Source organism: Euleptes europaea, chromosome 5, assembly GCF_029931775.1.
Source record: "Euleptes europaea isolate rEulEur1 chromosome 5, rEulEur1.hap1, whole genome shotgun sequence".
NCBI lineage: Eukaryota > Metazoa > Chordata > Lepidosauria > Squamata > Sphaerodactylidae > Euleptes > Euleptes europaea.
Window position 1 is genome coordinate 93,490,857 of NC_079316.1, and position 1,153,433 is coordinate 94,644,289.

The 1,153,433-nt window shown below is 43.2% G+C and overlaps 3 protein-coding genes across 4 annotated transcripts; 2 read left to right on the top strand and 1 right to left on the bottom strand.

Moving 5' to 3' along the window:
- Positions 1-11,123: 11,123 nt before the first annotated feature.
- Positions 11,124-966,417, top strand: CTNNA3 (catenin alpha 3). The gene is made up of 17 exons (XM_056849344.1): positions 11,124-11,225; positions 18,031-18,223; positions 56,567-56,733; positions 67,794-67,913; positions 204,162-204,425; positions 217,436-217,639; positions 530,124-530,204; positions 538,314-538,466; positions 620,231-620,323; positions 666,241-666,397; positions 731,993-732,193; positions 778,739-778,890; positions 885,424-885,516; positions 897,654-897,835; positions 939,619-939,724; positions 952,764-952,898; positions 966,101-966,417. The coding sequence occupies exons 1-17, from the start codon at positions 11,124-11,126 to the stop codon at positions 966,386-966,388; spliced, it is 2,691 nt and encodes an 896-aa protein (XP_056705322.1). The 3' UTR covers positions 966,389-966,417.
- Positions 256,703-446,236, bottom strand: LRRTM3 (leucine rich repeat transmembrane neuronal 3). Of its 2 annotated transcripts, XM_056849346.1 has the most exons (3): positions 445,716-446,236; positions 443,840-445,371; positions 256,703-257,702 (listed from the first exon to the last, which is right to left on the bottom strand). In XM_056849346.1, the coding sequence occupies exons 1-3, from the start codon at positions 445,717-445,719 to the stop codon at positions 257,514-257,516; spliced, it is 1,725 nt and encodes a 574-aa protein (XP_056705324.1). In that variant the 5' UTR covers positions 445,720-446,236; the 3' UTR covers positions 256,703-257,513. The 2 variants fall into 2 exon arrangements, with proteins under 2 accessions (XP_056705324.1, XP_056705323.1); XM_056849345.1 differs by lacking the exon at positions 445,716-446,236 and having other exon boundaries at positions 443,840-445,459.
- Positions 540,734-540,903, top strand: LOC130477407 (40S ribosomal protein S29-like). The gene has a single exon (XM_056849347.1). It carries the CDS (start codon positions 540,734-540,736, stop codon positions 540,893-540,895), a length of 162 nt encoding a protein of 53 aa, XP_056705325.1. The 3' UTR covers positions 540,896-540,903.
- Positions 966,418-1,153,433: the final 187,016 nt, after the last annotated feature.

Consider the following 1,153,433-nt stretch of genomic DNA (forward strand, 5'->3'; position numbering starts at 1 on the left):
GACAGTTGGAAATTTAGGAGATAAAGCTTTACTCTGCACTTCATCTTTATGCCAGAAAAGTGTCACTTGTTAAAAAAAGTTCCCTTATGGACAGGTCTAAATGGTTAGGAGGCCTGCCGGAAAATTTTGGCCGCCTACAAGGCGTGTGCTGCTGATATAGCGCCCCTCTATTGGTGGCTTTCAGAAATCAATCTCTGCAGCCAGCCTGCTGTCTGATTTGGTTACATACTAGGGTTCCCACGTCCCCCATGGCCACAAGCGGGGGATGGGGTTGCCAGAGCCAGGTTGGGAAACTCCTGGAGATTTGGGGATGGAGCCTGGGGAGGAAAGAGACTTCAGTAGGGTACACTACCATAGAGTCTACCCTCCAAAGCATCCATTGTCTCCAGGGGAACCGATCTCTATAGTCTGGAGATGAGCTGAAATTCCAGGCTGATATCCCTATTACATACGGAATTGGTGATGTAAGAACTAGTTACCTGTCCACATACAAAAGAGCTGGGAAGAAATTTCAGTTATAAAACAAGGCCTACCCTTTTAGGATATGGTTTTGGTTGGAAGCCCCAGATGTTGGGTTGCCAGCTTCCAGGTTGTGGATGGTGATCTCCTAGGATTACAAATAATCTCCAGGTGGCACAGAAATGTGGAGAAAATGACTGCTTTGGAAGGTGGACTCTGGGGCATTATATCTCATTGAAGCCCTTCCCCAAAACCCCACCCACAAAATCTCCAGGTATTTATTAACTTGGAGCTGGCAACCCTATCCAGATGAAGATCTAACAACAGGGAAAGCAAACCTGACTGCAGTGGAGAGTGGGAAGAAGGGTCCTGAAAAGATGTAGGTTGAATGATTTCTGGTTGCCTGCCCCCTGGGCCCCAGTCTGACAGTCCCAGCATTACTCTGGTCTAGGTCCCAGAATGGCTGTAAACTAGCTCTGGATCTTAGGCTCTTTCCTTTTCCCACATTGGCTGGTAACTGCTCAAAGTGGCAGTTACAGCGAGACGGGAGGTGGAACTGGAATGCTACCAACAGCCAATGAAAATATGGGGTGTGGTCATATTTTCTTTACGTCTGCCTGTATTGCCTGTTTGAAAGTACTGGAGACCTGCTGGGGCAAACATGCATACGTGCAAAGAACTTCCACACTCCTGGAATGAATTTCAAGTAGTTCTGCTTTTCAGGATCTGAGTGGGGTGGTGGTGGAAACGAAACCCTCATGTTTTCCACAGCAACAATATGCTAAGAACATAAGAGAAGCCCTGCTGGATCGGACCAGTGTGCATCTAGTCTAGCATACTGTTTCACACACCAGCCAACCAGTGAAATGCCTAGTAGTCTTATAGAGTCCAATGAAGACAACTAGGAGGAGGTTAAAGGAGCAGTTTTTTAATTAGCTAAGCAGAGACCCTGGGGTGAAATAACCCACAAATAAGATGCAGAGTTACTCACCAGACAAACAAAGGAAAGTCAGTATCATTTATGCATTCGCATGGGGCAAGCCCATGGCTGCTGACAAGCAGATTGATACACAAAAGCACCAATGCACATTAAGTGTCCACCCCACTCCAACCAGCACAACCTATAGACATTGGCTGAAGGCGTAACTTAGTGAGTGCCTGATTTTGTGAGCTTGGTAAGCAGAAACCACATTCCTGAAGATGAACGTAACCCAGAGCTCTCTGCTGGTGCAAGGCGGTACCAGACACAGAGACTATGATTTGTTGGTTCATGGCTCCCGGATGCCAACTTCCCAAAGCTTCCATGTGTGTGCGTATGATTACATAGTGTTCTAAACCAGCCCTTATATCTGGGCATTACACCAGTGGCTCCGGAGGGCTAGGCAAACAGGGCATAGAGGCCAAGGCCTTACCTTGATGCTGCCTCCTAGCAGTGGCATCCAGAGGATAGCTGCCTCTGTACATGGAGACTCCCTTCAGTTACCACGGCTACTAGCCAGTGATGGACCTCTTCTCCACGAATATTCAAACCCAATTTTGAAGCCAGCGAGGTGTCTGCTTTGCAAGGAGATGGTCCCAGATTCAAGCCCTGACATTTCTAGTTAAAGATCTTAGGCAGCATGTTCTGGAAGACACTTTTCTCAGCCTGAGACTCTGAAGAGCTGTTGCCAGTTAAGCTAGACAATATTATTAGAAAATGGTTCGACATGGTATAGGACATCTTCGTAGGTTCATGTCTGGAATTCTTCTGGGTGCATGACATTCCTGCCATGCAATCTCTGTTGATGCAGAGTCAATCTCTTCTATTGTTGCCCCAGCCCTTCCTATCTCTTGCTGTCTAGGAAAATCAAATATAGTAACTATGCAGAATTTGAACAAAATTGTCACCAACAGTCAAGAGAACTTACTATATTTACAAATTTGTATGATTTAGTGCAGGGATCTTTTTGAGCCTGTGGGCACCTTTGGAATTCTGGCACAAGGTAGTGGGTGCATAACAAAATGCCAAGGGAGGTGAAGCCCAAGTGCAAATGACAAGAGGAGATTTTATTCACCCACACCTACACACCGGGAAAGGGGAGTGAGAAAGAATAAAACTGACACTGTGGTGGTAGCTGCCACTGAACTAACATTTTAATTTGCACAGCCAATCAGAAACCCTGCTGGACAGGAGCCCCACTTGACCCTACCCACTTTGAAAAAATGGTAGGCATTGGGAATGGTTCTGACAGATACCATGTCGCCCATAGGCACCATGTTGGGGAGCCCTAATTTAGTGAGTAGTAAGGTTCTGACTCCCAGACCTGAATAGCCCAGGCTAGCCTGATCTCGTCACATCACAGAAGCTAAGTAGGGTTGGCCCTGGTTAGTACTTGGATGGGAGACCACCAAGGAATACCAGGGTTGTTGTGCAGAGGAAGGCAATGGCAAACCACCTCTGTTAGTCTCTTGCCTTGAAAACCCTACTGGGTTGCCATAAGCTGGCTGCAACTTGATGGCATTTTACACACATGCACAAGGTTCTGAATGCAGAAGCCTAGGTACAAGGTCTCTCTGATCATTTGGACTTGGTGTAACTGCTTTTGTTGGTTTCTCCTGTACAAAAAAGATACAAAGACATATCTTTCATCATCTTGTCAGCTGTTTGACAGGCAGAAGTTTAGCAGGTAAAAATGATCCTGATGTGGGTGAAGTGATGGATAAGCTGTACTTGCTGAAGTTCTGCCTATCATGCAATTGTTGAAGGTTTTGGAAGGTTGAGAAGCTTGAAATATCTGCCTCAAAACCTGAACCAGGGTAGAGCCATTTTGCCAATATAAAAACTAAATGCAGTGGAGCATGTGGAGAACAAGAAAGAAGGGGAAGAGATAAAGGGACAGAATTTTTTTTTGAGAGCAGAGTAGTTCTGTGACCTAAGACATCAGAGGGGAACTATAACATTTTCTGTCTTGTCAGCCAATCAGGACACCGTGTCATGCCTGCATAAGTAACTAATAGCATGCTTGATGTGATTTTGGAGATTAGTGCCACACTTGTAACAAGTTCAGCCTCTAATAAACCATTTGATTTGGGAATCTGAATTGTCATTGATTTTGCCTTAGCTGGTGTATTGTGGCTAGTTTTAGGCACCACTGCTTAGCTACATCGCAAAAAAATTGTTGAGGATTCATCTAGCAACAGAGACGGTAACAGTAAGAATATTATGAATAAAGGGAGAAAGAATTATGCATGTTTAGTTTAGAGTAAGGAAGACTGATGGGCAGCATGAAAGCAGTTTTCAAATGTTTGAAAAACTTCCATAAAGAAGATGGTGAACAGTTCTTAGTGAGTGCTACTGAGGGAAAGAACCAGTGAATTTGTTGCAGAAGGCTGAGCCTATGGAAAATGCAGCCCAGGGCAGAGGAATATAATTCCTGGTGCTGATGTTGCTCCAAAGGATTGCTGTTTTAAAACAAATCTGGGCCTCGGGCTCAAAGGAGTCATCAAACCAACCTAGTCAACGGGCTATAATTTTGTGAACAGCCCCAACGAAAGGCAGTGCTTTAGAACTCTGTGCCTCTGTGTATTAAATTGAGGGCACATTGTAGCAACATAACATGTTCTTTTTATGAAAAAGGAAAGTACCACCTACGGGACGCAAGTGTCAACTGAGCAGAACATTGCACTGACCAAGGCAGCCTTAACTGGAACAGATCTGCAGCTATTTTAAGTTCGCCTCTCTTCAATATGCTCAATAATATTTTTCACCAACTATTTTACAACAACCAGACTGCTGTTATGGAAGAGCACTCCATATTTTCTATTCCAAGAAAAACGGTAAAAAAAAAAAAATCAACAGAAAGTTAAGACCCTTGCATTTTAACCATCTCCTGCATATCTGAGAGAATTAAAGGGGAAGGGGGAAATAGCACGGTTTTTGTGGCTCTCATAAAACATGATTTGTGTTTATATTCTGTCTTGGTAGCAGGCAGGAGACTAACAAGTATAGTTCCCGGAGTTGTGCTGGCATCAGCTGATAGTGATGTTGTGTGAGAAATATAAAATTAAGAGCTAATTGTAACTATAAAGTATTTATAGGTGGTTTCATCTACAACTTTTGCTTTGTGCAAAGGGCATTAGCCCCCTTTTGCATAAATTTCAGCAGCTACCCTACAGAAAAATCTTGTGTTTTTATTTTACTTTTTTTATTTTATTAGATTTCAATCCACTCCCCCCCCCCCCCGCCCGGCTACAGGTTGGGCTAAAGGTAGTTTACAATATATTCAAGTATTAAAACATAAGTTACAAATAAAAATTCTAGTAGTATAAAATTCTATTGGCGCCCTTAAGGATTTCCACAATAGTGGGGGGCTCCCCGAACAGAATAGAAGGGATAAAGGAAAAGGGGAAAAACAACAATTATTATACCAATAGGAATTAGAATTAACAAAATATGAACAGTAATATAACCAAACAGAAAAGGGGGGTGGGATGGGAGGCCATCTAGATGGAAAAACCACCACTGCCCTTAACCATAGGCCTGAGATGTTCCACTACATGCCTGGTGGAACATCTCAGTCTTACAGGCCTTCCAAAATTGCATCAGTTCCGGTGCTCCACCTGGAGCCAGTGCACCAGCTGTATATGTGCTCTCTATGGGGGGTTCCCGTGAGGACCCATGCTGCCACATTCTGGCAGCCAGCTCTGATTCAACCATCCCACCACAGCCTCCAGACACCTGGCCAATATATCTGGGGCAGTATTTGGCCAGCCGTTCATCAACCAAAGATAGGCTTAGTAGCTATGATGCATACCTAAACCAAAGGTATATTGTTTACATATTGAGGATTCGCTGTGCACCTTTGGTTTGGTCTAGTTTTCACCTTTTCTGAGGCAGCCCATCTGTGCATACCTAAACCACCTTCTGGTGGCTGATTTACATCGGTTAAAATGTCCCCCCATTCCTGTGCTGAGGCTTACAAGGAAGGTTTTGGAAAGAATATACTGTGTTTTCTTTCCATTCAATCTAAAGAAAAACTGGTCTAAGCATCTGCACTCCCAGAGGCATTACTAAGATTTTACTTCAGTGAAACGGACAGGCTGACCAACACAGTTCTGTTGAAAAGTGGGTGGGAAACAAAATACATCTTATGAGCCAGATATGGCATCCCGTGGGATGCCATATGACACAGAAAGAAAGAAAAATCCCACATACAAACCACATTGCAATCCCAATGCTGTGGGTGAGAACCTCATGAATCCCTTTGCTGTCCGCTTTGAGATTTTGAGTCATTGCTTTGAGGCTGAGGCTGGCGTATGACCAAACTGTAGGAGTGAAGACCCCCCCCCCACAAAGGTGTCTGGAAACAAAGATGTGTTTTCTCCTGGCACAGCAAAGCATCTTTCTCCTATTGTGGTGTGTTGCAATAGGTTGTTCTGTGTAGATGAGAATAATATACCGTTTTTGTATGATTCCAACACGAGTTTATTATTGGTTTGTGTTTCTTTAAGACTTGCCCACCCTACTTCTGTCCAGCGGCCACTATGCCCTGTCACATATCCTGAAATACACTAGAGTGCTTGTCGGGCTTTCTGTTTACAGATGTATGATAAGCCAAGGGGGTGAGCCATAATAGCTGCTCCAAACTTCTGAGCTCTAGAAGGATCACCCAGCCGTTTGCCCAGCGCCTGAGTGTGGACTTTACATTCTGAAACAGGTGAGTGATAATGGGATGTTAGCATCTTTGAAACACCCTTTTCTCACAAATTGCAGTTAAACTGAGCTCCAGCAACGGATAGAAAGAAATGTTAGCTATTTTTAAAGCCACCAGTTAACACGCAGAGCACATATATTTAGGGAAGCGTCCGGGTGACTGTTATGTGTTCAAATGGCACCTATTCAAGATACAAAAAAGCATTCCCCCCTTCTGAAATATCAGATTTTTAAAAAGACATTCATAGTGGAAAACAACTTGCTTTACATGTTGCTTGGTGCTAAAATATTGTATGTGTGAAGGTTATTGAATCAATTACTGATAACAGCAAGATGTTATAACAATGGCAGCACCTAATAACAATAGACAATTTCAGGAGGATTAAAAAAATGTTCCCATAAATAGGATGATGTGTATTGCAGGCTACTCCTTATTCTGGTACCAAGAAAACTCATTCTGAAATCAGAATAATGCATTAAATTGCCAATAAATTTGATGTTGTGCAATTTATTCTGCCCTTGAGATTTAGTTTTTCATAGAAGTTAGAATTTTTTTGAAAAAGACTAATGGGATGCTACTGACAATACCCAAAATATAGACTAGCTGCTTAGTGCTGCACTCTTATGTACATTTACTTGGGAGGATATCCTGCTGGACCCAGTAAAGCTGCATAGGTGTAGTACACAGATTATTTGAAGATCTGAAAAGGTAGTTCTCAGCTGATTACTACAGATGTACCAGGAAAGGAGTTATTTCACATTAAGCAAAATTTTTGTTGCCCTGATATAAAGTAAGGTAAAGACAAGTTGTGTCTTTCCACTAGTTATTTTTCAATCTGACCTCTGTTAAATTTGAGATGGAAATTGCAACCTTTTAATTCTTCTGGTGAGACCCTATATAAGCCTCATCAATGCCTAAGGATTTAGATTGAATCTTTTAATTGATGTTTTGAACTAGGACACCTGCAGTCCAACCTGTTCTAAATATACTTATTCAAAATTAAGTTCCACAGTGTTTGATGAAATTTATTTCCTAGTACTTAGGGTTGCACCTCTACTATGGTAAAACCTTTCATGACAGGCTGACAAAGTCCCATTGTGTTTTGACTACCAAAAGAACAATATGATTTGCATGATTACCCAGTTATTGATTTATTGGCTGTAATTGGAAGTGCAGCCAGCTGTGTAAAGGCTGCATTTGAGAAAAAAGACTTCAAGGGCTTACTTAGCAAAGGGCAGGTCAAATAAAAAGTTGTGGAGGAAGAGAATGAAATAATGCCATATAGTTGTGATCTCTTAACACTGCTCAGTTCTTCTGAATGACAAAGCAGGATACCCCCCTCAGGACACACAATGAGTTAACTAATGCTGTAATAATTTAGCATGGCAACAAAAAAGTCTATTATCCAAAAAGAGAAGAGCTGGGGCATTAACTTTTTAACTTCAGAGGATCATTGGTAATGCCACACATTTGTGTTTAGATGGCAGAAATGAATATTGCCATCAAGTCACAGCTGACATATGGTGACCCCGTAGGGTTTTCAAGGCAAGAGTCATTTGGAGGTGGATTGCTATTGTCTGTGCTGCATCATGACCCTGGCATTCCTTAGAGGTCTCCTGTCCAAATACTAGCCAGGGTCAGGGCTGAGTGTGTGTGACTGGCCCACGGTCACACAGCAAGCTTCCATGGTGTGGGTGGGTATTTGAACCTGGGTTTCCCAGGTCCTAGTCCAGCACCTTAACCACTATACCACTACACTTTGGGCACCGCAATTTAAAATGGATGTAGACAAGCTGGAACGTGTCCAGAGGAGGGCAACAAAGATGGTGAGGAGTCTGGAGACCAAGTCCTATGAGGAAAGGTTGAAGGAGGTGCGTATGTTTAGCTTGAGGAGGAGAAGACTGAGAAGTGATATGATAAGCATCTTCAAGTACTTGAAGGGCTGTCATATAGAGGATGGTGCCAAGTTGTTTTCTGTTGCCCCAGAAGGTCGGACCAGAACCAACGGGTTGAAATTAAATCAAAAGAATTTCCGTCTAGACATTAGGAAGAATTTTCTAACAGGCTTCCTCGGGAGGTGGTAAGCTCTCTTTCCTGGAGGTTTTTAAGCAGAGGCTAGATGGCCATCTGTCAGCAATGCTGATTCTATAACTTTAGGCAGATCATGAGAGGGACGGCATCTTGGCCATCTTCTGGGCATGAAGTATGGGTCACTGTGTGTGTGTGTGGGGGAGGTAGTTGTGAATTTTCTGCATTGGGCAGAGGGTTGGACTAGATGACCCTGGTGGTTCCTTCCAACTCTATGATTTTATGATTCTATACACTATGCTGGCTCTCACCACTGATATTAGAGAGACAAAAATGGCCAGGACCACAGTCACACTTAGGGAAAGGTAAGTGATGAGATCCAGGGCTTGGCTTCCGTGATTCATTGGTGCAAGGACTTCGCCAAGGCCTTTCCTGTGCTCCCCGCCACCCAGTACCTTCTAACCCTGGGAAAGTTGGGTCTTGGGTCCTGTGTGCACTGCTAGCCATGTGGGTTTGGTGGACAGTACTGAGGAGGGCGCAAAATTTCCATCCCTTACCTCTTTTGGAAATGTCACTGCTGCTGATAGAAGATGTGTGTGTGGGGGACTCATGCCCGCTCCTCTCCTCAGTGCAGCCCCAACCCATGTGGGTGTTGGTCCACATGAGTCTTGCAACCTCAGGAATGAACTTTCCTGGGGTCAGAAGGGACTGCTGGATGGAGGCGGAATGCAGGAAAGATCCATGACCATCACACTTTCAGCTGATGAACGGCAGGATCCAGCTGCATGTGTATGAACATGCTGCGACTACCTTTTTGCCGATAAGTTCAAAACAGAATATCTTTATTTGAGGTTTAAGAGAACTGACAGTTTTGATTTCAAAATCATGGTTTAAATGTTATCTGTGACGTGCAAAACTGCTTTCCTGCAAAACTTGCTTACCTGATAATTATGCCCTTTCATGCTAGTGAGCAGGTTGGAAGGGATGGCCACCTGCAATTAAGCAGTAGACTTGTTACTTGTATGACCTTTTCTAACAATGGTGTAATCATAAGCTGTTGCTTATTTTAACAATTCTTGAGACTGTTATCATTGTTGCTGTGTCTTAAGATGATGTTTTCCTTGTCCCCAAGGAAACACCTGATCTCTCCATAGATGGTTTGGGCAAATGCCTCTTTTAGCAACAGCAAGGAGTGGAAACACTTATTTTATGTAACCAACACTTGTTATTTTGCTAGGTAACATCGTACCTTCATCTGCTTAGCTTGAGTAACTACATGTTACTTTAAAATAGACAGAGACAGTGGTTGTTGCCTATTTCCCCCTTTTATGGCTAGAACCATAATCACACTGTAGGGAAGGGTAACTTGTAGGCTCCTGAGATCCATTTGTTTTGTTGAGTAATTTATGATGGAGTTTTAAGGTGCCTGTTGTTTTCCAGATGCTAAATAATTGATTTTCTTGACAAAGCCCAGGTGGAATGTTATATGAACATGGAGCTGATATGAACACTGCAGCTTTGTTACCATCATGAAATAAGGATATTTGTATGAATGCTTTCATGAAATAAGGATATTTGAAATAAGGATATTTGTATGAAAGCTTTCAAAAATGTGCCAGGAACTAACATTCATGACTAAAAGTTTGGCTAAAGGGGAGGGGAACATGAGCTAGACTAATTGTGGACTGACTGGGCACAACATCATTTGGATGCTCTCTTTTACCACAAGGGCTTCCCGCTGCCTATATGGGGGAAATTCCCCATGTAGAAGCAGCCTGATACTGGGTTCTAAGAAACATTACAACCTCAAATAGAAATCTTGACTTGTCCATCATTATGAGTATGTGATTTCTCTCCTATGAGCCATTACCAAAGATGTCTGGTTAAAACAACCTCATTGGGTTGGATCCAACCAGCTTCTCCACTGGTGAAAAAGGGAGGAGGGAAATCCTCTTCCCACAAGGATATTTTAAGGATTGTGGGACCTGTAAGGATAAAAGCTGTGTGGGATGGGAGCTGTAATAAGGAGGAGAATTGGATGAGATTGGTGGGATCTAACAGATTTTTGAAGCTTGGATGTGTTTACTTTGTTCCTCCAACAGAAATTGGTCTAGTTAGACTCTTGTATTGGCACTAATACATCTTATCTTATGAGCCACAGTAGTTCATGTGACCCTGCTATCAAATACATATATTTGATGTCATTCTGAGTCCCAACAGACATCCCTTCCCTTTTGATCCCTGTCCTCAACCCTCTCCTTGCTCTCGTTTCTTCTCCATTTGCTGTTAGATTGTACCGTATTTTTTGCTCCATAGGACACACCTTTCCATAAGACGCACCTATTTTTTAGAGGAGGAAAACAAGAAAAAATCTTGTTTTCCTCCTCTAAAAACCTGTCCTATGGAGCGAAAGCCAGCTGGGCGCGTGCGTGTCGGGACGGCGCAAGCCGGCGTTCCCCGCCCCGACGGCCAGCTGGGAGGCGGGTGGGGCACTCAGAGCCGGCTGGGCGCATGCGCGTTGGGACGGCGCGAGACGGCGTTCCCTGCCCTGATGGCTAGCTGGGAGGCGGGCGGGGCCGCACAGAACCGGCTGGGCACGTTCGCCGGTTCGCTCTGTGTGGCCCCGCCCGCCTCCCAGCTGGCCATCGGGGCGGGGAACGCTGGCTCGCACCGTCCCAACGCGCACGCGCCCAGCCGGCATTTGCTCCATAAGACGCACGGACATTTCCCCTCACTTTTGAGGAGGAAAAAAGTGCATCTTATGGAGGGAAAAATACGGTAAATTCCTTGAAGTAAACACAGATCTTTAGCATTATAAACGCCTAGTATCGCTGATACTGCTGTGTGTTACTCACCTTGGGTCCTGAGCTGCTAGGAGATAGGCAGGTGTATCCATGTAAACAAACAAATAAATAAACGATTTCCCTTTTTCTTACAGGCAAAATGTCTGCAAGAGTTCCGCACATGAAAATGAAAATAGACCCACAGCATCTAGAGATTCAGACACACACATTGGAGAAATTGCTAGAACCCCTGATAATTCAGGTATGTTAGATTAGAAGAGGCATTTTATGGAAATATAAAATGGAATGCAGAAGACTTGACTTTAGGAGGGTTGATGTCATTTTTGTGTGTTCAGAAAATGTACCTGTGAAAAATATTGGGTGAAAAAGCTTATACACATTGGGAATTGTAATATATTTAATCTCCTGCCTGGTAGAAACTAGGAACAAATTCATGTAATGCTGCAGTTGGTATGCGCAGTTAAAACATGTAGCGGCATCTATGCTAAGTCACATGTAGCACTGTTTTTCCATGAAGAGCTATATGGGCTAGAACAGGGGTCTCCAAACTTTTTGAGTTTGTGGGCACACAGTGAAGATCCTTGTGTAGTGGCAACAGTTGCCAAAGCAATGTTTTTAAAAATCTGCGCAGCCAATCAAATCTCCAGTGACCAATCAGAACCCTTGCTGGGCAAAAGACCTACCTGGTCCCACCCACTTCTTAAAAACAATTTGTGGTGCCAGAAATTGCAGTGCTGAAAGTGGAATTTGGTTTGGTCTCCTTTGGGAAGTTTCCTTATGGAAGCAAGGATGCTCCTGCCACTTGTGGTAGCATAAATGGATACATGTTCACCATGCAATATACAGTTAGAAGGAACAGAGAGTCTTGATCAGGGAAAGGGCTGAAACCTCCCCATGCAGCCCCAGTCTGAATTGGAGTAGTATGCGACTATAATTAATCTAAAAAAGAGCTCTTTTATGTTTGCCACATCTAGTTCAATTCATAGTTCTCTCTAGATTAGACTGTGGTAGTAATATGCTCCACTACACTACAACACTACTCTTTTTTCCTTTTTTGTAGAGTTGCACTTCTTTGTTGTCTTTTCTTTTTTTTGGTGGCTGTGTATGAAGCTGATATGGTTTACAAGATCAAAAAGGGCAAGAGTCCAGTAGCACCTTAAAGACTAACAAAAATATTTTCTGGTAGGGTATGAGCTTTCGTGAGCCACAGCTCACTTCTTCAGATACAGATAGAATGTGACTCCATCGGTCTTTAAGTCTTTAAGGTCTTTAAGTAGAGGAACAGTATGTAAATGTGAATAGCAGGCTTGATGGGATTAGGTGTGATATGCAGAAGAGTCTGTGATGTCCAGGGGAGATGGGTGTGGAGAAATCAGCATTGGTAATGGGCCATGAATGCAAGGTCTTTACAAGATGTAATCTAGATAACAGTTTGTCCTTTTTTTGTTTGTAAGTAAACATTAATTTAGAAGCTGTGGCTTGTTTCCTTTCTCTTATTCACTAGAAATACTAGATTGTTTTAAAAGTCAATAATAATTAGAGAACTGACTACCACATGTTCCTTCTAACTGTATATCGCATGAGCTCATTTTGATTTGTTTTAAAGAGATTTACGACAGTTAAATTGTAAACTTCTAAAAAGGCCCAGGCACATGAATAAGCTGAGCTACACTTCAAGGTGCTGTTGTCTCCAGCAGGAAGGATGCTTGAACACATGAACACATGAAGCTGCCTTATACTAAATCAGACCCTTGGTCCATCAAAGTCAGTATTGTCTACTCTGACCAGCAGTGGCTCTCTAGGGTCTCAGGCAGAGGTCTTTCACATCACCTACTTGCCTAGTCCCTTTAACTGGAGATGCCGGGGATTGAATTTGGGACCTTCTGCATGCCAGGCAGATGGTCTACCACTGAGCTACAGTCCTCCCCCACTAATGCTTCTTTTGCTTCACCCTTTGTTAACCCAGGTGTACTGGGTTAGAGGTGTTCATTTTAGCAAGCAGGATAACAGTATTGGGGGAGAACCAGAATGAACTCCTTTCTGATATTTTATATCCATTTTCACTGCAGACTTATCCATCTTGTCTGGCTTAAAGATATGTGTGTTTTATTTATACACTACATTTTTATTCTGCCTTTCCTCCCATGTGGTCGGGGCAATGTAAATCGGCCCATTCTTCTCCATTTCATCCTCAGGACAACCCTGTGAGGTAGGCTAGGCTGAGAGAGTGCAACTGGCCCAGGTTTTGTGGCAGAGTGGGGATTTGAACTTGGGTCTCCTCATCCACAGGCTTGGCCAGCACTTCAGCCTCTGCACCAAGTGGGCTTAGTGGAAGTGTTGCTGTTGTTCCTCCACAGAGCTACTTGCATGGGATTCTAGGCAGTTTCCCATCCTTCCTTTTCCTCCAAGGAGCTCAGGGTGGGTCACATGGTCCTCCCATTTTATCCTCACAACAACCCTGTGAGGTAGGTCACTCATTAAACCCTGTGCCCAAGTGGGGGTTTGAACCTAAACCCATTCCAGTTCAGTGTTATAACCATAATTACATTGATGAGGCTAAGACCTGCTTAATTTTGACAGTGTAACAGCATAGAGCCAGTGTGGTACAGTAGCTTGAGCTCCAGACTAGGGGCGAAAACGCAGGGTCGCTTTAGCCTCCTTTATTCCCTGTTTCAGTCAGGATCGAACGCACATTCGGCGAAATGCATGTGTTCGATCTTGGCTGAATCCTGGCTGAAACGGAATAAAGGAGGCTAAAGCGACCCTGCGTTTTCGCCCTAGGATCTGGGAGACCCAGGTTCAAATCTCTGCTGGGTGACTTTGGGCTTGCTTCCCCCTCTTAGCCTCACCTACCTCACAAGGTTGTTTTGCAGATAAAATACAGGAGGGGAGAACAGCGTCATAAACTGCTTTGGGTCCCCATTGGGGAATAAAGCAAGATATAAGAAGAAAAAGAAGAAGAGTTGGTTTTTATATGCTGACTTTCTCTAACACTTAAGGAAGAATCCAACTGGGTTACAATCACCTTCCCTTCCCCTCCCCACAACAGACAGACACCCTGTGAGGTAGGTGAGACTGAGAGAGAGTGACTTGCCGAAGGTCACCGAGCTGGCTTCATGTGCAGGAGAGAGGAAACAAATCCAGTTCACCATATTAGCCTCTGCTGCTCATGCGGAGGAGTGGGGAATCAAACCCCCTTTTCCAGATCAGAGTCCACAGCTCCAAACCACCTTTGTTATCCACTACACCAAACTGGCTCCCAAATAAATAAATATGTATCCAATATTACATTTGTGGGGTTAATATTTGTATACAGATATAAAAATAAGTAGGGACTGGAGCCTTCTCTCTGTGATGACCACAATTAGCTAATTTTTTGTCCCCCTGCTATATTCGTTTTAAATTCTAAATCATGATGAAATACTTGCAAGCTTTATTCCCCTGAATTTATTGTGACTGATTTTAAAAGGGAGCAAATCAAGTGTACTTTTTCTCTCTCCATTCTCCCCCCCTTTTTTGGATTTGTTTTCTGTATATTGAATAGTAGGCTGGTTTGATGACATTCCCTTCTTTTCCTGTCCTGGGGATTCTCACATTGCATCAAGCTCTTTTTTGCTCGGAAAGTGCATCATTAACAATAAGGTAATAGCAGTGAACGAGAAATGCCTGATGTTCAACTGGTTTCAGAAAAGGAAGAGGCCCTAGAGATCATATTGCAAATATACGCTGGTTACTGGAGCATACGAGAGAAGTTCAGAAGAAAATCAGCTTGTGTTTCATAGATTACAGCAAAGGTTTTGACTGTGTGGATCATGAAAAGCTATGGCTGGTTTTAAAGGAAATGGGTGTGCCACTACATCTGATCGTTTTGATGCGCAACCTGTACTCTGGACAAGAGGCCACAGTTAGAACAGAATACGGAGAAACGGAATGGTTTCCAATTGGCAAAGGTGTCAGACAAGGATGTATTTTATCTCCCTATCTCTTCAATCTATATGCAGAACGTATAATTAGGAAAGCTGGATTAGATTTAGATGAAGGTGGAGTGAAAATTGGAGGGAGGAACATTAATAATTTGAGATATGCTGATGACACTACATTATTGCCAGAAAATAGTGAAGATTTGAAACGACTACTGCTGAAAGTTAAAAGAGAAAGTGCCAAAGCAGGACTACAGCTGAACATCAAGAAAACAAAAGTAATGACTACAGGAGAATTACACAACTTTAAGGTTGACAATGAGGAAATTGAAATTGTTCAAGACTTTCTATTCCTTGGCTCCACCATCAACCAAAAGGTAGACTGCAGCCAAGAAATCAGGAGGAGATTGAGACTGGGAAGGGCAGTCATGAAGGAGCTAGAAAAGAAGTGTAAGGATGTGTCACTGGCCATCAAGACTAGATTAATTCATGCCATCGTATTCCCTATTACTATGTATGGGTGTGAAAGCTGGACAGTGAAGAAAGCTGATAGGAAGAAAATAGATTCCTTTGAAATGTAGTGTTGGAGGAGAGGGTTACGGATTCCGTGGACTGCCAAAAAAACAAATCAGTGGGTTATAGATCAAATCAAGCCTGAACTGACCCTAGAAGCTAAAATGACTAAACTGAGGCTATCGTATTTTGGTCACGTCATGAGATGACAAGAGTCACTGGAAAAGACAGTCATGCTAGGAAAAGTTGAGGGCAGCAGGAAAAGAGGAAGACCCAACAAGAGATGGATTGACTCAATAAAGGAAGCCACAGCCTTCAATTTGCAAGATCTGAGCAAGGCTGTCAAAGATAGGACATTTTGGAGGACTTTCATTCATAGGGTCGCCATGAGTCGGAAGCGACTTGATGGCACTTAACACACACACAATAGCAGTGAAATTGTGCAGAAAACAGCTGCAGCCAGACAGCGACATGCATATTTGCTCTTCTGTAGGGTTGCCAGGTCCCCCTTGGCAACTGGCAGGGGATGGGGGGTAGGGTTGTAAGATCCAGGCTGGCAAACTCCTGGATAGAGCCTGGGGAGGACAGGGACCTCAGTGGGGTACAATGCTCCAGAGTCCATCCTCCAAAGCATCCATTTTCTCCAGATCACATATTTTGCGGGCTTTGTTAACCTCCAGGTAATAGCTGGAGATCTCCTGCTATTACAACTGATCTCCAGCCGACACCTGGAGAAAATGGCCGCTTTGGCCATTGGACTCTATGGCATTGAAGTCCCTTCCCCTTCCCCAACCCTTCTCAGGCTCCACCTCAAAAACCTCCCACTGGTGGCGAAGAAGGACCTGGCAGCCCTAAGTATTGCCCACTCTTGAGCCTACATGCCTGACACTATTGGAGGGCCGTGAATGCTTTGGTTGTTGGATTAAACAGGATAATTTTCAGTGGCCGAGTTTGGTAAATCCATATTATGCTAATTGTTGAAGCCTACAGGCATTCATTTTAATTAATCTTTTTAAAATGTCTTAAGAAAATGAAATCGATAGTTGTGGGGATGGAGCAAGGAACATGATATCCTTAAAATGTAAATGGGGAGACAACTATCAATCATCCCAAATTAACAAACTGAAAGGGAAGCTCTTGAAACTGTATTAAATGCAAAACAGGAAATACAGAAATTATGCATCCTTTGTCTTACTGCAAAAGTTTGCAAGAAGTAATACCAAGAGCACTTCTTAGCAAGCTATAAAGAATAGCAAAAGTGCTGATATTTTTTCTAGAAGTCATTTTAATGCCTGAATGCCTTTTTAGAGCTTCAGGGTTCATTTACCATATAGAGGGAAACATCATAAACATTGCTTTTATGGTGCAGACATTGTAAGGTCCTGAGTGGGTCAGCTTGATTGCAGTTTTACTTAAGTCTGTTTCTTTATTTTAAATGATGTTAATGATGCCATTAAAACTTGACCCAATACTGCAGAGTCCCTGTCAAACATGTGAGCAATTTTTCAGAGCATTTATAATATTCTGCCACCTTTTGCAATTATGGGCAAGAATAATCATACATTTTCCTTTTGATGGAACCCCCTTTGGCTATGTTCTGGTACAGATACCACACCCAACCTGGGATTGCCACCTGAAGAGCTCCGAACTGGGGTGGGTGGGATTTGTGAACTCATGTTGTCTTACATTACATTACTGGTACTTTATAATATTCTGCCGTTGTAACATATTAAATGAAAGTTGCCTTTTGCATCTGTCCTTTTCTATGAGTGTTTCTGCAGTGAATAAGGAACAGTGGGCAAGCCTACTCTCTCCTTTTGCATAGATGACCTATCACCTTGGACTATCAGGGCTACCCTCTGACGATGCGTTTTGATGGCATACATCTTTTCATTATGCCTTGACCTCTTGGGCAGTCTTAGGTTTTCTAGAGACACTGGTCTCTGTCTGAATTTCCCTTTTTGAGTGCCCAGTTCGTGTTCTCCTCATCTGGGTAGCTAAAAGGTAGATCAGTTTTTGTTGGTTCCTCAGGTAGTTCTGTGATGGCCACCACAGCAGGTGAAGGGAGAAGTATGTCTGAGGGTTGGTTTCCACAATACAGTTTTTACAAGGTGTGAGATTCTGGGTAACCCCCCCCCCCAACCTAGGTATGATCTTGGTGTCACAGTAGGGTTGCCAGGTCCCTCTTCACCACCGGTGGGAGGTTTTGGGGTGGAGCCTGAGGAGGGTGGGGTTTGGGGAGGGGAGGGACTTCAATGCCATAGAGTCCAATTGCCAAAGCGGCCATTTTCTCCAGGTGAACTGTTCTCTATCGGCTGGAGATCAGTTGTAATAGCAGGAGATCTCCAGCTAGTACCTGGAGGTTGGCAACCCTATGTCACAGTCTCACATTACTTACTTGTTCTCTCTCTTTCCCACATGCATTGTTTCTGCTCTGTTTCTGGGACCATGGCACAGCAGAGTTTCTTCAATCACAGCTATTTGGGCTTATTATTTTGTTGTTAATTTTAAACTGAAAAGAAATGTAACTTGTTTAATGGTGGTAAATAGCCGTAAATAATGTATTATTATATAATGGTGGTACTCAGTGTTCTGAAACTTCTTATGTTTTAGGTTACCACATTAGTGAATTGCCCTCAAAATCCTTCTAACAAGAAAAAAGGACGTTCCAAAAGAGCATGTGTTATCCTTGCCTCAGTAGAAGATGCAACGTGGAATTTATTGGACAAAGGAGAGAAAATAGCTAAAGACTCCCCCATCTTAACTGAGGAACTTAATGCTGCACTTCATGATGTTCGCAAAGAAAGTAAGCCTATAATATATAACGCTGTAGCTATTATCAGCTGTATTTTTATACAAAGGGCATATAAATCTGACCTTTGAATTGCCTTTCACAATCACTTTTCCTCATCATTATAATTGAAAAGAATTCTCATGGCCTTAGAGCAAAAGGCATATGCCTATCCTGGCACTTTTAATCATGCTTTCTGACTTCATGTTTTAATATTCACAACTAGATGTACTGGCAGATCAGACTTGCCTTGTGAAATGAAAGGATGCCCACCCACCCTGATTTGTGTGTGGGGTGTGTGCATGCTGCCCAGTAGGTAAGGAGATAGCAAACGACAGAACTGGAAAGGGAACAGGCATGAGAAACTGCAGTACCCTTGTTTCCTGCTGTTTTTATAAATTTGTACATATGTGTTACATATGATGTCAAAATCAGAATAGAATTTCCCCCCAAATAGTCTAAATTTACATTTATCCTTTCAGTATAATCTTGATTTTACTGTGTTCAAAAATTTCTCCCCTAAATGGTCCAGTCAAAATTAATGAATTTAATTCCTCTTCACTGTCAGGGGAAACTAGGCCTTTAATTTAAAGTTGAACTAGAAAATGATGGCATGCCGAACAAAATTATTTGACCCCTTTGAGAATATACATTGTCCTTGAGATTAATGGTGATGGTGGCAAGAAGACGCAAGAAGACTAGTACTATAGAGAAGATAAGGACTGGGGGGTACAAAATGGTGGCCTCTTGTCGTGGTACAGGCAAGGAGCGAGGGCTGTAAGCATAGTCTGGGGAACAGTCCAAGGTCATTCACAGCGAAGGCAGAGTCCGAGATATCAATACAGGCAAGGGAAGTCCATGGGGTTAGTCAGAGCTAGTCCAAGAAGTCAGGATACCAGGAATCCAAAGGATAGCAGGGAAACAAGGCAGGTACTCAAGGAGGTTGGTGACAAGTTGCTTGCACAACAGCCCAGCCTAACTGATGGCTTAAATCCCTTCCCCTGCTGCTGTAGCAGCCAGCTGATGCTGATGAGGCTGAGTTCACAGGTGGTGCTTCAGCCCTGCTCTTCCTCATCACTGCTACTGGGGAGGTTCCTCTGTAAAGCCTTCAGCCTAGCACTTTGCCGTCTCTGCTGCATTGCCAGACGGACCTGTTTTCTTCTCTGCTCCAGTGGCCCTGGCGAGGCCTCTGGAGACACTGCATGTTGCAAGGTGTCAGGTCCAACTGGAGTCCTTGAGCTGGCTGGCTGCAGACATGGTGAGTCATCTCCTGACCTTGGCTGATCCTCCACTCCGGCAGGCTGTAGGCCCTGTGGTTGTTCCTGTGGGACTTCTGCCTGAGGATGTCCCTCGTCGTCAGAGGAGGTCTCTGCAGGCTGACTCATGACACCTCTTAGGGTTGCCAGCTCCGGGTTAGGAAATTCCTGGAGATATTGGGGGTGGAGCCTGAGGAGGGCGGGGTTTGGAGAGGAAAGGAACTTCATAGAGTCCAGTTGCCAAAGCGGCCATTTTATCCAGGTGAACTGATCTCTATCGGCTGGAGATCAGTTGTAATTGCAGGAGATCTCCAGCCACCACCTGGAGGTTGGCAAACCTGTGCCCACTGGAGGCTACTTTTACTTCCTTTTAGTAAGCTGTTCATATGTGGTTATGGATTGTGTCTGTGCCATTGCCAAACAGTTTTGGTGGCAAGGGAGATGAACACTTGAGTTACATGTTTATATTCCAGTGGGAAGTGATGTTCATTATTAATCACTGTTGTGGATGGTTAAATTAAACTTTTTGTCCTCTACAGAAATTTTCAGAAATGCTTCCAAACTGATTGGGAGGAACAATCATTTTGGAAGCATTAAACTGCCGTTAACTAGCAGTCATAATCATCTGTGGCTATGAGAAATACCACTCGTTTTAGTCTGCCAATCTGTTCACCACACTGTAACAGGCTTGTAATTTGGTATTACTAGTCACTTCTAACAGATCTTTCAGACTTTCACATTGCTTATGGCTTTGGGCCAGAACCGTCAGAAATAAAACATTCATAAAGCCAATTAGGTACAGCTTATGCATTTTAATGGGTATTTTGTCAGGTTTACCTTCCATCATTATGCAAGGAGGTTATTGCAATAAAGATCAGCGTCATGCAAGGAGTTGCTGGAACAATTCCATCTACCGTAAGTGCGTGGAGAACTGCAGTGCCAGATAATGTAGTTTTGTAAATGTGATCGCTGTGGTTCGACTGTTCCAGGTCAACATTGATTTGCAGGTAATGGTATGCTACCTGAAGATTAGTTTCATTTCTTGATGTCTGTGTTACAGTTGGCCCAAGTGGAATGTCTCATGCTCCGTAGAATGTTTGGGATGATACACGTTGTAAATCTTGAGATATAATGGTAGTGAGGCACGTGCATTTGTGTTTGTACATATTCAATTTATTTAAGATATTTTTATCCCACTTCTCTAAGAGCAGCTGACAATCAAAATCCATTTTTAAAAACCCAGGAAATATGTGTAGAAAAACAGAAATGCTCAAAACAGCTATCAAGTATACATTTCAGAAAGACATAGTCCTATATGTGATAATAAGCATGAGTAAACAGGGTCACTTTCACCTGGTATAGCCTCCAGGTAGGGCTGCCAAGAGCCACCATGGACCTCCGGACAAAGATTCCATCTGCCCCCTCCATATGATCTTGATCCAAACCAAATAGTATAAAAAAACAAATCACTTGGCTTGCTGTTATCATAAATGTATAATTATAAAAGAATTGGCCTGTCAGCCCATTTGTCCATTTGTGGCAGGAATAACTCATTAGAGAATAAAGCTAAGGGACTCAAAAGTGGCTACCAGCTTCAGTATGATTGTAGGAGTTCCAGGGACAAAAATAAAAGGCATGGGAATATCCTGGCCCAGGTTATCTCGAGACAACTCCCCCCACCAAATTTGCAATGGAAGCTAAGGGTCTCTGTGGCAGGCATAACTCATCAGAAAATAGTGCTACATGTCTGAAAACTGACCACCAATTCTAGGATGATGATGGAAATTGCAGTGCCGAAAATGAAGGGAATCGGAGCACTGTAAACCAGGTTATCATCACTATAGGAAGCATACAATAAGAGAGCTTTTGACCAATTTGTCATGTGGCTCTAATATTCAGATCCCCAATCTGCAATCCACCATGGAAGGTTGCTGGGCAACACACTCTCAACCATACCTACTTCACAGGGTTATTGTGAGGATAAAATGGAGGACAGCAGAACAATGCAGGTTTGGGTCCTGGCTGGGGAGAAAGACTGGGCATGACATTTGTGATAGATAATTTTGCCTACAGTTCATCCCCCCCTCCCCAAAAAATGGATAGCCATCGCTGTTGCTTCATCAAGGATTTCTGCAACCCTTTTGGCAGGTAGAAGAACTGATAATTCACTATTCAAACTACTGTTAAATATTGTGAGCACAGCGACCGGAGCAAGCCCCTCGTATCTATAGAGGCCATCATAATTGTGTAAAAGAGCAGGAACAGTTTTCCTTCCTCTTTCCAGACAAACTCTGCTAGCCAAAAAATGTTCTTCCCGTCCACTCCATTTGCACAGCCTGTGCCTCTCAGTAGTACTCTCTATAGACATGTGTCTAATTTTGTAGTTTTGGATTTACACACACACATATATCTATCTGTCAATATAGGATACACTTCTTACATCTGATGAAGAGGGCTCTAGCTCACAAAAACTTCATGCCACGATAATTCTGTAGTAAGTAAATCAGTAAAAAATCTATTTCAGTTTACCCTTGTGACTTTACCTAGCACAAAGGCAGGGGCAAACTGGGTTATGTTCTGGTAGTGGATAAGATGTGTTGGGACCACTGGGATTGATTTTGCTGACATTAAAAAGATTGCGCCGTTTGTCATATAGCAAAGTGGCCTTTACAAAGGGCTATTAGATCTCCCACCAGCACAATAATGATCAAAACCCAGTGCCTGAACTGGGAGTTCTAACTTCTGTTCCACATGTATAACCACTAGGGTTGCGAGGTCCCTTTTCGCAACCGGCGGGAGGTTTTTGGGGTGGAGCATGAGGAGGGCGGGGTTTGAGGAGGGGAGGGACTTCAATGCCATAGAGTGCAATGGCCAAAGCAGCCATTTTCTCCAGGTGAACTGATCTCTATCGGCTGGAGATCAGTTATAATAGCAGGAGATCTCCAGCTACCGTGTTTCCCCGAAAATAAGACACTGTCTTATATTTATTTTTCCTCAACAAGACACACTATGCCTTATTTTCGGGGGATGTCTTATTTCTTATTACCATAAGTACGGTATGTGTCCCGAGTCCGCGACCTGGGGCAGACCCTCGGGACTGCGCCTCGCCCCCACTGCCACACCGGGGGACCCTCCGGGAGAACCCCAATGCCTGGGGAGGCAACCCCACTTACCGGATGCAGAGCCGGAGGGGGAAACGGGGGGAGGCTGAGCTCCGACCTTGCACCTTGGGGGGAAGTGGGCCGGCCCGAGGCAGACGGCACGGGTCCTGGGGGTGGGGGGACAACCCGGGGGACCCGACAGAGGCCAAAGCTCGGCCCCGCGTTCCAGCGGGGGAGCGGGAGTCCACCGCGAGTGGCGGCAGATCGTGGGGGGAGCCGTCTGTGGGAGAGGGGAGTGGGGAGAAGACGGGGAACGGGAGTGTTAGCCCCCTGGGAGGTTGGGGCCCGAGCGCGGGAACAGGGGAAGACTGAGCCCAACGGCCCACGGAGGGCGGGGCTCAGGGGAGTTTAGTCTCTAGCCACGCCTATCACTATGTCTTATTTTTGGGGTATGGCTTATATTGTGCAAATGCTTGGAAATCCTGCTATGGCTTATTTTATGGGTATGTCTTATTTTCGGGGAAACACGGTATTGCCTGATAGTTGGCAACCCTAATAACCACTAAAACAGATTAATGTTCCATTACCATGCATGTAGAGGGTGGAGGAGGGGGGAAGCATCCTTTACTGTTTGTTAGATCACAGGGAAATGTGATCCCTTCTGTTCATAATATTAACAAAGGCTTGCTACTATACTATGACTAAGTATATTCTAATGTACTTTCTAAATTGCCAAGCAGGATGGGGATGAGGAGTTGAGACCAAGACTTGAAAACAGAGATGTGTGTGTGGAAAAATTAGGTGAAGGGAGAGAGAAATGAATGAGAAAAGTGTGGAAAAGAGGGAGAGAAATTATCTTGCTTCAATGCAGGATCTGTTAGGTAAGTTGGCTTCAGTCTTTCAGAAAGGTGAGAACCCAAAGTGCCTTTTCCTATGCTCATACCTCCCTGAGCCCCCAATGCAGAACTGCATTACAAGGAAAATAAATGGAAAAGCATTTGGCTGGATCAGGATGAGGCTAGCTTCAGGGGTCCTCTAACTGACTTGGGCCCCCCAAATTTTATTCCCCAGTCCCTCCCTCTTGGTGGACCTGCTCTAGGCTTTGTCTTTTTATTTTTGGTAAGTTCTTGATGTATGGCTTTTCCGCCATCCCTTTTCACTGCTAATTTTCCGTTTAATACACTATTTACTATTAAATTTGACACGAGAAAGCAGAAAATTGTGCAAGAATAAAGGCTTGTGGATTCAATCTGCATAGGTTTCCCAGCCAGAGCTTGGCAACCGGTGGGAGTGTTATGCCAAGCACAGGGGTCTCCTTTATTGGGGGAAATTAGCTGAAGACTAGATAGAGCTTCACAAGAGGCTGGTGTGGGGATCTTTGAATCAATTTTATACGCCGGATGAGCAAATCAATGGAAAGAGTCCCAATAACGAAATGTTCTATGAATTTTAAGGATTTTATTAAGAGTCAAATTAGTTTCACATGCACACAAAATTCCCAACACATACAGAGCAACAAATGTAAAGGTTTGAGGAGTTGGACACAAGGATAGGAGGTTCCCAGGTGGGTTATAGTTACCTTCCGAAGAATGAGGTCCCAGACAGAGGCAGCTGCGAGAAAGCTAGTAGTAACCAGCACTACTGGCAAGGAAAACAATACACGCAAGTATCATGGCTCACACTTTGGATCCAGGAACATGGTAGCAATTTTACTGTGGCCAATGGGGCTATACTTATAACCCTAAATGTAGCTGGAGGCTATGCCTGGCAATGGCTGGGAATGGCTGGTCATTGCCAATGACAAAGGCTTGATTGCTCAAGATTGGATTAAGAGGGTGCAGTGAATAGAGCCAGGATATAAGGTCATCAGAAATGATGTCTGGATACTTGAGAATTAAGTCCCTAAGCATTTGAGTTATGGAATTGGAAATTAAAGTGGGGTCTGAGAGTAGGGCTGTCAATTCGGTTCGGCCCGAACTGAAAATCAGCCGAATTTCCCTTGATTCGGCGGTTTTTAGTTCGGACGGATCCGAACTCAAAACTGGCGGGCAACCGGGGGGGCCGAATTCAGCGAGTTCGGGAGTTCGGCGAATAAATTCGGCCAATTCGGCCGTCAGTAAGCAGCATAACCGTCAGTAAGCAGCATTCTCCTCCCCCGGCCAATCGGTGGCCAAGCTGGGTCTTCTTCTGGCCAATCAGTCAGGATTGAGTGCTGGAGGAATCAGCTGATGTGCGGCCGGCCGGGGAAAGAGAGAGAGAGAGGGAAATCCTCATGTGTGTGTGAGGGGGTGCTTGTGCACATTTGCTCCTTTCCGTGGCTGCAGGGGGCGCATTTTTTGGGGTACCAACCCCAAACTTTCAGGGGATATTCAGACAGGTTTTTTTAAGAGACCACCCAAGTTTTGTAAACATTGGGTCAGGGGGTCCCGAGATATGGGCTCCCCCCCTTTTTTCTTTCCATGGCTGCAGAGGGCGCATTTTTGGGTGTGCCGACCCCAAACTTTCAGCGGAGCATCAGACTAGGCTTCTTAAGATACCCCCCAAGTTTTGTAAACATTGGGTCAGGGCCCCCCGAGATATGGGCTCCACCCCTTTTTCCTCTCCCCCCTTTTCCATTTTCGTGGCTGCAGGGGGCGCTTTTTTGGGGGTTTAGCCCCCAAACTTTTGTCATAGCTTCAGAGAATCCCTCTTAAGAGACCACCCAAGTTTTGTAAAGATGGGTTCAGTGGGGGCTGAAATATTGGCTCCCCCCCTTTCTCTTTCCATGGCTGCAGGGGGCGCATTTTTGGGTGTGCCGATCCCAGACTTTCGGCGGAGCTTCAGTCAAGGCTTTTTAAGAGACCACCCAAGTTTTGTAAACATTGGGTCAGGGCCCCCCGAGATATGGGCTTTCCCCTTTCCCCTATTGGGATGAATGGATCACCCTCGAGAGATGCATACATATGGATCTTATATTGGATACAAATGGAATCATATTGGATTACCCAGCCTCCCAGCCCCTCCTGCTGGAACAGAAGACAGCCACAGTAAGACCCCTTTGGGGGCTTTAATCTATATTTTTTCTTTTCTCTGTGTGTGTGGGGGGGAAAGCAGAGTCTGTGTGTGTGTGTGGGGAGGGAGCAGTTTCTGTGGGTGGGGGGGGGAAGCCAAAGGGGGCTTTTGCCGGTTCTGCCTGGGGTGTGTGTTCCCCCTCCAGTCTCTCTCTCCCTGGTTTGAGGGGGGGCTTCATTTTTATTCTTCAGGTTTTTCCTCATTCATAAGATCAGTTAGGTTATTGATGCTTGCTCAAAACTGGTTTTCAAATGGTGACTTAAAGAATGCATCTGCCTGGTCCCAAGTCCAATGCAAAAGGAGACATTCCACCCCCTCCTGCTCATTATGCATAGCTAGCTGCCTCTGTCCCTTTCCATGGTATGCAAACTCCCAGGTGTCAGGTGTTGCTATGCACTGTTGCAAAGGTTTTGCATTGCGTGCTTGTGTTGCTTTGCAGTTGTATTGTTTTGCAAAATTCTTCACACCTGCCCCGCCCTTTGCATATTTGCAAAGGGGTTGCTCTGCAGTTGTGTTGCTTTGCAAAGTTCTTAGCACCTGCCCCGCCCTTGCTCTCATCAGCTGTTTGTCGGGCTGGGAGCTTTGTGCCTGGGCAGCAAGCTCTGCGGAGAGATCCACATTAAGGGTGGGGGGACCCCTTTCAGGGCCCATATCTCAGCCCCCCCTGACCCAATCTTTACAAAACTTGGGGAGTCTTTCAATATACGTCCTTTGAAGCTCTGCTGAAAGTTTGGGACCTCTAAGCCCAAAAATGCCCCCCCCCAGAGCCGCGGAAAGGCGCGGTTGTGTTTTTAATGGCTTTATTCGGCCGAATTTTTTTCCCGAACTTTGAATTCCCGCCGAATTGAACGGATCCGAAGTGGGGGAGTTCGGACTTCGGCACGTACCGAACCCACAAGGGCCAAATTCGGCCGAATCCGAACTGTACCGAATTTTTTTTTTTGACAGCCCTATCTGAGAGGGCTTGTCTGGCTACAGGATGAGATTAGGTCCATCTGAATGGAGTTGATGAGATCTGGCAGGATGCGTGCGATCTACTGCAGGAAAACTATAGAGATGCTAAATGCTTGTCTTTGTCTTCATGGAAAAGCAGCAACATTCCTTTCAGGGGAAAGTATGGAACAGCATTTCTGGATTCAGCCCAGTCAGCTTTCTGCAGCATTGGCACAAACAAGATGCATGCCAGGAGACCCCTTTAACTCTCCGGCTACACAACACTGTTCCATCCTTTGCACACTAGCTCCAGTCCTGAACACCTGCGGGGTGTACCAGGGCAGCCTAAGGCCTATTAGGATACCATAACAGGAGGGCTGTGAAGGGCACATAAGGCAGGGACAAAGGGTAGCTCTAGGTTTCTGGAGATTACTAGAACTATCCTTCGTTACTTCCTGTATGATCTTCCAGTGAGTACACAAGGCTACTTTTTTATTTTTCTATCGCAGCCGCTTGGAGCAGCAACAGGCAATTGGACCTGTGAGTGCAGGATCTTGCATCCCCATGGGGGGTCTGCCTTGGCAGCCCTAAATCTGCATAATGGAGGAGCTAAATTGAAACAGGGATTTTTTTTTTTACTCTAGCTTGCTAGAGAGTGAAAATCAGTGGCTTCCCTATATGAAACTGGTCCCTGGAGGAGTTTTGTCGTCATATGTTATCAGCTATATGAAAGTAGGACTGCAGCCAAAGAAAAACAACGATAATAGCTAGCTATTCAAACAGTGGATATAAGGCACTTATTTCAGCTATAGGGGACATATTCCTGTGCTACAAACATAGTTCTGAAGACCTGTTTTAATAATAATTTTATTTCAGATTGATTTAACTGAAACAATGTTCGTGTTAGCTATACAAATCTTAGTGGGGAAAAATCCGGGTTGTAGTCTAACCAGTGCTGGTAGATGAAACATAAAAAAGATTGAACAGGATTTGACAAGGAAATTGCAAAGATGGAGGGGTCGAGAAGATGGCTAGTTGGTAATAGAACAGTATGTATCTTGAATGGCTTTTTTCATTTTCTTGCTTTTTTTGTGTAAAGACTTGTATTTCAATAAAGGGTTACAGGTTTTGTAGAATTGTGTGTGTGTAAAGTGCTGTCAAGTCACAGCTGACTTATGGTGACCCCATAGGGTTTTCAAGGCAAGGGGGTATCAGAGGTGGTTTGCCATTGCCTGCCTCTGCATGGGCTGAGAGAGTTCTGAGAGAACTGCGACTGGCCCAAGGTCACCCAGCAGGCTTCGTGTGGAGGAGAGGGGAATCGAAGACTGTTCTCCAGATTAGAGTGCGCTGCTCTTAACCACTACATCACACTGGCTGTCATTTGTAGAATTAGCTTGGGCCAATGTTTTTCATTGTTATGCTTTTAAGCTCCCCCTTGTCTTTTACTATCTGAGCTTTTTTCTTTATACCTGTATGCGCATTACTCACCCAGAGGAACCAATGTGGTGTCTTGGTTAGATTGTCAGACTAGAATACTCTGCCAGGGAAGCTTATTGTGCACTCAGCTTAACCTACCACACAGGGTTGTTGTGAGGATAAAATAGCAGACAGGAGAATGATGTAAGCTGCTTTGGGTTTCCACTGGGGAGAAAGGCAGGGTACAAATGAAGTAAATAAATACACAGGTGCTGTTAATTTTTTCTTCTGGCAGAAACTAAAGTCCTGACTATTTCACAGTTCTAGAACCCAGGTACTTCATCATCCTGTTCCATGCTCCTCCCCTCCAGCACATAATAACAATATGCATTGGTTTAGGTTCAGCAATACATTAGCACAAATCTAGCATTTATTATGGGGTTAAATGACCTTGAGAAAGCACTGCCAGTTGGCAGGGCCCTTTATTCATATAGGGGTATTTATGCTATATGCATACATTATACAGATTTTAGGCATACATTCCGCTCTTGGGTATATTGGCCATTACTAGCTCCTTAATGTTAGGTTTGATATTAGTAGACAGTAGTCATTGCTTGAGGATAATTTCCTGTGGTTTCCTCAGTGAGCTGCATGGAATGCCTTTGGATCCTGGTAAACATCTTTGTTGCTGGATCATTTTAGAACTCGGCTCTTTTTGTTGCAGGTCTACTTTGACATCTTGTAATTCACATAAAATTTTACTGTCAGTTAGTGTGGAAACACCATGATTTGCAAATCTGTGAACCTGTCTTTTTAATTAGTTTGAAGAATCTTGATGTTCAGAGATTATCATCAAGGAACTGCTGAACATAGAACAACTTGTGGAGAAGGAGATAACGAAAATCCCATTTGTCCCACAAAGTTCTGAATGCCTCTCAAGATCTGTAAATTACACCCTGGAAGACCATCTCACCCCAGTTAAGAATTACTTCTCTAGTGCCTAATTCTTACTTGGAGATGCTAAATTAGACAGTGAAATATTTATGCTTCCATTAATGAACTATAGCAGCTTTTGAAAGGCTGCATTACTGGATTTCATGTGTTCTTTATTTCACAGAGCATGCATTGACTTATGAAATCCTGCATAGTATGATTCAAAGAAAAATAATAATTCCAAAACAAAGAAGGAAATACTTCTGGAATGAAAGCTTTAAACTATAAACAGCAAACCACAGTTCAGTATTCAGCTTGCTATTGTGGCTGATCCTTAATTACTGTAAAACCAGGGCAGCAATGTAACACATTACTAGGATAATCATTTTGGCATTCCCCTTTCCTCCTCCCCCAGAATGGAGTGGTTCAGGCATAGCTCATATGCTTGGTATCTATTTCCATTACTTACCGGCTATATATGGTCTTGAAGACAACAGCTGCCTCTTGCGTTATTTCCATCTATTGCCTGGCCAGGGTTGTGTGCAGTTAGTTACCACCATATCTCAAGTGTGCTCTTAGATAAACTTTCATTTACAAATACCGTAATCATTTAGGAACCAATATAGCATAGTTGAGATACTGTTTGTGCTTGATCTAAACTGAAATTGGACAATAGGTATTTGATGTATTTCGATTGGCCGATAGCAGCTTCGCCTATCAGGAGAATGCATATATGGAAATGAATGCATTGAGTGTGAGTGTGGTATGAGATTGCAACCATCTACGTGCTGCTTTATGTGATGTGCTGTTTCTTAAGAGGTTTCCTCTTGCTGTACCACAGCCTAGGGTAGTGTCTGCTGTTGGGTTGGAAATATGGGGTCATGGCTTTTTGGGTGGTTTATAAGGTCATAAGAGGTTGAAAAGATTAAAGGTAGCGTATGTTTTAGATCAGGAATAGGAAAAGTAGGTGGGGTCAGAAGGGGCACTAGCTGCGCCTGTATGCAGCAAGATGTTTTGACAGGTTTAATTCAAAGACCGCTCCTGTCCGCTCTGTGCTGTGTTCCAAATTGCTTTTGAGACTCTCTGGTTTTAAAAATGTTTTGTCATGTAATCTTGGAGACATCTTTGAGGGATAATGGTTTGGACTGTGGTAATCATTCTGTCTGTGGAACCTTTCAGAAAGTTTGGGAACTGACCTAAATGTCGTGGGGTGGATCCAACCATCCTCCAAAAAGCCTTCCTTCAGCCTAAGAAGCCTTCTTCCAACTGGAGTGGCTCTTCCTCCAATGGAGGAACTACTGCTTACACTGAAGAAAGACTTCAAAAGAAAAGGCAGAGTGTCAATATTTAATGAATAAAGTTTGTTCACTGGAGTGGTAGAATAGGGGTAGGATCCACTCCAGTGGCTCAGAAACCATGAGAGCCATGAGCAGAGGTCACAGAATGGAATTTTCCCTCTGCTCCTTCTGCAGCCCACTGAGCCCACCCTCCCAAAGTTCTGTTCCTGGGGGTCAGGAGACCTTTATGAATGACAAAGGGGCAAATTGGGGATCTGAGGTGGGAGAGACGATTCTATGGAAATTGCACTTCCCTTGTCTGGTGAGAGAAGTTCTCCTCCTGTTGTTGGAAATGGACTGCAGGATCCTAGGTAATGACATTCTTCCCCACAGAAAGCAAACTCTGTAGTGTCCTTTAGTCTACGAACAGTATTGTCTTACCGTGCAATGACTCTGATTGCATAAGAAGTGGCTGCATAGAGGCTGACATTTAATTTGTCATGTGCATGAATGGGCACTGTATTAATAGTATTGATAATAAATAGCTATTCACTGCTGTATTGACTGCATTGCATCCCATTTGTCCTTATTCACTGCAAGGAAATGTGGGTTAGACGCAACATCTTTTTTCTTTTTCTTTTGGTCTGTCTGCGGTTATACTGGGCAGAGTTGGCCTTACAATGCACCAAGGTGAAATAGGTACTTCAGGCAGCAGATTACAGAGAAGGTGTCATTTTCTTTCTTTCAACTTTCATTTGTGTGTCATTTTAAATAAATGAACAGGTTCCACTTTGACTTCTTAGGTGCAAAGAAATGTCTAAGGCAAGCACTGACACCAGGAGATAACAAGACTAGTTAAATCTCAATGGACTCGTGCTTCTGGCTGATTTCGTTGGGAACTGATGTTATCGTGGAAGGAGAATTGGGAGTGAAAAAATAGGAAATGTGAATACCACAGTGTTGGAAGACCAGATTGTACTGCCAAAGTTAGAGTTGAGCAGGCAATAAAGATAACTGAAGCCCAAGGTAACCCATTAGTACCTTTCATTTAATGGGGCAATTCTTCATTCAACAGGATCCCTGTTGCAGGAAAGCAATAACAAAGAGCTCGGCTGGAGAGATAAAAGGGACATCTGTGACTTTGGTTCAGTGGCAGCGAGACAATGTAGAGGATTAGTTTTTTCCTGCAATTAAATGCACCCTCTAGGCCAGCCAAATATATAGAGAGCAAATGAAAATTGGGGCGGGGCTCAGCTCCGAGCCTTCCAGTTTTCTTGTCTTCCTTTTGTTCAGAGCAGTTGTACAAAACACAAATACATGCTTGGTTTCAGTTTATTATGTTGCAGGTACAGTGGTCAATCTGTCTTCTGTTATGCAGAAAAATTATTTCAGATTTAAATTGTCAAAAGATGTATTGTCTTTTGTTATGAGGAGTTTTGGTAGCTTGATATATATTATAGCAGGCAATATAAATTTTAGGGCAAGTCCCTGTGTTCTCTTTTGGGATAAGTTGGGATTTGTCTGAGTTTAGTTCAACAAAAGAAGACATAATTCATCTGATTTGTGAGTTAATAGTTACAGTCAAGCCAAAACCTATTGTCATTTAATATTTACATAAATGATTGATCAACCAATCCTACCATTACTAAAAAAATACACACACACACACACACACACACACACCACAAGATCCATCTAGTCTAACATCATGTTTCTCTCAGTGGCCAACCAGATGCTTCCAGGAAACTCACAAGCACACGATGAAGGCAAAATCCTGGCATCTAGTTTCAAAGGTGCACCATCTTTGAACATGAAAGTATCATTTAGCCATCATGGCTAATGGTGTTGATAGACTTCTCTATGAATTTATCTGCTGTCTTCTTAAAGCCATCTACTGGCCATCATTATAGCTTGTGGTAATGAATTCATACACTGCATGAAGAGAATCTTTTTTTTTTCTATCTTGAAATGACTGCCCATCCACTTAATTACACGGCTCTCATTTCTAGTACTATGGGAAAGGGTGGAAAAACAATCTACCTTATCTGTACCATAATGCTATAAGCCTTTATACAGCAATTTTTTTGAAATGGAAAAGTCCCAAACTCTTCCTAGGAACAATGCTCCAACCCCTTGATTGTTCTACTTCCAATTTTCTGCACCTTTTCCAGCTCTAAGATCACCTTTTTGAAATGGGGCAATCATTTAGCTGCACCTCAGAATTCTACAAGGGCACTACAATGCCAGCTGATATATTTTCAGCCTCTGTCCTAATAATCCCTAGTATGGAAGGGGCCTTTTGCACCACTGCCATACTTCGATGACATTTTTGAGCTATACTCCATAACCCTAAGATCTCTTTTTGCATTAATGACCACCAGTATATACCCCATAATTATATATGTGGTTAGGATTCTCCCCCTCCAGTGTGTAGCAAATTATTCTTTTTATCATTTACAATGATGTTTCTCTTTCAGTTTGGAGACTGCCTCTTCAAGCTCTTTGTGTCTTGCTTTAGTTTTTACCGTCCTGACTAACTTTGTTATTCTATGTAAGTAGTGCTCATCCCTGGTTCTAGGTAATGTATGAACAAGTCAAATAGCAGGTATTTTGATCATTGGGGACCCTCACTGTTACTTCCCTCAGTTGTGAGAATTGGCCATTTACTCTTATATCTGCTTCATGTCATTTAACCATGTAGTAATCCATGAGTGGTCCTTACAGCTAAGCTGACTAAAAATGCTCAATATTAAAAGGAATACCTCATTTGCCCCCTTTCTATCACAATAAGACATATTGATGGGATTATACAAGTAGGGTTATCAGCTCCTGGAATACATACATTGGGTCCCTTGGTGAGGTCTCATGATCGGAACCCTGCCTTTCAAATGATGGAGTCTATCAGGAACAAGTGGAGGGGCGCTTTGCCCAGGGCAAGGTAAAGGGGCGGAGCCCAGTGTTTAAAGCTGCAGACTCAAAGGATAGGACTATTTCTATGTGCGTGCATAGAATATAGAATCATAGAATCATAGAGTTGGAAGGGACCACCAGGGACATCAAGTCCAACCCCCTGCACAATGCAGGAAATTCACAACTACCTCCCCCCCACACCTAGTGACCAGAAGATGGCCAAGATGCCCTCCCTCTCATCATCTGCCTAAGGTCACAGAATCAGCATTGCTGACAGAGAGTCCTCTGTCAGAAAGTCCTCTGCCAGTGCAAGTCCTCTGTCAGTGCATGTCCTCTGCCTCCAAGCAACACATCTATATACATGGCACTGGGCTGACACACATCCTTACACAATCCAGACTCCATCTGTGTCACAAAGAAAAAAACAAGAATTAAAATGCCAGAAAACAAGCTGGAGAATGAAATAAGCTACATGTAACACACAAATGTACAGCATTTTAAGTAGCTATCTGTTTAGAAGACATTGTTGAAAATGTTTACCAATTTTACAAATGGGAAACACTGAAGCCAAGAGTTTCTAGTCCAAAAGACAAGATTGCCCACAGCTGAAAGTTCAAAACTCTTATAAATGAGAGCAAAGAAGTGAATCACTATTGCAGAGAACTCAAAACCCATGCAAAAATGGACACTCAAGAAAGGCAGCTCAGACTATATAGCATCACAATATGCCATCATTTCAAGGAATTAGGCATCTAGAAAATACATTTCCTAATTGCATATGCATGTAACGCCCCCCCTTCCATACAGGACCATACCCCCTTGACATACACACAATAAACTTTGCACTCTCTTACAGACCACACAAGAAACTTAGAGACTTGTATGCTGTTCACAGACAAATGGCTTACCAGTTTGGCTTATTCATTTTCATAAATACAATTTAAATATTTTTGTGCATTATGTACCTATGTAGTATGTACTCAAGTGCAAAGCAAAAAGGTAAATATTTAATAGATGGGTAGAAACTGGGTGAAGGAAATGCCTCCAGTCGTCTTTGAAATGGATCCTTGCAGCATACCAATTCAAATTCAGGGTCTTGGTATAAAGATTCAAACCCCCCCACCCCCCGCAAATCTTTCTTAACAAAACATGCTGCTCCATGTTGCTCACTTTGCTCAGGAACTACCAACCTGAGTGCTCGAGTGGGTTACATTTTTTTCTGGAGAAGGAACAAAGCTTTGTAACTCTTTGTGGAGGGATATAAGAATGCCCTATACTTTCAGCTTAACTTTTTCAGAGTGGAAGCTAGAAAAAGATGTCTACAGTGAAGGCACAGACAGTAAAGGCACAGTTAATGTAAAGGAGGAAACAAGCATGTTATTTGGAGTGTGTTAGATACAGGGAAAGGGGGGGAGGGTTGAGGTTAGGGAAAAGTTCATTGTGGATTCAGATAGCATGCTTTGGCATAAACAATGATTCTTGTGGCAAAAATTTCCTCCAACATATTCTTTGGCATGATAATTATAAGTACCCTTTCACCTTTCAAGAGTTTATCTGTTGGTTTTTACCAGTCAGGAAGGGTCCTATGGCTCTGATCTGGATAATCTAAGCTAAACCAGTCTAATCAGATCTCAGGGTCAGCTAGGGATGCCAGGTCCCTCTTCATCACCGGTGGGAGGTTTTTGGGGTGGAGTCTGAGGAGGGCGGGGTTTGGAGAGGGGAGGGACTTCAGTGCCATAGAGTCCAATTGCCAGAGTGGCCATATTCTCCAGGTGAACATCTCTGTTGGCTGGAGATCAGTTGTAATAGCAGGAGATCTCCAGCTACTACCAGGAGGTTGGCAACCGTAGAGTCAGTCCTGGTTAGAACTTGGATGGGAGACCACGAAAGAAGTCTAGAGTTCCTATGCAGAGGCAGGCAGCGGCAAACTACCTCTGAATATCTCTTGCCTTGAGAATCCTACAAGGTCACCCTGTCAGCTGCAACTTGATGGCAAAAGAAAAGAAAAGTAAAGAAAAAGGATCCTATGAATGCATGAACGACTTTCCAGCTCCTAGTAAGCCTTCCAGTTATTACCATGTGAATTGGTGATGTGAGTTCACAACTGCATTCTTCATTGAATAGCCACTATTAGCTGGAAGAGCCCAAAGGTGCTTTTTGTAATAATCGGGCTAGGAAGTGTTATTGGTTGAAATAAACTGCCACCCATCCATTATGGTCTTTAAACAGTGTTTGGTCTCAATTCATTTCTGCCTGTTAATAACACTGGCTTGTTTACAGGTATGATGAACATTGTTGTGTCCTTGGATCAGACGATCCAGATTTTACTTCCATGCAGTGAGTGATGTTAGTAAATACCCCAGGGAAGGGCATTTGGTTTTATTTTGATCCCTGGCTATGCTGGTGCCCCGGACATGTTTAGAATTGTGCACATAGTATTGGCATTTAATTCTGAGGCAGCCATGCTTGTTTCAGCAATGGTAAGACCCACAGGGAAGTGTCTGCATTTGCAGTAGCAACTTTGCATCTCAACAAGCTGCCATTGTGAGCTTGTTATTGTGACCGTATGCATAGTAAGCTTGATTATTCTTGTTGCATTTCCTTTCTCTTAGTTCATCATTTTCTTGTCTCATTTGCTCCCCAAGACTTAAGTGTGCATATCCCCTCTTGGAAGTGCAGGCTTGAATGAGATATTTTCTAAAGTAAGAGCAAAATTGCACAGTTATACTCATGTACCTGAATTCATCTTAGTCAATTACATTCAGAGTACTGTCAGTGTGCCAAAACATGTGTACAAACCAAGGGATAATGATGGGGAGTTATGACTGTAAACTATTGGGGTTTGTGTGTGTGTAAAGTGCCTTCAAGTCGCAGCCGACTTATGGCAACCCCTTTTGGGGTTTTCATGGCAAGAGACTAACAGAGGTGGTTTGCCAATGCCTTCCTCTGCACAGCAACCCTGGACTTCCTTGGTGGTCTCCCATCCAAATACTAACCAGGGCTGACCCTGCTTAGCTTCTGAGATCTGATGAGATCAGGCTAGCCTGGGCCATCCATTGGGGTTTAGCATTGGGGTTTAGCACATGCTGAAAGAAATCAGCAAGAGAAAAAAAGTGTCTTCTGTGAATGGTTGCATGGATACAGTGCTTCAAATGTAGATTTAAAAATAAAAGGCTCTGCTAACATGAGAAGCAAGATAACTGTTGGACAGAGGGAAAGCCTTAGGCTTACGTCCAGTTACAGGTTTTTTAAAAAACCAAGTACAGTTTTTGGCACAAGACAATGTCAGAATGAGGCACCAAACAGAAATTGGGAGTGACAGATAATGGTTTTCAGTGTAGTCTTTTCCACTCACTACATGGTTATGATGCAACACCCCCCCCCCCCATGGTGGTGCAACTGCAGCAGAGGCATCTAGCGGTGCTGCCATTTCATTGCTCCCTGATCTCCTCCCAACCTGGCTTGCTTTGGTGAATGATGTGTGTTCCTTCTTCTGCATAGTCACGACAGTTACTGCCTGGGCACATGGACCCTGCACATCCCTCCGCTGTCAGGCAAATGTTGACGCACACAATGCCATTTCAATCTTAAACTTCCGTCAGCCTGCTTCTTATCATTCCGTCATGGATCATCACAGCAGTGCTATTTTACATGCAGAATTAATCAATCAATTCTTTCCCTGCTTTCCTTCACAATTCTTTCCAGTTCCCTTTTCCTGTCTGCCCTGCAGTAATAAATTCTCTTTGCAAAGTTAATCAGTTCTCCCTTGTCCCATTTTTCCTCTTTCCTGAATTCAGTGATGTTTTTTCTGTGTCCAACAAATCTATTAGCTCTTCTGCAGCAATTCTTCAAATCTGCAGCCAGCAGTTTCAGTACTTCTTCCTTGGCTGGGGAGATAAAACTTGAAAAGAGTCTAATGTATTGACTCTTCTTTCTTTTTATTCCTGTGATATACTTGAGCAGAGGAGAGAGAGAGAGAGAGAGATGAAGAAGAAGAAATACTGTGCTGTAGGAAATGGGAATAGTTTCATTTTTGCTCTTGGCTCTGGTAATACAAAGCAGTTATAAAACAAATTAACAACCTTGGAATTGTAATGCTGAAATGAACCAGAGGGTCATAAAAGTTTTATCCTGCCAGTAAGGCCCGACCTGGCATCTGTCAGCCTTCCTCTCCCAGATTAACAGCTGCTTTTATACACACATGAACACACATGAAGCTGCCTTATACCGAATCAGCCCCTTGGTCCATCAAAGTCAGTATTGTCTACTCAGACTGGCAGCGGCTCTCCAGGGTCTCAGGCAGAGGTCTGTTCACAGCACCTACTTGCCTAGTCCCTTTAACTGGAGATGCTGGGGATTGAACCTGGGGCCTTCTGCATAGGGCTGTCAAAAAAAAAAAATTCGGTACAGTTCGGATTCGGCCAAATTTGACCCTTGTGGGCTCGGTACGTGCTGAAGTCCGAACTCCCCCGCTTCGGATCCCCGGTAATTCGGGGGGATCCGGAGTTCGGGGGAAAATTCGGCCCCCGCGCACCTTCAGAGGGATTCCCTGAAGGCGCGCGGGGGCCCTTTAAACTCATCTGCGGCCGGGAGGCGCAGATGAGTTTAAAAGACAGCCCGCCTCCCTTCAGCGGGCTCCCCTGAAGGGGGTCGGGCTGTCATTTAAACTCATTTGTGCCTCCCGGCCGGGAGGCACAAATGAGTTTAAATGACAGCCCGCCTCCCTTCAGGGGAGCCCGCTGAAGGGAGGCGGGCTGCCCTGATCTGAGCCTCCCAGCTGGGAGGCGCAGATCAGTTTAAAGGGCAGCCCGCGCCTTTCAGCGGGCTCCCCTGAAGGGGGGGCCGAATTGGCCGAATTTATTCGCGAACTCCCGAACTCGCTGAATTCGCCCCCCCCGGTTGCCCGCCAGATTTGAGTTCGGATCCGTCCGAACTGAAAATCACCGAATTGGGAAATTCGGTTGATTTTCAGTTCGGACCGAACCGAATTGACAGCCCTACTTCTGCATGCCAAGCAGATGCTCTACCACTGAGCCACGGCCCCTTCCCAGAGTACGTTACTCTATAGTACATGCTTAAAATGTATCAGGAAGCATTTAAAATACGTATTTGAATTGGGCACATGGCCACCGTGAACTCTTGATTAGCAATTTCTCCCTGTGGTGTATTCCCATAATGGAAGATTTGTGGCTGTTGTTGGGATGTTGTAAATCTGCCCCGAAATGCATAATCCACAGTTTGCTAGAAGTGAACAAGTGCCACCAGACCAAGCATTCCCCTTAAAGCATACAGTTCTGGATGGCTCTTTTAGAAAGTGAGTCAGTCTCTGGAGGTAGACATTCACCTCAATCATGGCAAGATAGTCTGAGATTTGCTGGGTGAAAGAAGGGGATTAGTTCTTCTTGAGTTCAGGTATGGTGATCATTTATGTCCCAAATATGAAGCAAAAGTATCCTGTTCCCACCAATACTGGCGCTATGAAGCTCAACTTCCTCATCGGTTTCATGCAGCCCCACATTGGGACTGCGCCTGTGCGCAGGCCTGCCACCGGAAAAACCTTTAGCTTAAAGCCACTAGGGGGTACTGTCACCAAAAGGAACACGATCAGAGCTTACCCACCTAAACCGTCACAAGTTCCGTGGGGATGTGCCCCCTCTCCCTCAGTTCCTCCTCTGCCGCTGCTGAGGTTGGACATTTATTTGCTAGCTGCTTTTGTTCTACTTCGTTTTATAGGAGTCCCAGTGAGTGTGGAGGCAGCTTGACTCGTCTAACCTCACTTTGTTACTGGTTTTTTTGCTTCGGTAGTTGTTTTTCTTCAAGTATGGCTTCCAAGCTGCTGTTCAACAAGTGTTCCCTCTGCGGAATTAAAATGACTCACACAGATGAGCATGATGCTGATCTCTTGTGTTTGGGAGAGGCCCACAATGTTACAGCCTGTACAGTGTGCCAAAGATTTACCCTGAAGGCTAGATCTGACAGGGCTGCCAGGCTAAAGGCCTTATCTCTTTTTCAGACATCTTACAGGATTTGAGGGTTTTGGTACAGCCGGACAAAAGATCCATCCTTTATTATTTGACAAACAAAGGGATACAGGTTCCTGTGCCAGGAGGTTCTTTGGTTATGACAGGTGGGCATGGACCACAACATGTCTCTCCGGGCTATCCACATTGCAGGAGTGCAGGACACCCTAGCCGATCAACTCAGTCGCTCCTTTCAGACCAATCACGAACGGTCCATATAGGAAAAGTTCCTGTCCCGTTTTTGTGGAATGGGGTCCTCCACAAGTGGACCTGTTTGCCACATTCGACAACAGAAGGGCCCCCATGTTTTGTTCCCTAGCTGGAAGTGACCCATGCTCTCTGTGGGATGCATTCCAAATTCAATAGCAAGGTTACCTGTTTTATGCATTCCTTCCTATCCTCCTACTTCACAGGGTTTTGCGAAAGATCCTTACACACAACACCGACTGTATTCTGATCGCCCCTGTTTGGCCCAGACAGTTTTGGTTTTCAGAGCTCCTATGTCTAGCCAACCACAAGTTCATGACTCAACCCAACAAGCCAAACCTTCTGAGTTGGGATGGCCTTTTCCATTACAATGGTGCCCACTTACATTTAACGGTGTGGCGGCTTTGTCCTCAGTGTTAGGTTTTTCACAGCAAGTACATGAGGTGCTCCTCCAAGCCAGGAAGCCCTCTATCCACTATTCATATACATTTTAATGGGATCACTTTGAATGATGGGTGTCCTCTAGGGCACAGTCCCCTTTCTCCTGTCCCCTGGCCATAGCGCTCAACTGCTTGCTGGATTTAGCTCAAGGAGGTCTGTCAGTGTCCTCAATTAAGGTTCACTTAGCTGCTATATCCTCCTATCATGACCCTATCGAGGGGTCATCTTTGTTTTCTCACCCACTGGCCAAATGTTTCCTCAAGGGTTTAACAAACGTGTTCCCTCCTGTTCCCAGTTTGGTTCCTCAATGTACCCTATCTCTGGTTTTGTCTCAATTATTAAAGTTCCCCTTTGAGCCCTTGTACTCTGGCATCCTTATTCCATAAGGTATCATTCTTGGTGGCAGTTACCTCCACCAGGAGAACTGGCAGCCCTTAGGTCTGATCCTCTATTTTTGAAGTTTTTTGAGGATAGGGTAGTTTTACACACAAGTTTAACATTCCTTCCTAAGGTTGTCTCTAGTTTTTACCTTGCTCAGGACATAGTCCTCCCGGTATTTTCCCCCAATCCCTGTTCAGAGGCTGAAAGAACACTGCACAACCGCGATGTTCTAAGAGCTCTTCTTTATTATGTTAACAGAACTAAACTATTTAGAAGGGACAAGAACTTGTTAGTTTGTTACACTGGGCCTAATAAGGGTAGGGCTGCTTTCTCCAAAACCATCTCTAGATGGGTTGTTCTGTCTGTTCTTTCCGCTTATAAGTCTGCACGTTGAAGGTGTCCACTGAACATGAAGGCGCATTCCCTGCATGCTCAAGGATCCTCTGCAGCATTCCACCGGAGAGTCCAGTTAGACGATATCTGCAGGGTGGCCACCTGGTCCACTGGTGATACATTAATCTGGGACTGCACCCTTGATCTGCAAGCCAGAAAGGATGCTGAGGTTGGAAGGGCCATACTACATTTGTTGTTCCCGTAAGCTTGCTACCCACCTCCTTTAAGGTACTTGATTGTTATATTCCCAATGTGGGGCTGCACAAAACCGATGATGAAAACAAAGTTGCACTTACCAGTAACTGTTGTTCATTGAGGTCTTTGTGCAGACACACATTCTTTCCCCCCTGCCCTGCTGTGAGTTCTCTTATTGCAATGATGTTACCCCTTTTTTTGCTTTCAGTGGCAGTCAGGAACTGAGGGAGAGGGGGGCGCGTCCCCGCGGAACACATGATGTTTTAGGCGGGAAGCCTCTGACGTGTTCCTTTTGGTGACAGTGCCCCCTAGTGGCTTTAAGCTAAAAGATTTTCCAATGGCAGGCTTGCGTGCAAGTCCAAAACGTGTCTACAGTGCCTCGATGAACAATAGTTACAGGTAAGTGCAACTTTGGTGTTTTATGCATGCTCACTTTACCCTTCGTTATACCCCGTTTCAGCCAGGATCAAAGTGTTGAAAATAATAATGCTGAGACGGTAGTTACCGTATTTTTTGCTCCATAGGACGCACCTTTCCATAAGACACACCTAATTTTTAGAGGAGGAAAACAAGAAAAAATCTTGTTTTCCTCCTCTAAAAACTTGTCTTATGGAGCGAATGCCAGCTGGGCACGTGTGCGTCGTGATGGCTCGATCTGGTGTTACCCGCCCCGATGGCCAGCTGGGAGGCGGACGGGGCTGCACAGAGCGAGCCGGCGCACACGCCCAGCCGGCTCTGTGCGGCCCTGCCTGCCTGCCTGCCTCCCAGCTGGCCGTCGGGGCGGGGAACGCCGGCTTGCGCCTCCTGACGCGCACGCACCCAGCTGGCTCTGTGCGCCCCACCCGCGTCCCAGCTGGCAGGGCGCACAGAGCCAGCTAGGCGCGTGCGCGTCCGGATGGCGCGAGCCGGCGTTCCCCACCTTGACGGCCAGCTGGGAGGCGGGCAGGGTGCACAGAGCCGGCTGGGCGTGTGCGCGTCGGGACGGCACGAGCCGGCGTTCCCCGCCCTGACGGCCAGCTGGCAGGCGGGCGGGGCCGCACAGAGCCGGCTGGGCGTGTGTGCCGGCTCGCTCTGTGGCCCCACCCGCCTCCCAGCTGGCCGTCAGGGCGGGGAACGCTGGTTCGCGCCGTCTCGACGCGCACGTGCCCAGCCGGCATTCGCTCCATAAGATGCACGGACATTTCCCCTCCCTTTTGAGGAGGAAAAAAGTGCATCTTATGGAGCGAAAAATACGGTATTAATCAAAGTAACAAACTTTATCTAGTCTATAGGGAAAAGGTAAAACGGGAAATTCCTGATAAAATAATAGACTCCTAAGCTCTACATAGTTGGCTTACTAAAACATTAGGTTACATACCAACAAGCAATTAGGCACGGCCGGCAAGTGGCTATACGACTGAGTAACAAATTAGCCATTTTACTAAAATCTCTACAGCAAACCAATTGAGCTCGTTAACCAACTCAAACAATGATGTAATTCAAATTGGCAAATCAGTTTGTCAGATGCACCAAATAATACATAGGATTGGCTAAAAGCCAGATTATACTTCGAGGTCAGGTCTGTGATGTTGCTAAACAAATACATTAACCCCATAATGACTAAATTTAGATCTTGACTATTACAACACAAAGCAACCTGGGTTGGGGAAAACTCTGTGCATTGGCTTGAATGATCAGGGAACAAACTGTGTGCAAACCGTGGGCATGAATACAGAAAAGCAGTCTCCCAAGTTCAAATCAAGTCCCACCCCTTTAATTGCTGCTCTGTAATTGGCTCACCTCGTGAGAGAATGTTTCCTTCCCCCCCTGACCTGACTGCCGCATAAAAAAGCATTTTAGAACAAAAAACAAAAAATGGAGCCATTTGAAAGAATGGGGGGGGGGAATCCAAGCCTCATTTTAAAAAAGCCTTTCTTTTGTTCAGAAAGAGCTCTGAGGTAGCAGGAAGCACTTGAATCCCTGCCTCTTTCCACACTTCTTCGTGATTGGCTGTGAGAGAAGCCAATCTTCGGTGCTTCCCCTGTATGGCTATCAGCAAAGAGAAGAGAAGAGGGGTTTGGAAAGTGGGGGGGAGGAAGCTCAACGCGAGGAAGGTATATGCTCGCTCTTTGAATCTGGTATGAGCCAGGAAAGACGGTTTGACTCGGGCAAGAAGAGGAATGGGAAAAGCCAGGTTCATTTTGTGTTGAAGCAGCGTTGAGCTTCCAAGGAATGAGGTAACGTGCATTCCCCAAAAAATGACCCTGGCTGAAACAGGGAATAAAGGAGGGTTAAACGACCATGCATAAAATACCTTTGTTTTTTGTTTTTTTAAATAAAGTTTATTTTTTCCAAGTTAGTTCATATGCAGTTACAAATATCCGTTAACAAATTATATAATATATCAAATTCTTTCTTGTCATTTAACTATCATCTATATCTTTGACTTCCCCCCTCCCCTCCTCTATCCATTTGTTATCATTATTACTCTCTTTGTATTTATTGTCTAATTCTTTATAATAAATCACCCATATCTTTATCATATAAATATAATTAACTATTTGCATCTCTCAATTATCTCAACAAATTTGAATTAGATCAAATTTACCTTTGTTTTCCTCATTTGTCCTCGAGGCAGGGAAGTAGGGCAAGGGGGCTGAGGCCAGGATTGCTGCAGTGGTGGAGGATAGGGTTACCAACCTCCAGGCATTAGCTGGAGATCTCCTGCTATTGCAACTGATCTCCAGCCAATAGAGATCAATTCACCAGGATAAAATAAATGGCCGCGTTGGCAATTGGACTCTATGGCATTAAAGTCCCTCCCCTCCCCAAACCCCTCCCTCCTCAGACTCTGCCCCCAAAATCTCCAGGTGTTTCCCATCTCTGAGCTGCCAACCCTAGCAGAGGAGCTGTTGAGCTAGATAAATTAGTCCTTGAGGCAGAATGTAAAAGAGATTGTGCCAATGGGGTGTGTGTGTGCTGCACCAGTGGCTTCTGGTCAGTAACTAAGGGTTGTTTTTAAAAAAATCTAGCCTTGCATCGGAACCTTTCCGGGTGCCTCATGGGGACCCTGACTATGCAAATTGATCAGGGATTCCTCTTTCTGTGTAATGCTATTGAAAGAGAGGTCTAATGCAGATAAGAGCTTGGCCTCAAGCTTGCCTCCATCTCTGATTTTGGGATCCAAGAGGTGATTATGGGTAAGCTCAGGTAGGACAGGGAGAAGATTCTCAGCCCTCTTTTAAGAAAGAGCACTGGTTATCCTGAATCTGTTAGAGTTAACATTCTTCTTAAGGATGAATTTTCTCAAGTAACAAAGTTAGTGGCCAAGTTTTGTAAAATAGTAGTCAATCATAGGAAATTTAAATATAAACAGAAATGAAAAGTTGTAAAGTGGATTGTTTAATTTAATTTAATTTATATTGCTGACCAGCTATTTTAATGAGAGCAACACTTTGTATCGTGTTTAATCAAAATGTATTGGTTTATACGCCTGTTTTGGGTTGGGCAATGTATCTGTAAAAAGTTAAAATTACAAATATATAAATTTTAATAAGGTGCACATGTAGATTAAAAGCATAAAATTCCTAGTAAAGGCAAAAACTTACACATTCAGTATATACAAACATAAACAACTGTGATGTACAATCTTTCTTTGGCCAATATGAGATCCAAAAAGGACCAGATGCGTTTCGGCCTGGATAGGCCTTCCTCAGTGGTCAATATTAAATTATAACTTATCACACATCCTAATATTATAATCATAACATAATGGGCAGTAAGAAATATCTAAAAGCCCTTTGGGGGAAAAAAGGGGGGAAGCAAGGAAGAGGAATCATTAGTATATTCTCCATGGGCATAAGGTCAAAAATAATTTTTGAACATATTTATCTGTACCATAATTCTGCACCAGGCTGTATTTTGATGCTTTATAACTTCTTTTATAACTGATGAAGTATTTTTTCACACAACGCATAGTTAAATGGTGGAACTCCCTGCCCCAGGATGTGGTGATGGCTGCCACCTTGGAAGGCTTTAAGAGGGGAGTGGACATGTTCATGGAGGAGAGGGCTATTTATGGTTACTCGTTAACATGGATACTAGTCAGGATGCATACCTATTCTCTCCAGGATCAGAGGAGCATGACAAATATATTAGGTGCATTGGTACACAGGCACGAGAATGCTGCTGCAGTTGTCTTGCTTTTGGGCTGCTGTGTGAATAGACTGCTGGACTTGATGGACATGGCTTTTCTTATGTTCTTATGTTCTTTTGGGTTTTGCCCAAGCGTGTTTAAAAGCAGAACTGTTTGAAGGACATTTAGCAAATAACAGTGTAAAAGCACATTGTATCATGTGTAATATATTCAAAAGCAATAACTAGCAAAATGAATCTATAGCAGTTTATTGATATACGTATATTATGAAATGAAAATAAAGACATATTTGAAATTTCATGGTGTTCCACGTTAAGGAAAAAAACCCAGTTATTTCTTATCTCCCCAGATTCTGGACTTTCTTGTTTTCTGCTCTGGGCAAGTTTCTCTGCTACGATTTCTTTATTTCAGATGTGTACTTCTGTGCTTTCTGCTATACCTCAGGGGAGAGGCAATGACTCAGTGGGAGAGCATCTGCTTGGTATAGAGAAGGTCCTAGGTTCAATCCCCAGCACCTTCAGTTAAACTGATCAGGTACTAGGTGATGTGAAAGACCTCTGCCTGCGAGCCTGGAGAGTCACTACCAATCAGAATAGATTAGGGATCCCCAACCTTTTTGAGCCTGTGGGCACTTTTGGAATTGTGACACAGTGTGGTAGGCACAGCCACAAAATGGCTGCTACAAAATTAGGGTTGCTAACCTCTCGGTATTAGTTGGAGATCTCCTGCTATTATAACTGATCTCCAGCTGATGGAGATCAGTTCACCTGGAGAAAATGGCCGCTTTGGCCATTGGACTTTATGGCATTGAAGTCCCTCCCCTCCCCGAACCCCACCCTCCTCAGGCTTCACCCCAAAAACCTCCCGCCAGTGGCGAAGTGGGACCTGGCAACCCTATACAAAAAGGCTGATGCAGGAGGTATAGCTAGCCACAAAATGGCCACCACAGCTTACCTTCAGTCACACAGTGAAGAACCTTTGGCTGTGCAGATTTTTTAAAAAGCATTGCTTTTGGCAACAGCTGCCGCCACAACATATCAGAAGCCTGGCTGGGGCAAATGCCCCACCTGGCTCTGCCCACTTTCAAAAAACACTTGGTGGGCACCAGACAAGGTGCTGGCAGGCACCGTGGTACCACAGACACCACGTTGGGGACCTTGATAGACCAATGAGTCTGACTATCAGGCAGCTTCATGTGTTCACAAGAACTAACTAACTCCCTATCCACGTGATTTTCTGTTTCAGAAATTCCTAGTGTAGCATTGGAGCAAACCCCAAGGAAGCAAAAACCATGCCACAAATGTGAAGGCTTCCCCGAAAACCTTAGTGCATATTAAATAGCAGCAACAATAATTTTGCTTCTGCAATCATGAGCTGGATCATCCTTGACAAAATAGCCAGTACTGGAAGAGTTCATACAAGGCTGATGAGCTATTTATTTTCCATGCCAAGCCTAAGGTTGGCAGGAGAAAATCAGCTGTGCATATGTGCCACCCACTTTTATTTCCAATTTGAGTTTTTCATGATTTGAGCAGCTGTGACCAAGTACCACACAAAATGCTATAAATGGAGATACATTTTGTAGGAGAATAAATTTCTTTTTACAGATCACGAAGCATGTCAAGGAAACAGAAGGTAACCATCTGTTGCTGAGGTGTCCAGATGCGATGACACCCAGATGCAAAGCAGATCTGTGTCGTCATGCCGCCGCTGCTGTTCTGGCAATAGTCACTCTCTCCAGTTGCAATATAGTAGTGCAAAGTGGTGGAGAGCAGAAAGGGCTCGGAACAGAAGTGGATATGTTTATTTCTGTGCACAGTCCTAAAGGCTTCTCCAGGAATGGTGGTGGACTCAGCTACAGCAGCATAAACCGATGGGCCCCATCACAATACTTACTTGTGTTGCATAAGATGCTTGTTGCTTAGTGGCTGTGTATGTCCACGGATCAGACTACACAAGACCTGAACGTGGCCCCTGGTATCACTCACTTTTGACTGGTCCATACTACAACAGTTTTTACAGCATTGCAGTAAGCAAGTGTGTGCATATACGTTTAATGTGAGAAGTGTTTGGTTGACACTGGCGGGGTGGGACATACACTTTGGGAAGTACTAATATTGGGTTCATATTGAGGTTAAGGCATTGTGCCATTAGCATTTAGGTTAAAAATAGCACATGACACTGAAGATCAAATATTCCCCATTGTCTTTTGCGTTAATGCAGTATTTGTAAAGACACAATGCATAGCCTAATAGGGTGCTTTCTGCCTGTTAAATTAGTTTTTAAAGTGCTTTTGTGTATTATAGAGCAATATAATAAATATTTCAGTTGCCACATCCTTTTAGCATCTGCAAGAGTAGAACAATATTTCTGAAGGCACTTTGAAACAGTCATTTGTTGATATGTCAAGACTTCCTCCAAGTGTTTGTGGTTTCTTAATATCTACACTTGCTGACCCAGGGTTAATTAAAGGAACGCCGCTATTCAATAAGTTCAAACAATTTTTTTAAAAGTTAACATTTTATTAACACACAATTTTATTAAACAACAACATTATAAACATTTAATTGTAGGAATTAGATTGATTTTGGAATAAATTGGCCACAGCTTGGAATTGGCAAACAGCTGCGACCCTTGTGGCGCAGCATGCGAGATGTGTCAAGTGCCCAGGCCGTGTCCACCACGGCCATGAAGTAACCACTGCCCACAGGACTCCCGCTGTGGGCAACTGGGATGGCAGTACCAGGATGACACCAGGACGAACACCACTGGGTGTTATCCCCCACCACTTGGGAAGAGGCGGACACCTGCCCTGCCGCCAGGGCATGTCCCAGAAGCCTCTCCCAAAACCCTTGGGATAGGGTTCCCAAAACCAGGGAAGCGACCAATTCCTATGGAGCTTCCCCCCCCAAAATGACACATCCACATGCTAAACCGCCCCAAGCTGTGACTATAAGCAATAAACTTTAGGGAGGGTGGGTGGGTTCACAAAGAAAACGGAGTGAGCCTGTGGGCGGGCCCGTCCCCTGTTATATACAGAGGGGCGAGGCTAGCCACGCCCCCCAGCCAGCTCCCGCCTTCCGCCCTCATTGGCTGGAGCCTTTCCTTGCCCCAGCCAATGAGAAGGCTGTAACTGGGCAAATCGGGCCCGGCACGAGCCCCGTGCGCGCGCAAACGCACATGTCGGCCGGCCGGACCCGATTTCCCTCCCCCACCGCCGCGATCGCTCCTTCCTCCCCCCGGGGCAGCAAAGATGGCTCCCGGTAAGGCGGGAACCCTGCCTTGCTGACCCAGGGTTAATTAAAGGAACGCCGCTATTCAATAAGTTCAAACAATTTTTTTTAAAGTTAACATTTTATTAACACACAATTTTATTAAACAACAACATTATAAACATTTAATTGTAGGAATTAGATTGATTTTGGAATAAATTGGCCACAGCTTGGAATTGGCAAACAGCTGCGACCCTTGTGGCGCAGCATGCGAGATGTGTCAAGTGCCCAGGCCGTGTCCACCACGGCCATGAAGTAACCACTGCCCACAGGACTCCCGCTGTGGGCAACTGGGATGGCAGTACCAGGATGACACCAGGACGAACACCACTGGGTGTTATCCCCCACCACTTGGGAAGAGGCGGACACCTGCCCTGCCGCCAGGGCATGTCCCAGAAGCCTCTCCCAAAACCCTTGGGATAGGGTTCCCAAAACCAGGGAAGCGACCAATTCCTATGGAGCTTCCCCCCCCAAAATGACACATCCACATGCTAAACCGCAACAAGCTGCAAGGAGGCCGATTCACTCACGGGCCCCTGCAGCCGCAGGGAAACCGAACTCAACTCTCGGACCCGAACTCAACTCTCGGACCCTTGCAGCTTCCGCCACACTTCACAGCTGAAGCCAATTCCTTAAGCCACCCCGAACATTGTGCAGCCATAGGTCCATGCCCCAGCTGGTGAGGTGCACGCCATCCCGGCAATAAAGTGACGCTATGCGGAAAGAAATGTCCCATTGTCGTATGATCACTCCGCCTAGTCTGATCACTTCCCTCCCAACAATGTTGGTGACTTTCCTCCTAGTCACATCTACCCTGTGCACATTGTGGGCACCTCTCCAGCACCTCCTTTCTAGGAGATCCGACCAGCAAATCACCGTTGCTGGGCATAACGATGCAAATGTCGAGAGATCACGACAAATCTCAGTAGCAAGGTCTTTGCCTCGGGTATGTACTAAGTCGTTCTCACCCAGCTGGAGGACCAGTGCATGAGGAGCTCCAAACCTTTCAAGCAGGTGATGAAGGACTGGTAGTAGCGAACACCAACGCATGCCTCGCTGGCCGAACCATTGCACCCGTACTGCTTGCTCCAGACCCAAATGCTGTCCCCATCCGGATGCAGCCGCATAACGTCCATTCCAGAAAACGATGCTGTGGCCCACGACCCACACGGTCCGCCACGGTCCTAAAACTCGGAGCACAATTAAAAGAAAACGCGGTCAGGCCTGACATAAGACTTATACGATGCAGAACGCCATCGGCCGATGGCTTGTATCTGGTTGACAGCCATGCCCTCTCCAGCCGCCTGTGTGGCTGCTCCTATACGAAAGGAGTGGCCACTAAAATCAGACGTGGGAAAGCCCATGGAGCTGACCGATGCCTTAAAAACACTGATAAATTGATAGCGGGTCAGCGGTGTGCAATCAGCATGTATCAATAAGCATCCCTTTATGTGCGGCCGTATAGCTAGAAACCTTTTTAAAGCTCTAACAGGGCAGGGCCAGACAGTGGTGGCCTTGTGCAGCCTGACACTCATCCCTTTTCCAACCTGGTCAGTCTTGGACCGACGAACGACGATCGTCAGTACTGAGTTGTGAAGGCATATGTCCCCCAAAAGTAAAGCCCTGTTGGTCAAATCATGACGGGATTGAGCCACGAGTTCACTAAGACGGAACGCCCCAAAGAAGGCTAAAGAAAATGCTGCCTCAAATAAGGTGGCCTCATAGCGAGAAGCGCACAAGGATGGCAGTAGCCGTACAATCCTTTGTAGTATCTCCAAAGTGACTGGCCTCCTGACGTCCCTAATGGACGGTGCCTCGCGTTGCCAGCCTTTGACAGCCTTTCTGGCTCGAAAGGATGCACAAGGATCATTGAAACCGTGTGCTTTTGAAAAGAAAGAGATAGCAGCCATGTGAACTCCAATAGTCCTAGCAGCGTAACCAATGTCTTTTAAATGGGCTAAGTAACGTAAAGCCAAAGTTTCTGTGACAGGCCACAGACCATCCCGGCCCATAATGGACAAAAAACTCTCAAAGTGGTGCACGGCTCTATCATATGCCCGAATAGTGGCAGGGGCCAATGAGCTCCGAATGCCGGTCATAATGACGTTTCCCCAAGAGCCCATAGCTCTGCTGGAAAAGGTTGCGGGAGCCGGTCCGCTTCTGGTGCCAGGAGACGGAATCTGTCCATCTGAAAACGAGACAGAGCATCCGCTAAGCAATTGTCTAGGCCTGGGACATGTTGGGCTGTCATAGAAATGTTATTGGCCAAAGATGTTAACACGAGAAAGCGCACAAGGCGCATGACCCTGACTGATCTGGATGTTTGCCTGTTAACCACCCTGACCACAGCCTGGTTGTCGCACCAGAAGCGAACTCTTGCATTCTTAAAATGGTCAGCCCAGATATAAACGGCAACCACGATGGGGAATAATTCTAAGAACGTCAAATCCCGGCATATGCCTGACCCCTGCCAACCCACAGGCCAGCGCTGTGCACACCACTGTCCATTAAAATAAACCCCGAAACCGATGCTGCCCGCAGCATCAGATTGGACCTGCAAATCCCGACCTAAAACAAGGCTGTGTTGCCAGAGGGATACGCCATTGTATTGCTCAAGAAACTGAAGCCACGTTTGTATATCTTCTTTCATGCCCTTGGAAACCCTGATGCGATGGTGTGGGGCTCTTACGCCCCTCGTGGCTTGGTTAAAGCGAGCACAGAAAGCTCTGCCCGGGGAGATAACCCGGCAAGCAAAATTTAGATGGCCGATAAGAGACTGTAGCTCTTTCAAGGTGCACTTTGTTTTATTAGCAACTACAGATAGCAAAGCCCTTAAAGCTAGGAGTTTTTCTTCTGGCAAGCTGGAAGTCCCATTGATGGTATCGATCTGAATGCCTAGAAATGTAAGGACTGATGAGGGGCCCTCTGTCTTTTCTGCTGCTAGTGGCACTCCTAATTCCTCAGCCAAAGTGGCAAATGCTGTCAAAAGGTTGCCACATAAGGGGCTGTTATGAGGCCCGATAAATAAAAAATCATCTAAATAATGAGTTACTGTGGACGACCCTGTGCGCCACTGTATTGCCCATTCCAAAAAGGAACTGAAAGCTTCGAATGCAGCACATGCTACAGAGCAGCCCATTGGCATGGCCTTATCTATGTAGAAGGACCCCCCAAATTTAAAACCAAGCAAACAAAAGTCTTCCGGGTGTACTGGAAGCAACCTAAAGGCTGATTGAATGTCACATTTTGCTAGCAAAGCTGAATGCCCGCAAGATCTTACCAAACCCAGTGCATGATCGAATGAAGAATATTTTACTGTTGACAGCTCGGGTGGAATCCCATCGTTAACAGATAGCCCTTTTGGGTAAGACAGGTGATGTATCAGCCTAAACTCCCCAGGTGTCTTTTTGGGCACTACTCCCAGAGGAGATACTCTCAGGTTGGGAATAGGAGGGAACGCAAAGGGGCCTGCAATTCTGCCCAAGTCTAGCTCTTTGTTGACCTTTTGAGCGACTACATCAGGCATATCTATGACCGATTTTAAGTTGCCCGATAACATAGGAGGTCTAGCGTTAAAGAAAGGGATGCGGAAACCCACGGAGAAGCCCTTTAACAGATATAAAGCTCTTTCCTTATTTGGATAATGAGCCAACAAAGATCTTAACTTATCCAGTTTAATTGGTGTGCAGGCCAGACCCTGTAGACGCCCGCGTCTACTTGGTAGCAGAGGTGTTGATATTGGTGGAACTGCTATCTTTCTTGCTATTTGAAGGGGCTGACCTGCCACCACGAAAGGGCTGACGACCAGAGGTGCCGCCCCGTGGGCAGGTGGAACGGGGATGGGGGCCGTGGCAGACCTCACAGGAGTGGTCATATCTGCATACTTTTCGTTGACATTTCCCCATCCCAAAATCCCAGCAGATACGTCTATCGGGATCCCTACGATTTTTTGTAGGCCAAGCTGATCTGTTGACCTCGAACCTGGGCTTCGTAATACATGGGCCCACTTTGAGTAGCCATAAATTGCTATTAATGAGGTCCCAGCGAGTCCTCTGATTCTTAGACGCCCGTTTACGGAAGGCTTCGTCGTACTCTAAGGCAGCAGAATCACCTGCCAAAGACCTAGCCTTGAGCACGTTACTCTGGTAATTGAAGAGGTGCCATGCCCTTTCGGGGTAAGCAGAAGCAATGACACTAGCAAAAATGGTAAAACCGGCCATCCACCTATCAAATGACCTGTCCCCAAAACCTGCCTTGTCTTTTCGCTTATCTTTAGAGGACGGGCGAGACTTTCGGCCCTCTTCCTCCTCTGGCTTTATGAGGGAGAAGACATTAATATAATAGCCATTGAGAATATCTTCCCTTACTCTCCTGGGAAGGTGAATACCAGGAGGATCCTCGTCATCCTTAAATGCAGGAGGGAGGATGAGACCCCTGTTTAATGGCATAGGATCCCACGTCTCCCTGGCCTCCCCCTGACTAGGCAGTTTTGGTTGCTTTTTTATACGTCTTAATGCCCAAGAAGGTAAACCAGGCACATACGCTGCTGAAAGCCAATAGTCATCTGCCCCATCGAATGAGTCGGTAGAAGTAGAAGACTCACCGTCGGAAGAGGAAGAAGACGAGTCTAACGTTCGCCTCCGTTTCTCTGTCTTCCGCCTGCACCGTTTGCTAACAGCTTTTCTGCCTCCCTTGGGACGTCTCTGTTCAGGACTACTCGAGGATGAGCTGGAATGGTCAGAAGAAGGAGAGTCCCCGCCACCCCTAGTGCGCTTTTCTGGGCGACCCCTATAGGTGTTGAGGCCACTGGGGCCAGGCACGGCATCCTCCTCCATTTGACATGTATTCCACTCTTTTAACTTAGTGGAGAGCTGTTGAACTGCATAAGAAAGGTCCCTTAAGCCAGAGGGGTTTGATTGAGCTCGTGCTTTTGACTTAGCCGTTTGACTTGTGGCTTTGGCCCTTCGAGTAGTGCTCCCCGTACGAGAAGAATGAACTGTGCCAGCTCTGGTTGTGCCTGAACCAGAGGCCCCAGTGCTTATGCGTTCGGTTTGAGAGTGAGCCGGCATCCCATTTATCGCAGCAGGATCAGCACGGCGTCTAGTAGAAGCCAATGTGGCCCAAGAGCGTCTAGCTGCCCCAGACCTCCCCCTAGTCATAGGGATAGAGCTGCGTTGTGCGCCAGCAGCCTTGCGTTTTGGAGCCATGCTAATTGCAGCTGTGTACAATCCTTTCAATCCAGAAGTTATAGGGTAATGTATGAAAGAAACCACAAACTGCCAGCAGATTAATTACAGATTGCTAAGATAGCAAGTAGAATGTAATGAAGCCGTATGAGCTCAATTGCAAAGATTGCAATGCAGCAGGTAGTATAATTACAGAGCACTGAGATAGCAGACAGAATGTAAATGCACCTGTATATGCTTGAATGCCAAGGCTGTAAGGTAGCAGGTGTAATAATAACAGAACCCTGAGATAGCAAAAAATGTAATGCAGCTGAATATGCTTAAATGCCGAGGCTGTAATGCAGCAGTTATGCTAGTGTAGCCTGAATCCGCCTCCAATAGGAGGAGCGGTGACCCTCAACTGCCTCCAATAGGAGGAGCAGATAATCAAACTTTTACCCCTAAATAAGCAACAGGAAGGGGGTAAATAATTGTGTGAGTACAGATGTGTGGCTATTTGATAGATTGCCAGGCTATTTGATAGATTGCCAGGCAGCCAGGCAGCCACTACAACTACTCAAGAGGAGGGGGGGGTATTAGTGCTTACCATAAGTAAAGCACAATAAAAAGTGAAATTATCCCGCCTGTTAATGCTTCAGGCGCGCTGGGCCCGCGGCCCGGAAAGTTCCAGCCAGCCCCCCCTTTTCCCCCGCCTCCTTTCGCTGTCCTCTTTCAGTATCTATCTGGGCTTGTCCGCTCGGTTTTGATCTCTCTGTGCTTGTCCGCTCCCGTGTCAACTCGCCCCCACCTTGGCGAGAAGATCTCTCTCAGCTTGTCCGCTCAATAAAATTCACCACACTGTGCTCCAGCCAACCGTTCCGTTTCACAAAGAAAACGGAGTGAGCCTGTGGGCGGGCCCGTCCCCTGTTATATACAGAGGGGCGAGGCTAGCCACGCCCCCCAGCCAGCTCCCGCCTTCCGCCCTCATTGGCTGGAGCCTTTCCTTGCCCCAGCCAATGAGAAGGCTGTAACTGGGCAAATCGGGCCCGGCACGAGCCCCGTGCGCGCGCAAACGCACATGTCGGCCGGCCGGACCCGATTTCCCTCCCCCACCGCCGCGATCGCTCCTTCCTCCCCCCGGGGCAGCAAAGATGGCTCCCGGTAAGGCGGGAACCCTGCCTTATCTTTAACAGTATCACCTGATATGAGCCAGACAAAGCTATTAATTTTATGACTTCAGATCTAGGGGAGAGGTTTGCCTCCAAGTTGATAACAAAGCTGTTTAAGAAGCAGGAAGTATTTAACTCTTTCTTTGTGTCATAAGGATTTCATAATGGTGAACTTCCTATCTATGTACAGTAGAAATTAAATGATTTAGAGTTGTGCTGCCTTCCCTTGAAAGATTAATCTCTGCAGATATAAATAGACTGGAGTGTGTTTTTTAAAGTGTAGTATTTTTACCATCCTGACCTGGATGGCCCAGGCTAGCCTGATCTCGTCAGATCTCAGAAGCTAAGCAGGGTCAGCCCTGGTTAGTATTTGGATGGGAGACCACCAAGGAATGCCAGGGTTGCTGTGCAGAGGAAGGCACTGGCAAAACACCTCTGTTAGTCTCTTGCCATGAAAACCCCAAAAAGGGGTTGCCATAAGTCGGCTGCGACTTGAAGGCACTTTACACACACACAGTATTTTTACCAGCTCCGTCCTAAGCAGAGTGAACCCACTTCTAAGTCCATTGTCTTGAGCAGACATCGAAGGATGTAAGTCTGCTTATGATAGCACTACAGGAATAACATTAAATTTAGCAATGAACCAGACATGCATCTGAATATAGAAGAATAGCCAGAATGCACAATAGATCCTGCAATATAAAAATTAAAATCAGCTTAGTTATTCCTCCTCTTCTGACAATGATAGCCTGGAAAAAAGTCTTTCCCGTGTACATCTACAGAAACAATACACAGAAAAAACATATGTACAGATTCAAAAGGAATAAGACCCACATACCCAAAGAGGGGCTGAAAGGACAAATGGAGATGGCAGATAGTTGTGGGAGGAGGAGGAGGTTGTTATCAAGCAAAGCAATCTTAGACTGCTTGTCAGACAGCAGAAATCTCTTCCAAGGTGCCTTGCTTCTTGTATGTCATTCTTTTGTTAGCTTTTAAAACCCAACAATTCAAAAATCTAGGCACTAGAATGTTGATTGCCACAGTCCACACAATGAGATGCGTAGAGATCGATAAACAAGGCTGTTGTTGCTTAGTTCGGAAGGACAATTAGAAAGAACTAGAATGAGTGGTTAACTCAAGAAACCAATACAAGTAAAAAGAAATAAAGACTCCCCAAATATGAAAAAAAAAAACTTCACAATGTCTCTTTGAAAAATGTTTTAAAGCGGAGTGGATGGATTGTGTGTGAGAGAAGAATTCAGCATTCTTTACCATCCTGGGCTGGTACAATTACTGCAAAACTTATTTTTGAACCTCCTTTTGGTCTGTGATAGCAAAACTTCAGGTAGGTAACCCAGAAGGTTGATTAAAAACCTAATAAAAGACAAAATAATACTGGGTCACATACAAAAAGTCAACAAAGCTTTAAATCATTGTAAATCATAAAATTTTCCATTAAAACGAAGGTTGAAGTTCTTTCTTCCCCTTTCTATTTGGACTGTGCTGATAGCATCTCTCCAGACCATTGGCTGGAAGCCTTCATATCATTTCCATGGGGTTCTGCTCACAGAATAGGACTTTGTGGCCTCCCCCTTCCCACTGCTACTCCATTTGGGGGAGGCTTCATAGATCTTGGGGGTGTGTAATTGTAGGGAAATCATCCCACACTTGAAAAATTCCACATAAACGGCCATGCTAGTCCGTTGCAGCAAAAAGGAAAAGGAGTCTTGCAGCATGAAGCAGATTTCATGTGGCAAAGCTAATGACTCGTTTTTTGGTTTCTCACACACGTGTTCTGAAAGGGACGTTTTCCATGTTTGTCACATCCCTGTGTGAATGATTAATTAGGAATCAAACAGTGCATGAACAGTGCATGTTCTTGGGATTTCATTTGGAGTCTGTTCACACATTCGACTGGGGGTCGGGCATCGAGTGACACGCACGCACTTGTGAATGAGCAAGACCTATGAATCTCCTGAATAGCATCAACAGCTTAACTGACAATGTTGCAAATGAAATGATGAATTTCAGTGCAAACAGCTTTGCCTTCTGAATTTTGTTCTGGGATGCATTTGAGAACTACTTCTACCTTTTTTTTTGCAGGTGAAGCCTTAAAAGTAACAGCAAAAAAATTCACAGATGATCCTTGTTATTTGCCCAAAAGGGAGGCAGTTGTACAAGCAGCACGGGCTCTTCTGGCGGCTGTTACCAGACTTCTTATTTTGGCAGACATGATTGATGTGTCCTACCTGTTGCAACATTTAACCACCGTGAGTAGCTTCATAACCAGTAAAAGAGCTGTATATTTCATATTCTGTGTTATCGAGACTTCTTTCTTGCATGTTTTTGGGCTACATAGTGAGAAAACACTTTGTTAAAATATTCATGCCAATGTGCCATACAGCTACTGATGAGGAGGAAGAGAGAGGGATTTGGTACCAACACAGGTCAACTGTTAGGTGGTGGGAGTCATTCATAACTCACAATGAAAAAGTCGTCCAACCTATAGAATGCAATGTGAATATGGATGCTTATTTTAATTAACTTGGGATGTTCTCCTGGGCAAGCCAAACTGAAATGAACTGGTACTTGGTGGAATCATAAATACTTCTAAAAATTTCACTAGGCCTTCTATATCCTTAGCTTTCACCCTGTGCTGTTTTTAGTTTAACGTTTATAGCCCCCGATTCCCCCCCCCCGCTTAGCTCTAGCCTTTGAAGCTTTGGTTGTAGAGGATTTTAGCCGCTTCCACTCTAGAATGAATTTATACTGTTGTTTTTTGTTATAATTTGTGGTTATTATATTATATTGATTTCCATTGTTTGTATTCTTGTAAAGTGTCTTGTGAGATTTGCATTGGGAAGGCATTATAGTATTCCTAGTAGTAAATTAATAAATCTCGGGGAAGAGGACTTGAAAACAATGGCCCTGGTTCAATTGCAGTGAATCATGCTTAAGTCCCATTGAAATCAATGTGGTTTACTTAGCTCAGGTTCCAGAAGTAGCACCACTTTAAACTCTGGATTAGACTGGCTTTCAGGATCTACATGTACATTTTCCTTCATAGACATTCAAGCAGGTTTTGTAACAAGTAAACTGGTATTGTTTGTGGTATCAGTATCATTAATATTTGTTTGAGATGCTGAGTATGGGAGGTGATACACAAATGTCTTTCATAAATGGGCTGCTACTGAACAGAATGAATGCAGAAGCAATTCTGGAAGGAATTCTGCAACTATATAGAACTATACTCCAAAGTTATTTTACTCATATTTAAAATTTATAGACTAGTTTTCCAGCCAAATAGAAGCTCCAAATGTTAGAGAAAACTCAAAAGCTCTTGGAAGCTTGCATGCTGTTTTGTGACATTTTGGTGGGTGCTAAAAAAAGATACCACGGCTGTAATCCTAAAGACATGTTCCTGGGACTAAGCCTGATGGAAGGCCATGGGACTTGCTTCTGAGTATACCTGTTTAGAGTATTCCTTAAATTATTTATGTGTTTGGATTTTTGTGGATAGGCATGGATGCCTATAAAAAGTCAGTAAAAGTAACAATGTTCTAAAAACAAGAGAAAAGGATATAGGATGAATCAGAGCGTGCCATAAAGCTTATTTACAGGCCTATGAGGTGGTGGTGATGGCAGCGAAGACTTTCTTCTCTGCCTCCGTTGTGTCAGCCGAATCTCATCCACCTCAATAGTTCAAAGTGGTTTGTGACTTGAAAAAACCTAAGACTGAGTCTGTGGCCAATGAAAATTTGGCCCCCAGCTGTGATGTTTTTGCTGACAAAATCTCTTTCATCTGTTTTGACTTGGAGGCCAAGTTGAGTGCAAATCCAGTACCTGAGGTGTAGAAGCGCCTTTTTGTCCTTTTATTACAGATAGTTTCAGATTGATGCTGCCCATGGATGCTGACAGGGTGCTTGGGAATGTGAGGGCCATCACTTTTTCTCTGGGCCCATGCCCACCATGACTTTTAATATCTTGCCAGGAAAAGGTACTGGAGCTGTTAGTGAAAATCATCAACTCCTCTCTGATCGAGGGGGCTCTTCCCAGGCCTTCGAAGGAGGCAGTTATTAGACCTCTGCTCAAAAAAATATTCATTGACTAGGGATGAGGTGGCCAGTCTCCAATTCACCTTTTCTGTGGTTGAAGAGTAGCTCCAGGACTTCCTGAATGACACATCTGCCCTTAACCCATATCAATCTGATTTCAGGCCTGGGTTTGGTAATGAGACGGCTTTCATTACACTGGTGGATGATCTTTGTTTACAATTAGATGGGGGAATTTCTTCCCTCTCAGTGGCCTTTGATGCAGTTGACCACTCTATTCATATCTATCAGCTTGAATATGGAGTTGGTATTAAGGCAGGGGTGGGGAACCTTTAATCTGCCAAGGGCCATTTGGATATTTATAACTTCATTACAAAATTATCAACTTAAAAATTAGCCTGCTATATTTGGTCAAACATTTAGCCAAGAGGCACTATCAGAGATGGCTCCGAGTGTCCACCATGTAGAGTGACTCGCTTTTGAGCTCTGCCGTCCCCAGCTGGGCCCAACAGATTCAGGTAGGACAGCAAACACAAGATGGAGTGAGCGACAAGCCGCTCGGGGCTTGTAGGCGAAGGAGCCCGGTCCAGTAATGCAGGATAGTACAGGATGGTCTGTTGCACCAACTCCGCATGGTCGGGGCCATATTCTACAGCCGGCTTCCTGCTACCTCCAACTGCAGGGATGAAATGAGGACACATTGGCTAAGAACTCGCCCCTGCCCATTCTGGCCCTGTCCCCTTTAACCTCTCCATTGTTGCCACTTCTGCCCCCAGCCCTCTTGTAGTACAGAGGGAATATGTTTTTCCATGGCCCGGGTGGGAAAGGGTTAACACAGTTTTTTGGGCTGTCCTAGCAGCTCCATAACTAATGACTCTTCTTGAAGGGAGAAAGAAGGTTCCTTTTCTCTGCAAAACAAACTCACATCCGCCTTGAATAGAGGCTATTCCTGTCCACGGGAGGGGCCGATCGCCAGTCTTAGATCCTTCTGAGCTAGAGATCTGCCAGGACCCACGAAGGGCCAGACCAAATTATTTCGTGGGTCCCCGCCCCTTTATTAAGGGCATAGCCCTTTGGTGGGTTCTCTCTTTTCTGTCTGATTGAACATAACGAGTCTCCACTGGAGCTGCAGAATCAACTGGGTGAAATTTATCTTGTGGGGGTGCCACAGGGTTCTGTTCTCTCACTCATGTTCTTGAATGAGGCTGCTGAATGAGATTGTCTGGAGGTTTGGGGTTGGGTGTCACCAATATGCAGATGACACCCAGCTCTATTGTTCATTATCCAAGCCTCCAGATGTATCCGTCTTGGTTCTGAACTGGTGCTTTGAGGCTGTGCTCAGGTGGCTAAGGCAGAACAAACTGAAGCCAAATCCAGACAAGACGGAGGTGTGTCTGTTTGGGAATTCTACAGGGACTGACACTTGTCCTTGATGGCGTGACTGGCTTCTTCAGAGGAGGTTAAAAACTTGGGGGAGCTTGTGGACCCTGCCTTGCTGTTTGAAAAGCAGGTTGGCATGGTGGCCAGGAGTGCCTTCTATCAGCTGCATCTCATTAACCAACTTTTTTGTTACCTAGACTCAACTGATCTAGCTATGCTGATCCATGCTTCTGTAACCTCATGTTCGGATTAGAATAATAGATTACTGCAACATGCTCTACATGGGGCTGCTCTTGAAGACCACCCAGAAACTACAACTGGTTCAGAATGCGGCAGCCTGCCTGCTGTCAGGGAATATAGCCACTGGGAACATATGTTGCCCATTTTGAAATAGCTACATGGGTTGCCAGTCTGATTCTGAGGTTAATTCAAGGCGCTGGTTATGACCTTTAAACTCTTTCACAAACGGACCCACATATTTGAAGGACCGTCTCCTTCCATATGTCCCTATGCTCCAACTGTGCTATCCCACCACTTAGGGTGGCCTGTCTGGCATCGACCAGAGCCTGGGTCTTTTCCGTCATAGCTCCTGCTCTGTGGAATGGGCTCCCTGAAGAGGTGAGAGGGGCCCCCTCCTTGGAGACCTTCAGAAGGTGCTGCAAGGCCTGCCTGTTTGGGGTTCGAATAGCTGGCATCTTTTAAGGGGGAGAAGGAATTTGGAGCTTGTTATTTTATCTTTGGTTTTATCTGGGAATATTTTAACCATTATTGTAAGCCACCCTGAACTAAGAGGAAAGGCGGGATAGATGGTTGCCAACCTCCAGGTACTAGCTGGAGATCTCCCGCTATTACAACTGATCTCCAGCTGATAGAGATCAGTTCACCTGGAGAAAATGGCCGGTTTGGCAATTGGACTCTATGGCATTGAAGTCCCTCCCCTCCCCAAACCCTTCCCTCCTCAGGCTCCAACCCAAAACCGTCCCACCGGTGACAAAGAGGGACCTGGCAACCCTAGTGGGATATAAATGTTTTAATAAATAATAATACTTACACATTCCTGAAAATACAGCCTCATAATACCACTTGAAGTTAAACATCAAGGCAGCATTGATTCGTGTGTCTGTACACACATCTTTCACATTCTTTCAGGGTTGGGCTCTGGAGTCCTCCCAAGGGAGGAAATTGCAAAGTCAATGTAAGATAACTAAAAAAGTTCCTACTTCTTGACATCATTTTCAATTTCTTAGCAGATGGAACTAGAAACATGGTCTTATTTATACATCTTACTAGTTGCCAGGCTTCCTGATATGGCCTACCACCTGTTCTGAGTGGCGCAGGAGAAGAATATCTTTAAAAAGCCAGCATCGCACACAGCGTGACATTGCTGGAAACTCTGTGGTTTTAGCATATGGTTTCTGGCAACTCCTAGAGCGGCGTGATGTCATTTCTGGGTTTTCCCAGAAGTGAAATCATGGTTTGTGTCATTTTTGGGTTTTCCCAGAAGTGACATCATGGTGTATGTGATGCATTTGCCCCCCCATGACTCCACCTCCCAAGATCCCGCCAGTTGCCAAGCACAACAGACATGATCATATGGGCGAAGGTTCTAAGCTTTGATGGGCCCAGATCATCTTGAGCTTTAATTACCAGCACCTTGAATTGTGCCTAAAAGTTAGCAGGCTGTTGTCAATACAACTGTGAGATATCCTGTCTCTGATTGCTATTAAAAATCAGTTACCAACAATTTGCTTTGACTGCCCCTTCTGAACAGTCTCCGTGGTTAGGCATATTGCAGCATTTGATCTGTGAGATTTGAGATCTGAGAGCGAGGTGGTTAGCCCTAAAGTAGTTTAGTGACTCCAGCCCACAATCTAGTGCCACAAGTCTCTTGTTGTAGCACTTTACACTGCATTCCTGAGAGGAATGCCTGCACCCGGCTTAGGAGGCAACGCGGCTGCGCTGCCTCCAAAGGAGGTTTCGGCCCCGTCGAAACCTCTTCCCAGCACCTAAAAGGTGGCGTTCCCAGCCCAAAAGGGCTTTGGAGGCCGCCTAAAGGCGGTCCCGCCCCCACCCAGCGCTGTAACACCCCGGGTACACCTACCAGGACGCCTCCCGGGACGCTGGCGCGGACTTTGACAGCATTCGGACGCTGGCAGATGGCCCCGTCAGCATCCGGGGCTAGTTCTGCTGTGGCAGCACCCTGCGACCGGGCCTTCCCACGGGTGTTTGGGCCACTAACGCTGGTTCGGGCCACAAATGCCGGCGCAGCGCCTTCCTGGCCTCCTAAGGGTTTTCGCCCTTAGAGCTCAGGAATGCTCTGTAAGTAATGCAGGCACTGTGGGAATGCAATAGTTCAGATTAAAACAAAACAGACATTTCCCTTAGTATTTATATATTTTGATTTATTAGCCTACTATATCTCATGGAATTAGGGTTTAGAGCAGTGCTTTGTTATGTAAATAAAACAGTAAATGGTTTCTGCATTTCTTGTGTATTTTTTTAGAACTTTGTTATATCTTTTGTAACTCGTGTTGGATCAGTTTTCTAAAATAATACCATTCTTACACTTCATGTAGTAATAACCAATTTTAGGTAATCATCTCGTGTATAGCTTCAGTATTTCTGAAATCTTTTCATTGCATTATTATTTGCAGAGTACTAAAATGATTGAAATCTGTAGAAGTCTGGTGTTGAATATTTCAGAAACTTGGCGTCTGTACTAAGGAACATCATAATCTTTTTTCCATTTCTTTAAAAAATAGTATTCATGAAAAACAAAATACCCCTAAAGAATTCATTTCTCTCCTTTACAGAGCATGTTAGAGCTATATAATCTGCTGTGCATATTGCTGAGCTCTGTTGTAATGGAGTAATCATACTTTTCTTGGTTGCACAGCCTTTAGTCATTCTTATTGTGTCTGCTGAAAGGATTTCTTTTTTATGCAGTCCTATTAATTAGAAAATAGACTGCGAGTACCAGGTAACTCTAACCTATGCTACTGAACAACCATCAAGCATTAACAGCATTTTGGTCACTGCCATCCATGGCCAGATTCTAATACTCTTGAAATCTTTCAGGAGCTCTGACTTTGGTTCCCCCATCCCCTTTCCGAAGTCTTTAACTTTTGTGATTATATTTTAAAGCTCCCTCAGGGAATTGAAATGCTCTTAACTGTGGACCTGATCCAGCACAAGGTAACCCCCCCGCCACAGAAGGCTACAGAAGCCTTGCCTAGCTCAGAAAGCTACCCCGGTATGCGCAGCATTGTCTTTCGGAACGGTTTGCTGGTGCATGGCAATTAAAAAGGCCATACTTTTTATATATGCCTGTAAAGTTTCCCCCTTGAGCGTGTTCTTCTGCAGTGGTGTGCCAACATATTGTATTACTCCTTCATGAGGATCTTGGCTGCAAAACTTGCTATTAATCATTTGAGAGCAGATGAGGAGGTTCTTTGCTTCTCAGTTCCACGGCTCTGAGGTTTTGTAATTTTCATAGAATAAAACTGAGGAGTTTGATCACTGAACAAAAATTAATTTTAAAGGTTATGTCATTCACTTCAAAAATGAAACTGCTGACCAAGGAAGAGATTTGTTAAATGTATAAAAATGGGGGGAAGAAAAGGGGCAAACCCATAAATGGGTCTTGGCACAGTATTTTATTTCTTTAGTGTTAGAGGTGTTCCATCCAGACTAGAACGTGCAGTGCATGACATTTTACTATGCAGGATTACATATACCATATGGAGGATTATAAAAATGTGTATATCCTATAGCTGCTAAAGAGGTGCATGTTGCTAATCAAAACTGCACCTTACATGAGATAATGCAGACATGTTCAAAATCACTCTAAATAGTAGTCCGAAGTCTTCTCACATAATTCTGAATAAGCATTGGAACAAGCATTGCATGGCAGCTTACGTGTATCAAAAAAAGTGTCTCACTTGCAGCTAAACCATGTGTTTATTAGATACGTGTATAGAATGATAGAACTGACAATAAAGAGACATTCCCTTATTTATTTATTTTCTTCATATGTACCACACCATTCTTCCCAGTGGGGACTCAGTTCAGCTTACGTTATTCTCTTCTCCATGATATAAACAACCCTGTGATGTAGGTTAGGCTGAGAACATGTGACTGGCTCAGGGTCACCCAGCAAGCTTCTATGGCAGAATGGGGATTTGAACCTGGGTCTCCCAGATCCTAGTCTGATGCTCTAACCTTTATACCACACTAGCTTTCTACTATTTAACTGTGCCGTTTGGATAGAATTTCAAAGGATTTGGTCACCAATAAGCCGGGTTTAAGATTTCTTGAATAACTTTCATAGTTTAATCTTATGTTATTATATGGCACCAGTTATGACATGTCTGCTGGTACTTTTACTTTTATAACCTCTCATTGGGCCAGTACAATTGACTATATAGCTGTAGCTCTTGTGTTACTGAGTTATGTGGTTTTCTTTTGAGGTAGGGGACAGTCCTGTGAGTGACCACTGTCCATTGAGACTTCTGCTTAGATTCAATTCTAATAATGTTTTTTTCTGAAACCAACCCCAGAATTAGATGATGGTACATTGCCTGGAAATAGGAGGCTCAAATGGTCAGAACAGTTCCATCATAAACTAATGCAAGATATGAGGAATACTGAGATGGAGCACCAGCGATCAGCTCGATGCTGTTCCAACGAAAACCAACCTGGGTCCTCTCATTCCTCTGTTAATCTGACTTTTCCCTCTCCCCTGAGCTCAGCCCGGCTCAAATTTCCATGCAGAGGGCAAGCAGGGGAAACACAAAAGATTGGCTTCTCTCACAGCCAATCACAAAGCAGTGTGTAAAGAGGCGGGGATTCAAGTGCTTCCTGCTACCTCAGAGCTCTTTCTGCGCAAAAGAAAGGCTTTTTAAAAACAAGGCTTGGATTCCCCCCTCCCCTTCTTTCAGATTGCTCCGGTTTTTGTTCTTAAAATGCTTTTTTATGCTGTAGTTGGGTTTGGGGGGGAGAAGGAAGTCTTCTCTCATGGTGAGCACTGCGAAGTAAGCCAATTATAGAGCAGAATTTAAAGAGGCAGGACTGGATTTGAGCTTGGGAGATGGCCGGTACATAGATTCTCAACAGAAAAGTGTGAGTCTAGCCAGCAACGAACCTCAGGTAAAACTCCCATGCATAAATGACCTACAAGATGTTTTAATTCCTCTTCATATTAAAGTTGATTAGCCATTCCCCATTCTGATAGCCTTTATCTGTGGACCTAAAAAATATTAATGTGTCAATTGAACCAAGCCATGCATACTTCATTGTAATCCAGTGTGTGATAAGTCTGCGTGGTTATCAAGATCAATAATAAAAATTCACAGAAGCAATGGCCAAATAAACCACAACGTAGCAACTATAAAGGTGTGAGAAGCTGTACTGGCAATGCAATAGAACATTTTTTTTGGTTATCAGGATCAACAGGGAGATGAGTATCAGGCTGTCTTGCTCCATACTATTTGGATTTTAGAAGAAGGATAGGTATGCTGACTCTTGCTCCCATGCTGGAACTTAATCTCCCAAGAGCACAGATGTCTTCTTAAATAGCACAGTACGGTCCAGCACCAACGTTGCTCCTGATACAGGCAATGTTCAAGTCCTGTGGCTTGGCTGTGCATGGTTGATCAGCCAATATGAAAGTCCTTTCCTTGTGCTTAGTGGAAGTCATTGGAGCACATCCATTGTAAAATCAGCTCATGCATTTGAACCTTTGCAGACACAGATTGACTATTTGACAGTACAAGTGATGCTGGACTACAAACCATAATTGTGGTACAAGCACATGTTTTGGAGGAAAACTTTGTATATCTTTACTGAATTAGTATCACAACCTTCCTCCAAGGAGCCAGGAAGGAGAGCCCCGTGTAAAGCAGGCTTCCTTACGATATATCATTTGCTAGATCAGGAACTGGGCATAAGTCCAATGTGCATCCAAATGCCTATTTTGAGTGTGGATTTGATGTATTCCTAGAGCAATGCTTTCAATGGAATATGCATTCATATGTGCATATCCATGCCTAGCCCACTGAAACTAACGCAGTGTGGCTGAATAGCTTCTTGATTTGGGTGCTTACTTTGGGCGAAAATGCATGGTCACTTAGCCCAGTTCCATCCCCGTTCCACCCAGGATCAAATGCACCCGCGTTACCTGGAATGAGCAGGGACTAAACTGTGCAAATGGATCCATGTAAACAGAAAATGCGGGTTCCTGCTGAGTAAGGCCCCCCCCCCAGCTCCTGGTGATTGGTCCTTTCGAATTGACGGAGGCTTTCCCCACCCCCACTTGTAATTTTAAAAGCATTTTAAGAACTAAAAAACAAAAAACGGAGCTACCTGAAAGAAGGGGGGGGGGAGAATCCAAGCCTTGTTTTAAAAAAGACTTTCTTTTTCTCAGAAAAAGCTCCGAAGTAGCAGCAGGCAGGAAACAGTTGAATCCCTGCCGCTTCAAACACTGCTTCGCGATTGGCTGTGAGAAATGCCAATCATCTGTGTTTCCCCCTGTTTCTGTTTCTCCAAGAAGAGGAATGGGAAAGGGCGGGTTCATCTCGCTTCGATACTGGGCTGAAAGAAGAGTAAATAAGGTATCGTCCGTTTGCAAAGATTTGATCCTGGGTGAAACTGGGAGGGAACTGGGCTGGAACTGGGCTAAGTGACCATGCATTTTCGCCCTTTCTTTATTCATTATCTAGATATTTTATGCCCTACTGCTCTTCCCAATGGGGACCCAAAGCAACTTACAACATCATTCTCCATTCTTCCATTTTATCCTTAAAACTGCAACCCTGTAAAGTAGGTTAGGTTGAGTAAGTGTTCCTGAACAAATGTCGCCCAGCAAGCTTCCATGGCAGAGTGTTTGAACATGGATTTCCCAGATCCTAGTCCAACATTCTACTACTATACTACACTGACTCGATACTTGTTTATGTTGGTGGTTCCTGATCCAGTTAAGTGATATATTCACAGAAACTTTCTCTACTTATGGGTTTTCTTACTTGGATGCCAGTAAAGAGGTATAGGGGCAGGGGGAGAAAAAGGGTAAAAGGATGAAAACATTCCATCCTTTGACCTGTCTCTCTTCTTTCCCTTTATCAATCTCCCCTCCCACAGATCTCACACAAAAAGATAGGGCCAGTTTACACAAACTCACAATCCCCTTTCCCCAGGATCTATATTTGTCTACCTATTAGTATAAATGTTCTAACTTTCCCTCCAGGTTGTGTTTGTCACCATAGTAACTGTGTCCTCCACAGCCCTTAATTGTTTGATGCATTTAAAGCATTTGAGGTAAAGCCTCATGTCTTGCCAGCAGATACTGCAACACATGGAGATACTCTGGAATAACTTGATTGAACATGGCAGGTCCAACAGATGTTGCTGAAAATGAAAGGAAAGCTTTAGTAAAGGAACGATTAACCTCAAAACCATCCTTCATCCTTTTCTGAAAGGCAGTTCTGGTAGGATGTTTTGCATTAGCTGAATGGATCACAGGGTGATTCAAGTGGGGACGCACTGGTGAAAACATCGAGACAAATTGGCCTTCTGTGCAAGAATCTTTATTTGCGGTTTTGTGAGACAAGGAAGGATTCCGGGGATTATCTACTGAGTACTCCCAAAGCTGCATGCCAGAATTTACCTTGGTGTCAACAAAGCAATCTTGCATAATTTAACTTGATATCTGAATTACAAATATTAATTTTCAAACAGTGTGCTCCTAAGCGACATTACCCCATTCTAAGCCCATAGACTTCAGTGAATTTAGGAGGCTGTTAACTTGGTTTAGGACTGCACTGTAAGTAAAAGTACACATTTGTGGCTTGTATAAAATCAATATATATGAGAGATTAATATTTTTTTCTACATGGCCACAGGTGCAGAGAACATTTCTTTCTCTTCAAAACGTATCTAGTAAATCTGAACTGCAGAGAACATATAAAAATCTTCAGAAAGAACTGGAAAAGCTGGACCAGTTGGCATACAAGCGGCAGCAGGTAAGAATATTGAAAGAAACTGTAACAATCCAGTCCTATGCATTTCTAGTTAAAAGTCAAGCTCATGGAGTTCAGTTCAGTTCCTATGCAAGCGTGCCTGAGATAGCCACCTAAGAAGGAGCAAAGGAAAGCAACTGGGGCTGTCATTGTGCAAGCATCTTGTCTGTTTGTTTTCTTCATTTATACCCCACCTTTCTCCTCAATGGAGACCCCAAGCAGCTTACATTTTTTTCTTCTCCTCCATTTTATCCTCACAAAAACTCTGTGAGGTCAGTTTGTCTGACAGTGTATAATGGCTCAAGGTCATCTAGTAAGCTTCTACAGGAAAGTGGGGAATGCCTATTTAGATTTTCCACGGGGATTCCTGGCAATTTCAGTTTAGTATCAAGCTGGATATTTTATCCAGGCCTCTAGCAGTTTAGCCAGAGGACCATTAGGGGTTAACAGCAGGAGAGGTCTCATAGATATCAAATGGGAGCTGACTGTAAAAAGGTGATCTCCTGAGAAGCCTTTTCCTGCATTGTTCAAGGACTATCAGAACTTGGAGAAGGTGCCACCTCTTCTGATGAAGGGAGGTTAGCACGTCTGTTTGAGTAAAGAAACTGCAGTTTGAATTTTGGCAGGAAAACAGAAGTGTGAATTGATGGTCCAATCTATGTAACATGTTTGGGGACTCTACTCACCCAAGTAGGGTTGCCAACCTCCAAGTAGTAGCTGGAGATCTCCTGCTATTACAACTGATCTCCAGCCAATAGAGATCAGTTCAACTGGAGAAAATGGCCACTTTGGCAATTGGCATTGAAGTCTCTCCCCTCCCCAAACCCCGGCCTCCTCAGGCTCCGCCCCAAAATCCTCCTGCTGGTGGCAGAGGGACCTGGCAACCCTACACCCAATGAATCCTTTTTCTAGTTCTGATTTTTGATCTGTGAAACCAAGCTTCTTATCTTTTTGAAAGATATCATGTATTTGAAAATATTTAAGACAGTCTGTTATACCTAATTTTCCCATACTTTTTAATTCCCATTTGTCCTTTCCCTTTTGTATACAATCCCTGTAAATTCTACTATCATTGTCCATAATGGGTTTTCTCCTTATGATCTCTTCAAACAGGTTATGCCAGCCCAGTGTTTTAGTCTCAAACCCTCTTTTATACCTCTTCCAGACCTGCAGTAGGCTGGCTCTTACGGAGTGTCTGTTAAAATCTCTATTTAATTTATCATTCTCATGCCATAAATAGGCATGCCAACCATATCTTAGATTAAAACCTTCTAGGTCTAATCTCAGATTTTTTAAATTGATCCAATCCTTTAGCCAGTTAAAGCAAGCTGCTTCGTAGTAAAATCTTAAATCTAGAAGGGCCAGCCCTTCTCTATCTTTACTGTCTATTAGATTTTTGTATGCAATTCTGTGTCTGCCACTATCCCATATAAACTTTAGCATATTTTTCTTCCACTGTTGGAAAACTGCAATTATTTTCAAAATAGGTATGTTCTGAAACAGGAACAACATTTTTGGTAAAACCATCATTTTTATTATCGAAATTCTACCTACCCATGAGACTTGAAGTTTTTCCCAATTTTTGAAATGGTATTTGACCGCTTCCCATGTTTTGGAGTAATTATTTTGAAAAAGATTTATATTATTGTTAGATATCCATATAGCTAAATATTTAATTTTATTTTCTACTTTACATCCTGCCATTTCAGCTAGAGCTTGCTTTTCCTTTATTGTAATATTTTTTGCCAGGATTTTTGTTTTTTCTTTATTAAGTCTAAATCCCGAAAAAGTCCCATATATATGGAAGATTTCCATCAATCTTTTTATGTTATGTGATAAATCCGTTAGAATACAGACCATGTCATCTGCTTATGCTCTTACTCTATGTTCATTTTTACCTATTCTGACTCCTTTTATAATGGGGTCTGTTCTAATTTTTATATTGAGTACCTCTAAAACCAGAATAAACAAAAGTGGGGAAAGTGGACATCCTTGTCTTGTTCCCTTTTGTATTTCTATCCTGGATGTAGCTTCCGCATTTATCAAGATTGAAGCTGTTTGCCTTGTGTAAATACTATTTATTGCTCTAATGAACTTGTGACCAAAGTTCATATTATGTAACACCTGTTTCATAAACCCCCATTGTACATTGTCAAATGCTTTTTCTGCATCTACAAACATCAATGCCATTTGCAAATCTGGTTTTTGTTCAGCTAGTTCTATTAGATTTATCACTGTTCTAATGTTTTGATTTATTTGTCTACCCGGGAGGAAGCCTACCTGGTCTTCATGTATTAATTCTTTTAGTACTTTTTTAATCTTTCCGCTAATATATCAGCAAAGAGTTTGTAATCATTATTAAGGAGGGAAATTGCTCTATAATTTTTCACCTCTGTTTGGTCTGTTTCAGGTTTCGGAATCAAGGTAATATTAGCTTGATTCCAAGACCCTGGTACCTTCCCCTGTTCTAGACTAGTATTCATAACCTCCAAAAGTAATGGGCCTAATTCCTCTTTAAAGGTTTTATAATATAAAGCTGTAAACCCGTTTGAATTATGCATGACTTCCTTCCTTGACATTTTGTGGTTGGCTCTGCCTCTTGTGGCAACCAATTTGTAGTTGCGCCCACCTTATGTCAGAATTCCAAAGGTGCCCGCAGGCTCACAAAAGTTGGGGAGCCCTGAATTAGCTAAATCAGAAAGCCAGGTGTCAGAGTGACAAACATTAATACTAATGGTTGTAAGTTTTCCTGTTTATTTTTGTTATTGTAATGGAAACAGAAAATATAGTGTTTGGTTCATTTTGTTGGATTGCCATTCTAAGCAAAGTTATATCTTTCCTAATCACATAGACTTCGATGCACTTAGAAGAGGGTAACTCTGCTTAAGATGTTACTCTAATTGAATGAAGGCTGGTTGCACAAAGGAGTGGGAAAAACCGCCCCCACCATGTGAGAAACAGCAAGAAGGATAGCAACACATACGGATGGCATTCCCATGCCCCATCCCCACACCTCTCACGGTTGGTCCCTCCCCTCCCCATTCCTTTTTTTCTTGTTGCTGAAGCATCAACTGCAGCCCCAGCGACCCAGAAATCTCATCTCCCCCCAGCAGCTGAGCTGCAACTCACCACCGCAACGCACAGTTGCTAAAGAAAAAATATCCCTTTAAAGTGGCTAAAAGGGGTGAAAGGAAAGCCAGAGCCGAGCACTGCCATTTTGAAGGTGATGCTGAGAGCCCCCCGTCTGAATGGACTGTGGGCAGAGCTTTTTCACGCAGAGGCTCAGCCTGCAACTGGCATGCAATTTTCCCTCTAAAGTCAGAGCAAAGGGCCTCTCTGTTGGCTCTGGCTTAAAAGGGAAAGATCCAGAAGTGTGGCTCAGGAAAAGCATGGTGTCCTATGAAAGCTCTTGGATGAAGCAGTGGAATGTTGTATTCTACCCAGGCAGGGCTGGACAGGGAAAAAATAGCCCTGCAAAAGGGCCCCACCTAGGTCTGTCCTGCCGCCCCCCCCCCCCGCCACAAGGAGGGAGAAAAGTGCCACCCTTCCTGCCCAGGCAGGCTTGTGTAGCGTGGCGTTTGGCCAGGTGCCCCCTTCCTTGTGTTGCACACAGCTTCTCTGAGCCAGGTGCTGCCCTTTTTGCCACCGGTTTGGCCCAGTCTGGGGGGGGGGCATCGGCCCACCATGAAAAGTCCCAGTGGTCATAATGGCCAACCCACCCTGTAGCACTCCAGGAAAAATCTCCTTGTAGAAATAGCTAATCTTAGTGCTTCAAAAATGAGCTATTAGGATACTGTACTTGATTTAGGTGCACCAGAAAGACATGTATGTTCTACAAAGTGTTTTATCCAGATACTCAATGTGGGTCTGTAATTTATTTGTGTATTAATTAAGATATTTATATCCTGCCTTTTCTTGTGGCTCTGGGTGGTTTTACATATAGCGTGTAAATGATGAAGTGTGCGAAGTGACTCAGACACTTTGAAAACCTGGATTCAGAGGCTCCTCCTAGGTCAGAATGTTTGGTCTGCAGCTTGATAGACCATTGGAATGGGTCAGTATAAAGGCTGTTCCTTTGATAAACAAATAAGGATAACATGAATCTGTGGTTATTGAGTCTTGTCTAATGATCATATAAAACATGATGGCAGCAAAGCTGTTTGTGAGAAAGAGGAGGAGAGTGGCGTGTACTGGGAGCATTCAGTTCCCCTCATTTAGCACTTCCTTTATTCTAAAAATTAGAACTTCCACCCCTTGCTTTATACATTGCTGGGGCAGACCCAGATGTAAACTAATGGATCTACCAACTCAGGTCTAGTTTGGTCCTTATGTTCTCCTTCTGATTTAGCACTGTGAATTTAAAATGCCTGTACAAAAGTTTGCCACCTGTTACCATTTCATCAACTAGAATAATTTGGGTCACCACTTTCCTGTGTTGAATAGTTTAGAATAACTGGTGCCCACTATTGCATTTTGTTGGAAGCTGTATGAGCCAATACAGTGTGTGCAGTGTTCCTTGTAACCTATTTTTTTAAAAAACCTGCCAGTAGGTGACAGTGTTTTCAAACATATCTAAATTTAATTCCAAGCTTTATATTTTACAGTTTATGGTTGAGCATCAGGTGTTGTATTAGATTTAGCAAGTGTAAACAGGTTTATCTGGTGAGTTTTGCTTTAAATTGTTTAGGTTGAGGATTACAGGAAAGTTACTGTTTATTGTTTGAAAGTATTTTGGTTCTAGTTTGTTAGTGTAACAGGGAATGAAAAGGAATCTTTCTAAGAATGGTAGGGTTCCAAACCTCCAAGTGGGGCCTGAAAATCTCCCAGAATTACTACTGATCTCCAGACTACAAGAGATTAATTTCCCTGGAGAAAATGGCTGCTTGGAGAGTGGAGTCAATGGCATTATACCCTGCTGAGGTCCCTCCCCAAATCCTGTCTTTTTCAGGCTTTATGCCAAATCTCAAGGAATTTTCCAACCTAGAGTTGGCAACCCTAACAACGAGCAACAGATGTTGTGAATTAAGTTGTAAATTACAAATTTAAAAATTCCTTCAAAAATTCAAAAAAGCCACCTACTGTGCCATCCTAGGCAAATTTACACCCTTCTGAACCAATTGGCTTTGATGGATTTAGAAGGGTGTAATTGTGCTCAGGAGCATACCGCTATATTGATAACACACACACAATTAAACCAATGACAAATTATTTAACTGATTGATAGCCTTATTTAGCCTTATTTAGATATATGTTAGGAGTGGTGTAAACAGTTTCTAGAAACAGAATGGATTGTTTTTTGGAGGGGTGGGTGTTTTATGTGTGTGTCTGTTAGGTTAGAAATATATTTTATGTATTTTTCTTCACTATCCAAAAAAGAAAGGAGGGAAGGCAGCATGGTAAAGCCTGATGTCGTCAGATCTCGGAAGCTAAGCAGGGTCAGCCCTGGTTAGTATTTGGATGGGAGACCACCAAGGAATACCAGGGTTGCTGTGCATGTAGTGCCCTAATTAACTTAGTTTATAGAGAAAACATATATGCTGTCACATATATGCATATTCACATAGCATAACACACACACATATATATAGATTCTTATGTACAAGTCTAGAATCACTTTGCATTATGGGTAACATGTACTTTGGTCAAGCTATATTCATTGCTGAGAAGCCTGGGTCACAGTGACCCAGCAAGCAGTTGGCAGGCAGCTGACTAGGTGAGGTCATTCCCTCTTGGTACAGGCAGGTTCCTTAATTAAGCCTGGAGCTTTGATTTAAGACAAGACATGTCATCTTGGAATGTGAAGCTGTGCCTCCTCATTAACCATTAGGCAACTCCTTGAAGAGCATTTTCTATTGGATATGCAAATAATTGCTTATACGTCCAAAAGGTTTATTGGACAGTCCAGTCTGACGTGTGTATTTCGCTTCTGTAACCACCCATCATCAAAGTCTATATCCATGCTTGCAATCCTTTGATGTGGGTGGAAATTGCTCTGCGCTTTAGGCAATTTTCACCAGCACTTGTATATTGGCTAATAAAAACAACCTGCTTTGAATTTTCAGCTTCCAACTGTTTTATTGTGATTGAATATTAATACAATAAGGCAGGAAGACATTACATGCAGAGGAAGGCACTGGCAAACCACCTCTGTTAGTCTCTTGCCATGAAAACCCCAAAAGGGGTCGCCATAAGTCGGCTGCAACTTGAAGGCACTTTACACACACACACACACACACACACACACATCCAAAAATGAGTAGTTAGCAGCCATTGGATGACTTACCTCTTAGTAAGCACAAGTCACTGTTTGGGGTGTGTGTGTCACAGCAGCTTGATGTTTAATCAAGCAGTCAATATTTAGCAATTCTGTGCTACATGGAAGCACTCAAAGTCTTTTATTTCCAGTGATTCAGATAAAACATGTTCTTTAATTATTATTTGGAAAATGCCAGCACCAAATACACAGTCAGTTCTGTGTCTGGGCAGTGATGCTTCTTGCCGAAATTTGAAGAGGGATGTACGCAAGAAGGCTTCGTATCTACAGCAGGTGCAAGCCCCACCTCTCCCCTCCATGCTGCTCTCCCTTGAACATTTCAAGAAACATCACCAGCCAGGTGGCAAAGTGACTGTGCACTTGGGTGGCAGCAGTAAATCCTCTGAACCTGCTTCCAGTGTGTGAGAAGCCATATAGCTGCCCCTCCTACTGTTCTTTTAGGAATGGTTTCACATTATCCTGAAGTCAGATGAGGTATGGTCAGCAGATAGCTTTTTGGGTTCCATCACCGCTCAGCTCGGTTGGCTGACAAAAGGAGCATTTTGTTCCTGAAAACATGGCCAAAATCAAGTTAGACCAGAAAAACAGATTCACATTTCTGGACAGCTTAATTCAGAGGTGTGGATTATAACTGTTTGTAGTTATCAGCCATCTTATAGAAACCACTTTTAGCACTACTGCAATAACTTATTCTTCTGCATTGGTTTAGGACATGAGGGAGAAACACTGGGTACAACAAAAATATTTAACTCCGTGGTAGACCTAGTTCTTTTAAAGAAGTAAATTGACACTGGCATCTTGGTGGGGAAAACAGAATCCAGAGGAAATTTGCAATACATTTGTAATTTTTTTTATATTTGTGATGTCATTTCAGGTCAAATATTTTATAATAGGTGCCAGCTTAAGACACCAGTGAAATCTTCACATGAAGTCGTCCCCCCACACAGTTGAGAACCACAGCGGTCCTATAGAGCATTGGACTGAGACCCAGAAAATCTCTCTCTGCATGCCTCTCTAGTTCTTCAGTAGACAGACTTGGGGAGGCCATTTTTGGGCTCAGTTATTGGGAATGCAAACAGTTGAAAGACAGTTGAAATGAAAAAGATTTAGCCCCTGTTATTTGCTTCAGGGATTTCATAGGATCATAGAGTTGGAAGGGACCACCAGGCTCATCTAGTCCAACCCCCTACATAATGCAGGAAATTCACAACTACCTCCTCCCCACACCCCCAGTGACCCCTACTCCATGCCCAGAAGATGGAAAAAGAAAAGAAAAGAAAAAAAACCTCCAGCATCCCTGGCCAATCTGGCCTGGAGGAAAATTGCTTCCTGATCCCAAACTGGGGTCATCTCTGTAATTCTATCAGCATTTGATCTTCCTACCTGATATGCTTTCCATCAAGTCCTGCAATACATTGATCTCCCTTGGACAAGGAAATATATGAATGGTGTGTGTATAAGTTCTCATGTGCACTCAAAGCTATAACAACTGAAACCAGGATTTCGTGAAGGAGGTTGACTTGCAGTTAGATGCCATCAGGCCTTGGGCCCAAGGAATCAGTGGAAGCCTAGTGGAGGGCTTTTTGAGGTGACACTACAGAAACAAAGGGCATTCATTCTTCCCTTTGTGAAATCACAAGACTGTGGGATCTAACTGACCCTTGCCATAAAATGCAAGACAATATCATCCTAAAACTGTTTTGACTAATTAGAAAATTGGTGAGGTTTCTTCTTCTTCTTTTTTTTTGAAGAACAGTAATATATGGAATATTATTGTAAATCCTTTTTTGTTTTTCAGACAAGTGAAACAAAACAGACAAACATGCAAACATACACATCAAATTCTTACATTATAATGGAACTTACTTTATAACTTCTGTTATCCTTCTTTGAATATTATATTTGCATATTTCTTCCTTAAATATTCTTCCTTAAATATATTCTATTATTTTTATCAATTAACAGCTATGTACTCAAAATACTTTAAATGTTTTCGAGGTAAAAATCTATTATTCATCAAATACGTTAGCTTAGCCATAGCTTCATATTCTTCTACTTTATTAGTTCATTCAGTTGCAACTGGGTAGTTTTCTGCTTTCCACTTCCTTGCATATGCCATTCTTGCCGCTATCACCATATACTTAAACAATTCATTATATATTTTTGGCATGTTATCTGGCAAAATATTTAACAACATACTTTTTGGATGTAACACTAATTTAATTTTCAAAATTCTTTGCATTTCATCATGTATTAATTCTCAATATGGGAAAATGTTGCATCTTTGCTTTGGCATTTCCAACATTTTCCATCAAAAATCTTACTCTCCTTTGCAATATCTTTAGGCGTTATATACCATCTAAAGTACATTTTATACCAGTTTTCTCTAAGCATTTGACATTCTGTAAACTTAATTTCTTTTGACCATAAATTCTCCCACTGAATCATATCTGTAAGTGCTCATAAATTTTGCATCCATTTTATTTATCATACTGTCCTTTACTGTGCTGGTCTATGATTGTTTTTTTTTAATAAAGATTGGTTGATACAGTCCTTTACTTGTTCTGTTTCAGTTTCATACTGTAGCAACCGTTTATAAATTTTCCCTAACAAGTGTCCTGAATCTCTTGTTATTAGACTTTCAAAATGTGTCTTTTCTCTCTGAAGTCCACCTTTCTTTCATTATTGAGGGCTTGGGCAGTGTGCCTTAATAAAGGGGAGGCATGAACCAGACCATTTGATGATATAATAGCCACTGAATATGGAATAATATGGCAGTCAGCGTCAGAGTGCATTTCCTTGTCAGGGAAGGAATTTACTGCTGCAACTGGTGCTCTTAATGTTGGTGATGCCGGTGGCGTGCCTGTGGCGTTACTGGCTCAAATTCAAAGGAAGTTTTGTTTCTGCTTAAAGATCTCTGATAGTAAGGTAGCATAGTTCCTGACTACAGAACTTTAAAACACATAAAAAATATCAGTCCACTCTGATGTAGATGTTAAGTTGCTTGTTTGATTTGGATTGTATAACCCCAGGCTAATAATATGTGATAAAAGAGCTTTTTAATTTGTCTGTACTGAAAGATTTTAATTGATCATGAATTATTTAAAAAGTGCTATTTTAGATCTGTGTAAGAATATGTCACGATCACTTTTGTGTGCAGATTTTTTTTTTAAAAAATGGTAAACAACAACTGAAACATTTGTCACTCTGACTGAACTACTCAGAGCACATTTTGCTGTGCAAAATGAGGTATCCAGAAGATGGAGCAAGACTGTCAGTCTCGTTCATATTTGGGTTTTTTTTTTTTTGGTACAAAAAAGTTTTATCTATTGTACAAGATGGGCCCGATCCAGTTCAAGATGCAGTGGGATCTCTGTAGGGCATCAGCCAGCCCAGTTTTCTTGCCATCCCAACATGTTCCATGCAATGTAGGCAACTCAGTACAACAGGAATGGTAAGCTGTGCTCTATTTCTGTGACATAGGATGCTACTGGGGTGCAAAGCTCTGTTTGCACTGCAACGGGGGAACCAGGGCTGGTCATCTGATTGCTCTAAATCAGGGGTGGGGAACCTTTTTTCTGCCAAGGGCCATTTGGATATTTGTAACATCATTCGCGAGCCATACAAAATTATCAACTTAAAAATTACCCTGCTATATTTGGTCAAACGTTTAGCCAAGAGGCACGACTGGAGATGGCTCCGAGTGTCTGCCATGTAGAGCGACTCGCTTTTGAGCTCTGCCGTCCCCAGCTGGGCCCAAAAGATTCAGGCAGGGCAGCAAACACAAGACAAAGTGAGCGACAAGCCGCTTGGGGCTTGTAGGCAAAGGAGCTCGGTCCAGTAACGCCCCGCGGGAGGGGGCAGATCTCCAGTCTTAAATCCTTCTGAGCTAGAGATCTGCCAGGACCCACGAAGGGCCAGACCAAATGATTTCGCGGGCCTTATATGGCCCCCGGACCTGATGTTCCCTACCCCTGCTCTAAATGATGTTCAGTCTTTAAATCAAATATTTAAAACCTAAAGAACATTGCTGTTGTTTGGTATTTTGAATGGGCAACAAAGCACGTGTATTCTAGGATGCAAACCAATCATTTGGAAAATCCTTCCTTGCAAAAATCTTTCCACTACTGCAGAGAAATGTTCCCAGCAGTTTGGGCTGAGGGAGAAATATCCACATAACCAACAGTGAAGGTTTCAGGAGGACTCTGATCATGAAGATGCTCTTTTGAATGTTCAAACAACTGTATGCTGAAGGGGAAAAAATATCCATGTTTGCATCTTGTTCACTGGATAAAGGGACAGATATTGTAGCTGAAGACGAGAAAGACACAGCAGGCTGGGTAACAGCTTGGATATGGAAGGAAAAAAATGAGTTAAAGATAGCTCCAAAGGTTTATGCCTCAGGAGACACTTTGAGACGAAACATTTGAAGATCATCAGTGTAATACTCATGGAGTATTGTCCTTTGCACAGATTTAAGCATTAAGATGCAATTGAAGGCTGTTACACTCTGCTTCTAAGTAACTTCTGCTCAATTATACATGAATAGTCCTTTTTTATTAGCTACCTGTAACTGAGAGCAAAATGTGTTTGTCCTTACCATCTTTCATGAAGAACTCATTTATGGAAGAGAGAATGGTTCTGTTCGGATGTTACACAAAGGGAGAAAAATGAAATAAGTCGATTCAAAAGAAAACCCCATTTTATTCAAAGAGGCTCGTTCCCAGGAAAGTGTTCTTAGAATTGCAGCCATAACCATGGTTTATTCGATGGTTAGAGCTTGCAGATGATCACTCAGATCCTGGTTTGCCTTGACAAAGGGTGGTTGCGGTCCTAAGGTAGGGAAAGGTGGAGGGGAGGGAAAAGGGAGAACACAAACAGGCCATTTATGCAGGGTCGATTTTGATGCTCCCTCAAAACTCCTTTTTAAAATCCGACCTTTAAAATGCCTATTCATGGTCCTGATGCAAGAGGAGAAAGTCAAACAAATTCCACCCCCACTCACCTGCTCCTTCGTTCCTTCATTTGCATAGCAATTAGCAAGCGTCATTTGCATAGCTAACCTGAGGCTGTGATTCTTCATGCTTCCTTGAGTGGATGCTTCAAGGCAGGGACGGAGCAGAGAAAAAAGGTCGCATTAAAGGGGCTCTTAGGAAATGCGAAGTAGGTATGCACTGGCTTCGCAGTGACTTCTGAAATGAGTGTTCAGCGTGAAGAACTAAAAAAATATGTGGGGCACTTCAGCCTGGAACGCGCTGCTAATTATTAAGCATAAACGGTCTCAGAGAACTAGGTAGAGTGAAACAGGCCACAGCCCTGATGTCTACTGAACCTTGTGCTACTTGCGGCGGATACTCTTGTGAGCCTTGCGTCTTCTCACAGTGTCCTTGTCAGATGAGCTGGAGTTCTGGGAGGTTCTGGGAGAGCAATCCCACAGATGCCCCTTGGCAGGCCGTGCGGATGGTACAGAACTTGCCCCTGAACATAAGGTCTTAGGTGGGGCTGCCAGGTCCAAAGGGGACCCAGAAGGCGGCAGAATCGAGCCAAGCTGCTCCACTTGTTCCAAGAGCTGCAACAGCGCCTGCGAGATACCTTCAAGCATTGCGCTGTTGCGTGCCTTTGGGTTGCCCTGCCAAGGGCTCATGGTGTGTGGCCAAGGCTCACTGTTGTTTGGAAGCTTTTTTGCATCTGCCTCTTGGGGAATAGCACGGTCTGCACCACCTTGGGTTGCGTGCTAGCACCACGTGCCCATGACAGCGGCGTGTGGGCTGCTCTTTTTGGGTGGCATGGCTTTTGATTTGGGAGGCAAAGGCATGAACTCCCTTACAGAGAAAGGTGGAACCCTGCCAGCAACAACATGGCAGTACTCCACAATAAAATAAAATAAAAAGGCTGCCTGCTCTGCCCCTGTGACTTCAGAAGCTGGAACCACTTGGGGGGGGGGCGCTTCAAAAAGGAAACCGAAAAAATAACAAAATGGCCACTACTTGAAAATCTTCGGGACTCCTTCAGTGGGGGGGGGGGAGGGACTTTGAAAAGAAAAACAAAGGAAGCAAAATGGCCACTGCCTGAAAACAGCACTGCAGTTAACCCTGAGGCCCCAATTCAGCTCTTTTTAAAAAGAGCGGCACTTTAAGGGACTCAGCCCTACAGACCAGGCTTCCCCCCCCCCCAGGAAGACTGTGTTTGTGTGCAGTCAAGTGATTCAGTTGGGGAGGGGGTGGTGATTTCAGTGATGGGGGGGGCGGGTAGGAGAGTGAGCCAGAGAGTGAGCACACATGAACCTGCCTTATACTGAATCAGACCCTTGGTCCATCAAAGTCAGTCTTGTCTACTCAGATGAGCAGCGGCTCTCTAGGGTCTCAGGCTCAGGTCTTTCACGTCACCCACTTGCCTAGTCCCTTTAACTGGAGATGCCGGGGATTGAACCTGGGACCTTTTACATGCCGAGCAGATGCTCTACCACTGAGCCATGGCCCCTCCCCAGCTGTTACCTTGCTGCAGCTGTTACCTCGTTGGTCTTGCTGGAATCTGCACTGCCTCAGCCAGCTGGAAGCGAGCCTCTCTTCCTCCTCTTTGTGTCTGTGCTGCTTCTATTCTGTGTTTTCTTCTTCAGTCTTCTTCGGACTCTGGATGATCCTCCATGCTGTCCAAAGCTCAACAGAGCAAACGGTCTAAACCCATACCAGCTCCACCCCCAAAGCTGCCCCAGCCTGCCAGCAATTGTATGACATGACAAGAAGGCTGCCCCTCCCCAGAGGCTAGAGCTTGATGCTGTGGCCAAAGGCCAGCTGCTTTTTTGCCCTGCCCCCTTGCCCTGCTGCCCCAAAGCAGCCCTGGGTGAATCCAGGGCCATTGACCTTGTCACCTTCATTTTGCAGCTGGAGAGAACAGTGCCAGGGAACAAGCCAGGATGCTTCCCCCGCTAGCTGATAGATCCCCAGCTAACCATAGTTTGTTTAAACCAGGATGTCACATAATGTCTGAACTTGGCCACAGAGATGCCTACAGTAGTCTTTGATAAAACACTGGCATTATGATATTTTTGTTTAAAAGTCTACTAACATACATGTTGAAATTAATGTCTACATGTTTGTTGCCAGCATAGTAAATGGCTAATTCTTAAACCGTAACTGGTATTTTATAACAAGAGAATAATGTAGGCGCTTACTCTTTACCAGTGAGGTGGGACTTTCAGGGTCCTGGATAAGACCCCAAAAGGACTGACTAGAACCAAGCAGATTTCTAGTATGAGACAGGAGGCGGTATTTAAAAATAGCTTGTATCTAGTAGTGTGAGCAGATGGCAGGTGTTTGTGGAGTAAAATGCAAGGCAAAAGGTCAAAATTTTAGATCCAGAAGCAGGACTTACAGGACCATGGACAGATCGGCGGCAGACAAGGTGCTCTAACAAAATGGACAGCACAGCTAAGACCTATTTCCTTAGGGCTTATAACATGTTACAAAGTCCTTCGGTCTTGTTGACAAATCTGCTCTGGGAGTTTTGTTCTTGAAACTTAATTACCAGGTGTACATAGGCTCTATTTAGAATGGGATTGTGGTGCAGAAGACAAGGAGGCTTAAGCCTCCTGACCTGGAATGCCCCCTATTTGCCACTATTTTCCCCCTTAGGGGAACTTATGTTTAGCCTATCAATATATTTCAGTTTCCCCAATAGGGCAATTAGCGGTACCTGGGGTTGTTTCTGATTGTTTAAACAGTGTGGAATGGGGATGGGTTTAGCCCCTTTGCCACATGCACTCCAGTCCTGATCAGACCCATGGGTGGCTTGGAATTAAATTTGAAGCACAGAACTCCCCAACCATGTTTGTCGACTGGATACACGGGGGAATATGAGCACTGTGTAGCTTGTGGTTGGGCCTTCAGTAAATACCCAAGAGTGTGCAGGTCATGCTCTTGATCTGGCGTTTTGCTCTGGGTAGGAAGGAGGTGATCTGAAGGTGGTGGGATTGAAGACGGTTCACCAGTCACTACTTGCTGGGGAGCAGCTAGATGAGAGCCTACCAGCACCTTAGAGACCAACATGATTTTCATGGTATAAGCTTTCGAAAGTTAAAGCTCCCTTCATTGGATAAAGTTGGAATGGAGATCTGAGTCCTTATATCCCAGTCAGATGGTGGGAGGGTTGTTGCAAAGAAGGAACTGGGAATGCAGAGGTACAGTGCAAAATGTCATGAGCTTGATTAGAGCAGAGGAGAAATGCTTGGGGTCAGAAAATTAGCATCTGTTGTGAGGTAAGAATCCTGTGCCCCTATTCAGATCTGGGGGTTCATTGTTCTGAACTTTCTGAACAATCTTGCCTGGTAATCTGCTCCTTAAACCTCTCTTTTTGAGGAAAGGCACTCCTAGATCAGCAATGGAATGACCTGGAAGATTAAAATGTTCTCTCATTGGTTTTTCAGTATTGTGGTTTTAATGTCAGATTTATGCCTATTTATTATTTTGTATAGCAACTGACCTGTTCATCTGATGTAGACAGTGGAAGGGCCTTGCTGCCATTTGATGTTGTTAGGTTCAGTTATGTTGTTCCTAACAGGGACACAGACTCTCGGATCAGGGCCTGCAACAAACTAACAGCGCAATCCTGACTTCTGAGGACGAAAGTACTCAGGAGGCTAGGAAGGGGCTGTGCTGGCGTTGCCCCCCCCACGGGCATCTGGGCTAATTATGCCACCGTAAGTGGCCCCAACGCCAGTGGGGAGGCCTGGACGCTGGTCTCCTGGCACTGCTACAGCAGCGGCATCCCAGGATGCCGACAGGGCCTCTTCTGCCAGTGACTGGGAAAGGCTTCTATCCTGCGAGGTTCTCTTCTGTATTCTTCTCTCTTGTGTTCAAATATAGTCTGGTTGGTGGCAAAACACATATGTTCTAATAATTGTAATAGTTATCATCTTCATTTAATAAGTACATAAAATAGTACTAAACACTGCTCAGAAATAAAACAGAAGTTCCTGCCAAAATGGCTCATAATCAAAGGAAAAATGAACATAAAATAATGTGTAGCTTTATTTATTTAAAATCCTCCCCCTTGTTTCCATCAGTGCAGATCTCCAAGGTAGTTTACAACCCCCATTCGGCAATAACAATAACAACATCAATAATAATAAGCAGAAAAAGGAATAATTCTTCTCTGATAGAATCAGCTAAAAATCAGGCATTAGCTAAAAGCTTGCGTGAACAGAAATGTCATTAGCTGGCATTAATGTGTGGCTTTATTGCATAAAGCTAGAGGAAGAGTTCCAACATACAGAAGCTGCTGCCAACTAGACCCCATTAATGATTGTGGCCTTGCTCCACCACCCTTCCAAAGTAGAAGGGTCTCTGCAGAAGATCTTAATGTGTGGAAAATATCATATGGGAGTAACTGGTCCTTAAAACATCCTTGTTCCTGGCTGTCTAGAGCACTTTGATTTTTACCTAGAAACCAATTGTTAGCCAGAGCAGATCTTTACTAGTGAAATACAATCAGTGCTTTAGCAGCGAATATATATATTTTATGGACAATCTCTTGTTTATTTATTACCCTTGTATGCTCCACTTTTTTTCTAGTGGGCAAAAGAACCATCCCACCTGGTACTGACAATAATTCTATGAGGTAAGCTAGACTAAAATATCCCAAGATTATTCATGTTTCATAACTGAGCAGAGGTTTGAAAACCAGGTCTTCCTCTAACCAGATCCCAAACTCTGCACGTTGCGTTGGCTCTTCCAGTGTTGCTAAGGATACCTTTTTGAGTCTGATATATGTTGTTTGTGAATGTTAATGCAAAATAAAGAGCCAAATCGAGCTATTTTTAGAACAAATGTACATTTTATTCAGTGTTGCTTCTTAAAGACATGGCATATACAACAGAAGGCTTTCATGACAATATAATCCATTGCAAAAGACAAGTTCTAATCCTCATGAGACCTGAGTACCTTATCCCACCTATCCACTTTGTAAATGTTCTAGAAAGTTCAGTAGTAGGCATTGTTTCAGTGAATTGTTTCCTGCAGTTTACTCTTGTTATCGGTGCTGTACCACGTGTCCCATTTTTTATTCAGTTGAGTTCTGTATTCTTCTGTAAGATCTTCTTTGATTGCTTCATTGATTTCACACTTTCCTGTACGTTCTCACGATTACCACTTAATTTATTTGCTGTCTGGTAATGATAAGGCTGTTACTCTACCAGTAGTTTACTACTTAACAACCGCTTTGAAGATATGCCAAAAGTTATAATCAAGCTACGTTTAAATGCTCATTTGCATACAGGAGCTCTTTTTGCACTGGAACTGGAAATGTACCATGTGTGATGAATCTTTTGTCTAGTATGACTGGCTTTCTCTTCAAAGCTGACGGGTGCCTGGAGCTATGCTATAAGTGAAGCTGTCCAAAGTCCCATCATCGTCTTTTGATGCTTGGCTTTACAATATTTAGTGCTTAGATAAGAAAGAGAGAGGTAGAAATATATAGTCTAGAAATGCAGACTATCAAAAATGTTACGCAAAAGAGGATAAAACTCTTGAAAGAGGAAATGTTTAAAGGATAAATGCCAGCCCCCAGAGTTGGATTTCTAGTTAGACTTCTAAGTCTGTGCGTAAGAACACAAACAAATGGGACTGGGTGTTTTTTTTAATATAAATAATTTATTATTAGGTCTATGACCGCAGTCTTGGACCAAGGGAGGAAGAAAGGAAGGGAGGGAGGGGAAGACGAGGGAGGATGGGAAGCATAATACATAGTATAATACAATCTTAAGTTAACAATGCTAAAAGTTAGGCATCAGCCCAATAAATAAAATTCCTAACTAAAATAAACTGAGGGTGGAGCAAACTGACTACAAGTTGCCAGAGGTAGGTGTTGAGAGTTCTTTCTTCTTAAGAGCAGCCACTCTGGCCAAAAAGCGGGTAACATTTGATGTGGCTGCACTATTAGTTGAGTCGCCAACTAATGGGTGTTTTTTTAAGGCAAGGAGGAATCTTTCATTCCCACCCTTTTTGTGTCTCTAAGCTCAGTGTGAAAAGGAAACATGCTCCAGAAATGATATCTGAGTGGAGGCACCTCCCTTCCCCACCAGAGGAAAAGTGACAAGAAGTTCTGTCCTTTTTATACTGAAGAAGTTCAACTTTCTTCACGGTAGACCTTCTGGAAGAGGTGGTAGCTAGAAAGTGAGATACCAGTTATGGGGGTGGGGAGAGCTGTGGTTTCTTTTGGAAATATATATTCTGTTTACATTTTTATGGTGTGTACAGTGAAAATTTCAGATGATGGCAGGTGCGTTCTTTTTTAGGGAACTAAAAAAACCCCCATTGAGCTACATTATAAAAAAACCCTGTTAAGAATAATTGTCTCTGTAAATATATATTAGATCCTTTCATGTTCCTTTTTATATTTTATAGCTGTGATGTAGACGATAAGGAATTATTTGAATTATTTTTTAAAGAAAATGTATGATTTAATATATCCCCCTGCACATTGGGCCGCCCCGTGGCCTCCAGTTTGCCCCCACATGTCATGGATGGACTGCATGATGATGCCACACCCAGAAGTCCGCTCTGTTCTGTTAAGGCTGAGCACCTGTGTCTTCAGGAGCCAGGTGTGGCGAAGTAATCAAGGAGGCAGGGGGCGTGATCCCCATGCTACGCCCTGGTGGTCATGCTGCTGAAAGGGGGTAGTGGAGTCATGGCTAGTTTCAGGGTTAGGGGGGAGGGGTCAGAACACTCTTGCACCTTGACAACAGTGTGGCATGCGAGGTGACCTCCAGGAGCATGCAACCCATCAGAGGAATGGAGAGCTGGGTGCTCGCAGCCTCTTCCCGAGTCTTGCTGCAGGTCCCTGAACCCATGGAAGGAAGCTAGGGAGCGTCATGTTATGGTGGAAATTCCGCCTCCGGCAGGTGGAGAGGAGCATGGTGAAGCACCGCGACCACTGATTCGGGGGGGGGCAGCGGCTTGTTGCCCCCGCTGCACACGCTGACCCGAGGAGATGATAGCCCCTCCACGCTGACCCATGAGCAATGCCCCTTCGCCCCATGACTCCTTCCCTCAGCTGGGGATGTGGAGATGTGGCTAATGTTCCCTGGCAATCACCAGATGCCTGGGGCCCTCCTGGCTCTCGTAGGCCTGTTGACGTCCGCACGAGTGGCTCATTATTGGGCGGCTGCGCCCACTCTTAGCATCCCCCTCAAGCATTCTCACAGCCACAACGCCCTAACACAAAGGTTTCCCCCCTCCCAGATATGCCACCTGAGTGCAGAGGGAGGCCCCAGGGGCCTTATACAGGTGCCCTGAAGAGAACCCTCGGCCAGGCCACCTGTTTCCACCATTCATTCCCCTACCGTTCCCTTCCCCAAACCACCAAGCTGATGGGTGAAGTGTGAAAAAAGCCTTTATTGAAACAGCACTTGTCAAGGGGAGGAGTGAGGGCCGGGATCTGCAGCAAGGGGCGAGGGAAGACAAGGTGTCCAATGGGGTGTTTGTGAGGACAGGGACAGAGAGTAGTGGCCGTGGGTGGAGGCTGAGCCACTGGTCCCTCGCAGAACTACTTCTGTCCTTGTGACAGCGTGTGTTTGGTTGAGTTAAGGTGGCAGGGTGGCCACTGGAGAGACCTGCAACAAGAAAGAAGGGTCTGAGGGGAGACAGGCAGCCGACCCCTGGGCAGCATGGCGGCTGCCCAGGGGTCTAACTCCAATGGCATGGCAGTGGTCCCGGCCTTTGGCGCGTGTCGCCAGCATCGTCAGAAGGCTGTCTGTGGATACCGGAAAACAGCTGAAGGCAAGGGCGGCGTGAGTGGCGGCAGGCCGGAGTGTGGGCATCAGCGCTGAGGGAGAGTCAGAGCGGCATGGAGGTGGCAGTGAGCCCCCAGGCTGGCTAGAACTGCGGCAGCATCTGAAAAACAAAAACACAGAGAGGGATGAGAGGCCACCTCGCCCTGGCCTTCCATGAAGACTCTCTCTTGAGTGAGGCGGGTGTGAGCCTCGGCAATGCCAATGGTTAGAGTGGAGAGGGAAAGTATGGCGTCCTCCTTCAGAGGTGATCTCCCCCACCCAAAGCCCCCCCCCGAGAGGGCTGCTGGAGGAACCATAGCGCCAAGCCCCCCCTAAGAGGGCAGCTGGAGGAGCCATAGAGCCAAGCCCCCCACCAGGGGAGTTGGAGCGAGAGAAATGCAAAGTCCCACCCCCCCTGGCACCGACCGGCAGCATGCTGACCGATGCGAGGCTTACCTGTCAAGTGAGTGCCGGCTGTGAAGTGCTGCTTGTGAGAGAGATTTCTGCCTCCGAGGCCCCTTCTTTGGGGGGGGGGGCGCTGCCACTTCCTGGCCTGGCCCCATTGGCTGGCCTCCTAGGCAGCTTGCAGAGGTGCCAGGCTGAGATGGGCTGTGCTTGTGTGCGGCGGAGAGACGAGGGTCTGGAGCTGTTGCATGGTGATCAATGGGCTGCACCAGGTCGATACCTGGCGTAACGTTTTGGTGGCAAAAGTGGCCGTTCCTGGCCTGAAAAGGCCTTAGGAGGCCTTTTAGCCAGTGGAATGCCCCTGCGGCTGCCGCGGCCACTTCTGCACCGCTTGGGCACTAGCGCGGCCGTTGCACTGGCACAGCCGCGCCGTCCCCATCTGCTGCCTAGCGCCACCGGAATAACTCCCCTGACGAAGCGCCCAGGCCCTTTGCGCCGGTGTAAGTGCCTTTTACGTCGGCACAAGGCCCCTCGGGCCTCCTAAGCACTTTAGCCACCCAAGCTCAGGAATGGGCTGTAAGTCTCAGAGGGTAGCTGTTCTGTAGAGCCACAACCCAAAAGGCCAAGTTCCAAGTTCTAATCAGTCTTGTACATTGGTTGGGGCTTTTCAACAGAGACAAGAAACTGCCTTATTGGTTAATAGCTTAGTTGGAGGCCAGCTGAACATGGTGGGAAGGTATCCAGAAAAAGCTCCAGATTTTGAAACTGGAATGAATTCTCAGAAATTGAATCCTTGAAATTGTCATGCACTTGTCCAAATGATTTTTGTCCCCTTCACTTAATGTACTTATTTGTAGTTTTTGGAGACTGTAATGACGGAAATGTTAACCTTTTTGTAAGCAGAGCATCAAAAGTGCACCACAGTGCCCTTGTATCATCAAGTTTACAATGTACACCACCAGTCACAGATGATCCCACCAACCACATCAGGCCATCTTTATTAAGGGGAGGGGCTGCTGTAAGACATAGAGACAGACCCATTTGGCAGACAGATCAGGCAGAGATTGAAGGATTTCCCAAATCATGATGAAAGGTATAATGTATGCTAGGGAACAGTTATGCAAAACCAGTTTTTTAAAGACTTCTGGGCCCCTGTAGTTTTGTTCCCAGCTATAGCTGACAGGAGCCTTCTTTCCTTAGACTAGTGATGTTTCAATAATGTTCAGCAGTGTTTTAAGGACACTCTTGATTTGTGCCTGTTTGCTTGACCTCCACAAAACAGAAACCAAGAGGTATGTGTTATTTCTATTGTTATGCTCAGCCCCACACTCTGCATCCAAACCCTGTCCTGAAATCAAAGCTGCCTTTCATTAGCGGTAACCAATTCAGTAGGTAGAGGTTAGGGCTGTTGGGAAAAAAAAATTCAGGAAAATTCAGGTTCAGGTTTAATTTGCCTTTCCCCTCGGGAAATCCCGAATTGCTGAATTCTCCTATACCGGAAAAAGTGGGAATTCAGCTTTAAATTCAGGATTCCTGAAAAATTCGGCCATTTAAACCCATTAAACCCATTTTGCGGCTTTCCGTGGCTCCTGGGGGGGGGGCATTTTTGCAGGTAGAGGTCCCAAATTTTCAGGGTAGCTTGAAGGGACTCTCCTTGCAAGAACCCCCACGTTTGGTGAAGATTGGGCCAGGGGGTCCGATGTTATGAGGTTTGGAATGGGTCGCCCTGTTCCTCCATTAAAACCAATACAAATGGTTTTTAATGCATTCCTATGGAGAAAGGGGGGCAACCCCTTCCAGACCCCATAACATCGGCCCCCTGACCCAATCTTCACCAAACTTGGGGGTTCTTGCAAGGAGAGTCCCTTCAAGCTACCCTGAAAATTTGGGAACTCTACCCACAAAAATGCCCCCCCAGGAGCTTTGCAAAAAAAATTTCCCATTGCTTATCATTACTGAGAAAAAAGTTGACCACTTAATTGCAGTGACCCAAATCTCATGCCTAGGTGTGAAGAGAAGGAGGAAATGCTAATATGTTCTTTCTCACCAGTGATAAGCAATGGGAATTTTTTTTCAAAGCTCCTGGGGGTGGCATTTTTGCAAGCAGAGGTTCCAAACTTTCAGGGTAGCAGGAAGGGACTCTGTTTGCAACAACTCCCATGTTTGGTGAAGATTGGGTCAGGGGTCCGATGTTATGGGGTCTGGAAGGGGTCGCCTCCATCCTCCTCCTTTGAAATGCATTGGCAAAGTGGCTGTGTTCAGAATCTTTAGTGTGATCTTTGCAATGTATCTTTGCCAAGCTCGCCCCTTGCCTCCATAGAGATACAATGTAGATATGGCAAATCGGGAATGGCAAATTCGGCTTTGCCAACCTCCCAGATTTTGCTGATTTGGTAAACCCGAACCAGAAATTTACCGAAATGGCATTTATTTGGTATTTTTTCGGTTCGGGTTTTACCGAATCAACAGCCCTAGTAGAGGTACCAGCACCTCCACTTAAGGAACTACGCATCCTTTTTTTTGTTGTTCTTTTCTACAAAGGGAGGGATTGTGGCTCCATGGTAGAGCATCTGCTTTGCATGCAGATGTTCCCAGGCTCAGTCACTGGCACCACCGGTTAAATAGATCAAAGTAGTGACGTGAAAGACCTCTGCATGAGATCTGGGAGCGCTGTGGTCAGTCATAGTAGACAGCACAGACCTTGATAAACCAATGGTGTATGTCTCAATATAAGGCAGCTTCATGCATTCATGTGTTTAATGTGGCAGACAGCTGTCTGATGTTCCATCATCTGAAGCAGTCAGTGTACACCCAGGTATCTGTGGGATACAGAAAATCCAAGGTTTTTCCTATGGCTTTTCTTCCAGATACGCATATCATACTTGACCATCTGTTAAGTTACTTTCTTGCTTATGCAGCCCTTGATTCATGTTTGAGCATAAATGCAGCCAATCTCCAGAACAAGTAGCTTCAGGCCATATTAAGTATAAAACCGAACTGTTGTATGTATCTGGAGTGTGCATCCTTTGCTAGTCATTGCCCTTTGCTTATGAAGAGATATCGCTGATCTTCCCACAGGACCTGCATGGCAGGTAAGTTAATAAATGAGGACAGGGCTGTTGTAAGGTGTTAGTCTACAGTTCTTATAGAACAGTGCTTCAGAGGACACATTTAGTTGCAGCTATATAGAAGGAAAACGTGCATGTGCTCATTTAGTTTGGATTAGAGATCCCCTCCCCCAGTTGTAAGGAAAGGTGCTGAAAGTGAAGGCTGTTAAATGCAGTTGCTTACATTTTAATGCTGGTTTTGCTAACTACTAAGAGGCACTGATTTTGCCTTGACCTGGATAGCCGCAGGCTAGCCTGACCTCATCAGATCTCAGAAGCTAAACAGGGTTGGCCCTGGCTAGTATTTGGATGGGAGGCTAGCAGGGAAGTCTAAGGTTGCCATGCAGAGGCAGACAATGGCAAACCACCTCTGAATGTCTCTTGCCTTGAAAACCCTGTGGGGTCTCTTTTGGATGTGACTTGATGGCAATAAATAAATAAATAAATTAAATGAGGCACTTCCTATGAAATGCAGAAAAGTACTTTTTTTCATGTTTGAGCTGATGGGGAAATCTGGCACCGTCTTCTGTAGTGTGAGGTATCCTGTTCCATACAAAGTACTGCTCTGCCACAGAGCAATATCTTTTCTGATATTTTGTATGGAAAAAATGGCAAGGTTCCTTTGTGTTTGTTTTACGTGCAATTACATTTCACTTCACAAATGGCTTTCTTCTCTGGAAAAAAACGGAGAACAGTCTGTCTTTGGGGGAAAGTGGGAAAGAATTGGATGGCTAAAAGGGCTTCAAGCAATTCCCCTTCTTTTGGAACCCCCAGCACCAATAAAAATTCTTTAAAACATTCAACTGCCCTGGAAAGAATAGTAATAAAGATGAAATATCAAGCAGTCCTTTATATTTATGTTGTTTTCCTTTGACAGAAATAATCCATATCACCCCAAACCCTCAATAGTAATTTCCATTAATTGCACTCGGCCCTATTGCTGAGGAAGGATTTATCAGCTGCAGACTTCCCTTGGGCAAAACGTTAACCAATACAGTGACAGGGCTACCTCCCCTCCCTCCCTCTCGATTGCTTTGTGGATCAATAGGAAACTTTATGGAGTGTGGTCTGTGCTCCTGATGAAAGAGATTGCCACCTTGAGACCAGAATAAAACCGTTTGGTGGTTAGAGTGATCTTGGGAATAAAAGGGGCACAGAGGTTAGCCCCAAATGTTGTGTCTATGCTACTTACTATTTCTTATAGTTATTTTGTATTGGCAAATACCCTGTGCAATTGATTAGAAGGAACAGGGACTGTGCATGATCATGGATAGATGTATATATGCCAGCATGCACTAGGGCTCTGCTGGTTTGGTAGGCTGGAAGAAATGCACACAATAAATGAGATAGCTACCAATGTTATAAGTTAGCCCAATGCTTCTTTGAGATGGTTGGCAAACTCAAGTCATGGAGCTGGTGTATTTCACACCCTCTTGTTCTTTTTCTTTCCATTAATCAGCCTCAGTAGTGTTTTTCTTACTATTTCGTCCCATACTATCCAGTTCTGTGGTTAACTCTTCCTTGGGATCCCGCCCAGAAAGCATAGTCACAATTGACCAAACTGCTCTTTCAGCAAAGAAAGGCCAAGCATTACTTTGTTTACTACTTTCTCCAGGCCATAAATAACCAGTTGTGTCCAGGCTATGAGAAGCCTCATCCTAAAGAAAAGCCAGACATTTTGCAGCAAGGGCCACCCAAAGCTGCTCATTCATCCCAGTGGCTTGGCGCTCATTAGCCAGAACTCTGAAGGACCAGTTTATACTTCTTACCAAGGGTAGAGAGTACAACCTGCGTGCTTTCCCTTATAACTCCACTAAAAGGAATTAGATGTATGCTTTGAAAAAAAGAAAGAATGAGAACTGAAAAATCAGGAAAGGGGACCAGAATCTCCCCAATGGACACCCCCCTCTGTGGCTACAGCTTTACAGGGAAGCATCAGCAAAGTAAAATCAAAGTTATTAAAACACTGGACTTGCCTGCTTTAGATACTCATTTTGACTTGGCAGATCACAGCAGAATCTGCAGTTGCCAAGGGCATCATTTCAAGTTGCAGTTGGGGGTGGTGACAGCAGCAGTCAGGGTAGGCAAGAAAACACCAAGGTTGATAAGTCACTCTTGACTGGTTAAGAGTCAAGGTTATATTGTGAAAAAAGCAGTTTTAAGAATGTTTGTTTTGTTTGGTTCTGACAACACAATGCCTAGTAATAATTATAGTAATGTTGCCAACCCAGATCGAAGAGGCAAAGGGATGTGCATCTTTGCATACTGTTGATGCTATTTGTGAGAATGGCATGGCATTGTTTAGTCTGTGTTTAGTCAGGGTCAGCTGGGAGTGATTCCAATTAAACCAGCTTCCCTGGACCGGAAGCAAGCGGGATCATGGACAAACAGGAGGTCATATTGGGTAAGCCAGTAGTAGTCCAGAAATGGGCGGCATTATAGAAAGGCCCATTTTATCAGGTTGATACTAGCATGCACACTCTGTATGGGAGACTAATATAGCCCAGAGTAGAACAACTTGCAGGTATTCCACCTTAGTGGGCTTTCAAATATGAAAATCGATATAGACACCTGCACACATACCTGGGCTTTTATACTTTTATAATTCTATTTATATATTGTGATACATTTGTATATTGTTTGTATGTGCATTATACGGGATTGTATCTGACCACTGATGGAGGCCAGTTGGCCAAAATGCATATGGTGTGTGGGTTAAGTTGATCAACCTTAATAATTGCTATTGTGCTTTGTTTTATCAATTTTAATGTTTTTAACCCTGATATAAGCACCATAAAATAAATATATTTCTATATAACATTATTTTACTTTTCTCCACCCAACCTTTGGGTACCCAGCATTTGGTTTTTCAGGTTAGGTCTCCCCCCACCTTTTTTGTTTATTAACCCTACAGGGTCGCCATAAGTCAGCTGTGACTTGACAGCAAAAAAAAGGTGTTTTATATGTTGGTAGATTTTTATACAAAAGCAGAGCTAGGAAGGAGTATCTTCTTGACATGTCATTATGTTAAAGGGGTGCACACAAGACATTGTTGAGGGACCTCTTTTGGTCAGCAGTAAAGATCACAATAATGGTATTACAGTGTGTGTGTGTGTGTGTGTGTTAAGTGCCGTCAAGTCGCTTCCGACTCATGGCGACCCTATGAATTAATGTCCTCCAAAATGTCCTATCTTTGACAGTCTTGCTCAGGTCTTGCAAACTGAGGGCTGTGGCTTCTTTTATTGAGTCAATCCATCTCTTGTTGGGTCTTCCTCTTTTCCTGCTGCCCTCAACTTTTCTAGCATGACTGTCTTTTCTAGTGACTCTTGCCTTCTCGTAATGTGACCAAAATACGATAGCCTCAGTTTAGTCATTTTAGCTTCTAGGGTCAGTTCAGGCTTGATTTGATCTATAACACACTGATTTGTTTTTTTGGCAGTCCATGGTATCCGTAACACTCTCCTCTAACACCACATTTCAAAGGTGTCTACTTTCTTCCTGTCAGCTTTCTTCATTGTCCAGCTTTCACACCCATACATAGTAATAGGGAATACGATGGCATAAATTAACCTAATCTTGGTGGCCAGTGACACATCCTTACACTTCAGAATCTTTTCTAGCTCCTTCGTGGCTGCCCTTCCCAGTCTCAATCTCCTTCTGATTTCTTGGCTGCAGTCTCCCTTTTGGTTGATGATGGAGCCAAGGAATAGAAAGTCTTCAACAATTTCAATTTCCTCATTGTCAACCTTAAAGTTGTGTAATTCTCCTGTAGTCATTACTTTTGTATTACAGTACCACCTTTCAATGTGGTGATTGAATGGCAGCAGTTTAAGCCTATTAAGTTGAGCTTGGTATGGAAAGGGCATGAAATCTAAAAGAAAGGTGCCTTAAAAATACACCAAACTCAGTTTAGAGGAATAGTTTTAAAAAGAGCCTAGATTCCAGCTGAAAATTTCCTACCCACAGTGAAATTAATTCTCCTGGAATGTGACTACTAAAGATCTATTTAAAGCTATCCATGGTAGTAAGGAGACAGACTGTATAATGTGATGAAGTGTGACTGACATGTGGCGTTCATGCTTGATTGACTTTAGAACACACACAGCATATGACTTTTAAAGATAGTAAGCCTCAAATTCTCCATGTGTCACATACAGTATCTTTTGCATGGCCTTTTCAAAATGATTTTTTAAAGAGTCTGTAAACATCAACTGAAAATGTGTTTGCTTCGGTGACCAAAGAAGAAATGCAGAAATTTCCTTCTCCGGATGTGTATTCACTTAGAACCTGGTATCTCAAAGAACTTTGTCCAAAAATACAGGATTTCAAACCCTGAGACTCCGTTCAGCCAATCCATGAAACCATGGTTTATTTTATCTATGGTTTGTTTGTGAAACCGGAAATGGGCTCACAGCTGATCATTTAAACCCTGCTTTGCTTCGACAAATGATGGCTTCATTGGCTTCGCTCTTTCCTATGCCTTCTGTGCAGAGACCTAGCTTGTGTCTTTTCTTTTGTTGTGACATGGGATGTACCAGGAAACAGGCCAAGATGTCCATCCATGTTCATATGTCTGTTCATATAACCGTCTTCAAGCCATGGTTTCATACGTACCCTAACTAGCCACAGTTCTGGGGTGCTTTCACACACACAGAATAATGCACTTTCAATCCACTTTACAATCTTTTGCAAGTGAGTTTTGCCATTTCACACAGTAAAATCGAGTTGCAAAGTGCCTCAAAGTATGTTGTTCAGCATGTGTGAAAGCACCCAGTGGAGTTTTCTGTGTTTGGGTGGTCACACTAACTGTAGTTAGTTTAATCAAACCATGATTTTGTGTGGTGTCTGAACTGAGCCACTTTCACTGATATTTACTGAGATTATAATCACTTTAGTTATTAGAATACCATGGCCTGGCCTGGTGTTATTGGGTGGCCTTAGTTGTTTTGCAGGAATGGTCAGACTGAAACACCAAATTCAAATAACAGGACGAAGGCAGGAGACTCATGATCTGGAACTGTCTGGATATCGGAATGTTTTGGCTGAAGCTTAAATGTCACCTTCAATTTGTCTTGTAATTCAAATCGAAAGCATGAACTAAATATGCTTTAATGCAAACATCATGCAAAGTAAATAAGAATTTTGCTTTAAGATGGTTCTTTGAAGAACTGAAGAAAGAATATGAGTTGGAAGTGGTGTGGTCGAGGACGGAAGTATCTCTGGTGAAATAATGATTTATAGAACACTGTACAAAATCAGTTTCTTAAGTTTATAGTGATGGAGGCTGTGACATTGGGGTGTAAGAGTGGGGTAGAGGCACACAAAGCTGTTGAACACATGAACACATGAAGCTGCCTTATACTGAATCAGACACTTGGTCCATCAAAGTCAGTATTGTCTGCTCAGACCGGCAGCGGCTCTTCAGGGTCTCAGGCAGAGGTCTTTCCCATCACCTACTTGCCTGGTCCCTTTAACTGGAGATGCCAGGGATTGAACCTGGGACCTTCTGCATGCCAAGCAGAGGCTCTACCACTGAGCCATGGCCCCTCCCCTGTTCGTTTAATACACCCCTTAAAATGGGGGAGTCTTTATATTTTGCACTGGAGCTGAAGGTATAACTATTCTCACTCTGAGGGCGAAGGACATATTCAGCAGTGGGTGGTTTCCTTCTGGTGCTCGGGGAGAGGCAGGATTCTAACAACTTCCTCTTCCTGTCTCCTGAGCTGGGACCGCCCTCTCTGCTCCAGTTTTTCCTCCTGCCTCAAAGGGAGAAAGCAGCACAGAGCCATAGCTCTGTAAAAATTAGAGGGCCTAGATCCTTCCTTCCTTCCTTCCTTCCTTCCTTCCTTCCTTCCTTCCTTCCTTCCTTCCTTCCTTCCTTCCTTCCTTCCTTCCTATACTAACATGACCCTCCTTTTCCATCTGTAAGAGTCTCTCCTTATCCCCCCTGTAACCTTATCTTCTCCCTTACCTCACTGAACCAGTCAGTCTTTGTCTCCGCCCCCAACTACTAATGGTGGGCTGGGGATGATTTAGAGGGAGAAGAACTGATGTCGGGGAATTGACAGCAACTGGCCGGACTCCTCTCTCCCCAACGGGGGCAGCCAGCACCCTCTGGACTTTGCAGATGCCTGAGTCCAGAGGAGGAGAGTGAGTCTGAGGCGCTCGCCTCAAAACGAAAGCGGCCACCAACGGAAGAAAAGGAAAGTGCAAAAATCACACGCAGAGCAATCGGCTGCTGCTATGCTCCGTTCGGCCCCTAGGGGTAACTAGGGAGAGACAATAACCACTCATGCTGGATTGGCTCCTGCATCGGGCGGCAATGTAAGCTTTTCCCAGATCTTTACTTTGGGCGGGCAGCCAGAATGGAGCATGTTAGACCTAATGCGACTAGCTCTGAGGGAAGAGTTCACTCACTTCTGTGCCCCTCCAGCTAGAGATTTTACAGATTCCAGGGCTGCCTCTCCCTTGCCTTATACCAGTTCCACACACACGGGGGAAACGGGGGGAATCATGTCAGACACACCATTCTCCCCCACAGATCCAGGAATGCCCCCCAGGGAATTTCAGAGCCAGGGGAAATCAGTAGCTAGCAGACTTTGGCTAACTAAAGCCGCAAGGAAGGCAGCTCCACAGGCTCCTGATCCCAGTAATAGGGTTGGCTATGCTCACTCCCCCATCACTCAGAAGAGGAAGACAGGGAGGAGGGTGTTTTCATCTGAGGGAGAACAGGAGGGGGAAGAGCAACAATCTCATTTGTTTGCTGGGGAAGATTACCAGACCATGTTATCGAAGGTTCTGGCAGCTCTGGATCTTCATGTAGATGAGGAGACAGAGGCGATTAAAAATAAATCCAAATTTAGAGGAACCAAAGAGTTCTTCACCAGGCTAGAAACACAGCCCAAGGCCATTCTTCTTCCTGAGTATTTTGAGGACCTGCTAAAGGCAGAATGGGAGAAACCCACCTCAAACAGACAGTTTCCAAATAATACCAAGAAGCTGTACAATTTGGAGCTCAGGGCCATGGACCTCCTTCAGGTCCTGCTGGTAGATGCACCTGTGGCAGCCCTCCAGTCTGCAGGACTGATAGCTGAAGATGGAGCTGGCAACATCAGGGATCCCTTAGATAGAAAAGTGGACTACACAGCCAAAAAGGCACACGAGGTGTCAGCACTATCAATCCAAGCCTCTGCAACAGCCACTCTGTTTGCAAGAGCCTGCATTATGTGGACCAGGAAGATTATAGACTAGTTCCACAGGATAACTGAAGGGTGATGGAAGGTCTAAATCATGTTCTTAAAGCAGTTAACTTTATGGCACCTTAGACGCGATGACCTTTTCAGCAAGATCTGTAGCAGTCTCTTCGGTGTCTAGGAGGGCACTATGACTCAGGGCCTGGCCGGCAGACCATTCCTCCAAGGCCCTCCTCTTGGCATACCCCTTTGAAGGAGGCAGGCTCTTTGGTCAGAAGCTAGATAAAGTTCTAGTAGAAACAAAAGACAAGAAAAAGGCAATGCCAAAATACATTAAGAAAGAGCGGAGAGGTTCTTCCTTTCGCCCATTCAGAACCTTTCACACCTTGGCCAAGCCCAGATCCAATAACAGAAGGAGCTCCTGGTCAGGTGGAAAGGGATCCTTTCAGAGAGGCCACATATTCTCCAGAAACTCCCAGTTTCAACAGCAGGGAAATGACAAATCCGGCAAATTTCCAGAGAGACAGGGCAAACAATGACTACAGCCCTCCTTAGGTGGTGGTGGGGGGGAGACTTCTAGACTTTGCAGAAGTATGGTTTCTCTCTCAACCAGATGCACAGGTCAGCCAAATAATAAACATTGGCTACTCAGAAACTCCCCACCAGATCGCTTTGTTCCATCTCTGGTGTCCCCAAATCAGGACAAACGTCTTCGGAACCAATTGGCCATACAACACCTGCTGGAAATCAAAGCCATAGAGCCAGTCCCATTTATGCTGGTCTTGGACTGTATTAAACTCTTTCACAGTTCACAGCCAGTCCCATCTACAGAGTGGCACACAGTGGTGTACTCCATCTTCTTTACTGTTCCAAAAAGAAACGGGGATTGGAGAACCATTTTGGATCTGAAGTACGTAAACTGATTTGTGAAACAGAAACAATTCAGAATGGAGACCCTTCGATCTATTGTCAAAGCCCTGAGGCCTCTGTCATTCTTGACATCAATAGACTTAAGAGGCATACCTACATATTCCTATAAGTCCAATGCACAGGAGATTCCTGAGGTTTGCCCACGGCCAGCAACACTACCAATTCAGGGCACTCCCATTCGGGCTTTCCTCCGCTCCAAGGGTCTTCACCAAGGTCCTCATCACCTTGGTGGCACTTCTGAGGGAACAAGGGATACATGTATTCCCTTACCTGGATGACATTTTGGTGAGTGCCCTCTCGGAACAACAAGTAGTCCAACACACCTTGTGAAGCCAAGAGCAACTTGATACCATCTCAAACTCTTCAACACCTGGGGGTAATACTGGACACTGCTAAGAACATGCTGTTTTTACCCCAGGACAAGATCAACTCAATTTCCAAACTTGCGAGACTAGTCACCAAAGCCAAATCAACCAGCATCATGACATTGGCCCGTCTCCAAGGCCTGATGGTATCCTGTATCGGAATTGTACCTTGGGCAAGACTACACATGAGACAGCTACAATGGTTCTTCAAGCCACATCAGCTGTCCATCATCAAGAAAAAGAACACACGCGTTCCCCTGAACAATCAGGTCAGACACAGCCTCATCTGGTGGACCACATGGGGTCACACCAGCTCCTAATGAGTTTCGGGGGGCCCTTCAGGAATGGTCTGCCTGAGTCTTAAACATTTGAGACTGGAATTGCTTGTCCAATGTAAAATTACCTGCTTGCTTAGATCAACTGGGAAGGCTCAGCTTTGTGCCCTGCTGGATGTTTGGCAAGAAAAGTGTACATGACAGCATCTTCTCAGTGAGGGCTCCCTGGAAAATTCATATCTGGGATGTACATCTGCCCTGTTCCCTTCAAATTCTGAGAAAACTTATTGAAAACAATTCTTTCATTGAACATTTGGGTTGAGCTGCTCTGCTTGTTATTGTTATTTTACCCTGTCTGTTGATATTAAATCCAATCTGGTTACTGGATGACTCTGTTTTTATTGTGGTTTGCCTTGGTTGTTTGTATTTGATGTAATTTAAGATATTATTGTATTTGATTGCCATCCTGGTGATTGAAATATTATTTTAAGCCATCTTGTTTTTTTGTTTTGTTTTTTTGCTGTCTTGGTCCAGAATTTACAGAGTCAGTGGCCATTGTTTGTAGCTTCATTCAGATAACCCTCCACAGTGAAACCTACATGAGTTTGGTCTGGAGGCAAATGCAAAGTACGTTCTGCGAATTTGCACATCTTAGAAAGCTATGATTTGTGCTAAACAAACTTAAATTAAAGCCGCAAGGAAGCCTGGACTGAGGAGGGAAAGCACAAGCCTCTTACTCATTCATGATCCTACATACTGTGGTGTGGTTGATTGTCTGAACTGAACAAATGCCTTTTATTAAGATCAACCAGTGTTCACAAAACAGCATGCTAGCTTTTAAGTTAGATAGAAATCTTCCACAGGCAGAATGTACTTTTTTAAGAATAGTAACATTGACTTGGGTTCACTCTTTTCTAACCCAAAAGAGCAGGCTCCAGTATTACTTCAGATACCAGATTGCATTCAGTCCAGAAGACAGGTGTCTTCCTTTTCCTTCCACACATCTGCCTCTGCTTCATATCATGGCTAGTTCAAAGAGAAAGGCAAAGGAAGGAGGTTGGCTCCTCCAGCCACTACACTCTACACCTCCTGTGGCAGATTCAGCGACGCTACTTCAAAATGTCACTCCAGCCCACGCAGTTCTGTTGCTCTCTCAAGCCATGCACTGATGGGCACAATTTATTTACTTTTTTAGTTAAAGCAGTTATGCCCTGTTTCTCCAAAACTTGAAGCAGCTTCCAACAAAATAAAACAAAAAATGGAGGGGGGAGTAAAATTAGATGTTTCTGAGCAAGTGTAATGCACCTCTCAGTGTCAAGGAAGCAGCTGCATTGATATAATTTTAGCCATAAGATTCATTGTTTAATAACCAATTTATGTTATCTGTATTGTATTCTTTTGCTGCATGTGTCTTCTATAGCCTGCATATATGGTGAGAATTCTCCATTTTGCATTAATCACCACTGTTCATGCAGAGGTGTGCCCATTGGCATCAAAGCTCCATACAGGCGTTTTTGGCATACTTTCCTCTGTCAGCTGCTGTTTTCCCTGCTTTTTCCCCATGCTGTGTCACCAGAGGGCCTTTTGAGGGCTTTATAAAAATCAGTAAACATTATAGTGTTGTAGCACTATATTGTTATAGCACCATAGCAATGTTTTTTAAAAGCTTTCCAGTGGCTCCACAGGGGGCTGATAGAAGGATGACACTGATGTAGGTGGAGCCTTTAACAATACCTTTCTAGATTTATCTTGTTTTATTTACTTCATTTATACCCCATTTTCTCCCCAATTTGGCCCTACAATAGCTTACAACATTCTCCCCCTACTTTATCCTCACAACAACCTTGTGAGGTAGGTTAGACTGAGAGTATGTGACTGGTCCAAGGTCACCTAGTAAGCATCCAATACTGTAACCACTGCACAGCACTGTTGTGATAATGTGCTTGGACTGTGCTCATCCCCAAAAGATAATAGAAATCAGGTTTAAGAAGGAGTTACCAAGGATAGGGAAAAGATTACTGGAGTATGACATCATGTGGATGCTGGAAAAAAATCACTGCAGTTTGGATGCCTAGGTGGAGAAAAACCTCCATGTGAAAACAGCCTTATAAGCACCTGCTTTTTCCCTTGTGTGTGTATGTTCACAGTGGATAAATAAGACACACTGGTAGCTCTCTTTTGAAAGATCTAGATTAGAACTAGTTCTACTGTTTTGACTTGACTGGTGGGCGGTTCTGAAGAACAAATGTCCTTTGTCCCTGTAAGGTGTATACTAGTTCCATTTTGATATATCGCATGAGTGCTCCTCAGTGATTGCTCTGATATGTTATAGTATAGCCTCCTAGACTCTGCTTAGATAGGAGCGACACTGTGATATACCTTAGAAAAGAGCAAGGGTCCAGTAGCATCTTAAAGACTAACAAAATTTCTTGCAGGGTATGAGCTTTTGTGAGTCACAGCTCACTTCTTCAGATACAACTAGAATGTGAGTCCATCTATCCTTAAGCAGAGAAGAGTGAATTCCTAGTGGCAATAGCATGTAAATGTCAATACCAGGTAAATGACATTAACAGGCATGATTAACAGGCCTTGGCTGGAGAGGGTAGGGTAGAATATTAATAAAATAATAAATTATTGGATCAGGTGTGATATGCAGAGGGGCATTGGGTGGGGACAAATCAGCATTGGTAATGAGGCAGGAATCCCAGATCCCTATTCAGTCCAGCAGAATGCATTGTCTTGAGCTTCATTATTAGTTTTAATTCAGCAGTTTCTCTTTCTAATCTCCCTTTGAAATCCCTTTGTAAGAGAACTGCTACTCTTAAATTAGCAACTGAATGTCCTGGAAGGTTTAAATGTGAAGTGATGGTATCACTTTGCTCTGCTCTGGTTAGACCTCACCTAGAGTATTGTGTTCAGTTTTGGGCACCACAATTTAAGAAAGATGTAGATTACTGGAACATGTCCAGAGGAGGGCAACAAAGATGGTGAGGGGTCTGGAGACCAAGTCCTGTGAGGAAAGGTTGAAGGAGCTGGGTATGTTCAGCCTGAAAAGGAGAAGACTGAGAGGGGATATGATAACCCATCTTCAAGTACTTGAAGGGCTGTCATATAGAGGATGGTACTGAGTTGTTTTCTGTTGCCCCAGAAAGTCAGACTAGAACCAATGGGTTAAAATTAAATCAGAAGAGTTTCCATCTAGACATTAGGAAGAATTTTCTAACAGTTAGAGTGGTTCCTCAGTGGAACAAGCTTCCTCGGGAGGTGGTAGGCTCTTCTTCCCTGGAGGTTTTTAAGCAGAGGCTAGATGGCCATCTGCAGCAATGCTGATTCTATGAACTTTAGGCAGTTAATGAGAGGGAGGGAATCTTGGCCATCTTCTGGGCATGGTCACTGGATGTGTGTGGGGGAGGTACTTGTGAGTTTCCTTCATTGTGCAGGGGGTTGGACTAGATGACCCTGGTGGTCCCTTCCAACTCTATGGTTCTATGATTCTATGTTCACCCACTGGTTTCTGAATATTGTGATTTCTGATGTCAGACTTATGCCTATTTAATATTTGTCACAGGGACTGGCCTATTTGCCAATGTAGAAGGTGGAAGGGCTGCTGGCATGTGATGGCATAAATCTCATTAGAAGATGAGCAGGAGAATGTACTTGAGATAGTATGGCTGACGTTGCTGAGCCCAATGATGGGGTTGCTTGGATGTATATGAGAGCAGCTGAGGGCAGCAGGAAAAGAGGAAGCCCCAACAAGAGATGGATTGACTCAATGAAGGAAGCCACAGCCCTCAGAGCTGAAGAGCTGAACAAGGCTGACAAAGATAGGACATTTTGGAGGAAATTGATTCATAGGGTCGCCATGAGTCGGAAGCGACTTGACGGCACTTAACACACACACACATATGAGAGCAAAGTTGGCACCTTGGTTTGTTGCAGGCCTTGGTACCAGAGTCCATGCTACTGTTAAGTAGTTTATCATTGCAGGTGAGAAGTTGTTTTAGGTTAGCAGGCTGTCTGTAAGCAAGAAAGGGTCACCCCCCCCAGTTTCTTAGTGAGGCATTGTATGCCTTGTAATACTTCCACATTTTGGTGAGAGACCAAACTCTGCCAGTGCTCAAAGTGAAGTGGGAGATGCTTCCCAAGGAATTTATAATGTTTACTCACATTAGGTTGACCTCAGCACTGACAAATTTGTCACCCCATTTCTATGTTGCAACACATCATATTAATTACACACGAGGTAAGCTGTCATCAACTCTACCAAAGCCAACTTCATCAAGAAGCGTCAGAAGATTTGGGAAGATCTTCTGCTGCTTCTATTATGGTGGCTGTGATTTGTGAGCCAGGGAGTACCTGGTTCAAATCTTTGCCTTGAGTTTGCTGTGTGACCTTGGGGGAGCCATCTGTCCCCTTTCCCACCATGTGTGGTTAGGGAGATAAGGATTCTGACCAGCCTTACAGACTTGTGATAAAGTTTACTGATATGTGAAACACCTTGATCACTCTAGAAGTTCCATGGTAGCAGTAATAGCAGCAGCAGCGCCTGCAGCTCTCCAGGTGCTTTCTATTTGTAACTAATAGCTTAATTTTGATACTTACCTTCCCAGCTGTTGCAATTGCAAATCGGCTTGTGCCCTGGGACCAGCTGATTGAAAAGTAATCTGCATGCTAATAGATGGCATCCTGAACTCGGATCGCTTGGTGGGCGCTTGTGTGCATTCTGCAGATTGATTAATTGTGTCATTGTGATAGGGGATAGCAGGCGTTCAGGGCACGGAAGGTGAACTCCCAGGCGGCTCCAGACGCCAGCTTTTTCACAACGGTGCGATGAGCAACAAACCCTGTTAGTCTTGTAGGTACTGTAGAGATGCATTCAGACCCAGTGGGTGTTGAGAAGCAGTTGAGGTGGATGACAGGTGGCTCCTGTTACTCTATCAATTAACACAGCAGGATAGCTACAATCCACTGAGCATCCGATGGGATGGCTGGAGGCTCCGCGCTCAAGCCAGAGAGCTTGGTGGAGGAATCTTTGCCAACAAAATCAAGCTGTTCTGTTGTTTTCTTCAATTTTGTTTGTTGCAAAAGGAGCACCTGTTCATTGTGACCTTAGGTAAAAAAAAAACACATGGAGGTGGGCACATAAAGTCCTTTGCTGAAAGTCCACTGGAATGTTGGTTGCAGAAAAACAGCCTTTTGTAAAGTATATGATGAGGCAGGGCTCTGTCTACAGGTGAATTGTAGCCATTTGGAATCTGTTGTAGTTTTTTATACACCACAGTTCCCAATGCTTTATTAAATTAGGCTACCTTAATTTCCCCCTCTAATTCAGGAAATATGTTTAAGACAAGGGTAGCAGGATGCATGTGATTTTCCTCCATGTGAAGAGACTGATAATGCCATCCTAAGCAGAATTGACCCTTCTAAGCGCTATTGACTTTAATGGACTTAGAAGGGTGTAATGCTGATTAGGACTGCACTGTACTAACTTGGTGTCTGGTGTCTTCAACAGGGATTCACCAGTTTTGGGCAGGAATTGATAGTTGACTACTATTGTCTAGGATCCAGGGATAACATTCAAATCAACACTCATCACAATGTTACCTTGTGATTTTTAATTTTTTTAAAAAATAAATTTGTCTTTGCTTTTAGTGTGTTTGATACATCATGTCGATGTGTATTGAGCCACAGTGGGAAAAGCAGTCTGTACTTAAATAAAACAAGCTCCTTCACTGAGTGTGCAGCCATAGGCATGTCTGACACCAGAAGAGCCAGAGCCCCCGAGCTGCCCACAAGAGAAGGGCTCTCTTCCCACCCCCCTTCATTTCAGGGCTATAGCACCACAGCCAGACTCCTCTTCTCCTTTGAATACAAACTCCTCTGGGGATTTGAGTTCATTTGTTGCAGCAAATTAAGGGTCTTGTGGATCCAGCCTTTTACTCTTCTCCCCCCACCCTGAGTTATACTACAACAAATATGTTAGGTTATTTTCCATGTATTTTATTTCCCACAAATTCAGCACCATTTACAACAGGTCCGTCATATGTAGTGTAAAACATTCAGTGCATCATAATACAACATTCTTTTTTTTAAGCCCCTTCTCAGTTCCTGTGTGTATGTTAAGTGCCATCAAGTTGCTTCCAACTCATGGTGACCCTATGAATTAATGACCTCCAAAACATCCTATTGTTACCAGCCTTGCTCAGGCCTTGCAAAGTGAAGGCTGTGGCTTCCTCGGCTGAGTCAATCCATTTCATGTTGGGTCTTCCTCTTTTCCTGCTGCCTTCCGCTTTTCCTAGCACCATTGTCTTTTCCAGTGACTCTTGTCTTCTCGTAATGTGACCAAAGTATTATAGCCTCAGTTTAGTAATTTTAACTTCTCAGGAGAGTTCAGGCTTGATTTGATCTAGAACCCACTTATTTGTCTTTTTGGCGGTCCACATTATCCGTAAAACTCTCCTCCAGCAACACATTTCAAAGGAATCTTTCTTCCTGTCAGCTTTATTCATTGTCCAGCTTTCACACCCATACATAATAATGGGGCATCAATTAACTTGATCTTAGTTGCCAGTGAAACACCCTTAAACAAGAATCTTTTCTAGTTCCTCCATGACTGCCCTTCCCAGACTCAATCTCCTTCTGATTTCTTGGTTGTAGTCTCTCTTTTGGTTGATGATTGAGCCAAGGAACAGAAAGTGTTGAACAATTTCAATTTCCTCATTGTCAGCCTTAAAGTTGTGTAATTCTCCTGTAGTCATTACTTTTGTCTTCTTGATGTTTGGCTGTAGTCCTGCTTTGGCACTTTCTGCTTTAACCTTCAGCAGTAGTCATTTCAAGTCTTTGAGATTTTCTGCTACTAATGTGGTGTCATCTGCATATCTCAAATTGTTAATGTTCCTCCCACCAATTTTCACTCCACCTTCATCTAAATATAATGCAGCTTTCCTTATGATATGTTCTGCATATAGATTTAAGAGATAGGGAGATAAAATACATCATTGTCTGACACATTTGCCAACTGGAAATAATTATTTTTCTCAATATTTTCTATATTCTGTTTCTTAGTTCCTACATCATATACTAGTTACTGTTCCCTATTATTCTGGGCTTATTGGTGTTGGAAAGTGCCGTCAAGTTGCAGTTGACCCTGGTGACCTTGTGGAGTATTCAAGACAAGAGATGTTCAGAAGTGTTTTTCCATTGCTTGCCTCTGTGTAGCAACCCTGGACTTCCTTGGTGGTCTCACATCCAAGTACTAACCAATGCTAGCTGTGAGAGTCCCAATCCCCTGTGCTACTTCGCCAAATCACTTGCTCAGACTTGATGCAGAAACAAAGGATTTATTGAAGGCTTCAGAAGATATGAGCAGACACGGATTCAAAGTTACAAGTGAACTAGCTTATCGGGGTTACAGTATATATCTACTACAGGGCAAAAGGTTCACACTCCTGTTGTGAGAAACTGCAAGACAGATTGGTGCAATACAAAACATCAAACAGTCCCAAGGAGACAGTGAGGGCTATCAGCACTTCAAGGCCGGGCTCGGCCTGAGGGACTGGAGGCAGGAAGCGCAGCAGGGGAGGGAGAGCTGGCACCTGGGCAAGATAGATGGGACGTGAGACCCAGGAAGGCACGGGGAGGTGTGAACTGTTCTTTACGAGTTCAAAGGGGTGGGAATGAGGAATCTGGAGAATGAGGAACCTGGAGAAACACATGGCCCTCACATTCTGCCCCCCTTAAGGCCCCCTCCCGCGAGGTCGGGAGGCCGAGGCTTATCAGGATAAGCGCAATGAAACTCCTGAACGAGGCGAGGGGCCGCCATGTGGGGGGCTGCAACCCATTCATCGTGCGCGGGACCCAGATGTTTCCATCGGACAAAGTAGAACAGTTTTCCCTTTTTCCACTTGCTGTCTAAGACCTTGGACACTTCCAAGTGTGTATCCCCTCCCACAACTGTCGGCAGCTCAGGTTTGGGTGGGGGATGGAATTGAGGAGCGGCTACGTAGGGTTTGAGTAGACTAATATGGAAGACGGGGTGGACGCCCCGCAAAGTCTTCGGAAGGTCCAATTCCACCGTGACCTCGTTGATCACCCGGGATATAGGGAAGGGACCCACGTAACGATCATTGAGTTTTTTGCAAGGTCGGAGAGAGCGCAGGTTTTTGGTGGAGAGATAAACCTGTTCTCCCACCTTGAGTTCCCACCCCGGGGAGCGATGCTTGTCTGCTTGCTCTTTGTATTTACGCTTGGCCTGTTCAAGGTTCTTTTGTAACCAGGGCCAAGAGGATCGGACTACTTGCACCCACTCCTGAACTTCGGGTATCGCCTCGAGTTCAGGGGTGACGGGAGTGGAGCCGAAGGGGCCAAAGTCTGTCCCGTACACCACCTGGAAAGGGCTAAACCCCGTGGAGGAATGGGGAGCATTGTTATACGCATACTCAGCAAAAGGTAGCAGGTCAACCCAATTGTCTTGGTGATAATTGACATAACACCTGAGGTAACATTCAACCACTGCATTCACCCGTTCGGTCTGCCCATCGGTCTGCGGGTGGTAGGCCGAAGAGAGTCCTTGCTCTTCCACCCCCATCAATTTCAGGAAGGCTCGCCAGAATTTGGCAACAAACTGAACCCCCCTGTCGGAGAGAACCTTCCTGGGGACCGAGTGAAGCCTGAGGACATGGGTGATAAACAACCTGGCCAGTCCCTGGGCCGAGGGGAGCCCGGCACAGGGCACAAAGTGGACCTGTTTGGAGAACAGGTCCGTGATTACCCAGAGTACCGTCTTGCCCCGGCTGGGAGGCAGATCGGTGATAAAGTCCATGGCTATCACCTCCCAGGGTCGGGAGGGGACTTCCAAGGGTTTTAAAAGCCCGGGAGGCTTTCCCATTCTTTTCTTGGCCGTGGCGCAGGTGGGGCAGCTGCGCACGTACAGTTCCACATCGGCTCTCATGCTAGGCCACCAAAATTGCCATCTTACAAGGTGTAGGGTTTTTACGAAGCCAAAGTGACCCGCAAGTTTGGCGCCGTGGACTAATTCCAACACCTCCTTGCGGAGAGGCGCCGGGACATAAAGTTTTCCCCCTAGTGTCCACCAGGAACCCTGCTGCTCCATGCCGGAAGGAAGAGCCTGCTGCTCCGCCTCCTGTAAGGAGGCGTCCCGGAGGCGCTGCTGAAACGCCTCCGGGATTCCCTTGAGCAAGGGATCGCCGGGTGAGCGAGCTTGCGATCTGGTGGTGACGGCCAGTCCCTGGACTTCCCCTCGTTGTTCGGGGGTAAACAGGGAGTCCACGGGACGGTCAAAATTATTGCGGTACTGGGGCAGTCGGGACAGAGCATCGGCCAGGGCATTCTCTTTACCGGGAACATGTTTGAGTGTGAACCGGAATTTGGCGAAAAACTGAGCCCAACGAATTTGTTTCGCGTTGAGCTTTCGGGCTCCTTTGAGAGCCTCCAAATTCTTGTGATCGGTCCACACCTCGAATGGACTCTCTGCCCCCTCCAGAAAGTGCCTCCAAATGGTGAGGGCATGCTTGACTGCTGCCGCCTCCTTCTCCCAAATGGCCCAGTTAATCTCGGACTGGGAAAACTTCTTAGAGAAGTAGGCGCACGGCCGTAAGGCGCCGCCGCCTTCCCGTTGCAGCAGCGCCCCTCCCATAGCTACATCCGAGGCGTCCACCTGGACTACAAAAGGTTTGTTGCAGTCCGGGTGGGCCAGGACCGGTTCGGACGAAAAAAGCAGTTTTAAATTATCAAAGGCCTGTTGACAAGGAGGAGACCACTGCAAACGGGCGGAAGGCAGAGCGGCGTTTGCCCCTTTTCCCTTGGTGCGCAAGAGGGAAGTGAGGGGAAGGGCCACCTGGGCGAAGTTGGGGATAAAGTTGCGGTAGAAATTGGCAAACCCCAGAAATTGCTGTAACTGTCGGCGTGTGGAGGGGGGTTCCCAATCCTTAACCGCCCGAACCTTGTCGGGGTCCATCTCCAAACCGTGGTGAGAGATGACATATCCCAAGAACGTTATGGAAGGTTGGTGAAATTCACACTTGGACACTTTAGCATACAATTTATGGTCCCTAAGCCGCTGGAGAACCTCACGCACCAGACGGACATGTTCTTCCATAGTTTCCGAATAAATGAGAATGTCATCTAAAAACACTACCACCCCACGAAATAGCAAATCATGTAATACATCATTAATCAATTGCATGAATACGCTGGGAGCCCCAGAAAGTCCGAACGGCATGACTAAGTATTCAAACATGCCAAAACTGCTGGAGAAGGCTGTCTTGGGTTCATCCCCCTCCTTGATACGGATGCGGTGGTAGGCTTCCACCAAATCCAATTTGGTGAAAATTCGGCCCTCCTTCAATTGTGCTAGCAGGTCTGGAATGAGAGGGAGGGGGTAAGCGTTAGACTGGGTGAAAGTCAATGCACAGTCTCAAATCCCCTGTCTTCTTCTTGACGAAGAAAGCAGGGGCAGAATACGGGGCTTTAGACGGACGGATAAAACCCCGGGCTAAGTTGGTGTCCAGGTAGTCCCATAAGACCGCTTTCTCATTAGGGCTCATGGGATAAACCTTTCCCTTGGACAGCTTGCCTTCCCCCACAATCTCAATGGCGCAGTCGGTTTCTCGGTGTGGGGGCAGTTCATCACATTCCCTCACATCGAATACATCCGCGAACTGTGCATATTCGGAGGGTAGCTGGGGTGGAGCGGTAACAGGCGCCGGGGAGCCCACCAACGCGGCGGCTGGGGTGCAGAATACTTGGTCCTTATCATGCAGAAGGCAGGGGTCCTCAGGGAAAGTAAGCGTCCGTTTAACCCAGTCTATGGAGGGATTATGTCCCCGCAACCAATTCATCCCTAACACCACGGGGGCTACAATGGGGGCGATGGTAAAATAAAGTCTTTCCCAATGTTCCCCAACGGCCATGACCACTGCCGTGGTGCGGTGGGTAACCGGCCCTTTTTTAAAGTCACTACCGTCCATTTGTGAAAAACGGAGGGGAGCCGGGAGCCGTTTGCGCCTGACGCGTAACTTCTTGGCAACTTCCTCACTCATTAATGTCCGGGCGCACCCGGAGTCAACCAAGGCGGGAAACTCTAATCTCGGGCCTCCCTTGGCTAGGGAAAGGTGGACTCTGATATACACATTTTCCTCTTGGGCGCTTACCATTGGGGGAGCTCCTTGCACAACAATCGGAACGGTCTGCTGAGGAGCCCCTCTTACAGCAGACCGACGGCGTTTTTTGCCGGCATCTCCCACTCTTCCTCCTCGCTGGACGAAGGAGATGGGGTAATTGTATTCCGTGACTCGGCGGAGTCAAAGGTGGTATTTGTAATCCGGGATCCCGATGGACCGGAGGAAGTGGAAGCTTCTTCTTGGGTGCGCGCGTGCAGCGCCGAGGGTGCGCTCCGGCGTCCGGGAGCATTACTCCGGCGTCGAGGTTGGCCCTCCGCCGGGGCTTTCTCCGGTTCGGTCAGACGGGGCGGGGGAGGACGCCCGGTACGGGACGGGCATTGAGAGGCGAAGTGGCCCTTGCCTCCGCATACCAAGCACACTCCTGCTTCGAAGCGCTTGCGGCGTTCAGCGGCCGAGGGGCCGCTGCCGCCCGGTGCTCGGGGATCTCTGGGCCCGCCTGGTTTGTCCCCTCGCCGCTGAAGATCGCGACCGGTACGCTGCTTGGACAGATTCAGTAGTTGCTTACGATTTTCTATGTCTGCCGCATGGCGTACCCAACCCTCGACATCAGGGGGATTACCCTGCATGAAAGCCCAGTGTTGCAGGTCCGGATTCAATCCCTCTCTGAAGCACTGTACCCGGGTGGCTTCACTCCAATCCAAGATTCTACTCGATAGGGACTGGAACTCGCTTGCATACTGCGCCACCGACTTAGTCCCTTGGCGCAGCTGCATCAAGTTGGCCTTAGCCCGCTCCCCCAGGTTCGGGTCCTCGAACCGGTTCCGGAGAGCAACCATAAACTCATCTAGACTCCTTAGTACAGGGGAGCGGAGTTCGTACTGCAGCACCATCCAGGCTGCCGCCTCGCCTTGCAAGAGGGAGGCCACGTACTGGACCCGGGATTCCTCGGAGGTGAAGGTCCGGCCCTGCTCACGCATAAAAATGTCCACTTGGACTAAAAAGAAAGTCAACTGATCCCCCGACCCATCGTACGTGATCTTCAGGTCACGGCGGGTCGGGGCGCTAGGAGGGGCGGGAGGGGTTACCGGTGCCCCGTCTGGGGGGTTACCGGGGGGCGGCTGTACCTTCAGCGCGTCCAGAGCGGCTGCCATCTGGCCCATCACAGCTTGCATGGTATCCATGCGTGCCAGCATGGTCTGGCGCTCCTCTTGCCATTGCCTTCGTTCCTCCTCCATCAGGGCCTCCCTTCGTGCGAGGTCGCCTTCGAGTCCCGTGCTGGATAAAGCCAAGCGGCGGTGCTTCGCCTCGGTCCGTGAGAGCGACCAGTCCTTGGGGGAGTCCAGCCAGGAGTTGAAAGGGTTCTTGGGCTTCGTACCCAAGTCCGGTCCCGGCTTAGGGACCACGGGTATCTTCCGTTTGGCTTCCTCCTCCTTAGGGTCTGGAAGCACTGGTGCCTCGCGCTTGTCCGGCGAACCGGGGGGGGGGGTAGTGGGATCCTCCTCGCCTTGCATCGCTGTCCCGTGCGGTACAGGTGCAGAGCGAAAAAGGCAAGGACTTGTAACTTAATGTGAGAGTCCCAATCCCCTGTGCTACTTCGCCAAATCACTTGCTCAGACTTGATGCAGAAACAAAGGATTTATTGAAGGCTTCAGAAGATATGAGCAGACACGGATTCAAAGTTACAAGTGAACTAGCTTATCGGGGTTACAGTATATATCTACTACAGGGCAAAAGGTTCACACTCCTGTTGTGAGAAACTGCAAGACAGATTGGTACAATACAAAACATCAAACAGTCCCAAGGAGACAGTGAGGGCTATCAGCACTTCAAGGCCGGGCTCGGCCTGAGGGAGTGGAGGCAGGAAGCGCAGCAGGGGAGGGAGAGCTGGCACCTGGGCAAGATAGATGGGACGTGAGACCCAGGAAGGCACGGGGAGGTGTGAACTGTTCTTTACGAGTTCAAAGGGGTGGGAATGAGGAATCTGGAGAATGAGGAACCTGGAGAAACACATGGCCCTCACACTAGCCTTGTTTTGCTTATGAGATCTGATGAGATCAGGTTAGCCTTGGCCATCCATGTCTAGGTTCATTAGTGAAAATTAAAGCAGAGCTGAATGAAGGGGGGGGGTGGCTGTTCTCTTTCTGTCTCTGCAGGCAGGAGAGGAGATAGGTGAAATCTGCTTTCATTGCTTATACAACTTTGAACCTCAGCACTCATGGGTAGGGGTTGTATTCCACCTTTTTCTGCCCTCTTAGCTACTCTTTTCTCTTTAATCTAAAGAGATTTGGCCCTTTTCCAGGCTCAACCCCATTACCAGGCAACAAACCCATGGCCTTAGCCAGGGGCAATGGTTTCTGAGCATAGGTTGTCATCCAAACAAAGGGCTTAGTTATCCCCAACACTGTTTTCAGGGGTATAGCCTGACCCTCTCCCGAGAACTCTGGCTGCTTTATTTTAGCAGTTCTTGTGCCACTGGGATCAAGTGGTTTGCTCGGTGCCTTGGGCAGTTCCCAGACAAGCTTGCCAGAATGAAAATGCTACTCACCCTTGGCAAGTAGGTGAGAGATTTGTGGAAAACTGGTCTTGGATTTCTTATAATCTTCAAAAAGATAAAATGGATGAAAATGTGGCACGGTTTAATTCTATAATGTACACCAGGATATTAGGTTTGTTTTCCCTTCATAGATCAGAAAAAGAGAAGTGTATGTCATAGGACCTCTGTGTGTCTGTCATGTCACCTCCACCCAAAGCCTTCCTAATGGTTCCCAACTGATCTGAGATTTTCCTGCAGTGTTGCTCCTGGCTTCTCAAATCCTAAGCATTCTATCTTCTATTTCTCTCTCCAGAAAGTGGACAGTGAGAGAGAGAGCAGGAGCTGGAGGGAGAGGGTTATACCTTGCCCTCAGATGTTTATTCTCTGTCAGCATTTGTAGAACACTTTTTCTTTTCTGTTTGCCTTTGCATAGACTCTGCCTAAAGAAATTACCCCATTCCAGGATGACACGGCTTGTTAAGCACGAGGAAATGGAGTCTAAGAACTGCTGTCTGATATCCAAGCTTAGATACTAAAGCTCCTTAAGCCAGGAAATATTGCAATTATTTTTCTGGTCAGGGGCATTCTTGATTAATCAGTGGTTGGAACAGATCAAACGAAGGCATTGCTTTGTAGTTTATTAACATTCAAATGCAGGAATTCATCCAAGATAATTCTTCCAAGATAATGTCTAGTAGTACTTCAGTGGAATATCCAGTTCAAGGCTTAAAATAAAAATAAAATTAAAGTGTAGTTTTCTATCATGTGAGTTGTGGAATGTAACACGACTTCTTTATTGCAACTAAATTCAGACCGTGGGATTTGTAAGCTTCCTGTTCTTTATGTGATGGAAGTATTAAGTAAGTTGAGGAAATTTTCATCCATTTTGTTTCTTTCCCTTCTGATCCCCTTAACCCTAGAATGGAGCAGGAACGCCTACTTACCCTCTTCTTTCTAGAACCTCCTGGGATTTCCCCCCTTTCCCCAGTGAGTTCCTGAAGATTCTGTTACAGGATAAACCCAGTTTCATTGAGAGCTAGTTATAGGCATCCAATAATCTTTCTCCCTTAGAGAGGCAACTAATTGACAAAGGGATTGGTTCCTCTCTGTAGAGGTACAAGGATTTCCATATCAATAAAAGCCTTAAACCTGGCTGAGTGCATAGGCAAAATGTAAACCCTGAAATATACATCAGACATCAGGAAATTCCCAATGTCATATGTAGGATGGCAAGACATTTCAGCACTGGCAGAACTGCATTTCTTATTTATTCCTAATTTCCAAGTCAGTTTTTATTCTATATTTTCAATCTATATTTATGCACCCTTCAAATTAAACACTAACAACCATGGTATGGTGTATGTTAGAACCTGCTTGTATGCATTGTAGCTGTTCTCTTATTTAGAGGAAAGATTTCATGTTAAACCTATCAGAATTATAATTGTGGCAGTCCTCCTGGTCATTTCATAAATCTCCCTGTTGGAGGCACGTATACATTTGGTGCATCCCGCATGCAACTAATATACAAGCCCAAACTTGTTGTCAAGGCAGTAATTGAACTTGTGGAGCTAATAATGATTTCTGGGCAGAGAGAACACAATCTACGCATGTTACTCCAGTCTGACATCCCATGAATGAAGAGGGTAATAGAAAACTGGTATAAATTTTTCGTGCTATGCCAGAACTTTGTTTGAATGGCCTACTTTATAAAGCTGACATCTCACTGACATCCTGAAGACCTGCCACAATGATCTGTATACTGAAAAGTCAATTAAACTACTAGGCTTTTTTAGAAGAGATGTTAAATCAAGATCTCCTCAGCCTGTCTGGTGGCTGTCCTGGGGCCATGTTCAGATCCCCTGACTCTCTCTGGAATGGTCTCTTTCAATAAGGGGGGGGGCTATTAACAATCAGCACTCTCTGACAGCTATCATAACAGCTTTGGTTGCTCTCTCGGTCTAATGTTTGGGACTCTCAGATTTAAAAAGTGCTGTCTAAGTATTGAGCACTATCCCAGCCAATTATATTAGCGATTAATTGAATTACAAACAGTAATTTTATTGTTTAACCAAAGGTCATTGAAAGGATCAAGTGGCTTAGGCACAGTTTATTTGCACAGGAATTCACTACAGAGGTGAAACAATGGCTGCCCTGAATGTTTCTGGTATGGCGGGGGTGGGGGTGGGGAGGTCTAAAACATTGCCCCAAAGACCCCACTAAGCTTACCCTTCCCATGTCTGCTTACATGCTGCTTTGTTGCCCTTTTTAATCTTTGACTAGAGCTGGTTCTTCCTCACAGCATGATGTCAGCCAATCAGGGAACACGTTGTGAATGTGATGTTGCTACAATGCCAAACAGCCAGTTTGGCACTGTGACATCACTAAGGGCAAAATGTAATCAATTCAGCATGAGGGCAGCCCCTCCTGGACCACACTTCTTCGAGCAAGAAGGGAAATGTGGCTGCTGTTGAGTCTACTGCTGCCATTGCCTCTTCCTTGGTACAGAGGCAGCCAATAGACAACAGGGGTAGCTGCCCCTTGCTTGGCCCTGGCATCTGTGGGAGGTAGTGGTGAGGTGGCAATGATTCTGGGGCTCCATCCCAGACTCGGTCCAAGGTCCCAGAATAAATAAGATCAGCCCTACTGTCTAGAGTCAGGCAGCTGGCTATGGCAGGAGACATGGTCAGTGGATATAGTCCAAAGTCAAGCAGGGATAATTCCAAGTCCGAAGCGGCAAAGCAGGAGAGGGCAAATCCAAAAGGCGTGGCCAGGTCCAGTCCAGAAGAGTCAGGTTTGCAGAGTCCAACGTATAGCACAGCTACAAAGTCAGGCACACAAGTGACGTGTTGCTCCTACACAAGACGTTGCTGGGGAGGAGTGGGATATAAATCGAAAGAATGAATAAATATAAAGGTTCCCTTCACTGGCTTTTTAAATAGGGAATTATTTTGCTGGGACAGAGAGGCCAGCTGCAGTTAATTAGGTTGTTTCAGCATTCCCAGACAGGTGTAATTCATCTGCCTCAATGCAACTGTTAGGGATTGATCTCCGCTAAGCCAGCAATCTTGTGCTTCTTCGTCTCTCCTGAATTTCACATCTTAAATGCCTCATCCGTTGCTCTAGAGGCTCCAGCGACTCTAAAGGTGGGGCTGATGGTTGGTGGATTTCAGGCATGGCTTGAGTTTCTGAGCTGGGGGGTTAGGGCACGCTGCCACAGCTTCTGCCTGCGACTGCTCCTCTGTTATAACTTCTGCCTGTGAGTTCTCCTCTGTTATCAGGCCAGGGCTGGGACTGACTTCCTCTACCTCCTCCTCATCTGAGGAGGTGTCAGCAGGCTGACCTGTGACACCTGCATAGGTAAGAAGGGCAAAGCTGTGCAGCCTTCCCAAAATAACCAGTGGGCTGCTCCTCTTCATTGCTTAGGAACAGGTCTGTGAAGTCTGGGAAAGGGGGTCTGTTTTGATTCAGGCCTAGCTGGGGCACCTGGATAAAAGTACAATTCCTCATCCCAGATCAGTTTGTTAGGTTAGGCAAGATGTGTCTGCTGCACAATCTCATGTAAAAGTTTATACAGTATTGCAAACTTGAATAAAAATTTATGCCCCTAGTAATAGGTTTTGACAAAGTTCCCTATCATTGCTCAAATGTTATAAAAGTTAATTTTCACTTTGTCATGAATAGTAATTTCCTTCTCACTGTGTTCAAGGCCATTTATGTTGCTCTTTACCTTTGGCAGAGGGCTTCAAGAAAAGATGCAAAGGGAGGCAAAAGAACATCTCCGGTCCCCGGTTATTTTCTTTCGAGTCTCTGGTACTATGAAATGTTTCAATGCTTCTTTATTTTTGACAACCCAAAGGCATACACCTTCTTCTGGCCCCATTTTCCAAACCTGAAAGGGCTCTGAGGAGCCTTTATTTCTTCCCCCGAGGGGCCAACCAATACATGAAACATTGTGCATCATGATCACAATCCTAATTGGTCCCCTCTTCACCTGGGAATTAAATTCCATGCATGGAACTCTGTGAACATGTCTGGTTGATGGGACTGGGGTGGATATGGGGGGGGGGGAGGAATGAGGACTTTGTATGTGTGAATGAGCTCCAGATGCATGTCAGGTACTAGGGTTGGCTTCCTGAATTCTTTGACAGGGCTATGAAGGAGGAGTGATGAGATTTTCTATGTCTTAAGAAGCAGCAGGAACTTGTTAAACAAAAGGGGGGGACATTAAGCATGATTTGCAGGTTTTCCTTATAGATCCCCCAGTAGTTGCCTTGACTTTTAAGTAAGTCATTAGCATAGTTTGCTTTAATATATCCTCAGTCATTGAGAACATCATGGAGAAAATGAACAAAGAAGGAATAATAATCAAAGCTTATTGTGTTAATTTCTCTTTGATTTCTTTTTCAAAGTATACCTGATGTTTTAGATATTGGTTGAGGTCCTCTAACTGACCTAGAAAGTATATTGTATGGCAAATATCCAAAAAAGGGTTCCCAAAAGGAATAGAATAAATGCAATCATTCTTTTCACACAGTGGTGATATACGGAACAAATTGTGGCAGTAATGGTATCTGTTCATAGTGATTAACCATTCTTCATTGGAACTGCAACTTCAGATGAGTTCAATAACGTGCCAAGTTTTTCAGTGGCAAAATAATGTGCATCAATTTTGCAGGGAAAGCTTGGGTGAGCATTCACTACAGCAGATCAATTTTGTGCCTTCCAGAGGAGGCGGTTACATGTTCCTTATTCCCATTATTTTTTTGCAACACTTCTGTTGGCAAAGAAGCTCAAGGCTCCAGGTGGCTCATAGTTCAGGGAGATTTTTCTGTTATAGTCATATTATATTTTGGTCTGTGGTACACACTTCCATTTGCGATGCTGACAACATATATGAGACCAATCAAATATTCCATGGTGACTTTTCTGACATTTTTAGTTTGCTAATATCCAGTGTTTAGACTACCATTTGCAGGAGATGAGCTGGACAAAGGGGATGGAATATTCACAAGAGCATTCCATAACTATTGCTGCCTGTTGCACAAGAACACCATGGTAGCAAGGGAAGGGTGGGTTAAAGGCAATCCTCCAATTGCCTTAACAGCTGCTGCTACACATCAATGGTTTTCAAACATTCTTTCTACACAGAGCCATTTCTTCATACAGGATGTGCTGACATTCTTCGGCAAGGAGAGCTGATTGCCGAATCAGCCTAGTAGGTATTTGGTTTTTTTCGGCTTCGGCTTTCCCCAGGCTTTTCCCTATGGGAATTTTTAAATGAGCTCCGAGAGAGGCATTTTTTTAAAAAAATATTTTTTTATTTGTTTATAAAATTGGGGGATACAAAAGGAAAAAGTAGGGAAAGGGTAAGACATTAAGTAAAAAAAAAAAGAGAACACACATATAATATATAAAAACAATATAACAGATAACAATTTCCATTGTGAATTAACTCATCATGTTCAAAATATTGATCATTTGTAGAGCACTATGTCTAAACAGAAAGATACATATTAAAATGTTAAAGTCATTAAAATTGACAATCTATTACACATTAAAAATATAACATAGTATATAATGTATAATATAACATAGTAAAACCTTTGTTTTATTTAACAAGTGGTCATACTGATCTTAGTTAGCGTAACTTGAATTCATATAAGTGTAAAATGACTCCCACTTTTCGTCAAATTGTTCTGTAGATTCGTTAAACTTTGGGTTTAAAACAAACGTCATTTTGGCCATAGCAGCATAGTCCAACATTTTTTCTTTCCATTCCTCTATTTCTGGTGTGTGCATTTGTTTCCATGTTCTTGCTAGGACTATTCTGGCAGCCGTTGTAGCATACTTAAAAACATCATAAAATTTCGAAGGAATGTTTTGTGGCACCATGCTGAGAAGATAGTATTTGGGGTCAAATGTTATCTTCATTTTCATTATCGTCTGAAGTTCCCGGTGGATCTTTTTCCAGTACGCCTGCAATTTGGGGCAAGTCCACCAGACATGGAAGTAAGAACCATCTGTGTCTTGACATTTCCAGCAGACACCTTTTTTCCCGGTGGAGGACATCTGAGAAATCATATTTGGAGGGAGGCATTTTTGGAGGTAGAGTTCCCAAATTTTCAGGGTAGCTTCAAGGGACTCTCCTTGCATGAACAGCAAAGTTTTGTGAAGATTGGGACAGGGGGTCCAATTTTAAGGGGTCACATCCGTGATCCATATAAAAGCACGGTAATGTATACAATGCTTTTCTATGGAAGGGGGTTCAACCCTTTTGGGATCCCATAAAATTGGACCCTTTACCCAAATTTTACCAAACTTTGGGGTTCATTTAAGAAGAGTCCCTTGCAGCTATGTTGTGAATTTGGTGAGTCTACCTCAAAAAATGCCACAGTGGGAGAATTTTAAAAGTACTTTTCATAGTCTTGTGTGATTTGCATTGTACAATAGTGGTGTAAAGCAATTGGTAAATGTCAGAAGCGTTGAACTTGGTATTTACTGGGGAATGTGGCCCTTCGTATATTTTGTGGCCAACCAGGTGCCTCTAGGAAACCACAAACAAGGCGACTGCAGCAGCACCATCCTGCCTGTGTTCCACAGCACTTAAGATAAAAGCCATGCTCCTCTGATACTAGAGAGATCTTGATCTTGTCTTGATCACCAGCCTCTGGCCTATAGCTAGAGCCAGCATCTGGCTCCACATTGAGTTTTTGTCTGTCTACCACTGTCTTGTGAGTGCAAGGTCCAGTTTCTCTTCTTTGCTGTTCTTCCCTTTAGATTTATTTGCATAATTTGCTCCCTGAATGCCTGGACCCCTGTTTTAGGAACTGAACCTCTGCCTGGAACCAGCCTGGATGGGTAACCTGTTTCACCTTCTTGCTCCCCCTTTTTTGAGTTGTATATGTTGCATGGCCTGTGTGGGTTTCTTGAATATTTGTATCTTTACAGGGACATTACAGTGTTTGGTACTTTTGCTGTATGCTTAATGCTATCATGACGGTTTGAGTTTCCTAGTTATTCCCCTCAAACAATTTTCTCTGATTTCATTCTGCCTGGATTCTTGGTATTCCTTTCAGGGTCTCTAGCGGAGCAGTGTCACTTCGTGTGTGATGCTGGCTGGAAGGACCATTGCCCAGACTGGGGGTGTTCCCTTAGCTGGGTGTAGAGCAGGAGATCCCCACCTGGTGCCCTTGGGTGGCTTGGTACCCACCAACACTTTTCCTGGTGCCCACCAAGTGTTTTTAGAAGTTGGTGGGTCCAGGTGAGGCTTTTGCCACTTTTGCTTCAGCCATTGGAGATCTGATGGTGCAAATTTTTTGAAAATGTTGCTTCAGCAGCAGCTGCTCCCACAACACAGGGATCTTCACTATGTGACGGAAGGCAAGCTACAGCAGGCATTTGGTGACAGGCATTTTGCAGCCGCTTCCACGATGCTGCGTCAGAATTTCAGAAGTGCCACAGACTCAAAAAGGCTGGCGACCCCTAGTACGAAGCCTAAGCCAACAACTCTTTTAATAGTGAGAAAGTTGGCCGAAGGAGGGTTTTCTTCCTTACCTTCAGGCTGCTCTGGTGTGAATTTGGACTCAAATTGCAAAGTGACATGAGACACCTTCATGCAGACACGTATAAAAGGAACATGGGCCTCCTTGACTACAGACATAAACAAGAGCATGCACTGTTCTGCAGAATTGTTGTGCTGAGGTAAACATTGCTTTTCAAACCATGATATCGTCCCTCCTTTGTCACAGCTCCTCCTCCTCCTTGATACTTGACATTCTTTCCAACCCCTGGCAAACAGTCACCATTTTCATATGGTGCTTTAAAGTGTCTAAAGCAATTTAGGTACATTAATCCTCCCAGCAACCTTCATAAGTAGGCCAGTGTCATTATTTGAGGGAGAGGCGGCTTGTTTAAGGACACCCAGTGAACACATTGAGCTTTGAGCAGGGACTTCGAAATCACTGTTCATGCTCTGAACTACTGTGCCTCAGCCTGCCACGCTGTGGGCCTGGTCCAGATTGGGCCCTTGCAGCATTTTTAAATGACTTTAAAATGGCAGTGGCATCGGCTTGACCACCACAAGGATGCCGTGATATCAAGTGTGGCCCTGATGTTTTGGTGTAGGAAAGTCTTATGCCTAACTAAGTAAAAGGATTAAGATTTTTCCTACCCACAAATTCATACTCCGCTTATTCAGAATATGTATAGAAATTTGGTTCAAGTTGGAGAAATATCTCCTCCCCAGTAGCATTCTCTTGTTAAAATTCTAACCTGCTCTTTGGTGCCACTTCAGTAGATCTTTCAAAATATAGAGCTTCATGTTTAACATCATTGCTAGTCCAATTCTGAAACCGTAGGTGCTGACCTGAGGGCTACCAAGAAGGGGGACTAGGGGACAAGATACTGGGAACCCTGATTATCATGGGGGGTGTTCCCTTAGAACAAGGGAAGTAATGTGATTTGTGTTCACATGACTATTTCTGATAATTTCTTGGAAGGTTTTTCATTTCCAAAGCCATCTCAGAAACATTGAAAGAGGAAATATTTGCTTAGTGTGAAAGGCAGATTAATATTACTGAGTCGTGGAACTTTTCTCATATATTTGATATTAATGTTAAGTAACAGTTGAAGGACAGCGGCAGATTTACCATTCAATTGCTCATTGCTGTATCAGTTTTCTGAACTCATATGAACTTTGTATGCTTGTAGGCCCCGTAATTATTATTGAGAGGAGTGATATCATAGAGGTTAAGACACTGTCCTTCAGGTGTTGTTTGTGTTCACTTTGGTGGTAATTATTTATTTAACATCTTTCTGTAATAGCTATTGCCAGATGTATTAGACTGTAATACAGATTTTATCAATTCCCATCAATGCGTTTTGAGAATGTAAATAGCAAGTAGATTTTAGTTAACGTCAATGGTTTAGCTTTGGGTGGGGGGAGGAGAGAGAGAGAGAGAGAGAGAGAGAGAGAGAGAGAGAGAGAGAGAAACAAGGAATAATATCGGAAGAGCAATTTAAATAGTGGGATTTTTAAAAAATTCAGATGTACACAACCTGTCAACATTTCATCATATTTATATTTAATAGCTTCAGCACATTCAAAGCATTGATTCAGAATAACAAATCTTCTGAGGTTATAGTGTCCTAATTTTAGATTCGAATAATAAGTTCCATTTTTTGTTTTTAAAAATCCTGTTTTTCTCCCCATTCTGAATCAAAACAATTGAGCTAGTGTAACCAGATTTAAGGTATTTTATGTTTTTTAAGCCAGCAATTGAAATATTATTTACGTTTGATTTCTTTGGTACCTCAAACTTGGATGTACTTAGTTATTTTTTTAAAAAATTACAATATCAACAATGCTTGGATTTTTCTTAAACCAAAATTTAAATAGGAGAACATCTGGGAGGCTACCTTGACTATCTTCGTATGTTATTTTAATGTGTATTTCCATAGTAGTTGTTCTTATAGAATTAGCTCTCTTGCTTGCCTTTAGAACAGACCATTGCATAAATCAGGAATATCTACTGAAAGAAGAAGAAAAGGTTTAGCAGAAAATCCCTGTGTGTGAACAGGAGTTCTTTAATAGCGAAATCCCCTATTGTAATATTAATATTAAATATGTATTATTTAATAGAGCAGTACATGTATATTATTTCCCTCACTGTCTTTCTAATGAATCATCCATTTCTGGACAGGAATAATAAATGTGCCAGCATTGGGTTACATGCCATCTGCCACAGGAACTGGCAAACAATGTTCTTTCCCCCTAGTAACATTGGCTAATATTTTAAAATCTATTCTAGAATGGGCTGGAATCCAAGTAAAATCTCATAAAACCTTTAACTCCCAATACCTAGTGACTCAGACTCACTGGTACGGTATACGGGCTGGCTGGATTTTTCCCAAAGCAAATGGAGCATCCAGACAATGTTCGGCTCCCCTAATTTTCACCAGCTCAAATATTCCACGTGGATGCTCCACTCATAGGGTGTTAACGCATGGCTTGTTTGTGTTGCGTTTCTCCTGGCAATATAGCAAATCTCCATTTTGTAAGCACATGACAGTCTCCTAGCTGCATGTTCAACCCACCTCTCTCTGAAAGTAACCCAGGATTATCAATCCTTGCCTTATCGTGATTATTATTATTATTTTTTTGCTGCAACTCATCGTGTTATATGGTGCGTTTCAGCGTGCAGGTCGAGTACCCTTTCGACACCCCTTTCCCCTCCCACCCCTCCTTTGCAGCCCAACTCCTTTGCAGCAACCTCCGCCACGGGAGGAGGAGGGGCCAAGGCGAAGGGGCTGAGAGAGCTCAGGTTAGACCCACTGGGCCAGCGCCCTCCACACAAACTGCCAAGGCAGAAAGCATCCCCGCCAGCCAGGCGAATGGAGAAGGTCGGGATCACAGGCAGGTGCCTGCAGGCTCTGCTCAGGCAGCCGAACTTGGTCCTGTGCCCCCCCTGCTGCGTCCTCCCACCCACCCTGCAAAGCCCACCACTCCCCACCCCCTGGCCATCCCCGGCAGGTGGTTTCCAAGTCGAGAAAACTTCCTGGACTGAATTGCCCAACTTTGTGCCAGGTGGAAATGCCTGGGCAGCCCCCCCCCACCTCCGGGGGCAGAGGAGGAGGGTCCCAAAGGTGAAGGAGCTGAGAGAGGTGGCAGTAGCGGACACCTAGGGGCAATGGCCGGCAGCTGCCAGATGGCCTTCCCTGGCAGCCAGGCCCTCTACTGCCAATCTGGCGCCGAAGGTCTGCCCCTCTCATGCGCTCAGTTTTTTGATCCCGGTTTAGAAAAGTGTGGGACATGAGAGGGACAAACCAACAACTGTCTAGCCATGCGTTAACGGCCATAGTCACTACTGGGAGGGGGACAGAGCTCGCTTCACTTTCAAAATGGCACAGGGCATTCCCGTTCCCCCCCCTTTCCACCTTTCTTTCCTGAGTAGCACTGTAGCATTTACAGTGTATCCTAGTAAGTAAAGGGAAACAGAGGAGAAAGGGGGTGTCTCTGGGCTTTGGGGGGGGGACATCGAAAGCACACTGTTGCATCCATGTTTGGGTGCAGCAGGGGAAGGGAGGAGACCCGGTTCTTGCCCATTTCTGCTCCACTTACTGCTTCAGCTGTAGTATGGGGGGGGTTTCCTCTCCCCTATGTAGGTACAGCCATAGAATGCATTGTATCAGGCAGAACTATGTCTGTAATCATAGTTTTCATTTATAATACAATTCATGTGTTCCTTTGAGCCTCTCTTTACGGCTGTGAAGTATGGGGAACCAGTTTTGTTGAAAATATAGGGTGTTGGACTAGATATAATTCTCAGAACAATCCATGGGATCTGATTTAAATCATTTGTGAAAACTGAGGTTGATTTTTTTTGCAACTAATTGTTTCGGCAATAAATTGGAGATCAGAGAGTGCTTGGAGTCCAGAGGATAGAGAGCTAGGCTTGAATATGGGAGTTTTGTGTTCACATCCAACCTCAACACTATGAACATTGGAATTATTTTGTGTTGAAACATGCAGAGAATGTATAGTCTTAGTTTCTAACAAATTTGGTAACGTGAAATGTCAGAGGAAGGAGAAAGCTCTCTAGAGGACATTTGTAGATAAATAAAATTATACTGATCTGTGACAATGGGGATCAAGTGCATTGTGCACTCCTGTGAACAGCTGCATCAAATTATCTTTTTGTTTGATCCACTGTTGTTATTTTTAAAACTTTGGTAAGGGGTTCTCTGTGGTGTTCTTCTGTTTCAAAGCCTGGGACAAGTTGTTTGAAAGCAATCATGCCAGAACAGAGAATTCTTAAAGTGGACTTGGACAGATCAAAATAATCACAGTCAATTTTACTCATGCAGCTATTGAGGTCCTATACAGCCATGTTACCTAAATTGGTCCATGTGCCAAGCCTATCGCATGAAGAATATCCTCTACACATGAAGAATCTGAGTCCTGGGGCAAAAGGGATCTTTTTTAGTGTGTTGTAAATATGGGGCCTGGTTTGCCACAATAAATCTTTTAGAAGAGAGAGGAGCAAGCATTTAACAAGGAGAAGGAGAGAGGAGAGTTGGTTTTTACATGCCGACTTTCTCTACCAGTTAAGGGAGACTCAAACCGGCTTATAATCACCTTCCCTCCCCCTCCCCACAACAGACACCCTGTGAGGTAGATGGGTCTGAGAGAGCTCCAACAGAGCTGTAACTTGCCCAAGGTCACCCAGCTGGCTTTGTGTGGAGGAGTGGGGAAACAAATCCAGTTCACCAGATTAGCCTCTGCTGCTCATGTGGAGGAAAGGGGAATCAAACCCGGTTCTCCAGCTCAGACTCCACCGCTCCAAACCACCGCTGTTAACCATTACACCACGCTGGGTCTCAAGCGTGTGACTTTATTGCCCTGTCCAAAATACAGCAAAGACAGAGAACTATCACAACAATGCCATGGTAATTTATAGAAAGACCAAACCTAGTGTGTAACTGTATTACTTTCTAGTTAGTTAATTGCCCAGTTATAATTATGTTCCTCCCATGTGGGTAATCCAGAGCAATCCAACCCAGTGGGAAAGAGGGGGAAAGATGGCTTGTCTAAAATGTGATGGTGCAGAGGGATGGCTGGGGAAAGGAGTTCAGGATTAAAGGGGAAGGAGTCCCTAGCCAGGTAACAGTTGCAATGGAAAATGATTGGCTGGCAGTATGGCAGATCAGCTAAGGCTTGGAAATGGATGGAAAACTGCATAGGGTTAAATTTGGGAAGGAGAACCGAATAGAAGAGAAGAAATTATGCTCTTCCTGTACTGAAGAGGAAGGTTATTCTGTGCTCATGGTAGTGGAAGAAGGTTGTGGAACCAACTGTCAAGATGGAAAGCTTGGGATTTCCTTTTTCTTATGCACTAAAATTTTCATGGGTGCCAGTGGGGGAGCCTTGCCATTGGTGCAGAACTAGGATTGCATTGGGCCAGATCTTTGCAGCCTGGCTGCCCAATGGTGGACTTGTGGTTATGATTGGTGCAACTTTAGGATTAAAGGCTGTGATAGGCTAGTTCAATCCATCTGTGGTAGAAGGGAGCACTTAAAGGGTACACAGGAAATGTGCTCGTGGGGATATTTGAGATTGTTCTGATTGTGTTTAATTGTATTAGAATGCGGGGCAATCTTGACTTTGATCTGCTGACAGTAGCCTGGAATTGGGCAGGTGGCCCTTTGTGGCTTTATGGTTGAATCATCTGGGAATTCCATTGTCAGGCACATTTAGAGGGCACATTTTAGAGGGCTTTGCAGGACAACTTGGGTCAGTGTTCATGGCAAAAAGTTGTGATGTGCTCTGGAGGTTCAAACAAAGGAGTCTTGATTGATGTTCTCTTGGAATAGTCAGGCAGTTGGCTACTTCCTGTTAAAAGCACCCATGGACTCTCCCTGCCTTGATTGAGAGAACCTGCTTTTAATATCAAGCTAGATGTATTTCCCCACACCTTTAACATCTGAGAGTCAAAGGATCTTGGGGCACAAAGAACACTGGTCTAAGTGGTCGTGGTGAGCACTGTGCAACAGCCCTCTGACCCAATGTCAATCATGCGGCTAAATTTTCAGCATGATGCTTTAGGTGTCCTGTTTATATTTACAATAGCATGCTTTGGAGGTCTAACTGTTGATGAACTTAGCAATTTGTGTGAGTTAGTAACGTTTTCTAATTCTTTGGGATTCTTAGCCACCAAGGTTTTAATTTTTGAACCTTTTTTAAATTGCCGTCTCTATCAAGCGGTAAGCAAGAATGTTGTTTCTCTGTCATTGAATGTGCAAATAACCCTCAGTCATATTCTTGACTCTCTTTGTCTGTGACAATAGCTCATCACTAGCCAGAATTAAATCTGCCAGCTTCCATAATTGTCCTTGTTGTAAATTTGAAGTCACAGTAGCATAAACTAGAATGAATTCTTGAATTCCTCATGAGTTTATAATGCATAGATGTTCTTCATTAGTATTTTAGTCAAGGACATGAAACTTTGATCATATTTTGCCATTGAACTGACTCCTCCATAGCTCCAAATGCTTTGTCAGCACATGAAGAAATCTCTGCACTGTCCTCAGGCTCATCACAGATCTCCCCAAGTTTCCTTTTGTTTGAGGACTGATCTTTTAGTTTCTCCTACTTTTCAGAGGCCATGTAAACCAATTTATAGCATTTGGATGGTCACCTTGGATTTGGCCACCTAGTGGCAGAAGGTCTGCATTGTTGCAAGGGTTACCCTACCTTGCCAGCATCCCACACACTGTGGGAGGTTGCATTGTCATTGCAGTACGGCAATCGGCTGCAAGTGGATTGGTTTGTCTACACAGGATAATCTACTTGCTAATGATTGATATAGTGTCCAAATAGCTTGATATACACCAGTGCATGGATGAGGCGCATTTTCTTTGGCACAATTTTCTTATGTAGAAACCAAAGTCAAACTTTTGTCGAAGGCTTTCACAGTCAGAGTTCATCAGTTCTTGTAGGTTATCCGGGCTGTGTGACCGTGGTCTTGGTATTTTCTTTCCTGACGTTTCGCCAGCAGCTGTGGCAGGCATCTTCAGAGGAGTAACACTGAAGGACTCTGAAGATGCCTGCCACAGCTGCTGGCGAAACGTCAGGAAAGAAAATACCAAGACCACGGTCACACAGCCCGGATAAACTACAAGAACTGACAAAGTCAAACTTCTTTCCCCATGAATTGGTCTCATTTCGGTATAATTTTACCTTGCTATGAATACAGCTGAAAACCAGGCCGCTTTGCTTGCAGGATTCATGCTATCTGCTTACTTTGAGGCTCTAATTATTACAGATCTGATAGACAAACTTTATTTCCACATTAGTTTGCAAAGATGGGAGTCCCCCCCCCCCCATAGATGCAGTCATAGTAATCCTTGGAATTAATAAATGTATCATGTCTGTGGATTGTTCAATGAACTATTACTGTCATACAAGGAGAGAATCACTATGTAGGAAAATAAGTGTTACTATATGGTGTTAAGTGCAGCATAAGTGTGCTGTTGTAATCCATATGACCACAGTGCAGGGAATATGGCACTTGCATGTTATAAAAAACATGCAATGTTCTACATAAAGATTGTATTGGTATAGGAAAGCTACAGTACTGTGGAGTAACTTATGAATTTTTTAAAATTCTTGCTGGGTAGAAAAATTCTTATTATATGCTGTGATCTCTTACCCTGCAAGAGAGATACAGCATTCAAACAGGAGAGAAACCATTGATGAAGTACTTAAGCATCTTGGTTTACTTTGGCCAATAACCGTAGAATGAAACCTATTTGCTCATCAGTTCAAGAGAGGTAGCTGAGAAGAATAAAAATGCCTACGATGCTTTCCTTACATGTGGATAAATCTTTCCTGCATCCTGCACAATACTGCCATTCATTATAGTTTGCAAGAAGAGCAGGCCAAATTCAATAGTTTAGTAGAATCAGTGATCAGTCTGACATTGTTATCTGCTGTAGAGATGGCTTTAATCTTACTTAAAGTTGTTTTGCAGCAATGCTAGAAGAGTAATTCCAATAATCTAGTAAGTGGTTTTGCTGAGTATGGGAGAGTTCTCTGTATACCATGGTCCACAAAAACTGGGAGGTTATTCCTCTTTTTTACTCTGAGTTTTGAAGGTGGGGTTGTTTAGGCAGGAAGCAAATATGGAGTTTATTTATGTACCCATCCTTTATATCATGCTGTAAATTTGGTGAATGGGATTAAGATGATGATGAAGAAGAAGAGTTGGTTTTTATATGCCAACTTTCTCTACCACTTAAGGAAGACTCAAACCGGTTTACAATCACCTTCCCTCCCCCTCCCCACAACACACACCCTGTGACATAGGTGGGACTGAGAGAATGTGACTTGCCCAAAGTCACCCAGCTGACCATGTGTAGGAGTGTGTGTGTGTGGGGGGAATCCAATTCACCAGATTAGCCTCTGCCGCTCATATGGAGGAGTGGGGAATCAAACCGGGTTCTCCAGACCAGAGTCCACTGCTCCAAACCACCTTTCTTAACCACTACACCACACCACACTGGCCCATTACTGGGTCTTTGTTTCAAGTTCTCTAGGGCTTTGCATACTTGAGAAGTCCCTTAGCAGACACTAGTCTGTAAATTAGATAAGAAAAAATTGCTTTGTTAACAGTGCAGTCCTATGCAGAGTGAGTCTATTCTTTAAACCCATTGATTTCAATAAACTGGATTAACTCTGCAGAGGACCGCACTTTACGTTCCTTTTGAGAGCCACAAAACTAGTTAAATTTCATCTGCACACACAGCCTATTTTTAATGTCCAATTTTGGGCTTATAAACTAAGAATAGTCTTTTAGCCCTTTGCCTTTCTTCCTTTCAAAAGTAATTGTGAAGACACCAAGAATGAAAGGAAGCACTTTATCTGTAATCAAGTTTTTTGGAAGTCTCATGAAATTGCCATGCAAATAACGTTGTGAGCTTGCATCCTTGGGGTTGCTTTCAGGGGGAATTCCCAGCAGGGCTACATGAATAACTGCATTGTATGACAAGCATTCAAAATGTTTTCAAGGAAGCATGCTTTTCTCTTCTTCCAGGCCTTTCGATGAACACATAATGCCCCCAAATACTTTGCTGATCACTCGAAACAGTGGGTTCCCCCCTCCCCTGGTCTGAAGCAAGAGCACTTTAGCCTTTCTTCTAAAGCGAAATAAATGGCAATCTTCAGGCACTTTTGCGAGGCCACGCAAGCTGTGCTCCTGCTTTGTTGGTTTACAATGTGAGGATTGCTAAAAAATTCCTAGGGGGAATCAAAATGTGAATAAACGGTGCATTTGGAAGGTAAATAATAAACAGATGTGCCAACCGGCGGGAGGCTGGTGTCAAGCAACCAGCAGGTATTCAGAGCAGACCAGCACGGGAATGCAGCATGAAGTCATGGCAGGAGCATGCAGAAGGGTTGCAAAAGTCTACATTTTACTTCCATCAAGAAAAACTAAGTCATAAAACTGACAGACCCCCTTGTTAAGATCTTGATGACTGTGATCAACTTGATACTAAGCATAATGGTAAAGTCAGGGGTAAGAGTAAACCAGGGTTTGTCAAACTGCACGTAAATATAAATGCTTCTGGTAACATTTTCATGAACAAAAAAATCCTAACTTTAAATATATCCTGATGGGGTTTACACTGGCCAAGACTGAGAGTAAAAGAGATCTTGGTGTTACAGTGGATAGTTCAATGAAAATCTCGAATTAGTGTGCAGCAGCAGTAAAAAAAAAAAAAAAAAAAAAAAAAAAGCCAAACTCCATGCTGGTGATAATCAGTAAAGCAGGGGTGGGGCACCTTTTTTCTACCAAGGGCCATTTGGATATTTATAACGTCATTCGAGGGCCATACAAAATTATCAACTTAAAAATTAGCCGACCAAGCCCCAAGCAGGCAGCTGCCCCAGATGACCCCCCCTGTGCGCGGGCAAGCAGGCAGGCATCCAACCGGTGGCACACTCGCCCACCTGGTGGCACAGGATGGTCTGTTGCACTAGTCGGGCGTAGCCGTCCAGCCGCACGCCGGAGTTGCTCCTGCTTCACATGGTCGGGGACGGATTCTACAGCTGGCTCCTGCTACCTCCACCTTCAGGGATGAAATGAAGACACACTGGCAAAGAACTCCCCTCCCCCCACACACACATTCTGGCCCTGCCTCCTCTAACCCCTCCATTGTTGCCACTTCCCCCCCCCCCCAGTCCTCTTGTAGTACAGAGGGAATATGTTTCTCCATGACCCGGGTGGGAAAGGGTTAACACAGTTTCTTGGGCAGTCCTAGTAGCTTCATAGCTAACGACTCTTCTGCAAGGGGGGAAAAGGTTCCTTTTCTCGGCAAAACAAACTCACATCTGCCTTGAATAGCGGCTATTCCTGTCCATGGGAGGGGGTAGATCACCAGTTTTACATCCTTCTGAGCTAGAGATCTGCCAGGACCCACGAAGGGCCAGACCAAATGATTTCACGGGCCTTAAACGGCCCCCAGGCCTGACGTTCCCCTCCCCTTCAGTAAAGGAACTGAAAATAAAATGTCCAGTATCGTAATACCCCTGTATACACCTATGGTGTGGCCTTATTTAGAAGGCTACACATTGTTGAATCTCTATTCCTATAAGCAAAGCCTAATCAGTCTGGATCTTTTCAGTTTAGGGGGGGAAAAGGACTGAGGAGAGGGACATGGTAGAGGTTTATAAAAGTGTGCATGGGATGAAGAAAGCACACTCTTCCACTGAACTAGAACTTGGGGGCAGCCAATGAAGTTGATGGGCAACAGATTCAACACGGGCAAAAAGAAATACTTTTTTATTCAAGTGAGTGAAACAGCCATGCATAAAAAACCAATGCTGATCTCAGCTCAGCTCAGCACTTCTTCTTCTTTTGACATTACAACTGCTGTTAATGGCGTCACCTAATCTAGCACGATAATGGAGTTTCTGCCCTGATTTTTCCACTGAAGCAACTTTCTTGGGAAAAGCTGTCTTCATATTTGGAGGTGAGCCTTTTGCTTGAGGAAGAAAAATATTTTCCATTTGATTAAAAATGATTACTACAAATCCTTCCAAATATTTCTGACAGCGATTCCATCCAAGTACTTCTGATGATGATTTCATCTTTCAAAGAATAAAGGATGGCAATACAGACATAAAACTATGAAGTCAAGACAGTTCATTTTTATCCCTAATATCTTTGTTTCAATATGTATTTTTATTTAAAAGATTTTATTGGTAAACAGCTTACAAAGATTATAAAACATCCCCTGACAAAGATAGCCCCATTAATCAGATTTACATTCTGAACTCCATTTGTGATACTGTTCAAAATATGTTTGGATTGCTTCACAACTGTTTCTCTGTTTTAATGGGGTTATACCCCACTTTTTATACCCCACTTTTTCTCCAATAGGGACCCAAAGTGGCTCTCAATTGCCTTACCTTCTCCTTTTCAGCCTCACAACAACCCTGTGAATATGTGACTGGGCCAAGGTCACCCAGCAGACTGGATTTGACACCGGGTCTTCCAGGGCCTAGTCCAACACTCTACTACACTATGCTGGCTTTCCATGTCACTCCCTGCTGCTGGATAGGAAGGATTTCTGGGATGAATAGCAGCAGTGATGGGTCTCATGAATGAAACAGAAGTCTGGATGCATGAAAAGCACTAAGGAAAATGATTAGCGTCTGCGGCAACCATAAGCGACCGATCTCTGGCTATTGTGTGTGCCAATACAAAGCCTCACTGGTACCTAGGATTCCTTCCAGGGCTATTGGGTTACTAAGCACATGCAGGGCTTGGCTGGGGTACCTCAATCATGCTAATCCTGAGCTGTGCTAGAAAGCTATATCTTTCTTGTCTCTTCCTGCCAGTATATATGGTTGGTTTTGACACCAAGACCAGTGGAGGATTCCAAATGGTCCATGATGCGTGTCTAGTTGGGTGCAAAGGTTAATGGAATACTCTGCAGTGTATGAGGTACAAGTTTCAGTCCTTCCCCTTCCTTCTGGTTTGCTAGTGAGAGCTGTCTTCCCATATTTGGGATTGAACCCCACCTGTTTCTCACACAAGTGCTTTGCTCAGTGAGTTATTTAGGAAGATGGCAGGAATGCCTTCTGTAAACATGTAGTTGTGTGTTCTTTTGTGCTGAGGTCTGTGTCTCCCTTGCTATGCAAAAATCTCCTCAGGGTCTTATGGCCTTCCTCAAAATCTGATCCCTTATGTGTAGAGACATTGGCCGTTCCATTGGGTTTTTCCTCTGCTAAGGGACCTTTGGAGGTAGCTGGGTGATACAATTGGACTTCCCATATTTCCTTTCCTGTGTCTCCACCTGTCAAAAGGGTATATGTTTGCAGGAGAGGTTTGAACCCCATCTGTGGAGTTTCCAGGAGAAGGCTCTTACTGAGCACACACAGTCCTCCATACAGCAGAGGCACGGTGAAGGAACTGTGCTACGATCACTGTATGTTGATGTCCTGGCCAGCAACCACAGGGTCTCACAGCATGGATTCTCAGGTCACAGTCTAGTGTCAAAGTCCAGGGTCCAATAACACTATACAAATGCAAGATCAGAAGGCAGTCCGAGGTCTCAGTCCAGTGTCAAAGCACCTGTTCCAAAGAAAGGGTCCAAAAGCAACCCAAAGGTCAAGTAATAAGGTTCCACAAAGCAATCTCAACCAGGTCAGGCAACTGGTGGGGCCATCAGCAAGGCCACAGATGCATTGATCCCTCACTACTTCTACTAGCCTCACTGAAGCCTTATATAGGGCGTTTCCCTGCAGATGAGGCTGGTCCCATGTCAAGCTCTTTTCTGTAAGCTGAGTCAGATCCTTTACTCATGAGTATTAGTGGGGGCCAGATCCTGTGATGATGTATTGGTTTTCCCTGGTATTCCCCCAGCAGAAGGGAGGCTTTGGGCTGCCAAGGGAAATGGCTGCACCTGGCCCAAGCCTCAGCCCTTGCCCTTTCTGCTCCTAGGGTCCTTCAGAAGACCATTGTGGGTCTGCTGGAACCTCCTGGCTGAAGGCCCTACTGGCTCAGAGGGCAGCACTGGTGCTAACTCAGGGTCCCATTTGGGAAGCCCTGAGACGCCAGACTCACAAGGAGGGTCTGCCAAGGCAGGGCTTGGGGAAGGGTTGTCCTCCTCCGATGGGGACTCATCTTCTTATGCTAAACCAGGGTGGTCCATGACAGTTGGTTTGCTGCTTCCATATCTAGTTGACATTGGGGTGTCATCAGCATGCCACTCCATGATTTCTGGGTCTAGTGCTGTCACTGTGGATACTATACTTTTAGCTCCTTGGAGTTAGATTCTATTGCCAGTGTACAATATTGACTAGCTATGCTGGTGTTGCACCAGCATCTCTGATGCATCAGCACCTGGGGCTTAGTCCCTGGCTACTACATGTGCACCAAAGCTCTCCTTCTATGTATTACTGAAGTACCTTAACATTTTTTTTTATTTCCTGTGAGTCAGTCCCAGTAATTTGGCTCAGCGCATGCTTAAAACTGTGGCTGCACTGTGCCCACAGCCCTGACCTGGATGGCCCAGACTAGCCTGATCTCGTCAGATCTCAGAAGTAAGCAGGGTCAGCCCTGGTTAGTATTTGGATGGGATACCACCAAGGAATACCAGGGTTGCTGTGCAGAGGAAGGCACTGGCAAACCACCTCTGTTAGTCTCTTGCCATGAAAACCCCAAAAGGGGTCGCCATAAGTCGGCTGCGACTTTACACACACACACACACACACACACACACACACACACACACACACACACACACACACAGTGTTCATCTTGTAAGCTCTTCCTCTAGGTCTTACCACACTCTAGGTACCTTAACACTTTCAGGAATTTTCTGGGAGAAGTGAGATTCTTGTGATCCTTTTAAATTGGTAAATTGTCTTGATTTGGTACAGTTTGGCTTTTCTGTGCTCACTTTTAAATAGTTAACTGTGTTGCCATTCGTTTCTCAACATTCTGTCTTTTTAATCATTACTTCATTATGTATTGGTACAATACACATTCAATGGCACTATAAAACTCCAATTCTTAGCTACTATGACACTTCAGGAATTAAGAGTCAGTAGCCATTTTGAACAACGTTAAGTAGCATAAACACTGCAAAACCTAGCCACATTTTGTTGCTGGGCTACAGAAATAAGTTGGGGTTACAAAAAAAGCATGCCACAAATATTTTAAAAAGTACTGTATGTATCTGAAAGGATGTTGCATATTCACCAAAATACTAAAGCAGTGATAGTCATGGAATTACTTCTATCATGGCAGTAATATCTTCAAAGAATTTTAGCAGGTTAGTTATCCGTGACCTGCTCTGCCTGCAGCCATGCTCCCTGTCCTTAATCAAACTGCTTTGCCAGGTGTTCCCTGTAGATAGTTTCCTGGGTTTCCCCGGTGGCTGTTGTTAAAGTGGTTCCTCTATAGCTTTCTTCTTTGTTTCAGAATTCTATTCTTTATATAAATGGTTATGCTTGCTGCACTCCAGTTTTCAGTAAAGACTCCATTTACTGATGACAAATGGCTAATCCTACAGGGCAGGTTGAAGGAAACGTTCACTGCAATTCAAAATTTAATTATAAAGAAGCAATGAATTACCCATATAAAATTACCCAAGCTGCATTCTTACGTAGGCTGTGTTCTCATAAAATCTTCCTACATTGTATGCTTTTTCCATTGCACTTGATATGAGATATGAGGTCATGTACAAGATAGTGACGCTACTTAAATTTGTGGACTCCGAACCATATTTCTGGAGGTATAGGGACAAAGAGAAGACGGGCACTGGTTTTTATGTGGCACAGTATCTGCAGTAGAAGAAGCTCAATGAATGCAGGAACTTGTGGCCAATATGAATCCTTACAGCATGGTCTGTTTGTCTCTTAGTGAATCCAGATAAGACAGAGGTGATGCTGGCTGGAAGGACCACTGCTTTAAATGGTTCTTCCTACTATTGAGGGCATCTGCAGCTGCCTGATTTGGCCACGCTGATCCATGCTTCAGTAACTTCATGGCTAGATTACAGTAATGTGCTGTACATGGGCTACCCTTGAAGACCTTTTGGGGAAGCCTGGGCAAGGGGCATGGAATACCCTGCTGGTTGGGAGCATAAGTTGTTTTTACTTTTGTTTTAATGTGTTGTTCTCATGTTTGTTTTATGTAATAAAACAATCCCTGGAGGTTTTTAAGCAGAGGCTAGATGGCCATCTGTCAGCAATGCTGATTCTATGACCTTAGGCAAATCATGAGAGGGAGGGCATCTTGGCCATCTTCTGGGCATGGAGTAGGGATCACTGGGGGTGTGGGGGGAGGTAGTTGTGAATTTCCTGTATTGTGCAGGGGGTTGGACTAGATGACCCTGGTAGTCCCTTCCAACTCTATGAGTCTATGATTTCTATGTTGTTTTTGTATTGTTGTTACTCACCTTGAGTCCTGGGATGCCCAGGAGAAAGGTGGGGATATAAATGTTTTCAATAAATAATATTGTTTTGAAGGCGGTATCAAAGAGATTATAAGCAGGCAGACAAGATGATATTATCTCTTTTGGATCAACCCTGAGTTGGTATCAGGGTGTGCAACATTGAGAGACAAAGTTCTTTGTTGAATAGAAGGCTCTTGTACCTGAATCCCTGACCTCAACATTGAGAGTTAGTGCACATGGATTGCCATAGACAAAATGCTCTGGTGTGGTCTATCAATGCAAAGCCAGCCTATGTATATTTTTTCCTGGTCATCCACCTGTACTGTGCCAGGTACTGGAATAGCCACAAATAAAGCACTTTATAAAACAACTTCACAGCAATGACTGAGTAATGCGATTAATGAAATAGATGTGCATCCCTAACTAAATGTAAGCCCTTCGTTTATAATGAGTTCTTTGATCTGCAAAATATAAGAGATAGATGTAGTGTGCCCTCATGTTCTTTTATCTTTTGTGTATGTGTTAAGATGCTGTTGTGGCATTCCATCTCTATCAGTCCCTATGATAATCACTATTAATAGCAAAACTTTCATAAGTGCTTGTGTTGTTATTATTACCCTCTCCTTCATTCTGTGGCGAAGATTTTTGTATTGCTCACGCAACGTTCCTTTGCACAAAGCCTCTTTCCCTGCTGTGAATTCCCATCAAAGCACTTACAAGGCTAAATTGTGCTCCAGGCAGTCTTTAAAAGCTACTCCAGGGGTATTTTATAGAATGTCATATATCTGCTTCAGCATATAATCTTGATGGCTGGTCATTGCCAATCAACAGACTTACAGGATTGTTCCCCAAGGTGGTTCAGTTCCCTTGTTAGAGCTCTTTGCTAGGCCAAATTTGCAAGTAATAAAAGCAGGAATCATGACTGTAAATGGTACTAGTGACTAGACCTCGATCCTACCCAATACATGGTAGAATCAGGCTCATCCCCTGGTATGAAATCAGAGTGATGTGAATAAATGGTTGCCAAAGGGGGTGTAATAATGATGGATGTGACCTGACATTTTATGTGGTTAAACAAATTCTGTTGAAATGACTAATGCTGTTAAATAATTTCTCTGCATTCCAGGTCTTTAATGGAAAGATAACAAGAGCTCTTCTCTTCACTTAATGCTGTTATCTGTCGTTTGTCCATTTTATTTGAATTTGAATTTCCCCTCCTTATTCAAAACATTTCATGAATATGATCCTTCACAGTAATTTCAAATGTTGTTAATAACAAAGACCAGATTTTACTCATCCAGCCTCTAGTTTCAGCTAACATCTTTTAGGCAGTTGTCGAAATGTTGAAGTATTGTCATTCCTTCCCATTGTAATTTCTCTAACATTTCACCTTCTGTCTATTAGAATGCTTTCTGGTGCTTGAATTCACTTACATATCCCATGTGATACTTCAAAGACAACTTTATGAATGTATTTTTAAAATATATTTATTGATGAGTTTTTAGGGTACAGAAATAAAATGGGAGCTGGGGAAAGGAAAAAGGGAAAGGGAAATGATTATATTTCAATATCCAAAGTCAGTCAATACAAACTTTACACATCTCATAGACAAATTAATCTATTGTGCACCCAATCTAAAACTTTATGAATATTAATTGGTTAAATAGACTGCAGTTGAGGATTTGCTTTTTTCCAGTTTTCTAACACTGGCAGCAAATAAGGAATTTAGTGTTATTTTCTCCTTTGGTAAAACTCTGTTTATTGATCACAATAAATGTATGCAGGGAGCATTTCTGAATAATTCATCCTTTAACATGAATAGGTTTGTCCCAAGATTATGCACGGGGCTACCAGCCTCCAGTTGGGGCCTGGAGTTGTTCCAAAATTACAGCTCATCTCCAAATTGCAGAGTGTAGTTCCTCTGGAGGAAATGGCAGCTTTGGAAGGTGAGGGATATCATATGCCTGGTTAGTTCCTTTCACTCCCCACATACTTCCATCCTCGGCATGACGGGTCCTATACCCACTTTACTCCCCAAAGTCTGGCATCCCCAGGCATTGCCACCAAATCGCCAAGTATTTCGCAAGCTGGAATTGGCAACCTTGATTGCATTGTTTGAGAATAGTGATTCTTTGTTTTTAAATATGCTTCCTTGTGAGTAATATCTCTGGAACACTATTTATTTAGTACATTTATATGCCACCTTTCCTTTTTAGAAAATGCTCAAGGTGGGTTACAACAGTTTAAGATACAGAAAACAGTAAAAATTTCCAGATGTAAAAATCACTAAAATGGGTGAAATCAGGCTTGGGCCCCTGCCAGTTGCCAACCTCAGCTTGGCATCCCTAATTGGTTCAAGGTGATTTTATCTGCAAGGTGCTCAGCAAATTGGTCACAGCAAGATTCCAAGACACCTCCTATTTGCTCCCAGGTGCAACAGGCCTCTTACATCTCAGAATAACATTGCTGGATGGCAGACATTATACTGGTAGAGAAGTTAGCCTTCTTCAATGTCATCACCACTGTAATACTGAGAAGATTATTCTATGTTTTATGATAGTTCCAGAGTACCAAAAGCTGGAGTAGTTCCAGGCCAGGTTTTATTTATGGTTTTAGATAAGCTGGATCTAGGCAGGCTGCTATGGAGGACTCTGGTAAGCCTCATTCTCCTTTCTCTGTTTCAGTACTGTTTGTTCTGAATAATATTATACTCATACAGCCCATTCCTGAGCTGCGCTGGCGGCCCGACCCGAAGGCCTCCACCGGCGCAAGGGCCCACAATGCTGGCGCCCGGAAGGTGCACGCCGGTGTTAGTGGCCCCAGCGCCGGCGTGCAGGCTCAGACGCCAGTTCCTGGCTGCTGCTGCGGCAGCACTGGGCCCAGACGCCGCTGCAGCCTCCCGCTGGGATCCGGATGCCGGCACAGGCCGCAGCAGCACCCCGACTTTCTAACTAAACGAAGCTTTCCTGCCACATCCTACCCGGAAACAATCTTATCATCGCGAGAGAGCCAGAGAACTTGGAATCGGAAGTGTGGCATTAGTGTGTAACTGGCAAATATCTCCCAAGTTCCTGAACATAAGGAAGACGGAAGGTTTACAACCCTGATTCCTGCAGCACCTCTTTGTTATTTACTACACTGGTGTACTGGCCTGGATTTTACCAACTGAGTTTTAACAGAATTTTCAGAAGTAGCAACCATGGAATATCTGACTAAACAGCTGGAACAATTCTCTGCTTCAATGAACACTCAATATCAACTTATTAATCAAAAACTGGACATTATCTTAGACGATCTCAAAGACATAAAAACCCAAATTATCACAATGAGGTCAGAGGTGATACTAGAGGGCCCTCAAGTTGACAAGAGAGACGAAGAACAGAAGAATCTTGCAAAGGAAACGGAGAACTACAATAAACAAACTGCAATAGCCCAGCTGACAACAACGGATCTGAATGTGAGTGACTTTGACTTCTGTCTCTTCAATCTGCCTGATGAACTTTTTAACACCTGCTTGGAGGACTTAATGAGTAGAAAAACTGGAGCTGTCGGGATCTTTTTCTTTGAATGTGGGATGGAAGATTTACTATGGATTTACTATGAAGATCATCTATCTGCAGAAGAAACCCTACCAACAACTTCCAAGGATGCTCTTCGACGCTTACTGTTAATGAGAAAAAGAAGGAAATGCTGGAAATTCCGGACAAAGGGACTAATTTAAAAGAGTCTAGTTTCTCTTTTGGAAAAGATTAAAAAGGAACCGGTTAAAAGGATTGGCTTTAATGGAAATAGAATCATATATGATATTAATTTACTAGAAATATAATATGTATTAAATGAGTGTTTGGGAGAAATGGAGGACTTACAAAATAATTATTTTTTAATGGAAGTAATTAAATGTTTTCTACTATTCTAATCCATTTATTATTAGTGAGATTCACTACCTTCTTTTTTCTTTTTTCTTTTTCTCTTTCTTTTATATGATAGTATTAACTATAATTTTTTCTCTCTGAAAAATATAAATGTCAAAGAGATTAATAAATATTAGCAATAATATCAGGATTAGAATTTTATGCAAAAGAGATTACTAATTTATCACAAGATGGAGGGAGGTGTAGGGGAAGTCAATATTTCTTTGATTATATACAAATATTTTTAACAATGTTTCCTATCTGTTTTTACTTTTTACTTATGTCAATTGTTAACCTATGTGTTTAATATTTTTGGAAAAATATTTTTTTTTTTAAAAAAGGTTTTGAATTGTGCCTGGAAGTAAATAGGCAGTCAGTGCCATCCCTTTAAAACTGGTGAGGGATATTATCATTAACATATACCCATCCACAATCTTCTTGTAGTATTGTTTAACAATTTGCACTTCCAGACAGTCTTTGAAGGCAGCTCCATGTAGATTGCATTATAGTCCAAAGGGGATGTAATCAGAGGATGGATTTCTATGCCCAAATCCTGCTTAGCTAGAAACAGTAGCAGCTGGTATACCAATCAGAATTGGGCAAAGGCACTAAGTGCCACAGAGGCAAGCATCCATCCATAGGTAGGGATTTGATAGTGTTCTTTCTATGAACATACCCTTTCAGGGGGCAACCCCATCCAGCACAGACACACTTCTCAATTCCTTGTTGGTGGTATCACTATCCTCCTATTCAATGAAGGAAAGTTTTAGCAGATCTGTGTGCCATTCATATGCCCAGTGATATTTCAGTGATTATTCCTAAGGTTGCTAACTCCTGTTTGGGAAATTCCTGGAGATTTGGGAGTGGTACCTGGGAAGGGTGAAATTTGGGGAGGGTAGGTAGCTCAGCAGGGATGTGGTCCCTATGGTATACTATAGAATCCACGTTCTGAAGCTGCTGTTTCCTCAAGAGGAACTAATCTCTGTAATCTGGGGAGAACTCGTAGCCCCACCTTGTGGTTGGTAACTCGTCCCTTTCAAGAGCAAATTGCTGATGCCAGCAAGATTACAACACTGGAGAGGAAATAATAGACAAAATTGGCCACCCCTAAATTGCACCCAAATGTTCTATCTGAGATAATATTTTCAGCGCCACCCATTGACTGGGCCAGCCTTGCCTTTAGTGTAGCAGCAATGATTTCTTAACCAAACTAATGCAATACCAGATTTGTTTATGATCAGTAGAGTCCTCCTGACTAGTTTCACGTGTCATATGACCAGGAATACTGGCATGTGCAGCTGTCCTCGACAAGAGCCAGGGCTTTTCGGCCCTAGCTCCGGCCCGGTGGAATGCTCTGCCAAGGAACATCAGGGCCCTGCGGGATCTAGAGGAGTTCTGCAGGACCTGCAAGACAGAGCTTTTCCACCAGGCCTACGATTGAGGGCAGCCGCAAGTATCATCCACATGAACACATAAAGCTGCCTTATACTGAATCAGACCATTGGTCTATCAAAGTCAGTATTGTCTGCTCAGACTGCAGCAGCTCTCCAGGGTCTCAGGCAGAGGTCTTTCACATCACCTACTTGCCTAGTCCCTTTACCTGGAGATGCTGGGGACTGAACCTGGGACCTTCTTCATGCCAAGCAGAACAGAACCTATATAACCTATTTCACTATTTTAAGCAACATTACAAGTTTCATGGTGCATCCATACTGGCCTCCCCACCCCTCCCCCCTTCATGTATTTGAAATGGCTTGGTTGAGGGGCAGCTGCCTAGGGGAGCTCTTACAATAGAGTGGGATTCATGCACCATCTTTGATTACTGGTTTTTAGGTTTAATTTTATTGTTGACTTTTTAATCATTATTATATGATGGTTAGGTTTAAATGATGTTATCCACCCTGAGCCGGCTTGCTGGAGAGGGCAGACTACAATTTTGAAAAATAAATAAATAAATATCACTATGGCCAGGTTCTTGAAGGAACTCTACCAGCTAGGGCTGCCAACCTCCAGGTACTAGCTGGAGATCTACTGCTATTACAACTGATCTCCCGCCAGTAGAGATCAGTTCACCTGGAGAATATGGCTGCCTTGCCAAGTGGACTCGATGGCATTGAAGTCTCTCCCCTCCCCAAACCCCACCCTCCTCAGGCTCCGCCCCATAAATCTCCAGGTATTTCCCAACCTGGAGCTGGCAACCCCACTATCAGCAGAGTTACATTCTTCTAAATCAGTGGATTTAGAAGGATGTAACTCTGCTTTGTATTACACTGTACAGCAAGAAACACAGGTGAATTAATCAACAAAATGTTAAAAAAATGATTCAGCTGGGAAAAATCAGAAGCTGAAGTCCATATAGAATAAGAGTATACTAGAGTATCATTCTCAAACCTGAACAAAACAAGCATCTCCTTCTCAAATAACTCAGTTATCAGAGATTTAATTAAAATAACTATCGTTTGCAAGTTAGACAATAATTCATAGCGAACTCCAGGATCATGAGTGTATGGGTATGGCTACATCCAATGTTCTTTAAGGCTGCTTTGATAAAACTGATAAATATTTAAGGGAGATGTTATATGACAGTACTGTAATGCTGAAAGTCTTTTGATGATTAATCTCAAAGTCACAATTGGTACCTGAACTCACATGCTACAGTGAAGGCTTTTGGCTGAAATTTTCATTACAGGTTGTGGCCCATTTCTGTGTGCCTTATCTCACAATTCTTTGAAAGGCTTTATAAAGCATGTGGCTTGTTTAAATTTTCAATACGCTAAATAGTGCCTTTTGAAATCGGTCACACTTCCTTTTCTTGGGGTCTGATTTTCTGGCCTCATTAACTTACTATAGGTTTTGAGTTATAATGGGGGCAAAGAAAATCTATAAAATGTAAATTTGTGTCAAGCAGTTCAGCTCCAATGCAGTGGCATCTGTATGTAAGCTTCTCTGGGAAAACAACATAGTCATTAAAGTTGATGCAAACTATGTATGCATACCGTATGTATGATTCTTTCTATAAATAACCAGCTGGATTCATAGAAAAGTGGGGAGGAGAATTTGATTTAAATGCTTACTTGAATCATATTATTTTTTGCACATGTGTTACAAAATATTATCCAAGCCCTGAATAACAGTAGGAAGGGCAGCAGAGCAATGTATGAGGAGGAGACAATGCTTTATCTGCAACTAGGGTTGCCAACCTCCAGGTGGGGCCTGAATAACTCCTGCAATTACAAATGATCTGCAGTCTACAAAGACTACAAAAACCAGCTAGTTTGGAGGGAGGACTATATGGCATTAAACCTCACTAAAGTCCTTCTCCTCCCCCAACCACATCTCCCTAGGCTTCACCCACAAAGCTCTAGGAATTTTCCAACCCAGCCCTAATGTTTTGAACAGCCTCGCCACCCTTTCTGCTTTACTTTATTTGGAAATAAATTGTTACTCAAGGCAGAGAGAAAGGCTCTGCTTTGTGTTGCTAGCTGAACAATTTGGTACCCTTGGATGAGACTAGGGTTATCAGGTCCCTCTTTGCAACTGGTGGGAGGTTTTGGGGGCGGAGCCTGAGGAGGGTGGGGTTTGGGGAGGGACCAGTGCCATAGAGTCCAGTTACCAAAGCGACCATTTTCTCCTGGTGAACTGATCCCTATCGGCTGGAGATAAGTTGTAATAGCAGGAGATCTCCAGCTAATACCTGGAGGTTGGCAATCCTAGTTGAGATTCCAAGGGTTGCCAACTTCCTGGTGAGGTCTGGAGTTCTTCTGGAATTACAGTAGACCTTCAGAATACAGAGATCAGTTCTCCTGGAGGAAATGGCAGCTTTGGATGGTGCATTCCATGGCATTACATCCGAACTGATCTCCCTTCTCCAAACTCTGCCTTCCTCAACGCTCTATGCTCAAATCTCCAGGAATTTCCCAACCTGGAGTTGGCAACCCTAAGCCTTTGACACTTTTAGATGGCAAAGATGGTCTGTTTCAGAAATGGTGACTCCTGATTGAAGGAAATCACCATGAACATAATCTTTATAGATGTTGTTTGTGTTCCTGTCTGCTGAAATCTGGATAAAGGTCTAATGGCTCTAAATTGCATGTGCACTTACAGATTCCCTGGGTGTTACAGGTTATTCTTCTGTCCTAGTGTTAGACTGGCATCTGTTTTGAAAAGAATGGGCAGGTTTTTACAATGGCTATTTTTAAAATGAAATCACAGTTAATTCCAGCTAGCTGTTTTGTTGAGTCAGTGCTGAGGCTGAGGCAAAGCTTAACCCTGGTATGTGTTTTTAGTAATGGGGCTCAGAATGCTTGAGGTTAAGAGAGTTGCCATGAATATATGCCGAGTGTCTTCCCCTTATCCTTTCTTTTCTTTCTCATTTACAATATGCCCCTCTTCAGCATGAAGATGGCAATTTAAAGCACTTATTGGTGTTTCGAGCTGAAATGAAAGCCTTGCATTCATCTACCTGCTGTAAAATATTGGTTTCTCTCACATCAAAGAAGATTAAAATGTGTGAAGGAGGAAGTGATGGGAAGAATCCAGGCACAGTCCTTGAAATTAAAATGTTGACACCTGGTGGGGCCTGAGGCAGAGATTAGAATGGTCTGGGGGCAGACTAAAGATCTGGTGCAAGGGCCACAATTTCTTGTGGATCTGGAAGCAGTGCAAAATCTATTGTATGATTCAGCCCCCCAAAATAGCCAGGCTTCTTTCCCTGCCCGGTTGGTTGGCAACACTAAACTTTGATGATATTGCAACTTCATGTTCTGAGTTGTGCCTTCTGCAGCTGTTATCCATGGTGTGTATCGACTTATAAGGCATCAGTGTGCCAATCAAATGATCTTTAACATATTAAAGTATCCTCTGAGTCCTGTTGGTATTCTGTTGGTTTTCCCTGGCCCCCAACAGACTTCTACTATGATCAGACGTCACCTGGGGAAACTGACAGAAGAGGGGTGGAGTTAGTCTCTTTGACTAAATCTCTCCTGCTTCTGCAGTGAAGGACGAAGGGGATTGGATGCTTAGAAAACACTACTACTTGTTGCATGATGATTTATTGTCATTTGCTCCTAGAGCTTGAGCCTTGAGAACAGGTTGGGATACAAATTAAAAACAGTGAAACTGGGAAACATATGAACAAATTGCCAGTTCTCATGTAAGGTTCAGCATTCAATTCCTCACTTTAACCCCACAAAGGACACATGCCATTTAAGCATAACTGTTTACTTCAGTAGGACATGTGTGTGTGTGTAAAGTGCCGTCAAGTCGCAGCTGACTTATGGCGACCCTTTTTGGGGTTTTCATGGCAAGGGACTAACAGAGGTGGTTTGCCAGTGTTGCCACATGCGCTGCCCAACCTCCCGCCATGGTCTTGGCAACTATCTCAGAGACTCACTGTACTGTCTAAGCGTTAATAGCCGGCTGCTCTGGGCTAGCACTCTGCTGCATTACCAGGCTGTCCAGGACAAGAGACTGGGTCACCCCTGCAGAACCAGCCAAAGGGAAGCCATGATCCTGATTGTCTCCTAATCCAAAGGGAAGCCATAACACCGAGGCGAGAGCATCACGTCGCCCTCTCCTGCCGTCCCCCCCCCAGTATCCTGTGAGAAAAACATCCGCTGCAATCGGCATTAACAACTAGGAAGAACTCCTCTGCCGCATCCCTGGAGTGTAGAGATTCACACCTTCCTGAGGTATTGTCGAACATGAGAAGATTGAGTCAAGCCATCCCAGAGATATGCAAATCATTGGTGCCAGCTTAGTTTACAAATTGTCACTCTGCCCAATCGCTGTAGCCGAAGTCTTTGATCCCTATTGTTTTAGATAGGAGCCATCTGGGGAATCTCAACCCCCCACCCCAGAGAAGGGTATATTTTGCCCTCCCCCACAAAGCAGAGAGGTTCTGCCCTACCTCTCCCTCCTTTACCGTGTGTGTTGAGTTTTGCGGATCTCCACACCCCCTTTCTGGTGATTTGGCTGGCCCAAGGCTCCGATACATCCCTCTCCCATCCCCTGCTATATTTTATTTTGTACCTATATGCCACGGATTTTGGACATCTCCACTTCTAGATCGGTAACGTATTACCCAATCAACAACATCCTCTCCCTTGAGAAACATCTCTAATCCTACCTCCTTTTTATTCTTATTTTCTTGTATGTATGTATTTGCAACACTGAATGAATGAATATATAAACACTTTTAATCTGGAAATCCTCGGTCTGTCATTATTCTGAGATTCACTGAAAACAACCCTGGTATACATTGGGTGATTCCGCTATATAAATAAATCAGTGCCGCTGCTCATGCTAATTTCCCCAATCAAAGAGCAGTTTCGGTAACACCAGTGCCTTCCTCTTCACAGCAACCCTGGTATTCCTTGGTGGTCTCCCATCCAAATACTAACCAGGGCTGACCCTGCTTAGCTTCTGAGATCTGACGAGATTAGGCTAGCCTGGGCCATCCTAGGTACCTAATTTTTACTGGGCTGTGCCCAGAGCATAAAATGCTACAGTTATTGCTTCATGTAATGAAAGAACTGAAAGAACCTGCCAAGTTTTTAAAGCTGACAATAAAATGTCTAGTTTTTTAAAACCACTATGGCATAATGTAAAACAGATATTCTTTGAAAGGATGTATTTGTTTTAATGTTTTTTTGGCCATATTATATGCTCCTCAAATGCTGGCTTTTCTTTCACGCTAAATGCTTGAATATTTCCACAGGTACTAGATTTGTCTGAAGGCTTCTCACAATTATCTTCCATAATTCAAGGCTAGCTAGTAAAATCAGGAACAATGGTGGCTGACACATGTTTTGACAGAAAGCCATATTTATAATGCAGTAAAAGTATTTCAGCTAACCTTGTTTGCTACATAAATTGTTAGCATCAAAACTGTAGCAACTTGGCGGCTGAAAATGACAGGCTTATCCTTAAGCGCTTGTATGGTAAAATGAGTCCCTGTGCACTTTTATGTCAACCTACAGAAAAGTGAGTGACTGGTCTAAAGCAGTGGTACTCATGCCAGTGGTTTATGAAGAACCACATTCACAATTAGCACCAATCAAAAGAACCACATGACTACTGTAGGCTCTCGGCAACACCCCACCAATCACATAATGCATAAATAAGATATAACTATTAATATTAAACATATAACTAAAAAGGTAAAGGGTGATGTCGCATCATGACATTTACTAGGCAGACTATATTTATGGGGTGGTTTGTCACTGCCTTCCCCAGTCATCTACATTTTACCCCCAGAAAGCTGGGTACTCATTAGGGCTGTGCATATCGATATGTCAAATGAAAAAAAAAAGAAAAATACCTTTTTGGTATTTTTTGGGGGGGGGAGTTACCGGTAAAAATGGCGGCCATAAAAGAGGCCAAAAAAAGTAGACCCCAATAATGCTGAATTTATTATGGATTATTTGGGTGCTTCGACCCCACCACCATTTCCCCCCTTGCTCCCTCCTTCCCCTCCCCCTCCCCTGCCATTCCTCCTTTTTCCCCCTTCCCTTCTCCTTTACTTACCTGTTTGCTGACTCAGATCCATGCTATTGGCCTTTCCTGGTGTGGATAGGAATGCCACTGCCTCCATCTCCAAGCTGCATTCTGGATTGGGCCTCCCCTGTTGATCATGCAGCTTGCAGAGGGAGTGGGGAGTGTTCCTAAAAGTTCCATGGAGAGCACAGTGAGTGGGGCTAGGAACGCCCCCCCCCCCAAAGCTGCATGCTGGATTGGACCTCCCTGGGGAGAGGGGGAACGTTCCTAAAAGCCCTGCTTTCTGTGCGCTCGGACTCCACTGAGCGCACAGACAGCGGGGCTTGGAATGGCCTCCCTGATTCTCTGGAACCCAGAGAATCAGGGAGGTATGGAATTGAGTTAGTTTTATGCCGCGGACTTTTTCTGCCGCAGAGAAGGCCTGCAGCATGGATGTAACAGAATCCCACACTGTCATGATTCTTTGCTCTCCAGAGAATTGGGGCAGAGTGGAATTATTTTTGAATTTATTTTTTGGTATTTTTCTGGTTGGGCTTATTAACCCAATTCCCCCCCCCCAAAAAAAAATCTGTGTTTCCTGAACCTGAAAAATACAGAAATATTTTTTGCACAGCCCTAGTACTCATTTTACTGACCTCGGAAGGATGGAAGGCTGAGTCAGCTACCTGAAACCAACTTATGTTGGGATCAAACTCAGGTTGTGAGCAGAGCTTTTGACTGCAGTTCTGCAGTTTACCACTGTGTGCCACGGGGCTAAATATATAACTATAACCTTTTAAATTACAGATTACTTCTGTATCTGGAGTCAGGGGAAGGTCTTTCCGTTCTGCCGTCTTTGTCTCTCCTCAACATGAAGCACAGAGCAGGTCAAGGGGGAGACTGAGGTTGTCAAGGTGTGTACAGGAGGACAAGCTGGCTTGCTTGCAGTTTACCCATCCTCCAGTCTCCATTTCAAGGTGGGAACCACCTTCAAACATTGACTGTCAATGTTACCTTGGAGAGAAGATGCAGCCTGATTAGTGGTGCTTAAGAATTTCGTATTATAAAGGCTGAAGAAGCAATAATTGAGAAAAACGTTATACAGTAATTACGGAAGACGTTTTCCACCTTCCGTTCTTCTGTGGTACTGGGGTTCGTTCCCCCCCCCCTTTGCAGTCCATGAGAACCTCAAGACTCGTCAATGCTAAAGTCTGTTTAGACACCGTTTAAAGACCGTTGGATCTTCTGGTTCCTTGAAAAGTCCGTTGCGACACATCTTTGGGGACATTGTTATCTCCTCTTTGTGTTTATTGTTCATGCACAATTTTGCGTGTTTTTTTCTTTGCACTTAACGTAAGAACATAAGAAAGGCCCAGCTGGATCAGACCAAGGCCCATCGAGTCCAGCAGTCTGTTCACACAGTAGCCAACCAGGTGCCTCCAGGAAGCCACTAACAAGACGAGTGCAGCAGCACCATCCTGCCTGTGTTCCACCGCACCCAAAATAATAGGCATGCTCCTCTGATACTAGAGAGAATAGGTATGCAGCCTGACTAATATCCATTCTAACTAACAGCCATGAATACCCCTCTCCTCCATGAATATGCCCACTCCCCTCTTAAAGCACTTCAAGCTGGCAGCCATCACCACATCCTGGGGCAGGGAGTTCCACAATTTAACAAGTTGAAAAGCACCGGTCCCAACACAGATCCCTGAGGCACCTCACTGCTCACATCCCGCCATTGTGAGAACTGACCATTGATTCCTACTCTGCTTCCTATTTTTCAGCCAGCTCTCAATCCATAAGAGGACTTGCCTCTTATCCCGTGACTTTGAAGTTTGCTTAGCAGTCTTTGGTGGGGGACTTTGTCAAAAGCTTTTTGGAAATCCAAATACACAATATCCACAGGCTCATTCCTGTCCACTTGCTTATTGATGCTTTCAAAAAACTCTAATAGGTTAGTGAGACAGTACCTACCCTTACAGAAGCCATGTTGGGTTTTGCCCAGCAGACCTTGCCCTTCTATATGCTTGACAATTCTATCTTTAATAATGCTTTCCACTAATTTACCCGCAACAGACATTAAGCTAACTGGCCTGTAATTTCCTGGGTCCCCCCTGGAACCTTTTTTTATAAATGGGTGTTACATTGGCCATTTTCCAGTCCTCCAGTCCTCTGGTACAGAGGCTGATTGAAGGGACATATTACATATCTTTGTTAGAAGTTCAGCAATTTCCCATTTGAGTTCTTGAAGAACTCTAGGATGAATACCGTCTGGTCCCTGTGACTTGTTAGTTTGCAGTTTGTCTAGACATTCTAGGACTTCCTGCCTTGTTACCACTAATTGCCTCAGTTCCTCATTTTCCCCTCTCCAAAATCTCTGTTCAGGAGAAGGAATCTGCCCTGTATCTTCAACAGTGAAGACAGATGAGAAGAATTCATTTAGTTTTTCAGCAATCGCTTTATCCTCCCTTAGAGTTCCTTTACTCCCATTGTCATCCAATGGTCCAACCGCTTCCCTAGCTGGTTTCCTACTCCTAATATACTTAAAGAATTTCTTATTGTTTGTTTTGATGTGTTTAGCAATATGCCCCTCAAAATCTTTTTTTGCATCTCTAATTATCTGCTTGCATTTCCTTTGTGCAAGTTTGTGTTTGCTTCTGTTCGCCTCGTTTTGGCAAACCTTCCAGTCTCTGAAGGAAGACTTTTTCCCCTCTAATTGCTTCCTTCACCTTACCCGTTAGCCATGGTGATGACCTCTTGGAATTATTACTACCTTTCCTGACCTGCGGTATACAAGCTAGCTGAGCCTCTAGTAATGTGGACTTGAGTAACCCCCAAGCCTTTCCCAGAGATTTAACCCTCCTAACTGTTCCTTTCAACTTCCTCTTTACCAGTTCTCATTTTAGAGAATTTCCCTCTTTTAAAGTCAAAGGTAATTGTGTGAGATTTCCCAGTCACTTTCCCATTTGCATATACATTAAATTTGATGCCATTGTGATCACTATTGCCAACTGGCTCAACTACATCCACATCCTGCACTAAATCACTGGCAGCACCACAGAGTACTAAATCCAGGATCGCCTCCCCTCTGGTTGGGTCTATGACCAACTGTTCGAGGGCACAGTCATTTATATGTCTAAAATTTTTATCTCTTTGGCTTGACTGGAGCATACATTTATCCAATCAATATGAGGGAAGTTGACGTCTCCCATTATTACTACTTCATTACCTTTATATGCTTCCCTAATTTCATTCTCCATCTCAAGATCACCCTGAGCCATTTGGTCAGGGGGCCGATAGAACGTCCCCAGTACTAAATCTCCTTTGGGGCCCGGAATCGTCACCCATAAGGATTCTGTGGACGAGTCTGCCCTTTTTATGGTCTCTAGCTTATTAGACGCTATGCTTTCCTTGATATACATAGCAACACCCCCTCCAATACACCCTTCCCTGTCATTTCTATACAGTTTGTAACCAGGGATGACTGTATCCCACTGGTTCTCTCCCCTCCACCAGGTTTCTGTAATGCTCACTATATCTATGTTTTCCCTTAAAACCATGCACTCTAATTTCCCCATTTTTGCTTGGAGGCTTTTAGCATTAGCATAGAAACACCTCCACACTGTTTCTTTCGATTTGCCTGGCATGTGCTTTTGGGCATCTTTAAGTGGCTATCCATCATTTTTCCCCATTCCCTTTCATGTCCAAGTAATTCCCATGTGGGCAATCTGAAGCAATTTTCCCTTTGTCCATGTGCACTGAGTTTGCCCGAACCAGATGCTTCTCAGCTCCTGTCGGCTTTCCCCCCAGGTTCAGTTTAAAAGCTGCTCTGCCACCTTTTTTATATTACGCGCCAGCAGCCTGGTTCCATCCTGGTTCAAGTGGAGCCCATCCATTTTGTATAGGCCCGGCTTGTCCCAAAATGTTGCCCAGTTCCTTACAAATCTAAAGCCCTCTTCCCTGCACCACCATCTCATCCCCGCATTGAGACTCACCAACTGTGCCTGCCTAGCTGGTCCTGCACGTGGAACAGGTAGCATTTCTGAGAAAGCTACCTTGGAGGTCCTGGCTTTTAGTCTCCTGCCTAGCAACCTAAATTTGGATTCCAAGACCTCCGGACTACATTTCCCCACGTCGTTGGTGCCAACATGCACCACAATCACTGGCTCCTCCCCAGCACTACCTACCAGACTACCTATATGACGGGTAATGTCCACAACCTTCGCACCAGACAGGCAAGTCACCATGCGGTCCATGCACCCACCAGAAACCCAGCTATCTACATTCCTAAGGATTGAATCCCCCACTACAAGAAGCCCCCCTCCCCTCTGAGGCATATCCTCGGTACAAGAGGATATCTGTTCATCCACCAAGGAAGAGGTCCCTTCTAAGGTACCACATGCCCCTTCCTCAGTGAGATGGCCTCCTTCCCCAAGGGCTCCATCATCCATGACTGGCAGGTTGCCGTCACCTTGGGACTGGGATGTGACTATTTCATCCCCGGAGTCCTTAGTCACCTCTCTCTCTGCCTGCCTCAGCTCCTCCAGTTGAGCTACCTTGGCCTTGAGGAAGTGAACTCACTTCCTGAGAGCCAGGAGCTCCCCGCACCGAGTGCACACCCACGACTTCTGTCCAGCAGGCAGATAATCATACATGTGACACTCCATGCAGCACACTGGATAGCCCCCTGACCCCTGTCAGCTTTCTACCTTCATAACTGGTTTTTTATTAATTAATTAATTATTATATTATTATTTGGTGTTGTAACCCTGCCCTTTACTCTCTTGCACTCTTCCTATACCAAATAAGAACTGAGTGCCGAAGTTCCTTGCCCTGCAGCTATCTGCTGCTAATTCACATAGATATTCAAGTTGCTCGGTACTCGGTTACTCTGCTAAGATAAAAAGATTTTATACTCACCTACAGATCCCCAGTCACGATCCACAGGCTAAGAGCCACAGGGCAAGAGCTCACGCCTCTGGCGAGCAGGAGCCTTGGAATTTAAATGCACACAGCCCCCACCTCTCAGACACAAGCTCCATTCACAACAACCCCACTTAACAAGGGAACAATCAAGCTTTCAGGCAGCAATCAACCTTAAGCACAACAACCACAATCCTCTCCCAGCAAACCTCAATTAAATTCTCAGTTTAGTTAGGTTTCCCAGCGTTTTAAAAAAGGCAAAGTTTAAACTCACCCCTGCCTGTGGTCCCCAGCTCAGCTGAATCGGAATGCAGCCTCTGGTGAGCCGGAGCCTTGGAATTTAAATGCACACAGCCCCCACCTCTCAGACACAAGCTCCATTCACAACAACCCCACTTAACAAGGGAACAATCAAGCTTTCAGGCAGCAATCAACCTTAATCACCCCCCCTGGCACAACAATCACAACCCTCTCCCAGCAAACCTCAATTAAATTCTCAGTTTAGTTAGGCTTCCCAGCTTTTTTAAAAAGGCAAAGTTTAAACTCACCCCTGCCTGTAGTCCCCAGCTCAGCTGAATCACACTTCACCATTGTTGTCACTATATTGTATATTTAATACACTGTTTGATACTTTTTGCATAATTGAGCTGAGTGCTGGTTCTTTTTTATCAACCTTCAGGTAATAGCTGGTAATCTCCTGCTATTACAACTGATTTCCAGCCGACTGAGATCAGTTCACCTGGAGAAAATGGCTGCTTTGGCAATTGGACTCTATGGCACAGAAGTCCCTCCCCTCCCCAAACCCCTCCCTCCTGAGGCTCTGCCCCTAAAACCTCCCGCCAGTAGCAAAGAGGGACCTGGCAACCCCAGCTATTGTGGCTCAGAAAAGTGAAGTTTGCCTCTTTTACTGTGTCTCTTCTGAGGATATTTCTGTCCCAGTGTTCCCACCTTTTAGACTTACCTTTAGTCAAATGACTGGAAATCTCTCTCTAAGCCTGCTTTTATGGAATTCCTTTTGATGTTTCTAGTTTGTGGCTAGATACCGAAAACGTTTCACTTAAAGCCCCCTCCTTGTAACTGTAATCATGTGACATCTTGTCATAGGCAACCTGTACAACCATTCATTGCTTATAATATAAGCAATGAATGGTTGTATCATCCGTGCACTTACTGTGTCCCTGGTGACAAGTATGCTGAGGAAATCTCAAGAAAGATGGCTGTGCGTCTATGACAGAAATTTTGGGACCAGTTTCCATCAAAATTTTCAGAGGAAAGTCAATGTATTTATTTCATCCTGAGTATATCTTTGTCAATATTTTTTAAATTAAGATTTTTTTACTTACAGAAAGATCAGCTGCTCTGCCTGAGTCTCTAACAGTGCAATGCTACGCAGAGTTTTAAACCCTTTTTACTAGCTCAAATGTTCATGCAGCTATTTTTGTTGTTGTAATGAACTATTGTTGTTTTAATGATGTTTTAACTTTGTAATACTGGTCAAGGACCACAATAAATTATAATGTAAATGAAAAAATGCTATGTAGAGTTACTCCCATCTAAGCCCATTGAAGTCAGTGGTTTTAGGCTTGAGTAACTCTATAGGATTGCACTATAATTCTCTTAAAATAGGGTGAGATGGATTATTGGTCCAGTAGGGAAGGCACTGGCAAACCACCCCGCAAACAAAGTCTGCCTAGGAAACGTCAGGATGTGACGTCGCCCCATGGGTCAGGAATGACCCGGTGCTTGCACAGGGGACCTTTACCTTTACCTTTAGTGTAAGAACTAGCTACGCTGACATTACTATTCATTTATAATTGTAAAGTAGGCTGAAACATATATGGGAGGAAGCTTGATGAATTCCTTTAGAGATGGGCTGTGGCCCAGTGGTAGAAGGTACTGGCTTCAATTATTGGCATCTCCAGTTTAAAAAATCAGATGATAGAAGGTAATGTGAATAGAGCTCTACCTCAGACCCTGGAGACCTGCTGCCAGCCAGAGTAGACAATACAGATCTTGACAGACCAATGGTCTGAGTAAATATAAGGCAGCTTCATGATATACTAAATTTGCACAATACATTACACACACACACAGTTTTTACAGCTGTTCTTTTAGAGCAGTGCTTTGTGTTACACAGAAACAAGCAGAGGGAAGGAGGAGTTCAGTATATATGCATTTCTCTTCATCTGATGTTTCACAAGCCCAAGAAGCTGGCAGGTGAAGCAGGATAATCCATTTGTTCGTGTTTGCACATGCATTCTAGAAAACAAGATAAAAGGAAAATGCAGCAGACTGGTACAAGCTTAAATTGTAAATAGAAATGGGAGTAGACAGAAAGGAGAGAAAAATTGTCCTGTAAAGATCATATAGCACAGTGAAGCAAAGCTGCCTTTTCAACCTAAGTGAAAGATTTTTGGTAAACACATTACAAATCTTGACATATTTATATGACGAAGACCAGTAGTGGTGAGTCTAGGTGTGACAGGAAGTGGAACTCCAACCTGCGTAACAGATTGTTTGCCAACAAAATCACAAGAGCAGTTGACAATTTAAATAGAGCACTGAAAACTGTGGTCACGTTTATTCGTACTTAAAATCTACAATCAATATTACTATTCTTTTCCATAGCAAATCTTGTCATCTATTACTGATGACATATGCACCATTTCCCTCTTATGTGAGGGGCAGATGAATAATTTTCTTATGTGCCAGTTTTAATTATATGTGGAGATTTTGTGTCTCTCTATAACCCTTTAGATTCCTTCCTAAATATATAGGAGGTACTGACTGTACTATGCCTTATCAGTGCTGTTCCTCTGGCCAAGCCAAGCCATCCAGATATCTGAATGGAGCAGCAAAATGATAAAGTGCACAAATACAACACAGGGCCTTGACTCCCTCCTGGCCATCAGCCCTCTGGTGGAGGCCCCACCAGAGCCCCACCAGATACCCCACCCCCAGCTACTGTTTTCTACCAACACTCTTATCAGGAGAAAATTTTTATAATGGCCATCAGACAAATGATGTGACATCACTTTTGGGGAAAACCCAGAAGGGACACTGGTCCCCTCTAGGAATCACCAAAAACCTCTATAGTTTTATCATAGAGTTTCTGGTGATTCCTAGAAAGGCATGACATTCATGTATGTATGTATGTATGTATGTATGTATGTATGTATGTATGTATGTATTATGTATGTATGTATGTATTAGATTTATATCCTGTACCTTTCCTGGCAGAAGCCAGGCTCAGGGTGGCTTGTAGCCAACAATGTAACAATAAAAGAAAATAATGAATATAAAAGTTAAAACCATTCTATCAATCCAATAAAATTTATAAATACCTTAATAAAAATTTCTAATCAGCATTGCATAAAAGGCGCCCAACTTTCTCCCCCCTTATAAGTCTTGTTGTTACACAAGTAGTTTAAACAGGAGCTCTAACACTCCTGGGTAGCGTGGATTCAAGGAGGAGATGACAATAGGGAGGTTCAGAGTGGAAGGGGGTGGGGCAAAAATTGAATGAAGAAGAGAAAGAAAAAAGAGGGGGAGAAACGGGAAGGGGGAATGGTTTTCCCTGGAAGTGATGTTATGCCACCATGGGCTGTTGCCCATGGGCAAGGCCACCATGCCCTATTGTCATCTGCCCCCTCATGTCCACCCTGGTCTCCTGCTGTTTGCAAGTCTGGGCCTGGTCACCCTAATTGTGGGAGATGATGGGCTTTCCCCCAGACCTGCATGAGTGCCTACTGTGTCTGAGCCTGGTGGGAAGAGGCAAGAACAATATATCTGGGAGAGCAATGTAACTTAAACCAGCACTGCATCTTATATCATTGTGTTTACATACGTTTGTGTGTGTGTTTGTGTGTGTGGTAGCAGTTAAGTTACCAGGACCCCACATTAAATATGGGAGACACTACAGAAAAACTTACTGTAGGATGAGATCCTATATCTTAAGTGGCAGGATGGAGCATTTCCCAGTGCTTTATCCTGGTGACTGTATCTGTAATTGATCTTAAAGCAGAGCATCATTTCTTTGGTGACTGTGTACCAGCAGCACATCTATTTTCTACATCAACACTATCATGTACCGCAAATTAACTGTAAAATGACTTCTTTATAGTTTACTGGTTTTGAAGATAAGGGGTCACATGTATAATGCCAGTTATTATCTGATATGTGCAACAATTATGCTTCAAACAAACAACTGAACTTTCGGAAACATTTTTTTAAAAATGTCTCAAAACCGGAGCTGAAATTTAGAAGTGTGGTTACAGAAGGAGAGACTGTATCTAAGGCAAATGATTCAGAATAAGAGAGGAACCAAAATATCAGGTGAAAGCCTGTAACTGAATGGCAGGAAAGGATGAGACACAGGGAGGAGTGAGGTGATGGTTGGCAGAAAGAAAGGCTGCACTAACCCTACATGGGATGTGATGGTATAAATTCAGGAAAGAAGATAATACATTCTTAAATGATGCAAAGCTCCCAGGAGTTAGGGCCAGATATAAATAGATAGAGATGGAAAGAGAAACAACAATACACTCATTGGCTTTAATTAATTTGCCAAATGTACAATAATCTCCACCAGGAGATTATCTGCCTTGCCTCAGGGCCTGTTTTCATTGCTCCTTGCTTCCAAGTCTCTGTTATAATCTTGACATCACTTGTCCATTACTTGTTTATGCCCAATTTATGTTGTTTTGAATCCCTAGTTTTGAGATGCAAGGATTGAGCATTTATTGACTGATTTGGGCATTTATAATCTGATCTTTGCACCAAGGGCAGTATGATATCAGCAGTTTTATTCTCTATTCCTTGTCTAATTATGGCCAGCATGGAATTTGCCTTTTTTACAGCAGCTGCACACTGGGTTGGCATCTTCATTGAGCTATCCACTGCCACCCCAAGATCCCTTTCTAGGTCTGTCACTGCCAGCACAGATCCCATCAGTGTATATGTGAAGTTGGGATTTTTGTTGTTATTCTAGTATAGGCTATGTTTAGACTCTAGAGGAAAGACAGAGGACTGCGTGTATGCACCTTTGTTTTGTATCCTTCCTCGATCCATTGCTGTGCATGGACATTTTCTTTTTAATGAATTTCTTATTACTTTGAATGTTGGAAGTTTGTTCTGTGTAACCATGGTAAGTTCATGCAAACATGTTACTAATAAGGTGCCAGAGGAAGGGGAAGGGATTGCTTAATAGATCATTAGATCCTTGGAGTGCACAAGTGAGATAAACTAACCCTGCAGTAGCTAGTCAGAGCAAGATGTAGGCACTATGTGGAGCCTGTCAATAGTGGCATAGATTGAATGGCAAGTGTGCTGGTCCTCGTAATGGAAGATACTCTTAATGAGCAGCTGGTGGCAGCATAGATACTCAGAAAGAGGTGAAGAGCCCCTCTGGGAGTCAGGTGGGCTTGAGAGAGTGGTGTGCCACCTGGCAAAGACCCAGAGTGGCTGCTGAGTGTCTTGACCACTCAGAGGACCCAAAGTGAAATAATGCTGAAGGGTGTGTGTGCTCTCCAACAGCCTGTGCTTGATTAATTGAGCAGCAGGCGAAAAATGAGTGGGATGTTACTTTACAGCATCCATGATGTTCTAGGAATTTCCCCTAATCTCTATCATTTATACAATAGAGTTTGGGGGAAATCCTAGAGCATTGGAGGGCTGTGGCCTCTCAGCATCTGTGACACTCCCCCTCTCCAGGCTCCATCCCCCCCCCAAAGCTCCTGAGAATGGCAGCCACAGGGCTAGCAACTCTATTCACACCTAGGTTTGTCAGGTCCTCCCTGGCCACCAGTGGGGGATGGGGTGATAGAGTTGCCAGTTCTAGTTTGGGTAACTCTGTAGTCTGGAGATGAGCTGTAATTCCAGGGGATCCAAACTAAACACTTATGTGTGTTCCTGGGCATGCATAATTCTGATCCCTTCCTTGCATAGTTACATTGTGGAACTCCCTGCCCCAGGTTGTGGTGATGGCTGCCAACTTTAAGGATGGCTCTAAGAGAGGAGCGGGCAGGTTCATGAAGGATAGGGCTATCCATGGCTACTAGTCAAAATGAATACTAGTCATGATGCATACCTATTCTCTCTAGTATCAGAGGAGCATGCCTATTATATTAGGTGCTGTGGAACACAGGCAGGATGCTGCTGCAGTTGTTTTGTCTGTGGGCTTCCTAGAAGCACCTGGTTGGTCACTGTGTGAACACACTGGTGGACTTGATGGGCTTGGTCTGATCCAGCAAGGCTTTTCTTATGTTCTTACATTTCGTCTACATGCGCTTTTGTGGGAAAACTGGTGTGCGCATTAAGTAAGGCTCTTGTCTCTGCACTGCAGCAAACTGATTGCTCTGCCAGTGTGAAACTTTTTTATTTTGGAAATTGATGGGTCTTCCAAATCATGCCTCTAGGATTAGGATGAAACAAAGTCTACGGTGCAGATTTCATGTCCAGAATTTCAAGTGAGACAGATAAAAATGCCCCATTTTCAGATTTGTCTAGTAAACGGAGCATGTTAGATTATGTATATCAAATTTCAGCTTTCTTGTTGAAATATGTTGTTGAGTTTGATACTTCCATCAGTGAATGATTGTTTATAAGTTCTCAAATTCAGCTAGGATTCACACTGAATAGCATAAAAACTATGGATGGTCATTGGGAGGGGACCCCTTGGTTTTGTTTTCCACTGAAACAAAAATGCAGTCTGAGTAGGTAGTTAAAAAACAAACCCATCGGGAATTAGAAGCTCCTTGTGAAGGTTACATGGGTCAGGGAGGGAAATATTGATTATTTCACCTAACTCTTTGAAAGCTAAATGAATAGATTTTGGTTCTTGTAGGTTATCCGGGCTGTGTGACTGTGGTCTTGGTATTTTCTTTCCTGACGTTTCACAGCATCTGTGGCAGGCATCTTCAGAGGAGTAACACTGAAGGACAGTATGAATAGATTTTGCTTTATTTTTTGCTGCTTGCTCAGTATGAAAATGGACAGTCTGCATCAGGACACCTTTCCCCTGCTTCTACAGCTTCAATAAATCAAATGTTTTCTAAGTTTCCATATTTGTTGCAAATTTTGCTTGGCTGATCACAGAAACCTTTAGGGATCTAAGGTTATGAGAATGTTTTGGTCCCAAAAGCCAGGGAGTTCAGCATTACATTAGATAATACCTTCAGGGACAAGTTGAAAATAGAGAATAAGATGAGATGCAGTATTCTGCTGGTGCTCTTTGATCTGAATAAGAAGGAGGGAAAAAGTGAGGACAGTACTAGAAGGAAAAACATGTCCTTTAACCTTGTTTTAAATGTCCAGGTTTTTTGTTTGTTTGCTTGCTTGCTTAAAGCAAAATGTTTTGAAGGCTGTGTATTTCTGTCCCAATAATTTCAGTGGCACACACAGGCTTTGGAAACTTCAGTTAAAATCAATTTGTAACTATCTCTGTGTATTTCTTGCATTTGCAAAATGACAGATCATTTTCACACATTTTATGATATTGTAATATACCACAGCCTAAAGGAGTGCACACAAATGAATAAGGGTTTTATCCACTTTTTAATAGTTTAGACCCCCTAGCAATTTTATTTCTATACATCTTGACAGTTTAATGCTTTCCCCTTCCACTAAGACTAGAGATCAGGGTAATGATCCCTCTCCCTCCCAGATATTTGCAAAAGGCAAATATTTAATTTCTCCCTCTCTGGGAGGAAATCTCATTGCTGCGCTCAATAGGGCTTGCTAACTATTGCCTTCATTTACCCACCCCACCCCACTGAGCCAATGACTTGGTGTCCTGGACTTCTGCCCTGATGGCCCCACTGCCTGAGAATGATACTTTCCCCATCTGAGTCTGTGGCCTGTTGAGGCAAGGTGTGACCACAGTCTCCTGATTCTAACATTTGGCCTCACCAGCTGTCCTTTCTTCATCTCTATCTATCCACCAACTGTAAGATCACTGGATTTACACATTAGTCGCTTCTCCTCCTGCTTCAGGGATATTTTGCCTTTCCCCCAGGACTTTCTTGTTTCCCTTTATAACTTTCCAAGTTTCTTTCCCTGATGCTCGAAATCGAATAAGCTGATTGCTCTCATTTGCTGCTGATATCAAAAAGGGCTTCTTTAGCCAGCAACCAGGGAGTGCCTAAGTATAAGGTGAGCACCGCCGTCATCCCACTGCCACATCCCTTTGTTGTCCACTGTGGAACAACGTGCCTCCCTGTCCCTGCCTCCCCCACTGAAGGATTCCAGTGCCTGAGGGTGGGGGAGGCATTCCACTTAGATCCAGGCAACAGAGGAGCTCCTAGTGGCTGGCCAAGTCATGGCGATCTATTTAGACAAAAATCTACCTTCATTCAAAGTATGAACCAAACTTCCACCATCGGTATGGCTATGGCTATCAGAAACCACAGAGGTGGCAAAGGGAGTCCATGGGTCCATCCCTCTCTCCCTGTGTTTGGTATCTGGCTGGACCCTTCTGCCGCCGTGGGCTCAATTACATCCTTGCCATTAGGAGCGGGCAGCAGAAACCTCCTTTTTGCCTTTTCATTAAGGAGGGCAGTGGGAGGAATCGTGCTTTTCCTCCCGGCACACTCATTTTGGAGGAAGACAGCGTGTCATAACCCCCTATTACAATAGCCTGGGGACACTAAGGAGTTCCCTAGCAACTATATGGGAAATAAATTGCTCCTATGCCTGTTGAGTGGTTGCTAGTGAGCCTCTGATAGTTTCCAATTTGCTAGACATTGTTTGCTACCCTCTGTTTCCACAGTAAGAATGGCTACTTCAAAAAAATTTGAGCTCCCTTTTTCCCCCTCTATGGAAGATAGGAATAATCAATAGAAGTAATTTGAAATAGATGTATAGTTTCCACGTTTAAGCCTAGGTTCATGTCAAGGTTTTACTTTTTTTAAACTAACAGAATTTTAACAGGAAGATATTGTGGTTCTTTATATCAGCCACATGCCATGAGAATATCAAAGGAAAAAAACAGATATGAAACATAAAAATGCATATAACTTGTTGGCTGGGTCCATGTCCTATTTCCCCCTATGTATTATTGAACAGTGATACTGTGCTTCAAAAAGTACCCTTGCCTGAGGAATATTGAATATGAATATTCTTTCACTATTGCAGATGTATTCAGCTTGCTCTCTATCATAGCACTCAAAACTGCTAGCACAGGGGGCATAATAGATGGGGCGGTTTGGCATTGCACCCCACATAAGTATGGTGGGTGGTGGGACAGGGCACCCTTCCACGGTATGATGCATACGCTGTTACTCATAAACTTAAGAGAGTCAAAGTAATACTTGTTTCATAATTTTTCAGTAAGAATTAAAGTGACATTGTTATTCTTTAGATAATGGAAAATGTAAATTACTACTTGAGAAAACTGGAGCTTGTTTGGAGGTTCTAGCAGGGGAGCCCAGCTATCGTATACCCTCGACCGAATAACGGTACACTCCTGGGATGGTAGTCCTCTTCCACTGAGCACGCAGCTTCGGGAGGGACGCCCATAGAGCGGTGAGTGAAGTAGGGGACGCCTGCCTAGCCAGCCAGACCAGCCGAATCGACCCTGGCGATCAATGGGGGGGACAGATGTCCCAGCCAGATCGCCCTCACATCTTTACTTGAGATACAATGTTCTCCAAGCCATGAGATATTGCAATATATATCATCTGGGGCTGCTCCCCCCGACCTGCACACACAAATATACTCACTCACCAGCCTAGGAGGATGAGCTGATGGTCTCTTCGTGGGCCGTTTGCTGCAGCAGTCAATGATGGCAGGCTGGGGAGACAGCAAAGACCCAGCTGGAGGCAGCTGGGACAACGGAGATGAAGCCAGAGCCATGGCAGAGCGCGATAAGGCGGCTTGCAGCAGGGCAGAGGCTGCCACAACCTGAAGCACAGCTGTCCATCACAACAGCAGCAGAACGCTGTAGGGGGGGAGGGAGGTGAAGGCTGGCAGAGGGCAGCCCGCATCACGGCCACACCAGCCGGCAGCAGGCCGGCCTCTGAGACGGAGAGGCGGAGTATGCAGGAGGGGGAGAGCAGGTTGAGGAAGGGGGAGGGAAGGCCAAGTGAGAGACTTCTCCTCAGATGGCTTCCCTTGAGCTTGGGTCCCTGCCAATTGGGAGGCTCCTCTTTGCTTGGCAAGGCAATGGGGGAGCCTGGGGTTGCCCCTCCCCCAGGGAAGCCTTTTAAGAGCAGACTGAGGAAGCGCCGAGGAGGAAGAACCAGGCCCATCCTCGGTGTGAGTGGACGAGTCCTGAAGAGGGGGGGGGGAGAAATTGGTGTCCTAGTGACTGTATCCCTCTTCCCCTCTTGCTTGTCCGAGGTGTTCTGGGATACCCTGTCCAGAGGAAAGGAACCCTGGAGTGCGCAGCAGCCCTGGATTCAGCCCCAGAGCCCCCAGTCACAGACATATACATTTAAACAGAGTCAAGAACAGCTTCAATAAAAACAGAAGTAAGAAACCCAACTTCCTTATTCCTTCTTTTATCCTCTTTCCCAGTGGTTTTAAACCTTCCTAGACCTGGCACCCACTAAGTGCAAGCACATGACATCAGAGGCACATGACAGAAAGAGGGGAAGCCAGAGTTATGGGCTCGCCAGTTTCAAGACTAGGACCATGGGCAGGGCAGCAGGCCAAGAGAGCTGGGGAGAGGAAACCCAAGGTAAGCACCAGGAGGTGGACTGGAGTGAGGAACAAATCATGGGTCAGAGCCCTAGAGGTGTCCTCTCCACCCTTGTGTGACCTTGCCTCTCACCATGCCAGCAAAGGAAGACAGGAGGTACAGTGTGCTTGTTCTTTACTAATGCAATCTAGCAAAAGGCAGGCAAAAAAGGTATCTTGCATAGAGAAGAGGTCCCCAGTGTGGTGCTCGTAGGCACCATGGCATCAACTGACATCTTTCCCGGCACCCACCAAGTATTTTCAGAAGGTGGGTGGGGCCAGATAAGGCTTTTGCCTAGCAAGGCTTCTGATTGGCCAATGGAGAATTGATTGGCTGTGCGGATTTTTAAAAATGTTTCTGTGGCAGCAGCTGCCACTACAGCACAAGGATCCTCACTATGTGACTGAAAGTAACTTGTGGCAGCCATTTTGTGGCTCCACCCACCACCCTTTATCAGAATTCCAAAGTGCCTGCAGCCTCAAAAAAGGTTGGGGGGGGGGTCCCTGGCACAGAGGCTTGCAATTCAGCAAATGAAGTTATGCAAGTCACCTGAGGGACCCAGCCCATGTTTTGAAGACTACTGCTCTTTCTTGTGACTCTCTCACCAATGGGTATATCTGCTGCTTCATTGAATACTCCCTTGACAGTCTTTGGCCTTTTATGCACGGTCTGTTTCCACTGGATCTGCAGATCTCTAACTGCACAGTGTTTGCAATCGAATTCTCAAAACACTATGCACAGGGGCTTTTTGCCCCAAAGAAATGCCAGGAGTACCTTGTGATCAGTTATGCATCCCCAGCGAAAATGCAGAGCTTCTGAACCACGTGTGAGTCCTTCCCCCTTAAAAATGCTTTTTTGTAACTGGCTGTGGTGTTGGTTCTTGTAGGTTATCCGGGCTGTGTGACCGTGCTCTTGGAATTTTCTTTCCTGATGTTTCGCCAGCAGCTGTGGCAGGCATCTTCAGAGTAGTAACACTGAAGGACAGTGTCTCTCAGTGTCAAGTGTGTAGGAAGAGTCAGAGAGGGGTTGGGTTTGAGCTGAGTACTGTCCTGCAGACATAATGTGCTAATCATTGTCCTGTAAGTATCAAGATAATGTACTAATGAGAGTGTGGTATGTTAATATGGAAGCATTGTATCCTGAAATGATCTGGTAATGTGTGAAATCCAAAGCTAATCTGCATGGCTATTGTTGACTGTAGCCTTTGTTAGTCTGGAGGTTTTTCAGGGCAGGAAGCCAAGCCTTATTCATTCTTAAACTCTCTTCTTTTCTATTAAAGTTGTGCTGATGTTTATGAATTTCAATGGCTTCTCTGTGCAATCTGACAAAATAGTTGGTAGAATTGTCCAGTCTTTCAGTGTCTTGGAATAAGACCCTGTGTCCTGTTTGTGTCAGTCCATGTTCAGCCACTGCTGATTTCTCAGGTTGGCCAAGTCTGCAGTATCTTTCATGTTCTTTTATCCTTGTTTGTATGCTGCATTTTGTGGTCCCAATGTAAACTTCTCCACAGCTGCAAGGTATACGATATACTCCTGCAGAGGTGAGGGTCTCTTTTGTATTTTGCTGATCGTAGCATTTGTTGTATTTTCTTGGTGGGTTTAAACACTGTTTGTAGGTTATGTTTTGTCAAACGTTTCTCCATCCTATCAGTGACTCCTTTAATAAATGGCAAGAATACCTTTCCTATGGGAGACTGTTTTTCCTGAGTTTTCTGATTTTTGTTTGGTTTAATGGCCCTTCTGATTTTATTCCTGGAATAGCCGTTTGCTAGCAGTGCTTGATTTAAATGATTAGTTTCTTCCTTGAGAAACTGTGGTTCACAGATCCGTCTTGCACGGTCCATTAATGGCTGTGGTGTATTTTTTTAAAATATGGCACCGGCCCCTGCGAGACCCACAGCAGGATTCTTTCATTCGATCTGAACTGAGTGGCCATTTTACAGCCAAAGCAGAGAAGGGTCCGGACAACCCCCCCAACCAATTTGTTTCTACGTAACTCAATACAAGGGTCATAAGAACATAAAAACACTTGCATGGCCATTTGTGACATTCTTTTATTTATTTATTTATTTATTTATTTGATTAATCCTTCTATCGGTAGTCTTGCACTCACACACAAAAAGGCTTTCATGCCAATAAGAGGATGTGTTTAAGGGGAGGGCGGCAAATCAGCCCAGCTCTGTTCCATGTTGCCGAGAACTGAAACTGACCAAAGAAGCCGCCACATAGGTCATTTGTGGTTATTTCAGCATTCTCACAATTTATTGTCGAAGGCTTTCACGGTCAGAGTTCATCGGTTCTTGTAGGTTATCCGGGCTGTGTGACCGTGGTCTTTATATTTTCTTTCCTGATGTTTCGCCAGCAGCTGTGGCAGGCATCTTCAGAGGAGTAACACTGAGGGCAGTGTCTCTCAGTGTTCTCTCAATTGTTCTCTCAATTGTTCAATCTTTCAATTCTCTCAATTGTTCAATCACAATTGACCCACACTTGCTGTGAAACTGACCAAATAAGCAGCCTCATGGTATTCCAGCATTATTCTCTCACAGGTGCACTCACAAATGGCTTCAAGGGGAGGGGTTAGATGAGGGGACATGAGAGCGAGAGAGCAAGAATGGGCATGGGAAGGAAAACCCAAAGTGACAAGTATGCACAGGACTAGCTTTCGATTTGGGATCGAGTTAGACCTTAAACTCAGGGTAAAACAGTGTCCTGGAAACACGACGGGAGAGCGAGGTGACTTGTGAAGGTCAGAAAATACTCGCATAATTAAAACAAACCCCCAAAGTAGTCAGGGCGTGACCACGATGGAAGCAACCCATGCATAGAAGGTCTTTGTAGAACAGCTTTCCCATACGTCTGTGTGCTGTTCCTCCTTTGCCTCCACTTCTGTCTACTTTCACTTCTTGGTTCTCCCTCTGCCTCTCCTGACGGCCATCACTACCATCTAATAGGGCTGTTGATTCGGTTCGGCCCGAACCGAAAAACAGCCGAATTTCTCTCAATTCGGCGGTTTTTCAGTTTGGATGAACCGAACTCAAAAAGGGGGGGAACCGGGGAGCCTAATTGGCCGAGTTCGGGGTGTTCCCGAATAAATTCGGCTGATTCGGGCCCTTCCCCCCACCCCACGCGCCTTCAGGGAGCTTCCCTGGAGAGGCGCGGGGTGCCCTTTAAACAGATCTGCGCCTCCTGGCCGGGAGCAACAGATCTGTTTAAAGGGGACCCCGTGCCTCTCCAGGGATTCCCTGAAGGGGGGCGGGGTGCCCTTTAAACAGATCTGCACCTCCCGGCCGGGAGCCCCAAATCTGTTTAAAGGGCACCCCGCGCCTCTCCAGGGAATCCCCCTGAAGGGGGGTGGGGTGCCCTTTAAACAGATCTGCGCCTGGCTGGGAGCAGCAGATCTGTTTAAAGGGCACTCCGTGCCTCTCCAGGGATTCCCTGAAGGGGGGTGGGGTGCCCTTTAAACAGATCTGCGCCTCCTGGCCGGGAGCAGCAAATCTAAATCTGTTTAAAGGGCACCCCGCGCCTCTCCAGGGAATCCCCCTGAAGGGGGCGGGGTGCCCTTTAAACAGATTTGTGCCTCCCAGCCGGGAGGCACAAATCTGTTTAAAGGGCACCCCGCGCCTCTCCAGGGAAGCCCCCTGAATGCGCGCGGGGTGCCCTTTAAACAGATCTGCGCCTCCCAGCTGGGAGGCACAGATCTGTTTAAAGGGCACCCCGCGCCTCTCCAGGGATTCCCTGAAGGGGGGTGGGGTGCCCTTTAAACTGATCTGTGCCTCCCGACTGGGAGGCGCAGATCTGTTTAAAGGGCACCCCGCGCCTTTCCAGGGAAACCCCCTGAAGGGGGGGCGGGGTGCCCTTTAAACTGATCTGCGCCTCCCGGCTGGGAGGCGCAGATCTGTTTAAAGGGCACCCCGCGCCTCTCCAGGGAATCCCCCTGAAGGGGGGGGTGCCCTTTAAACTGATCTGTGCCTCCCGGACAGGAGGCACAGATCTCGCGCCTCTCCAGGGAAGCCCCCTGAAGGCGCACGGGGTGCCCTTTAAACAGATCTGCGCCTCCCAGCTGGGAGGCACAGATCTGTTTAAAGGGCACCCCGTGCCTCTCCAGGGAATCCCCCTGAAGGGGGGGTGGGGTGCCCTTTAAACTGATCTGCGCCTCCCGGACGGGAGGCACAGATCTGTTTAAAGGGCACCCCGCGCCTCTCCAGGGAAGCCCCCTGAAGGCGCCTGGCTGGGAACAGCAGATCTGTTTAAAGGGCACCCCGTGCCTCTCCAGGGAATCCCCCTGAAGGGGGGTGGGGTGCCCTTTAAACTGATCTGCGCCTCCCGGATGGGAGGCACAGATCTGTTTAAAGAGCCCCCACGTGCCTTCAGGGAATCCCCCTGAAGGCGCGCGGGGGGGCGAATTTTTCCCTGAACTCCAGATCCCCCCGAATTTCTGGGGATCCGAAGCGGGGGAGTTCAGACTTCGGCAAGGCCCGAATAAAAACGGGCCGAATTTTGCCAAAGCCGAACTATACCGAATTTTTTTTCAACAGCCCTACCATCTAATACAAGTGCTGTTTTTTCTGCAGATCTGTTTGTTTTTAATACTAACAATGTCTTGGTTCTTTGGGCACAATCCAGAATCCAACTCAATTTATGATTTATTAATTTACTCTGGCTGTCCTGCCATTGCTTCTGAAGCTGCTATGTTAGTAAATGAACCATAACAGTTACCATCTTTCAAAACTGAAGCATTTAGGCAACCCAGAGAGAATTAACAGCCATTGCCTGGCTTTGGTCACATCATTTAAAATCAAATAGAGCGTTATATTAGAAAAGTACAATCTATATATCTAATTCCCAACCTTGCCCCCTGCCTGCGGATGCTTAAATCCACAGATAGGGAGCACACTGACCCCAACAGGTTTTTCTGCAGACTTGGGGTGGGGAACCCTAGGTCTGCAGAAAAATCCAAAAAGTTTTTTTTAAATAAACAGGGAGCTTAATTCTGCTCAAAACTAAATAAAGCATTTTCTGCAATGCACCTACCTTTGGCAGCTGCCAACTTCCCCTGCCAGCTCTGCTGGGCCTGGAGCAGCTGCCAGTGTCCCTGCCAGTCCGGAGCAGCTGACAGCATGGTGGCAGACACCAGGAGAGGCTCCAGGCTTACCTGCTGGGATTGGGACTGTGGGGGGTGGAAGTGGCGGACTCGGTGGACACAGCAATGGGGGTGGAGATGGGATTCCCCCTTGCGAGTTTTGTGGGCCCCCACTTGTATATTATAATACTTAACAATTGAAAATGAACAGAGTCTGGTGCAGCATGGGAAATGAGAGATCATGCACCGTTATATCTTCATTTACATACATTTATGTGGATGCAAGATCCAGTGGCGGACCTACATTTTTGGGGCCCTGAAGCTTGAACTGTTATGGGGGCCCCTTCGCAACCAGCAGCAATACGGCAACATCCAACAAAGTCCAAAGGACCTTGCTGCCCTTGCAAGGACTTTGAGGCCCAAATGGTGAAGAACAGGGTGGTGGGGTGGAGTCCTTGAAAATGGGCCATACAGTGATGAAATAAAACTATAGACTATTACCCAGTGCTTGCACAGGGGACCTTTACCTTTTATATATTAAGTCGTGCACCAACGAAGGATTCGAGGATCCAGCTGCCAAAATGTAGGCTACAAATAGATTCTGGCGAGTTCAGAGAGTCCTTACACCTGGGGGGTTGGGGTCTGCAAGCCCCCGAGAAAATTTTGAAATTTGACCAATTACAGGGACATTTTGCGGCCATATGAAATGGGCATTAGCGCATATTCTAAAATCAATATTAAGTACTTCAACCCATTGGCTTATGATTCTATCACTAAAAAACTCCATTGATTTTGTTGAGAAATTCACTCATTAAAAAAAAAGTTGCTTCAGGGGCCCCCTCTGGAATTAGGGGCCCTGAAGCTTAAGCTTCATTAGTTTCACAGTAGATTCGCCTCTGGCGAGATCCAAGACATAGCTACCTCTCCATGCATACATTTAACTTCAAGAGACTTGTGGAGCAGACTCCTCAAGAACAATAATTCAACTATGTGTGTTTACACTCTAAAACATTTCTTCTTTTTTTCAAGGTGTATACATTATAATTGTTAAAAACACAGGGCCTGGAATACAGGCTACATATAAAAATAAGTTACAAAATTCTTATGCACAGTTTATTTTTAATAATTAGGGTACAGAAAGAAAATAGGGAAAAGAAGGGAAAGTAATAGTAAAGTCTTTGTATCTGTGACCAAATGACATTAAAACGTTACATACAAGCATCCTTCATCAGTCTATCTCATCCAGGTTATTAAACATATTTTGGTATCAAAAGATTAAGAATTTATTAAAAGATTAAGAATATTTATTTAATATTTTCTGGCCCACTATCATTCACTATCGATATAGTTGTACTTTGAATCCTCTATATTATAGCTACAAGCTGTGTTTAGTTCTGCATATTCTAAGTTTCAATTTATCATTGTGTCTGTTTCTTCTAAAAAAAAATCTTTTGTATAAAGGTTGCCATCTCACTTTATCCTTGATGTGAGTTTCTTGTAGGCAAATTACATCAGAAGATAATTTTGTGAGCTTATGAAATATTTTCTTTCTTTTTATTGGAGAGTTTAAACTGTTGATATTAATCGATGTTATCCTCAAACTTTCCATTTTAACAAATAGCTGCTGCTTCATCCAGTTTGGAATCTTCTTCTTGAGATTGGGAACTTTCTATAGCCAAAATTTGGGTTTGTTGAGTATCTTTTTCTTGTTCAATTTCTTGCAATAGTTCTGGTGGCAGGATAGTTTTGAATGCCCCAAGTAGTTCTTTAACTTGTTTCCATTCTTGCTTGGGTGTCTGAGGTTTGAACTATGATAATTGTTGTATAGCCTCCTTGATGCCTTGTCTCTGCCTGTATTTTTTCAATAAAAGTTCTTCTATAGATTGATGCTCCTCTTCTGCTGAGGTTTGATCCTCTCTTCTCCTTTTGGGAAATGGTGAAGATTGATAGAAGAGTTCTTCTATTAATTGATCAGCTTCCTCTTTAGTTTTAACAATTCTCCTTCCTGATGGTAGCGAAATGTTTAGAGCATAAGGCGCAATCCAGCAAAAACTAGTGTTCTTCCTGTGCAAAATAAATCTTAAGTCATCAAATTGTTTCCTTTGTTGTATGACATTAGCAGATAAATCCGTTAAAATGTGTATCTCATTTTCATTATGGGTAAGTGGGTTATCCCTCTGTGCTTTTAATATTTCATCTCTTGTTCTTTGGTATGTAAATTTGACCAAAATATCTCTGGGAGTCTTATTCTTCCTTGCATACGCTGAGTTGATTCTATAAATCTTCTCTATTTGAAGAAAGCTATCTCGAATATCAAAGTGTTCTTGTAGGAGTGATCTTAATTCCCCTTCGAGATCCGTCACACTGAATTTTTCATTAAAGCCTCAAAATTACAGATTATTCTCATGGTTAGTAATCTCTTATTTTTTACTATTATTTATTTTTTATTGAAGGGATACAGAAGGAAAGAGGAGGGATGGGAAGAAAACCGTCTAATAAGTAAAAGCACTATTTTAAATTTAAGAGCTTAGTCGATATTTATGCTATCATTTAACAAGCATTTACATTAGTCAAGTAAGTTTGCATTTATCTAAATGTATGGTTGTGTTACTTAGAGTATATATTTCAATCAAGTTGCCAATTTATGGATATAAGATGATTACCAATTCATCGTAGAAATCACCTTTAGAATGATTCTAACAAAACATTTCGTTAATCAGAGATATTTACATTTATCTAGATATACGTTCTAAATTTTAGCATGCATTGATCAGTCAACCTGCTGACATGTAGGTATAAAATGGTTCCCATTTCTCGTTAAATTGTTCTATTAATTTATTATGGTTGGGGTTCACCATGAAAGTCATTCTAGCCATCTTTGCATATTCGAGCATTTTGTCTTTCCAAGCTTCTATGTCAGGTATTTGCATTTGTTTCCAGGTTCTTGCCAATACTACTCTTGCGGCGGTTGTAGCATATTTAAAAACGTCACTGAATCTCATGGGCAAGTCAAATGGTACTATACTGAGCAGAAAATATTTAGGATCCAGTGTTATTTTAGTTGTGGTTATCATCTGTAGTTCTCGTTGAATCTTCTTCCAATACGTTTGTAGTTTAGAACAAGTCCACCAGACATGAAAATAAGAACCGTCCGTCCTGACATTTCCAGCACGCACCTTTTTTTCCAGAGGTAGTCATCTGAGAGATCATATTGGGCGTCATGTACCATCTATAAAATGTTTTGTACCAATTTTCTTTCACTTCTTGGCTCACGGTATATTTTAATTCAGATGTACAAAGTTTTTCCCATGTTAATAATCTCTTATTAATTTGGAAGTCTGGTTTCATTTTTGCTGCGTTTGTTATTTTTGATACTGAGAAAACTCACGGTATCCGTGATGGTAATCAAAAGTGATGTCAGTCCTTGCAGATCCGTGGGGTGAGATTTTTGGTTTGTTAGGATGGAATTAGTACGGAACAATCTGTAGTTTGTGAGGAGAGGGGAAAAAGAAAACTGGGGGGGGGAATGGCAGGCGAGGGCTGACTCGGGAATGCTCCAACCTCCCTGTCAGTTTTGCCTAGATCTTGTTATAGACAACAAGAGCCCGGTCCTCATGGACCTCAATCTAATGAGGGGGGGTCAGAAATTGACCCCCAAACCCCCAGGATCACCTGGAACTCCTCCAATTGATGGGTGCTGTGGGCAGCTAGCTATAAGGTGGCTTGCCCGGCAGCCATGTTCCACCAAAAAAAACCAGCTTCTGTTTTTGTTGAAGTGATTTAATGTCCTTAGAATTCTCATCAATTTTCTTCGCTATCCTTTGTAGAGTTTCCTGCAAATTCTCCTGCAGTTTTTTTATTATTGTCTTCCTGTCTCCTTATATTGTCTTCAAACAACTGTTTCATATAGTCTTTCAAGTGTTCCGTTTGCTGGTCTGAATCTGCATCAGCCGTAGTCTTTGAGTTCGCTTTCTTGGTAGTTTTGGATTTGGTGACTTGTGATAGAAGTGACTCTAATTCAGAGTCAGAAAGTTCGATGATTTTCTCCAGTGTTGTTGCTGGTGTTTCCAGAAGGGAACCTGTCACACTTTGAATCCTAGGAGAATGACGTCTCTTGGATATATTTAAATATTTTTTCATGTTAATAATAAAACCAGTAACCGCCTTCAGCTAATAACATAAGTTTCCCATCAATAATTTAAGCATTCATATATAAGACAATTAATTTCAGCAGTGTAATAATCAATATGAATTTAATTGGGTGGTTAATATGTTTAAAAGTAATTAATGGATTAGGTTTGTCAATTAGTTTGTTAGTTATAATTGTCAATTAGTTTATGTTAGTTTTAACTTCTATATAATTAGTTAATATAAGTAGCTATTAGTCAATTAATTAATTAAATACTACGCCTTGGGTTAATATTAAGAATCATATAGGGCTTAGCAGACCTTCTTAGAATTAATGCAAAAGGGGAGGAGATTTAGTTGCAATAGGCTAAATAAAAGATGTCTTTATTCACTTGTCCTCCTGGTGGCACTGTTGTATAGTTTGTAGTCATAAGTCTTTTACTTGACTATCCAGCAAAGCTGCTTCTGGGAAGAAGGAGGAAGGTGGGTGGGCAGTTCAGCAATAAAAAATGGAGACTTCCAAATTTAATTCTCAAAGAATAGGTATCCAAACTGATCAGGAGTCTAATAAATCAAATCGCCAACTCCAAGTCTAATAGCAACAGGGTCTGTCAAACTGAGGGGGCAGGAGTTCTCAGACAGCACAAAACACTAAGGGTGAGACGCCTCGAGAGCACTTGGGGGGACAAAATTCTTATCCCCCCCTCCTTATACAGTCCGGCTTCTCTCTGCCAATCAGCACCAGATCCCCCCCAGACACAACCAGGAGTCTCTCTACCGCTCGTGCCGCTTCTCTTTGCCCCCCTTCTTCTTCCGCTTAATTGCCAGTCTCCCCACTCCTTCGCACTTACCCGATCTTCACTTTTCCAGGGTTGTTGGGAGAATAAATCACAAAGGGCTTCATTTGCACTCCTTCTGTTGATGTAAGTTTGATCTCAATTCTTATTTAAATATGCGTTACCGCTCATCAGAATTGGAGTCCCCCCTTCGGATCTTTTTTGTTCAGTTCCACTTTTCCCGTGGCTTCTCTTCCTCAACCTCTGAGGGAAAAGCTTTTAAAGCAGTTACTCACAGCATCAGCATTGAGTTAGAGCCATTATCCGACCTCTTTAAAATGTCTTGAAGATTTTCCTCCACAAGGGATGTGTCCAGTGTGTTGGACTCGGACACAGATAGCAAAAGGAAAAAGAAAACAAAGAGGGAGAAGGTAAGGGGGGGATGGCAGAGTTCAGGCCAGCTTGGAAAGACTCATCCCGCTCTCAGCTTTGCCTGGAACCTGCTTAACCCTGCAGGTACCCAGAACACAGGACCCCCAATCTAATGGAGGTGGTGGTGGCTCAGAAGGGCTTTCCAAGTCACAGGATCTTTGGATATGACCAAAGATCCTCCAACTGGGAGAAGGCTGAGAGCAGCTAGCAAAGTTTGCCCCACTCGTTGGCCATCTTCTGCCAGGATCTACAATATTTCTTAAATGACATTCTCAAAATCTCCCCCCAAAATCCAGAAAACCCCCAACAACAACAAAAAACCAGTGAATTATCAGGGACCTATACCAGAACACAGGGATTGCTCCTGGAAAATAGGAGACATTGGAAACTGCAGTGGAGCCCACAGTAGTTGTGCCAATCTCACCAGAAATGGATTATCAACAACCTGGAAGTGATGTCATTGGGAAGACAACCCAAAGATATTACTAGGCCAAGCCAGGCCGCCGCCTCTTAGCTTTATCAGGACAATCAGCTGTCAGAAGTCATGCCAAGTGTAGCCCCTCACTTAACTTTGGAGAGAACCAAAGAGGCGCTAAAGGGAGACACTGTGCTGGGCTCCACAGCTGGCCTTCTTTTCTCCCAGTGGGGGAACCCAGAAAGAGGAAATGAGAAGGGCATTCCTATGGGAGGTAACACAGGCAGCAGGATTGACATTCTCATACCTGGGGGACTGCAGCCTAGCAGGTCCAGTGGGAAAATAGCTGGACTAATCCAACCATTCAGGAAGGGCCCATAGCAAGGTAAGCACCTTCCCACAGAGAGAGGCTTGGTCACCCAGCAGGCTCTGAGCCAAGAACTGAGCTCTGCTTTCTGAGGACAAGGAGGCAAAGGTCATAGTGTCACACAGGTAGGGTTGCCAACCTCCAGATGGTGGCTGGAGATCTCCTGCTATTACAACTGATCTCCAGCCGATAGAGATCAGTTCACCTGGAGAAAATGGCCGCTTTTTCAATTGGACTCTATGGCATTGTGGTCCTTCCCCTCTCCAAACCCCACCCTTGTTGAGATCTGCCCCCAAAATCTCCAGGTATTTCCCATCCCAAAGCTGGCAATCCTACACACAGGTCAGAATCATCAACATTTTGAAATGCTAACAAAACTATTATAAAAAGAGGAATGTTGTTGATTTTAAAGCAGTTGGTCTGTCTCATGCCAGGCTGTATCAAAATGGTCACTGCATGAATGACCATCCACACAAATGGCCCAGGATGGTCCAGAGAGAGCCTATAACTCAAACAGTTCAGACAAACCCCAATTCACGTTTGCTATATCATTATCTACTCATATGTCAAGGTCTGCCTTGACATGTTATTCCTCCCACGTCACGTCTTGTGTTGCAAAATCATCAGAATATGTCTGTTCCTTGAAATGGAGGGGTTGATGGCATGAATAGTTTGTAGTCAACTGACATATTCTTGTGGGCAATACTCATGGGACAAGAGAGAAGTTGCTGAGAGATGATGTTCTCAAGGCAAAGCAGTTTTGTTAGGAGAAATGAATTTGTGCAATTTGCACGTTAGCTCAGCTTTTAAGGTTTTCGAATAGCATTGGTTAAATTGGAAGCGAGAAATCCTTTATCTACACACACTGGCCTGAAAGGCTTGCCAACTGCTGGAATGGAAAAGAATAAATGATAAAATATAGGACAGTAGTTGCTCATCTGTATGAAGTACTCATCTGGCACTGACTTACACCAGCAATCTTTTGTGGTTGGAGTGCTGGCAATCGTATGGGGCAGAAAGGTCAAATAATCTCAGATCATCACAGAGACATCGGTCTTTTATGCATGGGTTGGATATCCCTGCTTGGACTTGGGTTCATCGCACATTAAAGTAACCCGGGTTGGGGGAAACTAGCATTGGCTTGAATGATCAGGGATGAAACTGTGCGCTAATCAAACCACGAATACAGAAAAACAGTCTCCCAAGCTCAAATCAAGTCCCACCCCTTTAAATGCTGCTCTGTAATTGGCTTACTTTGCATTGCTCCACGTGAGAGAATATGTCCTTTCCCCCAGACCCAACTTACGCATAAAAAAGCATTTTAAGAATAAAAAACAAAGAACGGAGCAATCTGAAAGAAGGGGGGGGGAGAAATCCAAGCCTCATTTTAAAAAAGCCTTTCTTTTGCTCAGAAAGAGCTCCGAGATAGCAGGAAGCACTTGAATCCCCGCCTTTTTACACACTGCTTTGTGATTGGCTGTGAGAGAAGCCAATCTTCTGTTTTCCCCTCTGCATGCTGCTTTGAAGAGGGGGTTGGAAAAGGGTGAGGTGTGATGGCGTGGGAAGCTCAACCCGAGACCAGAGTGTGCTTGCTCTGTGACTCCGGAATGAGCCAGGATGAACAGTTGAATTTGGGCCAGAAGAGGAATGGAAAAAGCTGGGTTCGTTTTGCATTGAAACAGCATTGAGCTTCCAAGGAATGAGGTATCATGCATACTGAACAATTTGATCCTGGCTGAAATGGGGAATAAAGGAGGTTAAAGCGACCATGCATACATGACCATCGTGGCAGTTGATTGGGTAACCTTTAGCTCCTATATGACATGTTGCTTCTTTTTTATTATTCGGCTTATTATCTCTGCAGATTGTTTAAACTTTGGCAAAACCAAATCTTCCTCACAGGATTATCCTAGCCTACCTCACAGGATTATGGTGAGGACAAAATAAGAGGGGAGAACCATGTATGCTGCTCTTTGTATGGGTAGATGAATGATGGGTAAATAAATGGAACTTCTCCAAATCCAGGACATTTCTGCAGAATGTAGTACACAAGGTTCTATTATTGTCTTTTACATTTGGTTGATAAATAATGAGCTCGGATTGTATTTAAAGAATATTTAACCTTATTCTTCTAAACATCCTTCTTATTAAGGGGATCACTTCTTTTCTCACCTGCACCTTTTTTTTTTTTAAAGTGGAATGTGCTGGTTGGTTGCTATGATTGAAGTGTTGTAGCATAAGCTTGCTTTGTGTGAATCACACAGCTGGCATGAATTATTGCTGTGTCTTATACTCCCCCCCCCATTTTGGCACACTTGTATGAAGTGATAAGATGGGGGACTGGATAGGGTAACCCTGACAACTGGCAGGGGGTGAGGGAGGGCTAATCCTAACCCTACACCAGGGTAGAAGCCATTTTTACCATAGAGTTTTCCCTCAAATACCAGAGCATCCATACATCCCTGGTGATATGATGATGTCACTTCCAGTGCCTGCCAGAAGTGATGTCACTAGGTTGCCAGCGATGATGCTGAGAGGATGGTGTAGGCCTTCCCTGCTGCTGGTAAGTCCCCCTCCCCCACTGCCAGCTGATCAGCAACAGGGTGATGAGGCCTGGGGGTGGGGCTTTCCCCACCCCCAGAGGGAGGATAGCAACCCTAGAGTTGGGGACTGACAGTGCAGTCTTATTTAGAGTTACTACAGTGTAAGCCCACTGATTTCAGTGGGCTTTTTTGCCATCAAGTTGTAGTCAATTTATGGTGACTTTGTATGGTTTTCAAGGTAAGAGATGTTCAGAGGTGGTTTGCCATTGCCTGCCTCCACGTCACGACCCTGGTATTCCTTGGAGGTCTCCCATCCAAATACTCGCCAGGGCCAACCCTGCTTAGCTTCCCAGATCTGATGAGATTGGGCTAGCCTGACCTATCCAGATCAGGGCTTAGACTGTAGTAACTCCGTAGTAACTTCCTAAACAGACATTATATCCTACTAAGTCTATTGAATTCAATGGATTTAGAAGGGTGCAACTTTGCTTAGGATTGTACTTATATTTAGTTCCTAGTTACTGTTAGCAGAATTGGGGAAATAAACCAGTCTCACATATGCGAGGTTGCATTTTATGTAGTTTACAGCAACAACCAGGATTGAACGAAACAAACTGTAGGCCTTCCAGTAGGTTATAGACCTTCAGGATAGTCTTCATGGCCTTGTTATTTCAGGACAGAGAAGAAGCACAAGGAGAGGCATGAATAAAAAACAAGTGATGCATTCAATAAGCTCTGAACAGTAGAAAGCATAAGTTACAGCTCTCCCCAGAGTTCAAATAGACCCTGTATCAGAATTTCCGTTGATCCAGTGGTTCACATGTTGTTACTTATCTAATAGTTACATGTTGGTAATGCTATGTTTCACACTAGCCTTGCATGTGCCATGCCAAGGAGGTCAGTTGTGCAGTACCTACAGTGCAATTCCAGCAATGAAGTGTTTCCACTGTACAGATTGTGTTAGATGCCAATTCTTTCTTTGGTGCATCTGGCCAGCAAAGCATAGTGGCAGTATGTCTTTATTGTATTCTTTGTGGACAACACTGTTAATGGATGAGGAGCAAATGATGCATAAGTTTTCTTGTTTATGCATATGTATGTAATTGAGGCTTAGTGTAGGAACATCTGAGAAATCTGCAAGACTTGTAGGGACGGTGATTAAATTTAAAGCCATTTGTCATTAATATTCCTTAAGTATTATGAATAAGAGGACATTTCTAGGCAATTATATTCCCTGCGCTATTAAAATGTACCACAGAGATACTAAACCAATAACAGCTGTAGGTAAACAGTGTTTGCCACAAGCTTACGGGAAGAAAATAACAAGGCCATGAAAACTTGCACAGCCCTTAGGACAAATTAATGCGAAGCTTAGCAATTTGCTTGCTGCTCTCAAAAGGAGAACCAAGCATGCAGATAAAGGATTCTGGGATCATAAAATTAAGGAGGCGGGGGCAGAGAAAATAGAGAGGTGGGGGCAGAGAAATGGTACGCTTTAATCAAACAAAACTACCACACTTGGTGGGATGCCTGTTGTGGTCTATAAAACATTTAGCAGGCTGTAATTTAAATCTCACATACATTTAAAACGTAGTGCTAGGAAGTTGTTTTCTGCTACTTTTGTGCAGACTAATATTAACTACAGTGATCGATAGGGTTGCCAACCTCCAAGTAGTGCAGGAATCTTAGGCAATGATTAATACAACACAAAACAGTGAAACATCAAGGTGTATTCAGTGCATATATATGTGGAAAAAGACAAATATACAATTATATACAAAATTACTTCAATAGTCCACAACGGTATGCAAAAATATGTTTCAATAGTCCACAAAGGTACATTGATCCAAGAAGACTCTAATAGCTGGTCACATGAACTCAGCAGATGTGTAGAAAACTGTTTACAAAAAGGAAGACGATAGTTTCATTCTTCATCATTTCCATTCCTATGTCAAAAATCATTACATTAAAATATTGCTAGTATGCATAATGGATCAAAATATCTATATACTTACAATTCACGTAATTCAAAATGCACACAATGAGTACAGGGAATTCATTTCTTCCCATTTGGGATAGATCCTTCAACTATATCCATTAGCAATTGCAGTAGTCTATATGACTTAAAATATACAAAGGATATAGTTAGAATGAACAGAAGTCATTGCAAAAGTAACCGTTCCACAAGGGATACAAAAACTAAATAATGAGCTGCTGGTTGCAAGAGTTTAAATGAGTTGCAGGTGGCGCATGTGATATCCAGTTTCTTAAAGAAACAGTGTCAAATAAAACAAGAAAGATCATTTTCAACATTTAATCCTTGGGGTTCTAGAGACTGAAATAAATTAATGAAATATGCCTCCTTCTGCCTTAGAAGTCGTTCATTGTTTCTTTTGTCAAAGAGTTTGCCCTTGAGTCGCCAAACTACAAAGAAACGAAGCTCATTTTCATTGTGCCGAGCTTTCCTTACAGTTGGTATTAGTGCAGAGGTGTTGATTTTGGCTTGCTTAACCTCCAGGTAGTAGCTGGAGATCTCCTGGGATTACAACTGATCTCCAGCTGATAAAGATCTGTTCACCTGGAGAAAATGGCTGCTTTGGCAATTGGACTTTATGGCATTGAAGTCCCTCCCCTCTCCAAACCCTGTCCTCCTCAGGCTCCGCCACAAAAACCTCCGGGTATTTCCCATCCTGGAGCTGGTAACCCAAGTGATCGGCCAGCTTGTAATGATTCTGAGGTTAGTGGACTGTAGGAATGTAGTTACTAATATGTGTTGTATTAATGCTCAGTGCATCAACTGAGCACTGCGCACTTAAAGTACCTCCCAGCTTCCTGTTTCACCCCTTCCACTTGTCCCTTGGCTCAGACTAACTGCGGCACACAGTGTAACCCTCCCAGGGAGCTGTCACCACCATTTTGGATTAACTAGACCTGGTGTAGAGCTAGGGTTGCCAGGTCCCTCTTCGCCACCGGTGGGAGGTTTTTGGGGTGGAACCTGAGGAGGGCAGGGTTTGGGGAGGGGAGGGACTTCAATGCCATAGAGTCCAATTGCCAAAGCGGCCATTTTCTCCAGGTGAACTGATCTCTATCAGCTGGAGATCAATTGTTGGCAACCCTAACTGTTGGAGATAACGCCCTTACTAAAAAGCTGCATCCTGTCAGCAACTGTATCTTGTCCTGGCTGGTCTTGCCTTGCCCCAGTGATAGCTTGGCTGATGGTTTAGCAGGATCTAATTAACAAGGGTTTCCCTCTGCCTCCTAGTAAACGAATGTAGCAGGAAGGCTGAGCCAGCAGAAATGGAACAACTTCTCTTTGCCGTGCTCGGCTTTTCTTGTGCCCCTAGTGGCTAAAGTGCAGAAGTGCATTAGTTTAAAAGAAAGCAAATGCATTCCGTGGCTGCAGCATAGGGTTGCCAACCTCCAGGTGGTGGCTGGAGATCTCCTGCTATTACAACTGATCTCTAGCCAATAGAGATCAGTTCCCCTGGAGAAAATGGCCATTTTGGCCATTGGACTCTATGGCATTGAAGGCACTCCCCTCCCCAAACCACACCCTCAAGCTCTGCCCCCGAAACATCCCGCCGGTGCCGAAGAGGGACCTGGCAACCCTACTGCAGCATGATGTTGGTTTCAGGGGCTCTCCAGCTGACTTGGGCCCCTGGAATTTTGTCTCCTCATTCCCCCCCCCCCTCTTGGTGGCCCTGTGCAGTCATTCGTTGTATATCTCTATTACACTATCCTCATCTTCATTTCCCAGCTAATTGTTTTGGAACATATGTAAACAGAATAAGCTGTCTTATACTCTGTCATACTATTGCAACATACCATCTAATGCAATATTTTCTACTATGACTGGCAGAGTCTCCCCTGGGTCTCAAGGACCTATACAGCATGGAATTCATGTGCTCTTCCACCAAGCTATGACTCATCTTCAGGTGATTACTAATGGGACTATCAGTGAATGAATAATGGCAAATACTTAAATCAGCCTCAAATATTAAGATTTATTACGCCCAGCCACTAAATGCTTGCTCGGATAAATGACATCTTTGTATTTATAGTTGATCTGTTGATCAACTGGTTTCATTTATGTTCTTTATAGACGATACTGCAATACATTTATATGCAAAGATTAATGGTAGAAGGTAATACTGGAACATCTCTATCCTAGCTGACCTCTACACTGAGAAACCGCTGAGAATTTATCAAGAAAGTTGAGGTAACTTGCTCAATAATCATAAATTGGATGCATTCTAATAACTAATTGCATCGAAAATTTCACTGGAGGGGAAATTGACGGACTGAAACTCCTACTTCATTCTCTAATGAATGCAACTAGTAATTTGTTTTAAGCTATTGATTGGCACAGATACCAAGGAGTTCAGCCTATTTTTGTAAAGAGAAGAAGCAAAGTTCGAAATAACTTATTGCTGCTGTGGGTTGGGACTGCCTGTGTGAAAGGCTCTGAAACGTCATCTGGTTCAGTACATGGCAGGCAAGTTATTTATTGAGATCTTAGTGCTGAAAGATCAGATGCCTTCCAATTAATTGCCAGGTGCAATTCAAAATCATTCAAGTTGCTTCTGCAGCTTGTAGTTCCATGCCATGTCCTTTATAATAGGAGGCCTGGAAATGCTTATTAGGGGAGCACCAGAAAGAGGTTTCAAAGGCGCTTGTCACAGTGAACAACCAAACTTCCCCATTAAGAGGTTTGTGGCCAGAGCTACTCTTATGAGATCCCTCAGTTAGGGTTCTTTCGCCTGTTAAAAAGAAGAGAAGCAACGTTTCCATTTTAGCTGCTTTGCCTCAGAAAGACTGTGACATGTTGGAACTGTATGTGAAATTGTAATTAAGCCTTTTCTAGCTTTGTGTAATACAAAGGTGGAAAGTATGTTTTGTAGTGGCTCTCTTTTAACTAGGGCTGTACGTATCGATAAACTCAAACTGAAAATAAACCCGAAAAAGGCTTTTTCGACTTCTTTTGGGTTTAATTGAAGCTGAATATTAAAACTGGGAATCAAGCCTAAGCCGGATAGCCGATCGTCGAAAAAGCGAATTTGGTGACGCTACCTTGAAAAATGCCCCCCCTCCAGAGAGAATGTTAAAAATACCTTTGTGTAGGCCCACTGCAAGCATTCTTGGGAAACTAAGGGGGTTACCGCACTTTGTATTCCCAGCGATGTATCAAGAGTTTGAAAATGTGATAAAAAACATCGCTTTAAAAGGGTTTTTGGATACCACGGCTTATAAATGGTTGGAAAACATCTTTACAGCTAAAGGGGCCAAACAAAGTGTGAACAGTATTTTTTATAACGTTTTCAAACTCTTAATACATTGGTGGGAATACATAGAAAGTGCGAACAGTATTTTTTTATAACGTTTTCAAACTCTTAATACATCACTGGGAATATAAGTGCGGTAGCCCCCTGAGTTTGCCACAATTATTGCATGTGGATGCGACCATTACAGACTATGAAAGGTAAGTATTTTAAAAGTTCTCCGGGGGGGCGGTCATTTTTCGAGGCAGAGTCACCAAATTCACTGTGTAGCTGCAAGGGTCTCTCCTTGCATGAACCCCACAATTTGGTAAAGTTTGGGATTAGGGGGATCCAATTTTATGGGGTCCCAAAGGGGTTGACCCTCTCCTCCATAGAAAAGCATTGTAAACTTTACCATGCTTTCCTATGGAGAATGGGGACAACCCCTTCGGGGGACCATAAAATTGGACCCTCTGTTCCAAACTTTACCAAACTTTGGGCTTCATGCAAGGAGTGTCCTTTGCAGCTACCCTGAAAATTTGGTGACTCTACCTTGAAAAACCCTCCAGAGCTCCTCAAAAAAAATCCACATATACTATAATGGACCTGTATTTTTTTTTGGGGGGGGGGGACCTGGAAATAAAGCCAAATACCCATTTACCAGTATGGGTATTCAGCTTATTTTGGGTTTACCCCCCCAAAAAAAAACCTGGGACCAATAAACCTGAACCTAAAATGTACTGATTTTTTTTTTTTGCACAGCCCTAATTTTAACCTACCCAATTTTACCTCATGTCCTGTACAGTGACGGGGGGGGGGGGGATGACACATGACTGCATTAAAATAACATGTTGTATAATTTTACCAACTAATATGACTTGACTGATTATTGTGTGATTAGTTCAATCATTTAAATCATGTTATTGAACAGCCACATTTGTTCATTAAAGGACTTGTAAAATTAATAATAATCAAAGGAACTGTATAATCTTATTATGGTGTTCCTAACTGTTTGGGAAAGGCATGAAATAAATACTCAGGGAAATCTGACAGTGCAAATCTAAAATTCAGTGGACTCTGCTTAGAATTGCCTTGAGATTCTACTTTGATTGGCACAACTCTGGCTTAGCAAATGCCAAGTTTATAAATAGTTAGACACTGTGTTTGTAGGGCATCTTGTGCTCAGCATAAACCTTGGGTTTTGAAAACTTAATCATATGAATCCATCTTTTGTTTGAAGGTTGAGAACTGAAGGTTCCAGCATTGTCTGAAAAGTTTTTGAAATTGTCTGTCTTATAGAAAAATGGGTTTCATCCAATATAGGAGGGGTATGTATCTAACCTAAATCTGAGCACAGAATTTGTAAAAATGTACATTGCCATAAATACAAATCAGTATTCTAAATATCAATAACATGGCAGAGTGGTAATCTTAGTTTCTTCCTAAAATTGCCATATTTGTGGGTGGATCGACTCGGTTGACAAATGAAACATACATAAATTGCTTCTGCTCATTCATTGTGCTATAAAATCCACAGTACCAAGAGAAGAAAGGAATATACCCACTAGTGTTTCCAAGCACGTCTGGCCATAGTTTTGAGAAGATAATTATTCACAACAGCAGATAGTTTCTTTGCCATATTTACAGCTGACTGAGAAGCAAGCTGGACATTAACAGCTCATTTCTGAGCCTTGTGGCGGCCGGGGATGGTGTGGCCGAGGTGCCACTGCGGCGCCTGTGAAGCCAATCCCTGGCCACCGATAGGCTTTAAAAAGCCTTTTAATTTTTTTTTAAATGGGGCCTTTTCTCCGTTGAAAACAGCAAGGCTGCACAAGGAAAAACCTGGTGCAGCAACGCTGTTGTTGGAGGGGCGTTCCTGGCCTCAAAGGGGTCAGGAAGCTGCCTACTGGCAGCTCCACCCCTGGGACACCCTCTGGGACGACAGTGTGGGATTTGCACCCTTGGGACGCCATTGGGAGGCTGAGCTGGAGTCAGCACCCCAACGCCGGCGTCCCTGCCTCTCTCGGCAGCACTAGTGGACCGGTCCCCGGCGCGGCCACTTTCATGCCTCCTGAGCTCTTTTGGCCCCAGAGCTCAGGAATGGGCTGTAAATGAAGTTCTCCAGGAGATTGCTAATTCCATTAATCTTCATGGGAAAACCTGAGTTTGGTTGCCAAGAAGATTATTTTAAAAGATTATTTCTTAAATATGGGTCAACATATTTTGGTTTTGGAAGCTTCATGGGTCAACATATTCTGGAAGCTTACAGTTTCCCATTTTGGTGTTAAAAAGTCCTTTATTCTAATGTACTTTGATAGTATTTAAAAAAAGTCTTCTAATGTATTTTGACAGTATTTTTATTTAGAATACTTGTTTGTATTTATGGCAATGTACTTTAGTTTTTACAAATGTTGTGCTCAGATTTAGGTCAGATACATCCATTTATTTATTTTTATACAGGAAATTTCTTTGCTGCCTCTCCAGGAACCTGCCCAAGGCACAAAATATAAATAATTTAAAAAAAGTAAAAACGTTAATTAAAATCCATCATTAAAATCCTAGCCCAGCATAAAAACATGAACCATAGGAACCGACCACTGATAGCTTAAAATAAAAGTTTCTGGACTAAAATAGTGTTAAAAGATCAACCCCTTAGTTAAAAGCCTGGGTGAACAGAAACGTTTTGGCCTAGCACCCAAAGGAAACACAGGCATTCAAGGGGAAGGGCATTCCATAAGTGAGGTGCCACTACCAAGAACACCATCTCTGGTTGCCGCCGGCCTCACCTCTGAAGGTGGGGGCACAGGGAGCAGGGCTTGTGAGGCAGGCTATAACTGGTGAGCTGGACAATATGGGATAGGGTTTCCAGTCTCCAAGTGGTAGCTGGAGATCTCCTGGGATTACAACTGATCTCTAGGTGCCAGAGATCAGTTCACCTAGAGAAAATTGTCACGTTGGAAGGTGGACTGTATGGCGTGATACCCCATTGAAGTCCCTCCTCTTCCCAAACCCCGATCTCCTCAGGCTCTACCTCCAATATCTCCAAGTACTTTCCCACGCGGAGCAGGCAACCCTAATATGGGAAGAGGCAGTCCTTCACGTGCTCTGCCCCCAAGCCATTAGGATTTAACGGTAAGAATCACCATTTTGAATTGTGCCTGGAAACAAATGGACAGCCAGTGCAGATCTTTCAGCACTGAAGTGATACAATCCCTGTACCTTGCCCCTGTACCTTTCAGCCTGGCTGGTGCATTTTGCACAAGCTAGAGTTTCCAGACCCTTTTCAAATCCAGCCCCAGGTAAGGCACATTACAGTAATCTGACTGTGACTAGGTCATGCGAGTCAAGGAACAGCCATAGCTGGCTTATCAGCCAAAGCCAGTAAAAGGCACTACTTGCCACAGAGGAAATCTGGGCTTCCAACTGCAGGCCAGGATCTGGCAGTACTCCCCAAGCTACAAACCTGTTCTTTCAGGGAGAGTGCAGCCCCCTCCAGGACAGGCTGACTAATCAGTCTGGAGAACCGGGTTTGATTCCCCACTCCTCCCCGTGAGCGGTGGATTCTAATCTGGTGAACTGGATTTATTTCCCCACTCCTCCACATGAAGCCAGCTGGGTAACCTTGGGCTAGTCACAGCTCTCTTAGGGCTCTCTCAGCCCCACCTACCTCACAGGGTGTCCGTTGTGGGGAGGGGAAGGGGATCGTAAGCCTGTTTGATTCTTCCTTAAGTGGTAGAGAAAGTCGGCATATAAAAACCAGCTCTTCTTCTCCTTCTTCTTCTTCCAGCCACACCTCAGTCTTGTATTGAGCTTCAGTTTATTGGCTCTCAGCCATCCCATTACCTTCTCCAGGCACCTGTTCAGGACTTCTGCAGCCCCACCTGACTCAGCTGTCAAGGGGAAGTAGAGCTCAATGTCATAAAGACTTTTTGTTTGTTTCATTTGGCATTCCCTCACTGATCCCTCCTTCCTAACCAATTTGTAATTGCTGTTTTTATATTTTGTATATATTTTAACTCTGATTTTAATAGTTTTAATAATGTGCGTTGGGGGGTTACTTTAATGGAGTTAAAATTGGATTTTATCATGTATGCTTTAAAGTGTTAAAGGAAACAAATTACTTTTTCTAGGGTCAAATTTCTAAGCATGACAGCATACTTCCAAAAAGAAACTAGTGTCAGCTTGAGTTTGTATAACTGAACACAGCATAGGACGTGACTTCAACTGTCCATGGAAAACAAAGTGGACAGCTTCTGCGGCTCGTGGGCCTGACGGTGGGGCTTTTCGTGACAGTGCTGCCACCTGCGGTGAAGTTTCCAGACTTCCTGCTCCCTCGGGGGTTGCTCCTGGGGTGAGTGGGGTCATTTTGGGGAGTCCACATCCCCCCCCCCATATAGCCAGGACCCCACCATCTGGGGACTCAAAGATTACAAACATGTAATTGGCCATCACATGTTGCTTCCCTAATCGGTGGTGTACCTTGAATCTAAAGGGAAGCAAAGACAGGTACCATCTTTGGATCCAGGCGTTATGTTCTTTCATTCGTGACATCCAGAGTAATGGCTCGTGGTCAGTCACCAAAGTAAAGGGGTTATTAGCCAGATAGTATTGGAGTGCCCCGACAGCCCACTTTACCCAGAGTGCTTCTTTTTCTACTGTAGCATAATGCTGTTCGGCCGGCTGTAACCTCCGACTGAGGAACAATACTGGATGTTCATGAACTTGGTATTCTTGGGCCAGGACAGCCCCCAACCCTATAGTGGGGGCATCAGTATAGATGGTAAATGGCCTGTTGAAATCTGGATTGCGCAAGACCGGATCCTGAGCCCAGTTGATCTATAAGTATGTTGGCCCGCGCCATCGGGTACACATCAAATTGTGTAATTTTGTTAACAGCCCGATAATCTATGCAGAATCTGATAGACCCATCTGCCTTGGGTACCAATACTACTAAGCTACGCCACACACTCCACGATGGCTCTATGACTCCTAATTCTAGCATTTTCTGGACTTCCTGTTGAATGGCCTCCCACCGTTTACGGGGCACTGGTCTCCATGGGGCTTGGGCTACTTGCCCCTGAGGGGTATAGATGGCATGTTTGACTCACGTGGTATGACCGGGTATTTTAGAGAACACTCCAGGGAGAGTGCCTAGCAAGGCCTTGCCCTTCCACTCTTAGCCCGGGGTCCAACACCGTCGCTCCCCCAGGTTCCTCTGTTGCTTCCCCGGCCTCAGAGTCAGAATCAAAGGGGAGAGCTATCCCCTCCACTCCCGGGGAAGTCTGAGCCTCCATCATTACAGCTCCAGACACCCCATCCTCTCCTCTTCAGTCCCCACAACTCTGAAGTTTAAATCCCCACCCTTGTTTCCCTGTCCCGCCCCTCGTCCCCAGTTCCACCCACTCCCGAGTCCACAAAAGGCCTTCTGCAGGTGTTGGTGCTCTTTCCCCCACCCCTGCTGCTCTTGCTGTGGCTCAGCTGTTCTTCAGGCAGCTCCGTCCTGCCCTGCCTGCATGCCGCAAGCTTTCCTCCTCCCCCGCGGCTATCCCAGCTGGGTGGCTCTGGCGGGGGCTGGCTGCCACTGCTCTCTTCCTCCCCGCCCCACTGTCCCTGGCTCCTGACTCTTCCAAGTTGGGCTGAGTTGGTGGCCTGGCTGGCGGCGCCTCCCTGGCCTCTTCCTTCCCTGCCGCCAGGGCATGGGCACGTCGCCAGGAAGGCTCCCGTGGGTCTGACGGCGGGGTTCTTTGCGATGGCTCCACTGCCCGTGGTGAAGTTTCTGGACTCCCTACTCCCTTGGGGGCTGCTCCTGGAATGAGTGGGGTCATTTCGGGGAGTCCTGAAGCTGGGGCGGGCCCCGGTTTGGGACATAAACTATACAAGTAAGGCTCTCTAGCTGTGCTATAATGAGCAGACTTGAATGTTGTGCATCAGGCACAGTTTGAATCTCATAAGCTCTGTACTGAGGGAATAATGCTTTGCAGTTGTATGTCTCAGATGACCAGCACAGCAAAAGAGAACATGTGGTATTTTTATTTTTTTATAAATTTTTATTAAGATTTTTTTTACAACAACAACAACAAAAATATCAAACAGAAAACAGTACATATAACAGCAACAAAAAAAGAAAAAAAATCAATAAGTAACAAAAATTACAAAATACATAATACAAACTCGGAGGAGTATCCATATATCTTACTTATTACAATCTCAAATATCAAAGTTCTTATATTCAAAAAAAGAAGATACCCCTTCCCCCTCCACCCACCAATAACAGTGACCCTTCACCCGACTTCCGTAGCAGGTGTCTAATCAGATTTTACTATTAAAAATACAAAGGTATAAAATTACTCTGATTTCTACAACTCGTTAATTATAACCATAAAATCCATTTTTGCCATCTTATCCCAATATGAGGCGGCCTTTGACCAAGTTTGTTTAAACTTTTCCATGTCTTTCCCATGTAGGAAATCTGTTAATTTGGCCATCCTCATATATATCCATAACTTCTCTCTCCAGATATTAATTGAAGGTTTACTCACTTGCTTCCAAACTTTAGCTATCACAATTGTTGCAGCAGCAAAGCTATACTGGCAGACAGTTCTATCTTCATCATTCATATTTTTTGGTGGTATTCCCAATAAGCAAAATAATGGTTTTCTTTTCACACTACAATTAATCAAATTATTCGTTTCCTTCAAAACTTTCTTCCAAATTTTTTTAATTTTTTTACAAAACCACCATACATGCATATATGTACCTCTTTCCTTACCATATATCCAGCACAGTCCCCTGTCTGTGTTTATTTTAGAGATCATCACTGGTGTTATATGCCATCTATAAAACATTTTATATAAATTTTCTCTAATTTCATTGGTTATTGTAAATTTAAATTCTTTTTTCCATAATTTTTCCCATAGTTCCAAATCTATGTTAAAACCTAGCTCCTTCATCCATCTAATCATAATTGGTTTAACCCTTTCTTGTTCCAAATTAATTTCCATTAACAATTTATACATTCTACCTATCAGTCCTTTATCTCCTTTTATTAGTATTTTCTCTAATTCTGATTTATTTCTATGAAATCCAATTTGATTGTCTTTATTAAATATATCTCTTATTTTATAGTATAGAAACCAATCCTTTATATCCAGTTCTTCCCTACTTTTTAGAATCCATGTCCCTTCTTTCCAATTAATATTTCTATATATATCCATTTCTAAATTCAGCTGAATTCCTCTTCTCATAAAAGCTTCCACTGGATTAAGCCATCCAGGAGTTTTATTTTCTAATATCTTTCTATACTTTTTCCACACTTTAAACAATGCAGCTCTAACAAAATGAATATTAAAATCTCTATTTACTTTTTCTTTCTCGTACCATAAGTAAGCATGCCATCCAAAACGTAAATTATAGCCTTCCAATTCTAATAATTCAATATCCTCTAACATTATCCAAGATTTCAACCATACAAAGCATGCTGCTTCATAATACGTTTTTAAATCTGGTAAGCCTAATCCACCTGTTTCTCTTAATTGAATCAAATTGTTGTAGGCTATTCTATGTTTTCCTTTATTCCACAAGAAATTTAAAATATCTTTTTTCCATATCTTAAATATTTTAACCCCCTTAATTATTGGTAAATTTTGAAATAAAAAAGCATTTTGGGTAAAACCATCATTTTAACAACTGAAATTCTACCCCATAAGGTAAAGGTATTCTTTGCCAATGTTTCAAGTCTGTATTAATTTGGTACCATGTTTTTATATAATTATTTTTAAATAAATTAAAATTATTTGAAGCTAACCAAATACCCAAATACTTTATTTTTTGTTCTACAGTAAAACCAGTATTTTTTGATAATTCTTGTTGCTGCAAGAGTGTCATATTTTTAACCAATATTTTCGTTTTGTTTTTATTAATTTTAAAACCTGCAAGTTTTCCATAAACCTCCACCGTTTTTTTCCATTCTGCAATCTGACTAATAGGGTTAGTTAAAAAACAAACTAAATCATCTGCATATGCTTTAAGCTTAAAATGATTTCTCCCAACCTTATATCCTATAATATTTACATTATTTCTAATCTTTTTCAATAAAACTTCTAACGTTATTATAAACAATAGTGGTGATATAGGGCAACCTTGTCTGGTGCCCTTTTGTATTTCAAATTGTGATGTTAAATTCCCATTTATCAACAATCTAGCAGATTGGTGAGTATAAATCTTTCCAATAGCTAATTGGAATTTCTTTCCAAAATCCATATATTCTAATACTTTTTTCATAAACTTCCAGTTTACATTATCAAACGCTTTTTCTGCGTCAAAAATATCATTGCCAAAGGTATAGTGCTAAATTCAGCACATTCTAAAAGATCTATTACTACTCTAACATTTTGGCTAATCAGCCTTCCGGGAAGGAAGCCTGCTTGATCATTATGAATAATCTGACTCAGTATTTTTTTCAATCTATTTGCCAGAATCGCTACAAAAAAATTATAATCATTATTCAATAATGAAATTGGTCTGTAATTTTTAACATCTAATAAGTCTGAGTTTGGTTTAGGAATTAACACTATATTTGCATGTTTCCAGGTATTTGGAATAGATCCATTCTGCAAACAATTATTCATCACTTTTAAAAGATGTGGAGAGATTTGTTCCATAAAAACTTTATAATAAAATGTTGTAAAACCATCTGCTCCTGGTGCTTTATTCAGCTTACTTTTACCTATTACTGCTTTTAATTCCTCCAAAGTTATATTAGCGTCTAATAATTCTTTATGTTCTTGTGAAATTCCTGTCCATTCTAATTGGTTCAGATATGTCTCTATTTCTTTTTCTGAAACCTCTCCTTGTCTATATAAATTTGAGTAATAGTCCACAAAAGTATCTACAATTTTATATTTATCCATTGTAACTTTACCATCTCTCTTTATTCTTATTATAGGTAAGTTCTTTTCTTTATTCTTAAGTTGCCAAGCTAATAGTTTACCTGGTTTATTTGCATGTTCAAAATATTTCTGCCTATTGTACATAATTTTTTTCTATTTCCGCATTTATTAAAAATTCATATTGATATTGCAAATTTTTAATCTTATCTCTATGTTCCTCTTTAAGCAATTTGGTTTGTACTTTTCTCAACAGATTCTCTTCTTGTTTAATCTGTTCTAACAATTTCTTCTTTTTACCTTCTCCCTCTCTATACCATCTCGAATTTTGTTGTATCAATAAACCCCTTAATACTGCTTTACCTGCGTCCCATACAATATCATCCGATATCCCTTTATCCATATTTTCTAAAAAATAGTTTTGTATATCTATTTTCAATTTGTCCACGATTTTCTTATTTTTGAGTAAATATTCATTTACCACCCAAGATTTATTTTTTTTGTACCTATATTAATCCTTAACATTAACGCATTATGATCAGAAAACACCTTAGGTAAAATTTCAGGAGCCTCAGATAAACTTGTAATATCTTTAGATAACCAAAACATATCTATCCTTGAGTGGGAACAATGTCTTGATGAATAAAAAGTATACCCTTTTTTATTACCATTCATTAATCTCCATATATCAAACATTTCCCATTGATCTGTTATATGATTAAAAATACTTGGAAGTTTACCCTCATATTTACTCTTTTTTTTCTTTGTAGATCTATCCAATCTTGGTACCATTACCCCATTAAAATCTCCCATCCAAATCATTTTCCCACCAGCCGGCACAGATCTATTTAAAGCCCCCCCAGCCCTGCCGGCGGGGGGCTGGCAAGACCCTCTGCGCTGTCTGCGCAGGCAGCGCAGAGTGTGTCCAGACACCCCTCAGCCCTGCCGGGAGTCCTGGCAGGGCTGGTGGGGGGCTGGCAAGACCCTTTGCGCTCTCTGGCAAGAGAGCGCAGAGGGTTTCCAGACCCCACCCCAGCCCTGCCAGGACTCCCGGCAGGGCTGGCAGGGGGCCCTTTCAACAGATCTGGGAGGCGCAGACCTGTTTAAAGGGCCCCCTCCCCGCGCCTTCATGGAAGCCCCGTGAAGGTGTGGGGCCCCCCCGAATCTGCCGAATTTATTCACCAAACCCCCAAATTCGGCAAATTCGGCTCCCCCGTTTCTTGCCTTTTTTGAGTTTGGTTCGTCCAAACCGAAAAACAGCTGAATCGGGGACAATTCGGCTGTTTTTCGGTTCGGCCCGAACCGAATCAACAGCCCTACTCTGGAAGTCTTCAGAAGACACTACAAGACCATTTGATTTGTTAGCACTTTTAATGAGAACCAGCGTGGTGTAGTGGTTAAGAACGGTGGTTTGGAGCAGTGGACTCTGATCTGGAGAACTAGGTTTGATTTCCCGCATGAGCAGCAGATGCTAATCCGGTGAACTGGGTTTGTTTTCCCACTACTCCACATGAAGCCTGTTGGGTGACAGGCTAGTCACAGTTCTCTCTGAACTATCTCAGCCCCACCTACCTCACAGGGTGTCTGTTGTGGAGAGGGGAAGTTGATTGTAAGCCGGTTTGATTCTTCCTTCATTGGTAGCGAAAGTCAGCATATAAAAACCATCTCTTCTTCTTCTTAATGGGATGTAAGCTGCAGACATTTGGGGTTTTATCATATTAGGGGTTTTATTGTACTCTCTTTGTTTGAAATTTGTATTTGTAAGTCTCCTTGAGCCACAAAGGAAATTCAGGGTATAAATATTTAAATAAATAAAATGCTTTGATCCAAGAGTTACCTAAAGTATTAAAGTAAGCACTTTACAAAAGGTGCCAGCAGCAGACCAGGTAGGAGTACAGATAGAATTGGGTTTCTCAGAATTAGCACAGGAATCTCTATGGAATCTTTTAATGCTAACACTTTTGATATGAAATTTTAAGCAGTTTCCTCCAGCATACATTGTCTGACTGCTAGCACCTTGTTGATAGAATCTGATATGAGAGTTCCTTTCAATGCATGTCTGTCTGGTAAACATCATCCACATGTTTCTGTCTGAATAAAAATCACAGCCTTTTTCATGCATTTTGGATTTCAAGAGATTCAATACATCTCTTTCAGTCTAATATGCACAAAAGGAGTTGGGCAAAATGGCTTAGGTTTTATTCATACAACCCCCTCAATAAGGCTATAGATACTTCCATAGAAACAGAAATGGCATACTATGTGTGCAAAAGATCATGCACATAAAGCAATGTAATGACTTCAGGGTGATTTCAGATTATGTTTAAATTACATATACACAAAGAATTAACACAAATCTTCTCGATCAAATGAATAAAAGAATAAATCACCCGGGAAGAATTGCTCACTTTCCAAATCTCTTTCCTCTTCAAAATAATTATTTGACCTCATGAAAGCTGATGCCTCCGAAGTCTTATTGAAGAAGCAAGTATTGTACTGGGATCGTTTATGAAGGCTGTTTAGTTATGAGCTTTAGGAGGCATTTTAGAAATGGTTCAGCTTTCCTTCTTGGTGCAAAAAGCTGTTTTTTGTGAGCTTTAATCTTCATTTTTAGCTCCAAATCCATTTACTGAAGATTGTACAGTTTAATTTATGGTCTTTCCAGGTCTGGGCTGCAGTTAATATTAATGAGACTTTACCAGTTCAATAGTAGAAGGAAGAGGCTCTTTAGAAGCACTTAAGCCAGTACATAATCTAGATTTACCAACAAACAACAGAAGATATCACATTTATTTTATATTGGCTAAAGTACTTTTGGTTGGGTTTTCCCTGAGAATGGCTTTTCCCCGGCAATAAAATATTACTAGTTGTGATTTGTTGTCAATTGCCTGGAATTACTAGATAACTGGGGAGTATTTGTCTCTTTATCATGTTGAGCCTTGTCAGAGTAAATAAGCAAATGCTGTGGGTGGTGGAAGAAGCAGCCTAACAAGATGTATTTGGAGTGAAAATTGCCTCCTAATGTCGCTTTGACTTCGTGTGCTTGACCTCTTAAGGTCAAACTGAAATGTAGGCTCTGGCTTATCTATTTAGTGATACAGTTAAGTGATTTTTGTAGATGAAGCTGTGTTTCATCAAGTTAGAGCTTTGGTCTACCAAGGCTGCTATGGTGACTAGTACTGCCAGTGGTTCTCCAGGGTCTCAGGTGAAGGTCTTTCACATCACCTACTACCTGATCCTTTTAACTGGAAATACTGGGGTTTGAACCTGGGACCTTCTCTATGCAAAGTAGATGCTCTGCCACCGATCCATGGTCCCACCTGAACAAATACTCCCCTGTTGCATCTTGACTGTGTTGGGAGAAAGGTGGGCTATATAAATGGTCCAATACACTAACAGGCTAACTACACTTTATGGTACCACCATCTAATGGAACGATAGCCCAAGTGCCTCTTCTTGTTTATATAGTTCCTGCATGTGAGTTTTGCAGAGAGAAAGAGGATATTGAAAGAGAATATTGAGGATATTTCTGCCACTCACTTTCTCCATGAAACTTCCTCCCCTGCTGCAGCTTTCCCCACCAAGGGAGTCAGACCCCTCTAATACCTCATAAACAAGAGAATTTATTCAAAATGATTGGACATTGTACTGCAAAGCATCCGCTGCTGAGGATGCTTTGCATTGGAGAATGGGCTGTTGTTCTAATGCTACACATAGTATCAGTGGAAGGTAAAGTTTCTCACTAAATCTGACCAAGGAATAGATTTTTTGGGGAGTGATTTTGCTTTTCAGCAGTACCTTGTAACTCCCTGGAAGACATGTTATTTCTGTAATTAGAATGAAATTTGCGGGGGGGGGGGAGTTTAAAATGGTTGTTGATGATAAAAAGCATGATAAACGATAATATTCTCCACATATTACCATGAGAGAGAAATATTCTCAATTTAGATGTTCTCTAATATGGCTTCTCGTATTCCCCTTTGCAGACATAAAGCATAAACCTTCTCTGCAATGTCATGTCCCCACCCATCTACCTATGAGGGACTGTCCAGCCCAGCCTCTGATACAACCCCCCATAGCCTGCTTGAGCAAGCAACCCTATGAACAGATTAGGGGGAAGGGGGGAAGCATAACCTCTGCACCTGAGCCCAGTGAGTGTCGCCCAGCCTTCCCACCCAGTTAGGGTTGCCAATTGCCCGGTGGTGGCGGGTAAACTATCGCTCATCCACTGGGCTGCCCGCCGGCCAACTGAGGTCAAGCAGGCACTGCGGGCATGCACGCGTGCACAGATGCAGCACATGTGTCACTTTTGGGAAAACCCGAAAGTGATGCGGATATTCTAGCACCCTCGGTTAAAACTCTGTGGGAACCATAGAGTTTTGGCTGGGATCGCTAGGTGCTTTGTAAGCGGGCGCGGACGCGCATCACATGCTAACGCCACGGCCCTGCGAAGCTCCTGCCGGTGGAGCTGCGGAGCCTGGCAAGCCTACACCCAGTATGCAGCCAAGCCCCCAGAAGACCTGTCCTCCCAACAGACTCCAAGGTCACTAAGTTCCACTCTCCAGAGATGCCAGAGGAGCTGCCAGGAGGTTGCAGAATATTGCAGAAATTCTAGACTTGAAAAATTAGGAAGGGCCTTTCAGAAGCCCTTTTTGCCCTATGAGGGTGAGGCCTGGCTGGAGTTATGTGAGTCTGCCCCAGCACTTAAGAGTCTGGCTCTACAGCAGCCATTGGAGCAAGCCGTAGAGCTATCCAAGGCTAGCTCCTGCCCCCCTTGTTGGCGGTGACACCACCCTTTAGGATCCTGTGTAAACTTGACTGTACCCTGTGGGTATCCAGCCAAGAATGGATAGGTTATTCCTGAAGTTTTAATGTAATTCTTCAAAACTGAATTTTGAAATCTTTGGGAAATTTCATTTATGGAACTTCTGGCATTTGATTTCAAATGCAGGATGTTTGCCTTTAAGTGAAGGCAGCAAGCAGCTTTCTTCTTTGCCTCAAGATATCAGTGGAGTCACCTAATGGAGTAGATGTCAAGCAGAATTGTCTGCAGTCTAAGAATATCCATAATATGCGTTAATGTGACTGCATGTGTAGGAAGCCTGAACGCAAAGGAAGTACACTGCATTCCGCAGAGTAAACAAGCAATATCTCAAGCGTCATAGTGTGAATGAGGTCATTGATGCTGTGATGTCAGTTTACAGTGCCGTTCAGCAGATCTGTTATTCAGAACCCTAATGGCATGATATGCACCATTACAGGCTGGGTAATTAAAATGGGCTTTACTTGCAGTACTAACATGACCACAGTTTGTTTTCTTTGCCCATTCATGAGAAATACCCTTGCCAGTTTCAGCTAAACACGCAATCGTATGCACTCCCTCTGAGGACATTGAATGCATCCTGGGTTTTTTGGATATGTGTGTGTTAGGATAAGAACTCTCCAGAGAATTTTATGTGATAGCCGATCAGCCCTGTCAACCAGCATAACTGTAGTCACCCCTTGCATGGCCAAGAGTGATTTATTGAACAATCTGTTGCATAGAAAATGCTAAATACACTAACATTATTTTGTAACCAAAATCTGTTCAACTGAACCTAACTGTTTTGGGTGGGTTGACCAAATGTCTGAATAATTCAAATATGGTTGGAGCAGGTGCTTTATTATCTGGAGGTAAGCCATAATTCTGAAACTTTGAGCAGCCTGAAGTACGAGTACAAAATGTTTGTCTTAGGCCTGTCGGTAAAATAATGGATGGAGAAAGAGGCTGAGAGAAATTAAAGTTCCCTCAAATAGCTGCCTTACCTGTGGGGTTTGGGGCTGCGTGAAATTACTTAGCTTTTCTTACTTTAGCAGAGCATAGTTCCAGCAGTGCATAATAAGGTAAATGAATTTCAAGCATTTTAAACTGTATGTTAAAAATGGTTTTGATGTTTGTGCACTTTGCATTTCTCTTAAATCTGCTGGGGGTTAAAGAGGATGGTGCATTCTAAGGGGATTAACGCATGGGCAGAATGTTCCTGGTTCGCTCCTCTGTTATCTCACAATATTTTAATCCCACAATATTTAAGTCTGGATAATCAAACGCATGACGCCAGCCTATCCCACATTAAGTCTGAAACAAGTAGCTGCTGGAGGCTCCCCGTGCGTTTGAACCAACCATATAATGTGGGATAGTTCGCAGTGCGGGATAGCAGGGGAGTGACATCGCCCAAGGATTGGCTGAGGGGTTATCTAATCAAAGGCCGATTCTCCCCCTTTTTTTCTTGGAACACCAGCGTTCCGGTATACCGTCTCAACCTGTTAAGCATTGATCTTCTCAGGCATAAAATGGCTTTTTGGAGTGGGGCAGTGAAATGCATACTAGAGTGAGGGAGGTGCGTTGGTGCTACTGAAAAAAAGATGTGGGTATTTTTTTGCTGAGATGTTAGAAAACCGGCAATCTGGTGAAGCTAGCATACCTCAGAAGTTTACAGGCATTGCAAATGAACTCACTAGTAGAAGCTGGTGTGGATGACAGGATGGATTGTGCTAGTCCCATGGGCTGTCATTCCAGTCCCAGAGCTCTGGGTTTAGAGATCGTACTGGAAAATCCATTCCACATTTTCTTTGCAACTCTGTTTGTGCTGTAATGTATTTCAATGGAGCTCATGCAAGGCAATTGGCAATCCAGGCTCCTTCAATAGGCTATGCATCCTCTCCCATTGTTTCTAATCTGCTAGCCTGTCATTCATTTTAGTGCATCCCGACTTCACCTCTTTGCTTCCACCCACACCCGGAAACCAGCTGCGATGATCCCGAGGTGGCCAGCCCAGAGGAGAGGAGAAGGAAAGCCTTGTACATTTTTCAGCGTGCCACTTCAGAGGCTTGCAACAGCACAGCGGATGGGAACGCGTTGATCAGATTGACGGACCACGTTTTGCTTCCACCCAAAGCTGGAAAGTTGTGCCTTTTCCTTCCGAGTGTAAATAAAGCTGTGTTGTGAGGGCGAGGCAACAAAACTGGCTGGGCTTATTCAAAACAGGACAAAATGGGCATTTTAATTAAAAAGACGGGACGGCCAGGAAATGTGACAAAAAACGGGTCAGCCTATACAAAAGGAAGGTAGGACAGGACTGTGCTTCAGCTGCCATTTGCCTTGGGGTGGGGGCTCAGTCCCCCCTCGCAAGTTCGGGGAGGGGCTCGAGGGCTTGAGCCCCCCCCAAGTTTACGCCTATGTGAGGGAGACCAGTAAGGGGCGTGTCCTTGAACGAAAGGAGGTTAGTAGCGGGCTAGTCATGTGATTACACGCACGCCGGCGTTCCAGTAATGTAGCGAAATAAAAAAAAGTAACGGTTTAGCACTGAAAAGATCGCTAGAAAACAGGGATCGCTTAACCCGGGTTTTTTTTGCCTTAATTCGCTACTAAGGTGGGTCCGATGCGCAGCACTTGGACGGTCGTGCGTGTGGACCACGGAGATTCGCTACTATTAAGGCACAAAAGCGAGACAAATTGGCCGTGCGTTAAACCCCAGAGTAGCAAGTTGAAATTTGAATAAATATACTTATCCAAGTAGGCCCTTTTCAAAGATTATTTCTAATTTTTACAGGAAACTGCCTTCTGAAGCTGGGAAGGAAGGACCAGTATTTGCAGCTTTTTCTTGACAAATGCTGATGTTGTAAATTATACAGCTGTTCTTTCTCTATATAGATTTTGTAGTACTAAGAGCGATTTATAGGTCCAGAGTGCAGCTGCTTAAAGTCATTTATTCTCAGTTCTTGTATTAAATCTATCATATACAAATGCATTAACATTCAGTACAGAACTCAAGGGCTTCAGATTTTTTTTCTTCATGGGGTTACAGACTGTAAATATTTGCTGGTTACACAAAACACATATTTTGAAAATATTACGTTCACATATGTTTTTTGCATTTTCCTCTTGCTAAATATTTTATATATTTTTCTTAAATAGCCTCCTGTCAACATTAACAAAATGTTAATCCCAAAAAGGCTATAGCCTAACTACATATTACGTTTTTCCTGGGGATGTCCCCAGGTGGGGGTGGGGAATTCTGTGTTTCTCAGGTACATGCAGGCTTGATTTGGATTGGGACAATGGTTTGTGGAGAGAGGAGGCCTAGACACCCCCCCCCCATTGTGGTGACCTGAAACAGCTCAACGGATGGGTGATATTTGCTTTATTGTGGAAGTGTAACATGTAGCTCATCAGTATACCTGCAGCCCTCAGTGGGGTAAATACTGTCCCTTGGGGCCATTTCAGGTTTGGAAAATAGCATGGGGAGAAATCTAAGCCTCCACTCTCCTTAGGCCATGGTCCTGATCTGAATTAGGCCCATGGACACCTGGGAAGCACGTAACTTCACAACACAGCTTTCCACCTGACCTGAAGAAATCTCCAGGAAAAACGTAGCATGTGTTTAGATCCAGTACTATATGTCACTTAGATATGTGCTCAGGTTTCATAAGCCTAATATCTCAATGTACCTCTGTCAGTCCTTGAAAGTCAGACTTCGGGTTGACTAATTTCATGTATATTTTTCAGAAGATGGCTGGATGTTAGCTTTATACTATGAACAGCTTACCCACGTGTAACTAAGGGCAGGAAGTTATATTAGTCTAGGGTTGCCAACCTCCAGGTGGGGCCTGGAAATCTCCCAGAATTACCACTCATCTCCAGACCACAGAGATATTCCCTGGAGGAAATGGCTGCTTTTGGAAGGTGGAGTCTATGCCACTAGACCCCTCTAGAGTCCCTCCCCTCCTCAACCCCCCTAGCTCAACCCCCAGAATCTCCAGGATTTTCCCAACCCAGAATATGCAACCCTAAATTCCACTGCTGTTGCTGAGGCAAAAACTAGCCAAAACATTTTTGGAATCTTGCCTTCTGTCATAGGGGCCCAGCATTTGAGAACAAACTATATTCCTGTTTCTAAGGATGGACGTCACAATGCCTTTTTCTGAACTTTTTTTTTTAAGTTAACTGTTATATAATTTTCTATATAGGAAGAAGTCAGCTCCCAGCATTGTCTAGTATGACCAAGAGACAGAACTCAGTATAAGCTTCTGCTCACAGGAAGAGGCTTGGTTCTCAATTGCTGGGATTTCAGGGTCATCAAGGATCACATTTAACCGCCATCCCACTGGGTGCTCAAGAGCTCTCTTTTGTTTTCTCTCATAAAGTGAACAATTTCCATTCTCTCCCATGGGGAAATATAAAGCACTGCATCTGGAGAGACTGGAGCAGTGAAGAAAACGCCTTCAGCAAGTCACCGGATCTGGCGCCAGCCATGCTGGGAGGGAATCTGATCAGGGCGCAATATAGCCCCATGCTGATGACCCGTCCGCATGTTCACTCACTGTGCAGGGAGAGAGAGGGCACAAGCTTGCTGGTCCTGCCCCCCCCCCCCCCCGATTGCTGAGTTTCTACATGGGGGTGCAAACACATGGAGGAAGTGCCTACGTTTATTCACTTTCCCCATGAACAGTGATGATGCTTTATGAACATGGGGAGGGGGCATGTTTGCACAATGATTGCTCAGAGGCTGGAGGCGGGGCTACCATGCTTGTGCCCACTCTTCCTCCACACACAGCGAGCCAACGTTTATTTTATTTATTTAAATCATTTATTTAATTCATTATACCCCGTTGTTCTCCCCAATGGGAACAAAAAAACGGCTTACATTGTTCTCCTCTGCACCATTTTATCTTTGCAACAACCTTGTAAGGTAGGCTAGGGTGAGAGCATGTGACTGGCCCAAGGTCACCCAGTGAGCATCCATTTCACAAGTGGGGATTTGAACCCGGGTCTCCAAGATACTAGTCCAATGCTCTTAACCACTACACTACACTGGCTCTCATGTGTCAACATGTGGATGAGTTTCTGCACAGGGCCAGTGTCATGTTCTTAGGATGTCTTTAGATGTAATCATAACATAAACTTGACATAGATGCTAGATAAGACAGCTAATAGTCAAATGGTCAATAACTAATTAATAATTTGACCCATCTTGGAAGTGTTATACAGATATGTGTGGGTAAGGTCTACATTTGCCAGCTCTGGCTTGGAAAATTCATGGAGACTTGAGAGGGGTGCCTGGGGAAGGTGGAGCTTAGGTAGGGCAGGATTCTCAGTAGGGATGTGATGCCACACCATCTGCCATCCAAAGCTGCCATTTCCTCCAGGGGAACTGGTCTCTGTAGTCTAGATATCAATCATAATTCTGGGAGAACTCCAGGTCACATGTGGAGGTTGACAACACTACTTGCATGGATTTTTGTTTGTGTTTCCTTGACCATTTCATGTGCCCCTTGACCTTAAAATCAGCTGGTCTGAACTAAACTGGGTACCAAGTAGGGTTGCCAGGTCCTACCTGGCCTCTGGCAGGAGCTTAATCTCTGTGGGGCAGAGGGGCAGCGATTCACATGTGAGCGGGATGCACTAGGAATTCAGCTGAGGGGTGGCTGGAAGCCCGGTGAGTTGGCGGGCAATTGCCCACCATTACTGGGCAGTTGGGAACCCTAGTACCAAGAGAAGGAGAAATTTTAAACCTAGACATTTGGAGCTGCTTTATTGTAGAGTGAAGTGAGGAACCAACAAAAACACTCAGTGGAAAATATAAAGAAAGGCAATTCTTTAAGAGGCTGTTAATCTGATTTTTTAAAAAAAAAAAAAAAAACTTAAATCGAAAGTCTTTGAGAACAAGCCAGAACTCAAACAACAAATGATATTAAGAAGAATAGCATGATCACTGGGAAAAAAGGGCTGATAGACAATCCGTTCTTCTTTCTGACTTCTGTACAAGTATTACCAATATGTGCGCAGGTGTGTGTATGAGGAGGAGGCAGTGGTGAGTGTGCTGGGAAATGAAAAGTCAGGTCTCTAATATTTCACCAACTGAAGCATGGCATCCTAGTGGCTATCAGGGTGTTGGGATTCTCACAGAGCATAATTAGGAAGAAACTTGCTGGCATTGAAGCTCAAAATCTTCATGTTTTTAAAGGTTAATACGGCTATAAAGGATATACTTTAAAAGTGTTTCAGTTTGGGAATGGATATAAAAACTATGTTGCTGGAATTGCTACCACGTCTCATTGCCCCAATGCTGTTACATTTATATTAAATTGGGGAAAATAAACATCAACTGTCACTGATTTATTTAGATATTTATGCCCTGCTTTTCTCCCCAGTGGGGACCCAAAGTATTCCTCCTCCATTATATCCCTCCCTGCAACAATTCTGTGAGGTAGGCTTAGTTGAAAGTGACTGGCCCAAGGCGACTTAATGAGCATCCATGGCAGAGTGAGATTTGAACCTGGCTCTTCCAAATCCTAGTCCAACACTCTAACTACTACACTGCGCAGGCAGTATATAACTGAGCAGCAATTATATGCCACATTGGCTACAACCCATCCCTAGACACATGCATATTTTAAAATGATTTATTAATTGTCCTGTTTACCAGAAGGAACATTAAGCCCTGTGCTTCCCCCTTCACATGTAGCATTGGGCAACATCCCATCTGATTTTTATGGGACAGTGATCCTTTGTTTAGGATTGCCTTGGCAACCCACCTCAGCATCTAAGATACTGTGAGGTCTTCTTGTGAGATATCAGATATCAAAGTACATTGATGTTAATTTTTTTCTCCTTTCCACTTTTTTAACTCTTACACTGTTTATGCTTGGTAATTAGCACATTCCAGGCTGAAGTGCCCCGCATATTTTTTGAATTTCTTCACGCTGAACCGTCATTCCAGACATTACTGCGAAGCCGGCACGTACCTGCTTCGCATTTCTTAAGAGCCCCTTTAATGCGACCTTTTGTATTTGCTCCGCCTCTGTATCGAAGCATTCACTGAAGAAAGCATGCAGAATCCCAGCCGTGGCTTAGCTATGCAAACAACTATTGCTAATGGCTATGCAAACGAAGGAACGAAGGAGCAGACAAGTGTGTGGGGGGTGGAACTTGTTGGACTTTCTCCTCTTGCATTGGGACTGTGAATAAACATTTTAAAGGTTGGATTTAAAAAATCAGCATTGAGTGAGGAGCAGAGCAGAATCGACCCTGCATAAATGGCCTTAATTTTTTGTTGTTGTTGCAAACTCTGCCTTAGCCCAGTGTGGTACTCTGTTGCAGTTTTGTTGTTGTTGATCTGCATAGGGAGAATATGATTCAAATCTCATATCAGCTATGAACTCACTCCATACCTACTCATTCTTAGCTTTCACTTGAAACCAACTAGATGGACATCAGGGCTTTGTCACCCTCTGAAGAAGCCCATGGATGGTTACGTTACATTTGAGACCACTCCTCTCCTGCAGGTGGCCCCTAATCACATCCCAGGTCTTTCCTTGAATGTGTTCTTGCATTAATTTGTTAAAAAGCGCTTTGCGGGACTCCACTGGATATGTTATCCACAAGCATACATTAGAGATTCTACAACTATAGCATTGTGCAAATACGTTGACCCTGCTCCAGCCAAACGTTTTTCTAGAAATGGTATTCTAGAACTTTTTTCTAGAACTTTTTTCTAGAACTGGCCTCCCGTCCTTGGCTTGACACATTTCCCCCCTGCTACCATGATAGGATAGGCCGAAGGACCTCAGCAACACCAAATTATTTGACTGATCCCAGCCAAGGGACAGAAACTGAAAATAACCCAAACAACCATTAGGGAAAGGGGCACTTGGTGTGTAGAGAAGCACATAATATATGTCAGGGTTTATTTTAAATAAAATATAAAAGTATTTTAAATAAAACATAAAATATGCACGGCAATCCTTATTAAATACTCATTGGATCTGAACTGAACCGTCAGCTATAATTTCTTGTTGGTAAAATGGGAAACTTGATTAGTAAACTGTGGTTGAGTTTGGTATTGATATTCCCCTTAGCAGCAGTTAAGAACATTGGAGAGGGAATTTGCTATTGAGAGGAATGGTGGGGAGAGGAGTTGCATCCGTACTGTACTAACTGATTGCACATAATGGGTTCAAATAATAGAAGATTTTTTTCTCTGTCATAGCTTGTTTATTATCAGTTTCTTAGGGGCATCTGGGCAGCTGCTGGTCTTGCTGGATTTCATGTGGTCCAGCAAAACAGTTTTTGTGCTTTGATGGCCAATCAAATTACTCAGAATGCTTTCTTAACCAGTCTTTCCCCCCTCTTACCTAGAATTCATTTCTTTCCCTTTTCACCCAAGGCATTTTATAAACGAGCAAGGAAGTGCGCTAGAGAGAAAACACAGCGAATCAATCATTGTTGAATGTATCTGTTTCTTTTCTTTTCTTCAGTGGATACAGAACAGATTGAAATAATTTGTTGCTACATTACTTGTCAATTTTCAAGGTTTTTTTTTTTTTTTTAAATAAGGAATACCTCCCCCCCACACACACACATTTGTGCTTTTCCTGACAGGATTTAAAATCAAACTATCAGCGAGATGACATTGCAGCAGCACGTGCTTCTCTGAAGGAAAATTCATCTCTTCTTCATTCAATTTGTTCTGCTTGTTTGGAACATTTGGACGTAACGTCTCTCGTAGCCAGCAAGGACTCGGTTTGCAATGAATTGCAGAATGCTCTGAATGTCCTTTCGAATGCTTCGCAAGGAATTAGTAATCAAAAGGTTCAGCCGGTATCACCATCAGCCATGCTCGGAAGTGCCCTTGATGAACTCGAGGTAGGTGAATATATAGCATTACAGCATACACGGTAACATGACTTGCTTTTAAAAAAAATTATATGACAGTAGCGCTTGTAGGAAGTGTCACACCAGAAGCCCAAATTGTGTTGACCTATGTGGTCAGTTTTCCTGGCCAGATTCTCAAAAATTCCTCCAACCTCCATCATTTGCTGATATGGGAGACTGGAATTTGTGCCAGTATATATTTGTGTGTTTGCAAGCCAGGGTGTTGATGTATGCATGGTATTTCCTGGAAGTTTGACATAACCCTACTGAGGTTATGCACATAAAGTGCATTGCCATAGCTGGAGGCAAAAAAATTGCTGTCATGGCACAGCTGCTGTACTAGCGTAAGATGGTAAATTGTGTTCCAAACCACAATGAGCACCCTAGGATTCTCAAGCAACTCCATGGCAAGGAATGCTGCAGTCTGGATACATCATCCTTGGGGAAATGCAACTTCATCCTGAAACCAGGGACCCACCAACTCCCAGATCAGTTGGCTCTCCTACCATTGGATTACCATTACACAACCAGCAGTTGAGAACATAGGTCTTTGTTCAAATTTAAATTAACATTTTAATAAGAACAAATATTTTTAGAACTGTACTTTTTGGATAGCTAGATATTATAGGAGTTCATTATTGTTCTTTGGTTCAACTACCCAGCATGTGAGTGAACAGATTTGATCATTAATTAGGCTTTTTGAAAATCTCCGAGGGGAAAATGGTGGGCTGTTTCAAAGACATACTAAGGCATGATCCTCTTTGGATGACAGAGGAGTGAGCACATGCAATGTGGGAAGGAGGCCCTCCACACAAAAGTCATAAAAAACAGAGACATGAGTCAAGCAATTCTTGCTCCTTAGAAAAACCCAGGAAAGACTTCACAAACTGGGCTTCTGTGCATATATTTCTCTGAGTTACATAGGTATTGTTAAATTTGTTTTTACGTTTTATAAATATAAGTTCAGATTTTGGGGATTGGGTCTAGTTCCATCGCACATGAGTAGGAAGCGCTTGTGCGTAGGGGAGGGGCTTAACTTCTTTCTGATAGCAACTCCTATTGCTTCATGGGGTGCCACTCCAGAGGACCACTCCTGATAAACAGGGGACTTTTGAAGGGGCACCAGGATGGATCCTGGGAGAAGGAACTTATTCCACCCCCATGCATGCGTACAACATACTCAGCAAGTGGTTTGAATCCTCCAAGCTTTGAACTGAATCGTTAGATGTCTTTTGTTTGTAGGCTTCTCTATCTTTTATGCGCATAGCACACATGGTAACTATGGCTGAGTGAGTTAGATAAAACAAAATGTATTGCGTATTTAACCTTTTAAGAATGCTCAACAAATGAAATGGTTTCATTTTTCATTATTTATTGGGGCGGGGGAATGGCACTGGATAAAGACCTCAAATAACCTTTGCTCCGTCTCTCTTCAAGCGCTATGAAATAAATGGATGCAGTAAACAGTCTGTTGGGAGCCAGCCTCATTAAATGTTTATAGTGTGGAAATGTATGAAAAAGCTTACTCAACGAGCGCTGCCTGGAAGCCTTTCTGCATATCGTTCATTCATAGTAAGGTGGAATTTTTAGATGGGGAAAATCTGAGATGAACTTGAAGCTGTAGACTTGACAGGAATTTAAGAATGCTATGGAGCTGGGTGATGATTAAAAGAGATGTAATGCGGCAGATGCAATTACTGCACTTTATAAATCCCATTAAGGTAGGTGGCCAGTTGTTCTGCAACAGTTCATCCATTCAAGGAAAGGTGAGCCTTCAGAAGTGTTTTCAGGTGTTTGCAACATATGTGATTTGATAGGGGCAAGAGTCCAGTAGCACCTTAAAGACTAAAAAAAATATTTTCTGGTAGGGTATGAGCTTTCAGGTATCTGAAGAAGTGAGCTGTGGCTCACGAAAGCTCATACCCTACCAGAAAATATTTTTGTTAGTCTTTAAGGTGCTACTGGACTCTTGCCCTTTTCTACTACTGCAGACAGACTAACACGGCTACCCACTGTGAATTATATGTGATTTGAGTTAGTCGTCTCATGGAGAGCCCAACTGCACCAGGGGGCTTCTGGTTTATAATGTGGGATGCTTCCCCTCCTCGTTTTTAAATCCAAATGTACTCTTACAGTGCATTCCTGAAGGGGGGGATGTACTTAGGAGCCAGCATGACCCCTACGCCGGCATTCATGCCACCTGCACTGTGCAAACTGGCATAGACACCAACATTTGGGCACATTTGCCAGCCCCCCTGGACCACGGCATCAGCGTGGCCCTCGAACACTGGCATGGCCTCCCACCAGCATTCTTCTGGCGCAAGTCCCCGTGCCGGCATCCTGGGAGGTGTTCCCGGGGCGTTCCGGGGGGTTGAGCTGCCTTTAGGCAGCTTCGAACCCCCTTTTACCCCAGGAACACCTCCTGGGATGGCAGTGGTCCTTTGCCACCTTTTTAGGTGGAGCAGGTCCACTTTTAGGTGGTGCAGGCCTGTTTTCCCCTATGGGATAAAAGCCTTTCCCCCCTGTTTTTATTTTGGAAAAAAGGGTTTCCCCACCCCCACCCCGTGGCATCCAGGAAGCCTCTAAGAAGGCTTCTCAGCTGTGCTGACCTGGATGCCGTGGTTCACCCCCCCACACTCTTGCACTGCAAGAAGTTAGAGCTGCTTTCCATAACAAGCCATTTGTGAAATGCACTGCATAGATCTAATGCTCAAACTTGCTCTAGATTCAGCAAAGATAATTGCATGTTATCACCTTCCTTTGTTATTTTTACACACATTTGTATAATTTAAGCCAGGGCTCAGAACCTGCTTCTGTTGCAGAGTCTTAACCCAGAGACACTTGAAGGAAAGCAAAAAAATTCTAAGTTTGTGTGGATGTCTGCTGATAAGTCACAGGCAACCCCAAGTCTGCATTTCTACCAAGAAGCCTGGAAGGGCTTCCTAGTCAGAGGATTGACGTGGAGGCCTTGCGGTTCTTTCTGCCATGGATTTCTTTGTGTCTCAAGGCAGTGGAATGTTTTGTGGGAGACCCTACATGTCTTCTAACAATAGCACACACAAAAAAAGACATTAGAGGCTGCATACTCCTGGAGTGAGAAGAGCACCTAGACTATTCAAACTAGCTTCTGAACTCACCTTAAAGTGCAAATGTAGTTAACATTTGAAATGGTGGAGATGCACATCTGTATCCAAATGAAAAACTAGCTGTGACGATGAGGGACACAGTCACTGATCAACTGCTGTTTGTAAACATATTAATTGCAGCTTCAAAGGGCCCAACTTTGACCAAATGCCTGGCATGTTGGTGGGGAAAGAAGGGATGTGACAGGCCCCTTCATGAAACAGAGGGGGACCCACACTGCCTCTCTGATGAATTTGGGGAGCCTGGTTGGTTTTGAGACGTAAACCTTTCCCTCAGTTACAAGATGATCTTAGGGTAGCAGGTGTAAAGGCTTTGGGTTGCTGCTGTGAGGTAAGTTGTTTTTTAAATAGAGGGTTTTAGTATAATTTAAAGAAAATTATATGTAATAGGTAATTCACAGTGGGTAGCCGTGTTAGTCTGTCTGCAGTAGTAGAAAAGGGCAAGAGTCCAGTAGCACCTTAAAGACTAACAAAAATATTTTCTGGTAGGGGATGAGCTTTCGTGAGCTGTGGCTCACAAAAGCTCATACCCTACCAGAAAATATTTTTGTTAGTCTTTAAGGTGCTACTGGACTCTTGCCCTTTTCTATAGGTAATATGGTTTAAATACTGAATTTGGTGTTAACGGCCATGAGCCTGACCTCAGCCAGGAAAGGGTGGGATACATACAAACAAACAAATCAATAAATCAATAAAGTTTTGTATTGAGCAAGAAGAGTACAGAGATCACTGAAGCAGGAGTCTTAATAAAACAACAAAGAAGATTTATTGATGTACAGGTTATATGGTGAATTCTCCTTGAAGTATGTAGTTACCAGGTCTGCTCAATGCTAGGCCTTATAACTCTATCCTCTCCCAGAAATAGAGTTAAGCCACTCTACAACACTAGCAGGCGGAGGTACACACCAAATTGTCTGCTTCCTTGCTGAGACAATTCCCCTCTCCTCTCTGCACTCCTCCTCCAGGTACCCCCTGGCAACTGGCAGGGGGTGGGACGGGATGTACTGGCAGTAAACTGAGGCCCAGCCCTCTGTCCTTGATGACACAGTGACATCACTTCCAGCGTGCACTGGTAGCGACAACATCACATTGCTGGTGCTGTGGGGATGCACTGGTATTTGGGCAAAAACTCTGTAGTAGAAGCTGTTTTTACCATAGAGTTTTGCCCAAATACCAGAGCATACACATGGGTGTCGGTGACGCGATGACATCACTTTCAGAGTGCTCTGAAAGTGAAGTCGCCATTTCGCCAGTGACAGAAGCCTAGGCCTCAGTTTGCTGCGTGTCAGTCCCCCCCTCCCCGGGCCGGCTGAATAGCACCAGGGGGAGGGCCCCCAAAGAGGGGGATCCCCTGCCCCTATTTGGAGTCTGGGAACCCTACTCTGGAAGGAGATTGGATGCTGAGCAGCACTCCTACAGGTTCAGGTGTCAAAATAGCTGAATGGCTGTTTTTCCTCTCAGGGACAGGACAGCCTCCTGCCTGTCACAAGAGGTTAACCATAAGATCATAAGAAGACCCTCCTGGATCAGACCAGTGGTCCATCTAGTCCTGCATCCTGTCTCACATAGTGGCTAAACAGTTCCTCTGGAGGTCCAACAATATGGCATAGAGGCCAAGGCCTTCCCCAATGTTTTTTCTCATCATTTTTGTGCTCACATACCAATTGGTCATAAGTAAATATAGAAGAAAACAAAATACATAGTTATGAGTAATATAATTATACTATGAAAATGTCATAGACAGGAATTTTGCCACTGCAAGAGTCATGTGCCCCATTGTTGCCCGCTCACTCAATTTGTGGAGATCCTCCTGGAGTTCTTCAGTCATCCTTGGTTTTCACCATCCTGAATAATTTTGTGTCATCTGAAAATTTGGCCACTACGCTACTCACCTCTAGTTCCAGATCATTTAAGAACAAATTTAATAGTGCTGGCCACAATACCAATCCTTGTGAGACTCCACTTCTTACTTCCCTCCATTGTGAGAACTGTCCATTATTTCTACTCTTTACTTCCTGTCATTTAACCAATTTTAATTTGAATCCATAAAACTCATCCTCTTATTCTATTTTGACCTTTTTCCTCCTGCACCACACAACACCAAAGAGGAAAATATGTTTTCCTGTGTGGCAAATAGTAGCCTTGATCTACATGTTTATGGTTTTTGAGTGCAAAAATGCTACAAATGAGAGCCAGCGTGGTGGAATGGTTAAGGTGTCAGATTAGGATCTGGGAAACCCAAGTTCGAATTCTACTCTGCCATGGCAACTTGCATGACCTTGGGCCAGTCACACACTCTCAGACTTGACCCTGGCAAGTTTTTGGATGGGAGACCTCCAAGGAATACCAGGGGTATGACGCAGAAGCAGGCAATGGAAAACCACCTCTGATCATCTCTTGCCTGGAAAGCCCTATGGGGTTGCCATAAGTCAGATGTGACTTGACTTGACAGCGAAAAATAAATAAATAATGGCTTTGATCTGTGCGTTTATGGTTTTTATTGCAAAAATGCTACAAAAGGAAAGGGTTAGACATCATTGCCACCAAACTGCAGGAGATTTGGTCACGGATCTTCCCTCATCCTGTCTAGCTCAGCCCTAAGCATTCAGTTTAATCATTCAGTCTTCTTACAGTTCTGGTACTTCCACCGGAGCAAGAAGCACGAAGCACTCAGGTTCATCCCATTAGAAAATCTGTTTGATCAGATCTGCCTATTGCAAACACTCATTCGTTTATATTGATTTTTTACGGCGTCCTTTGAACTAATCAATGCAGATTTGCCCAGTATACATCAGATTCCTATTGGTAAACAGCAACTGGATAATAACAGAGCTTTTTATCTTCAGCCTTTGTCCAGTTTTAATTTTTCATGAAGGATGCTTTAAAACTTGACAAAAGTTGCTGTAAGAATTAAAATGGCAACTCTTATCAAGAGTCAAATGTTTTGTTGAACTGCTTGATCCACAAGTGAATGAATATGGAAGGAATGCATACATCAGGGAATTGCGTATAATGATTAAAAAGTGAATCAGAAAGTTTGAAGGTCAAAGATAATTCTGGGCGTCCCCACTCCTCTTCATTGGCTAAATAGATTGCTTGGCCATTTCAAGAGCTGCTAGCTTTTATGCTGGAACATTTGCATTGTAAAAGTAGGACAAAGGCTGCTTCCACTTCTGTATTTTTTCTCTGCAAGGGCATTGGGAAGCCCCTGCAATCGAGGGGAGCAGATAGACAGGGGCTGCCAGCTCTTGCTGGGAAATTCCTGGAGATTTGTGGCCAGTGTCTGGAGAGGGTGGAGTTTGGGGGGGAGGGACTTTAGTGGAGTATAATGCCATAGAGTCCACCTCTGAAGCTGCCATTTTCTCCAGGAAAACTGATCTCTGTAGGGCTGTTGATTCGCTAAAAACCGAACCAAAAAAATACTGAATAAATGCCATTTCGGTAAATTTCTGGTTTGGGTTTACCAAATTAGCAAAATTCGGGAGGTTGGCAAAGCCGAAAATTCGGCTTTATCAGGAACGTCTTTCCACAGCTCCTGCAGGGACATTTTTGCAGGTAGAGGTCCCAAATGTTCAGGGTAGCTAGAAGGGGCTCTTCTTGCAAGAACCCCCAGATTTGGTGAAGATTGGGTCAGGGGGTTCGGAGTTATGGGGTCTGGAAGGAGTTGCCCCATCTGCCTCCATTTAAACCAATACAAACTGTTTTGAATGCATTCCTATGGAGAAAGTGGGGCAACCCCTTCCAGACCCCATAACTTTGGACCCCCTGACCCAATCTTCTCCAAACATGGGGGTTCTTGCAAGGAGAGTTCCTTCAAGCTCCCCTGAAAAATTGGGACCTCTACCTGCAAAGATGCCCCCCCAGGAGCTTTGCAAACAAAAATTCCCATTGCTCCTGGGGGCATTTTTGCAGGTAGGGGTTCCAAATTTTCAGGGTAGCAGGAAGGGACTCTCCTTGCAAGAACCCCCTAGTTTGGTAAAGATTGGGTCAGGAGGTCTGGAGTTATAAGGTCTGGAAGGGGTTGCCCCATCCTCCTCCATTGAAATGCATTGGCAAAGTGGCTGTGTTCAGAATCTTTAGTGTCATCTTAGCAATGTATTTTTGCAAAGTTGGCCCCAGCCTCCATAGAGATACAATGTATCTACAATTGTGCTATCCCTTTAGGATTCTCTCTGTGTGTTTGCCTTGTTTTCGTTTTATTTTGTGTGTATTAGTACGCCCTTGATTTCCCCCAAATAAATTCTGTTTGTTTTACCTTTTAACTGGCTTCTCATAGTGTTTGTTCCTTTTTGATTTGCTCACCCTTGCTATACATAGGTCAAAGACCCCGCTCCTAAGCCTCTCGTTAGTGCTCTAAATTAGTCTCCAATTGACTAATTCCCCCATTTAATATTGGAGACCCCCAGCATTCCCTGTAACAGTACTAGCTGGAGATCTCCTGTTATCAGTTATTACAACGGATCTACAGTCAATAGAGCTCAGTTCACCTGGAGAAAATGGGCGGATTGGCAATTGGACTCTATGACATTGAAGTCTCTCCCCTCCCCAAACCCTGCCCTCCTCAGGCTCCACCCCAAAAACTTCACGCTGGTGGCGAAGAGGAACCTGGCAACCCTAGTTTTATAGGTTATTAGAACATTAACAGTGCAAATTAATCATTTATCTGACAAGGTTGCAGTTACCATACAGATACATGTGGTGAGGTTACCAATGCTGGCATTTGGGGTGTGTGTGCCTGGAGAGGGCAGTTTAGGGAGCAGATGAAATTCAGCAAGATGTGATGCCATGAAGTCTGCTCTCTGAAGTTGACATTTCCTCCTGGTGACCTGATCTCTGTAGACTGGAGATACAATGTAATTCTGGGAGAACGCTAGGTCCTCTCTGGTTGGTAACCCTAGAGGTGACTAGGGTTGCCAGGTCCATCTTTGCCACTGGTGGGAGGTTTTTGGGGTGGAGCCTGAGGAGGGTGGGGTTTGGGGAGGGGAGCAACTTCAATGCCATAGAGTCCAATTGCCGAAGTGCCCATTTTCTCCAGGGGAACCAATCTCTGTTGCCTGGTGATCAGTTGTAACAGCAGGAGATCTCCAGCACCTGGTGGTTGGCAACCCTAGAGGTGACACTTCACCACAAACTAGGGATGCTAGCCCCCAGGTAGGACCTGGGGATCCCCTGGAATTACTGACTACAGAGATCAGTTCCCTGGGTGAAAAAGAATGCTTTGGAGGGTGGCCTGTATGACGTTGTACTCCACTGAGGTCCCTGTCCTCCCCAGACTCTACCCCTAAATCTCCTGTGGCAAGGGAGGACCAGGCAACTTTATAACAAACACACACTATTTATTTGTATGATGATGAAAATGTCCTGCTAATGTCTCATAACGTCAGCCATGATCTCATAAGTTGTAGAATAGGTAGAGTTGACAGGTTCCATTTTTGAAAGTACCTGTTAAGTTTTGATTTTGTTTGTTCAGGCTCTATGGTTCAAATGTATATGTTTTCATTACAGAATACAGAACCTCCAAATACTTTTTTTCCAAATTAAAAATTAATTGTGCTGCATTTCTTTGATATTCTTCTGCAAATGAAAGCACAGTAAAGATATTTCTTGCTTAATTAATATTGCTAATTTTCATGAATTTCTATTGTAGTTGGAAAATACTCCCAATTGAGCTCTCTTTCCTGTGTGCAATTTTCCTTTGCAATCAGGCACCATGTCCCTGCTGTGAGCAGAGAGTACATAAAAAAAGAAGAAAGTATAAAGGAAGTAGAACATGATGAATTTCTAATGCCTATTGCTATTTTAATGAATTAGTAAGGTGATTTGCTTAATTTATACATTATGAAATTGGCATTGCCTTTTGATAAATAAAGCAATATTATTTAATTTGTAAATGAAACAGTTTCACAGATTTGGTGTAACTTTACATGGAATGGATACCTTTTGATGTGTTCCTTCCGAATTTCTTAGAAAAATGTCTTGCTGTGCCAAGGGCATAATATATATACTGTTGAGGTAAGGAATGAGCAATAAACTGTTGACCTTTTTTTAGCTGTATGCTGTATGTTACTACTATAACTGAAAGTATGCCCTCTCTCAGTAGAAATTAGCACATACAATGGGTGCCAGTCCTTTGCAACCCTTGTGTGGAAGCACTGGGAGGCACGGACTCTGCAAACAGGCACTGCTGATACCATGACATCATTTCCAGCTGTGTACCTGGCTGGAAGTGATGTCATGGCATTGAACATGCCTCTAGGAATTTCTGAAATCTGATTTGGGAAATCCCTAGAGTGTTGTGTGATGCCATGACTTCACTTCCGGATATGCAACTAAAAGTGACATCAAGGCGACAGCAATGTCTGTTTGCAAAGTCTCTGCCCCTGAAACTGGAAGTGATGGCATGGTGTTGCACAATGCTAGTTTCTTCCTGATTTTTCTGAGGATTCAGGATCACCAGGATCCACAGAACAGGCAGAGACCCCTGTCTTCTCTGGTTGTTTATGCATGGGTACTTTCACTCACATCTGTCTCGGTTGTTTTTTGGAGTTATACATGAGTTTCCGTCCATTAGAGATAACCTCACTGCCAGCCCTCACAAATCCTGGGACTTCCCGTTCCTCTATTAACCCAATCCTTCCATCTCCCCTGAGCTCTGCCCAGGTGAGATCCCAATGCATAAGGCAAAGGGCGGGACACGGAAGCTTGGTTTCTCTCACAGTAAGCACTACAGCCAATTCCAAAGCAGCGGGTCAAGGGGTGGGGATTCAAATGCTTCCTGCTTCCTCGAAGTTCTTTCTGAGCAGAAGAAAGGCTTTTAAAAATGAGGGTTGGGTTTCCCCCCCCATTCTTTCAGATAGCTCCGTTTTGTGTTTTTGTTCTTAAAATGCTTTTTTATGCGGCAATTGGGTTTTCGGGAGGGGGAAAACTTTTCTCTCAAATGCTTCTTGATTTGTGCTTGGAGACTGCTGGGGCATAGATTTCCAACAGGAAAGTGTTGGTCCAGCCAGCAACGAACCTCAGGTAAAACTCCCATGCATAAACGACCTCTGAGGTAGCCCATTTATTCTGCTTTCATTATTCACACCATAGCCAGGCAGTTTGCTATTAGACTAAGTGATCAATGGTGGATAGGGTTGCCAACCTCCAGGTGGTGGCTGGAGATCTCCCGTTATTACAACTGATCTCCAGCCAATAGAGGTTGGTTCACCTGGAGAAATGGCCGCTTTGCCAATTGGACTCTATGGCATTGAAGTCCCTCCCATCTCCAAACCCCACCTTCCTCAGGTTCCACCCCCAAAATTTCCAGGTATTTCCCTACCCGGACCTGGCAACCCTAACTGTGGAAGCTGCTCTGTTAGGGTGTACAGGCCTATCAACTTAGGCTGTTCCCAGCAACCTCCTGCCTGTCTCCTTACTGTCCTCACCAAACAGAACAGGGGATGGCAGGTTGTCAGCTAAATCAGTCAGTGTAGCATTTACAGTGTTGGACTAGTATCTGGGAGACCTAGGTTTGTGTCAACACTCTGTCATGGAAACTTACTGGGTGACCTTGGGCCAGTTACATACCGTGTTTCCCCGAAAATAAGACACTGTCTTATACTTATTTTTCCTCAAGAAGACACACTATGGCTTATTTTCAGGGGATGTCTTATTCCAAGGGAATCAGAACTGTCCTCCCTCTCGGCTCCCGTTCTCCCCTTACCACCCCCTTCCGGTCCCGCCCCCAGAGGCCCAGGCGTGCTGGTTGCCGGGCCTTTGAAGTGGCCACGGGAGACTGCATCTGCTCAGCTGGGCTCCTTCTGTCTTCCCCGCCCCAGAGGCCCGGGCGCGCTGGTTGCAGAGCCTTTGAAGCGGCTGCGGGAGACTGCCTCTGCTGAGCTGGGCTCCTCTTGGTCTTTTCCACCCCAGCCCTGGGCGCGCTGGTTGCCGGGCCTTTGAAGCAGCCGCGGGAGACTGCATCTGCTCAGCTGGGCTCCTCCTGCTCTTCTCCACACCAGCCCCGGGGTGCCTTATTTTCGGGGTATGGCTTATATTAAGCAAATGCTTAGAAATGCTGCTACGGCTTATTTTATGGGTATGTCTTATTTTCGGGGAAACACGGTATTCTCAGCCTAACCTACTTCACAGGGTTGTTATGAGGATAAAATGGAGGGGAGAAGAACGTTGCAAGGCTCTACGGGTCCCGTTGGGAAGAAAAGTGGGATATAAATGAAGTAAATAAATAAATTTGGTTAACTCAGGACTACAAGCAAGACTCTCCTTATCTAGGCAAAGGGTTTATTGCCCCTTTTAAACCATGTCCATCACACCAGTACATTAGTTCACTAGGGTAGGAGCCATAGGTCCCTCTGAGTAACTTTGATGGGTCAATGGATCCATAAGAATCCATTGACCAAGCCTGTCAATCTTTCTTCTTTTGGGGAAGGAGTAGAAAAAAATCGACCAATTGGGGACTCTTGATAAGGGAGACATTGTTAGAAGGACAAATGTTATGGCTAACAAAGCTCCAATAAAGTAGTGTACTGTCTCTTTAAAGCTCCTTCTCCATTCAGAAGCAGGCTTATACAATAAAATAAATTAAAGGAGGTGTTTTTTTTAACCTATGCTCATTTTACTCATTTAGCTCTCTGCCTGTGAAATGGCAGCCTTTTTCTTTTAGGGGCAGGGTAGGGTTGCCAGGTCCCTCTTCACCACTGGCGGGAGGTTTTTGGGGCGGAGCCTGAGGAGGGCAGGGTTTGGGGAGGGATGGACTTCAATGCCATAGAGTCCAATTGCCAAAGCGTCCATTTTCTCCAGGTGAACTGAGCTCTATTGGCTGGAGATCTGTTGTGTTCTCCTGCTATCACCTGGAGGTTGGCAACCCTAGGGTAGGGCCAGCCAGGAGAGGAGATCCAAAGGTGGTATAGCAGCAACTTGATAGCCATGTTTAAATATTTGAAGGGATGCCATGTTAATGAAGGAACTAGCTTGTTCTTTGTTCCTCCAGAGACTAGGACACGGAGTAATGAATTTAAACTAAAAGAAAAGCGATTCCACCTAAACATTAGGACGAACTTTCTGACGGTGAGGGCGGTTCGACGGTGGAATGCTCTGCCTCGGGGAGTGGGGGTGGAGTCCTGTCTTTGGAGGTCTTTAAGCAGAGGTTGGATGGCCATCTGTCGGGAGTGCTTTGATTGTGGGATTCTGCATTGCAGGGGGTTGGACTGGATGGCCCTTGTGGTCTCTTCCAACCTTGTGTGATTTTGATTTTTTGTGAACTCAGGGGGATCCTGAGGAGGAAGGGGTTTGGGGAGGGGAGAGACTTCAATGCCAAAGAGTACAATGTTCAAAGCAGCCATTTTCTCCAGGTGAACTGATCTCTATCGGCTGGAGATCAGTTGTAATAGAAGATCTCCAGCTAGTACTTAGAGGTTGGCAACCCTAGTGATGCTGGATAACGGAGTTTTGCGGATATTCAAGTACCAGATAACAAAGCTTTTACTGTCTCTGCACTCTACTGCTATAGAAAGTACAAGGATAGAAAACTTTGAGAAGAAAAAGGTTTCCTACTTGCTTCCCCCCCCCCCCCGCCATTTGAGATAGCTTTGTCAACTGGTATGCCCTGATCATCTCACAAAAGGCTTTTGATGTCATCTCTAATGTACATGAAAATGTGTTGAATGGACAAGACTTTTGAACTAGACCCATATAAACCCTTTCTAAGTTCAATCTTTAATTTTCTTGCTCTCTTTCAAAAGTGACAGCAGAGACCAAAAGTCAAGGATGATGGGTATATTGAATGGGAAAGTGACAGGAATGATTTAATTATCATACAAGAGGTCTCAAGTATGAGTACTAGCCTTATTTTTTTCCCTTTAGAATTTGGTTGCCTTGGATTCCCTTGCTTTGAATGACGACAAAATAATGCCATCGCTAGAAAAGCGTTTAGAAGGGATTATCAGTGGGGCTGCTTTATTAGCAGACTCTTCCTGCACACGTGATCTTCACCGAGAGCGCATTATCACTGAGTGCAACGCTATTCGCCAGGCTCTCCAAGATCTCCTTTCAGAGTACATGACTAATGTAAGTGAATGGCTCTTCCACACATACTTGTGGTTATTATGTTGCTCTTTATGTGAGTCCAATAATTCCCTGTGCCTTTCTGTATTGTATTTTGTTTAACTAAAGTTTTCTGGAAGGTGTTAGGGATGCAATTTTAGTCAATTTATGGACTGTATAGATTACCTTCTATCTGAAGAAGTGAGCTGTGGCTCACAAAAGCTCATACCTGCCAGAGATTGTATTAGTCATTAAGGTGCTACTGGACTCTTGCTCTTTTCTACTGCTATGTATTGTATAGTCAATTTGTTAATTAAATAATTAAATTGATTAAAACTCTTTAGAAAGGGGCTGGTGATTATCTGGCGGCATTTTTTAAAAGTTGCTAATTATTTGTGATGTCTTACAAACCTTTTGGTGTCAGAGGTTTTCATAGCTCCATTGATATCCATGGCGCTTATTTAGGGAACTTATATGTGGCCTATCTGAAGTCCATTTCTGTAATCTTTTTGGACAATACTTCACTAAAGAAAGTAATTTTAGTTTCTGGATCTCTCAGTCTGGTTATTCAATGAGGTGCTATATGTCAAGTTTTAGTTGAGGTTTGGAATGTCTTACACAAATCTGAAGTCTTTATAATATATTCTGAGTATATTTTTAAAAATATAATTAGATGTTGGGTTGACATTGAGTCATTTTATCTACCTATATTATTGGTATTTATCTTTCTGTTCAATGCTAGTATTTTTCATTTTGGGAAACATAATAACCTCCGTCTTGAGCAGATTGATGTTCTTTAAATAAAAAGCACTCAAAACTTTTCTTCCTTTATTCCCAGGAGCACAAAATATTGATGCTCCATCTGCCATGCATTGCTAGGTATTTTGTTTTCATAGGGTTTGTACTAATCATCTAGAGCAGGGGTCCCTAAGCAACATTTTTAAAAAACTGCACAGCTAATCAGCTCTCCAATAGTCAATCAGAAGCCTTGCTGGGCAAAAGCCCTACCTGGTCCCACTTATTTCCTAAAAACACAGGGCTGGCTCAAGAAAAAGTGTTGTTGGGTGCCATGGCGCCCACAGGCACCACACTGGGGACCCCTGATCTAGGGCAACGTTTCCCAACCTATGGGTTCTGACCCAAGAGTGGGTTGTGAAGCCCGTGAAAGTGGGTTTCAGGCTCTTGCAGTTTTATTGGTTGATGCATGCTGTTTTTTTAAAGTAGGTCACCATACCAAATATGTTTGGACTTGTGAGTCACCATAGCAAAAAGGTTTGCAACCCCTGATCTTGAGTGTTCAATGTTGTTCTTAGCTGTAGAAAGTCATCTTCAATGTGTGTGAACTCAATCAGATTACTTTAAATTGAGAATATATAGAGGATTTTTGGTTGATTTGTCTCATTATTTGTCTTTCTGGAGTCTACAGAGTGTATGCAAATGCTTTCCTTGTCCGCCTTAGATTATTTTTGGGTGGTGGTAGTGGTCTGCAGGGCATGATTTGTGTCCATTAAATGCAGTGTTTGTTTTTTGTGATCCAGACATACCTGCCCAGATGCTTCTATAGCTGTATTGGATGAACGATATTTTGTACATGGCAAAAATGTATTGATTACTAATGTGGTTGAGTGTATCTCATGGGCACCTTTTGGTTGTGTTTTCCAATGAAGACGATAATGTGTTTACTTTTGCATGCTGACATCGTTTTGTGAACTCTAAAAAAAAATCAAATTAAAATGGAAAAAGAAAACCTTGATGCATCTATGAGGTGTTGCTGCATATATGGAGACTTCTTGCAATGTTAGTTTAAAAAAATCCTTTGAGATTAAAAGACTGTCCCATGTCGTAGTGCCCTGAATTTTCAGGAATCTTAATTTTTTTAAACAAATGTCTTTAATTATTAAAAATCTTTATATTCTACCAGCTCAAGGCAGCTCACAGCAACAAAATAAAATATTTACATATAAAATCATTAAAATTATTATTAGTCATCATTAAAAACCAGCCAATAAAACCACAACCATGTTGGCTGTGTAAGACTCAGGGGGTCTTCATCCAACCCTGTTTAGAGGAGGAGAAGCAATAATAGCAGCAAAGCTCTCCCATCCCCAATTACATGTGAGGACACATCAACGTTGCCAGTGGTAGAGTGGGGCAGGCAGCACAGGTAAAGGACAAAATCATTTGCCTGGGAAAGGCCCTAGACTTCATCCATTAATGTACTATAGATGCCTTTCTGGCATTTTTTTATATCACCAACACAGATGATGATTTACTTTTCGTATTCCAAAACATGCTTGTTCCTGTTGATTATGGTAGTTATAGAACAGGGTTCCCCCCTTTAAATTGAACAGCATAGTCCATTGTGGTACTTTGAATAATACAGTACAAAAGAAAAAACCTTAAAAGGATAATTGTCTAGAAAGTATCATTTAATCTGGATTTGACTGAGTATGGGGTGGTATTCTGCAATGGATACTGACCTTCTGTTTGTCAAGTTGAAAGGTGTTTGATCCTTGACAAATTGCACTTTAATTGCTGATGGAAGAATCCAGGATTCTTCTTTTGTTGTCAGGGCATAGCTTCTTGCAATCACAGAGCAGGTTTAATTTTTGCAGAGCAGATGGAGTAAACAAGGATTTTTCTTTTTTTCTTCCTGAATGCTGCTAGTCAGACGGATGGCACTCAGTTAAGGTAACCTGCATTGAAGGGAAGGGTGGATTGTGCAGGCAGTCTGGGTTGTGCAGACAGTAGAATTTTACATTAATGCCAGCATTCAGGACCATTATGCTGATTTAGAAGAACATTTTCAGGCTGGTGCAAATGAATCCTAGGCATATGGCAGCTCTTGAAAAATTGATTGCTCAGCGGCTCCTCCCTTGTGGCAAACCATTTGCGCAAACTGTCCACCGTGGGCAGAACTAGGCTTGGGAAATTCGTGGAGATTTGGTGGCGGTGGGTGGAGAGGGGCAGGCAAACTGGATGGGGGATTCACTTCTGGGCAGCGGTGTGTGTGAATAAGATCTTGGGATACGGGTGGACCATAAGTTAAATATGCACAGCCAGTGTGATGCAGTAACACACAAAAAAGCTAATGCGAACTTGGGGTGCATTAACAGAGGCATAACATCCCAATTGCAAGGTGACATAGTTCTGCTGTACACTGCGTTGGTCAGGCAGCACTTGGAGTATTGTGTGCAGTTCTGGAGGCCTCACATCAAAAAGGATGTGGACAGAATCGAGCGGGTGCAGAGGATGACGAGGATGACCAGGGGCCTGGAGACTGAGCCCTATGAGGAAAGGCTGAGGGAGTTGGGAATGTTTAGTCTGGAGAAGAGGAGGTTGAGGGGGGACATGATTGCTCTCTTCAAGTATTTGAAGGGCAGAACCCAAATTGCATGCTTCCACCAGAAAGCTATCTTCCTCTGTTTGGGCAGTAGTGGATGGTAAAGCTGTTTCCTCTGCCCTGCTCCCCTTTGCCAATCAGATGGCTGGTGGGAAAACTTACTGGCAGTGGGGGAAAGCCTAGGCTGGCGCTGCAGTGACGTTGTTGGCAATGTGGCAATGTAACCTTCGATGTTGTTGGCGATATGATGTTGCTTCTGGTGTGCGCTGGAAGTGATTTCTCAGTGATGTTGCTGAGTCACCAGAGTAGTCCTCCCCACTGCTGGTTAGTCTCCCCCACCCCCCACCAGTTGTTAGGCTAGGACGTGGGAATCCCAGGTTCAATTCCCCACTCGGGCCTGGAAGCTTGGGCCAGTCACACACTCTCAGCCCTGACCCTGGCTAGTATTTGGATGGAAGACCTCCAAGGACTACCCGGGGTCTGACACAGAGGCAGGCATTGGCAAATCACCTCCTAAGGTCTGTTGCCTTGAAATCCCTATGGCAAGGGTGGGGAACGTCAGGCCCAGGGGCCGTTTAAGGCTCGTGAAATCATTTGGTCTGGCCCTTCGTGGGTCCTGGCAGATCTCTAGCTCAGAAGGATCTAAGACTGGTGATCCGCCCCCTCTCACAGACAGGAATAGCCTCTATTCAAGGCAGATGTGAGTTTGTTTTGCCAATAAAAGTAACCTTCCCCCCCTTGCAGAAGAGTTGTTAGCTATGGAGCTGCTAGGAGTGCCCAAGAAACTGTGTTAACCCTTTCCCACCTGGGCCATGGAGAAACATATTCCCTCTGTACTACAAGAGGGCTGGGGGCGGAAGTGGCAACAATGGAGGGGTTAAAGGAGGCAGGGGCAGAATGCACAGGGGGGAGTCCTTAGCCAGTGTGACGTCATTACATCCCTGCAGGCGGAGGTAGCAGGAGCTGGCTGTAGAATCCGGCCCCGACCATGCGGAGCAGGAGCAACTCCGGTGTGCAGCTGGATGGCTACACCCGGCTGGTGCAACAGACTATCCTGTGCCACCAGATGGGCGAGTGCACCACTGGTTGTGATAGGGAAAATGAGTTAATTTCGAGCTTACATAGAAGAGCGTAGTGTGCAGTAGTGGACGGTGGCTTGGCAAGGCTTTGGCCAAAGTTATATAAGTGGACAATAATAATTTTAAAACTGTTCTGTTTCTTCTCTGTGTGTGACAAACTGTGGAAAGTATCAAGAACAGCTTCACAGAATAAAGCTTAACCACAAGAACATAGGTGCAATCTAGCGTTCCATGCAAAACCACAAGGCAGGTTGCTTAGTGTTACCAAGAATCAGCAGGATGCTTGCTGAACCACAAATGCTGAAAGAAGTGATTGTACTTTGCTTATGCTTAAAGTAAAAATAACCCCGCACAATACTTATACTGGTGGGAGGGCGATAGGTGGGGTTAAATGTGATAAGTTCTATCTTTGCGTCGCGATAGGTAGATTGTAAGCCTTTCGCGTGGCCTGATTGGCCAAAGGGAGAGAGAGGGAAGTCGCGTCGGAAGCCTTAAAAATGAGCTGTCTGCGTACAGACTCTTCAGAAAGAGACACCTAGGTGTTTCTTTCTCCATCTCTGCAGACATGTTTAAATAAAATCACTTGCTGCTTAGCTGCCTTGGTCTGAGTGGTCTATTGATCGTTCATATCAGTTGGATTCCTGCCTGCTTGCCCACGCTGGGGGAGGGGTCATTGAATGACCCGCGAATGATGTTATAAATATCCAAATGGCCCTTGGCGGAAAAAAGGTTCCCCACCCCTGCCCTACGGGGTCGCCATAAGTTAGCTGCAACTTGATGGCAAAAAAAGGACTGTATTGGTGACAAGTAAAGATCCCGAAGAATCTCTGGGCTTTTCTAGGGCAAGCTGCCTATTTATTTTAATTTTTGTATTCTATGTGTGTATGTGTATGTGGGCATGTTGCATATTTTTTGCTTTCTGTCATTTTGAAAAAATAAGACGTTATTTAAAAACTGGCATCCTTGTAGAGAGGCGAGGTCAGGTGCTGCCAGGTTGAAAAAGGGACCTTGTGGGTTAATTGAATCTGATGAGTCTACATGGGGAAAAAAACTTTCACTGTTGTTCAAACCTCAGTTACCAAAAATCTTCAAAGACCCTCAAATCTTCATGTTTATTGTAACCTAGTTTAATGCCATTTACCCAGTCTCCTGTTTTCAATGATGTTTTAAAAATGGTGGTGTTTTAAAAATGCTATGCTACCAGTCAGTTCCTTTGACTTTGAAGTAGCTAGGGTGTAAAGAGTGTAGAACACAGTGCACGTAAAATAAAAAAGAAATGAACCCTCATCATTGAAACAAAACTACAGGAATCAAACAAGAAGCCAATATGTAAAACCGCTAGCGATGCTATTGTATTTTTGCTGCATCTGTTCACTACAAGGAGTCATGAAGCATTGTAACTGCTATCATTTTATTTCCAAGACCCACCAAGCAATTACATTTTTAGAGACTGCCACATGCCCAGGATTCATTTGCATCAGCCCAAATATGTCCTCCTAAATCAGTATAATGGTCTTGAATAAGGGGCATTAACAGAAGATGCTATTCTCTATTAAAAGACAAACCAGCCTTGATGATCAAAAACAGTTTTGGTTGGAAAGGATTCATTTAATGTCTGGATTGAGATGCTTTTGTGCAAAAAGATGTATGAATGTGCATATGTGAACACATGAACACATGAAGCTGCCTTATACTGAATGAGACTCATGGTCCATCAAAGTCAGTGTTGTCTACTCAGAATGGCAGCGGCTCCCCGGTGTCTCAGGCAGAGGTCTTTCACATCACCTACTTGCCTAGTCCCTAACTGGAGATGCTGGGGATTAAACTGGGACCTTCTGCAGGCCAACCAGATGCTCTCTGAGGAGAGTGTTACGGATACCATGGTCTGCCAAAAAGACAAATCAGTGAGTTCTAGATCAAATCAAGCCTAAACTATCCCTAGAAGCTAAAATAACTAAACTGAGGCTATCGTACTTTAGTCACATCATGAGAAAACAAGACAATCATGCTAGGAAAAGCTGAAGGTCACATGAAAAGAGGAAGATCCAATATGAAATGCATTCTCTATAAAGGAAGCCACGGCCCTCAGTTTGAAAGAGCTGAGCAAGGCTGTTAACGATAGGAATTTTGGAGGATATTGATTCATAGGAAGACCCATGGTGAATGTGAGTTCACTGTTTCACCCTTTTTTTCCAAACATATCCTGATGACTGAGTACTGTGAAAGGAATACTTCTATAGGAGCCTAAGATTATAAAGGGAACTCTGGATGAAATATAGATAAACAAATTTTAAACTTTACAATTTACAAATGTCAGCTTACTAAGGATTGCAATTTTCTTATACATTCATGCACTTTCAAAATGGCATAGAACTGTATTACTCGGACCACTGAAGAAGGCTTCACAGCCGAAACACATATGGTCTGAGCTGTGATATTGTTTGGGTATATTGTCACACTGTTGTAATTTTGTGTTTTTATGCTTATTTGGCATGTTCAGCACAGATACATAGAGGCTAGAACAGGGCTACATACAAGTTGTTTATGTTTATATTAATTTTGTGTTTGTATTAAATATATTTTATATTATTCACAAAATCACTTGTATCAATATTAGCCCATTATTTCATGTTGATTCCTTACCTTTTGGGTACTTTATACTAGCTGGAGATCTCCTGGTATTACAACTGATCTCCAGCCGATAGAGATCAGTCCCCCTGGAGAAAATGGCTGCTTTGGCAATTGGACTCTATGGCACTGAAGTCCCTCCACTCCCCAAACCCCGCCCTCCTCAGGCTCCACCCCAAAAACCTCCTGCTGGTGGCAAAGAGGGGCCTGGCAACCCTATGGAGCGCAGTTAGGGGTTAGGTGGTTCTGTGATAGCTGATTGCTGGTGTGGGGACAGTGCTGTTGAGTAACGGATAGTAAAAGGAAACAGCTCCTCCTTTTGAAGAATGCAGTTTATTTATTTTTAAGTAAAGGGTTCAGGTCCTTGGAAACTGTGGCTCCCCCCCCCCCCGCTGCATGCTCAAGGGAGAGAATTCTGTTCATAGCCCATTCTTCTGCCCGAAGAGGCATAATATTGGTACTAGTCACCAGTGAACATACCTGCTTTCTCATAGCTTTGCCAGCTCTGCAATATAAGGGCCTTTGCCGTTCTCTTCTCCAGGCATTTAATCTTTCTCACTCTAGCTGCTTTTGTTTTCTGGGGAGAAGGGGATGGCCCTCTTGTTGGTGCTAAAGAAAATCATTTTATGGGTGTTGTAACACAAAACTACCCTTTTATTTACCTTGCTCTTCTGAATCATTTTGCTTATAAATTGTGTGAACCAAAGAGAGGAAATATTCTGATTTAGAGGACCAAGAGTTACCAAATGAGCCAACTATTGTGGGGTCACAGTCACTCATTTATTGTGACATACCTGGAAACATTAAGCTTTTCAAGAACAACTGAAGAGTAGACAAACCGAATGACTTCCAGTTCTTCCTGAATTATTTAATTCTAGACGATGGAGATTATCAGCTGTGACATTCTCATTACAAGTGGGTTTGCAAACAAAGATTGAGATTGTGGTTGCATGTCCTGGAAGTTGATATGTTCTGTAGAAAACAGGAGGAAAAACAAATTAACTCTTTGAGGTAATGCCAATAAAGACACAGAAGTTCTGTTCAAAAACAGAGATCATCATAGGAGTGTCTAGAACTGTTGAGTACTTCGTCTGCTTTTTCATTCAGATAGATTGAGCTAAAGGAAGTTGTGTGTTAATATTCCAGGATTTTTTTTAATGGTCTAGTGTTGCCAGCTGAGTTCTGGCAACCAGCAGGAGAGTCTGAAAAGTGGGGAAAATGTAATCAGCATTATGCTGACATCATTATATCACTTTCAGAGTGGATCTGGAAGTTAGGTGGTCTTGTCAGGGTGATGCTCTAGGATTCCACTGAAACTCAATAGTTTACCATAACGTTTCAGTGCTTTCCTAGAGCATTTTTCTAATACACTGATGTCACTTCTGGGTTTGTGCCAAAAGTGATGTTAGTTCCACCCGTAGGTCATGCTAAGATTTGGCTCTTGGTGCTTCGTCCACCAAGTACAAAATGGACCAGAATCAAAGGCAAAGTAAAAATCTTTGGTTTATGGTGCTCAATAGGCCACTGCCAGCAACACAATGGATTGCTAAGACAATGAGCATCGAACAAAGCAAAAATGACATCTTATATACCTTTTGGCTGGTATGTAGTAGTACAACATTATGACACACACGTGACATACAGCAGTTGTTTAATATAATAATAAAATGTGCTAATGACACATGAGTTAGTATAATCAATACATTAGAATGTGGACAGGCAATACATTGGCTATTGGGGACTCTTTGAAATGCATAGACACTCTTTGAAATGTGTGTTGTACTGATATGCATAGATGTCAGATTGTCATCATTACTTTTGGACATACATTCTATTAGCATTAGTATCTCTGGATACTCTCTGTACTAGTCCTTGTGATGTTCCATAAACAATAGACATCAGATCTCTGTTGGCACTTCAAGTTATGCATATTTGCCTGTTCTTTACACAGGCTCCCTTTAGCAAGTTCTCAAGGAACTTTCCTAATAACATTCCTTTCCCCCAATATTCCACCCCAGTAGGGCAGAGTGGAACCACAGCATGGGTTAGTACAAAATCTAATATAGAAAAGGATTGATTCAAAATCTAATGTGGCACGTCCCAAATCAGTGATATAACAGAGTAGGCACAATTTTTCCTTTATTTTCCTTTATTTTTTTACCTGCTGCCTTACTGTGCAGCAGCCGGGTGTCACTGGCTGCCAGCAGGTGGTCTTCCGCTATAGCAGGAGTCCTGGCAACTAGGGCTGTCAATTCAGTTCGGCCCGAACTGAAAAACAGCTGAATTTCCCTCGATTCGGTGGTTTTTCGGTTCGCATTGAACCGAACTCAAAAAAGGGGAGAAAACGGGGAGCTGAATTTGGCGAGTTTGGGGTGTTCCCGAATAAATTCGGCGAATTCGGGCCCTTTAAACAGATCTGCTCCTTCCAGCTCCCCGTTCCCCCCCCCCCCGCGCGCCTTCAGGGAGCTTCCCTGAAGGCGCACGGGGGGGCCTTTAAATAGATCTGTGCCTCCTGGCCGGGAGGCGCAGATCTCCCCCCCCCCGCGCGCCTTCAGGGAGCTTCCCTGAAGGCGCACGGGGGGGGGGCTTTAAATAGATCTGTGCCTCCCGGCCGGGAGGCACAGATCGCCCCCCCCCCATGCAGAGTCCCAGGAAGAGGGGTGGGGGGTCTTTAAACCCCTCTGCCCCCCCACACCCGGCCAGGAGGCACAAATCTGTTTAAAGACCCCCTGCGCGCCTTCAGGGGGCTTCTCTGGAGACACACGGGGTGCCCTCTGAATGACTGAGGTTGTGATCAGATGTCACTGTAAGGCCAGTTGTGATGTCTGGATGCATGACCAAAACAATCAGGTTCAAACTGGGATTTCAATTAGAGTTTGTCGCTTGCTTTTTAACCACAGTTTGTTGGGATGTCTGAATTCACAAATTACATTTTGGCCTCAGAAAGGTCAGTATAAGGAGGATGTTTTCCCTGCTGGAAAATAGCAGAGAAGAAAGAAACAGGAAAACCAGGGTTTTTTGCTTGTCTGATAGACTAACCTGGGTTAGTATCTGACATAATCAGCTTTGACTCCTGAAAGTTTATACCCTCGAAAATGTTGCTGGTCTGTAAGGACCAAACTGGACTCAAATTTTCTTCTACTACTACAGACTAAAGTGTGGTTTAAATACATTGCTAGTTATTGTGACATTGAATGCATTCTGAGTAGAGTATGTGTTTGTGTGAACTTGCTCTGAGGTGGAGCAGTACAGAAGTTAAAGAGCACTGAGAAATTTTGTTGGGATCATAGACTTTTCCCTTGCAGTAGTATATACCTTACTCATAAAATGGAAAATTAGGCTGTGGTCTTAATTTCCCCCCCCCCCCCCAAAATTAAGATAACATATTTTGATTGGTGGAAATTCAGGAGAGTAGAATTTTTGGGCAAATTATATACTGAAATTCATGAACCGATGTAGAAGTTGAAAAGCACTCTTTCCCTAAATGAATCCATTTTTTAACATTTGGATATGGTGTTGGGAGAATTGGAGTAAGAAAATTAAAGCTTTCTTAAACCCTGTTCTTCATTAAATGGTTCTGAGCTAGCAATTTCAGCATTAATCACATGCTTACTCGAGGATTGGACTGGAATAATATAAGGTGATACACAGCTCATGGATCTAGAGAGGATGATTCAGTACAATAGTCAGTGATTCATGTTTGGTATACTTGACAGCACCCAAATACATTAGTCTGTTGAAGACTATTTTTTCCCAGGCAGCCTTCAAGAAAATGCTGTTTTCCCTCCCTCCAAGGTAGAATAAATCCTTGCTTATGGTAATAACCCGGCACTGCAAATAAATATTGGAAGTGTGCACTGACTAAACAGCTACCTCATTTTTTAATTCACAAGCAGGACTGTTTGCTAGCTTTATCTGAAATTGCTGTGAATAAGAACAGTAAAATTGAAATTTGGTGAGTGTGTTAACATTTCTGATCTTTTTGATACTGTTTTTAAAGGACATGGTGCAGGCTGGGTTTTTTAAATTAATGGTTTTTGCTAAGAAAAATAAAATTGTTGGCTTCTGCTCTGGTTTGTGCTGAAATAGGAGCACTCTGTAATTTGAGCATTTTATATAACCTTGAGTATTGGTCAAAAACTCAAGGATCCAAGGTTTATATTCAAGAATGTAGGCCTCATTTCTGACCGTGTGCATAGTTGGGGTGGATCATAAGCATTTTGGTATAGCCCAGCTTCATTGCCCCTGGTGGGTGAAATAAATGCATTGGGTTAGTGCTCATGGAGGATTTCCACAAATGAAAGGAATTTTCACTGTTGCAGCCCTAAATACCCCTGCAATGCTTTTTCTGGGGGGCAGGGGACCCCTAAGAATATATTTGGGGGAGTTAGAGGTCTACAGCAGGAGGGAGGAACTAAAAAAGATCACCCACTCTACTTCTACCCGTGACAATTGTCTGTGGGACCCAAGGAAATGTAAGAAGGGCACTAGGGATCCTGTTGACTGACTTTCAAGATCTATTTTGATCAGCTGCACACTTGGCTTGGAAGAACAATGCAGAAAGGTCACACTAAATTTAGAAGTCACAAAGAGCTGACAGAGGAATGACAACTTAAAAGTCTTCCCTCTGATAACAGACTTGGCACTATAAGACAAATTCCATTCTCACAGATCTCTTTGCTGTATTAGCTTTCAGCTGCTCACTTCCAGCTACAAGTCAACTAATCAGGCATTAGTAACTGTTGACTTTGGCATACTTCCAACTCACTTCACTTCCAACTCACTTCACTCAGACCTGTTTCTTAAATGGAATGGAATAAAAGGCAAGGCCAGGCTAGTCCAGTTTAAAGGCTTTTAAATGGCCTTTTTGAGAATTATAATTTTACAATAAGGAAATTCTGTCTATGCACAACAGTAACACTTCATATGTTCCATATGTTGAAGCCTGTAACAACCTTAAGTCAACATTTTATTATGTATAATGTGTTATTATTATTTTTTAAAAAGCATATTGATTTCACACTGATCTCTGCAATTTTTCCATTCTATATTGGCACATCAATTGTCCTATTTGAAGATAGTCCTACAAAACTAAAATTTGCTTTCCAGTAGCATAGAAAGGGAGGCTTTAGTATGTAGGTAGGTGCAGAAGGTTCAAATACAAAAATGATTCAATGTGGTTGATAAAAAAGGTTTATTGTTGGAAACCAAGGCACTTGGAACTCAAAATATAAAAGGAAAGGATATAATTCTAAAGCTCGCTAAAAAGTAATTTTCCTTGGTCCCAACTTGGTTTAAATGGACAGGGCATATTCATGTTTCATTATCCCATTTTGGAAGTTGAACCCAAAGACTTAGGAGGCTGACATCTTCTGTTGATTGATCCCCGGCACCTCCTTCACCATTTTCACTGTGGCTTGTTCATTCTCTATATCAACATGAGTAAAATTGTACTTGCTGTAGGTTTTGTCTTTCTTAGAGGGGGAGGGAAGAAGTTCACATGGAATATCATTAAAGAAACTGCTGTTGCTTCCAAGCATTTATGTCATAATTGGAGCTTTAAAAATGATTTTTCAAATGCATATTATAGAATAATTAAAGTGCAATTCAAAATAGCTGTATGTATTTTCTTTTGAATTATTCTGCAATATCCATTTGAAGAATAATTTTTTAAAAACTTTGATTCTCTTAACCATACTTGGAAGCACCAGCAGTTCCCTATACCCATGTTGAAAAACATGCAGAAAAACTACTCAGAAAGCATGCAGAATAAATTAGCAGTGACATAAAACTGTGAGTCAAATACAGAAGTAGTTTCTGACAGAAAAACTGTCAATCTTTTGTCTTCCCTGGTAAGTGCATATGAAGCTTCTTAATGTTAGTATTTTATCTGTGTCCCACCTGACTCCAACCAGTGGAGCTCCAACTTGGGTGGATGCAGCCACTCTACTCAGCAAAGTTTTAAGCTTTTCTCCAACTTTTATTAATTTTATTTATTAAAAGATTTATATCACACTTTTTCTCTTGGTTTAAGGCAGCTTAAATGGCTCTTGCATGGTTCTTGCATTGGAGGCTGGATTTACCCCGTTGACTCCTTTTTGGGTAACATTTCAATAATTCCCCCCCCCCCACAAAATTTACCCCATTGACTCCTTTTTGGGTAACATTTCAATAACCCCCCTTCATTTCAATCAAATTCTCCAACCAGAGAATCACATGACCTTCTAAATTGGTACTATTTCGTGATTCAGATTTATAGAATCATAGAATCATAGAGTTGGAAGGGACCACCAGGGTCATCTAGTCCAACCCCCTGCACAATACAGGAAATTCCAAACTACCTCCCCCCACCCCCCAGTGACCCATACTTCATGCCCAGAAGATGGCCAAGGTGCCCTTCCTCTCATGATCTGCCTAAGGTCGCAGAAACAGCATTGCTGACAGATGGCCATCTAGCCTCTTAAAAACCTCCAGGGAAGGAGAGCTTACCGCCTCCCGAGGAATCCTGTTCCACTGAGGAACTGCTCTGTTAGAAAATTCTTCCTAATGTCTAGACGGAAACTCTTTTGATTAATTTCAACCCGTTGGTTCTGGTCCGACCTTCTGGGGCAACAGAAAACAACTCAGCACCCTCCCCCTTCTTCATTGTCAGTCCTCAGTCATCTATATGATCACTGATGAGAGTAACACAAGTGAGGGTGATTTCAAAACAAGGGTTCAATTTTTTAAAAAAGTTTAAGAAAATCTGTATCTGAGTTGTTTCAGTACCAACACTACAAAGTGACAAAAGTTTTCTGTTGAAAGGCGATGTAAAAGGAATATCATCAAAACTACCTAAAACACAGTGTTGTATAATGAGATCCTTCCTGCTTCAGCTACTCTGGCTCAAGCAAGTGTGCTAGTTTGGTAACAGAAGAGTCAAGAGATGTGCAAAGCTTGTTAACAATACAGTCGACAGCACTAAGTGCTCCTGCTTAATGTGGTTTGTCTCCTCCAGTGTGGCATGCTTTAATTAATCGGCAATCTACACATTAAATCAATTAATGAAATAGTAAATTAATGGCACCAATTAATTAGCTAATGCTTTCAACCCTATTATTAAACCACTTTGAGGTTTTTTGTTGCTTAAAGATCTTGGAGCTAGCAGAAGCAGTGTTTGGATTCAGCATAATGTAATCTTCCTGATGACCAGACTGGTATTGTTATTTAACAGTGTTTAAATTCACATCTGAATCTAGGCAAACTCAGCAGGGGACAAACATTTTTGTCATGCAGCTTCCCTGCCAGTATTTGTGGAAAAAGGAAGAAAAGGTTGTTGTTTTGTTTTTAAGCAATAGTAGTGATTTATGGTGCCAAACCATAGTTTAATAATCCTGATTTTGTAGGGAGGAAAAATAAACCGTAATTTGGCATTCAGGTGTCACCACAAAGTATGGTTTCCTGTGAAAGCAAAAGTCTCTAATATTCATCCTGCACATCAAGGGAAGGGGGATGGAGTGCTTGCTCTTGAGGATCCCGCAAGCTCATTCTTACAACAAGTAGCCAGGGTTTGTCATTGTGTGAACAATCCCCAAGTGCTAGGAAGTAGGATATAGCCAGACATATTGAATGCTGAAGAGTTTTTGTAACAAAATACATTTCAAATAAATGGTTAATTGATTGTTGGATTTACCTGAAAACATTACCACTTGGCCTTCTTTGTACCATTGCCCCTCATTGCCTCATACTTAGCAGCTATGCAGAGATATTGGATGTAAGTAGGGTTGCTATCCTCCTGGAGGTGGCAATCAACACCCCCCAGACCCCCCACCAGACCTCTTTGCTGAAATGGGAACAAGAGTGGGCTTGGGAGTGATGTCATGCGATGACACATGGGGGTCATGATGTCATTTCCAGTTTGTACCCGGAAATGATGTTATGACGCTCTAGGAATCCACACATCTTTGTGGTAAAGGGACCTTGAGATGAGTGAATTCCTAGAGTATCATGACATCACCTCTGGGTACAAACTGTACGTGATGTCGTAGCATTGTGTATCATGATGTAAAGACACTCCGTGCCCTGCAGAGGCTTCTGCTGGTTGCCAGCATTAAGCAATCAACCTTCGATGTAAGCGAAACAGGCACAATCTTTTCTTTTTCACTTTGCTTTAAATGGTGAACGGATGTAGACCTTAACAAATTTAGGCCTTCCTCCATTTTATAATTTTTGAAGACTCTTCCCCACATTAAAGGAAAGGTCTTGCACTGGGTTTGTTTGTATTGCTTATCTCCCATCTGGTAGCCAAGGAGAATCAGTAGAATAGCAGGGCAATCTTCTGAACTCCAGTACTTGAATGGATGAAGGAAAAAGAAAAAAAGTACCCTGCTGTCTCTTCATGCAAAAGGCACACTTCCAACATACTTGGAGAAAAAGCTCACGCTGTCTAATTGACAACAATAATATTGGGTCTAGTGTAGATCAGCACTTAATTCTGTGATTATGTCCTCCGATAAAGTACTTTGTGCTCATACTGTGCAGATTGCTGATGCTCTGTTTTTGTTAGAGTTCTCAGAAGCTATAATGCTGTCTTCTGAAAAGGCACACCTCAGGTTTCAATTCTTTTGCACCTTCTGTCTGCCCTTTCCCCCTTTTCACAGGGTAAGATTGAAGAACAATTATCCACTCCACAGTGATTTTTATGTCAGTAAACTAAATGCTTCAATTTTTGCAAAACCTTTCAAGTTTTTTAAAATTAATAGATGTACATGTGTAAATGCAATTTTTTTTTTAAAAACAGCTTTCCTAAAAGAGCTTGGTGATTTCAGCATGGGTAAGTGACTACTCACATCCACAAACGGCAAAAAAAGGACACTTTTAAGTGCAGAAAGGGTAACTAATGTCAGAATGTTAACAAGGCTTCTCTGGGCAGACCTGACACATAAAACTTCAACTAGAATGAGCAATTAAAAAAAAAATTATGTTCTGCTTCAGAGTCCATTGAACAGAGAGAGATAAAATCTCATCCAGTACATACTGAGGTATTTTCTTCTTCTGTGTATAGTCATTTGCAGTTTTACATTTGGTCTTATCTGTAGCTATGGTTCTTAAAATCTGAACTCTTCTGCTTTTCTGAGGGCCAGAATCATTGTGATGGTAAAGACAAAGAGAAGAATCTTAGAATCATAGAGTTGGAAGGGACCACCAGGGTCAAAGAGATCAAGAGCAATTCTTCACAACTGGGAGAGTCATCCATTTAGGCTACCCAACTAGAGTTGTAACTTTACTGGCCAACAATCCCATCTCTTTCCTACATATATCAAACCAATACAAATTGTAGGCAGAGTTCTTCCAAACATGCTAACACAGTGATGAGAATACTTTGTCCAGCGTAATATCTACCTATTAAAGGCACAGGAGCACCTTGCAAAAACATTGGCAAACCTTGGCCTGGCTAGGTTTCTGTTGAATTGTTAAGAAGCGAAAGGTTACAATTCACCTCCCAAAAATATTTTGGATATAAATGATAGTTTCATGAAAGTGGGGTAATGCTGTCGTGAAGCTGATTTTTCAACACAGAGGAACCTCTTTGTGGGGTTGGGGCTTAATCCAAGGAGTAAATAAGGGATATGTTGTGGTAGTATTAGCTGTCTATGGCTTAGCTGCAACTCTGGTGTTGTAGTCTTTGTTGGGGGATAAAAGGAGTACAGTGTTCTGATCTGACCTCAAGTGGTGATTGACAGTGGAAGAGGTAAGGACCTCTAGGGCCAAATTAGTCTGTGCAAATAGCCAATCGTTGTAAAGCAAGCTAGTACTGGATACTACAGGTTCAGATGGTTGGTGGGGGGGTTGCATATGTGCATGATTCCCCACGGGGGGAATATTCAGTAATGCAGTAAAACTAGCATGTTGGGTGGAAAGTTAGACTAGAACTTTCCCCCCAAATAACTAGCTTTCTGTGTGCAAGGAAATTTTTGTCTGAGGAAATGTTCAATCATGAGATTTCCCCATTTGCAGGCTGAAGCTGCACAGTCCAAGAACAGTTCTACCACGGGCTGCCTTTCTCGGACACCTGTGAGCCTCAAAGAGGTAATGTCAAGGGTTGGGAGTCCCACATGGAGGAAAAACCATGCGACAAGGGAGAACTGGTTTGAGGAAGGGGGAAGAAGGCAAAATCACCCCCTCTGGCCGCAACACAAGCAGAGATGGGTGTTTTCACTTGCCTATTGTGCAGTTAAAAATCAGCATCCACATGTGCCTTTTGCTGGCGCTGCATAGAATCTAGTTTTGTGTGATTTACTATTTGTTTTGGCTATCTGCAAATTTTAAAATCTGCTCATCTGACTGCAGCCAGGATAGGGTTAAGGAGCCAAGGGAAGGGGGCATTTGGGGAATCTGCCCCCCCACTACATGCTTTGTCTTTTCATCCTTAATGCTAGTTTTATCACTTTAAGAAAAAACCTTGTCACAGCCTCGAGAGCCAGTAAAAAACAATTTGAAAAAACGATAAATGAAATACATTATTGTAATTCTCCCTTCCTGCTGTGGCTTGCTACAACTTGTGTTACTGCACATTGTGAGGGAGAGCAAAGAGGAGTGGGCCATTGCCATGTTTCCTAGTGGAAGTTTCTATGGATTCTTGTTTCAAAGCCACAGCTTCTTATTAGTCACTGTAGTAAACCATGGGGTACACAGGCTCATTGTATTGGAGACATGATACAGGCTGATTCTAGCCATATGCCTTCAAAAGTCTGTCCCATTGATTTTAATTGGCTTTATTTTCAAGTGAGTGTTGCTAGGATGGCAACCTTAGGTGGGAAATAAGATGTGTTTACCCAGCGCAGGCATATTGGTAATGACTGAGCGATATGATGACAAGGGAGGAGAAGCAATAGCAGGAAGTCAATGTGTGGCATTTGAGGTTGGACAATAGTTGCATTAAAAAAGTTTCCAGCTGCACAGCAGAATATCAAAAGTATAACCCGCCATAGTCTGAATTCCAATATTACTTTTCTCTTGATTCCCTTTCTTGAGCTTCCAGTTGTGACCATTATTTACACCCAAACAAAGCGTGAAATGTAGCATATGGGAAAACATTGCTTAGCAAAGATGGAGCCAGAAAGCATCATTAAGTGCTAAATTTATATTTTATACCATGCACTGTAAATAGAAATATTAAAGATATATGGGATAAAATTAGTGGTGCTTTGTCACTGTATCGCTCTGGGAAATAAATAAGCAAAAGATGTAATCAATGTCTGGCTCTGGACTTCGTAATTCACTGTTTCTTCTCGCTTCCTTTAAGCTGGGCTGACTCCCATTGAGCTCCTGCTATCGATTGCAAAGTCACCTGGCTTAGCATGACAAATGAAGCTTGATAATCTATCTGTCTAAACGAGAGTGGATATTACTTATACAGATACAAAACCATCCCTGCTCCTTATCGTTAACTGAACATGTCTGGCCTTGTTTGCTATAGATGATAACCATAGTCTGTGCATTAGTTAAACTGGAGGATATATTTATAATGCCCTGTCCATGGCATAATGTGCGGCAACTGGTGAACCTGTCCCCTCTGATTAATCAACGATTACTTGGGGTTTTTAGTACATTTTTTTTATCCCACCCTTTCTCCAAGGCACTCAGGGTGGCATACATCATTCTCTTTTCCTCCATCTTATCCTCACAACAACTCTGTGAGGTAGGTTAGGTGGAGAGAGAGCCTGGCCCACGGCCACCCAGAGACCTTCATGGCAGACTTCATTTGCCCTTGTCCTAATCCAGCACACTGACCACTACATTTTTGGCTAGCGAAATATGTTGCCATGGTTGTCAGAATTAATGTTAGATACTCTTTACAACCATGTTTTTTATTCTTTTAATTTGGAATAGAAATGTTATTTTAAACATTTATTTCATGTTGGGAGGGTACCTTTCTGGCCAGCCTCCAGTCTTCCATTCTTGGTCAAGGTGCTTGAGTGGGTGGGTCACGTAGGTGGTTGCTTCTCAGCTCCAGGGGCTCTTGGAAGAGACTGATTTTCTGGACCCATTTCCATATAGATTCAGGTCAGGATTTGGAACAGAAACGGCTTTGGTCACCTTGGCTGATAACCTCTATTGAGAACTAAATGGGGGGATGTGATCCGGTTAGTTCTGCTGGATCTCTCAGCTATTAGGAGCATATGCCTGGCTATCAATCCACTCCCAAGCCCAATTCAAAGTATTGGTTTTGTTCTTTGAAGCCCCACATTTCTAGGGACAGGGGTATCTGAAGGAATATCTTCTCTCATATGTTCCTGACTGGGAATTAAGATCATGGGGAGATTCCACTAATTAAAGACACTTGTTTGGTGGGAACACAAGAAAGATTCTTTTACGTGGCAACCCCACAGTTAAGGAACAATCTCCCGTAGAGAGGTGCACCTGGCCCCCTCATTGCCAATCTTCAGGAGGTTGTAGATGACAATTTTATTTATGACTGCATTTTGATTAATTTAGCTTTTATTATTGGCAGTCCTAACTGGAGTTTTTAAAGTGCGACTTTTATGGTTTTTATAATAGTTGTTTTTATTGTGTTTTTATAATGTTTTATTTATATTGTAAGTCTCCTTGAGTTCCACAAAACAGAAAGGCAGCTAATAATTGTTTTAAATAAATAAATAAATAAGAGAGATATGCCTGCCCTATTAGTGGGCAGGCAGCTTTGTTAATGTACAAAAGTCGATGTCAAATATTCTGCGTAAGGATTTTTTTACTTACACATAAAGACTGTTGTTGGTAAATTACAATTTAATAATAATAAACATTGTCTTTGATATTTCCAGTACACAAAATGCTTTACAATTCTTATGTCAGTTTTGTAGCAGTATTTCCATTAACCCAATGTGCTCTTGGTTTCTCCACTACAGGGAGTTTGAGACAGTCGAGCTAACAAAGTCCAGTTCTTTTATTATTTGTTTAGTTCCTGTGGTGGGTTCTGTCTTTAGTCCATGCCTACCTTGAGTTGACCGGAGGGAACAGAGCAATATGTTCAGGTTGAGGTGTTCTATAGGTAGGATTGCCAATCTCCAGGTGGGGCCTAGAGTTCTCCCAGAATTACAATTGATCTGCCAACTTCAGAGATCAGTTTTCCTGGAGGAAATGGCAGCTTTGCAAGGTGGACTCTATGGTATACTATAGAGATCACACGCCTGCTGTGCTCCACCCCCTCCCCAAACTCTACCTGCCCCAGACGCTGCCCCTAAATCTCCAGAAATTCCCCAGGGTGGAGTGGGAAACCTTGTCAGTAGGAATTATGAAGGCTATTATTCAGCTTCAAACTTGAGAATCAGACTTCTTGCTGGTTCAGCATCTGAAAACAGTTGGTATAAATCAGCTGCAGCTGGCGCTGCCTCAAGCTCCTATAGCTATTATCAACTCCAGTCCCGAGGCTACAAGGGCAGAATGACTTCCGGCACAAATATGTTTTTAAAAAACAACAACAACAACAACACACACACACCACCCTAAGATAAAAACTGTAGTTCACCATAAAACAAGTAGATAAAAACACTAATAAAAAACAAGGCTAGAAGATAGTCCAGAGAAGGGGGGGGGGAACACTGTTAAACTGAGCCGATTCTCAGAATACTGTTTGTCTCTTTTTCCCCTGTGCCAGAGGTTAGTACGTCTCTGTAGCAATTTAAGTGTTTAGGGCTAAAGTGCTGCCCCAGCTCAGGTATGGTGTGGCCATTTGGATTACTAGAATGGATAATTCTATTGAGCGACCTTTAGAGGTTTTTCTGTGGGAAATTAATGGAGTTCCTAGTTGTGTGGTCTCTGTGGTTCTCCGATTGAGAATGGGCTTGGGATCAGAGGAATGCCAAGCTTAGAAGCCGGCTTTTCACCTGTAATTGAAGGTTTTGTTAACATTAATAATTTCCTGTCTCTTTCACAGTCTGATCTTTATGCTTGATATTGATGGTCCAATCTTGAATCGAAGATTTCCTTTTTAAGGCTGCCCCCTTTATTCTGCCTGTCAGTTGGCCCACGGGCTGCTAGGCTATCCTTTGACAGAGCACTGGAGGCACGGGACCATCAGTCAGCTCTTGGCAGGGTTCTAAAGAGAATGCTGTATGCTGTTTTTTTGGTGTTGTGCTCCCTCTTACTGTTCCATCTTACCTTTATCAACTGACCGTTCCATAGTATCAGATGGCTTTTCTTCTAGCTAGGGTAGATGCCAAGTAGTACCCTACTTGATGTTGTGAGTCAGCCTGTTGACACCTCCTCAGAAGAGGAGGAGGTGTAGGGAGTCTCTGACTCAGCTCCAGGCTGATAACAGAGAAATGGTCACAGCCAGAAGCTGCTGCACCATGCCTTTAGCCTTCTAGCTCAGAAACTCAAGCCTGCCTGAAACCCAGCAACCGACAGCCTCACTTTCTGGGTCACCAGAACCTTTAGAGCAGGAGTGGGGAACCTTTTTTATAACATCATTCGCGGGCCATACAAAATTATCAACTTAAAAATTAGCCGACCAGTACGTTTCTCCATGGCCTGGGTGGGAAAGGGTTAACACAGTTTCTTGGGTGGTCCTAGCAGCTCCATAGCTCATGACTCTTCTGCAAGGGGGGAAAAAGGTTCCTTTTCTCAGCAAAACAAACACACATCTGCCTTGAGTAGAGGCTATTCCTGTCTGTGGGAGGTTGCGGATCACCAGTCTTAGATCCTTCTGAGCTAGAGATCTGCCAGGACCCACGAAGGGCCAGACCAAATGATTTTATGGGCCTTAAATGGCCCCCGGGCCTGACGTTCCCCACCCCTGCTTTAGAGCAACAGTGATGGAGGCATTTACAGAGAATTGCAGGAAAGGCGGCGAAGTGCCAGATTGCTGACTCAGCACAGATCAGTTACTGACAGCAATTTGGGGCAGTGCAGGAGTGATAAATGACACCTGGCTTGGAATGCAGAATAGCCTAATTAACTGCAGCTGGTTTACCCATCCCAGCAAATCAGTTTCTTATTTAAGAAACTAGCAAAGCAAAGCTAGTGTGCAAACAACGTGTCAAAAACCCTTGTCGTGCCTGCCTTTGTTTCCGTGCTGCACTTCAGGCACTCGGTGAACCTGACTATTCTGGATTGGACCTGACCCCCGCCTATTGGATTTGCCCTTTACTGTTTGACACTTTGGACTCTGCCTTATCTGTATTTGATCTTGGACTGTACCCTCTGACCACACTTTCTGTTGCTTGCCAAAGCTAGCTGCTTGACTTCGGACACTCAGATAGATTATGCACATGTGGGGCAATTGAAACTTTTGTCATGCCCCAGGGCCAGAGGCAGATGAGCCATGGTTAGAAGTGGTCCAAGGTCAAAGCCGGGTGATCTATAGAGTCCAGGTCAAAGTAACAAAACGTAGTCCAAGAGAAGAGTCAGAGTTCAGTCCAGAGTCAGAGGCACACAGGATTCAGGAACAGGTAAAGTCACAGCGGGCACGGAGTGGTAAGACATGTTGTTCCCACATCCACCTGGATGCAAGCGTCTGCATAAATAAATGTTGCTGGTTCCTCTGACTTAGCACTCCTTGCTGGAGGACACTCATTATCTTCATTGCTGTCAGCCGGCAGTGCTCTTTCTTGTGTTGGTAACCTAGCACTCCTCCTACGCTCGAGTAGGCATGAGCTGCACTTTTGACATTGCTGCTCCAGAGGCTGTTGAGGGCTGCTGTTGGACACAGGTGAGTCTTTTGCCCTGGATGGTTGTAGTAACGGGGAACATTCATCCACCCATGCCTGCTCTGCCTGCTGTGATTCCTCCCTTCTGCTGTCTGCTGCTTCCAGGTCTTCTTCCTCCGATGAAGCCTCAGCAGGCTGACAACTATCCCATATTTTCTTTGCATGTTGACTGCCCTTTGAGAGATCTGTGGATACAGTGGCAGTCTCCAAGATTTGCCTTGTTTCCATGCCTCTCCTATTTGCTGATACCTATACTGATATTATTTTGGCTGTGGATAATTTTTTGTCAGCAGTGGCTTCTAATCACATATAAAATGATCTATATCATCAACAATGTCTACTCTACAAATATCTACATGAACAACAAAATTAATTGACAAGTGGTCCCACAATATGCCACATATCCGAACAATTCAAAGTCCAAAACAACTCGAGGGTTCCACCCTTAATGTGTCTTAGGTCAGTCTTGCAGCTTTGCAAGGCGATCTCAAAGCTGCAAGACTGACCTAAGACACATTAAGGATGGAACCCTTGAATTGTTTCGGACTTTGAATTGTTCAGATATATGGCATATTGTGGGACCACTTGTCAATTCATAGAATCATAGAGTTGGAAGGGACCACCAGGGCCATCGAGTCCAACCCCCTGCACAATGCAGGAAATTCACAACTACCTCCCCCCTCCACACCCCTAGTGACCAGAAGATGGCCAAGATGCCCTCCCTCTCATCATCTGCCTAAGGTCACAGAATCAGCATTGCTGACAGATGGCTATCTAACCTCTTCTTAAAAACCTCCAGGGAAGGAGAGCTTACCACCTCCCGAGGAATTAATTTTGTTGTTCATGTAGGTATTTGTAGAGTAGACATTATTGATGATATAGATCATTTTATATGTGAAGTTTGGCTTCCTATGCTGATTTTAGTGACTGTGTTAATTTAGCATAGAGGTGTTCTTTTTGCAGCAGTGGCTTCTAAGCAGACTGGAAATAGAGTGTGGTCTTGGTAAGATTGGTTCCGTCCAAGACTGCTGGGTCAGTAGATTGTTAAATAAAGAATCAGCGTTTTTCTTCATGGAAGTGTGGTGAAAGTTAAATGGGGCATTAAACACTAGGTCATATTCCTGGTCATACGTCAGTCACAGCTGACTTATGGTGACCCTGTAGGGTTTTCAAGGCAAGATACTTTGGGAGGTGGTTTTCCATTGCATGCCTCCATGTCACAACCCTGGTATTCCTTGGAGGTCTTCCATCTAAATACTAGCCAGGGTCAGGGCTGAAAGTGTGTGACTGGCCCATTGTCACCCAGCAAGCTTCCTTGGTGCGAGTGGGGATTTGAACCTGGGTTTCCCAGGTCCTAGTCTGACACCTTAGCCACTACACCATGTTGGCTCTCGTGATAACTAAAGATGGAAAAGATAGGGAGGAAACGTGACCATTTGTCATGCAAGAAAAAAGCATTGGTGAAGCACAACTTATCTTTGCAGTAAACTAAAGCAGTATTCACAACTAGCTTGTATAAACATTTTCATAAGCTAATAAATGGTATCCATGTCATTGTTTTTTATCTTTCCTCCCTTAATTGGACAATCACAGTAAGTTTTGTCATGTTAGCAATCCCTCCCCTCCGCACACATTTTATGCAGCCATTGGAGTATGTCATTTAAAACACACTTTTTATGTAGGCTGCAATCCTTCAGACACTTTTCAACCCTCTTTGCCACTTGTTTGGTGTATTGTTTGCTTAAAAGCCTTCACTGATAACCCTTTTAATGGCTTCTCATTTAACTTCAACAGATGAATGAGTATATTTTCCATGAGGGGATTGGGAATTAACAAAGCATGGCATAATTCCCAATCCCTCTGTGGGGAAGTGTATTTATTCATCTATTGAAGCTAAATGAAAAGCCCTTAAAAAGATTATGTATTTGCAATATGGACTTTGGCAGGAATGAATAATTTCTATCAACTTCAACCTGAATATCTAAACCCTTGAAGTTCTGCTTGGGAATTGAATCCAATATACTTCAAATTTGGGCTGACCCCTTCTTCCAAGCATCTTGGCTTGGGTCCTGTGAGCAGATTCCATGTGCATTAGGCACCCTCTGCTATGGACTGGACTTCCTTCTCTGATATCATTTCCATTTGCACAGGTTTTCAGTGAGCCCTTGTGCAAATGGCAGTGGAAGAAGAAGCGCATTCTGCGATGCAGGCTGCCTGGTGCACTCGTCACTCTTCCATAGGATCCAAGCCATTGTGTCAGGGGAAGGATCTGTCCACCAGAGGGAAGTACCTCTACTGGCAGAATGGATTCATGTGTTCCAACCTGTGGAGTGCACCAATTCTTTGTTTCATACCACCTATTAATCAAACTGGGAATTGAGTACTTCCTGTGCACTTGTCATAAATAATGTTCTGTGGCGCATTGGATGTTGAAGCACATTCATATTGTTTCATTGGGCATGTTTCCCACATCCTTTTTGCCTCTCCAAGGAGTATTAAAATACTTGACTAAGGTACAGATTTGCATACAAAGTGAGAGTTTGGCTTGTAAATCAATCCAGCTCGTAAATCAAACTTTCTCCCTCAAGTATGCTGAAAGTATGTTGAATAAAGTATGTGTGCTGAATTCAACATTTTAAGGATAAAAAAGATGATAGTCTGTCTCCATACAGTTTTATGAACCCTGTCTAATGTATCCAGATGCTACTTAAAATTGAGCTTCTAAAAATACTTTATAAAAAATCAGGGTATTTGTGAATGTCAAAGGAGCTTCCAAATTATATTAATATTTTCTCATAGTGTAGATTCTCATAGTGGAAAAAAAGCCTTTGCTTTATTCATTTTAAGAGACATCTAGCCTTGTACTGTAAGGAATATTTCTCTATCTGATTTCTTTTCAGATGGATAGCAACATTACAGATAGCTGTATGTTACCTTGTTTGTAATATAAGGTGTACTAAAATATTTACTTTCTTGATCATGTCATCATCAATTAAACTCTTTCTCTTCGTATTACCTTGTAAAGCAAACTTGGTTTCCACTATGGTTTTAAAGCTAATTACTCTGAGGAAGCTTGGAATATGTTCCTCTGATGTAAGCAGTTTTTGAAAGTAGGATATAGTAAAAGATTTCCTTTTGCCAAAAAGTATAAAACAAGCTTTCAGGAAGTGGTGATAAAAAGTATAAGGGGAACAGAAAGGATTAAGAGAAATCACTGACTGGCTGACACTGAAAAGGAAACTTTACTTAGTGAGTAGGTGCATCTAGTAGTTGAGGGTATTTCTGCTATCCTCTTAAAATAGATTGATTAATAGATTGATTAATCTATTTTAAGTTTGAAAAAATTAGACTTTCCCCCCACCTTTGTATTGTTTCTTGGATTTATTACACTGTTTTTATTTCATTGGTCTCTAATTTTGCTATCCTGTTTTATTGTGCCATTTGTTATTATATGTCGGGCAGACCAATCCTGAAGGGGTGTGTGAAAGGGGTTTGGCGCTGGCATGACCCCTGTGCCACTTGTGCTGGATAAATTGGCACTAACGCTGGTGTAGGGCCACGTGTTGGGGAGCCACGCAGCAGTGCCTCACAGTGATGCTGGTGCAGCCACTGTGGCAATGTTTCTCCGGCTCAAGGGCTTGAGCCAGCATCAAAGAGGGTGTTCCTGGGGGCAGGGCTCACTTCAGTCAGCTCCCTGAGCCCTTTTGTCCCAGGAACGCTCCCTTCTGCTGGCGCAGACTTGTGCCTACACAAAGGGTGGCATAGCCCTGTGAAACTAAATGGAGCAGTTTCACAGGGCTTGGTTTTTGTTTTGTTTTTTCATTTTCAGCTTGCTGCACCTGGGCAGCAAGCTGCTCTGTTTCATCACGTTTATCATTTAATAATTTTCAAAGGGATGTTATTCTTTATTTGATGCTAGACAGTGATCAGAATATACCGTATATACTCGGGTATAAGCCGACCCGAGTATAAGCCGACCCCCCAAATTTGAGGCCAGAAAAGGGAATTTCTTATTGACCCGCGTATAAGCCGAGGGTCAATAAGAAATTCCCTTTACCGGCAATGCTGCGCTCTAAAATGGCGGCCGCCATTTTAGAGCGCAGGGCCCCTGCCCCAGGTCGCCCTCCCGCCGGCCTCCCAGGCCCTCCCGCCCCACCCCACCCCCACCCCCAGTGCCATCCAAGGGGGGGAGGGGGAAGAGCCCCTGAACCCCCTACTTACCGGGAGACGCGGCGAATCGGCGGCGTGGCCTTCCTGGGCCGGCAGGAGGAAGGCGGTTAGGCGCGTGGGTGGCGGTGGCGCAGCCGGCAGGGGCCTCCTGCCGGCCCAGGAAGGTCCCTGCCGGCAGAAGAAAGGCGCCCAGGTGCCTGGGCGGCGGCGGAGCCGCCAGCAGAGACCTCCTGCCGGCCCCTCCAGGACCCTGCCGGCAGGAGAAAGGCTCCCTGCCGCCTGGGCGGCGGCAGAGCAGCCGGCAGGAACCTCCTGCCGGCCCCTCCAGGCCCCTGCCGGCAGGAGAAAGGCTCCCGGGCGAGGCTGCGAGCGGTAAGTTCCTCCCTCCCTCCCCCCTCCTCCCCCCTCCCCTCTCCTACCGTATTGACCCGTGTATAAGCCGAGTTCGGCTTTTTCAGCCCTTTTTTTGGGCTGAAAAACTCGGCTTATACACGAGTATATACGGTAACCTTATCAGTTGCTAAATGCTCGTCGATCATATTTTCCTTTAGAACCTAATTTAGTACTCTTCTAGTCACTGCTCAAGATCTGTTGGAGGTCTCAAAAGAAAAGGACAGGAAGGAAAGGATATTTCTGAAAAAGGAAGGATTCTGTGAAAATGAAATGAGAAGGAAGTGGCAGATTTTTTTTTTAACTTTCACATTTCCATTCAGATTTTATTCTTTAATAGGAAAAGACTTTTTGCTGTGCTTCAAAAGAGCTCAGGATTAGTTGATGCAATATCTTACACTCTTTGGCTTAGAAAGAATATTTAAGTGATGTAGGCACTTTATAGTATGGAGAGTCCCTAATCACCTGTTGCCAATCTTTCTCAGAGTAACTTCTGTTTTTGGCCCACAGCATGGCTCCTGATCCAAGAGCACTGTCATTGTAGTGCATAAGTACAAGTGAGCAGCTGAGAAGTATAGTGAGGGAGAACATAAGGAAATCTTGCTGATTTTAATCTAATCCAGCATTCGGTTACCCACAGTAACCGACAAGATGCCATCAGAATACATACAGGCACTGCATTATGGTCAAAGCCTCCCTCAGTAACTAATTCTGAGAAACACATTGCTTTTAAACATTTTGACTGATAGCCATTAATTGATTTTCTAATACCCTTCGAACACCTAAGCTAGAAACTCCCAATAGATTTTATGACACTGAATCCCATAAATTAATTATACTTTCTGTGAGAAATACCTGTGTGTCCTGAATCTACTGCCCATCACCTTCATTGATTGCCTCTGAATTATAATTTTATGGGGAAAAGAGAAAATTCTATCCACTTTCTTTGAACCATGCCAAGTTTTACAAAACTTCAATAATTCCATCCTTAGTAATCTTTTTTTCTCAACTGAAACCCCACAACATTAGCGTTTCCTTGTCAGAAAGATGTTCCCACCCCATGATAATTTGTTTGCCATCTTCTGTGCGTTTGCCAGATCTACAATAACCTTTTTGAGACAAGGTGACCAGAATTTTACACAGTATTCCAGATGTGGCTGCACCATAGATCTGTATCAGGGCACTGGTGTTCAGGCTGTTCTGTTTTTGTTTCCTGAAAATCCCTAGTACAGAATAAGCTGCACACCAAGCTGATCTTTTTGTTGAGGTATTCACCCTGACTCCATGATCCTTCCTGCTTAGTCAGATCAAATGAGGAATTTGGATTTTTTTGCCCCCGTTTGTGACACACTTTATACTTAAAGTGAAGCTTATTTGCCCACTTATTTGTGTTGTGTCCCACTCACCCAGTTTGGAGAAATTTTCTTGGAGTTCTTCACAGTCTGTTTTGGTTTTCACCATCCTGAATAACTTGGTGTCATCCGCAAATCTGGCCACTCCACTGCTCATCCTTGACTCCAGATCTCTAGTGAACAAATTAAGCTGCTCTTATGGATCACCACTGTTTTCCATTTTGGAAACTATTCATATATTCATACCCTTCGCATCCTGCTTAACCAATTACTAGTATATGAGAGGATCTATCCTCTTATCCCATGGCTGCTAAATTTTCTCAGAAGCCTTTGGTAAGGGACTCTATCAAAAGCTTTTTGGAAGTTCAAGTATTAGGCATGATGAGGACTTTGTCATAAAGACAATTGCCATACAACCTAAACTTGATCAAGCGTCCATATTTGAGGCAAGCTCCTGATTGGATAGCCTCTATGTTTTTTGTTTAAATTTGTTTCAACCACTATAATGAGCAGCTTTGCCATGTGTGCCTTTGTGCTACAATACTTGGTCATGCCTTAGTAATAAGTAACGAGTAACAAATGTCATTAAACCTTTTTGATTACTGGATAGCAGGCACGTATTACTGGAGAACAGGCACATGTCCCTGAGGTCATAGTCAGGTCATTAGAGTGACGTTTCAAGCATGGAATTGCTTGCAGTTCACCACCCTGCGGCTAGACACTTGGATGCATCCTTGAAATGACTGGCACTGGATACATAGCACTACCAGTTCTTTGTGCCTGTGCAGTCAATTTTATGTATTCCTGAAGTGATAATGAGAACTGATTGCAAGATTAAACTGGTTCATGGGCCGACACTGAAGGCACACAAACGTTATCTGTGTAGTAAAAGAGACTAAAAAAGAGTCTAAAAGAGACACTAAAAGAGACTTCATCAGAATTTCCCCCCTTAAACTATGTACCTCTTCAGAACTAGAGACAATGGGAGATAGGGGTGTGGTGGTAGCTGTGAAAAAGCAGTTTAATCATATGAGAAAGCAGGCTAATAATTCAGGGGACACATCTGAACAGTGAGAAGAATGCAAGCCAAACTGATGGGTGCTCGAACATTACTACTGACAATATCATATTGACCAGATCATCCATATCCAGAAGCTTTTCAACACTTTTGAAAAAAAAAGTGCAAAAGGTTGACAAGGCAAAATTAATTTGGGTCCTTTCTTTTAGAAGCCATGTTGCATCATTTTCAGCCCTGATCAGTTAAAGATATTACGTATGTTTAAAAAGTTCTAAGTATTGACAAGATTGTCAGTGATACCATTGATAGAGGTATTCTTGCATATTGACATTCATTTTTATTGCTCGTGCTTTGTGATTGAAAAAGTGAAAAATGGAACAACTTTAAAATGTTAAGCGCTTTTTGTTGCTGTTATTGGTTGTGTAACTGCTAATTTTAAAAAAAAGTTCTGGAGGCCTGATTTACTGAAAGAATGAAACTGAATTCCTTTGGGCTACTGAAAGCATCCCTCTTCCACTTTTGGTGCATGTATGTGTTTATGTATCAGGCTGCTGAAATGTGAAACAAAAAGGGTTGAATGTACTCAGGTCAAGTTGCTGAATCAATGGATAGCCAAACAGGAAGTGATGTATGATTACATCTCTATCTTCCTGTCCTTTACAGTGCAGATGCAACTTCAATATTAGTCCTTTAGGACGTATTGAAGTAATCCTGCCTGCCCCCTTTAAATCCATAGAAGAAAGACCACTGTTCTCAACGGAAGGGAAGAGTCAACTGTGACAGATTAGCTTTCTAACTACAGCACTAACCTTGTTTGAATTTTTCTCCCAAGAATCATTTTCCATAGGTTAAGCAGCAGGGTTGTATCCTTTCTGCAATGAAGCATCAAAATGCTGTTGCTGTCCACTTCTTTCCCCCCTTAAACCTTGATAATTTTTCATTCAGAGTCCATTTGGCATGAATAAAGATGTAACATAGCTCCAAGGTAATTTAATATTAATTGGTGCTCACTTGTAGATTATTACCTTTACATATGTAATATCTGAGGTGGTAGCATCTGAAAACACCTACCATCATGAATGAATTAATGAGCCTGAGCCTTTAAGGTAATCGGACTAGTTATAATGAGTAAGTATTGCAGGTTGTTTGCTGTCACACAGCAGGTGCTTTGTCGTAACCTACCACTGTAAGACACAGCTTAAAAAGTGATTTATTTATGTGCAAAATTGAGGTTGATAAAGGAGACCAGTGAGATTATTGCCATGTGGAGTTTTCACACTAGTGATCACTATATTTAAGTTTACTTGAAAATTCTTCTCAGCGTTCCAGTGGCAAAACATTAAAGTACACAGATTCCTTTGGTATTCGTTAAAATAACATTAATCATGATGGACTCTGCTGGTTGCTAATGTTGATTTATTCTGAAACCTCCTAATTAAAATAAATCAGGTTCTATAATTAGCCAGAGAAGAAAAAATAGGTCAGCCCCTCTTGCAGTAGTTTACTTAGTGCCAGGCTATCTCCTGAATTTAGAAATAACATTGCAGAGGAAGGAATTTAATAACAGGAAAGGGCTTTAAGGCTGGATCAAACCTTTTGATACATAGAGCATAGCACGTTTTGAGTGTTCCTGTGTTGGTAGCTCTAAATCATGTATTGTTTGAAATATGCTAAAAAGATGTAGCAGTGCTTTGCAAGAAATGTATTATTTGGCTGCTAACTGTGGCCAAGGGACCAATTCAAGAAATTAGAAAATGGTTTGGTTTGAGAGCTGCTGGAATTTTTGATCAGTGCAGAATACAAAGGGGGGTTTCTTTGGACTGATTTTCTTTGTGGGTTATATATTTGGATTAAGACTAGGGCTGTGCCTAACAGAAAGTTTTAGCACAAAAGAAGAAGCTTTTTTGTGTGTGTGGTGGGTCCAACATGTTCAATGGACCCCCTAGCGCAGAGTGGTAAGCTGCAGTACTGCAGTCAAAAGCTCTGCTCACGACCTGAGTTCGATCTCGACGGGAGTCAGTTGCAGGTAGCCGGCTCAAGGTTGACTCAGCCTTCCATCCTTCCAAGGTTGGTAAAATGAGTACCCAGGTTGCTGGGGGTAAAGTGTAGGTGACTGGGGAAGGCACTGGCAAACCACCCCGTAAACATAGTCTGCCTAGTAAGCGTCGGGATGTGACATCACCCCATAGGTCAGGAATGACCCGGTGCTTTACCTTTTACCAACATGTTCAGTGAACTGTCCTCCCAATATTTATCTGTACATGTGTTTACTATTGTTTGTTGCCTCTCCCACCAACTGCACAGTTATGCCATAAAAAACAACAACTGTTATCCTTCATCAACCTTTTTCTTCCCTGATTTGTCAGGGTGCGTGTTTCCAGCCAATTGGGAATCTTGTATAGCCAATCAGAGTGGGGGTAATTCTACTTAAGCCAATCATACTTGGCTGGATGATGTCACACCGCAGATGCTGAGTGAGGGCAGGGAATCTTGCCTTCCCTCTGAGTGGGAAGTGGGGCGGGAGGAGTGTAATGTCTACCTGCATGGCTACCAGGACTACCATTGGTGGTTAGATGAGATGGGTTGCAGTGTTGTCCCATGGAATCCTCAGAGGGGGAATGACTCTTATAGCCTGCAAACAAAGCTAAAAAAGTCACATTTTTTTCCTCTGTAGCCCTAGTCACAATTAACAAGGTGAAAAAAGAACCTTGGTGCTGCTGATTTTTAGTCATAAGCTTTTTTTACCTTTATTGTTAGAGGGTAACACTCCTTTTGTCATTTCACTGTTTGTTTTCTAAACTGGACATGTCCAGCAAGGTCCAAGATAATTTTACTTGTTTGTTTTTTGTTGGTGTGTTTAGCACCCACTATTTACAGCTATATAGCTGTCACAGACAAGGGAGACCTGGTGTTCTGAAAAATGTCAGTCATTGATCAATTATTCTTGCATTTCTGAGAACCTTTGATCGCAAGAATCTACCAGATGCCAATGGATAAAAATTATTTTTCATGGGCATAATCCAACACAGATTTAAGCACATTTTGGCCCATTGATTTCAGTGGGCTGATATGCACCACTCTTAAATTGGATTGTGACCTAAATGTATCTATCTAAAAATATCACTGCAGTAATCTTCCCATGCTGGACATTGGAAAACGGGAATTTGATGCAAACTTTGCAAAGCCCAATGTGCACTCACACCCCAAACACAGTTCTATAAATATAGACCTGCTAATATAATTTTCACAACCAAAAGTCTGTCTACCCATAATACTAGCTCTGTATTCCTTTCAGCTGAGTTCTAATGAAGTAGAATATCCTTATCCATAGTCTTTTTCAAATACAGTGATTGGGAAAGATATCTTTGGCTGACTAAAAAGCAAATGAAATTTACAGTATATTACCAGAAGTATTTTCACAGTGTAAGATGTGCCAAAGCATGAATGTGAACTAGGTATCCTCATTGATTTATTAAAGAAATATTGAGATGTGTTGCATTAAAATTACAGTAATAGTTTAACACATGGATTCTTTTATTATTTTGACTCAGGTCCAGTCATGGATACTAGGGCTGTCGATTCGGTTCTATCTGAACTGGAAAACAGCCAAATTTCCCCTGATTCGGCTGTTTCTAATTCGGATAGAGCCGAGTTGAAAAAAGGCAGGAAAACGCCGAACCGAATCCGACGAATTTGGGGGAACGCCAGCCGAATTTCCTGCCTTTTTTCCAAAACGAACAAAGAGCTCTTCTGGAAGGCAAGCAAACCTGCTTTCCAGGAGAGACAACCAACCAGCAGTGGCCAATAGGTGGCCAAGCTGGGTCTTTTTCCGGCCAATCAGAGAAGGGATTCTCCCATTTGAAATTCTCTGAATTGGCCAGTAGAAGAATAAATACTCCCTGGCTGCCACGACTCTGTTCCTGCCATCTTCCTGGTGTTTGCTGCTGTGCTGAACCTTGGGCTCCTGAGGTGACCTGCTGCCCGCTTCTCCTGGCTGGAATTGGACTGGATCACTGACTACCTGACTGCCTGCTCCTCCCTGCTAGAAGAGAAGACATCCACAGTTTGACCCATTTTGGGGCATTTCTGTATAACTTTTTTTCTGTCTGTGTGTGTGTTTGGGGGGGAGCAGATTCTGTGTGTGTGTGGAGGGGGAAGTCAAAGGAGGGGGTTACCTGTTCTGCTGGGGGTGGGCTTGCTTGCCTCTGTGGGAGTGTGATTTTTGCTGTTTCTACTGGTTGCCACTTGCAAACTAACAAGTCACAGGGACCAGGCGGTACTCATCCTAGAGTTTTTCAAGAACTCAAATGGGAAACTGCTAAACTTCTGACGATGATATATAACATGTTCCTAAGATCAGCCTCTGTACCAGAGGATGGGAGAATGGCCAATGTAACACCCATTTATAAAAGTTGTTCCAGGGGGGACCCAGGAAATTACAGACTAGTTAGCGTCTGTTCCTGGTAAATTGATGGAAAGCATTATTAAAGATAGAATTTTCAGGCATATAGAAGGGCAAGCCCTGCTGGGCAAAACCCAACATGGCTTCTGTAAAGGTAGGCCCTATCTCACTAACCTTTTAGAGTTTTTTTTGAAAGTGTCAATAAGTCTGTGGACATTGTGTATTTGGATTTCCAAAAAGCTTTTGACAAAGTCCCCCACCAAAGACTGCTAAGCAAACGTCATAGTCATGGGATAAGAGGACAAGTCCTCTTAAGCAATGAGAGCTGGCTGAAAAATAGGAAGCAGAGAGTAGGAAACAACGGTCAGTTCTCCCAATGGAGGGATGTGAGCAGTGGGCACCTTCCGTTGCTGCTGTTGCCCAGTAGCTACCCTTCAAGTATGCCTCTACCCCCATCATCGTTGGAACTGTCCATTCTCTTTTGCTGATGTGGCCATTGATTCCTGCAGGGGGTGGATGCATCTTAGCCTGGTGTCTCAGTTGTGACCATTCTGCCTTGAGTGACTCTGCTAGGAGTTTAGCCTCTTGACAGTCTAAACGTCTTATGCTGTTTCTCTCAGCTTTGCTGAGTTGCATAACTTTTAGTGTATTCTTGGGAAGTGCCTGCTTTTTTCTTGAACTGCAATTGCAAACACAACTGTATGGCTTTCCATCATCTCCCAGTCTTTACGTCACCTGGAAGATAATGTGATCACTTCAAGTCTTCCACTCTAAGAGATACTCTGGACTTTAAAGCTGTATGTCACTTGTTGAACCTTCATACTGTTCATCCTAGTGGGTATCAGTATGTGCTAAGGAGAATATTAAAAATGTAATTTATACAACACGTGCAGCTTTTATGCAAGCATGTTGTTAGCTTGGCTGGGACTACAGGATCATGGTCCAGTTCTAGCAAAATTAGGTCAAATAAGTAATTCCATTATCTCTACTCTGGCACAGAGGAAAAGAAGAATGCCATATGAGATGTAGAGAACAGTCATAAAGCGCTCTCTGTCCCATTTTACTTCCAAGGGAGGACCAAATTCAGATGCTAAGGCAACTTTAATTTGAACCTGGGTCAAGTTTCAATACTTGTTTTCTGTGTAAAGTCCAGGCCTGAAACAGATATAAATTGGGCCATTAATAAATATTTCTGCTAATATTTCTTGCTGGCGAACAACATTACAGCCTCCAGCTAGCACTTCATCCAGAAATTATATCTCCTGTTTGATAGGGATATGTTGAATAAGAAAATACAGATGAACGGACTCATAGGCTGGTCTTGTCTTATAGAATGTTAGCATGTTCTTCAGTGTGGTTTATATGATCTGCTCACACTTAGCCTCTGTGTTTAATTTCTGCTGTAGCTTGCCAAAAACAACTGCCAGAGACTCTTCTGGAAGTCAGGCACTAGAACCTCATAATTTCCCACAGAATTCATTTGCTGGGATTGATGTGTTCTGCATCTGCTGAAGAATTTGTCTCTGTTTATATTTCAGTCATTCTTTCCTCATCACCAGCTGCACATAGCCCAACCTGTATATATCTGGATTAGGGTGTGGGCTTCTGGACCAAAGTGTTTGGCTTCTATGCTCTCTTGTCCCCCAGAAGAGCTTTTAAATATATAAAAGGTTAGTGTAAGGAGCCCCGTGGCACAGAGTGGTAAGCTGTAGTACTGCACTCCAAGCTCTGCTCACGACCTGAGTTTGAACCCAACGGAAGTTGGTTTCAGGTAGCCAGCTCAAGGTTGACTTAGCCTTCCATCCTTCTGAGGTAAAATGAGACAAATGGACTGCATACAGCTTTCGGTTTTCCAAGTTGTGCAGGTCAGATCTAGGGTTGCTAGGTCCCCCCTGGCCACCAGCTGGGAATGGGGGTGGGATTGCCAGATCCAGGGTGGGAAACTCCTGGAGATTTGGGGATGGAGCCTGAGGAGGACAGGGACCTTAGTGGGGTACAATGCCTCAAAGTCCACCCTCCAAAGCATTTGTTTTCTACAGGGAAACAGATCTCTGTAGTCTGGAGATGATTTGTAGTTCTGGGGGATCCCCAGGTCTCACCTGGAGGCTGGCATCCCTAGTCAGATCTAGTTTTAAGAAATTTACTGATGGATACCTCAGCACTGACTTTGTGCTCAGCATAAGGGTATTGAAAAGCTACAATACTTGTGTGTCATAACTCTATTCTTGAAGATATGAAAGACAGAATTCCTTTTCAATGAGAGTATGTGGGGGGAGGGGAAGGAAGGATTGCCTCGGCCTATGTATGTTCAGTAATCGTTTTGAAAAGATCTTCTTGTGTTCATTCATATGCCTGTCTGCAGTTGAAGGATCTTGCTTTTTACAGGATAAAAAAACCCTGAGGCACATAATGACTGTGGGGCTGACTGGCACAGTCTCATTCTTCTCGGTGCATGTTCAGTGGACTCAGCTAGCTACTGGAATGAGACTACTTTTGTTGTAGGGGAGAAAAATGGATATTTGATTTGGTAGGGCTGCAGCCTGCATTGTGGACTGTCCTGTTTTATGTATCTGTAGAGTAGTATGAAACTTTTCAGTAGTCATCAAGTGAACTCACATGAAGAACTAACTTTTCATATATGATCTCTGCAGCATGGTGGTTGACAAAATGTAGAACTTTATTTAAGTGTTTCTATGTGGGAAGCCGTTTGTGTGTATCAGAGTCCCATACAAAACCCAGTAATTTTAACCTTTTTAGCAGAATCTGCCATAGGAGTTCTATTTCATGTGCTGCAGTGTTAACCTATGAACTCACCTTAGGAGGCAATAATGAGGAAGAAATCTAGTTGTATTGGTTTGTTTTATTACCTACACTTGTAATTTGGGGGATAAGGTTTCTTCTAAATTTCCATAAGGGTCAAAAAAGTTAACGCCTGAGTATGTGTCTTCTTCTTGAAGTATAAAGCCTTCAGTTTTTTTTAATGGTCCACTGTAGTCAAGTCCAAAGGCACGGCCTGAGAATATCCAATCCAAGAATCCCTATGTCAATACAGTAAAAAAAAGGAAATGGAAAAGGTTATGAAAGTTAAGATGAGTCTTAAAAATGACAAATAAAATGTTTTGAATAGCAAATAATTTATGCAAAATATGTTACAAAATCTAAGATGCTAAATAAATAATACAATGTACTCTTTTGACATTTTGTATTCCTGTAAGTCTATTTAACAATATTCTGAAGGTATGTTTTCCAATAAGAGTTTCTTTATACAAATGGTGGAATCATGATTTTAAATTTCATTGATGCTTTGAAGCCAATATAAAATATTTGGAAGGACTATTGAGAAAAATAGATTTTCTGGTTAAATTATTTCACTTTATTATAAAAAAGGTGTACGGAACCTTTTTGTCCTAACTGTTTGAAAACCCGAGAATTCTTGATTCTAACTTGTATTCAACACACCAGAAGATAATTTTTCTGATGGATATCACTTTCCATTATTCTAAAATATTAACACTTGGTGCACTAATATTGTGTGATCAAGAGTCTTGAAACTCTACAGCTAAAGTTTGTTAATATAAGAGTTTTTCAACAATCCTGTTGTTGAGTGACAATAAGTAGCATTATATGAACAGATGGAATACATGACCAATTTGTTTAGGCCTTTGCAAATATAAGTTGTATTTAAAGGTTACCCCCTTGATTTACTCTGCCATACAATGAATTTTCATTACTCTTTGCTTTTTGGTTCAAATCTTCCATTATTTGAACTACCTACAGGGATTTAGTTTTTAATAGGAGAAAAAATTAACTCAGGCATTAAATAGTGGAAACAATAATAGTTTAATTTCACATACAATTTTGAATTTAGAGTTTGGGACATGATAGTAATCTCATAGAAATCTAAGAGAGCAATCCTAAGAAGGTCTACTCAAAGTAATTTCCATGGAAATTACTCCTAGGAAAGTGTCTTTAGGATTGTAGCCTGAATTGCTTTTTGAGTTTCCTTTTCCATCACTAGTGACTTTTTAACAGCTCTGACTGAAAATGGGAGGTGGGATGGCTGTAGTCAGTCATGAGCACAGACCCCATCTTGGGGTTAGTTCACACAAACATAGGAATCTGCTCTGGTGGAATAGTAGATGCTGTTCCATATGCCCAAGGTAGTGTTATATTGGAACTATATGCATAGGCCCACACACATATGGTCACAATTTGTATGAGTCTTGCTTCTCAGAAAAAGGAACAAATATATCTGTGAAGTCTGCTTACATATGGGCTTACACATGGTGTGTTCAGACACATTGTATATGCTGAGGTACAAATGTACATAGACAATCCATCAAATGGAGAGGACCCTTGGTCAGGTGCACTGTAAATTAAATTTTTGAAGCATTTGCAACGTTGTGCCAAGTCATGATCAGTAACCATGCTGGAGTATTTGGAAGCTTACTACATTTCCTCCATTTCCAGATAACAAAACCAAAAGAAGTCAACATGGATGGAAAATAATCACCACCACCCCAATCTTCCTTCCAGTTCTATGAATTGGTTCTGCATTTTCAAAATTTTGAAAGTTCCTGATTTGACATTTTGTGTCTTCTAATTGAGTTTCCAAAAGGAAAACATATGTGCCTCTTGGATATCACCTCTTTCAAGAGAACTTTTCATATGCACTGAAATATGCATGACAGCTCTTTTTAAAATTGGGTACTGAAAACTGGAAATGCGTATATTGGTTTCTGATTATTTTCAGGGCATTGTGGAACCAGCCCTGAACGATCCTCTCAGTGTGAGATGTTGGTGTTTGTACCAAACAAGTTCTTGGAAGATTCGAACACATGATCTAATCATCAGTGCAACCCAGATGCATAATCTGGCTTGCAATGTGATGAACTTAAATAAAAATACATCCTGGTCAGCCGATACAAATGCATGGGACTTTGTTGCTGTGTTTACTGCCTTTCTGTAATGTTTTTTGCCCCTAGTGCATTTTTGTTTTTGATACAATACCACGATGGAATAAAACAATGAGTCATTTGTTCAGAGATATGTTGTTAAAATATCCCTCTTTATCATTACATTTCATTGCTTTAGAAACCAGGCTGTAATTCAAGGCAACAGTTAATTCAGAGAACTGTGTGTTTTTTCTTTTCTTTTTTAACAAAACCTTCTTAGATTTCTATTTATTAGAAAAAACCATGTCTATATAAGCTTGAACAATCAAATCTTCCATTTGGTTAATGGATTATTTCTGGAACAAGTAGATAGAATTCTCTATGCAGTCAGTGTGATAAAAGGTGTGCAGGTTTTTGCACAACAAAGAATTTCAGAGTGAAGTGCATTTTTTTTTCTGGGCCGAAAAGCAGTAACAAAACAGTTCCTACAAAACTGAGAAACTCTGAATATAATGCAAGAAATAACTTCTGTTAATTAATATTTTTTTTAGAAACTGAAATTTGTAAAGTAAGATGTAAATAAATCATGGTCCTGTACATACCAATACATCTCAGTATATTGAAACTTTACAATATGAAAAAATACATTAGATCTGTACAGTTTTTTACAGGTAGGTAGGATGAGTTTTGAAAAAAGATTTATTTTAAGGATCATACTCTTTCTTTAAAGTCAAAAAATACTGCACAAATTAGCTAATTACAAATCGTAGACTGAAAACAATCTATGTTGTAATGTGTAACTTTTTTTTTTAACTGAACAGGGATTTTGGAATCTGTCATCGAAGAAATAATTTCCTCCTTCATGTGAAATAAAAATTTGGTGGCAACTCTTGGCTGTAATTCAGGCCACTCGAGCCAGCTTGATGACATGATCACTGATTTCGTGCTGCTGTTGTGATTGTGCTCAGATCCAAATCAGTCTCTAGGTGTGTCTCCATTGTTTCTTCCTGTGCATTTGATTCATAGGGCTTATGAGCAAGAAGTTCATGATGCACACCACAGTAACTTATCGTAGGCTGGTCGTATGCAAGAAACGTTGACACATTCATAGATAAAGGTATCTGGAGAAGGAAATACATTGGAAAAGTAGTTAGTAAAGAGGCAGCTTAGCATGTGAAAGAGATATGGGGTTTTCAGTTTCTTCCCAGGGGCGGGGGATCCCCTGGCTCCTCTTCCTTGCTGATACTCTTATGGCTGGTGGGAGGAACAAAAACTTTAAAAATTGCTGTCAGGTGATGGTGTGACGTTCCTTCTGGGGAAAACTCAGAAGTGCTGTCATGCCCTTCTAGCAACTGCTGGGGGAATTGTGGTTTTACCATAGAGTTTCTGGCGATTCCTAGAGAGGCATGACATCATTTCCAAGTTTTCCCTGGAAGTGATGTTATGTCATCACCTGATGGTGCCCCCCTTTCCCCCTCATCTCTGCCAGTTGCCAAGTTGGGGAGGGCAATGATAATGAGCAGCTGTAATGGCATCGTAATCAAATGCTTGGTGTCACTTAGCACTTAGCAGCATTGGGAAGTGCGGTCTTATTTTACATCTTTCATTTTGGATTCTACCTATCCCCAGAAGCATAGTTAAAGAGGAATGTTTTATTTATTTTAAAATATTTATATCTTATAACTCTTCAATTGCCTAAGGCTGATTATAAGTAAGGTCATGAGCAGAAGATGTAACAGAATAGATAAAACATCTAAAAGGCAATAGGCCAAACACTAATGGCCAAACTCAGTTGAAAAAAAGTCCACAAGGGATGTTGGTCAAAAGAATGCCTACTGAAAAAATCTTAAACTGCAATCCTCAGAACACTTTCCTATATTCCTAAAGAACAATCCTAAGCAGGCCTATTCAGAATTGGATCTATTCAGTGAGTCTTGTTTCCAGGAAAGTGTCCTTAGCATTTCACTGTAAGACAACTTGTGGAAGGCATGCAGTGATGGTGCCCTCCAAACCGCTTTGGGCATCTAGTTCTGTAATGTAGAACACATGATAGAAAAGACTTGGGCATAGTCTGACAATGAATGAGGTACACAAAGAGATATTGCAGAGTGATTTTGGTGCACAGGTTCATATAGGGAAGCAAAGTGCTTTGGATATGAACCAGACCATGGAAGGTTTTGTAGGTAAGAACCAGCACCTTGAACTGAGCCTGGAAGCATATAGGTAACCAGTAAAACTGCCCTGACAAATGTGTAATATGAACACAGTAGCTAGACCTTGCAGAATTTGAATCTTCCTGGAAGTATTCAAGAGCAGAACCATGTAGATTGCATTACAGTAGTACAGCAAGTATCAGAATGCCCAGTCCTGCTGAGTTTAGAAGGGAAGATACAGATGAAAAAGCATTGTTGGATATCACATCAAGCTGCTTCTCCAACAACAAAAATACTGTCTGAAAGAACTCCCTAGCTCTTAACGTGATTTGCTAATAACAGTGTAAGCCCATCCAAAGTTTGTAAACTAGTCCCATCTAGAACATCGGCTTTCCTGACCAATATCACCATCGTTTTGCCTGGATTCAGTTTCAACTTGTTGCCATTCACCCACTTCACCTCAGTATCTGCATATTGGTTTAAAGACCATAACTGCTGCCTCTGAAGTCTCAGAGGAAAATATATGTAGCTGAGTGCTATCAGCGTATTGATGATGCCCAACTCCAAAACTATGATTGATATAATTCAGCGGCCTGTTGTAGAGTTCAAAAAGCTTTGGTGAAAGCCTCGAGCCTGAGAGACTCCACATTTAAGATCTCATATAGATGATTTAGAGTCCCAGATGACACCTCTTTGTGTCTGCTCTGATAAAAGTGATTGAAACTACTGGAGGAAAGATCCAGAAATCCAGCCAGCACTTCCAAGTACTTCAATAATTTCTATAGTGTCAAAAGCAAAGACAGGTCTGAAACTATTAATAGAGAAGTACTGCCGGTATCCATTTATATTCCATGGTATAAATCTCACCTCAGCCATGAAATTACAAGTGGGCCTTAGGCAAAACACTCTTCTCTCTCTCTTGTGAGTGCAACCCCCCCACACACATACACAATATGAGGATGACGATATAACCTACTGTCAGTGATTACCACATTACCTTTGATACTTTTTGCAGGACAATGACTCAGATCAAACCCAACCCCCTTCTGACTATATATTACTCTTCCTACACACTTGACACTGAGAGACACTGTCCTTCAGTGTTACTCCTCTGAAGATGCCTGCCACAGCTGCTGGCGAAACGTCAGGAAAAAAAATACTAAGACCACGGTCACACAGCCCGGATAACCTACAAGAACCGATATAACCTACCTTTGAAATTTTTGTGGAGATTACTGAGATAATGCTTATGAAATACTTCAAACACTTACAAAAAAGTTTATACAAACACTTATAAATTCTGTCCAAACTCAGAACCACAACTGAGAATCCTACAAATTCTGCCTCTCTCCTCCTAATTCAGATCAGTATCCACAAGGCAGGAGGAGCCCATCAAGTGCATTGCCCAAAGTTGCTTTAGATTCCAGATTACTCCACCCATGGAATCAAGTTTCACAGCACAGGGAAAACGAAGACCTCCAGCATCATTTAAGGGTATGACCTAGGAGAACATTCTTTCCTAACCCAAAGAGTGAGTTTTAAGTCCAATAGCACCTGCAACTTTCCTAACCCAAAATATGATGGTCAGGTTTACCTTGAGCAATAGTGAATCTTCTTGTGATGTTTGTACTGAAATACAAGTCTAGCCAATCATTCAGTGTCTTCATTTTGGATAAAAAGAGAGACAGTGGTCATTTATTCATGGTCACTTTAACCTCCTTTATTCCCCGTTTCAGCCAGGATCAAAGTAACCCAGGTTGGGGGAAACTGTATGCACTGGCTGGAATGATCAGGGATGAAACTGTGCTAATGGAGGCAGGAATACAGAAAAGCAGTCTCCCAAGTTCAAATCAAGCTCCGCCCCTTTAAATGCTTCTCTGTAATTGGCTGACTTTTTAGTACTCACCCTGAGAGAAGATTTCCTCCCCCCCAGACCCAATTGCCACTTAAAAAGCATTTTAAGAACAAAAAACAAAAACCGGAGCAATCTGAAAGAAGGAGGGGGGGGAGAAATCCAAACTTCGTTTTAAAAAAAGCCTTTCTTTTGCTTAGAAAGAGCTCCGAGGTAGCAGGAAGCACTTGAATCCCTGCCTCTTTACACACTGCTTCGTGATTAGCTGTGAGAGAATCCAATCTTCTGTGCTTCCCCTGTTTGGCTATCTGCATGCTGCCTTGAAGAGGGGTTTGGAAAAGGGTGGGGCAAAGCTCAACCCGAGAACAGAGTATGCATGCTCTGTGATTCCGGAATGAGCCAGGATGAACGGTTTAATTTGGGTCAGAAGAGGAATGGGAAACGCCGGGTTCGTTTTGTGTTGAAACAGCGTTGAGCTTCCAAGGAATGAGGTAATGTGCACAGTGAAAAATTTGATCCTGGCTGAAACGGAATAAAGGAGGGCTAAGCGACCATGCATAAATGACCACTATGTTGCAGAAAGATGCCTGCTTGCTTGTTTGTGTTGCTTATAGTGATTTGTTTCAGATGTGGGTAGCTGTTGCTAGTCTGCAGTAGAAGAGCAAGATTCAAGTCCAGTAGCATCTTAAAGAGCAAGGCGCTACTGGATACCCTGGAAATCTTGTTGGTTTTTTATTGTGCTACTGGACTTGAATCTCGCTCTTTCATAGCTATGTACTTTGCAAGCTTGTTTTAACCTTGGTGGGTCTGATCTGTGTGGGCATGCTGTGCCCTGGTTTGTGTAGTTTGAATGTCTGGATATTTTAACTTTGCAATATGGCAGTGTGCAAGTATGGCCTTTGAACCCTTATAAAACCTAATCTGGCAGTTTATTCAAAGGCAGCCTTCTGTTGGAAATGTTCGGAGAAGGAAGGAACCTTCTTTCACCAGTGGCGGACATGTAAGAAAACCCAAAAGTATTGGAAGTTAATACACAAAGTGATACAAGAGCTGACACAAACAAATTTTGAACAAGAAGCCAAGTATTTTCTGCTGGGAATAATCCCAACTCAAATTCAACCAAAGTATAAGGAGTACCAATACGCGATGACGGCAGCAAGAACTGTGTTCGCAATGAAATGGAAGGACAGGGAGACACCTGAACTAGCAATGTGGATTACAAAAATGCATGAATATGCATCTATGTCAAGACTTTCAGCTTTGCTTCAGTACAAGATGACTGATGATCATATGCAAAGATGGCAATCTTTTTACGACCAATATTCATGGCTTATGTTATAGGTATTAGTGTCAGTTACATAGTGAAAGTCAAGGAAACAGAAATGATTATTCAGAAATTAAAAGTAATTGTAATACGTATGGATAACTAAATGGTTTAATAGCATGCTTTGAAACAGTAGAAATAGAATCAGAAACCAAAAGGTTTAATAGTGAGATCTATAATCCTTTATGAAAATGAATTAGAAATGGAAAGTAAGTGAAAACAAGCGGTAGCACCAAGGCTATAATGGATGAATGTTCAGTTCAAGAAAAGAGTCAGGACTCTAAATGAAGAAATGAGGAGGGTTGTAGCCGTATTAGAAGAATGTAAGAAGTTAAGATTTTTTATTCTATATTCTCCCCTTCTTCCTATTTTTTTTCTGTACCCCATTTAAAATATATATATATATATATATATTAAAAAACTATCCGATGCTGTGGCACACTCATTTCCTTTAAAACCAGCCATAGCCTTTCATGATGCACACAGTCAAAAGCTTTGCTGTAATCTATAAAACACAAGCTAATTTTCTTCTGAAATTCTCTCATATGCTCCAGTAACCAACTTAAATTTGCAATATGATCTCTAGTGCCTCTTCCTTTTCTGAATCCAGCTTGAACATCAGGCATTTCTTGTTCCATATATGGTAACAGTTTTTCTTGTAAGATTTTCAGCATTACTTTACTCATGTGAGAAATTAATGCAATGGTCCGATAGCTGCTGCAATCTTTGATGTCTCCTTTTTTGGGGGATTGGAATGTAAATCGACCGTTTCCAGTCTGTGGGCTATTGTTTTGTTTTCCATATTTGTTGTCAAGATTTTGATGGACTATATGTCTATGGCTTGGAATGCTCTATTGATATCCCATATGTTCCTGGTGATTTGTTTTCCCCAGTTGCTCTCAATGCAGCTTAACTTCACTTTCTAAAACTGTAGGTTCTTCTTCAAAATATTCTTCTTGAAAGGAATCTGTCCTCCTTTCATCTCTTCTGTACAGCCCTTCAGTATATTGTTCCCACCTTTTCTTTATTTTGTCTTGTTCAGGTAATGTATTTCCATGTTGATCTTTCAGCATGCTTAACCGTGCTTTAAATTTCCCTTTGATTTATTGGATCTTGTGGAACAGATCTCTTGTTCGAATTCTGTGGGCTTCCTGTGGTTCGATCTCTGTGTAAAGTCCGTTCTTAAAGCATGTATTGTTTGATGAAACGTAAACCAGGAGATCTTAACATTCACTTCTTGTAATTCCTGTAAAGATTTTTCCTGCCCATCTTTTTAAATCAGATCACTATAGGTAAGATAATCATTTATTTTCCTGCTGGCGTAGTCCGTATATGCCTCTGTTGGTGACATCAAGCCAGGCAGAGAGGGGCTAAGAGATCTTTTCAATATGTTCCAAACTTTCAACATCTGAGCTGGTAGGTTCTCAGTATTGGTAACCTGTTGTGTTTTTGTAGACTTCTTTGACCATAGCAAATGATGAAATCCGAATCCGAGATCTGCTTTTTCATGTCTAATCATCCAGTCTTCTGGGCATAGAATCCAATCTGTCAATGCCACTGGAGTTGCCACTTGGTGATATATTTTAAGATTTGGCAAACTGTCTCCACCTCTGCTTTTCTCGTCTTGCAGAACTGTGAACCTTATTCTTGGTTTCTTGCCATTCCAAATAAATTTGTTGATGGATCGTTGCCATTTGGACATTGTTGTTGGGCTTATATAAATTGGTAATGTTTGAAACAAGAAATTTAGTGTTGGCATAACATTCATTTTTACCACTGCTACTCGGCCCATCCAAGAAATTTGGAGTCTACTCCATCTTTGAAGATCGTCTTCTATTTTTTTCCATACTTCTTTATAATTTAAGTCAAAAAGCGTGTCTGATCCAGTAGGTATTTTTACGCCCAAATATTTAACAAATCTCTTTGGTGCTGAGCATTGAAATATCTTTTGGATGTCTAATCTTTCTTCAGCCAAAACATTATACAAATTCATATTCGTTTTTGCTTGGTTAAATTTATATCCAAAATAATAACTAAACAAGTCAATTTGCTGCTTGATTTTCTTCATTGATGTCTTTGGTTTCCTACATATTAGCACCACGTCACCTGCGTAGCTTCTTATTTTATATTCTTGGTCTTCATATTTTAGTCCTTCTATTTTAGAGTCTGATCTTATCTTGTTTGCAAGTATCTCCAAGGCCAAATTGAACAATAATGGTGACAATGGGCATCCCTGTCGTGCTCCTTTTTGTATGTTTATTTGGTTGGTTAGCATCCCGTTAATCAGCAATCTTGCTCTTTGAGTCATATAAATAGCCTTTATCACTGTTAGAAATTGGCCTCCACAATTTATCTGTTGTAGAACTTTTAAAAGGAAGTTCCAAGAGATGTTGTCAAAAGCTTTCTCTGCATCCAGAAATATCATCGCTGCTGGTTCTCTCTTTTCGTTGATGTAATTGATAGCTGCTAGTACCACTCTAACATTGTCTTTCAATTGTCTTTTTGGAATAAATCCGGCTGGTTAATGTTGGTCCTCACATCAAAGGAAAAGCTGAAGGTGGGTGTACGGGCCAATGGAGACTGGCCTGCAGGGACAGTTCTAGGAGGGTCTGCTGGGACTATGGGCAAGGGAAGTGCCAGTGGACCAAATGTAGGTATGAGCACTGTTGTGATGCGTGCTATGGCCCACATCCCAGGTCGCTTTGCCCTTGAGGCAGTACCTCGCAGACCTTTCAAGGGGGCAAACCCTCCACTAGGAAGGAGGGTGGGTCATCTACCAAAAGTACAGTGGGAAAATAGGGTTGGGTCATTGGATAGGTTATCCATTACCCCTATAAAACTGGATGCCATTGCTAAGTTTCTCATGCATTACCAGGCCAGGGCATCGACACGGTTTTTATGGGAGGGTTTCTCGAATGGGTTCCGCATTCCATTCTTTGGCCCCAGGGTGCCCATGCACTCGGGGAACTTGAAATCTGCTTTGGAAATGCCAGAGATTGTGGCAGCCAAAATTGCCAAGGAATGCTCTGTGGGGCATGTGGCTGGCCCTTTTGAGTCACCCCCTCCCAAATCTGAGGGTTTCCCCTTTGGGGGTTATCCCTAAGAAGACCCCTGGGGATTACCGTTTAATACACCACTTATCATATCCAAGGGGTGCATCCGTGAATGAGGCAATTCTGGCTGAGTTATGTACAATAAAATACGCATCTTTTGATGATGCTGTTGGCATAGTTTGGTCATGCGGCCGTGGGGCAAAGATGGTGAAATGTGATATACAATTTGCCTTTTGCCTCCTGCCTGCCCACCCAGATGATTTTTGTCTATTGGGGTTTTACTTTCACAGGGGCTGGTACGTGGACAAGGCCATGCCCATGGAGTGCTTGGTGTCCTGTGTGGCCTTCAAGGCATTCAGTACCTTTCTTGAGTGGGCGGTCAAGGAGCGGGCCAGCATTTCAAACACTATGCATTACTTGGATGAATTTTTGTTTGTGGAACCAGCTACAACCAACAGCCGTGTACACCTTTTAGCATCCTTAATGTCATTGGCCAAAAAGCTGGGTGTCCTGCTGGCACGTGAAAAACCAGAGGGTACTGCTACCAAACTAGTTTTCCTCAGAATTGAAATAGACACTGTAGCAGGAACATCTAGGCTGCCTGAGGACAAACTTGTCACCTTAAGGGATTTGCTGTCACTCCTATTGATTAGGAGAAAATGTACCCTGAAAGAGTTACAGTCTGTGGCTGGACACTTAAACTTTGCTTGCAGGGTGATTTCCCCAGGGCTGGCATTTTGTGCCCGGTTGGCTAGGGCCACTGCGGGGGTTAAGGCTCCTCACTATTGGATTCACCGTACACGGGGCATGAAGGAGGATTTATCCATGTGGATGATGTTTCTGGATGGGTTTAACAGGGTTTCCATTTCGCAGGACCACATGGAAACATGCAGGTCCAGTCGGATGTCTCTGGAAGCATTGACTTTGGCCTGTTTTTCGAGGGAAAGTGGTGTGCACAAAGGTGACCTAGCCATTGGGCTGCAACCGAGATTGTCGGGGACCTGACTTTCCATATCTATCATGAGGCCCGTATCAAATTCATTGCTCCCCTGATCAGTGAATTCCCTGATAAGCCAATAGAATTCCTGACTAAGAGGCTCCTGATGGGTGATACTCCACACTTTTCGCTCACAACCGCCAAATTCTGTGCCATCGCAATCAAAACTTGCAAAATTAGAATGGAAAAAATTACGTAACTGCTTTATTTTTAGAAATATTAAGATGCTAAGTTAATTCTTGTGATTTGTGTTAAAATCTTACATTTTAAATAGCATTAGACTATCTAATTTTGTAATTTATATTAATTTTTCAGTTTTATTAAGTCAGTTAATTTTATGCATAATTTTTGGCTGGTCAAACAGACCATATCAATAAACTTACTTACTTACTTACAGGTTTTCAGATCATGTTTGGAGGTTGCAGGTTTACCACCAAGGGAGTTTGGAGCCTATTCTTTTCAGATTGTTGCGGCCATGTCAGCGGCATATTCAGGCATGACTGCCAATAGTATTCAGGTGGTTGGTAGATGGCAGTCGGAGGCTTACAAAAGTTATACACGCCCTCACCTTAATATGCTCTAACATCCCCATTCTTTGAGTTTCAGTGCGTTGGCTTAACTGCATTTGGATTGTTGGAAACAGCATTATGCATTGGGCTGGATGGTATGTGCTATCCTCTGGTTGGAAAAGACATCTGGGACTTGAAGGATCACTGCAAATACGATGGATAGGGCAGCGAGGTATGCGGTGGGCTGCGCTGGTTCCAACCTTACTGCGGCAAGCACGGCGGCATGGAATACCAGATGTCTTGGTGATCCAACTCAGTGAAAATGAAAATCCAGGAATGTGTATTTATCCTATTTGATCAATCTCTTCTCTCTCCCCCCCCCCCCCCCCCGCTCTCCTATGTACTCTGGTCCCCGTATAACTCAATGCAGATAAGAACCTTTCTCAAGCATATTTCTCAATGGGGCCAAAAGAGAAAGGGGGAGGGGAGTGAGAAAACGCTGGGAATTCTTATACTTGATCACGTCGGAGGAAAGGGAGCCTGGCTGAGGAGAGCGCTGCTGAAAACATCCACAGGATGTACTAAAACAAACGACAGGATTGTCCATTAGAAACTATGGGAGAGGTTGCACAGCCCATTGAAGATAATGGGAGCCTGGATTGCCAATTGACTTGCATGGGCTCCATTGAAATACATTACAGCACAAAAAGAATTTCAAAGAAAATGTGGAATGCATTTTCCAGTAAGGTCTCTTTGCCCAGATACTCTTGGACTGGAATGACAGCCCCCAGAGTGGAATGACGGCCCTGGGACGAGCAGAAGTGTTCTGGGACTGGAATGGCACCCCCCAGACTGGAATGATGGCCCCTGGGAAGACAGAAGTGTTCTGGGACTGGATTGACAGCCCCCAGGGTGGAATGACAGCCCGTAGGGCTAGCAGAAATGTTCTGGGACTGGAATGACAGCCCCCAAGATAATGTAAAAGTGTAATTATCCTTTAACGATTCATAGACACAATTTATTCTATTGTTTAAAAGAGTTGTTGATATAATGTTGATTATATATGTATATACAAAGAAAAACATTTGTATAATTTAAGGGGGCACCATTTGATACTTTTGCCCCTCTTCAAAAAAATGTTATTTTCTGCCCTGACACACCCCTTCCCCCCACTCCTGATCTAGGCTGGCAAACTATGGCCTGGCCCGACCAAGTAACACTTATGTCATATCCAGCCCTCATAACAAATGAGCTCGGCACCCCTGCCCTATGAGGTTAACAGCATACTGAGCAGGGAGGATGCAAGGACTCCAACTGGCTCACCCAAACCATGGGGACATGTTGACCTAGGCGGAGCTGGGCTTTGTGACATCACTGTGCATGGGGTGAGACTTGCTCGCAGCTCAGAGCCGGATCCTCAAAAGGTCCGAACATTTGTACAGTGGAATTGTGCCAAGGCCAGGGTGCCCATTGAGAAAAGATGATGATGAAGAATAAGAATTGGTTTTTATATGCTGACTTTCTCCACTTAAGGAAAAATCAAACCGGCTTACAATCACCTTCCCTTCCCCTCCCCACAACAAACACCCTGTGAGCTAGGTGAGGCTGAAAGAGTGTGACTAGCCAAAGGTCACCCAGATGGCTTCACATGTAGGAGTGGGGAAACAAATACAGTTCACCAGATTAGCATCTGCCACTCCTGTGGAGGAGTGGGAAATCAAACCCGGTTCTCCAGACCAGAGTCCACCGCTCTAAACCATTGCTCTTAACTGCTACACCGTCCTGGCTCTCGATGCCAACTTGAGACTCCCTCTCGATGCCAACTCAAGACAAGACTACTGTAATGCGTTGTACATTGGTCTCCCTTCAAAATCAACTCAGAAACTCCAACTGGTCCAGAATGTCATGGCTTGGCTCTTACTGGGAGCTAGGAAGAGCTAGATGGAGCATTCATATTACTCCCATTCTGTAGATGCTCCATTGGCTGCCCATCTGTTACTGGTCTCAATTTAAGGTATTGACTATCTCATACAAAGCCTTTCATGGGCTTGGCCCCTCTTATTTATGGGACTGCCTCTCTCCCAATGCTCCACCACAACAACTTTGCTCGACAGCAGGGCTTTCTGTAGGTGCCAACCTGCAAATGGGCAAAATCAACTGCTCGTACATGTGCTCTCTCTGTTGTTGGACCTTGTGGCATGGCCTGCCCGAGAAGGTCATAAAAGCTCCCATTCTCCAGGCCTTCCGCAAACTATGCAAAACTGAACTGTTCAGGAGGGCTTTTCTGTGCAGGTAATAGGGTTGCACTGTACAATACGGCTTTACAAACTTGCTTGAATAAATGATTAAAGGCTGTGGTCTATACTGCTGTGTTTAGCTTATTGTAAGTAAAACTCTAGTTATGTAATTTCTGTAACACTTAATATGTCATGTGAATACTTATGCTATGCTTCAGTTCTTTCGGTGGTTCCAGACTTCTAAAATCCTAATGCATTGGTTACCAAATGTCCCATGTTTGTGCTTGTACTGGCCCACTATGTGTAATCCGCCTTGAGTTTCCATGAGAAAGGCAGACTATAAATAATGTAAATAAATAAGTAAATACACTGCAGAAAAAGAAGGTGTATATATGTGTGTGTCTGTGCATGGGGTCATGGGAACAGCTGTGATGCACATTATGCTGAATGAGATGGTAGAAAACTGGAGGAGTGGACATGTTATTTATTTAGCCTACTGCTACCCCCAAGGACATTGGGAAATACTAGCAATGGAACTGATACAAACCCGATGCTCATCCCTGAATTTGCTCTTGGTAGAATCCTGGCAGCTATGTAATGTCTGAACAGGCCCAACACACACAGGCAACTGTACTATACTGCAATCCACCCAGAATTCAATGCCACATTACGGCAACCTTCTAAGCGCCCTTATCAGAAAGCTCAGTGCAGAACTCTCTCTGAATCAGAACTCAGTGCAGATTATCTCTAAATCAAAAAGTCATGTCAGGCTGTTAAATCGTTAAGATTTCCACAAACCATGCATTCACAAACTCTATAAAATGCACATTTATTCAAAACCAGACAAAACCAGATTAGTGAATTAAAGGGGAAGGAGGAACATGAGATGTAATGTAATGTTGGAATAGGAACTATTCGGTTTAGAAAAAAAGATGACTGAGAGGGGGAGATGACAGAGGTTTATAAAATTATGCATTTGGTGGAGAAAATGGACACAGAGAACTTTTTCTCCCATCACAGATTCAGGACAAAAAGGAAGTACTTCTTTACTCAATGAGTAAAGGAGATCATGGTGGATGGATGAGAGGGACTTCATCTCTGTGTTGTAGTGATGATTCTTCTCATCTCACATGCGACCCTTGTGCCCCACGCAGTGAAGGCTGATGCATGGTCGGTTTAGCCTCCTTCATTCCCTGTTTCAGCCAGGATCAAGTTTTTGAAAATGCGCATGACCTCATTCCTTTTCGGCTCAACCCCGTTTCAATCTGAAACGAACTTGGCTTTTCCCATTCCTCTTCTTGCCCAAGTCAAACGGTCTTTCCTAGCTGAAACCGGATCCAAAGAGTGTGCATACACTTGCCTCGCATTGAGCTTTCCCCGCCCCCTTTCCAAACCCCTCTTCTGTTTGCTGATAGCCATACAGGGGAAGCAGCGAAGATTGGCATCTCTCACAGCCAATCACGAAGAGGCAGGGATTCAATTGCTTCCTGCGAGCTCTAGTAATTACAGACCAGTAATTAAAGGGGTGGGACTTGATTTGAACTTGGGAGACTGCTTTCTTGTATTCATGCCCCCGATTTGCACACAGTTTATTCCCTGGTCATTCAAGCCAATGCATACAGTTTTCCCCAACCCAGGTGGCTTTGATCCTGGTTGAAACGGGGAATAAAGAAGGGTAAAGTGAGCATGCATAATCGGCCTAGGTTACACAGTAGCAGGACAGGGTAGGTCAAATAATAATTTTTGTCAGATTAGTGCCTACTGCAAGCAAGATGGGTTTAATCACAGAATAGTCTTGCATTTGGGAAAAGGAAGAGCCAACATTCTAGTTTCTGATTTGATCTGTGAAGCCGCAAATATTATGTTCTAGTAGTATTCCTTGATGCACCTGTTTGTATCTCCACTATTCTGGTATCGGTCTAACAATCCTAATGTGCATTTGTACTAATTTCAATATGTTCTTCCCGAAAGAAGGCGATAGTTTACTTCAGCACAATGGTAGTTGTTATCTCAGCATGTGACATGTGAGTATGAGCAGTAGCTGAGTTCCTAACAGTGAGGAACTTTAACATACCAGGAGCGGAGTCTATGAAAAAATAGCATTGTGCTTCTCATTAGGAATATGAGTGTTTTGGACCAGGAAATAAGGCATTCCACTTCCTTTTCATCTCTACTGCATTTGAAATCTCTCTTGGGGCAGAAGTCTTTCCCAATTTTGATACTAAAGTTCTTTGTGAGGATATTCCACCACTGAGTCATGACTGTCATTTTCAACCACAGGTTAGAGCAAAACTGTTGCCATATAGCTTCCTTGTAAATTATGTGAGGATGACTATCTTGCAGAGGTTATTTCTTAAGGGAAAAAAAACAAATTAAGAGAGTCTGATTTGCCGCAAAAAGTACACATCTGAGTCATTCTCTGTTTATATTAGTGGAAAATTAAGTGAGTAAAATATGTTTAATGTAGTGTTCATGAATTAATAAAGAAAAATTAGTCAGGCACTTGGGCTGCATTACAGGATGCAACTCTGATATTAACACAGGTGTCTGATGACACTTCTATTTCATAACGAAGGAAACCATCAGTAATGTAGGTACCGTATTTTTCGCTCCATAAGACGCACTTTTTTCCTCCTCAAAAGTGAAGGGAAATGTCAGTGCGTCTTATGGAGCGAATGCAGCGGTAGCGGGGTGCCGAGCTGAGTCGCCGGGCCGGCTGGGATGCCGCCAGCCAGCTGGGGGGGTGGGAGGCCCCTCCCAGCCCCCCAGCGCAGCGATAGCGGGGCGCCGAGCTGGGACGCCGGGGCCGGCTGGAATGCCGCCAGCCAGCTGGGGGTGGGTGGGAGGCCCCTCCCAGCCCCCCAGCGCAGCGGTAGAGGGGCACGGAGCCGGGACGCCAGGGCCAGCATCGGGAGGCCCCTCCCAGCCGTGCAGCGGCAGCGGGGTGCAGAGCCGGGCAGCCCAGGGAGCCGGCTTGAATGCCGCCAGCCAGCTCCAAGCCGCCCAGTGCAGCGGCAGCGGGGCACCGAGCAGGGCAGCCCCAGGAGCCGGCTCAGCTGCTGCCAGCCAGCTGGGGGGTGGGAGGCCCCTCCCAGCCACCCAGCGCAGCGGCAGCGGGGCGCGGAGTCGGGCAGCCCCGGGAGCCGGCTTAAATGGCGCCAGCCAGCTGGGGAGGTGGGAGGGGCCTCCCACCCCCCCAGCTGGCTGGCAGCACCCGAGCCGGCTCCCGGGGCTGCCAGGCTCTGCGCCCCGCTGCCACTACGCTGGGTGGCTGGGAGCCCCGGGAGCTGGCTTGAATGCAGCCAGCCAGCTGGGGTGGGTGGGAAGCCCCTCCCAGCCGCCCAGCGCAGCGGCAGAGGGGCGCAGAGCCGGGCAGCCCCAGCTGGCTGGCAGCAGCCGAGCTGGCACCCGGGGCTGCCCGGCTCTGCGCCCCGCTGCCGCTGCGCTGGGCGGCTGGGAGGCCCCTCCCACCCACCCCAGCTGGCTGGCAGCGGCAGCGGGGCGCGGAGTCAGGCAGCCCCGGGAGCCGGCTTGAACGGCGTCCCCATCTGGCTGGCAGCAGCCGAGCCGGCTGCCGGGGCTGCCCGGCTCTGCGCCCCACTGCCGCTGCGCGGCTGGGAGGGGCCTCCAACCCACCCCAGCTGGCTGGCAGCGGCAGCGGGGCGCGGAGTCGGGCAGCCCCGGGTGCCGGCTCGGCTGCTGCCAGCCAGATGGGGACGCCGTTCAAGCCGGCTCCCGGGGCTGCCTGACTCCGCGCCCCGCTGCCGCTGCGCTGGGCGGCTGGGAGGGGCCTCCCACCCACCCCAGGTGGCTGGCTGCGTTCAAGCCGGCTCCCGGGGCTCCCAGGCACCCAGCGTAGTGGCAGCGTGGCGCAGAGCCAGGCAGCCCCGGGAGCCGGCTTGGACACCTCTGTGCTGCCATCCCAGGCAGCGAGGAGTTTAAAGACCCCCCCGCCCGGCTTCCAGGGAGTCCCTGGAAGCCCGGCGGGGGGGTCTTTAAACTCCTCTGAGCTGCCTGGGATAGCAGCGCAGAGCACTTTCAAGACCCCCCTGCCGGGCTTCCAGGGAGTCCCTGGAAGCCGGGTGGGGGGATCTTTAAACTCCTCTGTGCTGCCTGGGATGGCAGCGCAGAGGAGTTTAAAGACCCCCCCGCCGGGCTTCCAGGGAGTCTCTAGAAGCCGTGCGGGGGTGGGGGAGGTCTTGGAAAGTGCTCTGCGCGGCCCTGCCCACCTCCCAGCTGGCCGTCGGCGCGGGGAACGCGAGCTCGCGCCATCTTGACGCACCCTCCATAAGACAAGTTTTAGAGGAGGAAAACAAGATTTTTTCTTGTTTTCCTCCTCTAAAAACTAGGTGCGTCTTATGGAGCGGTGCGTCCTATGGAGCGAAAAATACGGTAGTCTTTACATACTTGGATCATAGTATAGAAACATAAAGGACCTGAAAAGTATATGTCCAAAGAACTGTATGTCTTTTTGGTAGAATGTGTCAGATAAGCATCCTCGTCTACTTATAGTACCTTTATAGCTCCTAAAAATGAGTATATGGAGACGTTTTACTGTAAGATACATAGGATACAGGCTTTAAAATCAAATGCTAAATCCCATTACAGATACATATTTTCATAAGATAAGAGGCAAGAATCCTGTGGCTTTATATCTTCTTTTCTTGAGTATCGTGAATCGGAAATGCTTATTAAGGGTGAAGTGACGACAGTGGTTTACTTATAAAAATACATGAACTCTAGAATGCATGAAATGTCTAGTTTCTGAAACAACTTCTTCCATTTTTCTCCCCTTGGTTGGGACACCGGGTGAGCGTTTCATCATTTCTTAAAACAATAAGATGAATTTACCTTGAAAAGCAGTGGGACGTTATGAAAACACCACACTGAGAAGAGACTATTAGGTTATTTCCCCTCAGCCTCTCCACTTTATGTGTACTTCTGGTTGCCAATTTTAAAAGCTGGTTAGTCTCCAGTGCAAACTTACTTTTGCAGTGTTATTTCTTTTAATGTCTGCAGGATTGTTCCTCTGCAATATGTGAGCTGTAATTTTCTCAGCAAGGGGTATCTGTAGTGCTTCTTTGATCAGCAAATCTTGTCCTTCGTCTTATGATCAAGAGAATATTAAAAGGTAGACTCTGGCTGAAGATTGACTGCCTGTCCCTCACCGTTCTTCTTCTTTTTAAAAAACTGTTGCTTCTTACTTCTCCATCTTTGATAGAGTTGTACTAGCAAATTCTGGATGCTCTGGGTGCCATTTGTCATATCAGCGTAACCAAAGAAATAAGCTATCAAAGGGCTTATTGATACTGTAGCATAGTCATTGGGGTCTAGTCACATTTTGATTATTAAACGAGGAGCAGGAAACTACTGGATTTATGTACACTTTTAAGTAAGCTATAATTTAGGCCCTCAGGTTATGAAGATCCTCTAAATACAACCCTCCCATTAAATTATTTATTTAGAAAAAAAAATTATGCCACCTCTCCAGGAACCTTCCCAAGGTTGCTTACAAAATACAAAAAATATATCAAAAGGTATTAAATAAAATCCAACATTAGAAAAAACACACACCCATCAGCATAAAAATATAGACCTTAAAAACAGACCACTGACAACTTAAAATAAGTTTCCAAACTAAAATAGTTTGTCGGTGGTTTTTTTTTTAAAGCAACCGCTTAATTAAATGCCTGGGTGGATAGAAATGCTTTGGCCTTGTGCTTTAAAAAATGACAACATCGGTGCCAGGGTGAGCCTGAAGCGTAAGGACATTCCACAAGCGAGATGCCATGACTGAAAAAGCCCTGCCTCTAGTTGTCACCTCCTCACCTCTGAAGGCAGGGGCAAAGAGAATAGGTAGGGCTTGTGGGGCAGAGCTGAATGGGCAAGCTGGACAATATGGGGGGGGGGAGGTAGGCTTTCAAATATCCTGGCCCCAAGCCATTTAGGGCTTTGAATGTAAGAACCAGCACTTTGAATTGTGCCTGCAAACAAATGGGAAGCCAGTGCTGATCTTTTAGCGCTGCTGTGAAACAATCCCAGTATCCTGCCCTGACAATACCCTGGCTGCTGCATGTTGAATGAGCTGTAATTTCTGGATTGTTTTAAAGGCAGCCCCATGTGCAGCACATCACAGTCATCTAACTTGGTTGTAATCAGAGCATGGATCACTGGCTAGATCACGTTTTTTGAGGAACAGCTGCAGGTGGCATATCAGCTAGGGTTCCCAGGTCCCCCTTTGCCACCAGCGGGAGGTTTTTTTGGGTGGAGCCCGAGGAGGGTGGGGTTTGGGGAGGGGAGGGACTTCAATGCCCATAGAATCCAATAACCAAAGCAGCCATTTTCTCCAGGTGAACTGATCTCTTTTGGCTGGGGATCAGATGTAATAGTGGGAGATCTCCAGCCACCACCTGGAGGTTGGCAACCCTATTATCAGCTGTTCTAACCCCTTTGTAAAAACGCCCTCCTGGACATTTCTGGTTTTGCACATTTTGCAAAATGAATACTCATTCTTCACATAATAACAAATAAGATTAGTTCTACACACATTATTAATTGACAGGACAGTCTACCCTCTGAAGGAATTTCAGGCTACCCATAGAACCTCTTCCAAATTCCTTATTTTTGAAACTGAAGGTAGAACTGATTGAGGTTTTGACATTTAGTTCTGTCTTACATTTCATCCATATTATGTTTTCTATTTCAGTGAACAGAAGCTATCTGTCTGTCTGTGTAAACACAAACACATTTTCTGCTTATGGGCACATATCCCAAAATATGTGCAATATACCGGTATAAAAATGTTGAACAGGTGGCAAGTCTACCCTAAACGGACTTGAGTGTTAACCGTTTTGTTTCTGTAGTATCTCGACAGACCTCTGCTGCTTCGTAGCTATTCCCTCCTTCACACCAGTTTGGCTCCACTTCACTTCTGAGAAGAATGTTTTTTTTCCTTACCATCCTTTATTTTTTTAAATTCTGCTTTTCTGCCTCAAGGGCAGAAAATGGCATCCAAGACAGCTCACTGTAAAATGTTAGAAATAATATTAATAAGAATTATGCTGCTATAAATAATAGCAACAGTGATAATTATATTGTGGTTGAAACTGTAGCACAAGATACAAAACCCAGGAGATTGAGCAGTAGGTTAGAACCCAGAATATGGTGTTTGGACTAAAAGTTTGGACAGTCAGGCTAGACTTCACACAGCTCCTAAGAGAAGAACAAGATGATTCTAGGTAAAGATCTGTTGGAAGTTCCACAAACGGTGTGCAACCAGAGAAAGAGCCCTTACTCTGGTAGACATTTGCCTGACTTTCAAAGGAGGGAATACCCAGTGGAGGACCTCTGATGATGATCTCTTAACTGCTGGGCAGATTCATACTAAAGTGGTAGCTGAAAGTAGTTTATTATTGCAGTTCCCTGGGAGCTTTGCTTTCTGAACTGATATGACTATCTCTAATTCTCGTAGTGACCCCATGTGTGGACACTAAAGTAGGAAGATAGGGGCTAAGGACAGGTGAGACATGTTTTTCTACAAATCTGAAAAAAGTTGTAGCTTTCCAGAAAAATCTGAAATTTTAAAGTTGGAGTGTTAATGCCCCGAAATGATAGAAGCAGTACCTGTAGCTGTAAGAAACTAATCCCCTTAGTGTCATTGCTAGGCAACCACAACAGCATTGCCAACCTTGAAACCTTGGTTACTGTCAAAAGGTAGGGGGAAGAGGCAGGGCCCTTTCCAGAACTGTTTTGGCCTTTGAAAAAGGACTTATGAAAAAGGGAAAGACCTGTCAGCCACTGAGCAACTTGATACCATGTGCCTTGCATGACTTACCCAGGCCTGGCTGTTCACTCCTGTTCAACAGCAGCCACCCCACAAAAGCCAGTGTGGTGTATAGGGTTGCCAGGTCCCCCCTGGCCATTGGTGGGGGAGGAGGGGTGGGGGTGATCTTACCAGGCTTAAAATGAGGTCTATGCCTTCACGTCTCCTGTGTGATGTCACTTCCAGAAGTGACATCATCACACCGACGTCAATGAGGGAGACACTCTGGTATTTGGGCAAAAACTCTATGGTCAAAGCTGTTTTTATACCATAGAATGTTGCTCAAGTACCAGAACGTCTCCCCTGTCATCGCCTGTGTGATGACGTCACTTCCGGAAGTGATGCCATCACACGGGCAATGTCGAGGCCTAGGCCTAATTTTAAGCCTGGTAAGACCCCTGCTGGACAGCGCCGGGGGAAGGGGCCAAAAGTGGGGAATCCCCCACCCCCAGCAGGGTCTGACAACCCTAGTTGTGTAGTGGTTTGAGTTTCAAACTGATGTGGGAACCCAGATTCAAATCCCAACTCTGCCACGGTGCTCACATGAAGCTGCCTTATACTGAATCAGACCTTTGGTCCATCAAAGTCAGTATTGTCTACTCAGACTGGCAGCAGCTCTCCAGCGTCTCAGGTAGAGGTCTTTCACATCACCTACTTGCCTAGTCCCTTTAACTGGGGATGCCAGGGATTGAACCTGGGACATTCTGCATGCCAAGCAGATGCTCTACCACTGAGCCATGGCCCCTCCTTGGGCCAGTCACACCCAACCTGCCTCACAAAATTGTTGTGAGGATAAAATGGAGGAGAGTAGAATAATGTAAACTGTTTGGGGTTCCTATAATGGAGAAAGGCAGGGAATAAAAGAGGCATATAAATGTAACTGAAGGTGGGGGAAAGATAAAAGGTATATTGATTGATGTGCTGGAAGGTCAGATGGAAGCAGGAAACTCTACAGGTGCTTTCAGGAAAGGGGAGAAGAAAATGAGATGCCCCCTGCAAGTCCTTGTGGGTCCCCCACTTGTTGTACTGAAAAAGAGCCAACCCCCCAAAAGGTGATAGGAGTTCCATGTATAGCGCTCCCAAGTGTTTTCCTTTAAGTAGGAGGTGTGTGGGACCTGTATTCAAATTAGGGCTTCCATATGAGTAGGGTTTACTCTTCTTCCCTGACCTGTTTATCCAATCAGAAATGGCCCTGCAGAGCTGATTATGTGAACACAGGAAGTTGCCTTATACTGTGTGAGGCCATTAGTTTATCAAGGTCAGTATTGTCTATGGTGACTGGCAGTGACACTCTGGGGTTTTAAGAAGAGGTGTCTATGGTACATCACCTGTTGTCTGATTCTTTTATCTGGAGATGCTGGGACTTGAACCTGGGCCCTTCTGCATGAAAAGCAGATGCTCTGCCAATGAGCCATGACCCTTACCTGCTATTTCCGGTTAGGACCAAAATATAGATGCTACATCAAGACTTTATTAGGGTCTGTAATTTGCTCCAGTTGGGTAAATAGTAGCTTCCCAAAATAATTTCAGGTCTTAACTACTCTTCTTCTGCTCTGCATTCCCAATCTGAATGTGGGGTTCTACCGTTGTGATGCTAAAAAAACCAACCAACAAACCAAAAAACAAACTTTTTGCGTATCTTTAAAGTGGATGTTAAATAATAAACTACAGATAGAGTCACAGCCTTATCTTTACCAGACAGCAGATAGATTAAATGGTAGTCGTGAGAACATACAGGAACTTTGCTGCAATATCAGTTTTGACCATGAACCCATTTTAGCACTGAAGTTGTTATATCATGTTCAGAATTATCTTTAATAAACCAAAGTAAAAGTGGAAGGGAGATTTTTAATGAGGGTATTAAGTTCAGTGCTTTATGGTGTAGCAGACAGTTTATGACGAATAATTTCACTTTGTGATAAGCAAGCAGAATAATGGAGAAAGCCATCAAAAGGAACATTTGGCTGGTTAAGAGCTCTATGTTTTGTAATATACAATTGATTCTATTCCCCTATACCATAGGGCAGCCCAGCGTGCAATGCAGTGATGCTGTGCTAAATTATTTAATTATCATATCTTCTCTGTCCAAGGACAATCAAGGCCAGCTGGGACCCCCTGGGCAAGATTCTCTCAAGTGGCTTCCTCTTGCATAATCACACATTCCCTCCTATAGGAAAGAATGGAGCATGCCAGTTTTGAGGTCCCTGAACCCCTGGCACTGCTGGCAAGACTGAAGGGAAAGGGAAAGAGCCACACCCACAGGAAGTGGGAGTCCACCATAGAGGCTCCAGTGACGTGGCCTGGTGGGAGCAGGTGGGCCAGGTATTGAGAACTGGCAGAAGGCCCTCTCAACAGTGGAATGCACATTAATGAAAGTGACATGGGATTTTGCTTGTTAAAGTGGGAGGCAGGTTCCCTTAAGGGCATCTAGTCAGCTGGTAGGGAGGTCTAAGTTCTTCTCCTTTTCCTGCTGAATCATTTTTCTGTACATTATGAAATTGGAATCCGGATAGCCATTTGTTCTTGCCAACTTTCTCAGTCAGCATAGTGTAGACAGTCATGTGACAATTCAGACAGCCCTGTCTTCCCTGTTCACTCTATGGCCTCTCCTTGTAAAATAGGTAGGCAAATTTACAGAAAGAGGAGGACATTTTTGTCCTGGTAGGAGTAAGTAGACCCTGACCTGGATGGCCCAGGCTAGCCTGATCTCATCAGATTTCAGAAGCTAAGCAGGGTCAGCCCTGGTTAGTATTTGGATGGGAGACCACCAAGGAATACCAAGGTTGCTGTGCAGAGGAAGGCACTGGCAAACCACTTCTGTTAGTCTCTTGCCATGAAAACCCCCCAAAAGGGGTCGCCATAAGTCGGCTGCAACTTGATGGCACTTTACACACACCCACACAGGAGTAAGTAGGCCTTTCTTAATTGTTGGTTTTATTGAACATTTGATACTTTTATGTTTGTTGCTGTTGTCACTTTTTATATGGTAGTTTAATTGCATTGTTTTTGGAACCCAGTGGGCTAGAAATCGTAGGGAAAAATAAGTAGGAATTTCTGTTCCATGCCCCTAGAATTATCTGTATTCACACAAACATTCAAAATGTGATTGATATACCATTCAAATGTGATATTTTATATAAACCTCAGAATATGAGTGGTTTGATGGACTAAAGATTTCTACCTGTCAATTGGGCTTTCTGCACTATGGACACGCAAACTGTGTGACTAATTCATCTCCTGCTGGGGAAAACCAGGAAAGTTGTTGATTTGAATGGCAGTAGATATATTTTGCAATTTGACGGTAAAAATGAATATCAAAGCAGAGCTTGGAACATTGCTATTTGATTGTACAACTTTGCTCTATATTCCAGAGCTGAAATATACTGTGCAGAGAGTCTACAATTGATGGAGCCTTGAAATTCAAATCTAGATAATTGAAACTGTTTATTTCATGTAATGTTTAATGTGCTGGGAGATCTGAAAAAGCTAAAGTTTCCCTTCTCCTAGCAGACTCCTTTTGGGAGATAACCACTCAAGTAGCCAAATTGTGCCTCCAGTCTTGTGGGATTCGTAAACGGCTAATTGAAAACCTTTCCCCATAGAAGATCTTTCCTCCTCTTCTTCAAATCATTCCCCCCAGAACCATCAACTTTTCATTATTTTAACCTAACTTTGTTTTTTATTCAGAGATGGTATTGTATCAAAATAAAATTTGATTGATTGATTTTGATGCACGTTTTCAAAAACTGAATGTCTTGTTTGTATGTTGCTAAGTAACAACAGTAAAGACTTGAGGATTTCCCCCTGAATTCATTTCCCTTTTAATACGTTCGAGATCTGCTATTAGAATCCAAATCAACAGAAGAAGAGGCTGGCAAGTTACAGATCAAATAAAGACCTTGCATTAGTGGCTCATTACCATTGCTGATTTCTCCATACCCATCTCTCCCCTGGACATCACAGACTCTTCTGCATACCACACCTAATCCCATCACGCCTGCTATTCACATTGACATACTGTTAACATTTACATACTAATGCTTGTCTGAATTCATTCTCCTCTACTTAAAGACAGATGGATTCACATTCTAGCTGTATCTGAAGAAGTGAGCTGTGGCTCACGAAAGCTCATACCCTGCCAGAAAATATTTTTGTTAGTCTTTAAGGTGCTACTGGACTCTTGCTCTTTTCTACTACTGCAGACAGACTAACACGGCTACCCACTGTCAGTTACTTGAGAGGGGGAGTGTGTTTTAATGATCCTTCTGAACTTCTTGGTGACTTTCAAAACAACCAGCCATGGTATACTAGATGACTTAGCCAGGGTGGGCTTCGGAGCAGATGTTGTATGATAGTAATTCCTGGAGGACAAATCCTAGAATGTGGTGCTGCGGGAGTGGCTGCTCCATGGCCACTGGTCTAATGGATAACACAAGGTTCCATTTTGTCCTTTGTGCTGTTTAGTATCTTCATTAATCCTCTGGGAGAGATGAAACAAAGAGCTGGAGTGAAGTCTCATCAGTTTACTGAAGATACACAATTTTATCATGCCTCTGCATGATAATTCTTCTTGGGAGGAAATGGAAAAACTGAATGAGTACTTAGAATTGGCGAAGGACTGGACCAGGGCAAACAAACTGCAGTTTAATCCAGACAAGATGGAAGGGCTGTGGCTTCGGAGTAAAACTGACACAGGGATAGGTTCCATTCTATTCCAGATAGGTTTGCATTCCATCAGAAATCTCTAATTTACAGTTTGCAGATGAGCCCAGCCTTGGCTGGGATAGAGCGGGGCACACATTTTAAAAACAAACAAACAAACAAACCCGTACTTCACATTGCCCCTAGAGAAACAAGTGACCAAGATAGCCAGGGTGTCTTTTGTCAGCCTAAGCTTATTTGTTAACTTCTGCCAATCCTGGAAAAGGTAGACAGGACCACTATCACACATGCCTTGGTAACATCGAGATTATACTATCATAACACACTGTTCATGGAGCTGCCTTTGAAGAAGGTGCACAAACTTAAGCTGGTGCAAAACATGGTGGCCAGGTGTTTACAAAGGTTACCGAAATGCCTTCTGGGGCAACAGAATACTCAGCACCATCCTCTGTATGACAGCCCTTCAAATACTTGAAGATGATTATCATATCACCTCTCAGTCTTCTCCTCTTCAGGCTTAACATACCAAGCTCCTTCAACCTTTCCTCATAGGACTTGGTCTCCAGACCCCTCACCATCTTTATTGCCCTCCTCTGGACACGTTCTAGCTTGTCTACATCCTTCTTAAATTGTGACACCCAAAACTGAACACAGTACTCTAGGTGAGCTCTAACCAGAGCAAAGTAAAGCGATACCATCACTTCATGTGATCTGGACACTTTTGTTGATACAGCCCAAGATTGCATTTTCCTTTTTAGCTGCCGCATCACACTGCTGGCTCATGTTCAGTGTTTGGTCTACTAAGACCCCAGGATCCTTTTTGCATACTACTGCTAAGACAAATCTCCCCAATCCTATAATTATGCATTTGATTTTTCCTACCTAAATGTAGAACTTTACATTTATCTCTGTTAAAATGCATTTTATTAGTTTTAGCCCAATTCTCCAGCCTGGCTCTGTCTTCTTCTGTATTTACTACCCCTCCCAGTTCAGTATCGTCTGCAAATTTAATAAGCATCTCTTTTATTCCCTCATCCAAATCATTTATAAAGGCACGGATGGAATAAAATCAGTTTGAGGAACTCCTCCTCTTAACACAGTCTCTGGATGACTCCACTCTCCACAAGTACCAAGGCAAATCACAGAGCAGTTTGTTTAGAACTGTTATTTTTATTTTTTAAACAAGCTAATATCCCATTTTAAGTTAAGCATTTCTAACCCTCTAGAATTACAGATAGCCTTTGGAATGCAAATACTCCCACTAATTAGTTTTATTGAATGCAAGCTATAAACTGGTTGAGCCTGTGGCCCAACCAGCTGGGATTTTTCTTGTTTTGAGCCTGTGGCCCAACCAGCTGAGGCTCCTGCATTAAGTGATAAGTGGGAAAATGAATTACATTGCATGCATTTGTTGTGCTGATCAAGGTCACATACTCTTTGAATTAATGTACTTCTGATTTCCAAAATGTTTCTTGCTTAATGTTACTCAGGAGTGAAGCTTGACTCTCACGATCCTGTAAGGGTTCTAGTAAACATTATGCATGACCTGAGTTGGGTCAGGGGATCCCTTGACCTAACTTGCAGTGCACGCAAAATTAGGGAACTATTGTTCCCAAACGCTCCGATGCTGGTTTCTGCATGTGCAGTTCAGGGGAGGAGGGTCCTTAGCCTTCCCTCCCACCCCATTTTTGTGAGCTGAAGTGGCTGCAGGGGCTGGTTGCCATGCTCTGGAGCTGCACATGTACTGACTGCATGTAATGGCAGCATAGACTACCAGCAGTCCTCCTTATATGTGCGTTCGCTATGTTGAGTAAATGGGGCAATGTGTGTTTAGTGTGCATTGTATATGCAAACTGAGCATACAACACGCTGGCCATGTGCATTGGGAAGATAACACGTAATGTGTGCTGCTATTACATGCAGTTAGTTGGCTCCTAGTCTCTCTTTTTAATTATTTTTTTAAATTTTCTTTCTTTCTTTAAAAAACCTTCCAGAAAAAAGGAGAAAAATACTCAAAATCCAGTAACTAACAACAAAAGGAGGGGAATATATATAGAAACAAAAATATAACAGAAGTGGCAGCAGATCTATACATACATTTCTATAAAAGGTTTCCCAATATCTACAAATCCGTCCATACACATTTGTCATCTATATGCCATGTGTTAAAATATTGTTGTAAGTTCCTCAATCCATTGATTGAAGGCATTTATCTCTCCATAAATCCAATCAATCAATTAAGTTTTTTTTTACTTTTAATACGGTTGACTGACCAATCATGTGGCAATACATCAAATTTCCAGACTCAATAGTTTTGCACCGCAGAATCACAGACTGTCCATACATATAAAGGTGTAAGATCAATAAAAGCAACCCCTGGTTAGAATGGGCAACATATCAGTGCATGTTCGATGGTTTCAATGTCCCCTGTTCCACATGGACATAACCTCTCTGATCAAAGGATAATGGAAGCAGTATAGACCCTTGCCTCCACCCTTACCAGTCCTGCCTCCAGTCTAGCAGTAGCATTTGATATGCAACGAGGTAAATGGAGAGCTGCTCTTAAGAATTTTGATTGAACCCGCTCCAATGGGACAAAAGTAGATGAAGGTGGCCCAAGTAAAGTCCCATATGTCAGTTGTGCCAGTGTTTTCGCTTGGTAAAGCTTAAGAGTGGCTGGAAAATAATGCCCTCCCTTCGCTCTTAAAAATCTAATGATGTTTAAGGCAGGTGCTTGCAAAATGCCATAACTTTTGTCTTTGAGAAATTAATGTCTAGTTGTTCAGCAGAACAATTTTCCAATAGCCTCTGCATGGCTCTTTTAAGGCCCACCCGGGTCCTGGAAAGCAGAACCACGTCATCAGCATAGAGTAAGACAGAGCTATCGCGATGGGCTAGCTTTGGAGGGTGCAAAGCGAGGACTTTTAAGTTGTTGATGTAGTAATTAAACAGCTTAGGAGCCAGAATGCAGCCCTGCTTCACTCCTTTGTAGGTGTAGGATGCCCTTGTCTGCTGCATCTGACCTGAAGGGTGGTGTTATCATACAGAGTATGGATCAAGTATAGAAACCTTCGATCTATAGAAGAGTGTTCTTACTTTTCCAAGAGTCTGTTTCTAGAAATAGAGTCAAATGCTGCTTTAAGGTCTATAAAGGCTGCAAACAAAGCTGTTGGACCCTTAGAAGAATATTTTTCAATTAAATGTTGTACAATCAATTAAGTAATGTTGCAATACAAGCCTTTTAGCTGTAGTAAGGGCCTCTAAGAAATAGGCAGATAGATAAAAGTACATAAGAATTCTCAAAAATCAATGAACATTCAAATACAAAATTGATAGGAGCAATAAACTTCATCCCAGAAAAATCAAATTACTAGACATGCCCGAAGCATAGGTTTAAGAGACACATCCTGCGAGTTACAACCCCAATCAGACACTTTACTCAATCCTTGGCTCCTAATATGTATGACTGTACTATCTGAAAGAGCTACTTTTGCAATGAAATACTAAGTGGGCTTACTCCAGTCTAACTCCATTGATTGCTATGGAATCATTAATTTTGATTGACCTGTGCTGGAGTAACTTTGCATAGGATGGCACTGCAAATGTGCACAATCGTCACAGAGCAATTCTACTTCTATAATCCAAGGTTCTTAGAAAATACTATGTACTCTACTTTGAGGGGGGGATTCAAGGAAAATGGCTGAAACACCCAAAGGTGGCATTTTTATAGCGTGTGTGTGTGTGGGGGGGGTTGAATACATGCCACCAGATGGGAAGGGTGATAGTCAGTCTTATAATGCAACACTAAACCGAAAGGACTTGCGATTGGCATCCTGTGGAGTAAATCAGAAAATGTGTCACTGATCAGCGGGAATCAGTGAAATAACAAATGTGTGGGAAAGAGATATTATTAGCTTGAAATGTGACTTCACACAGATTTATTTGCTAAATACATGCAGCTCCTTGCTTTCTTGTGACTCCCCCCTCTTCTCACAGGGTCTTCTCTTGGTTTCTTGCTCCCTCCGACCTTTTTGCCCCCATCTTCATTTTGCATGTCTCTTTACTTCCTTCTCTCCGGGCTCTCTTTGCCAATCCTACTGCTTTCTGTAGGTGGGAGAATTCTCTAAACAGATACACATACTTCAGAGCCCCCAAAGTAAAAAAAGTGCCCGCATGGTTGCAGTTCTATTACTTTTTTAGCTGCAGGAATGATTAAAGTTAGTGGGGAGGCATTATTTTAGCTTGTTTACATATAAGATGCATTTCACTAGTATCTCAGATAACTAATGGTAGAAGAAAAGCTTCTCAATAAAAAAGATATTAATTACATGTAATAAACTGAGATTATATATTATAATCTTTATATTATATAATTATATATTATATAATTATATATTATAAAATGTGGGTTGTTGACGAGAAAACCCATAAGGGTTTCTACAATGTGACATACTTTATGGATGGTTTCTTAACATACACATATTTGCCTGTGTGAGGCTCTTGAGGTCTATTAATTCAGCAGTAGTGACAGGAGTAGATTTTCAGCCCTTTGATTAAAAGGTAAAGACTTATCAATGAACCTTGGGAACAGCATTCTGGATTAAATATGGCAATGCTCTTCTAGGGGCTGGGCAGAGAATGTTTTGGCGTGTGTATTGCTCTGATTTGGTAAATTGCTTGTGTATGGAGCTGGGTATTTAGAAGATTGCTGGTTTTTTTAACTTACTAAAATGTTAAGAGTGCTTTTGTGTTTCCCAAACACCGAGGGTTGAATCCTATAGTCTGGCCCAGGGACATTTTAGCTAGCAGAGCTAGGGGGGGGGGTGCTTTTGCTGATTCCTTCCTCCTGCCGCAGATTCCCACATTGTGCCTGGAGCTGAACCGTGGGGTGGTGTTTTGGGGTCATGGCGGGGCCCACAGTGGGATTGCAGAGGGGTAAACTGTTCTGTTCCAAGAGTAGTGCGGTGCCTACAGGCCACTGGATCCAACCCAGAGCTTTCAGAGTTTTTAAAATGTTAGTCCTTTATATACCAAACCTTAACACTTGATGCTGCAGTGTGAGGAAATCAAATGGTGGAAACACGGTTTTAGCAAGATAAGAGTGACCTTTGTGGGATTACAAAAACATAATCAGATCAACACAGCCAAAGCTTTTAATTTCAGGTGCTTGGGTAGGCTTTTATTGAAAAGGTGCCCTATGAAACCTTTGTTGCAAACGGAGCATTTGTCAGCTTCCTACACACTGCAGCTTGATTGAGATGTATTTGTTTCACTGTTTTTTCTCTCTTTCCGGATGGCAAAGGAGTTGTGGAGAAAACAGGGAAGGTATAACACAAATCAGGTATGAAGGTGGGCATATGGAATAAAAGAGGAAGAGGTGGGGTTGCTTGGATCTCCCTTCCGTAAGAGCTGAGAAATTGTTCTTTCTGATAGTGTGTAAAAGGGAACAGCAAATATCATAGCCCAGGAGAGGCTGGCAGGATTGCAAGCTCGCCTCTTCAAGTACTTATGAGGAGAAAAGACAAGAGAATCCCCCTCATCTCCAAGTCTGCTGAGATCTCAGAGCCCAGTTCTAGGGTGAAAAAACACACACGCTTCGATTGTCCCAGTTTTGAAGGAGCCACTTTCTCCTTCTCTCTTTCCCCTACATGTTTCTGTTAGCAGAAGCCCCAGGAAGCTGCAATCACAGAGGAATGACCTATCAAACTTGTATATAAATTTCAGTGTCTTTTACATTACGATCAATCCAAATCCGGTCGCTCTTAATCACATAATTCAACCCTCATGGAACCATGCAGAGAGGCTGGCCTGAAAAGCATTCTTTTAAAAGCGATGGTTGATCTCTGACAGGGACTATATTTTTTCTTCCCGTACGTCTCAATGTGAAATGCAAACAGACTATTTTATTGTTGTTCTCTCCGCTGCTTGCAGGGCACTACGACTGGGGGTGGTTCTGCAGGACTGTTCTGGAAGCAGGGTGGTTCTTTGCGGAAGCAACCCCAGCGGCCGCTTGGAGCATCATAACCAGGGAGGCCGCTGCAGCCATCAATGAAAGGCTTTCTCCAACAGGAACTGTTTGTTGGCCCTGCTCAGCTGTTCCAGAAGAGTGCAGGGATGATGCAGTGTAGGCGGCTGTGGGCTCTGTCTGTTGCTCCTCCTAACCCCCGTCTGCCCCCTTCTGGAGCTGAGGCCAGCAAAACCTAGAGGCAGCCTTCCTCAGACCCTAGTTTTTAAAAAAATAGAAGCTTTATCTTATGATTTAAAGGTAAAGGTAAAGGTCCCCTGTGCAAGTCATTCCTATATATACCTTATATCCACTGTACTCCGGCATACCTCATTTTATTCATATCTATTGCTACAGATTGCGATATTGATGTTTTATCATTTGCCAAATTCTGGAATACCTTGTACAATTTGTTATGCCAATAAAGGTTTTTGAATTTGAATTTGACCCATGGGGTGACGTCACATTCCGATGTTTCCTAGGCAGACTTTGGGTGAAAACGCACGGTCGCTTTAGCCTCCTTTCTTCCCTGTTCCAGCCAGGATTCTGGCTGGAACAGGGAAGAAAGGAGGCTAAAGCGACCGTGCGTTTTCGCTCTTTGTTTACGGGGTGGTTTGCCAGTGCCGTCCCCAATCTTATGATTTAGGCTGCTGGAAAAGATAAGTTGAGGAAGGATTAGGAAACCAGGAGTAGGGTTCTTGTGGTATGGACAGAGCTGTGGTCTTAGCTAACTGTGAGTTAAGCATATTCTTGGAGGCCACCGGCTCCTAAACCTGAAGTGTGCTTGGAGCCAGGAGAGTTTTATAATTTCTTGATTAAAGAAAGGCACCCTTCAAAGGTACTGTACTGCGTATATTCCAGAACGTGGCCCTGGTATTGAAGGCAGACTCCTAGGTTGAGGCTAGGGTTGCCAGGTGCCCCTTCGCCACCGGCAGGAGGTTTTTGGGGCGGAGCCTGAGGAGGGCGGGGTTTGGGGAGGGGAGGGGCTTCAATGCCATAGAGGCCAATTGCCAAAGCAGCCATTTTTCTCCAGGTGATCTGATCTCTATCAGCTGGAGATCAGTTGGCTCCACCAGGTCATCCTTATGGGCTGCTGTCCTCTTGTCCCATTACACACGTGCAGGAAAGTCCCCTATATTTATCTGTGAAACATCAGAGGGTGTACACTGTCCACATTTCTTGTAGCAGACGAGAAAAGTTTCTTTGTGCAATTTGTTGTGTACTTGAAGTTTCTCCAATATGTGGTGCAACATTTTGAAATAAAAGCCTGGTAGTGATTCAGCAAAGCACGTGCCATGATTCAGAAAGAAAAGGCAGATGGCTAAAAGCAGTTTGATGCACTTTACAATAAATAAATTCCTTTTTCTCATTTTTCTGCAGTAATTTTCAATAGAGCGCTATTGTCTGATACATGAAGTTCTCAGAAGTACTCCTGAAAACAAATAAGTAGGTCTGCGCTACATTCATAACTTGAATTGGTTTACAGAATGAGTAATATTCCTTGAATGACTAAACCAGGTGGATCTGCCAGAGAGTATGAAAATATAGTCAGTTGAACAATGTAATTTGTTTACTATTGTATGATCTCCTGGAATATCTCTGAAACTCATGTAGTAAGCATGAGAACTAGAGTTTCCACCCACATGCCATTTGTACCTGTACCAGCCAGAAACGTCTAGAACGATTTTGGTATGTGGAGTTCATTTGGAAGGGTCAGCAAATTAACTATGAAACTGGTGCATTCAGACTTCCTTGTTGGATTACACATCTGACAACACATAAATGGCTTGTTTGTTCTAGCAACAGCTGTATGCGGCAATCAATTATGCATAATAAGTGTTCTCATGAAAAGCTGGTTCAAGGCATTGATATCCAATGCGCAGCTAGGGTTGCCAACTGCCACGTTGTAGCAGGAGAACTCCTGCTAATTCAACTGATCTCCAGCCGATTGAGGTCAGATCACCTGGAGAAAAATGGCTGCTTTGGCAATTGAACTCTATGGCATTGAAGTCCCTCCCCTCCCCAAACCTCCTCAGGCTCCCCCAAAAAAATTTGTACTGAAACTGGAAAACACATGTGTCCCTATTCACACAAAATGGCAATGTGTGTATTGAGTGGACTTCATGTAGCCGGTATGTATATCAGGCCTAATAAACAGACTACTTTGAGCTCTCAACCTCCTACTGTGTTATTGTCATTGGAAATTAATACAATAATGCAGGCATTTCAATACTTCTGGTTCCTTTTAGTCCTGCTTGGTGGTCTCCTCCCAGTATTTCCTAGCCTTACAGTCAATTGCCAGCTGTCCTCTGTAACATCACTCTTGAGCTGGTTCCAAACTAGCAATTTATGTTGGAACCTGAACCCGATTGGAACCTGATTCACCCATTTTTATGGACACATGACAGCCTGGTCAACTCACTGCACTCCAGCATTTTCTGTGGGCCTTTCCAATTTTTTTTCTAGACCCGATTTTCTTCAAACGCAAGTGCAGCGCCAGGGTGTCCTGAGTGGATAGTCAAAGCGCAAAAACGGCATTTAAAATTATTTTTAAAATTGTGTTACTGCAAAATGAATATGTGAGGAATGAGTAGTGCATTTGGCTTGCTACAATGTGAAAAAGATGGAACCAAACCCCACAAGAGCTGATAATTAGCCATTGATTCATTTGTGAGAGTAATGGCCACCTGAGAGAGAACAGAGAGTAATTAATTAGACCCAAACCAAGGACTGGAAAGAAGAATGCAAGGAAAGCTGGACTTTTTCTGTAGAGAATTTGCTTTTGAGTAGACATGTAATTGGCTCTTTCCTGGGGGGCAAGCTTTGCCAGATTTTTAAGGGGAATAAAGCAACGGCTTAAGCTACCAAAACGTTATTGTTTAAGTGTTAAACAGGCTTACAATCAATCTAGCACACATAATTATTATTACGTATGATCAGCTCTGCTATTGATTTTTGTTAATGTGCTCCAGTGTCAGTCTTGTACGCAGGTGATTATCAGAAAGGCTAGCATTCGGCAGGCCCAGACATTTTTTTAGTGTTCTTGTAACCGGTTGCCCGTTTTCCAAGCATTGGAAAACGTTCCTTATTAGTTACTTGTTTAAACATTTGTCATTAGCTGTGAGGCTTTTGCAAGCTACTTTGCGGATAAAGTCCTGTTGCCCCGCCATGACCGCTGTGCCAACATTGATACAGTTAATGCGCTGGAGGCCCTTTGCCCGTCTTCAGGTCTAATTTTTGACCCCTTCAGTTGGCTCTCCCAGGCAGATGTTGACAGGGTCCGCCATTTGCCTCTTGGGTCCGTGCCCATCCTGGCTGGTTAAGGCCAGTGGGGATGCGGTGCGAGCCCCCCGGTGGAGATTATAAACCTTTCTTTTAATACAGGGGTCTTCCCAAGGGGGTTGAAAGAGTCAATGGTGGGTCTGCTCTTTTTTAAAAAAATCTTTAGATCCTAATGATCTGTCCAACTATCACCCAGTGTCCAATCTGTCTCTCCTGGGTAAGGTAGTTGAGAGAGTGGCAGCTGAACAGCTTCAGGCATTACTGGAGGACACATCAGCCTTGGACCCATTCCAGTCCGGCTTCCGCCCTGGCCACGGGATGGAGACTGTTCTGGTCGCCCTCACAGCTGATCTTCGTCGACAGCTAGATCGAGATGGGTCAGGGCTGCTGATCTTGTTAGATCTTTCTGCAGCCTTTGACATGGTTGATTATGATCTTTTAGACCGCCGCCTTGCCGGTGTGGGGATTTGGGGCACAGCCCTTCAATGGCTGTGCTCCTTCCTCCATGTTCAGTGACAAAGGGAGAAGGTATTGGAGGAGAAGGTATTGTTGCAGCACCCTCCGGTGTGTGGGGTCCCGCAGGGCACAGTCCTCTCCCCAATGTTGTTTAACATCTATATATGCCCCCTTGCCCAGTTGCAGCCCTGGACACATTGACCAGGTGTGTTTGGAAGCCGTGGCGGGATGGTTGAAACAGAGTAAACTGAGCCGACTGAGGCTAAATCAATCGAAGACGGAGCTCCTGTCGCTCCTGTCGCTCACCTTAGCGTGTGTCTTTCCTTTTCAGGCACATCTGCAACCCTACACCTGAACTCCTTATTATATGTATCCCCTTTTACAGAACCTTTCCTTGCTAGATTATTTCCACTTATTAGAAATCCATAAATTTAGATGAGCTTTTTTATTGGCAAGGTGTAATGCCTTAGAATCAGCCTAGACACAAGGGAGATACAATAAAATTGTTGCAGAAGAATGCAAATGCCCATTTTTTCCTGATCAAGTAGACTCCCTAGCCCACATTGTTTTAGCTTGTTCAAAAAATAATTTTGCACAAAATGAATATATCACTCCTTGGATAAAACAGCTAATGAAACTTTCTGAGAAGTGGATACTGCATTATCTGCTATCAAGTAGATCAGTGAATTGCATGAGAGATGTGTCAAGTTTTCTCCTCATAGTGTCAAGAAAAAATTATTTACCCCACTTTTTAAAAAAGTGTGAAATGGCAGATGAATAGCCAATGGCTGTTAAATCTAGGGAAAGGATATTCCCTGTGTATCCTCATGTTATCCATTTATTTCTTTTCTGTTCTTTGTGTATTTGCAAACTGTACCCAGAGATAACCAGGTAGGGGCAGGCAATTTATTTATTTTTAAAAAATATTTACTCTGCCTCTGAGCCATTGGCTTCTGAGGCTGCTCCCCAGTAAGCCCCATACAGAATAATCACTTTATAAAATAGTACACGCCAATAAATAAGCCAATATGTAGCATACTCACTAGTAATCAATGAGACCAATACATAGCCCTCTCCCCAAAATAAAAGATAAATCAAGCAATGTATTTCTGAGCAGCCACAGCATGTTGATTTTAAGCTGGATGACTGTTGTCGAGTACTGCTCCCCTATAGTGGCCATAACTTTAAAAAAGGGTGCCTTAGAAAGAACAAGCAACCAGAATAGTGGTTTACAATACAGCAAAATCTAAAACTTAGTGGGTTAAAGGATCATTCACAACCTAATTTTGGATGCACTCTGGAGTAGTTTTGCTACTGAGCACATCCCACCATGAACGTATACTAAGTTTCAAAACCCATACATATAGGGTGCAGCCAGTCCTATGCACACCTCTTTGTGAGTAAATCACCACTGAACACACTCTTACTTCTGAACAGACCTGCCTAGGATTACGTTTATCGTGTGCAACCTCCTTCAGAGGCTGTAGGACAAGGATCAATAGGTTGTCTGGAGCACATCCTTGCCTTAAATAGGTTTGGGATATAGAAAAGCATACTGGCATTCGACGTGTGTTTACCACCTCCAAGCCATTGTCCCCTCTGTCTGCTATCCTGTGCATTGACTGCATGCTTCAAATTGCCACTAGAAAATTCTAATAGTACTGCGTCGTAGCATACAGCAACACTTATTTATCCATGAAGTCATTCACAGTTATGCAGGGTGGGAGGGAAACCAACTCAGATCTTTTAGGGACATATCTGAATGTACTTGTAGGATGGTGGTTTAACCAGATGATCTTTGGATCCTTCTGACCCTGATGATTCTATGCGTTCTGGCATTTTTTCTCCATATGCGGCAGGGATCCAAGGCTGCCAATGACTATATAAATAGAAAATGGAAATGACATATTTGTATAAAATGAGAAAGATACACAGCAATATCTGCATTATAAATAGCCTTATTTTCAGATAACGTTTGTGTCCTTGGCTTTTGAGAGAGATTTATATACACTGTGCATGTGTTATAGCTAAGGTTGTTCAATAACCTTTTGACTACATTTTTTCTATGCGTTTTAGTGCATACTTGCTATATCAGTGCTACTGTTTAGGGCTGTCGGTTCGATTCCATCCGAACTGGAAACCGGCCAAATTTCCCCTGGTTCGGCGGTTTCCGGCTCGGATGGAACTGAACTGAAAAAAGGCAGGAAACCGCGGTGCCGAAATAGGAACAAATCCAGCAAGTTTGGCGTCCCCCGAACCTGTATTCTACAGTGGACTTGCCTACTCTATATATTCTGAACTGCACAAGGACTTTAAGCATTTTCATGCTGTTTCCTGGACATTTCCATATTTATGTACATATAGGATCAGATGGTATTTGGTATGTGTTCTCTCACCTTACTACACTGTCACTTGTATTGTTTATATGTTGTTTTGTGCTTGTGAATAAATTTTTGTGTAGTCTTAAGCCTTTGTGCTGCCTTATATTGTTCTAGCTTTGCTGTTGCAGCATAGATTTTTGTCACTGGTTGTAACCTCCAGGAACTAGCTGGAGATCTCCTGCTATTACAACTGATCTCCCGCCGATAGAGGTCAGTTCACCTGGAGAAAATGGCCGCCTTGGCAATTGGACTCTATGGCACTGAAGTCCCCTGATGCGGAAGCCAAGCGGATTGGCAGTCTGTCCAGGATACCCATCAGAAAGTCCACGGCTACTTAGAAAAAGTGTAGTTTATTTTACAGTGCAGAAATATATACAGATACTCCTTTCACACTCTCCGCTCATAACATCCCGCATAGAACTGCGGTTTCACTCCAATATATACACCTGGTGGTTGCAGCCACCAATCACAGTAGATACCCAATTACCCTGGCATTGCTACTGCATTGCATCAGCCACCTGGCTATAGCTGGATCAGGCCAGCTTTCTCTAGCTCCCCAGGTACTTTCCAGGCTGATTACATCATCCTTAGATCCCTCTGATCTATCCTGCCCTGTCAAACGAATCTGACAGACTTGTAATCTTGACATGCCCTCCCCAAACTCTGCCCTCCTCAGGCTCCACCCCCAAAATCTCCAGGTATTTCCCAGCCCGGAACTGGCAACTCTAGTGATAGTACTCTTTTGCCTTACAAGATGTACCTTCCCTACTGGGCATAATTCATTCTGATGGTAAAAAGAGAATCACTATTATTATTATTAATTATTATTTTATTAAACTTGTATCCCACCCTCCCCAGCAAAGCTAGACTCAGGACGGCTGACACATTATTGCAGCACAACTACAATAAAATCACAATAAAATACACTAAAACAATTCTTATGAATAAAACCAGCCCCATAAAACCAATGGATAATATCAACAGTATATATCAAATGTTGCACATTATCCATATAAGCCTAAGCAGGGCCTGCGGGCAGCCAGAGCCCCCCATGTAGTAATAAATTCAAATGGCAATGATGGTGGGAGGGAGGCCAGCACTGATGGAAAAGACCATAGCTGATCTCAACCATAGATCTGGTGGAATAGATCTGTCTTGTAGGCTCTGAGGAATTCCTTAAGATCCCACAGGGCCCTGGTCTCATTAGAGAGACTATTCCACCAGACACACCAGCCGGACACACTTTGGGCCAGGGACCACCAGCAGGTTATTATTTGATGATCGTAATGGCTTGCACGCACATTTACTATCTTCCAAGGCATTTGTTCTCAGTGCAGAGAATGCATGTTCAAACCATTTCCATCACACTACCAACTGCCAGGAGCCTGAAGAGTCTACAGATCAACAGAAGGGCTGGAATTTTCTATCAGTCAACTACTGAGTCAGACTACAGTTACAAAAAAAGAAAAGAAAAACATCTGTTCTCCCTTTGTGCAAGGACATTAGGGTTGCCAGGTCCCCCTTCGCTACCAGGTTTTTGGGGCGGAGCCTGAGGAGGGCAGGGTTTGGGGAGGGGAGGGACTTCAATGCCATAGAGTCCAATTGCCAAAGCGGCCATTTTCTCCAGGTGAACTGATCTCTTATCAGCTGGAGATCAGTTGTAATAGCAGGAGATCTCCAGTTAGTACCTGGAGGTTGGCAACCCTAAGGAACATCTCTTTGATATTCTGTATAAAGTGCTTAGATTTTTTTAAGTGCTAAGCAAATGTTCATAAATACTATCATAATAATTCTCCCTCATGATTTGAGAAAATTCCTAACAGCGCAATTCTGAGGGAACTAACACATGAAAAGAAAGAAAGGCTGGAGGTTAGGAGGATAATTAGCATGCGGGAATGATGGGGGAGCTCCTTCCCAACATTGGCTTCATTGTTGAATACAACTGGAAAAAGTCAAAATGATCAACACAACCTCTCCATCTTATTTGCAGGCGTGTTTGACAACTAGGGTTGCCTGTAGTTGTTAAGGTCCAAATTTGAATGGAAGGGCTTGCCCCTCCCTGGATCTTTTGGCAGAGCTAGCTCCATCATAGATGTTACATTAATTGCTTTGCCACACCCTATATCTAGGGTTGCCAACCTCCAGGTACTAGCTGGAGATCTTCTGCTATTACAACTGATTTCCAGCCAATAGGGATCAGTTCACCTGGAGAAAATGGCTGCTTTGGCAATTGGACTCTATGGCATTGAAGTCCCTCTCCTCCCCAAACCCTGCCCTCCTCAGGCTCCACCCCAAAAACCTGGTAGCGAAGAGGGACCTGGCAACCGTAATGTTCCTGCACAAAGGGAGAACAGATTTTCCCCCTGCTGGTAGCGAAGAGGGGCCTGGCAACCCTACCTATGGCCCCTGCCACTAAGGACCAAAATACACATTACATATTACATGAGTCAGGTCACAGATGTCTGACTGAACTCTCAGTCACATGTTCCTGCAGGGAGTGACCTTTAAAAAGCTCTCTGTTGCTCTGTGTGGCTTCTGGCTTCTTCCTGTGCCGCTTTGGCAATTGGACTCTATGGCATTGAGTCCCCACCCTCCTCAGGCTCCGCCCCACCCTCCTCAGGCTCCGCCCCAAAAACCTCTCGCCAGTGGCAAAGAGGGACCTGGCCACCCTAAGCCACAGGGGCCCTCTTTGCCTCTTTCTGGCGCAACATGCCTTGGGATGGCACTAGTGTCACACGTAACATCTATTTTGGCCCTCATTCTACTGTTAAAAACAAATGTCATTCACAGAGGTGACAGTGAGACAGCAGGATGCTCAATCCCAATTTTAGCTGGATCTGCACTTACAGACCTCTTTGAAAATCGGGGCTGTGCCGTCTGTTTCTTGAGTTCATTCTCCTGCAAACCTAGACTGCCCCACTAGTAACAACGGGGAGCTACTTGATCCTCTAGAAAAGAATTGTGTGCTCGTTTAGTCTGATGGGATTGATCAAAAGGGAAGGTTAACTAGACTAAAGGAATTCATCTTTCACTTCCTGGAAGGAAAGATCCAGAAAGCTAAAGCTCAAAATTCAAATGAAGTTGCTTGACAAAGATAATGGCTTTTGGGGCCACTTCCATATAGGTAGTTTTCGTAATGGTATGGTCTTCACTTCCACTATGATCCACTACATAATAGCCCTCAGATCTCAATAACGATAAGACAGAAATCTGATTGCATTTTTATAGAGGAATACACAGTTAATGGGCGAAAAACCACGGTCACTTTAGCCTCCTTTATTCCCTGTTTCTGCCAGGATTCAGCCAGGATCGAATGCATGCGTTTCGCCAAATGTGCGTTCGATCCTGGCTAAATCCTGGCTGAAACAGGGAATAAAGGAGGCTAAAGCGACCATGCGTTTTCGCCCAATGATAAGTACATTTGATACATTTAAATATTAAGAATTCATTTGGTTTCATTACAATCTCATTTCATATTGGGCTTGGGCTTTGGCAAGAACAGTCATGAATAAAATAGGCTTGCTTTCCTATAAACAAGCAGTGGCAAACATAATTTGGAGCTGTTTTTGTTCTCTTAGAAGCTTCGCAGCTCACTACTGAGCAGGATTGTATTCTGCTGATAAAAAGCCGACTTAAAATGAAAGCATCTTTCACATTCATAAACAAAGCCATTCAGCTTTCTTCCCTGTGGAAAACAAACTTCAAGCATAATTTGTTGTAGAAGTTCTCAGCTTCTAAGTGGATTGTCCATAGTATGTTATTTTTTTTTTTTTGACAAGCTATATGTGAATGAGCTTTCATTTGTTGGCTATTTCAAAGACATTCTTGAGCAAAATAAATGTTATGTGGCATTCTCTCAATCGGTTTTTCTGTCTGTCTTCAGATACTTATGGAATCCTGTGGAAAGCTATAATGAGCTATTACGTAGATTTGTGCTGGCTGCTGAAAGCTCCAGTTTCTATAATAAACTGCTTAGTCCATAGGGGGAAAGCACACTGGTTTGGATCCTATCAGATTTTCTGCTGGCATGAGAGGGAGCTGGAACAATCTCACTTAATTTCCTTCCTCTCTGCAGTCCTCATCTCTCATGGTCTTTTATCTATGCCGGTCCCATGATCCCTGGGTGTAGCCTTTGGCACTGATGGGAGCTTTCCCTTGCCTCCATGGGTGTAGCCTTTGGCACTGATGGGAGCTTTTTTGGGGCAGTGCTGGAGGCGGCAATCCTGCTTGCATGGCTGTGTGCACCACGTTTATGTCACTTTTGGGTTTACCCCGGAAGTGCTGCATTGCATGGGTCGCTCTAGCACTTTCACCCCCCAAACTCTACGGAAACCATAGAGTTTTGGGTGGGCATGTTAGAGCGACCCCGTCACGATGCGGCACTTCTGGGGTAAACCCGAACATGACGTAATTGCACAGCATGCAGCCGAGTGCTTGGGATCACTGTACTGAAGGACTTCCATGTTTGGCTCGGTTAATTGGCGGGCAATCGCCCATCAGAACCAAACATATGGTAAGTCTAGCATAGCATTTTGTGCAACAGCTACCTGTTGGAGACCGCTGGGCTAGTGTTTAGTTTTCCCTGTAGCAATCCAATTCTTTACATGTAGGAAGAGAGGCAAGATTGCTGTATCTGGCTGCATTCCTTGTTCTTCATTCACTGATACTGCTCAGTTGGCTGAAGGGTCTGAATGACACTGATCCAGACGTTCATAGCTCAGAGATCAAGCAAGCTTGGTCCATGATGAAACCGTATAGCCTATGCAGGAAGATAATTAAACCATGCTGCTTCTTAGGAAAGATAAATGGAGGCATGGGAAAGGCAGGTTTGCTAAGCGAAGCCTGGAAGAGGAGCTGCAGCAGGATCATAACCGACAGAACAGCGTAACAGACATTATGATGGGGGTGTGAATGGAGCAGACGGCCCTGAAATGGAAAGCGTAAGCTTACGCTGTCACCCTTAACTTTCCCAGCTGTAGGAAATAAATTTGTTTCAGTGGGATACAGTTGGGAGTCTTAACTTTCTGAGTCTAAACAAGCTCCTGCAGTGATTGTAACTTGATTTATCCTAGCCCCTTACTATTTTTTTGTTAATTTCGTCACTGAAAAAAATGTCCCATTTTTAGAAGGTCACACATGTTCCATTTATCAAGAAAACACTCTGGCCCATAAGTATGCCATTTTTCAAAACCTTATTACAGGGTATTGATGTGCCCATCTAATGCTGCATGGTTTGGTCAAAGGACTCTGATGATAATACATGGGTCTCTGCACAACATCTGTGCATCCCTTGAGGTAGATTCTTTTTCAATCCCCCCTTCTTTTGAGGTGGGATAGTGTTATTCCTTAGGGACAGTTACTTGGTAATGTCTCTGTTCATTCTTGTAAAAATGATTCAGATTCAAATGAAATGCTGTTGCAGGGCTCTGTGGTTCTTTCCTCTGCAGCCCCCACCCCCGGCAAAAAAAGCCCAAAGTTGCCTGGGCAGGGTGGAAGGGCAGATGGCACTTAACCCTTTAACTACTGGTCCTTACTCAGATCACGATCATCTTTCCCAACCTTAGTTTTCACCCATGGGTGGAAAAGAATAGATCTCTATATCTTTCCTATCTCTCTCTTCACTCAGGTGAGAGAGCAGATGGGGGAGGGTGATGGAACAGGACCAGAGGGCAAAGGATTCAGTTGCATCATGCCACCTCTCGTTCTGCTCAGGTGCGTTTTGTCACAAGTTGCTTTAGGTTAAAGAACATGCAAAAAACAGAATTTAGGAACTGCAGTGATTGGGTCATTTGAGCCTCAATTGCCTATGGAGATAGGAGAACTCACCTTCTCCTTTTACCTTCCGTATTATAGGGATGAAGATGCTTAGTGACTACCCGAGCAGTTATCTTTCCTTATTCTGTACAGTGAGCAGCGTTGTGCTAAATTTCTGTTACATACTGCCCACTAGCACAACAAAAGTATGTCTTAAAATGGTTCTTTCACTGCTCCCCCCCCCCCCAGTGAGCTACACATGGAGCAGATAGGGTTGCATATGCAAACTTTTTAAACAAAAAGTTGGAATCTGGCTGTTAAGGGGCATGGCAGAGGTTCACATGGTTCCCTCTCCAGCCAGGGTCTTCATGCAGAAGCCAGGTTCTGTACACTTAAAACTCTTAGCTGGAACAGGGCAGCTGTCTTCTAGTGGATATTTTCTTAAATTCAGAATCAGCTGGCCTCATTCTCGGCTCCCTCCCCAGCTTATTACTGTTAATTCTCTCCAGGTGCTTTGTCTTAAAGGTTTTTCCCCTCCTTTATTCTGCAGAAAGGTTTGGGACAAACCAAGCAAAATATTTAGCATGAAAATAGCTAGATTCAAGTGATAAGTAAAAGACTTCCTTAGTGCTTCTGGGAGACTGTTGTTCCTTGTTGTGGTACCTGTGCGGTCCTGCATGAATTCTTCATGTGTGTAGGTCAGCTGCAGAGAGATTTTAGAAGCTCAAATGAAATAGAGGCTGCTCTCCCCCCCCCATGTTGTTTTCCCACTTTTTTTTCAGCATGAAAAGGAAGCAGGGAGGAGTTCCCTTCCCTCAGTTCTCCCTCTGCAGCTGCTGAAAGAGGTTGTCTTTCAGCAAATGACCACCAGGTATGGCGCGAGAAGCTCTATTAAAAAATGTGTCATGTGGGGCAAAAACTTCAATGCCATTTTTTCCAGGTGAACCAATTTCTATTGGCTGGAGATCAGTTGTAATAGCAGGAGATCTCCTGCCACCACCTGGAGGTTGGCAACCCTACTGTGGGTGTATGTCACAGTGGTTTGAGCAGAAATGAAAAGGTTAACCACAAGTCAGGTCAAAAGGACAACAGAAGGAATGCAGCAGCTGAGAAGCAAGGAGAGCCCTGCATGCTATCCTCATGAAGATTAGGTCTTCTTCTAGGGTGCCTCACAACAGGGTACTTTGTCTTGTCCCAGAGGATCTTGGATTTAAGAACTTCTTACATCTTGGACAAGAGTTGTATATGTCTACAGCATGCCTGCCTGGTCTTTAAAGGCATTTCACTCATTCTAAAAATGAAAATATTTCATAGGAGTATTTTCAAGCACTCTCCAAAATTTCCATTTTTTTCCATCAGAAAAATTATCTCAGACAACTAATCCTTGACATGAAAATTAAATTTATCAGAGATAATGTGCTTCATCCATGAAATATGGAATTTAATCCAGTTGTCAAAATAATCTTTAATTAGTGCAGTTAGTGAGGTAATATTGTTCTCTGCCAATCTTGATAAATTGGAGACCAACCACATAACCAAGCTATTATATCCCACATTTGTTTTATTGCCTGTTGCTTTAATTATTGGGGAACATTGATTCATGACATTCTTTTAAATATAGTCTCTCATCCTAAGAACATAGCTGCCAAAATTTTACTCACTTGAACCTTAGGGTCTGCTTATGATATCATAAAGTCTTCTGCATAAAATGAGATACTATGTCCTCATCTGAAAATTTTAACTTTTTTGTTAATTGTGTTACTTCAATACATACAGCGTGTAGAAAAGATAACAACCATCCATGTATATTGTATGTGGTTAAAAACTGTTTCTCTATGTTAAGGGGGGGAAGCTGGAACTTCATGTTTGATGTATTAATTACATTATTTTTGCAGACAACTTCTTTCTTTAAAGCAACCTATTGGGATTTAGGTAATCAGCTAGAGTTCCCCCCCCCCCCCAGTTAAAGCCATAGCTGCAAAAATTCTTCCATTGGGCTGGTTTGTGAAGACCTTCTTTTTGTTGGGTAATCTGTGTTTGTTCATCATCTGTAACTATTGCTTCTCAGCTGCAATATGTGAAACAACCATAGGCAGAACATTTTACTGCATGAGGTGGAGGTCATCTGTGGTTGGGAATGTCTTTGCAGGGTTGGTGGAACTTACAGTGACCCCCTCCTTATTGCAGTCACCAGCCATCATCAATTAGAATAATTACTACTGTATTGGAAAACAAAGTACAATTAAACTTTGGTTCACCATTGTGGATTTTTTTGTTACTGTTAACTACACTATGCTTTCCTCTGAAGTCTCTCAGAGCAGATCCAAAATTGTTTATTTTATATCCCTTTGGGTATTGTAAGCATTTCAACCTGATATTACTGGAGTTAAAACCCGCACAGTTTCCGCTACAGGACTTAAAGCTGTTCTGTACACACTAAATCCATTAATTTATATCTTCTCAGTGTGTAACCTTGTCTGTCTGCCAGAATTTCTATTTTGTAATGTAAAATCCTTATTCCAGTTGCTCTCTAAACAAAGCATATTTTTTTAAAAAAACAACAACAACTATAAGTGGCATGTATACTCTGCAGATGTGCACTGTGATAAATTAGGTGTAGACTGATTTGAGTTAAATAATCATTGTCAACTGGGTGGGGGAAAGTTTCCTGTGGTTATGTAGCTGTTTGATACTGTATTTGATCATGTGTGTTGTTTTAATGATATGCACACATACTCCTGCACAGTGGTGAAAACATCACACACAAAGAATTTTGACGCAACCCTAAGCAAATTACATCAGAATTGCTCCTTTGCAATCCTGTATCACCAATGTATGTCAGTAATGTAGAGAGAGAAAAATCTAAAGGAAGGTGATTTGGCTCGATAATGTTGTGATACTGAGTGAGTGACCAGTTACCCTCACAATGACTGGGTATACATATGCTCAAGTCATGCTGTAGAAATTAGGTTCCATGGCATCATACCTGGGCTCGTAGGGCTGTCCCAAGTTGCAGTCAGTCCTAGAACTCTACTATAGGATTGTATTGTTTGGCTCAGTGGTCATTTACACATGGTTGCTGTAGCCTCCTTTATTCCCTGTTTCAGCCAGGATCAAAGTAACCCGGGTTGGGGGAAACTGTTTGCATTGGTGGGAATGATCAGGGATGAAACTGTGTGCTAATGGAGGCATGAATACAGAAAAGCAGTCTCCCAAGTTCAAATCAAGTCCCACCCAAATGCTGCTCTGTAATTGGCTTACCTCACGAGAGAAGCTTTCCTTCCCCCCAGACCCAACTGCCGCATAAAAAAGCATTTTAAGAACAAAAAACCAAAACCGGAGCAATCTGAAAGAAGGAGGGGAGAAATCCAAGCCTCATTTTTAAAAAGCCTTTCTTTTGCTCAGAAAGAGCTCCGAGGTAGCAGGAAGCACTTGAATCCCTGCCTCTTTACACACTGCTTCGTGATTGGCTGTGAGAGAAGCCAGTCTTCTGTGCTTCCCCTGTTTGGCTCTCTTCATGCTGCCTTGAAGAGGGGTTCGGAAAAGGGTGGGGCGAAGCTCAACCTGAGAAAGTTGTACGCTCGCTCAGTGATTTCAGAATGAGCTAGGAGGAATGGTTTAAATCGGGCCAGAAGAGGAATGGGGAAAGCCGGGTTCATTTTGCGTTGAAACAGGGTTGAGCCGACAAGGAATGAGGTAATGTGCATTCAGAAAAATTTGATCCTGGCTGAAACAGGGAATAAAGGAGACTACAGCGACCATGCGTAAATGACCAAAGTCTCCTAGGGCGAAAACGCATGGTTGCTTTAGCCTCCTTTATTCCTTGTTTCAGCCAGGATTCAGCCAGGATCGAACACATGTGTTTTTGCCGAACGTGTGTTTGATCCTGGCTGAATCCTTTCTGAAAGAGGGAATAAAGCTGGCTAAAGTCAAAGGGACCAGACGGTATTCATCCTAGAGTTCTTAAAGAACTCAAATGGGAAATTGCTGAACTTCTAACAAAGATATGTAATATGTCCCTTCGATCAGCCTCTGTACCAGAGGATTGGAAAATGGCCAATGTAACACCCATTTATAAAAAAGGTTCCAGGGGGGACCCAGGAAATTACAGGCCAGTTAGCTTAATGTCTGTTGCGGGTAAATTAGTGGAAAGCATTATTAAAGATAGAATTGTCAAGCATATAGAAGGGCAAGGTCTGCTGGGCAAAACCCAACTTGGCTTCTGTAAGGGTAGGTCCTGTCTCACTAACCTATTAGAGTTTTTTGAAAGCATCAATAAGCATGTGGACAGGAATAAGCCTGTGGATATTGTGTATTTGGATTTCCAAAAAGCTTTTGACAAAGTCCCCCACCAAAGACTGCTAAGCAAACTTCATAGACATGGGATAAGAGGACAAGTCCTCTTATGGATTGAGAGCTGGCTGAAAAATAGGAAGCAGAGAGTAGGAATCAATGGTCAGTTCTCCCAATGGCGGGATGTGAGCAGTGGGGTGCCTCAGGGATCTGTGTTGGGACCGGTGCTTTTCAACCTGTTTATCAATGACCTGGAGTTGGGGTTAAACAGTGAAGTAGCCAAGTTTGCAGATTTAACCAAATTATTTAAGGTGGTTAAAACAAAATCGGACTGTGAAGAGCTCCAGAAGGATCTCTGCATACTGGAAGAATGGGCATTAAAATGGCAAATGAGATTCAATGTAAGTGTAAAGTGATGCATATTGGGGCAAAAAATCCCAACTTCACATATACACTGATGGGATCTGTGCTGGCAGCGACAGACCAAGAAAGGGATCTTTGGGTGGCAGTGGATAGCTCAATTAAGATGTCAACCCAGTGTGTGGCTGGCCAAAATTAGACGAGGAATAGAGAAAAAAACTGCTGATATCATACTGTCCTTGTACAAATCTATGGTGAGACCACACTTGGAATACTGTGTACAGTTCTGGTCACCACACCTAAAAAAGGATATTACAGAGCTTGAGAAAGTGCAGAAAAGAGCAACCAAAATGATTAGGGGACTAGAGCAACTGTCCTATGGGGAGTGGTTAAGACGTTTAGGGCTGTTTAGCTTGGAAAGAAGGCGGCTGAGGGGAGACATGATAGAGGTCTATAAAATTATGCATGGTTTGGAGAGCGTGGACAGGGAGAAGTTTTTCTCCCTCTCCCATAATACTAGAATACGGGTCATCTGCTAAAGCTGGAGGGTGAGAAGTTCAAAACAGATAAAAGGAAGTATATTTTCACACAATGCATAGTTAAATTGTGGAACTCCCTGCCCCAGGATGTGGTGATGGCTGCCAGCTTGGAGGGCTTTAAGAGGGGAGTGGACATATTCATGGAGGAGAGGGGTATTCATGACTGTTAGTCAGAATGGATACTAGTCATGCTGCATACCTATTCTCTCTAGTATCAGAGGAGCATGCCTATTCTTTTGGGTGCGGTGGAACACAGGCAGGATGGTGCTGCTGCCGTCGTCTTGTTTGGGGCTTCCTAGAGGCACCTTGTTGGCCACTGTGTGAACAGACTGCTGGACTTGATGGGCCTTGGTCTGATCCAGCAGGGCCTTTCTTATGTTCTTAAAGCGACTGTGCGTTTTTGCCCCTAGAGGGTTTTATAATTTTAACAGGGGCAACTGAAGTTGGGATGGGTTTGTGGGCTTTTTGTAGTAGTTTGTTACTTATAGATTACAAATTGTACTGCCAGATAGCTGTGGGTATAGGTTTGAGTTAATCTGCTCATTGGACTGCATTTGTTATGCAGCCAGGAAGAGTTTGATCTGGGGAGGCCAGCCATGGGCTGGGGATCCCAGTTATTGGGAGGCGTGGAAGGTATGGTGGTGCAGTTGTTATAAGGGAAGGAGTTGGAGTTATGGTTATGCTTGGACATCTTCTAACCTGCATACAATGGTAGGGGGTCTAGGAATAACTTGTCCCCGACACTGCTGTTGTACAATGCCAGGTCCATTAATAATAAGACTGACACCCTGCACAATTATTTCATATTGATGGGTGTGGACCTGGCTTGCAAGACCGAGACCTGGGTGCGAGAGGACGAGGTTGTTGCCCTGAAAAAGCTGACTCCCCCGGGTTTCTCAGTCTTCCACCAGTCTCGGAATATGAGCCGGGAGGTGGGGGGAGAGTGGCATTGCTCATTTGGGAGGCTTACTCCTTCAGAGTCCTACCCGACCCGGAGATACCCAGCATTGAATGTGTTGGCCTGGGGTGGGAAGCCGAGGAGAGTTTGGCTATCTGGCTGGTGCACCAGCCACCTAACACATTGGCAGATACCCTGTCGAGCTTGCTAGAGGTAGCTGCTGGCTGGGCCTTGAAGTTCCCTAGGCTGATAGTTCAATGTCCATGCTGAAGCCGCATCTTTATCATCTGTCTTGGACCTGGTGTCATCCATGGTGGCACTGAGACTCTCCCAAGTTCTCCCACACATCAAGCAAGCCACATGCTGGATTTGATTGTTGGGTCGGGGATAGGTTTGGATCTGCTGCCAAGTGAGGAAGTTCCATGGTCAGATCACTTTCCCTGAAGGCCCAGATTGACTTTCTGCCTCCTCTCTGTTTGGGCGGCAAGCTGATTTATGCTTGCCTGTGGAAGCTCATGGATCCTAATGGATTCCAGAGGGCTCTGCAGAATCCTATTCCTCCTGGCAGTTCCCATGATGTGCTTGTGGAGGACTGGCATGGCTGACTCTCTGCCTCCATCAATGAAATCGCTCCCTGATGCCCTCTTCACCCCTGCCAAAACCGGGGGCCCTTGTATACGGAGGGACTCCGGAATGTGAAGTGGGAGCTTAGACGGCTAGAGTGAGTTTGGTGGCAGGCTCGCAACAAAGCCACAAGAACATCTTATAGGACATTTATGAAATCCTATGAGATGGCTGTGAAGGCTGCTAAGAAGGAACATTATGCAGCCTCCATTAAATCGCTGAGCAACTACAGAGGTTCCTGGACAACACATTGGCTTTGGACCCATTTCAGTTGGGTTTCTGCCCTGGCCATGGGACGGAGATGGCTCAGGTTTCCCTTACAGACGATCTCCGTTGCCAGCTGGATCAAGGTGGGTTGGGGTTGCTGATACTTTTAGATCTGTCAGCAGCTTTCAACTTGGTTGATCATGATCTTTTAGACTACCGCCTCGCCAACATGGGATTATGGAACACAACCCTTCAGTGGCTACACCCCTTCCTTCAAGGTCGAGGATGGAGAATGGCGCTTGGGGAGTAGGTTTTGGGAATACCCCCATTGAAAACAACGGTGGCGTAGCAACAGGGTGAAAGAGGTTAGGAAGCTGTCTAAAGGCAGCTCCACCCCCAAGAATGCCCCAAGAACACCCCCCCCCCCGGTGCCAGTACAGGCTTTTCCTTCTAGGAATGCCCTGTCAGCATGGCTGCTAGGGTTGCCAACCTCCAGGTACTAAATTCATTAAAGCATGTATACAACCTTACACACACCACCTATGGCATTTTGTTAATGTAATTTGGTGTGTGTAAGGTGTACATGCTTTAATGAATTTAGTATAACATTTTCTACTAAGAGCCTGTGCTGTTTTTTCTTTGGGTTAACCAGATATTCATACAGCACTATCGATTGTTGTTGTTTCCCAAACCTCCAGGTACTAGCTGGAGATCTCCTGCTATTACAACTGATCTCCAGCTGATAGAGATCCTGACGGTGATCACCTGCTATCACAACTGATCTCCACCCAATAGAGACTCCTGACAGTGGGCACAGGTGTTAATTGCATGCTGTTAAGAGCCGGGAATCAGCACCCACCCCTGAACTGCCCCGACCAAGCCACAGGACCTCCGTTTTTGATTAATTGAGCTTCAACCGGCTTTTCTGTAACCACACAGTCACAACATCCAAGCACCTGGCCAGTGTGTCTGGGGTGGAATTCGAATGGCTGTCCATCAGTAGATAAAACTGGGTGTCATCATTGTACTGATGACAGCCCAGCCCAAAACTCCTAACCAGCGGTGCAAGGGGTTAAAGATGTTAAACAACATAGGGGAGAGTATTACACCTTGAGGCACCCCACCCACCAAAGGGCCCTCCAGAATAACTAGTTGGCCACTGTGGGAGACAGGATGCTGGACTAGATGGACCACTTCTCTGATCAACTGCTCTTATGTTCTTAATGGAAGAAATTGAATATTGTTGCAAAATTGCATCCATACTATTCTGCGTAGAATTTGGAAACTGAAAATGGAACAACTGAGGATTTATAATGCATTGGTTCTACTTTGGAGCTCTAAACTCCAGGCAGAAACTTTGAACAGAATTTCAGAAGTATCCCTCCTTGAGATGAATGGAGATATTTGCTGTTTTCTGTTCCTCCACACTGAGAACCTAGCTAGATGAGAGACTGAGAGAGCCATGATTGGATTGTGGCAGCATTTTAACAACAGAAATAGAAGGTGTGCTGTATCTAGAGTTGCCAGTTCTGGCTTGGAAAATTCCTGGGAATTTGGAAGCCATGTCTAATGAGGGCAGAGATGTGATGCCATAGAGTCCACCTTCTGAAGCTGTCATTTTCCCCAGGGCAATTGATCTCTGTGGTTTGGAGATCACTTGTAACCTTAGCTGTACCCTATTTCAATGTTCAAAATTGGCTTCCCCTTTGCTGCTAATAGTCTTGGAAAGAAAAAAAGTAGGAGCCTGCCCCAGCCCACACCTTAAAGGGCTTGGTCTTGGTTGCTCAAACCATACAAGGGTGGAAGAGCTAAGTCCCCTCTCTCCCAGTGTGGCCCTAATTTGAACTGGGGCCCCATGTTGCTTCTAGTTCTCCATTTTAAACAACTGTGATCGTATTAACAAAGCCCTGTGGACCCCAGATATTTTTGGGGGACACATCTGCCTGCAGAATCTGAGCTGGCAGGTACCTAGGTACACTGCCGTTTCTTGGCAGCATTGAGCGTGATGGCTGGGAAATTGTACTTCTGCACTCTCATGTGAATCATTTCTGGAAATTAGCAGTTGTCACCATGGATATGCTGGGTGAGATGTTACTTCCCGTTACAGATTTCTCCCAAGGAACTCATGGGCTGCTCTGAGTGCAGGAAGCATCAGATGTATAAATATCTTTGAAATCTGAGTCTCCTGGGCAGCTGAAACATGCTGTATAAAAAAGAGAATGTTGGAGATAGGGCTGATTAACACATGTGAGCACCTTCTTGGTTTCTCATAATTCAGTAGAGACCAGCTTGCAGCTGCATATGTGATGTACCATGATGGGGTGTATGCATCATCAGTGTTTATGTGTGAGAATTGACATAGCTTTGAGAGAGAGACAGAGAGAGAAAGAGAGAGAGAGAGACTGTGCAGCTGTGGGAAACATTTAACCACATACTTTAGCAAAGATTACTAATTTTTTCTCAGTCCTTAAAATGTTGTCAGAAGTAGTTTTTCCACATAGACCATCGCATAGAATTTGAGATGCAGAATGTTTTCCTTTTAAGATTAGGCACTTTTTGCTTCTATTCCAAATTAAACTAAGTCCCTGACCTCACAGTAATTTATGTGCGGAGTGGCCACGGGGGCAAGGGTGGCGGATGGAGCTGCCACTGTGCTGACGCCAACCCTCTTCAAGTCCAGGGCAAGGGAGCCTTCTGTCTGTGTATCAAGCGTGAGAGTCAGTCTGGGACGCACTTCTGCTGAGTTACACTGAAGGTGAATTGTAAGGTTGTGCTGAACGCTAAATCTTGCTCATGGTTGTTGTTTGTTTGAATGGCTCGTTGAGAGCTGAGAACAATTGGGACCATACAGGGACTTCTTCTTACACCCACCCTGGGCTGAAGCCATTCTGAGATTAAGCTTTAGGGATACGTAGAAGCACCTCTTAGTACAATTTTCATTTTAGTTTAGCGTTGACTGTTTTGTCTGCGTTTGCTTAATATTTCCTCAATTTTAGGAATTAAAAAAGCCTGTTCAAACTCAGATTTCACTTGCCAGTGAGCCATCAGGGTTTGAGCATGTTGCCACCCCCACCCCCCCAAAGCTATGTCTGCATTGTTTAAGGATCAGCTGTTCTCTGCCTTTGAGCAGTGGCAAGGATTGCGCCCCTTTAGGCCTGCCTGCTCTCTTGCCACCATATTGGTCTTAGTGCTTCTCCCCCTCTGCTGAGGTTAGAAGGTGGTAGGGTTTCCAGGTCCCTCTTTGCCACCGGTGGAAGGTTTTTGGGATGGAGCCTGAGGAGGGCAGGGTTTGGGGAGGAGAGGGACTTCAATGCCATAGAGTCCAATTGCCAAAGTGGCCATTTTCTCCAGGTGAACTGATCTTTATAGCAGGAGATCTCCAGCTAGCACCTGGAGGTTGGCAGACCTTCCTGTGTGACACTTTATGTTTTTAAAGCAACTTCCAACATAGCAAGCACCATTAGCCCAGAAAGCCACTAATGTTTAGCTCACAGGTCCGAAATATATAAAACTGGATGCCATCTGTATATCGCTGATGTCCAACTCCAGTATTATAAATTATCTCATTCAGAGATTTCTCATAAAAGTTGGAGAGTACTGAAACTTTAATGATCTCATGGTGTTAAAAGTAGTTTTCCCAAGGGAATTTGTTTGCCAATTATAGGTTAAAGATGAGCAAAACCTATGGAGCATTCAAAATCTTGCTACAGTTAGTTTAAGAAAATAGTATGGACCACAGTAGCAAATTCAAAAACAGAATCAACAGAAATGAATGACTGTTATTTAAGCCAGAGATTATCCACCAATGCTATTAAGGCAGTCTTGGTCTAAAAGCCAGGCCAGAATCCAGACAGAAACAATGAGCAGAAACACATGGTCACTTTAGCCTCCTTTATTCCCTGTTTCAGCCAGGATTCAGCCAGGATCGAACGCACATTCAGTAAAACGCATGCGTTTGATCCTGGCTGAATCCTGGCTGAAACAGGGAATAAAGGAGGCTGAAGCAACCATGTGTTTTCGCCCAAAGTCAGGGTAAAAGACTTCATTCACTGCTGATTCCACCTTATTGGTTCATCATCATCAGGCTTTATTAAGGTCCACAACCAGCACAAAAACAGGTACAGGGAATAAACTTAAGGAATAAGATCAATACACAACCAACTTCATGCAGCAACCACCATTAAACATGGTATGTACCAAACACAAGCTGCGAGATAAACATAATCTATAAAAAAAAATTATCCTTAGGAAATACTAAAAATTAAATCCTACCCACAAAATCACAAATCACAAAATCACACAAGGTTGGAAGAGACCACAAGTGCCATCTAGTCCAACCCCCTGCCATGCAGGATCCCACAATTAAAGTGCTCCTGACAAATGGCCATCCAACCTCTGCTTAAAGACCTCCAAAGATGGGGACTCCACCCCCCTCCCCCAGGCAGGGCATTCCACCGTCGAACCACCCTGTCAGAAAGTTCTTCCTAATGTTTAGGTGGAATTGCTTTTCTCTTAGTTTAAATCCATTACTCCATGTCCTAGTCTCTGAAGCAACAGAGAACAAGCTAGTTCCCTCATCAACATGACATCCCTTCAAATATTTAAACATGGCTATCATGTCACCCCTTAACCTTCTCTTCTCCAGACTAAACAAACCCAACTCCTTAAGTCTCTCCTCATAGAGCATAGATTCCAGACCTTTGACCATTCTGGTTGCTCTCCTCTGGACACGTTCCAACTTGTCAACATCCTTCTTAAATTGTGGAGCCCAAAACTGGACACAGTATTCCAAGTGAGGTCTGACCAATGCAGAATACAGTCGTAGTATTACTTCCCTTGATCTAGACACAATACTTTTTTTGATGCAGCCCTGAATTGCATTGGCCTTCTTAGCCACCATATCACACTGTTGACTCATATTCAGTTTGTGGTCCACTAAGACTCCCAGACCTCTTTCACATGTCAAGCCAACTCTCTCCCATCCTGTACCTGTGCCTTAAGTTGTTTCTGCCTAGGTGAAGTACCTTACATTTCTCCCTATTGAAATCCATTTTATTGTTTATGGCCCAGCTCTCCAGTCTATCAAGGTCATTCTGAACTCTGACCCTGTCCTCTGGGGTATTAACTACCCCTCCCAACTTGGTGTCATCTGCAAATTTAATTATCATGTCCTCTATTCCATCCTCCAAGTCATTTATAAAAATGTTAAATAGCACCGGTCCCAAGACAGACCCTTGTGGTACTCCACTGGTCACTCCTCTCCAGGATGAAGTTGTGCCGTTAATGAGCACCCTTTGGGTTCGGTTGGTCAACCAATTACCAATCCACCTGACAGTAGCAGTGTCCAGCCCACATTTTACTAGCTTTGCTTCAAGAAGATCATGGGGGATTTTATCAAAGGCTTTACTGAAATCAAGGTACACTACATCTACAGCATTCCCTTCATCAACCATACTTGTCATTCTATCAAAAAAAGATATGAGATTAGTTTGGCATGACCTGTTTTTGAGAAACCCATGTTGACTGTCAGTGATCACAGCATTTCTCTCTAAGTGCTTACAGACCGTCTGTTTAATTATCTGCTCTAGTATCTTACCTGGTATTGATGTCAAGCTGACTGGACGATAATTGTTTGGGATTTCTCCCCCCCCCCCTTTTAAAGATGGGGACCACATTTGCCCTCCTCCAGTCTGCTGGAACTTCCCCTGTTCTCCAGGAATTCTCAAAGATTAATGTCAGTGGTTTTGAGATCACTTCGGCCAGTTCTTTTAACACCCTTGGATACAGTTCATCCGGCCCTGGAGACTTTAATTCATGAAGAGTAGCCAGGTATTCCCATACCACCCCAGTGTCTATACTATGCTGTAATTCCCCTACTGCATCCTCTGCTCCATTATTCCCAGGTTGAGCACTATTTCCCTTTTAGGAGAAGACTGAGACAAAGAAGGAGTTAAGTAATTCTGCCTTTTCTGCCTCCCCTGTTAATAATTCACCGTCTTCGCCAAGCAGTGACCCCATCGTTAACTTGATCTTCCTTTTGCTATGGACATAACAAAAAAAAAAACCCTTTTTGTTGTTTTTAACTTCCCTGGCAAGCCGGAGCTCATTCTGCGCTTTAGCCTTTCTGACTTTCTCCCTGCATATGCTGGCTACTTGTTTGAATTCCTCTTTGTTGATTTCCCCCTTTTTCCATTTCTTGTACATGCCCTTTTTAAATCCCATCTCAACCAAAAGTTCTTTAGACATCCACCCTGGTTTCTTCCAACCTCTACCATTTTTTCTCCTCATTGGAACTGGTAGAAATTGTGCCTTCAATATCTCACTTTTAAGAAATTCCCATCCTTCATGAACTCCCTTCTCTTTCAGTATTCTTATCCATGGGATCACCCCCAGTAGTTCCCTAAATTTATTGAAATCAGTTTTTTAAAAATCTAGAATACATGACTTGCTACTCCTTGCTTCTCCTTTCTGCTGTATAACAAACTCCAGGAGAATATGGTCACTCCCACCTAAGGATTCCACTCCTTCCACCCCATAAACCAGGTCATCATTATTGGTTATGATCAGATCCAAAATAGCTGTTCCCCTTGTTGCTTCTTCCACTTTTTGGACAATGAAGTTGTCTTCAAGGGAATTGAGGTATTTATTGGACCTTATTGTCCTGGCAGAGTTTGTCTTCCAACAGATGTCAGTATACCCAGGTACTTCCAACAGATACCCAGGAACTTTAAATCTCTACCACTCTTTATATTAAAGAGACCTCTTCACTTTTTTCTAAAATTACAAACCTGGGTACAAAATCAAGCAATCAACCATCATTTGATGTTTCTTATCTGAGAGAAGATATTCAAGTCTAATTTTATTGGATCTCCCAGGGAAGCTTTCCAGCAATGGCCAAATAGTTTCACTACGGATTTTATTATACAGAGCACAATCAAATAACATGTGCTCCATCAATTCAATATCTTTTTGTGGGCATGCACATAATCTCTGTTTGTATGGTGTTTTCTTATATTTTCCCTCCAATACTGTATTGCTTCTGGCTAATGTAAATGCCCTTCTGGCCCTATTGGATTCCAGAAAATATAAACAGGCTGCTGGGGCTGCTATATATCTAACATTTTCAGATGAAATAAAGCCTGGAGCAGCCAAGATGTCCAGTTCTCTCTCTATGTCAGTCCCCCTCTGCTTAATTTCTGCTCTTGCATGCTCCAGTCCTAGGTTCAGAAGAGTTTGAGAGAAAAGACTAGAGTTGTGCAAAAAAAAAAAAAAAAAAAAAATCCAGTAAATTTCAGGTTTATTGGGCCAAATTTTTTTTGGGTAAACCTGAAATAAGCCAAATACCCATACTGGTAAATTTTGGTATTCGGCTTATTTTCAGGTTTCCTGAAAAATTCAGGCCCATTATAATCAATGGGGATTTTTTCAAAGCTCCTGGGGGAGCATTTTTGGAGGTAGAGTTACCAAATTTGCATTGTGGCTGCAAGGGACTCTCATTCGACAGTCACCAAAGTTTGGCGAACTTTGAGACAGAGGGTCCAATTTTATGGGTCCACAAAGGGGTTGCCCCCATCCTCCAGGCATTTGCGAGCTGAGCTGTCCATCAGTTTTCAGGTTCAAAAGTTCAGCATTGCCGAGGACTGGCAGAAAGAGGCAATTCCAGGCTGGCGCCTCAAAGTCTGGGGTCTGCCTTCATTTCTGGGTCGCTTTGCATGATGTCCATGCAAATGAGCTTCCAAACGGAGGAAGTAGGCTTAAATGCAAGAGAAACAAGGCACAGAAAAAATTCCTTTTGGTGACAAATGACATCCTTTGAGCCGTCCTTTATTGTGATCATGAAAAATCTGATTCCAGGAGATGGTAATGTTGCGGGGAAACAAAGCCTCTACTCAGGCAACCTTCTTTTTGAAAGCAGGTTTTCATGTGGGGCGGGGGGTTGATATTGGAGCCAACTGAAGTCATGACCACGGGGGATGTCTGAAGGAGATTGCTTATCCACATGGATTAAGAAATCTCCTTAAGAAGCCTGGTGGGTGGCTGTTGAAGCCGGCTCTTTTAGTTGGAGAGTGTATCTCTCTGGACGGGTCTGGGTCAGCCCCGTCTTTTAAATAACCCCAGGTTTTGGTATCTGGTAAACCCAAATCCTGAAATTTACCAAAACAGCTAATTTTTGGTTTATTTTCGGTTCAGGCTTATCTATATGCACAACCCTGGAAAAGTCCCAATTTTTGGATGGAGCTTTAAACCATCCTAAACCAGCTGGATTGAACATTATCTTGTAAGATTACGGGGAATAACTGCCTTATAACCACTTACATATAATAAAATGCATATTCTGGACTCAACTCTCATCATTCCAGTTTCTAATCTGATCCAAGCATTGGACACATATTTGGGAACTTGTAAAAGCATCCTTAGAAACTTTGATTGGACCCTCTCAAGAAGGTTCAATGAAGAAGATGGCGGTCCTAAGTATGATCCATAAACTGAGTTTTAGCTTTGAACAGCTTAAGGGCTGTTCAAAGCTAAACGTTTTAGCTTTGAACAGCTTAAGGGCTGCAGGTATAAAAAAGCCCCCTTTGTATCTATGAAATTTTAATATGCTAGTTGCTGATCTTGCACCAGAGGCTGCCATCGTATTATGATGGACCATTTTTGCACCTGAAGCCTGCAGCACAATCTTGAGATATGTGAAATTAGAGACTTGTTCTATCAAACTCCCCTGCAATTTCCAGCATATTATTTTAAATCTTTTCCCAGAGGTAAGAATCTTGATTTTTTGATCACTGATTGTGAGCTGTTCCATTTCACAATAAAGATTAAGTCTGTTTAATGCTCTCCGTAACCCTATGAGGGTTCTAAAAATTATCACCTTTTTCATCAGCATATAGCAAAACTGATATGCCGGTTTGGTACCTTGGGTGGGTGAAAGTCAGGATTATTCAGTGTCCACCATGTTGTTCAGATAAAAAGTGAATAATGTTGGTGCTAAAATGCATCTCTGCCTAACGCCTTTATATATTTTGATGGATTCAGTGAGATGCCCAAACCATCTTACACCTGAGAGCAGTCTGCTCATGAATGGCTTGAATAAGGAAAAAAAAAAACAATCTTTCATTGACTTCGGTAGCCCATAGCTTTTCCCAAAGTCTCACTCTGGGAACCGTATCAAAAGCTGCTTTTAAATCTATAAACATGGCATGGAGCGATGTATTTCTCCCTGAAACATTTTTTCAATAAGATGCTGTAACATTAGGCAGTGGTCTAATATAGACCTACCTGCTCTAAAACCCGGTTGTTCTACTGCCAATATATCCTTTCTATCAAGCCAATCTACTAATTTCTCCAATAAATGCTTTGTATATACCTTAGTTATTGTGTTTATTAAGCTGATTGGTCTATAATTTGAGGGATCGTTCCTGTTGCCCTTCTTAAAGAATGGTACCACTATAGCTGTGTCCCAGTCCTTGGGGATTCCACCGGTATCATCAACATAGGTAAACAGCAAAGCTAGAAATGGTGCCCACCAGTCCTTTTTCACTTTTAATAATTCTGAAGAAATGCCATTCAGTCCTGGGGCTTTGGCGTTTTTTAGTTGATTAATATAAGATCTTACCTCCCCCACCAACACTTGGGGCCATTTTGCCAAATTCCCCAAATCAGGTGTAGTTACAGTTATTTCAGAACTATCACACATTGACTGAAAAAAGGAGGACCCATCTATCTGACTGGATATAAGATGCCAATGGGGAAACTGCCCTAAAGGTCCTGTCTGTGACTGATTTCCAGAATAGAGACTGATTTTTACTTTTTGCTGCCTCAATCAGATTAGCCCATAACTTTCTGTTATATTCTTTCCTGCGATAGTGTATAAGTGCTTTGTATTTTTTCTTCAGAGTTAGCAGAGAAATGTAGGCTCCATGCTTGTCTTTACTATCAGGCCCTAAAGAAAATTTATATGCAGAAGTCAAAGCATTTTTTGCCAGAACACAAGTGTAATGAAACCATGGCTTAGATACAGGTTTAGCCTTCATTACTCTTTCCTCTGTATTACTAAACAAGAGGGATTTCAGGCCTTTTGTTAGATCCTCACAACTTTTTAAAGGCTCTTCTTAATTTTGGGAGTTCTGAGATGATTCACAGTGAATTCTCAATCTTGTGGCTGTGAGGAACTACTTCACCTTAATATCTAGTCTTGGGGACCACTTCACCCTGCAGCTGGGATGTTCTACAGCAGATAAATCTAGAGGATATAAGTTCTTAGGATACTGAATTCCATCATCTAAAATCAACTTTAAAGGAGTATAAAATGATCCCCCTCTAAATAGGGGAGAACCTGAAATTTATCTATCTGTGATATCAGGGCTCCATCTGCCATCATATAATCAATTGTGCTGGCCTTTGTTCCTGCCATGAAAGTGAATTCCCTGGGGAATTCACTATTAATAGTTCCATTTAACACAGTCAGCCTTAATTTAAATGCAAATAGCCATAAACAGGCTCCTCCAAAGTTTGAACTAGTCCTTTACTAGTCCTTAGTTGGCCTACTGGGTTTGACTCCTCTCCCACATTTAGTTATTTAGTTATTAAGGTTGAATTATCTGGGCCCAGCCTGGCATTCAGATCTCCCACCAGCAAAACCTTTGCCTCGAAATATTCAGTTATAAGAGACCCTACATAGGATTCAGGTTTCTGCCACTTTTTCTCCGTTTCTTACCTTTTACAGGAGGGAGGGAGATAAACATTTATTAAAATGAGACTTCCCTTATCCCAGGAGATTTATAAAGCCATTGCTAATTGATCCAAAGGAGAGAGCTCCTTGCAGATCACATCTAAGGAAGTAGAAACCAAAATACCCAAGCCCCCTTTAAGTCTCCCTGGACCCATTCCAGGGACTGCTTTGATCGTAAATGCATAGTAGCTATCCAAATCAAGTGTATCGGGTTTCCTGATGGGCAATAATACTTAATTTTTGGTGAAAAAATGGAATATCTAGTGATTGCAATAGCCATCTTGCCCAGCCCGCCACATTCCAGGAAAAAATGGAGAGGGCACGAAAACTTGCTTTGGTTCTTAATTGTCAGTCAGCTGTAGAGATTTTATTTAAATCACCATCCCTATCAAAAATTACACAGCCATATTTACTCATAGGGGCAGAATTACATCCTTCCTCAATTGATTCCATTATTTTCCTGGGGGATGCTTGAAATTTCCAACTCTTCTTGGTCATGCTGAAAGTCTGGTCAGCTTGCATTGCATGGCTATCCAATTTAGTTGATGTAGGCCTTAACTGAGTTGGTATCCAAATAGTGGCCATCGTAGCAGAGCTTCTTAAAGTATCAGTTTTAACTGGATACTGAGAATTCTTGTTTATCCTCAGTAGTTTACAATGCAGATATTCCAGTCTATTTGTAATTTCTGTTTGTTCCTCCAATGGTAAATCTGAGAAGGATCTCAAAAGAGCCCCTTCTATCGAGTTCTCAGGAGAAAAATGCTCCAAGGCTGGGCTGGATTGGGGGGCTGGTCAACCCAACTTATTAAGCCTTGTTGGTGTACCTCGGATAGACATTCTTTAGATTGGGGAGGCAAATCTTCCCAGCTTATTAAATTTTGTTGGTAGTCCTCTGGTGTATGTTCATTTTGGGATTTCCCTTCATCTGTCTTAGCCTCTTTTTGTTTAGTGATAAGGGGGGAAGCCAATAGATTTTAAAAAACCCATACAGGAAATATTCCTTTATAGTGTAAAAATACTTGTCAATGCAACGGAGCTGATGGAAGCCTAGAACTACTGAATGTGAGTAAAATTCTCTGATTTTGATTCATACTATGCAGAGATTCTTCATTTTCCAGGTCTATTTGAGATGGGTTTATGCCCAAAAGTGTATATAAATGCTGTGTGACCTTGAATTTAGAGTTCCAAAACAAGATCTGTCCTCTATATCTAAACCTTATAAGGACGCAATTTAAGCTGGCAAGACGGTTTTTCGCTGAAGCTCTTATTTTTATTCTCTCTCCTCCTTGTAGTTTGCCTCTGTTTACGTGGGTTAATTACGTTTGGGTCATTTAACTTTTTTTTTGCCTTCAGCATAATTGTCAAAACCTGCGTTTGTGGTACTTATTTTATCTAGCCCCTGTGAAATTAATACAACATTAGTTAAAATATAATTAATTCCCTCAAAAATACTTTTGACTGTTTTCGTGGTCAAATAAATATATTCTTTTAAAACGTCCTTCACCTCAACCCTTTTCTTTCTGTCTTCTAAAAAACTTTCACTCTCATCTTCCATTAAATCTTCTTCTTTGCCTAAGTCAGCACTTGGCCATTTTATTGAGCCTTCTAATGCTTCCTTGGCCAATGAGTCAAAACAGTCTGTGACCGGGATTGCAAAATTTGGATTTTCATTCACAAGGGAAAAAAATCTTCTATTCTGGATTGTTTACTGACTGGTGGTGATAGGAGCTCTCCCAACTCTCTTGACCTTTTGCTCTTCCTTAGCTGTCTCATTAAGGCCGGGTGCTTTATCTCAGATGCCAATTTACAGCCAGCAGAATGTTTTGACAAGAAACAGCTAAATAAGCCAAACTGTCCAGCTACCGTCCGGAATAATAAACTACACTCAAAAGTCACAACCATCTCCCTGGCTGAGAGAAAAATATCTCCAAAGCTATTTTTGCAGCACTCGGCTTGCCAACCTTTGAAGGCATAATTAATGTCCTACCGGGAGAGTAGACGAATGTCCAGAATAACTCAGAGTGGCTCAGAGGCTGTTAACAAACTACCCAATTTCGACAGTAGATAACTCACAACTCCCAAGATATTTTCATTTCCCTATAAAACGAAAAATGTCGAAGCCTCTGACGAACGCCGCTGCTGCCTCTTCTGCCCCCACCGGAAGTCGCATGCCATGGTGTGGTTCATTTAGTCAGTGTCCCCACCTTAATGGTTGTTGGGGTAACTTGTTGATTTGTAGGATGTGGTTTTGGAAGAAAGGGCCTCCAGTGAACTCTGGCTATGCTTCTACTGACTGTCCAGTCTTTAGTGGTATATGGGCATTATTAAGTAATGATGCTGTTATCTGCAGTGAACTGAACGATTCTTTCACAAAATGTCTTGCACAATGTGATGCAATAATTTTAACTTTGTTTGATAAAGGCTGAAAAGCAACCAAAGCCTATACAGCTGCTGCCTGGTTTGCGTCATATGTCACATTATGTTGCATGGTATTTTGAAAAATCTTTTAGCTGCATTGTGTTACACATCATACTTCACTGGGATCAGCACATGCTTGTCCTGGATACTTATTACAATATTGAAACACTGTAACACTGGAGATGGGGTTTGTCTTTGTTCTGCCTGATAATTTATGCTGATGGGTGGCTTTCCCACACATTTTTTCTTTGCAAAAGTAAGCCATTTTCTAATGAGCCAATTGGTATTTAAGTAGTGCAATTTTGTTAAAGGCCTCATTGGCGCATCATGCTGATTCTCTCAGTAAATTTAGGTGTGAGAATACTTTCCAGGCTTTTTTCAAAAAAGAAATGCAGACAGTCTTTTTAATTAATCTTTCAGTTTGGAAATAATCTTTGTTAAGACTTTGGAACATTCTGAGAGTGATAGTATCAGAAGTTCTTTAAATAGTTGGCCACATTAGAGGTTATTCCAAGTAGGAAACACGATATCCACGGAAATGTATTTTCTTGAGAGAACAAGTGAAGAAGACGAGGCGGGGACAGGTATAATTAAACCAGTGGGTGCCATAACAAAATGGAAGCCATGAGGTGCTGATCCAATGACAAAACATTGGAAGGTTTCACAAAACACTAGGAGGTTCTAAAACAAGCATCCTCTCTTCAGGGAGGGAGAAATTTCCAAATGGGGGCTCACTGCAAACACAAAAGCTGAGCTCTTCTGAAGCACCTTTTTACTCTCATAAAGTGGAGGATAGCCAGGATTGACACTTCTCTTTGGAGGAGAAACCATTGGGTATCAAGAAGCACATTGGCAAGCACCATGGCCATTGGGAATCACCGCGTTAAGCTAGATAGATGCTGTTGAACACTGGTGGGGTCAATTATTCATGTCCTCAAAGAGGGGTCAGGGGAGAACTTGAGAAATGTATTCAGAAGGAAACTACAGTGGTCTAAAGAGATTAAAGAGTTGTAGTAGATATTCAAAAGAAGAGGACATGTGAAGAGGAATGCAACTGATTGAGGTTCGTGTGCTAGTAGTAGAGGCCTCAAAAATCAAGATAGTGGGTGAGTTAGAGTGCTTGGCACTTAAAGAGAAACTGTTAGAAGCCTTAGTGAAAATAAGAGGATTAAGATCACCCTTGACTATGAATGCTAAGAAATCGGCACACAAAATTGTACTGGAAATGTTGTCAAAGAGGGCATAGAAGCCATTCAACTCACAAACTGAAGAGGAACAGACCTTTCTCAGAGAAACCATGAGTGAAAATACCTGGCCTTGAAAGTAATAGAGTACAGGGGACATAATATTGCCCACCCCTGACTCATAGCCATACTGCTCAGTCAAGTGTAGGTTTTCCTTGATAAAGCTACCTTGAGTCTTGCAAAGTCAGCAACGAGATATTGTGCGTGTATAGATGCATATGCATGCATAGAAATGCAGCCACGCTGACTGCAATGCATGGCAGAAAACCTGCTGGGGGGTGAGAAGGGGCTTCTGAAACATTTTCTCTCTGGCAATTTTTCCATTAAAAAACCTCCTTACCCTCAATTACTTTCCCTTATGTATGGGGAAAAAACCAGACTTGCAGGAAATAAAAGCATTAAAAATGGTGCGTGGGGGGGAAGTGGGTTCCAGAAGCATTTGGATGATTTCTGTGGGGCACAGAATCATTTGGATGATTCTGTTAGAATCAAGGCAAGATGGACTCTTGGTCTGATCCAGCAGGGGTCTTCTTAGGACTTTTAAAAGGATTTGAGAGGCTGTTTTGAAGTTCAAAGTAATTTGCAAATATATTTGGCCTGCTTGAGGGTTTTCCAGGGACAATCTTAGTTCAAAACTAAATTAGTATTAAAGAATCCTGTCCGTGCTTTGAGATTGATTTCATTAGGTGTTTACCTAATGGTAGGATTTAGGTAGACAATCTTTGCAGACACCGTTCTTCAGGAACTGTGCTGAGGATGGAGACGCTGTATTTTTCCTCCAGGCAAATTGAATGTGATGTCACGGAGGCCTGATTGCTTTCTTCCACTGTTTTCTCTCTTCGCTTGTTTCTGTACTGGTAGAAGACCCAACAACAACTCCTTTTGACTCGAGTAAGAGAGGAACTAAAGAAATGTTAGGTATCACAGGCATCCTCTATTGTACTGACTTCAGTCCTCTGGGAAAAAAAAAAGGGCTTGTCTCCTGCCTCAAACTGAGTCATGAAATTCAAATTACCTATCCACTCTTGTTTATCTGAAAGGAAGACAACCTGAATGCGATATGACCCCGCTGTGTGTAACTTGTATGTGGATTTTAACTCAGACCCTTCTTTTTTTCTTGAATGCTCATATGAAGGGGGGGGTTATAGCCATCCTTTAAGCCAAATAGGTCACCAATTCTTCCTGTTTTACCCTGCCTTTCCTCTAAGGAGCTAAGAACTGCATACATGGGTATCCCTTCCTCATTTTATCCTCCTAATAGCACTGTGAGGTAGGTTAGGCTGAGAAAGAATGACTGGTTCAAGGTTACCCAGTGAAGCTTAGGGCAAAGTGGGGATTTGAACCCTAGCCTCTCAAATCCTAATCCAATCTAAATAATACGAGGACTGGTTGGTTGATCTGTGCTTATGGTGTACTCTTTGTTGGGTCACCTAAGTGATCGGTAGTTTTACTACTGACATAAGGAAGCATGTCATATGGAAGCACCATGTCAGGGTCTTCACTGCACGCAAGATCCTGACTGTTCAGGATCTTGCGTTCAGGCCAAGTTCTGGCCACAAGTCAAGTCCTTGGTTCCCAGGGCTTAAAGCTCCTGTGTATACTTTGTTAGTGCCTGTTATCACAGCTGTGGCGTGTTGTGTCTTCATTCATGGGAAATGCCTATCTTGTTGTTGTCTAGCAATGTTTATCTTACTCTCTTGTCCTAATGTTTTTAAGCAGGTAACCTGTACTTGCTCCCCATTGCTAACCTAGCCTGCCTGCGAGCAGTTAGCTCTTTTAATTTGCTTTTTAGTTCCTAATAAAGTTTTACTGCTTCAGATCTACCTATCTGGATGAGTATGCTTGAGGGATGCTAGAGGCAAACGCCTGAGACTGACGCACCAGGATGTCATATAGAGTCATCCAATCCCTTCTTTTATACAAATCTCATTTATTTCAGTTGGCCTTGCACTGGAGCAGCAGCTGGTGAATTGTTCTTGGCTTTTTAGTATTTTTAATTTCTTCCTCCTCTCTTATTAACTTGTCATTTTGACATCAAAACATTGAACTGTAGGCTTGTTTACTGTGTTCCTCCATATATGTTTATTTTAGAATTGTTTTCTCTTTTTAGATGCTAGACTGGTTTTTGTCAGCTATAGAAGCTATTTTTGAGAATATAAACAAATACAGAAACGGAAGAAAAGTGAGAGGGGTGATCATTGTGGACAGATTTTTTAAGAAACAAAACAAATGAATCAGTGCTCCTATTTAATCTATAAAAGTTGCAAATCTCAGTGTAATCAAATGAGCAGTGTATTGGATGTAATAGGCAGGAGTAGATATTGTTGGAGGAGCCCCGTGGCGCAGAGTGGTAAGCTGCAGTACTACAGTCCAAGCTCTGCTCACAACCTGAGTTCAAGTCCAACGGAAGTTGGTTTCAGGTAGCCGGATCAAGGTTGATTCAGCCTTCCATCCTTCCGAGGTCGGTCAAATGAGTACCCAGCTTGCTGGGGGTAAAGGGAAGATGACTGGAGAAAGCACTGGCAAACCACCCCGTAAACAAAACCTGCCTTGGATGTGATGTCACCCCATGGGTCAGGAATGACCCGGTGCTTGCACAGGGGACCTTTACCTTTTAGATATCTTTGAGAAAGTTAAATTCTTGGAGATAGAACTTAGAGGAAAAGAAAATGCAGGGGCTTCGGGTGAAACGAGCAATGCAAACTTCAGCAGTAATAAGGGAAGTCCTAAGGCTGTTGACAAGGCCTCACCTATAAAATGGATTTAACTTAGCTAAAAGAAAGGGAATTAAAATGATAGTACAATATCTACCATAGATTTTACTTAATTCAATGTGTTTGTTTAAAATATAAAGGTAAAGGTAAAGGTCCCCTGTACAAGCACCTGGTCATTCCTGACCCATGGGGTGAAGTCACATCCTGACGTTTTCCAGGCAGACTTTATTTACGGGGTGGTTTGCTCAGGTCGTGAGCAGAGCTTTTGACTGCAGTACTGCAGCTTACCACTCTGCGCCACGGGGCTCCTGTTTAAAATATACAGACCGCAATATTGATAATTTCAGGAGGCTAGTCATGTTGGTCTGCGATAGAAGAGGTAGATTCAAGTCCAGTAGCACCTTAGAGACCAACAAAGTTTTGGAGTACAAGCTTTTGAGAGTCAGTGTTTGTACCCCGAAAATCTTGTTGGTCTCTAAGGTGCTACTGGACTCAAAACTAACTTAGATCCTCATAATGCAGGTGGTAGTCTATGTTAAGTGGAGAGGAGGATTCATGGCACAATCAAGGCTGCAGTGAGATTCTTCCTGGTTTTTGTTTATTGGTGCAAATAGCCAAGCTCCAAGTAAGAGACCGAAGTCAGCTGGATAAGAATATTAAAGCAACTGTGGTCTTTTATGTATTGGAATTTTACCTTGGGTTTGGTGCTCTCTTGACCCACACTTTTCTGATCTGAATTATCAAAACCCTATGCATGGTCTTTGTTTCCCTGAAGAAAGTCCTGGAGAAGTTTTTGTACTGCAGAATCACCGGCAAAAATCCAGAGCGTCTGAGTCCCTGCCCCTTGACAACAGTGCTTTGTAATTGGCTGTAGTGTTTATTGTTAGAAAAACATCACCATCCCCCCAGCTCCCAGCAAGTGGGAACTCTGAATGCCTCCACAAAATGAAAAACATACAAACAAACAAAAAACAGCACTGCAGCCCTGGGCTCAGCTGCCCATCCCCTATGATTTCCTGGGAGTAAGCCCCACTGAATAATATGGGGCTCACTAACAAGTAGACCACTTTCAAATTCCTGAGTATGCAAACACTTGCTTCCTATCTGCCCCTTTCCTCCTGGCCCCGTGGCTCCTCTGGCTGGAGGAGGCAGGGAAAACCCGGAATGCCTTATGTACACAAATGGCTACAATTTGAACTGAGTTGATCTCTTTTTTTTTTTTTTTAATTTTTTTTTTATAAATTTTTTTATTATTTTCATAATAAACACACAAACAAAAAATAAAAATAAAAAACAAAAAATAAAATAAAAATTACATGTACATAAAAAAAAAAACAAAAATTACATAATCAGGACACAATTTATCCATTATTTCAATATTCAAATCATTTTATAAAACGTGTGCCCCGAATACAAAACCCCTCCGCCCACCAGTGCCCTCCACCATTGGACTTCCGATGAAGTGTTATGGCATATAAAAAGAAAAAGCTATTATTATATCATATTGAAAATCATCTTATACTATAATTCGTTAACTATACTTTTAAAATCCGTTTTTGCCACTTTATCCCAATATGCGGTGGCCTTTGCCCACGTAGCTTTAAATTCCTCCATATCTTTATCATATAGAAATGCTGTAATTTTGGCCATCCGCATATACATCCATAATTTCTCTCGCCACTCTTTAATTGAAGGTTTATTTGACTGCTTCCATTTTTTAGCAATTATAATTCTTGCTGCAGCAAAACTATATTGGCATATGACTCTGTCACCTTTATCCAAATCTTTTTTTGGTATTCCCAATAAACAAAAAGCGGGGTCTTTCTTAACTTTTAATTTAATCAAGTCATTCGTTTCGATCAAAACTAATCTCCAAAACCTCCTTATTTTTTTGCAAAACCACCAAACATGCATAAATGTACCTATTTCTGTACCACATTTCCAACATATATTTTCCTCATCTTTCTTCATTTTACTTAATAATACAGGAGTTATATGCCATCTGTAAAACATTTTATACAAATTCTCTCTTATTTCATTTGAAATTGTAAACTTAAATTCTTTTTTCCATAACTTTTCCCAACTTTCCAAATCTATATTATAACCTAAATCTCTCATCCATTTCAGCATCACTAACTTAATCCTTTCTTGTTCTAAATTTGTCTCTATAAGTAATTTATAAATCCTACCTATCAATCCTTTATTACCCTTAAATAGTATAACCTCAAATTTTGATTTGGTTTGATTAAAACCTAACCTATTATCTTTATTAAAAACATCTCTTAATTTATAATACATAAACCAATCTTTAATCAAAATTTCTTCTTTTGATTTCAGTTCCCATATACCATCTTTATATTCTATTATTTCTCTATAATTATCACAATCCAAATTTAAATGTGCACCTCTTCTCATAAATGCTTCTATAGGATTAATCCAACCAGGTGTTTTACTTTCAAAAACTTCTTTATATTTATTCCAGATTTGCAATAAATTTTTCCTAATAATATGAGAGTTAAATTCTTTATTTACTTTCTCTTTATCATACCACAAGTAAGCATGCCACCCGAATCTCAATTTAAAACCTTCTAATTCTAATAATTTCGGATTCTCTAAGAGAATCCAGTTTCTAATCCAGGTGAAACATGCTGCTTGATAATACAATTTCAAATCTGGTAATCCAAATCCACCCGTATCTTTTTGCTCAATTAGGTTATTGTATGCAATTCTATGTCTTTCTTTACTCCAAAGAAAACTCATAATATCTTTTTTCCAAACATCAAATATCTGTACACCCTTAATTATTGGGAGATTTTGAAACAAAAAGAGCATTTTAGGTAATAGCATCATTTTTACTACTGAAATTCTTCCCCATAACGATAATGGCAGTTTTTGCCAACTTATCAAATCCTTTTTTATCTGTTGCCATTGGTTCACATAATTATCTTGAAATAAATTAAGGTTATTATTTGATAACCATATACCTAAATATTTAACTTTATTTTCAATATTAAACCCCGTCTTTTTTACTAATATTTGTTGTTGTGAGAGAGTCATATTCTTAGTTATAATCTTAGTTTTAATTTTGTTAACTTTAAACCCCGAAAGCTTTCCATAAACCTCCAAAATTTTATTCCATCTGTCAATTTGTTCAATCGGATCAGTCAAAAAACATACTACATCGTCCGCATATGCTTTAAACATATAATGATTTCTACCTATTCGTACACCAACTACATCACTATTTCTAAAATTATGCAATAATAATTCTAATACTAAAATAAACAGTAAAGGGGAAAGAGGACATCCCTGTCTCGTTCCCCTTTGAATTTCTATTTTGGGTGATAATGACCCATTTATAATCAGATTAGCAGATTGTTGTGTATATATACCTTTTATAGCTGTTTTAAAATTCTCACCAAAATCCATAGAGTCTAATACCTTAAACATAAACTGCCAATTAACATTATCAAAGGCTTTTTCAGCGTCCAAAAATATCAAAGCTAATGGTGTTGTATCCTGCTCTGCATATTCTAAAAGATCAATTACTACCCTCACATTCTGACTCATCAACCTTCCTGGTAAAAAACCAGCTTGATCCTCATGTATTACTTGATTTAATACTCTTTTTAATCTTGTAGCTAAGACTGTTACAAATAGTTTATAATCAGTATTTAATAATGATATTGGTCTAAAATTTTTAACTTCCGATATATCCGAATTTGCCTTTGGTATTAATACTATATTTGCCTGTTTCCAAGTTTGAGGGATAATCCCTTCTGTCAATCCTAAATTCATTACTTCCAACAGATAAGGGGTTAATTGGTCTTTAAATATTTTATAATAGGATGCATTAAATCCGTCTGGCCCGGGAGATTTGTTTAATTTACTTTTCTTTATTGCCTCTTCCAACTCTTCTTTAGTTATTGGCAAATCCAGAAAATCTTTATTTTCTTGTGTTATTTTCCCCCAGTCTCCTTTAGTAAAATACATCTCCATTTCTACCTCTGAAGGTGTCTTTTTGCTATATAAATTTGTATAAAATTCTACAAATGTTTCTAGTATCTCCTCTTTTATTCTTGTGATTTTACCCTTCCTTTTAATTTGAGTTATTGGTATTTTTTTCTCCTTCTGCTTAAGTTGCCATGCTAACATTTTTCCCGGTTTATTTGCATGTTCAAAAAATCTTTGTTTATTAAACATAAGTTTTCTTTCAATTTCTTCTGCAATTAAAAACTCATATTGCTGTTGCAAATTTCTAATCTTCACCTGTTGTTCATATCTACTTGCTTTATCTTGCAGCCTACTTAAATGTCTTTCTCCTTGTTTTATTTCATCTAAAATATGTTTTCTCTTATTCTCTCTTTCCCTGTACCATCTTGTATTTTGTTGAATTAATAATCCTCTAATTACTGCCTTACCGGCATCCCAAACTATATCTTGTGAACTGAGTTGATCTCTGAGCAGACATCAAATCCATGGCAAAACAGCATTGGGAAAATCCAAGAAAAGTGTGGGGTGAGAGCCAAGTGAACCCTGAGAGATGAAAAAAAAAATGCATAACTCCAAGGAAGAACTGCATGAGTCTGGGGGCGAATGTGAGTTAAAGTACCCATGCATAAGTGACCCCACTTTTCATATTTGAAAGAATGGAGAAGGCCTTATGTGAAATATCACTGATTAGGCAACCTCTTGTTCCCCAGGCAGGATTGTTCACTTGTATCTATGAAAGGCTCAGTCACAGGTTGTTTTTCCTGGGAGCCAAGTCCTCCCTAGTAGCTCATAAGTGTGTCCACCAGCTAAGCTCAGAAGAAGGCATTTCTCCCTTCTCCTGCTCTACTACCCAAAGCAGCATACATCCATTTGTGGCACTTAGTGGTCTGGAGTGGTTTCTCAGGAGTAAGGGAAGCAGGGGTTTACTGTGTGTAGTCAACTGTGTTTCCCTTTGATCCTGTGGATCAAATCCTGATTGCCTCTTCTTCTTTGCCTATTTCCCACGATTCACATAGGCTATTCATTGTTCTTCTCTTTAGCCTTCTGATATTATATCTGATATAATGGATTTTGGTGCCTTTTATTTTTATATTATTTTAAAAGATTTTGAAATGTGCTTGAATGTGAAGGAAGTTAGTCCATTAGCACTGAGCACAGTCCTGCTAGGAAAAGGGGAAGAGGAGTGACATAAGTGCTGTCCCATCAGCACTGAGCACAGACTGGTTATGAAATGGAGGAGAGGTAATTTCAGGATTAGCTGTTGATCAGTCTGCACTGATTAAAGTCCAAGGGTTAAAGGTAACTTTGGGACTGAATTCAATGCTAGTGGATGTAGTGATGGTAAATTTCGGGTTTTTGGGTCCTGATTTTTCCCCCCAGTAAACCCAGAATAAGCCAAATACCCATACCAGTAAAATTAGGTATTTGGCTTATTTCCGGATTTACCGAAAAATTTGGGTCCATTATAGTCTATGGGGATTTTTTTCAAAGCTCCTGTGGGGGCATTTTTGGAAATAGAGTCCGCAAATTTGCAGAATGGCTGCAAGGGACTCTCCTTAGTCAGTCACCCAAGTTTAGTGAACTTTGGGATAGGGGTCCAATTTTATGGGCCCATAAATAGGTCTCCCCCATTCTCCAGGCATTTGTGAGCCAAGCTGTCCACCAGTTTTCAGGTTCAGAAGTTCAGCATTGCTGAGGATTGATGGAAAGAGCTGACTGCCAGGCTGGTGCCTCAGAGTCTGGGGGCTGCATTCATATCTGAGGCACATAGCATGATGTCCATGCAAATTAGCTTCCAAACCGAGGAAAAAGCCTTAAAAGCAAGAGAAATAAGGCACGGAAAACATTTCTTTTGGTGGCAAATGACATCCTGTGTACAGTCCTTTATTGTGGTCATCAAAAATGTGATTTCAAGAGATGGTCACGGTGTGGGGAACGAAGCCTCTACTCGGGGCAACCTTCAGTTTGACAGCAGGGTTTCGGGGGGGGGGGTTGATGTCAGAGCCAGCTGAAGTCTCAACCACAGGAGGTGTCTGAAGGAGATTGCTCATCCATGTAGGTGAGGGAGTTTCCTTCGGAAACCTGGTGGAAGCAGCAGTCAAAGCTGGCACTTTTTAGTTGGAGGGTGTATCCCTCCAGTCAAGACTTGGTGAGACAAGTCTTTTTAAAAAACCCTTATGCTTGATCCAGATTACTCCACTGAATGTTTGGTTAGACCAAGTTAACACTGATTACACAACCCCAACCAAAGAGCCCTAACTATGGGGCCCTAACAAAATGAGTCAAAAAAGATAGAAAAATGGAAGAAAGCACAGAGCCATGCCACTGAGCAAAGGTGAATAGCGGAACCCGAAAAAGCCAAATATTTATTTGGCTTTTTTGGGATTTGCCTATTTGGCTTCGGGAAGATCCCCAGGTTTTGGTGTTCAGTAAACCCAAAGCCTGAAAATTACCGAAATGGCCAATTTCGGGTTTATTTTCAGTTCGGGTTTATCAATATGCACAACCCTACCAGCTACCTGAAACCAACTTCCATCAGGATTGAACTCAGGTTGTGAGCAGAGCTTTTCACAGCAGTACTGCAGCTTACCACTCTGTGCCACGGGGCTTGCTGCAGTGATGGTATAGATGGCTAAAAGCAGGTTAGCATGTACATGGAGGATAGGTCTACCAGTGGCCACTAGCCATGGTGAGTTAAGGGAACCTTCATATACAGAGGCTGCAAACCTCTGAATGCCAGTGGTAAGAGGCAGCATCAGGGGAAGGCCTTGACCTGTATGCCCTGTTTGTTGGCCCTCCAGGTCAACCTGTTGGCTGCTGCATGAAATAATATGCTGGATTAGATGAACAACTGGTCTGATCCAGAAGAGCTCTCCTTATGCTGTTAGGTTCTTTTAAAATGTGTCATAATTTGAGTTTAGGAGAAATTTGGGAGGGGACAGATAACCTTGAGTTAGAAACAGCGGGCATTACCTTTTGACACAGCAGATTAGAATAGTAGTAGTGGTACTGACATAATTACGATGTAGAAAAGAGCAAGAGTCCAGTAACACCATAAAAAAGTGAGCTGTGGCTCAAGAACGCTCATACCCTGCCAGAAGTTTTGTTAGTCTTTCAGGTGCTATTGGACTCCTGCTCTTTTCTACTGCTATTGACAGACTAACACAGCTACCCATCATGATCTGTAATTATGATGTGATGTGCACCAGAGGTGGATTGCTTTAAAACAAATTAAAGAAGTGACATTCTTATGTTATAAACAGCATTTAATCTCATGCTTGAGTGTCTTTCCAATGGATCTTGCAGTGATACAGCAAATTAAATATATATGGAAGAATAGCCAGTATGTCCATGGGCAGATGTTTTGCATTAATACTAAATCTTTGGAAAGTGTAGCATAAAAGTCACTCAGGACAAACAGTGTAAACGTGTTAACTGTTGAGAAAATGGATGTTTCCAATAGTGAATGTTTTCTATGAATGGCCATATCTGTGCAGCAGAAAAGTACAGTTGCATGTCTGTCTGTCTGTCTAATCTTCTGCCTGCTTCCACACATCATTGGATAATGTGTTGTTATACTGCTATAGCACAACAATAACAGGATTTTCCTGGGTGGTCAATCTCATCCAGTTTCAAATGATTTTGGAAACTGCATGATAGCACAATATCCAATGATGTGTGGATGCAGCCTCTAATTGCATGCATCAGTCTTTGTAAAGGATTTCTGCATCCAAGCACATGCTTGTTTGGAGAAAGGAGGAAGTGAACTTTTTGATTAACACAAGCACTAGTTGGTCAGCACTGAATATATCTTTGCTGTGAAGAGGGAGAAAGGGAGAGAGAGAACTTCTGGATTGACCAAACGGCCAGCTAATCAGCAATGTCTAAATCTGGCTTCTGCAAACAAACAAAAAGACAAACAAAACACACAACCCCCCCAAAAAAACTGGAATAACTGCTTGCCCCTGATACTGAGACATCTGAGAAAACAATCTGTAAGCCTAAATGGTGATGAATATGTTTCCTTAGCAGGAGTAAAAATAACACATTTTCTCTTTGCTGATACTGATGTCTATTAATGAGTTGTCCTTGCTACATTAACTTCTGTTGGGCTCAGAATATATATGCCGCAATGTTCTTCTGAAATTATTTATTGGTATTTTAGCAGAATACTTTCCCATATTCCAGAACTTCCGAATTAAACCTTTATGACTGATTGAAATGAAAGTAGGAAGGGGTTAACCTAAAATTATGTTTGTCATCTGTCTCGTGATTTATTGACTATTGCAATGAATGGGCGCTATCCATCTGCTAAGAGAGAAATGTAGTCAACTTAGATGGATGCTCAGTCTTAGCAGACAAAGAGAGAAAGAAGCCAGGACAAATGGCTTGCCATTATTTCCTGGTTTTACTAAGAGTGAACTGACATATAAAGAGAATTATTGATTAAGGAACATCCAAGGACAAAAATGAAAGTATTTGCTGAAGATACACATTGTTAAACTAGAGAAGCAAGTAGGATGTGTTCTTTCACATGACTGATTTTTTTTAGCCAGTAAAGCCCAACTTTCTACATTTTATAGAATTTGCAACTAATTTAAGTGAGGTAGGTAAAAAGATAGCAAAGGTAGCTATGGTACAGGATTTAAATAAATAAATAAAAGGATGAAATATGCCCATAAGGCAGAGGCTGTTGGTGTGATGCTTTTGCTCTCTACGTATGTGCACTAGCAACAGGTGCTTCCAAAAAAATAACAGAAATAGTGGCTCTAAAGGGGCACTAAAATGGAATCAGCCACCTCAGAATGCTGTTAATCAAGGGTAAGAATTTTGGCAGTCAATTGATCTTGATGCAAGAGCATCTGCTTGGCATGCAGAAGGTCCCAGGTTCAATCCCTGGCATCTCCAGTTAAAGGGACTAGGCAAGTAGGTGATGTGAAAGACCTCAGCCTGAGACCCTGGAGAGCCAATGCCAGTCTGAGTAGGCAATACTGACTATGATGGACCAAGGGTTTGATTCAGTATAAGGCAGCTTCATGTGTTCATGTGTTGATTATGTTTATTTTTATTTATTTATTTATTTATTTTGTTAGATTTGTATGCAGCCCAGTCCTAACTAGGTCAGGCTCTGGGTGGTTCACAACAAAAATACAAAACAATAAAAATGAAAATACCATAGATTAAATACCATTAAAATTAATTTACATCTGTTAACACAGGCACTGTTGAACTAAAAGCAGTAAGAGGAAGTGTCGGGCAGCCATCTAGACTGCATCCAGATGTGCATTGCTCATAACAGTTGAGAAGAAACCTTTTTGAAAAGGTACTTTAGTGCACATATAATCATGTAGACATATGGATGAAAGAAATCAGAAAAATAGTTTACAGTTCAGGTTTCATCATGAAAAATTGAAGGAGCTAGCTAAGAAAGGGAAAAATTGTAACCCAGTTGTCAGTAGGAGGGGCGACTAACTAGTAGGCACTCCTAGGCACAAAGCTTGTTTCATTCATTAAGCAGGGCCACGAGACCCTGAAAATGCTGTAAAAGAGCTTTAATTATCTTCATGACTCAAACAGTGAATTGCATTTTATGGCAATATCAGAATAAAGCAATCCAGTATAATTTGACACAAGGCCCCTCCCCCTCAAGATAGCTTGTTGTTTTCAGGCATACTGTTAATCTTCTAACGTGATTTATGCCATCATATGCCAGCAATGCCCTTCCACCCTCTACATTGGACAAACAGGCCAGTCCCTGTGACAAAGATTGAATGGACATAAGTCTGACATCAGAAACCACAATATTCAGAAACCAGAGGGGGAACATTTTAACCTTCCAGGACATTCAGTTGCTGATTTAAGAGTAGCAGTTCTCTTACAAAGGGATTTCAAAGGGAGATTAGAAAGAGAGAATGCTGAATTACAACTAATAATAAAGCTCAAGACTATGTATTCTCTGGGACTTAATAGAGATCTGGGATTCCTGTCTCATTACCAATGCTGATTTCTCCATGCCTACTACCCCTCTGCATATCACACCTAATCCAATCATGCCTGCTAATGTCATTTACTTGCTTTTTACATTTACATTGCCATTGTGTGTCTAATTCACTCATCTCTTCTTAAGGATAGATGGAATCACATTCTAGCTGTATCTGAAGAAGTGAGCTGTGGCTCACAAAAGCTCATATCCTGCCAGATATTTTGTTAGTCTTTAAGGTGCTACTGGACTCCTACTCTTTTCTACTGTGGGTTGCTAGGCACTGTAGGTCAGCCATCAGAGACGCCAAAGCTCACAGGGAGCTGATGCTGGTCAGGGAGGCTAGCTACAACAAGAAAAGCTCCATCAGATATGTCAGGAACAACACAAGGGAAAAGAGGCCATAGGCCCACAGTTGGGTGAAAATGGAGAAACTCTGACAGGGGACAGAGAGAAAGCAGAAAGGCTCAGTGCCTATTTGGCCTCAGTTTTCCCCCTGTAAAAGACAATGGGCTCATCTAGAGATGATAGTAGGCAAGGCACGGCATCTGGACTCCTGGTTGACATGAACAGAGAGGTAGTTAAAAATCACCTGGCTGCATTAGATGAGTACAAATCCCCCGGGCTAGATGGTATGCACCCAAAAGTGCTCAAATAACTTTCCAGAGAGCTTGCAGAGCCTTTGTCCATCATCTTCCAGACCTCTTGGAGGATGGGAGATATGCCACAAGACTGGAGGAGGGCGAATGGTATCCCAATTTTCAAAAAAGGGAGGAAGGATGACCCAGGGAACTACTGGCCAGTCAGTTTGAACTCTGTCCCAGGGAAGATACTGGAACAGATATTAAAGAGATCAGTCTGCAAGCATCTGATGTCATAGTTCTGCTGTAAACAGCATTGGTCAGGCCACACCTGGAGTATTGTGTGCAGTTCTAGAGGCCTCACTTCAAAAAGGATGTGGACAGAATGGAGTGGATCCAGAGGAGAGCATCAAGGATGAGCAGGGGCCTGGAGACCAAGCCCTATGAGGAAAGACTGAGGGAGTTGGGAATGTTTAGTCTGGAGAAGAGGAGGTTGAGGAGAGACATGATCACTCTCTTTAAGTATTTGAATGGCTGTCACTTAGAGGAGGGCAGGGAGCTGTTCCTGTTGGCAGCAGAGGATAGGGCTCGCAATAATGGGTTTAAATTGCGGGCAGAGAGGTACCGGCAGGATTTTAGGGGGGGAAAATTATAGTAAGAGTTGTTCAACAGTAGAATCAGCTACCTAGGGAGGTGGTGAGCTCCTTCTCACTGGCAGTCTTTAAGTAGACACTGGACAAACGTTTGTCAGGGATGCTGTAGGCTGATCCTGCATTGTGCAGGGGGTTGGACTAGATGTCTTGTATGGTCCCTTCCAACTCTATGATTCTACGATTCTACAGCGTTCTCCTCTCCTGCATTTTATCCTCACAACAGCCCTGCGGGGTAGAATAGGCTGAGATATTGTGACTGGCTCATGGTCATCCAGTAAGCTTCCATGGCATCAGTGGGGATTCAAACCCAGGTCTCTCAAATACTAGTCCGACATTCTTAACCACTACACCAAACTGGCTTGGAAACATTTAGTAGAGGCTATACCTTCAGAAGCATTTCACTCACTCCAAACTGTTTACAGGAGGAGTTTTCCCCCTAGTGCTCCCAAAGTTTCCCATGCCCCCCAGACCTTCGCATCTCCACTCTTCCACATGGTGTTTAGTGATGAAAGCTATGCAGGTTGCCCCGTTCACTTGAGGAGTGGAGGCTCAGCTCTGGTGACATTGTGCAAATCTTAATTAAAAAACCCAAGTAATTATATATCCCGCTTCTCTGACTTAAGAGAATCTTCAATTCATTTTTAGACGGCCTGTGGCAGAATGATATTGGCTTAAATATTGTGAAGAAGTATTGGGATGGCACATTCACATATGGCATAATTACTAATGCCACAGTACTTCTAATGATTGCTTTTTATTCAGCTATGACAGCTCTCATTAAGAGTTGGGTTAGTGCAGAGAAAAGCCAGCTTTGAATAATTGATTGTGGGAGTGGGGACCCAGCCTCTAGTTAAATTTCTTCCTTTTTCATTCTCATTTTATTTAGCTTATTTTGAAAATGCTCTCATTTAGGAGCTTGGGAAAAAACTAATTCAGAAAAACGTCACGCACCATTTATATCAGGAGTGGGATGTTGCATACATTATTTCATCATTATGCAGGAAATCAGTGTGTTAGGAAAACTCTATTTTTTTTTCAAGTGATGACTTTGAACACTGTAATCCAATTTGTAAAAATGGAAAAAATGCAAAAGGAAGTGAAAGAGAGATAAATTGTATTGCAAGGGTCTAACCCTAATATTGAGGCACTGTAAGATGGAGATCGCACATGCGTTGTAAAGTGCAAGAAGGCTGAATGATTATTGACTGTGCAGGAAAGTTGAATAATGGGGTCAGAAACCAGGGAGAAGAGCATTTTAATCTGCCTGTTTCCCTACATATCAGAAATGTGTTGCCTGCACTTTTAGAACTGCCTTTCTATTTTGCATATGTGTGTATCAGCAGTGTGTGTGTGGCCTTACAAGCCACACCACTTCATGATCCCATGAAACTGACTGGGTAGTAACCCAGCCTACCCCTGAAAGATTGTATTCCAGAGCAGACCTCGGGCTAACTATCCTTTGCTCCAGTGGCACTTGGGCATTTGCTTCCAGAGTGTGTCTGAAGACCTCTTTAGATACGGTGGGATCCTCAATCATGCGTTTGCCATAGTCACATTTTAAGCAAGTGTATATGAGTCTTTATTAGGAAAAGGAGCCGATGGTCAAGGGAAGCTAAATCTTCCCCTCTCCATGTCTTACCGCTGTAGATCTAGAAGGGTAGTCCTGTTGGTCTGCTGCAGCCAAAACAGCAAATAATTTTGTGGCACCTGAAAGGCTAATGAACTTTTTTTGTCAGAAGCTTTCATTAGGCTAACAGATTTATTGTGCCGGAAGCTTTCCTGACCCAGAGTGTGGTTGCGCCAAGCACCTTTCTTAGCTGTGTAGCAAGTTAGGAGCAAGAAAAGTGCCCAGAGCAATAAACTGAGGGGTCAGAGCAAGGAGGGATCACTGCCTCTCTCCAGCACACTTTTGTTGTGTTGTTGCTACTATTATGACCTCAGCCTCATTCTCCATTTTAAATGTAAATGGGACAGATTCGGGAAAAAAAACATGTGCTTTAGAAGATCTGCGAATGCATTCTACACATCATGTTTTTAACTAATGTAGAAATTTGCTTTGCTGGTTAGTGATACTGTTTTATTATATATAGCTCACTTTTATTTCCCTCTGGTGAAAATATTTCATTTCAGAAAACAAACCTGGATTTGGATTGTGAAGCATGACCGCGTTTCCCTATATTTTTTTCCCAGAAGTCCAGCACAAGAATTTTGTCTATCTAGAACTATTCCTTAGCTAAATCTCACTGCACGAATTGAGGGACTCTGGGAGTACCTTTCACAGTTTCCTGACAGAATAATATTTCGGTTGCACACCCATTTTTGTGTCTAGTGAATGTCGGTCCAACTACGGTTCCCTAGCATCATGGACCTTCCCAGCAAGAGAATCTGTTGCCTCCAAGGAAGAGAGGACTGTGGGTCCTGGAACCAACGGGGGAGGCAGCAACCTGTGAACCTCCTGACCCACCCTCCTCTCTGAGGCTCAAGATGAGCCTGAGAAACCAAACCGTCTTTCTCAACTTGATGGGTACTCCTGCCCTTGAGCAAAATCCACTCCCCGGAATCAGCTGTAGCTGAGACTTCTCAGTTTCCATGTCGCTCTCCAAGAACTCTGGAAGCATCAGCTCCCTGTTGGAGCACCCACTTCTGTAATAGACTGCAACACCTTTAATTCTTAGCAGTCCCTTCCATAGATCTTCAACATACACCCGCCCAGGAGTTTTTAAGCCTCTCAGCTTTTTGCTTTTGCTGGAAACAACTTCCTAATCACCCTGCTTGCCTATATCTAGCTTAATCAGACTGTACAGGCCTTGCCCGTCTGCCCCATGGGTTTCAGCCTAGAGTACGTCATTTAGGGGCTGAAGAGGAAGCTGTTCATTGGCTCTGGAAATGGGCTCTGGAAATGGGCCCTTCCAGTCCTGCTCTTGCACCAGGAGGAGGAGCAAAAGCTGGCTCTCTCATGGCAGCAGCTGCTTACCTGCCCTGCATGGGGCCCAGGCAGCTGGCTCACTGTTGGTAGAGGTGGCTGCTGCCTGCCCATCCCAGTCAGGACCAGGCCAGCCAGTTTACCACTCTCTGCCATAACTGCCTGCCCAACCCTAATGGGACCCACACAGCGGGCTCCGTTGCCACCATGGCTGCTCACCTGCTTTGCATGGGGCAAGGACTGTTGGCTCACCACAGGGATGGTTGCAAGGGTCACTGGCTAACTACAAGGGCTGTCCCAAACTGTCCCTCAAGCCCTGGGTGGTGTCAGCAGAGGGAGGTGGCCTACCTGGTCATTGGCCCACTGGAACTTTTCCTGATGTCCTTAATGGCTACTCCACCACTGCATTGCACCAGAGAGGAGGCATGACGAAATCATGTGCTTTCCTTGGATGTTTGAACTGACTCTCACTTGCACCAGAGCAAGTGCCGGTGTGAAAGATGCCTTAAGATTGGGATATAAACCCTGCAGCATAGTCTCTGTTCCTTGGAACTTCTTTTGGGTCCTCTCTGATATCATGAAAGCAGGTCAACCATAGCCTCTTCACAGAACACTCACAGTAGCCACAAGGGAAGGAAACTTGAAGAGGAGAGTAATCATTTTGGTCCTCTGTTTCTCCTTAATAAAATGCACAAGAAATATCAGAGCCAGACCTTAGTCACACACCCACACAAGGATGATTTATCTTTTATGGCACATTTACTTCAGCCACATACATTTGAAGGCCAAACCTGTTTCCATTGTCCTGTTGCTGATAAGCAGTTTTTACTTTTGCTGAGCATTTTGCTTTTTGATAAATCTTCCTCTTGGTTTATTGGTACACGCAGTTATGTGGCAATAACCCACACACATCTACAGCTGAATCCCATTCTTAGCTGTGTATTGACAGAGCATAGATTCAGCATGCTGCTTTCCTGATGATGCTCCAGTGTGGGAAGCTGGCACTGTGTAGGCTTTGCAATCGACAATCCTTTACATTATTGCCTGGGCCCTAAATAGCATCTGTATGCAGTACAGAAGGGATGTATATGAAAGAGGATTTCATGGGAGAGGTGGAAGAGTGTAATTATTGCTACCATGCTATGCCATATCCAAAAGGCTCTTCGAGTTGTGCCGTCCCACCCCACAGTCTTGTTCTAGTGAACTGCTGAAATATGTTTGATGAGGTGTCTACAGCAGTGGTTGTCAGACTTTTCTAGACCTCAGGATATGAATGATAACTGCAGGTGTGGACCATATATTCATGGTAGGCGCAGTTTTAAAAATTTGAATACTTGTATTGTGTTCAGGGAAACTATTCTATGTATAGGTGGGAATTGCTGCCTCAAAACGTTTTGGTGGCCAAAATTGGGCTGGAAGCCACTTTGCTGTTGGATATACCTCACAAGCTTAAGAACTAGGGAGCGCTTGCATCCCCCCACAATGGCTTCCCCAGTTGCCCTTGCAACCCCATTTCTTGTTCTGCACCAAGTTAATAGAGTGGAGGCATGCTTATTTACAAGCTTGATGTAACTCTTTTCCTGCTGCCTTAGCTGCTGTTTTAGAAATACCTTGCAAATCAGTTTTGAAGGTATGTAGTGAATGTTGTCCTATTTCCTTTAAAAAAAAACAAAAAACTGGCAGGCACCAGACAGCATGGTTCATTTCCCTGTGACTAAACAGGTATAGAACATAACGTGGTCTACTTTTTTTGTACATGATCAAAGTGAATCTGCTTAGGATTGATAAGATCAAAGTCAAATATTGCTGCGGGTATTGTTGTTTTTTAAATTAAAGAATCAGCAGTAGGATAAATAATGCACATTCATCTCCTTACTTCCCCCCCCCTCTTATTCTTCATACTCTCAGAGCCCTAGGAAAGGAATTCTCCAAGATGCCAGTGGACTGGTTCAGAGCCAGATACTCACAGTGTGCATGCTGAAGAATCCTGCTTCTCCAGTGGCTTCTCTTGAACCACATAATGAGAGCCAATTTAATGATAAAAGTTGAAAGCCATGACGTTCCAATCGGTATTTCTGGACCTGTGAAGCGGTGGGGCAGGAATTTAGTTTGGCGTACGTCACAGCTGGTAGCTGGAATCTGGCCGGATTTTTAATCTAGATTTTACATTTGGGATTTTGTATTGAGTTTTTCGATTTTTATACCTACTTGGGTGGAGACAACATCTGCAATCTTAAGCATGCTTACCAGGGAGTTAATCCCATTGAATAAACTGGAACTTGCTTCTGAATACATATGCTTAGATTGCATTGTGTACATATGGTGGAGAGATGGATATGGACACATGAAGCAACTTTATACTGAATCAGACTATTGGTCCATCAAGGTTAGTACTGTCTTCTCAGACAGGCAGCAGCTTGCCATGGTCTCAGGTAGAGGTCTTTCACATCACTTCCTAACTGGTCCTTTTAAGTGGAGATGACTGAAGCTGGAGGGACTGAACCTGGGACTTTATGCATGCCAAGCAGAAGCTCTGCCACTGAGCCACAGCCCTTCTCTGGAGTAAATATCTGGAGTAAATGTTACTTCTCTGTTTCTGTATGCTTATACAAACGCATGCCACTAAAGGATTCTTACAACACAAACTTGCATTGCAAGTGTTTCTCTTGCCTCTTTGATCTTTATGGTTGTATGGAGTGATGTGTGGTGCTGATGAGTCAATGCTTGATCAGTTGCCAGATGTCTATGGCTGAGTAATTGGCTTGGATGCCAAACAATCAAATTAAATTTCCTCTCCACTTCAGCCCTAATGAAAAGGCAATAAAATTGTTTTTTTCCTGTCGTCAAGGTGCCATCCCCCAAGATTTTACAGCTGTTGACTTGTAGCCATGTCATCTTCATTGAGATACACTGACATTGCTTTGACAGCATCAGAATGTCCTCTCTCCATTTTCTTTGACATTCCTATCACTTACATTTAATGCACATTTTAAAAGAAAAGCGTTGTTTAAGTAAAACAAAGACCATTTTCTGTTGTAAAAGGAAGGATTTCTCTCCCTGAAGGCCAAATTAGACAAAGTGGAAATCCCAGGTTGAATCTGTCTCATTAAACTTTTCTAAGGCAATTTATGCATGGGGTTTTTGCCTTGGACACCTAAGTAAAAGTTGCAGAGGAGCTAATTTGCATTGGAATTGTAACAGGAGGTGATTGGGAAGATTAACCGTTTCCTTGCATCCTTATCCTGATAAAGTCAACACCACCTTCAAGCTATTTGCCTCAGCAAATAACATGTGGTGGTGTAGTTTGTATCACAAAAATTGTATGAGGGTGGGGATGAATAATTCTACCCCCCCCAATCCAGCAGTGCAGTTCCAACCCCAGATTTTGCTATGAGAAATTTAAAGACTTGGATATCTGAATCCATTTTATCTGATTTAATCCTGGGTAGTCCAAGGAAACTAAATGGAATATATCGTGGCCCAGAAGCTGGTGAAATTGTATTAGTTGTATTTTCTTACCCCTAAACTGTCTAGAACGTTAAACTTCATTGAATTATACAAAATAAAGATCTGAGAGAGACCAAAAAGCCAGCCTCCTCCTGTTTCGTGGGGTGGATTTGAAAACTTATGTTTAATTTTTCCTAAGCTTATTTTTTAGGAAGTATTTCATACATTTAGTCACTATCAAAAAACAGAACAAAAACAAAACAATAACCCAAATTCTGAAACATATATAGAAGCTTTTAAGTTGTTTAAAAAACCCTTTAAATGTGGGGAAAACCTTCATAATCACTGCTTCAACAATCAAGTTACTAAGCCTTTGAAACGCATTGTACCCGCACAGGATTGTAGGATCCCAGCATCCTAGCCTCAGTGGTGGTTCCCCCACCCCCATTTCTCTGAGAAGGTATGTATCTCTTAACCTTGGAATCAATATGTACTTGGCTCCTAGAATACAGGAGAATAAGAAGGTGTCTTTCCTTGAAACCAGATAAGGCACCCGGTCCGGATGGTATAACTCCACAATTTTACAAGTTGCTTGAACAACAACTGACCCCAGTTTTACTTTCTCTCTATAATGAAGTAATTGAAGAAGGCAAGATCCCTTCGTCCTGGCAGGAAGCACATATTTCTTTGATCCCAAAAGAAGGCACAGATCAACATCTTCCCCAAGCTTACAGACCAATTTCATTGTTGAACATTGACTACAAAATCTTTGTTTCTATAATTACCAAAAGATTTCAAAAATATGTTGGTAAATTGGTACATCCAGATCAAACTGGCTTTATCCCGAAGAGACTTATGAGAGACAACGTACGACTGATCCTCAGTGCAATTAAATACATAAAGTCTAAATCATTAAAAACTGCAATGATTTTTTTAGACGCGGAGAAAGCTTTTGACAACGTTTTTTGGCATTTAATCTTCAAGACTTTACAACAAATGGACTGCGGAGATACTCTTTTAACGATTTTTAACGCTATATATTCCGTTCAGAAAGCTCGTCTTCTGATAAACGGCTCACTGTCAACAGAATTTGCCATCACAAAAGGTACAAGACAAGGCTTCTTTTTGATTTATCAATGGAAATACTTTCGAACTATATAAGAAATGATTCAAAGATTAAAGGTCTTACAATAGGAAACGAAGAACATAAAATTAAAAGCTATGCAGATGATGTTGTCTTAATCTGTCAGAACCCCGGACAAACACTCCCACAGGTTTATAATCATATTATGGAATATGCAAAGCACTCCGGTTACAAACTGAATAAGACAAAGACGAAAATTATGACCTTTAATACTACAATTGATGAAGATAAGTACATTAAAGAAGTAACTGGTTGTCAGATTGCCAAGGAATCAGTTAAGTATCTGGGTGTCAATATATCTTCACAGAATAAGACACTTCTAAGGTCAAACTATTTGAAAATCTGGGGAAAAATAGAAAAGGACTTAAGTCTATGGTCAAAAATGAATATTTCTTGGTTGGGTAGGATATCGGCGATAAAGATGAATGTACTTCCTAGACTGAACTTTTTATTTCAATTTTTGCCGATTGACATCCCAGATAGAACAATAGAAAGTTGGCAAAAGTAAATCAACCGATTCGTTTGGAACGGGAAAAAACCAAGAATTAGATTTAAAGTGTTACAAGACGAAAAGAAAAGAGGAGGTTTAGCACTACCTAATTTTAAATTATATTATCACGCCGCCTGTCTGACTTGGATTACAGAATGGATAAAACATCCCAACACCAGACATATTATTTTAGAACGAGCGGACCTTGGACAAGGTTTCCATAAAGCTCTGTGGGACTCTACAACAAAAATCCAAAAGGATAAAATACCAGAAGTCTGCGATGTAAAAATAGCGTTACTGAGAGTATGGAAAAAATACAAAAAGAGAATAAGTCCCTCTCCACCATCCATAATGTCACCAGTTGAAGCTTATCACAATAATGTTAAATTAAAACCGGTTGTCCATCTTACTTACAATCAAATGATCGAGCCCACAGGAGAAATTAAGACCCTGACCAATCTTCAAGAAGACTTCCCAAAATTGAATTGGCTGACTTATTTACAATTGAGGTCTAATCTACAAAAAGACTGCTCTTATCCTCAGCCATTCCGTGAACTAACAGAATTTGAGCAGACAATATCTAAAAATGACTCACACTTATTAGGAAAAATCTACAAGCTTCTTTTGAAATATGAAACAGAAGAAGAACAAGTGAAAATCAACATGATAAAATGGATGCAAAATTTTGGAGAAATGATTAATATGGATTTATGGGAAAAATTTTGTACCTCCGAAATGAAATACACCGTCTCTCAAGAAGTGAAAGAAAACTAGTATAAAACATTTTATAGATGGTATTTGACTCCCAATATGCTTTCCCAGATGAATACTCCTGGAAAAAAAGGTGCCTGTTGGAAATGCCAAGACACCGATGGCTCCTATTTTCATGTTTGGTAGACATGCTCAAAGATACAAACATACTGGAAAAGAATTCATCAAGAAATACAGTTAATGTTAAACATTAAGTTAACATTTGATCCCAAATTCTATCTACTCAGCATAGTGCCATCTAACTTACCTTCGAAATTTCAGAACGTTTTTAAATATGCCACTACCGCAGCTAGAACGGTTCTTGCAAGAACTTGGAAACAAACCCACATACCCGAAATAGAAGACTGGAAAGAAAAACTATTGGAATATGCCAGCATGGCTAAAATGACTTTCGGGATTAATTTAAAATCTACTGAATCTACAGAGCAATTCCATGATAAGTGGACGTCATTCTATACCTATATGAATTCTAGTTAATTGAATGTAACACGATGGTTATGTAATACTCAACTTGTTATACACCAGTGTAATGTAACTTTAGACTTTCATACAATAGAATATTAATATAAGCAGTAACAGAATGACAATATGTAATAGTTTTTTCTTAGTATAGAGAATGTCTCTTAATATACAATTGAGCTTATTTTTATTATTGTTTTGTTTTTATACTTATAATGTTTAATCCCTCCCTTTTTTTCCTGTACCCCTTCAATTATATAAATAAAATTAAAAAAAATTTTTTTTTAAAAAGAAGGTGTCTTTCAATGTATTTGAGGTTTGACAGAAAAAAATCTATTCTAAAACTTCACTTTGATTGAGACCATTTCAAATGTGTTAAAACTCCTACACAGAAAACACTTCCATGCTGCAAGTGCATAGGTCATTGTGTATGCACATAAGTATTTCACAGCATGTACACAAAAATTTCCTGAACTATTGAAGTTTACTGCCTTAATTCAGTTTAGGTAAAAGGTTGGCAAACAGGCTTTTTAACACATAATTGTTGTGGATTCAGTCCGGGGGAAGGAAGATTCTCAGTCCTGGGAAAAGAATATTCTCAACAGTCTAAGGGTTGCTTCACACATCTGTGTGGCAGTTGTGTTTATTCTCAGGGCACTAATGTTACATCAGTATTCGGCTCTGCAAATAGGTAGATGTGAATGTTCAGATTAATATCTTTAAGTAACTATTTGCCATTCTAGGAACTATGGCTCCATGTATGTATGTATGTATGTATGTATGTATGTATGTATGTATGTATGTATGTATGTATTTAGCTAGCATATTTTAATCCCCCTTTTCCTGCAAGGAGTTCAGGGCTGTTCTTTCCTCTGGTTTATCCTATGAGGCAAGTGAGGCTGAGAGAGAATGAGTGGCTGAAAGTCATCTACTAAATTTAATGGCAAATGGGACTATGACCCAGGAAGTACTCTAACTGCTACACCGCACTGGTTGAATGTTTAAGGATGCATATGTGCCATCTGATACATTGTGTATGGATGAATATCTGCCATCTGCACACTCGGCTGTGGGAAACATTGATGTAACGTGTGAGTTACAGATGCTTGAACACCAGCTGGTATGGCTCACATCCTGTTTGCCAGTTGCAGAGACTTGTTTTTTTTGATGACTGGTTTAACAGTCCTTTGATCTGTCTATTTGGCTTGTCCAAACTGTGGCCCCTGGGCCGCATGCGGCCCAGGACGACTATGAATGCGGTACAACACAAAATCGTAAACTTACTTAAAACATTATGAGCCAGCTATCGTTAGTGTTACAGCCCATTCCTGAGCTGACGGCATAGGGGAATGGCAGGGAAGAGGCACAGCAGCACCTCTTCCTAAGCTGTTTCCCCAATGCCGTTAAAAAAAAAAAGCCATTTCTCAGGGTTTTTTTGTTTAACTGGGGCTTTTCGGTCCATTGAAAACAGAGAGGCTGCGCCTGCAAATTAGCAGGCGCAGCAACGCTGCTCCTGCTGCCGGCACAAGTGGCCCAAAGGGTGTAGGAATCCGCCTAACCGGCGGCTCCTCCTCCCTGCCTGCCCCTGGCCCACTCCCCTGTGCCATTGCCGGTGCCACGGACCAGCTGCGCCTGCGGAGAGGAGAGGCTCGGCTTCGCGGCACTTGGGTGCTGGCAGAGCCGTCCTGCCCGCCAGCATAAGTGCGTGTAATCTCATGATTACACACACTTACGCTGGCGGTGGGGTCATGCTGCCTCCTAAGAGGTTCTCCCCCATCAGGAATGGGCTATTAGTGTATTTTATGTGCGGCCCAAGACAATTATTCTTCTTCCAATGTGGCCCAGGGAAGCCAAAAGATTGGACACCCCGGTCTGTGGGTATTTAGCAGGTTCTTTCAGTGTATTCATTACTAGCCAGGCAGTATAGCACTATTGGCTTTTCGTGCATGCACATTCTCAGCCCAATTTGAGTTCTGGTCCCCCCCCCCCATCCTCACTGTGTGTCTGCTTTGCTCAGCAAGCAATTGTTTAAATAGACAATTAGATCATTCACAAATCATAAGTAAGTCACAAAATGCTGTTTCAATAAAATCCTACCCTTTGGTTCTCTGTCTGAGTAGTCCTTAGTGACACTAATGGCCACTGATCTGTTTGAATCTGCAGTGTCTTTGCACCTATACAGTTTTGGCAAAATTTGTAACTTCCATAGTGTGAGTAACTGCCATAGTTAGGCATGATTGCCATAGAAAGGACTGCTTCACAGGTGACAAAGTCTGGAGAAGCTATTTTCGAAATTCACAAGCTCTTTGCGAAATTTGCACCTAAACTGTCTAGAACATTAAACTTCATTGAATTTGTGGGGCAGATTTGACACAGCTCTTTGCCTGCCGGCCCCAGCTGAATTTGCTGTGTGGAAGAAACTGGCAGTGGACTTCCCCAGATTTTGATGTCAGTACAGTATAATCAGTTTTGCCTGATGCGAGATGCTGCTTTGCAGTCTGAGCACTTCCCTACTTATATTCTGGAGTTTGCATCATGCCCCTTTCAAGGGTGACATGATAGAGGTTGATTAAATTATGCATCGGGCAGAGAGTGGATAGAGAAAACCTTTTCTCCCTCTTTCAGACTTGGAGCCACCCAGTGAAGTTGATGGCCAGTAGATTCGGGACAGACAAAAAGAAGTAAGTCTTTACTCAACAAGTAGTTCAAGTGTGGAATTCACTGCAAGTGGATGTAGTGATGGACACAAGTATAGAGGGCTTTAAAAGGGGACTGGCCAAGTTCATGGAGGATAGGTCCAGCACTGTACTAGCCATGGTGACTAAAGGGAACCTCCACATTCAGAGGCAGAAAATCTCTGAATATCAATACTAGGAGGCCTCTAAACCCTGTTGTTGGCCCACCATAGTAAATAGTTGGTGACTGCACGGAACAGGATGCTGAACTAGATGGGTCACTGGTCTTATTCAGCAAGGCTGTTCGTATGTTCTTATCACCCAGAAACTTGGCTGTCTTCCCTCACGGTTATCCATTGCACATGGGCTGGATAGGACAGGACTGTGTGCGAATGGAGATTTGCGGAGTTATCCTGCTAAGGCTACAGTGCAGCGTGGTATGTGTTAAGCTTATCAATGGGACAAGCCTTTTCATTATTGCCTGGAAAAATTGTCACAAAGGGCTGTTGTCGAAATGTGGCTTGCTTTGTGGTGATGGCTGTGCATTTAGGATTCCATACAGATGTTTATTCCCAATAACGCCCCCCCCGCCAGTCTCTGCATACCAATCTGTGCTGTGCCACATTTTAGTGTAATGCTAATGTACCACATGTGCAATATTGCTGCTATTGCTGCACTTCTGTGTTGGCTCATAATTCTAGCCAGTGCTGCAAATTGTGATATTGTGCTAGTGTAGCAGTCATTTTGCTGTCTCTTAAAAACTTTTTTTTTTTTTTTTTTGGCAATACAGCAATTTATATTAATGGAATATTGTTAAATATTTGCTGATAGCACCAGATTTTCTGTACAAAATAAGTGGCATGGAGGTACAGATTAATTAACAATTCAGCCATTTAGCCAACAATACAAGACATTAATTCTCATTACTGGTAATAATCTCCCAACCAAGGGAGGAAAACATCAACTGGATATTTTGCTGCAAGTCCATGACAAATGTTAGTGAGGCTTGCCTCCAATGTTTGTACTTCTGGTGGAAAGCTATTCATTTTTATCTTTGTGTTACTGATGTCTCATACCTGCTGAAAGTGCATAAGAGATCCCATAGAAAAACCAGGGTGCTGGTTTGAAAAGAAATAGCTACATTTTTAAAGCTCATTCATGCATGGTTGAAGAGTAACAATTTTAAGCCAAGAGTAAAGGTGGTGTATAAATAAATGCAGACATTTAATAAGAAAGCTGTTTGCTGCATTGTGGTATTCTCTCTCTCTCTGTCACTCTCTCTCTCTCTCTCTCTCTCACACACACACATGCACACACACAGGGCAATGGGATGTGAAGCCCCTTGGGGAAAAGGTGCCTGTGTCCACACCTACCGACTTGACAACCACTAGTGGCTCAAAAACTCCTGTTGTGGGAAGTGATCAGAGTACAATATTTTTAGAGATCTCCCTGATGCAATGTATGCAAATTAAAATGAGTTCTCCCACTGAACCACTATCTCTTGTTTTTTGTGGTCCTTCTTTTATTGCAGCCACTAGTAAGAGCCAGCTTTGAGGTTTTAGAGTGAGAATGTGGGAACATTCATAGTGATATAATTACTAAAGCAAGTAACAGCTCATTCCTGAAAGGAATGCCTGCGCCGGGCTTCGGAGGCAACCCAGCGGCGTTGCCTCCTAAGGAGGTTTTGGCACTGCTGAAACCTTTACCCGGTGCAAAAAACCCATGCAACCCTCATAGGGTTGCACAAGAGATACGCCAGCAAAAAGCTGGCATATCTTGACAAAATAAAAAAGGGGGCATTCCTGAGCCAAAACGGCTCAGGAGGCCAACTAATGTTGGCCCCACCCCCTGGCTGGCGCTGTTACGTTGGAACTCCTCCCAGCTCGCCACCGCGGCCTGTGCCAGTGGCCGGAAGCCGGCGGGAGGCTGCGGCGGTGGTCTGGCCCAGCGCTGCCACAATGGCAGCTGGGGATAGGCGGCCAGGCCTGCACGCGGGGGCTGGGGCCACTCACGGCATGCACCTTCTGGGCACCGCCGGTGTGGGCCCTTGCACCAGCGTATGCCGTTGCCGGCCTCCTAAAGGCTTTCGGCACAGCTGCCGGCGCATTTGAGGAATGCGCTGATATTCCCCTCGATTTCCTGTTGGATTTGGAATACCCATTGTACTCTCTGTGCACATCCTGGTGTGTGGAACTGAACACAGTTGTTGATGCACATGGTAAACTCAGTGGTGTAAGGGTACCACCCTGTACTATCAACCTTATGTACACATTAATATTTTTAAACAATCCATCTGCCCAGGATTGTTAAAGAATTTCTAAGAGACACTATTGAAATGCGCAGCATTTATTTAGGAGCCCAACATAAAACTTTAGCTTTGTTCAGCGTTACATTTCTATCCTGTCACTCAGCTAAATCTGTTTCTTCCTTTGAAATGGTGATTTTAGTCTGTTTTGTAATGGGCTAATTTGAACAGTGAGCTCCTCTGCAGATGTGCCATTTCCCTCCTCCTGTCACTGGCTGAAGTTCTGACAGCTGTCCTCTGTTGAAACATGAAGCAAAGAAGGGCAAAATACATCAAGCGAGAAGGAGGGGGAATTCAGGTGCATTTAAAATATAGCCTCTTTGCAAGCAAGTTTCTTGCCCTGCTTCAGTGACCCAGAACCACTGCCTTCCAGCACAGTCTTCCTACACATCTATTAAATCTTTCTAATAGCATGTCGGAAAAGACATTCAACAATAGGGCCATATTATGTGCTACTGTAATGTTTAGCACTTCTACTAAAGCCAGAAAATAGTACAATAGTTAAGATTCTCCCCTAATCCTTTTAAGAAGAAAACTTTAAGAAGTTTTCTGTATGTCAAAGTATTTATTTATTTATTTATTACTCTTATATCCTGCCTACCCCAGCAGAGCCAGGCTCAGGGCAGCTTACACAGTAAGTAGCAATTTAACCTGCAACCATGATTAATGCTTTTTTTCAATGGAAGTTGATAGATTAATGACGAGTAACAAAAATCTAAGCAGAAATTCAACATGGGACCTGCTAATCAGGTGACCTTTGCTACCTTTAATTATTGCTGTGATATAGATTTTCATTACATGAGTTGGGAAAAAGATACAGCATTAAGTGAGGTCAGCGGGAGTCTATAAAGTTAATGGATCTTTCTCTAGTTAGAGATTCTTATTAGAGACCCCAAGTCTTGCAGAGCTGAATATTTAGATTGCTTGAGAAAACCGAAATTATGATATGTTTCTCTATTTCCACAAAACCTAGAAAACTGCCCCCTCTCCTTTTGTACCATGGCCCTTATTCCAATGGGGGGCATGGCCGCTACATGTAATTGAAAATACAGGAAGGATCTCCCGGCACTCCCAGAGTCACATCTAAAATGGCCCAAAGTTATTGTGAATTTTTATCCCTTAAAAAATTAGCAAGTAATACAACAATAGCAGTCAAGCTCAGAAAAAGCAAAGGTTCTCATGGGTTTTCAAAGGTAGGAAGAAGAAAGAAGGACAACACAGTCCAGTATCACAAGATGAACTCATCCAGCTTCCTACAAATCAATTGACACAAGTATCAGAATCTGTGAAGACTCAAACTCACAGTAGATCTTGACCTGGCAAGTTGAGGGACATCAGGCAGGGGCTCAGTTTTTGCATCACCACCCACTTTTGGCCAAAGGAGAGACTGTATTTCACCACATAATTGTCACAGATTTTATGCCAAATTTTTTTGCAAAAAAGTGGGGGTGCGACCATTATGTACGACCATTCATTCGCAGACAAACTAGAATGGGAAAATGCAAGTCTTCTCCCAACCCCCTCCCAGCTCCACCCCCCCGCACAGTTAAATGGAGCCCCCTGAGCACGGTTCACATTTGCTGCCCCTCCCTCCTTCCAGCATCCAGCCTGATGCGTGGGAAACATGGCAGCAATGCCCAGGCACCGGGCTGCAGCAGCTGGCTTCTCCCCTCCCGCACCTCGCAGCTTGCATCGCTCCCCTCCCACCCCCCAGGTTGAGCCTCTTGTGAGCCCCAATGAGCCACGTCCTCCTCCAGCACTCCGCTGCCCAGCTGCCCTGCGCCAGGTGATGAAGGTAAGTCCTCATGCTTTGGCGTTTGCAGCATGGGCGGGGCGGAAGTGTCCGTGGACAACGGAGATTCCTGGGTTGCTGAGGAGCTCGCGAGACCCAAGGCAACGAGACTTACAGTATACCATGTGATGATTATGCAATGAAAGGTTATAAACCAGACAAAACACCAGAGGATTGCGATATCAAGACGGCGTTACTAAAAGTATGGAAAAAGTACAAAAAAGAATTAGTCCAACTCCACCATCTATAATGTCCCCGACGGAAGCATACCATGATAATGTTAAACTGAAACCAGCTGTTCAATTTACTTATAATGATATGATAGAACCAACAGGTGAAATTAAAAGTTTAACTGAACTTCAAAAAAAATTTCAAAGATTAAACTGGCTAACTTATCTTCAATTGAGGTCGAACTTAAAGAAAGATTGTTTATATCCACGGCCATTCCGAGAACTGACAGAGTTTGAATTGTCAATAACTAAGAATGACTTGCATTTATTAGGAAAAAATTATAAACTTCTCTTGAAATATGATACAGAAGAAGAACAAGTGAAAACAAATATGATCAAATGGATGCAAAATTTCGGCGAAATTATTAACATGGAATCCTGGGAAAAACTCTGTACCTCTGAATTAAAATATACTGTGTGCCAAGAAGTTAAAGAAAACTGGTACAAAACATTTTATAGATGGTATTTGACTCCAAATATGCTCTCCCATATGACATCCTCTGGAAGAAAAGGTGTTTGCTGGAAGTGCCAAGATACAGACGGGTCTTACTTTCATGTTTGGTGGACGTGTCCTAAAATACAACTGTACTGGAAGGAGATTCATCGAGAACTTCAGATGATACTAAAAATGAAGATAACACGAGATCCCATATATTACTTACTTAGTATCCTGCCGCCAAACTTGCCTTCGAAACTTCATGGTATTTTTAAATATGCCACAACAGCAGCTAGAACGGTTTTGGCAAGGACTTGGAAGCAAACGTTTATTCCCGAAATTGAAGAATGGAAAGAAAAGCTTTTAGACTATGCCAGTATGGCTAAAATGACATTTGTTTTAAATCCAAAGCTAAATGAATCTATGGAACAATTTAACGAAAAATGGGAGTCATTTTATACTTATATGTATTCTAGTAACTGTCCAGTTTTAAACATAAAATAGTCAGTATTTCTTTTAAAAGGATAATACTTTGATAAATGAACGATATTTCCTACTCTTAAAATTATTTTTTATTAGACAAACTGTATAACATTCATTTGATACTTTGTTTGTATCCGACTGAGCTTATTTTCTAACAGAAAATGTAACGTTGTTTTTATATAATTAATGATCTACCTTCTCCCTTTTTTCCTTTTTGTATCCTCTAAAATATAAATAAATAAATAAAAAGGTTATAAACCTATTTTTGGACTGAAAAAACAGGGTGTGAGGATTATGCGGTGGTGAGGATTAAGCGTGAAGCACGATAACTATAGGGAGATCTGACACCTCACCAGAGGCTCTTTGCATCAGTAGGACAGAGGGGATCATGTGATTCTCCCTATTTATAAAAGCTTTTACAGGTCAGGATTGCTTGCTGGTTTTAGCAACTGGGAGACTGTGGTTGCATCCAAGTATCATTAGCTATTGTGCTGTTGTTGCACTATAGCAGGGGTGGGGAACCTTTTTTCCGCCAAGGGCCATTTGAATATTTATAACATCAATTTCAATTTCAAATACCTTTATTGGCATAGTACAATCTGCAGTATATAAAAGGATAACAGAGTAAAATAAAATTAATATAAATCATTCCTTAATGTTGTGATTCTACTTTCGACTAGATTCCCATCGTTTGACTACTATCGTCAGAAATTTTGCCACGTTTTCGGTTGTCTCGGGGTCCTTATCAGCTAATAGTTTGTGAAGTATTTTCGTATTATTTGAGGAGAAGTTCAAAACTATAGGTTTTATTAGGTTTCCTCTTGGGGAATCATAAAGATGGCAGTCCAAAAGAATATGAGACAGGGAGTCAGGACATCCTGCGCCACATCTGCAGACTCTTTCAGCATAAGGTGTTTTCAGGAATCTGCCACGGAGGATCGCTGAAGGCAATGAATTAGTCCTAGCTTGCATAAAGACTTTCCTGAGCTTAGGATTGTCAAGACGGTCCAGGTAGTTTAAATGGAAATTAGGTGGAAGTCCAAAGTATTGAGGTGAGTAAATTGGCGGCGTTAAAGGAAATTTGCACTGGAACTCGTGATCAACTAGTCTTTGTTTTATTAGACTTAGGATATAACTCTCGCTGGACAGAAGCAGGGAGTCCAGGCCGACGGGGCTTGGGGCTAAGCAGGCAGCTGCCCCAGATGACCTCCCCGTGTGGGCAAGCAGGCAGGCATCCAGCCAGTGGTGCACTTGCCCACCTGGTGGCACAGGATGGTCTGTTGCACTAGCCAGGCGTAGCTGTCCAGCCGCACGCTGGAGTTGCTCCTGCTCCACATGGTTGGGGCCGGATTCTACAGCCGGCTCCTGCTACCTCCGCCTGCAGGGATGAAATGAGGACACAGTGGCTAATAACCCCCCCCCACGCATTCTGCCCCTGCCCCCTTTAACCCCTCCATTGTCGCCACTTCCGCCCCCAGCCCTCTTGAAGTACAGAGGGAATACGTTTCTCCATGGCCCGGGTGGGAAAGGGTTAACACAGTTTCTTGGATGGTCCTAGCAGCTCCATAGCTAATTACTCTTCTGCAAGGGGGATAAAAAATTCCTTTTCTCTGCAAAACAAACTCACATCCGCCTTGAATAGAGGCTATTCCTGTCCGCGGGAGGGGGGGAGATCACCAGTCTTACATCCTTCTGATCTAGAGACCTGCCAGGACCCAGGAAGGGTCAGACCAAATGACTTCGCGGGACTTAAATGGCCCCTGGGCCTGACGTTCCCCACTCCTGCACTATAGCAATCATTCACCTCCTAGATTGTCTTGGCCACACAGTTGCAGCTGATTGCTTCAGTGCAGTCTCCAACAATGTGGGGATGCGACTTATGTTCATTCTTGCTATGGACAGTCTTCACCGCTCTCTCTGCCATTGCTTCCCCTCTCTCTATAGGAGCCCAATCAGAGACACTCAGAGAGTTGATTAGCAGATCATGGGACAGCATAACAACTTGGTGCATAAGACTTAAGCAAGAGACTCATTTGCTATCAGCTATGAGTGCCGTGTGCTGAGTGTGCTTTCAGTGTAGCAGCTGGGGTCAGAATAACAGGCTATAACCAGGTATGATAATTTCACAAGGCTTCACATATCAAGGCTGATCTGACATGGAATGACTTCTTTACTCAATATTTGCTTGGAGACACAGATTACCAAGTACTATCTTTTTCTCATGTTTTCTGATACTAGGTTTTATTTATTTATTTACACAATCTCTACCTGCATTTCTACCTTCATCAGGGCCTCATGGATGGAATTTTTGTCTCGTTGCCTTATAGAGATACTTTATGCATGTCAGTCCAGACTTTTTCAGATTTCACCAATGTGTAAAATTGTGGATTTTTTGGGTTGTGTTAAAAGAGAAACATTACTGCTAAGTGAAATAATTTTCCGTTTTGTTGGACTAGCAGTCACAGTAATGCTATCATAGCAAAAGTGTAGTAGTAAGTATAGTAAGCTTAAAATAGCCATTGCTAAGAATCTGTAATGTTAGCTCATGAAAAATGCACCGAAGTCATTTAAAATAATCCTGTACTTTCAAATGGTGAGTTGAAAGCGCTTGGAAATAGTGCAGGGCTTTGCTTATTAAAGCCTGCTGTTGGTGCACGAGAAAAGACGATGTAACATGTAATTTTTATGGAAGTGAAATATTGATATTACCGAGGAAGGCCAAGCAGGTCCTTTGCAAACATGCCCACAGAGCCCTGTTACTGCTCCTGGGTCTTGACCTTATATCAGAAGGTCAAGGCTACTCTGGATTTCTCAAGCAGTCTCTGCAGCTGTCCCTTAATGAATAAGAACAATGTGATTTTTTGACATTGCATTTGCTTTTCTTGAACCGCATTACAACATGAAGGAATCAGACATATCTGGTTGGGAAAGAAGACATTGAGACCTAAGTACAAAGGTTGCCCATTAACCATCATAGCGGGGACTTAGAAGAAGAAGAGTTGGTTTTTATACGCCGACTTTCTCTACCACTTAAGGAAGAATCAAACCGGCTTACAATCACCTTTCCTTCTCCTCCTCACAACAGACACCCTGCGAGATAAGTAGGGCTGAGAGAGCAGAGACTAGTCCAAGATCACCCAGCTGGCTTCATGTGCAGGAGTGGGGAAACCAATCCAGTTCACCAGATTAGCCTCTGCCACTCATGTGGAGGAGTGGGGAATCAAGCCTGGTTCTCCAGATCTGAGTCCACTGCTCCAAACCACTGCTCTTAACCACTATACCACACTGGCTCTCCTTAGAAGGGGACAGTGATCAGTAGCAGTAGTGTGGGAACAGCTTATCCTATGGCATTGAACAGGAGGGGTGGTATTGAATCCTATGGTATTGAAATGAAGGGAGAAGGTGAAGTAAGCCATGGGTACGGCAAGGGGACTCATCAATAGTTTCAGGTGCTATGTTATATTGATGGTGACCAAGGTAACAATAATAGCAGCAATAACAATAAGCAGCAATGGGGGTGTTTTGGCTGAGAGGGTAGAGCTGTGTTATGGCCTGAACAGACCCATGGGAACTACATTACCATGGGCTCAGTCAGAAGCCTAGCTGGCTTATTGTTACAGAACCTTGGATAGCTCCAATGCAAACAGCTAGTCCAAGACAGAGGTTGATTGAGCTCTTACATATTGAAGCAGCCCCCAAAAGATCCACCCTTCTGAAGCAAGGAATGTCTTTTAAAGAGCCCTGCTTGCATTTGTTGTCTGTCATTCTGGCAGGTCCTCTGGCATCTCTGGCACATAGTGCTATTGGTGCTATTGTCCTCAGAGGCAGTTGAGAGGACAGACCTTCAGAGGGCTGGCTACTAGATTTGGGTCCTTCTCTCCCTGCTCCTTGATTTTTCCTCTCTGGCTGTTGTTGTTGGCTCATCGTGGCTATGGTAGCCCCCCACAGTTGCCGCCTCTGTTAAAAACAAATGGTGTGTGTGTTGGGGGGGGGGATCTGAACTTAATATTGTCTCATTTAAGGGATTGTCTGGCTTGCTGAGTCATGACATATTCAAAGTATATCAGATATATTATTTCATCAATCCTAATTCTGATAGAATTAAAAGATGATACTTGTGGGAAACAAATGCAGTTGAATACATGCACTTGGTGCCATCTTGAATGTACTACCCTGTCGTTGATGAGGGAGGCTAAGCATCTCCATTTGCATGAAGAGCTCTGCTGGCATAAAAGAGGGCTAGGGCTGCCTTGAGTATTTTTGATGAACTCAACTAACTTGCTTTCCACAACGTTCAAGGTGATACCTTTGTTAGTTGTAACATATAGTATAAGGTTTCCTTCCCACTAGGGCACAGATTTTTGTGGAGAGGCCAAAGACATCCCCAAGGTGAGAGAATGTACCTTGCAGCAAAAAAAGGATGCATTTTGGGGAAGCATCTTAAGTATGTGTGTGTGGGTGTGAATTTTGGCAGACAAAGAGCAGGAGTGGAAAGGATTAAGCTAAGCAGCAGCCTTACATGGGGGGAGGGTTAACATGCAACAGTGTGACACATCTATTTGAGTGTAGTCACCTCTTCTTAATAAATTATAAAGATAACCTATGTTGCTGGAGTCTTAAAGGTACCTCTGAGTAAATCTTATTTTTATGGTTCAATGTGGTCCTTTGAAGGAGCAAATAAAGGGTGGAAATTTAGGGTTGCCAACCTCCAGGTACTAGCTGGAGATCTCCTGCTATTACAACTGATCTCCAGCCAATAGAGATCAGTTCACCTGGAGAAAATGGCCACTTTGGCAATTGTACTCTATGGCATTGAAGTCCCTCCCCTCCCCAAAGCCCGGCCTCTTCAGGCTCTGCCCCAGAAACCTCCTGCCTGTGGCAAAGAGGGACCTGGCAACCCTAGGGAAAGAATCCCACCCCCGCTCACTCACTAGGCTGTCCACTCACTGGCCTGCCCGTCCTCCTGTATCATGGCCTCCTCTACCTGCTTGGCTCATGTGGTGGTGAGAAGTTGTTCCTCCCTCCTTTCTTCTCCCTTTCCCCCCTACCAGCTGCAGTGACGCCCTTCATCTTATTTGGCTAGTTTAAGACTGTTTGCTAAGCAACCCTCAAAATGTACATCTTGTGATGTAGTGTTGCAAGATCTCAGTCTCTCCCCCCCCCCCGTACTTTAACTTATTTTTCTTTTTTAATTTTTTTTGTGCAAGCCTGCGGGCTGACCCAGGTTTGTAGAAACATCCTCCCAGTCTGTGCCTTGCCTAGCATGTGAGTTTTTGATCCATGCACCGAGGTCCAGATTTACCATTAAATATATGCCAAAGTTATTTCACTTGGAGAATATTAAAGGTAAAGGTCCCCTGTGCAAGCACCGGGTCATTCCTGACCCATGGGTGACGTCACATCCCGATGTTTTCTAGGCAGTCTTTGTTTATGGAGTGGTTTGCCAGTGCCTTCCCCAGTCATCTTCCCTTTACCCCCAGCAAGCTGGGTCCTCATTTTACCGACCTCGGAAGGATGGAAGGCTGAGTCAACCTTGAGCCAGCTACCTGAAACCAACTTCCGTCGGGATCGAACTCAGGTCGTGAGCAGAGCTTTTGACTGCAGTACTGCAGCTTACCCCTCTGCGCCACGGGGCTCCTTGCATGCATATTGTTTGACTCACTAACATAATTTTCTAATTAACATTTGTTTGCGAACTCCAAGTATTTATAGCAATCACTTAGTGGGGTTTTTTTTTTGTTCACAAGTTATGGGACCAAAAGGACAGGAAGTTGTGTCAGACTGAGGTAACTGGGTCTTCTAAAAGCACACCTATGTGGTGTCAGTCACTGCTTTTAAAACAGGCTGCTGGATAGTCATCATTGGTCAACAGAATCATTCTAAAATGGCATTTAGGAATAATTGCACAAAGAAAAACATCTGTGGTTAGTGGTCTGGTTAAATTTATGGCCCCAGGTTCTACGGGTTCATTTCCAAGGTTCATTTCCCAGCAGGTCATAAAGTTGGCTGCTGGCTCACTCTCTTGGCTTGCATACCTCTCTGATCAGCAGCATAAGATACAGAACTAGTAAGGTTCCCCCTCCTTGACTGCCCACAGCCTCCATTGTAGGGATGCCTGCTTGGTTTGGGTCAGGTGGGGTGTTGCAAGAGGAGATACCTCATACCTCTTTATGGTGCTGATCCAGCCTGGTTGGGTGCTAAGAGAGAAGACATTCCCACCTCCTTCTGTAGTGCCAGTCTAACCTGGATGGGCGCTGTGAGAGAAGGTGTGGGACATTGCCTTGTAACCTAGTGCAAGCATTGAAGCATAAGCAAGGAAGTTGCTTGATAACATGTCGAAATGAATAAGGTTTTTCTCCCCTGTAAACACAATTTGTTGTGTTGTTGTTGTTTTAATCCTATCATTTTTCAGGTGAGAAAGCTGCTGGCTGGCATTAGCATTTTCTCTTAGTGAACTGAGTTTGGACTGACTGTAGGCCTCCCCTCCAAAGATGGGAGAGGGAAGCTACACATAAGTTATAAGGTTGACTGCTATGTACGAAAAGAAATGACTTTCTGTGAAACTAAAGAGCCGTCAATCCAGAATCTTGTTCCAACAGGAGTTAAAAAATGAGCTGGTGACCAGTCTGCCCCATCTGTTGTTGTCCCTCCCCCTTAAATCTAATAATTCAGCTCCTTTTCATAAATTGTGTGCTGTTCCACTGCTTTATTGTATCTCCAGAGACACAGACAATTTCTACCCAGCAGTTTCTGTGTTCTCAGCAGGTTTCCAGAATAGCATTAAAGGTTTTAACTGAGGTAAATTCATTTGGTGCAGTTGACACCCTATTTGTTGCAAATTGATCTAGCACTTATGTTTGTCATTTGCACTGGTGAACTATTCAGAGCATTCTTTCTCAAAGGGGTTCCGGGGCCTGAGGATTGTTCTTAATGTTGTCTGCATGATAGTGTTGCAGTTGTAGCTTCTGGTTTTAAAAGCCCCAGTTTGGAGCTGTAGATGCATTTGATAAAGTGGCCTGTAACCCCATGGAAGCTTAGGCCACAAGGCGAATGTTGTGCATAAGTCCTGTTGAAATCAGTTAGGATTTTTATTTTGTCAAAACTGGAACTTCGTCTTTGACACTAATGGGAAAAACCAGTAGCAACGAATATGCATTGCATGTACTTTTAATCCACCACACCTCCACTGAAAAGGAGCTAATCAAGATAAGCTTTACAAAATGCTTCAATGGCATTGCCTGGAAACAGAGCACAAATTAATAATAATAATCTGTGTCAGTCTCGAAGCAGCCATGTCTCCCCCAATTTCTTCTTTTTTAGCTGAAATGTCCATTTATTTACTAGCAGTGATAATTTAAAATTATTAAAAAAACCTTTTCTCGGTATCACATTGCCAAGAGGCAATGTTAAACAAAGGGGGGAGGGGGAGAGAGAAGAGAGGAGAGACGTGGGCTTGAAGAAATCTGTCCCCCACCTCCTGGCCCTGTTGAGCGTTGTCCTCTCTTCTCTCTTCTCTCGTCTCCCCCAACTTCTGTTGGTGAAAAATTAGCAATCAGTACTGCTAAGGCTATAATTATTGTACAGTATAGGAAAAGCCACACTGAAGGAGAATCAACATGGCTTTGCAAAGGGAAACTACCGTATTTTCCCAAAACGACGACTAGGTTCCCCCCCCCCACCAAGTATGCCATCAAGAAAGAGAGAGGGCTTTCTTATATTTACATACAAGTTACAAATATATGTATGATAATAAACACACTTTCTTGTGTATAGCTTTCATTTTATATTCAGGATTATCTTCCTTTCTGATAAATATGGCACATTTTGTCTTTTAGTAATGTTTGGGATTGTCAAAAATGTATTAGGGTTTTTAACACATCCCACCAACGGCTCTTTAGAAGACTCAGAACAAGAGGTCATGGACTAATAATTGGCTAAAAGATAGGGAGCAGAAAAGAGTGCAAGCGGATTGTTTTCATCATGGAGGCAAATGAACAGTGGGCCCACTTAGGATGTTTTTAGGGGAGGGGTCTCAGGCGTCAGCCCTGAGACTCTGTTTTTGGGCTTATTCTCAGGGCGGCCTGTTGAAATTTGAGAACCATCAGCTAGCCCTAGGGCTGTTGAAAAAAAAATTCGGTATAGTTCGGCTTCGGCAAAATTCGGCCCGTTTTTATTCAGGCCGTGCCGAAGTCCGTACTCCCCCACTTCGGATCCCTGAAATTTGGGGGGGATCCGGAGTTCGGGGGAAAATTCGGCCCCCCGCGAGCCTTCAGGTGGATTTCCTGAAGGTGCGCGGGGGGCCCTTTAAACAGATCTGTTTAAAGGGCCCCCCAACAAGCCCCTCTGCGCTGTCTGCGCAGGCAGCGCAGAGGGTTTCCAGACCCCCCCAGCCCTGCCAGGACTCCCAGCAAGGCTGGGGTGGGGGTTGTCAAGCCCCTCTGGGCTGTCTGCGCAAAGAGCGCAGAGGGTTTCCAGAGCCCCCCCAGCCCTGATGGGACTCCAGGCAAGGCTGGCCGGGGGTTGTCAAGCCCCTCTACGCTCTCTGCGCAGAGAGCGCAGAGGGTTTCCAGATCCCCCCCAGCCCTGCCGGGACTCCCGGCAAGGCTGGCTGCACTCTCTGCGCGAGGGGCCCTTTAAACAGATCTGCGCCTCCCAGCTGGGAAGCGCAGACCTGTTTAAAGGGCCCCCTCCCCGCGCCTTCATGAAAGCCCTGTGAAGGCGTGCCCCCCCGAATCTGCCGAATTTATTTGCTGAACCCCCAAAGTCGGCAAATTCGGCTCCCCTGTTTCCCGCCTTTTTTGAGTTCAGTTCGGCCGAACCAAAAAACAGTCCAATCGGGGGAAATTCGGCTGTTTTTCAGTTCGGCCCAAACCGAATCAACAGCCCTAGCCAGCCCACATGCTGGATGGATTCTTTTAAGACTTGTGTGCCTGCCTGCGTGTGGTAATTTCTGTAAAAAAATTGGAGTTGGGAAGGAATAACCTGAAACTTGCAGCCACTACATTTTACATTTAGCACACAGTTAATCTCTGTATTATTTTTGATGTGTGTGGTAGATTGCCTGTCTCTTTAAATGGAGGTAATTGGGACTGCACCTGTTCACAGCTGCCATATGGTGCACTTCCTAGTGTTGTGTGGAAATACTACAATTAGTGTTGCTATTCAGTGCCATATGATTGGTCCCTGCCCCATGACGTCACCAGGTCCTGCTCCGTGTCAGTTCTGCCTCATTCTAGGTACAAATGTAAGTTACCGATTTCCATCACTAGCCCTCTATGGACAACATTATATTAACTGAAGAGGGAATGGGCATGAGCTTGCGGGTACCATATACCCACCTACATGCGATCATCTCATTAACTCCCTCCGTGTGATCAGTAACATTTGAAAAAGCTATGCTCCTGATCATGAGGAGGAAGCCTATGAACATGTAATTCCTGTGCTCATAAACCAGTTGTTGCATGTAGGTTGGGGGTGAGCAGCATGTCCCTTCCCTTTCTTTGTGTTGCGTTCCACATGTGTAATGCCATATGTAGAGGGCTACTGAGTCTGAACAGTGATGTGAAATTCACTGGTACATAAACTACTGTATAAACTACTACAGGTACTCACACCACACAAATGCTGTTAGAAAGGGGACTCTGCTTTTCAGGCTGTAAGAGCATGGGAAGTGGAAAAGGAAAAGACAAGGAAAAGAAACTCAAAGGAGAGAGATTTCTGTAGGGCTCAGCATGGAGACAAGAAAACCAGAATCTCTTTACATTTGCAAAATGCCTCCTGTCAGCGATATGTTTCTGTATAACTGGTTTTAGCAATTAAATATTTTCTATTTAAAAGGTATTTTAGTGAAGTGTGCAGTATCCCTGTGAAAAACCTGGCATGGGTCAAAGGAAGTAGCAATTAGACTAGATTTCCTCATTATTGCTACAAATTTGCTAGCAAGTTACATTCACAAAGCCATCTTCCTTAACCCCACAGAAGCACCTTGAACCATTTACTGCCGTTAGTTTAGCTTGTTTCATGTTTCATCACGTCCCAGAGAACTCCTTGGATGCCTCCTCCAAAAAATAATAAGCTTAAATCATGGTGAAAAGTGAAGTGCTTGTTTGTCTGAGCTGGACCCTTTCCCCTTGCTGTCTCCCTGTGAATAACAAAAGCATGTGGAAAATATCATATTTTACTTTGAACTTTTTCCCCATTGTGCAAAGGAAGAGTTTTTGGAGACTTTGTTTAAAGATAAAACCCAAATAAGCATTTAACTGTCTTCACTTTTAGCAATGGTATATTTTCAAACATGTGCTTGAGAAGACCGAGGCTATAAACACTATAAACATGCCAAATGCAACTGGAATACTTTGACTACAGAAATCTAATTTAGTGTGGTCCATGGAATCAAACTATTACACAGTATAGGCTGGAATTTCTGCCATAATATTTGGGACTCTAAGATTGGCAGGATGCTTGATGTGGAATGAATAGCCCCAGAAACATGACAGAAAATTTAAGGCAGCCCTCTGTGTTACAAAAGATATGGGCAGGGTGGGAACCATGTTCCCCATAGATGCTTGCCATGGGAAAGTCTGGTGTAATGTCAGTGTTTCCAGGGGCGATGATGAGCTGAGCTACTGGTTTCTCCTTTAGGCACATTCACTCATGCCGATCTAAGCCCTGTCTAAAATTTTGCTAGCAGGCACCAGCCTTGTCATGAGTACATATTATGCAGGCCTGTGGTTGCCTGTGGCAGTAAGACTTGTCCCCCCAAGCCAGGTAGGGACGTTTGTATCAATTGGAAGGGAGCTGGTTCCCTTTTATTTATTCATTCCAAGATATATAGGTTGGCTTTCTTTGATTAAATACTCACTAATTAAGGATTCATGTTTGCCATTTCAAGTTGTCAGGGTCTCAGTTCAGATGTCATATGAAACCACAGTCTACTTCAGGGGTGGGGAACCTCCGGCCCGCGGGCCGGAGGCCATTTTGTTCGGCCCCCGGCCTGCCTGCCGCGGCCGGGAGCTCCATGGCCCGCCTTCCGAGACCGGGAGCTAGCTATTGCTAGCCAGGCCCTTCTCCCAGTGCTTTGGCCTTTGCAGGGAGGCAGGAGAGCGTGCTAACGAAACTAAAAGCTGATTGGGTGACTGTAGGGGCGTTTTCCCCAAGTCTCCCGGCTTCCTGTTCCTGGAGAGAAAGTTGTTGGGGGCACCCGAATCTCCTGCCGCTCTCCCCGGCCTGCGGCCTGGTGGTAGCGGCGCATTTTAAAGTTGTTGGGGGCACCCGAATCTCCTGCCGCTCTCCCCGGCCTGCGGCCTGGTGGTAGCGGCGCATTTTAAAGTTGTTGGGGGCACCCGAATCTCCTGCCCCTCTCCCCCACTCTCATTGCCCTGCCGATGGCTGCGCTGCACCCTCCGCTGGCTCGGTGGGCTCCTACGCAGCTTTCCCCTCACTCTCCCCCGAGGCCAAGGTACATGCGTGTGCGCAAAGGCAGGGGAAGCTGCGGAGGTTTCTCTCCCATCGCTCCCAGCCACCTGTGCAGCTGGGGGCTGGCTGGCTGGCTTTTGTGTGTGTGTGTGCTCGCGTGCGCGCACAAAGCAGGGGGAAGCCACGGAGGCTTCTCTCTGATCGCTCCCGGCTGCTCACGTGGCTGGGGGCTGGCTTGCTTGCTTGTGTGTGTGCACGCGCGCACAAAGGCAGGGAAGCCGCAGAGGTTTCTCCCCCTTTGCTCCCGGCCACCCGTGCAGCTGGGGGATGGCTGGCTGGCTTTTGTGTGTGTGTGTGCGCACGAACACACACGCGCGAAGCAGGGGGAAGCTGCAGAGGCATCTCACTGATCGCTCCCAGCTGCTCATTTGGTTGGGGGCTGGCTGGCTTGCATGTGTGCGTGTGTGCGCCCGCGAAGGCGGGGGAAGCTGCGGAGGCTTCTCCTCGATCGCTCCCGGCTGCTCGTGCTTGGGGGGGCGCGCGGGCTTGTGTGTGTGTGTGCGTGTGCGCACACACAAAGGCGGGAGAAGCTGCAGAGGCATCTCCCTGATGGCTCCCGGCCGCTTGCGCAGATGGGGGCATGCCTGTATGTGTGTGAGGGGGGAAGCTGGGAACCCCTCCCTTTCTCTCTTTCTCTCCCTCTCTTTTCTTCCTTTCCTTCCTTCTTTCCCTCCTTCCCCTTCCTTGTCTGCATAGTTTCTCCAGGTGGTGGCTGGAGACCTGGCAACCCTAGCCTCTCCCCCCCCGGATACCTACAACTGGTATGGCTCTCGAATGATGTTATAAATATGAAAATGGCCCTTGGCATGAAAAAGGTTCCCCACCCCTGGTCTACTTGAACAATGATTAGTTTTTGAAACTAGGATTCAGCTCTCAGTTACTCATAACCTGGTTAGCCTTGAAGAATGCTAATTTTAATGCTTTGTAGCCCCAGAGAGTGTCTCTTGGGAACCAGCCAGGATTACACTAAGATGTCTCAGTTTATACATCATGTCAAATCACAGTTGGACTAGCTGTGAGGAATAAGCCAACTTCTGATCCTGGCTTGACCGATTTCAGGTAACCATAGTTAGTCAAGTAACCTGCATTCAAACAGTTAGCGCCCATTACATGATGAGTGCCAAAAGACCTTTCTGGTCCTGGAGTATAGTGGGAGGATACAGGATTATAGTGGGAGAATCTCCTTGCCCTCTACTGGAATGGATGAGTTTGACTAGGATGACAGCAAAGGGTTTGTAAAGTTAAGGATTGACTTAATCTTTCTTAATCTTTCCTATATCTTTGCTTACTGTTTGAATACTAAAATAATATAAACATTTTTTTAAAAACCATGGAAACAAAAAATTCCTCTGATACAGAGGCTCAGTAAAAGTAGACTCCCCCCACACACACTAAAAAGTCTCCAGGTGCTTCCACAGAAGTCAACCAAAAATGTTTCCCATAAGATTCCCCATCATGTGTGGAAATTTAGAGTGTCTGTCTCCATCGCTGCCATGGCAGAACCTCACAAAATTAGTAGTTCACCTTTTCTGTTCTGGGTAAAGATCCTTGTAAATGCTTGTTATCTCAGTATTGATTCAGGGCATGAGGTCATCTGTATGCTGTCTCTACAGTGTAATTCAGCATTGTTCCTTGATCATGTGATATGATGGGACTTGTAGAATTAAATTTTTGCTCCAGTACACTTCAGGTAGTCTGGTGATTTGCAGCAAGAGAGGACCCTATGGGTCACCAGCAGATAACTTTCACATGACACAAAGTGCTTATTTGCTAGCAAGGCTAGGAAGACAATGCAGCCATTGTGTTTAGAGCATAAGAACATAAGTAGGCCTGCTAGTTCACCTAGTCTAGCACACTGTTTCACACAGTGGCCAACTAGTTGCCCTGGAGAGCCAAAGGGAGATACAGTGAATGCACTAGTATTCAGAACGTCCTATCTTGAAATTTTGCCACAAGTACTCTGGTGTTTTCAGGAACAGCCATATAAGATGTGCATCTGCATCCTAAATCACCTATGTGCATGTTTTGAGTGGCCCTCAGAATAAGCACAATTGCCATATCAAATCTAGAGTTGCTCTTTGACTCTGCTTATAATGTTGAGGGAACAAAGGTCCATTGTACAACTAAAAGTCTATTTTATTTCTGCAATGAGATTTTGAGTGACTGTACCAGAGTTCATGGGCAAACGATTCACACAAGATACTTGAAGCAACCATAGCTGATGGTGAGAGAGCAGCTAATGTCCTTCCTGCTGAAGCTGTATATTTATTGGTTTATTGACTTTAGGACATCTTTTTTAAATCCTGCCCTTTCCTCAAGAGGCTGAGAGCAGCATACAATGATATCTGTCCTCCATTTTATCCTCACATTAATCCTTTGCAGTAGGTTAGACTGATGGAGAATGATTGCCCTCAGGTCACTTAGTGAATTTCATGTCAAGCAAGGATTTGAACTTGGGTCTCCCTTGGGTAGTCTATTACCACACACTAGCATGTTTTCTGATACAGGGCAAAGAGTAGCTTCAACTGTAGCAAATTTGCATTTAGTTCCCTGGCCCTGATCCAGACAATTGGGCCCCTTATTGGCTATTTCTAAAGTTCTTTTTTTTTTTAAATTACAGATCTCCCAGTATCTTATCTAGTTTGGTCTTCTTTCTCTGTACACCCATTTGTGATAACCATTAATGCAGGACAGAAAGTGTAACAGAGTCAACTTTATGGTAAAATGTTCATTATCATCAGTGGAGGCTTTACATTCCAATTAAAGGCCTAGAAAATACAAAGTCTTGTTTAAACATCAGATTTGAAGACATCCTTATGCAAAACTGTAAGTGGATTTGTAGAGCACAGTTCAAACGTCAGAGGACAGTTTTACTAACATTATTTGTGGCAATCCTGAATTCTTACAGAGCAATCAATTCAATTCGATTTATTACGGTCATTTGACCAGCATTATAAAAATACAAGAATGGATGTCGTCAGCCTTACTAAGAAAGTCAAGGCAAATTTGAAGACAAACCAGGAGATCTAAAGTTTCGACTGATTTCCTACACAGGTACTGAATGGTCGTTTTTAAAAATCCCTTTTAGTGACAGTCTGTGTGACCGTGGAGACAGGGTAGTTGAAACTTTAGATCACCTGATCCTCTCTTGTAAGAAGTGGGAAGCAAAGAGAACCCAATGGATTTTGCCTATTCTAGAAAAATAGTCTCCCTCTAAAACTTTGGATTATACCATTCCCTTTAACAGATCTAGATTCAGATACTGAGAAAGGACACCAGATAGTGAAATACCTAGCACATGTAATGGCCCTAAAGCTATCAAATAGCTCTGATAACACAAGTTTACCCTTTATCACAAATGGATGAAGTCTTTTATTAATTGTGTTTATTCTAAAATTGTTTATTTCTCTGTTTCTCTGTTTTTCTGTACTATGAATGCTTAAGACTTTGTCAATGCGCAATAAAGGTTACTTTACAGAGCAATCTAGTGCAAAGACTGGGCAATTACTATCCTGGTGCCACCCAATCCCATGTCTCTTTCCTAAAATAAAGGAAGGGAGTCATTCTAATGGAAACAGTGATGGACACGAGATTTGTCCAGCCTAAGTTCTTCTGGTTAGATTTTCCATTTAATGTCTTCATCGGGGCATCTATGTTGATGTTCCAAAGACCCCATATGATATGCACACATGATTGTCTAATGACGGTGAATTGGCAAGAAGGAGGGTGTAGCGCAAGCAATAGACTGAACTTTTCTGGATGATACCAAAACAAAAATGGGATAGACCCAGTGAGAAAAGAATAAATGAATATTCTAATATCAGAAATTATAAGGGAAGGGAAGGTCAATGGGCAAATGAAACCATAGACTACTTTAAAGAGCTAAAGGGAGGACAAATGCTGGGTCCTAAGAACCATGAGCAGATTCTCCACTTCCAGATCTTCCTGCATGCCCATTTTCTGCAACAGCCCATACAACCCCAAAAGCTGGTCTTAGGGTAGGGTTACCAATTCTGGGGGGTGGAGTCTGGGGAGAGCGGGGTTTGGGGAGGAGAGGGACCTCAGCAGTCATTAAATCATAGAATTGGAAGGGACCACCAGGGTCATCTAGTCCAACCCCCTGCACAATGCAGAAAATTCACAACTACCTCCCTTACATACCCCAGTGACCCCTATGCCCAGAAGATGGCCAAGATGCCCTCCCTCTCATGAACTGCCTAAGGTCATAGAATCAGCATTGCTGACAGATGGCCATCTGCTTAAAAACCTTAAAGGAAGGAGCACTTACCACCTCCCGAGGAAGTCTGTTCCACTGAGGAACCGCTCTAACTGTTAGAAGATTCTTCCTAATGTCTAGATGGAAACTCTTTTGATTTAATTTCAACCCGTGTATAATGCCATCCTCTGAAGCAGCCATTTTCTCTAGTTGAACTGATGTCTGTAGTCTGGAGATTAATTGTAATTCTGTAAAATCTCCAGTCCCCATCCAGAGTATGGAAAGCCTATTTTAGAGGGTGGGAATCTGTATCTTATAAAATTTGATTGCGGTCTTTGACCAGAATAACAAAAGTTATAACAAGATTTAACAAAAGTTCCAGATTTAAAACAATGATTCAAAACAACGGAAGAATAAAAGTCTACAGCTTTATAATGGCTTTACTATCGTTCCCCAAGTCTTACATATCCTGAGGCAAAATTTAGCAACTTGTCTGGATACCCAGTAATTTTTATCGGACAATAAATATTCCAATTTAATTTCATCGGATTCGCTCAGAAAACCATCAAGCACAGGCTGAAGATATTTTAATCTGGCCTCCTTGTGATGTGGGCATCTCAGAATAATATGCTCGGTTGTTTCCACCTCCCCCAATGAACATGAACATAATCTTTCTGAATATGGAATCTTTTAAAATCTCCCTACCAACACAGCAGAAGGAAGTGCTGTGCATCTTGCCAGAGCAAATGCTCTTCTACTGTTTTTAGATTCTATTTTAGTTAGATAGACTGCCAGAGCGACCATGTATTTTATGCTCGGCTGGCATTTAAAATTTGGGACTCTGGAAAGGTCTGGTTGGCGCTCAATGTCTTCAACTCTCTGATGAATAATGTCTTTCCCACGATCATACCCACTTTTTTTCCCCCTAGGTCACATCAACTTTTTTTTTTTAATAAGATTTTTATTTATATAGTTGGAGGGGTACAGGAAAAAAAATTATTTTTAACGCAGAAAATGTTTTATAATATATCATAAACGACTAATAATTTTTTGTTGTTTACAACTGAGTTTATTTTATAATGTTGAATTGTTTTTATAAATGATCATACCCACTTTTCATGAGTGCCTGAGGGGATAAACCCATGGTAATAATTGTTTTGCCAACAGTCCTCAGCCAATTTGCTTGGAATTTATCTTGAAATATCAAAGGAAAAAGGCCCAGAGGGTTCAGTAATCCCTTCAACCATAGCTGGATGGATGTGATGCAGACTCTAGCTTGCACCTTCAGCATTCCGGTTTCCAATCTAATCCAGGCATTTGGGACACATTTAGGAACCTGGATGGCTGCTCTTAAAAATTTGGATTGCACCCTCTCCAGAGGTGATAAGCAAGGAGTTGGTGGGCCCAAAAAGGAACCATATTGGAGCTGAGCCAAGGATTTGGCTTTGAATAACTTCAAGGCTGCCGATACTGAGTGACCGCCTTGTGTTCTCATAAATTTAATAATGCTATTGGCGGATCTATCCCCCTGATCAGCAGCATATCTGCTGTGAATGGTCCTTGAGCCAGACGCCTGGACCATCACTCCAGGGTATTTAAAGGTGTCTACTTGATCAATTTTATGGCCCTTGATCACCCACGGTCTTTTCCTATGGTTTCTCCCAAACACCATGATTTTAGTTTTCTGATAGTTGATGGTAAGAGATTCATTTTCACAGTATTTGATTAACCTCCCCAGGGCTCTCTTCATCCCTATGGGGGACCTGGGGAGAATTACTGCATCATCTGCATATAGCGACACGGGTGTATGCCTTTCTGCAATTTTAGGGGTGTGGCAATCTAGTGTTTAAGATGACTTGCCATATCATTAATGTAGAAGGCAAATAACATAGGTGCTAATATGCAGCCTTGCCTAACCCCTCTGTGGGTTCTAATTCGGTCAGTCACGTGTCCCAATCTGCTACATCTGACCCTTGGATAAGTATGATTATGCAGTGTCCAGATAAGAAAAAGAAGTCTTTTGTCGATGGTAGAAATCAGCAATTTCCCCCACAATTTGGGCCTGGAGACAGTATTGAATGCCGACTTAAGATCTACGAAGGCTGCATATAATGAGATGGTGCCACTGGAAGAGTACTTTTTAATCAAATGCTGTAAAATGAAACAACAGTCTATCATGGATCTACCCGGTCTAAATCCCGCCTGCTCCTCACCTAAGATATTCTCTTGTTCCATCCATAGTTTCAGTTTGTCTAGGACAGTGGTCGGCAAACTCATTAGTCAACAGAGCCAAATATCAACAGTACAACGATTGAGATTTCTTTTGAGAGCCAAATTTCTTAAACTTAAACTATATAGGTAGGTACACTGTTTATTAACTTAATAAACTTTAATTAAAGTTTTAAGTCTTAATTAAATTATAGGTACACTGAATAAAACTTGATATCATACTTAATAATGATCTTATTTATTGATAAAAATTAAATTTTAAGTAAGGTATCCATAAGCGCCTGAGTCTTTTATTCTGGTGCAACGCGCCCCCGCCGATTCAGGGGTTAGGGAAACATGGAAAATAAAGGGGAAACAGTCCTACTTGTTATGGGGCAGAGGCATTGGAGTCAACGTGAGGGTGCCATTTTTAGAAGCAGCCTTGTGCTACACAGTGTGTATGTACAGAGTGTTTATGTACCCATTTTGATCTGAACCTGGAATGCATGCATGCAGTAAACATACACATATAATCCACAGAAGGCTTTGTGTAGTACCCTTGGACTCCATGTTTTGATTGCTTCAGATTTACATGTAAATTAAGTGAGCTATAGTTTGGGTGGCAGTTTTTGAGGGCCTCTAAATACAAAAAAATGACTAAAAAGACAAAATTACCATTTGGGGGATAATAATATGGAGCATTTTAACTTTGACATGTCATGGGTATCTTAATCCAGCATGCCTTAATCTGACCCTGGCTAACCTCTTGTTTCCTTCAGTGTCCCCACACCTCATAGCCATTTAAGGGCAAGTTCAAGCTATGCAAACTATGTTGTTCAGAACATGGAAAAATAAAAAGGTACCTTTGAAATGGTTCTCATTATGTCCTGCTTCCTCTTTAACACACAAGTATTGACTCAAGAATTGTGAGAACCAGATAGCGGTTCTCACAATTCTTGAGTCAATGCAATGCATTGACGCCGCGAGCGGAGGGGAGACCTCTGCCTAGCCTTTGGCATTGGACGGGCAGTGCGCATCCTGCCACTGCAGTCCCCCTTTCAGCTTTCTCTCACCGCTGCCCCCCACCTGCTTGTGTTCCTCTCTCCTCTGCCCGGATCGCCGCTCCATACCCCAGCCCCCAGGGCAGCGGTGCCTGGGGAAGCACCCTGAGTCCCCGAGCATGCGGATGGCGCTTCCTGCCGGGCAAACACGCCCAGAAGCTTCACGGGAGGGAGGGGCGGGGGGCGCGGCCGGGACAGCGGACAGCTTGCGCGTGAAGGGAAACCCCGGCACTCGCCTCTGCCACGTGGTGCTGCAGATCTGGCGCGGCTTGGGACGAGGCCGAGTCAATGGGCGAGCGCCACGGCCTTCCACTGGCCCCGCACTCCGCTGGAATGCTTGGGGAGCGGGCGAGAGGGCTTTGGAGCCTCCCACCACATGCAGCCTGGGTGCGAGTGGGTCCCGGCGGTGGGAGGAGCCCAGGCGCGGCGAGAGGCGCCCAGCCGGGCGGAGAGGCGAGAAGCTGCCCTGCGCCAGGGCAGGAGCAGAGTGGCTCGGGAGCCCGCACTCAAGAGCCGTACTCAAGGTGTCAAAGAGCCTCATGTGGCTCGCGAGCCGCGGTTTGCCGACCACTGGTCTAGGAGATGTTTCGCATATAGTTTGCTTATAATGTTTAACAAACGTATTGGCCGGTAGTTTGCAGTGACACTCTTTTCCCCTTTTTTGTAAAAGGGTACCACTATAGCAGTGTCCCATGATGTAGGTATAAGCCCAGTTTGGTCTATAAAAGTGAACATGAGTGCCAAATAAGAGGCCCACCACTTAACATTTTCTTTTAGAAATTCTGGAGGGATCCCATCAGGACCAGGGGCTTTGGCTCTCTTTAGCCAACTGATCAGGGATTTGATCTTCTTGAAGTTACTGGGGGCCAGGCTGGTAAGTTTCCTAATTCAAAGGGTGGTATCTCATCACTATAGAGATTACTAAAAAAAAGGAGACCCACTTATCTGGTTGGATACAAGATGCTATTGAAGTTGTTGGTTTCAAGCTACTACCCAATATAAATTTCCAGAACAGTGGTGACTTTTTGTCATTTGCAGACTTAATCAATTCTTGCCACCTTTCTTTGGTATATTCACTTTTCCTGCTCTTTAACAATGATTTATACTTTTGTTTTTGGGCTAGTAGCATAGAATAGGGTTCTTTTTTTCTTTTCTTTTTTCATAATATTTTATTGGATTTTTTAGGTAATACAGAAAGGAAAGGGAAAGGGGAATCATGAATTATATAATGATAATAGAGATGAAATGAAGCTAACATAGAAATTAGATTAAAATAGAAGTTTGGTGTTAGTAAGAGATAAGAGAGAAGACCTGTCCTAGACACCAACCCAACAAGATATGTCAAGAATAGGCTTCTTGTCTAGACTCCTCATCTGTAATTTGTCAACACCGGTATGCTATACTAAGTCCCTTCTTTGCCTCTTTGCATTTAGCGTCAAACCAGGGCTTGGAAGACTTTCCGACTTTAAAGGTTGTATCTGTGGGATTATTAAAGAAATATTACCTTAAATTCTCCACCAATTTCTCATATTTGTCTATAGGGTATAGACTTTCAAGACACCTCTCAGGTGCCTCAACCATTTGAGGGAAGATTAGTGGAGGTCAAATATTCTGTTAGCTTCTGGGCTAATTTAGGAGTCCATTTTACATGGCATCCTGAATGTGCTGTAGGAGTGATCTGCATCTTGAATCTATCTATTAAATGGAGAATAATTACAACCAAACATATCCTTGTAAAAAGAGGGAAATGATCACCCTCTAGATAAGGAAGAATTTTAAACTCCTTTATTAACAGTAGTAAAGCTTTGCAAGTCAAGACATAATCTTCTGTGCTAGCTCTGGACCCGACCATAAAAGTAAGTTCCCTGGGGGAATCATCCTTGGTTGATCCATTTAAAATATACAGCCCCAGCCTGTAAGCAAATTTTAAAAAGCATGCCCCGCTGACATTTACCTTGTTGTCTTTCAAAACCCTCGGTTGGAGTGGACAGGCCCACTCCTCGTCTGGGCCATTCAGCCCTAACTTGAACTTGGTGACTAAATAATTATCATCTGGTCCCAGGTGAGTGTTTAAATTGCCTGCCAACATAATCAATGCATCGGGATGGTCAAAAATTATTGTGCTCACATACTGTTCAAATAATTGCCAATTTTCCTCTATCTCTGCTTTTTTACTTAGGGGGTGGTAAATAAGCATTAATTAGTATCAGGGCACATTCAGGCCAGGTAAGTTCAACTGCCATGGCTAGCTGCATTAGGTGAGGTTTCACTGTACATTTTTCCTGTGGCAGCCTTTTTGTGTGGTGACCACTACTTCCTCCCAAAGTTACAAATGTCCATGCAAGCTCATCAGGGTTGAATTTGTGGACCCCGCCATTAGGAAATCACTTTTGGATTCAGTCCAAAGGCCTTACTCTGATAATTACATCATTTTAGAGGGGGGCAGAGCATTTCAGGTGTCTGGTTTGTTTAATAGAAAGTTGTTTTTTAAAGAGAGAGTTGGTGGCTTAGAATAGAATTTTAAATGTCTATTGAAAAAATAGAAACATTCCTTCATATTTGCATCAATTTTTCTCCCAAACAGCTTTCCAAATGGATTTTTTTAAAAGTTGACAGTGGGGCATACAGCTTTGGGGGGGGGGGGTAAAGCAACATTCAGCTGTAATCTCATCCAGATCTGCACTTCCTTTGACAATGATAGCCTATAGTGCTCCCTATTTCCATTCCTTTCATCTTAATGGTAAAGGTTCCCCCCCCCACACAAAAGGACAAAGGAACAGCCATAACGCCTGTCCATTTCTATGGAACTTCCTGTCAGGATGATTTCACAAATTAATCCCATAGTAATTATAATTATTCAGTAATCTAAATATGAAACTACTATCACTACATACCACAGAGTGAGTCATGAAATTAGTATTGCCTTATCTATAACTGAAAGTATGCATACCCTTTGAATGATGCAATAAGATTCTGGCTTTTATATTTTGTACCATGATAGGATAATCACTACAGTTTGGATGGTCCACACAGACCTGGGTTCCAAAGATTCACACAAGCCAACAAAAACAGGAGTTGGCAGTATGGGATTGAGCCTGGGAAATTCTTACACTCCTCAAGTGCAAATTGAAAGTTAAGCACATCTGCTTTTAAACCATTTTATCATTTTTCTGAATTACCAGCTATGGAATGTTCTCCGCCTTCCAAACCAGGGCTCCAGACCAGCCTCACTGTTCTTTAGTAAGACTGATTCAGTGGGGTTTTTAGTGATTCTGGAGCCCTGGGCAAAAGTCCAAGACGGGGCCTCGGAAACATTGCTGCCCACCCCCACCAGATCCAAGCAAGGGGTAGCCCTCACCCTATGAGAGGTAAGTAGGAGCAACTGCTGCTGCTGGAAGCCAGATTCCTGATCTCAGATGGGGCAGCTGTGACAAGCACTTGCTTTTCTTCTCCCCCCTCCTTAGTGGCTGGGGCTGTGGGTGATTGGTCCCCCAAAGTGTGGGACCTGGGGCAGCTGCCCTTATTGTCCATTGGCTAAGACCATCCTTGAACCAGTCCCAAATAAGTGTATACCTTTATTCCTTCTCTTATTGTCAACTATATGAGTAGAATGTTTCTCCAAACATTTTGTGATTGAAGTGGATTGCTAATGGGTACAAACCACAATATAGAAAATATAATGAATTCACGCAACTGTTGGAGAATTGTATAGCAGGAGAACAGATTTTCTTCTATCAGAAGCTCCCTTCTCTCAAAGGTTTCTATGCTGTGTTGCAACAGAAATGATCTCTTGGCTCATCTACTGCTCTCACATCCGGTCTCTCCTATCCTACCTCCTCTCAGTATCTGTCTCTCACTTCTGGCTTACAATTGTTGCTCTTTCTCTTCTCTCCTCCTACAGACGCTGATTCATTCATTTGCCCTTTCAGCATTCAACCCAACAAACATCACCATGAGCAAAAAGGTCTAGAAAGGCAATAATGAATCACATTATATACAACACTTCCTCCCATCCACATTAAATCCCAATATAATACAATACAGCAAAATCCAGGAGTTCTCAAAATTGTGGATTGGGGCACAAAAGTGGATTGCAGTTCTCTCTTATGGGGGTTGCGAGGCTCTGAAGGAGAAGGATAAACTGTGTTTGCTTGCAGCTGAGCGGTTTGATAGCAAATTTAGCCTTGTATCTGTGTGCTGTATAAAATCGTTATGAGCCACAGCTTAATTCGGCTAAGCATCACTGAGTGCTTATAAATAATAAACATGACAAAATGTAAACCTGTTCCATGAACTGAGATGTGATTTCTGCATTTTATGCTTGGAGCGGAGAAAGCAGCACAGAGTTACTTTGTGAGAGGGTTCCCAAAAGCATGGTAAGTTTGGAAGTGGGTCCCACTTCCCTAAGTTTGAGAATCACTGCCATGTACCATCACAAATCTCCAATGCAAAATGGGCCTTTATAGGACAGAGTCATGCGCTATGTTGTAAACTCCTTGGAATCTGTATGGGGAATGCTCAATATGTTTATAAACCATTCATGTGTAGCTGCTATCCACACAGATTGTTCTTGTTTTCATCATCCACATTTTGGAGGGTTTGCACTGGCTTGGTGAAAGGAGTTCTAATTATTGAGTAGGAGCTGCACATGAATGGTTTACAGTCTGCACATGGTGGCAGCTTGGCCATAGGAATCTGTGCTGCAAAAAAAGCAGCATGTCGTGATGAGATCAAACAGTCTTCTCCTCTATGCCATTCTCCTGACCTCAGCCCTCCCCCTAACCCCCCTGGACCTAAGCTGAATACAGATGAAGGATGAAATTCAAAGAGCTATGGGGGGGGGGTTGGCCTAGCTAAACAGAGTTGTAGATTTTGAACAGTAGTCCTCCTCCCGCCTGTGCTGTATCACAGACTGCTTTTAGAAGAAGAATAGTTGGTTTTTATATCTTGCTTTTCTCTACTGAAAGAGTCTCAAAGCAGCTTCCAATCATCTTCCCTCTCCCACCCACAACAGGCACAGTGTGAGGTAGGTGGGGCTGAGAGAACTGAGAGAACTGTGACTGGCCCAAGGTCACCCAGCAAGCTGCATGTGGAGGAGTGCAGAATCTATAGCAACAACAAAAAGGGGGAAAAACCCTTAACCCTATAAAACTAGAATAAGATACCCAAAAGGTAAGGAATCAACATGAAATAATGGGCTAATATTGATACAAGTGATTTTGTAAATAATATATAATAAATTTAATACAAACACAAAATTAATATCAATATAACCAACTTGTATGTAGCCCTGTTCTAGCCTCTGTATATCTGTGCTGCACATGCCAAATAAACATAAAAACACAAAATTACAACAGTGTGACAATATACCCAAACAATATCACAGCTCAGACCATATGCATTTTGCCTGTGAAGCCTTTTTCGGTGGCCCAAATAATACAATTCTGTGCCATGTTGAATGTGCATGAATGTGTAAGAAAATTGCAATCCTCAGACTGAGTAAACTGACATTTGTAAATTATAAAGTCTACAATTTGTTTATGTATATTTCATCCAGAGTCGCCTTTATAATTTTAGGCTCCTATAGAAGTATTCCTTTCACAGTACTCAGTCATCAGGATATATTGAAAACATGGGTTCTGAGAGAACTGTGACTGGCCCAAGGTCACCCAGCAAGCTTTATGTGGAGGAGTGGGGAATCTAATCTGGTTCTCCAGATTGGTTCTCCAGATTTCTAATCTGGTTCTCCAGATTAGAGTCCGCCGCTCTTAACCACTACACCACTTTGGCTCACTACGCTGGCTTTTGAAAGTCCCATCAGGTTTCGGCAGTGATTAGACATGTGAAAGGGACGGGCGGGCAAGTTCAAGAAATAGAAGCCCAAAGTCCATTTGGGTCCATGCTATGTCCTGCCTGGCTATAGATAGAATACGTTGATTTTAAAAGTGATTTTTCTACGTCAAGAAAACCAGTTCCCATTTCCCTCAAGGACAGTCGCTGTGTAGCATTACTTCAGCTGGTTTCAAAGTTTACGCCAGAATTAATTGGAAACGTTTTCACCTTTCTGAAGCGAGGAATTCTGCATTTACAGAGCCAAGGCACCACTTTTGTGCATTTTTAAGGACTGTTAGGCATTCTTCCAAGAGTACAACTTTCAAGGCTACGATCACCTCTTCCTGATAGGAAAAGATGCCACATTTTAATTGCATCTCTAATGCATTTACAGAATTAATAACAGCCCTTGTGATTCACTTTGGAATGAAATTGCCAGCAACTGAAATCTTTCAAAAAGTAAAACCCATAAAGGAAATCGGCACTTTACAACAACAGTCTGTTTTTTCACCGAGCGTCATCTTAAAGGATCTGCTTCCTTCCCTGGAGATGAGATTTTGTTAAGAGTGATAATACGCATTATCGGAAGCGATAATCCATAAAAACAACTTTCACACAATCATTTGGAGCAAACATCCTACCATTAGTTTGTTAAAAGTTAACAAAGCCTAAGGCTGTGCAAAGTGTTTGTGCGTTTTTGCCACAAAATCTACTCGTTCACTGTATCAGTGGGCAAATTAAGCACACACACAAACGTTTCCCTCAATGCTTTTACAAGAACTGTGTAGCGTCATGCTTCAAGCCTGAACAAGCATTCTTCCTGGATATAATAATTATGGGCTGGTTTAGAGATTTCCCCCTAATTTTCTCAGGTTAAGCTTGCTTGATTTCCAGGCACATACAGGTACTTGACATTAACAAAATAGTCCATGGCAGGAGGGGAAAACTGAAAAACCGAGGTTTTTACAATCATAAATGAAAATGAGCGGTTTTACCTCAGTCCTAATTAAAAGCCGCTTGAAGAGTTCGCACAAAGAAAAGTGAGAATAGTTTCATAGTACCCTACACCAAAAACGGATTTAGCAGAAGCATAATACAATCTGTGAGCCAGTGTGGTATAGTGGTTGAGAGTGTTGGACTAGTATCTGGGAAACCTTGGCTCGAATTCCCACTCGTGCCATGGAAGCTCACTGGGTGATCTTGGGCCCGTCGCACTCTGTTAGCCTAACCTACCTCACAGGGTTGTTGTAAGGGTAAAAGGAAGGAGAGGAGAACGACGTAAGCTGCTTTAGATCCCCATTGGGGAGAAAGGCAGGGTACAAATGAATTAAATAAAAATATCTATTGTGAATGAAGAACATGGAATACGTTTAGCAACTTACACTAACCACTATTTTAAATTGGCTCCCAAAAACAATTTAAGGAGCTGTCTAACATTAGTAGGAAATATGGAGATATGGAATATTCCCAGCAGGGTTGCCAACTGAAATTTGGGGAATTCCTGGAGGTTTAACGGTGGAGCCTGAGAAGCACAGAACATAATTTTTTGTGTGTGTGTGTGGGAGCTCAGCAGGGATGTGATACCATATAGTCCATCCCCTGAAGCTGCCATTTCCTCCAAGGAAAGTGTTATAATGCCAGGAGAACTCCAAGCTCCACCTAGACGTTGGTAACCCTAATTCCCCGTAAATTTTCAATAATCCCCACATAACACAATATTGAGAGAGACACCATTTAGGGAGAGCAGTGGAGGGCAGTGACCACCCCTTGTGGTTTCATACCATATGTATTTCTCAGGAGTCTCTATATTTTTAGTAATTGTTAGGTGTAAAAAGTAGCTACTGCACAATAAATATTTTATTTATGTTGATATTTGTGTAACCATTGTTTCATACAATTAAGGCCATTTCTGGAGAAAATAATACAATAAATGCTCTTAAATATTTATGTTATTAATTTTTTATGCTGCTTCAAGAGTTCAGGGTGGTGTATGTGGTCCCCCCTCTGCCGTTTAGCCTCACAATAGCCACGAGAAATAGCTTAGGCTGACAGGAATGCCCCCAGCTCGCCCAGTGGACTCACGTGGCAAGAAGGGATTTGAACCAGGTCTCCCCAGGCCTAGTTCAGCAGTCTAACCATCACACCGTACTGGAAATGTGCGTGCGCCAAATTTAAGCTTTGCTTTGGAAACCAGAAATGACAACCCGATTGTTGGTATACAGTAACAATGTTGGAATATTTCACAATTGAAATAATTATTGAATGTGTTAGTTGAGAGAGCTGTCACTAGAAAATACTCTGTTGTCATTGATATGGCTAAAGGGGTATTTTCTTAACGTAGATTGTAATGAGGGAGTCATTCAAAGAGCTCAGCTATGCTGCACTCCTGGGAGACACTTGATTTTTCTGAATGAAAGAATGACAGAGAAATATGATTTCTAAATTGTCTTGGCTAGTCATGACTGAAAATCATTTGTGTCCAGTAACTATACTGTGGCCTCTGAGAAATTAATTTGGCCCTTGCTTCGGCTTCTAAGAGAGAGGCAGCTAAATACCAGGTACAGTTGTCAGTAATTGGTACATTTGATGCCAGTAATAGGAATGCAGACATGGACAGCCTTAGTTAAATCAGCTCCTCTGATGAAATATTGCCCTCTGTTTATTTTTCCGTCTCTCACAAACAGGTCCTAAATAACCCATCCATACATGCATGGAGACCACACACACACATTCCCCTCCTTGTGTGTGTAAAGTGCCGTCAAGTCGCAGCTGACTTATGGCGACCCCTTTTGGGGTTATCATGGCAAGAGACTAACAGAGGTGGTTTGCCAGTGCCTTCCTCTGCACAGCAACCCTGGTATTCCTTGGTGGTCTCCCATCCAAATACTAACCAGGGCTGACCCTGCTTAGCTTCTGAGATCTGACCAGATCAGGCTAGCCTGGGCCGTCTGTACCTTGCTGTAAGTGTTCCTCATTTAACAAGTGTGTGTGTGTGAGAGAGAGGGTGGGGGGGGGGGAGAGAGAGACAGGAGAATCCATTTTTCTTGGTCATCCTTAAAACTGCCCCATCTATTTTCTGCTTGCCTAGTATTTCAATGGTTGCTCCATGTGCTGAAATTGCCCCGATTAGGATGTCCCTCGTTTTAAAGGTTCATATTTTAACCTACAGGGTTGAAAAATATGCTTGGAGCTGTCCTCAGCTCTCTGTGGCAGAAGGAACAAACCACCAACCAGACCTCATACCCTGTTGCAGGCATTTTCCTGCCATCTTCCACTGAACAAAATGGGGCAGCGAGCAAAAGAGTGTGCTAATCTGTCTACCACTATCCACTCTGTAAAGGTCTAAACAGATTCTCACCCAGTTGTAAATATGGGGAAAATAACACAAGGAAGTTCTTACGTTTTAGTATTTGACCCTGAAGTCTGCCGTCTTTAACATCTTTATTAAAAAATGTCTCCCACATAGGGTTGCTAACTCTGGGTCAAGAAACTGCTGGATATTTGGGGGCGGGGCCAGGTGAGGGTGGAATTTGGGAAGGAGAGGGACCTCGGTTGGGTATAATGCCACAGAGTCTATCCTCCGAAGCTGCCATTTTTTCGAGGGGAACTGATCTCTGTAGTCTGGAGATCAGTTGTAATTCTGGGAGGTCTCCATGCCCCACCACGAGGTTGGCAGACCTACTCCACATGCTAGAGACTACATTTGAGAAGGTCACAAGAACATAAGAAGAGCTTCACTGGATTAGATTAAAGGTCTGTTCTAGTGCAGCATTCTGTTGTATTCAGTGGCCATACCAGAAGCCCTTAAACAGGGCAAGAAGACAATATACCCCTTCTATTATCCCCATCCCCAAGCAGTTGGTTTTAGAAGCATGCTGCAAGTTGCTGTATCATGGGAGAGGAGAAAAAGTTCTCTGCATTGATTTCTTTTAGTCTTTATATATCCTGCTTTTCTTCACCACTTTTGACAATAGCATTTATATGCCTTTAAGAAATACTTTTGTGCCATTTCTATACAAAAAAGGTATGAATTTAAATGTCAGTTTTACTGTCTAATTTCATTATTTTTCCCAGAAAAGGTGCTGTGAAAACCATAAAAGAAACAGAATCAGAGTACAAAATTTAATAAGATCCATACATACAATTCCTAATTTTTATAAACCTCTGCCATTCATCTCCCTCCTTAGTTGTCCTTTTTCTAAATGGAAACACCTCAAATTCCTTCATCTTTACTCATAGGAAAAGTGTTTCAATCCTGTGATCACAGTGATAGCAATTTTCCAACTTTTTCTAATTGCAAAATATCCTGCTTTTAGGTGGAATGACCTCCCACCACAGTATTCCACTGGCCACACCAGTATTATGATGCTGGTGTTTTTGAAAATTTTGATCTCTTTCCTAAGCATGGAATTTGCTTTTCTTTTCTCTGCTGTACACTGAGCCAAGGTTGGGAGAAATTCTGAAGCTCTTTTCCGTCTACTTGGGTTTTCACCAACTCTGAACAATGTGTCATCTGCAATCTTGGCTGGCTCTGTGTTCATCCCTGACTTTCAGATCATTTATGAACAAGTTGAATAACACTTCAAGCAGATTGTTTTGATCCTTTCCAATCTGGTTTCAGGCCTGGTTATGTGACTGAAAAACAGCCTTGGCGGTCCTGGCTGGGAGATAAGACAGAAGGAGTGTGACTCTAGTGATTCTCCTGGACATTTCAATGGGTTTCAATATCATTGATCATGGTTTGTTTCTGGAGGGTAGGTTTCAGAAGAAAGCACTGGAGGACTGCTGCTTAGCCCCTTGGCTCCATTTTATCTCCTATGCTTTTCAACATCTTCATGAAACTGCTGGGTGAGATCATCCAGAGATTTGGGCTGTCACCAATATGCAGATGATAGTCAGCTCTATCTTGCACTTCCGGGCAATCACAGAAGGCTGTAGAAACCCTGAACTGGTGCCTGGAGGCAGTTTTGGAGTGGTTGTAGTTTCCTCATTGAACTTGAATGTGACTTTTGAATATTAATGTGTGTAGGCAGCATTCCACTTAGATATCCCCACTGTGTCATGAAGCTCATGGTGACCTTGGGTCAGTCACTATCTCTCAGACTGCCCTGCCTCACAGGGTTGTTGTGAACATAAAATAGAGGGACTGCCTACGTCAACTGAGTTCCTTGAAAGAAGGACCAGATAAAAAAACCTGAAATGTAAATGTATGTTGAATTTGATAGTACTGGAGTCACCATTTTTAAATGGCTCAACTAATCATCTCTTACGAAATCCTCGGCATCGATCAGGATTAAATCTAGAGTCTGTTTGTTTCTCTGTCCACTTGTTCCAGGGCACAGTCATTTATGGTATCTAGAAATGTTGTCTTGTATCACAGTCTGAAGATGCATTTACTCTGGGTGAGGATAGCTGAAGCTACCAGTATTATTTTTTTTTGCTCCATTGATGGATCACTCTTAGAGTTTTAATGTAGAGACAATAATATGTTGCCAATATTAAGTTATTTTTGAAGCCTAGTTTATCCAGACATCGGATTCTGTGAAGAAGTTGATTCCTCTTAACTTTTCTTGTTTGTTAGGCTCTCTGCCCTTGTGACATACAGAGCACCCCCTCCCCATGTTCTTTTGGTAGAGTGTGTAACTGTTCCCACAATTCCTATTTCACTAGGTTTCTGAAACATCCACCCCTTCCCATTCTTGGCTTAGAAGCTTCTATTATTTGCAGAAAAATAATCTATATTTTGTTTTCCTCTCCAAGTGTTCCTACTGTGCACATTTTCTCTATAGTCATTTGTTCTCTTAAATGTTTGTGCCCTTTCATAAGCTCTCCTATGGGCACTAGGCTGCCTCCATTTAAGTGACATGGAACATCTACGGTACTACAGATGCTACCATTGTGCATACTGGGAGCCTGTCAACTGCGTGTATCGGGACTGGATATTACTCACAATCCTCACAATATGCATGGTTGCTGTGTTGTCTTAAAGGTGTCACACACTGATATTGCTTGCATGTACAGAGTTTGCACAAGCTGCACATGATTTTTCAGGATCCAAAAATCTGTGCATTGCCCCTTTCAAACAATGTGGCAACCACACATATTGGGACAATCTCTGTGCAGGTGCTGGCCTCCTGGTGTGAGTGATCATAATGCTTGAAAAGGTGTGTAATCATCCCTTAGGAATGAATAGCTTGACAATGGATGCTCCTCTCCTCCTATCAACTTTGCCCTGAAAGCACAGACAGTCTGATTCCATTACACATGAAACAGTTGCTAATTATCAGCTCATCCAGTATGAAGAACCCTCACCTCCAAATGGTTATGCACAGAAGAAGAAGAAGAAGAAGAGGAGGAGGAAGAGGAAGAGGAAGAGGAAGAGGAAGAAGAAGATTTGGTTTTTATATGCCCACTTTTCCTACCACTTAAAGGAGAATCAAACCAGCTTACAATCACCTTCCCCTCCCCACAACAGCAACCCTGTGAGGTAGGTGGGGCTGAGAGAGTGTGACTAGCCCAAGGTCACCCAGCTGGTATCATGTGTAGGAGTGGGGAAACAAATCCAGTTCACCAGATTAGCCTCTGTCACTTATGTGGAGGAGTGGAGAATTGAACCCGGTTCTCCAGATCAGAGTCCACTGCTCCAAACCACCACTCTTAACCACTACTGGCTCTCAGAGTAAGAGGATTTTGATTCACTGCCCAAGGAATTAGTCATTCTAAAAGGTGCCTTTCTGCATCAAGACCCTCATTCTCCTTGACAACAGATGGGTGGTTTGAAGGCTGCGTCTACGTTCCTCTCTGCTTGTGTCAGCTTGTCCAGGTCAGCTAACTTGGCCTCAAGGCAAGGAGCTTGCCTCTTGGCAGCCAGAAACTCTTTGCATCAAGCAAGTACCCACACCATTTGCCTTGCTGGCAGATTATCCTTTACCTATTAGGCTCCTCATCCCAATTGGCATTCTGCCTTTGCAACTGGTTTTGTTTTTATTTCAAAAAGCTGATGTTTTTTTATTGAAAATGGTGTAGGTATTGGTGGTGGGGAGGCTCTGGCTTTGTCACCCGGTTGAAGATTCTTTATTTGCTGCTTTTCTTTGCTGCACGGTTTGTTGTGGACAGGAGGCAATTCTGTGTATCACTCTTTCAATTGTTCTGCTTTTCAAGAAGTCAGCCTTGAAAAATAGACAAACTAACCTTGCCACAGTCTGTTTGAGAGCTGTCTGTTAAGCAAAGAAGAGAATTTGAGAAGTCACCAATTTTGGGTCTGGTAGTTGTGTAAAAGTGAAGAGTGGGAAGGTTAAACGAAGTCCAGGTCCTCCTTTCAGAAGTGCAGTTTACAAACAGTTTACAAACAGTAAGCAAGAGGGAAGAAACGCAAGATAATACTATTACTATGTAAATGAATTCTAGGAAGCTGGTAAATTTTTTTTTTTTTTTGCAATTTACGTGGGGTTTAGTCATCCCTTAGATATCAAGTGGATTGCTCATCCTGAAGACTATAAACTATTACAGACAGCTGCTGAATCAGCTTTTGTTCTCAGGGTAGACGCCAGCACAGACGCCACACTGTTCTTTAGGAGGTATTTCTTTGAATGATGGTTTCTTCAATGGCAAAATGCCAGTAGCAGCTGAAGTATTGGGTAGTCTATCCCTGTTACTTCAGGTTCTGCCCAGAAACAAATGGGGGGGGGGATATGCCACACCTATCAGACCAAGTAGTGTGTGGTCTGGATATCCGTAAACCCAGTCTGTGGTTTCAAGTCAGAAAATAAAACTGTTATACCACAGCGGACAGCCGGAATGCCTGGTTTGAGCCCAGCGTTGTCTAGCAGGCAACCTCAGCCTTGTACATTATAAATGATTTTTTTAATGAGATATTAATGTGCAACAAGTGGGCTTTTGCTGTCCCTCTCTCCAGTGTTAAATATTCAGGTCAAGAACCAGCTACAGAAGCCTCAACAGCTTAATTTGTTACTTTGTACTCTGTGCTATACTTTGTCAGCTATTGACCTTTTAACAACCATGAGATGTTATTCAATAGACATCACTGTAAGTATTCAGGAAGTATTACACTCTGTTTTTCTGTGCCATGGCTACAGGGTGCTGACACTGCTGTCGTTCCCCCAGTTCTTGTGAGCCACTCAGCTTGGTCACATCCACCACAGATCTTCGACTAGAGCTCTCATGTGCCATATGGATGAGGTGATCAATATTGCAATCCGCTTACAAAAAATTACAGTCCCAGTGTAGAAATTCTGCCCGGCCATGTACTGCTACATACAGGTCCTTGTTCTTATATACTATTTTTATATTGAAACCATCTTTCAGCCTAGCTTAAAAGAAGGAACCATTTCGCCCAAGGAGGAACCATTTCCATCAGCTTCCCATTAGCACAAAACATGAGAATCAATATGTATTTCAGTAGTTCAGTAAGAAAGAGAGATGTCTCTTCTTTCCAGAGGATCCTTATCTCAAATGACTCCATCTCTTTGCAGGGCTGTGTTCCCCCAATGCCAGAGTACCCCTCCCTTTTTTGTGCCTCCACAAGGTATACTGCCTCTGAACATGGAAAAAATCTTTTCAGGTGTTATAGGTGATAGCCATTGATGGGCTTATCTTGTCTGTGTTTGTCTAATTCTCTTTCAGGCTTTCTAACCCATGAACATCTCCACATTGTGAGGTAGAAAATTCCATACGTTACTTTCACATTGTGTGAAGTACTTCAGTTTGTTTTTCCTGAATCAACTCCTGGTCAGGTTCAATGGATTACCTGTGATCTAATGATAAGGGAGAGGCAGAAAATCGTCTATCCCCAATCTCAGCATTATTCAATGAAGCCCTCCTTTATGATTGTCTAAAGAATCCCCAAACTTTTAACCTCTTCTTAAAAGGAAGATGTTTCAACACCTCAGTGATTTTTGTTTGCCTTTTGATTGCCTTTTTCCAGTTCTACAGTATCCTTCTGGAGGTAGAGCTTTCTGTTTCTGATGTTTGCAGTGAATCAATAAAGACCATAATGTTCAGAAATAAACCAGTTGTCAATAGACTTAGAAGGCCAATAGATTTATAATTCTGTTTAGGATTGCAATTTAGGCAGTAATCCTTGGAAGTCAATCCTAGTACTTCATTGAAATTTTGTACATAATGTGCGTAGGATTTCAGTTTAAAACTTTTAGGGACACGTTATTGACTTGCTTAACTTTTTTTTTTTTACTTCCATAGGCCTTTCTAAAGAAATTTGATGCATTTAGGGAACTGAACAGAAATACAACCAATCAATATCTAAAATAACTGTGAATTATTCAATTGGAGTTTCCATTTAGACCCTTGTTAAAGAAGCTTAAAAACAATTCAGAATACAGGTAAAAATGTAACTGCATTTGATTTAGATTTAGATTTGTTTTGGCATGCCAACTAAATGACTGTGAAAGTTATTTAGTCATTTCACAACGTATAGGACAGAAATCAAGAGGGAAAGTTTTAAGCAATGTAGAGCTGTCATGGTAAACAAGAATTCTTAAGTGTACCACTAGACAAACAAGAATTCTTAAGTGTACCACTAGAATGGATATTATGTTCGGTCTTCCATTACTGAGAATAAACTAGATGGTGTTGTTTTGCTCCTTCCTACACCTCCCATTCTCCAGGTTCTATATATGAATGGTGAGACTTGAAGACAAATTAGAATTGTCTTTTGGTTGTTGTTAAACTTGTCAGTGTTGGGTGTAAGGAAAATACTGTATTGCCCCCTCTATTTCTGGACTTGATAAGTAGATGGCCATACCTCTGCTCTTCTGCTGTAAAGAATGTGACTGTGGACAGTCATCTGGATTGCAATGCTTAGGAGTTCACTCCATCTTTTCCAGCAGCTCTGGTGTACCAGAAACTGGATTAGTTCTAACCAGGGTTTATTTTAGGGATGAATTTCAATTGGTTTGAGTATTTCCATTTTAATTTTGTTTACTTTTTTGAGAAGCAAACCTGTGGCAGACAGATTAGGTTCCACTGCTCCATAAGAGCAGCCAATGGGAGCTGATATAATGTTGGAGAGGGGGGCTACTGAAAAACAGCAGGTCTGTTGGGAATCAGTCTGGCTGAGTGAAGTTGTGGAGAAGAGCCGTTTAGTGCTGACTGGAAAATAGTCAAATTGTAACAAAGGCCATGATAATGTTTTCATTTCAGATTTGCTCATAATGCTATTATGAATAGTGTTGTATTTAAGTTATAGATAAGCAGAAGTATAGTAATAGATACAAAGCAATAATAACTTGACGAGCTTAAGATGGGTAATGGTTTATAATAAGAAAATATTTGACTTAAATGAAAAGCTTTATTTTGTATGGTTTTAAACTGGAAAAGGGTTACAGGATACGCACAACATATAATATTATCTTTCCTTGTTTTCCCCTTTTCCTTTAATCCCCTTTTTTAAATTCTGTATCCTAAAAAACTAATAAAAATTTCAAAAAAAAAAAAAAACTTGTAACAAAGGAACCCAAATGCCTGAATAGGGAAATACTTCAAAAGTTCAACTAAAAAGCAACTTTGTAACCTCTACCTAATCTACTCCAGTGTTATCTTCAAACCAAAAATAAAATTTAACCTCTTGCCTGTTTAACCCTGTGAGCTGGTTGTCTCAGGGAAAGACACACACACACACACACACAAGCTAAGATCTCAGTCTATATATAATTTATGAATGAATAAGTGGTGGCAGGGAGGGAAGGCAGCATAGCATAGCCTGATCTCATCAGAGCTCGGAAGCTAAGCAGGGTCAGCCATGGTTAGTATTTGGATTGGATACCACCAAGGGATACCAGGGTTGATATGCAGAGACAGGCACTGGCAAACCACCTCTGTTAGTCTCTTGCCTTGGAAATCCTACTGGGTTGCCATAAGACAGCTGCAACTTGATGGCACTTTACACACACAAATGGTGGCAGCATGTGAATGAAGCACTGTATGAGTCCCCCATCACCAATAGCTCTGTGCAGTGTCTGACTGAAGGGTGATTATCAAAGGGATCTGTGGTACTTTGTCTGCTGGTGGCTCTGTGAGAAAGGTGTTTTATGCATGGTCGCTTTAACCTCCTTTATTCCCCGTTTCAGCCAGGATAAAAATTTTCAGTATGCACCATATCTCATTCCTTAAAAGCTCAATGCTGTTTCGACGCAAAACAAACCTGGCTTTTCCCATTCCTCTTCTGGCCCAAATTAAACCGTTCATCCTGGCTCATTCCGGAGTCACAGAGCATGCATACTCCATTCTCGGGTTGAGCTTCCCCGCACCATCATGCCCTACCTTTTTCCAACCCCCTCCTCAAAGCAGCATGCTGATGATTAAACAGGGCAAAACAGAAGATTGGCTTCTCTCACAGCCAATCAAAGAGCAGTGTGTTAAGAGGCGGGAATTCCAGTGCTTCCTGCTTCCTTCTACCTTGGAACTATTTCTGAGCAAAAGAAAAGCCTTTTCAAAATAAGGCTTGGATTTCTCTCCCCCCCTTCTTTCAGGTAGCTCAGTTTTTTGTTTTTTGTTCTTAAAATGGTTTTTTTATGTGGCATTTGGGTTTGAGGGGAAGGAAATCTTCTCTCCCAAGGAGCACTGCGAAGTAAGCAAATTACAGAGCAGCATTTAAAGGGGTGGGACTTGATTTGAGCTTGGGAGACTGTTTTTCTGTATTCGTGGTTCAGTTAGCACACAGTTTCGTCCCTGATCATTCAAGCCAATGCATACAGTTTTCCCCAACCCAGGTTACTTTAATGTGTGATGAACCCAGGTCCAAGCAGGGAGATCCAACCCATGCATAAAATACCCACGAGGGAGGACCTGGTGTGTGAAATGGTCATGGCTCCCTGTATATTGTAAAAGAGGCAATATAGGTAGTGATGTGTGACTGCATGACCTACCTGTAACCCTGAACCTGTGGGAGAGAGGTTGTGGAGGTTGGTAGGTACTCTCTGTGAGTGAAAAAGGTCATCACAAAACCCATGATTTTTTGTTTTTACGGAAGTTTCTATTTCCTAATGCTAAATTTCCCTGTTAATTTTATCACATTTTCAGTGTTATTTTTATGCACAATGGCATATCATGTATCAATGGTGTAACAGTGGCTTTAAGTGATATAAAATGGCATACAACAATGTTAAAAGAGATTAATCAACAGCATGAAAATGAGATCAACCTAAAACAGTGACATTATGAAATGAAAAAAGAAACAAAAATCAATATGTAGTCTCATGCCTCGTTTTCTCTCTCTCTTCACAAAGGGGACCTGGTCAAACAGCTATGAAAGATACCCTCCATATTTCTTTGTACTAAAGTTAAAAGTAGGCTTTACTTTGAACTGTTCTTTTGCCATGGTCTGTGGACATCCTCCCCAGATAGCAACCAACATTTATACTTCACCTCCTGTGATTTTGTGTACCAAGAGCAACCCAGTATAGCGTGTGCCTCACTAGGTCTTGCCTCCACTCACAAATGGAACACTTTCTACTTCAAGAGGGTAGTTCAAGAGACAAGTCAATGAGACACGCTGTTGCTGAGGGCAGAACTGTGTCTGGTGCCCCAGTCTCTGCTGTCTCTGTATATGTCTGCACTCAGACTGGATGTGGTGTGGCATCCATTATGAGGAACTACACTGTCTGAAATTTCAGAGTAATGATGGGTCATAAGCTGAAACACAGTCAGTACCACAACCTGAAGCTTTTCTGCCACATTTTATTTTTGCCCTTCCAAGGGAAATGGTCTCGTGTAGTCTTGGAGTTGACACAAACTGATTTGTAAGGGCAAAGGATGAAAGGGCATACACAGCAATTACTACCTCTTTTCAGATGTTACAACCATGTGTACTGGGAACTGTGCATAAACCCTCCTGAGATGGATGATCTTGACATGCTGGAAAACTGGTCTAAAATTAATAAAATGAATTTCAACAGAGATAAATGTAAAGTTCTGCATTTAGGCAGGAAAAATCAAATGCATAATTATAGGATGGGAGAGAATTATCTCGGCAGCAGTATGTGCAAAAAGGATCTAGGAATCTTAGTAGACCATACGCTGAACATGAGTCAGCAGTGTGATGTGTTAGCTAAAAAGGCTAATGTGATTTTGGGCTGCATCAACAGTAGTATCATGACCAGATTATGCAAAGTGATGGTATCGCTTTATTCTGCTTTGGTTAGACCTCGGAGTATTGCATTCAGTTTTGGGCACCACAATTTAAGAAGGATGTTTACAAGCTGGAATGTTTCCAAAGGAGGGCAGTGAAGATGGTGAGGGGTCTGGAGACCAAGTCCCATGAGGAAAGGTTGAAGAAGCTGGGTATGTTTAGCCTGGAGAGGAGATGACTATATAGAGTTTGGTGTGGAGTTGTTTTTTGTTGCCCCAGAAGGTCAGACCAGAACCAATGGGTTGAAATTAAATAAAAAGAATTTTCAGCTAAACAGTGGGAAGAACTTTCTGACAGAGTGGTTCTTCAGTGGAACAGGCTTCCTCAGGAGGTGGTGGACTCTCCTTCTTTGATGGTTTTAAAGCAGAGGCCAGATAACCCTCTGGCAGCAATGCTGATTCTGTGAACTTAGGCATATCATGAGAAGGAATGCAGGAAGGGTCAAGTCATTGCTTGGCTCTCATGGCTCTTTTGTCATTGGTCAGCCTGCTGAGACCTTCTCAGATGAAGAGGAAATAGAGGCAGAAGTCAGTGTGAGAAGACAGGAGCAGCCACAGGCAGAGGAGGCCTCACCATGTCTGCTGTCGGAATGGCCTCATGAGCAACAGCTGGCTCTGCTATTCCAGAAAAGATAAGGCCTATTTAAGAAATCAATGAGACTTGGCTGTTGTGGGAGCAAACTTGTTGCAACCACTCTGTGTTTTCTTGCTGTATTCTGTACTTCTGTTACTCTGACTTCTGGACTTGGATTGCCCCTTCTTGTACTTTACCTTGGACCTTGACAAAATAGTGTTTGACCTTGGACTGATTTACTGACTGTGCTTCCTGCCTCCAGCTCTCATATCTACCTGCTTCAAGACACCTTTCTTACATGCCAGGGTAATGCCGATCGCCGCTTTGGGGTCTGGAAGGAATTTTCCTCCAGGCCAGATTAGCCAAGGATGCTGGAGGTTTTTTATCTTCCTTTGGGCATAGATAGGGTTGCCAGGTCCCTCTTCGCAAGCAGCAGGAGGTTTTTGGGATGGGGCCAGAAAAGGGTGGGGTTTGGGGAGGGACTTCCATACCATAGAGTCCAATCGCCGAAGCGGCCATTTTCTCCAGGTGAACTGATCTCTATCGACTGGAGATCAGTTGTAATAGCAGGAGATATCCAGCTAGTACCTGGAGGTTGGCAACCCTAGGCATAGAGCAGGGGTCACTGGAGGGTGTGTGTGTAGGGGGGGGAGGTAGCTGTGAATTTCCTGCATAGTGCAGGGGATAGGACTAAATGACCTTGGAGGTCCCTTCCAACTCTGTGTTTCTATGCTTGATCACCATGTTGTCTGAACAGACTTAATATATGTGTTTTCCATGCATGTATGTGTAGGGGGCCTAGGGCTTCCACTCCAGCAGGAGACTGCCAAGCCTGGGCCCCCTATTCCCTGCTACTACTTCACAGGCCAATGGGGGGGATGGGGGGAGCCTCTCCAGCATTGCACCAATGCATACTGAACTTCTGGCCCAGAACTGTAAGTGATGTCTTGGGTCAGGGCTGCACTCTAGGATTCATCTGGTTTTGCAAGGGAAGTGACATTGCATATCTGCTCAGTGCCAAAGAAATTGTTCCCACCTCTCTAATACTTCTTCCAGGTTGACAGCTGCAGTTGGCAACCCTTTGTATGTCTTGGATACTCACAAATCAACCACCGGATTTCCCAGGGTTCTGGTCTGCATGTTCTAAAGTGCATATCCATACCAAATGCATGCCTTGCTTATTTCATCCCTTTTCCTTTCAGAAGAACATAAAGATAATCCTAATTATTATGTATGCCATTATAAATTGTCACACTTTATATACATATGAAGAAGAATGGTTACTTATAGCAATAGCAGTTGCCATGCTTTAATTTTCAAGGATTTTAAAGCCTTCCTGGTTATAGTCTGTCTTTTGATTTTTACTTCCAGAATATTTTATAGAACACTCTGGAGCAGACATTAATTCTTATTTTTGGCTTGTTACTTCTGCCTTCCAAATTGCCCTGTTTTTCCCCCACATCTCTTTCATATATTTAGGATTTCTTCTATTACACAAAGCCTTTCCTGTGAGTCTTATATTCACTTTTCAGTCTCAAGGGAGTCTATTGGACCTGTTGGGGAAACCGACATGTATCCCAGGGAACACGTGGGTTTCCCCAAATAGTGCTCCCCTGGGACTGTTTCAGGTTGTGAAAGTGGCACACAGGGAAAGGCTTAAGCCATGGTTCTGATACTAATCATCCACTGAATGTGTAAAAATAGAGGAATACCCACAATGCATTTGACACAATTAGTGAATTCTGTAATGTGTGTATGCTGTATAAAACAAACCTCAAACACTGGCATGTATTTTTTTAATCTGCATTTTAGTAGATTTTTTTAAAATTCTTTTTTTATTGCATTGGAAGTCATTTTTCATCTCCATACCTTTATAATTACAATTTACACTTTCCTTCTTCCAATACAAATTTCCCCCCTTTCCCCCCCCCTTTCCCTCCCCCCACGGACCAATCCATAATTTCATATTTTTTAGTAGATGTAAAATATTTTGGTCATAAAATATTTCTCCTGTAGCTCAGCCTGGCTGTAGCTCAGCCAGCGTGGTGTAGTGGTTAAAAGTGGTGGTTTGGAGTGGTAGACTCTGATTTGGAGAACCGGGTTTGATTCCCCACTCCTACACATGAGCAGCGGAGGCTAATCTGGTGAACTGGATTTGTTTCCCCACTCCTACACCTGACTCCAGCTGGGTGACCTTGGGCTAGTCACACTCTCTCAGTCCCACCTACCTCAGAGGGTGTCTGTTGTAGGAAGGGAAGGTGATTGTAAGTTGGTTTGATTCTTCCTTAAGTGGTAGAGAAAGTTGGCATATAAAAACCAACTCTTCTTCTTTGTGTCATCTTTATAGTGTAAACCTGCAAAATATTTCTCTCCTGATGCTATTCCACTGTGGAATCAGTTAATTGTTCCCAGAAGGAAAATGCCTGTTTTCTGGGGGAGGGGGTAGCAAATGAACTGTTCACAGAGCAGCTTATTGCTATTTCCTCTGTTAACTCAATGACATTGTAAAATATATTCTTCTGATTGTAATTCCATTAAGGCCTTTTAGCTACTGTGGGTCATACTTGGGTAAGCACTCTTGCAGCAGATGTCTCCTAATTATGACTGTGCTGTCCTGTGCTAAGAAAAATGAAGGGTTGGCTCAACTTGAAATGTAATTGAATGGAGAGGCATTCTTTTGTCTGTCTCAGGAGGTCTGAGTTTACACAGGGCCTGCTTAGGCGTTAACGTTCTAGAGAGAACTCTTTCTGATCAGAGAAAGTCCTCAAACTTTGCTGAACGCAGTGGAAGGATGGAAGCCACCGTTACGGGTTCTTCAACTGCCACGAATTTTGGAAAGTGGAGACAATTTTGAGCGAAAACGCATGGTCGCTTTATCCTCCTTCAATCCCTGTTTTAGCCAGGATCGAACGCACATTAGGCGAAACGCATGCGTTCGAATCTGGCTGAATCCTGGCTGAAACAGGAATTAAAGGAGGATAAAGTGATCATGCGTTTTCTCCCTTTGATGCCAGTGTAAGAGCATAGTTTGAAAGGAATGCTGCTGTTCATAAAATGAATTGATGGCGGCGGGGCGGGCAGACTGACTGCCTACTTGTCTGGATCGTGGCCTTTTCATTTTCACCGGGAGATTCAGCTGCAGAATTTGTTAGTGAATGCTCATGTTTCAGTCAGTAGTTAAAATAAATGAGAAATTAATTTGGTACATGGCAAGTTTTTTCTCATAGTTTTCTGTAAATAAAAGTTTTCCTCACCCCATAGTTTTCTACCTAGTTTACACTCAAATCTCTGTATATTTTGAGCCTATACCAGGAGTCAACAGACTGTTACAATCTAGATAATGCAGTGAGGTTGGATTCCCTTGTTGTAGCATTGCTTGTGAGAAAGTCAGTCCCTCTCAAAGGGATTAACCAGGCTACTAAACTATACACACATAACAGAGAACAAGCACCATTGAACTCAGTGGGACTTACTTCTAGTTGAATATGCATGGAATTGAGCGGTAAATTTCTGAACAATTTTCTTGAATGGTATTAAATATTTTTGTGTTATTCTCATTCATCCCAATGAACTTTCTTGACATAAGAGGTAATTTGAACCAATCCTTTAATAGCACCTTTTTATTTAAAGTTTTCAAAGATTTCTTTTAACAGCATGGATAGGTTATGACACTAAAATCACTATGTGGCATAGGGCTGGCACCTCCAGGTTGGGAAATGCCTGGAGATTTTGAGGATGGAGCCTGAGGAGGACAGGGTTTGGGGAGGGGAGGAACTTCAATGGGATATAACGCCATTAATGTCCACCTTCCAAAGCGGCCATTTTCTCCAGGGGAACTGGTCTCTGTCACCTGGAGATCACTTGTAATAGCAGAAGATCTCCAGCCACCACCTGGAGGTTGGCGGTCCTAGGCATCCCCCTCCTGTACTGGCCCTGTCCCCCTGCCCTTGATCAGTCAACCCAACTCACTTTTTCTTCCATCACAAAAAAAGAAGTCAAAGGCGAAAATAGTATTCTTTCTTATGCATTTGTTTCAAGTGGACTTTTTTGCATTCACATGCTAGAATAGAAACTTAAAAGCATGCCTTAGAAAAGACACAAAATATTCTGCAGTTTTGAGAAATATGCTAAAGTAAATGGCTCTGTGCTCAATAAATAGTTTGTGCTTTGTTGGGTATAGTCTGCTTTCCAATCATAACTCCCTGTGAATAGTTCTATACATTCATGTGGGCTATTGTATGGGTCTGCAGCAAGATACTGGTATTTGATCCTGCACTTACCAGTTTTTCCCCCCTCTGAAACACACTTCGATTTTTATATCTTAAGAAAAAACTCATTTGGAGGAATTGATGTAGGATCACACAAGAGATTCTTTAGAACTGTTGCAGTCAACATTCTGATAAATCCCCCCCCCGCATATCCAAGCAACTTGCATACAGCTAGCAAAGCTGCTAAGAAGGGTTTCTCCTCTGAAAAGCATTATTTCTTGCTTTTCAATAAATGACTGTAAAACCTTGCCTGTTAACAGAGGGAAGTGATATTTATATTCAAAAGCATTGATCAATGTGTCAGCAAATTAAAGTGAAAACAGCAAAACAATTCACTGGATACTTGGGGTAGTGACATAGGCTACAATCCTGAAAGGGGGGGTGAATTGGTTTAGGAGCTAGCGTGACCCCGCACCAACGTAAGTGCCCACTTACGCTGGCACAGGGGACATTCATGCTGGCGCCGGTAAGCCACGCTGCTGTGTGGGACTCCGCCATCAGCGGTGCTACGCCAGCAGTGAAATCCCGGAAGTGGGAGCCTGCGCCAGTGTGTGGAGCATTCCTGGGACCTTCCAAGGAGCGGAGCTGATGCTAGTTAGCTTCCTAACCCATTTTGCCTCAGGAACGTCCCCTCAAGCAAACTTGTAATACAGATTCCATCCCTCATACATACCACAGTCCCATGCTATACATGCATAACAGCCCATTCCTGAGCCTTCGGCAGCTGAGGACGGCATGGCCAAGGCGCTGCCACAGCACCTCCAAAGCCGTTCCCTGGCCACCGAAAGGCTTTAAAAAGAATTTGTTGGCTTTTAATGTTTTCAATGGGAGATTTTGCCCCATTGAAAACAGCAAAGCTGCACCAGCAAAAGGGTGGTGCAGCAATGCTGCATTCCGGGCTGAAAGGGGACAGGAAGTTTCCTACTGGCAGCTCTGCCCCCCGGCATGCCCCAGGAATGACCGCCCCAGGATGCTGGCACAGGGCTTTGCACTGGTGGGACGCCAGAGGAAGGCCCAGCTGGCGTCCCTGGGTGATGCTGCTGTGGCAGCACTGGGAGAATGGTGTCCGGGTCCCCCCACCATCGTCCATGTCACCCTGGATGGCGTAAGTGGCACAAGTCCTGTATAAAGATTTGCACACACAAATGGTTTCTGTTCCAATAAAGAGCAGAATCCATGAAAGCTGCTTGCTGCTATTCTTAGAAGACAGAAATTAGGCACACTTCATAGAGCTAAATTATGAAAAGTTTGTTTAATCATTATATAAAATCTCTAATATGGTTCTGCAATATTTTTAGTTTTCTTGACTGCAAAAATCCCCCTCCTTACAAACAGATGCTTAACAGAGCCTGTCTTTCATATAGTCCTATAATTTTGCAATGCAGTGATATTAAAATTATATTTTTGCCCAAATTATCAACCTGGTTTGATCAAGAATGTTCGGAAAGGAAACAAGAACTAAGGACTAGTCTTAGGGTTGCTTGTCAGTTAGAGAGCTCTGGTGACTGGGAGCAATACTTCACACATTAAAAAATATTTCAGGATTTAGCTATAAAGAAAAAGAAAATCTATTTTCAGAACAAATGGAATCAACTTTTTTATCTATCAAATCACATGATAGTAGGATTTTCTGGCGGGCAATCACAGGGATGTTAAATAATAAATCCTCCTCTAGTCCTAACATTTATCCTCAAATATGGGTTGACCACTTTTCAAAGATATTTAATTCTAATCAGGGTTCATCCATCAACCCAGACGATGTTATTCCGCTGAGTATTCCTAGTTGGCCTCAAGTCAGTACAGATGAAATTATGAATCTAATTGCCAGCTTGAAAACAGGTAGAGCCCCAGGCCCTGATGGGCTCCCAGCCAACCTTTTTTAAAAAATTGCGACTTGGTGGGCTCCACCTCTAGCCAATCTATTCACGCTCATTGACCAGTTTGGCATTCTCCCTGATTCATGGTTAAATTCAATCATAATTCCAATCTATAAAAAAGGTGATCCAATTTTACCAGAAAATTTCTGCCCAATTAGTCTGCTGTCAATTCTAGGCAAACTATATGCAAAACATATTGAAAGCCGTATTTTAAAATGGGTTAGCTCCAACTCTATCATTGGCCCTGAAAAAATCAGCTTTTCTAAAAATAAGTCAACTGTAGACCATTGCCTCACCTTATCAGTGATTGCTGAAAAATACACAAAAATAGGTACAAAAAAACTTTTTGCTGCCTTTATTGACTTAAAGAGCGCATTTGATTCAATATCGAGAGAGATCCTGTGGACCAAATTATCAAAATTAGGCATAGATTTATGTCTCTTATTTCTGTTGAAGAAATTGCATACGTCCACTACATGCCAAATCAGACACTCTCAAAATGGCAGATTAACTGATAAGATCCCAGTTCAAAAAGGTGTCAAACAAGGCTGCATCCTTGCTCCCATCCTTTTAAATCTTTTCCTAGCTGATCTAGCTCAATTTTTAGAACCAATTGACGGTCACCCTCCTAAATTAGGGGGCTTCCCAGTCCCTCTTCTTTATGCGGATGATACTGTTATCTTATCTTTTAGCAAAGTGGGTCTTCAAAGGTATTTGGCCTCCTTTAACAATTACTGTCAATTGAACCATCTATAAACTATCTCAAAAGTTCTTGTATTTTCTAAGAAATGGACTTCTTATAGATGGCAAATTGGGAATACCAATATTGAGCAAGTCAGAAGCTATAAATACTTGGGTGTGTTATTTAACTATAACCTCAGTTGGTCAGTCCACAGAAGTAAAACTATAAAATCAACAAACTTAGACAATTTTATTTTAACAAAGGAAACTAGTATATTCCGGCGGCAATTAGAATTTTTAAGTACTTTTTAGCATTCCCATATGGCTTTCCTCTTTTAATCAAGAAGTAGAAAAACTTCAGGCATCCTTTCTTAGACAGACTATGGGAATCCCTAAATGCGTGTCTTATTTTACGATCTGTCTTGAAACAGGTCAAAGTCTGATCGAGACTAAAGCCTGGACCTTAGCGATTAGATACTGGCTCAAGCTTTGGTTCAGTGATGTACCTGGCTCCCTACTAAGCAAAGTAAAAAATGAATTACACAACTCATCCTGGGATGCATTAATCAGACATAGAATAAATCAAATCGGAAACTCCCCTGACGACCTATCCTTGGCAGAAGAAACTTATATATTCAAATACATTAAGCAGAGATTCACAGATATTGAATTCCAAAGGTTCCTACCAGCTCAACCATATTCGCCTGCCATGCTCGGTTTAACTAAGTGTATAGGTAAAATGGCTAACTATCTTTCTTCCTTGAATGATCCCTCACAACGTAGAGCTTTTTTATTAGCTAGAGTAAACGCTTTCCCATCTAAGATGCTTTCCGGCAGATATTCACAAATCCCAAGGCATGAGTGTTTATGCTCGTGTAATCTTAATTCAATCGATACTATTGATCACATAATTTTAGATTGTCCTTTTTATGAATGTACCCGCGAAAAACTATTGTCTGCTTTATTAGCTACCAAAAGATCTTTGAAGAACGAACTGAAATGTCAATTTCTCTTGAATGACTCGATCCCTGAAATAACGACAATGGTAGCTCAATTTCTTGCTGAGGTGCTGAAGATTAAAACTGTTTTTAACTAGTATATTTTGTAAATCATAATTTATAGGGATAATTACTAATCCCTAATTTAAAGGGTGCTGTACTTATATCCTGCTTCGATCATTGGTTAAAGTATGTAATTATGCCAATAAAGGTATGTGTATATGTAAAATTATATTTTCTTTGCAGATGCTCTTCTAGCGGTGGATGGTTTTGACAGAAATGCTAGGAAAATTTATTTATGTGGATGATAAAGTAGATGTACAGGGAAGGAAACTGGAAAGATGTATACCAAAGGCAAAAGAACAAGTGTGGTGTTGTGTTAGAGTGTTGATTAGTATCAGGAAGATCCATTCTGCTATGGACCCTTCCTGGTTGACCTTGGGCCAGTCATACATACTCATATAGCCTATCACACAGGGTTGTTATGAGGACAAAATGGAGGAGAGGAGAATGATAAAGCTTGTGCCAAAAACAAATTTGGTAAATTTTGGGTTTGAGTTTAGTGGGGCCAATTTTTTTCGGTAAACCTGAAATAAGCCCAATTCCCATACTGATAAATATGGGAATTTGGCTTATTTCTAGGTTTCCTGAAAAGAATTGGGCATTCGACCCTACGATCGAAGCTCCTGGGGGGGCATTTCTTGAGGTGGAGCCCCCAAATTTGAAAAATTCATGTGAGGGACTTTCCTTGCCTGAACCCCCAAGTTTGGTGATGTTTGGGTCAGGGGGTCCAGTTTTATGGGGTCTGGAAGGGGTCGCTCCATCCTCTTCCATAGAGAAGAAATAGTGAAGTGGCTATGGTCAGATTCTTTTTCGAATTTCGCTATGCTTTTCTATGGAGGAGCCCGGCAAACTTTCCCACCATTGAAAGCAATGGGCCGTTGGTGGGAATGTTTGTTGGGCTCCTCCATAGAGAAGCATAATGAAGTTCACAATAGAGAATCTGACCACGGCCACTTCACTATTTCTTTTCTATGGAGGAAGATGGGGGCTAACCCTTCCAGACCCCATAAAACCGGACCCCCTGACCCAATCTTCATCAAACTTGGGGGTTTAGGCAAGGAGAGTCCCTTACATGAACTCGGCAAATTTGGGGGCTCTACCTGAAAAATGTCCCCCAGGAGCTTTGCAAAGCCTGGGGAAAGCTGAACCTGGAAAAGCCGAATAAACACCCGGGTTTTTTGGGGGGAACGGCCAATTTGGCTTTGGCTTTCCCTCCAGGTTTTGGCATTCAGTAAATCCAAACCTAAAATATACCAAAATGGATTTTTTTAGGGTTTTTTCGGTTCAGGTTTATCAAAAAGCGCAGCCCTAAGAACGATAAAAACTGCTTTGGATTCCCTTTGGGGAAAAGGTGGCGTATAAATGAAGTAAAATAAATGCAAATAAAGTAATATATTTAATTCTGCCTCACCTTTTGATCAAAAAGGGTTCTGAAGGTAGCAAAAAAGTAAAAAAAAAACACCCTAATTAAACACTTTTAAAATAAATTAAAAACTCTTTTAAAATCTATGAAAATAATGTGTCCAGCAAGGACACTTTTATGATTGTATACTTATTTATTTTGTATTTATTTTACTTTGCCTATAGTCCAGCACACTCACTGATACTCCAGGCAGATTACAGGATAAACAAACAAACAAACAACAGTGTAAACAGACAGCATAATTCAACCTTTGAAATCAGGTTGCCAAATCTTGGTTGGGAAATGCCTGGAGATTTGGGGGTGGAGCATGGGGTGGGTGGGATTTCGGGAAGAGAGGGACCTCAGTGGGGTACAATGCCATAGAGTCCAACCTCCAAAGCACCAAATTTCTCCAGGGGAACTGATACCTGTAGTCTGGAGATAGTTGTACTTCTGGAAAATCTGTAGGTACCACTTGGAGGTTGACAACCCTAGGACTAGGATTACAGGATTACAATGTGAGCAGTAGGCTTTCTTCCACAAGTATGCTATAGACCAGGATTCCCCAACATGGTGCCTGTAGGTGCCATGTTTTTGGAGCAATCCCCTTTTTTAACCAATCTAATTTCCCCCTGATTTGTGGCTTTTTAAAATCCCATGGGTATTAAATATGTCTTTCTGAGTTTCTGTCTGTTGTCATGAACAAAGACTTCATTGAGAGCTCTTATTCCTTCCTTCAAGTGTTCTGAAGCAGGGCAAAAATATTAGCAAGTCAGTTTTAATATGAGTGCAGCACTATGAAAATCTGTATTAGTGGAACCTCTGTCTCCTTCCTTGGAGTTCTTTGTAGACGTCTTGTTGTTTTCTGAAAAGTACACATAATGTGCTTATACCAGTATGTCAAACCTGGTAATAGAAGGTGTAGGAAGCTTTGTGTTTCCACAGATTTGAGTGATAGTGGTTGTTGCTCATTTGGCAAACATTTTAATGCAGCTAAACACAAGAGTAGAATTACTAATAAAATCCTCAAATAATCAACCAGTTGTGTGGGGCAGGTAGCAAAATATCAGTCTGATAATCAGGGGCCAACTGCCCATTCTGCTAGCCCATTGCTCTCTGCATACATCTTTCCAGATACCATAACAGGAGTATTGGGGCATCTTTATTGGGACTGGGCTGGATCCTGAGCTAGATTCAGAAAATGTGAAAAATCCCAAAGTGTCAGAACAGTAAGTTCTGCCAAACAACCAGATTTGATAAAATCTTCACGAAATAAACATTCTTGTAACATTCCATACCCAGTGTATAGATAAGTAAAAGAGGATGGGAGATCTATTATGTTACCAGAAATTATGCAGCTGCTCAGCAGGAATTGGCATGCCTAGTTCAGGGATCAGTGATCTCTAACATGGCACCCAGATTTGCTGGCACCCACTTGCTTTGTTTCCTAAAGTATCTCTTCCCCAAAGCAAAGAGCCAATCCTGACTTTCCTGCACCTCAGTGAAGCAGGAGGCTTCAGAAAAGCTGAACAGGCATCACCTTTTTGTCTGCCAGTAGCACCTATTTGTAGGGTTGCCAACCTCCAGGTACTAGCTGGAGATCTCCTGCTATTAAAACTGATCTCCAGCTGATAGAGATGAAGAAAATGGCCACTTTGGCAATTGGACTCTATGGCATTGAAGTCCCTCTCCTCCCCAAACCCCACTGTCCTCAGGCTCCACCCCAAAAACCTCCCGCTGGTGGCGAAGAGGGACCTGGCAACCCTAGCCTCAGCCAACCCTACATATTTGGAATCAGCTAGCTCTATCCCAGGACAAGGTTTGGCTTGGAACCATCATTTTGTGAAAGTTCAGAACACTTTGTGATTTGCCCCAGCCCCGGGTAGCCATTTTGTGATTTATTCCAACCCTATGGCGCCCACTACTCATCTTCTAAATTCCAAAAGTGCTCACAGGCTCAACAAGGTTGGGAGCTCTTGGCCCTAACTCTTGTGTTCAAGTGTTTGCATTGTAAATCTTTACACCTTTATAAAAAACAGCATTTCCTGTGTACCTTTATTGTTAGTTGTAAATCTTTCTGAAGGCTGCAGTAGGTGCCAATTGAAGGGTGTAAATGATGAAAAAGCAAGGACAGTTAACCTGGAATATGGATTGAATGTGAGAGAGGAGGTTACATTTGGGAACACCGTCACAAGTCAGACTGAAGATGGTGAAATGGAATGCTAACCATCCATAATTTTACATCCAGGCCAAACATTAAGGGTATCTTAAAATCAAAATGATGATGATCATTGTCCTGACTATTAGGCTGCTTATAACTTTTTCTAAGGAAACCATTGCTTAGAATAGAAACAACACATCGGATACCACAAGGACAGTGAAAAAGTCCAATGAAAATAGTTGGTGGGGCACAAGCAGTGCAAACGTTTAGTTATTCAAGTAGTTATTGATGTGTACCAATGATGCCCTTGGATTCCAAGAGATGGGCTTCTGGTATACTACCCATTTCACCAATGCAGGTTTCATCAATCGGGAAGAAATCCTTACGTGACTGTGAGGCAAACGCCTGTTCCAAACATGAGGACTGTACCTCTCCGTTTCAGATGGATGGATGGCTGACTCATGAATTGATGAAACCTGCATTGATGAAACCTGCATTGGTGAAGTGGGTAGAATACAGGAAGCTCTTTTCTTGGAATCCAGTGGCATCATCGGTACACATCAATAACTACTTGAATAACTAAATGTTGGCACTGCTTGTGCCCCACCAACTATTTTCATTGGACTTTTTCACTGTCCTTGTGGTATCCGATGTATTGTTTGTGCACTGTTAACAACAGTGAGTCTTTTGTATTTGTATATATAATTGTAGAAAAGGTTGTTGAAACAGAAAAATATACAAAAATACAATATATGATTGAAACAGAAATATGCACAATATATAATTGTTATTTGCATGTGTTTAAGCCATCAGTGCTGCTTGCTTTGTAGTACTCAAATTTTCAGTCATCACGAGACATACTTTGATTCCTAGAATAATATAAAAGCAATCTGCCAGACACTGCTTGCTCAAGAGCCATTCAGATTTTCAGCCCATTCCTGAGGTTGGGGGCTGAATGGGCTTAGGAGGCGGTGTGACCCCTATGATGGAATCTGTGCCACTTGCGCCATGCAAACTGGCACGGACGCCGGCATTGCAGCCCTCAGATGCCAGTGCAGCCTCCCGCTGGTGTTCTGCTGGTGGAAGTCCCCACACTTGCGTCTCAAGAGGCGTTCCCAGGGCATACTGAGGGCAGAGCTGCCATTAGGATGGTTCCTAACCTCTTTCAGCCCGGGAACGCCCCCTTATGCTACAGCGTTGCTGCACCACGTTTTTGCTGGTGCAGCATTGCTGTTTTCTATGGGGCTTTCCCCCCATTTTCTGATTTTATTTTTAAAATAGCCCCCTTTTCCTCCTGTTGTAGCCGGGAAACCGCTGTGGAGGTGACGTGGCGACACCTCGGCCATGCCATCCCCGGCCGGTGTAGCTTTGAGGAATGGGCTGATAATCTTATAAACAAGGGCTCTATACTGGATGATGGTTTACCTGTTACCAAGGATAATAGAAATAAATTAAATAAAAGAAAAACAGCGAAAATCCCCCATTGGGTTTAACGAGCCAATGCCAACTATTTTGGTGGCATAGCCATGCCACAGTGTGAAGGGGCATTCCCGGGACGAAAGGGGCTTGGAAGCTGACTAATGTCAGCTCCGCCCCTGAGAACACCTTGGGAACACCCCCAATGCCGGCGCGGGATTTCCCTTCTGGGATTTTCCTGCTGGTGTGGTAGCGCCAGCAGTGGAGGCCGGCATAGCTCCGTGGCTCCCTGGCGGTGGCATTTGCCCCCGCGCCAGCATCGGTGCCCCTTTGCACTGCGGTAAAGTGGCATGGATACCAGCACAGGGTTGTGCCAGCTCCTATGGAGTTTGGCCTCCCCCTTAGGATTGCAGCCAAAGACTAATTCTTGCTAGTATAATCTTAATATTTAGAGCCAGATGAAGGTTTCATTTTTAGAATAATAACTTTTCAGATTAGTTTTACAGTTATACCAAAAATTACTGATTTGGTTATACTGTTAGAAATACATAGATAGATAATTATGAAATTATTAGGAGGTGAACTATCTCCAGTTTCATTCCAGGCATTGCATTTCTTTGTTGCAGTGTTTGCATTTTGCATGCATGACTGCCTTACCCAAACTGGATTTCTTTTATGGCCCGCTGCCATTATAGATTGTCTCCTCCAGGAACAGAATAATATGATAAACCTCAGGCTTTACACACAAAGATCCCAAGACTTGCGGAGTATTCTGCTCAAAAGGTTTCACTTTCATTTTTACTGCTTGCCCTCCTTTCTCACACTTAGCTAGGGTTGCCAACCTGCAGGTACTAGCTGGAGATGTCCTGCTATTACAACTGATCTCCAGCTGATAGAGATCAGTTCACCTGTAGAAAATGGCCGCTGTGGCAATTGGACTCTATGGCATTGAAGTCCCTCCCCTCCCCAAACCCGGCCCTCCTCAGGCTCTGCCCCAAAAATCTCCAGTTATTTTCCAACCCGCAGCTGGCAACTGTACGCTTAGCTCCTTGTGCGGATCTATTCCACTCCAAACAATCTTCTATTCATTGAACTTCTTGAAACTTAGCACTTATAGAGTAAGGAGTTGATTCTATGTACAAAGATTTGCAAAGGAACAATGGGACTAAGGTCCTTTTTCTCAACTCTGTATGTTTATTTTATAACATTTTTGCTGTGAAGAAGAGGCATGTTATCTCTGCAAACACAAATTTAACAGTTTTGAGAACTGCAAAAGCAAGCATCTGTGATAATACCTTCTCAATAGAAAAACTGCCCAAAATAATCTTACAGAAACCTCTGGAAGAGCATGACATTGTGACTGGATTAATAGAAAGTATTTATCAAAAGTTTTAAATGTTGCATGAATACTCAACCTCATGCTACTTAAAAACTAATCCTTATTTTATTATGATTAACCTTTGGACTATAATGTATCTTAAATAAAAACTAGCTATAGATAGATTTTTCCTCGATTAATTTTTTTAAAAATCCAGTTTTTTAATTTAAAAAAATCATTTATTTTTATCTACCCTGCTTTTCTCTACCATAAGGAATCTCAAAGCAGCTTATGATCGCCTCCACCCCACCACAACAGGCACTTTGGGAGGCAGATGGGGAAGTGTTTTGAGAGAACTATGACTAGCCCAAGGTCACCCAGCAGGCTTCATGTGGAGTTTACTTTCAAATAAACAAGTTAAATTATGAGAATAAGAGTTTGTTTTTATATGCTGACTTTCTCTACCACTTAAGGAAGAATCAAACCACCTTACAATCACCCCTTCCCCTCCCCACAACAGACACCTTGTGAGGTAGGTGGGGCTGAGAGAGTTCTAAGAGAGCTGTGACTAGCCCAAGGTCACCCAGCTGGCTCCATGTGTAAGAGTGGGGAAACCAATCCGGTTCATCCGATTACAGTCCACTGTTCATGTAGAGGAGTGGGGAATCAAACCCGGTTCTCCAGATCAGAGTCCACCGCTCCAAACCACCACTCTTAACCACTATACCATTCTACTAGGTCTGTTATTTAACTTTTGGCAACTCAGCTGACTCAAACTGCCCATTCCTGAGGGACGGGACGAAGGTCCCCCTTTTTCAGTATTTTTATTTAATACACCCCTCTTTTTTTCTTTGTGGCGGCCAGGAAGCCTCTGAGAAGGAGGTGTGGTTCTGCTGCTCACGGCTGCCACCAATCTCCCCCCCCCTTCAGGATTGCACTCAAAGACACATTCAGCCAACTCAAGGCACATGTTCAAGTAAGAACCTCGCTTAGTTTAGAAGTTGGAATCTAATGTTCATTCTATGTATCTATGTCATAAAAGTTTATTGTCACTGAACTACTTCTCCCATAAGGAGTTAGGGCCATCTAGTTGTGTCTGGGATTTCTTGGGAAATGAACGTTGAAAACGTGCCAAAGATATGAACATTGTGTGCACAGGGCAGCAATTTCAGCAGGTGATTAATTATACTGGTACCTTGAACTGCAATCCTGGGAGGAAGTACCAGTGAAAATAGTGAGACTTACTTCTGATTTAAGGATGCATAGGATTGGGTGGTCAGAAAATCTGCACAGTGAGCAGGGTTACCATTAACAACTCCAGGGTCTATTACTTGCTGAAGGACACTCTCATTTACAACATTATTATGTGGCTTTTTCATTGTGACATTTCACTGCCATGGCTATTTTTATACAGATCTTTTGCTCAAAAGAGAGCAAAATATCTCTTTGTGGCAGAAGCTTGGCAGCACTTATGCATTATAGTTTGGGGGAAAGTCCTATTAAGTGCAGAAAAAAGAAATAGCGCTTTTGAGAGTGAAAAATTCCTGCTGCATCGACCCTCACCATGGTTAGAGGTGGACAGAACTATTTGATTCTGCTCTGGGTTAAAAAAAATCAGATTTTTTTTTAAATAGTATGTCAGATGAACTTTGATTCTCCCTGGCTCTGGCAGTGAATGTCCCAGAATCGAATGATCCCACTGGTTCTGAAAGAGTCAATTGCCATGCCATAGAGAGGCCTTCAGTGCATGATGATATCATTGTTGCATGTCAGTGTTTGGGCTTCAGTGTGTGCATAATAACATCATAATAGCATGGGGCCACTGGGAGCTTGTACACAGTGAATCCTGGTGTATTACTCATCTCAACAGCATGGATTAAGGTAAATTGCCACCCTCTTCTAGCATAGGTCCGCTATCTATGAAATTTCATACTTGACAACAAATTCAACCTGCAGCCAAATATGTTAGCATTTCAAGCCAAATTGGATGGTTAATAGAATGTTTCAACGGACCAATCGGTGAAATTTGTTCCCTGTAATATAATTTAAATGTGTGCTATACATCTCAGGATAGCTGTTTAGTGTAGGGTTGCCAGGCCTGGCAACCAGCAGGAGACTGGGGTGGGGTAGGGACATGGAGGGGTGGCTGTCAGCCAATGGCATGATGTTACATCCAGGGAAAACTACAAGTAACATCATGTTTCCATAGGAATCCTCTCTTGGAATTGCCAAAAATTACCATAGAGAATTGGCCTATTCCTAAAGAGATGTGATATCACTTCCAGGTTTTCCCATAAGTGACAGCATGCCATTGGCCAACAACTACGTTTTTAATTTTATTTTTCTCCCACCACACCGGCTGAGGGGGGGGGATTCCTCACCCCTACCAGGAGCCTGGCAACCCTAATTTAGTGTACAGAATGACCCATGTATACAGAACCTCCTTTCTTCCTAGTGTATTAAACTGCATGTGATTATCACCCATACTTGCTGAAAATTCATGAAACCCTGCACGGGGGAAGTAGTACTGTTATGTATGTAAATAGTTAGGCAAGTAAGCAGGGGGAGACCTAGGAGCTCGAGTCCCCGACGAAGGCTCCTAGACCCTGCTCGCGCCATTGGCCCCAGCCAGCGCGCCCCATTGGCCCTAAGCCGGGACGCGCCATTGGCGACCCGGGGGTTGTTCCCCCCCATCACGGATTGGGGGGGAGTGGCCGCAGGCGGCCAGGGGGGCATATAAGCGGGGCCAGTTTACACAGTTCCCCAGTTCTGTACTTCAATAAAGCAGTTGCTTTGAACTCCGTCTCCGACCCCGTGTGTCCTCCCCACGCGGACTTAACAGTACGTACATAGCTTAGTAAGTGTAGCCTTATGTTTAACTAGTAAAATCCTACAGGTCATTAAGTTTAAATTTTTCCTAGGGAGGCAGAAGGCAGATTAAGCACGGAAGCCATATAAAGTGATTCCAGAGTGATTTGGCATTGTTTTAATTGGGATAGCTGCTGAAAACTCTGTTAATTGTCTGCTGTCTGTTAATCATCACAAGGAGAGCAGCAATGGACTTTACTTCCTAACTGGGAAATCTGACAAATGGCCAGTATTCCCCTGCTGCTTGTTTCTGTCATAAGAGAGGAGAAAGGGGAAGGGGGCGGTTAATCCTGGAATGCATGACTGTGGCCAATTCTACCATTGTTTATCGTAATTGGAGAGGTCTTTCAATATGCATACATTTACATGCAGAGCCGGAAGTGGGATGGGATGACATCCCACTCACCTTCAGGCAAACCTAAAACAATCTCACATTTTTCTGATGGGAGGAGCAGGATCGCTCCAGTATCACTCAATATTACCAATGTTCATGGTTTCTGTTTACTTTTGTTTTTTTGCTGATTTTTGTTTAAAGTAACTCTGTTCATTACAGTCAAGTTATCTAAGCATGAATACCTAAGTCAAGCTTGTTAGCAGAGAGTTTTATGCAGCAGTTTATACACCAAAAGATGGTGAATGGACTACAGACTAAATTAAATCTGGCCTGATTTGAACCAAAAACAACCTTTTCCTCCTCTTGTTTCAAGCACTGCATGTTTATAAGCCACATGCTACACAGAAGCTTCTTTAATGTGCTGTCAAAGTCCTGCTGTTGTGTTTGATTTTTTTTTTTAAGTTAAGCTATCTTGGGCACAGTTAGTACCACCACTTATTACAAAATGAAGTTGCCTATTTATCTGCAGCTAAAAAGAAGTACAAAACCTCATCTTACAAAGTAATAACCAATCCACATAGAACATCTCTCCATATATGAACCGTCTTCCTATCCATTGCAGCAGCACTGTTGTAGAATGGCCTCCCCGAGGACCTAAGCCTATGGCCCTGATCTATCAAGTGTATTTGACACAGGATGCTGTGCTCTTTCTGAGAGGGAAAGGACTGGGTTCAGCACAAGGCTGTGTCATTTACAATACTGTGAACCAGCTTACGGCGACCTCAGGAAGGAGATTGCACAGCAAGTGAGAAGCAGAGGTGGTTTGCAATCCCCTTCCTCTGCAGAGCCTTCATGGTGGCCTCCCATCCAAATACCCCTCCTGCTTAGCTTCCAAGATCTGATGAGATCAGGGTATACCATGCTGCATTACTTCCATCAAATTCTGCACTGAGCCTTACACTGAGAAGTGCAAAACTTTCAGCGGGGAAAAATAGTTATCTTATTGTCTTTCAAATGAAGATTGGCAATCTGGGCTGTCAAGGGGATCTTAGTCACATGAGCATAGGGTTGCCCACCTCCAGGTACTAGCTGGAGATCTCCTGCTATTACAACTGAACTCCAGTAGATAGAGATCAGTTCACCTGGAGGAAATGGCCACTTTGGCAATTGGACTCCCCAAACCCTGCCCTCCTCAGGCTCCACCCCAAAAACCTCCCATTGGGGGCAAAGAGGGATTTGGCAACCCTACCTGAGCAAGACAGAAATTGGACTATTGCTATTCAGACTTCTCTTCTCCCTCACTCTATACTGCTAATTGTGCTTGATTTCCTTTTTCCTTGTTCTGCTTGCCTCACTCCTGCCTGGAATGCTGCGGTTCCTTTGCTCCTATTGGAACACTGTCCTAGCTTCCAAAGCATCTTATACATATTTTCTTGGGCTCTTTCCACATGGGGATTTCCCCCGAGATAGTACACAGCATTCCCCCTGCTTTATTTGAGGGCTTCCACATGATGCTGTCCTGACCTGGATGGCCCAGGCTGGCCTGATCTCGTCAGATCTCAGAAGCTAAGCAGGGTCAGGCCTGGTTAATATTTGGATGGGAGACCACCAAGGAAGTCCAGGGTTGCTGTGCAGAGGAAGGCACTGGCAAACCACCTCTGTTAGTCTCTTGCCATGAAAACCCCAAAAAGGGGTCGCCATAAGTCTGCTGCGACTTGACGGCACTTTACACACACACACACACATATGATGCTGTGTTCTTTCTGAGCAGGGCTTGTGAGGCTCCTGGGGCTTTCCCTTTTAAACTGCAGCAAAGAAGCATCTGCTTAGCTCCTCTTACTGAAAGGGGAAACAGTGTGCCGGCTGCAGGCCAAGCCTTCATGTGAAAGGTTGGCCTGTAGGCAATCGGGCTTAGTTCCCCTTCAAAATGGCGACACTCGGGTCTAGTGTTCCCTATTCCTTTTTAGCCCTTTAACAAGGCTGTTAAAACAAACAAACTCAGCCCAGGCTGAGCTGGTGGGGGGGGGGGATGGGTTGCCAGACTGTAGGTGGGACTGTCAAAATTGTTGTGAAGTTGGCACTTCTGCATTGATGTGATGAGCAGGAAGAGGGTTAGAGTAGTACAGCCAGCTACAAGAGGGCAGGGATGGGGGTGTGATCGCCATCCCTGAGTTCCTCAGTCCTACACACTTATTCTTACTCATCGGAGGGGGGGCGCTTTTCCTGCCCCTGTGTGAAAGCATCCATGGTGGCTTAAGGCAGAATCTCATTGGCTGTTCAACGGATGGGTCGCTGGTTCTGGTTTAGAACTGGTCCATCTTGCTTTCTGCCTCACAATTCTGTCTCAGACTTCTTTTAAGCAACAGCAGAAAAATTTGTGTGTTCTCTTATTTAGGGCCCTGTTGCTCTAGTATCTCTCTGACCTCCATCCCTCAAAGGTTGCATTTAAAGCCAGGTGTATATTTGCTTCTCTTTGAGGATTGATCTTTATCCCAGAAGGCACATTTGCTAGAGTGAAAACTAAAAATAGATTCCCAAAAGGGTAGCTGGGTTAGTTTGCTCTGCAGCCAAAATAAGAGAGTCTTGTGGCACTTTGCAGACTAACAAATTTATTGTGCCATAAGTTTTTGTGAGCCATAATTCACTTTGTGTACTTTGTGCCTCTGACGAAATGAGCTCTAGCTCACAAAAGCTAGTGCCACTTTAAATTTGTTAATCTTTAAGGTGTCAGGGAAGTTGTTTTAACTAAATTTACGTATCCACAGGTTAGTTGAGGCAGATCAGAGGGCAGGGATTTACATGAATGGTGCTGGTGCTTAATTGCGGCAAAGACAATACACCAAGTTATGGCAGTTTTTGCATAGGCAGGCTGGTCCTTTCTTAAAACAAGAGATGATGTTTGTAAATTTGGGCGCTCCATATGAATGGTTTGCCATCATTTTCTGGGCAGAGGCTTACAACTGTACAGCAGAGCTTTTCTGGACTGTTGATGCAGTATTTGGAAAAACTGTAAATTATTGAAGACCCAGAGCCTTTCCTCCCCAGCCAAGAAGAAGAACGAGCCGTTAAGTCGCAACCAATTCATGGCGATCCCATCCACAGGGCATTCCAGGGAAGAGACGAGCAGAGGTGATTTGTGATTGATTTCCTCTGCATAGTCTTCCTTGACAATCTCCTAAACACTGATCATGACCAACCCTGCTTAGCTCCCAGTCTCGGACAACCTCAGGCCAATCTGGGCTATTTGGGTTGCTAACTAACCCAGTGACAAATCTGTAACCAGTTCAAGAAAATGCTAGGTGTTGACATGAGGTAGTTTTAAAATTAAATAAGAAAAAAAAACCCATTTAGAATCTTGATAAGTCAGTTTCATAAAGATTTTTTTCTTTAAAATATTCACTAGTGATACCATTCTTCCAAGCATGTAAGCGTTGATTAGATGACATTCAACTCAGCTATCCTGTTGTTTAGATATTCTGCTTATTCAACATTATTATTCATGGCGGTGTTATTACTTACTCTTTTACTAAGAATTGTTTGTGCTGTTAGGGAGGAAGAATTTCAGTATTTCTATGGAAGTATTTTCAAATAAGCCCAAGCACAACACCATAAAGGCAAGATTAAAATAGCCCATCCACTTTCTATAGAGTGGTCTTCTATTTGGTAGTAAACGATTGTTTTTCTTATCTTCAAGCTGCAATATAGATTCATTGATGCATGAATTGCTGGAATAACAGGCATTTCTGGAAATAAATATGCTCTGATTTGCTCATTGGCTGTGGCTTGGAAACACATGGGCTGTCTCTATCCTTATGTACCTTCCTTTTTGTCCAGAACAGGAAAATAGATCTCAGTTTGTGCTCTTTATGAGAATTTTAATCATACATTTTAGGTTTCTAATCACAACGCCCTTGCCATTTCGAACATAATAGATCTTGATTCTTCTTACATATTTCACTGATTAAAAGAGGTGGAAACCAGCAGAACTGTTGACCCTGTTTTTTTCTTTTCTTATGATAGCTTTATAATGAAACTGTTTAATCTAGTTGTTCCATTACAATCAAATGAGAAGGATATCATTTTGTTTACCCTTCGCCAGGCTGCAGGGCTTTATGGCAGCGGTCTTCAAACTTTGCAGACTCAGGACCCACCTCTAATCCTCAGTTGGTAGTAAGCTTTGACTAAACTGTAAGGCTATGGCATCAGAGTCACAACAGGAAGATGAGAAGCCAATGTTTCCGAAGCTACATGCTCTATAAAGGAAACAGGGCATGGTAGCCTTGCCTGAGCAGCAGGTCCTATGAGAGAACTACAAAAACGGCAGTTCTATAGACGCTTGCAGCTGAACAGGTAGGGATCTGTGACTCACCTGACAGTCCCAACTCATGGGCTGACCGCTACTATTTTGTTGAAAGGTGTGCAGGGGTGTTTGAATCTAGTTCTCTAAGGGCTGTGACATGAGCGTGCTTCAGAAAATGGGTCAGCAGGAAAGGCTAACACTGTTTCCCCCATATTGTCCTGAGCCACATTGGGCCAAAGCATGCTTGGGAATGTTAATTCCACGGTACCACATCTGTCTGCAAACAGTTCACAGTTGGGTCAGGGAAACCCGGACCTGACTTGTGTTACAGATAGGATGTAGTTTGGCCCTGAAATTCCATGTTTCTCTTTGGTGTGTGTGTGTGGGGTGTGTGTGCAAAGATTCTGCACTGCTGTTTTTGTTATTACCCCAGCCCTTCTGTATGTAGTCCCCAATTTTTTATGGCACACCTGCCATGCTGGTGGCCATTCAACGGGCTTTTTAAAAATAAACACCTACGTGCTCTTTATGTTGAAAAAGCCAGAGCTGGGGAAAATTCATGGTGACAAAACCGTGAGTAGATTAGATTAGAGCTGAGTACACTGGGAAAGGGTATTGGGACCCTTGTTACCAACCAGTAAAGACTTTACATTGGTGGGATCTGAAACTCTTTAGAAATTCAGATCTGGGAATCATAATGTGCTCGATTTGGGGGCCCATTTGGTCTTTTCTAAGACTTTGGATTGGATCCTACCAGCTTTTCTGCAAGTAGAAGAGGGAGGACTACTGAGAAGGCTATGCTGGGGATCATGGGACCTGCATGGATAAAAGCGCGGCAGGTAGGGGGCGGCAGTGAGGAAGGAACTGGGCAAGTTTGAATGGGGAAGTTGGTAGGATTCATCCCTTTATTTTTATTTGTGAAGGCTAAATAATGCAGAGCTATGTTTGAGTGTAGTTTTGCCATTTCTTCATGCATTTCACCTTATATTGATTGGCAGCCTCTTGAAGACTCCATTTAATATTTGTGAAGCAGAAGAGGCTGAACCACAGGACTCCATTGACCTTATCTTGTCAGCTAATCTGTATTCTCTGACAAGAAAAATGGTCAAAGTAGAGCTACTTGATGTAATTTGTTAGGACTTTTTTTTTGGGGGGGGGGACTTTGTCAAAGTATTTTACAGGCGATTATCTAGAAAACCAAAGTCATAAAATGAAAGGTAAACGTACTCAGAATAAGAAACTGCCCAGTGTAGAGAAGCATAGTAAATTGTCCACAATATTAACTACTTGTTAAACTGGAAACTCCTTAAATCACCAATGAAATGGAGAACAGTTGTGACAGAATATACACTTTTTTATGACCACATGTCTTGTTAAGACAAACTGTAATGGTAGGATTCAATGCCTCCTCGTTTTCTCACTGTTGGGTGTCTTCCTGTTATAAAAGCCTTCCTGATTTAAGGAGGTGGGGAGGGCTGTACAGTTCGTAATCAGATACGTTACAGTTAGATAATTGGCCTGGCACAACCATTACATTGATTGACCTGTCAAACAGTAGTTAAACTTTTTTCAAAGGAATAGCTTAACAGAATGACAAGATTTTAATCTTCAATAGATTATGAATATTTATACTATTTACAATGATAAAAATCCAGGTGGCCCTCTGGTATGAGTTTACTTATACATAAGTCAATGGGGTATTCTTCACGGAGATTTGCTGCTGTTTCGACGCTGATTTGCGTCAGAGTCAAATTTTGGTTATTCACTGGAGATCCGTATTTCCCCCCACTGAGCAAAATAAGCCGCATTAAAAGAGAGGCAATCCAAACCACTTTTGAGACGATCTTTCCTGTGGACACGTGTTTTTTTACTCGGATGCCCATGAAAAAATGTTTGCTTCGCTCCCCGGGACGTCTCCTTTCTCCTCCCCCAAGAACGGTGATTGGCTGGGGGAGTTTCGCGCTCGAACAAGAATACCGCCCCTTTTGCTGCCTGCCTGCCTAGAATCCTGGCACTTCTCTCCCTCCGTCCCCGCATGCCTTCCCCGCCCCTCGCCCGGGATGGCCTTGGAGCTGGGCCCACACCTCCAAGCCCAGAGGGACATCGGATGGACGGCTCCAGGGGGAGACCGGCGGGGCCACGCCATGTGCTCCTCTCGCGCTGGCGGTGGTGGTGGTAGCAGCTCAGTCTAGGGCAGCTGAACCCGTGGGGGGGGTGTTCAAGGGAAGGGGCTGTTGGCCCCTCTGCCCCAGAGGGGAGGAAGGATTTTTGAGAAATCGGATGGGAAAAATGTGCATACTGAGAGCGGAAAACCCAAGTCAAAACTCCCTCCCATCACTCTTCTGAAGAGGGGCGGCCAGCCTGTTCTTATCTCCCTCTTCTCTCTCGATGCACTGTGGCCGGATCATGGCCGGCTCGCAATCCAGGGGCCTTCTTTCCTCCCCCCCCCCGCCATGCACACTGGCTGGATTGGGGCTGGCGCGCAAGCTCGGAGCCCTCCTGTCTCTCACGATGCAATGTGGCCGGATCATGGCCGGCGCGCAATCCAGGGGCCTTCTTTCCTCTCCCCCCCCCCCACCATGCACACTGGCTGGATTGGGGCTGGCGCGCAAGCTCGGAGCCCTCCTGTCTCTCACGATGCAATGTGGCCGGATCATGGCCAGCGCGCAATCCAGGGGCCTTCTTTCCTCTCCCCCCCCCCACCATGCACACTGGCTGGATTGGGGCTGGCGCGCAAGCTCGGAGCCCTCCTGTCTCTCACGATGCAATGTGGCCGGCTCATGGCCGGTGCGCAATCCAGGGGCCTTCTTTCCTCTCCCCCCCCCCGCCATTCCCACTTTCAGCTAAACACTTCTCTGGGCACATGGATTCCCTGCCCCCCCCCCCAATCCTGCCTATCATTAAAGGGCAATGGGTTCCACACCTATAGAAAATAGAGGGAAGCTTTGAGGAAAGCGCTGCCTTGCCCCCCCCCCCCAATTTGGAATCTGACTGTTCCAAAAGCAGAACAAGGCGAGGGTGGAAGAAAAATGGAGGAGACCAGAGGGACTGGTGCTTGTTTTTTGCGCTGGGGCTGGTGAACCGCACGAGGTAATCTGCTGGGCGGAGTTGGGGCGGAGCTGGGGGCAGGCATAAACAATGAGCCTGTTGGAAGGGGAGGCCTCCTGCAAAAGGGACAGATCAAACCGCTGTCAAATACAGCGTGCTTTGTTCCCATGAAAAACCAAAGCTACAGATAATTGACGGGGATAAATCGCGGCCATGAAAAAAACATTTAAATCGTGTTTTTTTTAGTCCGTGGCAAAACAGAAGCAAAATCTACCGTGAAAAATGCCCCAATGGGATTTCAGCAGGCACAGGTGCTGAAAGGATAGCAGACAGGATTGACATCTGAAGCAGGGGACTAATATGCTGGGAATGAGTGGGAAGGAAAGAAGGTAATGTTCTATTTTTAAAATGTTGTAAACCGCTTTTGATTATTTTATGGTTGAAACACTGGTCATAACTCTAATAAATAGATGGATGAATTACACGTGGTTAAAATCCTAAATTCTTATTGCCCTAAGGTTAACATTGTTCCCTGATAACTTTAAGGTTCACACAGGTTCACACTTAGCTGGACGGTTAAGCCAATGATGTGGGAAGAAAATTTTCCCGAAAATTATCTGCGAGTATATTATTCCATGGAAAAATTTCCACCCCACATATGTAAATGTAGTCTGTAGTTGTCAGGGCTGTTGTGATGCAAATGAATCATGTTAAGTGTGCTAAATGTGGGATATGAAGCATGGACAAGCCCCAGTGCTTGTACATAGCATATTTCCCTTCTGTTGCTAACATTATTTATATTTTGCTAACATTATTTAAATATTAAGATTATTTAAATTAAAATTGAATTTTCCCATTCAGATTTTTTCAGAAACCCCGTATCACTGCTGACAGCATTTTAGCATTTTAACATTCAATTGGAAGACTCCATGTTTCCCATCAGATCATTGAACTCAGGGAGGTTAAGGCTGGTGGACATCCATTGAAGCCCCTGATGTCTGTTGTAAGGAGTTCCATGGCTTTTGGGGATAGATCCTAAAGCCTCATTCACAAGCATGTTGATGAACCTAACTTTTAAGCCTACCATTACACTAAGCAAACAGGGTTGCCAACTTCCAGGTACTAGCTGGAGATCTCTTTCTATTACAGCTGATGTCCAGTCGATAGAGATCAGTTCATCTGCAGATAATGGCCACTTTGACAATTGGACTCTATGACATTAAAGTTCCTCCCCTCCACAAACCCCACCCTCCTCAGGCTTTGCCCCCAAAACCTGCCGGTGGTAAAGAGGGACCTGGCAACTCTATAAGCAAAGTCTGATGATGTTAACCAGGAACAAATATCTGTTCACATGATTGCAAAGTGAGAACATAAAAACTTGCTAACAGTCTTTGGGAGAGCTCTGAAAAACATTTTTTTGCACACTTTACAGTCCCAAATCCAATGGATTATTTAACCATCTCAGATCTTCAGCTAGTTTTGGCATAACAAGGCTTCAGACAAATAGAGCATTGGCTGCTGAAGTACGGAGGGCTTTTAATACTAAAATTAGAATTGGTGACTAGCAGTTTATTATGCTGCCCCTAATTGCTGTATTGGCGATTGTGGGAGTTTTAATCCATTTACTGTAATGAAAAGAATACAGTATACCAGAATGCAGCTCTCTTTTGCTGACTTGCAGGCAGAGAAATATGTTTATCCAGAAAGTCTGCAAGTTGCCATCGCTTGTATCATGTCTGACAAGCTATCAGGAAAAACTAAGAGTTCTGCAGATTTTTTCATAGTGCATAAAAGCATTACTTACTAAACAAAGTAGTTAATTTAATGGATGGCTGGGCCTCAGTCTAAGAACACTGAAACAAAAGTTCATAGCACAATGTTAATTAAAATTAATTCAGTAAACAAATGCATTAAAAACTTGTTTATATTTCATTACGTTTTAGGCAGGATCAGGTATCCAGAATTCTTACTCTGCACGCAGAAGCTTCGCCATGCAAATTCAATATATTTAATCGTTATACTACTCTTGCCATAATAAGATTTGTGCAGAAGGTGAGAAATTTATCAGAGCAAGCCTTGTTTGGGTGCAATATTAGGTGGAAAACAAATGTGTTCCATTTACTGATTCTTCCTGCAGCTGAACTGTTTGAAACACAGTTTATCCATCTAGTTGTTTTTTTTAGGAAGACAAATTTAGTAGTGTAAACTGTACCTGTAGATGTGTTGGAGGGCCAAGCTAAGGTTGCCAAGTCCAATGTAGGAAATTCCTAGAGATATTTGGAGTGGAACCCATGGAGGGTAGCGTTTAGGGAAGGGAGGGACTGCAGTGGGGTATAATAACCATAGAGTCTACCGTCCAAATCAGCCATTTTCTCCAAAGGGAAGTGGTCTCTCTCATCTGAAGATTAGTTGTAACTCCAGGAGATCTCTAGGACCAACCTAGGCTAAGCTCTCATTGGAGAAGGAAGCTAGCTCCCATTTCAATTACTTCAACATATAAGGACTCTCAATGGACTGGGTCTTGCCCCAGGACACAACCAAATTTCAAATAACACAAACACTGTGCAAATAACACAAACACTGTTCCCCCCCCGTTAGTGTGAGTAATGGCATAAAACCTATACATAGGGTTGCCAGGTCCCTCTTCATTACTGACGGGAGGCTTTTAGGGTGGAGCCTGAAAAGGGCGGTGTTTGGGGAGGGGAGGGATGCCATAGAGTCCAATTGTCAAAGTGGCCATTTTCTGCAGGTGAACTGAGCTCTATCGGCTGGAGATCAGTTGTAATAGCAGGAGATCTCCAGCTACTACCGGGAGGTTGGCAACCCTACCTATACAGCATAATTGAAGATCATTTTGATTTCCAACCATAAACAGAATTTGGTTTCTCAAAAATCACAGTTAATTTCCATTTCTACAGAAACGTCAGGTCTCATACAATTTAAGAGCAAACCCTTCTTGTAGCCCAGATTGGAGTCATTTAAATATCCAGTGCATATAGTCTGTTACTATAATGATGGGGTGGGGGAATGTACCTTCAACTATGACAGAAAAGGGGTATTGTAGCCGTGATGTTGGCTAACTCACTGAAGAACAATGCTTCAGAGCCTTTGGGATGTATGCTAAACCAATCTGGAGCCACAAGTAGGAGAGCACGGGATAGGGCATTCTCAGTAGTGGCTTATGGAATGCCCTTCCTATTGAGGTTTCTTGATGCCTACATTGCTTTCATTTAGGCATCAGGGCAAAACATTTGTGTTCATCCAGACTTTTAATTAAGGGGTTGATCTTTTAACACCATTTTAGTGTGTTTTTAGTATGAAAACTGTCTGCCAAAGTTTTTAGGTGGTTGGTGGGGTTTTAATGCTGGATTTTAATTAATAACTTTCAGTCTTTTGTTTTTATTATATTTATTCTGTAAGCTGCCTTGGGCAGGTTCCCTGGAGAAACAGCATAATTTTTTTCTAAACAAACAAATAATTCTTGATAAGGGAGCAATAGAGATTTCCATGATCTGGCGCCATCTATGTTGTCTCTCACCCATCTTCCACACTAGAATCCACCTTCATTATTCTGTGTTTTCAGCTCAATAAATCAAAGTAGTTAGAACAAGTTTAGCTAGTAACGGTAAGTCCCTTTGACAACAAACAGGCTTCAACGAGTCACAAACAGCCCAGTCAATTGGATTCAGTGGGACTCAGCAATGATGAACTTTAGCCAGAGCAGGGCCTTTATCTTTTACATGGATGCAAGTATAGCTGTTTAAAATACCATGTTTTCATGGGCTTGACATGTGGCTTATTGTGTGGCACTTCGTTGCACTCCCAGCATCACAACCTGCACAGATAGAGGTATTAAATTCACACATATGGTAAAAAAAAAAAATGAAAAGAAAGGGAAGCTCATTGGCTCTGTAATTGGTTGCATTCCCATAGGTTGTGCAAGCTTTAGTTTTTAAGATCATTAATATGAGAAAGGAGAGCATAAGGTTATTGCTGTTCCTGGATTGTTGTTGCTGGGTTCAGCATTAAGACTATCAGCCAAATGCTGTTTCCTAACGAAGAGCATGTGTCCATGCTGATAGGTAATTTTAGCTAATGATGGAGCTGGAGAGCACAATGCTCAACATCTTCTCTATGAAGCATGCTCTGTTGTGGCTACTGAAGCTCTGATTTGTCACTGGCCAATGGTCCCTGATGCCCTTATTACTAATACTTTCTTAATTAAAGCCATAATTCTATTCCAATTTTACAAGAGGAAGCTTTTTCTTAGAGCTCACTGGGGCTTTTTGCATCAGACCTGTCGTTCTTACCTGTTACTTGTTAAACTGCGGAGAACACTATACAAGGTCCATCTACTTTAGCGCAATTAATTAACACAACCCATCAGTCTCAAATGGCCAGTTGCAAAGGATAACAGGACTGCTCTACTTGCAGAAGAAGGAACTGGGGCCAGTGCAGTTTCTTATGCTGCAGTTAGATAGGGTACAATTGCTGAAATTCTCCCATCTACATTATAATGAAAAGCAGAGAAGTCCCGTCCTCTTTTGCATCAGGTCCTTCTAGCTGTCTGTCTTGTGGTTTCCTGCAGTGTGAACAGGTATGTGTGCAGTGTTTGCATTCTGGTAGATGTCAGGTCATTCTCCCATATGCTATCATCAACATCTTCATTCCTGCTTAAAAGGGAACAATTACTGGTGCTTGAGACTTAATGGTAAGAACCAGGAATGTAGAAGGGGGTCAGTGCCTCATAGAGTGGAGAATTTGTAGTTTTTGTAATTTTATTGAAAAAGAAAGTGCTGATGCAGAGCTGTGTATAGTTTGGCTCCAAAAATTAAATCCAGTTCAGAATCTATTGTACTTCTGCCCTTCCTCCATGGAGCTCAAAGTGGTGTACATAGTTCTTTCCTTCTCCATTTTATCCTCCCAGCAATCCCGTGAGGTGGGTCAGGTCTACAGAGACAGTGAGCTTCATGGCTAAGTGGACATTTGAATCTGGGTCTCCCCAGGCCTAAACTGACACTCTAACTAAACGCCAATTTGAATTGTGTGAATCAAGCAGGAGTACTTAGTGTACTCTGCCTGACTTCATCCTGAATGATTGCGTTTGGGCTCTCTCTGACTGCAAACCCACTCTAGCTGTCTTAGTTTTCGTTGCATTTCTCTGTAACAATGAGGACTAGAATGTTGCTTCACACAGAATGCCACACTGGGCTGAGAACATAGGGGTAGATAATATATACAGCCCTGACTGCTAACCGTTTGACTTTCCCCATGACTACTGGAATTACCGAAGTGCGAGAGCACTTTAGGAATAATGATTTGGGATGTCCATCAAGATGATTTTACAGGCACATCTGAATCCTGGCACCTCACTGTTCATTTTGCAAATTAAGCACTGGCCCCAAGCCTGGAGTACCAGTTTGCTCCTGCCAGTTAAATAAGTAAATAAATCTATGTCCTAGAATGATGCCGAATGCAGTTCTCTAAATCAAGCTTCCTGGAATTGCCCCAGTTACCCAAACTGTACTATGGCCCTGCAGGGGGAAAATGCTATGGGATTATTCAGCTGCTGCTCTAAGAGAGTCTGTTGCAAGCTTGCATTTTAATGAACCAGGTCATCTGAAGGAATGTTGTCTGTGTACTGCAATGTAGCTGTCTGCTTGTAAAATACCCTGTCCATAAACAGAGATATTCTCTGTCCAGCGCTTCCATTTAACCTCCCCCTCCCCTTCTTTTCGAATACATTGGGGAAAAAATACATCTGGAAGAGCGACGTCTCTTAATAATTAAACGGCCATGAAATTAGCTTTGGGCAAATTGACTGCTGTCTTCTAGAATGAGGACATGTCACTGCCATGACTCATGTGTCATCGTCATGATAAATTATTATTGTTAAAAAATTTAAATTCACTTTTAGTGGAACTGTGAGGTTGTTGAGACACCCCGACAGTGTCCGGAGGACCAAATACAAAGGGTTTAAGAAATCAAACACAGCCTTCTCAGATCATCTGCACACTTCTGTCGGGAGGCCCCTAACTCAGCAAAAGCCTAGACTCTAACTCTGGTAACTTCTTTGAAACCAGAATTCCTTTAAAACATCATGGTCATGCATAATGGGGAGCATGTGCCACCCACAATCCTCTCAATAGGTACCTCCTTGGTACATGTGAATGTGAACCCTGAAAAATCCACTGCTTGCTTCACTAGGTTTGCCAAGTCCCTTTTCACCACCAGCGGGAGGTTTTGGGGGCAGAGCCTGAGGAGGGCTGGGTTTGGGGAGGGAACTGGGTCCAATTGCCACAGTGGCCATTTTCTCCAGGTGAACTGATCTCTATCGCCTGGAGATCATTTGTAATAGTAGGAGATCTTCAGCTAGTACCTGGAGGTTGGCAACCCTGTTTGCTTAGTGTAATGGTAGGCTTAAAAGTTAGTACCTGGAGGTTGGCAACCCTATGCTGTACACATGCTGAAGTTTTACGTGCATACTAAATACTCATGTTTCACCCTGTTCACGCAACAGGGTGACTGTGCATATCATAAGAACTGCAGGAATTGAGCACTTTCGTTAAATGTGGTTGATAGGCTCCCAGTAACATTTTAAAAGTGATATTATATGAACATGTTTTATACAATTGGTTCTGTCAGCACAGATTCCTGCTTCTCCTGTAGATTTTGGCAATATTGCTTAATGTTAGCCTTCAAAGGGGCTGCTTGATTGACTAACGGGTATATCTTTTGTTCCTCAGACAATGCAGTTAAGAATTATAAGCAGAAGGTTTCGACTTTAAAAAGCCCATTCTTTTAAAATATATATAATGCACCCTTTTAGCAGAGGCCTCAACAGTTCGAACGGATATGATTAGAAGTGTTTAATAGAACAAAAGGGCTCGCGCCCACGGATTGCAACACACGCAACCCCAGGTTGGAACACTTGAAATAGTTATATTAAGAAAGAAAACCGAGAGAAAACTGCAAGCCTGCCATTTAAGAGGGAGCATCAAAATTTCATCACTGCTCACAGCACAAACTGGGAGCCTATCAGACACATATAACGGGAGTGCTCAATTCCTGCAATTCTTCAGATACGCACAGTCACACCACCGATGGCAGGCATTACTATTATATAAAATTATAGGCATGGAGGAAATGTGAAATTGGATCTCTCATCGCTTTACCTGTTAAAGCCCGGACACCTAGCACTTGATCCAGGGGCAGGCTCTTGAGGATGTAGCGCCTGTGCCCAGAGGGCATGAACTGCATTGCCTGATGTTATTGTTGGGCTCGGTTCTTCTCAGAGCCAAAGTAGATGTGGCGACAGAGTCCCTGAGTCCACCACAGGGATGCCTCTGCCATGTTACAGATAAAATGCCTTCTGCTTAGAAAAGCCATGGGGGCCTGATCCTGTTCCCCTCCCCCATGCGCCATTTTCAAGAGCCCAAATATTGGGTTTCAGTGGTTCACAAATCTATCTTAATTAGAAACCCTATGTCCATTCAGTAACTGAAGCGGCCAAGATAAACGTAAATGCTCTTCTAAGGTTTTTCCACTCAAAAGGTGGTAAATACATACCTGCAGCCTTGGAGGCATTTAATGCCAAAATAATCCCCCAGGTCTTGTTTGGGGCAGGTGTGTGGATAAGCAGAGTTTCTGAGCATCTGGATAACACACTTCTTCAGTTCTTATGGAAGTTGGCTGGGGTGCCCAATTGTGTGGCAGGAACTGCTCTCAGGATGGAGCTCGCTCAGCGTTCATTTGAGTCTAGGGCTTGGGCTGCCGCTTTTAAACGGAGAATGAAGGCTTTTTTTGCAGCACCAAATACGCAGGGTGGGTTTTTACATCTTCTAAAAGAATACAACTTTAGAAGTGAATGGATAAGATGTGTGGATAGTAGGACTGAGACTCTAGGTCTCTCCCTTGCAAACCTTAGTAACATGGGTATTCAGGAAGCGATGAAGTTACGTAGCACAAGAGTGTCAGACCTTGACCTAGTGAGTACACTGAGCAAGGCGTGTGTGCTCCACTGCTGCTCTAGGAATTTTTCCACCAACCACCCTCCCTTCATATATGAGACTTCTTACAACTCCCACCCATAGGCGAGTTTTTATGCTCACCAGACTGAATGTCCTCCTGACAGCTGAATTGAGCAGTCGGTTTGATAAAATCCCATATTCAGATAGGCTATGTGTTTGTGCATCAGGAGCAATTGAGATGATAGATCACCTTCTCTTATTTTGTGATCTATGGGCCACTTGGATTGCGCCCATTCTATCAAGATATCATCTTCCTGTTGATGGTGGTCCCATTTCTGTTGGGTGATGCTGACCCAGAAATAACCATATGTCTCGCGAAATATTTGGTAATAATAGTTTCCTTAAAGGCACAACAAAGCTAAACTATTGTTAACTAGTGATATTATTATTGTAGTTATTGTTATGCCTGTAAAGTAATTCATTTATTGTTAATTGTTATTTTAATTTTAAAGTGTTTTAAGAATTTAAAGTTATTGCTGTTGTATATTTTAATAACCTATAATGTTAAAATTATTTTATCTTACGCATGTTGTGCTCAAGACCTTTGGTCAGATGAGCTTGAAATAAAAGGAAAAGGTTCACAAATCCACATATCAGGTTACCTTTGGTGACTTCCTGTCCTTTGTACCTCCAACATGCCCTACCAAATATCCCTTCTTCCCTGAGTTCTTCGTAAGCAGTGGTTTTCAACCATACAGAGCCACCATTTTGTTTTGTTGCTTTCTGGAAGGGACGGCTACATTAATGCAGAGCTGAGAGGAGCAGCGGAACAGTGAGTTAAGGTCACTTAAGGGAGCAGAGAAATCCTTTATGGGTCAAACTCTTGGCTTGTTTCCTCTTATGGTACAGTGCACCTCCTAAGTCTCAGCTTGTGTTTCCTGGCCCTGGATTTCTTGGCCTGCTGACCATCGTCCTGGCCCTGACACTACTGAGTTCATAACTCTGCCCCCCCAACTGTCATCATGAATGTTCTGTGGCAGCTTAATGGGTCTTATGTCTGGAAATTAAATCAAAAGCGTTTCCATGTAGACATTAGGAAGAATTTCTAACAGTTAGAGCAGTTCCTCAGTGGAACAGGCTTCCTTGGTAGGTGGTAAGTTCTCCTTACCTGGAGGTTTCGAAGCAGAGGTGAGATGGCCATCTGTCAGCAATGCTGATTCTATGACCCTAGGCAGATCATGAGAGGGAGGGCATCTTGGCCATCTTCTGGGCAGGGAGTAGGGGTCACTGGGGGTGTGGGGTGTGGGGGGAGGCATTGTGATTTTCCTGCATTGTGCAGGGGGTTGGCCCAACATGACCCTGGTGGTCCCTTCCAACTCTCTGATTCTATGATTCTATGACTTAATGGCCTTAATGTGCAATCCATCACTATTGTGGGTCTTCTGGGATAGGGTTGCCAGCTCTGGGTTGGGAAATACCTGGTGATTGGGAGGGGGTGGAGCCTGGGGAGGGTTGGGTTTGGGGAGGGAAGGGACGGGACGGGACCTGAGCAGGGAATGGTGCCACAGAGTCCACCCTCCAAAGTAGTCATTTTCTCCTGGGGAACTGATCTTGGTTGTCTGGAGATCAACTGTTAATAGTGGGAGATCTCCATGTACTACCTTACCCTATTCTGGAGGCAACTGGTTGGCCACCGTGTGAAACAGGATGCTTAGCTAGATGAACTGCTAGCCTGGTCCATCATGGTTGCTGTTATGTTCTAAGGAAAGCTCCTTGTGCTGGATCCAGAAGACTACTGCAGTGGACTTCAATCTCTTGCATGGCTTTCTGATATGAGGAAGATGATGATTCCTTTCTTTTGGCTAACTGGGCAGAACTGAATCACTCTGCTTCTTCGTGTCTGTTACAAGATGCCCCATCATCCTTCCCAAGCTGAAATGCTGCAACAGGGCTGGATTGTAAACCTGCCCCCCAAAAAATCTTCCCTGAAATATGTAAATAATTTCCCCCCAGTAACTCTACAGGGCATTTTGTGCTCCACAATTATCCTATTTAAGAACTCTCTGACTAGAACACGAAAACAAGAAAATAAGTTGAGACTGGAAACCTGACATTTCCCTGTAGCATAGCTTTGCTACCTGTGAGTATTCACTTTGCATTTTATAACTCTTAAGCCATTCATAGGCGGCTTAGTTTGACATCCCATTGTAGTCCTTCTGTCCACTGGTGGCCTGAGGAAAGAGCTGATTTAATTCAAAGATTATCTGCTGTGGCTGGCTTGAGCCTTAAAGAGCTTTAAACAAATGTTAAAATAATGTTGATTTGACGGTATGCTTGAGTGAACTCTGTGCAATGGGCTTCAAATCAACATTACAGGCTAACTTAATAGCTTATGATATATCTCAAGGAGAACAGAACTGAGTTTTAGGGTAGGAAAAAATGACTCTTAGGTTAGAAACAAAGCTGGCAATATGACTCAAAACGGCACAGTCCGTATCAAGTTTCCCCTCCTCTCTTGCAGCGTGCAGTAATAAAAACATTCCCTATCTACTCCCAACTCAGTGGCATGGGAACACAGGGAATATGTAACAGGAAGACTTCATGCCACACATTTGCATACCTGTGTTACCCAGAGAGGAGAGGACAGTGTCAATCATAGTTTCTGATGAAGAGAGCTTTTGTTCTGGATAGCTTATACCCTGGTAAACATCTTGGTCTCTGAGGTACTACCGGATTCGAATCTAGCAATGTCATCCTAAGGACACTCCCCTGGGAATAAGCGCTGAGTAGGGTTTTGGGTAGACCTGTTCCAGCTTGCTCTCTGAGATGCCTTTGTCATCAGCAAGCCAATGCTGGACATCATGTCCAGTTCAAGCCACTTTAGGATGTTCCTGTTTCACCATCTTGGACTTTAGGTGTTAATCTTTTATTTTAGGAATTGATAAAACTCCTGGTTTGGGGCGTATGGAATAAATGAAAAAATGAGTACTTATAAATGCTTTCTCACCACAACATAGACATTTAGGACCATTTTATTTACCACCTCATTATTGAGTTTGCAAGAGCTTCTAGTGCTGAATAAGGATTTACATTTAATTGAAGTCTTCTTTTCTTTTCTTTTCTTTTCTTTTCTTTTCTTGACAAACTGCATGTTTGCACCCTAGTTGGATCTAATTAGACCGACAAGGCTTTTAAGGAAATTAGTTTCATGAAATTTTGCATTTGCCATGCCAGTTTATACATGGAAGTCAAAGCATACAAATCACTGGCTCTGTAGAGTTGGGAAAGCAAATTAGAAGGCTTTCTTTCTTTTGTAGCCGCTACTAGGAAGGATTTTAAAATTCAGAACAATACTAAGTCCCAATGGAAAACCAATTTAATTTAAGATAAAATATACTGCGATACAAATTATTATTTTACAGTTACAAAAAAAGACAGATTATATGGCGGCTGCACCAAATACTTGATTAATTTTCATTTTTATACTGAGGAGTTTTTGAATTGCTAACGGCAGCTGTAGGAAATGTGCGACTAGATGAGTGAAACCATTGGCACACTTAAGTGCAATCTGAAACAGAGGTACATCCTTCTAAGCTCATTGAAATCAGTGGGCTTGTAAGGATATAATTCTGTTCAGGATGGCACTGTAAGTCAGTTTTGACTGCCAGTGGTTTGCCAGTGTTTTAAGCTTCAATCTTTCTTAGTCCTGCTGTGGGGGATGGGGTGGTAGGGTTGCCAGATCCAGGTCGGGAAACTCCTGGAGATTTGGGGATGGAGCCTGGGGAGGACAGGGACCTCAGTTGGGTACAATGTGATAGAGTCCACCCTCCAAAGCATCCATTTTCTCCAGGGGAACTGACCTCTATAGTCTGGAGATGAGCTGTAATTCTGGGGGATCCCCAGGTCCCACCTGGAGGCTGGCATCTCTAGGTGGAGGTTGTAGGGATCAAACCTGGGGACCTTCAGTATACAACACATGCCATAGAGACTTGTCAACCCTACGTTGCACAGACCGGGGTGGGGGGTGCTTACAGAAAATATACAGAAGCGCTCTGTTTTATGCAGTCAGGGTGAAAGCTTCCATGAGTATGGGCAGACAAACTCAGGGATTGGCCTAATTCTTTTGCTCCCAAGGATTAATTGCTTCTCAGAGCTCTGTGGTCTAACAGGGGGACTATAAAGTTCCTCGGAGCCTTATACACCTACTGAAAAAATAAGGCACAGTTGTGGTAAACATCTCCTGAAGCATTCCCAAATATTTACATCAAATTTATTGTAGGGAATTTGAAAGGCACCTTTATCAAAATACTCATTCTGGAAACAGAAATCACATTATGCATCTACTCTCCACAGGATACCCCTTCCTCACAGAGCGCCATGCTCCCCAAGTAATCCAACTTCCATATTTGTATTAAATCTCTTTGGAATGCAAATTAAAATGATATTCATGTAGATAGCACCCGGAGAAAGTGGAGCGGACCAGACAAAAAGTGATGGCAGCTCTTAGCAAGATAGCACTGGCCCTCGGTGGCTTGCTGATTTGCCACCCGGACTTCTGCTTCTGCACGGGGGCGATGTTCACCCAGATGGGGTCGACCTCTCCTCTTAAGGTGGACATTTGGCTCCATGGTGTCTGGCACAGCCTCAGGGATCCTTAAACTAAACACTCTGAACACTTATTAAAAATAACAGTTTTTGAAGCTCATCTTGATTCTTGTTCAGGGCTCTTTGCAAGGACATGGCTTTAATCTGCTGTTTCGTTTTTCCAAACACATTTAACATCTTCATTATTTCAAGACTCAGGCCTATACATCTTGTGACCTAGTAGTGTACAAAGCATGGATAGATAGGTGCTGTAGGAAGCAAAAGGATGAACATGTAGTTATCAAGCTGGCCAGTCTATACCTACTCCTGCAGGATCAAGAGGTGAATTTTTTTTCTTTGACCGTGCCACATTAGGCTGCAATAGTGGACATTTCATGGCTAAATGCTCCTTTGGAAAACTCCCTTTGTTGGAATATATGGCCTTTGAGGTGTCACTTAACTCCAGATCCAGAGGGTCTTATCATTATCTAGATAGAGGGGACAGAGACAGGAGAGTAATCTGAGAGCTAACCCCTCCCTCTCTTCCTGTCCTTTTGATGTGTTTAGACTGCTATTCTCAGGGGACTTTCGATTTCCCTTAGCTAGACTTTTCTTCTCTCCTTGCAACCTTCCCAGCAAGATGCCGTCCATTCCTGTGGACAGGCTTCCCATCCCCCACACAATGGGAGAGGGAAGGAACCAAGCTTTTCATACTTAGAAACTTAGTAAATTAGATTAGTTTAGGGGACTTGTATTGTCTCTTTACTATCCCAAGTGTATTTCTACAATAAATGAGTTTTTAGTTTGATTAGAACAAAGCCTCCTGCTTTCTTTTGTTTTCTTCCTCTCGTGCACGCACACACACAATCTTCCGCTGTAGCTTAGCCTAGTGCACTCCGCTAGTTATTCGGAATATCAGTACGATAGATATTCCAACACCCTTCATATACAAAATTATCATATCAGATAGAAGGACCCATCCTATCATTTCCCCTGATATGTCATTTTGCTGTGTGCACAGAGTGTTGGAGGGAGCACTCAAATAAGCAACCACACACCTCCAGCAGTATAGTCTCAGAAACGTTTTACCATTTGATCCTGCTGAGTGCCTAAACAAAATCCACTTGGAGTTCTGTGATAGGAGAAAGGCAGATTAAAAATGAGTTTAAGTAATTGATTAAATTTTCCTGGAATGGAAAGCCAGGCCTATGTACTCCTGCTCCAATGTTTAGGTTGTGTTACATTCTCAGAAGCTAAGCAGGGTCAGCCCTGGTTAGTATTTGGATGGGAGACCATCAAGGAATACCAGGGTTGCTGTGCAGAGGAAGGCACTGGCAAACCACCTCTGTTAGCCTCTTGCCATGAAAACCCCAAAAGGGGTCGCCATAAGTCGGCTGCGACTTGAAGGCACTTTACATACACACACATTTGAATGGTTCAGAAGTAAAGTGTGCTGTACAGGCTGCTGCTCAGCCTGCTCCTGGTTGCCATTTATAGATAGGGTTGCCAGGTCCCCTTTCGCCACTGGCAGGAGGTTTTTGGGGTGGAGCCTGAGGAGGGCGGGTTTCATGGGGGGGGGATGGGCTTCGATGCCATAGAGTCCAATTGCCAAAGCGGCCATTTTCTCCAGGTGAACTGATCTCTATCGGCTGGAGATCAGTTGTAATAGCGGGAGATCTCCAGCTAGTACCTGGAGGTTGGCAACCCTATTTATAGATTTTATCTAGGGTTGCCCGCTCTGAGTTAGGAAATACCTGGAGATTTGGGGGAGGAGCCTGAGGAGGGTGGGGATTGTTGAGGGGAGGGGTTTCAATGGGGTATAATGCCACAGAGTTCACCTTCCGAAGCTGCCATTTTCTCCAGGGGAACTGATCTCTGTTGCCTGGAAGTCAGTTGTAATAGCAGGAGATCTCCAGCCACCACCTGGAGGTTGACTGACTGACTGAGATAAAAATAGTACAGGCTCTCAATTGATTGCAAAATGCATGTATTGACAAATAAAGAAGTGCAAGTGCTCTAAATGTGATAAAGGAAACTTATCAATTCTAAAAGTAAATTCTATACAAAGGTAGCTGTAGCTACTGCAAGCAACAACGAGGATATAAATATGGAAATAAATATTCTCTTTTGCATATAATGAAAAAATGACTCTTATAGTCTTAATCAAAGTCCAACAGCTATATAGCTTGGTCTCTTATTCCATAGCTTGCGGACGGCGTTCCGACCTTAATCTCCCTCTTCTGCCTCAAGCTATGGAATAAGAGACCAAGATATATAGCTGTTTGATTAAGACTATAAGAGTCATTTTTTCATTATATGCAAAAGAGAATATTTATTTCCATATTTATATCCTCGTTGTTGCTTGCAGTAGCTACAGCGACCTTTGTATAGAATTTACTTTTAGAATTGATGTTTCCTTTATCACATTTAGAGCACTTGCACTTCTTTATTTGTCAATACATGCATTTTGCAATCAATTGAGAGCCTGTACTATCTTTATCTCAGCTAGACTTTTTTTAGTACTTGTGTATATTTATCTCAGCTCAACCACCTGGAGGTTGGCAGCCCTAATCCTACCCCACACTTCCCCCCCCCCACTCATACCTCTGCTACAACAGAGGAATAGGTGATAAGACATGTTTATTAAAATTTAGTCTGCTACTGTTGTCTTCAAAAATCAGAAAGCCACGATCTGGAGCTGCATATGTGCAGAGGCTTCTTTTCTGTGAGAACAGAACATTTCCATTATTTCCTTTTCCACACATGGGGTGCTTCCCTTTTCACAAAAAGGAACAGGGAGTAATTGATGGCCCACTGGATGCAGTGCGGTCAGAGACTTGGGGCCACTGCCAGATTCATAAGGTTTCTCTGTTTCTTCTGTGGTTATAACTACTGAGAAGACAAGACTTCGTTCTTGCATTTGTGAATATTATGATAAGTAATGAGATAGCCCAGGCTAGCCTGATCTTATCAGATCTTGGAAGCTAAGCAGGGTGGGCCCAGGTTAGTATTTGGATGGGAGACCTCCAAGGAATACCAGGGTTGCTATGAAGAGGCAGGCAATGGCAAACCACCTCTGAACGTCTCTTGTCTTGAAAACCCTACAGGGTCACCATAAGTCGGCTGCAACTTGACGGCAAGGAAAAGGAAAAAAAGAGAGAGGTAATATTGCCGTAGTTGGTGGTGGAAAGTGCCATTGTTACAGTTACATGCTATCTGAACACAAAATGTACATGTAATGCAATGGTAAATTTTGTTGCTCCTTGGTTTGTGTGTGTAAAGTGTCTTCAAGTTGCAGCCGACTTATGGTGACCCCTTTTGGGGTTTTCATGGCAAGAGACTAACAGAGGTCGTTTGCCAGTGCCTTCCTCTGCACAGCAACCCTGGTATTCCTTGGTGGTCTCCCATCCAAATACTAACCAGGGCTGACCCTGCTTAGCTTCTGAGATCTGACAAGATCAGGCTAGCCTGGGCCATCCAGGTCAGGTTTAATGCAAGTTAACTGCCTTCTTTTGTGCTAAAGAATGCTTAGGAGGAGTTTATAACACAGGTAGTTAGAAATATTGATCCAGGAATTGATTTGGACTTTACTAAATTCACTCATTGACTGAAAGTTTGAGAATTAATGTTCTTAAATTACATAGCAGTGTAGGACAGACCAACTCTCTTTCTCAGAAGTGGCTGTTTCCAAAGTGCGGACAAATCTGTAACAAATAAGGATACAAACTTTAATCAGTTCATTTGATAGACTGATCAACAAAGCTGTATTTTTATTGGCCGGTTTTAAATCGTATGTTCTTGGGGAATGAAATGGATAATATTGAGATGGATAGAAGGAATTTATGGAAGGATCATCCCCTCTTCCCCTTTCAGTTTCCTGTGCCTAGTGAGCTGCACCATAAGGTTGGCCAGCCCTTGGAAACATCAGGGGGTGAAACACTCTTTCTTCAGCAAGAAGGGGGAATCTCATGTGTTCCCTGCTTTTGTAGGCAGAAGAAGGGAAGGGGGTGATTTTGGCTGAATTTTCTGTCAAGTTACAGCCCCCTGTGCTGCATTCCACAGGATCCCAAATCCAACTGTTCAAGGAGTGCACGATGCAGCTGGGGGAGGGGGACAGATTCATTCTGTTACTTCTTTCCATTCGCAGGTCGAATGAGTTCGCTGTCTTTATTGGTGGGAATTGGCTATTGCTATGGATTTGTCAGTCAAACTTGATCAAGGACTCAATAAAAAGCCCGAATCTTCCAAGATGAATGTAGTAGCCTTTGAAATGTAATATGCACTAGATTTTAGGGAAGGACAGAGTGACATCATAGATGTTTCTGCAGTTTGAATTTAGACATGGGGGTGGGGAGAGACAAAGGGGCTTTTAAAGTGTTTTGGGTTAAAACTAAGGCATCCTTAGGTCACTTGCTTTCTCAGGGAACCTGATGCAGGATTAGTGGTTGTGCTGTTTGCTTTAGGAGTCTGTTTGTTCTCAAAGTATTCTTCTTGTATATGTAAAAACTTAACAGAAATTAAAAAGGATACCCAAAGTCCCTAGTGCTCTCGCTCTTATCCAGAGGCAACCAAATCATGTAACATTGCCCTGGAGCAGCAATATTAAGGTCGGTTGAAACAAAAGCTGTTGTTTCTTAAAAGGCAACCTGCTTCTGAACAGTGCCTGCATCTTGGGTTGTCAAACTTGTTATGAACTGCGCTATAATGAAAAGTAGGGAAATAAAAGCCTATCACATTGTATTGATTTGTATATATTAATTCTTATGACATATAATAATTGTAAATGTCTGTGTGTGATTCCCCACCCACATCCATACAGTCCTTTCCCCCTTAAACTTTCCAGCTAACTTTTCACAGAGCCATAGTCAGCTGTTAAATAATCCAGCCCAGTGGTGCTGCAGCACATCTTAGACTTAATTAGCTGTTATTTAGAAATGCACTTGCAAAGTGCTAAATCTTGTAAGTCCTTCTAATCATTGCTTGATGAGTGCTTTAATGACCCTAGGCTGGATCGCCTTTTGACAAGCCTCTGTACTCTTCTGATATACTTGCAGCAGCTGCCTCTTCTCTCCTTGCTCAAACATGCACTTAAAGTCAGGCATGCAAATGCAGAGAGAGGACAGTCCTGCTGATTTTCCCCCCAGTCCTCTGATCCTATGCTCAGAATCTGCCATGACACAGCACATTTATTCTGATCCACATGCTTTACCAGCTGGTGCTTAGGGGTGTATTGACACCAAAGTGAAGCAACAAGCCACTTGGGGTGCCAAATTGGTGAGGTCAACAGAGGAGGAGGTTTGGCTAGGGTTGCCAACCTCCAGGTATTAGCTGGAGATCTCCTGCTATTACAACTGATCTCCAGCCGATTGAGATCGGTTCACCTGGAGAAAATGGCCACTTTGGCGACTGGCCTCTATGGCATTGAGGTCCCTCCCCAAACCCCACCCTCCTCAGGCTCCACCCCAAAAACCTCCTGCCAGGGGCAAAGAGGGACTTGACAACCCTAGGTGTGCCCCCTCTGCACCCTCTGTTGTCTGGCTCATTTTTATTTACATTTGTAGTGTGCTTTGAATCTGATGGGGCAGAATGGGAGGAAGGCACTTGGGGAGGCAAAAAGTCTTGAGCCACCCCAGTGGTGGTGGTGGAAAGTGCTGCCAAATGGTAGCTGGCTTAGGGCAACTCCATAAGGTTTTCAAGGCAAGAGGTAAACAGAAGTGGTTAGCCATTCACCAACTCTGCATAGGTAGCCTGGACTTCCTTGGTGGTCTCTCACCAGTCCTGCTTAGTTTCTAAGATCTTATGAGACTGGGCAAGCCTGGACTGTCACGGTAGCTCTCTTAACTTTGCCCCACACTTGCATGGTGACTGTTCCCCAATATCAGTGCCAGGAAAGAGCTATCTGTAGTCTAGGTGAATTTGTAATAAATCCATCACAAGGAGTAAAGCATATCCACACAAACATCACAAAAATTGGATAATTTCCCCTTGAGCACGCATACCACTATTTGCCTAGGTCTTCATTTTCCATAGTTTATTTAGTATATTAGTTAATTCATCAGTGTTTCTTTATTTTGATGCAATTTTTTTTTAAAAAAATATGGATGTATCTTTATTCAGATAATTGGCTTGTTCTACTGCCTGTATATTTTCAGAGTGCACCCTACTATCTAAATATGTAGAACTTCCCCTGTCTTTTATCTGTCTCCCATATTCAGCTATATTTATTATTTATTTACTTCATTTATACCCACCTTTCTCCAAAACAGGGAGAAAAGCAGCTTTCATTATTTTCCTGTCCTTTTTATCCCCACACCAAGCCTGTGAGGTAGGTTAGGCTGAAAGCATGTGACTGGCTCAGAATCATCCAGTGAGCTTCCACAGCAAGATGGGGATTTGAACCTGGGTCTCCCAGACCCTACTCTGAAGCTCTAACTGCTACACCACACAGGCTTTCATAGTGTGGCTACTATTGAAGAGTAGCAAGTAGTCAGGTCTAGGTGAGTCATGCTAGTCAGGTGGTTTCAGATCACCCAGTGGTTGCTGTCAGGCTTGCCTATGAGGACTGTTCCCTCAAAAGCAGCCTTGAAAAGGGCCCTGTGTCTCCCCTTGCCTTTTACTCTCAGAAACCAAGCCTTGGAATGCTGTGGTTGCCTAGAAATGGCAACTGAGGGAATCTGTTTGTTAAAGCTACAGGCAGTCCTTTTATCATTTTGGTTTTTTTTTTTTTAGATTTTAGATTTTTCTGCAAATCTGGGGCATTGTTCAAGTTTGTAAAATGATCTGTCTTGCCTGTTCACAGCTCTAGACACTGGAATTAAGTATCCTCAGATTTGGCTAACTTCACTATTAGAATATACAAGTGGAAACCCACAAGGACTTGTGGGAGGCATCTCATTTCAGCTTCCCCCACTAGTTCCTCTTTTCCTTTCCTGAAAGCCTCCATAGCTTCTCCCCCTTTCCTGCTTCCTTCTTAGGGTTGAAAAAAACAATATACCTTCAGGTTGAACAAAGTAACAAGAAAACAACAACGTGATAGCTCATTTAACAACTTGGCTCTATTTGCCACTATACATTCTCACATAAGCATCGCATAAGCAACTCAATAAGCAACAATGGAGTTCATACAACTTGTTAAAGCTATATGCTCTCAAAAGCAGTTGCACTTCAATTACAGAAAAAGAAATGTATAACAAGTTATAGTCTAGCCGTCTGTTGCTTGACGTGTGGAAGTTTCTGTTCTTTGGCTGACTTGAGGAATCAGCGCTGAGAGATATGCAGACGGCAGCACTGAGACAGCTTGGAGAAAACCCAAACAGCGCAGCTAGCTCAGTGCTGCTGTTTCACACACCCACAAGGGGTTAATGCTTCGTCAGTTCTTCTCCAACCATAAACTGAACAATATAGTTAAGCAGGGGTGCCACTATCATGCCCTCAGAGAAGTGTGTAATGAGATTTGGGGGTGGAGCCTTGGAAGGCAAGGTTTGGGGAGGGACGTAACATCAGCAGGGTATAATGCCATAGAGTCCACCCTTCAAAGCAGTCATTTTCTCCAGGGGAACTGATCTCTGTCATCTGGAGATCAGTTGTAATTCTGAGCCCCTACCTGGAGGTTGGCAATCCTAGTTCCCATGGAGGAAATGGCTACTTTGGAAGATGGAGTGTGTGGAATTATACCTGCTGAGGTCCCTCCTCTCCTCACACCCCACTTTCCCCAGATCTCTCCCCCCCCCCACAATCTCCAGGTAATTCCTAACCTGGAGTTGGGTACCTTACCTCCTTCTCACCCAGCAGCCAACCTATCTTTCTCTGCCCCCTGTTCTAAGCCTTTCCTTCCCCCCTCAGCCTTTACCTAGGAAAACTGGCCCAGTTTTGTGGTGCCAGTCACTGGGCCAAGCCCACTTGCATGGTAGGGAACCTTCAAGGACTTGTGGCTCCTTACTCTTGTATCCCTCTCTCCACACCATTTCCCCTTTCCCTTCTCCTCACAGCCCCCATGTCTTCCCCCCTTCCCCTGTCTTATTCTCTCCTGCTCAGCCATTCACCAACCTACCTTTTATCTGCCTCCCATCTTCAGCTATATTTATTAGTTATTTACTTCATTTTTACCCCATAGTGGGGACCAAAGCAGCTTACATTATTTTCTTCTCCTGTTTGTCTGCTCAACAACCCTGTGAGATAGGTTAGGCTGAAAGTATGTGACAGGTCAAAAATTACCCAATGAGCTTCCACAGCAAGAAGGTAATTAGAAATTAGGTCTCTGAAGCTCTAATCACTGTTCTTACTGGACTTCATAGGGTGGCTGCTGTTGGACAGTAGCATGCAGCTAGGTCTAGTTGACTCATGTTAGTTGGGTGGTATCAAATCATAATTGCTGCCAATCTTTTGCTTGCCAACCAAAATCTCCAGGCATTTCCCAACCTGGAGCTGGCAACCAGAGTCAGGTCTATCCCCAATGAGTCCTCCTTCAAAGGCTAAAATAGGCCTGGAAAGGATCCCTTGCCTTTTGCTAACAGAACCAAGCCTGTAATCTCTGGTTGCCTAGCAACAGCCACTGAGGGAATCTGTTGCTTAAAGCTACAGGCACTTAGTTTATCATTTTGGATTTTTTTAAACTTCCCAATCTATTTTTTTTTTTTTAGATTTCACATTTTCCTGCAAATTTGGGGCCCTTTTCAGGTTTGTAGAAAGATCCGTCTTGCCCATTCATAGCTCCAGTCACCAGATTTTGCTGATTTTGCTGTTAGTATATAGATGATGATGGTATGCCCATCAATTGCTACTAGTTGTAATGAGTAAAGGAATCTCCATGTCCAGAAGAAGTAAGTCTCTAAATACCAGTGCTAGGAGGCAGCATCAGGTGATGACCTTGGCCTCTGTGCTTTGTTTGTTAGCTGTAAGGGTAAATGGTTGGCTGTTGTTTGAAACAGGTTGCTGGATTAGATGGACCACTGCTCTGATCCATCAAGGCTGTTTGTATATGTGTAATACACACTTAAGACATGACCCGAATAGCCCCTTGTTTATGTAAATAGAAATATAGCCCAGATCTTCATATTTTGTAGGAAAACTTAATAATGTTGCTTTGTCTGGTGGTTTGGAGCATTAAGAATGGACTTCACATTTGAATTTTTAAAATTTGGTTTTGTTAGTTCAGCACAAATATCAGATGTCTACTAAATTATACTCTTATCCTTGGGGTTATCTTTTGTAATCTTAGTTGCATTGCACTTCACACATAGCATCTTAATTTAGAGTCTAGCTCAGGTAAAAATATGACATAAAGAAGAATAAATGACCTTTCATGTATTTGTAGCACCATAGACAATTATATAACCACAAAGGTACAGTATCTGGGGAGTAAACAACAAAAACTCTCCCATAATTTTTTACTTAATCTCACCACTGGATGTCACTGACTTTCCATGGATGTTGGGTTGATAGAATATTTATCTAGTCATGTGTAGTTGACCTAAAGATCATCACTGTAATGTAATCCAATTACTGCAATACTTTCTTCAAATGCTAAAACTACCCAATTTTCAGAAAATGCAGAAATAGATTTGATTCTAAAGTACAGGTTCATTAGAAAAACCTTGTTGAAACTACCAATCCATAATATCAAAATACTGAAATAGCAGAAATATGGACCTAATAAATTGTAGCTTCACTCAGAGCATGGTTACACCATAGCTGGAGCCTTATCTTGAATGGTGGCAGTTGGGATTATGAAGAACAGCTTCTCCACTGGTGACAGGCAACATGAACCTATGAAGCTGCCATTGGTCTGTCAAGGTCAGTATTGTCTACCCTAACTCCTGGCAGCTCCCAAAGGTCTCAGGTTGAAGTCCTTCATTTCACCTATGATCTGATCTGTTTAAATCTGGGAACTTCTGCACTGAGCCTCCTTCTCTTCATGAGAATACTGGCGCATTTCTTTGTTATAATGGAAATGAATATCCTAATGATGTTCTCCATTGACCTCTGCTATTGTCATATGAATCAAGATCCATTGGAGAGAGCTGAACCCCTTAGTGATTAGCATAAACAAACATATCCCACAGGTCAATGACAAAGATTAACAGATGGACCTAAACATCACTAGAACATTCAGGCATTGGACAACTTGTAGACATTATAGGGTGCAACTGGTTTACTTAGAAACATACAGAGAAATTATGGTTCATACTTTTATTTGAATACATGAAATCCGGGGGCAACTTTATGTCGTTATTTTTAAGTGCAGAAGTCATCTTGTGAAGTGGGATTGCATTGTGATCTTTTGGTATGGAAAATGACAATGGGTATATTGTGTAGCCATGCAGTAATGGATTTTCATGAATAATTGGATATCCATTCAGACTTAGGAAAGGGGAGTGGCAGTGCAGTGCTATGCAGAATTACTCCATTATAAACCCATTGGTATTAGTGGCCTTAGACTGGAGAAATTCTGCATAGGATTGCACTGTCAGTCAGGTAGGACAGTGTGGAAATGGGAAGCTTTTTGATCTGGTATGTTCTACCACCAATGTGCCTGTTACTGTGAGGCTGTACTATAAATCTTATTTAATTTATTAATCGTAAGCAATAAAAAGCTACCAAATGACAGGATGAAGCATTTCATTGGTTCTTGTAGGTTATCCGGGCTGTGTGACCGTGGTCTTGGATGCCTGCCACAGCTGCTGGCGAAACGTCAGGAAAGAATATACCAAGACCACGGTCACACAGCCCGGATAACCTACAAGAACCAATGAACTCTGACCGTGAAAGCCTTCGACAAGCATTTCATTATTTTGTTCTGTGAAGACAATATCTCTTAATCCGAATTTTACCACACAGACCTTTAAAAGCAATTGCACAGAATAACCAGTCACAGCTTGATGTAGGGGTTAAGAGCAGTGGTTTGGAGCAGTGGAGTCTGATCTGGAGAACTGGGTTTGATTCCCCACTCCTACACATGAGCGGCGGAGGCTAATCTGGTGGATTTGTTTCCCCACTCCTACACATGAAGCCAGCTGGGTGACCTTGGGCGAGTCACACTCTCTCAGCCCACCTACCTCACAGGGTGTCTGTTGTGGGGAGGGGAAGGGAAGGTGACTGTAAGCTGGTTTGATTCTTCCTTAAGTGGCAGAGAAAGTCGGCATATAAAAACCAACTCTTCTTCTTTTTATTGCCAAACGAGGAGATTTAGAAATGTTTCATACAGTTGGCTTGAACCTGTGCAATGTCTGTCTATAGCTCTTGTTCCTGAAGTGCTTTAGCAACATGGTTCCCCAACATTTATTTCCTTTGTTTATTGGAGGCCCAGCAAAAAGTAGCGCCATGGGATCCCAAGATTAGTCAGTAATTTTGTGCAAATAATTTATGATGACTAGTTCTGGTTATTATCAGTGTTATTCTTAAAGGCCACTGAAAAATGTAGGGGGCTATTCCTGAGACTTGCACAACAGTACTAGGCCGAGGCATAGCTTTACTTGGATATATGACTGGAAAGCTCTGTTTCCTTGGCAGTATTGTGAACAACATGGCCCTCTTCATTTTGCTAAGTCAACAGATGTTCATTCCTGCTCTCTGTCTGGTTCCTGGCACAAATCCCATTTTTACTTCCCTAAACTCCTTTTTTTATTTCCCTAACCTCATCTTTTTTTTTACCTTATCCCTGTTTTCATGCACTCCTTCCTCAAGTCCAATCTCCTACATTTTGACCCACCATGGCCTTTTCACTTCTTCTTCTTTGATTAAACTCTGGTTGGCTTGACTCCTGGCCTAAGCATAATAAAGTAAACCTGACCATAGGCTTATTCCTAAAACTAGCCCTTGACACCATGGTACAGCTGCTTTCCACTCCAGATCTACTTTGCTATTTTCCTCTTCTAGGTTACCTTCTACATTTTGATTTACTGAATGGAGAGTTGATAAAGCTGTTGCATGGTTTGACCATCTAGTAGGGCTGCACCTAGGGCTCAAGAAGCATCTCAGCTTATGGGAAGGAAGCATGGGTAGCTACTAGGGAAAGGGCCAGCTTCTCCCTGAGATCCTATCCTGGTTGCTTCAGAGGATTCTCTCCAGGATCAGAGGAGCATGCCTATTATATTAGGTGCTGTGGAACACAGGCAGGATGCTGCTGCAGTCATCTTGTTTGTGGACTTCCTAGAGGCACCTGGTTGGCCACCATGTGAACAGACTGCTGGACTTGATGGGCTTTGATCTGATCCAAGGCTTTTCTTATGTTCGTATGATTTTGTTGCCACAAGCAAGGTACACTCATCGCCTTATCCCATGCTTCTGCCAGGCAGCTGTGAGCTGAAACTGGACAGCTTTGCCTCAGAGGTTCTGCCCAGATTTGAACAATGTTGGCACTGGTCCAGGAGATGATACTATCACCTTTTGTGCAGCTGATGGCCAGAGTTAAGCTGAGTCCTGTAGTGCACTGCTGTCCCTATCCTGCCACCACATTAACCAGACAACCAGCCAGGTATCCCACAATAGAAAGTTTTGGTCTAAATAGTGGAATGCCCACCTGCTTAATGTTAAAAACATTGGCTGTGCCCTTCATCTCCATATTGACTGATAATACTGTAGATTTTTTCTCCTTCCCTGCAATCCATCCCTCACAAATCTTTCAAAGCAGGTGTACCCCCTACAGTTTCTTCTCCCTTGTGAGCTGCATGCATCCATATAGGAAATATTAATTCCATTTGTTGTTTTTTAATTTATGGATGAGGTAGAAGTGTTATTCTTCCCTTCAGTGCTACTATGAAGCGGTCTTATGAAAACATCTCTGCTCGTGTATATGCATGCAGCAAGATCCCATGATTCTAAGTCAAGGAGAAAAAAAATATTTAAGCATCTTCCAAGACACATTCACTTGCAGTTTTGCCACCCAGGAGCCTGTTCTCTAGGGCACTTTTAAGCACAAATAAATATTGGGTGGGGGAAAGTTGCTTTGTTGTAACATTTCCATCTCAAAAATGATACTCTGGCTCTGATACACCAGGGAAGGCCTGGATATTATTGTTCTCTATTAGAAGATTCTATGGCCAGGTGCAAAGGTTGGCAGCTGAATGTCTGTCAGCAGGGTCCACTGATATTTTATCCCTGCGTGGTGAGTTAGTATCTATCAGACCACCAATATGGTGAACTGGTTAAAATCTCAGGCCAGAAAATCCATGTTGAAATTTCCACTCAGTTGTGAAGTGATCTTGGGCCAGTAACTTATCCTCTACATCACAGTGTTGTTGTGAGGGGGGGAGGGGGGAGATCCCTGTATGCTAATCTGAATTCCTTGCAGGAAGGATGGAATACAGATGGATAGGTGGATGGAATCATGGTGCTGTGGCTCAGCGGTAGAGCATCTACGTTGCATTGCAGAAGGTTCCAGGTAGCAGGTGAGGTAGTAGGTGATGTGAATACACCTCTGCCTGAGACCCTGGAGAACTGCTGCCAATCAGAATAGACAGTACTGATATTGATAATCCAATTGTGTGACTCAGTATAAGGCAGCCTTTATGTTCTTGGTTTCCCTCTTCTCCATTAAAAGTAGAAGGAGCTCTGTCCTCCAAATCTGTGTTGTCCTAGACTTTGAATGACACAGGATGGAAAACCCTGGTTAAGTTTGTTTGTTTTATTTTTGTACAGCATAAATGAATAAAACATGGTTTCATTCCCTTGAGTCCAAGAAGACCCAACAATTTATAATCAGTTTCCACCACCTGGAACCATGTTTGATTCAACTCAGCTTTTTTGAAAGTTCTGTAAATGGAGGTTGTTGGCAGTGCCGTCAGCCAGCAGCATCTTTCTCAGATGGCTGTAGTGATAATTACACATTCATCTGTGTTTATTGCTGAAGATATGTACATATGAATATAGCCTCTTAGGAGTCCTTCAGAGGAAAATGGAGTCAGTTGACTTTGGAAATGCCTAAGCATTATTTTTCACATGGTAAGCGTGCACCGTTATGACGGCCATTTGCAGTGTAACATAAATAGCTCAACTGCTTTGACATCTGGATTCTCATTGGTTTCCTTTTCTGAACCCTCCCCCGCCACCCATCACTGAATTATAAAATGCTATAGAGAATTATTCCAACCATAGGTTTTTACATAAGGAAGCACAAGCTTTGGGTCTGTGTAGGCATTTCTTTAAAGTGTGGCCAGAGATCTGCAACCATGCCTATGTTTGCAATCACTCTGACAACATTTTCAACCCCATTTGTCATTGTAATAGGTTGAAAACTCAGAGTTACTGGGAAAATGTACCCATTATTTTCAAAACAAAACCAGGCTCTAGCTTGCCTACCATTAGTGCATATGCTTCTAGTGCAAATTTAGTAGACATGAATCAAAGCTTAGCAACATATTTTCTGTGTAAACAATTTTTGACAATGTTAATTTTCCACATTTTGTATGGACTTGGCATTTCCCACCATTGCAGAGATGCTTTTTAACATAGTACTTGTAGCATGCTAAAATCCTCAGCGCACATATTAACATCTCAGCATACTTATTAATTATCAGCTATAATGTTGGCCCTCTGATGCCAATAGATATATTCACTTCCATGGTCATACGATATGAATGTCAAGAAGGGAGTTGGCTAAAAACAAACAAACACATGCCTCCCATCCAAAGTTCACCATATCCTGCATTGTTAATCATCTTGAAATCTTTGGCTCTTGCCTTTTGACAAATGCATGATACAAGTTTTCTCACTGATAATCTTTTGAAGCTGCCTCTTGTTTGCTTTCTGCTTACATTCCTCCTAAAACCAGAATGCAGGTTTATTTACTTGAAATCACCTCCAGTGCTGTTCCTGCTGTTTGAATGATGCACTTCTTACCTCTGGCTCAGTTCAAGGTGATTTCCTTTCATTTTTTTTTTCAGAAAGTGAAAAGATCCAGAACATGCATGCTTCCTCCCCTCTATCTCTTTAGACTGCTGCAGTGAAACTGCTTTAGAGAACATTCCCTCCCAATTGGTCAGAAATGGGCAGTGTACTAAAGCCAAATCAAGTTATGCAACTGAGGTGGTGAAATTATTTGCCAGCTTTTATGAATATCCTCCCAGATTATCTCAATATGGAGGAAAGTGAACTATTTTTATAAGGAAGGCAGCATGGATTGCAATTTAGTATAAAATATCACAGGGTGTTTCCAGTTTATTATATTTTGTCATGACATTTGAGGGGGTGGCTTTGGATTACAAGTACCCATCATGATTTCCCCCTAATAAGACTGAAACATTGCCTTCACATTGACAATATATATATAACTGATTCATAAAACATCACTCAGCGAGGTTATCAAAAGAGATAAATGACTGGCCACCCCACCCACCCCCGCATCGATCCACTGATTTATCCTAAAGGAGAATCCTTCAGATGTGCTTTTCCTTTGAGTGGGCAAGCAGCCAGTTCTCACTGCAAGCTTTTCCTACTGGCTGTGCTGTATTTAAAATGTAGTTCCCTCAGCTTTATAAAGACTCCAAAGTAGCAAAATCGAGGACTGAAACACAACAAGCAACACTGTAGAATTTTTTTAAAAGAAGCAAAATGATGGGTTTAGTGGCTTGATCGTCAATCACATTAATGTCTGGCGCGGCTGAACATGGAATTTCTAATAAGCACCCAAGGAAATGTGTGCAGGAAGTAGGTTTGCCTTTTGAAAACTGTACATTTCAGCTACTCTAATTGCATCAATAAGGAATTTGGGTTCCTTGTTTAATGAATGCCTTTTGACTACTTTCTGAAAGGCAACTGGCTGTGAGGAGGGGGAAACACTAGCATCTTTTGTATGGGACCACATGAACAGGTTTCAATTAGGATGTATCAGCTCTACAACACTATTGTGATGTTAACACAGTGCAGTGAATCCCATTCTGCCCCACCCCCCTTTCTATTCCTTATTCAAGCGATGGTTCCCTCCCACTACCTCACTGGGCAAGTGATTCCCTCTCCCCCCACCCCCAGAAGTTCAGGATGTTGCTTTAAAACCACTGGCTCGCACTGAAGAGAAATCAGCCATCCTTTCAGGGTCGTTCCTGCACCATCTAGAAACCAAAGCCAGTCTTGGAATGTATACGACACTATGGCGCCTGGATGATTTTGCATGACCATGAGCCACAGTGAATTTCAGAAAGCTTGCTGCTTACGAACTGTCACTATCACTCTTTGTTTCTGTAAAAGCAACACTTAATGTAGACCAACATTCTGCATTACAGAATCAACACTGCAGATAAATTTCATTGGCAATGAAAGAAGTTTTCTGTTTAAAAGAAACCAACCAACCAACCAAGGGAATACATTCAGCAAAGAGGCTGTACAACAGGTAGCCTGCTGAACCTGAGCTTATATTCACAACCTTTTTTTCAGTTTCAGTGGATTAATGAAGGAAAGTTTATTTTAAAGGCCAACATTATGAATGTGGGTGCTAAAAGGGATCAGAGAGTGTTGTGAAAGATAACAGTGAAAGATAAAAGCTCCCTTTTTGTCACTCAAGTTCAACACGATGCCATTAATACCCAGCTTTTTAAAAGCTCATTAAAAAAAAAAAATCACAATGCCTCATACCTCACATTCCCTGGAGCCTGATTTGCTATACGTGCAGGGTCCTGTTCCATTCAACAGCATTTCGCTGGTCTCGGCGTTGGTTGGCTTATAATCGACATAAAATTCCTGTGTGGTTGGAGTCATCTGCTTCAGGGACTGTCGTTTCTTTTTCCTGTGCCTTCGCATGAGAGAGCGCTGCTGCAGCTGCTTCATGCTGGCAGGGTAACGCTTCCACGAGACGTAGATCACCAGCAAGATCACCAGCACCGACAAGAAAAGGGCCACGCTTCCCGCAATGATTTTATGGAAGGAGATGTGTTCTGTGTCATGCTCAGGCTCCAAGCTGGCTTCGGTGACCCCAACAGTGGGGGGCAGAGGGGGCTGGCTGTCGTGCTTAGGCCTAATCACTTTGGGTTTAAAGGTTGGCTTGGGGAGAGCCCGTGGCAGTTCGAACCTCTCCGTTGTACTTCTGCCACAGATGCTGTAGTTTTTCACTGCGTCAATAACGTTCACCCCTTGCAGCTCTTTGGGGCTGGCGCAGATAATTGTATTTTCCCTCAGCCCTTTAAAACTTTTGAGCCAGTTTACTAGGGAACAAATGTTTCTGCTGCATTCCCATATATTCCCAGCGAGGCTGATGTCGTTGAGAGATATCCAAGAATCCAAAATCTCTTGCCCGATAAATGTGAGCTTGTTGGAATCCAGGTTGAGGCGCTGTAAATTGGGCACACATTGGAAAACGCTAGGTCCACTGAAAGCTTCTATTTCATTGCCAGATAAATCAAGCCTTTGTAATGAGCTCCAGGTCCAGGACATCGTTTGCCCTATAACGCTGATTTTATTCCACTGTAAATAAAGGTTCTGAAGGCTGATGAGCCTTGGAAAAAGTGCCAAGTTAAGCTTAGAAAATTGATTGTGCTCCAGGTGAAGCTCCTTCAGCCTGATCATGCCTGCAAAGACGTTCCTTGCTAAGCTTCGGATCCTGTTGTAGCCCAGGTCCAAGAGTTCGAGGTTCCTACAGTCCTGAAAAATCCGCACAGGGATTGTTCTCAGGGAATTAGACCGCAAATGTAAACTCAGCAGCTTTCTTAAGCCCCTGAACTGTTCTGATCCCAGGGCCTGCAGCTGATTGTATGAAAGATCCAAGTTCCGGAGGTTTGTTACAGGTCTGAAGGTGTTATTAAGAAAATAGGCAATTCGGTTGGAACTCAGAATCAACTCTTTGAGCCTGCGTATTCCATTGAAAGCATTTTCGTCAATGGTGCTGATGTGGTTATGGTCTAGATAGAGCCAGGTGAGTTGATTAAGACCTTTAAACTGATTGTATTTTAGTTTCTGGAGGCTGTTATATCGCAGGGACAAACCTAAACAACCAGCTGATATACTTGAGGGTATCTCCTGTAATTTCTGGGATTCACAATAGACCATTTTGCCTTCACACCTACAGCCTTTAGGGCATCCTCGTTCAGCAGATGAAAGCATTGTCAGTAATACAGTAGGGGCTATTACCAGGGCTACAGCTGATCCGCTCAATAGCCTAAATACATTGAAACCTGGAAATAAAAACAACTTAGAAAAGTTATCCCCCCCAAGAAACAATCCAGATCTATTTTCAATCATGCTTGAAACTGATGCTTAAATGAATCATTGGGAAACCTCCCCTCCCCCAAGTAGGATGAACACTTTACAACCTGTTTTATCTCCCCCACTACCAATTTTAATAAAGGAAAAAGAAATCTCCCACACACATATAAGAGCTTGTCATATTCACATACAATCACTAGGTAATTTAATTCAAGTCATAGCTTGTATCGAAGCAAATCTATAGGGTAATTAATACAGTCGGTGCAGAGGCTGCTGTAGGGCAACTGTGAATAAATGAAAATGGAAAACATACCCATCCTTTGTGTTGTTCAAAGGTCGTCCTTAGGTCTTTTGCTTTTTGCTTAGGGTGCCACAAGCATGACAGCCCCTGTCAGCTGCTCTGTGGTGAGTCAGGGCTTGCTGACACCCAGGAAGAAAAATTGGACCCCTTGGGAGATGGACCGATTTCGAAACATTATTCTTTGCCAGCCATGCAGAATCCTCCCAGAATAAATAAATCCCAGCACAGCATTTGCAGCAGAATGTCAAGTTGTTCCTAGGTAATAGGATCTTCATGGATGGTGCCTTTTTGCATCTTTACAGTGAGAAAAACCTGGCTTCTTTACAATCTCCCTGGGCAAAGCATGGTGTATTCCTCCCCAAGCGATGCTCAGATCTCTGGATTCATCTGTCTGTATTCCATTGGGCAGCAGTTCTCATAGCGAGCACCTCAATCCAGCTAGGGAAGCTGCGTTGGAGCACAGGAGCCGGGATGACCCTGTATAATGAACAAGCACTGTTCACTTCTGCGTACTGTCATTCTGAAAAGCTCCTCCGACTGACTGTTGCTTTGGTTTCACTGAATGCAGTCTTATGTACAGCTGCCCCCAGTGGTGAAGAATATTATGGGCATGGGCAGAAATGTCTTCTTTTTTAAAATCTTGCAAATGAGTAAGCTCTGTGTTGGGAAATGAGTGATTGTTCTGGGTGACTAAATAGGAACTGACTGGTCAGCCTCGATGTACACTGGTGGAATGGTTAGAAATTTCCCAAGTCATTTAACCTCCTCCCTCCTCCTTCCTTTTGAGTAATTTAACAAAGCCTTTTAAGCCCTTGGATTGTACAGCTCAACAGCTGCTGGTGGGATGTGTGTGTGTGTGTGTGTGTGTAAAGTGCCGTCAAGTCATAGCCGACTTATGGTGACCCCTTTTTCGGGTTTTCATGGCAAGAGACTAACAGAGGTGGTTTGCCAGTGCCTTCCTCTGCACAGCAACCCTGGTATTCCTTGGTGGCCTCCCATCCTCCCAGGGTTGACCCTGCTTAGCTTCTGAGATCTGACGAGATCAGGCTAGCCTGGGCCATCCAGGTCAGGGCTGGTGAGATGTTTACCTAATATAAAGTCTAAACGCCACGTTACTTTTCATTTAGGCATTTTTAAAAAATCAGCTCACATGCACACAAAGCCATGCATGCAGGCTGTCATGTATACAGTGGTGTAGGTAAGCACCACTGGTGTTACACTGACATGTAAAATACTCTAATCCTTGTTATTACTGCTAGTAAGAAGTTGAACTATGAGTAATCAGGAAGGAGAAGTTGAGAATTTTGATAATGATCCATGCAGGTTGCTTTCTCACAGAGGTTTTGCTGTGGATTCATGTCTAAACTGGAGTTGGATTGGGTTTTTTTTTTAGCATCTACATGATATCCTCTAATTGATGAAGATTGGGTCAGGGGGTTCGATTTTATGAGGTCCCAAAGGGGCCACCCCCTCCTCCATAGAGAAGCAGTTTTGAATATCTAGGTTTTGTTAGTCAGTAAAATAAAAACCCGAATATTGCCAAAATGGCTAATTTCGGGTTTATTTTCGGTTCCGTTTTTTTGATAAGCATCTACATGATATCCTCTAACTGTCCCCTTTCTGTTCTTTCCTTCACTTTTCTGTCATCATTCCCAAACCTGCTTTGGTGGGAACTTTTAGGAAAGGTGATAATCAGATCACTGTTGCATGCTGCGTGGACACCTTTTGTTGCAGATTCCACCCACATCAATGCCAATTTCCTTACCTCAGTCCTCCTCAGCTGCCATCTCCCCTGCACCACCAGAGGGCAACTTTTAAAGAATTGGTCATTGACACACTGTAGCATTAAACCACAATGCTCCCGATTTTGGTATGTCAGTAACCAAATGATAATTGACATATTTCTATAGTTTAAAATCAGTAATGGTGTATTACAGCAACTTAACACTGTAGTGATCTATCAATTACTGATTTCGGGGGAGAAAGCCTAAAAATGCCCTCTGGTGGCATGCATGTATATTGGGGGGGGGGGGGCAAACGAAGTGCGGGGAAGACTGCTGTGAGGATTAGGGTTGTGCATATCAAAAAACCCGAACCGAAAATAAACCCGAAATTAGCTGTTTTGGCAATATTCGGGTTTTGATTTTATTGAATACCAAAACCTAGGTATTCAAAACTGCTTCTCTATGGAGGAGGGGGTGACCCCTTTGGGACCCCATAAAATCGGACCCCCTGACCCAATCTTCATCAAACTTTGGGGTTCATGCAAGGAGAGTCCCTTGAAGCTACCTTGAAAATTTGGAAACTCTACCTCCCAAAATGCCCCCACAGGAGCTTTGAAAAATATCCCCATAATCTATAATGAACCCGATTCTTTTCCGATAAACCCAGAAATAAAGCCAAATACCATATTTAACAGTATGGGTATTTGGCTTATTTTGGGTTTACAGGGGAAAAATCGGGCCCAATAAACCCAAACCTGAAATGTACCAATTTTTTTTTTTTTTGCACAACCCTAGTAAGGATTCAGCAGAAGGAAAACAGAAAAATTAATGTTCTGTGGATACAGCCATAGTGCAGTAAGTTCTGGTTTCCTTGAAGATCTATATGCTAGCTAGTATGCCTCCCTGCATTCCCCCATCTCATGAAGGCTCAAAACCACCATATCTGTATCGTGGTCAATGCAGTAATGCAGTATAAACTTATACCATCTATGGCCCACTTCCTCAAGTACTTTTACCTTGGTAGCGGTAGATGCTGATATAATTGTGGGGATGCTACAGTAGAACTTATCTTGGCATACCTGATCCTCTAACCAAATGGGAAAGAGGGGTCTGCCACTCCCACAGTTCCTTCATGTGATCGACTGGTTTCAAACTGGAGATCTTGGCGGAGGGGAATGAGCAACTGGGCATCCCTATACCATCTGAGTGGCCACTGTTGGTAGCAGGATGCTACAGCAGATGGTTCAGTGGCAGGATCCAGCATGGCATCTGTTATGTTCTATGTTGATAACACAATATCAGTTACATGTGATGTTTTGCATCCCCATTTTCAGTTGTATTTTCTTCACTGATAATTCTCAGCAAAGGGAGGGAAAGCAGCATGGTATGGCCCAATCTTGCCAGATCTCAGAAGGTAAGTAGGGTCAATACTTGGAAGGGAGACCACCGAGAAAGACTCTGCAGAGGAAGGCAATGGCAAACCACCTCTGCTTCTCACTTTCCTTGAAAGCCCCTTGCTGGGATCGCCATAAGTCAGCTGTGACTTGAGGCCCCTTTACACATACATAGATATATTGAAAATGGAGGGGAGTATGTACAAAGATTGACTTTCTTCTGTAGCTAATTGTTTTCTTCAGCATTTCTTTGGAGACTTTAAGACATATGGTGTCTCCAGTTTGAAATGTAACAAAACAAAAAAGAATCGGGTAGCAGGTGATATGAAAGTCCTCTACCTGAGACCGTGGAGAACCCCCGCCAGAGTAGGCAATGCTGGCCTTGTAGACCAGTGGCCTAACTCAATATTCTTTCGTTTCATGTATGCATGTGAGAGTGGGGTGCAAAAAGATGAGCTAGTCTTTACAGGGCCTGTTCCTACATTAATGGACACTGCTTGATCACAAGGCTTGATAATGCACAGTGGAATATACAGACTGACTCAATTGCAGGGCTTTCTGTGTGGAGGAAATATAAAAGACCTTTCAGGGATGATTGATCGGCAATGGCTTCATCGCTCATGCCAGTCACCATATAATGGTGCAGACATCAAGTGTTGAACAGGCATGTGTGAACCAGCCTCCTACGATTCGTTTGGCAATCCTCCATTTATCCAGGGTTTTACCGCTTAAAAGGGAGAGACTACAGGGAAATGCATCTCTGCCGATCTGAAGTACCCACTGTGAAATTAAGAGAAAGAGATGCTCCCATGCAACAACGGAAAACAGCTATGTCAAAAATGGACAGTCCAGAACACAGTGTAAACAGGAATCCACTTGTCCATATTGGAACTCCTGTTACCTGTAGAAGAGGCCGTACATGGCTTTTTGAACCTCTCCTTTATCCGCCCTTCCTTTGAGTGGTTTCCTGATTATGTAGCATGGTCCAAAGTACTGCAGGACCCAATAAAAATTGAATTGGTGGCAAGATTTCTAACAGTTTGCAATCCAAGAAGGTGAGCGCTTGTGTATCAAATATGGCTGGTGTGAGGTTCTTCAGCCAACCTCGGCAATCCCAAAAAGTCACTCGTGTCCAAAGTACTGCAGGACCCAATAAAAATTGAATTGGTGGCAAGATTTCTACAGTTTGCAATCCAAGAAGGTGAACACTTGTGTATCAAATATGGCTGGTGTGAGGTTCTTCAGCCAACCTTGGCAATCCCAAAAAGTCACTCGCTTAGACAGGCAGGTCAAAAGCAGGTAAACGTTTATTCAGGAGCTGCAGGTAAAGCATGAGCATTCCACAGATACAAAGCTGCTAATGGCAAGCCAGACTACAAAGCATGGAGTCATCCCAGGTGCAAAGCGAAGCGGCCTGGGAACTACGAGATAACACAGAGCCTGGTAGGAAGCAGGGAGTGAGCTAACCAAAATACAGTAGTTGCCTGCTAGAGACTCAAGGCCAGAACAGGGGGAGGGAACAGAGGGAAACAGCCTGAACAGAGAACCAAAATCAAAGAATAACAGAGGAACAGGAATGGGCCTAACTCATGTCAAGAGATGTCTGAACAGCATAACTCTAGACCGCTTGAACACATTAGAGATGCCGGATACATTGGAACAGAACAGAATGAAATACAAAAGGATCAGATTCAATCGCCTGGCTTCGGGCACGAGTATGTCGGGGCCCAAGCTAGTGGTCGCCTTGTAGGAGTCAGGATCTCTGGTGGCCACTTGTGGTTGTGAAGTTTCCTTGGCCTCAGACCACTCAGCCGGGGAATCCGAACTCTCTTCCCCGTCTGAGTTCGCCAGGATTGTGGGCTTTGTGTCACTAGCCCGTCCCAGCCATATCCTCCTCGGCCTCCACCCCGCAACCCTTTTGAGCCTGCCGCCCTCCTGGCTCTGCCCTCCCGAGCCCATAAGGCCCTTGGGACTGCCTCACTTCCAGGCTTCCCTGGTGGCGAGGCTGTCTCCGCGCCCCCGCCCGGCTCTCGCCCTGCCGCTCCTCAGCTGGCCTTCGGGCGCGGCTCCTGGCGCCCGGCCCCGCAGCGGACCATCGCATGCCAGGGGCCTATTTGGCTTGATGCCCCGCGGCTCCCTGGGCCTTCGTCGGGGTCCCCCGTCGGATCGCCCGCCTGTAGAGGGGAGAGGAGGATTCCCTGAGGAGGTGGCATGCCGACCTGGTTCCCAGGGTCTAAGGCCACCGGGTTTCTCCTCCGCTGCCCCCTGCCTGGCCGCCCCCCGTTTGGCCTTGCTCCCAGCCAGCCCCCGCCCTGCTGGCAGGTCAATGCGGCCGCCGCCCGGTTCTCCCGGGCACCAGGTGAGTGGCGGGGCCGGGGACGAGTCCGCGATGCCCGGGGAGGGGCCGGTCACAGGACAGAGTAATCACGGCCAACCCTGGCACCTCCCCCCATTGTTCCGGAGTGAATAGAGAGTCTACGGGGTGGTCGATTTGACAGCAGTATTGGGGGAGACGGGACAACGCATCAGCCAGACAATTTTCTTTCCCTGGAACATGTTTCAGTACAAAGCGAAAGTTAGCAAAGAACTGTGCCCAATGAACCTGTTTGGCCGACAACTTTCTAGTCCCTTTTAACGCCTCCAAATTTTTGTGATCGGTCCACACTTCAAACGGAACGTCAACCCCTTCCAGAAAATGTCTCCAGACCGTAAGGGAATGTTTCACGGCTGCTGCTTGTTTTTCCCAAATAGCCCAGTTTAGTTCAGTCTGAGAGAATTTCTTAGAGAAATAAGCACACGGTTGCAACTGGCCACCCTCACCCATTTGTAAGAGTGCCCCCCCCTACATTAGATACATTTGAACAGAACAGAATGAAATACAAAAGGATACACTTGAACAGAAGCAAGCATGACCCAAGCATGACTCTCACAGCTGGCCTAGTACTGAAAAATCATGTAATCCACTTAAATTGTTGTTATTGTAAAAATGATGGACATCCTTGTACAGTAAGGTTTTATGTATTTGCTTTTGTACATTTTATTTTTTATGCCAATAAAGGCTTTGCTGTTGTTGTTTTCTTCGTACTGCATTGCCACAAGGATCTAAGGTTGCTGTGGGGAAACGTAGAACCACAGAATTCCTCATATTTTTTACATGAAGCTCAGTGATTGGTTTGCTTTATTTCACAACTGGCTCTTGTTGCTTTGAGTCCTTAACAGTTTGACACTAAGAACAGATTTGTTGAAAGCAAAAGAAGTGCTAGCCTAGAAAGCATAGCAATCAAACAGACTTTATTTGGAAGGTGGCCCAGATGACTTTGTTTTGGAAGTTTTAACTATGCATATAAGTGCCTTTTGTGTGTATGCTTGTCACTGGTTGTATTATGAAAGTCAATCTACCCATTATGGCTCATTTCATCTTCTTTTAAGGGTGAAGGTGTATTCCAGTCTAATTCTAAGTTTAATTCAATTTGCATGATCTCTCTGAAGTTTCTGATTATTTTCCATTGAGTATTTAAGCATAAGTGACTAGAGAAGGGAAGGTGTTGGCATTGATAAGTTATCCTGTCTTGGTTTTTCCTCTGTCTTTCTCTAGTTCTTTCACTTTATCCAAGCTGGTCTGCCACTTTACTACATTTGTCTTTAAAGGACAGTCTGACTTTTAAAAAAACTTTTTTTTTTTTTTGCCTGGGGAACTCATACATTCTATCTTTATCCTTTTGTAATTTGCTTCTGCAGCTATTGCAGGGCAGATGTTATGTTGTTGATACAGCCCAGAGAAACTTGATTTCTCAAGTGAAACCCTTGAAGTTGTCATAAAGGCACCAGAGTAGATTGAGGCAAGAATTCACATAAGGAATCACCCCCTAGCTCCTACTACAAGATGCTGGGATCTAAAGGGCAGAAGGAAGGAGACAGAAGCCCCTAAGAAACACTCACTGCTACATAGAAATGCTAGGGAGATGTTAACAGTTAGGAAGCAGATCTAAAATAAAACATTTATCTCCTGCAAAAGTAGGCATTTTTATTCAGTTCCATTTCCCTTTCTATGTTTAATGTCTGTGATCTTCACAGGTGAACAATCCCTATGCCCAGTTAAACTGTATCATCACGATCATTTTATATTCGAATAGAGAAGTTGTCCAAATCTTTGGATACTTAAATATGGTGACTGGAGCTATGAACAGGCAAGACAGATAATTCTAAAGAGCCCCAGGTTTGCAGAAAAATATGAAATCTAAAAAAAAAAAAATACATTGGGAGGTTTAAAAAAGTCCAAAAATGATAAAAGGAGCACCTGTAGCTTGAAGCAACAGATTCCCTCAGTGGCTTTTGCTAGGCAATCACAGCATTTCAAGGCTTGGTTATATCAGTGAAAGCAGGGTTTGGGTAGGGGGCAGAGCCCTGGAAAGAGCCCATTTTGGTCTTTGAGGGAGGGCACCTTAGGGCCAGGCCTGACTAGGGTTGCCAGCTCCAGGTTTTGAAATTCCTGGAGATTTTGTGGTAGAGTCTGAGAAAGGCAGGGTTTGGGGAGGGAAGAGGCCTCAGCAGGGTATAATGCCATAGAGTCCACACTCCAAAGCAGCCATTTTCTCCAAGGAAACAGGTCTCTGTCATCTGGAGATCAGTTGTAATTCTGGGAGATCTCCAGGCTCCACCTGGATGTTGGCACCCTAGGCCTGGCAGCAACCACTGGGTGATTTGATACCATCTGATTTACATGATTTAACTAGGCCTGGCTGCTTATTTCTGTTCAACAGCAGCCAGATATCTGGGAGGCAGATAGGGTTGCTCTGATACTTTAACCACTACATCACACTGTCTTTCATTAATGGAACCTGACTGAGCAGGAGATGAACTCCACTGACTTTTAATCAGATACAAGCAAATATCTTTGGTTTCCATGCAATTATATATAGAGAAATTACTTCGCTCTATGGTGTGTTTCTAAGTTCTATACTGATCTTGCTAAAGACTGCTAAAATCACACTACAGTGAGAGAAAGGAAGCATGTGATTTGGAGACAGAAAGGCACAGAAATGGCATGACATTTTCCTATCTTAAAGATTACCAATGAAATCCTAAACAGAGTTACACCCTTCTAAGTCCATTGAAGTAAATGGGTTTAAAAAGATGTAAGTATCGCACTGTAAATTAGCAGCCACCCCAGTAAAACTAATTTTGAATTTCCAAATAACTATCCATGGTTTTTCCTTACCATACTTTCCCTTTCCATATATATGTATATTTTCCCCTGGGGGAGAAAGTCTCTGCAATTTGTAATCCAGTAAATAAAAATGCTGAAACAGCCTTTGGTAAACGACATAAGAGCTCTGAGACAAAATTAAAAGGCTTTAACACTTTTCACTTACTTCTTTGGGCTGCAACAAGAAACTGCCTGCCGATCTATGAGACGTGTTCAATTGTAGTCTCTCTCTTATGACCTTTCCTAGTAATAGTGCTCAGGAGATCTTATCCAGTTTTTCTCAACGGTGTATCGCAAAGCATTGTGGAATTCTACATCATGTACAGGAATACTGAAATAAACAAATTTGTCATGAGTCCAAAACTCACATACTGATCCAGATTGAGGACAGGCAAAAGGAAATACTTCTTTACACAACCAGTGGTTAAAATGTGGTATTTACTGCCAAAGGATGTAGTGATGGCCACAATGCATAGATGGCTTTAAAAAGGGGATTGGGCTTCATGGAGGATAAGTTAATTAGTGGCTAGTCATAGTGACTAAAGGGAACCTCCACGTTCAGAGGCAGTAAACCTCTGGATACCAGTGCCAGGAGGCAATATCATTGGCCTCTATGCTCTGTTGTTGGCCCTCCAGAGGAACTGGTAGACCACTGTGTGAGACAGGATGGTAGACTAGATGGATCGCTGGTTTGATTCTTATATTCTTATCTACTTTTAGTCGAAGGAAGTATTCTTTGGAGGGAATGAAAGCTCTGTTAATCCCTTTATAATGTCATGTGAAAAAAAAAGTTAAGATCTTTTTGATGACTATTCTGTTGTCACTGCATATTTTCTCCTATGGTTATCCTTATCAATTTCTTAGTTGCATTATTTTCCACAATTCTGAAATTATTCATTAGACAGTTATTCCTATTTAAATTGATCGTTTTCCCTTGAGCTAGGTATTGCTTTTCTTTTAGCAATGATGTAGAAAGTTCCAAGAGAGAGGGCACATCTACTATTAGCTCTGATTTTCATTTGACTTTAATATATTATGTTTACAGCTGATGGGATCTGTCAGTGACTTTTCTGAATTCTGTAAAAATATGTATTTCAACAAGAAAGCATTTACTGCCTCTGGAGAATCATTAAGCCTGTGTCGTGCCATTCATACACATCCACAGAGGTCCAGAAGCAGACCCCCCCAACACCATGGTTGTAGGCTATGTAATTGTGATGCATATATAAATCTGGGAAACACATTGGCTCGGCTATTGGCATAGGTCTTTACCCCTGATGGTCACCCAGCTGGAGGAAGAGCCACCAATCCAGGGGGAGGGGTGCTGAGAACTTTGCAGTGCAAATATACTGTTTTCAACAGCCACAATCACCCATGAGCTGAACCTTGGTTCAACTCACCTTGCTCTGAAGTTCTGCATCCAGCTTGAGTACTGTGCTGAACCGTGTAGTTGTATCCCTTGTGGCTGCTTTCCCACCTCCATGGTAGGTGCCAGCTACTTTCCCCCATGGTCATGGATGTTGGAGTCAGGAAATTACATGATGCATTGTGTGTGTATGTGAACAACTGTGGGGCTGTGTGCAAAGATGCATGTGTGAACTGCTGTAGAATGCAGATAGATCAGCAGATGAACACCAAGCATAAGCCTTAAAAAATGACACTGTTTTTTATGTATGACTGGCTTAATTAATTCTTCATTTGCAAATTATGGCATAGCATGGTGAGGCAGCAGCAATAGGTGAGAGATTAATGTGTACTGTGCACGCATGGAAAGTAACCTAGTAATCAGGCTTGAGCTGCTCATGAGCAGCTCAACTGCTTATTATACAATTGTTTCCCTTCATGTTATCAGGCAAGCAAAACGGGAACTGAATCAATGGATGTTCGGGCATCCCTGTTCAAGTGGGTGAGACCCATGTGATTGACCTAATCCATATGGTTTTTGGATTCATACACACACTGCATTTGGGAACACACCAGAGGGAACCAGTTCTTAATCTGCCATTCTTAAAGTGCATGATGCACATTGTTTGTGTGCTTGTCTGTTTGAATACTGAAAATGGTGTTTCCCCCTCTTCTACTTGTAGTCCTCTAGATCAGTCACCATTTTCAGACATTTGCTATTCAATGAAAACAGACATTCATGTGTAAGTAGTTATAGCACTGTTTGCCTACAATCTCACTTGCCCTTTCAAAATATTTTATATTTCACTTCAGTTTCTTCTTTAACCTGTATGCAGACAGTAAAATATACCACCTAAGCGTGTATCAACCTGAACAAATTAAAGTGCTTACTTAGACACAAGGGGCTTACTTTTGAGCTGTGAGGTCACCATTTTTGCTGAGTTCCCCAGATGGGCAGCAGAACTGTTCTTCAGTATTTGGTACTGTTTCAAGGGAAATGACATTATGACTGTTGAGTAGCTTTGCAAGTGAAATAGGAAAACATGAATATAGTAAAGAAGCATATAATTATATTCATTCATTCTAGGGATAGATTCAAGATGGTCTATTCATAATGATTACAGTTGCATGCTTAGCCAACCCACTTTCATGAGTTCCAGTCTGCAAGATACAGTGGAGGGAATGGGGGGGGGGGGAATCCCTGCTGAAAATGTATATTTTTAAAATCTCTCCAATGTGAATTTTTCTTCATTTATGTATTTGTTCATCTGTCAAATCATCTTCCATCAGCCTAGCAACTGTAAGCTGCCAGATTGTCTAATTGTGATAGCTGATATTCTTGGGGAAATACAGGAACTTTAATTGTACAGGCAGCCTTGGTGAGTTAATTGGCTTGTCAACCCCTTAGCTTTAGATGCTCTTGATTTATGCCAGGTAAGAACATAAAAGGGATTTTCTGGTTTAAAAATTGGAATGCAGGTTGTGGCAATGCTTTGCGTTGCGGCGGCCATCCTCCACCTCTTCCCTGCCACCCAAAAGATACAAATGCTTTCTGAAGAGTCTGTTTTGTCATGTAAGTGACTAGTTCCATCGGCTTCCTTTGAAGGTCATACCTGTAAAGAGACTTGCTAGTTGTTTTTGATCCATGTGAAAATGGATCAAAATATTGCCTATCAATTTGATTTCCTGTCCGATAAGATTCCACCCCCTTTTTTTAAGACACTTGGGTGGCCCTTTTGAGACATTCGTTTTGGTGCTCCAACTGCATGTACTGGGAGCTTTGCAATGTGCACAGTCACCATTTTATGTGAGTGAGAGTGGGACAACGCATGTATCTTCCATGTGCGCACAGTTTTGATCAATACAAATACCTTTCCTCTAACACCCCACTGGAAGCCCCAACATGAGAGGGATTGACTCAAGTCAAGGAAGCCATGGCCCTAGGCTCACAAGATCAGGGCAAGGTTGTAAGCAATAGGACATTTTGGAGGACATTGATTCATAGGGTCGGCATAAGTCAGAAGTGACTTAATGGAACTTAACACATGTACAAACAAACTTCATAAATTGGGGGGTCCATTTTAGAAGAAAAGTCCTAGAATTTCAAATAAAACTACAAGAGTTTCAGTCAGATTTGCAACACTTCTTAGAGTGGGGGAAGGGAATTCCATATCCACAATGAAAAACTTAAGTTTGAGAATTAGTGATATTGTGCCATCCTAAGTAGAGTCACACACTTCTTAGTCCATTGAAGTCCGTGAACTCAGATGGGTGTAGCTCTGCTAAGGATGGCACTGTAATTTAAGGTATATCCAGTGGACATATCCAGGGCTGACCTCAGTCAGCTGGGCTCTGAATAGGAGCAGGAAAGAGCTGCTGGAGCGGTGAGTGTTTTCTTTCTTTCTTGCTTTCACTAACTGCTGGGGAGCATTAGCTGAGGTTACTGTGAGGGAGGACATTGTTTGAGGGTGTGTCGATGTGTATAGCCAGCTGTAGAGGGGTGCCTGTTTATCTCTTTTTCCTGGGTTGTAGATGAGTGTACCTAATTGAGGAAGCTGATTGTTGTTTATTGGGGAGGATCTGCTTTGCCTGGGGCTGACTGCTGGCTCCGCCTTCTGCTGGGTGAGCCTTTGTATTAGGCTTCTCACCAGAGGCGCTAGAGCTCAAGTGCTCTTGCCCTGTGGCTCAGCCTGGGGATCAGACCTGGGTACCCCATAGGGTGGGGAAGGAATTGTGTTATCGGGTCAGTATAGATCTCTGTGCCTGTCACAGTCTCTGACATCTTACAGCACATGAACTATGATATTGTGTTGTACCTATGCAGAAATAATTCACTATAAAACTACAACTTCACATACAAACTATATAGCAGAAGTTTTAGTTACTTTTTAAGAAGGAAAGAAAGCCTGGAAATATTAAACCAGAGGCTTATGTTTCTGAAAAATGTTTCAGGGTCAGACCTGACTGACTTGTTAAGCTTTTCCTGATTTCCTTCCCCAGCTATTTCACAAGAGATGTTCTCCACCCTCCATTCTACAAGGCTATTCAATGCTAACTAATGATGACATTATGCAATATAAGCAATAATTGTGTTTTATGATTTAAACATGTAAACATGATACTATTGATTCATAAATGAATGTAATGAAAGCGTATTGTGCTGGAGATGAGAATGATGTTAAAATTGAGTATATAGAGTGATCACAAAGCTCAAAACTGATTGTTTATAGTTTAGTAAAATAGACTGGAGGAAAGGAAGCCCATATTAGGTAATAAGAAAAAGGTTACTGAACAGCACAAAGGAAGGCTGTTGACCAATAACATTTCTAAGAAACATTTCCAATACATGGAAAGGTTTTAAGACAACTCCTTTTCAAGGTGTTTGAAACAGCATAAATACAGGCACAGAAAGGCTAGATTTTCAGATCTCTCTCAGAGGGTCTCGAAGACGGTATTGGTAAGTATGGCTTTGAATTTTATTCTAGATATTGTGAATTAGATACTTTGAACTAGATCAGACTTATTTGACTGTTATATTTTAAAATTTGGATTTTAAATCTGAATAGTATGTAAGACTTGCTTTACTGCATACATTGTAACTGAATACATTGTTACTGCATACATTGTAACGGAGCGTAAAGACTTTGTAACTTGCATTTACACATATTTACTAGAAGTACATCAATAAAAAGACTTGCTTTTTAAAAGTAGGTAAAGTTGTTGAGTCCTGCTTAGTAGGTGACTATCTGAATAAGATAACATATCACTTCTCAGGAAGTGGTCCATTCTAAGAGTATAGTCACTCAAAGGCACGACCCGCTTCATGCCCTGCAGGAGTTCCGAGCAAATGTAGCATCTGTGCGAGTTTAGCAGCAGGGAAGCCTGGGCACTAGACCCTTATTCATTACAAGAAGGGCACAGGGCATAGAGGGCAGGGCTTTTATCCCTTTTCATCTCCAGGGTAAAAACACCAAATAAATAATTAAAATACCAGTTATGAAGATAGAAAGCCAGCAGGGGTTGAGGGGCTATACAGTGTGCTGCATGGAGTGTCAAATGTATGACTGGCTGCCTGCTGGACAGAAGTCATGGGTGTGTGCTTGGAGCAAGGAGTTCCTGGCTCTCAAAGAGTGAGTTCATTTCCTTGAGACTAAGGTAGCTTGACTGGAGGATAAATAAAAAGGGCAGACTAGTCCACAGAATCCTTATAGGTGACAATTAGGGCTGAGCATTGCCCAATTCGGCTTGACTATTTCCTGCCTTTTTTTTAATCCAGTAAAACCTGAACCCAGAAAAGCCAAAATGGCATTTATTCGGGGGTTTTCCGGTTCGGGTTTTACCGAATGCGCAGCCCTAGTGACAATACTGGGCCCCAAAGGTAATTTAGCACTGGGGACATTCTGTTGGCCCTCTGACCAAAAGGCTCAGGTGGATGGAGATGGAGAATGAAATCAGGGAAGCAGGCAATGGTGATGAAGCAGTAATAATGGGAGACATTAACTGCCCTCATATTGACTGGATAAATGCATACTCCAGTCAAGCCAAAGAGATACAGTTTCTAGACATCCTCAATGACTGTGCCCACTAATAGTTGGTCATGGATCCTAGATTTAATACTCAGTGGTGCTGCCAGCGACTTAGTGTGGGATGTGGATGTGGTTGAGCCAACTTGCAAGAGTGACCACAGTAGCATCAAATTTAATGTATATGTATAAGGGAAAGTGCTTGGGAAATCTTACACAATTACATTTGACTTTAAAAGAGGGAACTTCTCTAAAATGAGAAACATGGTAAAAAGGAAGTCGAAAGGAACAGTTAGGAGGGTTAAATCTCTGGAAAAGTCTTGGGGATTACTCAAGTCCTCAATAGTAGGGGCTCAGATACATTGTATACCGCAGGTCAAGAAAGGAAGTATAAAGTCCAAGAGGACACCGCCATGGCTAATGGATAAGGTGAAGGAAGCTATTAGAGATAAAAAGGCTTCCTTCAGAAACTGGACTGTTTGCCCTAATGAGGCAAACAAAAGTAAACACAAACTTGCACAAAGGAAATGCAAGCAAACAATTAGAAATGCAAACTGTCGTGGTACAGGCGAGGAGCGAGGGCTGTAAGCGTAGTCTGGGGAACAGTCCAAGGTCATTCACAGTGAAGGCAGAGTCTGAGATATCAATACAGGCAAGGGAAGTCCAAAGTGTTAGTCAGAGCCAGTCCAAGAAGTCAGGATACCAGGAATCCAAAGGATAGCAGGGAAACAAGGCAGGTAAACAAAGCAGGTACTCAAGGAGGTTGGTGACAAGTTGCTTGCACAACAGCCAAGCCTAACTGATGGCTTAAATCCCTTCCCCTGCTGCTGTAGCAGCCAGCTGATGAGGCTGAGTTCACAGGTGGTGCTTCAGCCCTGCTCTTCCTCATCACTGCTACTGGGGAGGTTCCTCTGTAAAGCCTTCAGCCTAGCACTTTGCCGTCTCTGCTGCATTGCCAGACGGACCTGTTTTCTTCTCTGCTCCAGTGGCCCTGGCGAGGCCTCTGGAGACACTGCATGTTGCAAGGTGTCAGGTCTAACTGGAGTCCTTGAGCTGGCTGGCTGCAGACATGGTGAGTCATCTCCTGACCTTGGCTGATCCTCCACTCCAGCAGGCTGTAGGCCCTGTGGTTGTTCCTGTGGGACTTCTGCCTGAGGATGTCCCTCTTCGTCAGAGGAGGTCTCTGCAGGCTGACTCATGACACAAACAAGATTTTGAGGGACATATCGCTAAATGCATTAAGTCAAACAATAAGAAATTCATTAAGTACATTAAGAGCAGGAAACCAGCTAGGGAAGCAGTGGGACCATTGGATGACAATGGGAGTAAAGGAGCACTAAGGGAGGATAAAGCGATTGCTGAGAAACTAAATGAATTTTTCTCATCTTTTCCTGAACAGATGGTTTGGGAGGGGGAAATGGGGAGCTGTGGAAATAGTGGTAACAAGGCAAGAAGTTCTAGAATATCTAGACAAACTGCAAACTAGTCACCAGGACCAGACAGTATTCATCCTAGAGTTCTTCAAGAACTCAAATGGGCAATTGCTGAACTTCTAACCATGATATATAACATGTCCCTTAGATCAGCCTCTGTACCAGAGGACTGGAGAATAGTCAAGGAAACACCCATTTATGAAAAGGGTTCTGGGGGGGGACCCAGGAAATTACAGGCCAGTTAGCTTAGTGTCTGTTCTAGGTAAATTGATGGAAAGCATTATTAAAGATAGAATTGTTAAGCATATAGAAGGGCAAGCCCTACTGAGCAAAACCCAACATGGCTTCTGCAAAGGTAGGTCCTTTTAGTTTTTTTAAAGTGTCAGTAAGCATGTGGATAGGAATGAGCCTGTGAACATTGTGTATTTGGACTTCTAAAAGTTTTTTGACAAAGTCCCCAACCAAAGACTTCTAAGCAAATTTCATAGTCATGGGATAAGAGGACAAGTCCTCTTGTGGATTGAGAACTGGCTGAAAAACAGGAAGTAGAGAGTAAGAATCAATGGTCAGTTCTCCTAATGGAGGGATGTGAGCAGTGGGGTCCCTCAGGGATCTGTGTTGGGACCGGTGCTTTTCAACCTGTTCATCAATGACCTGGAGTTGGGGGTGAACAGCGAGGTGGCCAAGTATGCAGATGATACCAAATTATTTAGAGAGGTCAAAACAAAACCAGACTGTGAAGAGCTTCAAAAGGATCTCTTCAAATTGGAGAAATGGGCATTAAAATGGCAAATGAGAGTCAATGTGAGCAAGTGTAAAGTGATGCATATTGGGGCAAAAAATCCCAACTTCACATATACACTGATGGGATTTGTGCTGGCAGCAACAGACCAAGAAAGGGATCTTGGGGTGGTAATGGATAGCTCAATGAAAATATCAACTCAGTGTGTGACTGGTGTGAAACAGGCAAATTCCATGCTGGCCATAATTAGACAAGGAATAGAGAATAAAACTGCTGCTATCATACTGCTCTTGTACAAATCTATGGTGAGACCACACTTGGAATACTGTGTACAGTTCTGGTCACCACACCTAAAAAGGATACTACAGAGCTTGAGAAGGTGCAGAAAAGAGCAACCAAAATGATTAGGGGACTAGAGCAACTGTCCTATGGAGAGCGGTTAAGACGCTTAGGGCTGTTTAGCTTGGAAAGAAGGCGGCTAAGGGGAGACATGATAGAGGTCTATAAAATTATGCATGGTTTGGAGAGAGTGGACAGGGAGAAGCTTTTCTCACTCTCTCATAATACTAGAATGCGGGGTCATCTGCTGAAGTTGGAGGGTGAGAGATTCAAAACAGATAAAAGGAAGTATTTCTGCACACAATGCATAGTTACATTGTGGAACTCCCTGCCCCAGGATGTAGTGATGGCTGCCAATGTGGAAGGCTTTAAAAGGGGAATGGACACGTTCATGGAGGACAGGGCTATCCATGGCTGCTAGTCAAAACAAATAGTCATGATGCTTACCTATTCTCTCCAGTATCAGAGAAGCATGTCTATTTTATTAGGTGCTGTGGAACACAGGCAGGATGGTGCTGCAGCTGTCTTGTTTGTGGGTTTCCTAGAGGCTCCTGGTTGGCCATTGTGTGAACAGACTGCTGGACTTGTTGGGCCTGGGTCTGATCCAGCATGCCTTTTTGAACGTTCTTATATTGACACCAAACATTTACAGCTCATTCCTGAGCCAAAGGGCCGAATGGGCTTAGGAGGCAACCAGCTCCCATGGCGGCATCTGTGCCACTTGTGCCGTGCAAACTTGTATGGATGCTGGCATAGTGCCACTTGCACTGGCCCCACAGGACTGCCATGGCAGCTCAGCCCTTGGACGCCGGCTCTGCCTCCTGCCGGTGTCCTGCCAGCGCAAGTGCTTGCGCCGGCATCCTGGGAGGCATTCCTGGGGTGTTCCAGGGGGTGCAGCTGCCTGTAGGCAGCCTCCTAACCCCTTTTATGCCAGGAACGCTGCCTTACGTTTCAGCAGTGCTGCATTTTTGCTGGTGCAACATCATTTTTCTCTATGGGGCTTTCCCCGCCCCCCTTTTACATTTTTTATTTTAAAAATGCCTTTTTTTTATCCTGCAGTGGCTGCAAAACCTTAGAGGGGCTGCAGTAGTGCTGTGGCCATGCCGTCCCTGGCCACTGCAGGGCTCAGGAATGGGCTCTAATATTCAGTTTATTGGATTCAGGAGCATTTAAGTCATGTAGTTCTGTTGAAACGTCCACAAAAAAACTGAGAGAACAGTTGAGGGGAAACAGTTGAGGGGTGTTCATTAGACGTCTTGGAGGTGGCCTGGCATACCTGTGCCAGAAATTTTCCAACATGCCTCAAGGAGCTTTTTGTCTGCCCTCCTACAGCTGTCAGAGAATAAGGAATGCATAATTGCATGTTACCCATTTCCCAAAGGGGTAGGAATTTTTAGGGGTCATCGTTTAACATGGCCATTTTGGGGGTGAAGAGGGAAAATTGGAGACCTTGTGAGGTTTATATAATATCTGATTATTTACCAATTGACAACATGACCATGGAAGACTGGTCCAACACTCTGCCAGACAGGGTCTGTTCATGCATAACGGGAAACCACGTGCTTACCTGCTTCCTCCTTCCCTTGAGCATTCCTATTCAATTAGATGTTTCCACTTCAGGGCAAACCACAGTTTGCTGGTTGAGGTGTCATAATTTGTGCCAATGGGACAGTAACATAGAATTGAGGAGTGTGACAGGGAGGATGGAACCTGGGAGCCCAAGACTCGCTTACATTGCACCAAACTGGTTTGGCATTGCATGTTTACAAAACCAGTACTTAAAACCTCACTTCCTCCTGTGAGCTGATGGAATATTTCTGGAGCCCATCTGCCCCTAGCAATGAATTGAAATATCATGACTGAGTAGGGATTTGAGCCTTGGTTTCTTTCTTTTTTATATAAAGTTTTTATTGTATTTTAAGGAATACAAAAGGGGAAAAAAGGGAAGGGGGGAAGATTTGCATCCGTTTGCAATAAACGATATTGTCTCAGTCAATGATATACACACGTAATACAGAGATTATACTTGCTACAACTGATTCAGAATATTGGTTTCTATTCTATTTTTGCTCGATAAAAAAGTAATCGAATATATTTTTGAACATATTGAACAGCCACTAACATGAGAGAAAAAGAGAGTAGAAAATAAGATAGTATTAGAGATAAACCGTGGTCAGTTTCTCTAAAGGCAATCATTGTTAAGATAAACCAAATATATTTCTACATAGAAAGAACTTTTACTCACTTGGAAAGGAGAGAGATTAAGCTAGAATTAAATATTTGAAAACATATACATATACTATGGTAACTATTTCTCATTAAATTGCTCGACATTTTGTGCATTGTCTGAATTCATCAAATAGGTCATCTTAGCCATATTTGCATATTCCAACATCTTTTCTTTCCATTCGTCTACTTCTGGTAAAGCCATTTGTTTCCATCTCCTTGCAAGAACTACTCTCGCTACCGTTGTGGCATATTTAAGCAAGTCTTTAAGTTTTGCTGGTAAATCTGATGGTACTATGCTCACTAAAAAAAGTTTTGGATCCAGGCTAAGTTTTAAATTGAGCATTGCCTATATCTCACCACGAATCTTTTCCCAATAGGTTTGTAATTTCGGGCACGTTCACCATACATGAAAGAAAGAGCCATCTGTTTCTTGACATTTCCAACATGCCCCCTCTTTCTTATTCACTTGTTGCATATGAGAGATCATATTGGGGGTGATATACCATCTATAATACATCTTGTACCAATTTTCTATTATTTCTTGACTTGCAGTGTATTTTAGTTCTTGGGTTTTCCCCATGTTTCCATGGTTATAATTTCTCCAAAATTCTGCATCCATTTTATCGTATTAACTTTGACCTGTTCGGTTTCTGAATCGTATTTCAATAACAGCTGGTATATTTTCCCTAAAAGATGTTGATTGTTCATGGTTATGATTGTTTCAAACTCTGTTAAGTCTCTCGTAACTGCAGTTTTTGAACTGTCCTGTTTAAAACAAGATTTTAATTGAAGATATGTCAACCAATTGATGTTCTTATATTCCTTGTGAAGAGCTTGAAAGCTTTTAATCTCCCGAGCCTTAGTTTCCAAGCCAAAGACTTTTACCATTACATCACATGGGCTCTTGCTAGCTAAATCAAGGTCCAGAGAAAAGGGAATCAACACACTTGAGAATTGAGTCCAAAGTGCCCACTGCAGCTGAACCTGGATGTCATGTAATGTTGGTATGGGGAAAAGGAACATCAAGTCACAACCAATTTACGGACACCCAAGTAGGCTTTTCATGGCTAGAGATGTTCAGAGGTGGTTTGCCATTGGCTTACACGGGGGCAAACATGCCGGCATCTGGGCAATGCCAGCCTCCACCGCCAGCACAGCCAGAAGGGAAAGCCCATGCCAGCATGGGGGGTGTTCCTGGGGGAGGAGCTGCCGTTAGGCAGCTTCCTCACCCCTTTCGCCCCAGAAATGCCCCCTCACACTGCGGCAGTGCTGCACCACCTTTTTTGGTGGTGCAGCTCCATTGGAGGCAATTGGGGATTTCCAACATTTCCTCTATTTTTAAACTTTTTTTTGCCTCCGCAGCAGCCGGGAAGCCTCGGAGGAGGAGGAGGCGTGGCTGCGCTGTTCCCAGCTGCTGCAAATCCTCCCCCCTTCAGGAATGGGCTGCCCGGGTATTTAGGGAGACATTTGTAACTCAGTAGCAAGTAGGAGGCAGGGAATATGCACTTTGCTGACAGGGATCTTTTCATCCCTGGAGATTTTTGGAAGGTTCCAAGCTACTGTTTTCTCTCTCCTTTGCTTAAAAGATGTCCTTCTGCTGATAAAGAAGGGTAATATTACTTTGTATTCAATCTGCAGATTAATCTAGTCTAATCACTTTTAAAGCTCTTCTGAAGTACCCATCAAGCTGTGCGTATATGTGTGCGTTTGTGTTCTATGTAAGTGATCTTTACTATAGCAGGCAGTCTTATCTCTTGCAATTTCCTAAAGTGAATTGTGTCAAAGCAGCATTGTGCAGATAAATAGACACTTGCAAGAACTGAAAAGAAATAAATAATCTGGGTGCATTTTATTTTATTTTATAAGATTCTTGTGGCTCCCACTTTAATGCAGATGACTGAGAAGTAGATGCGGAGGTGTCCAGAGCATTCTGTCAAATTGTTTGAAACACAATGTATAGGCCCCATCAGTGCCAGCCACAATTTGTTTTGAGTGGAATCCTTTCCCATTTTTGCTTAAGCCTTCTTGAAAAGAGCCTTCTGTTCCAACAATCCTGAAATAATTCATTGTGTTTTGAAGACATGCACTGAATCTAGAAAAACTTTAAAAAAAGACATTACTGACAGAAAAGAAAAAGAAAAAAATGGAATTCTACAGAGAGTGGAAATTTTTGAAACATCCCAAAATAACATTCCCTGTATGTTCCAGTTAGAGAGACTGATGTAAATATGTTGTCCTAAGTCAATGGTTTGTGTGATTGTGTGAGCACTCCTAAATTCTTAGGATTGCAGCCTGTGACTTACTCTAGGTCACCCTGCAAAATTCACAGATGAGCAGAGAGTTGTACTTCAAAAAGTGGAGAGACACCCAGAAGTAAAACTGCCCAGAAAACACCGTTCTGCCAATCTCCAGACATTTGACTGCCCACTGTGCTGACTGGCTTGGGGATGTCACCCAAACCTTCTCCCTGATTTGTGGAACCTTCTCTGTAATCCTTGGAGCTTATAGACACTTTAAGTCATTAAAAATAGTTTAGGGACAAATGATAGATAATTGAGTTAATATTTATTCAGCAGGATTTGTTTTAAAAAGTAATTTCAAGGTGAGTAGCTTGCCTGAAGCATGGGGAGAAGGGGAAAACTGGCATTAGATTCACTGAAATGCACGTCTGGCATTTCAGTTGCAAAGTCATGCTCACGCCATGAACAAAGAATTCACTGTGAGATGAGTTTTTATACTGTACCTGATCTTGCACAGAGCGCAACGTTCTGTCATGCTGACTGTCTCACATTGCAGCTTACCAGCAATTGACAGATGGCAGTATGGCATTCCTTGTGGCCCTGGTGTTGCACTGTTCACCTATCTGTGTTTCTACTGCGTGAATGCTTATTAGAGTAATATTAATCTTCCTCTCTCTTTCACCCCAACTATTTTCGGCTGACTTCACATTTTACTGTGCAAGAAGTTCAGGCTTAGGTCAGAGAGATCCAGAGCGTCAAGTGCTCTGAGCCACTATCCAATATTGAACTTCATCTTTACTAAGAAATAGGCCTCTTTGCAGAAAAGATGATGTTTGGATTTAGGTCACGGTTCAATCTCTGTGACTGGTTTTGCCTCCCTGGCACATATGTATTCTTAGAAAGTTCCATATATATTTCTATTGATGTTGAAATGAAATACAACTTTTCTGGAGCATGTGCATGCACACACAAACACGCATACACATATATACCCCCACCAAATTATTGCTTCTGTATCAGAATCCTCCTAAAATGGATGGGTACAAAAGACAGTGTCATGCACTAAGTGACCTCAGACCAGGGAACTCATATGGTTCCACCAGCACGGGTTGTCCTTCTGGGTTCTACCTTGGCCACAAGTGATTTTTGACTCTCTTTTAATCAGTGTACATCCAGCGAGTTTCCCCCTTGTTCTGGGCTCAGTTCCTCCCCGTCATCCATCCAGGGCCGGGTTTAAGTTTGATGAGGCCCTAAGCTATTGAAGGTAATGGGGCCCTTTATATGTCCAGCTGTCATTTGTCAACAACAAATCGTCGCTGTTTTTTGTGTTGAATATATGCTATATGATAACTTATGGACATAATAGGTATCTAAAGAAATTTGCACATAACAAAATATGTATTTTATCAAAGTAATTGTTGAACTGAAATACAATTAAGAAGAAGTATATTAATAGTGAAATAATTATTATTTCCTTTAAATTTTTTCTGGGGGCCCAAGAGAATGGGGCCCTAAGCTATAGCTTGTTTAGCTTATACGTAAATCCGGCACTGCGTCCATCCCCTTTTGCCACAGTCTCAGGTTGATAGAGAACTCTGCATGTAGGCTGGGCCCTTCCGTCTAGCCCATTACCTAACTGGCCCCTTGCTTGACTCCCGCCTGCCAGCTGCAGCTTCTTACACTCCAGGCTTTCCCCGGCAGCCTTCTCTGTCAGCAAGGAATCTCCTGCAAGGCCATTCTTTCCAGCTGCCTTCTGCTTTGCTAGCTCCAGCTGTTCAGGGAGCCTCTGAATGTTTCTTCCTCCTGCTTGCTCCAACTCTCAGCAGCAGCCCTCTGCGTCTCTCTCACTGCTTCCTGCCTTTCACTGCCTCCCCCCTCTTTTCAGCCTCATCCTTAAAGTACCCAGCCGACTGTCCTGACCCTGCCCACATGCTGGCGTCGGAGAACCGGACTGCTGGTCACACACCCCTCCCCTTAAAGTGAATTGTGTAGGCCCCCCTGGATGGATGGGGCCACCATGAAAGAAAATCTGCATTCGCATGGTGTTTTCCTGCGCAGGGTTCCATATGGAGCAAGTAGGGTTGTAGAGCCAGCATCCATCACAGATCTTCCCTTTTCTTCATCCAATGGAGGGCCCCATGATCCGTTATTAGGACAAAAGGATTACACATTTGGCAAAGATGTGACGGCCCATGTGACTGCCACATATATGCAGTCGAATATGCCTGCTCACGGGGAAATAGCTTTTGGATGATGATGTCATGGATCAGCCTGTTGAAGCATCTGCCAGAGATCAGTCTGCTGAGGCTTCCTCAGGAGTATAAGATCTGGAAACTGCTGCCAGTGATGGGGAGGAACCACAGCAGGCAGAGCAGGCGCAGGCAGCTGAGGGTGCTCCATGTCTACAACCACCCAGGGCAGGAGACTCACCTGGCCCCAGCAGTCGTCCCCCACCACCGCTGCAGCAGCGATGCCAAAGGGGCAGAACTCTCCTCCTCCAGCGTAGGAGAGCCCTGCCAGCTGACAACAGTGAAGATGATGAGCACCCTCCAGCAAGGGCTACTGAGTCAGAGAAATCAGTGACAGCTGGGTCCTCTTAGCCTTATTTAAGCAAGCATTAGCAGCAAGGCTGATGTGGGAACAACTTGTATTTTCGCTCTGTATTACCTGTGAGTTACCTGCTTGGACCCCTGTGTGTATCTTGGATTTTGGACTGGACTTTGCCTATTCTTTGGCACTCTGTTTACCTGCTTCTGACCCTTGGCTTATTTAGGAACTTGGACTGGACTGGGACCCTACTCTTGGATTACATTTTGGCTATTTGTACCTGGACTCTCTTGATACCTCAGTTGTGAACTCAGACTGCTATTGACTACGCTCCTCTGGCCCTGGGACCTGACAGATGAACATAATTGGGTGTTCTGTACCCTCCTGTTCTTGGGCCAGCACCGCCCCCAACCCCACTCGTGAGACATTGGTGTAGAGAGAAAAAGGCCTAAAAGTCCAGTCCCCGTAACACTGGTGGCCCGGACAAGGTTTGTTGAGTTGCCTGAGGGCTTGCTGACACTCTTGGCCTCATGGCAACAGCTCCTTGTCTTCCTTCTTCAATAAATCTGATAACAGTCACCAGGGTAGCATAATGAGGCACAAAATGACTGTAGTACCCTGCTAGGCCCAGTATCTGTCTCACTTGTTTTTTTGTTTGGGGCACTGTTAATTGCTGCAATGCTTCCACTTTTGCCCTCAAAGGCCAAACTTCTACCCCTCCCACCATTTGACCAAGACACTGGAGCTGAGAGCTTGCCAACACACATTTACATGTGTTGAAGTGGAGCCCTGCTTCTTCTATTAACCCAAGGACTATCTTCAAATTGGCCAGATGTTCCTCCCATGACCTACTGTATATAATCACATTGTTGATGTAGCCCACTGCATATCTCTGGTAGGCTCCCAACAAGTGGTCGACTAGGCATTGAAATGTCATGGCTTCAATCCAGAGTTGAGGTCTGGAGAGATCCAGGGGTAGATGCAGCAGAAATCCAAGGGTCAGAGCGCGGAGCCGGCAAAGCAAGGAGAAAAAAAGCCTGAGCCAAGGGGTGTCAGAAGGATACCAGAGTTCTGGCCAACAGAGATCTGGACCGAAGATCTGAGGAACCATTTGCTGGATCTGGGGGTCCTTCTTTTATGGACAGAAGATCCCCAGAGTAAATAAGGAGGAATAGAAGGTAACCCCAGATCTCACTGAGGTGGGCCAAAACAGATAAATCCAGCATTTCAGTACTTCCGCATTGTTATCCAAACTGGACCCAGAGAAGGGGAAATTAGCTTTAGAAAGTTCCAGAAAAGAATAACATGAGGCCTTGTAGCCTCTGTATACCAGGGTGGATAGGGGCACCCCAAAGTAAAGTTATGATGGAAGAGAGAGAGAGAGAGAGAGAGAGAGAGAGTAACTGTAAACACTAATAACTTTATTGTATAAAAAATAAAATAAGAATAAAATTGTAAAGAGCCAACACTAGGCACCTAAGAACAGATTCCTTCAGCAATCCCACACAAACAACAGGGTGCACTTGTAAAAGATAGAAGGGAGGAAATGAGGAAGCTTTAGGGAAGGGACATACAACCTTCAATCCGGGGCTTGAGGTCTGGAGAGGTCCAGGGGTAGATGCAGCAGAAATCCAAGGGGCAGAGCAAGGAGGAAAAAGCCTGAGGGGTGCAGCCAGGGGGTGTCAGAAGGACACCAGAGTTCTGGCCAGTAGAGATCTGGATCGAAGATCTGAGGAACCATCTGCTGGATTTGGGGGTCCTTCTTTTATGGACAGAAGATCCCCAGACTAGGTGGGGGCTTGAGCATTCCGACTTTGGATTGGGTCAAGAAAAAAGTTTAAATCTTACTTGCTGAAGTTAATTGCTATCAAACTTCGGCGGGAAAAATACAGAAAAATAGCTAGATTAGGCTACAGGATATTGGGTGATGTCTCCAGTGTTGAAAATTCATTTGTTATTGAGAACAATATGCTGCTAAGCTGGGGGAGCCTGCACTTGTTCTGCTTTCCTTGCAGCAACACCCTTCCTCTTCATTCTTGGGAATATCCAGTCTCATAGCTCAACCCAGGTGCCTTATGAGAGTCCCCAAGTTTCAGTTCCCCTGGCACTTAAGTTGTAAAAGGGGTGCCTATGAAAAGAACTAAATCCAAAATAAAGGGGGAACCTTACTATCTAAGGGTTCTTGGCTAGAGGAGGGGGCTGGGTCCCCACATCATCAGCTCCAGTGCTGGCATGCAAATCTGCCTTCAAAGAAAAAAAAAAGGACTGTACGGATCCCCCTGATAAAGCTTGAATAGTGAAACAAGTAGAGGTTTTACATGACAGTAAAGGTGCCAACTGTCACCTGGCATCTTTTTGCCGGGTTTATTGGCACATTGCTAAGGGTAGCCCTATTTTTTCCTTTCTCAATTCTAGCACAATATTTTTAAACTCACAAAATTGCACACTGCAAAATTTCTCTGTCACTGTTAATTTCAAGTTTATTTAATATGGCCAAAGGCCATCACAAAAATTAGGCTTAAAACGTTATATGTTCATATGACAACTGTCAATTGAAGGGCTGCTTCCCTACCAAGAACAAGAATGCATGGGCATTCTGCCCAGATACATGTTGCAGAAGTTATGCCATGAACTGGTTTTGATAAAAAAAAGTCCTGTTCTCGCACTCACAAGACCAGTTTTGAAATTACTTGTAATGTTGTGTGCAACAGTACGATCTCGTGAGCAATTGCATTGAGGTAAGATGGCAGTTGTTGAGACACATGTTTGGGTTCCAGTCCAACTGCATAGCTTTTTCAATATGCCTTCTTGCACCTGTGCACTGCACCTTCTGGATCTTTCTGAAACATAGGTGCTACCGATGCATATTTGTGCTGGCCTGGCTAATCAATGAAGCAAGGTATTGCATTGAGTTTAAGTTGCCGTAATCCAGATAATGGCTTGTGCTGCTGCAGTTAAAGTCAATAGACAGGACCAGGATGCCAGCACAATTATATTTTGCCTGATTTTCTAAAGCACCTCCTTGATGGAAATATGATATCCTAGGATGTGTTTTATTGCCATTTCTGCTGGAGTGGGATCTTATTGTCCTTTGAAAATTCATTGCAACAGGAGGTAATGATTTCAAATTGGGGGGGGGGAGAAAAGCCGAAACACTTCGGTTTCTCAGGGGCTTGGATATTATGTACTCAACATGGTGTGCTTGTTAACTCCACCCTTCTGTATAACTTTTATTATAAAGCTCCTTGTGGGAAGGTATTTTACAAAGCCATATACAAAGAGTAATATCAAATACTTTCAGTGGACTATGGCAGTTTCTCACTCTTACAGATGGCTTTATTGTGTGCATGTTTATGAATCCCAAGATGGCTTTTAGATATTTACAGCGTAATCATTTGCACATTTACTCAAAAGCAAGTCCCACCAAAACAAAGGGGAACTACTCCCACAGAAGTGTGCATAGGACTGCAGCCCTTCCTGGGTTGGAAAGATCTTACCACTGTGGTACATGCCCTGATAACTTCTAGATAGGGTTGCCAGCCTACAGGTACTAGCTGGAAAACTCCTGATATTACAACTGATCTCCAACTGATAGAGATCAGTTCACCTGGAGAAAATGGCCTCTTTGGCAATTGGCCTCTATGGCATTGAAGCCCCTCCCCTCCCCAAACCCCGCCTTCCTCAGGCTCTGCCCCAAAAATCTCCAGGTATTTCCCAATCCAGAGCTGGCAACCCTACTTCTAGATTTTCATTTCAATTATTATGGTCATTTGACCAGCATTATAAAAATACAGCGATGCGTACCATAAGCAAAAACAAGACAGATTTAAGGACAAACCAGATAACACTATTAGAATAAAATATGACCGTTAATAAAACAAATAAGTTAAACATTACTGCTGTGATTTCCAAGCTCTACATATTAATATGCAGTATCTAGCAACATATCTCGAGATCTGGGGATTATTGCCTGCTAACAGGTGGTCCAATTTGGTTTTGTCAGATTCTCCCAAGAATTTCTTTAGCAAAGGATCAGTCATTTTACTCCTAGCCTCCTTGTAAAAAGTACACCGTAAAATCATACGTTCGATCATTCCCACCTCTTGAAGCAAGCATGGGCACTTTCTTTCTATGAAGGGGATCTTCTTAAATTTGCCTTCGAGTACCGCAGAGGGGAGTGCCAAATTGATTCCTGCAATGCAGTCCATATGGAGCTGCCCTTGAAGAATGTCTGGAAGCTGTAGTTGCTGCAGAATGCTGTGGCCAGAAGGTTGACTGGAGTGGGTTGTAGGGACCATTTCACTTGTCTTCTTCCAACTACACTGGCTCCCAATTTGCTTCTAGGCTCAATTAAAGGTACTGGTTTTAAGTGTTAAAGCCCTATATGGCTTGGGGCCACTATACCCTAAGGACTGTCTACATCCTTATGAGTCTACCCATCTGCTACGATCATCTTCAGAGGTCCTGCTTAGAGTGCGCCCCCATCTGTGACCAGATGGGTGGCAGGCTGAGAAAGGGCCTTCTTAGTCATGGTGCTGAAATTTTGCAACTCCCTCCCCAAGGAGATTTGCCTGTCTTCCTCTATCGTCATCTTCCACCAGTGAGTGAGGACGGTTATTGTTTTGTTCAGCATTCCCTTACTGTTATTGACCCTCCTCCCTGATTGTGTTATGTGTGTTGTGTGTTTTATGTTTTATTAAATTGTTTATATATTTTATATATGCCTATATTTTAAATGCTGTTGTCATGTCTTGATGCTTTAATGTCTCAACTCTTGCTGCCTTTGGGATCTTATTTGGGTGGAAAGGTGGCATAGAAAGGTTTTAAATACGTAAATAGCCTGGGCCACAATCCTGCTGTGTATGGGGACGAGGAAGAAACAGGCTGCTGGATGGTCCCAGAGGAGGCATGGCAGGGCCTGGGCTTGAGGTATTAGGGCCCTGGTGGCACTTCAGCAGCCCCCCCCCCCCCGATGTCATGGCTGATGATGGTTCTGCTGGTGATTCCTAGGAGAAGTCCCACTGCATTCTGGGGGGCGGGGGAGAGTATGGTTGCCAGCTTGGTCAGATCTAAAACTCGGGTAGAAAGAGTTACAGATCTGCTAATCCTTTCTCATTGCTCTCTCTGTATGTGGACCTCCTTGCTCTTCAAGAGTGCCCCTTTGCTCTTGATACGGTAATATATTGTAAATACTCCCTGGAACATTTTAGGCCATACTTCAATGCACAATTATGTGCCAGTGTTTCACTGAAATCAGTGGCATTTAAATGTGCCTGTTTTGCTGGATTACGGGTTTAATGCTCATCCAAAATATATATACTCTCATTCAAGTCTTTTGGCATGCAATGCTCTTTCTTATAGTTCTCTCTTTTCGTCATTCAGTTACTTTCTTTCCTTTGCTCCTTTTCCCTATAATCTTTGCTACCTGCAGGTTATCTGTCACCTGTGCATGATCTCCTTTCCTGTAGACCCCTTACAGATCCCTATTAACAGAACTGATCTGGCTTTTCCCCCCAATACATGCTCAGCATCTCTGAAATTTTAATACATTTTATAGCATTCTTCATACTAAAAGAATGTTAGGATTACCTACACTGTTACAAATAAACCCAGTATATTCACTGGTTCCTACAGGGAAGTAGGCAGAAGGTTAATAAACCTTATACTTCCCTGTAGGTTGGAAAAAAAATTTATAGATTGAAAACTGGTCCTGAAGTAAATGTTATGTTCATGGAAGAGTGGAACTAAAATGGAAAATAATGAAATTTTCAGCAGGAAAACTGCCGTTTTAGGAGGGGTCTCTCCTATTTTGCAAAAACAGGCATTTGGGTTGCTGAATGGCTTCTATTGTTGCAATATGCAAGTGTGGTGTGCTTTAAATAATGGAAGGCTGTGATCCTGTACAAACTTTATGTGGAAGAAAGCACTATTGAACAGCATGAGACTTGCTTCTGAGTAGACAGGCAGAGGATTTTGTTGAAAATCGAGTAATAAGAATGCATTTTTAACGTGGCATCCTATTTGTTACACCCACCATAATAATAAAAAAATGATCCGCCATGCACCAATCTCCATTTGTTATGGGTAGCATACAATGCATAGCCATGTCTCTGTATTCCCAAATTCAATATATTATTTTTTATTGTAATAAAATAATCTGTAGGGCAAGGGGAGCAGTTGCAAGAAAAGATACCAGTCTACAGCTTTAGATTTGTTTCTGGAGATGAGGAACAGGATAGTGCTAAAAATCATATTATGTATTATTGTGATCCTGTTATTTTCATACCGTATCCAGGTTATGAGAGAGTGACAGGGCCAGCCTAAGCAGAGTTACCCCTTTCTAATTCCATTGAAGTCAGTGGGTTTGGAAAGGTGTAACTCTGCTTAGGATGGCACTACAAACGTTTTGAGGTTGAAACAAGGGGGGTGGGGAATCTTAGCAAACTGCACCAACTTTGAAGCCATCCTCAGGGAGATCCATGTGCCACTCCACGTGCAGCTCAGTTATGGGTAGAAGGTTAAAATGGTTTGTTTTCTGCTTTTCTCATACAATGGAATATGACGATAACAAGTCAGCCCAGAAAATGCTATCAGTGCAGAAGCCCTTAAGAAACTTATTTCAGGACTAATGTGAATGGAGTTGCTACTGAATTTCCTAGAGTGGAATTAAAGGCAAATGTTGGAGGATTGTTGCTGAGCCAAAACTTCCAGAGTTGAAACAATTGCACTAAGATAAGTGAAAGTTCTCAGAGGAGGCAGGTCCATATTTCTTGTTGCTCACCAGAAATGAAATCTGAAGCCAATTTGAAAGTGCCTGATTAGGGAAAGCATCTGCAGACATTCAGAGGGTAGTTTAGTTCCATACAATGACATCTTAAGCAGAGCTGGACTCTTCTAAGCCTGCTGAGTGCAGTGCACTTAGAAGGGTGTAACTCTGCTTACGATGGCATCAGGGCTGCTGAGGGGGGAGACTGGGGTGCAAAATTCAGGCAGTCCAAGACAGCTTGAGGGCCCGCGAACCTGGAATTGTGGTCTATTTAGCACAGTGGTTCCCAACCTTTTTTGACCAGGGACCACTAGGACTTTTTTGTTCGGTGCAGGGACCCCAAGGTTCAAAATTAAAATTCCAAGAATTTGAAAATAAACTTTAATCATAACTGTTAGTTAAACATTAAACTTAGAATAATAATTGAATATATATTTTTATAACAGAGAACTTTTAATTGAAAATATTAATTTATTATGGGTTTATAACTTTGTTTCGCAGACCTTAATTTAGTTTTCGTGGACCCCTGGGGGTCCACGGACCCCAGGTTGGGAACCAGTGATTTAGCAAAGGCATTTTAGCTTATTTGACTTTTAGTGCGGATCTGCACTTTAGCCGCTAGTGGCACAGTGCAGTCAAAGCGGAGTAAACAGCAGCAGCTTGATCTGCTCACCACAGCTTTCTGAAAACTTTACGACAGCAAAGCTGAGGGGCATGCTTGCCTCCAATGAGATGCTGTTAAGCCCATCAATCAAACCAGCATTGGTGCAAAACAAGACCATCAAGCATAGTTAGTTGATGGCTGCTACAACAGTAATTGTCAGTCTGGAGCAAAGTTATTGCCTCCAGCGGCAAATGCCTCTCAGAGCAGTTTGCTGCTGCACCAGAGAAACTAACTCTGTTCATGAGTTCGTGAGTTCCTTTCCCTTGAGAGCCAGCATGGTGTAGTGGTTAAGAGTGGTGGTTTGGAGCAGTGGACTCTAATCTGGAGAACCCCGTTTGATTCTCCACTCCTCCACATGAGCTGCAGATGCTAATCTGGTGAACCAGGTTGGTTTCCCCACTCCTACACACGAAGCCAGCTGGGTGACCTGGGGCTAGTCACAGATCTCTTAGAGCTCTCTCAGCCCCACCTACCTCACAGAGTGTCTGTTGTGGGGAGGTGAAGGTGTTTAAAAACTGGTTTGACTCTTCCTTAAGTGGTAGAGAAAGTCAGCATATAAAAACCAATTCTTCTTCCTCCTCTTGTCTTGTCAGACACCAGGTTAATTTTTTTTCCTGGTGCCTTTTTAACACATCCACTGCTATATCCAGCATTTGCATTTTGAAAAGTAAAACTCACACAAGCCCTACTATGGGGCATGGGCTATCATTTACCCCTTTCTGTTGTTCCCCCCAGCTAGATCTTGCAGAGGGGTAGGCCTGTTAATTTATTGTAGCAAAATAAAACAGCTTTTCTTTCTCTTCTCCTTAATTTCTCTCCCTCTTTCCCACACTTTTCTACTCCTTTTTCATTTTGCCCTCTTCCTTTCACGATCTCTTCTTCTGTTCTCAATTTTATCCTCACAACATTCTTGTGAGGTAGGTCTAACAGAGAGTTTGTGATTGGCCCAAGGTCACCCAAGAAGCTTCCTTGGCAGAGTGGGGATTAGAGTATTAGCGACAACTACAGGTTGCCTAAAAGCTTTCTTATTACAGGTTGCCTATCATGGAGCTAACCTGGTCCAGAACATTCTAATTCCCTTTGTATTTGGCATTGCAGCTCCCATCGTAATTCTGAGATTGTGGTAAGTTTTCAAACACCATTATTTTCTGAAGAATTATGTCTTCCACAATCAGAAAGAGAACCTCAGCTTCTATGCAGATATGAGTGTGTGTGTGTGTGTGTGGGGCGGTGTGTCTGGAGGTAACATGGATCAGGATATTCCAGTTCCCTTCATTTTTTACATTGGAACTCCCATGATTATCCTGAAACTGTTGGCCAGTTTTGAAACTCCTAGCTTCATTTTCTGATTACTTATTCCTGCCATGGACAGATAGATATGCAGATCCTTTCATTATTATATAGATTCGTGGTCGTGATTTGTTCTGTTTGGTTGAATCAGGTCCATATGAAGTGGGCCCAGATGGAATTTTTGGCCAGGGACCCATGATGACTTTCAGCAGTCCAGGATGGCACTGATATTGACCAAAATGTCTTAGGGGAGGGAAAAGCCATCCAAAGAACTCTTGGCATGACCATCAGGTATCTACCAGCAATGGGGAAGAGTGCCTAAAAATATGGCATGCACTGTCTTCTAACCCAACACGAGCTAGCTGCATACTTTTAGTTACAATCAGGATTAAGGTTTTGGCTCATGCTGGCAAATGATTGTGAAACCACATTTGTGGTGGCAAGCCATAACCCCTGTTCTTGGTGGCACATTTGACTAGCTGCCACAGGGTGGGAGCCGGGATGGGTAGGATTTTTAAGTGGATTGTATGCTACCATAGTATGCAAGAGTTCTCACTTATAACCTCAGGAATGCCTGTAGATTCTTAGCTTAAATTTTCCAGTGACCTGTGGTTTGGATTTTTAACTCCACAGTTTGCATGTTGTACAACTCCTCATCCCCCAAGGATATGCTGCTATTTCTAGACCACTGGAATGATTAACAGAAGAGCTCTGCATGTGGTTTTATTATTTTCTCTAGACAACCTGTTGGATTTATCACAAGTTGTCAGATGTAGGTTGCCACTACCAAGCATTTTATTTATTTGTTTGTTTATTTATTTGTAGCTGACTGGGGGGACGTGGAATGACAGAACAGTCATATTCAGCATGAGGCTTCCTGGTGACCAATACTGGTGGTGGAAAGTGTCACCAAGTCGCAGCCAGTAGGGTCTTCAAGGCAAGAGACGTTCAGAGGTGGTTTGCATCATGACCCTAGACTTCCTTGGTGGTCTCCCATCCAAATACTAACTAGGACCGACCTTGCTTAGCTTCCAAGATCAGCTGAGATCAGGCTAGCCTGAGCTATCCAGGTCAAGGCAAATAATACTAGTCTCTATTTATTAAAGAGTGATGGGAAAGGTGGGGCTCAAAATAAGCTTTCCTCTAAGGTCCCAGTGTCTGGTAGGAAGATGTCTGATATAACAACCTTGGTGAAGCTAAGCAGGCCTTGGTTGTATCAGTGCCTGGATGGGAGATGCCATGAGATACCTGGGTGTGCTGCATTAAGTTTCATGATGGAAGAAAGGTGGGGTGTACATATAATTATGATAAAATAATAGCTACTAGGGATGTAGGCTCTATTTCATGATCCAATTATGTACACAGCATTGGTCAGGCCGCACCTGGAGTATTGTGTACAGTTCTGGCTCAGGCTTGGCAGAAACCTTAGCAAAGCCAGGGATATTCAGAAATGCCCTTTACCATTTTACCTTTTTGCTAAGCTTATTCCAAATGATCCAGGTCAGAAGGGGAAAGGGGAATGATTGAGAGCAGCTGCTCAAGCACGATCCTTTCCACCAGGTGGGTTTCCCGGTCAGTAGTGCATTGAGCCTCTTCAGAGCCAGGTCCAGGGCCTACCACAGGAGGAGTCAGAAGGGCCTCACATTTTTTTTTTGGCATTTGTTAAGTTTTGCAGCTTGTTTTTGTATGTATGGTATCTCATGTTTATTTTTATTATGGCTAGGGGCTCAAAATCTACAAGTTGCTTAGGTCTCTCTGGACCTCTGAGAGGGCCTAGCCAGGCACTGCAATTTATTGACTGGATAGGGGTGGTCTTACTGTAAAGTAAGCTCTGGAAGTGGTATTGGTAGGTTTCCTCAATGATCATGGATCACTTCAAAGTAGCTTGCTTCAGCTAATCATAGTCCCCTACCTCCTTAGGTGGCAGATTCTGGAATTCTGCTTGGGTGCTCTGGGACAGAAATGGAGCTAGGATTGTGACCCATTACTCAAAAAATAGGGGTATCACTTTCCTGCTGGGACAGTCACAGAGCAACCAGTCTTGATGCTCTATGAACTATATGAGGCCATGGGTGGTGGACATGACACCTCCAAGCGATGGTGGGTTTAGGTCCCGCCAGAGTGGCTGCTGTATGTGTTGGGGTTTGCAAGCCTTGGTCATAGAACCATAGATTCATATAGTTGGAAGGGGCAACTGGGGTCATCTAGTCCAACCCCCTGCACAATGCAGGAATTTCACAACTGCCTCCCCCCCCACGCCCCCAGTGACCCCTACTCCATGCCCAGAAGATGGCCAAGATGCCCTCCCTCTCATGAACTGCCTAAGTTCATAGAATCAGCATTGCTGACAGATGGCCATCTAGCCTCTGCTTCAAAACCTCCAGGGAAGGAGCACTTACCACCTCCCAAGGAAGCCTGTTCCACTGAGGAACTGCTCTAACGGTTAGAAAATTCTTCCTAATGTCTAGACAGAAACTCTTTTAATTTCAAGCCATTGGTTCTGGTCCGACCTTCTAGGGCAACAGAAAACAACTCGGCACCATCCTCTATAGGACAGCCCTTGGTTACCAAGTACTTGAAGATGGTTATCATATCCCCTCTCAGTTTTCTCCTCTTCGGGCTAAACATACCCAGCTCCTTCAATCTTTCCTCATAGGACTTGGTCTCCAGACCCCTCACCATTTTTGTTGCCCTCCTCCGGACACGTTCCAGCTTGTCTACATCTTTCTTAAATTGTGGTGCCCAAAACTGAACACCATACTCTAGGTGAGGTCTAACCAGAGCAGAGTAAAGTGATACCATCCCTTCACATGATCTGGACACTATACTTCTGTTGATGCAGCCCAAGATCGCATTTGCCTTTTTGGCTATCGCATCACACTGCTGACTCATGTTCAATGTTTGGTCTACTAAGACCCCAAGATCCTTTTCGCACACACTACTGCTAAGACAAGTCTCCCCATCCTATAAGTATGCATTTGATTTTTCCTACCTGAATGCAGAACTTTACATTTATCTCTGTTGAAATGCATTTTATTGGTTTTAGCCCAATTCTCCAGCCTGTCAAGATCATCCTGTATCCTGGCTCTGTCGTCTACCATATTTGCTACCACTCCCAATTTAGTATCATCTGCAAATTTAATAAGCATCCCCTCTATTCCTTCATCCAAATCATTTATAAAGATATTGAACAACACAGGGCCCAGGACAGATCCCTGAGGTACTCCACTAGTCACTCCTCTCCAAGTGGATGAGGAACCATTAACAAGCACTCTTTGGGTGCGATCTGTCAACCAATTACAGTCCACCTAACAGTAACAGGATCTAAATCACATTTTCCCAATTTGTCAACAAGAATATTATGGGGAACCTTATCAAAAGCCTTACTGAAATCTAGATAAACTATGTCTACAGCATTCCCCTGATCCAGCAAGGTAGTAAGTTTCTCAAAAAAGGAGATGAGATTAGTTTGACATGACTTGTTCTTGAGAAACCCATGCTGGCTCTTAGTAATCAGATCTATCCTTTCTAAATGCTCAAGGTCTAACTGTTTGATGATTTGTTCAAAAACCTTTCCCGGTATAGAAGTCAAGCTGATGGGTCAGTAGTTACCCGGATCCTCCTTTTCCCCTTTCTTGAAGATGGGGACATTTGCCCGCCTCCAGTCTTCTGGCACCTCACCTGTTCTCCAAGACTTCTCAAAAATAATGGATAGAGGCTCAGAAATTAAATCTGCAAGTTCTTTAAGTACCCTTGGATGCAGTTCATCTGGCCCTGAGGACTTTGTTTCATTTAAAGGAACTAGGTGTTTGTGCACTACCCCAATGCCAATCCTAGGCTACAAAATCCCTTCCTTCATCATGTGTTCTGTTTAAGCCATGTTGAGCACCGCTTCCCTTGCAAGAAAAGACTGAGGAAAGGTAGGAATTGAGGAGTTCTGCCCTCTCTTCATCTCCTGTTATAATTTCACTTTTTGGTCCTCGCAATGGGCTTATCTTGTCCTTGTTCTTACTCTTACTCTGTACACAGGGAAAGAACCCATTTTTGTTGTGTTTAACATCTCTCACTACCTAAGCTCATACTGAGCTTTAGCTTTCCTAACACTCTCCCCACAAGCACTAGTTATTTATATATATTCCTCTTTGGTTATAAGGCCCTCCTTCCACTTCCTAAAAGAGTCTTTTTTATTTCTCCACTCTTTAAAAAGCTGTTTATGGAGCCACCCTGGCCTCTTTAGGTTCCTCACATTTTTCCTTCTCATAGGAATGGTTTGTGATTGCCCCTTCAGTATTTCATTTTTAAGAAACTCCCACCCTTCTTGAACTCCCTTCTCCTTAAGTATTTCTGACCATGGGATTCTATCCAGCATAAGTTTAAGCTTGTTAAAATTTGCTCTCCTAAAGTCCAACCTATATGTCTGACTACGTACAGTTTTTCCTTTCCCCAAGGTGGTAAATTCCAAGATTACATGGTCACTACTACCCAGGGTGCCTACTACTTTAACCTCATCAACCAGTTCTTCCCTGTTGGTGAGAATCAAGTCTAAGATAGCAGATCCCCTTGTTTCCCTGTCCACTTGCTGGAATAGGAAGTTGTCAGCAAGGCAAGTCAGGAATTTATTGGACCTTGCATTTTAGCAAAGTTGGACTTCCATCAGATATACGGGTAATTAAAATCTCCCATGACCACCGTGTCCCGTTTCTTTGAGAACTTTGTAACCTGGTCTAGGTGTGTCTCATCCAAGTCCTCGGCCTGGTTTGGTGGTCGATAGCAGACCCCCACCATAATATCACGATTATTTCTTACTCCTTTTATTTTTACCCATAGATTCTCGACTGGACCGCCATTCTCAGATTCATGTATTTCTTCACAAGCATACACATCTTTGACATATAATGCTACTCTTCCCCCCTTCCTTATCTGCCTATCCCTATTAAACAAGTTGTACCCCTCAATCTTAACATTTCAGTCATGAGGAACATCCCACCAAGTTTCAGTAATGCCTATTAGGTCAAAATCCCCTTCCTGTTTTAGGGCTTCGAGTTCTTCCTACTTGTTTCCCATACTCTGCGCATTAGTGTACAGACATCAGAATCCGTAGTTTATGTGCCCCTAGGTTTTCGTTTCTGTACTTACCTGTGAGTTTATGTTTCCTTGCATATATGCCACTCCCTGCAAATCTTTATTCTCGTCTCCAGTTATTGCCAGCGTACTAGGCTTTAAGTTCTTGTCTCGCTCCCCCATAGGATTTAGTTTAAAGCTTTCCTGATTAGTTTTGTGTGGCTCTCACCAAACACATTTTTTCCTACCCTTGTGAGGTGCAAACCATCTCCCGATAGAAGAGAAAGCATAAGCCATGGTCCAGAAATCCAAACCTCACTTGATGACACCATCTACGCAGCCAGTCATTAATTTGTAGTATTCTTCTTTCCCTTCCAAAGCCACAACCTTCGACAGGCAGAATCGATGAAAACACAACCTGTGCCCCCGGGTCCTTCACCTTCTTACCCAGAGCTGCATAGTCCCTGGGCTGCGGTGAGGTAGTCTTCCTCAGCTCAAGCTTTTGTCCCCTTGACCAATCTTGTTCCTGCCAGAGCCCATTATTTCCTGCTGAAGCGTCTCCCCTTGGGTGGGGCCTGCCACTGACATTTTATTCCTGGTGGTTTCTTGCATTCCCCACTGTCAGCTACACTACTGTTGGGCATGACTTTGTGTCGGCCCTTCCTGAGAAGCCAGGAAATTCCTAAACTGGACCTGAGCAGCCACCAGCCCCACCTCTTCCTCTTCCTCCTCCTCTGGCTGCAAGGTAGGCTCGATCTGCTTCTGACCTCCCTTTGCAGTCATGCCACAGGCAGTGGGATCAGGACTAGGTACTACTTGCTCTTTATCCATATTTCCCTTAGCACAGCCAGAAAACATATGCTTGTTTCTGATGGAAGCTCCACATAAGATCCAGTGGCTCCTAAAATTTATACTGACGTCAGTTCTCAAATAAATTATTTCAAAAGGAGTCTCAGTGAAGACAGTTGGACCCTGGAAATAAGTTTGAGGATGAATGAAAATAACGTTTGATGAGTACATCTTTTCAATCTTTTTCTGTCCACAGAACACTGTCAAGGATTCCATTTTCCTTTCTCTGTCCATCTTCCTTTAGCTAGTCAGCTGTTTTTAACACTAAGAATGCAATGCATCTTTGGTGTATCAGGAGCAGCTCCATCATCTTTTCTCAAAATGCACCACACAGGTAGGGAAACCTGCGTGAGTTAAACTGTCCAGCTGTTTTACTGGGAGTTCATGAATTATTGCTCCTATTGATGCTAAACTTTGTAAAGCACCTGCTGCGAATGTGCAACATAATCCTTTTGCTTCACAGCATTATATAATTATGTTTTGTAATTATTTCATTATGTGTATTTACCCCTAGAAACAAGCTGAGCATCTAAAATATACATTAACAGTACTGGTGTTTAACAAAAATTTTCCCAGCAAAAATGATGTTGTTAAAACACTACCTCTCTGGATAATCTGAAAAGTTCACAAAAGGGTGCATACACTTCAAAATAATTGTTTTAGTCTCTTGAATATTTAAACCATAACTCTAAAAGCTTTCCCCAATGTTAGCAACAATATGTATTACTGATCACCTTTCCAAAAACTCATAGAATCATATTGGAAAGGACCACCAGGGTCATCTAGTCCAACCCCCCCGCACAATGCAGGAAATTTACAACTACCTCCCCCACACACCCCCAGTGACCCCTACTCCATGCCCAGAAGACGGCCAAGATGCCCTCCCTCTCATTATCTGCTTAAGGTCATAGAATCAGCATTGCTGACAGATGGCCATCTAACCTCTTCTTAAAAACCTCCAGAGAAGGAGAGCTTACCACCTCCCGAGGAAGCCTGTTCCACTGAGGAACCACTCTAACTGTATATGACAGCTCTTCAAGTACTTGATGATGATTATCATATCACCTCTCAGTCTTCTCTTCAGGCTAAACATACCCAGCTCCTTCTACCTTTCCTCATAGGACGTGGTCTCCAGAACCTTCACCATCTTTGTTGCCCTCCTCTGGACATATTCCAGCTTGTCTACATCTTTCTTAAATCGTGGCGCCCAAAACTGAACACAGTACTCTTAAGTGCGATCTAACCAGAACAGAGTAAAATGATACCATAACTTTGTGTGATCTGGACACTATACTTCTGCTGATGCAGCCCAAGATCACATTTGCCTTTTTAGCTACCGCATCACACTGCTGACTCATGTTCAGTGTTTGGTCTGCTAAGACCACAAGATCTTTTTCACACACACTACTGCTCTGGCAAGTCTCCCCCATCCTTTATTATCCAAGCAGTTGATAATAAGTGACTCTTGTTCTTCCTCACAACAACCCTGTTGGTATTTCCATTTTACAGATGGGGCACTTAAGTTGAGTCACAGTCATTTGGTCATGGCCCTTCATGCCTACAACATGGTACCCATATCCTCCAGACCCAAGACCTTCTGCATCTCTGTTGGCTGGGGACCCTGAATTTATTCATTAGTGAGGGGTTTTTTTTTTGCCATCAAGTTCTGTCTGAGTTATGGCAACCCCTGGTGGGGTATTCAAGGCAAGAGACATTCAGAGGTGGTTTGCCATTGCCTGCCTCTGTGTCATGACCCTGGTATTCCTCGGAGGTCTCCCATCCAAATACTTGCAAGGGTCAGTCCTGCTTAGCTTCTGAGATCTGACGAGATCAAGCTAGCCTGGACTATCCAGATCACGGTATTCATTAGTTACCTCTTGGTTTTTGTTCTACACATTCCATTTCATAAAAGACCACCTCCTGATATGTGATGAAGGTCTAATTTATGGCAAATGCATTGACAGAGCAAATATGGTACCCATATCTACTTGATAATGGGGATGGTGCGGCCTGTGATAAGCAGTACACCCTATCTCTGGCATGCCCCAATATTTCAGCCACAGGATATAGTGATAAATGTAGTACTTTCAGATAAGACTGGGTTTCTGTGTAATCGAATTTGGTGGCACATGCTTAGCGATGATTTCTGGGGACACAGAAATGCTCTGTGAGTTTAAAGACTCTATCAGGAGGAGGGCATACTGCTGATAACATTACGGCTGTTAAGGAACAGTGGCAGGGAGCAGTCTGAATCCTGGGAAGCCTCTGCCCTGTGATTTAAGAGGCAGAAAGGGTCGTGCTTCAGTCTGCTGCCAGGACTGTAGGCTTGTAGCATAGTTCCTGGACTTAATCCTTATCTGATGCAGACCCTCTTTTTATTTTCTCCAGAATGCAACCATCTGTCTGAGAAAAAGGCAGGGGGGTAATTAATGTCTGTCAAGAAACTTGCCTCCTAGCCATTTCTTGGCTATTCCATTTTTCCTTTAAAAGTTTGGTTAAGGCTTGTGGCCTAGTTAAATCACAGGGAGGCCTCTCTGGGAATTTAATGGTCCCTATTAAACCTGTTCTTTTTCTGTTGCACCTGCATGGCTATCAACCCCATAATATTAACTGTGATCTTCTGCTCACTTGCATACCCACCTTTCAGTTGATGTGAGGACAAGGCACAAATGATTTCACATCCTGGGTTTTCTAGCCAGCTGCCCAGAATTTCGCTGTTCGCTAATTAGATATCATAGACCATCATCTGTCCAGGAAAGAAATGCTAACAGGGGTAGAGGTTTCATCAATCTGAAGAGGTTTCATCAAAGGGAAGAAACATTACAGAAATTGGTAATGTGGACCATTTTTCTAGCGCTGCCTGCTTCTGTAGGAAACAGGGATGTGATATCCTTCCTCTCACAGGTGGCCTGCATTTTGGTCCAAGAGGACCACAACTATTCACACCAGCATGAACAAAAAAAAAATCTGTTTTCTCCTTAATAAGTCCTTCAGGATTGTGAGAATTCTACAACTCTGGGAACAATAAGCAAATCATCTCCATTGAAAAACGAGTAGGTATAAGGCGAGGAAGGTCCATTTGCACAGCACTGGGGACAGCTGTGCATGACTGATTAGCAGGAAGGAGGAGGCTTGTTATTAATTGGAGTTTTGATGCATCTCAAGGGCACACAGCAAAAAAGAAAGAAAAGAAAGTCTCCTAACCTTCCAGTCTCAAAGTTTTCAGCAACTCATTTGTCAAGTTTTCAGCAACTCATTTGAGAAGTGAGTTCTCTTTGTTATGGAGTGCGTCATTGTGGGTTAAATTTAAGAATGGCAACACATTTTTTAAATAGAGAAATCAATGTTTAAAAGCACACCTTAGTTGGCTGGATGTGATTTATTCCAATAGGTTCCATGTGTACTTCCTTAATTCTCAGAGCAAAGGAGGGATGTAAAAATACAGAGCAGTAAATCAGTCAAATCGATGCACATATATCTCTTCACTTTACTACAGAACTGGTTTATAGACTGTGCCATCTTTGATTCAGCTTTCATTGAGGATAAGTCCCTAGTTTAATTTGTCTCCCAGTCATGTTATGAAATCTCTAAATGCTTTGGCAGTACAAATGAGAGTTTTGTTAGTACTTAACCCTGGACCGGGTCTTGAACTTCACATCTGAGGAATAGCAGATATAGAATCGCTACCACTCAGGCTCGGGCCAAAGGAAAGAAAACTGGGTTGCATTTACCTGTAACTGTTGTTCATCGAGTTGTCTTTGGTGCAGGCACACATTGGGACTGCACATGTGCAGGCCAGCTGGGGAAAAGCTTTCCAAAGCTTTCTAGCGGACTAGGAGCACCCTGGCTCCCTCTGGCACTTTCCTACCAAGATGATCACATGACCAGCAGGACACTGTCCCAATGTGGGTCTGCAAAGAAGCCACAATGATGAACTAAAGGAAAGTCAGACAGATAAGTCTTTAAAAATAGGCCAGAATGGGCCAGGAGATGGTGATCCCTGGTGATTCCAGGTCAGGCTTGCTCACTGCTTCATGCAGTCTAGGCTACTCTATTGTAACTGTACTTATGCTGGCCGCTGCAGATTTGCTTTGTGTTTTCCTGTCTTCAGTTGGAAAGGAGCAGATTTTAGCACAATTTCTCTGATATTCCCTCAAAATAACAACCAGAATGAATATGGGAGTTCCACCTCAGGTGAAACATGTGAAGAATTTAGAAGGTAGCTCTGATGCCCCTTTTCACTCACTGAGTCCTTACCACCCTCCATAGTCTGTCTCACAGATTCAGAGTTACAGGTAGGCCAGGTAGTCACAGTTAACCACACATGTTGCCTCTTTTAAAATAGAGAGCCATGACCATTTCACATACCAGGTCCTCTCTCACACAGAGACATCACCAGACAGGGTAACCTAGTCTCCTTTAATAATCATCCCTCACTCAGACACTGCACAGAGCTATTGGGGCTCGGGCTCAAACACTGCTTCATTCACACACTGCCACCATTTATTCATATCCTAATATAGATATATTTTTATATAGGGCAAGATCTTAACGTGTGCGCGCACGCGCTCGTGCTTCTTTTCCTGAGACAACCAGCCCACAGGGTTAAAAAAAACAAGGAGTTAACCTTTATTTATGGCTTGAACATAACATTGCAGGGAATTAGGTAGAGGTTACAAAGTTTCTTTTCAATTGAACTTTTGAGCTATTTCCCCATTCAGGTATTTGGGATTCTTCATCATATGTTGACCTTTTTTCCCAGCCAGCCTTAAGCTGCTCTTCTCCACCTCTTCACTCAGCCAGACTCACTCCCAAATGAACTAACAGCTGTTTTCAGCTGTCTCTTTCACCAACAGTCCATCAGCTCTCATTGACCATTCTTAGAGAGAGGTAGAACCTAACCTGTCCCTCACAGTAGCAAAGAAGAGTTTTGATAAGATTGGCAATGTTTATCAGGGGCATTCTCAATATTCCTCCTCCAACAAGCAGGATGGAGGAACAGAAATGTGTCAAGAGGATGTCCTCGGGAAATGGTATTTCAATTGCGTAATCCAGTAGTGAATGTGAGCATAATACCTCCTGCAGAAGGAGGGATCTTTGGGGGTTTGAGAAGTCCAAAGACCCTCATAAATGTGAACAGGCCACATTTTCTCAGTTGGAGACACTCTGTTTGGCCTAGGACAGCTCTTATTGTTCTTGGATTCAGATCAGGACTCTATTAAGAGTGTCAAAATTCATTGTTCAAATTTCCGTTTTCAAGGCACATCTGGACAGGTTCAGAGGGCTCATTAAATTGATTTTCTCTTCTTGAGCTATGTGTCCCCATAAAATTGACATGATGCCATGTCTTTCAGGATGTCTACAAGATGGGAAGAGATAAATTGACCATTCAAAGATTATGGCTTGATAGAAGTGACCTTCATTCTGCTTGGACCAAGTGTATTGATATTAGTGAGGCAAAGGCAACGGCTATGTCCCTCTGCACATACTACAGAGCAGCCCCTCTGCACATACTACAATCCATTCCTTTCTCCATGCTGTCAAAAGTATGTATAGGGTTGCCAACTGCCCGGTTGTGGCGGGCCATCAACCGGGCTGCCTACTGACCAGCTGATGGTCAGCGGGTGGAAGCAGAAAAGGGGGAACGAACCCCCCATGCGCTCCCGGGAACGCTCCAGCCTCCTGTTCCAAACTGCATGCCAGATCGGTCCCGATCTGGATTGCAGCATGGAAAGGGAGGCTGGAGCCTTCCTCCTAGCCCTGCTGCGTGTGTGTTCCACAGAGCGTGTACACAGCAGGGCTAGGAAACCGGAAGTGGAATTGGGAGTGCGCAGGAATCCCTCCACCCAGCCCCGCCCATAAGAAGTTCTTGCCCAAAGTAAGTGGGGACCTGGCAACCCTATACAATGTAAGACACTTTTAAACACATTATGTAACATCAGGAATCAAGGTCTAGTCATTGGTATGTTTGGAATAGTGCCAAAAAATGCAGGATAAAGTCCTAAATACAGTCTAGTGATTTTTCTCAAAATCCAAAGAATTGTACTTTTTCACTGTTGTTGTTGTTGTTTTGAAGTTGTAAGCCCTCATGGTTGAACAGCAAATTTTTATGGACAGTTCATGCCAATGCCTTAGAAACTGAAATGCTTGAATGTATGGATGTCGGGCTTCTGGTTATAAACTGGAGTTGCTGCAGTTGGCATGTTTCCAATTATTTTTCTATGACTGCACATTCATAAGATTTGTCCGTGTTTGACAGTTACTTTTCAGTGTTCTAAGGGTTCAATTTCTCATTCTCCAGTCTGGGGAAAAAAAGCTAGGAGAATAATCCAAATCCAATAGTGCAAAGGGGAAATAATAATTCTGTACATTTTCATCCCTCTCAAACTTGCCACAACGCAATATATAAACTGCACATAAAGATGTGCAAATATACCATCTGTATCTAATAATCCCTATTTGATATACATGAAGCTACCTTATACTGTCAGACCATTGGTCTAGCCAGTTCAGTGTTGCCTCATATGACTGGCATCAGCTCTCCGGGGTCTCAGGTTGAGGTCTTTCACAGGAACTACTTGGTCTTTTTTCTTAACCAAAGATGCCAGGATAGAACCCAGGACCTTCTGCATGAAAAGCAGATATTTTACTGCTGTGTTGAGACCGCTCCCACATTGTTAATTTATGTTTCTGGTTATCTAGCTTATTAGTATAGTTTGTTCTGTCAGATCTCCACCTGTCCCCCCCGCCCCAAAAAAAATCCCTTTTCCTTGGAACTGCAGAGGGGAAGCTACATGAGCAGCTATTACATCAATCCCTCCCCTCTTCTGACATTTATTTGCATGATTATGTGCTCAGCACATGCTGTTGCTGGGCCTTCCCTCCTACTAAATCAAAAGGTTGCCCAGCAGTCAGTGATTCCTCACCTTAAACTCACAGGTGCTAGAGCCTTTTACTTGTTCTGCAGCATTTAGGGAATGACTGTCATTCATAGGGAGGTATAACAACTGTACGGAAAATAAAGTGTAAGAGGTAAGAAATGATTTTCAAGTCAGAATGCTGAGCAAGGATCAGCGACTGCCATGCATTACATGGGAACAAAGGCTAGCAGTGAAAGGGGGCTGTGCATAGGGAACAAACAATTAGCACCAGTACTTCCTGGACCCCGTGGTCCAGGATGAGCCCCGTGGTGCAGAGTGGTAAGCTGCAGTACTGCAATCCAAGCTCTGTTCACGACCTGAGTTCGATCCCGATGGAAGTCGGTTTCAGGTAGCCGGCTTGAGGTTGACTCAGCCTTCCATCCTTCCCAGGTCAGTAAAATGAGGACCCAGCTTGCGGGGGGTAAAGGGAAGATGACTGGGGAAGGCACTGGCAAAACACCCCGTAAACAAAGTCTGCCTAGAAAATGTCGGGATGTGACGTCACCCCATGGGTCAGGAATCACCCGGTTCTTGCACAGGGCACCTTTACATTCACCTTTACCTACTTCCTGGACACATGAATGAATAATTGCATAGAACATGGAAATCAGGGTTACGAATCCCAGTTTTTGTTTGTTTGTTGGCCAAACAGCAGAAAAATCCAAATTCAGCTCATTATGCAAGGACTCCTCTATTTTTAGGCGACATTTCAATTAGGTGGGCATCTCACTGGTTTTTTTTTTTTTTTTTTGCATAATTTACTGCAGCCCAATAAATATTTGGAACAGTTTTAAACCCTCTGGTTATTTACTGCTAATTGTGTTGTATACATAATGTCAAAGCTCTTTATGGAGAGACTCAAAGATGATCATACATCTGAAAAACTAAACAGGTACCCAGTTTATGTAAAGGAGACATTTCAAACCACGGTTGTAAATTATCTCCTCTTGTCAGTCAAGTTATTTGCTTCTAAACTTTACTGTTTTCTGTCTGAGTGGCAAGAAATAATGTAAGGTCCCTGGGTTTTAAAATGATTGACAAGTGGTATTCTGTTTGACTTCACGTATTCTTTCATCCTCATACTTGTTAAACTCAGCTCTTCAGGGACCCCTTTCACAAGAACTATTTTTATGTAAGAAGTGAAAACCTTCTTGCAGAATGAGCTGATTGAGCATTTCCTGATTTCTCCAAAGGCAGTGTCTTTTTATTTGATCTAGCCAGCTATTCTTGTATTGAGATGGGTGAAGCAGGATAAGAGATTATTGAAGCAGAAGTGGTGTTTGAATTACACCCAAACCGACTGGCATAATTTAATTATTTCCCTGCTACAATTGCATTTGCAAAATCTTGTCCGATGGTAGTGTGTTCCATCAAGGGAGCAATTTGGGAGACCAGGGCTGTCCCTGCCCACTTGATGACTCATACTTTCCCCACTGTAATTTCTCTTATCTGAAAAAGAAAAATCAGTCAACACGAACAGGGTGCTGTTAGCTGAAATAGAGAATCTTGCCCTATGATGCTGGTGAAGAAAAATATTATGTTATCACTCATGAATTTAGCACCTGTACAGGGCAAATGGAGGTGGGGAAAGAAAGCCATTTAACCCAGGCCTTATATCTAAGGGTGTCTCAGATTTAGACATGTTAATTCTTTTGGTAGTTGATATGTAGGGCAATTTTTTAATTTGCATTTTGGTGTGTTATTTTCTTTTCATGTGACATAATTTTAAATTCTTGTTATGGCTCAGGATCTCCAAATCTGCAGTGCCCTCAGCTTCTGTGGACCTATCCATTCTGACTGGTAACAGTAATCCAACAGAGGCATGGTTTGTGAATGCATCTTTAAAGCAGGATACCTGGCAGTGCTGCAGCTGCAGCTGCAGCTGTTGAGCCATTGGTCTGGAAAGCAAACCTTGACCAACCCCCCCCCCCATTTTTCAATCATATTGTATCCTGTTTCCACTCTTCCTTCTTAGGTAGAAATTGGACTTTCCACTTATGGGCTCAAGGAAGCACATGATGTCAGCAAGTAATCATATAAGCATAAGAAAAGCATAATGTCAAAATAATAAAAATATTTAGATGTTGGCTGAGTAATCATTCTTCAGCTTCCGGGGCTCCTGCTGGCCCACATCCACTTGGGGCATGGCTCTGAGACTGGGTCTGTGGGAGCTCTGATCAAAAGTCTTCTGCTGGATATTTATAAGTGATAGCAATCAAAGGACTGAAGTAGATCTCTCTGCAGGGTTTGATTCCATCAGCCATGAGGTATTGCTGCCGTTACTTTATGTTTTCCGAATACCTTCCTTATAAGGTTTTTGCACGATTCAGTACTAGCTGGTCCAAAGGTGGTGGGTTATTTCAGTTGGTTGTTCACCTTGCTCAGTCTCTTGTTGCCATCTAAGCAGCCATCTCCAAAGACACTTTGATCAATTTTGGTAATATGCATATTTATGTAAATGTAGGTTTAAAAGCATATGGCTAACCTACTAACATTCTTGAATGTTGGTAGTTTTACCAACACAGAGCTTTAGAGAACTGGGAAAACTAAAAGTCAGGATGGTTAACTATAGGTAGTTGCAGTGTTTTTGTTCACTGTGCTGACAGTTGCAGTCAAATCAAATTTCAAATACCTTTATTGGCATAGTACACAGTTGCAGTCAAGAGTGCAAGGTGCATAAGCATAGGTATTGTTACGGTGCTGAATGACAGCAATTGCCTGAATTGTTTTTGGTGGGCTGTTCTTTAGTAACCACATTCCAAGACCCTGGAACAGAAATGCAGATTGTTGCATTACTTGACCTCTGCAAAGCCAGACTGTCAATTATATGGTTTAATCAGAAAAAAGGGTACCACAAATCTGTGAAACTTCCATATCAGAGAGTAAAGAGATCATTTCAGGTGATGCCTGAAGTATTCAGTGGCTGCCTCCTTCTAGGGGAAGACATGGTAGGTGAAATTGTGTGCCAAAGAGAAAATGTGGAGTGAAAGAAGAAACAGCAGCTGTTGTCAGGAGATAGCATTTTTATTACATTGTGCCATTTTGCATTTTTCAATAAAGTGGCAAAATGATAGGAAATGTCTATAGAAATAGATCATTGTAAAATGTACTACATTCCCAAAGTGTGTGCTCTCTCCCTTCTGATTTTCTTCCATTTTTGCCAACCTTTCTGCATAAGTATAGACACCTTCCTTTAGTGTGCTCCTCAAGTCATTATACATAAATGGGTTGTGGAATCCTTTTGGGTTGAGCTGTGAATTACATGCAGAACTGTACAGGAAACCATTCAATTTGTGTTAATTGTGAATGGATTGAATCAGGGGTTCAGGGAGGGAAATGTACAAGTCTTTTTATCGGATGCAACATAAATGTCTATGTCAACAAGAAAATTGTTATCAATGTTTGGGCAGATTTATGCCACTGCACACTGTCAGCTATCCACAAGTAAAACAGTTTTTTGTATGGAAAGCTTTGGGATATCAAACACGGCTGCCCAGGTATTTCTAGAAGCATAGGGAGAAGCTAAATTAGAAATTCTTTGATCCAGAAACAGTACAATTGTCTGTGAAAATTAAGTCAGTGCATATATAAAGTCTGGCTTTCTTTCTCACAAACAACTCACTTTCTCATGCACGCCCAAATTTGAAGCCTTAAATCTTCACTTGGAGTTTAAATCAATGCTGCAGTTTATCAAATATCTATACTTTTAACCATAAATATATTGAAAACTACAACAGCACCCTCTTGTTCCTTCTCTCCTTAGCTTGACCAGACTTCCAAACACTCAGTCTATCAGCTTCTCCTCCTCATCAGCCTGTTTCTTGTTTTCTTTATAGCCCTTCCTTCCCCTCATTTCCGTCCTCTGTCCACCTGTCGTTCCACCCTGTGCTCCCTCCCTTCTTTTCCCTTTGGTGATTTGGCATTTCACTCACCCTTCTGGACTGCCTGATAAGCCCATTGCGAGCTGGCCCAGTTTAGCTCTTCTCAGCCTCTGTGCCCTCCCCCACCAGTTACTGTGTCTTTGAGATGCTTGGGCCCAGCATGGCCTTACCCACAGGCTCACCTCTTTGCAGTCCATCTCTTTGCCTCTTTCTCTTCTGCTAGCCCTGCTTCCAGGCCGGTCCTGGCTGTTGGCTAGCCCAGGGGTCTGCAAACTGTGGCTCCCGAGCTGCATGCGGCTCTTTGGCCCGTTGAGTGCGGCTCTCAGAACTTGGTCTCGCGCCGGCAGCCGGGCTGCGGAGCCGGTGCGCCTGAGAGAGAGAGAGAGAGCAGGTGAGTGGGCACGCTGTCTTCCCCCCCCCCCACGGAGAATGCCCTCAATGGTTGGGAGGCTAAAGCCTCCCCTCTCCTCTAGCCGTGCGATTGCTGGGCGGGCGGCTTGGCGGTTCCTGGCCCCCCCGCCTGCCTATCAGCTGTTGGGCGGGGCGGGCTTCCTTTGGTAGACCTGGCCTACGGCTGAGTCCCATTGGGAGGCCATGTCTACCCACTGGCTTTCTTGGCGGTAGACCTGGACTCCGAGGAGGAGAAAGTCCCCCTTCAGAGGCCAGGTCTACCAATTGGCTTCTATGGGCCTCCAGAGGCCAGGTCTACTGCCAAGAAAGCCAATGGGTAGACCTGGCCTCCCAATGGGACTCAGCCGGAGGGCAGGTCTACCAATAGGCTTTTATGGCGGTTGACCAGGCCTCCAGACGAGGACTCCGGACGGGGAGGGGGAAATGGCAGGGACTTACAATTTAATTTTTATAAATAAATAAGATCACTATTAAGTATGATATCAAGTTTTATTCAGTGTACCTATAGTTTAATTAAGACTTAAAACTTTAATTAAAGTTTATTAAGTTAATAAACAGTGTACCTACCTATATAGTTTAAGTTTAAGAAATTTGGCTCTCAAAAGAAATCTCAATCGTTGTACTGTTGATATTTGGCTCTTTTGACTAATGAGTTTGCCGACCCCTGGACTAGCCTGTCACTGCCTGATGACATCACTGGGTGACTGGCGACAGGATGCAGCCTTCCTGTCCACTTGTTTCCCGTTGGTCCTGACCTGGGGGGGGGGTGTCAGGCAGCTTCCCACCTCTGCTGCTGCATCTGGTAAGTCTTCCCCCCACTCCCAGCTTTGCCTCCGGTTCCTCCTGGCTGACTGCAGAGCTGCTCCTGTGCTCCCCCAGAGTCCGGAGGAGGAGGGCAGCCCTGCATCTCTCTGGCCTCGCCCGCTGACTCTGGACAGATATAATTAATAATTAAATACCAACATTCTTTGATGACAGTGTTCTATATTTGCTCCTAATCTCAAAATTTCATTTAAAAATTCTGCAGCTCCAAATTTTTCATTATTCTTGTAAACAAATAGCCATGCCAATCTTTTACATTTCCAAAATACCACTAAGGAACACCAGTGGTAGCACACACTTTGAACAGAAGCGTAATAGAGGCTCTGTGACCAAATTGCATGACTTTTCTCATCACTTCTGCTATAGAGTCCACAGAATAAAATTTGGTCATTGTGAGCCAGCTTTCCATTTCAGTTTAAGATGGAGATCACATGCTCAGTTAGGTATGAGTAAGCTCCATTGAACTGCAAGAGATTTACAAAATGTCAGGGGTCATAATCTTTTCTTTAATCAGAGCAACTTCTGAGTAAAGGAAAATATCCTGAGCACAGAGAAATAGCCCATGAAATAAAAGCTTTTTTAAAACAACATCAAGGAAATGAACAAGGAATGTAGGGTAGGTGTTTTTACATTTTCCCCCTCAGTCTTCAAGGGGATGGCCAAGCTGTTCTAAAGCAGCCAATGAGCTACTTACAGGAGTCTCTTGTAGTGTGTTCTGGGCATATAAAGAGGACTTGTATATTCTGTGTGTGCTCATTTTGCTATAACAGCATTATTTTTCGCATTGGCATAAGCAGCAGGTGTTGTTATTCCAAAACTGCATAGCAGAACCCTCATGTAAAGATTTAAGTGGTCTTAGAGAGAATGTTGTAAAGTAAATTATAAAAAATACTCTATCTATGGCAAAAAAGTGACAGAAGGGCCAACACACCATTGGGCCCAGTAATTTGCAAACAAGCCTGAGAGGCTCCAGGGATTTATTTGAATGGGATGCAAGTAAGTGGCTTTCCTAGCCATTAAGTTTACAAGCCTTTGCAAATCAATAGACTGGCCTGTTAAGGAACAAATGACTGTCTTTAGCAAAACAAAAAGCAAGGGATGTCCCATAGTTAACCAAGGAAATACTAAGTTAACTAGAAAGTAGTGAATCATGTTTAATTTGCCCTCTAAATTTATAGTGTTGTAGATGAGTAAAATAACTGTAAGGTAATAGAATTATATTCAATTTGATGAGGATACATTTGGCTTTTCTAAGCAGTCAAATAAGAAGAGAAAAATATCCCAGAATCCCACTGGAAGAGATCTGAAGATCTCTCTTCTCCATTCCTGTGCCTTAAGGCAGAATCTCCAGTTCATTAAACAACAAAAATTAAACATTTTTAGTTCATATTGACTATATTAAAGTGATCCAAAGCAGGGAATTGCAGTGAACAATATATCCCATTGTAGATATGCTGGCTTAATACAGGAGAGGGATATATGTGTCTGTAATGGGGAATAGAGCAATGTGAAATATCATTGATTGGCTAACTACAACTGAATTGGAGAAACTCTCTTATAAACCTAGTCGACAAATAAATGAATGTATATGAGTTACCCTCGTTAAATTATAACTCTAGAGATTTTAAAAATCAATATTTTCCCAACGTTGATTTCAATCTTTAATTAAGGAAATACTATTTTAAACCAGTGCATATGAGGCAGGATTAATCTTAAAGTGTGCCTCCAGTATCTACTGCGGCAGTCCCAATCAAAAAATGACTTTTAAAAATGTAGTAAAGCATCTAAAAAAGCAACAAACTTCTATTTCCATTACTCAGTAATTATTTGTTTTTAAAGAAGTGGTACAGCCCTGCATCTAATATATATTTATATTCCAAATAAACTTGTGGAGAAATGTATTTTTCTTTGGTTTGAACTGAGCAAAGCCTTCATCTTGAGTTTTAAAGGGTTTTCTCTCTCTTGGCAGAGTACAGGCAGGAGGGGGGGAAATCAATTTCTTGCCATCCTCACCCACCATGGATTTAGAAATGCAAATGGTAGGCTTGGCTAGATATGTTGTTAAGTCACACACACACCCCTCCAGCTAGACAGGTGATGTCTAGCAGGAAACAGAGTTTTGGAGGTTGAAAACCCCAGAGAAATATTTTTTGGGAGTCTTCTGGAAAAGCTTCTTTGACCTGACTGGATCTGGTCTGACCTGGTCAGTGGGAGGGGAAAGAGAGATGTTAAAACTCCTGGGCACAAAAAAGATGTCCTTTTTTGTGCTGATTCCATCAAGGCAGACAGAGCTCTCACCTAGAGTCTGCAAGCCTGAGCAGATGCTCCAAGGTAATGGGAACACTTTAGAACCAAAGTAACCTTTTCAGCTAAAGAACATGCCTTAGGTTAACATCTGCTTAGGCAGGTATGAGAGCCAGTATAGCGTAGTGGTTTAGAGTGGCAGACTCTAATCTAGAGAACCGGGTTCGATTCTCCACTCTTCCACATGAAATCTGCTGGGTGACCTTGGGCCAGTCACAGTTCTCTTAGTCCATGCGAAGGCAGGCAATGGCAAACCACCTCCAAGTGTCTTCTGCCTTGAAAACCTTATGGGGTTGCCATAAATCAGCTGTGACTTGACAGAACACGTATACACAAGGCAGGTACAGAGAGAGAGGCAAAGGAATTGCATTTTATGCTTTTCTCTTGGATCCCTTGCTCAATCTCTTGCTGTGCTGAGAGTATGTGTGCAGACATTTTCTTTTTAATAAATGCTTTATAACTTTTAATGCTGGTACCAGGTCTCTATACTACATAGACCTCCATTGTTCTGGGCATGGTATTTTAAAAGGAGTGTCTGGAAGAAGGGGAGGGCAGTCAGTGGGCAAGTGACTACTCTCCCAGTGGCACACAAGGCAGTAAGTGGTCCCCTGGTAACCAGACTCTGGCTAGCGGGAGGCATAGGCATGAGGCAAAACCTTAGAATGGCAGTGCAGGGAAGGAAAGCTGGGAACCCTGGTCTTCTCAACAGGAAATTCCTACAAAGACCGGATGATGGCAGTGGAACTGAGGGAGGGAGAAAAAAGCCTCTTTGGATGTTGGGAAAGCCAGGTGATGTCACATGCCAGGTGAAGACCTTAGATGACCACTGCTTTCCACATGCCTCAAAAGAGCAAGGCAGAACATGGCCTGCAGGTCCAAAGGAGGCTGTTATACCACAAAACTATATAAAACTTTATACATGAAAATTAATATCGGAGATCAGTGGTGCAGAGCACTGTGATATCCAGGGCCAAAATGCTGAGAAAAAAAAGCAAGATGCTTATAACAGAAGTTTAACACACTGTAAGGTTGCCACTCTCTGCTGTGACAAGAATCGCTTAAAATATTCCAATGACCATTCACTTAATAAGTAGATTTCCTTCCCTCATTCTTAGTAGCCGATAATCTGTGCACTCACTGGTAGTAACTCAACGAAATCAAGAGAAGGGAAGGGACTTCCAATCTGTTGTGAACTTTTACAGTTAAGAACAAAGTTGAGCTTGGGTTACTGGGTAGGTTATATAGATACTATTCAAAGATTGGTCCCATTCATATATATACTCTCTGTGAGGTTATGAACAAATAATGTGGAAGTCCTAACCTTTAAACATATATTTCTGCAAGGTTTCCCTGTCAGGTAGCATATGTGTTTACCCACTTCCCCATATCAATAAATGTTGGGCAAGTTCTGCCTTTGCCATCTGGAAATCATATATTTTGCATGGGGACTCCCCCAATCTAGCATTGAAATACCCAGTTTTATAATGTCAAAAATTCATACATACTAGTGAAATCATGAGAATCCCATCTTTCATTCTTTTGGATATTGACTATGAGCTGAATAGGTACATTTGAAGTATTGAGTGTAAATTCACAACAAATATACCTCTAAAAAACAACTGGAGTGGGGTGGAAAGGCTTCTAGGGTTTTCTAGTTTATAGTGGGTGTTGTGAAAGGTGAAGCCTCCTTTGCGAGTTGTAGCTGAGGCCTAAAGTGAGATGAGGCCTAAGGTGAGATGAAAGTCAGGATGTAGCTGAGGCCTAAGGTGAGATGAAAGTCAGGATGAAGTCTGCTAGAGGCTTAAAATGGTAGCTTGACAATCCTCAGGGTTAACCTAGCAACAGCCCACTGTGGTCATCCTGACTCATAATGGCGGGAGATACTGCTCCCTTCTAATGGTCCAGCCTAACTAGAGGAGCCATGTTGGAAAGACCTTCCCTCCTAAAGCCCAAAGACAACTAGCTGTCTGGTGCTGAACTAGCTAGATGCTGAAGTGGGGTTCATTTTTAAGGACTTGCAGTAAGCAAGACAGCCTAGGCTAGCCCGATCTCTTCAGATCTCAGAGGCTAAGCAGGTTTGCCCCTGGTCAGTATTTGGAAGGGAGGTCACCAAGGAATACCAGGGTTTCGAAGCAGAGGCAGGCAATGGCAAACCACCTTTAAACATCTCTTGCCTTGACAATCCCATGGAGTCGCCATAAGTCTGCTGTGATTTGATGGCAAAAAATGGTATGCTCAGAGGTGCTTGTTGGGTAAGAATTGAACAGTGGTGATCATGAAATGTGGTGAAGAAAATACATGGTAGTCTGCAAGTTGTGAACTGGGAGGAGAGGGAAGGGGCCAAACCTGAGAGAAGAATGGAATGTGTTTAACAGGTCAGCAGAAAATGTCCTGTCCTTTATAACCTTGTTGGATTAGTTTGGCTGCACCCCTCATAAAGGGACAACCTTTCCAGCAGTTTCTTTCCAGCAGTTTCAGTAGCCAGATACACAGAACAGCCTTACATGTGGAGATTAAGAACAGGTGTGCACTGGCCATGCCCACCTCCTCCCTGTGATTGCCTGGCTGCTTGCAGGAATGGCCACATGGGGAAAGTGCTCCCACAAACTCTCCCTCTCCATGATCAGCAATGTTCAGAAAGCAGCCTTGCTGATCTCAAGGGGAGGGCATACACACAATCACGTCCTCCATGAGGTCACACCCTGGAGATGACCAGGTGATTGTGCAGAGGCAAAGGGCAGGGCCCGCACTCTCGCACTGACTCTCCCTGCAGATTCCGTGAATGTGTGGGACTGTCACATATACCAGCCTAGAATGATCTGCGTTAATTGGAATCCTCTAAGGCTAAAAGAATCAAGTGCAGATAATTAATTGGTCTGTCATCTCCAGTGATCATCTCACTCTAGTCAAGGCTGAGGAACAAAGTCCTATGGGAAATGTGTATTGCAACCAACTGATCCATCCGTTTTCTAACTAAATGAAAGATCTTCAATTACTACAGTGAACTCCAAGTCACATGAGACTAAATGAATGCAAAATGAGAGAATTTCTCAATGCCTCCCAAACACTGTAGGGTTGGTAGGAATATCATAGTTATTCTACATACATCTAAGCAAAAGATCAGAGGTATACTTTCAGTATCTCACTGAAGTAATTCTATTTTGCAGAGTACTCAGGAAATTATTCTCTCATATTCAAGGGTATACAATGAGGCAGATACATTTTCAGCCAACCCTCCCCACATTGCAATGTTTCCCCATTAGACACAGCAAACGTGGCTATATTGTGTTGTCCCATTCCCAAAGAGTTTGGTATTTTGTCTTGTTTGTGGCGAACTAGAGAACACTAGAATGGTTTGCGCTGTGATTAAACATCCAAAGAAAAAGAAGCAAGCATTTACTCCAGCCTTTTCACTTTTTGATCAATCTCAGCAATTTATTATGATATACCAGTCATTTATAAAGGTGAGTCTTCCCATATGATATATAAACGGTTGTTTTTATTGGCGTAGCCAGGGCACTTTTATTAATAGTGCAACCCCCCTGCCGTTAATCATATGAGTCAATTGTAGTGCCCTCAGCCTCCCCCCCCCCCAATTTGTGTCTGGTTTTGATTATGAGATATATGCTGACTTCATCTCAGTGGTACAACTAGTGAAAAGACAGGGACTCCATCACAGCCAGGCTGGTTGGGGGCTGAATGCTGCTGTCCCATTGCCTAGCAAGTCAAATTCACTGACCTAAAGAAAGATTGCTTTTTTTCCTCCGAAAATTGGAAAAGCAGAAAATGGCTTAGAGAGCAAAAGGAGGCTATGTTAGTAAGACTGCAACGACTGAGAGAGAGAAAATAGTTCTCCAATTTGTTGATGGTTCAAGTCACATGATCTTTGTGACCCCGCTCCTTAAATCTGGATGTCCTTTATTACACGGCTGTCTTTAGTTGCTGTAATTTTTCATTGACATAATGCTGTATTTGAACTTTTCTTTAAAGTATGAGACAAGCTATCTTCATATACTGTTTAATAACATTGTCAAGTTGCTGGAGCAACCTCCATTGCTGAAGTGAGGGGAGTTTTCTCGTTCTTTCTCTTTCAGCCGGATTGGGGTGAGTCAGTGCTGCTGTTGTGACTTGTCTCGTAGCAGCGTTTGACAGGGTCTGTCATGATTTGAATGCAAGCCATCTTCTGGGCATGGAGTAGGGGTCACTGGGGGTGTAGGGGGAGGTAGTTGTGAATTTTCTGCATTGTGCAGGGGGTTGGACTAGATGACCTCTGTTCATGATGGGTACAAACAGAGCCTGTGGCTGTGCTGTCTTCCCTCCTCTGCTTGCACATACTTACTGGTTTGGGAGGCCTTGAATTAAACTCCAGTTGTGACATCTGCACGTGCTCCTGCGTGATCACATTGCAGTTTTCGCGATGCTAAACAATGATTTAATCTAATCTTGATTCAGAACTTCAATATGTGAAAAGGAAACCAATCCCAATTTGACCTGGCACTCGCATTCAGACATCATGGCAAACTGGAATGTGATTCAAGGCCTTGGAAACCAAGAAGACTTCATTCTCCACATGCAACAAGCTGTGTTTGTGCCTATCACGAACAGAGGTTTGTTGTGCTATCTCAGTGCATCCATGGAGTGAAGGTTTTGACATAGCAATCCCTTAAGAAGAAATCCTTTACGTGTATTTTGAGCACTTGCAGGTGTGACTGGCTCTGCTTGCGTTGCTTTATCACAAGTAAGTTTTCCACCCAGAGGTAGATTGTGATGTCATGTACATATTAATTTTACCTGTTATCAGCACTATTTAGTTCAATTTCTAGTTGTAACCCAAGAAATTACTGCTTTATTGTTATGTGGCTATCTTCTTACGCTCTGCCGTCTCTAGGAACTGGCAGCAGAACAAAGTAGATCTGCCACAAATATATAACCCTTTCTGCATAGTTAGCATTTTGGCTTCAGAAAGAAAAAAAGAATTATATGCAAATAAATGCATGAGAATATTTCTCAGGTTATCGAGTGCAGTTGTACTTGACATGTGTATATCTGTTTTACAGCATGTATTAATGGTATCTTAATCTTTTATTTAAGGAATAAAAGATGGAGAGGAAAAGATAAAAATTAAGGGGGGAAACAACACAGTTCCTGTCGAAACCCAGAGGCTATAGCCAGTTTTATCTTACTATATCTTGTAAGACAATTGCCTTTTTCCTCCTAGCATGACCCAGATGCTTGTCTTTGTAACTAATCTTGTTTTTCTGTTTGCGCTGTTCAGCTCCCAGCTGCAGTGCTTTGTTTTTAACTTTGCAGCAGACACCTTATATTTATTTTGCTCTTGCCGTAGCACTGTGAGCAGGCTTGAGAGTTTATGCTTTAAGATACTTCTCTCTCTGTTTTTCTTCCCCCAGAAGGAATTTATGTGAGGGAGAGTCACATCGGAAAGAATCTGACTCTTCCTCAGGGAGAAACATCACATTATTTGACTCCCGGGGCTGCCCTTGAAGACAGTATATATGCTTCAAATTGGTGCAGGTTGCTGCTCTTCAGGATGTTGGGAGGAAGGAGCAGGAACAGACAATACAGTGATGGTTACATGAAATCCTCAGCCCAGTGCTGAGTCCTGGTTCATTGGGTTCTACACATTTGCAAGGAAGCACTTGGTCTCTCCCCTGCTTTAAGAGACCTGCCTTGTGTTCCACCCTTCTGGGAGATCAAAAGGGTAGCAAGGATCAAGGCCTTTTTGGCGAAAGCCTCAGGATAGTGGTGGTCTTGTGGAGCGGGTTTGCCAATGCATTGCCCTGCAGACTTTTAGGAGGGAGCAAAGTTCCCAAATGCTAAAGGAAAGCATTGAGGAACTGAGATTTAGAGGAGCTGGTTATCTAATGCTGCTGTTGGTTGGGATTTTGTTGTTTTCACAGTTTTAGAAGGCAGTGTTTTTAATTATTGCTGTGAGCTGCCTTACATTAGCATGAGGTGGAATATAAATATTTTAAGCTAAAAAAATCAATTGTTTACAGTTGAATAATCAAATGTAATATTTTTGTCCCTCTGTTATTTTTGCACCTTTTGTCATCTTGATTCTAAATCAATAACATATATACACACGCACAGTATATATCTGTATCTGAAGAAGTGAGCTGTGGCTCACGAAAGCTCATACCCTACCAGAAAATATTTTTGTTAGTCTTTAAGGTGCTACTGGACTCTTGCCCTTTTTGACTACAGTATATATGTGTGTTAAGTGTCATTGTCACTTCCAACTCATGGAAACCCTTTGAATTAATGTCTTCTAAAATGTTCTATTGTTAACAGCCTTGCTCAGGTCTTTAGAGGACCGCGACTTCCTTTATAGAATCAATCCATTTTATGTTGGGTCTTCCTATTTTCCTGCTGCCTTCCACTTTTCCTAGCATGATTGTCATTTCAAAGGAATCAACTTTCTTCTTGTCACCATTCTTCATTGTCCAACTTTCATACCCATACATAGTAATGGGGAAAACTGTGGCATGAATTAACTTGATCTTTTAAAAATTCACTGCTCAGCAGCGGGGTTGGACTGGATGGCCCCTTAGGTCCCTTGGGCTGTTATTTACTGCCTCATCATAAGCAGAGGAGCGGCTTGCCCTCCTGATTGGCCTGGCTGAGCATGGTGGTTGCTCTCGGCTGCGTGACATGGCGCTGGGTGGCCCGGTGATTCGCCACCTGGACCTGAATGTGGCAGCACCGAACTCTGGCTGGGGTCATCACCTGAGACTTGAGTGATGGCCAGATATATTGTGGTTGGTGTTCATGGAGTGAGAAGGGGCCTTTGACACCTTGGGAAAGGCCCAAGGCAAATTGGGGAGGCCCTTGATGTGCTGGTGATACAGCTGGCTGAGGACAATCTGGGCTCCAGGAATGGCATTGACCTACTTCAAGCAGTGGAGGGGCACCTGCGGGCCCGGGGCAGTGGAGTTTCCGGGCACCATCATCCTATGGCCTGACCTGTTGGAGAGGCAGACTGGGAGAGGGGCTGTGCAGCCGAGGAAGTTTGAGCGGTCAAAAAGTCACATCAGCTGTCAGGGCTGGGTGAGCCCTGCAGAAGCTGTGCTTTGGCATTCTGAGCTCTTGTCATGCATAGAGGCGTTCCTTGCCCAGACGGGTTCTCTGGTCATCTGGAGGACAGACATATGGTATCATGATGTGTGGCATGGCCTAGCCGAGGGGTTGCAGCATTAGGCATTGGCAGGAGTTGGTCGGGCCCCAGGGCGGGGCCCGGCTGTCTCTTATGGCGGTTTGGCATGGGGCCGGATCCAGTTTGGGGAAAGCTGGCCTGCGTGCCTCCTTTTCCCCCACTATGAGGATCCCAATAAGGGATTTTGGGGGAGGCCAGGATATGTATTGGAGCAAGCCCAATTCTGGGGGCTTCCAGGGACAAGCCCAGTTGGGGGTTGTCAAGGGACTTGCCCAGCTCGGGGGCAAGTGAGTAGGGCCTCCTTCCAAGTGGCAATGAACCACACAGCTGGCTTCTGTCCATGTGGGGTCAGATACTGCCATCTCTGTTGCTCCCAGCAAGTGGGCTGGGAGGTCTGCCACATCGGCCTACACCTGGTGGGCCGATGTTAAGGATCACACCCCCAATGCCCCCAATGCCATGCCAATGCCTACTGCTGTAACAAAGTTGTGGCAATTTCATCCAGCTACTGTCTCTGTGCCTTATCGCAAATCAAGGTCTGGGGAACATTAGGGGAGGGGAGGCCACTGGGAGGGGGTCTGGTCTAGGGAGTCAGAGGGGGCTTGGCCCTGCTCCCCATAAGCACTAGGCCAGCAACAGTAACTGCGCATATTAGGTGAATTACAAATAGTGCAATCTACCCTTATGTATGATCAGTTCCCTGGAGAAAATAGCTGCTTTGGAGGGTGGACTGTATGGCATTATACACCTGTGAGGTCCCTCCCTAAACCCTGCCTTCCCCAGGCTTCACCCCCAAATCTCCAGGAATTTCCCAACCTGGAGTTGGTAACCCTAATTGGAGATGAACATTCAATACAGTGTTGAGTTGCATTAAAACAGTTTTAATATTCCACTCATGCACAAGTGATGCAAAAGTAATGTTGAAAAATGTGGTCATTTTAACTGGGAAAATCCAATGCAAGGAAATAAAATCATCAGAAAAATCAAATTTGGTCATGTTGGGAAAAACTTCTTAAAGCTATACACAAGTTTTTGCCAGTTGGGACAAAAATTAATATGTGTGTGTGTGTGCGGGGGGAGGTGTTTGGGGTCAGAAAACAGGGAAAGTGAAAAGGTTTAAATAACCCCTCTTCCCTCTCATCAGACTCCTCCTTTAAATCATAGCCTCAATGGAGGAATTCCGTAGGGGGATAGACCTTAAAACCAATCACACAACTGCATGTTAGGAGTAGTTCTTACTTTGGTTAAGTCCTCCATGTTATTGGATGTTGTTAAACATTTTCTTATTTAGCTTGAACAGTACAGTTTATAAACTTCTACTGTGATAAAAAACTTTTTGGGTTGGTGAGGAGTTGGAAAAAAGACGATATAAAATATTGAACAAGTTAATGAGGGTTCTCCCAGTAATGAAAATATTGGTTAATTAACTGAAGTAAGCAGTGGGTACACTGGAAGAACAAGAAACATTGCTTATTCATTCGTGTAAGACATCAGGAAGAAAGGGTACAATAAAATTCCATATTGAAGGTGCAGTGTTACAAATCCAAAAGATGTCCTATTGCACTTTTTAGGCCTATACCTAGAAACTATCATACTTTCCCCATCACTTACCTTGTAGCCCTTTGTTCCTTTTTTGTTTTGTTTTTAACACTTCACAGTGAAATTGCACACCTTAATGTGGTGAGGGGGTTTGTGTGTGTCAGGGAAGCTGAGAGCAATACCGTAAGGGGTCTACACTCTTATCAAGAGACTAAACTCCTAGCAGAGTCACTCAAGACGGAATGGTCTCAGCTGAGACACCAGACGAAGATGCATCCACCGCCTCCTTAAGGGATCAATGGCCACATCTGTAGAAGAGAACAGGCAGTTCCAAAGCTGATGGGGGCAGAGGAATCCTTGAAGGTTAGCTACTGGGCAGCAGCAGTAGTGGAAAGTGACACTGGCGGAGGATCTTTCATAGACATCTGCAGTGCCACTACAGCTAACCCGGGTTAGCACTGTGCAGAAGAAGGCACTGGTAAACCACTTCTGACCAACCTTTACCTTGAAAACCCTATGATGAGACAATCCAAAATAGAAAAAGATATAGTGCTGGAAAATGGGACCCCCAGGTGGGATGGCACTCAATCAGCTACTGGGGAAGAGCAGAGGACAAGTACGAGTAGCGCTGTTCTTAATGATGCGATTGGACTAAAGCTGAAAGGATGTTCAGTGGTTGACGTGAATGGATGCAAAAGGAAAGTCCAAAGCTGTTCTAAAGGAAGCCACAGCCCTCAATTTGCAAGACCTGAGCAAGGCTGTCAAAGATAGGACATTTCGGAGGACATTGATTCATAGGGTCGCCATGAGTCAGAAGCGACTTGACAGCACTTAACACACACACATGAACAGTGAACAGATATGTTTGCATAAGTTAATTAAATGATGATGTCTCCAGAGTCAGTGCCCTTTGCTTTTCTTAAGTTTTTATCACTTCCCCTTCCTTTATTATTGGTATCCATTAACACAGACTACAAACTCTTCCCACTGGGGAACTTAACTTTTATATTGTCTGCAAAGTTCCTCGCTAGAAATAAAATATCCCCTTAGGAAGTATGCCTGCTGGCATTCTCTTAACGACTTGCCATATTCTTATATCTGCTTGTTCCCTGTCTGCGAGATGCGGGACACTGCAGGCACGGCCTAGTGCACCCTCTTCACTGTCAGAGTCAAAGATGAGTCTGCTGTCATATGAGGCGGGAGAGTCCCTGAGAGAAGAGTTTAGAGGCTTTCTTGATCAGTGTAGCCTCCATGTCTTAAACGCCACCATGTCAATCACTCTTTTGTGCACCCCGTAAGACTTTTGTGCACTTTAATGACCCCTTTATCCTTACTGTTTCCTAAGCATAAAAATACACTCCGGGACACTGACATGGGAGCATCCCTCTCTCTTTTCCTTTTAATCCATATTTCTGCCCATCTTTTCTGAGAAGCCTTTGGTTTAAGCCCCCTATCCTTATCCTCAACTGAAACCAAGCCTAAGTACACATAACTGCACATGTTCACATTCATCCTATTGGTACATGTAAAGTTTCCTCAAGTGGGCAAATAGTGGCTCTCCCAAAGTCATTTCAAGCCAGGAAATGGCAAGTGTAGAGGCTCATGCTATGGTCCTAATTGAAATCAGGCACCTGTAAATCACATTCCAAGAAGGGAATATCCCTTACCACCTTTGTTGATCTTACTGGGGCCTGGGGGACATATCTAGAAAAATTGTAGTTAGGCCCTTAACTTGTATAACTGTTCTGTCATGACTAGATGGGGTGAATGCTGCAGAACAGATATACAAAATTGGAATATATTAAATTGATGACATTTTAGGTATAGGTCACTTGATTTTTATGCTTTTTATTAGCTTCTCATTTCCTTTTTTAGTTTATCAGCTATGTCTACCGTCTCACAACGTTAGGCTGGATCAATTTTTTTTAACGTACACATTCAATAAATATGAAGCACCAGCATGTTCCCATGGTTGCTCCCTGCTATCTACATGTGTGTGTGTGAAGTGATGTCAAATCAATTTCAAATTATGGCAACCCTATGAATTAATGGCCTCCAAAGTGTACTATCATTAACAGCCTTGCTCAGGTCTTGCAAACTGAGGGCTGTGGCTTCCTTGATTGAGTCTATCTAAAAAAAAAATTGAATAGATATCCTGCTAATTGTAAAAATACATTAATGGACTTGCAGTCAATATTTTGTCTGCTAAAGCTCTAATAAATGACTAACATTCAGGGTTCCTCATCTCTTGCCACCCTCTTTGCACTCCCTCTCTCACACTCTCCAAAATTTCCTTTGTATGACCTCCCCACTCTGTTGATGGCAACACCACATAATGTCCTCAGTCCCTTGATTGTGTGTGATATTTTCTGCTGGCCCCCATTTTTTCCTCTGGCTATCAATTTATTGCATTTGTCAGTAAATAATCTTCAAGCCATATGCTCCTTTGAAGCCCCTGCTTTTTAGGAAGCAAGGGACTCATGTGCCCGGCCAAGTTCAATGTGCACAAAAATAAACCCCATCCCCCCTTTGTTTTAGGACTTTCTTCAGTGCCATGACTGGGACCTGGAAAGTGTAAAGACAGTTGTTTTGAGATGAAATTGCCTTGAGCCTCAGCAAGCAGAAGGAGATTGCACTGCTAAACAACCAACACTCTCTCCCACAATATTACGTAAAGGTAGTACCCTGGGCAAGCACCGGGTCATTACTGACCCATGGGGAAATGTCACATCGCAATGTTTACTAGGCAGACTATGTTTACGGGGTGATTTGCCATTGCTTTCCCCAGTCATCTACACTTTACCCCCAGCAAGCTGGGTACTCATTTTACTGACCTCGGAAGGATGGAAGGCTGAGTCCACCTTGAGCCAGCTACCTGAAACCGGCTTCCGTCGTGATCGAACTCAGGTTGTGGGCAGAGCTTTGACTGCAGTACTGCATATTATGTATTTATTATTTACCATATTCAGAGCATAAATTTATTTAGAGAACATTTAATTAGAGAATATTTACTGTTAAGAATCCAGACTTGCAGTACACATGGAACAATTGTCACACGGGCTTCAGCACCTTGTTTTTTTAAAGAAAATTATGCACTGCTTTTGCCATCGTAAGATGTAGGTAATTTAGCCCTCCATGACCATAATCCATTACTTGTTCTCTTCCAATGGCTTTTTTTATTAGCTTCTCACAGAAGTTCCTTCCAGGTCTCTGTTTCCCCTCCCCCCGCTTCCAGAAAATTGTCTATTTGTGGCCTCCAACAAGGGCTACACTGTGACTTGATTCAGCCCAGGTATGTGTTTTTATTGCCAGGGCTTTATAAACCCAGGGAGTTTTTCTTTCTTTCTTTCCTTCCAATTTCCTCTCTGCACATACCTCCTTTCTTTGTAGCTGCAGCAGAAACATTTCCCCTAAAATAGTTGGACCTGAGGAAGGTTAGCTCAAGGGTTGCCCAGCTTTGGTCGTTGGCTGAGGGCTGAGGCTAGGGTTGCCACGTCCCTTTTCACCACTGGTGGGAGGTTTTTGGGGCAGAGCCTGATGAGGGCAGGTTTCGGGGCGGGGAGGGACTTCAATCCCATAGAGTCCAATTGCCAAAGCAGCCATTTTCTCCAGAGGAACGGATCTTTATCAGCTGGAGATCAGTTGTAATAGCAGGTGATCTCTAGCTACTACCTGGAGGTTGGCAACCCTAGCTGAGGCTGTTTACTTAAGAACTAGAGAGAGAAGCATCTTTGGTATGAAAGGGGAAGATTTTATAATGGTGTCACAACCCCCCCCCAATACACACACACTTCTTTCTGTTACTAGCTAACCAGACATAAGAGAATGGGCCTTTCCCATCTCTTTCTTTCTCCTTCCTTGACCCATGTACCCATTTAAGGTGAGGCTTCATCCCACAATTGCATCACAACATTGATAGATTAGTGTGATACAGTATTCTGAGCTAGCTTTTATAGGGGCTGCAAACTATTGCCCATTTTCTTTAGCATAAGTCACAGAATGTAACTACCTAGAACCTTTTCTTCAGTGAAGGGGCTTAGATCTAAGTTGTCACAGTGATGCACTATGCATGCTATGAACTGATAACAGAAATCTACATGGTAAGAGTTGCATTGCTCAGTGAGACCACGTCACTTACATGAAACATAGTAAAATATGTTCATGGCTTCCAAGAAAGCAGTGTTTTGTGCTGAGGGAAGGCGATGGTTGTCTCAAGTCTGTTTTGATTTGCTGTTTGCACACATTGGCTGTTATTGCACTGAGTAATGATGGCTATTAACAGGAAAAAACATCAACAGAGCTAAACAGCTGTTGCAAATGCAATACAGTAATCGAGGTCTGTGCTCATATCCTCAGCCAGATTGCAGGCGCCAACTCCTAACTCTTCTTGAAACATAACCATTGCTTTTTTATGACATCTTGGATACATATAGGAAAGCTATCCATAACACTCCCACTTTCCTTGGATTTAGGGAATACATTCTATTAGTTGTAGTGAATTTTATTGATGCTGGAAAAAAAAGTCACTTAATGTTCCCTCTCCTAATCTCCCTGCTGACAATGGGATCATCTGAGGATCAAGAACAGCCTTAGACACCAATCAGAGCAATTCTAATCAGAGTTATACCTTCAAAGTCCACTGAAACCAGTGGGCTTAGAAGGGTGTAACTCTTAGGGGTGTGCACCATTTTTTTCAGATTTGGGGTTATGGGACCTAAATAAATTCAGAAAAGCCCTAAAATGCTGCATACCCATGTTTGTAAATGGGGTTTTTCAGATTTTTTTGAGATATCCAAAAATTTTCAGCTCCATTAAAGTCTATAGGGATTTGAGGGGGGGGGGGCTATGGGGAGACTGCTTGAAAACCAGCCCCTCAGAGCCCCGCAAATATCTCCCATTAAATGCAATTGGAGCAAAACATTTTCTCAGGTCCCCATTGTTTCTAAGGGAGGGGAAAACAGCCTTTTTATCTCCAGGGGAAAAGAAAAGAGGAATGTATATGAGCAACCACCACAGGTCAACAGCAATGCCTCTGACCCCAAGAACCAGCACAAGCCCAACTGAACCAAACCAGAAACCAAACCAGCAGAACCACAAACCAATGCATCGTGAAGCCTAACAGAACCAATGTCAAAAAACCACAAACATAACACAAGAAAATCAAAACAGGCAGCACTTTTGTCAACCCAGACGAAGTCGCAAGCCAATCCAACACACAGATGCCCAGCAAAACCCAGGCACACTGGCAACAAAGATACCTTTATTTCCCCAAGGAAGTCCTCAGAAAGTGGGGGGGGGGGTTCTGAGTGGACCCTGATCCTTCTCTCTCTGCAGTCTCGCACACCATCACAGAATCAGAGGTTGAACCTTTGGTGCTGCAGCTGCCTTTCATCACTGGCTCTCCTTTCCCCACTTCCCACCCCACAATGAAGAATGTGATGCAGAAACACATCTTGATTAGCTTCATTATTTGCGGCACTCCTGTGGGTTCTGCTGGTTTCTGTTTGACACACTGGTCCCTATCCTTCTGCATCCCTTTCCTCTCTGACAAGATGAAGAACAGTTTTGGTGCAGCTGCGTTATTCTCAGCATGCATTTTTGCTTTGGGGTGGCTGGCCAAGGACTGAGCGAGCCAAGCATCACCTCCAACATCCCCCTGTGCCACACAGCTACTAGGGATTGGCGGAGTCTTTTGGGTGCAGACCCTGAAACCCAGAGTTTAAGAACAGTGGTGAAAAAGCACACACAGGGCGAGAACGCATGGTCGCTTTAGCCTCCTTTATTCCCTGTTTCAGCCAGGATTCAGCCAGGTTCGAACGCATGCATTTCGTTGAACATACGTTCGATCCTGGCTGAATCCTGGCTGAAACAGGGAATAAAGGAGGCTAAAGCAACCATGCGTTTTTGCCCACACACAACAAAGGAAATACTTGTAAAAAAAAAGTAGAACCTCCCACATATATATATATAACCTCTGCAACTAACTAAACTGCCAAAAAAAAAACCCCACCCAAGAACCACACAACCAAACAGGAGAAGACAACCAGTCCCTCAGGCCTTGCAAGAATTTTTGGCCTGTGTTTTCTCCAACCCAGACAAGAAGACAAGGGTTTCCAAGCAAAAGATAAAAGGGGTGAAGAAAGCCCCCCTCCAAAAAAAAAACACCCATGAAAACCAGATCAGAAGAAAACCCAGCAGAGGCATCCATATACACAAGGCCCTACAAATTAGGGCTGCCAGGTCCCTCTTCACCACCAGCGAGAGGTTTTTGGGGCAGAGCCTGGGTAGGGCAGGGTTTGGGGAGGGACTTCAATGCCATAGAGTCCAATTGCCAAAGCGGCCATTTTCTCCAGGTGAATGGATCTCTATTGGCTGGAGATCAGTTGTAATAGTGGAAGATCTCCAGCTAGTACCTCAAGGTTGGCCACTCTACTACAAATAAAAAGGTAAGGTAAAGGTCCCCTGTGCAAGCACCAGGTCATTCCTGGCCCATGGGGTGACGTCACATCCCAACATTTACTAGGCAGACTTTGTTTACAGGGTGGTTTGCCAGTGCCTTCCCCAGTCATCTTCCTTTTACCCCCAGAGTAAGCTGGGTACTCATTTTACCGACCTCGGAAGGATGGAAGGCTGAGTCAACCTTGAGCCGGCTACCTGAAATCAACATCCATGAGGATCGAACTCAGGTCGTGAACAGAGCTTGGACTGCAGTACTGCAGCTTACCACTCTGCACCACGGGGCTCTTATCAAACTAGTACAGATACAAAAGAGAAAAACCAGCTTAAACAACCTCTAACAGCAGGGAAACCCAACCAAACTCAAGGCAACTGAAGGACCTTTAGGCCTTGCAAGGCGCTGAGGGCCCCCACCACCAGCAGCCTAAAGACAAAAAGGTGCAACAAGCCCACTTCACACAAAAAATAAAAATAAACCACATTATTTGAAAATAAACCAATTACTTCAAACTGTTCAACATCTTCTTCATCAGACAGCAGGCAGGCAGCAGGAATCCAACACAAGAAGACAGTAATCCAAGGGATGCAGCAGTCAAAGCACCAGACACTCAGAGGAGGGAGCAGCAGCTAAAGCCAAGCTTTGCACTGAATTCTCTCAAACCTCTGCCTGGAATGGGGTCTGCTGGAACCAGACCTCCTTTTTATATTCTTTGGCCATGCACAGAAAAATCTGAAAGAAATCCAGGCAAAAAAAACCCTGTGATTGGCCAAACAGCAGTGTTGTCCCTAACCTGGAATCCTATTGGCCATTCTAACTTTCAGCCCCATTTCCACCCTCCACTCTCTATAGGTCATTGCAATCCACAGCAGCCTAGCAAAAATTCAATGCAAAATGCATTGCAGCCGCTGGCCAAATAGGAAAGCTTCAGCAGGAATCTTTTTTGTCTGTTCAAGATGCTTCTCCCCATCCCTCCTGTTGGCCTGGAAACTAGCAAAAGGCCATGAAAAGGGCAACAGGAGATTTTTCCTTCCAGAGCAATCCAGCAAAGGGGGAGAGGCACCTTTGCCAGCCCAGCAGAACTCACCTGGAAGCCCAGCAGAGCACCTGCCAAGGTACATTTAAAGGGAGGGGGTGTTAAAATGTAAAGCCCAATCACCAACCTCGCAAATGGGCTTTAATTTTTTAATTAAAAAAATCCTCCCCTTTGCCTTTACAGGGGCCATGGGAAAGCTGAAAAGTTGAGGGAAAACTGACCAGCTTTTTCGGCTTTCTTCCCAGTTTGATATATTGGAATGCACACCCCTAATAACTCTGCTGAGGATGGCACTGTAACGTATGCAGTCAGGAGGGCTAGAGCTAGATTGAATACTTGATGTTTTATATTTGCACAAGAGAGACCTGAGATCAAATTTTCTTCCAACTGTGAAGCTTGCTCCATGACTTTGGGTCAGGAACTGTCTGTTAACCTGTTCATAGAGTTATTGTGAAGATTAAAAAGGATAGGGGAGGAAGCTTGGCCTATGTATGTCGCACTGGGCTCTATGGGGGAAGTATGGGATAAAATATAAGAAACCATAACAATAAATAAATTGAATGATAAATAAATAAATTGAAATTACTCAAGAATTCCCGAGAATGTGAAATTTCTAGTTTGAAATCCAGATTTACCTTTTACTTGAGAAGTTAACTCAAAAATCTGTGTGTGACAATGCACTTTCAATCCACTTTCAATCCACTTTAACTCCACTTTCAATCCACTTTCAATCCACTTTAACTCCACTTTAACGATCGTTTGCAAGTGGATTTTGCCATTTCACACAGTAAAATCCAGCTTCAAAGTGCATTGAAAGTGGATTGAAAGTGCATTATTCAGCATGTGTGAAAGGTCCCTCTATTGGATAGTTTTACATTTGGCATTCATGAAATATAGTACAAACCTTCAACTGGCAAATATTAAATACCATTGCTTGTCAACCACCAAATAACATTGAAATATTAAATGCTGCTCCAAGGCAACAGCCAAATATGTACCATAGATATCAAATATTTATTAAATATTTGTTAAATTTTCAAGTATTCAAAGGATATTTCCTGGCAAAATTCACAGGGGAGTCTTCTGAAGGGAGTTTTTGGGAGCAAATTCATTTCAGCTCTTGAAGAATTAAGTTTCAGTCATAGGACAGGAAAGGGTGATATACATAGCCAGAATTCTGATTTTTGTTCCTTGAAGAGGGCATCAGAGATGGGAAGACGATTTTGTTTTACCTATTTTCACACTGATTTTCCAGGTGCAAACAAGTTATACCTAATTCAGAAAGTGTCTTCTGTGGGGATAAAACAAAAAAACTGAGAATGGCGCCAGGTACATTTAGGGAGTATTTTTCTATAGACCCAAGGGACCTGCCAAGTTTGCAGAAAAATACAAAAAAGAAAAAAAATGAAATCCATGGTTTGGGGAAAAGACCAAGATCTTATGTCATGATATCTTGGGTGCCATTTTAAGGGGGCTGGAAGGCAGGGGGAGAGTGGGAGCTGCTGCCACGTGTCTAGGGTTGCCATCAAGTCACAACTGCTTTATCGTGACCTCAGCAAGGGGCTTTCAAGACAAGTGAGAAGCAGAGGTGGGTTGTCATCACCTTCCTCTGCAGAGCCTACCTTGGTGGTTTCCCATTCAAGTACCAGCCCTGCTTAGCTTCCGAGATGCCATGCTGCCTTCCCTCCCTCGGCCTCAACATAAGAACAAGCAAAATTTAAATCAGCATCATGAAGGCAGGTCACCAGGCGAGGCATGCCTCAAGTGACAGATTTGGTGACAACAGTAAATTATCATTTAGTTTATTATATTTTTTTTACCATTACTCGTGGGACTTATTTTATTTTCCATCTTAGATGCTAAATTGTCAAGCGCTCCCTCTGGAGAAAGCAGTCCCCTTTTGTGGTTACCCCATCAGGAGATCTCCTGCTACTACCACTGCTCGCCAGCTGACAGAAAACAGTTCACCTGGAGAAAATGGCCGCTTTGGCAATTGGACTCTATGGCATTGAAGTCCCTCCCCTCCCCAAACCCAGCCTTCCTCAGGCTCCACCCCAAAAACCTCCCACCGGTGGCAAAGAGGGACCTGGCAACCCTACATGTGTCCCATGCTGCCAAAGGTGGCGGCATTGCAGATGGGTGGGAGGAGGATGAGGGCCGGGGAAGAAGAGGAGGAGCCATTGTTGTCGCCTCTCCACATCTTGCTTACATGCCTTTGGTCACCCCCAGACTAAATACCTGTAAATACCGGAGGAACAGCTGCTCAGCCCGGATCGCATTCTGCAAGCCCAAAAATGTTCCTAACCTTCTTCCCCTGCTTCCCTTCCGAGACTTCCTTTGTTAATATCAGGAGGCTTATCTGTTAATCCCATTTATAATTTTTCATTGCTTCTTGCTGTGGGGCTTTGGTGGTGGTGGTGGCGGGGAGATGATTATGAGATAATAGTTTGACTGCAATGTAAGAAGTATACTTGACAGAGCTAGCTGGGCAATTTGTCAGAATGTCTTGGCGTGTAAAACAAATTGAGCAATGGTTGTAAATAAAATTGTCAGGTATTGTTTGCATAGCTTTCAACACTTTTGTATTATTAATAAAAATGTATATGTCTGAAACCTTTACGTGGGCTGCTTGAAGTAAGCTGCTAGGCTGGCTGTGCATTTTCTTATGTGTTATAGATACATAAATATATTTTCTTGTAAAAGCAAAGCTGGATAATAATAATGAGCTTCCACAATTGAAATACGTCTCAGTAGCCCTTTGCTAGAGTGGTTTTCCAGGTTGTGACTATATTGGCATCATATCTGGAATGAAGATTGAGCCACCTTGGTTACATGCTATAGCTTCTTCCTTTTGCTATGACTGTGAATTCTCCCAGTTGATTATCCCTAAAGCCAAAAAGACACTTACAGACCCATGAAGCGCAGGCTCCAGCTGTACAAAACTAGAGCCCTCGGGTTAATGAAAAAATTGGAAGCAGCCTGTGGCTTTTGCCTGGGAAGGCTGCATCTGCAGGCCCATTGTCATTGCAAGGCTGATTAGTGTATGTGCATTACTTGTCTTAGCCAACAACACCAGCAATTTCTCCTGGAGCAAGGGATGAAGAATATGTTGACCTCTTTCCCCCTGCAAATAATCAAGCGTCTGCATTACAGCACATGAAAGGTTAGGTGTGCTCCCCTCTTGTATCACATCGGGATGCTTCACAATAAATGACATTGAAAATTGTTTTTCGGAAGGCAGGCCTGATATTAAAAAAAATGCTTCCATACATTTAAAAGTTTTGTATAGAGAGGAAATCTCAGCACTCTACTGGAGCCTCCCAAGAACTCTGCATTCCACAAGTACAGAGTACAGAACTCTTAGATTTTTTTTTATATGTGCTTAATTTTTTTCCTGGAGTAAAACAAGAATATGTCGTTGGTGGGGGGGGGAGTTCCTCTGGGGAACTGCCCAGGACAATGCTAACAAAGCCCAATCTTTCTTGATTCCTTGCAAGAGTCTTTCAATCCCTGCTCTGTAGGAAAGTCAAATTTTCAGCTGTCTACACTACCTGTTTTTGCCCGTATTCTCCTCTACTCTCAATGTATTAGTGGCTACATTTAGCAAATTGTCCTCTTTCCCCTCCACACACACACACACACATAAAGTTTTAAGCAGAGGAGGTCGGCTCCTTACAGCATTTAACAACGGAATCCATTGAACATTTGCGGAAGTGCCATAGCTTGACGCTGTCCCCGCCAATATTTTTTTCTGCTTTAAACAAATTACACTTGGAGCACTCAGCAAGTATGATTCAAGTGCTCCTTTATCAGTCTCCAACATGTTTGTTCTTCCACAAGTGCTCGCTACAGATGTTACCAGCAGCAGAATACATTCCTCTAGTTAACATTTGGTGTGTTTAATAATGCAGAGGTGTCAGAAGCAGCCACTGGCTTGATGAAATAGTACTTCAGGCGTATTCAATTCCTGGCTGTCCAAAGTACCCCTATTCACTTGAGTAGAAGGAAAGAGGCTAAGAGATACTCTCATGGTTTCTTACCTTGTCTTGCCTGTTAGTGGTAAAAGATGCCCCTACAAAACTCTGGCAAGTGTGTTGGGTCTCCCAGATCAATCTCTGCACACAACAACAATCTTGCCTAAAAATGGTAATGTTGATTTAATACAGGCCTTTATGACTTGTGGACCATCAAGCTGAATGCCACTGACGGGGGGGTGGAGAAGGATTATTGAATCCTTGCTGGATTGGTGTGCATGATTGCAGCAAAAAGAAGAGAGTTACCAAGCCCCCTGGATTACAGAACATGTCTGGTGTGCTGTGTTTGGCTTTGTTGGACTCCCAAGTTTCGGCTTATGGATAAAAAATAATCAAGGTTTGTAGGAAGGCTGAATCTCGCTGTCCGTATTAGAAGGTGCATTGTTAAGCCCTGACCTGGATGTCCCAGGCTAGCTCGATCTTGTTAGATCTTAGAAGCTAAGCACGGTCAGTCCTGTTTAGTACTTGGATGGGAGAATGCCAAAGAAGTCCAGGGTCACTCTGCAAAGGCAGGCAATGCAAACCACCTCTGAATGTCTTGCCTTTAAAATACTATGGGGTCTCCATAAGTCAGCCACAACTTGATGGCACTTTACACATACACAGTACTGTTAAAAATAGTTTCCTTCTCTGCCCTTTTCCTCCTCTACTTTGCTACCACATGTAGCATTGGATGCAGTATAAAGCTTCTGTTCATGGAAGGCCTTCCATACCTCCTCCCTCCCACTGCAGGCCAAAATGGTGCTTCTGGGGGATGAACAGGACCCTGGGAACAGGGTGAGATGGTAGTTGGAGGACTACCACAGGAGAGGGGAAATCAGCAAAACCATCCCCATGGATGAGGACCTTTTCAATGGACTCCAGCCCAGGATCTTAAAACTATTTATACAATACACCATCAAAGCAATAAATAATATTGCAATTTTGAGTTTTTCCCCAACTAAACATTTTGGTGAATGGTAAATGGATATTGGTAGAATATATTTGATTCAAGTTATTTCTGCCATGAAGACAGAGGATTGCTTCTAGAACAGCTGCATTCACAGAGCTTGCTTTTGACATTTGTCTCCTATGGGTATAGTAAGATTTTTTTAAGCTATACATTTTCTCCTTCTGTTGCCAGAGGCCAGTTTTCCATTTGCAAAGTCTTTGAAGGACCTTCAGTAGTGAATCGCACAATGGCTGGAGACAAGTGGTAAAGTGGTTAGAGTATTGGACTGGGACCTCAGACACTCAGTTGCAAACCCCTGCTTTTCCATGAAGCTTACTGGGTGACCTTGGTCCAGCTGCTCGCTCTCAGCCTTCCTAGAGGGTTGTTGTGAGGTATGGTTGCCAACTCCGGGTTGAGAAATACCTGGAGATTTTGGGGGCAGAGCCTGATAAGGGCAGGGTTTGGGGAGAGGAGGGACCTCAGCAGGGTATAATGCCATAGAGTCCATCTAAGGAAGCAGCCATTTTCTCCAGGAGAAATGATCTTTTTGGTCTGGAGATCACTTGTAATGATCTCCAGGCCCTATCTGGAGGTTGGCAAATCTATTTCAAGGGTAAAATGGATGAGGGGAGACTGATGTCTGTGGCCATGAACTCCTTGGAGGAAGGGCGGGATAAAATGTACTAAAAATAAGTTCAAATTTTTCAAATTTATTAATACGGTCAACTGACCAATCACATGCCAACACATCAAAATGTCCAGGCTCAATAGTTTAGCAGTGCAGAATCACAGACTGCCCGTACACATAAAGGTGTAAGATCAATAAAAACAACCCCTGATTAACGGTTCTTGTAGGTTATCCGGGCTGTGTGACCGTGGTCTTGGTATTTTCTTTCCTGACGTTTCGCCAGCAGCTGTGGCCGGCATCTTCAGAGGAGTAACACAGTGTTACTGCTCTGAAGATGCCAGCCACAGCTGCTGGCGAAACATCAGGAAAGAAAATACCAAGACCACGGTCACACAGCCCGGATAACCTACAAGAACCGATGAACTCTGACTGTGAAAGCCTTCGACAATAACCCCTGATTAAAATTATCATCTTAAAATTTAACAATTGTAAAATATTTTAATGATCATTCTCTAATAAAGTTCTGCGTATTTTAATAGCAACAGCACAGAACTTGGCAGTTTGGGGTGTAAGCTCAGGGTCTTCTCCTAATAGGAGCTTCTTTGCCAAAAGCGCAACTGACTCCTCACTGAATTTACAAAGCAAGGGGGAAATAAGCTTTGATCTAACTTCATGGTAGAATGGGCAACATATCAGTCTGTGTTTGATGGCTTCAGCATATCAGTGCGTGTTCGATGGTTTCTAAAAATAAGCTTTTTTTCAGAGCATTGTTGCTGGTATAAGAAAGCCACCATTGCAAGCTGTGCTGTAAGCACTCAAGCTGCTGTTGTGGGTTCCCCACTTCACAACTGGTGTGGGCTGGCAGGCCAGACATTTCCTAGGGAGAGGCTGCAAAGGGTAGAGGAGGAGGGAAAAATGAAGACTGGGAGGTAATGCGGCTGGTGGGTAGGAAGGAGAGAAGGAAGCAGAAAAGGGGAGAAGCTATGGGGGGCTTTCAGGGAAAGGAAAGAGGAAATAGTGAGGGAGGGGAGAGTGACATACACCCACAACTTCTTGCACTTGTTATCTTTTGGTTGATGTAAATAAAATTCAGGCCAGTTCAGGAGTACAGACTAGGTTTGCCAGCTCTGGGTGGGGAAATACCTGGAGATTTGGGTGCAGAGCCTAGGAAGGACAGGATTTCAGGGGGGAGGGACCTCAACAGGTATAATGCTATAGATCCCACCTTCCAAAGAAGCCATTTTCTCCAAGGGAACTGATCTCTGTAAACTGGAGACCCATTGTAACTCTGGGAGATCTCCAGCCACCATTTGGAGACCACCAACACTAGTACATCCTACCACTAGACATCTCTAGAATGCTTGACTTAAACAAACAAATCCCAACTTAGTCTTGTTGTTCACTTTTAACACAAGACACTATTGGGCATTGCATAGAAACCTGAGAGAACACCCTTGACAGTGTAAAACGCTGTTTCACTGAATTGTGTGCTGTGAATAATATCGTCCTCGGCGTGGCAGCCTCTCAGGAGACCGAGTCATTATTTCAAGGTAAATTGGTTCCTGGAATGGATGTAAACAATGAACAAGAATTGCATCCCATTTATTTGCTTTCGCTTCTGTATTTAAAAAGTAGGTTTGGAAGAGATTTCCTCTTTCCTCCAGTGGGAGGACAGTAGGAGGCTGAACAATTGCATTAGGCTTTGAGTGAGTGGGGGGCAGGTAAATGATAGCTGGGGGGGGGGGAAGGCTAAGAGAATGGTGCATCCCTTCCCCATTCCGTCATCATACAATTGGCAGAAGCAGATGGGGCTCATAGATGAGAAGGGAGGTTTTGTAATTGAAAAGCTAATCTTGGGAGAAATGCAGGATTTGTTTGTTTGAGACCCTTGAAGAATTAACAGGGGGAAAGCATCCCAAAGGGAAACCACAGGGAACAATGAAGAAAGCCTCATCTTCCTTACCCGCTGGAAATATTGCTGCTAGCAATAATATTTCTGAAGACAAGGAGGTTACAGCCTGCTCATGTGGAGCTTTATCAGGCAGTCTGAACATAGAGCAGATAATATTTGTTAGAGTGGTTCTTTTTATTGTTTTCTCTATCACAGGGACATGAACCAGGGGTTTAGCTGCTTATCAAGAATAGCAACCAGAGGGGAAGAAAGTATTCATGTAGAAATAGCTGCACTGAGGATTCATTCGGACAATCACCTTGGAGTAGCAGAGATGAAGCGTTGGCACCGTGGGCATTGTTCATAAAAGCATGGAGGGTTTGTCGGATGTGAACACAGTGATATGTCCTAGGCAGTTGCACAAACTAGCACAGGACACAAACTCTATTATCCTTTGCCTGTTGCTCTTACTAGCACCTGTTGTGTTTTTGAATGGGTCGATAGACTGGCATTAAAGGCAGGCATCAATGCAGCTGGTGTCACCCAGAAACTATAGGTTGAGTATGACCGTTCTTGGAGCAAGGCGACTGAGTGGGTAGGGGGCACTTATACAGTTTCTTGCAGATTTAAATTTCCTCATGTCTTGCTGTAGGAAGTTACGTTTTTAAATCTGGACCCAGCCCAATGAAATGATACTTCTGGACTCATCTGTGTGGTTTCAGAGGGACAGGGAATTCTGTCTTCTATCAGTTGCCCCCAACCAGTGAACTCTCTGGGGTACTTCCTTCATCAACGTTATCTTAATTAACTGGTCATCTACCGCCTTCCTCCTTATATATAAGAAAGATGAGGAAAAAATAAGGCATTATTGGTCTAATCATTTAAAGGAAGCACTCTGCCATCTCACCTTTGCAGACTCAAAGGAGATGAAGAACAAAACGTCTCTGTAATGGAAACTACTATCTTATGTATATATTTAAGACTGGGAGGTTTGTGGTTTAACTTTGAAATCAAAAGGGTAGCAGGGCCCCAAAATGTCTTCCAGGTAGAGTGCAAGGTAGGATGCACACATACTCAGCGCTGGTCAACCTGATGGGAGAAAATTCCTGGAAACCAATTCAGAAGTTCATATAGACAAAGTCATTGTGGATCTGTCAGCATTCAAGGTATTGCTGGACAATATTCAGTGCCACTGGGGTGCACTGAGCTAAGCAAGGAGAGATTTTTAACATGCCACCAAATTGTAAAGTAATTAACTTTGGTTATTATAGGATGACAAAGGGCTATCCACCCGAAACACAGCATATGTTAGTGCCAGCCTCATAGCCTATCTTACCCTGTGCTACAACTCAGCATGGAATGAGTATTTCTCAGAGGCAGCCACATGTGGACATGCGTGTAATGTGCCCTGATAGTGAGGCAAAATTCAACACTGCTTTTGCTTTGAAAAGGCGCTCTTACATTTCCTAGGAAATTCTGAGTCCTGTTTTTTTAAAATGAGAGTTCTAGGCAGAATTGATATCCTTTTCCTCAGGCAGAATTCAGTTCAGTTCTCACAAGCTCTTTTAATTCAGCTGATGACATAGACATTTGACTGCATATGAAAACCTTGATTTATATTGGATCTGGACACTTTGATTAAACAAAAATTAAGGCTGGCAATCCATTAACAGATTGTAAACATTAGAATACAGGCAAAATATTGAGCAGCATTATGTCAAAGAATCCTGTAAGCACCTATAGTTGTTTGTTATGACATGAGCTCTGAAATCCCTAGGACTATTTGTTGCACCAAAATAACACAGATCTTTGCTAATATTTAATTAAGATAGGCTTCTTTTGACTAAAGAACACAAAGCACATCCTTTTATTAGGAAAATCACTGTAAATGCACAGCGTGGCTCAAGGGATGGATATAGCTTGCTTCCGCAAAAATGAAGTTCAGTTAACTATAGGCTTTCAGACTCTAAAAGGGTCTCTTCTGTATCAAGTGCAGGAGGACAGTCCAGTATCTGTAACACCCATTCTCACAGGACATCATGCTGATGTCATCCCAAGGTGGAGTTACTCAATGAGGAGGAAAAAGTAACCACCTTGGGATGACATCAGCAAAATGTTCTGTTATAAAACAGAGTTACTCTTTGCTCCCTGTTTTTTTTCTTTCCAGAACCAGGCCAGTCTTAAGGTTAAGGATCAAAATAATGGAAGCTGCATCTCAATTCTCAGGGGAATCCATCTCAACTATTGCTTAGCAAAAGCTGGGCAACAAATGCTTTCTTTCTGAGAGCTTCCAGGCAAAGAAGGGTATGATATTCCATCTTGACTAGGATGAAAGGACTGCCTTCTCCAGCTTCCAGGGGTACCTGATCAGACTCTGAAGTCCTGCTATATTGTCTGTGCCTTCAGAGATTATGAGGGTACCCACCAATTAAGGCTGCTATTCTCCAGGTGGGATCTGGAGTTCTGGAATTACAACTGATCTCTGGACTAAAGAGTTCAGTTCCCACTGGAGAAAATGGTGGCTTCAGAGGGTGAACTCTATGATATCGCATCCCTGCTGAGCTCCCTTTCCTCCTCACTCCACCCTTCCTGAGCTCTGCCCCCAAATCTCCAGGAATTTCCCTAACCGGTGTTGGCAACACTATTGCTAACAGTAACTGCTGAGTTTGGGCACCCTAACTTTGAAATATCTTCCTCAAGGAGGTGCTAGTGGCACCTCTGTGGTTCTTTTTAAGGTGTGAAGTATAAACCATTTTATTCTCCTGCACTTTCTCTGACTGATTTTATGTTGACTTTCCTGATGATTTTGTTATTGTCTGTTATCATTATTAATGTTGTAATTTTATAAATATTGTTCATGCTTGGTTTTATGATGGTTTTATCATTGGGCGAAAACGCTTTAGCCTCCTTTATTCCCTGTTTCAGCCAGGATTCAGCCAGGATCCAACATATGTGTTTCGCCAAACGTGCATTCGATCCTGGCTAAATCCTGGCTGAAACAGGGAATAAAGGAGTCTAAAGCAACCATGGGTTTTCGCCCTTTATTGTGAGCTGCCCTGTGGAATTTATTTGGAAAAGTAGAATATAAATAGTTTAAATAAATGTGCTAACATTGGTGAGCACCATTTTGCCCAAATTTTAAAGATTATTAGGTTTCTAACAGGTAAATTGTTCAGTTGATTAGGCAGGGTCTGAACTTTGGGCTGTCTGACTTAGCATGCAGTCAGAATAACCTGATTTTGCAGATGCCCTCTGCTTAACTGTGCCAATAGGGCCCATGGGTAGGTTCTTGTCAGTCTAAATCATTGCTCTATAGCAGATCATGGTGTAAAGTAAATCAAGTGAGATAGTCAATGTCCTGATAAAGTTGTCTGGAAGAAGTAATGGAATTGATGAGGGTGAATAAGCAGAAGCTAGGACCAGATAAGAATGAAGTTCTCTTGGTTGACAGTATGGCCAGTCATGGGTTAGGGCTCAGCTTGGCATGATAAGTTGCACATCCCCTGAAAGAGCAGTTTGTCTGCGGATGCGTAAATAATGAGAGCTGACACCAGAGCTGGGATAATAAAAGGGCCAACTTTATTTAATTGTTCAAGAGGGATCTGCAGCGCACAAAACCAAAACATCCTCAATAACTGACTGCAGTGCGGGCCACTGCGGGGATGCTGAAGAGTCAGGCCTCCTCTTCTTTTGCATCCCTGTTCTAAGGGCGAGACCCACCCTGGCTCTGAGCTCCGAGCCGTCACATGTGGTACGGCTCCTGCTCTTCCTTGCCAAGCCTTTTTAGTGCTCGAGGGAGGTGTGCCGCGTCCAATCCACCCTAGCCGCGAGGTCTATAGGTAAAGGATAGCGGTACCCCTCAAGGAGTTCCTGTCCCAGGTCCCTGCCAGGCACCGAGGCCCCAGTCCTGGTTTGAGGGTTACTCCTTCATCTTCCCAGTGATGCCTCAGGGTGCTCACCGGAGTTGTTACATGAACCATGAAGCCACCTTTTTCCCCGCACTGCTCCCGCCACGGGGGGCGGATCAGCCTAATGCTTTGTCCGCCCCCAGCCCCCACTTGCCCTCTAGGCTGCCAGGAGGCCCCGCTGCAGATCCCCCAAGAAGATGTCATAGCCTGCATCTGAAAGGTGGACACCATCAGGTTGTATAGGTGTGGAAAGCAATTCTTGATTTCCAGATGTGCAATATGCAAGCCATCTCCCGAGACTACCGCATGCCGTATTTCACCATTCACCTTTGCCCGAGCCCTTTCCAAGTGCCCTGGGGCCAATGCGCCCTTCCAGACCCGTCTCTGGAGCATGTCTGACCAAACCAACCATACGCCGGGCACCAGGGCCCTCAGGTGCTCAAAATCCGCCAGGGCTTGCAAAACAATAGACTTTCCAGGCTGCTTTCCCATGTCATTCTCGCCCAAGTGGATGGCGATTACTTGAGGTGGGTAAGACGCCTTCAGGTGGTCGTGGAGGGTTGGCAATAACTGTTCCCGCCGCATGCCCCTTCTGCCCAGCCATGCAATCAGCATCGTTTCGCTTAAACCCAGCTGCATGCCGAAACCCCCTGTGGCTGCCCTGCGACTAGCCCAAAAGATAATGCTGTGGCCCCAGATGAGAATCCGCCTCCTCCTGCGCTGGCAGCCTGTAAAGACAAAACGTCAGTGTGCCGCTGCAGAGGATCCCTGCCCTGACCCCACTCCTTGCAGCTGTGCCACCGAAACCAAAGGCCTGACATAAGACCTGAAAGCTGCTGAATGTGCAAGAGGACTGGCTCTCTTTTCGCGCTACCGCAGCCAAATGCACCCCTCCCCTCACTTCGTTGAATGTGGGGTGGGGGCGGTCTTTGCAGCTTTTGGGTACTTTCATCTTTTTTTAAGGATGGAGACACAGGTCTTTGCTGTGGTATGTTGCACCTTTACAGTGCAGTCTTACGCAAAACCAAGGGTTGGTTGATTCACCAGCTGTAGACCTTTGTTGAGCAGCAGTATCTGTTCGCAGTTACCCATGCTCTGACCACATTCAAGGCAGACTGTTGCATGCACCATATGTGAGGATGATGTGGAAGAATATTCAAAAGCTTCATCTGGTGCAAAAAAGAGTGGCAAAACTGCTTGCTGATGCGAGTCATCAGGAATACACATTGCTAGATCTATTCTGTCTACTAATTTGCTTTTGGGCACAATTAAAGGTGGCAGTTATTGCCTATAAAGCCCTAAGTGGGCTGTTGACAAGGCATTTAAAGCCCCCCTCCCATAAATAAAGATCATCTTCAGATGCTGTGCTCTGTGTATTTCCCACCTGAAATAATGGTTGGTTGAGTACCAGATATAGTGGGGTTATCTTCCTGCTATGGCGCCCTAACTATTGAGTTCCCTCTCTGCTGAAATTTGCCTGATGAAGATCTTAAGTTTTAGGCACCATGTTTGTTCTCCCATATATTTTCTTTCTTTCTTTCTTTCTTTCTTTCTTTCTTTCTTTCTTTCTTTCTTTCTTTCTTTCTTTCTTTCTTTCTTTCTTTCTTTCTTTCTTTCTTTCTTTCTTTCTTTCTTTCTTTCTTTCTTTCATCTGACTTTTTAAAATATTGGAAATTGCCTCCAAAGTAGCTGCACCGAAACTCGGGGTATAAATAATTGAATGAGCAGTTGAAAAGGTGGCAGGAATGCATTTGCGTTCCGGTGCCCTCATGCACGTATACATATTCCTCTCGTAGAAGAGTATGTGGTAAATCAAACATATGTTCTTTCCAGTTTTACTAAACGTAGCATGACATTCATTATTAAACTGGTTACTTAACCCAGGCATTGATAGTAGAATTGCTGAGGAGAGGGATGAAATGTCCTGAAGATCCTTTTCAATATTTCAAGAATTTTTTTTTAAAAAAACCTTCAAGTCAATATAACTGTAGCAGGAACTTTGATCATCCAGGTTCTATGAAAATTGCAAACTGTCAGACAGTGAGGCTGCCACAGATACTGGGAAATGTCTTAAGCAGGCCTGTGTAGAACTTCCTTTGGGAAGCAGAGTGAGTGAATTATTGCTTTAAGCCACTGGTGAATCTGAAGTTATTTCTGGACCCAGATTACTTTCAGTATGTGTGTGTGTATGTAAATATATATAGCAATAAATAGCGGCTGGTCACAGACAGTCTTTTTTCATTTTTCATTTTCCCTATTTGATTGGGTCACTTTTTTCAACTCATGGCATTTCTGTCCTGCCCTTCCTCCATGAATGGATAGTGAAACCTCACAACAATCTTAGGAAGTAGCTTACCGTAGGTTGATATACATTGTAATGCTCTAAGCCAGATAATAAATGAAGTAAATTAGTAAATAAACCTTGTTCTTTTATGTGTTGTATACCACCTAGAGGGCCTGTAAACATTAGACCTAAATAAGTTACATTCCAATAATGCATTGGATTCTGCTGATCATTTCTCTGTGTGCAAGAGGGAGTGATTTTTACCCATTTCCTCCTCCCACAGCAGACCTCTGACTCCCCCACATGTTGCTCCTGGGGGGCCTAGGCCCCCAGCAGCCACGTAGCATTTTGGGCTGCAGCGGGATGGGGGAGGCAGAGAGAAAGGCTGAGGGAGTTGGGGACATTCAGTCTGGAGAAGAGGAGGTTGAGGGAGCTGTTTTTGTGATTGCTTTCTTTAAGTATTTGAAGGGCTGTCACTTAGAGGAGGGCAGGGAGCTGTTCCTGTTGGCACCAGAGGATAGGACTCACAATAATGGGCTTAAATTGCGGGCGGAAAGGTACCGGCTGGTATTAGGATATATATTTTTTAACAGTAAGAGTTGTTCGACAGTGGAATCTGCTACCTAGGGAGGTGGTGAGCTCCCCTTCACTGGCAGCTTTAAGCATAGGCTGGATAAACACTTGGCAAGGATGCTGTAGGCTGATCCTGCATTGAGCAGGGGGTTGGACTAGATAACCTGTATGGCCCCTTCCAACTCTATGATTCTAAGTCACTCATCACTGACAAAAACCCTTCTGCACGCAGTAATTTTCAGCCAGATCCAAGATACAGTTACATATTATAGAGAAAATATGAAATATTTCACCACTTTGCTTTTGAAGGATAGAGAATAACTCATTCTGGTTAAAAGTCCTTCTCACAGAGCTACAGGCCTATGGGGCTAGCTGTTAAAGCCCTTTAAAAAGGTAAAGGTCCCCTGTGCAAGCACCGAGTCATTCCTGAACCATGGGGTGACGTCACATCCTGACATTTACTAGGCAGACTTCATTTACGGGGTGGTTTGCCAGTGCCTTCCCCAGTCATCTTCCCTTTACCCCCAGCAAGCTGGGTACTCATTTTACTGACCTCAGAAGGATGGAAGGCTGAGTCAACCTTGAGCCAGCTACCTGAACCCAACTTCCGTCGGGATCGAACTCAGGTCGCAAGCAGAGCTTGGACTGCAGTACTGCAGCTTACCACTCTGCGCCACAGGGCTCTTTAGCGGTCATTTAAAACTCACCCAGCATTTTCCATGGTTTGCCTCAGTTGCATTACCGTTAATTGCATAGCACTAAAGTGTATCCCTTGGTTATTTTAAACACTGAGTGGTAAGGACTGTTGCTTTATTTGTCATAATGGTAAGGAATTATGTACTATTTTAATTTCTAAAGGAGCCCCTAAGCCAGCAGGAAAGTGAATGAGGGGTTGGGCGGTTGTCCTCTCATATATGGTTCATCTATGTGCAGTTTGTTAATTTGTGTCCACACTAAGACATTCTTAAAGCTAGAAGCTAATAGCATGCTAGTTTATGAGGTCTGGTTGAATGAACCATCCCTGTCCAACACAGTACACTCATACCTCTGTTGTCTTCAAAAAGATATGATTTGCTAAAGTGGAACTATAGGACAAAAATACATTGTTGGTCTGTAAGGTGCAATCACACTCTTTTGTTGGTTTTGGTAAGCAATTTAAAGCAATGTCTGTATTCCTTTGTGTAGTTAAAATATCTCTTTTCTGCATATTTTTCCCCAGGCTGACAAAAAAGAAAAAAGTAATGCGTTGAATATTGCGATAGACAATATGTGCAAGAAAACAAGAGACCTCCGTCGGCAGGTAATCTCCCCATGGGGCTAAATGTGGAGATTTATGTAAGAAACTGTGGAGGGGAAAATATTTATTTTTAAGACAACTCTGGCATGCAACAAATATGAAGAGGGGTTTTAGGACAGCATAGGAATATAAAATTCCGTGGACTGCCAAAAAAACAAACCAGTGGGTTATAGATCAAATCAAGCCTGAACTGACCCTAGAAGGTAAAATGACTAAACTGAGGCTATCATATTTTGGTCACATCATGAGACGACAAGAGTCACTGGAAAAGACAGTCATGCTAGGAAAAGTTGAGGGCAGCAGGAAAAGAGGAAGACCCAACAAGAGATGGATTGACTCAATAAAGGAAGCCACAGCCTTCAATTTGCAAGATCTGAGCAAGGCTGTCAAAGTTAGGACATTTTGGAGGACTTTCATTCTTAGGGTCGCCATGAGTCGGAAGCGACTTGACGGCACTTAACACACACACACACACAGGAACATAAGAACATAAGAAAAGCCATGCTGGATCAGACCAAGGCCCGTCAATTCCAGCAGTCTGTTCACACAGTGGCCAACCAGGTGCCACTAGGAAGACCACAAACAAGACAACTGCAGCAGTATCCTGCCTGTGTTCCACAGCACCTAATATACGCTGCATGCTCCTCTGATCCTGGAGAGAATACGTATGCATCATGACTAGTAATCATTTTGACTAGTAACCATGAATACCCTATCCTCCATGAACATGTCCACTCCCCTCTTAAAGCCTTCCAAGTTGGCAGCCATCACCACATCCTAGGGCAGGGAGTTCCATAATTCAACTATGTGTTGTGTGAGGAAATACTACCTTTTGTCTGTTTTGAATTTCTCACCCTCCAACTTCAGCAGATGACCCCGCATTCAAGTATTATGAGATAGGGAGAAAAGCTTCTCCCTGTCCACTCTCCATACCATGCATAATTTTATAGACCTCTATCATGTCTCCCCTTAACTGCTTTCTTTCCAAGCTAAACAGCCCTAAGCATTTTAACTGCTCCTCATAGGGCAGTTGCTCTAACCCCCTGATCATTTTGGTTGCTCTTTTCTGCACCTTCTCAAGCTCTGCAATATCCCTTTTTAGGTGGGGTGACCAGAACTGTACACAGCAGAATCACCAGAAGTCCATGACTACACAAAGGTGTTGATTATGGTAATTGCATAACATGGCAAAAAGTCTTCAAATGCAATTCTGTGCAGAGCTACAGTCTTCTAAGTCAACTGAAATCGATGGGCTTAGAAGAGTGTAACTCTGTTTAGGCCTGCACTGTTAATAGGTCAGACCATTGCCTGCCCAGCATAGGACTGCACAATTTAATGGCAAATTATGGATAGCCAGTCATTTACATATATATGGAACTGGAAGATGGGTCTATAATGCCTAATGTACATGGTAGACCCTTCTGACATAGCAACTTATGTTTTCAGTAGGGCTGTGCACTTTTCCCGGCATTTGTCAGGGTCAGGTTTAATAAACCCAGACATTTTCAAAAAAGTAATTTGGCTTTTCCAAATTTGGCTTTTCAAAAAATCTCCGCTTTACTAACCCCAACCTAAAAAATACTTGGCGCAGAGTTGAATTCTGGGCGCATCGGAGCCCAGCGTTCAGTTCTGTGCCACTGGTGGGTTCAAATCCTTGCTGCTTCCAGGCTCCGACATCCACATTGAGGCCAGAGCTGGCAGGCAGCGTGGATCTGATTACTGAAAGCTTCAGAGGGGCTTCAGAGGAGGCGGGGGCCTCTGAACACAGATCCCTGTGCCTGCAGTCTCTGAAGTCCACAGACTTTGCAGGCAGCGGGAATTTGACTCAGCCAGCTGGTAAGTAACATAGAAAAGAGGGGAGGGAGGGGAAAGAATGGCAGTGGGGCCAACACGGCCCTGAATACTCCCGAAAAATTTTGGCATTATTCGGGAAGTAAAAGACTTCCTGGAAAATAACAAAAAGGTATTTTTCTGGTTTTTTTCCTGGTTCGGGTTTACCGAATGCACACCCCTAGTTTTCATAGAGGAAAGGGCCAACATCATAACTAGGAATGTGCAAAAAATATCGGTATCTTTCGGATTTTGGTATATTGGACCCTAATAATATTGGTATTCCCAATATTTGTGAATATCAGTTACTGGTATGGTATTTGGATTTTGGGGTTTTTTCAGGTTACTACCTTTTTCATGTCCATTATTCTCTATGGGGAAACTTTCCAGGTGACTGGGGGGGGGGGTGTTGTTTATAAAGCTACAGGCACCTTAATGGACAGGCACCTTTAAAAAGTACAGTAGGGGAGCTGCTGGTGCTTGTCCCTTAAATAACAATGTACAGATGCCCTGCAGAACCCAGGGCCACTCTTGCAGTGCAAGCACAACAGAGTTAATAACAGTGTACAGATGCCCAGCAGAACTCAGTGCCACTGTGGCAGTTCAAGCCCAGCCCAACAGAAGTCACGTCAGACTGGAGAATCACAGCAGAACAAATCCAAGCGGGAGGACAAGGAGGACACAAAGCAACTCTGGCAAAGAAAAAAATTGAAACTGATAAACAGACTTGAAATAGTCAGAAGCTGATAGAAACCTCAGGAGATACAGAAACAAATAAAAAGAAAGAACAACGGCAAGTGGAAGGAGAAAAAACAGTCCCGGGAGCCTGCGAACGCTGGCTCCCTGTCTTCCTGGGTAAACCCAAATATTTTTCAGGACCATATTTACAGTAACCTGAAAAATGTCTGATATAGTATTTTTGGGAATATTTTTGGCTCGGTTTTGCCTGAATGCACATCCCTAATTATATATATCCTTATTTATTGCTTTCCTGAAAAGTTATTCTGCTTTTCTAGATTTGCCAACCTCCAGGTTGGGTCTGAAGATCTGGAATTACAACTGATCTCCAGACTACAGAGATCAGTTCCTCTAGAGAAAATGGCTGCTTTGGAGGGTGGTGGACTTTATGGCATTATACTCCCCTCCCTAAACCCCACTGTCCGCAGCCATCATCCCTAAATCTCCAGGGATTTTCCAACCTGGAGCTGGTAATCCTATGCTTTTCCTTTTTACATCCTGAAGATGTCATTTCCCTGTTTTCAAAATCAAAGTTCATTGAAGTGTTTTCAGAGACAGAATTTTGGCTTCATAGTAAATGTGGACCAACTTTGTAGATAATGAAATTTTTTAAAACTTACTATAAACAAAGTTCCTGAAATATAAACAATCTGTAAACAGTACTGAATTGGTGTCAACTCTTCTGTCTCCCTCCAGATAGAGAAGAGCAATTGTACAGATCCAAAATATCATAATGGGCCACTCCCATTTCTTTCTATTAATTCACATTTCTGCAGCCCAATATTTGGATAGAATGAATACTGTGAATGATCATTGATGTTTGTATCCTTCATGAACTTTCTTTAGTCCTTTGTTTTGCTAAAATATGTTTGTGAGAGAGATAGATGCATATGTAGCTTTCCTACCAGGCTCCAAAGTATTAAATTTGAATAAGTTCTAAATTAACAGATGACATCTTCAGGCACATTCATTTTCCACACATTTAATATAAAATCAGGTCTTATTTAGAAAATCAACAATTATGACATAAGCTGTTAGAATAAAATCTAGTTAGAATAGAATCTAGTAGATCTAGCCAAAGGAGACCACCATCTACAAACCAAGGTAAAATTCTGACCCAGTGCCTGACCCAGGTCACTTGCTGTTTAGCCAACCGGCCGGAGATGCAGGATTGATACTAGGACCATCTGTATGCTCAGCAGATGCACTACCACTGAGCCATGGCCCCGCTACAGCTGTGACGCCACCGGGTCACAGTCCCTTGGAACACAAAGGCTTGGATCCCATGAATGAGCCCTGTGCCTGCTAGATAGCCTCTGCCATGGAGTATGCTACCTCTTGTGCTAACACTTCCATTTAAACAGGATCAACAGTTTTCAGTGAGTCTTGTACAGACAGAAGTGTTAGCACAAGAGGAAACATGGTCCAGAGGCAGAGGCTATCTAGTTCACCTGGAACTTGTTCAAAGAATCCAAGCCAGAGTGTTTTAAAAGTGAGGGTAGCTATTCATGATGGATATAGGAGATGAAAAAACTATATAGGGATTTGAGGATGGAGATTACTTGGCCTCAGAAATTCATATCACAGTTCATATATGTGTTTTTATAATGTTGAATGAACAAACCCATCCAAATTTTAGTGATACTAGTGTGGGCTCATGTCTAGGAGAAGCTAAGCTTTTACAAAGTAATACATGTAGAATAATGTGTGAAATAACAACACTTCAAAGGTCCAAAAGAGTCCACAGTGCAACTATGTTTATTTGTACTGGAACATTGTCTTCCTCCATAACTGACCTGCAGAGGTAGGTTAACAAAGGAACATGTTTTCTAATGCCTCCCACTGTGCAAACATCTTGCCAGTATTCCTTCTTTCCTTAGCACTTGCCTTCTATGCAATCCCTGAGCAAAACATAAAATACTTCTTCCCTGGTGACTGTGCAGTGTGTTATTTTTTCAGAAGGGGTTTGAACGCTAAAATTCCCAGGTATAACATGTGCCTCCTTGCTATTGGTAGTTTTGCGGTACGTGCTGCAAGTGATATTCCTTTTATCATTAGAACGTTGTGGATAGCAAGATATTAATATCTACTCTTTCCAGGAGTCTTGCTCACTTGTTATACACATCGATGCTTGCTGAATCCTAAATACGTTCAGATTTCTTTTTTATCAAGTACTTCCTTTTAACACAGGTCCAGAGATTTTTAGTACTGTCAAATTTTCTCCTTCTAATTTCAGGAGATGATATTCTAAAAGAATGGTGGAACACACATGTACCATTCACTATGTCTATTCCATTTCCCTTTAATAATCCTGCATTTGGTCCACTATAATTGGACCTGGCAGTGTAACCACATTAGTTGCCATACATAGCTTGACTCTGGCAATTCTGTTAGCCCCAACCAGTCCCATGAGAGGACTAATGTTGGCATCAGTGGAAGTCTCCCGCATAGAGAGCTGTAAACCTGTTGTGCCCATCAGGGCAGATAAATTTTACTAGTTCCTCATCAGTATGGAGGACTAATGGTGTATTCCTAAGGAGAGTTACTCCAGTCTAAGCCAATTCATTTCAATGGGCTTAGACTGGAGTAACTCTCCTTGGGAATGCTCTGTAAATCCGCAATCATCATAGCCGAGTCTTCAAGTTGTATCACAACAATGAACAATACTCTTTATGACTGTAATTCTTTCCCACCCACCTGGCTATCAGAAAAAACCCTCACTAATATCCTAACAGAAGACTAGATACTGCAATCTCCAAGAATCCAGGAACTTCCAGAATATCCTTTGGGATCAAAGCAATTAATATCTTTTCTTTTTAAAATATTTTTTAAAGTTCATTGTTGTATTACAGGCAGCCTCTGTGTTGTGACAGTATAATGAGAAGCAGCCAGGCTGTAATTAGAATGATCAGTTTAGTTAAATTGTCCACTGCAAAATACGTTCTTATTTTTTTGTGAGCCCAGACTTCTCCAAATTGTGAGTCATGTTGTGTGTGCTCCAACTTGCCATAATATTTGTCAGTTTCCACCATATGACTTACCAGTAGGGTGGCGTAGAGATAGCTCAAGCCATGGGGGCTAATCTATATGATGATTCATTGTGTAAATTGATTTACTCTGCAGAGTGTCAATTAGCCCTGATGTGGCAATTATATTTTCAGAAGCAATCCCTAGTAATGTTTTGTTTTGTGTACTTCTCAGAGCCTATGATTACAATGGACTAATTTTCTCAGATATGGAACCAAGTCCACTGAGTAATTGTCTAACTACCTGTTATTAGCTTAGATGAAATCTAATTGCAGATAATTTATAGCGTAGTGTTACTCTTATTTAATAATTTAAACAAGACGTTCAAGATCAATTAATGCAGATGGAGAAAACTGGATGCCAGACTTGTATTCCTTGGTGTATTCATCTGTTACCAATTGGCATAACTGGTGATCTCACTAATTTAATTATGCAGAGGTCTATGGTTTAGGCAATCAAATGTCTTGTTGAGTTTTCCAATAAGGTAAAAAATATTTGAGTAGTTGGGCAGCAGCAGCAATAACAACAACCAGTGCTTCTGAATGTCTGATCTTTCAAATGCATTATCTTGATTTTTTTTTTACATCTTGGTAAGTTTATTTTTTATCCCTGTGGCAGATGTGTTCTGTTTAAGGCCAGGAGTGAGTTTATGACCAAGGCGAGACATGAGCCATGGGTTTTCCAGCTCACAGCTTAGTCTATGCTACTTCTTTTGAAATACATGATGTAAATTATCTTTGAGGGAAAACATTTTAATAAATATGTCCTTTCTGAAATGCAACATCCATCGATACATCTGGGTACAGAAAAGGCCCTTCTTGGGATTTTTTGATCCTTTAAAAGTTTTTTTCAAAGCTTCTTGTGAAGGGATAGAAGAGTTAAGTGTAGAGACACTTAGCCAGTGGGGCACATACGCCACTGCATGAAAACCAACAGCAATGTGTGTGTGTATTAAGTGCTGTCAAGTTGCTTCCTATTCATGGTGACCCTATGAATCATTGTCCTTCAAAATATCCTATCATTAACAGCCTTGCTCAGGTCTTGCAAAGTGAGGGTCTTCCTCTTTTCCTGCTGCCTTCCACTTTTCCTAGCATGTAATCTATGAAATACAAGCTGATTTTCTTCTGAAATTCTCTCACACGCTCCAGTAACCAACGTAAATGTACTATATGATCTCTCCCTTTTTTGAATCCAGCTTGAACATCAGGCTTTTCTTGTTCCATATATGATAACAGCCTTTGTTGTCAGATTTTGAGCATCACTTTACTGCACTGGGGAGCATTAACAGTTAGGAAATGGAATAGAAATGTGCTTGCCCTAAGTTTTAAGTCTGTACTCTGTACTTAACTCATATGAAATGTAATAATGCAAGCTCAATGTTCTTAAACAGCCCCTGAAATGGAATCATATTCATGGGTGTAGCAATATCATATGAGAATAACAATGTCCCGTAACATTTCATTACTATTAACTCTTTTATTGTCATCATTACACTTTATCTGTATTCCATCTAGAAATGGCCCTTCTCTGGCAGCTGCATCCTGTTCTGTGTGTGTCTGATAGGAGCACATGTGATGGAAAATGCCATAAAGTTACAGCTGACTTATGGCAGCTTCATAGGGTTTTCAAGACAAGAGATGTTCAAAGGTGGTTTGCCATTGCCTGCCTCCACATGGGCTGAGAGAGTTCTGAGAGAAGTGTGGCTGTTACCACACTAGGTATTCCCAGCGATGTATTAAGAGTTTGAAAAGGTTATACAAAATACTGTTCGCACTTTCTATGTATTCCCACCGATGTATTAAGAGTTTGAAACTGTTATAAAAAATACTGTTCGCACTTCGTTTGGCCCCTTTAGCTGTGAAGACGTCTTCCAACCATTTTTTAGCCGTGGCATCCAAAAACCCTTTTAAAGCGATGTTTTTTATAACATTTCCAAACTCTTGATACATCGCTGGGAATACCTAGTGCGGTAACAGCCTGTGACTGGCCCAAGGTCACCCAGCAGGGTTCATGTGGAGGAGTGGGGAATTGAACCTGGTTCTCCAGATTAGAGGCCACTGCTCTTAAGTACTACTTCACACTGGCTCTAGAAGCACATAGACAAGCATTTTCAGTGGCTTTCTGAACATACCTTTATCTCTTGGAGACTAGTGGAAGCAAGTGATATCTTCTCCAAGTGCTATGCTTATTTAAGTTGATTTTCACTGGCAAAGAATAAAAGTATGAAATTATTTATGTAGTGGAGTTGTGTTTGAATTTTGCCTTTGGGTCTCAAAGGTGATTTGTGTTATATATTAATCACATAAGCAGTCACAGCCATACTTGAGCACATGTTCTGATGGAGAAACATAATGTGTGAGCTAGGAGATCATGTATATAGAGAATAGGAGAACATAGTGGGCCTAAAATGATTAAATATAAGTGGGTTTTAGATCTCAAATATGGCATAGGATTTTTAACATTTTCCAGATTTAGGTGTAACATATGAATTGATTGGCGGTGCTCTCTTTTTTCCAGCTTCGCAAAGCTATCATTGATCATATCTCAGACTCATTCTTGGATACAACTGTCCCACTTCTAGTGCTCACTGAAGCGGCTAAAAATGGAAGAGAAAAGGAAATAAAGGAATATGCGGCTATATTTAAAGAACACACATGCAGGCTTATTGAGGTGCGTTTGACAGTAATGCTGAGAAACCGAGTTCAGAATGAGAAGTGACTTTCTCACTTAGACTCTCTTTTTCTTTGCATTTTTGTTACATACTTGTGTACAGCAGATTAAAGACTCCATTAATGGTAATGAGTTGGATCCAAATTCAGTGGTTTTATGTATTTTCCCCTTGAACTGCAGTTCTGTCCCATGCTGCATCACAGTGTGGTGTAGTGGTTAGTGCGCTGGACAAGAATCTGGGAGACCTGGGATAAAACATCTCCCTTCTACTGTTGTGCCACTTGTGGGTCAATCACTTTCTGTCAGTCTAACCTAACTCACAGGATTGTTATGAGTTTGAAATGGGAACGGGAAAATTCCATACACTACCCTGAGGAAGAGCAGGGGGAAATCTGGATTATGAGCTTTCTCTAAAGGTATTCCAGGCCACATGAGCAGCATTTTGGGTGGAGTGGGGGCAGCAGAAATCAGGGGGAGGCAGGAAAGAACTGTTCCTTGAATTCACTCCACTCACAATTCTTTGGATTCAACCCATTGTTCCCAACAACACGTTTTTGATGATCATCATGATGATGATGATCCTCATCATCTGTTTAAATATATTTAAATCTAATTCTGTAGATGTCAAAGGGTTTCTACAATAATATTTGTGCAAATTAGTGGGAATCATGGTACAGGCATATCGAGCAGTTCTAGATTCTTTTAAATTGTTAGTTATTTATCATGCAAGCATATTCTTTTCATAACCTCCTCTTGTGTGCCGCTGTATATGTCAAGTTTGCTGGCAGGACATGAGCTTATTGCATAATAACCTGCATGAGAATTGTCTTCTTAGGATCAAAACCTGCGGTGGATTGCAAACTGATCACCTGAGGAATGTCAGGCAGGAATTCAGCCAGTGTGCCATTATTCAATTAAGAATATATGAGTGTAAGAAGAGCCCTGTGGGATCAGACCAGCTGACTATCTAGTCCAGCATCACACAGTTGCCTACCACTTACTCTGGAGGGCCAACAACAGGGCATAGAGGTCGAGGACTTCCTTTCATGTTGTCTCCTGACACTGTTTTTCAGAGGCTTAAGGCCTCTGAATGTGAAAGTTTCCTTTAGTCACCATAGCTAGTAGCCACTGATAGACCTATCCTCCCTAACCCTCCTTTAAAGCCGTCTATGCCTGTGACAATGGTTCTATCCTCTGGTAGCAAATCACTTGTTGAGTAAATAAGTATTTCCTTTTACCCATCTTGAATACATTGCCCATCAACTTCACTGGATGCCTTTGAGTTCAAGTATTTTGGGAGAGGGAGAAAAATCCTCTCTCTCCACTTGCTCTTGGCTAAAGGAGGGATTTGTGGGACAGCAGGGGTGAGACATACCACTCCTGCCAGAAAAATATCGTAATGATAATAGGCCCAAGCTGATCAACTGAACCTCTATAGAAGCTCATGGGTCAGGTATTCTTGCTGCTTTTAGTAGCTTGAGCACATCTTCTTGCTGGCTGCAGTCCACCTCTATCTTACGCCACCATCAGCTTCACAGATGCCAAGCGTCTTATACTGCATTAGTAATATTCATGTGTGGTGCAAATGAGTGCGCGTGTCCACTGTGAAAGTGGTCTAAGCTTTCTGAAAAATTTTTGTAACTAGTTAGGGCTGCAGCTGACTGCTGCGGTGTCACAAGATCATCTGTGGATGCAGACAGCTGATGCAGTGACCCTGAAATGTTAGCCTTGGCAGTTTCCCCCTCCCCCAGTGCTTAGTTTAGAGCTCCAATGAAATGGATGGAAGCTGCCCATGATCACTGTTGAGCAGACCATTTCTGTCACTGGTGTGGTGCATGAAAACTGCAGTGGTATGGGTGGAGGATGGTGTCCTTCACTTGCTGTATCAGAACTTCATGGAAGTGCATTTTCATGCTTTTTGTTGTTGTTAATCACATATATGAGGCTTCCTCAAACCACCACCATATGAACATCTGGCTGGATGAAGGGATCGGGTAAACTCAAAAGCTCGCACACCGTTGTGTCTCATTAGTTCGGCTCTAATAAAGGTATTTCAAATTTTAATACCTTCATTGGCATACCATCAAGCAGGTAAAGGTATTTAATGGATTGCGTTCTGGGCTTTTGGGATTTTACTTTTGCACCAACATGGCTATAGACAGCTTGACTGCCATATGAAACCTGGAAATGTGGGGGAAATAAGCCCGTTGAACAAAAATGAATGCAGATAGTGTAGTAAGGAATGGCTTTTCCCTGCCTCCACCAGCATGGGCCACCAGCAGTTCTACTGGAGCCACCCCAGGAAGTTCGGGCAGGGGTTGCGGTCCTGCCGCGTCTGCTCCAACCACCATGGCCTCATCCGCAAGTACGTCCTCAACATGTGCTTCCGCCAGTACGCCAAGGACATTGGCTTTGTCAAGCTCGACTGACCCACCGATGGACGCCCAGCACAGACGGGAAGCAGCTGCCAAAGACCGGCCAGCATGGTGGTGGGGAGGTTAGGGAAGGGGGCTTGGCTGGCCTGGCCATCCCCATATCCCCCTTGCTGCCCCACTATTGTGTACATGAAATAAAGAGGTTGTGAGCAAAAAAAAGTGTAGTAAGGAATGGGCAGAAATGAAAAGAATGCTTCTCTTTAACTGTGTGCCAGAGTGTGTTGAGTTCTACGTTGTGATGCTCCCAGGGCTCGCTTGCCTAAAGCAACAGGGGACTCGGGTGTATGTTCACTGTAGATTTCCTACACCTTAACAAGAGTTGAATCTGACTATAGTGCACAGACTGGTTTATGCAACTGCCTATAGAGATCTTCTAGCTATCTCATGTACAACAGCACAGAGCTGATGTGGGTCATAAAGCACAGGGATTGTTTCGGTTTCTCTGTTTCTTGCTTTGGAGCAATTAAGTTTTTCTGACCTTTAAGTCTTAACTCTGAACTTAACATGTTTCTGTCACTGAACAAAGCCTAGAACAGAATAGCTGAATGGAATGTTTACGGCAGTGGACGTGCCTGTCTAACAAGTGAAGTGAAAAATCTTTCATTAAACATAGATTTTTGCTGTTGTTCTTTTTAAAAAGAGGCAGGAGAATTTGAAAATGTGCTGGCAGAATTGGGAAAAAAAATTCCCTCCATGATTACTAGAGAGCGACTCTTAGCTAAACAATTTGTTTCACAAACAAAATAATTGGGTTTGGCTCAGGAGCAGATGATGGAAAAGTTGTAAGCAGATGGCTAAAGAGGCTGCTGAGCAGTATGCCTATGCAATTCATTGCATGCTCTCATGATAGGGAATCAGGCTAAATGAAACACTCTCCCCCCTCCCCGCAAGTGTCTCCTTTATACTGAACAATGATACCCTTGAGTGCAAGCCACTGACATCTGCGTTTTTTCTCACACCGTTACTGCACAGGTGCTTCAATCACAAGGTACTTCTCCCAAAGAACCCTTAATGGGGTCAGATTATTGGGTGCTGCTGAAATAGTTTTTTGAAACTTGTCTGAGCTTGGGTGGTCCATTACGAGGAGTATAAAAGGGCCATGCCTACAGTCCTGCTATGCAATTCACAGATGAAAGCAAGGATAGCCATATGCTTAAGAACATAAGAAAAGTCATGCTGGATCAGACCAAGGCCCATCTAGTCCAGCAGTCTGTTCACACATAGTCATAGTCATAGTCATATAACCTTTATTGGCATAAATAGTTATGGTCATGGGATCAGAAATAACAGGTGTTTCATAGAAAAATTACAATAAATTAATATTTAAGATTGAATCTTAACCTTAACCACTTCCACCAAAAACTCTGCTACCTTCACTGTAACCTGCCATAAAGTCATTCAGCAGGAATTGACATATGGTTGTTGTTATGTATGTATATAGTTAGGATAGTAAGCAGGGGGAAGCCTAGGAGCTTGAGTTCCAGGCGAAGGCTCCTAAGCCCTGCTCACGCGATTGGCCCGAGCCAGTGTGCCCTATTGGCCCTAAGCCAGGTCGCTCTATTGGCGACCTGGGGGTTGTTCCCCCCATTACAGATCAGGGGGGGAGTGGCCGCACGCGGCCAGGGGGAATATAAGCGGGGCCGGTTTTCACAGTTCTCAGTTCTGTCTTGTACTACAATAAAGCATTGTTGTTGGAACTCCGTCTCGACCTCGTGTGTCCTCCCCACGCGGACTTAACATTGGCGACGAAGGCTGATAGGCAGTCCGGCTTGCTACTGAAATCACTCTCGCTGAAATCACCTTTGATTCTCTGTGACCTTGCAGTGCCCGGAAGGCAGTCCGGCTCGCCTTGCTGAAATCCCTCGACACACTGAGATGCAACACTTCGCTGCAATGGCCACCTGCGGATCACTGGAAGCATTCGACTCCGCCAACCCCAGCGAGTGGGAGAGCTACGCGGATCGCGTTGCCTGCTTCATGGACGCCAACGACATTGACGACGCCGGCAAGCAGCGCTCGATCTTCCTGAGCATGTGTGGGCCACGGACCTTCCAGCTCGCACAGTCCTTGATGGCCCCCACCAAGGTGCTCGAGGCGTCTTTAAAGGACATTCTGGCCACGCTGGGGAACCATTTCTTGCCTCAGCCGATGCCGTTCCACCTCTGGGACCAGGAGCTGGGTGAATCCGCTGCAGACTACCTCGCCGCCCTACGGCAGCTGGACCGTTTCTGCGAGTTCCAGAACCTTAACGACGCCCTTCTCAACAGGTTTGTCTTCGGCCTCTAGAACAAGAAGGTGCACCGCTGCATCCTCGGCAGAAAGGATGCGACCCTGACCTCCGCCGCCGAGGAGGCCACGTCGGCCGACTCCGCCGCCAGGGGCAACCGGCCCCCAGACCGTGGCGCCACCGCACCGCCTTGTGCAGAAACCCCCGTCCATTTTGGGGACGCCAGTGACTCTGACTCGGTGGACGAGACACACAAGATGTCCGCCAGACCGCACTGGTCACAGGGCCACGTGGCTCACCCGTGTGCCAGCTGCAGCAACCTGCACGACCACCGTTCCTGCTGTTTTAGTGATGCCACCTGCCGGGCTTGCAGCCGGGTCGGCCACATCGTGAAGGTCTGCCGCTCCACGTAGAAGGGCTGGCTGGTGGTGTCGCCTACATGAACGTCCAGTTCAAGCACCACTCCAGCTGTCTCCGCCTCATCGTGGTTGACAGGCCCCGTGCCAGCCTCCTGGGCCTTGAGTGGTTCCAGGCCCTTGCGCTCCACATTGGGGGTATTCACCACATCTCCCAGTCCGCCCTCGACTCCGTCTTGTCCGAGTTCGAGGACGTCTGGAAGGGCCCGCTTGGCTGCTACAAGGGGCTGCCTGTTCGCCTGTGCGTCAACCCGACACCACCCCCATCCGCCTCAAGCCATGCCGGGTCCCCTTCACACTCAAGGACTGGATCGACGCAGAGCTCGACCGTCTCGTCGCCCAGGGCGTCCTGGTGCCGGTGCCCAATGCCAAGTGGGAGACCCCGATAGTGACGCCGTTGAAGGCCAATGGGGACATCCGCATCTGTGCAGGCTACAAATGCACCGTGAACAAAGTGCTACAGAGCCATGCATACCCTGTTCCGGTCATCAGTCAACTCCTGGCTTCCCTCGCCGGGGGGGCGAGTTTTCGCAAAGCTGAACCTGGCCCAGGCGTACCAGCAGCTGCCTGTGGACTCTGAATCAGCCGAGGCGCAGACGATCATCACCCACCGGGGTGCCTTCCGGGTGACTCGCCTGCAGTTCGGGGTCAGCACGGCCCCGGGCATCTTCCAAAACTTTATGGAAGACCTACTCAAGGGCTTGCCAGGCGTCGTGCTGTACTTTGATGACGTCCTGGTCGCCTCCGGCTCCGATAAAGAGCTCCTGGAGCGATTCCGCTGGGTGTTCGCTGTTTCCGGGATGCCGGCCTCACGGTGAAGCTGGAGAAATGCCAGCTGGGCCTGCCACAGGTGGAGTTCCTGGGATACTTGATAGACGCAGACGGTATCCACCCCAATCCCGACAATGTCAAGGCCATCCACAGAGCCCCGCCACCCCGTTGCAAGCAGGAACTCCTCAACTTCTACCATGCCTTCCTGCCCAACAAGGCATCGGTAGCAGAGCCTCTGCACCGCCTGCTGGACAAGTCCGCCCTGTGGTCCTGGGCAAACTACAGCAGCAGGCGTTCGATGCCACAACGGGTCTTCTGTCATCTTCAAGCCTGCTCGTCCACTTCGATGAGCGTCTACCGGTGGTCCTGACCTGCAACGCCTCGGCCTACAGCTTCGGAGCTGTCCTCAGCCACCGGATGCTGGATGGTCGGCAGGCGCCCATTGCCTTCTACTCTTGGTCTCTCTCTGCGGCGGAGTGCAACTACGCCATGATTGACCAAGAGGCCCTCGCTGTCATGGCTGGCGTGAAGAAATTTCATGACTTCATTTATGGGTGACCCTTCAAAATCGTCTCTGACCGCAAGCCACTCTTGGGCCTCTTCGTTCCAGACCGGCAGACTCCACAGATCCTGTCCGCCCCCATGCTCTGCTGGTCGATCTTCCTGAATGCTTATGACTTCAGGCTCCTGCATCGCCCCAGGAAGAGCATCGCAAACGCGGACGCCCTCAGCCGCCTGCCACTCGAGTATCCCAACCTCGATCCCACCTCGGCCCACAACGTGCTCCTGATCGAGACCCTGCCGGAACCACCCTTGCATGCCGCTGACGTCGCCGCTCACACAGCTAAAGACCGGACCCTTGCCCATGTTTTGAACTGGGTGGGGAAGGGGTGGCTGGCTACCTGGCTGGACAGGGAGTTCGTGCCGTTCGCAGCCCGCCAGCATGAACTGTCTCTGCATAAGGGCTGCCTACTCTGGGGAAACTGGGTCAACGTCCCACCCAAGCTCTGCACGAGGGTCCTGGAGACTACACACCTCCCACCCGGGCATCGTGCGTATGAAGGCGCTGGCAAGGAGCTACGTGTGGTGGCCCAGCATCGACGCTGCCGTGGAGGAATGGGTCAAGCGCTGCCGTCCCTGCCAGGAGTCCCAACTAGAGATGCCGCGTGCACCGACCCAGCACTAGGAGTTGACACGCACGCCCTGGTCCCGCATCCACATATACTTTGCGGAACCTTTCCAAAGCAAGACATTCCTAGTTGTTGTGGACTCCTTCTCAAAATGGCTGGAGGTCGTAGCCGTGTCCTCCATGACATCCCGGGTGGTCATCTGGGCCCTGAGGCAGCTCTTCGCAACGCACGGACTGCCGGACACTGTGGTCTCGGACAACGGGGCACAATTCACGTCGGCGGAATTACAGGAGTTTATGGCGAACAACCTAATTTGTCACGTGACCTCTGATCCGTTCCACTCTGCCACCAACGGCCAGGCTGAGTGCATGGTGTGCACGACCAAGGATGCACTGGGCCGCATCGTCGGGGGCAACTGTGATGCGAAGTTGGTAAACTTCCTCCTGGATCAACACACCACCCCCAACTCCGCTTCTGGCAAGAGCCCCGCCGAACTCCTCATGGGCCGCCGGCCCAAGACCGCACTTGACCAGCTGCACCCAGTCTTGATTCCAGAGTTCCCGATCCACAGGAACACGACCGCCACCCCATGGGTTGTTGTGCAGGACTACCTGGTCTACGCCCGCAATTACGGGATGGGGCCAGCCTGGATTCCTGCCACCGTACAAGAAGCCACTGGCCCGGTCTCCTACCAGGTTGCTACCCCCGAGGGATGTGTCTTAAGGCGGCACATCGACCAGCTGCGCCGCTGCCTGGCTGATGCACCCGACTTCGCGACCGCCACAGAAGCCCCTGCGTCCTCCAGAGATCCGGAGCAAGGTGCACTTGCAGAGATCGCATGGGACAATGAGCATCCTCCAGCCGGCCCCTCTGAGGAACTGCCAGGCGCTGCCTGCCCCACCGTGAGTGCACCCGAGCTGACCGCCATGCCAGCAGCTGTTCCCGTATCACCAGCGCCGGTTCCAGCGCCGTGTAGGTCGCAGCGGGTATGAACATGACCAAGCCACCTCAAACACTTTGTGTGCTGGTTGTGTTCAGACTTAGGGGGGAGGGATGTTATGTATGTACATAGTTAGGATAGTAAGCAGGGAGAAGCCTGGGAGCTTGAGTTCCAGACAAAGACTCCTATGCCCTGCTCGCACGATTGGCCCGAGCCAGCATGCCCCATTGGCCCTAAGCCAGGTTGTGCTATTGGCGACCCGGGGGTTGTTCCCCCCCAACACGGATCGGGGGGGAATGGCCGCACACGGCCAGGGGGAATATAAGCGGGGCCAGTTTTCACAGTTCTCAGTTCTGTCTTGTACTATATTAAAGCATTGTTGTTGGAACTCCGTCTCGACCTCGTGTGTCCTTCTCACACAGACTTAACAGTTGTTCTGTAAGGGGCCATCAATTTGCTAATTAAAGGTGATATAATTTTTTTGCGGGCTTCCTCATGTAAATGACAATCTAGGATAATGTGTTATAGGGAATCTGGCTGGTCCATTCCACATGGACATAGTCTCTTGTTGAAGGGATTTTTTGTAAATCTTCCATAAAGAACCTTAGATGGGAAAGAGTTAAAACGAGCTAACATAAAGGCTCTCCATTGGAGGGGTTCCTCCAGTTGACTGATCTGGGAGATGATGACTGACATAAGCCATGCTTGTTGCCTTCTCCCACACCTCTTGCCTCAGCAGTGCTGGCAATACCTGCTGGCCCTGGGTGCCAAGCAAAATGGTGGGACCCTGGCAGCACACATGACAGAGTTGGCCTATCCTACTTCTAGTCTGACTGGTAATGTTTCTCCAGATCTCAGGTGGAGGTATTTCAAACCATCTGCTACCTCAGCCTTTTAATCAGAGATGCCAGGGATTGATCCTGGGACCTTCTACATGTAAAACAGAGGTTCTACCACTCAACCACAGTCCCTCAACCACAGGAATGAAAGAAAAATGTATCCCTTCCCATTCTTTTTGAAGAAAAGGTGCAATATAAACGTGGTAGATAGGTAAGGAAGAAGGCTGAGTTCTGGAGAATGTCAGCTATAACAACACAGACCAACAAACAAGGTACCCCCAAAATCACTCTAAAATACAAAATAGGGACTTAAGTAACAATTAAATAGAGACTGTCTGGTAAACAGGAACCATAAAAGTGTGTCAATAATTATTAGCAATGGTTGGAATATTACTTTCCCAATGTTATCATTTTTGAGGTTTTGGGTACACCTTCCTTGTTATGATCTGTAGTGAGGCCTTGTCATCCATGGTTTGTGTCTAGGATTGGGACACAATAACAATATTTTGCTTTGGCCAGAGTTTTGCAAGCAGTGTTGGATATCTTGATGCAAAAATCTGTTTTACCGTATATACTCGGGTATAAGCCGACCCGAGTATAAGCCGACCCCCAAATTTGAGGCCAGAAAAGGGAATTTCTTATTGACCCGCACATAAGCCGAGGGTCAATAAGAAATTCCCTTTACCGGCAATGCTGCGCTCTAAAATGGCGGCCGCCATTTTAGAGCGCAGGGGCCCTGCCCCAGGTCGCCCTCCCGCCGGCCTCCCAGGCCCTCCCACCCCACCCCACCCCACCCCCACCCCCAGTGCCATCCAAGGGGGGGAGGGGGAAGAGCCCCTGAACCCCCTACTTACCGGGAGACGCGGCGAATCTGCGGCGTGGCCTTCCTGGCCCGGCAGGAGGCCTTTCCAGGCCCCTGCCGGCCGGAGGAAGGCGCTTGGGCGCGTGGGTGGCGGCGGCGCAGCCGGCAGGGGCCTCCTGCCGGCCCAGGAAGGTCCCTGCCGGCAGAAGAAAGGCGCCCAGGCACCTGGGCGGTGGCGGAGTAGCCGGCAGAGACCTCCTGCCGGCCCCTCCAGGACCCTGCCGGCAGGAGAAAGGCTCCCTGCCGCCTGGGCGGCGGCAGAGCAGCCAGCAGGAACCTCCTGCCAGCCCCTCCAGGCCCCTGCCGGCAGGAGAAAGGCTCCCGGGCGAGGCTGCGAGCGGTAAGTTCCTCCCTCCCTCCTCCCTCCTCCCTCCTCCCTCCTCCCTCCTCCCCCCTCCTACCGTATTGACCCGTGTATAAGCCGAGTTCGGCTTTTTCAGCCCTTTTTTTGGGCTGAAAAACTCGGCTTATACACGAGTATATACGGTATTAAAATTGGGCTTTAAATCATCCTAAACAGTCTTTCTAATTTTGGATGGGAGGACGAACTGACAAATGTATGTTAAACCTCTCTCGCACACATACACACAAAGCAGAAAAAAATGCAGACATGCGGAAATTATAGTTAGAAGCAGTGTTTGCCAAAGTGTTCACTATTTATATACAGCTTATTATTAAAGAAAATTTAAACTTGCACATGAAAGCATTTGTTTTCAAAGGCAGAAAGAAAAGGGGGAGAACTTCCTTTATTCAAAGGAATTAGGAATAAAGACTATTTGTGTTTTGAGGTTAACAAAGGTTGACAGACTTTGTAATAATGAGGTGCTTGCTTAGATTTTGCAGACAGGTGCATTTTTCAACTTTAGAGTATAAAATTGAAAGCCAAGTTTTCAAATGTATGCTACAGTAGAAAGGGGCACCTGCTAAAGATTTAGCATGTACTCATTGTTTCCCTTTAACATGTTAGCATGGCTTTTGGGGGGGGGGGATCACCACCTGTCCCCAGGGTTGTCAGTAACCTGGAGAAACCCACCCAACCCCTGCTCCTGTAGCAGAGGCTGTTGTTTACCAGGTCATATTATTTACTTCTGTGCCGTGAAAAGCTTCAACTACCCATTTCTACACATTAAACCTTTGTTAAAGGGACAGCACCCTATTACCCTCAACAGTGGTCTCTGAAGAACCAAGAAGCAAAAGAATTATTGGGTTTATAACCTCAGTCAGAGAAGGCACTTCCATGTAGAAATATTCTGTAGGTAGGAAGTAGAGCATTTTCTTTGAGCATCTATAGCAGGCAGAAGTCATGGCCTTGACATCTAGGCACAGTTATTCCACGCTGCTGTAGAGCTCTTCCAACCTTTCTGTATAAATGTAAGATACTTTTCTCACTGTCCAAACTATACCAAGTAATTGTAGGTGAGCCATATCCATTCTGGAGTCTTTGTGGTAGTGGTTCACACAGTGTACAAAAATCTTACAGAGATCTAAGGGTTTCCCCTTTAAAAGATCATTACTTCCTTTGTTTTAATGTAGTTTATCTACTTGGCATAACAAGCATGTAGCTGAGGGCTGATTTAATTCCACTGACACTTGGACTATGAGAAATTCTCATGTTCATTTAAGTAAGCATAAATGCTGCTGTTAGTAATAGTAATTATTATAATTTAATGCATCCTTCTGATGCACCCATTATTACTTTCTGGGGGTATTGCAAGTTACAATCTTTGTATGTGTTATAAAAAGGGGGCAGTTATTAGGAAAATCTATTTTAAAATTTCTTGAAATTGTGTAAAGTACTTCCATGTATTCCTGAGCAACATGATTAATGATACTGAGGGCATTTTCAATAAATAGAAGTACTTGGCTCTCTAGGAAATTAATTAGATTGTAGCTATATTGCAACTGTCAGCTTACCTGTATATCACATGTAAAATACATCCAAACAAGGGGATCTTTTTTGCACAAATTAACAGATTTATTTGAGATTTTAAAAATTACTGATGAACAAAGTCTGCACGAGGAAAAAAAATCACATCACATAAAGGAAGATTCCTCTTTAGTCAGCCTGACCTCTCACCAGAATATATCTCAAAGCTCAATGTGGTGTTCTCGGTCTTTCTCTTGCTTTTTTTAAGTGTAGCTTGGTTGTTAACCATCTAGAATTGCATATATTTGGTCCGTGCATAATAATGGCATCCAAATGAATGCAGTTGGTTATATGTATATGGCAGTGGTGTTGCTTTTATGACATCTTGCTGTCCTTTCTAAAGGGAGCCAATATCCAAACAACAGTGCTTTAAAATGCCAAAGGGGTACAAGAGTAGGTGGTTCTGAAACCCCTCCCCCCCACACACTGACTTTCACCCAGGTACAGTTGTCCCAGCCAGGGTCATTTCCAGCATCAGAGCCAGCTGAAAGGTGAAGAAGACTTCAAGTGACAAACTGTGGGGGTGAGCGGGTCAGGCAGGGGTAAAATTCAGCACAGAATATATGTCTCTTTGGCACTTCAAATTGAGCTCCCATCCCTGCTTAGGTGTGATTGAGACAGACCTCCCATTTGAAGACAAGGATCTACAATCTTCACCTGTAATTTGGACCAGTGGTATGTATCTCCCTAGCTTCACATGGCTGTAGGAATCTTAATTTATAAGGGCCTGGGGGATCTATATTTCACTGAAATACTGCGGTATGTTAGGCTAGCCAGCACACTTAAAGATGCTGTCTTCTTCTACTTAATTTCCTATACCATTTAAACATTGCTAAAGAAAACCAAAAATCGAGTAGCTCATCAGAATATTTGCAGTGTAATTCCAAGCCGAGCTAACACCCTTCAATTGAAGTCAATGGATTTAGAAGGGTGTATCACAAACCTCTCTCTTGGTCTCCCTTCTCCACCTTCCCGCTTTGGCACATCTGGCTTATGGTTCCTTAAAAAAAAAAAACCGGGAAAAACAACAACACGCTTTCCTCCTTGGCACCAAGAGCCACTCCATGCTGACAGTTTGTAACCCTTTTCCTGCAGCTTGAGAGTGCTTTTTCAGGATCGGGGGGGGGGGGGTCAGGCTGAAAGATTCTCGCCAAGCATGTGCTGTCTAATCACCCCAGAGTCTTGGGTTATATTGATGTTAGAGCTTCAGGACAAGATACTCAGCCCAATCTATCCTAGCCCCCTTTGACCACTAGACTAAATACTGAGATTTTATCCTAGGACTCCCTCCAGTTCCCAGCTTATCTGTCACTGTATACTTGATTATGGAGCAGCCCACACCAAAGATCCCATGAATTGCTCGGCGGCAAGCCAACCCCCCAACAAAGGGGGAAAAGGGGGGAGTCAGAAAGCTGCCTTCACCACGAGAACCCAGCTGGCTTCCATATTATACCTGTGTGCCGCCCCTCAAGACCACCACCTCCCTATCCCAAGCAAACCTGGCCCGCCTGGGCATTTGGGTCCTGGCGTCCACCTGCCACCTCAAGCCAGGGAATTCCACCCACGTGCCTGGTCCATGCTCCCCGGCCTGCGCCCCACCATGCTTCCCCTTGCCGCTCCTGGGCTGACAAAGCAGTGTGCCTCGCCTCACTCCACACTGCCGAGAGGAGGAAGACAGGAACGGTGGAGGGCCATCCAAGCCCAGACGAGTGACCCAAAATCTGGGGTCGCGTGCCCCCTTAGCCTGTCCAGCCCCCTGTGATGGCGGCGCTGCCGGACCTGAGCAGCAACCCCACTCCTCCTGTGGCCTCCCGGGCCTCCCATTGGCCCATTTGAAAACAGGGCAGGGCAAAGCAGCGTGGGCGGAAGCACAGGACATCTCAGGTCCCATGCTTCCTGCCCCTCCCGCACCTGCCGCCCCCATAGCAGCATCGGGAGAAAGGGCCCATGGCCAGCTCCCATCTGCCCGCCAGCTCACCCGATGCCATCGCTGGATCCCGCCATCTGCGGAGCAGGCACAGGCCCCACTCCCAGCCCAGGCCACCAAATCGGGCCTTCTGGTTAGTCGGGGCCTACTATTTTTATTATAGAGCTCACAGATATGTATATATTTCCCTCAGTCACATTTCTCATCACATGGTGTGACTCTAGGTTTACATTATTTGACTCCCAACCTGATTTTTGTGCTCCTTCCCTTTCTTTGAGATCTTCAGTATCAAGTGTATATTTGATGAGGAGAATAACTTTGCACCCTGACCTGGATGGCCCAGGCTAGCCTGATCTCATCAGATCTTAGAAGCTAAGTATGGTCAGCTCTAGTTAATACTTGGAGACCACCAAGGAATACCAAGGGTTGTTATGCAGAAGAAGGCAACGGCAAACCACCTCTGTTAGACTCTTGCCTTGAAAACCTTATAAGGCAGGGGTGGGGAACCTCCAGCCCACGTGCCGTTTACGGCCCGCGAGGACATTTTCTGTGGCCCACGTGCCGAGGCTGGGAGCTCCAGGGCCTTGCCATAGAAACATGGCACAGACACGCGTGCTGAGGCCGGGAGTTCTAGGCTGCCACTTCCTCCTCCTGAGAGCAAACAAGGACACCCCGTCTCAGAACGTTTCCACCCCTCTCCACTCACCAGTCAGCAGCCACAGGGGGTCAATCCGGGAAAGAGAGGGATCTCTTGGACCCCACAGGAAGGCAGCACAGGCCTCCCTGAAACTGTTCCTGAAGCTGCAGCATGCAGGAACACTGTGGTGCCCTTTAAACCCCCTCTCGCCGACTGTCAGCTGTTAATCGGCGAGAGGAGGGGAGAGGGAGAAAGATCCTTCCCCAAAGGCTGCCCTTACAGCCATGGTGTGCGGGAACGCCACGGCACACTTTAAACCCCTCTCGCCGCCTGTTTGCTGTTCAGTGGTGAGAGGGAAGGGGGAAGAAGAAGCCAGCCGCTCCGGGCAGTGGAGCATGCGCACGGGAACTGATCAGGCTGAGGCTTCAGAAGGCCTTTTGTGGACTTGGGGGTGTGTGTGGAAAGGTGGGAAGGCTTAACCCCTGTTGCGCCGGGCTGCATGTGTGGCCGGGTGTGTGCGGGGGGGGGGGGAGGCAAAAAGGCTTCAGCTCTTTATGTGTCACAATGGATTTCACTTTTTTAGATGAAAACAGTTTTTGGAAAGGCATACATGTTTTAGCTTACAGTGGTTAGCCATTCAGTTTTGGAGACGTTTTCAACTTATTTCTCATAACTTCATTGCATCTGTTCCTGACTGGGTGGTAAATTATAAAGGAATGAAACTGAAATCATAGTTATCCACTGAGAACTTAAGGCAGGAAACCTGAGCCTTCGTAGGCCCTGCCTTCAATGGTATAAAGTTCATTTTCAGATATCAGAGTCTGCAGTAGAACCAACAGCAACAAACACCAGCTACTACTGAAATGACTGAAAAATAACCAGTGTCTGAGATAAACCACGGGATCTTCAATGGACTTTTGCAGTGGGATAATTTTAAATTTCTCATCTTTGCTGTTCAGGCCTGAAAATCCCCATTTCAATGTCATTTATATCCTTGTGCAAACTGACCTTTTAATTCTTTATTTTTTTTCCGTTGCTTCTCTTTTCTTTTTGGTTATGCTACAGGGCCTCCTAAACTTGACATAGTTTAGGGCCTCAGCATGTCTTAATCTAGCCCTAGCTCCATGTCTCATATCATCAAGCTCTGCCATGAGTAATTCAGTAAAAACGTCTACACATCCTAGTAGAGACGTTTTGCTTTTGACAGCAATTGAATTTGTTCCAACTGCAGAAGAGTTATGTTTCAAAAAACATCAGGACTTATTTCCCTTCACCATAAATCTTTATACACCATCTGAATGTCTACTTTCTTGAAGGCTTACCCTTTTGCTACTGCGCTTTTCTAAAGCAGCAACATTTTGTATGTTAACCAAGTTCACATTATACCACAGGTTTGCTTTGTTTATTTTGCAATAAATAAATACAGAGCTTTTATGGCAAAGTCATCATGCTTGGCTCAACATGACACAGTGGCTTTGCAATAGGACCCCCCTCCCATAATGGATGCATTCCTTTTCAAAACAGACACACGGAAACAAATGGGTCTCTTTGCCTGTTCCGGAGCAGCACATGAACATTAAATCACAGGGATGTATTGAGATGGCTGCTCTCTTTGATATCCATTATCTGTAGGTTATGGCCCTCTGATTGAAGAGGTCAGAAATTTATTTCCTGGTGTCAAGTGAAAACCTTGTGTCCTAGTCAAAGATCACTCATGTTTCTCTTTTAAGATTTTTATTTAAAATCAGCCTAATCATTCTTGAAAATAGTAAATATGAAAGGGCCACAATAATACAAAATATACTCATATATGTAATCAGAAACAGAAATACACACATATCTTTATATCTCTTAGCAATGTGTGACCCCCATCTGCAGATACCTAAATCTGTGGATTGGTACCACACCAACGCTATACAGATTTTTCTGCAAACTTGGGATACTCCCCTGGTCTGCAGAAAAATCTGAAAAGTTAAAAAAATATTTTGGAGGTTTAAATTCCCCCCATTTAAAAAATAGCGTCTGTGCATGCGCAAACAACGCTCTTACCTTTTGAACTGATGGCAACTGCTGCTGCAGGGATGCTCCCTGGGCCCGCTGTAGGGTTGCCAGGTCCCACCTGGCTTCTGGCAGGAGCTTAATCTCTGCAGGGCTAAGGGGCAGCGATTCACACATGGGGCATGATAACACCACTTCTGTGTTTGTACTGGAAGCGCCCAGCGCACGGGATGCTCTAGCAATTCCCTCTGAAAACTCTATGGAAACTTATGTTTAAAGGTTTCCCAGAGAAATATATGTATCAAAACTGTGAACTGTTAGATCAACTTGTTCAGAGATTTTTCTGGATATCAGTCCATCTATTCAAAGTATCTCTCTTCCAAGGATGGGACATCAAATACACACAGCTGAGAAAATAAAACTTCTCCATGTTTTGCCAATTGGAAAACTAAAGCTAATTGTCAGGCCTGTGGTTTGTTCAACAAAAGACCTCTAATAGAAAAGAAAACAGCTGAATACTTCTCTTTCAAAAAATAAATTCTGGCCTCACTATGTATACATAGCTGTTTGTGCTTTTCATATCTTAGAAAGGAACAATGTAAAAAACATTTGTGACTCTTAAACCTGTAACTTGTGATTGCCTGCAAATGAAATAAATATCTGCCATGCATCATATTCTAAATCCATGCCTTACAAAGTCAAAAAATCATAATGCCACCAAGAGGAAAACAGAATTCTGACAGTAAGTAGAACAAAACTTGTAAATTAAGTGATGCTGATTTAAATTCTATTTGCGTGGGCACATAGATGAAGTTTTGGTATCCAGCCTTATTATGGATTTTTTAGACTCAATCCATATTTATCCTTCTAACAGTTGTATAACAAATAATATAATAATCATATACTCTCTCATGTTCATTATTTCAGTACCAACTTCTATCAGAGTTTATGCCATAATAGGAATCTAGGGTGAGGTTTTTTTGCCCCTGGAATATCTTTTTTTGTTGTTGCTGCTGCAAAAAATATAAGCAGAGGAGGAAAAAGCCACCATGACCTTATAACATAGCAGTGTGATTATCTCCCAAAGAAAAAATGTCATTTTTAATGAAATGCTGGATATTTGGGTTCTGAAATGGTAGCATAATAACTCAATATAAATAATACATTGTGTTTAAAAGGTAAGCTGATAGAAAGAACCTTGAATATTAAAAGTGACATAAAACAATTGCCATATTATAGTGGGCTGTGCAGATTCTCTGGGCAAGAATCCAATCATTTCTGTGCAGAGGTTTATTATCCATATGCCTGTGATGTAATTATCATATAAATATCAAGTTAACACTAAAAGAGTAATTTTACTGTGGTTTTCTTTTGCATTATACCTAAAGTCACCATTGTGGCCAATGAAAGTTTATGGGAAAAATTGAAAGTGATGAACATAAAATTGCACATGATGGTTATGCAATGAATATCTGATAATACAAAGATGTGGAATATATTTAGCATGAAAATATATCCTGTCTATACTTCAGGGACCCAAATTCTCGTAGCACAAACCTAGGCATGAGGTTTAGTTCGGCTATGGCACTGCAATATGCAAAGTGAAAATTGGTAGTGAATACGACTATATTCTGCTTGTAAAAGTCTGGGTATAGTGTTTAAATGTAGGGAATGGTAACTTAATATGTCCAATTCAGTGCTGGCATTTCTGAATACTGATGTGTTTCAATATGCCTCACCTTAAAATCCACCCTTAATCATAAAACCCAAAATGAGTTTGTGGCAATTTAGAGACCATTCCTGAGGCTGGGGCCGAATTACCTTAGGAGGCGATATGACCCCTACACCGGCATCCATGCTACTTGCGCTGTGCAAACAAGTTCCCACGCTGGCATCCCAGAAGGTGTTCCGAGGGGCAGAGCTGCCTTTAGACAGCTTCCAAACCCCTTTCGCCCCGGGAACGCCTCCCAGGACGCCAGCGGTCCTGCACCACCTTTTTGGGTGGCACAGGCCCACTTTCCCCAATTTTTACATCGGAAAAAAGGCTTTCCCCCCCCCCCCTCCACAGCAGCCGGGAAGCCTCTGAGGAGGCTTCTCAGCTGCTCCATCCTGGCCACCACTGTTGTCCCCCTCCCCGGGAATGGGCTGTTACAGATCTATTGTGGCATAATCTTTTGAGGACTAGAGCTCAGTTCATCAGGTTGGTGAAGTGTGTTGTAAATATATATGTGTCAGGCCTTTGCTGGTTCAGGCCTGATCCCTTGACATGACTCTGCTTCTATTGCTGGTTCTGGCCAGGCTCTGGCTCCATGTCAAGTGACCTTGGTTCACATGCCTGTAAATACTGTGTATACTTCCCTTCCCGCAGCTGCCTAGTTGTTTGGTCTACTCTTCATGAGAATTCTTATCTCGGGTTGACCTCATTGTGTTTTCCTTTAGTGGCTAAAGTGCTTTTAAGCTAGAGCTTTCCCTATTGTGCTCATTAGCAACCTTCATCTGTGTCCATGCAGTCAGATCTTATATTTACCTTTTTGCTTCCAATAAAGTATACTGCTTCAGGATCACCTGCCTGAGTGTGTTTACTGTTGGAATGCTACAGGTAAACGCCTGAACCTGACAATATGTTATGTATATTTATATATGTAATGTGATATGTTTGTGAGCCTAGGATCAAAATGTTGTGAAATGCAAGTTAGTACTCTAAGACTGATAGTTCTCAGAGACTTTGACATCCATATTGAGTCTACCTTGTCTGGCCATTCTCAGGACTTTATGGCTTTCATGGCAAACATGGGATTGTCCCAGGTTATATTGGATCCAACACATGAGATTTAATTTTCTGGTCTAAGCATGTTTTGGGTGGTCTGGTAAGGAGATCAGAATTGAAATCCTTGCCCTGGCTGGATCATTATTCAATTAACAGTGCAGTCCTAAATTATGCGCTTCTAACTGAGCAATCCTGAAGGGGGGCGGAGCTGCTGAGGAGGTGGTGTGATCCCTACACCGGCATAAGTGCCACTTGCACTTTCATTGGTGCAGGGGTGCTGCGCAGCAGTGCGAGGCGCTGCCTCATTGGCAGTATTTTTCCAGAGTAATTGCTCATGGCAGTGTTCAGGGGGGCATAGCCCCGTGAAACCCAATGGAGAAGTTTCACAGGGTTTTGTTGAAAGTACATTATTTCCTTGTTTTTTTTGGGCTGGGAAGCCTTTTAGGAGGCAGCACAGCTGCGCCATCCCCAGCTACCTCCCCACTCAGGATTGCTCTTCCCGTCCATTAACTTAACTGGGTTTAAAAAGGTGTAGCTCTAGTTAGGATGTGCACAGTATCTCTAAGTTGGTTATATTCCATCATGCTGGGCAACCAGTTAGGACTGTACATAGAATCATAGGATCATAGAATCATAGAGTTGGAAGAGACCACCAGGGTCATCTAGTCCAACCCCCTGCACAATGCTGGAAATTCATAACTACCTCCCCCACACAGCCCCAGTGCCCAAAAGATGGCCAAGATGCCCCCCTCTCATGCCCAAGTTCATAGAATCAGCATGGCTGACAGTTGCCCATCTAGCCTCTGCTTAAAAACCTCCAGGGAAGGAGAGGTTACCAACTCCTGAGGAAGCCTGTTCCACTGAGGAAAAGCTCTAAATATATTAGAAAATTCTTCTTAATGTCTAGATGGAAATTCTTCTGATTTAATTTTAACCCATTGGTTCTGGTCCAACCTTCTGGGGTAACAGAAAACAACTCGGCACCATCCTCTATATGACAGCCCTTCAAGTACTTGAAGATGGTTATCATATCACCTCTCAGTCTTCTCTTTTTCAGGCTAAACATACCCAGCTCCTTCAACCTTTCCTTATAGGACTTGGTCTCCAGACCCCTCACCATCTTTGTTGCCCTCCTCTGGACACGTTCCAGCTTATCTACATCTTTCTTAAATTGTGGTGCCCCAAACTGAACACAATACTCTAGGTGAGGTCTAACCAGAGCAGAGTAAAGCTATACCATCACTTCATGTCTTTGGAAACTGTTTGATCCATTTTGTTTTTAATATGTTGTAGAGGATTTCAGGATTCGTAACAGTGACTCCATGGAGGTCCCATGTCCAGCCTGGATTGTCTGTCTGGGGCCTTGAACGTGTTTGCCCTGAATGCTGGATTTTATTTTGCTGTTACCTAATGCTGACTGTTGGTTTTTGGTTGTTGGGATTATTGTATATCTATTATTTACAGCCCATTCCTGAGCTGAGGCATTCGAGGACGGTGGGGAAGAGGCGCAACAGTGCCTCTTCCTAAGCCGTTTCCCTGACGCTGACACGGCTTTTGTTTAACTGGGGCTTTTCGCCCCATTGAAAAGAGTGAGGCGCAGCAACACTGTTCCAGCCATCGTCGCAAGTGGGCGAAAGTGGGTAGGAAGCTGACTAAGCGGCGGCTTCTCCCCCCGCCCCACCCCCAGAATGCCCCCGTGAGCCGGCATGGCCTCTCCATGCCGTTGCCGGCACCACGGAGAGGCCATGCTGGCGGAGGGGGAAGGCAAAGTCCCGAGGCGCTCTGCTGCTGGCAGGACTGGCCTCACCGCCGGCATGAATGCGTGTAATCGCGTGATTACATGCATTTACACCGGCAGCAAGGTCACGCCGCCTCCTATCGACTTTAGCACGATTCTCAGGAATGGGCTGTAAGTCTTGTCCAATTTGTATTGTTTAACTTTATATTTCAAATTGCTTTTAATGAAGTGAACACATGATATACATTTTAAAATAAATTTAAAACTAAATAAATACATGTTTTTATGTAACATTTGTATTTATTGAAAAAGAGCACAGTCACCATTCACCATAAAAGCAATTTGTGATAATGCTGTCTCCTTAGTTTTGCCAAGCTGGTTAAGAGGTGTAATGGGTTAGAAATGCCTCCTTTTTGTTTGAGCCTTGGGAAATGCAGTCAGATTTCTTGATAAATTTTAATTTAGCAGTTTCTTGCTAGAGCCCCTTTTCCCTGGGAGGTCTTCTATTGAAGAACGGTTCTTGAGTCATGAGTGTGATGCTAATAGTGTGATGTGTTTATACTTGCTACCATTTACTCATTCATCTTATTTTTAATAATATTAATATTGAGCATTTATGTAGTACTTCAGAAAATGTAATGTTCAACATGCTTAATACACATCATCTCAATAATTTGTTCTATTCTGTTTTACTGCTTCATATTCTGCTTCTTTTCTTCGTAAAATGCTGCTATTTAGTTTCTAATTTAAATGCTAATCTAATGTTTTAGCCTCATTTTACAATTGTGCATCCTTGAGTAAACTGACAGCTAAGAGCCTCTGCTACACAGCAGACTGAACACTCATTGATAGGAATACACAGTTATTTCCAGTGGTATTTCTACTTTACTCATGCTGGCCTCACATATGCAATGTGATAAATTTTATTGTCTAAAAGGTGTCTAATAGGAGAAAGCACAGCTTCTCTGGATCTGGAGAAAGATTTAGGCCCTTTAGAATCGCTCCGAGGAATTTAAGTCTGGGCTCTGTATAAAGAGGACAGAATAAGGTGTAATGAGTTAGGTCCTCTGGATCGGCCCCACAAATATATAGGTGAGAAGCCCATGGTGTTCGGGAGTAACATCCAGCTATCCAAGCCGTTGGCATGGCTTGAAACTGGAGGGAGGTAAAAGCTATTCTGAGGTTATGGAAGGGGATACTGACCAGGTATGAAGCTCTGACATGATCCCTTTTAAACTGTTTAAACCATGGTGAGAATTTGGAGTGGGAGATTGATTGCCTGTCCGATGCAGCATCACATTTGAACACCCAGTCCCGAATGTTGGTACCTGCTATGGGGACAGCCTGGGTGTCATCTGATATGGAGTAGCAACGCAGGATGTTGTTATAGCAGGCTAGCTTGTCGGCATCATTTTGCAACATCAGTTTAAAACACTGCCTGCGATATAAGTTGGTGGTGTCACTGCTTTGCTTTCTCCAAGATCTTAACAGGGCTAAGTGAACACGGGCCAAGTTCTGCTCACATCAGGGCTGCAGGGGTGCCTCTGGGTAAGGCTAGAATTTTCCTCAAGAAGTGATTTTGGATATTGGTTCTTGTAGGTTATCCGGGCTGTGTGACCGTGGTCTTGGTATTTTCTTTCCTGATGTTTCGCCAGCAGCTGTGGCAGGCATCTTCAGAGGAGTAACACTGAAGGAAACTGTCCTGAAGGACATCTGAAGATGCCTGCCACAGGATGCCTGTCCTTCAGTGTTACTCCTCTGACGATGCCTGCCACAGATGCCAATCTTTTGCCGAGATCTGGGCTTCCAAAGCAAGAGTAGGCCTACCTGACCCAAAAGAGACAAGTTCCCAAAATGGTGCATCCCTCTTTTCTTGCACAGCCAATCCTAGTTCCTGCCACTGTAATTTAGCGTGGTCAGACTTTTTCTGCCTGAGAAGCTTCTTGTATGCTGATCTTAACGAGATAAGATGGCTTATAGATGTTCCTTTTTTAAGGAGGCGGATCTGTCGGGTATAATGAACTAACTCTTTCCTGGCATTGGTTCTTGTAGGTTATCCGGGCTGTGTAACCGTGGTCTTGGAATTTTCTTTCCTGAAGGACAGTGTTACTACTCTGAAGATGCCTGCCACAGTTGCTGGCGAAACGTCAGGAAAGAAAATTCCAAGACCACGGTTACACAGCCCGGATAACCTACAAGAACCAATGAACTCTGACCGTGAAAGCCTTCGACAATATCTTTCCTGGCAGTTCTGCATTCCTGATCAAACCACCCTCTGCTAAAGTGAGTAGTAGTTTTGAAGGGCCTATCATTGGAGAGCAGAGGTTTAAGAAGTTGTGCTATATCTTCAAAATATTTAATTGCATCCGAGCCTTCCCACAATAGTTCTTGGCATTTGGACTGGCCTCACATATGCAGAACTGCAGATACGTGGTGTTACACTGCAGAAACCATTATTTCCTATCGTTAATATTGCACTCTGTCTTGTTAGTCTTTGGTGTTAGATGCTAACAGGTTCAGCTGTCTAATAAACTAGAAACCATAAAAAGGGTACACTCATCCACAAAATCCTTGTGGGTGATGATTCCAGGCCCCAAAGGTAATTTAGTACTGGGAATGTTCTATCGACCCCCTGACCAAAAGGCTCAGGGTGATCTTGAGATGGGGAATGAAATCAGGAAAGCATCCGGAGGTGATGAAGTAGTAATAATGGGAGACTTTTAACTACCCTCATATTGACTGGATAAATGCATGCTCCAGTCAAGCCAAAGAGTGAAAATTTCTAGTCATCCTCAATGACCGTGCCCTCAAACAGTTGGTCATAGACCCAACCAAAAGGGAGGCAATCCTAGACTGTGGTGCTGCTAGTGACTTAGTGCGGGATGTGGCTGTAGTTCAGCCAATTGGCAGTAGTGACCACAATGTATCAAATTTAATTTATATGTATGTGGGAAAGTGCCTAGGAAATCTCACACAATTACCTTTGACTTTAAAAGAGGGAACTTCTCTAAAATGAGAAACCTGGTAAAAAGGAAGTTAAAAAGAACAGTTAGGAGGGTTAAATCTCTGGAAAAGGCTTGGAGATTACTCAAGTCCACAATACTAGAGCCTCAGGATTGTCCAAACAAGGCAAACAAAAGTAAACACAAACTTACACAAAGGAAATGCAAGGAAACAGTTAGAGATGCAAAAAAAATATATATTGAGAGGCATGTCACTAAACACATCAAGACCAACCATAAGAAAGTATTTAAGTACATTAGGAGTAGGAAACCAGCTAGGGAAGTGGTTGGACCATTGGATGACAATGGGAGTAAAGGAACCTTAAGGGAGGATAAAGCAATTCCTGAGAAACTAAATGAATTCTTCTCATCTGTCTTCACTGTTGAAGATATGGGGCAGATGCCTTCTCCTGGACAAATGTTTTGGGGAGGGGAGAATGAGGAACTGGGGCAAATAGTGGTATCAAGGCAAGAAGTCCTAGAACATTTAGACAAACTGCAAACTAACAAGTCACAGTGGGCGTTCCCAGGCTGAAAGGGCCTTAGAAGGCCTCCAAGCCGGCAGAACGCCCCTCTGCCGCCGGCAGCCGCTTCTGTGCCACTTGGGCGCTGGTGCGGCCCTTGTGCTGGTGTGGCCACGCCATCCCCCTCAGCCACCTAGCGCCGCTGGAGTAACTCGCCTGATGACGGTGCCCAGGCCGTTTGCGCTGGCGCAAGTGCCTTTTACGCTGGCGCGAGCCCCCTCAGCCCTCCAAAGCACTTCACCACCCAAGCTCAGGAATGGGCTGTTAGTAAAGTAAAATATATAGATAAATATATAGCAGGTCAATGTAGCTTTAACCAACCAATATTATGTTGTGTAAGCATATAATCGTTTTATATCAGTTCAGTTTAGAAGGATTATAATCCCATTCCAGTTATTCACAAACAGTAACTTATCCTAGAGATGTATTGACAGGCAGAATTGTTATGTCGTGTGGTTTATATGCTTTTTGTTGTATGTTGCTGTATGTTTTATAATATGTTGGGGGGATTAATAAAAAATAACAACAACAACAATAAAAGAGTAAAGACCTTTGTTTGTGGAGTCAGCTGAAGTAAAGCCCTTAGAGAAACCAGTTCTGTCTCAACTCAGTTAATAATATAGATATGGATTCAAAATTATGATGGAGCCCTTTGCCTGACATCTCTGGCTGGTCATTTTTCATTTATTCTAATTTGGGAAAGTGTCTTTACCCAAGTTGTGATTGATTTTGGCAGTCTGTTTCTTGAGAAAATATATATAGCTAGCAGAAGGGACCTTCATTCCCCCTCATGTCTGCTTCTGTGTAAGCACAGTGGTGTTATTGGATATTCCAAATTAAGTGATTTTAAAAATATCTTGGGGCTTACTGCACATAATGTAAACGGCTGAAAATTATAGCGGTTTCTGCTAGTTCCTACCAGCCCCTGAGCTCAGAAAACAATGAATTATAATAATACAGATTGTCCTTGATCCTTTCAGGATTTCACAGACTCTGCAAATCCATTCTGCATGTCCTGCGGGGCATTATATATTTCATCTCTCTCCAGTGAAGATCCCTAGGCTGGGTACATTCCACAGTCATGCATTAAAACGAGACTGTTGAGCTAGTTCATTATTAGGTCCCCTTGTGTGTGAAAATAACTGCACCAGTGAGAAAGGGAGCACAAAAATGTTAGAACTGATTGATGCTGATGACCTGGCAGATCCACGCAGGGCAAGCCGAGTTCTCCACAAGTATCATGCGGTTATGTTTCCTCAAGCATGTACAGTCAATCTCTTCTTTTAATCTAGCAAATGGAGGAATATCTGTTAATGAAAATCCTAATTGATTCTGATTTAATTAAGGTTTATTACATGACATCACATTCAGAAGAGAAAGATAAATTTTAGTTCCATCTTGAAAAGGAACTTGGATGAAAGGTTCTGTGAACCGTGCCTTTCATTCTCTGAAACAAATATGACAATTGCAGTATATTCCATAACGTAGAAATGTTGATGATGTACAGAAACATGGTCTTGAACATGTTTTGTAGCTCAGTGTGTGGCTGAGTATGAGTTTTTCTGGTTTCAGCTGCCTCCCAAAGATCAAAAGTGAGAACGCCAGTTTTGTGTTTTTATGTAATCCATAAGGAAAAACGGCAGCTAATAAATATTTTATATAAATATTTAATAAACACTGTTATTTAAGGCAGCAGAATAAATCATTGCCTCTACTTTCAGGAGTTGTCACCTCTACAATTCTCCTGCTGCATTTTGTCCCAGTATTACAAACATTACAAAGAAAGATCTGCCATCTTACAAAATGGCAGCTACAGGAAGAATGAGGTCTCTACAGTATATATATATATAATATAATTATTAATTATATATATATATATATATATATATATATATATATATATATATATATATATATATATATATATATATATATAATAGTGTTTTGGGGTTTATCAACCTTGAAAAACATATATTTTGTCTCCAAGGTGAGCATCCTGCATGAATTTTAAATAACAAGATAACCATATCTCCCATCTTGGAAAATGGCAGCTTCAAGAAAAACATCCCAAAATTGGAATGTCTACCCAAGAAAATTTTAAAGCAACAGTGTCCTGAAATACACACAAACAGTAAAATTTTCTGTACATAAATATTTTTTGCATGGCCTGTTGTGGATCCAGCACTAACACAGCAAGCCACCGTTTTCCCTGCTTTTTTGCCTGCCATGCCACCTCAAGGCTTTTTGAGTTTTTAAAAATCAGTAATTGCTTTTGCACTATTAAAAATTAACAGTCTAACAGTCCATTGGCATCATCTCTGGAATCACAAGTTTCATTTGAAAAATATATATATTTAGTGCTTTCCCCAGCAGAGCTATAAAGGGAAATGTACTGTCCACACATTTCCTCTTATACCTTCTTTTCAAATCCTCAATATGCCTTCCAGTGGCACGACTATGAAAATAGCAGCCTTGGCTGCAGGAAAAACAGATTCTGTGGTCCTGCATGGTTCGAAAGGAATACACTAGTGAAGCAGCCTATTGAACAGCTATGAATGGATTGAAGAACAGTTGACCCCATCATCAAAGAATCAGATCACTGATAATGACCGGCAAGCAGGCCAGGAACTGAAGCAGTGGGTGAAACATCCTGGCCAGGTTATTTGGTTAAGCTACTAGTTTTTAAAAAATTACATAACTGGAGAGCGTGGAAGGACTAATACTTAGTAAAGAGTACTCTCCATAGAGCTGTGATGCAGATTAATAATTAAAGTCGATTGCTAGTCACATTAGGCCTCTGTGTTCTAATACAGCAGGTGGTGACAATTACAGTGGATGTTATGACTGATTTGGTTTAGTATTAGTGAAAGTAACAAACCTGCACTCGAGTTTGGTGTGTGATCTTTGGAGGACTGTGCTGAAGAACTTGGCAAGAGGCGTTCTCGGTGCAAATGGTTGCTTGGGTGCAGTATAACCACAAGGGTGCAAGATGGAGCTGACTGATCTGGCTATTCTTTCCACCATCGCTCTTGCCTCCCATTGGGAGCTGCCCTCCTGGCCAGCTCTGGAGGACACTTCTATGCTTATCTTTCAACTGTCCAAGTGTATATAATTGCACTATATAGGTGTCAGTGATAACTAAAACTGAAGCCAAGAGGAAGCTTCACAAAGAGAAAGGTTTCCCAGGTTGTGTACATACTCCTCTTATCTGAAGCCGTACAGATTATGGAGACACCTCTTCCCTTCACTTTGTAACTGTTTAATAACATACGTTATTAAGGCCTGCCAACTAGCATAAAAATATTTTAAATGCATTTCCTGATTTTCTCCCTGTGAATTTTCCCTCCCAGAAATGTCAGTGTTAAATGTACATTAGATGCACTTACTATTGGCTATTTTCTTCTCCAGCCCACTCAGAGGAAGCTGGCTAGGGCATTTCTTCTTTGGATGGAAAATGGAGGAGAGTAAGCTTTTGTGGAAGGGAAGGACTTTTTTTTAACCTTCTACACACACTGATAAAACATCAAATCAACATTAACAGCCCATTCCTGAGGTTGGAGGCCGAGTGGGCTTAGGAGGTAGCATGATCCCTATGCCAACGCCCATGCATGGACGCCAGCGTAGGGGCACTTGCGATGGCCCCCCTGGACTGCAGTGGCAGCGTGGCCCTTGGACGCCGGCGCAGCCTCCCATCAGCATCCTCTTGGTGCAAGTCCTCATTCTGGCGTCCTGGGACGCATTCCCGGGGTGTATTGTGGGGCAGAGCTGCTGTTAAGCAGCTTCCTAACCCCTTTCAGCCCGGTAAAAGACCCTAAAGCAATGGCGGTGCCTCACCACCTTTTTGGTGAAGCAGCATCACTGTCTTCTATGAGGCTTCCCCTCCCCCATTTTTGGGTTTTAAGAAATAACCCCCCCTTTTTTAATCTCTCAGCGGCCGCAAAACCTCATTGGAAGCTAGGGTTGCCAACCTCCAGGTAGTAACTGGAGATCTGCTATTACAACAGATCTCCAGTAGATAGAGATCAGTTCACCTGCAGAAAATGGCCATGTTGGAGAAAAAGTCCCTCCCCTCCCAAGCCCGCCCTCCTCAGGCTCTACCTCAAAAACCTCCCACCAGTGGTGAAGAGGGACCTGGCAACCCTATTGGAGGCACCACAGCAATGTAGCCGCCACGCTGCCCCCAACCGCTGTAGCTATCAGGAATGGGCTGTTAGAAATGAAATGGCCATCCTCCACTACTCTAGTAAGTCAATTCTTTAAAATGCATTTTTGTATTCTAAGTGGCAGGATGTAGGCAAGAGGGGAAAAGTAAATCAGGAGCAGAAGGAAATAATATCATGCCAATAAAGGTGACTGAAGCTGAAACTGAACTGAAATAAAAAAGGAAATAATCTCCCGCTATTACAGCTGATCTCCAAGCGACAGAGATCAGTTCCCCTGGAGAAAATGGCTGCTTTGGAAGATGCACTCTATGGCATTATACCCTGCTGAAGTACCTCCCATCCCCAAACCTCGCCCTTCTCAGGTTCCAGCCCCCAAAATCTCCAGGTATTTCCCAACCTGGAGTTGGCAATCCTAGAATACACAGAGACATTTTTTCTTCCAGGACTCAGACCTCATGTTGGAGACACACACCTGGGTTAATCCTTGATGAGATTTAGGCATAAATTAAGTAATTAATTTCAGGGACACTACAGTAATACCCATGTTAATTAGCCAGTTGTTGCAAAGCCAAGAAAGAATCCTGTGCTACTTCAAGGCCTAACAGTTTTATTGTGTCATAAGCTTCAATGTTAAATAAGGTTTCCAACTCTGGGTTATGAAATTTCTGGGCATTTGGGGAGGGGACAAACCTCAGCCAGGGTATAATGCTACAGAGTCTACCCTTTAAAGCTGCCATTTTCTCCAGGGGAACTGATCTCTGTAGCTTAGAGATCAGTGGGAATGCTGGGAGATCGCCGGGTCCCACCTGGAGATTGGCAAGCTAGAGCCTGTTTCATCGGAATCATGGAGTGACTCTCAGCCAGCAGATACAGCTACACACATAGACACAAAGGAGGGAAACGAAACAGTGAGATCAGGTGTCTGTGAAATGCAAAAGAGGGAGAGGTGGGGAGATTTCTCTGCCGAACTCAAAAGTACAAGACCAGCACAGTGACGTAACCTTCCTAAGAACATAACTCCCTAAGCTATGTTAAGCTAATTTAATAACAGTAGTAAGTGAGCATTGTTTAAACTGTGGTTAATACAGTGAAATCTGTTAGTAAACACTAATTCAGCAATTATTCATGCTACTGTAAATCTGTTAGACTTCAAGGACCATGAAATTTTGTTATAAGTAAGGAGAGCAGTTGTAAGGCCTGTTAAAATGCATGCTGCCATGGAGCTGTGATCTCTTGCATTGAATTAATACCAAATACATATTTATGTTAAAGACATGAAAAATAGTAGAAGTGTATCTCTGGAAACTATAGTTTGTTTTCTATGACCCCAAAATAATATCCAAAAAATATTGTTGAGGCATGAAATGAAATTTATTCACTTATTCCAATCTTATGCTTCATTTGGCTTAAACAACGAATTAGACTTATCTTGTTTCCTTTAATATAATATAAGCATAGGTTCCAGCTGTTTAGAATTTCTCTATGCTCCTTGAGCCTCTTAGGATCCAGCTGCAGTGGATAAATTACACACACCTGGCTTTTCAAGCCCACACTCAGCGACAAGAGAAAGAAACAGCCAGCCGGGCGTTTTGGAGATTCAATACTGATGAGCAAAATTTATGCCAAATTTTGATGTTTCAAGGTATGCTCACTCTTCTACTTCTATCTATATATTTTATGTTTTAAAATAATAAGACAAGAGCAGACATCCTAAAACATTTTTGTTCACATACTTTATAGGAATTACAGTGAACTGGAAAACTTGGCTGATGAAGCTGCTTTGAGCAGTGAAAGCGTGGTTGTTAATCCGGACAGCGTTTCCAAGTTCCATTGCCATCTTGTACTGTAGCATTATATTCTGTTAAGCTACATTGTCCCGTTTCATTGCTATTTTTGTACTGTAGCAATATATTTTGCAGAGTTACATTGTCAACTTTAAGACTCTTGGCTACACTGCATCCTTGCTTAGTGGCACAAGAAAACTGTTTTGCTATACTGTTAAAAAGAGTGAAATTGTATAGCTATAGTAATAACAGAGTAAGAGAAAAAGATTCTACATATCCAAATGTTTAAAAATATATAGAAAAATGAAAGTCTGATGACTTAAACGAATTTTGGGTTTCAAACCATTGTAATATTGTGTTGTATGTTCTTGTATGTTACATGTCAGTGACACATAGATTCACATTGCACTTTGCTGTTGACACAATAAATTGTTATATGTGAAATTGAATACTTGTGATTTTGTATAACCATTGAGAGCCCCTTACTATTCTTTACTACAGCTTTAATTCATAGTATAGGTGAATTTATTTTGTTTAATCCGCTGGAGGTTGGCAACCCTAATCTTGCTGGTGGTGACAAACAAAAAATCCTGCCCCTGGAATAAGGATAAAAAGTTCTAAAAAGAACCAGAGCTTCCTTGCTACTATTATTTGTACTTTGTGCTGATTACATTTTTCCAGAACTAGTGTTGAAATTTTATCCAAATGTCAATAAAACACTGGAAGTTGGACGTTCCCTGATTCCACCATTTTGCTGCCTGTGGTCATAAATAATGAGGGGGAGAGGGGGACAGAATGTAAGAGCTCCTCTCTCCTTGCTTCTTCCATATATGATGACATTAGAGCAGCTGGTACATTTTCCACTAATGGCTCAGTGAAGGGACAGGGCTCAGAGATAGGGCATCTGCTTGTCAGGCAGAAGGTCCTAGGTTCAATCTACAGCATCTCCAGCTAAAAGGACTAGGTAGCAAGTGATGTGAATTCCCTCTACCTGAGGCTCCGAAGAGCCACTGCTTGTCTGAGTAGACAACGTGAACCTTGATGGACCAAGGTTCTGGTTCAGCATAAGGCAGCTCCATGTGTTCTTCAGAAGATACTGGGAACTTCTTAACTGAAAGTTGCATTTGTACAGCCTATCCTGGACTTTGCCAGGACCAACGCTTGCTTGCAAAGCAGTACTTTTTTCATATAATTCTAAAACACATATAATGGCTAATCATATAAATGAAATTTAAATTTTCATTTATGCTTGCATTTTCTCATGCATACCTATATGCTTACCGTTACACAATCACAATCTGATGAGTACTTGTATTTTTGGAGGACATTTGATACCATACGTTTTATTTCTCTTCTGCAGTGCAGTGTAATTATAACATCCTCTTATTCGCTGCATCTTAGTGCTTACCATGTCAAAAGTCTGAAGAGCTTTGAATATGAATTTTTGAATTTATTATGAGATAATTATATGTGTTGAATACAATAGGTAGAAAATTGGAGTTTATGAGGACCGAGGTTCTGCCATGCACACAGATTACTCCAGCAAGAGTGGAAATGGGTTTTTGTTTCTGTCTGAACATGAGATGCCCTCTTAAATCCAAACAATGAGGCTTAGAAAAAAGAAGCAGGGATTTGAATTTGCCTTGAATGTGAAATGTTAATTGAGATAAACCCAATTATCTGCTGCATTGACTTAAGTGTATAGTTATTTAAGGAACATGGCAGATTTTTACAGGCTAATGACCTTCCTAATTCATGTAAGAGACTCAAACCTCTGATGAAGACTTACAGATATGGATTTGAATTCAAGTGCCACAAGAATGTTATTTCTTTGAAAATAGTTTATAGAAGTAGTATTAAGAGAATCAGTTCTTCCCTGAATTTGGGTTATGGACCATTGGTGATGAGAACAACATTAAGCCCAAAAGAAATTTATTTTATTTAGCTTTCCTGCCAGCCTTGACCATAGACTCTTGAGCGGCTTAGTGTACACAACTTTGTCATATATAGTTTACAATAGCTCTATGAAATAGGTTATGATAAAAATTACATATTGACCTATGGTTAGCTGCAACAAAGGTTTATACATTTCTAAGGGTTAAGATTAGCAACATCCATACATGAGTGTGTATATAACTAGTTCCCAAGGTTCTGCCCACCCTGACCTGGATGGCCCAGGCTAGCCTGATCTCATCAAATCTCAGAAGCTAAGCAGGGTCAGCCCTGGTTAGTATTTGGATGGAATACTAAGGGTTGCTGTGCAGAGGCACTGGCAAACCACCTCTGTTAGTCTCTTGCCATAAAACCCCCCAAAAGGGTCGCCATAAGTCGGCTGCGACTTGACGGCACTTTACACACACACACAAGGTTCTGCCCACTCTAATATCCCACCAAGAAATGGAACCCAATGTGGGGATATGGAAATGAAGGGGCAGTGCTGAGCAGATTGGAGCAGTCTCAAGGTCCCCAGTTGAAATCTGTGTGTAAAAGTATGTTTTAGCCTGGGGAGACAGTACAAGAGAAGTAAAAGCTGATCCATACCCCAGTCATTGTAGGTATTGGGGGTGGGTGGTCAGATAAGAGTGCATACCTTTACTTTCTCCCACAAATGAGAGTGGTTACAAACAGCATCTGTCTAATGGGGGAAAAATAAGTTTACTGTTGGTGGGCAGAATTTGATTCATTCTATGTCTTTATTAGGGTTGTCAGGTCCCTCTTCACAACCGGTGGGAGGTTTGGGGCAGAGCATGAGGAGGACAGAGTTTGGGGAGGGAAGGGACTTCAGTGCCATAGAGTCCAATTGCCAAAGTGGCCTTTTTCGCCAGGTGAACTTATCGCTGTCAGCTGGAGATCAGTTGTAATAGCAAGAGATCTCCAGCTAGTACCTGGAGGTTGACAACCCTAGTCTTTATAGATTCCATGAATTACTGTGAGTTTGGGGGGGACTGTTTTTTTTATTTCACTCAGAGAATATGTGGGGGAGGAGGTCTGTGAGGGTTCAAAGGAGTAGGAAACTATATGGAAATAGCCCCCAATTCCTATCACTCACAGAAATTCTTCCTTAAGCATTATCTAATCTGTTTTGGCTTCAGCAGGCTGGTCTCTTCCTCCTCCCCCTTTAATTTACTGTCAACATCACATATTCATCCATTCCTCATTAGGCAGGTTTTGGGGACTTTCCTCCTTGTTATTTTGTTTAATTTACAAAGTGATTATTTTCTGCATATATTGGGAGTTCTCCCAAGTAGGTGGACCCCCTCTGCTTTATCTGGTGGCATGGTTTGGCTGCTATTGTGGTTGCCACTTAGCTATAACGATTAGGTTCCCTAGTATACATCTATAGTATTATACTTGGCATAAAGGTTTTATTACAGGGGTGGAATACATTATCATAGTAGTCCCAAAGACTACTGTATCATTCTTATTGTAAAAGTCGGTGTGCATGACTGTTGTTGACTTACCATCTGTGTTTGTGATATAGCAGGCAAACAACTGATTCGGGATCATTACTGTTAATATGAATTGACCCTTAATCTAGGCAAAGTTAATGCTATGGAAAGGCTTCATCAATTTATATCTATGACTCTGGAAATTTGTCTGCATGGTTGATTTAAATTTAGCAAATGAGTATGACTGGGGCAGACCAGTATGGAGTTTTGAACACCCGCTCAAAGGGCTCAACTTGGAACACTACCTGTAGGAACATCCACTGAAGTCAGTGGGCTTAGAAGGTGGACCTCTGCTTAGGGTTGCACTGTAGAACTCCTACAGTTAGAAGGTCAAACCTTGTTTCAGGATAAGGGCAGTGGTGCTGACCCAAGTCTTCGTGTCCGACTGCACTCTTTCACCCTAATTTTTACAGTACAATCAGTTGGCCAGATGACTTAGTTCATGATGCCAACGGTGCACCTGGGATCCAAAGTCTTCTATCTGTCTATCACTTAGAGTCCCTCTCTGATCCCTCTCTCGTTATGAAAATAATTAAATAAGAGCTTTTACTTTCCACATAATTCATCCAGCAAACTCCAGCTTTTCTATTACTAAACTGAGCTTCAAGCCATGGTTACGTTCTCATTAATCCATTTAATCACAGCCTTTATTGCATAAGAACAAAAAAACGAACAGCGAAGCTTCTCTAGATTCAGTGAGCCTGAGAGAGATGTTTCAATAACAGCTCAAAATGTCAATCAACCTTCACTTAAACAGGCATGGCAGCTAGTGCGCAGGAGAAACAAAGACACTTAAAAGTTATACTGACCTGTCAAATGTTATATTAACATTACAGTATAGATGTATCTAGTGTCCAAATTTACATGATTGAAGGGGGTGGTTGCCATTTTTTTTCTATTAGGATGTTTTCTATTAGGAAATTATTTCTATTGGGAAATCCACCTGAACCAAGCATCTCAACTGAGATGCAATATGCCATATCGTATTATGTGAGTTAGTTGTATTTTAATAGACAAAACATTTCCAGGGTTTGTTTTCTCCAGCAATATATGATGCTTGCTCTGCATTGCTTGTCTCTGTCAATGTCTCTTCCTTAGATGTAATTTCAGTAGTTGACATTGCTTTTTTTTTGTAAAGATATAAAATCCTAGTTGATTCATTTTTACAAAAAAAACCTATTCTTTTATTTAGACTAGGGTACCAAGAGATTGCTTAGGTATGCTCAAAGAACTTAAGCATGCCAAGATGGATTCCCCCCCTTTTTTTCTTTGACCAATTGATCCCCACCAATTTGCAGAAACACTTTACCATATGGCCTGGGGTCTGCTGTCACAGAGAAACACAGCCCCAATTTCCAATTTGGTTGTGTAAAGCTCATTCTTCATTCTTTCTTTGTACCCTGGCTAGTCCTAGGAGCTTTGAGCAGGCTTCCAACTACATTTCTATTCTTGGTTCATAATAAGTAATGCTTATTTGACTTGAGGAAACAAAGAGCCTCATAATGCTTGGTTGTTTGCTGTGGAACCACTTATCTCAGGGCATGGTCTAAAGACACTTAATGCAGCAAATGTAATGAGGCTAAGTAGGTCTGGGTTTGATTTGTATGTGGCTGAAAATCACTTGGTAACCCAATGTATGCCAACTGGAGCTCCATGGATGAATGATATGATATCAATGTAATAAATGAACATAAATGCATGAAAGTGAAAGGTATTAGAGAAAAGTCCTGCCCTCCAAATAATATACTATAAATGCTGTGTGCAAATACATACATTAAGATCTATTGTTGCCAATGTGGAGAAAAAATCACCTTCAGTTGAGAGGGTGTGCAGTGTGTGGCTACATCTCTTTTCGCTCTGAGAAGGAGGGCATCTTGTAACATTGGGTTATTCCCACTGGTTGCTTGGGGAGACAGGAACAAAAACCTTCAACTTCCTGTCTCCTCTTGAGGGAATAAGCCCCTCCTCCCCAGTTTGTTTCCTGCCTTGCATGGGAAAAGCAGCTTTTCAGCAGGCTCCGCTACAAGTGTTGGAAGAAGACTAGTACCCACCTGACAATGGGACACAGCTCTCGGAGATTCCAATGTTTCAAGATGCCCTCCTTCTCAGAGTGAGAATGAACCTTGTATTACTTACCATGAAGGTTCTTTCTGCTCTGAGGTAAGGAGGTCATCTTGTCCCATCCAAAATGAATAAGATCAACGAAGTCAGTAAAATGATGATATGGTTACAAAGCTTTCCATTCACCTTACAGGCACAGGTCGACATTCAGGTCATGGAGCCATCTCAAATCAAGGTTTAAGAATGTTTATAGGGAAAAGGACAACCGGCTCAATTAGTGATCTCCTGCGGTCCTCCTATTGTCCTTCTGTTTGTTTAACCATTGGCACCTATTCTGTTTTTGTCTAGTTAAGTATGCCTTCTGATTCCTTTCTGTCTGTAGCCTGGGATGTCTTCGAACCGAGGAAGTGGTGATTCCAGACCAGGAGACAGGAAGTCGTAATTGACCCTGCCTCTCTAAGCAACTAGTGGGAATCACACACTGCTCCGAGGTCTGGAGGGCATCTTGCCCATCTGGTGCAGGTCTTCCAGTACTACTATACAATTCAGCTTTTCTCAATCTATTGATGTCAAGAGAAGAACTACAACTATTTCTCCAACAGTTCCTCTGGGGATAGAAAGAGTTCTCTTCACTCTGAAGTATCCTTCCACATTTTTGCCCATTTCCTCCTGTTACTGTTATAATGGTATTTTCTAGGCTCCCTGTGTTAGGCAGAGTTTTTTTTTATAACCTGACTACAGTTTTACTGTTCGATTACCTCTACCATGTTTATCTCTGTTGTTCCGGTCTGTATATGGTTCCTTCCTATCCATTCCTAGCTTGGGAAGTCTTGAACTGAGGAGGAGGAGGAGCCTATTCCCTCAAGAGGAGCCACTAAGTTGAAGGTTTTTGTTCCTGCCTCCTCGAGCAACCATTGGGAATAACCCAATGTTACAAGATGCCCTTTTTACCTCAGAGCAGAAGGAACCTTCATGGTAAGTAATCCAAGGTTCGTTCTAGTCCAGCACTGTAACTACTACACCCGACTGCAGGCCTACCTGCCTACCTGTCTGTCTGTCTGCCTGTCTCTCTTTCTCTCTATCACATTTTTATTCCACCCTTTTTCCCAGGATCTCATTGAAGGGTACATGGATTTCCCTTCCCCATTTAGATTAGGGTTGCCATTCTTCAGGTGGAGTTTGGAGTTCTTCCAGAATTACAGTTGATCTCCATATGTAAGAGATCAGCTCCTCTGGAGGAAGTGGCAGCTTCATTGGGTAGTCTCTGTGGAATTACCTCCTCCTGGAGATCACCCTCCCCAAATTCTGCCTCCTCAGGCTTCTCCCCAAGTCATTTGGAATTTCCCAAGCCAAAGCTGGCAATCCTAATTTGGATGTAGATGCAATATAACCTTTCACAGCCTCTTTGGCCGGACTGCCTACCTGATTTTGTAGATGTTTGCCTTGGACTTATGAGTCTCTGTGCAACAAGTTTTCTTGTGAAAACTTTCACATTATGAAGTGTTTTGCTGGGCTAGAGTCCTGAGCTCCACATAAAGAGCCTGTTTATTATGGTTGTAAATGTTTTAGTATGTCCTCTTATAGTCTTTCTTTTTTTACCATTCCTAGTACAGAAAATGTTACTATAAAGAGTGAGAAAACCTTGTAAAATTGTTTTATCACCCATTTAAACCGAATTAAGAGTACATAATGAATTGTAAGGGCAAAATAGCATATTTTATATCATTTCAATATTTTTTTTTAATTTTATGTAATCTATATCAACCAAATATTTTCAATAATATACTCAGGACCTAGTGTTTTCTGATTCTGTGCAATGTTTCCACGGTAACTGCAGGGAGCAGACAACCCTTGTCCCTGGTGTCTCAAGCCACACACTGAAAAGGCAAGAAAAACCAATAAATTGAAAGAGAAACTGCAAACTCTTGATGTAAGAGCTGCAATGCTACATTTTATGGGAAAGCTAGAAGTATGAATGAGAAAATTAATTGAGTGTTTATAGGGTAATCAATAGATGAGGTACATGGTGTATAAATAAATACTTTATTTGCAGTATGTCCACAGTAAAGAATAGTTATTCACCTACTGCTGAATTTAAAAAATATATTCAGGAGTTGCATGCTGCATTACAAATACCCGTTTGCTCAATAGGGTTATTTGTCTATGTAGAGAACCTTATAACATCCCTTTTGCTGTGCATAAATGCTAGAAATTATATTATGAAAGACGGACCAGATTTGGTTACAAGGATATTGTGAACAACATGACTGTAATACCTTTTTATTACATAGGTAATTTCTGTCAAGTTGCAGCCAACTTATGGCACCCTCAGCAAAGGGCTTCCAACACAAGTGAGGAGGTGGATTGCCATTGCCTTCCTCTGCAGAGTCTTCCTTGGTGGTCTCCCCTTCAAGTACTGACCCTGCTTAGCTTCTGAAATCTGACAAGTTTGCACTATACCATACCACTCCACATCTCCCTTTTTATTAGTACCAACCAAAATATCACAGAATAGCAAGCAAGCGTTTAAGTTCTCCAGAAGTCTTCATCAGGCAGCATATTCATTACAAATGATGAAAGGGAGTGGGAAGGGATATTTGAAAGCCCCTCAGATAATCACTCAAAGTCCCATTTGTCAATCACCTTCCTTCAGTTAGGAAATACCCACTTTCTCACTCAATTCAGTAGATCCCAAATAGAGATCAAGGTTTTAGGTAGCCATATTTGTCCATCGTAGGGCAATGGGATTATTATATAGTGGTAATATTGGATAATATCCTTAAAGGTGGATAATATTGGATAATATTATCCTTATTGGATAATATTGGATAATATTATCCTTATTGGATAATATCCTTAAAGATAATATCCTTAAAGGAATGACCCTGTGCAAGCACTGGGTCATTCCTGACCCATGGGGTGATGTCACATCCCAACTAGAGGTAATTTTACCACTATGTTATATTGCACAATTAGGCTTCTACCAACTTTATCTAGTTTGTCACTTGAAATTAGGAGGGAAGGAGGGAAGAGGGCAGGGAGGAAGGGGGAAGGCGGTCATGTGACCTGATTGCTTGATGCTATTGGTTAGATTTCCCCAGCAATCAAGCGGGTCTTTTGAAACAAAGGAAAGAAATGATGATAATCGCCCAACGCTGACCAAGCCCGATGCAGTGGAACGCAGTCAGAAAACTAAGGAAGCGTCACCTGTTGGCCGCCGCAAAAATCGCCTCAAAAGGGGCGGTGTCCTCAACAAAGCACGAAACTCTCCCAGCCAATTGCCAGTCTTGGGGGAGGAGAAAGTAGAAGTCACGGGCAGGGGCAGTGGAACCAAAGCAAACAATTCTTCATGGGCCTCTGAGCCACAAAACACGCACCAACAGGAAAGAACGGCTCAAAGTAGTTTGATTTGCTGCGGTTATAACGCGGCTTTTATTGCTCAATCCGGAAAAATTGGGAGCTGCTATGAATAATCCAAAATTTGCACCAACACAAATCAGATTTTAAACCGCAGTAAAGCTCCGTGGAAAATGCCCCTATGTGTTAAGGTTATGGGTAGTGGTTTTTTTTTTTTTAATACTTCTGAATGAAACTTCCCAGAACAATTTCAGAAAATACCTATTGTTTTAGCCTGGGATGTCACATACAAGAAAACCTTGATGCCCACCTTGCTTGTCCTTGGAGAATCTCATGCTTTTCATAATGAAACCTTCATGAAAACCATGCCCATTTCTCCCAGGCATACAGTAGTATTATAATTCCACTGTCTCTGTGATTAGTGTGGAATAAAATCCTATAATTGCTTAGAATTTCATAACTGTAGCTCTCATTGGGCTGTTATAAGATCTTGGCTTCCCATATCTCATTCAAAATGTTGTTTCTTAGGACACACACCACATTCATTGCGAGTTCTCAGTCCTTCCTGTCTTAGACATCTGATCTTAAACTTTCTGCATTTTTTTATCTCAACAGAAAATGACAGGCTATATGTTTTTACAGTGAAAACATGACATATTTTAGCTTGACGTGAGTCTATACTTGTGAAAGATCATTCAGTATGCAGGGAAAATGTATTGATATAAGTTGAAGTGATGTGGCTGGTCTCTACGGCTGTTTAATTTAGCTAGGGACAAGTGGCACTTCCAATAATTGTATATGAAAAGCAATATCTCGCTTCAGTGTAATAGCCAATCTCCACTTTCCCGTTAGGCCATCTCTGCATGAATTCCCCTTTTAATGGCAGTAACAGCACTCTTACCTTTCCAGAAAGCAAAATAGAACACTTGCCTCTGGCACATGATTAATACTAATGTGCAAAATAGTTCCTCTCTACCCCTTTAAAAAATGGTCTTCTGTTTCCCCCTAAGACAGATACAGTGGTCTTCATTAAATCTTTGTGAGATTCATTGAAGTAAATTAAGGCCTGTGAAATGCACAATGTGGTAGATGCCAAAAAGTGGTTCTACATGGGGTGAACCATACCCTGCTAGTATCACATTCATAAACGGTGGACCATATTGTTGGACTGGCCCCATGACAAAGCACCTTCTTCCCAGTGTGCACTGCTGCTGCTTTGACTACATTCCAGGTGATAGCCCTAGGGGCAGATTCCATGTGAGAATGCCAAATAGGGTTGTGCATATCAATAAACCTGAACCAAAAATAAACCAGAAATTAGCTGTTTTATTGGGCTTCAGGTTTACTGAACGCCAAAACCTGGGGGTCTCCCTGAAGCCAAATTGGTGATTCCTGAAAAAGCAGAATAAATAAATAAATAAACCTTTGCTCAGAGGCACGGCTCTGTGCTTTCTCCACTTTTTCTATCTTTTTTTTTTACTGGGTTTTTTAGGCCCCCATAGTTGGAGCCATAGTTGAATTTTTCGATAAACCCGGTAATAAGCCAAATACCGATATTTACCAGTATAGGTATTCAGCTTATTCCAGGTTTACTGGGGAAAAACCTGGACCCAATAAACCTGAACCCAGAATTTACCGATTTTTTTTTTCTTTGCGCAACCCTAAAAAACTCTTAAGATTTTAGGGTTTAAAAAACCCTAAGATTTTTTTTTTTTTTTTGCACAAGTGATGATAGATGTGTAGAAATTCACCCACCTAAAAGTGGCTTTCAGCAGCTACCATATCACTAGCATCACAGTTTAATTAGGCCTTTTCCTGTTTAGTCCACTATGATTTAATGAAAGGTTTCAGCTTTCTGAGATAAACAAAAAGATGAATGGGTCAAGCTCCTCTTAATTAGTGCCTGAAATCCTTAACATTTGTTTTGCTTCTCTGTTTATTTTTGTTCTAAAGACCCCATTTGTCTCATTCTGCTGTGTTTAGCTTACAGAAAGCAGGATCCTACTATGTAATTTTGGTATCATTTAATGTCATGTTAAAACGTAGGCTTATGTTTTGCTTCAGTTCTGTTTTTAGATTTCTGATTGGTTCTACAACCCTAATCCTATTGGATTGTTTATTGAATACCCTATCCTGTCGTTAGTATTGGCTCACTCTGTGTAATCTGCCTTGAGTCTAAATGAGAAAGGCACGGTATAAATGATGTAAATGAATAAAAATAATTTTTTTTAAAAAAAATCTCATTTGTTTTAATTACATTTATTTCATTTTCATTAGGAAATAGGAAATCGTTCATTCATTTTTTCTTTTGCCAATCACTTTTCACTGATTTTAGTGGGAGACCAGCTGATGTATTGTTGGTCTTTTGTATCTACTTGATATGCAATGTTCAGACATTCTACTACTCCTTTAAGGCATTGTACCTGCCAGATTTCAGAGAAAGAGGACAAAGAAGACCTAGAATGTTTTAAAGGTGTACATTGTACAGGCTCCTTACTACTTAAATGTTTCTTGCAATTTGAAGAAGTTTCTGGTATGTCAGTTAAGAGTACTTTCATTCTTTCCCACTCCCTGCAACCTTTCTGTTTCTGCCAGGGTTTCCAATACAAAATGCCTCCACCACAACACTTTCCATTGCTAATGTAAAGCAACAGAAAAATGACTGGGGCAAATGTGAAAAATAAGATGTTTCACTAATTTCACATTAACTCCCCCCCCCCCATTTGGTTCTGTTGTAAAAACAAATTAAATGAATGAATATAATTCATTTCATAATATTGTCGAAGGCTTTCACGGTCAGAGTTCATCAGTTCTTGTAGGTTATCCGGGCTGTGTGACTGTGGTCTTGGTATTTTCTTTCCTGATGTTTCGCCAGCAGCTGTGGCAGGCATCTTCAGAGAAGTAACACTGAAGGACAGTGTCTCTTTGACACTTTGACACTGAGAGACACTGTCCTTCAGTGTTACTCCTCTGAAGATGCCTGCCACAGCTGCTGGCGGAATGTCAGGAAAGAAAATACCACGACCATGGTCACACAGCCCGGATAACCTACAAGAACTGATAATTCATTTCATTTTCCATTATTTTTAAAAACAGATGTACATTCTTTTTCTAAGTAGCTTTCTCTATCCATCCATCCATCCATCTATCCATCCATCCATCCATCCATCCATCCATCCATCCATCTATCCATCCATCTAAAAATACAACCTACCCAGAGAATGTGGAATTATTTTAGAACAAATTTCTTTTTCTTTGCTAATGCAACTTCGGAAACATCTTGATTAAAACTTTAAAGAGCCAACTAGGGGCCAGGATTAATTGCTTTGTTGGGTGCTGCATTCCACCCAGGATTGCCAGTTGGTGCCCTGATTCGTAGGGTTGCCAGCTCCGGGTTGGGAAACACCTAGAGGTTTTTGGGGTGGAGCCTGAGGTGGGCGGGTTTTGGGGAGGAGAGGGACTTCAATGCCATACAGTCCAATTGCCAAAGTGGCCATTTTCTCCAGGTGAACTGATCTCTATCGGCTGGAGATCTGTTGTAATAGCAGGAGATCTCCAGCTAGTACCTGGAGGTTGGCAACCCTACTGATTCAATACATTTCTGATGTGTAGCATTGCCCTGATTTTGCTATGATGCATTCACAATTGATTGTATTTATTTATTTATTTATTCTTAAAAGAGGTGACTTGTTGGGAAAATACAGGACATAAAAAAGTTTTAAAGAACATACTATGCTAAGCAATGTTGCTGACCCTCCTAGGATTAAGCCACTCATTGATTAAAAACCATTAGAAATCTTCCAACCAGGCAACGAAAATAACCCAATTCCCCTTTGGATAAGGAGAATGTATTTAGTCACATTTCCCCTAGCATAGCTTCAGACTTTCCAGCTTCTAAGTCATAATGAATATGTATAAACTTTACATCAAAACTTAATGGTCATGAAACATCTACAAAGGTCACTCTTGTTCCTTTTTTCTTTTACTAGTTGAATATCTCTTTTTAAGTTTCAGAATTTCTTAGGGGTCTTTAACCTGCATAGTTATTAAATATATTGAAGTGGCAGGCCTGAAGCCACCTGCATTAGTCTTACTGAATTAAGTGGAATTGCTTTGCAGTAAGTGGTTTGAAGATTGTAGCCTTGTTGTTTCAAACAGATGCCCCAATTGTAGATATTTTGTTCTGTTTCTTAACAGTCTTAAAAATTATTAGTTGTTGTTTTTAAAAATTGATTAAGAGTTATGTTCTGCCAACTAACCATGAGGTTAAATTTATAGGGGACAGGAAGGATTGTGGTCATGGTTTCTTTTGGACTATAGCCTAGTTATATGGCTCTTTCTAAAGACTTTCTTTTCTTAATCTTGCAGGGAGGGTTGTTAATCCTTTTAGAGAACAGTTAGTTCCTACAGTTAAACTTCAAACGTTTTCATGATTGTTTGAGGTTGCTTCATCATAATGCAAAAAAAAAAAAGGTGTTTGAAGTGGGGTGGACATCTGAAATAGTTCTGTGTCATAGCAGTGACAGTCTCTTCACATGTTACTTTTTTGGAGGTGTAAACTTAACTTTTTTAAAATCTAAAAGTACGGTATATTGCATAATGTTTGAAATAATAAGTATCATGAGAACTGGGAACAGCTGTGCTTCTTAAGTGCTAGCAAACCTGGATTTGTTGCTCTACAGTGTATGAAACAGCTCTGATTGCATCCATAAATGTACACTGGGATCCTAGGTGGTCATAAAGCAAAGAATGGATGATTGCTATTGGAGGGGGGGACACACTTTTCTGATGCTTTGTTTGGTTATGTATACGATACTAGTAAATCTAGCTTGTATTGTGTGAGCTCAGATGGAGGTTTCTGACTTCTAGTCCCAACACTGATAGAAGAGTGTGAATGAGGAGAACTGCTCAGTCAACATTCAACCCCAAGTATGAATGTTGGGGTCACCTAAGCAGCATGTAGAGTTTACTGGAGCAGTTTTAGATGCTAGTGCAGGAAAGGCTTATTTGCCCTATAAGAGAGCTAGGGCCATACAGATCTTAATTTCCCGATTTACCCATCAAAGATTTCAGAAAGCAATCCATATTCAAAAATTACTCGGATGCATGGCTTCTATGACAGTGGTGACCCCCACGCAAGGTTATTCATGAGACCCCTTCAAAATTGGATTAGTCATTTATTTAAGCCTCAGGCAGACCCACAGCAGCACATTAGATATCCCCAGGGCTACTCTCCTGGTGGCTGCAAGAGTGTAATTTATTTCAAGGCATGCCTTTCAGTATGCTCTCTCATGATATACAATTGTACTCAGATGCCTCACTATTGGGCTTGGGAGAACTTTATGGGGATTTTCATGTTATGGGGATTTTGAGACTAGACGCCTCAAGCAGAATCACATTGGCATGTTAAGTTGTTGAAACTTAGGGCCATCAGGTATGCTCTTGCCGTTTCTGTAGCCCTCCTTGATGGAAACGGCATTTTGATTGCAACAGACAGCACAACTGCAACATTTTATGTCAACAAGCAGGGAGGGACAGGTTTTGTAACACTATGCAGAGAGGCAAAATGCCAAGGAACGTGTCCCTCCACGCCATCCACATAGCAGTACAGTGCAAAATCACAGCATACGCACTCAGCAGGGAGGCAAGAGCAGACCTTGAGTGCTGATTCTGTGACCTTAGGCAGATGATGAGAGGGAGGGCATCTTGGCCATCTTCTGGTCACTAGGGGTGTGGAGGGGGGAGGTAGTTGTGAATTTCCTGCATTATGCAGGGGGTTGGACTTGATGGCCCTGGTGGTCCCTTCCAACTCTATGATTCTATGATTCTATGGTCTCTAAATAATATGATTTTCAAGGAGTGGAGTAACCCCCAAATCAACCTGTTTACCTCCGCAGCCAATTCCACGTGCCCCATGTTCTGTGCCAGAGCAGCACTGGACAAGGATTGTATGAGAGATGCTTTCCAGTTCAAGTGGACCGGAGGCTTGCTTTATGTGTTCCCTCCTTTTGCCATCCTCCATAATGTCATGGTGAAACTCACTACAGGCAGGCCAGGTTGTATTCTCATAGCCCCCTTTTGGGCCAGAGGGATTTGGTTTCCCCAGCTGTGGCACCTTTCCAAAGGCAAACACATATCACTGCCCCCAGCAAAGGACATAGGCCCAGTGCTCCATCCCAATGGAAGGTCCCTATACCTCATGGCATGGCTTATTCACAGTTAGGGCAGTTTTCTGACAGTAGCTCATGTTCTCCTCTCAGCCATCTACGTGCACATCTTATTCCAATAAATGGAATAAATTTAAGTCCTGGGTATCTACTACAGGTATTGTTCCTGTTACTTGTCCATTGGCTGACATTGTGTGTGTGTGTGTGTGTGTGTGTGTGTGTGTGTGTGTGTAAAGTGCTGTCAAGTCTCAGCCGACTTATGGTGACCCCTTTTTGGGGTTTTCGTGGCAAGAGACTAACAGAGGTGGTTTGCCAGTGCCTTCCTCTGCATAGCAACCCTGGTATTCCTTGGTGGTCTCCCACTCAATACTAACCTGGGCTGACCCTGCTGAGATCTGACAAGATCAGGCTAGCCTGGGCCATCCAGGTCAGGGCTTGGCTGACATTATTGAATATTTATTATAATCAGTTTTATCTTTGAAAGTTCATTTAGCGGCCATTTCGGCTTTCCATGTCAACATAGATAGTTTCCCTGTTTTCTCAGAACCACAATCCAAAAGGTTCTCCAAAGGCTTGACCAACCTTTATCCCCCTATGTTCCCTCCAGTTCCCCAGTGGAGCCTATTATTAGCAAACCTCATGCATAAGCCATTTGGACCACAAGCCACATGTAAGTTTCCCTTCCTGTCGTTTAAAACTGCTTTCCTCATAGCCACTACCTCTGCATGTAGGGTAGAGGAGTTGAAAGCTGTAATCATCCATTCACCAAATGTAATGCTGATAAAGTGGTTCTTCACCCAGCCTCACCTTTCTCTCTAAAGTGGTTTCTAAATCCCATGTCTCAGAAGATATTATTTAGCCCACTATTTTTTGCCAACCCATCCTCATTGAGAACTACACACATTCAATTTTATTTATTTATTTACATTTCTTCCCTGCCCTCTCCAGCCAAAGGCCATAAGGAGAGCTCTCTTATTTTACTTGCATCAATCAAAGGCTCTCAGGAAAGACCAGAACTTGTGTGTTTTGCCATCTGTAAGAAAGGCAGAGCAGCCTCGTCTCAGACTATCTCTAGATGAGTCATGTCTGCAATAAGACTGAGGTACTCCTTGGCTGATGTATCCTGCCTGCTTCCACTTAAAGTTCACTCCACCAGGGCCCAGGCATTGTCCGTCTCAATTCTAGGCAAGGCATCATGTTGGACGACTGCAGAACAGAACCTTGTTGATGCCGTCCATGTTCGGGAAGCACTATTCCATCGAAGTGGACGCCAGAAACGAGGCAGCTGCGTGAAGAGCAGTACTGCAGTCACTTTTTCACTGACCAGCCCACACCCACCTCTTCAGTAAGCGAACTTGCTACTCTCCCAGGTAGGACTGCACAGAACCCACAATGATGAAAACAGGATTGCACTTACCTGTAACAGTTGTTCATCAAGTGGTCTTCTGTGCAGGCACACATCCTTCCCTCATTTCCCTGCTGTGAGATGTTTGTGCAAGGGAGCCATTAATCTCCATGGTGGTGAAGGGTGATCAGAGGGAATCTCCCATTCCTGCAGCTGGCCTGTGCATGTGCAGTCCCAGTGTGTGCCTGCACTGAAGTCCACTAGATAAACAACAGTTACAGGTAAGTCCAACCCTGTTTTACTGCTGGATAAACAAGTCGATGCAGCTGCAAAAAATGCTTTCTTCCTCCTCTCTTTGGCCTGGAAGATGGCCCCCTACTTTGATTCAGCTGATCTGGCCACCTGGATCCACGACACAGTAACACCAAGACGAGGCTATTGTAATGCCCTGTACATAGGTTTCCCACCAGAGTCAACTCAGAGACTCCAGTTGATGCAGAATGCCACAGCTTGGTTATTATCAGGAGCTAGGCAGAGCATGCACATTACTCCCATTCTGCTGTCACTCCATTGCATGCCCATCAGTTACTGGGTTCAACTCAAATTATTGGCTATCAATTTAATTGTGAACCATCCTATAATTATTTCATCCAATCATATTTTAGCTACCTAATTTTAAGGTCTGGAGAAGAAAAAGGCAGAAGAATGAAATTCATTAAAATTACCGGCATACAGGTAAAATAAAATAAAATAAAATGGGGGTGGACCATGCCTCAGTGGTAGAACACCTCCTTTGCATGCTTAAGATCCTAGGTTCAGTCAATCTCTGGTTAAAAAAGAATCAGGTGTCAGGTGAGGTGAAGGATTTCTAACCAAGATCCTGGAGAACCACAGCCAGTCAGTGTTGATGAGACTGACCTCTATAGACCAAGGATCTGTCTCAGTATAAGGTGGCTTCATATTTGTGTGTTCATAACCTTTCTAAGCACTAGCTCAGATTTTAAAGTAGAGTAAGGAGAATCCTTAGAAGCTATTCATCAAGGGTTATTGAGGAGTTCCATTTGCGTTTGACAAATAGCCATCTTGGTCATTGTGCAATTGTAGGTTCAAACAATGTATCTGCCGTTTTAAAGCATCTACTTTTAAAAATGGAAGTCAAAATCTGCCATCAAAACACACACTTTGATATCCAGATTCTCTAGCTCTCACCCTAGTAGCATCAATTTCCAACTTGAGCCAGGACCCAGGGATCAACTGGGACATCCTTGCAGTTATGCTACCCTGAATTTCTTAGTGAAAGAGCAAGCTGCCGATGTAATAGAGAATATTTCTGTATCAGCTGTGGAGAGGACAGGTGGAAAGCTTTATTTTCTTTCTTATTGTAGCTCTGCCTGATGAGGAATGCTAATTTTTAAATGGTGCATTATTTAAATGGCAGTTTCATCCAAGAATATTTGATTGAACTGTGGCATTAGTGTGTTCTGGGGGGAACTACTAATCCAAAATGGGGGTAGGACATCGGGAGACAATGGCACAAATTCAAATGACACACGTTAAAAATAGCAATGAGTTCACTTTAGTATGAATTGTGGGTGACATCTAAAGAAATGCACAGTTCAAGGTCGACTTTTTAGAATCATCCTCTGGACATCCTGTGTACTCAACATGGCAGCGGACCTGGAAGCATGCTTCCTCCTTCCAAACGTATGAAGGAGCATCTCTTGAGAGATGCACACACAATTAGAATATAAGTGTTTTCTGGAGGGGAAAGAATTGTGGGACTCGGGAATGCACATATTGATACCATTTAAATGTTGGTTTTGTTTTTTTATAATTTAGGATGTATTTGTGGCCCTTTTTGAAATTGAATTGCAAAAATAGTCTTCTTAGCGAAGCATAATATTGCTTTGAAACTCAGCTTGTCTCTTTGTCAACAACATATATCACCTCTTATCTTGTGGCCTGTGAGCATTAGTATTTACAGTCGGTATGCTTTGCAATAAACTGACAACCCAAATGGGATTTTTTTTGTTTATTTTAAAAGCCCTGCCTTTATCTGATGCTGTTTAGATTTCATTAAGGCTCCTTTTCCAGAACAGCTCTCATGGGCCAGCTAAATAGGAAAGGTAGCGTCAGAGCACTTTATAAATCCATTAGACAGAAAGGTCTTGGGCGTTTGACATTATAAATTCAATCCCTTGCCTTTGGCTGCAATGTGTACATTAATTAGGCATTCTCATATTGTAAGGATAACCTCAATTGTCAGAGTTTATTTTGCTGTGCTGTTATTAATTTAGCATAAATGTAAACATGTTTCTAAAGTAATGGATATTCTTATGACAGATAGAAAGTTATACTGAAGCTTAATAAGAGTTCTCACTTCTTGAGAGCCAGTGTGGTGTAGTGGTTAAGGTGTCAGACTAGTGCCTGGGAAACCCAGGTTCACATCCCCACTCACACCATGGAAGCTTGCTGGGTGACCTTGGGCCAGTCACACACTTTCAGCCCTGACTCTGGCTAATATTTGAATGGGAGACCTATAAGAAATACCAGGGTCATGACGCAGGGGCACCTCTGAATGTCTCTTGCCTTGAAACCCCCACCAGGAGTCTCCATAAGTCAGCTGCGACGTTATGGCAACCCCCCCTCCCAAAAAAAACCCACCACTTCTTGTAAAGTGGGTTACTTTATGGTTTTTTAGGCTGCAAAACTATTATTAAATTAGTTCATGCTTGCATTAAGTGAAAATTGGTTTGAGCAACGTGGATTGTGGAGACACTTTCTGTGGCCTACCACTTCACCTGCCAATAGCGACAGAATTCAGGGTTTCATGCAGATTTTCAGTGGCACTGATTTTAGCCACGTGTTACCACGGGGAAAACCAGGATTCATTTGAAGAGTGGTGCTAAGTCCTACCTACAGTACTAATAAGAAGTTGTGAAAGTACAATATATCCACAGGAGTGGGTGGGTTTCCCCTCAGCCACAACTGTGATGTAGGCTCCAACAAGTGTACCAGAGTGTAGTAAGATACAATCCTTGCTTATCCCTCCTCCCAAATAAGAGAACACAAAATGTACAGATTAATTATAACAGTAACAAAGTTACCCACTGAGAGACATGAGTTAGATTGAATGCTGGAAAACCAACCTTTGAATTCTGTCAGAGTTTCAAGTACAGATCTCAAGAGATGCCTGGTTTTGTATCATAAATTGCAGAAGAAATCAGGTCAAAACTTGAGAAATCTTGTATCTTTAGCTTCAGGTCAAAACTTGAGAAATCTTGTATCTTAAAAGAAACAAAGGTCATTTACGCATGGTCGCTTTACCCTCCTTTATTCCCTCTTTCAGCCAGGATCAAATTTTTCAGTATGCATGTTACCTCATTCCTTGGAAGCTCAATGCTGTTTCAACGCAAAACTAACCCGGCTTTTCCCATTCCTCTTCTGGCCCAAATTAAACCGTTCATCCTGGCTCATTCCAGAGTCACAGAGCATGCATACTCTGTTCTTGGGTTGAGCTTTGCCCCACCCTTTTCCAAACCCTTCCAGGCAGCATGCAGATAGCCAAACAGGGGAAGCATAGAAGATTGGCTTCTCTCACAGCCAATCATGAAGCAGTGTGTAAAGAGGCAGGGATTCAAGTGCTTCCTGCTTCCTGCTACCTCAGAGCTCTTTCTGAGCAAAAGAAAGGCTTTTTAAAAATGAGACTTGGATTCCCCCCCTTCTTTCAGATTGCTCCGCTTTTTGTTTTTGGTTCTTAAAATGCTTTTTTATGCTGCAGTTGGGTCTGGGGGGAAGGAAATCTTCTCTCAGGGTGAATACTGCGAAGTCAGCCAATTACAGAGCAGCATTTAAAGGGGTGGGAGTTGATTTGAACTTGGGAGACTGCTTTTATGTATTCATGCCTCCATTAGCACATAGTTTCATCCCTAATAATTCCAGCCAATGCATACAGTTTCCCTCAACCCGAGTTACTTTGATCTTGGCTGAAACGGGGAATAAAGAAGGTTAAAGCAACCATGCATAATAGACCAAAGTCTTTTGATTGTCCAGGACTACTTCTGAGTTAAAGTTTTGGCAATGAAAGATGATATTTCAAGTTATATGAGGCTTTTCCTGAAAGGAAGCACTCACCTAGGAAAATCACCTTGTTTCTGGGGAAATGTATCCACCTCCTCCAGTGGAAAAGTAGTCGCAACTTGTTAAGCAGTTGGGGATTTTTGCCCCTGAAAGATTGCTAAATTGAAGAGGGCATTCTTCATTTCCCCACAATTGCCCCCAAACGTCACAAGAATCCCCTATATATACCCCTGGCCTCCAGCCCTGAAGAAACATGCTAGAAACTAGATATGCCTTTCAGTAGATGCCTTCAAAAAAAGCAGTACTACTAATTTCATTGCTGCTCCATCTCTTCCGGCAGGTTAAACATTCCTCAAGTTAATTGATTTTCAACTGGGTTTCCATTGAAAGGTTTCCCATGTTTGTTGTCATTTTCAGGTATGAATGCACAATTTCCTGCTGTTTGTACTGCTGTCTTGCCTTGTACTAGGTTTAGCCAGTGTCTCCTTTGGAGAGGAGGAAGCCATTTCTATTGATTTTCAGGCTATGTAATATTATGAACATGGGCACAAGTGTGATTGAGCCTTTGTAGATCACAAGACTTTGAAAAGTGGGGATATGAATATTCAACAGTGTGTGTTGAGAAATATACGCTACATTACCAGGATCAGGCTGAAGACAGTGGATCTAACCATTTGCAAGATCTTAGTTGTCCTCTCTGCCCTTAATAAACCAAATTCAGAGTAGGGATGAGATGTCAGCAGACCGACTTATCTGGCTGTCCTCAACCAAGGCCAGGGTCTTTTCAGCTTTGGCCCTAGCCTAGTGGAGTTCTCTGTCAAATGAGACCAGGGCCCTGCAGAACCTAGCACAGTTCTGCAGGGCCTGCAAGAAGGGGATATTCCACCAGGCTTATGGTTGAGAATAGCAACAGGTCTCTTAGCTGGTCTCCCCTTCCCCCTTTCCCCCTCCCCCTCCCTTCCCCTCTTCCCCTCTTCCCCCTCCCTTCCCCTCTTCCCCCTCCTCCTTTTCTCCCCCTTCCTCCCCCTTTCCGTTCCCCACCTTTTACTTTCCCTGCTTGTTTTTTTCCCTAATCCTTATGCCCATCCATTAGCATCTTGTGGCTCCCCACACTTGGGCATGCATGGTTTCTCTGATCCTGGAAACAATATAATCGGAGAGCCGTGATCAGAGCTCCATTATTGTTTGTACTATTTAAGGTTTTAATTATTCATATGGTACTTATGATTTTAGTTGTAATAATTTTATGCTGTTAGCTGCCCTGAGCCCAGCTTTAGTCGAAAAGGGCTGGATAAAAATATAATAATAACAATTTTAAAATGAAGTAGCTGAAACTCTGCCACAAATGTTACCATAGCATATTCCTGTATATTTTGTATGGCAAGACCAGAATGTCCATCCAATCCAATCCAATCCAATCAACCTTTATTGGCATATATCCAGAAACATAACATTAGCAGTGCACAAAATTCTTTGTCCATTCATTTTCAGTTTAAATTCAGATTAAACTTTGGTCCTAGTTTTGACAACTTCCATCAGAAATTCTGCCACCTTTAAAGTGACTTCAGGAATAGAATCATTCAATAAAAACCGGCATACAGAGGATTTCATTTTATCAATCAAGGGTAGAATTATTTTCTTACGGGAGCCATCGTGCAGATGACAATTTATGATTATATGCTTTAACGTCATATTGACTCAAGCCACATACACATATTTTTTCTTGAAGGGAATATTTTAAAATCTAACCAGAATGTCCATTATTAATTATTCACCTCTTTTACTTAGGGCCATGTGTATCCTGAATTTATAGGATTGAAACCCTACAACCAGGTATGCTAAATTTTGCAGAAAGAATAGTTGCATTCTGCAACCTGTATAAATTCTGCATGTTAATCCTACTGTTTTCATTTCCTGCATAATTTAGTTTGCTTCTGTTAGTTGTCAGGACATGGGAGGAGCAAGGAGTTCTGTGCTGCACCAAAACCCCACCCTCCTGACTACTGTAAGCATGTTGCAGCTTCTGAGTTTTTGTCTGAAGTTATCCACATAAGGGCCAGATGTTTGCTGATTTAAAAGATGAAATCAAAGATTCCTAGGAACCTTAATTCTGTACCCAACTTAATTTCCCCCTGCCTTGTTTTCTGTGTTCCCCTGGAGCCAGAGTATAGTCACAGCCCTTTTTTGGCACACAGTTTTTTTAGTACACAAATCTGTGCATGTCACAGACCCTGCATCTCATTTGTAGAATTCCCAGAAGGTCAGTATAGGCCTCTTGCTTCCCCTTTGCCTGTGCACATCTATATCTCCAGCGAGCCACTTCTTCTTGCCTTAGTACAAGTTAACTCATGCACTGGGACAACAAATTCTTTTGGGGGGGGATTGCTGTAGTAAAGGCAATAGTGACATTTTGCATGGCTGTCATGATCAGCCCCATGAAATGAGTCACTGTCAGTTTTCACCAGTTTTTTTAAAATATATTTTCCCATTTTCCCCAGCCCCTAATGCAAAATGAAAATAATTAGAGAGCAATTTAACAATCACAGCCAGAAAGAAAAAGAAAACCCACAACAGCAGAGAAACCAGCAGATTAATGCCTCCTAGAATGGATATGTTTACATTCCCTGCAGCAGGAAATGCAAGAAGAATAACTCCACTTTTCATCAGGGATCTTTTCCAAAGCCTCCTGGCAACCTCAGTAAAGAGTAGGAGTGTGCATATCGATATGCAGAATTTTAAAAACCCCGGCAAAAATGGCATCCTAGGAGGCCCAATCTGGCATGCAGCTTGGAGAGGGAGGCTGAAACATTCCTATTAGCCCCGCTGCTTGCGGGCTCCGTGGAGTCGGAGTGCGCAGGCAGCAGGGCTAGGAACAGCCCCTCCTAGCTGAATTTTTTCAGTATTTTTCGGGTTCAGGTTTATTATTTGGGTTTGAACATTTTTGAAAAAGCTGGGTTTTAGAGCTAAAATGGATGTCAGTGCTGGGAAGAGGATGAAAACTAAGTAAACCACTGAGAATCAATTCCACACACCCTTCACGTATTTATTAAGTTGGTTGATTCTACTGTTTAGCATTCTTGAAAAATAAAATTATAGGTAATGTTCTGGCATTATATGTCTCTTGAAGACAGTTTACCTTGTTAACAAGATAGATTCAGCTGAAGTGAGACACTGTCTTCAAATCAATAGCATATGTGACATTCATAGCCTAGTAATACAACTGAAGTAATCCAGTAAGAGGATGGAAAAGCATCTTGATCTTTTTTGCTGGGAGCATTTGTAATAGGGATGCAGATGTGAAGGAAAGCGATGGCCAGGTTTGCAGCAGAAGTCAGCTAACCGAACAGAAATCAGCACATTAAAAAATAATGCCTTCGAAGAAGTAAATGTAAAGAGGTTCAAGGAAGGAATCACTGAGCTTGCTATACACAGCATGTATGAAAGAGGGAAAACTGCATTTACATTATAATTTAAAAAACCAATTAATAATGGCAGCATTATCGTTACTTTTAACATTCACTATTCTAAAGAAGTTTAAAAGAATATTGAGAGGGAACAGAAAAGTTGTGAGGTGGTTACAGCTCAGTATTTCATACATAAGAAAGCACAGATAAAGTTCAATTTCACGATGAAAAATACACGAAGAAACAAGAGGCTTTGTGGTATTAGTTTATTGTACACCAGAGGTCAACCTAGAGAAATATAGGTTTTTCCTCTGTAAAACAAATGCTTCACTCTACATAAGATTTAAAACACAGTGAAAATATTCATAAATACACTAAAAGCACTGCTACATAGGATAACTGTTTGCCTAAATACATCTTTTGCCTTGAAAATTTTAAACAAGAACCATTATTTATTACTAAGCTTATAGATTCTGTCATTTTTTTCCATATAAACAGTGTAAAGAATTACTTTTGGTATATACAAAAGTGTACAGAAAAAAAGCAAGGGGAATAACATGAATACGTTAAACTGGAACATACATCAAGGATATGGTACAATGCTGTAACCCAGAGTTGCTTTTGTTTGTGATGTCATTAATAAGTGGTTTTTAAAAAATTGGATTCAAAATTGATTCCTCTTGTTCTGTTAGCCTGTTTTCCTGTAAGCCAGGTTGCAAGGGTTGTGGAAATGCAGATTTCCAATTATCATTAGCTGGCTGGCTACACTGGGTAAGTTGCTTCCTGGGAGAAATTAATAGTTTGCTTTCACATCTAAGTACTGTTAAGTACTGAACCACTGTATCGCTAATGGGCAGCCCTGCAGGGAAAATTATTCCCAAATCTTTCCCCCCTTCCTTGCTGGAGTAAATAAAATACAGATTGCTTAAACCAGAGTAATTATGTCAGTTATATTTGAGGCCCCTAATCCACCTGAGTAATAACGAAGCTATCACTGGTGGCAACCAAATCACAGTGCTGATTAACATTCAGTGTCCCTGCACACACCCACATACACACCAGTAGGAGATCAGCCCAGGCAGCATGGAGCAGTTTAAAGACACACCGCCTGGTTTCCCGGGAGTCCCTGGAAGGGGGGCGGGGGTCTTTAAACTGCTCCGAGCTGCCAGCCCAGGCAGTGCGGAGCAGTTTAAAGTAGGGCTGTTGAATTTAAAAAAATTCAGTATAGTTCGGATTCGGCTGAATTCGGCCCATTTAGATTCGGGATATGCCGAAGTCCGAACTCCCCCGCTTCGGGTCCGTGCAATTCGGCCGGAATTCAAAGTTCGGGGAAAAGATTCGGCCGAATAAAGCCATTAAAAACACAACAGCGCCTTTCCGCGGCTCTGGGGGGGCATTTTTGGGGGTAGAGGTCCCAAACTTTGAGCAGAGCTTCAAAGGACGCTTCTTGAAAGACCCCCCAAGTTTTGTAAAGATTGGGTCGCGGGGACTGAGATATGGGCCCCGAAAGGGGTCCCCCCACCCTTAATGTGAATCTCTGAGCAGAGCTTGCCGCCCACGCACAAAGCTCCCAGCCCCGACAAACAGCTGATAAGTTTGCAAAGCATTGCAACACAACTGCAAGCAACACGACAGCAAAAGCAACACAACCTTGTAAGCAACACCTTTGCAACTGTGCAAAGCAACACCTGACACCTGGGAGTTTGCAAACCATGGAAAGAGACAGAGGCAGCTAGCTATGCATAATGAGCAGGGGTGGAATTTCCCCTTTTGCATTCTTTAAGTCACTATTTGAAAACAAGTTTTGAGCAAGCATCCAAATAGACCTAACCGCTCTTATGAATGAGGGAAAACCTGAAGACACACAACTGAAACCCCCCCTCAAACCAGGGAGAGAGAGACTCGAGGGGGAACACACCCCCAGGCAGAACCGGCAAAAACCCCCTTTGGCTTCCCCCCCACCCACAGAAACTGCTCCCTCCCCACACACACACAGACTCTGCTTCCCCCCCCCACACACTCAGAGGAGAAAAATTATAGATTAAAGCCCCCAAAGGGGTCTTACTGTGGCTGTCTGCTGTTCCATCAGGAGGGGCTGGGGAGGACTTGTAATCCAAGATGATTCCAATTAGGCACGGGACGTTTTGCTCTGGAGATGCACAGGATCAGCTGATCCATTCATCCCAATAGGGAAAAGGGGAAAGCCCATATCTCGGGACCCCCTGACCCAATGTTTTCAAAACTTGGGTGGTATCTTAAGAAGGATTGTCTGAAGCTATGCTGAAAGTTTGGGGGCTGTATCCCCAAAAAAGCGCCCCCTGCAGCCACGGAAATGGAAAAGAGGGGGGAGGGAAAAGGGGTGGAGCCCATATCTCGAGACCCCCTGACCCAATGTTTACAAAACTTGGGGGGTATCTTAAGAAGGCTCATCTGAAGCTCCACTGAAAGTTTGGGGTCTGTACACCCAAAAATGCGCCCCCTGAAGCCATGGAAAGAAAAAAGGGGGGAGCCCATATCTCGGGACCCCCTGACCCAATGTTTACAAAACTTGGGTGGTCTCTTAAGAAGGCTTGTCTGAATCTCTGCTGAAAGTTTTGTGTCTGTACCCCAAAAATACGCCCCCTGCAGCCACAGAAAGGAGTGAATGTGCACAAGCACCCCCCGACACACACACACACAAGGATTTCCCTCCCTCTCTCTCTCCCCGGCTGGGCCGCACATCAGCTGATTCCTCCAGTACTCAATCCTGACTGATTGGCCAGAAGAAGACCCAGCTTGGCCACCGATTGGCCGGGGGAGGAGAATGCTGCTTACTGACGGTTATGCTGCTTACTGACGGCCGAATTTGCCGGATTTATTCGTGAACTCCCGAACTCGCTGAATTCGGCCCCCCCGTTTGCCCACCATTTTTGAGTTCGATTCGTCCCGAACTAAAAACTACCGAATCAGGGGAAATTCGGCTGTTTTTCAGTTCGGGCCGAACCGAATCAACAGCCCTAGTTTAAAGACACACCGCCCGGTTTCCTAGGAGACCCTGGAAGGGGGTGGGGGGGTCTTGAAAGGTGGAAAAAGGCAGGTTCGGGGAATGCCGAACCTGCTGAATTTATTCGGTGATCGCCCGAACTTGCCAAATTCGGCTTGTCATTTTCCCGCCTTTTTTGAATTTGGTTCGTCCTGAACTGAAAATTGCCGAACTGGGGGAAATTCAGCTTTTTTCAGTTTGGGACGAACCAAATCAACAGCCCTACACATCAGCTCAGAGTCTGAGAGGAGTATTGGTCTGACTCCATGGTAAATACAGAAAAAAACAATCTGGAAATAATAAGGACGTCATAACCAGCTGGGATTAGGGTGTGTGTGTGTGTGTGTGCGCGTGTGTGTATGAATTGCCCTCAAGTTGCAGCCTACTTATGGCAACCCCTTTTTGGGGTTTTCATGGCAAGAGACTAACAGAGGTGGTTTGCCAGTGCCTTCCTCTGCATAGCAACTGCATAGCAAATACTAACCAGGGCTGACCCTGCTTAGCTTCTGAGATCTGATGAGATCAGGCTAGCCTGGGCCATCCAGGTCAGGGCGGGATAAGGGTAATTCAAAATAATAACAAAATAATATAGAGGACAGAGACCATAACTGAACACAAGCCTCAAGTGATCTCAGTGAGCTTAAATGCACCTAACCCAATGTTGCAGTGTGTTCACACAATGAAAGAGGATTATCTTCTCTAAGAGAGGATGTCTGGGCACTAAATGGATGGGTAGGCAGGAAGATCCACTTGTTGAACCGCTGATCAGCAGCCTCCAAGTTTCTAGGGTGCTGAAGCCTCCAAGCTTCTGGGGCGCTGAAGCCAAAGTATCTGCAGTTCTTCTTCATTCTGAAGTAAATTAAAGTAGCAATGAGCACAGTTTTAATTATTTCTACTCTGAGCAAATAGTACTTTGTGTATAGTTAGTTCCAGAATGCCTGAGCCAATGTCTCCATTGGGTACACAACACTAAATTTATTTTATTTGGAAAGTTTGTATGCTACCTCTCCAGATCTGTGGCTCATACAATAAAACAAAACCAGATGCTGTAGAAACAATAACAAATATTATAATAACATTAATATAGCAATAAAATAATTAAATAAAAATGTCCCAATTAAAAATGGCCAATAAAACAATCCAGAGAACAGCAGTTCGTGATAAGGAATATTCTAAAACAATATTGATATTAAACAGTTCTCAGGCTAGGAGCAGACCATAAAATATCTGAAAAGATGGAGCCCCTTAGTTAAAAGCCTGGGTAAAGTCAAACATTTTGCCTGGTACCTAAAAGACAGTAAAGTAGTGCCAGGTAAGCCTTAAGGGGGAGAGCATTCCAAAGGTTAGGTACCACCACCAAAAAAAGGCTCATGTTTAGTTGCCCCAGGTGTGGGCACAGAGACCAAGGCTTGAGAAGAAGATCTCAGCTGGTGGGTTGGACATTTTGGGCAGAGCACGTTCTTCAAGTACCTCAACCCCAATCCGTGTAGACCTTTAAAGAGAAGAATCAGCACTTTGAATTGTGCATGGTAATAGATGGGATGGGAAGTTAGTGCAGTTCTTTTAGAATGTAGAGTGATATGATCCCTATATCTGGGCCCTCACTTACTGCTGCATTTTGGACCAACTGAAGTTTCTGGAGAGTCTTCAATGTCCGCCCCGCATAGAATGCATTAATCTATCCTGGATATAATTAGATCTGTGGCTGATCACACTTTTTGAGAAAAGGGCATAGCTGGCATATCAGCCAAAGCTAATAAAAGGCACTATGCCATAGACTCCAGCTGTAGGCCAGGATCCAGCAGCACCCCCAAGTTACAGACCTGCTCATTCAGTGGGAATGCAACTCCCTCCAGGCTGACTCCTTAGTGTTCAGACTGGCTGAGACTGAGATTGAAAGAAACCTTAGGGTTGTAGTGCCAAGCTTGGTGAAAATGTCGACCCAATGTGCAGCAATGGTGAAAAGAGCAAACTCCATTCTAGCAATTATTAAGAAAGAGATTGGAAATAAAATAAAATGCCCTATATTGTGATGCCTGTATGCAAAGCAATGGTGTGGCCTCATTTGAAATATTGTCTGCTGTTCATCAGCATGGTCTCTGTGCAGTCCCACATGTGTACTGCACATGCGCAGGCCAGCCGCAGAGAATTTTATGCTGGAAAGCTTCTAGAAACGATGCGCCGCCCGCTCCCTTCCCCCATCAATGGCTCTTCCCGCCCAAATTATCATGTGACAGGGAGAAACGAGCGGCCATCCCTCCAGTTCTTTCTTCGCCGCCACGAGAGATAGAATGTGTCTGGAAAGCTCTTGCTTCTTTCGGATGTTCATGGTGAACAAGATGGCACTTTTCAAAAAGTGTGCTTCTTGTGGGCTAAAAATGTCCCAGATCGATGATCACAACGAGTGTATTTATTGCCTGGGTGAAGGGCATATAATGGCATCCTGCAAACATTGCAGTGTGCATACCCAGAAAGCCAGTAAAGATAGGGCCCTGAAACTTGAGACCCACTTGTATGAGCAATCACTAAGGCCCTTCCTGGAGGGCATGTCTAAGAGATCCTCGTCCGCTACTTCATCTTCGAAGAAAAAGAAGTCAGACATCAAGTGCCATGCTTTTTGCATAACCTCCATCCAGGAAGTTGGCCCTCTTCTGACGCCAGGCACCTACTTTGCTGTCCTGGATCTCAAGGATGCCTACTTTCACATCGCCATTCAAGAGTCTTGTAGAAAGTTCCTCCACTTTACCTGCAAGGGCTTGCACTTCCATTATAATGTCCTGCCCTTTGGTCTAGCTACCGTACCTCGGGTCTTTTCTAAGTGTGTAGGTAAAATAGTGGGCCACCTGACAACTAAAGGCATTGTCATCATCCCCACCTGGGTTGGTAATCAGCTCTCTCCCCCCCCTTGAGGTTCAGAGTAGCATTCAGACCACCTTGCAGTTGTTTAAAGAGCTCGGTTTGGTCCCCAACGATAAAAAACCAAGATTACAACCTATGCTGAAAGTAGAATTTATAGGGGCAATCCTGGATTCCCAGGCCAGCAAGTTGTTCCCCCCGCTGCAGAGGGTCTGAACTATTCAGTCCATGGTGGAAGCCTTCCAAAGAAACTGCTTCCAAAAGGCAGTCTGAATTCAGAAACTGATGGGAGTTTGTCGCTGGTGTTAACTCATATGATGTCAAAACTATTTGAGCCACTTGCTTCTTGTGACCTTCACTATCTGAGTTATAAAGTGGCATTTCTGGTGGCCATCACTTCGGCCAGGAGGGTCAGTGACCTGACAGTGTTACACCATGACCCACCCTTTTTGAGAGTGCTTAGTGATAAGGTGGTCCTACGTACTAGCATGTCATATTTGCCGAAAGTTGTTTCGAGGTTTCACACCTCTCAGGACATAGTCCTGCCTACCTTTTCCCCAAATCCTCAGTCGGGCAAAGAAATGTCCTTACACATTTTAGATGTAAGAAGGGCTCTTTTATTTTATTTACATAGAACAAAACCATTCTGGCAGGACCAAAACTTATTTGTATGTTTCTTTGGGCCAAAGAAGGGATGTAAGGCGTCAACCCAGACACTCTCCCGATGGGTCACCAGGGCAATCACCCTTGCTTATGAAGGGGCTGGGAAAGAATGTCCGGTGGGGTTGAAAGCGCACTCCACTAGGGCAGTTGCAACTTCTGCTGCGTTTCAAGTGGCAGTCAGTTTGACAGATATTTGTAAGGTGGCCATGTGGTCTAACCCATCGACATTCATTCGACACTACTCTGGGGACATGGACAGCAATGCCGATGCAGCCATTGGTAAAACGGTGCTGCAGTCGGTACTGTGAAACAGATAATAAACAAGGTTAAGGTTGCAACCTCACTTCCGCCTCCTGTGTATCTGTAGCATGCTATTCTCCCATCTGGGACTACACAGAGACCACGCCGATTAAAAACAGTGTTGCTTACCAGTAACTGTTGTTCAACTAGTGGTCTTTTGTGCAGGCACACATCCCTCCCTCCTATCCCCACTGTGGGTTGCTCCTCCTTGGGCTGTACCGTGGTGGCAAAGAGGAGAACTGGAAGGACGGCCGCTCGCTCCTCCCCATCACATGACCATTTGGGTGGGAAGAGGCCTAGATGAGGGAGGGGAGCGGGCGGCGTATAGTTTTTAGAAGCTTTCCAGCATAAAATTCTCCGCAGCTGGCCGGCGCATGCACAGTACCCATGTGTGCCTGCATAGAAAATCACTAGATGAACAACAGTTACAGGTAAGCAACACTGTTTTTCTCAAAAAGCTGGACAGGGCTGGAAAGTCTGGGACTTTTCAGTTTAAAATAAAGGACGGCTAAGGGAGACATGATAGTAGGGTTGCAGATCCCTCTTTGCCACCGACGGGAGGTTTTTGGGGCATAGCTTGAGGAGGGCAGGGTTTGGGAAACGGAGGGACTTCAATGCCATCGAGTCCAATTGCCGAAGCGGCCATTTTCTCTAGGTGAACTGATCTCTTTCGGCTGGAGATCAATTGTAATAGCAGAAGAGAGACTGGTCATGAGACTGGTCTTTTTGTTCATCAGAGTTCCAGGTGTGCACCTGTGTCTGAGGGACTTTTTGTTTTCTCAGCAATCAGCAGTGCATTCTGGGGACTTCCAATGATGATTTTTAGGCTGTGGTTCAAGGAAAAGTACTCCTAAATAACTTGGTTATGGGTGTGCACAGTTGGGAGGTCTGTTCCCCCTTATGTGTGGAACCCAGCCATGTACAATCTGGTTCTCGTGGTAATTCAACAGCTGCTTAACTCTGTTGGCAAAATTAATATTCCAATTGAGACACCAGTTTCTGGGCACCTTTAGCTGAATCCAGATTCTTTCAAAGCCATTGCAACAATTACACAAAATAAGATCAAAAACTCAATCCATGATTATCCTCACCTTATAGTATCGTGTTGGGTCAAACACAATTGAGGTCATCTAGTGGAAGGGGTCCTATGTTGTAAAAATCCATTTGGACAAGTTTTAGACAAGCTTTGGGCAAGCCCCCCCCCAAATAACTGTTTTCTCTCAGTACTAAGATGTGTTTCCCCAGTGTTTACAGCTTCTTGTGGTTAAATGTTCCTCATGGAATGCACAACAATCACTTGGTGCTGTATCATTACACTCTTAGCAAAAGTCCACAATTTCTGATGGCAAAATGTACAGAGTCAGGGTCTGAAATCCATTTTGTTCAAAGACAGAGGCGGTAGCTGGTACAATTTGGGGTGAAAATGTACTGGGTTAACACCAGTCTGAGTGATTGCGATTTTGTGTAAATAGGGCAGCACAGGTATTTTCCCGTGCACATACAGCTTCGGTATGTGCAAACATATACCCTAAAAAAATCCACTGTTCCATTCACACATACTGAAGCTGGAAAATACACACATTGCCCTACTGGCACATATCAGGAGGGTTGTGGGTAGTGTACTGTGAACAAACCATTCAAAGCTGATGAATTGTGCATGTATATTGGAGCAGGATAGCTAGAAAATTTTAGCACAAACATTAGTCTCTCTCATTTTACTCACGGAAGTTCTTGTCACAGCATGGTAATTTTGTTATGCTAACCTCTCCCATTATTTGTGCAGATTTTTAAAGCAGCCCATCTACAGTCTAAAGCATGGCAAAATAATAAAAAAGATACATTGGATGCATTTTCTTTCTTTCTTACTCCAAACATTTTTTTTATTTCTATCCAAACATCAAGTAGGACATCATAACTCAATTGGCTCTCTTCTTGAAATGAAAAGGTTGCGAACATGTGTAGGAAAGATAGTCAGCTCTCTCATCATATATATGAATCAGGTTGTCAAACCAGTGAAGCTGTGATTGTCAACGTAATGAAAGTAAACCTGAACAAGGAAGAATAAGAGAAAGCAAGATTGCTATATTTATCATACCACCACACTGTGCAAGTTCCACAAATAATATATGACATGCAATCGGTTTCCCAAGCTGAGGGAAGTGATTAGGTGAGTGCTTATATTTTCTCTCAGTTTGTGATGCCCATAGTCTGCTGTACAGACCATGGGTTGGATCTAGCCAGCTTTTTCACTCAATCTTGTCTAATTTTCCTCCCTAGACAGCCCCTGTTCCACGTGGCTTTTGTCAATGCAGGTCCCATGATTCTCAGCATAGCTTTCACCGACAGTGGAAAAAAATGGTTGGATCCAACTGCATGGATCCATTATGAACTAATGGGATTGTGAATTAGTCGAGTTGCATGAGAGAACTGGGTAGCCAGTTTTTGTTTTTTTTCTGCTAAATGAAATCAGCAGAAAGTACCTGAATGACTAATGATTGCAGTGGCACAAATCCATCACAATACTAATTTTAAGGGCACCAATAATTGAAAGATGGGCAGAATAGCCATAGAGATAGAGAATGTTGAGTGTTTGTTTTCACTGGAAATTGTTTTTCCTTGGAATAATATTTCACATGAAAAGGAAATTTAGGAATGAGATTGAAAGAGAGACAAAGGTTATTTTGAGAGGAGGATTGCAGCACCCCCAGGTCACCAAATGGTTTGGTAATAAACTGTGAGAAAATTGCTTATCAGGATACACTATGAAATCTATAATATTGGTCAATGGATAAATATAGCTGCTTGTATCTTTTGTTAGTGCTTTCTACAATGTACCACGAAAAAAATATCTTTCAATTATTAGAAAATCTATGAGAATACCTATTTAGATATGTTAAGGGAAAATGTCCAAAATAACAGTCACCTCATTGTTCAGGTAAAAGTTGATCTTCATACATGTTACTATTTCTGATTCTGCCTTGGAAGAGTAATGCTTCTGTGAGGAAGAAGAACCCAGCCCAGCTGCAATGCCGCCAGCCCAGCTGAATTAAAGAATAGCTGGGGTGGGGGTGTGGTGGGTGCACCAGCCTCCCCTCGACCAGGCTGGAACCTGATAAGGAGGTGTGCCAAACTGAAGAGTGAGGGGACTGCAGAGAACAGGGACAGCCAAGGGTAGGCCAACTGAAGACTTCCCTACCAGAAGCTTGCTCAAGGAAGGAGCAGAAGCAGCTCCCAAGGAAGAAAGAAGCTCTGGGACTGGAGGAAGAAGAAGAGTTGGTTTTTATAAGCCAAGTTTCTCTACCACCTAAGAAAGAATCAAACTGGGGAAACAAATCCAGTTCACCAGATTAGCCTCTGGCACTCATGCGGAGGAGTGGGGAAGCAAACCCGGTTCTCCATATCAGAGTCTGCTGCTCCAAACCACCACTCTTAACCTCTTAACCAAGGAACAGGCAGCAGAAAGAAGTTCCTTTCCTTTTCCTTTTCCTTTCCTTTTATCTCTTAGAAGCTCCTTGATCTTGATCTTGAGCAGCATATATCTTGATCAATTGATCTTGATGATCAATTGATCTTGAGCAGCATATATCTAGTGTTGGAGGGATATAAGGACTGAAACAAATCTTGCCACTGACAATGTAGCCTTGGGGTCCCTATCGCTTAGTAAAAAAGGCATTATGTCAGTCACAGAGGCATTGGATTTGTATATCAAAAGGGGGGAAATATGGTGCAAAGTTCCTCGTAAAAGCAGCATTCCAAAAGGGCATGAGCTAATGAGTCGATAGAGCCAGAAGAGCAAGGGCAGATCCTGTCTGAGTATGGTATATTCAGAATTCTGCCTTGCATTACCATAGAAGGGTTAGCATTCAATCTAGCCATGCAAAAAGTTCTACAAAGACGAGGAGTTGTCAGATAATATGTATAGGCAGGCAGACCACGTGGAGGGGGTATTCCGAAGAACTGGGGTGAACAGACGCGATGAGCACGAAAAGTAGTGCTGTTATAATCGAGCTCTTTAATGCGCTTTTTAACTTTGGTAAAAGCTTCAGTTTTCCCAAGATCTAATAACATATCCTGCGAGAAGCCCAACAATGACAGTTTCTCATCTAAGATTTTTTGCCATGAGGATTTAAAAGGGTCATGCTTCAGAGAAGCTAGGAACCCCTCAGTGAGAAAGAAGTTCCAGGCAGAGTACTCCTTGTGACTTGATGACACTTAACACACACATACTTGTTTAGCTGAATAAATATAAACGGCTGACGGCCGCTGATGATGAGGGTGGGCAAAAAGAGGAACACTGCGTAATGGATGCCCCAGCCCCTTGCGGCACGGTTGAGCACAAGCTTGACAGCTTCTTACAAATGCTCACCTTATTTTTTGTGATCAGCACTGGAGGCCCTAAATAAAATTTGTATGGTCTTCTGGTTTGTGGTTGTTTTCTCACAAAGTAACTTTGAAAAATGAGGAAAGTGCTGGTTAAAAGTAATAATATCGCTGGCATTATGCGTTAAACCATTTTCCTCTCAAGAGTAATAATGCAGCATATTGCTGTTTTGCTAACACACTCATATCCTCTAAAACTCATCTTGTTTCCTACATACAGACATTTCTTATTATAAAGCCTGGCATGATTTGTAGGGATCAAGCATGTTCTCTGTGTGGCTTTAGCAAAAAATAAGAGGCTTGTCTTGTAAATATGCTTTTGATGTTCTCTAGAAGCTCAGGACTAGATTAACCATTATGCTAAATGTGGTATAGAATCCCAAGCACCATTAGGGGTTCCCTGCTAAAGCCTCTGAATTGAGAGCAGGCATTGCCTGATCCATTCACTGGAGAGATGGTTCTGTTTCCTGGTGAAGGACAGGAGTGAAACATGCTGAAGGCATATTGAGGACTGGGAGTACTTTGCTTAGTGAAAGACTGTCCATACCAGAATTATAGTAGGTAAAAGGTAAAGGTCCCCTGTGCAAGCACCGGGTCATTCCTGACCCATGGGGTGACGTCACATCCCGAAGTTTTCTAGGCAGACTTTGTTTGCGGGGTGGTTTGCCAGTGCCTTCCCCAGTCATCTTCCCTTTACCCTCAGCAAGCTGGGTACTCATTTCACCGACCTCGGAAGGATGGAAGGCTGAGTCAACCTTGAGCCGGCTACCTGAAACCAACTTCCATTGGGATCGAACTCAAGTCGTGAGCAGAGCTTTTGGCTGCAGTACTGCAGCTTAACACTCTGTGCCACGGGGCAGAATTATAGTGGAAGATGTTTAATACACAGTATTTGTACAGTGGAAGGAAAAGCGTCATGGTACAGCCCGATCTGGTCAGATCTCAGAAGCTAAGAAAGGTCAGTACTTGGATGGGAGACCACTAAGGAAGGTTTTGCAGAGGAAGGGAATGGCAAACCATCTCTGATTCTCACTTGTCTTGAAAGCCCCTTGCTGGGGTTGCCATAAGTTGGGACTTGATGGCACTTATTTGTAAAATGCTTGGGAGTATTCAGAGTGTTCCAAGGTTCCTCTTATCAACATCTCTGCAAAGTAGGCCAGTGTTATCACCCCCATTCTGCAGAAGACAGAAGGAATAGTGGTTTGCCTAAGGCTATCCAGTGAATTAATGGCAGAAATGAAATTTATAAAAAGGACTTGCTAGCTCAGACTCCTCAGCCTGGTTCAGTCACTTGCTGGGTCCTACTCAGTTGCCAGGAATGTGCAGTGCTGCTTCTGGGCTCCTGGGCTCAAAAATACAAAGGGGAAGGAGGAAGACAGACATAATGAGGAAAGACGATGATCACTGTGCATAGCCTTAAGGTTTGCTAGAGTTAGGGTTGCCAGGTCCCTCTTTGCCACCGGTGGGAGATTTTTGGGGCAGAGCCTGAGGAGGGCAGGGTTTGGGGAAGGGAGGGACTTCAGTGTCATAAAGTCCAATTGCCAAAGCAGCCATTTTCTCCAGGTGAACTGATCTCTATCAGCTGGAGATCAGTTGTAATAGCAGGAGATCTCCAGCTAGTACCTGGAGGTTGGCAATCCTAGCTGTAGTCATCATTTAAGTCATGATTAAGAACACATTCAAAATTGATTCAGCTGTACTTGGCTGTCACAGATACAAATCCCTTCATGGCCTTGGACCCTCATATCTGCAAGATGGCTTCTCCCCCTATGCTCCACCACAACAGCTTCACTCATCCGAGCTGGGTCTTCTGCTGGTGTCAACATACAAATCGACAAAGTCAGCAACTGCCCACATATGTGCCTTCTCTGTTGTAGCCCCCACCTTGTGGAATGGTCTGCCTGAGGAGGTCAAGAAGGCTCTGACTCTGCTGGCTTTCTGCAAATTATGCAAAATGGAATTATTCAAGAGAGCTTTTGTATGCAGGCAATAGGGTAGCACAGTTACAAAAGGCTTCACAAAGTTATTTGGATAAATTATTGGGGAGTATGATCCGTACTACTTTGTATAGTTTCTGTGGGCTGGCTCCCGTTGTGTCATTTTGCATCATTTAATCTGTCATGTTAACACTTATATTTTGCTTCAGTTCTGTTTTTTTTAAACTTCTGGTTGGTTCTACAACCCAAATTTTATTACTTTGTTTATTGAATGCCGCATCTTGTTGATTGTATTGACTCACTCTGTGTAATCTGCCTTGAATTCTAGTGAGAAAAGTGAAATATCTTGAGCAGGAATATTCCTCCAATCTTTGTTAATATGTTATTAATATAGCAATCAACACAATGTTGGATGTTCAATCAATTCAACTAACAGCTTCGCTTTGGCTTTTTTAATTTTTTGCCGTGGCATTTATAGACTTTTAAAGCAAAGTCTGTTTTTGTAATTTTGCATTTCACATGAGTAAACCCAAGAACGCTGGGGTGTCCTGGCAATTTTAATCACCATATACGTCAGTTTCAGTACTGTTGAGAAATGTCTTTTGCACTTATTCGATTAAGGATGATTAGCCTTACATCATATTTCCGCTTGACCTCTAATGAACTGGGAAGAAAGCGATGGTTTGGAAACATATGCTCAGTCAGTCTTGTCAAACATACTTAAGGCTCATGGTTAATGTTACATTCCCATTGCAACTCAGTGCGATCCTTGCTGTGCTATTCAGCACAGCGTAATGTTCTGTTGTTGTCAGGTTTTGTAGCGCTCCCTTCATTCCCATAGGATCTGAGACTACGAGCAGTGCAGATGTTACAAACTAGCACCATCAGCCATTAGTTGCGTGCACAGCTCCACAGCCAGCTGGTGACCTTCGTACGCAACATCCAAAGGGGAACTTGTATGTGACACAGGCTGTGGATGCAAAGGCAGCCTGTACAACTTAACAAACCGGATGTTACAAACAAGGCCCCAACTGATTGCAGATGAGCCTGTGCAGATGGTAGATAGTGGTTCCATGTAACACCTGAAGCAGTTCTGTGTTGCTTCTGATACACGGCCCATGTCAGCTAGGGTTCTCTGAATTAATTTCCTGATGTGGTGGAGAGTGCGGTACTCTTAGGTACCCTCTTCTCTGTTGTTGTATTCTTAGACTGCATTTTGGTTTGGCTGGCACCTGTTTTCTAGGACTAATATGGAAAGAAAACTCGTTCACATGATAAAATTTCTCTTGGGATCAGTTCCGTCACATTGTTTGCATCTGGTGATTTTTTCTGCTGGTTGAAAAGGGCAAACTATATGAAAGTGTGTGCAGCTGTTTGAATGTCATTTCATCAATCCCACCCTTGCTCCAGTGCAATCTTTTATGCCTGGAACCTCCTCCTAGAACCTTTAACACAATGCAGGTCCGCTCTCAAAATTCACTTTTTCCATCAAGCCTTTGGTATTACCCTACAAGCTAAGCCCAAGAGCACAGAACTGAATCCATTTACTTGTTTATCTTCCTCTCCTTTTTCTCCTTCTCCCTCTGTTATACATAATGTGTCATTTATAAGCAAAAGCAATATTGAAAAGTCTGTTAATTTTAATGGGAAAATTCAGCATGAAGAAAAAAAGTGGTGAGAAAATGAAGTATCCTGGGTTCTTTCTCAGGAGGGGAAAAATAAACTAGTATGGGGATATCTGAATCAAACTGGGAAGTTTTCAAAGTTGCCTCAGCCCTAGAACTGTTGATTTGGTTCCATCCGAACTGAAAAACAGCCGAATTTGCCCCAATTCGGTGGTTTCTAGTTTGGATAGAACCAAAGTTTAAAAAGGCAAGAAAACGATGAGCCAAACTTGGCGAGTTCGGGTGGACGCCGAATAAATTCGTACAACTTCGGCGCCCTCGAATCAGCATTCTCCCGCGGCCAATAGGTGGCCAAGCTGGGTCTTCTTCTGGCCAATCAGTCGCGGATGAGTGAGTGAGCCTGGCTGCTGTGCGGCCCGGGGAGAGAAAAAGAGAGTGTCTCTGTTTGTGTGAGAGAGATCCCCGTGGGTGTGTGTGCGGATGCGTGGTCCCGGGTTGCTGTGAACCCCGTGTGGAGGGGAGAGAGAGCATGTCTGTGTGTGTGTGAGAGAGAGATCCCTGTGTGTGGGGGGTGCGTGTGCCTGTTTTTGGGAACCCCTGGGGCTGAGGAAGCGGTGACAGGAGGAAGCGAAATGTAGAGGAAAGGGCGGGCAGTCCTGATCCTCCAGCCTGCTTACTCGGAAGTAAGAGCCGCGGTGGGGCTTTTCTCCCAAGGTAAAGCGGAGTGAATTGTAAACAACAACGCCTTTTATCAGTCTGCAACAATGGGAGGTTTTGCCTTGGATTTTCCGCTCTCTAGATGCACATTTCCCCCATTCAAATTCTCAAATCTCAACAATAAGCCCCCCTGCAGAGTTTTGAGAATTCAGATGGGGGACATGTGTATCTAGTGAGTAGCAAATCCAAAGCAAAACCTCCCATGCATAAATAGCCAACGAGAAACAATGGGAGGTTTTGCCTTGGATTTTCCGCTCTCTAGATGCACATTAAGGATTGCCTGCTCCCATTCATTCCAATGGGCGGATGGGGGGACCCCTTCCAGAACCCATAACTCAGGACCGCCTGACCCAATCTTCACCAAACTTGGGGGTTCTTGCAAGTAGTGTCCCTCCATGCTACCCTGAATGTTTGGGATGCCTACCTCAAAAAATGCCCCCCCGAGCCGCGGAAAGCCGCAAATGTGCTTTAAATGGTTTTATTTGGCCGAATTTATTCAGGAACGCCGAATTTCATGCCGAATTCCACAGATCCGAATAGGGGGAGTTCGGACTTTGGCATTAACTAAATAAAAACGGGCCGAATTTTGCCGAATCCGAATTTTACTGAATTTATTTTTTTTCAACAGCCCTAGTTGCAGCTCAACTCTTTTATGTGTGTTGTTCATTGCAAGAACTCTAGTTAGCACTACTTAAGATGACTTGGAGGGCATCTGGAGGTAGCAACAGAGACCCTGGGGCAGCTGTAGGTGCACAGCTATTGAGTGCATATCAGAATGTGGAACCAAGAAGTAATGTCATCTCCTGCACCCATGCCAGGAACAACTGCCACTGACTTTGATGCCTTGACTGCACTCATGGTGCTACAGCACCATTAAAGTGGCACGTATGCCAGGAAACATTAACTCATGGGTAAGTACAGAAACAACCTTGGGGCACATAGATCATGGATACCACTGTCTCTATACTAATGTGCAGTTTTTACAATAGGTAGAGTCCACACATCTATTTGTGGATTTTTGGCTTATCTGTCAGATCTCAGCATTACCAGCTGTATCTTGAGACGGTGATATTTCAAAAAGAGTGGCATACATTTGATTTTTAATGTGAGGGTTACTTGTGAGAACATTCCCATGACATAAAGATGGGGAGAGGCACTGTTTCTGCTATTTGTCTTCTTTAACTATCAAAGGCAAAATGTGTATATTGTATGAAATCATTTTGTGGAAAAGAGAAACATAATTTTATTGATTAGTGCTGATTAGGTGACCATGTCATTTACTGAATGTAAATTCATTTTATGACTCATGTTTATTTGGGTTATCAACAAGAAATCTTTGCAAGATTTTAAAAATCTGTTTATTGGTTTTCTCCATTGATTAGTGTATTTAAACCTGCATGTCAGAAATATTACTCAAATGCATTTCTTGCAATAATGATATACTTTCCATCATCGTTTTCCCCAAAAACTGCAGTAGTACATATATATGAAAATTTCCTGCGTAACTTAAACTGTCTAAATAATGCATACAATATAGTTCTAAGAATCATTTATTGTAAAGAAGATCTTAAACATAAAATAATACACAATTCTCTTAATTATTTTTTTCTGTCATCAAAGGTAAGTGGATCTGCCTATAGAGTAAGTTACAGTAGGCAATCCTACAAACAAACTGTGGTGTTCTTCTCTGTCAAAAACTGGATTTCACAAGCAATCCTAAGAAGTTCTACTCAGAATGCTACTCAGGCCTATTCAATGAGGCTTACTCTATGGAAGTGTTATTAAGGATTGCTCTGTTCAGCTACCAGTTGCGTTTTCAATTTTTTTCCTTTAATATCCACCATACAAAAAATATTTCCATAGTTAATAAGGGATGATGTCTTTGAAAAGATTTATGTCCCCGCTACAAATTTTGTCTTGGTACAAGCTAGCACTTCTAACCTACCTGTCAGGAGTTCAGTTTTCCTCTGTATAAATCTAAGCTTCGTTACTGCATTTCTTTGTCTGCATTTTGGTACCATCAGATTGGCTTCAGGGCTTTAATATATTTTAATACTAGTGTACTTCTAGGTTATTTAACCAGACGTGACAGTCTGCATACTAATATTTTCAAATCAGTGCTCAGATATAGCCCTGTCTGAAAGCGAAGAGGTTCAGTCTTTATTATCCTAAATTTGCAAGGACATAAGAACATAAGAAAGGCCCTGCTGGATCAGACCAAGGCACATCAAGTCCAGCAGTCTGTTCACACAGTGGCCAACCAGGAAGCCACAAACAAGACGAGTGCGGCAGCACCATCCTGACTGTGTTCCACCGTACCCAAAATAATAGGCATGCTCCTCTGATATTAGAGAGAATAGGTATGCAGCATGACTAGTATCCATTCTAACTAATAGCCATGAATACCCCTCTCCTCCATGAATATGTCCACTCCCCTCTTAAAGCCCTCCAAGCTGGCAGCCATTACCACATACTGGGGCAGGGAGTTCCACAATTTAACTATGCGTTGTGTGAAAAAATACTTCCTTTTATCTGTTTTGAATCTCTCACCCTCCAGCTTTAGCAGATAACCCCATGTTCTAGTATAATGGGAGAGGGAGAAAAACTTCTCCCTGCCCACTCTCTCCAAACCATGCATAATTTTATAGACCTCTATCATGTCTCCCCTCAGCTGCCTTCTTTCCAAGCTAAACAGCCCTAAGTGTCTTAACCGCTCCTCATAGGACAGTTGCTCTAGTCCCCTAATCATTTTGGTTGCTCTTTTCTGCACCTTCTCAAGCTCTGTAATATCCTTTTTTAGGTGTGGTGACCAGAACTGTACACAGTATTCCAAGTGTGGTCTCACCATAGATTTGTACAAGGGCAGTATGATATCAGCAGTTTTATTCTCTATTCCTCATCTAATTATGGCCAGCATGGAATTTGCCTTTTTTACAGCAGACGCACACTAGGTTGACATCTTCATTTTTTTTAATAAATATTTTTATTGGTTTTTAATAGAAAATGGGATACAGAAGGAAAAAGGGGTGGGGGAATAAAATTAAAAGAAAAGATATATATATAGAGAGAGAGATAAATACGTGTATTAATATTATACAACGTTGGTATATCTAATACCGCCCCCTGATAGGTTGTAATAATACATTAACTTGTTGATAGATTATATTCGATCTCCATTATGAATCTGCTGTATCTTATAAGGTTTTGTTATCATTTTTTGGTTTTAATATATTCGTAGAAGGATTTCCATTTTTCTCTATTTTGTTTTTGAGTTTCTTTCTGTAGTGTTTCAGTTAATTGTGCCATTGTGATATATTCGTATACTTTATCAATCCAAGTCTCGATTTGTGGAATTCTATTAGTTTTCCATAGCGATGCTAGAACTATCCTTGCGGCTATAATTAATTTTTTTAACATGTCTTGTTGGTCTTTGTCGATGCTGTCTGGAGTTTTATTCAGTAGGTATAGTTTAGGGTCATATATAATTTTGTAACCGAGAATGCCTTCTATGTACTTGTTGACATCTTCATTGAGCTATCCACTACCACCCCAAGATCCCTTTCTTGATCTGTCACTGCCAGCACAGATCCCATCAGTGTATATGTGAAGTTGAATTTTTTTGCTCCAATATGCATCACTTTACACTTACTCACATTGAATCTCATTTGCCATTTTAATGCCCATTCTTCCAGTATGCAGAGATCCTTCTGGATCTCTTCACAGTCTGATTTTGTTTTAACCACCCTAAATAATTTGGTGTCATCTGTAAACTTGGCTACTTCACTGTTTAACCCCAACTCCAGGTCATTGATGAACAGGTTGAAAAGCACCGGTCCCAACACAGATCCCTAAGGCACCCCACTGCTCACATCCCGCCATTGGGAGAACTGACCATTGATTCCTACTCTCTGCTGCCTATTTTTCAGCCAGGTCTCAGTCCATAATAGGACTTGTCCTCTTATCCCATGATTATGAAGTTTGCTTAGCAGTCTTTGGTGGGAGACTTTGTCAAAAGCTTTTTGGAAATCCAAATACACAATATCCACAGGCTCATTCCTGTCCACATGCTTATTGACGCTTTCAAAAAACTCTAATAGGTTAGTGAGACAGAACCTACCCTTACAGAAGCCATGTTGGGTTTTGCCCAAAAGACCTTGCCCTTCTATATGCTTGACAATTCTATCTTTAATAATGCTTTCCACTAATTTACCCAGAACAGACGTTAAGCTAACTGGCCTGTAATTTCCTGGGTCCCCCTGGAACCTTTTTTATAAATGGGAGTTACATTGGTCATTCTCCAGTCCTCTGGTACAGAGGCTGATTGAAGGGACATATTACATATCTTTGTTAGAAGTTCAGCAATTTCCCAGTTGAGTTCTTGAAGAACTCTAGGATGAATACCGTCTGATCCCTGTGACTTGTTAGTTTGCAGTTTGTCTAGACGTTCTAGGACTTCCTGCCTTGTTACCACTATTTGCCTCAGTTCCTCATTTCCCCCTCTCCAAAATCTCTGTTCAGGAGAAGTAATCTGTCCTGTATCTTCAACAATGAGGACAGATGAGAAGAATTCATTTAGTTTTTCAGCAATCGCTTTATCTTCCCTTAGAGTTCCTTTACTCCCATTGTCATTCAATGGTTCAACCACTTCCCTAGCTGGTTTCCTACTCCTAATATACTTAAAGAATTTCTTATTGTTTGTTTTGATGTGTTTAGCAATATGCCCCTCAAAATCTTTTTTTGCATCTCTCATTATCTGCTTGCATTTCCCTTGTGCAAGTTTGTGTTTGCTTCTGTTCACCTCGTTTGGGCAAACCTTCCAGTCTCTGAAGGAAGACCTTTTCCCCTCTAATTGCTTCCTTCACCTTACCCGTTAGCCATGGTGGTGACCTCTTGGACTTATTACTACCTTTCCTGACCTGCGGTATACAAGCTAGCTGAGCCTCTAGTAATGTGGTTGTTGCGTACAGGCAGGTCTGAGTCTCTGCTTCCCACACAGCAACTTATCAATGCTGGAGGAAGCAGGACCTGACGCGTATTTTACTCTTGCCGGGAGGGGCCGGCAGCTCTTTAACACAATACAGGAACAAGATCACAGACAGATACAAGTTCCTCACCTTTAAGGTCTTGGCTGCAGGCACGGCTTTCTTCCAAGTTCAACACCACGGCAAACCGGACTCCTAAATGAAGCTTCTCAAGATAAGAGACAGTCAGCATGCAATAACATTTGCTCCCACGAGGCACTTAACGGTCAGTCTTGCTTATATTGCCTTCGTGACTCTCCAGGTGTTTCAGCTCAACTGTCGGTTTCAGACTCTGATTCCTCCTGCGCCAACTTACGTCTTTTGTCCAAAAGCCGGGCTGACTTTCTCCTTTGCTGCAATGCCATTCTGCCTTTTACTCTCCTTCTCTCCACTGGTGGAGGAGACCCTGAAGGTGAAAGGCTTTCTCTTCCCTGTTCTCTTGTTTCAGCCGGCCGATCCTCTGGCTCAGAGGCCCCATCTTGCTGTTCTGGTGTTATCTCTTGAGAGGGAGTGAGAGCTTGTTCAGTCTCCTCTTCCTCTGAAGAGTAATTCTCAGGCTGACTCACGACACCGGTCTTGAGTAACCCACAAGCCTTTCCCAGAGATTTAACCCTCCTAACTGTTCCTTTCAACTTCCTCTTTACCAGTTTTCTCATTTTAGAGAAGCTCCCTCTTTTAAAGTCAAAGGTAATTGTGTGAGATTTCCCAGTCACTTTCCCGCCATTGTGATCACTATTGCCAACTGGCTCAACTACATCCACATCCCGCACTAAGTCACTGGCAGCACCACAGAATATTAAATCCAGAATTGCCTCCCCTCTGGTTGGGTCTATGACCAACTGTACGAGGGCACAGTCATTTAGGATGTCTAAAATTTTTATCTCTTTGGCTTGACTGGAGTATACATTTATCCAATCAATATGAGGGAAGTTGAAGTCTCCCATTATTACTACTTCATTACCTTTACATTCTTCCCTAATTTCATTCTCCATCTCAAGATCACTCTGAGCCATTTAGTCAGGGGGCTGATAGAATGTCCCCAGTACTGAATCTCCTTTGTGGCCCGGAATTGTCCCCCTTAAGGATTCTGTGGATGAGTCTGCCCTTTTTATGGTCTCTAGCTTATTAGACACTATGCCTTCCTTGATATACATAGCAACACCCCCTCCAATACACCCTTCCCTGTCATTTCTATACAGTTTGTAACCAGGGATGACTGTATCCCACTGGTTCTCTCCACTCCACCAGGTTTCTGTAATGCTCACTGTGTGTGTAAAGTGCCTTCAAGTCGCAGCCGACTTATGGTGACCCCTTTTGGGGTTTTCATGGCAAGAGACTAACAGAGGTGGTTTGCCAGTGCCTTCCTCTGCACAGCAACCCTGGTATTCCTTGGTGGTCTCCCATCCAAATAGTAACCAGGGCTGACCCTGCTTAGCTTCTGAGATCTGATGAGATCAGGCTAGCCTGGGCCATCCAGGTCAGGGCTCACTATATATATGTTTTCTCTTAAAACCATGCACTCTAATTCCCCCATTTTTGCTTGGAGGTTTCTAGCATTAGCATAGAAACACCTCCACACTGTTTCTCTCTTTCGACTTGCCTGTTTCTCTCTTTCGATTTTTTCCCATTCCCTTTTATGTCTAAGTAATTCCTATGTGGGCAATCTGAAGCAATTTTCCCTTTGTCCATATGCACTGAGTTTGCCTGAACTGGATGCTTCTCAGCTCCTGTCGGCTTTCCCCCCAGGTTCAGTTTAAAAGCTGCTCTGCCACCTTTTTTATATTACGCGCCAATAGTCTGGTTCCATCCTGGTTCAAGTGGAGCCCATCCCTTTTGTATAGGCCCGGCTTGTCCCAAAATGTTGCCCAGTTCCTTACAAAGGACGTGGTTTGGAGATTTTGCTTAGCGTAAAGGATAATTTTAAGACATCCCTATGAATTTAGCAAGTTTATTTTTTGGGGTGTGGACTCTATGAAAGGTACCCTTCTGTCTAATGTATGCACTGACAGGGATGGCCCAGGCTAGCCCAATATCATCAGATCTTGGAAGCTAAGCAGTGTTGCTGGTTAGTACTTGGATCGGAGGCCAGGGTTGCTATGCAGAGGCAGGCAATGGCAAACCACTTTTCTTCGTCTCTTGCCTTGGAAACCCTGTGGTGTTGTGATGCTCAGGCTAGTTAGCTGCGACTTGCTGGCACTTTCCACCACACACACACACACACACACACACACACACACACACACACACACACACACACGTCCTTTCAGTGCTATCCTAAGCACAGTTACACCTTTCTAAGTCCACTGAATGTACTGCAACTGTGCAAACATCAACAGATTCAGGATTTCTAAGTTTACATGTATCACAGCACTGAATGTTGCTTATCTTGTTCCAGTATAGTTCCAGCACTGATTCTTTGAAAAGCGTAATCCCTTGTTTTATTTAAAGAAGGAACCATTTCATCCTCCTACCCATATACCATTTGATTGAATCTGTTCCAATTTGTAGTTTTTTTTCTAGTTTTATATTTTATCTAAAACTTTCTATAAAATATTTTAGGCATACAATAAAACCATCGTTTACAACTATTGCCTTATAGATTTCATCCTTCCATAGGGAGGAAGATAAAATTCTGAACAAGCAGCCTTGGTACACTCCCTCTGCTTTTCCCAGTAGGCATGGTGTGGTGGTTGGACTGGGATCTGGGAGACCAAGTTCGAATCCCCACTTTGCCATGGAAGCTTACTGGGTGAACTTGGGCCAGTCACACACTCAGTCAACCCTATCTCACAGGGTTGTTGTGCGGATAAAATGGAGGTGAGGCAAATTATATAGGCCAGTATGGGCCCACACTGGGAAGAAAGGTGGGATATAAATGAAGTAAATAAATAAATAGAATACAGAATCAATTTTTAAAGTTAACATTCATATTTTTGCAAAAAAAAGACTTGTATAGGGACCATTGAAGTCAGGGTTGAAGTAATTGAACTGAGAAGGGTTGCTTTGTTTGTGATCAGTTAGAAATTGGCTGCATTTTTGTCCTCTTTTTAATTAGTAGGATTGATTCAGTTTTTTTCTTAATACTATGGAATAAGGACTACTTTCATAATGTTATCAAATTCTTTCTAAACCTGGAGCTAATTACTTTCTTAAGGTTTCTGGTGTTAAGAAGCCTTGCCTAGGTGTTTTCATGGTCTGAGGTGTGTTGCCCTTGCTTAGAAGCTGATTTTCTATATGATCATTTTTCTTCATATCATTACCAAGGTTTATGATTATATTCTTCTCATTGGTTTGTTAAGTAAGTGTTGATTTATAGCATTTTGCAATTCTTTGCTATGGCTGTTTCAGCTTTGTGATGACACCAATGAGATTTAGTTATGTGATCATCTGAAGCCCTCACTCTGTGATCTTTGGGTTTAAAGATCAGTGGAAACATGAAACCAGCAGCAGCGGAGAACACAATTGCTACTGGTCAATGAAAAGGACAAAATTGATCAGTGTCTGTGAGGGGAGAAGCTCCTATTTCAAACCCAAAAGGCTTGCCTGTGAATTGGTGACCTATTTTTTTTTTCTTTCAAAATGTCTCAATGAGCCTTAAACATTACCTAGTTTTCCCTTGGAAAACTTCAATTGTATTGGGTGCTTATATGAGATTTCCCATCCTGATTGGATTTCTTATTTACATTGTCTTATTTGCTATAACTATGTTTGGCAATAATACTATTCATTCATTATGAAGTGTTTAACTTCACCCTTGCCTGCCCCCCAAAAAAAGAAAAGAAAGAAAGATTCCTTCATAAAGGATTTCTGAGGAGTCTACATATGATGCCCAGCCGTGTAAAAATTATACTTTACAGTTGCCCAAATGCAGTTCTTCATCCTACTATACTCTTCTCCTGTTTATAAGACCTAAATCTTGTGTGGGCAAGTAATTAAGCTCTTTACCTCTTGATTGTATCCCTAATGGGATCATTAGCGATAGAGGGGAATGATTATGCATGAGATATTCTTTCAGAATTTAACAATAATTAAAGATGCTAGCAATCTGCACAGAAGATGTTCTGAAGCTATAATTGCATTTTGGCAAGTTCAGCGTGCATTGCTAGCATTCATTTCCTCTCCCTCTCCAGTAAATTATCTCAGCAGTTTGTGATAAGCTAAAAACATTTTGTTTGACAGTAGTTGACAGACTTTCTATAGATAAAGTTTTCCCCCCTAAACTAAAGCAAAGCAAAATGTTGAAGGCATATAAAAGGAATGCTTCAGTATACCACACTTGTATCTAAAAGGTTCTTCTGACTGTTCACATTTTGGGGTAAATCCTCTTCAAGTGCGGCACTCTGTAACATTTAAGGCTCTTGGATTAGACAAGATGTAGAAGGCAGCAGAGAAAACCAAAGGTCTGTATGATATATTAAAAAACAATCCTCAGATTAATAGATTGTAACTCTGTGAAATGCTGATTTCTCTCTTAATTCACAGAGGACAAATGTTACATCTAAACTGTTTGTAGCCAATTTGACTCCTCATTAAAGAAAGCCCGAGAGATTGCTCACATTTGGCATGCTCAGAGCTTCTGAGCACCTTTCTTCCAGTTTATAATGCACAATATTTCATTTTAAATGGTTTGGAGTCTCTCATCCCACATCCTTCTTGAGTTGCTTTCAGTTTTACAAGATGGGGAGGTGGCTCCGCTCAGCACTGGAAATGTTCCAGAAATGGGCTCTTAAAAAGTCATCTTTCCTTGTCATGAAGGGAGCTTTAGAGACTGAAGGTATCTTTATAATATTGGTTTGGTTAATATTGGTTAGGCTGTTACCACACCTTTCATTACAGCTTATTATCCTTGTGGTCTATCTGCAAGGTTTGGCTATGAATTCAAAATTTCTCACCACATTTCACCACTTTCACCGCTGTATATGTTATACCCGAGAACGTTTTTTCCCTGTCTGTACTTCCCAGTAAAATAAAAGATGTTCCGGGGGGAGGGAGCGTGGTGTCATTCGTGATGTCATGAATGCCCAAGATGCTCCCCCTTCTTCCCCTCTCCTTTTTTTTGTTTTTGTGCATGCACTCTAGCATTGGTGCAAAAGTGGGCTGTGATTGGCTGGGTTTCCTCGTTCCTCAGCTAGTTTGTGTGTTGTTTATATTTGTATGCCACTTTGTGAATCACCTCATTTGCATGGCATATAGAAAGACCCTAACTACAATGTCCATGCAGGCACATTCCCTCCCCTCCCACACACAGTCACAGAGCCGTTCTAATCACAGTGCTAATCTCAGAGCCACCGTCCTCAGGGGGGTTAGTCCTACGTTCCAGCGTTCCTTTGCTAGTCAAAATACAATGAATTAAAAAAAGTTCAGGAGGAACGGGGGGAGATGGTGTGATTGTGTGGTGTGGGAACCCTTTCAGAGAACGCTGAACTAGTTCTCGTTGCGGAGAAATGCCCTTAAAGGCAAAGAGCAACCAGTGCTGCCCTGCGAAGTGGAGTTGTGCATGGAATCCATGGCTGCCGCCGGCTCGCAGAAGGGGACGCAGCGCTCATGCTGCCAGTTAAAAGGACCCTGCAGCCTCCTCCAACTGCTCTCTCGCGCGCGCTGGCCCCCTCTCTCCCTGCCCTTTACTCCCAGTTTTATCAAGCTCACTCAAGTGGGAAACTCTCGTTACCCTGCCATCCCCAAATCCCACGAACAGGTTACAAAATGCATTTCAAGGAAATAAGAGATCAGATTTTTTTTTTTTTAATCAGGACCCTGCACAAATCAACAGGGTTAGTCCAACGCTCCAACGTTCCTTTGGTAGACCGAATGCAGTTAAGAAAAAAAATTTAAGCAAAGAAAATGATTGGTGGATGGAGAGGGGAGGGGGAAGGTAGAATGGGAGGAGAAAGGCTTTTCAGTGGATGTTGCCAACAGAAGGGCAGAGAAATGAGTAGTGTCTCCAACTTGTCCGCACTCCTGGGATTGTCATCTTTGAAACAGAGTAAGGAAATACATCGTCATATAAGCATTTGTTGAAAGCACGGACATTACACACTTTGAAAATCATTTCCAAGACCAAACGGAAGGGTTTTGGTGCCAACACACACAGATATGACGTTTTATTACACTTTGAAAATAGTAAGTGTTGAAACGACCCCAGATAAGTCATTCAACAGCCTGGCTGTACATGCAGATGAATGTGGCGGCAACATCATTGAGGAGGTAGTGTGGACTGTACCACTTCAGATTGGAGGGAAGGAGCTCTTTCTCCCAAAAAATGTCCATACAAAAATTCAAACCTTTAATGGCCTATAAACATTTCCATACGTTGATATTTCCTGTAATATAGCGCAACATAGCGCAACAAAGGCTAGGACAGAATTTATTCTGTATTTGCAGGGAGCTTTTACGCCAGGAAGCACTGAGAAGCTGACCCCATCTCTCCCCCACCGTATGAAGAGGTATGGCTCATTCTGCCACACTCAATCTGCTGCGGGTCTGAAGTGTGGTTTCCACAAGACAAAACAACTTACCCATAGGATGGGGGGAGGTGCCTTTTACTAGTTCCCCCACTTTGCCCCCCAGTACTGTTCATGAGGATCCTGTGTCTTTCAGGTGCTGTTTTTTGGGAATGTCAGTGGGCTGTAGGAGGAGGGGGAATTGGCAAAAATCGCCCCCTTAAGTGACAGAAGTGACTTAACATTGGTTGGAAAACCGCCTTCGGATTCAACCCATAATGTCCAACCCTGTCAATATGTTTGTTTGTTTGTTTGTTCGTTGGATCAAAGGACCTTACACAGTGCATCAATAAATGGGTAAAAATTCCAGTCTAAAGAAAAATCAAAATAAAATATATCAAGACACTCGGTGTCATGGCGTTCATGTCAGCAAGTTAGGGGACTGAATAAACGGTCTCCTTAGCTTCTGTGGGGCTACAGCAAAAAACAGCCATGACATATTTTCCTCATTATTTAACAGCACACAGATTTTCTTTAGGTCACATCCTTCTGTCACTCTAGCAATAAATGACAATAAATGTTTCTCCTTAGGCAAAGTATAAATTGAGCAATATAACAGATAGTGGCAGGCAGCCTCAATTTCCTGTTGACCACAGATTGGCATCTACTTGTGATTGGCATCTTGGAAAATCACCCTTCTAAATACATAGAGGGCATTGTCTGGAATCGAATGGCAGTGAAAGCCTTGCATGAGGGAGGGATGGTTCCGTTCAGTTATGAAAATAACTTCCTAATGAAACAGTGTAACTATTGGGGAGAAATGTGTAAATTTTGTCTTTCCCTTCCACCCCAGGTGGCTAATCTTGCTTGCTCGCAATCAACGAATGAAGATGGAATTAAAATTGTCCAAACGGCAGCCAGTCATGTGGAGACTTTGTGCCCCCAGGTATTTTGCTTCCTATAAGCATGCCACATGCATGCCATAATCTTCAATTTTGTATAACTTTCTCCTTGGCAGTCTATGTGTAAAGGGAAAATATTATATAATAAATGATTCAGTTGCTAGTATTTACAAAAATGGTATAGAGGAATAGCTAAGGTATGAGTATCTAACATAACTGCACAGCTTCCAATGTGCAGAGAATGTCTTGTCTTCCTGACAGTAGCATCTTGCTACCTTGTCCTTCTATGCTATCTGACCAGTGTAATCCCATTAAAAAGGGTTAGGAGCATTGCTTTCTGTGGGCTTCACCTCCTTTATCTCTCCCTGCCCTGAAGATTGTGAGTTCTTAGAGTAGAAATCCATGGTTAACTCTTGTGTACTTTAAATCCCTTTTGCCTGCTCAAAGACAGAGAGATCTAAACTGGGCAGTGAGAGTTAAAAGAAGCAGAACGTCTATCATGCAGGTGTGAACACAGAACATAAGGAGCTGCCTTATACTGAGTTAGACCATTAGTCCATCCAACTCAGTGTTGTCTGCTCAGACTCTTCAGGCTCTTAAGCAGAGGAATTTTTTTCCTAATCCTGGCAACCTGAAATCCTTTAACGGGAAATGGTAAAGATTGAACTTGGGACCTTTTTGCTTGCAACACTGGGGCTCTGCCACTAAACCACCTCCCCTGCTCCTTAATACTGGAGGGAAGCAATGGGTCCCTTCTGTTTCACTTTTCACTTTGGTTTCCTGGAGGAAGTTCTCTTTGACCTATTTTTATTAGTTAATAAATTAAAATGCAAATATGTTGATGTTGTTCATGCACAGGCCTAACAAAACACACCTTTGTATTTAAAAGCACATTTTACTTTGATCATATATTAATAGTAGTAGGAGTTTAATATGAAACTTCATTTTTACAGAACTAGACTGTATGTTGCCCTGAAAATCCCTCATTAGGCTGACATGGGCTGTATCCTCAAAGACAGAAGTGGCTTTGAGGTGTTTGAAGGAGCCAGGTGGAGAAAGGTGAAAGGAAATTGGTCCAATTGAAATTGGTCCATGTGATGTCATGGGGAGGGGGATATCTTTTTCCAAAATTCACTTTTTAAAATACAGCCACTGATTCCTCTTATTCTCTTTTTTCTCCTTTAAAGGATGGATTTCTTTTTCATTTTTCTTCAACTAGAAATCAATGCACCCTTTTGTAACTTCAGCCTTTGCAGTTGTTTTATGTTACACACCACAGGGTGGTGCTCTGGCAGGAGGATATGAAAGTTTGGGGAGACATGGCCTTCCTCTGAGCATCTACAGAGTAAAATTTTTAAATTTTGCACAACTTCCCTTCCTGCCCCCCCCAATTTTGATTTTTCTTTGATCAAAATGGCCTTGATTAGAAAATTCTTAAAAAGAGGAAAGGAAAAGGATTGTTGGATTTCAGGAAGAAAATGGGTAAAGAGGAAATAAGAGTTTTTCTCTTAACAACATTTTTTTTTGCCTCCAATATGCATTATGTACTTAGATTGAGTTGAGTTGTAAAGGAGCAGTTGGAGACCAAAGATATGTGTTCAACCTTGTTTGCTATTGTGCAGTGTGTGAATTTCTTTATTGTAACTCTGGTTTTGGAAAGATAATAATCAAAGTATGGAAGTCTGAATTATAGACAATCTTGAACTTTTAGGTCCTATTCATTTGAATAATAACAGTTTTAGTATTTCTGAACAGAATATACATTTCCTAAAGTTAAAAAAATGTTCATAGCATAAATTAGATGAACATGGATTTATATATTATATATGTCTCTCTGTGTGTATTCTTCATAGGTAGTGTGCCTGAAGATTATTTTATGTGCACAAAGCAAATTACCAGAGAAATCTGGATCTTGGGGATGAGCAAATGACTTTCTGTATTTATATTCTAATTGATTAGTAGCCAGCATACTCATGAATTCTAGTGTAAAGCCTATATGTAATGTAAAGCCTATGAATTCTAGCATAAAGTCTATATTTTCTGTGTATGACATTGGTCAGAAATTTGAAGACCACTGGACTCCCTTCTGCTCATCTTTCCCTGATGAAGAAGGACTTGCTCCAATGGATGAATTCCTTCAATAGTTGGAGAATGACTTTCTCCACTGGAGGAAAGCATAAAAGAGGAACCACTGGATCCACCTTAGGAGAAAAGAGTCACTGGATCCAACCTTGTATATTTATTGTCAAACTAAGATTATTGGAGTGGTTAGCCAAGAGAGTGGTTGAAGGCTGAGTCAGTGTAGGCAGTGGGTTAAGAAACAGGGATCTGAGAAAAGGATGGATAGGCTGAGGTAGGAGGTACAGATGAGTTAAGAAGTGGAGGGACCAAGGAAAAAGATTCTTTCAGCCCGTTCCTGAGTTTTTGGTGGCTGGAGGCGGCATGGTGCCTCCAAAGTCATTTCATGGCAGCCAAAAGACAAAAAAGAAAGAAAGAAAGAAAAAAAAGAGAGCCTTTTAGAGGCTTTGTTTTGTAAAAATGGGGCTTGTCGCCCCATAGAGAACAGCAATGCTGTGCCTGCTAAAAAGCAGTCGCAACAAAGCCATTCTCACCACTGGCGTTCCGGGCTGAACAGGGACAGGAAGCTGCCTACAGGCAGCTCTGCCCCCGGCACACCCTGAGATGCCCCCAGGATGCCAGAACGCCTCCCAGAATGCTGGCACAGGCCTTTACGCCAGTGGGATGCCAGAGGAAAGCCCAGCCGACATCCCGGGGCGATGCTGCTGGACTGGCATCTGGGCCTCCCTGCTGGCAATGGGGCCATTATTTTATTCATTTATTTTGAATATATCCTGAAACCCCTTTATTGGCTTCACAGTTTTAACAGATTTTAATATCTGTAGTCATCAAGACTTCAGGTAGTTTCCAGAAATACAGAAATGTGAGTATATTAGTTACACCAATAGTTATGAGATTCTGTTATTTGGGCCTAATATTTACAGATGCAGGGATGGGCATATCAAGGTCAGCCGTGTCAAGGAGAGATGATCTGATAAAGATGGGGGGAAAGGCAGTCTTTCCCACCTTTGCAATTTGTTTTTTTCCATTGGTAAGGGAGGATCTAACAATCCCTGAAGTCTTGCCACAATCTGTTACTTTCCATGATAACTTCTTGCTATCAAGTAATGGTACATCACTTCCTTATTCCCTATCAGCATTACTTCTATCTTGATTGGATTCAGTTCCATCTTGCTTCCCTTCATTAACTTGACCACTACATCTAGGCAGTGTCCTAAGATACAGCTTCTGAAGGCTTAGTGAATGAAACTGTGACACCCAACTTCAAAGCCAGTGCTGCGTAGTGATTAGAGCATTGGACTAGGATCAGGGAGACACAGGTTCAAATTCCCACTGTGCCATGGATGCTCACTGGGTGACCTTGGGCCACTCTCTCTCCCCCTCTCTTTCAGCCTAATCTACCTCACAGTCTTGTTGTGAGGATAAAATGGTGGAGAGAAGAATAATGTTGTAAGCTGCTTTGGGTCCCCATTGGGGAGAAAAGCAGGATACAGATAGCAAAATAAATAAAAGCTTTGGATAATCTCATTCAGTGTCCAACTATAAATGCTGAAGAAAATAGAACCTTTTTCATACTAAGGTGGTACAAGAAATTATGGGCATTATTCTTAATTTTACTCAAGTGTTTTTTTAAAACACTTTAATCATTACATGATTTAAGGTGTTGTATTAAAAAGAAATTTAGAAGACTACTATATGAATGATCAGTAAGCAGCTAAAGCGTTGTGCTAAACTGCAAAAAAATATAAAAATGGATGCATAATAAAAGCCCATGGAAGGAGAATGGCTTGTTAAAATGTGGCTTGTGAAGTTAATGTATAAATTAGCTGGTAGAATTAAGTTTAGGGTGGGGAATAGTACTTACACAGCATTTTGTGGTGGATTAATGAAAATGCATTAAATACTGGAAATAATATCAAGCCACAGGAAAATGTATGTTCACAGTTATTAGCAGTGTTGTATAATCAGGACCACTTAATGAATACGTTTTGGGGTTATAGAATTCATGTGTGACTATTGGTGAACAATGCTGTGACTGGCATAAAGGAGTATGGAGTTCAGTAATGGCCCCCGAGTGGTAGCCTGAGCTGGTTTAGTATATTTTGTTGTTTTGTAATTGGTTTGTTGCTGTGCATTGTTTGTTTTTATGCATTTACATAGAAACATAATAAAAAGAGCCCCTGTGGTTACGTGAGAGTTTGGAACTCAGCTACTTCTGATGCCAGTTTTGTCAGAGAACTGTCATGGGAAGTAAGTATGAGACCTCCCACATGATCTCAGCCTAGTGTTGCCAACCTCCAGGCGGTGCCTGGAGATCTCCTGGAATTACCATTTATCTCCAGATTACAGATATCAGTTCCCAGTATTATCCAGATCTCCAGATTACAGAGATCAGTTCCGAGTATTATATATCCTGATATATTATATATCTCTGGAGATCCACAACAGATCTCCAGAGATAGTTCCCCTGGAGAAAATGGCTCCTTTAAAGGTCAAATTCTATGGTATTATACCCCAATGAGGTCCCTTTCCTCCCCAAACTTGCCCTCCCCAGCTCCACCACCAAATCTCCAAGAATTTCCCAGTTTGGAGTTGGCACCCTATCCCTGATAGAGGTGTTACAAAACATGCATGGCTTACAGTCTAGTCTTATCCACATTTACCCAGAAATGAGTCCTGTAACATTCATAGGACTTACTCTAAAGTGAGTTAATTCAGGGCTGCAGCCTGAAACCAGCAAGGCAGTATTTACTATTACCAAATGTATGCTCAGTTTGGTTGAACATAATGACATAATTATGGCTTGATATACAGTGATGCAATTCGTGAGTCCTTGGACTACATTTGAAAACATTCTCACCCCACAACTCTTGTAAAATGTTTCATATACAACTACGTATGGCGTTTTGCTTATTTACTTGAACTCCTTCACAATGGGCTGTACATTATGGGTTCTCTGGAGAGGGCAGGAATCAAAGAAAAGCAAGCAGAACTTCCTAATGTACACTCAGGCTTCCCAAGATTTCTGTTCCATCTGCAGCCTTTTAGGCTTCTCAGAGTTGCTCCTGAAACTTGAAAACTTGCTATTTCCAGGTGGATCTCTACTGGGCTTCAACCCTCCCATGTGGAAGATGAGGAAAGGTACTGTACCATGGCCGAACAGAAACACAGGAAAGCTTGGGAGGGGCTGATCTCTGAATTTGTGCAGTTGGAAAGGCTGACAAATTTCTTAGTGAAACTCTGTTAGGGGGTAGAGCTTGAAGGAGAAAATGGATTATTCACCTTGGGTCACTTTCTTACCAATACTCCCTACCAATCTGTACTGACTAATTTCTACCCGTTTCTAGCATGACACTGGCCAGCCATTTAGCCAGGGAAAGCTGTTTAGCTGCTAATGCCCAATCTGGCAATCCTTTAGGCTGAGGGTTTCTTGCACCACCCAACATGGTGCCAACATCCCACCGTTTGAGAACCATAATGTTTGATACATGGTCTTCAAATGCAAACCATCATCGGGATTTCACTTCTTGTTGCCATCTTGTCAACATACTGGCTTGTTAATAGGTAGGCATATTGGAACAACCATCTGTTTTTTTATCCTTACATCCGCTGCTGCATTACAAAAGCATAAATATGCCGCATGTTCGTGTACACTAATGTTTTCCTTAATGGCATCTGTCTCTCTGCTTGTGAATTCTGTATGCTGTAATTATTTTTAATGTTACTGTCTAATATTATGTGACAATTAAAACACCAGTCACACAGTCTTATTTTGTCATTTCAGAATATTACAAAACCTGCTTGGCCAGTGTGCTAGAGGGGTGATAGAACTACATTTATTGTCAAAGAGTGGCTGTGAGGAAATTCCTAAACCTATGAATAAACTTGTCAAATAATTTGATGTTATACTAAAAAGAACATGTGAAAGAACATTTTTACCAAACAGATTCACCATAATCCAACTGCAGGTTTAATTAATTTGTTGAGCCCATTCTTATCCTGATACATTTTGATATGCATTTTCATTTTTATAATATGCATTTTATTCAGAATACTGTCTGCAATGGTGTACAATTGTGCTTTGGTATTAGATCTCCAGTAGGATAACCAGTTTGGGTAGTTTGATTTGGGGTCTTCCATCCATTACAGTACATCTGAAGCACCATAATTTTTCCTTCACAAAATGGGTATCATTCTTGCCGTTATGTAGGTGTCACTTCCCTTGTACATGTTCGGAGTAGTGACATAGGATGTTTTGAATAAGTTTTCCTTTTTGTGTTGGGGCATTAACTGGGGCAAAAGCCAGAGTGGTGTAGTACAGCAGATATCACTTTTTTTAGGAACCACCTGTAACTCCAACAAGAAAGGGGGGCAATTTTTAATTTGTTACTGTGTGTCCATGTTTTGTCTTCCCTTCTTTCCCGCCACTTCTCTCTTCTGATCCCCAATCTGGCCTTCTTTTTTAAAAAAAAACTAAGTTGGTGCAACCCACCTTAAACTGGGGCATGAGCATCTGGTTGAAACCTGGTTGGAGTTTTCGGTTTGGGTAGAAGAAAATGAGATTCGCCTCGCCACCCCTCAGTCATGAAACTCACTGAGGTAGCCTTGGTCAAGTTAGAATTGGACTGGGGCACAAATGCCATGTGACATCTTTCTCAACTTTGGTTAAGAGGTTGGGAGTCTGACTCAATAATCCGTATTCTCTCCTACCACCTCCCTTCTCAACAGTAAATCATCTCCACCCTTAGTTGCCACTGGTATTGAACATGAATGCGTTTACCATGGCTGTGCTGATATTTCTGTAGTTAAGATGGGGGGAGGGAGACAGGGGTTTCATTCCTGAGAAGGAAAACAAAAGTAGGAGGAACCACAGGCTTTTCTGAACCTGGCTCCTCATCTCTCAGCCATGTTTAAGAGGGAGCCAGCATTATGACTCAATTAGCCTTGTATCATAGGCTAACTTTAGGGCCAATTGGATGAGATGCTGAGAGCTCCATGAATGGAACTCCTTATCATTTTAATTGGTAAATAGGAGTTGTGGGAAATCTCAATTCAAGACTGGGGTAAAGGGGAGGCATTTCAACACTTTTCTTTCATGGTGTTACTCTGACTAAAAATGACCTCCTGGGGATGTTTTTTGCCTCATAAGGGAGAAAATTACAGGTTGCCTATTTGTTGGCTGTATATTTCTTCTTGCAGGGCAAATTGTAGCTACAGGCAGCCTTTGAGCAGGTGCTAGATGCCAACAAAAATTTCTCAGACAATCCATTCACAGGTTTCTGAGCCCTTATTTGAGTCTTATTTTATAGAGTTGGTAAGGGGTTTCTGTGGATTCACACATTACAGAGGACACAGGTTTGTTCTGGGATCCCCACACTGTGTTAGAAAGAACAGAGTCAGATGTCAGCTGTAGGTTCTCCTGGATTCCCTCATGTATGGTGCCCAATTCACATCAGGACCACGGCACGCACAGGGAGAGAGGGTGCCAACTTTTTCCCAACAGGAAAAAGTTGGGGGGTATTTGGGGTCTCCACATGTTCCCTGGGTACACATGGGTTCTCCTGACAGGCCAACTCACATCTGACTCTGGTAAGCCTGACACAGGGTGGGGGACCCACGCCTTGTCTGTGTATTCTGTAATATGTAAATCAGAGAGAGCGTGAGAGTAGGATGTCAATGTGATGCTGTTTAATATCTTTATAAATTATTTGGATGAAGGAATAGAGGGGATGCTTATTAAATTTGCAGATGATACTAAATTGGGAGGGGTAGCAAATACAGTAGAAGACAGAGCCAATATGCAGGATGATCTTGACAGGCTGGAGAATTGGGCCAAAACCAACAAAATGCATTTCAACAGAGATAAATGTAAAGTTCTGCATTTAGGTAAAAAAAAAAAAATCAAATGCATAATTATAGGATGGGAGAAGACTTGCTGGGGGTAAAGTGTAGATGACTGGGGAAGGCACTGGCAAACCACCCCGTAAACATAGTCTGACTAGTAAACGTCAGGATGTGATGTCAGGAATGACCCGGTGCTTGCACAGGGGACTACCTTTACCTTTACATGTACTTAATTTAAGAATTAAATAAAAATAGCATGTAAACATTAGCTTGAAAAGCTTATAGATGGAAGAATGTTTCATTAACATCCTTTCTGAAAGCATAATTATACATTCAATATTGCAAAATTCTTCTGTACAAAAGCTATCGTTTGGAAGCATTGGAGCCTGAAAAATTATTCCTCTAGTATGTTGGTTCCTAGGTAATACAGAGTTCAAACATCTGTTTGTTACACAGATTTTTTTGGAGCTGAAAGTGCCTCAATTCTCTATGTATTATATTTACTTTCATTTCACTGAATTTCAGGTATCCATTTGGTTCTTTTCCCCCAGAGGCTGATGTCATAAATATTGTTCATCAGAGTAATAGAAATGATCAGAATATTTATGTATCTTGAATCTGCTGAAGTACATGCAAGGTGGACAGATTTTGTTCTCTTTTTCCCTAATATTATTTTCCAATGGACTGAGTATTGAATGAGGGTAGAAATACTAGGGTAAAAAAAGAAATTGGAACGGCTAACCATCTGCCTTAATACTGACAAAACAGATGTTAGTATCTCTAACAATAGCCTTTCTATGTAAGGATATTAATTAAAGGTACCTACTATAGTATTTGGATTAGTGCTATAAATGTGGAAATGATGTTATGAAGTAGTGTGTGTGTTTGTGGGGGGAAATGTTCATGGATTTTTTTTTGCTACTGCTGCTGCAGGTCTCCCTTATTGAAAGTTGGTTCCACAGAAAGCAAAGTGATTCCTCCTGATCAAGTAAAGGTGATCAGGACTAGGCAAGAATCTGAGAATTTCACAATACACTGATCACCAGACACACATCCTGTGTCTGACTGCCACACTGTTCATGTGAGTCAAACCTCAGATCAGTCCATCCTTTTCTTACTATTTGCCACTTGGCTTGAACACCATGCCAGTCAGCTTTGCAGGATAACTTTCATTTCACTGTTTTTGAGCATGCACACTAGGAAGATGGATCAGTCTCCCCTCAGGGATATGATGAGGTAATTAAAAATGCTTAGAGCATTCAGGTGTCAGTGCACAAGACATCCATTTTTTTAAAAGATATTTTATTAACATTTTCAAAAGAAAAGATAGCAAACAAGCATATACATCCACTTCCATTCATACATTTTGCACTTACTTCAGGAATCAGTTTACATAAACATTGTACTATTGTTATGATATTTACTTAAGCATTACTGATCTTGTCTACGTTTATGCTCTAAATTTATCCTTATAACTTGTTCAAGATATATGACTATTATTTTCTATCTCTATTAATTTTTTATTCTGCACTTTCCAGTTAGCATATTCAAAATAACATTCCCATTTCTTCTGTGAATCATCAATCGTTCTTTCTTTCAGGATGTTGGTTAGTCTGGCCATCACCGCAAATTCTTCCATTTTTTGTTGCCACTTTTCTAAGAACGGAACAGTCTCTTGTTTCCATGATGCTGCCAATACTATCCTTGCCGCGGTCATGAGATATCCAAAAAGTTCTCTATGATTATTTTCTAAATTCTCTGGTTCTATCCCCAGTAACATAATTTCCGGATTCATTGGGAATTTAATCTTAAGAATCTTTTGCATTTCTTGATGAATCTGTATCCAGTATTTTCTCACCTTTTTACAAGTCCACCACAAATGAAAGTAGGTTCCATCTTTGTCTTTGCATTTCCAGCAGTGGCAATCATATGTTTTCTCTATCTTTTTAATTTCCATTGGTGTAATATACCATCTGAAGAATTGCTTGTACCAGTTTTCTCGCAGATTATTACTGGCAGTAAATTTAATTGACTTAGTCCATAGTCTTTCCCATTGCTGCATTGTTATCTCTTTCTTAAAAATAGGATGGTACAAGTTTGAGCTTTGGGGGGGGGAGCATATGTGAAAATATTTGGTGCCCCTCCCAAACTATCACTCATGTTTCGGTTTTTGTTTAGTGAATCGTAACTTATGATTTCATTTGAATTTTAAAAAAATAGCACTCTATGAAAAAATATTTTACAACAGATTATTTTAAGAATTTTAAAAGGAGGAAGTGTCAATGGACACTTGAACCTGATGCTTTCCCTCCCCACCGCACTTAACTACAATAAACAGCCTTATGTGTGCAAGTTAATTAGGTGACTGAGCAAAAAAAAGAGGGGTAAAGTTCAAGAAGCTCTGAAGACAATACAAGTCTGAAAAATTATTCCCCAGCAACAGCAGGAGCAGAGCCTTTGAACAGGAAGCAGGGGGGGGGGGGGCTAAAATGGCTGCAAGGCAGATAGGAGGCTCAGAGCAATCCTAAAATGCTGAAGATCTTGCTACAAAGCAGGATATCTTGACACACTTGGCAGAATAACAACAAAAACTCTGTTTACTAAATTGGAATCTCTTATGGAGCCTATAACTTCCCAGCATATTGAACTAAAGGGAAGTTTAAAAGAAGTTTCAACTACAGCAAATTCAGCAATGAAGATGGCTTTTACTCAACAGACAGAGATCCAATGCCAGCAACAAAATGAGGAATGGTTAAAAGCAAAAATTGAAGACCTTGAGGACAGAGCACACCAGAATAATCTGTGATTTCGTGGATTTACTGAAAAGTGGAAGGCAAAGTTGCACCTCTGTTTATCTCTACCTGGCTAGCTAAAGTCCTGCAGCTGGAAGGTGGAGTAACTACTCTCCAGTAATTGATTTAGCCCACCAAATCGGTCCTTCACAAGAGACACTCAAAATTTCTGCGAGATATCATAGCTTGCTTCCTGCATCATAGATCGAAGGAGAAAATTCAATATGTAGTATGGAAAAAGAGCTTTTTTGCATTTCCAGGAAACCCAGATACTGAAGTGCTCCTGTATTACTTAGCAGCCAATGATCAGCAATACAGTCGGAGGTTGGAAGATTAACGATCGGTTTATTGAGGCCAAAATAAATGCAGTCGGGTGTGTTTACCTCAAACAAGCAGGTAAATTCACACACCAGAACAAAGGATCGCCACAACATTTATAACCTCTGGTCAGGGGTGTTACAATACATGCAATACAGAGCATAGACATACAAAGACCCAATAATGGACACCTTTGGATTAGCATAGGCCTATCAGTGGGGGTTGAGGCGGTCACTTAGTTGGTTACATGATCTGGGACAGGGAACCGAAACTTAACATTCCTTAGTCCGTAGGTAATTCTGGGCCGTGTCTTGGTGGAAGGCTGTACCAGACACAGACAGCCTGATTTACTGACTCCTGGCTCCTGGGTGCCACCTTCCCAAATCCCTCATGTGTGTGTGTGTACATAGTGTTTCAAACCAGCTCTTATACTTTAGGCCTAGCATTTCCATAAAAGCAAGTATGCAGACTGAACACAAAAGCATACATTCAGATAATAATAATGATTACACGCATTACAATACAAGTCTCAGAGCATGAAACTACTGGAAATCCTCAATGTTGATCCCCCCCTCTGAAATGGTGAAAATATAGAAACAATGAAGAGAATACTCAAACCTGGATGACAATAGAAGATGGTTAAGACCCTTTCTGAAAAACAAGCTTACCACTTGAAATGTAGCCTGGGTCTATAGCAACCCTTACTGTTTTGATAATTATACTTCTAGCTACATACTACAATGTGGCTCTAGGTTCAATTTTATATACATATATAATAAGGATAATGGAAATCTCTGTTAAATATGTCATAATATAGTACCTTTAAATATGCAAGTTTTAAAGTTAAACTACAATAAAGTGGTGGGGAGTAGAGTTATGTTGGTAATTCTTTTCCTACATCAAATAAACCACTCCAGATAAGGGGCCATTTGTAGCCTCTTGGGAAATAAATTATTTCCATGTCTGGTGTTCGTTACCTCTAAGGAGATGAGTTATCCCTTTCCCCCTATTAATTGTGTGTTGAAATGAGTTACTGTTATTGAGGTAATTCATAGAATCATAGAGTTAGAAGGTACCATACAGGCCATCTAGTCCAACCCCCTGAAGGATCAGCCTAGACTATCCCTGGCAAGTGTTTGTCCAGCCTCTGCTTAAAGATTGCCAGTGAGGGGGAGCTCACCACCTCCCTAGGTAGCTGATTTCACTCTTACTGTAAAAATCTTTTTCCTAATATCCACCCAGTACCTTTCCACCCGCAATTTAAACCCATTATTGTGAGTCATATTCTCTGCTGCTAACAGGAACAGCTCCCTGTCCTCTTTAAAGTAACAGCCCTTCAAACACTTAAAGAGAGCAATCATGTGTGTCCCCCCAACCTCCTCTTCTCCAGATAAAAAATTCCCAACTCCCTCAGCCTTTCCTCATGGGGCTTGGTCTCCAGGCCCCTGATCATCCTCGTCGCTCTCCTCTGCACCTGCTCGATTCTGTCCACATCCTGTTGGAAGTGAGGCGTCCAGAACTACACACAATACTCCAAGTGCGGCCTGACCAATGAAGTGTACGGCCGAACTATGCCATCTTGCGATTTGGATATTATACCTCTGTTGATACACCCCATGATAAGGTGACACCTAAGCTGGTGTGGGGTCATGTCATCTCCTAAGGAACTTCACCCCCCCCCCCCGTTCAGAAACCTTTTAATTTTAGATAAGGTATCTTCACAACGGGATAAAGTAGCAAATAATGTACTCTACAAACTTTTAAAATAGATGGCTGCCTTTTCTAGAATATATGGAGAAGGAGGCATCACAAAGTAAATGATGCCCACAAAACTATCGTATGATTTGCATTTATTAAGTTCTGCTAAGTATGGTATGATCTCTGTAAAAAGCACTAATGCATAATAGACAAAGTATTGGAACATATATCGAAAGTACTAGTATGTTTAACCTACTGCTCTTGAATTTTTATTTTTTTGTTGTTTTTTAAAGAATTTTTATTTTGTTTAAATGAAAATACAGATTAGAGTACATAATAAAAATACAAAGAAAAAATACACAATCAAACATAGATCAAAGAAATGAGGAAGCCAGCAACTTCTGGGTGAACATATGTAATTTTGATACCATTTCAATAATTTCCCTTTATTATACGCTATTATAGCTTCTTAATAGTAAATATACTGCTTTTAACTTACTCCTTCATTCTCTATAGTATGATAGTATTATCTAGTATTAATACTAGTATTAACACTTTTGCAATTACATAATAAAGCTTGCCTTAATAAATATTCATCTGATTTTATCACTAGTGCTGACTTATATTTAAACAATTAATTTATATTATTAACTTTTCCAATATAAAATTATTTCTAATAATTTTCTATTTTATTTATGCATATTTTACTTGATTTGTCAATTTGGGTATCCCTGCGTACTCTTGTTAATTTATCCTTCCATTATTCTACATCTGGGCAGTAGTCTGACTTCCACTTTGTAGCAATCACTACTCTAGCTGCCGTGATCATATATCTGAACAACTCTTCCAAGGATTTCACAACGGCAGCTGGTGTTATTCCTAGCAACATGTTTTTAGAATCCTTTGCAAATTTAACTTTTTTTTGGGGGGGGGGGAATTTCAGTATGGACTTCGCTCCAAAATTTTTAATTTTATTGCATGTCCATCATGTGTAAAAAAAAGTCCTGTATCTTTCCACTTCCAACAGTGTCCACTCAAATTCTTATTCATCTTATGTATCTCCTTTGGCATAATGTGCCAGCGAGAAAACATTTTATACTAGTTTTCTCTTAATGCTTGACTTGCTGTAAATTTGATCACTTTAGTCCATAACTGCTCCCGCTGTTGCATTGTTCTCTCCAAAGTTCTGCATCTATTTCACCATGCATGGTTTGACTTGCTTGAGCTCAGTGTGATATTTAAGTTACAATTTACAAATTCTACCTGAAAGGTGGTCTCTATATTTCATAATATTTTTTTAGAATTCTGTCATTTCTCTCATTTTATTGGCTGACAGTCTTTTTTAGTCTTGAGACCAATTGGCAATATATGAACCATTTTATATATTTTTCTTTTCTCTTTAATCGTCTGTCACGTTTTAATTTCTCCATTTACATTAATCATATTCAGATATGTTATACAGTCACTAATATGCCTCTGTTGGAGACATTAATAGTGATGGTGTCGGGCTAAGTCTCTTTAATTTTTTTGTCCATGTCCTCAGAAGACTGTGATTAATTACAAATTCAGTGGCCTGACATGCCAGGACTCACAGTGTTTTGTTTTTTTTAATCCAGAGATGGTACTGTAATCCTTCTTTCAGGTCCACTTTCTCCAGCTTCATCATGCTTGCTTCTGGGTTTTTGATCCAATCTGGTATCCACACTAGTCCGGCCGACTGATAATACAATTTCAAATTTGGTAAAGCAAGGCCACCTCTTCCTTTTTCATCCTGCAGTATTTTAAATCTAATTCTCGGTGTCTTAACATTCCACACAAATTTCTTTAATTGTTGTTGCCAATTATTCATAGTCTTTTCTTCCAAATGAATCGGCAGCATTTGGAATAGGAAATTGAGTTTAGGCAAAACACTCATTTTTATTGTGGAGATTCTTCCCAGTCATGAGATTGTCAATTTTGATCATCTCTCTAGATCCCTTTCAACTTTCCCCCAGATTATTCTATATTTATATCTTTGTGCATGTATAAAGTGCCGTCAAGTCGCAGCCGATTTATGGCGACCCCTTTTGGGGGTTTTCATGGCAAGAGACTAACAGAGTGCCTTCCTCTGCACAGCAACCCTGGTATTCCTTGGTACCCCATCCAAATACTAACCAGGGCTGACCCTGCTTAGCTTCCGAGATCTGATGAGATCAGGCGAGCCTGGGCCATCCAGGTCAGGGCATTTATATCTATAAACAGTCTTATTATGTTCAGATATTTTTATTCCCAAATATTTTATTATTTCATCTGTCACCTTGCATCCTGTGATTCGTCCAATCGTATCTTCTTCTCTCGAAAGGTGTCTTAAAATATGTTAGTCTTATCTTTATTTATTTTGTACCCTGAATATTGTCCAAATTTTTCAATTTGTTCCATTAGATATCCCATAGAATCCTGAGGATTAGAGATGGTCAGCGCCATGGCTGCTGCATAACATTTCATTTTGAATTCTTCTCTTTCCATCTGCAAACCTTTAATTCTAGGATCCCTCCTTATCTTGTTTGCTAGCACTTCCAGTACAACATTAAATAACAATAGTGATAGTGGACAATCTTGCCTTCTGCCTTTATCAAACTGTAGCCCTTCTGTCAATTTTATTTTCTTGTTGTGGTTGTTAAACTTAAAACTTAAAATAAAGAGTTATAAAAAATATTTTTTTTGAAAAAATTACCAAAGTTATTTCTTTTCCTTACTATTTTGTTGGCTCCTTAGTTGGCTAATTTTCAACATAATCCCATCTATGTGTAATCAGAAATAAATCCCACTGTGTTCAGTGGTCCTTTCCACTAAGTAAGTGTGTTTACATGGCTTTCTACATCCCTTTGTAATAGAGATTCCAACTAATAAAGAGGTATCTATGTGCCTGCTATAGTTACATTTTTCTTATTTTACTGGGAAACTAATTTAAATTGAAAGTGTGACCTTGCTAGTGTGGTCCTTAGACTTCAGAATAACCTCATGTGTCTTTCTGGAAAATATATATATTGCCTGCAAGGCTTGATGTATATCTCAAGGACAGTTCTCACTCACACAGAAATTTATGACCGGGGAATGTTTCCTTAAAGGACTGAACTTGAGATAATAAATGTAGCTAGAATCTTGTTTAGGGATCTTGCATTCAGAGGTATGTATGCAACATAATGGTACATAAATAATTAGCAACAAAAACAATGCCTTGTAATATTTATGAAGTGTATCCTGCATATAGGTTGTTAACAGTATGTATCCAGAGCACTGGAATCCATGGGTGCTTCCTGCTTATAGCATCTTCCTGGCATCATTTAAAAACCTTCCTCTCCTCATAAGAGCTGTCATATCTGAGCTTTCAGATTCAGCATTTCTCAAACTTTTGGGTTTATGTCACCTGCATTTCTGAAGTAACTTTCTCTGCTTGTATATGGGCTCCCTTAACATTCTGCAAATGTTTTAAACTGCCAGCATGTATAGACCTACAGAGTTTTATGATGTGATTCGCACCTCTCGACCACCCTTGTCTATATCTTAAAGACTCATAACAGAATTAACCCTCTGCATTAACCACTCCTCCCTTCCCCATCTGCTTCCAGTCCTTTCTCAGTGCTGCTTCCCTTATTCCCATTCCCTTTCTCCCCTTACCTTTCTCCAGCAGCACCTCGCTTCTGTTTGAAACTTAGTACTCTTTGCCCCTCCAAGACACAGTAGAAGCCAAGCATTGCTTGTGGGAGGACAAATGAGCAGGAATGCATCAGAAGCCTCAAGAGAGGTTTGGAAGGGGACTTATGGTCTTATGACTGAATGCAGGTGGCTTTAGTAATAGCTTTTACAGTCACCTGGAGCCTGGAGCCTTCTCGTGACATAGAGCTTTGTTCATGAACTCCTGGGTAAACTGAGGCTCAACGATGATGCATGGTGATTATATATACTAGTGGACAAGTCATTTACAGTTGTGTCGGTCCAAAAGTAAAAACTGAAAAACCAAGAACACAACCCTTGGCTTTTCAGTTTTACAACCCACGTAATATGTGTTAATATGGCCAACCCAATGACACAACAGTATGCAAGCTATGGAGCTCACCAGAACTCTTCAAGATTAGAAAATTTAAAAGGAAATGATAGGAGGAAAAAGCAGATTTTTCAGGTATGATTTTAAGACCTCATCATTCTAACATATGATATGGGTTGCTGGAGCAGAGCAGAGCTGGCGACAAGTGACTTGTGATCATGAAAACACATGACTGTAAGAATTCATATAATTCATTACAATTGCCATAGAACTGATTCAGATACTGTTAGAATGCATAGTATATTTGCCTGTACCTGAGAGTTGGTCTTCTCTGTTTATAGCCACAAGGGTCTCTATCTCTTTCATCGCTAATAACTAGAGGCAGATGCTTTACCTGAAGCTAATTTCTACCATCAGACTAGGCAGTCAATCATAGTATTATACTATGGACAAATTATACCTTAGACACTCTCTCATTCTAAGCACTGCACATAATGAGGGTTAGGTCTTTGTGATTGCTTTTATATTTCATGTGTTTTTAATTTGTTTGGCAGTCATGTAATATTCAAACACAAACAAGAAAGAAGCTGTGAAAACAAACATGAGAATACATTTGTGTCATTAAAATAAAGTTTTACTTTTTTACACATGTGGTTTAGAGGAGTTAAAAGAGTATCACTTGTGGGTACATCTGGGTGATGGTTTTCCTTCCCACCAAACCTACGATCTTGGTATCCAGCTTCTTAGTGGAAAAGCAAAATGGATATGATCCTTTGTCTCCATAAGTCAGTTGTGAGTTATTTTTATGAGGTGTGTTGCCTTTCCTTTGCTGACTCAGTGCTTATGGGGAGCGGGGCAGAGCACACACCAGTCTCCCCAGACCAGCCTCCCCTTGGCCCAGCCCCCCCCATGCTCCCAAGACCCCCATTTACATTAAAGACACAGAGACAGTAGCTGGATGGAAATGGCCATGACTTTATTGTTACAGCAATAGGCATTGGCATGGCATTGGGGCGTGATCCTTAACATCGGCCCACCCATAGAATCATTGAATCATAGAGGTGGAAGGGACCACCAGGGCCATCAAGTCCAACCCCCTGGACAATGCAGGAAATTCACAACTACCTCCCCCCTCTGCACCCCTAATGGCCAGAAGATGGCCAAGATGCCCTCCCTCTCATCATCTGCTTAAGGTCACAGAATCAGCATTGCTGACAGATGGCCATCTAACCTCTTCTTAAAAACCTCCAGGGAAGGACAGCTTACCATCTCCCAAGGAAGCCTGTTCCACTGAGGAACCGCTCTGTTAGAAAAATCTTCCTAATGTCTAGACAGAAACTCTTTTGATTTAATTTCAACCCGTTGGTTCTGATTCAACCTTCTTGAGCAACAGAAAACAACTCGGCACCCTCCTTTATATGACAGCCCTTCAAGTACTTAAACATGGTTATCATATCACCTCTCAGTCTTCTCCTCTTCAGGCTAAATATACCCAGCTCCTTCAACCTTTCCTCATAGGACTTGGTCTCCAGACCCCTCACCATCTTTGTTGCCCTCCTCTGGACACGTTCCAGCTTGTCTACATCTTTCTTAAATTGTGGTGCCCAAAACTGAATACAGTACTCTAGTTGAGGTCTAACCAGAGCAGAGTAAAGCGATACCATCACTTCGCGTGATCTGGACATTATACTTCTGTTGATGCAGCCCAAGACTGCATTTACCTTTTTAGTTACAGCATCACACTGCTGACTCATGTTCAGTGTTTGGTCTACTAAGACCCCAAGATCCTTTTCACACACACTACTGCTCAAACAAGTCTCCCCCATCCTATAATTATGCATTTGATTTTTCCTACCTAAATGCAGAACTTTACATTTGTGTTTGTTGAAGTGCATTTTATTAGTTCTAGCCCATTTCTCCAGCCTGTCAAGATCATCCTGCATCTTGGCTCTGTCTTCTACCATATTTGCTACCCATCCCAATTTAGTATCATTTGCAAATTTAATAAGCATCCCGTCTATTCCTTCATCCAAATCATTTATAAAGATGTTGAACAACACAGGGCCCAGCACAGATCCCTGAGGAACTCCACTAGTCACTTCTCTCCAAGTGGACGAGGAACCATTAACTAGCACTCTTTGGGTACCCATGCAAGCAAATGTGGCAGACCTCCCAGCCCACTTGCTGAGAGCAAATGAGATGGCAGTATCTGAACCCACATGGATGGAAGTCAGCTGTGTGGTTCCTGCCACTTGGAAGGAGGCCAACCCACATGCCGCTGTGGGCAAGTCTCTTGTCAGCCCCTGAGCTGGGCTTGCCTCTGGAAACCCCCAGAGCTGGACTTCCTCTGATACATATTTAGGCCTCTTCCAAAATCCCTTATTGGGATCCTCAGAGTGGGGGGAAAGGGGGCACGCAGGGTGGCTTTCCCCCAAACTGGATCTGGCCCCATGACAAACCATTAAAACAAAGTTGTGACAAACAATAAACCCAAACACTGAACAAAGGGAGGGTGGGTGGGACAACCAGAAGCCAAATGCCATCTGGGCCAGCCAGGCCCTCCTTATATACATTGCCGCTGGGCCTGAGTGAAAACTCCAGGACTGGCAACTGGCAAGGCAGCCCCTCAGCTGCCCCAGGCCCCCATTGGCCCGTTTGAATTTGGGGCAGGCAGAGGGTAGTGCAGGGTGGCAGGAGCAGGAGCTGCGGCATGTCAGCTCCCTGCCTCACATGTTCGTGTCGCGAGGAGCTTGGCAGATTAGTTATAGAGTCCTCAGTACAGAATCCAGAAACAGCCAAGCTACAAAAAGCCAGTGATTGTTTATTTACAGTGCATAAAATCCAACTCACACACTCTCGATACTCCACCAACTATCTCCCGCGCTGTTGGTTACATTTCTCAGTACATTTATACACTTCAGGTTTACAGGAACCAATCAGCACACAGCTGACTCATTTGCTTAGTCATTGCACCCATTTCACCTTCTTGCATCAGCTCATGAGCAACACCTGCTCTATCCAGCTCAATCCAGTTTCCCACAGTGCAATGTGTTCCTGACCTCCCAGTTCCTGATATGCAATGAGTTGCTATCTTGACAGTGCGCCACCATTATGCAGCAGCCAGAGAAAGGGAAGGGGCTGTGGCAGGCTCTCAAGCTGCTTGCTGCTCCAACAGGGGCCGCTGTCATCCCTCTTCTGCCCTCCGAGCCGACTCAGCCCTGCACTCCGCCCGGGCCACCATATCAGGCCCTTCAGTGAGTCAGGGCCCAGACTTTGGTAGGGTTTAACTGTAAGATATGTTGCCTGTTAATGTGTTTTAATATGACTGTTTTTAATTGTGTGTGCAATATGGTTACCTGCCCTGACGACTCAATTTAGCAATGGTTGGGGCACCCAGCACAGAATGCCTGAACCAGGTGCATTTATGTGTCTATCATAGTCAATGGGATGCATTTAGTTGTCAAATTTATGCCCTGCTTTTCAGGCAGATAGGTGCCAAAGGCACCTTACAATTAAAGTCTATTGCAAGTCTTAATTAAAGACAGTTGCTGAGATGCATGGCTCAGCTGGATTTATTTCTGCCCCTGCACAATGAAAGAACCTGCTGGGTCTGTTGAACAGCAGCAGCTCTTGTGGTGTGATTGCAGCTCCCCAACCATTAAGCGCGACTGAAGGGGGAATGTGGGCATCAAGAAGTAAGCATGTGAATACATGAAGCTGCCTTATACTAAATCAGACCCTTGGTTCTTCAAGGAAGTATTGTCTACTCAGACAATACTGGATCTCCAGGGTCTCAGGTGGAGGTCTTTCACATCACCTCCTACTTGATCTTTTTAGTGGAGATGCCAGGGATTGAACCTGAGATGTTCTGCATCCCAACCAGATGCTCTACCACTGAGCCCTTGGGGGTGATAGAGATGTTGGAGCCTACTACCAGATGCAAAGCTACTGAATAGATAGCAGAGCCCAGTGTGGGCCCAGATGATGATATCACTTGCCAGTCCCTCTTTATGCTATCCAGTCAGCCATGACCTCCAGATACCCCCTGGTTCCACTACATCCTCTTCTCTGTGCAGTGGCACTCAGTGGTGGCAATGCGAATCTTCCTTGCAGCCTATCACACAAGCCATTGCTGTTGTTGACACTTGGCAGAATGCCAAGAAGATGGTAGAGATAATGGTGGAGGAAGCATCCCAGATTTTAGTTCTCCATTCCCAGATTCCAGCTGCAGGTGGCTTCTGATTGCTGGGTCCCGTGGTGAGCGTCACCCTGTCCAATTTTAAGATCTTCCGTTCTGGACATGTGTGCCACCAAAAATTAACTGGGCAGAAAAGAAGACCTTCCCACATTCCTTTAGCAGAGTGCAGTGACTCAAATACAACTAAATAAATAAATCTTCAGAAACAGAGAAGTTCCATTGCAGCAGATTATCTAGGTTCTAGCTGTATCAATAGGGTTGCCAAATGGTGGGCAATCTACCGCCCATTACTGCTGTTGCCCGCTGACTCTCAGCTGGTCGGCATGCGGAAATAGGTGGGGGAAGAGAGGGGGAGTGACCAGTGTAACCTACGCGATGACATCACTTACAGTGTAACTGGAACTTCTGGCGTGAGGCTTTCCCTGCCTCCTCCTGTTCCTATCTTAAGTTTCCAACCAGCCGTTTTTTTTGCTCCCCCTGCCCTACCGCCACTCAGCTGTTTGGCTTTTCCCCATGGTTTCTTGCAAGTAGCACTACTCAGTACTCGTGAGAAACCACGGGGAAAAGCTGCCGGGGAAACGTACGATAGGAACAGGAGGGGGCAGGGAAAGCCTCACCCGGCACTTCCGGTTACACTGTAAGTGATGCCATCACATAGATGATGCTGGTGCCGCCCCCAACCCCGCCTCCCTAAATCTCCAGCCAGTTGCAAAATGGGACCTGGCAACCCTATGTATCAAGCTGTGTAGTTTAGAAGCTTAGAGAACTAAAGCTTCCCCACTGGCATGCTCTGAATGATGAAAGTAAAACACTGAAATCTGCTGTAAATGAAGCAAACAATAGGGATGATGGATAATTTAGCTTAATCATTTTTGTCTGATGTGGCTCTGTGGGATAGTAACACTTTAGATGGATGATGCCTACTTCAAACTCCTCCTGAAGTATCACTTGACAATCTTTACTTCCCCAGACCTCTTTGGATCCTACAAGATCTGTTAGCAGAGCAGAGTTCACATAAAAGAAGTTTGCTGTCTCCTCTTCCCACAGCACCCCATGGAGCCCCCTGACATTATTTGCCTAGCTATCATGGGACCCTTATCAGCATGAGGGGCTGCAGTGAGACTTGTTGACAAATCACCCTTCCAGTGTTGAAAACAGATTATGAGATTACTGTTCTCTACTCAGTTGTTAGGGAAACCTCCATTGTGTTCTTAAATGCTATATATTTGCATATACATTCTTGCTTAAAGAGCTAAAGAGCTAATACATTGGATATGAAAACTTCAGTGCTTGTTAGAAATCTCATTGTACTATGATAGTGTGTTTTGTTGCTGGAAGAAGTAGATTATTAGGAGATCAGCAGCGCTGCTCCCATGTGCCCTTTGCTCTCAGCAGTTAGAATGTTTGTAAACATTTCATGATGTTACATCACAGCAGCTGAGCCAATGGCGTCAGGAATTTGTGGGCAAAAGCAGCCAACTAGGTTGTAAAGCAGTTCTATAGAATTGTAAGCTTTAGGGACAATCTTTTCACTGTTGCAAGAATGATGTTGCTAATGAATATACCACATTAATACAGTTTCTGCTACTAATTAAGCACTTCAACTGTTGTGGTGAGCAAAAAGCAAATGCTCCCATTTTCTGTGAATTCTAATTTTCTTCTTGGCATGCTGAGAATACTTGAAAGCTAAGTGGACTTTATATGATTTGCCTCTGTTGCAAATGAAAATGTATATTCATGGATGTACTGTTCAAGTTTTAATATTCTTTGGCAAACGTGCAGTGGGGATATAAGGCACCAGATGAGAAGAGAGAGGCATAGCTCTTGCAGATTTTAAAGATGAATCTCTAAAGCATACACATTACCTTGTCCCAATCACAGGAAAAGGAGCTTCAGATGTACAGAAGGATTGTTTAACTATTCAAAGCATTAATTTCCCTTTATACTATGCAAGGAAGGAGAAGAATGTAATAATTAGGAATAATCAAAAATTGATCTTGGAAAATTAAGTTAGGATATTTAAAGGTGCCCTAGGGATTTGGATGAACAATTTCTATTAAAAACCTGTAGGGCGTGGAAATATTCATTTGAATTAATTTCTGAATTGTTCCTACTACAATAATCTTGCAACCAGCCAATTGCATAATAACCGGTGATGCACCCAAGTAACCTCCAGGAGATAAAGCAGAGTTACTTTTTAAAAGTTGGTTCTTTCCTCCCTTTTAAGCTAGAAGTCTGTGTTGGTAGACACACCAGTAACGTTCTTTATGGGTTGGTCACTTTTAGGATTTATTTGCCAGTCTTTACTAGACAGATTTTTTTAGATGCAAACTACGCCAAAATAAATCTTACCATCCTGCATTTGTTAAGTTGTATATTTGGAGGTGAATCATATTGAGTAATAAAATATTGCTGAGTGAAGTAATCTTTGCAATTTGGTGCTGTGAATATCTGCTTGTATGTTGGAATGATTATAGCTATGACTAGGACTGGGAAGATCCATTGGGGAGAGCCAGTGTTGTGTAGTGCATGGAGTGTCGGACTAGGATCCGAGAGACCTAGGTTCAAATCCCCATTCTGCCGTGAAACTTGGGGCTTTTCTGCATTATCATTTTCCTCACTTGTAAGTTCCTGTTTTATCATTGGGGGGTGGGGTGTATGGTGGTGGTTCTGTTCTGCGCATGTTTTGCTCCCCCTAGTGGTCGACCTAGTGGTCAATTAGTTATTACAGCAGTTAATTTCCAACATGATTAGACATTAAACCGGTTTATTTCCAACATGAGAACTTGCTGTTTAAATCTTCAGGGAGATATGTTGGACATAAACCAGTTTAATGTCTAATCAACCACTAGAGGAAGCAAAAGATGTGTGGAAAATGAGAATGCAGAAAACCCCTTGGTGGGTGACTTTGGCCAGTCACACTCTTTCAGCCTAACCTACCTTACAGGTTTGTTGTGAAGGTAACATATGAAAGAAAATCCATGTAGACTGCCCTGAGCTCTTTGGAATAAGGCTTAAGGTAAGCCTTAAAGTAATTTTCAATGTAAAGCGCAGAGTGCAATCCAGGGCAATCCTGCACAGAATTACCCCCATCTATGTCTATTGAAGTCAATAGGCTTAGAAGGGTTCAACTGTTCTTAGGATGGTACCTTATCTTCTGGAAGCCCTGGTGTCACCATGGCTGTCAGTATAATGGAACCACATGCTGGATTTCCCCACATTTCCCCAATGGTGAACACACTGGGTGAGTTTTTTTCATCTGTAATTGACATTCTGATATATTAGTATATCAATACATCAATTACAATTTTATTTTAATAAAAAAGCCAACCCCCTCAAGGGCAGGAGAGGAAATGGCCACTGTGGGAACTGAGGAAGGGAAAATGGCACCTATGTGGGTGATACCGGGAAAATCCAGATTTTTCAGTCCACACACCAGTCTGCCCAGCTTTCCAGCAGTCTTTCCAAGAACATCACAGCAAAACAGGTTTGGGAAAGAAAGGTTTGGGAAAGACAGAAAAAACCAAGTAGTGTATGAATGTACCTTAATACTGGGGGGAAGTAGGAAAAAACGTTTCCCGGTAGTATATAAGGCGGGTCAAATAATGATTGTGTAAGTGGCGCAGAGAGCCAATGTGGTGTAGTGGCTGAAGTGTCGGAGTAGGATCTGGGAAACCCAGGTTCAAATCCCCACCCTGCCATGGAAACCTGCTGGGTGACCTTGGGCCAGTCACACACTCTCAGCCTCAACCCTGGCAAGTATTTGGATGGGAGACCTACAAGGAATACCAGGAGCATGTCCTGGAGGCAGGCAATGGCAAACCACCTCTGAACATCTCTTGCCTTAAAAACCCTATGGGGTCACCATAAGTTAGCTGTTTCTTGACGACAAAAAACGTGGTATATGTGAAGTGCAATAATGTTGTGTAAAGGGGTACCATGCTCCTTTTTCAGCTGTGGTATTGCATCTTCTGCTAGTTTAAAACCCTAGACTGCAGTTTGCTGTACTAGTAAGTGTGATTGCTGGAAGCAAGTATGTTGTTCACTGTAATATCACATAATGCTGATCTTCTGTATTATGTTCTTTGTATAACATCTTTGTATAACTCCCCTCCTTCTCTCTCCCCTCAACACCACTTACCTTTACTACAGTTATTGTCCAATCAACAGGCTCTCTTTCCCTCTCCTCCTCCACCCACCTTCAGTGCCTTAGGTACTAGTTTGGCAGCATTGGAGAATTTGAGGTGCACCTTGTGAAATGTAGTCCCCAGCCTGCTTGATGTTCATAGGGTGAGGGATGATGGATAGCTGGGCATTCTCACAGTGGGGCTAGAATTTATGAATGATAGGAGAACGCTCAGAAGAAAAACCTTTTTTTCCTGAAAGTTCTCCATTGTCACTTATAACTTGCCAGGCCCATTTTAAGTTAGACTTGGTTAGTCTGCCTAACTTTAATTCAAATTGGAGAGTAAAATACTTTCCAATCTCAGCAACGAAAGTAGAATGCTGCTGTGTGCTCAAGGGAATTATGCAAAGACCACTGTAATCCATGTGCAGCATTTTTTTCCTAGTTTATAGAAATTACCTTTCAATTCATACTCATCTAATATTTTACTCGCTGTAGCAGATAAAGACTTCTCTGGATTCTTTTAATGGTTTTTTAAAAATAAGTTCAAATGTCTAGATCAAGGTTCCCCAACCATTTTAAGCTTTGTGGGCAACTTTGGAATTCTGACACAGGGTGATGGGTGGAACCACAAAACGGCTGTCATAGGAGACAGAGCCAACCACAAAATGTCAGGAAGTGAGGTGATACATCTGATAGTAAATCTCCAATATTTCAGGCAGAATCCCTGTTTAACAGAATGCCTTTTAAAATGAATAACACTGTTTTAAAATATGTTCATGCATACCACAGCTTACCTTCAGGCATTCAGTGGAGATCCTTGTTCTGTGGTGACAGCTATTGCCAAAGCAACATTTAAAAAATCTGCACAACCAATCAGATCCTCAGTGGCCAGTCAGAAGCCCTGCTGGGCAAAATCTGCATGCAGCCCTGCCTGCTTTCTAAAAACACTTTGTGGGAGCCAGGAAAGTTGTCCAATGGCACTACATTGGGGATCCCTAGTCTAGATTTTTAAAAGATAATCTAGTATTGGCATCAAATCGTTCCCCTCAAAATAATAATAATAAATACTGTTTGTTTATAAGGGGCTATTTTTGTGCAATTTCTTAGCAGTCACATTAAAAACGGAAATCTTAGTATAACTAGTGGCATTAAGAGGAGCTTAGATTCAATCATAGCTATGGGCTAATCAATGGCTTGTTCTTCTGCTCTTGTTAACCAATCAACCATTGATATGTAATTTGAGTTTGGTGTAAGCACATCCAGTAAATCTATATTTAATTAAAGCAAAGTCATACTGGTCAGACCTTAAGTTTATTTGAGGAGAGTTCCTAAATCACTAACTTTGCTTTGGCTGAAGTTACTAAGACCACCAAGTACATTGTTCATTTCTTATCTGTACCCTGTCTTCTTTGCGCAGGGCATGCTCTCCATCCAAGCAGAACTGGAAATGAATGATCAGAGCTATTTAATGTGAGGTTGCACCCAAGATAGATCTGGGCATTGTGTTGATGCCAAAGAATCTATTTTTGTCAGTATGTAAAATATTGAGTCTCTCTGCAAATTCAAGATACACTTCAATATTTTTACCTTTAGTATTCAGTTCAAGACTGGGAAGGGGTCTAGTTCATACAAACAGAAGATAGAGTAGTAAAATTATTTCTAGGCAATATAAATTCAGAATTCAAGGAATGGTTGAATGTGCTTCCTTTTAGGAAAGTTTCCCTGCATTTACCTAACTAGTGGATCAGGGAGAACATTCAGCTATGAGCCTTCTCCATGACATCTAGTTTTCTACATACAGGATTTCTTTATTTGTTTGGGTATTATGTATGGGAATCAGAGTTGCTGAGAACCACCATGAGACCCAGGGAAAGATTCCATCTGGAGCCCCCTCACAATTTACACTAGTTAAAGGAAAAGACAGAAAAGTGGCAGGCAAACAGTGAGAAAAGTCGTGAAATAAGAAAAAACTCAGTGGATTCATTACTCCTTCAAGCTGGCACATCTAACCATGTGGTGAGATGGCTGTAAAGTTCAAATTCGGCTGCAAAGTTCAAATTCCAGTCACTTGTGGGAACGATGGAAAATTGCCTCGCTACACAAGAACAGCTTTCCCTTTGGTTGTATGTATCCTTTGGCTAGAGGCCAAGCAGCCAAGCTGTACCCAGTGGTCGTCTGTAAGGCCATCCCCAGTAAATCTGGTAGAATTCATACACAAAGATTCAATCAAATTGAAAGAGTTCCAAATATATATTGCAGTCACAGTTTGATGAACAGCTTCAGTCTGGCACAAAATCTTGGAACGTTTCTGTGTTAAGTCAGACTATGTGTCATGGGAAGGTAAAAGACCCACAACTGAACCAAGCAACTGCAATAATAAGATAACACAAGGATGGGAGTGCTGAACTGAAAAATGGCCATAGTTGTGCTTACATTTTATTAATACCTCTCAAACAGTAATGTGATACTGGAAAACAAATCAGCTGATGCAATGGTAATGGTTAGCCTCTTCCCGATACACATTAAGAGATTTCAGACAGGCAAATGCAGCACATAAATTAAAGCACAAGATGGGTTGGCACTGCCACATCTGAGCAAGAACGCTGATGACTCCTCTTTGGGGTCAGGCTTTTGCCAACTGCTGATGAAGACAGCAGATTTTGCAGCAGAAACATTTCGAAAAGAGATTTGCTGTATCTGCATCTTGCACGTTACTGCAGTAGAACCTTGGACCTGATCCACCGTATTCTGTAGGTAACTGTAGCAATGCTTGCCAGGTGAGACAAATGGAAGCTGAATGTTGCCTCCAAGCAGCCAAAACTATCCTGGGCTCAACTTGATCTAGTTTATTTTTGCATTTGCAGGCAGTTCCATCCTTTTGCATTGACACCCAAATGCTTATGCTGTCTGTCTGTCTCTTGCACACACATTTCTCCCCCATCTCAGAAGCCTACACGGGAGATATTTTGTTTTCGAATTTACCTAAATATAAAGTGTTCTCTTGGCACAAATCCCATTCGCTTCAGTGAGACTCGCCTGGAAAAATTCCTTGAAGGGAAGGAGGTTTGTTCCAACAGAACAAGTTTGTTCTGCTTTTGATATTGTCATTCCAAAACAATAATGGAATAAGAAGGGAAGGCACTTAGCTTTGTTACAGTGTAAATGCTGCAATGGCAGAGTGACAAAAGACAAGGAATGTTCCAGAACCATTTATTTTCTTGTCTGTATCCTCCCATAACACCTCTGATGGAAGGTTCGTGGGCTTCCTTGAAGTATTTTTAAGCTGTTTTAAAAGAGGCTGGACACCTGAGAATTCAAAGTGAGCTTAAACGTTTACTACAAATCATGGTAAATAATACTTATAATTACAGCTAGAACATTTTTCAAAATAAAACAAAACCTGAATTAATAAAATAAACCAAAGGCATGAATCTTCATACTAATCTTGGCTGTTCTATTTCAACTGACGGAATGCACATAACTATTTATTTTGGTCTGCTTGCTGGATGGACATGGAATAGCCCAATCTCATCAGATCTCAAAAGCTAGGCAGGGTCTGTACTTGGAAGGGAAACCACCAAGGAAGACTATGCAGAGGAAAGCAATCACAAACTACCTCTGCTTCTCACTTGCCCTGAAAGCCTCTTGCTAGGGTCGCCATAAGTTGGCTGTGACTTGACAACTAGGGTTGTGTATATCAATATACCTGAACTGAAAATAAACTTGAAATTAGCCATTTCAGCAATTTTCGGGTTTCAGGTTGACTGACTACCAAAATGTGAGAATCTGCCCGAAGCCGAAAAGGCAATTCCCGACAAAGCCGAATAGATATTCAGCTTTTTCAGGTTTCGGCTATTCACCTTTGCTGAGATGCGCAGCTTGGGTCGTCCCGAGTAGAGGCTTTGTTTCCCTGTACCGTGACTACCTCTTGAAATCAGATTTTTGATTACTATAATAAAGGACTGTTCACAGGATGTCATTTGCCACCAAAAGAAATGTTTCCATGCCTTATTTTTCTTGCATTTAAGCCTTTTCCTCAGTTTGGAAGCTAATTTGCATGGACATCATGCTATGTGCCCCAGATACGAAGGGAGTCCCCAGACTTTGAGGTGCCAGCCTGCCAATTGGCTCTTTCTGCCAGTCCTTGGCAATGCTAAACTTCTCTAAAATGAGAAACCTGGTAAAAAAAAGAAGTTGAAAAGAACAGTTAGGAGGATTACATCTCTGAAAAGGCTTGGGGGTTATTCAAGTCCACAGTTCTAGAGGCTCATCTAGATTGTATATCGGAAGCCAGGAAAGGTGGTATTAAGTCAACATGCAACACAAGCCTTTATTGGCATATAGTGGTATTAAGTCCAAGAGGTCACCACCATGGATAAGGACCTCATGGGTAAGGTGAAGGATGCAATTAGAGAGAAAAAAGGCTTCCTTCAGAAACGGGAAGGATTGCCCAATCGAGGCAAACAAAAGCAAACACAAACTTGCACAAAGGAAATGCAAACAAACAATTAGAGATACAAGAAAAGATTGTGAGGGACATAATTGCCAAACACATCAAGACCAACAATAAGAAATTATTTAAGTACATTAGGAGTAGGAAACCAGCTAGGGAAGCACTTTGACCATTGGATGACAATAGGAGTAAAGAAACACTAAGAAAGGATAAAGCGATTGCTGAGAAACTATCAGCCCATTCCTTAGGTTTCTGGGCAAAACCTCTTAGGAGGCGGCATGAACCCACCGCCAGCGTGTGTGTAAAACCGTGATTACACACACTTATGCTGGCAGTGAGGCCAGTCCCGCTGGTGGCCAAGTGCTGCGGGACCGTGCCTTGCCCCTCCGCCAGCACGGCCTCTCCATGGCGCAGGCCACAGTGTAGAGAGGCTGTGGCAGTGCAGGGGAGCGTTCCCGGGGGAGGAGCCTCCGGTTAGGCAGTTCCCTATTCCAGTTCAGCCGGTTACACCGCTGCCAGGAATGGCGATGCTGCGCCTGCTTTTGAGCAGGTGCAGCCTCGCTGGTTTCTATGGGGCGAAAGGCCCTGGTAAAACAAAAAAAACTGTGAAACGGCTTTTTTTTGCTTTACGGCATACGGGAATCGGCTTAGGAAGAGGTGCCTCTGCGCCTCTTCCCGCTGTCAGCTCAGGAATGGGCTGTAAGTGAATTCATCTCATCTGTCTTCACTGTTGAAGATTTAGGGCAGATTCCTTCTACTGAACAGAGGTTTTGAGGAGGGGAGAATGAGGAACTGGGGCAAATAGTGGTAACAAGGCAGGAAGTCCTAGAACATCTAGACAAACTACAAACTAACAAGTCACAGGGACCAGACGGTATACATCCTAGAGTTCTTCAAGAATTGAACTGTAACAATGATATGTAACATGTCCCTTGTATCAGCCTCTGTACCAGAGAACTGGTGAATGGCCAATGTACCGCCCATTTATGAAAAGGGTTCCAGGGGAAACCCAGGAAGTTACAGGCCAGTCTGTTCCAGGTAAATTAATGGAGAGCATTATTAAAGATAGAATTCTCAAACATATAGAAGGGCAAGCCCTGCTGAGCAAAACCCAACAAGGCTTCTGTAAAGGTAGGTCCTGTTTTACTAATCTTTTAGAGTTTTCTGAAAGTCTCAATAAGTATGTGGACAGGAATGAGCATGTGGACATTGTGCATTTGGATTTCCAAAAGTTTTCTGATGAAGTCCCCAACCAAACACTGCTAAGCAAACTTCATAGTCATGGGATAAGAGGAGAAGTCCTCTTATAGATTGAGAGCTGGCTGTCTCACTAACCCAGGGGTGTCAAACTCATTTGTAGGGAGGGCCGGATATGACATAAATGTCACTTGGTCGGGCCGGGCCATGTGCACATAAATAAATAAATAAATATGAGAGAAAGAATGGAAGGAAGAAAGGAAGAAAGAAAAAGGAAGGAAGGGAGAGAGGGACAGAAAAAGAGGAAGAAAGAGAGGGAGAGAAAGAAAAGGAGTGACAGAAAAAGAGGAAGAAAAGAGAAAAGCCTCCCCCCCACCCCTGGCTGGCCAGCTGCCCTGTGGCCCAGTGTGGCTGCTGCAAAACTTCCCTCCCCACCCCCGGCCACGCCAGCTGCCCTGCGGCCCAGTGTGGGTGTGGCAAAACTTCCCTTCCCACCCCCGGCCACGCTCTGTAGACTAGCCAATCCTGGAGCATGGTGTCAAGGTCAGTGAAGTTGCAGTAGCAGGCGGCCTTGCACAGGGCTGCAATGAACATAGCAATGGACTCATCTGGGCCTTGGTTCCGCTGGTAGAACGCATGCTGCCTGGCAAGCTCCAAGGGCTGTGGTGCAAAATGGTTCCTCAGGGCCTCCACGATGTTGTCGTAGGGTGTCTCCTCCAGCTTGGTGGGGGATAGCAGAGCCTGGGCCAGCTCAAACATGTCTGCCCCGCACATGCTGAGGAAGGTTGCTCACTTAAGATCAGCATCGGTGATCTTGTTCACGTGTAGGTAGAAAGTGAGCCTTTCCCACCCGTCTTGAACTACCATCTCTTAAGTCTTTCTGACTATGGGATTCTCCCCAGCATAACTTTAAGCTTGTTAAAATTTGCTTTCCTAAAGTCCAACCTATATGTGTGACTACGTACAGTTTTTCCTTTCCCCAAGATTGTAAATTCCAAGAGTACATCATCACTACTACCTAGAGTGCCTACTACTTTAACCTCATCAACTAGTTCTTCCCTGTTGGTGAGAATCAAATCTAAGATAGCATATCCCCTTGTTTCCCTGTCCACTTTCTGGAATAGGAAGTTGTCAGCAAGACAAGTCAGGAATTTATTGGATCTTGCATTTTTAGCAGAGTTGGACTTCCAACAGATATCTGGGTAATTAAAACCTCCCATGACCACCAGGTCCCATCTCTTTGAGAACTTTGTGATCTGGTCTAGGAGTGTTCCATCCAAGTCCTCTGCCTGGTTTGATGGTCGATAGCAGACACCCACCATAATATCACGATTATGTCTAACTCTTTTTATTTTTACCCATAGACTCTCAACTGAGCTACCATGCTCAGATTCATGTACTTCTTCACAAGTGTACATATCTTTGACATACAATGCTACTCCTCCCCCTTCCTTATCTGTCTATCTCTTCTAAACAAGTTGTACCCCTCAATCTTAATATTCTAATCATGAGTGGATATCCCACCAAGTTTCAGTAATACCAGTTAGGTCAAAATCCCCTTCCTGTATTAGGACTTCAAGTTCTTCCTGCTTGTTTCCCATACTCCGTGCATTAGTGTGCAGACATTGGAATCCATGGTTTATGTGCCCCGAGGTTTTCGTCTCTGAACTTACCCTCAAATTTATGCTTCCTCGCATACATGGCACTCCCCGCAAATCTTTATTGGACTCATCTCCAGTTATTGTCATCATGCTAGGCTTTAAATTCTTGTCTCGCACCCCCATAGGATTTAGTTTAAAGCCCTCCTTATCAGGTTGAGAAGGCTTTCACCAAAAACATTTTCCTTACCCTCATGAGGTGCAAACCATCTCCCGATAGAAGAGCTTCATCATGAAAGCGTAAGCCATGGTCCAAAAATACAAACCTTTCTTGACACATCTATGCCGCCAGTCATTAATTTGTAGTATTCTTCTTTCCCGTACTAAGCTATGACCTTCGACAGGAAGAACTGAGAAAAAAACAACCTGCGCCCCAAGGTCCTTAATCTTCTTACCCAGAGCCACATAGTCTCTTTTAATACATTCAGGGCTGCTTCGGGCAATATCATTTGTTCCCACATGAATGAGCAAGAAAGGGTAATAATCTGTGGAAGCTCAGTCTCTGTATTTGGTGACTTTTTAACATTCCTGGTAAACTCAAGAGGGCAACCTCAGCCACTCTGAGTAATTGGACCACCTGTGTGGGAATGTCATCTCTCCGTGTCTTGTTGTGAACATGATTGTCGGAGATAATGAAATTGTGACACAGCTTGAGTCAACTGGAGCTATTAGAGTTGAATGCTTTCCTCTCCTTCCCTCCCCTCCCTCTAATTTTAGATTGCAGCACAGATTGGTTATGGCCAGATAACTAGATAATAGGATTGGGTCAGGGTCATAGGCAGCTATACAAAGACCAAAGCCAGACTTTCAGCCTATGGGGAGAAGTTGGAAGTATTGCTAACTAAATGATATTAACATGGCTGAATTTCCATGATGCCACACAAAATTTGTGCTATATACTAGTGCAGGTAAATAGGAGCTGGCACAATGCATGCAAGAAATTTCTTACTGATAAGAATTCATCTATATGCTACGTATAGAATAATTTTGCAAAATCTGTAAGAGCATCCTAATTAGTTCCTAATGGATTTTTCTTCTTGCCCCATACCAATCCAAGCCCTAGGGTCTCTTCACACATGAGAAATTTTCTCCATAGATACTACTTCTATGCCAGATTGAGCCCCCAGACTGCCAGTTGCCTATCTGTATTCGAAAGGTTCAGTGTTTGTAGTGTGGGTTTTATTTAGATATCATTATAAACATACAAAAATGATCATTTTATGCAGATAGCACATTCTTTCACTGAATGCTCTTTTTTTTTTTTTTTTGCTCCAGAGCAATATGAAGGGACAAAAATGTAACATCACACCCATAGGAGAGACGTAAAATCTTTCCCTTGTGCATCTTTACCCAGAGAAAAATTCTGCTAAGTACAATGGGGCTCTCAAAAAGTACACTGGGAACTCAGCATGATACCAAATTTATTTAATTATTCTATTAATCAGTATTAGCATCAGTAGTGAAATAAATGGATCTATCTAAGGGCTGAGCCACATGATATGCAGGACATTCCTTGGAGGGAGCTCACAGGTTTTTTTGCTTTCAGTTTAGTTTTCATGCATCCAGGGGCCCAATTGGAGTTGTAATGTGAGTGGAGAGGGTTTTTTTATTTACTTTGTTTATACCCCCCTTTCTCCTCAATGGGAACACAAAGTGACTTACAATATTCTCTGCTTCTCCATTTTATTCTCACAACCCTATGAGGTAGGTTAGACTGAATGTATGATTGGCCCAAGGTCACCCAGCAAGCTTCAATGGCAGATTGGGGAGCTGCTTTTTGCTTTATGTTTGTCACAATGGGACCCACAGTGGCCCTGAGAGCCATTTCAGTTGGGGAAAACAGTGCAGGGGGAAAGGCTTAACACCTTCTGCCCTGGTCCCAGTTGGAATCAGATCCCTGCTCACCTGAAAGTTGAATGTAAAAAAAATACTAAGAACTCTACTTCTGGAACTCCTAGCTCTCATCTGGCTTGGCCTTCAGTTTACAGATTAGGAAGAAAGAAGAGAGGGAAACCCTTCAGCTAAAAATAAATATGACCTTGTGTTGTTTACAGAGTCAATATAAAGGAAGAGATGCAGGACTTGTGTCACAGGCAATAATAAGATCTGCGTTACTGAAGCCAGTAGAAGCCAGTGCAGGTGGCTCAACCAAATGCTCATGATGTATTCATGGCTGAAACTGCCAATACAGGATAGAGCCTGTCTCCAGGGTCACAGCTGTGGCGTCCTGGTTCCAAGAGCATAATAACCCACTCCTCCAGCCTCCTTGCCAGCCCCGAGGCTAACCGTTGTGCCTTTGTCGACACTGCATATGTATCTCCTGAATAGGATATTGAAAGTGATGAACCAAGATTGCTCTAGGCAAATTATATAACATACACTAGCAAGCTAACATAGCCTTTCACTTCATGTGCGAATAGGTTGCTAAATTGTTCACTGGAGGGGGGGAAGTCTGATGTTAAACAACAGTAGTATTGTGTACAGGCTGCTTCAAACGCCTGGCAGTCCATTACTTCAAAACCAGTTAAGTGGATCGAGAGTAGAATTACTTTGGAAAAGCTCTTCCTGAAGCTATACTGGGGACAGAATAATCTTTCTTTGCAATCCTGATTGTTGGTAGATTTTAATTACAAACAAATTGGATTGTTTGGATTGTTTGTAGACGTAGTTCAGCATAGACTCCTGGGGAAACCACCAGTTGTCTTCACTTGGGAGTCTGAGCCAATGTAATCTAGAGGCGTCCCCAACTCTAATGGGTCTGTGTCCACCATCATCCCACACAGCTCACTTTTTGGGGTTTGATAATCTGCCTAGGGTTGCCAAGTCCCTCTTCACCACTAGCAAGAGGTTTTTGGGGCAGAGCCTGATAAGGGCGGGGTTTGGGGACGGGAGGGACTTCAATGCTATAGAGTCCAATTGCCAAAGTGGCCATTTTCTCCAGGTGAACTGATCTCTGTCTTCTGGAGATCAGTGGTAATAGCAGGAGATCTCCAGCTAGTACTGGGAAATTGGCAACCCTAGATCTGTCTGAAAGAGGAGTGGTAAGCCTTTAGTTGTCCATGGCCCATCATTTGTGAATCCTCAGACACAGTTGACACTCATCTTTTGTGGGAGATCTGTTTCTGGGATCACCACCAATTTTATTTATTTATATTTATATCTCAAACTTCTGACATACCCTCCCTGGCAGAACCAGATTTGTCTGAATCAGCATCCTCTGATTTCCGGAAATTGGCTGCCCTTTTCCCAAGACTCTTTTGTGTTGGTCAGACATGTTGGAGCGTCAATGCTGGCCGGGCACTTTCAGGCCTCACAAGGTGGACTCGGCTCGAAAGACAGCCACATTAGCTATTGGAAGAATGGTGGTCACTCTGGGGGGAGTGGCTTTTCACCACAAGGATATTTCCTTCCTGCAGCAGGCCTTGTTCCGACTGGATGGTATTCTTTTATCAGATTGGGGGTCTGATCTTTGGTTACTTCATATAAGGCATGACATATTGGAGTGGCTCCAGCTTTGAGGCATTGGCAGAAGCTAGGGGGAGGGCATGGCCCTCTTCCCCTATGCTATTTGGCGGGAAAGCATTTGGGCTGGATCGATTAACAAGAAGGCGGTAGGCGTACCACCTTATTCATCTCAAATGGAAATCCCATTACGGGATTGGGGAAGTGGCACGCAGCGGGATAGACCTGGAGCAGGGCAATCCCAAATGCCCTTCGAAAATGGCAGGGGTATCACCAAGCGGCTGTCGCCAAGGGGAAACCTGGTACTGCCATTTATGGGCACTCCCAGCGGGATCGCAGGGAGTAAGTGTAATAAATCAGCCACATTGGGGTTGGCTGATGGACTCGGATCCAGCCCCTATGCAAAGCCAATGTTTCTCAGTTGTTGCAAGTTAAAGTTGTGGCCAACTATACTCTATTCTTTGTTCATGCTTAATATTCCAATTATAAAGTTAACTGTTCATCTTTATTGTGTTGTGTGATTTGTAGCCAAGGCTTTCCTATACTTAACCCTGGACATGCAAGTGTCTGCTGTACTACAACAGTAAATGTGACTGACATTATTGTGTATTAAAATCTCTTTAGTATCCTATGTAGAAATGCCACCTTTTCTCCTGTATGTGTAATGTGCCATCAAGTCACAGCCCCAGGAAAGGGCTTTAAAGCCAATTGAGGAACAGGGATGGTTTGCCATTACCTTCCTCTACGGTCTTCCTTGGTGGTCTCTGTTCCAACTGCTGACCCTGCTTAGCTTCTGAGATCTGACAAGATCGGGCTAGACCATGCCGCCTTCCCTCCCACCTTTTCTCTTAGACGACCTCTTTTTTCTGTAATACTTGAATTATACGCAAATCTTGTTTCAGCATGGAGATGCAGGAATGGGCAAGCATCATCTGTTGAATTCCTGCCTGCCATACAGCTATTAAAGCCATAGATGTTTTATTGAAAATAAAACCATGGACTTTGATGATGAACAAGGCCTTCCATTTCAGCTGAGCTTATGCTCTGATGAGAGAAGTCAGTTTTTCTTGGCCTCCTACCTGGCTGCAGCTACACTGTCTTTTTCTGTTATATGCCTGCTTAATAAAATGCATCATAAATGCCAGTATGGTGCAGGATATGGCTTGACAGTTTTTAATTTCCCCGCTAGTTTTCTTTCTTATTTGTCCTGTTTGTGAAATGTAGCTTTATTATGAAAAGCTCTTCAGAAACAGAAGATTTACTTTCAGACTAAATAGCTCTTTAACCGATTTAGAGTTCTGTGTTTTAATGAACCATTACCTTGGGAATGTCTCTGAGTACTGGATATTTCTTAAACAAAAAAGTCTCCATTCTGAGGTCTGGTATTTTGGTATGTGCTAACAATTCAGTCGTAAGCAGAGTTACACCCTTCTAAACCCATTGAACTCAAGGGTGTAATTCTGTTTAGCATTGCACTGTAAGACTGGAAGCAATGTAACCTCCACTGACATTTTGGAAGCCTTCCTATCTGTACAAGAACAGTTCCCTGTTGAACTGGAAAATGGGACTGTACACACTGCAGCTTTCATTTAGCAGTTGTGTAATGCCTTCATTCTTTGTTTGCATCCTGCCTTACTGTGATGTAATGGCCTTTTCCGCATGCATCGCTTAGATTTTCCACATGGGTGATCTGCTAGGCTTGGAATCAAATTCTCCAATTTTTTTCCGGCATGCCTCCCCTTGCAATGTTGTTTTCTGTTTTCCCATATTTGTTTTATCCTGTCAGCACTTTTCCCTAAAAGCAGTGTTTTCTTGTGGGGAGAGTCACGTCATTCGTGACGTTGTGGATGATTGTGCTGGACGCTCGCCTCATTTCCCTCTAATTTTGGGGGTTTTTTTTAGTGTGCATGTGCTCCGGCAGAGAAGCTGGCACAAAATGGATGCCCCTCAAAAACAACTAGATTCCCCCTGTGTTTGTCCCTCTTTGGCAATCTTTCTCTCTGTGTTAATGAATGCCCAGATTACCCCCTTTTCCTTTCAAAATCAAATCTCTTTAATCAGGTTACTTTTGATGCCACAGAAAAGATAGGAGACTGCCGTAAACACCCGGCTAAGAAGAGCAAGACCCCCTCTCCCTTCTCCTCCCTCCATCCTTTTTTATTTTTGGAGGCTTAGATCAGCAGTAGAACCAGTGTTCCATCGCTGATCTGAGTCTCCAAAAATAAACAAAATAATCTGATTAAAGAGATCTGGTTTTGAAAGAAAAGGGGGGAATCTGGGCATTCATTAACATGCATGGAAAAGATTGCTGATGAGAGGGAAGACTGTACTTTTCAAACTGCCATGGAAGCTACAAACGTGAGACTCCCCCTTTTTTGCATTGCCTTGGATCAAAGGTGGGGGGGAATCTCATGTTCATGCTACATTTGATCCAGCAGCATCAAGCAAACAGGGCTTCACTTTAAAAAAAGTCTTTCACACAGAACTGCCACGGTGCCACCCATTTGCAGCAGCAGGAGAGGTCTGTGAAGGTCAGAGTTCCAAGAAACACCAGCATCTCGCCACAAATCCCCTTATTTTTCCTGCAGCAAGGGCGGGGGTTATTCTAGCATTACTTTGCTGGTCTAGATGTAAAAAAAAAAAAAAAATAGGGGGGAAATGGAGGGAGGGGAGAGGGGCAAAACAGTGGGTGTGAACAAATGTTTGGTGGAGTTAAGAAATAATGAATGTTCCCAAGATGTCCACATGCTCAAGGGAAGCTGGCTCGGATATGGAGAAACATACACATCGGGGCAAAAGTGCTCAAGAAAACAATGGGGAATAAATGACGGGGAAACGTTTCCAACACCAAACAGAGGGGAGAAATGCTCAGACGTGAAAAAATATAATGTAGCTTTTAACGGCAGGAAACATTGTAAACCATTTGTGCGGAAAAGGCCAATTTCTCTGTGCCAAAATTGTGTATTATTTGTATACCAAGGAATGCAGCACTCTGTGTGCAAATGAGAGTTTGGGCTGATTGTGTCTGTTCATACTGCTTCAATCCACAACAGTTTTAACAATTAACAACACCAGATGAAACAAAAATGAGACAAATCAAACTTTCTGAATCTTCTCTAGAAGGGTCACCTGGTAAACTACACTGACAACATTAGTTGATTGTTTAATTAAGCTATAGGTTGTTCCATATTAAAATAAAAAGCCTGGAGGTTTAGAGATTAAAATGGATGGGGAACAGGCAGGCAGGTGAGCAGTTTGCTTCTCCAGATGAAACAAAAATGAGACAAATCAAACTTTCTGAATCTTCTCTAGAAGGGTTACCTGGTAAACTACACTGACAACATTAGTTGATTGTTTAATTAAGCTATAGGTTGTTCCATATTAAAATAAAAAGCCTGGAGGTTTAGAGATTAAAATGGATGGGGAACAGGCAGGCAGGTGAGCAGTTTGCTTCTCTAGCTTGACTCCCTCTACATGAATGTGGAATCCAATGGAAGAAGACTCCTTTTGTTAGAGAAACACTTAACCGAGGCAGTTTTAAGACATGCTGAGCCCCTGTGCCAGGGGTCCCCAACTGTTAGCCTGATTGCTCAGTTATGAATAATATGGGGAATTTAGCGTTCAATAACCGGCAGTGGGCATAACCTGGGATCGTTTAACCAACGTTTATGGGAGTCCAGTCCGAGATTCAATAGGAAAGACGAAGGCAAATGGGTTCAGTTTAAAGATTTTTACTTAGTCAATTAATTATGTTCACAAGCATACAAAATTCATATATACAAGCACATACAGATCCTTTTTTTAAAAATAAATTTTATTGATTTTTTAAAACTATAAATTCTTCATAATTTTAACAACAATGTAAAAATAATGTCAAAATCACAATTACATCAATTGTTGTCTTAATTTCCAATAAACATAAAAATAAAACGACTTCCCCATCACCTCCATCTACCTCTTAATAAAGTGTTGCTATCCTTCGTTAACATATTCTGATCCTAATATTAATCTCATTCTAAAGTTTCATGTTATATAAAATTCTGGATCAGAGTAAAAGGTAACCTTCCATTTTTCCCAGATCTTATACATTATCACAATGATTCATCCAAGCCTCCCATTTCCCCTAATTTCTCCAACTCCACCAGTTCTAACATTTAAACGATTTAATCCCTTTATTCTGAAACATTTGTCCCTTTCCATTTGGCTGCCTAAGATAATCTTGCAGCCATGATAACATAAATTTAATCATGCTAAGTAACATCATCTCCAATATTTTAGGGATATTTTTCTGTATAATCAATCTTATTTCATTGTAAATCATATCCCAAATCCATATCACAAGTCCACCCCTTATAAAAAAGGAAAAGAAAAAACCAATATCCTTACTACATTCCAACATTTTCCTTGAAATGATAATCACATTGATATTGATAATTCCACTATATATTTATATCCCATCGGTAGTCTATATAAGGAGGTCTTGTTTACATAATCCCTAAATGATGTCTAAATCTTAATTCCACTACACCGTAAATAGCCATGCCACCCATCCACACTGTCAAAGCCTTCCAATCCAGCAATCATATTTAAATCAGTCCTTTAACCATGGTCTAATACTTCCTTCTGCAACTGAAGTAAGTCAGTCAGGTATGAGAACAGGATCTCTTTATTCTCTCTCATTTCTTCAGGCAGGTTGCATAACCAAAAGAAATTCTTTCTGGCCTTCATCTCCCTCATGGCTTCAATCTGTTTTCCTTGACCTGCTCTCTTCTTCCTTATATCCACACGTCCTTCCATAACTTTTTTAGATGAAAAGTCCTGTCGCTGTTCGGGCCGTTAAGTGCCTACACTCTTAGATGTACCATTTACTGAGAAATGGAGTTATCTATTCAGCGAGACACCACTAGACCGGAATCAACGGTTCCTAGAAACTTGTTATTGCTTCTAGGACATCTCTTGAACACGCGAATAAATTTATAATAATGGACAAGAGTAGAAGTATATAAAAAACACATTTATTTACATTATACAATATATGCTTTTTGGTTGCAAAGCCTTAAAATATCATATAAGGATAGACATCATTAGTCTTAAACATGTTTATGTAGCAAGTAATCATTCACATTCTCTATGCCTCCATAAAGGAGTATCTTAGTCAGAATATACTCATAAAGTATCCTTAGTGCAATGCACCTTCATTCAGAATATAAGGTTACAGAAATCCTGTCAAAATATGGTTAATTCTTTGGAGAAAGATTTGGTTAGAAGTATCCTAACTTAAATCATTCAAAACATCATAACATTTCTGTACAGAAGACACACTATACCTTGCTGTGTCATCTGTGTCATCTGGAGTCCTTTAAAGACTTCTATTAATATTCTTAACTGATCATCATTAAGATCAGGCATTGTGTATGTACATGCTATGCATGCTCTTTCTAGTTTTAGACAGCAATGCTGAATATATAAATACTATGTGTTAGCTTAAAGCTATTTACAGTCTCTTTGACTGTGCCAATCTGTGTATGTGCATTGTGCATATCTCACAGAGTACAGAGAGTCTCCTTTCCCTTCTCTGGTCTCTTGCTCTGAGGAGGTTCAGAAGTCCCTCTGTTAAGTAGAGGACGTTCTAACACAATCTCAGAGGTCTAGCTATTAGCCCTGTATTCAGGATGCTTCTTAGCATTGGTAAGCCAAATAGGCTTAGTTTGTAAGAATCCATAAATCTGATGGACTCTCAGTGTTCCAATACATGGAAAGATCACTGCACTTAGATTCCCATTCAAAGAATAGGAATTCTAAGGGTCTCTATCCTTTTCTAGGAATAGAGCAGTCTCACAAGAAGACTGTAAGTAAGATATGTTGAAATATCCAGATCTTGATACTTCAAGATATCTCTGAAAACTACTGTCCACGCAAGAACAGAGTTTTAATGTTTTACATCTCAAGCCTTTTGAGATGGAGGTGCTACACCAGACAGCTGCAGTCTGCCAGCCATAGAACTCTAAAGTGCAAGCTGTACTGTGGCTGTTGTTTATACTGTTTCTAGACCCATTAAGAGTGTTCCTTTATCCCCTCTTCCTTATCCTTCAAAAGGGTACCTTTATTCTCTCTTATCAGATACCAGGAGCTTAGTGGCATCTGCTCCTGTCCTCTGATATCTTATTGTCCAAATATAGACATCCTTCCCTTTCAGTCCTCTGTGCCTAAAGTATAAATACTCATTTCTGAGTTACATGATCACGTTACATATTTAATTTCTATACCATCCTCTTTGTTAGGACTATACGCATTAAATGAGACTACTTAGAAATCTGTAGCACAACGTTTAACTATATAACTCATGAAACACAATTATAGCTGACATTGTCACTTTGCAAAGTGTTTTGTTTACATTAGTTAGCAGGTTTGCATCTAGCAAGATTACAGTAGAGCAAGGAAGCATATTACTCTTATCTTGAGAGAACTATAATGCCTTTAGGCTATATTAAGCACAATTTCAGCTATTAATGCACTCCTAGTACATTAAGATATCTTAAGACCTTGAAAAGGCCATTGAGATTCTGACATCTGGCAGCTGAGTCAGAAAGGTGACTTTTCGCTGCCCCTTCAAGGACAAAGCCAGAGTAACTTTAGTAGTTAGCTTTGATAGAGCTAACCTTGAGAGTAGTCTGTCAGCCTGACACAGAGCTAGCCTGTCAGCATGACACAGACTTTCATTATACATTACACAAACCTCTGTATGTGTATGATGTGTTTAAGCTCTATAAGGAATTAATTCTGCACATGTTCACAAGATACCATGATCATGTCAGGGCCTGTCATAGTCCATTTCTTGCATGTCTGTTCTCATTGTCACAAGCTGGTTACCTTCTTGGACTTCTGTCTTCTTCTTTGTATCCTTGTATTCTTCCATAACTTTTTTGACAGAAGAATCCATTACTTGCATGTCTGTATTGGTAGCCATCATTTGAACCTTCATATCTTTTATGTCTTCTGTAACCAGATCCAACTTCTGATTACATATCAGTGATGATTGGTCAAGAGTCGTCATCATTGAAATCAGTTGAGCCATCTGTGTTGATATCTGTTTTAATTTTTTAATTGTCGCCTCAGAATGTTTAGCAAGCATGTCCTGCACTTTTTTTTCCATGGTTAAATTCTGTAAAGTTTCCTTTAATTTCGTAAAGGCAGGGCTATGAATTAAGCCAGATCAGGGAGAGGTTCCAGACATTTACATAAGTAACTTAGTTAAGAAATTGGTGGTCGTCTAGCAGGAGTCCATTGCATGTAATTAATAAAGAATATTTCATTGACCAGCTTAGTATCTTTTTCGGGTTGAAAAATTAGGTATTTAGGCTTAAAATAACTTTTTAAAGTTGAAAATACCAACGAGTTTTACCAGACGCTCTAGATCGGCAGAACCAGGAAGTAATCCAGGAATTACCTCATCGCGGACCTTCTATCGTCTCTTCTCTATGGTTGTTACCTTCAGGAATGGTTTTAGTGTAACTCGAGTGAGACGAATTTCCGGTCCTACGACCTGCTTCCTGTTGATTTGCTTGCAGAACAATAGAGAGGGATATATGAAGCACAGAGTCTTCCGGTCCAGAATATCCTCTTTGCTGTAAAACGTGGCTGGAGGACTCAGACAAATTCTCAAAGGCTTCTCCCTCCCCTTCCTTTAAGGACGCGTCGGATTGGCAGATCTTAAGTCAATCATTCAAGCTCGTTGTTTTAGTTTAAGCTGATCAGTTTGATAAGGCTCCTGCTGCTTTGTCTGATGGATCTCATGCAGCAAAATCATCCAGTTCAATTAAGGGAGGAACACGGTTACCAGGAATATTTTCTTCTACCCCCTGTTATTCGATAACGCCAGTGAAGAACGAAAGATTCTTATCTACTCACTTGGGCGTCTGGAGGTGAGGTTCTAATCTTAATGTAGTCCTTATGATGTTTATAAGGTGCTGGAGGGTAGAGTCTAATGCCGAAGTTGCGCTCTGGCGATTGCAATCCCTTCGTGCCCACGGGATCAAACGTCTGAATCTCCGGGGGACTTAATGAAGCTCCCTCGGAGTATTCAGGAGATCAAACCGCATAGATGGCTGCAGGGAATTCCTGCTTCCCAGCCCACTTGCAAGGGCTGGATTGGGGTGCGGTAAATCACCCCAAATTACACGCAAACTTGGATTCCCCCCAGGAGCCCCTGGGAGGACATGGCACTCAGCCCAGCGTCAGCACCGGAAGTCCACATACAGATCCTAAGAGCAAAAAGGGAGGAGGAAAGTGATGGTCGTCAATGTGGCAGGAGGTGATGACGGGCAATATGGTACCTGTCCTGAAGAGGAGATGTCCCAAGTTCCGTGGACTAAAACACTGGGGAAAAAGGGCAGAGTAGCGGGGATCCCGGGGGGGGGGAGAGAGGGAGTGGGCTACGCAAAGTCCAACTAGCAGAGTAACGGCAAGGAAGCCAAGGGAAGACCTAAGGTATGCTATGGATCTCGGGGACCCAAGTTATACTATTTTCCAAGGGGGAGGGTGATGGGATTACCCTCGCGGTTCCCAAGTTAAAACAAAAGGTGACAAATGGATTAACGACCGGCTGCCGGGGTGAGGAGGTATGATAATTTGGTAGACTATACTGTTTCCATTGGTTTGTGCAACCCTGGGGGAATCAGGAATCTCTCACTGATGGGTTTTGCTGCTCATACACAGGCTGCACATCGCGATGTCCGGGAAAACATTCCTTTGCATGGCCGGAGGAATGGTTTTTATTTGTTTGTCTTAATGTCTCTTAATGCTTAGCTGATTAAGTCGATCAGCTCTGGGGGGTGGGGGAAGCACTGCCAGTGGTTGCGTGCTGTCAGCTCCCTGCGATATGGCTTCCACTGGAACAGGGCCACTGCGAAAGGTGGACTCCCTCTGGTTCACTGGAGGGTTGACCTGGCCTCTGCTCCTTCACGGCCTGCTCGTGGGATGAAAGAGCGCTCCTCTTCAGGTGGCTCTAGGCTTGCCGCTTGCTCTGGAGAGGCGGGGGCACGCATTGACTGGGGTTGCCATGACCAGTCCGGGATACAAACAGTCCATATCGTAACACAACATAGTGCCCGCCGACATATTTTCTTGCACATGCCAAGTGTTTTTAGGACGTCGGTGGGGCCAAGTAGAGTTTTTGCCCAACAGGGCTTCTGATTGACAATTGGAGATTTGATGGGTCTGTGCAGATTTTTTAAAATGTTGCTTTTGCAGCAGCTACCAGCACAACACTAGGATCTACGCTGTATTACTGAAGTTAAGCTGTGGCAATTATTTTGAGGCTGGTTCGGCCTCCTGCGGCAGCCATTTTGTGGCAGCCATTTTGTTGCTGCGCCCACCATGCCATGTCAGAATTCCAAATACACCCACAGGCTCAAACTGGTTGGGGACCCCTGCCCTATGCTATGCCGAATTTTAAAGGCCCAGTAGCATTACCTACAAAATTTGCATAATAATTTTTGTTTTGTTTTGAGAGCCTTCATAACCTGAGGCCCTAAACTGTAGCTTGCTTAGTTTGTAAGTAAATCTAGCTTGGCATACCCCTATATGTTGACCCTGGGGTTTAGGGAACCCCAGAAGAGTCTCACTAAGTGCAGTGTGTGGCTCAACAGTGGGAAAGAGGAATAGGCAAATGTCACCCTCCTTTTGTAATGGGTGTGCTCTTGCACTGACTGGTGGAAAACTATCATAGGCCACAACCCTCTGAGGCCAGAATCGGCAGCTTAATTAGACCAGGTGGAATTGAATTGGCTCCTTTTGACCCCTGGCTGCAATTTCATCCACTGGTTGTCCGCCATGGTAGCGCTGCAAGAGTACAGGCAGGCCTCTTCGGCAACTGGCAGAGGGTAAGGCAGAGAGGGTAAAGCACTTGAGGTCCTCAGTTTGAGAACTCGGCATCTTACAGTTTTTTAAGCTGCCAGGATTGTAGTGCAGAGATATTGTATTTCTTCTTTGTGTGCTCACCGAGACTTCGAATATTATATTTGTAGGAACACTGGAATACAGTTAATGCTTTTCAGACTGATTTTAAATCTTTTTAACACTTGGTGTTTTTCTTTTTCTTTCCATCGTAGGTTATCAATGCTGCTTTAGCTCTTGCTGCCAAACCCAAAAGCCAGGTGGTGAAAAGCAATATGGAAATGTATAAGAACACATGGGAGAATCACATACGTGTGCTCACTGAAGCCGTGGATGACATTACCAGCATTGATGATTTTCTTGCTGTATCAGGTGGACTGCTTTTGATTTTATTTTTTCCCCCTTTTTAGATACCTTTCTCTCTTTTTTTAATGATTATTTGAGAGGCGACACAATCCCTTAGGAAGCTGCATTATATCATCCAACCTCCAGTATCTAGCCAGGTGTGAAATTAGTGTGAGGGAAAGTGAATCTGAAGACCGAGGAATGCAATTGCTGCCAATCCCTGAAGGAGTTTGCAGAAGACAAGGAGAGGCCTTCGCCTCACCTTCTGCTGGCGCAAAAGACAGTCTGCCTTGAAGCATGTTACCCGCCAGTGGGACAGCCTGCGATGGAAATTAGTAACACTGCCAGGTAGGCTCAAAGAGCCTCACGTTTTACTCCCACTAAGAGAAAAAAGCTAATTAGTGGATTCAACTCACACTTGGGTTTTAAGCAAAATGTAATTATAATTTCATGTGATTGAGGGAAAGGAGTGCGCTGGAAAGGTTATTCAGGCACAAGGAGCATTGAACAGCAAGCAGTGCAGTGCATTTGACAAACACCTGTGCAAACTGCTCAAATAATACCAAGTAGCAGCATATTAAATACAAGCTTAAAAAAAAAATATCTCCAGAGTGGAGACATTAACTCATGGCCATGCATGCATACCCAGTAGGATATAGGAGCAAGCTTGAGAACCATGTACCTTTCCTAATAATAATAAAGAGCCATCAAGTCGCAGCTGACTGACGGTAACCTCTAATGGGATTTTGAAGGCAAGAGATGTTTGGAGTTGATTTTCCACTGCCTTCCTCAGCATAGCAAACCTGGACTTGATAGTCTCCCATCCTAGTACTAACCAGGGCCAATGCTCCTTAGCTTCCCAGCTCTGACAAGCTCAGGCAAGTCTGGGCTATTCAGTCTGCTACTTATTTTTCCTGCTTGGAATTAAGTGAATAGGACCTTTCAAGGAGTGTTGGGTCTACTTTTTTTTGGGGGGGGGGCATACATTCAAAGAGAATTTATACTCCTCCAGAGCCTCTGCTGTTGGTTAGAACTGCCATTGTCTGGGTCTCTGTGGCCCTGATCAGTTACCCCAGAGCAGGACTGAGTCTCAGCACATGAACACATGAAGCTGCCTTAAACTGAATCAGACCCTTGGTCCATCAAAGTCAATATTGTCTACTCAGGCAGGCAGCGACTCTACAGGGTCTCAAGCAGGGATCTTTCACATCACCTACCTGCCTAGTCCCTTTAACTGGAGATGCAAGGGATTGGACCTGGGACCTTCTGCATGCCAAGCAGATGCTCTACCACTGAGCCACAGCCCTTCTCCACAGCAGTTATGTATATGTGTCAGGGCAAGTCCCTTCTCTGCTCCAGGACGAAGAACTGGGAAAGCCCTCATCTCCAGCATGGCAATGGCCTCCCCCTCCTCAGCCCTCCTTATACATTAAAGTAGCATGAGCTGAGCAGCTGGCCTGTGGGAGAAGCTTAGCATAAAATCTCCTTCAGGGCTAAGATCCAATTTTGAAAAGCTTGTTTGAAGCACACGAAAAATAGACAAATGAGGGGAATTGTAGAAGAGAACTACAGATCTTAGAAGACCAAGTACAAGTACTAGCTAATTCGAAACATGGAAGTATTCTCTGGTCTTCAAAGTGTCCTTGCAAACAAGGCAACCTTTCCAAGTTTTGCAGAAATCTGATGAAGGCCTCCTTCTCACTAGTCCTTATTTTATAGGCTGCATGGGAAGGAAGGAGTTCATCTTGGATCTTTGTGGTGGTGAAGATATTGCAAATATTCCATCCAGAAATGTTCAGGCGTATGAACTCCTTCGCCAAGAATCTTGTTAGTTTTGCACCTAGCACTTTTGGGGTTGCATGCAGAGCTAGGAGCATAATACAGAAGCAGTGGGTGAGAAAGAAAGGGATCTTTGGGAGTGTGTACTGGAGGAGTGGGGAAATTAACCAGCAATGGGTTATCTAATGTAGACTGGTTTTCCGTGGTCCCCCCACACTCATGATACTTGACAGACAACTTGACAGCCATCTAGGTGTCAAAACTAGGGTTGCCAGGCCCCTCTTCTCCCCCGGTGGGAGGTTTTGTGGTGGAGCCTAAGGAAGGCGGGGTTTGGGAAGGCAAGGGACTTCAATGCCATAGAGTCCAATTGCCAAAGCAGCCATTTTCTCCAGGTGAACTGATCTCTGTCAGCTGGAGATTAGTTGTAATGGCAGGAGATCCCCAGCTAGTACCTGGAGGTTGGCAACCCTAGTCAAAGCCTTGAGGCTTTCATGTGTAAGGTTGCTAACCTCCTGGTAGGGCCTGGAGATCTTTCAGAATTACAACTGATCTCCAGATGAGAGAAGTTAGTTCCCTGCTGGAAATGGCTGCTTTGGAGGGTGGGGTATGTGGCATTATACCCTGCTGTGCTCCCTCCCCTTCCTAAACCCATTCCTCCCAGGCTCCAGCCCCAAATCTCCAGGTATTTCCCAACCGAGAGCTGGCAACCCTACTCGCAAATGCTGCCTAAGCTTGGGAAATGCTTGGCTAAGATCCTCACAAAACTACCCTCTCAGATAGCTGTTAAGTCATCAGATGACCTAAAAGCAACAAAAAGGCTGCATCAGGAGGCCCCTTCGTATGGGATCTGCCCATCATGTGTAAAGTGCCATCAGGTTGAGCCGACTTACTGCAACACCAGCAAAGGGCTTTCAAGGCAAGCGAGAAGCAGAGGTAGTTTGCCATTACCTTCCTCTGCAGAGCCTTCCTTGGCGGTCTCCCTTCCAAGTACTGACCCTACTTAGCTTCCGAGATCTGACCAGATTGGGCTATACCATGCCGCCTTCCCATTACATTTAACTTACGATATTCTTTGTTTTATATCATCAACCTAATATGTCATTTTAGGAGAATTTTATAATATGGTTGTGTTAGGCTAATCTGATTGCTTTGAATTCCATAATCTGAAAACCTTTCTTTTTGGAGGGGAGGGATCCTAATCTTGATCAATCTGCCTCTGTTAAGAATAACTTATTTAAAATGGCCTGTTTTCTGCAGTTCTGCATACTAGTAAGTAAAAGGAGAAGAAACATTTCTCCCATGTTCACTTCCAAGCAAATGCATTGCTTCTGTATGGAGGAGGGTGACCTCTTCCGGACCCCATAAAATCGGACCCCCGACCCAATCTTCACCAAAAGTGGGGGTTCTTGGAAGGAGAGTCCCTTCAAGCTACCCTGAAAATTTGGGACCTCTACCTGCAAAAATGCCCCCCAGGAGCTTCGCAAAAAATCCCCATAGACTTGTATGGTGAGAATGTTCAATCAGCTAACTTCTTCTCCACCTCGAGGGAATTAGGTCAGAAAAGCTAATTGAAAGTTCTCACCATTACAGACAATAGAGGGTTTTTTTTTTTGCAAAGTCTTTTGCAGTGCTTTTGCAGTGCTTTTGCAGTGCTTTTGTATGGAGTGCTTTTGCAGTGCTTTTGTATGGAGGAGGGGGGCAACCTCTTTCAGATCCCATGGAATCAGACCCCATGACCCTATCTTCACCAAACGTGGAGGTTCTTCCAAGAAGAGTCCCTTCAAGCTACCCTGAAAATTTGGGACTTCTACCTCCAAAAATGCCCCCCAGGAGTTTCGCAAAAATCCCCATAGACTTTCCCATAGCTTTGCATGGGACCAGCCCCCCCCCCACAAAATATTGCCCATTGAAAGCTATGGGAGGACAGGTCTAAGTTCTAGTGCAGTGGTCGGCAAACTCATTAGTCAACAGAGCCAAATATCAACAGTACAATGATTGAGATTTCTTTTGAGAACCACCTAAACAAATAAAGGGAGAAGAAAGAGGGGGCAGGAAATCAGCTTGTTTTCCCCATCATTTCCCCCACCCTGCAGTTATTTATGGAGCCTTCAGTTCACTTTTATTAAGTCCCATCAACATAAATAACACCATAAGGGTCGCCCAACTCCTGCAACTGAGATTTTGCTACTAGGTTAGCAATGGGAGGAGGATGGAAGGAGCCCCAGTGTCTGCCTGCCCTCAACAAATGCTGTATCTCCCATTCAGCCCCTACACAGCAGCCACCGACTCTATGCCTCCGGAGTGATCTCATGCAAATCGCGCCCCATCGCTGCTGCTATCTCCCCCCAACCCCACCCAATGTTCTGCACTCTGGGAGGGATTCCCCCCGTGCCCCACTGCCACCGTCCTCCCCTCCTTCCCGGGCCAGCTGGGCGAGGCGGCAGCGGTGGGAGCGCATGGGGTGCACAGCGCGCTCCTGCCCAGCACGAGGCAGAGCCTGCCTCTCCCTCCACCTTGCAGCAGCAGCCTGGCCGGCCGGCCACTACCTCTCCCCGCTGCCTCTGATCCCTCCCCACTGGAGAGAGAGAGAGAGAGAGAGAGAGAGAGAGAGAGAGGAGGGGAGTCCGGGGGAGGGGGGCGCTGCCTCCCGCTCACCTGCTGGCTCCTTCCCGGGCCGGCTGGGCGAGGTGGCAGCGGCGGGAGCGCACGGGGCGTGCAGCCCGCTCTGGCCCAGCGCAAGGCGGAGCCTGCCTCTCCCCCCCTTGCAGCAGCAGCCTGGGCGGCTGGCCACCGCCTCTCCCTGCCGCCTCTGATCCCTCCCTGCTGGAGAGAGAGAGAGGAGGGGAGGCCGTGGGGAGGGGGCGCCGCCTCCCGCTCGCCTGCTGGCTCCTCCCGCCTGGGGCGCACTGGAGCCCGGCGGGAGCGCGGCGCCTCTGCCTTGCTGGGCGCGGGGATGCGGAGGAGCCGCTCAGCCGATGGACGGGGTGTGTGGAGGCTGGGAGCCGCACTCAAGGGGCCAAAGAGCAGCATGCGGCTCAGGAGCCGCGGTTTGCCGACCACTGTTCTAGTGGAAAAGCGGAGATGAGCACAGGGCAGTGCCTCTTTCCCCAATAACTCACACAAGGCCTACCTACACCACCAGACACCAACCCAATCCAACAGCCCAAGAAACCACATAGATATTTCTAATGGTGAAACTCACCACACCACAACAAAATCAGAAGTGGGGGCCCTTTTGTCATACGATACAAAACCTACACTATGTGCTGGGTGGAGGCCAGACATGCTCTGCCAGCACACGCCCCACAAAACCCACATCCAGCCACATGATACCAGGAAGCTGGAGGTCTGGGGGCACTGCTGCCAGCCCAGATGTGGCACACTAGAAAACACCAAACTACCAGGAAAAAAACCTCTTTGTAAACAAACGGAGACCAATTACAACAACCAAGCCCCCCCCAAAAAACTAGGAAAAACCCCACCAACCAACCAACAGGCCAAGGGCTGCTGCTGCTTGCTTCAAGTAGAAGGGGAAACAAATCAGCCCTCAAAGAAGCAATTCCCCCTTCCCCACCATCAAGCAACAGCAGGACAAAGGCCTGCTTGCTTTTAGCAAAATGTAGCAAATTGAAAGGCCCAAACTCCAACAAATTGAACGGTGTTAGAGCAAGCAAACAGGAGAAAGAAACAGCATTTCCGGCCTCAATCAGCCCTTCAAACTCCCCCCCCCACTAGCAAAATTTAGAAAATAAGCCCCAAATGCAATTACCGTGTTTCCCTGAAAATAAGACATACCCATAAAATAAGCCGTAGCAGCATTTCTAAGCATTTGCTTAATATAAGCCATACCCCGAAAATAAGGCACCCCGGGGCTGGTGTGGAGAAGACCAGGAGGAGCCCAGCTGAGCAGATGCAGTCCCGCGGCTGCTTCAAAGGCCCGGCAACCAGCGCGCCCGGGGCTGGGGTGGAAAAGACCAGGAGGAGCCCAGCTCAGCAGAGGCGGTCTCCAGCAGCCGCTTCAAAGGCTCTGCAACCAGCGCGCCCGGGCCTCTGGGGGCGGGGAATACAGGAGGAGCCCAGCTGAGCAGATGCAGTCTCCCGCGGCCACTTCAAAGGCCCGGCAACCAGCGCGCCTGGGCCTCTGGGGGCGTGACCAGAAGGGGGTGGTAAGGGGAGAACGGGAGCCGAGAGGGAGGACAGTTCTGATTCCCTCGGAATAAGACATCCCCTGAAAATAAGCCATGGTGTGTCTTCTTGAGGAAAAATAAATATAAGACAGTGTCTTATTTTCGGGGAAACACGGTAGTTGAAAAGGAAAACGATATTCTCAAACCCTTTGATGTCTTCTCCTCCAGGCAGCAGGAAGGCAGGAATCCAATGCGATCCAAAGCAACCCATGCAATCCAAAGCAATCCCATGCAAACCATGCAGCAGGTCAGGATGAGGCACCAAGACCCAGGAACACAGAGGGAGAACTGGGCAGCCACCAAACTCTCTCAAACCTCTGAAGAATGGCCTAGTCGTTCTTTTGGCCAAGTACAGAAAAGTTTGAAAATAATTCCAGCTTCTGTGACTGGCCAAAGAACACTGTTATTCCTGACCTGGCCAATGAGAATTCATGCTCCTCCTCCCTCCCCCACATTAGATTGTCCTCGCAGGCAAAAAATCAAGGTAGGCTGCAGCAGGAAGCAAGGAGCTGGCTCTCCTTGCAACAAAAGCCAGGGGGAAGCTGATTACCGGCTAGGCTCATTCCCCTGCCTTTTGCTACCGGTAAACCCAAAGCCCAAAATAAGCCAAAATGGCGATTTTCCAGCTTATTTTCTTTTAAAAAAACTAATTTTATTGTTTTTCCATATTAATTAAACACATCCAACAATCAATATAAGTAAACATCAAAATATAGATTCCAATATGTAGTTGTAAAAAATAAAGACTTCCCCTACATCTCCCTCAATCTTGTCATTTATTTGCAATCTCTTTTGTTTAAAATTCTAATCCTAATAGTATTACAAACATTCATAAAAAATCATTCTTTATTTAATACTGCCCATAATCTAAATATTTACTATTTCAATCATAATAGTTTTCCTTAATTTCATCTGCTATTGCGTTATAGGTATACTCATATTTCAAATGAAGAAAGAAAGAGAGAAAAAACAAGAGTATAAAAAAGATACTATTATATAATAAAAAAATAATGGATTAGATGATAAGTATCATTTTCCCTCCTTTCAAAATTAATATCACTGTAACTCCTCCATTTCTCCCATACATCTAATAAAAGTCTAATATATTGATATCATTAATATTTCTGTTTTTGTCAAAGCCAAGCCATTAATCAGTCCCTTTTTATTAAATCTCAAGAAATCTAGACCCTTTGAATCAGTTTCTTTATTCTGAATTTCCAACATCTTCCTCTTTTCCTCATTAGCTTTAAACGTCGAAGAGCATCCTTGGAGGTTGTTAGTGAAGTTCCCTCTGCATGAATTATAGGTTCATAGTCTGTCTGCAGTGTGTTTTCTTCTGTTCCAAAGGTAAAGAAAGGGATCCGGTAATTCCAGCTATTCGCCCTTTGAAGTTCTCCCAGTTAACATTAAAGAGTTCATCTGATAGATTGTACAAAGAAAAGTCAAAGCTCTTACATTCAAATCCATGGTTATCAATTGGACTGATTCAGTTTCTTCTTGCAGATATATATCCTTTAATTGTCCATTATGACTCTCCACCTCCTTGGCAGAATTTTGTTCTTCTTTAGATGATTTGTCGGTTAGAGAGCCTTCTTCTCCCATCTCAGATCTCAGTGTAATAACTTGGTCTTTAGAAGACCTTGAGGTCTTCTAAAATTACATCCAATTTCCGGTCAAGAAGTTTATACATATTGTTTGTCAGAGAGAGTAGTTGATCCAGCTGTTTAGTCACTCTCTCCATGGTTGCTGCTTCTGAAGATTCTGTTGCAACTTAGTTGGTATTGTCCAGACAGGTAATTCCTGTATTGTGGGTAGAAAAAAACTGCTGCGGGGGACAGAATATAAAGCCGCAAGCCTGCCGTTACTTCCTCTTGTCCAGAAACCAGGAAAGTATTTGCCAGTTGCACAGTGATGCCACACTTCAAATTCTGTAGTATTCTCGCAATAACAGACCCCTTCCAGAAAGGACGTGGCTTGAAAACTTGCTTAGTCAGAGAGACGTCGCCCCAGAGGAGGGGGCAATCTCCTCCTCCCTCCCCTTTGCTCGTCTCAGTCTCTGATTGGTAGCTTTAATGTCATTCAAAAAGTCCCGGTTGTTATGTCTACCCACCGATCAATTTGATAAGCTTCCTGCCGGTTTATCTAATATTTTCTTATTTTCAAAGAGTCATCCATACATTTGATGGGGAGATATGGATTCGATAGATATATTTTGTACTCCTTCAAGAGTCCAGGTAAAGCAAAAGAGTTCTTGTAACTTACTCAGATTTTGGGTGAGTAGGTATTCTTACTTCTGTATAGTTGCTTAGATGGTAGTAGATAGGGGAGAGCGAAGCCTAATTCCAAAGAGACGTTTGCGGCGAAGTAAAACCCCTCAAGCCGGCGGGACAGCGTCTGAGTCTCCGGAGTCTTAAAACTCAGAGAATTCAGGAGTCAAACCGCTCTTCATTGGCAGCAGGAGATTTCCTGACACCTGTTCCACTTTTTAGGAATCGGGGGGGGCGCGTTGGCACCCCTATTTAGACGTTTCTTGGTTCCCCCACCGGGAGCACCTGGGGAGACACAGTGCTTCGCTCAGCAGCCCTACCGGAAGTTGATTTTTCAGCTTATTTTCGGCTCAGGTTTATCGATATGCACAGCCCTAATGTTGACAAGATCCTGGATCCTCCTATACCCTGGCTGCTAAAATCTTGTAAGGACCACATCAACAAACCCTTAGAATTTATTATAAATCAGTCACTAATTCAGGGCACCTTCCCTTGCCCCCTCAAAGAGGCAGTTATCTGTCCACTACTTAAAAAACCATTCCTACAGAAAAAGAATGTGGCTAATTATTGTGTGTGTGTGTGTGTGTGTGTGAGAGAGAGAGAGAGAGAAGTGCCGTCAAGTTGCAGCCGACTTATGGCGACCCCTTTTTGGGGATTTCATGGCAAGAGACTAACAGAGGTGGTTTGCCAGTGCCTTCCTCTGCTCAGCAACTCTGGTATTCCTTGGTGGTCTCCCATCCAAATTCTAACCAGGGCTGACCCTGCTTAGCTTCTGAGATCTGATTACGCAGTCTCTAATCTACCCTTTCTGGGCAAAGTGATTGAGAGAGCAGTAGAGGACCAACTTCAAGTCTTCTTAGATAAGTCATCTGTTCTATTTTTTTCAGTCTGGCTTCAGGCCAGGCTATGGGACAGAGACACACTGCTGGTTTTAGTTGATGACCTCTGCCTGAGTGTAGACAAAGGGCATGCCTGAATGTAGACAAAGGCCCTTGCTCTTATTGTATTTATCTGCAGCCTCTGATACAGTAGATCATTACATCTTGTGGAGATGCTTGGAGACAGAAGTAAGTATCAGGGGATGGGAGCTGAAATAGTTCAAATCATTCCTCATGGATTGGACTCAAAGGATTGCTATTGGAAACCAGTTGTCATCAGTGTGGGACCTATCTTGTGGGGCTCCACAGGGTGCAGTTCTATCCCCCATGCTTTTCAATTTGTATGTAAAGTCCTTAGGGCAAATAATTCACAGTTTTGAGGTTGGCTGTCATCAATATTCTGATGATACCCAACTCTATGTATCCTTAATCAAATTTCCTGGTGATGTAGTAGAGGTCTTGAATCACTGCCTGGCTGCTGTGGAAAATTGGCTAAGAGTGAACAAATTAAACCCTGAAAAGACAGAAGTAATGCTGATTGGGAAGGTGGAGGTCTTGATGGACATTGTTCTCCCCACTTTTGATAGAGTACAACTGACCCTTGCTGACTCAGTTAAAAGCCTTGAGGTTAATCTGGATCCAGGCTTATTATTGGAGAAGCAAGTTAATGCAGCAGCAAAAAATGCTTTCTACCAACTCAGCCTAGCCATTATGGCAGATGTGGCCACCTGGATCCACACAACAGTAACACTGAGACTAGACTACTGTGATGCATTGTACATTGGTCTCCCCTCAAAATCAATTTAGAAACTCCAACTGGTGCAGAATTCCATGGCTCGGCTATTATCAGCAGCTGGAGCATGTGTATTACTTCCATTCTGCAGATGCTCCACTGGCTGCCCATTTGTTATTTGGCTGAATTTAAGCTATTGGCTGTCACATACAAATCCCTTCATGGCTTTGGTCCCTCTTATCTATGGGACTGCCTCTTCCCCTAGGCTCCATCATGAGAGCCTCACTCATCGGACCAAGGTCTTCTGCAGGTGGCAGTCTGCAAAATGACGAAATCAACAATGTGCTTTCTACATTGTGGCTCCCACCTTATGGTATGGCCTGCCTGAGGCTGTCAGCAAGGTTCCCACTCTCCTGGCTTTCCGCAACCTATGCAAAACTGAATTATTCAAGAGGGCCTTTTTGCACAGGTAGTAACGTCACACTGTACAAAAGGGTTTACAAATTTACTTGGAAAAATTATGAGGGACTGTAGCTTATACTGCAGTATTTAGCTTTCTGTAAGTAGGGTCCTACTATGTAATTTTTGCACTGCTTAATGTGTCATGTTATTACTTATGCTATGCTTCAGTTCTGGTTGGTTCCAGACTTCTACCATTCTAGTGCATTGTTCATTGAATGTCCCATTTTGTTGATTGTACTGACTCACTCTAATCCCACTTAAGTCCTTGTGAGAAAGGCAGACTATAAAGAAAATTAATAATTAAAAAAAATTCTCAGTATAACCCTTGGATTCTATATCATCCATGCATACTGCTTTTGTGTAATTTCCAATTGCTAATGTCCTTGCATATATGACTGCACCTCTGCAAGGGCTGGGGGAAATAATTGACCCTTCATCCTGTTCCAAGTGTCTGTTCCAAGGATTTGCGCAATGGCAACTCTGCCATGGAAACTTGCCTGGTGACCTTGGGCCAGTCACACACACTCAGCCTCGACCCTGGCAAGTATTTGGATGGGAGATCTCCTAGGAATACCAGGGGCATGACGTGGAGGCAGGCAATGGCAAACCACTTCTGAATGTCTCTTGCCTTGAAAACCCTACGAGGTTGCCATAAGTCAGCTGTGACTGGATTGCAAAAAACCAACAGCTCCTGTACATTGAACAAGCAGTGGACTTATAAAGATAAATGGATCATGAAGCCACCATTTGGTGTCCGTTAGCTTGAATATTACTGGCCAGCTGCAGAAAGGCTTATCTGCAGAGTTTGGTTTAATATCATTCAGCAGTAACTGGTTGAACAATAAATAAATGTATATTTAGAAGAATTTCCCAGCAAGGCAAGTGGATATATTAAATTCCATAATCTGCACTTTCACACTATGATATATTTTGAAGTGCTTCCCAAATTGAACAAATATAATGTACCAAATCCACATTTTCAAAAAGTCTCAAAGAGCTATACATATTAGTCATGGAAAATGTACTGTAAAATAGTGTTTGCTAAAGATGTATTCCGTATAAATTCAGTGTATCGATTGCATTAGATGGTTTTCTGCAAGGTCTTTGTCCCTTCTGCATTTAAACAGGAGATGCCAGCTGGCTCCCTTATTTCCTATGCATTATGAATCTCTCTGCCTTAGCATCATTGGGAAGCTGGGTGTGACAGCTCAAAGGTCATTCTGCAGGAGTCCTATCATTTCAACAAGAGGCTATACCTGTGTCCTTAACTCTTGTACTAAGTCATGCCTATACTGGGTACTGCTCTGAATTAATTGTGTCAAAGTATAGCCATGAATTCTCTGTGTTTCCTTCACCTGAATTCACTGGAAGCTCACACTGGGGCCCCAATACCACACTACTTCACGTGACACATAAATGCAATTTTAGAAGGACAAGTAAAGGTGGTGGCACGGCAGAGACGTTACAGGGCCTCAGGACACTCCTTAGCTAGTGCCTGATAAGCACCTATTCCATAGCAACAGAGTCAGCTCCATTGACAGTGATTGGAAAAAGTGGTCTTGTTGGGTCTGACCAAAAGGTCTGGTAGCTTAGCAACCTGCCCCCAACAATGGCCAGCAAGAATATAGCTGAGTGATCTGGGGGGAAGATGGAGTCAAGAGTTATTTCTATGGTCGTATAATTCTAGGAGGAGTAAAGGCTGTGTGTATGTTTTACTTTGTACTGGTATAGAGAAGGAGACTGGATGTCAAGAATCAGGCTGTGTGCCAGCAACAACCCATCAGGGTATGATAACTGACCCTCAGTGAAACTATAGAAGGGAGAGTCACCTCATTCAGACTGCCAACAGGACCTTCTGGGGCTGGTATATTTCCATATCCAGGCGCTCCTCAAGGGAGTGGGGAGAACTATCCCTGGCCTTAAGGCTGGCCTTTTGGCCTTGGAAGCTAGAGGTGGAGAGATCCCCACAATAAATTGAGCTTTACCCTGAAGTCCTGGACTGACTGGCATAGTCTACAAGGCAGAATATGAATGTGTGTTTGTGTATTGTGTGCCTGTTTGGGGAACTGGGCTGGGCTGGGATTGATGTGTTGTATGTATTGTCGAGTATACGCTTAAGGCTGGCCATATTTTGTAACAATGAGGCAACTGGATCTCCTTTACCTCAGAGGGAAGCTTGGGATGAGTTTATTTGTATGAAATAGAATACCTTGAGGGAATTGTGCCATGCTGATTAATTACCCGAATGGCTTGGTCTCTTTAAAGAGTGCATCGCATGCTTTTTATGTGTGGAATTTCAATGATGGTACTGACATGGAAGGCTTTTATGCAAGGTGATCAAGTACCTTCCTGCTCTCTTCATAGACTTTAGAGCACATGTCCCTCTGGAGATCGGGATTTATGTGCCTCTGGAAAGAAAATAAATGTCAGCGTGCCCTCAGTAGTGCCTCTGTTGAACTTTACTCCACACTACATCATTTTAACACACAACGCTAATTTCCACATTTGCACGCCTTGATAGCAAAGTGTCTTAAGAATCTTGCATGACTGTCCCAATTAATGAAACATCCTATTTTTGGATATCTTTCATTTAAAACTGGAGAGCATGGTATGTGCTGAAATTATGAATAATTGCGTCACCAGAGACCTTTAACTGTTCCAACTGAATGTTACTTCTCTGTTTTTCTCAAGACTGTTCAAGACTGTTCTTGTCCAGAATCTTTTTACAAATTGGATATAACCAGAAGCAATATTCACAGATTTTTTCCCCTGGAAAAGGCTTCAGGTATCAATTCAAAGCAGCAGGCTTAGAGCAACTTTTAGTTTAGTTTTAAATAAACTCCTAAGGGAGAAAATTTGAAAAAGCTTTCCTGCCCCAGTAGTTCAGGCTATTCTGGCTTCTCTGCAGATCTCGATCTCCATCTGTCCCATTTTTAGCACTTTTGCAAAACCTTAAGGTGGGTAGTTAAAGTATTTGACTAATACCCTCAGTGTTGGCTTTTGGGGGAACCTACTGTTCACAAGTATAAGACTTCACAGAGGTTCCTCCAAAAGCCAACCCTGAGGGTCTAAGACCCTCCCGGGTGCAATGCCCATGCCGCACAGGGAACTGAACTAATAAAGGAAAAGTAGAAAACCACTGCTCACTCTTGCACTAGAAGAGCAAGGTTGTCAGAGCCAGGGAGGGCAGGTGATTTTGCCCACTTTTCCCTCCTTATTGGAGCTCCTCATTCTACATGATGTTTTATACATGAGGGTCCCCAGACTCTATGCATTTACTTTTTGGACATTACAGGGGGCTGGTGAAGGGAGGGGGTAGGCAGAAAAGAGGTCCCCCCCATGAATTTATTCTCTTTTCAGACAGTATACTCCTGCCCTGTAAGTAGGGTTGCCAACTTCCAGATGAGTCCTGCAAATCTGCCGGAATTACAACTCCTCTCTAGTCTGCAGAGATCAGTTACCCTGAAGAAAACAATAGCTTCAGAGCGTCGGGTCTATGGCATTATATCCCTCTGAGGTCCCTCCCTCCCCAAATCCTCTTCCCAGGCTCCACCCCAAAATCTCATAGAATCATAGAGTTGGAAGGGGCTATACAGGCCATCTAGTTCAACCCCCTGCTCAGTGCAGGATCAGTCTAAAGCATCCCTAACAAGTGTCTGCCCAGCCACTGCTTAAAGACTGCCAGTGAAGGGGAGCTCACCACCTCCATAGGCAGCTGATTCCATGGTTGAACTACTCTCACTGTAAAAAAAATTCCCTAATATCCAGACCGTACCTTTCTGCCTGTATATCCAACAGTTTCCCAACCTAGAGTTGGCAATCCTACCACTATGTTTACAGTCTTTAGAAGAGAATTGATCCTGTAAAAATCTGCCCTTAAAATGTCCTGCCAGTGAGGAAAACAGGAAATGCAAAATAATATGAGCAGCTAAAAGTTACCCGTAACAAGCCATAAGTAGTAAGGCACTGCTGATTCAGAAGAGGAGAGATGTGCCAAGTCAGGACTTTAAAACATAAAATGGACCCTGATGTTGCTAATAATATTTATGCTGAAAGAAGGAATCATGTTCTTTGTAGGTACACTGCACATTTGTACATAGCTGCCATAAATATCCATTTCTAATATCTACAGTCAAGAAAGTGAACTGGGAGAACCATGTGTCTGTCTCAGTAATGTTGCTTTCATGCTCTGATTTAACCTATAATTAAAATTAGGCCTAATTTGCTTTGTGTAATGTTTATCCACTAGGGCTTGCATTAACTGATTGTGCGGTGGAGGTTAATTTGTAACATGACTTTAACATACTGCTAAATCTTGCTTCCTCTTTTTTTTTTGTACTTTGCTATGTGGTTAAGTTGAACAAATGTATTAACTAAATTTCTATTCCACTTTTCCGCAATTGCCCCCCAAAATCACCCGACAATATAGTAGATGATATAGTACACTATATACCTGAACAGAAAACACTTGGTAAACCTCCCAAAAACATTAGAACTGTATGGGAGGCAGATTACAGACCTGTCAAGCTCACAATACTTTAGAACCACAAAGCAGAACAGCAAGATTTTCATGACCTTCCTGAAGGAGTCAATTTTGAAAAGAAGACCTTGACCAAAGCACTCCCTGGTGGTTCTCTGTTTCACTTCCCTGCTTGGTTCCTTCTCCCAGCTGCCTCTTGGTGCTCCCCGTATCTATGGAATTAGCCATTGCCAAGAATGTGTGAAAAGGGGTTTCCAGAGAATAGGATTTCATTAAAAAAATCCAAAGCAATTTATGGTCAATCTAATCCTTCACCACATCAGTGAACCAAAACAAGTAGGACCCCAAGTGTGAGACAACACAGGAATGGATAAGGGATACAGGGAGCTATGTTGGCCCACAGCAAAATCCAAAAAACAATACCATGTAATACCTTTTGTGAAGACTAGCCAAAATAGCACAACACAGCATGGAAGCTTTTGAGCTCCTCTTGAATTCTGAAAAAACCAAAGAGGGGATCTTTCAGGTCATAATTGTAGGGCTTCAGTCTGCATTCTGGATAGAACTTGTATGTTGATGGTGAGTTGGTTGGTTTTGGTTTCCCTCATTTTAAGTACTCTCAAATGGTGTTTTTGTTCTTGTTTAATGTATATGCTATTTTTGTATCATTTATATGCTATAAACCATTTCTGTGCAACTGATGCAACAATAATGTTGTCGAATGTGTTAATTTTAATGGGGAAATTATTCAGAGTTAGGAAAGAAAAACTGGAATAAAAATGAAGATTCACAGGTTTATTTCTCATAAGGGGAGATAAAATCGAAATATGGATGTTCCATTCGGACCAGTTAGCTTTGAACTTGCAGATAAGTCTTATGCAGTGTTACTCCAGTCAACGCTGAATGGGCTCCAGCTACTGGAATAACTGTGTAAGGCTGCAGAGGTTCAGACTTGTCCCTAAAACTGTTTCATAGGATGACAGAGTTCCTGAAATATGAACAGCCATTCAAACTGTGAGCAAGTGGCAGCCCTGGATAGTGTCTCCTCCCTTCTGGTACCCCGCCAGATTGTTCATTTATGTTGTCTCAAACATTTTATGAAATCTATGCTAGTTTGGTTCTCCTTTTAGTCTAAACCTTGGCCCCCCAGGTATCCCACAGGAATCAAAGCACAATGTGCATGATAATGACAGTTCACTGGAAATGTTCCTTGGGGAGGGAATGGCTTTTTTTTATCCCACCCCCCCAATGTCCAGACTTGCTCACTGTTGTTTTAATCTACTTAGCTACTTGGTCACACTTCTTTTTGACTTCCTGTTCATATTTTTCAGTGAGAGTGAAATGTACTTGAACTACTAAAATGGAGACAATGCCAAAGAGATGTTCATGGTTAATATTCAGCTTGGGATTTAAGCTAGAAATTGCTTCTCCTGTAGTTTCCTCAGTATGAACTGTTAAAGATCCTTCCTAGGATCTCTTTTTTGTCTTCTGACAGCTGCTGTTTTCTTTCTGCTTCTTCCTGCTATAACTCTGGGCAAATAACTTTGTTATATCCATTGGAAGTTATGGATGCTGACAGATGCATCTGTCAGCAATGCTGATTCTGTGACCTTAGGCAGTTCATGAGAGGGAGGGCATCTTGGCTATCTTCTGGGCATGGAGTAGGGGTCGCTGGGTGTGTGTGGGGGAGGTAGTTGTGAAATTCCTGCATTGTGCAGGCGATTGGACTAGACGACCCTGGTGGTCACATGAACACATGAAGCTGCCTTATACTGAATCAGACCCTTGGTCCATCAAAGTCAGTATTGTCTGCTCAGACCGGCTGCGGCTCTCCGGGGTCTCAGGCTGAGGTCTTTCACATCACCTACTTGCCTAGCCCCTTTAACTGGAGATGCCGGGGATTGAACCTGGGACCTTCTGCATGCCAAGCAGAGGCTCTACCACTGAGCCACAGCCCCTCCCAACTGGTATGGGAACAGGCAAAGCAGTGCCATCATCCTGCATGCATTTGAATTTTATTCTTGGTTTTTTTCCTGCCCATATGTATTTGTTGGTCCCTTCCAACTCTATGATTCTATTCAGTTGGAGAAAATCCATTCCAGAACAACTTCTAGGCAGAGCTGCCTGCCCATGGCCTCAGTCTAGACATAACATTTGAAGGGTGGGAGCCAGTGTGGTATAGTGGTTAAGAGTTTCGGACTAGTATCTGGAAGACCCAGGTTTGAATCTCCACTCGTGCCATGGAAGCTTGCTGGGTGACTTTGGGCCAGTCACACACTCTCAGCCCAACCTACCTCACAGAGTTGTTTTGAGGATAAAATGGAGGCGAGGAAAATGATGTAAGCTGCTTTGGGTCCCAATTGGAGAAAGGCAGGATACAAAATAAATAAACAAATAAATAAACCCCTAGTTGTTTCAAACGTTATTGATGTGTGTGTGCATTCTTATCCCTCCCTTCCTCCAAGGTGCTTAGGTTTGCTTACATGGTTCTCCCCTCTCCGTTTCATCCTAACAACCTTGTGAAGTAGGTTAGACTGAGAGAAAGGGTTATATATTTGAATGTGTTGAAGTGAATCTGGAGTTATGCTTCACTTACTAGCTGGCTACGCTGAATCAGCAGTTCTTTGGCATGAACTAATTTTACTTAATGTGTTTGTTACTTAATAGACTATATTTTGGTTATCATCCCAGCCTTTCATGTGCATCTTACTGCGTTAATTACATTAACAGCCAATATCTTTCAGAGGTTGACTGGTCCAAAGTCATCCTGTGAGTTTCATGGGTGTTTGAAGCTAAGGCTTCCCCATCTTAGTCCTACATGGCTACTACACTGCCCTGGCTCCTGGAAATGTTTCTTCACAAGAGTGACTCAACATGGAGGTCAAATTGACCTTTTGAAAGTTGTTTACCACATGCCCTGTTCTCATTAACTGTTTCCACGTGTGTCTGGGGTCCACTAGGACTGAGCGGCACTGGTACGGAAGAGATTCCTCAACAACCTTTTTTTCCTCCACAAATGTTATGGCTCTTTGCTCAAACTACTACTATGTAGAATCCTTTCCTGACTGTTGTATGTCAGACAGGATATTTGAGTAGTCTTTTAAAGAAACTTTGTGACAGTTTGCTGTGTCAGGCTGAAGGATGGGAAGGAGCAAATCCTCCAGTATTTATTGCAATACTTATGTTAATAGTTCCATATTTACCTCTTCTGTTTTTAACTGTTATAACTATAGAAGCCTCACATTTGTATTCCTGTCAAGTAAAATACAGTCTGCAGGTGAGTGGTCTGCAGGTGAGTGCTAATGTAACACCTTCCACTTAGAAAACATACAAAGGCTTGTTAAATTCTCAACTCGGCATGATCTGTTTGAAGCAAAACAAGTCTTCAAAATGGCTGTTGTTGATTTGGAGGTTGACAGGACCCATGGTTGTGCTTTACAGATTTTTTTTTAGTCTAGATAAACCTAACACTTAAATCTGCTAGTAGAGGTATAGCCTTTGGAAACAGTCCCTGTACCTTTTGGAGGATACATTAGGAATTCCCTGATTCCAGTCTCTCACTATGGCCTTGAGTCCATGTGCATTGTGTGTGTAAAGTGCCGTCAAGTCGCAGCCGAATTATGGTGACCCCTTTTTGGGGTTTTCATGGCAAGAAACTAACAGAGGTGGTTTATATTGCCTCATTTCAACACCAAGGATGAAAGAAGAAGGAGGAGTAGGAGTTGGTTTTTATAAGCCGAATTTCTCTACCACTTAAGGAGAATCAAACTGGCTTACAATAACCTTCTCTTCCCCTCCCCACAACAGACACCCTGTGAGTAGGTGGGGCTGAGAGCTCTAAGAGAGCTGTGACTAGCCCAAGGTCACCCAGCTGGCTTCATGTGTAGGAGTGGGGAAACCAACCTGGTTAACCAGATTAGCATCCGCTGCTCAAGTGGAGGAGCGGGAAATCAAACCCGGTTCTCCTGATCAGAGTCCACTGCTCCAAACCACCGATCTTAACCACTACACCACGCTGGCTCTAGTTGGAGAAGAAGGTCTGGAGGAGGGAGGGAAGAAAGCCAACACTTAAAAAGAAATGGAAAGAAAAATATAACATCACACCTCTCTCTGTCTCTTTCTGTTTGTTCATCTCCCTCATCAAGCCCATGTTGCCTGCTTACACCATGGCCTTTCCCTTAGCCAAAGATCCACAAGGCCTTTGATTGGCGAGGGGAGCGAGTGGCACCGCCTGATTTCCTCCTCCTTTCTATACCCCACACAGTGCCTATAGGGGAATACTTCATCTTCTCTGGACTTAAATAGGCCACCCTTCCAATCCCCTCCCAGAGCTGGCTCCTCCTGTCCATGCTTTCACCCAGTCAGGAAGGGTCCTGGAGTCCTTTGTTAGCTGCAGCCACCTACTGGTTGGTTCTCTTCCCTGGGTGGGGCTTGATAACATGATGGGCTCCACCTGCCTGCCAATTTGGATTACTTAATCTAGCATCTGCAGCCCTGCTCCGCCTGATTTTTTGACATGTTTGGCTGGCTGTTTATTGCTTGCATTAGTCAAAATGAGTAATGCCTGCGAGCTAGCATGGCAACCAGTGGAGGCTGATGGGGGGCATGGGGGATGGCCATCAGCATCTGGGATTTCCTTGGAAGTGACACCAGTCCTCTTTAAGAAGTGCTGAAAACTCTATGGTTTTACCATAGAATTTCCAGTGATTCCTAGAGAGGCATGACTCCACTTTTGGGTTTTATTTTATTAGCCAATTGCCTTGACTACCTGGTTGTACAAGACACACTCTTTCTGAATACAAGTAATCATGAATGTACCCTGTAATATAATAACATTTGACTTGTAAGGCACCTCAAGCAGAGCTTTAGGGAGGTGGCATACAAATACACCATTGTTCTTTATACACATATGCTAAGAGGAGTTCATTCCATGAGGCAGTGAAAAATGGCTCAGTTCTGTACAGTCTTGTCACCCAGCAAGGGGGTTTCCATGACCCACCTGTAAGTACTGGCACCATGGATTGAAGACCACTGCAATATTGCTGCATATTCAATCTCTTGATAGAAGTTACAGAGAAAGTAAGTGAATAAAATTTTTTATCCTGCTGGAAGAAATGCTGTGACTGTAGAGAAAGTTCTAAGTGCAGAGATCAGGAATGCTTTTGGGTTTTTAAATTAATGATGCCATTAATCGGATGGCACTGTGCAGAGGGAGAACGAATGATTCAGGATTCACCTTGATATTATTGCCAGTGGTGAAAGGGCTGATGGTTCAGAGTGACAGTTTAGTTTTAGGGAAATGATGCTTGCCAGCCCACTTTATATCAAAGGGGAATTATTTTCAAATGCAGGCAAAGTATAAAGCAGAAATGAAGGCAAGACTACTAATCCTCTGTTTGGGAGTGCGGCGGTATCTGTGGTATAATTAAGGTGCACAGTAGACAAGCTTTTCAATCACAATGGAAGTCAGTGGGCTCAGGAACTGGGACGCAGCAGTCTTAGAAGATGTGCACGAGAGAGAAAGAACTGTAGAAACTCATTCCATCAAAAACATTTAACGTATGGGAAAGTATCAAGGGAACAGAAAGAGACAAACAATTATCTGACTGCACTTGGAGGAAACGCGGAAGGAATTTGCTATCGATATATAAAGGATACATTGCACAGATGGTAAAGAGAGATTCTGCAGGTTCGTTTGCACCCAGTGGAAGAATGTAGGAGGGGAGGCATAGAAACTAATGATGAAGCAAATGAATCAGATTCTCCAATGGCATAAATTGGTTGAAGCTTCAGTGGAACTGTCAAAACTAAAGCAGCCCACCATTTGGCCTGGGCATCTGAAAAGAGCATCGTAGGTGGAATGCTCAGATGCCATTAAGAGATCAGGATCACAGCACTGAAACTGGGAAGGGATTCTTTGTCAGATATGGGATCTGAAATACAGAATCAAAATACAGAAAGTTTCAAAACACATGAAAGGGGTTCAGGATTGATTCGGAGGCAAATACGCGACATTCCACTAGTTCTGCTTATGAAGCCATTGCATTTTCTTTTCCACTGCTAATTAAAGGTGCCAAGCTTTCTCATCCTGTCCAGCTCTATAAAAAATGCATGGTTCAGCTGGACCTCCTAAAAACCAGGCCTGCGTTCCTTTTCCAAGCATAACACATATGCCAATTGTGGTATTCCTTATGAAAGAAGTATTTATTTATACCTCACTTTTCTCCCTGATGGACACTCAGAGTAGTTTATAACATCGTTCTTCTCTCCTCCATTTTATCCTCACAACAACCCTGTGATGTAGGTTAGTCTGAGAGAGAGTGACTGGCCCAAGGTCACCCAGGAAGTTTCCATGGCTGAGTTGAGGTTTTGAACCCGGGTCTCCCAAATCCTAGTCTGACACTCTATCCCCCTACATCACACTAGCTCTGAACTCCTTCCTGTGTGTTTGTCCAAGATATCTGGCCACAGTAAAAATTAGGAAGTATGAATTCCTTGTTGCCAGAGGAATTGAATGATTTGGTTGAAAAGAGCTCAAACCAGATCAACCATAGACTTTACAAGTAGCTTTTCTTTTCTGGGGTTGGGGCTGCTTAACACATAGCATTTTCCTCATGGAGATTGTTGCTGTGAAGAAAATTTCATTTATACAGTCACCATTGATGGGTATTGATTTTGCCAGAAACCCATGGTTTGGGAAGTCAGTAAGCACAGTCGGGGGTTTTCAGTCCACCTATTTGCAGCAAAACAAATGCAGAATCCTTCAAAGGTGACATTTCAGCATTTACTTTTTCTTCATGGACATTATCTCTGTGCAGAAAAAGACGACTTATGAAGCATCCTTGTGCATGCCACTTATTCTGAACCCAAGTTCCTTATCTGTTTATATTATTAGAGGAAGAACATGGATTGTAACACACGGTATACAAAAAGACCTTTTGAAACACCCCATCCAACCACCAATACTCCTGTATTCTAAAATGCTAAATAACATTAATTTGCTGTACCTTCCTGGTCACATTATGGCTGATTCTGGTTATAAGATCTAGTCTCGCTTTTCATCCTTCCCCTTTCAGGTTTTTGTTTAAATAGTGTGAATCTTCATCTGATTTTTTTTCCAAAAGAGAACTTTGTTTATTTTAAAGAATCAGTGTCAGAATAAGCAGCAACTTTGAAAACAGCTTTAACAAGGAGTGTGACTCAAATAGATAATAATAAGTGGGGGCCCTGCAACAACTTGCAAGGGCATCTCCTTTTCCCTTTCCCATTATTTCCTCTTTCTCTTCCCTCAAGGCCCCCATAATTTCTCCCCATTTTCTGCTTCCTTCTATCCTTCTCACCTACCAGCCAACTTATCTTTCTCTGCTCCCCTGCCTTCAGCTTTTCCCCCTTCCCTCCCCCTGGCAGCATGGGGAAACTGGCCTGCTTTTGCAGTACTGGCTGCAGGGTCGGGTGGAGAACAGCAAAGACCTGCAGGGGAGAGCGCCTCCTTTCCCCCAGTGTCCCCTTCTGCATACTATTATCTCTTTCCTTCCTCCTGGCAACCCCCACATCTTTCACTTTTCCCTTCTTTCTTCTCTCCTTCCCACCCATCAACAACCTAGCTTTTATCTGCCCTCCTTCAGCTATACTTATTATTTATTTACTTCTTGTATTCCCCACCGTTCTCCATAATGGGGACCCAAGGCCACTTACACCATATTATATTTTGCCACTCTAAGGATAAAATGGGACAATAAAATGGAAGAACAATGTCATGAGCCCCATTGGGGAGAAAGGAAAAATATCTATTGTCAATAAAATAAACAAAAATAATAAGGGAGACAGCAAATTAACTTGCAATGCTTTCTTCCTTCTATACATGATGCATTTTTGGATTGTCCACTTATGCAAAGAAAATCACCCTGGACAACTGTATTGGATGCAATTCATTTTTAAAATGTGGGGTGGCTACATGGTGAAGACATGAAGTCCACTATTTCCATGAATGCTCCATTCATAGTTGTTCACTAACAGCATGCTTGACTGATTTTCACTCATTCAAATTGTACATGTCCATTTCTTAACATTGCTTCCCCATCCCTGTTCCTATTACTCATTCATCATCTTTGTATTAAAAATCAGTACAGTAAAAAGTGATGCTCGATTTAGCAGGATGTGTGTGTGTGTGTGGGGGGTGGAGCTGCATGTTCCAGGCTTGTCCATTTTGCCTCTGCCTGCCTCCCAAAACTGAGCATGTGTATGCTTGTTCATTTGTATTTATTGGACTTGTCCATTCTCACAATAGCGCCTGTGAACTGTACTCCAATCCAGAGGTACTGAGCATGTGCCACCAGCATAATTACCACCAAGTGCGCAGGGATAAAAGCAGAACGTATGGTCTAAAGCCACTGGTGTGTGATCTGCCCCTGTTGGCCTTGGCAGATGCCTAATCAAAATAAGCCAGTAAATTATGAATATGTGTCAACAGCAGCTTTGCCTCCAGCTGGTATGCTGAATACCCTCACTGTGCAAATGCAAAACTACTTGAAATGCTGTAAGCAAATCATTGAGATGATAGTCTCTATGGTGCTAAACTCAACAGTGAACAGACATTGCAAACAAAGCAAGCAATTTTCTGACACCTATTTTACAAGCATCAAATCATTCTGGTTCTGCTTTTTGCTGAGATTTTGATTCTGGTAAGTCTATATTCCAAGGGTTTTCAAGTATGGTAACTTTAGTCATAGTTAATACAAGCTGCTTAACTTGGGTTAAGGAAGGAGAGGGGGATTTGCTCTAGGGAGGGGAAATTACTGGGGGAGCAAGGCAGGAATTTGTATTTCAAAGATTGGCTCCTGATAGGTTAATTGTATTAAACAGAGAGCCAGTGTGGTGTCTGCACTAGTTTGAAGTCATTCATGGTGACTTCACTAGATCACTGGCATGTAAAAAAATGTTAAGAGGTTAGATGTTCATTCTATATGTATTACATTTCCCTTTTATTTCCTTTAATGACTCTCAGGTTGAAATTTATGTGCCAATCAGTAGGGCATACTCATGTTTGAAGTTGGTTTAGTCAGATGGATTTTTGTTTAGAGGATTTTTGTTTAGAGCATACTGATGACAGCCGAGCCCGAAATTTCTAATCAGCTGTGTGAGGGGGCGCATAAAGATGTTGAACAACATAAGAGAGATGATTGTGCCTTGTGGGACCCCAGGGTGCTGCTGTGATACCATCTCCCCAAGTGCTACCCTCTGACCCCAACCTTGGAGAAAGGAGTGCAACCATTGAAGGGCTGAGCCCCATATCCCCACATTGGTGAGGCCATGGTCTAATAGATAGTAGTTGACCATGTCAAAGGCTGCTGACAGATCTAAAAGTATCAGCAGCCCTGATCTGCCTCGATCCTGCTGGCAATGGAGATCGTCTGTGAGGGCAACTAGAGCCATCTCTGTTCCTTGGCCAGGGCAGAAACACAGCTGAAATGGGTCTAGAGCCAATGTGTCATCCAGAAAACCCTGTAGCAGCTTGGTGTCTGCTCTCTCAACTACCTGACAGTATGAAAGATTTGACACAAGGCAGTAGTTGTACAGATATCTGGGATCTAAAGATGGTTTCTTTAAGAGCGGTTGTACCCCTGCCTCTTTCAAACTCCCTGTGAAGACTCCCGTGCTAAGGGATAGATTGACAATCTCCCTGAGGGGAGCTTGCATTGCATCCCGACTAGCTTTAACCAGCCAGGACAGGCACGGGTCCAAGAGGCAAGTGGTAGCCCTCACAACTAGCAGGATCCTGTCAACATTGGCTTCTGAAAGCCAGCTGAATTGGTCCAAAAATGGACCAGAAGATGGGCAAGGGACCTCTAGTTCCCTTACTGTTTCAAAGTTGGCAGGGAAGTCATGGTGGAGCAACAGGACTTTATCTGCAAAAAAGCTCGCAAATGCCTCACATCTATGGGTTGAATTTGCACCTACATTTGACTATCCTTCCAATGACTTAAGAGACCTCATTATCCTAAACAATTGTGCCGGGTGAGAGCTAGCGGATGCAATGAAGACTGCATAAAATTCCTTCTTAGCAGCCTTCACGGCCACCTAATAGGCTTTCATAAAAGTCCTATAAGATGTTCTTGTAGCTTCATTGCGAGTCCGCCACCAAACTCGCTCTAGCTGTCTAAGCTCCCGCTTCATATTCCACAGCCCCTCAGTATTTGGTGGGGGCAAAGAAAGTGTCAGGGAGCAATTTAATGGGTGGTGGTGGAAAGTCGACCATGCCAGTCCTCCACAAGCACATCAAGGGAATCGCCAGGGGAGAAAGGATCCCGCTGGGCCCTCTGGAATCCAATAGGATCAAGAAGCCTCCATGGGCGAGCATAAATAAGCTCTCCGCCCAAACAAGGAGGAGGCAGAAAGTCAATCCCGGCCTTGACCGGTGATCTGACCATAGAATTTCCTCACTGGGCATCAGATCCAAACCTATCCATGACCCAAAGATCAGATCTAGTGTGTGGCCTGCTTGGTGTGTTTATCCCGAAACAACTTAGGGGAGCCCCAGTGCCGCTAACACCAGGTACAAGGCATGTGAAAAAGATGTGGCATCAGCATGGACATTGAAGTCCCCCAAGACTATCAATATAGGGAACTCCAAGGCTCAGCCTGCCATGGCCTCTAGCAAGCTCAACAGGGTATCTGTCAGTGCTTTAGGCAGCCAGTACACCAGGTAGATCGCCAAGCTCTCCTCAGCTTCCCACACCTGACCAACACATTCAAGGCCGGGTATCCCCAGATCAGGTAGGGCCCTGAAGGAGAAAGCCCCCCGGACAATCAATGCCACGCCCCCCGGGGTGGCAGTCTTATTATTAATGGACCTGGCATTGCACAACAGCAGTGTCGGAGACAGGTTATTCCTAGACCCTCTACCATAGTATCTTGGAATGGGATGCAGGTTGGAAGGAGTCCGAATATAACCACATCTTCAGCTCCTTCCCTCTCTGTGTGTGTGTATTCGCATCTGGATTCTTTTAGACATGCATGATTATCACTCAACACGTGAATGAGCTATCACAGACTGAACATGACAGAGAGAACTTCCATATCAGCTCAAATATCATACGTTACTTGTGGGAGAGATGCAACCACATGTACTTGGGAGCACATGCTACCCACAATACTCCTGATGGATGCAGTTGCTATTTGTTTGAATATGGAAATGTGTGTCTTTTCTGGTTTCATTAAGTACAAATGTAAACCCTGCTAAATGCTGTATTCTGTTTGCATATATTGATACTGGAAAATACACATGTTGTTTCATTTATATAGTCTGGACCCAACTTGTTTAAAATTTAGTCTGCATCCAACTCATAATCTTTTGGAACACTACTGAAAATCCCTTGGGCTCCTTCTGTTTGCTGCAGAATCACATTGCACCTGTCTTTCTCTTTTGCTCCTCTCCCTCCTCACCTTGCAATTGTCTCTGTTCTGTATTGGAGGCTCACTTTCATTAAACATGTATTGGCGAGCCTTTGTATTTGTACTATTTTTCGTTTCAGTTTATAACCTCTCAATAACCGTGCTTATGTTTTTGTCTGCTGTTAATATCCTGGCCCATAGTTCATCGGTAAAAAATTTTTTTCTTCCTCCCCTATTTAATTCTCTACTAGATTATTTAAATATTGCTTACGGCCATCCGCTCATAGAAATGAAAAGCTTCAGTTCTTTTGTCAATAGGGAATTCATGTCTACAAACAGACCAAGGGATCGGATCTGCCACCAAGATGTTATAAGCCTTTATCATTTTAATTTTTTGCAAACTTTTCACTCTGCAGTACATTTGAAATATTTCACACAGTTGTGATGCAGCACTGCAGAATTTCTGGCAATCAACATGCAGGTGAATATTGATGAATGTATGGCATAGTCCCATTGATGATGAGTTTCATGCCCTCAGTATATTTCATAATCTCTCTCTAATCTTAATTGATTTTTCTCATTACTTTTTTTTGCTCATTACTTTCCTCTAAAAAGCACTAAGGCAGATTATCAGTTATTTTGGATGCTTGATTTTGTTGTTTATTTATTTAAAACTGACATATGCCTCCTGTCTGCCCCCGAGCAATCGGGGCAGCTTACAAAATATAAAACTACATTGATAGTCAAAACAGCAAATGTAAAAATTCTAGTGCATAAAAACGACAGCGGCAGGAAACATGCATGCAGCCCTGTTGTGCTCACCACTCACACAAGATGTGTGAATGTCACTTTGCAGTGACTTTGCTATCTAAAAATCAGTGTCAGAATGTGGTTATGGTCAGAGGTTCCAAGGTGGAAGGAAGTAGGGGGACAATATTTTGGGGACTCTGGTCAACCTAGCGGATTGTGGGAGTAACCTGATTTTTTATTTGATATTTGGGTTGGGTGGTATAAGTGGTGCCCAGCAGGAATCTGTGTGTGTGTGTGTGTGTGGGTGGTCTGAGTAGCACTGGTTATGGTTCCATCACCTTCCGTGCTCTGTCTCCTGCATTGTACCATTCATGATCTTATTATATATTTATCATATTGCCTTTTGGTGTGATTTCTTATTCAGTTGCCGTGATTTCTTGCCCAAAGTGAGACATGTTGGGAAGCCTGTAATACATAAAGAAACTTAGTCCCACTGTATATAATTTGCAGAGTTCTGGACGAGTAGATGGCTGCACATTTGCAAGTTAATGCTTAATCTTTAAAATCAGTCAACCTTCATGCGTGTGCCATCTCTTTAATGTGTTCTAGACCACTGCATATTTTCAAGTTACACCTGTATGAAGTATTGTCAGTGATATTCACTGAGACATTTGCTTTTTCAATGGCAATTCTAACTAACAAGCTTTAGGCAACTTCTAAATTTAGCTGCTATCAAAGGAAACAAACCCCTGTAGTGCTGCCACTGGGATTTCTCACTACTTGGGAAGTGTATATCAATATATTGTGATACATTGTACAGAGCCTTTGCTTAGGTTTTCAAATGGATGGAACTTCCTCGTCCAGATTTCTTTTCCAACACCACAACTCCTTAAACATCTTTTTTTTTAAAAAAGTTGAGTTTAATTCTGTCATGGATGTAATTTTTTTAATCTGGTTTTTCCTCTGTCTTTTCCAACATATGTGCCTATGTGGATCAGTTCTAGCTAGAGAAGGCTCCATGTGTGTCCTTCCCAAAGCTGCATGCTCGGTGGAAGAGGACGAGCATCCCAGATAGAAGGAGTGTACCGTTCTTCGGTCAAGGGATTCCATTTAGACATGAATCTGGATGTTTCCAGCTCTATGTAGCTGTTGATGATAAAACTATTATCAGTGTTTTGTTTCGGAATAAGCAAGAAACATTTTTTGCAGCTTTCCATATTTCGAGTTCCATAAGCAGCATGTGACCTGACATTCTCATGACATTACTCCGAACAGCATTCAAAAATGGTGTTACATATGTATTTGGCTACCATGTATGAATATTCTTTCCAATCTCCACACTTCTAGCAACATTCATTGCTTCTTCCTATATGCTTAACCAATTTTGTGGTTTTGATATCGTCTACACCTATCCTTGCATGTGGTGTCAGATATTATCATACACAAAGGTGTTTCTGAGATGATAGCCTAAATTTCTGATCCATATTTCCTTGCTGGTCCATTCTTCACCTTTTCATACAATTCTGTTTTGTCTTGTTGCATCACCTTAATTATTATTTGGCATGGTTTCACAACTGCAGGGTGAAGCAAAGGGGATTAAGAAGGCCTCTTTCATCTTATTTGAGGCCACGTAGTAATATACACGAGGAGTAGGCCTGTCTGCTTAGCGCCAATCCACTAATGTGCTCGGTGACATTACTGTTGCTGTGCTTAATGCTAGCTACTCTGTGGGCCAACCTACCCACATCCTATCATCTCATGGTACCGTGGCCTCCCTAATAGTAGCCAATCAGTGTCCCCTCTCTTAATGGAACACAATGAAACAGTTGGGACTGCTAGTATGACTGAGTGGATCCTCCATACTTCTGACAGAAGCAGCCTGTTTGCTACAGGTGGTCAGTGTTGTGTAGTGGTTACAGTACTGACTAGGATCCGCAAGCCCCAGGTTTGAATCTGTGCTCCTTTCTGGAAGCTTGCTGGGTGACCTTGGGCCAGTCACATACCCTCAGCCTGACCTACCTCACAGGGTTATTGGGAGGATCAAAGCTGCTCTGGGTTTCCATTGGGAAGAAAGATGGAGCATAAATGAAGTAAGTAAATAAATAAAAGCCCAGGCTGGTCAAAGCCTGCACGGGGTAAAGGAATATGGGAGCCTTGCTGCTCCCATATGGGGGAACTGCACCTGGGAACCAGATAGAGGCAAACACACATGGCTCCTCCAACTTAGTTCCTGGAACCCTGTTGCATGCACAGTAGGAATGTTTTATCTCCCCCCCCCCATCGCCACCTTTTTTTGATTTATTTTTAATTTGATCTATTTTTTAAAAACTCAGTTTGGTTTTGTTAAATTAGTGACTAAAGCTATCGATTTTAGTTAATCGATTTAGTTTTAGTTTCCATTTGGTTTCTAGAGGAGACATATTTTCTGACAGAAAGCTTTCCCCCTCCACCGGAAATGCTCAGGAATTGTACCTTTCACGCAAGAGATTTCCTTGCCAAAAGTTGCAGACTGAATGGAAAAAGCAGTTCACAAACTCACAGGCAGAGTGGGCACAGAGAGGCACTTGGCAACGCAAGGAAGTGCTGAGCACAAATAATGACAAATAATGAACAATTGTCATGTATTTACACAGGTACTTGGATGTAGAGAAAACGGGTGGAGGTTGCCTACTTTTAAACAAAAATGGAGTGCACATGTCAGGAGAGCTATATCTTGCCCCCTCCTGTGCCTTTACTCAGAAAGGGGCTCACTTGTTAAATTCATAGGGATTCTCCTCATCATCACATCTAATTTGGTCCTTGATTTAATTAATTGTAAAAAAATTCCTGTCCCTTCCCCCCACCCAACTAGGACTAGTAGCATCTGTGGAGGGATATTTATTGGGGGAAGTCGCACAGTAGGAAAGGGTTAATCCTCCCTAAACTGGGGGCCTGCCAAGAAAATTAAAGATGTCAAGTACTTTCAGATTCTCACTGCTGATCTCCCAAGTCTCATTCGATGTCTGTCTGTCTCGTACACATTGAGAATCTGCAGCAGATGCTGCCTGGGGAGGGGGAACGGTAGCATTTGTGCTCATCCTCTCCTTGTCTGCAGTGCTGCCTGTCTGTATAACCAATACGTGCAAGCAAAACATTGGCTTCTGTCTGCCTAGACAGCAGGGCTCCTTATTGTCTGGAAGGGGCAAGGATAGTATCTTCCATATCCCCCAGTCTTCAGTGCTACCTGATTGTATGTATAGACACAGCTTTTTATCACGATCTTATGCTCCCGCCTGTTTCCCCCTGATTTTGTTACCTTTGAATAAGACTCCAATTTACCATGCCATTTGCAGGCACCTGAACAAAGTGAAACTTGATTCCTCCCCACCAACTGGGATTATAAACCTCAGTCTAATTTTAGTTTAGACGCCTTCATTTGTAGGGGAGTAAAGAAACTTCAATGTGCCCGAATGCCTGCATTTAGACATCATGGGAAACTGGCACTTGATTTAAGTTTTCCCAAATCAGTATGTTTGTGATGGGCAGAGGAAAGGGGAAAGCAGAAGAAAGTGTGCAAGCCACATTTATTTCCATTGCAGACAAGAGGCTAGTCATGTTGCATGAATGCAGTCAGCATCTGAATGCACAGGCCTAATGTGTAGAGTGTCTCCACAGCTAGACAGAGTGGATAGGGAAAGGATTATGCCCCATTATTTGGCTTACTATTAAATAATGTGCTGAAATGTTCAACTTATCACTTAAGTTCTGCTATGTATGATTTCTAATAGTTTCAAAAGGAGCAATTAAAAATGATACATTGCTGAGCACTATGAGTCATCAAGTAAGTTTCTCAAGATGATGCTGTTAGCTAGAGCTGGGATTTGCTGGATGGATGCCCTTTGGTAATGCAGTAGCTGCTGCATTGTACTGAGGGTTATAATTTATATGGGCCAAAAAGCATAGCTTTTCCTGTAATTGAAAATGTTCTCTAAAGGCATTTCACTGGCAATCTTCAATTTAACATAATTTATTAAACTAAAACAACAAGGCAAATCACTTTCAATTTATCTTTTCTTTATTATTTTAGGGTAGCAGTATGAAGTGATTTGGTGCAGAATTGAGAGAACATTTAAATAGGGGCATGTAAAATTGGGTTGCCAACTTCAAAAGTGCTTGCTTGCTTTCCTAAATAGCTATGTGGAAGCACATTTATTTGTTTTTATTTACATCATTTATAGTCTGTCTTTCTCCCTTGGACTCAAGGTGGATTACACAGAGTGAGTCAATACAATTGACAGGATGGCATTCAATACAATCGACATTCAGTAAACAATTGCAGTAAACAATACAATAGGATTAGGGTTGTAGAAACAATCAGAAATCTAAAAACAACTGAAGCAAAGCTTCATTAAAGGATGCAGAAATTAGTAGGATCCTAGTTTCAGTAATCTAAACACAGTAGTATAGACCACAATCTCTAATAATTTATATACATTTGTGAATCATTTAGTACAGTGTAACTCTATTGTCTGCATAGAAAAGCTCTATTGAATAATTCAGCTTTGCATGGTTTGCAGAAAGCCAGGAGAGTGGGGGACCTTCCTGACCTCCTCAGGCAGGCGATCCCATAAGATGAGGGCCACAATGGAAAAGGCCATATAGAGGCAGTTGTTGATTCTGCCCATTTGCAGGTTGGTACCTGCAGAAGACATTGCCCAGATGAGCGAAGCTGTCATTGGCTGTCCAGGAGGGGGAGAGGCTGTCTCACAAATATGAGGGTCCAAGGCCATGAAGGACTTTGAATGTGACAGCCAATACCTTAAATTGAGCCTAATAACTGATGGGCAGCCAGTGGAGTGACTGTAGAATGGGAGTAATATGCATGCTCCACCTAGCTCCTACTAATAGCTGAGCCTAAGCATTCTGTCACAACTGGAGTTTCTGAATTGATTTTGAGGGAGGACCAGTGTACAGTGCATGACAGTAGTCTAGTCTGGATGCCACCATGGCATGGATCCAGGTGGCTGTATCAGGAGCCATCATACAGGCTAGGCTGCATTGGAATAAAGACTTTTTCGCAGCTGCATTAACTTGCTTCTCTAGTATAACCCTGAGGCTCTTAACAGAGTCAGCAAGGGTCAGCTGAACTCTGTCGAAAGTGGGAAGCACAATGATCTCCACCTTCCCAACCAACATTACCTCTGTCTTTTCAGGGTTCAGTTTCGGTCTGTTTGCTCTTAGCCAAGTTACCACAGCAGCCAGGCAGCGACTCACAACTTCTACCGCATCACCAGGAGCTGGATATGTAGAGCTGGATATCATCCGCATATTGATGACAACCAACCTCATAGCTACAAATGATTTGCCCTAAGGGCTTTACATGGAAATTGAAAAGCATGGGGGACAGAACTGCACTCTGTGGAAAGCCACAGGTTGGGACCCTCACTAATAATAACTGGTTTCCAATAGCATCCCTTTGAGTCCAATCCATGAGGAATGGTTGGAACCAGTTCACCGCACATCCCCTGATACCTGCTTCTGCCTCCAAGTGCCTCAACAAGATGGTATGATCTACTATATCAAAGACTGCAGATAAATCCAGTAAGAGCAAGACAGAGGCATGGCCTTTGTCTACACTCCGACGGAGGTCATCAGCTAAAGTCAGCAGAGCTGTCTATGTCCCATAGCCTGACCTGAAGCCTCACTGAAAAGGGTCTAGAGTAGAGGAGTTATCCAACAATGACCTGGAGTTGGTCTGCTAATTCTCTCTCAATCACTTTGCCCAGAAAGAGCAGGTTAGAGACTTGGTAGTAATTGTCCACATCATTTTTCTATTGGGATGGTTTTTTAAAGTAGTGGACAGATAACCGCCTCTTTGAGTGGCTGAAGGAAGGTGCCCTGAGCTAGTGACTGATTTATAATACATACTAAGGGTTTGTTGACGTGGTCCTTACATGATTGTAGCAGCCAGGATGGTCAAGGATCCAGACTACAAGTAGTGGCCTTCACAGATCCCAAGATCTTGCTCACATCCGTCATGGAAACTGGGTCAAAATGATCTATAGACAGACCAGGTGGTGTATTAGGCCTTTTTTCTGGTGTGCCTGTGTGACGACTGATATCCAGATCAATGTGTATTCTTGATATTTTATCAGCAAAAAACTTGGCAAAAGTATCACAGCTAATTGTCTCTTCCTGAAACATTAAAGGCTCAGATTTTGGCATCAGCAGTTGCTGAGCTACCTTGAACAATCAGGATGGTTGTGAACTAGCTGATACTACATTTGCAGAGTAATAACATTTCTTTGCCACCATGACCACTGCTTCATAAGTCTTCCAATGGGCTCTATAGCATAATCTATCAGGTTCAGTATGAGTTGTTTGCTAGTGTCATTCTAAATGTCTCTTGGCCTTCTTCAGGTCACCCTGTTGTGTGGTAAAATCAGGGGAGCAGTTTACGCCCCAGGTTTACTCACATGACCTTTCTCCGATTAGAATATTTGCCCTATTGAAAGAGTCTGCAGACTGTGGATATGAAACGGCAATAATTCTTGCATTTCTTTAAGACACTGGATTTCAAGCTGTGTTCATCAGACCCCAGAAGCTTGATAAGACAATTGATAACATAGCGCAAGCTTCTCTGGAAGACATTTTGATTACTGGTACAGATTCTCCCTGGCTTTTCACAGAATCAGAGATGTGTTGGGCACATTTTGTGGGGCATCATCTATTTTCATGGAGCAACAGTTGGGCCCACAAGGTTTGCCAACTCCTACTTGGAAAATTCCTGGAGATTTCGTGGCAGTCCCTGAGGAGAGTAAAGTTGGGGAGGGGAGGGAGCTCAGCAGGGATGTGATGCCATAGAGTCCATCTCCTGAAGCTGCCTCTCCCTCTTGGTCTTCAAGCTTCTGATACTAAGGCATCCCTTAGTATCAGAAGCTTGAAGACCAGTGATTTAAGGCAAGAATGAGAACAAGAATTGTAGAGCTGCAACTGGAATTACCAGTATGGTATTAATAGTTGACGATTACACAGCTGTTCCAAAGTGAAATCCTAGATGCACTCAAGAGGGAGATAATAAACGCTGAGGCACCACGGGAGCTATTAAGCTCTTTTAACATCTTGGCACAGTTAATCTACCATACTCCCTGCCCATGTAAAGTTGACACTATTGTAACGATACCCTTCTATACCCCCTGTAATATGGGCACCCTTGGACTCTCGTGTCTGTACATTGGGACTGTTGCTGAATGGCAGGGGAGGTATGGAGAGAGACAACACCACACTCCAAGACACAGGAGCATCCCAGACACCCCACTGGACGTCGCTGTATGGAGCCAGCAGGGACCTGCGAATGGCACACAGCACCTAGACCCGGAGAAGGGAAGGGGACGAACTCCATCTTGGATCTGAATGCAGAGCAGAACAGAGAACTCCAAAATCTGCTCCTGAGCCTCTCTGCCAGAGACTCGCCCCTGGAACAGCTGTCTTCCTGGACACCTCTGCATAATCAAAGACACGGCCGGCATATCAAGATCTGCCTGACGACTTCAGACTGAGAACAATAGCGTTTCCCCCTTCCACACCTTACATTCCTTCTCAGGGCAGGCTAATCCCATCTTCTCCTTCCCCTTCCTGCTCCCAGTTCCTGCCAGCTGTCAATAACACAATCGCTGAGTGATTGACAGTCATCAATAATCCCCTCATATTCCGATCACCCTGGCCCACACCTTTTCACCACTCAATCTTTCTCCAATTTTAAAGCAATGTTACCTTTGTGCCCCACTGCTCACATGCCCTGTGAGTCAGTCTGCCCCGGAGGGCAGAATTTTACTATAAAGCAAAGAGCCCTGGCACATGTCCATGCCTTCTCCTTCGGATCCAAAAAGAGCGCCCCGTGTCTCTGCACGGCTTCCTGGCTATAACACGCTGGTTAGTGTAATAGCCCCCCTCAACAGCTTCCCTCCTTGGAACCTTGCAGGACAGGTAGCTATTGACTCTCTTTACTGCTATCCCTTTTAGAACTCGTGTGTGTGTGTGAATATTGCGTGCAATTGCGCTTGTATGATTTGCACCCCCTTTCCCCCTAAATAAAGTACATCCTGTTTTGACTGCATTCAGTCTCTTGAGCCATTTGTTCGTTACTGGTTTTGCTCACCTTGCGTAGACACAGGAATAGACCCCACTAAAGCCTCTCGTTAGTGCTCTAAATTTGTCTCCAAACGGACTAATTCCCCCATTAAAAGTTGGAGATCCCAGCATTCCCCGTAACACTATGACTCACCAAGTAAATAATTCCTGGTTTGACAGGGAATGCTATCAACATGAAGCAGAGCTTCAAGCCCAGTATCACAATTACCAAAATGATAACTCCAAGGCCACCTTAAACAAGTACCTGCACCATAGGACTCTGTTTTCACTGTGAATATTTGTTAATGTTGTTATGGTTAGGCCAATTCCAGGTGTATGTTAAACTGAATGACTGTAGCTAAATCTGTACCATCTGTTATTCCACTAAGCATTATCTACAGGCTCTTTTGTAGGAGAAGTTACCATTCTGCCTAGTTTATGTTTATTGGGATGCTTCCATGAAGGGACCCCACAGAGCCTAGCAATTAGAAGTCATCTGCAGCTAGAAGGTGTGTAGGTGTGTTTGGAGGTAAGGGTATTAGGCTACTAACCAGAATGCTTCCTACCGCATCAGATCTAACAAGGGGCAGTCTCAGCTTCTTGGTCACCTGAGCCCCAGCAGATGCTGCAGTACTTGGTAAGACTTCTTTCCTTGTGTTGAGGGGCAACCCCCTCCCCCCAAAACTGCACCTTTTAATTAAAAATAAATGGAAGAAATAAGCTGCCTGATGAACATATGGTCACAGTGGCTGAAAAAGAAAGTGTGGGAAATGAATCTGGAAGTGTGAACAGCAAATGTCCCCTCCTACCATTCTTCCAAACTTCTGCACTGGCATTTGTATACTGGTATATTGAGATTGATTTTAATTTGAGAGCTGGTTTCTCTCAATAGTAAGGGTATTAATACATGAGGTTTTTTAAAAGTCTGTGATTTCTCAACTGAAAGCACTGGCAACTGCTGATGTTTTCAGCTTTCCCCTCAGCAGCCATTTTTAACCCAGGAAAATTTGTTCCCAGGATCACATGACCCATGTAGAGTAGTAGTCACCTGTATTAGGAGGCTGCAGGGAGGAGGGAAAGTTGACAGCATCAGCTCTGCTTCTTCTGTGAAAGGAGCATGAGAAAGGACCCACAGATGTTTGGAGCATTAAACTTCATCCAACAGTAAGAGTGGAAGTGGTAGAAATAGCCTTCTGTTTAAGTTTTGGAGGCTGGAATTCAAATACTTGGTCAAACACAAACCTCCTTGAGGACTCTTGGATAAACCACCAACTATGATCCAAGAAAGACTCCGGTGCATCTAAGCCCATTAAACTCGCTGGTCTTGTATGTGTTTAACTCAGTTCTGTCTTTCAGTCATGATTTTCCTGCAGTATGATAGGAGACATGGAGATGTTGAGAATAAAAGTTCAGTGAGAGACTATGGAGCATTAAAAGTGTTGCAGGAATACACAGGATAAATTAAATAACCATTTATATCAACAGTTCAATTGTGGAGAGAAACAGTACTCCCTGTTTCTAGTACTTAGGAAACTCTTTATTTGCTGCACAAATCAGAATTTGTTTTTTTTCTTAAGCCAGTGGCATATTTGCATTTCCATTCAGGGAGCACGATCTTGGAGTTAAAAGTTCATTGCCTCTGGATACGAATGTTTTCTTGTTAATACTTGCAAATAAACATGTCTTAGACACAATTCATGTATTACTTCCAGCATCTTTATCATTTCATATACCCATGGGACTCTAGAAGTAAACAGCCTAAAATGTATTTTTCAGATAAAAAAAAGACTCACCCTTACGTATTATATTGAACAATGTGCTATTAGTAAAAACCCAGATGTACTTAAATGTTAAGGTTAATGTGTGGGCTTTGTCTGTGGAGTATTCTATCAACAAGAATGACAGCATGCTCCTTTTGCACCGAGTTCTGGTAGATAAAAAGAAACATGCTGTATCAGACAGGGGTCCAACTAGTCCAGTATCCTGAACCCCACAGCAGCAAGCATGATAACTGTGGGAAGCCCATAAACAGAGCCTTCCTTCCTTCCTTCCTTCCTTCCTTCCTTCCTTCCTTCCTTCCTTCCTTCCTTCCTTCCTTCCTTCCTTCCTTCCTTCCTTCCTTCCTTCCTTCCTTTCTTTCTTTCTTTCTACGTGTGACCTGAATCTATGTCTGTCAAACAGTTTCATAGGATGCACTCAACGTCTGCTGTTTTGTGGGAGAGAGAGAAAAAATATCTCTTTTTATACATCATGCATTATAAAACTCCATAATGCCTCCCTTTGGCATCTTGCTTCTGAATTTAAAAGCCCCTGATAGGGATGGTACTCCTGTCCACTCACTATTTCAGTTGCCCTTTTCTGTACCTTAACTAGCTCTGCAGTATGCTTCTCAAGCTGGACCAAACAGAACTGCACACATCTCTACCATAGTGTTTGTTTAAAGGCATTGCCATCTCTCTCTCTCTCTCTCTCTCTCTCTCTCTCTCTCTCTCTCTCTCTCTCTCTCTCTCTCTCTCTCCATCTCTCTCTCCATCTCTCTCTCCATCTCTCTCTCTCTCTCTCTCTCTCTCTCTCTCTCTCTCTCTCATCCTTTTACTATTTATTTTTATTATAACCTGCCTTTCTCCCCTTTCTCCTCTCCTCCATTTCATCCTCACAATGTAGGTTAGCCTGAGAGAGTTGACTGGCTCAAGGTCACCCTGCGAACTTCAGTGGCACAAGAGGGAATTCAAACCTGGGTCTTCCAGATACTAGTCCAACACTCTTAACCATTATACTAGAGATGTACATTTGGATATATCCAGTCCAAATATATATCTGAAAACTACCTTATCAATATTTTATGAATATATTTGGGTCTCCAGATGGTATCTAGGATTTACTGGGATACTAGGAAATGGGTCCAGAAAAATCCCTGAAATATCTGAGATTAGCTGTGAATATCAGGAGCTAACGTTTCAAGGCTCCCAGGATGGGGTTTTTCTCCCCCCCCCCCCATGTGTCTGTGTCTTCCTGGGCTTGTTATTGCCTTGATGTGTCCGTTTCACTTTGAGTCTGTTTTTTTAAATTGGTTTAATTGGTCCTGCAACATTATATTCTTTGTGTGAGTTGGTTTGTGTTGGATTTGCAGTTTGCACTGTATTCTTGGGTTCAACATTGCCTTTGATTCTTGGGTTGTACATTGGCACAGATTTTCTGAGTTTACATTTGTTAGGCTTGCAACAGTATTCCTATTTAGTTTGGCTTGGACAATTCTCTGGTTTGACATTGGGGTGGATTCTCAGGTTGTACATTTGTTGTGTTAGGTTTGCCAATTTATCCTGTGCTTCTGCCAAGATTTCCTGGTTCTGCACTTGTTCTTTGGGCTTGTTGGTTCTGCCTGCTTTGAGAGTCTTTAGGTCAGGAGTTGCTTTGCTTGTTCTTGTGTCTCTGGCTATTCTTTGCTCTGGAGAAAGCATGGAATTCCCTCCCCCTCCCCCATAGCAAGCAGTGGAGGATGGCTGGGGGCACCTTGTTCAGGACCACTTAGATCCAATTCACTTGAAATTTGGCACAGACACCAGCAGCTCCACTGCAATCTGAACAAATAACAGCTCCTCCAGCCCTCTGGAAGGATTTCTCATAGGGAATAATGGAGCTGAATAATACTGGAATCTTCCCCCCCACACACACACAAAACCCAAATCCTAATGTGAGTGTTAAGTGCCATCAAGTTGCTTTTGATTTATGGCAACCCTATGAATCAATGACCTTCAAAACATCGTATTGTTAACAGCCTTGCTCAGGTTTTGCAAACTGCGGGCCGTGACTTCCTTTATAGAGTCAATCCATTTCATGTTGGGTCTTCCTCTTTTCCTGCTGCCTTCAGCTTTTCCTAGCATGATTGTCTTTTCCAGTGACTCTTGTCTTCTCATAATGTGACCAAAGTATGATAGTCTCAGTTTAGGCATTTTAGCTTCTAGGGACAGTTCAGGCATGATTTGATCTTGAACCCACTTGTTTGTCTTTTGGGGGGTCCATGGTATCCATTACACTCTCTTCCAACTCCACATTTCAAAGGAATCTACTTTGTTCCTGTCAGCTTTCTTCATTGTTCAGCTTTCACAGGGAATACTATGGCATGGATTAACTTGATCTTGGTTGCCAGTGACATATCCTTAAGAACATAAGAAAGGCTGGATCAGACCAAGGTCCATCAAGTCCTGCAGTCTGTTCACACAGTGGCCAACCAGGTGCCTCCAGGAAGCCACAAACAAGACGAGTGCAGTAGCACCATCCTACCTGTGTTCCACCACACCCAAAATAATAGGTATGCTCCTCTGATACTAGAGAGAATAGGTATGCAGCATGACTAATATCGATTCTAACTAACAGCCATGAATACCCCTCTTCTCCATGAATATGTCCACTCCCTTCTTAAAGCCCTCCAAGCTGGCAGCCATCACCACATCCTGAGGGAGGGAGTTCCACAATTTAACTACGCGTTGTGTGAAAAAATACTTCCTTTTATCTGTTTTGAATCTCTCACCCTCCAGCTTTAGCTGATGACCCCTAGTATTATGGGAGAGAGAGAAAAACTTCTCCCTGTCCACTCTATCTTTAATAATGCTTTCCACTAATTTACTCAGAACAGACATTAAGCTAACTAGCCTGTAATTTCCTGGGTTCCCCCTGGAACTTTTTTTATAAATGGGTATTACACTGGCCATTCTCCAGTCCTCTGGTACAGAGGCTGATCGAAGGGACATATTACATATCTTTGTTAGAAATTCAGCAATTTCCCATTTGAGTTCTTGAAGAACTCTAGGATGAATACCGTCTGGTCCCTGTGACTTGTTAGTTTGCAGTTTGTTTAGACGTTCTAGGACTTCCTGCCTTGTTACCACTATTTGCCTCAGTTCCTTTTTTCCCCTCTCCAAAATCTCTGTTCAGAAGTAGGAATCTGCCCTGTATCTTCAACAGTGAAGACAGATGAGAAGAATTCATTTACTTTTTCAGCAATCGCTTTATCCTCCCTTAGAGTTCCTTTACTCCCATTGTCATCCAATGGACCAACCACTTCCCTAGCTGGTTTCCTACTCCTAATATACTTAAAGAATTTCTTATTGTTTGTTTTGATGTGTTTAGCAATATGCCCCTCAAAATCTTTTTTTGCATCTCTAATTATCTGCTTGCATTTCCCTTGTGCAAGTTTGTGTTTGCTTCTGTTCACCCCGTTTGGGCAAACCTTCCAGTTTCTGAAGGAAGACTTTTTTTCTCTAATTGCTTCATTCACCTTACCCGTTAGCCATGGTGGTGACCTCTTGGACTTATTACTACCTTTCCTGACCTGTGGTATACAAGCTAGCTGAGCCTCTAGTAATGTGGGCTTGAGTAACCCCCAAGCCTTTTCAAGAGATTTAACCCTCCTAACTGTTCCTTTCAACTTCCTCTTTACCAGTTTTCTCATTTTAGAGAAGTTCCCTCTTTTAAAGTCAAAGGTAATTGTGTGAGATTTCCCAGTCACTTTCCCACTTGCATATAAATTAAATTTGATGCCATTGTGATCACTATTGACAACTGGCTCAACTACATCCACATCCCACATTAAGTCACTGGCAGCACCACAGAGTATTAAATCCAGGATTGACTCCCCTCTGGTTGGGTCTATGACCAGCTGTTTGAGGGCACAGTCATTTAGGATGTCTAAAAATGTTATCTCTTTGGCTTGACTAGAGCATACATTTTCCCAATCAATATGAGGGAAGTTGAAGTCTCCCATTATTACTACATTCATTACCGACTTCATTACCTACTTCATTACATGCTTCCCTAATTTCATTCTCCATCTCAAGATCACCCTGAGCCATTTGGTCAGGGGGCCGATAGAACGTCCCCAGTACTAAATCTCCTTTGGGGCCCGGAATCGTCACCCATAAGGATTCTGTGGACGAGTCTGCCCTTTTTATGGTCTCTAGCTTATTAGACACTATGCCTTCCTTGATATACATAGCAACACCCCCTCCAATACGCCCTTCCCTGTCAATTCTATACAGTTTGTAACCAGGGATGACTGTATCCCACTGGTTCTCTCCCCTCCACCAGGTTTCTGTAATGCTCACTATATATATGTTTTCTCTTAAAACCATGCACTCTAATTCCCCCATTTTTGCTTGGAGGCTTCTAGCATTAGCATAGAAACACCTCCACACTGTTTCTCTCTTTCGACTTGCCTGGCATATGCCTTTGGGCATCTTTAAGTGGCTATCCATCATTTTCCCCCATTCCCTTTTATGTCTAAGTAATTCCTATCTGGGCAATCTGAAGCAATTTTCCCTTTGTCTGTATGCACTGAGTTTGCCCGAACCGGATGCTTCTCAGCTCCTGTCGGCTTTCCTCCCAGGTTTAGTTTAAAGCTTACACTTAAGAATCTTTTATATCTCCTTCATGACTGCCCTTTCCAGTCTCACTCTCCTTCTGATTTCTTGGTTGCAGTCTCCCTTTTGGTAGATGATGGAGCCAAGGAATAGACTGGAACAATTTCAATTTCCTCATTGTCAGCCTAAAAGCTGAGTAATTCTCCTGCAGTCATTACTGTTGTCTTCTTGATGTTCAGCTGTAATCCTGCTTTGGCACTTTCTCCTTTAACTTTCAGCAGTAACCGTTTCAAGTCTTTGCTATTTTCTGCCAGTAATGTAGTATCATTGGCATATCTCAAATTGTTAATGTTTCTCCCCCCAATTTTAACTCCACCTTCATCTAAATCTAATCCAGCTTTCCTAATGATATGTTCTGCCCACAGATTGAAGAGATAGGGAGATAAAATACATCCTTGTCTAACACCTTTGCCAATTGGAAACCATTCTGTTTCTCCATATTCTTTCCTAACAGTAGCCTCTTGTCCAGAGTACAGTTTGCGCATAAAAACAATCAGATGCTGTGGCACACCCATTTCCTTCAAAACCAGCCACAGCTTTTCATGATCCACACTGTCAAAAGCTTTGCTGTAATCTGTGAAACACAAGCTGATTTTCTTCTGAAATTGCGCCAGTAACCAACATAAATTTGCAGTATGATCTCTGGTGCCTCTTCATTTTCTGAATCCAGCTTGAACTTCAGGCATTTCTTGGTCCATATATGGTAACTGTTGTAAGATTTTGAGCATCACTTTACTTGCATGAAAAATTAATGCAATGGTCCGATAGTTGCTGTAATTTTTGGTGCCTCCTTTTCTGGGGATTGGAATGTAAATCGACCATTTCCAGTCTGTGGGCCATTGTTTTGTTTTCCATATTTGTTGTCAAGATTTTGATGGACTATATGTCTATGGCTTGGAATGCTCTATTGATATCCCATATGCTCCTGGTGATTTGTTTTCCCCAGTTGCTCTCAATGCAGCTTAACTTCACTTTCTAAAACTGTAGGTTTTTCTTCAAAAGATTCTTCTTGGAAAGAATCTGTCATCCTTTCATCTCTTCAGTATACTTCTTCAGTGTATTGCTCCCACCTTTTCTCTATTTTGTCCTGTTCAGTTAATGTATTTCCATGTTGATCTTTCAGCATGCCTAGCAGTGCTTTAAATTTCCCTTTGATTTCTTGGATTTTGTGGAACAGATCTCTTGTTCTTCCTTTTTTGTTGTTGTTTTCTTCTGTTTCTTTACACTGGTTATTGTGGTCCTAGGGGCATATACGGTTCCACCCCAGAAATGACCCCTGAAATAAAACACAATACAACAGGTATGGGAAACAAAACAGGCCACAGCTTTATTGGTTACAACAGATGGAGCGTTGGTGAGACATAGGGCATGGATCAGGCAACCACCTTGTTGGCTGATCAATGCCAGAGCCACCTGCTGCCCATCTGAGCCAGTAGACTATGTTGGGCCAAGTACCAGTTCTGAAAGGGCACTTCCCCCCATCTTCCTTGGTTGCAGGAAGGGATCCCCAAGGTCAGGGGGCAATAGGTGGCCTTATCTGCCATTGGAGGGGGCTCCCCTTTTCCCTAGTCATCTTTGATGGGATTTCACTGTATCTAGCTCTCCATTCCTACATTATGCAGAAGGTGAAGGATGTTAAGTAGAATATAAGGTCTTCTTACAGGTCTCCAGTTGATCAAAGGTTGAGTGACATTTTGTCCCCTTATAACCAAGTTTCAGATGAGTACACCACATTTTTGTAATTCTAAGTATACTGTATTTTTAGTACAGCTGAAAGATGGCAGGAAAAATGATCACAATCCTGTGTTTAAATATTACATTCTGAATGTAGCTATCTGGTAGCAGTAATAAAAGATTCAACTCTAGTGTAGTTAATTCATAAAATACCTATACCATTAAGTCTGACTCCAAAGAAATATACCATTGTTACATAGCATACTTTCAAAAAATGATTATGTACATTAAAAAGCCTTCTGAATAGAATTTTATTGAAATTATTGCTCATTTTCTTGTAAAAGAAAGTATTAAGACAGGACAATAAAAACACATTCTCATACTATCACCACTTGATGCTCCAAATAAAGTAGGTCACCCTGCTGCCAACCTTTAGATCTTTATCTCCTTCTACCAGCTCTTTACCCAAGAAATCTGTTTGGCAGCATTCCTAGCCCATGCTGAAACACACACACACACACACACACACACACACACACACACACACACACACACACACACACACGAAGCTTCCTTATACTGAGTCAGGCCATTTGTCTGCAAAGGTCAATAATGTCTACTCAGACTGGTAGCAGCTCTCCAGGATCTCAAGCAGAGGTATCTACTATCTGAATTTTTTAACAGGAGATGCTGTGAGATGCGTACTAAGCAGACACAGCTTTGGGAAATAAAAAAAGTAATAAAACGAAGTTGAATGTTGTAATATGTACATTCATTAGATGGCATTCCTAAGGCTAAGCTCAGATGGTAGAAACAAACTAGAATTTGTTCATGAGGGGCACAATCCCAGTTAATCAATAGGCTTGTGTGCTCCATCTTTGCCCTCACCACACACCAAATTACGGCTGCTGAACATGCTTGATGCTGAAATGAACGTTGACAGAAAAAATAGATGTTAGTATTGATACTCATTGTGGACGTATGGTAAATCACACACACCCTCCATAAAGTTTACCCAGTTTTATGAGAATTATTTTTGTTTCTTTTGAAATTTCTTAGATATATCTCCTGTGCAGAAACCCACAAATGATTGAAGCTGCCTGTTATGGTGAAATACAACGGCCACTCCATTTTTAGCTTTGCCCTCTCCATGGAGAATTTCTTCACCAGATTCCCCAAAACACATCTGGTGCCAGTGAGAGGCAGATGTCCTCCATGGTGCCGCTTGAATATTTCGTATGCACTTCAGGTAGGGGTGTGCAGAATCCACACAAGAAATGCCAGGTTTTTTTGTGGGGTTTTTTTTTTTTTTTTTGCAGCTTTTTTTTTCTTCCCTCAGCATTTCTTAAATATTTCTCAGAGTTCTCCAGTTTGCCTGGGATTTTTATTTCAGGCAAAATGCAATGGCAGCCTTTTAGCACCTACTTGCAGAGGGGTTTGTGGTGTTCTACTAAGGTTAGGTTTAAATACAGTAACTGAACTTCTGCAAAGCACCTCTTCCTTTCGTTTTCTTTCTGGAGCAGCTGAAGCTTTGAGTTGTTAGATGAGATCTTAGAAGATATGTTTGGCCAATAACATTTTTTTGTGGATATCTCTCTGGGGAAACTTCCTTCTATTTGTAACTCTGGAGAAAAATCACAGCAAAATAAAGCCAATGGAGACCCTCTTTATGTGACCAGCATAATTGCTGCATTTTCTATGGTTGTTCCACAATAGGGAGGGTCCAGTTCAAACTACATGGTTTCTCTCATAGTGAATTCAACATACCATGCAGGTGATGAATATAACCACATGGGCAGAAACTTGTAAATAGACCTGGCCAGTGTGTTGCCCTAAGTAATCAGTCTCCACTTTAGTTGGGGGAATTAGCTGGAGACAGAGAGTGAGAGGGGGTAACTGGGATCAATAATTAAATGCCCCTCTGTTATAGTCCACCTGGTTGGCTGGGGAACCAAAAGCCACCCAGCCTGTCCTATGCTCTACTACTTTACTTTTGAAATGGGGGTGGGGCCAAAACCAAGTGGTCTCACCCCAGCCTCAAAGTGAGAACTAACCTAATTTCCATTCTGGGTCCCATGTTTAAAACAATATGAAGACATCGTCATTCTCAAGACAGTCATGGTCATGAAGAGTTCACTTGTTAAAATGCTGAACACTTTGGGAGCAATCCGAAGCAGCTCTACTTGGAAGTGAGGCCCATTGGCTTACTCCTAGGAAAGTGTTCTTAGGATTGCAGCCTCTGTCAGTTGTTAGTACATATGTACCTAATACATATTCATTATGTGAATTTGGAGGAAACAGAGGTTAAAGATGACTCCAATTCAGTGGGCTTTACATTCAGAGTGAGGAAAAAGAATGGGTTGATATCATACTAGAAACAAAGAAGAGAATGTCTTGTGACGACTGCTTTTAAGAAGGGAAGAGAAGTAAAGAAAGAGGAAGATGTTACTCAGTTAACATCTGGGAAGGATGTAACTGTGGCCCAGCAGCCAACAAGATAAAGGAAGAGGATGGTTGTAAAACATCATGCCTCTGTGTGGGTGTGTGGTCAGGCTGCTTGAGATATAATAGGTTAAGAATTGTTTTTTTGGGGGGATATGGATAAATATGGTCAAAAATTGCTTGTCTGCAACTTCCAGAAATAATGAGCCTTGGCAAGTTTATCATACTTGCAAAAGACCCGAGGATCTTGTCATAAAAGAGATCTTCAGCAAGCAGCTCAGGTACTCCCCAGTATTTATTAACTGTCCAAAAGCGGTGTGTGCTAAATCAAAGCAAATAACTTTGAGGCATAGTTCAACTCCTTTGCAAGCTAATTACATATCAAGTCCATTATGGCTGGACTGGAAGGCTTTTTTGCTGTAATTTTCTTTGTGCTGTGGAGCTTTAAGAGACAATGACCACACACCAGGTAACGCTGACCTTTCCAGAGGCACGGTTAAGGAAGCACAGTGAGTGAGCACACCATGTCCTTAAGCAATCAATCACCCTCCCATAGAATACAGTCCATGTACAACATTTCTTCACAGATTATTTTCCATATTCTCCCCTCCCGCAAAATCGGCTTAGAGATCTTAGTGTGATTTAAATGAGACCAACCTTCTGACTGGAAAAAATTAATCACAACCATTACATGGAGAGGTGAAATTCTCTGGTAAAATGTTCTCATTAGGGGAACAAAATATCTTTGAATTCACTGCAGACCATATTCTTGTCACCTTCATTTTATGGTCTGAAAGTCATTTAGTTAATACCACTTTATGTTTGTTTGAGGATTGAGACAATCCGGGAAGTGTTTTTTTATATGTGCGTGTATGTAAAGTGCCTTCAGGTCGCAGCCGACTTATGGCGACCCCTTTTGGGGTTTTCATGGCAAGAGACTAACAGAGGTGGTTTGCCAGTGCCTTCCTCTGCACTGCAACGCTGGTATTCCTTGGTGGTCTCCCATCCAAATAGTAACCAGGGCTGACCCTGCTTAGCTTCTGAGATCTGACGAGATCAGGCTAGCCTGGGCCATCCAGGTCAGGGTTTTTTATATAACAGTACTATTTTATTAAATTAGATTTGTGCACATTTGGAATTCTGACATGGCATGGTGGGTCCAGCAACAACATGGCTTCCACAAAATAGCTGCTGCAGGAGGCGGAGATCCTTGTGCTGTAGTGGCAGCTGCTGCCAAAGAAACATTAAAAAATCTTAAAGACTAACAAAAATATTTTCTGGCAGGGTATGAGCTTTTGTGAGCCACAGCTCACTGTGGCTCACGAAAGTTCATACCCTGCCCGAAAATATTTTTGTTAGTCTTTAAGGTGCTACTGGACTCTTGCTCTTTTCTACTACTGCAGACAGACTAACACGGCTACCCACTGTGAATTAAAAAATCTGTACAGCCAATCAAATCTCCAATAGTCAATCAAAATCCTTGCTGTGCAAAAGCCCTACCTGCCCCCACCCACTTTCTAAAAAGACTTGGCAGGCACCAGAAAAGGTTTTGGTAGGCACCAAGTAGGGACCTCTGCACTAATGTTTCACACTAATGTTTCACATAGCAGCATGGCAACTTACACATGTGTGCACACCAGAAGATAGAGATAGAATTCAACAAGATCTGAACACACTGGAAAAGTGGGCTGATGTGAACAAGATACAATTCAACAAGGATAAGTGCTGAGTTCTACATTTGGGTAACAGAAATGAGGGACATGCATGCTGGATGGGGGATACATTTCTGGGCAGCAGTGTGTGTGAACAAGATCTTGGGGTACGGGTGGACCGTAAGTTAAATATAGCAGCCGGTGTGATTCAGTGACAAAAAAAGGCTAATGTGATCTTGGGGTGCATCAACAGAGGCATAACATCCAAATTGCAAGATGTCATAGTTCCGCTTTACACTGCATTGGTCAGGCTGCACCTTGAGTATTGTGTGCAGTTCTGGAGGCCTCACTTCAAAAAAGATGTGGACAGAATCAAGTGGGTGCAGAGGAGAGCGACAAGGATGATCAGAGGCCTGGAGACCAAACCCTATGAGGAAAGACTGAGGGAGTTGGGAATGTTCAGTCTGGAGAAGAGGAGATGGAGGGGGATATGATTGCTCTCTTTAAGTATTTGAAGGGCTGTCACTTAGAGGAGGGCAGGGAGCTGTTCCTGTTGGCACCAGAGGATAGGACTCACAATAATGTGTTTAAATTGCAGGCAGAAAGGTATCGGCTGGATATTAGGGAAACATTTTTTACAGTAATAGTTGTTCGACAGTGGAATCAGCTACCCAGGGAGATGGTGAGATCCCCCTCACTGGCAGTCTTCAAGCAGCAGCTAGACAAACACTTGTCAGGGATGCTGTAGGCTGATCCTGCATTGAGCAGGGGGTTGAATTAGATGGCCTTTATGGCTCCTTCCAATTCTATGATGCTATGATTCTACATGTGCATGCTTTGAGAAAATCTTACTTGGTTTCAAAATACAAATACAAACTTGTATAAAGTGCACGTGTGGGAAATAACAGTGCAACACTGAAGTACATGCATCATTTAGCATTCTTTTAATAGTTTATCTATTAGAAGTTTGTATTCAATCACAGACATCATGTGCTGTCAGCCAATACAGTATCATGTTCTGTTACTGAATAAACAGACATAATTCATTTGAATACAGATAAAAGGATCACCGAACATTTTTGGGACACCTGTTCAAATGTCATAACTTAAGTTTAAGAAATTTCCAAAGAATGAAAGGGTCAATACTAAGGGATGCTTGAACATCTATTGGTTTGGCTCTTGTTTTGCTCACAAGCAGAGTACCAAGCAGTTTTTTTCAAGCAGTTTGCCTGTTTGTGAGCAGCTTGAGCCTGTTTAATCGGGTTACCTTCCACATATTCCTTTAGTACAGTACTGTGCTGTTAGCCACCTTTCACACATGCATGGTCTCACGTAGTTTTATAAGCCTCAATTCCACCACTGCCCCATTTTGTGCTTCTTAGTAGCCAATAATTTAAACAAATAGTGGATAAGTTAATCAGTTAACCAGTGATTATAAACACCGTATTTATTTTAAAAGCTGTACTCTTTGGCTTTCATCTGTGTCTGTATTATTGATGTTTTTTGCATGTGTACACTTTTGCACAGCCTTATGGGAGTTGTAGTTCCTGCCCATGTGATTTAATTACCTGTCCCAACCATCTGTGACCCTGTGGGAGAATCAATTGGATCTAATACATGAAAAAGGGACCTCCAGACAGAAGGAAATGATACTCCATCATCACAGCTACTGCATAACTGCAGAGCTGTTCAGCAGTGTCTCAGAAGCCCAGGGGTGAGATTTACTGATTCAAGGTGGTGTTCTCTAAGGATGTAAGGCAGAAAGTAAGGCTAGGGTGTGTTGGGTCATGACACCTTGTGTGCTCACAAGTAGGATTGCCAACTCTGCCTTGGGGGATTCCTGGAAATTTGGGGGTAGTAACTGTGGAAGTAGGTAGGAGGAACTTGGGGAGGGGCAGGAGTTCAGCCAGGATGTGATGCCATAGAATCTCTGAAGCTGCCATTTCCTCCAGGGGAACTGATCTCTGTAGTCTGAAGAACAGTTGTAAATTCAGGAGAACTCCAGATCCACTTTGAGGTTGGTAACTGTGACATTTGTTTGATGTGGGTCTTATTATTCCTCTCAGACTTTTCCAACCTAGTTTAAGATTTCTGGAGTTTTTACCATGCAGACCTCAGTCTGTCTCATATCTTACCACTATCCATGAATATTGAGAACTTACAAACCAGTGTATGCCTCTCCTGGCCATAGGGCTGCCAGGTCCCCTCTCTCCTCCGGTGGGAGGCTATAGAGTGAGGTTGGGATTGCGCATGCCGATGCACATGCACGTGTGCATGCCGATGCGCATGCATGTCACTTCCGGTTTACAACCGGAAGTGCCGCCTCGTGAGGGGCTTTATACCTCTTAGTTTGAGTGGTAAAGCGGCCCTTTACCACTCAAACTAAGAGTTTGAGTGATATAAGGTCCCTTGCGAGGCAGCACTTCCGGTTGTAAACTGGAAGTGACGTGTGCGCAGTGTGTACACATGCGTGCACATTTGCCTGATGACCTTCAGGTAGTCGGCGGGCAGAGGGGCGAATTGCCGGGGGTTTGGCTGCCACCACTGGGCACCTGGCAACCCTGCCTTGACACCACACTAGACCCAGTCTACCTGTTCTTTCAGCTAGACTGTGAGACAGAGCTACTTATAGCCTGTCAGATTGTCTAGACCCTGTCTGAGAAAAATGACAGTTAAACACTCCTTTTCTTCCATCAACGTCCTTTCCCTTCTCCCTCTCAGGGTTCTGAGGGCCCTGATTTGTTGTTTCTGGCTTCTCACAGCATCAACAGGGTGAAAAGAGAATTGACTGATAAGAGGAAAGGGGGACAGATTTAGCCCTGCCCATCACAGTAGCCCATTTATTATGTTACCGAACACTGGCACATAAAGAACATATGTAAAGAGACATGGATGATATTCAAGAAAAGCAGGTTTGTAGGACTGATTTTGAGCTCTTCTTACTTTAACTTAATCTGTACTTCCCAATTTTTAAAACTCAAATGTAGTGCATTTATAATGTTAGAAACTTGGCAGCGTGTTCTCATCTTGAAGTATTTCAGAAAAGATTTATTTTTTCTTTGAATCCTTTTTCTAGTTCTTTAGTCCAGCTTTTTTAGCACCTAAACTGAATGAAGCATCTGGCTTTGCTTTATTTCATTCATCTCCATATGCAGAAGGAAGAGCAGGCATACATTATGTGCCCAAACCAATCACTAAGAGATACTTTAGCTAAACTCCCTACTGGTGAGCTTAATAGCAAACCACCCAGGACATTAATGAGGTTACCCTAATAATTCAAAGACACAACTCAATCGCAACAAAATGGCAATGTACAATTGTTCTTGCATAAATTAAGGATCCCCGGGATATTGCAAACAAATGATAATAGACCATGGATTCTTACCCCATTCTGAGTTTCATACTGTACTCTGGGAAGACTCGATCTGAGAGGAACAGAGGGGACAGAATTCACTGACAAGGCTTTAAGTGCTGTTGGTTCATATCTCTGCATGCCCTCTTTCCAAGGACAGTAAAGGAACAGGAAGGTTATCCTACACAGACAATCTATATGTAAATGATAAGAGGCCCAATCACTCGCTATCTAAATAAACAAGATAAAATACTTTAGTGCAGTTTGTTACTTTGCTTCTTTTACTTTCTTACATGTCTGTGTTGGTGCTCACCACCACCACCTTTGGATGGAGTCTTTGTTTTGCCTTTGGGGGTGCTTATATAATACAGTGGAGCATTTATTTAAATTTTGGAAAGCCACCAGATTATCTGCCAATATGCACATGCATCCAAATGTCTGCAGTATGTCTATGTAGGTACAAGGGCACACACATAGGCTTGTATATGCAATCGTAGCATTCTCAATCACCATGCCTCTGTGTGTGCACCTGTAGGCCTGTATGATAGACATATGACCATACATGCAGACATCTGGGGTGGAGCCAGCTGGTGTGGACTTGCTGTTCTCTACATAGACAGAAGGAATTTCTGAATAGCTGCCTATGCTGTTCTTGTCTGTTGGAACTCAATAATAAGATCGAGGAATTACTTTCCACCAATTCTTAAGTAAGCGGTTTAGGGCTTTTGAAAAAAAACTAAATTTGGTGAAATTCGGATTCGGCAAAATTTGGCCCGTTTTGATTCGGGAAATGCTGAAGTCCGAACTCCCCTGATTTGGATCCGTGGAATTCGGCTCAAGATTCGGAGTTCACGAATAAATTCAGCCGTTAAAAGCCATTAAAAACACATTTGCAGCTTTCCACGGCTCCAGGGGGGCATGTTTGGAGGTAGAGTTCCCAAACTTTCAGTGTAGCTTGAGGAAACCCTTCTTGCAAGAACCCCCATGTTTTGTGAAGATTGGGTCAGGGGGTCCAGAGTTATGGGACCCGGAAGGATTCCCCCCTCCGCCCATTGGAATGAATAGAAATAGAATAGACCGTTTGGACTCGGAGTTTGCAAAACCATGCAAAGCAACATGTGATGCGAGCTTGGGAGTTTGCAAACCATGGAAAGGGACAGAGGCGCGCTAGCTATGCATAAGGAGCAGGTGGGGGTGGAATTTCCTCTTTTGCATCGGACTCGGGAGTCAGGACCGGGCAAATGCATTCTTTAAGTCACAATTTGAAAACCAGTTTTGAGCGAGCATCAGACCATGCAAAAATGGCCCCAGAGTATTTTCTGCCCTGTTTCTTTTGTCATGGTGGAGGGAAGCCTCCCTTACACAAACGACCCCTCCAAATGTGAGAAAAGTTGTGCACCCCTCCTCTCTTTCTCTTTTGTATGTTTCTATTCTTTGACTTTCCAAGGTGGGGTTACCTATTCGGCATTCCCTGGGAAAAATTGGGAAGCGGGATGTAGAAACGTTCGCTGCTGGCGTTGCTGTACAGCCACCGAGAAGGTGGACCCAGCAGGTCGGAAAGTGGGTGAAACGGAACCAGCTCAGCTGACGCATGGAACCAGCAGCAATAACACGGCACAGGGCACTTGTCACAGGATCCGAGAACAAATCCAGCAAGAAGAAACTTCTGCTGAATCCAACTCCATTCCTCCGACTAAGTGTCTTCCTGGTTTTGGGCTTAACATCCCACCAGACTGGGTCCCTGCCCAAAGAACAGGCTGTTGGGAAAGTAGCAAGGAGCCCCTAAGCAGCCTCCTTCCAAGATCAGGGTGCCCCCCTGCCTCCCCACAAAATGACCATGCCCTTGGAAAGTCAATCTTTGGTCTGTACCTTTAAAACCTCTGCTACCTCCTTAAATGGAAACACCGTGATCTGACACCTGTCAGAACACCGCAAGCATTAAGGTAACCAGCATGCTCCTGGCGTTGAAAGATTTGCTTATGTCCAACCCTCTAGGGCAGACCGGGCCAAATTTGCATTTTTGACCGGCTTAGCTCTAGCATACCCTTGAAGGCATACCTGTGTGTAAAGTGATCTAGTTGTGAATATATGTGTGTGTGTGTGATTATTTCCTATGCTTCTCTTTATATGCATTTATCATTTTCATGTTTCTATTCTTTAACCTTCATAGGAGGGGTTGTTATTGGCCAAACCCCTGTGAAAAATTAGGGTGGGAGATTTCAGCAGGCTTCTGTGCAGCCTGTGTGAACATGGGCTGTCAGAACAGTGTTGTGGCATTTGTGCGAAGGTGGGACTTATCTGCCCTGGGACTGCCGAGGTTTTGGATGGTCATCCCGCTCCCTTGGACCCATGCCAGTTGGCTGGGTCAGAATGTAGTGTGAAGCTTGCAGACACCAGAGCCTCTCTGCCAAACATCCCGCTCCACAGCAGGTTAAAAAATGTCTCTCTTATCTCTACTACCTGTCAAGTCGCAAAGCCGTGGTCTGAGCACCGCCCAGAACGCTTAAAGGTACAATTATCCCAGCATGCTAAGGAACCGGCAATTTGCTTACACCAGCCTCTCTGTGGCAGAGCTGGGAGACTTAGAAATCAGCTCTGTCTCTTTAAAAATGAGACCCTCCATGCAAACATGTCCGTGTATTTATTTTCTGATGTTTAAGGGTGTTCTATCTTTGTACAAATAAGGGAGAGGTCCGCCCATTGGTGGGGAGACCTCAGGTTAAAAGGAAGGGGACCTTGAGCTCGATCCCCCTCCAGAGCACAGGGCTCCTCCCCATATTTTATCCCTAATGGGATGGCACACCCGAAATGTAGACTGGCTCCTGGGCGACAGGCAGCAGATGGGTTGTCACACCGCCTTGCTGCCTCCACACCAGGGCGCTCACGGTTGGAACCAACTCTGCATGTCCTTCAGCCAGCTCCAGAAATGCGCCCAGCCTTGCATGACGCCTGTGGGTCATGGGGGTGAACAGAGCCAGCATTGCCATGTTAAAGGAGAGCATAGCTGTGCACTGCTCGAAGGGCTCAAGCACCATCACAGTCTGAAAGATAGCCAGCCACTCATTGTGGTTGAGCTGCCTCTCAGTCCCCACGGCATCAGTCTCCTGGAACAATGCTCTTCTGCTCCACCAAACGCTTGAGCATAGCATGGGTGGAGTTCCAGCGCGTGTCGACATTGCCCTTCACATGGTGCTTGGGCACGCCTTCTTGGGCCTGAATATCATGCAGTGCGTAGTTGTCCTTCGGACTGCGAAAGAAGTGACCCGCAAGCTGCCAGCATTTCATGATGAGATGCCGGAACTCACGGGCCGCAACATCCAGCCTGGATTTCTGGGAGCCCAGGCCCAGGGCATCCTTGACCATGAGGTGGAGAAGGTGGGCCTCACAGTAAATCTGTGTCTCCAAGCCCAATGCCACTACTGCCGCCCTAATGTTTGTGCTGCCGTCCATCACCATGAAACCCTTGGTGACATCCCTGCCTACCCAGGACTCTAACTGTGCCCTCAGGGCAGCGGCAATGTTGTCCTCCGTGTGCACCTCCACGAACTCCTTCACGTGGAGCATAGCCTGGTGATAGCCAGGCTGGCAGCTCTCTCCCTGCCTAGCGCTGCTCCCCACACCCCCACCCACGAGGTCGTCGGTTTGCCACCAGTGCGTGGTGAAGGAGATGAAACCTTGCTTTGCGTGATGGTTTGTCCACAGGTCAGATGTGAAGTACACAGTCCTCCCAGCAGCGTGGGACAGCTGTGCCTTCACATACCCGCTGGCGGCCCTGTACAATGAGGGCACAACAGATTGTGCCATCGTGGAGCGAGCTGGGCACTTGTACCAGGGTGCCAGGAATTGGATCAGCAGTCTGAAGGCAACCTTCTCCACTAGACGATAGGGTTCATCATCTATGGCAATCATCTTGCCGATGAAACGAGTCACCTTTCTTGTCACTGCCCTAACCCCACCTCTTGGCACCCAACTGACACCACCCTCACCAACTTCTCGGTCAGAGTAGTTTGGCGTCCCTTTTCTAACAAAGCTGCTGCATGGGGAGCACCAGTCGATGGCGGTGGGCTGGCTCCTGTCCCCTTGGCCAACGAAGAACCGGCCTTTCTTTCCCCCTGAAGAAGCACCGCGTTGTGGTGCTTACGCAGATGGTTCCGGAGTGCAGCGGTCGTGAGATGATGGAGGTCTTTCCCTTGACTGACCCGCGCCCTACAGAGCTGGCACTCAGCGAGTCATGGGTCATCCTGTGAAGTGCTTCCAGACCAAGGATGTGAACTGGCTCCCATGCAGCTGGGCCGCTGTGGGTGCCATGGGAGCAACCTGCCTAGAGGTGCTCGGGGCAGACGTGTTGTGTCTAGAGAACGTGGGGAGAGTTGGCATCAGGGGAAGGGGTTGAGATGGCAGGCACACCTCTTGGTGCACCGCCTCCATTTCTTCCTCTTGCACCTCCTCCACCCTCTCCTCCCATGCCCCCATGGAAGAACTGCTGCTGGGGAGTGAAGAAGCAGGCAAAGTCGATGGGGTGTCCAGCGACAGGGCAAGCTCCTCCCCTACCCTCTTTGAAGTGGGGGTGAGCTCTGAGAGACTCATGTCAAAGAAGCTCAGACCCACTTCCTCCCCAGACTGCTACTCCTCCTCCCGCTGCTGCAGGAAAGGCTCCACAACAGCAGCAGCAGGAGAATGATGAGGAGGGGAATCCTGAACAGCAGCAGCGGTCCCCCACCCAGTGCCAGCAGCACCTGTCATCACCTGTGCAGGGGTGGCAGCTCCAGAGGCCCCCTCGGTAAAGAGGATCCACTGCATCTTGGAGGGCACCTGTGCACTGCTTCCAGCGCAGGTCGGGGATGAGCCAAAGCCCTCCCCCTCCCCCTCTAGTCTTCTACGTCACTTTCCCCCCGGGGCCCCTCTTACATGCACTCCTGCCACTCATTGTTCCCCTGGGCCAAACTCTGTCTACCTGTACTGTGGGGAAGTTTAACTGCCTAGCTACCTGTCCTGAAGTAGGAGCAGTCCCTGAGCTGAGAATTTTTTATGTACCCTCCCCCAAGATAACTGTTCTCTTTTTTGCAAACTAGAGACGCGCCCCTAACCTAAACTAACCTAAATAGTACCTTCTGTTTTGTTTTGGTTGGTTTTTTTGAAGAACTACCTGGGGAACCTAGTCTAGAGACCTTTCATACTGCCCTGAAGATGGATTTCTAAACCTTTTTAAAAAGGGAAAGTAATACCTGGGAGGATAAGATAAACCCTATCTAATTCTGCACTCCAACAATGGTTCCCTCAGGAACCAGGAGGAGTGTTCTCTCTGCAAGGATGGATTGAACACTCTTCCCTCACCTTTGACTAAATCTGCTGGCAGCAGCCGTCCACAAGACAGGCTAGAGGCTACCCAAAAACTGTTTTACCTAGTTGCAGTCTACTTTAAAATCAAGATCCCTTTGCCCTTTTAAAGACCTAGCTGAGCCTAGTTTTTGAGAAGCTGACCGACCCTACAGCTTGGGTTTAAATGTGAGGGTCCTAGGCCAAACACAGCCTAACAGATCTTATTAATGTGGAAAAACCTGAAGAGACACACCTGAACCCCTCACCCCTCAGATCAGGGAGAGAGAGACGCTCCCCCGGGCACAAAAGGCGAAGCCCTCCCCCCCTCACACCAGCACGGCTCGGCTCAACCCGGCCCAAACAGAAATGAACCAAGGAGGAGGAGGCGCGTGGGTGCCGAGTGGAGGAAGACTCATGCCGCACTGCCGCACTTAACTCTGGGCGAGGGTGGCAATGGGCAAAAAACCAAAAGCAGAATGGTCACTCCAGCAGAGGTGAGCAGGCACCCCCCCTCACACCAGCACGGCTTGACTCAACACGGCCCAAACAGAAACGAACCAAACAGGAGGAGGCGTGCGGGTGCTGCTTACCAGAATAGGATTTTCTCCAGGTGAACTGATATCTATCAGTTGTAATAGCAGGAGATCTCCAGCCACCACTTGGAGGTTGGCAACCCTAACTTGATTGCAGACTTAATCTGTTTGGGACCCAACCACCACACTGAAGGAGCAGGGATGTCCAGGATTCTGCCACAAAATCCTAGCACTCTGGGCGAGGGTGGCAACGGGCAAAAAACCAAAAGCAGAACGCACACTCCCGCAGAGGCGAGTGGGCACCCCCCTCTCACACCAGCAAGGCTTAGCTCAACCTGGCCCAAACAGAAATGAACCAAGGAGGAGGAGGCGTGCGGGTGCCGATCGGAGGGAGGCTCACACCGCACCACCGCACTCAACTCTGGGTGAGGGTGGCAACGGGCAAAAAACCAAAAGCATATTGCACACTTCGGCAGGGGCGAGCGGGCACCCCCCGGCAGAATAGGCAAAAGCCCCCCTTTGGCTCCCCCCCCCACAGAATCTGCCCCCGCATACACACAGAATCTGCTCCCCCCCCCACACACACAGATGTAAAGGTATAGAGAAAAAATCCCAAAATCAAACTGTGGATGTCTTCCAGCAGGTCAGGAGCACGGAGAAGTAAATCCAATCCTATTCTGGTAAGCAGCAGCAGCTCGGCTGAGTCAGGAATCAGATCTCTCAGCAGCAGCAGCACCATAATGGAAGGGAATGAAAACGGTCGGGATGGGAATCTTCTCCCAGCCATTTCAAAAGTGAGATTGCTCTGATTGGCCAGGAGAAGACCCAGCTTGGGCCACCATTGGCCACGGGAGAATGCTGCTAACTAACTGATGGTTATGCTGCTGCTTCGGGGCTGCCAAATTTGCCCGAATTTTTTCAGTGTTTCCCCGAACTCACTGAATTCGGCTCCTCGTTTTCCTGCCTTTTTTTGTATTCAGCTTTATCCGAACTGGAAACCGCCGAATTGGGGAAAATTCGGCTGTTTTTCAGTTTAGAACGAACTGAATCGACAGCCTTAAAGCGGTTAGCTTATTTTCATTTTTGTGCAATAAAAGTCACCTTAAGAAATAAGTGGTGGAAAGCAAACATGGGATACGCCTAGAACTGTCATTGTGCGGATAGATAATGAGGCTCTGAACTGATCATGTGTCACTGTGCTGAGTTGTTGATCAAAAACCCAAAAGAAGTGGTGAGAAGGGAGACAGAAAATATGCAGAATGTAGCAGAATACAGTAATGCCTCATTCAAAGCTGTTTTCTGTAAAGCTCTTTCACTTTACACTTTGTCCCGGGTGTAACTTTAAAATAAAAAGTGGGGGAGGGTGTGTGTGTGGCCATGCCACAGCATGATTGGTCCAGCCAGAAGTACATTCAGCCAGGCTGAAAGTGACAAAGCACTGCTACAGATGGGGTGGCCACCTCCCAACTATGGAGGAGATCCATAAAAGATCTGCACACTAAGGGGTATTCTTCACGGAGATTTGCTGCTGTTTCGATGCTGATTTGCGTCGGAGGCAAATTTTGGTTATTCACTGCAGATCCGTGTTTTCCCCCACTGAGCAAAATAAGCCGGGTTAAAAGAGAGGCAATCCAAACCACTTCTGAGCCGTACTTTCCAGTAGAAGAGCGTTTTGTTGCTCAGATGCCCATGAAAAAATGTTTGCTTCGCTCCCCGGGATGTCTCCTTTCTCCTCCCCCAAGAACGGTGATTGGCTGGGGGAGTTGCCACTCTAACAGCATCGCACCGGCAGGAGGGAGACCCAGAGTAGACTGGCTGCCCCTCTTCAGAAGGGTGATGAGAGTTTTGGCTTGGATTTGCCGCTCTCAGGATGCCCCCCCCCCAACACACACACACATACGATCGCACTGGCTGGACCCAGAGCAGACTGGCTGCTCCTCTTCAGAAGGGTGATGGGGGTTTTGGCTTGGATTTGCCGCTCTCAGGATACCCCCCCAACACACACACACATAGGATTGCACCGGCTGGAGGGAGACCCAGAGCAGACTGGCTGCCCCTCTTCAGAAGGGTGATGGGGGTTTTGGCTTGGATTTGCCGCTCTCAGGATACCCCCCCAACACACACACACATAGGATCGCACCGGCTGGAGGGAGACCCAGAGCAGACTGGCTGCCCCTCTTCAGAAGGGTGATGGGGGTTTTGGCTTGGATTTTCCGCTCTCAGGATACCCCCCCAACACACACACACATAGGATTGCACCGGCTGGAGGGAGACCCAGAGCAGACTGGCTGCCTCTCTTCAGAAGGGTGACAGGAGTTTTGGCTTGGATTTGCTGCTCTCAGGATGCCCCACCCAAACACACACACACATAGGATCATGGGAAGAGTGGGCGGGATTAGGCGGATTTGGAGCGGTGAGTCATGAGCGGCAGCAGACGTAAGCAGCGCAGAGAAGTGCGCTGTTTCTCCCGTGAAAAATTGAAAATGCCTCGGGATGGGGGGAGAATCTGCGCTGCCATGAAAAAACTATTTAAATCGGTTTATTGTTTGCTCCGATTCGAAACTGAAGCAAAATCCACAGTGAAAAATACCCCTAAACAAAGATGCCTTAGTAGGAACTGTGGGGCTGGCCAAGAATGTGGCCTCAGTTCTTCCAGGAGGAAGCCTTGATGTGGAAGGGGACCCAGAGAGGCTTTCCAAGACTCTCCAGCCTAACAGAGGTGGCAGTTGCCACCTCCTCCAGTTGCCCATCATCTATCACTCATACGTTAGAAACGGAGATACTGTGAAGACATCCCCATGATTAGTACTTGTTATAGAGCTGTTTCACTTGGCACTCTGTTTTCAGTAATATCACTACAGTGTTAAAGGAGGGATTGCTATGTTTGTAGCTGCTGTATGTATGTGAGTGGCAGAGCATATTGACTAACAGACTGAGTTCCAGATTGGGATGGGATCTTGCCTCTGCTATCAACTAATTGGATGGCCTTTGGCAAGCCATTTACTTTCAGCCTTAGTTCTCTTTCTGCAAAAATCAGGGATAATAATAGTGGTTTACCATAGAGAGTTGTTGTAAGGATTACAATGAGATGATGTATTATAATACAGATTGTTATTAAAGTATAATTTCACTTAAGTAAGAACAATATCATAGCTGGCTTATTGTTTAATGCTAAGAATCCTTGTACCATTATTAAAGCGCCATAGAGGTAAATTATAGATGAGGTAGGTAAAATGTTGATTTAAACAATCGCTGCTTACATTATAGATGATTCATAGTGGATTAGGATGGAGTACTGCCAGTTTATTTTTACTGACTCTCTTTCTAGATTAATCAACTAATAGATGTTTTCCATCTAGACCACCGTGTTGTATGTAAGCCAAATTGACTTTTAACCTAAAAGATAGGCAACAAAATGAGAATTGACGACAGTAACTCAAAATTATTATGTTTCATCCAAATAAAGATGATTGGAAGAGGAAGCAAAACAAAAATTAGTGGGACAGAGAAATCAGAACAGATGTGAGTCGGTTTCTCATGCCGAGATACTGAAAAGTAAGGGAAGGCCTCCCAGGCAATAACATGCATTTGCCCAAGAAAGTTTGATTAGCCGCTGTGGTAGGAGAAAGTTAGCACTAAAAGAAGAATAGACTGATGAGCCAGCTGGTTGCTTCTTATTTCTCAGAGATGTCTCTTGTTTACAGTTTGGACCTCAAACCATATATTAAGTAGGAGCAGCTTGAAATGCTTGCTAGCACACTTTCTTTTTTCAAATTAAGCAATGCAGACTTTTAAAAAATATTACCGCTACAATGCCAAATGCTGCTCTAGCCAGCATTTTGGCTCCTTGTCTTCAGGAGCTATTTCTTTGAATTATTATATCAGTTATTTAACACTCAACCAGGCTTGTGGGCCACCTGTGTAAGTATGGCCTCAAATCTTAAAGCCCTATTCAGGAGTGAAAGAGAATAGGACAGTGTTACATTGCCCACTAATGTGATTAGACTACTCTTAATTGGCTGGGACTGGTGTACCTATCACAACACTGGCCTGGTTTCTTTGGAGGATTAACTGCTGTAGTCCCGGCTCCTACTTCCAACTTCACTGCAACCTCCTGGCCTACATACAAGTTCAAAGGTTAAGTCTGGAAACGACAATAATCCTTCACATCCCTACTGTTCTTATATATGATTGAAATCCTGTAGGGAGAAAAGTTAGGTGATATTTGGAATGGGAAAATGGCAGTCAGGAAAGGGCTTGATCCCCCCTCCCCTGTGCTTCTTTAATTCTAGTTGCTCCCTCCTGAAGCAGCTTTTCAAATTAAAAAATATGTATATAAGTTTGTACTTAATGTGCTTTTTTGGCCCCAAAATGCAATTCAAGTGCAAATTGGCTGCTCTGTATACACTGCAGATGGGAACTAAATGTCAGTCTCTCCTCCTTGCTATCCAACGAAGACAACAGAGGACAAATTTCACTGCTGCAGACAGACTTCTTACATTAGTGTCAGGGCTTCCTATAGCAAATATAAAGCAGTTAAAAAGGAATATTTCCACAAAATCAAGAGGCTTCACCTGAGCAATTATGTTGGAGCAGCAGATGGTCATTATCCTCTGACAATATTTTATTGTCGTCTCTGAAATGAATAGCACTTAGCGGTGCATAATCGGATGTGATGTTCACTCTGTTGGTCACATTGCACGAGGAGTAAAAACATTGCAGAGATGTCTGCAGTCATATAATGCTAATTGAGCAAAGGGAAAGAAAGACCTAAAATTTAAATGTGTATTCTTTTGTTTCAAAGTGAATTTAGTTGTCATAAAAAGGTGCTGAATTTACTGACGCCCTCTAGCTATTGATGAAAAAGTTACAAGTGTTCTCAAGAATGATGCAAACTTCCTTCATTTTCAGTGTTAACCTCATGTGACCTTGAAAAAGTCATTTAACTACCATCTTGTGGTATTTCCCCCCCTGTTGTGCTTGTAGGAGTTGCATGTAGATGTTTCCAGTGTGCTTTGGCAACTAGAAGAAAATCTTTTCATGTGTGCCACTGAAAGCTTCTCAGTCCTTTCTAGGGGTGTGCAAAAATAATAATAATAATTTGGTCAATTTCAGGTTTAGTTTTAGTGGGACCGATTTTTTTCGGTAAACCCGAAATAAACCAAATACCCATACCAGTAAAGGGGTATTTGGCTTTATTTCTGAGTTTACCGGAAAAAAATTCCCTTGCAGCTGTGCTGCAAATTTGGTGACTCTACCTCGAAAAATTCCTCCCCCAGAGCTCATTAAAAAAAAAAAAATCCCATAGGGAAAAACCTGGGGAAAGCCAAAGCAGAAAAAAGCCGAATAATTATTTGACTGATTTGGTGATCGACTATCCAGTTTAGGATTGATACCCAGTTTTAATATTTGGGTTAAATTAAACCCAAAGAAGCCCAAAGGGATTTTTTCGGGTTTATTTTTGATTCCAGTTTATTGATATGCACAGCCCTAGTCCTTTCTAACAGCCCTCATTTGGGATTGGTGTAAACATGAATACGAAATGAAAAGGTTTCTGCTGTTTAGCCCATTACATTGTGGCATAAAGTTAGGGATGTTTAAATAACAACATGAGATTTAAAAACAACAACAACAACAGACGTACCCTGCTCATTCCCACTTTCAGTACTGAGTTCAGCTTTACACCCTCCACATTCTTTTCCAGTTCAGACTGTATATCAGAGCTACAGAAAAAAATTCTCCTCTTGTCCTGCCCCTGCCTAAGTACACACATGAATTTTCCTGGCTCAATCAGACCATTGATCTTTCAAGGTCAGAATTGTCTACTCTGCCTGGCTGAGGGGTCTCACAGTCTAAGCTGAAGGGTTTTCACATCAACTATGACCTGGTTCTTTTAACTGGAGATGCCAGGGATTGAATCTGGGGCATTCTATACAGAAAGCAGATGCTCTGCCACTCGGCCATGCCCCTCCCTTTTTAAGTAACTTGCCTGCTGCTGCTATGGAGGTGGGAAGCAAGCAATGGCTGTCTGACATAAAGATGAGGGAAAGTCTCCCCAACTTCCTCTCTTTTTCCTTTATTCCTCTGAGCTGGGTAAGGAAGTTCCAGAGACACCTGATGGAACATGGGCTGAGTCTTTGGAAGTGGTAATGGGATACTAGATGCTGCCTAAACAGTGCCCAGGATGCCTGGAAGCAAGGGAGGAAAGTGTGAGGGAGGCCGGATGCTCTTCCGTCTTTTTCTCTGCCACCATCTGCCACCTGCCACTCTTGGGTATGGGCCTGGGGGCAGGGCACAGTGGGATGGGTGGTTCTGGGAATCCCATGGCTTTCCTGATGACAGTCTGATAGGCTTTCCAAATAAGAACAGAAACACTGGATTTTTATTTATTTTTAATTTGGGGGGGGGGGCTTGGTTTAACAGAATCTACAAATGCAATTCAAGGCCAAGGTCACTTTCACCCATCATCAGCTCTCATCCTCAACCATCCATTTGCAATATGGGGATAACGTTGTAAGGAGTATTTGGAAGACATATGTGAAGTTCTTTGAACATTCAGAACTGCTATATAAATGCTAAATATATTATTATCATTGGCAGACCTGCCCTTTCTTTAATTGTGCAGTTACTTTGTGGAATATCCTTTAAAAAAACCTCATCCAATATTTCTTACTGTTTTTCCCAGCTCAGGGCAGATGATTTTAAACCTCTGAAGAGGCTGAAACCAGTGAAGTGATTATCTGCAGTGCTAAAATAAGCCAAATTGCTCCCTGTGCTCTGGCAGTTTCTTTATTAATAAGCACTAATTTAGGACACATTTATTCTCTCAATTTTAGCTGTTCTTGGGTTCTTAGAAACAGTGCATGCCTTTTTTTTTTTAATTGCCATTTGCCTGGCAGCATGGCTGGTTCCTCTACACAGGCACAGTGTGAGACCCACGCCAGCCCCACCACCCCTTTGGCGGCATCCATCGGGGCTGTTGCCTACCCCTGTAGTTTCTGGCCTACCCCTGTCCCCTCATTTCTGCTGCAGCACAGGCTTACACAGTGCTGGCAGGTCTATAGAGGGGGCAGGGTGAAGAATAGCCCCATAACGTGTGATCCCAGCTGAGAAAACAAATTCTGTACCAGTCTTTGTTTCTATGGAGCAGGCTGTTTTGTTTTGCTTTCATTGACATGGGACTTTGCTTGCCTGTTTTGCTCTCTTTGCCAGAGATGAGATCTGGTATAACTAGAGCAGAGCAAATGATCACCCAGCAGCTGAAATGAGGAATCAGCACACAGCTACCTATTCTGTTTTTGAAGGCATTTTGAATGCTAAAATGTAATATTTGTAATTATGGACACAATGCTAGAAGTGCCTGTGCTGGAAGGTATTGGAGGGTGTGCCCTGACCTGAATAGCCCAGGTTAGCTTGATCTTATCAGATCTCAGAAGCTATGCAGAGCCAGCCCTGCTAAGTATTTGGAAAGTCCAGGGTTGCTACACAGAGGCAAGCAATACAAGCCACATCTGAACATCTCCTGCCTTGAAAATCCCAAGGCTTTGCCGAAAGTCAGCTGCTCAGTACGTTGGATAAACCTAAATAGAGACGATGGAATGGATGAACAGATCAAGTAGCTGGAAAAGACAATCAAAGAGCAAATGGCCCTTGGAGGTGGTGGAATCAGACAACTATTTCAGGGGGCACTTTAATTGCAACTAGGAAGAAACAGAATAATAAATAGCTGTTGGGGAGGCAAATCATCAACATTTGGGTCTGAAAATTAATTTGAAAATCCAGGTTCAGTCCTTCAGTCAGTACATGAGCTTGGACCAGTCTTTCAGATAAAGCCATCTCACAGGGCTGTTTTAAGGATAAAGCAGAGGTGCAGTGTGGACTGATATATACAACCCTGAACTCTCGGAAGGGCAGGCTAAAAAATTAATGAAGTAAATCAGTAAGCCATGTGGGGAAAAGTTTCAATCAACCTTATCTGTCTTAATTATTACATAGCCATTTGTTTTTAAAATATTCCTGTAGTGGTTGATAATAAAAGTGTAAGAATGTAATAACACACCATAAAAACTTAAAAATAAAGTAACATACAGGAAGAAACAGTAAGGACCATTAACAATAATAATGCAGAACATTCAAAATATCACCATAAAAGCACCATTCAACTGCTTCACACTTAAAAGAGAAAAAGGAAATGGTAGCATTCTTCAATATGTCACTTGACAACAGAATTAAACATTTTATATTGAAGCCTGGAAAGATGGTTTCTGATTTTTTGCCTGCCTGCATATTTGAAATCTGAGCCTGAATGTAAATCGATGGACTTAATTTATTTTAAAATAGCATATAAAGTTTGACCCCTAATGTTGGGCAATTGCAATTAGATTAAATCATAATTTGGTCAATTTTAGTCTATTATAAATTATTTGGAAATTTTAATTAGGAATGTTTTTTCGTTGAACTGCTGTAATTTTTGTATAAATGACCTTTTGTATAAATGACACATGTGTTTTACTGGCTTATGTTGTATTAATAATAAATCTGAATCTGAATTTATTTTTAATGTCATCAGCTGCAGCAAAACTGTATCACACTGAGCCAAGGAAGGTGGTTTTCTTGGCTGAGCCAAGGAAGGTGGTTTAGCTTGGAAAGAAGGCAGCTAAGGGGAGACATGATAGAGGTCTATAAAATTATGCATGGTTTGGAGAGAGTGGACAGGGAGACGTTTTTCTCCCTCTCCCATAATACTAGAATGCGAGATCATCTGTTGAAGCTGGAGGGTGACAGATTCAAAACTGATAAAAGGAAGTATTTTTTCACACAACGCATAGTTAAATTGTGGAACTCCCTGCCCCAGGATGCAGTGATGGCTGCCAACTTGGAAGGCTTTAAGAGGAGAGTGGACATATTCATGGAGGAAAGGGGTATTCATGGCTATTAGTTAAAATGGATACTAGTCATGATGCATGCCTATTCTCTCCAGGATCAGAAGAGCATGCCTATTATCTTGGGTGCTGTGGAACACAGGCAGGATGGTGCTGCTGCAGTCGTCTTATTTGTGGCTTCCTAGAGACACCTGGTTGGCCACTGTGTGAACAGACTGCTGGACTTGATGGGCCTTGGTCTGATCCAGCAGGGCCTTTCTTATGTTGTTATGTGGTAAAAATAAGCATTTTCTGTTTGATTCTGTCCCTCTCACAGAAAGCCACATCCTTGAGGATGTAAACAAGTGCATCCTTGCACTAAGGGAACAGAATGCCGAAGATTTAGATCGTGCCGCTGGGGCCATCCGTGGGCGTGCCACTAGAGTGGCACACATTGTTTCTGGTGAAATGGACAGCTATGAACCTGGAGCTTACACTGAAGGAGTGATGAAAAATGTGCAGTATCTTACAAATGCTGGTATGTGTACATTCTTTTTCTGTATTTTTAAAAGCTATTTTCTTGGGAAATTTACATGGCACAGCATTTTGTTAATCTGCTTGGGGAAAAGCTGACTGCAGTTTCATCCCAAGAGAAACCATAAAATTTGAACTTTTACATCAAACCAGAAATTTGCCAGGGTCCCCTGGTTTGTAGATAAAAGAAACCATAAAATCTGAACTTTTACATCAAACCAGAAATTTTCCAGTGTCCCCTGGTTTTTAGATAAAAGAAACCATAAAATTTGAACCTTTACATGAAACCAGAAATTTGCCATTGTCTCCTGGTTTGCAGATAAAAGAAACCATAAAATTTGAACTTTTACATCAAACCAGAAATTTTCCAGTGTCCCCTGGTTTGTAGATAAAAGCCTGCAAGTTCTTAAGTAACTGGAGTTTTCTGGCACCATAGTTTTCTTTTGTACACTACCTAGATTTTCGACCTGTTAGTGACTGTGACATTTTCTTTATTGTGTAGAGCTGGCTATAGTTTAATGGACACATATATCCATTATAGTATGTGCCCATTATAATATATTCCAGTTCTAATATATTAATGCTTTGGATGCTAAGTTATTATTTGACAATACTTGACCAGTCAGTTGACCAAGAAGTTCTGGGCCGGTGCTGTTGTCTGCTACTCCACCAGTGCTAGGATTTTGAGGTAGAATCCTGGACATCGCTGCTCCCTCAGTGCAGTGGCTGGGTCCCAAATAGATAAAGGCTGCAATCAAGTTATGGTTGCCAACCTCCAGGTGGTGGCTGGAGATCTCCCGCTATTACAACTGATCTCCAGGCAATAGAGATCAGTTCACCTGGAGAAAATGGCCTCTTTGGCAATTGGACTCTATGGCATTGAAGTACCTCCCTTCCCCAAACCCCGCCCTCCTCAGGGTGAGCCCCAAAAACCTCACGCTGGTGGTGAAGAGGGACCTGGTAACCCTAGATCAAGTCCCAGTAAATAACATAGGTCTTACTTCTGAAGAGGATTTTTTCCTGCAAAGCTGGGGCCTTTTCAAGTTTGTAAGATCACTCTTGTCTGTTTATGGCTCCAGTCTCTGGATTTAAGTATTCACACATTTTACTACTTTGAGAATTAAATATATTGATATGTGGTCTGAGTTTCTACAGAACCCATGGCTTAAAGAAACTATGGTTTATTATGATGCTTAAATGTAGTCAATTAATCTATCCCTCTGTCCTCCATACTTTGACTTGTATAGTCTCTCCCTTGCCAATGGATGAGCGGCTAGGCCAATATGGCAGCTTGGTGTGGAAGTGTACAGGGTGTGAGAACTTAAGGGGGTGTAGGTGTTTGTATGTGTGTGAGAGGGAGACTGCTGCTCTTGCTGACAGCTGGTATAAATTAGTTCTTTGAGGATTTCAGAGCAAGGCACTGCTGCCTGAGCAGAAGAGGAAGAAAGAAGTGATTTCCCCCTTATATTATTTCACTTAATGACTGATATAAATCTGAATTATATGTTTTTTAAGGAGTCAGGTCAGGGTTCCAGCAGCAGCTGTGTGAAACACATATCCTCAACTGATGCAGGGCTTGATGTGAATCATGGGGGGTGGGGGCTCTGCTTCCCCTTTTGGCCATTCCCAGCATTCTACTGGGAGCTAGTAATATCTGGCAGGGGCACTTATTTAATAGAAAGGCACAAATTTTCAAGAGAAACCATGGAAATGGAAGGGAATTCTTCAACTGTTTGGTGCTTGAGAATGTGACATAATCTATTGTTAGAAGACCACTGTTTAATTTTACTGCCAGTCAGAATATGCAGCAGTTAAAGATAAGTGAACAATTTATACTGGGGTCATTTCCCTGTAGACAGAATAAAATAACCTGCAATTATTGTAAATGCTGCCTACAATATTTCAGATTGCACTGGTAAATTATGATGATTTTGGGCATGTCTGCACAAGCATTTTCGTGTGGATCACTTGAACAACAGCTGTTTATCAATGCGCAGCCAAAACCACATCTTTCAACATGCCACAGATGAAAACAGGGACAGTCCTATGAATGAGTGTTCAGGGTTTGAGGCAGAGTCTAGAGGGGCAGGTAATAGTGAGGCCAACACAATCAGGACTCAAATATGCCACAAACCCAAAATAGGAACTGAAAGAAGTCCCTGAGGAAAGCCACAAGCTCAACAGCATCCCCAATACTGAAGACACATATGTGTGTGATGTTGCCTTTGGTCCCATTTTACAGCTGAGGCACTTTGAGGCACAGCAATAACTGATTAGCAAAAGATCAATCAGTGAATTTACCTTAGAGCCTTTGAACCCTGAAAGAACAGGTACGTAATGAGAAACAAGGACCTCAGAACATATTCAGAGTTCTTTCCTCTCATTACTATGCCACTACAGCCTCCCCTCACACCTAGTTAGGCTTAAGAAACAGGGCTTAGAGTTAGTGTATTTTCCATGCAGATTAAAGGCCAACCACTCCTCTCTCTTTAGAAATCAAATGCTGACCCCACCTCCATTGGCAGCAAACTACAGACGGCAGAATATATACATTTTGTTCCCCTCTACACAACAACCCAAAACTTTCAGCAAGTTTTCACTAGGAGTTTTTGTTGTGAATTGAGGTGATGGGTTCTGGTATGAGTTTGCATGAGTCAGATAAAAATTGCCCAGGACAAAACAGACGGAGACGTTCTGTTTAAAAGAATCAAAACCTTTTACTTCTAATGGGATTGGGTAAACTGGAATACATAAAATAAGAAATCCTTTTCTACATTGTTAGTTACCTACAGACTTGCTAGATTTCTCCAGCAGGAATCTAAAGCTTAAAGATGGCCCTCTCTGCTCCTGAGAGAGCAGAGGTGATCCATGCTGCTTCTGTGAAATCCAAAAGAGGTGTCTGTGTGTGTGCCTGGGGCAGCTTCTCTTCCTGTCCTTAACAAAGAAGAGCAATTAAACACAGTTGAGTCTACGTGACTTGGGGCATGTAGTCGATGGTGATTTACTGACCATCTACTTAAGGTCGCAATGAAATGACATCCTATTCCTGAGTCAGTCTAAACATCAATACAAGCACAGATCTGTTTAAAGACCCCCGGCGTGCCTTCAGGGGGCTTCCCTGGAGACGCGCGGGGTGCCCTTTAAATAGATATGTGCCTCCCAGCCGGGAGGCACAGATCTGTTTAAAGACCCCCCGCACGCCTTCAGGGAAGCTCCCTGAAGGCGCACACGGGGGGGGGGGGAGATCTGCGCCTCTCGGCCGGGAGGCACAGATCTATTTAAAGGGCCCCCCACGCACCTTCAGGGAAGTCCTGGGAAGAGGGGCGGGGGCTCTTTAAACCCCTCTGCCCTGCCTGCGCAGACATCGCAGAGGGGCTTGACAACCCATACCCCTCGTCCCGGGAGTCCCAGGAAGAGGGGCGGGGGGTCTTTAAACCCCTCTGCCCCCCGCACCTTCACGGAGCTTCCTTGAAGGCACACGGGGGGCCCTTTAAACAGATCTGCGCCTTCCAGCTGGAAGGTGCAGATCTGTTTAAAGAGCCCCCCGCACGCCTTCATGGAAGCCCCGTGAAGGCCCGCGGGGGGGCTCTTTAAAGACCTCCACCCCCTTCCCGAATTTCGGGGATCCGAAGTGGGGGAGTTCGGACTTCAGCACGGCCCGAATTTAAAAGGGCCGAATTTTGCCGAAGCCGAACTTCACCGAATTTTTTTTTCAACAGCCCTATTTTAAATTTCAAGGTTTGTCAGTAGCTCAAATGACTGGGAATGGCTAGAAGCCTCAGTTGAATGTGACACCAGTGATAAACTTAAATGCAAACATTTCCCATATAATTTCATCGTCTCTCTCATGTTTCTTTATTAGTTTGCTGGCTTTGTTTTCACATTTCTGCACTAGCTCATTTGCTCAAGATCTGTACCAGTAGAAAAGAGCTAGAGTCCAGTAGCATCTTAAAGACTAACAACATTTCTGGCAGGATATGAGCTTTCGTGTGTCATAGCTCACTTCTTCTGATACACAAGAACTGACACTAAAAGTACCACAAGGAGCTGGTGCAGTCTGAACCTCATCTATTTATTTTGCCATAACTGTCTTCAAAACCCCAGTTTAGTGCTTCGTCTCCTGCAATTTTTGTATGGCAGTTGCAGTGCCATCCTAGGTAGAATTATATCCTTCTAAATCACTGGTTCCCAACCGGGGGTCCGTGGACCCCCAGGGGTCCGCGAGAACAAAATTAAGGTCCGTGAAACAAAGTTATAAACCCATAATAAATTAATATTTTCAATTAAAAGTTCTCTATTATAAAAATATATATTCAAATATTATTCTAAGTTTAATGTTTAACTAACAGTTATGATTAAAGTTTATTTTCAAATTCTCGGAATTTTTATTTTGAACCTTGGGGTCCCTGCACCGAAAAAAAAGTCCTAGTGGTCCCTGGTCAAAAAAAGGTTGGGAACCACTGTTCTAAATCAATGGGCAAAGAAGGGAATAACTAGGCTCAGGTCAGCATTGTTGACATAAAAAAAGAACGCCCATCCAGAGATTGGTTTGAACAATGGTCTGTCCTGCTATACTTCCTTCATCAATGAAGCATTTTCCCTTTAAGAAATTAAAAACTGTTTTCTGTTGATGCTTCATAAATCCGTACAAAAATTGAGTGTTCTAATCAGCCCCTGTTCTGATTTCTGCTCCAAGCCATAATAGCCATTTCAAGATGGGCTTCCTTTTGGATATTGTTAGAGATCAAGTGGGCCCATAATTACAGGTGATGGTTCTTGCTCTTCATAGTATCACAGAGCTGCCCATTTATCAAATTTCTTTTCCCCCAGAAGTATTCACAGTGCTTGTTTTCTTAAGAGTAAATCTCATTGAGCAAAGTTTACTTCTGAGTAAGCTGAGAAATGATCGAGCCGTAAAGTTGCTCTAAATGACAGCGTCGGCTTAAGATTGTGTTTTATATATGTGCTGATCTATGACCGTAACAATAAACTGCTGCTCTAAGTAAAATTTGGCCAGCAAGATCATGATCTTTCATCTGTATTCTTCGGGATTCTGAATTATTTCTCCATAGCAAATTTATCCCATCTGAGTTAATAAGGAATATCTGCTATACACATCTAGGCTCTTTATTAGACTGGGGAAGAGAACCCAGCTTCTAATGTTTAATTGGGAGGGAGGAGAGAAGATCTGCAAGATTTTTTTGTGCTTTAAAAATGGAGAACTAGAATACTAGACTTTGGTCTAGTTAAGTACTGAACAATTTTTCACTGATGAAACATACCAGGAATTATTTATTCATGTATCGTTGCTGGTTGAATTAGATGTACTGTGTGCATCACTATTTTATCTATTACTCACCCTGGCTTGCAACAGTTAAAGCTGTTAAATGCTAAGCTGTTAAATGCTTAGGTTCCCTTGGTATAACTTTGAAGGGTGATTGTCTACCTAGTTGCCTTCCTACTTGCGTGGGTTTGGAATAGACATTTTGGATCATGAAGCTTGCAGATATTGATCAGTTTACAAAGCGGTTTTCAGGGAATGAGTATTCAGTGTAAGAACTGAGAGGTAGAAGAGAGTGATAAGCAGCCATATATCTAGATAGAAGGAAGGCTTTGGCAATGGCGTTCAGAAGAAGCACAAGTTACTTGCCTATCTCATCATGTTTATGCATCTCATGTACACTGATGGAATGCACACATCTCCCATAGGGAGATGCTCAGCCATCCCACACTTTGGGATGTGTATACAAAGTCATAGAAAACTTCTAACTTGAGAAAAGTAAAAGCCCCCCTCCCCAGGTCTACGAAATTATTTAGCAAAATCCAAATGAATGTATTCATTAAGAGCTCCAAGGCCTGGAGGAAGTACAAGTGAAGAATGGGTACCTAATGCCCAGCGGTAAAGGCTTCTCTTTCTCTAATGATACCTTGACTTTAAGTTCTACATGGGTTAGTATAAATTTAATGATATCCCCAACTTCAGCTTTCTTTTCTCTCATCCTGCCACCGGCAGTCTGCCAGTTCATCCAAAGACCTGATGGCTGCCTGGGAAACAATTGCTGTTTTGCATGGGGGTGGGTAATTGAATTTAGCATTCTTCCACAAGATTCTCCATTTCATTTTCTTTCATATTTTAAGAATTATTTAGATACTCCAATAGTATGCATAAAACTAGACAGATGACAATTGCCTACTAGTTATTTGTAAATTGATGCTGTGATGGTTGCTTTTGCTTTTGTGTTAATATTAATTTAATTTTAACAAGGAATTATTTATTCAGCTAATATTGCAACAAATTGACTTTCTTTGTCGCATTCAAACCCCTCCCCCCCACACACAAATAAAAGTACGGTGCCTTCATTTGACAAAGAAATCAGAAATAGTTAGGGATTTCAGTTCCAAGTTAAAAAAAAGTGAATGGTCCTTGTGCAAACAGGATAGTGCTGTCTGAATTAACTGTCACCAGTCCTTGTTCCTTGAAACAGTATCGTAATTCTGGTCTTAAGTGGTGAGAAATCCCCCTCTGGATTTGAGAAACGTTGGTGTTCCATTGACATTTTCTGACTCCTCAGTAACAAGCTATCAGCATGTGCTCATTGCTGAAGTGCAAATATACTTTTTCAGAAGCTGGAATGGATATCAGTTAGGATTTTAAAGGCCTGTTGTGAAGGGGAAGTAGGGAATTCCAGCCAGTTAAGCCGGTATTGTTTCTTTGAGAACAAAATAATTGTTTCCTTGTGCATGTTTTGAACTATCATGAGGATTTGAATGAGGGAAAGAAGATGGGTTTTTAAAAGATGTGAAGGGAAGATTCCTAGAGCAACCTCTGGTGGGCTAGTGTTATTTTGCAGAAAAGCACAACAAGTAAATTTTTGGAAAGAAGTAGCCCATTAAAGCGAAACTTTGAACCATGCCTCTTAATGCTGAGAATCAGTGCATCGTCCATCTAGTTAATGGGGTTCATTCCTGAAAAAACGTCTAATTAGGTTGCATTTGTCTTAATGCATGTTATTCTTGGTTAAGGTGTGGAAGTGGCTCTAAGCTTAGATGTGTCTAGCGTACTCTGGTTTTGAGGCTCATTACACTTCTGCTTGTCTCCCATTTAACAGTAAATAGAGTGTGATATAATATTAGATGGAAGGGATTTTTAAAGGTGCAATCTACTCCAGTGTAGAGAAACTAAACTTTATTCGCCTTGTGTACCTGAAACCTTTAAGTATGGATTGCTAATTTACTGGTGGTTTCCAAAGAGGCTTACCATCTTGGCCGGTACATTGTCAGCTCTTCCTTCCACCTGCAGAGCTGCAACTCTTCCCCTTCCTAGTGGTGATATAATAAAGACCTGGGACTGGGAAGGGAGAGACTCCTTTCCACCTTGGCCTGCAGATTCCACCTTTCTATGCCTTGTTTCCCTGTTTTAACCTCTGCATTTCATAGCAGGTTTTTTTTTTTGGGGGGGGGGTCTCTATGGGTTTCTTGCTGGCATAGTGTTTTTCTCCAGCTTTGAATATTGCAGTAATGGGGTGTGTGAGCAAGGTACATTTTGATGTATTAGAATTTTAAGTGATTATACCCATCTTAGGTTTTCTGTGCCTTTGACATTTGTAAGCTTCTTTGAGTCCTGTGTTCAAGGCGAAAAGCAGCATATAAATATACTAAACAAATAAATAAATACCTGAGGATGGCTGTGAAAAATCTCAAAGATGCTCAGAAGAGAATTTGAGGGGACCAGAGGCATTAATGTGTCCCCTCTTTTAGCTATAACTTTTGTAAAAGCACAGAAACTTGCTTACAGGTTCTAATCTGGAAGCCAGATGTTACAGTGTGTGACCAGGCACATGTTTATAGAAAAGGGGTCCTGTTCTTCAGATAAAAAAATCATTAATAAAACTGGCCTCAGAAGCCCATAGCAGAGATATTATCTCTCCTACATAGCCACTCATTGAACTTGTGATTTTAGAGCTGCTGGTTAGGACGTCAACTTGGGCAGAAACACATTTTCTTATAACCTATTACCCTATAACCTTAAAATACCATTTCAGAACAATGACTCACACTAGTAATAATGATCCTTAACTGGATAATGAAGCACTATGGCAAGTTTGGAATGTTTAAAGGAACATACAGAGAGCCCAGATAGAATAACATATCAGAAATAAAGTGTATTAAAGTGAAATAATACAAATATTGTGCAATTAGAGGAGAATTAGCAGACCTGGACAGAGTAATTGAAGTGCCAAAAGTATGAACAAATGACCCACTTACCTGGACAAGGTATGGGGGAAAGAAGACAGGAAAAAGTTTGGAAAGGACACATGAATACATGAAGCTGCCTTGTACTGAATCAGAGCATTGGTCCATCAAGGTCAGTGTTGTCTATTCAGATTGGCAGTGGCTCTCCAGTGTCTCACGGAAAGATATTTCACATAACGTAATACCTGATCCTTTCAACTGGAGATGCTGGGGATTGAACCTGGGATCTTCTGCATGCCAAGCAGATGCTCTACCACTGAGCCACAGCCCCTTCCCAAGAGAAAGTAGAAATATTCCTACTAATTCTGGGGTCCAGCAGGAGTCAAACACCAAGGAAGGGGGTTGTGGTGCTTTAGCAGCCAGTCAGTCCAACAGGCGAAAGCAGGGCTGCATGTCACACACCAAATAGGAGCAGCATCAGCTCTCAAAACAGACCATGCATTGGGAAAGGACGCTTGTCTCCAGTTGCAGGGGATGGTGAGGCACAGGGAAAAAATCCTTTTCTTTCTGGGCTTAGAAAATAAGGAGACAAAGCGGGGTCCATGTGTGGTCCCCAACTATCAATGGGGTAGGATTGGGTTGGTACTAGAAAGAAAGGAGGCTATGGCAAATTAAAATTCTGGGAGAAGGCACGGGATGGGCTTAAATGTGGCTGGGTCCAGATATGGGCCTGCTCTTGGTTGAAATAATGGATGTGCCAATGACAATTAAGTTATTTCAACCATCGCCTCTAAGATAGGTTGCACAAGATGTACTAGGCACATTTTTGTGGCAAAAGGCATTCTTATTACTGGAGTTCATAAGTGTAGTCTGATTGCTGGTCTTTGCCTCAGGTTTTTTTCCCCACTGGGCTCGTCCCAGAACGCACCCAGCTAGCACTATTGAATTAGGTGCATTTCTTCTCTTCACGTATGCACTGTGATATGTCATTTATTAAGTTTTCTCTGGGAAGGGGAACATTAACTGAAAAATTAGAATTATTAGGAGGATGAAATATTATAGAGGTACTGTACATTGAAACAATTTACCTTGAATTCCAATTTTCCCCCACCACTTATTCCCTTCTTCTTATTCCCCTAAAGCTCTCTTTGGGGCAACCTACCTTGGCTGTGGACACCCTCAACAGGGGAAGGGAGGGGGACTTTAACCCCAAAGTTTGGTGAATATTGGGTCAGGCGGTCCAATTTTATGGGGTCTGGAAGAGGTCCCCCCCATAGAGAAGCAATGCAAAGTCTCACTTTTCTTGGGGAAAATCTTGGGGAATTGCAAAATATTATGTGCTAATCTTACGGTAATCATCCGTTGGATATCTTTCATGATGTGTTTATTTTACTTTTTTCACTGGGGCTGGGTCATGCTATCTTCAGATCCAGACTCTCTGTCTCCCCTAATGTTCCTTTGATTTGGCTTCTAAATGGTCTCTGCTGAAGTGCAGGACGTTTACATAGTCTTGGAAACAATGACAACAAGCCTCTTGCTTTCAAATACCTAGTGAGGACAAGCATATGCAGTTTGCCTTAAATCTAATACCCCCTCCCCGCACCCAGTGATCAAGGCTGATGGTAATGACAGCCTCGTGGAGGCAGAACTTCCCTGTGAGGAATCAGCAATGAGGAGAAATATGATAGAGGCCAATAAACTGGAAGGGATAAGCACTATTAATGAAAATTGTACTGCAATTTAGAATCATTTGCAAGAAATTAGGTATCTGCACAATCATTTGGCATCTGACTAAACTTAGACAACTGTAAAGAACCTGTTCTAAGGATCTGAACAGAAACTGGAGTGAAGTCTGTGGTTTCAACGGTGCCGGAAGCAGCAAAGCTGTCAATTTTGCAGCATTTAATAGTGGTGCTAAAGGTAAAGTTAAAAACAAATCCCATGTGGATGTCTGAACTGCAGTGCAGTGTAAAATTCAAGACAGGAGAAATGATTTGACGTCCTTTTAAATGCTGGAGGAAACCCGCACTTGATAAGCTGCACACCTCATTTTTAAATGGGCATTATGGAAATAAATAACACTTAACATAAGACAGACAGCCTGTTGCAGCACTAAAGGTGATTAAAGTCTTCAAAAAGACGAGTGGCTGTGATCCCAGTGGAATTAAAAGGAATGCCCAGCATGAAAGTAATGGGGAGGAAGATCCATTTATAGTTGCTCCACCTATCATAGCAGTAAATACAAGAACAAGACTGCATTCCCAGTGGACAGATGCTTAATTTACTGTGCTGTGGTGTTCACTGCAGTTGTTCAGATAATTCTGTTGACACTGATGGGCCTTTTAGAATAATTGTAGAGGGGGACCTATCAGTACTTGTGCGGAAGAGGGAATTATGTTTCCTTCTCTTTGCAGCCAGCACCCCTGCCAGCTGTTGTTCCCCTTCACTGGCTCTAGTTTGCCTTCCCACCCCCCTCCTGGCCGCTTCTGCTGCCACCACCTCATCATTCTGGCCAGCTTTGGCTGGCCACCAAGACTTGTATTCTGAGAATCCAGTATTTGCCAAATATTTGCACACCTAGAGATCATTTGGAGAATATTCACCCTCAAAGTTTTCAGAGGAGAGTTTATTTTAGTTCAAGGGACTAGTAAAGAAGAATTTTTATAACTGGAAAGAAAGCCTCTGTGTCCACATGTAAGACAACATGGAGTTATGTGTGGGCTACTTTTGAGCGGGGGTCAGCTCACAATTCATTTTATTTCTCCCACTCCCAAGTTTCTCTTCCTAAGATTTCTTTCACCTACTGATCAGGAGGAATTTCCGTGTGTGTATACCTCATTATGTTCCTAATTAGAATCCACACAAAAAATTTCAAACTGTAATAGCTTTTGAAAGTTTAGGGAAATGAGGAGTAAAGAGGATACCCTAGGGTTGTCAGCCATTGTTCAGCAAGTGGTGGGAGAGAGGGAATGAGGATGGGGAGAATGATGGTGTGCCAATTGTGTGTCATCACCACATCAGCATAACACTCTAGGATCCCCCATACGCTATAATTTTACCATAGATGTTTTTTGGGGGGGAATCCTAGAGCATCACACTGACATGGGGACATCATTTTCAGGTTTGTTCCAGAAGTGATCCCCCCATCCCCCCCAGACAGAAGACAAACAATGGCTCTGGAGAACTGGATCATTTGCGGTTGCATTTTCAATCTGGTTAGATGCTTAACTCCTTGATTAAAGTTAGTGCATTTGTATATTTTCAATACTTATTACTTTTTGGAAACCATTCTCACTGTGAGTCTTTTGTTCTCTTTTCCCCAACAAAGTATAGCAAAGTAATTGATTTTGAAAATGTTATTTAATTCTTCCTTTGATAAGTTCTTCACATTGAAATCTTGTTAGTTGGGATTTAGAGGGATCAGTGATGTCATGAGCATCTGGAGAGTAATTATCCTAGGAATAAATATTACCAAATTAAATAGTTGTAGCATTTTATTTATTCTATTTGCAAACATGGATGCCAAAGTTTAAAAATATAGATTGGTCTCATTTTTTTCTGTTAGGGATCTGAACGTTGAAGGTCTGAAATCTTCTCACACTGTTCAGTTTCCTTCTGTGTATATCTGGGCCTACAGGGATCCGAGGGTTAGGGCTTTCAATTCGGTTCGTCCCGAACCGAAAAACAGCTGAATTTCCCTGATTCAGCGGTTTTTAGTTCGGATGGAACCGGACTCAAAAAAGGCGGAAAAATGGGGAACCGAATTCAGCGAGTTCGGGGTGTTCGGTGAATAAATTCGGCAAATTCGGGGTTCGGCGCAGCAGTATAACCATCAGTTAGTAAGCAGCATTCTCCTGCGGCCAATCGGTGGCAAAGCTGGGTCTTCTTCTGGCCAATCAGTCGTGATTGAGTGCATGAGCCCAGATGCTGTGCGGCCCAGGGAAAGAGAGAGTATCTGTTTGTGTGAGAGAGATCCCCCTTGGGGGGTGGGGGAGCGTGTGCACATTCGAGCCATTCCGTGGCTGCAGGGGGCGCATTTTTGGCAGTAGAGCCCCCAAACTTTCAGCATAGCTTCAGACGACCCTTCTTGCAAGAACCACCAAGTTTTGTAAAGATTGGATCAGGGGGGTGAAATATGGGGCCAGGAAGGGGTCCCCCCCACCCTTAATGTGCATCGCCCAAAGCTCCCAGCCCTGACAAACAGCTGACCTGCAGGGAGCAAGGGCGGGGCAGGTGCGAAGAAGATGGAACAGAAGACATCCACAGTAAGACCCATTTTGGGGCTTTTCTCTATAGTTTTTCTGTGGGGAGGGAGCAGTTTCTGTGGGTGGGAGGGGGAAGCCAAAGGGGGCTTTCGCCCATTCTGCCTGGGGGGGTACCCCTCGAGTCTCTCTCTCCCTGGTTTGAGGGGGGGCTTCAGTTGTGTGTCCTCAGGTTTTCCCTCATTCATAAGATCTGTTAGGTCTATTTTGATGCTTGCTCAAAACTGGTTTTCAAATTGTGACTTAAAGAATGCATTTGCCTAGTCCCGAGTCCAATGCAAAAGGGGAGATTCCACCCCCACCTGCTCCTTATGCATAGCTAGCATGCTTCTGTCCCTTTCCATGGTTTGCAAACTCCCAGGCGGCATGTGTTGCTTTGCATGGTTGCAAACGTGTTGCTTTGCATGGTTTGCATGGTTGCAAACGTGTTGCTTTGCATGGTTTGCAAACTTCTTCGCACCTGCCCCACCCTTGTTCCCCCCAGCTCAGCTGTTTGTTGGGGCTGGGAGCTTCAGGAGTGGGTGGCAAGCTCTGCTAATTGCAAACCCCCATTGTCAGAGATGCACATTAAGGAGGGGGATCCCTTTTGGGGCCCATATCTCAGCCCCCCCGACCCAATCTTCACAAAACCTGGGGGTTCTTGAAAGAAGGGTCCCCTCAAGCTACGCTGAAAGTTTGGGACCTCTACCCCCCAAAATGCCCCCCCGAAGCCATGGAAAGGCTCGATTGTGTTTTTAATGGCTTTATTCGGCCGAGTTTTCCCCCGAACTCCGGATCTCTTGCCGAATTGCACAGACCCGAAGCGGGGGAGTTTGGACTTCGGCATTTCCTGAATAAAAACGGGCCGAATTTTGCCGAATCAGAATTTTACCAATTTTTTTTTCAACAGCCCTACCGAGAGTATGACTCTGTGGTCAACTGCCTTACACTTTGGGTTAGGCCACAGAATGAGATGGTTGTTTCCTCTCCCTTGAGAATATAAGCAATGACATAAAACACTATTTTTGCACTGTGCAAAAACAGAGATGACACTGTAAATCTTCGAGTGTGTCTGAGCTCATTCTGGAGACAGGGTTATTAATCTGAAATTTATACTCAGTTAAATATCTTGCTGGTGCCTGTCAGATGAAAATTTTCCCGGCAATTGGTAGTGATGCATCTTTGCTGGTTTTCAGTTTAATTAAGAACTTCGGAGTTATATTTTGAATTTCCCCCTACTTACTGTTAAATGTTAGCAGACTGCCAGGAAAGGTACCGTGCCATGATTGAATTATTATTTCAGTTATTCCAAGTTATTTACTGAAATGGTGACAGTGCTTAAAAAAGAAAGAAAGAATGACCTTTTTCCTAGATTGGTTTTTGCCACAGGACATTCAGTCTGTTTTTGCATTGTGTTTTTTGCTAACATGTATATAAAAGGGGGGGAATCTGATTTTCACATTCTAATTAAAAGTTCAGACATTTCTAGAGAGTTTCAGGGAAGTTTGTTTCTTGGTTGCTGCCAGTTTAAGGATAGATGCAGTTCTATAATTAGGTAGGGAATAGTAGTTGCAACTGACAGAAAGTCAGAAGTATTTTAGCAAAGGAGAGGCTGATATCTTTTCCTATAAACTCATCAATGGATTTAACGGGAAATGACTCATATAGAGCCATGCTTTATATGAACATGTGTTAGCATTATGAATGTGTGAGAAATTTGGTTGTCTTATTCAAACTAGTTTGGCATTCCTCAAATGTTTTATCTGGGTAAGATTTACACAGTTACTTCAAATGAAATATGGTCAAAGACAGACTAAGGGGGGTGTAGATATGCCCCCCCCCGATAAAATTTTCTTAGTCTTTATTGAGACTCTAAGCTTCTTAATGATTTTTTCAAAAACAAAATAAAACACCCAAACAAACATACAACTGAATTTTTGAAACTTTATTTGAATTCATTGGTGCATTATTAGTTAATTTGTATGATAATTTGATCTTGCTAGGGCAAGTGTGTCAAACTCATTTGTTACGAGGGCCGGATATGACATCAATGTCACTTGGTTGGGCTGGGCCATGCCTCACCAGCCCAGATCGGGACTGGAGGGGGTGGCTGGCTTGGCTGGTTCGCAGGCCAGATTGGAGCTCTCAAATGGTCGGATCCGACCCACAGGCCTTATGTTTGACTCCCCTGGGCTAGGGTTTACCATCCCTGAGAGACAGTGCATGGGTGTGGGTCAGAAAAGGAGAGTCACAAAAGGTATGGCCTGTTTCCAGGAGCATCCCACCATTTTGATGCAAATGTTTGTGATGAACCAGATGTGAGTTGGGTTAAGCATCAGTGGTAAGGTACATGCTTTGTTTTCAGAAGGTCCAAATCTCAATCCCTGATATCTTTGGCAAAGATACTTTGCTGCTTGGGAACCTGGAGAGCTACTTCCAGTCAAAATTAGATAATACTGGCCTAGAGAAGCCAATGGTCTGAGCTGGTATAATATAGTTTCATATAATCATGACTGAGCTACAGAAGCGTGCCAGTCCTGTGGTTGGAGTAGCCACGTTTCTTTCCCTGTATGTGCATCTGGCCAAAGGTAACATGGTTGCAAAAGGATACAGCCCTGAGCTGCCTGGAGTGTGTTCACTACATGGAGTCCTCCCAGTCACGCAACCCTGCTCCATCCAGTGGAGGGTACTGTGTTCCCTTTATTCTCTCCCTTGCTGTGTTCTTTGTGTGGGCGGCAGTAGCCTGACATCAGGGACATGGCCAGGCCAATACATGTTAGCTGGCTGCTTTTGTCTGTCTCTCTCAAGGATGTTCTTGGCATATCATTCCATGACTGGTGGGTTGCAGCAGAGTTGCTGTGGACCCTGGAACAATTACTATGCTTTCTGCACCTTGGAGTGGTGTCATTTCTGACCATGTTTTCTCTTTACCAAGTGAGCATGGGATACTGACTCATGCTGCGATCAATGCACAGGTGTCAGCAATGCATAAGAATAAGTTCCCCGACGCAGAATCCTGGAGTGGTCCTGAGGCTGAGGGGAAGACGCCTCCCCACAGCCAGCCCGACACCGCCCAACAGCTGGGAGGTGGGCAGGCCCGGCGTAAGATCCGGAAGTTTCCCTGGCTGGTGCCAACAGGGAGGAGGGACAGAAGGGAGGAACCAGGGGGCGGGGCACGGGGAGGTGGAGGATTGGGGAAGGAATTTAAGGACGGTGGGTGCTGAGGCCGAGGAGGATTGCCTGGCCAACGGGTGTAGCTCTCGCATGAAGAGAGCAGCCCTGGCGACGACAGAAGGGGACGACAGTTCCAGTTCCCCTTCTGAATGGTCTGAGGCCGAAGAGGCCCCGCCCGACAAGCCTCTATCGTGGGAAGGCCCGGCAAGCGGCGGCAGCAAGGGGGTGGACCCCCACAGATGGCTGCTTAAGAGAAAGATTGGCAGAACTGGGGAACTTTACTTTGACTATGGGTTTTGGGGGCTGTAAAGTGTTTAGTGATGGAGGTGATTTCCATTTGAAATCACCTTAGTATCTCTGTGTTATATTTTTGTTTGTAGGTTTTTCTTTTGTCAAAGACACTGAACTATCTCGCAACATTTTATGATGGTTTTGACAGTATTAGTGGTGGACATTGGTCCTTTTGTTGCCTGTTTTGCCCTTTTTGAGAGTTGGTTTTCAGCCTAGATGGGAGTTTATGGGGGTTCTTATTAGTCACTTATTTTTTTTCTATGTATTTTATGATGTTTTAATGTGACCATTTTAAGTTAAATAAATATTTTTTAAAAAAAGAAATGGGCGGGGGGGGGGAGAGAGCCTGCTGGCCCAGCACTCCTTTTCCTGGCCATGCCACGTGCGAGCAGCCATTTGCCGCTGCAGTAGAGGCCACGGGAGGGCTCTGCGAGATGCTTGCCAGCCCAAATGGCCCTGCCACACCCAGCAGCCTTGTAGCACTGGCTCAGCCCAGCTCCCTGCTCGGGCCACCAAAACAGGGTTTGGAGGGCTCCAGGCAACAGGCAGCAGGCTGAAGGCTGCTCTGAGGTGGGCTTGAAACGCTGGCTGGTGTTGGGGAGGGCGGAGGGGAGAGGGGGAGAGAGAGGCATGAGTCGGAGGGGGGAAGGAGCCAGAGCTGCTGCTTCTTCCAGGGCCGCTGCTGCTACTGCTGCGGGGGCTGAGCGGCTACTACAGCCGCGGGAGTTTACTGGTGTTCTGAAATGCACAGACAAACTCCCGCAGCTGTAGCCAAACACCCATTTAAATCGGGACTACACAGGACTTTTAAAACCTATGGAAGTCCCAGAAATGGGTGGGTCGATCCTGCCACCGGATGCCGGCCATGCGTGCTTACCTCACAGATTCACTACATTCACGGAAGAAAAGGGGGACAAGACGGCCATGCGTAAATCTCCAATAAAAATGTAAGAATTCAGTTTTGCTACCAAGACATGATTCTTTGTGCTGAGCACTGCAGACAGATATGTTTCTCTAAAATAATCAATTATTTAATAATCCACATGTAGCCTTTGTCTATATGGATCTCCTCCCCCCCTGCCCCTTTCCATGAGCATGTTCCTGATCTTTAAGACTGCACTCTGGTCTCTGAACATAGTAGCATATCGGGTATGGTTGTAGCCCAGTTCTGCCATTTCTTGCATTTTTATTCTCCTTGTGCACAAAGGAAATAGAGAACCCCCAATTTCTTTGCTAGAAGCTCAAAGCCAGAGATGATGAAATCCATCATAAGGATGACAAAATCCATTAATAGGAATGTGCATACTGAATATAAATCAGAGAACAGGCTTCAGAATTCAAGTCATGATTTAAAACATAGGTTATAAGCTGTCTTTGTTCAATGTCATCACCAGGTAGGGGATAAGTGTACACAACAATGGAACACTTTAATGGAACACTGCATTAGAACATTTGAAAGACCTCTTAATTACTTGTGTTAATGTTCATTATGCAAGATGCTTAAGCATTAGCATCATTTGGGAACATATTACCTGGAACCAGCAGGTGAGGAAAGAAACCTTGGACATTTCCCTGAGTTTGAACTGGTTGGATAACCATGTGATGCAGCTGCTAAGGGCTGTGCTAGTTTTGGATGCGCTGGAGTGACCTGGAGTTTCCAGGAGGGGTACATCAATGTTAATAGCATTGGGTAAGGCACCAAATACTATGAACTATCTTTTAGTTGATTGAGTTCGTTGATCAGAAGAAGGTTTCAAATAATTTCAGCCCTACAGTTCTGTTACAGCTAGCCTAAGCAGATGTAGAAAGAGATCCATCCATTACAGAACACCTAAAAGAAATATAAGAAGAATATTTTATTATTGACTCCAACACCTTCTAGTGGATGATGAGCTGTGACCCCCACACTCTCTGCCCACTCTAGAAATGTACTAAATGTTTCAAAGGGTGCACAGGCCACCGAGGATCCCATTGGCATAGCCTTGTCTACATACCACTCCCCTTGGAAGTGAAAGCCCAACAAGCACAAATCCTCAGGGTGCACAGGGAGCAGCCTGAAAACAGATTGAATATCACACTTTGCAAGAAGTGCCCCCTACCAGGAAGCTTGAGCCAGGTGCACTGCCTGATCAAAGGATATGTATCTAACCAAACAATATTCAGAGGGGAGGGGGAAATGGCTTCACTGGCTGACACCCCCTTGGGGTGGGACAGATGATGGATCAAAACTCCCTGGGAACTTTTTTGGGGACCACCCCAGCAGAGAAACCCTGAGATTGGGAAGCAGGGACTTACTGAAGGGGCCTGCCATCCGCCCTTCTTAGCACTTCTTGTCTATCTTAGCTGCTACCACCTCTGGCAATTCCCTATCTGATTTTAGATTCTTTGCATCCATGGCCGCCTAGGGACCCTTAAAGGGAATATGATATCCCCCTGTAAAACCTTCCCAAAGAAACTGTGCCGCAGGCTGTTGCAGGTAGCACGCCAACCATGGCAAGAGTGTATTCAGCTTGATGGGGGTTCTTGCCATCCCCCCAACAGCTCATTTTTATTTGTTACCTTTTGTGGGTCCATTGGCACCCCCATCCCTCTGAATGGGGCACCCCCCACAAAGGGCTGCCGGCCGCTCGTCCCCTTATTACAGTTGACCTTAGCATGGGCGCTTGATCAAACCTGGAAAAGTGCTCACATTTGCACCAAGCACGATTGCACGACCCCTGGCTGAACTCCCAGCAAACCCTACACAAGGCATCCCCCCTTTGCCAACCTCCCCGCATTTGGCCTTCCTGTCACATGGGGGTTGACTAACATTGCCCATAAGTGGTTGTCCATTAAGTCCCACCTCCAGCACTCATTAAGTGAAGCCCTCTTTTGGAATTCCTCATCGTATTCGAGGGCCACAACATCCCCAGCCAGGGCACGGAGTACACAATTCCCATGGTTGATAACATGCCAGGCCCATTTTGGATAGGTGGCTGCTACCACCGCTTTATAAATCCCATACTCTAGCATCAAATTGTCAAAGGTGCGATCCCTGGGATCCAACTTGACCCTTTCCCGCTCCCTCTTAGTAAAACCGGTGCTCCTACCCTCTGTGATTTCAAGATTAATGAGGGAGAATACATCCACATAGCCTCCCTTCAAGATTTCCTCCCTTAATTCATGGGGTAAATGGATTCCAGGAGGGTTCTCCCCTGACACATAAGTGGATTTAATGGGACCTTTGGATTCCCCTTCCCTGAGTCCCATACACTATTGGAGTCCTCCCCTTGCTTGTTCTCATCTTCCTTTGCTCACCTGCATAATACCCAAGCCGGTAGGCCCAGGACATTGGCCCCAACCCACCAATAGGTTGCAGATGCCCCATCAGACTCGTCCCCAGAGGAAGACTCACCTGAGGTTCCCCCACTGTCTGAGTTACCTCATGAACGCTTCTTGCTCCCTTTTTTGTGGGACCATGGGTCACTCCTCCTGGATCATGAACCACTGGTCTTGGAGCTGTTGGAACTGGAAGGGGAGAAGCTGCCTCACTCAGCCTACCTGCTGGACCCTGGGTGCACCCTCTGACCACTCCTTCTGCCCTGTCAGCTGATGTGGATGGAGTGCACATAGTTTCTGTGGGTCCCTTTGTAGCCCCCAGCCAGGCCACCATTGTACATGGCACCTGGTCAGTGCCGCAGAGGACATGCTGCCCTGCCACTCCCCAGCCCTGCCACCACCCTGGAGAGCCCCATGGCTGGCACCATCCTCCCTCTGTGTGGGTCCTCAATCCAGGTGAGTCAATGGTGAGTCGGAGCCCATGTATTTGGAGAGACCACAAAATGAAATGTGCCTCCTGTTTTAGGTTGAGTTCTGGCTCCAGTGTGGAATGTGGCCACTGCTTAGAAGAACACAATGTTGTTGATTGTTGTGTCTGAACAGTAGGCTACATGTTTGGTAAGGGAAGTTCTGCCTCAGCTAAGAAACCTTATTTACAGTCTCAAAGAAAGTTACCCCCTCCAATCCCATTGACTTCAATGGATTTAGAAGGGTGTAATTCTGCTTAGGAACGCACTGTTTGAGCACTGCTTAGTTTTCCATTTTTGCATTGGAAAAAGGCATGCTTCAGGCAACAGTTCAAGTAAAGCAGTCACTCAAATAAAAATGAATATTGTGCTTTTGTTATTAAATTCTGCTACCACTGATATTTTATGAACTTCATAAGGACAAACATGTAGGCAAATGAAAATCAGCATATCTCAGCTTCTGCAAATAACTGTAAGAAGTCATTTTAAAAAGATCAAAGGGATAAAGCGTATGTATTTCTTTTGTATTATAAAGCATGGAATGTTTTTCAGGCATTGATTCCAGTAGTGTCTGAACAGAATTTATTTACTGCTCAGTTCAGTTGAACACAGATTGGTTCATTAGCATTAATCAAAATTGTTTAGATTGGCGTTTTCATGAATACTTCCTTCCTTGGAAGTAGGCATGCAAATGTCTGTTGCCAATACCACCATTCTAGTTAATAAGGGTCAAGCTACATCCTGTATGCAGATGGGTGTAACAACACCCTGTCACTTGTAACCAATGGGCACTTTGGAGCAGATGGCTATAAATGCATTTGGAAATCCACAAAGGGAAAAGTGGTCAAGGAAAAAGCAAATGGTGTGGACTAAGAGGTAAGCAGGGGACATGCTAAGCATTGAAGCAGGTCAGTGTCTTTCAGTGACTATGCTCTTAGAATTGACCCCTTCCTGAGAAGTGGTAGGTTATCTTATTCAGTTAGTCACCTAATAAGCAAGACACAACTTAATTTACTCACAAAAGTAAGTGTTTTTATTGTATAACTTCAATGTAATATAGGTGTATATGTATGTATTATAAAGTCTTAAAAGTCTTAAAAGTGTATCCAAGAATACAAGCAAGTTCTATATACAAAGTAATCTTAAAATCCAAACTTTCGAATATAACAGTTAAATAAGTCTGATTTAGTTAGAAGAATCTGATTCACACTATCTAGAATAACATATAAGTAAGGATGGCCCAGGCTAGCCTGATTTCGTCAGGTCTCAGAAGCTAAGCAGGGTCAGCCCTAGTTAGTATTTGGATGGGAGACCACCTAGGAATATCAGGGTTGCTGTGCAGAGGAAGGCATTGGCAAACCACCTCTGTTAGTCTCTTGCCATGAAAACCCCAAAAGGGGTCGCCATAAGTCGGCTGAGACTTGAAGGCACTTTAAATAGTTCATACATAGTTCATACATACCAAGCCAAGAATCTTCTGAGATTCTCCAGTCTACACAAAGACTTGGAGAGATCTAACTTTTCTACCTTTCTGCACTCATATTTATATGTCTCCAATATTAATTAAATAACAGGAGAGCAGAAAATCTTGCTATATTCCAACCTCTGAAGCTGGCAAGATTAAGCAATCAAAATAGCTTCAAGAACACTGCTGTTCCCTACAATATTCTCACTAGCATTGTTGTCATGACAACATACTGAATACTCAGCTAAATTACTACAAACATCATATTATTAATTCAATATATCTAAAACGTTTGATTCTACTAGCAACTTCATACTTTAAATGTGGTGGGTTAAATAAGCATAATATAGCATTTCTATTAAATCCCTATAATATATAAAACCAAAACCATTTCAATATCCTTAGAAAATCATCTCTTGGATGTCTTTTAGACACTTTTTACTGAGCTGTGAATGAGACATGACCTTGAGGCTAAAAAGGTTGGAAAATGTCACAGCTGGGTGCTAGCTAGAAAGGCTAGCTAGAAATGTTAAGACAACACTTGGAATGTACTCAAGTCTCTTCATGGAATGGAGGCATTCCTTGCTCTCCCGCCTTGCTATAGAAAGAGGCATTTTCTGCCAACCGCCTTTTACTAGGGAGCGAGAAGTCCTTGAATAGTTTTCAATGAGAGTTCAATAGAGAAATTCTGTTTATGTACAACTCTTACATAACATACATATCTCATATGTCAAAGCCTGTAACAGCATTTGCCCCACCCCTTCTCTGCTCCAGATCTTTCCCTCAACACTGTTTGGGTGGGACTTATGATTTTGCAGGAAAGAAAACTCTCTCAGCCCCTGCATGCTGTTGTCCTCAATGGGTATGTGAAGGAAGATGCTGGAGGGAGTTGTTGTTGTTGTTGTTGTTTCTGCTGCTGCTGCTGTTGTTTTTAATTTCCTTTATATTCTTCTTTTCTCACTGAGGCTCCAGGCAGTTTACAGAATTAGAAATCAAGGCAAAAGAGGCCAGTATAATATATACAATAAACAATGCAACAAAATGGGTTTGCAAAACTAGAGAATCATTAAATAAAAACAGCATAATACATCCAATAAAAATGCAATGAAAGAACAGCCTAACAGCACATTCCTGAGCTTGGGTGGCGAAAGTGCTTAGGAGGCCCGCAGGGCCTCGCGCCGGCGCAAAAGGCACTTATGCTGGCACAAGAGGTCTAGGCGCCGGTGTAAGTCCAGTTATTCCAGTGGCGGCAGGTGGCAGAGGGGGAAGGCGCAGGAGCGCCAACGCAAGAGCCGCGCCAGTGGCCTCGGGGGCATTCCCGGGGGTGTTCTGCCAGCTAGGAGGCCTCCTAAGGCCCTTTCAGGCCAGAAACACCCATGTTTGTCACCGAAAAGTTACACCAGGTCTCGACCTGGCATAGCCCATTGACCGCCATGCAACCGCTTTGGACCCCCATCTCTGCGCCGTGGCCAAGCACCGCCCATTTCAGCCTTGTGCCTCTGGAACCCGACTAGGAGGTCGGCCAATGGGGCCAGCCCAGGAAGTGGCACTACCCCCTGGGGCAGGGGCCTGTCAAGAGGCCGGCGGGTAGAATGTGGGGCCCAGGAAGCACGCCAATGAGCCTCCACGCCTGTGCTCGCAACTGGCAACAAATTGCGGCTGCCATGAGCCACTCCTTCATTTGCATGTCAAACGACTGGCTCCCCATACTGGCCCACACACCCATACTGGCCGCCCCTGTCGCCTCTTCACCCAGGCCCACCCTATGTTCAGAGGCGCTCCCTTGCTTCGCCACCCTGAAACCTCCATCCAATAGAAGGCAGTCAGCTGCGGCTCTTTTGCCATGGCCGTGCACATCCTTTCTGCAGCTGCCCTCCTCGGGCATTGCACAGGCATGGAAACACACATCTGTTCAGGTGGCGTTTGTCCCTGGCGGGGGATCCTGACCCCCAGCTGCTAATTTCCAAGTGATGGCGCCCACTGCATGGTGAAGAACAGACAACCAGCTGCCCTCTGTCAGCGGGGGGTGGGGCCATGCGGGCCCAGACTTGACAGGTTGTTGCTGTGTCCGTCTGTTATGAATCGAGGCAATGGAACTGGTTTGAGTTTGCATGAGTCAGATAAAATTGCACAGAACAAAACAGACTGAGACTTTCTGTTTAAAAGAATCAAAAAGCTTTACTAATAGGAAGGGCAAACTGGGATACATAAAATAAGAAATCCTTTCTACATTGTCAGTTACCTACAAACTTGCTAGATTTCTCTAGCAGGAATCTATGGCTTAAAGATGGCTTTCTCTGCTCCTGAGAGAGCGGAGACGATCCATGCTGCTTCTGTGAAAAATCCAAAAGGTGTGAGTGTCTGCCTTGAGGCAGCTTCTCTTCCTGTCCTTAACAAAGAAGAGCAATTAACCCATTGAGCCTACGTGTAGTCAATGGTGATCTACTGACCATTTGCTTAAGGTCGCAATGAAATGACATCATATTCTTGAGTCTATCTAAACAACAACATAAACAAAGTTAACTCGTAGCTTTCCTGACAGAGATGAAACTCGCTTCCTATACCCAACACCATCAGGGCCGTGTCAACTGTGCCTCTCCAACCGTGCGCTTCACACCCTCACCTGTGCATGCTCAGGGAAGGCTCTCTCGGGCCAAATCATTAGTGTCTGCCGGTGTGTGGGCGACCTGCCAAGCACAGCCCCTCCCTCATGCTCCACACCTGGCCTTCAGAGGACAAGAGTGGCGAGTGTCAGGGGACCGCCTGCATGGCGGAGGACAGAGGGAGAGGCAGAGAGGGTGGGGGGCATGAGTCGTCACTATCGGCAGGGTGGTCGCCCCTTGCACAGCCACCCACTCGCCTGGGGGCAGAGACGGTAGCCGCCGAGCGACGTCTCCTCTCCCTCGTCAGTTGCTCCTGACGGAGCCTTCCCCACCGTTCTACTGACAGCCCCTGGCCGCTATTTCCCCTATCCACAACCCAGCCCTGCGTGGCCAAGCAAGCGGTCACGACACGGGCAGCCAACTGACATTGGCTCCATGGGCGGGTGTCTGGCATTGGCATCCATAGCAGGATGTGGGCCCTGAGGTCATGTTGGCTGACAGCCAATAAATGCCCCTTACAAAAGCACTGCTTTACCATCACATGCCTATGATTAAGACTCTTCGGCCTCTGTTTAAGCCAAGCGGAGAGAGCTCTGGCCATATCCATTTCCTCTGTCACTTCAGCTGAGAAACATAAGTGATTGGGCCTGTCTTTTAAGATTTCAGTCCAAGATTGAGTGATGAGGTTCTCCAAAGGTTGAGTCATGGAGTCCCAATTCAGGAGGAGACTGAATTTTCAGTTCCCTGCCAGAGATATCAGTAATGGATACCATGGTTGTCTTGATTACACTAGAGCAGGGGTGTCAAACATAAGGCCCGAGGGCCGGATCCGGCCCCTTGAGAGCTCTTATCCGGCCCGTGAGCCAGCTGAGGAAGCCACCCACTCCTGTCCCAATCTGGGCTGGCGAGGCATGGCCTGGCCCGACCAAGTGACATTTATGTCAGATCCGGCTCCCATAACAAATGAGCTCGACACCCCTAGAGCTATTAGGGATACAGGATGTTCACTATCTCTCCATTTTGGCCACTATGAGTGAAGAAGAAGTGACATTTAAAAAAACTTTTTGAACCACTTCATCTGGAAAATGTTGCCTGAAGACTGAGGCCTTGCATTGCATAGCCATTTTCTACTGTTATGGTTTTCTAAGTGGTATCTACTCTGCCACAGATATTCATGCCAGGAAACAAGCTTTGGTTGGCAAAGCAGGTCTGTAGAATCTGATGGGTCCCTTATTTTCTCCCCGAGGTAAAACTTATTCCAAGTTGGATAAAAATGTAGACTATCCTGTGATATGGCCATGTATATATTATTTCACGAAAGCCTAATTTGTACTTTTCCCAGGTATGGGTGGCTGCAGATACTTCTCTGTTTTTCAATCCTCCAAGTTCTTAGAAACCTTATGAGATCAAATTTATTATAAATATGATTTCCAGTCCTCCCCTCCAAGGAATTCAGGGTGGCATATATAGCCGTTAGCATCATATCAACCCTAGGAGGTAGGTTAGGCTGAAAGAGAAAGTGAATGGACAATGGACAGTGCTATCCTAGGCACAGGGCCGTAACTTGGGGTGTGGGCAAGGAGGGCAAGGAGGGCAGCCACCACCCCTGTGGCATGCAGAGAGGGCGGCAGAACTGCCTTTCCTACCAGACCTGCTCCTCTTGTAGGAAAGCCAGTTCTGCCACCCTCTCTGCATGCCACAGGGGTGGTGGCTGCCCTCCTCGCCCCTCCTAGCTATGGCCCTGCCTAGGCGTAGTCATGCCCATCTAAGTCCATTGAAATCAATGGACTTAGATTTAAATCAATGGACTTAGATTGGTATGCATCTGCTTAGGATGGCATTGTCTGTAAGCTTTTTAATTTCAAGAATTTGAAATCAAATTTCAAGTCAGGTCTTCACATTCTAATTATAACACTCCAGCTGCTGTACTGTAAAGACTATGGGGATAAAAGATGCTGTTCTCTATTCTAAAACCATGGAGACCAAAGACTTGTATTTTAATATGTTTATTCTAGATATCTTTTTTATTTAAAGGTCACTGGATAAATATCTATACTTTGGATGTTTGTCTGTCTCTGTACCACTAACACTCAATCAGTGAACATTCTTTCTTGTGAAATGTGCTTTGGGCTGCAGATACTTGTCCTTTTCTAAAACATCTATTTAGGAACAGGTTAACCTTCTCAATAATTAACTAAAAAACAGCTAGACAAATTTGAACAGAATGAACAAACAAGCCTGACATTACCTGGGCTTGTGCTAGTTGATTCACCTGACATTCTGCTTGGGGCGGGGAAATGTCTATATAGGTTCATATACAGTTATCCTTTCCTGCCTAGGATTTTGTATGTGGGGTGTAGGGAGGTTGCCCCAGTTGTCATGCAAGGAAGAAGGAACATGGGATGTGAAGGCCTCCTCATTCTCAATAGCCAGTGGGATAGAAATGTGGTGCTCCTTAGATGGATTCTCAGCAGCTTGAGGGATATTTTACCTGCAGCAATCCCAACCTTTGGAGGTGCATATGTGAATAGTATAACCAGGTAAGTGGGTACAATTGCGTTATTTGCAGAAAATGCAGCCACAGTTTGCTGTGGTGCCTTCATCCTGGTCTTTCTTCATGAATGGGGTGACAATGAAATGATGTAAGGATAGGACCATTTTCCAGTAGGCAGTATGTCACATAATTAAGGCTAAATATTATTATGCCTGTCTTTTAATTTGATTGTTCTATATACAGACTACATCAGGGGTCCTCAACCTTTTTGAGTCTGCGAGCACCATCGAAATTCTGACACTACATGGTGGGCATAGCCAAAAATTGGCAGCCACAAAATGGCTGCCACAGGAGGTGGAGCCAGCCACAAAATGACTGCCGCAGCTTACCTTCAGTCACTCAGTGAAGATCCTTGTGCAGTGGTGGCAGCTTCTGCCAAAGCAATATTTTAAAAAGCCAATCAAATCGCCAATGGCCAATCAGGAGCCTGGCTGGGGAAAGCACCATCTGACCCCACCCACTTTCTAAAAGCACTTGTGGGTGTCAGAAAACATGCTGGTGGGCTCCGTAGTGCTCAACCGGAACTACATCTATCCCACAGCTGTTTATTCTACAATATTATATGCATTATTTTTCTCCATTTCAGTTAAATATTTCTCTACCTTTATTTCTGATTCTCCTAATTAACTTTGCTGGAATAATGAAAGGCACAAGTGTTAGCATATATTTTCAGCTCCATTTGTTCCCTTTAAAAACAATTCCTATTATATCTTTTTAAAATAAAGCAATCCAGCTTCATACAAATGTATTTTCATACAAGCTACCGCGTTCTATATAAAACGAACAATGAAGGCACATTGGCTGTTTTTACTATGCATTATATTTCCAGTCATTTGCAACTCTCAGTCAGAGTGGATTAAGAGTGCATCTGCTGTGAGTGTATCTGTGATAAGATTTGTTTGGTTCAAAAGAAACTTTTCCACAAAGCACTGCCATATTTAAGTAGGTTATTGAATGTCCAGGGAGACTGAAATATTTCCTCTACTGATTTGTTTCTATTTATTCTCTTATGTAGAGTCTGTCCAGTTTGCCAGTGTAAATAACAGGAGAGCATGGCTGGCACAGAGGAGCATATACATTGTTGGATCCCTTGACAGTGTCACTTGAGTGGATAAGGGGGCCAAGTTGACAATGGAGTTTGTGCCAACGGCTAGTCCCTAGGGTTGTATTTCTGTCAGAGTAACAAGTTGCCCATAATAATCTGACAGAGACAGCTGACAGGTAGCTGTCAGATCAGAGGCATCTAGGATGATGCAAGAGGCAGCAATAGCCTTGCAGGTTCTAGGGTGAACTGCAACTAACTAGTTTGAAGCAGTAAGGATGATTTAATACTGTGGCCAGGTCTGCAGGTGGCCTTATTGGTTTCAGGTGGAGTTTTGTATATAAACCTATGTAACTGTAACTCTGTGTTGGGAAGTTTGGTGGAGAGAAGTGTACGTGACGGTTTGTCTTTTGTATCTGTGCACTGTAAATTAAACAACACTGTTTTCTATAAAGCAAGGAGTTCTGGTGGTGTGTCCTGGATAACTGCTAATCCACCTGCTTCCACGTCAGTTTCCTCTAGGTGACCCATTATTGTTGGTTAAGTCCTTGCTTCAGGCTAGGGGACTCATTTTAAGCAACAAGTGGTCTAAACCCCTTCTCCTAAAATCTGTGGTTGGGAAGGGAGGAGATTAGGATTGCCGGAAAAAGTAATTGTTCTTCTTCACAGGTTTATTATGGGCACTGTTTAAATTTATCCAATTTTGCTCACTCATCAGCAGTTGAGAGTGGTTCACATACACACTCTGAGTGGATCATCTAGCCTTTTGGGGTGGATCTTTTCATCTGTGTCCTGCAACACATCTGTGCACACATCTGTGTACTGTAAAACACCTGTGACCTAGGAAAGTGGGCCTTCTGGCATCTCCTTTGGCTCATGAAAGTTTATGCCCCAATAAATTTGTTAGCCTTTAGGGTGCCACAAAACTCTGTTATTTTGGCTGCCAAAGGTACTCATGACTATCCACTTGTAGCTGGAGAGGGATTTCCTGATTACATTATCACATCATGTCCCATTGTAAGAATTACCAAAAGGGAATTAAGTCATTGCAGTTTTTTCTCTGAGAAATGTCTTTAATGTTTCTTCCTGACTGTAGCCTTCCAACTTGTTGTTGTAGAATTTATGATTAAACATTAACAATACAAGCCTAAGAGATGTAGAGCAGATATCAAAGGCACATTGTGACAAATCTGGTTAGCCCCCAACTTACAGAAACCCTTATGAGCTGTCTCTCATGATACTGAGACAAATGCTAAGCCAATGACATTTAATTACAGAAACATTAGAGAATGTCTATGCCACAATGTAACGAAATTTAGAAACAATTTAATCTTTTCCTCTGTGCTCTTTATTGCAAGGACTAATTACAAAGATTTTTGTGACATGCAAAGATTGTCTGTGTCATTTAGTTCAAGTCTTTGCAAAGAGCCAAAATAGTTTTCTATTATGTTAATGTCATCATTCTTATTTTTTAATCTGTTTTTGAACAGATAATTTCTCAACTACTCATTAAGAATTTTGGTGCATTGTTAGTAATCTGACCTGAAAAGAATTGTGTAAATTACAGATGATGGCCCAACTGCACTTAAACAATGTTAGCCCAGGCAGTTGTCTCAGATTAGAAAATTATGTTATCTGTTATTTAAGAATTATTTTCATACAGTGTAAAATAAAGTGGCGTAGCAAATAGATCAGTGTTTCCCAAGGTTCTAATAATGGAGGCACACTTCTTTCTCACACAAAATTGAAGACACGCTTCACTCTGAAATTTAAAATTATTTACAACATGGAAGAGTAAGAAGTAACCACGCTGAGTCCACCTATGTGTACAAACCGCTGTTCTGACCAAACCCAGAGCAGTGACTGAAGCAGATGTGCATTAGGCTATAGGAAATTCTGCTGCATTAAGACTGAGTGCTCAAGTCATCATATGATGTAGAGATAGGGCAGAATCATCTGTCCTTGGATTGGGAATTGGCAAGGCCAGAACAGTAACCCATGCAGAGATGCAATGGATAGCCTCATCTGTTTGTTGGCCGATGACAGTTTTACAACCAACAGGTTCGTCCCTTGGTGTCTTTAGACCAATGAAGTACACCAAGGCGGGAGGAGGTTTGAAGATTTATTATTCAACTGAACAACAGGCTCTGGTCCAAAAACAGAAGCAAGCATTTTTAATCCAGCATAAGGTTATATACTTGCCAAGATGTCAGTCATTACAAATGTCATTTCCCCCCCCCCTTACACATGTTTTACTCTGTTACACCAATAACATACCTCTACACACATTGCATGATGAGAAAATGGAGGCAATTTTCCCCTTAGGGTGGGCAATTTACTATGCTAATGAAGCAACGCCTCTTAGCTTTGGTCTTGGCCAAAGCAACTACCTCATCAACAGGCTAATGGAACTATCATTGCTTAGAGCAGGGCATGGGGATACATTGCACTTTCGTATCTCTTGTCTCCTACAACCGTACCAGAAGTCTGTTAATCCACAGATCCTTTCATCTGCTTCAAAAAGCTGCTCTCATAATTTTCATTAACTCTCAGTCATACAGCTCCCCCCTTTTCAACTTTACTCCAATATAAAAGAGGAGTAAGATGTTGAACCAATAAATTCTGGTAAGCGAAAGCACTGGGTGATGAACAACCATGAAATGTTGTGGAGTACTGGTGGCCAGAGAGTTTGAACAGAGGATTTATCACAAGAGAGTCACACAGACAAACCATGAAGGCAACAGCAGACAATTAGTCCAATCATAAGGCACAGGACCAAACCTATAAACAAATTTCTAAGCCAAATGAGGCCAGGTAACCAGCCAGTCAACCACTGCCATGGAGTCACCAGGCATCATTGCTGTCCCACAACTTTGCAGAAACCACCCTCCTTTGCCAGCAGATAGTCTAGGGTTAGCCAGTGTTGTACAATCTTCTGGTCAATCTCCTCTATTTCCAGGTGTAAGTCCCAAACAATGCACACAGTGAAACACACAGAGAAAAACAATTCATTATGCAATAAATACACAAGCCTAAAAGAAAAATGATTACTAGGCAATAAATAACTCATTTCACCAAGGAATCATTCCATTTAGACATGTTGAGAAGCAGCCCCATAAATCCCAATGTTGTAATTGGCAAACATCATGAAATACTTGCACCGTTTCTTTATCTCAATATTGTCCATTGTCTAATATCAAACTGGTTGTTGTGGGAATAATTAGTCCATCTTACCTCTATTAATGCTTCATTTTTATTGTCTAAGCATATAGGATTCAAATATCCCCTGGTTATGATGACTAGAAAACCATTGTCTTGATATCCCCATAGTCTCCTTATTCAATCTGTATTGATGTCTTTATCATTGACTGCTTTGAAGGTAGTGAGTAGTACCTGGAGAGGTCCACTCCACCTTGGCTGCAGGCAATTCTTTCTGCGGAACACCTTGATCACCACCCATTCGCCTGGAACAATATTATAACAGGCACGGGCCATTAGAAGTAGTTAGGCTTTAAACACCTGTTGTGAAAAGCACAGTCAGAGAAGTCATTGTTTGCAACAGGTGTACAACCTCTCCTGCCTAACTGGAAAAAAGCAGGAATCACTGGTTGTATGCTGCTATCCCAGCAGCAGGGTTACCCAAGCACTATTTCAAATGGAGTTAGTCCTTCTGAATGCTGGATAAGGGCTAGAGTGATGAAGAAGCTGGAACAGTTTCAGGCACAGGAAATCATGCTCCCCGACTTTCAGCAAAAACATTTCTGCAATGGGGTCATTCCTGTACCAACCCTGAATTGTTCCACTTCTGGGGATAACTTATTAATAAACCAATTGGTGTGACAACTTTTCTTACACCAAAACACACAAATAGCCATATGAGTGATGAAGACGACAGAAACAAAGTTTTCCATTGATGTCTTCTGTCCAGGACCCAGTCTTCCACCTAGGAATAAAAATCTATAACAGTTTGGTTAGTGCTTTCACAACATGATAAAATAGAATGTCTCAGACCCATAGAAAGAGTCTACAGTTCACTTTGTGTATAAGGCAGGAAGATCTGTTCCAATTCTATTATCTTTGGGGGAAATGCAAGTTTAATTGGCGTAGATATGCAGTAATCCATACAGAAAACAAACACATCATAATAAAACAGCCTCTACATGACATTTTTTAAAATCTACTTATAAAACAGTAATATAATGTACATTTCCAAATTAAAAAAAATAGCCCTGAGGGGGCAATGTTGAAATCACTAAAACTTACTTCTAAAGTGGGGGGGGGGGTTGTATAAGACTGACAGTGCATTCCTAAAGGGAGTTACTCCATTCTAAGCCCATTGAAATGAATGGGCTTAGACTGGAGTAACTCTGTTTAGGAATGCACTATGAGGTATGGGATTACCAGCTGCTTTTGCAGCTTTATCCAAAAGCCATAGAAGTCTGTTGTGACTTTCATTACCTTTAATATGAGGCCTGAAACATATGAAGGTCTGTAGAAAAGGGTTTTGAGAGAGGCAGGCAATAGACACAGAGAAAATGTTTTTTAAAAAACTAGAACACCTAATTAAAAAGAGAGAAATAAGTCAGGCTTTGAGGTATCAGGACTCTCCCTTAGTTCAAACATCTATTAATTTTGCTGTGAAGGAACAAAGAAACCCTTATCTTTGTAACCCTCTGTTGTTAGACTACAGATTTTAATAAATTGATGGTGATCCTCAGGGCTCAGCAATGTGATTATAGGGTGATAAAGTCTCTTGTTTATGCTTAGTACGGTTGAAAAATTCTCAGTGCTTCAATTTGAATGATACAAGGTCGGAGAACCCTTACTCAGGGTTACCAACAGGACTGGAGAAAAATGCCCTGTCCTTTTGATACAGTCATTGGATTGGATCCAGCACAAAATTTCCACCTACACTAGAGCTCTTGCACAAGAAGAAATGCAAGAAAAAGACCCAAGAAGCCATTTGCTCTAAGTCGAACTTATTCCCCTTGTTTCCCCTTGTGCAAGTGTTTTCACTTGTGTAAGATATTCCGCAGCTAATTCCAGGGAATGACATTCATCCTCAAAATGGCCCCCTGGAATACAATACACAGCCATACACCCTCCCCATGAGGCTGTTTTAGCACTTAAAAGGTACAGGAGGAAATGTGCTTCTTGGCCTGCTGTGCTACAGGCCTGATCAGGATTGGGCCCTCACTGCTTTTTCACATCAGTTAAAATTATTGATTGATTTAAAACATTTTTATGTTGCCTTTCCACCAAATCAGGGTCCACGAGACTGTGAACATAAAAACAATGATTTTAAATGCAGTTTAAATATATAATTTAATTAAAAACACACAAACAACAATTTATCGTACTTGGGTAAGGTAGTTGAGAGAGCAGCGGCTGAGCAGCTTCAGGCTTTCCTGTATGAAACATTGGCTCTCAATCCATTCTAGTGGGGCTTCCACCCTGGCCTTGGGACGGAGACAGCTCTGGTCACCCTTACATACGATCTCCGTTGACAGCTGGATTGAAGCAGGTCAAGGCTGCTGATAATTTTAGATCCGTCAGCAGCCTTCAACATGGTCGACCATGATCTTTTGGACCACCGCCTTGGGGTGTAGCCCTTCAATGGCTATGCTCTTTTCTCCAGGGTCCGGGACAGAGGGTGTTGCTTAAGGGGGATACTTTGCAGCATCACCCTTTGGTGTGTGGGGTGCCACAAAGGGTGATTCTCTCCACTGTGTTGTTTAACATCTTTAAGTGCCCCCTTGCCTAACTTATCAGGAAAGTTGAGCTGGGCTGTCATCAGTACTCTGATGACACCCAGCTTTACCTATTGATGGATGGCCATCCAGACTCTGCCCTGAACACACTGGCCAGGTGCTTGGCTGCCATTTCCGGGGGGCTGAGAAAGAACCGGCTGATAGGGCTGTTGATTCGGTTCGGTCCGAACCGAAAAACAGCCGAATTTCCCGCAATTTCCTCCCAGCTGGGAGGCGCAGATCTGTTTAAAGGGCCCCACGCGCCTTCAGGGAATCCCCCTGAAGGCGCGCAGGGGCCGAATTTTCCCCCGAACTCCGGATCCCCCCGAATTTCCAGGGATCCGAAGCGGGGGAGTTCGGACTTCGGCACGGCCCGAATAAAAACGGGCTGAATTTTGCCGAAGCCGAACTATACCGAATTTTTTTTTCAACAGCCCTACCTGCTGACACTAAATTAATTGAAGTAGAAGGTCCTGCGGCTTGGCTGGGTTGGCTCTGGGTAGGGTGTTGGCTCCCAGCTCTTGACAGTGTGCAGTTAACACCAGTGCCCACTGTCAGAAGCCTGGGTGTGATCCTTGTCAGTGGAGGCCCAGGTCGCAGCCATGGCCCAGATGGCTTTTTTCCATCTCCATCAGGCCAGGAAGCTGGTGCCTCTCCTGCCCCAATCTAGCTACAGTGATCCATGTGACGGTCACCTCCAGGTTAGACTACTGTAACCCGCTGTACATAGGGCTGCCCCTGAGACTGACCCAGAAACTGTAGCTGGTACAGAATGCAGCAGCAAGGCTCCTCACCGGGGCCTCACTGCAAGACCACATTCAGCCGGTCCTTTGACAACTACACTGGCTCCAGCTGGAGTACCAGATCAAGTTCAAGGTACTGGTTTTGACCTTTAAAGCCGTCCACGATCCGGGACCTACACAGTTTTTCCTTTCCCCAAGATTGTAAATTCCAAGATTACATGGTCACTACTACCCAGGGTGACTACTACTTTAACCTTATCAACCAGTTCTTCCCTGTTGGTGAGAATCAAATCTAAGATAGCAGATCCCCTTGTTTCCCTGTCCACTTTCTGGAAAAGGAAGTTGTCAGCTAGACAAGTCAGGAATTTATTGGATCTTGCATTTCTACCAGAGTTGGACTTCCAACAGATATCCGGGTAATTAAAATCTCCCATGACCACCATGTCCGATCTCTTTGAGAACTTTGTAATTTGGTCTAGGAGTGTCTTATCCAAGTGCTCTGCCTGGTTTGGTGGTCAATAGCAGACCCCCACCATAATATCACGATTATTTCTTACTTCTTTTATTTTGATCCATAGTCTCGACTGAACTTCCTTGCTCAGATTCATGTACTTCTTCACAAGTGTACACATCTTTGACATATAATGCTGCTCTTTCCCCCTTCCTTATCTGTCTATCCCTTTTAAACGAGTTGTGCCCCTCAATCTCAATATTCCAATCATGAGTGATATCCCACCAAATTTCAGTAATGCCTATTAGGTCAAAATTCCCTTCCTGGATTAGGGCTTCAAGTTTTTCCTGCTTGTTTCCCATACTCTGTGCATTAGTGTACAGACATTGGAGTCCATGGTTTATGTGCCCCGAGGTTTTTGCTTCTGAACTTACCCGCGAGTTTATGTTTCCTTGCATACATGGCACTCCCTGCAAATCTTTATTGTTCTCATCTCCAGTTATTGTCATCATGCTAGGCTTTAAGTTTTTGTCTTGCTCCCGCAACGAATTTAGTTTAAAACCCTCCTATCAGGTTGGTAAGGCTCTCACCAAACACATTTTTCCTACCCTCGTGAGATGCGAACCATCTCCTGATAGAAGAACTTCATCTCGAAAGCATAAGCTGTGGTCCAAAAATCCAAACCTTTCTTGATGACACCACCTACACAGCCAGTCATTAATTTTTAGTATTGTTCTTTCCCTTACTAAGCCACAACCTTCGACAGGAAGAACTGATGAAAACACAACCTGCGCCCCCAGGTCCTTCACCTTCTTACCGAGAGCCACATAGTTTCTTTTAATATGTTCTGGGCTGTGTTGGGCATTGGGCAATATCATTGGTTCCTACATGAATGAGCAAGAAGGGGTAATAATCTGTGGGTTTGATGAGTCTTCCTATCCTTTCTGTCACATCATGGATGTGTGCACCTGGTAGACAGCAGACCTCTCAAGAAGACAAGTCTGGTCGGCACACTTTAGACTACCCCTCTCAGTAGAGAATTCCCAATCACCAGAACATGCCTCTTTCTACATTGGGGAGCAGATGAGAGCCTGAGAAAATTATTTCATGCTTTTTTTGGGGGGTAGCCCTTGTTCCAGTGGTCCAGAATCAGTATCTATAGGGAGAGCCTGGAATTTTTTTTATAAAAAGTATTTTTTATTTTCTATAATATCTTAATCCAGCTTTTAAACAATTTAACATTTCTATTAACATTTTTATAAAAGGAAAGTAAATAGTATTGTTGATAATACATTGCATATTAAAATCAAACAATTGACCTCCCCTCACCCCATCCATCTAATAATGAATTTATTACTCTTTTGCACATCAATACTAATACCGATATCATATTATAAAGTATTACTATCGATCCATATATTCATCTTACACTATAGTAAATAATCTCACTTAATTTGTACTTATTCCTCTCTAAGAAAAACATATAATTCACTGTTATAAATTTACCTACATGTATTAATAAAAAAGTTATATACGAAAAGGATTAGGTCAATGAGTAACCTTTAAACATACCCATTTGAAATTCATTTTCATAGGAAGTTTTCCATGCCCCCCACTCCTCCAAAAACTGTACATTATCTTTCTGATTTATTAATGCTGTGAGTTTTGCCATTTCCATCAGTTCCAACATCTTCTGTATCCAGTCTTTTTTATCTGGTAATCCCACCATTTTCCATTTGGCCGCATACACCAATCTTGCTGCATTGGTGGCATATAACAAAAATGTCCTTTGAGTTGATATAGTGTCTGGTACCATAGATAATAACATCATTTGAGGTGTTTTAGGAACATTATTCTGTAAAATCAATCTTATTTTAGTATATATCATGTCCCAGAAATTTTTAGCCTTTTCACAAGTCCACCACATGTGATGAAGTGAACCAGTTTCCTGGTTACACTTCCAACATTTTGCTGACATAGATTTGTAGGACTTTGCGAGTTTTTTTGGTGTCAAGTACCAATGATACATCATTTTGTCGATGTTTTCTCTTAACGATTGGGAGAGTATGGATTTCATGTCTCGAGACCAAAGCCTTTCCCATTTATGTAACATTATATCATGACCTAACATCTGAGCCCAACTGACCATAGTAGGTTTTAGTCTTTCTTGCTCACAATAAAATTCCAATAACATCTTATACATCTTAGATATCAAGTGATCAGTTAAATCCAATAAGAGTTTTTGAAACTTAGATTTGCCTTTAGAAAATCCTGTTTTCTGATCTTGAAGAAATACTGATTTTATTTGATAGTATTGAAACCAGGTTAAAAGATCCTTAACTTCATCATATTCTTTTAGTGCGCATTTTGTACCTTCCCATTTTAAAAGGTCTTGATAGGTAATAAATTGGGCAGGTCTTAATGGTCGTAATGTTAACATTTCCTGTGATGAAATACAAAATGGAGTCTTCGTTTCCAATAAATATTTGTGCCTGGTCCATATTTTGTATAAAGATGATTTAACCATGTGTTGCTGAAATGATGCATGTGTCTTAATTTTATCATACCATAGATATCCATGCCAACCACTTCTATTATCAAAACCCTCCAAATCTAGTAGCCGCATATTGGTCAGTTCCATCCAGTCTTTTAGCCACACTAAAGCAGCCACTTCAGCATATAGTTTAAAATCAGGAAGTGCAAATCCTTCCCTATCTTTTGAATCCACCATGTATTTATAGGCAATTCTTGGCTTTTTCCCTTGCCGGATGAAATTTAATAGGTCTTGTTTCCACGCATTGAAATACTTTACTTGGGATATAATAGGAAGATTTTGAAATAAAAATAACAGTCTTGGTAATATATTCATTTGTATTGTCGAAATGCGACCAAGTAGGGAAATCTTTTTATTTGTCCATATCAACATATCTTTCTTTATTGCCTCCCATAGTTTAGTATAATTGTTGGTAATCAAATCCTTATTCTTAATAGATATCCAGATTCCCAAGTATTTCACTCTATTTGTTTTCTCCCATCCTGTCACCTCTGTAAATTCATGTTGCTCTGCTGCCCAAAGATTTTTAAAAATTGTTTGTGTTTTCTCTTGGTTAATCTTAAATCCTGAAACCTCACTATAAGAGTCCAAGATTTCCTTCAAGTTTTTTGCAGACATATTGGGATCATCTAAAATCAGCAAAAGGTCATCTGCAAATGCTCTCAATTTAAATTGATGTTTATTTATTTTTAACCCATGAACCTCCTCTGATTCACGGATTTTACAACATAGGGTTTCCAAGACTAATATAAACAACAAAGGAGAAAGTGGATATCCTTGTCTTGTCCCTTTTTGTATACTGCAGTTTCCTGACATCGATTCATTGACCAATATTTTAGCTTGTTGTTTCGTATAAATTGCATCAATGCCCCTTCTAAATCTTTCACCAAAGTTCATTTTGTCCAGGATTTTTTTCATGAAGTCCCAAGAAACCATATCAAATGCTTTCTCAGTATCAAGAAAAACAAAAGCAGCTTTGTGTTGAGCATTATGATCATAATTCTCCAGAGCATTTAGAAGAATCCTAAGATGGTCTTTAATTTGTCTTCCTGGGACAAATCCCGCTTGGTCTTCATGAATCAAGTCCTTAATCAGTGTTTTAATTCTAGTCGATAAAACAGAGGCATATATCTTGTAATCAACATTTAAAAGTGAAATTGGCCTATAATTGGTTACTTTTTCAGGGTCTCTTCCAGTTTTATGGATCAATGAAATGAAAGCATGTGTCCATGTTTCAGGAACCAAGCCTGTATCCAATATCGTATTACAAACCATCAAAAACGGATTCAGCAGATGCGATTTAAATGTTCGATAAAACAAAGCAGTTATATCATCTGGTCTGGGGGTTTTATCAGTTTTTTGTTTAACAAAGGCCTCTTCTAACTCTTCTAAAGAAATTGGTGCATCTATAAGTTCTTGTTGGGCTGATGATAATTTTTTAAGACTTACAGAATGTAAAATTTTTTCCATCTTCTTATTTGAGATACAATCTTTGTGATAGAGTTTGGCATAGAAAGATACAAATTCCTTCTGTATATCTGTCATGGTATAAATTGGTCCCCTTGGAGTTTGTATTTTGGCTATAAGTTTTTTTTAAGAGTCTCTCAGTTGGCTTGCCAAAGGTTTTCCTAGTTGATTTGCATGTTCAAAGTATTTTTGTTTGGCATATTTTAAATTTCTATTAATCTCTTCTGAAACTACCAAATTTAATTGATGTTTAAGAGCACTTATTTTCCATAATATTGTATTCCTCTGGGTCTCTTGAACCTCCATAAGAAGGTCTGGTTCCAACTTTTGTAGATCCCACAGTATATTGTTAGTTAATTGCATCTGCTGTTTTTTCCATGCTGCGTTTTTCTGAATCATAAAGCCTCTAATCACGGCTTTAAAGGCATCCCAGACTGTATTTAAGGTAGTTTCTCCATTCGTATTTATTTCAAAAAAAAGTCTTTGATAAGAGTAAATAATTCCGTTTGAATTTTCTCATCTTTCAAGAGTCCATCATTCAGTCTCCATCTAAATGCTTGTCTATTGTTCCATTCAAAGGAGACCGGGTTATGATCGGAAAAAGTCCTTGGTATTATATGTACTTTACGCAGCTGTGTAAAGATTGATTTACTTGCCCAGATCATATCTATTCTGGAGTGTGAGTCATGCCTTGCTGAATAGAAAGTAAATTCTTTAGCTGTGGTGTTCATTGTTCTCCAAATCTCTTGAAGTTCAAATTCTTCCATCAGTTGAAAAAATGTTTTTGGAAGGCTTCCTTCTTTGTCATCCTTAGCTTTAGTTTTTTTTGTCCAAAACAGGAAGGGTAACTTCATTAAAGTCTCCCATCAGCAGGATTTGTTCTTGACCATATCAAAGTAAAATATCATGCAGTTGTTTGTAAAACTTCGCCTTTCCTTCATTTGGTGCATAAATCCCAACAATCAAAGTTTTTTGACCCAGTATTTTTATTCTAATTATCACAATTCTGCCTTCCTCATCTTTATAAACAAGTTCAGGGTTCAAATTAGGTTGTGCATATATAGCCACTCCTTTAGTCTTTGTTTTGGATGACGAGATGAACACTTGTCCCAACATTTTCCTTTGCAAATATTTTCTGTCTTTTTTTGGAAATACGAGTTTTTTGCAGACATATTAACATATATTTTTGTTTTTGCAAAAGCTTGAAAATTCTTTCTCTTTTAACTTTTTCATTCAGTCCATTTACATTCCATGAGATTGCTTTAGCCATGGTATTTGTGATTTATGTATATAGTTTTATGATGTAAGTCCTCCTGCTGCTCCCTGCAAAGAGAGGTCTTCTTCTTCTTGTTGTTCTTTTTCCTGCTCTTCAGGAGCAAGATCCCCTAAGTCTTTTCTGTATCTTCTCTGAAACTTTCCCGCATCAGCCAGTGAGGTAATAGTTGTTCTAACCCCTTTGTACAAGAATGTAAGACCTTGCGGTAAAATCCAGCGATATCTTATTCCATTCTTCCTTAGCAGTGCCGTAAATTCTTTGTAAATGTTTCTCTTTGACATCAAATGTCAGGGAATGTCTTTAAGAATTATTAGATGTGCATCTCCTATTGACATTGGATTGTCATAATGTAGCTGCATAATTGTATCCTTCATTCTGATGTCATAGAAGGTGCTCATGATATCTCTGGGTTTAGATTTCTTCAATCTTGCAGGTAAAGGAATCCTGTAGATTCTGTTTATTGCATGGTCTAAATCTTGTTCACTAATGTGGGTTAATTCAGACAATGTACCTATTATGGCCTCTCTGGTATCTCCATGTTCTTCCGGCAGGTTACGTAGATGAAGATTAGCCTCTCTGACTCTAAAATCCATCATGGCGAGCTGGTCCTTAACTGTGTCCTCCTGGGAGTGTATTGCTTTAATTTGTTTTTCATGGCCTTCTACCTTCTTCACATCTTTCTGTTCTTCAACAACCTTTTTGACTGAAGTGTCTATTGTTTTCATTTCAGCTTTAATTGTAGTGACTTGAGTCTTAACATCCTTTATTTCCTCTGTCACAGTGTCCAATTTCTGAGTAATAGATTGGGTAAAGGTGTTCAACATTGTTGTCAACTGGTCCATCTGTTTTGAAAACTGGTCTTGCTGTTTTGACAGTTGGTCATATTGCTTTGTATTGGCTTCATTTTGTTTGGCAAACATATCTGAAATTTTCTTATCCTTAGTTGTGTCTTGTAAAGGGTCTTTGAGTTTAGACAATGCAGGTGAAACTGTATGTAAAGATCCTGACCGCTGGTGGGACACCGACATTTACTGCAGAGATGCTGTGTTAGGATGATTTTTGGCAGGTCTAAAAAGTTGCAATTTTATAGTGTGGGTGGGTTAGTATAAGTGTGGTATACGTGGCCTGCTAAAATGAATAGGCTTAGGTCCCTTTAATCGGCTAAAAAAAATAAGTTTAAAAAGTTTGGAGTACCAGCGAGTTTTCCGGACGCTCTAGGTCGGCATTGAAGTAGGAAACAGGAAGTTCACTGGGGGATTGTATTTTTCACGGACCTTCCATCGTCTTCTCTCTATGGTCTTGTAGAGGAGCTATTTAGTTGCTGCACAGAGGTGATACACTTCCGGCCCTACGAGATCCGTCTCTTCCTGTTTCTCCATTCTGGTGCTTCAAAATAAGACGACCCATAGAGCAGTAAGATATAGCCTAGAGGTTTTCCGGTACCCCAGAGACAGCCTTTTTCAGTAAATGTGGCTGGTGGTCTTAAACAAGCCAGAAAAGGACCGCGGCCATATAGTAGGCGGGTTGTGTTTTTCTTTCCTCCCCCGACATCACAGCAGTTAATTGGCAGTTGCCACGTCTTTCAAAGTTCCAGTTGTTTAGTCTACCCACAGATCGATTTGATAAGACCCCTGTCATTTTATCCGATGGATTATTGGATAATAAAAGTACTTATATGGTGGACAGGGCGGCGTGGATTTCAGAGGTGTTGTTATCAGTCGTTCAGAGTTTATAGCAGAAGGTGAGTTCAAAAGAGTTCTTGCCACTTACGCAGATTTCGGGAGGTGAGGTGTTCTTTCCATTAATGTAGATTATTGATTGGTAATAGGTAGAGGAGATCCAAGCCTAATGCCAAAGAAATGCTCATGGCGATGCTTTCTCCCCTCGATGCCAGCGGGACAACATCCACACCTCTGGGGGACTTATAAAAGCTCCCTCGGAGAGTATGGGAGTCACACCGCTTTCTTCAGGCTGCAGGGGTTTTCCTGCTTCCCAGTCCACTGTTTAGAACCGGGTTGGAGTGCAAATCACACTCCAATTTGAAGCGTTTCTTGGATTCCCTCAGGAGTAGCCCGAGGAACATTGCGCTAGGACCAGCGCTCTACCAGAAGTCTGGGGAGATCCTGGAATTGATTGCTGAGCAACAGAGGATCAGAATGACTCCTGCGTTTCCAGCTCCTGTGGGTCACATTCTTCCATGCACCCTTCTCCTGTATTGCTTGCGCTTCCATTTGTTGAGATTCCTTACTCTCCTCCTGTTGCCCCCTAAAGAGTGCTTCATGCGTTCTGTCCATGACCTCTTCACCATCCTTTATAAAATGGAGTGTGGACAAGCATGCCTCATGTCCCTGTATCTTCTCCTCCAGCAGGGCTACCAACTTACACTTGCTGCAGGTGTAATTATTGTTACCCTCATCATAGGGTTTTCAAGGTATGAGATGATCAGAAGTGGATTACCACTGCTTTCTTCTGTGTACTACTAAATGTTATGATCGAGTGTTCCTGAACCCATGGCAAACTGTTTATTTTCACTTGCGGGGAGAGGCAGAGGAAAGACAGGAACTTTGGGTCAGCAAGAAACCCAGCTCTGTGGCCTACCTGCTAAGGGAATCTGATGGATGGGCATCATAAAATGCAATCAGGGAGAGAGTTGCATCCAAAGTGGCCCATTGGCAGAGAGCAAAAAAGTCCCCAGGTGGGGCAGGATTTCTGACTCTGGATAGAGGAAGGGAGGTTTTCTTCTAAGCCAGCAGAGTGTTAAAAGGTGAACCTTTCCTTTGTTCTGGGGTTCAAACATGTCACCCAGATGCCATGACTGGAGGAAGACGTTTGCTCCATCTGAATGTAACTAGCATGATGTAACTTATTTAGATAAATGTTTCCTTTTATTTCCTGATATCTGTAGTCTCTTACTCTGATGGCTATTTCCACATATGTGCTCTAGTTTAATCTTTAGTAATAAAGCTTCTTTCCTCTTTAAGAAATCAGACTGTGCCTAAATTCCCACCCACACACAAAGACCGTTCATATACACTAAGGACATACCCCCAAGGGGGGACCTAAGGTAATTGGAAATTCTGCCCTTTGCACTTGCTCAGAGGAAGCCTTACCAATGTTCCCCAAGGCACTGGTTAATGAGAGGCTGGGTTTTATATCTTGGACTGGTGGCACGAAGAGGAAACATGCTTTTACATGCAGGGAAACTAGCAACATGCATGTGAGAACATACAGACCCAGCGTGGGAATGTGACACTAATCAGGCTTAGCCTAAGTGTCACTGCCATTGCCTATGATAAATCCTCCACCAGTGTCACCTTCCAATAAGGCTGCTGCCAAGTAGCTACCCTTCAAGGATTCCTATGCCCCCATCACCACTGGAACTGCCCATTCTTTTTCACTGATGTGGCTGTTGATCCCTGGAGGGATGAACACATCTTTGTCTGGTGTCTCAGCCTTGAGGGACTCTGCTAGGAGTTTAGCCTTGTGTCAGAGTCTAGACTCCTGATGGTATTGCTCTCAGCTTTACTGACACACTCAAACCCTCTCACCACATTAAGAGGGGAATTCTAATTTTCCACAATGGTAAATTAGATGGATGGATTTTCACATGTTGCTTACATGGTGCAGATATAGATGTCACCACCTTTATTGGTGTAGATTTTTGAACTGTCACAAGGGCTGTGGGACTGGGAATGCATAAGTAGAGTGGAAGAGGCACTTTGCTACTGATTACTGAACTTCACTAGGTCTCTTCATCACATAGCTCTCATAGGTTATGCAAACTGCATAAGAATTTGGTGACCACTTTGGAGAATGATCTAGCTGAGAAAAAAAGAAGCTGATTTGGAATGACTGTTTCTTTATTGGACTGTGATAAAAAGCGAAAGTAACAATATTGTACCCCTTGAAACTGATTAATTTCCAGATTGCCTTTGGAGTGATTATGTGAGAACTGATCTGGGTTATCATCAAATCAAGTGATACATCCACATCTGATTATCTTTTTTTATTTTTTGCTGTACAGTAATGCCAAGCCCATTTATCTCTCCTGAAAAGAAAGATTGTTATTTGCAGAGTAAAACAGATTCATTGTCCACAGTTATAACCATATGCAAAAATTAATCTTTCTCCATTTAACTAGGTTGTCTGATCTTTTACTAAAGAGCCTTTTAAACCATTTAGAGAGCTCTAAAGTGCTTTCCAGTGAGGGCTCCAGATGGTTAAAAGCTATTCAAGAAGTCCAGCAGCATCACAAAGAGGTTTTCTGCAGTCCTCTTTTTACAAATCAAATGATCAGTTTATTGTCGAAGGCTTTCATGGTCAGAGTTCATTGGTTCTCGTAGGTTATCCAGGCTGTGTAACCGTGGTCTTGGTATTTTCTCTCCTGACGTTTCGCCAGCAGCTGTGGCCGGCATCTTCAGAGGAGTAGATGCCGGCCACAGCTGCTGGCGAAACGTCAGGAAAGAAAATACCAAGACTACGGTTACACAGCCCGGATAACCTACGAGAACAAATGATCAATTTCTCCATATATCATGTTAAAAGTCCTACAATGCTTTCAGCAAAGCACCTGGTAACTAGTGGTTACTTACTCGATACTCCTGGCAATGGATATGTGTGACTGAGCTTTTAAGCACTTTTAAGTTTGAAGGTATGTTTTGATCTGCATAATTTTTTTTGTAAAGAAGCTCTCTGAGAAGTGATAGTATGCCCAGGTCAGAGCATCACAACTTTATGAAATTACCGTAATATAACAGTGCAATCCTAAACAGAATTACAGTCTTCTAAGTCTTACACAAACTTTTTGTCTTTGTGAAACCACAGTAAAATCCAGGGATTATTTACTAACAATTAACTTCCACTGAAGAAATATCAGCCACTCATCGGTCTAAAACACATTCCCTTAGCCCACTTTCTTCCCTGTTTATTCCCTGTTTCACCCAGGATCAAATCTTCGCAAACGGACGGGACCCAATTTGCTGTTGGCTCAGCCCTGTGTCGACAGCAAATGAACCCGGTTTTTGTAATTCACGAGTCAAACCATTATCCCTGGCTCGTCTCTGATAAACATGGGTTGAGTCTTCCTGCATCACAACAGCCAGCCCAACTCCAAACCCCTCCCCTTGCGACCTCTCTGCCTTTTTCTCTCTCAAATGTTTATTTTCAATATATTGAAATATCAAAAGATCGAGAAAACGTTTTGACGAAAATTAACCCAAACCTTGTGTGGATAGGGACCGCAGACTCTCCCCTTGTGAGCGAGCAAAGTGTAAAAAAAGGCGCATTTTTATTGACGGGGGCTGGTTTATTGAGAAAGTTCAACTGTCCCAGAAGGAGGGTGTGGAAACCAGAGCAGTTACTCTCCTGCCCTCCAAATTTTGGCGACCAATCACTGGGGGCGTTGCTGACTAACCAGGAAGTACACGTCTCCCGCATGGACGGATCAGCACACAGTTTTGCCCCTGATCATTCAAGGTAATGCGTACAGTTCCCCCCCTCCCAGCCCGGGTTCATTTTATCCTGGCTGGAACGGGGAAGAAAGTGGGCTAAGGGACCATGCGTTTCAAACCATCAACACAATAAAGGAATGGTCAGCCAGCAAACTTGCATTTTAGAAAAAAGTTTCTTTTTAAACCCCTGAAATTCTGAATAACAGGCATCGGTGTTGGTGTTAATTTTACTATCAATGTTTGCCTGTCAGGTGTCTATGTTTTTGTCCCACAGGTTAGAAGACCCCATATAAACCACTTATGTTTGAGTTCAACTAGCAAACTCCTGAAATCCACCTTCATTCCATTTTACATGTTATATCCCTAGCTGCCTATGCTACATTTCCCTTTCTATATCTTTCTCTCCATCAAGTTCCTAGTTTTTTACCCAAAAACAGATATGCAGGGTTTTCCGGCATAGCGCCGAATTGTGGAGTGTCTTGGAGCCGGCTACTTACTGCAGCCTTCCAACCCTGGCCATTCATGGCATGCAATAACCACCCCATGATCCTAATACAATGATGACCTTAGCACACAATTAAACATGCGGAGACTAGCTGGAATGGAAATGGCCACAACTTTATTGGTTGCAGCATCAGGCATAGGTGTTGCATAGGGGTTGGATCCAAGGCATTGGCCCGACCCACATGCCAGCCGATGCATCCTGCTCCCAGCCCATCTGCTGGGAGTATCCTAAGATGGCAGTATGTGGGGCCCACTTGGACGGAAGCCTGCTGTGTGGGTCCCCTGCCACTTGGTGGGAGGCCACCACCTGGACAGCCCCCAACCGGGGGCTGGGGGCATGTCCCATCCTGACAACCCCTGACCGGGCATGTCCCTGTTCCAGCCCCCCCAAACCCCTTATTGGGGTCCCCAGAATGGGGAAAAGGGGGCATGCAGGCCACCTTTTCCCCCAAAATGGATCCAGCCCCATGCCAAAACCGCCAAAAGTTGTGACGAATTAACACGAAGTTGACATAACAACCAAACAGCCCAAGTATAGGCAGGGAGGGAGGGAAAAATTAGGAAGGAGACTCAGCTGGGCGAGGGGGACGGCTTCTTAAATACCTAGCTGGAGGATCTGAGTGCAAAAGCTCAGGTCTGAGCCTGCCGGCCGGCCCCACCCCCATTGAGCCAGGGCCTGATTGGTCCATTTGAAATATAAAGCAGGCCAGGAAGGTATGCAGCAGGGCAGGAAAAGTTCCAGCTTGAGTTAAAGAGGCTACGGCCCTTTCTCCAGCTTCCACACCAGCAGCCATTTTGTGGCAGCATGCTGGCTGCCCAGCTGAGTCCCAGCCCCACCAGACTAGCCCCTGAACCTTGTGCCATCTCCCAACTCTCCCCAGCGCATGCCAGAAAACTGGGCTTGTCTAAGCCTTGCTTCTTAAAACCAGAAGATGATATTTGAAAGACATCCTGCAGTCAACATTTCTTTCACGTATCAGTGCTTGTTTGTTTTTCAATTTGACAGTGATTCCAGAATTTATCACTCAAGTCAACACTGCAATGGAAAATTTAAGCAGGAATACAATTCATCTGTTTGAAGACAATCAGTTTGTGGACATCTCTAAGAAGGTCTATGACACCATTCATGATATCAGATGTTCAGTTATGATGATTCGGGTAAGTAACTTGATGGCTTCATTCATTACTAACTAATGAATATCAAACATTTTTTTCTGTGCAGTATTTCATATGAATAAGAGCTAAACAAGGGAAATGGGAAAAATATCAAAGACTTCCATATTGTAAAAATTGCTGATGGAGGAATTAATTTATAAAGGTACAGACTCACCTATTGTAGACAAAGTAGGTACACTGTGGCCCTGTACTTCTCAGATTACCCCAGAGGTGCATGAAGAAGACACACTGCACAGTAGCTCCCACACCACTAGAATAACACTGTTAGGATAATGAGGCCTGAGGTGGTAGAATTATGTACCATACCATTCAAAGTGCAAGTGAGGTATAATACTTCTGAATGTTCCTGAAGAATTGTTTTGAATAGTTTTTCAATAGGAATTCTCAATGGAATATACTGTTTTGACCCAAGATGTTGTCCACATTGCAGAACAGTACTCCGTGCATGTTATTTTCACCCGTTTCCTCTTGGCATGCTCCATGTTTATGGAGGAAGGGGGCATATGCATTGGATGTGCTTGTTCTCATATAAGCCTACCCATCAAGGGATGGTTACAAATTTTGGTTACAAGGAAAGGGATGGTTGCAAGTTTTGGGAGACCCTTGGCAGAGATCCCCCAGGGGCCCTCTATGCCCACTTCCAGCCCCCCTTCTTACCCACCCATCTGCATGCCCCCACCTGCTTGCACATCCTTCCCCCACCAACTGTCAACCTCTCCCACTGCCTGCATTCACAACTGTCCCCACCATCTGCACATCCTTTCCACAGTGGTCCTGGGCAGTGGATACAGCTAAATGTGCCACTGCCATGGCCACCCAGGATGCCATTGCTGTGTGCACCACCCACATACCCTTCTCCAGCAGCACTCGACAGCATATGTAGCTGGGACTATGGATGACAAAGCACTCACAAGCAGGCAGGCACACTCACATGTGCGTACTGGTATCAGAGGAGATGCATGGGTGTGGAGTCAGCAATAGTGGGCCCCATCAGAAGTCCTGAACCCCGCCAGAAGCCCCACTTCAGGGTATGCTGATGCCAGTCTTTAAGGGTATGATTAGAGCGTTTTATATAGCCCAAGAAATGAGGTTGACCTGATATATGAAAGTGCTGCTGAACTCGGTGCTCTACAAAGTTCTTGGGTGAGTTCCCAATGAATTGAGGACACATATTGAACTCGAAGATCCACATGATTCCCCAGCAGCTCCAAACGTTATTGAAAAGAATGCATGCCATCATGGCAGCTGTATTATTCTTACAGGGGAACACTTCTACAAATTTGCTAAAGGCATCTATGACTGTGAGGCAGTATCTATTGTCTCTTGCTGTGGGTGGAAAAGGACCAATGAAGTCTCTTTTAATGTGAGCCCAAGGACTCTCTATTCTCCAGTGCTGGAAAGGTGCCTTGGTGCCTGTCTGATCTGCATTGATCATGGCATAGGAGAGGCAATTATCTACCCAATGTTGTACATCTTGGCGCATGCCCGACCACCAGCCTGTGTCTTTGACTCTGTCTAAAGTTAACTCTTTGCCTCTGTGTCCTTTTTCATGGACAAATTGTATTGGGTCTTCTCAAACCTCTAGAGCAGGGGTGTCAAACATGCGGCCTCTGGGCCAGATAATGGCCTGTGGGGTCTTTTCCTGCTTCTGCTAGTTGGGCTATTTGCATATCTCCTTTTTGAAGAACTGCTAGGTCTAGGCAAGGCATGGGGCATAGACGCTGCTGCGTAGTGGTTACCGGGTTGACCAGTGAAACAAGAACGGGAGCGGGATTTACTCCTGTGTTCTCTAGAGTGGCTTCATTTGCAATGGCATCTGCCCTATAATTCTAAATGCAAACATCTGTGGCTAGTGTCCATTGTGCAATACATGCATTGGAGACTTGCCTGTTCTGAATCTTTTTTGAGAGGATGTATTTAAGGGCAGTGTGGGAGGTTTGGACTTTAACCTTTAATAATAAATTCCCAGTGAGTGATGCTCCAAACAAGAGCTAGACAAACTTTCTCACAATGGCTGAACTTTGCTTCCTGGAAGCCTATGCAACTACTCTCTGAGATCTGGACTGCTGTTGGGATAGTATGGCTCCTATACTCCTGAGGTGGCTAACTGGATAAAGAAAGGCTTGGTCACATCTGAGTGTGCCAGCTCTGGTGCCTGAGCGAGGCTACATTTTAATTTGGAAAATGCATTTTGCTGCTCAGTTCCTCAGTGCCAGGGGGCATGCTTCTTTAACAAAGCATATAGTGGGCGAGTCTTGTCTGCAAAAAACTCGATGAAATTTCAGAAAAGTTAAACATGAAAGAACATCTGTGGGAGCAGGTAACTTGGAGATGACTTTGACACTATGAGAGTCAGGAGTTCTATCATGTGCACCTAGACCGAGGCCAAGATACTTTATTTTGGTCCTACTGCTTCTGGGCTGCTGTTCAAATCGGAGAGTGCTTACCAGTATACCATGGCTAGTTAACCCCTAACTATAGACCCAAATGAGGGACATTTTGCTCAGCGATGTAGAGGGAATGCCCAAATCCTCAAAAAACCTTGGTTTTACTATCCAGTAGATTTGCGGGGGGTGGGGGGAACAAACTCTCTCAAACTTACAGCTGTCACCTTAGGGGTTTTCAGAAAAATGGGGGGGAAAGGGTCAGGAACCAAACTGAGATAACCTGGTCCAAAATGCCTAATTTTTTTTGGAAGGAAGGGGTACCTGGCCCCACAGTCCGGGAAAAGCTTGTAAACCCTAACAAGCCTGGCACCACGGTGGATGCTCCAAGTTGTTCTTCCCAAGGGTGTGAACCTTGGGGAACTAAAGCTAAGGCATTGGGAACTCCCTCCTGCTACCTGTCAACTTAGGTAGATCTTGAGAGGGAGGGCAGGAAGAATTGTATCAGTGTTTGGCTCTTGTGGCCCTTTCTTACATGCCCAGGATAATGCTGATTGCCACTTTGGGGTCAGGAAGCAATTTTTCTCCAGGCCAGATAGGCCAGGGATCCTGGAGAAGTTTTGTTGCCATCTTTTGGGCATGAAGTAGGAGTCACTGAGGGTGTAGGGAGAGGTCGTTGTGAATTTCCTGCATTGTGCAGGAAGTTGGACTAGATGACCCTGGTGGTCCCTTCCAACTCTATGATTCTACCTTACAACTTAGAATGGTGGCTCACAGTATGCCATATCTTTTGAGCTTATAAAGTACTACAGAAATTCTTCAGCTGTTTTGAGCATGGGAGTAGGGGTCACTGGGGGGAGAGGTAATTGTGAATTTCCTGCATTGCGCAGGAAGTTGAAGAAGAGTTGGTTTTTATATGCCGCTTAAGGAAGACTCAAACCGGCTTACAATCAGCTTCCCCTCCCCTCAACAGACACACTGTGAGGTAGGTGGGGCTGAGAGAGTATGACTAGCCCAAGGTCACCCAGCTGGCTTCACGTGTAGGAGTGGAGAAACCAATCCAGTTCACCAGATTAGCATCCGCCATTCATGTGGAGGAGTGGGGAATCAAACCAGGTTCTCCAGATCAGACTCCACCGCTCCAAATCACAGCTCTTAAACACCATGCTGGTTCCCATGGAGCCATGGACTATATGACCCTAGTGGTCCCTTCCAACTCTACCATTCTATGATTCTGTGATTCTATCTTACAACTTAGAATGGCGGCTCACAGTATACCATATCCCTTGAGCTTATAAAGTACTGCAGAAATTAGATCCTATCTCGCCCCTCCATTATAACAAGCAAGATATGGATAACTAGCCAGCTTCTTTCACATTCTTCACTCCCATGCACTTTATATATAAATTAGCCAGAGTGAATTGTTTGCTGTATTATTAATATGTTCATTAAATTTTCTCAGAACAAAGTATAAATATACCCTGCAAACGTAGGGAATAAAGGTTTACAAAGGATGTTGACTTTCTTATCGCTGAAGAGGAAATGGAGAAGTTCTATTTCTCAGACACATACTTTAATATGCCTTGGTACGTTACCAAAATAAATTTTTATTTCATTTCATTTTTTGTGTGAGTGACTTTTGAAACACCAGTAGCAGAATATGACACTGTGGGCACAGATATATATTTGGGCTTTCAGTATTAAGCCTCACATCAGTACATTCAGATATTAAATTAATAAATGAAGTGAGAATCACAGAATAGAATCATAGAATCTTTGGGCACTATTTGGGGCCAAATAATGTACTTTCAATCCACTTTCAGTGTACCTTAACAATCGTTTGCAAGTGGATTTTGCCAGTTCACACAGTAAAATCCACCTTCAAAGTGCATTGAAAGTGGATTGAAAGTGCATTTGGGCGGTGTGAAAGTGCCCATAGAGTTGGAAGGGACCACCAGGGTCATCTAGTCCAACCCCCTGCACAATGCAGGAAATTCACAACTACTCACCCCCACCCCCCACCCCAGAAAATGGCAAAAAAACAACAACACCCCAACCCTCCAGTCTTGAAATACCGGCTCCTGGTATTGCACATATTATAGTTTTGAAAAATTATTTACGAGCTTCTTTCATTGACATTTGCCATTTTGAGTTCTCATCTGGGTAATAGGAAGTCTGGATTTGGAAATGTCTGCCTTCCTTCTTTGCTATAACTGTAGCGAGGGACGAGTAAAAAATAAAAAGACAAGTTGTGGAATGTGACAAGAGATATGTCACTAGGATCAATAAGGCTGCTTCAAAAGGGTATGTGGGAAAGTGGCACTTTCAGTAAATACAAGGCATGATTTAATTAGGAGTGTGCAAAGCCCCCTTGAGGAATTGTGCTTGTCTTCTTTCATTGGCTTTTACCTTCTCTCATAATTCTTCAGCTGTTTTATCTGAGCACAAATTCATCCTGCATTTTCCGTTTAAGTGAACACCATTGGCAACTTAGGAACATGAAGGCCCACACCAATATGTCTTGCTTCTTTTTGGTTGAAATGCTCTTTGCTTCCTTGGAAGTTCCACAGAGGTACAATATGAACAAGGGTCTCCAATTTTTTCTCCAGTTTTACTTCCAATGAAATGTGCAATACTCCTTTTGCCATGCACTGGGAAACATGGCATGTTAGGGATGGATAAGCAGGACTCATTGTTGTTTTGTACTGTTTCCATATCTTTGCTTTGTGTTCCTTTCAGTATTTTTCTGATGATCCACTGTGAATGGCTGTGGAACTTCATCTGTTTTTTCGATAGGCATTTTACACAATATTTATATGTATCCCATACATGTTTCAGAACCTACTTTCATTGTACAACATCAACAACAGATTCCCAAAAGAATTTTGTATTTGGGGAGCAATTTAGAAACATCCATATTGATGGTCCTGCCATAGCTGCCTGGGAGTTCTGGGGAAGCTACCACATATATATTTTAAACAAGTTTTCTAAGAGCTAGTCCAAAACTGTGAAGTAATGATTGATGGACTATCCAACAATAGCACACTCCTGCAAAGGGACTTAGTACTTTGATCTCTGAACCCATCACTTTTTTAGACAACATGAAGACATCTTTATACAGTAGCAAGTTTGACTACCTAATGTCTGGTCACTTGTAGTGATTAAGAATCATTTCACTATGAGGAAACAGAAATAACTCTGTGGGGAATCCAAGTAAATAATCTTGAAGTAATGCCTCTGTGATGGACAGATTAGGTTCCGCCTCTCCCTAAGATCAACCAATGGGAACTGATGGAGCATTAGTGAGAGGGACAGTTGAAAACAGGAGTTAAGATCCCAAGTGCTGAAATTAGGAAACAGTTCAAAAGTTCAATTGAAAAGAAACTTAGAATCATAGAATCATAGAGTTGGAAGGGACCACCAGGGCCATCAAGTCCAACCCCCTGCACAATGCAGGAAATTCACAACTACCTCCCCCCTCCACACCCCTAGTGACCAGAAGATGCCCAAGATGCCCTCCCTCTCATCATCTGCCTAACCTCTACATGATCTACTCTAATGTTATGTTCAAATCATAAATAAAAGTTGACTCTTGTTTGTTTAACGTTGTGAGCTGGTTGTTTCAGGGAAAGAAACATTCGCACAAGCTAAGATCTCAGTCTGTATATATTTTAGGAAATTAATAAATGGTGGCAGTGTGTGAATGAAGCAGAGTTTTGAGTCCCCGACTCCAATAGCTCTGTGCAGCGTCTGAGTGAGGGGTGATTATTAATGGCTACTCTGTCTGTTGGTGTCTCTGTGAGTAAAAGGTGTTGTGATTGAGTAACCTCGTTCAGACATGCAGGCTACACTCATACCCACAGAAGCAGCTTCCCAATGGCCCCTCCTTTCCTGCCTCTTGCATAGCACCAAACATGCACACAGATTCCATTGTCTGCTAACCAGTGATCTGGTTCTTAGCCCTGCCTCACAAAATGAGCCAAAAGTGTGGCATATAACTATAGTCCTAGTAAGGTACCACTCAGACCACGCCAAATTTATTACCAGTCTGCCTGTAAGGAGTTTAGTAAATCTCACTGTTATTTAGGCATATGTGCTAGCCACAGCAGCCAAGGTGAGAAAATGAACATGCTTTGCAGCTAGCTGCTATGACATATTGATTCTTGGCCAAATGCATCAGGTCCTTAGCATTAACACAAGCTAAGAAATTCTTGTCACAATATACAGTAATAGGGAGAGGTAAATGATCAAGGATGCCAGTACATGGGATTCTTTTCAACATGAATGGAAAAGGAGGTTCTGTCCACAGCTTACTTTTTTTTTTTAATAAATTTTTATTGGTTTTTTAAAACTATAAATTCTTCATAATTTTAACAACAATGTAAAAATAATGTCAAAATCACAATTACATCAATTGTTGTCTTAATTTCCAATAAATATAAAAAATAAATCGACTTCCCCATCACCTCCATCTACCTCTTAATAAAGTGTTACTATCCTTCGTTAACATATTCTGATCCTAATATTAATCTCATTCTAAAGTTTCATGTTATATAAAATTTTACATTCTGGATCAGAGTAAAAAGTAACCTTCCATTTTTCCCAGATCTTATACATTGTCACAATGATTCATCCAAGCCTCCCATTTCCCCTAATTTCTCCAACTCCACCAGTTCTAACATTTAAACGATTTAATCCCTTTATTCTGAAACATTTGTCCCTTTCCATTTGGCTGCATAAGATGATCTTGCAGCCATTATAACATAAATTTAATCATGCTAAGTAACATCATCTCCAATATTTTAGGGATATTTTTCTGTTTAATCAATCTTATTTCATTGTAAATCATATCCCAAATACATATCACAAGTCCACCCCTTATAAAAAAGGAAAAGAAAAAACCAATATCCTTACTACATTCCAACATTTTCCTTGAAATGATAATCACATTAATATTGATAATTCCAATATACATTTATATCACATCGGTAGTCTATATAAGGAGGACTTGTTTACATAATCCCAAAATGATGTCTAAATCTTAATTCCACTACACCGTAAATAGCCATGCCACCCATCCACACTGTCAAAGCCTTCCAATCCATCAATCATATTTAAATCAGTCCTTTAACCATGGTCTAATACTTCCTTCTGCAACTGAAATAAGTCAGTCAGGTATGGGAACAGGATCTCTTTATTCTCTCTCATTTCCTCAGGCAGGTTGTGTAACCAAAAATAATTCTTTCTGGCCTTCATCTCCGTCATGGCTTCAATCTGTTTTTCTTGACCTGCTCTCTTCTTCCTTATATCCACACGTCCTTCCATAACTTTTTTAGATGAAAAGTCCATTTCTTGCATGTCTGTTCTCATTGTCACAAGCTGGTTACCTTCTTGGACTTCTGTCTTCTTCTTTGTATCCTTGTATTCTTCCATAACTTTTTTGACAGAAGAATCCATTACTTGCATGTCTGTATTGTTAGCCATCATTTGAACCTTCATATCTTTTATGTCTTCTGTAACCAGATCCAACTTCTGATTACATATCTGTGATGATTGGTCAAGAGTCGTCATCATTGAAATCAGTTGAGCCATCTGTGTTGATATCTGTTTTAATTGTTTAATTGTCGCCTCAGAATGTTTAGCAAGCATGTCCTGCACTTTTTTTCCATGGTTAAATTCTGTAAAGTTTCCTTTAATTTCGTAAAGGCAGGGCTATGAATTAAGCCAGATCAGGGAGAGGTTCCAGACATTTACATAAGTAACTTAGTTAAGAAATTGATGGTCGTCTAGCAGGAGTCCATTGCATGTAGTTAATAAAGAATATTTCATTGACCAGCTTAATATCTTTTTCGGGTTGAAGAAATAAGTATTTAGGCTTAAAATAACTTTTTAAAGTTGAAAATACCAACGAGTTTTACCAGACGCTCTAGATCGGCAGAACCAGGAAGTATTCCAGGAATTACCTCATTGCGGACCTTCTATCGTCTCTTCTCTATGGTTGTTTCCTTCAGGAATGGTTTTAGTGTAACACGAGTAAGACGAATTTCCGGTCCTACGACCTGCTTCCTGTTGATTTGTTTGCAGAACAATAGAGAGGGATATTGAATGAAGCACAGAGTCTTCCGGTCCAAGATATCCTCTTTGTTGTAAAACGTGGCTGGAGGACCTTTTTTACACCGGACAAATTCTCAAAGGTTTCTCCCTCCCCTTCCTTTAAGGACGCGTCGGATTGGCAGATCTTAAGTAAATCATTCAAGCTCGTTGTTTTAGTTTAAGCTGATCAGTTTGATAAGGCTCCTGCTGCTTTATCTGATGGATCTCATGCAGCAAAATCATCCAGTTCAATTAAGGGAGGAACACGGTTACCAGGAATGTTTTCTTCTACCCCCTGTTATTCGATAACGCCAGTGAAGAATGAAAGATTCTTATCTACTCACTTGGGCGTCTGGAGGTGAGGTTCTAATCTTAATGTAGTCCTTATGATGTTTATAAGGTGCTGGAAAGTAGAGTCTAATGCCGAAGTTGCGCTCTGGCGATTTCAATCCCTTCGTGCCCACGGGATCAACGTCTGAATCTCCGGGGGACTTAATAAAGCTCCCTCTGAGTATTCAGGAGATCAAACCGCATAAATGGCTGCAGGGAGTTCCTGCTTCCCAGCCCACTTGCAAGGGCTGGATTGGGGTGCGGTAAATCACCCCAAATTACACGCAAACTTGGATTCCCCCCAGGAGCCCCTGGGAGGACGTGGCACTCAGCCCAGCGTCAGCACCGGAAGTCGTTCTGTCCACAGCTTACCATGGGAGCTGGATCAGCCATGTAATTACAGAGAGAATTAAAAAAAAAAGGTTTTAGCCACTGAAAGCAACCCTTTGCCAAATGTTAGCTCACATTGGCAACAGTACAGTTAAGAGTTGAAGCAGTTCCTCAAATGTGTACAGAATGTAGAGGAGGTGATCATAAGCTGGTACCATGATACATTGCTTAGCTGGCATTGAAATGTTGACAGGCCTACTGGGTGACACACAGCCTACCATTGGCTCCATCATAGTTCTGTGGAGCTGATCCACTAAAAACATCAAAATAAGGCTTAAGTCTGATGATAGGTTCAAAATCATAACATTTTGCTTCCATTTTGTCTAAGGGCCAGCATGCCATGATGTCTTCTGTACTTCAGTTTTTCCTTGGGTTAGTGGATTTGGCTCAGTGGTAGGGTGTCTGCTTTGCATGTAGAAGGCCCCAAGTTCAATCCCTGGTATCTACAGTTAAAGGATCAGGTAGTAGATGATGTGAGATGCTGGAGAGTGGCTGCCAGTCTGAGTAGATGTTACTGACCTTAATAGATCAATGGTCTGATACAACAGCTTCATGTGTTCATAGTGATTTTTTTTTTACATAGTGATTGTTCTTAATTCAGATAATTGTTCATTATCTTCTGGCAAAAAAAAATGGGAAAATTGGTAATAGATTTCAAGTATGAAAAAAATGATAAATGCAACCATTGCCTTCTCTTTAAAAGAAAAGAGTGTGGTGTAGTGGTTAAGAGTGGTGGTTTGGAGAGGTGGACTCTGATCTGGAGAAACGGTTTTGATTCCCCACTCCTTCACATGAGCTGCAGATGCTAATCTGGTGAACCAAGCTGGTTTCCCCACTCCTCCACATGAAGCCACTGGGTGACCTTGGGCTAGTCACAGTTCTCTCAGAACTCTCTCAGTCCCACCTACTTTACAAGGTGTCTGTTGTGGGGAGGGGAAGGGAAGGTGATTGTAAGCCAGTTTGATTCTTCCTTCAGTGGTAGAGAAAGTCGGCATATAAAAAACCAACTCTTCTCTCTTCTCTTTCTGTTGTCTTTCCAGAGAACTGCAACATCAGTAGAGTATTTATGCGTTATTTGATTTATATTAAGAATTATATTATTTGAGAAGTTCCTACCCACACAATTGATTAAATTAATCTCTCAAGTGAATTAATTGAAGATATTTTATGTGGTGTTCAGAGAAAAAAAATACTGAATAATAATGTTCTAAATAGCAGTTGCTGTACCTGAGGCTGGATTATGATGATTAGCATATGAAGATAAGCTTCCAATTTCATTTGGGTGCAGGTGCACAGTGTGCAACCACAATTTGAAGACCATTTGAATTCAGTTGTTCCATTTATGTATTTACATCCTGCTTTTATCCCCAGTTGAGACTCAAAGCATCTTATAGAACATTATTCTTCCCTCCTCCGCTTTCTTACAACAACAACCCTGTGAGGTAGGCCAGGCTGAGAGTTTGTGACGGGCCCAAGGTCACCCAGTAAGCTTCTATGGCAGGGATGGGGAACCTTGGCAGGAAAAAGGTTCCCCACCCCTGTTCTATGGAGTGGGGATTCAAACCTGGGTCTCCAAGATTCTAGTCCAACACTCATCCACTATACTACACCATCTCTCTGTTGTGGTGGATGATGCCAGTATGGTGATTCGCCATGTGGATTGGGCAGTTTTCTCCAGGTTGTAGGGAGAAAATCACCCAGTAATTCTTGTAAAGCGCTGCACGCAATCAGCACATCACATGGTGACAGCTATCCTGTGGGATCATTGGTTAAAGCAGCCTCCACTTAGTGGCTTGGGACATATTCCCTGATGTGGTAACAAAGATATGATTATGTGGAAATATCCCCCCACACCCAAGCCAACTATGATTTGTATAAGACTGCAAGGAAGGGCTATCTAAAGAGAAATGGGTGCCGCTTAACTAAGTTTGCAACAACAATGTAATAAGAATTCCTAGTAGGAGGAAGAAAAGAAGGATTGTTTTCATATGTATCAACCGGTCAGTTTCTGAAAGGAATTTACTAGTCCCAGGAACTAAAGAAGAAATGTATAAGAACTAGTAATGGGTGAATGCCCCATAACTTGTAGTTGGGTGTCCAATGCAAGAGTTCCAAATTGGCTTGGGGTTTTTCTTTGCACATACACATTCTTGCCTGCTGCTTGGGAATTATGGTGCAGGGGAAGTCGGCACATGGCCTAGGCAATCACACAACATTCCCTTTCCTTTCTCATACATCATGTGCATCACAACACGTTGCTCCATGCTCCATACTGAGCAGCATGGGTTCTGTCATGGAGGAGGCAGCAGCAGCAGTTCTGGCAACATTTATAATTATAGTACATTTACACACAGCTTGTCAGTTTCAGGAAGCAGAACAAGAAAGGTAAAAAATGCATCTTGTGGCACCCTCAAGGCTGATATATTATGGCATATACTTTCATCTGCCAGCTGAGAAGAATTCATGCATCTGGTGAAGTGTGCTCTAATCCGCGAAATTTTATGCCACAATACATCTGTGCATCTTGCAGATGGCACACGACTCCTTTTTGGTTGAATATTCAGGACAATTTCATGAAGTCCAGGTTAGGAGTTAAAATAATCATCTTCTGAGTATGCATAAACCATAGCTGGTATTTTCAGCTGTCTAGTCGGATGAATTGTAATTTTGCACAAAAATGACACATAAACTCAAAGAGATCTAATTTTTAAATGCAAATGATGTAATAATCTGAGTGCAAAGGGGGATTGTCTCATAGTAAAAATGAGTACCGTGAGGGGGGGCCATTTGCATTTTGAGCCCATTATTTTCAAACTTTGCAATATCTCTATTTCAATAATAAGGACTTGTACTTTCTTTACTTGCTTAACTTTATTTACTACATTCATCATATACAAAACTAACACAAGAAGAAAACATTGAAAGTAAGCATAATAGAGAACAATTCTGCACAATGCAATCTGATTAAAAAAAAATAGGAACCCGTTAAGTCTGTGTAATTATTTCTCTTGTTTGCTGTGCATGTGAAGCAAACTTCCTGATTGAGTATATTACTAACAATGAATCACTGTTTAACAACCAGAGCAGGGGTTTTTTCCTTATACAGACTCCATATTTAATTATTTAATTAATGGATGAAGCCATTTTTTTCTCAGAATACCTTACAGAGAGAACATTTCTATGCATCGTAAAGAACTCCTTGAATCTTAGGGACCAAAGAAAGCTGTGTACAGAAAGTAAAAAGGCTACCTGAAAAGTTAGAAACATAAGAGCCTGGCTGGACCAAACCAGTAGTCCATCAAGTCCAGCATACATTACCACAATGTGGGCAACCAGTTGCCCTGGACAGCCAACAGACAGGGCCCAGAGGCCCTCCCCGATATTGCTTCCTAGGACTGGTATTGAGAGGTTTCCTGTCTCACTGTAGAGGTTCCCTTTAGTCACCATGACTAGTAGCCACTGCCGGACCTCTCCACCATGACTCTGTTTAATCCCTTTTTAAAACAATTTGTGGTTGTGGCACCCTGATCTGGATGGCCCAGGCTAGCATGATCTCATCAGATCTTGGAAGCTAAGCAGATTTAGCTCTGGTTAGTACCTAGATGGGAAATTACCAAGGAAGTCCACAGTCACTGTGCAGAGGCAGGCAATGGCAAACCACCCCTCTTTGTCTCTTGCTTTTGTCTCAACCCCTGTGGGGTTGGTATAAATTGGCTGTGACTTGATGGGTCTTTCCATCACTGTGTGGTCATGGCCATCATAACATCCACTGGCAGTAAATCCCACAATTTAATCACTCACTGAATGAAACAGTATTTCCCTTTGTCCTGATTCTATTGCTTATCAGTTTCATTGGGCTCCCCCAAATTCTAGTATTATGGAAAAGGCAGTAAAGTTCTCAGAAAATGTGCAATTACCTGTCTCTATGAAAAAGAAACTGAAAATGTGTGCCAGAGTGACATACTTTTTTCTTCATTGTGAGAGCACTTTTGCGTGTGGTGTGACAGTTTTCACTAGCTGGTAATTTCTGCCAATTCCGCTTCGACTTGTATCCACTCCCATGTTGCATCCTACTTTGTTCTTACATAAGAACATAAGAACTTAAGAAAAGCCCTGCTGGATCAGACCAAGGCCCATCAAGTCCAGCAGTCTGCTCACACAGTGGCCAACCAGGTGCCTCTAGGAAGCCTTCAAACAAGACAACTGCAGCAGCAACATCCTGCCTGTGTTCCACAGCACCCAAAATAATAGGCATACTCCTCTGATCCTGGAGAGAATAGGTATGCATCATGACTAGTATCCATTTTAACTAGTAGCCATGAATACCCCTTTCCTCCATGAACATATCCACTCCCCTCTTAAAGCCTTCCAAGTTGGCAGCCATCACCACATTTTGGGGCAGGGAGTTCCGCAATTTAACTATGCGCTGTGTGAAAAAATACTTCCTTTTATCTGTTTTGAATCTCTCACCCTCCAGCTTCAGCAGATGACCCCGCATTCTAGTATTATGGGAGAGGGAGAAAAACTTCTCCCTGTCCACTCTCTCCAAACTATGCATAATTTTATAGACCTCTATCATGTCTCCCCTCAGCCGCCTTCTTTCCAAGCTAAACAGCCCTAAGAGTATTAACCGCTCCTCATAGGGCAGTTGGTCTCGTCCCCTAATCATTTTGGTTGCTTTTTTCTGCACCTTCTCAAGCTCTGTAATATCCTTTTTTAGGTGTGGTGACCAGACCTGTACACAGTATTCCAAGTATGGTCTCACCATAGATTTGTACAAGGGCAGTATGATATCAGCAGTTTTATTCTCAATTCCTCGTCTAATTATGGCCAGCATGGAATTTGCCTTTTTTACAGCAGCTGCACACTGGGTTGACATCTTCATCGAACTATCCACTACCACCCCAAGATCGCTTTTTTGGTCTGTCACTGCCAGCACAGATCCCATCAGTGTATATGTGAAGTTGGGATTTTTTGCCCCAATATGCATCACTTTTACATTTGCTCACATTGAATCTCATTTGCCATTTTAATGCCCATTCTTCCAGTTTGTAGAGATCCTTTTGGAGCTCTTCGCAGTCCAGTTTTGTTTTAACCACCCTAAATAATTTGGTGTCATCTGCAAACTTGGCTACTTTGCTGTTCAATCCCAACTACAGGTCATTGATGAACAGGTTGAAAAGCACCGGTCCCAACACAGATCCCTCTTAAGCGCTCCCCAGTGCTCAAGATCAACTTTTTAGAGGGGTGCAGGAAGCCTTTTGCTATTCAGCAAGAGGAAGAGCAATGCAGGGCACTGAGATATTATTGAGCATTGTCATATAGCTTCTGTCCTATCTTCACCAATTTAAGGGGTCTTTCTTTTTAATGAGGACAATAATTCAGTCACTACCATTTTTGTGCTTGTGCAATGCAGTTATAGAATTATGGCATCCTTGTTATATGTGGATAAACTTTTTAGCTCTTTCCCTTCAGAACCAAACAGTGTGAGTATACCTACTTGTGCTAGGTCTGACCTTGAATGTTGCTTTGGTGTCTTAAGCTGATGTTCGTTTAATTTTTTGCTTGCTTTTTCCAGTACCAAAAAAACAACAACGTGTTTGTCCTCTCTTTCCCTCTCTGCCTTTTCCTGCCATGATGGGTTACTACTAAGATGATCTTTGCCCTTCTACTTCTTCACAAGCCCTTTTGAGACCTTCTGATTTACTGCCAAAGTCCCAGAAATACTTCTTTATTTTCATCTGGCTTTTATCCCCAGAGAACTACTACGTCACTACTTTTTTTTTTTTTTTTTTTTGCAAGCAGCATATAGCTCTTAAGAAAAATAAGCATTGTAGGATCTTTCTAATTCCAGGGATTTGTGGTTTGGCACCTATAGTGTAAAATCTAGCACCCTCACACACACTCTGTTTTTGTTTCTCCTCTTTTTCCAGCTTTGGGGGCAGAGGGGGGTTGGGTATAGCAGAAAGCTGTTCAGCTTGGAGATTTCCCACCAATGCTCAAAAGACCAGCACAGGAAAAATTGATAGGGTTAACCACCTCCAGGGGTGGCCTAGAGATCTCCTGGAATTGCAACTGATATCATAAGAACACAAGAAAAGCCATGCTCGATCAGACCAAGGCCCATCAAGTCCAACAGTGTATTCACACGTTGGCCAACTAGATGTCTCTAGGAAGTCCACAAACAAGACTACTGCAGCAGCATTATCCTGCCTGTGTCCCACAGCACCTAATATAATAGGCATGCTCCTCTGATCCTGGAGAGAATAGGTATGCATTGTGATTGGTATCCATTTTTACTAGAAGCCATGAATACCCCTCTCCTCCATGAACATGTCTACTCCACTCTTAAAGCCTTCCAAGTTGGCAGTCATCCCCACATCCTGGGGCACGGAGTTCCACAATTTAACCATTTAGCTCCAGACTACATAGATCAATTCCCCTGGAGAAAATGACTGCTTTGGAGGGTGGACAGTATGGCATTATACCCCACCGATTTCCCTCTCCAAACCCCACCCTCTCTAGGCTACATCCCAACCTCCAGGAATTTCCAAACCCGGAGTTGGTAATCCTAGAAAGGGAGGGGCTGTTCAGCAGGGCTCTGATGTGCAACATCACTTCCTGTTGAAACCTGAAAGTGATGCCATCATGTTGGTTTAACCATAACATTCGGATGAATCCTAGAGCATCACTCCAATGAGATGCTGTCATTTCCTTTTTCACTCTGGAAGTGATGATGCACATTGGTGTGATGCATTAGAGCTCGTCCCCAACCCCTTACACTGGGTTGCCAGCTACAGCTAGCAATCCTACTTCCAGCCCAGGTCAAAAAGTCTGAGTGACCACCACTAAGTCAGGCCATAGCACAGGACAGAATAAAGTTAAGGCTGTGCAGTATGTTGTTTTCTACAGTGGCCAACCACAAAGTAGATCAAGAAGGCAACAACAGCTTCCCCCTGCTGTTATCTCCCAGTAGCTGATATTCAGAAGTCCTCTGAACATAAAAATATGGTTTAGTAATCATGGCTAATAACTGTTAACCTGGCTTTTCCCATTCCTGTTTTAGTACATATCAAACATTTGTTCCTTCCTCATTCCAGAATCAGTGATTGAGCAGACTCCCTTCTTGGGCTGACCTCCTTGTGGCGTCATGCCCCACCCCTCTGCAAACCCCTCCTCCTTCTCGGACTTCACGGCGGGATTGTTCCGCCATTTGACGGGGTGCCTGGAAAAGGCAGCCACTCTCGCGCAACTCAGAACTGGGCCCAGGAAATAACAATTTCTGGTATTTGATTTTACTAATGCCCGGAAAGTTGCCGCGGTTCACTCTGCCTAGAGGTGCGGAGCACGCATGGCTTTGGGCTCCACGAGTGACCGTTTGTGGCTGGCTTAAGTGTCACTGGTTTTGGTGTGTGTGGGGGAAATGAATGTGTACTTGTTGGGCTGGTCTCTTTTCCCCTCCCTCTCCCCACTTTTGCACAAAACACGGCAAGGCTTTCCTTTGTGAACTTTGTGTTGAGAGGTGACCCAAACAGCCAACTCAAAACAGTCTTGAAATGCTGATCTATTAGAAATGGAGCCTTCTGCGCCCCCTGCCCCCGGTGACTTGTTCTCTCCCGGCCCTATATTTTGTTTAGGATCAGACAAGAGCTGTGTCCCAGGGATCACCCAAAATTGCAGCCTTCCCTTCCACACCACCATGAGCACAGTAGATTTACGGCTGTGGAAACCCCCCTTCCCCTTTTTCCTCGAAGCTTAGTAAACCATGGACAAACTCTTTATTTGTTGCATTTTGTGTTTGGGACAATGGCACTTGGTGGGTATGTCTCTTTCCCCCCTCCTTTTCCCCACTTTTGCGCAAAATGCGGCAAAATGTGAATGGTGTGTTTGAAAGGTGAGCCAAACAGCCAAGTCACAAAAGTCTTGATATTCTGATCTTCGAGGAATGCTACCCCCCCCATGACTTGGCTGCACCCAAAAAGGGGGCAGAGGCCATCCATTCTCCTGAGTCCAATCACAAAGAGGAGGCAAGTATGTGGGTGGGTATGGGGAGGGTGGGGGAAATCCCTCTTTCTCGCATTTTCACAAGAGGCAGGTATTTATGAGTCAATTAGAACAGGGTTTCATCCCTGATCAAATGTGGCAGTGCATTCTGTTTTGATCAACTCGGATCACATTAGTTTGAGGTGACCCAGGGTCAGACCAGGGAGATCCAGCCCATGCATAAATGGCCATAGTGTGCCTTTCTCATTGTCACTCAAGGCAGATCACACAATTAGAAATACTTGCAGTCAGAGCTGTATGCGTACAATAAACAGTGCCAAAAAAGTATTACAGCATTAAAGTAGCTCATTAAACAAAATATGATATACAATAAAATACTTTAATGCACACAACAAACCATGAAACAAAACTGGGTTTCAGAATCAGAGAAACAGTGCAACAATATAATGTATAAAAGGAGAAAAAACAATACAAAGTACCTGTAACACCTTGGGCCTAGTTTACTGTGCGTGTGTAAAGTGTCACCAAGTCACAGCTGGCTTACAGCACCCCTGTAGGGTTTTCAAGACACATTTTTTGCACCCCCAGGTGCTTTCCACACAGAGGCCAGAGGCCACAGAGGTCCCAAGTTCAATCAAGGAAGCCTCCACATAGCAGTTTTCCCATATTTTTCCTGCCTCAGTACCCCAGCAGTCACCACCCCCCTCCCCTGGGCCACCAGGGATTTTTCAATTTTTTAAATTGGCACTAGAATATGGTAATATGGCTATAATGTTAGACCAATATGTGCACCAAATTCTCCGAATTCCCATCTTTCATTGAAAAAAGAACATGTCTCACCCTGGAGATATGCCTTTCTGCTTATATCACTGCAACAGAAAGGAATAGAGATTTACTTTAAGAAAAATGGAAGTTGGGAGTTCAGGGAACCTGGTACACATATTGATGTAAATTTATATCCATAGAAACATATTATAGTGTCATTTAAAAATAAAAGTAAAATGCCTCCATAGGCAGGAGGAGCAAATGGCTGCTGCAAAGACAGTGTTAAAAAAAATGGCTGCCATGTGAGTAGAAAAATCTTTCTCAAAACTCAACCAGGGTTGAGAAAAATCAGAGAAAATCCATGGAAACCCCAGGAGGTGTGCCACTGTATCACAATGCTATGGGGAAGCAGGAAAAAAAACCTGCTTCTCAAAAGCATTGAACCCAGAGCAGAAATGGCTGTGTCCCTTCTATGGCAGATACCACCTTCCTGGGAACTGCTGCCTTTCCTCCATGGCCCAGGAATCATTCCCTTGATTCACACTGCCAGTTTCAAAATCTTATAGCTTCATTTTTGCCAATGAAGGTGGAAGATGAAATGTTTCATTGAAAGCTATATCTTATTTTATGCTAATTTCAGACCCAAGTTGTACATTACACATGCGGCTTCTTCAATTTTTAAATAAACTTGGGCTACGCAATGACCGACCTTTCCCTTGTATTTTGTGGAGTGCATTTGCTCATCATGTCCTGTTATACAGGACTTTTTGCTCCCCTGAAGAATAAAGATTGATATAAAATGTATGTCATATAATACCTACCGTCATGATAGAAAGTCTCTGGGGTTGGCAGTTTGGTTCTGTCCAGTGATGGCTTAGTTGACCCCAGGTGACAATGCTGTCATGCACAATCTATTCTTCATGTTTTACTTCTAAATCAGTACTATCCAGGATTGGCTTGAGTATGTGTTTGGAATTAAAATGTTATGGAGGCAAATCCTTTATCCCTTTACACAGTGAGAAAGTAGTTCTCTTGCATTAACAGCACCATCCACAGCAGATTTACAACCCTCTAAGCCTATTGACTTAGATGTATGTAGAAGGGAGTAACTCAGTTTAGGATTGCATGGTCCCTTTCATTTATCTTAGTCTATATAAACATCAACTTGCATCAGATATTCATTCATTTTGATTTTGTGGGTGAAGGTAGGGCTTTCAAAGGGGAGACCTAAACCAACTCCACCACACACACACCTTGTTCGCTACCTGTTTATCCCTAGAAAGGTTGCTGCTTTGACACCATTTTGAACAGAAAGTGAGACACCGCCCCCCCAGTGAATGCAATGCTGTCATGATATTGCAGGGCCAATCAAAATGGCCTGGATTGCCCTGGCCTGTCTAGCCCTGGCCTGTCTAGCCCAGGCTAGCTTGATCTCATGAGATCTCAGAAGCTAAGCAGGGTCAGCCTTGGTTAGTACTTGGATGGGAGACCATCACAGAAGTCCAGGATTGTTGAGCAGAGGCAGGCAATGGCAAACTATCTCTGGGTATCTCTTACCTTGAAAGCCTCATGTGGTAACCATAAGTCAGTTGCAACTTGATGTCATATTACACGCATGATCAAAATGAGATTGAGGATAGTGTGAATATTGCTTCGTTCTGGATCAACAGTGCTTCCACACACTGGGAGAACATTTTTGCCCCTTCCACAGAGCATTTTTGCCACTGATATTATGAAGCAGGTCTAGGTCTGTTCCATTCTTTTATATATGTGTGTGGGGAATATACTATGTTTGAGTTTTTGAGTTTAGTTTGAGTGCCTTATGTTGGTGCAGTGACCCAGATTTCTCAATGCTATATTGCTTTATTCCTGTTCATACAAGAATTGAGCACCCCGCTCAAATTCCCCGTCTGTTACATGAGCACTGTAGCGAGACTATGGAGTCCCACTTTATTGCCTCTTTATGACACTGGAGGGAATGCTGTAAGACAGAATCACATACATAACAGCAAACTTGCCAGATTGTGTGTGGCTCTGACGGTATTGGCATTTTCTGGAGTCACTACTTGGTTCAGGTTTTAAACGAAGCTGCATGGGGGCTTTAAAATTAAGCTGTTGGGGCAAAATGTACCTGGCAATTAAATATCTCCTCCCTCTTGAAGGCAAACAGCTGCCGTAGCTTTTGCTTCAGTTTATTGAAATGAGCATGTACAGTACAAACGTTTCAACTGTGCTGTACATGAGTACATATGCACATTGATTGCAACTGAAAAAACGACCCTTGATGCAATCACACGATCCACTTCCAGATTTTTTTTGGATCAAAGTGCATGTGCACTGATCAACTTTCAGCACAAAAATGAATCTTAATGTGTTTGTTTGAATCAACATGTTCATGCATATCAGTAACTTCTAAGGTGAAAAAGGGAGACATGAATTGAAAATTGTGGCAAATCATAAGCCTCCATAGCCAGATCAGTTGGCCCAGCTGTTTGTGACCAAAGAGGGCATTCCACACCCTCAGGCTTAAACAGAGCAACAGTGGTTTTGATCCCTTTCTCTGCGTTGGATCCTATGACTGTCTTCCACTCAGTCTTCCTTCAATAGAGGAAAGACTTCCTCCAATGAAGAACAGCTTTTTCTGATGGGAAGGCTGTCAGGTCCATGCTACCTACTGGAATACAGGCTCAGGACATATGCAGGCCAGGGGCTGGCTTCTGTTCAAGGCCAGAGCCGGGCTGCTTCTCAAGGTCTGATTCTCATGCTCATAAAGCTTGTGTACAGTTTCGGTTCCTCTGATTATCTCAGACGTTTGATGTTATGGCTTGTCTCCCTGGGACTCACTATCTTCACTGTTTTGCTTTCCCTTGAATGGGTTTAACCTGTACCTCGCACACCGAAAGTCATTAGCAGCCTTACCTACGTGTAAGGCAGTCAGCTTCTTCTAATCTGTCTTTTTGCTCCTAATAAAGTAGCTTTGCTTAGGATCACCTGCCTGGGCGTGAGTGCTTTTTGGGATGCTAGGGACAGATGCCTGAGTCTGACAAAGGCGTCCTCTGGTGAAGAAAGTCTTCGTTGAAAGAGGTTTTTCTGTTGGAGAAAGACTTTGTAGAAGCAACTTATAGGAGCCAACCTGTTGAGGCTTATTGACTAACCAGCTGGTATTGGGATCTGTGAGCCCCTTGAAACTACCACAGTATACCCCAGCACCTCTGAAAAGATTGGAAGGATGCCTTATTCAGAATCTCAGAAGCTGCCTGGCACTATACTTGGCTAACCTATAGGGCCCCCAGTCTTCCAAAAGTGGAGAACAGGTTCTTGCAATGAAAGCCATTGTCATCCAGTTACTGAGGGATATTTTAATTCTTGTAAATGATCCAGTAGAAATATTGTCGAAGGCTTTCACGGTCAGAGTTCATTGGTTCTTGTGGGTTATCCGGGCTGTGTAACCTTGGTCTTGGTATTTTCTTTCCTGACGTTTCACCAGCAGCTGTGGCAGGCATCTTCAGAGGAGTAACACTGAAGGACAGTGTCTCTCAGTGTCAAGTGTGTAGGAAGAGTAATATATAGTCAGAAAGGGGGGGTTTGAGCTGAATCATTGTCCTGCAAAAAGTATCAAAGGTAATGTGCAAATCATTGTCCTGTAAGTATCAAGATAATGTGCTAATGAGGGTGTGGTATGTTAATCCAGTAGACTTTTAATCTAGAGAGGGAATAAGCAGATGTGGAGGGAAGCAGTGGGAGGAGGAAGCATAGCTGAAGGTGAGCTACTGTAAACTACATAATTATTTATATGGCTGTATGGGTTAGATTTTAGCAGTGAAAATTAGGGTACATCTTATGATTTCCACAGAAGAAAAACTCTCGTTCTACAAGAGTTGGCTGTGCAAAGTACTGATTGGTAGGCAAGTGACTGTGTTAATTCCTCCTTTCTGCCTGGAGCAGTTTACAGAACTTTACAAACTGATTCATCTTTTTTAAAAGATGTCACACAAATGCTCATGTATTTATCTGTTCAATCAGCATCTTTAAAAATATTTATTTATAAAATGTTCTACGCTGGGATAGAAACAAGGGGGGGCTGCGTCTCCCAGCCATTTTACACTGTGCACAGCCCTCTGCCAGGAAATCAGAACTGCACAAGTTGGTGCTGCTGCAAAACCCATTTCTGATTTATTGTCCAGGATAGGAATAATAGTGCAGTGAGTGTGCTGCAAAGTACATACCGCACTGTTTATTGTGCACATCTTATTATAAACCTTCCTTTTTTTTCCCTTTCCTGCTTTTTTGCATGGGGAGAGAGTTCTGTTTCCATTTTGTGGAGAACAAGTGAAGGTTTCGTCCGTTGATGAAAGTTGTGATCTTTGCCTTCTGACATAAACTTTACCAGAGGAAAGAGCTGGGGTGAAATATTCTACCTGATCTCAAAACAGACACTGGGCTGTTCTTCAAACAAAATCCAACTGCAGCATTTTCTCGTCTGCGAATGCCTTGTATCTTTGAATGGATGGTTGGCGGGTGTGAGGGGGGGGATTAGAAGTTCCTTGCCTGATGTTCACTCATGACTTTTCAACTGAAGAGTCTACTACCCAGAAGGTAAAAAGAGGTCACTCCATCGGCCTCCCAAGCTTATTGCATCCCTCTGTTCAGTCCATTCTCAAGGCTAGCATGTCATGAGTCTTAACTGACAACTGGGGCAGTTACATCTCTCAAGGCCTTTGAGGCAGAGGAAGCAGGAGAAAATGCTAATAATCAGTCTAAAAGTTCTATTTGTGTTCACATACCTTGTCTTAAAATTTTTAAATAATACATGAAACTATGATACAGTGAGGGTGTTGGATCCAGCCAGCTTTTCTACTGTTGAAAAAAGAGGAAGGAAACGCCCCTGAGCACAGAACTACATGAGCAAAAGCTATGCAGAACTGGAGATGCAGAATGGAGGGGTAGTAGGTGAAATTGATTTTGAATGGAAAAGCTAGTTGGATCCAACCCTAAGTGTGCTTATAAGCATGCAAGGCAATTGGGCTTGTGTTCAACAGCAGTATTCTGGCAGTACTTTCTGCCTTTGTCAATGTAAATGGAGTTTCATATGTAATTAGGGTTGCCAACCTTCAGGTAATTGCTGGAGATCTCCCGCTATTACAACTGATCTCTAGCCGATAAAGATCAGTTCACCTGGAGGAAATGGCCACTTTGGCAATTGGACTCTATGGCATTGAAGTCCCTCCCCTCCCCAAACCCCACCCTCCTCAAGCTCCACCCCAAAATCATCTCACTATGATTGATTGACTCCCACCAGTGGGGAAGAGGGACCTGGCAACCCTATATGTAATGTAAGCCACCTAAAGCTGGAATGAAGAGAATTAGGTGATGGTTGTAGAAAGTTGGTTTTATGTCAAAGAGAGAGGAGGAGGTTTAACTGGAGGAAAAAAAACCTTTTTGCTCTAGAACAGAGCTGCTATTTACCACCTTGGCTAGTTTATAGCCTATGCCACTGCAGGCTCTTATGTAGGCAAAAGAAAAGACTGGGAAATTCAAGGCACTGTGTGATTTAAAATGATCCCTTTTGGGCCATCCTGTGACAAGAATCCAAGTAACTGCTTTAGGCATGCCCAAAGGCTTGGCTGTAACTTCTGGTTTTTAAAAAAAAAATCACAGCAGCTGTTTGTTTCTAGCACCACAGTAATCGATAGTCTATATTCTCATTTTTTAAAGGTAAAATTAAATCTAGAGCATCAGGCATGCCTCTAGTGCTATATTGGTGTCTGTGTGAGCGTGAATATGTCAGGAGCTGAAATTGTATGCTCATGTACAAAAACCCATAAGACAGAATCTTAGCAGGAAGGAAGAATTCCTCTCTCATTCATGGAGAAGTTCACCTACTCCAGGGAGAAGCGGTGTGATATTTTATCTAGCATTAGATATTTCTAAACTACCCCAGTTGCAATGACATTTCATAGAAAGGTACTTTTCTTCCCTCCAGTGATCTGTCCAATATTGTGGGTTTTTTTAAAGCACTGAAAATCATGCCAAAAAAGAAAAAAAAATAGCCTTATAACCTCTATAAAGAAAATTTCAGCTGGTGTAAAAAAGTTTAGAGAAAAGCTGTTAAGATGAATGAGAAAACTGCATAGGTTAGAGAACAATGTCAAAAGTCGCAGAATGACATACGTTTTTATCATGGCCCTACTGTGGTTATTCGACATTTTAAATCCCAGTTGAAGCAAGAATTGAGCAAACATTGTACAATTGGGGACCAAAAAAAATCTAATTGCTTCCTGTAAAAAGACTGTGGAGAGAGATCGCACTTTAAAGGAACACTTTCTTTCCTGCTGTTTGAAAAGCTCTAGTGAAACTAGAGTAAGCAGGGGCCCAGTTCATAAGGAGCTGGTAATAATGTTGTTACTACATCAGCCTTGCCAGAGAAGAAATAGCATGAATTCTGACTATAGCTTCAGATAATCTGCTGTCTGTTCTGGAAAAGAAGTTGATTAAGGAAGATCTAGGAATTGGATCAGATATTGATAGGCCACTTCCACAGAAAAAGTTCATGCTTTCCTTTTGTAAGGCTTGCCAGCCTCCCTGGGCAACTTCCATAAAATCACTCGCTCAGACATTCATTCAGAAGCAGGTAAGTTTATTGGAAAGCATCAGGTAGAACTCAGTCCCTACATCACGGTCAAAGCTGCAAGTGCCCGCTCTTTCCAAAGGGTGAGACTATAAACAACTCTACATTGCAGATGTCGGTTACATGTTTTGAGAAAGACGTGATAACAAAGCTAGCTTACTCTACTGCATAGACATCAAAGTACTCTGAGGCTCGTTAGCACAATTCTACAGAAGCCAAGGTCAGGGGAAGGAGGGGGGATGAGGAGAGGAGAGCGAGTGTTACATTCCAGTGGAGGCCTACACAGGGGTTACTACAGTTGAAGCCTGAACCAAAGTCCCAGCCAGGTCTTCCCCGCCGCTTGTACGGGCGAAACAGAACCAAACAGAAATAAAACAGAGCAGTTCCTCACACCTTTGTCCTATTGATCTCTCATCCGTGTGCTTAGAGCATACCTTTTTTGTATGAGAACACATCTATCACTTTCTGCTGAGCAAAATAAGCTCTCAAAAATTATTGAAACAGGTCCATCCAATCAAAGAATATAAAAACACAGCAGCATAAAACATACCATCAGCAGCAAGGACAGAAAAAAAACCCCTCATGCAACAGTCAAAATAAATTAATAAAAACCAGAGTCCATCAATAAAATAGCTCCTCTGAAAGGCAGCAGCAAAACAGACAAAAAGGTCAAAGGATAAAGCTATTAAAGGCCTTACAGAATAGATTTCAGAAGCTTCCAGAAGGCTAGTGGCCTTAGCTCCAATGATCCTACACCATCAGTCACTTTCATATGCTATATTTTGATACCTGGAACAGGTGATAGGTAACAGGGGCTCCTGCTGATCTTTTGTTTTTAAATTGTGAGAGTAATTCAGGTTGGTTGACTTATCTGATATTTTCAGAGGATCGCGGTGTTGGTCTGCAATAGAACAGCTAGATTCAAGTCCAGTAGCACCTTGGAGACCAACAAAATTTTGAAGTTATAAGCTTTCTTTTTTTAAGTTTTTTTTATTTTCTAAGTATTAAAATACAAACAAACATACAATAAGTAACAACAAAACAAAAACAGCACAGTACAAACAAGCTTTAGTTGGGTGATCATACAGAATTTTGTTTTCCTCTTATAATCTACCCTATAATATGCTATTCTGATTTTATAATATTGTATGTATTACTTTTTATTCAATCATTCATCTCATGGTATACGGACTTTACATTTGCATAATAAAGCTAGCCTGTAATAAATTGTGTTAACTCATTTATAATTGCTAACGAATTTGTTTATAATTGATAAAATCCATAATAAACATTTCCAGTATATCCTTATAACTGAGCATTTTCATTTCTATTTATACTTTGCACTTGCATAGTAAATCTAACCAAGATTAGATCATACTATCTCATTTATAACCACATATGAATTTATTTATGATCACTAAGTTCTGTAATAAACTTTTTCCAGTATAACCTTATAGGTAAGCACTTTCATGTATATTTATACATATTTTACGAGACATATAAATAATACAATTTCCAATTTTTTTGAAACTCTTTGCTGGTTTTTTTTTTTTTTTTTTTTTTTAATACACTTGGTTTGTCAGCTTGGCCATTACTGCGTACTCTTCTAATTTGTCTTCCCAATCTTCTGCATCTGGACAATCTTCTGACTTCCTCTTTGTTGCTAGCACCACCCTTGCAGTTATGATCATGTATCTTCCGAGGACTTCACAATAGCAGATGGTAGAATTCCTAACAACATGGTTTTAGGATCCATTACAAATTTGACTTTTAAGTTTTTTTCAATTTCAGAATAACCTTCACTCCAAAATTTTTTTATCTTCTTGCATAACCACCATGTATGGAAGAAGGTGCCGTCTATCTCCTTACATTTCCAACAGTGTCCACTCACATCCTTATTCATTTTCCAAATATCTTTTGGTGTAATATACCAGTGAAAGAACATTTTGTACCAATTTTCTCTCAAAGATGGACTTGCTGTGAGTTTGATCGAACTAGTCCATAACTGCTTCCACTGTTGCATCGTGATCTCCTCTCCAAAATTCTGCATCCATTTCACCATGCATAGTTTAACTTGTTCAGACTCAGAGCTTTGATTCTCTAAAGCTTATACCATGAAAATCTTGTTAGTCTCTAAAGTGCTACTGGACTCAAATCTAGTTTATCTGATATTGTAGCAGATATGTGAGAATAGCTTTAGTGTTCCATTTTGGGGCACAAATTATGATCTATACAGAAATAAGAAGGAGAGGAGTGGTTTTCAGGCAATGTACCTGACTTATTTTCAGTTATGTTTACTCTTCAGCATGGTTGGTCTGAAACCATTACCCTCAAATACTAGTGCTTTTAGTCAACTCTTGAAAAGTCTTGATTCATAAATATGCAAATTTGGAATCTGTATACATTTATTTATTGCTTTTTACATGACCCTTCTGCATTTTCCCCACCATGTTGTAAACATAAATTTGAAAACCATCATGTCTGATCCAAAAATGTATATTCACTTGAAATCAATTGTCCTTAATCTATTTCTGGCTGATTCTTCCCCACTGGTTTTTAACCAGACTTCCTAGCAATAGGGACAAAGCATACAAGATGGAGTGGCATAATTAGGATTCAGTTCCAGGCATTACAAGAAAACAGAGAGTGAAGTGAGAAAGAATGTATATTCAGATATCACAATAATGTGACATTTAAAGGAAACAATCCTAAACAGGTCTACTTGGAAATAAGTCCCATTTTATGCAGTGGGGATTACTCCTAGGAAAATGTTCTTAGGATTGTCGCCAAACTCTCTCAGATTTAAGTAACACCTCTCAGTTGGAGCATAAACTTTGGTTTGTCTACTTCTTGCCAGTCTCCCCTCTTCCCATCTCAGTGGCCAGGTGGCTGTGAGGGATAGTACTACTCAACAGACTGTGATTTGTGAATCTGAACATCACAACAGACCACAGTTAGTATTAACCGTGATTAACAAACCAGCTACAAACCCTAGTTTGAAATCCTAGTTTTGTACTCCTCTACATTCAAATGTCATCACTGGGGGATGACCAAACCGCAATTTATAAACCATGGCTTATCACAATGTCTGAATGAAGCTAGAGGGAAAGGGGATGGCAAAGGGCATATGGGTGCCACAGTGGCAGTGAAACTTGCTGGAAGGCTCCTTTGTATGAGGTCAGAGAAGTCCTCAGCTCCAATCCTCATCATAGTCCTTCAGCCAAACTAGTTACTGACCAGGTTTCAAGAAACCCACATATATTTTTAAGTGGCAGCAGAACTTCTCCAGAATGTTTTGGAGGCTGTGTGTGGTCTTGTGGGTCCTAGTGTCACTTATGGACCGGTTTTGAGGCTTCTTTGGCTACAAAATAAGTGGCTGGGGACCCAACCATTCCATCCAGGGGCAAAAATTGCAAGCCAGTTTGAGGGGCTTTCCCCCCAGAAGACTTCAAGCATATATATGTTTAGGATTTCATTGTCAGAATCATAGGATGAAGGAAGAGAAATAAAAGTGCAATTAAAATATCTAGGGTCTTTTAGTCGACAGGGCCCCTTCTAATAATGTGTTCAATCTGCCTTTAAAGGGAGCCGATAAAGGAGAGATGCAGGAATTGTTTGTAATCTTTTCCCCACCTTTATGCGCTCTGAAATAGTTTTGAACACATCTAATTAAAATGTCACATTTACTCATTACTAATGTCAAAAGTATGAGAAAGTGGAAATAATAGGAAATTTTGAAGTGGGCTTTATACATTACAGACTGTGGTGAATTTTTAAAACAATTGTTACTTTGATTCCTTTTTAAGGTCACCTTTAATTGAAAGCAACTGGGGGACATTGATCACAGTCTGTACTTCTCTTGCCCATTTTTGAGACCACTTATCTCAGTTAATAAAATAGCATTACAGTAATCTTGGGATTATGTTTTCCAGCATCATAGGATTTCACAAAAATATTAAGTAGCTGCTAATCCTCAGAACAGTCCTATAGCACGGGAAAACCTATTCAAAGGTAGACATACATTTATTTCAGTAACATTTTCTTCTAATTTTAAAATAGAGTTCACACAGGAGAGCGGAAAAAACCTACGGTGTTATAGTCATTTAGTACCTGGGAGCAAAGGGACAATGAAGGTGGTTGTTGTGGGACAAAGGTCTTAACATACAATACAATTTAATGTAATATCCAGAGGGAAGGCGGCATGGTATAGCCCATCTTGCCAGATCTTGGAATGTAAGCAGGGTCAGTACTTGAAGGGGAGACCACCAAGGAAGACTCTGCGGAGGAGTGCAATGGTAAATCACCTCTGCTTCTCACTTGCCTTGAACGCCCCTTGCTGGAGTCACTGTCAGTCAGCTGTGATTTGACGGCAGTTTACACACAAAGTGTAATATCCTTGTAGACATTTTTAGGGCTTGAAAGGGGAGTTTACGTGACACAATTCTGTGGCATATCCAAACTGCACACTTAAACTGGTTTAACCGTCATCCCTTCGACCCAGAGAATACTGTGGGTGGCAAAGCTAGGAGTCTCTTCTGGTGCCCGTTTGGCTGAGATGCTGCATATAAATCTTTTAAGCAAATGAATAAATAATGAACATTTAACACAAATTCTAAGGATCCTTTAGGAGGGGGAACCCATGATTTTTGAAGTCTTCTAAATTAATCTGGAATGCAGGTAGAAGGGAAAGGTGTGAAACTGGGAAATTCTACTCAACTGTATCACATTTTCTTTCAATCCCACCCTATCTTCAAGGAGTTAGGGTGGCCTACAGGGTCTCTCTGACTTAGAGTTACCTTTAGGGGTGTGCACCATTTTTTCGGTATTTTTTTGATTGGACCTGAAAATTTTCAGAAAAGCTGAAAAAAAGCCAAATATCCATATTGGTAAATGGGGTTTTCTGGCTTTTCTTCTTCTTCTTCAGATATCTGAAAATTTTGGGCTCTATTAAAGTCTATGGAGATTTTTTTGGGGGTGGGTGGGTGCTGAGTGGAGACTGTTTTTCAAGGTAGTGGCACCAAATTTGCAGCATAGCTGCAAGTGTCTCTCAGGAACCGCCAAGATTGGTGATGTTTGGGTGTCTCTACCTTGAAAGACAACCCCCAGATCCCTGCAAAAAATTTCCCATAGACTTTAATGGGCCAATGTCACACCTGAGCATTGGTGGGAAAAAGTTCCCACCACTGACTTTATTGGGGATGGCTGGGAAAATGTTTTGCTCCAATGCCTCGGGGGGGGGGGGTAGGTTGTTCAAGGTAGAGGCATCAAATTTGCATCACAGCCACTGGTGACTTTCCTCAGAAGAACTCCCAGGTTTGGTGAAGTTATTATTGTTATGGTTAAGCTCAAGACCTTTGGTCAAAGGAGCTAGTAAATAAATGGAATGGTTTGGTGAAGTTTGGGACAGGGGGTCCAATTCTATGGGCACCCAGTTTCCTCTATTTGGGTGCTCACTGAGCCCTCCCAGAGCCCCACAAAAATCTCCCATTAAATGCAATTGCAGCAAAGCATTTTCCCAACCCCCATTGTTTCCAATGGAGGAAAAATCAGCCTTTTTTTTTCCATTCAGGGGTAAACAAAAGAGGCATGCCTATGAGCAACCACCACAGGTCAACGCCTCCCACCCCAAGAACCAGCACAAGCCCAACAGAACCAAACCAGAAACCAATACAGCAGATCCACAAACCAATACATCACAAAGTCTAACTGAACCAATGCTAAAAACCACAAACACAACGCACACAAAATTAAAAAAAGGGGAGCACTTTTGCTAGCCCAGATGAAGCTGCAAGCCAATCCAACACGCAGGTGTCCAGGAAAACCCAGGCATACTCTGGCAGTGCAAGCCTAAAGACAGAACCCATGTCCAACCATACAATGCTAGGTAGCTGAAAGTGTGGGGGCTCTTTTACCAGCCCAGATGAAGCCGCAAACCAATCCAACGTGCAGGTGCCCAGCAAAACCCAGGCACACTGGCAACAAAGTTACCTTCATTTCACCAAGGAAGGAAAGCCTCAGAAAGTGAGAGGGAGGGGATTCTGTGTGCACCCTGATCCTCCTCTCTCTGCAGTCTCACACACCATCACATCTTTAGAGGTTGAATCTTTGGTGCTGCGGCTGCCTTTCATCATTGGCTCTCCTTTTCCCACCTCCCACCCTTGGAAATGTAGTTCGTTTATTTAATGCCCATAGACCAATTTGTCATGAACATAGGGGAAAGGTACACTATTAAACCACATAATAATTAAATATACAAACTCAAATATAGGACTTACATTTACAGCTTTCATAAAATTGTTTAGATATACAGAATTGTACAGTTTAAAATTTAGGAGCATCATTTAATGCCATAGACATAAATTTTGCAACTGCCAGAGTCACGTTTGGGTCAGTGTCAACTAATAGCTTAACTACAAGTTCCTGTTTTTCAATAAGTCTCCATTTCTGAATATATTTAGTAATCCATTTTTCTCAGGCCGCATTATACTTTTTATGATTGATGAAGAAATGCCAGATAGTATCTAGCTCGCCTGATTTGAAGTTGCCAAGCCGCTTGGAAAAGGTGATCCCTTTGAATCTGCCTGTTAGTTTTCCTAAAGGCAAGGCGTTCATTCTGGCTTTTGAAAATAAAATTCTATATTTGGGTACTGTTAGAGACTTGCAGTATGCTAGTAGGGTCTTTGAAACTGGAAGACCCAAATAATATACATGTTATTTATACAGCATGTGCTCCATTTATTGAATCTAAGGACAATAAGTTTAATTTACTTGAGTGCAGTGTGTAAATCCATTTGGTTAAAAATGTCAAGGAAAAGACCCAATTTTCATCCACCAATTTCAAGCATTAACTTTGAAAACCATCCTTGTTCAGATAGTACAGGTAGCAGCCCTCTGGTGAATGGTGAATTTTTAATCAAAGGGAAAAGGTTGTTATCCAAGCCTTAGCCTCCAAGGATGATTCGGCAAATTCTAGGTGAAAGCTGGGTCAGAGATACATTTAGGGATATTTGGTAGTGAGAGTAGTAACAACTACTCTGAAGATGCCTGCCACAGTTGCTGGCGAAACGTCAGGAAAGAAAATTCCAAGACCACGGTTACACAGCCCGGACAACCTACAAGAACCAATTTAAACATGAGTTGTGCCTTTCGTTTATCTTGGTTATGACCAGTGGAGCACCATATAATAAAGTGGGCACTACCTTCACGTGGAAACCATGGATAGCAGCAGGTAAATAATTACCACCCGAGGTTTGAAAAAATCTTAAAAGAGCTGAAGAATGTATTGACACTAACTTTTTAGTAACGGTATTAAGTACTATCATATTTAAATTATAATTAAATTATAATTATAACACCAAGGTAACGAAAAGTATTCACTTACTCAATTTGTTGATCATTTAAAGACCAGGATAAATGGCATGAAGGAGCACCGCCTACCCTTGCAAAGAAGAATGTTAGGCAAAAACACATCTTCATTAGCTTTATTATTTGTTGCACTCCTGTGGGTTCTGCTAGTTTCTGTTTGACACATTGGTCCCTATCCTACTGTGTAACTTTCATCTCCAACAAGATGAAGAACAGTTTTGGTGCAGCTGCATAACCATTACACACACTGGCTCCCAGGAACAGAACAATAATATGTAACAGTCTTTACTCAAACTCTTTCAATAAAAATTGGCCAGTTACACCAATGTTGCCAGGTCACTTCTGGCAACTGGTGGAGAGTGGGTGGACTTACCAGCAATGGGGGGAGGCTTAGGCCAGCATCACAGCGACATTGTTGACAAAGCAGCGGTGTCACCTCCAACATACACCGGAAGTGATGTCATCTTGTTGCTGGTGAGGTGAAGAGGCTCTAAGATTTGGTCAGAAGTTCTTTACTGTAGAGTTTTTGCCCAAATACTAGAGTTTTCTGTATTACCAGCAATGCAATGACATCACTAGGCTTCCCCTACTGCTGGTAGGTCCCCTGTCAGGTCCCCTGCTGTGGCTGCGGCGGTCTCTGTCGCAAGTCATCCAATCCCCGCACCATATCTTGCATCAAGGTGTACATGCCCTCCATTCATTCTGTCATCTCCTGCCTCTCAAACTGCAGGTGCCGACGTTCTTCCCACTCATGCCGTAAGAGGGACTCCCGTCGGGCCGCATCGCCAGCAAACTCTTCCAAACTGGAGACTGCCGGCTTCCGCCGCATGGTGGTGACCCCCGATGGGGCCCAGGAGTGGGGGGAGTCCAGCCAAGTATTGAGACGGGACACTCGCGGTTTGGTACCCGCGCCCGGCCCGTCGGGCTTCTCTCCCACTGGCTTCTCTTTTTTGGAGTCAGGATCGGGCTCACCCGGCACCGTCTTGTCCTCCCTGTTCTTGTCATCCGCCATAGCCACCCGTACGTTGGGATGGGAGCGGAGATCGGAGTAAAAATGATTAGCAGCTTAATGTCAGGTTCTCCAGCCAACCTGGGCAGTTCCCAAAAAGCCACTCGCTCAGACAGTCAAGTCAGAAGCAGGTAAACTTTATTGAAGAAGCAACAGGAACAGCTAAGGCAACTTGCAGGTTCAAAGCTGCTAATGACGAGCCAGACTACAAGGCATAGCTTAAAGTATGATTACATCACAGGTGCAGTTTCAAACGGCCTGGGAAATGAATAGATAATGGTGTTTGGCAGGAAGGAGGAAGACGGAGCCTAAACACGGTACTCCTCGTTAGCCGCTCAAGGCCAGGGCAAAGGGAGGGGGGAAGGGATCAAGGAGTGGGAACTACAGAGCAAATGAACATCAAAGGAAAAATGCAAACACTGGCCTAACTCAAGTCAAGAGCCTGACCGCTTGTACGGGCCAGCCCTAGCATGGCTAGGCAAGAAATCAGAAGACATTCAGTGAGAATCAAAAAGCAACCGCAAGGCAACCTCTGCCATCCCCCTGCCGGCCAGCTGATCAGCTGGCTCTGTCAAGTCAAGTTTACTAATACGATCGACTGACCAATCATGTGCCAACACATCAAAATTTCCAGACACAATAGTTTTGCACCGCAGAATCACAGACTGCCCGTACATATAAAGGTGTAAGGTCAATTAAAGCAACCCCTGGTTAAAATTATCACATTAAAATTGATAAAATTGTAAAATATTCTAACAATCATTCTCTAATAAAGCTCTGCATATTTTAATAGCAACAGTGCAGAACTTGGCAGTTTGGAGCATAAGCTGAGGGTCTTCTCCTAACAGGAGCTTTTTTCCACAGCTTTTTCGGAGGGGGCTGACAGTCTCACCCCTCCTTCCTGGGATAGCTGCTCTTGGTCTAGGACTGAGAATCTGTTAGATAATGGCATCATGTCAGTAACCAAGTCTGTGGCGTCTAGGAAGCCATCTATTTTCAGCTGTTTCCCTGCTTTGTTGAAATCCACTTCCTCTGACCTACGACGTCTCTTTGTTATGATAAGAACCGAGCTCTCTGCAGTTTGCCATGCTATCAGTTGAAGGTAGATGATGCAAAAATGGAGGCTTTTGGCAGGAAAAGGTGAAGAAATGCGGGATAAGTGAGGAGTCAAACTTGCAGAATGGAGGAACTGAAGCTCCCATCCAGTCACTGACTTTTTCCCTCCTCCTCCTAACAAAGAGATAAATGTGTGAAAGAATCTATCTCTTTTTGCTTCTACTGCCTAAAATTGCTAACCAAAGTCACCGCACCCCACACCCTCAGCTCATTAATTGAGACTGGAGAGCTAACAGAGGCTAATGGTAATTAAAAAAAATCCAAAACATTAAAATACTAAAATATTAAAACATTAAAACATTAAAACATTAAAATACTAAAATATTAAAATATTAAAAAGGGAAAAGGATCCAAAGAAAGGGAGAAAGGGGGGAAAGGGGGGGAAATAGAAGTAAAATAAAACAAGGTTGAAATATCTGAACGTGAAACGAGCTTTGAGCGTCTCACACTCAGAAACAAAGCCGATAGAACAGAAAAACTAGATAAAAGCTTGAATAAACTTAAAACAGGCAGTGGAAGATAAAAAGAGACTAATAGGAGCCCTAGTTAAAAGCCAATTAAAACGCTAAAACAAGGAAAAATAAAACCAGTAACGGAGCACGTCCTTGGGCATCCTGCAGTGTCGCTGGCTCTGTCAACATCTGTTCTTCTTGGGAGTTCTCAGGGAAATGCCACCAAAGCAGGTAGATTATGGAGGCAGGGATAGGGCTGCTCCTAAACACTCCTAGGTCTGTGTGTAGAAGCAGAGATGGTGGCAGAGCTCTCTTGACACCAGGGCATGACAGCGGAGAAAGCAAGAGTTAGAAGCACTCCCAAGTCACAGTTATGTCTTTTAGTTGTCGGAGAAAGGAACCCTCCTTCATTCTTCCAGACAAAATGAATGGTGCTTTTCTAAGAGGTTCATACGTGAACTCCCCTTTTAAAATCTTACACTTAACTAAAGGTGGACAAGAATTCGCCCCCTTTTGCTTTGTTTCTCCCTGAGCTAATTTTTTGAGCCTTGCATTGTATCCCTGTAGAAACAAATGCTCAGACTGAAATCTTTATTGTTTCTTCTCAGTGTCTTCTTTCACCTTATCATCCCAGAGGCTTGTTCTAACTTTGTTCTGAAGGATAAGAAATCATCTTTGCCGAAAAGCTTCAACAATCCAGGGAGCAACAAGAAGAATCATTTCCCTTTTCTAGCTGGGAATGGCGAAATATTAGATTTACTTGTAGTGTAGCTGGCCTTCATATTTCTCTAAAAATGGTCTTTTCACAGTGATACATCAGGTTTGGGGTGAGCTGTTCAGCAGTGAACAAGTAGTTCTTGGAGTCTTAATGCTGGTATTGACTATGATCTTGTTTTTTAATGGCTTCCATTAGAATATGATTGACAGGCCTACTGACAGACGGGCATAGAACAAATGTGGGGGTGAGGCCCCAGATTTCAGGAGGCTCAAGTCACCATGGCCCAGAAACAGGGCCAGTCAGCGGGGGAGAGGCTATGCAGTTGCTGTTGATGTGCACCAATACTTCAAGGCTGCTGCATTCATTTATCAACTTGGTTGAGCATTTGCTTGCTGTGGAGTTGGTGTGATCTCTGATTTCAGAAGTACACTACAGAATGAGGTGAGGGGGTCATATTTGGGGTCATGTTTTTGCATGCTGCTTGTTTCTAGATCATCAGAAGGGGGGTTGCATAGATCTCTCCCTGACACTGCGCATTAATGAGTGCAAAAATGTATTGATGTGGAGGAGGATTGAAAACTATGACCCTCCCCACATGCATCCTGAAGTGGTACAGTCAAGAATTACCCCCCCTCTCCATCTACCACTTCATTCTGAGGAACGTGAAGATTTCTTTCTGTCTCCAGCAACTGCCTCTCCAGTTTGAAGCAGAATCCTTAGAAAGCTTCAGAGCTTATCACTATGTGAGAGACCTTCCAGGTCTTTCCAGGGGTCTGTAAAAGTCAGCCTTCTACCTCCTTTTCTGCCTGTTTGTAGATTTCACTAGTGCCTGAAATTCACATTAATTTTGGTTTGCGCTCTCTCCTTGACGTGAACAACAATGAGGAACAGACACACCGGTTAATAATCTCGATGACGTTATCATACTACCTGCAACATTTGCTGATCATAACGCACTCCAAATAATATTGCATGGCTCGAAAAAAGGACTGAGAAGGTGGCTTATGAACGACAATGTGTTACTTCAACAAGACATCCTCAAACAATACCATGAAGAGCTCAAAAACCTTTTTATTTTTTATTTTTATTATATTTTCAAACAAAGAAAAATAATACAAACAAACAAAAGTATAACAGTATAGAGAACTACATAATAAGAATTATATATATATATATATATATATATATATATATATATATATATATATATATATATATATATATATATATATATATATATATATATATATATATATATATATTTTTAAAAGACCCAAAATACATTCATTACATTCTTATTACATTTATTCTACCCATTTTATTCCCACCGCCCTCCACCAGTGTACCCTTAATCCCTTCCACCACCGTGTTGAACTTCCGGAGAAGTGTCTAAACAGTTTATTAATACATTATTTAAACAATAATTAGAATTACCAAAAATTGAATCTACAACTCGTTCACTGTATTAATAAAATTCATTTTTGCCAGTTTATCCCAATATGCAAAGGCTTTTAACCACGTAGTTTTAAATTCTTCCACATCCTTCCCATGTAGGGAATCTGTTAATTTAGCCATCTAGGGCTGTTGATTCGGTTCGGCCCGAACCAAAAAACAGCCGACTTTCTCTCAATTCGGCGGTTTTTCAGTTGGGACGAACCGAACTCAAAAAGTGGGGGGAACCGGAGAGCCGAATTGGCCGAGTTCGGGGTGTTCCCGAATAAATTCGGCCGATTCGGCCCCTTTCCCCCACCCCACGCGCCTTCAGGGAGCTTCCCTGGAGAGGCGCGGGGTGCCCTTTAAACAGATCTGCTGCTCCCGGCTGGGAGCAGCAGATCTGTTTAAAGGGCACCCCGCGCCTCTCCAGGGATTCCCCCTGAAGGGGGGAGGGGTGCCCTTTAAACAGATCTGTGCCTCCCGGCTGGGAGCAACAGATCTGTTTAAAGGGCACCCCGCGCCTCTCCAGGGAATCCCCCTGAAGGGGGGAGGGGTACCCTTTAAACAGATTTATTGCTCCCGGCCGGGAGCAACAGATCTGTTTAAAGGGCACCCCGCCCCCCTTCAGGGGGATTCCCTGGGGAGGAGCGGGGTGCCCTTTAAACAGATCTGCGCCTCCCAGCTGGGAGGCGCAGATCTGTTTAAAGGGCACCCCGCGCGCCTTCAGGGAGCTTCCCTGGAGGCCCGCAGGGTGCCCTTTAAATAGATCTGCGCCTCCCGGCCGTGAGGCACAGATCTATTTAAAGCCACCACCCCCAGTCCTTCCGGGAATCCCTTCAGGGCTGGGGGGGGGGTCTTTAAATAGATCTGTACCTCCCAGCCGTGAGGCACAGATCTATTTAAAGCCACCACCCCCAGTCCTGCCGGGAATCCCTTCAGGGCTGGGGGGGTGTCTTTAAATACATCTGTGCCTCCCGGCCGGGAGGTGCAGATCTGTTTTAAGACCCCCCCCAGCCCTGCCGGGACTCCCGGCAGGGCTGGAAGGGGTGTGGGGGGTCTGGGGGGAGTCTTGGGGGGTGGTCTGGTCTTGCGGGAGTCCCTTCAGGGCTGGGGGGGGTCTTTAAATAGATCTGTGCCTCCCGGTCGGGAGGCGCAGATCTATTTAAAGGGCCCGCCGCGCGCCTCCAGGGAAGCTCCCTGGAGGCGCGCGGCGGGTCTTCAAACAGATGTGCACCTCCCGGCCGGGAGGCACAGATCTATTTAAAGACACCCCCCCCAGCCCTGAAGGGACTCCCGCAAGACCAGATTCATATTTATTTTGGTATTAATCAAGTTGTTAGTCTCCCTTACTACCTTTCTCCAAAACTTTTTAATTTTTTTACAAACCCACCAGACATGCATAAAAGTTCCTTTTTTCCAATCCACATTTCCAACATAAATCAGAATTTCCCACTTTAAATTTACTAACCATCACTGGTGTAATATACCATCTATAAAACATCTTATATAAATTATCTCTTAGTAGTTGAAAAGAGTCCAGTAGCACCTTAAAGACTAACAAAAATATTTTCTGGCAGGGTATGAGCTTTCGTGAGCCACAGCTCATTTCTTCAGATACAGCTAGAATGTGAATCCATCTGTCTTTAAGTAGAGGAGAGTGAATTCAGACAAGCATTAGTATGTAAATGTTAACAGTCTGTAAATGTGAATAGCAGGCGTGGGATTAGGTGTGGTATGCAGAAGTCTGTGATGTCCAGGGGAGAGATGGGTGTGGAGAAATCAGCATTGGTAATGAGCCATGAACGCAAGGTCTTTATTCAGCCCAGGTAAATGCATTGTCTTTAGTTTGAATATCAACTGTAATTCAGCAGTTTCTCTCTTATTTCATTAGTGATTGTGAATTTAAATTCTATTTTCCATAATATTTCCCAAACCTCATGATTAATATTATACCCCAAATCTCTCATCCATTTTATCATGACTGGTTTAATCCTCTCTTGCTCTAAATTTGTTTCAATTATCCTTGCTATCTGACCTTATTTCCCATATTTAATATTAATTCCAGTTTAGATTTATTTCTATTAAACCCTATTAATTTATCTTTATTAAATATATCCTTTAATTTATAATACATAAACCAATCTCCAATCTTGAGTTCTTCTCTTGTTTTAAGAATCCAAGTGTCACCACAATCCTCAATAATATCCCTATAATTACCTATATCCAAATTAAGCTGTTTTCCCCTTTTCATAAATGCTTCTATAGGGTTAATCCATCCTGGTGTTTTAACTTCCCAACATCTTTTATACCTTTTCCAAATCTGTAATAAACTATTCCTAATAACATGAGAATTAAAATCTCTATTTACTTTATCATACCACAGATATGCATGCCAACCAAATCTTATCTTAAAACCTTCCATTTCCAATAATCTAGGATTCTCTAATAGTATCCAATTCCTTAACCAACCAAAACAAGCTGCTTCATAATACATCCTTAAGTCTGGAAGACCCAAGCCTCCATTTTCTTTTAATTCAATTAAGTTGTGATAAGCTATCCAATGTCTTTCTTTTCCCCATAAAAAAATTCAAAATTTCCTTCTTCCAAACTTTAAAAATCTTTACTCCTTTTATAATCGGCAAGTTCTGAAATAAAAAGAGCATCTTTGGTAATACCATCATTTTGATGACTGAGATCCATCCCCATAATGATAACAGTATCTTCTCCCATTGCTTGAGATCTTTAACAATTTGTTGCAAATTTTTACATAATTATTCTGAAATAAATTAAGATTATTTGGAGTTAACCATATTCCTAAATACCTGACTTTAGAGTCAACAATAAACCCTGTTTTACTAGTTAAGTCTGCTTGTTGTGATAGAGTCATATTCTTTACCAAGATTTTCGTTTTGCTCCTATTTATTTTAAATCCTGACAGCTTTCCATAGACCTCTACAATGTTATTCCATTTTTCCATTGACAATTAGGATTAGTCAAAATACACACTAATTCATACGCATGTGCTTTAACCTTATAATGATTTCTCCCAATTCTTATACCTACAATATTATCATCTTGTCTAAACTTATTCAATAAAACTTCTAAAACTGAAATAAACAATAAAGGTGAGAGAGGGCAACCTTGTCTGGTGCCCTTTTGAATTTCTAATTGTGGTGATAGTACTCCATTAACCATAAGTCTAGCTGTTTGTTGAGTATATATACTCTCAATTGCTGTTTTAAAAGCAATACCCAATCCCACATGTTCTAATATATTTTTTTCATAAATTTCCAATTAACATTATCAAAAGCTTTCTCTGCATCTAAAAATATCATAGCCATTGGGGTTGGAGTATACAAAATTCAAAATTCAAATTCAAAAAACCTTTATTGGCATAACAAATTGTACAAGGTATTCCAGAATTTGGCAAATGATAAAACATCAATATCGCAATCTGTAGCAATAGATATGAATAAAATGAGGTATGCTGGAGTACAGTGGATATAAGGTATATATAGAAAACTAGTTTCTACAAGTAACCGGAATAGCAGCTATTATATTTTTTGTTTGATTTTTATCATTAGAGCTTGCTTCAAAAACATGGCTACTATTTCTGTAGTTTCTGGATCATACCCGTTCAGTAAAAGTCTGATCAGAGAGTGGGGGGGGGGGGGAGAGTTCCTATCCAAAATTGATGGCATTAAAAATTTAGTACGTAGGTCCGCTAGCATTTCACATTCCAATAAAATATGATAAATGGAGTCTATCTGGTTTAAGCCACAGCTACAAATTCTCATTTCCAAAGGGGTACCATTAAATCTCCCGAATAGAACTGCCGATGGAAAAGCGTTTAGTCTAGCTAGCATAAAGGCCCTGCGGAGGGAAGGATCACTTAGAAAGTAGAAGTAATCCTGGAGGAGTCCAAAATTGGCAGAAAGACCCAATTTGGATGAAGAACAAGATAAAGGAGTTGCAGGCAGGATTGTTTGTCTTTCATGGTCAAGTAGTCTTTGCTTAATAACTCGGAAGATGGTTTGGCTGTCCAGCATCAATAAGTTGTCTATATCTAATCCCAAGGTTTTCAGTTTGTGTGGGATAAGAGTGAACCACTCTGTATCTGCAGCTTCTTTTAATAAAAAGGGAGTAAGACGATTTTCATTTGGGTGGGTTGGAGTATACTCTGAGTATTCTAATAAATCTATCAGTGTTCTAACATTTTGACTGATCATTCTACCAGGTAAAAAACCAGTTTGATCTTCATGTATATAATCATTTAATACCTTTTTTAGGCTCGTGGCTAAAATGTCAACAAATAATTTATAATTGTTTAATAACGATTTAATAACGAAATAGGCCTATAATTCTTAACTTCCAACAAATCTGTATCCAATTTTGGTATTAATGCTATATTTGCTTGTTTTCAAGTTTGTGAAATAGAAGCATTCTGTAAACACAAATTCATAACCTTCAATAAATGTGGAGATATCTGTTCTTCAAAAAAAGTTGATCTTTTGAAGATCAAAAACTTTTTTGACCAGAACGTTACACCAGGATTGTCGGCCAGGACTGTATGGGACACCAGTAAGGCCTATAGAGAGGGAGGCTCATAGCGATCGAATCCAAAATCAAGAAGGAAAAAGATAGCATGCTTAAGTCTTTGCACGAAGAATTATGTCAGGCAGAGGAACTTCATCAGAAAAATGGCGATAAGAAGGATCTACAGAAAATACACAAACTGAGACACTACATTGATAAGTTAGAGACAGAAGAGATGTATAAACTATTGAGATTAACTAAACATATTTTTTTGAATACGTGAATAAACCTGGGAGAATGCTTGCAAATCCATTAAAAAAAATCAGAGAGGAGGAGGATTCTGGCGGTTTACAAAGACAAACAGTTATCAAATAAAGAAGACATACAAGAGATCTTAAAAACCTTTTGTACTGAGCTTTACAAAAAGAATGACTCTCCCCAAACCAACATTAATATGTATATACAATTGGCCAATCTTAATGGATTTTCAGATGAAGATCATCAAATACTTAATCAGAGAGTCACCATGCAAGAATTGAACAATGCCTTCAAGAAATTAAAATTAGATAAAGCTCCGGGACCCTATCTAGTTATTACAAAGTGTTTGAACATCTGTTGATGCCACATCTCCAGAAGGTCTTCAATGACTTATTGGAGGAAGGAAAAATACCAAAAACCTGAGAGGAAGCTCATATTTCATTAATTCCAGAAGAGGAAGTAGAGGGTCATCTTCCTCAATCTTATAGACCTATATCCCTACTTAATGTGGATTACAAAATTTTTGCGTCCATTTTGACAGTCGCTTTGGCTGCAATTAATCATTTCAAGACACAAAACATTACAAAATTTTTGCGTCCATTTTGACAGAGAGGCTGAAGAGATGTGTTACAAAAATAATCCACCCTGACCAATCGGAGTTCATCCCCAGAAGACAACTGAAAGACAATGTAAGAGTCGCTTTGGCTGCAATTAATCATTTCAAGACACAAAAGATTAAATCAGCAATGTTATTTCTGGTTGCAAAGAAAGCATTCGACAATGTTTCATGGAATTTTTTGTTTTCAGATCCTCCATCATATAAACTGCGGTGACCAATTCTTAATGGCAGTTAAGGCTATTTACACGTTTCAAAGAGCGAGACTACTGGTAAATGGAACTTTGACAGATACTTTTCACATCAAAAAGGGCACAAGACAAGGTTGTCCCTTATCCCCTTTGTTGTTTAACTTAGCAATGGAAGTGTTGGCCAACAAGATAACCCTAACATTAAGGGTCTGAGATGTGAGGATCAGGAGTTCAAAATCAGAAGTTATGCGGATGCTAATTATGCTAATTTGCCAAAACCCAAAGGCGTCAATCCAAGAGATCAAACATCAAATTGACCTGCTCAGTTACTTCTCCAGATGCAAGTTGAATAAACAAAAAACTAACATGATAACTATTCGCTTCTATAAGATGCCGGAAAGTTCTTTCTTAGTTACTATCTTATGTGGGAATATTATGTATTGCAGATAAAAATAACACAGCAACAACAGATATAGTAGACAAGCAAGAGTTACTTTAAGTGGTCATAGCAGTTAGCAACGCTTTTCATTAATTGTGTGTTGGTTTGACAATGGTATAGATCAATTTAGTTTCCTTATAATCAGCATTTTGGGGCTTTGAGTGATCAGCTGAGCTTGAGCACTGTTACTTGGTACAATATGTCTCTTTTTCTCCCCTAAGTGTTTTTCCCCTTCTTACTTTCTGTACCCTTATAATGAAAAATATTTTTTTTATTAAAAAAACAACAACAATGAGGAACAGAAAGCGATATTAAAACAATCCTGAAGCAAGCTAAGCCAAGTGACCCCGCTGGTGCTGCTAGTGCCTCAGAGTCGACTTGGCTCAGATGCAGGCCTCTATGATAATGGCAGTGGGTGATTTGTTGCTATTGTCACCATAACCCAGGTCCAAGCCAGCACCACAAGGGCCCCTTGGCTCAGCTTGCTCCCACCCTGCTGGGAACGTTTTGGGTAAGTTAAGGGGACAAGCCATCCCTGACATCAGTCATTTCAAGCCTGTGGACTTGGCATGTAGTAAATGCAGCATCACCCCCTTCTTCACATCTCGACTGGCTGTTGTGAGTTTGGGAAGGTAGGAAAGTTCTACTTTACCCTCCCTGCCCACTATTAGTGTAGGTCCACTGAACCCCAAGAATGGATTTTGAGGATGCTCAGTGAGGTTCCAGATAGAGACAACTGTGTGGAGACAAGTAATGACTGGTGCTACTTGCAAGGAAAAGGAAAGGACCGTACACACAAGTACAGTGGCTGACACTTTGGATCTAGGAAAAACGCTTGCAATTTGCTAGGGCAAATGTGTGTGTGTGTTAAGTGCCGTCAAGTTGCTTCTGACTCATGGCGACCCTATGAATCAGAGTCCTCCAAAATGTCCTATCTTTGACAGCCTTGCTCAGATCTTGCAAACTGAGGGCTGTGGCTTCCTTTATTGAGTCAATCCATCTCTTGTTGGGTCTTCCTCTTTTCCTGCTGCTCTCAACTTTTCCTAGCATGATGGTCTTTTCCAGTGACTCTTGTCTTCTCATAATGTGATCAAAATACAACAGCCTCAGTTTAGTCATTTTAGCTTCTAGGGTCAATTCAGGCTTGATTTGATCTATAACCCACTGATTTGTTTTTTTTTTGGCAGTCCACGGTATCCGTAACACTCTCCTCCAACACCACATTTCAAAGGAATCTACTTTCTTCCTATCAGCTTTCTTCAATGTCCAGCTTTCACACCCATACACCATACATAGCATTGTGCAGGGGGTAGGACTAGATGACCCTGGTGGTCCCTTCCAACTCTATGATTCTAATAGGGAATACGATCAAATGAATTAACTTAATCTTGGTGGCTAGTGACACATTCTTACACTTCAGAATCTTTTCTAGCTCTTTCATGGCTGCCCTTCCCAGTTTCAATCTCCTTCTGATTTCTTGTGCATATATTTATACCCAGGAGTATATATTTATACCCAGGAGTTGGAGCTGCACTTGGCAATGACTCAAAATGGCTTGTCATTGCCAGTGGACAAAGGTTTGATTGCTCTAGATTGGATTAGGAGTTGGAAGGAGAATAGCACAGGCGATGAGGCAGATCAGAAACAATACCTAGGTACTCTTGGCTAAGTACCCCAGAGCAGTGGCTATAGAATTGGAGATGAAGGTGAGGTCTGGGAAACTATCTGGCAGGCTGAATCAGAGGGCTTGGCTAGCAACTTGATGAGATTATGTGTGTCCATCCTGATTCTCTAAATGGAGTTCTGTTCCTGAGGAGATTTAACAAGAACCAATTAACAAGGTGTGTCTTATCTGCTGCAGGAGGGCTTAAAGAAATGCTAAAGAGGTCTTTAGGAACACCAGCTGTTCTCTCAAGGGGAAACATGGTAAACAAGCCTGAGCTTGCCCAGGTGGCTGCTGTAGCATGGCACAAACAATATGGATGCCAGGAGACCCCTTTTTGTCTCTGGCCATAGAGCAGTGTTCCATCCTTGCACACTAGCTCCAGTACTGGACACCTGAGTAGCCTAGGGCTGTCAGCATACCACAACAGTATCTTCTTCATTTTGTATGACTATCAGTGTGGCATGATTCCATAGTGTTAGGATTATGTAATATGTATTAGTTAATTTATGATGAGGCTGTCTCTGGTCTGTGAGCCAGAGGTGTCTTTTTCCATATCTGAGCCTCCCTGGGAAGGCTGCATTTAGCCTTCATTCATACCATGCTGCGATTGATAATTTAATGAGACAAACTGCCTAATGAAAAATAATCACAAGCAATAACACAGTTCAGCCAAGTTAGATGAAAACCGGTGTGCAAATGCATATGTATTTTTTAAAGTTAGATTAATAAACACTGTAGATTAAAATTTGCTACATCTGTTTTGTAAGATATGATACTCCTCTCAGCCTATTCAAAGGTGTAGCAATCTTTTATGCTGCAGGGAAAAAGTAATTAGGCATGACCACCCCAAAATTGATTTCATTATTCATTTTTCCATCTCCTTATTTTCATTTCTTAGGACAATAAAGGCAGAATTGTCACATACACTATCAGCAGAATTCCAGGAATTCGTCTTGTTAGATTTGCTGACCCAGGCCTAATTGGGGATCCCGGCACTGCCAGGCAAGCTACTACCCACTGTTAACCAACCCAAGCTCCCACCCCCCTGCCTCGCACAAGGTAACCCTTGAACAACACACAGAAGTCTTAGCTGAATGAAAAATGGCCACAACTTTATTAGTTACAGCTCTCGGCATTGGTGTAGCATAGGGGTGGGATCCAAGTGATCAGCGGACCTGTCTGCCAGCTGATGTGATTCCTATACCATAGCCTGCTTGACTGAGATGGCAGTATATTGGACCCACATGGATGGCAGCCTACTGTGTGGTCCACTGCCACTTGGTGAGACGCCTCCCCCACAGTCCCCAAGCTGGGTATGTCCTACTCAGCCCTCCCCCAAAACCCCTTATTAGGGTCCCCAGAGTGGGAAAAGGGGCACACAGTCCGGCTTTTCCCCAAAAGTGGATCCGGCCCCTTGCCCAAACTGTGAGCAGAGGACTGATCGGGGTGAGGGGTGGCCGGCAATATATATCTGGCTGGCAGACCTGAGTGAAAACCTCAGGCCCTTTGCTAGCCAGCCGGGTGACTCAGTGAGAGCTGGGCCCTCAAAGACCCATTTGAAAAGGGGGTGGGTGAACAGGTGCAGCAAGGAGAGGGAAACGTTCTGCTGCCATTACACCCGCCGCTGCTCACCGGAAAGGAGGGGGAGAGCCACACGCAAGCGTCAACAGTTCCCCGCAGCCACACTGAGCACCCCCAACCCAGCAAGCCTCTCGGCGGGCTGCAGGCAGCCAAGCCACAGCCTCCTTGTCTGCTGCTGCCAGTCTCCCCTGGTGCGGGACTGCAAGTTGGGGCTCAAAAGTTGAATCAGGGCCCATACTTCCCCCTTTTTTAAAATTTGTATTGTTAAAGTGACATTTCTATCTATAGATGGATAACAATCAATGAATACAATTAAAAATGGGAATATCAGTGTGTTCATTTTTACTGTGCCTATTTATAGGTTTGAGCCATAGCGTCTTTATGCATTTTTTTATTTCCCTACCTCCTACCCTTGACGTAAATTTTTCAGCTCTCCCTTAGCTTGCTGACCTGTAAAACAAGATGTGAAGCTGAGTCAGGGCAGTGGACAATTTGGCCTAACAGTTATGCAGAAGAGTTTCAGAGGTTCAATGGCTTGATTTCAATGCTGGTGATTGGTATGATTACTTTTAGGTTGTGGGTTGAAACCACAGCAATTGAACATGATCAACTCATGGGCGAACTGGAGGTATAGAATTTGGACCTTCTTCTTAGACCAGAAATATATTTATGAGATAGTCCACATCTCATACCATGAATTGGTGTTAAATCTTTTACTCACTGCAGAAATTGGTTATTAAAAACACGTAACACAATAAAACTGATAACAGTTTTGCAGCCTTCCCAAAATATTAACTATCTGAATATGAGTTGACAGCTGTTGCATAGAGAAGAAATTGACAATGTGTACATTTATATCTAACGTTGTATAGAGAATGTGGTGTATATTAAGAGCCAGTGTAGTACAGTGTTTAAGAGTGTTGGACTAATATCTAGGAGACCTAGGTTTGAATCCCGTCTCATGCCATGGAAGCTTGCTGGTTGACCTTGAGTCAATCACACTTTCTGAGCCTTACCTACCACATAGGGTTGTTGTGAGCATAAAATGGAGGAAAGGAGAATGATATAAGTCGTACTGGTGTGATATAAATAAATAAATAAAATATTGTTTGTTATGTAGTTTTTGCCCTCATAACATTTTTTTTTTATTTAACAATGTATTAACTTGTCTTTCTCCCACAAAACTATGGCCCAAGGTGGGTAACAACCATAAAACCAATATATCACAATAACATCAAAAATAACCATTAAAGTAGCCATCAGTTACAGGTTTTTTTTAGGAATCAAAACACTTGAACTTGAAATCCACTGTTAAGCTACTCACCCAAATGCTCTTCTAAAAAGTTGTTTTTCATTCCTTCTCCAATTCTGAAAGGGATATAGATCTTCCAGTGTTTATGGAAGACTATTCATAACATCATAGATGTGGTTCCTAACCTTGCAGGGATTGGAACCACTAGAAGGCACCACTGTGCTGTGCAAAGCTGCCACGTGGCCTCATATCTGTTATTCAGGATTTGTGGTTTTAAAAGTATCTTTTTTCCCCTAACATGCAGCTATGCTGGCTATTTGTCTGTTTGATATGTTGATGAATCTAAATATTGGCTGATGTTTCCTCAGTGGAGTTAACTGTTATGGGATAAATCCCTGGTAATACACCCTCCCTTCTCAGTCAGGAAAGAGTTGATAACAGTCTGCATATAAGAAGACATTGCAATCAGTTGAAAAAGCATCAACTGTAAAAATGGCATGAATAAAAGATATAAAAAGTTTGGCTAATTTTTGGCAAAACAGCTGGGCATAGATTTTTTTTTTAATCAGGTGTGAAGAATTTGGACCCCTTTAACATAGGTGACCCTGACCTGGATGGCCCAGGCTAGCCTGATCTCGTCAGATCTCGGAAGCTAAGCAGGGACAGCCCTGGTTAGTATTTGGATGGGAGACCACCAAGGAAGTCCAGGGTTGCTATACAGAGGAAGGCACTGGCAAACCACCTCTGTTAGTCTCTTGCCTTGAAAACCCCATAAGGGGTCGCCATAAGTCGGCTGCGACTTGACGGCACTTCACACACACAACATAGGTGAACCCTAAAAAAATAATGCTGTTTTATGTATCACAATTAATTCTGACAGTAGCTCTCCAAGGTACTGGACAAGAAGATCTTTCCTAACCCTACCACTTGAGCACTTTTGAACTGGAGATATCAGGGACTGAAACTGTATTCAAAGCATGTGCTCTACCATTCAGCTTTGGCCTCTCCCATAAGAAATATCAACCATCACTAGACTAGAGGGAGAGGGAGGTGTTGGGTGTAGGCATCACCACACCCAGGGCTTCATTCCAGGGCTCTTCTGCCTGCCTCCTCCTGCAAACATCGGCATCCCATGCCATTGATGACACTGCTGCATTTACTTCCTCCAGTTCTGCCTCCTCCCCTCTTGGCAGAGAAGGCAGCATGTCCCAAGTGGGATGCAGCTGGGTATATGCTGAACTCCCAATGAGAAAGAAGGGAGCCAGCGTGATTTAGTGGTTAACAGCTGTGGTTTGGAGTGGTGGACTCTGATCTGGAGAACAGAGTTTGATTCCCCACTCCTCCACATGAGCGGTGGAGGCTAATCAGGTGAACTGGATTTGTTTCTCCACTCCTACACTTAAAGCCAGCTGGGTGACCTTGGGCTAGTCACAGCTTTCTTAGAGCTGTCTCAGCCCCACCTACCTCAAAGGGTGTCTGTTGTGGGGAGGGGAAGGGAAGCTGATTGTAAGCTGCTTTGATTCTTCCTTAAGTGGTAGAGAAAGTCGGCATACAAAAACAAACTCTTCTTCTTCTTAGTACAAGTTAATGTGTGGGACTAAGCAAGTGCACATCCTTTAGTCGCTACCACAACTTAATAATATTTCCTGGACACAACCTGTCTTATCCTGTATAGTTTAAAAGTTTCCAGGCTTACACTTTGTCCTCCAAAGTCCTGTATCCTGAGGGATTTGCTTATCTAGCATCCCTTAGTTATTTAAATTGAGAGCCTGCCCCATTTGATTGAATAAGAAAAGTAATTCCACAACACACAGCCCAAACCAGAATAAAATGCATCAAATTCATTGCCATTTCCCCCATGTACCTCAAATTAACCTTGTACTCCATAGGCCAGTTCAAACAAGTAAGCTTTAAGTGCTTCAGAAAGGTGATTTGGCTTAGACATTGGGGAGTTTGTCGTGGGAGGGAGTGCGGAGTGTGCCCAGTATGTTCAGTTTATTTACAGTCATTTGACCAGCAAGTATTAGTACAGAATTTACAATTTTAAAACCCCAACTGAGGACCTCCGTATCTAACTGGCTACATAACAGAACTTTGCCACTGCATAAAAGATAAAAGCACCTTTATCTTTTAATAAAAAATTAACAATAAAATCATCCGAATGGCTAACATTTCTAAAATTTCTAGGCAACACAGGAAAAATCAGCTTATTTCTAACCTCCAGATAAAATTCATAGTGTCTTAAAATATGTATAATTGACTCAACTGAATTAAAATTACAGGGGCATAATCAGGCCTCCAAAGATATATGCTGAAATTTCCCGCTGACAAGAAGGCATAAAATCAGGCTCTTGAAAAGGCCCATCGAAAACTAAAAAAATGTAATGGATGTTAAATAAGGAGCCCTAGACAAACTTTCCCAGCATCCCCAGTATGTGTTTATTTGTTGGAGCTGTTAGGGTTATAAAACTGAGATATGGTTATGTTTATTTTGACTTTCATGTGCCAGTACAAAAATCAAAGAAGAATTGGTAGCCCAGAAGTGGAATGAAATGCAACTACATGACAAATGAACTAAATGTAACATGAAAATGTACTCCCCATTGCCTCCTTCCAGGAAATGGGAAATTATAATTGTGCAAGGTGTTACACTGACCCTAGAAGCTAAAATGACTAAACTGAGGCTGTCGTATTTTGGCCACATTATGAGAAGACAAGAGTCACTGGAAAAGACAGTCATGCTAGGAAAGGCTGAGGGCAGCAGGAAAAGAGGAAGACCCAACAAGAGATGGACTGACTCAATAAAGGAAGCCACAGCTCTCAATTTGCAAGATCTGAGCAAGGCTGTCAAAGATAGGACATTTTGGAGGACTTTCATTCATAGGGTCGCCATGAGTTGGAAGTGACTTGACGACACTTAACACACACACACACACACACACACACACACACACACACATACACGGTGTTACAGACCTCTTGGCCATCCTGCCCCCCAGCAGTTCTCAGGGTCCTTTGCATGGGAAACTACGACCGTTAAATTGATTTATGTTTACAAAGTATCCTGAGAAACCATGATGTGTGTGTGTGTGTGTGGGGGGGGGGATTTGTCACCTTTAGGTACTAGTTGTGTTGTATGAATCTGTAATAAACCTGTTGTTGTTTTTGCTGTTATATACTATGTTATATACTATGCCTTCCTCCAGTGTAAGGAGCTTTGCTGCAGTGGACCATGTGGAAGGCTCTGAGCTAGTGATGCAACCCATCATTCTCAATTGTACATAGTACATTGTACGTGGCACATGCTTTCTGACTTCCTTGTGTGAAAAACACACCAAAGTGGCCTCAGGCAGTGCTGGTTCTAGGATGGTTGCAGTGTCTTTTACAGTCTAAGTGCTCGGTTATCCATTTTGGCCATTCCACAGTGTCCCTTGCTAAAGCTATACTGACTTGAGCCTCATGCGGCAGAGAATTAAAGGATTTGCAGCAGCAAATTGCTCTGTGGCTTGCCACCAAGTTGCTTTGCTCTGGGCCTGCTGGATCTGGCTGTGGAGCCAAAACACTGAATAAAGAAAGGGCCAGTGTCACAGTGTGTGCCCTTTACAGCTGTATGATCTTGCAATTTTCTCAGAGATTAAATAATACTGGAATTACTCCTGGCAAAGATTAAACATGTGTGCCTTTTGAAGCAGCCACTTGAGCTGCCCCTCCCTTTGAGGAAACAGAACTTTCTCAAATTCTTAATAAGCTTTGTAGAAGCTTGATATTTTAGCGATATGTAACCTTTATGATGATATGTTAAAAAGAGGATGGCAGAATATTCTGCATCTTCCCAACTGGAAAGATCTACAGCAAAATATATGGCCATCTAATCATTCAGATTTATGCATGGTGGAGGGGAAGAGAGTTGTAAGGAAGCACAATTATTTTGCTGTTCACCACTTCCTCTGCTGTAGCATTACATTGCTCGAAATCTATGAATTAATAATATGTTGGTGGAGGAGATGCTCTATATCTGGAAATAGCTGCAATAAACCTCCTACATACTGTGTTCTGTATTTCATTAAAATGTAGGAAATGCCAGTCTACTGATCACAAGCTGGCCAGTTGTCCCAGACAACCATAGCTGCATCTGCACAGCAGGGATTCTCAGTTTTGCATTCACTGCCGCCCGTGATTGCAGAGGCATTTGCAATGTTAAAGGCTCTTCCACATGGAGGTTTTCTGTGCAGTTTCCTACATCAGCTGCAATTTCCCTGCATCTTCCCCCTCTTGCGGTATCAGAGGGGGTTTTGTGACCTTTTTTTAAAAAAAGGTAATTGCTATAGTGCTCTGTAGCATTATAGTGCAATAGCATTTGCTGACCTTTTTTTTTTTTTTTAAAAGGTCGTCTGTCTACAAGGGGCTGACAGAAGCAAAATGGTATTGATGTGGGTGGGACCTTTGAAAATGCACACCTTCCTGTTCAGATTGTACAATGACACGATTGGATTGCACTCTTCCTAAAAAATGTAGAGTAAACCTGGGTTGGGAAAGTGCATAAAAAAATGGGGGGAAATGATTAGAGGACAATCAGACCACAACTTTGTATGGATGCTCCAAAACAACAACAAAATCACTCCATTTTGGAATCCAAAGTACAGGAAAACCTCTTTGTTGAAGCAACCTAAACTCTCCAGTGATATGTAGATGAGAGATTGGGAAATTATCACTGCTGAAGTAGCACAGGAGGGATGTCATGTGTAGTGCTATACTGGAGAGGGTTCCAGAAAGATCAAATAAGGAAAAATCCCATGTAATATATTCATTGGCTTATTAGCCCTGGTTCTGCATTCTTAGGTACTCATGAGCTAGGCAGAAAGTCTGGGTTCCATTCTCATGCAACTCCGCTTAAAACAGGCAACAGCCTAAAAGTAGGGCAATATTTGGGATTCTTCAGATGAGATGAGCAACACTCTGGTGTTGCTAAGAGGAAGTCTACCACATAAGCATGGGCAAACATTTATTTCACCATGTGGGAGAGACAAAACGGATTTACAATCCTATACAGTCAATAATAGTCTTATAGCATTTCATATTTATCACTTCTCATGATGCTACTTATGTAGTCATGTGGTGACAAGCGATGTAAAGTAATTCCATGATACACAGTGATTGCCCCATGTGGGGGTCTGTTTCTAAGACACAGATTGTTTCATTTAATTGATGTATGGATGATTATATTGGGTTGCATCCAATCAGCAGTGAGCCAAGCTCTGCTTCTGAAATGGAATTCAATTCGCTGTAAGCTCTGAAATGCTGCCCCCTATTTCAGACACACACACCCCAGAGAACAGTACTGGGCATGCTGTAGGGGAGAAATAAGCAAAAATCCCCCTCCTGCACTGGTGGAAGTGACCACCAGCAGAAAATAACTCTCTGTAAGAAAGCCGTCCAGCTCAGCCAGCAATTTTCCTTTCGGCATCAAGAAGAATTTTTATTTTGTTTCTACCAAATGCAACTCTTGTAGGTAATCTCTCCGCAAAAGCAGTAGGAAAGGAGAAGCACTATAACTGTGACAAACCAGCAGGATCAGCCCTTGTACCTGCCACCTCATGTTATTAACCTACAGTAAATGTAAGGAGACATATTAGGCTCCTTTGGTGGATTCTTACATCTGACCTCATTTATTACAATTAAAGACATAGCAAATGTTATGCAAGAGTCACCAGTTTAGTTTCAGTTTTACTGAAAGATAAAAGGCAACAGAGAGAGGGATTTTTTTTTATAATCCTTGTAGAATATTTGCATTTCTTAGGCCAACTGCCTTGGCATTTGGAAGCAAATGTATCCTAATATACAATTTAAAAACTGTGAGGGGTTTCTGGTGCGCAAAGAGTCAGAATCTTTCAGGTTCAGCTCTGTGCTGGGGAGTTACATTCTATTTTATTCCATCTTAGTTCACTTCTATGTTATTTTATCTAGGTTTTTCTTTCTTTTTTTAATTATTTTTATTATTTTCTACAATTCAACAAAAATAAACATATCTCAACAATATATTCAGTTGTAACTGCTTGTAACAAAAAAAATTCATTGCTATTACTGAGAATATGTTATCTATAATATTCAATGCTATCTACTATATGTGACTTCCCCGCATCTTCTTCAGTCACTAATTCTACTGGTTAACACTTTTGCATTTCAAATTAATTTCTAATCCTTATTTTCTCTCATACAGACTTGCTTTAAGCCATCTATACTACTTCTATAAGCAATTTCAAGTCCTACCTAGTTATAATATTATCATCATTGTCTCTATATAACATTCTATTATTCTATAATAAAGGGATTAGATCAATACATAAACAAATTTTCCCATTAGAAATTCATCAAAGTAAATCCACCGTGGCTCCCTTACACCCCAAAAATAAGCATCATTTTAGCCATTATCTTGTTTTGGGAGGGGATCTGCCAGTCCTTCTTTATTTCCCAATACCCACCCCCCGTTTTTCAATATAGTAGCTGCAATTCTGGCCTCTGAAAATGTAAAAAAAGATCCCAGTGATTGTATCCATTGGCTTCTTGTTAAAATTTCCAGCAGCTTCTTGGTAAAATCCTTCGTCATGTCTCCCTCAATCGCTGGCTGCCAGGAAGTGTTTTCTTGGGATAATAATGTTCCTCCTGTCAGCAGTAACTCAGTCAAGTAGATTGTAGAGGTATTGAGTTCTCTCATGTTGCTCTCTCTCATTGCCAGCTGGTCACTTGCAGCTACCTCTTTAAAAATAAATTGTTCTAATTCATTGTCATTTTTTTCCATTGACATAATTGTTGTCATATCTTGGATCTTCATATCGTGGATCTCCTCAATAATTGTGTCCAGTTTTCCATTAATTGATTTAAATAGGATATTCATCACCTCAGCTAGTTGAAATACTTGATGTGAGAGTGCTTGTTGTTTTTCAAAGACTAAATCTTGTTGCACTGCAAACATGTCCATTTGTTTGGGTAACATCTCTTCCATCCTCTTGTTTGACATATCTGCTTGTATTCTTATATAGAAGCAGGCTTTGTAATTTTCAAGATATCCTCAATTACGCTTCAAAGCAGCACAGATAAAGAAAAGAAAGTAGACAGGAAACTGCAGTATCATAGACCCTGCGTCGTCTCCTCTCGGTGGTTAAGTGGTAGGAACGATTTGATGGTTACACCGGGGAGATTCACTTCAAGTCTTCCAATCTGCCCTGTCTTTTCGATGGTAACAAAGCCCTTCTTGTTATCTTCCGGTCTTAAGAGGCGACGTGGCTGGACATTGAATCAAAGAAAGCCGGAAGTGGGGGGGGAAGGTTTTCGTCTCCCTCCCTCCCCTCAAAGCATTTAATTGGTAGTTGTAAAGTCATTCAAAAGTCCCTTTTATTGCGTCTACTCACTGATCAAGTTGATAAGGTCTTAGTCAGTTCTTTTAATGGCATTTGTTTATTTTAAAAGTCTCGTTACGCTGGGCAGGGAGTCGCCGGTTTTCGTAGGTGTTTGTATCGTCATTCAGGTCTTCTCAATCAAGATAAAGGCAAAAAGTGTCTTTTTACTCACTCTGACTTCCAAAGGTGAGGCTTCTTGTTCTTTTCATAGATTATTTGATGTTAATGTATAGAGGAGGTCAAAGCCTATAATTTAAAGAGTCGTCCGTGGCAATGGTGGCCCCTATGTGCCGGCGGGGACAACTTCCAAGTCTAAGAGAGGCTTAATAAAAGCTCTCTCAGAGAATATGGGAGTCCAAACCGCTCTTGAAGGCTGCAGGGGAATTTCCTGCTTCCCGATCCACTATTTAGGACCGAGTTGGAGTGCTTTTTGCACTCCAAATCTAAACGACTCTTGGTGTCTCCTGGGAGCCCCCAGGAAACAATGGCGCTCGGACCAAACGCTCTACAGGAAGTCATTTTTTATCTAGGTTTTTCTAGGTTTCATTTTGCTATTTTGTTATTTTAAATTGGTTTTATCCTTTTTAATTGGCTGCTATTTTTAATCCCCCACCCTCTTCCATTCCCTGTAGGGGGGTGGCAGCCTGTTTAATGAGCTTTGAGCACAATCCTGAAAGGGGGGGTAGATCTGCGGCAGCCGGGAGTGGCAAAGCAGTGCCTCGTCCTAAGAGGCTTCCCGGCTGCCGTGGAGGGGTGGGGGAAAGCATTTTCTAAAATTAAAAAAGGAAAAAATGGAGGAAATGCCCCATTGAAAACAGCGAGACTGCACCACCAAAAAAGGTGGCACAGCCCTGCCACTGCTCAAGGGGGCATTCCCAGTGTGAAAGGGCTATGAAAGTTGCCTAAAGGCAGCTCCACCTCCAGGAACGCCCCAAGAATGCCCCTTCTGGGAAAGCCCTACTGGTGTGGCTGTACTGGTGGCAGGGGTTGGCGGGGGCCAGACTCCAGCATGTTTCACCCTGTGCCGGCATACATGGCACCTTATTGCAGGATAAGGTGGCACCTAGGCTGGCATGGGGTCATGCCAGCTCCACAGGAGTTGCGGGGGCCCCCTTCAGGAATGGGCTGTCTGTTGCTCATTTTGTTAGGTTTTTATTAGGATTGTTTGGATTGATCTCACTCAAACTGGAGATTGAGGGGGGTTATTTAGTATCATCTAGGTAGTATTTTATATTTTGTGTTTTTGTGGAGCGTTGGTTATTTAATTAAAGTTAGGAATATCCCCAGGTCTGTCTGTGTTTTACAAACAGTGTCTTTTGCAAGCCATGTCTTGCCGGTGTTTAATTTAATTTACCTTATCTTTTCCTTCTGTTTTATTTTTATTTTATTTTAAACGTTATTTTGATCTTTTGAAGTTTCTAATTCCCTTCACCCTCTCTTTGGGTGGTGAGTCAGTCTGTAGTTAGTAGTTAATAGCTAATAGTAGTGTAGAAGGTAGTAACAGCTAAGGTAAGGCTTGTGTGTGTATGTGTGTAAATAAAATAGTGCCAGATGAAGGAGGGTTTTTAATTAAATTATTGCATTTTATTGCATTTTGTTATTTTATTATGTTATTGTAAATAAATAATTGATTGTTTTAAATAGCCACTGCCAGCTACTGTTAGCCATTTTAATCATTTTATACACATCTATCTAGTTTTAATACTGTATTTTATTATTATAATATGATATACTATTTGCCATCTGGTATGAGCAGGAAAAGAGGTTTTCCTTTTGACTCAGACCTTGATAGCCTCCCTTCTACCAAACAAAGTACACTGGAAGATTTCTTTACTTTTGGAATTAATATAGTCTTCCTTTCAACCCTTAAACAAATTTCCAGGTATTTTCCAAGTCAGAGTTGGCAATCCTATTTGCAAGGCTCTCAGAAATGTGTAGAAATGCAGTTGCCATTATTTATCTATTTTATATAATATTCTAGAACCTCTTTATCATTGCCATTTGCTCATGAGATATAGGAGACAGGAATGATGTACTGTGAATATTAGGTCTAAGGACCTATCTATACCTCACCTCACAACTAGTGAAACTGTTAAATAATCCAGAACGTCTGGGGGAAAACTCTGGTAAAACAAAAGTAAAAACCATTCACCAGTAATGAAACAAAGTTGGAAATAACACACTGCTGGATCTGACCTGTGATGATATCATGGCAGCCACAAAAGGACAGTCCAGCAATCAAATTCCTTACGAAGTTAATTCACAGTGGGTAGCCGTGTTAGTCTGTCTGCAGTAGCACTTCTGAAGAAGTGAGCTGTGGCTCACGAAAGCTCATACCCTGCCAGAAAATACTTAGAAAGTTAGAAAGTTTTGCATCCTCTCCAAAGATATCTACATGCTTAAATCTGCTGGGGGGAGGGGGTGGCAAGCTGGATCCTGGAGAAAGTAAATGCCTTCTGTGGAAGGGGGTTGCCCCTGCCTTGAAGTAGGCAGTGGTACATCCGCTCCTAAAGAAACTTACTCTAGACCAAGGAGAGTTGAATAACTACCATTGGGTCCCAAATGTACCACTCTTGAGAAAGTGATTGAACAAATGGTGGCTGGGCAAGTTCAGGGAGTCCTGAATAAAGCAGATTATTTGGATCCTTTTTTCTGGTTTCTGGCCTGGTTATGAGACTAAAATGGCCTTGGTCGCCCTGGTGGATGACCTACCCTGGGAGATAGATGGGGAAGTGCAACCCTGCTAATTTTTGTGGACCTTTTGGTGGCTTTTGATACCATCAATCATGGTATCCTTCTGGATTACCTTTTGGTTTGGGACAGGGAAGCACCCTTTTGCAGTGATTTCCATCCTACCTGCTGCTCAACCCCTTGGTCTCTGGCCAGTAAGGTCCTGTGAAGTGCCATCTTATCCCCCATGCTTTTTAACATCTATGTGAAGCCACTGAGAGAGGTCATATGGAGATTTGGGCTGAGTTGCCACCAGTATGCAGATGACACTCAGCTCTATTGCATGCTTCCAGTAGATCCCAGGGAAGCTGCGGAAACTATGAACAAGTATCTGGAGGAAGTTTTGGATGAGAGCTAACAAGCTGAAACAAGCCTTAATGAAGGTGCTACTGATGTGGAGGATACCTGGATTTCTTCTTATCTGGGTGGGGTTGCACTCCCACTAAAGGAGCAAGTTTGTAGCTTGGGGGTGCTGCTGGACCTGTATCTCCCGTTGGATAAACAAGTGGTAGCAGTGGCTAGGGGCACCTTTTACCAGCTTTGGTGGGTGAGCCAGCTGCAGCCCTTCCTGGTTAGAAAAGATCTTGCCATTGGGGTACATGTCCTGGTAACATCTAGATTAGATTACTGCAATGCACTCTTTTGTGCGGCTGCCCTTGAAGGCTGTCCAGAAGCTTATGTTGGTACAGAATTCTGTGGCCAGAATGTTGACTGAAGTGGTCATAAGGACCATGTCTCTTCACCTACACTGGCTCCCAATTTGCTTCCAGTCCCAATTCAAGGAGTTGGCATTGACCTGTAAAGCTCTGTATAGCCTGGAACCAGCATAACTACTCCCATATCCTGTTGTTATCCTCCTCCTCCTCCTCCTCCTTCTTGCCACCAAGTCACAGCTGACTTATGGCAACCCCTTAGGATTTTCAAGGCAAGAGACATTCAGAGGTGGTTTGCCATTTCCTGCTTCCCCGTCACGCACCTGATATTCCTTGGAGGTTGTTATGGGGAGGGGAATTTATTTTCCCGAAATGCATTTTAAAAACAGATAGCCATTGATTCCTCTTATTCTCTCTTTTTTCTTTTTAAAAGAGGGATTTCTTTTTTGTGGAGAAATCAATGCAACATATTGTAACTTTAGCCCTTGCAATTGTTTTATGTTACACACCACAGGGTAGTGCTCTAGCAGGAGGATGGGAAGGTTTGAGAAAATATTGCCTGCCTCCAATAAGAACCTTATATGTTCTTTCAATGTATAAACCTCATTTTTGAGTCTCTAATGGATAGTGATGAAATTGCTTGTGAATTTTTGTTTAAGAAGCACCATTGTATCCAGAGGTCCAACATTCAGGCTTGCTAACTGTTAACTACTGGTGAAAATATCATTTATTTATCCATCGCATAGAACCACTTTCAACCATTCCATAAAATATAATCCTATATTCCATAAAATATAAAAAAGCAACCAAGCTAAAAGACAACAAAACTCAATAAAATTAAAGATAAAATCTCTAAAAATTAAAATTTGATCCAAAAATAGCAAGCAATCACTATAGCAGCTGCAGAACTTCAAAAAAAGAGACTCTCAAAAGCAAGCAGGAAAGGAAAGCGGGAGAGTACTTAGTGGTCCACTAAGATACAAATAAGTAATGTTGCCATAATTTATTCTAGACACATTTGAGGCAATAGGGAGAAAAAACTGTAGTGGAAACTAATTTTTTGTACAGTTGAGCATATGGGGCCTCATAAGGAGCTAGGGTGTTTGCTAAAAATAAATGGATGTGGGGAAAAAATCAAAATAGAAACGGAAGATCAATGCTCACTTTCTCTTCCTTTTTCAGACATTTCCCTTCCTTTCCTGTCTTCCCCCCTTCCATTACAAAACGTTTAGCCACATGTGCTTATGGATGGCGGTGGGGCAGGTGGAACTGCATGAAATGCTTGTGAGTGAGGAGAGGGGAGCTTAGAATGAACCCTGAACATGGTCAAACAATCTAGAGTTCCTGGCAACCAGCTATTAATTGGCTTAATTGAGTTTTGAGATGTATGTATAGTGTCATATTCCTTTTTCTGTTTATCCTGGCGTACAATGATGAGATAAGGCCCCGTGGTGCAGAGTGCTAAGCTACAGTACTGCAGTCCAAACTCTGCTCACGACCTAAATCATAGAATCATAGAGTTGGAAGGGACGACCAGGGTCATCTAGTCCAACCCCCTGCACAATGCAGGAAATTCACAACTACCTCCCCCACACACCCCCAGTGCCAAGAAGATGGCCAAGATGCCCTCTCATGAACTGTCTAAGTTCATAGAATCAGCATTGCTGACAGATGGCCATCTAGCCTCTGCTTAAAAACCTCCAGGGAAGGAGAGCTTACCACCTTCCGAGGAAACCTGTTCCACTGAGGAATTGCTCTAACTGTTAGAAAATTCTTCCTAATGTCTAGATGAAAACTCTTCTGAATTAATTTCAACCCGTTGGTTCTGGTCCGACCTTCTTGGGCAACAGAAAACAACTCGGCACCATCCTCTATATGACAGCCCTTCAAGTACTTGAAGATGGTTATCATATCCCCTCTCAGTCTTCTCCTTTTCAGGCTAAACATACCCAGCTCCTTCAACCTTTCCTCATAGGACTTGATCTCCAGACCCCTCACCATCTTTGTTGCCCTCCTCTGGACACGTTCCAGCTTATCTACATCTTTCTTAAATTGTGGTGCTCAAAACTGAACACAATACTCTAGGTGAGGTCTAACCAGAGCAGAGTAAAGCAATACCATCACTTCACATGATCTGGCCACTATACTTCTGTTAATGCAGCCCAAGATTGCATTTGCCTTTTTAGCTACTGCATCACATTGCTGACTCATGTTCAGTGTTTGGTTTACTAAGATCCCTAGATCCTTTTTGCACACACTACTGCTAAGACAAGTCTCCCCCATCCTATAATCATGCATTTTATTTTTCCTACCTAAATGCAGAACTTTACATTTATCTCTGTTGAAATGCATTTTATTGGTTTTAGCCGAATTCTCCAGCCTGTCAAGATCATCCTGTATCCTGGCTCTGTCCTCTACTGCATTTGCTACTCCTCCCAATTTAGTATAATCTGCAAATTTAATAAGCATCCCCTCTATTCCTTCATCCAAATCATTTATAAAGATATTGAACAACACAGGGCTCAGGACAAATCCCTGAGGCCCTCCACTAGTCACTCCTCTCCAAGTGGAAGAGGAACCATTAACAAGCACTCTTTGGGTGCGATCTGTCAACCAATTACAGATCCACCTAACAGTAACAGGATCTAAACCACATTTTCCCAAGTTGTCAACAAGAATATTATGGAGAACCTTATCAAAAACCTTACTGAAATCGAGATAAACCATGTCTACAGCACTCCCCTGATCCAGCAAGGTAGTAACTTTCTCAAAAAAGGAGATAAGATTAGTCTGACATGACTTGTTCTTGAGAAACCCATGCTGACTATTTGTAATCAGATCCATCCTTTCTAAATGCTCAAGGGCAGACTGTTTGATGATTTGTTCAAAAACTTTTCCCGGTATAGAAGTCAAGTTGATGGGTTGCTAGTTACCTGGATCCTCCTTTTCCCCCTTCTTGAATATGGGGACAACATTTGCCCACCTCCAGTCTTCTGGCACCTCACCTGTTCTCCAAGAATTCTCAAAAAAAAATGTTAAGAGGCTCAGAAATTAAATCTGCAAGTAATTTAAGTACTCTTGGATGCAATTCATCCGGCCCTGAGGACTTCATTTCATTTAAAGAAACTAGGTGTTTGTGCACTACCCCAATGCCAGTCCTCGGCTGCAACTCCCTTCCCCCATCATGGGTTCTGATTATGCCATGTTGAGCACCGCTTCCCTCACAAGAGCAGACTGAGGAAAAGTAGGAATTGAAGAATTCTGCCCTCTCTTCATCTCCTGTTACAATTTCACTTTCCGGTCCCCCCAGTGGGCTTATCATGACCCTGTTCTTATTCTTACTCTGTACATAGGAAAAGAACCCTTTTTTGTTGTGTTTAGCATCTCTCGCTAGCATAAGCTCATACTGAGCTTTAGCTTTCCTAACACTCTCCCTACAAGCACTAGTTATTTGTTTATATTCCTCTTTGGTTATGAGGCCCTCCTTCCACTTCCTAAAGGAGTCTTTTTTATTTCTCATCTCTTTAAAAAGCTGTTTATGGAGCCACCTTGGCCTTTTTAGGCTCCTCCCATTTTTCCTTCTCATAGGAATGGTTTGTGATTGCGCCTTCAGTATTTCATTTTTAAGAAACTCCCACCCTTCTTGAACTGCCTTCACCTTAAGTATTTCTGACCATGGGATTCTACCCAGCGTCAGTTTAAGCTTGTTAAGATTTACTTTCCTGAAGTCCAACCTATATGTCTATGTACAGTTTTTCTTTTCCCCAAGATTGTAAACTCCAAAATTACATGGTCACTACTACCCAGTGTGCCTACTACTTTACCTTCATCAACCAGTTCTTCCCTGTTGGTGAGAATCAAGTCTAAGATAGCAGATCCCCTTGTTTCCCTGTCCACTTTCTGGAATAGGAAGTTGTCAGCAAGACAAGTCAGGAATTTACTGGATCTTGCATTTTTACCAGAGTTGGACTTCCAACAGATATCCAGGTAACTAAAATCTCCCATGACCACAGTGTTCCGTTTTTTGAGAACTTTGTAAGCTGGTCTAGAAGTGTCTCATCCAATTCCTCTGCCTGGTTTGGTGGTCGATAGCAGACCCCCACCATAATATCACGATTATTTCTTACTCCTTTTATTTTGACCCATAGACTCTCGACTGGACTTCCAGTCTCAGATTCATGTATTTCTTCACAAGTATACACATCTTTGACATATAATGCTACTCCTCCCCCCTTCCTTATCTGTCTATCCCTTTTAAACAAGTTGTACCCCTCAATCTTAATATTTCAGTCATGAGGAACATCCCACCAAGTTTCAGTAATGCCTATTAGGTCAAAATCCCCTTCTTGTTTTAGGGCTTCGAGTTCTTCCTGCTTGTTTCCCATAGTCTGCGCATTAGTATACAAACATCGGAATCCATGGTTTATGTGCCCCGAGGTTTTCATTTCTGTACTTACCCATGAGTTTATGTTTCCTTGCCACTCCCTGCAAATCTTTATTCTTCTTGTCTCTAGTTATTGTCAGCATACTAGGTGCTAGGTGTTGTCTCACTCCCCCATAGGATTTAGTTTAAAGCCCTCCTGATCAGGTTTGCGAGGCTCTCACCAAACACATTTTCTTCTACCCTGGTGAAGTGCAAACCATCTCCCAATAGAAGAGCTTCTTCTCAAAAGCATAAGCCATGGTCCAGAAATCCAAACCTTTCTTGTTGACACCATCTACACATCCAGTCATTGATTTGTAGTATTCTTCTTTCCCTTCCTAAGCCACGACCTTCAACAGGCAGAACCAATGAAAAAACAACCTGCACCCCCAGGTCCTTCACCTTCTTACCCAGAGCAGCATAGTCTCTTTTAATACGTTCTGGGCTGTGTCGGGCAATATCATTTGTTCCCACATGAATGAGCAAGAAAGGGTAATAATCTGTGGGCTTATTGAGTCTTCCTACCCTTTCAGTCACATCCTGGATGCGTGCACCTGGTAGACAGCAGACCTCTAGAGATGACAAGTCCAGTTGGCATACTTTAGACTCTACCCCTCTCAGTAGGGAATCCCCAAGAACACTCCTCTTCCTAATTTGGGGGCCGGTAGATCGAGTACTCTCATGCGCAGGAGCCTGAGAAATTTCTTTCATGCTTTGGGGAGGGGGGGTTCTTATGATATGGACTGTTTATATCCCGGACTGGTCATGGCAACCCCAGTCAGTGCGCGCCCCCGCCTCTCCAGAGCAAGCGGCAAGCCTAAAGCCACCTGGAGAGGAGCGCTCTGTCATCCCGCAAGCCGGCAGTCAAGGAGCAGAGGCCAGGTCAACCCGCCAGTGAACCAGAGGGAGTCCACCATTTGCAGTGCCCCCGTTTCAGTGGAAGCCATATTGCAGGGAGCCGACATCACGCAACCACCGGCAGTGCTTTCCCCCCCACCCCAGAGCTGACTGACTTAATCAGCTAAGCGTTAACAGACTTTAAGACAAACAAACACCATTCCTCTGGCCATTCAAAGGAATGTCTTCCCGGACATCGCGATGTGCAGCTTGTGTATGAGCAGCAAAGCCCATCAACGAGAGATTCCTGATTCCCCCAGGGTTGCACAAACCAATGGAGACAGTATAGTCTACCAAATTATCATACCTCCCCACCCCAGCAGCCGATGGTTAATCCTTTTGTCACCTTTTGTTTAGCTTGGGAATCTCATCACCCTCCCCCTCGGAAAATAGTATAACTGGGGTTCCTGAGATCCATAGGGAACCTTAGGTCTTCCCTTGGCTTCCTTGCCGTTACTCTGCTATTTGGACTTTGCGTAGCCCACCCCCACTCTTGCCCTCCCTGGGAACCCCTCCACTCTGCCCTTTTTATCCCAGTGTTTTAGTCCACGGAACTTGGGACATCTCTTCAGTGCAGGTACCATATCGCCCGTCATCACCTCCTGCCACATTGGCGACCGTAACTCTCCTCCTCCCTTTGCTCTTAGACTCTGTATGAACGTTGTGTATATGATATTTGTATGCTTGTGAACATAACTAATTGATCAAGTAAAAATCTTTAAACTAAATCCATTTGTGCCTTCATCTTTCCCCATTGAATCTTGGATTGGTTAAATGATCCCAGGTTATGCCCACTGCCGGTTATTGAATGCTAATTTCCCCATATTATTCATAACCGAGCAATTAGGCTAACAGAATAGCCCTTGTTCCAGTGGTCCAGAATCAGTATCTATGGGGAGATCCTGGAACCAATTGCTGAGCAACAGAGGATCAGCATTAGTCCTGATTGTCTTGCTCCTGTGGGTCACATTCTTCCATGCATCCTCCTTGTGTTGCTTGCACCTCCATTTGTTCAGATTCCTTACTCTCCTCCTCCTGTTGCTCCCTAAAGAGTGTTTCATGAGTTCTCTCCATGAGTTCTGTTCATGAGTTCTGTTTTGAGTTCGATCCCAACAGAAGTTGGTTTCAGGTAGTCAGCTCAAGGTTGACTCAGCCTTCCATCCTTCCGAGGTCGGTAAAATAAGTACCCAGCTTGCTGGGGGTAAAGGGAAGATGACTGGGGAAAGGCACTGGCAAACCACCCCATAAACAAAGTCTGCCTAGTAAACGTCGGGATGTGATGTCACTCCATGGGTCAGGAATGACCCGGTGCTTGCACAGGGGACCTTTACCTTTACCTAAGGACTTTATCAGCCCCAAGGGGGAAAAATCCCTTGAGAGTTTTGCTAGTGGCTTAAGATATCTTTCTGAACCAACAGGTATGGGGGGAAATTGAATGCACTGTCCAAGACAGCAAGACAGCCACCTGAGCAAAGTGGTTTCCTATGAAGAAATATGGTTAGTGTGCTTGGAAGAAATTGATTAAAAATGCTGCATCAGATCTCTGGCCTGGCTTGTCAGAGGACACAGAAGGATTCCCCACTTGTTCCCTGATGGCCTGCTTTTGTCTACTGATCCATTCTTTTCAAAGGCATTCAGTCTCAATTGAAATTCAGTGGAATCTGACTATCTCATTCCCCATAAACATCTCAAATTCCCTGATGTTTCTAATTATATATATATGCCTGGATGTCATCTCCACATGCACACACACATAAAAGCTGATTTAAAAATAAACTTTTTATTTTGCTATGGAAACAGGAGATGTGCACACTTCATGGCCTACACGCTTGGCACGATATACATAGTCAATGCATTTTGCACATTCACAAGGAATGAATAATCAGAGTCAAAAAAAATATTCCATTTCAGAGCATGTTACATTTATGACTTGCCAAGACTAATAACTATGGCTCAGAATGTAAGCATGACCAAATTACATGGGTGATGTTCAATTACAGAAATGTTGTTTGCAATGCTATCCTAAGCAGAGTTCTGTCCTTTTAATCCTATTTCTTTCAGTGGGCTTAGGGTGGCACTATTGGCCACGTATCATGTGATAATTATTTGATGCCAGTAATAAGTTGGGCACTGTGACAAAATAGACATGATGCAATGCTGCCCAAGGAGAGCTAGCGTGGTGTTGTGGTTAAGAGCAGTAGTTTGGAGCAGTGGTGTCTGATCAGGAGAATCGGGTTTGATTCTCCACTCCTCCACACGAGTGGTGGAGGCTAATCTGGTGAACTGGATTTGTTTCCCCACTCCTACACATGAAGCCAGCTGGGTGACCATGGGCTAGTCACAGCTCTCTTAGAGCTCTCTCAGTCCCACCTACCTCACAGGGTGTCTGTTGTGGGGAGGGGAAGGGAAGGAGATTGTAAGCCAGTTTGAGTCTTCCTTAAGTGGTAGAGAAAGTTGGCATAGAAAAACCAACTCCTCCTCCTACTCCTTCTACTCCTTCTTCTTTTCAGTATTTCTAACACAAGTGCCACAAGCCCACAATTTAGTCTCTACCACTTGTGGCTTTGATTCATGTCATCCAAGGGGGAAATGTTTTAGCAAAATAGTGCAGGCAGATGCCCTGACCTGGATAGCCCAGGCTAGCCCAATTTCATGAGGCGTCAGCCCTAATTAGTACTTGGATGGGAGACCACCAAGGAACTCCAGGGTTGGGATGCAGAGGCAAAAAGAAAAAAGAGCAGGCAGTTTTAGCAAGTTCTCCTTTAGATGAGGGTTGTACAACTATGCCTTTTTTGGGTACGGGCAAGCATGTTTCTGTTTCCATGCGTTGCTGTTGCAAACTTTTTTCTTTTTACCCATTTTCATTGCTGGTGTTTCTGAGTAATTTTTTTTCTTTCGTGCTATTTCCACATATTTTTTGTGTTCTTTATATACATGCCATGCATGCAAATGGGATGTGTTAAAAACATACATTTCTTAGGAAATAGAAAATGGCACACAAAATAAAGATTTGCAGGTGGAATTTGCATAAGGGAGAAGCAAGATTGAAACATGGATTTTCAAGTCCCAATTGAGGGCTGCATCACTATTTTAGATGGAACAAATAAGCTCCACAGCTGACTAAAAGTAAAGACTGAGCAGGTGTCAGGTGGAATGTGTTTGTACTATCCAACGCTGTTCTATGTTAGATGAGCCAGCTGAAGCCATGATAATGAGTTGTTCCAGTGGGGCAAAGTTTTGGAAGTGCAGCACAGAAGTAAATCTGCATCACCACCTCTCTGTTCTTTTCCTTCCTTCAATGTCTTGTTTTGCCACATTCACCTTTCCTTTAGCCCCCTTTCTCTCTTCTGCCTCTTAGATGTGGTGGCAACAGCATACAAAGTGATCTGCAGTTCACAGATGAAGGGACTCTAAAAGTATGGTGCAGCCTGGCTTGCTGACTGCAGAAGGCTGGGAAAACGTCAGCTCTCCCTGAATCCAGGGAGGGGAGGGGAGATACAGAAGTATTGATGAGCCAGTTATTCTTTTACCATAACCTACCTCACAGTGTTGTGGACTAGGGATAACGGACAAATCACATCCATGTGTGTGACTCTGAGTGGGATATAAATGTGAGCAGTGAATGAGTAGCTAATAGGGCTGTCGATTCAGTTCCATCCGACATGAAAAACAGCCGAATCTTCCCTGATTTGGCGGTTTCTACTTCGGATAGAACCGAAGTAAAAAAAGGCGGGAAAATAATGACCCGAACTCAGTGAGTTCAGGCAGACGCCGAATAAATTCGTACAAGTTCGGTGCCCCCGAAGCAGCATTCTCCCGTGGCCAATCGGTGGCCAAGCTGGGTCTTCTTCTAGCCAATCAGTTGTGGATGAGTGCGTGAGCCCGGCTGCTGCACGGCCCGGGGAGAGAAAGAGAGACTGTCTGCTTGTGTGAGAGAGAGATCCCTGTGTGGGGGGTGCGTGTGCACATTCCTGCCTTTCTGAGGCTCTGGGGGGGCATATTTGGTGGTAGAAACTTTCAGTGTAGCTTGAGGGGACCCTTCTTGCAAGAACCCCAAAGTTTTGTAAAGATTGAGTCAGGGGGTCCTGAGTTATGGGGTCCCCCCCATCCACCCATTGGAATGAATGGGAGCAGGCAATCCTTAATAGGGCTGTTGATTTGGTTCATCCGAACTGAACAAACAGCCAAATTTCCCCCGATTCAGGGGTTTTCAGTTCGGATGGAACCGAACTCAAAAAAAGGCGGGAAAAGGACAAGCCAAATTCATTGAGTTCTGGCAATCACCGGATAAATTCGGCAGGTTTGGCGTTCTCTGCCTTTTCCCGCCTTTAAAGACTGCCCCGCCCGCTTTCCTGGGACTCCCATGAAACCGGGCGGGGGTCTTTAAACTGCTCCATGCTGCCTGGGTCCATACGCTCAGTTGTTGGGCGGGGAACCGGCGGAGCACTGCGGCCTCAGCAGTTTAAACCCCACCACCACCGCCCGGCTTCCTGGGAGTCCCGGGAAGCCAGGTGGTGGTGGTGGGTTTAAACTGCTCTGTTGCCTGGGTCCTGACGCTGAGCTGTTGGGCGGGGGCCTGGCGGAGCACTGCGGCGACAGCAGTTTAAAGACCCCCCTGCCCAGTTTCCTGGGACTCCCAGGAAGCCAACAGCTGAGCGTCGGGACCCAGGCAGCGGAGCAATTTAACCCCCCCACCCAGTTTCCCGGGAGTCCCAGGAAAGCGGACGGGGCGGTCTTTAAAGGTGGTAAAAGGCAGGTTCAGGGAACAAGAGAGAAAGAGACTCCCTTTCTTTACACCGAATTTGTCTGGGAATGCTGAATTTCCCGCTGAATTCGGCATTCCCGAACGGGGGGGGGTTTGGAATTCGGCCGAACCAGACCCAAGTCCGGGAGGGCTTGATCTCTTTGCGAGTGTGATTGTTGCTGTGGAAGATTTGAATCCAACAGCATGACATCTATCAATACTGAAGATATGCAATATGCGCAGGTCGCACTTTTGATAGTAGCGTTATAAGATGCACTTTGGCTGTGTTGAAATGAAAAGATACGTACGTTACCCATGCTAGTTACGCTGTTTACTTACGCTTTGAGCGTTGTTGGATGCACTTTTAGTGTAGTTACATTGGCTCTTAGAAGCCACGGACTGGCTTCTACTGTATGTGTGTGTGTGGGGGGGAAGCCAAAGGGGGGTGACCTGTCCTGGTGGGGGGCTTGATCTCCTCTTTGCGAGTGTGATTGTTGCTGTTTTCACTGGTTGCCACCTTCGCCTGGAGGTCAGTGTGGGTCAGTTAGTCTCTCTCTGGTTGCCCCAGAAACAATGGGAGGTTTTGCCTTGGATTTGCCGCTCTCTAGATGCACATTAAGGATTGCCTGCTCCCAATCATTCCAATGGGTGGATGAGGGGCGACCGCATAACTCAGGGCCCCCTGACCCAATCTTAACAAAACTTGGGGGTTCTTGCAAGTAGGGTCCCTCCAAGCTACCCTGAAGGTTTGGGACCTCTATCTCAAAAAATGCCCCCCCCAGAGCCGCGGAAAGCAGCGAATGTGGTTTAAATGGCTTTATTCCAATGGGGGGAACCCCATAACTCGAGGCCCCCTGTCCCAATCTTCACAAAAAGTGGGGGTTCTTGCAGGAAGGGTCCCCTCAAGCTACACTGAATGTTTGGGACCTCTACCTCCAAACATGTCCCCCTGGAGCCGCAGAAAGCCGCAAATGTGTTTTTAATGGCTTTATTCCAATGGGCAGATTGAGGGGAACTCTTCCAGCCCCATAACTCGGGGCCCCCCTGACCCAATATTAACAATTCTTGGGGGTTATTGCAAGCAGGGTCCCCTCAAGCTACACTGAAGGTTTGGGACCTCTACCTCCAAACATGTTCCCGCGGAGCCACGGAAAGGCTCAAAAGTGTTTTTAATGGCTTTTAACGGCCAAATTTATTCATGCTGAATTCCATGTATCCAAATCGGGGGAGTTTGGACTTCAGCATTTCCCGAATAAAAACAGGCCATATTTTGCTGGATCCGAATTTTACTGAATTTTTTTTTTCAACAGCCCTAGTACCTAAGATAGGGTTGGAACCAGAGACTTTTCTGAGTCACATCTCACATTCTTAGCCACCATGATTATCAACAGTGATGGAAATAAAAAGGGGGGGGGACTTTGCAAACTTTACATTGAGTCAGTATTTAGCCAATATTTTGATGTGTGTGTGTGTGTTAAGTGCTGTCAAGTTACTTCCGACTCATGGCGACCCTATGAATGAAAGTCCTCCAAAATGTCCTATCTTTGACAGTAGGATATTTTGATGTAGGAAGGTAAAATAGATTATTTTAAGGTCAATCACACATTCAGCTTTATGTGTGTTAAATGTTAACATGATAATTACGGAATGCATGTATAAAGTGTATGCTGTGCATGGCTTGTATACATGTTCACTGTAATTTGTGAACAGTCTTCTAAGAAATGTTAGCGATGTACAATGCCATCTAGGCTAATTAGTTGAGGGTCCGTACAACCATCCACATTGCTAAGCAGATGTTAATGCAAAGCTCAGTTTGTAGATAGGGCTGCATGCCCCATAGCTGAATAGCATATGCATCACAATATAGTTGCGCATCTAAATATGTATCCACACCAACTAGCCATGTAATTTCCCAATTTTAGGAATGTAATCTGTTTGGGGAATCTACTTCCGTACAAGTGTCAGGCTGCTATCTCGGTTTCAGTATTGTTTCTGTGTTGGTACTGTACTGTCTAGCCTCAAGGCCGACCACACATACCAAGGCCTGGGAACACTGCTCCTGAGAAAGTTGACTCTGTCTGTGTATGCTAATGTTGTATAATCTCCCGCCATTTACTGCCTTATATTATCGTTCGGCTAGTGAGACTCTCATAGCTGCCATAGTTCCCTGTATGCACTGTATTGTCTTTTTGACCAGTAAAAGCCATCTGATTGGATTCTATACGACTCTGTGGTGATTTCTGGTTCGAAGGGTCAGGAGCTTACATTATGGCAGCTATCCATCTCCTTCTTTATTGTACTACTAGTCAGGCTGGAGCCCAGGAGGGTTCGCCTGCCGCTTGGATGGGAGCTGAGAAGCTCTCCGAGTGACCTATTATCCTGGATTCCTCTCGGAAGGATCCCACCCTGTTACAGGACATAGTCGCTGAACTCTTCAGGACTACCCTAGAGGTTTGCCGCTTGAGGGGACTGGTACAGGAACAGTGGCAATCTCTTAAAGGGACTCTCTGGATGTTGACGTCGGAGGATACTGATACTCGTTTAGATCTTCAAGACTTGGATCAATTACTGGACGATGCCCGGTTGGCAACTGAGGATTTACAAGTACTAACTGGACTTTTGGATAATCTTATTTCTCGAGAAACTCTTTCCTCTGGTTCTACCATGGCGGGAGCCCCGCCGGAGGGTTTTTCCCTGATCCCGGATGCAGCCAGTTGTCAGGCTGAGGCCAAGCGAGTCGCTATTAGCACCGCTCTTCTCCTTGTGGAATGTACAAAGGACACCCCGGTAGCCACCTTGGCTCAAGTTTTGACCTCGACTTTTGGAGCCGAGGCACCCGCACTGGCGGTTCGAGTACAACCTCTGCTGGGCGGAGAACCCGACCCCATACTCTCACTCCTGGAGACGGAACTTTTGCCGCGCATTACGGCGGAGGCTGCCCTAAGACTTGAGAATGCCAAAGTTCTTGCGGATCAGAAAGCCGCCGAAGCGGCTAAGGTCGCAAGAGAGAGAGAAGCTGCTGAAGCAGCCAGGGCGGCTGCAGCAAGAGCTAGGGATCGGGCGAACATGGACACGCGCCCCAAGGACAATGTACAAGGGCTATCAGGTCTGTCTTTTTCCCCGGCGTTTGTCCCGTCGCGCGCGACCCAACGCGCACGCCGTTTGGCTGACCGACGTCGAGACTCAGGAGAGTCTGAAGACGAGGATCTATATGGGGATAGCTCTCAATGGGCCACAAGCTTCCGGACCAGTAAACCTCATCTTACTGGTGGCCCAAGTGAGGAGGTTCACCTCTTACGAGCCCAGAATCGGGAGCTCTCCGACCGTGTTGATCAACTCCAGGAACTAATGGAACGTATGCTTCAGGAGAACAGGCAATTACAACAAACCCTGATAGCCCAGAGACAGCCCGTTCTGATACCGGGTCAGGGGGTACCCATACAGCCACCCCAACCACCCGCTAATGTGCCTGCTCCACCCTTGCCTCCTGGAGCTCCTGTTGTTCCTCCGCCCGGACCACCTGTGCAACCGGGCCAACCTGCGCCCGGCCCTTGGAAGCAACTCAAATTGAGGACTACGTACGACGGATCTCTCGAGACTTTGCCTTGTTTCTTGCATCAAGTGGACAGTTATATGCGAGAACAAGGACAACTTTTCCCCACGGAAGATAGCCGGGTGCGTTATGTAGCTTCCCTTCTGACAGGTAAAGCGGCTGACTGGATGGTCCTCCAGTTTGACACCCGCTCTCGTGCTATTCGTTCCCTCAACAACTTCATGACTGCCCTGAGGAGGAGGTTTGAGGACCCCTTCCTGGGGGAAAGAGCCAAAACGGAACTCTTACAATTAAAACAAGGCTCTGCTACAGTTCGAGAATTTGCCGATGAATTTCAACGACTGGCAAGTAAAATTGTAGGTTGGCCCGAGACCACCCTGATCCATCATTTCAGGGAAGCCTTGCATCCTGACGTTCTGAACTGGTCTTACATGCGGGGCGATCCCGATACCCTCGAAGACTGGATCCTATTGGCCGAGGAAGTGGAAAGCCGCCGACGCTTTATTTCTCTCGTCCGTCAAAAGCACAAGGAAAAAGGCACCCAAAAGCCTCAACCCAAGGCACCACTGCTCATCCCACGAAATCCTCCACGTCCGCCCCAGGAACGTGAAGCCCGATTTCAGAGGGGTGCCTGTCTTACTTGCGGAGAAATGGGCCACTTTGCAGCCGTTTGCCCGCACCGCCATGAATTATTTCGTCCCAGCACGACAACCCGTGCCAGAGGTCGTCCACCACGCAGAGGCACCGCGGCTACCCGCAGCGCAGCTCCGGGAAGACCCACACCCTCTGCACTCCATGCCGGGGACCCAGCCTCCCTGCCTTCTACCAACGACCCCGCCGGGTCTCGGATTACAAGTGCCCCATTGGGGGACAACTTTCCCTCTTCGGATGAGGAAAATCCTTGGAATTCTCCAGCCTTAAACCTGGAATCTCCCCTCGACTTGTCAAAAAACGGCTCCGGTCTGTGGTGAATGGAGCGTCTCCACAGACCTCTCAGGATCCTCCTATCAAACCGAATGCTCCTACCAAAATCAAAGAAGTGGACTCCACCGTCTACGTGGATGCAGTATTACAACACCTTAACGGTGGCCCACAACTACCTGTCAAAGCACTAATTGACTCCGGTTGCTGTCGCACTCTCATAAGCGAAGCCACTTTTGCTGCACTCAGAGCCGACTCTGAGGCTTTACCCGCCCCTGTCCAATTTGCCCAAATGGACGGAAGCCATTTCCAGGGGGGTCCAGTTGATCACCGCACCATAGGGGTGGCAATGGGAATTGGCTCCCACTGGGAGCAAATAGACTTCACTATAGCCCCTATCCGTTTTGAAGTGGTCTTGGGTATTAACTGGATTAAGGGACACAGTCCCAGCATTAACTGGGAAACAAACACTATCTCCTTCGCCAGTCCTATGTGCGATCAGCACCGGCAGAACTTTGCGCTGTTATACCCCCCCGTCCCAGCATTGGCCTCCGATGTCCCAACGCTTCCAGTCCTACCTAACATCTATCGAGACTTCGTGGATGTCTTCGACCTTAAAGAATGTGACACCTTACCCCCCCACCGAGCCTCGGACTGTACAATTGAGGTAGTCAAGGACTGCACATTAACCAAAAGCAAAATTTACCCTATGAGCGCTTCCGAGCACACTGTTCTCCGGGACTTCCTTGACAAAAACCTCGCCAGAGGGTTCATTCGCCCATCGAATGCCCCGAACTCGGCCCCCGCGTTTTTTGTCCGAAAAAAGGAGGGCGACCTTCGTTTATGCATTGACTTCCGAAAACTCAATGCGGTTACCCAAACCAACGCCTATCCTATCCCATTAATTTCTGATATTTTGGGACAGTTACAGGAGGGCCGGATATTCTCCAAACTAGACTTGGTGGAAGCCTACTACCGAGTCCGCATCCGCGAAGGAGATGAGCACCTCACTGCCTTCTCTAGCTGTTTCGGTATGTATGAATTCCTCGTGATGCCGTTCGGATTAAAAGGGGCCCCGGGGGTCTTCATGCAACTCATCAACGAAATCCTTCATGACTTGCTATATCGCGGGGTGGTGGTTTATTTAGACGACATTCTTATTTATTCAAAAACCATGGAAGAGCATGTCACTTTAGTCCGAGAAGTTCTGCAACGCCTGCGCAACCACCAACTCTTTGCCAAACTGGCTAAATGCGAGTTTCATCAAAGCCAGCTCACATTCTTAGGATACATAATCTCCCACCAAGGTCTTCGCATGGACCCTGTCAAAGTCCAAGCCGTTCTCGATTGGACTCCCCCCACCAACCGCAAGCAAGTGCAACAGTTTTTGGGGTTTGCAAACTTTTATCGAGGGTTCATTCCTAACTTCGCCCAAGTGGCCCTACCCATTACTGATTTACTAAAAACCAAAGGGAAAGCAAACACGGCTACCTTACCTTCCGCAAAAATCCTGTGGACTGATCAATGCCAAGCTGCGTTTGTAGCTCTCAAACGCCTCTTCACATCCGAACCCGTATTACAGCACCCGGACCCAAACCAAATGTTTGTTGTGCAAGTCGATGCCTCCGATGTAGCTATGGGAGGGGCCCTTCTCCAGAAAGGTCCGGATGGCCTTCTTCACCCCTGCGCTTACTTTTCGAGGAAATTTGCGCACGCACAATTGAACTGGCCCATTTGGGAAAAAGAGGCAGCGGCCGTTCACCATGCCCTAACTCTCTGGAGGCAATTCTTAGAGGGGTCCAATATCCCCTTCAAGGTTTGGACCGATCACAAGAATCTAGCTGCCCTCACAGGGTCCCATAAACTATCAGCGAAACAACAACGTTGGGCTGAATTCTTCGCTCAGTTTCGTTTCGTCCTAAAGCATGTTCCTGGGAAGCAAAACGTTCTCGCAGATGCCCTCTCCCGGTTGCCACAATACCCGGTAAAACTCGAGAGACCGACTGACTCTCTGTTCACCCCTACGCAAAGGGGAGCCCTTCCTGTACTGGCCGTGCAAACTCGATCTCAGCGACAGCATCCCAGATCCAGTTCTCCAGCACCTCCAACCCGAGCGGCTACCCAACCGCCCTCAAACAGCAACGAACCGACGATCCCGATCCTCCAACCCCACCGGCTGCCCTACCGCCTACGACCTGCGCACCACCGCACGTAAGCTCTACCCCCATAACTACTCCTAAAACTACTATAGCCGGGGGGGGGGTCCCGCCAAGATTCCCATCTCCGAATCCTTTTTAAATACCCTTCGGGACCACTGCCTTTCTGAACGCTCCACTCACACCCTACCCCCTGGGGTAATGGAACAGGGGGGCTCATGGTACAAAGACTCTAAATTGTACGTACCCAAGGCACTTCGAAAAGACATTTTACACTTAGCTCATGGAGTAAAAACAGCTGGACACTTTGGATTCCTAAAAACTCTCCACTTATTGCGCCGACAATTTTGGTGGGGGGGAATGCGTTCCGATGTTGACTCTTTTATTCGCAGCTGCCCTGACATTGCTTCCTGGGCACACACCCTCCGTACCACTTGGCCTTGGCTCATTAACAATCTCGACCGAGCCAAGCGCACATACAAAGCACAAGCTGATAAACATCGTTCCCCCGGGGGCGAACTGCGAGTGGGTAAATTGGTCTATCTTTCCACCAAAAACCTACGTTCCACCCGTCCGTGCCTTAAACTCAATGCTAAATTCATTGGCCCATTCCCGATCACACGGGTCATAAATCCTGTCACGGTGGAATTAGCTCTCCCGAAAACCCTGAGGCGTGTGCATCCCGTTTTCCACATTAGCCTCCTGAAGCCCCATACGGCCTCTCCACGATGGCATCCCGATCCGCCCCCCGAACAGCCCATTATGGTGGGGGGGAAGAGCACTTCGAAGTCTCCAAAATCCTTGACTCCCGTGTTCACCATGGAAACCTACAGTATTTGGTCCGGTGGAAGCACTTCCCCCCTGCCTACGACGAATGGGTTCGTGCACGAGATGTCTCCGCCCCCAAACTAATCGATGCCTTTCACACTGCCTACCCGGACAGACCATCCCCCTTACCGACTGGGAGGGGGCCTTAAGGGGAGCAGGATGTCAGGCTGCTATCTCGGTTTCAGTATTGTTTCTGTGTTGGTACTGTACTGTCTAGCCTCAAGGCCGACCACACATACCAAGGCCTGGGAACACTGCTCCTGAGAAAGTTGACTCTGTCTGTGTATGCTAATGTTGTATAATCTCCCGCCATTTACTGCCTTATATTATCGTTCGGCTAGTGAGACTCTCATAGCTGCCATAGTTCCCTGTATGCACTGTATTGCCTTTTTGACCAGTAAAAGCCATCTGATTGGATTCTATACGACTCTGTGGTGATTTCTGGTTCGAAGGGTCAGGAGCTTACAACAAGTAGCTCCTGGGAGCAATTTTTTTAAAGCTATCTTCTCTTCCCTTCTCTAAATGTGGTTAGAGTTTGAAACTTCAAATCATAATATTTTAGACAATAAATCTATGCATTTTCTCAAGCCCTCAATATTATTTCATTATTTACTGAGTCTCTGTTCTGCATTCAGATGCATAAAAACAATAGTAAATGCATTTGTGTTAATCCATTGCCAATTACTCAATTATTCTTTGGTCTCTCTGAGACAGGTTTAATTTTTGAATCAGTATTATATTATCTTTCCAATGAGAATTAGCTTCTATTTTTTCTCCATCTAGAAGAGTGTGCTTTCAGTGTCCTCACACAGTAAAAGCTATTCTCTGATTTAAGCAATAATAAGTCCTAGAGGAAATTAACAATATGCTGCAATAATGAAAAAACAAGCATAATGATTATTGGATGGGGTTTTTTTTTTGTTACATTTGACAGGGCTTAGTTAGCTAATTAGCATCACAATGCAATTCCTATAGAGCCCTAATTTGTATTGAAATTTATGGTCCTTGTAAAAATAGAACACATTTGTACCTCAGAGGAAGAACACCATAGGAATGATAATCCAAAGCGATCAGACCTCCATCAAATAAGTTTATATTTTATTTTGAAAAATGGCTTTCTCAAAATGCTTGTCCTTTATCTTCAACTGTGTTTAAGCTAGTGAAATAAACTGAAACTGAAATTAAATTGTCAGTTTCCAGGTTCTGAATGTTTTTATTTATTCATAGTGGAAAAACTCCCACGGCATTGACTTTGCTTATTTTACTGTTCACTCATATTGCGATCGCCACTGACCATGGTCACATATCCATTTACAAAAGAACGGTATTTTAAATTGCCCATAAAGTCATTGGTGTTGCCGACTCTATACTGAGAGGTTATTGGTTGAACTTCAAGAGACTGTTGAATTCCACAAAGCAAAAACAATGTGTGGACTCCTTTGCAGCGTAGAAAACTTCCCATTATTTTATTTTTTACAAATCATTTTACAGCTCAAACTAGAATACAAAGTTGTTGTGGTCAACTAATCTACCTCTTGAGTACATTTTAGCACCAGCCCTAAAATTCTGACAGCTTGAGGGAGCACTGACTCTGCAGCCATTCAACCTGCTGCTGCTGTCAATGACCCTTCCTCCATCAATTGCTTTGTTAAACGCTCCCAATTTTCCCATGTGGGAAGAAGTTTCAGGGGCAGTTGCTTCCCTTTGGCAAATATTTTAATGGAGACTTATGATTCTAACAGTTAGAGCGGTTTCTCAGCAAAACAGGCTTCCTCGGGAGGTGGTAAGCTCTCCTGCCCTGGGGGTTTTTAAGCAGAGGCTAGATGGTCATTTGTCAGCAATGCTGATTCTATGACCTTAGGCAGATCATGAGAGAGAGGGCATCTTGGCCATCTTCTGGGCATGGAGTAGGGGTCACTGGGTGTGTGTGTGGGAGGCTGTTGTGAAATACTGCATTGTGCATGGTCTTGGACTAGATGACCCTGGTAGTCCCTTCCAACTCTATGATTCTATGATTCTTCTATGATTCTATGATGTTTATTCAGCTATTTGATTTATTTTAAAATATATGTGTGGAGCACAGGAGGAGGCCAAGAGGCACTCCCATGAGACAGGAGATCCGCTATCCAGTGCTGGATTCCCATAAAGAGAAAGATACAGCACTCCCAAAGTGCTTCAGCTAATGCATAGCTACCAGTCTGCTCCTCTCTGTTTGTTCTAAACTCAAAACTTCTACTTCTTCCCTCACCCCCCAATATCACTTCATCTTCTCCTTCAGCTGGGGAGAAGGTCATCTTCCCAATGTTCTGATGGGCACTTGAATGGAGCCCTTGGGGAATCACCTAACAGATGTACCCCACTGAGGCCATTCCCATGCAGCCAACCAGTGCACTGAATTTTCAACTTCAATGATCACTAATAGAAATAGAAACCAGTAATGATTGAGGAGGGGCAGGAGAGAAGCCAGGAACAGAGGCAGCTGGAAAATGGAGCATCAAATTGTGAGCAATCATGGAATACAGTGCAAACTAGAGCTGCGATTCAGTTCGTCCTGAACCGAAAAACAGCCAATTTTTCCCCGATTCAGCAGTTTTCAGTTCGGATGGAACCGAATTAAAAAAAAGGCGGGAAAACGACGAGCTGAATTTGGCGAGTTTGGGGCACGCCGAATAAATTCAGCAAATTTGGGGGCTCAGAATCAGCAGCATAACCGTCAGTTAGCAAGCAGCATTCTCCAATGGTGGCCAAGCTGGGTCTTCTCCTGGCCAATCAGAGCAGGGATTCTCACTTTTGAAATGGCCAGGAGAAGAGTCTAAAAATTCCCATCCCTCCCCTCCCCTCCCGACTGTATTCATTGCCATCCAATTTGGTGGTGGTGCTGCTGAGAGATCTGATTCCTGACTGGGCCGAGCTGCTGGTGCTTACCAGAACAGGATTGGATTTACTTCTCCTCCGTGCACCTGCTGGAAGACATTCACACAGTTTTTTCTCTATACCTTTTCTCCTGTGTGTGTGTGTGGGGGGGAAAAGCAGAGTCTGTGTGTGGGGGGGAGCAGTTTTTGTGGGTGGGGGGGAAGCCAAAGGGGGCTTTCGCCCATTCTGCCGATGGGTGTGTGCCCGCTTTTGCCCGTTTTTCTGAGGGGGGTGTGCCCGCTCAACTCTGTTGAGTCTGTGTGGCGGCTAGCAAGTCTCTCTCCTCTCTGCACCCGGGCCGCGCCTCCTCCTCCTTGGTTTTTTCCCATTCGGGGTTGAGCCAAGTCGTACTGGTTTGAGGGGGGGCTTCACCCATTCTGCAGAGGGTGTGTGCCTACTCGCCTCTGCAGGAGTGTGTGCTGTGCTCTGCTTTTGTTTTTTGCCCCTAGCCTAGGGTTGAGTGCGACAGTGCAACTTGTGTGAGTCTATACCAGGCGTCGCTCGGCAACCGCGCCTCCTCCTCCTTGGGTTTTTTCCCATTTGGGGATGAGCCGTACTGGTTTGAGAGGGGGGTTTCACCCGTTCTGCCTGGGTGTGTATATGCCCGCTCGCGTCTCTCTCTCCCTGGTTTGGGGGGGGGGCTTCAGTTGTGTGTCCTCAGGTTTTCCCTCATTCATAAGATTGGTTAGGTCTATTTTGATGCTCGCTCAAAACTGGTTTTCAAATTGTGACTTAAACAATGCATTTGCCCGGTCCCGAGACTCCCGATTCCAGAGTCCGATGCAAAAGGGGAAATTCCACCCCCACCTGCTCCTTATGCATAGCTAGTGTGCCTCTGTCCCTTTCTATGGTTTGCAAACTCCCAAGGTCACATCATGTGTTGCTTTGCATGGTTTTGCAAACTCCGAGTCCAAACGGTCTATTTATTTCTATTCATTCCAATGGGTGGAGGGGGGACACTTTCCAGGCCCCATAACTTGGGACCTCCTGCCCCAATCATCACCAAACTTGGGGGTTCTTGCAAGAAGGGTCCCCTCAAGCTACGCTGAAAGTTTGGGACCTCTATCTCCAAACATGCCCCCCCCGGAGCCACGGAAAGGCACAATGTGTTTTTAATGTGTTTTTAATGGCTTTAAACGGCCGAATTTCCCCCCCAAACTACAAATCTCATGCAGAATTGCATGGATCCGAATTGGGGGAGTTCAGACTTCGGCATTTCCTGAATCAAAATGGGCTGAATTTTGCCGAATCCGAATTTTACCGAATTTTTTTTTCAACAGCCCTAGTGCAAACTATACCATCTCCTTCTACAGTTTTCTGTAGCAGGTCACACATGGTAGAACTCCCCCCCCCCTGAAAATCAGATCGTGCTAAAGAGTTTCTTTGTTCAGGTTCTGATAGAAACATGGTCTTTTAACCTTTTTGAAGAGCATGTTTTATTGTATCCAAAAACTGAGTTGAAACAGATGCAGTTTTACAACTTGAAAATTCAACAAGAGGAGTAGAGAGCAATGTTCTGTGTCACCTGGAAATGTAAGTTCAACAAGAGGCAGATTTAAGGACTTCCGGTGGTGCCGCTGGAGAGAGCACTCCATTTCCCCAGGCTGTCCTGGGAGAAATCCAAGTTTGCGTTATTTCTGGGGTACATAGATACCCCAATCCGACCCTTGCAAGTGGGTTGGAAAGCAGGAACTCCCTGCAGCCCGCAAACGCGGTTGGACCTCCTAGGTACTCTGAGGGGGCTTTTTTAAGCCCCTCGGAGTCCTGGACGCCGGTCCTGCGAGGGCACTAGGGAAGGACATCGCCAAAACGCAACTCTGGCCTCAAGCTCTACCCTCCACCACCTTATTACCAGCATAAGGACTACATAAAGAAAAGAACCTCACCTCTTGACACCCAAGTGAGTACAAAGAACTCTGTGTCTACTTACTGGAATATTTGAACAGACGGGGGGCTGATAAGAACATTTCTGAGACCCCCATTCCTCCTTAATTCGAACTGAAAAAGTTTGATCTGAGTTAGTCATCGGGATTAGCGACAGGACCTTTATCAAATTGATCAGCCTAAACCATAACAAAGAGTCGGAAGGATACCTTTTAGATTGACAAGAACTATCACCAATGAGAAGGTCCGAGGGAAGGGGAGGGTGATCTTTCTTCCTGATTTTCCGTCGAAAAGAATTTCCTGCCACGTTTGTAGTAAGGGAGCGCCTGGAACGGAAGACTTTCTATAACACCCTCTCTATCATCGGAACTAAAACAACAGGAAGTAGCTGTGGGACTGAATATGCGTCGCACTCGAGTTACTTTGAAATCATTCCTGAAGGAATAACCATCGAGAAGAGGCGGTAGAAGGTCCGCAGCACTTGCAACTTCCGGTATACTTCCTGATTAACCCGATCTAGAGCGACCGAAAAAACTCACTGGTATTTTAAAACTTTAAAATGCAATTTTAAAGCCAATTTCGACTCTTTTCAACCCGAAAAAATTATTAGGCTGATGTTTGAATTATCATCTTTTAATCAGCACCTTAAAGGCCCTGTCTGTGGACATGTATTTTACCAGCTTTTTTTGAATGTAAATGTCTCGACCCCGCTCTGGCTCACTACACAGCCCTGCCTATACTAAACTAAGGGACTCTTTACAAACCTCGACCATGGAAAAAAAGTTACAGGATATGCTAACTAAACAAACTGAGGCAACAAATAAACAGTTTGAACAGATGTCTACACAGATGGCACAGTTGACTTCTATGATGACAAATCTTGGTCAAGCATCCCAAGCTATTAATCAGAAGTTGGATGTGGTCACTGGAGACTTGAAAGAAGTAAAAACTCAAATGACTGTTATGAAGACAGATATGCAAGCGATGGATGTATCAATTAAGAAAGTGATGGATGAGCACAAGGACACAAAGAAAAAATTAACAAGCCAAGAAAAACAGATTGAAACAATACAAACTGATCAGATGGCGGCAAAAAATCAAATGGCAATGATGGAGATGAGAGTGAGAGAGACCAATCTTCGTATACGCAACTTTCCAGATATGATGGGAGACAATAAAGAAACTGCAATACCAAACTTGGCCTACTTGTTTCAGATAGATGAACAAGAATTAAAACAAGCCATTAATAGAATATATAGGATACCATTACCTGCCAGAATGAGAAGATCTAAGCCAAGAGATTTGATGATAGTGTTTTATGACACCAGAGTTAAAGATAAGATTATGAAGATTCATTATGAAAATCCAGTGTCAGCAGGAGATTCCTCTCTTATACTACTGAAGGATATTCCAAGGCATCTACTCTCACAGAGGAATAACTACAAAGACTTTGTGTCTACACTGAAAGCTAATGGTATCAAATACCGTTGGATTATGCCACAAGGTTTGGCTTTCACCTACAAGGAAGTGAAAACGACAATTCTATCTCAAGCAGATGTGGGGAAATTTCTGAGAAAATATAAGATGGACCTTAAAGAATTACCTGGAGAGAAGGAGGAAGAAGAAGAGGAAGAAGAAGAGGTACAGGGTGCAGAAGGAGGTACCAAATTATAGACTTTTTATTTTGCTAAAAAATACTACATTATGGCAAAAGCAATTTCTTGGAATGTAAATGGACTGAATGAGAAAACTAAAAGGGCTAGAATCTTCAAATATCTACAGAAATATAAATACTCTCTAATTTGTCTACAAGAGACCCATATAGCTTCAAAGCATAAAAAATACTTGGAGAAACAGGTGCTTGGACAAGCATTTATTGCTTCAGCCAAAACTAAAACAAAGGGAGTGGTAATCTATGCCCACCCCAATCTTTGTCCAGAATTAGTATATAAAGACAATGAAGGAAGAATTGTAATTATCAGAACTAAAATACTGGGACAAAGGACAATAGTGGTTGGAATTTATGCACCCAATGAAGGGAAAAAACCCTTCTACGAAAAATTACACGATTTGATAGCCCAGCACGCAAAAGACCAAATTTTATTGATGGGCGACTTCAATGGAATTATTCTCCCATCTCTGGACAAAAAATCAAAAGCAAAAGACATCAATGATGGATGCTTGCCTAAAACTTTCTTTACCATGGCTTCAGAATTAGAATTACAAGACATTTGGAGAACAATGAATACAACAGCTAAAGAATACACCTTTTATTCACAAGACATGATTCACACTCCAGAATCGATATGATATGGGCCAGTAAATCAATCTTCACGCAACTACGTAAAATTCATATCTTACCTAGAACTTTTTCTGATCATAATCCTGTTACTTTTGATTGGAACAATAAACAAGCATTTAGATGGCGAATGAATGATAAACTTTTAAAAGACAATAAGATACAAAAGGAATTACAGGCTTTAATGAAAGACTTTTTTGAAATTAACCTTAATGGGGAAACTTCTTTGAATACAGTTTGGGATGCATTCAAAGCTGTTCTGAGAGGTTTTATGATACAGAAACATTCGGCCTGGAAGAAGACTCAATTGCAATTTACAAACAATATACTTTGGAATTTACAAAATTTGGAGCAGAAATTGGTAACGGTAACACAGGAAGAGGAGAAAAGAGAAATTCAAATAAAGATTTCTGCATCTAAACACCAATTAAATTTGGTAATAATGGAGGAAATGAATAAAAATCTGAAACTTGCTAAACAAAAGTATTTTGAATATGCAAATAAACCAGGAAAATTTTTAGCAACACAACTGAAGGACTCATTTCAAAAGAAGATTATAACAAAAATCCAAACTGTTAAAGGACCAGTTTATTCAACTTCAGAAATTCAGAAAGAATTTGTTTCATTCTACTCTAAGTTATATCAGAAAGAAAATACTCCAAAACAGAAAATAGATAAATTTCTAAACTCAATACAGATGAAAGCTTTGTCAATGACCCAGAGAGAATGTATTGAAGCTCCAGTAACAAGGGAAGAAATACAAGAAGCAATACTGAGACAAAAGACGGATAAAACACCTGGACCAGATGGAATTACTGCACTATTTTATAGAACATTTAGTGACAATTTAGTTGGATTTTTTGGCTCACTTTACAATGCAATTTTGGACGAGGGAACATCCCCGGAGACTTGGTCACATGCATTTATATCATTGATACCTAAAGAAGGAAGAGATCCAGAAAAAACATCTAATTACAGACCTATATCGCTGCTAAATGTGGACTACAAAATTTTTGCTTCGGTTTTGGCATGTAGGATAAAACAATTTATTAAGGATCTTATACACGAGGACCAAGCAGGTTTTATACCAGGAAGGCAAATAAAAGACAATGTAAGAATTTTACTAGACTCACTGGAATACTATGACCAGAATATTCAACAAACTGCGGCTTTTGTATTTTTGGATGCAGAAAAAGCCTTTGATATGGTCTCTTGGAACTTTTTGAAACGGATTTTGGATAAATTGAATTTTGGAGATCGTTTTCAGAAAGGTATATCGGCTATTTATACCTCCCAACAAGCTAAAATTTTGGTTAATGAATCAATGTCAGATAATTGCCAAATCACGAAAGGGACTAGACAGGGATGTCCCTTGTCTCCACTTTTATTTTTGTTGGTGTTGGAACCGCTATGTGTGAAACTAAGAAGTATGGAGGACATCCGCGGGTTAAGAATTAAAAAACATGAATTTAAGTTGAGAGCATTCGCGGATGACCTACTGCTAATTTTGGAAAATCCAACACAGTCAATGAATATACTTCAGGAGACTTTGGACGATTTTGGAAAAGTATCAGGCTTTAAAGTGAATCAAGAAAAAACAAAGATAATATTTAAAAATTTATCGGAAACACAGCAACAGGAATTTATATCATATACTGGCTGGGAGAAAGCTAACAAAGTTAAATACCTGGGAATTTGGATTACTGCAAAGAATAAAGATCTGATAACCAACAATTACCTCAAGTTATGGGGTAAGATTAAAACTGATATGATTATATGGTCAAACAAAAAATTGTCACTAATGGGACGTATTTCAACGATCCAAATGAATGTCTTACCGAGGATGCTCTTCTTATTCCAAAATTTACCAATAATATCACAAACTAAATATTTTGAAATTTGGAGGAAAGACATTTCAAACTTCATCTGGCAAGGGAAAAAACCAAGGACTGCCTATAAATACTTGGTGGATCTAAAAACTAGAGGAGGTTTAGCACTGCCTAATTTTCAACTCTATGCTGAAGCGGCAGCTTTAGTATGGCTAAAAGACTGGATGAACTTGTCAAATATACGTTTGTTAGACTTGGAAGGTTATAATAACTTAAGTGGATGGCATGGTTATTTGTGGTATGATAAAATTAAATTACAAGCAACATTTCGTAATCATATAATCAGGTCCTCTTTACTTCGTATCTGGATGAGATATAAACATATTTTGGAACCAGAAACACCGATGTGGATATCGCCTCAAGAAATGCTAACTTTGCGCCCACTTAGACCAGACAAATTTATTACTTATCAAGATCTAATTAATTGGGAAGGAAAGAAATGCTCACTAAAAGACTTTCAACTTCTTAAGGATGATTTACAATGGCTCCAATACTACCAAATCAAATCAGTTTTTATACAAGATGCAAAAAAAGGTTTCTCTAAAGAAAAATCTTCTTTTCAAAGGATTTTACTAGATAATAATACAAAACTGATTTCTAAAATGTATAATCTCCTTTTAACAATATATTGTGAGCAGGATACGATTAAACCAACTATGATCGATTGGGCTCAAAATCTGGGACATGATATTGTTTTAAATAAATGGGAAAGATTATGGTCCCAAGATCTAAAAGGAATAAAAGCACAGTCAGTGCGAGAAAACATTTATAAAATGATGTATAGATGGTATTTAACACCCAAGAAAATTGCAAAGATTTATAAAACGATGTCCCCTACTTGTTGGAAATGTAACAAAGAAATTGGTTCCTTTTATCACATGTGGTGGACCTGTGACAAAGCCAAAGACTTCTGGGACATGATCTATAATGAATTGAGATTAATACTACAAAAGAATATACCCAAAACACCAGAAATGATGCTACTGAGTATGATTCCAGACGACTTAGCAATACAAAGAACTTTTTTGATTTATGCCACAACAGCTGCGAGACTGCTTTATGCAGCGAAATGGAAAGGGCTAGAAACTCCTGAGAAAAAAGACTGGATTGTTAAAATGTTTGAAGTTGCAGAAATGGCAAAACTCACAGCTATTCTAAATGAAGAAAATGACGTTCGGTTTTTGGGGGAATGGGGGGCGTGGATGCATTATTGTGAATATGAGTTAAAAATGGGAAGAATGGAAGAATATTTTCTAATCTGATCCAGAGGATTATTTCTGATCTTTTTTATAATGATTAAGTATAAGTATATTTACTAACAGACTATGATTTTTTTTCTATATATGGTATTGATAGTTTATTAAGATTAGATTACCTACGACGGGATGGACTTTTTATTAAGAGGCAGATAGAGGTGAAGGGGAAGTCAAAATTTTTTTCCATTTTTCTTTTTTCTTTTTTTTATTATATGATATGGAACTATAACAACTTTAAGTTAGAATTGAAATTTGATATTGTTATAGATGTTGTTCAATGTAATGGAAAACTTCTAGTATAAAACCTAATAAAATTTATATAAAAAAAAACAAGAGGCAGATTTAAAATGATGCTGTTGTATGAATTTTAAAACGTGCTGTTGCATTTGCTGAGAATGTCATCTGCATGAAAGTATACTAATACAGAATGCCACTACACTAAGAATAAAACAAAGTAAAGCAGCTGCATAGATCACTCAATTTCACATAATGAATTGAAAGGACTTAAAATTGGGGGTGTCCTCCTCATGCAAATGTCTCCCTAGAGTTTGGAATTCTGAATTACTTGATCTTATTTCTGATGAGAAATTAATGCATTAGGAAATTCTCTTGTGGGCCCAGGCCAATGGGGGATCCAGAGGCCCAGCCCCTCCCACGGGGTAGCCCTTCTCCCCCCCACACCCGTAACACCCAGCATTGCCTGGAAACCCCGACCAAGTGCAAATACAAGTTAAGCAGCACAAATTACAAATTCAAGCACGGTTGGACTGAAACAGGCCACAACTTTATTAGTTACAGCATTAGGCATTGGGAAGCATGGAGGCGGGATCCTGACATCAGGTGACCTGACTGCCAGCTGATGTATTCTGCACCCAGCCCCCTGCTGGGTGCAGCCTGACCCAGTATCCAGGACCCACTTGGACAGCAGCCACTGTGTGCTCCCCTGCCACTTGAGAGGAGGCCATCCCTACAGCCACCTACTGGGCATGTCCAACTCCAGGCCTCCCCCAAAACTCCTTATTGGGGTCTCCAGCATGGGAAAAGGGGGCATGCAGGCCGGCTTTCCCCCAAAAAAGATCCGGACCCCATGGCCAAACTGCCAACCTTAAAGTTGTGACAGAATTATAAACATTAAATAAAACATTAAATATAGGGAGGGAGGGAGGGACAAAGTCAGCAGAGGACTGGCCAGGCCAGGAAGGGGCTGGCAATAAATACCCGGCCAGCAGACCTGAGTGAAACTCTCAGGTCCGTTTGCTGCCGGCCGGGGAGTAACCAGGTGCAAGGGCCCTGATTGGCCCATTCAAACAGTGGGCGACGCAGACTCCAAAGCATGACTGGCCACCCAGCTGCCGCCATTTCCTCTGCATGCTCTGCATGGGCATGGAGTGAAGCGGGCCTCTCCCAGTACGCCGCCGCCGCTTCCAGCCCGGGAAGCAGCTGTAGCTGCCAGGAGCCAGGGAGGAGAGGTGTGCCACCAGCTGCCTTCTCCCAAACTCTCCCCCCACCCCAAACGGACAAGGCCAAATCTGGCCAGATCTCCGGATCCCGGCGCGGACCCACAACCCCGGATCTAGGTGAGCAGGAGCCATTGTTTCTTTTTTTTGTTTCTTTGTTTATGGACTTTGTGCAGAGTACTGTGCATGCATGGATTGCTGCAGCTCTCCATTCCCTCATGTCTTTTTTTCTCCCCTACTTTACTGATGCATGTGTGTCCATTGATGAAACACTGCCCAAACCAATAACAACAACAACAATATTGATGTGGTTGTTCGTACATATCACGTCAAAATTCTTTTTTGTGTGTGGTTATATCATTGCAGGAGCCCCGTGGCGCAGAGTGCTAAGCTGCAGTACTGCAGTCAAAAGCTCTGCTCATGACCTGAGTTCGATTCCAATGGAAGTCGGTTTCAGGTAGCCGGCTCGAGGTTGACTCAGTCTTCCATCCCTCCGAGGTCGGTGAAATGAGCACCCAGCTTGCTGGGGGTAAAGGGAAGATGACTGGGGAAGGCACTGGCAAACCACCCCGCAAACAAAGTCTGCCTTGGAAACGTCGGAATGTGACATCACCCCATGGGTCAGGAATGACCCGGTGCTTGCGCAGGGGACCTTTACGTTTTATATCATTGCATGTTTGGACAGGAAACCACCAGGGAAGTCCAGGATTGCTATCCAGAGGCAGGCAATGGCGTGCCACCTCTGAATGTCTCTTGCCTTGAAAACATATGGTGTCGTCATAAGTTGCCTGTGACTTGACAGCACTTTCCACCACCATATCATTGCTCAGCAATGCATATCAGCCAAACACTGCACCAAAATGACCCCAGTGAAAATGTCATGTACTATTGCATGTAGTGTATTGTAGTGTTTTATCAATGTTCGTGTAGACTGTGGTAATGGCTGGGAGGGGCAGAAGTACAAATGAATTGAAATCAGCAGGAAACTACATATGCTCCAGTTCTACAATTAATTTTAGATGTTCTCTTGGTTTAATAGGAATGAGGGAGAACTGGAACACAGCACACAGTAAAGGTCTGAAAGTAAAAAGGAATAGAAATCTGCTTTCCCCCCACTTGGAATACAGAGTTAGTGAGTCTGAGATTTTTTAATATAATACGTGGTTTATATTCATGGTTGCTTCTTTTGGCCATGAATCTCATATGCAAATTATTTATCAAATGAAAAGTTCAGTGGAAAATATAAGTTCAGTGATGCTGTATGAGAAGGAAGAAAGCAATTATAAGTATCTGAATATTAAAAGTGGGGAAATACTTTTTTTAGGAGCCAGTGCAGATACTGTATTTTTTCCCTTCACTAATGTACATGTTGCTCATGGAGCAAACACATTTATTGTAGTTTATTGAGAACATCATTTTCCCTACTCTGAGTGCTATTTCAGGCAATGCATTTAGCAACTAGCTAATTCCCATTCAGTCATATGATCAAATCCAGCAAGAATGATTAGGGCACAAAAACGAGCTTATGTACCTGATCAATGGCAGTCTAGTTTCCATCTTTTGAGAGGGCACAGTCTTTGCCCACCTCTGGCTTCCAAATAAGGAAGAGATCAATAAGGAGGGGGAAACTTAGCAGGGAGTTTTGACTCCTTGGCCAATCAAAAGCTTTGCTGGACCATATTAATAATACTCTACCCCTTGGCTGACATTTTCCACTTGGAACTTCTTCCCCTTTATTTCAATTGTCGTGCTGTAAAGAGCTTAGCTAAAAAATAAAGACAGCGCAGTGGCCAAAAGTGGAATGTAACAAGCACAATATTATATTGAAAGACTAACAAAGAGCAACTATCACAAAAATAGCAGATACCTATGAAATTAACAGATGTCCTTCCCATACAGATGTCCATACAGATTAGGAATTCAGCAGACATCTGAAGGGGAAGGTTACTATCAGTACCTCCGCAAAGCTGCCTTGGCATTGAGTGCCTTCTACCTTCTGTGCAACAAAGTTGCTCCGAAAGATCATTGATACGAGCAGCTTTTCGGGCCGGTTTCATCTTGGCACTATCAAACACTGCGACTGATGAAGACATCTGAAAAGGATTAGAAACCGGACTTTCCTCTTTGCGTTCATAAGTGTAGAAATTGGCTACTTTGTGCAAATGTTTCGTGATAGTTGCTCTTTGTTAGTCAATATAATCTCACGCTTGTTACATTGCACTTTTGGCCACTTTCTGACTTTATTTTTTAGCCATGCAACTTTATTTCTCCAGTGTGAGAGTAGCTGGGCACTTTGAGGTCAAGATGGAATTTTGAGTCCTTTCAGATTGGCTGTTGAAAGAGTTCTCTAGCACTTGCTTCATACTGCTGAGGTTTTGAGTGGTCATTTTATCTATAGGCCAGGTTTTAGAGCTGGGTAGGCTGGAATAGTGATGTCTTTGCTTGCGTTAAGGAAGCTGAGTGAGTACCCTGAGGCATCTCATAATGGGGAAAGGTTTCCCAAACCAGCTATTTATGCCTGATAAGACAGGGGGCTTGGGAAGGGAACCCCCATGCTGCTGGGACTTTACCATTTCTAGCAATGCCAATGCTAGCCGGCTTGGGAGGATGGGGTGGATGATCGTCTTGGCATACTGTTGTGTGTGCAGACAAGGAAAAACTAGGGGTAGCTGGAATGCCTCTTGGAGTTTTAAGCCAGGATGGAATGCCATGTTGGCATGCCCTCAGGCAGTCCAATAGATATGGTAATGGAGGGCATTTATCACAGATCAATTGTTAGTCAATAAACCCAGTGTTAGTCAATAAACCCAGTTAAATCCAGTTCCTGTGTGTGCTATCTTCATTGATTGAGAAGCCTGTTAAACTGTCCATTCCTCCTCCTTGTCTGTTTTATGTTTTCCTAGTAGTACTACCAACACTATTTCAGTTATATTTCTCTGTCTTAGGGCTTTTCCGCATAGGGTTTTTTCATTGGTTCTGACTCCATACTGCTTTGGTTTATCCCCTGATTTCTGCTTGTATTTTTGTGCCTTTTGTCCCCCCCTCCCCACAGCCAGGTTTGTTCCAGCACTTTTGAGACCACTTTTACACTGATGTTTTTCTGGAAGCCGAGTTGAGTTCACTTTTCCTAGTGTGTAATGTTTCTGTCAGTTTTCTTTGTCCCACCCACCTCCAGCCCACTTTTCAATGTTTGGATATCATTAAACCACTCTCCCCCAAGACAGTAGTTTCATTTGTAAAGGCCCTAAAATACCAATATAATGCTGTAGTGTTGTAGTGATAGTTTAAGCAGGTTTTCTGCATTCCCTGCTTTCAATCTTTTTAAAAAGAGTAACAGCGCATTCCTGAGATCTAAGGGTGAAAGCCCTTCGGAGGCAAGGACGGTGCCGCGCCAGCTTCTGGGCCCCCCGTGCTGGCATCTGGGCAACTAACGCTGGGGCTTCCTGGCATCCCAGGAGGCATTCCCGGTGTGTTCCAGTGCTGGGCTGGGGGAGGAGCCACCTTTAGGTGGCCTCCAAAACCCTTTCAGCCCGGGAATGCCTCTTTTTATTGAGGGTTGTACGGATTTTTAATGCCAGGAGGAGGTTCCTTTGGAATCAGTGCAGCCGGCGCAGGCACTCCTCTCAGGAATACACTGTAAGTCTCTAATCTCTTCCTTATCAGAAGAATGCCTGTTTCCTTCTATCTCTGTGAGGTAAGGAAATAGAGACTTACTTTTAAAAAAAATCAAAACTGGGAATTCAGTTAACATGCTTAAATTATATTACAACACTACATAATTATATCAGTATTTTAGGGCCATTTTTTTTAAAAAAAGAAGGGGGATGTCAATAACGACACTGATTATGACAGCTCCCTCCTTTGAAAATCCTCATTATGAAATCCACCTGTGAAAGAACTGACTCTAAAACTTGAAAAAATGCACAGGGAGGGAACATGTGCAGAACAACCCTGCCCAAACCAATGCCAATGCTTGTGGATCAACTCCCAAAAAATCAGGAGTACCTGGAGCCTGTGAAAAAGGTCCTAGAATGGTTACATTTTAGTAACAATAGTATTCCTTACAAGAGATTGAATTTAATGTTAAGAGGCAACAACTGTGGTTTGATTCAGACATCATGCAAAGCCTTGATTTAATGAAAAGATTTATGGTTTATGTGATCATCTGAATGCAGGTCAGTCCATCAACTATAGTAAGTTAGTTTATGTCAAACTATGATTTGAAACCGTGGATGGAAGTAGGTTTATTAAACAGACTTAGTTGTTCCTTGGCATCAACCCCCACTGTAATGAAGACTAGGATACCAGCTGGGTCTCTGCAAGGGGAGGTGGAGGCAATATAACAATAGATAAAGAAACCATGGTTTTGTGTTATGCCTGACTTGAGCCTCTGATTCAAAGAAGTTATTTATTTAGGCATGAGTAAAAAAAACTCGACCTGACCTTGCTAGCCTGATCTTGTCAAATCTCAGAGGCTAAGCAGGGTCAACCCTGTTTAGTACTTGGATGGGAGACCTCCAAGGGAGTCCAGGGCTGCTACACAGAGGCAGGTAATGGCAAACCACCTCCGTTCATCTCCTGTCTTGAAAACCCTCCACGATTGCCATAAATCAGCTGTGACTTCATGGCACTTTCCACCAACACCAAAAAGATGCAAGAGCAGTCTGGAGTAGTTCTTACTACCAAAGGAACAGCCACCTTTTAAACTGAGTAGCACCTTGCTTCTTCAGCAGTGGATCTTCAAAGGAACTTCAAACATCAATGGAAATCCAGTTGGGTGCTCAACTTCCATATTCTTGTGAAAATAACTTCCTTCTAGGGTTGGAGTGGAAGCTTAAATTCTGTATTCCTTCACATGACTGCTGCCTGATCACTTATTTTGTACCTGGAGACTTGCATATGGAGACTCAGAGCAAAAGACCTGTTATTAGCAATGTAGAAAGTTCACATATGCCATGCTGCATCCTTTCCCCTTTAAAGGCCACAAGGGCATATTACAGCATCTGTGAATGGATTTCAGAGCAATAGAGATGAGCAGTTCTGTTAAGGGGAATGCTGGGGGTCTCCAATAATTAATGGGGGAATTAGTCAATTGGAGACAAATTTGAGCACTATTGAGAGGCTTAAAGAGCGGGTTCTTTCACCAATGTATACCAAGGGTGAGCGAGCCAAAGGAATAGATGAATCAGGAAGCCAATTAAAGTAAAACAAGTTGGATTTATTAGGGGGAAATCAAGGGGGTACAAGCACACACACAAATGCAATAAAACAAATCAAACACACTGAAATAGTCCTAAAAGGGATAGCAGAATGAAAGTCTATAGCTACCTTCTGGCGAGGTTCACAGCGAGAGAGGCTGCAGGAGAAGGAAAAGTTGTACTGTTGAGCCTCTTGTTTGACTTGGATTTCAGAATGGATTAAATCTCCCACTAATAGAATCCTTATAATAGAAAGAGCAGACCTTTCAACAGGATTTCACAACTTGCTATGGAGCTCCAAAATGTTGTCTATCCCGAGACAATCCTTTGAAGATTGTGATGTTAAACCAACATTGTTAAAAGTATGGGACATTTATATATATATAAAAAAAAAAGAATTAGCCCCTCACCGCCACCCATAATGTCACCACTTGAGGTATATCATGAAGATCTTGCATGGAAGTGCAGTTTCTATTTTACCTATCAAGACATGATTGGGGAGGATGGAGAAATTAAGCATCTACAAACAATAAAAAGGGCAAATAAAGATTTGAATTGGCTAACGTATCTTCAGTTAAGATCCAAGCTTAAAGAGGACTGCATGAAAACATGTAAGATGAGAACACTAACGGAATTTGAAACCATAATAACCAAGAGCAATGATCACTTGCTTGGAAAGATCAACAAATTGTTGCTAAGATATGACACCGAAATGGAGCAAGTCAAGACAAATATGATCAAATGGATGCAAAATTTCAGAGAAATGATAACATTGGAATGGGTAACATAAAAGACACGCAGCAGGGAGCGTGCTGGAAATGTCAAGTGAAAGATTTTTCTTATTTTCATGTATGGTGGACCTGTCAGAAACTGCTGTCATATTGGAAAATGATTCATAACAAACTGCAGAAAATTTCAGCAAAAATTCAGTTTGAATCCTAAGAACATGCTATTAGGAATAATGCCAATAGAATTGTCCCCATTGCTGAAAGACTTGTTCCGATATGCCACAACGGTGGTTAGAGTTATTCTTGTAAGAAGATGGAAACACACATCCCTGCCAGACATAGATGAATGGAGAGATAAAATGATGGAATATGCTAAAATGGCTAAAATGACATATATGATTAATGTAACAGATGATGAGACTTTTGACCAGTTTAATGACAAATGGAATTTGTTTTACAGGTACATAGAGGCTTGAGGCTGATGGAAATATATTATGAAGTAATATAGGTTGTTTTATAGTGTAGAACAAAGAAATTAAATATCCTGCCATAGAAACAAAGCCATAAATGTCAGAAAGTAGCCTGTCAAACTTATTGAGAAACTAGTCGTGTTTATATTGTAATTTTTTTTATTTGCAGAATAAAATTGCATGTTTACCTATTCCCTTATTCCCTTTTTTGTTCTGGAGGACATTGATTCATAGGGTCGCCATGAGTCAGAAGCCACTTGACGGCACTTAACACACACACACTTTATATAAAATAAAATGACATTAAATTTTTTAAAAAGACCGCTCAGCGAACCAATGCTTTGTGATCAGAGAAGCCATGCAGAGACACAGGGCAGTTGTATGGATCTAAAATGAGAAGCAAATGGCTGCTGTATGGGTGCTACTACTTATAGTAAAAATCTGCCTTGAGGCAGGCTGACTCACCAGGCAGGTGGTCTCACCAGGCACAAAGGTAAAATTGCTCCTCAAGTGGAGGGGAGTTCCAGGGAGAAAGGCAGGGTGCTGAGTTGTCTGCAAAGTCCTGCTGGCTCCATACAGCTTGGTCCAGGGTAGTGTCTGGGTTGCTTCCATCTTTGGTCACCTGTGGTGTGGGTGCTCTGCATAGTCCCTCAGCTCTACATAGTCCATGTATGCAGGGATAGAAAAAGTCCATATATGGGAGGATAGGTTCACAGTTCCTTTAGAACCTCTTTCTGAACTACCAGGAAAGTATACCAAACCAGTCTGGCAAACTGGATTAGGGAGGATCTTGTTTTGCTAGAGATGGAAGGGCTTCTGGAAGGTTTAACAAACATCCAAGGAACATTTTAACAATGTTGTATTTTTAAGTTCTCTTCCCACTAGATGGAGCACATGCATGTCAGCTCAACAGGCAAGGGGGAAAGTAGCTGGACAATTTTGTCATGAAATAAAATTGAGATGATTCTCTTAGTAATTAATTCTTTGCAGGGCCAGTTTGGTCTCTTGGAGTGTTCCTATGACTTTTGTCAAATTTGCAGCAAGGTAGAAATTAGGATGCTGAGATAGCAGAAGGGCGGTTCTGCTACGGTAATGAGATTGCAGAGGCAGATGGAATTTTTTTCTGCATAGGCTGTGTTTGCACTGCAGCTATCCTTCAGTCACCTGAATCTAGTAAGAGGGCATCCATGTGCAGAAGCAGGCAGCCATGCATGCAGCCAGTGCAGATGTATGCCTGCAACATGATGTTCATTGAGGCCTCAGTGAACTGACTAGATTGTTTTGCTGATGCTGGGGATGTGTGGGATCAGGGAATAATCTGGTGTTGTTTTTGTGGGTCCTGAAGGCAATTTGCAGAGTCCAAAACTAATAATAAATTCCAGAAGCTGACCCATCTGTGCCATTGAAGAGTGTTCCTTAGTTTGTTGAAGTTGAATTTGGCATGTTTGCCAAGCCCACTTCGGATCACTGAATTAGATGCTGGCCTTCTTTACTGGTGAAATTGAGTTTAGTGGCTTTGGAAGAGCAATTTCTCTTGAGTCACAAAACATATATCAGGACTACATAATCCCCATTTATTTGGAACAACATAAGGTTGTGATGGGTGTTGTGAAACCAAAGTAAGTATACCATAAAATCTGACAAATCAATGAGTCTGGATCATCACTGAGCACTTCTCTTCTTTGTGCAATTGTGCCTTTGTATTTGCTTACACAGTAGGGTGAATTCAGGACAATGTTTACCTTGAGATTCTGCTTTGCCTCTACCTTTCTTAGGCTTCATGGCTAAGTGTCTTGATTATTACCACTTGGAGGGTTTAATACATATATGAGGATTTGGGTCATAAATGTGCTGTAAGAACAATAGTTTGTTTGGGAAAACCTTGGCTTTAAAATGAGTAATGAACGGTGATAACTCTTTGTGTGTACGTGATTACTGCCTAAAAAAACCTAACCAGAAGCAAAAACATATATGGAAAAGAATTGGCAAAAGTGGGAGAGAAGATTGCCAATGTCAGGCAATCACTGGTAGATTACACACAAGCTGAGAGATGTCCTGTGTTGCTCCTGCCATCCCACACAAGGTCAAAGTACCCTCAAAGAAGGGGTAGTACAGTTATCACTCACCCTTCTTGTTTTGTTCAGTAGTGATTGCTACTAAGCTCTTCTAAAGAAGACAAACTCCAGATAGAAGCACACTGACTTGAGGACAGGTCTTTCTGAGTTCAGTGGAAGTTATTTTTGCATAAGATCAAGTTATAAAAGCACTAACTTGGGCTGCATTCCGGTGTTGACAATTTTCCATGTTCATTCCAGAGCCACTGTGAGCACAGAGGCATTTGCAGCAGCAATGGAGCAGCCATATGATAGTTTTCCCTGCACTTTCTTTGCCTCTGCTGTCTGTGGCACCCCCACCCCCCACCCCTGGGGGATTTGGATTTTTCAGGGTTTTAAAAAATTGGCAATTGACATACAGATTTAAGCTACAGTGATAGATCAATTACAGATTTTATGATATAGGGTTAAAAAAATCCTAGTTTTAAAATTGGTAATTGACATATCCTTGTAGTTTAATGATGTAGCAATTTGTCATTTTTTTAAAGCCCCCCAAAAGCCCTCTGATGGTAGAGAGGGAAAAATGATAACCACGAGGGGGGCTGGGGCAAGGAAATGGTGCTGTGGCAGGCAGGGCCTCTCCACACAATGCATCTTCCCATCCATGCAATGTACAAAGGTACAATCTTCATGGAAAGATGGCTGCAAACCAGATTTGGGAAAGACCTTAGCAAAGAAGGGGAAAATACAAAAAGTGGACAATTAGGGGATGATGTCATGTGGATGCTAAAAAAAGAAAGCCACTTCAGTGTAGACATGAAACAGGAACATAACTTCCATGTGGAAGAAGCTTAAAATACAAACATCTGCATATCAGAGCAGGAAGTGTTTTATATTCATTCGTATACTTCCATCCCAATCCTAAACCTTTGCTCTGACTCTCCCAAGCCGGTCGAGTATGCCTCCAGCGTCACCATGCAATCATGTTTTCTGAATTTTAGCCAAATCGCAATTGGCACACCCTGACTTGATCATTTTTTTAAAAAATATAGCCGTTCTAATGGCTCAGTTATTCAAATGTAACTAGTAAATCAAATGTAGAGGTTATGAAATCAGGTGCCTGCCTTCTGACTCCACTAAAGGCTGTTCACAGGTAGATGTGAAGTATATGAGTTATGAAAGGAACTGACTCCGGCAGCTTAGAACATTATGTGAACAAGGCATAAAATACCTCAGCCCAGGGCTTAACTATAAATATTATTTGAATAAACATGATGAGAATGCAAAGCCCTTGTGGGGGGGGGGGAGAAGGTGAAAATGCAGGTGAACTCTAAAATAAAATTTCCACATTACCTTGAGAGGCAGTACTGTTGTCAACCACAGTAGCATGCGCACTATTCAAGCTACCATCTTTCTTTCCCATCCACAAGGGTTACGGGGGATCATGTGGCTGCATATCACTCTAGGGATGCTTCTCCTTGATACAATTTGGGAGAAACCACAGAGATGGCAGCAGTAACATATAAATGGGCCCTCATCAGAAGCCATCTGAGTCCCCAAACAAGCAGGATTTTAAAATAGCCTGTTTGAACTTTTGTGATATCCTGTTTTGTCGACAGCGAGAAGATAGTAGGGGAGTACAGAAAAAAGTGAACACAACTTGAATGTGTAATAGAACATATTTTTTTAAATTCTCATTGAAATTCGTCTGTCATGGTTTTATTTCCAGAAAAGAAACTACTTGGAAATATCAGCACACTGCTCTTTGTTAATTGAGGTCTGAAAAGCAATGCTCTTGAGAAGTTCATCTTGCTTGTTTAAGGGCTACATGAACACAATCTCTTCTGTATAAGACGTACCTCCTAACTCAGGTGTGTGACCCCCCCCCTTGGGATATTATAGAGAAACAAGCACTGAATTAGGAGTAGGGTTACCAGATCCCTCTTCGCCATCGGTGGGAGGTTTTTGGGGTGGAGCCTGAGGAGGGCGGGGTTTGAGGAGGGGAGGGACTTCAATGCCATAGAGTCCAATGGCCAAAGCGGCCATTTTCTCCAGGTGAACTGATCTCTATTGGCTGGAGATCAGTTGAAACAGCAGATCTCCAGCTAGTATCTGGAGGTTGTCAACCCTAATTAGGAGAGAGTCATAGCTACTTTTCAGACCCCTGCCTGTATGAATGTTCCCACAGTCCCACAGCTTGCAGATGGGTTCAGCAATATTATCTGGAGTCTACCAAAGGGAATGGCCAACTTTGGTAGGCTATTTAAAAATCCCAAGAATGTCCCCAGTGTGATATGCTTGGATCTCAACCAGACATGGAGAAGAAGCAGTTTTGCCTCCATCTTCTTTTAGAAGTGAAACTCAGAGCTTCCTGGGAGGAGGGCCAGGGCCAGCTGCCCCATGCAGCCTTTCCAGTTGCATAGACAGCTGGAGAAGGGGAGACTATTTAAAGCTGACCATTGTAAGTGTCAGGCATTTGTGGGGGAAGCTGCCCTCCTTTCCCACTGGGTTTGCCAACACCGGCTTGGGAAATTCCTGAAGATCTGCAGACGGTGCCTGGGGAAGACAGAGTTTGGGGAGGGGAGGGAGCTTGGCAGGGGTGTGATGCTATAGAGTCCACCCTCTGATGCTTCCATTTCCTCCAGGGGGACTTATCTCTGCTGGCTGGAGATCAGTTAAAATTCTATAGGAACTCCAGCCCCCTCCCCCAGAGGTTTGTAACTCTACTTCCCGTCCTTTTGTGGAAGTGGCTGGTCCTTACTGGGCCAAGCAGGAAATTTGGTCGTTTCTCTTTAGTTTGGCTCAGGAGGGAGTGTTTTGTAGCCTAGCCTGATTCCCATTATTTTTGTGGGATAAGGTATGTAAATTAGGACTAATGGAAGTGGAAAACGGTTAGACCCTAACTAGGCTTTTGGTAAAATGAAATGCAAGATATATGTTCATAGATAGCCTGTGATGGAGATAGGCACCCATACCTAGGGGGCCCTGGGAAACTCCCTCAGTGCTACACTGAATGGCATGGAAAGATGGTGTTATTGGTTAGCATCCCTTGGCAAAGGTTTTTGTACATGCTAGGAGAATGAAGAAATGGCTGTATAATGATGTGATGACACCTTGTCTCCAGATCTCGAAATGAGGGAGTTAAATTTCACACCCTGAGAACAAGTTCTCCCCCCCCCCATTCTTTTATTTTTATAATTGAGGCTTTTGGGACTGCTCTCAATGAGGGCAATGCTTGGTTTCAGGGCATTCATTTGGCCTATTATGAGGGAATTATAGGCATGAAGAACCACACAGTAGACTTGATGGAAACAACTAAGATGCAGGTTTATTTCAGTGGGTATATGTGCCTTGGTTGTCTTGGTTTGCTTTTTCTCCAGCCCTCTCAGTGTTACATGAACAAAGTTACTGGAGAGCTGGGGCCTGAGAAAGAGTGACAATTACAAAGCAGGTTTCTTGTTTGGCTAATTCAGTCTTATAACGGAACAAAAAAGGCTTTTAACTGTGGGGGTTACCGCACTTGTAATAACAGCGATGTATTATGAGTTTGAAAATGTTATAAAAAATACTGTTCGCACTTTCTATGTATTCCCACCGATGTATTGGTTTTTTATAACATTTTCAAACTCTTAATACATCGCTGGGAATACAAAGTGCAGTAACCCCCTGTGTTTAACAGGAAGCGCACTCAAACCTTTATAACCTGTGTTATAAAGCAGATAGGCTTTGAAGTGCCCACCTAAATGGTATTTTACCTATGACACTCTAGAATGCCCCTGTGTATATAAACAGGGTGCAAGCACCCCCCCAGTCACGCCCCTTTCCTCCGTTTCTCTGCCTGCTTGCTATTCAACAATGTCAGCATAAGCACATACACACACTAACAGCCTTAATGTTGCAAAGCAAGGAACCTTTGCTCCTCTCAGCTACAGAACTGGCTTAATCCAGGATCGTTTGTCTATTGTTTGCTAGGATCACGCCATAAGAAATGTATCAACTAAATATGGTCTGTACTGTTTTGTATAAAGCAACTGCTCTCAGAACGGGCAGCGTGATTTTCTCTGGTGGTTCTTGGGTAAAGAGAGGCCTTTTCCCTCTCTTGAACCTTGGGCTGGTAGAGTTTTGATCCCGGCTCTGTACTGTTTAAACTTGTACAACTGAATAGTAAAGCTGTTTAAAAGAATTCCTGATCTCCAGTCGCTATCTTTTATCAGAGTTATTTAGGTAGCGTTTTTCTAGGCGCTACAGCTTTATAACTGTTTTTGACAGTAACAGCACCCAAACCCTGCCCATCTTAAGAATGCCTGAAGGCTCCAATGGATCCCCTGCCTAACCAGCAGACCTCCTAAGCCTTCTCCCACCAAAGTCCAACAACCCTCAACTCTGTTGCTTGGCCAGCAGTTAAACAGCCAATCACACCCACCCAGCATTCCAGTCCACCATTTGAAAGCGATTGCCTGAAGCTCCTGGAGAGCAGACCTTGACCATCCATCACAGGCCATGCTGAGTTTAGAGCCAGGGTGGGATTGCCCAAAAGCTGGCAACCCCTGGGGGACCATTCTAAGGAACCTCCACTAAAGGGAGGGGATTGTTTCATAAGCTGCACAGTTCCGCTGTAGGGGTGTGCATATTAATACATTTTTGTACTAATATTTTTTGGTATTTTTCAGGGGGGGGTTGCACCCCCCAAATGGCAGCAATTATAGGGAGCTGAAAAGTGGATTTCCAAATTTATTCTGAATTATTCGGGGCTGCTTTGGCCCCTCCGCCATTTTTAAGACCCCCTCCCTTCCTCAGTTACCTACTGCTAGCTGGCATTGCTGCAGGTTCTAAAGTCAGGGAGGGGCTGTGGCTCAGTGGTAGAGCATCTGCTTGGCATGCAGAAGGTCCCAGGTTCAATCCCCGGCATGTCCAGTTAAAGGGACTAGGAGAGCAGGTGATGGGAAAGACCTCTGCCTGAGACCCTGGAGAGCCGCTGCCAGTCTGAGTAGACAATACTGACTTTGATGGACCAAGGGTCTGATTCGGTATAAGGCAGCTTCATGTGTGTTCATGTGTGTCCTGGACTTCAGAGTGGGCAGTGACACTAAGTTGTGCCATTTTTTGTTTAATGTTGCCGCCCGCTCCGAAGTCCAGGACTTCAGAACCTGCAGTGACAATAAATTGAAGGCTGTGTTGGCTCCTGGTTGGGAGGCAGCTCAATGTTCAGTTCCTCCCCACCCCAGCCAAGCTGAAGATCATGCTGTCTGAGCCCAGCCTTCAGCTCTGTGCCCTGTATTTTTTGGGTTCGGGTTTATTAACCCATTTTTTTTATTTTTAAAGGAAACATGAATTAAGTATTTGGCTTTCCCCAGATTTTTCAAAAATTTCCCAAAAAGTCCCCCCCCAAAATTGGTGCACACTCCTAATCCCTAGTCTAGCCCCATCAATTAGTCTTGAATTTTCATTTGGGGCAAACAGGCACATAATCCCTCCCCTGGATTCTCGCCTTTTAAAATAAATAGCTAATTCCCAATCCACAGCATTCACACAATTTGACAAGACCCATCTTTACATACTGTGAAACTTTATATCATGCTCCAGAGACCTATGTTACATATGGGTTTATGAAAAAAAATCAATTGGGGCCCTAACAAAACCAGTTTAAAAAAAGATAGAAAAATGGGAGAAAGCACAGAGCTATGCATCTGAGCAAATGCTAGTAGTCGAACCTGAAAAAGCTGAATAATTATGTGGCTTTTTTGGGAATCACCTATTCAGCTTTGGGAAGATCCCCAGGTTTTGGTATTTGGTAAAACCGAAACCCAACTATTGCCGAAACAGCAAATTTTGGGTTTATTTTCCGTTCGGGTATATCGATATGCACAACCCTAGTTAAATATTATCTAAAATACAGAACAAGTTATTTCAGCACTTTTCAAAAACTTCCTCTTTTGCCTCTTTTCTCAAGGCCTGTAGAGTTATTCCTATGGCGCTAAGAAAGCTTTGCTTGAAAGGCTGAGGGAAGTGAAAAATAATACCAATAAAATGTTAAGGAACTCTGTAGAAACATATCTTGAAATACAGTTTCTGTAAAATGTTTTTCATACAGCAAACACATTATGGTGGGTCAGAGTATAAATGTTTTATTGAAATTCATTTGGCATGACCAAAACAGTTCACTGGTATACCAAGAAACAATTCTATATTTCTCGTATATCCTCCCATTATGTTGTATATACCATATTTCTCAACAGCAAGAGACATGTCCAGGTTTTTAAACAGTTTCTAAGCAATATTCTCTCCTTTTTGTATAAAGTGACTCTGAGAGCCAAACTAAACATGATGGCAAATTCATGGCTGTCACAAGTTTGCCATAGCCAATTGAAAGCAGTTTTAAAGGGCTTATTTTACATTGCCCACATACCCCCCATGGCTGTTTTGGCACTTGAAAACACACGGGGGGGGGAGCTCCATGCTGGGGGCCATCGAGGCATTTTAAAAACACTTTAAAATGGTGACGGTTGACTTGTGATGGCCTGATTTTGCCATCACGTTTAATTTGGCCCTGATTCATAGGAATTCAAGTATTTTAGAAAATGCAAAGAACATGGATTCACAGGCTATGTAAAAATCATGTTCTGCAGCCTTTCAGAATGTTAGGCCATGTGTTGGAAGGGTCATTTTTTTTCTGCTCTTCAGATACTCTTGGATTTCAGAATGGATTACGGATCAGGCCTTTCATTTGCCAAAATGCAGGTTTTTCTTTTATCACATACAAAGATGTGTCCTTTAGCTCATGTAATCCGGTCAGTCAATTTAAGTTTTAGTTGATTAATTGGTGGGGCCAATCTGAGTTGTTGGTTTGGACAAAGGGGCACACATTTATTTCTTATTGTTATGCAGTATGGGCCCTTGAAAAGAACTAGGAAGCTTCTGCGGGTGTCAAATGCCCCGTGGCACAGAGTGGTAAGCAGCGGTACTGCAGTCAAAAGCTCTGCTCACGACTTGAGTTCGATCCTGACGGAAGTCGGTTTCAGGTAGCCAGTTCGAGGTCTACTCAGCCTTCCATCCTTCCGAGGTCGGTAAAATGAGGACCCAGCTTGCTGGGGGTAAAGGGAAGATGACTGGGGAAGGCACTGGCAAACCACCCTGTATACAAAGTCTGCCTAGGAAACGTCGGGATGTGACGTCACCCCATGGGTCAGGAATAACCCAGTGTTTGCACAGGGGACCTTTACCTACCAAATCTTATGAACATGTTACACCTGTACTGAACTAACTGGTCTGGCTGTTGATTTGTTTCTGGGCTCAGTTCAAGGGGCTCCTTCTCATGTAGGGTTGCCAGGTCCCCCCTCTTGATTGGTGGGAGGTTTTAGGGGACAGGGCTGGGGCGACCGCACACATGGGATGACATCATTTCCAGGCTTACCCCCGGAAGTACCACATTGTCGCAGCTACTTTAACACTCAACCCCCCAAATTATACTCTGACACACCAAATTTTGGGGGCTTAAGTGCTAAAGCAGCAGTGGTGATGTGGCGCTTTCGGGGGTAAACTTGGAAGTGATGGCATTGCATGCACGCAGCTGCGTGCGCACACAAACGCCGCTCCGGAGCAACTGGGTGGATTGGCAGACAATTGCTTGCTGAAACCACCCACCTGGTTACCCTATTCTCAGGTATAAACCCATTCATGAAAGCATTCAGAATAAACCTCAGAATCCGTTTGCTCTCAGTGTAAGCTATTGGATTCCAGTGTTCTTTTCCATGTGCTAAAGGTACAGCCCACGATATTTTCCTATCACATCAACAAACAATACTTCTTTTCGTTGTGCAGATGTTTTTTAGGGATTCACAGGCACAATGGCCCCTAGAAGAAGGACTGAGAGAGGGCTGAGTTTTGTTTATTCCATGTGCATCATTAAAAAAAATGATTTTCTGTATTGTGAAAATGCACAGTAGTTGCGATGAATTAACAATATGCATTGAATAAACACACAGGCCTTTGGCAGTTAAAAGAGAACATCCATGGTGCTCATGAGCAGTAAGCATGTGAACAAAGCAGTGTGTGTTGCAGTGGTCCTTGCACTATTGTTTGGACAAGTGGAACTGCAACCCGTTCCACTCACTATTTTAACGGACATTAAAATATTAAATGTTTCTAGTGCTAGTAATAACATTCAGAATTATACGTCTTAGGCCATTTATGCAGGGTCAATTTTGATGCTCGCTCAAAGCTCTTTTTTAAAATGCAACCTTTAAAATGCTTATTCACTGTCCTGACGCAAAAGGAGAAATTCCACCTCCCCCACTCACCCGCTCCTTTGTTCCTTCCAATAGCCAACTGCCATTTGCATAGCTAACGCACGGCTGTCGTTTTGCATGGTTCCTTCAGAGGATTCTTCGGTGTGGGAGCGAAGCAAACACAAAAGGTCGCATTAATGGGGCTCTTAAGAAATGCAAAGTAGGTATGTGCCAGCTTTGCAGTCACTTCCTGAATGACGGTTCAGCATGCAAAACTCAAAAAAAATATGCGGGCCACTTCAGCCTGGAACGCACTGCTAATTACCAAGCAGAAATGGCCTTAGAATAAAACTCTGTTTTTTTTAAAGGTAAGGTTATAAATAAGAAAACATTTCCCCCCCACAACACTCATTTAAAGGAATTTAGCATTTTCTGAATCTCAGTATATGTCCCTAGGAAGTGTAGGAACAACTTTAATTTGTTCAAATTTAGACAGCCTAAGCATACAAATTCTAGATAGGCTTGCTTATTCCAAACTACCATTTTGCCACTGTTTTGAAAGTACAAGCTATATTGTCTGTATTTCAGCATTTATAATTCAAACTAAAAAAGGATAAGCACAGAGCAACTGTGGTGAAATCTTTCCTAGTTAGCTCAAAATATAGCACCTACAATCTTTATGAGCAATTGCTCTTATCTGTAAAGTTTTATGCATCTTAATAGAATTTGAACAAATTTAAGTAATCTTGTTTCTGTGTAAATGGAAGGGGTTTTTTACAGTGCAAAACTCCATGCATACAGATAAATGAATGGCAAGAAGTATTCCTGCTCTGCAGCTACCACTGCTTTGAGTGTGACGATTGACTGCTAATCTGAAAATGTAGGAAACATTTCTGGAACATGCAGGTGCCTTTTTATCCCATCCAGCAAAGCAAAATAAAATGTAGGGGTGATTTCTTGTTTCTCTTCACTGCTGTATTGGCCCAACAATCCCTACTTCAGTTTCCCTTTTCTCTTGCGCGAATCAAACCCATCACTCTATTTTTACACTATTTTTGTTTCCTTGGAACTGAATATTTTCTCATAAAATGTGCATTTTCCAACATTTTATGTATAAATACTATCAGTTGGACCCAAGTGTTCTTTTCCACCAGCCTTCCACTGGTACAAGGAGCTTTTTGCTGGTGTGAGGAGCCTTCCACTGGTGTGTGTCTCTTCCACTGGAGCAAAACTCCTTCTACCACCAGAAGACTCTGCATTCACTCTGCAGGTCTCTATCATAAGTGGAATGCAACCTTGGGATTCAACTTGATTGCACATATTGCTTACTGTGCGAAGGAGACAATAGAATTTGCATAACAAAATAATCTGTATAACCAACATTGAAAAGTGGAAGACCAAAACTATTCACACTATTTTGATGACCAGAGTGGGGCTGTATGTGTGTGGGGAGAAGGCCTTGCCCACCCAAAGCTGCTCTGGGTGGGCAAGCGAGTGAGGCCCCTACAGCTCATCTGAAGCTGCACCAGGCCAGTTGTTGATCCCTGCAGTGGTGGCCGCCTCCACCACTTCAACAGGTAAGAGTGTTGTTGCACCTGCAGAGACAATGCTGTTTTTTTTCAATGGGGGAATTTATTTCCCCCCCAATAATTTATTTTTAATTTTCAGATTTTTCTGCAGGCCTAGGGGGTTCCCCAAGTATGCAGAAAAACCTGTTGGGGGTGAATGTGCCCCCCTATCTGCGGATGTAAGTATCCTCAGGCAGGGGGCACATGTGGGAATTAGATGTATAGATAACAATAAAATATCTCGCAATTCTGTACCAATGAAATACAGTACTGTATTGAAGGTAAAACTATATACGATTGCTAATATACAATGACAAAAATCAAAAATTATAAAATGGAAATACAGGAAAAACAGACTGGGCACATACAATTACCTGGTACCCAAACAAATGTCAAACTTGCTCATTTTCATTTCATTAACCTTTATTGGCATACCAAAAGACAGAGATAAAAACAACAACAATATACCTCCAAAGGGCAATACATATAAGTTACAAGTCGGGTTAATAAAACTTTTCTTGTTCTTTAAGAACTCCTGTAAGAAATTCAGCCACGGTAGCCGTAATTTTAGGATCATGATCACTCAAAAGAAATTTGCATTTCACTTTATTACTCCTGTATCTCTTGTACTGGAGCAAAGTAAATAGCAGCTTATCCCCCAGAGTCACATAGAAGGGGCAATCTAAAAGGATGTGGTCAATTGTATCCAACAAATTTAAACCGCATGTGCATAGGCGTTCATGTCTAGGGATCTGAAGGTATCGGCCTAAGAGCATCCGAGATTGTCAAACTTGCTCAATGCATACAGGGTAAAGAATAACTTTGTTATTCAACACCTACATTTTCCCTATATGATTATCTGCGGTGAGAGAGGGGATGCCAAGAATGCCATTATTAGGCCCAGGATGAATCTTGGCATTCACTCATATTGCCAAATGAGCCTGAGGCTAGTCCAGAAAAGTCCAGAAAAGAACCTGGGTTTTTTTCCAGGCTGGAAATGAGTTTGTCCCTCAGAGTAATGTCTGTTTTTCTCATGTTATTCTCCCAGACCACAGAAGAACTAGAAGATGTATCTGACATTGAAGATGAAAGTGATGCATGCAGCCGTACCAGTATTCAAACTGAAGGGAAAACTGATAAGGTATGCCTCACACCAATTTGACCTAAAGGTTGTTGAACAAAGGCTGGGACTGCTGTTCCACTAATGTCTCTTCATTTTGTCCCTGAATCATGCCAAAAGTTTGCTCCTTTCTTGAACAGCTTTCTGAGTGTGTTGTATTTCAAACAGATATATAATGGTGCAGGAAAAGGCCTTCCTAATGAAGTTATAAATATTAAGCAGAGGATTAAATTAGCTTGGCAAAGACTTAACCCAAAATTCACAGTTGCTCAAAGTCCTGGGCTTGGCCCTTCTAGCCAGTAGAAGTGTGGTTATTACTAAATGTCCACATATTTTTATTTTTCACTTTATTTATACTATGCCTTTATTTATTCCATGCCTTTATTTATACCATGCCTTTATTTGTACCATGTGTGAGGCTGCTCTCAGCTGGGACATTCTGTATCCTGGTTATAAAGTCTTGGATCCTCCCAACAAACAATGCAGCCCCCACACTGCAGTCCTTTCATGTATACTGTTTTTGTGGACAGTCAATTCATATACAACTCTTAATCTCTGAGGGCAACCATGTTAATAAAATTAACTCTTATATCACAAAATGCACCTTAGCTAATATACAGGAGGCAACAGGTTTGTTATTCTATCCTCTACCTAATAACATTCCTTAATAACATTTGGGTTCCTTTTTTAACCCCTTGTTCCTGTCACCACCCTCAATGGCTGTGGCTGATTTTTATTTCCCTGTCATGAGGGTTGCTGAGAGATGGCAGACCTGGAGCCTAGGCAAATTAAGATTGCTGTTCCTGGGTATACCGATCCCACCTAGCCCCTCTTGAACTTTCCCTTCCATCCAGCAACAGAATCCCAAGTCTCCACTGATTGACTAGTGAAGGGTAATCCTTAATAAATATTTGGTTGCAAGTGGTCGGTAAGGCTAAATGTAATTATTGAGACAAGTCACTGAAGTTACCTAATGGATCTGAGGAGGGCAGCACCAATTTCGGAGGTGATTTGTACTTCCTCCCTCCCACAGATACTTTCCTTTAACAAAACAACGATAAGTTTATTGTCTCTTTCATAGAAGGGCTAAAAGGCTTATTTAGGTTGGCAAGTAAGATGGTGTAAAACTACCTCTCTTTTCACAGCTGAGCTAGGTCACAGTTTCCTTAAGAATTTTACTGTGGGCGAAAACGCATGGTCGCTTTATCCTCCTTTAATCCCTTTTTTAGCCAGGATCGAACGCACATTAGGCGAAACGCATGCGTTCGATCCTGGCTGAATCCTGGCTGAAACAGGGATTAAAGGAGGATAAAGCAACCATGCGTTTTAGCCCAAAGTCACACCCACCCACAGGGTTACAGGACCGCAGGCTGTTTCTCCTAGTGAGAAAAGTGGATTGATTTTATTTGGGAAAGACTCACTAAACACTGGGGTAGCTGGTCCCTTCACTACTGCCTTTACTACACTGACAGAAGTACTTGGTGTGGATGTCACCTATTCAGTCCCCACACATCCCCAGTCCAGTCTCAGAAGACAGGGTTAGCTGATCTCCAGATCCTGCTTTGATTCTCACAAATTCCCAACCCATTATACATTGTACTTTTGCATCTTGTACAATATCCCTTCCATCTTCTGACTAGGATAAAAGCTGAGTCCTGATCTCCATTACTACTCTACCGTGTCAGACGAAGGAAGCTTTGATTCTTGAAAGCTTACACCCTGAAACTCTTGTTGGTCTCTAAGGCACTAAGGGACTCAAATCTAACTGTACTATTTACCTGAAAAAGACTAACCTACCTATTTCTAGCACTGGCTAACAAAGCCTCTAGCCCTGGTTAAGCCCTGTTTGAAGAGCTGGCCACATTTCTCCCCCTCACACTCATTTTCTCACCCCTATGACAGAGGATCCATGACTTCTCATTGACTGGAACCTCTAGAAATTTTCACATACCACCTGGGATCAGGGATTGGCAATGATGTCTGAAAGGCGGAGTCGGAAGCCATCTGTACCATGTAGTAAAACCATCAGTACAAGGTTGTGAACAGTGCCAGCAAGAGTAACAAGATCCTTGTCTCTGACAAGGCACATCACACCGAAAACTAGAATTGTAACTCTGTTCTGATGATAAGACAGCAGGTGAATCTGCTCAGATCAACACTGGCAACATTATTGTAGGCAAACTATTCAAATTGGCCATAATCTGTGATCTATGCATACATACCATTTGGTGCTTTCACAGGAATCTGTGTGAAAGTTCTTGAGGATGATGAACTCATCTGCTGTACAAGTACAATTTCCTCTGCTGCTGGGCATGAAACAAAGTTGGAAACATGTCCAACCTGGCCAGATAGCAGCAGAAGAGAGGCCTAATGGGCAATGCCCTTTTGCACTGCATTTTGGCAGCTGTTCAAGATAGCTGCTGAGGAATGACACATTATTCTGCTCAGGTGAAAAAGCAATCACAGGGACACAATTCTTCCCAAATGGATATAAGGACAGGTAGTAGTAACACTGTGTTACCAACTCACACTCAGAATCAGACTTTGCATATAATGAATTCCGGTTATGCTTCATCAGGGCATACTTGATTACCCCTTCTCTTTTTTTATTGACCTGGATTAATGCTGACAGGACAAAACCTCTTATCAGCGTAGTACACAATATTATGATGCACATTAGAAAATAGATCTGTATATTTAAAGTAACAGTATAAAATCCAAATCGCTTTATTCCCCAGGATTTAACTGTACTTGAATTTCAGCAGCTCTTACAACATACTGTGTAGAAATGAGATGACTATGCAAAAGATGATTTTCTACAAGAATAACCAAACAATATGGTATTAAACACTAGGCAATTAAGCTAGCACAGCTGTCCTTTTGGGTCTGAATTATGCCTTAAAATTACCACTGTCACATCCTTCTTGGAAGCGCAAGCGAACAAGGTCTTTCCTTAAAATACTTTCCAAATGAAAGGCCGCATCATTGTTCTCCATGAATATAGGTTATGCAGAGACAGAAATAACTGCATAAAGTCTCATAATAACATTCTTTGAGCATTTTATGTATCACATAAAATATTGTCCATATTAAAAAAAATAAATCAGTTAAATCAGTTAAACATATCAAAAAATACTATTTTTATCACAGTTTAGAGAAGGGATAGGCACCTTCTCAGAGGCCATTCTGTTTTACTGAGGGCCCTCTTTTTCTGAGGGCCAATTCTATACTTTGCCTCACAATTTTTGGCTCTCAGTTATGGTCATTGTCTACACTATAGTGCTTATACCCTGAAAAGATACAAAATTCCCAGTTATGGAGTTCATTGATGTTACATGAAAATACAGTTCCCTCTTCCTGACCTTAGCTAAGTGCATGGTGCCCGTCATACTTCTCTCACTATGTCACCCCTTTTAATCGTGTATTTGCACAGTCATAATGGGCACCATCCCCACCCTAATTCAATTTAGAATTTGGCTTGGAAAAATCTGATTTCCTAAAAAAATAGACATATCTTGGTTTATTGTGAACCCAGTCCAAGTCCCATAGGGCTTCCAATGACCTTGAGAGCAAAATGGAGTCCAAGGCCTTCCCCAAGACCTCATGAGCCCTGACTCCTACCACCTTCCCACCCACAAAGTCTGGCCTACGATTAGCAATGGCAACAGAGTTACAGAAGTCCCACTCGAGGCCTCCCTAGTACCTATCCATGTTCCACCATAGCAGAGTTTCAAGTGCAAAAAAAGTGTCATTTTCCCACGACATCAGGCATCTTTGTATTGACGTGGCCCAAACTCCCTGGTGCTTGGTATACAGTGAATGGATTTCAGCAGGTTCAGGGGAGGCCACCTTGCCACAGCTGAAAGCAGCTGCCACCTTAATGTGTTGTTGCGTGAAGTAGGAGACTGGGAAGAGTCCTTTTCTGACACAGATTAGAATCAGAGCCAGAAAAGAACTCTTTAGTCCTAATGTTCATCTCATATTTGATGCAAGCATTTCATGTTGCTAGAAGTTTGTTTGCATTCTGAACCAGGAAATTACAAATAGAAGCAACATCAGAGCAATACAGAAGCATTTGTATGAGATGTCCATCACTTAGGGTGTTTTTTGTAGGAAGTGAGGAACATAAAAATAGTGGCATAGCAAATTCTGGTGATGTGGCAACAGGTGGCACAGGATAGTAAGCAGCAAGAATTGAGCTTTTATTATACGGTGATGGACTGAGGGAATGGGCAATCTGTCTGTTACATATTTATCTCAGCCTTCTTCCAAAGAGTAGTATTATTCCTTCCTCCATATTTGCTTCATCACAATCTTGAGAGGTAGGTCAGGCTGAGGGGGAGTAGCTGGCCTGAGGTCACCCAGTGAGTATCGTGGCTGAGAAGAGATTTGTGTTGGCAAAGTGGACATTTCTCTAGGTTCATAAAGAAATGTGTTGGAGGTGTTGTAGTTGAAGAGAACACGAGAACCTTCTATTTGTTCTAAGGAAGTTACACTACTAGATAGAAAGCCTCTGCATGGCTGAAAGGGAGTTAGAAGGAGAAGAAGCAGGAACCAAGCTTAAATGTTGCTCTCAGGGACAAACAAGGAGGCACTCAGCAGGCAACAAGAGGGAAGTACAACTATCCCAGTCTTACTGGCTATACATTTATATTGTTCCTTTGAGGATTTGGGTTCTCATATTTGCCACTGCATAATTCCAGCAGTTTCAACGCAGGTCTCCTCTGTCTTAGTATGACACTCTGACCTTTATGCCGCAATGGCTCTCTCACAGTGGTGAGTGGTGTCAAGAACAGGAAGAAACATCAATTCCAGAAAAACACTCCTACATAATACAATGAAACAATCAAAGAAAATAACAGAAAGCATTAAAGAGCAGTAGTTATGCAACTTTCAAATCACTGTGTTCCATCTGTAATTGTGAGGCTCCTCCTTCATTGACTCCACCCCCTGGCCTTCCCCCAGACATCCCCCAGGCATCAGAACAGGAAGTTCACCCCAAGTTCCCACTTCTTCCTTGGAGCATGGTCCACTGTTCTGTGTCCTCCCTGGCCTGGTTGTAGAGCCTCCATTTATTTCCTTCCCTGTCCCTCCATTCAGCCCCTGGGCCCACCCCTACCATTTGGGCCAATACCTGGGTCAGGGGTTGGAGCACCACCCCACCCCATCTTCTGCTCCACCTTTGTTCGCCTTCCTCAGGGGTGTCAATGGCCGATGCTTGAGGGAGTTCCTTTACTCCACAGTCGTCCCCCCTTGCCAGTCGTCCCCTCCACAGTCGTCCCCCCCAGGCTTGGCCCCCTTGCCCTGTTTCTGCCATCCCGCTTGGGCTGTCAATACCCATTGCCATGACTGTCAGCAGGTCTGGGGGTTCTTGCAGGTGTTTGTCCTTCTCTGGCATCCTCCTTGTTCCTTTGGCACCAGACAGTTATGTCATTGGCTGACATCCACCACTCCAGGGCCCAGGGAAAAAGCAGAAGGTCCGGCCTTCAGCTGCTTCAGCTAGTGTCCTACCAAGTCCTGTCCTAGGAACTCTGGGGGTGCCAAAGGGGGGCATTTGAGGTTTGGAGAGGTGGGAATGTCTCACTTGGCCTCTGCAGCTTCAGAAAGGAGTCCGGACTTGATGTGGGTACCACAACCTGAGCGCTAAGCCTGGACAGTAATGCAATGTACGTTTCTGTTCTCTACTTAAATCTGTCTTGAAAGGGACCGAATCAGTTGTCCCAGGGCCTCTAACATCCAGTGTAGAAAGGTACTCTTATGATATGGTGGTTTTGGAGTGTTGGAGTGTCATAGAAATAGGGTTGTCAACCTCCAGGTACTAGCTGGAGATCTCCTGCTATTATAACTGATCTCCAGCCGATAGAGATCAGTTCCCCTGGAGAAAATGGCCACTTTGGCAATTGGACTCTATGGCATTGAAGTCCCTCCCCTCCACAAACCCTGCCTTCCTCATGCTCTGTCCCAAAAACCTCCCGCCGGTGGTGAAGAGGGACTGGAAACCCTACATACAAAACAAAGCAGGGTATCCAAAACCCAAGAGTGGGACTGAGAAATCTAATTGAAATGGAAAAGCAGAAGGGGTGGTTAGAAGATGAAGGATGGTGTTGAAAAGCACCAGCTCAGGACTCACCCAGAGCCGCATTTTGCTGACCCGCTTGGGGGATGGATGGACTGGGTGGCAGGGTAGAGTATCCAGCTCCCCTGGGTCTGGCCAGGTGCTCCTGGTAATGGCAGTGGCATCTTGGGAGCCTGCTGCAGCTGTGCAGACTCCCTAGCTGAACTTTCCTGCCCAGCTGTTGGCTTCCTTTTAAGGGCCCTGGATTCAAAAGGGGGGGTCAATCAGGGAGAGCCTGGGGAGGGCCTGCGGACCACAGCTTGTGGACTTCACTTGGGTCCGCCAATCTGATATAAAAGCAGCCCTTGCACACCTCCCTGCCTCAGCCCTCACTCGCCTCCCCAATCATTCATCCTCCTGACTTGTGCCACCCTCCCTCCCTTTACTTGGCATTGCAGTTTGTTCTATTCTAACTGATTTCATGTCACAACTTATTGGCGGCGTTTGCATGGGGCTAGATCCAGTTTGGGGGGGAAAGCCAGCCTGTGTGCACCCTTTCCCCCATGCTGGGAATCCCAATAAGGGTTTTGGAGGGAGGCCTGGCAGGGGACATGACCAGATCAGGTGCTGTCAGGGCGGCCTCCCTCCAAGTGGCAGGGGATTCACAGAGTGGCTCATGTCCAAGTGATATCCTGCATACTGCCATCCCAGGCTACTCCCAGCAGGTGGGCTGGGAGTAGGAGGTGCAACATCAGTTGGCAGTCGGGTCAGCCGATGTCCGGGAACCAACCCCTATGCTACGCCAATGCCCTTATGCTGTGACCAACAAAAGTTGAGCCATTTTTATCCCAACAATGTGTCTGTGCTCTTATTTGCATGCTATGTTTTGTTGTGGGGTTAGGTTCTGTGCGGCCAGCTCTAGCCACTCCCCAGTTAAACACTGGGTCGCCAATAATATTCATTAAGCCATATTTTGTGTTTTCAATGATAGCCCACTAGATATCCCATCTTTAAAATAAAGTGGATTTTGCAGACAAACTTTTTGTTTGTGTAACTTTGATGATTCTCCCAGTAAAGTGGTTGTTCTGCAAAAGAGGCATGCCATGATTTCATAGTAGCTCTGTCTTTCCCCTCTATTTCTCACTCTTGATATTGTTCCACTTTGAAACTGCATTGACATGTACATTGTGCCCTCTGAGCATTCCAGCTGGCTTTGAGTATTACAGCCAGTTCTGACTCCACTTGCCCTTTTCTCCAGAATCATGATTTCTTTCATAAAGAATTTGTCTGCCTTTTGGAGTATGCTTTTGTCAGAGAGCCAGGCCCCCTAAGAACTATTTTCTTCACTCTCTTCAGTGTTGTCTCATATTAAAAATAAAGTCAAGAGAGTCACAACCAGAAAGAGCTCCTCCTCGCGGGCCGCTGTAGCTCAATGTTCAAGACCACGCTGCCTCGACTAGAGAATGAAAGATGACATGATTAGAGCAGGGGGGTACATAGTATTGAAATAAGAAGATGAAAAGTGTATGGTGAAGTCTCAGATAAACAAGGCTGGTTTCCAAGATTATAGGAGACAAGTAGGGACCCGGAAGAAACTTGTGGTGAGGGGCATTCTTTCCACCTTTGTTTCTTTGCCTCTTTCCCTACTTCTCTGCCTCTCAATCTTTCTCCGTCCTGCCATTCCTTCTATTACGCTCTCCTCATGCCTGTAGCTGTCTCTGCCCCTTGCCCATCACTCTCTCTTTCTGCTCCCACCTTATAACTCTCTCTCTCTCTCTCTCTCTCTCTCTCTCCCCCCCCCAAGCCAATCCACCCTTTTTTCTCTTTCTCTTTCTCCCTCAGCCAATCCCCCCTTCCTTCTCTTTTTCTCTCCCCCCAAGCCAATCCCCCCTTCTTTCTCTCTCTCGAAATACATGTTCTCACTTCTTTAAAGCACAGAGAGACATCTGGGGCAAAAATGCACAGTCGCTTTAGTCTCCTTTAATCCCTGTTTCAGCCAGGATTTAGCCAGGATCGAACGCACATTTGGCGAAAATGCATGCATTCAATTCTGGCTGAATCCTGGCTGAATCAGGGAATAAAGGAGGCTAAAGCGACCATGCGTTTTCGCCCCTGGTGACAGTAAAGGAGGTAAATTTCTAGGGAAATTTATTCAGGTTCCTCATCTTTTACCTCAGACTCCCAGAGTCCGCTTTGGGGAACAGCCTATTTAATTGTTTTTTTTGCTACATCCTAGGATTTCTGAATAGCTCCTCTTTGTCAAAATCCTGTACAGCTCATAACAGGTGTGAAAGTTAATACTGCTGAGGGCTGCGAAACCTCTTCATTCACAGATCACAGATCACATACAATGCATATCACAGTATATCTAAAACAGATCACTCACAGGCCCAAATAGTGTTGCCCCATCAACTGGTTGGATCACAATGGACCATAATGGTGTCACACATTCAAAACTATGAGAAGACAGGAAATTAAAACAATGGAAGGTTCCAGTACCAGGATCAATGCCAGGAACGAAGGGCACAGGGAAGCTCGACGATTCATAGGCATCAATAAACTCCCAACATGCTCCAAGTCTTCTTTGGCAGCAACTAGATAATGAATATATCATTCACTCAGCATGTCATGTAAAACAATGACAAATTGACTCAGAGCTTTAACGTTCTAAAATAGTGATAAAAATCAACACATTGGAGGTGACACATAACAAAAGATGACTCTGACAAAGACTATAAAACAGGACAAACCAAACGGCATAAACATGTTTAAAAAGCAAGGGAACCAGCATATGAAACAAAGCCCCCCATTTCTCTTTAAGAAAAGCTGCTCTGTGTCCAGTATCAAACAGAAAAAAAAATTATACTTAGCTCTATCCACGCATTGTAACCTGTAATAAAAATACACGGTAGAACAAATATTATAGGCAAACATATCTTCCTCCATGTAATCTAAATTGCTGTTTCTTTCATAAATTAAAGGGTTCTAACATGTATTTTACTATAGACTATGAGGGGCGAATGGAGAGAAATGCTATATTTTATGCTTGATACAGAGCCGATCTTTTAAAAGAAAAATAGGATTATGCTGTGAAAACTAGATTGGACCCCATTTCTGAGAATGCTCACAGAAGTCATATTTAGTACCTTCTCCTTCCCCCAGCAGCCCCTGTCCCCCCCCCCCCGCAAAGTCTCTGAAGGGGACTGGGGGGACCCTACCCATGCACCTGAATGCCTGAGGCTGCTCTATCTTACCTTTTTTAAAAGCTGTGATAATTTTGAAATTGAGTCAGGCAAAGCCTGACGAGTGACTTGGCCAGGGACATACTCTCAGCCTAATCTACATCTCAGGGTAGTTGTGAGAATAAATTGAGGAACAGAGAACAATATGGTCATTTATGCATGGTCGCTTTAACCTCCTTTATTCCCTGTTTCAGCCAGGATCAAAGTAACCCGGGTTGTGGGGAACTGTATGCATTGGCTGGAATGATCAGGGATGAAACTGTGTGCTAATGGAGGCAGGAATACAGAAAAGCAGTCTCTCAGGTTCAAATCAAGTCCCACCCTTTAAATCACTGGTTCCCAACCTTCTTTTGACCAGGGACCACTAGGACTTTTTTGTTCGACGCAGGGACCCCAAGGTTCAAAATAAAAATTCCAAGAATTTGAAAATAAACTTTAATCATAACTGTTAGTTAAACATTAAACTTAGAATAATATTTGAATATATATTTTTATAATAGAGAACTTTTAATTGAAAATATTAATTTATTCTGGGTTTATAACTTTGTTTCGCGGACCTTAATTTCGTTCTCGCGGACCCCTGGGGGTCCACGGACCCCCGGTTGGGAACCAGTGCTTTAAATGCTGCTCTGTAATTGGCTGACTTCGCAACTCACCCTGAGAGAAGACTTCCTTCCCCCCCAGACCCAACTGCTGCATAAAAAAGCATTTTAAGAACAAAAATTAAGAAAAACGGAGCATTCTGAAATAAGGGGGTGGGAGAAAACCAAGCCTCATTTTTAAAAAAGCCTTTCTTTTGCTCAGAAAGAGCTCCGAGGTAGCAGGAAGCACTTGAATCTCTGCCTCTTTACACACTGCTTCATGATTGGCTGTGAGAGAAGCTAATTTTCTGTGCTTCCCCTGTTTGGCTGCCTTGAAGAAGGGTTTGGGGTTTTAAATGCATTATTCACTGGCTGCAGTGCCAACTTTTGTAAGGAAGACCATGAACCCTATGATGCCTGTTTGTACGGAACATATTTTGTAACAAATTCAATATTTTGCCTTAATTTGGATGGAACTGCCACATTTCCAACACTGAGTGAAGACTATAATCTTCTTTAGAGCCTTCTTACTTTTGAATTGAATTTCTGAGAGATTTTTAATACCGTTCAAAATACAAAACAGGATTTAGCTTACAGTCTGGGAGAATGTTGTCAAAATCAGGATTAAGACAGAACAGTTGTATTCAGAATTCACATAAAACTGTTGTCAAAAGTAACTATGGTTAATAAACCAACTGGACCCTAATTTGATGGATTCTAACTAACTAGTAAGGAACCCCGTGGTGCAGAGTGGTAAGCTGCAGTACTGCAGTCAAAAGCTCACGACTAAAGTTTGATCCCGACTAAAGTTGATTTCAGGTAGCCGGCTCAAGGTTGACTCAGCCGAGGTGGGTAAAAAGAGTGCCCAGCTTGCTGGGGGTAAAGTGTAGATGACTGGGGAAGGCAATGGCAAGCCACCCTGTAAACATTGTCTAGTAAACGTCATGATGTGACATCACCCCATGGGTCAGTAATGATCCGGTGCTTGCACAGGGGACTACGTTTACCTAACTAACTAGAGTTAGTGGATCACACTAACCATGGTTTTGCTGAATGTTTGAACTGAGCCATTGTATCTAAGTATTGTGCATTATTCTTAAAAAATAAGGCTAAATAGAAGGAAAACAAAGGAATTCACTAATGGTATCATTGGGGTGAAAGGGGAAGGTAGCATGGTATGGCCCAATCTTGTCAGATCTTGGAAGCTAAGCAGGGTCAGTACTTGAAAGGGAGACCACCAAGGAAATCTTTGCAGAGGAAGGCAATGACAAGCCACCCCTGCTTCTCATTTGCCTTGAAGGCCCCTTGCTGGGATCACCATAAGAAGGCTGCGATTTGACAACACTTTAGATATACACACCATTGAGATGAGGGCTAAATCTGAACTCTAGTGACTCCAGTGTCAATAATCATTTTGTTATGCCAAATAGAAGGGTCTCCTTTTATTGGGGGAAATTAGCTGGAGACTGGTAGAGCTTTGTGAGAGGTTGGCGTGGGGATCTTTAAACCTATTTTTACACGGATGAGTGCATCAGTGGAAAAGGTTTCCAATAAATAAACTTTTATAAATTTTAAGGGTTTTATTAAAAATAATCAAATTTATATACACACTCACAGGAAAACACACAAATCCCGATACATACAAGAACTAGGAAAATAAAGGTAGGAGAGGGTGGACACAAGGATTAAAGGTTCCCAGGGGAAAGTATATTTATCAATCCAGGGAGGGAGGTCCAGAGAGAGGCAGTAGGGCTGTCGATTCGGTTCAGCCCGAACCGAAAAACAGCCGAATTTCCCCTGATTCAGCGGTTTTTAGTTCAGGACGAACCAAACTCAAAAATGGCGGGAACACGGGGGAGCCGAATTCAGCGAGTTCGGGAGTTCACGAATAAATTCGGCAAAGTCTATTAAAGTTAACCTAACCTCTGCTTAGGTTGATCCTGCCAACCTATTAAAACACATTCTAAAGGGCAACAGTGATTCTCCATGCACAGAGCAAGCAGAGACCTGCTCCACTATCTATGGTCCTCTTGGAATACACAGATCCAGTCTACCCATACCTGTATATCACCACCCATTATTATTGGTATTTTGCTATAGAAATATAAAACTCTTGGCAAAGACAATGCCCCCAAAATATGGGGATCAGACCTCCACTGTTGTTTCAGGTTGACGTCTTGTTTAGCGGAGTCATTCATTAATGTCCACTTGCATTGGCAAAAGGAGGACACCCTCTGATAAAGGCAGATGTTTTACTTACCAACTTTTTCTTGCATGCAGGTGAAGATGACTCAGTTACTGGAGGCTGAGAAAGAAATGATAGCAGAGCAGGTGGCTGACTTCAAGAAAGTGAAGAGTAAGCTTGATGCAGAGATTGAGATCTGGGATGATACCAGCAATGACATCATTGTTCTGGCTAAACGGATGTGTGTGATTATGATGGAAATGACAGATTTCACGAGGTAATTATGCAGCGAATATGTATATGTGTGTGTGTGTGTAAGAGCTAGAAGCAATTGTCACATTCAAACTGGATAACACAAAGAGTTTGTAATGACAGGTGACAAATGAGTGTCAAAACTAATAGAACTGAAAATTGAAGTATTCCCTGTGAAATACTGAAATGCCAGGAGGAGTGTTGAAACCTTTGTATTATGCTTGCCCAGAGGAGAGGCAATGTGTTGCTTGTCTTTGTCCTTTTTGTTATCTTTTTCTTGCTCAGGGTTATATTCTCTAGTTGATCTTTTTAATATAATGAGGCTGCACTCTTGGGATTAAGCCCCATTGAACATGGGATTTATTTAGAGTAGACCTGTTTAGGATTGCTCCCTTTGAATTACTCTGTGTAATCCACCTTCAGTCCCAGTGGGAAAGGAGGACTATAAAGAACATAAATAAATAAACAGGTCAAATAAACCTACTCAATCTATTCAGTGGGGCTTACTCCCAGGTGAAGGTTCTTAGGATTGCATTGTTAAGAACAAGAAGTGACCTGATGAGAACGAAATCTTGCAGTTAAATATTAGCTTATATGAAGAACAAATGCCCACAGAATTTGTGGCCTTTGGGCTGATCTACACTTCTAACAGATTTTATACCAGGTTATATTTCAAGGGCTTCTCTTAAAAAATGTTGGTGATTATAATTTGGTGATGAGAATTGTCTGTTGGAGATCTCTGTCCTCATAGAACTAAAGTTCCCAGGGTTCTCTGAGGAAAGGAAATTACTGTGAACATAGTTTAAATCAGTGGTGTACATACATTCATTATGTAATCCTACTCCTGGCCGTGTATTTCCAAATAGCATACTGTCATAATGTTAAAATATTGGGGCTGGTCTACTTATTACAGCATGTTTTTGTAAACTATAACCTTGCCATCATTTCACTGACAATCAGCTGGCCCTCAGACTAAAAATTCATAAAGGGGAGAATATTTTTTTTTAATCCTACCACCTTCCTTACAGTGCAATCCTAAATAGTTATACACTTGTAAGCTTGTTGACTGCAGGGGACTTAGAAGAGTATAACTTGGTTGAGAATTACACTGATAGTGATGGTCTACCCCATGTCTCAAGAAGACCTTCCCAGAAAAAAACATATTTTTTACCAGCTCAGTGTTAAGTAGTGCTTATTGGCTGTATCCTGGATTTGGCTTGCCAAGAAATGAACGTTAAGTTTGAAAACCAAGTGATATATCTGGCATTGCAGGCAAATGCGGCAGCAGTAATATTCTAGGTAGGGTTTTATAGAATGAAGTTGGCTAAGAGATTATCTCCTTTTCTTGTTTTTGTTCACAATGCATTGAAGTTTACTAGTCCATGTTTAACGGTGTTAATGCAAGACAGAATATGGACATGAAACTGAGTGTATATTGCAGCAATATAGGTTTTATGTGCACATTTTGACCAATTTAAGGAAAAGCAGCACAGGAGGTCTCCTACATTTTTAGAATTCAACTATTTCTATGGGATTAAAATCATACTCTGAAGTACAAGTTTTGCCTACCTGTTGTATCGAGTCTGTTTCCCAGGCCCTTGCAGCTGGGGAATCTGCAAATCAAGCACTTTCTGGTCACTCATTTAATACAGAAAAACACCTTCTACTTAAATACAAAATACCAATCCTGTACAACCTCTTAGTTTAAATTGTAAATTTACAATCCAGACTTCTGCCGCAAAGTTGCACAATGCAAATAAAGGCCTGATCACTTCACACTGCATAAGCCATATGGATTCTTCCCAGTAAAATAAACAGAAGCATATAAAAAAAAATTGTACACGCATGAAGATGGGGAAGGCAGATGGTACAATCGTGCTGGGGGTTGCAGTCCTGAAATGTTGTGTTCTGAAAGCAGTGGGTATGAAATGAATATAAAGAGTTTTGCAAAGCATTGTATTGGAGATTGGGAAGAACTTCCTAGTTGAGGTGCCATCTGGATCTCACAGGGTTGAGAAAACACATGATTTTGACACAAATTTTGCATACTCAGTGTTTTTTTAAGCTATCATCTATAACAAGGAATGAGTTGTCGAGATACTTGCATTGTGAGTAACATAGCTGCTCTGGCTGCATGAAAAATGAAAATAGACATTGCAATGAACCTCAAAGCTCAGAAATCAACAAGACAAATGAGACCCAAATGTTTGGAGTGTTTTGAAATAAACTTGTTGTACACCAATCTAACCTTTTGGAGCAGCTGATTATCCAGATGTGGTCCCTTACCTAGATTTCTCTAGTCCTTTTTTATTACTGTTTCAGCCCTGACTGCTGTCCATTGGGACTCATTAGTAGCTTCCTGAAAAGTCCAGGGGCTCTTTTTATCCAACAGCCAAGCTTCCCTGGGCTTGTTTAAATCCCCAAACATCTCTGAAATCAGTTGGGCTCAAGGAAGTCTAATTATGAGCTGAACTGTGGCCATTAGCTGTCAGGAGCATGCAGCACGACTCAGCCCAAGAACCATAGGCTACAGCCGGGCCTAAGAACAAAGGTCAGAGCAAACCTAAATGAACTGGGATCTCCAAAGACCTCTGACAACTCTTGCACTATGATGTCCCAGGAACTCCAGACAAGCAGGCCAAGACTGGAACTCCAGAAAATTGACAGTTGGATGTAATTCCAATTCCAAAACAAATGAGGGAAGCAAGGTTCCACAGGAAAGGTAACAAGGGAGAGCCAGAAAGAGACTAGCCCAGAGACCTAAACCAACAACCCCAGTGTCAAGGCACAGGCTGGGATTCTGATGCAGAAGTCTGCCTGGATTTTGCTGGAGGGTTGCAGAACAGCAGCCAATCAGGATTGGATTGATTGACAAGCAATACATGGACGTTAAACATTAGAATGGATAGGGCCAAAACAGGCCAGACAGGAACTTGATCCTGGCCACTCCCCTTGTTCTATAGGTGAGGGTGGGGTGCATCTTGTCATGTTACTTTTTTTAATTTCAGCTGTAACAGAAACACTAGGATACTTTCTGAGGGGCCTGCCGGAGTGGGGCCACCAGCGCTGCTGGCCTCTGCTCACACCGTGGGGCCACTCTGCCCTGTCCCTTGTAGCCAGGCCGCCTGACCCAAAGCCTGACCCAATGGTCACCGGCCAGCTGAGAGTCGGCAATGCCCCAAGAGGCTGGTGACGATTCCTGGCTCCCTGAGCCAGCAGCTGAGGTGGAACCAAAAGGCTTCTATACCACTCCCAATCACTTGGCACCTCCTCATCCCAAATCATACTCTCCCCCCCCCCTGCACGAATGCCCCTAAGCGATGATCCGTAGGGTTGTCCGGTCCCACCTTGCAACCAGCGGGAGATTTAGGGAAGCAGGGTTGGGGGTGGCAACCAGCATAATCTACGTGATGACATCACTTACAGTGTAACCAGAAGTGCCAGTGTGAGGCTTTCCCTGCCCCCTCCTGTTCCTATCAAGTTTCCAACCTGCCAGTTGCGCTCTCCCTGCTCTACCACCACTCAGCTGTTTGGCGGAGGTGTGGGCTTTCTTTTTTGCTTTGCCACATCTCCATGGCTTCCCTGGCACCCCAGCACGCAAGCTTTCTTTGCTGCACTCTGCCCTGTGTCCCAGGTTTCTCAGGCATCATTCTGGGCAGAGCAAAGCAAAGAAAGTTTGCGTGCTGGGGCACCAGGGAAACCACGGAGATTCGGAAAAGCAAAAAAGAAAGCCCACACCCCCGCCAAACAGCTGAGTGGTGGTAGGGCAGGGGGAACGAAACCAGCCGGATGGAAACTTAAGATAGGAACAGGAAGAGGCAGGGAAAGCCTCACGCTGACAGTTCCAGTTACACCGTAAGTAATGTCATTGTGTAGATGACACTGGTCACTCCCCCTCTCTTCCCCCACCTACTTTTGCCCACCGACCCACTGAGAGTCAGCAGGCAACAGCAGTGATGGGCGGTAGATTGCCCGCCATAAGTGGGCAGTTGGCAACCCTATCCGGCGCTCTGCCTGTCTGGAAGGTTCTTCTTGGTGCAAGCCCCTGGCAAGCACTCGGCCACCCTCCAGGCCAGCCACTGCCACGATTACCCAGGAGCTGCGATCTGTATCCCAAAACAAGCTTTGGGCTGTGCTCAGGGTCAGTATGAACCCCCCCACACACACACACACACGGAAAAAAAGAAACACTAGGATACTTTCTAAACAAAAGGTCTGCACTAAGAATTCTAGTTTTATACTAAAATGTATGTCATGGTGGCCTCTCTGTATTAAGCTAACATTTTAATGCAGTGTTCACTTCCAGGAACGTTAATATGAAACCTGAAATGAAGCTTTGCCTAGTCCTTTCTGTTGCTTACCTAAATCACGCACTCTGTCACACATATAGTACTTCCTTCCTATATGGTAACAGTTGTGACAAGATGTACTGCCTGTGTTTGGCAGGTTGGAGAGAGCAGTTCTGGACTTGTCACTGTATATCTCCTCCTTCATCTCCCTCCCACATAGCAACAGTGACTGCACCACTGTTAAGGAGATTGGTCAACTTTCACAGCCCCTAGGAAAAAGATGATAACAAACATGGGAGATAATGCTGCCTCTTAATCTCACCCCAACACCACACCTTGCCCCTTATCACCACTGCCAGCTGCCTCCTCTGTGAGCCATCCATCACTGCCAGTTATACCTCTATTTCCGTATTCCTTTTGCGTGTTGCAGGTAATATGCTTTTCACTTATATCCAAAGTGGTCAGAGAAGGCCTTATTCACAGAGTTCAATTGCTCAGTATATTTCAGTAAGTGCCTTCATAAGAGTTAATTGTGCATTTGTACAGTTACCCCTAAGGTTGACTTTTATTGAAAGGCATTGGGCAATTCAATTGGATCAATACATTTTCCTTTGACACTTAAGTTCATCTTTCTTCTTTGTTTTTGTGACAATTTTGATGCCCCCCCTCCCAGCTTTTTAGCTTATACCAAAATGACTGATATTTATCCTGGCAATTCCTACCGCCAATCAAATCAATCAATCAATCTAGCAGCAAATGTTTTGAAAAAACCTATTTTTTTCTCTTTTTCTCATCATGGCCCCATCTGTGGATACTTAAATTCAGTGACTGGGATCAGGGATAGCAAGATATACCTTTCTACAAACCTAAGAAAAGCCCCGGTTTGATGAAAAATCTGAAATCTAAAAAACAAATACACTGAGGTTTAAAACCCTCCAAAACAATAGAAGCTATGTAGCTTTAAGAAACAAATACCCTCAGTGGCCTTTGCTAGGTAATCACAACAGTATTGCCAGCCTTCAGGCCTTGGTCTCTGTCAGCAAAAGGCAGGGAGGGGCCAGGGACTTTCAAAGGCTATTTTGGCCTTTGAGGGAGGACCACTGGGGCCAGGCCTACCAGCAACCACCAGGTGACTTGCTACCATATGACTTGCATGACTTACCCATGCCCAGCTGCTTGCTATTTGTGTCAACAATAGCCAATCCATGAAAGGCGGTGTAGTGGTTAGAGCTTCAGACTGGGATCTTAGAAATCCAGGTTTGAATACCCATCTGCTGTGGAAAGTCACTGGATGACTTTGGGCCAGTCACATACTCTCAGCCTAACCTACCTCACAGGGTTGTTGTGAGGTTAAAATAGAGAAGAGGAGAATGATGTAAGGTGCTTTAGATCCCCATTGTGGGAAAAGGTGGGGTATAAATGAAGTAAATAAATAATAAGTATAGCTGAAGATGGGGGGCAGATAAAAGGTAGGTTGGTTGGGGGTAAAAGGGAAGCAAGGAAAAGAGAGGATATGGGGGTTGCCAGGAGGGAAAGAGGAAATAGTGTGGGGAGAGGGATCCAGGGGAAAGTGAGGTGCCCCCTGCAAGTCCTTGTAGGTTCCCCATCATGCAACTGGGCCAAGCCTGGCCAGCACCATACAACTAGGCCCAGCTCAGCATGCACTGCACAACTAGACCTGTCTTGGCCTGGTGACTGGTACCACACAATTTGGCAGAGTTCTTCTGGGAGAGGCTGCCAGGAAGGAAGGAATGAGGGATAGCTGAAGACAGGAAGGCAGATAAAGGAAGGTTGGCTAGTGGGAAGGTGGGAAGGAGAGAAGGAGGCAGGGAACAGGAAGATGCTATGGGGGCTTTCAGGAAAGGGAAATTCTAGGCAAATCTCTTCTTAGCCTTCTGCAAACTGGGGAAAAGACTAATGTTCCACCAAGCACAAATCTCTCACAGGCATTCTTTCTTGCAGTTTCTTTCCTCCAGAGTCCACACATTCTTCTAACAAAACACTTCCTCTGGAGAGAGAAAACAACACTGGTGGCTGTGAAAAATGCCATTAAGGCACATTCCAATCTTGCTTTATATGTCTTCATCTTTCCCTTATTCCTATGCAATGGTATCAAAAACCACATCAAAACGAATTCACCCCCCTCAGAAGGAGGTGGGACTTCTGGCTGTCAAAACCGAAAAGAGACAGAGGGTGTGTATTATCTCTTCTCAAGTCACACTCCAGAGCTAAATCACACCCTGACAGGCCTGTCCGTGATAGTGCAGTCAGTGTTTTTTCACCTATGCCAGGCTCACCTTATTTATCTGGGTCAGACCTTGCCATATAACTGAAACAGTTACTTCCAGATTGGACTAGTGCAATTTGCTTAACTTAGGGCTACCCTAAAAAATGCTTCAGAAATTGCAAATGGTTCAGAATGTGGCTGCCAGGCTGCTGACCAGAATATCATGATCAGCTCATATTACCCCAATTTTGTGGCAGCTGCACTGGCTACCAGTTAGGTTCTGGATCCAACTCAAGGTGTTAGTGTTAATTTTCAAAGCCCTTTATGGTCTGAGATCCTCATACTTATGGGACTGCCTCTTCATGTTACAACCCCCATGCCACCTTTGGTCATCCTCTCATGGCCTTTTGCAGGTGCCTGGCCCCAGAATGGTTGTTAGCTGTTACCAGGGAAAGGGCTTTCTCAGTTATGGCCCCTACCCTGTGGAGTGCACTCTCTGATGACAACCATGCTCTTCAAAGACAAATTGTTCAGATTGGCCTTTGGAGGTTAACCAGATTATTTGGACTGGTTTGATAGTAGTATGGTGTAGAGTTATGTATCTTAATATCTTAATATTTTATACATATCTGTTTTGGTTGGTTTTTAACTTTCTATTACGATGTCGTTTAAGTGTTGTAAGTCGCTGCAAGACCCTCTGGATGAGCGGCGACTAAAAATCTAATAAATAAACAAACAATTTTTTAGAGAGAGAAAAACTGCTGGCAGAATGAAATGTTCAGGGCCCCATGTAGTTGAGCTTGATGAAACAGGGACAGATCAGAATCCCTCCAGATAAGATTGTCAGGCGTAAGAGTGGAAATCTCAGGTAACGTTCATCCCTGCAGTGTATAGTTAATTCCTCCATGGGTATTCTGCCATCATTCAGCTTCAAGAACTGTCTGCCCAGCCATTGTGTGTTGAGATCTGTCTGTTCAACAGAGGGCCTAGAAGCATTCTACTAACAGCATTTGCCATCTCTACTGTTAATTCCATCATGGAGAAAATAAGCAACGCAAGATTTGCAAAGAGACCGCATTAATGGATGCAGGAGGAGCTGCCATCCTAACTGAGTTGGGAAGCATTCTGATACTGTTAGTGTACTTCGGTCTTGGTTTCAGACCCTTTCCTTGTAGCTCTTGGCCAGTGCACCATGTCTGCCCGTTCCCCTCGACCCATGGCTGTGCATTTGTTTTGCTGCATAATTCAGCCTCAAATTAATGAATTTACACGGTCTTTTTCCAACTTTTCCTAGAAGCTCAAAGGATCTTACAATAAAACAAACATCCAACCTCACAATAATTAAAACCACAATCAAACAACATAAATGCACTCCCCCAAATCTAACATACATATTTGTCGTCAATTGCAAATGACTTACGGCAACCCCATCAAGGGACTTTCAAGGTAAGTGAAAAGCAGAGATGGTTTGCTATTGCCTTCCTCTGCAGAGTCTTCCTTGGTGGGCTCCTCTCCCACTACTGACTCTGCTTAGCTTCTGAGATATAACAAGATTGAGCTATACCATGCTGCCTTCTCTCTTCCCCCCAGATCTAAAATGGCTGTTCTATTCACACAAAAACAATTGAAATGAAACATGCTTCACCCTGCCTTTTGGAACAGTTGGCCATGGCCTAGAAGGCAGCCACAATATACAGTAGGCACAGTTTCCCCTTTGCTTGTGAGAATGTATTCTTTGTACTCTGATGTGTGTGTGTGTATAAGACTGGTTGAGTTATTTTGATGATGTCAGTGCAGAACAGCATCCCCAGTGACAGAAATCTGTTCCTCCTTAATTTAGTGGTTGTGAAATCTCTTTCATTGGAGTCAGTTTTTCAGCCCAGGTGGCCCTAGAGCAGCTGTCCATTACAACTTTATTCCTGTAAAACAAAATGGGTAATGTGTGACCTTTTCTCCAGGCAGTTTTACTAGATTGTTTCTCACAGGGGAAAAAAAACTGTTTTGTGTCTATCTAGCTTCTACCTTTAATAAAGGTACCTGGACCATCATCCATATTATCATTTAGAACATTTGTATTAGTAGGGTAAACGTTTTCTAAAGGAATATACAAATAATGAGCAAACAGCATCCACATTTATCTCATATTCCTTTAAAAATATTTATTCAATAAAATAAACAACAACAAAAAACACAATAATCTTCATAATTGAAAATATGTGTAAACTTAAAAATTTAACATAATTTCTATATTACAACTTATTCCAATATCTCACATTCCTAATAAAAGAAATGCATTCTTTACAGCGCCTCATGTGTAGTGCAGACTTCTTAAAGCACATCAGGAATGGTAATAATAGTATCTGACTTCAGCAATGTCCCTTGTGTATACCATATCATCTAACTTTTTATTAGGACTGTAATTTATAATTAGGCTGACCATACTGCTCACACTTATTAGACGTTATCCAGTAAAATTTGCAGAAGTAAAAAAAAAAAAATTCTTACAACAGTAGCTAAAAAAGGCAGTCATTTTTCAGTAGCAGCTTTTTCATTGTGAAGTTTACCTTTAAAATAGAAGCCCTGCATTGTCAACTGGTTCGTCAAAGGCTAGAGAGCATCTGCTGTTCCTTGGAGGTCATGTTCACACTTCAGCTAAGGTTGTGTGGTAGACCCATTGCCCCTCAGGAAGCCTCAAGTGTTGAACGTTCCTAGAGTGCGCCTGTCCTAGGGAAAACACTCTCCCTGTGTTTACATTGCTCAAGAGTAAATCCAGTGTGGATGGGTGGTCAGGGTTCCTCCCTACTCGTGGCTTTCTCTTGAGCAACACAGGTTGTGTGAGACATATACATTAAGTATGAAAATAAATCCGGCAAACGAATGGAAAATTGAAGTGTGGAAGAATGTGAGATTGACGGCTCAGGAGAGAATACCTTGTGCAGTCCCTGAAGTCAAACCAGGAAGGCAAGGTGTGACGGATAACCAGCAGCAAGAGCTGACAGGTGAAGTGTGGGCAGAGCCAGAGAGCGGAGAGAGACAGAGAAAGGATTCGAAGTTTGGGACCCAGCTTGACAGGAGGGCTGCGATAGGATTTGAAGCTTGGAACCAGCCAGAGAGGGCTGTGCTAGATTCAGAGCTGGGTGAAAAGATGAAGAAGCAGCCAGACTATACTCTGTGAACCTGAGGGGTTGTTTTAAAGCCAAAGCTATTGGAGCGCACACAACCTGTGGGAGAGACAGGAGTGAGAATTGGGTTAGAGAGGGCCCATTCTCAGGTCACGAAGGGGAATTAGTCTCTGAGGTAGAGCTATTCCGGTAGCAGGGAGGTGTGGAGAATCACAGCCACTTAGGTGGGGTAGTCAGAGAGAGCTAGGCTGGGGGACAGAGATGAGAGTCTGAAGCTGTATGGCAGTTTTGAAAGCTGAATCTGAATAGTAGTTCTAAGGGATAGACCTAAAGCTGGAGCTGAATGTGTATAATAGTTCTGAGAGATAGAACTAAGCTTGAGACCTGAGAACTGGTGTGAAGGAAACATCTCAGCTATATCTCTAAAGCAATCTTGTGTTTAGTTTTCCCTCCAAAATATTTCTGCCTTTTCTTACAAACAAATCTCGGTAAGTTCTCTTTAATAAGCTTCCCTGTTATCTCTGTTTAAGTTGAAAAGCCTCTTGTCTCCTATTTCTCACTGAGGTAAATACGGGTGTGGGACTGGAGGAGAAGAAGAAATAATTCTCCTCACAAATATACTCAGGCCAACGCCTTTTCCCCTCAGCATATACGGCCGGGCTGAGTGAGTGGGATATTGAAGTGGTTGGAAGGGGGGTGCGTCATACAAGGCCATACCCATAGTGTTAGGATTTAGACTGGCAAGCTTCAACCAGTGTTGCATTTGCTTTGTGCTTTTTTCTGGGGAGCCCACTTTGAGCATCATGCTTGTCTTGAACTTGCATGTATCTCCGCAGACTTTTCAGCTGACTTTTGCTATTTGTGCTGTATAGGGCTCAGTCTTATTAGGGAATCCCACTATCATTTTGATGTCTGAATAACATTTAAGCTAAGGAAAACAGCTTGGGCTTCAGAGAATTGGTATATTGTGCTCAGAGTAAGCCAACCCTAGAGCTGCATCAGCTCCACATTCTTGAAGTGTTATAGTGAGAGCTTTAGCTATAAAACTGTTTGTTTGAGTCCTGGACTGTTCCCAGCTTCTTCTCCAGCGCTTTTGTTGTTGGGGGTGGGAATAGGGTTGACAAATACCTCAGATGTTGGGAGTGGTGCCTAAGGAGGGTGGGGTTTGGGGAGGGACTTCAATGGGGTATAATGCCATAGAGTCCACCATCTAAAGCATCCATTTTCTCCAGGTGAACTGATCTCTGTCACCTGAGATCAGTTGTAATCCCATGAAATGTCCACTTGGAGGTTGGCAACCCTAGGTGAGAATGGTAAGGTGGTAGGCGGCAGAGTACCATTTCCGTATCAGCATCCGGGGTGGGGGGCTGCACCCTGAGCAGAACCTCATTTCTCTAGTCCTAGTTATGTCACCAGTCACAAACACTACATTACAGTAGTTTGTTCTGAAGGTTATGTAAGCATGAATGATGGTGTCCAATTTTTGTTAAAGATAGCATGAATCTCATCATCCTCACCAGATGGAGAGTGTGCAAAATGCTGAGTGAACTACGAGAGATGCTGATTAGTTTGATCCTGAGTTAAAGAAAACCCCCGAAAAGGCTTGTGAAAATCTTGTTAAAGGCCTTGCTAAAGGTTTGTTTTAAAAATATATAGATAAAAACCAAATAACTATCTTTTTAAAACACTGCTTTTTGTAGAGCAGAGTCATTAACCTTGAGAGAGAGAAAGTCGGAAGACCTTAAAAGGTGTTTTCTAGACAGAAGCCCTAAAGACTTCATGTGACTTAAACAAACAGCTGGCTTCTTATGCAGCACAGCTGAAGATGGAAGGTTTTCTTTTTAAAGGTTCTCTTCAAATGTAAGTCCAGCCTAGGGGCCGAGGGAGACAGCTGCAGCTGTAGCTTTAGCGCTGGGAATAAAAAGGTAGCTTAAGCACTGATTGGAATGCGTAGGGAAATGGCATCTTTCGGGCCCATCAGCTTATGTGTTTGGCATCTTGTATTCAATAGGAATATCTCCCCCCCCCCACCCCAGATTGCCTTTTCTGGGCTGGAAATCTAAGCTGCTTGAAAAATAATTGAAAATGGCCTTGTACCCAGGAGAATATGTGTCAAGCATCTCTATTTGTTGACAAATCCACTTTCCAGTCCCAAGTAGGAAAATTTCTCCAGTGAACAGGTTTCTGAATAACCAGTTTTAAAAAGAATAAAAAATAATAATAATGTGAATACACACATGGGGAGGAATTGTTTTGAGCCCACATTCTCTGCTCCAACAACAGTGCAACAAATATATGGGGTGATAGTTGGAAGTGGAGGACGGTGCAGTGTTCCTTTGCATACAGCGCACCAGTGCTTCAGAGGGGGGCAGTAGAGCTAGCAAGGCTAGATGGGTCCCTTCCTGCTTCCTTCCCGTAGCCTGCTCTGCTGCTGCCCCTTTGTTTACCTATAATGTTACCCTTAGCTTCCTTCCTTTCTTTCCTTCCTTCCTTTCTTTCCTTCCTTCCTTCCTGCTAACTCATTCTCTTCCCCCCTTCCCTTTCTCTAACAGCCACAAGGGCAAGATGTGTGCTCTGCAGTCTTTCTCCATGTTGCTAGCTAGAACCTTTTAGTCTACTTTTCCTATCTAGTATGCAGTTTCTTCACAATAAAGGAATTTCTAAAACAACAAGCCTCATGTAGACTTCATTCCATAAGCAGAATTCCCAGCCAACAGCATCCCTCAGGGGTCAAAGCGTCTAGTGCCACTTCACTGTGGTTGCTAAGTAGCACACATTTTCAAGATATGAGTTATTCCCTCGGCTACTAGTTGGGTTGCCAACTCTAGCTTGGGAAATTGGAGAAATTGGGGGCAATGCCTAGGGAGAGGGGAATTTGGGGAGAGGAGGGAGTTTAGTAGGACTGTGATGCCATACAATCTGCCCTCAAAGCTGCTATATTGTCCAAGGGAACTGATCTTTGTAATCTGGAGATCAGTTTTAATACTGGGAGAATGCCAGGTCCCTCTTTGAGGTTGGTAACCCTATGTGGAATCCTACAGAAAACAGCAAAGGGATGCAGAGAAGACGTTATTGGTCCCCCAGAGTTTTTATAACAAGAAAGAAAGAAAGAAAGAAAGAAAGAAAGAAAGAAAGAAAGAAAGAAAGAAAGAAAGAAAGAGTAATGTATTAAGTTGGTGCAAGGACTATGCTGAACTATTGAACTGCTGAACTGTTGAACTCAGCTGTACTGAACTGTGTTGAGCTTGAGGCTCTGCTCCAGGCTCTGTCATCTGTTCTTCCTATTGGATGGTGGACTTTGGACGTCCAACCACGGACTGTGGGGGGTGGCTCCAGGTGGTTGGGAACAGTATATAAGTTGGGGTGTTTTGCAGTTAGCTTAGTTCTCTCTCTTCCCTGTTAACTGAAGAAAGCGGTTGCTGTTGGAACTCTGGCCTCATGTGTAACCTACGCATACATAATAGGAAGGAAGGAAGGAAGGAAGGAAGGACTGGATAGGAAAAAAATCCCATCCATTGGGATCTCTGCTGTTTAGGGTTGCCAACAGGATTGGGAAAAAAATGTTCTGGCCCTTTATTCTGTGGAAATGAGCAGCTGAAGCTTTTCATGGCATGGAGGTAGACAACATCATAAAATAAAAATAAAATCTGGTAAAAAACAACAACCTTACTAAGCCTTTACTAAAGGGACAGGGCATTTCTTCCTAGCCTTGCTGACAATGTTACTGCTGCTGCCTTCTTATGTAAACTGTCAGAGCCTGGTTCAATGTTACACTGAACCTACATAAAAAAGTTACCAGATGATGACTGTTGAGATTCTGAAGGATCTGAGAGGAAAGCTCAAGCAGCTTTCCTTGAAGTCATATCAGGAGATGTTACTGAGCATGGCACTCCAACAGCCAGAGGAGACTGATTGAGGCCAGCAATGTCTCCTGTCTCTCAGAACTCGGGGAGCTGAAGGCTTTGTTTGTTTTTAAATCCTATTGGCTCATGGATAACTGCCTTCAAAAGTTCCTCTGTAGTCAATTGTTGAAGGAGACCTTCAGCAACCTCAAGAGAGAGCATAGTTGTCTTTCACATGCTCCGTAAACTTGGAGCCGAGCTGTGAAGCACAATGGCAAATATTAAAGAGTGTTAGAAGTTTTGGAAATGGGGTGGGTGTCTTCAGAATAAACACCCCTATTTCAGAAACTCCAGCCCAACTGAACCAAGCCTATGCCCCCTCTAAAGTTTGGCTTGGCTTATAACGGCTCAGGTCACTCCCCCTCCCCCAGCCCACATTTTATCAAACTTACTAAACTATGGATAAAGCTGAGGGTAGTTTCTTCTTTTCCATAATTCTTAATTTCCACAAGGATAATGCTCCCATAGAGAATCCTGAGTAGTTTATTGAATAAGAGGATCAAGTGGTTATATGTATCGGTGCTTTCCACCGTTTGAAACCCCCTGAAAGAAAAAGCTCAAGACTTTACTGACTGTTCTCCACACTTCAGAATCCAAATCAATTCATCAGTAGCTCATTATATCCCTGCAGTTCATGATGTTCAGCCCCAATCAGTATCATTGTACATAGATAGCTGAAGGACTGCTAACCTCTAGACTATGGAAATCACTTCCCCTGGAGGAACCATAGAGTTTAGAAGAAATTGAATTGAAAGACTGCTAACCTCCAGGTGGGGCCTCTAGCTGTCTTGGAATTATAACTGGTCTTCAGACTATGGAAATCACTTCCCCTGGAGGAACCATAGAGTTTAGGAGAAGTTCAAAAGTGGCTACATAGAGTGAATGTTGTAGCCTGGCAACCAGCAGGAGGGTTGTGGGTGGGGGCACATCCCGGGAGAATTTTTTTAAAAAATCAATAAGGCTTTATCTACTTAGAGGAAGTTCTTACCTTAGAGTTCTTGACAATTCCTCGAGCTACCATTTGTCACTTCTGAGTAGCTCTAGGAATTGCCCCCCAAAAAACTCTATAGGAAGAACTTCCTGTGAGTAGATGAGGCCTTATTTTTCTTTTTAATTGTTTTCTGGCCATCACTTCCAGTAGTAGGGGTAGGCTTACCAGGTCCCTCCTGTCCTTCGGAAGGAGGTTTTTAGGGTGGAGGTTAGGGGGGATCGCGCGCACATGGCTGCGCCAACGCGATTTACCACTCAACTCCCAGTTTACCACTCAAACTCCCAGTTTAGTTACCGCGTGGAATGATGCCTGCCAGCAAGGCCGGGCAGCCAGGCGAGGAAGCCTTAAATAGGCAAAGGAGGCAGAGCGACATCGGCATCCCTGCATCATCCCCTGTCCATCCCCCAGCCCAAGCAGCAGCCTGTCCCTCACATCAGCAATAGGCTGCTTACTAAAGAAATGAGCAGAACCGCCTGGCCATGTGGTGGCAGGGTGGAAGCGGAGCCATCACCCTGTGACCGCAATGGCCAGCCTGCGATAAGTTCCTCGGCCACATGTTTGTAGAGCCAACCAGAATTCTAAAAAACAGAACGGAAGCACAGCATAAGTGTTAACATGACACATAAAATGATGAAAAAATACATACCGTATATACTCGTGTATAAGCCAACCTGCATATAAGCCGAGTTGCCTAATTTCACCCCAAAAATGGGGAAAAATTAGGCACCCATGTATAAGCCGAGGATCAGCTCATACAACCCCTGGGTCGCCCTCCCGCCCGGCCTCCCGGGCCCTCCAGACCCACCCCTAGGGGGAGAGGGGGAAGAGCCCCTGAACCCCCTACTTACCGGGAGAGGCGGCGATCAGCTGGTGGCGGCGGGGGCCCCCAGCGCGCAGGAGGCCATGCAGGCCGCTCCTGGCCCGGGGGAAGCGTGCTGGAGGCGGCAGCGGCGCCCCCCCCGGCATGCAGGAGGCCCTGCAGGCCGCTCCTGGCTCGGGGAAGCACGCTGGAGGTGGCGGCGGCGGCAGGCCCCCCGGCGCGCAGGAGGCTGTGCAGGCCGCTCCTGGCCTGGGGGAAGGTGCGCTGGAGGCGGCAGCGGCAGCGGTAAGTTCCCCCCTCCCTCCACCTACCGTATTGACCCACGTATAAGCCAAGTTGGGATTTTTCAACCTTTTTTGGGGCTGAAAAACTTGGCTTATACGCGAGTATATAAGGTAATAGGAAACATGTTTCAGCAAACTATACACACATTTGTCCAAGTATCTTTGTGAATCATTTCTTACAGCACTACCCTATTGCCAGCATAGAAAAGCCTTCTTCAATCATTCAGTTTTGCACAGTTTGCAGAAAGCCAGGAGACTGGGAGCCTTCCTGACCTCCTCAGGCAGACCATTCCACAAGGTGGGGGCCACAGTGGAGTGGTTTCTGCTGCTGGGGAAACCGACCTTTAGTCCATTTTTAAAAAGCAGCTGGACTTGGTGCTGAGATTGCTGCAAAAGTGAAGCTCAGGATGGCGAGGTTCCCGGGTCAGCGGGAGCCTCCTTTGCCATCCCGGGCTGAGGAGGAAATTGGGTGGAAGCATGAGGGGGCAGTGAGTTTGGCATCGTGGTCTCCGCTGTGCCAGGCAGCCGCCTCGTGCCCAGGCCTCGTGCTGACCCGGGCAGCTTCCTCGTGACAGGCCTCATGCTGACCCTGGGCGGCTGCCTAATGCCGGGCCTCGTGCTGGCCCCGGGGTCCCCGGCCCAGCCAGTGGGCTCTCTCGGCTCCACTTAAATGAGCCAATGGGAAGGGAGCCCCAGGCCAGGAAGAGGGGAGGGGGTTGGAAGGAGCAGAGGGAGGGGTTTTCAATCTGGTGCTCCTGAGGAGGATAAAAAGGGATGAACTTCGCCCGAAGGATTCAGTTTGTCTCCGATTTTGTTGGGGACGGAACAGAGCAATCCGAAGGAGCGGCATGACCAGGAGGGCTCAGGAATAGCCTCCGACTTTCCGGACCACTCTTGGGGGACCCGGGCAGCTTTTGTGCCACCCAAAGGGGGAATAGCTGATCACTTGCCTGCCGGAAAAACAGAAATCACTGCCTCACGGGGCAAAAGCGGGTGGATCCTGCGGAGGTCTGGATGGAGCTAAATCACTACCCTAGTGGGTGTTTGGCTGGATGACCAAACCTCGCCTTGAAAGGGGCATAATAGTTGCCCGGTTCATAGCGGCAGGGCGCTGATTGGGGGAGCCCATCATCTGGCAATACCAGGGGCACTTAACGCTGACAAATATGCCCCCTAAGCGGCTGAGTGCTACAAAAAACAAGTGAGGCACCTCAAGAAATGGGAGTTTACCCTTAATTTCTTTTTCCACGTTAAACTGAATGTTTGGATGGATAGTATTGAGATGGTTTAGAAAGTCCGTTAATTTTTCTTCACCATGGCTCCAAATAGTAAATGTATCATCCACGAACCTGAACCAGACTGTAGGTTTGTAAGGTGCTGATTCTAACGCTGGCAGTCTAACAGACTGGTTCAGCTTCCTGTCCTGAAAGACTCCAGACTAACAAAGACTACAGTCCACAATAGCCATGCAGATTAGCTTTGGATTCCACATGTTAACAGATCACTTCCGGATACAATGGTTCCACATTAACATACCACACCCTAATCAGCACATTACCTTGATACTTACAGGACAATGATTAGCACATTACCTTTGATAATTTTGCAAGACAATGACTCAGCTCAAATCCAACCCCCTTCTGACTATATATAGTACTCTTCCAACACACTTTGACACTGAGAGACACTGTCCTTCAGTGTTACTCCTCTGAAGATGCCTGCCACAGCTGCTGGTGAAACATCAGGAAAGAAAACACCAAGACCACGGTCACACAGCCCGGATAACCTACAAGAACTGATACCCCAGTGATGTTGCCAATTTGTGTACATTCATCAGTCCATTCACATTAACCCCCTAACATACATACCCAGGCCACAAAAGTAGAGCCCTAAGTGCCCAGGGATTCCTAATGTGGTCCACATGCAGATATCCATAATTGTGTTTGGAAAACCTGGGATCTATTTCCTCAGTCAAGATTGTTATGCCTGCATTGTCACATTTAAAGATTAAGCATGATGGAACTGCAGTTTTAAGCAAATGGCTGACTAATTTTGAAGCTTAATCAGAATAGCATATTGGGCTTTGAAATGTAGCAGGTAGGGGCATTTTCCTTGCGGTTCAGAGGAAGGCATATCCAAAGATAAATCTGAAATATTTTGATAAGTGATTGTAATGTCTAATGAAAGACATGCATATTTGAAAGATGAATTACTGAGGCATTATCAGTCTAGAAATGTGATTAGACATCCATATTAATAAACACCTGTCACAATTCCATAACAGATGTTCTAAGAACATATCAAATGCAAATTTGGGACTCTTTCATGGTGTTGTTAATTACATTACCTATCCTGCAATTTATTTGTTTTTATTTGTTCCATTTCAGTTGCTAACTAGGGCTTTTATAAAGGCAGAAAGTATCTGGTAAATGTTAAAATTTAGCTTTTTGATAAAAAAGTTAAATTGATTTTTAAAAGGTTAATTTCATACTCCTCCAAATTATACATCTTTGCTCCAAAACTGTGGTTTTCAAACATTTTCTAAATTTATGCAGGAGTATTTTGCCTCACGGTCCTTGTGGGACTGCTTCAAGGCTTCGTTGGCATTATTCATAATTTTACTGACCTTTAGAAGTAACTTCGCTTCCGCCTCGTGCTTTCACTGCAGTTCCAGGATGCTGTTTTATTGCTAACTTAAATTCTGCTTTGAGGCAAGAGCAAGGCAAATTGCCACTACTTCCATGCCCAGGCCTAACTTCGGGTTTCTCTCCCCACACCCATTCTGGCTCCCACATATCTGTCCTTCCCATCCAGCCCCTCCCCTCAAAGCAGGAATACTATGAGGTTGCTTATTGGTCATTTTCACAGTGAGTGTGGTCAGTGTCTGATCGAATGGGGGAGGGAGCACCAGGTGGTTGTATGCATTGCAAGAGAAGGATTGTGGGGAAGTACTTGGGGGAAGATGGGGTGGTGGGTGGCTATTGCTGGAAAAGTTCTGCAAGAGGAGAGATATGGGGGAGACCCATTGGGGGGTGGTAAGGACAACAGTGGAGGAAGCTGGGTATTTTTTTAATAATGCACAAAAAGATTGGCAAAGAGGGCATGAAATGTTCATGAAATGTACTGGAAGACACCAACTGGAGAGAGGCTGCAAAGGCTGGAAGGCAGCTCCTGGCAAGGAACTGTTGAAAAAAGGGGGGAAAGGAATACTCACCTTTGCAAAAGCACACCACTGCAAAGCCACACACAGACAGGAAGCAGTCCCTAAGAGCTTACCTGCCCCCTCCAAGTAAACTGCAACAACGGTTATAAAAAAAACATTGCAAATTGCAATCTGTCCTTCATGCCAGATCAGTGAGCGGAGGGGACGGCTGCATTTTTAGGGGGAGGTACTCAGAAGCTCTGTGAATCACTCCGGATGCATAATTAATTACATGGTACTCCTGGAATTTCTTCAGAAGGGAAGCCCCCATGCATATTATTTTTGATAATTCAGATCAGAAAACTGCGGCAAACCAAACACAAACTTGCCCTGCATAAATGGCCTTGATGTGCATTCTTACTGCAGCTACCTGGGTACCAATTTTTAGGCTCAGCTCTGATAGAGAATATTTTCATTCTGAACAGATTCATTATTATTCTCACACACTGTGGCATCCACAATCTTGGAACTTAAATGATGCCCATAAAGATATCACCATTAGCTTGTTTAGCCAATCAAGATTTGTTGATTACCACAATCCTATGCAGAGGTACTGCACTCTAAACCCATTGAAATAATAGGATTGCAAAGTTAGTAAGTAAGGAGAACATAGTGAATGCAGTTACTGAAACCTCAACAAAGTTTTTAACTTGATCCCATATGAGACCTAATGAAGCTTACTTTGCATATTATCTTCACAGTGTTGTTATGTCTGGAGTACCAAACTATGCGGAGAACTCTCTATGACTGTGATTCAGGGCAATTTTAACTACTGTAGAGAGGCATGAAGCCACTTCTCTGGCATGATTATCATCCATCCATCCATCCATCCATCCATCCATCAATCCATCCATCCATCCGATGCATATATTGAGAGGTGTTTTGGAATTCCTCATCCTTTCTGTTTTGAACCCCAAATCTCCATTTCAGTTTTACTTCTCCCTTGGGCAAATCAAACCTTTATTGGGAAAATCAACAAAATGTGAACTAAGCTCAAGAAAGCTAGGGAAATGTGGACTAGAGGAAAGTATTGTGAGATTATTTTACAAAAGGTTAGAGACACTCCTTTACCCAATGGATGATAATCAGTGAATCCATCTCGGTTCACAGAGAGGTATCCAGAAGCAATCCATTAGAATTTTAAATAAAAGAGGAAATAGTATTAAAATGCATGAACCACCAGAGAAGCTTCCAGAGTTCCACTTTACGGTTTCAATCTTCTCACATCGTCGGGCTCTCCTTTTAGCTCGTTTAAATGCCTTTCCATCCATGGTCATGTTGGGCAGATATACCGGGATACCTTTTCCGGACCGTCTCTGCCCATGTAACACGGGCGAAATTGAAACGTTGGACCATCTGATGCTCCGCTGTCCTCGCTGGTCCTCACCAGCTTGAACCTCCCTCTACATGCCTGGGTGTTGCCTTTTTTGCTTGGCGACTCAACTAATGGTGCAGCCACATCGAATGTTGCCCGCTTTTTGGCCAGATTGGCTGCTCTTAAGAAGAAAGAACTCTCAACGCCTACCTCTGGCAACTTTTAGTCAGTTCGCTCCGCCCCCAGTTTATTTTAGTTAGAAATTTTACTTATTGGGCTGACGCCTAATTTTTAACATTGTTAACTTAAGATTGTATCATCCTTATTATGTTTACTATGTATTATGCTTCCTATCCTCCCTCGTCTTCTCCTCCCTTCTTTTCCTTCTCCCTTGGTCCAAGACTGCAGTCATAGACCTAATAATAAATTATTATAAAATGCATGAACGACATAAAACAGGCAAGAGTTGCACAGCCCTTAAAACATAGCCTAGCCATAAGGTATCACTGAAGAGAATCACAGAACTGAGGACAGTAATAAAATGAAAATCAGGGTAGACAGATTTAAGGTATTATATACACATGTGAAATATTGCATATATGCCAGAAGAGCCAAATGAATGAGTATTTGGAAATAACTTCCTGATAATTATTTAAGGCAGTGATTATAAAATTGTTTTCTGGGAAACACTAGGGCTCCTTAGAAGTATCTCTATCAGTCCTGAAGCGGGGCTGAAAGGGTTTGGAGGTGGCATGACCCCTGCAGCATATTAAGTGCCACTTGTGCCATCCAAATAAGCATTTACTCCACTGCAGGGCTACTTTCGCTGGTGCTGGGGAGCTGTGTGGCAGCACGAGGCATGGGCCTTGGCAGCAGCATTTCTTCGGCACAAGGACATGCACCGTCACCAAAGGGGGCGTTCCCAGGGGCGAAGTTGACTTTAGTCATCTCCCTAAGCCCTTTTGCCTTGGGAACGCCCATTTTTGACTGCGCGAACTTGCACCTGCAAAAAATAGTGGTGATTTTCATTTTTGGCTCTCTGCGCTCAGCTCAGCAAATTACTCAGGTGGCGGCACAGCTGCACCATCCCCAGACACCTCAGAAGTATCCCCCACTTAGGAATGCCCTGCCTGTCTTAAAAATGTTTGATAAGATCAGACATGAAGGGTTAACATCCCTGAAAGACATTTCCCCATCACTGCTAACACTTGCTCTGTACTGACATGGCATCCTCGGGCTCAAAAGGCCTCCATGTGAAATGACCGTGTGGCTTAAAACAACTCCTGAATCACATCCATTTGTAAATACATCAAATGCTTATTTCCAGCATTAAGAAGCAGTCAGAAACATTCCAATAGAGCCATTATTCTGCTGTGACTCTCTGCCTGAGGTCATTTTCCTGAGCCACAGGAGGCAGAAGATGTGGCAAGGGGAAATAGTGACTCAGTAGATATGTGCCTAACAAGGACTTCAACCAGCAAACAGAATAGTCCTGATTGATGTTTCTGTACATGGCATTTCTACTTTCTGTCACTGCATTGTCTCACTGGTTCTGGGAGGAGTTTCTTAATCTATATGAGCACAGTGCCTATGTTAATGTGATCTATTTTATTCTCTGGGGCTGGGCCTGCTAGACAGAGATGAAACCTTTGCTTGCACTCACTGGCACGCAGGGCATATTGGTAGGGAGAAAGAGAATCACAAGCTATGCCTACCCTCCCATTCCATTCCATTAGCAACTCTCTTGCTTTGCAGACTGAGAAGAAACAGGAGCTCAAACGGAGAGATACTGAGGTTGGAAGGCTTGCCGAGGATGTGTAGAGGAAGGATAGAAACAGAGTCTGTGACTGGTTTGTACCCTTCATCGTCAGTTAGATTTCCTTTAGTTGCAGGATAGGGATCAAAGGGTACCAGATGGCCCACTGTGTTTCAGCTCTCGCAACATCTTTTTCCTTAAAGGCATTTTCTATTAAACCCATGCTTGTAAGCACCTTTCATACTTGTATTGTGTCCTTTTGGAATAAAATTTATTTTTAGTATTATTTATAAAATACATCAGAATATCATGCTGGGATGTATTTTATGAATCTGAAAGCTGATTCATAGAATCTGTCTTTTCCCCCTGTGGCTGGCTGGGCACCACAGAAAAGAATTTAGCAGTCCCTGGTATTTGCAGCTGAAAAGCTTTCTTGTGCAACAGATTCGTCATGAAAAATTTCAGGGTGAGATGAATAAATTTGAACAGCACTTATTAAGTAAAGACAAAAGCACCTTTTCAATTTTTTATGCTTCGCTGATGGAAGTATCTCGAAAATCAATTCCAAGGTTTGTTAAGACATGGTCTGACACTTTGGGGTAAGATATCTATTCAAATGTCTGGTCATTCTTGCTATCTGCAATCTCTTCATTCTCAGTATCTAGAAAATATATGTAAAATGTTACACCGCTGGCAGTTGACTCCCTTGAGGCTTGCTAGGAGTCACAAAAATTATACAAGTAATTGTTGGTCCTGTGAATAATCAAGTGCCAATTTCTTACACATTTGGTGGAACTGTTCTAGGGCAAAATGATTCTGGAAGGTGGTTACAGAGGTGCTGCCTGTAGGATTTTGTGTCAGAGTGCAATGCACAATTGAATTACTCTTGCTAAACAATGTGGTATCAACTGTACAAAATTACTAGGCTGTAGCTCTCTGTATATTAACTATGGCCAGATGAAGTTTTCCTCAGGTTTGGAAATGTAAATTGCTCCCTCGGGGAAAAAAAAGGTCTGAATAAATAGAATGAAAGAAGTTTTATATTCAGTTAGGCTCACATCAATGCAAATTGCTCAAGGTCTTAAGGAAGTGGACCAGTTATAGAACACAGTGTTTAACTGATAGAACCACTATCAGTAGCAGTTTCAAAGTAGCTATATAGATAAAATTGTCACATAAGGCCTTTTGCTTCTTGTTGTCTGTTTTTTTTCCATAGCAATTGTTGATGATACTTTGATTCACTTTTTATATATGTAATTGTGTATCATGATGTATATCGTGGTGGTGTGTGTGTGCATTTGACTAATTTCATTTTTATTTATTGGCAGTCCTAATTGAAATTTCTAAACAGTCATCTTTTATGTGTTTTATAGCTGTTGTTTTAATTATATTGTAAGCTGCCTTGAGTGCCAGGTAGAAAGGCAGATAACAAATGTTTTAAATAAATACATATAAATTTGTATTATATTTTGATATGTGTGATGATCAAAAAATACAAAAAAAACATTCAGAAATTCTTGCTGGACAGATTAGACTTGTTATTGTCTTAGTAATTGTTTCTAGAATTGAGTTGGATGACTATGGGAGAGAACATATAAAGGAGTAAATCTAATTCTAAATTAATAAATGTCTGTTGAAAATGCTAGTGGCAAGCTCAATACTGAGATCTGCATTGGAGAGTCATAACATTCTCTTTACAATCCAGAGGTTTTAGCTTAGAAGCAACCCATTCACAAGCTCCTCATCTGCTTAGGGGTCGGTAAGAGACTCCTGTGCATGAAGTTATGGTTGCACGAAGAATCAACTAAAACAATTGGTTAATTTGTGGGACAGTTTTAATTGGTGGAACTGTAATCAAGGAACACTTTGTTTTTAATTGTTTGAGATTTTTTTTTGTTTCTGGGGTAGTATTGTATTAGAAGATGAAACAATAAATACTGGACGAAAGAAATAGTTTTCCTTCTCATGACAAGCAGTAGCCTTTGTTTACTAGTCATAGAATTCTGTACAGAGTCATGTTCATATCCTATGTTGAGCCGCATCTAGCTATCAGTAGTTCTTTTTTGCACATCATCTCCGAGGACTGAATGAATGTATGGTGGTAGTGGCACCGTGGCAGCAAGCTAGCTCCAGCCTCAGATGCATGCTTATTCACTTGAAGGTCCTACAAAGATATGGTACTTTTCCTCCTCCATGATTTGGAATCCTGTTTTTCACATCGTGATTATGTGTAGGACCTTTACACAGGGTGGAGGTTGCCTCTGTGATGCCACATACGTTGTATCCTCAGATATGTTGTGTGAAAAGGGCTAAGAGCCACTTACATTGGAGGAAGGCTCCTTAGACTGTAGGAAGAGGTTAAACGTCACTCTGTGGAGTGACCGAATCCGCCTCAATGTCTCAGCACCCCATTTGTTGCCTTTCTGCTGACCCATGCTGATATAGCAGGGGAGTACTGGAATACTGGCATGATTTCCAATGGCAAGAATCTTGTCCAAAGTAAAGACAGCTTTGGAACTCCATGCAAACCACTTAAACTGAAACTTTCCTTGCTTGATGACTTCTCAATAGCTTCACTATCCAGGCCACTCCTTCCCCTGCCCACCAAAAAAACTAATTTGAATAAAAATGTCTTATACAATTAAGACCCAGAGATGCAATTCCTCTTGCTTTTGTGTCAAACCTTTGACAACCTACAATCTTAGCATGTATACTTCCAATGAAACTGAGGAGAGTATATAAATGTGACACCATTTGGGTTTTAACTTAGTTCACATGGGAGGTTTGGGTAACTTGCTGTGAGGTCAGTAAACCCCAGATTTTGGAAAATTCCAAGCCTCAAATCCAGAAAGTGTGGTCATATTTCACCAATATGAAATAGTTAATGACACCAATCCATACTTACTAAAAGCTAGAATGGTTCCAATCTAAAACAAAGAGTATTTGCTCAGAAGAAAAGCAGAAGGGAAGAACCTTGAAATACTGCCGTTTCAATGCATTTTTAATAAACAACTGCTCCCAGAGACACATTTAGGGTGAATTTTAAATGAAGTAATACAATCTGGCTTTAGACATTTCATTCATTTATTGAGGAGGGGAAAAAAAGATAATACTTTTTTCTAATTATGTTTTGTTCCAAAGCAAACAATGCAGCTTAAGTTTCATGCAATTACTTGCAATTACTTGCTGGAAATTACTTGTGAATTACAGTTTAGAAATTGTTGGCTGGATAATTTCATTTTCAGTGGAACTAACAGAACAACTCTGTTTTGTTGCTATAATTATTTGATCAGCTTGATTTAGAATCTTAGGCAGCTGTCCACCCAGTTTTAGTTACTGAGATTGTCACACATGCTTCAGGCCTTGAAAATAACATGAATATTATGGCTTGATGTAAATAATGGGAGTACTTAGTCAGATTTTACTACATTTAAAAGCATTTTTTTAATGTAATGATCCAAGATCTGAAAGGCCTCATGAATTGCAAGTATATAGAATGTGCAAATAATGTTATAAAATTAGTCACCTAGCATGTACATCTTGTGCATTAACCAGAAACACAGGTGCTCCTAAGGAATATCACATGTAGTCTGAAATTTGGGGAGCTATTGACATTAACAAGCTACTTGCTATAGTTTAATAGTAATCAGAAAATGTGCAGAAACGTGTGGAATTCAGTACTGTATTAGAAAAATCAGGATAGTTGGAGAACAGTTGTGCGATGGTATGGTGTAGTGGGTAGAGTGATGGACTAGGACCTGGGATGACCAGGTTTGAATCCCTAGTGTGCATTGAAAGCCGGTTGGGTGACATTGTGCCCATCGTACTCTCTCAGCCTGTCCTTCCTCACAGGGTTATTGTGAAGACAGGGTGGAGAAGAAGAGAACAATATGATACACCTCTCTGGGTCTCTATTGGGAGAAAAGCAGGATATACATTTCAAAATAAACATAATTTGTTCTTCTGGCACTTCAGCTTTTTAAATAGTATCAGTCAGTTTTCCTTTCTCAAGTTTAGTTCAATGGATGAAGGCCTCAGGTGAAGATGCATACTATTTATTTATTTATTTATTTATTTATTTATTTATTTATTTATTTATTTATTTATTTATTTATTGCATTTATAGCCCACCCTCATTCCCAGCAAGCCAGGCTCAGAGCGGGTCACAACATTAAAATTCAGAAAACATCTGTTAAAACATACTCTAAAATATACTTTAAAATTATAAACTCCAACCAACACAATTAATACAATAAAACAAGATGGCACTAATACAAGATACAATCACAGGCACTGGAGAAACCTGGCCAGGCAATGGACCTCCCAAACCGAGTTGGAGGGAGGATGTTGGGGGGAGTACTAATAGTACTCCTGCATTGAGTCCTGTCTGGTAGTCACACAACACATTCCTGAGGTATGTGTAAACTTGGCTGTAGTCATCTAGTGCCAGTTGCAATGAAGTACTCATGAAAAGCCCTATGCTATCTTGAATTCAACATGCACTTGTAAACTCCTGATTATAACTGCAACTTCCCAAGGGTCAGCTGTCAAACTGATCTCTTCAGAGATCTCTTGCAGAGACAATGAACATGTTTTGCATAACTGCCTTCATCTGTCCCTCTTTCTTTGGAAAACACCTTGATGTCATTTTTAACCACTAAGGTTGGAAACTTACAGCCCATTCCTGAGCTTTGGTGGCAAAAGTGATTAGGAGGCCCAAGGCATAAAAGGCAGTTACTCTGCTGGCGCTAGGCGGCGGAGGGGGACAATGCAGCCACCCCAGCACAAGGGCCGCACTAGCTCTTGAGAGGTGCAGAAGCGGCTGCCGCCGGCCACAGGGGCATTCCCAGGGGCATTCCGCTGGCTAGTGTCAGGCCCTGCCTCTCGGCCTCAGCCTGACACTACTCCTCACAGGCTCTTGCTCCAAGCAGGCCAGGGTTTGGCTCGGAGTCAAGGCCCTGGTCATGTGCTCCTGGTTCGCATGCCTGTATCCTGCGTTCTATGCTCAGTATGGTATGCCTATCCTGTTTACCACAATCATCCCAGCTGCATAGCCATGTTATGTCTATACCTACCCTGAGAAAGCTTATCATGGATTGTAGCTGCCTGAGTACTTTTCCCTATCCATCTTTGAAGTCTGCATTGCATTTTAACCATGTACCCTTGCCTTGATTCCTCATTAGTAGCCTTGTATGCCCAGGAGGCAGCCAGCTTCTTACTTTGTCTAACGTTTGCTCCTAATAAAGTCTAAACTGCTTCAGAGCCTTTGCCTGATGGTTTTTGCTTGAAGGATGCTAAGGACAAGTCTCTGACAGCTAGGAGGCCTCCTAAGGCCCTTTCAGGCCAGGAACGCCCACTTTTGCCGCCAAAAATTTACGCCAGTGCCTCCCAGTAAGCACTATCTCACTGACGGCATGCCTCTTGACTCATGGCTTGGTGGCCGAGGAGTGGGGGAGTGGTGGGTGGGTAGGGGCTGCCACGGCAGACACGGGACTCTCAGACCCCAGGGAGGGATGTGGGCAGCCGTGTAAGGGGCCCTGCTGGTGCCGTATCTACGTGGGGCAAAGCTTGGTGGCTGTCCTTTTGTGAGGCTGAGATTCAGCAGCTGGCCAGCTCCCATGGTGGCTACTGTGCCAGAAGGGAGGTCGAGAGGGCTTGGGTCAGCTTCTCTGCACTGGCATCTCCCATAGACCCTTGCATTAATTTGCATGTCGCCTCTGCCAGCCTTTGCTGCTCCCTCCCACCCAGTCGTGCCCTCCCGGTGCTTCTGATGCCAGCACTGAGATGGCCCCCTGCTGCCCCCCTGTGCCGAGGACCCCCAAGTACCCAGTCCATCATGACATGTTGGTGTCGCGTTACCACACAGATGCCTCCACCACCGCTCATCCCAGCCTCATGTGATCTGGCTACCTTCTGAGCCAGGTCATCCCACACACTTGCTGCTGGGAGTCCTCGGGGCCCTCATGTCCACGGGAGCAACCATCTGTGAAGATGAGCCACTCCTGTGACTCATTCCGGTGCCTGGAAGGATTCAGCTAGTCCAGCCGAGTTCTGGTCCCTCTAGCGGTTAGCCCCGCCGGACGGCCGCTGGCTGTGTTTCCCCCCTCCCCCTTCCCCCTCCCCCTTCAGGGGGACAACCTTTTCTATGGTGTAAAGACAGAGCAGGAGGACGCCCATCAGGAGAGGGCCAACCCATTCCTGGTGGGGCCCCTGGACCCGATCCTTCCGCTTCCGCAGACGGGGCCAAGCCCTCGGATGGCGTGCCTCACATTAGGCTTCCCAGTCCTAATTGGGGTGGGGGGGTTCTCGCTGCCAGCCCCCACCCCACCCTGGCGCTTGTGTCAAGGGAAAGAGTGGTGCTTGGGTGCAACTTGGAGGGTTGTGTGGACCCACGGAGGTGGCGCTTGCAAAACAGGGCATCCTGTCTCCGAACCCTTGGAGTTGTCCTTTTGCCATTCTCCCATCCCCTCCCGCCCTGCTTTCCCTGCCTCCCTTGCGGCCCCCGCCCTTCCCCCTGCACTCTTCTCCCTGAGGGGACCCTCCCATAACACAGCCTGCCCCTCCTATCCCCATTCCGTGGCCCACCTCCCCCCATCAAGATTTCTCCCTTGGAAGTTGCCCTGCTGACTCTGCTGGCCCTGGCTGGGCTCTGGCTGTGCCGCGGCGGTCCTGTGCCGCCGCCCTGCTCCTCGGCCTCTCCCTTCTTTTGTAACTTTTTCCTTTTTCTTGGCACCATGCGCCGCCACAAAGCCCCTCAGGAAGCCTCCCGGCTGCACCATTGCTGCACCTTGCCCCGCAGCTGCGGCCCGCCTGCAGCCTCAGGAATGGGCTTTCTGTTAATAATTTTATAAAGCCTAGGGATGGATATTATATTTTGTATTTTAGTAGACCCCATCAGTCTTCTCTCACCATCAATCTTGCAACTTCTTTTTAATGGCCATCAAGTGTTGAGTGAATTGGCAATGAGAAAGAGATTAACACTAATCCAAAAAGCTTCTGAAAATATGACCTCCTTCTTTTGTATTCGTCTCTTGGCTCCCGTCAGTGATCAGTTCTTACTTCTAAAAATTAGTATTCTTGGTAAATTGTTTTCTGTGTAGCTGAACAAGACAAGAACAAAAGCCATTTTATTCTTGAAGAAAAGTGAATTGTAGCTAGCATTTATTTATTTTCTTTAAAATCATTTCCCCAACTTTATTAAATATTCCAAGGTGGTTTACAGTAAGGTCAAAGATGTGAAACCCAGTAAAAATAGCAAACACCTAAGGTAGTAAACCAACAAGTCATGCTCCTTCTCAGTGTAAGATGTCCATTAATAGAAGACCAGCTTAAAAGAGCACAGCTTTACACATTTTGTGGAAGGCATACAATGACACTGCCTTCCCAGCCACACTTGGCAGCCCCACTAAAAAAATATCAGGAATGAGCAAGCCACCGAGGAATGGAAATAGTAAGGAGGAACTTTTGTGAAGAACACAGCTGACACATGGCTTCATGCAGAGGAGGTCCTTCAGATCTGTAGGTCCCAATCCACATTATATTAAGAAATACAAGCAAGGAAGCTTATCGAGGTTCTGTCTCAGGAAATAGAAATGGTATTTCTGTTTGAGGAGGAGGGGGGCAGCAATTTCCGCCAATTCATCTTCCCACTGCAGATGCCAACTGTGACCTCTGTGCTGTTCCTGGTGGTCTGTTGATCCTCAAGAACAAAATTTCAGGGGGCTCAGGGGGCTACAGCAAGAGAGGAAAGTCCCACTTGCTGAAATCTGTGGATTAGTAGATTAGGGCTGTCGATTCGGTTCCATCCGACATGGAAAACAGCTGAATTTTCCCCGATTCGGCGGTTTCCAGTTTGGATAGAGCCAAAGTCAAAAAAGGCAGGAAAACAACGAACCGAACTCGGCGAGTTTGGGCGGACGCCGTATAAATTCATACAATTTCGGCACCCCCGAATCAGGATTCTCCCGTGGCCAGTGGTGGCCCAAGCTGGGTCTTCTTCTGGCCAATCAGAGCAGGGATTCTCCCTTTTGAATTGGCCAGGAGAAGAGTATAAAAACTCCTGTCCCGAGTCTATATTCATTTCCTTCCATTTTGGTGGTGCTGCTCCTGAGAGAACCTGAGCTGAGCTGCTTACTGGAATAGGATTGGATTTACTTCTCCTCCCTGCTCCTGCTGGAAGACATCCACACAGTTTGATTTTTGGGGGTTTTCTCTATACCTTTTCTCCTCTGTGTGTGTGTGGGGGGAGCAGTTTCTGTGGTTGGGGGGAGCCAAAGGGGGGCTGTTGCCTGTTCTGCCGGGGGGGGGTGCTCGCCTGCCTCTGTGGGAGCGTGCGTTCTGCCTTTTTCTGCCCGTTGCCACCCTTGCCTGGAGTTGAGTCAGTGCGGCGGTGCAGCATGAGCCTCCCTCCACTCGGCACCTTCTCCTCCTTGGTTCGTTTGTTTGGGGTTGACCCGAGCTGTACTGGTTTGAGGGGGGGTTGCCTGTTCTGCCGGGGGGGCTCTCGACTCTGCGGGAGTGTGCATTCTGCCTTTTTTGCCCATTGCCACCCTCGCCTGGAGTTGAGTCAGTGCGACGGTGTGGCGTGAGTCTCCCTCCGCTCGGCACTGTCCCTCCGCCTCCTTGGTTCGTTTGTTTGGGGTTGAGCTGAGCCGTACTGGTTTGATGGGGATGTTGCCTGTTCTGCTAGGGGGGCTTGATTGCCTCTGTGGAGTGTGATTGGGGGGTTACCTGTCCTGGGGGGGCTGATTGCCTCTTTGCAAGTGAAATCTATCAATCCTGAAGATACGGAATTTGCGCAGGTTGCACTTACGCTAGTAGCATTATAAGATGCAGTTTGGCTGTGTTGAAATGAAAAGATACGTTATCCATGCTAGTTACACTGTTTACTTATGCTTTGAGCGTTGTTGGGTGCACTTTCGGTATAGTTACATCGGCTCTTAGAAGCCACAGACTGACTTCTACTGTGTGTGTGAGTGTGGGGGGAAGCCAAAGGGGGGGTGAACTGTCCTGGTGGGGGGGCTTGATCTCCTCTTTGTGAGTGTGAATGCTGCTGTGGAAGATTTGAATCCAGCAGCATGAAGTCTATCAATCCTGAAGATACAGAATTTGCGCAGGTCGCACTTACGCTAGTAGTGTTATAAGATGCAATTTGGCTGTGTTGAAATGAAAAGATACGTTACCCATGCTAGTTACGCTGTATACTTACACTTTGAGCGTTGTTGGATGCACATTCGGCATAATTACATCAGCTCCATGGACTGGCTTCTACTGTGTGTGTGTGTGGGGGGGGGAAGCCAAAGGGGGTGACCTGTCCTGGTGGGGGGGGGTTGATCTCCTCTTTCCGAGTGTGTTTGTTGCTGTTTTCACTGGTTGCCACCTTCACCTGGAGGTCACCGTGGGTCAGTGAGTCTCTCTCTGGCTGCCCCAGAAACAAAGGGAAGTTTTGCCTTGGATTTGCCACTATCTGATGCACATTAAGGATTGCCGGCTCCTCTTCATTCCAATGGACGGAGGGGGGGAAACCCTTCCAGACCCCATAACTTGGGACCCTCTGACCCAATCTGCACCAAACTTGGGGGTTCTTGCAAGAAGGGTCTCCTCAAGCTACACTGAAAGTTTGGGACTTCTAACTCTAAAAATGCCTCCCCCCCCCGGAGCCACGGAAAGCCACAAATGTGCTTAAATGGCATTATTCGGCTAAATTTATTCGGGAATGCCAAATTTCATGCCAAATTCCACGGATCCGAATAGGGGGAGTTTGGACTTTGGCATTTCCTGAATAAAAATAAGCCGAATTTTGCCGAATCCGAATTTTACTAAAAAAAATTTCAACAGCCCTATAATAGATATACCCCAACAATTCCAGTTTGTGTAGGATGCAGCCCTTATCTAGGCACTAATATTCGACTTTTCAGATAAATGTTTCAGTAAGCTTTCAATTACTTGTTACCAGTAAGACAAAATAAAGCGAGTGTTCTTCATGATTTTGCAGGGTAAAGCCACCAACCAGCTTACTGATATTTCAGAGAACAAAATATTTTTGGATGTGCAGGGGAGTTAAAACTGATGAGGGGGGGCTGTTTTGTATTTTTATCAAAGGTAGACAGCATTTTCTAAATACTTAGTCACAATGTGATGACTTTAAATTTCGTTTTTTAAAGGAATAGTACATTTTCTACTAAGAGGCATATTTCCCTCAGAATATTCAAGTAATGTATTATACATGGATCTGCATTTTCTTGGCTGCTTGTTTGTGTTTTAAATGTCATTGAAATGTTTCTATCATGAATGCAGCTCCAAAACATCTAAAAATAATCTGACAGATGGATGTCATTTAAGTTATTCAATATGAGAACAAGGCTCATAGCAGTATTTCTCCTAAAAACATAATTTATTTTAAAAGGGACAACTTTGATCTGATCTATAGTGGCATACAATGCTACAGGGAAACTGTACAACTGTTAGCCATATTCAGTTTAGACATTTTAGATCATTCAGACACTGCGAAAGCATGCTGAAATAGAATCTTCACAGAATTTTGCAAAGTCGGCTGTGACTTGACGGCACTTTACACACACACAACAAATGGGAATTATTGTTGAAAATTTTGTCTTCAGACTGATTGCTATCTGGTTTCATTTTTGCTGGAATCTCTCTCCCTCTCCCTCTAAGCCAGTAAGTAACTTTCTTTACCAGTGGAGAGTTCTGAGAAGGTAACAAAGGATGATAAGCTTACAGAGAAGTTCTCCTCTATACCTGCTGCTTCCTCATGATCTCTTTTCCTTCTTCCTCTCTGCAATTTTTTGGTAAAGGAAATGCAGTTGAAGGATAAGCATAACTTGGCAATGCTATTCTACTGCTACTGGAAGATATCATAGTCCTGCTGTGCACAACATTGGTCAGGCTGCACCTGGAGTACTGTGTGCCATTCTGGAGGTAGGGTTGCCAACCTCCATGTACTAGCTGGAGATCTCCTGCTATTACAACTGATCTCCAGGCAAAAGAGATCAGTTCACATGAAGAAAATGGCTGCTTTGGCAATTGGACTCTATGGCATTGAAATCCCTCCCCTCTGCAAACCACACCCTCCTCAGGGTCCGCCCCAAAATCTCCAGGTGTTTCCAATCCCAGAGCTGACAACCCTATCTGGAGGCCTCACTTCAAAATGGATGTGGACAAAATGGAAGAGAGTGGAAGGGGCCTGAAGACCTAGCATTGCTAGGAAAGGCTGAGGGAGTAGGGAATGTTTAGTCTGGAGATGAGGAGGTTGAGGGGAGCCATGATTGCTCTCTTTAAGTATTTGAAGGGCTGTCACTTAGAGGAGGGCAGGGAGCTGTTCCTGTTGGCAGCAGAGGACAGGACTAGCAATAATAGTTTTAAATTACAGATGGAAAGGTATCGGCTGGATATTAGGGAAACATTTTTATAGTGAGTGTAGTTCAGCAGTGGAATAGGTTGCCTAGGGAGGTGGTAAGCTCCCCCTCAATGGCAGTCTTCAAGCAGCAGCTGAACAAACACTTGTCAGGCATGCTTTAGGTTGATCCTGCATTGAACAGGGGGTTGGACTAGATGGTCTGTATGGCCCCTTCCAACTCTAGGATTCTATGAACCTATAAGAGTCAACCTACACAATACACCTGACACATGTCAGGTCACAAGTGCATGACTGGTCTCACAGGTCTTTTATGCATGGGTTGGATCTCTCTGCTTGGACCTGGGTTCATCGCACATTAAAGTAACCCGGGTTGGGGAAAACTGTATGCATTGGCTTGAATGATCAGGGACGAAACTGTGTGCTAATCGAACCTTGAATAGAGAAAAGCAGTCTCCCATGCTCAAATCAAGTCCCACCCCTTTAAATGCTGTGCTGTAATTGGCTTACTTCGCAGTGCTCCCCGTGAGAGATTTCCTTCCCCCCAAACCAAACTGCCACATAAAAAAGCATTTTAAGAACAAAAAATGGAGCTACCTGAAAGGAGGGGGGGGGAGAGAAATCCAAGCCTCGTTTTATAAAAGCCTTTCTTCTGCTCAGAAAGAGCTCTGAGGTAGCAAGAAGCAGGAAGCACTTGAATCCCCGTCTCTTTACACACTGCTTTGTGATTGGTTGTAAGAGAAGCCAATCTTCTGCATGCTGCTGCGAGGAGGGATTTGGAAAAGGGTGGGGCATGATGGCACGGGGAAGCTCAACCCAAGAACGGAGTATGCATGCTCTGTGACTCCAGAATGAGCCAGGATGAATGGTTTAATTCGGGCCAGAAGAGGAATGGGAAAAGCCGGGTTCGTTTTGCATCAAAACAACGTTGAGCTTCCAAGGAATGAGATTCCTTGGAATCTCATGAGTGCATACTGAAAAATTTGATCCTGGCTGAAACGGGGAATAAAGGGGTTAAAGCGACCATGCATAAAACACCACAGTCAGACATACATTGGAGGAACTCACCTTAGAAAGTGCTCATTTGCTTGCCTCTGTGAAGGAGCACACCCATGATCCAACGTCTGTCAAACATATTGTGTAATCACGCCCTAAGATAGCCTGATTTACAGGAGGCTGCCTCCTGTCTTTCGTAATGCCCCCCTGGCTACCATTTCCTGGCTATAATGGCATGATTTGGCCATGATTCATCAAGGGCCCCCTGCTATCTGTCCCTGCATATTTCAAGCTGGCAACCCTGGCACATACCCCTCCCTCTTGCATAGAGTGTTTGAAGTCTTCCTGATTTGGGAGTTTGGAGTTTGCTTCTTCCCTGCAACCAGGAGTTCTAAAATAGGATTAAAATGAGGATTCGAATTCCATTTGTAGGAAAAAGCAAGCTCCAATTTGTCTAGGTGCCTGTATTCAGACTTTTGGTAAACTGGTGATTACTTTAAATCTTTCCAAACCCAGCTGCCTTCTAGTGTTCTCTGTGTGTAGGGGGAGGAGGGAGGGGACCATATGAGCATGACAACAAATTGCACTTTTATTCTGATGTACAAAACCAGACTATTTTTGATGACAGACCCACTTTAAAGGCATGTCATAGGGCTACCACATAATCACTCAGCAGATGCATTGGAGCCCAGAGGATGAGGCCTGTGTATCTGTGCCGTGTGTGCTGCCTCTAGCAGGAATTGGTGTGAAGACATCTGCAACTGTTGCCTGCAGTTACGGTGATTCCTGTGCACTACTGTGAGCAATGCAGACATGACTGTACAAACGTCCATACATATAGCTCAGCTAGATTTTTTTATCATGCCCTTATCATATAGCCAAATATTACCTCTCATTTTGAGAGTTGTAGTGGTTAGAGATTTGGAATATGCCTGGGGAGATCCAAATCCAAATCCCTGCTCATTGTGAGCTTCAATGGGTGACCTGGGCCAGTAATTCTGTCTCCACCTAAACTATCTCACAGGATAAATGGAACAGGGGTGAATGATGCATGCCAGGCTGTCCTTCTTGAAAAAAACCATAATTTATTTTGTTAGAAGATAAGAATCTGTACTTTTAAAAGTTATGATGGCACCAACAGAGAGTAACAGTACAATCCAGCCAAGATTATGTAAATCATGTTAATTTATTAGCACTTTTAAAGCATGTGCTTAACTCTCCAATTGAAATGAATAGGAATGGGAATGTTTCACTTTGGCTAGATATTGCCCAAGATTTGCAACTGCTAAGCAGGAAGTTGAAATATGAAAAGGTAAAGGTACTCCCAAAGCAAGCACCAGGTCATTACTGACCCATGGGGTGATGTCACATCATGATGTTTACGAGGCAGACTATGTTTATGGGGTGGTTTGCCATTGCCTTCCCCTGCTATCTGCCCTTTACCCCTAGCAAGCTGGGTACTCATTTTACCGACCTCTGAAGGATGGAAGGCTGAGTCAGCCTTGAGCTGGCTACCTGAAACAGACTTCTGTTGGGATTGAAGTCGGGTTGTGAGCAGAGCTTTGACTGCAGTACTGCAGCTTACCACTCTGTGCCACGGGGCTCTCTGTTGAAATATGAAGAGTGAAGTTAATTCTTCTGGGACTTGGGTCATGATGCACCAGGAAGTTCTCTAGCACAATCCCCATTGGAATGCAAATGTTGCCCCCACATAGTCATTGCGCTGACAGTCTTTGTAAGATTCTATGATAATGTTCTGGTGGGGCAGGCTGGCGGGGCTGCTACTGCAGCATGGTGCAGAGGGAGCTGAGAGTGGGTGTGGCAGGAAGCGGTGGAGGGTACAGAAGCCAAGGCTTTTGCAGCCTGGGCGGCTGCACAGAAACAGTGGGGTCAGCAGTGGTAAGGCAAAGTCTAGGAAGCAGTCCAAGAAGTCAGGCCAGGATCTCTTACATATCCCAGGCTAGGCAGCAAGGGTCGTCGTTAATCAGTCCAAGGTCCGGGTCACAGGCAAGGCGGTAGGCATTGTCTTTAAACAGTCCAAGGTCGTTCTCAGGCAAGACAGCAAACAGAGTGGAGCTCGGCTGAAACCGGAATTCAGTAAGTTGCTTCCACGTGGAGGCTGGCTTTCGCCATTCTTTAAATCTGGCCAGCTATCAGAGTGAGGTTGGTCCTGTCATCACTCACAGTCATTCTCTACAGCTGGAATGCCTCTCCGGCTTTGCAGCCGGGCCAATTGTTCTTTCATATAGCAGAGTACGGAGTCTCTGCCACCAGTGAGTCATAGGGGAGGAATCTTGTGAGTCTCTGGCTGGCTCTGGCAGTCGGGCCTCCAAGGGGGACTGGAATTCCTCAGCCTGGCTAGATGTAGAAGCGTCTGATGGCCCCTTTAATTCAGCATCTGGCTCAGAAGGCTCATCAGCTGCATTCCCAAGAGGGTCAGCTGCCGATGGGATGGTCAACTGCTCCAGTTCTGCATCCGAGGCCTCAGACTCAGCCACAGGGGGGCATGACAGATAATTTCATATATAAATATGTTTATATATCACCATGGCTACTGAAGGCACACTCAGTTAACAGCTGAGTCCTACACACACTTAGGTTGAAGTAAATCCTGGTGATTTCAATTGAATTAATTTCCAAATAAGTGATTTTATCACTGCAGTCTGAGCTATTACAATTTGAACTGTGTAAAAATAATTTTAAGATGTCGTAGGGAGAAAAATTAGCTCTTTATCTCCAATGAAAGGCAACAAAATCAAACAGAAAATCGGTTTATATTAATCTGGTTCCCTGAAGTGCCAAACATGCCTTTTGAAAACAATGAAAAGTAAAGGATCTCAACTTTGGGAATAACAACAATATATTAGGAACAAGTAAATGGCTTTTTAAATTCTGTAGCATGGACGGAAGTGAAAGATAGCAATTCCATGGACTGAAAAGAAATATTTATAAACTCATGCTGTGAGACTGGAGATCTCCATCAGGTAGTAATTCTTCTAAGAGGAAAGTGGTGGTTTTTAAATATATAATTTCTTCAGAAAGATAGATAATAGGATAAAATTATATACCAAAATGAATGCAGTGGAGCAATGAGCATATTTACAGTTTACAGTCCAAACCACTGATCTGCCATATTTGTATTTTCAGATCACTTATAAGCTTGTTAATTAGATGACTACAACAATTACAAGGCAATGTCAGTGACATGGGAATACTTCTTTACACAATGAATAATAAAATTGTGGAATTCATTGCCAATGGATGTAGTGACAGTCACAAGTATAAATGGCTTTAAACGGGGGGGTTAGACAGGTCCATCTATGGCTACTAGCTATGGTGAGTTAAGGGTACCTCCACATACGGAGGCAGGAAACCTTTGAATACCAGTGTGGCAAGGCAGCATCAGGGGAAGGCCTTGGCCTCTGTACCCTGTTTCTTGGTCCTCCAGAATAACTGGTTGGCCACTGGGTGAAACAGTATGCTGGACTAGATGGACCTCTGGTCTGATCCATCAGGGCTCTACATACATTCTCACGATGTGGCACTTCATTTTTTTGTCTTCGTAATTGTGGCCATTATTTGTGGGTATTTATTATTGAGACAATATGGTGGCTTGGATCCACTGGAGTTTATCCATGGGTGAAAGAGTTACTGGTTTTCCTCCATGCTCCTGCTGCAGCCCCAAATGCCCTCCCCAAGCTACTTACAGGATCCAAGCCAATATAGATAATAGCGATAACTAAGATTGCCACAGGGTTCCATTCCATATTCTTTAATATTTTACAGTTGGAAGTGAGGACATTTCTGTCCACATGTCAACAGCAGGGCTGCCCATATAACTCCCACAAGCAGAACCTAAGAAATAATGGAACAAAAAATCAGTTGGATCCAACTAGCTCTTCCGCTCAATTTTGCCCAATTCATTCTTTGCTGTACCCCTTGTCTCACATGGCTTTTGTATACACCTGTCCCGTGATCCCAAGCATAAACTTTTTTGGGTGGTCAATGGGTACACTCACCTTCCATTTTCACCAGCAGAAACGTTCTTTGGGTCCAACCCCATGAGCAGATGTCCTTATTATGAAAGCCATGGATGACAGGAAAAGTAAAAGATGAAGCACTGATAAATCTACTATACCATGGGTATAATTTAGAAGATATTGCAGAATATTTTTGCTGTTTTCAAGATGCAAAACACTGAGAATATGTGCCTTGCTATAGGCAATGAATGAATTCACACCAGAGAATTCTGAAGCACAAATATTAGTCCCAGGGTACAGATGAGGAAAACCCAGAGAAATCTACATGCCCAAGGCAAAATACTACACCCTCAATAGAAAATACTTAAGCTTACAAGATCTGGAAACAGACTATATTCCACTTTCACAAGAACACTTCTTTGTTCAGAAGAGTTCTGCCTCTAAACATCGAGCTTCCATTTAGTTATCATGGTTCATAACATATAATAGGTGATAAGCAGATAGAATGAATAAAATTACTTCTTCAAATGGCACTTAAGAAGCCTTACTGTGCAATCATGAAAGGGGAAGCTGAATGCCCATAGGAGCTGGTGTAACCCCTATGCTGGCATCTGTGCCATTTGCAAACTGGCATGGATGCTGGCATTGGGCAACTTATGCCGGCCCCCTGGATTGCGGCAGCAGCACGGCTCTCAAATGCCGGTGCAGCCTCCTATCAGTATTTCCCAGTGTATCTCCCTGCTCCAGCAACCTGGGAAGCATTTCCAGGGTGTTGCTGAGGGTGGAGCTGCCTGTAGGCAGCTTCCTTACCTCTTTCGCCTCAGGAATGCCCCTCCACGCTGCAGTGGGGCTACATCAGCAAAATAGCTGGTCTAGCCTCGCTGAAGTCTATGGTACATTTTTTTTTACTTTGTAAAAAAATTTCAGTGTATTTATTTTTCTTTTTTCTGGCCAGAAAGCCTCTGTGGAGGTGGCACGGCAATGCCACTCCTGGCTGGTGCCCAACTGCCCCCCCCTTCAGGAATGGGCTGCCTGGCATCTATTTAGCAATCCTATAGCAGATCATTTATCTCCTAGCAAGAGGTACACCTCAACAACATTTTTGGTTCATTTTTCCATTTTAGCTTTTTATTATGGTACAGCATAACTATTTAAATTCTTAACATAGATTATTTTAAAAGAAATAATACCACACATTGATATTACATAGAAAAGCAATTATATCCACTTCTGCTACAAACTTCTGGCGGTTAAGACCACTGGGTAAAACAGTGCATGTCTGGCTATATTGACTGGATAGACTGTGCTAATCTTCTCAAACTAGGGTTGCCAGGTCTTCCTAACTATAGTCCCCTTCATTGCCTGCTGGTGACTTAAGCACTGGTAAGAAGAAACCAGAGGGGAAAAGGAGGTGGGTGTTGGCATTGTGCTGGCCCACTGAAGTAACGCCTGTCAAAAATTAGATGCTATTACATCAGGGGGTACTCTAGGAGTTGCAAAAACTCTGTGGTTTTATCATAGAGTTTCCGCAACTCTTAGAGTGCACCCCCAGTTTAATGACATCACTTCCAGTTTTTGATGGATTGATGTCAGTGTACCAGTGCACCAGCCCCTACTCCCCAAAGGCTCCTGGGGTTGCCAACTGTTGGTCTCAAACAGTTCAAATGCATTTTAAAAACCATATGGATGGTTGAACATTTCTATTTAGCATTTCACAACTAATTCTATAAACTAAGAATGTGGGGGGGAGTTCAAAGCTTCATTCATTTTGCAATATTAGCACATTCAATTCATTTTTTGTTTTTATATTTGTTTTAATTCCTACTCCATCTCCACTCTTCCTCCTTTCCCTCCTTTTCTGGTAACATCTGCCCAGCCAACCAGCCAATGAGCAGAAAGAGAAATATCCACCGCCCCCAACTTCCCTGATACCTCAAATGTCAAAGTATACTCCCAGAAATATAGTCCTTCAAGTAGTAAGCATTAAGATTTCAGACTATCTGAGGATTACATTTTCCAGAGTAGGGCTGTTGATTTGGTAAAAAATGAACCGGAAAAATACCGAATAAATACAAATTCGGTAAAATTCAGGTTTGGGTTTACTGAGTCTGCAGAATCTGGGAGGCTGGTAAAGCTAAATTTGCCATTCCTCAAAAAGCCAGAGAAAAATCTGGCTTTTTGGGGAACATCTTTCTGTGGCTCCTGGAGAGGTATTTTTGCAGATAGAGGTCCCAAATTTTCAGGGTAGCTAGAAGGGACTCTCCTTGCAAAAACCTCAGGTTTGGTAAAGATTGGGTCAAGGGTCCAGACCCAGTCTTTACCAGATATCCGGATACATTGTATTTCTATTAAGGCATGGGGCAAAGTTTCCCACTTATTAAAGCCCGACTTCTCCATTAAGATACATTGCAAAGATCACACTAAAGCATCTGAACACAGCCACTTTGCCAAGGCATTTCAATGGAGGAGGATGGGGTGACCCCTTCCAGACCCATAACTCCGGACTCCCTGACCCAATCTTTACCAGACTTGGGGGTTCTTGTGAGGAGAGTCCCTTCTAGCTACTCTGAAAATGTGGGACCTCTACCTGCAAAAATGCCCCCCAGGAGCTGCAAAATGCCATGAAATGGGTTTAATGGGTTTCAATGGCCAAATTTTTCAGGAATCCCAAATTTAAAGCTAAATTCCTACCTTTACTGGTATAGGAAATTTGGCATTCGGGTTTTCCCTGGGAGGGGAAAGGCCAATAAACCCGAACCCAAATTTTCCCGATTTTTTTTTCAACAGCCCTATTCTAGTGCACAGCAACATGGTACCTGGAATACTAAACAAAAACAGTTCAAGTGCAGAAGTGTGGGAAGAGAGAGCAATTTTCTTTCTACCAGCCCACTAGTTTCCTGGCTAGCAGCTGCCAGCACTGTAAGCCCAGTGGAGGGAAGGAAGCTGAGGAGAAGGAAGAGAAGGAAAGAGAAAGGGAAGTGTTCCTCCTCTCAAAATGAGATGAACAGATGTCATGCATTCATTTATTGCCGTGTGCTTTTAAATGAAACCAATGGCTTTCTTTGTTTCATTTGTTATTAATTTGGAAACAAAAGTAAATTCTTATTCAGAGCTTAAAATAAAGCCCACCTCTGTGAAGATCAAAGGAAATGTGGTCATCTTTCCTTCAGTCTTTTGCTTGTGGAGCAACAAGCATTGCCGCTTCAGTGTTTTGGTTTAAGACTGAACTGACCCGTGCCACTTTAAAGTGCTTTCCAGCTCCTCCTCTACTGTTGGTATGCAGGTGTGAATAACCAAAAGGCAGTGTTTCTAAATCAAGCAATGGCCATACATTGATTTATCCTTGAAGGTCAGCTTTCCGGAACTTGATTGTGCACAAGTGATTTTAGCCCAATTCTTGCAAAAAGTTTGGATTCAAACAATTCCTCTGTTCTTGGGTTTACCACAATATTGTAAGCATTTGTCTATGCACTGTGCAAAATCCCCCTCCCTGCATGTCCTGGTGGGTCCCCGACTTGTACATACTTTCATTCTGTCTTTTTCATTAAAGGGGTAGAGGGCCACTGAAGAATACATCAGATGTGATCAATGCTGCAAAAATGATATCAGAGTCAGGATCCAGGATGGATATGCTTGCAAGGCAAATTTCTAACCAGGTAGGTGAACACAGTGGTGCGTGACATCTATTACTTTTGGTTCCTACCAGAGCTGATGATTGATGATAACTGATATATGCTGCGATAATGTACAGGAGGTTTTGGAGAGTGGGATGAAATAGACAGTAAACCAGTAAAGTTATGGGTGCACACAGGGGAGAAGTGCAAACACAGCCAGAGCTTTCTTTCCCATCTCCACCACAGGCTGTTAGCTTGCTGAAAAGGCAGGCCTCATTTTAAATGGGAATGTATTGCCTCACTGGTTCCTAGCTATTGAAACAACTAATAGGGCAATGACATCAGATCTGCGGTAATTTAAAGATGGGAATAAAAAAAATTTACAAATGGATTTTCGAGAATTAACTTGGGACACAAGACCTGGTAATCAAGAATGGGTAGAACTGGTACTGGACACATGAGCTGCCTTATATTGGATCAACCTATTGGTCTGTCGAGATAAGCATTGTCTTTTCTGACTGGCAATGGCTCTCCAGTAGAGGTTGTGGTGGAAAGTGTCATCAAGTCGCAGCTGACTTGTGACAACCTTGTCGGGTTTTCAAGATAAAAGAGATGTTCAGAAGTGGTTTGCCATTGCCTGCCTCTGTGTGGGATGAGAGAGTTTTGAGAGAACTGTGACTGGCCCAAGGTTACCCAGCAGGCTTCATATGGAGGAAAGGGGAATCAAACCCGGTTCTCCTGATTAGAGTCTGCCGCTTTTAACCACTACGCAACGCTAGCTCTCCAAGAGGTTACACATCACCTATTACCTGATTTTTTAAACTGGAGATTCTGGGGATTTATTTTATTTTTATTTACCACAATAACAATTAGGTATTTTGGAAGGAGGAGAGAGGCCTGGACTGTCCTTGTTCCTTCCTCCCCACATGATTGCTGATTATTCTGATCTGGTATGACCACATAGCCCCAGCCACAGTGAATGTGTCTGGATTGGAGCCCTTGTTATGACATGTGGATGTTTTTCACAGTCTAGCTGACTAAGGTGGGAATAACAGAATTGGTTTAAGTACTTTATGTCACAGACCACATTGTCATTTTGCCAGATCACGTCAGTTTATCACCCACAGTGTCTTGGGAGTCCAGCTCTATTAATGTGGCACTCTCTCCTCAGCCCTAATATACTAGAGAGTTTTCAGTACCCTACTTTTACCTTTACCTTTAAGAAAAGCAAACCCCTCTTTTCTTTCTCTCGTGTCACTTCTAAAGTGAAAGAGCGGCTGAAATAAGCAATTGCTTGGTAATGAAGACTCATTGTTGCATCTCTTTGACCTTTTCCAGTTCATAAAGTAGAGTAGTTTCAAATGAATGACTTTTACTTGGACTGCATGCAATCTTGGCTCATCAAAATGGAGAACTGTGAAGCCATTTGAATTATGCCATGCGAGTTTTTGCCTCTGGGGAAAAAATGCTGTGGCTTACCTTTAAGTACAAGTTACAGTTTATTCACTTTAGCTGGAGCCATTTTGAAAATATGTAGGAAGAACAACAGCTAATTTCTCATTGCTGACCCTGGCCCAACGTGGAGAAACTTCACTCAACACGGATTATGAAAACATCAGTTTTATTGTAACATTAACTTTACTGGAAATTTTGCTGGAAAATTATGAGGCCACAACTTTTATTGGCAACAGCTGCATGCATGGGGCTGTATCAGGTACATTAGCTGACCCCAATGTGGCAGGATGTACAGACCCACCCACAGTGGTCCCGCTGTGGGCATCAAAGGATGGTGGTACAGGGATGGACACCAGGATGTGAGCCACTAGGTATATACCCCTGCCACTTGGGAAGAGGCTGCCAGCCCTCCCTACTGGGCATATCCGCCTTAAGCCTCTCCCCAAAACCCCTTATTGGGGTCCCCAAACCAGAGGAAAGGGGCATGCAAGCCGCTTTCCCCAAAAAAACTGACTGCAGTACCCCATGCTCCACTGCCCAAGTTGTGATGAATGAACAACAATCTGAAACACATGCAACAATGGGAGGGAGGGACGGGACAAAGCCAGAGGCGGACTGAGCCCCTTTGAGCGATGCGGCCCAATTTATCCTCATAACGAGGACCGGAGGAAAACCACCTGGCTCCACGTGCCCAGCCGCGCTGATGACTCAGCTCACCTCCCCACCTTTGCTTTCGTTTCTCCCTGGCCCTGGCCAGCAAAGGAGTCTCCCACTGAGCTGGGAAACCTTTGCTTATAGAAATATATCCCTGTAATATAACTAGTCAAATTCATTCACTTTACAGTGCATTTTCATCACAGATTTAACAGGCAGCAGTCAAAACGCTACAAAAATTCTGTGTCAGCTAATTCTATTAGTTGTCCAATTTGCAAATGGTTATTCCACAGAAAATACCGGGCAGGCTTGTTTGTGCATACTCATTTCAAAAGGGCACTTCCTAAACTGAAATTGAAGTTTTATAAGAGGCCTCATACTTTGTGGACCTGGAATGGTTTTACTAGCAGAAGGGATAAAGGTGCACTCCAAATAAATGGCAAAAATAAGCAACACAGCCTGTTAAGGAATTAGTGGTTGTGCTGCTTATTTTTTACCATCACTTGGGCTTGTAAAACCATTCCAGATCCACAATGATTCTATAAGCTCCAGAAGATCTTGCATCTCCAGCTGATTCAATTTCAGTCAATTTACCTTCAGCCAGTTCTTTGGTCTCCCAACTCTGTGTCCCTGCATTCTTTTCTCACATGAAGAAACCCTGACGACCATGAGTAGTGTCATGCCATAGTCACCCTGCACGTACATTGTCTATTCAGGAAAGATATCTAATCATTAGTGCTCGCTGAGGAAGTATCAATCAATCATTTCTGCCTACTAGCGAGCAATGAACTTAACAAAAGGTGGTCATTCAGCTTCTCCTTGCATTGCAGTGCTTTCAAAGTCAGGAACTTATGAGCAAACTGTAATTAAGATACTTATAGCCAGGCAATTTATTCATTAAGATTCCATTTTGTAGAATATCATTAGCAAACTACAATGAAAGAATACTAGAATATGATAAAATTATTGAGACAATTATCACAGTTATGTGATTACAATAAGCATAACCATAGAAGTTACGATTGCTATGTGTAACAGCTAATTTATAAGGTTAATTAAGTATAATACTAACATATGTACCATTTGATGAGAATCCATTGAAACTAGCATTTTGTGCCGTAGTCCAGCATATTTCAGTGATTTCAGTAAGCTTAACCGTAATGATGGAAATGGGCTCAGACTAACCAGGCTATTGGCCAAAATGTGGCAAATAGCTTCATGGGGGTGGGAGAATGGGACTAGTCACAAAATGGCTGCCATGGGGGCTTGGTTCAATCACAAAAAGTTAAGAGGTTCCACAAAGTCTAAGGAGCTTCTTTCTATGATGGAGGTAACTGCTTCCATATGGGTGTTCCCTGTATACACAAAGATGATGCCATGTAGGTTCTTCCTACCCCAGTGAAAGGAGGAAAGCCAAGTTTGGCTCTTGGCCTTGTGGAAGAGATGCTTTGGTGAAGGAGTACGTACGTGCCAAGAAACACATGAATGCCAAGGTCCCCTTGGATACCATATTGGGGACCACTGCTCTGCAAGATGGTTTTAGTATCTCTGAAGCCTCAAAGAGTTTTTAGTTCTCCCTGACTGTCAGAGAACAAGGAAGCAGTAGACAGGGATTTTTGTTTTTAAACTAAAGGTGTACATGCTCAAAACTGCTTTTACTATATTCATAATTACTGATAATTTATTATGGCCTGTTGAACGGTGTCTACAGAAGCTCTAATGTAGAACTCTACCTTTTGAAGCTGAGCTTCATTGAAATCAAGGATTAGCCTGTTTTCAGTAAATCTGGCAATCTCACTTCCATCTGATCATTACATTTTATTCTGAGGTATCAAACAGTGAATTAGTTTTTCTTTTGGACAATGAGCTCATTATAATGAAAGCAAATCTGAGTGACATGGAAAAAATCATAATGACCTGCAGTATTCAAGTACTGTGTTATTCAGTTGGCAGTATCAGATTCCTCCTAGGACATGCATCATAGGAAGAACTCTTGAACTCTTCTGATGATGTTGCTATGTTTTGATTTTAATGTCACTTCTTATCCCATGGTTGACTTCTTACTAAATATTTCATTTAGAGGTCTCTGAGCCATAAAACTGTTGTGTGCCCTCTGGAACAGACTTGGTGTGAGCTCTTGACCCAAAGAACCAGAAATCACCACAGAGACATTTAGAATCCAAGCAGATGGCTTTTACTGGTCAAATAGGCAATACAGTGCACAGAAGATAAAATGACAGCTATGAGTGTCTTGCTAGCTAGTTGGCAATATAAGGCTTGAAAACAGCGGGAGATTACAAAGCATCACCAAAGCCTAAACAGAGCACACTTTCCCAGGCTTTGGTACGTGGAGCTGTCCTTGAGGTCTGGACGGTTCAGCAAAGGAACAGAGGCAACATAGAAACTGAGATAACAGCCTGACATCCTGCTCCCCTTAAGGCCCCCTCCCATTCTGCAAGGGGGCTGGTCTGTCTGGGTAGGCAATGTGAAAGGCGTTGACGAGTTTGGGGGCGGAGACATCCCGTGCGCGAACCCATTCGTCATAGGCAGGGGGGAAGTGTTTCCAGCGGACCAAGTATTGCAAGACTCCATGGTGTATGCGGGAATCCAGGATTTTAGAGACTTCGAAATGTTCTTCCCCCCCCACCATTATGGGCTGTTTAGGAGGCGGCTCTGGGTGCCATTGCGGGGAAGCAACATGGGGCTTTAGAAGGCTGATATGGAAAACGGGGTGCACACGCCTCAGGGTTTTGGGGAGAGACAGTTCCACCGTGACAGGATTTATGATGCGAACGATGGGAAATGGGCCAATGTACTTAGCATTGAGCTTATGGCACGGACGGGTGGAACGCAGGTTCTTGGTGGAAAGGTATACCAGGTTACCCACTAGCGGGTCCCCCCCGGGGGAACGATGCTTGTCGGCCTGCGCCTTGTATTTGCGCTTGGCTCGGTCAAGGTTGCTAACCAGCCAGGGCCATGTGGTACGGAGGGTGTGTGCCCAAGAGGCAATGTCGGCATCCCCCTCCCCCTCCAAACCTTCTATCGGGGTGATAGGACCGAAGTCCTGTCCATACACCGCATAAAACGGGCTGAAGCCTGTGGACTGATGTACAGCATTATTGTAAGCATATTCTGCAAAAGGCAACAGTTCTAACCAGTCATCTTGGTGGTAGTTGACATAACAGCGCAAATAACATTCAAGTACAGCATTGACACGTTCGGTTTGACCATCCGTTTGGGGATGGTATGCACTAGACAACCCCTGTTCCACCCCCACCAATTTGAGAAAAGCTTTCCAAAACTTAGCAACGAAACTACTTCCGCGGTCGCAGATTATTTTGCGCGGAAACGAATGTAGTCTAAAGACATGTGACACGAAGAGGCGGGCCAACTTCTGAGCGGAGGGGATCCCCGCACATGGAACCAAATGTATTTGCTTAGAAAATAAGTCAGTGATAACCCATAATACAGTTTTTCCCCCGCTGAGAGGGAGATCCGTCATAAAATCCATAGCAATCACTTCCCAGGGTCTGTTGGGTATTTCAAGTGGTTGCAGTAGGCCTGGGGGCTTGCCTTGAGAACGTTTCACTGTGGCGCAAACAGGACAGCTGCGAATAAAAGAGTCAATGTCAGAACGCATTCCCCCCCCACCAGAATTGTCTGCGCAACAGGTGAAGGGTTTTCAGGAACCCAAAGTGTCCAGCTGTCTTTACTCCATGAGCCAAGTGTAAAACGTCTTTTCGGAGCGCTTTGGGCACATACAATTTCGAGTCTTTGTACCAGGAGCCTCCTTGTTCGATTACACCAGGAGGCAGGGTTTGATCTGAGCGTTCCATAAGGCATTGTTCCCGAAGGGACTTTAAGAAGGATTCGGAGATGGGGCCCCCCCCTTGGTCATAGTGGCATCAGGAGCAGTCATGGGGGTTGACGAGGGGGAAGCGCTTACTTGCGGTGGTGTGCAGACTGCAGGCGGCAGGGCGGCCGGTAGAGCTGGAGGAGCGGGAGCGCCGGCCATCATGAGTTTCGGTTGCGGAGGCGGCTGGGCAGCCGGTAGGGCTGGAGGAGCTTGCGCTCCGGTTATTGCGTGCTTCCGTTGCGGCAGCGTTTGGGATCGAGTTTGTACAGCTAGTACAGGCAGGGCTTCTCTTTGTGCGGGTGTAAATAAAGAGTTTGTTGGCCGATCGAGTTTCGCCGGGTATTGAGGTAACCGGGAGAGAGCATCTGCGAGAACGTTTTGTTTCCCAGGGACATGCTTCAGGACGAAACGAAACTGAGCAAAGAATTCTGCCCAACGCTGCTGTTTTGCGGACAATTTATGGGACCCCGTGAGGGCAGCTAGATTTTTGTGATCGGTCCAAACTTCAAAGGGGACTTTAGACCCCTCCAGGAATTGTCGCCATAGAGTAAGTGCATGGTGAACGGCCGATGCCTCTTTCTCCCAAATGGGCCAGTTCAATTGGGAGTGCGCAAACTTCTTCGAGAAGTAAGCGCAAGGGTGAAGGAGACCATCCGGTCCTTTTTGAAGAAGAGCCCCTCCCATAGCCACGTCGGAGGCATCGACTTGCACAATGAACATTCGATTCGGGTCTGGGTGCCGTAGCACGGGTTCCGAAGTGAAGAGGCGTTTGAGGGCTACAAAAGCGGTTTGGCATTTATCAGTCCACAGTATTTTAGCGGAGGGTAAAGTAGCCAAGTTTTCTTTACCCTTGGTTTTCAGCAGGTCGGTAATGGGTAGCGCCACTTGGGCGAAGTTAGGGATGAACCCGCGATAGAAATTAGCAAAACCTAGAAACTGTTGCACTTGTTTGCGGTTGGTAGGAGGGGTCCAATCGAGAACGGATTGGACCTTGGTAGGGTCCATGCTAAGGCCATGGTGGGAGATTATGTATCCTAACAACGTTATTTTGCTCTGATGAAATTCGCATTTAGCCAACTTTGCAAAGAGTTGGTGATTGCGCAGGCGCTGCAGAACTTCTCGGACCAGAACTACATGCTCATCCATGGTTTTTGAATAAATAAGAATGTCATCCAAATAAACCACCACTCCGCGATACAGCAAATCGTGGAGGATTTCGTTGATGAGTTGCATGAAGACCCCCGGGGCCCCTTTCAACCCGAAAGGCATCACGAGGAATTCAAACATTCCAAAACAGCTAGAGAAGGCAGTGAGGGGCTCGTCTCCTTCGCGGATGCGGACCCGGTAGTAGGCTTCTACTAAGTCCAACTTGGAGAATATATGACCCTCCTGCAACTGCCCCAAAATATCTGATATTAGTGGTATAGGATAGGCGTTGGCTTGAGTAACTGCATTTAGTTTTCTGAAGTCAATGCATAGGCGAAGGTCGCCCTCCTTTTTTCGGACGAAAAATGCAGGGGCTGAGTTTGGGGCATTCGATGGGCGAATGAACCCTCTGGCAAGGTTTTTGTCCAAAAAGTCTCGTAGTACAGTGCGCTCGGAAGCGCTCATAGGGTAAATTTTACTCTTGGTTAGTGTGCAGTCCTTTACCACTTCAATTGCACAGTCAGTGGCCCGGTGGGGGGGTAAGGCATCACATTCTTTAATGTTGAAGACATCAGCAAAGTCCTGGTATACATCAGGGAGGGATGGCGGTGATGGGACTTCGGAGATTAATGCCGAAGCGGGTGGAGACAGCACCGCAACTTGCTGTCGGTGCTGGTCGCATTTGGGGTTGGCAAAGGAGATCGTGTTCATGTCCCAGTCTATACTGGGACTATGACCTTTAATCCAGTTAATTCCCAGGACCACTTCAAATCGGATAGGGGCTATGGTAAAGTCTATTTGCTCCCAGTGGGAGCCAATTCCCATCGCCACCCCTATAGTGCGATGATCAACTGGGCCCCCTTTGAAATGGCTCCCATCCATTTGGGCAAAATGGACGGGGGCTGGTAAAGCCTCGGACTTGACTTTGAGTGCTGCAAATGTGGCTTCATTGATGAGAGTGCGAGCGCAACCGGAGTCAATAAGTGCCTTGACAGGCAGTTGGGGACCCCCTTTATAGTGTTGTAACACTGCGTCCACATACACCGTACTTTCTACTTCTTTCACCTTCGTCGGTTTCGTAGGTTTTACAGGAGAAACTGCGGGGGTCTGCGGGGACGTTCCATTCACCGCAGACTGTGACCGGTTATTAGACAGGTCAAGAGGCGAGTCCAGGTTTAGCACTGGGGTATCCTGGAGATGATCCCTGTCCGAAGATGGAGAATTGTCCCCCACTGGGGCACTTATAATCCGAGACCCGGAGGGGTCTGTAGAAACAGGAAGATCGGGAGAGTCTCTGAACAGAAGTGCAGAGGGTGTGAACCGACCTGGCGTTGTACTGCGGGCGGTCGCAGCGCCTCCGCGTTGAGACCTTCCCCAGTTTTGTGAAAGGTCAGGAAGCGAGTCCAGGGTTAACGCTGGGGTATCCCGGGAAAGATCCCTGTCCGAAGACGAAGAATTGTCCCCCACTGGGGCACTTGTAATCCAGGACCCGGAGGGGTCTGCGGAAGTAGAAAGTGCAGAGGGTGTGGGCCAACCCGGTGCTGTACTGCGGGTGGCCGCGGTGCCTCTGCGTTGAGATCTTCCCCTACCTGGCGTTATACTGCGGACGGCCGCGGCGCCTCCGCGTTGAGACCTTCCCCGGTTTTGCGAGAGGTCAGGAAGCGAGTCCAGGGTTAATGCTAGGGTATCCCAGGGAGGATCCCTGTCCGAAGACGGAGAATTGTCCCCCAATGGGGCACTTGTAATCCAGGACCCGGAGGGGTCTGCAGAAGTAGGAAGTGCAGAGGGTGTGGGCCGTCCCGGTGCTGTACTGCGGGTGGCCGCGGTGCCTCTGCGTTGAGGTCGTCCCCGAGCTCGGGGCAATGCATTCGGTCGAGGGAGTTCCAGGCGTTGAGGACATGCTGAAACAAAGTGGTTCATCGCGCCGCAAACGAGGCAAGCTCCCCTTTGGAATCGGGATTCGCGATCTCGAGGGGGCCGTGCTGATCTCTGCGGGCAGGGAACGGAGACTTCGGGGGGAGGCTTTTGGTCTCCCCTCACCTTGGGTCGCTGACAAGGTAGTATCTCTGCCGAGTCGGCAAAAGAGATCTTCAGTTTGGGTGGTCTCCATGGAACTGGAGGTAGTACGGGTGCTGGTGTAGATCCAAGCAACGGGACCCCTGGACTTCCTGGGGGTGGCAGGACGGGAGCTCTGGGGTCCCCTGGCGCCACAGGCACTGCTAGAGTTACTGGCAACATGGGCGTTCCGCCCAGAGGTGCCGCAGGTTGCTGCGGTTGAGCCTGATCCGGAGACCCTGGTTGTGGAGCTGGGGCCGAGCCATCCGGGTCGGCTTGTATCTGCTGCAAGCAGTCGTTGTCGTGAAGCAAAACGTGCATTTGACCCTGCAAGTGGGCCACCCGGTCTATGTGTTCCCGATTGTGCTGTCGGAGCAAAAACATATCCTTGCCCGCATCACCTAAGCGACGGGGCTGGCTGATTCGGAAGTTTGCAGTCCAGAGAGTTTCCTCATAGTGCAAGTCCTCTTTGGTTCCCTTACGATCCGCTAAAACTTGATCCGTTTCAAGTTTGGTGGTCAGGGTCGTGGTCACTAGTGGCAGAGCTTCCTGCTCCCATGCCGACATAGAGCCGGCTTGATCCGGAAGATCCAGTTGCGGCAGGACCTGAACCGCTAAGGTCGCTGCGTTGACGCCAAAGACGGGGGTTGACAGCTTAGCAATCCCGGCCATTGAAGCAGTGGTCTAGGTCATTCCGTGGAGGAGCGCAACCATCCGTTTTGCCAGTACTTTTAACCCGGCTCCGCACAACCGGGCCAGTTGAGCATCCTCCACTAGACAATCTGACACTAGGAGGTCGTGGCGGGCGCTGGCCTCCACGCTACGCCCTTACAAGTCCAGTCAGGCGGCTACGTTCCACTTCTGCCCGCTGAACGTAGTCCAGGGCTTCCCCAAAGGAAGGTATCAAGGAGGAGACCCTTCCATAGCTCCTGCTCCGGGGAACAGATCCACCGGGAACGGGCTCACTCGGAGAGCTCTGTAGTAGCTCCCATCCGAGCGGCAGGTGAGCCACACGGGGCTCCAGGCACGGTAAACTCACTCGGAGAGCTTTGTCTTAGCTCCCATCCGAGTGGCAGGCGAACCCTCCTGGGCTCCAGCCTGACTGATGAAAAGGGTGATGAAGGAGATAGCTGTCATAATGTGAGCTCTTGACCCAAAGAACCAGAAATCACCACAGAGACATTTAGAATCCAAGCAGATGGCTTTTACTGGTCAAATAGGCAATACAGTGCACAGAAGATAAAATGACAGCTATGAGTGTCTTGCTAGCTAGTTGGCAATATAAGGCTTGAAAACAGCGGGAGATTACAAAGCATCACCAAAGCCTAAACAGAGCACACTTTCCCAGGCTTTGGTACGTGGAGCTGTCCTTGAGGTCTGGACGGTTCAGCAAAGGAACAGAGGCAACATAGAAACTGAGATAACAGCCTGACACTTGGCCACACAGGAGCTATTCATAATCACTAAGAAATGCTGCAAATATTCATCCTTTTACATCACCAGTGCAAAAACCTGTATGTTTGTAGTCATGGTTATCAAGAGCAGGTGGATTGGTGTGGGGGGACCAATAGCAACTAGATGCCCAGATAATGTGCTATTAAGGTAATTGCTCATGCAATGCACAATGATGCTTTAGATCTGGATGATACTGCTTAGGGAGAGGTGTGTGCTTTTTAATGGGGAATATGACATGCAATAAAGACTAACCCTTTCTTTCAACAATTCCCTTATTCTGGCATCAAGAAATGTGTAATATTGATTTAAAATATCTTTCTAACATGTTTTGTAGTGCCTTTGAATGCCTATGGAAAACTCACAAAGATAACATCTGATCATGAGTTCCATTTATTTATATGGATTCTGTGTTATTCGAATAGCCACAGTAGCTCCCAAGCCAGCTTACAATAAAAAAACAAACTTCAGTTCACAATTCAAATTGAATTTAATGTTGTAACCAAGGGTCATAGTGTGCCATAACATAAGCATCCAGTTCACAATTAGAACAATTAAAATTACAAAATAAACCAATTCCTGTGGCAGAGAGCAGCACACCATCAGTTGCAGATGGATAAGGTTGCCAACCTCAAGGTGGTGCTTGAAGATCTCCCGCTTTTACAACTGATCTTCAGGCAACAGAGATCAGTTTCCCTGGAGAAAATGGCCACTTTGGCAATTGGACTCTATGGCATTGAAGTCCCTCCCCTCTCCCAACACCACCCTCCTCAGGTTCCACCCCCCAAAATCTCCAGGTATTTCCCAGCCTGGAGCTGGCAATCCTACAGATGGAAGCTAGTACATGAAAGCTTCTGTCACAATATAGCTGTTAGTCTTAAAAGGCTATAAGTCTCTTTGAATGTTCAAGATGTATCCTTGAACTGGACATGTGTCCAGTCTTATCAGGATAAGAGATGCTATTGAATTTCTCATTCCTGCTTGTTGGGAGGGGAAATCTCCATTTCAGTTTCTGTTCTCATTTGCGGAACTCCAACTTATGAAGATTTGTTTTCACAGCATTTTCCCTTTCCTTGCATCTGTTTTTTCTCCCATTAAAATTAATACATTTTAAAACATTATTTTTGTATCAGTAAATGGCATGTCATACATAAGCGGCATAAATGTGATGTAAAAGACACAAAAGAATAAATAAAACTGAATGGTGAAAAAAGGCCTATGAAAGCAACCACATACAAAATAAATAATGCAAAGGATGGATTTGTATGCCCTAAATCATCATTGGTGGAATGTGCTGTGAAGCCAGAGCCAAATTACGGCAACCCTGTAATGTTTTCAAGGCAAGAGGTTTTCAAGGCACAGGTGATTTCTTTTCATAGCAGCCTGGGACTTCCTTGATGGTCTCCCATCCAGCTATTAATCACAGTCAAACCTGCTTACCTTCCAAGATCTAACTAGCCTGGGACATCCAGGTCAGGACAACCAGTCTCTCCATTTTGATAATATGATGCTCAGGTTCATTTGCATGCACCTGAACTGGATCTTGTGTAGTGTTCACACCGCTGTAGTGTTGGAGAACGGTGGCCAATAGCCAAAGCAGCTCTAGCTAGGTCTAATAACCCAACATAATTTGGATCTGCCTTTTCTCACCCCTTCCACTGCCCCCCCCCCCGCATGGCATATGGCAAGCCTTATTGGAACTGAGGGAAGTTTCAATACCATTTAACATGGAAGTCTGTGTTATAAATGTGATGCTCCCCCATCTCCAGGGCAGGGTCCCCAACCTCAGTTGTTTCTCCCAGACTAAAGGGGGGTGAAGAGGAGGCCCTCACTCTGGCTTCAGCATTGGGGAGGAAAGGGGGTTTCAGCACTCTGATCCTTTTTCTTTCCTGAGCTGGCTCACTCTGGTCTTCTAGGAGCTTGGTACCTTCCTTCTTCCTTAGCCAGGTGTGGTGCCTTCCCTTCTATGGGATTCTCTGGCCCCACCCCTGCCTGGCCTGTATCCAATCCCCTTCCACCCGGGAGGCTATAAAAGGGCAGGCTTCGCTTCCCCCTGCTGCCTGTCTCCCTGCCCTGCCCCTTGCTGATCAGGGCTGCCTCTCAGCCTCTCCCATTCCGGCCTTCCCCAAGTCCGACTTGGCCTTCCCTTCTGATCATGCCCATCCCCCCTGTTGCCTGGCTCCCAACCTTGTTCTTGGCTGTGTCAGAGTGATCTGCCTGGGTCCCAGCCATTGCCTTCTCCTGGCCTTCCTCAAATGGGTGAGTCAGGCCGCCAGCCATCCTCGGCTTGAGTACCGGGGCGGGGTTGAGTTGGGGCTAAGCATTGGCTCCCAACAATAAAGGAAAAAATGTTTTTAAAAACCTTATTGCTTGATTGGGTTCATTGGATCTAATTTCCTGTGAAACTTGTTAGCAAACAAAAGCAGCCTTCTTATTAGTTTTTTTTTTTAAATTTTGTTTCAGTGTCCAGACCTATCATGTAAGCAGGACTTATTGGCTTACCTGGAGCAGATCAAACTCTACTCCCACCAGCTCAAAATCTGCAGTCAAGTTAAAGCTGAGATCCAGAATTTAGGCAGTGAGCTCATTGTGTCAGCGGTAAGTGCAAATTGCCTGGAGGACATTTCCTGAGACTATTATCTTTTGGTTCCAACCTGCGCTATAATCAGAACTGGATGTCAGCTCCTAAGATGATATTTCAGTCCCTTGGGGTTGCGGCACTGGGGCCTCCATTTGAACTTTATAACTAATGCGAATGTTGGGGTTTTAATTTGGTTATAAATTAAATCACAGTTTGCTTCTTTATTCATTTTCTTCTTTCTTTGAGGGCCAAATAACACTGCGCATGCAGTCATGTGTATCTTTTCTCAGACATTTTTTAAAAGAAAGCAGCCACTGAGCTTCAATGGAAGTACAGGGGAGAGGGAAGAGCCTGCTTAACTATTTCTCTTCCAGCAGTTTTTAGGCTAAAAAACCTCCAAGCAGCTGGCTAAAAAACCTCCAAGCAGCTGCACAGAAAAAGTAATAGATTTTTTTTCTCTACAAGAAGAAAAGAAGCTGGGGGATGATTTGCGGTGAGTAATTACTAATTAAACACAATTTCTCTGCCAAAATGTAGTCTGAGAAACTGATTTTGGTTGGGGGGAAAGTTGGAGAACAGATGCATAGAACTGAGTATTGAACTGGACATATCCAAGGATTTTGTCTACCTTCTAAGGTAGAAAACATACAATTCTACCTAACTCGTTAATGGTAATTCCATTTCTTCCCCTTTACTGGATGAAGATTCTCATCTTTTGACAAGCACCATCAAACTAGTCCCAGCCTCTCAAAGGGAAAGAAGACTATTCTGGGTGAATGGTTTCATCTACACTACTCATCTTTACCAAATACATGGAAATGGCTGTGGCCCATCTTCTTCAGTTAGGTGTACCCATCTCTATACTGACAACGGGCTGCTCATGGTCGTTGCCCTTCAACAGCACCTCTGCACCCTCATCCACCTTGTCTCTAATCTGGGTGTGAAGACAGGACAAGCCATTCAGTGTTAGCTTTTGCTTAGCATCACTATTCTCCATTTTGAATGCTTAGAAAACTGTTTATAATTGTAGAGGCCTAGCAGAGACCATGAAAAACAAGATGCACCTGCAGCCTGTTACCAAGCAGATAAAACCGTGCAAGGCCGAACCAGCCAGCATACCAGCCTAACTGGGAGATAGTTTTCATCTGTGAGAAGTTGGGAGGGGGGAATAATTGCACTCTTCATTCCTAGGACCCAATCTAGCTTGAACCGGCCTGAACCATCTAGAGGCTTCTTTGAACCACTGTTTCTGATTGGAAGTCAGGGGTCATCTGACTACAGTCTAGATTGCCATAAGTTTAGCCATGCTTATTCTATGTCAACCATTATCGACTATTATCATCACCCAACTGCTTTAGCACGTTACTCTGCTCACATACAGCAATGCTGCAATGCAAGAAACTAAGGCCTGAACCAGCTTAGCTTAAGAATAAGGAACTTCAGCTATATAGTAGAGTTGTAAATATAACCAGCAAGACTTTGTTATTTTCTTTCCCAGTGTGTCTTTAAGATTACTGTACTCGCATTTTAATTATTTTCTTTTTAATTTCTTAATAAACCTTTTCATTTAAAAGGTGATTTGAGTTATTTGACCTGACTCGGTTACGTTACAACGCGGTTGGGGCTCTGGAGAGGGCGGCCAGTCGTGATACTGGGTGTGAGGGTGAATGCTTCAAAATCACATTTTTCTCTGACTCAGTGAATCAAATTCATAGGAGCCATTCTTGACTCCACAGTCAGTCATGCCTTTCAACCATCCAAGAATGTCCACACTATAATTCACCTTGCTCTTCTTTTCACCCGTTAACACACCAGTCTGCCCTCCAGATACAGTGCCTCCAGGGTCTCATTGTCTCCACAACAGCAGTAACACCATTGATAAGGCTCAACATGTGTCCTCTCCAACTATGGTTCAACTGCATTTTCAAACCCACACTCCATCACCAATCTCAACTGATAACACCCCCCAAGGATCCATAAATATCTCCTGTGGTGACCACTCCTTATGAGAGCCATTCGGTCTGTGCCAAAAACAACAACAGAAACCAGTCTAACTACAGATACTTCCCTGTGAGGATGGGGTACTCATTGACAGGATCACTCCATCAGCCATTCGTGGACACCTTGGGAAGCCAATCGCCACATCAGTGTGTTAGAGTTACTGATAATTTGCAGGTCCATCAGTGCATTCTGTCCAGTCCTACAACAGATCCATCCAAATCCTAATGAACTATGTTTGATCAATGAACTATGTCAGCAAATAGAGGGATGAGCTTTATCTCCCTGTACTTCCTTGCCACTGTTGTTGCAAGTACAACATAGAGAACAGGGCCACCCATATGCCAGGATGCCACAACACAAAGGCCAATGCTCTAAAAAAGCTAGGCGACTCAGTCCATGAGTGTCTCTCAACAGCTCGACTCTTTGCATCTTCTTCAATTGGTGGGGCTGCCATGGTGGAGCTGCACGTTTGCTTTGCAGAACTACCACAAGTTGTTCTCTCCCATCCTCCTGAATTCCAGAAAAACATCAATTTGGCATTATTATGCCTCTAAGTGTAATGTTTCTGTTTCTCCATTCTGGAATACTTACTGTTCTGGTGTCAGTGTCAAAACCCAGATATTTTTCTGCTACTGGCTAGCTGAGCCATAGCTCAGGTATAGCTGGCTAGCTGAGGTATAGACAAATACACCATGGCAAATATAAAATTAGACTGTAAACATTTCATTTTTACACTCCATTAAATAGTGGAGAAAGGTATACATGGCACGTAGAACATATGCGCATTTACATTCATGTGAAAATGGCATCACTGTGTAATTCTGTATTCACATCTTGCAGTAGCACCTACTCCTAAATAAGCATCTTTCTCATCAAGAAGAATATGTTGTGTAGCAAACGTGTGGGGTAGATGAATTGCCCCGATGATTGAGAATGTAGAAAGGACACTTTGCTTCAGGGCTTTCTTCATTTTGATGTAAATAAATAAGCACTTTGTGAATATGTTGAGTGGGAAATACATTGGAGAATGCAAACCTGCCAATAAAGTGACAGAGTCAGCATTCCTTGAAAAATTGCTGAGCTACCAGACTGCTTTCTTAAATGGTCCACATTCCTACTGGCACTGGGATAGTTTGAGAAGCAGCATGATAAAGGACAAGATCTGGCAGAATATATAACATTCTGAAGTTATTCTGGAGCATGACTAGTTAAAGCAATAAATAACAGTCATTAAATAACTCTCTAGTTAATTCCTCTTTATTTTCCATTAACCAGGCCTTTCCATTTGGGTGAAAGATGGTACTTCTCAGGGCTAGACTTCATGGGAGGCTGCAGTTCTGTGACAGCAACTCCAAATGTGTCATCTGCCTCTGAAAAGCTGCTTTACTGAAGAAATACAGGCATCCATTTTGTGCCTGACTTTGTTTTCTCTTGCAACTTAAAATCTATTTTCAATTGGGAAAGTGGTATAGAAGAAAAGCCTTTTCTTCCCCTGTCTCTCTAGGCCAGTGGTTCCCAACCTTTTTTTGACCAGGGACCACTAGGACTTTTTTGTTCGGTGCAGGGACCCCAAGGTTCAAAATAAAAATTCAGAGAATTTGAAATTAAACTTTAATCATAACTGTTAGTTAAACATTAAACTTAGAATAATATTTGAATATATATTTTTATAATAGAAAACTTTTAATTGAAAATATTAATTTGTTATGGGTTTATAACTTTGTTTTGCGGACCTTAATTTAGTTCTCGTGGACCCCTGGGGGTCCATGGACCCCTGGTTGGGAACCAGTGCTCTAGGACAACCTACAGCCCCCCAAAGCAGCTGCTCTTCTGCAATCAAATTGCACACTGTAGGACATTTGATGTCCATCTTCATGTATATGGCGCCCTAAGAGTTGGTTCAGCTGTAGTCACTCTCCTGTAGTTGCTGTTGGAAACTGAAAAGTACTTGCTGGTGATTCATGCATGTGGAGTTAGTTGACCTGCTCTCTCTCCCCCCCCCCCCGTTGCCATAAGAAGTAATGTTAGAATACCCCATGTGCCATTGTGTAATGTTAGCGTGTCAGCTTCCTCCAGGGACATGGGGCACTGATGTGCTAATCCTGCATGAAGTCTCTATGGGGACTTATTCATCTGCTCATGCAACTGTAACTATATGTTACAATTTGGGGTGCCATTGAACACTTTTTGTCCTCTATTTACTGATTTTATGGGGCTGTTTTAAAATATTTTTATTCTATTTTAGTGTACATTAAGTGTACATTCTATTTTAGTGTACATTAGTGAGCTGCTCTGAAAGGCTAGCCTTAGCTGGGGAGAGCAGGGTAGAAATGTAATTAATTAGATGATAGATAGATAGATAGATAGATAGATAGATAGATAGATAGATAAGAAGGGTTGGTTTTTATATCCCACTTTTCTTTACCGAAAGGAGTCTCAAAGCAGCTTACAATCACCTTCCCTCCCCCCCACCACAACAGACAGCTTGTGAGGCAGGTGGGGCTGAGAGAGTTCTGAGATAAATGTGATTAGCCCAAGGTCACCCAGCAGGCTGCATGTGGAGGAGTGGGAAATCTAATCTGGTTCTCTAGATTAGAGTGGAGGAGGAGGAGTGGGGAATCAAAACCGGTTCTCCACATTAGAGTCTGCTGCTGTTAACCACTACACCCCTCTGACTGTCAGAGAGTAGAGGGCAGCATGGAGCAAGATTTCAACTATATATTCCCCACATATGGATTCCCACCATGGCCACCAGCTTTTAGCATCAGCCAAAAGAGAACAAATGTCTTTGAACCGACCCTGAAAATGAGGGCAGAGGAGGAAGGCATCAGAGGGGAACAACCAGTTTCCCTCTGCCCAAAAAACCCTATGGGTTCTAATAAAGTTCTCATCATGCTGCAAAGTAAACAGAAAGCTGATAACATATCCAACTTTTCATAATCATCCTAAATATCACCCACTGGCAGAATAAAAAATGAACTGCTAAACAAAAAAGAACATTGGACAGGAAATCAATGCAGCACGAGGAAAGAAAGAAAAGCATTTTACTTCAGGCAACTCCTTATTTTTGTGTAGTGAATTTCCCCCTTCTTCTCTTACACTTCTCTTACACAAACACTATGAGTTCTCCCCTGCAGTCTCTTCTTTATCTTTGTCTACCAGCTTGCTGAGTTAAGAACAAAAAAATAACTCTGCTGAATCAGTCAAAGGTCTATCTAGTATTATCATGATTCCCAACTTGGTCAACCAGATGTTTCTGTAGGGCAGCAAGCAGAACACAAAGGACAAAATGTCTCCCTCTTGATGTTCCCCAGTGACTAATATTCAGAAGAATACCGTTTCTGGCCATGGAGGTTCCATTAAGCCGTGACAGCGTCAGATGGACCTATCCTCCGTAGATTTGTTGAATTCCCTAAATTTGTCTCCTCCCTGGCCTCTGCTGGAAGCATAAGAGATAGAGCTATGTGTCATCTGCGTATTGATAGTAAATCAGCCCAAATCTCTGGATGACCTCTTCCAGCAGCTTTACATAGATTTTGAAAACCATGGGGAACCAAATGGAAACCCTGTAGGACAGAGGCCAAGGGACAGAGTAGCAGTCCTCCAGCACAACACTCTGAAACCTATCACAGAACAGCGCCTCCCAGTCCCAACCCGAAAGGTGGTCCAAAAGGATACCAGGATGCCAAAGAAGAGGCAAGATAATATTGTCCTCTAAACCACAACAAGGAATGGCCACTGCAAGGGCTACAGTAGAACAGAGAACATTATAGTCCTTGAACAGAGAACATTATAGTCCAGTGAATGGAATGACTGAAGAATGTCACGGACTATTGATAACCAGAGAAACTACAAAGGGCTTATGCACTTGGGGAAGATTCAGTGAAATGTTCTAGGATACCTTTTCTAAACAAAAAATACCAGCTGACAGAGAAGAGAATTTCTTTTGTTTGAAAGATTTCTTTTCAGAGGGGTTGCCTCTCCCATGATGTGTTATCACAGCTCTGTGAAACACATCTCAGAAACATTTCTATCTAGATCATATGTCCAAAAACCGCATAGGTCTTCTCTTCTATGGAGCACTGAGGGAAGAAAGGGAAGAATAAAACAGAGTGTAAAATTGGAGAATTGTGTATCTAATTGTGTATTTAATCTGAATATGGCCCCCATGAGGATTAAAAAAAACGACAGAATGGGAGCAAGTACAGATAGAGGGTACTTTTCCACAGACCTGGGGGCTATCCAGGTTTGCAGAAAAATCCAAAAGTAAAATTGGGCGGAAGACCAAGTTCTGGCAATGCAACATTGTGAGATCTTGGTGGCCACCTTGAGGGATGCAGGCTGGTGAGTGGGAGTGGTGAAAAGGAAAGGCGGCCACTCCACCATTTGCCACTGCTGTGTGAGCAAGATGGGCAGAGGCAGCACTGCTGCAAGTGGGTGGGTGGGAGCCACCATGCAGGTGGGATTTGGCTAAATCTCACAGGTTCATCTCTGGAGAACACTCTCTCTCTCTCTCTCTCTCTCTCTCTCTCTCTCTCGTATGAAGGCTAGCTTTTGCTTAGTGTTGCTACCTTTTAACTTGGTAACTGATAGGTAGTCTAGATATTCATGCTGTCAGTGTGGCAAACTAGTAGAACATCACAGGGTTTATTGGAAATGCTGTATGATCAGGGGTCATTCCCTTTTATTTTTATTAATTATTAAATATGGATTTAGAAACCTGGTCATTACTTTCTAATTTTTGTTTTTGCACTCACTTTGTCCTTTGGCAGCAAGAAAACACAGAATATAAATTCTAGAAATAAAGAAATAATACACAGCCATTTTGATTTTTTAGAGTAGGTGGTAGAGCAATTGCTATATTTCCACTACATCTCTACAAAAAAACTTAATTCTTATTTATTTAGAAGATTTATATCCCACCAGATTCTGCCTGAGGCAGCTACGCTTAGAGCAATCTGGGGAGGGGGGTAGATCCACGGCGGTGGGGAGCAGTGCAGCCGCACTGCCTCCTCAGAGGCTTCCTGGCTGCCAAAAAGACATTTAAACGTAAACTCAGCAACAGCACAACAGGCTAACAATAAGAATTATAATCCCAAACATTCAAACAAAATAATTTCATTGAGAATGCATGATATGAGGCATGTCAACATGAACTAACATGTTTCAAAGAGGTACTTTTCCAAAGTGGTCACTACTCACTGGTCCTACATGAGGAAGGTTGTTTATGTATACATCTCCTTTTTATTGCATGATATGTAGACTGATGAAGTCATTGTTCGAAACAGCAGACATCTGGTTCTCTGTCTCTTCTATCAACATTATTGTTTATTCACTATATTATTGCTTTGTTGGGACTGTGATATACCCATTTACCTGCTCCAAGTAGAATTTGGACTATTTTGTCTCACTTTGAACTTTTCAGTACTAGCTCATGGATGTTAGTTCATGTTGACATGCCTTATATTATGCATTCACAATGAAATCATGTGTTTGAATGTTTGGGATTATAATTCTTATTGTTAGCCTATTGTGCTGTTGTTGGGTTTAAAATTAGTATTTCAGCACTGGTTGGTTATTTGTATTTGCTTTCTGAAAAGACATTTAAAACACATTAAAAGTGAATAAAAAGAAAATGCCCCCATTGACTGCAGCGAGGCTGCACCAACAAAAAAAGTGGCATAGCAACACTACAGTGCAAGGGGGCATTCGCTCCTGGGAACACCTCTCAGGATGCCAGTGCGAGGGCATGCGCCCCTGGAATCCTGCCAGGAGGCAGCACTGGCACCCGAGCCCCATGCTGCTGCGTCACATCCCAGCGCCGGCATGGATGCCATTTGTGATGCCGTAAGTGCCCCTTATCCTGGGTTGTGAGCACTTACACCAGTGCAGGGTCACTCCAGCTCCTATGGGCGTTCAGACCCCCACTCTTTAGGAATGAACTGCCCTTCTTATTAGATTTTTTTAAAAAACAAAACAGCATATTCAACATTACCATTCGCTACCTCTGGAAACCTTTACTCCTGCTAAAGTGGGATTCTGAAACTGAAGACAGGTCCAGTAGGAATTTGTTTGGCCACATGATTCTGTGTTGTCACAAAAACTCTCCACCAATAATAGGATGTTTCATTATTTTGATCAACGCTCCTGAACAGTGGGCACGGCCTCAAAATTATGCAGTGAAGAAGGGGGTAGCATCATCATCATCATCATCATCATCATCATCATCAAGCCTTTATTGCATTAGCAAAGAAAGCCATAGCAACAAATACAGGACAGGGTGGAAATTCCGCCAAAACAAAATGGAGAAGAATGGGCCTCTGTTTCCTCTATGGAAAGATGCCTCCACCAAAAGGCTTATTTGGCGGAAAGTTTAAAGGCGTTAGCTTCTGTCTTTTCACTATATGTTCTATCGTATTTATTTTGTATAGAATTCTAGAAGAAGTAGAGTTTTTCTTTTTTTAAAAATCACATCCAAATCTCATCTGGGACTCATGAGCCCGGCCATACCCAAACCTTTACAGCAATTAAAAGCCAACACTCACCTGTCCTTAGATAACAGGAGTGCTTATAAAGGACACACGCACAAAAAACCACCAGTTGTCTGCGTATGACACCTTTTTTTGCCTCAGCTGTCTTTGTCGTCTTATACGCTGCCATTCCTGGCTTTTCTCTTTGCTGCAACCTTTCTGTGTTACAATGCTTCAGAAGAGTTTCATATTCTGCTCTTTTCATTCCAGTGAAAGTTTAATTGATAGTCTTGCCTGAGGTTACATTTTGGATGCTTCAGGAGAATCCACCTGCCACCCCCTTTAACGGCTGTTCCTGATTTACAGATACTTGATTTCCGGCCAATTCTAACTACGTTTCGCTTTTGCCAAACTCAGTTTCATGTCGACCTTCTGCTTTGATGGCATGGTGTATGGCCTGCCCCCCTCTCGCTGTTTTTGTTCTCTGCCAGAATCTGCTGCAGATATTCAGCTGTTGCAATAACGGATTAGTTTAGCAAAATGTAGACAAGTCCAAAGTGTCCATTTGTCTTTGTCTTCTTGCTTTGTTTTGATTTTAATTCTCACGACCTAAGAATTCAGTCATAGGCAATTTTACACCCTTCTAAACCCGTTCATTTTAATGGAGTTAAAAAGGCTGGACTCGGATTAGAATTGCACTGTTCATCTTGCTCATCATTTTTCATTTATATTTTTTGGCTATAAATACTGAAACGTTTAAGAGCAGAAGGGAGCAAAATAATATCAGTTTTGGGAGGTGCAGAGAAATCCAATAGAATAACATTTTAATGCTTTAAAGACTAACAAAAATATTTTCTGGTACGGTATGAGCTTTCGTGAGCCACAGCTCACTTTCTGAAGAAGTGAGCTGTGGCTCACGAAAGCTCATACCCTACCAGAAAATATTTTTGTTAGTCTTTAAGGTGCTGCTGGACTCTTGCCCTTTTCTACTACTGCAGACAGACAAACACGGCTACCCACTGTGAATTTTAATGCTTGTTTACTTATTTAGATATTTTAAAAGCAAAGGTAGTTCCCTGTGTAATCACCGGGTCATTACAAACCCATGGGTTGATGTCACATCCTGACATTTACTAGACAGACTATGTATATGGGGTGGTTTGCCATTGCCTTCCCTGGTCATCTACACCTTACCCCCAGCAAGCTGGGTCCTCATTTTACCAACCCTAAAGGATGGAAGGCTGGGTCAAGCCGGCTACCTGAGCCTGACTTTCATCGGGATCAAACTCAGGTTGTGAGCAGAGCTTTGACTGCAGTACTGCATCTTACCATTCTGTGCCACTTTTTACCCAATGGGGGCCCAAAGCAGATGACAACATCATTGTCCACTCCACCCTTTTACCCTCACAGCAACAACCTTGTGAGATAGGTTAGGCTGAGTCAGAGTGACTGGCCCAGGGTCACCCAGTGACTTTCCACAGTAGAAGGGGGATTCAAATCTGGATTTCTAAGATCCTAATGTGGTACTCTACTCAGTGCACCATTCTGGATTTCATTTCATTACATATTAAAACCCCTCAGTAGACAGAGGAACTATTTACTTCACCTGATTTTGGTTTAATCACATTTTTTCATGTTAATCCTGATAATTCATGGATCTTAATGGACATCACACCTGGCTATTAGTTTTTAGTCATCAGATGAGCAGCAAAATGATGTACTGAACTGGAGTCCAACAACTTGTGCTGAAATGTAATGTATACTACATCGAAATATTGTCGAAGGCTTTCACGGTCAGAGTTCATTGGTTCTTGTAGGTATCCGGGCTGTGTAACCATCGTCTTGGTATTTTCTTTCCTGATGTTTCGCCAGCAGCTGTGGCAGGCATCTTCAGAGGAGTAACACTGAAGGACAGTGTCTCTCAGTGTCAAGTGTGTAGGAAGAATAATATATAGTCAGAAGGGGGTTGGGTTTGAGCTGAGTCATTGTCCTGCAAAGTGTTAAAGGTAATGTGCTAATCATTGTCCTGTAAGTATCAAGATAATGTGCTAATGAGGGTGTGGTATGTTAATGTGGAACCATTGTATCCTGAAGTGATCTGTTAACATCGCTTCAAAATACAGGTGGAAGGACCACAAAGGTGAATGCTCCATGTCAAAACTTTCATGCCTCTGGAAAGCTAGTACACTGTGGGGAGGGGGGAGAGAGAGAACAATTTCTGCACCCAAAAAGGCATGGGGGGGAAAGAAACAAGTGCTCTTGGGGCTGCCACACCACTTACCCATTCCAGATTGGGGCCTTGTAGCAATTTTTAAAGAACCACAAATGCTTTTAAAATGGAATTGGCAGCCACAAAATGGAACTGTGGCTTCTGTCGCTTGTATTTTGCCCCGAGACTCTGGAAAACTGTTCCATAACTTAAGGCCTGCCACAGTATAAGCCCAAGATTGGTACTAGCAGTACTTACAGAATTCTAGGTAGGGACCAATAAAAAATCTTGCTGGGTTCAAACAGGGAGAGACTTTCAAATATGTGAGTGCAATGTGTGAAGGGCTTCAAAAGTAAGAAAGAGCACTGAAAGCTTTATATTATGACTCTAATCCTGTAGCAAACTACATGGACCAAAGAACTGAACTGAAATCTGCAACTTGATCAGAAGCTCACTGAAGCGCACATTAATTTCAACTTGAAGTCCAACTGATAAAATGATTGTCTCATTTTGTTGTCAGAATTTGTGCATTTGAAGAGGAAGAAATCTGGTGCCAGCTGACATACAGTTCTTTATTACTGGAGCTCAGTAAGGTGCTCGAGTTATCATTTCCAAATGTGATATTAAAAAAATTCCTTTGCTTTCAGCAGAATGAGTGGCTACTAATGGAGAAATTGAATCAATGCACATGCAAATTAAAAAAAACCCACTAACCATGTTAAAAGCAGCAGCCATCCTACTAGCTTTGTCTTTTGGATTGCTGGCTGCAACTCTGGAAGATTCTTTTGTTGACAAGAAACAAAGGACTGCACTGGCTGTCAAATAGATGGAGTACCATTTAGAAAGTCTATTAGCCCCCAACAGCAAATTATTAAGATGCTTATCTTCCATAATTGGTCAGATCCTTTGATTAAAACAACAAATAGGAATTCAGGGAATAGAGGTGCTCATTTTTATCAGGCGTTCCAAAATGGACCAGAAGGGCTGGGGCACACAGTTGATCCTTCACGCAACCCCCAGGAGGTGGTGGCTCTTGGGGGCATGAAGATTCACTACCCAGAAGTTTCCTTTCGCGTGGAGGCACTTTTTTGGCCAGATGTAGTCCACCTATCATCTTGGGTCCAGGACATTTGGCTACACACCATCCAGCATGGCCTTTGAGAAGGTTGTAGCTGTAAGTGCTTTGGCACAAGTTGGATGGGTGCCAATGGTCCCTGCCCCTCTCTTGTGGCAGTGTTGGCAGGGGGCTGGATCCATTTGGGGGGAAAGCCGGCCTGTGTGCCCCCTTTTCCCATTCCCAGGGATCCAATTAAGGGATTTGGGGGGGGGGAGGCTTTGCAGGGGACATGTCCAGCTTGGGGGCTGTTAGAGCAGCCTCCTTCCAAGTGGCAGGAGAATCACTAAGTGGCTCAAGGCCTAGTGGAGTACCACATACTGCCATTACATGCTACTTCCCAGCAGGAGGGCTGGGAGTAGGAAGTTGTTCATGGGTCAGCAGGTGGGTCAGCCGATGCCATGGATCCAGCCCCTATGCTATGCCAAGGCTCTGTCCAGCTGTAACCAATAAAGTTGTGGCTGTTTTACTCCAAACCCATGTACTGGTTTTGCTTGCTGTGGGGTAGGTTCATTGTTCTGCTCCTGCTGCCCTCTCCCTCCATTTAGCACTTGTTTGACAAGCTCAGCATCTTACCTCATCACCCTCACAAAAAGATTCTTTGTGCTGACTCTTGATTTGACCTTGGTGTGCATGTTCAGTAGGAAGTTGGTCCTTCTCTCTGTGGGTTATATACCTCTTTCTCTATACAGTTAGAATAAAATAACCATCTCCTATTCTAGAATTCATTTATAACTGTTTTATTCAAAACATTCAGCCTTTATACCATATTCATTTTGCATCTAATATAGCCCAAGTTACAGAGCTTTGAAATCACAAGGGTCTGGGGAGAATTATATTGATGTATTTATTAAAATATTTATATCTCACCTTTCCACAATGCCCAATAACACAGAGAAGTTAAAATACATCAATACATCAACTAGTAGCGTAGTCTCACTTCTAAGCAAAATTAAAGTGAGTGTATCTTTAGGACAATGATGGCGTGAATTGAGCACATTTCTGTTGGTTGTTTACACTGATGATCCATGCAGGAATTACTAATTCTGTATGTATTGAATGTGATGCTGGTTTAAATCAGTATTCTTTGTAGGGGCCTTTGACATGTACATTAAGATATTTGACTGAGTAGTCCCATTCTAACACATATATAACTTCTCTGATATTATATTATTTTGTAAATTTGTCTGAGTACAATGAGCATAAGGTGTCAAAAACATAACAGTGTTAAAGAAACTCTTTTTAAAAATCATGGGCTTCTATTCTCCAGTATTGCAAATTACTGTTGATCCCTGTATGTTCATGCTGTTTCATTCCTTACATCTAGTGTACAAAGGGAAACAAAGATCAACTGCATTTTAAATGTTTATTTCTGAGTCAAGCTAGCCTAATTTCTAAGGCTAACAGTCCTGTTTCTTATTACAGCTGGACAGTGTGACTTCACTCATTCAGGCTGCCAAAAACTTAATGAATGCTGTGGTGCAGACAGTGAAGATGTCCTATATCGCCTCTACGAAGATTATCAGAATTCAAAGTCCTGCTGGCCCGCAACACCCTGTGGTGATGTGGCGGATGAAGGCTCCAGCAAAGAAGCCTTTGATTAAGAGAGAGAAGCCGGAGGAAATCTATGCAGCCGTCAGGAAAGGTTCAGCTAAGAAGAAAATCCATCCCGTTCAAGTCATGAGTGAATTTAGAGGAAGACAAATAAACTGAGATTGTTATTCTGTTCGCTGCGAAAGGTTTCATATACCAAAACTTCGATCTTTTCAAATAGTTTTCCCCCTCTTGTTTAACTCCATAAGAAATAGTAACCACTGGCACCTTCTTTTCAGATGTTTAACATTTATGGGAGGTCATTTTTACATGAAGAGCTCCCTCAGGCACATATGCAACCCACTTTCAGTGTTGGCCTCCACATTTACACATGTGCTTGAATTTTGCTCACCAATGCATTTGATTTGGCATCGTAACACTTTGGAACACACCATTAGGAGAGGGGTGGACTGGGCTGGACAACAGCAACACAGGATATTTAATAGTGAGAGTATTTATTATTTACTCGAAGCTTCAGCATGTTCAAAGTACTATAAATTTGCTATCTTCATAACTGTCACAGCAACTCTGTAAAATAGACGGTGTGGTATCCATGTTGCAAAAAGGAACTGGGAAAGCTTGTTCAAGGCACCAGGTGCCTTCAGGGTTGGGAACTGAACAAGGAACATCCCACTCTTATGTGCTCCTACAGCAGCACTTCCATTTATTCACTGCACTGTGCATTTATCTGGTTAGTCCAGCTTTTTGTCCATGTTACGAAATACTGACCTAATTAAAGCCAATGGATGTTCTTCCGAAAATCGTACCAGAAAGAGCTCTGCAAAGGATAATATATAATTGGCCCAGCTCTTCAAGTGATAGAAATCAATACAGGTGCAGGATGTGCAGAGCTTCACATTCTAGCAGGGGATACTAATGGCCCACCTTTCCTTCTACTGAGTGTTGGATGCTCTCATCCAAGGCCTTTATGGGGCATAAAATGTCAGTTGGGTCTGCAGATTCATCATTATGCTGCAAAACATGGGTTTAAGGTTAAAATAGCATAGATGGTAGAATAGACAAGTTTCTCTTCAAGAGGAAAAAACATTCCCTGTTTTTTAAGACTCAACAACAACGCTTCACATCTGTTACAGTGGTTGCTAGGAAACTGCTAACAATAGCCTAGAAATTGTATATTAGAAATGTTGGGTCTCAGTGTTCTTGTGAAGTTAGCAGGGATAGGTAAGGTTGGGAAGAAGGATATGATCTGTGTTTCTTCCACTTAGGTGTATTTTTTTAAATGAACTGCATCAAGGACATTGATACAAAAAGGACTGCCTGGCTCCTTCCCTCACAAGAGGGTAAATTGACAACTGTTACTCCTTGAAGGTGTAGACTGCAAGCCTGCATACCTGATAGGATATTTGAATCTCATGGAAGATGTGTTTGATTTTAAGACATTACAGGAATTTAACCTTTGACCAGATCATATAAGGTTTCTGCCCCACTCCCCATAAGTATCTAGAATAAGTTTGCTAATGTGGGGATAGAAAGAAAGGGCCTGACTTTTGGAAATCAGTCTCCATCTGACTATTTTTGGTGTGATCCATATGCTTCTGGTCTGCCCTGCCATAACTGCTGGTGACTTTGTGACTTGACTAGGATCATGTGCAAGAATTGACTGTATGACCCAGTGTCTCCACATGGAGGTGATACACGGTTGATGTGGTTTGTGCAATTGTTACCATTAGAAAAAAGGTGGCAGTGATTCTTCCAATTGTGATTGAGAGCCAGCATGGTGTAGTGGTTAAGAGCGGTAGTTTGGAACAGTGGACTCTGATCTGGAGAACTGGGTTTGATTCCCCACTTCTCCACATGAGCAGCGGATGCTAATCTGGTGAACCGGATTTGTTTCCCCACTCCTTCACATGAAGCCAACTGGGTGACCTTGGACTAGACACAGTTCTCTGTACTCTCTCAGCCCCACCTTCCTCATAAGGTGTCTGTCGTGGGGAGAAGGAAGGGAAGGTGATTGTAAGCTGGCTTGAGACTCCTTTCAGTAGAGAAAATCAGAGTATAAAAACTAACTCTTCTTCTTATAGCTCTTCCACCCTATTTACATAGTATTTCTTTTTAAAACCTTTGAACTCTTTGAATTTTATCTTTCAGTTCACTATGATATTATGAGTCATGGTGTGACCTCTGGTTTGATAAAACACATTATTAATCAGTTGAAATAAATATTGTACAGAACACACACATTTATAACACTTCTGTTAAACCCCCTGGGAAGCATAATGAAAAACTTGAATGAATGATGGAATTAAAACGGGACAATCCTTTTCACTTGGAAATCAGTCCCACTGTGATAGTGGTGGTGGGGAAGATTCAGACAATGAATCTCCATTTGAGAGTCTTTTGATTTAATGGTGAAATGATAGTAGACCTTCTATTCATTAGGGAACTCTCAAGGTGGCTTTCCTAGGATTTGCATCTGGACTTGCTTAGTTTCAGCAAAGTTACTGCATCATATTCCTTCACCTCTTGCCCTACATAAGCCTTAATCATTCTTTCAGGGTGCTGTTATTGCTTATACGGTGGTGACAGGAGGGGGCTCTATGCTGCCTTAGGCAATGGATACAAAATGGCAGACACATCCAACATGGTGGCATCATTTTTCAAGGTGTGTGTGAATTTTCTTTTTTGCAGAACACAGTTTAGTAGTCACTGCACTAACCAATTTATTCTGAAACTCACAAAAAAAAAGAATGGAATAGATAGCATCCTTTCAAGAAGAAAAGGCAAGAAATAACTTTCTCTAAGTTTTGGTATTTAAACTGTTCATGTGGCTCTTATTCCTTCATTGAATTGGTTCCTTGAACCTTCTTCAGCTGTCGTCATGGTTTCCTTCTGTATTAAGTGCTTCTGATTAGGAAAGGCTACATTCTGCCACACGTACTCTCTCCGAGATGTACATTTTCTGCAAATTGTCTCAATTATTTCAAACCTGCTTAGACCCAGTGAGTCATTTCCTTTGTTTCCTTTAAATCAAATCCCTAATTATTGTACCTATGCAATCAATGCTATGTGGGTCTCTATTATCGTTCCTTCTTACAGTATCTCAGAGCCTCCAAATCTAATTAGCATTCCTCAGATAATCTCAGATGCTGGCCAAATACATTTAAATCACTCTGATTTACATCATGAGTTTTAATCATGATTTAGCAACAAGGAAGCCCTGATTCAAATACTAAGTTTTAATCATAATTTCCATTCATATTTGGTAGCTTGTTTCTTTAAAAGGGGTCCATTACTGGCAGATATAGCCATTAAACCATGCTGATTTGATTACTTACTTACTACTAAATTCAAACAACATTAAATTTAAGTCTTTTTTTTCCTTTTTTTTTTTTGGCTAGCCGACTTAATAGATATAAAAATCCCAATTCAAAGATCCTTCCTCAAAGCAATAGGCGGCTGGTAGCTAACATTGGCCATTTGGGTTTTGTTGATTACTACTTTCAGGGAGAAGAGAAGATGGGGATGCTGAAGTCAGATCCTATCTTTTCCAAGCAAGTAATCAGGACAGCACTGAAAATTTATTTAGGGCACTTGGCGCAAGGGCATATTTTTGTTAGCAGCAGACTCCGGGCAAGAAATGCTGCCCAATTTAGCTATTTTGTATCTTGAATTCTAGCTTGGCCATGCTCATTATCCACAGAAGTATTACAAGGAAGCCTTCAATTATGCTAAAGCTCTAAACTAGCATTCATAATTTTAAAGCCACTCATCTTCATTTAGGGCATTTTCCCCATATAACTGACTGTGGCTTTGTCTATGGTCTTGTTGGAACCCTTGGCATCACCTAGCCACAAAGTTTTTCTAATCCATGCAGGCTGCTAGGTAGCAGAAAGACACTGCAATCGAATTAGGGATGCTTCCAATTTTACCATGAACATGTTGGACAATCAAATTTACTGTGTTCGAAGCTGCCAGGCAGATATGAACTGATCACCCATCCTGTTCAGTTCATGCTGAGTAGCTGCAAATGCTTGCTGAACAGGTTTGCACCAAGATTTTGCAAAACTGCATGTGTGCAAAGATGCTGCCAATTCAAACTGATTGACAAGCATTAGCGACTTAAATGAACATGAAGGGTAGAATTTTATTAAAGCACAGCATTTATTTATGACTGATTTCTATTATTTGCGACTGATTTAAAGGTCTATTTAAGCAAGTGTTGGTGTTTGTATTATCGCATGTTAAAATGCTTATTATGCCAATAAAGGTTTATGTATGTATTTAAGCAAGTGCCTGCTGAGTTATATTTACATAGCAAAGACGAGGGTAGCAGGACTCAAGATTGGGCTGTCTGAGAATGCGCATGCACGGAAATCCAATTAAGCAGTATTGCATTGTTAGGAAGCAATCTGCCAGAACTGCCATGAATGGGGCAACAAATAGGTGAACCAATCATTGAAAAATCAGCTCCCTATTTGTGACTGGTAAATAGGACATGAGCTAAATGGACAGGGGTTTGAGCAGCCCTAAATACTGTGAGGAAGTTTGATTGCACACAGTGAAACTTAGTTCTTAGACATGCAGACTGGAAGAATAGTAGAGGATCAAGGAAGGAAAGTGAATCATGTCCTTTCACCTGGTGGGAGACTTTGCTGGGCTTAGCTAGAGGGATTATTTGATTTGTGAAGGGAGCTGAAAAGCTCTGCTCAGAATGAGCTCAGATAACATGAGCTTGTGGGTTATTTGTCCTTCAAAAGTTAAGTATGTTCTCAGGAAACCTGGGGAGAGGGAAGCCTCATCGTTACTCAGGAAAAACAAAAAAAAACTTTTTTTTTCATACAATGAAATTATTACTACAGGTTGTGATTATAGCCACTAGCATACTGTGGCTTTTTTTTTTAATTAAGCATATTTATGGAGGACAAGTCTATCAGTGGCTATTGGTCATACCAGCTAAATTTAATTTTAAGGAAACACTGTTGGATTACTGTCCTCCTTCATACTCTACTTCCTGGAGCATCTGATGGGCCTATGTTGGGCACAGAATCTGGGACTTCATTGACTTTTAACCAAATCTACTCTTATGGTTGTACAAATAAGGCTTATTGGCAGCTTGCTACGGAGCCAATGGGTTTCAAAATCAGAAACAAATTATAATCCATACCCTCTGCTATTGTAGAACAAGGTCAGCTAATACTCTTCTAACAACCCTAATTTTGGTGCACTAATTTTACATAGTGCCACACTAATTCAACTTAAACATTGACATACAGGCCAAAATCTTAAACAATTTTAGGCAGGAACAAAGTGCTACAAAGTGGGACTGAGTTTGATACCTTTAAGTCCCATTCAGAGCTGAAGCAGTGGTTAAAAATACGAGCTGTGAGCCATTGGCTGAAATTTCCTCCCATGTCCCTCTTCAATCAGCATGGGAAGCACAAAAAGAGGGGTGATTTGGGGTAAGTTTGAGGGTGGGGGAAAGATCCACATCAGCAACCGTCTTCCACTCCCATGTGTAAGCCAGTGGTTGCCATCTCCCGGACTGTATTACGTGGTAGCCCCAACGAGACACATGTCACCGCCATCCTGAACGGGACTCAAGCCCAGACGCTATGAAAAGAGGCTCCCACACTATCGGGTGAAACTGACAAGGAGGAACCGCGGGCAGAGAAGCCTCTCAGGGAGAACCAGAGGGAATCCATTTTCTCTGACCCAATCTCCAGCAAGCTGTCATTTCGCAAGAGACGACCAGGCATGCACGCAGTCTTCCCACCCCCACCCCTCCATCTGCATGATTAATGGCTAATCGGAAGCCTCCAACGTAATAATGCCAGAGGATCGCACCTCCAGCATCAAAGGAATGTTTCACCTGGATGCAGCATTGTGAATCTTTGTCTTAGACCGGATAATCCCATCAACGATCATCTCCTGACCCTCCCGGAATGTGCTCAGTAGGGCTGTTGGGGGGAAAAAAAGTTTTAATTCGGATTCGGGGTTAAATGGCCTTTTTTTTCTGGGGGACCCTAAATCCCGAATTCCCCTATATCGGTATAGGTAGGAATTCAGGTTTAAATACGGGATTCCTGAAAAATTTGGCCATTTAAAGCCATTTAAACCCATTTGCGGTTTTCCGTGGCTCTGGTGGGCATATTTTGAGCTGGAGGTCCCAAATTTTAGGGTACCTTGCAAGAACCCTTGGTGAAGATTGGGTCAGGGGTTCTGGAGGTATGAGGTCTGGAAGGGGTCCCCCCCCATCTGCCCATTGGAATGAATAGAAGCCGGTTTCATCCCATGCAAGAGGCTTGGATTTTAAAAGGACATTTTCCTGTGTGCTTGAAGCTGGCTCAGTCTGCAAATGAATCGCAAGGAGATTGCCTATTTTGCATTTGTATATGTCTCCAGCTTACCCTTTGCAATTAGCTATTGAGAAACTGCCTTCCAACTAGCTGAAGAAAGGAGAGGCGAACAGATCTCCCTGCAGTTTGAACACACTGCAACTTTTAAATCACGAGAATAGACCACAGGCCAGGCCTAACTCTGGCCTATGCCAACTCCAGGCCACAGCAGGGATTAGAAAGCCAGAAGTCTTCTTCAGAGACCAGTGCCCACTGCCCAGCCCAGCCCACAGAAGTTCAAATTGTAAATTGCCCTGGAGGGGAGCTTTCACAAAGAAAACTCCCCTCCAGGGCAATTTTCGATTTGAACTTCTGAACTGGCCAGCAGAAAGAACTTAACTCCCTGGTGTCAAAGAAGGCAGGAAGGCATGGGGGATTCCCCCGAACTTGCAGAATTTAATCAGCATTTCCCTGAAGCTGCTTAGTTCGGCTTCGGGAATCTCCAGCGGTTTTTGCCTTCGGTTCATCCCGAACTTGGAAGACACAAATCAAACTGGATTCGGCTGATTTCTAGTTCGGGATCAACCGAATCGACAGGCCTAGTGCTCAGTCAATGGTTTAGGTTAGCCTGTCTAAATTGCCCCCCTGCCCCACCTTAGCAGCCAACCATTAAGGTCTTTGTTCAACCCGGGAACCATGAGGGGATAATCCAATTATCCCCCACCACAGAAAGAGTATAGCTGGGGACACCCGCATCCATACACTACCTTCTTTCCCCCCTCCTATACTTGCTGTCGCTCTGCTGGTTTGGGTTAGAGCTGCCCTGCCACATTTTCCTCCCGCCTTGCTGGTCAAGCCCCGGGAATCCCCTGCCCCCATTTTTCTCTTATTTTAGCTGCACGAAACCCCGGGCGTCCTCTTCTGGATCAGATTACTATTGCCCCTCTTCAAAGGGAATCTGCCACATTGGTGAATGTCTCTACTCTACTACCTTTTATTCTCTAGGCTCTGTGTGTATTTTGTAATAATCTGTTTTGTTTGTGTGTGAACATATAATTGAGTAAAAACCTTTTAAATTTAATTCCATTGCTTCCGCCTTGTTTGTGGTCACGGAATGGACTCCCATAGACATAGATTATATCCTGCTTTAGTTGCATCATTTGCCAGTTATTGATTTGCTAATTCCCCATATAAATATTCATAACTGAACAATTTGGCTAACACATGGTAACCTGTTACATGACCTCAGGAAGAGCATTATCTTTGCAAAATGGCCTGACTAATGGATATGAAGCCAATGTATGTGAAGTTCTGAACAGGATACTTTGCAAATAATGCTAAGGATACATTTGATCTCCAGTGCATGTTTTCTGAATGCAAAGAGAAATCCGAAAGAAGAAAATTTCAAACAGAATGCACATTTTAAAAAAGTCAATATGGCTTTTGCCAGCTGAATTTCCAATGCTGGACATTCAACTATACTTTATAACTTCACTGTTCAAACAACTTTCCTTCGATATTAAGTGTGCTTAAGATCATTTTAACCTGGACTGTGTTTCTGATCATATTTTTATTGTTGGCCCAGAATACATAGGAAAATATACAGTTTATTCACCAAAGAGCAGCATTTGCGCAAAATAGCCACCCTCTTTAGAACCCCTTTCAGGGACTCTTTTTGGTCAGAGACTCTAATTGACCAATATAAATTAAAGAGTCCAAGGAGCATCCACAGATAATCAAGGCAAGAAGCAGCAGCAGGGGATCAAAGGCCAAAGCAATTTGAGCAATTATGGCCTTGTTGAAGAAGTCACCACTGTCAAATAAGTGCTATGCTAAGATCAATGATGGGACTGTGGCATTTGATTAAGGAAATAAAGTACATTTCTTTTAAACAGCGGGTAGAATGGGTTTCCTAGCCAATAAAGAGGCTAATGTTGAAAAAAGGAAACTGAAAAATGTCCATGCATCCATGCATTCCCAAGTGATGGACACTCATCCGCAAACTTTCACGGTGCTTTTTACACAGAATATTCGTATTATCTATGGGAAAACTAAAATTGATCTATTGATTGCCAGGGTTCCATCACATCATGTTATCAAACTAAGAAATCTGACCCAGAGCAGGAAAATGCCTGGGAAAAGATGAGGTTTAGTTGAGTTCTCCCTGCCTGCTCTTGAATTCCAGGGGCAAATAATTATACTTGGGCTGCAATACTGGAGTACAGCTGAAAAGGAAGGGGGAACTCACCATTCATCCCTGGTATTGGGATGATCTTGGTTGGGCTTAGATCCAATAGTACACAAGTTTACCCTTTTAAATCCTTAAAGAAAACTATATGAACAGAAGGCATAAGTATATGACTGCTGTTTATTTGCAAGGAGGAAAAAACAATAACTGCTGCAGTTAGGGACAACTTTGCAGTGGAGGCAGACAACCCAACAGCTGTCCCGACATACATTCCTAGTATTTATTCAGTGTCCTGCATCAGCATCGACTCTGCTTATACATTCAAGCTGCCAATCAACAGAATGGAGCAGGTGTGATGTTATTTAGCTTCTTTGAGGGCGGAGATTTAAAGGCAGTAGTAAACATAATACAATGCAATGTACAGACAGTTGTAAACATAATACAGTTGAAACATAATACAGTTGAAAACCAGAAGAAAAGATGGCTGGGTGATAATATTTCCATTTTTTTTCTCCCCAGTATCATCATTCTTGCAATCATGTGTGTCTACCAATCTCATCAGGATGACACATGTCTATGTAGCTAGCAATTAACATTTATAATAACAAGATAGAAGTGTTATTTCAGCATCGTAAAAAAATTCTATCCTCCTCAGGTAAATCATTTCCTATACAATGGGTACAATCTAGTCAAGGGTAAACATTCTACAAAGAGTTGTGCGGCACCCAAAATAATTTACTGTGGCAAAAGGTTTACTGAATGTGGATTGTACCCATTGTAAACTTTGTTGACTGGATTGTACCCAGTGTTTTGGAAACAAATGGAGAAGAAGGGTGGCAAATAAGCCAGAGTACACTTCATTAGATGTATTAAACGTTAACCTCAGTCAGCAGGATGTGTGTGTGCGCGTGCATAGGAGAAAGGTTTACACAATTGTGGATTTTCTTCACTGAAGCAGCTCCTACAGCTGAAGAGGCAAGTTATTGTTCTATATACAAAAGCAGCTTGCTATGGGCATATATTCTGCAAACCTACCAACTGGTTTCCACCTATGCAGTCTATGTAGCTTCACTGGTTGTAACTATAACGAGTAATTGTTCTATAATGTAAGTATCCATTTAACATATTTAAAAGCACTGTTAATTTACAGTGCATTTTACTAGTGAGGGGGATGAAAAGGAATGCTATTTGGTGCCAGTGTAATTCTGAGCAATAAATATTCAAACATTAACCTGACAGTCGTCTTATCAACAGCAGGTCACCTGCTTGCACCTCTGCAGCTGAATCCAATACGTGGATTTCGAAAGCTTGCTACCTTTTCAAAGACAGGTACATCCCATCCATCAATTTGTCCTTACCTGTCAGGACATCAACTGGTTACTGCAACACTGCAGGCAAAAAAGAATTACAGGGAATCATATACTGAAAAGTGAACATTGCACTGAGATAAAATAAAAGAAAGCAACATAGTCCTACGCAGTTGACTAGGGAATTAGTTATACACGTGGCCCCCATATATAAAGAGGACACTTTGCCAGTCGACACAAGGCTAAGATCTTCTTTCATCTGAAAATAGTTATAAAAGTTGTAGTGTAATAATAGTTATAAAAGTTGGAGGAAGGATCACAGTCTTTCTTATTTTAGTTATTTTATGTTTTTATTTTAACATTTGTATCCTGCTGCATAGCCAAAAGGGCTCTCTGGGTAGCTTAAAAACAATTTTAAACCATGTAATAAGATCATAATAAATTAGGGATGAGCCAAAATAGTAGGGGCATTTTAATAAAAATTTCAGCACCATCAAAAAAAAAAAAACTTGAAGGGACTGAAAGTATTTGCCTTTTTTTGTTCTCAGTGATTTATTTTTTATCTGTTTATATTGTGACCCTTGGTTAATATGAGCTCATATTTCAGGACATAGCTAAATCTGATTGGTTCTACAGTGTCATGAGATTATCTCATTCAGTATGTGATTCCCAATTGGAAGGATTTCATTCATATGAGTATCCAGGAAGCATTGCCTTCATCATTAATTTTGTTTGCTTCCTTTTCAGACATTCTTCCCTTGCAACAGTAGCTATCAGGAGGGTACCCAAATGCTTTTTGGTGAATGTGATGATTTATTTCAGACAAGCAATTGATTCCTCCCCACACAGGCTCTGCTGAGTGAACCCCTCCCTTTACCAAAACCTCGAGCAATGTGGAAGAGCAGTTAGTTATGCAATGATGGTTTGTGGGGTGCAGATGTACCAGTAGGAATAACTAGTCTAATTATGTGTGGAGAAAAGATGAGAGGAGAATGTTGCTGTTTAAAAACAGCAGGGTTGCTTAGACATCTAGGTAGACTATAACTTATTCTCAAACAGCCCATTCCTGAGCTTGGGTGGCGAAAGTGCTTAGGATGCCCAAGGGGCCTTGTGCTGGGGTAAAAGGCACTTAGCCGGCACAAATGGTCTGGGTGCCAGTGTAAGGCCAGTTACTCCGGCAGCGGTAGTCGGCAGAGGGGGACGGCGCGGCTGCCCCAGCGCAAGGGCCACACCAGTGCCAGTGGCTGCTGCAGGGGCATTCCTGGGGACATTCCGCTGGCTAGGAGGCCTCCTAAGGCTTTTTCGGTGGGGAAATGCCCACTTTTGCTGCCAAAAAGTTATGCCAGATCTCGACCTGGCGCAGCCCATTGACCGCCATGCAAACACTCCAGACCCTCGTCTCTCCGCCGCACCCAAGCCCCGCCCATCTCAGCCTGGCACCTCTGGAACCCACCTAGAGGCCGGCCAATGGGGCCAGGGCAGGAAGTGGCAGCACCCCTCCGGAGGAGGGGCCTCAGAGGCGGGAGTTTCCCTCATAAGTGGCACTTCGCAGCCAGCACTCACTGGACAGGTAAGCTTCGCATTGGCCGGCATGCTGCCGGTCTGTGCCTGGGGGTCAGGACTTTGCGGTTTTCTCGCTCCAACTCCCCTCTCTGTGGGGACTGTGCATGGTTCTCACTCCAACTCCCCTCTCTGCGGGGACTGTGCATGGTTCTCGCTCCAACTCCCCTCTCTGCGGGGACTGTGCATGGTTCCCGCTCCAACTCCCCTCTCTGCGGGGACTGTGCATGGTTCTCGCTCCAACTCCCCTCTCTGCGGGGACTGTGCATGGTCTCGCTACAACTCCCCTCTCTGCGGGGACTGTGCATGGTTCTCGCTCCCACTCCCCTCTCTGCGGGGACTGTGCATGGTTCTCGCTCCAACTCCCCTCTCTGTGGGGACTGTGCATGGTTCTCACTCCAACTCCCCTCTCTGCGGGGACTGTGCATGGTTCTCGCTCCAACTCCCCTCTCTGCGGGGACTGTGCATGGTTCTCGCTCCAACTTCCCTCTCTGCGGGGACTGTGCATGGTTCCCACTCCAACTCCCCTCTCTGCGTGGACTGTGCATGGTTCTCGCTCCAACTCCCCTCTCTGCGGGGACTGTGCATGGTTCCCGCTCCAACTCCCCTCTCTGCGGGGACTGTGCATGGTTCTCGCTCCAACTCCCCTCTCTGCGGGGACTGTGCATGGTTCTCGCTCCAACTCCCCTCTCTGCGGGGACTGTGCATGGTTCTCGCTCCAACTCCCCTCTCTGCGGGGACTGTGCATGGTTCTCTCTCCAACTCCCCTCTCTGCGGGGACTGTGCATGGTTCTCACTCCAACTCCCCTCTCTGTGGGGACTGTGCATGGTTCTCGCTATAACTCCTTTCTCTGCGTGGACTGTGCATGGTTCTCACTCCAGCTCCCCTCTCTGCAGGGACTGTGCATGGTTCTCGCTCCAACTCCCCTCTCTGTGGGGACTGTTCATGGTTCCCGCTATAACTCCCTTCTCTGCGTGGACCGTACATGGTTCTTGCTCCAGTTCCACCTCTCTGTGAGGACTGTGCATGGTTCGTGCTCCAACTCCACCCTCTGCTGGGACTTGGCCTTTTTCTAGCTCCAGCCCACCCCCAGCCCCCGTCCTCCTGCTGCCACGGATGGGGCCAATCCTCTGGATCTTGCGATTGAGAGTTGCCTTCCAGCCCTTCTTTTGGTGTGTGTGGGGGGTCTCGCTGGCAGCCCCCGGGCCACCCTGGAGCTTTTGTCAAGGGAAAGAGTGGTGCTTGGGGGCAACTTGGAGGTTTGTGGGGACCCACGAAGGTAGCCCTGTCGACTACTCGCCAGTAGTCTCCTAGCCATACCCTGGTAACCGGAAGCGTGATCTTACCCAAGAATGACTAGTACGCAGTAGCTGGAGTAAACAGGCCACAACTTTATTGATTACAGCGTTAGGCATTGGTAAGCATGAAGGGCAGGATCCAGGGATCAGATGACCCGTCTGTCAGCTGATCACACCCTGCGCCCAACCCGCCTGCTGGGCGCAGCCTGAGATGGCAGTATGCTGGGACCCACATGGGCGGCAGCCCACCATGTGGTCCATTGCCACTTGGGAGGAGGCCAAACCGCAGCCCCCGAGACAGGCTTAATGATTCCTGGCCTCCCCCCAAAACCCCTTATTAGGGTCCCCAGAATGGGAAGCGGGGCATGCAGGCCATCTTTCCCCCAAACTGGATCCTGCGCCATGCCCAAACATCCAACCATTGTTGTGACAGATAACCCTACCAAACCCCATAAACAAGGGGAGGGTGGGTGGGACAAGAGGCGTGGAGGGGGAAGAATGGCCGTGGCCAGGGGCAGGGCCTCGTTTTATCCCCCCTTGCATGCCAGCCGGCACGGACCCCCATTGGATGGGGAGGGTCCCGTAACCCCTGGCGGAGCCCTCCAAAAATACTGAGAGGGGGTGGGGGCGGCTGTGGGGGCGGCTGGGAGCCGGCAGCCACCATTGTCCCTCCCGGCTGCCCCATGTAGGACCCGGGCCCACCCCTCCTTCTGTGAGGGCCGGCCAGGGCCCCCCGGACCACCTATGCCGATGCCCCGCCGCCTGGATAGGCGCCGCCGCCCAGGTCGGTCGCGGCCACCGGTAAGTGGGAAACCGGCCCTGTTCCCTCCGCCCCTTCCCCACCCCCGCAGGTCTGCAAACCCGGATCCCCCGAGTGGGATCCGCTGCTTCTCACTGGAGTCAGAATCTTTTAAAATCCATGATAGCAGTGGAGCAAACTAAGTATGCTGCATCTTTCAGTTCTTCATTTCAGCTGCATCTCTCTGGCTACTCTTCAATTGGTGAATCAATAAAAAATGGTATTAACCCAAAATTACCTATGGCAGTAAATTGAATAAGGGATTGTCTCTATCACCAGTGCTAATCTTACAATTATAACCTTCAATACACGGTCAAATGCCACATGTTCAGGATGAGCAATTCAACTAGGGATTTTTCCATTGATTTAATTTGTTGGCATCTGCAAACACTACAGCCTCAACTGTTTCACCTGATTTCACTCTCTGTTTCTGGAAAAATCAACAAGCGTTTTTGTTGTTGTTGCTTTAAACCAACACAGCTACCTGCAGCCATGGTCTAAGCTTTCTTAGGTTTTTTATACCTAGGTTTCATGCTGCTGCCACAATCTCTTCCAACATACTTTGGAACTTAGTCCTATACTTCAGATGATTATTTATGTTGGCCAGATTTAATGCCATTCCATCAGGAGAGCTATTGGGTCATTTAAATAATGCTATATTCTGAGCAAATGTGTCAATGTGGCTCTGGTTAAATAGACACCCTTCAACGTTCTGGGACCATCATATCTATGGGACCGCCTTTCCTGGCAAATTCCCCAGATAAATTTATGTTCATGTAATCCCAACTTACTGGTGATCCCCAGCCCAAGAGTATCCGGCTGGCCTTGACCAGGGCCAGGGCTTTTTTGGCTCTGGCCCCTGCCTGGTGGAATAGCCTCTGTGAGGGACAAAGCAAAAGCTCAGAGACCAAGAGTGGGTGGAGCCAGAAAGCTGACACTCAGAGCTCTGAGAGACAAAAAGCAGTCTGAGCTTGGTAATGAGACTGAGAAGAAGCTGTCAAAGATTCTAAGCTTGTGAACCTGTGTGACAGGCAGCAGTGAACAACTCTGTTCTGTATAGCCTAAACTAGTAGAACACACAACCTGTGGAGTGACAGGATTGAGAATTGGGTGGAGAAGGGCCCTTTCTCAGGTCACAAAGGGGAATTAGTCTCTGGGGCAGAGCTATTCCGGTTGCAGGGTGGTGTGGAGGATTCCGGCCACTGGTATGGGGTAGTCACTCAGTGAGAACTGGTAGAGGGAATTTGATAATTCTTCATACTTCTGTATTGTTCTCTGAGGAATAAGAGATTCAAAGTCTCTTCATTCCTCTTAGCTATGCTGGGAACAGAATCTGTGGAACTGAGTCTGTGAGAGTTCTGAGGAACAGAACTAAGCTTGTAGCTTAAGTACTGAAGAAACCTGACTTGAGAAAACATCTAAGCTAAAGACAACTTGAGTAACTTCTAAGCTAAATCTAAACTAATCTATCTCTCTGAAGGAATCTTGTGTACATATATGTGATTTTGTGTTTTCCCTCCAATTCAGCCTTTTCCTCAAAAATCCATCTTGCTAATACTGTTTAATAAATTTCCCTCTTTTGTTTTTTAATGTTAAGAAGCCTCTTGTGTCAAATTTCTCTCTGAGGTAAAATCTACTGGGGACTGGAGGAGGAGAAAAATAATAATCTCCTCCCAATACACTCAGGCTAATGCTTTCGCCTCAGTGTTCACAGTCAGGCTGAGAGAGTGGGTACTAAAGAGGGTAAAAGGAGGTGCGTCATAGCCTCCCTAGTGAGATCAGGGCCCTGAGGGTTAATAAATACTGGCCTCCCAAATCCTTCCCCCTCTCCCACTGCTGAATGCCACCCCCGCTTATACCATCATGATTCACCTACCGGCTGCAGATGGCTATTTTTTTGGATTTTAGCACCATCGGGGGGCATTATTGTCCTATTAATTAGATTGATTTGGGCTACTTAAAATTGTATTTTAAAATGTATTTTTAAATGTGTTATTGTTTTTATTATATTTTGGATCATGTAAGCCACTCTGAGCCCAACCTTTGGGTTGGGGGGGAGGGATAAAAATGCAATAAATAAATAAATAAATAAAATTCTCTATTCAGCTGTGGGGCTAAAAATGCAATAAATAAATATAATTATCTTTTCAGCTGTGGCCTGTTCAATGTGGCAAAAGATAAATGGATAAAACCTTTTATCCGGGACCCAACGTGTGAACTAGGGCTGTCGATTCGGTAAAACCCAAACCTAAATAAAAAAAGGCAGGAAAAAGCCAAAGCCGAATTTAGCTGGCTTTCCGGCTTCGGTTTTCCGGCTTTGACTTTTCCCCGCCTTTGCAAGGAGTAAGCTCTCCTCTGGGGCAACCTACCTTGCCTTCAGAGACACCCAAACTGAACATGGAGGTGGGAAATGCAATCCCAGTGGCCAATAGGTGGCCAGAGCTGGGAGAAGAGCATTGTTTTGGCCAATCAGAGAAGCTGGATTCTCCCATGCGAAGTTCTCTGACCTGGCCAATGGCTATCATACTCCCTGCTCAGTGAGTCCCTGTGCAAACACTTTGGTTTTTGCTGCTACCATGCTGCTGCCTATCTCGAGCTAACCTGTGTGCCTGCTGCATCCATTGGATTATTTCCTGCCTGCTATCTGGAGGAGAAGACATCCAACAGTTTGACCCTATCCAACAGTTTGACCCTACCAGTTTTACCTGGGTGTTCCCAGGGCAAAATAGGTTAGAAACCTGCCTAAAGTTAGCTGTGCCCCCTGGGACGCCTCAGGGATGCCTCCCAGGACACCGGTGTGGGAACATGCATTGCTGGAACAGTGCCAGGAGGTAGTGCCAGCACCCAAGCCCCTCGCCAGCATGGATGTCACTTGTGATGATGTAAGTGCCCCTTATCCTGGGTTAAATGGGCATTTACACCGGCAGGGGGTCATGTCGGCTTCTAAGAAGCTTTACCCGCCCCTGCCCTCAGGATTGCAGCCTTACAGCACATTCCTCAACTGGCGGCGTGCGGGGATGGCAGAGAGGAGGTGCCACTGTGGAGCCTCCTAAGCAGTTCTCCGCATGCTGAAAACATTTTAAAAGCCTTTTTGTGGCTTTTAAAATTTTAAATGGGTCTTTTCACCCCATAGAGAAAAGCGAGGTGTCATTCTTGGCACCGGCATCCAGGACTGAAAGGGGACAGGAATCTGCCTAACGGCAGCTCCTCCCCCCAGCATGCCCCGGGAACACCTCCCGGGATGCCGAGACGCCCCCCGGAATGCTGGTGCGGGCCTTTACACTGGTGGGGTGCTGGTGGAAGACCCCGCCGGCATTCTGGGGCAGTATAGCTGGGGCGGTGGCAGCCAGAGACTGCCATCTGGGCCTCCATGCCAGCGCTGGGGCCACTAACGCCAGCGTAAGTAGCCCAGGCGCCGGCACAGGGGCCCCAAATGCCAGCCTGGCCCCTTCCTGGTCTCCTAAGGGCTTTCAACCTCAAGGCTCAGAAATGTGCTGCTAGTATAGACTTCCGGTGGTGCCGCTGGAGAGAGCACTCCATTTCCCCAGGCTGTCCTGGGAGAAATCCAAGTTTGCGTTATTTCTGGGGTACATAGATACCCCAATCCGACCCTTGCAAGTGGGTTGGAAAGCAGGAACTCCCTGCAGCCCGCAAACGCGGTTTGACCTCCTAGGTACTCTGAGGGGGCTTTTTTAAGCCCCTCGGAGTCCTGGACGCCGGTCCTGCGAGGGCACTAGGGAAGGACATCGCCAAAACGCAACACTGGCCTCAAGCTCTACCCTCCACCACCTTATTACCAGCATAAGGACTACATAAAGAAAAGAACCTCACCTCTTGACACCCAAGTGAGTACAAAGAACTCTGCGTCTACTTACTGGAATATTTGAACAGACGGGGGGCTGATAAGAACATCTCTGAGACCCCCATTCCTCCTTAATTCGAACTGAAAAAGTTTGATCTGAGTTAGTCATCGGGATTAGCGACAGGACCTTTATCAATTTGATCAGCCTAAACCATAACAAAGAGTCGGAAGGATACCTTTTAGACTGACAAGATCTATCACCAATGAGAAGGCCCGAGGGAAGGGGAGGGTGATCTTTCTTCCTGATTTTCCGGCGAAAAGAATTTCCTGCCACGTTTGTAGTAAGGGAGCGCCTGGAACGGAAGACTCTCTATAACACCCTCTCTATCATCGGAACTAAAACAACAGGAAGTAGCTGTGGGACTGAATATGCGTCGCACTCGAGTTACATTGAAATCATTCCTGAAGGAATAACCATCGAGAAGAGGCGGTAGAAGGTCCGCAGCACTTGCAACTTCCGGTATACTTCCTGATTAACCCGATCTAGAGCGACCGAAAAAACTCACTGGTATTTTAAAACTTTAAAATGCAATTTTAAAGCCAATTTCGACTCTTTTCAACCCGAAAAAATTATTAGGCTGATGTTTGAATTATCATCTTTTAATCAGCACCTTAAAGGCCCTGTCTGTGGACATGTATTTTACCAGCTTTTTTTGAATGTAAATGTCTCGACCCCGCTCTGGCTCACTACACAGCCCTGCCTATACTAAACTAAGGGACTCTTTACAAACCTCGACCATGGAAAAAAAGCTACAGGATATGCTAACTAAACAAACTGAGGCAACAAATAAACAGTATGAACAGATGTCTACACAGATGGCACAGCTGACTTCTATGATGACAAATCTTGGTCAAGCATCCCAAGCTATTAATCAGAAGTTGGATGTGGTCACTGGAGACTTGAAAGAAGTAAAAACTCAAATGACTGTTATGAAGACAGATATGCAAGCGATGGATGTATCAATTAAGAAAGTGATGGATGAGCACAAGGACACAAAGAAAAAATTAACAAGCCAAGAAAAACAGATTGAAACAATACAAACTGATCAGATGGCGGCAAAAAATCAAATGGCAATGATGGAGATGAGAGTGAGAGAGACCAATCTTCGTATACGCAACTTTCCAGATATGATGGGAGACAATAAAGAAACTGCAATACCAAACTTGGCCTACTTATTTCAGATAGATGAACAAGAATTAAAACAAGCCATTAACAGAATATATAGGATACCATTACCTGCTAGAATGAGAAGATCTAAGCCAAGAGATTTGATGATAGTGTTTTATGACACCAGAGTTAAAGATAAGATTATGAAGATTCATTATGAAAATCCAGTGTCAGCAGGAGACTCCTCTCTTATACTACTGAAGGATATTCCAAGGCATCTACTCTCACAGAGGAATAACTACAAAGACTTTGTGTCTACACTGAAAGCTAATGGTATCAAATACCGTTGGATTATGCCACAAGGTTTGGCTTTCACCTACAAGGAAGTGAAAACGACAATTCTATCTCAAGCAGATGTGGGGAAATTTCTGAGAAAATATAAGATGGACCTTAAAGAATTACCTGGAGAGAAGGAGGAAGAAGAAGAGGAAGAAGAAGAGGTACAGGGTGCAGAAGGAGGTACCAAATTATAGACTTTTTATTTTGCTAAAAAATACTACATTATGGCAAAAGCAATTTCTTGGAATGTAAATGGAATGAATGAGAAAACTAAAAGGGCTAGAATCTTCAAATATCTACAGAAATATAAATACTCCCTAATTTGTCTACAAGAGACCCATATAGCTTCAAAGCATAAAAAATACTTGGAGAAACAGGTGCTTGGACAAGCATTTATTGCTTCAGCCAAAACTAAAACAAAGGGAGTGGTAATCTATGCCCACCCCAATCTTTGTCCAGAATTAGTATATAAAGACAATGAAGGAAGAATTGTAATTATCAGAACTAAAATATTGGGACAAAGGACAATAGTGGTTGGAATTTATGCACCCAATGAAGGGAAAAAATCCTTCTACGAAAAATTACACGATTTGATAGTCCAGCACGCAAAAGACCAAATTTTATTGATGGGCGATTTCAATGGAATTATTCTCCCATCTCTGGACAAAAAATCAAAAGCAAAAGACATCAATGATGGATGCTTGCCTAAAACTTTCTTTACCATGGCTTCAGAATTAGAATTACAAGACATTTGGAGAACAATGAATACAACAGCTAAAGAATACACCTTTTATTCAGCAAGACATGATTCACACTCCAGAATCGATATGATATGGGCCAGTAAATCAATCTTCACGCAACTACGTAAAATTCATATCTTACCTAGAACTTTTTCTGATCACAATCCTGTTACTTTTGATTGGAACAATAAACAAGCATTTAGATGGCGAATGAATGATAAACTTTTAAAAGACAACAAGATACAAAAGGAATTACAGGCTTTAATGAAAGACTTTTTTGAAATTAACCTTAATGGGGAAACTTCTTTGAATACAGTTTGGGATGCATTCAAAGCTGTTCTGAGAGGTTTTATGATACAGAAACATTCGGCCTGGAAGAAGACTCAATTACAATTTACAAACAATATACTTTGGAACTTACAAAATTTGGAGCAGAAATTGGTAACGGTAACACAGGAAGAGGAGAAAAGAGAAATTCAAATAAAGATTTCTGCATCTAAACACCAATTAAATTTGGTAATAATGGAGGAAATGAATAAAAATCTGAAACTTGCTAAACAAAAGTATTTTGAATATGCAAATAAACCAGGAAAATTTTTAGCAACACAACTGAAGGACTCATTCCAAAAGAAGATTATAACAAAAATCCAAACTGTTAAAGGACCAGTTTACTCAACTTCAGAAATTCAGAAAGAATTTGTTTCATTCTACTCTAAGTTATATCAGAAAGAAAATACTCCAAAACAGAAAATAGATAAATTTCTAAACTCAATACAGATGAAAGCTTTGTCAATGACCCAGAGAGAATGTATTGAAGCTCCAGTAACAAGGGAAGAAATACAAGAAGCAATACTGAGACAAAAAATGGATAAAACACCTGGACCAGATGGAATTACTGCATTATTTTATAGAACATTTAGTGACAATTTAGTTGGATTTTTTGGCTCACTTTACAATGCAATTTTGGACGAGGGAACATCCCCGGAGACTTGGTCACATGCATTTATATCATTGATACCCAAAGAAGGAAGAGATCCAGAAAAAATATCTAATTATAGACCTATATCCCTGTTAAATGTGGACTACAAAATTTTTGCTTCGGTTTTGGCATGTAGGATAAAACAATTTATTAAGGATCTTATACACGAGGACCAAGCAGGTTTTATACCAGGAAGGCAAATAAAAGACAATGTAAGAATTTTATTAGACTCACTGGAATATTATGACCAGAATATTCAACAAACTGCGGCTTTTGTATTTTTGGATGCAGAAAAAGCCTTTGATATGGTCTCTTGGAACTTTTTGAAACGGATTTTGGATAAATTGAATTTTGGAGATCGTTTTCAGAAAGGTATATCGGCTATTTATACCTCCCAACAAGCTAAAATTTTGGTTAATGAATCAATGTCAGATAATTGCCAAATCACGAAAGGGACTAGACAGGGATGTCCCTTGTCTCCACTTTTATTTTTGTTGGTGTTGGAACCGCTATGTGTGAAACTAAGAAGTATGGAGGACATCCGCGGGTTAAGAATTAAAAAACATGAATTTAAGTTGAGAGCATTCGCGGATGACCTACTGCTAATTTTGGAAAATCCAACACAGTCAATGAATATACTTCAGGAGACTTTGGACGATTTTGGAAAAGTATCAGGCTTTAAAGTGAATCAAGAAAAAACAAAGATAATATTTAAAAATTTATCGGAAACACAGCAACAGGAATTTATATCATATACTGGCTGGGAGAAAGCTAACAAAGTTAAATACCTGGGAATTTGGATTACTGCAAAGAATAAAGATCTGATAACCAACAATTACCTCAAGTTATGGGGTAAGATTAAAACTGATATGATTATATGGTCAAACAAAAAATTGTCACTAATGGGACGTATTTCAACGATCCAAATGAATGTCTTACCGAGGATGCTCTTCTTATTCCAAAATTTACCAATAATATCACAAACTAAATATTTTGAAACTTGGAGGAAAGACATTTCAAACTTCATCTGGCAAGGGAAAAAACCAAGGACTGCTTATAAATACTTGGTGGATCTAAAAACTAGAGGAGGTTTAGCACTGCCTAATTTTCAACTCTATGCTGAAGCGGCAGCTTTAGTATGGCTAAAAGACTGGATGAACTTGTCAAATATACGTTTGTTAGACTTGGAAGGTTATAATAATTTAAGTGGATGGCATGGCTATTTGTGGTATGATAAAATTAAACTACAAGCAACATTTCGTAATCATATAATCAGGTCCTCTTTATTTCGTATCTGGATGAGATATAAACACATTTTGGAACCAGAAACACCGATGTGGATATCGCCTCAAGAAATGCTAACTTTGCGCCCACTTAGACCAGACAAATTTATTACTTATCAAGATCTAATTAATTGGGAAGGAAAGAAATGCTCACTAAAAGACTTTCAACTTCTTAAGGATGATTTACAATGGCTCCAAAACTACCAAATCAAATCAGTTTTTGTACAAGATGCTAAAAAAGGTTTTTCTAAAGAAAAATCTTCTTTTCAAAGGATTTTACTAGATAATAATACAAAACTGATTTCTAAAATGTATAATCTCCTTTTAACAATATATTGTGAGCAGGATACGATTAAACCAACTATGATCGATTGGGCTCAAAATGTGGGACATGATATTGTTTTAAATAAATGGGAAAGATTATGGTCCAAAGATCTAAAAGGAATAAAAGCACAGTCAGTGCGAGAAAACATTTATAAAATGATGTATAGATGGTATCTAACACCCAAGAAAATTGCAAAGATTTATAAAACGATGTCCCCTACTTGTTGGAAATGTAACAAAGAAATTGGTTCCTTTTATCACATGTGGTGGACCTGTGACAAAGCCAAAGACTTCTGGGACATGATTTATAATGAATTGAGACTAATACTACAAAAGAATATACCCAAAACACCAGAAATGATGCTATTGAGTATGATTCCAGACGACTTAGCAATACAAAGAACTTTTTTGATTTATGCCACAACAGCTGCGAGACTGCTTTATGCAGCGAAATGGAAAGGGCTAGAAACTTCTGAGAAAAAAGACTGGATTGTTAAAATGTTTGAAGTGGCAGAAATAGCAAAACTCACAGCCATTCTAAACGAAGAAAATGACGTTCGGTTTTTGGGGGAATGGGGGGCGTGGATGCATTATTGTGAATATGAGTTAAAAATGGGAAGAATGGAAGAATACTTTCTAATCTGATCCAGAGGATTATTTCTGATCTTTTTTATAATGATTAAGTATAAGTATATTTACTAACAGACTATGGTTGTTTTTTTTTCTTCTATATATGGTATTGATAGTTTATTAAGATTAGATTACCTACGACGGGATGAACTTTTTATTAAGAGGCAGATAGAGGTGAAGGGGAAGTCTAAAAACTTTTCCATTTTTCTTTTTTCTTTTTTTATTATATGATATGGAACTATAACAACTTTAAGTTAGAATTGAAATTTGATATTGTTATAGATGTTGTTCAATGTAATGGAAAACTTCTAGTATAAAACCAAATAAAATTTATATAAAAAAAAAAAAAGAAAGAAATGTGCTGCTAGTATAACTCTGTTAAGAGCCGAATTGGCTGTATGAGCGGTATCATTAAAGTATTTCTTAGGTTTTCTTTTCTTTCTTTAAGGTCTCTTCCCTATTGACAGGGGGAACTGTAGGAGTCTTTAAATAGTAATTAAGCCTCTAAATACTGATGCCTGTTGTTCAGGGTGTTTGTTTGTTTTTAAATTTACTAACCTTTTTTCCTTAGGGTTTTTTTGGATGAACAATACTTTGTTATGGTGATGACTCAGAACATCAGTTGATGTTCCCTTAATAATTGAAGATTGTTAGGAGATATTTCTTTGGTAACACACCATCCTTTCCAAAGAACAGCAGGACTTGACATAATTCACACATCTGGAGATATTGCAATCAGCTGGAAAGGTGCTAGATGCTAAAAATGACAGCGGTAAAACAGTCAACTAAGATTCAGTGGAAAAGTCTAACATTATCATGATACACTGGAATGACAAGTCCATGAAAATGTCGTACCCTATGCAGAGTTTTGTTACTGCAATGGAACAGGTTGTTCATTTCCCTCCTCTGTATTAGTATTAAGAATGGTAGAATAAAAAGTATAATTTTGAAATAATATGCTTTGATTGTAGAGCTGGAAGAGATCAAAAGGCCAAATCCCTCTCAGAGAAGCAGGGACAATATCTTCCCACCAGCCTTATCCCTCCAAATAGCAATCACAATACACCAGAAATGGCAAAATGGTACCCTACAGAAAGGCGCCTGAAGTGCTAACAAATGCAAATGACTCATATCCGAGAGTCAAGTCAATTACCATTGTACTAAATGCCAAGTTATTCAGAGAATGAATCCTCTTTCCCAAAGGGTCATTTTAAGAAGCTCTATGAACAAACTTGCTAATTAATCCTCCAGAAACACCATGTCTAACCCACCTCCTCATATATTGACCTCATGTGATAGGTGAGCAGTTGTGAGAATAGTTGGTTTTTATATTCTCACTTTCTCTACCTTTTTAGGAGAATCAAACTGGCTTACAATCTCTTTTCCTTCCTCTCCCCACAATAGACACCTTGTGAGGTAGGTGAGGCTAGGGTTGCCAACCTCCAGGTGCTAGCTGGAGATCTCCTGCTATTACAACTAATCTCCAGCCAATAGAGATCAGTTCACCTGGAGAAAATGGTCACTTTGGAAATTGGACTCTATGTCACTGAAGTCCCTTCCCTCCCCAAACCCCACTCTCCTCAGGCTCCATTCCAAAAACCTTCCGCTGGTGGCGCAGAGGAACCTGGCAACCCTAGGTGAGGCTGAGAGAGTTCTAAAAGAACTGTGACTAGCCCAGGTCACCCAGCTGACTTCATGTACAGGAGCAGGGAAACCAACCTGGTTCTCCAGATTAGAGTCTGCCGCTCATGTGGAGGAGTTGGGAATCAAACCTGGCTGTCCAGATTAGAATCCACCTCTCTTAACCACTACACTACAATGGCTCTGCGTTAGGAACCAATAAGCCAGAGTTCAACATCACCTGATCAGGTATTTTCCTTTCCCAAAAGCATATAGTTGGTCAGTGCTGAAAAAAGTAAAAAAAAAATGCAGGACTTGACTATGACTGACTTCATTAAACAAGGTAGCATGTTTATTTATTTTATTTATGTATTCCTTCGACTTCTATGCCGCCCTTCCCAACTAAGTCAGGCTCAGGGCGGCTCACAACAATTCCAACACAATTGATTTGGATGAAGGAATAGAGGGGATGCTTATTAAATTTGCAGATGATACTAAATTGGGAGGGGTAGCAAATACGGTAGAAGACAGAGCCAAGATGCAGGATGATCTTGACAGGCTGGAGAAGTGGGCTAGTAATAACCATGGCTGACCCTGCTTAGCCTCCTGAGCTCTGATACCTCGGGCTAGTCTGGGCTATTCAGGCTGCTACAAAAGCTTTACTATGTAGAAATTAAGTGGGTTGAATGGACAAGACCAACTTTTATAGGACCGAAATCAGTTTTATGCAATCTGCTTAGCTCCTTCTTCCAAAATGGGCATGAAGTAGTAGCTGTTAGAGATGGACAGACTTGGTTTCTGACTCAGTGCCAATAAATTTTAACTAATCCTTCAAGAAGAAATGAGTCCTTTGAGGAAGAGCTGTGTCCTAGAAGAGGAAGGCTGATTGGCACAAGACCTTAGGGATATTCAGACCCTCTAAGCACACTTTTTTACTGGTTGAAAATGCACCTTCATCCTTCTGGTTTAATTCATGCCCTCCTTGCTGCCAATCCTTTTTCACAATGGGTCCAAAGAGCAACAGTAAGATTAAGAACTATAGGGCTGGATCCAGAACAACTTTTAGAAGTAGGATTAAAAAGAGCTAAATGTGTGGTCCACCAACATCTTATCGATATCGAATTACAAACAGAGCATGCCATCTTACCCCCTTTTTACAACCCCCTGAATCCTGGTTCAAGTTTGGCTCCAGCTTCATACTTGGCCAATATTTCCAACCCAAACCATAGATGGGCCCTATCAAGAGCAAGATTTGATGCCTTTCCCTCCTCGCTACTATATGGCAGATTCCTCCATACTCCCCACTCCATGAAACTCTGTCCCTGTTCAAGCGACTCCATAGAGACAGTTTCTCATGTATTATTTCATTGCGATGGGTATGTCTCGGAGAGAAAGTGGTTAATTGAACCATTTATACAACGTTTTAACCAAACCGGAAGTTTTATATACCAATCTGTGGGTTTTTTAGTAAGATATTTCTTGGAGGAAAAAAACGTGGAGATTTCACGTTCAGTAGCAAAATTTTTGTTCATCGCATTTACTAAACGTAAGGCAATCATAAATGATCTGGGTCCCTCAATGACTGCTAGTTATTCAGACCTTTGATGTACAAAAATTTATGTAAGGACTCTAACTGTCCTATAGAATGTCAGTTATAAATGATCAGGTTATTAGTTGTGGATTTTATATATTCCTTTTAAACTTTAATGTCTTTCTGTATTTGTACATATTCTGTCTGGTCGCTGACCATTTTAATAAACTGACTGAGACCCTCTAAGCAAGTAAATAGAAAAGTGATGGGGTGCATGTGGTGGCTTAGTGGCAGAGCATCTGCTTTGAATGCAGAACTTTCCAGGTTGAATTCCTAGTATCTGCAGATGAAAGAATCAGGTTGAAAGTGATGTGAAAAACCTCTGCATGAGATCCTGGAGAGCTGCTGCCAGTCACAATAGACAATACTGCCCTTGATAATGCAATGGTCTTACTCAGTGCATTCAAGCTGACAGACCTGGCTATGTAGGGCTGCCCTTGAAACTGATCCGGATACTCCAGCTGATACAAAATGCTTCAGCAAGGGTCCTCATGGGGACCCCGCTGAGGGCCCATATTCAGTCAGTGCTCCGTCAACTGTGCTGGCTTCAGGTGGAGCACCAGATCAGGTTCAAGGTGCTTGTTTTAACTTTTAAAACCTTACATGGTCTGGGACCATCGTATCTGTGGGACTGCCTCTTCTGGTATGCCCCCCAGAGAACATTACATTTTGCTAATAACCATCTGCTGGTGGTCCCTGGCCCAAAGAGTGTCTGGCTGTCCTCAACTAGGGCCAGGGCTTTTTCAGTCCTGGCAGAACTCCCTTTCTAGTGAGACCAGGGTCCAGTGGGATCTTAAAGAATTCCACGGGGCCTGTAAAACGGAGATATTCCACCAGCCCTATAGTTGAGGGCAGCTACGGGATTTTAATCACAGCTGGCCTTCCTCCCCTCCCCCTTCCTCTCTATACTGCTACCAACTAATGTGTGGGGGTCCTGACTGTTCTTTCAGGCCTCACAGGAGTCTCTATGCTCCAATGATGAGCACCATTTATTTTTTAACTATAATCAATTAATTTATGGAGCTATTTAATTGCTCTTATTTTATTGATTTATATTTATTGTGATTTTATTATATTAAGTATTATGTTGTTAGCCAGCCTAAGCCTAAAGGTGGGAAGGCCTGGAAAAAAAAACAGAAAAATTGGGGGGGGAAACAGGTTTTTTTCCATTTTTTCCAAAGGCGGTTTTTTTTTGGGGGGGGGAACGGCTTTGGGGAAAAAATGAAAAAAAAGGGGGGGGAACCTCCCCCCCCAATTATTCCAGGTTTTTTCAGGCCGTCCCATCTCTACCTGAGCCTGGCTCTGGCCAGGGATTGAAAATGGGCTAAAAATACAAATAAATAAATAAATAAAAGTTGGGTATGGGAACTAAGGTAAAAAAAAATCATCTGGGTAGAAGTAGTGTATGTAAGTGCTGCCAAGTCGCAACTGGCAGTAGTTACTGACTACACCTGTTGGCTGCAATCCAAACTACCATGCATCTTTTGTTCAGTCTGATCAGCTACCTTATTTCAGCCACCATCAAATATACATACATATTATATACCTTGTATTGAAATGTAGGGCCCTGAATGTCGATGCAAAGGTCCACGTGGCCAGGATCAGTTGTCCTCTCTGATGGCTAAAGCACAATTTGTATTGTTTAGGAAAATATGAAACACACAGGGATATATGAAGTGGCATATACCAAATCAGATAATTGGACTGTTTAGTTCCATATAACCTACTCTGACAGCGTCTTAAGCAGTGTCCCAACACTTATAACCTGACATCCTTTAACTCATCATAGAATGAGTCAGCCCAGCCCCCATTAATGCAAAGCAAATGCTCTACTACTGAGCCATGTCCCCTCCCTAATTTAATTTATTTAAATTAATATGTGAACATAGAAAAAGAATGCTCTCTTCCTCATAAGCATCATGAATTAAACAAAATGCAATTCGGGCTGTTCTCTAAGATGTAGATGTAAAATTACACATTCTGCTGAAGTATTTTCTTCTGGAAATAACCTCTGGGACTGGCAAAATAAAAGTGTCATTTACAGCCCCTTTGCAAAAGTGTTTATCAAACTAATTATGGAGAAACTGGAATCTAAAAAGCCTGTAATTAAAAGAATTCATAGAGGCACCATAGGATGAATGAATATTCATACACCATCATGAGTCTTTAATGTCTCAAGTTTGATTTTCGTTTCATATTTAAAATGCCAGTCTGAAGAAACAGACCTTTGTGATGAAGTGTCTGCGTTTACTGAGGCCTGGCATCAGCATAAAAAGGGGGAAAAATAATCACAGTGGCACCAATTCCCACTGAAGAAGCTTAACAAAATGCAAGAGAAGAATTGCAGGGCTCCATCTTGATGATCAAGGAAAACGAGGTTATTTCTGGCTCAACTGTGCCTATATAATTTTTAAAATGGTCTGGAACCAATAGTCTCCATCTACTACGTGTCTGTTTTCCTAACCTGAAATGGCATATCCAGTGCTGTTTGGCCTTTGGCCTACAGGCCACAGTCCTGATCCAAACCGGGGCCCCTGTGCACCTGGAATTAAGTTCTGAGCATGGAACTCCCTGACCACTCCTTTGACCTGACACATGGGGGACATGTAGACTATAACACATGAATCAGCCCTAAAAGACACCATTCCAAAATACATTTATTAGTGAAGTCCCATTGACATTCCAGCATGGTATAGTGGTTAAGAGCAGCGGATTCTAATCTGGAGAACCTGTTTCAATTCCCCACTCCTCCACATGAAGCCTGCTGGGTGACCTTGGGCCATTCAGAACTCTCTCAGCTTATGAGGAGGCAGGCGATGGCAAACCACTTCTGAACGTCTCTTGCCTTGAAACCCCTACAGGATTGCCATAAGTCAGCTGTGACTTGACAGCACTTTCCACCACCACATTGACATGCACAGGTTTGAAATGCGTAATATGAGCTTAAGCCTCCCACTGAAATCATACTAGCTTTCAGAAAGCATTTACAATCTACCCGCTTTTTTATATGTAAATCACAACTATAAGTAAGAGTGTAATTATGTTTACTAGAGATGAGGTAACACCGTAGAAATAACGCCATATGTTACCTTAGCTTTCCTCCTTCTGGATATTCAATAGATACAAAATATTAATAATAAATATAAATACAATGTGTTCAAATAACCCTACTAACCTGACACAAATGTTAGTAATCACAGCTGTTCCGTCAGCCTCCACAAAGTAGTTCTGGGGAACACTTGTTATTTTTTTCAAAAAGGCTAGCAAATGGAATTGATTCTGCCACTGAAACATGTTAGGATCCCATAATTCTTGTGGGAGTTTAGAAAGGGAGAATAGGTACTGCAACTGCCTACTGCATGGGACAGCTATGTCTGTATTGTCAGTCATGCAAGTATTTTCCTTCTATGACTACTCAGAATTATGGGGATTTCTGATTCTGAATTATCTGTTTCCTCTTGAACTTCTTTAAAAAAAGCTTTCTTATTCTACAATGCATAAGATAGTCAATTTCACATGTGAAACACTCAATGGGTTTTGGAAAGAAGAATTTTAGTTTTGGGTGGCATTGGCATAGGAACATTCCTTCCAAAATCCCAAAAAGGTGGAATGATTGCGGTTTTCAATATTTTTAACAAAGTAAGAAAACAAGGGGAGTGAAAAGGCAGATGAGGAAAAGATGGGTTAAAATAATATTCATCTTTCTGCCCTGTTACTTCCACTTAACCCTAGGACAGGCTTAGCTAGAGAATGTACCCAAAACAGTTTATGGAAGTATTAGTTCTGAAAACTACGCTAACATGTATCCCAAAAGCTCCAAATTTGGTATATACTTGATGGAAATAGTTAGGTCAAATCAAATAATGGTTATTTGTGTTGTATTTTACCATTGGCTATTCTGACAAGAAGTCAGTTCATGATCGTTTATCTGGTTGATACTGGTATGTACACCTTGTATGGAAGGTTAATACAGCCCAGAAAAGAACAAGTAGAATGCATTCCATGGCAGCGGGCTCTGTAATTTTATAGAATATATTGGGCACTGAGTCAAAATGGAACACATCACTATACACATGCCTGTGTTGTTATAATACTGTTTTAATATTGTCATATCTGTTGCATTATGTATGTGTGTACATAATAAGTGATTTTATTAGACCACTGATGAAGGCCAGGGGGGCCGTAAGGCATTTGGATTGTGGTTTCAGTCAATCAACTGGTATTAGTTGCCATTTGTGCTTTCTTTCAGTGCAATTTTTAAAATGTTTTTAATAGTGGCATTAGTGCCTTAAAATAAATACATTTCTATATATAATTTTCTTTCCCACCCAACCTTTGAGTATTTTAGATGATGAACCCAGCCACAATAATTTTGTAAGCTTAACTGGGGAGAAAGAAGGGCAAAGAAAAACTCTAAATAATCAGTAGAAATGAGCAAAAGTCCAGTAGCATCTTAAAGACTACATTTCTGGCAGGGTATGAGCTTTTGTGAGTCACAGCTCACTATTTCTAAATAAACAGTTTCACTGATTTGTGTGCACACAATTCCCCCACTGAAATTAACAGAAGGTTTTGATTTGTGCCCATTATTGTGTTGTTGAACAGTATTCTAATATGTGATTTTAATGGATTTTTGATCTTCTCCACAAGTCTGCGGAGTGAGCTCTTCCTTGAAACTAAGGAGCTTGAAAGGGCCTCAGCGAATAGGTGAGTTTATTGTCAAGGTGAGCAACATAAACCCAGTTTATCCCTTTCCAGCATTTTGTGTAGGGATTCAGGCAAAGTTTGAGAGTTTACTGGTTCAACTCCAACAGTGATAAGTCTGTATGGGTTCTTTCAACCCACAGGTAATATATCACAGCCGCCAGACATGTTTGACATACACAGCCGCCAGACATGTTTGACATACAGTCAAACTTTGACAGTCAAACTTTGACAGTGAAAATTTGCCATCAATATAATGCCTGTTGTTTAGGGTTTGGGAGCTTAAAGTAGCCCCCTCCCCCAAAGCTGAAGCTCTGCTGGCTGATGATTCTTTCATTATGGTGATAGCTCAGGTTAGTTAACAGATATTTCCCCAATATGTTGTTATAAAATAATCCCCAAATCACTATGAGTCATTTTAGAAAGTGCTGGAAGCTTCAGGAAGGGAAGGGGCTCAGACTGGTTGGTCATGTTGGTTAGCTTAAAATTTGCTATCATCTAAGTAATTGTGTTGATGTTAATCCTTTGCCCAGATCTGGTTCCTCAGATCCTTAAAAAGTCTAGGAAGAAAAAAGGAGGGGAATAAACCCCAACCTAAAATCCCAGCCTTAAAAAGTCTAGCCAGGTTATGATGCAGAATCTTGGTTTTATTACTTTATTTATTTAGCAAATTTTTATTCCACCTCTCCAGGAAAATTGCCTGAGGTGCCTTATAAAATGAAACATAATAAAAACAAAACGTTTAAAGTTATTGATTAAAATCCAGCATTAAAAGCCAGTATTACAGCCCTAACCACAGCATAAAAACATAGACCATTGAGCAACTTAAAGTAATAGTTTCAGACTAAAAGCACAGTAAAATGTTAAAATATTCTTTAATTAAAGCCTGGGTGAGCAGATATGTTTTAATCAGCCACCTAAAAGAGAGCATTGTAGTCATCAAGTGAGCCTCAAAGGGAAGGGCATTCCATAAGTTAGGTGCCACTACAGAAAAAATCCTGTCTCTAGTTGCCACTTCCCTCACCTCTGACACATCCAGATATGTTGATATTTGAGCCACTTACAGGTCCAGATCTTAAGCAGAAGCAGCTTAACCACATGATCTCAGGATCACAGAGATGTGGTGAAAACTTGGCTTATGGGACGACAGGGAGTATAACAAAGGATATAAGTATAGCAATGCTGATGAATGAAGCAAAAAAACAAAATTTGTTTTACAATGAACCAAATGTCTTGGACACACTGGTGTTAGCTGATGAGAGACTAAAGGCAGTCAATTAAGTTGGTTCATTGGATGAGGATGTCATAGATAAGCAAAGGAGTTATTTTGGCAAATACCAGTGATTAGGGCTGTCAAAAAAAAATCGGTACAGTTCGGATTCGGCCGAATTTGGCCCTTGTGGGTTCGGTACGTGCCAAAGTCTGAACTCCCCCACTTCGGATCCGTTCAATTCGGCGGGAATTCAAAGTTCGGGGAAAAAATTCGGCCGAATAAAGCCATTAAAAACACAACCGCGCCTTTCCGCGGCTCTGGGGGGGGCATTTTTGGGCTTAGAGGTCCCAAACTTTCAGCAGAGCTTCAAAGGACGTATATTGAAAGACTCGCCAAGTTTTGTAAAGATTGGGTCAGGGGGGGATGAGATATGGGCCCTGAAAGGGGTCCCCCCACCCTTAATGTGTATCTCTCAGCAGAGCTTGCCGCCCACGCACAAAGCTCCCAGCCCCGACAAACAGCTGATGAGAGCAAGGGCGGGGCAGGTGCTAAGAACTTTGCAAAGCAACACAACTGAAAAGCAACACCTTTGCAAACATGCAAAGGGCGGGGCAGGTGTGAAGAATTTTGCAAAACAATACAACTGCAAAGCAACACAAGCACGCAATGCAACACCTTTGCAACAGTGCAAAGCAACACCTGACACCTGGGAGTTTGCATACCATGGAAAGGGACAGAGACAGCTAGCTATGCATAATGAGCAGGAGGGGGTGGAATTTCTCCTTTTGCATTGGACTTGGGACCAGGCAGATGCATTCTTTAAGTCACCATTTGAAAACCAGTTTTGAGCAAGCATCAAAATAACCTAACTGATCTTATGAATGAGGAAAAACCTGAAGAATAAAAATGAAGCCCCCCCTCAAACCAGGGAGAGAGAGACTGGAGGGGGAACACACACCCCAGGCAGAACCGGCAAAAGCCCCCTTTGGCTTCCCCCCCCACCCACAGAAACTGCTCCCTCCCCACACACACACACAGACTCTGCTTTCCCCCCCACACACACACAGAAAAGAAAAATTATAGATTAAAGCCCCCAAAGGGGTCTTACTGTGGCTGTCTTCTGTTCCAGCAGGAGGGGCTGGGAGGCTGGGTAATCCAATATGATTCCATTTGTATCCAATATAAGATCCATATGTATGCATCTCTCGAGGGTGATCCATTCATCCCAATAGGGAAAAGGGGAAAGCCCATATCTCGGGGGGCCCTGACCCAATGTTTACAAAACTTGGGTGGTCTCTTAAAAAGCCTTGACTGAAGCTCCACTGAAAGTTTGGGGTCGGCACACCCAAAAATGCGCCCCCTGCAGCCACGGAAAGAGAAAAGGGGGGGAGCCGATATTTCAGCCCCCACTGAACCCATCTTTACAAAACTTGGGTGGTCTCTTAAGAGGGATTCTCTGAAGCTATGATAAAAGTTTGGGGGCTGCACCCCCCAAAAAGTGCCCCCTGCAGCCACGAAAATGGAAAAGGGGGGAGAGGAAAAAGGGGTGGAGCCCATATCTCGGGGGGGGCCTGACCCAATGTTTACAAAACTTGGGGGGTATCTTAAGAAGCCTTGTCTGATGCTCCGCTGAAAGTTTGGGGTCGGCACACCCAAAAATGCGCCCTCTGCAGCCATGGAAAGAAAAAGGGGGAAGCCCATATCTCGGGACCCCCTGACCCAATGTTTACAAAACTTGGGTGGTCTCTTAAGAAAACTTGTCTGAATATCCCCTGAAAGTTTGGGGTCTGTACCCCAAAAAATGCGCCCCCTGCAGCCACGGAAAGGAGTGAACGTGCACAAGCACCCCCTCACACACACATGAGGATTTCCCTCTCTCTCTCTCTTTCCCCGGCCGGCCGCACATCAGTTGATTCCTCCAGTACTCAATCCTGACTGATTGGCCAGAAGAAGACCCAGCTTGGCCACCGATTGGCCGGGGGAGGAGAATGCTGCTTACTGAAGGTTATGCTGCTTACTGACGGCCCTGAATTGGCCGAATTTATTCGCGAACTCCCGAACTCGCTGAATTCGGCCCCCCGATTGCCCGCCAGTTTTGAGTTCGGTTCCTCCCGAACTAAAAACTGCCGAATCAAGGGAAATTCGGCTGATTTTCAGTTCGGGCCGAACCGAATTGACAGCCCTACCAGTGATGTTGACCCTGCCTCAAAAATAATGCATTAAAAAAACACCATTTAATTGGAGAAGCAGAGACATTTGCTTCCCCTCTGAAGACTGTCCTGATCAATGAAAAGAGTATAAAAGATCATAGCAGGGCATAGTAGTCAGACTAGAGAGACCAGGTCTCCTGAGTCAGTGGGAGACTTCCTGGCCTTCCTCTCCTCTGCCTGCTACCATGGTGTAAAGGGGGAAATACCCACAAAATTTGGCATCACACCAATGGCACAACATCACTTCCAGCAAATACTCAGAAGTGACATCACTGTGCTAAACGTGATGCTCTAGGATTCACTTAAAACTCTATCGGTGCCATATCATTCCCCCTTTCCCTGCTCTCTCTCTCTCTCTCCAGCTGGTTGCCAGCTAAGTCCAACTTTCCTCTCTTTATTTCTCATCCCCCCCACCCATCTTCAACCAGGTTCATTCCACCACCACTTCCGCTGACTCACATGTCTTTCAGCAGTTTTCTCTGTTTCCTCTTTTCTACTATAGACCTCTTTAACAATGATGACTAAACAGAACCTCCATGTCCAGAAACAGTAAACCTATGAATTCTCAGAGATGGGAGGGAACGTCAGAGGTCTTTATGCCCTGTCTATCGGCTATCCAAGGCAACTGGTTGGCAGTTGTGCGGAAGAGGTTGATGGACTGCTGGTCTGATCCAGCAGGGCTCTTCTTATGGTCTTTTTCTCACTGTTTTTTCATGGTATCTCCACTTTTTAAGCCAAAGCCACTGGACTCCTAAATATGCAGCTAGGAATGGCTTGGAACTTAGAGCCTAACCACACAATACTTTTTTTCCTGGCTATGTTCCCACATCAACCTGGCAGCCCTGTTCTGGGAATCCACAGGCACACGTGGAACTGATTTGTATTGGGACCATGGCAAACAGGGAAATGGGGAATAAGCCTTCCCCACTGAAGTTCTCCTAACCTGACATGATCCTAGGTATGCTAATGTATCATGTGGTCAGGCCCTTAAAAGGGTTAGTTCAGTTTAGTTTTTAGTGAGATGAGCTGAAAGTGATCAGGACAGTAGAATATTGTAGCCATTTGTTATTTGTTTCTATGATTGCTTCCCCCCATCTATGTGCTATCGTTGCTTTCATTTCATGCATTATCTTTTGTTTGGATGTTTCTTTTATTTGTCTAGTGATTTTATTCATCTGTGACTCTTTGTTGCTTTGTCTGAAATGCATTAGAGGTTTGTTCATTTCCCCCCCACTGTTCATGCATTATTTGTTTTATGTATTATAGATTATCTTGTATTTGCTTGGAGTGTGCATTGCTTTGGTACTATCCCTGATGAGGTTGTTTTCTTTATTGGTTTGTGTATTATGCCTAATAAACTATTATAATTAATTTTAGTCAAAATATTAAGTCTGTTCTGTACTGGTGACTGTTCACCCACTGAGGAAAATTAAGACCCATACTTTATGTGATCTGTAAAGTCTGCAACTCCACTATCTCACCTGATTCAAATGCATTTATGAAAGAAAAATTAATTAGCACCACTCCCATTACAAATACTTGGGGTATACCCTGTTTCAGTTGTTAATATTTCATCTGATATCACCTATGAAATATGCAATATTATCTTCTAATTACCCACCCCAGACAGAATGTTTAAAAATTAATAAAAGCACTCCAGTCCAGACAAGGCAGTTGAGATTTATTTATATAGATATGTTTATGATATATGTATATGATACATGTATCTCAATAAGACCCTTGTGCTCAAGGACTAGGGTTGCCAGGTCCCCACTTACCTTGGGCGGGAGCTTCCGTTGGAAGGGGCTGAGTGGAGGGAGTCCTGCGAGCTTACGACTCCACTTCCGGTTTCCTAGCCCTGCTGTGTGCGCGCTTGGAGGGTTCAGGATTTCTCTTTCTGAACTTCTCCCCATGGATGGGGTCCATGAGTTCTGGGCATCTGCTTCCTAAAGCAAGCTCCAGACGAAACTGACCAAGGGTCGGGACATCTCGAGACAGCCAGAAGCCCACCATTATTCCCTCCCCCACCCCACCCCTCTTCTGTCTTTCCCCACCTGTGTCCAAGCTTGAAGATTTGTGGAAACAACTTCAATCATAACAGAGAATTACCCTTGCCTGATTATCCTTAAGATGCCCTGGAAGCTGTAAGTGTACCTTTAGGAACTTTGCACTAATACTTGGGAAACAGTAAGACCAGTGGAAACTAAACTAAAATCATCTGAAGACCGGGGTGGGGGGGTGGAGAGAGAAAACTCAGCTTTTTGGAGCTCCGCTAATAAACGGCAGGTCTGGACGGTGTGGGCTATAAATCCTGCCATTAATTAGGACTTTGAACTAAATTAGAAAGAGCTAGTACCTTGCCTTTTCTTTGGACTGACGTGGCAGAGGCAGGAGAGGATCGAGAATCCATTCAGCGGATGGCCATGAAGTAGGGGGGGCAAAGTGTGGAGATCTGAACAGGGGAGCGGCCGAAGATTGCGGGGCAGGCTGGAGCCATTGGCTGGATCAGCTTTCTTGGATGACGGTGCCTGTGGCAGTCAGGGTATGACGGAGTGAGTGAGGGCGGGGTGGAGTGCCTTACCCAACTCGTTGATTCTGCTTGGTGCCACTGGACAGCATCAGTGAACTGTGTACTGCGTGCCCCAAATGGCTTAGAATGGTTTGTCTCTCCTCCTATGAAGTACTGAGTAATCCCCCAATTTTTTATGATCAGTTTGGTTACCCCCCAACTTCCTGTTTCTTCACGGAAGCGATCGTAGCTCTATGGCCGAAAGAAGAGTCTTTTGAGTAAGTGAAGCAACAGCACCACCTGACAGACAGGGTTTAAAGGAGTAACTATCATTAGTCCCCTGCAATTAAGCCTCCCCCCAATGCATTAATCCTATTGAGCTTTGCTTTAAGTTCTATTCCTTCCCCTTTTTAACCAATTCAGTGCATAGTGAATAGCCAATTAATTCTAACCCATTTTAACCACATGTACACCACTATTAATCTACACTATCTGGTCTAATCTACTAGTTATATTAAAAAACCACTATAAATTAATAAAATTTAAATTGAATAATATTACTTAAAATTAATTATCTTATTATAGTTAACTGCAATAAGGTATACTATTGAATTGAATTTGATTGCTGATATTGTTGTTAATATGAAAAAGTACCTGAGCCTGTCAAAAAGATGTCATTCTCCTAGAATGTCTGTTGCAGCTGGTGCTTTGATGGAAGAACCATCAACATCAACCACCTTGGAAAAAATTGTAGAACTCTCTGACTCTGAACTTGAGTCAATTCTGTCTCAGATTAAGGTAAAGGTCCCCTGTGCAAGCACGGGGTCATTCCTGACCCATGGGGTGACGTCACATCCCGACGTTTACTAGGCATACTTTGTTTATGCGGTGGTTTGCCAGTGCCTTCCCCAGTCATCTTCCCTTTACCCCCAGCAAGCTGGGTACTCATTTTACCAACCTCGGAAGGATGGAAGGCTGAGTCGACCTTGAGCCGGCTACCTGAAACCGACTTCCGTCGGGATCGAACTCAGGTCGTGAGCAGAGCTTTTGACTCTCAGGTTACTAAATCTAAAACCGCGAAAAAGTGAAATCTAAATCCACTGCACAAAGACATTTAGTTGGTTCAGAGCTACAAGTGGAACAGCTGAAAGAATATATGAAACATCTGACAGAAGATAGCATAAAAAGCATGAAGATAATGCCAAGAATCTACAGGAGACTTTAGCAAGGATAGAGAAAAAATAGATGATAATACTAAGGATATTAAAGATCTCCAGCAAAACAGAAGATTTTTGAAGATAAACTTAATGAACAGAGTGATGCCTTGAGACAACATCAGCATAAATACCAAGAAGAGGATGAGCATTGTGACCTACAAGACATCATCAACCGGGAAAATAATCTAAAATTTAGAGGCTTGGAGGAAAAATCTGGCGTAACGGACCTATAGTCACTTTTACAAGAACATTTTGAAATTCGATACACTTTTTTGCAAATAGAGAAGATTTATAGAATAAACTCAGCCTATGCAAGGAGGAATAAGACTCCCAGAGATATTTTGAATACACCAAAGAACAAGAGATGAAATTTTATGGGCAGAAAGAGATGACCAATTTTCTTATAACAGCAAGGAGATCCAATTTTTTTCAGATTTACCACCTAGTGTTATACAGAAAAGAAAACAATTTGACTAATTAAGGTTCATACTTCACATGAAAAACATCCAAGTTCATTGGATAGCTCCTGACACATTAAGCATTACTTTACCAACAGGAAGGAAGATTGTAAAAACTGGAGAAGAAGCTATTCAGCTAATAGAAGAACTTCTTTATCAGCCTTCATTGTCTTTTAGTAAGAGTAAAGAAGACATTCCATCAGAAGAAGAATGGTTAATCGCAGAAGAGTTTAAATTGTGAAGACTTAGAAGGAGACAAGGTCTAAAAGAAACTACTCAACAGCTGTCACAGTTGGATCTTCATTCGCTTGGGTTAGAACAGTGGCAATTAAAGAGCCATTCAAACTGACTAAGAATATCCTAACACAGGAAGTACCACAACAAACTGAACTAGACCAAAGCACACAACAAGTGCAATTCCTGGCTATAGAGAGTACTCAATCCCAAGAGGACGAGGAATTCAAATTGGATGAGGCTACAGTAATCTGTTGAAATGGAACAATCGAAGATAACATCAATCAACATTAACAGTTTGAATTCCCCATTTAAAAGAAAGAAAGTCATCCACAAACTCTTGAAATTATCTTCAGATGTAATCTGTCTACAAGAAACTCACATTAAAGAAAAACATGAAAAACTCCTACAATGTGGCAAATTAGGAACATTATTCACCTCTTCATCCCCTACCAAAAAAAGAGGCATGGCTACATATATAAAAGGGAATAAATTGACTGTGTTAGACAGTGCGAAAGACAAAAAAGAAGATATCTGATTTTACTAACGCAAGGATTCGAAGGAAAGAAATTTACGATTGCCAATGTATATGCCCCAAATAATGCAAAAGAAAAATTCTTTAAAGACTTCTTTGAAACACTCTCAAACTTTCATCAGGGAGAGATACTCATTTTCCATATGAATGGAGTGATGACTACAAAATTGGATAAGTTGACAAGAATTAACGGGGGTAAGCTCCCACAGATTGCTTTCCAATTTTTGACTGATTGGAGTCTAGTTGATGCTTGGAGATTTAAACAACCAAAACAAAAAGATTTTACATTCTGCTCAAGCAGACACAACTCATACTTGAGAATCGACTTGAGTTGGATTTCCAAAACTTCAGTTAACAGCCTACAGAATGTTGATATTTTACCAGGAACTTTTGCAGATCATAACCCACTTCAGATGACACTATGTGCAGGCAGAAGAGGCCCAAGAAGGTGGCGGCTAAACGATAACATACTGTTGTGCAAAGACATCATAGCACAATATCAAGAAGAAATTAAAGCTTTCTTTGACCTGAATAATACACCTGGTGGCCAGGTTAATATGGGATGCAAGCAAGGCCTACGTAAGAGGAATATTCATAGCTATATTATCCAAAACCAGAGAAGATAAAGATCTATTGATTAACAATTTTTATGAGGAGCTGCATAAATAAGAGCATCATCACAAATCTAGGAATAAAGAGGATGTATTGAAGATAAGGAATGTGAAGCACCAAATAGATTTAATTGAAACTGAGGAAATGCAGAAAAGATTGAGATTTATTAAACAGAAATATTTTGAATTCTCCAACAAGCCCTGGAGACTTCTTGCAAACACTCTTAAAAAAAAGTCTGAGAAGGATTCTAGTTTTTTTAAAGATAATTGGTTATCTAGTAAAGAAGATGATATTCAAGAGATATTTAAATCGTTCTATTCAGAATTATATAAGAAAAATGATTCTCAGCAAACCGAAATGGATATATATATACAGACTCAGCGAATTTGAAAAGATTTACAGAAGAAGACAAACAAATGCTCAATCAGAGAGTCTCTGTCCAAGAGATAACCGATGCATTTAGAAGGTTGAAGTCAGACAAAGCCCCAGGTCCAGATGGATTGTTGGTGAGTTACTATAAGTCCTTTGAGCATATATTGGCTCCCCAATTACAAAAGGTTTTTAATGACCTTTTAACTGAAGGTAAAATACAACTTCGTGGGAGGAAGCACATATAACTTTAATTCCAAAAGAGAATCAAGATGGCCATTATCCTCAATCTCATAGACCAATATCTCTTTTAAATGTAGATTATAAGATATTCACTTCTATCTTAACAGAAAGGCTCAAGAGGTGTATCTCTGGAATAATCCACTTGGATCAAACAGGTTTTATACCTAAAAGGCAACTGAAGGACGATGTGAGAGTTGTGTTGGGTGCTATCAACTGTATCAAGACAACAAAGGTAAAACTGCAATAGTCTTAGATGCAGAGAAAGCATTTGATAATGTTTCTTGGAACTTTTTATTTCAAATTTTGCAGAATTTGTGGTCTGCAATTTATAACAGCTGTAAAATCTATATAATCTGTTCAATCAGCTAGATTATTATTGAATGGGAATCTCTCTGAAAGTTTTCAAATCGAGAAAGGAACTAGACAAGAATGTCCTTTATCCCCCTAGTTGTTTAACTTGGGTATGGAAGTTTTGGCAAATTGGATAAGGTCAGACCCTTCCATTAAGGGACTCAAATATGAAGATCAAGAATACAAGATCAGAAGTTACGCTGACAATGTGGCACTGATAACTAAATGTACAAGAATTAAATCCCAAATCGATCAGTTTAGCTATTTTTCTGGATATAAACTTAACAAACAAAAGACTAAGATAATCCTTTACAATGTTTCAGGAGATGAAAGCAAGAACTGGCAATATACTACAGTGCTCCACTGCAAAAAAAGTGTGATGTATCTCAGAATTCACATTCCATCTGAAGGCAATACGCTATATGAGCTGAATTACAATGCTTTGTGGAATAAAATAGAGCAAGACTTAGAAAGATGGAATAGACTGCAAATATCATGGCTAGGTTGAATTGCAACAATTAAGATGAATGTATTACCCAAGTTAGTTTTTGTAGCTTTCATGACTGGCATGAAGACCAGCCAACTTACCAGGCTTAAGAACCACAATATCATGAGCTGGGGGATATGAATCAAATTAGAGATGACTAGAGCACCAAAACAATGGTCCACAGAATGGAAATGATTCATTTACATTCCAATTCCCAAGACAGGAGACGTCAAAGATTGCAGCAACTATCAGACCATTGCATTAATTTCTCATGCAAAAAAAGTGATGCTCAAAATCTTACAGCAAAGGCTGTTACCATATATGGAACGAGAAATGCCTGATGTTCAAGCTGGATTCAGAAAAGGAAGAGGCACTAGAGATCATATTGCAAATATACGTTGAATACTGGAGCAAATGAGAGAATTTCAGAAGAAAATCAGCTTGTGTTTCATAGATTACAGCAAAGCTTTTGACTGTGTAGATCATGAAAAGCTATGGCTGGTTTTAAAGGAAATGGGTGTGCCACTACATCTGATTGTTTTGATGTGCAACCTGTACTCTGGACAAGAGGCCACAGAACAGAATATGGAGAAACAGAATGGTTTCCAATTGGCAAAGGTTTTAGACAAGGATGTATTTTATCTCCCTATCTCTTCAATCTATATGCAGAACATATAATTAGGAAACATGGATTAGATTTAGATGAAGATGGAGTGAAAATTGGAGGGAGGAACATTAACAATTTGAAATATGCCGATGATACTACATTACTGGCAGAAAATAGCGAAGACTTAAAATGACTACTGCTGAAAGTTAAAAGAGAAAGTGCCAAAGCAGGGCTACAGCTGAACATCAAGAAGACAAAAGTAATGACTACAGGAGAATCACACAACTTGAAGGTTGACAATGAGGAAATTGAAATTGTGGAAGACTTTTTATTTCTTGGCTCCATCATCAACCAAAAGGGAGACTGCAGCCAAGAAATCAGAAGGAGATTGAGACTGGGAAAGGCAGCCATGAAAGAGCTAGAAAAGATTCTGAAGTGTAAGGATGTGTCACTGGCCACCAAGATTAAGTTAATTCATGCCATTGTATTCCCTATTACTATGTATGGGTGTGAAAGCTGGACAATGAAGAAAGGTGACAAGAAGAAAATAGACTCCTTTGAAATGTGGTGTTGGAGGAGACTGTTACGGATACCGTGGACTGCCCAAAAACAAATCAGTGGGTTATAGATCAAATCAAGCCTGAACTGACCCTAGAAGCTAAAATGACTAAACTGAGGCTATTCTATTTTGGTCACATTATGAGAAGGCAAGAGTCACTGGAGAAGAAAGTCATGCTAGGAAAAGTTGAGGGCAGCAGGAAAAGAGGAAGACCCAACAAGAGATGGATTGACTCTATAAAGGAAGCCACAGCCCTCAATATGCAAGACCTGAGCAAGGCTGTCAAAGATAGGACATTTTGGAGGACATTGATTCAAAGGGTCGCCATGAGTCCGAAGCAACTTGATGGTACTTAACACAGAGAGAGAGCACCACTGATGGAAAACTCTTATCCTATCTTAAAACTGACTGCCAATTTTTTTTGGAGTCAAATTCAAGGAGTTTGTTATCACCTTAAAGCCCTTCAAGGCCTAGGACCCGTTTATCCCTTTGTGCCACCTACAGTCCTCAGGTTGCTATCTACTGGTAGTAAGGGTTGTTGGAAAAAAAATTCGGTAAAATTCGGATCTGGGAAAATTCGGCCAGTTTTTATTCCGGAAATGCGAATTCCGAACTCCCCCAATTCGGATCCGTGGAATTCGGCATGAAATTAGGAGTTCGCAAATAAATTTGGCCATTAAAAGCCATTAAAAAAACATTCGCACCTTTCCACAGCTCCTGGGAGGGCATATTTGGAGGTAGAGTTCCCAAACTTTCAGTGTAGCTTGAGGGGACCCTTCTTGCAAGAACCCCCAGGTTTTGTGAAGATTGGGTCGGGGGCCCGGAGTTATGGGGCCCGGAAGGGGTCCACCCCATCTGCCCATTGGAATAAAGCCATTAAAAACACATTCGCGGCTTTCCGCGGCTCCGGGGGGGCATTTTTGGAGGTACAGGTCCCAAACCATCAGTGTAGCTTGGAGGGACCCTTCTTGCAAGAACCCACATGTTTTGTGAAGATTGGGTAAAGGCTCCCCGAGTTATGGGGTCCCCCCAATTGGAATAAAGCCATTTAAAGCACATTAGTGGCTTTCCGCGGCTGTGGGGAACATTTTTGGAGGTAGAGGTCCCAAACCTTCAGGGTAGCTTGGAGGGATCCTACGTGCAAGAACCCCCAAGTGTTGTGAAGATTGGGTCAGGGGCCCCCGAGTTATGCCCCCCCATTGGAATAAAGCAATTTAAAGCACATTTGCGGCATTCCGCAGCTCCGGGGGGGCATTTTTGGAGGTAGAGGTCCCAAACTTTCAGTGTATCTTGAGGGGACCCTTCTTGCAAGAACCCCCAAGTTTTGTGAAGGTTGGGTCAGGGGCCCCAAGTTATGCGTTCCCCCCATCCTCCCACTGGAAATGATTGGGAGCAGGCAATCCTTAATGTGCATCTAGAGAGCGGCAAATCCAAGGCAAAACCTCCCATTGTTTCTGGGGCAGGCAGAGAGAGACTCACCGACCCACACTGACCTCCAGGCAAAGGTGGCAACCAGTCAAAAGAGCAACAATCACACTTGCAAAGAGGAGGTCTAGCCCCCCCACCAGGACAGGTCACCCCCCCCTTTGGCTCCCCCCCACACACAGTAGAAGCCAGTCCGTGGCTTCTAAGAGCCAATGTAACTACGCCGAAAGTGCATCCCGCTCAAAGCATAAGTAAACAGCGTAACTAGCATGGGCAACATACGTATCTTTTCATTTCAACACAGCCAAAGTGCATTTTATAACGCTACTAGCATAACTGCGACCTGCGCATATTGCATATCTTCAGTATTGATAAATGTCATGCTGCTGGATTCAAATCTTCCACAGCAACAATCACACTTGCAATCACACACCCCAGGACAGGTAACCCCCCAAATCACACTCCACAGAGGCAATCAAGCCCCCCCCAGCAGAACAGCCTCCCCAAACCAGAAGACGCAAATTCCCAACGAAGGAGAAGAATGGGCCAGACAGAGAGAAACTCACTGACATGGGATGTACTAAAACGAATGACAGGCTAGCCCATTATAAAACAACAGGAGTGGCTACACAGCCCATTGGAAACAATAGGAGCCAGCCAGAAAGAGACTCACTGACCCACAGTTAACTCCAGACGAAGTTGGCAACTGGTGAAAACAGCAGAAAGCACAGTCCCACACAGAGGCAATCAAGCCCACCCCCCAGCAGACAGATAACCCTGTCCCCTTTAACTTCCCCACACACACACACACAGAATCTTCCCCACATACACACACACAGGAAAAAAAGTTATAGAGAAAAGCCCCAAAATGGGTCACACTGTGGATGTCTTCTCTTCCATCAGGAGCAGGGACTGGGAGTCAGGACTCAGGAGTAATCCAATACGATTCTAGCAGACTCACACACAGAGACTCTGGCCATTTATGCCCGGGAGGTTTTGCCTTGGATTTGCCGCTCTCTAGATGCACATTAAAGATTGCCTACTCCCAATCATTCCAATGGGTGAATGGGGGGGGGACCACGTAACTCGGGACCCCTGACCCAATCCTCACAAAACTTGGGGGTTCTTGCAAGAAGGGTGCCCTCAAGCTACACTGAATGTTTGGGACCTGTACCTCAAAAAATGCCCCCCCTGGAGCCGCAGAAAGCCACGAATGTGTTTTTAATGGCTTTATTCCAATGGGCAGATTGGGGGGACCCCTTTCAGGCCCCATAACTTGGAGCCCCCTGACCCAATCTTAACAAAACTTGGGGGTTCTTGCAAGAAGGGTCCCCTCAAGCTACAGTGAAAGTTTGGGACCTCTACCTCCAAAAATGCTCCCCCCACAGCCACGGAAAGCCACGAATGTGTTTTAATTGCTTTATTCCAAAGGGCAGATTGGGGGACCCCTTCCGGGCCCCATAACTCAGGGGTCCCTGACCCAATCTTAACAAAACTTGGAGGTTCTTTCAAGAAGGGTACCCTTAAGCTACAGTGAAAGATTGGGACCTCTACCTCAAAAAATGCCTCCCCGGGGCTGCAGAAAGCCAAGAATGTGTTTTTAATGGCTTTATTCCAATGGGCAGATTGGGGGGACCCCTTTCGGGCCCCATAACTTGGAGCCCCCTGACCCAATCTTAACAAAACTTGGGGGTTCTTGCAAGAAGGGTCCCCTCAAGCTACAATGAAAGTTTGGGACCTCTACCTCCAAAAATGCTCCCCCCACAGCCACGGAAAGCCACGAATGTGTTTTAATTGCTTTATTCCAAAGGGCAGATTGGGGGACCCCTTCCGGGCCCCATAACTCAGGGGTCCCTGACCCAATCTTAACAAAACTTGGAGGTTCTTTCAAGAAGGGTACCCTTAAGCTACAGTGAAAGATTGGGACCTCTACCTCAAAAAATGCCTCCCCGGGGCTGCAGAAAGCCAAGAATGTGTTTTTAATGGCTTTATTCCAATGGGCAGATTGGGGGGGGACCCCTTACGGGCCCCATAACTCCAGACCCCCTGACCAAATCTTAACAAAACTTGGGGGTTCTTGCAAGAAGGGTCCCCTAAAGCTGAACTGAAAGTTTGGGACCTCTACCTCCAAACAAGCCCTCCCAGGAGCTGTGGAAATGCACAAATGTGCACACGCACCCCCCCCCCACAAGGATCTCTCACACACACACAAATTGACACTTTCTTTTTCTCTCCCTGGGCCACGCAGCGGCCGGGCTCACACACTCATCCACAACTGATTGGCCAGAAGAAGACCCAGCTTGGCCACCGATTGGCTGTGGGAGAATGCTGCTTTTGGGAGGCCGAACTGGTACGAATTTATTCGGCATCCGCTCGAATTCACCGAGTTCAGTTCGTCATTTTCCCACCTTTTTTGTCTTCAGTTCTATCCGAAGTAGAAATCGCCGAATCAGGGAAAATTTGGCTGTTTTTCATGTCAGATGGAACCGAATCAACAGCCCTAACTGGTAGTTCCCTCACTAAAGAGAGTGTCCTGGCATGAACCAAAACCTGTGCCTTCTCCATTGTTGCTCTCACTCTGTGCAACAGTAAAGGGCCATCATCGTCAGAAAATGTTAGGAGGTATGGCACTGTAAGGCATTTTATTTGCCAGGGCTTCTAATAAAATATAAACTGTAGGTGTGTGTGTGTGTGTGTGTGTGTGTGTGTGTGTATACACACACACACTATTAGGTGTGTGTATCTGAGTGCATATACACACAATGTGTTCCCTTTACAATATCGAAAATGTCTTAACGTGGACAATTCCTATGGCATTTAATTACAGTTCTAAATCTGGGCTTTTATGCATATTGTGGCTAATTAATGCAAATTGATTATTAATTAATTTTGAATTGTATATCCACCAAACATCTTATAATTACATCTGGAAAGTCATTAGATGGGCAGAGAAAATGGCTAAATTGGCAGCATAAACCAGGCCAAACTCTGTGTGTTCTGAATAGTAAGCAAACCACAGCAACAGTAAAATCTGTAGCTTTCACACCTTTAAAACTTACAGATTAAAAGAGTTGTTTTTACAGCTACTAACAACTTTTTGCCCGGACCTGGATGTCCCAGGCTAGCCTGATCTCGTCAGATCTCAGAAGCTAAGCAGGGTCAGCCCAGGTTAGTATTTGGATGGGAGACCACCAAGGAAGACCAGGGTTGCTGTGCAGAGGAAGGCACTAGCAAACCACCTCTGTTAGTCTCTTGCCTTGAAAACCCCAAAAGGGGTCATAAGTCAGCTGCAACTTGACGGCACTTTACACACACAACAACAACTTTTTAAAAGGGGCTTATAAAATGATGCAGGGTGTGTAGAAACAGAAGAGAGATATATTTTTCTATCACAATACTGGAACTTGGGGGTTACATTGATTGGCAGGGGATGGAGGAGAGACAAAATGAAGTATTTCTTTGTACAACATTTCCCTTGTGCTGCTGTTGAAAATAGAACCAAAAGCCACTTCTGTCTCAGCCTGGGGAAGGGAAGCCATATTCCCTTGGGCCACAAACCACTGCTGTTGCTGGGAATGTGCTTAGCAATAGGTTTCTTGTGGACATTTCCCCAGAGATCACTTGGCCCTTAAAATGCAACAGCAGGAGAAGCACTTGAGGAGTTTCAGTACTTGTACCTGTCACCTCCAACCCTGTGTATCTGTTTTGCCACTGCTGCCAAGAACACAGCTGAGACAGTGCCATCTTGGATGGGGGGCGGTAATACCTGAAGGAAAGGAGAGGGTCCATCTGGCTCAACAACAGCCCTCACACTGCCCGGCCTCTAAAATTCCTTCTTAAAACATCACTGCCCTGTTCTACTTTACTTTAATGATACTGTTCATATGGCCAATTCGGCCATGAAGAATGTCACACTAAGATCAAAATTTTAAAAAAGAACTACATACATGCATACATATATACTGTATTTTTCGCTCCATAGCACGCACCTGACCATAACACGCCCCCCCCCCCCAGCTGGCCGTCGAGCGGGGAAAGCCGGCTTGCGTTGGAACGACTCGAGCCGGCTCTGTGCGCCCCTCCCGCCTCAGCCGGCTCGCTGTTCCAGCGTGCCCAGCCGGCTGGGTGCACTGGAACATGGTGCGCAGAGTCGGCTCGCATCATTCCAGCACACCCAGCCGGCTCTGTGCGCACATTCGCTCCATAACACGCACAGACATTTCCCCTCACTTTTGAGGAGGAAAAAAGTGTGTGTTATGGAGTGAAAAATACAGTACATACATATGTATATATACAGATATCTAGATAAACAATAAGAGAATTAGTTTTTTTTTTTAATCTTGATTGACTGAGATACAATCTTGGCCACTGCCTATGTAGTATTAAAATTCACCCCTGCTAAAAGAACTCTCAAATTTTCATGGAAGTTAATACATAAAGAAATACAGGGCTTGCTGTACACAAACTTTGACTTAAACACCAAGTACATGTTGCTTGGAATAATTCCAACTCAGATACAACCTATATGCAAAGAACTTTTCCAATATGCGACAATGGCGGCAAGAACATTGTTCTCAACATATTGGAAAGCCAAGAAAGCACCAGAACTAACAGAGTGGATTACAAAAATGCACGAGTTTGCAAGTATGTTGAGATTAACAAATTTGCTCCGAAGAAAGTTGATTGACGATTACAAGCTGAGATGGCAACTGTTTTTTAATAGATATGTTCGATAAAATATGTTTATGAAATGAGGGAAAACATCAGATTCGAATGAGAGATGAAAAGTTATATTAAATAGATTTGATCATAATATGTTTTTTGCTGGGTTATAGAAAACGGACATTAGTTGAAGCCCAAATATTTAATAGCGTTTAAGTACATGTAGGATGATCAATGATGAAGAACAGAACTGAAATGAAATTATATGAGTTTATATTTATCAATTATATTTTGTACTCACATAAGAGATTATAGCTGGGGGTAAGACTGGAAAAACGGGTTACTTTGGCCACGGACAAAGAATGGAATGAAATGTCATATTTCCCCCATATGTCTTTTCCCCTCTTTCACCTTTTTTTCTTTTCGGTACCCTATAAAAATGAATTTTAAAAAATTTCAGGCAGAAGTTCTGTTTAACAGGATTTCCTTTCATATGAACATATTGTTTAAAAATATTTTCTTACATACACACAGATTACCTTCAATCACACAGTAAAGATCCTTCTGCTATGGTGGCAGCTGTTGCCAATCAGAAGCGGTGCTAGATAAAAACTCCGCCTGGCTCTTAAAAAAACACACTTAAAAACACTTGATGGGTGCCAGGAAAGCTGTTGGCAGAGGCCACACTGGGCACCCCTGAACTCGACTTTTGGGAAGACTCTCCAAGTTAACAGATCATAATTTCAGACACTATGCTATACCAATGGTATAGTTCAGTAGTAGTAACCACTAACAACATTTGTGTGCTAGGAGGATACCTCATAGCAATATTAGAAATGTCAAACTTAATATACTAGAATTATTGTCGAAGGCTTTCACGGTCAGAGTTCATTGGTTCTTGTAGGTTATCCGGGCTGTGTAACCGTGGTCTTGGAATTTTCTTTCCTGACGTTTCGCCAGCAACTGTGGCAGGCATCTTCAGAGTAGTAACACTGAAGGACAGTGTCTCTCAGTGTCAAGGGTGTAGGAAGAGTAATATATAGTCAGAAAGGGTTGGGTTTGAGCTGAGTATTGTCCTGCAAGAGAGACAGCAAGAATTCTACGAAAAGCAAAGCCCCCTTCTAGCAATATAACACGCAAGGAGAGAAACGCCATCAAGACCCTCAATGCAGATCCAGAAATCATTATTCTACCAGCTGACAAAGGCAATGCCACAGTGATCATGAAAACAGAAGAATACAAAAAGAAGATTGAGGAACTTCTGGACCCTGCCACATACAAAAAACTAAAACGAGATCCAACTTGCAAAATTACCAGGAAAACTAGCATTCTGATCAAGAATTCCACTCTTCATCCTGACACACACAGAAAACTATGCAAGACTGAAGCACAACCACCACGATTATATGGACTACCTAAAATTCATAAGGATTCTGTTCCACTCCGACCCATCGTGAGTGCCATTGGTTCCCCAACATATGAATTAGCTAAATATTTGACCACCCTCCTACAGGACCACATTGGAAAAACCACTTCTTACATCAAAGATTCAACTCACTTCATCAACAAAATCAGTCCGTTAAGACTCAATCCAAAGGATATATTAATCAGTTTTGATGTTGTATCCCTCTTTACCAAGGTTCCAGTAAAAGACACAATCTCATTGATTAACCAGATTTTTCCAGAAGATATAACAGCCTTATTTCACCATTGTTTGACAACAAGTTATTTCCTATGGGATCAAGAATTTTATGAACAAATTGATGGAGTAGCTATGGGAAGTCCACTCAGTCCAGTAATAGCAAACTTTTACATGGAATATTTTGAAAAGACAGCATTAGAATCAGCACCTTACAAACCTACAGTCTGGTTCAGGTTCGTAGATGATACATTTACCATTTGGAGCCATGGTGAAGAAAAATTAATGGACTTTCTAAACCATCTTAATAATATCCATCCAAACATTCAGTTTACCATGGAAAAGGAAATTGAGGGTAAACTCCCATTTCTTGATACCCTTGTCATCCGTAAATCAAACCTTCAGTTAGGTCACAAGGTCTACCGGAAACCAACTCACACAGATCGCTACTTACACAAAAACTCCAACCACCACCCCCGACAGAAAAGAGGAATAATCAAAACATTAATGGACCGTGCAAGACGGATCTGTGAACCACAGTTTCTCAAGGAAGAAACTAATCATCTAAATCACGCACTGCTAGCAAACGGCTACTCCAAGAATGAAATCAGAAGGGCCATTAAACCAAACAAAAATCAGAAAACTCAAGAAAAACAGTCTCCCATAGGAAAGGTATTCTTGCCATTTATTAAAGGAGTCACTGATAGGATGGAGAAACTTTTGAAAAAACATAACCTACAAACAGTGTTTAAACCCACCAAGAAAATACAACAAATGCTACGATCAGCAAAAGACAAAAGAGACCCCCTCACCTCTGCAGGAGTATATCGTATACCTTGCAGCTGTGGAGAAGTTTACATCGGGACCACAAAACGCAGCATACAAACAAGGATAAAAGAACATGAAAGATACTGCAGACTTGGCCAACCTGAGAAATCAGCAGTGGCTGAACATGGACTGACACAAACAGGACACAGGGTCTTATTCCAAGACACTGAAAGACTGGACAATTCTACCAACTATTTTGTCAGATTGCACAGAGAAGCCATTGAAATTCATAAACATCAGCACAACTTTAACAGAAAAGAGGAGAGTTTAAGAATGAATAAGGCTTGGCTTCCTGCCCTGAAAAACCTCCAGACAAAGACAACATTCAACAATAGCCATACAGATTAGCTTTGGATTACACACATTAACAGATCACTTCAGGATACAATGGTTCCATATTAACATACCATACCCTCATTAGCACATTATCTTGATACTTACAGGACAATACTTTTGCAGGACAATACTCAGCTCAAACCCAACCCTTTCTGACTATATATTACTCTTCCTACACCCTTGACACTGAGAGACACTGTCCTTCAGTGTTACTACTCTGAAGATGCCTGCCACAGTTGCTGGCGAAACGTCAGGAAAGAAAATTCCAAGACCACGGTTACACAGCCCGGATAACCTACAAGAACCAATTAATATACTAGCCTGCTTTCTTTGTATGGTAACTTATAGGATTGAATTTTATCTACCCCTCGCAGAGGAATTTTGACAGGAGAGTTCCTAGCATGTTTGGTCCAGTCGTGCTATTTCATTTTTAATACATTGAGGCAAAAACATCAGAAGCACAAATTACATCAGAATGCCCACAGTGCATAGATACAGAGGATCAGAATATTGCAAAATGACTGCACTAACAATGAAGCCATGGGATGCTTCTTGCATCAGATTTACCTGCAGCATTTCACACCACATTAAGTAATTGGTTCTGCGGTGCAAAGCAAAAATCTTCATTGACATTTACAAATCTGAAGCAACCCCAGCACGTGTAATTTGGTATTATCTCTATACAGATTATATCTCTCTGCTACAGTTGTATTTAATGATGGCACCATCATCTGTAGTTATCTGATTCTGCATACAATTTGTCCAGCTCTTACTCCTTGGGTCTATTACAAACTGAGACACACTTCTCCATCTCAGAATGTTGTAAGTCTTTGTGCATGCATGGTGAACATTCACTGGACCACATAGAGAGCTGCTTTGCAAGTACTTGCAAAGAAGACTTTTCATGCTAACTCTCTGGATTTGGACTGATGGTTTTGTGCAACACTTTATGCACTTATTGTTTCTCATCCTGAGCTAAATCCCCTTTTATTCTGAGTGTTTGTTTGGGGAAGGGGGTATTGCCTTTCTCAGTTGCTCTCTCCCATGGCAGCTGTTGTGCAGTGAGTGCAGGACAAATGGTAGCAAAAATGGTAGTGCAGCCCATGGGACTGCATACAGCAGTTTCACAGGTGTTGGGAGAATGTTCCTGTTTGGCTTGATGGCCATCCCCAACCGCAGCACAACTATTCCCCCCCCCCCCTTAGGACTGAGCTGCCCATCTTCAGGACAATCGAAAATTGTTCAGTGTTCCTGTGGAGTGAAGAAAGGGGCAGGGGAGCAAAGGGACAGTATTAAATGGCTTTGCAGTCTGAAACATCAGTGTTGTACAGGACAGCTCTATGCTGCACAAGTCAATTGTGTTTGCCATGGACACACTGAGATTATACTAGTGCTTTCAGCAGCAAGCATATCAAGTCTGAGTTACATAAAGATTGAAAAGAGACAGACTTCTACACAACAGGAGTAGAAAAAGAAGTACAAGGTACTAGAGGGCCTAAGTGATGGACTGATAACAAGAATGTTATCTACAATGTCAACTAATGTAACAAATATGGGTCAATAAATTAATACATCATGTCAATCATTAGATCAAACAGCACATAATAAGATATGTCACAAGCTCAAAAGGTAAATATGCTAACACATATGTCACAAGATCAAAATATGATTGCATGACAGAAAAATAGCCCCAATCCTTTGCGATCAATTTGTTCCTCAGAGCTCAAACCAATAATGAAAATCCACTTGTAAAGACTACTTGGATCAAGCTACTTTGCAGTGCCTGCAATATTGCTCTGAGATACTCAAATTGAAAAAGGGATTTTTTTTGGCTGAGGTCTATTGACCAAATTCAAATGCATGTCATAGGATAAAGCACCACAGAATAATTTTGGTTTGCTCCTTTAATATCCTAAAAAGGGGAGCCACATGAACCACCTCCTCACTCTTGCAAGGTCTAATTAAAAAATGAACCCGAAGTGGTGCATTCGGTTTGTCTGAATAACAGACATGTATCCTTAAGCATGTATGCTTAAACAGACATGTATCCTTAAACAGACATGTACTCTTTCTTATCTTAAGCATCCAGGTACATTTCTGTCAGAGCTGTGGCTTCATAGGCAACAAAACTTCCAGGGACACGTGTATTTTTCTCAGACTCATTGCTTGCTGTGGAGCTAGTGTATGTAGTGGTTAGAATGGATTTGGACGAACTAAGGTGCTAATCCCCATTCAGCCATGGAGCTCACTGTGTGACCTTGGGCCAGGTGTTCTCTCTCAGTCTAACCTACCTCACAAGGTTGTTGTGAAGAGAAACCAGGTGTTCTCTCTCAGTCTAACCTACCAGGTGTTCTCTCTCAGTCTAACCTACCTCACAAGGTTGTTGTGAAGGGAAACCATATATGTTGCCCTGAGCTCCTCAGAGGAAGGGAAGGGTAAAAATGCAAAAGGTGGATAAAAATGGCTTTTGATGAGTTGGTTTTCTTTCAGAGACATTTCACCCACTTTCAAATACTTTTTCCCACTGTGAAGCTGTCATGGCTATCTCCATTTAGAGAAAGACCATTGCAGCCCCATGTGCAAAGCGGAAAGGGAAGGAAATAAATACACAAACAATTAAATACACAAACAATTAATTAAAAAAAGGCCACATCTTTATTGATTACAATGGATGGAGCATTTGGCAAGGCATAGGAAGAAACCGATCCAAGCATCGAATAATCACCCTTTCATCCAATAGATCACTAGAACAACCCCATCCAGCCTGTTGGGGTAGCAACCGGAGTGGTGTATAGATGGCTTCACTAGGACATAAATCTCTGAGTGGAGCCTATGCCACCTGGGAATGGAGCTATGAACAGCCCCAAGCTGGGCATTAACAGTGTACTCCATCCCAAGACCCCTTATTGGGGTCCCCAAATGGGGGAAGGCAGGCATGCAGGCACATTTCCCTCAAATTGGATCCACCCCAATGCCAAAAAGCTCCTACTGCTGCAACCAACAAATAAGAGAGTTTTGAATTCCATGGAGCCATAGGTCTTGTCCCCAGTCAGACAGGTACACACCTTCAGGAGGGTATAGTTCAGACATCCGGAAAGAAATATCTGGGTGGTGGATCCCCCCCCCCGATTCTACAAAACAACTGACCACTCTGCAAACTTTTTTCCTGGTAAAGTCAACTCTGTCAGGAACATCAGTGTTGCGCCATACCCGTCGCTCTAAAAGTTGCGACCCAAAAAGGCATGACTGCAGCATCCGCAAGTGCAGTTCCTTAAGGTCTTTTATCATTGCCAATGACAGATCAATCCCTTTTTGACCCAGCAGATTGTTCTCCCCAAGCTGGATGACAATGGTGTCTGGGTGGCCAAAACATGTAGCATTTTCCAATACAGTCATCGAAAAGGACTCCCACAGTGCATGCCATGGTGACAATCCATCTTAAATTCAGCTGATGCTCTAGGCCCAGAGAGGTGCGCCATCCTGTTGTCCTGGCATAACAGCTAGCCCAATGAACAATACTGTGTCCCAACATCCACACTGACCTCACAGCCCCTATAAAAGAAAAGAAAAAACATAATGACAGGACAAGCCCCAGGCCATGCTACTTACGAATATAAGTCTTAAATGCTGTTGACTTCCAACAACCAACTGGGCGGATTTCATTGGAAGACAGACCGCATAGGGCCACCAAAGTGACTGCCCCAATCCTTATTGGCTGGCTTCCTGCAATACGTCACTACAAATTTGAAGCTGGTTTGTTCAAAACAGCTTTCGTGCTTGTGTGAGCTGATCCCTGCCTCTGCTCTAACCCTTGAGGTTAGAGGTGTGGCTGTCCATGCTTCTTCCCTCCTTGTGGCAGTGTGGTGTAGTGGTTAAGAGTGGTGATTTGGAGCGGTGAACTCTGATCTGGAGAACTGGGTTTGATTCCCCACTCCTCCACATGAGCGGTGGAGGCTAATCAGGTGAACTGGATCTGTTTCCCCACTCCTACAGATGAAGCAAGCTGGGTGACCTTGGGCAAGCTACAGCTCTGTTAGAGCTCTCTCAGCCCCACCTACCTCACAGAGTGTCTGCTGTGGGGAGGGGAGGGGAAGGTGATTGTAAGTCATGATAAAATGTACAAATCAGTTGGATTTCACCATTGCCTTTTGGAGAGGTTTCAGTATTCTGAAGACATCCTGCCTCATGCAGCCACTGTGAACAGTGCCTCCGGAAAGCAAGAATGCTTCGGGGAAGAGCTGCCAGTTCTGAAAGAGGTTAGGCTGTTCCAGGAGATACGTGAATCCTATTTAGAAATGTAATTAGTCTGATCAAAGCCCTCTTTGGTGCCCAAAAAAATCCTTGAGTATTCTTGAAGGAAATTCCAAAACAAGGAAATTTCAAACAACTCTTGATAGATGGATCTTTTAGCTACCCTTGTAGCATCATGATAGGGAAATATGAGCCCACCAAACATTCTCCTGCTGTTGAACTATCAAATGCACAGGAAAAATGGTCCTGACATTGTAACTCTAGAGTCCATTAGTTGGTATTTCTTGCAGCCCCCTAATGGGGCAAAAAAGCAGCCTCTGAGACCATTTCAAGTCAGGAACTTGGAAATGCATGCGGATTGTGTGGACCCAAGGAAGAATATAACATGCAATTAGGCTTTAACCTAAATTGCTTAATTGCTCCCTGCCTCAAGCCCCTGGGTGAGGGGCTTGATGCAGGGACCACTTTGGCCCAGTATACTGTGCCAGCCTATTTTCATCCTATACTGAACTAGGAGGATGAAAGGAAATTCTAAAAGCAAGCTAGATGCTATTATAACTTTGTGCAGAGAAGAAACCTCACCCTCCTCATCTGTTTAAGCTCGTGCTGCCCCCTGATTCTCATCCTTAAGAGTCCCTGTTTTTCTTGCTGTAAGAAGATGTTTGATTTGCATATCTCCCCCTTGCAAATATTACTTGGGAAGTGTGGGTCGCTTGTGGACCTGATGGTTGCTACAGCCCGGCTGCAACATTCACAGCTGCTTCCAGCCCCATTCACACAGCACAGCCAGGGAATGGATGAGCACAAGGTGCTTCTTGTGGCTGCCACACTTCCTTGAACTGCTACCTACTCGGTAGGCTCCTGACACTATCAGGGTTTGTCTATGAAAAAAGGCCTTCATTAAATTTGTCAGTAGATAGAATTTGATTTAATGAATTATAAATGCAAAGGTTCAGCGGTCACTCCTCCAGAAATCCTTTCATATCCCAAATTAACTTTTTAAAATGTTAAAATGTTCATTTCATTTTGCTCTTTCTTCCCCCCTTCAAACAGTAAGTCCCTGGTGTTTTTATTGTGCCCTAATCACTGAAGACCACACAGTGGCCTTGTTGCAATGATTTAAACCCTGTTCACTAGCTGCGGTGAATGCATGTACAAACTATGCACACGCTACACTTGATCATTCTTTAAGTATTTGTTGAGTATTCCTCACATTACAGTCAGTATATGTACAGATGAAACTTTGATTGAAACACTGCACTTATCCATGCACTGGTCCCCAGTTTCATTTGTAAAGTGAATGCTCATTGGTTCTTTTTACAAACAGGTATACACACAGTAGCAGCAGGAATTGGGGGGGCAGAGGCATGGGGTGGTGCCAATGAGTGATGGCATAGCATCACTTCCAGGGAAAACCCAGAAGTGATGTGACGCTTCTCTAGGAATTGTTCGAAACTCTCTGGTAAAACCAGAGAACTTCCAGTGATTCCTAGAGTAGACTGACATCACTTCCTAGTTTCCTCAGAAGTGGTATCACACCATAACCCAACTGTGTTTTTTTACATTACATTTTCTGCCCCCAGCCACAGGAGAGGCTGCAGGAAATGGGAGCCGGGGTTAAACAAAGAATAATAGACATGGAAAGACGAATGGATTTAGGTTATGTGCCTCTATTTAGAGCTCTGGTTAACACCAAATATCGAGTCTGCCCTGCAGAATATCTGTCGAGACTAGAAGCAGTCAACATCAGGACAGCCTTCACTCTAGCAGCTGTTCGGCCCTGCCCTCGGCTCTCTTGGAGGGGAAGTTCCTAAAGATCCCCAATTGACACAGGCTCTGTCCATGTGGGTCAAAGTGGAGACAGTGGAACACGTCCTTTTCAGGCGTAGCTTTCATAATGGGGTGCATGGATTGATTTTGGGCCCTCTTCTCGAGAAAAGTACAGGTTATTCTGAGGCAGATAGAGCAAATTTACTTCTTAGCGATGAATCCCCAGACATAACCAATCAGGTGGCCAGGTTCTGTAGACTGGTATGTAATATACGGAAGGCCAAACTGATACATACTTCTGTTTTAGCTCTTAATGGGTAAACATGATTTTACTAATTATTATATTAGAGACCAATAATTGTATCTGTTTATTAATGTATACTATTGCATTTTAACAATTTGTATTTGTCTTCCGTCTTGTATTCTCTGGCTACCGGAAGCGTGGCCGTTGTTTGAATTCTCTTGGAAGTGGTCAATTGACTGTAATAAAGCTCTGGTTGTGGTAGCCGGGGGGGGTGGGGGGGCAAGGCATCCAATGCACCCAATGAAATAACTGGATGCCCTGATGCACATACATGCAGGTTGTATATACATTCACTGTAACATGTGAATTGGGCTTTACGTTTCATGTTTTTATGGACTTGGTGATAGTTGACAGAGTGCTTTTCAGACTTGTTCCACAGTCCTCTCACTCATGACCTACAGCTACATAGCCAGTTCCTTTGTTCCAGCATGCCTCTAATGGAAAGACAGTCTATTATCATAACTAGTTATTTAAAATCCACATTTATACTTCAGTGCATTTCATTTTAGCCTGTACTTTAGTCAGTATTTACATTTGCCTATACTTTCTTGGAAGATTTTTAGATGTCATGATTCAATATAAATTTCTCCCTTAGGTGTTAACCAACAGCATATCAACTCTTAAAAAGCCTAAAATGCATACTGAAAATCACAGTACAATTTGACAAATAGGTATTGTTCATTGAAAAATCCAGGATGTATTTGTATCAGCAACTGAAAGGAGGCACTCAATTCTTCTGTACAGATAACAAGCTATAGGCATGGTTTTAACTAAATGTTAGTGAAATTGGGCTCATGGGTCCTCCTTTCTTTAATGGATCTTGTCTGAATCCTTCTACTAGCATCTGAAAGCTGTTTTGAAGAAGCTGCTTTTTTCCAGATTTCAGTCCTGTTTCAAAGGCAACTGTTGCACTGTGCACAGCAGGAGTCTGACTGCAATGGCCAGCCACAACTGAGTACCATAAGAAGAGAACTTAGGGGCACCTGCCAGCCCTAGGCTCCCTGGCACACCTCGGTGAGGTGAGCAGGACTCTGTGAAGAGCTCTGCTGTGCTGCCAGAAACAAAATGGAAGTTTGCTGGCACCCATTTTGGGATAGCTATGGAAGCTGACCGGGCAAGCCCAAGCACGTCTAATTGCTTCCCCCCTACCTAATGCGCTCCAAAGGACAATGGAAGTATCCTGAGTTCATCAACATTTGTTAAAGTCATTTCCCCCTGCCGTTGATAAGCCCTGAAAACTCCTTTATCAGAGCCAGATGTCCAGCTAACCTCTTCATAGTTGCAGGGACAGCCAAACCCATCTGAGTCACCTTGCCGCTTCCTGGGAAAGATCTCCCGAACCATCTCCCTTCATCTATCTTTCTATAAGTAACACTTAGGAGTACTCGGGTTCGAGTACCCAGCCATTTCTCCAAACTCGGTTTCTTTCTTACCCAAGTATTAATCCAATCAGGAAGCAATCACACCTTTTGTCCACTGGCAATGACAGGCTATTACCAGACATTGCCAGGTATAGTAAACCATCCCTCCAATTCCTCTTTTGGGTATAAATATCTCCCCTCTTACAATGGCAAGGTGTGTGATGAACCCCACATGCACCCCCACTTGCTTGCTGGTGGGCTCCCCTCTTTTTCCCTTCTTGCTGCTGCCAGCAAAGATGTCTACCTCCTCTGACCGGTAACTATATTTTCCCCTTTATTTCCCCATATCCTTATGTCCACCCCTCCTAACTTTTAGTTCCTAGTTCTATCTTGAGTGTATCGGGTTTTGTGTGCGTTTTTCTGTTTATGTGTATTTAAAAGTTATTTTTACAATAAAAGCCAATTAATTGTTAAACCAAATCTCCTCTTTATTAAGAGTTTTCCACAGGGATTTGATCTCTTGCAAAACATAGCTTCCCCAGCTACTTCCCCAACCAAAAGGGGAGACTATCTAATTTGGATAACACCCATGCTTATTAGTGAGTACTCTTGGGTGGCAGCAGACATAGTAGAGAGGGCCAGGCCTGTGCTGCATAGCCACATCCTGGGCAGGGTTAGTAACTCCCAGCACAACTGATGCCATTAGACTGCACCTATAGACAGAAGTCGGTTTCAGGTAGCAGACTCAAGGTTGACTCAGCCTTCCATCCTTCCAGGGGCGGTAAAATGAGTACCCAGCTTGATGGGGGTAAAGGGAAGATGACTGGGGAAGGCACTGGCAAACCACCCCGTAAACAAAGTCTGCCTAGTAAATGTTGGGATGTGCCGTCACCCCATGGGTCAGGAATGACCCAGTACTTGCCCAGGGGACCTTTACCTTTATATACAGTACTTCACAGGAAACTCTTCAGGTATCATTATTCCTTGTTGTTACTCTATTTGTTTTTTATTATTTATTCTTTTGTCATTTGTTAGTTTTTCATTCCCCCTCCCCACTTATTGTGTAGATCAGGTTAGTCCTGTTGCTTGCCTGGCAGGGAGCTGGTGTGAGCTAGCTGAGGCACAGCCTTTTCCTGTCCCCCTTCCCCAATTGTCCCACTGCTCAAACACTCTTTCCTGCTGGCTAGGATACAAACTCAGTCAGCCAGAACTAAGGAGGATTCCCTTGTAGTGGTTCAGGAATCCCAGGTATAGTGCCACAATGCGGAAGAAAAGGGTCCCATACATCTTCTCTCCTCTGTGTCAGAGGCATCAGTGGATAGCTGAAACATCCCCTAACCCTTAGGGGTGGGATGAGACTGGGGAAGGAGCCCTTCTACACATAATCTCCTCTCCCCGACCACTCTGACCTCTGTTTAACTATAAGCTTGAAAGCCAGGTGACAGAGATCCAAATCAGAAGATCTAATTCTCAACATGGCCCCATCTGCGGATACTTAAATCCACAGATTTGGGCCACATAAAGAGAGAGAGAAAGGAGATCTTTCAACATACTTGGGGGAAATCCCAGGCTTGCAGAAAAATCTGACAAGTTTTAAAAAAATGGAAGCAGGGTTTAAATCTCCCTAAACAGTCTGAATCCCCACTTTGCCATTGGAGTCTGTGTGGTAATATTGGAACAGTCATTCTCTATCAGCCTCATTTACCACATGGGGTTGTTCTGAGGATTGGAGGAGAGGAGAATGATATAAGCTGTTTTAGGTTCCGGGTGTGTGAAGGAAGATAGGGTTTAAATAATAAAGCTGAAACCTATGAGAGGCAGGTAAAAGAAAGGTTGGTTGGTGTGTGAGAAGGATGCAGGGAAAGGGGTGATAATAGAAGAGAAAGAGTAAATAGTGTTGGAAAGGGGATTTGGGGGGAAATGAAGGGATCCCCACAGCTCCTTGTGGGTTCCCCTCTTGAATTACCTACTATTTACAGAGGTCATGAATTCATTTTATTTTATTAGTTCCTATTTGAATGCCCATCCTGAGCAATCTGGACTCACAGTTCTGCCACCTTCCTCCGCAAACAAAATGCTCACAAGGCAGCAGGTCATTCAAATCAGCTTCCTCAGATTGTGGATTAACCTGCATGACCTTCAGCAGACTCCACTGAGTTCAATGGAAACACTTTGCTTACATCACCAAATGCTCTGCAGCCATTAAGGAAATTCAATAACATTTACACAAAGTATTATTCCCTTCACAATAAATAAATAAATAAATAAATAAATAAATAAATAAAATAACAATGCATGAGGGGCCTCCTCTTGGCAGTAGAAATCCCAAACAAGCAATCTACAACTTCTTAACAAGTCTCCTGGCATTTCACAGATTCCATAAACTGTATACTTGGCTTGGTTTTGTGGAGCTGGTACTCACACAAGAAGAAAAAATCAAAACAGGAACATTTAATAATCCTCCAGTTAGTTACCTGGACCACTAGCAGTGCAGGAATCAGGGGGTGAATAAACTAGCATAGTGGCCATGATGGAAGAAAAGATTTAGCAGCTGCTGAGTTACAAAAATAGACTCCCCTCTCTAGGCTACTGATTGCAAGAGAGGAATAGTAGGCAGGGAATGAGAGCCAAGAACTATTATTATGGGGGATTTAAGGGAAAGAAGACTGTGAATGCTGAACATGAGTGGAGTTAATTGGGTACATAAGTGCACACAGGTGAGGGAATCCTTCTTAGAAAGCTACACACTTTGTTGATGCTGCCAACACAACAAGATACCCAACACACAGCAAAAGAGAAAGGTGAGTATGGATGTCATTCAACTTCCTACATGGAAATGCCTTTCCTGTCAGAAATCAGTCTTGTGTGATGTTTCTGCAGTGAAATAGGATAGGACACAGGGCATCGCCAGCTCTCTGGTTGTGCCCTAAAAGCTATACTGCAATGCAGTATGAGATCTGTGGCCACTGTATTAGGAAAGCTCTTGCCAGAGTTTTTACTGAGGTTCCCTTAGGTCACAGGAAGTGGGGGGACGCAAAATGTCTGCCATCAGCGATTCTGTGCTCTGGATTCTACTTGCTACACTGTTGAGGTCCGAGACAGAGGTATGGCAGGCAGTGGGGGCCTTAGAAAGTAGAATTAGAAGAAGTGCCATGGCTCAGAGGTAGAGCATCTGCTTTGCATGCATGGAGTCCCAGGTCCAATGCTCGGTACCCTCTTGTTAAATGTTTTAGATAGTGACATAGAAAGACTCCATCTGAGACCCTCAGTAGCTTCTGTCAGACACAGTAGACAATACTAACCTTGATGATCAATGGTCTGACTCAGTAAAAGGCAGCTTTGTTTGTTCCAGAAGTGCTGGTTTGGGAGAGCAGGAGCTTTAGGAAGTGAGGCTCGGGACTAAGGAAATGGAGTTTGCCAGAGGAACACGAAGGTGGGAAGTGAGCAGGACAAAAACTTGGGAGAAAAATGGCGAGAGAACAGATGTGCATCTGCTAAAGAGCAGCAGCAGTGATGTTGATGGGAGGATGAACTCTGGATGGTTCCTTGAGATAATTTTTAGAAGGCCATCTGTTAGGGTTTTTTTTTAAATTTAAAAAGCAGAGTCATTCCAAATGCTTAAGAGTATAATTGTTGGTTAAAACGGTGCACATGCTTTGATAGTGGCTCCTTCCTATACAACCTTTAAGGCAGGTATTTCCACCCCTCCTTCATGTCAACTCCTGTAGCCAGGAGGAACTCATTCTCACTGGTCAGCTTCTCCTCTCTATAGAGAGACAGCAGTAGAGACAGCAAGAGCGCAAACATGATTTTCAAAAGGCCTTGTCAGGAGGAGCTCTTGAAGCATAATACACAGGCAGGTACATCCACTGTCAAATGCTGCCCCTGTTTTGCATTCTGCTCGAGTCCTTCCAATGTTCAGTGTTTCCTGTAGCCATTTCTTACTTTCATGGGAGGAGGGGAGAGGTGGAACTTTGTGAGCTTCCTTGATCCAACTTTGGACCTCTTGATTTCGTTCCTGCTTTGTGGGTCAGACATGCTGTCTGCCCATGCTGACCCTTTGGAAGAGTAGACTTTCTGAGTTTTAGCCTTTTAAAAAAAATCTTCACTGCTCGTTGTTCCTTTAGAAATATTCTTGCATAATTTTGATAAATCCATTACATCTTATGGTGTTTTGTCTTCAGGTGGTTTCAATCTAATTCCAGTACCTAGGCCTACGTGGCTACACCTACCAGGTTAATTGTTTTGTGAAACTCATGCTGCAAGTGGTCTACCTTGCAGGGGTGACTTTCTTGACTTTAATCCCAGGAAGGTTGGAATCTTGCCCCTTGGCTTCTGGCTGTTTGGGTATTGAAAAGGGGCTGGTGGCAGCTAGTAAGACTGAGGTGTAAGGACTCATACCCCAGGGTTTTTTTATTTTGTGTGTTGCTGACCCATCCCAAGAATCCCTTGGACTACTAGGGCTTCTCGACAAATATCTTTTATTTTCCTGGCAGGCTCCTGTACTTTGCATCATAGCTAACCTGGCACGTCTGCTTTCCATCTTATCTTTAAAGCTACTCTTCTAAAAGGGCTGCCAACCTCCAGGTGCAGCCTGGAGACCTCCTGGATTTACAACTGATCTCCAGACTTCCGTTCCCCTGGAGAAAATGCTGCTTTACAGGGTGGACTCTATGGCATGATACCTCACTGAGGTCACTGTCCTCCCCAGGCTCCACCCCAAATCTCCAGGAATTTCCCAAGCAGAGTTGACAGTCCTGCTCTCCAAGCTCACCTTCACAAATCAAGAAGCGCCCAAATGCAGAATGGATTGTAGTTATATGCTAAAAAACTGAATTCTGTAATAATTTACTTGCATAAACAAATAGGATTTAGAAGTAAGAACAATTGCGAAAGAAACATGCACAAATGCTCTCTTTGCTGAAAACTACTTCCACATTTTATCTTTTCCTTTCCTTCCCACTTTTCATTAGTTTTATCCTGACCTTCCAAGCAACCTAGAGCTACAGTCCTCCCAACCTCCCAACAAACCTGTGAGGTAAACCAAGCTTAGAAAACATGCAACTGGCCCAGTGCCCTCTAGTGAACTTCATGGAAGAGTGGGGTTTTCCAGTCACTTCCAATATTCTAACCAAAATCACACCAACTCTCTCCAATTACTAATGCAAACCGGGATGGTCCCATTGTATTCATTTATATTTTGTAGGTTTGGTTCTCAACTTTTCAATGTTGGTTTTGTGGACTGGTTTGTATTGTGTATATATATTGTACTGTTTTTATATGCAGTTTGTATGGTATTTATATAAACAGGCTCAGTTCAAACATCACACAAAGCCATGGTTCAATTAAACCAACTATGGTTAGTATCATAAACTGAATGTAGGTCACTCCACTAACTATAGTTAATTAGGGTCCACCTAACCAGAATCTGAAGCCAGTATGTGGTTAACCACAGATAGTCTTAACCATGGTATCACATAATGTCTGAATGCAGACATTTTGGGTTAATCCTGAGTTGTTCTTTGCTGGAACCCTCCAAAGCTAAAGAGAGAAGGAGATGTCGAGGCAAACCAGAATTTGAGTGATCATCTGTGAGCTGAATTCTGGTTTCTCAAACTAAACACCTTTAAAGACCATATTTTTGGACTATGCTACAGTGGTTTTTTATGTATAATGTATCCATACATTTATAATAACTGATTTATACATAGATCACTTTGAAAAAAATGTGTGCCTTTTACAGGAAAATGAGGGTTCAGACAATGGTGCAAAAATAAAGATCTGAGGATTCAGTTTGCTAAAGGAAGAGATTATAATAGGGTTTTTGGATCTAAGTGTTCTTCACCTTCCTCTTCTCTGAAAGTCACCTTTCTTGGTTTAAGGGGAAAGCTCATGGCCCTTATTATGTATGCGATACACGAGACCGGAGATGGAGTTCCAACAGCAACTGCTTTATTAGGTGAACACGAACAGAACTAGAGAACTGTGTACAAACCCCCTGCTTATATGCCCACTTGGCCACATGGGGCCACACACCCCAAGCCCGTGATTGGGCGGCTGCAACCCCTTGAGCCAATGAGAACACACAAGTGCAGGAGACTGGAGAGGCTCCAAGCTCAACATGATTCCAGCTTCCCGCTGCATACATAATAGCCCTGGTCATTTTCCTTGCAGAATAGGGTCAATGGCCATGCTATCTGCTCTGCACAGTGGATATATAGCTAAAGTCCACAGCTCTGGACTCACCTTAGACAGGTATACTAGTGTTATTCTAGTGATGTTATAATACCTCCTTGTAGTTGAGGCAATAGGTGATTATTGTTGGGTACAGAATGTACTGTAATTCTGGCATTTCATAGCTCAGTAGGAAAAATTATCTGGCAATAAGGAAATCCACAAACTAAAGAATATTGAATACACCATAAATAATTTCCCAGCAAAACATAACCACTGCAAAAGAGTGTTTTTATCATATATTGCACCACTAATCTACATACTAAAGAGTCAAGGATTTATGAATTGAAGAATCCTTTAGATTAGCAAACAATGGGTAGAGTGCTTTGGCGATTGTGTCAGAAAGTATGAATGTTTGCAATAAATACATTAGGCCTTTTAATCATGCATTCATACATCTGGAAGTATTAGGGCTTTTCATATCAATATGTACAACAATGGGGGGAAACCAAAGGATTAAAGCAATGCTTCACTCTTATATGACACTGCCAGCTGTGTATAATAAAAAATACACTTTAATTTTGTTAAGTGCTGGAAATATTGTTCCAATTTCAACCAGTTAGTTGTGGAACAACATAGAATCTGGAAAGGACCAGAAGGATTTCAAGGTGGGATTTCACCCACATCACTCATTCCACATACAATCCTCAGCACATTGTGAATGGTTTGGCAGAAACTGATGCTGCAGTATCATTAAAACCAAGAGCTCTGTCTTCATCTGGGATGGACCACAGGAACTTCCATGTAAGCCACTCCAAGATCAGATGCACGGAAGATATTCTGCATCCAAGCACTGTCAGTGGAGATAGCCTCCAGATGACTTGAACAATTTTAGTCCAAAGTTCCAAATCAATTGATTTATTTGCAGTCATAGACCATCAAATAGAGTGAATTTACATAACTAAATAGTATGAGGTAAAACAAGTACAAAATACACTTGAAATTAAAGTGCTTAAAAATGGCATAGGTTACAAAGTTATATAGCTAATTAATATCAAATAGAGGTCATACTTAATATAGCTAAAATTGTAATGCTTATTAATAGCAAAAGATTACAAAGGATAAATATGTCAAAATAAATATACAGTACACATTCGCTATTTCCTTGACTACTGTGGAGTCTTAAGCAATCTCCGCCTTATTTTAATTGCAAGCCAAGCAAATCTGACCATGCTAACAGATAAGTTAACTGTCGTATCCAATAGGAGGAGTGCTAGACATCATTTCCTCAAAGTTCTGGGGCAGTCCACTAATAATGGAATCAATGAACCAGTGCAGATATGATCAATGTCTAGTGCAGGGGTGTCAAACATGCGGCCTGCGGGTTGGATCCAGCCCCTGGAGAGCTTTTCTCCGGCCTGCGAGCTGAGGCAGCCAGCCCCCACTCCCCCTCCCTTTATAGGTTTCCGCTCGCCCAGCCAGTGAATCTCCCCTGTCCTGTTCTGGGCAGGGCCACTCCGCTTCACTCGCCAACCCACCCACCTCCTCCCCCTCCCCCCAGTCCTTTACTGGTGCAGCAAGGCCCGAGAAGGCTCGTGCACCCCCCACCTCCTTCCTCCATCCCGTTCTGGGCGCTGCAAGGCCCGAGCAGTCTCACATGCACCCACCTGCCTACCTCCCCCCATCCTATTCTGAGCACAGCGAGGCCCGGGCAGGCTCGTGCGCACCCACCCACCCTCCTCCCTCCTCCCGTTCTGGGCTCAGTGAGGCCCGAGCAGGCTCATGCGCACCCATCTACCCTCCTCCCCCCATCCCGTTCTTGGCACAGAAAGGTCTGGGCAGGCTTGTGCACACCCACCCACCTCTCCCATCCCGTTCTGGGTGAGCTCGCCAGCCAAGGCAGTCCTCCCTGTCCGGATCTGGGTTGGCAAGCCCCTGCAAGCTTGCTGGCCAAGGCAGCCACCCCCCTCCAATCCAAATCTGGGCTGGCAACCCCACTTTGTCCTCACCAGCCAAGGCAGCCTCTCCTTTCCAGATCTGGGCTGGCGAGTATCTCCAGTACCTGGCATTACACTGTATGGTATTTATTTATTCATTCATTTGGTACACATAGTTGGCCCTACCAAGAGACATTTATAACTGGCCCTCCTCACAAATGAGTTCGACACCCCTGGTCTAGTGTGACATGACGTCTATCAATTGTTATGCCTTCCTTCCCATTTTGTCCTTAGAATGAACATGCCAGGCAGGCTGTGACTGGCTCAATGTCACCCAGAAAACTTACATGGCAGTGTGGGGATTTGGCCATAGCTCTCCAGATCCTAGTCCAACACCCTAAATACATACCACGCTGGCTGTCACCATGCTCTGCATTGCCTCTTCTCATCACACAGTGCATTGCCTTACCTCCAACAACCAGTGATGTAAGGTGGAAATGCAGCAATGTACACTGGAGTAGCATCTTATTATGCATTGTGTCAAAATGGACATTGGAATGAAATGGGTGGAAGGAGATGTAGGGCAGCAAGTTCCCCGTGATTCTCATATTTTCTAGTTCCATCCTTAAGTGAATTTAACTGTTCCCTGGATTGTGGCCATTATGTAAATCAGGCTTCATTTGATGAGACCAATTTAATCAGTTAATTTTTCCACTGTAATATGATGGGGCGTTATGATGAAATTTAGAAATGGTGCTTCAGGGGCAGAGGCTTTAGTGGTCCCTCACAAGTCATAATAAATAAATAAATTGATGCTAAAAGTTTAAAAAAAGAGAGTTAAATATTCAAAACATCTCTCTGAAGTGCTAAAACTGGGCCCAGATGCTCTTAAATATTTGCTTCAATAAAATGTTTCTAAAAGTCCCCAAATACTGAAAAGGGAATAAAAGTAGGTCAGACTGTTGCCTATTTAAACGTGGATCAAAGCATCATCTCAAAGGATGGAAACATTTCCAAACAGAGTCCAAAGGAATTTTCAAATAAACCTACAGGGTTTTTCAAAGGATTCAGTAGAAAGGGACAAACTGGGCCCAGAATGAACCTCTGTAGAAAGTACTAAAGGTACCATGAAGGTTCCAGCCACAGAGCGGAGGATTCAAAGCATTTGTGCTCATAGAAACCTTACTGGCTTTAAAGAGATACCTAGTGGGGACAGCACTTTGAGGATAAGAGGCACGGTCTAGAAAAAATCAAAGAGGTTGTCACAGTCAAATGAGCCAGTCACAAAACAGAATTCTAAACCTAGAGTGTGATTCTGATGTGTTCATCTTTGAAAAAGGAACCTTGCTGCTTCTGAATCCTTTCTGCATTTTCCCATGTTCTGACCACTTTGTGCCTGATAACCAACAAGGCTATGATTAAAATTGGTGGGTGTTTAAAAACAACAACAACACATTTCTAAGTGAAAGCATGTGGTATAACAACATCCCCAAGGCAGGAGACATGGGGTGGGAGGGGAGGGAGACATAGCTCTATCCAGCTGAATGTCTAGGGCTGCCAGCCGGTGAGAAGTTTACTAGGGAGGCAGAAAATGTATATTTCTCACCTGTTGCTAGGATCAGAAGAGGCACAGCCAGGAAAAAAAACACACACACACAAATATTGTTAATGTTTTTCTAATCAATTTAAATTATTTCAAGGTGTAAATGCCTTAACTCAAGTACAGTCACACTACAACATTTGTTGCTGCTATAGACTCACATAGATGCTCTTCTGTAATGCAGACTTCTTCTTTTTTAACAAGGAAGGGCACCTGATCTAGCACTAGTTGCATGCCATCAGTTGTGCACAGTTCCTAGTGGCCTTGGAGGAGGAAGTACATCCTATCTGTATCAGAAAGACACATGCAGATAACTCAGTGGGATACCTAGAAACAGCCAGGCTCCCTGCCTGCATCCTGCCTGAACCGGCTCCCTGCCTGCATCCTGCCTGAACCCACTCACAGCGGAGAGCCATCTTCCTACTCCTAGGGCTGTCGATTACGGTTCGTCCCGAACCGAAAAACAGCCGAATTTCCCCTGATTCGGCGGTTTTTAGTTTGGATGGAACCAAACTCAAAAAAGGCAGGAAAATGGGGAGCCGAGTTCAGGGTGTTCGGTGAATAAATTCGGCAAATTCGGGGTTCGGCACAGCAGCATAACCGTCAGTTAGTAAGCAGCATTCTCCCCCGGCCAATCGGTGGCCAAGCTGGGTCTTCTTCTGGCCAATCAGTCGCAATTGAGTGCATGAGCCCAGCTGCTGCGCGGCCCAGCCGGGGAGAGAAAGAGAGAGTATCTGTTTGTGTGAAAGAGCAATCCCCATGGGGGGGGGGTGTGCTTGTGCACATTCGCTCCTTTCCGTGGCTGCAGGGGGCACATTTTTGGGGTACAGCCCCCAAACTTTCAGCGTAGCTTCAGAGGAGTCTTCTTGCAAGAATCCCCATGTTTTGTAAAGATTGGATCAGCGGGGGCTGAGATATGGGCCCCGAAAGGGGTCTCCCCTTAATGTGCATTTTTATTCCATTTAAAGCACACATTCGCTCCTTTCCGTGGCTGCAGGGGGCACATTTTTGGGGGTAGAGACCCCAAAATTTCAGTGTAGCTTCAGAGGAGCCTTCTTGAAAGAATCCTCAAGTTTTGTAAAAATTGGATCAGCGGGGGCTGAGATATGCCCCCCCTTTTCCCTATTGGGATGAATTTGATCAGCTGATCCTGTGTGCATCTCGACAGTGGCAAATCCAAGGCAAAACCTCCCGTGCTTAAATGGATTACTCAGTCCTCCAAGTCCCTCCTGATGGAACAGAAGACATCCACAGTAAGACCCCTTTTGGGGCTTTAATCTCTAATTTTTCTCCTGTGTGTGTGTCGGGGGGAGGGGAAGCAGAGTCTGTGTGTGTGTGGGGAGGGAGCAGTTTCTGTGGGTGGGGGGGAAGCCCGTTCTGTCTGGGGTGTGTGTGCCCCCTCGAGTCTCTCTCTCCCTGGTTTGAGGGGGGGCTTCAGTTGTGTGTCCTCAGGTTTTCCCTCATTCATAAGATCGGTTAGGTCTATGTTGATGCTTGCTCAAAAGTTGTTTTCAAATTGTGACTTAAAGAATGCATTTTCCTGGTCCCGAGTCCGATGCAAAAGGGGAAATTCCACCCCCTCCTGCTCCTTATGCTTAGCTAGCATGCCTCTGCCCCTTTCCATGGTTTGCAAACTCCCAGACGTCAGGTGTTGCTTTGCATGGTTGCAAACGTGTTGCTTTGTATGGTTGTGTTTCTTTGCATGGTTTGCAAACTTCTTCGCACCTGCCCTGCCCTTGCTCTCCGCAGCTCAGCTGTTTGTCGGAGCTGGGAGCTTTGAGTGGGCGGCAAGCTCTGCTAATTGCAAATGCACATTAAGAAGGGGGGACCCCTTTCGGGGCCCATATATCAGCCCCTGCTGATCCAATCTTTACAAAGCTTGGGGGTTATTTCAAGAAGGGTCCTTTGAAGCTACACTGAAAGTTTGGGACATCTACCCCCAAAATGCCCCCCCCGGAGCCACGTAAAGTTGCGGTTGTGATTTTAATGGCTTTTTCCCGAAACTCCGGACCTCATGCCGAATTGCACGGACCCGAAGCGGGGGAGTTAGGACTTCAGCATTTCCCAAATAAAAACAGGCCAAATTTTGCCGAATCCGAATTTTACCAAAAAATTTTTTTAACAGCCCTACTACCTCTAACCAGCAGGCAGGCACCCTTCCATCTGCCTGGATGCAGTCTTGTTCATAGAGAGCTTTTATTGTTTTTTGAAGTTTTCTTTATTTTTTAATGAGAACAGCTTTGAGAACACTGCTGTTAAAAATACTATAGAAAACAATCATGATGGGGCTGCAGATTCCCATCTAGACAGACATTTACAGTGCATTCCTCAAATGCACTGGCGGCCATGGCGAAAGGACTTAGGAGGCCGATGAAAGGCCGCACCGGTGCAGGGGCCCACACTGCCGGTGCCCGGATGGCACACACTGGTGTGAATGGCCCCAGCACTGGTGTGGAGGCCCGGACGCTGGTCCCCTGCTGCCGCCATGGCAGGCCCAGCCGCCGCTGCAGCCTCCGGTCGGCCTCCAGCCACCAGCACAGGCTGCAATGGCGAGCCAGGAGGTGTTCCAGCACCCCGGGAGGCATTCCAGGGGCATTCCGGTGCTGGCCAGGGGGCGGGGCCGACGTTAGTCAGTCTCCTGAGCTGTTTTGGCTCAGGAACGCCCCTTTTTGTTTTTCACAAGATATGCCAGCTTTTTTCTGGTGTATCACCCATGCAACCCTATGAGGGTTGCACAGGGTTTTTGGCACTGGGTAGATGTTTCGGCAGTGCCAAAACCTCCTTAGGAGGCAACGCCACTGGGTTGCCTCCTAAGCCCGGCGCAGGCATTCCTTTCATTCTGTTTCTTTCTGCAGAGCTCCCTTGCTTCATAGGAGCAGTTGGCTCACTCCCTTAACTGGAAAACCTTCTGCATGTGCTTTGTGTCATTAAGTCCTTTAAAAAATTTTTTTGCTCCCACATGGAAAGGCACACTACACATGAGTAGATGGATGAGTAGATGAAATGAGCTTTTCTGAATAGAACTTCCTTTCCAAATGGTATATGATTCTTTAAGTCAGCATGGCAGAGTCAACTTCATGGACAGCATTCAACTATCTGCTCACTTTGCCTATACTGAGCACAGCTTGTCATTGTGGTTTTTGACCCAGTACTTCAAAGGAGATGAACTGCCTGTGTAATTAGGACTAAAGTCTTAACAGAACGGAAGGAGCACAGTACCAGGCAATTTAATTTTAAAACAAAAGCAGGATGTGATTGTTTCTAGCAAACCTAAGCAGTTCCTGTTGCGGATGAACTCAGCAGGACATATGAAATTCCGCATAAATAACTAGGAATAATGAGAATTCTTAGCCTCTAATCAAATTGTTCACTATTGTTGATGCTGTAATTAACAGAGCACTCCAGCAATGGAATAAAAATTATTTTGATTTAACATTCATTTGTGCTGGGGGTGCCATTGCCCAGTATGGGAGCAGCATTAAAACAGATCTCTTTTAAACAGAATTGTCATACTCTTCTTAAAAACATTTTTTTCTTCTGATAATTCAAGAATATCCGTGAGAGTTAACTGTGGACCAGGTGGAACCGTTCTTCAGAGCACCGGAAAGAAAAATTTGTCAGCCTCTTCCCAATTTCTTTCAAAGCTCTTTGTCTTCTCCACATTTTGTTTCTCCATGCATTCCTAATTTTTTTCTTCTTTGTGTAAAAACCCGAATCCATTTGCATGTTCTTAGGCAGCAAGAAAGTGGGACATCTGCAGCACAGATGGCAGCCATTCACTGAGGACACTGAAATGGCGCTTTTCATTTGACCTGATGGAATCAGAGTATGTCATCGGCTTTGCTGAAGTGGGAAAGCAACATCCTGTGGCATGGCTATGTGTGTACCCTTTGCTCTTTATCAGTGTTTCTAGGAAGCCAAAACTTTAAAAGGCAGCTATATCTGCCTGCTGCTCTTCAATCTGATAGGTTGCTTTGAATACACAGCTAAATGAAACCTGAACCGAAAAGAAATACACCAGATAAAGCAATATGATCCTTCCTTCTGTTCCTTCCCTTCATTCTGTTGCCTTGACTGTTACTTTGGAAGCTTCTTGGGGCAAAAGAGTCTTTTGCATTGCTTTTGAATGGAGAAGGGGGCCACCCCTTCCAGACCCCATAAAATCCGACCCCTCACCCAATCTTCACCAAACTTGGGGGTTCTTGCAAGGAGAGTCCCTTCAAGCTACCCTGAAAATTTGGGACCTCTACCCACAAAATGCCCCCCAGGAGCTTTGCAAAAAAAACCCATTGTCTTAAATTTTCCCAGCCCATTTTCTTCTTCCCTAACAACTAATGCAAGCCCTAAACAACCAGACAACCTAGCATCACAACCTAGCTACCTAGAAGCAGAACAACCTAGCAGCACGACAAACCACATGAAGAAGTCTATGGAGCTGAGACTCTTAACAAAAACCCCTAAACACACCACAACAAAATCAAAAGTGGGGGCCCTTTTGCCATCCCTTGCCAAACCTACACTATGCGCATAGTGGAGGCTGGACACAGCAGCACCCAGGCACGCTCTGGCGGCACACGCCCCACAAAACCCATGTCCAGCCACATGATACCAGGTAGCTGGAGGTCTGGGGGCACTGCTGCCAGCCCTGATGTGGCACCAACCAAGCCAATCCGACGCACAGTGCCAAACCTGACAATGACAACCAGGCATGCAATAAGGATACACAAACCCACCAGCAACCAAGTAAAATGGCTCCCACACACACACAGAGAAAGAAACCAAATAGGCAACACTTAAACAGGAATCAACCAAATTTTAACACTTTTAAAGATGAATTAAAAAGGAATTAAACAGGAATTTAAGCAGTTATGAGCAATAACTACAAAGTGTTGAAATCAATGTGAATTCAGTCCCAGAAACCCTTCCTCTTGCTTGTTTAGGGGGGAAAGCCCCAAATGAAAAAAATGATAGGGTCTCAAACTGTTAGATGTCTTCTCTTCTCCTCCAGGTAGCAGGCAGGAAATGATCCAATGGAAGCAGCAGGCTGTAATCCACCAGGTCAGCTCAGGATGAGGCAGCAGGAGCAAAAGCCAAGGTTTTTGCACCAGAACAAACTCTCTCTCAGTGAGCAACAGCCAGTAGAGAGAGACCAGGTAGTATAGCATTTGATCAAAACACAGAAAAGTTTGAATGGAGAATCCAGCTTCTGTGATTGGCCAAAGAACACTCTTCTCTCAGGTCTAGCCACTCTCTGGGAGTTAAATTCCCCCCTCTCTCCCCCTTGTTAGGCTGTCCAGGCAATGTAGGTTGCATCACGGAGACTTTCTCCTTGCAAAAATGCAGGAAATAGCTGAACTCAGATAAGCCGAATTCTTTTGGCTTATCCGAGAATCGCCCAGTTCTGCTTACCACGGTTTTTTGTATTCGGTAAAACCCGAACCCGGAAAAGCTGAAATGGCATTTATTCAGCTTTTATCCGGTTCAGGTTTTACCGAATACACAGCCCTACACCTTTGGTGCTTTGGCCATCAAATGTACCAATTAGTATTTATACCCTTTTCTTTCATTCCCTCCCACTAAATAACAGCAGCTTCTGTGGAGAAAGCTTCCAGCATGCAGTTTTCAATCCCAGTCCTAGCTCTTTATTTATTTATTGTTTGCAAATTTCTGTCAAACTGGTTTCTGTAGAGCAAAAAGAATCCCCCCCCCCAACCCAGTATTTGAAGATGTGTATGGTATGGTTGGTCTCTGAGACATTTCCAGATTAAAAATAACAATAAATCCACATCAATTTCAAGAACTTATCATGTTGGAAAGGATGGATTTATCTCAAAGTGGTGGTCAGCTCAAATCTGAATGGACCGTTTAACAAGACACTTAACTACCCAGGTACTGAACCAGCCATTCATTGATCAGGCGTCACAGGAAGACTTGATCTCCACATGGTTTCCAAAGGACGTGGTGACAATTGGTGGTTTACATTTACATTTTATAGATGGTATTTGACTCCAAATATGCTCTCTCATATGACATCTCCGGGGAAAAAAGGTGGATGCTGAAAATGTCAAGATACAGACGGTTCTTACTTCCATGTTTGGTGGACATGTCCTAAATTACAATCGTACTGGAAACAGATTCACCGAGAACTTCAGATGATATTAAAAACCAAGATAACACGAGATCCTAAATATTACTTACTTAGTATGGTGCCACCAAACTTGCCTTCGAAATTTCATGATGTTTTTAAGTATGCCACAACAGCAGCCAGAACGGTTCTGGCAAGAACTTGGAAACAAACGTACATTCCCGAAATTGAAGAATGGAAAGAAAAACTTTTAGAGTACGCCAGTATGGCTAAAATGACCTTTGCTTTAAATCCAAAGCTCAATGAATCTATAGAACAATTCGACGAAAAGTGGGAGTCATTTTATTCTTATATGATTTCTAGTTAAGTGAATGGATGACGTACTGACTAGTCTAAAATATAGAACAGGCAATACTTTTTTTTAAAAGGATAATAGTTATACAAATGAATGATATTTTTACTTTCATAATTATTTTTTATTTAGCTAAACACTATGGTACTTGACTGATATTTTGGTTGTATACAACTGAGCTTATTTTCTAATGGAAATTGTAATGTTGTTTTTATATATTGAATGATTTACCTTTTCCCTTTTTTCCTTTTTGTATCCCTCAAAATATAAATAAAATTTGAAAAACAACAACAACAAGACACTTAACTACCCAGGTACTGAACCAGCCATTCATTGATCAGGCGTCACAGGTAGACTTGATCTCCACATGGTTTCCAAAGGACGTGGTGACAATTGGTGGTTTACACCATACAGTGGTCCTCTAGAATTTTGTCTTTACTGGGTGTCTTCTGGAAGTAACTCCACTAACTGTAAAAGGCCTTTTATTGCCTGCTGTATGCAGTTAGTAACAGAAATTGGCTGTACATTTATACCATCGCTTAAATCATAATGGACCTTAGTGAGCATTTTAATGCTGAGAACATTTTTCTGTGGCCTTTAAGTTTAAGATTTTTTAAAAGACTCTAAATAGGCTTCTCTTTTTTAAAAACTCAAACTAGTATTCTCCAGACTTTTAGTAACTGAAGCACACTTTTCTTCGGCATTAAACTTAGAGGTGTGCTTCACTCTTAAATTCTGAAAAAAAAATTATTGTAGTGTCTGAAGAAGTAGAATAGAGAAGGAAGTCAGCACAGTATAGCCAAATCTCATCAGATCTCACAAACTAAGCAGGGTTGGTACTTGGAAAGGAGACCATTAAGGAAGACTCTACAGAAGAAGGAAATGGCAAACCACTTCTGCTTCTCACTTGCTTTGATAGCTCCTTGTTTGGGTCGTCATAATGCTGCTGTGACTTGATGGCATTTTACACACACACAGTAGTAGAATGAGTGTTGAGTTATAACGCTACACCAACTTTGCTTCTCTGTTCACAGTAGGGTTGCCAAGTCAGCACTGGCAACCAGTGGGAGGCTTTGGCACACCATAGAGATGTACAATTCCTAGAGTTCTGTTACATAGTTTCTGGGTACAAACCAGAAGTGACATCACAGTGTCGGATATGTTCCCTTCTGTTTGCTCCCACTGGATTGAAAACACCCAGCAAAGCCTGGAGCTCAGGGGTTGCCTACCAGGATGGCAACCCTAGTTCACAGGCTATGAAAAGGGTCTTTTAGGGGTGTTTCTTTTGGGAGGCCCTGAAAAAAGGGAGGAAGTATTTTTCCAGCTGATGGTACCAGTCACTATATTCCATGTGCAGCTCAGCAGGATTCCCAGCACCATGGCAAACATTACACCACAATGGAGGCATGAATCAGTAGGATTTGGCTTTTTGAAAATGTCACATTTGGAACTGAACAGCATAATTGCTATAGAACCAGGCAAAAATCCTCCAGTCCCACCTTCTGGAAATATCCTCCAATCTGGATTCCAGATTGCACTAATCCCTGGCAGGATGGGTGATGCTGCCTTTGTGCATCTTGATTTGGACTGAGCTCATTCTTTCTGAACTTGTTCAGAGAATTCTTGGAGAAAGCTTGGACTCCTTCCACTCTCACAAGGTGAGTTTGAGAAACGTGAAGGAGAGAAACTGATGGCAGGGAAGGCTAGGGGTGGCAGTTGCCATGATAAAATGATTATGAGCTGAGTTTGGCAACCGGAAAAACATTTCTGAACAGAGCCTTTCCCCATCCCCTCCACCTACAAATCCCAAAACATCATCTCTAGTATCAACAACCTACCCTCACTGGAGCCCACACTATGCTTCTATAAAAGTCTCTGATAGTGCTTCCTGTTTGCAAAAAACATAAGCCTAGAGAGATGACTCAAACAGAGATTAAACCCTAGGCCATCTCTGAGGCTCAATGCATAGCATAATCCATTAACCCTGGAAACAGAGAGACAATAGAATTACCTGCCCCCAGTGAAGGCAAGACCAGAGCAACAAATCATGCAGAGACAAAGCCGGGCTCCCAAGAGCCTGCCATTGTTAATTACTTTCTCATAGAACATTTAGCTGTTCTGTTTTCCCCTGACATGACATGCTATTATTTGGGAGTTATTGTGCTATGACATGAGAGTAATAAAACAAAAGCGATAATACAGAAGAATTTCAGAGGGCAGGCGTGTTGGTCTGCAGTTGAACAGCTAGATTCAAGTTCAGAAGCACCTTAGAGACCAACAAGATTTTTGGGGTAAGCTTTTTCAGAGTCTCAAAAACTTATACCTTGACAATTTTGTTGGTCTCTAAGGAACTACTGGACCAGAATCTAGCTATAATACAGGACCACGCTCTAGCATTATTATGTTACAATGCTAAAAATATGGTTGAATCAAATGAGATATGCCATGATTGTTTTGATCTAGAACAGCTGCAGTCAAGATAGCTAAACTTCACACACGCTGCACATACTGGCTGAATCATAAGCATTCAAGGCTATGACTTCCAGGTTCATACCTGGTTTCACTGTTGCAGTATGCTTTATTATGCTTCCTGTACAACAGAGTCCTTTTTATATGTAAATTTTAGTGAAAATTGATTATGTGGGTCAAAACATTTAGTGTTACCTAGTACTACTGCTGTAGTGTGTCTGATGTGACTGCTGTTCTGTGTCATTGTTAAATAATCCATTGTGAAATCAACTTTATCTGTATAAGGAAATATAAACAGAGAGGACTTGCTAGTTGGCTGAAATTAAACTCATCCATCAGCTGCAGCTTTAACAAACACTTTGATATTTTTTGCTAACAAACACTACAAATTGCAGATTGAGATGGGGAATTTTCCAATATTCCATGTGGGCAAAGGATGTGCACATGTGAGTCTAAGCTGTCTGAAACCCTGGCCCATTTTTTCTTTTCATGCAAAGCTTCTTAAACCAAACAATATTTCCCAACCGTTTGGATGAACAGATATACTTTGGATATCTTTCATCTCTTGTCTGGGAATGAAAACAGTACTATTCTTGTGTTCACATCGCCAGCCAAGGTCTCCATCCAGTTATCAGCCTGTTTGCGAGTCTCTTGCCAATCCTGTCTGGTCTCCAAGTGATCCCTCTCAATGGCAGCCCACATGGAGGACTTTATTGTTGTTACAGCCAATGGCCAGCATAAAATTATACAAGGAAGACAACATTGGCAGGATGGGCTGCGATGGGCAGGGGCTGTGGGCACAAGGGCCGGGGGCTGGCCCATCTGCCACCTCCTCCAGCCAGGGGTCAGCTCCTGCTCAGGGGGTGTCGCAAGGAGGGACCAGGAGGGGGAGGGGGCCACAGCATCAGCAGGCCGCTCCTCTTCAGACGACGGTCCCAAGGTATTGGCTGGCGGCCACTGCTCCTCCAGCAGGTTGCGAGACCTCACCATGGCAAGAGATCTCCAAGTGATGTGGCCGGGGGCTCTGTGGGGCTTATAGGCCACCTCCTCAGGGCCATGCTGCATTACAGTGCTGCCAGCGTTGCTGCCCGAGGGGCGTGCACCTGCAGAGAGAGGGGATGCCATCACCTCCACGCCATCCCAAAAGGTCCCTCCCAACCTTTCCTGTCAGCCCCCACCCCAGACCTTTGATCTCAGTCCCAGGGCGGCTGGCCTTTGTGGGAAGGCTGGCTGACATCTGGCCAGACCTACATAGGCTCATCTGGGGCAGACTCCTGGATCTCAAGGGAGCTGATCTCTGGGGTGGTTGCACAAACATCCAGCTCCAGGTTCAGGCGCAGTGCTGGGAGCCGGACCAGCCCAGCTGCCCTGGGAGTCAGTGCTGGGCAGGCTCCCAGGCGATGCTGACATGCTGTCTCCCCCTGCTTGGAAGTCGCGTCCTGCAAGGCAGAAGACAGCCATTCAGAGGCAGCTGCATGTGTTCCCCACTCCATCCCCCACCCCTGACACTCACCATGCAGCACCTTGACCCCTCGACCCTTCACCAACGTGGCCGGAATGAGAGGCTAGAAGATGGTCTCGGGCCCCTCCAGTCCCTGTTCAGGGCATCCTCGAAGGGCACTCCCTGCCGCGCTCATTTCTTCACCCACCCAAAGGAGTCGTTCCAACGCTTCAGACAAGTGGGGCCCATCCTGCTCCCATGGCCGAGGGCTGACACCCGTTGGGCCACATCCAGAACTTGCAGTGGCGCACCTGTGGCAGCATGCATCTATCTGGGGGGGAGGGTGACTGACAGGTTGTCAACCACTGTTTTGAAGAGAAGCTGCTTCTTGTTGTCTGCCTAGTTGGGCTGCCGCAAGGGAGTATGGGAATGCTCAGCACGCTCCACCATGTTCCTTGGGTGCCATGGAAGAAGGGAGGGGGGAGTCGTGGGAGATAAGGGCCGCTCGGCAGGCAGGATGACCTTGGCTGCTCGCAGCTGTAGAGTGTGGGGGAGATGGGGGAGGGTGGCCACCATTGTCTGGGAAGGCATTCCAGCCTGTCTAGTTTCAAGACAGATGGTCGTCTGGCCCACAGTTGACCCAGACAGCCTCCATGGCAGGCAGGCAGAATACTCCTGGCAGCCGCCACCTCACCCACCTGTGTCATATACCAGGGGTCACTTCTGGGCAGTCTGACAGTCCTTCACCTGATGCCGGCTCTGTACATCTGGGTGGCTACGGGCAGGCGGCAGCGCGCCCGCAGGTACAGAGAGCGCATCAGCATCCTGCATCTCTCAGACACCAAATGCCTAGACAGATTCCTCCTCGACAGGGCCGCTATCGAGATGCTGTGCAAGAGGTTGGGCCCGCCCTGCAGGGGACATTGGCAGGGCCTCAGCCCATTCCCATCCACCAGAAAGTGCTGCTGTCCCTGAGATTTCTAGCCAGTGGCAGCTTCCAGGGGGTCATAGCTGATGTCCTCAAGGTCTCACCCTCTTCGGCATGCCGATGCCTCCACACCTTCCTGGACACCATGCTCGGCAACCTTTACTGTCACGTCCAGTTTCCCACTGAGGACAAGCAGCTAGCCCCCATTCACGCCGGCTTCCAGGCCATCACAGGCTTCTCCAACATACTGCACCCACATTGCTCTGCTGGCTCCCCATGAAGATCCACACCTCTACAGGAACCGCCACCACTTCCACAGTATTTAGCCTAATTGCTCAGTTATGAATAATATGGGGAAATTAGCGCTCAATAACCGGCTGTGGGCATAACCTGGGATCGTTTAACGTTTACGGGAGTCCAATCCAAGATTCAATAGGAAAGATGAAGGCACAAATGGATTTAGTTTAAAGATTTTTACTTAGTCAATTAATTATGTTCACAAGCATACAAAAGTCATACACACAAGCACATGCAGATCCTAGGAGCAAAAGGGAGGAGGAAAAGTGACTGTCGCCAATGTGGCAGGAGGTGATGACGGGCGATATGGTACCTGTCCTGAAGAGGAGATGTCCAGAGTTCCATGGACTAAAACACTGGGGTAAAAGGGCAGAATATCGGAGGTCCTGGGGGGGCAAGATGGAGAGTGGGCTACACAAAGTCCAACTAGCAGAGTAACTGCAAGAAAGCCAAGGGAAGACCTAAGGTACCCTATGGATCTTGGACACTCAAGTTATACTATTTTCCGAGGGGGAGGGTGATGGGATTACCCTCGTGGTTCCCAAGCTAAACAAAAGGTGACAAAAGGGTTAACTATCGGCTGCCGGGGTGGGGGGGTATGATAATTTGGTAGACTTTACTGTCTCCATTGGTTTGCGCAACCCTGGGGGAATCAGGAATCTCTCATTGATGGGCTTTGCTGCTCATACACAGGCTGCACATCGCGATGTCCGGGAAGACATTCCTTTGCATAGCCGGAGGAATGGTTGTTATTTGTTAGCTTTAAATTCTCTTAATGCTTAGCTGATTAAGTCGATCAGCTCTGGGGTGGGGGGGAAAGGGCTGCTGGTGGTTGCATGCTGTCAGCTCCTTGTGATATGGCTTCCACTGGAATGGGGGCACTGCAAACAGTGGACTCCCTCTGGTTCACGGGAGGGTTGACCTGGCCTCCGCTCCTTGACTGCCAGCTCGCGGGAGGACAGAGCGCTCCTCTCCAGACAGCTCTGGGCTTGCCGCTTGCCCTGGAGAGGCGGGGGCATGCGTTGACTGGGGTTGCCATGACCAGTCCGGGATACAAACAGTCCATATCGTAACAACAGCATCAATGTTCAGGTTCCTCATCCACTTGGAGAGGAGTGACTGGTGGAGAGCCTCAGGGATCTGTCCTGGGCCCTGTGTTGTTCAATATCTTTATAAATGATTTGAATGAAGGAATAGAGGGGATGCTTATTACATTTGCAGATGATACTAAATTGGGAGGGGTAGCAAATACAGTAGAAGACAGAGCCAGGATACAGGATGATCTTGACAGGCTGGAGAATTCAGCTAAAACCAATAAAATGCATTTCAACAGAGATAAATGTAAAGTTCTGCATTTAGGTAGGAAAAATCAAATGCATGATTATAGGATGGGGGAGACTTGTCTTAGCAGTAGTGTGTGCGAAAAGGATCTTGGGGTCTTAGTAGACCAAACACTGAACCTGAGTCAGCAGTGTAATGCGTTAGCTAAAAAGGCAAATGCAATCTTAGGCTGCATTAAAGTATAGTGTACAGATCACGTGAAGTGATGATATCACTTTACTGTGTTCTGGTTAGACCTCGCCTAGAGTACTGTGTTCAGTTTTGGGCACCACAATTTAAGAAATATGTAGATAAGCTGGAACGTGTCCAGAGGAGGGCAACAAAGATGGTGAGGGGTCTGGAGACCAAGTCCTATGAGGAAAGGTTGAAGGGGCTGGGTCTGTTTTGCCTGAACAGGAGAAGACTGAGGGGGGATATGATAATCATCTTCAAGTACTTGAAGGGCTGTCATATAGAGGATGGTGCCGAATTGTTTTCTGTTGCCCCAGAAGGTCAGACCAGAACCAATGGGTTAAAATTAAATCACCTATACATTAGGAAGAATTTTCTAACAGTTAGATTGGTTCCTCAGTGGAACAGGTTTCCTCGGGAGGTGGTAAGCTCTCCTTCCCTGGAGGTTTTTAAGCAAAGGCTAGATGGCCATCTGTCAGCAATGCTGATTCTATGAACTTAGGCAGTTCATGAGAAGGGAGGGCATCTTGGCCATCTTCTGGGCACTGGTGTGTGTGTGGGAGGTAGTTGTGAATTCCCTGCATTGTGCAGGGGGTTGAACTAGATGACTTTGGTGGTCCCTTCCAACTCTATGTTTCTATGAAATGTAGATGAGATGCGAGATTTCTTACTTGCTTTCCTTGTCTCCCACATCGCCCCAGTCGTGGAATCCTCCTCTAACTGCTTCTTGTCTCATAAGTATTACTCATAAGAACATAAGAACATAAGAAAGGCCCTGCTGGATCAGACCAAGGCCCATCAAGTCCAGCAGTCTGTTCACACAGTGGCCAACCAGGTGCCTCTAGGAAGCCCCCAAACAAGACAAGTGCAGCAGCGCCATCCTGCCTGTGTTCCACCGCACCCAAAATAATAGGCATGCTCCTCTGATACTAGAGAGAATAGGTATGCAGCATGACTAGTATCCATTCTAACTAATAGCCATGAATACCCCTTTCCTCCATGAATATGTCCACTCCCCTCTTAAAGCCCTCCAAGCTGGCAGCCATCACCACATCCTGGGGCAGGGAGTTCCGCAATTTAACTATGCGTTGTGTGAAAAAATACTTCCTTTTATCTGTTTTGAATCTCTCGCCCTCCAGCTTTAGCAGATGACCCCGTGTTCTAGTATTATGGGAGAGGGAGAAAAACGTCTCCCTGTCCACTCTCTCCAAACCATCTGACTAGTATGTTGAGTAGCAGGTTTAGGAATGGTGACACATGTGAGGGGACTTCTCCAGAGTTGAGTATGCTACTGCTGTGGTAATTGTAGTTGCAAGTAGAGAGGCTGCATTTCATTGTCACCTGTGTAGGGATTGGTGTTCCCTTTCTGTACAACTGAGGAGACATTCCAAGAATGTCTTCTACCTACAGTTGTCTTCTTCTGCAGTGTGGCAAGGGAGACAGAGGAGGACAAAACCAGAATTAGCACCACCTATTCTGACATCCCTACTTTTTTTTTGATTTGGTTGTCCATTAGAAGTTCATCAAGTGTTCTCCAAATTAAGTTTTTTTTAATAGACACTAACAATTTCAATGAAGCTGAAATGTATCCTGGAAAATGGTTAAATTCTACCAGTAATCATTTCCTGGTGTTTTTCCCCTGACTAGTGCTCTTCCCTCTTTCCTGGATTGTGATCCCTAGGGTTGCCAGGTCCCTCTTCGCCACCAGCAGGAGGTTTTTGGGGCAGAGCCCAGGGAGGGAAGGGACTTCAGTGCCATAGAGTCGAATTGCCAAAGCAGCCATTTTCTCCAGGTGAACTGATCTCTATCGGCTGGAAATCAGTTGTAATAGCAGGAGATCTCCAGCTACTACCTGGAGGTTAAAGAATTGGTGTCGCTCGTGATTGGATGTCAGATTGCTATAAAATTCCTTTAACTTCCTGTTGTTCTTACCGCCTACATGAAGATATATGCGCTTTTGAATTCCACATAGACGCATTCTCTAGGTAGGCTTATAATTTCTTTAATTCTTTATTTCGCTATCCCCTTCTTCTAAAACAATGAATATCATGTGTGACATATATGACTTTTGTTTATTTCACAGCTGACGGTCACCGGAACAACCGATTGATTTTGTTTGATGTTATCAAAGCCCACGGGCTAATGGACAATGATTATTTTTATTTAGAAAACATTCGGAGCTGAAGAAAGCCTTTGAAACGTGAAACAATGACTAGCCACATGTTCTCCTTTTCATTTCTCTCCTTCGGTTGTGTACACTTTGGACCTTGCTTGCTGTTTTATTTATTTGGACTTTGCTACATTGGACGGGAGACTTCTGTCCAACTTGAGGACTTATTTGTTTTGTATTATTTGATGTTGCACGCCAAGAAGTGCTTTGGTGATTTTCACCTGTATTGCTCGCATGACTTAATGCTTTAATTTATTTCCCAATTTGAGGATATATTTGTTCCTTTTGTTATGATTTTTGTGATGACTTTATGTTGTACGCTAAGAAGTGCTTTGGTGATGTTTATCTGATTGCCTGCATGAATTTATGCTTCAATTAATTTGATTATTCTTGACTTTATTCCAGTGTGGTGTTATATACTTGAGCCTCCGTGCCGCCATTTTCTTTAACTACGTTAACTCTGGCACAGGTGTTTTTCATTATTGTAACTACCTGGAGGTTGGCAACTCTAGTGATCCCCTTCCTCCAGTGAATGGAATAATGCCGTAACAGCACATAGCCAATCAGAATTTGCTACATAATGATGCCACTTAGGTCAGTTGATGGCATTGTAAATGAATGCATTTTCCAAAGAGTGCAAACATTGGTGGAAAAGTGAGTCATTTTTGGCATGGCAAGAATATTCATGAAAAACAGTAAGAGGATTTCAACTTTAGTACAATCACATTCATATTCTTGTGAAGTGAAGAATTTTTTTTACATATTTATTTGTAAATAAATTTAAAGCACCTTTTTAATCAAACACAATAACCTAGCAAAAATTCTAGTTTTCAGAGAAGCGATACTTTCTTCCTTCCCAAAACATAGCAATGCTAACATTCCATTTGGCATGCTTGGTATTTATAAATATATAGCATTACTGAACAATCTGCTGAGCCTGCTCTCCCAGTTCCTCCTTCTCACATCAGTGTGAGAGTCACAACCAGTTTTGGATCCCAACCCACAGTCTGAGAACCACTGTCCTAGGTAGGTAGGTCAGCTGATCGATAGATTCCTCAACAGTTCTGAAGACTGTCTTTGTAACAGGGCACCATTTGGATTAAACCAACAAGCTGCTGCCCTAGGTGACAGGACTAACCATACAATCCCAAGCAGAATTAGCCCTTTCTAAATGCCCTGACCTGGATGGCCCAGGCTAGCCTGATTTCGTCAGATCTCAGAAGCTAAGCCCTATTTGGTTAGTATTTGGATGGGAGACCACCAAGGAATACCAGGGTTGCTGTGCAGAGGAAGGCACTGGCAAACCACCTCTGTTAGTCTCTTGCCATGAAAACCCCAAAAGGGGTCGCCATAGGTTGGCTGCGACTTGACGGCACTTTACACACACACACACACACACACACACACACACACACACACACAATCTATTGAAGTCAATAGGCTTAGAAGCATGTAACTCTGCTCAGGTTTGCTCTGCAAATTTCAAAAGCTCTTTGGATTGATTCAAATATCCCAACTTCCATTTCGTTTACTCCTTGTGAGAAACAAGCCTATGAATCTTTACGTTTGCACCAACCCCTTTTTTCATGCTGAGTTTTTCCCTTTTCAATATTACTTTGCACCAACTATATAAAAGACACATCATGAAAAAAGGGGCATTAAAAGGATGTTAAAAATGGCATAGGGCAGTAAAGGAAACTAGAGAATCATCAACAGCAGTAATTACAGTGAGGCAAACAAGCAATGAAAAATAGACACATCAGGTCATCCCTAGTTCTAGTGCCAAGGTCCACAGCAACTATGCTCTGATTTGTTTCCAGTATTGGCAACTGTGCTCTGATTTGTTTCCAGTAATGTGGGAAAATGATGGAAGTTTTATACCAAATTACCATCATTACTTGAGGGTGGGAGCTGCTAGTAACTCAACAATAAGAAAATCTTCATGATACCAAATATAGCTAACTTCAGAGCAATTGTGATGGTACTTGGCTCTCCATTAGTCTAAAGAATACGATCAATCAAAAACTTGCTCACCCTTTCCTAGTTTCCCTGATTATATCACCAGAGAATCTGCCTGTGACACCTTGATTTGATTACCTGGTTTTATTCCACAGTATACTTGAGCTCTTTGATGTAAAGTAGTATTTATAAGCATATAAAGGAGGAAAGTGTTTCATTGCTTCTTTTTTCATTCATTAGCTTGAAAATCACTGGGCCATCCATACAGAGAGTAACACAACCAATCCATTCTTTTTATCATTTTATAAAATATAAATGAGATGAAGCATCACAAAGAAATATTAAGTTGCATTTTGCTTTGCATTCAATGTAGGGCTGTCGATTCGGTTCGTCCCAAACCAAAAAACAGCCGAATTTCCCCTGATTCAGCGATTTTTAGTTCGGATGGAACCGAACTCAAAAAAAGGCGGGAAAATGGGGAGCCGAATTCAGCGAATTCGGGGTGTTCGGCAAATAAATTCGGCAAATTTGGGGTTCGGTGCAGCAGCATAACCGTCAGTTAGTAAGCAGCATTCTCCTGCAGCCAATCGGTGGCCAAGCTGAGTCTTCTTCTGGCCAATCAGTTTGAGCGATTGAGTGCATGAGCCCAGCTGCTGCGCGGCCCAGGAAAAGAAAGAGAGAGTATCTGTTTGTGTGTGAGAGAGAAATCCCCGTGGGGGGGTGCTTGTGCACATTCGCTCCTTTCCGTGGCTGCAGGGGTCGCATTTTTGGGGGTAGAGACCCCAAACTTTCAGCGGAGCTTCAAAGGACCCTTCTTGCAATGTAAACATTGGGTCAGGGGGTCCCAAGATATGGGGCCCAAAAGGGGTCCTCCCCTTAATGTGCATTTTTATTCCATTTAAAGCACACATTCACTCCTTTTCGTGGCTGCAGGGGGCGCATTTTTGGGGGTAGAGGCCCCAAACTTTCAGCGGAGCTTCAAAGGACCCTTCTTGCGAGTTCCCCCAAGTTTTGTAAACATTGGGTCAGGGGGTCCCGAGATATGGGGTCCCCCCTTTTCCCTATTGGGATGAATGGGATCAGCCAATCCTGTGCGGATCTCGAGAGCTGCAAATCCAAGGCAAAACCTCCCGTGCTTAAATGGAATCTTATTGGATTATCCAGTCCTCTCAATCCCTCCTGATGGAACAGAAGACATCCACAGTAAGACCTTTTTTGGGGCTTTAATCTATAATTTTTCTCCTGTGTGTGTGTGTGTGGGGGGGGGGAAGCAGAGTCTGTGTGTGTGTGGGGAGGGAGCAGTTTCTGTGGGTGGGGGGAAGCCAAAGGGGGCTTTCGCCTGTTCTGTCTGGGGGTGTGTGCCCCCTCGAGTCTCTCTCTCCCTGGCTTGAGGGGGGCTTCAGTTGTGTGTCCTCAGGTTTTCCCTCATTCATAAGATCGGTTAGGTCTATTTTGATGCTTGCTCAAAACTGGTTTTCAAATGGTGACTGAAAGAATGCATTTGCCTGGTCCCGAGTCCGATGCAAAAGGGGAAATTCCACCCCCTCCTGCTCCTGATGCTTAGCTAGCATGCCTCTGTCCCTTTCCATGGTTTGCAAACTCCCAGGTGTCAGGTGTTGGTTTGCATGGTTGCAAACGTGTTGCTTTGCATGGTTGTGTTGCTTTGCATGGTTTGCAAACTTCTTCTGTCCCTTTCCATGGTTTGCAAACTCCCAGGCATCAGGTGCTGCTTTGCATGGTTGCAAACATGATGGTTTGCATGGTTGTGTTGCTTTTCATGGTTTGCAAACTTTTTCGCACCTGCCCCGCCCTTGCTCCCCGCAGCTCAGCTGTTTGTCAGGGCTGGGAGCTTTGAGTGGGTGGCAAGCTCTGCTAATTGCAAATGCACATTAAGGAGGGGGGACCCCTTTCGGGGCCCATATCTCAGCCCCCGCTGATCAAATCTTTACAAAACCTGGGGGTTATTGCAAGAAGGGACGTTTGAAGCTACACTGAAAGTTTGGGACCTCTACCCCAAAAATGCCCCCCCTGGAGCCGCAGAAAGGTGTGGTTGTGATTTTAATGGCTTTATTCAGCTGAATTTTTCCCCAAACTCTGGACCTCATGCCGAATTCCACAGACCCGAAGTGGGGGAGTTCAGACTTCAGCATTTCCCAAATAAAAACAGGCCGAATTTTGCCGAATCTGAATTTTACAGAATTTTTTTTTCAACAGCCCTAATTCAATGGGTCCGATGCTTCAAGGTTAGGGTTGGCCACTAAAACCTTTGCTGCTATGTCAAAATTCTCACTAGCTTTTCACCAGACTGCTTGGAAGTCATTTGCAGCTTTCTGCCTTTGGCTCTTTCCCAGTGTCTCGTGTGCAGTTAGTGTGCATAAAGAGTAGTGATATGCCCAAGATTTTCCATGCACTTCTGTCAGGACTGCCATGAACCACTGTGTGTGTGTGTGTGTGTGTGTGTGTGTGTGTGTGTGTGTGTAAAGTGTCATCAAGTCGCAGCCGACTTATGGTGACCCCTTATGGGGTTTTCAAGGCAAGAGAATAGCAGAGGTGGTTTGCCATTGCCTTCCTCTGCACCCTAGTATTCCTTGGTGGTCTCCCATTCAAATACTAACTATGACTGACCCAGCTTAGCTTCCGAGATCGGACGAGATCAGGCTATGCCATGCTGCCTTGCCTCCCCATGAACCACTATGAGTCCCCAAAGATTCCTTCCACAGGGCCCACCTCTCACACCGTTCAAACCAAAATATCATCTCTAAACATGTCTTGCAGTTAGTGAAAAGAGGCCAATTGGGCCAGGGCAGGAAGTGGTGGCACCCCACCGGAGGAGGGGCCTCAGAGCCACGAACTCCCCTCAAAAGCCGCACTTCACGGCCGGCACTCACTTGACAGGTAAGCCTCGCATGGGCTGGCATGCTGCCGGTCTGTGCTGGGGCTCAGGACTTTGCGGTTTTTGAGCTCAAACTCCCCTCTCTGTGGGGACTGTGCATGGTTCTCCCTCCAACTCCCCTCTCTGGGGGGACTTTGCGGTTTTCGCATTCAAACTCCCCTTTCTGGGGGACCTGTGCATGGCTCTCGCTCGAACTCCGCTCTCTGCAGGGGCCGTGCATGGCTCTCGCTCAAACTTCGCTCTCTGTGGGGGCCTGTGCATGGCTCTCGCTCAAACTCCACTTTCTGCGGGGGCCTGTGCATGGCTCTCGCAAACTTTGCTCTCTGTGGGGGCCTGTGCCTGGCTCTTGCTCAAACTCCACTCTCTGCGGGGGCCTGTGCATGGCTCTTGCTCAAACTCCACTCTCTGCAGGGGGCGTGCATGGCTCTTGCCCAAACTACCCTCCCTGGGGGGGGGGGGTTCTGGTGGGGAGCACCTCTGAAGTCTACTGCCATACTTCCCCCCCCCACTCGAGGCTTTGCTCCTGTCGAGGTGCACACCTGCCCTCACTCAAGAGACAGGCTTTGCTGGGGGGCTGGCCCGAGGGAATCTCTCACCCCTCTCTGCTTTTTTTTTTACAGATGCCAACACTGTTAATGAGAGGCCACTGCCTTTATGCCACTCTGCCTCTCCCTCAGTGTAGATGTTTGCAGCCCGGCCAGTCGCCTGCCACTCGTGCTGCCGTTACCCTTAGCTGAGCCTAAACAAACTACAGACCAACCCCCATGGGCCTATACTCTTAAATGTGTCTCTGTTCAGTAAATGTGATGAGGTCTCCAGACAGCCCTCATTAGAAAACCATCTAGATGGAAGGCCAAAAATTAGACTGCATGCCGGTTCATTTTATAATTTGTTCTGCCTATTATATGTATTTAATAGCCAAGATACACATTATGCTGAGATTTAAAGCACTGCACAGATATAACTTCTGAAAAAACAAATAAAACTAAAACATCATTAATGCTTCTGAAATTTTAAATCTGAGGTTTCCCCCCAGCTATTTTGTTAAAGCATCTTAAGGGAATGAAAGCTGCAGGGATAAAAGCTAATGAGCAAAGCAGTAAATGTGGATATTGTGCACATTCCCATTCATGTTCTGTAGAAAGCATAATTTAAAAGGCAGTAATAGAATTTAACTCTATCTGGACTAGGGCTGTCGATTCGGTTCCATCCGACATGAAAAACAGCCGAATTTTCCCCGATTCGGCGGTTTCTACTTCGGACAGAACTGAAGTAAAAAAAGGAGGGAAAAGGACGAGCCGAACTCGGCGAGTTGGGGCGGACGCTGAATAAATTCGTACAAGTTCGGCGCCCCCAAAAGCAGCATTCTCCTGCAGCCAGTCGGTGGCCAAGCTGGGTCTTCTTCTGGCCAATCAGTTGCAGATGAGTGCGTGAGCCTGGCCGCTGCGTGGCCTGTGGAGAAAAAGAGAGAGTGTCTGTTTGTGTGTGAGAGACATCCCTGTGGGGGGGGTTGTGTGCACATTCACGGATTTCCACGGCTCAGGTGGGCATGTTTGGAGGTAGAGGTTCCAAACCTTCAACGTTAGCTTGGAGGGACCCTACTTGCAAGAACCCCCAAGGTTTGTTAAGATTGGATCAGGGGGTCCCGAGTTATGGGGTCTGGAAGGGGTCTCCCCATCCGCCCATTGGAATAAAGCCATTTAAAGCACATTCACGGCTTTCTGCAGCTCCGGGGGGGGGCATTTTGGGAGGTAGAGATCCCAAACCTTCAGGGTAGCTTGGAGGGACCCTACTTGCAAGAACCCCCAAGCTGACCTGCTGCTAGAATAATATTGGATTACTCCTAAGTCCTGACTCCCAGTCCCTGCTCTTGATGGAAGAGAAGACATCCACAGTTTGACCCATTTTAGGGCTTTTCTCTATAACTTTCTTTCTGTGTGTGTGTGTACGTGTGTATCTGTGGGGGAGATTCTGTGTGTATGTGTGTGTGAGGAGGGAAGCCAAAGGGGGGTGGGTTTACCTGTTCTGCTGGGGGGTGGGCTTCATTTCCTCTGCGTGGGACTGTGCTTTCTGCTGTTTTCACCGGTTGCCAACTTCGTCTGGAGTTGTGGGTCAGTGAGTCTCTCTCTGGCTGGCTCCTATTGTTTCCAATAGGCTGTGCAGCCGCTCCTGTTATTTCTAATGGGCTAGCCTGTCATTCGTTTTAGTACATAACATGTCAGTGAGTCTCTCTCTGTCTGGCCCGTTCTTTTCCTTTGTTAGGAATTTGCGTCTTCTGGTTCGGGGGGGCTGTTCTGCTGGGGGGGCTTGATTGCCTCTGTGGAGTGTGATTTGGGGGGGTTACCTGTCCTGGGGGGCTTGATCTCCTCTTTGCGAGTGTGATTGTTTCTGTGGAAGATTTGAATCCAGCAGCATGAAATCTATCAATACTGAAGATACACAATTTGCGCAGGTCGCACTTATGCTAGAAGCCTTATGAGATGCTGTGTTGAAATGAAAAGACACGTTATCCATGCTAGTTACGCTGTTTACTTACGCTTTGAGCATTGTTGGATGCACTTTCACCGTAGTTACATCGGCTTTTAGAAGCCATGGACTGGCTTCTACTGTGTGTGTGTGTGGGGAGGAGCCAAAGAGGGGGTGACCTGTCCTGGTGGGGGGGACTTGATCTCCTCTTTGCGAGTGTGATTGTTGCTGTTTTCACTGGTTGCCACCTTCGCCTGGATGTCAGCGTGGGTCAGTGAGTCTCTCTCTGGCTGCCCCAGAAACAATGGGAGGTTTTGCCTTGGATTTGCCGCTCTCTAGATGCACATTAAGGATCGCCTGCTCCCATTCATTCCAATGGGTGAATGGGGGGGACCCCATAACTCGGGACCCCCCAACCCAATCTTCACAAAACGTGGGGGTTCTTGCAAGTAGGGACCCTCTAAGCTACCCTGAAGGTTTGGGACCTCTATCTCCAAAAATGCCCTCCCGGAGCCGCGGAAAGCCATGAATGTGCTTTAAATGGCTTTATTCCAATGGGCGGATGGGGGGACCCCTTCCAGACCCCATAACTCGGGACCCCCTGACCCAATCTTAACAAAGCTTGGGGGTTCTTGCAAGTAGGTTCCTTCCAAGCTACGCTGAAGGTTTTGGACCTCTACCTTCAAAAATGCCCCCCCTCGGAGCTGCAGAAAGCTGCGAATGTGCTTTAAATGACTTTATTCCAATGGGCGGATGGGGGCCCCCCTTCCAGACCCCATAACTTGGGACCCCCTGACCCAATCTTCACAAAGCTTGGGGGTTCTTGCAAGAAGGGTCCCCTAAAGCTACCCTGAAGGTTTGGGACCTCTACCTCAAAAAATCACCCCCGGGAGCCGCAGAAAGTTTCAAATGTGTTTTTAATGGCTTTAAATGACCGAATTTATTCGCGAACTCCGAATTTCATGCCGAATTCCACAGATCCGAATCAGGGGAGTTCAGACTTTGGCATTTCCCAAATAAAAATGGGCCAAATTTTGCTGGATCCGAATTTTACCGATTTGTTTTTCAACAGCCCTAATCTGGACTTTTAGCTATGATAGGTGGACTAACTGGGTGCTGTTCCAATATTTGTGCTTTTGAACATCTATATCTATCTACCTACCTCTCTATCTATATTAATAATTGCAACCCCCAAACAGAAAAGAAATAGAAAAGATAACAAAATATAACAACAATGGTAACAAATCTACAGATAAGCATCCATAAAAGGCTTTCAAATATCGACAAATATGTCCATGCACAATTGCTATCTATATGCCATATGTTTCAATGTTGATAAGGTTGTAAGGGTCTCAATCCATCAGATTATGAGAGGTGGGCATTTATCTCTCCAGTGCTGTAATATAATTCTTTTAGCAACACTAAGGGCACGGAGGGTCCATTTTTGTTGACTATCAGTTAGCCTCCAAGAAACAGGCAAATAGTTCAAAAGTACATAAGCATCCTGAAAGATCAATAAATACTATAATACAAAATTGATATGAATAATTACTTCCTCCCAAAAAGGCCCAAAGCATATGTTTAAGAGATGCCAGCAATTAGACACTTAGTCCTTTACTAAAAAGTTGCTGTGGTGTCCAATATATCTTAAACATTTTTTTTTTTGCTGAATAAGTCAAAGCTTAAGATCCACAGAAAGAACAGGCATGAAGTTTAGGGACATATCTATTGCACTGGCAAAATAGGGTGATCTAGCTCCTTACTCCATTCATTTCTGAGATGTTGCATATCATATATATTAATCAACATCAAATATTTATTAAAAGATTGAATGTTTTGTTTCCTTCATTAAATCAATGAGAATTTCCAAGGATATCTTGAATATGAAGAATCAGATTATATATTTCAGAAGCTATTTATTGGATTGTATTTTGGTAAGCAACATTTGGGAGAAAAGTAAAATAGACAATAACGAAATAAATAGTCCTCAAGAAAAGCTAAATGGTAGATTGAATCAATCTGTAAATTTGCCCTGGATCTTCCAGGTGGCTCTTGTAAATTAAAAAAAAACAAAAAAAAAAAAACAAAAAAAACCCCTCTCCCAGCTAAATACTGACTAGAGCCAACCCTGCTTAGCTTCCGAGATCTGACAAGATTGGGCTAACTTAAGCTATCCAGAACAGGGCAAGAGAGACTACAAAACTTCATTTCTAATACTGTTGTCTATTGTGTGAAACAACCCACCATTTGGGCAGAACAGAATGGTTTAACAATACTTTTACAGATCATAAGAGGCTACTGATCTCTTGAGAGAAGGCAAACAAAATTTACCAAGTGGAAATGTAGAAGCTATGCAGTAGACAACGAAAAATAAGGATTCATACTTGTATGTAAATTGGCCATTACAACCCCCTCCACCCACACACACAAACCTACCCACCAGAGGATTACCCCCAGGGTCACAAGGAACTCAAACACACTGAAAGAATATTTTTTTTAAAAGATGGCCAGAACACAATAGAAAAACAGTCCATTTGAAATGCCAAAAAAGAGAGGTGGAAAGATTTCTTTGGAAAGATTTCCTCTCAAACATCCAGTGGGAATCAGACATGTTAAATGGCAGAGGATCCATTGTGTGGCCTATTTGAAACATCCCATAACAGGAGATGCCATTTAGGGAGGGCCAGGGTGGGCTGTCCAACCTTCCTGAGTTCAAAATCACATGTGATTTCTCCTGAGGACCGCTGAGTTTCTAAGCCAGCTCACATGTTCTATACAGTATACTGAGAACATTGCTACAGTCTGGGCGAGCTGCCGAGAGCAGGGCTGTGGGGAGGGAAGGCTCGGCATGCCACCCTGGACTGCTCTGGGCGAGTTGCTGAGAGTGGGACTGGGGTGGGGGGAAGCCTGCAGAGAAAGGAGATGGGGTGAGGGGAGGAAGCAGGGATGCCTGGGACAGCTCTGGGGATGGCAGCGGAGATGCTCGATGTCTGGGGCCACCCCGGGCTCTAAGGTTGAGGGGAATTAGATTCTCCCTACGAGTTTCATGGGCCCCCACTTATTAATTCTAATACTATTAATGTATAGGGTTGCCGACCTCCAGGTAGTAGCTGGAGATATCCTGCTATTACAACTGATCTCCAGCCAATAGAGATCAGTTCGCCTGGAGAAAATGGCTGCATTGGCAATTGGACTCTATGGCATTGAAGTCCCTCCCCTCTGCATTGCAGATTATGGTAATTAACAGTATTAAAGTCTCCTGGCTGGAGCATGGCATGTATAAATGGTTTTGGTTTAGCCGGGAACTGGAAGTAAAGCAGATACCGTGAACTCTAAGCAGATCCTGGCAGCCAGCCAAAGCCAGCCAACTCTTAGCAAAACAAGGAGATAACGACAGAAATGCTTTTTGGCCTTTTAAAATTGCTGCCTATGCGGTCTGTGGGGGTAATAGAAATGCATGCAAGCATCTTTCTCACATCCTTTGTGTGAATAAAAAGTATTTCTCTCCATATTATATAATTAGCCATTTATATCGTTATCTGAGTTGATGTTTGGTGTAATGGAAAACTGATGAAAGATATGTGAATCTGATTGTGGATGCATATCATTATCAATTGACTATGTACCCTTGCAAATGTAACTTTGGTACAATGGATGGGAAGATAGATGGAATGCATATAGAGGGGAGATTTTATGTGATTTTTATTTTTACTACATGAGAAGGATATCTTTGATCCTTGGGAAAAGATTTTAAATAGATTAGAACAGATTTACTTTCCCGTGACTACTTAGCTCTAAAAGAGTATATAAGGGGTTAGAAATTGTTCAGTAGTTTGGAGTTCTTTAGCAGACTATGCTGCAATGCTGTCTGTCTAAAGAATTTCCCCCAACATGGCCCATAAGGTATGTGAACTTTGTATTTTTTACTGTAATTTTTACTGAACATATCTGTTAATATTCTGCTTAATTTTTGTAACTTTTTATTATACTCTGTAATATTTTGTTGGATGTTTCATACAATGTTTTTTATATATATTCTGAAGTTAGCAATAAAAAGAGTCTAACTGATTCAATTAGATTGCCTCATTGCTTTGGGTGGCTATTCTTAACAAGGAAACATACCTTTCAGTGAGTATGAGCAAACATTTCCCTTTTCATTTCTTTTATATGAATTCATATTTTTTCAGCTGTTTCCAGTTCTCCATTTATTGCTGTTGGTTTCATATATTGTATTGTATTGTATATAAATGGCATATGGTTGTTATATGCAATTTATACATATAATATATAGAGATTTAAATTGTATGTATTAGGGATGCCCTGAATTTCTCAGGTCAGGCATTCAAACCTACCTTGCTCAACACTCACAATCAGATTGTGAGCCTATTGAAAATATGTTGGGATTGCATCAAGCAACTCAGACAGCTGCCAAACAAATTTGCTGCTGCTGGTTGATCAGAAGTAGGGTTGCTAGATCCCCCCTGGTCATCGGTGGGGGATGGGGGGATGGTTGCCAGATCCAGGTTGGGGAACTCCTGGAGATTTGTGGGGGGAGTCTGGAGAGGACAGGGACCTCAGCGGGGTACAATGTCACAGAGTCCACCCTCCAAACCATCTATTTTCTCCTGGGGGAAGTGATCTCTGTAGACTGGAGATCAGTTGTAATTCTGGGGGATCCCACCTGGAGGCTACCATCCCATCTTCTTCTATCAGATTCTGAGAGTGGGGTTCTTCTGATACTGCCCCCTCAGCAAAATAGCTACACAGTAAAGCTGGAAAAGGGAGAGGTGAAAGAGACTCTTTCCTCTTCCCTCCCCTCCAAGCTAAGCAGGGAGAGAAGCAATGCTTTTGATTTCAAAAGGGAGAGGAGGAAAAACCTGTTTCTCTTCTTTTCTCTGCTGACCAAACTGTCAGCCTGGGGCGGGGAGAGGAGAAGGTTAATCAGTTTGGCTTCTGATTATTCCCCCTCAATCAGCTGGGAGTCAGCTCCTGCTGGCTTCAATTAACCTGTTCCTACAAATGCACACAAACAGGTTGTGAATAGTCAAATAGCCTGTGCCTGATCACCACCGGTGAACAAGAAGTGAGCTGAACTGGCAGGTGTGTATAATGCTCATTAATTAACCATCTTTCTGGGTGACACTGGGCCAGTCACATTCTCTGAGACCTACCTCACAGGGTTATTGTTGTGAGGATAAAGCAGACTCCAGGTGACAGAGGTCTGTCCCCCTGGAGAAAATGGCTGCTCTGGAAGGCGGTCTCTATGGCAGTATATCCAGCGGAGGCCTCTCCCCTCACCAAATTCTGCCCTCCTCAGACTCAACCGCAAAATCTCCAGGAATTTCTCAGCCTGGAGCTGGCAACCCTAGCCAGGCCTGGCCCCAATGAGCCCTCCCTCAAAATCTGCCTGAAACAGGCCCTGTCCCCTTCCCCTGTCTTTTAATGCAGAACCAAGCCTGGAATCTGTGGTTGCCTAGCAACAGTTACTCAGGGCTTCTGTTTCTTAAAGCTACAGGCATATATAGATGATACAGCAAAGAAACCTGCCAAACAGCCAGAAACACACTGATGAGCAGTTCAGCCAATTCTCGAAAAATCAGCTCCCTGTTTATGATGAGCATCTCTAGTGGTGAGCAGTGGGAGGGAGCATTTTGGCTATAGTGGCAGGAAGTAGGGGCGGGTGTGCAAGAGGCAGCAAGTGGTGGAAGGTAGCTCTGTTCAGGGCCCCTCAAACTTGAAATCAATCCTGTGTGGAATAATCTCTAGATTCTCTTGATTGCTATGACATTATCAGTGCAATCCTAAACAGGGTTACACCACCCTAAATTCACTGAAGAAAATGGCCCTAGAAGGATGTAACTCTGCTAAGAATTGCATTGTGTGTCACAAAGGGATATATGACATGGGCATCTTGATTTCTGCTTTCTCCCTTCTTATGACTTACCATAATTTAGGTTATCAGGCTATATTCCTTGATTATATCTGCTAATAATTTGTTTGGGAATACACTTTATACAGATACATCAAGTGGAAATTCATGAAGTACATATGCAGCAAATTTTGTCTTAGCCTCTGCCACTCTTTGGTCCACACAACCTTGACTATCTGATAGCAGTACAAACAAAACCTTTGCCTCTCTTGGTCTTGAAAAGTACCTACACTACCACCACACTGCCTTATGAATTAGATTGCACAAATAAGTCCTATTTTAAATAGAATAGGAAAGCTATCCCAGAGCTTCTAAAATGGTACTGTGCTAGCCCACCAGGGCGGGGTGCTGCCGTGGCAGCGCGATGCTAGGCAGAGGTCTGCAGTGGGCATGGCAGCAGGCCGGGGTCTCTGAAGCCGGGGCTTCTACAGCTGGCAGCTGTACTAGTTTGGGATGGGTGTGGCAAACGCAGTCCAGTACATGGTCCAAAAGTCAGTCCAGGAGAAAGGCAGTCAGTCAAGGCAAAAGGCAGGTGCAAGGTCAAGCCGGTCCAAGGTCAGGTAAGGAGTCCAGAAGGTTGCAAGGTCGAGGAACAGTCCAGGTCGGTACACAACAGGCCAAAGTGGCGCTTAGCAGGTTTGCAATGCGTTGCTTCCACAGCTTCCTGCTGACTCAGCCCTCCTTAAATACCTACAGCTGTCTGTGAGAGACAGCTCCTGTAAACACTCAATCACTGTCTCCGACATCAGCCAGGTTCCTTCTTTGTTGTTGCAGCCTCACCTAACAGGACCCTGCCCATTCTCCTCCGCCGAGTCCCAGGAAACATCTGTTTCACACTGTCTCCCGACTCTCTTGGCATCTCTCTAGACCAGTGGTTCCCAACCTTTTTTTGACCAGGGACCACTAGGACTTTTTTGTTCGGTGCAGGGACCCCAGGGTTCAAAATAAAAATTCAGAGAATTTGAAAATAAACTTTAATCATAACTGTTAGTTAAACATTAAACTTAGAATAATATTTGAATATATATATTTTTATAATAGAGAACTTTTAATTGAAAATATTAATTTATTATGGGTTTATAACTTTGTTTCGCGGACCTTAATTTAGTTCTCGCGGACCCCTGGTTGGGAACCAGTGCTCTAGACGGTCCAGGGTCGGGTGGCGTCTGGTCTTCCCCTGGCTGCTCTTCAGTTTGTGACTTTAAGGTCTGGCTTGGTACTGAATCACCCTCAGCTGCTTCCTCTGTCAGTGCGGGTGGGGGAGGAGAAACCTGGCACTGGCTCTGTTCATTGTCTGTCTCTGAGTCTGTCAGAGGGCAAACTCTGACAGGTACATTGTTTACAGAAAGAGGAAACGCTGTGCATAGACATATTATCATGTTCAGTGGGGACACCAAACACTGGTTGGACAGCACCCCTGTCAGCCACACATTTGCTGAGTCACTCTCATTCTCAATGCCTTAGAAACTGTAACCAGACAGCAACTCACCACAATAATGGTCCAAGCGAAACATTTCCAATCCTTACCGAAAGTCAAATATTATTGCTGTTGGTTTAATTATAGTATTTAACAGACATTTGGGTCAGATCTTCAATAGTCATGATCTGAATCCTTATTAGGGTGATACTAGGCAGATGTTAAGATGCAAGCCCACTGCACAAACGTCAATGTTGAAATAATAAAATGATTTTAAAAATTTAAAGTTGCTTGGTCAAAAACTCACTTCAGGGATTACATACAATTCAGGCTTTATTAAGCATATTGGTAATACTTACTATAGAAGCATTCAAAGATGCATAGTCTATTAATCAAATTAACTACTAATATACCCTTCATAATGTGACAGTAATAATGATATAGTAGTATCTTCCTAATCTTCCTAATCATTGCTCTTTACTGATAATTAAAAACCTCAGGCAAAGTCAAAAGTTATTAGTGCATGATTTCCTTGCTCATCTATTAATTCCAGGTTGCCGATAGTGCAAAGTTTGAAATCAACCTCACATACAACTTTGACAAGAAATTCTATTTCTAAATACTTTAAATATCCATTTTGGCTTCTGGCAACACCATTCTGTGGCTACCAACCTGTAAAGCTAAGTTATGCTAATGCATTTACCCACCTTAATGACAAGAATAGCAGAAAAGTTTCTGATCAGCTTTTAGTGACTTTTATAGGGCTGAACTCCAGGCACCTGGCAGAGAGTCTGCAGGACCCAGAGTTTCTAAAGAGGTCAGTGCAAGTTTTTGTTTTTCTCAGCTGGTGTGTGAGAGGGTAGTGCGTGAGAGGTAGTGGGTGGGGGTGCTTGGAGAGGGCTGGCTCTGGCCTCTGCTGTTGAGTGGTGGGACTGAGAGCTCTTCTTATCACGCTTCCTTCATCAAATTGCGTACCATTCTTGCTGTTTCTATAGATGGTGTTTTTTCTCCTGAATATTATATTTCCCAGAAGTAAGAATGTTTGTGAACATTCCCTGACATTACAGACCGACAGTCAACAGATTAGAGGGCACACAGGTAAGCTACAGTCCATTTTAAGCCAGGTCTAATGGAGAAACATCTTCAGAAACATGCAGTAGAGGGAGGACAGAGTGTATTATCTGACCTTTGTTTGCCCTTGCGATGTAGTTTTTCTCTGATTTTTAGTTAAAAGCTTTGGTCAAACCTTTTCCCTGAGAAAGGCCCTAACACCTCCCAATGGGGCCACAAATGTGACATCTTTGGAGGCCTAAAATCTGTGACTTGCTCAGAACAAACCATTCATGATTTACAAAGCCACTTTTATACTTGCACCTTTGTGGAAATTTCTGGAATTACGAGATAACGAATGAGAACTATAATTGTTCAGGGCAGTAACAAATCGCTGCAATGTAGAGTTCATTAAGCAACATGAGCAGGGAACACTACCTATCACTGTCACTAAATGGTTCTTTTTTGTTAATTAAAAGAAAATGGTTCTGTATAGTTTATTTATAACTTCACAGCAGAATATGAAATATTTATGACTTGCCACCACAACAAAAATATACATTATTTCATAAATGACAACATAAATTATGATGAACAGACTTATTCTTATGAAGAAAATAATCTATAGTTACACAACCAACAAGAATAAAGTAACTTCAAAAATATTACTTCAGCTAAATTATTGGGGTGGGGAGGGGAAGGATAACAAAAAAACATTCATTGTAGCAGTGAATTACATAATGCTTTCCAAGTTAGAATTAAGACGACCGTTTGCTTTTTATATATAATACAAAGGGAGAAATAATAAGAATTCTAATCAACATGCAACTTGTTTGCTTAGCAGAATGACAGATTTTTTTTGGGGGGGGGAGTGGGAACAAGAACACAATGACAATTTATTCCAGGCAATTGCAACATCAAAGGCCTTCTTTTGAGATTTAATATCAGATTGGTTTTCATGTCTTTGCATTACAGTTTCATTATTTTTATCAAGCACTGCAAGGCTAGTATCCATAGAAGGACAGCCCTGATGGTTATCAAGACACAGCTACTGTTGATCAGAGGGGTGGTCTGCAGGCAAATATGTTGTCAAGCAGGGATGGGTAGTCTTAAAACAGCTCAGTTCCAGTATAATGAATTGTTCATTCTGGAGATCCAGAGCAAAGTAAGATCCAATTTTATAGGAATTCTGCTGGCCCACTAAGTCCCTGCTGAGTTGCTTGCAGTAATACCATCCTCTGCCTACCTGCAGTGAGGCAGTGTAGTGGCCACCATTTCTACCTTGGAAAAATTCCAGAGGGATATGAAGAATAACATACTTGGGGGTTTGCTGCTACAATTCAGTTGTGGACCACTGACACCATAAATTGTTTCAGAAACCCTCAGAGTACCTCAATTGTGTGGCCATAGCCTCTCATACCCTGCTGTCCTAGCACACATGGGACAATGTGCAGGACTGGGAAACCATGCAGAGGTCAAGCAACGCGATAAACCAAGGAAAGGAAGGGACCTGAACTCCATCCTGGACATAGCTGCTAAGCGCTAGCAGAATCCTGCAAACGGCAAGCAGTGTTGCAGACCCAGGAATGGAAGTGGCCTGAACTCCATCTTGGATGAAGCTGTGAACCACTCCAGCCCCACCTGAAACCCCCTGAGTCATGGACAAGTTGTTCCTTTCCAGACAAAAGACAGGACATTGTTAACATTTGCTTGACTATCAACGTGGCCACTCTTATCAAGATCAAACCTGAAGGCCAGAGACAATGACTCTCCCCTTCACACCCTGCAATTCCTTTCTGGGACAGCCTGGGAATGGGCTAATCCCATCTTGTTAGTTCCTCTTCTTGCCTCACCCACTTGCACCTGGCAGACTCCTGATATGAATAATTACTCAATACTTGCTGGTCATCAAGCATCTATTATTCTCTGGATTACCTAGCTCCTGTCTTTTCTCTCTGTAATATTTCTGTACTTGAGAAGCAATCTTACTTTTGTGCACCTTGACCACCATTCCAGTGAAGTCACCCTGCCTTAGGGCAGGATTGTAGTATAAATATAGCCTCAGTGGCCACAATAGCTGGCTACCATTTTCCCCTTGTACAGTCCTGCACTCAACACACAGTTCCTCTTCCCCCTCCCCCTCTAGCAGCTGCCATTCTGGACCTCATTCTGCAGAAAGGTAACTACATACCCGCTTGGGACTCTTAAACCTTTACTTTCTTAGCTCTGTATGTGTTGAGAATTTTGTTAGTAAGTGAAACTAATTTGACTCTTAATAAAATCCTTAAAATTCATATGTTTTGTTATTGGGACTCTTTCCATTGGTTTGCTCATCTGGCTTATAAAATTGGTTCAAAGATCCCCATGCCAGCCTCTTGCAAAACTCTATCTAGTCAGCTTGCCTAGTATGGATTTCAGACTGGATTACTCAACCTGAATACAGAAAGATTAGATTGGAAAAAGCAGGGGCTACTCAAGGCTTCCACTGCCAGTTATGGAAAAAGAATGACCCAAAGACTGGCAGACCCATGTGTGTATGACTGCAACATCCATAGCAATCTTTTTAAAGTGTGGAAATTAAATAAGACTAGACTCAGCCCTTCACCACCAACAATAATGACACCAACAGAAGCTTATCTGGACTTCCATAATAGAAAGAAAAATGACTATTCAATTTATAATGATCTGATAACGAAAAATGGAAAAATCAAGACACTCCAAGACATACATGAAGAAGACAAGAATATTTCTTGGTTCGTACATCAGCAAATAGTTGACAGACTAAAGAAAGACTGCTATGCAGGAGGAAATCCAAGAAAACTAATAGACTTTGAACAAATAATAATTAAATCTAAAGACCATTTACTGACAAGAATATACCAACTTCTCTTGGAATATGATACAGAAACAGAACAAATAAAAACCTGTACGGTTAAATGGATGCAAAACTTTGGAGAGATGACACCGATCAAGCAGTAGGAATCACTTTGGACAACAGAGATAAAATTTACCTCTTCTCAAATCATTAGAGAGAATTGGTATAAGATGCTCTTTAGATGGTACCTGACACCAAAGGACCTTCAGAAGATGTATAAAACAGATCAAGCTAAGTGCTGGAAATGCTCAGATACAGAAGGAACTTTTTTTCACCAGTGGTGGACTTGCGTCAAAAGTATTGGCGAATGATATACAAAGAGCTACAGAAAATGCTTCAGGTGAATTTTGAACTAAAACCGAAATATAGGTTGCTGGGTATAAACCCCCCCCCCCACCAACTCAATTCAGCTCATAAAGAGCTTTACCAATATGCAACCTCTGCTGCCAGAATTGTTTACGGTAGGTATTGGAAGTCCAATACAATTCCCGATATTACAGAGTGGAACAACAAACTTTCTGACTTTGCACTGATGGCCAGATTAACACACCTGAGTAATATGAAACCAATAGATGAATTTGCATTGAAATGGCAACATTTCTATGATTATTACCTACGTGATAAGTAAACAATTTAAAAAACCAAGAAATTAATGATTTATTACAAGAAAATGTTCAGTGAGATTTAATATGTTTAAATGCTCAGGATAAATTATAGAAGTTATGATATTAGTTTTTTTTAAAGAGGTTAGTCTATGCTGAGTGGAGGATGAAATATGTTTTAGTGAATTTTAAGATGTTTAAATGTTTAGGATGATTGATAGAAGTCATGGTAATAGCCTTCTTTAAGTTCAGATCATGCCGATTGGTTGGTATATGCTGTGTATCTCTTTGATGCCCTTGCTTCTTGTTACCCTGGGTTCTCCTTAGACCTTAACCAGTACCTTGAATACTCTCGGCCTAGCTGGAAAAGGACAACGGCATGTACTTGTCTTGTTTTCTCAGGCTTTATTAATCTTTATTTTCTTGCAATATAATACCTCACTAGCAAAAAAGGAAATAATCTAGTCTTTGATTTTAAAACGATTCTTTCCTCCTTTTCTATAAGCTAAAAATGTGGCATGTTGGCCTTTTGGCTAAGGCTGTTGTCACAGACACTAACAGGATGGCTTTCAGTTCTTTTCCTTTTAGTATTTGATTTTCTCACCATCCAATTTCTGCCATGGAAATTTTTTTAAAGACTTGTCAATTTTTACTGGGTATGCATGAGTTTTTTTTTTTTTTTTTAAATACCACAGACTCAAAACACTCAAGCGTTCTCATAAGCACTACAGTGGCTTTAGTAAAAGAAATTCTTGGTTGGCTATCACAGTTTTGTTTTTTTATTATATCAGGCCCAACAGAGAAGATTACACCTCTATCCATCACCCTCAAAGCAAGAGACACAGAGAAAAATAAAACAATCAAAGATCAGTTATGGTTTACTTTTGCAGTTAAGCTTGCAGTGTACCTCTTTACCTGGTTCTGCCTGTGGACTCTGCTAGTTGCTTCACTCAGCTAACGGTCAAGACTCTCAACAGTTTAAAATGTGTATGTGTGTCTGCTGCCTATCCAGAAAGACATGTGCTTAGCCCATTACAAGTATTGTGCTTGAATTAATCCCAGTGACTTGATTTAACATCTTCAATACTATGTTTATGGGAATTTATGATTTTATAGACAATGCAGTATCTAGGGTCAATAGAATTTCCTTACCCCCATGTCTACTGAATCAGTTTTGCAGTAATTAAGGTTATAGGGATGTCTGATGGAGAAGCAACAGCATTTGAACAGTTTCATCAAACTAAATAGTGATACAAGGAGTGTTTAGTCTATTTAAACTAGGGGAGCTGTTTTCTAATTTTCAGAGCTCATTGAACACTTCCCTTAGTTTTTTTTTCCTGCCTCTTATTGTGTGTCATCTCTGGCTGTAAATTACTGTACTTACTTAAATGCAAGACTAGGGTCCCCCCCCCCAAATATGTCATCAAAAAAGAAGGGCCATTTTAAATTTGCATACAAGTTACAGTTATGTCCAATAAATAAAAAAAGTTTTTGAGCACAGCATTTTTGGGAGGGTCCTCTTACATTCCTCTTACATTCAGGGTCCTCTTCCTTTTGAGTAAACATGGTAGATATGCCCTGAAGGTCGCTCTGCTGCGGGAAGACTCACCGTTAATTAATACTTCTGGCAGTACTGTTATAAACTTTACACAATGCAGTGCTGCATGTGTGGGACTGGTTTATTTCCTGAACTCCACTAACAATGCCAGCATGCCTTTCCAACTCAGCGCCTTAGTTAGGGGTCAGTTTGGCTTGGAACCACATCTCTTGCATTCTCAATAAATACATACCCGAGTACATCCTATTGACAGTACTGGACTAAGAAAAACCTTTGAAAAACTGAAGTTCAGTATTACACTGTCTTTTACAATCCAAAACATACTGGAAAGAGGATAGATATCATATTGGCAGTGATAGCAGGAAAATAGGGTTGCCAGGTGGTGGCAGGCAAACCCCCACCAATCCATCTGGCCGCCCGCTGACCAGCTGAGGGTCGGAGGGCAATCTGTGCAGGCAGGGACAGGTCACTTCTGATTCACATCCAGAAGAGCTGCATTGCAAAGGGACGGTTTCCACTCAAACTCCAAGTTTGAGTGGTAAAGGCCTGTTGCGATGCGGCACTTCCGGGTGTAAAACGCATCACAAGGGGCCATTTGAGTTGAAAACGGCCCCTTGTGGTGCGTTTTACACCCAGAAGAGCCGCATCGCAACAGGCCTTTACCACTCAAACTGGCAGTTTGAATGGAAACCGGTCCTTTGCAATGCAGCACTTCTGGGAGCGTGTGACCCCCCCCACCTCCACTCCAAAAACCTCCCGCCGAAGAAGAAGAGGGACCTGGTAAGCCTACAGGAAAATGAAACCAACAATGTTTGACAATTTTTTCTTCTAGGGAACAAGGTACAATTTAACACAAAACAAGGAAAACGATTGGCTAAGCAACATGCTTGCACACCTGTGCCAGAATAGGGGTCAGCAATGGGAAACACTAGGGTGTGCCAGGGGAGGAACAGGACTTAGTTAGCAACCTAGCTAATGTGGCAATCAGTTGTTATGATCACGAATAGATGCTGTTGACTGTGTGGCATAAAAAGGGCATGCCTGCTGTTGGTCATGTTAAGGGTGCAAAAAAGTCTGCAATGTTGTTCTTTGCCAACAGGATCTGCCCATGACCTCAAGGATAGATGCTTCTCCAGAATACAAGATGATTTCCCCATCTGCAGAGTGAACAGAAGAAGCAGCAGTTTTATTTTCCAAGGCACTGCTATGTCCGGAGCAGCTTCCATGCAGGGGCAAACCAGCTCAGTATGTTGCTCTGCTCAAGATGAACATTGACAAAAGCAACCAGGTGATCCAATCAGGAGCTCACCTCACATGTAAGCGAGGGAGTATGGACAAAGTAAGTTAATCAGGCGCTGTTTGCGTAGAAGTTCCCAGCACGCCTAATATAGACTGCTGCACTGAACCTGATATTGGTACTCTACTGGTATAAGGTGGCACAATATTGTCAGCCTTGCTTACAAATTACATCTGACACTTTTGCTAGCATAAACTAAACCCTGAACTTCTGAAAATGTGACTGAGGTATTGTGTGACAATAAAAATATCATACATGACATCTGAAAAGCTCCTCAAGTATGGAAAAATATATATTTCTATTAATATTTCAGAAGGTTTTAGAAAACAATGCCAGCCAATCACACAGAAATTTCTTCTGCTAAACAATGGAGGATGTGTTGTTATAGTTTAAGAGAAGAGCTTGCTACAGGTTGGATATGAAATCTGACTGACACGCACAACATGGTTGGCTTTTTTATTCTGTGACTAAATGAGGACTGAGAACTTGAGAAGATAATCCAGTGAAGAGACTGTGCAGTTCTTCCCTCTAAGTGATGTTCTTTTTTATTATTATGCATGACAGTTTTTATAAATAAATATTTCAATATGCTTGTAATTTGTAGCAGTGAAAAGGGGTATGGCTTAATATATTGAATATAACACTTCCAAAAATAGTATAGGTAAAAATGTGCTAATTAATGATGAACAGACTAGGGCTGTCGATTCAGTTCATCAGAACCGAAAAAACAGCTGAATTTTCCACAATTCGGGACTTTTCGGTTCGGATGGAACTGAACTGGAAAAAGGCGGGAAAACGACGCCCTGAATTCAGCAAATTTGGGGCGATCGCCGAATAAATTTGGCAGGTTTGGCGTTCCCGAACCTGCCTTTTCCCGCCTTTAAAGACCCACCGCCCACTTTCCCAGGACTCCCGGGAAACCGGGTGGGGGGGTCTTTAAACTCCCCACTTAGGCTCCAGGGACTCTTGCCTTCCAGCATAGCACTTTAAACAGATCTGCACCTTCCAGCTGGAAGGCACAGATCTGTTTAAAGCGCCCCCCGTGCGCCTTCAGGGAAGCCCTGTGAAGGCGCGTGGGGGGGGGGGGCGCTTTAAACAGATCTGTGCCTTCAGCTGGGAGGTGCAGATCCGTCCCCCCCCCCCGCACCTTCACGGGGCTTCCCTGAAGGCACTCGGGGGGCGCTTTAAACATCTGCGCCTGGGCAGGCGGCGCCCAGCACTTCAAAGACCCGGCCGAATTTCCCCCGAACTCCGGATCTCGCGCCGAATTTCGCGGATCCAAAGCGGGGGAGTTTGGACTTTGGCACGTCCCAAATTAAAAAGGGCCGAATTTTACCGAAGCCGAACTTTACCGATTTTTTTTTCCAACAGCCCTAGAACAGACCTTCTGGCATAGAGTGATTGCTTATGGTCATGGTTCCCAGGAGAACTTTGTACTGCATTGTGGCTCAAAAACAAACAAAATGAAATACTCATGTGATATTTATTTCTTTAGAAGAAGGTGCTGGTGCCCACAAATACTGACTTGTAGTACAACTCCCTTGCTGACATGTGAGGTCACCTCCAGGTTGGACACCTTTGCCGTCTTTGTCAAAGATCTTCTTGAACAGAGCACCACGCGGAGCTGGTTTTTGCCTGCATGGTAGCTGCTCAAGACATGGTTGTGCCTTGGTAAATAAAGGGTGTAACTCTGTTTAGGATTGTACTGCTGGTTACCACCAATGAAAGACAACTTTGAAACCTGAGGTGAAGATTAGATAGTGTTTAGATAGAGCTCAGAGATAGAAATACTCAAATAACAGAACTCCCCAAAATTCAGCACAGTATGGTGGGTGGGGGCTGACTGTGATTGGTGGTGCACAACATAAACTTGTTAAGTTTATTTGCAAGAGCACTGCTGTGCACTATTGATACTAAGCCTATGACAAACGTTCCTCCAGTTGTGTTGTAGTTGGACCAGGATCATGGCGAAATCTTCCACTACGGTAGCTGTTCTAAATTGGCTCAAAGGTTTTGAGACAGGCATATTCTTTTAAGGTCGCTTGGGAATTGTAGTGCAAAGTCTGGGTAGGCAGCAGTACATTGCTTAGGTGAGGGTGCAGTGTCCCCTTTTCCCTTCCATGTATGTCACATGTTGCAACACCCAGCCCTCTGAATGGCTACTGGAAACTAAACTATAGTAGAGTTGTTGCTCAGGAGGAAAAGAGCAGGCATGCCCTAATCTTCAGAGATTTGCCACTTTCTTGGAAACACAGGTGTAGATTGCTGCACTGCAGATGAAGCTGGGACATTGTCCTGTTGATTACTGTGCTGTTTTTAAACCTCCTAGTCAATTCAAGCTAACAAGAGGGAAAGACACTGAGCATCTCAGACCAACAAATGGGTCACAATAATCAAGTAAATTCTGCACTTACTTTCCTGATGAATGCCAGCTACCCAGGGACAAAAGTAAATAATGTCATTAATGCAGTATAATCCAGAAATCACTTGTGGGGGGTATACAACTTTGCACTAAATTTGAAGAGGAATTACTAAACAATAATGTTACACAACAGTAGCTTACTCAACTGAGGTTTTGGGCAAGATGATTGGCTCCTAGATCACCTACAAGGCATGGAATTTCAATTTCTATTGCACTATCTGAGACAGATCTTATCTTTCATTGTATCCATCTCTTACTATATGCACCCAAAAACTATATTACAGAGGCAAAGCATCTCTTGGATGATATACATCAGACATACATATATGGTAGATACAAATTATGTATTTGTAATTTACACTGCATAATCTTTGCTTCCAGACTTCTGGCATTGCCCTCTATTTTTAATACCATTCCAAGGTTAGCCTACCAAATACTCCTTTGATTATGCATCATTATAAATTCCTAGTGCCTTGGATACTTACAGATGCTATGCAATATCCTCATAGATTTCACTACATGTATATACACAGATGCCCAGAACTTAGTTTATTCTTAAATTAAGCTTTCTCCGTGAGTTTCTTCCTTTGAAACCTCCAGCTCCAAAGTATAAAAATATTAAAACCGTTATCCCCAGATTGTGATGTTATTATGAAACTGTGAACAACAGAGAATTAATATGAAATATTAGTTTAGACTCTTTTGGAGCAACATGACCATTTAATAGTTTCCATTTAATTCCTGGTGTTCATGAAATGTATCACTATAGTTGTCCCCTATTACTACACTAGTTCTTTGTGCAGATACCACTTGTTAGTTTTAGTTGAGGAGGAATGATTTATTTATCTCCCAAAGAAAGCTAAATGCTCTTTTCAGCCATACCAAAAGCAGCAGTACACAGACTGGTATTCTTTATAGGGCTGTCGATTCTGTTCGTCCTGAACCGAAAAACAGTGGAATTTTCCCCGATTCGGCGGTTTCTAGTTCGGATGGAACCGAATTCAAAAAAGGCGGGAAAACAACGAGCCGAATTCGGCGAGTTCAGGGTGATCGCTGAATAAATTCCGCAAATTCGGGGGCTTCGAATCAGCATAACTATAAAGGCATTAAAAACACATTTGCGCCTTTCCGCGGCTCTGGGGGGGCATGTTTGAAGGTAGAGGTCCCAAAATTTCAGCGTAGCTTCAGGGGACCCTTCCTTCAAGACCCCCCATGTTTTGTGAAGATTGGGTCAGGGCCCCCCGAGATATGGGGCCCGGAAGGGGTCCCCCCCCAAAATCACCCATAGGAATAAAGTCATTAAAAACACATTCACACCTTTCTATGGCTCTGGGGGGGCATTTTTGGAGGTAGAGGCCCCAAACTTTCAGCACAGCTTGAGGTGACCCTTCTTGCAAGAACCCCCAAGGTTGGTGACAATTGGGGCAGGGGGTCCCGAGTTATGGGGCCCGGAAAAGGTCCCCCCACTCATCTTCCCATTACAGCCTTTAAAAACACTTTAGAGTTGGGCCGTACCATTACCCCGGCCCGGGGGTCTGGTCTGGTGGTTGCCTCAGCAGTTGGGCTGTACCATTACCCCGGCCTGGGGGTCTTGTTGCCTCGGCAGTTGGGCCGTACCATTACCCCGGCCCGGGGGTCTGACTAAAAGGCAATTAATCCCGAGTTATGGGGGTCCCCCCCCACATCCACCCATTGGAATGAATGGGAGCAGGCAATCCTTAATGTGCATCTAGAGAGCGGCAAATCCAAGGCAAAACCTCACATACCAGAGAGTATGTGTGTGTGAGTCTGCTAGAATCGTATTGGATTATTCCTGAGTCCTCCCAGTCCCTGCTCCTGATAGAAGAGAAGAAGACATCCACAGTAAGACCCATTTGGGGGCTTTTCTCTATAATTCTCTATAATTTTTTTCCTGTGTGTGTGTATGTGTGGGGGGGGGAGATTCTCTCTCTCTGTGTGTGTGTGTGTGTGTGTGAGTGAGGGGGGAAGCCAAAGGGGGGGTTTACCTGTTCTGCTGGGGGGTGGGCTTGATTGCCTCTGTGTGGGACTGTGCTTTCTACTGTTTTCACCAGTTGCCAACTTTGTGTGGAGTTAACTGTGGGTCAGTGAGTCTCTCACTGGGTGGTTCCTATTGTTTTCAATGGGCTGTGCAGCCACTCCTGTCGTTTCGAATGGGCTAGCCTGTCATTCATTTTAGTACATCCCCTGTAATGTATTTCAGTGGAGTCTATGCAAGTCAACCAACATTCCCCTCTCCCATTATCTTCAATGGGCTGGGCAGCCTCTCCCATTGCTTCCAATGGGCTGACTTGTCATTCGTTTTAGCACATCCCTTTTAATTGGTTTATTCCAATGGGCAGATGGGGGGACCCCTTCCAGGCCCCATAACTTGGGGCCCCCTGACCCAATCTTCACAAAACCTGGGGGTTCTTGCAAGAAGGGTCCCCTCAAGCTATGCTGAAATTATGGGACCTCTACCTGCAAAAATGCCCCCCCGGAGCCGTGGAAAGGTGCGAATGTGTTTTTAATGGCTTTATTTGGCCGAATTTTTCCCCGAACTCAGAACTTGGCGCCGAATTCCACGGGTCTGAATCGGGGGAGTTCGGACTTCAGCATTTCTCGAATCAAACCGAGCTGAATTTTGACAAATCTGAATTTTACCGAATTTTTTTTCAACAGCCCTAATTTTTTACCTTAGTTGCACAAAACTCTTCCACAGGTCCGAATCGGGGGAGTTCGGACTTCAGCATTTCCCGAATCAAACCGAGCTAAATTTTGACAAATCTGAATTTTACCTAATTTTTTTTCAACAGCTCTAATTTTTTACCTTAGTTGCACAAAACTCTTCCTAGCAAATGAAATTAAAAGAAAACACAGGATATAATTCAGATCCTGCTTAGCATCCAACCAGCCAGAGGTTTAACCCAAAGTCTGTTCATCAGTTGTGATCAGCACAGTTGAATGTTTGGCAAACTGTTTAACTTTTTATGTTCAATCATTTCAAAGATAATGGCACAATGCAGAGTAATAATGACTTCTCAGTTTCTTTTCCACTGCATCCTAATCCACCACCTCCCTGTCTTCTGTTTTCCACATATTAACATTTCACAGTTAGCAACTTACAGTTGCAAATTGTCTCCCTGTTCCTAAATGATTGTGGCCTAACTCAATGGCCACTAATGGCAAAAGTTGAGCTATCCAGATATGAATCAATTTATAAATGAACACATTGGCACTGCCTCATATGAACTGTAATGCGGTGAGAGGGTGACCTATCATTCTTTAGATAACTGCATGACTATCATTCTGCATCATGACAAAGAGAGGTTCTGATTGGCTGCCTTCACATGCTCAGCAGGGATGCCACAAATGTCACAACAAACCAGTTTGTGAGGCACACATACTGTGTTTGACAGCTGTGATCACTCATGTGTGTCAGTGGACACCAACAGCAAGATAATTTACACTATGGATTCCCCACTATTATGTATTAATGTTAAGTTGAACAATGGAGAAAGCTGACAGGGTTTATTTGATATGTGGTGATGGAGGGAAGTTTTACGAATACCGTGGACTGCCAAAAAGACACATACGTGGGTTCTAGTTCAAAACAAGTCTGAATTTCTCCCTAGAAGCTAACATTACTAAACTGAGGCTATCATAATTTGGTCACATCATGAGAAGACAAGATTCATTTAAAAAGACAGTAATGCTAGAAAAAATGCAATAGGATAAGAGGAAGTCCCAACATAAGATGGATTGCCTCAATAAAGGAAGACTTCAGTTTGCAAGGGTGTTACTGAACTGCTCAATGAAAAAGGGGCTTTGTGGTCACGACCTGCAAGCAGGCCAGGAGCCCAGTCCGTGGGTGTTTTGGCATCCCTAATGTTCATGAGGCTGTGGCACATGAAACCACTTTTGCAGAAAAACTTGTAGAAGTGGGTACTGCAGAGGCACAGAGCTCTTCAGCATGCTCCGTTGGAGCAAAAACATCAGGGTGATCCAGTGAGGGGCCTGATAATGGTAAAGTTGATAAGTTTGAACACTGATTGTGTGAGTTTATTCTCAGCATCTCTACCTGCAGTATTTCTCTGGCTGAGCCTATTGAGATGATGTATGAGGTAATGAGCAGAGCAAGTGTAGGAAAGACTCACTCCATAAGCAACAGATACAATGTTAGTAAACAAGGCAGTTTTCAGTAAGTGATATATTGGCTTTTAATGTCAGGGAAAGACTAAACTGTCTAAGAATGTTTGTTGATCTAGCACATGTTGGCAACCAAAGATGGTGAATTTGTTGGCATAAAGAATATGAGTGTTCTTCTCCTTGCCTCAGTGTAGCAGTTTTTCACAATGTGGGGATGGAACACTGACAGCCAGCATGACAGTCGTTAGTGTGTCAGACTAGGATCTCAGAGATCCAAGTTCAAATCCGCACTCTGCCCTGGAAGCTCGTGGATTTGTTATGAAGATTTAATTGAGGAGCATAGAATACTGTAAGCCACTTAGAGTTCCCCATTAGGGGGTAAAAACAGGTTACAAATTCTATCATTGCTAGGGATCTTACAACAAAGATGGAAAGAATACATATCAAGAAGTGGGTAGTAAATGCTCTTGAATGAAATAAAAATGGTTTAATTGTATATGCTTAACATTTGTACCCAGAAATTAAATCCTATTGAACAGCAAACAGCTTGCAAAAGGGGTTTTTGTCACCTCTTCCCTCCTTCTGCAATTGCTTGTGCTTCCCAAAAGCCAGCCATAAGAGTTTGGGGGTCCTTGGGAACAATGTGAGATGTGTAGGGTTGCCAACCTCCAGGTAGTAGCTGGAGATCTCCTGCTATTACAACTGATCTCCAGCCAATAGAGGTCAGCTCACCTGGAGAAAATGGCTGCTTTGGCAATTGGATTCTGTGGCATTGAAGTCCCTCCCCTCCCCAAACCCTGCCCTCCATAGCCTCCACCCCCAAAACCTCCCACCAGTGGCGAAGAGGGACCTGGCAACCCTAGAGATGTGGCAAAGTGAGGTGTAGCCAGAATTAAGAAGACCTCTTCCTTGACTCACACAACAAGTGAAGTGGGCAATTTACCTGTTCTTGCTGTAATCACATCCCATAATGTTCAAGAGTCCTCTGAAATTTGGGGCAATTTTTAGGAGGACATGGGGACCTGCAGTAGGAAAGAGGGTAGGTGGGAAAAAATCAATTCCATGATTCAACAGGATCCTACTCAATGCATCTGTTGTATACATAGAGCCAGAAGAGGGAAGTACATGTGTGCAGGATAGATAAAATTAATGGGGTACAGCCACATGGCTTTATGCTTCCTATTATTTAGAAATACATTGTTTTATATATAAAGTGTTGGTCTTTATGTTTAATATATTTTAATTGCCTTCTAATGAGATTGTATAGGTGTGTTTTGATTGTGGAGCATATTTGCAACCCTCCTTAGAAACTACTAGGCTGAGTTTTGATTTTGACTGATCCATTCTGGATCGAAGTACACATTAGCCCTGTGCACACTCTTTGGTGGTGGCAAGGCCATATCTCCTGCCCCCATGTTCTGAGGTCCTGCTTGCTCATAGGACTATGGCGGTAGACTGTGAGTCCTTGTATGGGCAACCCATACTCCATTTTTGCTCAATACAGTATAGGTATTGCATAGGTATTTTGGACTATGTGGAGGCAAGGCCAGCAAACATAATCCAGACTTCCTCAGCCACATTTAGAATATCTGCTCTGGGCTATCGATATGTGTAAGTAGCAGGGGTGTGGGTGTATGGAGAGAGGGAGGGATAGCTGAAGGGTACAGGGGCAGGAAGGACTGTATACAGGTGCACTAGACCTGAACACTACCACTTGACAACAAGTGAAGAGTGCAAGGTAGTTTTTCAGATGTTTTCAAGAGAAGAATACCAATTAGATACATTGTGCCTCAGTGAAGTAGTCAATGAATTAGACTTTGTTTAATAGTACATATAACTCATTCTCCCTGAGTAAATTTCCCTCCTCAGAATTTTCAACACAAAAGGGGGGGTGGTTATGGCTCTTAAGAATCAGTAACTCAGGCATATTCTTTACACTATTCCTTTGTTTAAAAATAGTAGCATAAATCCATTATTAACATAATTATTGATGATCTACACTCCATTAGTTCATAAAGCCTGACAAACTATCAAATGGTCATCCACCATCAGCATTTTCTTGACTGCTTTACGATACAGATAGATTGAGTAGGCTGAGCCTTAATTCCAGTTTTGTAATAATGCTACTGGGTAGACGTGATCTGGCTTCTAAATCACTGCAGCAATGCAGATAGAAAAATTAAAACATATTTTACTCTGAAAGAACATAAACAAATCATTTTCACTTCTCCCTTGTAGCATTTTTTTAATGCAGGCTAGTTCCTCCTATATATCATATTGATTGTATGCTAGCTGGAAACCAGGGATGAGCAAGTTATGTCAGATATTACAACCTGGCTTTGAACTTTCTATAATTGACAGTCATGCTTGTCAGTCACAGAGCGATTTTTATTTCTTATAATGGAAAAAAGAGAGGTACACTGGATTCTGGCGTTCTCAAAATGACTGTCATTAGTTGTTCTCTAAGAAAGCATGGTAGAAAAAAAATTGGCTGCACAAATTAACTGTTGTTGTTATTCATTTGATGTATATGTGGTGACTGGGGAAAAAAAGCTTACAGGTGAATTTCAGAGCCAAAAAAGAGAGGGAAGAAAAAAGCATGAGTAAATACAGATGAATATTAGCAAGCTCAGTTATTCCGCTGAGGCTTCGTTTCAATTACACACACTGAATTGTTGAACATTTTTCTGTATACTTAAAAAAAAAAACTTTTTTGTGACAACCTGAGATTCAACTAGGGTTGCCAGGTCCCTCTTCGCAACCGGTGGGAGATTTTGGGGGCAGAGCCTGAAGAGGGCGGGGTTTTGGGAAGGACTTCAATGCCATAGAGTTCAATCTCCAAAGCGGCCATTTTTCTCCAGGTGATCTGATCTCTATCGGCTGGAGATCAGTTGAATTAGCAGGAGATCTCCTGCTGCTACCTGGCAGTTGGCAACCCTAGATTCAACCCAACGTTTTGAAGAACACAGCAAGAAGCAAAACATTGTTTTTCTCCCCACTAAATGCAAATGCCAAGAAATAATTGGGGGTGGGGGGGAGAAAATCCTGATTTGAATCCCAACTGCTGTTTTAGGAAAGGCACACTGATGATGAATAATGAAAAACTTTTGAATGGATTATATTACAATTCTCATTTCACTATTTATATATTAATTGATCTGTGTTGCACAGTGAAGAGAAACAGTTGATCACCTGGAAATACCAGAAACTGGAATATCCTGATCCATAATACAGTTAGGGTGGGTAACACATTTTCTAAAGCAAATTTGCATACTTGTTATGTTGCATAACTAAAATAACTCTGGTGACAAGCTTGTCCAAACATAGAAAACAACATCTATTACTTTTTAGGAAATTTTGTTCATGGGTTTTGGTAAGCCTTGAGAGGAGCAGAGTTCCAGAACATGGGATAAATCATTGAAAACCTTTCTCCCTGTGCTCTTATTATTTGAACTTGACACACTCATGCATGGATACACAATCCAGCCATGAGGCCCAGCTTATGATGCACTCTACCATGAGACTGGAGGAGACAAAGAGCCTGCAGAAAGTTGGATTTTAATGTCACACCAAGGCTAAAAATGGACTCTGGTATACAGATGAAAATGTCTGGAAAACTCTGGTATACAGATGAAAATGTTTGGGAAACAGATTCTCAGACAAATTATCCTAAATTTGAATTTGCTTACCACAAAATCATTTATATTATAATTTGAATGCTTACAAATTTGCCAAATTAAAAGATCATCCCCACAATAGACACAAAGAAGAAAGAGGCTCTGCATGAATTTGTCAGATTCTTCTTTCGACAGCCCAGGAAAACCAAGACAATTCTCCTAGGAAGTATGAATTTGGAAATATTTAATATTATTACTATAAAATGAACCAGTGGCAGGTTTTTAAAAGCATTTTTATATCTGAATTCTGAATTTCAAAATATTTGTTTTGGTTATATAAAATGTGTGCATTATTACATACCATGGAGGGGGGGGTAGAAAAACTGAACTATAGCATAGCTGTATGGCTGCGACTTGAAGGCACTTTACACACACACACACACATGGCATGATATCTTCTCTTTTCAAACTCAGTGGCCATTTATGCTTGGTAATTTGCAGCATGTTCCAGGCTGAAGTGCCCCGCATATTTTTTTTAGTTTTTCACGCTGAACCATCATTCAGAAAGTGACTGTGAAGCTGGCACATACCTGCTTTGCATTTCTTAAGAGCCCCTTTAATGCAACCTTTTGTGTTTGCTCCGCCCCCACCTCGAAGAATCCCCTCAAGGAAGCATGCAAAATGACAGCCACGCGTTAGCTATGCAAATGGTGGTTGGCTGATGGAAGGAACGAAGGAAAAGGCAAGTGTTTGGTTGGGGGGTGTGGGATTTCTCCTTTTGCGCTGGGACCGTGAATAGACATTTTAAAGGTTGCATTTTTTTAAAAAGCTTTGAGGGAGCATCAAAATTGACCCTGCATAAATGGCCAGTGACTACCTGCATTAGGTCATCTATGAGATATACATTTGCCTTTTCTTTTGAAATGGACTTTCAAAGATTGGAGGGTAACATATGGCTTTAGCTGAAAGATCTGAGGGAAAATATGGAAATGAAAAGAGCCCACCCTGCAAGTAAAGAGAATTTAAGGAAGACTTCTGCTGGGTGATTGATATTTAGTGAGAAGCTGGGGGTTCTTTAAAATAGGCGTGTTTTATGTTTTGGAACTGGAGGCAGTACTTTGAAAAGCTGACAGGGAAAAATGTAGAAATCATATATAGTGTACTGATGAGGTTGTTCCTTGGTGACTTCTTATGGAAATAACAGCTACTGTCCTTTTTCCCCCTTCCTGAGAAAAGAGACATTTCCTCAGAATGTCAAAAACTCCTGGCTTAACAATGTCCCTGGCCTGCCACCTTTCCAAGCATCATTCGGCTGCGGTACTCGGTTGTCTTGGCAACTCCTCTGGTTCACGACAGCCCCTGCATTCTGTAGGCTGAAAAGGAAACAAGAAATGGGTCCATAAGGAAGCACATTGCTCCGTCAAAGATTTCTTCATACTCTGCAAAATGAGGTGACCGTCAGAGGTGACAGAAAATGGCAGATGAGGAAGAGATAATTTTTTTTCTTCAAAGCTCCCCATATATTAAAAAATCCTCCCTTCGTATAACAAAGTAGCACATTGAGCAGGGGGCTAAACTAAAACACTTTTTGATATGCTCATTTGCTAAATATCAGATTTTAAAATATACATATTTAAGGAGGAACATTCAAATATATGGCAGCCCACTGGCAATCTAAAGTAGCACAACCCAGAATTCCTAGTATCTCTTTCTGCACAATGGCTTGGATCCAGACTAGACATTTCCACAGGCGCAAGGACTTTTTTTCACAGTGTGGGATTTCCCTACCCCTTCCGCCTCTTGTAACAGCCCAAAATGCCATCCAATTCTGGTTTGTGGGGGAGAGGCAGACAACCAGGAACAAGATTTATGGGGCATCTCAGGTTGCTGCGAGGGGGGAAGATGGGGAAATTGAACTCCTTGTGCAGAAATCCTTGCACCCGTAGCAACATCTGGATTCAACCTACTGTCTGAATGGGCAGGGATCCTGCTACCCCCGCCTGCAGGGATGAAATGAGGACACACTGGCTAAGAACGCATTCTGGCCCTGCCCCTTTTAACCCCTCCATTGTCGCCACTTCCACCCCCAGCCCTCTTGTAGTACAGAGGGAATATGTTTCTCCACGGCCTGGGTGGGAAAAGGTTAACAGTTTCTTGGGTGGGCCTAGCAGCTCCCTAGCAAAGGACTCATCTACAAGGGGGGAAAAGTTTCCTTTTCTTGGCAAAACAAACTCAAATCAGCCTTGAACAGAGGCTATTCCTGTCCGCGGGAGGGGGCGGATCGCCAGTCTTAGATCCTTCTGAGCTAGAGATCTGCCAGGACCCACGAAGGGCCAGACCAAATGATTTTGCGGGCCTTAAATGGCCCCCGGGCCTGACGATCCCCACCCCTGATATAGAGATGTAGGAGCAAAGGGAAAGACGGAGATCAGGGAGCTACTGCTAGGCACTGAACATGCTGAGGAAGCCTTCCCTGCTCATTTCAAATGATCATTTCTAGGGCTTAATTATCTGACCTCTGATCAACAAGCAACACAATCAGAAATTTCACAGCCTTCAAATCCATTCCCGAGCCTAAGTATTCAGGTTGTGAAATAACTTTTAAATCAACACATTTCTTTGCTCAGTGACCTTTGCAATCACGTAAGTATTTTGTGTTGTTGTTTTTCCCCTCTCACCTAGTATCATCACAAATCATATTTTTTTATGAAGAGAGAAAAAAAAATCTAAAGAAAAAAAGCCTACTGCGCAAAAGAGCAAAAGAAATGTGAGATATTCCAATAACCAGAAGGTATGAAGTTAAAAAAGTCCATTTTAAAAAAAAAAAATATTGTAACGTTGGCATGGCAGAGGTCTCGGAGTTAATTCTCAGGGTCTGTTTGTCACACTGACTATCAGTGTTAATGGAGTCATTTTAATTCAAACAGTTTTTTGACCAGGCTCCCAAGATTCTCAGTTGGAGAAACCTGAATTCTCCAGCAGTTTTGTTGTCCATCTTTCGTCAGGGTTAGCCTTTCACAGCTAACCTGACAGAAAGTGAGCAGTGGACCATCGCTCTTTTACCTCAGCCTCGTTTGAATTAGATTTCGTTTGGTTTTCCCCGCTGACCTTAACCCTCAGAAAAAAGCAGCTTGAAAAGTAGACAAGACCAGGCGCAATAGTTTCCCTAGCAATAATGTGCTCTTGTCAGAACACAGACACGCACTTTAAAATATTGTCGAAGGCTTTCACGGTCAGAGTTCATTGGTTCTTGTAGGTTATCCGGGCTGGGTGGCCGTGGTCTTGGGATTTTCTTTCCTTTCTTTCCTAGGAAAGAAAATACCAAGACCACGGTCACACAGCCCGGATAACCTACAAGAACCAACACTTTAAAATGTCTGTCCAACAGTTACTATGGCTCTTTGAATCAAATCGATCTAATTCTCAGTGCAGCCAAATTCAAAAACTGGAGTTATAAACAGACACGACAGATATTTCTACCAACCTGGAAAAAAGCCCCAGGGCTATTTTGACCTTGAGGGAGGACTCATAAGGCCAGGCCTGACAGCAACCACCAGTGGACTTGATCAATCACTAGGTGACTTGATAATATGCAACTTGTATGACTTACCCAGGACTGGCTGCTTGCTACTACTCAACAGTAGCCATCCCATGAAAGCCAGTGTGGCGTAGTAGTTAGAGTTTCAGACTGGGATCTGGGAGGCCCAGGTCCAAATCTCTACTGTGCAATGGAAGCTCACTGGGTGACCTCAGGCCAATGACACATTATCAGCTTAACTTACCCCACAGGGTTGTTGTGAGGATAAAATGGAGAGGAGGAGAGTGATGTAAGCTGCTTTGGGTCCACATTGTGGAGAAACATGGGTTATCAATGAAGTAAATAAATAATAAATATAACTGAAGATAGGAGGTACGTTTGTGGATGGGTGGGAAGGAGAGAAGGAAGAAGGGAAAAGTAAAGATATGGGTGGTTGCCAGAAGGGAAAGAGGAGGTAGTGGGGGGAGAGGGATATATGGGAAAGTGAAGTGCCCCACACTGAGCTACGGGACCCATATACCAACACCATGTAACTGGGCCCAGCCTGGTGGCCATCGCTCAACTAGGCCATAGTTTTTCCAAGCAGAGGCTGCCAGAGGAAGGGAAGGAGGGAAAGCTCAAGAGAGGGAGGCAGATAAAGGTAGTTTGGCTAATGGGTGGGAAGGATAGAAGGAAGCAGGAAAGGGGAGAGGCTAGGGGGGCTGTCAGGGAAGGGAAAGAGGAAATAGTGGGGGAAGGGAAATGAGATACCCACTACAAGTCCTTGCAGGTCCCCTACTTGTTCATTTCTATTTCTTTTCAAACCATTTGGGAGGAAAGATGATGGTACTGTTACTGAGGAAATCTTCATCCGCTCTGCTTAACAGAATATCATGACCACCAGTCCAGCACTGCTGTAAAAGCAACAGTGGCTCCAGTTATGTACAGTTGGATCCTCTGCTCCCTTCTCCTGTGTTCTCCTATTCTTCCACCCTTATTCCTTTATCCCAATCCAACTCTTCCTTGTTCATCAATTTATTAAATTATTTGTACCCCAGCTTTCTCACTATGTAATGGAACCTGAAGGCTGCTTACAATCCTAGCCAAGGTAGCAACAAAATTAAAATCAGACTAGTCAATCAAAAACAGAATAAGCATCATGTCATCAACAGCAACAACCAATCCCTCATCCTCCTTAGGCAGAATACACTTCCCAATCTAATGTCCCTCAAAGGCTCATCTAAACAAGACAGCCTGACCCCATCTGAGGAATTCCAGCAATTGTGGACAGAAAGGTAACCAAGCAAGGTCACTATAGCAGTTCATTGAGCTATCAACTCCTTTGACATTCTGTGTCTTTAAATTTCAAAAACCATACAGAAAGCTCTAATATCTGCCACACCAACACCATGTATCCCATTGGTATCTGACAAAGGGAGCTTTGACTCTTGAAAGCTTATACCTGGAAAATCTTGTGCTACCTGACTCAAATCTAACTTTTCTTCTGCAGACCAGCATGGCTACCCTATGAAACTATCACCATATATCCCATTATGTCTTTCTGACCTTCTGCCAGAGAATGAGATATAGAAAGCACAGCCAGTTATCCAGAGCCCAGAAAGATGCACAGGAGCTGTTTCCCATTTGAAAAACTGCTTCAGCAAAAGCCATTTCAAGTTGTTTGTTACCATCAGATCTCCCTTTTACCCTTCCTGGGTCTACAAGTTGGTTCTTAAAACATAAAGGTGAGCAATAATATATGCAGGAGAAATATTCTCAGTGTGGTGTAGTGGTTAAAGAGAGGTGGACTCTAATATGGAGAACTGGGTTTGATTTCCTGCTCCTCCACATGAGCAGCAGATGCTAATCTGGTGAACCGGGTTGGTTTCCCCACTCCTACACCTGAAGCCAGCTGGGTGATCTTGGGCTAGTCACAGTTCTCTTAGAGCTCTCTCAGCCCCCACCTACCTCACAGGGTGTCTGTTGTGGGGAGGGGAAGGGAAGGAGATTGTAAGCCAGTTTGATTCTCCTTCAAAGGGAGAGAAAGTCGGCATATAAAAACCAACTCTTCTTCTTCTTCTTCATAAGGGATAGGCAAAGAAACAGAGGGTGTATCCAAGGTGATCCTTGGTCAAATAGAAGTGCCACTGGACGAGGGGTAATGAAAAGAAATGGATTCACTTCATTGTTTTATTATCTCCCTGTAATGATTTTTACCCTTCTTTCCAAAGGTTACCTTGTGGGTCTTTAAAATTACACTATTTGTTTTGATTTAAAAGGACACCACACTCTGAATGAATATCATATACTTTCTATCATTAAGGGACTGAAAGGAACAGCTCTTATTTTCACCAGGCTATATTTATTCCTCAGACATCCAGATTAGAGGTCAAATATCAACAAACAAAAATAAAGAGATCCCCTGTAGCTATAATACATCCAAGAAGTCAGAATAATTTGTATTTTGTAAGTGTTCACTGAAGTTTAGTTCATATGTGGAACAATCCGTGTTTTAAAAGAGATCCGCATTCATAAACAATAATATCAACAGAACATAAACTGAAATAAAAAATTAATCTGTTTTGCATGCACACAAAAAATTATAAGTGAAGCTGCAAAATCACACTGTTTAAGGCACTTCAGACCATTCAACAGCTCACCTATAGTCACTTGGCCAGCAGTGTGTTATATAAGAAACCTGTGGACAGTAGAAGGAAGAGAGGAGAGCAAAGATGTTGCTAGAGTTGCCACACTGCATCCATTTTGCCTGTTCTCATACCTGAGACCTGCTTGCTTCTTCTATGTTTTGCAACAGAAAGCACCAATTCAATCATCAAATGACAACCAGAGAACATATATACTTCATGAAAAAGTTGCTTTCCCAAAATCCCCCCCACACACACACACACATGTTACCTATCCTTCCTAATTTTATTTTCTGCTAAAATCTTACTCTGGCTTAGTTTGGAACTCTGTTTTCAATTGCTGGGATGAGAAGATACATTTACTGATTATTAAAGTATATCTTTCATCTTTCCCTTAGTAGCTCAAAGCATTCCAACAGTTCACCATTAAAACAGCTAACTTATTCGATTTTTAACAAGTTAAACCCCAAGAAAATACCTGTAGCTCAATTCCCATTAAATGCCCTGGAAAATAAAATAACTTTGGAAACATCTCCTAAAAACCTCCAAGCAGTGCCTTCATCCGTCCCCCGGGAGCATGTCCCATAAAATAGAAGTCTACTGAGAAGAAACGGGCTCTTAAAGATGCCAAGTGGGCAGCCTTAGGGAGAAGGATGGCCAGAAGGTGACAACCAGAGGACCGTAAATGGCACTTAGGGACATATGTGTGTGTAAATTGCTGTCAAGTTGCAGCTGACTTATGGAGACTCCAGCAAGGGACTTTCAAGGCAAGGGAGAAGCAGAAGTGATTTGCCAATGTCTTCCTCTGCAGTCATCCTTGGTAGTCTCCCATCCAAGTACCAACTCTACTTAGCTTCTGAGATCTCACAAGATCAGCTATACCATGCCGCCTTCCCTCCTGGAGAGAGATATGCAGGGCTTTAAAGTTATGACTGGCATCTTGACTTAAACTTCAAAACAAAATGGCATCCAATGTCACTGTTCTCAAATAGGTGAAATGTGTCCCCACTGGCTGGCCAATTAGAAGTATCAGGCTGCTATATTCTGAACCAGTTGAAACGTCCAGGTTGTCTTCAAGGGCAGCCCACACAAAGTGTGTTGCCGTAGTCCAACCAAGAGGTTGTAAAAGGATGGATTAGTGTGGCTTGGTCAGCTAACAAGGAAAGAGCTGATGAACGAAGTGCATCTGGTAAAAGAAAAATATTTCTGAGGCTGTGCTGGGTGCCTTTGCCTCATCAGTAAATAATTGCAGCTTCCTACCTTTGTAGCATGTTGAGAATTTCTACCCCGCTCTCCCCATCCAAGGCTGGGCTCAGAGAGGCTTACACAAAAGTATAATATATAATTAAAAGATAAAACATTTTAAACAGCATTAAAATAGCCCTATAAAATCAGTAATTTGAACAGAGGTTATCTAGAGGCTGTCTAGAGGCACCCCTGAAGTGTAATATTTAGGTTGAGCTGGGCGAGTAGATGGATACGATCCCATAAGTTAACTAAAGGGAAGGAAAGAAAGTAATAGCAGTGGAGGTTATAGAAAAAGGATCCGTAGCTGGTCTCAACTATAGGCCTGGCGGAATAGCTCTGTTTTACAAGCCCTGCAAAAGTCTTTAAGGTCTCACTAGAGAGGATATTCCACCAGGTAGGGGCCAAGGCAGAAAAAGCCCTGGCCCTGGTCAAGGCCAGCCGGACACTCCTTGGGCCGGGAACCACTAGAACATTGGTGTTAGATGAACAAAGAGTTCTCTGGGGAACAAACCAGGAGAGGTGGTCCCACAGATACGAAGGTCCCAGACTGTGTAAGGCTTTAAAGGTCATAACCAGTTTGCCTCTGAACGTAGAATTCAGCAGGGCGTTCAGGCACAAGGGGTGAGTCTACAATCCCTTTCCTACCCCCGAATATTCTTCAGGCCCTCTCTCACTTCCCCCATCCCTCTCCTGCCAGCACCAAAGATTTAAAAAGAAAACTTATAAACTGAGTAGAAGAAAGCACACTTTATGTTAAAATGTTCACCTTGATGCTTTACTAATAAATCAAACTATGTAAAGAAAACCTTGCTCTCTGTTGGTTCTTGTAGGTTATCCGGGCTGTGTGACCGTGGTCTTGGTATTTTCTTTCCTGATGTTTCGCCAGCAGCTGTGGCAGGCATCTTCAGAGGTGACACTCCTTCAGTGTTACTCCTCTGAAGATGCCTGCCACAGCTGCTGGCGAAACGTCAGAAAAGAAAATACCAAGACCACGGTCACACACCCCGGATAACCTACAAGAACCAATGAACTCTGACCGTGAAAGCCTTCGACAATATCCTTTCCTTTCCTTTTTCCTTTCCTTTTATCCCTTAGAAGCTCCTTGATCAATTGATCTTGAGCAGCATATATCTAGTGTTGGAGGGATATAAGGACTGAAACAAATCTTGCCACTGACAATGTAGCCTTGGGGTCCCTGTCGCTTAGTAAAAAAGGTGTTATGTCAGTCTTGCTCTCTGTGTTTGACTGAGTTCGCAGGTGGCCAACAGAAAAAAAGCCAATAATTAAAGGTTCAAACTTACATTTAACACCAAGACTTTTGAGATGAAAGTTTAGAGAGGAGCAGTAAACAAATGCATCATGAAATTACATTTCTGTTGCAATTTTTTGTTTATGATGCCTGTTTTGAGTTTTTCGCTGCCAGAGGTTAGTAGAGATTACATAAAGGAATCAAGGAAGAAAGCTATTGTTTTAAATTAGGATGCTTTGAGCTCCATTGTGGTGGTGGCTTGGACCCACCTGTGAGGGGGCATCACCATGGCATGCCCCTTGCTGGACTACCCCACTCCAATCACTTGTTTGAGTGGCTTTGTGGGAGAAGTCGTCCTCTTGTGAAGTTACTTTTGAAAAACATCATTTGAAATCTGTTGAGTCAACAAGAACTCTTGAGGGAAATCTGTGACAAAGGAAAGGAATCATACACTCAGTATGCCATAGCAAGGGGATGACTGTTTCAGCTACATGGTAGAGGTAGACAAAGGGACGTTTCCTCAGCAAATGGGCAGTTTGAAATGAGAAGGGGGGAGAGGCCTGTAGCCAAAATGGAGTTTATTCAGATTAGCAGCACTTATCTTTAGTATGGTGCTTGTGACAGTCCAAACTTTCTGAAGGAAGGGAGAGAGACAGCGCCTCCTCTGTTGTGGTGCCTGCAGTTTGGAATGGCCTTTCCACAAGCTGAAAACAAATCTGTTTAGTTTTTGGCACGAGGTAAAAAACTTTTATTCTTACCTAGGACTTTTCCTGAGTTCTACCTTCACCTTTCTTAGCAAATTTTACATCAATCCCATCTGTCATGTTGGTTTTTCCATCTGATTGCTTTTTGTCTTGATTAATATTCTGACTCAGTTGCTAGCTGGCTTTTCAGCTATTTTTTATGTTATCTGCTTTTGACAAGTTAGATAGTCACCCCAATGTCTATCTCCATTGTGTTACCATTTTAACATTTTCCCCCATTATTACTGTGTATGGGGCTTGTTTGCTACCAGCTGTAAATTGCCTTGGGGACTCTTTGGCTGAAAGTGTGGGATATAAAATAAATTAAAATAAAAACAGAGAATCACCAGGCACTGGCCTATCAGGGTGGCTTTATACAAAATGAACATTTCCATCTGAGAATCACTTCCATGATGGAAATTGCATGAATCCCTTCCCAAGCATATTTTCTTGTGAGGTGAGCATACATGCATTCCATTTGGTAGCTGTTGCGTAGCTGTGCTTTACTGCTAGTCAGGTTTTCATAAGCCACAGAAGACCAGGTGACTTGCAGTAGCAATCACTGATGGAAACATTTTAGATGAATATAGTTCTAGCCTTAGCTTATAGGACAACGGAGTCACCACATGAAGTTTAGGAGATCTATAACTGGATCATCCAAGTTTTTTTATTTTAATCAGGTACAACAAAATCTGAACTTAATGAAAGTAACATCACTAGAGAGGCTTATCTCCTTTCCTCTGGTGTTATTTACTTAATGTAAATACCCCAAAGATGTGTTAGCTCAGTGGGTGGCCCATACAAGAGACCACCATTGTGATAGATTCCTGCTAGTTGAGGTTGATATTAAAATGGATTATTTTATCCAGGCCTCTGGCAGCTAAGTCAGAGGGTCTTCCAGGTTGCACAAATATAGGAGTCCTTGTGGAAGGGGCAGCCTTGCTTGCAACAATGCATACATCAAGTTGAACATCAAATACAGCACAATCCCTCATTGAGTATATGTTCTCTTCAGTCTTTGGGAGACCAATAAAGAGAGTGGCTTAAGAACCATGATAGTGAATGTGTGGTGCATTCTTACTAGGGCAGAGCCACATCCCTGACTGAGGAGGAAGAATGCAGATAATGTGCCTAGGAGGAGCCCATTATCTGTTTCTTGCCTGGGATCCTGTCTTTAGATAGCAGATTAAAATCAAGAGAGAAAAATGAAATAATTTGTGCATAGCGAGAGAAAAGGATGAATCATTTTTGTTGTTCTAGTAATGCAAAGGGAATTTCTTATGGGAAAAGAGGGAATAAGAGAGTCCTTGGATCCAGGTGAATCACTGCTGAAGCTGGACAACTGCTGAACTGTCCACCATCAATCATGTAAACAAGAACAAATTATCAGCACTACATGATAATACCAGTAATTAATTCATCAGATTTTGCTTCACCAGCATTTAACTATACACAAAAGCCTGAAAGCAAGCAAAGGAGCTTTTAATGAGATGCAAAATGTGAAGACCTTCCAGTTTTCTTAAACCAAAAATGATTGTTCAGTTACAAACACGTTAACCAGGAGTAGCCATAAATAACACTACTGACGATTAATTGCTCTGGGGGGGGGGGGCGGGTATTAAGATCAGGTAAATGGTCCTGGAGGAAAGTGCCAAGCAGTCCCAGTACCACTGCTTCAGCCAAGTTCAATTCTCTGAATGTGTATTCTACAAGTCATTCCACATACAGGGACTTCTGGGGAGAGCATGGTGGGTTGAGGACATGTTTTTCATGTCTGCTCTGTGCTGTCTCTTTTGGGGTGAAGAATACACCAAAGGGGAAATAATTTTGCCTTCCCCCCCTTCAAGAACAAGGGCCAAATCTACTGGCAGAGAGTGCTGCAGATGGCTATCTGCGCTCTGGTAAGTTAAAAGATTAGTCGCAGTTGAATCCCTGTAAGTCTGATCCGCTCTCCACTCTCAGTTTTTTCTGCCTTTCTGTTTTTGTTTCTGTTTTCTCTGTATATTATATTCTTGTTTCTATTTTTGCATCAAGTTGTGGAGAAAAAAACTATTAGATGAGACTATCTGGCGAGTTTCCCCAGCTGTCCTCTGGACCTTGCTGCTCCTGGGGAGGGAGAAGGACCTGTTGCTGCAAGCCCTATCGCCCGGTCTGCATGGGGCAGGCTTCTGGTGGCTGAGTCTTGTCCCTGTGGGATGAGTGGAGCGAGGCTGGATGGCCCAGGAAGTGAGGGTCCTGCCCCGGGGGGGGGGGTCATCTTCTTCAAACATACATGTAATCAACTATGAGGTGCTGAGAACCTGGGCAATGCCTCATGGTAAAGGAAAAAGGAAGGAGCAATATGTACCAGCGCAGGACCTGGGCATTATGGTCCTTCATCCGGTCCATCCAGAGCAGGGGGGCATGATCCGTCTCCAAAGTGAACGGGTTGTTCACCAGATAATACTGGAGCGAGCGGGCTGCCCACTTCACTGTAAGGGTCTCTTTTTCTACCGTTGCATAGTTTCGTTCCACCGCCGGTTGCAGTTTATGTCTCAAGAAGAGGATGGGGTGCTCCAGCCATCAGACTCCTGGGTCAACACTGCCCTGAGTCCGAATGCCGAGGCATCTGTGTGAACTGTGAGTGGCCGTGCAAAATTGGGGTTGCACAGAACGGGGTCTCAGGAAGGTTGGTGTTCCGTAGGTCGTGGAAGGCCCCCGCTACTGCGGGGACAATCAGTTAAGGGGCAGGCGTGGCTCGCACAAATTTACTATAGTACCCCACCAAGCCGAGGAACCTGCGGAGCAGCTTTTTAGTTCTGGGGATGGGCGCTCATTCTAGGGACGTGACCTTTTCCAGTAAGAGCTTCGAGAGGTTCCGGTTCCGGTTGAGCTGAGAGAAGTGTTGCGACTGAACTCCACTCTGCAGAGCGTTTACTTTTATTTTATTGTTTTAGTGCCCAGCCGGCTGGGTGGTGCCTATAAATCTTTTTTTTTTCTCGCCCCTGCAGGCTTGACAAGCTTGTTGTTGAGCTTGACACTGAGGCAGAAGCTGGGCGACGCCTATGTAATCGGTGGGGTGGGGGGGTTGAGCTGAGAATAGCCTGCGACTCTGCAAATTTGTTTCAGTTTCTTTGCCCCTGTTTAGCTTTTACTTTGTTTTGTTCTGGCGCTTACTTGGTGCTTGGCTGCCGGCACTATTGGGGATTTGGTCTGTCCTCCTGAAATTTTTTTTGGCCTCTGCCTGACGCTGAGGCAAAGAGCTGAGCGATGCTCATGAAATCTGTGGGGTGGGGTGGGAAATAAGTGAGGGGTAAAAGCTATTTTATTGGCTTTGCCTTCCTTTTGTTTTAGCTGTCTCTCCCCACCCCCACTTTTTCCCTTATCTTCTTTGTTAACTTGCCATATATATGTAAGCCTTGGCAGGTTCCTACATAGCTAAGTTAGCTATGCTAATTTAAATAAGTGTTATTTTAGATAAGGATTATTTTATTTTATTATATTTTTGCTTTTAAACAGCCACACCCTTATTTTAAACCAGCTATATCTAGTTATTTTTAGTAACTTCTAATTACCTCTGCTATTCCTATCTCTATCTTTATTCCTATATCTGTTTAATTTCGTTTGATATTATTTTAGCTTTTTCCAGCTTTTCCTAGCCATTTAAATAGTTTTATATATCACTATATTTCTATGTTTTATATGTATACTCACATCAGCTATACATTTAAACTATAGTCCACTTATTTATCCATTTATCTATTTGTACTTTTGTGTTTTATTGTGTTTTATTTATTCCTATATTTTATATTTATATCTATATCAGATATACACTTAAAATACAGTCATTTATTCACTTATCTGTACTTTTATGAGCTCTGGTTTTATTGTTTTATTGTTGTAAATTTTGAAATTTGAGACATATATATATATAATTTGAGACATACACACACATATAATATATATACACGCATATATATATATATATATATATATATATATATATATATATGCTTTATTTTAATATAATTTTATTTCTTTTTATTCGTATAGACTTTATTATTAATGTTCATTCACACCATATGCTCATGGAGTTGTAAGCTTCAAATTGGCTCTCACACATTGAAAGTAAAATCAAATCTATTGGCCTGAATTTTGATGCCCTACTCATGCTCTCTGACGTAGAAGCTTTCCAGATGATAAAACACAGACTTTTATATGTAGGCCTTCAGGATCTATATAGGGCTGCTAATAAAACCTGCTCGCCACTAAACTTAAGGATAACTTTTGATGTTTACCAGCCTTCCCCATATCTATCTCATATGTATGATCCATGTTATCGCAGAGCCATCTCCCTAGCTAGGTTTAATGTTTGGCCACCTGCATTACTCGATGGAAGATTTAGCAAAATCCCTCAGTCAGACAGACTTTGTCCCTGTGGCAGTAAGTGTGTTGAAACAGTTGTCCATGATTTATTTTATTGTAGTTTCTATTCAGACATTCGTAATGAACTACTAAGCCTTTGCATACATGTAGACTGAATGCCTCCGATTCCAGTAATGCTTCCTTTCTTTTGAATAATTGTTTGCCCTATGTTCTAGAGAAGGTAGCACAATTTTTAAAGATTGCTATAGAATGCCGCAAATTATTTAAATAGATGGATGTGTTAGTTCACAACACTATCTTATGAAAGTCTTTTGTAAGGTTATATCTCAAATATTTATTGGTTTAACCGTGAGTGCGGACTCCTCAAATGAGCAATATCCAGGAAACACAGAGAATTCAAAAGAAACAATACTATTTCAGTATTGAAGGAACCATTAAAAAGAACTACAAGGACTTGTAAATCGGAGGGGGAAAAAACTTTATATAAAAATTGGAGGAGCTTGATTACAGCTATAAACAACAATGATAATTCAACCAAGGACTTATACCTGTAGCACCTCCTATTTTGCTGAATTCCTGGCCAGATGTGTCTCCTAACAAAATTAAACAGCTCATTGACCGCTTACACTCAAGGAAAGCCCCAGGTCCTGATCTAATCCCCTACAAACTCTTTAAAGTGAATAGTAAATGGTGGGCCAACATTCTTGGTACTGTATTTACACAAAAAAATGCATCAGGAGCCATTCCAAAATCTTGGAGACATACTATAATTGTCCCAATCTTCAAAAAGGGTCAGAGCACTGTTATCGCCCAATCAGCCTTTTGTCTTGCTTAGGCAAATTGTATTCCTCCTACTAATTAAAGTGGCTGTTGGATTGGGTTGAGAGTAATAACATCCTTGGCTGGGAACAGATTGGCTTCAGAAGGGGTTGGTCTGTTACAGACCATTGTTTAGTGCTCTCTTACTTAGCCGAGAAATATTCCTCCCCCCAAAATGGCACCCTTTATGCGGGTTTTATGGATCTTCAGGGAGCCTTTGATGACATCCTGAGGGAAAAGCTATGGTTGAAACTATCAAATTCTAGTATGGATAGGAGGTTACTATGGCTCATTCAACAATTTCATACTGACCTCACAGCTCAGGTTCACTGTGGTGACCAAGGAGAACTAGCTGAGTTTTTTAAACTGGCCAAGGGAGTTAGACAAGGTTGCCTCCTTGCTCCTCTTTTGTTTAATCTATATCTGAACCAATTGGCAACCAATTTTTCAGAGTCTTGTCCTCCCCCAAAGCTTGCAAGTCGTCCCACCCCAATTCTACTCTATGCCGACGATGCAGTTCTCCTGTCCCGCACAAGAATTGGTTTGAAAAGATCCTTACAAACCTTTTCTGAGTACTGCTCTAGGGAAGATCTTAAAATAAACCATCACAAATCTAAGATTATGATCTTCTTTAAGAGGAGAAAAATGCTTCCTTTTCACTGGGTATTAGATGGCTCTGAGGTTGACCAAGTCAAGGAGTATGTTTATCTTGGCATTCTTTTCCCCCATTGCCCATCAAAAAGCAGTGTCCAACAAAATTAAACCTGGGGTTGGTGCTATTGTCAACTTTTTCCATACCAAAGGTGGCAAATATATTCCAAGGGCTATTCAGGTTTTCAATCTAAAAATTATTCCAATTGTTCTTTTTGGTGTTGCCATTTGGATAACTGTTATCAATGAATCTATAGATTATCCATTGCTTCAGTTAACTCTTAAATGCCCTTCGATGTGTTGCTGGCGTTACCCTTCGCTCTGAGTTTGGACAAATGTCGCTTGAAGCTAGGGCATGGTTGGCTGCCTTTAAGCTACAACTTATGCTGCGCTTTAGCACTGAGGGGCTCCTAGCTTCTCTGAAGCATGACCCTTTTAAATCCTCATGGCAAAAAATCTGAGATGAGAAATTGTCATTGTTGGGCTTCTCACAGGATATGTTATTAGATCTTGGGAAAACTGAAGCTTTCACCAAAATTAAAAAGCGTATTCAAGAGCTTGATTATAGCAGCACTACTTTTCATGCTCACCGTGTTTCTTCATCTCAGTTCTTCAGAATACCACCACCACATGGTTTGCCTGCTTATACTTATTATTTGACAACTCCTTGTCTTTCTAGAGCCTTCTGTTTAGTTAGACAGATTGCTAACCCCTCTATGGTTATGCAGGGCAGACCTTTGAACATACCATATCCAGACAGGACTTGTCCTTGCTCTTCTGGTTCTATTGATTTATTAGCTCATGCCCTCTTGGAATGCCGCTTTTATGAGGAATTTCATTCACATTATATCTCTCCCCTTTTAACATATAAATCTAATGCTTCTGTGTCTGACATAATGCCTTTTTACTAAGTGACAGAGATCCCAAGGCTTCATTGTCAGTGGAAAGATTTGTTTCAGTCCTTTTATCCCTCAAACATTAGATATATGCTGCTCAAGGTCAATGCATCAAGGAGCTTCTAAGGGATAATGGAAAGGAAAGGACAAACATGAGGAACAGTGGCACTAGTTGTTTAATATCTGCCTTAGTTGGGGAAAATTCAATAAGGTTGCTACCTACTAGCTTGTGAGATGACCTGACAACTGAACCCATAACAATGACAGTCCACAGAAATTGACATCTTCCCTTCACTTATTTATTCTCAGTCAGGATAACTCCACTGAAGCCTCCCGTGAATACACTGAAGCAAAGACCTGTTTCCATGAATGCAATCCATTATGAAAAGTCAGTGACATCAACCACTTCCAGAACAGATTCTTTACTACCTGTAAGTCTTCAGTGTTCTGAAATGGGGGCTGTGGGGTTTTCTGTCAAAATGGGTGAACTCAACTCTTTTTTACTTCAGCTCAACAGGTTAGACTAACTAGCTAGTGATTGGCATATCACACTTTAGTTTCTGTGTATTACAACTATTAGTATTCTGTGGCATTTATTGTCTCATTTAACGACATGTGTGTTATGTGCACACTTAAATAAGCCATTGTACAGATGTGTAGGGGACTCTTAAGTACACAGTACAGTAGTGGTTCACAAATAGAGAACAGCATACAAACAAGGATAAAAGAACATGAAAGATACTGCAGACTTGGCCAACCTGAGAAATCAGCAGTGGCTGAACATGGACTGACACAAACAGGACACAGGGTCTTATTCCAAGACACTGAAAGACTGGACAATTCTACCAACTGTTTTGTCAGATTGCACAGAGAAGCCATTGAAATTCATAAACATCGGCACAACTTTAACAGAAAAGAAGAGAGTTTAAAACCGAATAAGGCTTGGCATCCTGTCCTGAAAACCTCCAGACTAACAAAGACTACAGTCCACAATAGCCATGCGGATTAGCTTTGGATTCCACATGTTAACAGATAACTTCAGGATACAGTGGTTCCACATTAACATACCACACCTTCATTAGCACATTATCTTAATACTTACAGGACAATGATTAGCACATTACCTTTAATACTTTGCCGGACAATGGCTCAGCTCAAACCCAACCCCCTTCTGACTATATATTACTCTTCCTACACACTTGACACTGAGAGACACTGTCCTTCAGTGTTACTCCTCCGAAGATGCCTGCCACAGCTGCGGGCAAAACGTCAGGAAACAAAATACCAAGACCACGGTCACACAGCCCGGTTAGCCTACAAGAACAGAATGCCTTCATTTTTGTCCTCCCCCAGCTATTACTCAGCCACTTTTCCCTCCCCCTGCAACATCCCATTGGCCAGCTGCCTTGTGATGTAATTGGTCCTTTGGAAGGAAAAAAATGGTGCTCTTTCATGAGCAAAAGGGAGGCATAGTATTTGCCCCTCCAACATATTATCACCTCAATTGCAATTTCCCCAGCACTTTTTTTTCTATTTTCCTGGAAATAAAGTGATACTGCAGTGTGTTCAGCCTTAATACACCTTAATACATAAGCATGCATATGAATTTTTGGAGCATTAAAGTTTTGATTTATGATCCCGGTTATAGTGGAAGCAATGTGATTGTGGGGGGGTGGTAATCCAATTCTCTGCTTAGAAGTTGGAAGGAGTTGTGATTGAAGGCGGAGTGTCTGCTTTCCCAATTTTACATGGAATCAATTAGCAGGGGGGGGGGAAAGGAGTGAAGACACGCGCTGCCGAAATGCAAAATTACACAGAAAACTATGTTTATTGTCCTTCGTTTAATACTGTTTCATGGTGTGGATACTGCGATATATTGATATGAACAATAACTATTTTTAAGGCCTTTCTTGCGACCCGCTGCTGGCCATTTTTTAAGGCCTTTCTTGTGACCCGCTGCTGGCCATTTTTTAAGGCCTTTCTTGTGACCCTACTTCCATTTTTGCAAGTAGGCATTGCTCTGCGTGGACACACAAGCAATTGTTCCCTCCAGCAGACCAGCGAGACCCAGATGAGGGGCATATTTGTGGGGAAGGGTGCTATGAAACCGAATATAACATCCTTGGGGAGGAGTGAATGCATGCCATGATGATATGCCTTCATGCGATAAACCAGGGGTGGGGAACCTTTTTCCTGCCAATGGCCATTTGCATATTTATAACATCATTTGGGTGTCATACCAGGCGTAGATCTCCCAGTGGGGAGGAGAGGGTAGGGTTGCCAAGTCTCCAGCCACCACCTGGAGTTTGGCAACCCTAGGAGAGGCTATGCAGAGAAGGAAGGAAGGGGAGGGAGGGAGGGAAAGAAGGAAGGAAAGAGAGGGAGAGAGAGAAAGAAAGAAAGAGAGAGAGGGAGAGAGAGAGAGAGAGGTTCCTGGCTTCTCCCCCTCATACACGCACACACACACAAGCACCCCGACCAGGCTTGATCGTGGTGAAGCCTTCTCGGCTTCCCCCACACATACACACATGGGTGGCCCTGCAGCAGCAATGGCGGTGGCTTCCGCGGGAGAGTCCATGGGCCGCAGCCAATGATGTCGCAGGTTGTAAACGGCCCGTGGGCCGGAGGTTCCCCACACCTGCTATAAACTACTTTTTAATTCTAAGTGTGGGGTCAGGGGTGGCTGCAGTTACTTAGCAGTGAGGGGAAAGCAATCTGCGTATATTCAGACCAGGTTTCTTTATTATTATGTCACTATTATTTCTGATTAACATCTCTGGATGCTGGGCCTCAGTGTTGTAATGGGGCCAGTGTCTTCTTAATTCTTAATAGCTGAAATGCACTAAAGAACTTACAATGTATTATCCTATTTACTCATTTGGAGCCAACTTTTTGCTTGTGTTTTAGGTCCTGCTTTCTGCTAATGGAAGAATATGAGTCAAAATTGTGTTGGCTCCACCAGTGCCTGGCAGACAATGTTGGCCTGGCAGTCTCTGCCCCTAACATCACCCACTCTTTCATAGGAATGTTCCTATTTTCAACTGTAAAATGCTGGCAGGTGCACTGATCTCATAGACTCTGAAGTGTGTCTTCCTGAGAACTTACTTACCCCAGTTATGGTGAGAATAAACTTGATTTGCATGAGTAGAAAAGAGCAAGAGTCCAGTAGCACCTTAAAGACTAACAAAAATATTTTCTGGCAGGGTATGAGCTTTCATGTAGGGCTGTTGATTCGGTTCAGCCCGAACTGAAAAACAGCCGAATTTCCCCTGATTCTGTGGTTTTTAGTTCGGGACGAACCGAACTCAAAAATGGTGGGCAACCGGGGGGGCCGAATTCAGCGAGTTCGGGAGTTCACGAATAAATCCGGCAAATTCAGGCAGTCAGTAAGCAGCATAACTGTCAGTAAGCAGCATTCTCCTCCCCCAGCCAATCGGTGGCCAAGCTGGGTCTTCTTCTGGCCAATCAGTCAGGATTGAGTACTGGAGGAATCAGCTGATGTGTGGCCCGGCCGGGGAGAGAGAGAGAGAGGGAACTCCTGTGTGTGTGTGGGGGGGGTACTTGTGCACATTCACTCCTTTCTGTGGCTGCAGGGGGCGTATTTTTTGGAGTACAGACCCCAAACTTTCAGCAGAGATTCAGACAAGCCTTCTTAAGAGACCACCCAAGTTTTGTAAACATTGGGTCAGGGGGTCCCGAGATATGGGCTCCCCCCTTTTTTCTTTCCATGGCTGCAGGGGGTGCATTTTTGGGGGTACAGACCCCAAACTTTCAGTGGAGCTTCAGATGAGCCTTCTTAAGATACCCCCCAAGTTTTGTAAACATTGGGTCAGGGGGTCTCGAGATATGGGCTCCACCCCTTTTACCTCCCCCCTTTTCCATTTCCGTGGGTGCAGGGGGCGCTTTTTTGGGGATACAGCCCCCAAACTTTCAGCATAGCTGAAACCTTCAGAAACCTTAGATCTTATTTTGTTTGCCGCTAGGGCAAACAAAGAAATGCTTTGTGTTACATAAGCATCTATGTCAGACAGCAGAAATTTAATTTTATCCTCATCTGAATATGGCGTAATAATGGATAATATTCCTACTAAGAATTTGGCACTAGGACCATCATATAAGGGGCAAGAAAGGATATAGTGAGATAAAATTTCCAGTTTTCAGGATCTACAAATGCACACACATTGTTCTCTTGGTAATCAAGAATATCAACCAGCCAATAAATCCGTTGGCATGGATTGGAAGCGCAATGATGTAAAAGATGCTCTACTATTAGCATTTATGATGTTAACTGGATAAAGGGTTCTAGAATGGCGCTAACCTTTCTAAATATCTAAAATAACTGATAAACTGTGCATGCCCTTTTATGAGAAACTGATAGATATTGCAGCTCCTGAAGTCCTATGGACTTAAATTTTACAAATGTTTGTGTGCAGGTGGGTTGTTTAGGTTGGGGGGTTTTAAGAATTTTTGTCATCCTCAAAAGAATAAAATTAAAATGCTTGGCACAAAGCATTTGTTTTTGAAAAATATATTTCAGTTGTTATGTCACAAAAGAACCCTGGTATGTTCCTACAGGAGGAAACTTTTTACAATGTTTTGTTTTTTGTTCTTTATTTTTTCAAATTTCAATTAACTTTAATATAGATACAAGGTAATACAGTCGACCGTAATATATGGGAGGGATTTTGTGGGGGTGAGGAATCTTGAAATGGAGCAGCAGAAAGCATCCATGCAGCCAGCTTGTTATCCACGAAGGAAACTGAATTGCATTGGAATAATTATACCAGTTCCACCTTATACAATTTTACTGTGCTTTGTTCTCCCATGATCATTGTTTTTTATTATTATTTATTTTATTAATTTTTTAACAAGAAAAAAAAACACATACATACATTTACAATCACACAGATTCTATTCCTTCGGGGAATAAATTTCTTCTTACATCTAATACCTCTTATAAGATAATTTCAGTGTTATACTAAACTTAATAAATCCTGTATCTATATAACCTAATCATTATCTATATTATCGCTATTTATGAAATTTTAATCTATTCTTTCCATTTAACATATTCAAAATAACATTGCCATTTCTTCCGTGTTTCTTCCATAGGCTTTTCTTTCATCATGTTGATGTTAATTGATTAAATTCCTTTCTTTTTTCTACGACAGAACTCAGTAAATCTTGGAATATCTGAATTCTCTTGCCTTTATATTCCAATGGCTTGTCTCTTTGCAATCTTAGTATCAAGCCTTTTGTTATTTTTTGTGTGAATCTTACCAAGATATCTCTTGGTACGTTGTTCCTTGCTGCGTATCTGGAATTGATTATATAAATATTGTAGATTGAATAGGGTTCGTCTTCTAGCTGAAGATAATCTTGAATCAGTTCAGTAAAAGTCTCCAACAAGTTATCTTTCCCGAAATCTTCTTCAAGGCCACGAAAATGTAGATTGGCTTCTCTGTTCTCTAAGATCTCAATTCTAGTTTCAGCATTAGATTTCCAATTTTCATGTTCTTGAGCCTTATCAATGATCTGGGAACTGGATGCTTTAAGATCTTTGATGTCTTTGGCATTCTCAGCTATCTACACTTTAATTTCCGAAAGTCACGTCAAGAATATCCCATGATCATTGCTATTTTGCTATGGCTCCGTCAGTGAAGAAAGAACAAATATGTTTGATATTAGATTAAAGGCTTCTTCAGCAGTTCAAAAGGGAGGGCAGATGGAGAAAATGAGTGACACACAGTTCCTATTAATTGTAATTGTCTTGTACATGTAATATCTGTATCAATACTCCTGTATTGCCTCCTACCCAGTGAAACACACAAACCTTTGAAGCAGACCCTGTGTGTGTTTCATACTGTAGATGTAGATGCTCTGGCATGTATGTTAAAAAGAAGAGCAAAATGAGCAAGGACAAATAGTTTCCCCTTTTGTATCTGCAGTATGTCATCACATCTGAATCCACCCTAAACTTGGTGCTCAAATCAAGTGTAGCTAAAGCCTGTGATTCAGATGGGTAATCTTTTATTTTAGGGAACTTTCAGGAATGACTCACTAGAATTTGAATTTTCCAGCCAGTAACTTTACTGTAAAGCCTGGGTTGAAATAAACAAATTTAAATCTTAACACACTTTTAAAAAAATCTTGCATTAACAATATTTAGAAGTAAAGCATTTCAGATTTTGGGCAGTTCTTAATGTCATTTTGGTCTCATACTTACTGTCTGCTACTATTATGTCTATTCAGGAATGTGCCATTGATTTCACTGGTGCTTACTTCTAAGTAAATGTGCAGTTATGCATCAGATCACAGCCTGACTTTTCATTTTCCTTCTTCAAAATAGGAATAAGGACCTGCCTCATAGGATTATTATAAGGGCAAGTGGGGGACCAGCAAAGACTTGCAGGGGAATCTCATTTCCCTCTCCCGCACTATATCCTCTTTCCCTTTCCTGAAAGTCCCCATAGCCTCTCCCATTTTCCTGCCTGCTTCTCTCCTTTCCACCCACCAGCCAATCTGCTTTAATCAGCCCCTATTTTCAGCTTTCCCTCCTTCTCCTGGCAGTCTCTCCCCATAAAACTATATTTATTATTTATTTACTCCATTAGTATTGCACCTGGAGATCTCCCAGAATGACATCTTACCTCCAGACAACTGAAATCTGACCCTCTGAAGAAAATAGCTGCTTTAGAGGGTAGACTCTGTGGCACATTTTATCTGAATGAGGCCCCTCTCCTCCAAGATTCTATTCCAAAATCTCCAAAAATTTCCCAATTTGGAGCTGGCAACCCTAGCCCCGCTCCTGACCCCAATGAGCCCTCCCTCAAAGGCCAAAACAGCCCTAGAAATGGCCCTGCCCCCCACTGCCTTTTAGAATCATAGAATCATAGAGTTGGAAGGGACCACCACGGTCATCTAGTCCAACCCCCTGCACAATGCAGGAAATTAACAACTACCTCCCCCTACATCCCCAGTGACCCCAACCCTCCCCCCACCATGCAGGATCCCACAATCAAAGCACTCCCGACAGATGGCCATCCAGCCTCTGCTTAAAGACCTCCAAAGATGGGGACTCCACCACCCTCCGAGGCAGCACATTCCACTGTCAAACAGCCCTCACTGTCAGAAAGTTCTTCCTAATGTTTAGGTGGAATCACTTTTCTATTAGTTTAAATCCATTACTCCATGTCCTAGTCTCTGGAGCAACAAAGAACAAGCTAATTCCCTCATCAACATGACATCCCTTCAAATATTTAAATGTGGCTATCATGTCTCCCCTCAACCTTCTCTTCTCCAAACTAAACAAACCCAACTCCCTAAATCTCTCCTCATAGGGCATGGATTCCAGACCTTTGACCATTCTGGTCGCCCTCCTCTGGACACGCTCCAACTTATCAACATCCTTCTTAAATTGTGGAGCCCAAAACTGGACACAGTATTCCAAGTGAGGTCTGACCAATGCAGAATACAGTGGTAGTATTACTTCCCTTGATCTAGACACAATACTCCTATTGATGCAGCCCAGAATTGCATTGCTAATTCCAAGCCTGGAATTTTACTAATTCCAAGCATGGAATGCTATGGTTACATAGCAATAGCAACTGAGGGAACCCATTTCTTAAAGCTACAGGTGCTCCTTTAATCATTTTGAAATTTTTCAAACCCCTATGTATTTTTTAAGTTGTTTGGTTTATTGCTCATTAACAAAGCCATAAGCAAATACATAAGCAAATATGTATAAACAATGTATTTTTTTTAGAGTTCACATTTTCTTGCAAACCTGTGGTGTCCTTTGAGTATGTAGAAAGATTTCTCTTGCCCATTCACAACTCCAATCACTGGATTTAAGTATCCTCTTATTTGGCAGACTTGGCTATTGGTATACGTGATGATGATGATGATTACTAGGCAGTGTTTTGCCCACTCAAAATGCTGCATAAGTATTGGTTTTTTAAAAAAATCAATTACATATTTCAGCTCTACCAAAAATACTGGGAGAAATTCTAAAACACTGTAGAACATTATCTATTAAGTATAACAAAAGCAAACATGATTGCACAAATGACACTTTCAAGACTATCATAGTGCAGAGAATTTCAAATACTAACAAATGGGCATCAACTATAAAAGTATAGCTTTGTGGGAGAATTTTCACTGATTAAACAAATAAGAAGCCATACACTATACATGTAATACATATATAACCAGACATATCTATAAGAAAAGTAAACTGCTACCAAGAGTACCAATCATTTTTTAAAAACTGATTTTACAGAATTTTTTAAAAGAAAAAAACCTTGGGGCAGTATTTAATAGAATATGGTATCTTTCATGGTGGAAGAAACGTTATAGAGCTGTATGTTCTCCAGTACAGGAACATAGGCAACTTTTTATATACAATCCTAAAATAGCTAACTGGTCTAATAACATTGACACATGTTAATAAGTTAGCCATTTTTTCAATTACACACTGCATTATGTCCCCAACAAGCCTTGTACAATCTGAGGGACAACTGGAATGGATCTCCTTTTCAAAAACAAATAGAATGTGGTAGTAGGTTGCGAAATAGTAGACTGGCTAGCTGTATTAGGAACTGAACTGTGAGTGACAATCCAGAAGTGTGTTTTGCAGCCCATCAATCCTCTTGAAACCTTTGGGAGCAAGATCCTAAACAGATCTACTCAGAAATAAGTCCCATTTTATTCAATTGGGCTTATTCCCAGAAAAGTGTCCTTGGGATTGCAGCAATCATTATTAAGATTTACAATGTTTATATCCTGTCTTCCTGCCCAATCAGGGCTACTAAAGTGGCAATGAAAACAAATAATAAAAATACATGATAAAACCAATTACAAATTGGAGCTAACTTACATTTATTTTTTAGCAAATCATGACAGCCAATTAAAAAATAAAGCAGTGTTAGGGATGTTCTTTACTTTGTTTCTTTTAATATTTCTTTATATTTTTATCAATATATTTGATAAAATATATTTGCTTCCTTCTTTCCTAATGGTTTGTAGTTTTGTTTGTATTGTATGGTTTTGTGTGCAATTAGTAAAATGTTTAGAACTACAATATATATCACTTACAATGTTATGAGGCTGGCATGTATGACTGGTTCTACTGGTTCTATACAATGCTGATTGATGCCCAAATAACATTGAAAGATGTGTTCATTTTACAAGAAAATGAACTGTGAAGAAGTAGAATATGGTATGAAAATAAGGGATTGTCAGTTAAGTTGGTACAAGGGAAAAGCAAATTCAAAAGAGAGATTTTCTGGTCGAAACAGCAGGGATGAGAATTTTGAAATCTTCAATCACTAGTGTATAAATGAGCATAATATAATGTGCACGATCCAGCCACATATAGCATATTTGTGTGGTGCAGAGTGGTAAGCTGCAGTCCTGCAGTCAAAGCTTTGCTCATGACTTGAGTTCGATCCCAACAACTATATGTAGCTGGCTCAATGTTGACTCAGCCTTCCATCCTTCCCAGCTTGCTGTCTGGGGAAGGCAATGGCAAACCACCCCATAAACATAGTCTGCCTAGTAAACACCATGAAGTGATGTCACCCTATTGGTCAGTAATGCACCTTTACCTAATTTGTTCTATTGGTTAGTGCAATCTAAGCAGAGTTACAACCTTCTAAATCAATTGATATCAATGGGTTTAGAAGGGTGTAACTGTCTAAGATTCCACTATTAAGGGCATGCTTAACTGCCCCATCGAAATCCACTTGCTGGGCCAGAGCTTAAGTGGGATTGGGTCGAACCTGCTACCTGGCAACCCCCCGAACCCTGAAACAACTCCCCACTATGGGAACCCCACCTGTTGTGTGACTGTGGACCCAACCATACAACGATGACAGAGGCAGTGTGTGTATGTAAAGTGCCGTCAAGTTGCAGCCGACTTATGGTGACCCCTTTTGGGGTTTTCATGGCAAGAGACTAACAGAGGTGGTTTGTTAGTGCCTTCCTCTGCACAGCAACTCTGGTATTCCTTGGTGGTCTCCCATCCAAGGACTAGCCAGGGCTGACCCTGCTTAGCTTCTGAGATCTGACAAGATCAGGCTAGCCTGGGCCATCCAGGTCAGGGTGACAGAGGCAGTAGCTGGATGTAAAACTGGAATAAAAATCACAGTAGCTGGAATAAAAATCACAGCCGCTATGGCCAATCAATATTTGGAAAGATTTTTTGTTTATACAATAAAGACTGGTAATGCAGCATTTATATATGTATTTTACTCTTATTTATACTACCAATACAGTGCAAGTCAAAGTCCTAGTTAACTAAGTGCACCTAACTATAACCTAGGCGATTCCTGAAAAGCCAAAAGATGGGGCTCACCAGTCCCGTCTGGAGGGATATACCCTCCAACTAAAAAATGACCTCTTCTACAGCTATTCGTTAGTCTTTGAAGAAGACTCCTCACCAGTGTGGATGAGCAATATCCTTCACAAGAGCTGACTTGGTCATGACTTCGGCTGGCTCCGATTTCACACACACACACACACACACACACACACACACACACACACACACACCAGAAACCTGCTCTCAAACTGAAGCTTGCCCGGAGTAGAGGCTTCGTTTCTCCACACCATGGCGATCCCTTAAAATCAGTTTTTTAATTTTTTTTTCAATATAAGGGTACAGAAGGGGGAAAAAGGGGGAAAACACATAGGGAAAAAGAAAAACATAGCATACAAATTAACAGTGCTCAAGCTCAGCTGATCACACATAGCCCCAAAGTACTAATTATAGAAAAACTGAATTCATCTAAGCCATTATCAAATTGACCCACAATTAGTAAAAAAACGTTACTAACTACTATAACTGTTTGAATAAAATGAATCTTACATAAATAAATATATTAGTTATATCCACAGTACATAATATGTCCGCATAAGGTAGTATCTGAGAAGAGACATTCTGACAGCTTATAAGAGCAAGCAATTGTCAAGTTCTTAGAAATATACTGACAGTATCATTTATTTATGTCCGAAAATTGTCTACTCATCTAAACAGATCATTTGTTTATGTCCTAAGATTGTCCACATCATCTAGCATCTGAAAAGATTAACTGATTTTTAAATCACTTATACTTATCAAAGCGTGGTTGCCATCTCAGTTTGTATTCATCTAGCGGCTTTCTGCAACCAGATTAGTTAGCTTTGACATTGTCGCAAAGTCAAATAGTTTTGCAATCCATTCAGCTATAGTGGGGATTGTTTTAGCTTTCCAGGAAGTTGCGTATAGAGTTCTGGCAGCTGTGATAGCATATTGAAACAATTCTCTATGAATCGAGTTTATCTGGGGAGGAAATATTCTGAGCAACATATATTTGGGGTTCAAGTCAAAGTTTATATGCAGCATGTCTTGAACTTCTTTGTGTATCATTTTCCAAAACTGTTGGGACTTTTTACATTGGTGGTAGAAAGTTCCTTCTGAATTAGAGCATTTCCAACAGTTTGCTTGACTGGATTTGTACATCCTTTGGAGGTCTTTCAATGCCCGATGCCACCTGTAGAACATCTTATACCAATTTTCCCTGATCTGTTGGGAAGAAGTGAATTTGATTTCGGTCGTCCATAGTCTTTCCCAGGTTGTCATCAGTATCATTTCTCCAATGTTTTGCATCCATTTAATCATGCATGTTTTAACTTGTTCCGAGGCTGTTTCATAGGAAAGTAAAAGTTGATATAATTTGGCAAACAAATGATCATTTGATTTAGAAATTATTTGTTCAAATTCCATTAAGTGTCTGCTATTGTCCTCCTTTTGCTAGTCTCGTCTCAAACCGTGAACAACTTGGTGATAAACAAATCAGGACATTTTAATGCCTTCGTCCTGTAGTTCTTGTAGAGTCTTTAATTTACCATTCTTTTTCAGTAAGTCCTGATAAATTAGGTAACCATTTATCTTCCTTGTCTCATAGTCCATGTATGCTTCCATTGGTGACATTAAGGTTATTGGAGAGGGGCTTAATATCGGTTTTAGGGTTCCCCAGACCTTCAGCAGATGGCCTGCCAAGTTTTCTTCTTGACCCGAAATCTCAGTTGGTTTGGTTTTCTCTTTCCATAGAGCATAGTGGAATCCTCTTCTCCATCCTGCTTTTTCTAATCTAATCTTCCTGTCTTCCAGAGACAGTATCCAGTCAGACAGCATTATTAGAGAAGCTGCTTGGTGATAAAGCTTCAGATTCGGGAGCACGAGCCTGCCTCTCTCTTTTTCATCTTGCAAGACTTAATCTGATCCTGGGTTTTTTTCCATTTCCAAACAAACTTGTTAATTCATTGTTGCCATTTTTTCATGGTTACAGAACTGATGGAAATTGGCAGCATCTGGAATAGAAAGTTGATTCTTGGGGTTGATTCTTGAAGAACATTCATTTTAAAAGCTGCTATCCTACCCAGCCAGGAAATTTGAAGTCCTTTTCGATTTTGGCCCTTAGGGTATTATAGTTCAGGTCTTCCCATTGAAGAGATCCTAATTCCCAAATATTTAACACTCTTTTTGGCTATGGAGCATAGCAGGATATTTTGTATTTCTTGCTTCTCTGCACTTGGAACATTTTATAAGATCATGTTGGGTTTTTTTTTGTTCAGTTTATATCCAGAGAAGATGCTGAATAAATCGATTTGATGTTTGATCTCTTGGATTGATGCCTTTGGATTTTGGCAAATTAGCACCACATCATCCGCGTAACTTCTGATTTTGAATTCCTGATCCTCACATTTCAAGCCATTAATGTTAGGATTCATTCTTATCTTATTAGACAACACCTCTGTAGCTAGGTTAAACAAAAAAGGAGATAGGGGGCAATCTTGTCTAGTGCCCTTTTCAATATGGAAGGTGTCTGTCAAAGTTCCATTAATCAACAGTCTCTCTCTTTGTGTCATGTAAATATCCTTAACTGCCATTAAGAATTGATTACCACAGTCTATATACTGTAGGGTTTTAAACAAGAAATTCCAAGAAACATTGTCCTCATGGAAATAGTCAGCCACCCGAGTCGGAGCCCCCGCAGTCTGAACCTATCTATGAACGTCTGCGAGGTCACACAGGACCTCATCTGTACGATGAGGTCTATGGGATTGATGGACATAGGGGGGATTGATGGACATGCCAGTTGGCCCAGGTATTGGAAAATCCCAAAGTCCCCAACCCCAAAACCCTAGGCACTGGAAAGCCCCTGGAATCTTGACTCTAATGGACAATAGAGCAGAGTTATGGAAAGTCCCACTCATCCTGTCACCTTGGCTTTCATGTCTAAATTGGTTTGAGGAGAGTCATTTTTTTGTAGAGCTCAGTATAAAAGGTTTTAAAGATCTCTTGTTTGTCATCTTCTTTATTTGATAGTTGTTTGTCTTTATAAACCGCCAAAATCTGCCTCCTCTCTTGTTATTCCCCATTTGCATTTTCAGAAAAACCTTGACTTTGTTTTGGCTAATCCCAGACTTCAAATGACTATACAATATCTGGGAACATGGTATCTGAACTTGTTCTGTGGTTTTTGTGGTCCAACGTCCTGTCTCACAAACAACTTGTTCACATCTTCATGCAGGCTCACATTTGAAGCCTTAAATGTTAATTCAGATTTTAGATCAATGCTGCAGGTTGTCAATAACCTATACTTTTACCATAAAATATTGACAACCACAACAAGACTGGATAAAACATTATTAAAATGCATATAAGGCATTTCTATATATCTAAAAGCAAAACAGAGTCATATGAACAGGACATCTCCTTTCCTGTCCCCATTGGGGGGGGGGGGAAGGAATGAGCCAACTTTAAAAGGTCATGTGTACCTATCAGTAAAACCACAACTCTGCTTGTCCCATGTTTTCAGGCAGCTGGCTATTTTTGCTGACAGCATAGGTCTGCATTGTCTTTCCCATCCTTTCATTTAAATGTACTTTAAAGGCCATTCAGTATTCCCTTCAGGACAAGTCTGAAAACGTATTGAAAATTATGTTGAAGTTTGCCAAAAATCTATACTTTTTAACACAAAATATATTGAAAATCCACAATATGTCAGTTTCAGAATTCAGCTAGATTGACCAGAGATGAGCTGATTTGCTGCCCTCCTCTTATATGCATTCTCTATAGGATAGGCATTAAAGTCATTGTTTTTGTTTGCGAGTGATATAATGCTGGATTCATAACAGCTGACCTATGTGGCTGCTTATTTCTCCAGTCTCCATTTAATGTCCTCTTCAACTGCTCCCCCCCCCCAGATGGGGGGGCTACTCAGCTCAGTTAAAATGAAAGAATCCTACCACTGCTGGTGACATATTTCAAAAGAACACTGTAGCCAATTACGGAGCAGTATTTTGAAGGGGGTTCTCATGCGCAAGTGCCTTTTCCCCATCTGCAATCTATAGCAAGAAAGATCTATTGCTAGATTGCATGTGTCATCAAAAGAAGGGGGTGGCAAGGCATGTAACAACAACACATCAGTGATCACTACCCCTTTGGTTCAGACGCACTGCATTTTCACTGGCACATGCAGAAATTTATCTGAGTAATCCCAAGTGTTCCAGGGATTTATTGGGGGGTGGGGGAGCTCCTGTACAGAGTAATTTGAAAATTCAGCTGCAAATACAGTGCATCGAGAGAGCAGTATATCCAACAGAAACAACCCATGCATAAAAAGGCACTCACAATAATAGGTTTAAATTACAGGCAGACAGGTACCATCTGGCTATTAGATTTTTTTTTTTTTTTTTTTTACCATGAGAGTAGTTCAGCAGTGGAATCAGCTGCCTAGGGAGGTGGTGAGCTCCCTCTGACTGGCAGTCATCAAGCAGCAGCTGAACAAACACTTGTCAAGGATGCTCTAGGCTGGTCCTGCATTGTGCAGGGGGTTGGACTAGATGGCTTGTATGACTCCTTCCAGCTCTATGATTCAATGACCTAGTTTGTTAATGGAAAATAGTAATTGTGAATGTTTTTTGTGAATGTTTTTTTTTTGTGTGTTTTGTATATTATAAGCTGCTTTGTGTATATATTGTATGGAGAAAAGCAAGTTAAAAGTGTCATAAATAAATAAAAATACATAATGAGCACAATTAAGTGGAAATAATGCAGGGCAGAATTCGGAATATACCATACTCAGACAGGATCTGCCCTTGCTCTTCTGGCTCTTTGACTCATTAGCTCATGCCCTTTTGGAATGCCACTTTTACGAGGAACTTCGATTGCACTATATTTCCCGCCTTTTAACATACAAATCTAATGTCTCTGTGACTGACATAATGCCTTTTTTACTAAGCGATAGGGACCCCAAGGCTACATTGTCAGTGGCAAGATTTGTTTCAGTCCTTATATCCCTCCAACACTAGATATATGCTGCTCAAGATCAATTGATCAAGGAGCTTCTAAGGGATAAAAGGAAAGGATTAAGTGGAAAAACTGTTCTTGGACATTACCACTTCAGATTATGAGGAGGGTAAGTAACATGTTTGATGTTTCCCTGATCTCTTTGTACATGGAAAAATTCCATGTTACACTTCACATGCTATATAAGTTTTTAAATTATTATGTCATAGATCAGCATTCAAACATGCAGTCCCTTCCCCTCTAGCCAGAAGTGTGGTTTACTACTTGTCTCTACTATATGCATTATTTGACCCTCACTGATGAGTAAGCCAAGCCAATAGGGAATCACAGGATGATGTCGTAAAACAGAGTTGCACTGACCTGTAGCTGCTGTTCATTGGGGTCTTCTTTTGAGAGACTGCCCCTGCTCAGGTCTGCCACCTGACTGGCCTTCTTTCAAGCTTTACAACTAAAGAGGGGGTGCTCCTCCCCTAGTCTGCCCAGTAACGGCTTCCCACCCAAACTGTCACATGCCTAGGGATGGAGCAACCCCCTCTCCCTCAGTTCCTGTCTGCCACTGCAAACCCTCTCAGGCTGAGAGGAAAGACCCGGTAAGAGAGCTCACAGTAGGGCAGGAGGGAGGGATGTGTGTCTTCACAGAAGACTTCAATGAACAGCAGTTACAGATAAATGCAACTCTGTTTTCAGTTTCAGTCTTCTTGTACAGTCCCACATGGGGATTTTTAGCAAGCTTACCAACAGAGGAGGGGGGCAGCACTCTTACTGGAAAAGAGTATATAACACGGCCTTTCCCACATCTGCGTCTCTTCTTGTTTGCAAATCCAAAGCGTAGTGTCTAACGAAAGTTTATTCCATTGATCTGCATATCTCTGTCAGAGGGACCCTTCGATGGAATGCAGCCAGTGTTCCCAATGATCAGGTGGAATGGGCTCTCACTCCCAAGGGACAAGGCTGTCCTGCAGACCTGTAGGCTTCCAAAATAGCTGACACCACCCAACGGGAAATAGTCTGTGAAGATGCTGCCCTCCTTTCTTGGGACCCCAGAAAGAGTGAATTATCCATCTGAAGGACCTAGTCCTATCTATATAATAAAGAATTTCCCTCTTAACATCTAATGTGTGCAATGACTTTTCTGCCCGGGAAGATGGGTTTGGGAAGAATACTGGCAAATAAATATTTTGAGCTAGATGGAATTTAGACACTATCTTGGGGAGGAAATCCAGGCTAGGGTGAAGCGTGATCTTATCCTGAAAAAACTTTATGGAATGGCTGATCAATTCTCAATGCAGCTACTTCACTCACCCTTCTTGTAGAAGTTATAGCCTCTAGATATGCTAACTTCATTGAGAGATGACTTAAGGAACACACTGCTAATGGCTCAAAGGGTGGGAACAATATTTTAGCTAGAACTAAGGACAGAGACCATTGAGGTACTAGTTTTGGCTGAGGAATCACTCTAGGGTCATGTTGCCTAAGGAGCCAATTATGTAGGTCCCTTACATATAGCCTGGCCAGCCCAGCTACCACTGTGGTAGAAGCCATAAGGCCTAACAGGTGCTGAATATATCTTGCAAATTGTCTCCTCAACCTCTTAAAGGACATCACCATGTTCCTAAATGTCAACGGTCTATCCCACCAGAAGGAAGGCTCTCCCTAAGCCCGAGTCTAGGATAGCCCCATGAACTGAACTCTTCTGGTTGGGATAAGTTTGGATTTTTCCCTATTAAACCAATTGGGCAGAAGAAGGTCTAGACAAGGTTTTTTGTTGACTTTGTTTGAGGCTGGGCTAACATAGCGCTCTGCCAAAGGATGACCTTCAGTCTGGTGTCCTTATCTCATCTCGTCTTGGGCATAAACTTCATGCACACCTTGCACAACTGGACGTTATGAGCCTCTCCTAAGCAGAGAAGGCACAATTGATGTTTGTACATATGTGGCATCTTAGTTGAGCACTTCTCACATTTTTTAAATAGAGCCTTAGATGTCATGGCTCACAGACAGGCTGGGGTAATCTCTACCTGATCCCAAATCTGCAAACAGGGCAAACCCACAGGGTAATCACCTGCAAATAAGTCCACTGGGTTAGGCCGAACACACCAACCCTACTCACGAGATCAATGTTTTTGCTTCTTCAAACTAATGCTTCCTTGGAGCACGTTGCTAGAAAACCAAACATGGCTGCAGCAAGAAAGGAACTGGGGGAGAGGGGGTTGCTCCGCCCCTAGGCTTGTGACAGTTTGGGCAGGAAATTGTTACTGGGCAGACTAGGGGAGAAGCCCCCCCTCTTTTGTTGTAAAGCTTGAAAGAAGATCAATCTGGTGGCAGGCCTGTGCAGGTGCAGTCCCCACGTGGGGCTGCACAAGAAAACCAAAAAGTAACCATACATATCTAATCAACTTTGGCTGTATAACACAGTTATTGAGGGCAAGAGAAGCCAGTGGTGTAGGAGGGGGAATAAAAGAGTATGTGAAAGCCGTATGATGAATAAGTAAATATATTTGCAATCATTACCAAAATCAGGAGCATGCTTTTTTGACAGTGTTGGAAATGTTCCAGACATACAGTGGGTAGTTTCAACTCAGCTCTAGTATGTACTAATTAAGGTGAATAATCATAACTACTTTGAGCTTTAATTTTTTGTAACAACTTGTACAGCAGTTAAATGTTCACAACCTGTTAACCTTCAGCTGTCAAAAACCTGCTTTTTATTGCACTTTTCCATTGGACAGTACATGTGAACTACTAATAAGTGAAGAGAACTGAAACAGATGCCAGAAAATTAAAATCAATTGATTTTCTGCATAAGATTAACAAGGTGTTTTATCTTAATGACAAACAGTTCTATCCTAAATAAGCATCCATTTGACCTTGTGGCTTTAAGAGTGGTTGCTATTAATATCTAAGTAATATTAATTAAGAATCATGCTGTTTTCAGCAAGTTAGCTGAATAGGTTGAAAAAGGTTATTAAAACAATAGGTTATTAATAGGTTATTGAAACAAACAAACAACTCATGGGGCCTTAAAGGAGCAATTGTTATGAAATTGTAATCAGATGACAAAATATGCTTTCTACTAGACAATGCAAACTGGCAGATGGTAAAGCACTGGTGTTTAATCAATTGCAAGCCTTAATGGAATATATTTCCTATTACAGACTAAAATGTTAGGCCAACTTAAATAGTCCTTGCTTTGGGTCATGCTTGCATGGGAGTGGAAGTATGCCTTATCCCTTTTCCAGCTTCCATTGAAATGTCTTTAGCTCTTTTCTTCATGAATGTATGAGTTAAAATGTGCACACATTTTATTCCATTGCATTGTCTTGCATGGGACAGGGGTAGAGCTCCCACTCCCCTGGTGGGGGATGCCCTGCCCCCAGCCTCTGTTTCCCACTGTTCACTGTTAAAGCTAAATGTAAGCTCTTGCTTCAGAGCCAGGATACCTCTGAACAGCAGGTATGGAGGTCAAATAACAAGGACGTGCAGTTATTTTCAAGATTTTGGTGGGACCGAAAGGCAGTCTGGTGCAACTCCCTGCCCAGTGGCTAGGTCATTCATAAAGAAGAGCAAGTTTTTATATCCCACTTTTCTCTACCTTAAGGAGTCTCAAAGCGGCCTACAGTCACATTCGCTTCTCCCTACAACAGGTACCTTGTGAAGGCTGAGAGAGTTCTAAGAGAACTGTGACTGGCCCAGCAGGCTTCATGTGGAGGTATGGGGAATCAAATCCGGTTTTCCGGCAGTTTTGAGTCCACCACTCTTAACCACTGTACCACTCTGGCTGTCTATTAATAATAAGAGATGTTCTGCAGGCTCAGACCAGTGGTCCATCTAATCAAGCATCCTGTTTCACAAAGTGGCTAACCAGATGCCCTGAAAGACCAACAAAAATGGTATAGATTAGACAGATTAATGGATTAACAATGCTAGGAGCCAAATATCAGTGGGAACTTTTGGTTCATCATTGTGGCTTCTGTGCCACATGGGGGGACTGCACATGCGCAGGGTAGCCACAGAGAGATTTTTTAAGCTTCTAGAAATCTTAGCTTAGAGAGTGCTCATTGCCGCATTTCCTGCCCAAACAGTCACTTGACTGAGGGGGAGGGAGTGCTATTCCCTCAGTTCTTCCCCTGCCACCGTGGTGAGAGGACGTTGTAGCTTCGACTCAGCTTGATTTCTCCCCAGGCAATAATTTTGTGGAGAAAATGGACAAAGAACAAGAAAAAAGTAAGAAAATGCCAGAAATACGGCACGAAAATGGCAAAAAAATGATGGGCATGCTGATTGCCCAATGTGCCTAGGGTAAGGACACATTCCTTTGCCATGTAAATCCTGTGCCTTACTTACCCCTAGGGCTCGCCAAGAGAGGGCTGCCTGTCTGAAAGCTTCCCTTTGGGAAAGATCTTTAGGGCTGGATGCTTTGTTCCAAAAGGGCCTGAAAGACCAAACACCATCGGTCATATCTGTTCTGGTAGCCTCAACATCTTCGGCGCTGGTGGAAAGTTCAGAGGCAGTGGTTTCATTGGTGCTGACTGGAAAGAAGGCAAAGGAAAGGCCTTTAAAAAAGCTGTCGACTAAAATGGCTAAAAAGGCCAAGTTGCCAACAACGCCCCTATCAGAGTCAAGGAAGGCACCTCGGTGCTGATCACCTTCAGCATCTCCTTGACGCTGGCGATCTCTGTGTCAAGACAAACCTTCTCCAAGAGGGCACCAATGGTCCCCAGTTCAATGGACAGCTCCATCACCACCAGCGATGCAAGTCCCATCTCCAGATATAGGTCTTGCCTGATGCCTTCATAGAGATACAATGTGATACACTTTGTCTCTATGGATGTGTGGGATGAACTTAAAGGTAAAGGTCCCCTGTGCAAGCACCGGGTCATTCCTGACCCATGGGATGACATCACATCCCAATGTTTACTGGGCAGACTTTGTTTTTATGGGGTGGTTTGCCAGTGCCTTCCCCAGTCATCTTTCCTTTACCCCCATAAGCTGGGTACTCATTTTACAGACCTTGGAAGGATGGAAGACTGAGTCAATCTTGAGCGGGCTACCTGAAACTGACTTCCGTAGGGATTGAACTCAGGTCGTGAGAAGAGCTTGGACTGCAGTGCCACAGCTTACCCCTTTGCACCATGAGGCTGAACTTACCCACCGTTTAAAGCCCAGCTTCTCCATTCAGATACATTGGTAAGATCATATTAAAGAGTCTGCCAATGCAACTGAATGGAGGAGGATGGGGCAACCCCTTCCAGACCCCATAACTCTGGACCCCCTGACCCAATCTTTACCAAACTTGGGGCTTCTTGCAAGGAGAGTCAATTCTAGCTACCCTGAAAATTTGGGGCCTCTACCAATGCCCCTGCAGGAGCCACGAAAAGCCGCGAAATGCATTTAATGTGTTTAAATGGCCGAATTATTAGGGAATCCCGAATTTAAAGCTGAATTCCCACCTATACCGGTATAGGGGAATTCGGCATTCGAGTTTCCTAAATAAAAAAGGCCATTTAAAACCAAAACCAAATTAAACCGATTTTTTTTTTCAACAGCACTATGTTCGAGAGCTACTGTAGGAGACCAGTCTTTAGGGGATGCCTTTCAATTCACATGGACAGGTACCTACTTTTACCTGTTTCCACTGTTTCCCCCTGTTGAGCAGGGTCATAGCCAAGATCAAGGCAGACAGATCCAGTTGTATTCTCATAACCCCACGCTGGGCTAGATGGGTATGGTTTGTGGCACTTTTGAGCCTGGCCAAGGGGAACTACATATTCTTCCCAGCTTGTGAGGACCTGTTAGTGAAAGGCTCCCTCTACCACCATGACATCCAATAATTAAAACTAGCTGCATGGAGAATCGTTCCCTGAATCAATGGTCTGATAGAGTGGCACAAGCAAGTTAAACTGTTTGTGGAAATGAAACCTACATGGCTGCCTTGGTTAGTAGTCTACTCTGTGATTCTCCAGTCTATGCATATGTACTGAAATAGAATCTTACAAGCAGAGACCCACAAAGAACATGTGGGAAGGGAAAATCCTACCTCCCTTTGTCTCCACTCCCTCCTTCTCCCCACTCAGTGTGTCTCAGTGGTAGAGCATCTGCTTGGCATGCAGAAGGTCCCAGGTTCAATCTTCTTGGCATGCAGAAGGTCCCTGGCATCTCCAGCTAAAGGGACTAGGCAAGTAGGTGATGTGAAAGACCTCTGCCTGAAACCCTGGAGAGCCACTGCCAGTCAGAGTAGACAATACTGACTTTGATGGACCAAGGGACTGATTTATAAGGCAGCTTCATGTGTTCATGTGTTCCTGCATTTTCTGCCCTTTTCCCTCTCAACGCCAATGTCTCTTACTTATTCCTCTGCCTCACCACGTTTCTCTTGTTGCCCCCATGCCTCCTCCTTGCCACTGTTTTCCTTCTCCACCTTGTCCTCTCTCAGTTACTTTGTTCTTACCACAGCTGTGTTTATGGATTTATGGAGTGTCATGAGATTTTCCCCCTGTACGTTCAGCATTTGGAGCATTTTTTCTTTTCCATTTTTTCTGCAAATGTGAGGATTGCCCCAAGTTTGTAAAAAAATCCCTACCTCTCAGTGTGTGGCTCAGTTGTGTGGATGTTTTGATCCACACTTTGGGGCCAGGTTCAGAATGAGATGTATGGATTGCAGTGGCAGTTACAACACTGTCATATCACCATCATACACAACAGCCGAATGAAGGAGAAGATGCAGGCCATGATTGATTCTAGCATGATAGATGGGCCACCTGTCAGCTTTCTATGAACCAATTTGGCTATGTAGGCTTTTTGTTGCCTAGTTTATACAATCCACATATCTTGGGCTATTTTGACTACATCAAGAACAAATTCCTCTTCTCTAATAATACATATATTATAAAGGTAGTACCAAAAGCCTCCCCTCAGTTTATGCGAGCTGAAATCAATTACTAAAGAAAATTCAAATGAATATATAGACATCTAAAGTATATATTACAAAGGCAATGCCAACAAGCTTCCCTCCTGTTCCTGACAGGAGGAGCTCAGCAACTGCAGCAACTATAGATTAATATATGAAGTATTAACTTCTTTTTTTTGAAGAAGTGCTCTTGGCAGTACAAATAACTTTGAAGACAAAGATATCAGCATGATCTAGGAACCTATTTTTTTTCACACACACACAAAAACACCAGGAAAGCTAAGTCATAGGAGAATCAATTGTGTTTGGTAAGGCTCAACACAAGTTTTAGCCACAGTGTGTGTCGATTTACATTATTCCATGACAAAAAGTATGATGTTTACTCTTATACCTGCTTGGGAAAATTGGATGCTGAAGTACATAATTGTGAAGTTTGTCTCTTGACAGATATGAAATACAATAGGTAAGGGTATAGGATGGCTCAGTAGTATGGCAGTCTTTAAGAAGAAATGTATCTACAACTTTTGGCCTCCATTTTTCTTTTCTAATACAGCCTTCACTTACACTTTCCTTCAAGAAGAAACAAACTGTTGATGCTGTGACTTTATTCCCTTTCCTCTTGAAACACACTGCCAAGTGCATCATGGGAAGGAAGGTAAAAATATGTATGTTTAAAGTACTTTACCTGGATAAATTATCCCATAAGAACAATCCCTGAACATCCTTCATTGTATGGTTGAGTATATGTTCAAATGCTGAATCAATCGTTGAAGTGTGTTGAAAGTCAATTGAAAGACGAAGTGCATTTGGTACTCCTTTTCTTTTTAAAATGTTTGATGTGGTTCATGACATTAGTCATTTCATTTTAGCTTTTGCTTCCATTGGTTTCAATGAAAGAAATATTTTAATATGTAATTTTTTTCACAATCTAATGGGATGAAATTCCCAAGGACTGTACCCTCACTGAAGAAATTCTCCATGACAAATTTAAGATAGATTATAAAAGTAATTAAACTTCTTGCTAACTTGAGTAATGGCCAACCCAAGAAAGCAGATAGAAGGCACAAATATTATATAAGAATAAGACAGGGCCCTGCAAGGACTTGCAGCAGAGGGGCATTGCTCCAGTCTCTGCTAGTAAAAACCAGAAGTGATGTCAAATAAGATTTGTTAAACCTAGCATGTCCCATGATGTCACTTCCAGTGGCCATCCCAGCAGCAGGACTGTGCCCATGGCCACGGCTAGCCCTGGCTGGGCTGGGAGATTACAGATGCTGTTAACAGTCCCTCCATCCAGCTGTGTGCAAGGAGTAGGCTCAGCACGATGCTTGGGGCTGGCCATTGTTTTCCTGGCAACATGGGATTGTCCAACCCCCGTTGAGGGGCTGCACATTTGGAAAGGGGGAAGAGTGGGACCAGGAGAGTTATCAGGCTAGCTGCTAGTGGCAGGGGACTACCAATTGGATTGACAGGTGGAAGGAGACTATGGCAGCTGCGGTGACCACCACCTGGGGCCATCTGTCAATGATGCTCAGCATGACTATGACCGTCACCGAGGGGCAGGTGTGATTGGAGGGGCACTGGGGACCTTGACGCGCACAGTGGTAGCTGCCCCACCGGCGGGTCTCCCCTCCCCATGACACTCAGGAGGGGGCCCGGCTACACATAGACCTGCCCGGGGACAGCCCCCCACCATAGGAGGTCGATTCCCCCCTCTTGCACTCCCAGGGCCAGTAGCAACAACCCCAGAGGTGACATGTCACTTGTGGGCAGTGGGGGTGGGTGGACTGAGAGCTATGAAGGGACAGATTGCCCATCTTGATGTGTCGGGGTCACCTGGGTGGGGAATGCCGCCAAGGTGGCCCCCAGCCCTTTCCCCATAGAGTCTCCCAGTCGCTACCGGGAGTACTCCCATGTGGCCCCGTCCCAGCTTCATCCCTTTCCCCCACCAGGCTGCCCCCTCCCTTCCTGCACAAGTTTCCACTGAGGGGGTGGGGACTGCTGTCATATGGCCATGCCCACCTTCACCCACCCCCATTCCAGTTTCCTCCCTGCCAGGAGAAGGTCCATCCCTGGATGCTCATCATCTCCCACCTCCTGCTCCGCCTAGCCTGCACTGACGCACCGCCATAGAGCGGCACTCTTTATTTCTCAAAATCCACACTATTTTCCTCACCATCCAGCACTGATCCAAACCCCTTAGGAACTTGTCAGCCTGTGCCGGGAGAAGGCCCGTCCCCGGATGCTCATCTCAACAATCTCCCACCTCCTGCTCTGCCCAGCCTGCACAGCCAGACCACTGTAGAGCGGCACCCTTTATTTTTCGAAATTCAAACTGTTTTCCTCACTTGTCAGCCTGTGTTGTGGCTGTGCCTCTCCCCACCCAGGTGCAGCTCCCTGACCCTCAGGAATGGTCTGCCTGAGTGGCACACCTTACTTACTGTTGCAGTCCTTTTCTTTTGTCATGCTGGATGACACTATGTTTCTAAGCAAAGGGTGGCAGTGGATGTTGAAAAATAAGGTCGTTGGGGAAATTAATGGCTGGTAAATATGCCAAGTTCCTGGAAGATATGCTACCCATCTGGATTGGGTGTTAGGCTGAAAGGGACAATATTTACCATTTGAATTTGACCAGAGGAAAACTAAACTGTTGTATATTTTGAAGTATCGGGGTGGTTGCTTACTTTGGAGACCTGAACCTTTGCACCTTTGAGACTAGCACTAGTTCCCTCCATGCCTTCTGCTTGCTTCTTCAGCCTGTGTAATTGCAAATAAACAGAATGTTACAAAACACCATGTAAGTATCGTAGACACTCTCCTTTAAAAGAAATTGGCCCTGAAAAGCTAGGGTAGCAGTCCTTAGTGCTCAGGGAAGTGGAAAGCATGAAGCAGTAGAGGCATTGTATTTATCTAGCAATTATCTTCTTACCTTAATAGATTCATTGATTCAGAGTTATCTTTTATTTTTTCTAATTATTTGTCTTAAGCCCCATTGATTTCAGTAGAATGTAGTCATAAGTAGCTCCTGCTGGATTGTTCTCAAAGTGCTTTCTAAAATGAAGTCGCTGGCATAAAGTCGCTGGCACAAATGTTAGGTTAACAACACAAGATTTACATATTCTCTCTGCTGGTAGTATGAGGGGGGGAAACTTCAAAGTCTTATGTTGATGGAATAAAGAAACAGGAAATAAATCCCAAAGCCTGTGCCTGGTTAGATGAACACATTTCTTCTTGAACTCAGCAAGAGGGTGATTTTTTGAAATCAAGCTAATCTGAAAACTATTAAAGAGAATAAAAAGTTAAAATTCTACACATGTATGCCCCTTCACCTTTATGCCAGGAAAAAAGGACTATTTTGGTGTTCTAGCATGTGTAGCAGAAGTGCCTGTTACACACATCCCTTCCAATATGCACAGTTACAGCTTTGTGTGAATGGGGTAGTGTATATTTTCCATGCACATTGTGCATGCTTAAGCTCTGTGTGCATGGAAAATGTGTGCTATAAATTAACACAAAATGGCAACTGCACACACCAGGTTGATGCTGTGTAGCATGTGCTCCCATTATATGTGGTTACAGCACTAAAATCGAACATCTGAAAAGGCCTATAGTCATAGACAAGAATCAAAATTAATTTCAGAGATATTTAGAATGGCTCAGAAGGCCATCTTTCCCAACAACGTATGCTTGCCATGTCCAACATACAAGACCAAGAATGAAAACATATACAGGTGCTGAGTAGAAGGATAACTAATACGATCTTGAACTATGGAACACTAAGAACTAATGTGGTGTAGTGGTTAGTGTATCAGGGTAGGATGAGAGAGAGAGAGAGAGAGAGAGAGAGAGAGAGAGAGAGAGAGAGAGAGGTTCAATTCCAAACCCTACCATAAAATTTAGAGTAATCTTGGCCTAGCAAATATTTCTCATCTTCATCTACCCCCCAAGGTTGTTGTGACAATTACATGACACCATAAGTGCCTTGAAGGGAGGATACCATAAAATATATAATAAATAATATAATAAACTAAAAACCAATATGATATCCATATTATCCCTGATTCTGCATGCCACTTCTTTCTTCTGTTCTTCTGCTGTTGCAAGAAGGTGCTGCTGGAGTGAGGAACCAAGCTGAAAGGGCAGCGGCATTGTAAATCTGGCAGCTGCTACAGTCCCATGTGGAGGTTCAATGTGAGGCTTCTTTATGAACTAAGTCTGGGACTCCCAAAACAACACTGCATAGCTGGGCAGAGTTTCTTAGCAGCTATAAAGACTCAGCAATATGATAATACATATTTTCAGTTTCAACACGACAGCCTTTCTAATGAAATAATTGACTACAAGTATGACCTTGATCATGCAAACAGTGTAAAATCAGTGAAGGAAAGCTTGTGTTATATTGAAAACTTTCAAGTAATAAAATATTTTGCATAGTTGCCAAGCTATGTCAATACAAGTTAATGGTTTGGGCAAATTGTGTGAGTGAGAAATTTGGAGGCTAACTAGAAAAAAGGAAGCATAGTATTGAATTTGTGGTAGAGATTCAGGGAATACAATAATAATTAATTTGAAACATGATCCTAAAAGCAGAAAAAAATACTGAAGTGCTTGAAATGCAATGTTTTCCAGGCATGGGCACAAAGCCTGTCAGTAGTAAAATTAATGTGATATGTTTAATTTGTTTTGACATATCTAGGAAGATATTTAGATCATCTGCCACAGAAAGTAATAGTAAACTTTGGGTAAGAGAAACCAGAGTTCTGAAAGTAATCCAGTGTGTATGCTAGCCTATCAAGAATTTAAAGACTTCCAAATTCTCTGAAATGTTAGAACCCACTCCTTGCATGTGGTGTGAGGATTCATATGCACATCTGTCCCCATTCACATTTGTGCATGCGTAGGAACTCCATGTGTTCATTGGAGCACCAATCCATGCAGAGAACATCTGGATTGAGGCAGAAATTATATTCCATATAATTTAAATACAGAATTGAATGAAACTTTCCTGCTTCCCCTGTCTCTGCTGCTCCCTATGCCACCTCAAAATCCACTTCTGAAGGTCAAGGGACTCTGAGGAACATCATGGGTGGCAGCAACTCAAGTGGGAGATCTGAGAAAATCATTGACACTCCCCCTTAGCAGGAGCAGAAATTTATCACCATCATCTTATACAGTCAGCAGACCTTTCAAGTAATACAACCTTTAAAATGAATTATAGTGCTTGTACATGTTGGTTAACAGATTCTTTCAGCTTTCAAGGTTTAGTCTCAATTGCTGCATTTTGAAAATAGCCACCCTTTCACTAATATGTACATTTTCCCCCACGAGAAAAAGGGTAACCTGCTCTTCTGCTGGACTGCCTGGTACTTTGGCCAAGGGAGAAGTAATTCCTTCATCTCTGACTCACTTATAGTAACTACAACATAACAACACATGGGCTACAGCCTCTTTCACCCCTGCACCTCAAGAACACAATTGAACATTTGAAGGGATTTGCTTGTAATGACTCTCAAGGATTCATGCTGGCAAAGGCACCTTGGGATCCAACCCATAATATTTTGGTCCAAGAGCTGAAATTGCTCCACTTCCCTTTCTCCTTCCTCCCTCAACTATTGGTGTGTCATGAAGTGGTTACTATTTCAGCCAGCTGTGAGGGAACTGAAATGCCAAGAATGGAAGCATTAGGAGCATAAGAAAGGTTTTGTGGTTCAGAACCAAACATGGATTGTTTATGCATGGGAATTTTACCTGAGGTTCATTGCTCACTGGACCCACATTTTCCTGTTGGGAGTCTATGCACCAGCAGTCTCCAAGCTCAAATCAGGAAGTATTTGAATCCCCACCCCTTGAAATGCTGCTTTGTAATTAGCTGTAGTGAGAGAAAAGTTCTCTCTTCCCCCAAACCCAACTGCCACATAGAAAAGCATTTTAAGAACAACCATCTCTCAAGGCCCATGTGCATCTCGCTATAATAAAATGTTTTAAAAAACATAGGACTATCAGGCCAGATGGGTTTGGTGGCAAAGCTTTTGATTACTTACTGGCAAAAGACCAAACCCGCCAGAGTCACCTTAATAACATTTAGCACCGCTACTCTATACCTGATGATCTTTTAGATGCTGCTTCAGACAAATCTTTACTTGATGACTGGGTGTTTAGGATGGATTCCTTAATTGACAAAGTAACAATCCAAGAGTCTAAATTTTCCCCTTGGTTCCATAACTATAAGAAAGACCATCTTAGATCTTCCTATTTGGTTAACCTCACATCTCAGAACCTAGGGTGGCTTTCCCCTCCCTACGATTTCAGGCCATGCATTCAGCCTTTCTGACAGGGCAGTATAATAAAATCCCAAAGCAACATCACACATGTATCTGTAGATCTTTATCACTGGAGGACATTTTTCATTATGTGCTATCATGTCCGTTGTATAGTGAGCCTAGAGCCAAATTCTTGTTTGGAATTTTGAAGGGAGTAAATTTTTGTTCTGAAATTGATAGATTGTTGTTGTTTTTTTACTCTCTGACTCTGATTCGCTTGTTACCTTCAGAATATCTCAACTTGCTATTGTGGCCAGGAAGATTAGAGCTCTTGAAGCTATTAAGAAAAATTTTGTATAGGAAAGCAAATGAAAAGAAAGAGCTCAGAAAGAGGTCAGAGGAAGCAGGAAGTGGGAAGTATTTGAATCCGTGCCTCTGGACATGCTGCCTTGTAATTGGCTGTGAGCAAAACTGAGCTTGCGTGTCCCGCTCTTTGCCTTATGCATTGAGATTTCACCAGGGCTGAGAGGGGAGAGGGAAGAATCGGGTTAACAGAGGAACAGGAAGGTCCAGGATTTGTGAGGGCTGGTAGTGAGGTCATCTCTAATGGAGGGAAAACTCATGCATAACTCCAAGGAACAACCGAGACGTGTGTGTGTGTAAATGTGAGTGAAAGTACCCATGCATAAACGGCCGTGGTCTGAAATACAGGCTCTGAAATGCAGGGGAGGCGGAATGACAGTTTCCTCATCTTTCCTAAAAACCACGGTATTTGGAGGGGGAAAGTGAAGTGGAACTAAATTTATTTCTTAGGGACGAAGAGAACAATTAGTTGCCCACATTATTTTATTTTATTTATTTTATTTTTATAACAAATATTTATTTTAACAACAGTTATGAAATACATTTGTTGTGAACTTATTGCATAATTAAAATAACAGTAAGGTACTTGCTCCCATCTTTGCAAACTGTCATTTTCAGGTTGTTCATAAGTACCTTTATGAATCCCCTATTTATTTTGAAATTGATTGCGGAATTAATGAAGCTCTGACAATAATTAATTCCATATCTGTGTTGTTGTTGGGTATGAGCTTTCGTGAGCCACAGCTCACTTCTTCAGATACAGCTTTCCTAACATAGAGGCCCACTTTTAACTCCTATGTGACCTTTTAAGATTTAAGGACCCTTAAGTTTTCTTAAGAGTGGATGGTAGCTCCCACTGATTTCCATCTTCCAATGCAGCCTGCTGAGTCCCCTGAGTTGTTGTTACTGGGGGTCAGCAGACCCTCAGGGAACATCATGTGGGGGCAAAGGGGGGCTGCAGTGTAAGGGGAAATTGTCGGACATTGCTTCCCCTTGAGAACGCATGAATTCCCCTAATTTTTTTTTTTGAATGTGTGATGGGATACAGGCCATTATACAGTTCACCTTTATGCACACACATTCATATACCATAGATCAGTCCGTTTAGATCAGTCCCCATATCTGCCCCCCCAAATGGTTGTGGCATTGGTAGAGCACCTGTTTTGGTGAAGTATGGATTGCAACAAGTCGCCCATTGAAATCCAGTCATAAAACTAATCCATTGGGTCTGTGTAGGAAACAGTGGAAGCTGCTTGTTTACATAACTATTACAGGATTAAAATAGAACAAAATTAATGAGGACTATTGAATCTAAATGTAAACAACCCCTGCTAAATGTCTTTTTCAGAAGAAACTGAGTAGCACTGTGAAATAAATGAATTTTAGAGATTCTGTTGCCAATAATTATATTAATCTGATTCATATCTTTAAAATAATCCCAGTTCCCTGTACAATTCTGAAGGATGCACTTGTCTTCACATTCATTAGAGGGTGATTTAAATGCAGACATGTATGAAATAAAAGATGATATGAAATGACTACTGAAATAGCCTGTTGCTTTTTTAGGTTTCTTGTTAATCTACTGGGGTTCCTCATTAATATGCTTAACTGATAAGAGCCATAAGAAAAGTTCCATCAAATTATTATGTAAGTGGTGTGTTTCATGCATGAGACACATTATCGGTTAAGTTTATGATGTTCAAAACCTTTCAAGAGCAGCTGATTCTCTGCCTACACCTTGATTTTCTTAGCAAATGAAGAATGTACAGATTTTATTTTGAACAGACTTCCTAATATGTCTCTGGGACTTGCTCATATCAGTGATTTTCTCCAGTCTCTAGCACTGCCATAGGAGATGAGATTTGAAAGAAGCTATATATTCCAGTGTAGAGTAGTGGTTGGACTAGTATCTGGGAGACCTGGGTTCAAATCCCCACTCATGCCATGGAAGCTTAATGGGTGACTTGGGTGACTCACATACTTTCAGCCTAACCTACCTCACAGGATTGTTGGAGGAGAGGATTAAATGGAGAAGAGGAGAACTGTGTAAGCTGCTTTAGGTCCCCATTTGGGAGCAAGGCGGGATACAAATAAATAAATAAATAAATATATAATCTGTCCCTGCTATAACATTATTAAAATAGCTGATAATTAAAGTGAGCTTTGAAATAGGTACGTTTAATACTATTTAGTGTAAATAGTGTTGCTTGTAATAGTTAATATTTTTGTTCCCCTAAATATTTTGTTGTATTGTTAATTACAAGAATATTGTAATTGATTTAGTAAGGAATACAGGAAGAGATTGCAATTCAGAGAACCTACTAAACTATATTATTAGATTTTAGAACAGGATGAACATTGGTTTCCATTGTTTTTATCCCTACCCTTGTTTGATTGACTCAAGTTTGGTTTGAGTTGACTCAGACCCAGTTAGCTTTAGAACTGAAATGGGCAGGGCCACATTGTGGGCACTATCCAAATAATGATAACAGGACTGAAATTTGGTCACTTTCCCACACATGTACACACCACAACTTACAGATGGGTTGTTGATGTTAATTTAGAGCCAAGTCTACCAATGGAATATTGTTGATCTAAAAAAGAATTATCCAGAGAGTACAGATATGCTGAGACTAACTTGATGAGTGTGTAAGAACATTTGCAATCCCTATACAGATTCAGGTAGTGCTGCTTCATGGATGCCACAGTCCACAACTGACAGAATACAGCTATGAACAAACGTGGGGTGCAACAATAAATATGGGTAATTTTTATTTCAAAATGTTGCAGCAAGTGGCACAACAATGGAGCAGGTATGTAGACCTGCGATAATCTTCAAGCAAGACCACCAAGAGGCCACGGACACCCTGGAGACCTGTGGAACTAGGCAAGCCATACAATTTGCTTACATAGGATGTTTGGTGATGTCTGGGTGGTGGGTGAGAGGGGATCCAGCAGAGGGAAACTTATTGTAGAGACTCATGGTGGCTCCCAGCAACCCTGCTTTCAAAAAATATAGGAATCAAACGACTGTATTCTGAAACATTCAGAACTTGGCTTTTGTTTGATAGTTCTGCCCTGTGTTCCTCAAACAACAACCCCCCTCTTCTCTCTACCATATTGTACGATAAGCTTCTTTTGAAGTTAAAAAAAGGAAGAACGGCAGATCAAAAATTCCACTATGCACTCTCAATTTCGGAGCAAACCTAAGGTAGCTTTTCTAGTCCTAGTTATGGTATATATTGATTGGGAACTTAAGAAAATCCTGACCTCCAGGTCAATTCACTTACCATGAACATTTCTTCCAATCGAATGGCATCAAAAATAATATAGAACCTACATGCTTCAAAAGAATTTAAGGCAGTGATCTGTCTCTCTTTAACCATGTCAATTGTCATTTTAATATGCCTAATATTAGGATGGGAAAGTTAATCATACCATATTTGTCCTGCGACGGGCCTGATGCAAGGTGTTGCAGGCCCTCTTCCCACCCCACCACTTACTGGGAGGGCGGGAGAACCAGTGGAGATAGTTGGTCCCTGGAAAGAGAAGCACGGGAAGAGTGCGAACCCGGGCAGGGCCAACGTTGGTGCTCCATTGCATGCGCAGCCTTCCCTGCCAACAGGACAACCAACGGGGGGGGGGGGGAGAAAAGCAACCCCGAGTCTGCGGGCCATGAGTGACCCACCCAGCCAGCCTCGCCTTCATGGGCAGGAAGCCTTGTGAGAGAGGAAGCCACCGGGGAAAGGAGCGGGACCACCCGGGAAGGCAAGGGAGAGTTCGCCACATGCCGGGGAGCCAGAGAACCTGTGCAAGCATGGCCGTCACACCGGCAACCCGCCGGCCAGCTGATCATCGAGAGGGCCAGGCAGGGCAGGGGAGGGGCCAGAGTAGTGGCAAAGCCAGCAGACTGGCTTGGACTGAGGGAAGCCGAGCCAGCCTTTGTAGGAACGGGGGTGGGGTGAAGACCCAAGAGCCCTATAAGAGGGGCTGGGGAACAGAGGCTGGGGAGGATTGCCATGGGGAGGGCTAGAAGTACAGAGCCTACAACCCTGGCAGACTCAGGAGGGGAAACGAGCTCAGACTCCCCTGCTGAGTGGTCTGAGGCCGAGGAAGCTTGGGAGTGCTACACGGAGCTCTGAATGTTACAATATTTATGGCAGTTTAGTGCTTTCAGATATAGCCCTTGCCTGTTTTGTTAATGGCATCAAGTGTAATGTTGTTGACTTCAGAACATGACCTTTTGACAGGATTTTGACTTTATAGCCATCACTCATTCTAGGTTTATTTTTAATGTAAAATGTCAGTGATTAAGAGTAGGCTGTGTCATTAATAATAAATCTTGAGAAAGCTGTTGTTGCTGATGACTTAAGTACATCCTTGCAGCACTTGAAACACATGGTACTGACTACTTTTGTTAAAGGTTACTGGGTCAAAAAAAAAGCACTTCATGTGAGAGAGGCACGTGTAATAAAGCATATTTAAGATCTAAGCAACAAATAAAAGGTTTAACCTCACATACTTCAGTAGAAGTTCTTTAAAGTTGTTACTGTAAGCAAGCTTAATATCTACATTTTTACACCACCTATTATGAAAATTTAGATCAGGTTTAAACACTGAGTCTCCCAATTTTGTTCCTTGCAGGGGCAATGGACCTTCTTGAATAGCATAGGGGGAAGTGGGAGTCTGAAATGAAAGTGGGAAATTGTGGAAATTGCTCCCCCTCCAATGGAAGTACCATTCCAAGCTGAGAAACAGAAGATAGGATGTCAGTGAACTTTTAAAATCCTCAGTCATTTTATTAGTAAATATTGTGGTACTTAAAAGGGCTCTCTATGTGCTGCTTCTAGGGTTGTGCATATCGATATACCCAAACTGAAAATAAACCCAACATTAGCAGTTTTGGCAATATTCGGGTATCAGGTCGACTGAATACCAAAACCTGGGCATCTGTCCGAAGATGAACAGGCGATTCCCGAAAAAGCTGAATAGATATTCAGGTTTCAGCTATTCGCTTTTGCTCAGATACACAGCTTTTTCTCCCATCTGACACTGGTATGGTTAGGGCCCCATAGTTTGGGGCCCTTTTGAAGTAGGGGTCATGTAATTGGAGCCAACTTGGTCTGACCAAACCATCCATCACCATTCAGTGGGTTAATCTGGTTCAAGATAGTCTGGAGGCAGAAGGGTCATTTAAAAGATGGGGCTCACCCAGTCCTGTCCGGAGGGATATACCCTCTAACTAAAAAGCACTAGGTTCAACAGCTGCTGAACAGGTGTCATTCTGACACCATCACATGACAACGGTGTCAGGGATCCATCACCGATCTCACTGATGGTTTAAAGCTCTACTCAGAGCAGCTGATAAGCATGGCTACAGCCCTGGACTTAGACTACACCTCAGATCCGAAGGCATTGGATCCGATTATGGGAGTCTTGTATGCTCACAACTGTGGCCCAATCACCCTCCTGATGATCAAGGACATTAGGGAAATTGCTGAAGAGGTCTGGGTTTGCCCGGTGTCATCTCAATCCTCTATCAAAGACAACTTGTTTAAGGCTAAAGAAAAAGACTGTAACTTTTTGTTTCATCACCCCAAGGCAAACTCTATTGTGACTGAGGCACTTCCCATCAAAATACAGCTCAGGCTCCCATTCCTCCCCAGTAGATAAGGGACGAAAGCTGGATATGATTGGGAGAAAGCTTGGGGTTTGTTTTTTTTAGAAATTTACTTATATTTTAAAATTAGCCCTTTAGTAAATGTGTAATTTTACATGGAAAAAATTGTTTTATCATATGCAATTAAGAAGAACAACAAGTTTCCAACAGGAGAGGCAAAGGAAGACCAAATAAACCACCAAGTGAGGATAATTCAGAGGAAGAGTTCTTAGAATCTGAAACAATGACCAATGCAGCTATCAAGGCATTAGCTGAACAAGTGACCACACAGCTGGCAGGTCTAGAGAGCAGAATAAGGGAAGACCTGCAAACTTTCAAAACTGAGACGAGCACCTCCCTTGCAGAAATCAAGGGGCAAATTGTGGAAAATACACTTCAAGATATCAAGGAGTTAAAAGTGGAATACAAACAAGTTGCAAAAAAAGTACCATTATACGAAGCCTGGAAAGGGGTTGCTGACTCAAGAATTGAGATATTTGAGATTCAAAACAGAGAGGCAAATCTGAGATTTTGCAGGATTGATGAAGAATTTGGGAAAGACAACCAATTGCAGAATTTTACAGAATTGATTCAGGACTATTTAGAAGGATAAGAAGAACCACAACTGATTTATAATATCTACAGAGTAAATTCCAACTTTGCGAGAAGAAACGAAGCACCAAGAGATATTTTGGTTAAGTTTTCCCAGAAATAACAAAAGATACAATCCTGCAACTACAAAGGGAAAAGCCTCTTACAATGGAAAGCAAATTCAGATTTTCAAGATTTACCCATCTTGGTTGTAAGAAAGAGGAAAAAAATTCCTACAACTAAAACAACTATTGCTGAGAAGAGAAATCAGATATCACTGGATTATACCAACCGGGCTGGAAGTATTTCTACCTGCAGGACGAAGAGCTATCTCCAATCAAAATCAGGTAGACATATTAATTGAATAATTGCAGTCTAAAGGGAGAACTGAGAAACCAAGTAAAAGTGAGAAGGATAGAGATAGCCCAGCATCAAGCCCCAAGAGAGATAGCGATAAAAGGAAAGAAAAGGGGGAAACAAAACCAAAAGGGAAAGACAAGATTCAGCAAGGAAAAGGGGAAGGAGATTCAGAAGAATCCTCTAAACTAGATGAAGCAAGGACATATTAGCACACAGAAAATGGACAAGTTAAAGATCATCTCTGTTAACATCAATGGATTAAACGTACCTTCTAAGAGAAATAAAGTTTTCCATCAATTAATGAAATTCAAGACAGATATAATTTGTTTACAGGAAACATATATCAAGAGATCTCATGAACGGTTATTGAAGCACAAGAAGCTAGGTTATGCATCCATTGCTTCAGCAAAAGAAAAGAAAAAAGGCATTGGAATATATATAACAAATCAGCATTTTAACGTAATCATGGAAATTAAAGATCTAGAAGGAAGATATCTATTAATAAAGTTTAGATTGACGGAAGGAACTGCTAAATGCAAGCAAGACTGTTTTCAACAAAGCAAATTAAAAGATGCGACAGAATTCGAGGATTTGGTTGGGAAAGACTCCAATATTTTGCCCCCCATTTTGCCCCCTTTCCCAACCAGACCACTGGGCCCACCAAGTCATATTGTCTGGTTACCAGATAGCATTTCTGGGGGTTCCACCGGACTGGCTCGTACAGTCTCCAACTTCGAGGAAACCGGAGAAGCACGTGAAGACATTAGCTGCCATAGAAACTTGCGGCAAATAAGAGCCATAGCATTGGTCTCTCCAGGAGAAAGATTCTCAGGCGTCTATTCCATGTTCTTCATGGTAACATAGAAGAACGGAGACTGGTGGGCCATACTGGACTTAAAATATGTAAACAAGTTTATCGGATGCAAACACTTTCAGATGGAAATGTTGAGATCCATTATGGAGGCTCTCAGGCTGGGGTAGTTTATAACATTGGTTGACATAATGGAAACTTATCTGCACTTGCCGATTCACACATCCCACTGCAAATTTGTACCGTGACTAAAAATGAATTCCCATTTTGAATAATCTAGCTTAATATCTACATTTTTACACCACCTATTATGAAAATTTAGATCAGGTTTAAACATTATTTTCAACAAAATCAGGTATATACTGGAAACAGAGATTTTACCATCTGATAGCAACAGTTTTTCAAATTCTGTTAAAGTTCTTATAATAGATTTACCATATCTTGTGTGTGTGTGTGTGTAAAGTGTTGTCAAGTCGCAGCTGACTTATGACGACCCCTTTCTGGGTTTTTTTCATGGCAAGAGACTAACAGAGGTGGTTTGCCAGTGTCTTCCTCTGCACAGCAACCCTGGTATTCCTTGGTGGTCTCCCATCCAAATACTAACCAGGGCTGACCCTGCTTAGCTTCTGAGATCTGACGAGATCAGGCTAGCCTGGACCATCCTGGTCAGGGCTTATCTTAGCCCATTCATTATTCATTTCACTCACAGCTAGGAAAAAAGGACAGAAACTATCTAGAGCTGCAATTAGGTATGCCATTTGACAGTGTATCGCAGAAGCCTGTAAGGCAAGTAACATCAAGGTGCCAGAGGGCATAATAGCCCACTCAGTCCACAGCATGGCCACTACAGCAGCTTTCAAGAGACAGGCTTCTGTTGAAGAGATCTGTAGGGTGGTAACGTGGGCATCTATCTCCAAGTTCATCAGACATTACTGACTAAATGTCTCCTCTTCCACTGCAGCGGCATTTGGTAGAAGAGTTCTACAGTTGGTGATTGAAGAAGATTGATCCCACCCTAGGACAAAGCTCTGGAAGATCCTGACTTTCACAATGCCCTCCTCCTTAGAGAAAGAAAGAACCTAGATTACTTACTGTGAAGGTTCCTTCTGCTCTGAGGTATGGAGGGTATCTTGCCCACCCTGGGCAAATAAGATTTTTTTTTAAAAAAAGAGGGAAGAGAAGGACAAGGACCAAATGCAAGTGGAAGAAAGGAACTGGATACCAGAAGGAGACTTTCAAAATGCTAGATGTGAGATCGGGGAAGAAAAGAGTCAATGGAACCTTCATTAGACTTTATACATTGTCTTTTCCTGTTAACTTTAATGCTGTATATATTTTCTCTCACGGTTAGTCTTTAAATCCAGTTCTTCAAGTTAATGTTAAGTTTCATAAGGTTTCTTTTGTACTGAGTTAGCTCAGATAGTCATGAAACTGAGGCGATTCCAGCCAAGGAGACAGGAAGAGGAAATCAGATCCTGCCTCCCTGGGTTACTGATAGGAATCACCTGAATTACAAGATGCCCTCCATACCTCAGTGCAGAAGGAACCTTCACGGTAGGGTTGACAACCTCCAGGTACTAGCTGGAGATCTCCTGCTATTACAACTGATCTCCAGCCAATAGAGATCAGTTCACCTGGAGAAAATGGCCACTTTGGCAACTGGACACTGTGGCATTGAAGTCCCTCCCCTCCTCAAACCCTCCCCTCCTCAGGCTCTGCCCCAAAAACATCTCACTGGTGGCGAAGAGGGACCTGGCAACCCTACTTCACAGTAAGTAATCAAGGTTCATTTTCTCCCAGTGCCCAGCTGAGTGGCAGTAGAAAACACCTACTGGCATCAGGGGATCTCCTACCACTGGTGGGAACCAAGCAAACCTATATGCTGGTAACATTGAGAAAGGAAGCATTTTGAAGCCTGAAATGCAAATTCATTAGGAGGTTGTACCTTTGCTTCAGTTTCCTGTTGGCAGTATGGCCTACAGGATTGTTGTAGGTTTAATGTATGTGATGGGGGACACAAGAACTCGGGGGAAGGGGAAGAGCATTACCCCCAGCCCCTGCTCCCCCTGCAGCTCTGGCTCTGCTATCCCTTACCTGCTTCTGATCTACCATGCTGACCTACCATGCTGACTGTGACTCCATGTCCTCCCAGCTCCAGATTCACTCCTTTTTCCTCCACAACTTCTGTTGCAATGTTTGGTGCCATTTTGAATTGCTGGAGCAATTCAGATTATTAATGCCTTATTCCCAGATTTCAACAGGGACAAAGGAAAGTGTAGTTATGTTTTAAATCTGGCCATGGGATATATAGTAATCTGTAAAACTTTGGAAAGGTTTTTGAAGCACATGATCATAAAGGAAATTGTAGTCCACACATAAAATATTTGGCTGTTATTTGTTATTTGTTATTTTTTTCCTTGAGGAAATCACATGTTTTGCTACTCTGACTTGACTTTTGGAGAAGAAAAGGTTTTATTTTTTTAAGCAGTCACCACAGTCTCTTTGCAATGGTCACTCAAAGCAAGTTTCAAGAAGGTGACCTTGCCTTTGGTAACAGTTAACTGTGCTCCTTCATCAGCATTTGCAGAGACAGATATCCTGTAGGGCATCAAATGATTGTCCCCACCAAATGATTCCCTTTTGAAATGTCTGTTCGACTTGAAGTTCTTGGTCTGTGCTTCTCTGCATGTCTGGAGAAGAAGCAATTGCTGATAGCGAGGGAACATAATTGAAAATATTGTTACACATAGAATGCTTGTCCTTGGAAAAATCTGTGGTATTCTGCATTGGATCAATTAAATCCAAACAAACATGCTGACCAATGGCTCTGATGAGAATACTGCAGCACCAATGGGTGGAAATAAATTACTCAGCCATTTGCCTCATGGAGTATACAGAATTATGCCTTTTGTATGTATGCATCTATAGGCCGATGGTTTTTCCAGTTCTGCTACTATAGCTCATGCAGATTATATTTAGAAGCTGTTAAGCATTCATCCCTTTTGCTGTACTTGCACCTATGAAGTATTATCATCATTAATATTTATATTTATTTCTAAACTCTGACATATATTAATGAGTTCTAGTGCAACATAGGGAAATACAATGTTGAATTTTGACCGTGGATCCTCAGCACTCAAACCTTAAGCTAACAGATGACCTTGAACCAGTCTTGTTCACTGTCAACTTCACCTGCCTCAGAGGGGTTTTGTGAGAATGTGTATACGAACTTCACCTCTTTAGGGCAAACATAATACTGGATTTAATTGTACTTAGGTTTGCCAACCAGCCTGAAGAAAAAGAATGTCCTGCCCCTTTAATAGAGGCTTAATGTGTGGTAATGGGCAGCTGATACTTTTCATGGCATGGAGGTAAATATGCCATTAAGCCTTTATTAAAAGAACAGGACACTTTTTCTCTAGGCAGTTGGCAACCCTAGTATTATTTATTTATTTAAAACATTTTATGCAGCCTTTCTATCTGATCAGGGTCGCCAAGACAGCAAACATTAAAACATTTGAACAATTAAAAATCAACACTTAAAATTATAAAATAATTCAATAAAAACACATAAACAACACCAGGGCCAATAACCATTACTGAGAGTATGCCAAATGAAACAAAAAAGATCATCTGCTAGCGGTAGGGTTGCCAGGTCCCTCTTCACCACCGGCTGGAGGTTTTGGAGGCAGAGCCTAAGGAGGGTGGGGTTTGGGGAGGGGACAGACTTCAATGCCATAGAGTCCAATTGCCGAAGCGGCCATTTTCTCCAGGTTAACTGATCTCTATTGCTGGTGATCAGTTGTAATAGCAGGAGGTCTCCAGCTAGTACCTGGAGGTTGGAAACCCTGGCTGGTGGAAAACATTGATAAAGGGAGACAGATGATCTCCCCGAGGAGGGAGTTCCAAAGTAGCTGTGGCACTGAAGACATGACTGTGATTTTCTCCCAAGCTCAGAAGGCACTGGGCAGTGATCCTTCCCAGGCTTGCTTCATGATGGCTTTCTGGCTTTCATGAGGCTCAGAGTTATGACCCAGTCAGGGTAAGCAATAGGGTTGACAGGTCTGCCACCAGTGGGAGCTTCGGGGGGAGGGACTTACGAGTGTGCAGCACACACACAAAAAATAATGTCCCTTCCGAGGTAAAACCGGGAGTGATGGGGATGCTCTAGCACATTCCTCCAAAAACTCTAAGGTTCCCATAGAGATTTTTTCTTTGAGGGATGTGCTAAAGTGACCCTGTCTCTTCCGGCTTTACCCCAGATTAGCATTATAGTGCCAATCGTCCCCCCTTTAGCTGGCCTGCTTTTCCCCACTGGCCAGCTGAGGGGCGGAGGGCAGGCTTGTTATTTGGTGGGCAGTTGCCAGATAGCTGGTGATGGATGGGCCAGCTGCAGCTGGCCCAGGTACTGGAAACTCCGAAAGGCTTCCAAAGGCTCCAGGAAACTCCCGAGGGGTCCCCAGTCCAAAAGTCTCAACTGCTGGAAAACCCTTAGACAATCGAATAGAAAAAGGCATGCACCAGACAGGATGAAGGCTGTAGGTTGAAGGGAGTCAGTTAGTGACAAGAATAGAGAAGGCCATGACAGGATAGGGAGTGAAGGTCAAGATGCCCAAAGCTCTATTACTAACCGCCACGTAAGCAAAACTACTAACCACAAAGTTGGCAAAAGCAATGATCGCTGACCCTGCAAGACGCAAATCGCTGGCACCTGGGGAACACAGATATAGACATGACCAATATCCAGACCCACCACGGAAATCCCCCAAAATAGCAGAAACTATGGAGACCATGGAGACAAGAGAATGACATGGGACAGGGCAACCAATAGATGGTGTAAGATAACAGGCGTGCCTAATATGGGCAATGCAAAAATGTATAAGTGCTGAATCCTTGGGCGGAAATCTTTGGAGAACTGATTTCAGTCCTGCTGTGCTGTGCTTTTCTCCCACAGGCTTAATAAACAACTCCTTTACCTGATGCCTGAGTCGTCTCCTCCTTGGTAATCGCAACCATAGAGGTGCGGGCCTCTTGGCCTCCGGCCTCTTGGCTATCACTGGCCCTAGGCACTCTGAGATCAAGCTTAAGGCCCCTCCCTGGGTTAAATTCATGTTATGCTTCTCTACAATGGGTCACTCACACTTCATGCCACTTTTAATCCTTTCTTTGAGAGCTGGTTCCTGACCCAAGAGTCCTACAGTCTAAATTCAGTCTCACTGAAAGATGGAGCAGATTGATTTACAGCAGGGATTTCCAACTTTATTGGGACTGCGGACACTTTTGGATTTTGCAGACAGTCAGGGGGTACCACCACCACAAAGTGGTAGCCATGTGTTTGGCGCAGCAGACTACACAATGGTTGCCAGGGAGTCAATCACAGAATGTTCAGAAGTTTCAAGCTAAGTGTCCTCTTATGATGGAGTAGCTGTTTCTGAGTGGGTGCTCTCTGCAGACATAATGGTGATTCCTCTTGGGGTATTCTGAAGCCCCTTTTGTTCCAATGAGGTGGAGGAAAGCCAAGATAGGCTATTTGGTTTGGGAAACAGATCCTTTGGGGAAGAAGGAAGTGGGCACTAGGGAATACATTGGAGGGCATTATGGTACCAATGGGCACCACATTGGGAATCACTGATTTACAGCATAATATTGTGCATACTTGCTCGGAAGCATATTTACTATTTTAAAAGTGCTTCCTTCTGAATAAACATGGTTAGGATTACACTGCTGGTGAGACATGGTGAAATGGTGGATTTCGTAATGTTAAGAATCTACATGTCAAATTGAATCTATTTAGAGGAGGCTATGCATGTATAATACAAGATCATGTTTCTCCATATTTAACCACTGGGAATAAGAACAGCAGACCATTTGTGCTTTCTCTAATGTTGTTTGTTCTTGATGTTAAAAAGGAAGAACTTCTTGGATCAATTGGGTAATGAATACAAATGAGAAGGTACTGATGGGGATCCACAAAATGGTATGGTGGTTTCCTCTCATGCAATGTTCCCCCCTTCACACCACACCCCATAGACCCTGAAAGCAATTTATTAAAACCTTCCAGTACATTGTCCAATACAGAGCTGGTATCAACAACTGGGATACATAATGGGCAAATCCTGCCACAGGCAGAGTTTATTTGGTGGTTGCTTTGGATCCCAAACACTGGTTTTAGCCTAATCCCAGCCAGAAACTGACCACCCGCCCTAGTTTTACAAAGATTATTTTCATGGCAGAGATACTTAAAAATCAAACCTCACACTATACTTATTTCCTAGCCAGAGGAGGCATTTCGGTATTCTTTCGTTGTGATTTATTTATTTAGTTTTCACTGAAGCTTGCAATAAATGGCTAGTGGCTTTGGGAGTATTTGAATGGTTGTGACACTATCATTCTCTCTCTAGGTTCTAGATAAGTGCCTCAAAGGTCCAGGGACATCTGCTTTGTTCTCTTGATAACATGGATTTTGTCTCATTTTCTTTCTCTTCATTCTGTCTTGGCTGGATCTGCAGGGCCGATATGAGAGTGTTTCAGTGCACAGATGAAGAGCACCTTTAGTAATCTGAGCTGAATTTTCCACTTCTAAGTAATTATTTCAGAAAACATTTCTACAGCTCCAACTGGCTCTGGCTTCAAACTGCATTATTCAACAGAAATAAGCACACATATAGAAAAAGTGAAAGAACCAGTGTCATGTAGTGGTTAGTGAATCAGGCTAAGACTGGGAGACCTGGGTTTCAACACCCTCTTAGTCATGAAGCTCATGTAGTGACCTTGATCCAGTCACTCTGAGCCTAACCCACCTCAAAGGGTAGTTGTGAGGAAGGCTGCCAGGCCCCTGCTGGGAGTCAGAGATTCCCTGCTCCCAGCTGTCACCCCCACAGCCAATCAGCTGGCTGGCAGGAGTACTAACCAGCAACAAGGGGAAGTCTAGACCAGCATTGCAGCAACATTGGCCTTGACGTCACTTCCAGTGCGACCAAAAGTGATGTCATTGCATCACTAGAGATGAGGGACCCTCTGGTGTGTGGGCAAAAACTCTGTGGCAAACAGGCTTCTATCATAGAGTTTTTGCTCAAATACAAGAGTGTCCCACATCACTGGTGACACTATGATGTCACTTCCGGTCCATGCCGGAAGTGACATTGTTGCGGTGCCAGCCTAGGCCTAGCCCCGCTGCTAATAAGTCTCCTCTGCCCCCTCCTGGTCACTATGAGGACATGGGTGCCCTAGAAGAAGTTATTGCTCCAGTTTCCCCTGTGGGATTTTGTTTTCACTCCTGTCTTGTGCAAAAAAAGCAGGTGGGGTGGGCAACAGACCAGTTTTTTAATTTGAGAAGTTTAACCAAATTCTTAAAGGTTTCTAGGTTTCGCATGGTTCCATTTTTTACAGTTATTGAATTTTACAGTTATTGAAGAAAGGTTTATGGTTTTCAGGGTTTGACTTGCAAGGTGCTTATTTTCACATTATGATACACAGGGAACACAGGAGGTTCAGAAACGTAGGAAAGGTTTTTCAACATATAGTCCTTCCATTCGGTTTAGCAACTTCACTGTGAATCTTCACAAAGAGTGTGCACTACTAGTAGCTTTTCTAAGGCTACAGGGTTACACTACATAACCATATTTATATGAGCGGTTGATAGTTGCCTTATCCAAGGAGCCACTCTTGAAGGACCTGGCACTTATCACCCAGACTTGTGAAAGTTTGGGTTTAGAAAAAGACTAAGCTTGAACCTTCTCAGAGAACCCTTCATTGGGCACTTTTAGAATCTATCTGGAAAAGGCTTCCTTCCATGTGTTTGGGCTTCCACTGTTCAGGCCATGGCCAAACTTTGTCTGAGTAACCAGTTTCAGGATGCCAGGTCAATCAAATGTTGGTTGGGTTTGATGGCCTTTACTTCTCATGTTGCAGGCAACGAGTGAGGGCTGGAAGCTGGAAGCATAGTTTGGGAAGCAGTCCGAGGTCATTCACAGTTCAGGCAGAGTACAGGCAAGGGCAGTCCAAGGTGTTAGTCAGGGTGTTAGTCAAGAAGTCAGAATACCAGGAATCCAAAGTATAGCAGGGAGACAAGGCCAATTCACAACCCCTCTGCGCTGCCTGCGCAGAGAGCGCAGAGGGGGTTGACAACCCCCGTCCGCCTTCCCGGTAGACCCGGGAAGGGGGGCAGGGGTCTTTAAACCCCTCTGCGCTGCCTGCGCAGAGGGGCTTGACAACGCCACGCCAGCCTTCCCGGGAGTCCCGGGAAGGGGGGGCGGGGGGTCTTTAAACCCCTCTGTGCTTCCTGCACAGAGAGCACAGAGGGGCTTGACAACCCCCCGCCCGCCTTCCCAGGAGTCCCGGGAAGGGGGCGGGGGTCTTTAAACCCCTCTGCGCTGCCTGCGCAGAGAGCGCAGAGGGGCTTGTTTTAAGGGCCCCCCTCGTGCCTTCTCAGGACTCCCGGGAAGATGCGTGGGGGGCCCTTTAAACAGATCTGCGCGTCCCAGCCGGGAGGCACATATCTGTTCCACCCACCCCCTTTAAACACCCCACCTGTTCCACCCCCCTTTAAACAGACCTGAAGGCGCGCGGGGGCCCCAGCTGGGAGGCACAGATCTGTTTAAAGGGCCCCCGCGCACCTTCAGGAAAGCCCCCTGAAGGCCCGCGGGGGGGCGAATTTTCCCCCGAACTCCGGATCTTGCCCGAATTTCTGGGATCCGAAGCGGGGCAGTTCAGACTTTGGCACGGCCCGAATTTAAAAGGGCCGAATTTTGCCGAAGCCGAACTGTACCAAATTTTTTCCCCAACAGCCCTACAGTGCAGCTTTCACTTCACTTTCTAAAACTGTAGGTTCTTCTTCAAAAGATTCTTCTTGGAAGGAGTCTGTCATTCTTTCATCTCTTCTGTATAGTTCTTCAGTGTATTATTCCCACCTTTTATTTATTTTGTCCTGTTCAGTTAATGTATTTCCATGCTAATCATTCAGCATGCCTAACTGTGCTTTAAATTTCCCGTTGATTTCTTGGATCTTGTGGAACAGATCTCTTGGTCTTCCTTTTTTGTTGTTCTCTTCTATTCCTTTACAATGGTTATTATACCGTATATACTCGCGTATAAGCAGAGTTTTTCAGCCCAAAAAAAGGGCTGAAAAGCTGAACTCGGCTTATATGCAGGTCAATACGGTAGAGGGGGGAGGGAGGGGGGAGGGAGGAAGGAGAAGGGAGGGGGGAACTTACCGCTGCAGCCGCTGGGCCCGCGCCGCTTCCTGCAGCTGAGAGCGGCCTGGGGCGGCCTCCTGCAGCTGCAGGGAGGCTGCCCCGGCCCCTGCTGGGCCGCACCGCCACTTTCTGCCGCCGGGAGTGGCCTGGGGCGGCCTCCTGCAGCTGCAGGGAGGCTGCCCCGGCCCCGCTGGGCTGCACCGCCGCTTCCTGCCACCGGGAGCAGCATGGGGCGGCCTCCTGCAGCTGCAGGGAGGCTGCCCCGGCCCCCGCCGGGCCCGCCTCCGCCAGGCCCGCACCGCTTGCTGCCGGGAGCCCTGTCAGGTAAGCCTGCGGGGGGGGAGGGGTTATAAGCCGACCCTCGGCTTATACGCGGGTGCCTATTTTTTCCCCATTTTGGGGGAGAAATTAGGCACCTTGGCTTATACGCGGGTCGGCTTATACACGGGTATATACGGTAATAGTTCTCTTTGTCTCTATGTTCAAGTTGCTGGAATGTTGCACTTAGACTTTTCATTCTGTTTTACTTTTTATAGTGTCATTCAAATAATCCATGGACAACTGGTTTAATAATTTACCACAATAAATTAAATAGACACCTTAAATAGGAAATCAGCTCACGGTAGTTTACCTGATACTTTTTTGTTTAGTTAGGATAGCTAATCAATTAGTTGTAATTATTTACCAATTTGGGAGAGAAGTGGCTAGAAATGGACAGAGATGCAATTACTGCCACCTGCAAAGTGGAATCCTAAAAGGGATTTGCTAGTCAATCACAGGGAGAACATAACTCAAAAATCCGTTTCTCTGACATATTTTGCTAATAAAAATCTACATTGTGATTTTTGGGACTAGACGTACCGCATCTTTATGGATTTAACTCATCATATGTAGTTTCAGATATCTGTGTGGCATTAAAGAGTAGTATAAATTCACCGTAAAGATTATGGCAGTGTTTTAAAAAAGATAATTGCCATAGCACAGTCTTGCCAACATTTGAAGATACGTAGGTTTTGGATTTTGTTGGGAACCACTCACTGTAGATTGAAAATGGCTAAAGAGCAGCTAAAGGGTGAAGATGTCTTTTCAACATTGAGATACAGTTCAGTGGTAGTGGACAGAATGTGCTAATCTTTGATATGATTTCATTCACACGTTGTGTATTGTTGGCTTGATTTGTTGATTTGTTTGGAACCATCTGGTTCTTAAGTTCTTAAGATTTAATGTTATAATTATGCATAACCTCACTCCTTGACATTTTGTGGTTTGCTCCATCTCCTGTGGCAGACACTTTGTGGTTGGCTCTCTCTCCTGTGATAGTCATTTTGTGGTTTTGTCCACCACACTGTGTCAGAATTCCAAAGGTGCCTGCAGGCTCAAACAGGTTCAAGACCCCTGATCTAACAAGTGTACACTTCATACATCTGATGAAATAAGATGTGACCAACAAACAGTGATGTTGTTAGTCTTTAAGGTGCCACTGGATTCCTGTTTAACTTTGACCTTGTGTGAGGTTCACTCTTCGGCAACTTATGTTCATTGCAGTGGTGCATATGCAAAACTTGATAGTGGCTAAGGTGCTTCCTGCTGCAGCTCTGTTGGCCAGAGGGTGAATAATTAAAAAATCACTGTTGTCATGATGCTGTGACATAACTTCTAGGGGAAACCTGGAAGTAATGTCATACCACTCTAGAAATTGCTGGACACTCTATGGTTTTACCACTAATTAATTCCCCCCTTAAGAGCACTGAGATGTCTCTGCCCCCCATCTGCTGTGGTGTGCCAGGCCTTCAGCTGGCAACCCTACAAGCCCTGCTCCTTCTCCGTTTTAATTACCTTAGAAGCTAGCTTGCTACAGTGCTTTGCTGATGCAAAGTTTGTATTAGCATTAGAAGGCTATGGCCACTCTGAAAAAAATTGTGGCAACCCAGCACCTTGCTCAACCTCCTTCCCAGAACTCCTGCATTGTGTCCCTTCCCACTGCTGATGCTGAAGACTGTTGCTTCTGCTCTAGTGCACAGGGAAGGACCAGGTCCTAGCACTGGAGTGAGGGAGCATGGGATCAGAGTACCTGGCGAGCTGCAGACAGCATCAATTGAAGTTTAAACATCATGGCAGTTATCTCCCCCTTTCTGTCTTGTATGTTTGTGACATGATCTGCATCTGGCAACTTATGAGAGACTCCGTACAGAACAATTGACGTTCAATTTTAATACATTAATGATGTAGTAAATGTAAAAGCTGACTTTATAGAAGGTGTCCTTTATAAACCTTCTATTGTACAGATTATTTTCCAGCCTACCTTTGATTAAATTGTGTTTTGCAAAATATGATCAGGTGCCTGTTATGGCCGCTTTTGTGCCAAAGTATATAGCTTATCATTTTTTATAGCTTGCTTACCCATCACTATTCGTTACAAGTGACACATTCTGGGTCAATGGAAATATCCTGAATAATTTATATGCTCAATTTCACCTTGGTTAGTACAACTGCATATTGCTATATATTTTTTTCCTTTTTTTCTTTTTGGTAAATTAATCAGGATCTTCATTATTGGTCTTCGGAGCATTATTTTTCTCTCTTCACCGTTAGTTTATTTTTCAAATGTTGCTAAAACATAATGCATAAATCTACTAGCTATTTTCTATAAAAAGCTACATTCTATATAGTACTTGCCACATTGGAAGGATGGATTTATTTTGAATGCAGGTGTAATTGGACAGAATACATTTACCAAAGTATAACCAATGGGAGCAAATCAGGCTGAGGGAAGAAAAATTCCCTGTCCAGAAGAGACTTAATGCCAAGAATTTGAAAGAGATTGTTTTCAAATATGAGCACAATTTAAGCTTGCCAACTTCTCAGCTAGCCTTTGAATCTGTGCTTCAGAAAAGTATTTTATATGACAGAATGAAAAGGCAAGGCATGGAGATAAACAGCCTCCTCTGCTAATGGCAGATTGACCTGTCATTATTAAATGCACAGCTGCAGATACTAGTTGAAAAGCTGGTTCTTTTCCTATGTACAGAGTAAGAATAAGAACAAAGACATGATAAGCCCATTGCAGGGTCCTGAAAGTGAAATTGTAACAAAACTTGAAGAGAGGGTAGAACTCCCCAATTCCTACTTTTCCCCAGTCTATTCCTGTGAAGGAAACAGTGTTCAACATGGCATAAACAAAACACATCATGAGAGAAGGGGGTTGCAGCCTAGGACTGGCATTGGGGTAGTGCGCAAACACCTAGTTTCTTTAAATGAAACAAAGTCTTGATAGGCTGGAGAATTGGGCTAAAACCAGTAATGTGCATTTCAACAGAGATAAATCTAAAGTTCTGCATTTAGGTAGGAAAAATCAAATGCATAATTATAGGATGGGGGAGACTTGTCTTAGCAGTAGTGTGTGTGAAAAGGATCTTGGGGTCTTAGTAGACCAAACACTGAACATGAGTCAGCAGTGTGATGCAGTAGCTAAAAAGGCAAATGCAATCTTGGACTGCATCAACAGAAGTGTCCAGATCATGTGAAGTGATGGTATCACTTTACTCTGCTCTGGTTAGACCTTACCTAGAGTAGTGGTTCCCAACCTTTTTTTGACCAGGGACCACTAGGACTTTTTTGTTCGGTACAGGGACCCCAAGGTTCAAAATAAAAATTCAGAGAATTTGAAAATAAACTTTAATCATAACTGTTAGTTAAACATTAAACTTAGAATAATATTTGAATATATATATTTTATAATAGAGAACTTTTAATTGAAAATATTAATTTATTATGGGTTTATGACTTTGTTTCGGGGACCTTAATTTAGTTCTCGCGGACCCCTGGGGGTCCACGGACCCCTGGTTGGGAACCAGTGACCTAGAGTATTGTGTTCAGTTTTGGGCACCACAATTTAAGAAAGAGGTAGACAAGCTGGAACGTGTCCAGAGGAGGGCAACAAAGATGGTGAGGGGTCTGGAGACCAAGTCCTATGAGGAAAGGTTGAAGGAGTATATTTAGCCTGAAGAGGAGAAGATTGAGAGGTGATATGATAACTGTCAAGGAATTGTGTTCCCTACAATCCCTTGCTGCTGCTCTCTTTGGTTCCGGCTGTGGCCTAACAATTTCTGATATCAAACTATGGGCATCCTGGAATACAAGGTCTTAATTTACAACTGTGCGAACAGTTTCACTTCTAAGAGATAACACACAGCTGTGAGGCGTTTATGGCACCTCCTTCCTGAGTTCTCCCTAAATTGAAGGTCAATTGGTTACCAAGGAAATAACTCTCTCAATTAGGCCCTTATCTTGTCAGGGATGGGTTCCAGGTGATTTGTGTTCTGCAGGCATTTCTCACCTCTGAACCATCTGATGCAACCCTTTTGGTCAATGTTTTGACATATCGTTAATCATCTGGTTTATTGGCATTCTCAGAACCTGATTGGGTCTTTGAGCTCACCCCACTCAGGTTCTTGGGAATAAAGGTGATCAGTCCTAGCTATAGTGTGTGGTTGTCTTGACATGCAGGCGGCATGGAGACTCCATCAAATCCCTTTAGATTTCTCAATGTCTTTTAGGGTGGGACTCTGCCAAACTGAACCTTTGGAATGCCATACTGAATGCTGAAATGCTGTGCGACTTTATTTTTGGAACTGGTAACATTATGTAACTTGCTTATACCTTTTGCCAAGCTTTGAACCAAGGAAACCTTACTGTGTAGTTAGTTGCTTAAAAGCTTTGTTTTTTTGCCTGTGTCTTTGCACAAACTTTTGAATAAACCTTTAAACTATTTTGTTGTGGTTCCTGACTTTAACTGGCTTCAAGCTCTAAGTCTAAGTGGCTTGTTTAAGTGGGGTCCGCTTACCAAACTCAAACCCTATCCTTTTGTGGCTTCACCTTGTTGAGAGTCTTTCTCCGCAAGGTGAGCGCTACTTGCTAATTTGGTACCAGCAGACAGAGGCTGCCCTTATCCTCTGCCTGGGCTAAACTGGTTAAATGAGGACTGGTGGCAGGCTTCTTACTGAGCTTAGAGGGTTTCTTTGCTCAGGGATTGTTAAAGTGTGACTTTGCTATCTGCCCCCAAAGAGCAACCCAAGTGCAGAGGCACCTGCCTTTTTCGACATGTTGGCATAGCAGTGTGATTTCGAACTGAAGCCTTAAAGTCATTATACCTTTTTGTGCTGAGGTTACAGCATGAAGCACGAAGCGTTCTTATTATTTTGGTGAGTGTCAGTTAGGACTTTGGCAATGGCAGCAAGTCAGGGGCTGCCCTTGAGTGGTGTGATGGGAGCAGCCTCGTAACTATGGAGGGGACTGGCTTGTTGGACTTCATATTTCGGAGGAGGAGGGGGAATGCTCCCTGCCTGGGCCGCAGCAGAAGGTGCGATGGAGTAATGCCGTTCCCACAGAAACCAAGAAGGCTGTGCGCCCCAAGAGTCAGGCAGCCCCAGCTGCTCCTCTTACACTCCAAGATGTGCCCAGCAGAACCGAGCCGAGAGATGAGGAGCAGAGGAGACGTGAGTTAAGAGTTCGAGATGACGACTCTGCCCCCCCCCCCAAATTCCCCTGAGAAGTCGGCTAAGGCAACCAGCCTGACTGTCCACCAAATCCTCCCTCCGGAGAAGTGCATCCTTGGAAGAGTTGTTGCGCAGGACAGAAACCGAGAGAGAGAGGTGGGAAGCTGAAAAAAGAGGTGGGAGAAAGAGTTGGCCGCCTCTGCCACTACTAAAGACCACTTTGGTTGCTTGCCACGGCGCCGGAAGCAGCAGGAATCCAGTCAACGTGATGATATTGGTGAGGAATGGAGGGGGAGGGAAAGTTTGCCCCGGGCTGAGTTCCCATCAAGCTGCTAGTGTGCTTCCGCTTAGAGGGGGAGGCCCAGGCATAGAGACTATGTTAGACGGGAGGAGGAAGAGCAGAGCCTGCCCCGCTATGCTGAAAGCAGGAAGCACCACAAACTCCCTCGGAAGATTGGGAAGTGGAGATTGCAGCAGAGGAAGGAGGGATTGCGGCCCCAGCCTTATGGGGGGGAACAGAACGGGGGGAAGTGAAAGAAGGGGGGCATGGCCACCCCGGGGGCCGCCCTCCCTGGAGACGGGAAGGCGTGTTCTTACCAAGAAAGACTAGTACTCAGCGGCTGGAGTAAACAGGCCACAACTTTATTGATTACAGCGTTAGGCATTGGCAAGCATGGAGGGCGGGATCCAGGGATCAGCTGACCCGTCTGCCAGCTGATCACACCCTGCGCCCAACCCGCCTGCTGGGCGCAGCCTGAGATAGTAGTATGCTGGGACACACGTGGCGGCAGCCAGCCGTGGTCCGCTGCCACTTGGGAGGAGGCCCCACCGCAGCCCCCGAGACAAGCTTAACCATTCTTGGCCTCCCCCCAAAACCCCTTATTAGGGTCCCCAGAATGGGAAGCGGGGCACGCAGGCCATCTTTCCCTGAAACTGGATCCGGCCCCATGCCCAAACCGCCAACCATCAGTTGTGACATATAACCCAGCAGAAACCCCGATGCACAAGGGGAGGGTGGGTGGGACAAGCGGCGTGCGAGGGGGGAAAGGAATGGCCGTCGCAGGGGAGGGGCCACCTTTTACACCCCCTCCCGGCGGCCCGGCCAGAGTGGCCCGCTGCATGAGAGAAAAAAGCAGGAAAGTGGAGAGGATATGGGGGCTGCCTGGGGGAGAGAAATAGGACATAGTGGGCAGAAGAGACTACATGTCCTGCACTCTGCAGGTCTCCTCTGGAGTAGTGCCCTTAGGCCTGATAGTGAGGCTTGGGGTGTCAACAGGAGCTGGAGTCAAGGAGTAGAACAGGAATAAAACCTTGCACCTAGTGGCCTGGGTCCAGGACTTGCACTTAGTTGCACCAGGACCTGGGAGGACACGGGGAAATTCTGGTGAAGGAGCTCCAACTGCAAGTTCCTTAGGGCCAAGTTCTGGAACAGAATGGCCAGGGGCATCTGCTCTGCAGGGGTCTTCCAGAATTTCCTGCTGTCCCCCAGGTAGGGTTGCCAGCTCTGGGTTCAGAAATACCTGGAGATTTTGGGGGCAGAGCCTGAGGAGGGCTGAGTTTGGGGAGGGGAGGGACTTCAATGCCATAGAGTCTAATTGCCAAAGTGGCCATTTCTCCAGGTGAACTGCTCTTTATCAGCTGGAGATCAGTAGTAATAGCGGGAGATCTCCAGCTACTATCTGGAGATTGGCAACCCTGCTCCCAGGCCATGTTTCTGTCTCTTCAGGCCCCACTTTGGAGGCTTCCAGAATGAAGTCCAGAAACAGCTCTTTGGGGGTCATGACTATACAGAGGAACATGAAGTGACCTGCACAAGTTCTTGCAGATTCCTCGTTTGCCAGTATATAATAGTCAACATGGCCCCATCTGTGGATACTTAAATCCATGCATTACGCCACATCGAGAGAAGGGAGGTTTTCCCCAAAACATGGGGGGCTCTCCCAGGTTTTCTTTAAAACATCTGAAACCTGGGGGGGGGATTGAGGAGGTGGGTAAATACCCAACCAGCAGTGTTGACTACAAATGCGCAGACAACACACCTCTGTTGTAGCTGCTGCCTGATGGCAGAGGAAGGGGAGCAGGCAGGCAGAGTGGTGGGAGGCAGGTAGACAGAATGGTGGAACGATGGGGAGGGGATGGTATGGTGGGTAGAGCTAGGGCAGAGGCCACTGCTGCTTCCCACTGCATGATCCTTGGGGGGGGGAGCTATCACTGTACCTGCTGCTTGAGATGCAGCAGCACTGGTGGTAAGGGCAGGTGGATGGGACGGTAGAAGGCCAGGCTGGTAAACAGAACTTCAGGAAGGTGGCAGGAGGAGGAGTTGCCACCACCCCCTCACCACATTAGCTGAGCAGATAGAAAAGGAGCTGCCACTGCCGACCCCACTGCTTGTGGTGGGGGGAAGCCCCTGAAGCGAGCAGGTTGCAGTGCTTTAGATGGGTGGGCTGGCAAGTGGAAGGCCTGCTGAGTGAGGAGAGAGGTGGGTGGACATAGTGAGGAGGTCAGACTGAGGAAAGAGGGGGCAGCAGGAAGGCAAGGGAAGGTGGGGTTCAGTGCTGAGGTAAGGGGTGGGAGAAGAAGGAAGAAGAGGTAGCAGTGGGAGGAATGGGTAGAGAAAGGTGGCTCGGGGCAGGTGTCAGAAGCCAAACAAAGCAGGAACCAGTTAGCGTTCCTCATAGGAAACCTATGAGTTTCTCTTGGGTTGTCACTTGTAAAATCATAAAAAACAGCTGTTTATTTAGAAATTTATTGGAAATTAATTTGGTTGAGTGTATTGTAGTTTAGGATTACTTTGAAGTGATTCAAAAAGTTGCCTTGTCTAAATGTTTTGCTTTCAAATACCACTTGCTAATCTTTTTAAAAATAGTCTTTGATTATCAGTTTACCATTTGGGGAAAAGAAAACTACCTGCCTTTGATATTTATAGACTGGTATTTTTTAACACCCAAGAATGGGAAAACCTAAGTTATTATTTTAGATATAGTTGCCAGAATAACTCTTCCTTTTGATGGAAGGATGACCAAAGGAAGACAGAGATTTTGTGCCCTTATGTCAAAGAGAATTTCAACAGGTGCAGTTTTTATCACCTGTGCACGACAAATGACACCTGCCATTTTGACACCACTGTGGGATCTGCAATGGATGATCATAACTGGTAGTTTTCCTCACTTTTTAAATTGCTGTGCTGTTCCTGAATGCTTGCCTTGATTGAAATGCAACTGACTTGCCACATTTTTCTGGCAAGGTTCTTCTGCCTTTAGCACCTTTCCCGCACATGATGATGTGTAGATGGAACCTGTCTGTCAGAATACAATTGAGATACAGGAGACAAGGCCAGGCTAAAGGTGCCAGCATTACCCCTTAAGCTCTGTCAGACATAACCCCCAAATACATTTTCTTTTGTCTCAAAATAAATAAAATAGGCTATGGGACTACTGAAGGTATATATGCACAAGAGAATGTGGGCTGTCAGTTTTTTTTTTAAGCTGGTTCTGTTCCTGCACCAAAACAATAGCCAGAAAGAAAGAAATTAAGGTGAGAAAGCTTTCTCCATCACTTTTGCTTCCTGTTAGAAGAAGCTTCATCTTATTATGTTCTTCATTTCCAGCTGCTGGAAATGACTAGGGCCAATTTTTAAAAGGCAGTTTTACTTGCCATGGGGAAAAATCTGAGATGGTGAACAAACTCATAGCAAATAAAAATAAAGGCTTAAAAACAACACTCCAGACAAGACAATTTCATTTACATAGGCATATTGTGGAAAATGTCCATGCTGTATAGATCACAGGCATGCATTTAATGAGACCTCATTCAATGAGAGACCAGTCCTTAAAGTTAGGTTTGATTCTTATTTATTGAGTGCCACGGTTTTAGGACTTGAGAGAGATTTTTAGGATTTTATTGTGTTTCTCCTCAAAATGCCGAATGCCCCCCCACCCTCAATCTGTACATTGGCCAGTGTGTGTGTGGGAACAGCCCCCATCAAAAATCACTGTTGTATACTAACATTTGTTGAAAGAAGGGAAGGGT

Coding starts and splice junctions, on each gene's coding strand:
- LRRTM3 (XM_056849345.1), bottom strand. CDS start 445,438: ATGATTGAAAATAGATCTGGATTGTTTCTTGGGGGGGATAACTTTTCT. Junction 257,703..443,839: donor CAGGCTCCAGGGAATGTGAG/GTATGAGGCATT, acceptor TTCCTTCTCCAG/ATACCTTTATCTATGAATGT.
- LOC130477407 (XM_056849347.1), top strand. CDS start 540,734: ATGGGCCACCAGCAGTTCTACTGGAGCCACCCCAGGAAGTTCGGGCAG.
- CTNNA3 (XM_056849344.1), top strand. CDS start 11,124: ATGTCTGCAAGAGTTCCGCACATGAAAATGAAAATAGACCCACAGCAT. Junction 67,914..204,161: donor TGGCATACAAGCGGCAGCAG/GTAAGAATATTG, acceptor TTTTCCTGACAG/GATTTAAAATCAAACTATCA. Junction 897,836..939,618: donor GAAATGACAGATTTCACGAG/GTAATTATGCAG, acceptor TTTTCATTAAAG/GGGTAGAGGGCCACTGAAGA.